Below are 1,109,846 nucleotides of genomic sequence, written 5' to 3' on the forward strand. Positions count from 1 at the left end.
AGCAGAGGAGGATTTTAATCAAGTGGATAGGATGACCCATTCTGTGGACACCAGTCAGCCTCTCTCCCACTAGCCACTCCTGTCATTGCCCAATTGGCTCATGAACACAGTGGCCATGTGGCAGGGATGGAGGTTGTGTTTGGGTTCAGCAATACAGACTTCCATTTACCAAGGCAGACCTGGCTACAGCCACTGTCACATGCCAGTCTGCTAGCAGCAGAGACCAACACTGAGTCCAAAAATGACACCACTCCCCAGGGTGATCAGCCAGCTACCTGGCGGTAGGTTGATTACTACCTTGGAACTTCTTCCATCACAGAAGGGGCAGTCTATTTCTTACTAAAATAGACTTAACTCTGGATATGGATATGCCTTCCCTGCATGTAATGCTTCTGCCAAAACCATCCATGGACTTACAGAAGTCTTATACACTGTCCTGGTATGCCACACAGCTTTGCTTCCAATAAGGAAAACATTTCACAGCAAAGGAAGTGCAGCAATGGGCCTATGCTCATGGCATTCACTGGTCTTACCATGTCCCCCACCATCTGAACAGCTGGTTTGACAGAATAATGAAATGGTCTTTTGAAGACGCAGTTACAGCACCAGCTAGGTGGTAGGATCTTGCAAGGTGGGGATAAGGTTCTCTAGAAGGCCGTATACACTCTGAATCAGTGTCCATTGTATGATGCTATTTCTCCCATAGCCAAGATCATCATCCAGGAGTCATTGGGGTGGAAATGGAAGTGGCACCCTCACTATTAGCCCTACTGACCCACTAGCAAAAATGTTGCTTCTGGTTTCTGCAACCTCATGCCCTCAGTCTCAGAAGGAGAAAGGCTTTCACCAAGAGACATAATGATTCCATTGAACTGGAAGTTAAGTCTGCTGTCTGGTTACTTTGGGCTCTTCAAGCCTCTTAATCAACAGGCAAAGAAGTGAGTTAATGCTCTGACCAGGGTGATTTGTCCCAACTACAAGGAGGACGTTGAACTGCTATGCCACAGTGGAAGTAAGGAAGAGTATGTCTGCAATACAGAAGAGCCCTTAGGGCATTTCAGGATTACCATGCAACGTGGTTAAGGTCAACAGAAAACTACAACAGCCCAATCCAGGCAACATTACACTACTAACATCTCAAAATCTTATAGAGTGAAGATTTGGATCACTTAACCAGGTAAAGAACCATTACCAGCTGAGGTGCTTGCTGAAAACAAAGGGAATACAAAAAGGGTAGTGGATAAAGGTAAATACTAGCTATGACCACATGGCCAGCTACAGAAACAAGGACTGTAGTTGTCATTAGTGTTTTCTCCTTATTTTGTTATGAACGTGTGTGACACACACACAGACACACACCTCAAATACCTTTGTTTTCTTTCTTATCATGTAAAAAAATACTGATTTTATATCATAGTATTTTTAAGTATTGTTAATTTTACATCATAATATTTAAGTTACAGGGTATCAAGGAGAAGAATAAACATCACCCAAGAACTTTTCTTTCTTTTCTGAGGAAAGGGTAGGTGCTTTTTTGGTTATGTAAGGTATAGTTGTATCATGTTAGGGAGAATTATAGCCTTGTTATTGTCTTTATTTGGAGATTAAATATGGTTTAATGAGATGCATTTGGGGGCTGACTTGACAAGGGGGAGACTTGTGATGGTTAATTTTATGTGTCAATTTGATTGGGTCAGGAGTGCCCAGATATTTGGTTAAACATTGTTCTGGGTGTGTGATAGATATTTGGTTAAACATTGTTCTGGGTGTGTCTGTGAGGGTGTTTCTGGATGAGATGAACATCTGAATCAGTAGACTAAGCAAAGCAGACTGCCCTCCTAATGTGGGTGGGCCTCATCCAAGCCTGAATAGAACATAAAGAAAGAGAAAAGAGCATTTACACTCTCTGCCTGACTGTGTGTGAGCTGGAACATTGGTCTTTTCCTGCCTTCAGACTTGTACTCAGACTGAATCTTATACCATTAGCTCTCTTGGTTCTTAGGCCTTTGGACTCACACTGGAACTAACACCATTGGCTTTCCTCAGTCTCCGGCCTTTGCACTTGGACTAGAATTCTATCATTGGCTCTCCTATGTCTCCACCTTGCCAAATGAAGATCTTGGGACTTCTCAGACTTCATAATCATGTGAGTTAATTTCATATAATGAATCTATCTATCTAACCTATTGGTTCTATTTATCTAGAGAATTCTTATTAATAAAGATTTATGAAGAACTAAGGATGTTAAATAAAGCTATAATTACAAAATAACAGTGAGAACAAAACCACAAACCTTTCTTAATATCAGTAGAATCACACACAGAAAGCAAAATAGAGAAAAACAGAAAAACAGAAAACAAAGCTTATAAAGATAAAAAATCTATAAATTCAGAAAACATAATATTGAATAATAAAACTAAGATTAAATATATCTTTCATATCAATAAGAGTAAGTAGGCTTAAACCAATTACAAAGAGATTTCAGATTAGTTTATTAAACCTATTCTACACTGTCTTCAAAGGATGCACTCTAGGATAAAGTATTTCAGAATGGCCAAAATGGGGGAATGACATTATCAGGCACATGGAAAAAAAAAGAGAGAGAGAAGGAGAGAATGTAAAGGTCACAGTCTAATATTACAGAATGTACAATTCATATTAACTGAGGTAAAGGAATGAACTTTATAATAATAAAGGTAATTCACAATAGTGATGTAACAGTAACGAAAATTTATGCTTCAAGCAATTAGAGAAGCTATAAGGAAAAACAGAAACTTACTAATAGAAGGAAACTTTAATTCACCTTTCTCAGGCCATGACAGATAAAGAGGAAAAAAGTAAGTCAGTCAGTCTAGATGACACAATGAATTAGGCAGATTTAATTATAAATATCATACACTGTATCCTGAAAAAAAGAGTACACATTCTGTTTAAGTGCCCATGATCACAGAAATTGATGATATATTAAGACTCAAAGAAAACTTAAATACATTACAAAAAGTAGAAGTGATATGGACAACATTCTGTGATCACTATGTAATACTAGAAATTAATAATTGAATTTAAAAATGAAAAACCAATAGCTCTTGGCTTTAACAATCTCACTTAAACAATTGTTGAACCAAAGAGAAAAATACAAAACTATAATTGCAAAGCATCTAACAAACAGTAATAAGAAAACTACAAATTGCTAAAACAATAGTGAGAGGAGAGGAAATAATACTTCCATTATAAACATGAAAGACTGAAAAAATGAATTTGACATTTAACTTTAGAGGTCAAAAAAGAAACAAAATAAAATAAAGGAGAATCAAGGTAAAAAATCAATAAAGATAAAAGCAGAATTTAAGAAGTTGGAGCACAAAAACTGAAAGCTGCTGCTTCGAAAAAAGTCAATAAACATAAATTACTAACTTAGTCAAGAAAAAAATATAAAAATGTGCTAGTAAAATGAGAAGGAATAAGAGAGGAAATTACCATAAAAATGAAAAAAAATCTTAATAAATTGGATAATTTTATACTCAAGCTTAGAAAAGACATAAAATCTAAGTAGCATAATTTTCATTAACAGAAACCCAGAAATTCATCAAAGAGCTACTGTCACCTCTTGCCCATTTTCCCTGGCCAAACACCAGGTTGAAATTGTTTCTCTGAGCAATTTTACAAGATCTTCAAAAATAATTCTAGATTAATTTTATAAAGCAAGCAGGACACTTATGGTAAAATCTGATGAAAACTATCTCCAATATCATATAGAATATTAAAGAAAACTCCTATATAAATCTAGCAGTACATTAAAAGAAAAATGTACCATTTCCAATAGGATTTATTACAAGTCTGCAAAGGAGGTTCAATGTTAGAAAATCTATTAATCTATTGATATCTACCAATTAGTAGGCATAAGGAAGAGAATCATATGATCACCCTTACCTTCATATATGCTAAAAAGATCTTTGACAAAATTTAATAACCATTCTTGATGAAATTCTTAAGAAAGTATTTATTAATGGATACATCTTTGAATGCTGAAATATAGTTATTTCACCTCCCAAATCAGTAGTACATTTCAGGGAGAAACACTAGGGCATCCCCACTCAGGAACAAGGCAAGAATGGTCCTATCATCACTATTATTTAACACTGTACCAGAAGTGCTAGCCAATGTGATTATGCAAGATAAAGAAATTAGAGATGTGAGAATTAACAAAGCAATAAAACTATCACTATATGTAAATCATATAACATATCTAGAAAATTCAAGGAGGTCAAATAAAAACTACTACAAACAAACAAAACATTTAGAAAATTAGCAAGGTACAAAATTCATATGCAAATTTTTTCATGTATACAATCAATATTCATTGAAAATATAATAGAAGAAGAAAAGACCCCATAGCGAGGTGATGAGCCTAAAAAGAAATGTTCAAGGCTGAGTATTCTACAGACTAAAACATTAAAACATTCTTTGAAAGATAAAAGGAAGTCATGAACAAACGGAAAGGCATTTTGGATAGGAAGAGTCAATATTATCAAGATGTCGAACTTCTCTAAGTTAATTTATAAATTTAATATGATTTCAATAAAAGTAAAATCTGGGTTTTTTTAGAACCAGACTAGACCAGAAATGATTTTAAAGTGTAGATGAAAGTAAGCCAGGCATGGTGATATGCACATGTAATCCCGGCTATTCCAAGGGAGAAGGATTGCTTGAGCCCAGGAGTTTGAGACCAGCCTGGGCAACAAAACAACAACCTGTCTCAAAAAACAGAAAAAGCTCATATGGAAATAGAAACAAAAAAATAGGAAATCTCTGCAAAAGAAAAGCACCAAAGGAAGATTTTTCTCTGTCAGATAAAGCCTCAGTGATTATTATTATAATGACATATGAATAGGCAAACAGACTAACACAACAGAATGTACAGTCAGAAATAGACCTAAATCCATACGGAGTTTTAGTATATAATAAATGTGGTATCTCAAATCAGTGAGAAAAAGAGGTGCTATCAACGAGTCATCTGGGAACTACCAGGAAGCCAGATGGAGAAAAAATGTGGTTTGATGTATGCCTCACACCCTAACCCACGGTAAATTTCAAATGGGCTAGGATTTTTCCTATAGATACAAACACATAAGAATGAAATGACATTTGGATATAATTCATTGAAGCACTGTTTATAATGTAACATATTGGAAACGATCTACAAGCTCACCAATAAGGGACTGGTTAAATACATTAATAGTATATCTATAAAATGGAATACTATAATTTTGTTTAAAAAAGCTTTTTTATCAATATATTATATCAAAATATCTCCATGCTATAGTAAGTGAAAAAAGCTCGAGCAGGAGGTAAAATGTGTACAGTTTCCTATTATCTGTAATTTGAAATGAGAAGAAAGATAATTATTTTTATTAGCTTTCAGATAAATACAAATTCTTATCAAGGATATGATAACCTAGATGTCACATTTGGCAGGTTTCCAAATTAATCCACCTGGGGGAGGTCTATGATTCATGGCTTACATCCTATCCTTGAGTAAAGAAACTTATCCTGAATCCCTGAAATCTTACAGTGGGTTCCTCAAACTGTTGATGTTCCATAACTAAGATGTAACTTAACTGATACTGAAAAGGACATTGATTGGTTTCTGAATGGTGAAGCTTTACTGATTGTCTTGCACATTGAAGATTCTAGCCTGTATGTTACAAAAGACAATTCCTGTATGAGAAGCCACTCTCCCTAAACTTCCCCATAGAAGCCTTCTTCTTCCTCTTCCTCCTCTTCTTTTTCTTCCTCTTCCTCCTCCTCTGCCACCACCGCCTCCTCCTTCTCCTTCTTCTTATTCCTTCTTTTTTTTTTTTTTTCAGACAGAGTCTCACCTTGTGGCCCAGACTGGAATACAGTGGTGCAAACATGGCTCACTGCAGCCTTGACCTCCTGGGCTCAAGCGATCTTCCCACCTCAGCCCCCTAAGTAGCTGGGACTACAGGTGTGCACCACTATGCCCAGCTAATTTTTGTATTTTGGTAGAGATGGGGTTTCTTCATGTTACCCAGGCTGGTCTTAAACTCCTGAGTTAAGCCATCCTCCTGACTCAGCCTCCCAAAGTGCTGGGATTACAGGTGTGAGCCATGGTGCCCAGCTACATTTTCATACTTTGTGTTTAAGCCAGGTAAATGAATACCTACTCAAACAATTTTGATACATGTTTTTAAGTGAAAAAAAAAAACTCCTAATCATAACTAAAGAGTGAAATAGGAAGGTTATGTAAACAATTTGCCAACTTGCAGAAATAAATTTCACTGGTAAATCTGTTCATAATTTTTGTATATACTTAAATATCACTTTAAGAGGAAAATGCATTTGTGATCTCTTCAGCCTAGGTCAAATTCTTCTGTCATATACTTATGACACTTATATCCATTTACTTATGACACATATCCATTTATACATATATCCATTTTGTACTTCCTTGGAGCACTCTTAATAATTAGTTAAATAATCAACTACCAAGAAATTAATCTTCCATCCTAGAATGAAAGCATCAAGAGGGCAGTGGCCAGGCCAGCCTTGCTGACTTCTATATCTCATAGTGTCTACACAGAGGATGCTCTACATTGGAGGAGGAGTTGGTGTTTCAAAATCTAAATGTTTTATTTCTAGTAAGAGGGTAAAAATAGCTATGGCCATCTCACTGCTACTTAGGTAGAGGGACTGAGGAGTACGCTTTCTGATCTTTCCACTGCTCTGCGGCTTCCTGCAGGTATTTTTGCTTTAAGAAAAGAGAGGGGAGTAAGAGCCCATTTGCCCGGGACAACTGAAGTCTCAAAAGCTGATGATGTCCTCTTGAATAAAGTTTTGGAATTTTTCCCATGTCCATTTCTCTTTTCTTCTTTTACTAAGAGAACACCCCATGCCCATCAAGTTTTGGCTAGATTAATGGCTACTCCAGTTACAGGTTACATTTTCCACATTCTCTTGAGAAGGCTTTGAGTTTGGGTTTAGCTTCTAGGTTTTATTTTATTTTTTGAGACAGGGTCATGCTCTGTCACCCAGGCTGGAATGCAGTGGTGTGATCATAGCTCATTGCAGCCTTGATCAGTGCTCAAGAGATCCTCCCACCTCAACTTCCCAAGTAGCTGGGACTACAGGCATGCATCACCACACCTGGCTAATTTATTTCATTTTTTATTTTAATTCTTGTAGAGAACGTATCTCCCTGTGTTGCCCAGGCTGGTCTTAAACTCTTGGGCTCAAGTGATCCTCTTGCCTTGACCTCCCGAAGTGCTGGAATTACAGATGTCAGCCACCCGCCGGGCCTAAGTTTTAGCAACGACTTCTGCTTTACGTTTTTCAAAATAAAGTTGTTTGCCCTTCATATTTTCTTTTGTTCCGTTCTGTGGCCTGGAATGTGGAACCAGTGAAGTTAATGATCACTGGAGAAAACACTTTTGACCTAGAGAGAAAAGCCAAATGTAGAAGATGGCAGAGTTGCCCCAGCAACCTGGGTATCTAGATGACTTTATGGAGCATGGCCCAGGTATTCATCTTGAATTGTGATATGAGAAAGAAGCTTCTAACACATTTAAGCCCTTGTACTTGGAGCTGCTTTTCCCCCCTTACAGTGGTTTAACTTATTCCCTAATCATGGCAACAAATACTAGTGGGGTTCTTAGTGGCAGGATCTGTTTTGTAGAGAACAAAAATCCACTCTAGCTAGTTTAAGAAGAAAGGGATTTATTGCAGCCGTTAGGGAGCTTATAAAACTTTTTGGAAGGCCAAGGAAACAATTTTGGATTATACACTGTCAGAAGTAATATAGTCAGCAGAAACATCTGGCTCACTACAGATTTATTCCAGAAGAAATCCCACTGTTGCCACTACCCTCTACAGAGCACAGCATCACTATTATCTATCTCCCTGGGTTATATGCTGGCTTGTTGATCTGCGAAGAGTATGGGAGCTGCCCATAGTGCTCTGCTGACTCGTCTCTCTGGATCATGCCACGGTGGGCTTGGGCCATGCCAGCGGAGACCCTGACTGTAGTTCTCTTTGCTTTCTCGCATTCACATCTCCTGTAAAGATGCTTTGTTTCAGTCTGTTGGAGTGTTCATTTGCTCTCACTGAATGGATGATTTCTTCTTTAGGAGTTCCTAGAAATGTGATGTTTCAAAAATTTTTGTTACAGGTTTAGCATGATAAAATGCTTTAAATGATAGATGTAATTTTCAGTAACAGAAGAGTCATACTGTCAGAATTCTGAGCCTAATTCCAGAATTGTCCTTGAAAGGACAAGATGTATTGTCAAGGAATGAGTTTAAGTAATAAAGTTGGCAAGTAGTCAACATAGATCAACTTTCCATTATTAACATTCTGAGCCATATGTGAAATGACTGGAAAACAGATCTTGGAGCCATAAGGCATTAAGACTTGTTCTTCCCTTCCTGTCAATTTAAACACAAAAAGCACTTTAGGAAACCAAAGACACATGCACATTCATAAAGGGAAAAGGATTGGAGTGAACCTTTCTATTTTGCCTCTAATGCTGGAATATTCTTTCACATTCTTTCCAATATTTTACTTAGTTTGAATCCAACTACTTTCTGTAATATTCAAGACTTTCCTCAAAAGCATTTCATTCTGGGTCAACAAGGTATGCCATCTAAATCAGATTTTCACATAACCAAGAACCATCTCTTTAGAGTTGAAAACCTTTTTCATCTTATTTTTGACATAAATCTTTTTGTAGTCCATACATTTTAACCTTACTTATTAAACAAAAGATGCTCTCCGTGGTTATCTCAATGAATAGTCATTACTAGATAATGCTTTCAGAGTGAAATTCCAGCTACTTTCCAAAATTCTTTTCACTTCCTGCAGTAATGATAATCACTTTTCACTGGGACTCCCTCAAATATTTTTATGTCCCATTCTCTCTTCAAATGTATTGTTTATAACTTATCAAGCTTAATTGAAATGTGCTAAGTAGAATCAAAAGGCTCTGCATGAGAGTTTAAAAGGTCACCTAGGAAATAAGGAATTTAGCCAGAGTGCTATAGCTTTGTCAAAGCCATTCCATCATGCTTTAAAAAAAATTCTGGATGCATATCTCTACACCAGAGAATTGAGGAGTATAGAAATCTGGCCTTCAGAAGAGAGTAGTTTTACTATCCTTTTAGATACAAACTTTTTAAAAATAAAACAGTTTTATTCAGGTATAATTCACATATAACAAGTCACGTATATTTAAAGTATACAATTTGATTAGTTTTGACATATATACACATTCACCAAACCATCATCACAATCAAGATAATGAACATGTCCATCACCCAAAAAAGTTTCCTCATTCCCCTCCATAATTTTAAAGTCCAGATGCCCAGGAAACTGCTGATCTAATTTATGCCACTCTAGATTAATTTGCATTTTCTAGAATTTTAAATGAATGGAATCACACAGTATGTATGCTTTTTTGACCTTTTAAATTTTACTCAGCATAATTCTGCTATAGCATATATCAACAATTCATTCTGCTTTATTGCTGAGAAGTATTCTATTACATAAGTGTAACCCAGCTGTTTATCTATTCATCTGTTTATAGACATTTGGGTTATTTTCAGCTTTTAGCTATTACAAGTAAAGCTGCGAAGAACTTTTATATACAAGTGTTTGTATGGTGTTAGGAACCAAAGAAACTTAGAAACTGTTTTCCAAAGTGGTTGTATCATTTTACATTCTCAGCAGCAGTGCCTGAGAATTCTAGTTCCTTTATATTGGTATGGTCAATCTTTTAAATTTTAGTGATTCTGACAATGAGTGGTGCTATCCATTGTGGTTTTAATTTGCATGTCTTTAATGACTAATAGTATTAAATATATTTTCATATGTTTGTTTTCTATTCATATTGTCTCCTGACGTGGTTTAGGTCTGTGTGCCCGACCAAAAATTGTGTCGAAGTGTAATCCCCAATATTGGAGGTGGGGCCTGGTGGCAGGTGATTTGATCATTGGGGTGGATTTCTTGTGAATGGTTTAGTACCATCCCGTTGGTGCTGTTCTCGTGATAGTGAGTTCCTGTGAGATCTGGTTATTTAAAAGTGTGTGGCACTTCCCCTCACTTCTCTTGTTCCTGCTCCCACCATGTGAGATGCCTCCAGCTGAGCCTCCCTGGAAGCCCAGCAGATACTAGCGTCATACTTCCTGTACAGCCTGCACAACTATGAGCCAATTAAACCTCTTTTCTTAATAAATTACCCAGTCTCATGTATTTCTTTATAGCAATGAGAAAACAGACTTATATATAATCTTTGGTGAGGAATCTGATCAAATCTTTTGCCCATTTTTTAATTAGTTCATTTGCCTTCTTACATTAAATCTTGAGAGTTATTTATATATTTTGGATACAAGTTTATTCAAATATATCATATAGATGATATATCAGATATATGATTTGCAAGTATTTTCTCTGTAGCTTGCATTTTCTTTCTTTCAAGAAATAGAAGTTTTTAACTTTGATGAATTTCAATATATCATATTTCCTCTATAGATCATGCTTTCAGTGCTGTGTCTAAGAAATCTTGGCCTAATCCAAAGCAGCAAAGATTTTCTTTCTATGTTTCCTTCTAGAAGTTCTATAGTTTTAGGTTTCAGGTTTAGGTCTATGATCCATTTTTGGTGAATTTGTGTAAATGGTGTTAAGGAATGGATTGAGGTTCCTTTTCTTCAACTTTTGCTAAAAAGACTTGAAATTAGTTGTTCAAAAATTGGTGGGTGTACTTCTGGGCGCTCCATTTTTTTCTACTGATTCATTTCTTTATCTTTGCACTAGTACCACTAGTCTTGCTTACTTTAGCATTATAATAAACCTTAAAATCAGGTAGTGTTAGTCCTCTAACTTTGTTCTTTTTCAACATTGTTTTGGCTATTCTAGGTCTTTGCATTTCAAAGTAAATTTTATAATTGTTTTTATCAATACCTACAAAAGAGACTTTCAGGATTATGATCGGAATTTCATTAAATCTATACATTAATGGAGGGGGCAGGGTGAATTTTCTGACCCATGAGCAAGACATTTCTATTTATTTATTAGTTAGTTTTTGTTTTGTTTTTGAGACAGAGTCTCGCTCTGTCGCCTAGGCTGGAGTATAGTGGTACGATCTTGGCTTACTGCAACCTCTGCCTCCCAAGTTCAAAGCATCCTCATGCCTCAGCCTCTTGAGTAGCTGAGATTACAGGCATGTGCCATTACACCTGGTTAATTTTTGTATTTTTAGTAGAGATGGGATTTTGCCATATTGGCCAGCCTGGTCTCGAACTCCTGGCCTTAACTGATCTGCCTGCCTTGGCCTCCCAAAGTGCTGAAATTACAGGCATGAGCCACTGCACTCAGCCCATATCTCTCTATTTAGGCTTTCTTTAATTTCTCTCACCACTATTTTGTAGTTTTCAATGTGCAAGTCTTTCACAACCTTTGTTAGTTCATGTTTTCTGCTGCTATTGTAAATAATATTTTTACTAGTATGTAGAGATACTTTTGTATATTGATCTTGTGTCTTGTGACCTTGCTAAAGTCATTAGTTCTAGTAAGTTTCTTTGTAGATTTCCATGGATTTTCTACGTAGATTATCATGTCTGTGAATTGTTGTTCCTTCCTACTTAGTCTGTCTGCCTGTTACTCTTTTTCTTGCCTCATTGCAATGGCTAGAACATCTAACCCAATGTTGAACAGAAGTGGAAGAAGTGGACATTGTGATCTTGTTTTTGATATTAGGAGGAAAGTACTCTCTGTAGAGGGAGAATATTTGGAGCTTACCTCCAGCCTCTCCAGATCCTTTTCTTTGAAGCTTTTGACTGTAACACATATCCTTTAATGCTGTCACTATGATGTATCCTTTTTTATATAGCTAACAATTTTCCTTTCGTCTGAAGGACACCTTTTAGCATTTACTGTAGTGCTGATGATCCACTGATGATGAATTCTTTCAGTTTTTTATATCTAGAAAGTCTTTATTTCACCTTTGTTTTTTAAAGATTTTTTTCTGGGTATAGAATTCTAAATATAGAATTTTAGGTTGACTTTTTTTTCTTTCAGTAATTTAACGATGTTGCCTCACAGTGAATTCATTTGCAATTTCCAATAAAAATTATACTGTCATCCTTATCTTTGTTCCTCCACATGTATCATGTCTTTCTTCTTTGGCTGCTTTTTATGATTTTCTCTTTATCATTGGTTTTGAGCACCTTGATTATGATGCACATGGGTGTAGTTTTCTTCATGTTTCCTATGCTTGGGGTTTGTTGAGCTTCCTGAGTCTATGAGTTTTGAGTTTTCATCAAATTTGGAAAATGTATTTTTAAGAGTTTATTTTTCTATTTCCTCTTTTCTCTTCTCCTTTGGAGACTCATTACACACACATTAGGATGTTTGAAATTGTCCCACAGCTCACTGATGCCCTTTCCTCTTTTTAATTCTCTTCTCTCTGTGCCTCATTTAGGATCATTTCTATTGCTATGTCTTCAAATTCACTACTCTTTTATTCTTCAATGTCTAATCTTCTGTGAGTCCACTGCAGCTTTTATCTTTAGAGTTCAATGTGTTTTGTTTTAATTTTGTTTTTCAAAATATCTTTCATGTTTCACCTTAACTTTATAAACATATAAAATGTAATTCTGATAACTTTAGTGTCCTTGTCTAATAATTCTAACATTGTATAAATTCTGAGTTGTTTCAATTGGGTGATAAGTTTTCCAAATACGGTTTGGATTTTCTTGTTTCTTTGACTTGTAACTTTTAACCGACTACCAGGCATTGTAAATTTTGTTTCATTGGGTGCTGGATATTTCTGTACTCCTACAAGTATTCTTGAGCTTTGTTCTGAGATGGTTGGAAACAGTTTTATCCTTTCAGGTTTGTTAGGCTGGCCCAGAGCAATACTCAGTGGAGAGCTACTTATTCTCCAGTGAGGCAAGACCCTACTGTGCACTGTAGCAAATGTCCTGTGAATTATGGGGTTTTCCAGTCTGGATGGTGGGAATGGGCATTACTCTCAGCCTTGTGTGAGCATTGGGCACCGGTTCCTCTAATATGTTTAGGGATTTCTTTCCTGAGCTTCACCCAGTTTCCTCACAGGCAAGTGGTAATCTGTACTCATCTGAATACTTGAGAGGAACCCTTTGTAGATCTCTGAAGTTCTCTCTCTTTGCAGGTCTCTGCTCTCCAGTACTCTGTCCTATGACTCTGGCCATCTTAGTCTCCCTGGACTCTCAGCTCTGTCTCCTCAACTCAGAGCCCACTGCACTCTCCTGCATTTCCCCTCTTAGCACTTCATCCTGGAAATTCCCTCAAGACAGTAAGCTGGGGCAACTGTAGGGCTCATCTTGCTTGTTTCCTGTCTCTTGGGGTTACTGTCTTTTTTTCCCCAATGTCCAGCATCCTGAGAACTATTGTGTCCTGTATGTTGTATGTTGTCCTTTTTCTAATTAATTAATTTTTTTTTTTTGGTTGTCACAGGTAGTAAGAAGAATCTGGTTCCTGTTACTCCATCTTGATTAGAAATAGAAATTCCCACAATCTATTTTGACCCCTGTTTTATAGCTTCAAGGTAATGTAAGTAATACAATTTTTAAATAAATGGTGTCATTGATCAAGATTTTTAGTCAAATTTTGCTATTCTCATTCTCTTTTTTTGTTTTTTTTTCGTTTTGTTTTTGAGACGGTGTCTCGCACTGTCGCCTGGGCTGGAGTGCAGTGGTGCTATCTCGGCTCGCTGCAGCCTCCGCCTCCTAGGTTCAAGCGATTCTCCTGTCTCAGCCTCCCAAGTAGCTGGGATTACAGCTGCCAGCTACCATGCCTGGCTAATTTTTTGTATTTTTAGTAGAGACGGGGTTTTACTATGTTGACCAGGTGGGTCCCGAACTCCTGACCTTGTGATCCACCTGCCTCGGCCTCCCAAAGTGTTGGAATTACAGGAATAAGCCACCATGCCCAGCCTATTTTTCTTATATTATGTCATTCAGGGACTGTGTCCTTTGATTCTAACCAATGCAGGATTTTTTTTATCCATATGTATCGAACAAGGTCAATAATAAAAGAAATGATTGAATTTGCATTGGAAAATAAATATTTCCTTCTCCTCATACTTCTTGGAGAATGTTTTAACAGTCTCCAGCCAAAGTTTGAAACTTCTTAATTTAAAACTTTTTCTTTTCACTCATTCTCAGTTTTTGTGGAGAAGTAGCAAATAGGCTTCCACTCATGTACCAACCCTCACTAATTTGGTGCTTTGGGTTTTTTTTTTTTTTTGAGACAGGGTCTCACTCTGTCACCTAGGCTAGAGTGCAGTAACTTGATCACAGCTCACTGCAACCTTTACCTACCTGGTCCCTGACTTATTTTTTATGGCCACCAGATGCTGTATGTTCTATATTTTTTTAGTACTATTTCTACCTTTTTATATTAATTTTTTTTAAATTTCTGAATTATAACTTTTTCTGGTATGAGAGATAATAGTTACTTTTCAGTGAATAGCCAATTGTCTAGCAATAATTATTAAATTGATGTAAATGTCAATTTTATCATATGGTGAAATCCCATAGATATGGCTATTTTGTTTTTAAACTCTTCTCTGTTCTACTGTTCCTCTTTTATGTAGTCAAAACTATATTGATAGTAATGATAAAAATGGCTTTAGAGTTATAATGTCTAGATTAGAATTATATTTTCATTGTTTACTGGCTATTTAATTTTTTGCAAATGTATCTTTTCTAGGCCTCAGTTTCTTCCTCTAAGTATTAGGTCTTAAAAATGCTATCTACTTCATAAGGTTTGGAAGATAATTAAATGACATCAGGTATGTAAAACATAGCACAGTGTCCAGCACACAGTAAGCCTTCAATAAATGTCATTAAAAACAATAATAGTAATAAAGCTTTATAGTGTGTTTTCATACCTAGTAGGTAAGTCCTCTCATGTTATACTTTTTCAAAAAAAAATTTATTTGCTTGTTTCACCTGTTACCAACCCCATTGCCTCTGTGTTAAGTAAGAGTGACTCTCCAAGATCCACCACAAGATTGCAGGAGAAATGCAGAATGGTGGGAACAGATCTTCCAGAGTCACTTTGTTACTAACATTCAGTCAACTGTAGGGAGGAGAGTGGAAGGGACAAATATAGTCTTTCTGTGATCGGTATGCCTTCTCTCACTCAAACAACACAGCTCACAATGATTAGCAACAGTTCTAGAAAAAAGTGGCCTTTTTTTTGACACGTCTTTTCAGAGAATGCTTTCTTGCTACTTCTCCCCAGCTTTGCAGTTAAATAATTACATTCTTCAGAAATCCTCTTGCTTCTATAAACTAAAAATAAAATCCTAAGTCCCTCAAACTGACTGGATGGACCCTGCCCCCTTGGCCAAGGGGACTCCGGAGAAACCTTACAAATTTAGTTCCCAGCCATGACAGGATGGGAGGCCCGACACCCCTTGTTACACCCGCCTCCTTTTGTGGTTTAGACACAACTGACCAGCAGTAATGTCAAAATAGATATCATATGACTGACAGAATGGACTTTTTGTGGAAATAAGATACCAGATTATAAATAGGACCTAAGGCCATGCCAGAGAAAGATTAAATCATACACCCTACAGTTAAAGAATAAACTACGTGCAAAGTGCTACAAGGTTTTTCTTTTTCTCTAGAAGCTAAACAAGCACTGGCCTTGAAATAAACAATATTAAAACAATTGCAACTCACCACCAGATGCTCACTAACTGACACCCTGTTCCACGAGCCTTGATTGGACAACAGACTGATTTCTGTAACTTTCTTCTGATGAGAGATCACTTATTATGAACTGGTTCTGGTGGGTTTTACAGAGACTGCACACTGGAATGCCTTCGTGTCCCTGCTTCACCTTTTGGCCTAGCTGTAATACATTTAAATGTTAATCTTCCACCCCTAAGTGAACATGGGTGGTGTGTAATATGCATGAGGACCACCTTCATGAATATTAATAGCTCCTCCTGTAACCTGTTGAATATGTATACTTGGCCAACCCATTCAAAAGGAATCCCTGTTCCATCCGCCTCTGCCTCAAAGTGCTTTTTTTAGATGGTGGTTGTGCTTCCTGCCTGGAGGTTGTAATCTCCTTCTTAAGAAATAAAGCTCATAAGCTCATCCAACTGAATGATGAGGAACCAAAAAAGAAAAAAAGGAAATAAATCTCTCTTTTTCTAAATTTATACATTGTTATACATAGTGATTTTTAAGTTAATACTTCTTATCATCCCTTTACTCTCATCATGTTTAGCACAAACTAGCCATTGTCTGTTCTGTCATTGCAGAATTACATACTATACTGAATAATTTGGAGAGAAATTTACCTCACCAGATCCTAGCTAGGAATAGGCACGTCTGTCCATTTATTTATTTTGTTCCTTAGCAAAGGTTTTTTTTTGTTGTTGTTGTTTTGTTTGTTTTTACTTTAAGTTTTGGGATACATGTGCAGAATGTGCAGGTTTGTTACATAGGTATACATGTGCCATGGTTGTTTGCTGCACTTAACCCATCATCTAGGTTTTAAGCCCCATATGCATTAGGTATTTGTCCTAATGCCCTCCCTCCCCTTGCCCCCACCCCCCAACAGGCCCCAGTGTGTGATGGTCCCCTCTCTGTGTCCATGTGTTCTCATTGTCCAACTCCCACTTATGAGTGAGAACATGCAGTGTTTGGTTTTCTGTTCCTGTGTTAGTTTGCTAAGAATGATGGTTTCCAGCTTCATCTATGTCCCTGAAAAGGACATGAACTCATTCTTTTTTATGGCTGCATAGTATTCCATGATGTATATGTGCCACGTTTTCTTTATCCAGTCTATCATTGATGGGCATTTGGGTTGGTTCCAAGTCTTTGCTATTGTAAATAGTGCTGCAGTAAGCATATGTGTGTGTGTGTCTTTATAGTAGAATGATTTATAATCCTTTGTGGGTATATACCCAGTAATGGGATTGCTAGGTCAAATGGTATTCCTGGTTCTAGATCCTTGAGGAATTGCCACACTGTCTTCCACAATGGTTGAACTAATTTACACTCCCACCAACGGTGTAAAAACTTCCTATTTCTCCACAGCCTTGCCAGCCCTTAGCAAAGTTTTAATAGTGCTCTAACTTCCCTTATCCCTTCCTTTCTCTCTCTCTTTCTTCTTTATTTCCTTTCTTCCATGTTATATAGAGTTAAATATTTTTTAATTTTTGTGGGTACATACTAAGCATATATATTTATGAGGTACATGAGATGTTTTGATGCAGGCATGCAATGTGAAATAAGCACTTCATGGAGAATAAAATACCCATCCCCGAAGCATTTATCCTTTGAGTTACAAATAATCCAGTTATACACTTTAAGTTATTTTTAAAATGTACAGTTGTTATTGTTGACTATATTCACCCTTCTGTGCTATCAAATACTAGATCTTATTAATTCTTTCTATTTTTTGTACCCGTTAACCATCCCTACCTACCCCCGGCCCAACCTCCCACTACCCTTCCTAGCCTCTGATAACCATCCTTCTACTCTTTATGTCCATGAGTTAAATTGATTTGATTTTTAGATCCCACAAATAAGTGAGAACATGTGATGTTTGTCTTTCTGTGCCTGGTTTATTTTACTTAACATAATCACCTCCAGTTCCATTCATGTTGCTGCAGATGATTAGATCTCATTCTTTCTATGGCTAAACAGTACTCCATTGTGCATATGTACCACATTTTCTTTATCCATTCACCTATTGATGGACACTTCGGTTGCTTCCAAATATTAGCTATTGTAAACAGTGCTGCAACAAACATAAGAGTGGAGATATCTCTTCAATATACTAATTTCCTTTCTTTTGGGTATATACCCAGTAATGGGATTGCTGGATCATATGATAGCTCCATTTTTAGTGTTTTGAGGAACCTCCAAACTGTTCTCCATAGTGGTTGTACTAATTTACATTCTCACCAACAGTGTACAATGGTTCCCTTTTCTCCACATCCTCACCAGCATTTGTTATTGCCTGTCTTTTGGATATAAGCCATTTTAACTCAGGTGAGATGATTTCTCATTATAGTTTTGATTTGCATTTCTCTGATGGTCAGTGCTGCTGAGCAGTTTTTCATATGCCTTTTGCTCATTTTTTATTGGGTGATTAAATTTTTCCCATATAGTTGTTTGAGCTCCTTACAGATTCTGATTATTATTCCTTGTCAGATGGGTAGTTTGCAAATATTTTCTCCCATTCTGTGGTTGTCTTTTTATTAATTGTATCCTTTGCTGTACAGAAGATTTTTAACTTGATATGATCCCATTTGTCTAATTTTGCTTTAGCTCCCTGTGTTTGTGGGGCATTGCTTAAGAAATCTTTGCCCAGACCAATGTCTAGGAGATATCCCCCAATGTTTTCCCATAGTAGTTTCATAGTTTGAAGTCTTATATTTATAAGCATTTAATCCATTTTGATTTGATTTTTGTATATGGAAAGATAGAGGTCTAGTTTCATTCTTTGGCATATGGATATCCAGTTTTCCCAAAATCATTTACTGAAGATACTATCTTTTTCCCAGTGTATGTTCTTGGCACCTTTGACAAAAATGAGTTCACTGTAGGTGTGTGGATTTATTTCTGGGTTCTCTATTCTGTTCCATTGGTCTATATGTCTTTTGTTACGCCAATACCATGCTATTTTGGTTACCATATCTCTGTAGTATATTTTGAAGTCAGATAATGTGATTCCTCCTGTTTTGTTGTTTCTGTGTAGGATAGCTTTGGCTATTCTGGGTCTTTCGTGGTTCTATGTAAATTTTAGGATTTTTTTCTATTTCTGTGAATAATGTCATTGGTACTTTGATAGGGATGGCATTAAATCTGTAAACTGCTTTGGGTAGTATGGACATTTTAACAATATTGATTCTTCCAATTCAGGAACATGAAATATTTTTCAATTTTTTGTTGTCCTCTTCAATTTTTTCTTTAGTGTTTTATAGTTTTCATTACAGAGATCTTTCATTTCTTTGGTTAACTCCTAGGTATTTAATTTTATGTGTGGCTGTTGTAATTGGGATTACTTTTTTATTTCTTTGTTTAGGTGGAGTCATTAGGTTATTCCAAATATAACATCATATCATCTGCGAACAAGGATAATTTGACTTCTTGTTTTCCAATTTGGACTCCCTTTATATCTATCTTTCTCTTGTCAGATTGCCCTAGATAGGGCTTCCAGAACTATGTTGAATAACAGTGGTGACAGTGGACATCTTGTCATGTTCAGGATTTTAGAGGAAAGGCTTTCAGTTTTTCCCCATTCAGTATGATACTAGCTGTGGGTCTGTCACATATGGTGTTTATTATGTTGAAGGGTGTTCCTTCTATACCAAGTTTTTAGAGGACTTTTATCATGAAGAGATGTTTAATTTTATCAAATGCCTTTTCAGCATCAATTGAAATGATCATATGGTTTTTATCCTTCATTCTGTTGATATCACATTTATTAATTTGCATATGTTGAACCGTCCTTGCATCCCAGGGGTAAATCCCACTTTGTCATGATGAATAATCTTTCTAAAGTATTGTTGAGTTTGGTTTTCTAGTATTTTATTGAGGATTTCTGCATCAATATTCATCAGCAACATTGCCCTGTAGTTTTCTTTTCTTTTCTTTTTTATTTTTTTTAATGTGTCTTTGTCTGGTTTTGGTATTAAGGTAATACTGGCCTTGCAGAATGAGCTTGGAAGGATTCCCTCACTCCTGCATTTTTCTGAATAACTTGAGTAGGATTAGTATTAGTTCTTCTTTAAATGTTTGGTAAAGTTCAACAGTGAATCCATCAGGTCTCCAGTTTTTCTTTACTGGAAGACTTTTTATTAAGGCTTCAATCTCATTACTTGTTATTGGTCTGTTCGGGTTTTGGATTTCTTCCTGCTTCAATCTTGGTAGGTTGTATGCATCTAGTACTTTGTCTATTTCTTCTAGATTTTCCAATTTGTTGGCATATAGTTTCTCATAGCAGCCACTAATGATCCTTTGAATTTCTGTGGTATCATTTGTAGTATCTCCTTTTTTATTTCTGATTATATTTATTTTGATCGTCTTTTTTTTTCTTAGTCTGGCTAAAGGTCTGTCGATTTTCTTTAAGTTTTCAAAAAACCGACTTTTTGTTTCATTGCTTTTTCATTTCAAATTCATTTATTTCCACACTAATCTTTACTATTTCTTCTACTAATTTTGGGTTTAGTTTGCTCTTGCTTTTCTAATTCTTTAAGATGCATCATTAGACTGTTCATTTGAAGTTTTTCCTCTTTTTTGGTGTAGGCAGTTATAGCTGTAAACTTCCCTGTTAATACTGCTTTTGCTGTATCCCATAGGTTTTGGTATGTTGTGTTTCTATTATCATTTGTTTCAAAAAAGTTTCCAATTTCCTTCTTAATTTCTTCATTGATCCACTGGTCATTCGGGAGCATATTGTTATATTTCCATGTATTTGTATAGTTTTCAAAATCCTCTTGTTACTAATTTCTAGTTTTATTCCATTGTGGTTAGAGAAGACACTTGATATTATTTCAATTTTTTAATGTTTTAAGATTAGTTTTATGACCTTACCTATGGTCTGTCTTGAGAATGATCCATGTGCTGGAGAAAACAATGCATATTCTGCAGCTCTTGGATAAAATGTTGTGTAAATATCTATTAGGTCCATTTGGTCTCTAGTGCAGATTAAACTGATATTTGTTGACTTTCTGTCTGGAAGATCTGTCCAATGCTGGAAGTGGGGTGTTGAAATCTCCATCTGTTATTGTATTGGAGCTTATCTCTCTCTTTAGCTCTAATAACATTTCCTTTATATATCTAGGTGTTCCAGTGTTGGGTGCATATATATTTAAAATTCTTATATCCTCTTGATGAATTGACCACTTTATCATTACATAGTGACCTTCTTCATCTCTTCTTATAGTTTTTGTCTTGAAATCTATCTTGTCTGATATAAGTATAGCGACTCCTCCTCTTTTTTGGTTTCCATTGGCATGGAGTATTTTTCCATCCCTTTATTTTCAGTCTATACATGTCTTTACAGGCGAAGTGTGTGTGTGTGTGTGTGTTTAGTAGGCAACAGATCAATGGGTCTTGTTTTCTCATCCATTCAGCCAGTCTCTGTGTCTTTTAATTGGAGAGTTTAGTCCATTCACATTCGATGTTATTATTAAGTAAGGACTTACTCCTGCCATGGAAACTCCTTCTGCACACATGCTTCTATAACCAGAATAGGGAGCAGTAGCGGTCTCCAGCCAGAAATAATTACTCTGACCTTAAAGGAAACACAGCATTTCTGGCTGCAACCTATTGGCTAAAACAAGCCACCTCAAATGTAAATGTCAAAGGGGTGGAATAGTGCAATCTATAAGATGCCTGGAAGAAGAAGAAGTGAAATATTCTGAATAGTGTTACTGTTTCTTTGTCTTATTCTTCACTTTAATGAGAAAGCCTCTAGGTTTTAGTACCAGGCATAATATTTGTTTTTGTAGTTGCTGATTTGTGTAAAAAGTCTTTTTTATCATAGTAAGCGAGTTATCTTTTCTTGCCATGTGTTTTTATCAGGAAGGAATGGCAAATTTTATATTTTAATATTTATAGAAATAAATATATTTTATTATATTTTTCCCTTTGAATCTGTTATATAGTTAATTATATTAATGGACTTCCTATTTCAAACTATTCTTGCATCACAGAGGGAAAACCCTACTAAATCACAGTTTATTATCACATTCTGTTATTTGTTAATGCTCTGGATTTGATATATTTAAAGTTTTGGGGGGACTTTTTCATCATCATATCTGAGATTGGGCTACATGCTTTGATATTTTTGTGCCATCTTTGTTGATGATCTATTATAGGAGTCAGATAAATCTACTGGATCTGGTACCTCTAAAAAGTAAATTTTAAATATTTTAAAATTCTTTTATGGTTATTGATTTATTCAGATTGTTGTCCTTTTCTTAATTTTGGTTAGCATAAACAATCTATTCCATCTAGATTTTTCTTGAATGCCAAAGTTGTACATGGTCATTTTACTTATATTTTTAATCTTTATCTATGTTTATGTATATTTTTTCACTCACAATATTTGCTTTTCTGTTCTAGATGAATGTGTATTAATTCTTCAAGACTGCTTTTGAGTAAATTTGCCAAAAATCAAACTGCAGAAAGCCAATTTTCCACAAGGACAGTTTGCCAAATTTTCTTCTTCCTTAGAACTCTTTATAAAGTTTACAGCAATTCACATTGAATGAGATCTTTTTAATAGCTTTTAAATATTTATGTAAACTTCTAGTTGATCAGTTTTTATTTTTTTTTCATAGCAGCATTTTAAGGAATGTTTAATTTATCTTTACCCAGCTTCCTGCTGCTGCAGCTGGAAAGAGCTGGGGACAGAGATAGGAGACCTCTGCTAGGGGCAAGATGGGAAGGAGGCTCAGCTCATTTGCTGATTCCAATAAGAGGGAGGATGTGGGTCATAAAGAGAAAGATACATTCAGAGAATACCCACTCATACAGAATATATCCCCAAATATAACCACTTTGCATAAATACATTCTTCTTAGAAATAAGAAGTAGCCCCAGCTTCCTCCTTGCTCTGTTTCCCAGGCATTCTGCTCCTAGTCTCTCGCTAGTCTCTTTTCTCCCTGCAAGGGCTGTGCTGTGTGCTGGTTCTGCTCCCCATCTCTCCCCCATGCACTCACTCCCCCCCTGCTCCTTCCAGCATAAGCAGCTAGGAGCTGGGGCAGAGACAAACTCCACATTCCATGAAACACTATTATGGAGACCCAGTGAGAATCAGGCCATCTAAACTAAATAGAGAAAAAAACAAGTACATTAAGACAAGCGGTGCATCAGTGATTTGGACTCTTTTTCTCTAGGACTTGAATCACATGACTGTCTCCTTGGCTGATTTGGTAGCTCCATTCTCTGGGGTCCCAGAGTGCCCTGCTGAGACCTCCAATACCTCACTCAGAAGTAATTTAAAGATATAAGCATTCTATCTCAGTTATTTGATTTCATTACCCGCTCAATTTCTAGACTGTTCATTCAATAACTACTTACTGAACAAAAATTTCATTAAACAAATGTCCATTTAATGAAGAAATGTGAGCTGACTGCAAGCTGGCAGTGTGAACTGACTATGTGCTGCAAAGTGGGATAGATGCTGGAGATTAAAGTTAAATAAAACTTGGCCCCAGTCCAGAGCTCACAGACTAGAGATAGCAGGGACCAAGTCTTAGATATCTTCATATCCATTCTGCCCCTCACATCATCGCTGTCATAGAGTCTATGCTCAATAGAAGTTCTAGGTGTGTTGAAGGCATGTTTCCCCTAAAAGAACTAGAACTACAAGTCCCAAGTACAGTAATTGGTGGCTGTAATTAACATTTTAAACAGCAGAAAATAGTCAAGTCCAAGAGAGTTTATGAGCTCTAAAGATACATTTTCTAATTTACCAAAATATTTTACAAAAATAGGACAAATTTAAAAATGTTTAGTGAGATACATGGTACTCAGAATCTTACAATAATGAACAAAGCTCAGATTGTCCTTATATTTAAAGTTTGGATCCCAAAACAAGCTACCTGCCTGTCCATTTAAACTTCAGCAATAATAATTCAATAGCTATGCTCAAGGTCAGGACATATTAAATGACCTGTTGGGTGTAAATTCATCAAAAAATGTTTATTAATTCAGCCTTAATCTAGCTCAAAGTGTAACCTATCAGTCCCAGGGTGATCCAAATTAAATAGTGTTGATTCACTCCAGATTCCAGGTCTTATAGCTTCCACATGGCTGATCAAAAACACCCAGAAACACATGATGATTTAGGGAGTTCAATAACATATACAGCAGAACCATAATTAAATTTCATTCAAATCCTACCCTCAGGATTTTTGAAGACTTGTAAATCAGTCTGGATATTTAAAAACAGAAACTGTGTTCTCAGATGTTCCCCCAAACAACTCTTTTTAAAATAAACTTCTTTCAAAACATGGTATTGGGTTGAGCACAGTGTCTCACACCTGTAATCCCAACACTTTGAGAGGCTGAAGCAGGAGGATCACTTGAGGCCAGGAGGTCAAGACTAGCCTGGGCAATATAGGGAGACCCCATCTCCACAAAAATAATTTTAAAAATTAGCTTGGCATGGTGGCACGTGCTAGTAGTTTTAGCTACTCCAGAGGCTGAAGTACACTTGAGCCCAGGAATTCGAGGTTACAGTGAACTATGATCACGCCACAGCATTTGAGCCTGGGTGACAGAGCAAGACCATGTTTCTTAACATAAAACAACAACAACAAAAAACACCTGGTACTGATTATATCACTATAGGTGTATGATAACAATTCAAAAAAAAATAAGTAGTCTTCCTTCTGTCTGTCATTCTGTAACAAATAGATAAAAAATAAGAAAATAGGTAGTAATTAGGATCGTGTTTTAGTGAATCCTCAGGTCGTGTATTTGTTAGGCTGAATAATGGCTCCTCCCAAAAGATATCCATGCCTTAATCCCTGGAACCTATGAATGTTACCTTATATCACAAAAAGTGCTTTTAAGATATAGTTGAATTACGAATTTTGAGATGAGGAAATTACCCTGGGTTATCCAGGGGGATAACCTTTATTGTAATTATATAGTTGTATTATAGTTATACTTTCTACATATAACTATTTTCTTTAGAGGCAAAATAGATTAGGGTAAATCCTGCAGTCAAGTTGATGTGGAAGACAAGATTACCTGGATAATAAAAGTCAACATTATCTGCTCCACATTGCCTGAATGAAACCAGAATTCTCTGACTCCCTACTTTTGCTCAAGGGCCAGACTGTACCTCCAGGCCATCACAACCGGTAACCATGCACAATTGGCTCATTGATTCCCGTAAAGCAACTCATATGCTCTGAGTTATGACTAGATCTATTTCAGGACTTGTCAGACTGTCAGGCCAGATTACCACAATACAACCCCTGAGCAGAGCCTCTAAAGATGGAGATTCCAAAGACCTCTTTTATCCTACTGAATGTACAAAATTTTTGGAGCAAGCCCTCTACCCTCCACCACTTCTTGGATAGTCGGGGAAGTTCTGAAAGGTGCAGCTTGCTTCCTGTGTTGCTTTGGATGATCAGACTGTCCATCAAATTCCCAGCTGTCCTCACCATCATCCACTCCAAAACTACATAGACTATTAATTAAATCTCAGGTAAAATCTTTAACTTTATATCTTTGTAATTAAGAGACATTTTTATACACACACGCATATTCCAAAACACTTTTTAATTAAAACATTCTGGGGGAAATATCCTTACTTTCCATTTTGGAGATGATGAGAAGTATTAAGAAAAGTTTGATTTTGCTCAGGGCACTCCTGTTTTAAATCAAACTAATTTTTCCATTGAATATTCTAAGAGTGATTTGCCCACCCTTAATATACCTCAGCCAGAAACTTGTTCCCTTTGAAATTAATCCCAGCTTGTGAACATTGAAAGGTGAAGACTGGAAGGAATGTAATTTCATATTAGTGGTTTCTGTGACTAGATAAACATTAATAATGTTTTCATACTGACCTAGAAAGTGACTTAATTTATTAAGTGCAGTGGACATATGGTACCCTGTTTGCATTAGCTATGCCCAGTACATGAAAAGAAATCACTAAGTAGAATTCAGTTACCTGCTTTTTTTCCCTAACTCACTGTATTTTATATATGAATTTGCCACTGGTAATGAAGAGCTCCAGCTAATATGAACAATGGCAAGAGAAGTTATACCATTAAATATATAGGTTCATAAATATAGCATATGAAAATGGATGATTTGCAATTCAATTCTACAACTATTGTGATCATACTATGTGACAGGACTTATAGCCTGAACTGGGGATGGAGGAGTGAATGAGCTAGATGCAGCCCCTGCCCCATAGACCTTAGGGTACCACTCTTTGCCAGAGCCATGGTGGGGGTAATAGCGCATCTAAAATGGATTGCCTTACTCAATATACATTCCAGCCTCCTTCCAGTACTCCTGAGTTTGGAAAGCTAGAAACTATATTTCCCAGACTCCCTTATAATCAGAGTTTAGGGTGTGATTTGGATTCCACCAATCAGATGCACTCAAAAGACTTGGATTGTAACTAAATTAAGTGGAGACAATGGCTTGCCACATAATTTGGAAGACCCAGTACAAAATTAAAGTGTGAAGACCTCTGTACGAAAGGCAGGAAAAAAACTTTTTCTTCCTTTCTTCTTCCCCTGGTCTTTCTCACCATCTATCAGGGTGTTTGTAGTCCCAGGAATGTGAGGATACTCAGGTATGCAGGTATGCGGGCAGATCCTCACCATTGCTTATAATCTGGCATATGTGCAGCCCACTGGCTATGAGGTTTCCCTCCTACCCGCTGCAAGACCAAAGGCTCCGGAAGTTCAATCAGGCATCTTTTTCTTTCCACTGGCCATAGCAACTCAAGGTTGTTGGGTGACCCCTGAGAGTATTATCACCTTCATGTATGGATAAATGAGACACCTGGATGGAGACAAGAGGTGTGCCCTTGCCAAGTCACCCACTGAATATTCCATGATGCTACCAGCCTGGGGCAAGGACTGCCACTGCCTTGCCCTCTCCTACCCTGTCCTGCATAGAGATGCTCTGGGAGCATGCACCTGACTCTAACCCCGATCTTCTTCCTGTCCATGCCTAGGGCTCAACCAGGGGTGGAGGGAGGCAGTGATTGGTGGATCATGCCCAGGAAGGGGAAGTGTGGGTTAGGGGAGCTGTTGGCTGAGAAGCTGTCACAGGAAGGTGGCAAGAAGAAGACCTAAGGTCTCCCAGTACATACTCTATTGTCCCAAAGGACATCACTTTTAAAACACAAATTAAAAGATAAATTTTTAAGAATTTCATGATGGTGGCCGGGCGCGGTGGCTCACGCCTGTAATCCCAGCACTTTGGGAGGCCGAGGCGGGCAGATCACGAGGTCAGGAGATTGAGACCGTCCTGGCTAATATGGTGAAACCCCGTCTCTACTGAAAATACAAAAAATTAGCCGGGCAAGGTGGCAGGTGCCTGTAGTCCCAGCTACTCAGGAGGCTGAGGCAGGAGAATGGCGTGAACCCAGGAGGTGGAGCTTGCAGCGAGCCAAGATCATGCCACTGCACTCTAGCCTGGGAGATAGAGCGAGACTCCGTCTCAAAAAAAAAAAAAAAAAAAAAAAAAAAAAAAAAAGAATTTCATGATAGTAACCACAGAGCACTAAACTCCATGCATGGGGGCCCTGAGAGAATGCACAGATCACCTGCTCATGAAGCTGGTGCTTAGTGGAAAGAAAGCATTCCATTTTATGCCTGCTGATTGTGGCATCAAGGGCCTCCTGTTATCAGTTTCCTGCCAAAATATCGGGAGGAGAATGTGAGATTTTTGGCCATGCAAAAGCTGGGTGATTTTGGAAATGGGGAGTTTTTCTTAGACGCGCAGCCTAGAGCCTGCTCTTTTAGCCACTTTAATGATTTTTTAAACCACCTAATAGCTGGTAATAATTTCCTTAATACTTAGCACAACCAGAAGGTCTTAATTGCAAATAACAGAAACCACAGCTGATAATTCTCTCTGGAGAGGCATGAAATAGATGTCAGAAGTAAATTGACTGTGGTGGTGGCCACCATTCCAAACACAAAAGAAAGCATTTGATATTGCCAAAGGTCATTCAGTGTTAGAAGAAAAATCATTTGTATTAAAGGAGAGGCATCATGGAAATGGAATAGCAGTGTCATTCCTAGCTGCCCTTTATATTCCAAGAGTTGGAGAGAATTCTTGAAGCAGACCAGTGATTAGGTTTGCAAGTGGGCACAGAAACAAATTGTGTCCTTGCTCAGAAAAAAGTAGGAATCATCCTTGTGATACAGTAGGAAAAACATGAGCTTTAGATTTATGTAAATCGAGGTTTGAATCCAGGCCATCTACTTTCTGTGTTACCTTTGGTAAGTAACTTCTCTAAGTCTCAATTTCCTCAAACTGTTCTTCTAGGGTAGTTAGAGATAATATATAAAAAGAACCTAGAATAATGTCAGGTTCACAGTAGATATCAATAACTACTGTTATCATAATAAAATCTGAAATTGGTACATAGGAAGATGTGGATGGCTTTCCCAGGGCACTATTGCATCTGGGTATATTGTCCAAGCAGAACTTTAGTAAAGCAATATCATCCAAAATCTCTATGGGATTTCTTGGCATCCATCTCCCAGTCTTCTACCTATCCATCTACCCCCAGTCAACTCACCCATACCGCCATCCCAAATAACCATCTACCCTCTCTCCCTTCTAAAATTGGCACGTAGAATTCAATATTAAGAATTCTCAAGATTAAGTAGTAGCTTTATCTATCAAATCAATCCACAAAAAAGCTTGAGTTTTCTTTCCCTGGTTGGTGTGATATATTCAAGGCTCACTTCATATTTCTACTCCTCTCTCTATCCCAGGGCCCCAAGACAGCAGATTTCACTCCCTTCATTACCAGCACAGCACCTTGCACACATCTCTACACAGCTCTTCCTATAGTGAATTTCAAGTATTTGTTTATATTTTGTCTATCCACATCTATATTTTGATATCCTTGTTGGCACAGACCATATCTTGTTTATGTTTCTTATCTAATGCCAGCTCAGTCTGATGCATAGGGGGGCCTAATCCATACTGAGTTAATCTAGAGCCTTAAAAGTAAGCCCAAGCCCTTTACTCCCAACTTCACCCTGTTGGCTCAGTCCAATGTTCTCCTCTTCAATTATGATCAGCAGCCCCAGGCATCCTTCCTTCTCTCACCAGCTCCACTGGATACCCAGTACCTCACCCGGTCTCAACCACCACTCATGCCTCTGTTCTGTCCTTTAACCTCAAAGAGACATATCCTGGCATTTAAAAATATGGGCAGAGGAAGGTGAGGAAAGGAAAAAAAAGAGCGTTTCAAGAAGAATGGCATGGTCAACAATGACAAATGTAGTACAAGATAAAGAGAATAGTTGAAATGTCTAATTTATTGAGACCTACTGTGCTCCAAGCTCAAAGGAGATGTAAAGGGGAGAGAAATCAACAAGGTAGAGGAGGCTCTTTCCCTCTACCTTGCATCCTACTATGGGGCCTTGCATTCTACCGTGCTATACGTGCTGCAGACAATCAGTGAGTAAATAACCAATGTAATTACAGCTCACAAAGATTGCCACAAAGGAAAGGAGGCAGGGAGATAAGATGATGGTGATGATGCCAGTAATAGTAAGAAGTTACCCACAGTTAGTCTGAAATAGCTACTATATGTCAAGCCTTGTTCTAAATGCTACCAGTATGTAATCTTGTTTAATCCTTACAAGCACCCTAGAAAACAGGGATAATTATTTTCTCCTTTGTAGATGAGAAACTGAAGCACAGAGAAGTTAAGTAACATCTTTCAATGGCTAGCTTTGTTTAATGAGCAACTCAGCTATATTTGTTAAGAATGAGAAAATCAAATCTGATGTGTCATGAATAAAAGTTTATAAATGAACTTGTAATAATTTCAAAAATCCTTTTTAACAATTTTGAACCTTCAAGTCATATTAAATTAAGTAATAGATACTTATTAAATGTCTGGGCCATTTCTAAGTCAGTTAAAACACTGAAACACTAATTATTAAGCATAAATTTAAGTTTATACATTTAATTTATTTTTATATGGTATGGAGAAGCTAAGTATATTTGGGTTTGTAAATAAACAAAAAATTTTGTTACGAGGAAACATGGTTCTAAAAATTATGAAATGGTTACCATTGACAAAATGTTGATATAAAACAGTTCAAAGTTGCTTATGTCCTAGGTTTTCATGATAAATTAAGGTTACTACAGTTTTAAAAATCTAATTAACATATGGTAATTAAAACAACTCCTTATGCAAGGAAAGTAAGACATGTTTTTGGTAAGTGAAGCTTACATGAAAGATGTGTTTTAGTTAAGGGAAACAAAAGGAATTTTTGTCTTGAAATAGGATGATTAGTTGTCCCAAAATGAAAAAGAGAAAAGGTTGTAGAAAGTTTATGAAAGATGAATCTTGTGAAAAGAATTTTATGTGCAATTAAGCTGGCTAAAATTGGAAGGGAATTATAAGTTTTTTCTAAAAACAGCATTACTATCAAAATTACACTAGTACGAAATGAGAATTTGGTTTTCTCCTTTAAACAAGATTTTTCTGGGGCATAGGTTCTCAGGACCTCCTGAGACTATATCATGGGGAAAATTTTTTAAAGATTTTTCTGTAATATAATAAGAGATAGTAAAAGATTTTTTGTTCACCTTTTGAGTAAACTGCAAAAGGTGAGAGTGGGAGGGGAGAGAAAGAGAAACAGATTTACATGCTTCATGATGTCTTTTGTAGGTCTTTTAATTATTTGGAAAATTAGGTCTTCCCTCTATCAAAGAGTAAAGGTTTTTGCTTTTTAAAACTTTCAATTATCAATTTGGCTAAATGAATGATTATTATTTCAGAGTGATCTGTGATCCTATTTTGATCAAGTATTTTAAACCTTTGACATATTTGACAGGCTTCCCAACATCAAATTTCAAAAGAAAAATTAAGTCTTTTTGACTTCAAACTAACCTTCGGATGCTACAGAGAGCCCTTGAAGCATTCAAAAGAGATATAATAAATAGGCTTATTTGATATGTTTAATTATATGGGAAGCATTGTCAAATAAGAAATGATGTTTAGCCTTTTTCTCAGTTATATTGTTTTCCAAAAATAGTATGAGATTTCTAAAATTCTGACATGTCATGGTATATGTTATCAGTCATGATACTATGGTTATTATGTTAAATTATTGTAGGCCACATAAAAAATTAAACTTTCTTGTCAATTATGTCTTTAATTATAACCATTTTAGGTCTTGTTGTCTCTAGTTAATTGATTAATTCTGCTGCCTTTTCTGAAAGCTCTTTACAAGCAATTATAATCCTGAAGTGTTATGTCTTCAAGGAGGTTCATGGAAAGGATGGAAAGGACCCTGACAAGCACTTTTGAATACAGGTTTCTGATTACTTTAGGATCATATCAGAACTCTAATGAAGAAACTGGTTTATGAAATTGCTTACCCAAGCAGACTAGAATTAATTAAATACCAAGGAAATATGTTTGCAGATTTTCATACTAAGTTTATAAGTACTGAAATTGTTAAGATATGCAATTCCAATAAACTCCATGGTCCAGGTCAAATTACCTATGATAACATATTTAACAAAGAGTGCTACACACCTAAGTTAGAGAAACAAAACTGGAATTTAAGAGGCTATAAACCCAATGTTAAGCATGGACTCATGGAGCCTGGACTGCTTCCTGAGTCCCTGAAGCTTCACTGTAAGCTTTCCACTCCATGACTCAACATGGAAGAGATACAATGATCCAAATTATGGGAAAAAATATTGGTGTGGTGACTATTCTAAATTTCTGTAATGGTTGATGATTAATTTTTGATTTGTCAAAGCCATAATCCTGATAAGACAACCAAAACTTCAGGTACATTTCTTCAATCTGTTGGGTCATTTATAAAGGGATTTCATTAAATTGCCATTTTCACTGCATGTTTTCTGGTTGTACAGAAGCTTTCCCATATAGGAAGGCTACAAGAGTAGCTAAAAAGTTATTAGAAAATGTGTTTCCCTCATGGCGTATTCCTGGAGAAAACTCCAGCAATAGATCTACTTGTTTCACTGGACAAGTTGTAAAACAGTTAAATAAGGTATTATGGATACAGTCACATTAAGTAAAGCAAACTGAATCAACTAGATTGCCTCAGTCAAAGATATTATAGATTGATTACAACCAAATCCACTTCCAGTGGGAAACATAAGTTGATCTCTTATGGAATAGTTACTGGAAGGCCTATTTCCCTAATAATAGAAACTCATGTATGTTCTGCTCCTAACCTCTGGTATGACTAAATGCTGCAAGGCTTTAATGCCTTATGCCAAAGTGTATTTTTACCAAGTAAAAGAAACTGTTCATGATCCACCAACTTAAGACAATCAAACCCTTCATAATCTACAACCTGGAGACCGGGTTTTCTGGGAATGATATTAGAGGAAGACTGCCCTTGCCACCAACACTGCAGCAAAACGCTGGGACACTGAACGTTGGGCCTGTAATCACACAACTCAGAGTGGCCCCTTCAGACTCTTGGAACTGTACACCTGTTGGAGACCTTAAGGTACAGCTAATCAGAGAAGTCTCTCCCCAGAAGCAGACAGCATCCTAGACATGGACAACTTTCCCAAGATCATGGATCAAGAATTCTCTGCCATCAGAAAACTTTTACCTCTCTTAATTTTTTACCTTTTCCTTGCTTATGCCTCTATGAACAATATAATTGGGAAAGGGGCCTTGGGTGCACCGATGGGGTATGCTTTTATTTGTGGAGGATTTTGCAGCCAACTTTATACCTGAGCAACTTATGCCCTGATGGATAGAAGATGAAGGGCCAATATGGGCTAGAAATTTTAATAGTACCTTTGTTGCTCCATCATCAGTCAGAAACAGAACATTTTTTCACTCCTCTTAACCTACATCTTAGGTTAAAAGAACATTTTCAGGAAGTCTTCACTCTTCTGGATGGGCATCATTTCTTAGGTCTCTTTTCTCATGGCCTGAAATAAATATAAATGAGGCAGTGCTTACAAATGTATCACTCATTATAGGCTCTACAGCAGGTTCAACTGCAAAGGCTATGGTTGCACAACAGACTTCTTTAAATTCTCTTTCTAAAGTTTTATTAGATAATAAAATTGCTCTAGATTAACTATGAAAAGAGAGGAATCTGTGCAGTTTTTGACACTTATTACACATAGATGAATACATCAGGTATTATAGAGACTCAGTCACAGGGGATTAACCAACAAGCTGCTTAGTTAAAATAGGTAGATTCCTCATCTGGTTCATTCTTTGATCTATTTGATTTTGATTGGTTTTGTTCATGGGAAACCTGGCTAAGAAGCATACTCCAAACTCTTGGTATTATCCTTTTGATAGCCATAATAGTAGTCTCCCTGATGTGCCGTATTCTCTCAAAAGTTTTAAATGTGTACATGCAGCCATCTGTAGAATGCCAAATGGTCCCTCTTCAGCTAGAACAACAAAAACCCAAAGACATGTGATCATGAGGACACTACTGTAACCTATGATTGACTTGTTGAGACTAGAACCCCAAAATGATGGTAACTAAGAATAGCAACAAAGCTCTAAGTTTTGGTCATGCTCTCATCTAACATTTGTTAAACAAAATTATGAGAGGCCACTGTTTTGAACTGAACTCATGCACTAGGCCCTAACACACTACACTAACCCAGCTTGGAGTCACTTATGCTATGTTCCACATAATCAAACCAAAGCCTTAAAGAAGCAAACAGATCTCAAAACAGATGGGAGCTGAGACCAAATAAGAATTATGAATTCTATACTGAGACCAAATAAGTCTGTTCATTTACAATAATGACAGAAAGTGACATTATGCTTAAAGTTTGTGGTATAATTAAGAGGTTGGAGGGGTCATTGTTAAATTCAGTTTGGCCTAAAGCTGCCTCCCTATGTATTTTAACTTTTGCCTAAAGGTTTCTCCATGCATAGTGAGCTATAACCTAACTTGATATGTAAACAGACTGTAACCTACTCTTGTAACAAGTAGCCAATCACAGGTAGCAAACTGTTCGAACCAGGTTCAAATAAGGCAAACACCCAGCTGTAACCAATCCAACTGTTTCAGTACCTCGCTTCCATTTTTTGAATGTCACATTCCTTTTTCTGTCCATAAAATGATCTGACCACGCTGCAGCACCAGAATTGCTCCAAACCTATTTTGGTTCTGAGGGCTGTCTGATGTGCAAATCATTCTTTGCTCAGTTAAACTCCATTAAATTTAATTTGTCTAAAGTTTTTCTAATAACAACTGAATGAGATCATGAATTCTGACAGATATGAAATTCCACTGGTGTAAAACATTAGTAAACATGTTTAATGAAACTCATGAAGAAAAAACATGTTCATTCCAAAACACTGGCCCACACCCTAAATATTGAAAATTCGATCTCCTTTGAGAAACTCTAAATGGTTGTGTTTCTCTTCATTAATAATAAAGATAAGAAGGACAATCTACATTGCATTGGATGGGTTACTTGCATCACTCAAAATGAGCTTAACAATTTACTCAGTTTTGAAAAGTAAATTCAGTCTTCCTATAAAAGGCTAAAATTTGTTGACCTATGGGTAATCATAAAAGAAAATTTTCTTAACACAAACGTAAGCTCTACTGGGCAGAAAAGACCATGTACTCTGAATTAAAGAAAGACTGTATTATGGTTAGAAAAAATTTAGAACAAAGTACGTTATACTAAAATACCTAAAGTTTATATATGGCAGGCCAGGCATGGCGGCTCATGCCTGTAAATCCCAGAACTTCGGGAAGCTAAGGTAGGAGGACTGGTTGAGGCCAGGAGTTCAAGACCAGCCTGGAAAACACAGAGAGACGTCTCTACAAAAATTAAAAAAAAAAATTACCTGGGCGTGGTAGCATTTGCTCACAGACCTAGCTACTTGAGAGGCTGAGAGGGGAGAACAGCTTGAGCCCAGAAGTCCAAGGCTGCAGTGAGCTATGATCATGCTACTGCACTCCAGCCTAGGTGACAGTGAGAGACGCTGTCTCTAAAAAATTAAAATAAAAATTATATAAGAGAACAATTACAGTATTCTTCTGATTATCTAAGAACTTGCTATTTTAATCTAGATGTTTTAGATTTAATCTATTTTACTGATCAAACTACTCTTGAATGATCACAAATCACTATGTTTTTACCACATTGCCAATCTGAAATATGAACAAACAAGACTGGCTGAGAATTGGGTAGAACAATTATGAAGAAACCATATGAAAAGGTGAAAAAAGAAAGCAGCAAGAAGGTCCAATAAAACAGGACACATTTTTCTTACAATGTTATTATATATTTAATCCATGTTTCTCATGATGAGATGCTTAAAGGCCTAAAAGTTACTTGGGAGTTTTGCATTACAAAATATCACAATTGATCCTGTTGCTAGATTTCTGCATTACAATTAAATCTAAGAGAAGAAAGTTGGTTTCTATTAAGTGTTAGGTTTTGTAATGTATTGTTGTAAAAGGGGAAAAAATAGGAGTTAATTTAGAAAAATTCTGGGTATATATTACCAGAGTTTGTCACTCAATTTGAAATCAGAATGGAAACTAACTAAGGTAGAAGACAACACATGACTGACTTAAAAAAGACATGACTTGTGTAGATTTCTTATTGGGCTTAATTAAATTGACTGAAGTTGGCTTTCAAAGCTTTTGTTTAACAGTGGTTTTTCAAATAAAATAACAACAAAAAATACATTCTTATTTCCATGTTTTGACAAATGTATCAGTTAGGGTTTCCTTCAGCTGCAAGCAACAGAAAAACCAACCAAGAGTAGACTGTATGATTAAGGGACTAACTTTTTTATGTTAAAAAATTTCTGATATGAGGTTGTTGAGGACTGGTACATGACTCCACGATATCATCAAGAACCCAGCGTCCTTTCAGTTTTCTGTTCCACCATTCTTGGCTTGTGGCTTTTTCTACACGGTCACAAAATAGCTGCTCTACCACCTCAAGGCTCATCTATATATAAGGCTGGGGCTTCTTAGTTTATCTCTTTAAAAATGACGTTTCAAAGTTTCATAACAACTGTTTTCATCTTACTGGTCGAGAATTGGGTCACAAGGTTACTTCTAATGGAAAGATGGTTGGAAACCTAAATGTTTTAGTTTTCAAGTTATGATGAAGGAAAAGACAAGAATGAAAGATTGTGAATGGCTTTTGAGTAGCTAGGCTACTGTGTCTGCTTCTGTGGGCAAGGGGATAAGGATGTTTATATAAAATATTAATATGTGATTGAAATCATTTCCAAATTACAAGAAGAGAATTTGTTTAGCAAATACTGACAATATGTGTTATTGTCTGGCCTTATTAAGGCATATCTAAATCTTTTAGTGAGTCCATGTAAAAGTCATTTTCTTACCACTCAGATGGTTTCTCTAAATTGCTGTGCTCCTGCTATGATTTGACCTTTGGCTGAGATGCTTTTTCAAATGCTTTTAGCTAAGCCCTGCATACATCTAGACACTCAAGCTTCAGGATAGTACAGATTTCAGCCCCATTACTCCTTTTCCAAGCTACAGCAGAAAAACCAAAACAAATATTGCAGATTTGTCCAGTTCTCTTAAGTATCAGCTAGGGAAGCAGGAAAAGTCCTCTCTATTATGTGGTGATTCTCCATATTAGAATCACCTAGGAATCTTTTAAGATATGCTGATACCCTAATATTTTTAAGGAGCTCTCTCTAGATGATTCTAGCGTGCAGCTAATGTGGAAAACTAGGCATTTGGAGAAAGAAGAGAAAAAGTTAGAAATAGCATGTAAAGCCTTGAGCATGTTATTGAACCTCTTTAAACTCACTTCTCTCATTGTTACTTACATGAATTAATCCAAATAAGTTTAGTTTGGTGTTTGGCTTACAGTAAACACTTAATAAATATTAGTCATTATTAATATTGTTTTATCAAAGTTCATATTTTTTCATCATTTTATTTGTGAGTAAATGGGGTTTCTCCAGGAAGCAAAAATATGTAAGACCACAGATCTTGAAAGCAGAGCTTGAAGAGAGCAAAATTTGGCATTCAAATCCCAGCTTGACCACTTAGTAGTTAATCTGACATTGAGCAGGCAAGCATTTGATCTGAGTCTCGGTTTTCTCATCTATTAAATGGGAGTGATACTTACCTCTCAGGTTGTGAAGACTAAAAGATACTATGTATGCTAAAGGATAATTTTCAAAAAAGTAAAATTATGACCCTTCTACAGTTATAAAAGAAACATATGTCAAAGATTTTATTTCAACTCTTTAATTACTGAGGGAACCACTAATATAGTAAGATCTGTTCAAATGAGAATTTGACTTATAGAGCTTTATAATCAACCAGTCAAAATTTGTTTGCTTTGGTATGAATAAGAATTTGCTGCATTGTCAGCAGTTTTCAACAATTTAACAGCTACCTCTGCAGAGCTGCAAAATAACCTAGTCAATAGAAAGTCAAGGTGTGAATTCTTGGAATCAGATAATCCAGGACTCCACTATAATGCCCAGCACTCCACTGAAAGACACCAGTGATCCTCTTTGCCCATTTCTGAGTCCTGACAAGTATATAAAGCACAAGGCAGAGTGTACTTGCCATGGAGTCAGTGATGATTACATGGTGGCTGCATTCATTATCCTTGAATAACATGATTATTTACCTAGAAAATCCAAACAAATCAACAAAATAAATGTATTATGACAGATAGGACAATTACAATCATTAAAATTTATCATTACTGTGACTCTTGAGTTCATGCTTCACATTCTTCCCTTCACTGTAAACATACCAATAATAACATTTTTAAAAATATATAAAGAAAAGTCATAGGCATATTCAAAAGCAGGATAATAGATCACATGCAGCACGATGCCAGAACTGAAGCCTCAGGCAGTGTAGGCAGCCAAGAGTTGGACTCACGTGGGGTGACAGAGCAAAGCGTTCTTCATAAAGCTGGAAGCAAGGACAGTGTTCCCTTTGCCAGCTCAGTGACTGGATCTCTAATATCCCCAAAGACTCCAAGCCACAGGAGTCCAAGCCACCAACTAAGACCATGCCCTGGTCTAGAGATGGTGGGGGGAGAGTTGGTGAAGGCAACCAAAAAACTGATATCCAAGGAGTCTTGAAGAGGAGGGAGATGAAAATTCCCACACAAGCTGAACCTGCAAACTAAAGCTTCGAAGAAAAGGAGAAAAATTAACCCTAAGAAAGAGCAAATAAACTTATCCAGGGCATTAATAGTTAACAGAATATGATGCAGAATTGTGGAAAAATAATGACATGGAAAACACGGTAAAAGAAGGGAAACGTTTCAAGGAAAGGTAAATGTCTTGAAGACTGATTTGCTCATTCGTGATTAGCTCTCAGCTCCAGTTCCACCCTATGCTTTCCCCCTATTGCAGGGAAGCAGAATCTGCTTACACCAGAGTCTTTTCCAAACCTTCCTTTCAGCTGTCTCTCAAAGAGAATTTGGCATTCTGGGAAGCAATGGGAGGCACTGGAAAAAACTGGAAATGAGGAGGATTTCTTCTCTTCTTGAAGTAGCTCTGATAAACATGGTGGCAGCAGTAACAGCAGCAGGCAAGCCTGAGCCCTGGACATCTGCTCAGGCAACATGGTTCAGACAGTAGATGCAGTAGCAGGTACCCCAACAACCTCAGTGGGACAGTTTCCCTAGGCTGCAACAGGGACAGCGGCTGATGACTTTTGGATCCTGGATACCTGTAGCATCAGCAAGAGCGCTAATTCCCTGCTTCCTGTAAAGCAGCTGCAGTGGGGTTCCAGCGGCATCAGGGGCACAATGACTGTGGGCTCTGGGTAGCAGCATCTTCCTTTCTGCTTCTCCTGCACTAGTATAGTGGTAACTTCTGGAAGTTACTATCTCTAGGTAACAGATCTTCCCTCTTTCGCTCCTCCAGCCCTTCCAACATGTTTGCAGCCAGTTTTCTGTCCTACATTCTGTCTGTTGATTCTGATTGCCTGAGGAGACACTGACAGAGTTGGCTATGCCTGCAGAATACGGATGACAGATGTGTTGAAAAATCAGAGAAGCTATGATAGTTAAAGAACTATAATGCCAGCAGGAATTGATCTGTCGTGCTAAAAACAAACAAACAAAAACATTACAAATGTATCCGCGTGTCTATAGACAGGAGGTTAGAAATGACTTGCTCTGGTTATGATTACAGATAATTTTTATTAGGCGAGAACTTCACAAATGCTAGAACTAGCCTATGTAAGCTCAAATCCCAGTTCTCCCAGCTTCTATCAGTATAGCATTGGGCAGATTTCTTAATCACTCTCTGACTCTTTTTCTCTAAATGCAAAGTGGTTGAAATAATATCTCAAAAAGTTATGGAAAAAAAGTGAGTCAATAAATTTTTTAAAATGGAGAAGAGAGACTGGTTCATGGTACTCTACAAGTGGTTTTCTAAAATGTTTTTCTTTATCCAGATCCTTACTGGTTAAAAAAAAAAAGAATGAGCATAATAATTTTTTAACCAATAAATAAATAAAATGTTTGTATTTATTTTCCAATTTTAATAAAGGATATATATATTACTACTGACCAGAAAATGTCATATATAAAAAGATAAACATGGCATTCCATAAAAAATGAACATAAATTATCTTAAAATTATTGCCAAATTTGTGATTTCTACAGTATTACAGGGTTGCAAAGCTTCTTGGAAGATAAACTAGACTCCTCTAACTTTTAGCAAGTCTATTCCTCTACTTTCTTCATATCAATAGCCAACATCCTGTCATGAAAATATTCATCTGGATTCACCTAAGTCCTTCTGAATATACGTTTTCCTCCTCTCACGCAGTTTTCAAATTGTATTTAGAACATTCAATCAACATCTTACATGTAACAATATTCTCTGTATTTAAACATTATGCTGTGCCTTTTCCTATTTATTGCCAGGTGAAATAGATTTTTCTATGGTTATTCACAAAAATCTCAAAGTAAAAATGAAATGAACTGATAAACTCATGAATTAATGTGTTATGTTAGGAAGAATACTTGTTTCAAATTGTAGGGGCTGCCATGGAGGGTGGAGTGGCTTTCCTGATTGATAAATGTACAGCTTGGCCCCTTCTTTGGGATCCTCCTTTCTGCAGAGAGTTCCAGTTTTCGTGTTCTCTTTCCTGAGGGACAGTGGAGGCCTAGGGGTAAGCTGGCTTCATTCAGGAAGATCACATTAACAGGCTTGTTCAAGCGGATTTTTCAGCAGTAAACCCTTTATTTTGATTTCTGTGTTTTATTCCTGCATCTTTTACTCTCAGTTTGTCCTAAAATCAGGTGGGGAAGAAAAGATAAATAGTGAAAAGATGAATAGTGATCCCCTCAAACTACAGCATGTTAACTCAGGCATATTACTTTAATTTCCACTTAAACCAGGGGCTCTTACCTGGGGTCCGCAAATGCATGCATAAACATGGATGGGAAAAGTAAATCACATCTTTATTTTTTCTAAATTTCTTTTTTTTTTTTTTTTGAGACGGAGTCTCACTCTGTTCCCAAGGCTGGAGTGCAGTGGTTCAATCTTGGCTCACTGCAACCTCTGCCTCCCGGGTTCAAGCGATTCTCCTGCCTCAGCCTGCCAAGTAGGTGGGATTACAGGCACCCGGCACCACGCCTGGCTAATTTTTGTATTTTCAGTAGAGACGGGGTTTCACCATGTTGACAAGGCTGGTCTCAAACTCCTGACCTCAAGTGATCGGCCTGCCTCAGCCTCCCAAAGTGCTGAGATTACAGGCATGAGCCACCACGCCCAGCCTATTTTCATTAAACTTCTAACTGACATTTAGCCTTTCCTTTCATTGTGAATGTAGACAGCAAATCACCATTGTAGGAGCAGAACAAGTCACCTTGTCACCAATAGTAACCACGGATATTTTAATCTCTTATTACTGTTATTGGAGATATCTCCAAATATCATTTACTTTCATCACTACTTTGAAATTATCATCCTTACTAGACTTGCCATTAAATTGCACATGACTGCAGCCTTCCTGTCTTAGATTCCTGTGTGAGGTAGCTGGCCAGCCATCTGAAACTGCCTCTTATTGGTGCTTAACATCCACGAAGTCACTTATTCTCAATTGGTGACCCAGACATCTACATTGCCTTCCAGTAAGTGAGATACTTTCATCGTTAGAGTTTTGCAAGACTGGACCACTTTCAAATGAGAACTCTTAACTCTCAATAAGAACATGCAACCTCATGTAACTCAAATAAGTGCAGGAGCTGCATGCAGACATGGCAAGTTCAAAGGCATCTGACAGTTTTCAGATCACTGCAGAAGTGTGAAGTAGCTTCCTATTATTGCTAACAGATACGTATCACACAGTGTTGTAAGATCTTGAGTAGCAGAATTCTTTTGTTTTTCTCTTGTGATCCCTTTTTGTACACTGGGTGTATTAAGAAGTAAAAGCATGTCTAATCAATGTGCCGTACCAGTGGTACATTACTGCATTACTTTTCTATGAAAATACCACACATTTTAAAAATAAATTCAAGAAAACCATCTACAATCCCAGAAATGAGAACTATTATTTCTAAGAAGACACAGAAAGCCACATGACTAATGCTGGAGAGAGTGCTAAGCCAAGATACAAAATTCTGTCAATTTCCTTGAAAAAAAGAGAGCTCTACAAAGACCTGGAAACTATTCAGAACATTTTCTAAAGTGACGTCAATTTTGATGGTATCAAAGTTAAAGCATTGTTGTGATGCTGTAGCGCCCTTAAGCTCCACTAGCTCTGTCTTCTTCTAGAGCTATACCTCATCCAGTGGCATGATCTAAATAGCATCTATATATTTTTATCTCAGTCTGTTGGCTCCCTTTAGCATGACGAGATTTCACAGCCAATGAAGCTTGATTTTGAAAGCCTGTATAAATTAGCCTGCACTATGAATCTCTGAGAAATTGATGACAGCTCCTCAATGTATTTCTCTAGCCCTGACCCCTCTTATAAGCAACGTAGTCAAATACCCAGTTGAGTTCTCTGATTACAATCTTCACATGAAAATATCAGATATTTCAAAACCAACAAAAGCTTTTGTCTCCCAAATATACTCCCACGCAGTCCTTGCTCAACTTATAAATGCATGTTCATCTACCCAATTGCTTAAATCAGAATGGTGGGAGTTATTTTTTCTTGAGTCTGCTTTTTCCCTCACTGCCTTTCCAGATGCAAATTTCCAAAGCATTATCAAGTTCTTCTACTGTTTCTACTTCCAAAATATAGTGCAAATCTGTCCACATGATTGCACCTCCACTGCCATCACACTGACCCAAACTATAGTCATTCTTGATTGACTCTGACATATTCATTCATTCACTTATCACACACTCACTCATACAGTTTCTATATATGCTAAGCACAACTGCCTCCTAGTTGTTCTCCATCCTCTTGCCCTATTATCTATCCTGCACCCAGCAGCCTCACAGATTGTTGTCAATACACAAATCATGATGTTGCCCTGCTTAGAACTCTCCAGTGGCTTTCATTGAACTTCTTACTGTGTCCTACAAAGCTTGGCCCTCCTACTTTGTTTCTAGCAATAAGAAGCCACCTTCAAGGAACCAGGCCCTCCTCCTATTCTCCTTCATTCATTGTGGTTCAGCCATAATGGCCTTACTTCAATTGCTTAAGCAAGCTAAGAATTCCCACCTCCTAGCCTCTGCACTCTCTGCATGCTCTGCTTGGAATAACCTTTACATTTCTGGCCTCTTCTAAGCATTCAGATTTCAGTAACAATGTTCCCTCCTAGCATAAGTCACTCTCTCCAAAATCCAGCCATCTTCATCCTGAGTCTATCATTTAATGGTTTTATCTCCTTCCCAATGATCAGCCCTATATAAAACTGTCTTATTTGTTTACTTGTTCGATTATTTGCCTCCCACACCAGAGTAGCAATTCCATGAAAGCTGGGATATTTTCTGACTCATATAAAGAACACTATCTAGATCACATATTCAATTAGTCAGTAAATAGCACCTAAACATTAAGAAGGCCAAAAAAGTTTTAATAGCAAACATATGAGGACATATATTTCAATATGAAAAATGTTACCAATATATATATAGGATATATCCATTTCCTATACCAAAATGTGTTATTAAAGAACTATAAAATATTTTTAAATTGAGTATTTTTAAAGCACATCATTTAGATACTATAATCAATCCATTTGTTTCTTAGTTCTCTATTGCTAAGTAATAAATCACCCTAAAATTTAGTGGCTTAAAACAACAAACATTTACTATTGAGGGTTAGGAATCTGAAAGGGGCACCACTAGGTGGCTTTGTCTCAGGGTCTCTTGTGAGATGGCCATCATCTGAAGGGACCACAGAGTCAGCTTCCAAGCTCCTGTTGGCAGGAGGCTCCAGTTTTGTACGATGTGGACCTTTCCATAGAGCTGCTCACATAACATGGTAGCTGACTTCCCCAGAGCAAAGAATCAGAGAGAGAGCACCCCAGCATATGTAACCTTTTATAACTTCAGAAGCAACAACCCTCACTTCTGCCACTTCCTATTGGTCACAGAAACTGACCCTGGTAGAGAGTGGAAGAGGAACTACACAAGGCGGAGAAGGAGGTGGGGATCATTGTGGGCCGTCTTAGACACTGTTCATCACAATTTGGAATATGAAGACCACTGTCATGCTTATTGCCAAATTTTTTTCCTGAGTCAGTAACTCATGCAGCCAAGAGTAACAGAAACCCAGCAAATGGTCATTTAAACAAGGAAGAGGAGTGTATATTTTATGCCATAAGAAGTCCCGAGTAGGAGGTCCACAGTTAGTACAGTAGGTCAAGAGCACCTTCAAAGAGTCTTCTGGCTTCTCAGCTCCACCACCTGGGGTGAATGAAGCAGCACTTCCAGAGCATACTAGAAAGAGACTGTGTGGTATCAGTGACTTTCTCTTTACATCTCATTGGCCAGAACCTTGTCAAGCAACTTTTATTTGTAAGGCAAACTGGGGAACTTTTAGATATTCCAACCTCTATAATAGATGACAGCAGGGAAAAACAAGGAAAACAGGTGTTGACTGAGGGCACAGTATGTGTCACGTTTCCTAAGTTCAGCTTTTGAACACCACATTTTTGGGAGGGTGGATCATAATACAATCATTTATTGGAGCTATACTGTAACACAAGAGAAGTACAGGGCCCTGTACATAGCAGGTCCTTATTATTTCTTGAATGAATGTATTATATACTAGTGTTTAATATATCTTATAAGCATTAGCCTTATACAAGCATTTCCTAAAATGACTTTGTATTGTGTTTGTATTAATTGGGAAAAACAGATTTTCCATTACTATGAAATGAAAATAGTAAAAAGCATAATAATTCTACGTGCCTTACTTTTTCTTAATTTCTAGATTTCTGTTCCAGGTTTTGATCTGTGCAGGAAACACTGAGCCCATTTACACTTCAGCTCTGTGATTCCTCTGCTTCCCCCTGTGCCCCCAAACCTTCTCCTCCTATCCTACAGCCCTGCCTCACACAGAAATTCTTTTTATTTCATTGTTCTTCTTGGTTCAGAATTTGCTTTTTTAAAATAAGATAAAAAAGACAAAGTGATAGGGCAAGTTGATTACATATATTCCCCTTAGAAAAAAAAAATTGATGTTATAAGAAACTAACTTTGTAAAAGGGACAACCCAAAAAACAAATTGCATTCTGAAAATACCAGGAAATGCCAACATAGCATTTTTGTACTTCAAAAAAAAGTCTTCAACTTTTATGCCAAAACAGACTTCAAAATTGAAGCTGTTAAAAATACACACTTAATTTAGTAGCTTTTAATTCACAGGGCTTTTTCATGGGTGGAGTTGCTAAGTGGTGAGTTGATTTTTGCCACAGAGGAGAAGACTGCCTCCATAAAATCAGACTTTTACTAAGAATAGACTTGTGGGCCACAGGATAATTAAAAAGTGCTTGGCATAATTGAAGTTCTGGTGAGGAAATGATTAAAGTCATGGTTTGCATGTTGGGTGTATACAAACTACTTTAAAGCTTGGATATTGGAATGTGTAGCCTTCAAAGGATCATATTAAGATGAATAACATTTAAAATACCATTGATAAACTATATTTTTCATTTTTAAATAGAACTAGGATCACTAAAATTACATATTGAAATTATATATTGATTTGACATGAATAGTGAAACTTGCTATATCTATTAGAAATATAGAAAAGCATGTTTTTAAAAGTGTAGCTTATGTTCTTATTCAAAACAATGAAAAAAAAGTTTACTTGGCCATTTTAGCAACGATAAGACAATCTTAGTGCTGCTAAAATTAAAAGGTTCAAACATTTTCAATACTATTCAGTATCTCTAGGTTAGTGAGTTATCAAAATTTAAAGGTATTGATACTTAGTTCTTGTTACTTGTAAGAGAACTAGATACTGTTTCTCCCCCGGGCTAAATTATTTAAAGTTAAAGAATTAGGCCTTCTTTAAAGGTTAAGCAATATGATTAAGCAACAATGAATAGTGCTTAATTTGGACAATGGGATCTGGGATGAGAAGCAGCTGAAGTAATATTTTCACATCATATTCTTTGGTATTCTTTGAATTTATTTTTAATTTAAAAATTACTACTTTTGTAATTAAATTATTAATGATAAACTGAAGTTGAAAACTTTATAAGATCAAAATCCCTAAAGAAACAAAAATATAAAGCATGAAAAATAATTGCCTTTATTGAAACTTGAAAAGTAGCCTTATATGTGATATGAATAAATAAGTTTCAAAACAGTAAGATCCAATCCTAAGATTTTATTAAGCCCAAATTGGAAAACTTTTAGATTACATATTATTTTTTGCTGTAGATTTTTTAGAAAAAAATCTATCCTAATAAATCAGGAAACCACAAATCCCTCTTCATTAAATACCAATGACTCTTGAGTATTTGGAAGGAAATACTGCCTTCTTTAGCTCTTTCACAATAATTCTGAAGTAACATTAACGTGCTTTTTTAACAGTCAAGTTCCTGGTATAAATGTGCATCCCTTCTTACGATTTACAGGGGATGTTTTAATTTGTCAATGAAAGAAATTTATAATAAATAACATAAATTTCAAATTTGGCTAATACTTTCTACAATCCCTTAAATGATTTAGGGTTTGTTTGGAATTTTTTTGTATGATTAACTTAGAGCCTCATCTAATTTCAAAGCTATTATGATTATGAGAAACTAGTGTAGGCACTTGTTTAGAACTGCAAAGGTTGACAGTGTTCTGAGTCTGTCCTAAATATGATTTTAAAATATGATAAATATTTACATCATTATGTAAATAATATAGACACTGGAAATAAAATTAACACATGAGCAACAATGCAGTAACAAAGAACACAGAAAAATTCTGTGACTTGTTAAATCAAACATCACATTCGTTCCCCAATAAACACACACAAATACACTGGAAAATAATTAGACAAACCCATAAGTTAAAATCAGACAAAAATATAAGCAAAATAATAATTTTCTTTTTCCTAATTAAAAAAAATAAAAGGAATCTGAAACAAAATTGGTCTCCCTCGACCCCACTTTTTCCTCGTGTATTTTAGTTGATGGCACTAACTGGTACCTGATCAGCAATCTGTGCATCCCTCCCAACAAAAGCCAATGAGTCACCAAGTCATGTGGATTTCATGTTATCAAATTTCATGACTTTATCCCCTTTTCGCTATTCCTACTATTGCTACCCTCCTTGTTGTTTACTAGACTATGACACAGTCACCTATTGGGTCTCCCAGCCTCCAGTGTTCCTTCTCCCTCTTCACCCATTCTCATCCTTCCCAACAACATAGTGATATTTCATGGTCACCAGAGTTATCTACATAAATGAAAATTTGACCACATATGTCCCTGTTTGGACAGAATTCTAGAAAAGATGGTGTCAGGCACATTTTCTCTTTCAAAAATTCTACTTTGACAAGGAGAGAATAGACAGACAGTAAAATATCTGGATCTTAAGTCAGATGATTTAATGACATTGATCCAGTGACGATAATGTTTAAAGGGACCTCTGGGATAAAAAAGGATCCAGGGAAACACAGCATAAACGCTTAACGCCACCCACAAAAGAAAAAGAATTTGAAGGCCTCAAACATTTCTTCCGTGGGTGTCAGAAGACAGGAAGTAACATCTACAGAGCTTTGAAGGAAACAGTTGTAACTCCAAGATTTTCTTCCCACTAAAGTTTCTGCTCAGGTTTCCACATGTAAATGAAGGCAAGAAGGAAATCATGAATATGAGAACCCTAAATATATTCCAAATACAGATAATTACTGAATAAAATGTTTAAAGCATATCCTAGAAAAATTAAAGGTAAAACAAAAATAACAATTGAGTGTTGATACCAAAAAGAACATGACATCAGCTAACAATATAATTATAAATTTAAATGATTATTTTATACATGGTTACAACCTTAATTTTTATTATTATCATTTTTAATAATAATTTAGCACATTCGTAGGTTATATAGTGATATTTCCATACATATAATATATAGTGATCAGATCAGGGTAATTAGCATATTGATCATCTCAAACATTGATCATTTGTTTGTGTTGGCAACATTCAATATCCTTTTAACTATTTGAAAGTATATATTAATATTTATTTTTATAAAAATAATAGAGAATTTTTAATCTCAGACTGGGAAGAAAAGATGGGAAAGTATCAAGTTCTTTATCTCCAGGAGAAAGTACTGAAACAAAATAACAAAGAACAATAGAAACAATGAAATTGGCACAATTTATCATACAAATATGAAGAAAAAAATATTTAGAGGTTGCAAAAGTATATAGAATAAAAATACTAGATATATAAGGAAAAATGGGCAGAAACACACTCTCTGTAGGAGAATTTACAGTATTAATCTATAATAGGTAAAATAGACACAATAAAGAAGATATAGAAAATTAATAATGGAGTAGAGAAAGATACTTAATAAATTCCCAACAGCAGAAATTATGAAGACCATATTTTTACTACACAATAGTTTACCCTTATCCTCAAGGGATACATTTTAAGACCCCCAGTGGATGCCCAAAACTGAGGACAGTACCAAACTTTATATATACTGTATTAGTCTGTTCTCACATTGCTATAAAGAAATACCTGAGACTGGGTGAAGAAAAGAGGTTTAATTGGCTTATGGTTCCACAGGTTGTGCAAGAAGCATGGCAGCATCTGCCTTGTAGGAGGCCTAGGGGAGCTTTTACTCCTGGCAGAAGGCAAAGCAGGAGCAGGTGTCTTACATGTTACAGGAGCAGGACCAAGGTTGGGGGAGGTGCCACACACTTTTCAATGATGAGATCTCACGAGAACTCGCCTGCTATCACAGAACTAGCACCTAGAGGGACAGTGTTAAACTATTCGTGAGAAACAGCCCCATGATCAAATCACCTCCCACCAAGCTCTAACTCCAGCACTGGGAATTACAATTTGACATAAGATTTGGGTGGGGACACAGATCCAAACCATATCATATATTATGCTTTTCCAATACATACATAACTATGATAAAGTTTAATTTACAAATTAGGGATAGTAAGTGACTAACAACAACAATAATAAAACAAAATAATTATATCAATATACTGTAATAAAAGTTACATGAATGTTGTCTCTCTAAAAATATCATATTGTATTGTACTCACCTGTTTTCTGACCATGGTTGACCATGAGTAACTGGAACCATAGAAAATGAAACCATGGATGAGGGGAGGATTGCTGTGATTAAAAAAATAAAGAAGGAATAACTTTAAAAACATAAATGTGAAATAAGAAAAATAAGAACAAACCAAAACCTCAAAAAAATGCAAACCACACACATGAATCTGCAACATACACACTCACTCTTAAGTGAAGTAGCCAAAAGTCATATGTCAAATTTATGAAGACTTTCATTATTAAAAAATAAAATAAATTACTACAGTGAATTAAAGTAGATGAAAAAACATAGATATATTTGTATATTCCATGTTCTGCAAGAATACACTAAAATTAAAACAAAACATTTTGTAGCTTCTGGAGGTTGCTACGAACTCACTCATTATTCTGCAAATTGAATCAAATATTCATCTTTTCCCTTATAACCTGTATGTGAGGATAAGCACAGTTGATGAAGGAAAGTTCTTTACAGAAAAATCACAGTGAATAAATGCAGAACAATGACAAAATTAGAAAAATCACTAATTTGATTCCTTAATAAAATAATGGATCTTGGCAATGATTATCAATGGCTGCTTAAAATCATTAGGTTAAAAAGTTGATCTATTTTCTCAAAACTTCTCACTTCATTTCATTCATTTGATCTTCAGTCACTGATATCCTTTCTTCCAGTTGAATGAATCGGCTACTGAAGCTTGTGCATTTGTCATGTAGTTCTCATACCATGGTTTTCAGCTCCGTCAGGTCATTTAAGGACTTCTCTACACTGGTTATTGTAGTTAGCCATTTGTCTAAGAAATGAGAAGAGACGTTTAGAGAAAAAAGAGTAAAAAGAAAGGAGCAAAGCCTCCAAGAACTATGGGACTATGTGAAAAGACCAAATCTACGTCTGACTGGTGTACCTGAAAGTGATGGGGAGAATGGAAACAAGGTGGAAAACACTCTGCAGGATATTATCCAGGAGAACCTCCCCAACCTAGCGAGGCAGGCCAACATTCAAATTCAGGAAATACAGACAACACCACAGACATACTCCTCGAGAAGAGCAACTGCAAGACACATAATTGTCAGATTCACCAAGGTGGAAATGAAGGAAAAAATGTTAAGGGCAGCCAGAGAGAAAGGTCGGGTTAACCACAAAGGGAAGCCCATCAGACTAACAGCGGATCTCTCGGCAGAAACTCTACAAGCCAGAAGAGAGTGGGGGCCAATATTCAATATTCTTAAAGAAAAGAATTTTCAACCCAGAATTTCATATCCAGTCAAACTAAGCTCCATAAGTAAAGGAGAAATAAAATCCTTTATAGACAAGCAAATGCTGAGAGATTTTGTCACCATCAGGCCTGCCCTACAAGAGCTCCTGAAGGAAGCACTAAACATGGAAAGGAACAACTGATACCAGCCACTGCAAAAACATGCCAAATTGTAAAGACCACTGATGCTAGGAAGAAACTGCATCAACTAACGAGCAAAATAACCAGCTAACATCATAATGACAGGAACAAATTCACACATAACAATATTAACCTTAAATGTAAATGGGCTAAATGCTCCCATTAAAAGACAAAGACTGGCAAATTGGATAAAGACTCAAGACCCATCAGTGTGCTGTATTCAGGAGACCCATCTCATGTACAGAGACACACATAGGCTCAAAACAAAGGGATGGAGGAAGATCTACCAAGCAAATGAAAAACAAAACAAAACAAAAGGCAGGGGTTGCAATCCTAGTCTCTGATAAAACAGACTTTAAACCAACAAAGATCAAAAGAGACAAAGAAGGCCATTACATAATGGTAAAGGGATCAATTCAACAAGAAGAGCAAACTATCATAAATATCTATGCACCCAATACAGGAGTACCCAAATTCATAAAGCAAGTCCTTAGAGACCTAAAAAGAGACTTAGACTCCCACACAATAATAATGGGAGACTTTAACACTCCGCTGTCAACAAGACAGAAAGTTAACAAGGATATGCAGGAATTGAACTCAGCTCTACACCGAGCGGAACTAACAGACATCTACAGAACTCTCCACCCCAAATCAACAGAATATACATTCTTCTCAGCACCACATCGCACTTATTCAAAAACTGACCACATAGTTGGGAGTAAAGCACTCCTCAGCAAATGTAAAAGAACAGAAATTATAACAAACTGTCTCTCAGACCACAGTGCAATCAAAATAGAACTCAGGATTAAGAAACTCACTCAAAACCACTCAACTACATGAAAACTGAACAACCTGCTCCTGAATGACTACTGGGTATATAATGAAATGAAGGCAGAAATAAAGATGTTCTTTGAAACCAATGAGAACAAAGACACAACATACCAGAATCTCTGGGACACATTTAAAGCAGTGTGTAGAGGGAAATTTATAGCACTAAATGCCCACAAGAGAAAGCAGGAAAGATCTAAAATCGACACCCTAACATCACAATTAAAAGAACTAGAGAAGCAAGAGCAAACACATTCAAAAGCTAGCAGAAGGCAAGAAATAACTAAGATCAGAGCAGAACTGAAGGAAATGGAGACACAAAAAACCCTTCAAAAAATCAATGAAACCAGGAGCTAGATTTTGAAAAGATCAACAAAATTGATAAACCGCTAGCAAGACTAATAAAGAAGAAAAGAGAGAAGAATCAAATAGATGCAATAAAAAATGATAAAGGGGATATCACCACCAGTCCCACAGAAATACAAACTACCATCAGAGAATACTATGAACACCTCTACACAAATAAACTAGAAAATCTAGAAGAAATGGATAAATTCCTGGACACATACACCCTCCCAAGACTAAACCAGGAAGAAGTTGAATCCCTGAATAGACCAACAACAGGCTCTGAAATTGAGGCAATAATTAATAGCCTACCAACCAAAAAAAGTCCAGGACCAGATGAATTCACAGTCAAATTCTACCAGAGGTACAAGGAGGAGCTGGTACCATTCCTTCTGAAACTATTCCAATCAATAGAGAAAGAGGGAATCCTCCCTAACTCATTTTATGAGGCCAGCATCATCCTGATACCAAAGCCTGGCAGAGACACAACAAAAAAAGAGAATTTTAGACCAATATCCCTCATGAACATCAATGAGAAAATCCTCAATAAAATACTGGCAAACCAAATCCAGCAACACATCAAAATGCTTATCCACCATGATCCAGTGGGCTTCATCTCTAGGATGTAAGGCTGGTTCAACACACGCAAATCAATAAATGTAATCCAGCATATAAACAGAACCAAAAACAAAAACCACATGATTATCTCAATAGATGCAGAAAAGGCCTCTGACAAAATTCAACAGCCCTTCATGCTAAAAACTCTCAATAAATTCGGTATTGATGGGACGTATCTCAAAATAATAAGAGCTATCTATGACAAACCCACAGCCAATATCATACTGAATGGGCAAAAACTGGAAGTATTGCCTTTGAAAACTTGCACAAGACAGGGATGCCCTCTCTCACCACTCTTATTCAACATAGTGTTGGAAGTTCTGGCCAGGGCAATCAGGCAGGAGAAAGAAATAAAGGGTATTCAATTAGGAAAAGAGGAAGTCAAATTGTCCCTGTTTGCAGATGATATGATAGTATATTTAGAAAACCCCATCGTCTCAGCCCAAAATCTCCTTAAGCTGATAAGCAACTTCAGCAAAGTCTCAGGATACAAAATCAATGTACAAAAATCACAAGCTTTCCTATACACCAATAATAGACAAACAGAGAGCCAAATCATCAGTGAACTCCCATTCACAATTGCTTCAAAGAGAATAAAATACCCAGGAATCCAACTTACAAGGGATGTGAAGGACCTCTTCAAGGAGAACTACAAACCACTGCTCAATGAAATAAAAGAAGACACAAACAAATGGAAGAACATTCTATGCTCATGGATAGGAAGAATCAATATCATGAAAATGGCCATACTGCCCAAGGTAATTTGCAGATTCAATGCCATCCCCATCAAGCTACCAATGACTTTCTTCACAGAATTGAAAAAACTACTTTAAAGTTCATATGGAATCAAAGAAGAGCCTGCATTGCCACGACAATCCTAAACCAAAAGAACAAAGCTGGAGGCATCAGGCTACCTGACTTCAAACTATACTGCAAGGCTACAGTAACCAAAACAGCATGGTACTGGTACCAAAACAGAGATATAGATCAATGGAACAGAACAGAGCCCTCAGAAATAACACCACACTTCTACAACCATCTGGTCTTTGACAAACCTGACAAAAACAAGAAATGGGGAAAGGATTCCCTATCTAATAAATGGTGCTGGGAAAACTGGCTAGCCACATGTAGAAAGCTGAAAATAGATCCCTTCCTTACACCTTATACAAAAATAAATTCAAGATGGATTAAAGACTTAAATGTTAGACCTAAAACCATAAAAATGCTAGAAGAAAAGCTAGGCAGTACCATTCAGGACATAGGCATGGGCAAGGACTTCATGTCTAAAACACCAAAAGCAATGGCAACAAAAGCCAAAACTGACAAATGGGATCTAATTAAACTAAAGAGCTGCTGCACAGCAAAAGAAACTACCATCAGAGTGAACAGGAAACCTACAGAATGGGAAAAAAATTTTGCAATCTACTCATCTGACAAAGGGCTAACATCCAGAATCTACAAAGAACTCAAACAAATTTACAAGAAAAAAACAAACAACCCCATCAACAAGTGGGCAAAGGATATGAACAGACACTTCTCAAAAGAAGACATTTATGCAGCCAAAAGACACATGAAAAAATGCTCATCATCACTGGCCATCAGAGAAATGCAAATCAAAACCATAATGAGATACCATCTCATACCAGTTAGAATGGCGATCATTAAAGTCAGGAAACAACAGGTGCTGGAGAGGATGTGGAGAAATAGGAACACTTTTACACTATTGGTAGGACTGTAAACTAGTTCAACCACTGTGGAAGACAGTGTGGCGATTCCTTAAGGATCTAGAACTAGAAATACCATTTGACCCAGCAATCCCATTACTGGGTATATACCCAAAGGATTATAAATCATGTTGCTATAAAGACACATGCACACATATGTTTATTGCAGCACTATTCACAATAGCAAAGACTTGGAACCAACCCAAATGTCCATCAATGATAGACTGGAATAAGAAAATGTGGCACATATACATCATGGAATACTATGCAGCCATAAAAAAGGATGAGATCATGTCCTTTGTAGGTAGGGACATGGATGAAGCTGGAAACCACCATTCTCAGCAAACTCTCACAAGGACAAAAAACCAAACACAGCATGTTCTCACTCATAGGTGGGAATTGAACAATGAGAACACTTGGACACAGGAAGGGGAACATCACACACTGGGGCCTGTTGTGGGGTGAGGGGAGTGGGGGAGGGATAGCATTAGGAGATATACCTAATGTAAATGACGAGTTAATGGGTGCAGCACACCAACATGGCACATGTATACATATGTAACAAACCTGCACGTTGTGCGCTTGTACCCTAGAACTTAAAGTATAATAAAAAAAAAGGTTGATCTAATTTTTTAAAGAATGAATCAGTCTGACATCACGTGAAATCACTGACCCATTTTCACATTAATAAAAGGGTAACAATCAGACATTACCATACTCTTAGCATGATACAATTGAAAGCATACGGTATCACCTATGAAGAATACTTGCCAAAAAAATTTTAGACCTGAATTCATTCAAGATCTTGGACGTAACTACTGGTTTACAGGAAATAGAGGAGATGGAGAAACATCTTAAAATGTCATGAGCCAAATACAAATTGTGGGAACTCTTACAGGGCAAATGATCAAATTTATCCATAAATAAATGTCATGACAATACAGGAGGAGGCTGCTATAGATTACAAGAAACATATCCACCAAATGAAATATGTGGATTTCATTTTGATCCCAATATGAACAAGTCATTTGTAAAGACATTGTAAACATTATTGATACTTAACAGTGATACAATATTAACAACATTGCTAATTACAACCTTAGGCTGCTTATTCAGAAAAGGCCAAAGAATCAATTGGAAAACTGAAAAAATTGATTAGTAATGTGACTAAATACAAGATAAAACTTTTACATTCATATATACTATTAATTACTAGAGGTTAATAATTCTTAATATCTACATGAAAATCCAAAATACTTTGAATTAATTTTACCAAGAAATGTGTGTAAGTGGTTTGAAGAAAACTACAGAATTTATAGAATTTATACTGATAATTAGAAATACTTACATAAATTGTCTTTATACTCTCTCTTCCAATTGCCTCAAAAATCATTACACATTAAGAATGCGCTTACCCATTTTGTAATACACTCTGTTCATTACCTTCTTACCAGTCTATTAATGAATAACATATTATAGGCAACTAAATTACTAGTTTATTTTAGTAAAAATGTCTTTCTTTACTTAGGAATCCCAAAATCATATACTGAAATATTTGGTTACAGGATTGTCTCATTATAAGAAGTTGGAGAATAACAATTGGATCATTTTGTCTTTAATGATTTGGGGTTGTTAATTCATTTCTGACTGTTCATAATTAGGAAGTTGTAGCCTCATAAAGTTTTATTATGGGGGTCATAGCCTTTACCAATTCCAATGGTCTCACCTCATTAAACAACATTCTGCTTGGCTAACGCTTGCTACTAACATTCCTATGCAAAGCTCATCATCTCTAAGGTTCCCACCACCAGTAGCAATCAGATGACTGTAAACCTGCCTACAGAATCTTGTTCTGGCTGTTCCTGTTACCTCAGTTTGAGCATTTATGTAATTACATTGTCCAACTATAATCTAATCCTAGTAAGAATTAATGCTGTGATCATAGACCATTGTTCTCTCTAAATATTTATGCTAGATAAAAGGATATCATAATTAATGAATTAAACTTTCATGTGTGAATATATTATGATAATCTTCTAAATCATCACTTGACTTGGTATCTAGCTAGGTATCACAGTAAACCCATCAATTAATTACATGTTCAACATTTTATAAATAAGTTTAAATAAAACACGTTTGTAAACTAGACATAAGTTCACATTTTGTATAAGTCAAGAGAGTTTTCTGAGACCTGTATAGAGAATTTGCATTCATCAACTGTAAAGAACTAAGAAAGTTATATACAGAATTAGGATAAAAACTATAATAATTTTAAAATAAGCATAAATTCTATGATTATATACCACTTTATGAAATGCTTACCTATCATTTTACTTCAGCCATATTCCCATTGCAAATGAAAAATTTTATCTCAGCTATTTCAAAGCCAAATTATACTGCACTTCATATAATGGAAATCATGTATCCCCTCTGGATGAGGAAAATGCATACTACATGGAGAAAGAACAGAAAACAGAAGTGGAGGCAGGAGGCAGAATAACAAGACACCAATTATTGCTTCCATGCAACAAGTTGTGAATAGTCTAGTTGCACCAAGATACCCAGATTGAGGAAGAACATAAGAAATCTAGCTCATGTACCTATCTCAGATCCAAAGGCATCTAGAGGAAGCACCAGTTCTCCCACCGGGAACATGAGATGTTCACCGGATCTTTTGTAAAAGAAAAGCTAGAACAAAAGAAGAAAGGCTGGTGATGGATTTCTTAAGGCACAAATGGATTACAAATATGGACAGATACTAATCTCAACTCATAAAGTGGAGTAACCTGGACAATATCTATGTTGGCTAGAGCCTTGGACCAGAATTTCTAGCTATAAGCAACTACCTCTTTTTACCATAGTTGGACATAACACGTATTATTTTCTACTGTGTCATGGTTTTCAAAATGTAGGGAAGCACTATTGCCAGGAAAAGAGTTATTACTCAACTTTGAATGTTCAGTATCAAGTACAGCATCTGGTACATCCTTACAAGTGGGAACGTGCTTTGAAAGCTTTGTGAAGTTCTGAAATCATAAATCTTTAATATTTTGTTTATATCAATATTTTGTACATAATTTAGAAGTGCTGTGGTTTTATATCTCATTAATATTTAATTGATGATATTTCAAGTAATACCTGAAGCTGATGTTTATTCCCATATACATGTACTTATTCAATTATCCATTTGTATTAAAATTATCTTAGGTTGCTAAAAATCAACAGTTAGGTCCCAGTTAGTGTAAAATGAATTCTGGATATGAGTCTTTGCTGGAGAAAAAATATATATATATTCATATAAATATATATATATATCTCCAATATTTTTATGTAATATTTTTCTATCCCTCTTTGTGCTACCTTTTCACTTTCTCAATTGTGACTTTTGATAAATGGAAGTTCTCATTTTAATTGCTAATCACAAAGGAAACACAATTTATCCAATTATAAATTTGGATTTATAATTTATATAATTTATAAAATTTATAAATCCAATTTGTCCAATCCTCTATGCTCTTTAAGAAGTCTTTACCTACTCCAAGCTATTGAAGATAGTCCTCTAAATTTTCCTCTAAAAACTTTGATTTACCTTCATATTATGTTCAATCATTCATCCTGAATAGATTCTGTGTATGGCTTGAACTAGAAATTAAGATTGTTTTCCATGTGCATATTTAACTGGTCTGGCACCATTTATTAAAACTACAATTCATTCCCAATATACTACAGTGTCATCTTTGTCATAAATCAGATATCATAAACCAAATGGGTGGATTTTGCCTCAAACTCTTTATTCTGTTTCATTGTTCTATTTGCCTTTGCTCCATTACTACTCTATTGTAATAAGTGTAGCTTCATAAGTTTTGATGTCTTGTAGTGTAAGCCCTTAAGCTTTGTTTTCCAAGATTGCTTTAACCATTCTTGGCCCTTTTTATTTAAATGTAAATTTTAGAATCAGGTTGTCAATGTCCATCTAAGAAAATAAAATGAGCTTTTGACTGGGATTGCAATGAATTTATAGATCTACAGATCAATTTGGAAAGTTGACTAAGATCTTTACAATTCATGGATATATATCCTTCAATTTTTTAGATTAGAAAAATTTCAGTAGTGTTTTGTAGTTTTCAGTGTAAATGCCTTGCAGATATTTTGCTTGTCCTCAGTGTTTGACGCAATATTACTTAAAGGTGGACTATTTTTTTTCATGCTAGTATCAATGGTATTTTTAAAATTTCATTCCTATATGTTTATTTCTGCAATACAGAAATAGTGTGATTTTTGGTATACTGACCTATTCATATATATTAATAAATTCACATGATTATAGGAGTTTATAAATTCTTTTGGATTTTCTATGTACACAATAATGTCATTTGCAAATAATGCCATCTTATTTCTCCTTTTCAATTCTTATGCCTTTCATTTCTTTTTCTTCCTTATTGCACTGGATAGGACCTCCCATACAATTTTGAATATAAATATGTGAGAGCAGATATTCTTGTCTTATTTGTAATCTCAGGCAGACACTTCAATAATTTGCCATTAAGGATGATGTTTGCTGTAAGTTTTTGCAGACATTCCAACGTCTATTCCTAGTTTACTAAGAGTTTTCATTATGAATGGATGCTAAATTTTGGAGAATAAAGCAAATTAAATTAATTCAATTTTAAATATTAAACCACACTTGTATTTCTGAAATAAATTCCCATTTGATAATCATATATTCTCCTTTTTGCATATTGCTGAATCCAATTTGCTAATATTCTGATTAGGATTTTTACATCTACATTCATGTGTGATATTGGAATGTGTTTTTCTTTAAAATGTCCTTGCTGTGTTTTAGTTATTGAGATTATGCTGACTTCATTAAAAAAAAGTTGAGAAGCATTTCCTCTTCTGTTCTTTGGAAGCTTTGGTTTATGTTACTTCTTACTTAATAATTTGAGAAAAGTCAGCAGTGAATCCTAAGATTTTAGAATGTATGTGTCTGTGGTCATAGTGGGGGGGTCTTGTAAGATTCTCCATGGGGCCTGAAGGCTTAGGGAGATGAATAACTCCTCCCTTCTCAGGCCCACTCCCAAGGCACAAGGCCACTTCTGTCAGCAGCAGGCATCAGCAAGATAGCAGAAGCAGGAAGAGAGCCTGCCAGAAGACACCTACCCTGGCGGGAAGACACGTACCCCTGAAGATTGAGAAAGAGGACGTCTGGGTACAATGTAGCAGTTACGTCAGACTAGGACACTTCCTGTTTACAGGAGTCTATAAAACCTTTTTGCCCTGTCCTCACTTGGGACTGACGCCACTGTAGGCCTCAGCCTGCCTGCACCCAGGTGTTCATTAAACAGCATGTTGTTCCACACTGACTCCTGCCTATTGGTGTCCTCGCAGGGTTCAAACTGATAAAAGAACCTTACATCTGGTGCTGAAACCCGGGAGGGGCTCCAGTCCATGTCCCTCATGGACCTACCCCTCCATTCCAGAGAGCAGACAAAGGAAGCTCCTCAGTCTCCAGTTGCCTCTCTGTGCATGCACCTCAGTCACTGCTCTCACCTACTGGTAAGTTTTCCCAGGAGCCCAGTTAACAGGTAAAAATCTGCACAGCCTCTCTTGGTTTCTCCAGTCTGAAAACCCAACATTGGTCCAAGAAGGCTCTGGCATGTGCCAGGCACTCGCTGATCATCTGGTCTTAGGGGGATGCCTCTAAGCCATTTGATCCTGTTCCAGGAGCAAAAAACGCAGTAGTAACAATCGCTCCTTTTATCGTATCCCTCCAGCCATCCAGGACAGTCTCCTTTTCCCTGTTCTCCCAAGCCTACCCTCCATTATGGGGAAACTCGCGGTCCTCCATTCCAAAAAACAGCCCTCTAGCCTGCCTCATAAAAAACCCGCAAACCTTAGGCCTCAGGCAAGATATCTACCCTAAGTGTCTTGTCATTTTTTGCAATTCAGTCTGGCCACAATATGAATTGGATAATGGGTCCAAATGGCCCACAAATGAAACATTCGACTTTACAGTTTTAACTGATTTAAGCAATTATTGCTGACGACTGGAGAAATGGGGAGAAATTCCTTATGTCCAGGCTTTTTTGCACTCAGATCACAACTCGACCTCTGCAATTCTTGCTCACCTGTTCAAATCCTTCTCCTCCATTCTTGCTGCCCTGATCACCTTTCTCTTCCTGACCCTACCTCTTTTTCCTCATTCAATCCAGCTGACTGCTGTCTACCCCTCCCAGCCCCTACCTCTTCCTCTCAACCGTCTTCTTTAACCCCCCAAGCCTCCTCATTATATTCTCAACCGCCATCTTCCCAGCTGCCCTCTTCCTAGCGGCCATCTTCTCAGTCAGCAGTACCCACTTTTTCTTCTGCACCATCCCCTCCTCAGGACAATTCTAGAATTGCCTGTACCCATTCTCCTCCCCCACCACCCTCTCCTGAGGCTTGTAAACCCATCCCAACACCTTATGCCCCTGTCTATCCTCCACTGCCTGTTAACTCATCCCCCCTTTCCCCTTCAAACACTCAGCAAGAACCACTTCCGGCTTCTTCCTTCTCTCCTGCCCATACTCACTTGGGTGCCATCTTTGGCCCATGCCCCACCCTTACTTCAGTGCAGGTGCTAGAGTGCCCACTTTGGGAAGCAGCAGGAACTGAAGGTGTTTTTAGAGTTCATGTTCCCTTCTCCCTCACTGATCTCTCTCAAATTAACAAAAGACTCAGTTCATTTCCAGAAGACCCTACCTCTTACATTAGAGAGTTTCAGTACCTCACCCAGTCTTATGAACTAACCTGGCATGACCTCTATGTTATCCTCTCTTCCACCCTCACCCCAGAAGACCGAGACCATATCTGGACCCTAGCTCCGTCACATGCTAATACAATTCATCACCAAGCTCCTGCCCAGCCTACTGGCACAGAGGCAGTCCCCAACCAGGACCCCACTGGGATTATCAAGACAGGACCTCTGGACACCGCCATTGAGACCACATGATTGTGTGTCTCCCTGCAGGACTCAAAAAGGGTGCCCATGAAGTGGTAAACTATAAAAAACTTTCAGAAATCACCCAAGGTCCTAATAAAAACCCAGCCCTTTTTCTCTCTGGTTTAACTGAAGCCATGAGAAAATATACCAACCTAGACCCAGCAAGCCCAGAAAGAACTACTATCTTAAACCTTCGGTTCATCTCCCAGTCCACCCCTGATATTCGGTACAAGTTTCAGAAGCTTGATGATGGCCCTCACACCCCAGAATGAGACCTTCTTAATTTAGCCTTCAAAGTCTTTAACAATCATAATGAGGAAAGTAAAAGGCAAAAACAGGCAGAGTTTTAAATGCTTGCTTCCACCATCAGGGGCCCTGCAGGCCCACAGGGTCGCAGCTCCACAAGGAAGCCTCCTAGCAATCCACCTCCACCTGTCTGTTTCAAGTGTGGCAATGAAGGCCACTAGTCCAGACAATGCCCAAACCCAGGTAAGCCCACCAGGCCGTGTCCCCTCTGTGAAGGACCCCACAGGAAGTTGGACTGTGAGTGGCCCCCACAAGGACTGCCCCTTCCTAAGCCGCCCAAAACCTCCCACTCGAATCTCATTGTCCTTGCTACTGAAGACTGATGGTGTCCTGGAACGGATGCCCCGGCAACTACCATCGCTTCATCTGAGCCAAGTGTAACCCTGATGGTGGCAGGTAGGCCAGTATGGTTTTTTTTTAAATTAATATGGGACAACCTACTCTGCTTTACCTAATTTTTCAGAACCCACCCAGTCCTGCCAAGTCTCTGTTGTGCGAATTGATGGACGAGTCTCCAAACCCCAAGCCACCCCTCCACTTTTCTGCTCCCCACACACCTTTTCCTTCACTCACTCTTTCTGAGTCCTGCCCTCATGCCCAACTCCGCTCCTAGGCAGAGACATCCTTTCAAAACTCCACACTATCCATTTCCACATTCCCCACAGTACCCAACGCATCAACCCAGACCCCTCCGGGGCTTCTTTCTTCTGCTCCTCCAACCTCCCACCTTAAAACATGCAACTTTTCCTTATCCCCCATCCGTAGTTAACCCCGCTGTTTAGGATACTTCCAGACCCTCAGTTGCAAAACACCACACCCCCCTCCGCATTACCTTTAAAGAGACCACCCAGTTCCTATCACAGAAGCAGTATTACATCCCCCAAGCAACTCTCATAGGCCTAAAGCCTATCATTTCTGGCCTCCTCGCCAGTCACCTACTCCACCCAACAAATTTCCCTTTCACACACCAATTCTACCTGTTAAAAAGCCAGATGGAACTTATCAATTAGTCCAGGATCTCAGGCTCATTAACCAAGCTGTACTCCCAGTATGTCCAGTAGTTCCTAACCCGTATACTTTACTCTCCACAGTTCCCTCCAATACCACCCATTTTTCTGTTCTAAACCTAAAGGATCCTTTTTTTCCCCACAATTCCTTTACACCCTGATTCCCAAAACCTCTTTGCCTTTATGTGGAAAAACCCTGACACCCACCTTTCACTTAAGCTCACCTGGTGCGTACTACCTCAAGGTTTTAGAGACAGCCCCCACCTTTTTGGAAAGGCCCTTGCTCGAGACCTCTTTACCTTATCCCTAAAACCATCCACTCTCCTTCAATATGTTAATAATCTGCTCCTATGTAGCCCCTCTCAAAGAGACTGCAATGCCCATACCATCTCTCTTTTAAACTTCTTGGCAGAACAGGGGTATCAGGTCTCCCCTAAGAAAGCACACATGCACCCCCTCAGTCACCTATCTAGGCCTAGCTCTTACCCCGCAAACCCGAAGGCTCACAACGGACTGCATATCCCTCCTCCAGTCCTTCCCGCTCCTGCAAACTCAGCAAGAAATTTTCTCTTTTCTAGGACTAGCGGGATATTTTAGGCTCTGGGTTCCCTCCTTCACTCTACTTGCCAAACTGTTATACCAAGCTGCTAAAGGCCCTCTCCATGAGCCTTTAAAACCTGCACAGCCTATTACCCAATCTTTCCGTCTACTCCAGAAGGCTCTCATCTCAGCCCCCGTCCTCTCTCTCCCAGACCTCGCCAAACGTTTCTCCCTCTATACCGACAAATGGCGTGGAGTTGCACTATGTGTTCTAACCCAGTCTAAGGGACCCACCCTCCAGGTTGTTGCCTACCTCTCTAAACAGCTTGAAGCCACAGTTCTCAGATGGCCTGCCTGCCTCCGAGCATTGGCAGCAGCTGCTATCCTCACCCTTGTGATTTGTCTGTTCTTATCTTTTGATATTTTATTGTTGGAAATCACATTTTTATTAATTTCTAAAAGTTCTTTCTATGTCAGGCAGGAAAAAGAAAGAAGTCTTTGAGTATCGAATATACCATACAGTATTGTGCTTGGTATTTTAACGAGTCATTTGAAATTAAAATTCTTATTTCTTGAAACGCTTACACTACCATATGTATACTGTCAGAAAGTCTTAAATAAAAAATTTCAAATTAAACAAGCTCAAAATAGTGAAATCAAGTTATACTTCTAGCCTGGAAATGCAAATTTATGAAGTTTTAAGGTAATTAACTATGTTTGTCTATAGAAGTTAAAGCAAATTTAATAAATATAGACAAAAATGAGTTTTAGGATTACATTCAGGTGACATTCTAGAAGTTTTCCTTGGCATTATTACAATGAAATTATTTCTTTTTTAAAAAAATTTCAATAGTTCTTGGGGAACAGGTGGTGTTTGGTTACATGGATAAGTTCGTTAGTGGTGATTTCTGAGACTTTGGTGCACTCATCACCCAAGCAGTTTACACTATACCCATTGTGTAGTCTTTTATCCCTCCCCTCCCCTCCCCACAACCCTTTCCCAGAGTCCCCAAAGTCCATTGTATCATTCTTTTTTTTTTTTTTTTTTGAGACGGAGTCTCGCTCTGTCGCCCAGGCTGGAGTGCAGTGGCGCGATCTCGGCTCACTGCAAGCTCCGCCTCCCGGGTTCACGCCATTCTCCTGCCTCAGCCTCCCGAGTAGCTGGGACTACAGGCGCCCGCTACCACGCCCGGCTAATTTTTTGTATTTTTAGTAGAGACGGGGTTTCACCGTGTTAGCCAGGATGGTCTCGATCTCCTGACCTCGTGATCCGCCCGCCTTGGCCTCCCAAAGTGCTGGGATTACAGGCGTGAGCCACCGCGCCCGGCCCATTGTATCATTCTTATGCCTTTGTGTCCTCATAGCTTAGCTCCCACTTATGAATGAGAACATATAATATTTGGTTTTCCATTTCTGAGTTACTTCACTTAGAATAATGGTCTCCCACTCCATCCAGGTTGCTGTGAATGCTGTGATTTTTTTTCCTTTTTGTGGCTGAGTAGTATTCCACAATGTATATGTACCACATTTTCTTTATGCACTCATTGGTTGACAGGCATTTAGGCTGGTTCCATATTTTTGCAATTGCAAATTGTGCTGCTATAAACATGCAAATGCAAGTTATTTTTCACATAATGACTTCTTTTCCTTTGGGTAGATACCCAGTAGTGGGATTGCTGGATCAAATGGTAGTTTTACTTTTAGTTCTTTAAGGACTCTCCATCCTATTTTCCATAGTGGTTGTACTAGTTTACATTCCCACCAGCAGTGTAGAAGTGTTCCCTTTTCACTACATCCATGCCAACATCTATTCTTTTCTGATTTTTTTATTAAGACCATTCTTGCAGTAGTAAGGTGGTATCTCACTGTGGTTTTAATTTGCATTTCCCTGACCATTAGTGATATTGAGCATTTTTTTCATGTTTGTCGGTCACTTGCATATCTTCTTTTGAGAATTTGTCTATTCATATCCTTTGTCCACTTTTTAATGGGATTATTTTTATCTTGCTGATTTGAGTTTGAGTCAGTTCCACAGGCTTAACAGGAAGCATGACTGGGATGCCTCAGGAAACTTACAATTATGGTGGAAGGCAAAGGGGAAGGAAGCACATCCTACCATGGCAGAGCAGGAGGAGGACTGAGAGAGTCGGGGGGAACTGCCACACAGTTTTAAATCATTGAATCTCATGAGAACCCAGAAAACAGCAAGGGGGAAATGCACCCCCATGATCCAATCACCTCCCACCAGGCCCCTCCCCCAACACGTGGGGATTACAATTTGAGATGAGATTTGGTTGGGGACACAGAACCAAACCGTATCACGTGTGTGGGTTTCTATTCCTTTCTCCATGTGCATACCAACATATGTGAACCTATATACAGAGAGGTTTTTAATTACAAAAATAAACATGACTTTGTGACTTTTTTTCACCTAAATATAACGAATAAACTGCAAGCCAGCAGATAGATCAAATTCATTCTTTAAATTGCTGTATATTTTTCCAGCTACAGACCCTGCTGTGACTCACTTTCTAAGAGGACTTCATTTGCCGTTTGCTGCAACAGACCTGCTGACCTCAGAAAACCTTGAAGGGGCTCTCTAGTGAAGGGCTTTCCAATCTTTGTAGTTGGGAAAGAACTGCTGCTTGAGACTGAAAAGGTCTGGGAGCAAAACAGCTCCTCATAGAAAGTTATCAGATGGTAAGAGGTCTCATAGGCCCATGAGAAATGAAGCCACCGCATCTCTTAACACTTAATTTGCTACTGCCCAAGAGATGTGCACAACAGGGTGCTGGCAGATGCTGAGGAAACCATAGCTTGAGTAGGCCAGGAAAAGTTAAATTCATTTATGGGGCATGGGAAGAAAGATGACCAGTGCAACAGAAATAAGAGAGATGTCTACTGAAGCAGAACCAATGGAAGAGACAGAAGATAATTTTAATGAAAAATATCATGGAATTATAGAACTAAAAATAGAAAAGATTTTCAGAAATTAAAAACTACCACGATTTCTTAATTAAAAGTTCAATATCCAACAGAAAAAGAGAATGACTGACTTTGAAAATAACATTAGTGGTCAGAAAAATCGCTGGAGGAAATACCTCATAAGAGACCCAGTGCAGATAACCTGAGGGAAAAGACCAAGAAGCATGGAGGTCAGATCCAGGAGCCAACGAAAGAGGAGGAAAGGAACATGAGAAGTAATAATAACATAGATAATGGAAGAAAACATTTACAACTTAGAAAGTATTGAGGGCCTGAATATCAAAGATAAAGGGAAAATCCTGCAGATCTTTTAGTACTGTGGGGAAATGGGCTTTCTGGCTCAAGGGCCTCGCTGACATTGAATTTAGGTCACATACCAGGTAAGCCCTAGGTACACACAATGTGTGTACCTAATGCTTCACATGGAAACAGTATTAAGCAGAGATTGTTAAATTCTAGCATTCAGCAACTTTCCTTTGTCATGTTGTCACTAGGAGCTAAATACCAACCTTAGGAACTTTGTGGTAGTCTTTTCCTTCCACAGTCTATCTAAAGCTGCAGGCACCAATTTTTAAATGCCATAAGCACAAATTACTTTGGTAACAATAAAAAATTAAAAATATGAGAAAGGAGGTATTCATGGGTAAGACAAATGCATTACTGTTATAAGAAACTACTATCTTTATTTATGAAATGGATACAGAGGTAGTATGGTGAGAGTTAAGAGCAGAGCAGAGACTCTGGATGTCTGCCACTTACTAGCTGTGCGACCTTGGGCAAGTTACCTAACCTTTCCATGTCTTAGTTTCCTGAAAATTAAATGAGTTAATATATTATCACAATTATTAACTCTGGCACATAGCAAGTGCTTAATCAATCATAGCAGCGCTGCTGCTGCGCTGCTGCTACAGTGGGAAAACGGCTCTGTACACAGAACTTTAATGTTGCAGACTTGAATTTAAATGCCAACTTTAAACAAGTTTCATACCACAGCCATGGTAATTAATCCTTTTTGCTTACATTTTTCATATCTAAAACAGGAGTACGAATACCTGCCTCTTTCAACATCTGTCCATCTATCCACAAACATCAACTGAGTGCCCAGATATTTATATGACTAAGATACATTTCGGCCCTTAAGGAGCTTACAGTTTAGTGAGTAAAACTCAAGAGCTTTGCTTTCCTTTCATGTGGGCATTTAAGGCTCCCTTTGCATTAGGAGGTAAAGAAAGGGCTGCAAGGGTCAAGCATGTTTTTAGTATGATGAGTACTAAGATTTTTTTTAAAATGACACTAATCTTGTTAGCAATTGTTGGGTAAAAAATGTGGCCAGTTCTGACACTCTGTATTTTGCTATTTTAAGAAAAATACTACGAACCAACTGGATCACTAGAAAGTAAGCATCTGTGAATGATATGACAGTCTTAAAAGTGAGGGGATCAGAGGGGACCAGGCCCCCATCTCTGATCAGAAAAAAAGCATAAAACATCTTAAAGAGATATTTCTGTTCATAGGCTGGAACTGTGTAGTTCACAACCTGCCTTTTTTAGTGATCTTTTAAGACCTGAGTGTTCCTCTGAATTAACAGCTCTCAAGTCATTGTCCAAGAGGAGTCACTATTACTTGATCCTTTGTAAACCACGTCATCCCCTTTTAGAGTATCCTGCCTTGGCACACACAGTGGGAGATTATAGCAAACAAGTTCTTTTTCAACTTGGACAACTTTATCCCAATACTAAAGACCTTATTTTAAAGCTTCTTGATGTTAAGAGTGCTTATTTTGATCATCCCCATGAGTTGGCCATGGAAAGGGTGGGATAAGCTGTTCCCCTTTAATCTTTTATTTAACTAAGGGGCTCTAGAATGTCTAAAATAATAATAATATCAGATAATCATTAGTATAAAACGAATAAAAGAGAGTACAAATTGAAGACAGCCTGAATATCTATTCTTTATAAAGAAATAATGCATGACCACGTTTTCATCTGTCATTAGCAGTTGGTACTTAATAGCGATGATTTAAAATTGTATACTTAAAACCTAACAGAAATTATAATGGCAACTCAGCATATACTTGAAACAATATTAAGTGTAGTATATTGAGACATTTAGTAGCTTTAGAAAGTATGTAATTACACCATTATTAAAAATTAAAATTCAGAATATTTTACATTTATATATCATAATATAAAACAATTATATATATTATTTAAAATCATATTGACCAAGACTTACTACAAATTCACTTGAATGGTGGCTACAAACATCACAAAGAATGAATCTGACTTCCATGTCTATGTGTGAGAAAAATATTCTAACAACCAATTTAATTTTAAAAGAAATTAAACCAAAGATAAATAAGAATTATCCAGCAAACAGGAATAGTAACAACTATCCTATTTTAAAGTTTCAGTTAGATAAATTATGTTTCAAAAATCTTTACATAAAAACCTCTAATACTACCACTCATAAATCATAAAATGTAACTGGTAGTATATTTATTTTTTTACCCAATCACATTTTAGACTCATAATAAAAATCTACTACTTAGAGAAAATAAATTTGACAATTTATTCAAACATTGTTACATAAGAAGTTTTAAGAAACTGTAAATAATTCTTAATACTCTCATTTTGATTTTCCGACTTCTCAAGACTATTTTGTACTTCTTTCAAACACACTTCCTGATGTTGTGCTTTCTAAAGAAAAAAGGAAAAAAATACAGATAAGCAATAATAGCATTCATTCCAAAGGACCAGAGTCATAATATTAAAAACATATATACAATAACTAGATAATTCTTTTTGATTTTTTAAAATAATACTCACATCTGATGTGTTCATTCTTAGAGCTCACTCTTTAAAATTAATAATTAAAGCACACACATGGTTGATCTTCACTGATATAATTTATAATATACATTCATTTAGCCCCAAATTATTACATATTTAACATGATTAACTTAATAGGTTAACAACTGTCATAATTTCACATGTAACATGATATATTTTCATACTAGTTTTTGCCATTTTCTGTCTAAAAATTCACATTTTATTCCAAAATAATTAAATGTCTTAAAAGTTGATAGAATTCTAGTTTTGATAATGTGAACATTTTCTTAGAATCTCTTAAAAAATAAAAAGAATTCTTCATATTACACTGGTTGAGGAAAAAATTTAAAACCACAATACATTTTTTTTAACTAAGGTGCATATGAATTCCTAAGTAGGTGAGTTCACTGACAATGCTTTAGATAAAGACAGGTTGCAAATATCATCTAGCCTCCAATTAAAATATAGACACCTAGATAGAAAAGAGAGAACTTTTACATCCTTCATATCAGGTGTTCAATGACACCTGATACCTTCTGAAACTGAGCAATGCCCAGCTCAGGAAATGAGGCAGGTAAAAAACAATGAGCTAGGCTGGGCAGTACAAAGTCACAGGATGAATACAATGAGTTTTACTCAACAATTTGGAAAGAAAAATAGTAACACATACTTATTTTGTAGGGTAGAATATAAAATGTCAATGGATTTTAGGATAATACATAAGACTTCAAAGACATTTCAGGCTTCCCGAGGGGTGCCTTGGATTAAGCTGCTGAGGTCATCCACAGATCTGTACATCCATTCTGCACCACCCTATTAGGGTACTTGGACAGAAAATACAAAAAGGCCTGCAGGTAAGCAGGGCACTGTGGGAGACACCAGGGATACAGACGACTATGAGACATGCTTTCAGAGTGCTTACAATTCAAATGGGGCTGAAGCAGGTATATTAAATAAATACTGCCCACTTAACTGTCCCCTGGAAGGCATAAAACACACAAACTCATTTTTCAGCAATGTTTAAATCTATGCTTAGAATTCTAGAATTTTACTAGTACAAAACTTATCAGGTTTAACAAAACATCAGATCTTTATTTTTTTTAATTTTTATTATACTTTAAGTTCTGGGATACATGTACAGAACGTACAGGTTGGTTACATAGGTATACACGTGCCATGGTGGTTTGCTGCACTCATCAACCCGTCATCTACATTAGGAATTTCTAATGTTATCCCTCCCCTAGCCCCCCACGCCCTGACAGGCCCTGGTGTGTGATGTTCCCTGCCCTGTATCCATGTATTCTCATTGTTCAACTCCCACTTATGAGTGAGAACATGCGGTGTTTGGTTTTCTGTTCTTGTGTTAGTTTGCTGAGAATGATGGTTTCCAGCTTCATCCATGTCCCTGCAAAGGACATGAACTCATCCTTTTTTATGGCTGCATAGTATTCCATGGTGTATGTGCCACATTTTCTTTATTCAGTCTATCATTGATGGGCATTTGGGTTGGCTCCAAGTCTTTGCTATTGTGAATAGTGCCACAATAAATATACGTGTGCATGTGTCTCTATAGCAGCATGATTTATAGTCCTTTGGGTATATACCCAGTAATGGGATTGCTGGGTCAAATGGTATTTCTGGTTCTAGATCCTTGAGGAATCGCCACACTGTCTTCCGCAGTGGTTGAACTAATTTACACTCCCACCAACAGTGTAAAAGCATCCTATTTCTCCACATCCTCTCCAGCATCTGTTGTTTCCTGTCTTTTTAATGATCACCATTCTAATTGGTGTGACATGGTATCTCACTGTAGTTTTGATTTGCATTTCTCTGAATGACCAGTGATGAGCTTTTTTTCATATGTTTTTTGGCTGACTAAATGTCTTCTCTTGAGAAGTGTCTGTTCATATTCTTTGCACACTTTTTGATGGGGTTTTTTTTCTTGTAAATTTGTTTAAGTTCTTTGTAGATTCTGGATATTGGCCCTTTGTCAGATGGATAGATTGCAAAAATTTTCTCCCATTCTGTCGGTTCCTGTTCACTCTGATGATAGTTTCTTTTGCTGTGCAGAAGCTCTTTAGTTTAATTAGATCCCATTTGTCAATCTTGGCTTTTATTGCCATTACTTTTGGTGTTTTAGTCATGAAGTATTCGTCCATGCCTATGTCCTGAATGGTATTGCCTAGGTTTTCCTCTAGGGTTTTTATGGTTTTAGGTCTTACACTTAAGTCTTTAATCCATCTTGAGTTAATTTTTGTATAAGGTGTAAGGAAGGGATCCAGTTTCAGTTTTCTGCATATGGCTAGCCAGTTTTCCCAACACCATTTATTAAATAGGGAATCCTTTCCCCATTTCTTGTTTTTCTCAGGTATGTCAAACAGCAGATGGTTGTAGATGTGTGGAGTTATTTCTGAGGCCTCTGTTCTGTTCCATTGGTCTATATATCTGTTTTGGCACCAGTACCATGCTATTTTGGTTACTGTAGCCTTGTAGTATAGTTTGAAGTCAGGTAGCGTGATGCCTACAGCTTTGTTCTTTTTGCTTAGGATTGTCTTGGTTATGTGAGCTCTTTTTTGGTTCCATATGAAATTTGAAGTAGTTTTTTCTAATTCTGTGAAGAAAGTCAATGGTAGCTTGATGGGGATAGCACTGAATCTATAAATTACTTTGGGGAGTATAGCCATTTTCATGATCTTGTTTCATCTTATTCATAAGCATGGAATGTTTTCCATTTGTTTGTGTCCTCTCTTATTTCCTTAAGCAGTGGTTTGTAGTTCTCCTTGAAGAGGTCCTTCACATTCCTTGTAATTTGGATTCCTAGGTATTTTATTCTCTTTGTGGCAATTGTGAATGGGATCTATTTATTTTACTAGCTTTAGCCAAGTACTAGGGACATTACAGCAAAACCCACCTCATTTATTTTTTCAGAGGCTTCAATTACACAAAAAAACAGCACACACATTTTACAATATCAGAAAGTCAAATGGTGAGTTAAAAAAAAGTTTAGAAATAAATGGAAGGCCTGTGCTAAATTAAAGGTGATCGACGTTTTGTTCTGACTAAGTTGTCATGAAACTTTTGATGGCAATAAAATCAAATTGTGCATGCCAAAAATCATTTAACTCTTGAATCTTTTAGGTTTTCAACTTTTTAGACACTTGGGAATTAAAAAAATAGATTTCATGGAGTCTCTGGATCCTGGAAAAAACACAGTATCATTATTCTCTATGTCATTATCTAGTAGACAGTTATTACGTAATTTAATCATGAGTAATGCTAGCTTTCAGAATATTCTATGCCAATTGACTGTTTCATGAGTATTCAGGAAAAAAAACAGAAGACTAATTAAGCACAGTCACTTTGGTATTTTCATTTCATGGCTGAGTGGACTAAAGCATCCATCTCACATGTATATCTAACAATACTGAATGTTTACTACAAAATTATAACTTTCTAAAACAAAATATTCATTATTCAAGACAGATATAAAACTCACTTGTAATAATAGTTTACACTGTGTTTATCTTTAAAAAATGAAAAATTCATATCAGGATGAAATCAAGTAGATTATATCTGTAATTTTCATTAAGCAGATGTCATTGCAAAAGTAATATGTAGGGAAAGTGCCTGATGAGATTTGATGGCAATGCAATACATGCCATCCAAAGAGGCAGAATAATAAATTATTTGGCATATCATAACATTTTTATTTGTTATGTCTTATATTGCTTGTTATTTTTAATATTATCAGTAAAACAATAGACTTGATTCACTCACTTTGTATTTTCTACATGGTAAGAATGTTAAATGTTATCTTTTATAATATGTTAAGCCATGCTAATACTTACACTGTTCATTTTGCAAACAAGTTGATTTTGTTCTTCATTTTTCTTTCTAAGCTCAGTTTCCAGATCTAATATTTTAATTTGTAAAGCACTCTCTCTAGATGACATTTTCTCTATTTCTTCAGCAACCTGTAATTTTTATCAAAAGAGTAAAATAAAGTGCTTTCTTTAAAATATGATTTAAAGCCTTGACAGTTATATTGTACCTTTTTTCTAAACAGATATTACTTGTATGTTATATCCAAGTTTAAAGATGTTCTATCTTGAAGAAGCATATATAGCGTAAGTATATACTATACTTATCTTCGCAGCACTAAATATCTGCAAAATTGGCTTGAGATGGAAGAGATGTATACATTTTCACTGCTCCGTGACTTAGGTAGGTGTTTTCTCCAACAGTATATTTTAAAAACAGACTGAGACCAATTACCATTTTTATAGCATTTATATTCACCAGGGTGTTAAGAGCAGTGATGGAACATAGAAATTTCTTGTTAAATACTCATTATACACTTGGATTAATAGAATTGGGAGCAGGAATTGGTATACACACTTCCTACAAACACACACACACAAACACAGAGACTGGTTCTTCATTCATTCACTTCCAAACTGGTCTGAATTTGAATTTTCATATTTCTCTGGTTACTTATTTTAGCAGGAAGTCTAGCTTAGTTATGTTCATCTAAGGAATCAGATATGTTTCCTTCTAAGGAAGCCTATTTGTAAGAATGCTGGGTTGGAGCCACAAGAATGAGAGTAGAGGCAGGGACTGATCCAGGAACAAGGAGCTAGTGGAAAGGACTGTCCTCCAACCTAATTCCTATGAACTCGGTTCTAAGTTATTATAAAGATTTCTTCTGTACATATTCCAAGCACAATTATGCATGAGAGATGCCAGTGTGAGCTGAAGCTATGGGAGAAAGGGCCTTTAGGACAAACATTGACGCCCTTGGCGCCGTCCCCTCAGTGTGGGCAATGGTAACAGGGCAGTGATGGCACTCTCACGTGGGCAGAAACTACAGATAGCCCCATATTCCACTGTAGCAGGAGAGAAAGGAGAGGGCAGACATACCTCTGGGACTCTGAACTCTTCCTTTCAGGAAGGAATCTGAGAGCATACCTGGCATTTCCAAAATGCACTTAGGCTGAACCCTACACCAGACTATGAGAGTGCTGAGAGCTAAGGCCAGGTCTTATTCATCTTTGCATCTCAAGCACTAGCAGATTGCCTGATACTGAAGTATTCGTTGAATGCTAACCTAATGGATGTAACTGAAATTTAATATTGTATGTATTTATCTATGCAACAATATTTGTCAAAAGGGACTTGAACTTTACAGCTCACTGAATCCTGATCAAAACAAAAATTTTCAATTATTTGCACATTCAATTTGGTTGTATATAAAAAAGGTACAGGAGGAGATTATGTCTTCAAAGTGTTTTCCATCTCTGCCCTTTCCCCAGCCACATTACCATTTATCTAGTGAAGTAGCTCTAGCCTAGCAATGTATCTGTTTTGCTTGAAAAGGAAGATAGTTAAAGAAGAAAAATGTAATTGCTCCCTTCACCCTGTCATCAGGACAAAAACAATAACTACAGGTTGCAAGATGTTTAAAAAGATGACTCTTTGGTAAATGAATTAAAAAGTTTCTAAATAAAGGCCATGCATACCTTTTGTCTTCCTTCTTCTAAAGCAGCTTCCAGTTGTCTGGCCAATGCTGTATACTCTGCAGATTTCTCTTTAAACTTAAGATTGCTGTGCTTAAGACATTCTTCTTGGTTTGCCAGCTTCTTCTCAAGCTCTTTATTTTCTGCGTCCATCTGTTCTAATTTTCTTTTTACAGAAAACATATATTTTAAAATGTTAATGTGCAGAGAAATATGCAGCAGCAATGTTAAGTAATTTAATACTTACTGTTGAAGGTTTTCACACTTCAGCTGAATAAGACAGTTTTCCTCTTCCAGAGAAAGCTTTGTCAGAAGATTGTGATTTCCATCAACCTAAAAGAAAAAAAAAAGTTTTCTTAGTCATTTTCTTCACAATCAACTTCCAAAGAAATCCATATAATTTATTGTTAGAACAACCACAAGCAACGAGAAGGTATAAATGTTACTACTCTTACACAGAAAGACACCAAGAAAATGTTATATTGTTAAAATGGAAGTTTTAAATTCCTGGTTAAATTTAAAGAAGTTATGTTGCCTGTATTGGAAAATAACCAACTAAAAAAAATTCAGGATGATGGCTATTAAAACACTTTGAACAACACCTTATTGAAGAAAGATATTTATTTTGTTAAGTTGAAATAGGAAAATTTTAAGCAGTATTAATCTCCTATTTTTGGATACCTAGGGTTTCTCTTATGGTTTTCTGTTTCACCTAAAAATACTGATTAATAATTGAGTATCTGTGAAGTCGAAACTGTAAATAAAATACATATTTTTTTGAGAAGCAAAGTGAACAAATCAACCAAAGACACACTCACCCATGCCAAGACAGAATATTCTTCCCACTGCTTCAAAATCTGCTCTAAATAATGTAAGAAGCTTTGATTCAAGGAAAAAATTTTTTTCTCATAATTTCAATTAGTAATTTAGGCTAATCTATGTCGTTTGACATTTTACTAGAAAAATCTCTTCTCAGGAATTTAAACTAAAATTTTGTCTGCATATTTTTATCTAACTTTTAAGTTCAGGGGTACAAATGCAGGTTTGTTACACAGGTCAGCTTGTGTCATGGGGGTTTGTTGTACAGATTATTTCATCAATCAAGTATTAAGCCTAGTACCTGTTAGTTATTTTTTCTGATCCTCTCCCTCTTCCCACTCTCCACCCTCTGAAAGGCCCCACTGTGTGTTGTTCTTCTCCATGTGTCCACGTGTTCTCATCATTTAGCTCCTACTTTTTAAGTGAGAAAATGCAGTATTTTTTTTTGCAAAATTAAAATCCAGATCATATTTGGAAGATAGACAGGGAATGCTTCCTAAAACTGCCTTGAAAGTAAAAGAAAAAAGACTTGTCACCATCTTTGGACTGCTCCTTTAAAAAAAATTTCATTAATTAAAAAAATATTGAGTGCTTACTATGTGCTAGGCATTGAGCTAGGAGAAGGCTATGTGGCTACTAACAGGATACACATGATCCATATTCTGATGGTATAAAAAGTAAAACAGGAAAAAGAAACAGACTGAAAAATATCCCAAAAAACTTGACGTACAATTCTAATTAAAATAAATTCAATTTTTGTAATGTAAGTTTCAATAATTTACCTTATCCTTACATCAAGGAACATATATGTAAGTATAACTTTGCTCCTTCTCTCATTCTATTACCATGTCTTCAAATGTCTATAGATTTGCATGAATAAACTAAAATAAGAATTTTAATTACCAATTTTTCACCATAAAATACTAAAAGAATAGCTTGCAAAACTGTATTATAGTATCTGCATGAAAATGATGTTTTACGAACTAAGTAGATGGGAATTTAAAAATCAAGCCCTGACATGAGTGCCCTCAACTGGTGAAATCATTCCAAAGCATTCTTTTAACGCATCTAGCAAAACTCAGAAGGACGGCTGGACACCTGGCCCTGAAGCTCCCTAATGGTGTGTTCCTGGTCTGCACACTTCCCCTTGCAGCACTGCAGACTCTCCTGACACTCGTGAAGCCTCCGTTCCGCCGCCGTCAAGGAATCGCAGACACGCTCTAACTCCTTCAGATGAGACTCCATCTGGCCTCTCATCTGAGTTGTGGCAGTAGGGAAATAAGTGCAAGATCACACATTCAGCATTAATATTTTTATTATCTTAAATACTAGATATGCTTATAACGTAAGTATTTTAGGTATAATGGCTTTAAATAAGAACACAACTGAATAAATATTAAACTCTGTTAAATAAGAATGTATAACTAAAAAGTGGGGTAGACTTTAGTTTTCAAAAAGTTTGTTGAGCACATAAATAGGGTAAATTAGCTGACAGGGTGGATGTTTAACTAATTTTTAAGAGCAAATTTTTAAAATCCTGACATTATATTCAAGCATAGATTATCACTAATAACCATTACTAATAAAGCCGTAATTGTCTACTGCCCAGCTATAGGTTCTAAAGGAATTGTCACTTTTAGTCATTCAATCTTATAACTCAGATACTTACTTAAATTAGAGCAGCTTGCTTCACTCATCTTAGCCAAAACTGATAGGGTTTACTGTATATTATTTAAAAATTGCTAGTATCATCAGTTCTCACTTGCCTTTAATTTGGCCATTAATGTTACTATCAACAAATCTCTCTAATTTCATCTACATTAATCTGTTTTGGCTACTGCAGTTCCTCGCTGCAGCACTTTCGTGGAGATGTGAAAAGCAGCAACCTTAAGAAATGTTTGCACTGCTAATTACAAAAAATAGCCAGACTCTTTCCCTGAGACAGGAACACCTAATAGTTTCTGTGTAGTATCTGGCATTCTTGATCAGGAAAGATAATGCAGTATTTTTTTTTTTTTGCAAAATTAAAATCCAGATTATATTTGGAAGACAGACAGGGAATGCTTCCTAAAACTGTCTTGAAAGTAAAAGAAAAAAGACTTGTCGCCATCCTTGGACTGCTCCTTTAAAAAAAATTTCATTAATTAAAAAAATATTGAGTGCTTACTACGTGCTAGGCATTGAGCTAGGAGAAGGCTATGTGGCTACTAACAGGATACACATGATCCATATTCTGATGGTATATAAAGTAAAACAGGAAAAAAAAAAAACAGACTGAAAAATGTCTGTTTTAAGGACACTGAGGGATCCAGAACAAAGGATCCCTCAGTGTCCTTAAAACATCTTAGAGGCCATGAGAAAACCAGGAGACTTAAAACAGTGAAGTAAGAAAAAGAAAAATTTCATTAAAAAAATAGTTGTCTTGTTAAATACTAGTTAGAAAACATTGTGACCTCACAGTATCTGAAAAAGACAGGCTCCAACCCTTTCCGTCATTTGAACAGGATTGTAAAATATGCTTTTATTTACAGTGCTGCCTAGCAGAAAAGGAGACATTTGCACTGGTATGTTTCATGAGAAAATGAGACCAAAAGACATGAAATGGTTTATTCGCTGGCCTGCTAAAAATAGGTGAAAAGTAATTCCATGAAAGCAGTAAGTTGTGCATTCAGTGAGCTATCTTTATGTCTGTATAACTGGAGGACGCTTGCTCTGGCTGACCTCTTCTTCACATTATTGCCTTGCTCTGACTTCTCAATCCTAAGATAGGGAGCAACCCAGAGAGAGTAACCTTATTAGATTCAGATGGAAGCGACCACTAACATCGCATGACCTCTGCTGCCAGGAGTCAGCATCCTACAACTTTCACTGCTTCTTTACCAAAACAACACAAAAAACCAAACAGAGATGCGGTTTCATTTAAAAATTTTAAAATATTCACAAAAACATCATAACTCGCCAACACTGGCCTTCCCTTCATTCTGTTGCAATAGAACAAATAAAAGGAAATGATCGTTTTTTAAAAGATATTATTTTTCTTCAAAAATGCATTTAGCAGATATTGGCTTTGCTTTTGTAGACGTAAAACATTTATAACCAGAAAAAAAGGGTGAGATTAAAAATGAGAGATACTTAGGTTTGTATACTTATGATTGATAACCATTTTTTGAGCTATTTAAAGTCTGCTCTTGCATCAGAAAAATTAAACATTTATGCTATTTTCCAAATATTAACAAAAAAGTGAAAAAACATTCACATAAACAAACAACATTTCCAGCCTGGAAGAAACATTATTTCCTTGGAAAACAAACTCTTACAGAGGCTAAGACTAGCCCTTTCCTAAGTATGAACTAGAGAAAATGACCAAAATGAATGAATTTGTGTACTATTCATAAAGTAAAAAATATATAAAATATTATTTATTTGAAATTCCAAACGTACCTTCTCTACATTTTTATTTTTGGTTTTTGTTATTTGGTTATTTTTATGTAGCAAATTTTCACATCTGCTTTTTACTATTTCAGCTGCTTCTTGCAACTTTTGTACCTGAAAATAAAGTATTAGAGAAACATATTATTTTTAGAATCATAACATGAGATAAAAATCTAAAATTTAAAATTTCATTTTAAACAAGTCATTATTTTCCTATCAATATCCTTGACTGGTTCATCTAATGTTATTACTTCTTTAAATATGGAATCACTCAGTGCTCTACTCTAACCCACAATCTTTGTCTGATTTACCTGTCTTCTCTCATCAATACTTCTAAACTCTCCACTTGAGCTTTGAAGACTACAAAGATTTTCATTTGCAGATCAATGTCACTTCAAAGAATCAGTCTCTGGTCCAAACTAGCTTCCATTTAAATTATTTTTCCCACCAAATCAAAATCTGCTAAAAAAAAAAAAAAAAATTCTAGGCCCTGCACCCAGAATATGGTCACTCAACCACAGTATTCCTGCTGAGGGATTAAACCCAAATAACCAGCTGGAAGACCCTGATGAATAACAAGTCCCACAGTCCACCACAACCTCCATTCCTACCTCAGACCTGGATGACTGAAATATTCTAACTGGATGTCTCAACTTAATTTTCCCATCTAATCCATCGAGATGCAGCCCCTTCCTACTTGCCCACACTTTGGCCCCCTTAAGCTTTCATCCTTAGTTCATTCTTTTTTTTTTTTTTTTTTTTTGAGATGGAGTCTTGCTCTGTTGCCCAGGCTGGGAGCACATTGGTGCAGTCTCGGCTCACTGCAACCTCCACCTCCTGGATTCAAGCAATTCTCCTGCCTCAGCCTCCTGAATAGCTGAGACTACAGGTGCATGTCACCACACCTGGCTAATTTTTGTATTTTTAGTAGAGACAGGGTTTCACCATGGTGGCCAGGCTAGTCTCGAACTCCTGACTTCAAATGATCCGCCCACCTCAGCCTCCCAGTGGATTACAGGTGTACGCCACTACACCCAGCCAGTTCATTATTCTTTAATTCAAACTCTCTCTGACCAGTGTGTTAACCATCATGCAAGGACCTGCATAAGTCCCATCTTATGAAGTTTTTTCTTGAATACTACATTTCCAAAAAAATAAAGGTTTTCTATAAATTACCATTGAACACATGGTCTATTTCATATATATTGTCATATGTTCTTTTCTTGGTCTTTCATGTGAATAATCTGAATTATACTTTATTTCTTGAGAAAGGAGGCATAATGAACTTTAATGACCCTAGAAGGGAGTCATTAATCTAAATCAATACCATTAAATACACATGATGACAAACAAATATAACCAAGATTAACAAGAATACATTAAGGGTCACATTATACCGATGTAATTCATTTTAAATCTACTTTTAGGAATATCCAGTATATCCATATGCAGTGTTTGAATCAGGAATCAGCAGAATCATCTATTTATAAAGATGTGTGGGACCTTAAGAAATATTTGAGACACACCATATTATAACCCACAATGATAGCCCCACCTCTCTTCAGTTCTATTTATTTAGATTACAAAGAAATAGTGTTTTAAATTGTCTACCAATTTTAGTAAACACTAAAATAAATGCAGTAGTCACCTGAGTTTTATACATTTCAATAAGGGTTTTCTGTTTTTTTTCTACTTCTTGCAATTCTGAGAGTTCATTTTCAACAGATACAACTTCATCCTTCAAAGCAGCAAGTGTAGTCTAGCAAAAAAGATATAGATTTTATAAGTCATTAGAATACATTTATACTCCAGTGCTACAGAATTATTATAAAAACATAACTCATGTATTAACAAAGTTGATAAAATAATTATTTTTTATTTCATGCAATACCATCTAAAATTTAGGAATTTCACAAAGCTAGTGACTAATAATTATGAACATCCTTATTAAGATTTACACAGGACATATTATTTTTAAAACTTTCTAAATTTACTGACAAAAAAACTTGGAAATGTGCCTAGATATGAAAAATCAATAGAATACAGAGGTTACTGGAAAAGAAAAATACACAAAAATTATACTTAATACATGATAAAGGTTAGATTTTTAAATCAATGGAGGAAACATGGACAACTAAATAAATGACAATAAGACAACTGTTTAACTATTAGGAAAAAAACAGGTTAACTACCTGCCTCAGCCCAACACTAAAGAAGCATCAAATGAATTAAATAAAAACTTTAAAAATTTTCAGACAATTCAGATAAAACTGTATTTCATTTCAGGATAGCAAAAGTCCTAAAGAGCATAAAATTAAAAGAAGATATGTAGAAATGTAAAAGTCTGAGATTTTATCTTCCTTGCAAGCTTACTAGTTAGTCTACTGCAATTTCATGGATGCTAACAGAAGGTACAAGATTCCTAGGTCAGAGACAGGGGACTTATTACTCACAGCAATAAGAGTAGCAAGACTGTCAGCATTTGTATCAGTTTGCTGAGCCCCAGTTCCCACAGAGCAACCCAGAGGCCAGATGGCAACTGTATATGCAGTCAAATGCATTACAGAAGAACAAACCTGAGTTTAGGGAACCCAAATTTCTTATAGCAGGCAGTGAGCATGCCTACCCATACTCCTAAGGGAGACACGGTTACCATATTCCAAGGATATCTACTATACAAACATCCTTCAAAAGACAGTCTACATGGACAATATCTTTGATTACAAGATGTGCAGAGCTGTGAGAGCACTCTCAAGAGAAGCCATTTAAAAAAATGTGTGTGCGTGTATCTCTCTCCAAAATTTCACAGCTTTCCAATACAGTTTAAATGGCAAACAAAATATGAAAAAGTATTAGCAAATGACAAATTTGATGTCTTGTCAAATAACATTTGTCATTAGAAAAATAAAACAAATATAAGATTAATATCCTTAATATAGTTATTATATATTAATTAGGACAAAAGACAAATATAAAAAATAATGAGTAGGTAATTCAAAAAGGCAGAAATGTGAATGATTGATGAATACATGAGCCAATATGTTCACTAGTTACTTTTTAAAATGCTGCAGGCACTGAAGGTTCTATTAGTGAACAAAACAGACGACATTCCCTTCCTCCATGAAGCTTACATACTGGAGGGGCAGACAGACAAAAAATAAGAACAAGCAGTAAAATACATCAAACACAAAAGCAGCTAGGAATGACATGTGGGCGAAGGCCTCCTGAGAAAGAGACTTTTGAGTAAAACTGATAGGAAGTGTGTCTGTTTAAGGGAAAAAGACAACAGCGGGAGGCGGCCTAGCAAGTTAGGGGAAAACAACAAGAAAGCCAGTGAGGTAGAAATAGAGAAAAAAGGGGAAGAGTGGAAGGAGATGAGAGTGGAAGAAGAAGAGAGGTAATAGAAAATGAGATGGTATAATGCCTTGTAGGTATTTACGAACCAAGATATCTCTGGGGGGTTCTGAGCAGGGCAGTGACACGATCTGACTAAATTTTTTTTTTTTTTACTTTTTAATTTGTATTTATTAATTTATTTTTGAAACAGGGTGTCAGGCCCAAGCTGGAGGGCAATAGTGTAATCATGGTTCACTGCAGCCTCAGCCTCTCCGGCCCAAGCGATCCTCCCACCTCAGCCTCCCAAGTAGCTGAGAGGCGCACACCACCACACCTGGCTAATTTTCAAAAATTGTTTGTAGACACGAGGTCTCAGTATGTTGCCCAGAGTGAGCTCAAACTTCTGAGCTGAGGCGATCCTCCCACATTGCCTTCCTGAAGTTGCAGGATGACAGGCATGAGCCACCGTGCCCAGGCAGTCAATGACCTTCAGTGAAGGACACGTCAGAACTCAGCACCTGGAATCACTATGAGGGCTCTTTGGAATTTTCTTTTCTTTTCTTTTTGAGGCAGTCTCACTCTGTTGCCCAGGTTGGAGAGCAGTAGTGTGATCTGGGTTCACTGCAGCCTCTGCCTCCTGGGTTCAAGCGATTCTCCTGCCTCAGCCTCCCCAGTAACTGGGATTACAGGTGCCCGCCACCATGCCCAGTTAATTTTTGTATTTTTAGTAGAGACAGGGTTTCACCATGTTGACCAGGCTGGTCTTCAAACTGAGCTCAAGTGATCCTCCCACCTTGGCCTCCCAAAGTGCTGGGATTACAGCGTGAGACACCACACCCAGCTGACTACATTTTTATAGAAACAACTCTACTGCTAATACTGAATGCTGCCTGCAGGGGCCAGGGCTGAAGCAAGGAGAATGATCAGGAGGTCACAGTAACGATGAGAGATGATGGAGGCTTGAATCAGGATAATGACAGTGGTGCTGGTGAGAAGTGGTCAAATTTTGAATATACTTGAGGTGGATTTGATGACAGACTGGAAGCAGCGTATGAGAGAAATGATGATTTTCCATTAACTGGGATGAGGAAAACTGTAGGATTTACTATTTTGGGAAACATCAAGAGCTCCATTTTGGACATGACAACTTTTAGACACCTATTAAATATTGACATGGAGATGTCAATCAGGCAGCAGAATATATGTCTGGAATTCAGAGACTAGGTCTAGATTAGAGGTATAAATTTGAAAGCCTCGAGCACATAGATGGTATGTAAAGCCACAAGAATAAATGAGATTATTTATAAAATTTGGAGAGATTTGTTTTAAAATTAGCACTTTTAATTACCTAGTATTGGAAAATGTATAGGGACTATTTTACTTATAGTAGACACATTTAATTTGGAAATATAGAACAATATTAAAAATGAGTCTCTCTTTTGACCATACAGTTAAATATATCCTAAGAAAACAGATAAGCAAAAAAGACTCAAAGAAATTATGTTTTTATTTACAATAGTAAAAAACTGGAAGTAGCTATTGGAAGTAGTGTATATATTACATATAAAATAAAAAATTATATATATGCTAAAATATTAACTCCAGTTATCTTTCAGTTATGAGATTACAGGTGATTTAAATTTTTTTCCTTTTGTGCTTTTCTGTTTTTCTAACTTTCTATTAGAAACAAATACAACTTTTTAACCTTCCAAATAAACTTTCTGTTGTGTTTAATAGAGGAGGTTACTCGGCCTTGAAAGCAGTACTCACAGTTTATTTTTCATTTGCAACTTTAAAATCTAAAACTATTCTAAAGTAATTAAAAGTAATAAAACACAAACATCTAGGCTGCAAAAAAAACTGCATTTACTCTGCAAATAACATGTGCCAAACTTATTTAAATGTTTTCCTTAAAAATCCAGAAAATAATGCATTAAAAATACATTTCTTAACTATTAATAGAATATGCTAAGATACAAATTTAACTTTATGACTTTTATAGTCTATATAATTTAAAATTAATTCATCATTTTATCAAAAACTAGTTTATAATATCTTTCTAATCCTTTCTCTCTGAAGGATTTCAAGAAAATAAGAAAATAAACATAATAAAATTGCTTTCTCTTTCCAAATAGAGCAATTTAAGCATTCATTCAATAAATATTCATTGAGAGTTAAGTATATGTCACACTTTCCCTGGGCAACCTGTATGTACACAAAGATAGGAGTTTACAAGGAGAGATTCATTGAGAAGACTTTGGGAGGAAGTAGCATTTGAGCTAAAATTTAAAGGAAAGGTAGGATTTAGATACTGAGAAAAATGGCATTCCAATGTGTAAGAACAGGAGAACTATAGGAGTAGATGCAGAAAACATAAAACAATTGCAGAAAATGAGTATTCATATTTGGCTACAGCTCAGAATAACTAGAAGACTACATTCCCTAGTCTCCCTTGCAGCTAGGCAGGGGTCAAGTGCCTAAGTAAGTAAAAGAATCAAGTCATATGGGAATTTTGGGGAGGCTCCTTAAAGGGGAGGAAATTTTTTAAAAAGGGAGGTAATGCATCTTTTTTTCCTCCATCTTGTTGCTTGAAACTTGACTATAATGGCTGAAGCTCCAGCCTCTATTCTAGATCATGAGAATGAGGGTCATGACCTAGGGATGGCAGAACAGAAAGCTAAAAAGCTAAAGAGCCACATCAGCTTTGAAGTGCCAACTCTGTACTTCTTCTACGTAATAAACATACATCTCTATCTTACTTAAGCCATTTAATTTGGATTTTGTTATATATGGTGAAGTTGAATCTTAACTAAGACTTGCTGAAATATAAAAGAAACTTCCCTAGTGCTGCTAGTGTATTTTGTTTTCTGGAATTTTCCAATACAATTTCTGGCAAACTTTACATAACTTAAAATGTGAGACAAATCAAATTTCTAATTATAAAATATGAACAATATTGTGTCTAGTATTTTTTCCTGTCTTCTTCCAAATTCTATTCTGGCTCTGCCACTAATCTAGTTGTATGATCCTGGCCAAGTTATTTAATCTCTCTGAGCTTCAAGGTATTCATCCATAATTAAGAAAAGTATCTTTACGATAGTATTGACATGAGAATTAGAAGTAAAAAAAGTAAAGTACTTATCAAGTGCCTCCTACATTAATGGTAATTGATAAATAGTAGCCATTACGGTTGCTACTCTCCAGAGTCATTTACTAAATGACTGATGTATTCTAGGCACAGTACTAGGCACTAGAAGTAATGGAAGGATAAAACAATCCCTGGCCCTGGTATGGATGGATGGAGGGAAGAAAAGCCCTCAGAGGGAGACAAATTATACAAACAAGTAAGTGTAATGAAATTCTACCTGCAAAATTAATATAGAGAGAATAAAACAGAATGAAAAATGGGAAGATTAGTAATGTGCCCTATCAGAGAGAATTTCCTAGGTTTAACTTCTGCTGGAGAACTAAACACATTGTAAAATCTCCCTTCATTCCCAAGACCAAACTATTATAAAGGAAAAAGAATGTTTGTAAGTCAACTTAATAAAAATAACAGACCAGGGGCTATCAAAGGACAAAATATTGTTAATGCTTCTGGAAAACTGATGACTGACTAATGAATCAGGAGTGGATTTAGCTAACGAGGAAGTTCATCTATCTGTAGAATCTAGAGAGGCACAGGGCTAAAGGCAAGAGTGAGACCTGGGTTTGAAAAGGATTAATTCAAAGTCTGTGACTAGAACAGCTAACTACCACTACCCTCCACCCCCTGCTCACACACTCAAGGCAGAACACCTGGAACTAGGAGTTTACTTCCCAAAAAACAAAGATAAGAAAAGTCCTTCTCTAAAGAAATTGAATGAACTGTTTGGGAATAACAGAGGGACGGTGCTGGCGACCCAGAGCAAAGACGCATGTATTTTGGCATTTTTAGGAGCCACCAGTAAACTGCTAGTTTCCCAACAGTTGAGAAAAGTGAAGTGAAACCAATCTAGTGGCAAGAACCATCCACATATCCATTTAGTTTTCTCCTGTTTCGTTAGTCTTTTTATTGTCTCATTTGTAAATTTTTAAATGTCACCAGACTTTCGGAAAAAGAGTATCACGAGAGAGATCTAAAATTTTTTTATATTAAAAAAAGGAAGAAAAAAATTGGGTTGGGCACAGTGGCTCACACCTGTAATCCCAGTACTTTGGGAGGACAAGGTGGGAGGATCGCTTGAGCCCAGGAGTTCAAAAGCCCAGGAGCCTAGGCAGCATAGTGAGACCCCACCTACACACACACACACACACACACACACACACACACACACACACATACACATACACATACACACACATTCACACACACAAATTAGCTATGGGCTGTGGTCCCAGCTACTTGGGAGGCTGAAGCGGGAGATTGCTTGAGCCTGGGAGGTCAAGGCTGCAGTGAGTTCTGATCGTGCCACTGCACTCCAGCATCAGCAACAGAGCAAGACTCTGTCTCAAAAAAAAAAAGTGCCAATTGGAAACAATAAATTGAAACACTGAAAAAAAAAATGAAAAAATTCTTATAGGTATTTTCAGATATTTGATGAAATGAACACTTGGGGAATACTTTTTAAAATTCTTGAAAATTAAACTTTTAAACGAAGGATTAGGAGATAAAAACCAAAGAAATCTGCCCCCAAAATTGAACAAAACCCAGAAATTGAAGACAGAGTATCAATCTAGGAGGTCCAACAAATCAATAATACAATCAGCAGTACACCCAGACAGAGAGACTGGAGAAAATAGAAAGGGGCAGGAGAGAGAGCATTACCAAAGAAATAATATAACAGAATTTTCCAGAGGTAAAGGACATGAGTCTTTGGATTTACAAGGTCTACAAAGTACTTAGCACAAAGGACTGGAAGACACAACTAGATGTGTGTGAAGTTTCAAAACACCAAGGATAAGGGGAATTTCTTGAAAATTTCAAGAAAAATTAAAAATGTCACTACAGAGGAACAAGTATCAGAATGGTGGCAGATTTTCTCTCCTAGCAACTCTGACTTATGGAAAACCATGGAGCAAAGCCTTCAAAGTTCTCAGTAAAAATTACTTTCAATCTAGGTTGCTATACCCAGCTGAAACCATTAATCATAATGAGGACAGAATAAAGGCATTTTTAGACATGTAAGACTATTTTAATGTTTACTTCTAATTTTCTCTGTCTTAAGGGAATATTAGTTGCAGATATATTCCAGTAAAAAGAAAAGGAAACACGATGTGGGTTCAAGGAAACATTGGAACCAGGGTAGCAGTCAAGAAAATTCCAGCATGGCATCTAGGCAGCAGGCCTAGAGACCAACCCATTCAGATTGAAATAAGAAGACAGAAGGCCCAAAGTAGAAGAAATCTGGGGAAAATAGGTTCTTCAGAGAATAGAGATAGGATGAAGAATTTCAAGAAGGGAAAAAAAAAAACAAAACAACAACAAAAACAAAAACAAGACAATGATAAGGGCAAAGAGTACAACAAGCAGGGTTTTTGGAAACTCCAGGAAAAATTTAAAAGTTGTACAAGAAAAAAACATTTATAAACATATTACTTGACTGTGTAGTGAAAGAGCAATTATAAGTCATTGCTATTAATGTTTAGAATCAATCTATAAAAAGAGCACTTCAGGTTATATAACAAATTGTCAATTTAACAACACTGGCAAAGTGAACGTGGGGAGAACAGACAAAGAACAGAAAATATCCTTATTTTCCAAATAAAAGGTGAAGATATATAATCTGTCCTATGTTTCACATTTCTGTCAAGTGAACCTCATCTTAGTATTGGTAAGCAGGGGAATGATGTATAACAAAGAAGCAACTTTTGTTCAGATGCCATTTTTTCTAGCTCATTAATTGTCTGAACCATGTAAAAAACATCAGCTGAATACAAAGTGCACAAACACAGCTGAACACGGCAAGCCACAGAGGTACACAGCACTCTACATAAAGCCCATATACTCCAAAATACACTAGCAGCACTAGGGAAGTTTCTCCTCCTCTTTCTTCTCTTTGATCATGAGCCCTATCTTGGAAGTGCTTATTGTATATTGCCCTTAACATTCATATCTTATGTCCATAAAAACCTTAACTCTTTTAGCTTCCTCTATCAAACTACCTTCACTTATTTTTTTGAAAGTATAAAGTTATATGTTTGTTGTATTATTTACTAGGAATTTAACATGTCTTTTAGTTGTATTAGTATTTATATTATCAATTATGTTAGTGCTCGACTAATTAGAAGGTTAATATAATTGACTAAATTTGATAAACCAAGGAGTATAATATATAATTTACAGATATGCAGATAACTATCAGAAGAATAAAAATAGAAATTGTTTAGAAATTTAAAACTAGCTCCTCAAAGAGTTACAAATTAAAACCATAGATAACATTTTTACCTGCCAAATTAGCAAACACTACAAATCAAAAACACATTTTATTTCCTGTGCTGATGAGGTATAGAGAACTAATGGCAGTATGAGTAATAAAATACCTTTTCAGAAGAAATGTAGCAAAGCATATCAAGAACAATCAAAATGTTCATATTCTTTGACTCAGTAATTCTACATGGGAATCTAAGCTAAAGACAATACAACAAAAAGTTTATGTATGAAAATGTTCATCAGAGCATTATTATTATTAAATGTTAAAAACATTGGGAATAACCTGAATGTCCAACAAATAGGGAATCACCTAACACTTCTACGTTGACTATATATTACAAAGTAATTTAAAAGGATGCTTATAAAGAATTTATATGTTATATACATAAATCTGTTTCCATTTTAAAGTGAACAAAGCAAGATATTATTTTAATAACAACTACGAAAAAACAGAAATATTACAAAATATAGTTATCTCCAAGGAATGTGAGGTCAATGATCACTCAGTTCTTTTCTTTTTATATTTCTATAGTTTCCAGTTTTACTGTAATGAGTATATATTCTTCACTCAAAAGATAATACTGAATAAATTGTCAGAAGTTGGAAGAACTATGTTCACTGAATAACTGAACTTCTTTTATTAAGAAAACATGAGTAGTTCATATTGCTTGAAGAACCATAAAGGACTTACAAAATTTCTTGAAGGAAAAAATTCTAATTCAGAATATCACAATGTCACTGCTAAAAAAAAATGGTATTAAGGTACACTGCAATTTTGATTTTTTAAAATCTTTCTTAACAAAAAGTAGCCGAAATAAGTGCATTACTAAATACATTAAAGGTGAGAAAAGAAGACCTTGCTACTTCCTATAACGTATATCACTTAGATTCCTATTTCCTCCACTCACTCTGAATGACCACAGCCAACAGGACTGGCAATTTCAAGTCCTGCATTTGAAACCAATCGAGTCTTTCCACCTGGAACAAAACAGACTTGAGATTTGTGAGCCTAGCTTTGTCCCATTGGTCTAAAGGAGACTGAAACTCAACATCAAGATGAGAAAAGTTACAACTTTGTAAACCTACAAAGGGAAAGAATCTTTTTGGCTTAGGCAATCTGTTGCCTTCTGTAATATATAATACACAAGCTTTAATTACTATACACTGTACTGCATAACACTATGTATCTCCCACAAAGACAGATCAGTACGTAGCAAACAGATTGGCTCCTGAGAAAATATGCTAAGACCTACAATGGATAAAATTCTCTTTTCAGGCCACAACATTTTAGACCTACATAGAAAGAAGGGTTTAGAAAGGGTAAAAGAGATTTGGATGTATCTCAAGTTTCCATCAGAAAAATAATCTTTTAAAATAACAATTCAGAACCTTAAAGCCTGGAATGCTATCATTTTATTAAAATAATTTCCTTTGGTGATGATTTTTAAATTGTGTATATTTTTTCTCATAAACATACTCATTTTTAAAAACCCACTGCAAGCTTTATATAATGCATAATTCTAAACAGCCAGTAATTATGTTTCCAAGAAACAAGTGCATTTCTAATGCAAAACAAACAAAGAAAAACAAACCTTAAATCAAGAAAAAAAAAAGCCTTAGACCTTCACTTCTCTTTTAATATTAAAGATCTTTTCTCTCAAGGACCACAGAATATATCTGCAATATCTCTTAGGAATTTAACATGTCTTAAGGACATCTTAATACATAGAATAAATGTATTATCATTTAGTTAATTCTAAATATCATTTAGTTAATTCTAAATAGAATTAAACTGTTATAAATACAACAAAACAATGTTAGATGCTTATATTACAAGTTTCTCTAAAATGTACTCTATGCTACTAATATATTATTTATCCTGTGCACATAAACTTTATTTCATGGTTTTAAAAGGTTCTTTTCTGTCTTCTATTTTCTGTCCTCTAAAAGTATTATTATGGAAGTGAAAATGATGCCATCATCTTTCAAGTTCCATCTGGTTGTATGTATCTCTGGTTGACTGAGAACTCAAATATCTTTTTTTCTCAGAAAATTCAAAAGCTTCTCCCCTGTCTCTCCTCTGGTACCTATGGAAAGCAATTACCCCTTGGATATGAGTAAGTTGGAAAATTCTTTCTGGTTATGAAGCAGCCAAGAACATACTTTCTGGTTTCAAACAGACCAGGCCTGAGGTTATATCCTATTGTAACCATGACATCTAGAAATAATCTTATGTACTAAAGTTAATGTAATTTGGATGATTCATTTAACTGCAAAAATGCATAGTAGTTTATTTTAAAAGTTGAGGCAAAGAGACAGTCAACTTCATAAATATTATTTAGTACTGCTGAAAACATAATATCCTGACAAGCATAGAAGACAGAATTATACAAGAGCACTGCTCTAAACATACTCTTTCTTCAAGCTATTTCTACTAAGTAGACTATGGTCATTACACAATACATGCCTGCTCAAACACTCATACATAGTACCTTTAATTTTGTATTCTCAAGATTCAGAGTTTCATTTTCATATTCAATTGAGTGAACTTTTCTAAGAATTTCTTCACATGAATTTTTTCCATGGTCTTCCATTTTCTTCAGATCTTCCAAAAGATTAATGATTTGCCTTTATAAAATCAATGACACATTTTATAAAAGTCATAAAAATTTTTATTCAAATAACACATTTTAAGTGTGTTTCTGAAATCACTTTGGCCGGGTGCATCGTTTCAAATAGGGAATATACAAAAAATAAATAGAACTCATAGAACAAGAAAAATAAGAAGAAGTAATCTAAAAGGGTACAACCAAAGTAACTCTGATTAGAAACAATTGCCCACTGATGATACCAACAAAAAATTATACAACATGCTCTTTGCTATTCAATAAAACTTCTAAACTATTATCCACAAGTATGCACATCTCTCTCTTCCTGTCATTCATACACATGCACACATATATACACAATTTTAGGGACAAGGTTAAAGAAAAGAATTAAGTGAGGCAATAAAACTAAACTTTAGAAATGAATTATATATGGTAGTTTTCAATGACAAAACTGAAGACACAGAAAACACTTAAAATCAAATATTCAGGGTTCATTATAGTGTTATCAGTAATACATTTCAAATAATAAAATATATGTATTTTTATTTTTCATTTTCTTTGTTATGCATTTAAGTCACTTTAAGGAACAATCATTTTTACGATTTTCAAAGCAGTTATTATAAACTTTTAGATATATTTTCACACATTCTTGTTTAAAAGAGAAACATCACCTCCATTTAAGAAAAAGTAAATATTAACATTTACTACAAATAATAGATGGCATACTGAAATATTGAATGATAATCTACAAGTTTAAAATTTCAAAATGTGGGCCAGGCGTGGTGGCTCACGCCTGTAATCCCAGCACTTTGGGAGGCCGAGGCAGGCGGATCACAAGGTCAGGAGATCGAGACCATCCTGACCAACATGGTGAAACCCTGTCTCTACTAAAAATACAAAAAAAAACAGCTGGGCTTGGTGGTGCATGCCTGTAGTCCCAGCTACTAGGGAGGCTGAAACAGGAAAATCACTTGAACCCAGGAGGCGGAGGTTGCAGTGAGCTGAGATTGCACCACTGCACTCCAGCCTGGCAACAAAGTGAGACTCCATCTCAAAAAAAAAAAAAAAATTAAAAATGTGAACACCAATTCACTTTTAATGAGCAATCATTTTAATTATTTTTAATAATAGAGTAAGAAAACTTTATTGAATTATAAATAGCAAAAATATCAAATCATATAGGTAGCACCTTTACCATATGTAATCTAAAAAAAATCAAAATACAAACAACTCAAAGAATTTTTTAAAAAGTGAAAACTCTTACTAAATAATAAAATATTCTAAATTTTTTCTTACTTTTTCATTGTTTCAATCTGTACTTCCAATTCGGTTTTTTCTATCACAATTTTCTCATAATGACTTTTCCAGGCATTGGAAGCTGAAATTGTTTCAGACAACTTGGCTTCCTAAAAAATACATAAAAGTATTCATACTATAATTTTAAAACATTTTTGTTTTGTTCAGATCTCTAAACACAAATACATTATAAACAGGGAAGCAATCTTCCAAAAAGTATGGAACTTCAAATATAGAAAACTATACATGCATGTTTATAGCAGTGCAATTCATAATTGCAAAAATATGGAACCAGCCTAAATGCCCACCAACCAATGAGTGGATAAAGAAAATATGGTATATATCCATCATGGAATACTACTCAGCCATTAAAAGGAACATCTGCAGCAACCTGGATGAAGTTGGAGACAGCTATTATAAGTGAAGTAACTCAGGAATGGAAAACCAAATATCGTATGTTCTCACTCATAAGTGGGAGCTAAGCTATGAAAATGCAAAAGCATAAGATTGATATAAAGGACTTTAGGAACTAGGGAGAAGGGAGGGAGGGAGGTGAGGGGTAAAAGACTACACATTGGCTACAGTGTACAGTGCTCGGGTGACAGGTGCACCAAAATGTCAGAAATAACCACTAAAGAAGTTGTCCAGGTAACCAGAAACGACCTGTCCCCTAAAAACTATTGAAATAAATAAAGTCACTGTACAACTTTGAATAGAAAAATTGTAAAGTAAATATCTATATTGCTATTATTTCATATACACATAGTGGAAGTTTCAACTTAAATTTTAAAAGATGTTGCAACTATTTTTAAACAATATTTCATAATTAAGATAATTTCTTTTCTTTTTACTGAACTTTCCATTTTACTTTTTTTTTTTTTTGCCCTGGCTGAAGTGCAGTGGCACGGTCATGATGGTTCACTGCAGCCTCCAACTCCTGAGTGCAAGGGATCCTCCTGCCTCAGCCTCCCTAGTAGCTAGGGCTACAAATGTCTGCCAACCACAGCCACCACATATATACACATGCATATATAAAATATATCTAGATACATATGTATATACTATATATATATGTTATACATATATATTGATATATATAACTACTCTATATATATGGTGTATATACTATATACTGTATATATATAGTAGAGACAGCATCTTGTTATGTTGCCCAGGCTGGTCTTGAATTAATTTCATGCTCTATAGAGAGAAGATGGTAACAAACACATAAGCATCAGAGGAGAAAGCCCCTGTGATATACACAGAAACTATCCCCAATTCCACAGCTCCATAACATTTGGTGATGTACCTTACTTGTCTTTGCTATAATGACGCCAAGATCTATTTTGTAGAGGTCACCCCATCAGCCTTCAAACACTGCTACCGTCCACACAGAGATACAAGTGGTAGTAGTGGCTTATTCATTTTGAATGTGAACTCCCATGAGGTAGGGATTTTTATCTGCTTTTGTTCATGGCTATATTTCTAGGGCCTTGATAGTGCCTGGAGCACAGCAAACACTCAATAAATAGCTCAAATAATTCTCTGCAGATCCACCTAAAGAGCTGTAGCCACTGTGCCTCCGCTCTACATTCTACATAAAAACACACTGGAAGGCCACAATGCCAGTAATTACAAATCAAAAAGCTTAGAAACAGTAATGACAACAATTAACATTTATTGGGTACTTCTTTCTTTCATCATTCATCCATTTACTGAGCAAGTATTTACTGAGCATGTATTACGTGCAAGACTTTTTTGTTTAAATTTTTTCACAGGAATATTTTGATATATTGAAGACTAGTATTGTTTTCATATTTTGTATAAAATAAGCTTTAATATAAATTATGAAGTATAAGTTTATAATATAAATTAAGATATTTAGAAGTTTTATCAGTAAGAAAAGAATTTATATGTTAGCAATATAATTATTACCTACTTCATCAGTATGGCATTCCTAGATGTTGAAACTAGTCAGTGATGGAATCACCTTCCTAGAGATTTTTTGAGTTGGCCTACCTTTTCTCTTTGCTTTAGAGAAATGGCACATCTAAGCCACGAGAAGCAAAATTAGGATCTAATTTTCAAAGAAGGAAATGGGTTAATTCTTCAGTGTGCAGAATTATAGAGCATTTAACATCCTGGCCCCTAGGTACTAAAAGTCAGAATCAGTGGTCTCTCGTACTTTCCAAATCCCCATTTCTCCTTTCATCTCTCCTTATAACATGCAGATAAAGCAAAATACCCCTTTTCACCTTTCCTTCCACTGCATTGAAACTGCATGTGAATTAGTAACTAGTGACCTTCTAATTACCAAAGACCACAGACGTTTACAAATCCTCCTTGTCCTTGATCTGTCTCTGTAGTCCTTGGCAAAATTTACGCATTGTGTAGATATGTGATAACATTTTGTTAAACTATTATTTAGCTCTTATTGCTGAACTGTTCATATTTTAGACTTAAGGTACTGTTTTAAATAATGGTACCCTTACCTTAGGTGAATAGGATAGCAAGCTCCTGCCTTCTGAGACTTATACTCAAGTAGAAGGAAACAGTTAAAAATAAAACAAAACACAACAGCAGTGATAAATGAAAAAATAAATGATATAGTTTCAGATTATAGTGAATGCTATGAAAAAAATTAAGACATTGATATGATTGTTTTAGAACTACTTCAAAAGAAATGGTCAAGAAAGGCCTCTCTGAAGAGATGTCAATTGAAAAGATACCTGAATGATTAAAAAAAGAAAGAGCTATTGTGAGCCAGGGAAGAATATTAAAGCCAGATGCAACAACAAACAAGAAAAACAACAAAACAAAGAAAAAAACTTCATGCATTACAGCAACAGAAAGGAGGACAATGCAAAAATATATTTTCTCATTTATCTCTCCCTACAAACACATGAGATAGGGAGTATTATGATGCCCTATTTTATACATGAGGAAATTGAAGAGGTTAAGTTCCTTATCCCAAGTCACAAGGTTAACAAAATACTACTTTGTTTGCCATAAACTTTTTATACAAGTCTGTTTTCATTTCTAAAAGCCTCTAATAATTCTATAAGCCTTAACATAAGTTCTTAAGAGGCAGGATATCAGTGAGACTTTTTTAAAAAAATTATTAATTAGTAATTGAATAAATATAATAATTTATCAAAAACAACAAAGCACTAAGGCCATTTTCAAATTTGTACTATACCAAAGATATATTTTACTTGGTGTGTTTATGTCAGCACATGGTTTTAAATGTATTACAGAGATTAAATTAGGTTAATTACTGAATAAAGTCATAGGGTCTAATAACATAAATCAGCATTTCTCAAACTAGTGTTCCTCAGAACCAGTTCCAAGAGTTGCTTTGTGCATAAAAGACTAGCTCTGTGGTTAAAAAAGTGTGGGAAACTCTTAGTTCAATACCCTTCATTCCACTGTTTCTGAAAGCCTTCTCAGAACCTTTAATTTGCTAACATAGACCACAATGTCCCAAGGGGAAATATGTATGAAGTATTACCCTTAGTTAGTTGGCCAATAGAACCTTTTTTTGTGTGTGGAGGCGGGGGGGACACACTTAATATTTCCTTTAAGTAAAGTTCCCAAGGAAATGCTGATATATTTCAATATGAAAATTTGACATTTTATGTAATATTTCAAAGTAAAAGATTAAAGCAAAAAGTGTAAGTTTTTTCTGGTATTAACAGCATTAAGAAAAGAATAAAATTACTATATTAAGCATCATGATATTAATTATATAAACTACGTACATAATAGATCTTTTAATTTTAAAAAGAATGCATTTACATACCTGATCTCTAATTTGGGAAGTAAGCTTTTCAATAGCTCCTGTAAAATGGTCAAGCCTTTGTTTGTAAACTTTAGATGCCTTTTTTAAAGCTACAGTTTTTTGCCTACTTGCTTCTTTCATCACTATAGCCTCATTCTTATTCATTCTTGATTGCAGGTTCCACTTGGCTATCTTGGTTTCTAAGCTCTAAAAAAAAAATTAGCAACAATTAAATTATTTCAGAACTCCAATGTTTATGTAAACATTGTAAAAATATGTACATAACTGATATGGTTTGTGTATTACTCCATTCTCACACTGCCATAAAGAAATACCCTAGACTGAGTAATTTATAAAGGAAAGAAGTTTAATTGACTCACAGTTCCACACGGCTGGGAAGATCTCAGGAAACTTACAATCATTGTAGAAGGCAGAGGAAGAAAGGACCTTCTTCACATGGCGACAGGAGACAGAAGAGTGAGGAGCAAAGGGGGAAGAGCCCCTTATAAAACCATCAGGTCTCACGAGAACTCACTCATTATCATGAGAACAGCATGGGGAAAACCACCCCCATGATCCAATCACCTCCCACCAGGTCTCTCCCTAGACATGTGGAGATTATAAGGATTACAATTCAAAATGAGATTTGGGTGGGGCAGAGCCAAACCATAGCATTCTGCCCCTTGCCCCTCCTAAATCTCATGTCTTCACATTTCAAAACACAATCATGCCTTTCCAACAGTCCTCCAAAGTCTTACTTCATTCCAGCATTAACCCAAAAGCCCAAGTCTAAAGTTTCATCTGAGACAAGGCAAGTCCCTTCTGCCTAGGAGCCAGTAAAATAAAAAGCAAGTTAATTACTTCCAAGAAACAATGGGGGCACAGGTATTAGGTAAATGTTCCCATTCCAAATGAAATAAATTGGCCAAAAAAAAGGGGGCTACAGGACCCATGCAAGTCCAAAATCCAGCAGGGCAGTCATTAAATCTTAAATCTCCTAAATAATCTCCCTTGACTCCATGTTTCACATCTAGGTCATGCTGATGCAAGGAGTGGGCTCCCACGGTCTTTGGCAGCTCCAGCCTTATGGCCTGCAGGGTACAGCCCCCTTCCTAGCTGCTTTCCCAGGCTGGCACTGAGTATCTGTGGCTCTTCCAGGCACATGGTGCAAGCTGTCAATGCATCTACCATTCTGGGGTCTGGAGGACTTGTGGCCCTCTTCTCACAGCTCCACTAGGCAGTGCTCCAATGGGACTCTATGTGGGGTCTCCAACCCCATATTTCTCTTCCACACTGCCCCAGCAGAGGTTCCCCATAAGGGCTCCACCCCCGCAGCAAACTTCTGCCTGGACATCCAGGCACTTCCACACATCCCCTGAAATCTAGGCAGAGGTTCCCAAGCCTCAATTCTTGACTTGTGTGCACCCACAGGCCCAACACCACATGGAAGTTGCCAAGGCTTGGGGCATCCACCCTCTGAAGAAATGGCCTGAGCTATGCATTGGCCCCTTTTAGCCACAACTAGAATGCAGGGCACCAAGTCCCAAGACTGTACAAAGCAGCAAGGCTCTGGGCCCAGCCCACAAAACCACTTTTTCCTCCTAGGCCTCTGGGCCAGTGATGGGAGGGACTGCCATGAAGACCTCTGACATACCCCAGAAACATTTTCCCCATTAATATTCGGCTTCTCATTATTTATGCCAATTTATGCAGACCACTTGAATTTCTCCCCAGAAAATGGGTGTTTCTTTTCTATTGCATGGGCAGGCTGCAAATTTTCCAAACTTTTATGCTCTGTTTCCCTTTTAAATGTATGTTCCAATTTCAAACCTTCTCTCTGTGAATGCATAAAACTGAAAGCTTTCAGAATCAACCAGGTCATATCTTGAATGTTTTTCTGATTAGAAATTTCTTCTACCAGATACCCTAAATCATCTCTCTCAAGTTCAAAGTTCACAGATCTCTAGGGCAGTGGCAAAATACCGTCAGTCTCTTTGCTAAAGCATAGCAAGAGTCACCTTTATTCCAGTTCCCAAGAAGTTCCTCATCTCTATCTGAGACCACCTCAGCCAGGACTTCATTGTCCATATCACTATCAGCATTTTGCTCAACACCATTCAACAAGCCTCTAGGAAGTTCCAAGCTCTCCCACATCTTCCTGTCTTCTTCTGAGCTGTCCAAACTGTTCTAACCTCTGCCCATTACTTAGTTCCAAAGTCATTTCCACATTTTTGGGTATCTTTATAGCAATACCCCACTCTCTGCAGTACCAATTAACTGTATTAGTCCATTCTCACGCTGCTATAAAGAAATACCTGAGACTGGGTGATTTACAAAGGGACAAGTTTTAATTGACTCACAGTTCCACATGGCTAGGGAGGCCTCAGGAAACTTCAATCGTGGCAGAAGGTGACAGGGAAGCAGGGACCTTCTTCACATGGCAGCAGGAGAGAAAAGAGTGAAGAGCCAAGGGGGGAAGCCCCTTATAAAACCATCAGATCTCACTCACTATCATGAGAACAGGATGGGGGAAACCACCCCCATGATCCAATCACCTCCCACCAGGTCTCTCCCTAGACAGATGGGGATTCTGAAGATTACAATTCAAGATGAGATTTGGGTAGGGACACAGCCAAACTATATAGGTTTGGATCTGTGTCCCTACCCAAATTTCATGTCAAACTGTAACCCCCAGTGTTGGAGCTGGGGCCTGGTGGGAGGTGGTTGGATCATGGGGGTTGTTTCTTATGAATGGTTTACAGCATCCTCTTGGTGCTGTTCTCCTGATAGTGAGTGAGTTCTTGCGAAATCAGGTTGTTTAAAAGTGTGCAGCACCTCCCTACTTGCTCTCTCTTCCTTTTGCTCCCACCATGTGAGATGCCTCACTCCCCACTTGTCTTCCACCATAATTGTAAGTTTCCTGAGGCCTCCCCAGAAGCTGAGCAGATGCCAGAATCATGCTTCCTATACAGCCTGTGGAACTGTGGGCCAATTAAACTTCTTTTCTTTATAAACTATGCAGTCTCAGGCATTTATAACAATGTTAAAATGGCCTAATACAATAATCCTCTACACATTGGGGACCAATGCTTCTCTATAACCTGTTAAAGGATGCAAATTTAAAACATATAATCCTATATCAAACTAATGCTACCATTATCAAAGATACTATAGTGATTATGGTACAAACACTAACTTCCTTAAAACTTCTGTGATTAACTCAGATAGTTTTTTTAGTTCACATCTAGAATATTATACATCATACTAGTTTTAAAAACTAGTTTAAAAAAACATAATTGAGCTAGAAACAATCCAAATATGTACCAATGTTCAAAGGAATTGGTAGCTCCCCAAATATATTAGGACTCTTCACTTTGAAAGACAAAATCTTAAAGATATGATTATAATCTTTAAGAAGGCTATAGACGAGATAAACAGATTTTTTTACCAAATTTTAATTTACTAGATTTAGGGGGCACGCCCTGACACTAGAGTTACATTAAAGATAATAAAATACTGCTTTATCCAATAAAGTAAATGTATGGAAGTCATTATTCCAAGACCAAACACAGGTTTAGATAAATTAATGACTATAAGAGTCATAAGATAAGTATTATTGAGGACATGTTTCTATCATTGAATGTGATTGTAACTAATTGGCATGACTATCTCTTTGGCATACCTCTTGGTGACATGATGAGAGACGGAATATTAGGCTGGGTAGATGAGGGATGTGATTTAATGTGGTAACTCAGATGCTTTTATTTCAAATTATTTTAAGACTGTGTACTTAAAGTATTTGAGTATTAAGTATCTATTAAAGACTTATGATTTTAATGTTTTTACATTTTCAAAACCTGTGTAATACTGAAATGAATGTGAAATTATCACAGAATAAGTTTTAGTCTCCCATTCCTTAGAAAGCCATTTTAATTTTTAAAAATTGCAAAGGAGTCACAGTACAAGCTAAACCTAGGACTTTTCAACTTAACTCTACAATCATCAAAATCTAAGCTTCTTAACTGCCACTAAAATTGAGATTAAGAAGTATATATTAAGATTTAGATTTGATTTTTTTGAAGAGTGACTAAGTAAACTAAGAGAAGGAGCAATACATTCTTAAATTGTTTTTAAAAAACAAAATCCCATAAAACATAAGTAGCTGGGGAAAAACAGCAGTACAGTAAGTCGACATAAGACAAAGGAACATCCCACAGGAAACACTGTTGTCATTCCTCTAAAAGTCCACACGGTGTCATCATCACACCATGAATAGTTGCTTTCTTAGGTTAAAAAACTTCTAAACATAGAAACTAAATTTTCTTTTTGAACATAGTTCCAGACACGATCTTCTCACCAGATTTATCAAATCCCACACTTATACACTATCAAGGAGTATACTGAAATGACAAATTATTTTTATAATTTAAAAATAACCTCTCATTTGCCAAATGAATGAACACATAAAGCTGATTATCTTCTTTTTCTATCTCCAAAGCAATGTCTGTATACATGTCACATTTTATACAGACAATCATTCTCAGTCTCTTCTGAAAATAAGAAAACGTTCTAATTCTAATTGCTACATAACAAAGATCTAGAAAGAAAAATTGGTGGAAGGCATCTGTGGGATGTTCCCAGAGGTTTATAATGTAAATTTTTAAAAGACTCAATACAACAAATTACTCAACACTAAAAAGTTGAGATTGATGTTGCCAAATTGAGTTCATTGGATTCATACTCAAAAAAAAAACAACACAAAAACGAAACAAAAAAAAACCACTGTCAAACCTAACTCAAAAAGAACTAAATTCTGAACCCCTTAATCACTTAATGCCTTAAATCCAAAAGTGTGTGAGAGAAAATGTAGAAAAATTCATAGACTCAGACAGTTTCTTTTAATCATTTCTTAACAGTAGCATTTTGGTAAAAGAATTTGAATTCAAATTATAGTTGAATTTCATAGCAAAATTTTAGGATTTTAGCCTTATGTTCTTTCTCCAAATTATCATGGTTATAAAAAATAACCACTACGCTTTAAGATAAATTGGGAAAGATGATTATCTAATATGTTCAATCATACATCAGATGTATTCAATCACATGTGTTCTCCTGTATTTACTATGACAGACCACTGCAATACCAAGTCCAGTTCATCTGCAGTGCCCTAGCATACAAAATTTATTATCCCCCATAAACCCGCATTATGTCCCTTTAAAGGAACACACACACACACACCCAAACTCGAGTATGGTTTTGAAACATGCTACAGGCTGCAGACATCTGCTATAATTCAGGAGTGCAAAACCAAACAGAAATCTAACTCAGAAGTCCTCAACACTCAATGGAGTTTGAGTCTCTGTAACCTCTCAAGGTGGGAATATTGCTTCTTTGCCTTTGGCGGAAAAAAAAAAAGAGTTACCTTATATTGTATGATATGCCACCTCAAATTCTTATCTCAAAGTGACTTTGACTCCAAAAGAATAATTAAACCAAAAAATTCCCCTTAATTATACTCCTACAAAGTTGTTTAATAAGGGAATTACTTAATTTTGTGAACATCAAAGTTGGGCTGATTTTAAAATTATTACGATTAGTAACAAAAAATAAACATCGTATTGACTGTTAAACGTGTGAAAGTATGTATGTATATATGTATAGATGGAGAAAAAAGATTGAAATAATGTACACCAAAATGTTAACAATGATTTTGGTATATTTAAATTTATTTTCTATAAATTTTCCACAGTAAATATAAATTAACTATAAAGTGGAAATGATTTTTAAAGTAATTCAATTCCATAAATCCTTCCTAGATTGGTATTAAACAGAGACAGCATTTTTATGTTGAAATTTGTACCCAAACCTTTAGTTAGGCCACAAATATTAAGATTTACCTTAAATATGTATTTCCCATGTCAACAACTGTGTATTTTAAAACCACCAAATTCTAGAACTAAGGAAGGCTTTATGGCCTTTCATTAATTTTATCACTTAAGCTATAAAAATGGATATATATTTATATATAACCTTTACATATTCTTTCAACTTATCGTTCTCGGCTTCCCTTTTATGAATTTGGATCTGTAGTCGTTCATGTACTACTTTTACTGATTGGGAAAAACGGTTTGCTTTCAAAGTATTTGCCTGTAACAAAGAGAAAGAGAAAACCAAAAAAATCCATATTATTTGCTGTATCCCCAGCCCAATATCTTTAATTTTACCCTGATTTAGGCACAATCTAAACAGCTGATAAAAAGCAAAGCACTACTTTACATAAACTGCCGCCCCTATTACAAATGTATTTCATGCCCAACCAGGGCTAAGTTTTATCCCCCAACATTTTTTATTTAATGGCTTTCTTTTTTAAAATTCCCATCTATCTTTCTAAATAAAGGTATGGGTATACCTAAAATGCTCCTACAAACACTAAAATTCCTTAATTTGTTCCCCAACTGAAACACAATACAAATTTAAAACAGTTCCTATATGAAGTGATTTATGCCAAGTATCCTGACAAACACCATAAAAACCCTAAAAAAACTTAATAAAATTAAGATGTTATATTTGATAGGTAAAACCTGTAAAATATCCAAATAATCTAGAATTTCAAAACACTTTTCTGTGTTTATTTCTGAGGAGTTGGGGCCAGGATGGGAAAAAAAAGGGAGTCAATATTAATATAATGAATTAAGCTCAAAAGCTCAAATTTTGCTTACCTTTTCACTCTGAAACAAACAAGAAAGTTCTTGGATATGGGCCTCCTTTTCAAATACCTTCTTCTTAAGATTCTTGAGCAAATATAAAATAAGAATTAGGAATTTCACAACTTGGATAATATTGGCTAACTTTATAAAACCAAGCAGCATGCAAATAACAATGACAGGAAGAATGGACACAAAGTAAGTGTGGAAAGACTTACAGTATTTTCACTTTCATTATCAGTTAGATTTTCTAGCAACATGCTGGATAAATTGTCTCCTGTCTGAGAAAAGAATGTTATAAATCAGTGATCGCAAATTATATTTCTCTATATAAAAAAGTAGGAAGTGAAATAAGCACTACTCAATAAATTAATATGACTTTTAATTCAGATTTTTAAAAGAGTTAACAACTGAAAAGATTTTTGCCCTAGTATTCCAAATTATTTTTGGTCTGCAATTTATGAAATTAGTTAATTTACTAAATTAATCTCAAAAGAATGCTTCAGAAAGTATAGGCCAATGACACTAAACTCACAAAAATCCTCTATACAAAAGAAGTTTGTATAGAGTTTGTATAGAGTATAGAATGCAACACAGTGCTGTTTACAAATAGGCAAAAATTATCAACAATCTAAATTCTAGCAATAAGAAATCTCTTAAAGAATTACAGCAAATCAGTAACAGAATTCTATATAGCCATTTTAAATGAGATCATAGAAGACTATTTACTCATTTTTGAGAGTCATACTTCTGCTTTAGAATGTGAAAAAGCTATCAATTCTTTTCACCCAAAACCACATATATATGTACATATAATGCAAAATTGTACACGGAATTTCAGAGGGTACATGGATTTCATAAAGGTCATCCTTGGATCCATAAGTGTTCAAAGAGCTCAAGTTAAGATTCCTTTCTATTCAAAAAATATTCAATACATGAGAAAATATTGATGATACAGTGTTAAGTATAAAAGTCCAGTTACAAAACAAAGATAGTAGTTTTACTCCATTTTTCTAAAACACCACGTATATATGCACACGTAACATATATAAAGAAACAAAATACTGCAAAATGTACACAACATAAAACTAACAGTTCTTAATAGTGATGTTTCACTAAGTGCTGAGATCAAGAGAATATTTCTCTGCTTATCACAATTTTCTATGAGCATGTAACTTTTTAATTACAAAAACTATTACCTAATATTAGATAGTTTTTACAATTCTGAAATAATTTTTATCATAGGAAAAAGCCAAAAGGGAGTCAGAAGAATAATTTAGGTGATTTAAAGGGATAAGCTTTCTTTTTGGAGTGATAAAAATGCTTTAAAATTGACTGTGGTGATGGCTGCACAACTCTGTGAATACAATGAAAACCACTGAATTTTATAATTTAAATGGAAGAACTGTATGGTATGTGAATTCTATTTCAATAAAGCTTTTACCAGATGAAGAATATATAGATATGTATAAATATAATGTACAAAGATCTTAAACTCAAAAAGTGTATATTTTATTAGAATCAGCTCAATTAAGTATGACAAAGTTTTTGAGATGAAAAATAAAAATACATTTTCTATAAAAACGTGGTGTTCATATACAACTACTTATGAAACACTAAAGGTGGGGATTAATGACTGACAAAATTCAAAGCATTATTTCCATTTCAAATATACCAATAATTTCTACAGTTTAAAAATAATGTATCCTTCAAATGAGAAATATCACTATTAAAATGAGTGCTTAGTGTTGATGCCTTACTTGTTTGTAGTCTCTCTTTCTAAGAAGATGTTCTAAAGCTAGTTTTACACTTTTGAAGGTGTCTAATTCTTTTATTAATATTTCCTTCTGTTCAGAAATCTTCAAATTCAATGCAGAAAGATTCGCCTGACAAATTATAAGAACCACATACACATTTTAAGACACAGCATTAAATAAAACCCTCTAAAATATATTATCAAACAATATTTTTTCCTACTAAACAAAATCATTCTTTTGTGCATAGTAATAATAAATGCTACGAAATTTGTCAATAGTAAATTGGATCTGTTATACAGTACATTAAAATAAAATGAAATCAAAATAAGAGCTTAGATTCTAAAAGCATTTTAGGCTTTTATTCAAATAAAAGTTATAGAAGATAATCTACTGTTTGTCCCTAATTTAAACTTTAATATGCTGAAATTTAAAAATAGTTATCTACTCCAAATAATACTATAGAAACAGATATATTTCATCTCTCAGAAGATTTTAGTTTAAAATTCACTCTTAAGAAAAGCTGATTTTCTAGTTCAACTCCGGGTAATTCAAACATCCAAAATATATTGTTTCTAGCTTAGCCTCTTATCAGGTGTATGCTGAGATTATCTTTCAGGAAAAGAACTGTAGTTAATGACACAGGAATAAAGAATTCTGATAAACCCTCATTTTTGGTATGAAATACTCATAAGTGAGCATACCTATATAAGATATGAGACCTCAGTTAATGCATTCTGAGTATTATACTAGCTTTTCATTTTATTATATATTCATAAGTCACTCACATTTTCAAAATTAATCTTTTCAATGGTGTCCTTAAATAGTGGCAAAAGCAATTCTACAGAATGAGTTACCAACTCCGCTTCCTTAAGTGTTGCTTCCAATTCAGTCTTTTCATTTAGAATGTCCTGCTTCAGGCTAATTACAAATGCACATACAAAATTTAAGTTAAATCCATTTCATTTAAAGATGCTCCTCAGAAATGCCATATCACCTATACAGTACTCTTAATAGCAAGGACAACTTTTAGTTCAAAAGTAGCTCGAAACTTGGACTTTGAGTGTAAGCAAATTTTAAGAATACTTTATTTTACTTATATTTTACTTGTACGTAATCACAAAAGTTATTTGGATTAAAGATGTACGTATAGTTAAGTTTGAAGGAGCATTTTCAATATTTATAAATAAAATTCCAAGTGATATGGAAACTCTTTAATTGGCAGCTTTTCTCTTTCTTTGTAAAACATAACGGCTCATTAACAACTGATGGCATCTTAGAGGCTATGTCAAAAATCTGTGTGTTCTTAAGCACAACTGGCTTAAAGTAATGAGCCTAAGAACATTCTATCTATAAACGACACCTGTCCCTTATTAAAAACCATGGGCAGAAAGTCAAGTGTGATTATAGATGATAAAATATTATTTTCATTCATAACAAATTCAACCAGAAGCTGGACTAAGCTATCCATACTGACAGTAATGGTATATACTAAGATTGCCATTTGACGGGGGGCAATATTTCATGTAAATAACAAGTGTATTCCCCACTCTAAAGAAGTATGACAAGTATTTGCTATATAGTAATATACCAAATGACAGTGATTTCACATTCATTAACTACATTTCTGATATCACATATTATATTTTCATTTATCTTAAATAGCTTTATTTTACAAATTCTTAACAGATGAGGTTTTCATTTTTTTTGTCTTTTTCTTTTTTGAGATGGAGTCTCGCTCTGTCACCCAGGCTCTGTCACCCAGGAGTGCAGTGGCATTATCTCGGCTCACTGTGACCTTCGCCTCCCAGGTTCAAGTGATTCTTCTACCACAGCCTTCCAAGTAGCTGGGACAACAGGCACACGCTACCACATCTGGCTAATTTTTGCATTTTTTCAGTAGAGATGGGGTTTCACCATGTTGGCCAGGCTGATCTTGAACTCCTGACCTCAAGTGATCCACCTGCCTCATCCTCCCAAAGTGCTGGGATTACAGGCATGATCCATTGCGCCCGGCCAGGTTTTCATTTTTAATTGCTTTCATTAAGATTCAAAAAAACTAGTTGAATTCTGCTAGATGAGTACACTTGTAATCAGATTAAATATATTTTAATAAATAAATACTAGATTTGGAAAAGATACTCTTAAAAGAATGCTGTATTTGATTCAAATAATTTATATTATAGACAAAACAGGAAATCCTAGAATCGGAAATTTAGATTTCCCCTGATACTGATGAGAATACCAGCTGAGATGACTTTCACTGGTACACCGTGGTAAATCTTCTTTCTCTGATATAGTTTTAAGATGGCAAAAGAGTTCTTCTGAATGACTTCCATCATTTACAGCCTTCTCCATAAATTCAGTAAATGGATTTATAGGTGGCTTCACAGCGACTTCTCCACATAAGCTGAAAGCTAGGAAATATTTTAGTTATTAAATTTATTTCAATAGAGTTTTTTTGTCATTACTCTCTCATAAAAAATAAAGGTTATAAGGATGTGTAAAAGAATAACATTTCAAAGACAAAATAAGAAGTATAACTGCTACTCATTGTTATAGTACTTCAAAATTGTATCAAAATTTCATAGCACAACCACTCAACAATTGCCAATTTCCATACACTGTTTCCAAAAGGCCTGATAATTCCTAAATAATCACAAGAGTGTAAAAATCTTTATTAGTCTATTTCTTGAAGTATTACAATATTTGAACCCAGCAGGACTATAAAACAAATATAAAAACCATGGGTTACCTATAGTCTGTCTTATTAGGCCCATGCCATAAGAAATGTATGTTATTTATGCCTAAATCTGTAGAAATTCAACTTTTCAAAGTACTTGGCAACAATAGCTACAAAGGATAGGATACTCAATTGCAAGTAGACTTTTCAAAATTAAATTCACTTACTTCTATTCCCAACTCAATCTAGAATATTATTGGTGATAGTGAAAAGACCAGACAGATGACATTACTTCCAAATTTTACCAATCTAATTGTTTTTACTCACACCTGTAGATGTCACTTTAAAAATGTGAATATTAATTTCTTCAAAACTACTCCAATTTAAGTAATGAGTTAGAGCTTTGGCAACCATTAAGGCTCTCTTTTCCCAACTCTAACAATATGTGGTAATGTCTTCCCTGACTTCATTTTATGTTTACACAAAATCAAAGGTTATATTTAAGGTTTTCTACATTTTTTTGGATATTTACCTCCTTGTAATTTAGTTTTATATGTCTGTATTACAAAACATATTATATTCAAGAATTTTTAACACTTAGAGTAGAAGTGAAATTACAGGTTGAAGATTATTTAAATTAGCCATTCAGAAACCTTCCAAAGTGTCCATAAAATGTATATATTTTATCTGAATGTTCTATATACTATAGAGACAAATATTTAGGAAACAGGCCAATGAAGTATGGTCACATTTTTTAAATACCAGAAAGTGAAGTCCAAAAAGAACTGCTGAGTAACCAACAGATAGTCTAGGATGATTCCCTTGAATGCTGCAAATATGCAACATCTATTACAATGGTATAACAATATTTCGAGCTATCTATAAACTAGAAGAATTACAAGTATACAAAATAAAATAAAAAACCAAACCTAAAAGTTAAGAAGAATATGCTCGGGATAAGTCACTGCAATCAAGAGAACCATCATCTACTAATTCATTCAGTTGCAATAGCTATCCCCATACAGAAAGCAACTGGTACCAACCCTTTTACTTGTTTAAATATTTGTCATATTTGTCTCTCTGTGGACTGGAATCTCAAGAAAGAATGTCTTTTTTATATTTGAATCCTCAGCACCTACAAGCCTTGTAAAAGCTAAGCAATAATTGAACGAAAACATTAAGGCTTAGAGCTTTTAAAGAATATAATGACTAAAGACTGCCTTTTTTTTTAAATTCACCCCTTGATTTGTCTTTTCAGGGATCATTAAAAGACAAATGGTTCCCATATTTGGAATAAAGGTTTAAAAAACAATGTAAGAAGATAGAAATTTTCAATTTGTAGAAAATATTTTACAAGATAACACTAGTTTGGTATCGGTATTTTATACACAACTTTTCTAAAAGTTTTATCATAAGATAAAGTCATAAAATTTTTCTGCTTCATCACCTATAATTGGTAACTGCCACTTATCTTAAAGGGTAAACAAATAAATAAAATCAACACACTGTAAAAATAGGAATTCAGAATGACTTTCTACCTAACATTCTAAAATGGAATCTACATTACATTTACTGATTTCTCAACACACAAGGAAGAGAACTATTTGTCTCAGGAATTTCCATGAAAATTATCAACAGTCATCTTCTCCAGGACAAATATTGTTCAGAGATTCCAAGGCACTCCACTGCTTTTGTGTTGTGATAATTGTGTAACAAAAAATAAGTGTTGAACAAAAATGTAATAATTTTATTTAGCATAAAAAGTCCTGCTTTATAAGAAATGCTATCATTTTATTGGACCAAATGTATTCTTGTATAGAAAAGCAGACATTTCACAATAAAATGTTTTCAGTAATGTGGAATATACTGTTAACTGACAAATGTACTTCTGTACAACTTGTCAGTGTTGGGTGCAACAAAGACACATATTCTGTATACATGTTTAAGGATCAAATCATTTTAAAGATAACTTAAAAATTCTTCAAACTGAATGATAAGAGTGACACTATCTATCAAAACCTCTGGGATACAGCAAAGGTGGTGCTAAGGGAAAGGTTCATAGCCTTAAATGCCTACATTGAAAAGTCTGAAAGAACACAAACAGACAATGTAAGGTCACATCTCAAGAAACTAGAGAAACAAAAACAAAACAAACCCAAACCCAACAGAAGGCAGGAAATAACCCAGATCAGAGCAGAACAAAATGAAACTGAAAAAAAAAAAAAATACAAAAGATAAATGAAACAAAAAGCTGGTCCTTTGAAAAGATAAATAAAACTGACAGAACATTATTAGCAAGATTAATCAAGAAGAGAAAAGATTCAAATAAGCTCAATTAGAAATGAAATGGGAGATACTACAACTGACACTACAGAAATACAAAAGATCACTCAGGCTACTATGAACACCTTTACACACATAAACTAGAAATCCTAGAGGAGATGGATAAATTCCTGGATACAACCCTCCTAGCTTAAATCAGGAAGAATGAGAAACCCTGAACAGACCAATAACAACCAGTGAGACTGCAATGGTATTTTAAAAATTACCAACAAAAAAAGAAGTCCAGGACCAGATAGATCCACAGCTGAATTCTACCAGACATTCAAAGAACAATTGGTACCAATCCTATTGACACTACTCCACAAGATACAGAAAGAGAGAATCCTCCCTAAATCATTCTATGAAACCAGTATCACCCTAATGCCAAAACCAGGAAAGGACATAACCAAAAAAGAAAACTACAGACCAATATCCCTGATGAACATAGATGCAAGAATTCTTAAAAGGCCGGGCGTGGTGGCTCACGCCTGTAATCCCAGCACTTTGGGAGGCTGAAGCGGGTGGATCGTGAGGTCAGGAGTTCAAGACCAGCCTGGCCAAGATGGTGAAACTCTGTCTCTACTAAAAATACAAAAATTAGCTGGGCATCGTGGCGGGTGCCTGTAATCCCAGCTACTCAGGAGGCTGAGGCAGAGAATTGCTTGAACCCAGGAGGCGGAGGTTGCAGTGAGCCACGACCATGCCACTACACTCCAGTCTGGCAACAGAGTGAGACTCCGTCTCAAGAAAAAAAAAATTCTTAACAAAATACTAGCTCACCGAATTCAACATCAAAAAGATAATCCACCATGATCAAGCAGGTTTCATACTACAGATGCAGGGATGGTTTAACATCCACAAGTCAATAAATGTGATACACCACATAAACAGAATTAAAAACAAAAATCACACAATCATCTCAATAGATGCAGAAAAAGCATTTGACAAAATCCAGCATCGCTTTATGATTAAAACCCCCAGCAAAATCGGCATACAAGAGACATACCTCAATGTAATAAAAGCCATCTATGACAAACCCATAGCCAACATAATACTGAATGGGGAAAAGTTGAAAGCATTCCCTCTGAGAACTGAAACAAAACAAAGATGCCCACTCTCATCATTTGTATTCAACATAGTACTGGAAGTCCTAGCCAGAGCAATCAGAGAAGAGAAAGAAATAAAGGGCATCCAAATCGGTAAACAGGAAGTCAAACCGTTGCTGTTTGCTGATGGTATGATTCTGTACCTAGAGAATCCTAAAGACTCCTCCAAAAAGCTCCTAGAACTGATAAATTCAGCAGTTTCAAGATACAAAATTAATGTACACAAATCAGTAGCAGTGCTATACACCAACAGTGACCACGCTGATAATCAAATCAAGAACTCAACCACTTTTACAATAGCTGCAAAAACAAAACAAAATAAAATAAAATACTTAGGAATATACCTAACCAAGGAGGTGAAAGACCTCTACAAGGAAAACTATAAAACACTGCTGAAAGAAATCATAGATAACACAAACAAATGGAACACAACCCATGTTCATGGATGGGTCAAATCAATATTGTGAAAAGGGCCATACTGCCAAAAGCAATCTACAATTTCAATGCAATTCGCATAAAAATACCATCATCACTCTTCACAGAACTAGAAAAAACAATTCTGAAATTCACTTGGAACCAAAAAAGAGCCCACATAGCCAAAGCAAGACTAGGTGAAAAGACATCACATTACCCAACTTCAAACTATACTATAAGGCCACAGTCACCAAAACAGCATGGTACTGGTATAAAAATAGGCACATAGACCAATGGAACAGAATAGAGAACCCAGATATAAACCCAAATACTTACAGCTAACTGATATTTGACAAAGCAAGCAAAAACATAAAGTGGGGAAAAGACACCCTATTCAACAAATGGTGCTGGGATAATTGGCAAGCCGCATGTAGGAGAATGAAATTGGATCTTCATCTCTCACCTTACACAAAAATCAACGCAAGATGGATCAAAGACTTAAATCTAAGACCTGAAACTATATAAATCTAAGACCTGAAACTATAAAAATTCTGGAAGATAACATCAGAAAAACCCTTCTAGATATTGGCTTAGGCAAAGATTTCATTACCAAGAACCCAAAAATAAATGCAATAAAAATAAAGATAAATAGCTGGGACTTAATTAAACTAAAGAGCTTTTGCATGGCAAAAGGAATAGTCAGCAGACTAAACAGACAACCCACAGAGTGGGAGAAAATCTTCACAATCTATACATCTGACAAAAGACTAATATCCAAAACCGACAATGAACTCAAATTAGCAAGAAAAAAAATCCCATCAAAAAGTGGGCTAAGGACATGAATAGACAATTCTCAAATGAATATATACAAATGGCCAACAAACATGAAAAAATGCTCAACATCACTAATGATCAGAGAAATGCAAATCAAAACCACAATGTGATACCACCTTACTCCTGCAAGCACAGCCATAATCAAAAAATAATAATAGATGTTGGCATGGATGCAGTGAAAAGAGAACACTTCTACACTGTTGGTGGGAATGTAAACTAGTACAACCGCTATGGAAAACAGTGTGGAGATTCCTTAAAGAACTAATAGTAGAGCTACCATTTGATCCAGCAATCCCACTACTAGCCACCTACCCAGAGGAAAAGAAGTCATTATATAGAAAAGATACTTGCACATGCATGTTTATAGCAACACAATGTCCATCAAACAATGAGTAAAAAAACTGTGATATACATATATATATAATATATACATGATAAAATACTACTCAGCCATAAAAAGGAATAAATTAACGGCATTCACAGCAACATGGATGGAATTGGAGACTATTACTCTAAGTGAAGTAACTCAGCAATAAAAAACCAAACATCATATGTTCTTACTTATAAGTGGGAGCTAAGCTATGAGGATGCAAAGGGGTAAGAATGAATCAGTGGACTTTGGAGATTCAGGGTGAAAGGGTGGGAAGGGGGTGAGTGATAAAAGACTACCAATTGGAATTCAGTGTACACTGCTCAGGGATGGGTGCACCAAAATCTCACAAATCACCACTCAAGAACTCACTCATGTAACCAAATACCACCTGTTCCCCAAAAACCTATGGAAATAAAAAATTTTAAAAAACCATTTAAAAATCCTTAAAGATGAGCAATTTTAAAATATTTTAAAATGTTTAAAGATTTAAATTTCCTATACAGAGACAATTTTGCCAGTCTACTGCCAAGAGGACATGTACTTAAAGCTTTTTCCAGGAGTGCTTGTAGGCTATGCTGATCCAGCTACATTCACTAAACTATGTTCCACTGTGGCCAACAGCAAGCATTTGGGGATAACTGCTCAGGGACCATGATGCTAGCCATGGTCAGAGAAAAAGGAAAATCATGGTCCATGACCTTCCTTAACACCTAGATCAGACTAAGTAAATTAACTAACTTCAGATGAATATGTATTTTAAAACAATATCTCTGAAGAGAATAGCATATGAAACCTGCACATTTTGTTTTGCCAAACACAAATTCTTAGAAAACTAACTTCCACTGGCTTCAAACACAGCTTCTACTGAAAAAAGTCACCATGGCATATTCAGCAAGGAACACAAAGTAGATACAGGAATCCTCTTTTTTTCCCCCTACTATTCTGGACACTAGTCAAACGTTTACTAGAGAGGTAATTGTATGAAAAAAAAAAAAAGGATAGGAATCTTGGAAACAGGCAAAAAGCTGGAAAATAAATCTTATGCGTAAAAGCTACCAAAATGGAAAAAACGTTTTCTGATACAGAGAGATTAGATTAGATAACAAATTAGTAATCCCTCTCTCCAATGAAAAAAGAAGGATGTATATTTAAAAGATGGGCTGCAGACTGGATAATATAGGAAGAAGAGTTGACAGCAAGAGTGACTGTTCTGTAAACACGGCATGTACTTCAAAGCCAACATTCCATTTCCTTCTCAAAGTGTTGCCCTGATTTCTCCAGCCCATCAAGAACTCTAAACAAAAGTATTTTCAGAATCATATAGTTTAGAATTTAACTGCTCCATAAATGCTCATATTTTAGTTCTCTTTTAAACTTGCTATTAACTGTGAGGACAAATAATACGCATCACTCTCTGCCCTAAAAAATTACCTAACACAGTGGGGAGCATAGATTAGGTTCTCAAATATAAGTTAGGGTGACTAAATTATTTACTGTTTAAACTCGGACACTTTTGAGTGTCCATATAGAGCCCAATTACCCGGAAAAAGACCTGGCCAAAGATGTTCAGAATATTGTCTAATCCCAAATAAAGTCACCATCCTGTACCAGACAAACATAAAGCATATTCCTTTCCTTCAACACGACAGCTGTTGCCATTTACTGAGCAGAGCACTGACTGACCTTATAAACATCATCTCACAAAAGCTTCACAAGGTTGTTATTAAAAAGCTATAAATAAGTAAATTAAATCTTAGAAGGGTTAAATAGCTTGTCCAAGATTACAAGTAAGGAATTGGTGGAACTCAGTTTTGAATTAAAAGCCATGAGATGGTGAAACCGCATCTCTACTAAAAATACAAAAATTAGCTAGGCGTGGTGGTGGGCACCTGTAGTCCCAGCTACTCGAGAGGCTGAGGCAGGAGAATCACTTGAACCCGGGAGGCGGACGTTGCAGTGAGCCGAGATCGCGCCACTGCACTCCACTGCGGCAGAGCGAGACTCCATCTCAAAAAAAAAAAAAAGCCATGAGATACTAAAACATAAATATAAAAATCTACAAAGCAAAAAGTAACACACAAACTTGCCTTTATTCAGTCAGGTTTTAATACTCATAAGTTCAATTTAGATTCAAAAGATGAAAACTGTTCTGGACAAGGAAATGAGTGATGAATGAGCTAGCTAAAAGCACAGACTACAATTCTAAAGAGAGAGAGCAGACCGCGACCAGATCACTAAATTCCATTGTTCTAAAGTTTGTCACAAGGAACTTTTGGGATAGAAAAACTACACTATAAATACACATCCATTGTGAAATAAGAAGATGAAAAAGAGAAGCAAAAAGCAAATCATAAACATGATCATGACATTCTTACTATAAGCAGAATATCAAACTAATTTCAAAAGCAGACAGGTTTTCTGCAGTTTGTTTCTTTTTCCTTTTTTTTTTTTTTTTTTGAGACAGAGTCTCGCGCTGTCGCCCAGGCTGGAGTGCAGTGGCGCGATCTCGGCTCACGGCAAGCTCCGCCTCCTGGGTTCACGCCATTCTCCTGCCTCAGCCTCCCGAGTAGCTGGGACTACGGGCGCCCGCCACCACGCCCGGATAACTTTTTGTATTTGTTTTAGTAGAGACGGGGTTTCACCGTGTTGGCCAGGATGGTCTCGATCTCCTAACCTCGTGATCCGCCCGCCTCGGCCTCCCAAAGTGCTGGGATTACAGGCGTGAGCCACCGCGCCCGGCCCGGTTTGTTTCTTTAACCTTAACTCAGTTGCACTTAAAACTCCAAGAACCTCATTCATTCAAAAACACTTGAAACCGTACTATGCGTTGCGTGATGAGGAAACTGTCTTCGAAATAGATTTTATCCCCAACAGCAGCCCCAGTATGGTTATTCTCAGTAAACAACAAGCACCACCACTCACTAACCACCTACATTCGGTGCCACCTTAATGGCCCTGCGTTTACTTAATCTCGTATTACAACCACCCCAAAGTGATGATTACTGTTACAGTTATCAGTAAGGAATCCAGGAAGGTTCAGTGACCTAGACAAGGCCACACAGCGGGTTCAGTGGCAGAGCTGGGACTGAACACAAGTCGGCCTTTAGCACTCTCCACGACCCTAGGTCAATCCCGCACTACAGGGGTCGCCTATAGGGGCTGGAACCTAGAGGAATCCTGGAGAAGGAATTATTTCCTGAGGATTCCTGTAATATACCTCACTTACGAAGCCCCCAGGGCTTCCTACAATCTGATATATCACATGATGGGCGATTAAAAACCAGCCCAATGATTAAGAGGTCACTATTTCTGAAAGAAATGCAACCATATCCAGGAACGGCCCGGTCAGGACTTCGTTCTGCACAAGCCCACCTCACGCTAACATTTGCCCTGATGTCCCGGGGACCACACCCTTCCTAAGAGTGAGTCTCGCCGCCCTTTTCCCAGGCCAGGTAGTCAGCCTGAGGGAGGTGGAGGGTTTGCGCGGAGGGGGCTGGGTGGGCGCGAGGGCCTTTTACTTCCGGGACCCACCACTGCCCTCACCTCCAGACCGCTAAGGGCTCCCGCGGTAAACGCCCAGCAGCAGCTAGGCTCCCCACAAAGTCGCCCCCAACCCAAAAGGCGTACTTACGCCCCCGCCGCTGCGTCCGCACGTCGTCGTGACGACAGCCCGCCGTCGCCGCGATATAAAAAAAGGGTCAGAGGCGCCACGGCTGCTGCAATGGAAACCGTGGCAATCCTTCTTGTGCTCTGAGTCGGCTAGGAGGGAGCGGGACGCAGGGGGCACTACAGTGGGTAGACTAGGAAGGAAGGCAAGGGACGCGAGGTGGGAACCAGGCGAATTCCTAGACCTGCTTGCCGCAGAAGAGTGCCCGCTCAAGTGGAACAAAAGCGCAGCTAGTAACCGGCTAGTGGCTTCTCTGGCAACGGCGGCCCCACCCCTCCCGTCAGGCCCGCAGCAGGCTGCCGATTGGTCCGGGTTAGGGACGGCGGGCAGCGCCTATAGCTATTGGAGAGGGTGAGGAACGGGGCAGGGAGGGCAGCTTCGTGTCTATCCTTGTTTCTCGGGTAAACATTTTTTTTTAAGCGTTTGTTTATGGACAAGGACAGCATTTGTGTACGTTACCGAAAATCATAACCGAGCCCAACTAGAAAAAAAGGAAATAAAGCCAATTCCGAGTTTTCTGGCGCTTGGCCTGGTTGTGCCCTGCTTTTGCTTTTTAAAGAGAAGATTTGAAAACGTGAAGGCAACTGCGACCGGAAGAAACCTCCTTTTAAATGTATAGTAGTATTTTTAGCTGAGATGCCTCCCTGGGCCTCAGGTTTTTTCCTGTTAAATGAGGAAGCCTGAGGATGTTCTGCAAGGTGCCTTCAGGGTCTCAAAGTCTTTCGTATCTGTGCCACAGCCAGCTGGTCTGGTTTATAAAGTCCTGAAGAAGCAAAGCAAGATTTTAATTGGAAAAATATCTTCATTCAATGCCTCTACTTAATATTCATGTTAAGAATCGTACACCAACCTATGAAGTTCACAAGTAGAGTAACTGTCAACTAAGCCATAACCGTGGCATGCTGCTACCTAAATAATTGGTTTCACTAAAGCACTCCAGCAATGTTTTTCCACCAGTACTGTAATTGTCCCTTTCATAATTTAAAGCGGGAGACAGAATTAGTAAATTTTTTAGTAAAGGGCCAGTGATATGGTTAGGCTCTGAGTCCCCGACCACATCCCATCTTGAATTGTAATCCCCATAATCCCCACGTGTCAAGAGAGAAACCAGGTGAAGGTAATTGAATCATGGGGGCAGTTCCATAATCCCCACGTGTCAAGAGAGAGACCAGATGAAGGTAATGGAATCATGGGGGCCGTTTACCCCCATGCTAGTGAGTTCTCAAGCTATCTGATGGTTTTGTAAGGGGCTCTTTCCCCTCCACTGGGCACTTCTCCTTAACGAAGAAGGTGTCCTGCTTCCCCTTCACCTTCCGTCATGATTGTAAGTTTCCTGAGGCCTCCCCAGCGACGCTGAACTGTGAGTCAATTAAACCCCTTTCCTTTATAAATTACCCAGTCTCAGGCAATTCTTTATAGCAGTATGAAAATGTGCTCATACAGCCAGATAATATTTTATTAATAGGTTTTGCAGGTCATATGGTCTCTGTGATACTATTTAACTCTGCCATTGTCTTACCAAGAAAAGCCATAGATGATACATAAACATAAACATATGAGCTCACTAAAGTACGTTTGTGTGCAGGATGCAACACTACAGTGTTGGGTAGAAATTGTGATTTCTATCTTCATGGCAACAAATGGGGACTAGAATGTAAAAATAGCAGGCAATGAAATAGAATAAAGATACTTGAATACAAATAATACTTCAAAATTAAAAAGCAACATTTTAGATAACCTGTTTGCAGAGGACAAACAGAAGGTTAAATGAAAGTGTGATGGAGAATCACCACCTTTACATCTTTGCACTCTTTAATAGTGCCACTAATCACTGGAATTCCCCTAGGACTATGGTATTGCCTTTGGTTTAATCTTTTAGTAGATAAGGGCAGTTCCAAAGGCTTCCACTTTGTCTTCCTATTATAATAGCCATGAGTCAAAAAGCCAATGTCAAGATGCTGTAAATCTCCTTTAAGGTTATGACATTCAGGTCTCTTCATTAGTTCTGGTAAATTTTTTGCTGTACAAATTAAGTAGAATCTTAGCAGACTATCCATTTCAATTATAGGGGCAGTGATTAATTATCAACTCCTAAAGATCCCCCTTAGTCAAACAATATGATACACCCTGCTGGTATCATGGTATCAACAGATATCTCATCTCTGATGGCTCAGTGGTATCACTTGGCCTCTATCACTTTGGGATCTTACTATTTCCATTAGGGAATTAGGGATTTCATGCAATGGCAGCATCTTTATCCCCAGGCTTATAGAATAGCAGCTACAGAGCTTTTAAAGGATTCTGGCATTCCCTATATTTTCTCAATGCTTTAGTAAAAAGAAGGTCCTTTGGCCCTCTCAGAACACCTTTGAAAGGAGATGACTGGGTAACATATGATAAATCCATTCATACAGTACTATTCCCTAAGTCTTCTTTAAAAATTGATACATACTAGATGTACATATTTTCAGGGTACATGTGATAATTGGATACATTTATATGAATGTGTAATGTGTAAAGATCAAATCAAGATAGTCAGGATATCCATCACCTTAAATATTTATCTTTATGCTATGAACATTCAAATTGTTCTCTTCTAGTTATTTTGAAATATACAATAGATTATAGTTAACTATAGTCACCCTACTTATCTGTCAAACACTGGGTCTTATTTCTTCTATCTAACTGTATGTCTGCACTCATTAATCAACCTCTCTTCGTTACCCCTTTCCCTAAGTCTTTTAATTCAATCCTCTAAAATCAAGAGATTTCTAACATCTCAACTTTATTTAGTTTCAATCAACCAACTGAGCAAACCTTGACAGCCACTCCTAGATGTTCAAAGCAAGAACAGTGAATTATGGTCTCTGGTAAATGTATTCATATTAATATCTTGGTCTCATCAAAAATATTCCTTCATCCCTGGTCTGCCACACTTGGAATTCATTATCATTTTCTATAGTCTTCTGCCAATATAAATAAGCAAAATCTTGCACTTTTTTGGTATGAAACCCTTCTCCCAGGTCAGATCTTTTATTATACCCTGGAACATGTTGGGATCTAACTTTAGATCTAGACCAGTGGTTCTTGACATTTTTTTTGCCACAGCCAAAGAGGAAGGGCAAGTGTCCTACTGGCATCTAGTGAGTAGAGGCTAGAGATGCTGTTAAACATCTGCAATGCACGGGACATCCTCCACAACAAAATGTCAACAGTGCTGACATTAAGAAACCCCGGTCCAATATGGAGAATACAAAGGCCACCAGCCACCTATAGCTATTTCAAACATTTGAAATGTGATGATTCTGAATTGAGACATGTTGTAAATGCAAAATACACACATTTTGCATATGAAAAAGAACATAAAATATCTTGATTTTCATACTGATTATGTCGAAATGATATTTTGGAAGGCAGCTATACTCACCACTATACCACCAATGCCACCAGAAATGATATTTTGTTTATGTTGAGTTAAATAAAATATATTACCAAAATTTAACCACAACTATTTCTTTTTCACTATTTTAAGAGTAGCTAGTAGAAGATTTTAAATTACGTATGTGGCTCACATTATATTTCTACTAGGTGATGTAGTCTAGAGGTATAAAGAACTGATAACAGTTGAGTTCTGAGAACAATCAGTTCTTCTCAATTGATTCACAAGGTAAATTCCTCAGATTAAGTTACTTCAGAATTTTCAAGGAGTACAAGACCAGCCCTATAGATAGGAAGGGAGGAGTTCTTCAGAAAGCAAAAAGCTCTGTAGTGTCTGCGTATTAAGATAATAGAGCTATCCGAATTCACCCAACCTCTCTATCACAACTCTAAAGATCCAACTCCTTCCCAATCAATGCCTTAATTTCTTACATAAGAGACCTGAGGAGTCTGTTTATTCAACTTACCTTGTAATTTAGCTCTTCACAGCATTAATACTTGATTTGGATGTGTCATCCCAGCAATTAATAAAGTTTTAAGGTAATCATAGAAGTTCTCTGGGCCTCTGAGCTTATCACATTTTTCTTTAAGCATCCTAGTACAGTCATAAATAGAAAAATCACCCCACAATCTTTGTATTCTTCATTCCTGCCATTCCCAACAAAGGTATGCCTTCAGTGACTACTTAATTCCTGAGGATTATAGGCCACTTTTAAATGGTTGTATAATTTATATTCAATAAAGTACATATGTATTAAATGTTCAGAGTATGACTTTTGCCAATTATATAATTATATGCACTCATGAAAATAATACCTAAAACAAAATTTAGAACATTTATGTCAGTCCAAAGTGTTTATTTGTATCTGTCTGTAGCTTGTCAGTTCACCAAAACTACCCTCATGCCTCTCCATCCTCCCCTAGCCCACACACAGAGAGACTACTACTTTCTAATTTATATGACTAGAGGTTAATATTGCCTATTCTTGGTGTTCATATAAATGGAATCACACAATATATATTCCTTTTTGTCTGACTTCTTTCATTCAAATAGGCATGTGTGTGTGTATATATGTATATATGTGTATATACATATATATACACACCCACATATTTGAATGAATATATATATATATATATAGCGAGAGAGAGAGATTGAGATTCATCCATGTTGTTGCATATTTTAGTAGTTTGTTCTTTTTTTTTGAGATTGAGATTCATCCATGTTGTTGCATAGTTTAGTAGTTTTTTTTTTTTTTTTTTTTTTTGGCTGAGTAGTTGATATAGTTTGCATGTTTGTCCTCTCCAAATCTCATGTTGAAATGTAATCCCCAGTGTTGGAGGTGGGGTCTGATGTTGGAAGTGTCAGATCATGGGGGCATATCCCTCATGAATGGTTTAGTACCATCCCCTTGATGATAAGTGAGTTTTGGTCTGAATTCATGTGAGACCTGTTGTTTAAAAGTGTGTTGCACCTCTCCAATCCCAACTCTTGCTGCTGCTCTCATCATGTGATGTGGTTGCTCCCCTTAACCTTCTTGTAAGCCATAATTATAAGCTTCTTGAAGCCCTCACAGAACCCCAGCAGATGTTGGTGCAATGCTTGTACAGCCTATAGAACTATGAGCCAATTAAACCTCTTTTCTTTATAAATTACCCAGCCTCAGGTATTTCTTTATAGCAACGTAAGAACAGCCTACTATATAGTAGTATTTCATTGTGTAAATATACCACAATTTGCTTATTAGTGCTCCTGTTGATAGATATTTAGGTTGTTGGCAGCTTCTAGTTATTAATGAATAAGGCTGCTATAAGCATTCTTTAAAACGCATTTTATTAACATATGCTTTCATTTTTCTTAGCTAGGAGTGGAATTACTGGTTATAGGGTATAAGTATGTTTAACTTTACCAGCAGTGTATGATGCTTCCTGTTGCTTCACATCCTTGCCAACATTTAGTACAGCAGTATTTTTTATTTTAACTGTTCTAGGGGGTGTGAGGTGGCAGCTCATTATGGATTTCAATTTGTGGTTTTTTTTGGTAATGAATGATGTTTAGCACCTTTCAGTTATTGACCGTACATCATTTATGAAGTGTTGTTCAAGTCTTTTACCCATTTTTTTGGATTGTTGTTTTATTGTTGATTTTCAGGAGTTGTTTACATATTCTGAAAAACGATTTGTCAGATATATGTAACTAATACTTTCCTCCTATTTCTCATATATTTTCTTAATGGTATCTTTTGAAGAGCAGAAAATTTTTATTTGAAACATCTAACTTACCAGCATTTTTCTTTTATAGTTTAATGTACCGCAACTCCACATTTGTGAAGTCGCTATGTTTTCTTCTAGAAGTTTTATTATTTGAAGCTTTTATAAGTAAGTATATGACCTATCTTGAATTAAGTTTTTTAGGAATGATGTAAGGGGTCAAGATTCACTTTGTTTTATACAGATACCCAATTTGGTACCACCATTTATTTAAAAGACTTTCTCTTCCCCATTGAATCAATTTAGTGCTTTTGTTGAAAATGATTAGACCATGTGTGTGTGTGTTTATTTCTGGACAATCCATTCTATTCTAATAATTTATAATCAAAACATTTGCCTACATGACATTCTCTTGATTACTGTAGTTTTATATAAGTCTTAAAATTGGCTAGACTCCATTTACTACAAAGACGGTTGTCCACAGGGCAAGTCAGACAAGAATTGAGCAAAGTCTTGGGGCAACAGAACAACTTTGCTTTACAAGATAGAGTATCAGCGCATGTCTTAGTTTGGAGTGCTGTAACAAAAATATAGACTGGGTGGCTTAAACAACAGAAATTTGAGAAGACCAAGATCAAGGTGCCAGCCAATTTGGTTCCTGGTGAGGGCCCTCTTCTTGATTTGCAGAAGGATGCCTTCTTGTCGTACTCCCACATGGTAGAGAGAGGAGGGAAGCAAGCTCTTTCATGTCTCTCCCTTTTATAAATAATATCTTTGCTTTGTATAGAATTATAAATTACAAACTATTATTTTGCTTAATCCTTTTAACCAACATGTGAGTCGGACAGGCTGGAGGATATTAGCTCCCATTTTACAGGCAGAGTGAAAACAAGCTGGGATAGAAGACCTGGGATTCCATACTCACAACTGCTTTTTTCCATGACTTTGTGATACATCATTTAAAAGTAATCTGATTTCACAGTGTTTTACAGTGTAAGAGTAACATCTATAGTATCTATTCCTGGCAGGCTAACTGTGGAGCCAACCAACCTAATTGATGGCCTCATAAGCTGGCATATTTTAAGGCATTCTTATACCTCTAACTCAATTTCCAGCTATATTTGAGGGCCCCATAAACCAAAATGTAGAAAGCTGTTCTGAAAGGATCAGGAAATACAATGGTTAAGCATGTTTTAAAGTTTAACCTAGGCCTGGCACATCCTTGTCAATTGCTCAGATGGCAAGCTGAGGCAATTAATTGAAGGGAGTAATGCGAGGGTCCACTTGGGGGTGGTCACTGATGAAAAACACAAGCAGAATCAGATCCACTGTTTTCAGGAAATCCCTGGAAGCCTTGTTGCTAGTTTCCTACATTATTACCAGCAGGACAAAGGGCAATACTTTTGGAGACTAGAATTTGCAAGGGAAAGGTTTATTAAGCTGCCTGCCTGGGGCCTAAAAAGCCAGACACTGCTAACTTTATCCAGGCCAAATGAAGAAAATGGTTCATTCCTTCCTGATCTGGGTTTTAAGGAGAGTGCTGATCATCAGAGAAATCAGGAAATTCTATCCTGAAGCCCAGGAGAGAAATGGTGGGCATTTCCCAGAGTTCTAGTAGGCACAGGGGGCAACACCATCTGCCACGTAAAGAGAAAAAGCTCTCTTGGTAAGCTTTGGTCTTCCACAGGACATGGAACCAGAAATGATCAACATCAGGGCCTGGGTGACCAGTCCTGATAAGAGCAGGACTTCCTCACATAAGGTGCATAGGTCCCTGAGGAGAAGGGTCTAAATACCCTAAAACTGCAAGCAAAATTTTGAGTGTGTGCATGTTTTTCTGCTGAAGAGGTCTTTCATTCTCAAATCCTGAGCTTTTAGAGAAAAAGGCTAAGCCAGTTGCAGGCTAGAATATAAAAGCCACCAGATATACTTGGAGTCAGCCAAGTCTGAGAGCTCTGAGAGCCACCACTGAAAAGTTGGAACATAGATGCACAGCAGAGACAACTGAGCAGTTCTTTTTGTGCCCTTCTTCCTAATTGTATTTCAAGTCTTTTAAAAATAAGGCCTTAGGAACTCCTAGATTCAAGTATACCCCTGGGCTTGGTGTACTGCTGCAGGAGTCTTAGGGTGTCTTGTACAAAATGCTTATTCACTCATGAATATTAAACCCCAGGATAGAAGATGCAACAAAGCAGGACTCCTTCCTCCATGGCATGTGCTGATTTCAGAGGATGTGGCAGCCAATATGGAGAGCATGGAAATGTTTCCTTAGAACTGGACTGTGCCGAGAGGTGCCTGCCATGAACATAACCTGCTGTCTTTTCCCTGACCCTTCCCTTCCAGTTTTTCACAATAGAGCAGGAAATAATCTTCTCTGAAGTTACTTGATATCAATTCTGAAAAGCAAAAGCACATACTTCCAATACACTAATACACTGTGCTTTCAAGTATTCTGGGTCTAGTTCAGCTGTGGATGAGCTCATTCATGCCTTCACTCTGATAGCCAGGTGAGCCCATTCCCTTGAGGAAGCCCACCATGTTATTCTTGGTAGCATGATAGGCCACAAGGAGGTGGAAAGGGTGCAAGAACAATGAGATCTCTTGGAAATACTTCCCCAGGAAGACAATTTCGTGAATGACGTCTTTTAAGCAAATAACGCCAAACCTCCCCAGGTGCTCCCCAATAACTGTGTTGTCTGCCAGAGGGACTGGTCTTACTTTTGACCTTGGCTTGCCCACATTTCAAGATGAGTTCCTGGAAAGACTTCAGATTTGAAAATCCCCAGGTCACGTAATGTTCCACTATATGCAGCATTTCTAGGCTGAGGGTGGAGGGGTGGGGAGGGGGTGACTTCTACAAAGACACCACTGAAAAATGTCTTCAGGCAAAGCCTTATGATGATTCTCTGCACCAGCAAACTCACATCATTAATCCTTTGGATGCATACAACAAAGGCCGAGGAGTGTTTATCTGGTTGTTCCAAGGCACAAGGTTTTACATCTAGTCATCTGAGTTGCAGCTTGTCACATTTATGCTGCCAAGAATCATATAGGAATAATTCCAGACACTTAAACCTGAGCCCTTTTCCTTTCCTCTGCTCCTTCTTTGCTAAAAGTGCCCTCTTTGACTGAGTGGCTTTGAGGACTTGATTTCCTAGGACCAAAGGAAATTTTATTTGGTCTTCTCCACCAACTTTCTAGTGCTGCAGCTACTGACCATGCCCTCCCCACTGTCATGTCTCTTCTTATAAGGGCAATAATCCCATCTTGAGGGCTCCACTTCTATAACCTAATCACCTCCCAAAGACCCATCCTTAAATACCATCACATTCAGTATTATAGTTTGAACATATGAATTTTGGGGAGTGGGGGATACAAACATTCAATCCATAGCAATGGACAACATGCTACCTTGAACCTTGAAAGGAGGTTCTTACCAGAAACCATCCAGAAAGGCACTAACTACCCCAGCACTACACTAACTAAACCTGTGGAGGTAGGGCTAAGTGTGGGCCTGGGGTGAGGGTGAAATGGGTTGTTACAATTACACAGTAATTAGTAACAAGGGCTCTGGAATGAGACCAACCTGTATTCATGTTTTCCACCAAGAAGCCTTGGGAAAATTACTTTACTTCTCTGAGGCTTCTCTATTAAAAAAAACTAAGGAATAATTCTACCCATCTGATAGGATTGTTGTGATAATTAAAGCCATATTTGTAGAATACATTGCCTTATCGCTGATAAATCATATGTGCTCTATAAGTGGTAGGTATTGACAATGATTGTTTTAAGGTGCAAAGTACATGACGCACAATCAAGAATGTTTATCTCTTTTCATCCAGATATTTTCCATGTAAGTTGTAGTCTTCAGACACGAGCCTTTTTTTAAAGGAGAGTAACAGTATATGTGAATCTAGTTTTCCCTCTAACTGTAAATTATTCCAGTAATTACCATAACCTGAAAAAAATCCAGGATGTTTGACCAGTTAAATAATTACTGTCAAACTTAGCCCACCTTGCAGCATATGTTCAATGTCTACAGTCAATGAAATTAGGTCAGGTATTAAACATTTAATGCATTATATTACATAACCAGCTTTTAAATCTGTTTATTTTAAATGCTATTCAGAAAATAACACTGTTTAACCTTGTATTTTAAGCTTAATACTCTGTCCTCTGGGACATCAGTGTTTCTCTGTCTGACCAAAGGAAAATGATGCTTGAGTATAAAATTTACCTTTTAAACTATATTATCACTTGGCTTTCATTAGTTATTAAGGGCTTTTTTAATGTAAGGTAATGTAAGCAACTTAAGTCTGATGCCATAAAGATGCTGTGTGGTCATAGAGAAATTGGACACTTTTTATTCTTGTATTGTTTGAAAATCCACTCGTATAACCAGAAATTAATTTGAGAGCTAGTGAACTATTTAAAGAACCCTCAGAAAATGATGGACTCCTAGGTGCCAACTACAAAGAAAAACATTTATAGGAAGACAGAAAGTGGTCCTTTGGAGACAGAAGCTTAATAATGCAGGGATACAAATATGAAATTGCCATAGTTAACACATGTATGGTCTAGCACACACTTTAAGAAAAGCTTAAATAACCTTAACAATTACTTTGCTTTTTCCCTTTTTCCTTTTTAACGTAGGCTTGTCTACTTTGGATGGATATTTTTCAATAGATCTTTCCCCCGATAGCTTATTAAGCTAAACATGATCCTTTTATTTGGAAAAGAAGGGCTGAAAATAAAATTAATTTGTTCATCAAAATGTTACATAGTTTACAAATTAAACCACTTTATGTACATGTTTCCAAACATTGATTGACACTTTTTAGAAATGTCAGTGCTATTTTCTGAAGTGCCTTTATCAATCATTATCAGCTTCAGCTGGAAGTAACAGGATCCCAACTGTTAAAGTGGCTTAAAGAATAGGGGCTTTCATGACTTCTCATAGTGAAGTCTGGAGTTAGATGCTCTTGTGTTGGCTCAGCAGTTACCAGTGTCATCGGGGACGCCAGCTTTCTCTACCTTTCAGCTCTGCTACCCTTTGCAAAAAGCAAAAAGACTGCCCTCACACCTTTTACCTGACAGTCACAGAGCCTCCCTGAGCTTCTGACGCCATGATAGGAAAGAAGAATGGGGGTTTTCCAGACTTTTCAGGGAGAAAAATCTTTTTTATAAATGATCCCAAAACCACCACCTCCTTCTCTTGCACCTCCCTCCTGCTAGCATATCCTATTGTCAGGTCACATACTCATGTTGCAGTATAAGGGAGGTTTGGAAAAATGAGCATCGGGTATTTGACCTCTGTCATGGAAGACAGGTTCTGCCAGCAAGAAAGCAGGAAGGAGAATGGTGATTGCGTAGGCATTAACAAAACCTAAGCAGAGGCCACACACATGGGAGACTGGCAATAAATTAATTGAGATTAATATCTATTAAACTCTTACTCTGGCCTAGTCATAGTTTTAATCACTCTATGTCCCACTTAATTATTACACCAATTTTACAGATGTAGCAACTGAGGCATAGAGATGTTTAATAACTTAGCTAAGGCCACACAGCTAGTAAGAAGCAGAGCTGGGATTTCAATCCAGGCAGACTAACTTCAAAGCCCAATCATTTAACCATTTATCCACTGCTTCCACATGATTGTGATAACACAGGATTAGCAGGTGAAGGCCAATGAAAGTCCATATAATGGAAAACAGAAGTGGCAGGAAATTTTGATATATTCTTATACTCTGGAATTTTATTCTTTTGGCTTTATTCCCTTCTTTGTAAGTAATCTACAATGTGTGACTCATTGCTATAATCTAGATTATGATAAGTCATTCAAATGGAGATAAAGCATGTGTGTGATGTAGTAACATTTAGGATAAGTTATGACACTAAAAAAATTACTCTTTTATTCTTTAAAAAGATAATATGCTTCTTGAAAGGTTTCTTTTCAAAAATGTGTCACTTACTCATAACCATTGTTTTTAAAAGACTCAATATTTTTGTAATATGAATATTTGATCTTGAATAAAATGTACTACATATTGTACACTTTTTGTTTTGGAAATTATTGCATTTTTAGTAACCAATTATAACATTACATCAAAAAATTGATTCATTTTCCATTTTCCTAGTTATCAGACTCTAAAAAATCTCTACTCAAAAATATCCCATTACTTTCTAATAGAGAAAAAATTAAAAACAGGTACATTGTGAAAGATAAATACTGATTTTTTTTTTTAACGTTGTTCCCAGCCGGGCGCGGTGGCTCATGCCTGTAATCCCAGCACTTTGGGAGGCTGAGGTGGGCTGATCACCTGAGGTCAGGAGTTCGAGACCAGCCTGGCCAACATGGTGAAACCCCATCTTTGCTAAAAATACAAAAATTAGCTGGGCATGGTGGAAGGTGCCTGTAATCCCAGCTACTCAGGAGGCTGAGGCAGGAGAATCGCTTGAACCTGGGAGGTGGAGGTTGCAGTGAGCCGAGATCATGGCATCGCACTCCAGCCTGGGGAACAAGAACAAGACTTCGTCTCCAAAAAAAAAAAAAAGTTGTTCCCTAGCCTTCGTGGGGAGTATAGAAAAAGGCAGAGGAGAAAGTACTCATATGAGAGACACTAAAAGAATTGGTGAGGAATGAGGAATGAGATCAAAGTGGTCTTAGTTTAAGCAGGACCTTCATTAGAATTTTCAAGCAAGCCAAAGCCAGACTCTTGGAATAATCAAAACAGGAGATTATTCAAGAAAACTGGGAACAAGTTAGAATGCTAGGCATGGTGGGATATGGGAAGAGCCCTGAGACCTTACTCTGAGACCTTGGCTATGCCCAGCTAGTTAAAGGGAAAATGGCAACTTTAGAAAATAGAGCTGACATGTCACAAGAAAAAGAATGTTAGAGGAGAAAATACTCTGACTTTGAATTCAGAAAAGAATATATAGAGGTGAACTCTAGTCCCTTTTGAAGGCCCCAGGAAGATGAGTGCCTTTGCCAGAATAGTCTTTGAAAGCTCTTATTGAAGAATCCCTTTTGGGGAGAGCAGTCGGTAAATGTCTGGGGTGGAGGGGAGCTCTTCTACTTCTCCTGTCTTGCCTGGGTTTTGAGTGAGTGGTGCTTAGGATTCAGAGGAGTAAGTCATGGGCTCTGTATGAGGCCAGGAAAGGCTTGTTTTGTTGATGGCTAGTTGGATGGTTTTACTTTTCAAAGTGAGGAAGAGAGATGAGAGATGAAGATCCCTCAAGATAGAAAGAGGCTGAGGCAAATTGGGAGCCAAGGAAGATCCACATTTGTGGAAAATTATTTAAAGAATGTTGCCAGCCAGGTGTGTGGTGGGTCACGCCTGTAATCCCAGCACTTTGGGGGGCTGGAGCGAGTGGATTGCTTGAGCTCACGAGTTCGAGACCAGCCTGGGCGACATGGCAAAACCCTGTCTCTACAAAAAATACAAAAATTAGCCAGGCATGGTGGTGTGCACCTGTAGTTCCAGCTACTCAGGAGGCTGAGGTGAAAGGATGGCTTGAGCCTGGGAGGTGGAGGTTGCAGTGAGCTGAGATGTCACCCCTGTACTCCAGCCTGGGCAACAGAACCAGACCTTATCTCAATAATAAATTAAAAAATAAATAAAGAATTGTCAGGTTCTAACTGAGGTCCGAGGGGAGTCAGTGGGTGAGTGGCAGGTAGCTAGAAAAACATTCGAGGAATCATAGGCAGTTTCGACATGGCTTTACTCTCTCTCTGGGCATGAGTGAACCATATGTACAGCGTTAGCAGGGTAATTAAACCTTTTTCAGACAATAGTGGCTCTGAGGCCTAATGCGCCTCATGTGGCATGGTTACATAATGTGTGGGGTTGTGCGCCTGCACTCCAAACCCACTGACTCATGCTGCACCAGAAGGCCACTTCAGCCTACTCCTGACTAAAGTGCAGCCATATCGCTTACACTCCACCCCCTAGGCTGAGGGCCTCCTCCAGGCAGGGACACGTGACCATAGGGTGGAGACCTGAATCCATATTCCACAACAACAATACAGACAGCAACAGCTCACTACTAGGATCCCAGCTATGCTACTTATGACTGTTAGGGCCCAGCACAGGCCAGAGCCTGGGGAATGCCACCATCTCTGCAGGGGGTCATCAGTAAGGCTCTCAACTGCCTTAATCTCTCATGAGACCCCTTACAGGGCTGCTGTTAAGTTCTGCTGATTGTCAGGGATAAAGGTACAATGCTGTGTTCCTAAAAAGACACAGGTGCCTCCTTGGGCAGCAGTTATTATGCCTAAGGCCATTCTGTTTTGCCACACCACCTTTCTGATCTGATCAACCTCATCCATTAACAGGAGGAGGGCCACTTGGGTGTAATTCAGAGCCCAAGTGTTGTGCTCTACAAGAGCAGTAACTTGTGCTTCTATAGTTATGACACCCACTCCAGGGATAGTCATTGCCAAGGGGTAGAACCACCAGGGGGCTCGTCGCATTTGCGAAAACAAAGAGCGTAGCACCTCCCAGTTACGCAGACATCTGGGCAACATGGAGAGAACAGAGGCAGGTACATAAGGCCACCCCCAGGTACAACATCCAATCCAGTCATCTGGTAGGTAAGGCCACCCTGTGTCCCCACAGACCCATAAAGTCTCAGGGGCAAAAAGTCCATTGGGCCTGACCTTGGTGGGGCCGCTTGTTCCATCCTACCTTTGGTGTGGTGACACATGTTATGTTTGCACAGGCCATGACGGGTACCCAACCCACAGTGGTGTTACCCCAGTGTTGCAGTGCCTGGGCCAGGGGTACTACATGTTCCCCCACTAGCCAGCCCCACCTGTCATAAACGCTACAGGCCAGCCAGGGGGTGGGTGCACCATGGGTCTTGCAGCATCCTTTGTCCAGAGCTTGCCACTTTGCATTCCAAGTGTCAGCTATGGGACCCCAAGTCTCCAACTATGTCCAGTTCTCTGCAGATGTGGAATGCATGTGCCAAGGCAAGCTATCCGCAGCTGCTGCTGGAAGGGTGGTGCAGACCCAACAGTTGAAAACATTGGTCACCTCAGCATAGGTCCACAATACAGTTGGAGCATGTTAACCTATGTCGAAGTGACAGAGCAAGCACAGGTACTAACGGGGGTAAGTCACGTCCCTCAGGCAAAATACAAGCTAACCTTTCATCCCTGAATAACAATGCAGCCCCCAAGCACTTTTGCCCTGGGCAATGGTACTACACCTTCTCAGCTCCCCATGGTTTCTTTGAGTCCTGTATCAGTGCCACAGTCACAGGGGAGCTCATAATAGGCCACACAGACAGTACATATGTGCCCCGGAGGAGGGCTCCTTCCCCGACCGCCCCACCATGAACAGCCAACCATGGGGGCCATGCATCAAACACCCAAGGAGCGACATGCAAGTCACACTGCAGGCCCTCCCCACAGGGAGCTATGATGGCCAGCCACCAGCAGTGGGGGACTTGGAGGGTCCACAGACACAGCCAGGTTTTCTGTTCTCCTGCCTTCAAGGGTGTTGGGGCAGGCAACAACAGGTTACCATAAGTCCCCATATCTGGTCAGAGGAGGTCATCCCTGGTATGTATCTGCAACTGAATGGGACAGTAGCCCAGTGTAACAAAGCCTCCACTGGGGCTGGGCCACCTTTTGGTGGTCATTCATTCAAGGTTTGGAGCACCATGTCCAGCCTGGAACTCCAGCCCTGCAAAGATGGGGGTGTGACATGCAAGCATAACCCATTCTTCAGGAGCCTGTTATATCCCTCAATCATACCCACAGCTTGTGAGTTGTATGGCACATGGAGTCCCCACTTTATGCCCATTCGTTGTGCCCATTTTTGTACCTGTTGTCCAGTGAAATGTGTTCCCCTATCACTCTCAATGGCCAGAGGGTAACCACACAGGGCACATAAGTGTTACAGGGCCTGAATGGTGTTCTGTTGGTTGACCACCCTGCAACGGTAGGGGAACAAAAGGCCTGTGGCCACGTCCACAGCCATTAGCACATGTGTATACCCTAGCAGCTTCCGTAGTGGCCTGATGTAGTCTACTTGCCACCTGGTCAAGGGCACTTGCCCTATCGTTACTGTTGTGTAACACTGGGCAGCTGCCTCTGATTAGGGTATGTCTGAGCACATGCTGGGCATTTCTGACAAGCGTCCCAAATATCTTGCATGGTCAGGGACAGATCCCAATCTATATTGACCTGTTGCATCAGTTTACCCCCGCATGTCCCAGTTTCTGGTGTAGCCACATGGCCACATCTCATGTAGGTGCCGACTCTAACCATCAGACCTTAGCCAAGACATCTGCCTCATCATTGCTGGGGGTAGCCAAAGGCCACTTATGTATTTTCCTTGTAGTTAACCACAAGGTTAAACCTTGATAGATCACCCAAATATCCATACAGATTACCATAGGTTTCACTTCCTTGGTGATCACCATCCATAGTGCTCTGTATTCAGCCCATTGGCTACTTTGTTCATACCCAGTTTCAAACCATATGGTGTCAGTACTAGGTTGGACTGCAACAGCGGTCCAGGCAGCAGTGGCACCTCAGCTAGACCCATCTGTGTACCATGCCACATCGGGAGTGGGGGCGACACCCTTCCTTAAATGAAGGCTGAGGGTCTAGGGGTGCCTCAGGCCTTATCTTGCATTAAGACTACAGGTCCCAAGACCTCTTGCAACTCTACTGCTAAGGGGCTTGTACTCAGCATACTCCACTGCTCCAAGTAGGCGCCCCACTTTGCCAAGGTGGATGTCTGTGCCATCCCAGTCCAGGGGGTCATTACCCATGATGCACCCATCCTGCTACTGGGTAAGTCATTCACACAATGACTGCAGCCGATCCTGTCACACTCTCACAAGCCTGAAGGGTGGCATATACAGCTGCTAGCTGTTTCTCTATCAAGGAATACCAGAGCTCAGCTCCCTTCCATAGAGATCAGAAGCCTGATAGCATTCTCAAGCACTCCTTGTGCTGCCACAGGTCCCAGCTGAAACCATCTGTGGTCACATGCACATCCAGCTCAAATGGGTACCCCTGGTCAACTACCTGTAGGGCTTCTGCTGGCTGAATAGCCTGCTTGGCTGGCAGGAAGGCAGTCTCAGCCACATCATCCCAATCCCAGGTAGCTCCCTTCTTTGTTATTCAATGCAATGGTTTTATCACTTTGAGCTAAATTGGGCACAAATGCCCACCAATATCCCAGGAGGCCCACAAAAGTTTGCAGGTGATTCACCGTGGTGGGGTGGAGATATGCCTGAATCTTATCAATGATAACCTCTGGGATGGCCTTTGTCTCACCTGACCAGATAACTCCTAATAATTTGGCAGATAATCTAGGCCCTTGGACCCTGGATTCATTGACAGCCCAACTGCATGCTGCCAAATGTTGCTGCAAGAGGGGCACTGCCACTTCTAAATCAGCAAGAGAATCAGAGGTTAACATAATATCATCAACATAATGAAATAGGTGGGCCCTTTCTGTACATTGCCAAGCAGCTAAATCTGTGGCAACTAGACCGTGACATTTGGTGGGGCTATGCACATAGCCCTGTGGCAACACTGTAAAAGTTCATTGTCCCCCGTCTCACATGAAGGCGAACCGTTCCTAGCTTTCTGGAGTGATGTCTGTGGAGAAAAATGTATTGGCCGAGTTCACTACATAGTGGTACTGTCCCAGTTCTGTCATCAAATGGTCCATCAAATCCATTATTGATGGTACAGCTGCATGCAAAGGGGATGTTACTTAGTTTAGTTCCCGATAGTCCACCATCATCCACCAAGTTTCATCAGGCTTTCTATCTGGTCATACTGGAGAATCGTAGGGGTTGTAGATGCCACACACTATCTGCACCTCCTCCAGCTTCTTAATTGTCTCAGTCATCTCTGTATGCCCACCCGGCAAATGGTATTGATGAATGGAAGTAACCCATTGGGGTTGTGGCAGGACCTGAGGCTGGCGATGCATATGTCCATGCAGCACTGGCTTCACCACATGCCCTTGGAGTCTGAATTACTTTGCCGTGGTTTGTAACACCAGGCCCTGTAAAATGTCCACCCCCAGAATGTATTCCAGTATGGGAGACACATACACAATATATAAGCGGAGAGCCAAACATCCCATGCCAAGGTACGATACAGGCTTCACTTTCATTGATCAGCCACCATAACTGTCAATGTAAGCAGGTTTGCCTGGAAACTTATCCAGGTTCCCATAAACAAGCCTGCAATCTGTGCCAGTATCCGCCAGCGCCAGCACCCGCTGTACATTAGTGGGGGAGCAGTGGATTGCTAATTCCATACGTGGCCTCCAGTTATCTAGTGTCCCTGCAAGCTGGGGACCTCAGCCAGTTCCCTAATCAAACAGAAAAGGCTCCACATTTCCACCCGGCTGAAGCAAGTAGTCTTTGAGCTAAAGTACCCAGGTGGGACCGGGTGGCACCGGGTGGCGCAGCAACGTCCTTCTCCCCCTTGGGCATTTTCTGGAATTGCTACTCTGAAGACAACTATCTTCACAAAGTTAAGAGTACTTCATTGGGCTGCTTATCAATTTTCTCTCATCCAATCCTGGCCAAAATCAAATCTATCTACATCTGTGAGCATGTCACTCATTGTGGCCCCCTTTTCTCCCATGGTGGGGACCCTATGGGCAAGACGTCTTCCCCTTCTTTACTGTGTGGAGCCCTTGGTCCCACCAATGGCCTTCTGCTTCTCCAAGAGCTGCCACAGCAGGAGTCACTTCATGTATGCAGCATCCTACGTATGGGGTAAGGACAGCAGCTAGGAAGCCAAAGGCACTTGGGAGCACAGAACCCAACATGAGATCCCTCATATGGGAGGTGAAATGTTCATCATCTGGCCCCTGGGTATTCAGGTCAAACATAGTGTGATGGCTAATACTGAGTGTCAATTCGCTTCAATTGAAGGATACAAAGTATTGATCCTGGGTGTGTCTGTGAGGGTGTTGCCAAAAGAGATTAACATTTGAGTCAGGGGGCTGGGAAAGGCAGACCCACCCTTAATCTGGTGGGCACAATCTAATCAGCTGCCAGCGAATATAAAGCAGGCAGAAAAACGTAAAAAGGAGAAAACAGGCCTAGCCTCCCAGCCTACATCTTTCTCCCATGCTGGACGCCTCTTGCCCTAGAATATTGGACTCCACATTCTTCAATTTTGAGACCTGAACTGGCTCTCCTTGCTCCTCAGCTTGCAGACAGAGTTTACTACTTAATAAACTCTCATATATATATACATATATATATGTATGTATGTATATGTATGTATCTCCTATTAGTTTTGCCCAAGAGAACCCTAATACACATAGCCTGCTGCATACCTATCTCCCAGCTGACTTGCATCAAATTGGCATACAACTTCCATTTACTCATGGTTTCAAGTATTTCACTGGTGTCGTTCCACACCGTCCGTATGGCTGCCCATAGCCACTCAATCAAGGTGTGGTCACCTTGCCCTTGTGTCAGCCACCAGCTAACCTGCAACCGCTGATGGAGGGAGAGGTGAGTCGTGATAGAGGCCATCTTTTCCATCTCAGAGGCAGAAGAGGTGATACTGTCTGCTCCCTCATCCCATAAATGAAGCATCCAGATGAGCAGAGTTTCCCCTGGATGCTGACGGCACTGCTTGCCTAACTCTCACAACTCAGTTGGGGTATGGGCAGTATTTGAAGTATGTTGCATTACAGTGGTGGGTCTCTGAGCCTATCCTTGGGGCCCCAGTGGCTGTTCATGTTCTACCTTCTGATGGGCCACTGGGTGAGCCCACAACAGGGGTTCTTCCTCCTCGGTATCTGACCAAGTGGGGGTCTCTGGCTGAGACAACAGACCCAGGCCTGCATTCACAGCAGCTTTTTAAATTTAATTTTATTTTCTTGAGATGGGGTCTCACTCTGTCACTCAAGCTAGAGTGTAGTGGCGTGATCTCAGCTCACTGCACCCTGCACCTCCCAGGTTCAAGCAATTCTCCTACCTCAATGGCCCAAGTAGCTGGGATTACAGTGGAGCACACCATGCCCAGCTAATTTTTGCATTTTTAGTAGAGAGGGGATTTCACCATGTTGGCCAGGCTGGTCTCAAACTCCTGACCTCAGTTATCCACCCGCCTTGCCCTCCCAAAGTGCTGGGATTACAGGTGTGAGCCACCCCGCCTGGCCCACAGCAGCTTCTAATTCCTTTTCCAAGTGCTGTAGCCAGGACTTCAGGCACCCTGCCTACACCTGGAGGTCCCCATTCATGGCAGCTTCTAACTCTTTTTCTGGGCTGTGTAGCCAGGCCTCCAGATGCGCTGCCTGCATCTGGAGGGTCCTTATCTGCATTGCATCCCTCAGGGACTGGGTGTGTACTTCTCGTAGTGCAGTCAAAAATGCCCATCCAACTCTGCCAGCAAAGGCTCGCTCCTTGGTGGTCTGTGTTTCCAGCTGCTTCAGCACCTTCTCCATGCTCATGGGGGACCCAACTACTGCCGCCCAGGTTTCCACCAGAACAAATCCAAGCAGAACAGCCACCAAGGGGTACCACAACCCATGTTGCAGCCACATGGCCAACCTGGAATCAGTGGGGGACCAAAGGCTCACTCTCCTCAGGATCCTGTTCATGATGCCAATTGTCAGATTCTAACTGAGGTCTGAGGGGAGTCGGTGGGCAAGTGGTAGGTAGCTGGAAAAACATTGAGGAATCATAGACAGTTTTGACATGGCTTTACTCTCTCTCTCTGGATGCGAGCAAGCTGTATATACAGTGTTAGCAAGGTAATTATACCTTTTACAGACAATAATGGCTCCAAGCCAAGCACGAGCTCACATGGGTGATCACCTAATGCACCTCGTGTCACGTGGTTACATAATGTGCAGGGTTGTGCCCTGTGCTCCAAACCCACTGAGTCATGCTGCACCAGAAGGCCACCTCGGCCTGCTCTTGACTAAAGTGCAGCTATTTCCCTTACAAGAATGTTGCCATTTTCACTGACTGCTTAAGTTTTATTTTTTTCTGTGATATAAATACCTCTCCAGTTTCCCTAAGAACTCTTTTTTTTTTTTTTTTTTTTTTTTTTTTGAGACGGAGTCTCGCTCTGTCGCCCAGGCTGGAGTGCAGTGGCGGGATCTCGGCTCACTGCAAGCTCCGCCTCCCGGGTTCACGCCATTCTCCTGCCTCAGCCTCCCGAGTAGCTGGGACTACAGGCGCCCGCCACTACGCCCGGCTAATTTTTTGTATTTTTAGTAGAGACGGGGTTTCACCGTTTTAGCCGGGATGGTCTCGATCTCCTGACCTCGTGATCCGCCCGCCTCAGCCTCCCAAAGTGCTGGGATTACAGGCGTGAGCCACCGCGCCCGGCTCCCTAAGAACTCTTTAGTAAAGTCTAAATTGCTGCAAACACAGTATATACATGGTTCTTTGAGAAATTCCAAATACTACATTTAAGACAATGTAGTGAAACACAGAAGCAGCAGGTGTGGATCTGGGAAGCAGGAGTTTTGAGAAATCAAGCATACAGCATAGTTGCAGAAATTTAGGAGGGGCTTGATCTTCCATGGGCCATGAAATTGACAGAGGTAAAAGCCAATTATACCTACTTCTCTGGGGAGCAAGAGAACTCCAGCTGACAGTACTGATAATTATACTAATTAATAATTACTGTAGAATCAGCTGCCATTTATGGAGCATTTATGGATGAGGCATTAAGAACCACAGCCTTATAAGCTTAAACTTGAACTACATTTTTGTCATTTGACTACCAATGACTATAGGTCTCAGATTATTTTTGTTGTTGTTTCTCATTTTATCTCATCTCTTGTCAATCAGCATTACATTAAGCCCATTTGGGCAGCCAAAGAAGTATGATCCTTCCTCTTAATAAGCCTATAAGCTGAAGGGCTCTTATTTCACCCACACAGCAACAGTATTTAATAGGGAGAGGAAAGGAAATTCCAGGAAAGCTGAACGAAGAAGACAACCCAACCTGCTGTCTGAGCTTTGTCTCCATTCCTCACTCGCATTACAGTTACACCCTCCAACTGGCCCCCACTCCACCTGCGGCCTCCGCCCATCGACTTTCAACTCAGCAGCCAGAGTGGTCCTTACAAAAAGAACGTCTGAAGGTCATACTATATCACTCTGCCAAATTTACCACTGAGTCCCCATTTTACAGAGTAAACTCCCATCCTTTACATAAAGTTGCAAGCTTTGCATGATCCGTGCACCAGAGGCCACCTGGATGCTTTAGCCTCTCCAGAGCCAGAGATTTCACCTCCTCTCTCACTCTGCTGTCCTGTGCCCACTCCACTGCAGCACCAGCCAGTCTCAGCCTCTTGCCCTTCTACCTGCTCTGTTTTACTCTAGGGTAGTTGCGTGATTCCTCCCCTCACTCCTGATAATCTTATCTGTGAGGCCTTCCTCATACCACCTAACACAAAATAGGAAACCCCAACTTCCACCTCTCATTGCCTCCCCACCTTATCTGATTTCTTGTATGGCCACTAGATATTACATTATATTTCTTTGTTGTCTCTCTCCCTTCTCTGGCATGCAAATTCCATCATGACAGGGATTTGGTTGGTTTTGTTCATTCATATCCAGCACGTAGAAAAGTGCCTGGCATCTAGTAGGAACACAGTTTTGTTTTTAACAGCTTTATTGAGATATAATTGACAGAATTTTACTTTTGAGTGAATGAATGAACGAGTGTGCAAAAAGAGAGAGTAAGAAAAGTTAAGGGAGCAGTCCTCTCCTGAGTAAGGCAATCATTGAAAATCACTTGTTAGAGGCTATGTGTTGCAGATCACTGAGGAAGCATAAGAAATTAAAAAAAAAGTGTCCATTAAAACAATCTTATCATGCCTCACATATGATCAATAAGAAACTAGACGGATTGAACTGGAGGCCAAGAGGGGCAGGGCAGGGTTTTAATAATAGAGAAGTGATTGTGAATTTTAGGATTCCAAAACCTACAGATCAGTGGGTTTTTTCATTTGTTTGTTTGTTTTTAAAAACAAAACAAAACAAAAAAACCCCACACAGTTCTTTGCAGTTGTTTCTTTACAAAGAATATTTAAACAATGGTGTCACCATAACTAACGCAATGTTTTTCTCCTGAGTTCTGAAGAATACACAGGCCTTTTCCATAGAAGGTAAAAATGTGTTTAAAGACTATAAAGACTACCTCTTTCTGGTGTAAAGGCTATAAACACGAAGTAAATCCCTAGACATTTCCCAGGAGCTTTCCTGACCCAGAGGTTACTTCAAGTATGGCCCAAGGACCAGTGGCTCCAGCCACATAAATACATTTCCAATATATATTTCATATATTAGGTTGAGTTTAGCGTAAGTTATTAATGTTTATCATAATGATTTATTTATTCTTTATGGGCAATCCTCACTTATTAAAGATGTCATTGATTGGCTGAAATTAATAATTCCCTGTTAATTCACAATTTATATTTTAGTGGTAACTATAAAATAAAGGCTGCATCAGTCACAAATTAATTTACATTTGTATTGGAAATGTAAGGGAGCATAATGGAAGTTTAATAGACATGTAGAATATTGGTCTCATCTTGACCCACTGAGTCAGAATCTGCATTTGAATAGGTGATTCTTGGGTATAATAAAACTTGAAAAACACTGTTCTGGACAGCTTTTGGTACATTTTAGAAGGGAGGTCTGTGCAGGCCCATTCTGTTGCTGAGAATTTATTTAGAGATTCATAGCCCCAGATACCTGCACCCCAAGAACAGAAGGGGGAGCCCTAATCCCCCAGTTGCCAGTTGAAAAACTGGTTATAGTTGCTTCCTGTTCTTCACAGGGCAGGTAATGTGAAATGGAGTATTAGAAGCAGCAGAAGTAGAGGAAGGAGAACAAAAAATACGTGCTACTCCTTCCCAGTGGGGTTGCGAGCAAGAGGAGAATCTGGCAAATCCCTGGGGTCTCAGAAACATACGGAGGCCACTGTCAGAGCAGGAAGCAATCAAGGGGAAACTAGGGAAGAACAGAGTCGAAATCTTGTTCTTCTACTTCTGTGTACTGTTCTGAGTCTCCCTGGTTATTTTTCATCTCTTTAATAAATTGCCTACACTTCTGCTTTCTCTTTTTTTTTTCTCTCAAAAGTAACAGTAGTAATAATGATAATATCTTATATCCACATGATGCTATATACTCTCTGGTATATAGTAGATATAACAGTCTTTTACGAAAGGCAAGTTTAGGCTGTTTTGCAAATGATAAATGTTCCATACACTTTCTCCCATTTTTAATTGGGTTATCATTAAAAGTATTTCTTGTTTTTCATTCATTTTGGCAAATTTTGGAGGGTTTCGGTGTGTTTGTGTGCACACAGGATAATTTGTTGAGTTATTGCCAAAGTGAATTGAATGAGGAAAGTGAGGAAAAATACTACCATTAAGTAGATCAACCCCCTTATTTTGAAGGTGACAAAACCAAGCCACAAGAGTTTAGGTGATGTGACTTGGATCCTATAGCAAGTGAATAAAACCAGTATCTCCCATTCTTTACATTCCACAGTACACTCTACTGATATGCATGGAATAAATTTTAGAGAACCTGTGAGCTAAATCTTAACCTTGTGTCCAAGACAGATCTCACCTAAATGGTCCTTTAAGAAGATAACTACTCTTACTATTCTTTAATTTCCACAGAAGCAGAATTTATAAGTTCCTGTGACTCATGAGATACAGTATGATTAAGAAGGGCTTTGAAAAGTGCAAAGCACCATACAAACATGAGAGATTGTTTCTAATAATGACCGGTGCCCATAAGCCTTTATTGCCGAGAGTGTCTTTACAATATCCAAACTCAGTGCCTCCTTCTGCAATGTGAGACAGTCTCTGTTTTGTTCAACTTTGGAATCTTTTCACCATCAGGTTCTCAAGCAGCTATCTCTGAAACCAACTGGCTTATCCTGACATGCTCAATTCTGAGTTTATGTTTCATTGTGTTTCACCTTTGCGCTTGATCTCCATGCTTTGACATGGTGGTGATTTGACAATACAAATGGCTTCCCAGACCCTATCTGGACCATCCACTTTGTTCCTTTGCTTTGAAAATGAGTCTAAATTTGAAGGAAATTGGATAAAGGAGGTAGGAAATGTACCATCTGGGCCCTTGGCAAACTGTGTTTTGTTTAAATTCTTAGTCTTGACAATTTGTCTCTCTTCTTTTCTGATTTATTTCACAGGGATTACATAAACTAACGTGGCCCATGAGCTGTGTAGCCCAACCGTACAGTGTACTACACTTTCCTCTTCTAAATGGGATTGTTGAAACCAAAGCCTGAGAGGAACTAATCCAAAATTTTCTTTGATTTCCCCAAAATGTCAAATCTCCTGACTTCTCTGACACCAATTGGATGTTTTATTCACTTAGACTGTGGGTCTATACCAGCTGACTCCATGAAAAAAATAGACAGGCCCTTCTGGGGCCAGGTTGAACTACAGAGTCAGACAATGAACAAAGATGTGCTTTAGATTCTTCAGTTACTGAAATTGAATAACTCTTATTTTCTTGAAAGCAGAATAAAAGCAAAGCAGATTCCTAGAGTTTATATAACATTGAAATAAACACTTAAAAACTGTATTCCTCCTTTCTTTTCCTTTAGGTATATTTCCTTTCTCAGATATTATAAAATCTAAAATCTATGGCTATGACCAGTTAATTTTTGTTTAATGAAAGGATAAAAAGTTCACTTTATTGACGAAGTCACACTTCACAAAAAGATGCTGTGCTCAGTATAATTTCTAATTCCTTTACTCAATTTCATTTTCTCCACCTTTTCAGGCTGTAAGGTCAGCCTGATGAAAGAAGAAGGCAGTAAAAAGAGACCTTCAGCTGGCCCGGTCCCAGGCCTGGTTGCTGATAACAAAAAGGGCTCTGAATTAGACGTTTAAAAAAAATCAGATAGATAAGAGTAGATATCATGCCTAGACTCTCAACCCGGGCTAAGCAAAGCCTGAGTGAGCTTGTTCAGGTTTCAACCCAAGTGAAGCTGGACAAAATTGTTCATTTGTAGCTGTTCTTTATAAAGTTGCATGCACTCTCTAGCCAATATTTTCCACCCTCACATCCCAAGGGAACCATAGTAATGATAAAAACAAGTGGAGAGAGTGCTGAATATCAGTCCTCAATCACTCCCTCCCATAGCAAACAACCTATACAAGTGTCATGAAAAACTTCCCTGAGTGTTGGCAAAAAGCCGCTCTTGCAGTGTGCTTACGAGTTTAGTTTTTGAGCATATTGGTTTATCGATGGGAATATTTGTATTCTTAAAATCACAAGAGGTTGGCATAAGAAAATAAACTGCCAGGGATATTTGAAATGAAGTGCATTGTTCTGCTCAATGAGTCACATTTACAGACAGAGCCTTTGGAGCTGCCACACCTCTGGCCTTCTACTCTGAAGACACAGTGAACAAGCAGAAAAAAACTAGGGCTGGGAATTCAGTTTGGGAGAAAAGGCAGCTAAGCTGACCTTTGAACTTTAGGGTAAGACCCTTGGGCAGCCACGTAATGACCAGCGCCATCCCATTCTTCAAGGAGAGCACCATACTCAAGCACTGCCTGTCAAGAGGGAGCAAGAGGGAAACTGCTCTAGAACAGAGGAGATGCCTTCTAGAAAACAAGGGTGGGGGAAAGAATTTTTACACTATAACCCGGGGCTCCTTCACTATCTTGTTTTATTTACTTCTCCTGACTCCATTCATTCAGTCATTCAACAGAGAGTTTACTGAGATAGGTGCTGGGGAAGTACTGAATGAAAACAGACTCCATCCCTTCCTTCATACAGCAGGAAGCTGACAATCAATTATACAATATAAATTTGACATTGTTACCATGATCATACTGCAAAGGTGAGTTATCTGATGCTATGGAAGCATGAAAGAAGGGAATTTGACTTAGTTATGGAGCTCAGGCCAGGCTTCCAGGACACAGCTGGAATTTGAAGGAAAAGCAGGTGAGAAGAAGCATGAGAAAATGATTCAAGCAAGACAGCAAGGGGAAAAAAATTCCCTCAACATCTGTCAACATTGCAGTGCAATATCAAAGCCCAAGTTCAGAAGACTCCAACCTTGCTGGGAAGAAGAGTGACATCACACTGCCCATGAAGATGTTGAAAACAGACAATGTTGGTGAAATCCCTGTTGAGAGCAGGGACAGACCGTTTCCTAAATGCTACACTCCCCTCCCCAGAAATGTTCCGAGACGGGGCCACAGCAGGGAAGAGTCACAGGTTTTGCTTGCTGTGGACCTCTGACGCTGTGAATAAAACTTTTTCTTTAGTTTTACAATAGATGTCACTGTGCGGCATTCTTAAACACAAAGAAGAGGGAGAAACGAGGTTACTAAGATAATTTAGTAACTAAGAGAGAACATGATATATTGAAAAACAGTGGAATTTGGAGTCAGTTGGTTCATTCTAGTACGATGATAATACTCCCAACCTTGAACAAGTTACTTAGATTTTTTTGAACATTAGTTCTGTCACCCATAAAATAGGCATAATAAAATCCATCACTCAAAAAATGTTAGTTTCTTCTCTCATTGGCTAATTTTCATAATCAGAATTTCCAAGACTCATTATTTTCATTTGAAAAGTACAAATTATACCTGCATCAGAGTATTGATATTTAAATGAGTTCATTTGTAAACTTTAAAGCATGAGGTAAATATCAGGTATTATGAATCAGTCATAAAATATTTGCGATGGTTACTATATATTAGATCCTGTTTTTGGTCCTGGAGAAATGGAGGGTTGACTGAAGCAGGGCCTTGCCCTTAGGAGAGAGCTGAAGGAGAAATCTATTCTTCTTCCTGAGGCAGAGAGAAAAGGTAGCAAGGCCAGAGGGAAAGGGCTGCACAGGCACCCAAGTTCCTGGCAGTTGGCCCTCTCTGGGGGATATCTGATATCTGACCTCCAGCCATCAGCTGAGAGCTTGCCCAGACTATCTGACCCAAGGGCTGTAGGGACTGGGCTGCAGAATGGATTTCTAAATCTTCAAAATAAACAGGCAAGGAAATCTTGCAACAAATGAAAAATGACTTGAGGGCAGTAGAAAGTACTTGTGCCAACTGATGGAGGAGGTTATGAAAAATGAGGAGAGGAAAATCACTATAGACTTCTGTGTTTCTACTGCAAGTGGATTGAACAGTCCAGATATACTGATTTCCAGCCCATATTTCCTGCTTTTAAGCTCCTTTGGTCTTATTTCCCTCTTCTTTCTGAAAAGTTATAAAATGAATGAAGGGCAGAATGTTTCTTGCCCAACCATGATTCAGGAGGCAGCTCAGCCACAGAACAGGCAAGTGTAGCATTGCCTGGAGGAAAAGGACTTGTAGAGGCAGGTCCCAGATGGATCCACCCCAGACTTTTCAAAGAAGACACCTCCTTCATCTTGTGTTCTAAAACCTTGCAAGTTCAGGAAGAAACCATCTGCATCCATATTGAAAACCTGACACAATGTATGCAGCAGGCTCAGTGTGAGTGAACTGGAGGCTTCTCTACAACATGACCCAAAGGAGCATTGCAGGTCCTATTTGCAACCTGAAGTTTGTGACTCTCCTGGTTGCCTTAAGTTCAGAACTCCCATTCCTGGGAGCTGGAGTACAGCTTCAAGACAATGGGTATAATGGATTGCTCATTGCAATTAATCCTCAGGTACCTGAGAATCAGAACCTCATCTCAAACATTAAGGTGAGTGGAAATTATGAAATTGATACTAGCATCCCATTTGATCAGACCTGTAGCCTTATTTAGAAGCTAACTACCCTGCCTGGTTTGTATTTGAGTAATACAGAGAACAGCATTTTTAAAAGATAGCGCCACAACGTTATGATTATGGCTAACTAAGCCAGTTTGTTCATCTAATTCTGTGTAGTCTCAGCTCACAGAGTGTTGATCTAGCCCTCTATTTTGTTATTGTTGGTTGCTACTAATTTCAGCTCTTTTGTTTTCCTACATGACTGTTTTTGGGGTAGCAACTTAGAAAAATAACAACCCATTGTGGCAACAAAGATTGAATATTTAACTGATGAATAAGCATGATAATGAGCATGCTTGTTAAAATCATATTGCTAGATTCCATCCTGAGGGTGAGAATTCTCAGGCAGAAAGGGTGAGAGTCTGCACGGTGGGCCAAAAAGCAAAATTATTTCTTTTCACTTGAATGTGCTGTAACATAATTGACTATTTTTACTTTAATATGGCAAGGGAGGATCATAGCTCTATGATGTAAGAGCCTCCATTTAGTATTGCTTTAGTGAAATCAGTAGCATCATAAGGTGTGGTCTTGAATGTGCCCACAGGTGTGACATGAAAAGGATTTGTTCCACAAAAGCTTAAAAGCCTTTCTCAAAATTGGGAAAACTATGAAGGCAAGCACAGACATATAATTAGTGTCCTAAAATCTTCCATATAATCATTTAAAGTTTTTTTAAAAATTTGCTCCTATGTTTTCCCAAAGTCTAGGGCTTTCTCTAAAAGAAATGGGTCTCTTCAAAATATTTCATTGTCTTTTATTACTGTTTAAGCATACCAGAAAACCAAAACATACAGGATTTACAAGTGGTAAAGTAAGTTTTTCTTTTGTCTGGCTGTAGGAAATGATAACTGAAGCTTCATTTTACCTATTTAATGCTACCAAGAGAAGAGTATTTTTCAGAAATATAAAGATTTTAATACCTGCCACATGGAAAGCTAATAATAACAGCAAAATAAAACAAGAATCATATGAAAAGGTAAGAATCCAGGATTTCATTCAATGATCTCAAGGGGAAAAAAAACACCAAAATATACTGTGCTCAAACGATAAAAGTGAGAAGTTAAGTAAAAACAAATCATCAGTATTAACAATGCAAATAATATTAATGGGCAGAATGTTATCAACAAAATATATGAGAATAAATGAATGCAAATTGTGCAGTAAAAAATGAGTCAAATGCCATAGCCTAAGTAGTTTCTCAGAAGATCTCTTTATTTTGTAACTTATGGAGTACTTTCTGAAAAGTTTGGTTGAGGATCAAGAACTAGTTTTATCCTACTGAGGATGAGCTGCAAAGGGAACAGTTCCAATTATGACTATACCCATTTACCATCCTGTCAGGAGCAATAAACATGCATGTCCAGACAGAAATATAAACCACCATGCATATAAAAATATGACTGCCATCTTATGCCATGGTGTAGATTATCAGAATTTCACATTAGCTCAAGTCCAGAATATTGTTTTAGGGGAATAAGGAGATTAGAAGGAAGGGAGGAAGGATGTGGGGATGTGGATGAGTAGGGGAATGGCTACCTTTTTTTTTCCACCTATAGAGGAACTTCACCTTGAAAGGCTCTCATAAGTTGCAGATCATGATTAAGCACCCATGATGATGTCTGGTACATACTAGTGTGCACACTATAAATAAATGATAAATAATATAAATGGTAAATCACTGTTTGAAGTCAACTGTGAACAAGAGTCCATTGCAGCTACCAGAAGGGCCAGAAGTAGAGGCATTGGCAACTTATCTCAGGGTTTCAGCAATGGAGTGGGTTTGAGATTGTAACTACATCTCTAACAGAATGACTCAAACATGTGGTACAGCTTTCCCCTTTCCTTATTTCTGACCCTCAGTATGAAATTTCCTAAGTCTGTTTCATTCTTAGCTCTCCTTCAAAGCTACTCTGTCAGAAATTGAATGGTATAGCAATCCAGATAGGTACCCCAATGTCCTGAAGAAGTTAAAGAGCCTGTGAAAAGCATTTGACCTATGACCAGATGAAAGCATTTGAGAATGCTTGCACATGAAGATAGGATAGGTGGGGGAACTGGGGTAAGCTGGGAAGAGTTAGTGTTTAAGCTCCAACTAAGTGCCAGGCATTTTACATATATTATTTAATTCTCACATAACTTAAAATTAGTTTCTGTGATCACAAATTAAAACACTGGGGCTTGAATAAGGTATGGACTTTGTCCCAAATCTAACAGCTAGTAAATTACAGAGCCATAATTTGAATGTCTATTTGCCTCCAAAACCCATGCTTTTTGCACTAAGCTTTGTTGTCTCTAGCTGTCAATAGAGATTTAATGCATCTATTGGGCCTTCAATAGAACTAAGAAGTATTGGAGACAACAAACACCAAAACCAGGTTGCCATAGGTAACACTTGATCCTAATGGAGGGGAGAGAAATAAGTAAAGCAAAAGTGAAAATATGAGTGAACGGAAAGACCAAAGGAAACAATCGTCCCTGGATGCTGTTCATTTATCTGTTGGATACCAATTCTTTAACCTCAGAATGTCAATTAAGCAAACAGTGAATGATCATTATGTACGGGACCACGCTAGGCACTTCAGAGAACCCAAGGACCAGCAAGGTAGTTCCTGTCCTTCCAAGTCTACAATGAGATGTAGGTAGGAATCATGGAAGGGGGAAAGGGTTAGGAAAAGTAGATAAGAGCTGAATTACTGTGGTCTATAAGGTATAAAGTAACCCCAAACAGCCTCTGAGTATTCCATTCCATGAAGGGCACTCTTTCCTTTTGGCCTCAGGACAAATTTTCAGACATAGGAATGAGGTTTTACCCAAGTGAGGACTATCCAAGAGTGTGACCTCTTCAGCCTTTTTTGTAGGTACTTCCTTGTAATGACCTTGGCTTGAATTCTTATCTTTCTAAAAATAAATGTTAATTATTATAAAAGTAATTTATACTCATTGAAAAAAATTAAATAATGTAGAAACATGGAAAATAAAAATGAAAAATTGTATTGTCCTCTTCTTCTCAGTGGCACACACACAGACACAGATGGACACACATACATACACACACACACACACACACACACACAAAACACATATACATATTGTACATAGAGTGATAATTGTGTATATTGGATCGTATTAGATCTATTTTTCTAAAATCAGCTTTTAAAAAAACTTAACAGCATATTTAACTTTTAAGTGCATATCCAGAACAATCTGTCATCTTTCTTCCCAAAAATAAAAGAAACAATGTTATATATAACATTTTCTTGTCTTGATAGTTATATGAGTGGATATTTCAGTTTTGGACTTAAAATCTGTTTTAGCAACAGTAATGGAAATGGTCAGGCCATAAGATGAAATATAACTTCATTGGAATGATCGTTTTGCTGATCTAATTGGTTACAGGAAAGAAAGGACAAATTTTCAAAGAAATAATGTTCTATTGTCTTACACCAATAAAATAACCCACAGAAAGTTGTTCACAAAAGGCTGTAACATTTTACAGCCTTCTGAATGGTTCTGAACGATGTATAAATGCTTTTAGAATTTCTTCAAATATTTTAATTGCATTTTATAGTGTTTTGTTATATCAGACTTTTACAGGATTGACTTTTGAGAATATTTTAATCTGGAATGTGGAAAGATCAAATGGAAGTAATTAGGTTCCATAAAAATTTGCTAAGCTTTCATAACATAGACCTTTTTGGAAATCCCAAGTGATTTTATTGATATGTAGCTGTGGGTGCATTTTAAACTCCATCCACAAGGTGTTTTTCTTCAATTTTGTTTTTAAATTGGGTTATAATTACATACAATAAAATGCACACATCTTAAGTGTACAGTTCAAAGTGCTTTAATGAATGTATACATTTATGTCACCAACAACAGAGCTGAGAAAGTATTACAAGGCATTTCTTTTAATTTAGGCAAATGTCATAGTGACTGACTGGTATGGGGCACATGGAGATGATCCATACACCCTACAATACAGAGGGTGTGGAAAAGAGGGAAAATACATTCATTTCACACCTAATTTCCTACTGAATGATAACTTAACAGCTGGCTACGGATCACGAGGTAAGTGGGACCAATAAAACAATAGCCATTGGACAATACTACTTATAATATTCTGTGCTTGGTGCTGAAAGGGACTCACTCACAAAACCTGAAACTTGTCAAGGACTTACCACTCAAAGGGGGAGATAGGTCATATGCCCATGCAAAGATGAGGGGCTAAAGTGAACTCGAAAGAGTTTAGCACCAGATTAGTGGCCCAGAGAGGAGTGCTATAAGAATTCAATCAAGGAAACGTCATTTAGAGTCAAGGGTGGTCAGAAATGTCCTCACAAAGGAAAAGGTCTTCAAGATTGAACATCATTTTGATAAATGGAAAGAAGGGAGAAAATAGTGGGAAGACTATGAAGAAAACTGTGGCAGCAGAAAAATTAAAGGCATATAGGAGAGACAGAGACCCTGATGATGGTGCAGGGAGACTGTGGGCAGTGGGAGAAAACGTTGAAACATACATGAGGGCCAGGTGATGCACTAAAATGGCCACATTTTCAAGTCACCACTCAAGGTTTCTAAGCACAGGAGTGACTCCATCAAAGCAGTGTTTTAAGATTAATCTGGCTTCCTCTGATCAATGAAGGAGAAACTGGATATCAGGAGAATAACTGGGAGAAGTCGAGGTATGAGGCCACAAGACTTAAAAATGGGTGGAGACAGTGAGATGGGAAGGATAGTAATAAGGACACTGAGGATTTCCTATGCGCTAGCCGCTCTGTGGTTTCCTTTTCAAATGTTATCGTACTTAATTCTAGCAACTCTAAGCGATGAGAAATACTCCAGAGATAAAAAACAAAAAGAGGTCTGAACTGCTGCAGAAGGAAAGGCAAGAGGCACGTGGAGACAGCATTAAGGAACAAGGCACACACCAGGTTTTTGTCAGACATGGAAAAAACCAGCTTCAAGAAGAAATCCCACAAGTCTGGATCTAGGCAAATTCATTGTGAAGAGCAATAGACTATGCCAGGGAAAGTGGTTCAGCCTGTGGTTAGATATTGATGGCTGGAGTTTGGGAGAGAAGTCAGGGTCATAGGCCTAGAGACTGGTATTTAGTGAGTGAGATCTGAGGGAGAAAATAGTAAGCACAGTTCGCCAGTCAAGGACTATCTATCCCAATCTTTATTTTTTGTTTTTGATTTAATGTAACAGTAGTGCCTTTCAAGTGATGTCTTAATTTTCTTTTTTATCCCTAGTTAAATCTAAACTAGGGTTTTGTTAACAAGGATTTTGTTATCCTCTGTATAGTTAGCAGGAAGTGGAGTGAAACACTCCATAAAATACACTTTACAAAACACTTTATAAATCTTTAGAAAAACGTAGTTTTTTTTCTTTCCTGGTAACCTTGAGATGCTGATAATCTCTGCTCAAGCATGATTTCATCAGCACTTCTAAATTTCATGAGTAGGCACAATCTTTCCCTCAACACTCACAGCTTGGACTGCTACCCTCCCTTCCTTTGCCTCGAGGTCCAAAAATTACACAATATGCCACAGCCTGAGTCAACTCAGCACACACTTCCTGAGTTCCCGGAACTTAAAATAATTCAGAAAAAAGAAATGTGTGCTTTGGGAGGGGAGTTCATCTGGAAAGCTTATATGGGAAAGCTGTGGTCTGAACTTTGAAGGGAATGTAAGATTTTGAGAGAGAGGAAGTTCTAAAGGATCTCATGCAGAGGATGGGGGTTTCCCTGACCTAGGAGCTGTAAAATACACATAAACATGGAGAATAAGGGATAAAATAAAAGAGAAGGGACCATCCAGGCTGGGGAGAACATTCTGCAGTCTCCTTTTTTGCTCCTTCCTCCTTCCCTAGCTCCTAGGTTTCAACTATTGCTCTAGATAGAAGAATTACCTGCAAGAAAAAAAGCAGGTCTGCTTGGATAGCTCAGACAGAAGATTAGGAAAGCTTTATTTGCCTATCTGGATATGCTTCTTTCCCTTTCTCCAAACCCTGAACTTAGAGGCCTCTACAAAGCTGAATAGAAACCTGTTGGGCAGCTTCACTGGGGAGATGAGAGGATGTGGGACTACTCACTAGCTTCAAATAGATGTGCAACAAGTAAATTACTGCATTTACAAGACCAAACATATTTTCATGCTGCCTTTTTTATGGTGGTAGGTGGTGGAGTAGGAGGAGATGGGAATAGGATAGGGGAGAGGAAAAGGGGAGAGAGGGAAGTAACTTAAACTCTTTGGTCATTCCAAAGAGTATGTGTGGTCAAGAAATGTTACGTCTTCACTAGTTAGCAAGGCACATTGCTGAGATTTTAGAAGCTCAAAAGCAAAAGTTCTTTCTTCCGCAGGCCGAGTGTTTGTCCATGAATGGGCCCACCTCCGTTGGGGTGTGTTCGATGAGTATAACAATGACAAACCTTTCTACATAAATGGGCAAAATCAAATTAAAGTGACAAGGTTAGTACTTTTTTTCATGTTATAATTCATTATTTATTTGACTCTAAAATTGCTTATAACTTAAGCAATTAAATAATTGCCTAATTTAAGCAATTAATTTAATTGCAGCTAAAACTTAGCTGATAAGAAAGAGATCCTTTCACTTTTCAGTTCTTAAGTTATATGACATTTTTCTTTAAATTGGTATTTATGTGGTTCAAATATCAAAACAATATAAAAAGTCATGCTTGTACCTGTCTTGCTTGCAGCACTATCTTCACTGTTTCCCCTCATGCCCTCTAAGTAACCACTTTGATTAGTTTCTTGTTTATTTTTTCAATATTTCTTCAGGCAAATTCAAATGAATAGAAACATATGTTTTTCCTCGCTCTGTGTTTTATAATTGCATAGTGTTCCATTATGTGACTATACCATAATTTATTCAACCAGTCTCCTCTTGGTGGACACACAGGTTGTTTCCCATCTTTTGTATTATCAGTAACACGCAGTTCATAGCATTACACATGTGTCATTTCTCATACGTGCAGACAGATTAACATATCAAATTCTTCCAACAATTACTGAGTCAAAGGGTGATTTTGGTAGCTATTGACTGATTCTTCTCCTACAATTGCCACTGTTTTACATTCCTATCAACAACATTTGAGATCGCTTGTTTAGGAAAGAATCCTGTTAAATATCATCATTACATGTTCATTATCTTTTTTTCCCCTGATACCAAGTGGAAATGAACTCAAAGGAGCACTGACCCAGGATCTTGCCACTCATGTCCTTCCTTGGGCTTCCCAAAGTCCATCTGGATTTCCTAGTATCTTTTGCTTTGACCCTATTTAGTTGTTAAAGCCCTTGTTAATACAGAACCCCTCCATCAAGATAAAATGCTTTAAAATAAAATAGAGTGCATTTCTAAATCAGTGAACTTTCTTAATGAAGCAGTTTTTTGTTTGTTTTTGTTGTTTGTTTGTTTTTTTGTTTGTTTTTTGAGACGGAGTTTCGCTCCTGTCGCCCAGGCTGGAGTGCAATGGCACGATTTCGGCTCACTGAAACTTCTGCCACCTGGGTTCAAGCAATTCTCCTGCGTCAGCCTCCTCAGTAGCTAGGATTACAGGTGCCCAACACCACGCCTGGCTAATTTTTGTATTTTTAGTAGAGACAGGGTTTCACCATGTTGGCTAGGCTGGTCTTAAACTCTTGACCTCAGGTGATCCACCAGCCTCAGCCTCCCAAAGTAATGGGATTACAGGTGTGAGCCACAGCACCCCGCCAGTAGAGCAGTTTTTAAAGTTTTGTATATATCTAGCAGGCTACAATCCTTGTAATAATTATATAAGCTAGTCAACAAGAAACATAAGTGTTTCTAAAATAGACCTAATTCCCAGTTTCTCTTTCCATTTTTAGGTGTTCATCTGACATCACAGGCATTTTTGTGTGTGAAAAAGGTCCTTGCCCCCAAGAAAACTGTATTATTAGTAAGCTTTTTAAAGAAGGATGCACCTTTATCTACAATAGCACCCAAAATGCAACTGCATCAATAATGTTCATGCAAAGTTTATCTTCTGTAAGTATGCCCTTGGAATGACACACTCTTGCAGGATTCCTTCTCTTCCCATGTTTCAAGTATTTAAATTATAAGATAATTAAGATGCACTATACTTTAGAACTTGGGGGACCCTAGAGTTCATCTAGTTTTTATCTACAGATTTAAAAATTGGAACCCCCAAGATAATTACCCAAATGATACCTTCAGGAAAGTGACTATTTGCTTTCCTGGGAGGTTTAACAAAGGGACTCTGGGGACCACAAAATAAACTGTTCTTATGGTGGTGTTCTTGTATTCTTTCATAAGAAATTACATTGGGTTAATGAGAGTGATATAACAAATGGTTATAATTCTCTCGTTTGAAGTAGCAGACCACTCTGTATTTGAAATGCCTTTCCTCAATCTCTTTCCTTTGTTTTGAATAGTCTAGAACTTAACAGTAAGGTATCACCAGGAGAAGTCAACCAACTCTGCTTTGCAGAAACCCAACCTTGTCAATATTCCATGCTAACTAACTGACAAGAGACTAGCATATAAATCCAGAATATTATTTTTTAAACTATTAATTAAAAAGAGTACTCTGTCATGGGCATCTCATACTTGCATCCTCTGGCCAACTTATTTTCTCTCTGGATGAAGCAGCCTGGAACAGCCAATTCTCACCAGATGCATAGTCAGAGAGCATGGAATCAGAAACGAGGGAGTTAGGTGATTCAGAGGTTAGTAGCATCAGCCTTCATGACCTGATATATCTCTCAAAGTTCACAAAAGCCTGTAAGTCACATCTGTGGGTCATCTCTTCACAGATCTGGGGGTACAGCCCACACATGCCTCTGTGGAGTTTTCTCTTTGTGTCCATGGCTGACCAATGCCCCTTGGATTGACATGCTATTTTATTTCATTCTGGTTTTAGTCAGGACTAGAAGTTATTTTGTAACTTTAAGACAATTTTTCATATTTCTTGTCCCATACATTATGTTTCTTATTTATAGCTTTAATATCTGATACTAACCTAATGCATTCGATCCACATTATTTATGACTAGGTACTATCTTCACGATGTTTTGAAAGACCTACTCATAAATATCTTGTCAGAAAAGTTTTACAATCCCATAACCATAGTCATGAAATGGAAGAAAAAGAGTTAAACAACGCAAAGCAAAACCAGATTCTGTTCCAGTCCCTGCACCTTCCTAAGAAACTCATGTCCTTAAGCAGTTATCAACCTTTCAAAGCTTCAGCTTTCTTTTCTATGAAGTTAGAGCTGAGACAAGAGAGGCTATTCAGTTGCTTCTAACTCTAAGTTTCCATGGCTCTGTTAATGGGAAGTATCGACTCTTTGTAGGAATAGAGCCACTGGGAATAGATGGTGATGCATTACTTAGCAATGCAAACCATATTTTTAAGTGGGGTATTGACATAGGTTCAGTATCATTTAGTGAATTATATCTATATTTCTGTAAATTATATCTATATTTCCAAATTGAGTGGGGGTGGGGGATCAGGAAGTAAATTTAAGTTGTTTATCCCCTTATCTATTTTTACAGAGATCAATATTTGAGGTAGAAAAATATATGTTGACTGATCAACAAATAAAGGTGCAGTGGTCATTAAATATTATTCCAAGGAGTAGGCTGATCATGATAACTTCTTCTGGCTGTTTTCCTAATACAATATTGTGCTAAGGGAAGAGGGAGATTGTTTTGTTTTGTTTTTAAGAGTAAGATTATGTATATATATACACATACATGGTTTGTTATCTAATACCAATAAACTTTAATAGAGATTGCTCTCAGAACCACAAAGATGCTAGTGTTCCCAGCAAGAATGCCAAGGTTTATTTGTAATTTGATGTCATTCTTGAAGGAAAGAGGTATATCACTGTACCACTTTTGATTTCTTTTCTTTCAGTTCACCTTTTCTTTTACCTATAGTTCCTTGAGAATGAGAACTATGTTTGCTTTGGGAGAAGTGCCTCTCTTTATTAAAGACTGTTTTTATTTCCAGGTGGTTGAATTTTGTAATGCAAGTACCCACAACCAAGAAGCACCAAACCTACAGAACCAGATGTGCAGCCTCAGAAGTGCATGGGATGTAATCACAGACTCTGCTGACTTTCACCACAGCTTTCCCATGAATGGGACTGAGCTTCCACCTCCTCCCACATTCTCGCTTGTACAGGCTGGTGACAAAGTGGTCTGTTTAGTGCTGGATGTGTCCAGCAAGATGGCAGAGGTAACATTTTGAACGAAAATGAATGTAAACATTTATCATTTTTTCTATCAGTTCTTTATTATCTCAATTTATTTTAAGTTCTGGGGTACATGTGCAGGACGTTCAAGTTTGTTACACAGGTAGACATGTGCCATAGTGGTTGCTGCACCTATCAACCCATCACCTAGGTAGTAAGCCCCGCCTGCATTAACTATTTATCCTGATGCTCTCCCTCCCTGCTGTCACCCAGGCTGGAGTGCAGTGGCACAATTTCAGCTCACTGCAGCCTCGACCTCTAGGGCTCAAGTGATCTTCCCATCTCAGTCTTCCAAGTAGCTGGGACTACAGGTGCAGGACACCATGCCTTTTCTATCAGTTTTTAATTATTTTTATTTTCAGGAGGTAAGGGTGAGAGTTGGAGGAGGCAAAAGGTTTGGAATAGTCAAGGACATCCTATTTTTTGGGGGTTGGGAGGAACAAATTCAGAATGTGGCCAAAAGTTGAGATAATGCAGATAAATGAAATCCACAGATAATTTCTAACCCTTATTTTTGCTACTAATTGAAACTCTTTCCAACAAAGATCCTTTTCCAAAATTCTTACCTATAATGATCGAAAATTCTTATGTATAATGAAAAGTTCCTGCTGGCTACATTCTACTCACTGGTAAATATCCCTGGTTGAGGAAGTAAACTGTGAATTTGCAGTGAAAGTGAATGTCCATTATATGGCTATTTTCCATGTCATTGTGTACAGAAGACCATATCTCAGTCATCTAGCAATCTAGCAGCCTCCAGCTGCTTTAACTGATTAAAGTCTTAGTCTCCACAATCAGGCAGCTGTGTTTTAATCCTGGCTGCTTCACTACTGTGTAATATGTCTTCGTTATAAAGAGCATGATGGCCCCTCTGAAGCAGCTTTCTCACCTGTAAGATAGGGATAATAGTGCCTACTTTTATGAGAGTCAACTTTTAAAGTTTTAGGAAATCTGCAAACCAGTAATTAAACATAGCTATTAATAACAATTAAATGATATAAGCTTACAATAAAATATATGTAAACGAATATATGAAATACTCAAAACTCATCACTTCTTAATTTTTCCTACTATTTTTTACTATTATCTATGCCCAGGGTCAGCAAACTATGTCTCACTACCTGTTTTGCATGGCTCACAAAATAAGGATGGGTTTACATTTTAAATGGTTAAAAAAAAAAAAGAGGCTTTTTCATGATGTGTGAAAAGTATATGAAATTCAAATTTCAGTGCCCACAAATAATAATTTTATTGGAATATAGCAATGCTCATTTGTCAACATATTATCTATGGATACTTTATTGCTACAGTAGCAGAGTTGGGGAGTTGCAACAGAGAACTTAATGGCCAGCAAAGCCTAAAATATTTACTATCTGGCCCTTCACAGAAAACTTCTGCTGATCCCTGAGCTAAATTCTTGAGGTTATTTCTGGTCTATTGCATCTGTATGGATGTGCTACTACAATTTCATCCCAACTGTGCACTCAGTGACATCACATTGACAGCAGGAAATCAACCATGGTTTCACACATGGAAGAGTATTTACCCCGCAGAAACTGGCAGTTGCTACGAATCAGGCCTGCCTGCCTGCCTGCCTTCCTCCCTCCCTACCTCCCTTTTCCCTTCCTTTATTTTATTCTTCATCAGAAAACTGTTATTAAACATTTACCAGTATACCACTGTCTACTTCATAGGGTTATTGAGAGGGGAGTAAATGAGATAATATGAAATTTTTAGTTCAAAATAAATAATAAGTGGTAGCTGTTTATTTTAATAGTACTTGTCCAAGGAGAGAATTTATCCCCTTGTGCTCTGTGGATCAATAGTCCTGGAATACTTGCCTTTTTGGCTGATATCTGAAAAACTAAAAACTCCACTAATATAGCCAGCATTTGAATAATTTTGTTATGTTGCATACCTGCAGTTGACTAGGGCATTTTGTTGTTGTTGTTGTTTTGGTTTTTTTTTTGAGATGGAGTTTTGCTCTCATTGCCCAGGCTGAAGTACAATGGCACGATCTCAGCTCACCACAACCTCCAACTCCCAGGTTCAAGTGATTCTCCTGCCTCAGCTTCCCTAGTAGCTGGGATTACAGGCATGTGCCACCACGCCCAGCTAATTTTGTATTTTTAGTAGAGATGGGGTTTCTCCATGATTGGTCAGGCTGGTCTCGAACTCCCGACCTCAGGTGATCCGCCCACCTTGGCCTCCCAAAGTGCTGGGATTACAGGCATGAGCCAACATTCCCAGTGGCATGCTTTTCTTAAACATGGTCTCAGAGTAATTTATATTGGCTATCTGCCTGTATTGAGCAAGAATGATGGAATGAAGAGGAAAGATGATGGTACTTGAGAGTATCATCTGAAATATGTAGAAGAGAAATAAGCCCAAAGTAACAAACTCATGGCAAACCAAACTTTCCTCCCTTTTCCTGCCAACAACGTCATTGAACCATTATTGCCATTCATTATCAGATGCCTACACTGCACTGGCCTGAGGGATATGGAGATGAGAAGAACAGCATCTCTGCTTTGAAATGCTTATAGCTAATGAGGGACACAGGACACACACATGTAAATAGATACAATACAATGTGACTAGGCTCCACAGAGATGTGAGTTACTATGTGAGCACTGAAGAGGCAGCACCTGGCGCTGTAGAAGAAAGTGGTCAAGGAAGGTTTCACTGAGAGAATCAATTTGGAGTTCAATCTTGAAGGATTCAACTAGGCGCTTGCTAGGTTGGGTGATGTAAGGAAAGAGAAGAAAGGAGGACATTTGTGGGAAGAGAAAAGTGTGTGCAGTGGCCAAGAGGCAAAAAAAGAAGGATTTGTTCAAGGGAAGGGCATTCATTTGTATGACTATAACTAACACTGGGTAGATCTGAGAGGTGGCGAATGGGATAGAGACATAGGTATGGATTTGAGAGAAATTTAAGATATTGAGTTGATGGGACCTGTTCAAGAATATGGAGGCTGGTAACAGAAATGGTAAGAGAGTCCTGGGTTGCTGGCTTAGCTAGCTGGGAGTAGAGATCAAGATTGGGAGTGATGATCTGATGACCATGAAGATGGCAATAGCTATTCTATTGTGAGTGCTTACTCAGTATCCATTTTGCAGATGAGAAAACTGAAGCTAAAAAAAAAAAGTAATTTTACTATGATCACATAATTAGCAAAAGTTGAAGGCAGAGTTCTAAGTCCTTGTTTTACCCCCTTTACAACTTACTTCCCAATATTGTAAGAGAAACAGTATTAGAATTCAAAGTGTAGAGTTGCCATCTTCATGGTTGTCAAATCATCACTCCCAACTAGTTAAGCCAGAAACCTGTGTCCTAAGAAGTGTGAAATGCAGGTCTAGATCCACCCAGGAAGATGCTTGAGTTGGAGATAGAGATCAGTGTCATCCCTGAGTGGGTGGTCATTGAAGCTCAGCTTGCTGCTCCTCTCTTTTCCCAGAGCTTTCAAAACAAGTTACCCTAGTGAATTAATCAATAGCATCACCTGCCCAAAACTGGTCACTAATATTACTTTACACCTGGTTAGCCCTTCATGGTATAACTGTACTGCCATATATGTATCTCACTTGATCCTCATGGCAATTCTAATTTCATAAACAAGAAAGCTATCATCCTCACTCTACAGATGAAGTACCCAGCCTAAGGTGACCACAATAGCAGAGGGTAGTGCCGGGGCAGATCATGGGTCCTCTGACTGCCACTCCTCTCTAGCAAAGGTCTCTTTGCAATGTTTTCTTTTACCTGGACTGCATTTTTAAAACAGCAGTTACAAATTTCGTCTCAGCTGGGTTCATGAATCTTTGAATTCTAAGTTGGAGTGAAATAGTGGGGATGATGAGAAACAGAGAGTGGTAAATTATGAGCATCTTGTTGGAGGCAGAGCCCCAAGCCACTCCCTCTTCCCTGAAAGCATGCATTTTTGAGCCTGCAATTAATCAAACAATATTCTAATATTATGTTACTCTTTAAAGCTCAAAAAATTATGATCCAACATCTCTAAAGAATTAGCAGAGATGTTTGCTAATTGAGTTACTTCATCATACTTTTGTCTACTAACCAAATGTTGCCATTTTCTTTTTTCCTTTTTGGGACATAGGCTGACAGACTCCTTCAACTACAACAAGCCGCAGAATTTTATTTGATGCAGATTGTTGAAATTCATACCTTCGTGGGCATTGCCAGTTTCGACAGCAAAGGAGAGATCAGAGCCCAGCTACACCAAATTAACAGCAATGATGATCGAAAGTTGCTGGTTTCATATCTGCCCACCACTGTATCAGCTAAAACAGACATCAGCATTTGTTCAGGGCTTAAGAAAGGATTTGAGGTACAGTAGAGCATCCTAAGCCTTGGATCACCATCATTTTCCTTTCCCTCTTTTAGTATACGAGGTTTCCTCTGATGATGGGCAGTTTGTTACAGGGTGGTCATAACAGCCTCAACTATGAAAGTAATGATGGATTATCTTTCAAGTCAGGAACCATGCCTTATTCACCATTGTACTCCTTGTGCCTAGCAAAGTACATAGCATACAATAGTTGCTTAATAAATACTTGTTGACAGAATAAGAAAATAAATGAATACAATGGACGAGACTAGAGGACCTAAACAACATCTGGGCATTTTCTAAACTGTTCCTAGCCATTCTGGGCCATTTTTACCTTTCAATTTTCTTGTCAAAATCAGCATGTCTAGCTTCTGTCTATAGTCATTCTAGACTTCACGCACATCAGAACCAATTAAGGCAACACATCACAATTAAGGCCAGAAGTGTGTTTCAGGAATGACAGAGTTTATTTAAATCAACACAAGTTTGCATTCAGCATCTGGGATGCTTATCTGATAGCAAACAAGACACATCAGCTATGGTTTTTGCTGCCCATGGTCTAAACCTTGGCTATCTATTGAAATCACCTGGGGATTAAAAAAAATACTAATGTGTGAGTCTAACCCCCAGAGATTCTGATTTAATTGATCTGGGATGTGACCTGACCATTAAAATTGTTTAAGTCTCCACATTTGATTCTAACGTGTAGCCAAGACTGAGAACCACTGCTCTAGGTGGTCACTTACTGGATCTCAGAGGCAAGCCTCTCACACAATAATGTATTCCACATCTTCTATGATGGATACAGTTCTAAACTATGGGGACACCTTGATGATTCAAGCAGGAAAAGTCCCTGCTCACAAGCAAACTGGCAGTGGAATGTAGGGTGACAAGTGCTGTGATGGGGTGAGGTAAAACTTGAGTGGAGATGGGCGTGGGGTGTAGGAGCTACAGTGGGAATTTGGATGAGAGTGAATTCTTTTGCTCAATAAAACAATTTGAACTACACTTCCTTCCAAGTGACTAATTCTCTATGTTCAGGTGGTTGAAAAACTGAATGGAAAAGCTTATGGCTCTGTGATGATATTAGTGACCAGCGGAGATGATAAGCTTCTTGGCAATTGCTTACCCACTGTGCTCAGCAGTGGTTCAACAATTCACTCCATTGCCCTGGGTTCATCTGCAGCCCCAAATCTGGAGGAATTATCACGTCTTACAGGTAATAAACTTTTAAAAACTTATCTTTTGGAGCATGTCCCTTTAACTTGACTATCCAAGACACAACTATGAAACTCATTATATGGCTTAATTGAAAATACAGAAATTGTTTTTAAAAAACGCACACACATATTGCTAGAATCTGTCAAAATTTTGCTGATTTTTTTTTTACATTTTCCCTAAAGGTTCCAACTATATACATCCAAAAAATAATATTTTATAATTCTGTGTTAAGCCAGTGTGAGCATGCATAATCATGGAGCTAAAACATATGTTTAAGATTAAATGCTTTGTGGGCGGGCGCGGTGGCTCACACCTGTAATCCCAGCACATTGGGAGGCTGAGGTGGGCAGATCGCTTGAGGTCAGGAGTTTGAGACCAGCCTGGCCAACATGGTAAAACCCCACTTCTACTAAAAATACAAAAATTAGCAGAGCATGGTGGCGGGTCCCTATACTCCCAGCTACTCGGGAGGCTGAGGCAGGAGAATCACTAGAACTCAGGAGGCAGAGGTTGCAGTCACCTGAGATCACGCTACTGCACTCCAGCCTGGGTGACAGAACGAGACCCCATCTCAAAAAAGAAAAAGATTAAATGCACTAACTTCTATAATAGGGACACACACAGTGTTTTAAGATACATATCTTTTTATACTAAATAAGGCACAGAATAATTTTATCTTATATTCCTTATTCAATAAAAAATGGGCATGCTGATTTGACAAATGAAAGGTTTTATTGAATTATCTTTAAAAGCAATGTTTTCAGAATATAAATGTAAACATATAGGGATGTAAATAGCAATTAACCTAAATTATCTTAAAATTACCTTAATCTGAAGACTATTCAATAAATATTTATTGAGTTCTTATGTACTGTACATAAGTTCTAGGCCCTGGCAATACAGTCATGAATAGAATAGCTGAAACCACTCGCCTAGGGCCACTTACCATGTGGTTGTATAGGATGTCAGGCAAAGCAAGTCAAGCACAGCTCCCATTTCCCCAAAACAAACACTCTAATGCAAAGAAAGCTTGTTGGAAAAGGCTTAACATTTTATTTTTGTTTTATTTTACCCATTTTAATAGTGAACACTCCTATCATGTATTTCAGGAGGTTTAAAGTTCTTTGTTCCAGATATATCAAACTCCAATAGCATGATTGATGCTTTCAGTAGAATTTCCTCTGGAACTGGAGACATTTTCCAGCAACATATTCAGGTCAGAATTTTCTCAATGTTATATTTCCAGGTGGGGAGTGGGAAGGGAGAAGGAAACAAGGGAAATCAACGAATTGTGCTACCTGCTTCATTAACCTTACTTGAATATGTAACAGCTGTGTATGGAAGGCTTTTAAAAGGCTGCTTGGCATCACCAGAGCCAGGCTTTCAGCCCTAGGAGCCATTTACCACAATTGCCACCTCAGCTTTTCAAAGTCTGCGAGTGGAGCTTGTTCCTTTCTTGTGGCTCAAGTGCAGATGGGGGTGTGGCAGAGGCAAGGTGCAGAAGAAAAATAAGGAACTGTGAATTTACTTTTAGTGTTATAGTAACTTTCTGTCAATCAGAATTCATCTTATTTTTGCTTCTTCAACATCTTTGAAGCTCTTCCTTGTATAAGGGGTATCAACTATTTCATTAAATTCTACCACAAATATCTAAATATCTCTTTGACTACCACAACTTACATGATTTTGCTCACCAAAGCTTCCTCTAGTTAAGTCCTTTTCATAGGGCCACTTTTTTTTTCTTTCCAAAGTACTTTAAAGATATTTTGGACATAACTGAATAATGTGTTGAACAAAATTTCATCTATAGTTTCCTCACAGATGGCAAGTGTGCCTGCCAAGTTAATGGCTTGATGTGACCAATGCAGCCTGTCAATTTATTTAACGTGAAGATTATATTTACACAGTGAAGGCAATAAACACAATTCCACAATAAGAAGTAAAAATGTGAATTATATATGACAATATCTAGTACAGATTAGGCTACAATTGGCTCTTCTGATAATGCTCAATCTTTATGCCCTGTGACTTCCTCTGCAACAATAGGGAATAAAAACAAATGTTTAAAGAAGTAAAAAATAAATTTAACAAAATATTACTCATATGGGATCAAATAAGCCTTAACGTTCCCAAACTTGCCCCCCTCCCGACAAGCTGTTGGAGTCATTAGCTCCATTGGAGTGAGGTGGGAACTACATGTAAATCTTCTTCAACAGCCCAGGGCCCAGCATAGCATGTGGCCCAGCCATCAGCAATCCATAAATATTTCTTAAATTCATTTGAACAAACAATTCACAATGTCTTTGCTGTTATCCACCAATATAATTTTACACGCTTTGCAGATTTGAGCAATTAACGAAGCATTACTAATGTGCTTATTTAATAAATGTAAATTTTCAAAGTTATTTAGAGACTTGTATCCATTGGAAATACGCAGTAATTAAATGCAGGGGCTCTGGTGTCAGGCCCACTGGGTTTTATCACGGTTCCATTCCCTTGGTATGTGACATCGGCAAATTACTTCTCTAAGCCTACTCTTCCCATCTCTAAAATGTGGATAACAATAGTATTTATCACAGAGGATTTTTATAAGGATCAAGTGAGATTGTGAAGCCTTTAGCATGGGGCCAGGCATACGTTTGTACTCTGTACATGTTACACATGTGTGTGCACACACGTGGCTTATTGTGAATGGCTAAATAATTTTTTTTTTTTTTTGAGATGGAGTCTTGCTCTTCTCCCAGGCTGGAGTGCAGTGGCGCGATCTCAGCTCACTGCAGCCTCCACCTCCTTGGTTCAAGCAATTTCCCTGCCTCAGTCTCCCGAGCACCTGGGATTACAGGCACATGCCACCACACCTGACTAATTTGTTGGTATTTTTAGTACAGAAAGGGTTTCACCATGTTGGCCAGACTAGTCTCAAACTCCTGACCTCAGGCAATCCACTCGCCTTGGCCTCCCAAAGTGCTGGGATTACAGGCATGAGCCACTGTGCCCGGCCTAAATAATTTTTTAACGTAGCAAAACCATGCCAAAACCCAAGATTTTATTTCTTATCGAAATATATAAAAGGATCTGGACAGATTATATACAAATTAATAAAATTTAAGCATATTCACAAATGAAAATTTTTAAAAGCTTGTCATTGTAATTGCTGATCTGAGGCCAATGTTGGTTTGGATAAGAGATAATATGAGGACAGCTAACATCTTTTAATAAAGAATAATGAAATGACACTTGCATTAACTACAACAAAATGTTTTATACCTACTGTACTTAAATAACATGCAATATTTTGCTTTGCAAAGTATTTTTTATGAAAAATGATGTATAACTACAGTACCTGTCAGAATTAAATTATTTTTATTTTTGCCAATTAATTGTTGTTTGTTAAAAAAGAAAAAGATGGAATGATTATGCATACACCAGAAACTCTCATATATATCTTCTCTTTAACAGCTTGAAAGTACAGGTGAAAATGTCAAACCTCACCATCAATTGAAAAACACAGTGACTGTGGATAATACTGTGGGCAACGACACTATGTTTCTAGTTACGTGGCAGGCCAGTGGTCCTCCTGAGATTATATTATTTGATCCTGATGGACGAAAATACTACACAAATAATTTTATCACCAATCTAACTTTTCGGACAGCTAGTCTTTGGATTCCAGGAACAGCTAAGGTAGGTGTTGTGAGTTTGTTCCTAAGGACAACGTTCAACCAAGTTTATGATTTTCAGCTGAATCACATGATTAAATGCATTGTGTAAAGAAAATCTTGTTTTAATATATCAAAAGTTTACTTTAAATTTATGAGGCCATTTTGTGAATATTAAAAATTTAAGAGGAATAACTAAGGTATATTCCCAGTTTTATATATTAGACACCAAATACTTCAACACTGAAAATTAGTATTTCCACTAGTATTACAATTAATGTTTTTCTAGCCTACATATTTCTTTACATAATCCATACAAACACACTTTTCTATATGCTTAGAAAAAAATCTCTACTTAGAATTTATAATATGAATACATGCAATGCATGTGGTTTTTAGCATCTACTGGGTGTGCTGGGTTTTGTTCCAGGTACTTTACAATAAAATGCCATGGTAAGAGCATGAACAGGGTACTATCAGAACATACAAGAGGGTGGAAGGAAGAATGCTTCCTGGAAGCAAAGACATCAAAATGGAAATATAAGGAATAACAGGCCAGAGGTGGGTATGATATTGTGGGCAGAGGAAACAGCATATAGAAAGACTCAGATAAAAAGAACATGGCTGTTCATAGAACTAGAGTAGTTCAATAGAGTAGGGTAATCTATAAGTTAGGGATGTAGGCAAAGGAAGGAGAGGGGAGTAGTGAGGCTAGACAGGTAAACAGGAGCTGTATTAGCAAGGGCTTTGCACAACAGTAAAGTGAACAGGGGCTTGAATCCTGAAAGTGAAAGGGAACCACTGATGGTTCTAAGGAGAACTGTAAGTTGATCAGATTCACTCTTGCACTGCCTGAATTCAGTGCCTCCTCACATGCTGCCCCACCCCCACTTTTGTTGTTGTTGTTGTTGTTGTTGTTGTTGTTGTTGAGATGGAGTCTCGCTCTGTCACCCAGGCGGGAGTGCAGTGGCACCATCTCAGCTCACTGCAACCTTCACCTCCCAGGTTCAAGCGATTCTCCTGCCTCAGCCTCCCGAGTAGCTGGGACTACAGGCACTTGCCACCATGCCTGGCTAATTTTTGTATTTTTTGGTAGAGATGAGGTTTCACCATGTTGGCCAGGCTGTTCTCAAACTCCTGACCTCAAGTGATCTGCCTGCCTCTGCCTCCTGAAGTGCTGGGATTGCAGGCATGAGCCACCGCTCCCACCACCTTCTTGACAGCCCCTTAACTAGCCTTCTTGACTCTGAACTGCCATCCCTCCAGTCCATTCTTTACCTCTATAAAAGCGATCCTTCTGAAGCACAAATCAGTCTGTCTTTTGTTCAAAACCTCCTTGGTGGTTTCAGAATAAAATCCAAGTGTTAACCTTTTTTTTTTTTTTTTTTTTTTTTTAGCTTAGAAGATTCGCATTTATTCCAGATGGGAGGCTGAATCTCTCAGTTGTAGATTTTGACACATTGGCACTATTTTTGTTTCTGATTTATTGCCTTGGCCATAAGGTCAAAGGCAACAATAAAGTGTACTTTCATTAATATCACCATGGACTTTCGAGTATTAATATGACAAGAAAAGACAACTATTCATTTTTTTTAAGGGGATTGGACACACAAACTTCAGGAGGGAAGAATCCCCTCTCCCATGGTAGAATCCTCTATCTTGATAAAATGGTTGCTTTATTGGTCAGATTTTGGACTTGGATCGTCTTTGTTATAATATTAATAGTACAGAGCATGTAAGATTTTCTGCATTCATTTGAAATTCCTAATACCAACCATCTTTTAATTTATAAAAAAATGAGGGAAACTTATAATAAAACAAAAAATACTACCCTCACAGACGATTAATAGCATGCAATCTATGAAATATTACACACATTAAAAGTCTCCAATTACTGTGTGCCTGGCTCATCACACAGTATCCTTCCAAGACGATCTATAGAATTCAAAACTGTACAAAAATTTTAAAATATGCAGAAAACCCAAAAGGTATTTTGTAAAACAAAGATCACACACACATTAGTACTAAATAGGGAAAAAAAATCAGCAGACCCATGGACTCCCCCTGCTCCCAACTGCAGGTCTTCAGTATAGAGGATTTCACCAGTGTCTTCTGCACTCCCCCAATCCAGTAGGGGTCCAACAGACCAGCTGCATTCCTCCTGACTGCCACCAACTCTGTTTTCTGCATAGTTGTCTTCTCTGCTTCTGTAGTGGTGAGCTGTGGGAACTTTTTTTTTTTTTTTTTTTTTTTGATGGAGTCTCGCTCTGTCACCAGGCCCAAGTGGTAAATCTTACATACCAGACCCTTCATGTTTTGGCTTCTACCCAAGCTTCTCTCTTAACTTCTTCGATGCTCTGCTCCTATTGAACTTTTCTCCAAATTCATCATGTTCTTTTCACACCTGTGTATAAGGGCCAGGGACACTTTACCTACTTCTTGCTCCCCTTGCCTGACCTCTTGGTCTGGATTAGATGCCCTGTATCAAAACATTTATTACACTCAGAGAACTTTTTGATGTGGAAGTTCCTGCCATGCATCTGTCACTAATGTTATGATTCAAAAAACAAAAACAAAAAAACATAGTCCTTGAATCATAACTTAATGGAAAATAGTGAAGCTCATGAATCCCAATGAAGAAAGATGGCTAGGGTGTGGTGCATCTGAACTCTCCACCCTGAGTTACGCTTCAACCCCTTGCTTTTCTGTTCTTCCTTCTGCTTTGTTGTGTTTCACTTGTTACTTCTGGGGGTTTGATAAGGAGCAGCAGCAGAAGTCAGGGAAAAGCAATATATGTATAGCTTAATCAAAAGGACGAATTTCTGCTATATTGTAATTTTAGTCTTTTTCTTTCAGATTTTCTTTTGTAGGTTTTTCCCAGGCAGATAGGCAAGAGTAGTGTTTAGCAGTATTTCTATAAATTACCCAAATTAGATATTGTATAATCCTGACCTATTAAAAATAGTAGGTCCTTTTCTTGGTCCCTAGTAGTGTATGTGTTTTTTGTTGATTGAGATTTCTGAGTGTGGAGTTTTTGGGAAGTGGAGTGAAAGAAGGATGTTGTTGCCTTTTTAGTCCACGGTGTCCACATAAATTATAATGGTCCAATTAATTTGATGTAATTTTCTCAGTTATGAAAAGAAATGAAAAACATTTAAACGCCTTTTTGGGGAAGGGGCTCAGATTAATATCTGTAAAGTACTTTGAAGCTGGACACTATTATTGTTATGTTCTAAAAATGGGAATCAAGATGTATCCTCCCTCACTCCAAATAAATTCGAGGTGTAATTCCCTAAAGAATTATCTAGAAATAAAGGTGACTTATGCTATGAAAGCCATGTAAATACAAATTTATTCATCCCTTAACCAATGCTACTTTTCCTGGCATCTTTTTGTAGTATTTTAAAAAGTGCAACATCAACAAAACAAGAGCAAAATTCTCCAGAAGTTTTGATGTATGCTTTAAAATTAGGGTTGATTTTTTTTTCACACTTTCCAAAACAATAAGACTTGTTTTACAGCCTGGGCACTGGACTTACACCCTGAACAATACCCATCATTCTCTGCAAGCCCTGAAAGTGACAGTGACCTCTCGCGCCTCCAACTCAGCTGTGCCCCCAGCCACTGTGGAAGCCTTTGTGGAAAGAGACAGCCTCCATTTTCCTCATCCTGTGATGATTTATGCCAATGTGAAACAGGGATTTTATCCCATTCTTAATGCCACTGTCACTGCCACAGTTGAGCCAGAGACTGGAGATCCTGTTACGCTGAGACTCCTTGATGATGGAGCAGGTAACAAGGAATGTCATGACATTTTATCATCTTCTCAACAGCTGTTGTGATATGATGCGGTAGTATCAATATTAAGCTTATCTGTAAGATTCCTTGAGTTCAATTTTTTTTTAATCTTACAATATTCTCAAATTCTTATAGAGTCACTGATATACTGAATAGCTACAGGTTAACATGGAAAAAGAGAGTCCTTGTGAGACTCCTCATAGTGTCTATGTTTGAGCAAAGGGTGGGAGGCAGCCGCTGGACACCTTGGTCCTGGCTTCCACTTGCTGAGGTCATACAGGAGCAGGCTTCTATGTCCTTATGACATACTTATATTCCTCTAAGAGTCACTAGCTTTATTATTCACTGAAGTAATCAGATTGGACTGTTAAAATAGCAAATGAAAATCAGAAGGGAGGTGCAGTGACAGCGAACCCACTTTTTCCCTTTGGACCCCAGTTATGAAGAAAAAATTGGAAACTGAACTTGTGACCTATAAGATGACCCTAGACCCAAGAGGCTGGGTTGAAGAGAGGGCACAGCTCAGTTCTAGCACAGCCAATGCCTTTTACGTGTGTAATTTGGTCCCAAGAAGACCCAGCCTGCAAGCCTAGTGGAATCAGAATAGAGAAAAGTTCTCATTCTGCACATACAGCATTCAGAGCCTCGTCATCATACATTATAGATGGTATAGCATCCAGCCAGGTAAACAGCAGCACTTGGGATCCTTTGAAAAACAAATTCCTTTGTTGTTCCATCTTTCCTATTTGGTTATTTTCCTAAATTACATTCTTAGAATGGCAGTAGACCTGCCTCTTGGCAGCCCGAAGTGTTTGATCTGCTAACAAAATTATATTCTTTTGCCCTGTTGTTTCAAAGTTAATCTTTTTTCAAGAGTCTTAAGTTTGGTAGCCCATCAGTATCTTGCCATGGCAATCATGTATGATGTGCAGGAAAACAAAAGTTCATTCAAAGGGTTTTGGTTCAAGTCCACCACTGGGGGATACCAGAGAAGTCTTCTTGTTTTGCCTGTTGGATTGGATCCAAATGAACTTCTCATGCTCTGATGGCTTATCCATGGTTGCACCTTTCATTTTTTGTTTATGGTCCAAAAATGTACTTTTGCAGAATGTTTCTCTCTTGCCCCACCCTGTGGGCCAGCCTGGAGAACAGAGCCTACTCCCCTAGGGAATATCGTCTGATTCAGCTCAATTGGCTTTTATATTATTCCTTGGAACTATTTTATTTGTTTGATATCTAAATGTATGCACTAAAAAAAGGAACAATAAAAAATACTGCTCAGGCATCAAAATGTAAATTGTTTCCCCTCCAATCAATACTTAACACGCATGTACATAGTTGTTTAATACTTTTATAATGGAAGCAGTATTTATTTGCTCAGTAAATGAACTGTAATAAAACTTATACCTCTGAAATGATTTACAATTTAAAATGTACTTTTTCATGCATACTCTCAAATAATCATCACAACAACCCTGCAAGATAAGTTATCTCCATTTTATAGATGAGAAAACTGAGGCTCAGAGACATGAAGCCTCATAGCTACTAAGTGACAGATGCAGGCCTTCAAATTAATTCCTCTGTCTCCCAAGCCAATGTTCTTTCCCCATTTCTTTCTGCCTCAGTTATTAAAAGAGGTGGCAGTGGTGACTTTAATATGGAGAGATTTTCCTTTGTAATTTCTCAACAAAGATAAACCTTATTAATCATTAAATCACTAAATACCAAGATTTGATTTCTTACAACAGACAAAAAAGAGTTCTAAATCTATCTTGATAATAAAATGTTTAGCACTTTTTATTTCATTTAAATATACTCCTGCTTTTCTTATGTTAAGGAGCCCTGCCTTTGCAGTGGGGAAGAGGGAGATTCTGGGGACACTTTAGCAATGATACACTGCTGGTATGCAGGGCTGTGTGTGTGGTATGAAAACTGAATTGACCTCTAGGATAGAGGACAAGCTGCTTGCCCACTATGGCCACCTGTACTTGAATGGCAAAAGTGATCTATACTTGGGCTAAGCTGGACTTCCCTCTGCTGCCCTGGGGTCTAGGCCTTCCTGCCATTGAGTCATGATTTTGGCTTGGAATTGAACTGCTCTCTGAAGATCAATTTAAAAAGAAGGAAGTACATCACTGGCTAACCTTTCAGAATGCCCCCTGAAGCAAGGCACAGTAGATGCTACCAAATTCTGTCAAACTCCAGGTCATCAAGTCCCCTAGAATCTAGAAAAACAGTTCCAGATACCCTCTAATGAGGAAATTAAGTAATTTCACACTATTTTATAAACTAACCAAAGTTTTTATTTATTAAAGGTCCTTAATCAAGTGACTTCAAGGCATTCATAAACCCTTGAAACTGTATGAAAATGTGTATATGTGCATATATATTTATTTCCTAGGGACAAAATAGCTTTTATTCATATCTCAAAAGGGTCAATGACTATAAGCAACCTGAAGAATGTGCTTGATTTCTAGAAAAAACTAGTATTATTTTCAATGATAAGTACAAGAATGTTAAAGGTGATGATTAAATGTTTTATTAGCATGGTACAACTTATTCACCTTTAGAAAATCATTTTACTGAGGTAAGAAATTACAGGGAGAAATTATGGACCCATTGGATTTTTTATCACCTGAGAATGTAAAAAGTAGATAAGAGCATGATAATATATCTTATATAGAAAGAATAAGGGGAGTAAATCTCATTTTTAATGACTTAAATATTAGTAATCTACTATAATAACAAGTGTTGACACTGTGTTTTTTATATATACAGGTGCTGATGTTATAAAAAATGATGGAATTTACTCGAGGTATTTTTTCTCCTTTGCTGCAAATGGTAGATATAGCTTGAAAGTGCATGTCAATCACTCTCCCAGCATAAGCACCCCAGCCCACTCTATTCCAGGGAGTCATGCTATGTATGTACCAGGTTACACAGCAAACGGTAAGAACCATTAGCACTGTTATTTGAGTAACATCATTTCATGTACATATCTCTGATGGGTATGTGTGTACTGGGGTGGCAGGGAGTGAGAGAAAGAGAGAATTTCAAAACTCTTTACGCTTAAGTCCATACATAATTTGTTGACTGTTTCTTCAATCCTCAGTGATTCATGGTAGGGGGGTAACAGGAAGGCGATAGGTAATGCCCACAGATTATACCTAACTTCATTTTAGTCATTATGTTGACCTCTTTCTTGTTTCATCAGAATTACTAATAGATAAAGAGATTTACTGGGTTTTCTCAGTTCCTGCTTCCGTGTTTCCTCTATAGAGGTTTAGGCAAGAGAAAGAGGCAAAAAGTTATTAGCAGTTGAAAGAAGGAGGCCAACAGCCCAAACAGTCCACACAGGAAATGAGTTCCTAAATAAATATGAGCTTGGGTGTTACAGGCAACTAAGTGATTCCTGAAGATGTTTTGCTTTTCTTCAAGAAAAAAGTTCAAAATAAATGGAAGATAGTTATCTTTTTAACACCATTATAATAGTTCCTGATAGGAAGCGGTGGTTAAAGCATAATAGACCAACAGAAATATATCATGCTACAGTCTTTGAAAACAATCTCAAAAAAGACTTCTAAGCATTTTTATTTCCAAAAATGCAGATTCTTTATAAATATTATTCATGTATTTTAGAAGTTATAACTAATCATTTGGACTATTCCACACCATGATTCTATACTTTTTGTTTACTTTTCAGTCCTCATTCTTCCTGACCTCACCAGTATCAAACACAGCCAAGATCCCTCCTTTGCCATTTCCTGGTTTCTATGATACCTCACTCTCCTGATTACCTCCTATTTTCTGGAATTTTTTATCAGGCTCTTTTTCCAGCTCCTCCTTTTCTACCAGGCCTCTAAATGTTGTCTGAGTCTGAACCTTCTTACTTTACCATCTGGAGCCACATTGCCTGGTTTTGAAACCCAGCTCCTCCATTTACTAGCTGTGTGACTTTGGGCAAGTGACTTAGCTTCTGTGTGTCTCAGTTTCATCATCTAAAAAAATAAGGGTAATAATTGTACCCTCTTCGTAGCCTTGTTGGGAAAATTAAATATCTGATACATGTAAGGCCTTAGAAAAGTGCCTGGCACATAGAAGGTGCTCAAAAAGTGCTACTTATCATTATAGTAATAATTATTATTAGTTAATCTCATTAATCCATATGCCTTTAATAACATCTATCTGTGTATAACCTCCAAATTCATAACTTTAAAATTATTAAATTTAGCTAAAATCTCTTCTTTAAGCTTAAAATCCAGATCTAAATGGCTCATTAACATCTTGAATTAGATGTTTTACAGGAATCACAAACTTTGTAATTTAATTTTTGTTCTTTTTCTCCTTATCCTGCTTCTCCTCCCAGCTTGCTCATTTTAGAAACCTGGAAGCTTTTTTTTTTTTTTTTTTTTTTTTCATTTTAAACCATGTTTCTTTTCTTCACCATTCTGTATTCATATCCATCACCAGCTTTTGTTTGACATCTGCAGAAGACATCTTGAACTGCCACTTTCTTGCCCTCCTCTCCACACCATCTCCCATCCCAAGCTGCTATCTTCTCTCATCTGGACTATTGAATGGCTAAGTGGCCGCCTTGTTGCTTGCTGTGCTTTAATTCATTCTACACCAAGCAGCCAGAGTGTCCTATTAGAAAGCAAATATAATTTTGTCACTTCCCTTCTTCCCTGCAGCATGTAACATTAAAATCTAAAATCACTTTGGACCATGAGGTCCTGTGTAAACTTCTCTCCTGCCTCATCTCAAACGACTCTCCTTGCTTTTAATTTAGCTTTTCTAACTTGAAACCTCTTTTTCACCTCAGGGTTTGCTGTTCCCTCTACCTAGAATGTTCTTCCCTCTCTTCTTTAGCTGGACAGTTCCTACTCAACCTTTAGGAAGCCTTTCAATGTTACCTCTTTGATACCACGCTAAATTACTGACCCACATTATTTTCTTTCATAGCATCCTGTCTTCTTTCCTTCTTACACTTATCATACTTTGTAAATATATGTTTATTAATATGATTAACATGACTATAAATTCCATGAGGGATACTGTTTTGTCTGTAATTATTGGCACAGCATATGCCCTCCATAAGTATTTACTGAGGCCGGGCACAGTGGCTCACTCCTGTAATCCTAGCACTTTGGGAGACAAAGGTGGGCGGATCACGAGGACAGGAGTTCGAGACCAGCCTAGCCAACATGGTGAAACCCTGTCTCTACTAAAAATACAAAAATTAGCTGCACGTGGTGACGGGCACCTGTAATCCCAGCTACTCAGGAGGCTGAGGCAGGAGAATTGCTTGAACCTGGGAGGCGGAGGTTGCAGTGAGCCAAGATTACACCACTGCACTCCAGCCTGGACAGCAGAGTAAGACTCTGTCTCAAAATAAAATAAAATAAAGATCTACTGAGTGAATAAATGGATGAATTAGTGTTCAAAGTATTGTACAAATACACTCAGTTATTCTAGAGATGTAGTAAAGAAAAAAAGGTTTAAGAAAGTCTCACTGTGTCAAGAACAAGCTATTCAGAAGCTTTGTAATTTGTCATTTTGCCTTTTTTTTTCTTTTTTGTCTCAGGTAATATTCAGATGAATGCTCCAAGGAAATCAGTAGGCAGAAATGAGGAGGAGCGAAAGTGGGGCTTTAGCCGAGTCAGCTCAGGAGGCTCCTTTTCAGTGCTGGGAGTTCCAGCTGGCCCCCACCCTGATGTGTTTCCACCATGCAAAATTATTGACCTGGAAGCTGTAAAAGTAGAAGAGGAATTGACCCTATCTTGGACAGCACCTGGAGAAGACTTTGATCAGGGCCAGGGTAGGTTTGCTCATTTCATTACCTATTTTTCCATAAGACAGCATTTCTAATAACTAGGTCAGGGGCTAGTAGAACTGAAAAAGGTACAGAGGATTGTTGTGAAAAGCTCTGAGTTGCTGATCAGGCTTTAAATCCTGGAGTCCCAGAAGGACAGTGTGTTGCCTACCCCTGGAATGAGGAGGCCCTGGCTAACTCACGGATACTAACCACTCAGAAACCTTGACTAGAAGCATAAACACCACGTGTTATGGGTGTCTGTTCAGTAGAAATGGGCTCTGCACTACAGAGCATGTGCTTCCCAGTACTGGAAGTGATTCATTTTCTGAAAGTTGGGTAGTAAATATCTATTCATATATTTATCAGTAGGCTTTGGGGAATTTTTTGCATAACTCATGCAAACCTTGGTGCATTTTTGTTTACTACTTCTGGCCATTATGTTTGCGAGGAAGCCTGGGACCAGTCCCCTGATTCAGGGCTTTCTTATTCTCGCTTGGGTAAACATTGACGGAGTACTTTTTCTACTTTCCCTTTTCTAAGGCTTATGTTAACTTTGAGGTTTCTGCCTCCATCGTCTTTTTCCAAATTTTTTACCCAATTTCCACAACACCACTTATTCAGAAATTGTATTTTTCCCCCATTAATTTGAATTCCACCTTTATCATATACTAAATTTCTGAATGTGTTTTGGCCTATTTTTTGATGTGTCTATTCATGCATCAGTAAGTACCACAGCATTTTAATTACTGAGGTATTATAGCATTTGTATATCTGGTAGGGTTAGTCCTTCCACATTGCTATTTTTTAGACTTTATATGCTCATTTTTGATTGCTTAATTTCCATATGAATTTACAATAAACTTGACTAGATAAAGCAGAAATGAGGCATTTTAAATAAAATCACATAACAGACCAGGCGCAGTGGCTCACGCCTGAAATCCCAGCAGTTTGGGAGGCCGAGGCAGGTGGATCACCTGAGGTCAGGAGTTCGAGACCAGCCTGGCCAACATGGGGAAACCCCGTCTCTACTAAAAATACAAAAATAAGCCGGGCATGGTGGTGCATGCCTGTAATCCCAGCTACTTGGGAGGCTGAGGTAGGAGAAGCGCTTGAACCCGTAAGTCATAGGTTACAGTGAGCCAAGATGGCGCCACTGCACTCCAACCTGGACAACAGAGCAAGACTCCATCTCAAACAAAACAAAACAAAAACAAAAACAAAAACATCACATAACATTTACAAAATAACTTAGGAAAAAATAACATATTTTGTGTTGAATCTTGCTTTTCAAAAAAAAAAAAAATCCTTGGATTTTAATATGAGTCCTTGTGTAGTGTTTTAAAGTTTTGCTTGTATTCATATTTCTCGTTATGTTTATTTCTAAATATTTTGACTTTTTGTTGCTGTTCTCATTAGTAATTTCTAATAAACTAGAAAATATACTCAAAGTGACTTAATTTTCCTATTTATATTTTTTAATTTCAGCTACAAGCTATGAAATAAGAATGAGTAAAAGTCTACAGAATATCCAAGATGACTTTAACAATGCTATTTTAGTAAATACATCAAAGCGAAATCCTCAGCAAGCTGGCATCAGGGAGATATTTACGTTCTCACCCCAAATTTCCACGAATGGACCTGAACATCAGCCAAATGGAGAAACACATGAAAGCCACAGAATTTATGTTGCAATACGAGCAATGGATAGGAACTCCTTACAGTCTGCTGTATCTAACATTGCCCAGGCGCCTCTGTTTATTCCCCCCAATTCTGATCCTGTACCTGCCAGAGATTATCTTATATTGAAAGGAGTTTTAACAGCAATGGGTTTGATAGGAATCATTTGCCTTATTATAGTTGTGACACATCATACTTTAAGCAGGAAAAAGAGAGCAGACAAGAAAGAGAATGGAACAAAATTATTATAAATAAATATCCAAAGTGTCTTCCTTCTTAGATATAAGACCCATGGCCTTCGACTACAAAAACATACTAACAAAGTCAAATTAACATCAAAACTGTATTAAAATGCATTGAGTTTTTGTACAATACAGATAAGATTTTTACATGGTAGATCAACAAATTCTTTTTGGGGGTAGATTAGAAAACCCTTACACTTTGGCTATGAACAAATAATAAAAATTATTCTTTAAAGTAATGTCTTTAAAGGCAAAGGGAAGGGTAAAGTCGGACCAGTGTCAAGGAAAGTTTGTTTTATTGAGGTGGAAAAATAGCCCCAAGCAGAGAAAAGGAGGGTAGGTCTGCATTATAACTGTCTGTGTGAAGCAATCATTTAGTTACTTTGATTAATTTTTCTTTTCTCCTTATCTGTGCAGAACAGGTTGCTTGTTTACAACTGAAGATCATGCTATATTTTATATATGAAGCCCCTAATGCAAAGCTCTTTACCTCTTGCTATTTTGTTATATATATTACAGATGAAATCTCACTGCTAATGCTCAGAGATCTTTTTTCACTGTAAGAGGTAACCTTTAACAATATGGGTATTACCTTTGTCTCTTCATACCGGTTTTATGACAAAGGTCTATTGAATTTATTTGTTTGTAAGTTTCTACTCCCATCAAAGCAGCTTTCTAAGTTATTGCCTTGGTTATTATGGATGATAGTTATAGCCCTTATAATGCCTTAACTAAGGAAGAAAAGATGTTATTCTGAGTTTGTTTTAATACATATATGAACATATAGTTTTATTCAATTAAACCAAAGAAGAGGTCAGCAGGGAGATACTAACCTTTGGAAATGATTAGCTGGCTCTGTTTTTTGGTTAAATAAGAGTCTTTAATCCTTTCTCCATCAAGAGTTACTTACCAAGGGCAGGGGAAGGGGGATATAGAGGTCACAAGGAAATAAAAATCATCTTTCATCTTTAATTTTACTCCTTCCTCTTATTTTTTTAAAAGATTATCGAACAATAAAATCATTTGCCTTTTTAATTAAAGAGTTTAAAACTTTATTGAAGAATATATATAATAATGTAGACTAGATCTAAATTTTATAACCAGGACCAATTAAGAATAAAAATTAGATTATGTTTTGGGGTGGTGGAGAGGGAAATGTGGGGAATTGGGACAGGAAGAAAGAGATAGCATGAAGCCCTAAGTGAGAGACTCAGACCAGTGCTGGGGAGAAAAACAACCAGCAAATCTCTCTACCCAGGCCACCTCCTTGCAGTTTATACTGATCCAGTGTCTGGCCTGTTACTTTCTAAGTCTCACAGTGCCTACATTTTCACAGATGAAAGCTTCAAGACACTTGCAGCTCAATTCCTAGCTGGCAGTCAATCCTTCCTCCCTCTATTGCTATTATACTTGCTAGCATGGAATTTGCTTCTCTCCAGTTTTAAACTGGGCTAGTGAAACACAGAGACGGATTGTAGTGGGTTTCAAGTTCTCGAATATTTTCCTCATTTTACAGACAGGAAAATGGAGGGTTGGGTGAGTAATTCAAAGTTTTATACTGGTTAATGGCAAAGCTATATTAGAGGTAGAGCCAGGTTCTCAGACTACTCCTTTTCTCCTATTTAAGGTGTGGGAGATGCCAGGGTTTCTACCTAGAGATATTTAACTGTTTCATGATAAGTTAGCAGGACAGCAGATCTAGCTTTAAAGAAACCTGGTGGGTTTTGTTGTTGATGTTGTTGTTGTTTGTCTTCCATTTTGTGGGTACAGGAATGGAACAAATGGACTTAAGTCCAGAAATTAGTGAGTATAAGAGGCAAAATTAAGGGGTTCTAATGATATTAAAGTAACAAACAAATATAACAGTATAGAAAGAGTGATCTCATGAAGTGCGTAGGGTAAACAGTGTTCAGTGGTTGTAAGGAGTGAAAATATTAAACAAAAAGAAAGATGTAGTAAATGTAGGAAAACACAGATTTAGAGATTCCAGCAGTCAATAGAACAGAGTCACAGTAAAGACCCTGTTGATTCCAAATACCTGATAAAAAAAATTGAAACAATAGGGCATTTGGCCAAAAAGAATGAAAAACTATGATGTGCTCGCTGGTCACTAGTGGAATACCATGATGTCAATACATGTGACATCATTAACAGTTTGACCCAAGATTGAAAGAGGAGGAAGACTGTGGGTTAGATAGACAGTTATCTGAGAGAGGGAAGAGAAGTCTATGGAATTAAGCAATATGGGCAGATATTATTTTTAAATTTCAGAATAGTCATTGTTATGTAGTGGATAGAAATTTGTTCTGGAAAGTGAAAAGAGCATTCCCCCATTTTTTGCCCTCTTCTTTTAGGAATAGTAGAGGAAGATTAATTGTCTCAATGGAAGAGAGACAAAAGTAGGGGATGGGAGATTTTTAAGAGCTGCTGATATAGCCTATGCACTGAGCAGGTCACTGTTTATGTGGACACTATTGACTTTCCCAAAAGTACGTTTGTACTTGCATGTTAATAGCAAAAAGTCTACCAAAAAAATTTGTGTATGCTTTATCTTTTATTACAATGCAATTATTCTTAGAAGAGTTAACCCCTAGATATATCTTACATTTAAAACTTAATGTGACACTGATGGTGAAGCTGCTCATATCAAACTAATCCTCTTACAAATAACAATTATAATTCTGGAAGAAAATGTAGAACACAATTCTTTAAGCAATGGATCCTGACAAAAGCAAGCAGAAACTGAAGGAGATATGACCCTTAAAAGGGGAGAATAAGTAGAGGTGGGATCCACATTTAACCAAATTTTTCCCCAAAGGATCTCCCTAGTTTGCTCAGAACATCTGGATAGAGCTCAAGCAGAAAGCAGCCATCATCCCAGATTGATAAGTCAGAAGTAAGCAATCTGGGGGTCAGATTAGTTGGAAATTGAGGAAGGGAATCCCAAAAAGAAGCAGCCACAAAGAGGAAAGTCCCCAAACCTGCATCCTCTCAATCTGAAAAAAACCCAAATTTGATTTAAACTATCAATCCACAGATCTCAGATGTTCAAGTGAGCCTAAAATAGGATCTATACAAAGAAAACACCTAGGCATATCATAGGAATGATGACTGACTACTCATCAGAAACAACTGAGGCCACAAGACAATAAAATAGCATTTTAAAGTGCTAAAAGAAAATCTGTCAACATAGAATGATTTCAAGCAAAAATGTCTTTCAAAATGTAGATAAGTAGAAGCTAATTTTTGCCAGCAAGAAATACCAAAGAAATTTCTTTAGGCTGAAGGAAAATGATGCCTGATGGAAATATAGATCTATAGCATTGAAGGGTTTTTAGAAATTATAGGCTGGGCACGGTGGCTCATGCCTATAATCCTGGCACTTTGGGAGGCCTAGGTGGGTGGATCACCTGAGGTCAGGAGTTCGAGACCAGGCTGGCCAACATGGTGAAAACCTGTTTCTACTAAAAATACAAAAATAGCTGGGCATGGTGGCGGGTGCCTGTAATCCCAGCTACTCAGAAGGCTGAGGTAGAAGAATCACTTGAACCTGGGAGGCGGAGGTTGCAGTGAGCTGAGATAGCACCACTGCACTCTAGCCTGGGAGACAGAGTGAGATTCCATCTGAAAAAAAAAAGAAAGAAAATAAAGAGATTATAAATAGGTACGTAAGTATCTATGCTGTTGGTTTGCTTTACCCAATTCCTTTAAAAAACAATTAACTATAACAGAAATAAAAACAATATATTGTGGTATTAATAACAAGAAGTAAGATATAAGATAATAAGCGCAGAATGAACATAAAGGTGACAAATGGAATTATAATATCAAAGGGTACTCTAATTATACATAAAGTGGTATAATATTAATTCAGAGTAGAGTGGGATAAATTAAGAACACATATTGTAACTCTTTTAGCACCCATTAAAAATAGAGAATTGAGGACAGGTATGGTGGCTCACACCTATAATCCTAGCACTTTGGGAGGCCTAGGTGGGAGGATTGCTTGAGCCCAGGAATTAGAGGCCTGCTAGGGCAACAAAATGCGATCCCATCTCTACAAAAAATCAAAAAAATTAGACAGGTGTTGTGGCACATGCCTGGAGTCCCAACTACATGGGATGCTGAGGCAGGAGAATCACTTGAGCCTAGCAGGTCAAAGCTGCAGTGAGCTATGCTCGTGCTACTGTACTCAGCCAGGATGACCGAGTGAGACCCTGTCTCAAAAATAATACATAAAATAAAAATATCTAAAATAAAAATATGCTAAACATCCTACAATGCACAGGACAGCCCCTGCTAGCAGCGGTTAATCAACATGGGTCTGCGGCAACTCAATTCTTGCCCCCTTGAAGGAAAGAATTTGACCGAGGGGCATAAGGCAGAGTGAGAGACTCAGGCAAGTTTTTGAGCGGGAGTAAGATTTTATTAAAAAGCTTTAGAGTAGGAACAAAAAGAGGGCCAAGGGGGCAACTTGAGAGATACAAGTGCCCTGTTTGACCTTTGACTTAGGGTTTTATACATTGGCATGGTTCCGGGGTTTGCATCTCTCCTCCCTTGATTTCTTTTCTTGGGACAGGCTGTCTGCATTCGCAGTGGCCTGCCAGCACTTGGGAGGGGAGCATGCACAGTATGTTTACTAAAGTTGTGTGCATGTTCATTTTAGGCATTTTTTTCCTTACCAGTCGAGTGTTGCTAGAGGAAGGTCATATACCAGTTAAACTCCACCATTTTGCCTCTTAGTGCACATGCTTGAGCCCACCTGCCCAATTCCTGAGATCTTACTGGGAAGCTGCTAATCACCAGCTTCAGGTGTTTTCTATCTGTTGGGAAACTACCTTCTCCTGGTGCTGGCTGCAACCAGTTATTATTTTAGAGAGACAGTTTAACAACTGCCTGACTATCACCTGGTGGCTGCCTGACATTCCTGGTGGAGGGTGGGGGGTCTGTCTCCAGTCCTACTCATGTCTGCCTAGCTACCTACTCTAATACCCCTACAACAAAGAATTATTCAGCCAAAAATGTCAATAATGTTGAGGGTGAGAAACCTTGCTTTCTAAGGAGGAAGAGAAAGAGGCAAGGATATTTGATACATAAAGAAAAGAAAAAGTGGCCTTACTGAAGGGAAAAACGGGACAAGAGTGTGAACCAGATCTAAATAAAGCTGATAAGATGAAAGAGAAGAAAGAATACATTTAAAACAAAATTAAGATGATCTATAATGGAGGATTGGATGTGTAAGACTGGTAGAAAATCCAACTCATGAAAAATAAAGATGGAATGTATATAAAGTTGGGTGGATGCTGCATTATGTGTTAAGATCTGCAAATGCAAAATGCAGGGAAACAGGAAGTAGAGGCAGAGGGAAGTCAGATGAGTAGCAGGCTCTGAAAGAAAGAAAAATCCAATTTCTTGTGTATATATTATAGGAAGTTTAATGCACAGACCTGGCACAAAAAAGAGAGGTGAAATAAGGTATGAAAGGGACACATCACAGAGTACACAGTGATAGAGAAACACACAAAGACATAGACACACAGGCATGGAGGTGATTAGAGCTTGCTCCCAAAGATCAAAAGCCATGCCTTGGTCCAAACGTCCCTCCTGCCCTTAGAATGAGTAGCTCTTATCAGCAAGATGGTTCCTGAAATGGGTGGAGAGTGACCCAGATGGTGGCCACTTTATTTCCCAGTCCCTCTCAGCTACAAGCTGCTGAGTCTTATCAAAAAGCTGCTTTCTGACAACTGTTGCCTCAAGGACCCAGGAAGGAGGAAGCTATCCAGTACAGTGGCCAATTACTTTCTATTTCCCTAGCTCTGTGTAGCAAAAGCAATATAAAAGAACAAACATCTAAAAGGAGTATGTTTTAAATTGGCATGATCTTACTTCACACCAACGTAGGAAAGAAGAAGCAAGAAAATGAAGAAGATAAAAGGTGGAGAGGGGACCGTGGTGAGGGACCCCAGAAGAAGATTGCCATTGTTGAAAGCACAGGCTTTTATAAGAAACCAATGAGGGCTGGATGTCTCATTTGCACAAGGCATGAATTTCTGGTAGCTCCGCTCTGTCCTCCTAGTGTGCATGTGGGCCCTTAGCTTGAGTTACTCCATATTGCTTTTTCCTCTTACTGCACATGTGTTAGTGGACAGAATTTTCCATTGCAGGCATGTCTGGGTAAGTCACCTGTGTAGCCTTTTTTATCTGTGCGGTTGTGGGCATGTCTTAGATAAGCCCCTCTGTGCAGGCTCCCTTATCTATGTCTGCCGGTTGTTCTTTTGTTTGAAAGGATTCAACCAAAGACCCACCCTAACTGCCTGCTTGACTGGTGTCTTCCTTCTCTCTCAAAACACCCCCATTGCCCTCTGAAGCTTGGCTGAAAAGTCAACTCACAAAAGGCAGATTAGTTGGAGAAATGGCATACAAATTTATAATGTGCACATGGAGAGAATCACAGAGTGATTGCCCACCCTCTAACAGAGTTCAGAAGCTTGTCTACCATCCTGGCAAAACAGATTATGAGACAGGGGAAAGAGGAATATAATATATTAGTGTATATATATATGTATATATATATATAATATTTATATTAGTACATATTAATACTACAGGGAAATTAAATTAGAAATCAAAAATAAATCAACTAGAGAATCCCCAAATGTCTGGAAATTAAGCAACATATTTCCACATAACTCATATGTGAAGAAAGAACTCACAATGAAAATTAGAAAACAGTTTGTAATCCCACCACTTTGGGAGGCTGAGGCAGGCAAATCACTTGAGGCAGGTAGTTCAAGACCAGCCTGGCCAACATGGCAAAACCCCATCTCTCCAAAAAATCAAAAATTTATCGGGCGTGGAGGCATGGGCCTGTAATCTCAGCTACTTAGTAGGTTGAGGCACAAGAATCACTTGAAACCCGGAGGTGGAGGTTGAAGTGAGCAGAGATTGTGTCAGCACACTTCAGCCTGGGTGACAAAGCAAGACACTGTCTCAAAAAAAAAAAAAAAAAAAAAAAAGCATATTTATATTCTGTCTGTATACACTCTGAAACTGTTTTTATAAGACTATTTCTTAGTTTCTTAAATTTCCTCCTGACTATTGCTTTAGCTTTGTCATATAAATTTTGATAGGCCATATTTTAATTATCATTTAGTTCCAAATATTTTCTAATTTTCGTGTGTGTGTGTGTGTGTGTGTATTTTGAGACAAGGTCTCACTCTGTCACCCATGCTAGAGTGCAGGTGGTGTGATCTCGGCTCACTGCAACATCCACCTCCCAGTTTCAAGCAATTCTCCTGCCTCAGCCTCCTGAGTAGCTGGGACTACAGGTCTGCACCACCATGTCCAGCTAATTTTAGTATTTTTTTGTAGAGATAGGGTTTCACCATGTTGGCCCGGCAGGTCTTAAACTCTTGACCCCAAGTCATCTGCCTGCCTCAGCCTCCCAAAGTACTGACATTACAGGTGAGAGTCACCACGCCCAGCCTCAGAATATCCTTGATACTGATACTTGGCAAGGACACTACAGGAATGGAAAAGTACACACCAGTCTTATGAACAAATATGCAAAAATCCTAAGCAACATATTAGCAAATTGAAAAGGACACTACATCATGATCAACTAAGATTTACTCTAGGAATGTAAGAGTGATTTAACATTGAAGAATCAATCATTGTAACTCATTACATTATCAGAACAAAGAAGAAAAATTATATACTCATCTTAATAGATATATAAAGAGCATTTGATAAGATTCAACACCTATTCATGATTTAACTACAACAAAAAAACACCTCTCAAAAAACTAGGAATAGAAAAAGACTTTTTTTTGTTGTTTTTTTAAAGACAGGGTCTCAAGGTCTCACTCTGTTCAAAGTGAGAGTGAGAGGCAGGATTGCAGGAGTACAGTGGCTCTCCTGGGCTTAAGCAATCCTCCCACCTCGGCCTCCCAAGTAGCTGGGACTACAGGACATGGCACCACAACTGGCTAACTTTTGTATTTTTTGCAAAGGTGGTATTTCACCATGTTGCCCAGTCTGGTCTCAAACTCAAGCAGTCCTCCTGCCTTGGCCTCTCAAAGTTCTGGGATTGCAGGTGTGAGCTACTGCACCTGGCCCAAAGAGACTTTCTTAATCTGATAAAGGTATCTACAAAATATCTCTAGGTAACAGCATACTTAATGGTAAAATATAGAATTCTTTAGAATGTTTTTCTCCCTGAGATTGGGAACAAGAAAAAAGATATCCATTATTTTCACTATTCAATATTGTACTCAAGGTCCTAGCTAGTCCAATAAGAGAAGGAAACAAAAATATTGGAAAGGAAGAATCAATATGTAATTACTCACAAATGACATAATTATATACATATAAAATCCAGAAGAATCTACAAATACTAGAATTAAGTGAATTAAACAAGTTCACTAAATGTAAGGTCCATACATAAAAATTTATTATATTTTTATATACCAGCAATAAGCAATTAGAAAATGGAATTTTATAAAAATACCATTTACAATAGCACCAAGAAAAACCCCTAAGAATAAACCTAATGAAAGATGCACAAGATCTCTATCCTGAAAACTATAAACCACAGTTGAGAAAAATTAAATAAAACTTAAAATGAAGAGCCATACCATCTCCATGGTTTGAAATACACAATATAATAAAGACGTCAATTTTTCCAAAATTGATCTGTAAACTTAATGCACCCCTATAAAACCCAGATATTTGTATGTGAAATTGACAAGCTGCTTTTAAATTTTATATTGAAATGCACCTAATGTAGCCAAAATAGTCTTGAATAAAAACAAATCTGGACTGTTTACACTACCAGATAATCAAGGTAAGGATAGTCACACAGACCAATGGAACAAGGAACAGAACAGAGAGTTCAGAAGCAGACCTGCACATCTGTAGTCACCTCATGCACAACAAAAGCACAACTGTAATTCAGTAGGGGAAATTATGGTCTTTTCAATAAATACTCTCAACTTACTGGCTATCACAGAGGAAAACAAAACAAAACAAAAACCTTGAACCTTTCCTCACACCATACACAAAAATATTTTGAGATCAATCAGTATACCTAAATGTTAAAGGTCAAGCAGCAAGGCTTCTAGAATCATATATTGTATAATATCTTCATGAATTTGGGAAAGCTGTCTTAAATATGACACAAAAACATTATACATAAAAGATTAAATTGGACTGTACTAAAATTAAAAATCTCTATTCATCTAATGATACTATTAAGGCAAGCTACAAACTAGGAGAAAATATTTTCAATATATCTTTCAATACAAAAGACTCAGTATCCAGAACATATAAAGAACTCCCATAAATCAATAAGAAAAGACAATTTAATTAAAAATTGTGCAAAAAAAAAAACTTGAAGAGATACTTCACAAAAGACCAATATGTATATAAAAAGGTCTTTAACAACATTAGCCATTAGGGAAAATGCAAATCAAAACCACAGAACGATATGACTACACTCCCAAGAAAATGGATAGTTAGAAAGACTGACAGTACAATGTACTGGTGGAAATGTGGAATAACTTGTACAACCACTTGAAAAGTATTTGGGAGATCAACATAATCTAGTATCAAAGAAAAACTTCATGCAAACACTTGTTAAAGATGGTAAGGGGTGGGAGGCATGGTGATAGGTACAAGGACCATTGCAAGGAGGTCTTGCAGTTGGGGAGAGAAAGTAGATTAACTCCAACTCCAATAAGGACAAGTGGGAATTTATAACCAAGGAGAAGGGTGGGGTCAGTGGATGAAAAATGCCTATGAGGAAACATCAAGGATAAGGAATGTCTGGCTAAACTGACTTGATAGGGTTATTGCTGAAGGCAGGCCATGGTGGAAAGATGCTGAGAATGGTCAGATACCAAACGTGGGGATTTTCCCTAAACTGACTTAGCAGGATTCTTGCTCAAACTGGATTCTGCAAGGACAGAGAGGGAAGCCCAAGGTCAGACCTAGTCAGAGAAGACTCAGGATCCTGACTTAAGTTTTGGTCAAAGGAGGGAGTCTTTGTCACTAGATAGATGTATACCCTGTCACCCAGCAATGTCACTCTTTGTATATTTGCAACTGAAATCAATGCTTACATCTATGGCATCTTCATTCATAATAGTCCCAAACTGGAAATAGTCCAAATGTTCATCAAGAGTGGGTGGTAAGTAAATTGCAGTATTTTTTACAGTGGAATGGAATGGAAAAAGAACATATTACTGCTACATTCAACAACTTGGCTGAATCTCATATAGAAAATGTTATGTCACAATAGCGAAATGCAAGAGTACATACAGCATATTTCTGTTTATATGAAGTTCAAAAACAGGCAAAATTAACCTATGTGGCATAGAAGTCAGAATAGCAATTATCTTTTGGGGGGATTTACTGGAAGGGAATGCAAAGGAAACTTCTAGAATGCTGGAAATATTCTTTGGTGAAAGGTTGTCCCTTAGGGTGCTAACTCCCTGCATCTCTGGTTTCTGTTATTTGGCCCATTTGGGCTGCCTCTGACAAAGCCAGATCCCAGTACCATGGTGCAGTGATTTATCTGAGCCAAAAGCCTCCACACATCCATTCAATCCAGACTTGGGAACGGGAGAGAATGGAGGAGCTGCCCCCACAATCTGCACAGTGAAGGCCATGCTAAACTAGGCCCTCTTCCTGGGGAAAGCTAAGAAGAAACACTGGTATTAGGAGATGTGTGAATTTTAGCAGCAGCCAGGACTCTCCACTGAGCAAGCAGCCAAGACCCAGCTTGCAGGGAATGCCAAGCAAATTTGGAGAGCACTTAAACTGAGTCTGTCACACCAGATGACCTCTGTCATAGGGAAATGCAGCAGCTGCAGCCAACAAGGGCAGGACAACTAAAGACCCCACTCAGGGATGAAGGGTGGGATTACCCCAACAAGAGAACAAACAATACAGATCAACCAAAATGCTGAGTAAAAGTGAGGGAAATAGGTGATAAAGGAGGGAGATTATAAAAGCCTTGAGACCAGCTGTAACAGCAGGCATTGCAATTTATTTCAATAACCTTCTTGCCTTATGCACTTGAGCAGATTGCAATTGACCACCACTTTGAAGGAGATTCTGTAAATGATTAAACTTGTACCTTCTCTCAGGGGAAAAGTGAGACAGCTAGTGCTCACACACACAGAAACACAAATCCTACATTATAATATTGGAGCTTGATATGATGAAAGTACTAGAGTGAATCTGAGCAGCTCAGAGTGAACTGTATCAGACTCTTCTTATTGAACCTCCTCAGATTTGCTTGGTTCCATCTGTCTACCGGGCACTCAGTCATTTGCTCCACCTCAGTCACTATCCACTCCTTGCAGGTCCAAGCAGTTCCACTGCCTGAGGTCAAGCTGCCACCTCTTGTAACCCCTGGCTCCTCACATACCACAAGGCATGGGGGTCTCTCTTTCTAAGCGACTGCCGAAAGGGCTGGATGACACAGCCAGGAAGTCTGGGGGGAGATGATCACCTGTAGAAGATGAGAAGGAGCCAAACGCTTTTCCTTCCTCTCTCCAAAGGGCTGCTCCAAGGCGTGGTTTCTTTGCACAGCCCCTTAGGAGACAACCCACACAGGAAGGCAAGGGCGCCTGTGGGCTGGCCTGCTGGGTGTCTCCATTGCAGGGCTTAGTAATGCTCCTCCTTTAGTTGCTTCCCAGCCTTCCCTGACTCATTTCCCCATTCCCTCATTCTCACTGCTCTGGGATTAAACTCTCAAACTCTTAGCACATATGCCTGCCTTAGGCTCTGTTTTTTAGGGAACCCAGGCAAAGACACATACATTTGGGGTCTGAGATATCTTGGAATCTACATTTTTAAATTTTGTATGAATAATAAATGTATATGTATTTTGATATAAAAGCATATTTTGGATCATCTGGACAACCACATTATAATTGAGCATTTCCACTCTATTTCAGTGTTTCCCTTTTAACTGCTTAAGATTATGCTAGATATAAAGGGTATTCAATTAGGAAAAGAGGAAGTCAAATTGTCCCTGTTTGCAGATGACATGATTGTATATCTAGAAAACCCCATTGTCTCAGCCCAAAATCTCCTTAAGCTGATAAGCAACTTCAGCAAAGTCTCAGGATACAAAATCAATGTACAAAAATCACAAGCATTCTTATACACCAACAACAGACAAACAGAGAGCCAAATCATGAGTGAACTCCCATTCACAATTGCTTCAAAGAGAATAAAATACCTAGGAATCCAACTTACAAGGGACGTGAAGGACCTCTTCAAGGAGAACTACAAACCACTGCTCAAGGAAATAAAAGAGGATACAAACAAATGGAAGAACATTTCATGCTCATGGATAGGAAGAATCAATATCGTGAAAATGGCCATACTGCCCAAGGTAATTTACAGATTCAATGCCATCTCCATCAAGCTACCAATGCCTTTCTTCACAGAATTGGAAAAAACTACTTTAAAGTTCATATGGACAAGATGAAATTAATGCTTATCACCATCTGAAGACCAAATGAATTTATGAACGAAGAGATATTTCAAGTATTTCAATACAAGAAAATGGGGGGCCAATTTGAGGTTCCACCTGAGGTTTGGCAAATTGAAAGAATATACACAGCCACTGACAGCCCATAATTCATGTTCCTAGGGACATTTAGTTTCAGCAAAATAATTTAATGATGTTAATTGGAATTTTATTGACTGGTAGGAGCTATGCAATAGAGAAAGCAGAAATCTGATGAGGAACTTGGAGTATGCTTTGCAAAGTAAGATATACATTTTATCTTTACTCTCCATTATAAAATAGTCAATAATATCTACATCACTTGCTAATGCTTTTGGTACAAATGGATGTGGAATATAATTGAATATTTTCTTGTTTAAGGGGAGCATGAAGAGGTGTTGAGGTTATGTCAAGGTAAACAAAACCACCATTGTGGTAAAGACCACCATGAGGGATAACTGAATATATGGCTTACAAAATGTTTACTGAATAAGCAGAACAGTCTGGATTTTCCTGGGCAGGAGGGGGTTGGGGGCTTTGGGTGGGTTGGTGTCCATGGCTTGGTAAACATTTCCAAGAAGTAAACAAACCTATCAGCGGCCAAGCTGCTTGTCACCTGTGAGTGCTTCCAAGGAACCGGATGTGGGCTCCCCCACCCTTACCCCAGCATCTGGCACAGCTGAAGGCAGATGGAAATATTTACAAGTACGCAATTTGAGACTAAGATATTGTTATCATTCTCCTATTGAAGACAAGAGCAATAGTAAAACACATCAGGTCAGGGGGTTAAAGACCTGTGATAAACCACTTCCGATAAGTTGGAAACGTGTGTCTATATTTTCATATCTGTATATATATAATGGTAAAGAAAGACACCTTCGTAACCCGCATTTTCCAAAGAGAGAAATCACAGGGAGATGTACAGCAATGGGGCCATTTAAGAGTTCTGTGTTCATCTTGATTCTTCACCTTCTAGAAGGGGCCCTGAGTAATTCACTCATTCAGCTGAACAACAATGGCTATGAAGGCATTGTCGTTGCAATCGACCCCAATGTGCCAGAAGATGAAACACTCATTCAACAAATAAAGGTAAGTTCATAGTAATTATCCATACTTTTTTAAAAATAGCATAATGTTGTGATAGAGAGAACATGAGTGCCCTATTCCAGCTGCACGACACTGGCATGTATTTTTATGTCTAAGTCTCAGTTTCTTCATCTGTAAAATGGAAATAATAACAAGTTAACCATTAGGATTCTTGTGTCAGATAAGATAATGAATGCAATGCACATAACTCAGAGTGATATACTGTTGGCAACTGATAAATGATAAATTGATATGTACTGCTGTGGATTATGTCACTGAAAATTATTTAGTTCTATAGTAAGGCAGAGTCAGCTACATTTGACAGATATTGTGAGATGCACAGATCCTTTGCCTGATTTTACCCTTGGCACGAGTCAGACTCTCCTTTTATTCTCCTAATAGGAACCCCCTTCCCTGTGATCCTAAAAGGAGCCCCAGATGCAAATCTCTGATATAAGAACAACCCTGACCTTCTGATGGGAGAAAACCTTGCATTTTATCAGTCCCAATTCAAGGGATCCTTTCAGAGATTTCTTGCTACCTCTTATGTAGCAGAAGGGAAAGGAAGAAGACTTCCTGTCCTGGCAGGGGTATCTATACCATTGAAGAAGGTCTTGTACAACAACAAACAGCTAAAACTAAGAGGGAAATGCTTTATAAAAGACCGCCCTGGAATCTGGCTGTAACACATCCAGAGGCAGTGCTGTACTAGTAACAGTATTAGTCTGTAAAATGGGAATAATAATAATAAATATCTCCCTTATCAGATTTTGTGAGGATCAAAGTTTAAAATGCATGCATATAAAGGGAAGCTGGGTGGAGTATGTAAGAATACGGTGCAATACTTTGCATGTCTTCTGTTCATCTAAATTTATCTCAGAACTTTAAAAAATAACTTTAAAAATGCATGCATAGTGCCTGGTACATAGTAAGAGCTCAATAAATGGTGGATATAGTCATTGGCTCTCTCTAGATGGAAAATTAATAGAACAAGGGCCCAGAGGGATTTCCCCAGAGATCCACTGCTCTAAGCAGAGGCAAATATAGAAAGATAATGTTTGGAAAGAAAACCATCTCTACAGTGTGTGGTTAGAGAATTGCAGCAGTAGGGGATAGGGATAGGGAACAGAGTGGAGGGTGTCACTCACCATAAAGCTTACCTACTTAACCCAAAGAGGATCAGGCTGTCTGTGGTAAAAGGGAGATTCAGACCTCTTGAATCTCTCAATCATCTAAAATGTTGAGTGAGTTTTTGATTGTTTCTAAATTTGGAAGTGGCATCAGCAAACATGTGACCAGTGTGTTTCAGTCTCTGGCTAGACAGTGGGGTTCAGCAATATGCCAGAAGGAGAATGTAGATGCCGTATTCATCTTCAGTGACCGTGGTAATTTGTATCTACAGTATATAGTGACTAGAGCTTTCAAAGTGCTTCTACTTCATTGTCCTTGGAGGTTTTCCTCCCGAGATACGTACTTCTCGCTACAATTATTAAATTGTCTTTCCAGTATGGATCCTAAAGTTGGGGGTGAGATAAGTTGGCTTCCATCATTTCCTTCTCTGTAACAAGAACACTTTAGTGAATAGAATGCTCAAAGTCCCTAACTCCTTCCTATTTGATGTTCCAGATCTGCAGAGTTGAGGGACCTCGTTGAGGGCTTGGCCACCTTTCCCAACCATTCCTCCCTCTACTCCAACAACCTTCTTGCTGATGAGAGACTCTCCCCTGGTGCCCCTGTGGGGACAGAAGCCCCTAACTCAGCTTTTAAAATATTTGCTTCAGCAGGACAGTCCCCAGATTTCCCCACCTACAAGAGCAGTTAATCGCTCTGCACCACTTCCATCCACTGCATTCTTGCTAATATTAGCAGGGGGAGTACACGTCACAAGATGAGGAAGGGAGAGTCAGAGAGAAACTCTCTCTTCCCCCGTCAAATATACATACACACACACCACACGCACAAGCTCGTGTGCACACACACACGCCCATGCACACACGCAGACATACACGCACACACGCACGTCAGAAGGTACACAGTAGGGTTATTTTGGAGTCTCTGCAATGCTCAGCACCCCAGGCACTGTGCCTGTCTTGGCAGTTCTATACCACTTTGCCATTTACTAAACCCACTTTATTTATCCATTTGTTTGTTTATTCATTCAACAAATATTTACAGAGCATCTAAATTATGTCAGGTACTAGAAGTCCAGTGGTCAATATACTGTCCCTGTCCTGAAGGAATTTCTAGCCCATTCTATAAACTGTCACCCCCAACCTTCTCTCAGCCTAAGAGTCTAAATATGTATTAGGATATGAGGTCATTTTCTGAAAATCTGAAACAGATGCCAAAACAAAGATCCCTTATTATTGTTTCTATTACAATGTGGAAGACAAGAGCATTTCATGGTACTTATTCTTCCTGGGAGACATTGGAAATTCACATTTCACAAGTCAAATGGTAAAACAATACTCTAATATATGAAGTTTTATACCTACTTTTCAAGTTTTTGGTGATCTTGGCTCATTTTTTAATTTTATTTTTTAAAGTGACATAATATTAAACTCTCCTAGTGAGTGTTAAAAATCTGGGAGTTTTAGAAGGAGAAAATGTAAATCATTAAGAACACTTAAAAAAATAGAGGCAACCATTATTATCACTATTTGAAAGGGAGAAATTGAGGCTCAGAGAAGTAAAATAAGTTCTTTAAGTTTACCCCTTAGGAAGAGGCACAGCAGGACTTACCCGTGCACTAACACCCAAGTGCTGCTTCCCCATAAAATGGTGAAGCATTTCTGCTCCTAACACGACCCCCACTAGGCAATGGAGTCTAGTCACTCTGGTCTGTTCCCGCAAGGACTTTGCTCCTGCAATGACCCCTTTTTCTTTTACATTTTTGTTTTTTTTTTCATTAGCATAGAAATATTTTATAATATAATATTAAAACAAACAAAACTGTCTTGTCCTGAAGTCCACTTCCAGCTGCTGCCTATTTCTCCATTCCCCTTTAGTTCACAGAAAAACTTCTGAACCTGTTGTTGTCTGTATTTACTGTCTCCACTGCCTCACCTCCCACTTTCTTGAAACCACTCTTACGGAGCTGCTGTATTTATTCCACTACTAGGGCTCACCATGCTGCCAAGTCCAGTGATCAGTTCTTAGTCCTCATATGAAGTGATGGCTCAGCAGTGCTTGACACCGATGATCACGCCCTCCTCCCTATAGCTCTCTCATCCCACAGCTCCTCATTTCCTCTGCAGGCACTGACTGCCCTTCTGAGGCCCCTGTATTGGCTCCTCCTCTTTCTACCTCTGAATGCTGGGGTCCCCCACATTCCCTGGGCTCAGTCTTCAGCCTCTTTTTTCCTCTGTCTATGCTCACTTTCGAAGCAAATGGTTTTCAGTCCTAACAGATACACTGCCCCCTTTCTATAACAGTATCTTCTATCACTCTCCCTACTCTCTCGTCATAACATATCACAGGGAATCTGCAGACACATTTATAATTTAACGCTGCAGCTATTTCATTTTAGAGAAGTAAAATTAGGTGTAATTTGAAAATATATAATTATGCTATTTTCTTATATCTCTTAGTACCACACTGCACAAAAAATAAATACTTCTATCAGCACTTGGCAAAGTTTAAAAAAAAGAAAAATGAATCAATAAATAAATAATACCACAACATTTAGTATTACATTTAATTTGACTTAGTATATAATCCCAAAATTATTACAGGAGTCAGCAGGTGTTAAAATCACATTCACTTTTTCTCTTCATTACTACTTGCTGTGAGACCTTGAGAATTATACTAAGTCTCAGTTTCACCCTCAAAGATTTGTGGATTCTCAAAGAAGCAAGTGAAACGCATAGCTAATATTTTATACTTGCTTGTGCGAAGTAAACACTGTTCCTAGCACATCATATGTTTCACTTTGTTCCTCACCACAACCTTATCAGCCAGTCACTATAATATAATATTCCATTTTGTTAATGGGAAAACTGAGGCTCAGAATTAGAAATTGCCGAATGTCCCACAAAAAGTGGTGCAGCCAGGATTAGAGTCTGTCTCCAGAGTCTGCATTGTTACTGATTACTCGGTGACACAGAATATTTGGTAAATGCTCTCAAAGCTTAGCTATTATTATTAAAAGGTATTTCTATATTTCTTCTTCCCATCTTAACAAATAACAAGTTTTTGAAAATGTGAAATCCAGATGTGAATTTGAATGACTGATAATTTAATTTATTTTCAGTCAATTGTTACGTATGTTTTCTTTTTCTTCCCAGGACATGGTGACCCAGGCATCTCTGTATCTGCTTGAAGCTACAGGAAAGCGATTTTATTTCAAAAATGTTGCCATTTTGATTCCTGAAACATGGAAGACAAAGGCTGACTATGTGAGACCAAAACTTGAGACCTACAAAAATGTGAGAATATCAAGTTCTTCTTTAAAATTCCACTTTCTCCTGTAACCAAGATTTTTTAAAATCAAAATATTCTAGAATCAAATGTGATTGTTTGAAACTTACTCCAGTACGAATATGGTTAATTCATTTGCTGAAACTTTGTGATGATAGAAACTTTTTCTTAAATTTCAGGCTGATGTTCTGGTTGCTGAGTCTACTCCTCCAGGTAATGATGAACCCTACACTGAGCAGATGGGCAACTGTGGAGAGAAGGGTGAAAGGATCCACCTCACTCCTGATTTCATTGCAGGAAAAAAGTTAGCTGAATATGGACCACAAGGTATGAAATATTCTACCATACTTCTCATACAATTTAACTATTTTATGTTCAAAGTGTATCAACACTAGCATTATCTTTGTGAGTAAGCATGTATAAGCCAAACAATTAGAGATAAAACATCATAGCATTTTTCACTTAAAATAGAACATGCATTTCACTTAGAATTTCCAGCATTTCTCAGCTATGAATTTAATTTACTTTAGATACATGTATAAATACGGTATTTTGAATTCTCGTAAATTATTATTATAGCATCATACTATAACTGTAAAAGAATTTAATTTGTATTAAGTTTCTATGGATATGTAAGGAGACAACGGAATTAAATCTTCTACCTGCAATTCATACAATAGCCACCAGATGGCGTATATGTGCAGTGCTCTCAGACGTGCATTCAAATTATATATGAATCTTGTTAAAATGTGGATTCTCCTTTAGGAGGCCGAGGCGGGCGGATCACGAGGTCAGGAGATCAAGACCATCCTGGCTAACACAGTGAAACCCCGTCTCTACTAAAAATACAAAAAATTAGCCGGGCGTGGTGGCGGACGCCTGTAGTCCCAGCTATTTGGGAGGCTGAGGCAGGAGAATGGCGTGAACCCGGGAGGCGGAGGTTGTAGTGAGCCAAGATCGCGCCACTGCACTCCAGCCTGGGCGACAGAGCGAGACTCCGTATCAAAAAAAAAAAAAGGGGGGGGATTCTCATTCATTAGGTGTGGGATGGGACTCAAGAATCTGCATTTTTAACAAGCTCACAGGAGATGTTGATTCTACCGGTCTGTGGATCACACTTTGAGTAGCAGACAGAATACCTTTGCAATTCATCTCTCAAAAACATGTAACTAAAGAAAAAACTCCAATGATAAATAAACTTTATCATTTGTATATGAGGTACATATAACAATTATTGGAGGAAATATTAAACAAGTAATGACATATATATAAAATGTACTTTCCAAGAATCAAATGTGACTCTTTACTAAATAACTAGCATTAGATTTCTTTACCTCAAAAAAGATTTGGATCCCCTAGAACCAGCTTGATTTTTTTTAACATATAAGGCACAGAAAACAAGCAAACAAAAGAACGCTATCCAAGCCCCATCCCCAAACACACTAGAGCGCTTAAAGACCTGGTCAAAAGGATGTGTCAAGCGTACCTCTTTGTTGTTCTACAACACATTTCACCTCCATAACAGGAACAGAACATTCTCAATGTATGACTCAACAAATAAGTGTTGAATTGATTGACCTGACTGCCTCATCCCACTCCTGAGCCCACTCCAGCCATCATGATCATATATAAAACCATTCCTTAATAGTGTTTCCTTTCTGTATTGTGACTCCACTCCAACTCTCTCACAATCATCTTTAAAGAGACCACCAATACCTACAGAATAAAGTCCCAATCCTTAGTGTGGGATACTGAGTTTCCACAGAATGCCCCACCTCACATAACCCTCCAAATTCAGCCTTCCTTGGAATTTACATTCCAGAAAAACTGAGCTGTACATAAGTCATTCACTCAAGTTTAACAAATATCACTGAATGCCTGCTAAGTTCTAGACACTATGTGCCCAGATATGACAGTGAAGAAGTCATATTGTCTGTCCTCATGGAGACAATTTTCTATTGTGGGAGACTGGCAAGTAAGTAGCAATGACTGTTTATCATTGTAAGTGCCTAATGGGAGATGGTGAAATGCAAACGCGGAGTACTGGGCCTAAGATGAGGATTTCAGGGCAGGCTTCTAGGCACATAGAAGCTTGATTTTCAAAGAAGAATAAGAGTTATCCAGACAAAGATGGGAAGGAAGTATTCCAAGCTAAGGAAACATAGGTAAAAAAAGACCAGAGTTGAACAAGAGCATGATATGACCTAGGAAAAAAAGGAGTTCAGGAATTCATCCTAATTCTAGAGTTTGGGAAGGGAGTGGAGAACAGCAAGAAATAAGGCTGCAGAGAAGAGCAGGCCTGAGGCATCAGGGACCTTGTACACCATGTTGAGAAGTTGGACTTACCCTGAAGGATGGAGACATGGAGGCCAATCTGGTGACTATTGCAGCAATTCAGGAGTAAGTGGCAATGGGCCTGGAAAGGTGAGAATGAATAAAAAAGACAGAGATGGAGTAAGCAGACCTTGAGGTCTGATGGGATAGGAGCCATGAGGGAGGAGAATTGGTTGAGGATGCTGCCCTGGCTGCTGTAGGAATGCCTGGGCTCCCATAGCCGCCTTTGCTGACCTCTGTCATCATACCTGTACCACCAGGCATTTTAGCTTCTAATCACACATGCCCTCCACTACACCAGGAGCTATGTGAGGATAGGGCAGCTGTTTGTGTCTGAATAACGGCTTGGCACTTACTAGGTGCCTGATTAACATTTGATAAGCCAAAATAAGTATTTATATTTTAAGAAAACGTACAGTTATATTAGATCTAAAGAAATCAAGTCTTTAATTTAAAAAATTAACACAGCAAAGCATAAATATTCCAAACATTGCTTTCTTCCAGTGTGAGAAGGTAATTTTGCCATTCTTATTGTAATCAGTTTTTTAAAATACTTTCTCACAGGTAGGGCATTTGTCCATGAGTGGGCTCATCTACGATGGGGAGTATTTGACGAGTACAATAATGATGAGAAATTCTACTTATCCAATGGAAGAATACAAGCAGTAAGGTATGTATATTTTGATTTAACTTGTTCCAAACTATTTTAAATTGCAACCTTTTTTTCTTGAATTGATTACTTTAAAAAATGTGTGTCCTGGCTTATTTTCTAATTCAAATTCATTCTTAGTGCCTTCTTTTTCAGATTTCCACAAAACTACCATTTTGTTTACTTTACAAGTGCTTCAGTTAATTGAATTATTCACTCTGCAGCTAGAAGTCATTTGCCTCCTTTTTTCTTTTTTTTTAACTGTACCAACTATAAAAAATCTACAGTTGCTGTGTTTAGTGTCTCCATCATCCCATACCAGCATCAGTGACGTAAGCAGAGCTAATGAGGCTCTTCGGTGCCTTCAGGGCAGAATAATAATATCTTCTTTTTTTGAGAAAGGGTCTTACTCTGTCACCCAGGCTGGAGCGCAGTGATGCAATCACAGCTCACTCCAGCCTCAGCCTCCCGGGCTCAAGCAATCCTCCCACCTCAGCCCCCTGAGTAGCCGGGACTACAGGCACACATTACCACATCAGACTAATTTTTATATTTTCTGTAGAGATGGAGTCTCACCATGTTGCCAGGCTGATCTTAAGTTTTCGTACAGGCAGGGTGTCCTTATGTTGCCCAGGCTAGTGTTGAACTCCTGGACTCAAGAGATCCTCCCACTTCGACCTGCCAAAGTGCTGGGACTACCTCTGACATCATGGTGGCGTGAGCCACCATGCCCGGCCCAGAATGGTATCTGTGTGGACTCTGTCAGTATGAATGGGCTTGGGAGGGACTGTGAAACTTATCTGAAAAACAATCCAAATATCAAAGCAAAACAGAAACTCCTCCCAGTTTGAATTAAACCTTGCGCGATGTCAGTAGAAATCAAGTACAACACTTGGAAAGAACGCTTGGCTGCCATGAATTTATGGGCTAATTCTTGCAGCCAGCAGTCTCAGTGCACAAAAACTGCTTTAGTGCAAACAGAAGTGATAGGGAACTTCCTAATTTATTTTAAAGAGTTAGTACAACTCAGATACTAAAACCTGACAAATGGAATGAAAAAATTCTGTAGCTACAGGCTCTCTAAAAAGATAGAGGCAAAGATTTCAAATAAAAGGATAGTAAATTACATCTGGCAAAATTAAGGGAAAAACAAACATATTAAAGCCAAGTAAGAATGTCTTCCAGAAATCCAAAAATGTTGTAATAGTAAGTAATGAATATAGTATATGAAGAAAAGAAGAAAATAAATGATTGTTCCAATAGATTCTCAAAAGAAACTTGATAAAAACGCACACTTATTCCTGCATTTAAAAACAACACCATCTTTTTAAGTAGAAGTTGGTACAACACCCTCTCCATGTCTGCTTCCGGTCTTGCTTGCCTGATGGCCCTTTAAGGAGATGCACTCGGCTTTGATTCCTAACTGTCTTGACCTAGTACAATTTTTTCAAAAGGGGCTCAGAACACAGATTTGGCTTCCATTTCTCGCACAGGACCATTACTGCTCTTTACTTTTCTCTTTCTTTATAACAGTCAGACTCTGTACACTTGGCCCATTTCCATTATATTATGCCTCATTGTTGGATCTCTTCAGGCATAAAGAGACATCAAGTGGGCCGGGCATGGTGGCTCACATCTGTAATCCCAGTACTTTGGGAGGCCGAGGCAGGATCACCTGAGGTCAGGAGTTCAAGACCAGCCTGGCCAACATGGAAAACTCCGTCTCTACTAAAAATACAAAAAAATTGGCCATGTGTGATGGCACACACCTATAATCCCAGCTACTCAGGAGGCTGAGGCAGGAGAATTGCTTGAACCCGGGAGGCGGAAGTTGCAGTGAGCCGAGATCACACCACTGCACTCCAGCCTAGGCAACAGAGCAAGACTCCATCCCCCCGAAAAAAAAAAGAGAGAGAGAGAGACATCAAGTGCACTGCTGCCTCCTAGAGCCATGCACAGCCTTCCTGATGCCTTCGGCCTGTACACTCTGCACTACATGGACCACAGCACAGAGGGGCTTCTCTGATGCAATCATACGTTGCTTTGACTTTTCAAACCCAGTGGGCACCATTCCAAACCTGATATCTCTTTCCCAGTTCTCTTTCCTAAGCTTCCAGCCAGTTAGACACCATATATTGCCTTGGCAGAAAGGGTGATTAGTAGTATTTCCTTCTAGAGATATTCTAGAAATGAGTACATATACAACACATTTTTCTTTCGACAGATAAGACATGATCGCCATGTCCTCTTTAAAACTTTTAATTTCAATATATTAATAATATGTATTGCTCATTATCTTCCAAATTTTTAAATTATTTTTAAGGCTTAGAAGCAATCACACAAATAACAGCACTGCCCAGGACAGGAGGTTACTTCATTCATATGATACAGAACATCTGTTCAAAGCTAACAATCTACCTCATATTTAATAGGGAAACACTAGAGACACTGCCAGGACTAAGAATAGCCACTATTATCACAATTATTCAATCTTGCTTAGGAAATTGTGGCCAATGTAATAAAACTGGGGATGTAAAAAGATGGAAAGGAAGAGAGAAAATCATTGTTATGCAGATGATCTGTGATCCACTTAGAAAACACAAGGAAATAAATTGAAATTAAAATTGACAAGGGAAGCCAATAAGGTGACCAAATACAAAATAAATATTCAAATTACTTTTCCATATATTAGCAATAACCAGTTCAAAAATATAATAGAACAATACTTCAAGACAGCAATGAAAGGTATGATAAAAGTAGAAACAATGCTAAGAAATGTGGAAGATGTATTTAAAGAAAACTATAAAATCCTTCTCAAGGGGTTAAAAGAAAACCAAGGTAAATTGGGAAACATTCAATTCATGGAAGATATAAACGCAAACAAAATTCATATATAGGGTTTATGAAACGCTAATCAAAAGTACATCAATTTTTACCTCATTAAAAAAATCTAAGAGTTCGTTGAGTAGATAGTAGCTAAGATCATTTTGGGAACAAGAAAGTAATAAAGGGAATTCTTACTTTTCAAATTTTAAATATGCTATAAAACTACATTAATTAAAACAATGTGAGCCAGGGCACAGTGGCTCACGTCTGTAATCCCAGCACTTTAGGAGGCCGAGGCAGGCAGATCACAAGGTCAGGAGATCGAGACCATCCTGGCTAACACAGTGAAACCCTGTCTCTACTAAAAATACAAAAAATTAGCCAGGCGTGGTGGCGGGTGCCTGTAGTCCCAGCTACTTGGGAGGCTGAGGCAGGAGAATGGCATGAACCCGGGAGGCGGAGCTTGCAGTGAGCCGAGATCATGCCACTGCACTCCAGCCTGGGCAACAGAGTGAGACTCCATCTCAAAAAACAAACAAACAAACAAACAAACAATGTGGGCAGACATTACACATATGATAATTTAGTTATTATAGGTAGAATTACAAGTCTGTGAAGAAAGATAGGATTTCTTGAGATAGACAATTTTTTAACTGTGTGGGGAAAAAATTAACAGACTCTTTTCCAATTGGATGGACTCTTTAAAGATAAAAAGCAGAATGATAATGAAAACTAGAAGAATGTTAATAAGTATCAAATCCCTAGATAACAAAACTCTTTCAATGCATTCAATCATTGAAAAATATAACTAAGAGAATAATAAATGTGGCTACATATAAATTAAAAATTTTGTTGCACACAAACCAAACATAAACTAAATAAAAAGGAAAAAACAGAAAAAGATATTTGCAAAAACAAAAAAGAAAGCCTTTAGAAGCTTAGTATTGTAGCACATAAAGAGCTTTTGAAAAATCAGTAAAACAGTAACATCCAAATAGAAAAATAGACAAAGGAGAAGAATAGATAATTTACAAAAGAAGAAATTAAAATGCCCAGGAGTTTGAGACCAGCCTGGGCAACATGGTGAAACCCCTTCTCTACAAAAAATACAAAAATTGGCCTGGCATGGTGGCACATGCCTGTGGTCCCAGCTACTTGAGAGGCTGAGGTGGAAGGATCACCTGAGCCTGGGGGTGAGGTTGAAGCTGCAGTGAGCCATGATCACACCACTGCATTCTAGCCTGGGCAACAAGAGTAAGACCCTGTCTCAAGAAAAAGAAAATTAAAGAAATGAAATAAAAATGTCCAATAATAAAAATGTTCATACTTACTAGTAATGAGAGATGTAAATTTGATAGGGATGAGATTCATTTATTGTCTAGTAAGTTATTGTCAGCAGGATGAAAGCTCTCACAGATGGTTGTTAGAGGCATAAATTCATGCAACTTTTCTGGAAAGCAATTTGGGTGACACATATCAAATTAAAAAAAGTCTTGATCCTGTGATTTCATGTTTAAAAATGCATTGTAAGGAAATGATAGAGCAGCTGTATCAACGGGCTTTAAAATGTTCAAACTTTTGGATATAGTAATTACTCAGGGAATCAATCACAGGGCAAACTTGGAAATACAGTCAAAATTGGATATGAAATTTTGTTTATTCATTGATGTTTTATTTTAGTACTGACAAATTGGGAGGGGAAACTAAGTTCAACAAGTTAGTCTGAATACATATGATAGTATTAAAAGATATAAAATTATTAAGATCACATTTTGAATTTTTTTTTCTTTTTTTTTGGAGACAGTCCCAATTGTGTCTCCCAGGCTGGAGTGCAGTGGCGCGATCTCAGCTCACTGCAACCTCTGCCTCTCAGGTTCAAGCAATTCTCGTGCCTTAGCTTCCCGAGTAGCTGGGATTACAGGTGCGCAACACCATGCCCACCTAATTTTCATTGTATTTCTGGTAGAGTTGGGTTTCGCCATGTTGCCCAGGCTGGTCTCAAATTTCTGGCCTCAAGCAATCCACCCGCCTCAGCCTCCCAAAGTGCTGGGATTACAGGTGTGAGTCACCACACGCAGCCACATTTTGAAAAATATTAAATAATAATATTAAAAAATTAAATATGCTAAGTTTTTTTTAAAGCAGGAAACAAAGCTATCTGTGCAGTGAGTGTTATGTTGATATATACAAAGTGAAAAATGCTTCAACTTGGTAACAGTAGCTCATTTCTGATGGTGAGACATGTTTTTTTCTTTTCTTCATGCTTTTTGCCATTTTCCAAATTTTCTATACCGGTCATGCATGGTTATATACTTAAAAAATACAATTAAACAATAAGGTGTAGGGGGAAAGCATTCCAACTATAATAGCAACAAAAGTCATAAATACCTAATACATGGAAACATTTAAAATACCTATGAACATACCAGAACTCTACAAAAACCATGTGAAATAAACTAATCAGAAAACAAACAAACAAGAAATGTCAGCAAATCTTTTGTGGGAAATAAAAGAGGGCTCTTGACCTGCTAGGGATGAAGGGAATAGATTCAAAGGTGCCTGAGGACTTAGTCTGTATTAATGCTAACAACAGCCCTAAGCCAGACTTGGCTTTTCTGCTGCGTAGAAATACATTCTGATACCATTTTTGCAATCCCCTCAGATACTTTCTGGCAAACAGAAATGACTCTGATGACAATTTAACACTTTTGCTATGATGGGATGTCCTTGTTTCTTGGATCATGAGAGGAAAATCACAGAAAGGCAATCTGTCAGAAACTGAGCATAGACTCTGACCCTTTGAAATGACGACATCACCTAAACATCTAACCTTCCTATATTTTCAGATGTTCAGCAGGTATTACTGGTACAAATGTAGTAAAGAAGTGTCAGGGAGGCAGCTGTTACACCAAAAGATGCACATTCAATAAAGTAACAGGACTCTATGAAAAAGGATGTGAGTTTGTTCTCCAATCCCGCCAGACGGAGAAGGCTTCTATAATGTTTGCACAACATGTTGATTCTGTAAGTACCTTGTTCTCACCCCCTCCCCCAGATTCTTATGAATTTAGTGAGGCTTTTACTCCAAGTGCTCCAAGGGAGAATCAAAGTTTAGAGAAATCATCAGTGAGCAGTGGATTATCTCTGGGACAAGCTGGGTGTGCAAGTCAAGGATAAAGTCCTGTCTTCCTTCCCCTTACCCTCCTCGTGTCCACGCTTTCTTCTCCATCATCTCCCTCCCACTAGTTTTTAGTTCAAGTGCTTAGGATTACTTTAAATACTCACAAAGGCATACAAGCACACACATTCTTACTTAAATAAGGACTTAACCCAGGGGGATTAGGCAGTTCCTTTTATTAGTTAATAAAGACATGATCAGTAGGCTCTTGATTTAACTTTCAGAGAGCTCTTTTCAGACTGCATGTTTGCTTTTGGTTGTTAACTGAAATTTTCTATCTTTTTAAGAGTGTTGGTTACATTAGGGAGTTTACACATAGTTTAAATAGCTTTAAATAGTTTTAAAATTCTTAATTTTTTTAATGAATAACTGGTCATAAAATGAACTTGGCCAGTTATTGATATTACTGCTAAATATATAAATCAGAAATTTTGCGCAAAATGAGATTGAAGGCATCAGTTAACTGACTTCAGTGGGAAGTCTCTCTTGTCTTCCAGTCTCATATAAAATTACATTTTCCTTTTGGAATAGAGGGTGCAATAAATTGCAAGAGTCTGTTCAACAGGAATGGAGCATAAGTTTTTAAAATGTGATGCACCATGGCTCACCAGGCCCATCGTCCTTCAATTTGGCATTGCAGTCCATTCCCAGGCCTATTCAGAAACTTCCAGGAGGAGGCCCAGATTATATATTTTAAATTAGCCACAGAGTTAAATATGATGCCTAGTCAGGTGTGGAAGCCTCTGCCTGGGGTTTACACAAACGTTTTTCAGGTCTGCTTCCTAAAAAGTATCCATATTGATAACATAAAAACATTACCGAAACACATGACCTGAAAAACGCACATAAAGAGAAAAATGTTGTACAACTAATGATTACTTTCTAAATTAATAGCATCCCAGATATTAGGATTTGTAATTGCATGATAATATTGTAAAGTCACTGAGAGGAGGAATCATGTTACTTTTCTTTTGTATACTATGCCTTAAAAAAAAAATCCCCCACAGGCGAGAGATATAAATACTAGCAAGTGTTATATGACATAAGAAAGGTAAAGGAACCATCATTTATTGGCTGTGTTAGTATTGACCTTAGTGCATATATTCTCATTTATTTCCTGCATAATAACTATCACTATTTTGTAGATTTAATAATTCAGGTGCAGAGAGGTTAAGGTTACTCAAAAAATAACAAAGTCATATTGAGTTTTTGTTATGTGTCAGGCACTAGGGCTAAATTTTGAGGAAGCAAAATTTAGTAAGCAGGTTTCTGTAATAGATGGTGTATTAATTCATTTTCACACCTCTATAAACTATATCTAAGACTGGATAATTTATAAATGAAAGAGGTTTCATTGACTCACAGTTCCACATGGCTAGGGAGGCCTCAGGAAACTTACCATCATGGTGGAAGGCGAAGGAGAAGCAAGGCACACCTTACGAGGTGGCAGGAGAGAGAGAATGCAAGGGAAATTGCCGCTTACAAAATCATCAGATTACGTGGGAACTCACTCAATATCACAAGAACAGCATGGAGGAAACCATCTCGATGATCCAATCACCTCCCACCAGATCCCTCCCTCGACACGTGGGGATTACAAATCAAGATGAGATTTGGGTGGGACACAGAGCCAAACCATATCAGATGGATTTACAGTCCAGTAAGTGCACTGCAATGTTAAAGGGGCCTTATTGAAATTTCTACAAGATATCGTGAAGCTATAAAGGGTGGAATGGAAATTCTCAGGAGGAAGAGTAGAAAATGGAGAAACATTTCGGAAGTGACTTTTTGGCTGAACATGAAGGTAGAGTTTACAACGTAGAAGACAGAGGAGGAGCAATAGAGATGCCAAAGGCTGGCAAGTTTGGGAACTGACAGGCTATAGTGGGGTAAATTAGAGACATGGAATACACAGCCAGAATGAGAATGGAGAATGAAGCAAAGCTCCAAGTCATAGAGTTTGCCATTGGTATATGAAGAGTGGATTGTAATGTATGAACAATTAAAGCAGAGGAGTAAGAGGAAAGACTCTCAGGCAGCTGTGAGGTGGAACAAACAGAGAGGAAACAAGATGGAAAAGTCACAAAGTAAACTGCAATCGTCTGAGGGAGGGACTGTGATGGCTTGGGTGATGGATATTTCATTGGAGATGGAGAAAAGATGAAGAAATTGAGATATAGTGAAGTGCACTGGTCTTGGGTACTTTTTAGGAGGGAAAAGGTAGGAAAACTTCCAGTTTCCTAATTTTGGTGATGGGGTGCATAGTGGTGACATCAAGTTAGGAAATACCTGAGGAGGAGGAGCAGATGGGAGAAAAGTGATAAGGTCAATAATGAACATGTGGAGTTTGAGGCGCATGTGAGACATCCAAGTGGATTTTGGAGAGAGCTGGAACATTGGGAGTTGAAGGTTAGAATATAGTGTGTTGGTAAATGAGTGAGAAGTAAGGAAGTGGAGTTTGGTGGTATAAGGGTGGAGAGATAAGATGGTTCCAAGAGAGGAATGCTGGAGAGGGTGCTATGGAGAGAGCAGTGATGGCTTGAAATGGTAAATTTGAGGAGTAGGAAGGAAACCAAAAAGAGGAGGTAAATGGATTGCTGAGGAGCACTAAGGGTCCAATGAGATTGAAGGCCTGGTTTAAGGTAGGAAATCTGCATTATTACTGTGATTTTCCCCAGCACTGTTCCACAGTGATTGTGCAATTGAGCCAAGGTTATGCATTAGCAGAGCAGACAGGTCTAACAAATTATTAAATATTCTACCACATAGTTTACCATTATCTATATAATTTCATTGACAATTTCAGATAGTTGAATTCTGTACAGAACAAAACCACAACAAAGAAGCTCCAAACAAGCAAAATCAAAAATGCAATCTCCGAAGCACATGGGAAGTGATCCGTGATTCTGAGGACTTTAAGAAAACCACTCCTATGACAACACAGCCACCAAATCCCACCTTCTCATTGCTGCAGATTGGACAAAGAATTGTGTGTTTAGTCCTTGACAAATCTGGAAGCATGGCGGTATGTTCAATGAGTCTTGGTCTTCTGGATGCTGGTCACAGATATGCATGTTCTGGACCCTGACTCGGAACTAGTTGCGAATAAACATAACCCGAGGGCCAGAATAGTTATAACTGTAACATTGTCTTCAGAAATGCCCACTTCAACTTTGTTCAACAAAGGTTCAGCATCAACTATCTCATTTGCCAAATTGAATTAATTTTCAATTTATGAACCAAGATCTGATGAATTATATGAGCTTAACATTTTTAATGTTTCACTGACAATATATAAGTCTATAGGTCCATAGTCTTATATATTAGTCTGTTCTCATACTGCTATAAAGAAATACCCAAGACTGAGTAATTTATAAAGGAAAGAGGTTTAATCAACTCACAGTTCCACACGGCTGGGGAGGCCTCAGGAAATTTACAATCATGGTGGAAGGGGAGGCAGGCATGTCTTACATGGCAGCAGGAGAGAGAGAGAGAGAGAGAGAGAGTGCGCAATGTGGGAAGAGCCCCTTAGCCCCTTATAAAACCATCAGATCTCGTCAGAACTCACTCACTGTAACGAGAACATCCTGGAAGAAACCACCTCCATGTTCCTCCCACCTCCCACCAGGTCCCTCCCTCGACATGTGGGGATTATGGGGATTACAATTTGAGATGAGATTTGGTTGAGGACACAGAGCCAAACCGTATCACCTGATACAGAACTTACCTAGAATTATTACTAATGCATTGAACTTTAATGATTATGTAATCTGTTTTTATCTTTTACTATTTATACTCTGGCCCTAAAATTCTACCCAAAGGTGCTGCTAAATATAAATAAGAAATTTTTCCCCATAGGATATGCCTCAAGTAAGCTTATGGTCATTTGCTCTACATTAAGGCAGCCACTTCCAAATTCCCTATGGCCTTTTCTGTTATTAGTCTTTCCATCTAAACGTAACCTGTTTTTCTTTTGCTTCTCCATTTAGACTGGTAACCGCCTCAATCGACTGAATCAAGCAGGCCAGCTTTTCCTGCTGCAGACAGTTGAGCTGGGGTCCTGGGTTGGGATGGTGACATTTGACAGTGCTGCCCATGTACAAAATGAACTCATACAGATAAACAGTGGCAGTGACAGGGACACACTCGCCAAAAGATTACCTGCAGCAGCTTCAGGAGGGACGTCCATCTGCAGCGGGCTTCGATCGGCATTTACTGTGAGATGTGTTTTTCTATTGTAGTTTGGAATGTTTGCAATTTATGTTGCTTAACAAACTTCCATTTCCAGTGTTTCCATACATGCCTAGGGTCCAACTGGATGAGATAACCAAGGAGCAATATTCCATATTTACTTGGAGACTGTTTAGCCACATGAAACAGAATAGGAGGTTGAAAGGGGCTGGCAGGCATAAGGTCTCAGAACCTTGCAGTGTCTTAGGCAGGTTTGCCCTAAGCCTGCTATTTGGGCACATCACACTCAATAGTGCTGTTCCAGTTTCCCATGTGGCAGCAGGAATATGTAGTTTCCAGCTCACATGGCCTGATGTGGACAATGGGCTTGACCATTTCCTCAAGTGCTTTCTGTCTCTCTGACCATTTTGGTCCACTTTGAATATCAGTTCCCTGAAAGTGGTTTCTATTGCATACACAGTCAGCTATGAAACACTTCTCCAGATGCCTGCGTGCATCTGTGTTTTATTACCCCTGTCACCCACCCAAGCTTTGACTAAGGGAGCAAATAAGGGAGGAAAACAGACAATGAAATCACTGATGTGCTGTACCAAACCCTTGCTGTGCAAGACCCTAGGGGAGATGACTAATGCCAGATGGCGTGGTGGTGAAGAGAGAACCTCTGATTCTGCATCTTCCATTCAGATGAGCGAGAGAGAGAGAGTGTGCAGTACACCAGTGGAATTTAGGATGCCCCCTGGGGTGGAGTCTGGGTGTGGGGTGGGAGAAGCTCATGTGGCTTCAGGGTGATGAGGCAAAGGACCTTGGATCTTATACTGTGTTCAAGATCCCTGCTAGTCCCTGCTGCAGGCCCTGGTCAGGTCTGCCCTGTGCTCCTTGCAGTGGTGTCTGCTGTGGCCATATTAGTTTGGCTTGTTCTCTTGGCTTGCTCAGGGCCCAGTAGTCCTCCTCCACTGACTCAGCCCCACCCTGGCTCTCCCCGTTGGAGCAGAGCCCTGAGCACCACCCTATCCTCCATCCAGCCTCTAGCCATACTGTATACTCCTCAGCCTCTGTGGCAGGATTATCCTTCTCTCACCTGCCAACACCCAACTCAGCTGTCTTCTGTCTCCTCTTTAGGATATGTGGCAACATTTGCCTGTTTTCCATGACACACAGCAGTTATGGGGAGTGCGACAAGAAAATCCAAATTGGGCCTCTCTGGCCTGCAGCTTAGTAAGGCCAAAGCCGTGATCACAGCTGACAGGCTTCTGGGCTCTGGGCTCTTTGACACAGCAACAGCAACAGTCACTGTTCTGTTCTCTTCTAGGGAGTCAAGGTAGCCTCCTCTAATAGCTGAAACAGTGAGTGAGGCGGAAACCTCCTCTGCCCTCAGCTTTCCCTTCCACCTTCAGAGGACGCCTTCTTTTCTGAGATTCTAGGCCTTTGGAAGATGCCTTCTTATCTGAGATTCTAGGCCACAGATGCTTAGGCTTGATTTCTTGTTTCCCCTAATTCTGGGTCTCTCCTTCCACTCCGTTTAGGGGAAGAGTGGACTCTTGCTTTCTCTTCTTAAATAGATAGCATTATTCTTTTATCTAATTTTCCTCCCGTCCTAATCTTATTCAACATTGGCAGAAGGAGTATCCTGTCTATACCATATAAAAAAATAAATAAATAATCCAAATATACCAGGAGTAGTTGAGACATAGGTGTCACAGAACAACTAGGAACTGAGAATTAATGGAAATGAAATGTTTTGCTTTAATCAGAAAGGCTGTTAAAAATATTGACAACTCATGTGACCTAGGTAATGACCAATCAGAACCAATGCCAGCCAGAAATAGCTGGTATTGTCAGACTGGTGAATATCATATAAGTTAAAGTCTGCCCTGGGTCTAATATCCCCCCAATATAATCCCCATTAAATGAGATGGTTTCTGAAGGCATCTTGGAAGCTCTGAAAGCCTATCAAGGAGAGACCAAGTGAAGGAAACTAGGAACACCTTCTTTGCTGTTTCCCCAGTGCTGTCCACCCCTAGAGTTGCCCTGCATCCCACACCGTCCCTCTCTGCAGCAGACCAGCCAAGGGGAAAGACAGCGGTCAAGTTCCATGAATGCTGCTGGGTTAAGATTGTATCATTTCAAGACAGACAGATATTTGGTCATTCCCAGACAATTTTGGTTATTCCCTCTAGAATTTCTTTTCTCCTTTCCTGTAAGCAGAATTTTCATAAACACTTTGGCCACCCTAAGTCTGATAACTCGTGCCCTAAATTCTGTCCTTAGGTGATTAGGAAGAAATATCCAACTGATGGATCTGAAATTGTGCTGCTGACGGATGGGGAAGACAACACTATAAGTGGGTGCTTTAACGAGGTCAAACAAAGTGGTGCCATCATCCACACAGTCGCTTTGGGGCCCTCTGCAGCTCAAGAACTAGAGGAGCTGTCCAAAATGACAGGTGAGGGATGATTTGCTGAGACCCCCGGTATTGTCTCTCCTACTGGACTGTGAGCTCCAGTGAACTGGGGAGTGGGGGAAAGATGGGATGGAGAGAGATAGGATAACCTAATTGGCTAACTAGCCACCCTTACCCCTGAATGACTGTTTAAGTGGACTCTGCCCATTTATTTTAAAGCTTTGTGTCTAGGACTAAGGCAGCCTGGAGAAGATGGAACTAGCACAGCACTCTAGTGAGGACTCAGGACCTTCTTCCCGGGCCAGGAACCACTCCTTTCCAGTGGCAGCTGGCCAAGAGACCTAGGGGAGACAGATGACAAGCCACTAACTACATAACACCATGGCATAAGTGCTATATTAGCAACAGAAAGTACAATAAAGCACAAATAAGGGAGGCTTTAACTTTACCTGGAGAAAAAGCATTCAAGAAACAGGAGAAGTAGCAGGGAAGAGCAAAGGGCATGTTAAACAAGGCAAAAGATCACTCCCAAAATGGAATACAATGCAGTTCCTCCATAAAACCTTCACGTATTGTGTGTCTAACTCCCATACACAGACAGATGGTTAAAATAGATTCCATGTGTCACCAGCTTCTTTAGCAGAGTAGGTGAACACATATTTTTCTTTTTTAACTTAGGGATAATATTGTGGATCTCAATTATTATACTGAGTTGCCTTCTGAGGCCACTAAAATGCCAGAGCTGTTTATTCCTAATACTACCTGTCCTAGGCTGGGTTTCTTAGAAGCAGAGCCTGAGACAGGGATTTGGGTCCATGCAATTTATAGGAGAGAGAGCTCTTAGGAGAAAAGGAAGGAGGAAAGGATAGGGCCAGGGAAGGAGCTAAGCACTGATGCAGACCTAGTCGGAGTCTAGCTGTGCCCACAGGGGACTCTGGAATGGAAAGTACATCACAGACTTGTCTCACCTTGAGACAGGAGGGTGGCCTTTTGCACCATTGTGTCTATCAGTCTTTGGCTGTGGACTGTCAGAACAGGGCAGAGGAGAGGGGCATGTTATTTCTCTAGGTAGGGTGGCCCCTTTTGGTAAGATAATTCCCTGGAAGAGGAGGCAGCTATAAGCCAATGCCTAGAGCAGCTGGGAAGAGATGCACTTGGCTGGGTAAGGGGATGTGCGTGGGGCATCAACAGCCTTACTGAAATTATTTCCTTAAGTTCAGATGGAATTATAATAGTTAAAAAGTGCTTTCACATCAACTAACTTAGTGACACCTATTCTAAATAGCCCAGGACTGCCTGGCCTGGTGTAAAATCCTGTTTTTATAATATACTATTCTGTAAGTGTCCCTTTGTCCACTGTTTTTTCTTGCTGCTGTCACATATGTGCCTTTCCTCATTTAGAAGAAAACTCTAAAGCCACGTTTGTTGGAATTATGTTTCAAATAAGAGTAAATCGATAGTCCTGGAGTACGGCTTAATGACTTCTCTCATGTAAAAGTGCAGGACCTTTAATATGTAGATTTTATGACATCAATTTATATCATAAATTAATATCAAATCATATCAGAGATTCATGGCTGCTTTGCAGATAGTTGAAGTAGCCAGGTGACTGAGATGTTGCTGAAGCTATTATTTACTAAGATTTAAAAATTAGTGGCTGGGTGTGGTGGCTCACTCCTGTAATCCCAGAATTTTAGGAGGCCAAGGCAGGTGGATTGATTGAGCCCAGGAGTTCAAGACCAGCCTGAGTAACATGGCAAAACCCATCTCTAAAAAAAAAAAAAAAAAAAAAAATACAAAAATTAGACATGTTGGCATATGCTTGTAATCCCAGCTACTTGGGAGCTGAGGTAGGAAGATCGCTTGAGCCTGGAAGGTGGAGGTTGCAGTGAGCCAGGATCATGCCACTGTACTCCACCCTGGGCAACAGAGTGAGAGCCTGTCTTAGAAAAAATAAATAGGTTAAAAAAATACTATCAAATTCTGAGTTAATGTAGGCACCTATTTGATGTTGATCTATTTATACTTTAATAACACAAAGGGATATTTATATTGTATGCTCTCTAAACAACAGCTAAAATGTTGCAAATAGTTGCTTTCTGGAAAATAATTTCTGAAAATGTAATTGCATTTTAGGAGGTTTACAGACATATGCTTCAGATCAAGTTCAGAACAATGGCCTCATTGATGCTTTTGGGGCCCTTTCATCAGGAAATGGAGCTGTCTCTCAGCGCTCCATCCAGGTTGGAGTTCTTAATCTTTGGTTTTTCATATTTACACATAATCATAGCCAAGATGGAGAATTTAATGGCTAAAAGTTTTAAGTTTTCCACTCTTCTGGTACTGAATTAAAATGAAAATAGAAGGTCCAGCTTGATATTAAACATTATTCCTAAAATGCAACACTACTCATTTAAACAAGGCAATTAGTGTCTACTTGTTTGGAAGCAATACCAAGTGAATTCCTCACAGAAGTCAGCAGATAAAATGTCATATGTCCAAGAATTCTTTTTTAACATCTCTGAACAAGCAACTAGAGCAATATAATTGGCTCAGAATTTTCTTCAGAGTAGATCATCTCAATTACAAATTTTCTGGGACAAGTGTCCAGGGATTACTTGCTTTATTTTTCCATTACATCAAATTTCTGTTGTTTGCCAAGATTTACATATAATGGACAGAAAGTGCTTTGTACTGTAAAAAGCCAGTGGTGTGAGTCCAGACCCCTGGATCTTGGTCCTCGGTCTGCCATTAACTATGTGACCTAGGCAAAGAACTTCACCTCTGTGGACCTTCATTTCTCCACCAGGTAGAGACAGAAAACTTCCAATGGCCCATCTGGTCTAAAATTTCAAGAAAACCAAATTGCCTTTTAAAAGTCTTGAAACTATTAAGAAAAAAGAAAAATGTATTTTTTCAATGCTCTTTTTTAGTAATTGCAGAAATTATTCACATTAATTTTTAAACTAGAGAGAGTGAACAATCAGCATTCACACTGGTGTGAATTATAATTTTTATGATGAAAGTTCAGATAAAGATAAAGGAAAACTGTAATGTCAAAGCCTAATAATGAGAGATTTTGAAACCATAGGCTTTCTGGCTTACCAATGGAGCATTTATTCAATCTAGGAAGACAGCAATTATACCCATCTGGGTTATTCTGGTTCAGATTTAGAAAATTAAATGCAAGGGCCTGCTTTGGAAAAGGGAGGAATGTCTCCTAGAAAAGTAATTAAAGTGATAAAAGGACAAGTTCACATTTAGGAAATTTCTGCCTATGATTTTTGTATTTAAGAAACCTAACAGAGAGAGAGAGAGAGATGGAGAAATGAGCAAGACTCATTCACCAGTGTGCCACAAGAACCAGATCTAATAGCCCTTCGCTTTCTCCACTTGCCAGCTTGTGATCTACCTGTGAAACTAGGAAATCTGGCTCTATGACCAGCCCACTCTGTCTTCTAATAGGTGCTAACTCTGAGACAATAACTACCTAGGAGATAATCCTCAAAATCACATTTTCTAAAAAAGCCTTGTTAATCCTTCCTTACCTCACTCCCACTCTGCAGCTCCCTCATTCTATTCCAAACAAGCTGGCCTTGGCTTATGTCATTTATCTCCACAGGGCCTGCAATACTACCTGACTTAGCAATTAGGTAATTCAGACAATCCATGCGTGGGTAAAAAATAAGTCACAGTGAGTCCCCTTAAGGGTTCATAGTCTAATAAATAAGATGAGCTTCATATACCAATAAATATAGGGCGAAGCACAATATGATGAATGTCGAAGGATTGATAGAAATAAAATCCTATAGGAGATCAGAGGAAGGGGAGATTTTTTACAACTGGTAAATGAGATGGACAGCAGAGAAACCTTCATGGAGAAAGTAATATTTGAATTTTGAAGGATGGGTAAGGCTTAGACAAACAGAGAAGACTAAGAAGGCTTAGATAAATGGAGAAGACAAATGTAAAGCCTTCTAGGAAAACTAAAGAGTACGATAATAAAGTCAAAGAGTCAGGGATTCACAAGGACCTTTGGGGAGTGGTCTTGTTTGGGTGGAGGATGGAAAATTGTGGAAGCTAAGGCTAGAAAGGTAACTTAGAACTGCATCATAATTGCTCCTAACACCAAATCAAGGATTCAGGCATCACTGAAGTCTTTTTAATGGCGCACTGGGGAGACAGGGGCAGAAGGGAAAAGATCATGTGATGGGAGCTGTATTCTCCAGAAAGTAAGAGCTGTTTTTCTTAACAGCTTGAGAGTAAGGGATTAACCCTCCAGAACAGCCAGTGGATGAATGGCACAGTGATCGTGGACAGCACCGTGGGAAAGGACACTTTGTTTCTTATCACCTGGACAATGCAGCCTCCCCAAATCCTTCTCTGGGATCCCAGTGGACAGAAGCAAGGTGGCTTTGTAGTGGACAAAAACACCAAAATGGCCTACCTCCAAATCCCAGGCATTGCTAAGGTATGGAGTCAGCTTTTTTTCTTTCTCATAATTCAACAAGATAAAATAAAGTTTTTACAGAATAATTGTAGCATTTTAAATGTTGGTGGTTGCTAAAAGGAGAGTCAGTATTGAATCAAAGAGAGAACGAGGAAAAAAAATCTCCATCCAATGAAAATCACTCAGTATGTCAGCAAGTAAAGACAAAGGAAATAGGTGATATTTTGTCCAGGTACTAAATGGAGAACCTTTAAATTACATAGTAATCAAGATGCAAAATGATCCTCGACATTTTGGGATCATAAAAGTTATTTCCTTTATCTCAGAGACTCATCTCTTATAAAACCAAGGCAACAATAAGCATATAGCTTTCAGACCTCACCATCCCCCTCCCACCCGCCGTGGAATTTTCTTGACAATGGGAATGATATAGTTAGTTCAAACACACTGAAGCTCCCCGTGGCTGACAGAGTATCAAACATGCACACCTCTTCTTAGATATGCTTCCAACATGCTTATATCAGAGGGTTTTCCCGTACGTGACATTGAAGTCAGGTCTGTGTCACCTGAAGTTATTCATTGGAAATGTTTACATGTGTTTTGGTCAGGTTGGCACTTGGAAATACAGTCTGCAAGCAAGCTCACAAACCTTGACCCTGACTGTCACGTCCCGTGCGTCCAATGCTACCCTGCCTCCAATTACAGTGACTTCCAAAACGAACAAGGACACCAGCAAATTCCCCAGCCCTCTGGTAGTTTATGCAAATATTCGCCAAGGAGCCTCCCCAATTCTCAGGGCCAGTGTCACAGCCCTGATTGAATCAGTGAATGGAAAAACAGTTACCTTGGAACTACTGGATAATGGAGCAGGTAATCACCCAAGAAATTGGAAGATATTTATTTCTTTTTCCAAGAAGCAACCAGGGAATGCCAAGAGGGCATGGTCTGGTGAGGGCAGTTAGACAGGCAAGGCAGCACAGCACTGAGGTCTGGTTGGGAGAGTTCTCCATTTCCCCACAATTCCTACATTTCAAAATGCTGGAAAACATGAGGGCTTCTGCAAGGCCCAAAACACATTAACAGCTCAAGCTCAATAGATTCAGTCTCTGGGGAGTTGCCATAGGGTATTCCACAACCCCCAAAAAAGGAAAAGAGGAAAATTAATAACCATATTGTGTTAGGTGCTTTGTATATACACATACATACATACACACATATGAGTGTGTGTGTGTATACACAAATACATATATACAAAGATGTATATAACCTTTGTTTTTATAATATCTTCACTGAGGCTTTCACATTTAGAAAGCAGCAGAGATAGATTCAAGCACAGTCCTATATGATTCCTGTATCTATGCAGACTCTATATTAGCTTGCCCCAAAAGTGAAAATTCTGCCCATTATTCTTGTCTTTAAGAAGTCTATCAGGGAGAGAGAGAAAGAGAATTCTACAGTTTAAAAAAAAAAAAAAAACATGTCTGCTTACTGTGAAGCAAGTAACCTTAATAGAATGAATCCTGTGAATGAATTTCCCACCTAAATCTACCCTGGGGAGAAGTGATGAATTTTATTAAATAATCATACAACATTTTTTTCTTCCACATTTGCATATAGCAGTTTAATTTAGTTCAACAGATACTTATTGAGTAGTTACCTTGTGCTACATTGGGTGTAACACAGAAACGATACCATCTTAGATTTCAAAAAGAAAGTCAACAATTCAAGAAGACAGAATGTATACATAAAACCACACACAGTGATAAAAGAAGTAAGCCTTACCCTCAACACACCAAAATCTTAAGGTCTCTTGGAGCTAATGCTGAATTTCTTGTTGCTTTGAAAATTCATAGCCTACATATGAGTTGGAAATATACAAATACCCTCCCCGTTACCTATTTATTAATTCCTTCATTCTTTATCAAGGTGCTGATGCTACTAAGGATGACGGTGTCTACTCAAGGTATTTCACAACTTATGACACGAATGGTAGATACAGTGTAAAAGTGCGGGCTCTGGGAGGAGTTAACGCAGCCAGACGGAGAGTGATACCCCAGCAGAGTGGAGCACTGTACATACCTGGCTGGATTGAGAATGGTAAGTAATTTGTAATAACATACCTGGCTTGTGCAAAAGCATTGGTTTCAAGAGGAAACTATTAAGCCTGTGGGGCAGAATGGTGCATGATTAAATCAGGGTTTCTCAACCTTGGCATTATTAAGATTTTGAGCCAGACAATCCTTTGTTGTGGAGGGCTATCCTGCACATTGTGGCATGTTTAGCAGCATCCTTAACCTCTATCCATTATTTGTCAATAGCAATTCCCTAGTCATGACAATCAAAAATGTCTCCATATGTGGTCCACTAACCCTTAGGGGGGCAAACTAGCCTCCAGCTGAAAATCACTGGATAGAACATAGCTTTTGACTGCCTTACTTCAAAGCCCAGCCCTCTATCAAATACAGTATTTTGTGTAATCTTTTTGTACTTCACTCTCCTCTGTTGTAAAATAAGGATAATAATGGCAGCTACCTCATAGGATGGTCACACAGAATAAATAACTAAACACATCTAACAAACTGTTACTGGTAAATAGTGTTTAATAAAGGTTTTATCATTATTTTAAAAACACTTCTAATGAAGTTCTTTCCATTGAAGCATTTCTAATTTATCCTAATGAATCTGTTCCACAGAATAAAAAAGTAATAATTTAGGGTTTGTTATCTACATCAATATCATTATCCAAGTCCACTGTCTGTCTTTCCTCTTTTCTCCTCCTGCTCAGGCCAGGGAGCATAGTAGATGAATTTCATGTGGGCCAGCACACTGAGCCCACGTGTAAGCAGGTGGGAAAATTATGTCCATGAAACAGACAGTCCCATACCACTTTTGGTTACAAACACTTGCCCTGGACTAGAGAAGGAATTGAGACCAAGTTTGTGTCCCAATGGGTTCCAGGACTAGTTTTCCATCAATCTCCACCCTGTCCTGGGCAGGCTTTCTCCTGAGGTTGGTGTGCGGGAAGGAGAAGAGCTCCTTTGAGAACCTTCCCACTGTCATCTTTACTTGGGTGTGTGCTTAGTGAAGAGAGGATTCAGAGACACATGGTGTCACTCATGCAAAGGTGATAATAGAGGGAAATGTTTTAAAAGATACCACTGCATTTTTTTTTTAGACAGTCTTGCTCTGTCACCAGTCTGGAGTGCAGTGGCACAATCTCAGCTCACTGCAACCTCCACCTCCCGGGTCCAAGTGATTCCCCTGCCTCAGCCTCCCGAGTAGCTGGGACTACAGGCACGTGCCACCATGCCCAGCTAAGTTTTGTATTTTTAGTAGAGACAGGGTTTCACCATGTTGGCCAGGATGGTCTCGATCTCTTGACCTTGTGATCTGCCCGCCTCGGCCTCCCAAAGTGCTGGGATTACAGGCGTAAGCCACCGTGCCCAGCCCATGCCACTGCTTTTTGAGTTAGGGGAAGGAGGCAGAAGGGGACTGGTTTAGTGGCTAGGTCTAGCCTTATGGCAGCATTTTACTTACAGTAATATATTTCATTCTTGTAAGTATCCCTTTTTAAAGATGGGGAAACAGAAGCTAGAGAGCTTATGGGTTCATATAACTAATAGTGTTAGTGCCTGGCATAACAGTAGAAGGCCATGTTCTTCCCTCTATCCCTCGATAAGCCTTAATGGCAGTCTCTACTGGTGCTTTCAACATGAACCCTGAACCTGCTAGAGCATTCACTTCATCTTTGCCAAGACCAGATTAATGGGTATGAAGATTAAACGGTCTTTAACAGATAAAAATTCTATAAAGAGGTAGAGTTTATGAGAAAACAAATTCTAAGTAATGCCATGTTAGGATCTTATGAGATATTTTTATTGAAAAGAAAAGAGAACCTGAGAACTCTACAGATTGAACAGACCAGGGTATTTTTTAAATTCCAGGATTACTTTTATACATGTCTTCAACAAGAATGTGAATGAAATTGGGATCACTACAAGAACTAGATTCCCATGCATTCACTGAGAAAATGAGAAGTCTTTCAAAAGCACAAAATTTTGGAACCCTAACATAAAACATTTTATTAAAAACTGAAATTTAATAAGAAAAATGAAATACAAACATCGAGAAAGTGAAAGAAATATGCATAAACAATCAAGGCATTCTTGAAGGTCCAGTTGATTAGTTGCCAAATAAATAGGAAAGATAATGAAACTCACACTATTATTTAGGAGGAATACATTTCTTGAGGCAGTCTGAGGTTTAAAACACTTAGTCTTTAGGCCCGGCACAGTGGCTCACTCCTGTAATCCCAGCACTTTGGGAGGCTGAGGCAGGTGGATCACCTGAGGTTAGGAGTTCGAGACCAGGCTGGCCAACATGGTGAAACCCCATGTCTACTAAAAATACAAAAATTAGCTCGGTGTGGTGGCACATGCCTGTAATCCCAGCTACTCAGGAGGCTGAGGCAGGAGAATCACCTGAACCCAGGAGGCAGAGGTTGTAGTGAGCCAAGATTGCGCCACACCAGCCTGGATGACAAGAGCGAAACTCCATCTCAAAAACAAAAACAAAGAAAGGAAGGAAGGAAGGAAGGAAGGAAGGAAGGATGGAAGGAAGGAAGGAAGGAAAAAACAGATGTAGTATTTAAACTGACCTTGTGGAAAGACAAGATCAGGATGGGCAAAAAGATGGGAAAATAAGCAATTTTAGGACAAATGTCATGAAAATAAATTCCAAAAGGTTATTCCACTAAATATCCAGGAAATATCTAAGAGATAAAAAAAAGAAACTGTGATTCTCTGTTTTCTCTTTTCCCTCTGATGAAACCGTATTTGTGGTCTTGTCTCCAAATATTTAAAATTAATTCTGTGTGTGGAAGGAAAGAAGCAGAAGTGGGGAACAGGAAGAGGGTGATCTGATAAGAAAACAGACGGAGGTGTCACCATTTAGTGATGTTGCTTACCATATTTTGAGTATTTTTTTAATGCAGATGAAATACAATGGAATCCACCAAGACCTGAAATTAATAAGGATGATGTTCAACACAAGCAAGTGTGTTTCAGCAGAACATCCTCGGGAGGCTCATTTGTGGCTTCTGATGTCCCAAATGCTCCCATACCTGATCTCTTCCCACCTGGCCAAATCACCGACCTGAAGGCGGAAATTCACGGGGGCAGTCTCATTAATCTGACTTGGACAGCTCCTGGGGATGATTATGACCATGGAACAGGTAAGCTGAACCTGGTGTGGACCCTGTAAAAGAGTTTACCAGCCAAGTAGAAGAGCAGAAGCGGGTGAGGCAGGCAGCCGTGTTCTGATACTTAGGGGGCAGAAGGCAGGAGGGATCTTGCCGGTCCTTTGAAATGAGGGATAAATGTATTTAAAGAAGAGAGATTTAAAACCTGAAAAACTGGTAAACTTTGGGAGTAAGAGGCTTCAGCCAGGAAGGGTAAACCTCACTTTGTTTCTGAAATCTTACCAAACTGTCCTTTGACAAACTCCATTTTCTGGGTAGCAGTGACTCCTGGGGAAGAACTGGAAATGGAGCATAGATGTCTGCAGAGCAGAGCTCTTTTGGAAGGAACCTCAGGTCCTACCAGACTTTCTCTCTCAAAGTGTGGTCTGTGGACTGCAGCATGTAGATACCATGAACACTTGTTAGAAAGTGTTTTCAGATCTGCATTTTCAGATCCCTGGGTGATTTGTACACACATTACAGTTTGAGAAGCATTGGTGCAAACTGCCTCTATAAATAATAAAACAATAAACAGTTGTTAAACAGTCTCTTCTTTCTGCCGGGCACTATGGCTAGAAATGCTGACCAAGGCTTTACGTCATGCCCAATCCAGTTTTACGCTTATCACTGTGTCATTATATACAAACAAGAATGTAAAAGAGATAGTAATCCTTGTAAACAGGACCATCAGTTCATTTATTTGGGAACCTTATGGGGTGATGATATAATTTCTCATAGACTTTTAAAGCTTTTTAAATATTTTTTAAAGCTCTACTGCTTAAGAAGTTTCTTTAATATTTCAGAATTAAAGTCACATTCTTCTTTTTTCTTTTTAGCTCACAAGTATATCATTCGAATAAGTACAAGTATTCTTGATCTCAGAGACAAGTTCAATGAATCTCTTCAAGTGAATACTACTGCTCTCATCCCAAAGGAAGCCAACTCTGAGGAAGTCTTTTTGTTTAAACCAGAAAACATTACTTTTGAAAATGGCACAGATCTTTTCATTGCTATTCAGGCTGTTGATAAGGTCGATCTGAAATCAGAAATATCCAACATTGCACGAGTATCTTTGTTTATTCCTCCACAGACTCCGCCAGAGACACCTAGTCCTGATGAAACGTCTGCTCCTTGTCCTAATATTCATATCAACAGCACCATTCCTGGCATTCACATTTTAAAAATTATGTGGAAGTGGATAGGAGAACTGCAGCTGTCAATAGCCTAGGGCTGAATTTTTGTCAGATAAATAAAATAAATCATTCATCCTTTTTTTTGATTATAAAATTTTCTAAAATGTATTTTAGACTTCCTGTAGGGGGCGATATACTAAATGTATATAGTACATTTATACTAAATGTATTCCTGTAGGGGGCGATATACTAAATGTATTTTAGACTTCCTGTAGGGGGCGATAAAATAAAATGCTAAACAACTGGGTATACATGCATAAAAACTATCCATTCAAACCCAAAAATTTAATAATCATTGAGTCTTTTATTAATGAATTTGAATACTAGAAAGAAACAGGGCTTGCATCAATAAATGGAAGTATGTTTTTATTTGTTTTAAGGAGCTTTGCCAGTTAAAAACAACATGCAATTGCAGAAATCTAACAGAGTTGCTAAAAGTTGTTTGATTTCTTTTGGTGAAGAAAAGCCAATCTAAATTATTTAAATATAAAAGACATGACTTGTTTTATAGGAGTTTTGGACCAGCATCACTAGGAATATGTCTTATTTTCTCTAAATTTGAGCAATGATGGTGCATTTAAGGAAGAGATGGCATTGAAGAAAGAAAGAACAGCACAATGAAAATTCCCTAGGCACAGAAATGAACGTTATGTGCATGAAATTACAAGAGTTAGTGATGCTTTAAGCCATGGCAGTGGGGATAAGGTGGGAAAGGTAGCTTCAGGCCAGGTGTGAAGGGAAAGTGATTGAGAAATAAACATTTATTGTGTACTTTGTCCAAGGGCCCAACTAATGCCTTATGTGCATTAGTTTATTTAATGTAATTCAGTTCTTTCAACAAATGTTCACCAGCTGCTTATTATTTTCCAGGCCAATGCTAGGTTCTAAGGATAGAAAGATGAGTAAGCATTGGCCTTTTTCCTGTATACTAAAAAGAGCATTTGAGGATTTATTTTTGAAATCAGGAGGCAGATATGCTCAGAGATATGCTTGAGAAGGGAGTCTTTAAGAACCGCACGAAGCCCTTAATAAGTGTGAGAAAGACCAGCAGCATAACAAATGAAAGGGGAAGGAGAAGAAGAGGAAAAAGGGTTGGAAGTGTAGGCCTAGCACTATGGCAGTCCTCGTGAAGGACTAGTCACAGATTCCAGTGCCTGTAGGTGTAGATAGTCCTGTGAAAATTGTTTCGAGTTCCCAGTTATTAGTACAATGAGTTCAAGATGTGGGTGGCTCTCTTTATGATTGAAAACAAAATATCTAGCATATCATTTCTGCGTAGACCCAAAATTTCTTTATTTGTAGACCTTTCTTATTTCAAAACCAGATTTGAGCCATCTTAGTGATACATGCAATAAACATAAAAATAAAGAAATAAAATATATAATAAAAACTAGAAGAAGTGCTCAGGTATAAACCTATAAAGAATACATGGGGGAAAAAAACTAGAGGGAAAACCACCACATCAAATGCATAATATAATGTTCTGTACAATTGCTACAGCCAAGTCACATATTTCACTTTGTGACAAGTAGGTAGGACAAATGAAGTGTATATAGTAACAAGATTAACAGAGTCTATAGTGAAAAGCAAGCCAGAAGCAGCTCAGGAGAAGCATGGCTTTTCCTAGTCGTGAGACCCACAAGAAGTTTTATCTGTGGATCCTCAGTTTATTAGGGCACTGTGATGTTAAGGGCCGCAGCCAAAGCAGCAACCGTATAGTAATCATAACAACAAGTTTAATATAGGGCTAATTACTTCCTTCACTGTAAGCCAAAGGAGTAACACCACAGCATTGTTCAGGAAAGGCAATTATACAGGGACCCAAAAAATGCGGGCCTAGCAATTAGCTCTTGAGCTTGCCCCAGAGGTAAAATTTGGAGTGAATGGATTGCATGTCCTTCAGGCTGTTTCCTAGGACCCGTATTTCTTACATATAAATTTGTTATAAAAACTGAACAGTAGAGAGTTCCAAGACTAGGAAGACCCTGATGTTCCCAAAGTCAGTACTGTTTATTGAGGGCACAACCAGTTGCTTTGCCAGCCAAATGGGCAGAGGGTTGTTGGGGGTGCATGGCAACAAATTCAAGCTTGTATACAAAGCATTTGAGGTCGGGGCATGGAAAAAGACGGAGGCACTGTGTGTATGTTATTTGTGCATGGAAATGTAACTCCTTGACCCTGAAAACAGGACAAGGAGTGGAGTGTGTCATGAGGAACGCTGAAAACAGCCTCCTGAGAATGTGGTTTGAATGCTTTTAGAAGGCCACAGGTGTGTCACGACCCGACCTCAAGAGGCCATCTAGTGGATGTTTGTAGTTTAACAAGCCCTTTCAATAAATACTTGGCGGATGGATTCTGGGGTGACACTCTCTCAGAAGAGTGGTCCGCCGCTCCGCTCAGCTGGAATTGTCTGAGAACTCATTCTGGGCGTTCACTGCAAGCTATAAACTCTACAAGTGGTGCGCCCGAAGTGATCGCCTTGAAGTTGCACGTGAAGGAGGAAAACTCCTTAATTTTTGGGGAATCCCAGTAAGGGACAGTCCTGATTGCCATTAGGAGGACGGGACCCACGCGTAAAATACCAGGGGTTGGGTCATCATGGGTCAGGAAATGACCAAAGAACAGAAAGTATTTTTTAAAACAGTGCAACAGCTACTTAAGGCTATCCAGTGCACTGTAGAGCCTGGAGCTCTACACAAGCTTATGCTTTTAATTCGGCAGGGATGCCCTTGGTTTCCTGATCAAGGAACCTTAGATTTAGAGTTATGGGAGCAGGTAGGTCGCTGCCTGAAAAGAGGATATGAGCAAATGTTACTATTTTGACCACCTGGGCGCGCTGGTACGCTCTGCGTTGTATCCTCTTTATCTGCCAGATTGCGGTGAGTCAGACCGCCCATTATCTCCACCTGAAAGGAATTCAGAAGATTTAAAGGGAGAGATTCCTCTCCCCTCTTCATTCCCTTCTATGGGGAATAAAGAAGAGATTTTTTCCAGTGAGGAAAAACAGGAACCAGAGCAGCAGGGGGGTGCTCCTCTCTCTACTTCATTCCCTTCCGTAGGACATGAGCAGGATATTTTTTCTAGTGAGGATAAGGACGGACCAGAGCCTTTTCCTCCCCCTATAGAAAAGCCATTGCCCTCCTTTCTTCCACCCTTAAAGGGACCTGCATTTGTTGGCCCCGTTCAGCCAACAGCGCCTCCCATCCCCCTTAAGGAGATTGGAAACTGCCCAAGGGACGGTTCTTAGATAAGACCCCCGGTCAGCGAACATCTGTATGATCGGGTGTCCGCTTCTCCTTGACAAACTTCCCTGCTGGAGGGGTGCCTCCAAGAGGGAAGGAAAGTGGCTGAGTATGATTGTCTTCCTAATACGCAAGTTCTCATTTCCTACTTCCAGCATCAGCCTTTCTGGCCTTGTCGGTTTTCTGTTTCCCTGGAGTATAAGGGGAACTTACATGCTGCCTCCTGGGTTTTATCCTAGATAGCTCTGGCTTTCTTGCTGCCCACAGAGGCCTGGGGCAGGAGAGTTGCTAAGATGCCATGGAGTGCCCATTTAGTCACTTGCAGTCTGGGCAGGTTGCCCCTTTCTGGGTTTGTGGTGATGGAGGGGAGGTCAAGAGGCACAGACCGAGTCCCCGGGTGGCTGCAGGCAGCTCCAGCCGGGTCCTGAGGATCCTCCTCACCATGGTCACGTGCCTTAGTAACCGTGCCCGGGAAGTGGCCTGCTGCTTGCTGTGCTGCTGCTTTTCCTACTTCTGCCCTTCCCTGCCACCCCTCGCATGTCTCAGTTGACAAGCAATTCCTTGTCTTCCCTGGCCCCCTAGGGAAAGGGCTAAGAAACAGTCCATGTGCACGCCGACCTTACTAGCCTAAGGTGGGCAAAGTAGTGCGGAGGAGCCTAGAGTACGGAGCCCTGAGGGAGGAGCCCGCTAATAAGGGACGCTCTCCAGTAGCCATATGCTAAATGCTAACTAGGCTGAGGTGGATGAGCTCTGCCAGCTGCTGTCATCGTCAGAAGATAAGACGCAGCAGTAAGGAATGTTTGTTTCGCTTTTTTATAAAATGTTTAAAAACACTGGGGCTAAGAAACTTCAAAGCAGACACTGCGCTGCCTGTCTGCTCCTCCCCTGAGCCTCTCTGCTTGAGGGTGGTAAAAATAATAAAAAGCGCAGTCTATTTTCAGTACCTTACCTAACAGGGTTGGCTTCAGGCGTAGGTGGCCTAAAAGATAAGCGGAGTGGTTTTCTCCCAGCCGGTTACCTTCTTCCCTCCAGCCTCTGCGCTTACACACGCACGTTACCACCCGGTCATTCTTTGGCCTCTTACTGCCACTTGTAGTCTTCCTTCCTTTCTTTCAGAGTAAGGGCAGCAACAAGTGGCAAGCTGTTAAAAACAGAAGCTGCCTAAGGAGCCCAGACCGAATAAAAGAAACTGGCCACAGCCCTACTTTCCCAAGCTCACTTCTAAGACATTCCATCTAAAGGCTGATGCAGGAAAATGGCCAACACCAAAGGACATTTTAAAAAGTTTTTTGGGGTTTTTTCTTTTTTTTTTTTTTACATACTTAAGCTAACTCAATGCAGGTTTATTATCCTGGCGACTTGCAGTCACATTCTAATGATTTTCAAGGGCCAAAATATAGTAATAATCATTTGAAATATCCATCGCTTCCATGCCTTAGTTTAACAGGTAGGCTTTATCTTTTGCCATTTCTGTATTTTACATCTGTTATGTACCTGTCTCATAATCCCTCTAAACATACACAAAAGACAACAGATTTAATAGCTTCTCTTCTCATAAAGGGACGCCAACGTTGCGTCCAGCTGTCAGGATATGACCCTGCTACTCTTTCCTACCTTTAAGCAAGGAACAATTTCATACTCTCTTAGCTCGTGATCTTGATTGGCAAGTAGCAATGGCTGACTTTATTCGTAATATCAGCTTCAATTTACCAGCCTCTAAGCTCCTGAACTTTTTACAAACTATGCCTGTGAAGTTTGTATCTATTGTTGTCTCTGAGCCTTTACTTCATGCCATCACTCTCTTTACAGATGGTTCAGGAAAAACTGGAAAAGCAGCTATAGTGTGGCAAGATGCCATGCAAAACTGGCAGTACAGAATCCAGGAGCATTTTAAAAACTACACAACAGGCAGAGTTAGGTGCCTTGATATTGGCCTTACAAATTTTCCTCACCAAGACGTAAATATACTTAGTGATTCCACTTATGCGGTGTATAGTATTACTCATTTAGATCTTGCACATGTGAAGGGCATTACTAATGAACCCCTACTAGCTTTGTCTCTTGCAGCGCAAGACTCCTCCTTGCCAGTCATCACCCTCTTTACATCACACATATTCGCTCTCATTCTGGGCTATCTGGTCCCTTGTCAGAAAGGAATGCTTGAGCTGATGCTCTGGTACGACCACAGATGTGGTTTGCAGATTCTCCTGCTTTTTTGCGAGCTCAAGCTGATCATGCTGTTTTTCATCAGAACGCCTGCAGTCTTAAACAACAGTTTCATTTGACACTTGCTTAAGCTCACATGATTATTAAAACTGTCCTGATTGCCAACAGCGTTCTCTTTCCCCTTTTTCCTTAGGGCTTAGTGCCAGCCTACGAGGTCTGGTGCCTAACACTATCTGGCAAACTGATGTTACTCAGTAACCATCCTTTGGAAGTTTTAAATTTCTCCACGTTACCATGGACACTTATACAGGCCTGACACATGCTACCCCCCAGACGGGAGAAAAAAACTAAAGATGCATTTGCTAATTTGTTTAACTCTATTATGACTCTAAGCTTTCCACACACTATAATAACTGATAATGGACCTTACTATCTTAGTGCTCAATTTGCATATGCATTGCAACTTTGGTACATACAACACAAAACTGGTATTCCTTCTAACTCAGCCAGTCAGGCCATTGTTAAATAAGCTCATCAAACTCTTAAAATATATCTTAATAAACAAAAAAGGGGGAATATGGGGCTCTGTTCTCGAGACTAGGACCTGTCGGAGAATCAACCAATAATGACAATGATGACTCAGAAGTCACCTAACATTACCTGGGGACAGCTAAAGAGATTGGATCAACAGGCATCTATCCTGCTTGCAGCCGTGGAAGCCCATGCAACTGCAGAGAATCGGTTTCTTATGTATCTGTGGCAACTGGGGAAACTTCTGAGAAAGTAAGACAGACATGGATGTTGGGGTGGCTGGTAATTCTTATACTTTGCCAAGTGGGATCAGCTCAAGAACATGTTTATTGGAGTCATGTTCTAAATCCCCGTGTTTTTAATGTTATTACATGGTGGGATGCTGACCCGCCTTTGTCATCTAATGACACTTCTTGGATAGGAGGTCGATGGATGCTCTTGTCTTACCCCTTAACTGAAAATTTGGGATGGATTAAACTTAATTACTCCTTGATTTTATTGTATAGCAATCCCCCTATTTGTTTTTCCACAATAGCACGTGATAAGTGTGTCATTCTCAATCTTCAGGAATATCTTTACCTCAGTCCAAAAGGGATACTAAGCTTGCAAACTTGACCTTTATTTCTGCTGTTACCACTAATCTTACTGAGGTCTCTAATGAAGCTACACAAGGGCCTGATCTTCCTATATGCCGTCTGAGTAGAGACTGGCAATATAAGTTTGATGTCGTCCAGTGTTCGCTGTGCAGACAGCCTGCGCCCCATCAAGGGCCTCTGTTTGATAATGGGGTCCCCATGGTAATCTTATGTGTGCCAATCAGACTACTGGATTTGGAGTCCTTCCAATAGTTTTGTCACCTGGTCAGAGTATGGGCTTTCAGGACCAATATTATAACTAACAGGGAAACAGGCTTTAAGCCCTGCTCATACCGAAATTTGGAGACTAGGACTTCCTTTTATTGAATGGGTTCTTTCACATGGTGAGTATATTACTAGTGGTGGCAACTATACCCTCTCTTTGCATAATAATGTTACTGACACAGTCCTGATTTGTACTATGCACCCCTATATACTTTTGTTTGGGCAAGGTGTTCCTAACATAGAGCAGAATCAATCCTTTTATAGTATTAAAGTCTCTTCCAGTAGTTAGTATGCTACATGATTGTCTCATCAAAACATTACACAGTTGAATATAACCTATGTCATGATTGTAAAATGGCGTGCAGAATTGTAGCTGCCCATAAATTTAACCAGGAGCTGGGAAGGAGATTCCACTCTGCAGCTATTTAGAAAAGCACTGTCTCATACTCAGAAAAAAAGATTTCTGGCCACTTTAATTGCCTTTTTAGTCTCAGCTATTATTATATTAGCAACTGCCGCTACTGTGGCTGTTTCTCTGACACAATCTATTCACGCAGCCTCAGTGGTGAACCACACTGCATATAATGTAACCCATGAATTTCAAGAACAGGTAAATATTGATAAAACTATTCTGCCTCACCTGGAGGCTCTTAAAGCCACTGTTAAATAGCTAGGGAATCAGCAGCAGGCATTCATTACCTGTCAAAATTTACATTGTGATTGGCAATATAATTCTATCTGTGTCACACTTCTGCCGTATAATAGCTCCCAATATGCTTGGGAGAGAGTGAACACACATCTGCAAGGGGCTTATCGCGACCATTTGTCTTCTCAAGTTTCTACTCCTAAGTGTGAGTTGAAGAAACAACTTGAAGAAAGGTCACAGCAATCACAAACAAGTACCCTTCAGCAATTTCAAGAAGGCTTTCAATGGTTAAACCCAAACACTTGGTTGTCTGGGTTAAACATGCGCATCTGGGTGATGGCCGCTATAGTTATTCTTTCTTGTATCTGTTTGCTAGACATCTGCAGATGGCTCTGTGCTGCTACCCAGCGCGTCGACAACCAGGGAAGAACGATAGAAGTTTACCTTGCATTGGATGACCAGCACGCTCTAAGAATTAAAGAAGGGGGAGACGTCGGGGGTGCATGGCAACACATTCAAGCTTGTGTACAAGGCATTTGAGGTAGGGGCATGGAAAAAGACGGAGGCACTGTGTGTATGTTATTTGTGCATGGAAATGTAACTCCTTGACCCTGAAAACAGGACAAGGAGTGGAGCGTGTCATAAGGAAGGCTGAAAACAGCCTCCTGAGAATGTGGTTTGAGTGCTTTTATAAGGCCATAAGTGCCTCACGACCCGACCTCAAGAGGCCATCTAGTGGATGTTTGTAGTTTAACAAGCCCTTTCAATAAATACTTGGCGGATGGATTCTGGGGTGACACTCTCTCTCAGAAGGGTGGTCCCCCGCTCCGCTCAGCTAGAATCGTCTGAGAACTCATTCTTGGCGTTCACTGCAAGCTATAAGCTCTGCAAGGGTCAGTTTGGAGTCCTTTTCTAAATGTTACAAAACCAAACCAAGCACTTAGCTGATGAGAAGGCCACTTTGTGACAAATGAGACTGAGGTCCCAACTTCGTAGAACATGGTTACCATGGATTTCGCCTGGAAATTTTTCAATAAGTCACTCACTGAGATTTTAATTTCCCATTTGGGTGAACTCAGTAAAATGTAGCATGGGATATGGTAGTAAACCAGAGATGCATACCATGTGACTTTGGAGAAGAAGAGGTAAATGTTAACATATAGATAAGATAGAAAGTAGAGAACAACAAAGAAAAAACATTCTTATGTACTCTGGGTTATAGGAAAGTTTATTGCGAAATGGATCTGTATTGTCATAGGTGATAAAATAAGCCAAATTTTTGCCTTATGCCATCATTGACCCACAATGGCCTTAGCCTCTGATAAGTCAATTAAGTGAGTGAGTAAATCTGGTAAATCTGTTCCAGATGTTGGTACTTCTCTTAATATCCAAGTATCCAGCATCAAAAGAGCGTAGGGAGAAATATTCTCCAAGCTCCCCTTTGCAACTTCCAAGCTAGGCTGTTACCCCTATGATCTAATGTGGTTTGTTTAAAGCTTCCATCCTATGTCATTGATCTATGCTGTTTTTTAATCCCTTCTCTTCACTGTTATCTACCACACTCACCCAAGTTAGGCACAACACTCTTCCCCCCTCACCTCTTAAAATCACTCTGAGTGGTCTCAGAATCTATATGAATGAGTCAGTTCATATCTCAGCCTCAAAATTCCTTGATCGTCACCCCACCTCCACTAAAATTGAACAAACTATTGGTTTGAATAATAAAAGTGTATTTTTATAAGTAAAAAATTCGAATATTGGCAATTGCATATGGTTTGAGCAAGTCTTGCTAAGGCCACATTTTGACCTAGTAATGACCTGAAACAACCGCACCTGTGAAATCTTAAAATCCAGTATCCTATTCTGGACACAACCTCCTAACCCTCTGTGCTGTTCACTTCCTATCCCACTGAACTGACGTTGTAATTTCATGATGACTCCCATCACTTGATTGTTTCTTTTTACCTGGTCCATTATCTTTTTCTTTATATGGCCCCTATATGCCTTGGGATGTCACTTCAAGTCCTCCTTTGACAATTCCTTCAACTTCCACCTCTTAAGACACCTGCCCTGAAATCCTTTAGCTTTGCATTAAGCATGTTGTCTGTGTGCTTGAGACATTCATTTATCTATTCAGCAAATACTTTTAAAGTACCCACATTGTATCCCAAGTCCCATGTTAGACACTAAGATTACAATGGGTAATGAGCTACATGGTTTCTGCCAACTAAAGTACTATCAAGCGAACAGGCACTTAACAATGCGCAGATCTATAAGGAGCTTAAATTTACAAGACAAAAACAACCCCATTAAAAAGAGGGCAAAGAACATAAACAGACACTTCTCAAAAGAAGACATACATGCAGCCAACAAGCACATGAAAAAATGTCCAACATCACTAATTATTAGAGAAACGTAAATCAAAACCACAATGAGATACCACCTCACACCAGTCAGAATGGCTATTTTTAAAAAGTCAAAAAATAACAGACGCTGGCAAAGTTGCAGAGGAAAGGGGACACTTATATGCTGTTGGTGGGAGTGTAAATTAGTTCAACCATTGTGGAAAGCAGTATGGTGATTCCTCAAAGAGCTAAAAGCAGAACTACATTTGACCCAGCAAACCCATTACTGGGTATTTACTCAGAGAAATAGAAATCATTCTATCATAGAGACACACGCATATGAATGTTAACTGCATCACTAATCACAATACCAAAGACATGGAATCCACATAAATTCCCATCAATTATAGATTGGATAAAGAAAATGTGGTGCATATACACCATGGAATACTATGCAGCCATAAAAAAGAACAAGATCCTGTCTTTTGTGGGAACATGGATGGAGTTGGAGGCTATTATCCTTAGCAAACTAATGCAGGAACAGAAAACCAAAGACCACATGTTCTCACTTATAAGTGGGAGCTAAATGATGAGAACTCATGAACATAAAGTAGAGAACAACAAACACTGTGGTCTACTTGAGGATGGAGGGTGGGAGGAGGGAGAGGAGAAGAAAAAATAACTATTGTCCTCTGATCTTTATACCTGGGTGATGAAATAATCTGTACAACAAACCCTCATGACACAAGTTTACCTATGTAATAAACCTTCACATGTACCCCCAAACCTAAAATAAAAGTTAAAAACAAACAAACAAAGCAATGCACAGTATGTAGGGTCTATTTCAGGGGAAGCACATATTATAGGAACTCATGCTTTGCATACCTAATCCACATGTGGTATCTGCCAGAGAAAGTGATCCTTTTACTTTCATGATGTCTGGGTATATGTATAAAATAAGAAGAGAAGAGAAAAGCAAGAGAAAGAAATGAAGCAAAATAACCCTAATCGAACCTCTGTTTCTCCAAATATTACTACATCTCGGAATTAGTCATGCTGGGCAAAATCTGCTTCCAGGTATACTCTGGAATTCCTCTAGGGATTGAATTATTTTTTAATTAATTTTTTGTTGGATATTGGCAAGTTATAATTGTATATATTTTATGAGGTACAAAATGATTCTTTCATATATATATATATATATATATATATATATATATGTACACACAATATGGAATGATTGAATCCAGTTAATTAAGAAATCCGTCACTTCAAATTCTTATCATTTATGCCTCCTGTCTGGCTGAAACATTATATACTTTGACCAACATCTCCCCATTCCCCTAACTCTCCAGCCTCTGTTAATACCCATTCTACTCTCTGCTTCTATGTATTCAATTTTTTTAGCTTCCACGTATAAGTGAGAACATATGGCATTTGTCTTTTGTATCTGGCTTATTTCACTTAGAAAAATGTCCTTCTGGTTCATCCATGTCACAACATAATCTATTTTTTTAAGGCTGAATAGTATTCTATTGTGTGAATATATAGATAGATACATAGGGTGTGTGTGTGTGTGTGTGTGTGTGTGTGTGTGTGTGTGTATTATATATATATATATAATATATACACCTGTATATGTATGCATATACAGATACACATACATTCATCCAAACAGATGGATAAAGAAAATGTTCTATATATGGATGGACACTAAGATTGATTCCATAACTTGGCTATTGTGACTGATGCTGTAATGAACATGGAAGTACAAATATTTCTTCAACATAGTGATTTTAAAACTTTTGGATATATACCCAGAAGAGGATTTGTGGATTATATGATAATTTAGTCTTTTGAGAGACCTCTATACTGTTTTCCCTAATGGCTGTCTTAGCTTACATTCCCACCAACAGTATACTAGGTTCCCTATTCTCTACATCCTTGCCAACAACTATTTTTTGTCTTTATTATAATTGCCATTCTGATAGGTGTTAAGTTATATCTCACTGTGGTTTTAATTTGCATTTCCCCAGTAATTAGTGACGTTGAACATTTTTTTCATGTATTATTGACTATTTGTATGTCTTCTGTGTTGCTCCGGCTCATTTATCAACTGACCCAAAAGACTGCCAGTTTTGAGGGGGGTCCAGAACAGAAGGCTCTGCAACAAATCCAGGCTGCTGTGCAAGCTGCTCTGCCACTTGGGCCATATGACCCAGCAAATCCAATGGTGCTTGAGGTGTCAGTGGCAGATAGGGATACTGTTTGGAGCCTTTGGCAGGTCCCCATAGGTGAATCACAGCTAGGATTTTGGAGCAAGGCCCTGCCATCTTCTGCAGATAACTACTCTCCTTTTGAGAGACAGCTCTTGGCCTGTTACTGGGCTTTGGTGGAAACTGAATATTTGACTATGGGTCATGAAGTCACCATGCTCCCTGAACTGCCTATCATGACCTGGGTGCTTTCTGATCCATCTAGTTATAAAGTGGGGTGTGCACAGCAGCATTCCATCATCAAATGGAAGTGGTATATAATGTGATCTGGCTCAAGCAGGTCCTGAAGGCACAAGTAAGTTACATGAGGAAGTGGCTCAAATGCCCATGGTCTCTGCTCCTGCCACCCTGCCTTCTCTTCTTCAGCCTGCACCAATGGCCTCATGGGGAGTTCCCTATGGTCAACTTACAGAGGAAGAGAAGACTAGGGCCTGGTTCACAGATGGTTCTGCAAGATACACAGAAACCACCCGAAAGTGGACAGCTGTAGCAATACAGCCCCTCTCTAGGACATCCTTGAAAGACAGCAATGAAGGGAAATCTTCCCAGTAGGCAGAACTTCCAGCAGTGCACCTGGCTGTGCACTTTGCATGAAATTAGAAATGGCCAGATGTGCAATTATATACTGATTCATGGGCTGTAGCCAATGGTTTGGCTGGATGGTCAGGGACTTGGAAGAAGCATGATTGGAAAATTGGTGACAAAGAAATTTGGGGAAGAGGCATGTGGATGGAGCTCTCTGAGTGGTCAAAAACTGTGAAGGTATTTGTATCCCATGTGAGTGCTCACCAACGGGTGACCTCTGCAGAGGAGGATTTTAATAATCAAGTGGACCCGGTGACCCATTCTGTGGACACCACTCAGCCTCTTTCCCCAGCCACCTCTGTCATCGCCCAATGGATCCATGAACAAAGTGGCCATGGTGGCAGGGATGGAGGTTACTCATGGGCTCAGCAACATGGACTTCCATTCACCAAGGCTGACCTGGCTATGGCCACTGCTGAGTGCCCAATTTGTCAGCAGAAGAGACCCACACTGAGCCCTCCATATGGCACCATTCCTTGGGGTGATCAGCCAGCTACCTGGTGGCAGATTGATTATATTGGACCTCTTTTATCATGGAAAGAGCAGAGGTTTTTCCTCACTGGATAGAATAAGTGTCTATCCGGAATAGACACTTACTCTGGATATGGGTTTGCCTATCCTACACAAACGGCTTTTGCCAAGACTACATCCGTGGACTCACAGAATGCCTTATTTACCATCATGGATTCCATACAGCATTGCCTCTGATGAAGGCACTCATTTTATGGCCAAAGAAGTGTGGCAGTGGGCTCATGCTCATGAAATTCACTGGTCTTACCATGTTCCCCAACATTCTGAAGCAGCTGGATTGATAGAACGGTGCAATGGCCTTTTGAAGTCACAATTACAAAGCCAACTAGGTGACAATATTTTGCAGGGCTGAGGCACAGTTCTCCAGAAGGCCATGGACGTTCTGAATCAGCGTCCAGTATATGGTACTGTTTCTCCCATAGCCAGGATTCATGGGTCCAGGAATCAAGGGGTGGAAGTAGAAGTAGCACCACTCACCATCACCCCTAGTGATTCACTAGCAAAATTTTTGCTTCCTTGTCCCATGACATTATGTTCTGCTTGCCTGGAGGTCTTAGTTCCAGAGGGAGGAATGCTGCCACCAGGAGACACAACGATCCATTATACTGGAAGTTAAGATTGCCACCTGGACACTTTGGGCTTCTCCTCCCTTTAAGTCAACAGGCTAAGAATGGAATTACAGTGTTGGCTGGGGTGATTGACCCGGACTATCAAGATGAAATTAGTCTACTACTCCACAATGGAGGTAAGGAAGAATATGAATGGAATACAGGAGATCCATTAGGGTGTCTCTTAGTATTACCATGCCCTGTGATTAAGGTAATGGGAAACTACAACAGCCCAATCCAGGCAGGACTACGAATGATCCAGGCCCTTCAGGAATGAAGGGTTGGGTCACTCCAACAGGGAAAAAACATGGCCGCCTGAGGTGCTTGCTGAAGGCAAATGGGATACAAAATGGGTAGTAGAACAAGGTAGTCATTGGTATCAGCTACCACGACAGGACCAGCTGTAGAAACGAGGACTGTAATTGTCATGAGTATTTCCTCCTTCTTTTGTTAAAAACATGTTTGTACATGTACACACTTGTACCAAGAAAATATCTTCATTTTTTTTCCTTTCTCCTTTATCATGTGACATAAGATTTATTGACTTCACATTAGCATTTAAGTATCGTTAACTTTATGTATTTGGGTTGGGGACTGGTGCATTTTGGTTGTATGAAGGATAGTTGTATTATGTTAAGCGTAATTATGACCTTATTATTGTCTTTATTTGAAGATTATGTGTGATCTTAGGAGATGTGTATGGCTTCAAGTTGACAAGGGATGGCTAATACTGAGAGTCAACTTGATTCAGTTGAAGGATACAAAGTATTGATCCTGGGTGTGCCCTTGAGGGTGTTGCCAAAGGGGATTAACATTTGAGTCAGTGGGCTGGGAAAGGCAGACCCACCCTAAATCTGGGTGGGCACAATCTAATCAGCTGCCAGTGCAGCTAGAATATAAGCAGGCAGAAAAATGTAAAAAGAAAGACTGGCCTAGCCTCCCAGCCTACATCTTTCTCCCGTGCTGGATGCTTCCTGCCCTTGAACATCAGACTCAAAGTTCTTCAGTTTTGGAAATCAGACTGGCTCTCCTTGCTACTCAGACTGCAGATGGCCTATTGTGGGACCTTGTGATCATGTGAGTTAACATTTTAAAAAATCCCCTTTATATATTCCATTAATTCTGTCCCTCTAGAGAACCCTGACTAATACATCCTCTTTTGAGAAATGTCTGTTTAGGCCGTTTGCTTATTTTTTAATCAGGTCGTTTTCTTGTTATTGAGTTGTTTGAGTTCCTTATATATTTTAGATATTCCCTCTTTATTGGATGTATGGCCTTGCAAATATTTCCTCCCGTTTCACAGGTTGCCTGTTCACTCTGTTATTTGTTTCCTTTGCTGTGCAGGAGCTTTTTTGTTTGATGTAATACCATTTGTCTATTTTTGGTTTTGTTGCCTGAGGTTTGGAGTCGAATCCAAAAAAATCATTGCCCAGAACAATATCAAAAATAAAGAAAATATAAACACTATAATCTTTAAATTATACTTTAAAAATACACCTGACATATGGCCTCAATAGATTTTCATTGCCTCCAAGTAATTCTACATGGTTTCAGACTTTTAAAGAAACGCCAAAATCTTTCCCAAAAAAATCTGTTAGAGTGATTCATTAAACTAAGAAAGAGAAGACAAATCAACAAAGCAGTGTTCAAGGAGGCTTACAGTAAAATTTCACATAGACAGTCAAATCTAACAACCCAGGTAAGAACTAAATAAAGAGGACAAGAAAGTCATTCAATTAAAAAGCCCAAGCAATGCAAAGTTATTGTAATTGAGAAAAATCTATTTAACTCGGTTCCTGAACCCACATGCAAAAGGAAAACATGTTAAATGCTTCTTCCTAACCTATTTTAGCTGTTTCTAGAGATAAAGCTTTTCCTAAATTTCAAAGAAGCTCAGAATTCTTAAGGGGGAGGGGAGACTAAAAATTAGTGATGACCTGTACAATGGACAGCACAAATCAAACTCCAGAGGGCACACTGAGTTCACGTGTGATTCAGGCAGGCACAGGAATGCACTACTCCTACTGGTAGGGCATGGAAGTGGGACCCCAGGCAGCACTTTAAGGATCAAGGCAACCAGTCCATGTAGAGAAAAGTCTCCCTCCTCAGACACTAATCTGAGGTTTGGAAAGCAAAATACTACCACCATCATCACACCAACTCGGGGGGGAAAGTGCAGGGTGAGGGAGAGGTGAGCAAAACTCAGGGCCTTGACAGAGAAGAAAATGGTGTGATATTATTATCATTATCATTAATTATTTTATCTGATAATGATAACAGCTACCGTTTCCTGGGTTTTTTGTTTTGTTTTGTCTTGTTTTACTGAGTGCCAGGCACTAAGTGCTTCACATCTTCACGTCTAGGTCCTCCACTAATATTTGAGTGTCCTGAGGCAAGAGGACAAATGTAGATCCAGATACCATGTGTCTAAATATGTAAACATTATAAATCAGGCCTACAAGCTGTTACAATGTGTTATCTCCGGTCTTGACAAATATACCTTCATAAGGATTTGGAAGTCCAGGTTCAAATTTAAAATTCTTGGAAACCTCTTAGTGTGATGGTGGGACATGACACCTCAGGAACAGATGGGCCATGATTCACCATCTTCCTATCTTTCTCTACTCCACAGTCCAAACCCCAGCAGGCCTCATGCATATGGGTGTGGCCTCATCAGCCCATACACCACATCAATAGCTACCCTTTGTCCATCTTTCCAACCTGGAAGTATACATATCTTTGTCACAATCTTCCCTAGGAAGAACTCCAAGTCAGTTGTGGCACACACAGACCATGGAAGCAGGATGAGTCATTTGTCAGGGAATTTCATGTTGGGTATGTTATGCAGGTTCTAGAAATGTGGGGCTGTGGGAGGACACACACTGGGTGTCACAACCCCTTGGTCCTGTGGACTCTACACTCCATCGGAAGAGGACAGGACACATTACACAATTTTGGGGACCCAGTACAAAATGAAAATGCAGGACCAAGGCCTTATTCAAACATCAGGAAAAAAGTGTAATTAAAGTCACTAAAATATAAAGCTTTTTTCTTTCTTCCATAGTGCATCTCAGCTTGTCACGGTGTTTTTTTGTTTGTTTGTTTGTTTGTTACTTTTTTGTCATTTAATGTTCTAAGTAAAGAAAAATTATAATTCTAAAGTATTCATATGAATTTCACCACATGAATTTCACCACATAATGCATCTACATTATGTGTTGCCAGTTTTAAACACAAATGTAAGAACTTTTAACTTGTATATTGAATACACAATTTGTATTTTGTAGCTTGTACATGCATACTTACTTTGTTTTGTCAAAACAATGAAAATACTGCATAAAACTGGCTCAAGTGTTTTTATTTCACTTAATATGTTCACATTCTACCAACACCCTCTACCTTCAGCTGACTGATGAATAAGAAAAGACTGAAAGGAAAAGGAACTATGGGCTGCCTCATCTTTCTCCTTCCTTCTATGTCATCATTTTCAGCACAAGTAATTGGCAAATACAGGGAAGTAACACAAATAAAAAAGGATAGGTAGAATCACGTGGTCTTTTATGTTTCTTAGAATGTCTTTGCCTTCTTTCTGTGTTTAAAGAAAGTTCTGGTTTGAACTAAAAGTGTGGTCTCAAGATGTCAGGGCACCTGCTTACTCAGTCCTAGAAATGGCATGCTTATCTGGCATTTTGAGTCTCACTGACTTTCCAAGCATTCTAGGCCTACCCAAATTCTTTGTGCATGAGCCATCAGGAACCTGTATGCAAATGGCACAGTAAGGAATGGCAGATACACATAATCACACCTATCTCCACTAGTTACACATGTTCTCTATTGTCCCATCAGGCTTCCCTTATAAAACACAAGTTCAAAGATAAAATTATTAAGAATTTTAAGACAACTGAAGCAGAGGATTAAACCAAGCACAGGACCCCTTGAGTGCAGGGCCATAAGTGACTACACAGGTCTCTCATGCCCTTGAAACTCACCCTGGGTCCACTAAGGGGAAGAAATGTCTTATCAAAAGGCTGTGTAGATGGACAACTAAGACTGAGAGCTAAATGATCTGCCTGCAACCTCACTTGGTAAGTGACTTAAGCAGTATGTAAATCACAGTTAGTCTGACTCTGGAAGCCAATCTCTTTCATCAGTTTATTATATTTCCTCTTGAAAGAAGCTTAGTTGCATGAACTGAGCCAACACTGTACAAGCCTCAGATGTTCAACAGCTTTAGTCCCTATAGCCAAGAAGCATTTTCAGGTTAATTCATTGGCAGGCTCACTCCAGAAACACAATTGCAATTATATTAATGCTATTCACAAGACATTATTTGCTGGATGAAGAAAGAAGTGGAAAACTACTTTCCTTATAGCAGTAACAGAATACTTATTAAAACCAAGAATAATAATAACAAAATTAGAATAACAAAATACTTATCATAGCTTAGTAATAATACTAAGAACTGCTAATATTTACTAAGCACTTTCCATGTGTCAAGCACTACTCTAAGAGCTTCTGCTATATTATCTCATTTTTCTTCACAGAAACCCTAGGTCAATAACATTATTATCCATATTTACAAATCAGGAAGCTGAGGCAAAGAGTGGTTCAACAAGTTGAGTAAGGTCATACTGTGTTAGTGAGCTCTATTTGCAGGCAGGTAGAACTAAAGCAATTGACCCAGACAAGATAATCCGTAAATATTTCTAGAGTAATAGTACAAGTAACTTCAGGAACATTTTAGTTTATCTGATGAACATCTAACATTAGCCATTTTTTTCTTGCATTTTACTTTTCAGAAAGGAATTTTAAATGCTTTCATTATAGATCTAATTTTTTATTGTGTAGTCAAGGTCCCATATGCAGGAAATATTTTGTATTTAATTCAATGTCCTGTGTGCCTTCCTTATCTATATTTCCACTAACCAGGAAATAAGGGGAAATTCCTATGGATTCAGGGAAGAACTATTACAAGGGACTATTCTCAACATAGCTATTGACTTTGGAATTTTTATGACTGTGCGTCCATCAAATTTACTAACTTAAAGTATGTAGTTAAATGGCCTAGCTTGCTTGTCTGTTTTGTTTTTCTGTTTTAACATTGGATAATGTGTGTCAATCAAATTTGCTAATTTAACATAACATAGTTGTCTAGTTAGTTGGAGTTTTTTGTTTTGTTGTTCTGTTTTACTGCTGAATAGATTCTTAAATCAGGAGAACTGACATCTTGCTAATCTTTGTCACTGTGGGCTAGATGGTTTGAGAACCTAGTGAGACTTTGAATCAGAATCCCAAAAGTGGCTTTAGATGCTTTAAATTCTTACCACTTTTCTATCTTTTTTTTTTTTAAATAACAGAGACAGGGATCTTGCTATGTTGCCCCAGGCTGGTCTCAAACTCCTGGCCTCAAGTGATTCTCCCACCTCAGCTTCCCAAAATGCTGTGACTACAAGTGTAAGCCACCTTACCCAGCTCGTTCTCTGTTTGAAAAGAAAAAAAAAAATCACCACCTGAAATGATTTAAACCATTAACCACAAAAAAGCTACTATAGAAAAAATATCTATCGTATTTTAATTTAATTCATCAACAATAAGTGACATAAACAATTCTGTGTAAAAAGTCAATATTCTTTGGAACTGTCCTTTAATCCTTTGGAAATATGTTGTAATCAACCTTCATTTTGACTAATAGCAAAGACATAATCTGATTTTTTAAAGCTCTGATATGCAGAGAAGATAAAAAGAATGGTTGATTCTTGAAAATGTTTTTTGCTCCACTCAACCAAAGAACAAATTCTTTACTGTCAAAAAGCATTTTCTAGACTTCACCTGGAATAAGCTAGAAAAAAGGATTGGTAAATTTAAGAAACCTGTTACTAACTTTATTTCATTTTTTATTTATTTAATTATTTCCTTTTTTTTTTTTTTTTTTTTTTGAGACGGAGTCTCAATATCATGTGGAGAAAACGTAATTAGTGTGAGGCCCAAAGAGGAAATAAGTCACTGGTATGGAAATAGGTATTTCCAGGTGCCAGTATTTAGTCTCTGGGGTGAATTTGTTTAAAAAAAAATAGATAAAATTTATTATAGAAATGATGGGAGAGTAAAGTAAGTTTGAATGTCTATTTCTTTGCATATATGACAAACTATTCCAGAGAAAAATAGTGAATATTTCTCTAAAATTTCTACCAAAAGAAAATTCCAAAACTTTTCAAGATACTGTTGTATTCTGTTTTAAACACAAGATTATCTCGCAAACATTTCCTTGAAACACCTCTTGCTACAACTTAAAACCAGTACTAATTTTCCCAGTCTCAGAAAAAATAGAGAACTGTCATTCCTGGTTAATGTGTTCTATGCCTCTTAAACTTGAGTGTGTACATGAATCACTTGGGAGCTAGTTAAAATGCAGATTTTGGTTCAGTAAGTTCAGGAGCCCAAGATTCTTTATGTCTAATAAGCTCCAGATGATGCTGGAGGACCTCATTTTGCATGTCAAGAATTGAGACTGCTCCACTTCTCATACCTTTGGCTATCTGCCTCTTCCCTTCTAGCTATCACCGATTCACCCTGGGTGGGTAACTGACTCAGAAGACGTTATCAGAGCTCTTCTCCAAGACTTATTCAACAGGAACCAGTGAAGAAGATCAATGTCTCTGACAAAAAAACTATGTGTTGTAAGGCTCGGGGCTCCTCTCTGCCCATTTTTCCCGCTGAAAGAGGGAAGCTGATATAAGAGGTGAGGCCAGTAGACCAAGAGACAGTCAGAACGCTGGCTACATTCATGTCCCCAGTTTTCCCGGTTCCCTTTGAACCTGAGCTGTAGGAGCAGCCTCACCTTTACAATGCTATTTGAGACAAGCCCAATATTTTCTACAAATACCGTACATTTAACTAACTTATTTGAGTTGGTTTTCTTTCACATGCCACCATCAGAGTGCTGCCTAAGTATAATACTCATACAGTACAATTAAATTTCAGAAAATAACTTGTTTACGTTAATTTCCTTTTTGAGCTAACTAAATCATTTACTGTAACCTTTGTATGCAGAACCTATTTCCTAAATTTTTGTTTCTTACCTCTTGGTCTGAGTCTAACACTGTCTAGCACCTGAGACATAGTATTTGTTGTCTTGGATTCATCTATTCATGGAGAACAATCTGTACCACATGGCAGGCACTGTGCTGGAGGCTGGGACCACGTGATCCCTGTTTTCCAGTAGTTTACAATTTAGTAGGGGATACGGATAAAGCAACAAAGTAATGTAATGTGATGTAATATAATGTCATATAAATATAGGAGTATAAAGGAGACAGTATCATGGAGAGGGTGGTACCTCCTCAAAGTCTTGATGGATAAACAAGGAAGAAGGAAATTCCAGCCAGAAAGATCCAAATAGGCAAAGGTACATAAATGAGAACTACAGTGCTTTATTTAGAGAAGTGCATATGTTTCATCCCAAAGCATGAAGAGGAGATAACAGGAGGGTCAAGGGTACAGAGGTAATAGGGAAGTAGCCAACATAAATCAAGAAAGGCTTTGAAAAACATGACAGTGATCTTGGACTTCTATCCTATAGGCAATAGATAACGATTGTGAAAAGCAGCAACAGGTGTGAATCATGTTTTTACTTAGACTGTGTTGCAGGACATATTGAGAGCAATCAAGATAGAGACAAAGAGTTCTGTAGAACAGAGTTGGCAATCTTTGAGCTAGTGAACTATTGAGCAAAGTTATAATGAGGCAGAATAAAATATTCTAGGGTCAACTGTTTTTTTCTTTTTCTTTACCTGTTACAAATATCCTTTCATACATTTTCTTTTACACGTAGGTAATTTGGGAATTGTTACATTATCATTTTAAGTATTTCTCTATGAACCTTATACTATTGCATCATTTAAAAATCTATACTGAGAGTCTCTCTCTTACTAAAAGTGAGTTTAATTCACAAACGTTTATTATTTATTTCTTGCATTTATCTCTTCCATTTTCTGTATTTCCTTTTTGTTTCTTCTGTTTCCCTCCTTTCCTAACATCTATTGGATAGACTGAGTTTTACTCTGCTGGTTTGAAAATTACACATGATTTTAGTCTTCTGGTATTTTTCTCAACTTCTGTTCTTATATTTAGTATTCACTGATTTATTTCCTACAGTAATAGAATTCTAAAGCTTGTCAGTAGCTATATTTTCCTTATCCCCTTCACTTTCAACAGAAATGCCTTAGTAAGCTCTTTGGTCTCTCTGGACTCCAACACCAACCTGACTCATGTTGTTGTTTTCTAAGTTTAAACATTGATAGACTTTTGTTGTCATTCATTACTTGTTTAGACAAGAAATTTTACTAAATTATTTACTGATATTTATTTCCTATATCTTATTTGCTTCTAACCGGATAATTTCCTCCAACAGTGCTTTTAACATGTGTGTTAGGTGGTCTGAGTCTTAGTATCCACTTCATGAAAATATGTAAGTGATAATTAAAAACACTGTTTAATTTTTTTCTTTAAACACTTTGAAAATTTATTCTACCACTTCTTGCACCTAGTGCTGCTGTTCAGAAGTCTGAGCTGGATGTGTAGTTGGTCATCGTCAGCATACAGAGGATAACTGAAGCCACGTGTGGGAGGGAAGATCACCAACTGGGACACAGATGCTGAAAAGAAGGCAGCCAAGAATGAACTCTGAGAAAAGCCAACATTTAAGGAGTGGATACGAGAAGAGGCATTGTGAGCTAGACTGAAAAGGAATGGCCAGAGTTTTGCAAATGTAATCAGAAGTGCATCATGAAAACCAACAAAGGGAGCAGTTTCAACAAATAGGGATGATCAGCAACAACCTAAAATATTACAGAGAGATCTAGCAATACAAGTATTTCAAATTGTTCTTCAGATGTAACAATATATCCAAGTTACTGCACTTTCTTTAACCTTCTAAGAAAGGTTTGTATCATTTTTCTATGTTGGTGGGTGGTGAGGGCCAGGGAGAGGAGTAGGAAACCAGTAGAGAAGAGGACATAAAAAAGAGAGGAGACAAATAGAACATCAAGGTATTTAGAGAGAATGGAAGATAAAGAGCACAAGTGCACAGACATTACCCTTTACAAACGTAATGAGCAGTGTTCTCTGGTGATTAAGGAAATAGTCATGAAGGCAAGCATTTAATGGAGTTCATGTCTAGGAGCTTCTATATTCTTTGTAAGTAGGAATCAAGGCCTTTCGCTGATCGACAAGGAGTGCAGTGAGTTAGCAGCGACAGTAGTATTGCAACTATTGATACCAGTAAATAGTACCAGTAGTACTGGTCTACTTGTTGTATGAGGTATCTCTTTGTATCTGGAACTGGTGGGTTCTTGGTCTCACTGACTTCAAGAATGAAGGCCCGGACCCTAGCACTAAGTGTTACAGTTCTTACAGATGGCATGTCGCAAGTTTCTTCGCACCGTGATCTCGCTGACTTCAGGAGTGAACCTGCAGACCTTCGCAGTGAGTGTTACAGCTCTTACATGCAACGCATCTGCAGTTGCTCGTCCCTCCCAGCGGGTTCCTCGCTGGCCACAAGAGTGAAGCTACAAACTTTCGTGGTGAGTGTTACAGCTCATAAAAGCTGTGCAAACCCAAAGAGCACGCACCAGCAAAATTCAGCACAAAGAGGAAAAGAACAACACTTACACACCACAAAAAGGAACCCCAACCTGTTGCAGCCGCTGGCTCCGGCAGCCTGCTTTTATTCCCTTATTTGACCCCACCCACATCCTACTGATTGGTCCATTTTACAGAGAGCTGATTGGTCCATTTTACAGAGAGCTGATTGGTCTGTTTTGACAGGGTGCTGATTGGTGTGTTTACAAACCTTGAGCTAGACACAGGGTGCTGATTGGTGCATTTACAATCCTCCAGCTAGACATAAATGTTCTCCAAGACCCCACCCAACTCAGGAACCCAGCTGGCTTCCCTAGGGGATCCAGGCGCTGGGGCCCTGGGTGGAGCTGCTTGCCCGTCCTGTGCTGCGCCTGCACAGGTTAGCCCTTCAGCGGTTGATGGGACCGGGGGCTGTGGAGCAGGGGGCGGTGCCTGTCAGGGAGTCTCAGGCTGCATGAGAGCCCACAGGGTGGGGGGCTCAGGCATCGTGAGCTGCAGGTCCCCAGCCCTGCCCCATGGGGAGGTGGCTCAGGCCCGGTGAGAATTCAAGTGTGGGGCAGATGGGCAGGCAGTGCTGGGCGACCTGGCGCACCCTCAGCAGCTGCTGGCCCAGGTGCTAAGCCCCTCACTGCCCGGGCCTGTGGCGCTGGCCCACCGCTCCAAGTGCGGCCCACCGAGCCCACGCCACCCAGAACTGGCGCTGGCCTGCAAATGCTGGGCGCATCCCTGGTTCCCGGGCGCATCCCCGGTTCCCGTGCCTCTCCTTCCACACCTCCCCGCAAGCCGTGGGAGCTCCCGTCCTCGACCAGCCCAGAGAGGGGCTCCCACAGTGCAGCGCGGGCTGAAGGGCTCAAGTATAGCCAGAGCGGACGCCGAGGCCGAGGAGGCATTGAGAGCAAAGGAGGGCTGCTAACACGTTGTCACCTCTCATCTTCTAATTAGACCAAAGAACAAAAACATTTGCCTAGAGTAAATAATTAGATTTCCCCCATTGATTCCCCATAATCAAAAACCAAAATAAACCTAAGAGAAAGTGTTGCTTCTATGTCCTTGAAAAGTTGTGAAAAGGAACCATAGTGCTTTAATTGCATGTTTAAGAATCTATTACATTTTCCTTTTAATGTTATGAGATGGAAGTTGTTTGATGAGTCTCTGGTTCTTTGGGGAAAATTGTGGTTCCAACCTAGATTTTTGTAATTCTAAACTCTATAATTAAGGCAAAGACTCAGTTAACAGAATTTTACAGTTAAAGAATGATCAGGGAGCAAAATTTTGGTCCCTGTATAGTTTCCTAGGGTGGCTATAACAAAATGCCACAAACATGGCAGAATTTTATTGTGTCATAGTTCTGGAAAATAGGAGTCCAAGATTAAGGTGTTGGCAGGTTGATTCCTTCCGAGTTTTTGAGGGCTGTGAGACAGAATTCGTTCCATTCCTTTTCCCCCCGAGCTTTTGCTAGTTTGCTGCAATCTTTGGCATTCTTTGGTTTCTAGACACATCACCTGATCCCTTGCCTTCATGTGTATGTGGTGGTGTCTCTATTTGAGGGTCTATGTCTAAATTTCACCATTTTGTAAGTACACTAGTTATACTGAAATAGGAGCTTCACCAGTATAATCTCTTAATTAATTAACATCTTTTATGGCCTTATTTTCAAATAAAGTTATATTCTGAAGTACTAGGGGTCCAGACTTCAACATATGAATTTTTGGGGTAACAAGATTCAACCCATAATAGCCCTCTTCCAAACTTCCAAAATCCCTTTCCAAACAGTCTGTTTCAAAGCTTTTTGGGTCGTGAAAGTGACCTAGGGTATTTCAAACTCTGTCTATGATTATTACCTTTGTTTTAGTTTTTATTTTTTCCCAGTTTTTCTGCTTATGAGAAGAAAAGCAAAGGTGAAAAGGAGGAAGCCATGTATGTGAACAACCTAGGAGAAAGGTACTGGCAGCCTAAAGAAACAGATGTGAGTGGAATTCTGTTCAATATAAGAAGTCTGACTGCCATTTAAAAATTCAGGATTTTAAAAAATAAGTTTGTTTAAACAACAGGGTCAAAAATACCAGCTAATCAATAATTGAAAAGAGTTAAGATTTAGTGAATGCCAAATCACTAAATGCACAAACTATGCACAAACTATGCATCTGACAAATGCACAAACTATGCATCTGACAAAGGTCTAATATCCAGAATGTATAAGAAACTTAATTCAACAAGCCAAAAACAACCCCATTAAAAAGCGAGCAATCACGCCTGGAAACCCAGCACTTTGGGAGGATGAGGCAGGTGGATCACGAAGTCAGGAGTTCGAGACCAGCCTGACCAACATGGTGAAACCTTTCTCTACTAAAAATACAAAAATTAGCAGGGCGTGGTGACGCGCACCTGTAATCCCAGCTACTCAGGAGGCTGAGGCAGAAGAATCGCTTGAACCTGGGAGGTGGAGTTTGCAGTGAGCCGATATCATGCCACCGCACTCCAGCCTGGAGTCAACAGAGTGAGACTCTGTCTCAAAAAAAAAGTGGGCAAAAGACATGAACAGATGCTTCTCAAAAGAAGACATATAAGCGGCCAACAAACATAGGAAAGAAATGCTCAGCATCACCAGTAGTCAGAAAACTGCCAATCAAAACCATAATGAGATACCATCTTACACCAGTCAAAAGTCAAAAAGCAATAGATGTTGGCAAGGCTGCAGAGAAAAGGGAACACATATATTGTCAGTAAAACGTAAATTTGTTCAGCCACTGCAGAAAGCAATTTGGAGATTCCTCAAGGAAGTAAAAATAGAATTATCATTCAATCCAGCAACCCCATTAGTGGGTATATAGCAAAAGGAAAGAAATGATTCTACCAAAAGGACACATGCACTCATAAGTTCATCACCACGCTATTTACAATAGCAAAGACATGGAATCAACCTAGGTGACTGTCAATGGTAGATCAAATAAAGAAAATGTGGAATATATACACCATGGAATACAATGAAGCCATAAAAAGGTACAAAATCATGCCCTTTGCAGAAATATGGATGGGTCTGGAGGCCATAACCTTAAGCAAATTAATGCAGCAACAGAAAACCAAACACTATATGTTCTCACATTTAGGTGTGAGCTAAACATTGAGCACACGTGGATATAAACATGGGAAAAATAGACACTAGGGAGGAAGAGAGGGGTGCATGAGTTAAAAAATACCTATTGTGTACTATGCCCACTACCTGGGTGATGGGATCATTCGTACACCAAAACTCAGCATCATGCAATATACCCATGTAGCAAACATGCACATGTACCCGTGAATCTAAAATAAGTCAAAATTATTTTTTAAAAATTAGTGAATGTAATCCTGATAAAATTAATAGAATTTTAGAGTTGAAAAGAATCTTAGGAATTATCTATTTTAATATCTTAATTTGCCACATCATATTATAGAAGGTCAGAGAGGTGGCAAAGTTAGACCCAGAAATCATTTCTCCAGATTTCTAATACAGTGGTTCTTCTTCTGTCTCTTATGACACCCAGTGTGTTCTACATGACAATAAATCAATCAGTAAATACCTGCTAAAAATCCTTAATTATGAAAGAAGGCAAAATATAAGGCATGACTGACGCTTCAAAGAAGCTTACAATTTTGTTAGAGAAATAAGACAAGTACACTATATGAAGATGATAGTAGGTAATTTTAGGTTATTGTCTTTCTGGATGAGAACTGCCTCCTGCATCCAGATCTCTAGGACTTTAGAACTTTTTTCCCATATGACCCCCATATTCTGGCCACAGGTGATTGGTTTAGAGATTGGCATGTGACCCATGATGGGCCAATTATAGTATCTCATCCCCCTCCCACTCTGGTAATTGACCAAGGGATGGGTATCTAATCCAAGCCAGGCCAATCAAAGTATTTGCCTAAGAAACTGAATGAATCCATACCTTTCCGGTGAGAGAAGCTTTAAAACATAAAACTCAGTTTCTGTTCTTGGCTCTGTTTCTTGTCATATGGACAAAGGTCAGCCTTCGTAATAGAGAATGGAAGTGACTAAAGGAAGTAGAAACAAAGGAGAGAGAGAGAATGTGTAAGTTCCTGGTTTCGACCGCTCTTGAAATTAGCTGTACCTTGACCTTCCCACACTTTCAGTCTTTACTGGGATCTAATAAGTATTTACCACATGTTAAGCACTAATCTAAGCATTTCACAATAAGAACCCATTTAATCCTCACAACAATCCTGTGAGGTAAGAATCATTACTACTCTGATATTACAGAAACTAAAAAACAGATTTAGTAATTTGCTTAAGATCACACTACTGGTAAAAGTAATCAAGCCTGGATTCAAATTCAGGCAGTGTGTACCAGAACCTGCTCTTTCAACCAGAATGTCATATATATTTCTGTTATACGTTGCATTGCACTAAGTTGCAGTCATTTATCTCCATGTCTGTCTTCCATGCTAATCTGTGACCTCACTAAAGTCAAGGGCTATATTTAACTTCTTTTTGTATCTTTAAGGCCTACTACAGCACCTGGTTAATAGTCAGTAGGGCACTCAGCAAATGCTTGTTGGACTATTGGTAACCCGGGAAAACTGAGGTTACCAGTACCTGACACCAACATACCTAATAAAGCTACCTAATAAAGGCAATAACACTGTGGTAAGTGTTTAACTCATTAACTTAAACGTGAGATAATAAAAAATGTTAAACCTTCATCCTCTTAAGTTTCTAAATTTTTCCTTATGGCAAAATATATATAAAATAAAATTTACCTTTTTAACCACTTTTAAGTACACAATTCAGTGGCACTAAATACATTCACACTTTTGTGCAACCATCACCCCCATCCATCTCTAGAACATTTTAATCTTCCCAAACTGAAACTCTACCCATTAAAAATAACTTCCCATTCTCACCTCTCCCCAGTTCCTGGCAACCACCATTCAACTTTCTGTCTCTATGAATCTGACTCCTATGGGTGCCTCATAAAAATTGACCCATACAATATTTGTGTCCTTTTGTGACTGGCTTGTTCCACATAGTATAATGTCTTCAAGGTTCATCCACGTTGTAGCATGTGTCAAAATTTCCTTCCTTCCTCTTTAAGGCTGAATAATATTCAATTGCACATATATATCACTTTTCTTATTCATTCATCCATCAATGAACACTTTGGTTGTTAACTGTAAATAATGCTGCTATGAACATGGGTGTACAAATATATGTTCAAGTTCCTATTTTCAATTCTTTTGGGACACACCTAGAAGTGAAATCGCTGAATTATATGGTAATTCTGTGTTTAAATTTTTGAAGAATCACCATACTATTTTTCAAGATTGCTGCATCATTTTACATTCCCACCAGCAATGCAGGAGTGTCCCAATTTCTCCACATCCTTGCCAACACTTGTTATTTTATGTTTTTTGTTTTGTTCGTTTGATGATAATAGCTTCCTAGCAAGTGTGAAGCAGTGTCTCATTGTGAAGTTTCTAACATTTTTGACCAGTGTTTATCTTTCTGGCAACTCTGCATATTCTAAATTTCATACTACTCTTGAATCCTACACGGAAAGAAAACTTCTTTGAAATCATAGAAATAAGAACACTTCCCAAAGGATAGTATTCATTCGATTTTATGCATACTGGTATGGAGGTGCTGAAATACTCTACATTTTGTGCTTAATATTACAAAATTCACACTTTTTCCCTAGTTAACCCTATGTTAGTCTTTGTCCTGTCTTTAATTGAGCAGTTCATTTAGACCCAATTGACCTTTATTCTGTTTATATCAGCTTTCCAATTTTTCAGTCATTCAAACTTTTTATCCAGTTCTTCAGGTAAGAGTCATCAACAAGTGAATGAAGAAGCACGTTATTTATTAACTGCATTTTCTAAAATCTAGGGGCACATTTTAAAACATTGTATGCTCTTTATATTATATATTAATTATTTATTTAAACATTGTATATTTATATTATTTTATATTACTTTATGAAGTATATTATTACTTTATGAAGTATATTATTACCTTATGAAGTTTTCTCCCTTAAAAACATATTGTCTTAAATAACCATCAAAAGAATTTACTTACAAAAAAAACAGAGCAAACTTTTGTGTTCATTCTTTTTTTTTTTTTATTATACTTTAAGTTTTAGGGTACATGTGCACATTGTGCAGGTTAGTTACATATGTATACGTGTGCCATGCTGGTGCGCTGCACCCACTAACTCGTCATCTAGTATTAGGTATATCTCCCAATGCTATCCCTCCCCCCTCCCCCCACCCCACCACAGTCCCCAGAGTGTGATATTCCCCTTCCTGTGTCCATGTGATCTCATTGTTCAATTCCCACCTATGAGTGAGAATATGTGGTGTTTGGTTTTTTGTTCTTGCGATAGTTTACTGAGAATGATGATTTCCAATTTCATCCATGTCCCTACAAAGGACATGAACTCATCATTTTTTATGGCTGCATAGTATTCCATGGTGTATATGTGCCACATTTTCTTAACAGAGCAAACTTTTTATTGACTTGTGTGGCAGGTACTTTGTCTAAAAGAAAATTAAAATTGATTTGCTCTGTGACAATCTTCTGAATAAAATATCTCAAAGTTTACAGAAACATTAAATTTCTATCTAGAGGGAAAACCCGTTACATAAACACTGTATTTCACTAAATAAGGAGCTCAATAATAACTTTCAACTTGCTTACTTTGAAGCACACATATGTAGAAAGAAGAAAAACAAGCAGCCCAAGCAATAATTAGTTGGGCAAGTATTTCATTGAAAGAGGGACCTTTCCTTCCAACCATCCCTCCCCCAGGTGTCAAGAGAATTGTCTAAGCAGGTTTTACAAGAATAATTCAAAAGCTGAAATAAGATATGAATGGCACAGCTGACTCTGTACCAAGAATGAAGGCCATGCCTGGTAGAGAAATGCAAAGATGTGAATGCCTAGTAAAGAAAGTAGATCAAGCATGAAGGATTATGTGCGTGGCAGTGCTGCCACCATAAGCCTATTTGACCGTAGCAGAGAAATGATTTATGATAATGCATTTACATTCAAGTCAAACAAATAAAGGCATAGTCTGGCCATTATAGTCAATATGGTGAACATCAGTGCTTCTCAAAATTTAATGTGCATATGAATCATCTGAGAATCTGTTAAAATGCAGATTCTGATTCAGTAGGTCTGGGATAATGCCTGAAACTCTGCATCTCTGACAAGCTCCCGCTGATGACAATGCAGCAATGCAGCTGGTCCATAGACCACACATTTTTTTTTTTTTTTTGAGACAAAGTCTTGCTCTGTCTCCTAGGCTGAAATGCAGTGGTGCAATATCTTGGCTCACTGCAACCTCTTTCTCCCAGGCTCAAGCTATTCTCTTGCCTTAGCCTCCCAAGTAGCTGGGATTACAGGCATGTGCCAACCACACTAGGCTAATTTCTGTAATTTTAGTAGAAACGGGGTTTCACCATGTTGACCAGGCTGGTCTTGAACTCCTGACTTCAAGTGATCCACCCACCTCAGCCTCCCAAAGTGCTGGGATTACAGGTGTGAGCCACTGTGCCCAGACCATAGACCACACTTTTAATAGCATGATGTACAGAATCAGAAGATATAGCGAATCAGTGGAAATTGAAATTTTCTGAGGCTCTTGGTGGCGTGTGCCTGTAATCCCAGCTACTCAGGAGGCTGAGGCAGGAGAATTGCTTGAACCCGGGAGGCGGAGGTTGCAGTGAGCGGAGATCATGCCACTGTACTCCAGTCCTCCAGCCTGGGCAACAGAGCAAGACTCCATCTCAAAAAAAAAAAAATTTTTGCTATTCTGATAAAAGAGCAGACATTGTTGGGGCCACCACAATCCTCTGTAGCTGCAGCAGCCATCTTATGATGAGTAAAAAGCCACCAATCCAAGGTTGGTGAAGAAGAAATATAGAAAGAACCTGTGCCCTTATTGCCATCATTAAGCAACTATACCAGCCCTAGGCTGCCTTATAAAGAAAATAAATCCATATTTGGTTCAGCCACTATTAATCAGGTGTTACAACTGGAAACACTCCTAATAAATAGATATAGGCTATAAGTACTAATGTGTCAAGTGTGGACAAACAAGCTAGCAGGACAGGGAGAGAGAGGAGGAGTAAAAGACCTGGGTAATCTGGCCGGGCGCGGTGGCTCATGCCTGTAATCTCAGCACTTTGGGAGGCCAAGGCAGGCGGATCATGAGGTCAAGATACCAAGACCATCCTGGCCAACATGGTGAAACTCCCGTCTCTACTAAAAATACAAAAATTATTCAGGTGTGGTGGCACATGCCTGTAGTCCCAGCTACTCATGAGGCTGAGGCAGGGGAATCTCTTGAACCCAGGAGGCGGAGGTTGCAGTGAGCTGAGATCGTGCCACTGCACTCCAGCCTGGGTAACAGAGCGAGACTCCGTCTCAAAAAAAAAAAAGACCTGGGTAATCCAAACTGAGATAAGCTTCTGTGAATAAGCAAGAATCCACTGTGGACTAGAAACCCCCAGTTTTTTTATAGACTTCATTTTTTTGAAGCAATTTTAGGTTCACAGCAAAATTGAGAAAAAGGTACAGAGATTTCCCATATATCCCAGTTTCCTACACCTGCATAGCCTTCCCCGTTATCAACATCCCTACCAAATATAGTGATATATTTGTTATAATTGATAAACCTACATTGACACTACATATAGTTTACATTAGGGTTCACTCTTGGTGTTGTACATTCTATGTGTTTTGAAAAATGTATCATGACGTGTCCACCATTATAGTATCATACAAAGTAAAAATTTGTGCTTTGACTTTTTATCCTCACCCTCCCCTACTCAATCTCTAGCAATCACTCGCCTTTTTACTGTCTCCAAAGTTTTGTCTTTTCCAGAATGCCAGAATGTCAAATAGTTGGAATTCTACAGTTTGCAGCCTTTTCAAATTGGCTTCTTTCATTTAGTAATATTTATTTAAGATTCCTCCATGTCTTTTCATGGCTTGGTAACATTTCTTTTTAGTGGTAAATAATATTTCATTGTCTGGATGTACCACAGTTTAATTATCCACTCATCTACTGAAGGATATCTTGACTGCTTCCAAGTTTTGGCAATTATGAATAAAGCTGCTATAATCATCCATGTGCAGGTTTTTGTGTAGACGTGTCTTCAACTCTTTTGAATAGATACCAAGGAATATAATTGCTGAATCATATAGTAAGAGTACGTTTAGCTTTGTAAGAAACTGTCTCCCAAAGTGGCTATGCCATTTTGTATTCCTGCCAGTGAGAGTTCTTGTTGCTCCAGTATTGCTATCATTTGATCTTGTCAGTATTCTGGATTTTGGCCAAATAGGTGTGCAGTGGTATTTCATTGTGGTTTTAATTTGCGTTACCCTGATGACCTATGATGTGGAGCATCTTTTCATATGCTTATTTTCCGTCTGCATATCTTCTTTGGTGAGTTGTCTGTTAAGGTCCTTAGCCCATTTTTTAATTAGGTTGGTTTTCTTATTGTTGAATTTCAGAATCCTTCATACATTTTGAATAACTGTCCTTTCTCAGATGTGTCTTTTGCAAATATTTTCTCCCAATCTCTGGCTTATCTTCTTATTCACTAGACATTGTCTTTTGCAGAGCAGAAGTTTTAAATGCTGATGAAATACAGCCTATCAATGATTTATTTCATGAATTGTGCCTTTGTACTGTATTTAATAAGTCATCACCATATACAGGTCATTTAAGTTTTCTCCTATGTTATCTTCAAGGAGTTTTATAGTTTTGCATTTCACATTTAGGTCTGTGATCCATTTTGGGTTAACTTTTTTGTGAAGGGTGTCAGGTTTGCGACTAAATTCTCTTTTGTTTTGCATGTGGGTGTCCAGTTGTTCTAGCACCAAACTATCTTTACTTAATTGTATTTCCTTTGCTCCCTTGTCATCAGTTATGATCAGTTAAGCATATTTCTTGGTCTATTTCTGGGCTATCTATTCGTGTCCTTGATCTATTTACCTATTCTTTTGCCAGTATCACACTGTCTGAATTACTATAGCTTTGTAGTAAGTCCTGAAGTCAGGTAGTGTCAATAATCCAATTTTGTTCTTCTCCTTCAATATTATATTGACTATTCAGGGTATTGGCTCTCCCTATAAACATTAAAATGAGTTTGCTGATATCCACAGACTAACTTGCTTGGATTTAGATTGGGGTTGCATTGAATCTATACATCAAGTTGGGAAGAACTGACATCTTGACAATATTGAATCTTCTTATCCATGAACATGAAATATCTTCCCATTACAGTTCTTCTTCGATTTCTTTCATCAGAGTTTTGTAGCTTTCCATATATAGATCATATAAATATTTTGGTAGACTATATCTATTTCTTTTTTTCAGTTCTAATGTAAATGATATTGTGTTTTTAATTTCAAATTCCTTTTGGTCATTGCTGGTGTATAGGAAAGTGATTAACCTTTGTATATTAACTTTGGATCCTGCAACTTTACTGTAATTATTTATTTGTTCCCGGAATTTTTTGTCAACTTTTTCAAATTTTCTACATAGACACTCAAGTCATCTGTGAACAATGGCAATTTTATTTCTTCCTTCCCAATCTGTATATCTTTTATTTCTCCCTCCCGCACCCTCCCCCCACCCACTTTTTTTCTTATTGCATTAACTAGAATTACCAGTATGTTGTTGAGGAGTGGTGAGAGGGACACTTTTGCCTTGTTTCTGATCTTGGAGGAAAAACTCTGATTTCTCACTATTAAGGAAAATTTTAGCTGTGGGTTTTTTTGTAGATATTCTTTGTCAAGTTCAGGAAATGCTCCTCTATCCCTGGTTTACTGAGAATTTTTATCATGAATGGGTGTTTGGTTTGTCAAATCCTTTTTTCTATCTATTGATATGATCATGTGATTTTCCCATTTTATCCTATTGATGTGATGATTAGATTAATTCATTTTCCAGTGTTGAATCAACCTTGTATAAAGGGATAAAAACCTAGGGTAAATCTTATTTGGTCATGGTGTGTAATTCTTTTTATACATTTTTTGATCCACTTTACTAATATTTTGTTGAGGACTTTTGCATGAGAGATATTGGTCTGTAATTGTCTTTTTCTTATAATGTCTTTGTCTGGTGTTGGTTTTAGAATAACATTTGCCTCATAGAATGAGTTGGACCCCTCTGCTTCTATCCTCTGAAAGAGATTGTTAAGAATTGGTTTAATTTCTTTCTTAAATGTTGGGTATAAATCACCAGTGAACCCATCTGGACTTGTTGCTTTCTGTAGGAAGTTATTAATTATTGATTCAATTTCCTTAACAGATACAGGCCTATTCCAATGGTCCATTTGTGCTTGTGTGAGTCTTGGCTGACTGTGACTTTCAAGGAATTGGTCCATTTCATCTAGTTATCAAATTGTGGGCATAAAGCTGTTCATAGTATTTCCTTATTATCCTTCTAAGGTCCATGGGATCTGTAGTAATATCCTTTATTTAATTTCTGATGTTAGCAATTTATGTCCTCTCTCTTTTTTCTTAGCCTGGCTACAGACTTATCAGTTTTATTGTTCTTTTCAAAGAACCAGATTTTGGTTTCATTGATTTTCTCTATTAATGTCCTGTTTTAAATGTTATTGTTTTTTGTTCTACTTATTTCTTTTATTCTGCACAGTTTAGATTAAATTTTCCCTTTTTTTCTAGTTTCCTAAGTTTTTTCTATCCTTTTACTTTTAAGCTTACGTGTCTTTATATTTAAAGGGAGTTTCTTGTAAACAATATCTAGATGGATCTTGTTTTTTGATTCACTCTGACAATCTCTGTCTTTTAATTGGTACATTTAGACCATTGATGTTCAAAGTGATTATTGATGTAGTTGGATTACTGTCTACCATATTTGTTACTATTTTTCTATTTGTTTTCCTTGCTATTTTTCTATTTGTTTTCTTTTGTTGCTATTTTTGTCTTCCTCTCTTTTCCTGCCTTTCGTGGTTTTAACTGAGGATTTTATATGATCTATTTTTTCTTCTTTCTTAGCATTATACATTGTGATTCTTTTATTTTTTTTAGTGGTTGCTCTAGAATTTGCAATATACACTTACAACTAACCCAACTCCATTTTCAAATAACACTACATCACTTCACAGGTAGTGTGAGTACCTTATAATACAAAATAATTATAATTCCTCTGCCCCATTTTTTGTATCATTGCTGTCATTCATTTCATTAAAATATAAGCACATATAAGCACATATATATGATATGTAAAAAGATATATGTTATATCTACATATGTAGATAGATATAGCATACATCTATCTATATAAATGATATATAATATATACCCATAAGCATACATAATCTAATCTATTGTTACTATTACTTTTGAACAACTGAAAATAAGATAAATAAAAGTTTTTATCTTCACTTATTCCTCCTTTAGTGCTCTTCTTTTCTTTATAAAGATCTGAGTTTCTGACCTATATTATTTCCTCTTCTCTAAAGAACTTTTTAAAACATTTTTTGCAAGGCAGGACTGCTGGCAATAAATTTCCTTAATTTTTGTTTGAGAAACTCTTGATTACTCCCTCATTTTTGAAGAATAATTTCACAGGGTACAGAACTCTGAGTTGATGGGGGTTTTTTTTGTCTCAACCCTTTAAATATTTTATTTCACTCTCTTCTTGATTACATGGCTTCTGAGGAAAGTCAAACGTAATTTTTTGTTTATAGGTAAAATCCTCACTGAGAATTTTTTTAATCTTTAATTTTTTGTAGTTTAAAAATGATAAGCCTAGGTGTAATTTTTTTAACATTTATCCCACTTGGTGTTCTCTGAGCTTCCTGGATCCATACATTAATTTGGGAAAATTCTCAGTCTTTATTGTGTCAAATATGACTTCTATTCCTTTCTCTCTTTCTTCTCCTGGTATTCCCATCATGCCTATGTTACACCTATTGTAGTTGTCTTGCAATCCTTGGACACTCTTTTCTATTTTTTTTCATTGTTTGTTCTCTTTGCTTTTCAGTTTTGGAGGTTTGTACTGATATAGCCACAACCTTAGTGATTGTTTCATAAATTGTGTCCAATCTACTAGTAGGCACACCAGAGTATCCTTCATTTCTATTACAATGTTTTTTTATCTCTAGCATTTTTTTTCATTCTTTCTTAGGATTTCCACCTCTCTGCTTACATTGCCCATCTGGTTTTGCATGCTATTTCCTTTGTCCATTAGTATATTAATCATTTTTGTTTAAAATTTCTGGTCTGATTCCAATATCCCTGCCGTGTCTGGTTCTGATCCTTCCTCTCTTTCTTCAAATTGTAGTTTGCTTTTTAGTATGCCTTGTAATTTTTTCTTGGTAGCTGAACATGATGTACTGAGTAAAAGGAACTGCCACAAGTAGACCTGTAAAAATGTGGTGGTAAGGTCGGGGGTGGGGGCAGAGCGAAAATGTCCTATCATCCTATGATTAGTCTTTCGGTGAGCCTATGCCTCTGGACTGGAAAATGTTACAAATGTGTCTCAGGTTTTTCTCCCTCCTTAGATGGAACAGGATGGCTACAGTTGGCTGGAGCTGGGTATTTCCCTTCCTTCAAGTCAGTTAGGCTCTGAAGAAACCCCAGCAGGTTAGGCTCTGGTTAAATAGCTTTTCCTGAGAGCAGGCCTTGTTAAGAACAGAGTGCTCTGACATATTTTTAAATAGTTTTTCCCCCTCCTGCTACTGGAAGCATAAAGTTTTTGTTTGTTTGTTTCTAGTATTTACTATGAGAACCTGGTCAGGCTTCTGGAGGTAAAACTTACATAAATGTTGCACCTGCCCTGCCGCGCGCCCATGGCTGGCTCACCCTGGAGTTTTTAACTCTCAGACTTGTCCACACTGAGCTTCCAGCAAGTAGTCAATTACAGTTCAGATTTCCTGCCTTGGCACTGGTTCTCATGGTGGTTTCCACTCCTAAGTCTATACACCAGTAAGCTAAGATCCGGTATTCACCTGTCTGCTCCTATTTTGGGGGCAGCAGTTTGCCCTGTGCCCTGTGTCCTCACCTCTCTTAGATATCTAAGAAGAGTTGTTGATTTTTCAGTGTGTTCAACATTTTACTTGTTAGAATGGAGTAGAAACTTCAAAGCTCCTTACCTGTGAAATGGGAAATGAGAAGTTGATCCCCAGCTTTTTCATAAATAATGTAGTATTTTTTTAATGTTAAAAGAATGTCAGGAATCTACTTCCCCAATTCACATACATAATAATAACAGCCTCTATTTGTTGAACACTTACTATGTGACAGGCAGTGTTCTAAGTGTCTCATATATATATATATATATATATATATATATATATATATAAAATACATATTTTTTAATTCTTCGTGTTGGAAGTTTAATTAGAAGTAGAAATATAGGACATTTTCTACCTCTGTGATTTTGACATCGCTTTTGAACACAATTCTGGTATGTGTTCTTCCTTCATAAAATATAGAATACAATAGTAAAATAAAATAAAAATAACAGAGTAAAATAAAATATTAAAATTCTACCAATTCTTTAAGACCTAGCTGAAATATCATCATTTTCTCACTCCATCACTAGCCCTGACTCACCCAGGGAATCCCTAGGGTCATGATTCCTTGTTCTTTCCTCCTTGCTATCATATAATTTTATTATGGCACTTATGAGATTATATCATAGGTCTTCACTGGGACATTGCCTTCACGAGATTATGGATTCCTTAAGGGCAACAACTTTTTATTTTCTCAGCTTATCACAAAGGAAATACACCATAAACATGTAAGGAATTAGTATAATCACTATATGACCTGCTAAATTTGTTTTTCCCAGACAAGATTTCTATTGCTCCCCAGTAACAAAAGTTAAAAGCTTCTGCATTAGAAAAAAGAAAATTGTAAAATTTGTCAGAATCTGGTTTTTGCACTGGCATTTTAATCATTTATTTTAATATTCTTCCTCAAATAGAGGGGCTGACTGACCATAAGTTGGTCTCCTTACCAGGGAAAATGACGTATCTTCAAGGAATGCAGCATAGGGGTTATAAGTGTGACTTGGAGACGGACCAGTGTTTCAGTTTACTTCTAACACCCAATGGCTGTGTGACTTTCAGCAAGCTATTAAAGCTGAGTTTTCTCATTTGTAAAATGAGAAATAGTGTCTGCTCTTGAGGTTGTTGTGCGGATTAAAAAAGTTAATACATATAAATAATGTAACATAGTGCTTAGCATACATACAATAAGTGCTTAATAAATATTATTTGTAAGACATGACACCCTATCTTAAGCAGGTTTTCCTGAAGTAGGTCCTGTGACAAGGATTTATGTACAAGTAATTCGCCAAATAAGTTCTCAAGAAAGAAAAAAAAAAGGGTACGGGAGGAAGTGGACAAGAGAAGAATCCAAGCAGGGATATGAGTACAGGCAAAGTCCCACGGGGGCAGCATCAAGCTTGTCCACAGGGATCTGTAGTGTGTACGTTACACCTCAGAACTGGTCCCAACCCAAAGTGAAGGCATTCAGATTTCATATCGCTGAACTGTCAGTCATTGGCTATGTACCACTTCAGAGGATGTAAAGTACCTTCTGGCTCTCTATGTAAGTGGGTAAAATAGCTCTCATAGTCTGAAGGCTGTCCTCCAAAGAAAAGTTGCAGGTATGGGCCTTTGCAAGCAAATGCATGTTATGCAGAAAGAAGAAGCACACAGGAACACTCAAAGAGATATGAGGGGATTTGGGCAGTGCACCATACTCCAAGGTATAACCAACCAGGCAAAACATAACTACCCATTGCATGGCATAAAGACAAATACACATAGGTTCAAATCCCATCTCCTCCCTTTTCCTGGCTATACAAACTTTGACAATTTACTTAATATCTCTGAGTATCTATTTCACCATTTATAGAAAGGGGATGATAATACCTATCTCAAAGACTGATTATGAAAATTAAATAAGTTCATGTAAAGTAACTATCAAAATATCTGAGAGTTACCAGGTAACTCTCAGAATATAGTTATAAGAATATCAGACATAGTTATATAGTTATCAGAATATCAGACATACTCAGTATGCTCTGTAAATATTAATTCTCCCCAATCTTTGTAGGATTTCTTATATATAAAAAAGAATGGATTTTAGACTATGAATTGATAAATCTATAAGTACTTTCTCCTGGCATAACATTCTTTGGACAAACTCTCTTCAAAGCAATTTTGTTCAAAGGCTATTTCTCCTTGTGGCTTTTTCAATTCTTCTGATTATACAAAGAGAAATATTTAAATGTAAGAGCCATATGTTAGAATATTTCTGTAGCATCCGCTAAGCTTACAGCTTCTAAGAAGAAAGGGATGCCTTAAGCTCAGGGCACAGCTGATGTACAAATAGCAGCAGCAGAAGCAGCAGCTAGAGAGAGTAAGGAGAGGTTGGTGCAGCGCTGGTGAGCAGGAAGCCATGAGAAGAGATCACATGGGGCTAAAAGTCAAATGTCTCCAGTTTAAGTTTTGCCATTAAGTCAGTTACCTTCCTTGGACATCAGTGTTCTCATCTGTAACATCAGTGGTTGAATTAGATGGTCTCTAAGGTATTTTCCAGCAAGAAAATTCTCTCATATGGATATTCAAAATCTCAACTCCTAAATCCTGGATCTAGAAGATTTCCTGTTATGGTAAAAAGGGTACAAAAGTTCAGAGAAGTGAAATGACTGGCTGAATTGCTCAGGGGAGTCTTCATAAAGAAGTAGAAGTTAAGCTGGATAGAATTAGAAAAATGAGTATGGTCAAGGGGATAATAGTGGAAAGTAAAAATAATTTTCCACAAATTTTGACTAGAGAAAAAGATTTATCATAGATAATATTGGGAGATAAAACTAGAAATTATAATCTGGAACTACATTATGATGAATTCTGAATAGCAAGTAAAGGATTGTGCCAACCTGAAGGTAATGATGAACTCCTGAAGAACTTGAGAAAGAAAAGTTAGTATTATACATTAGATAATTTGATGTTGTGCAAGATTGGACTGGAAGATATTGCTAAGAAATCTTTAAGAAGACTGCCAGATTGTCCAGTTATGAGATGAAATGAGGGTTTTATACCATTTTGTTAATCTGCAGAGAGGTTAAACAGAGCACAGTTCTCTAACTGTGGAATGGAATAATCTCCAACAGTTTATCTATACATAAAGAACCTGTAAATTTCCCTTTGTTCATGTAAGACTATATTGCTCTTTATACATATTATCACCTCCCCTTGATGGGTTTGAATGTGCAAGTTTGGGAGTAGGAGCAGGAAAGAGCTGAAGCACTACTTTGTAGAACAGAGAGAAAGTATTTGGATTTCCAGAAATTTAACAATCCTAGAAGGAAGGGGTAAAAATCAGAGAATGAGGGAAGGCGAGGGGAAAACTGGACACTAAGTAGGAAGAAAGGCAGGCCAATGAGAAATCCTTAATGGTGGGATTCCCAAGAATGTACAAAGATAGGTGACTTCACATTGTTTCCTGTTTAGTGTATTTAGTATATTGAAATGGTAAAAACAGGGCCAGGCATGGTGGCTCATCCCTGTAATCCCAGCACTTTGGAAGGCCGAGGCAGGCGGATCACTTGAGGTCAGGAGTTCGAGACCAGCCTGGCCAACATGGTGAAACCATATCTCTAGTAAAAATACAAAAATTAGCCAGGTGTGGTGGCAGATGCTTGTAATCCCAGCTACTTGGGAGACTGAGGTAGGAGGATCGCTTGAACCCAGGAGGCAGAGGTTGCTGTGAGCCGAGATCGTGCCACTGTACTCCAGCCTGGGCAACAGAGCAAGACTCTGTCTCAAAATAAATAAATAAATAAATGAATAAATAAAATGGCAAAAACAAAAATGAAACACAGCAAACCCTGCCATTTTCCTTTTCAGAGTTTGGAACTGATTTGGAAATTGACATAGGAGTCAGACAGATTATAAAAATATTAGCTCCATATATGCTGAAGCTAAATTAATAAGTATGGCTTGACCTCAAGTCACAATTGGGATTTCTAATGCTTCTCTCCAAGCGTAGAGCTCATAGAGACACTCCCTCTTTCAAAGATACCTGCATCTGACTAGGTGCAAAGGGAATCCCAACCTCACGTAAGTTGGCACTGGGAATAGGAAAGAGAGACTGGTTTCTGGATCTGCCTCTAGAAGGCAAGACATGACCCTGAACCACATGTGCTTAGCACAAGGAATCCAGAGCACAAGGAATACACACACTACAGATAGAGAGATCCAAAAGGAAAGAGGAAGAAACTAAGCCTCACATAATAAATTCCAACTTATTTATATCTCAGGTTCTGTGTTGATAGTGTATAGCTTATAATAATTAAAATCCAATGTTGCCTTCAGAAAATTGTATAAGGATAAGTAACTCAGTTTTTCAGTTCAAAAAGAGGCTCTTTTCATTTTTTTAAATAAAAAGTTTACACATATTATTTCTTCCAGAAATAAAAAATGAAATCATCGACCACACATCTACCTCAGTAAGAATCCAAATTTTCTCATAAAGAAAATGACTATTACTCTCTTAGCATGTAATTGACTCATGATTTAAAAGTCCAGTGACAGGAGACCTCTCTGTTGCCATGGAAATCAGAAGTCCTGACTCTCTCTGGAGAATTCATTGTTAATGGAGCTAGACAGTAGAATGATGATTACCAGAGGGTGGGAACATGGGAGGATGAAGAGAGGTTGGTTAATGGGTACAAACATACAGTTAGGTAGAAGGAATAAGTTCTAATGTTCAATAGCAGCATAGTAGGGTTACTACAGTTAACGATAATTTATTGTATATTTCAAAAGAGCTAGAGGCCTGGTGCAGTGGCTCACACTTGTAATCCCAGCACTTTGGGAGGCCAAGGCAGATGGATCACCTGAGGTCAGGAGTTTGAGACCAGTATAGCCAACATGGTGAAACCTTGTCTTTACTAAATATACAAAATTAGCCGGCATGGTGCACAGCTATAATCCCAGCTATTTGGGAGGCTGAGGCTAGGAAAAAAAAAGCTTTAAAATGTTTCCAACACACACAAAAAAAGATAAATATTTGAGGTGATGGATATTCTAATTACCCTGATTTGATCATCGTTATGCATGTACCAGAATATCACATGAAGCTCATAAATATGTACAATTACTATTTCTCAATAAAAAAGAGAGAAAAACAAATATGGTGTTATTCTGATAGTAGTATCTGTGAAAACACAAGCTTGTTATGTTGGATACATTTTTCTATTACACACTAAACAAATACATAACAACTGATTTTTTTGTAACTCTTTTTTGACCCAGTGACAGACAAGGAAACTCATACTTTTTGAGTGACTCAAGTGAGCCTGTTTGCCTGAGTTGAATTGAATCTAGGTTTGACTCACTTAGCACAGTCTTTTCTGATTTATGACAAGCCAGCTTCTGCTGGAATGTCTACCTGAGGTTGGGTTGATGGAGGCAGTGGCCCTTATAGCTGGACCAGCTGACCTGGAAACTGTATTATGTAGACTAGTAATGGAAGGGGGTGTCTCTGAGGCCACCAGAGCAGCTTCCCACTTTCCTCTTTTAGAAGAGTATTAGAAACTCAACCAGGGGGATAGATGGAAAACAAGACAAGGATATACATTTGTCTCCAATGTCGAGGTTCCTGTGACACCAGGAAAAAGTAGGGAGAGACTGTTATAAATAGGCACCTTTTTTCACCAGGCTGCATGTGCTCATTGCCTGAGGGGAGCTTCTTCTAACTGCTTTGGCAAAGAGGAATTCTCTCCCAAATGTATAACTCAGAGTTTCCTGAGTTTTTTAAGGTTATAATAGCACCTCCTCAAAATAAATACTCCCGCAAACAATAGAGGGGATCTAAGTCCATCAGGCTTCTTCAACATTTCAAAGGCCTTGGACAAGCTTCTGTTTAGGCATTGTGATAAGCTGTTATTTTGGTTAAAATGATAATCATTCATTTATTCATTTAGTCAACGAGTCAGAAGGGATTTCCTGAACACAAGTTCTATGGGATGGGATCATGCTTGGTTTTCTTGGAGCCACCAAAGCTGGAGTTCAGGGAGAAGCAGGGAGCAGGAGGAAGGGAGGGTCAGTGAGGGCAAGACTGCATAGGATGTATTTGTTAATACCCAGTCTATTCACTCCAGATAATCACAGTTTCCCAGAGCTGCTCCTTTTTATAAAAACTTACTACATTACTTGCCTAGCAAAACAGCATTGCCTTGTGATGGAGAGATTAAATCCATGGGCTCTGGGATAAGAATGCTGGGTTCAGATCCTGACTTTACCAGTTACTAGCCATGTGATATTGGCAAGTTACTTAAATCTGTGTGCCTCAGTTCCTCCATACATAAAATGAAGGTAATATGCATACTTGCCTTACAGAGTTGCAGTGAGGGTTAAGTGAGACAATCTGTGCTCTGGTAAGAACTGAATAAATGTAAACTATTAATGTGATTCACTCTGCCTCAATAGTAACCAGCAAACTACCAGATAAAGTTTTTGATGTGCTTGTATGGAAATAAATTTTATTATTTCTTTACTGGACAGTATTTTTTAGGTAAATAATTTGATTGCTAAATTTATCAAAGTCTTTAAAATCTTTAATTTGGACCTCAAACCCATCTTAACTAATTTGCTGTTATTTACATTTAACTATCTTATCTCTTCCATTATTTATACCATTGTAATGCTGATAAATTGCTTTGTAAAAATAGAAGACATTAGTATTACTGTATCTGTTCATTTTATTATGGATTTTTATTAATTTTCACATTCTACTCTACAGAAAATATAAAGTATATGTCTATGTTTAGGAAATTCATCAAAATTAGAAAGTATAGAAAATGTGTCCCCAACATACTTAAGGTAATAAAAGCCATCTATGACAAACCCACAGCCAACATTATACTGAACAGGGAAAAGTTGAAAACATTCCCCTTGAGAACTAGAACAAGACAAGGATGCCCACTTTCACCACTTCTATTCAACATAATACTGGAAGTCTTAGCCAGAGCAACAAGACAAGAAAAATAAAGGGCATCCAGATTGGTAAAGAGGAAGTCAAACTGTCACTGTTTGCTGATGACATGATCATATATCTAGAAAACCCTAAAGACTCATCTAAAAAGCTCCTAGAACTGGTCAATGAATTCATCAGAGTTTTGGGATACGAAATTAACGTACACAAATCAGTAGCTCTCCTATATACCAACAGTGACCAAGCTGAGAATCAAATCAAGAAGTCAACCCATTTTACAATAGTGCAAAAAAATTAAAATACTTAGGAATATACTTAACCCAGGAGGTGACAGACTTCTGCAAGGAAAACTACAAAACACTGCTGAATAAATCATACATGACACAAACAAATGAAAACACATCCCATGCTCATGGATGGATAGAATCAATATTATGAAAATGATCATACTGCCAAACACAATCTACAAATCCAATGCAATTCCTATCAAAAACCACCATCATTCTTCACAGAACTAGGAAAACAATCCTAAAATTCATATGGAACCCAAAAGAAGCCTGCATAGCCAAAGCAAGACTAGGCAAAAAGAAAAAACCTGGAGGCATTACATTACCTGACTTCAGACTCTACTATAAGGCCATAGTTACCACCACAGCATGGTACTAGTGTAAAAGCAGGCATATAGACGAATGGAACAGAATATAGAACTTAGAAATAAACCAAAATACTTAAAGTCAACTGATCATCAACAAAGCAAACAAAAACAAAGTGGGGAAAGGACACCCTATTCAACAAATGGTGCTGGCATAATTGGCAAGCCACATGGTGAAGAATGAAACTGGGTTCTCATCTTTTACCTTATACAAAAATCAATTCAAGATAGATCAAAGACTTAAATCTAAAACCTGAAACCATAAAAATTCTAGAAGACAACTTCAGAAGAACCCTCCTAGACATTGGCTTAGGCAAAGACTTCATGACCAAAAACCCAAAAGCAAATGCAACAAATACAAAGATAAATTGTTGGGACTTAGTTAAACTAAAAACCTTCTGTGCAGCTAAAGAAATAATCAGCAGAGTAAACAGACAACCCACAGAATGGGAGAAAATCTCTGCAATCTATACAGCTGACAAAGGACTAATATCCAGAATCTACAACAAACTCAAACAAATCAGCAAGAAAAAAACAAACAGTCCCATCAAAAAGTGGGCTAAGGAAATGAATAGACAATTCTCAAAAGAAGGTATACAAACAGCCAACAAACATATGAAAAAATGCTCAACATCACTAATGATCAGAAAAATGCAAATCAAAACTACAATGCGATACCTCCCTACTCTTGCAAGAATGGCCATAATCAAAAAATCAAAAAATAATAGATGTTGGCATGGATGTGGTGAAAAGGGAACACTTTTACACTGCTGCTGGGAATGTAAACTAGTACAACCACTATGGAAAACAGTATGGAGATTCCTTAAAGAACTAAAAGTGGGCTGGGTGTGGTGGCTTACACCTGTAATCCCAGCACTTTGGGAGGCCAAGGTTGGTGGATCACGAGTTCAGGAGTTCAAGACCAGCCTGACCAACATGGTGAAAACCTATCTCTACTAAAAAACAAACAAACAAACAAACAAATATACAAAAATTAGCCGGGCATGGTGGCACACGCCTGTAATCCCAGCTACTGAGGAGGCTGAGGCAGAAGAATTCCTTGAACCCTGGAGGCGGAGGTTGCAGTGAGCCGATATCGCGCCACTGCACTCCAGCCTGGACAACAGAGTGAGAGTCCATCTCAAAAAAAAAAAGAACTAAAAGTGGAGCTACCATTTGATCCAGCAATCCTAGCAATACCACTCCTGGGTATCTATCCAGAGGAAAAGAAGTCATATATGAAGAAGATACTTGCACACACGTTTATAGCAGCACAATTTGCAATTGCAAAATATGAAACTAGCCCAAATGCTCATCAATCAACCAGTGGATAAAGAAAATGTGATATATATATATACACATATACCTACATACATACACACACACCATGGAATATTACTTAGCCATAAAAAGAAATGAAATAATGGCATTTGCAGCAGCCAATTTCAGAAATGGAAAACCAAACATCATATGTTCTCACTCATGAGTGGGAGCTAAGCCATGAGGATGCAAAGGCATAAGAACGACACAATGGACTTTGGGGACTCGGGGAAAAGGATAGGAGGGGGAGGTGAGGGATAAAAGACTACACATTGGGTACAGTGTACACTGCTCGGGTGGTTAGGTGCACCAAAATCTCAGAAATTATAATTAAAGAACTTATTCATGTAACCAAACCCCACCTGTTACCCAAAAACCTATTGAAAAAAAAAAATCCCTGTTGTCAAGGAGCCCTTAGAATATCAACAATGACAACAATAAAGAAAACGTGTTCCAACAGGAAAATGTGCAATGCATTTTATAAAATGATCTGATTTATTCTGACTCTTAGTCACTTTTATGTAACATATAATTAAGCAATCAGGTGAATTAGTCATGTATTTTCTCATGTAATGTACCTTTATACAGTCAACATCCCATAATCAGCCAATACTGGTAAGTTTTAGGAACGTATATAAAGAGAAAGAAAAGAAAAGCCTCTTGAACAAACCAACATTTGAGCCAGGAATAACTAGAGAGGAACAATGGGGTTATTCAGAGGTTTTGTTTTCCTCTTAGTTCTGTGCCTGCTGCACCAGTCAAATACTTCCTTCATTAAGCTGAATAATAATGGCTTTGAAGATATTGTCATTGTTATAGATCCTAGTGTGCCAGAAGATGAAAAAATAATTGAACAAATAGAGGTAAGAACAAAATGGAATATCTTTCATTAATTTTTAGTTTTTTACTATTATTTTTAATTGACATATAATTGTACATATTTATGGCATACAAAGTAGTATTTCTATACATGTATACAATTTGTAAAGATCAAATCAGGGTAATTAGCATATTCAGCAACTCAAACATTTATCTTTGCATTGTGTCGGGAACATTATAATTATTCTCTTCTAGCTACTTTGAAATACACAACAGATTATCAGTAACTTTAATTTTCCTATTGTACTATCAAATACTAGAACTTATTCTGTCTACATAACTGTGCTTTTGTACACATTGACAAACTTCTCTTCATTTCCTTTCTCTCCCCTATCCTTTGCAGCCTCTAATAAGTATCATTCTACTCTCTATCTCCATAAGATACCCTGGTTTAGTTCCTGCATATGCATAAGAATATGTGGTATTTATCTCTCTGTGCCTGGCTTATTTCATTTAACATAATGTCCTCCATGCTCATCCATGCTGCCACAAATGAAGCAATTTCATTTTTTTCAGTGACTAAGTAGTATTCATTTGTGTTTATATACCACACTTTATCCATTCATCTCTTGATGGACACTTAGGTTGACTTCACATCTTGGCCATCATGAATAGTGCTACAATAAACATGGAAGTGCAGACTGATGTCTTTTCCCTTGGATATATACCCACTAGTGGAATTGCTGAATCATGTGGTCATTCTATTTTTAGATTTTTGAAGAACCTCCATACTGTTTTCCATAATGGCTGTATCAACTTACATTTTCACCAATGGTATATAATAGGTCTCTTTCTCCACATCCTTGTCAGCACTTTTTTTGTCTTTTTGGTAATAACCATTCCAACTGGGCTGAGATGGTGTCTCATTCTGGTTTTGATTTGCATTTCCCTGATGATTAATGATGTTGACCACTTTTTCATATACTTGTTGGACATTTGTTTGTCTTCTTTTGAGAAATGTCTATTCAGATCATTTGCCCATTTTAAAATATTATTATTATTATTACTTTGTCTTTGAGGTTTTTGAGTTTCTTGTATATTCTGGATAATAATCCATTGTTGGATGAATAGTTTGCAAATATTTTTCCCAAGAATTGGGATGTCAGCCAGGCACGGTGGCTCTCATGCCTGTAATCTGAACACTTTGGGAGGCCGAGGAGGGCAGATCATGAGGTCAGGATTTCGAGACCAGGCTGGCCAACATGTTGAAACTCCGCCTTCACTAAAAATACAAAAAATTAGCTGGGCATGGTGGCACATGCCTGTAATCCCAGCTACTCAGGAGGCTGAGGCAGGAGAATTGCTTGAACCCGGGAGGCAGAGGTTGCAGTGAGCTGAGATCACGCCATTGCACTCCAGCCTGGGCAACAGAGCAAGACTCCCTCTCTGGAAAAAAAAAAAAAAAAAAAAAAGAATTGGGATGTCTTCTGTTTGAATTATGGAGAAGAAAACAAAGTTAATAGTTAATAATTATTATGGAAACTTCTGAGTCCTTCAGGAAGTTAAAAGCAGTGTGGTGCAGTGAGGACAATATGGTAATGGGCAGAGGGAGATGAAGGTTTTAGACAGGGTTCTACACTGTGTCACCACAAGACAGAAGACAAGGCACAGGGCTCCCTGACACTGAGTTTCTTGATCTGTAAGTTAGCAGTTGGACTCATTTGTTCTTTAAAGAATTCTTTGTTGAATGTTTATGACATGCTAAAGAGCAGTAAAATTTTTTTAAAGCCTCTGGCACCATGCAGTGTATCTTCTTTTCAGAGATATAGTTAATAAGTAAATGGATCACAGGTCAGATGGTGGTAGTAGGTTGCTGTGGAGTAAAACAAATCAGGAAGGGGGATATGGAGTGTTAGGTGGGGCTGGATTGGGGGAGAATGTGGGTTGCTATTTCATGAGGGAAGTCAGGGAAGGCCTCACTGATGATGTGTCAGCACAGACCTGAGATGAGCGAGAGAAGAGCCCATTGAAAACTAGGGGAGAAAAACAGCATGGAGGTGAGAATTCGTTTGATGTAACCAAGGAAACAGCTATGAATGAGCAGGAGGAAGCATAGGGTGAGCTGAAGTTAGAGAGGTGGCAGGGCCTAGACCACCAGAAAGACTTTGACTTTGACTCTGTGATGAAAATCCATAGGAGGATTCTGAGCAGAGAAGGGTGTGTTCTCATGCATGTTCAGGAATCACTCTGACTGCAATATTAAGGACTGTAAAGAATTTCCACTTGTCACCCATCCTCTATAAACTCTGTGGCAGCTTACTGGTGTAGAAGGACCCCAGGTAGGAAACTCTTGCAGGTGGGCAGTGATGGTGACTAGGAACAGGGAGGTTGTGGTAAAGATTGTTAAAGTGATATGGTGGTTAAGATGTATAGGGGATAGGTGAGGGTAGGAAGGAAATATAATAAGAGTCAAGGAAGAATTCAAGAGTTTTGCTTGAACACTTGGATTGAGAAGGGGAAGACTGTAAGTGGAGAAAATTTGGCATTTGGAAAATCAAGAGTTAGTTGGTTGGGGCTTTTGGAATTTATGTTACTTCTGAAAACATCCATGTAGATGGAGGCAGGAATCTGAATTCATGATGAAGAATGAAAATTTGGGTGTAGATAACTAGGCAAGTACAGATGGAGAAGAGAAAGGCTCCAGGACTAAACCAAGGACACTGATTTCTGTTTCTTTCAAATATAACATTCTATGTAATATAGAGTTTGGTGGTGTAGCCACGTAAATTATTTTTCCCTCTCCCTGATATCAACATATACTAATTCTTTATATTTAATTTCTCCACTACTGTGTTCTGCTGCTTATGGTTGGACCCTTCTGCATGTTTTAATTACCCAGCAGAAGGTGATAGGCATGAACTAAGTTGTAATCAAGTGATTTTGTGGCTGCCATTTGTCATTCACTCTCTATAAACTCTGTTACATCACAAAGATATTTGCTTATAGGTACCTTTTAAATTTCATGAGAAGATAATAATTCATTTTACTAAAGATGTTTAAAGAACAGTTAATGCAGCTAATTCTGAATGATAGGTTTTTAGTGTCCAGAGGACAGTAAATCAGTATCAAACTTTTCTTACTCAGACATCACTATTTGAAAGAATTACTTGGATGGGCAAAAATTTTGTAAACATGGTCCTCTATAAGTACAAGCAGAAATTCAATTGTTTACAGGCATGCCCAGATTTTACAATGTTTCCTGACATTTCTCCCAGCCCTTCACAAAATCTTCGCGTTTAATATCTTCAAGAAACCCTATGAAATACTATAATCCACATTTTACAGAAGAAAAAACTAGGGGTCCGAAAAAAAAAATGATTTTTCTAAGATCATAGTAAGTATCACAGTCAGAGGTAAGAATCGCTTCAACCAAGGAGGCAGAGGTTGCAGTGAGCTGAGATCATGCCACTGCATTCCAGCCTGGGTGACAGAGCAAGACTCTGTCTCAAAAAAATAAAAATAAAAATAAAATTAAAAAAAAGTGCCTTTCATCCTTATATTTCCTCATGAGATAATAAGGTCTAGGGAGGGATCATTTCTTTTTTTTTTTTTTTTGAGACAGAATCTCGATCTGTCCCCCAGGCTGGAGTGCAGTGGTGCGATCTTGGCTCACTGCAAGCTCCGCCTCCCACGTTCACGCCATTCTCCTGTCTCAGCCTCCCGAGTGGCTGGGATTACAGGCGCCTGCCACCACGCCCCGCTAATTTTTTGTATTTTTAGTAGAGACGGGGTTTCACCGTGTTAGCCAGGATGGTCTCAATCTCCTGACCTCGTGATCCGCCCGCCTCGGCCTCCCAAAGTGCTGGGATTACCGTCGTGAGCCACCGCACCCAGCCTCTTTTTTTAATGTTTAAGAAAATGCAGTTTTTATCCAAAATGAGTTTGTGTACCAAATATTAATAGTTTAGCTAATCATTGTTATATTCGTTCATTATGTTATTTTTATTTCAATTCTTGCTTTTAAAAAACCCAAAACTTTAAAAATCCTTATGCCTTGTCTATTTTCTTTACCTTTGTTTTGTTTTGTTTTGATGGATAATTTTTTAATAAAGTGAGGTTTACATCACTGATATTTAAGAATGGCTGTATCCACAAAAGAAAACAAACCTTTTTGGCTAAGGGGTGAGGAAGTTAGAAAAAGCATGAGAAACAGGAAACACAAGAGGGGTGAGGCGGGGCAGGAGAGGAAGGTTGCAGGCACCTCCAGCTCACTCCCTGAGGCAGCACCTATGACCCTACAGATCAAGGGGCCATGAATGACAGGGATTCGGATTTCTTTCATTCTAGACTTCAGCCTTAACCTTTTGTTCCAGCACCAATCTAACAGAGCAGCACAGGCATTTCTAATCCAGTAGCAATGCTATTTCCTCAGCCAGGGCAGGTGCCTGGGCTGACGGGAGGCCTTCAGGAACACCGCCTGTCAGAAGGCACCACGGAGGGTCTCTGAGGTCCTGAAGACCAACTGGTGCCCGTGATCTCCAAACAGACAAATATTTGACCTTTGCCTTCAATGACATTTACACATAAATAGACATAAATAAAATTCTCCATAATTTATGCTCAAGTCTAGGAAGATGTGGCTCCCACAGTAGATTTTCTAATGACAAAAAAAATGTAGTAGCTGTGTGCGGTTTTTGAGTTTCACCCAGGTCTCACGGTAGCACAGAACATAATGGAGAAGTATTGCACGCACATTTAAAGTAAAACATGATACACTCACACTGTTGACAAGGACCGTAGTGATGCCCACTGCAAAAAAAATCCCTTATTTAAACCTGAAAAAAATGAAACACACCAACTACAATTGTTCAGGCTATAAAAGTTCTAATGTCGCAGCAAAGGATATTTATAGAAAAAATATACTTTTAAGAAAATAGCTGAAAAAATCTAAAGACATAAGGTATAAAAAGTTTAAAAATATGTATCTTAAGACAAAATATTGCCCAAAACACTTAAAACTGAATTGTAAAAAAATCACCTGTCTGAATGTAAAGGAGGTTGATGCAGCTGTGGTTCGCCGTCCTCTACAGTGGGGGACACAAAGAGAGACGAAGGGCCCAGGGCTGTAAGGACGTCAGGACCGGTCCAGAGAGGAGAAGTCTTCCAGGAGAACAGCCATCTCTGCCTGGCCCTCCACAGCGGGGAAAGTGAGTGGGACGGGCCTGGGGTTGCAGACCCTGCTGATGATGGTCTGTTCTGGGATTTCTCAGAATCAGCAGACAGGGCAGCAAGGCTGGGCAGCGGGCGGCAGGCGCACCCTCTACGGGAGCCAGTGCTCACGTGTCCACGCGTCAGACACAGCTGCGAGCGCTCAGGGCTCTGGTTCAGGTCTCCACCAGGATCTCCACCATGTGGTCCAGCTCGCCCAGATCGGACTTGCAGATGGAGCTGGGGCACGGGGTGACCGGAGCCAAGCCCTCGAGCCCTTCACAGGGGCCCGGCCCGGCACCCCCATCATGCCTGTCAGTACTGTGTCCAGGTTGTAGTAGGGGCTGTCCACGCCTGAAAACAGCTCTTCCATGTAGCGGGGGATTTTAGTCTCCAGCGTTTCATATATATCTGATCGAGTGATTTGCGAAAGCTTCCTCTGTTTTCTTGAGGGCCATCCATCTCCCAGACGCTCCTCCCTCTGCGGGTGCCTCGGCGTCTGTGCTGAGGTGACTGGGCAAAGGTTAGAAACTGAGCCCTGTGCGTGGCCGTCTCCCAAGCCAGAGGCAGGACGTGCCCCCTCCTGCTCCCACGCCGCGCGGCACAGAATCTCCATGAAGACCAAGTGGTCCAGCGGCGCCCACCCTGCAGCCTGGGGTGTGCGCCGTATCCCATCCTGCGTCATCTCCTCTTGGATCTGCCGGACCACGTGGCAATGAGGATTGAGCGGCACAGGTTGGGCTCCACAAGCATGTGGCAAAGCTGCAGCTTCACCAGGGACATGTCCAAGAGGGACTGCCGCTGCAAGCTGTACGAGGACACGGTCTTCAAGCCGGCCAGGGCTCCCTCCACGTCTTCCTGGTGGCCAACACGTTTCCCCTTCAGTCCTCGTGCAAACATTGTGTCTTTGAGAGAACGGTTATCTGGGTCCTGCCGTCTCGTGCATCCCACACGAAGGCCACAGAAGAGGCGAGGCAGCAGAGATCCTCTATTCCAGCAAGCTGTCGAAGCCTTTGTCACGACGATCCTGTCCGACCCGCGAGTCTGCCCGCTGGGTCCTCTGCTCAGCCGACGCCACCGCCGCTGCCGCCTGCTTCCCGCCGCTCAGGGAGGAGCGCCCGCCAGCGCGGGGCCTTTACCCTTTTAAAACAATCAACTCTGCTTAGGAAACTAGCCATAGTTTTACTTCCCATAAAAAGCTTATGTGTCGGCCCGGGCATGGTGACTCACGTCTGTAATCCCAGCACTTTGGGAGGCTGAGGCGGGTGGATCACCTGAGGTCAGGAGTTCGAGACCAGCCTGGCCAACATTGCGAAACCCTCTCTCTACTAAAAAATACAAAAATTAGCTGGGCCCAGTGGCAGGCGCCTGTAATTCCAGCTACTCGAGAGGTCGAGGCAGGAGAATCGCTTGAACCCGGGAGGCGGAGGTTGCAGTAAGCCAAGATTGAGACATTGAACTCCAGCCTGGGAGACAGAGCAAGACTCTGTCCAAAAAAAAAAGTTTGTGTGTCAATGTATGACCCATAGTGTCTTCTTTTCTTTTCTTTTTTAACTTTTATTTTGGGTTCAGGGGTACATGTGAAGGTTTGTTGCATAGGTAAACTCATGCCATGGGGGTTTGTTGTACAGATTACTTCATCACCAGGTATTAAGCCTAGTACCCAATATTATCTTTCTGTTCCTCTCCTTCCTCCCAACCTCCACCCCCACTCTCAAGTAGACCCCAGTGTCTCTTGTTCTCTTCTTTGTGTTCATGAGTTCTCATCATTTACCTCCCATTATAAGTGAGAACATGTAGTATTTGGGTTTCTATTCCTGTGTTAGTTTGCTAAGGATAATAGCCTACAGCTCCACCCATGTTCCCGCAAAAGACATGATCTCATTCTTTTTTATGGCTGTGTAGTATTCCATGGTGTATATGTACCACAGTTTTTGTTTGTTTGTTTGTTTTGAGACAGAGTCTCCCTCTGTCACCATGCCCAGCTAATTTTTGTATTTTTAGTAGAGATGGGGTTTCACCATGTTGCACAGGCTGGTCTCGAACTCCTGACCCGAAGTGATCTGCCCACCGCGGCCTCCCAAGGTGCTGGGATTACAGGTGTGAGCCACCATGCCCGGCCCTGTACCACAATTTTTAATCCAATCTGTTATTGATGGGCATTTAGGTTGATTCCATGTCTTTGCTATTGTGAATAGTGCTGCTACAAACATTCAAGTGCATGTGTGTCTTTCTGGTGGAATGATTTATATTCCTCTGAGTGTATATCCAGTAATGGGATTGCTGGGTTGAATGGTAGTTCTGCTTTTAGCTCTTTGAGGAATCACCATATTGCTTTCCACAGTGGTTGAACTAATTTACACTCCCATCAACAATGTATAAGTGTTCCCTTTTCTCCTCAACCTCGCAAGCATCTGGTTTTTTTTTTTTTTACTTTTTAATAATAGCCATTCTAACTGGTATGAGATGATATCTCATGGTGGGTTTTTTTGTGTGTGTGTTTCTTTAATGATCAGTGATACTGAGCTTTTTTTCACTTGCTTGTTGGCCACATGTCTATCTTCTTTTGAAATGCATCTGTTCATGTCCTTTGCCCACTTTTTAATGCATTGTTTGTTTTTCTCTTGTAAATTTGTTTACATTCCTTTTAAATGCTGGATATTAGACCGGTGTTGGACGCATAATTTGCAAATATTTTCTTCTATTCTGTAGGTTGTCTGTTTACTCTGTTGATAGTTCCTTTTGCTGTGCACAAGCTCTTAAGTTTAATTAGATTCCACTTGTCAATTTTTGCTTTTGTTGCAATTGTTTTAGGCATCTTTGTTATAAAATCTTTGCCTATGTCCAGGATGTATTGCCTAGGCTGTCTTCTAGGGTTTTTATAGTTTTCAGTTTTACATTTAAGTCTTTAATCTTAATCTTGAGTTGATTTTTATACATGGTGTAAGGAAGGGATCCAGCTTCAATCTGCATATGGTTAGCCAGTTATCCCAGCACCATTGATTTAATAGGGAATCTTTTCCCCATTGCTTGTTTTTGTCAGCTTTGTTGAAGATTAGATGGTGGTGGATGTGCAGCCTTATTTCTGGGCTCTCTGTTGTGTTCTGTTGGTCTAGGCCTGTTTTTATACCAGTACCATGCTCTTTGGGTTACTGCATCCCTGTAGTGTAGTTTGAAATCAGGTAACATGATGCCTCCAGTTTTGTTCTTTTTGCTTAAGATTGCCTTGGCTGTTCAGGCTCTTTTTTATTCCATATGAATTTTAAAATAGTTTTTTTCTAGTGGTGTGAAAAATGTTGTTGCTAGTTTGATAGGAATAGCAATGAATCTATAAATTGCTTTGGGCAATATAACCATTTTAGTGATATTGATTCTTCCTATCGATGAGCATGGGATGTTTTCCATTAGTTTGTGTCTTCTCTGACACAATTTCTTTGAGCAGTGTTTTGTAATTCTCATTGTAGGAATGTTTCACCTCCCTGGTTAGCTGTATTCCTAGGTATTTTATTCTTTTTGTGGCAATTGTGAATGGTATTGCCTATTCGATTCAGCTCTGGACTTAGCTGTCATTGGTGTAGAGGAAGGCTAGTGATTTTTGTACATTGATTTTGTATGCTGAAACTTTGCTGAAGCTATTCATCAGCTGAGGGAGCTTTTGGGCTGAGACTATGGGGTTTTCTAGATATAGAATTATGTCATAATCAAAGAGGGATAGTTTGACTCCCTCTCTTCCTATTTGGATGCCCTTTATTTATTTCTCTTGCCTGATTGCTCTGGCCAGGACTTCCAATATTAAGTTGAATAGGAGTGGTGAGAGACAGCATCCTTGTCTTGTGCCAGTTTTCAAAGAGAATGCTTCCAGCTTTTGCCCATTCAGTATAATGTTGGCTATGGGTTTGTCATAGATGGCTCTCATTATTTTGAGGTATTTTCCTTCAATACCTACGTTATTGTGGTGTTGAATTATATTGAAAACCTTTTCTCCATCTCCTGAGATAATCATGTGGTTTTTGTCTTTAGTCCTGTTTATGTGATGAATCACTTTTATTGATTTGTGTATGTTGAATCAATCTTGCGTCCTGGAGATGATGCTTACTTGATCATGGTGGATTTGCTTTTTGGTGAGCTGCTGGATTCGGTTTGCCAGTATTTTGTTGAGAATTTTTGCATCAATGTTCATAAAGGATATTGGCCTGAAGTTTTCTTTTTTTGTTGGGTCTCTGTCAGGTTTTCATATCAGATTGATACTGGCCTCATAGAATGAGTTGGAGAGGATCCCTCCCTCCTCAAATTTTTGGAATAGTTTCAGTAGGAATGGTACAAGCTCTTCTTTGTACATCTGGTAGAATTTGGCTGTGAATCCATAAGATCCTGGGCTTTGTTTGTTTGTTTGTTGTTTGTAGGCTCTTTATTACTAATTCAGTTTAGGAACTTGTTATTGGTCTGTTCAGGGAATCAATTTCTTCCTGATTCAGTCTTGGGAGATGTATGGGTCCAGGAATTTATCCATCTCTTCTAGGTTTTCTAGTTTGTGTCTTTAGAGGTGTTCATAGTAGTTTCTGATGGTTATTTTTATTTCTGAGGGGTCAGCATTAACATTCCCTTCATTATTTCCAATCCTGTTTATTTGGACCTTCTCTCTTTTCTTATTTATTAGTCTAGCTGGTAGCTAGTGGCATATATAGCTTATAAATTTTTTCAAAAATTAGATCCTGGATTTGTTGATCTTTTGAGTGGTTTTTTGTGTCTCATTTTCTCATTTTCCTTCAGTTCAGCTCTGATTTTGATTATTTCTGGTCTTCTGCTAGCTTTGGGGTTGATTTGTTCTTGCTCCTCTAATTCCTTCAGTTGTAATGTTAGGTTGTTAATTTCGGATCTTTCTAACTTTTTGATGTGGGTATTTAATGCTATAAATTTCCCTCTTAAAACTGTCTTAGCTGTGTCCCAGGGATTCTGGTATGTTGTATATTTGTTCTTATTAGTTTTGAAGAACATCTTGATTTCTGCTTTAATTTTATTATTTACCAAAACAAAAGTCATTCGGGAGCATGTTGTTTAATTTCCATGTAATTGCATGGTTTTTAGTGATGTTCTTACTCTTGAATTCTATTTTTATTGTGCTGTGGTTTGTGAATGTGTTTAGTATGATTTCAGTTCTTTTGCATTTGCTGAGAATTGTTTTATGTCCAATTATGTGGTTGAGTTTAGAGTATGTGCCATGTGGTGATGAGAAGAATGTATATTCTGTTGTTATGGGGTGGAGAGTTCTGTATAGGTCTATCGGATCCATTTGGTCCAATGTTGAGTTCAGGTCCTGAATATCTTTGTTAATTTTCTGCCTCAATGAAGTTTCCCACTATTATTGAGTGGGAGTCTATGTCTCTTTTTACGTCTCTAAGAACTTGCTTTATGAATTTGGGTGCTCCTTTGTTGGGCATATATATATTTAGAATAGTTAGAGCTTCTTGTTAAAATGAAGCCTTTACCATTACGTAATGCCCTTCTTTGTCTTTTTTTTTTTATCTTTGTTGGTTTGAAGTCTGTTTTGTCTGAAATTAGGATTACAACCCCTGCTTTTTTCTGCTTTGCATTTGCTTGGTAGGTTTTCTCCATCTTTTTATTTTGAGCCTATGGGTGTCATTATGCCTTTATAAGATGATTCTCTTGAAGATAACATACCATTGGGTCTTGCTTTTTTATTCAGCTTGCCACTCTGTGCCTTTTAAGTGGGGCATTTGGCCCATTTACATTGAAAGTTAATATAGACATGTGTGGATTTGATCTTGTCATTGTTTTGTTGGCTAGATATTATGTTGACTTGTTTGAGTGACACTGGTCTGTGTGTCTGGCTTTATAGTGACACTGGTCTGTGTGTCTAAGTCTGTTTTTGTATTAGCTGGTAACAGTCTTTCTATATTTAGTGCTTCTTTCAAGATCTCTTGTCAGGCAGGTCTGGTGGTAATGAATTTCCTTTGACAAGGAAACTTAGTTTGGCTGGATATGAAATACTTGGTTGAAGATTATTGTATTTAAGAATGCTGAATAAAGGCCCCAGTATTAGTCCACTCTTATGCTGTTAATAAAGACATACCTGAGACTGGATAATTTATAAAGGAAAAGATTTCATTAACTCACAGTTCAGCATGGCAGGGAGGCCTCAGGAAACTTACAATCATGGCAGAAGAGGAAGCAAACATGTCCTTCTTCACATGGCAGCAGGAAGGAGAAGTATGAGAGCCGAGCTAAGGGGGAAGCCCCTTATGAAACCATCAGATCACATGAGAACTTACATCATGAGAACAGGATGGGGAAGACCACCCCCATGATTCAATTATCTCCACCTGGTCCCTTCCACAACACGTGGGGATTATGGGAACTACAATTCAAGATAAGATTTGGATGGGGACACAGTGAAACCATATCAGCTTCCAATCTCTTCTGGCTTGTAAGGTTTCAGCTGAGAGGTCCACTGTTAGCCTGATGGGGTTCCCTTTGTAGGTGATCTGCCCTTTCCTCTCTAGCTGCCTTTAACACTCTTTTTTTTTTTTTCATTTCAACCTTGGAAAATCTGATGATTGTGTCTTGGGGATGATCTTCTTGTGTAAAGTCTTGCAGGAGTTCTCTGTATTTCCTAAATTTGACTGTTGGCCTCCTAGCAGGTTTGGGGAAGTTTTCATAGATGATATGCTGAAATATGTTTTCCAAGTAGTTTGCTTTCTTCTGGGAGGAACTATTTTTCTTATTTGTCCTTGTATGTGAGTTTATAGTTCTGAATATAAGGTGATATTATTTTCATATAGGTGGTAGAGCAACAGTTCTGTAATCAAAGTTTTGTCTCTACTATGGGTTTTTTTTCATCACACCTCCCACCCACACAGTCTCCCAACCTAGCTGCTTCTCCTAAGGTTGGGATGAGAAACCTCTTCAATGACCCATTTCTATAGAGTGTCCTCCTCAGTTTGCATCAACTAAGCCTGTTTTCTACGAAGATTTCTTATAAATAGTAATGATATCAAACAGTTTTAAGATTGCCTGTTTGTAGAGGACTTTATATCTGATTCCATCTCTATGCCAACCATACTGATAGATAGTAATAGTCCATTGAAGGATGAGGAAACTGAGATTCGGAGCATTGCATAAATCAACCAAGATCTGTCATCCAGAAGATACTAACATTAGTATTAGAATCACGTAAATGACTCCAAAGTCCATGTACATATTCCTATTAATCAATTCCTCTTAATGCCAAATACAAGCATTTGCCTTTTAAGGCAGGATTATAGAAGACTGAGGAGGCTTTCAACGTGCAGGAATAAGTGATGGTTTGGGGTTGACAGGTGGCAGAGTTAGAATAATGAGACAGAGACCCTACTCATCAGTCTGTTGCTTTTCTGTCCACTCTTAAGTTGGGAAATGCCTGTCACAAAACCCTGCTAATTTAGTTCACTCTAACTTCACCATCCTCACATATTTTTTCCTTTAATGACAGGATATGGTGACTACAGCTTCTACGTACCTGTTTGAAGCCACAGAAAAAAGATTTTTTTTCAAAAATGTATCTATATTAATTCCTGAGAATTGGAAGGAAAATCCTCAGTACAAAAGGCCAAAACATGAAAACCATAAACATGTAAGTGTCGAAATATTCTCTTAAAAAATTATATTTTCTGATATTAACCATTTTTGCCACAAATTATTTAAGAGTCTTTCTAACTGAATATTATCTTTTTTATTTTTGATGTTTGACAATCTTTTTCAACATTCTCAGGCTGATGTTATAGTTGCACCACCTACACTCCCAGGTAGAGATGAACCATACACCAAGCAGTTCACAGAATGTGGAGAGAAAGGCGAATACATTCACTTCACCCCTGACCTTCTACTTGGAAAAAAACAAAATGAATATGGACCACCAGGTAGAAATTTTGGTTAAAAAATAATTTTGCAGTGATTGCAGCATACAACTTTTTATGCAGGTTAAGTGTGCAGGCCATGGGGCCAAAGTCCCTAGAATCAAATCCTGGCTCCCCTACTTACTAGCTGTATGTGACCTTAAACAAGTGACCTACTGTCTCTGTGGTTATTCCCTACAAAATGGCAAAGAGAGGAGTTTCTACCTTGTAAAATATTTGTTCTACATTAAACTAGAGAATCCAGACAAATATACTCAGTACAGTGTCTACAAAAATATAAACAGAGAAAAGCAATAATAAATGTTTTTCTTAAGGCATGCTTTTTAAATTTTAATTTTTCCACTTCTCCATAGCTGGATATTAACAAATCACCAGTAAGCTACAAGAAAGCCAGATGTATAGTAAGCTGGAAAGAGTCATGTTGCCAGTTACTGGTCAAGAGAAAACACTCCTAGGCTATCAGTTGCTGATAATATCAATCTATTTCATTGAAACAGATGACATTGTCAGTAATTGATCATTTTGACCTATAAAAATGGCAATGTCATCTAGTTCAATCTAAATGCTAAAATAATTTGTCAAAACAACAAAAGTGCACTTTACAGACAAAAATGCAAATCATTGTTAAAGGAGGGCTCTACACATGTATCACTATTAAATGGGAACCTTGCTGAATCCGCATACCCCAGAATCACCCTCTTCTATTCCTGTTCATTGAACACTCGTTAAGTCTCTTGTCTCTGCCAAACATTCAGCTAGATCTGGTCCTATTCATTACCTGGACCAGTTCCCCTCTCCAGTCTTGAAAGTTCCATCATCTCCTCATGTCCCAATCTTACCTCTTCCCTGTAATTATCCTGACCACGTTTGTTTTCCTTGGCACCTCTAATCCTTTGTGCCCTTTTAGTTATACTTTCTTTTCACCTGGCATGTCCACCAAAGTCAGTCATTTCAACTACAAGTATAAATAGCTCAATTCTCTCACCACTCTTATCCTTATGTTTCATTCAATTTACTAAATCTTCTGAATTTTCCGTCTTCTTTATTCTTGGCTCCTGTTATGTTTTGAAGAATGGTGAAGAAAATTATAAAACTAAGTGACATGATTATAACAACACACTTTCCAAGCTCAGTGAAGCACTCAAAGCTACTCAACAATATTTTTACTCAGCTCTTCTCAACTCTCTTTCTCAATTCCTATAGCAGCTGTTCTAAAATGTCTACCAATTTTCTCAAGATCTCCAGGCACTCTTCTCAATCCCATCAATTAATGTCCTGATTGATAAAACAGAGGTCTCTACATTCTTCCTCTCTATTTCCAAACTTATTACCACCTACACCTTCTCTACCTGCACCTTTCTTAGAACAGAAAGGCTTCTCCAATTTGTAAGCTTAATGTCCCCATATCAGTTATTGATTTTTCCCGTATCCCACACCTCAACCCTATTCTATTACTGATAGGTCACCCCTTCTTCTTAGACAGATCTTTCTTCCTTTTCACAAATGCATAATGTGATATATGCATTTGTGTAAAAAACTCACATTCCTCAAGGTCCTAAAAAACAGTAAGGTTTTTGGATAAATAACATTAGTAAGAATCTTATGCAATTTTGTAATAATCATGATAACACCACCAACAATCACAATAGATCATTTAGATCACCTAGGCAAGCAATGCAGTATGGCCAGAGGCTGCCATAGCACATATTAAAAGTACACACACACACGACACACACACACATGGTGCAAGGAAGGGGAGAGAGAAATGTTACTAGAAATAGGAACAGAGATAGCTGGAAATGAGACAATGATGTAGACAGGAATGGAATTCTAAGTCAAAAGGGCTGCTTTTAAGGTGGGCATGGGAGGCAGGGAAACCTGAGAACGAATCAAGTCTGAGTAGACTCTTAAATTTTTCTTAACACGCACCAAATTCCTACTGCAGTAGCTGATATGAGGGCTTTTTCCTTTTCTACTGAACGTTCTAATTCTGCTCCCACAAACCTGGTTCCATTTGCCTAGGAAACCTGAAACCAGTGTTTTTAAAGTGCATTATGTAGAAGAGTAACTTAGGGACCTTGTTAATATGCAGCTTCTGATTCTGTAAGCAAAGGGTGGCCTGAAGATTCTGCATTTGTAACTAGCTCCCAGGTGATGCTGATGGATGTTGTCCAGAACCACAGTTTGAATAGCAAAGACTTAAAAAAGAAACATGACGGCTGGGCAAGGTGGCTGATGCCTGTAATCTCAGCACTTTGGGACGCTGAGGCGGGCAGATCACGAGGTCAGGAGTTCGACACCAGCCTGGCCAACGTGGTGAAACCCCATCTCTACGAAAAATACAAAAAATTAGCCGAGCATAGTGGCAGGTGCCTGTAATCTCAGCTACTCGGGAGGCTGAGGCAAGAGAATCACTTGAACCCAGGATGCAGAGGTTGCAGTGAGCTGAGATCGCGCCATTGCACTCCAGCCCAGGCGACAGTGCGAGACTCCATCTTAAAAAAAAAAAAAAAAAAGAAGAAGAAAGAAAAAGAAAAGAAACATGACTTCTTCATACTGTGGTGTATTTTCCTCCCATTTTCAGATTCATATGAGGTCGTTTGAGCTACAGAAACACACATTGTAGCAGAAGAGACTTTATTTCCAATCTTTCCTTCTCCATCTGTTTCCTCTGAAGTTTTTCCCAACATTGCTAAAATGAAAGTTCTACTTTCCTTCTTTCAGCATCTCAAGCTGTGGATTTACTTTTATTCCTCCATTTATTGTGAAATTCTTATTAAAAAAATTTTTTATTTGAACTCCCTCTCTCAAAACTTTCCCAAGTGAAGGACTAAATCTCACACATCTTTATATTTTTTAATACCTAGTATTGCATTGAATATATATATATAATTAAAAATTGTTTCATATAATTAATGCCTATGTGTCTTAAATACCATAAATGAATTCCTTCATTTTAACATCCCCATGGTTATAATTTGGAGAACCATAAACCATTGTACTAAGACTTTTTACCACCAAGAACCAAAACACAAATCCCAGTCCACTCAGCCCATAGCATATCCTCCCTTATTGTTTCATTGATTTAACATGTCGTGGAATAAGAAGATAATATATTACATAATATAGCATAATATAATGTAATTTAATGCAATAGGCTTTTTTATACACTGAAATATAAATGTTGATAGTTGTTGAAAACCGAAATCTAAATATATTTTATAATTGAAAGAGAAGCTTCTTAAAATATGATACAAAACGTGTCACTTGGATTATGATCATGTATTTGAAATGCTTTCCCACAGGCAAACTGTTTGTCCATGAGTGGGCTCACCTCCGGTGGGGAGTGTTTGATGAGTACAATGAAGATCAGCCTTTCTACCGTGCTAAGTCAAAAAAAATCGAAGCAACAAGGCATGGCTATTTAAATTTTCTAAACTGACTTCAGGCTTTTATCCATTCTTATTTTCCTACTTTGATTTCTTCCAAAATCATTCTTAATGCAGACAATATGTCACAAAACAATGCTTTTATTTTTTTTTAGAAAGTGTATCTTTAAGTAGTTGATTGCTATTTAAAACATACATAATTTCAATGGCAAGCATTCAGTTGACAATTTAACATATTTTATACCTCTCTACCATAGCCTCCAGAACTCACTTGCTTGGAGTTGGGCATGTAAATGGATATACAATATGCTGGGATAAGATCAAAGTTATTTACATTACACAAGAATGCACAAACATGGTTAAGTAGTGCTAAATGTGGACTGAGTAAGAAATCAAGCAGCTTCAAGGAGCCAAGCAGGAACTTCTTGGAGATTTATAAAGGTTATTTTATAATGCCGTCTAGCATCACAGTTAATAATAAACTCTCCTTTTGATTCTGTGATCAAAAGAGCAAAATAGTTGGGAAGAATCAATTTAAAATTAAAATTGGTGCTATCACCTCATCAATGTAGATGTCCTGCTGGGGCGTGGGACTTGACACTAATGTGAGAACTGAAAGGTATATGATTTCAATCAAGGTCCTTCCTCTGCCCCATTGCACCAATTTTCAGGCACATCTTTTAGAGAGTATTACATTTATTGCATTTGTTTATGTCATATTCCCCTTAGATGTACAACTGCTGCTGCAGAATATTCAGCATGATTTTCCACATAGATAGTTTCATCATGTCCACCTAGTTTGGAAGCAATAGAAGCATCGACATATTTATAAGACTCTCTAAATAGCTGAATAGAAACTATTCATCATTTCCTGAATTTGAACTGAAAGCCTATTGAAAAGACAAAATATGTTCACATCTCAGCATATTTGTTGTAATCACTGCCACCTGTGGTCAATTACATTCCATAAAACATAGGTCTAAAATGTCTCCATCATTTTTTATTCTACCATGGGATTCTTGGCAGCACCTCATCTTCGCTTCCAATCACATTTCCCTTTGGATAAAAATGCTCTTTGAGTAATAAGAACATTTGTGTCTATCCCATGTACTATTTTTTGGGAATATCTTCTTTGGAAGGAAATCTACAAAGAACTTCAAGCTAAAGTGGTACTCAGAGTAAATTGTCTCAAAAATTCTCTTATCCAGGTCCCTATAGCATATTTACCACCAAAAGTCCAGCAGGAGAGATGTCTAAGCTTTAATACAAGGAGAGAACTCATTAGAGGAGAGAACTCAACCATTGTGTTTATCTGGAGGCCCCACTTAAAATTTCCCTCTAGAATTTCTTAAAAAATAGATAATTATTTTGATTGGAACCCTTAAACCCTATAGCCAGGATAGGAAGTACATGGTACCATAGAAGAATAAACATCTTGATATAAAGTTCATCATGAATAGAACCACTTAAGATTTCTGTAAGTGCTAATGATTCAGTTGCCTCAAAGATTAACTGTCATATATTTTCAGGTGTTCCGCAGGTATCTCTGGTAGAAATAGAGTTTATAAGTGTCAAGGAGGCAGCTGTCTTAGTAGAGCATGCAGAATTGATTCTACAACAAAACTGTATGGAAAAGATTGTCAATTCTTTCCTGATAAAGTACAAACAGAAAAAGCATCCATAATGTTTATGCAAAGTATTGATTCTGTAAGTATGCTGATAATTGCTTCCAGAATTTATAATCAAATGACATATTGTCATGTTTTTAAAGTATCTGTTCAGGTGACCTGAGGATTATATATATTGATATAGAGTTCTTTGAACACTGGCTAACACATAGTATTTGCTGAACTAGTGCTATCTAGTGTTATCTATTATTACGTTACCATAATTCTTATTATGGTAAATCTACCTTATTGTAATATTGATGCTCAGTAAATGATATTTCATTCAACAAACAACATATCTGCAGAAGACTTTTAAATTTTTCAGGTTTGTAGTTTGATTTTTAAATGCATGGTATATTAAAATTATTTTTTATTTTATTAACCTTTTAGGTTGTTGAATTTTGTAACGAAAAAACCCATAATCAAGAAGCTCCAAGCCTACAAAACATAAAGTGCAATTTTAGAAGTACATGGGAGGTGATTAGCAATTCTGAGGATTTTAAAAACACCATACCCATGGTGACACCACCTCCTCCACCTGTCTTCTCATTGCTGAAGATCAGTCAAAGAATTGTGTGCTTAGTTCTTGATAAGTCTGGAAGCATGGGGGTAAGATCACTTTTTCTGGATATAGGGATGTAGGATATTTGAAGATCCGAGAACACACTGAACTCTGTCTGCACCTAGATTGTTCTAAATTGCATGGTGGCATAAAGTACCATCACTGCCCATGATCATGACTTCAAGATACTGCAGCAAAATACCATAGTAAAAGAAAGATGCCAGTATAATTAAAAATACCTAATCCAAGGGTCACTTCCTCCTTGGATTCCTCCAGAAAATGGACTGGGCTTCTAGGCTGGTTAAAGCCCTTCTACTGTTTCCCAACAATGTCCTGCGCATACCTCTGTTACTGTATATTATATTTATGTTACACATTTCTCTTCCACTAGCCTAGGAGATCCTCTAGGACTTGGAATCATGTCTTATTCATCTTTATCCCCATTTCCTAGAATAAAGTTAATCACATAGGAGTAATCAATAAATAATTGTTGAAATGAATGCACAGCAAACAAGTGGGTGCAATGTGATAAGAAACCAGAAGGATGGCACATTTAAGGCATAGTGAAGCATGCTGAAGAACAGGAATAAGGTCTTCAGCAAATGAGGGAGGTATTAAAAAGGGCAGAGAATGATAGAACTGAAGGAATTGAGCCACAACAATGCAGATAGTGGAGACAGCATGTAAAATGAAGATGTAGAAGTTTCTCATTGTGATTTGGTTCAGGGAGTTCAGAAGGAAATTTGGGCATAAATTGGCGGGGAGTAACACAGATCAGTAGGGTGATAAGGACTGGAGAAGACAAATGCATGAAAAAGCTTACACCTTAGACAATCCCCTCCGAAAGAGGGCTGGGTCCTGAGGGTTACCAAAGAGCCAATTCAATTAACCCATTAGTGGAAAGGGGGCAGTGAGAGGTTAGGAACAGAAGGAGAAAGTGGGAAGATAGGGCCTTGGCCTCTCCAAACTTAAAATGAAGCTTGGGTAAGTATTACCTTTTGGGCAGTCTAGTTTCCAGTGGATGGAGTGATTCCAGTCTCTGGTTGGAGTCTGCAACAGTCTGGTTTGATTTATAGGCTTGGGGGTATGGTTTTATCTGAAGACAACAAGCACAGGAGCTCCCAAGAGTAATTAGACAGTCTCTAAGATGTGTCTCCTCACCCCAATTTCAATGCAATCCCCACCCTACCTTCCACCTCTTACTTGGATACTCAGTGGTCAAGAATCAATTGTAAATAAAAACCTGCACTCCTTACTATACGTGTCCCATAATACACACCACCATTTTTTTAATGTTATCAATTAAAAATTTGATAATTGCTTCCTTTAACAACATCAATTACCATTCATAGAAAATGTTACCAATAAATTCTGTCCATTCATTTTATGTGATCTTCTATTATTTTCCAGTCAAAATCACTTGTTTGTTTTTCTTGTCTTTTTAATCTAGGGTAAGGACCGCCTAAATCGAATGAATCAAGCAGCAAAACATTTCCTGCTGCAGACTGTTGAAAATGGATCCTGGGTGGGGATGGTTCACTTTGATAGTACTGCCACTATTGTAAATAAGCTAATCCAAATAAAAAGCAGTGATGAAAGAAACACACTCATGGCAGGATTACCTACATATCCTCTGGGAGGAACTTCCATCTGCTCTGGAATTAAATATGCATTTCAGGTGAAAATCGTACTGCAAATATATTTTGGTTTTTGTTTCTTTTCAGGACATTTTCATGTTAAGTGGTACTGCACATGCTTGCTTGCTGCCTAATTTTAACATAACTAATCCTAAGAGGCACAGGACTAAGCATATAGAAAAAAGTTCTCTTGATGTTTTAATGGATCAGTGAATCAATGAACAACCCATGGGTGAATAAATGACTATCAATTTACCACTCACTTACAAGCCCAAGGAAGTCATGGACTTTGCTGTCTTGTTACCACGCAGTAGTCAGTGCTCGATAAATGTTAGTTAAATAAGTGTGCTTGGATGCAAAAGCCATTAACATTTGGGGAAATGACACAGGTGATATAGTATGATTCTACTTCAAGCTAGTTCTCATTTGAGTTTCTGTAACATTCAGCTAGGGCAAACTATTTATTATACCTCTTAAAGCAGATGTAGCAAGACTGTGAGTCATATTTAGGGTAAGCCATACGAGTTAGAGCATGAACTTTGACATCAGAGTACTGTATGTGCTACTTACTAACCAGGTAATCTTAGGCTAACCTTTCAGTCTCTTTGGACTCTTAGTGACTTACCTATACAATATAGGAAATAGGAATGCCTACCTCATAGAGTAATTATGAGGATTACATGAAATGATACATTTACATACTTAGAACAATATTTACTATATTATATAGTAAATATCTACTTCATATACTATATATACTAATTATATAATAATTTATTATAAGTGTATATTTATAATAATTAGTAAATATATGTATAATTATTATGAACATTATTTTTAGCCAAATGGTCATCTTGAGCCCACAATTAATATAAATTATGTCATTTTACTGTTTAGAAATCTTTACTGTCTCTTCACAGTCTACAAAATTGTCTCAATTTCTCAGTCTGATATTACTAAAAAGTCTCCCCCGCTCAGTAAAATTGTCCTCACTTATCTTTCCTGCCTTATTTACTCCATTCTCCCCTCTTGATGCTCTGTCCTCCAAACAACTTACTACACACATTGTTCTCCAAGTCCACTGTGTACTAACAGCCTCCAAACCTTTGCACATGCAAGTTCCTCTACTTAAAATGCTTCCTTTTCTCCCAACTCTGCATGTTAAAATTCTACCAACCCTTCAAAATCCTTTCTCCTTCATGTAGCTTCCCATTTACTCCCAACCCAATTGCATCTATCTCTTCCATGGATTGCATGACATTTTAGTTTAGGTTTGTAACATGAAGTCCTGCATTCACATTGCGATTGTCACTTATCAGGTTTGTGACCCTAAACATGATTCTTATCCTCTCTAGTCCTCAATTACCTCATCAGTAAAATAGGATAATTAAAGCTAGCACATAGGGTTGCTCATGTTTTAATTTATTCAAAATATGAACATGCTTTAATCTATTCACCAAGCAAAGCTTTTTCACTCTTATGGTACATGTATATAAGTGGGGAACAGATAATAAATAGATAAATACAAGAATTGCAGATTATGTAGATAGTGTTGTGAATAAACGAAACAGGGAAAGGAGAACTACTTTGGGTAGAGAGGCCAATGAGCCTTCTCTAAAAAGTAACATTTAAGCTCTGATTTGAAGGATGAGAAGAAGCCAGTGGTTCAGATAGAAAAGAAATGCAAAAGTTCCTTAAGGAAAAAGGTGAGAAAAAACTAGATTATTCTAAGAAATTATAGAAGCTAGTAGCAGTGGAGTTTGGCAAATGAGGGGATATGAAATGTGGTTGGAGAGGTAGACAATGACTAGATCTTAAAAAACTTCAAAAAATATGAGGCTTGTATTTTGTTTCAAGCACAACAAAAAGCTCTTGAAGGGTTGAAAGTATCGGAGTTTGATAATCAATTTATGTTCCAGGAAGATGATTCCAATTGCCCTGAATAAAATAAATTGTAGGCAGTAAAAGTGGTAATAGGAAGACATTTTGGGAGCTTGGAGATGGATTAAATTATACAATGTATAAAACACAGTTAATACATAGCGAATGTTCAGTAAACTGTAACACTACACTGTTATTTCTCTTGAACTATAGAATATTCTGTAGTAAATACATATTAGTTTTGTCTTCCTTGTTCATCTCTAGATCTCCTCAGTCTCTGACACAAAGCTCCATAAACATTGTAAAATTGAACCCAATTATTTATTAATATATGAATGTAGGAATGTAGTTCCTACTGAATCCCCAGCACGGTGACTGGCACATTGTAAATGCTTGGTAAATAAACTCATGCAAGAAAAGGAGAGGTGAAAGAGAGAACTCTGCTTCATCTTTGGATCTTCATTTTGTACTTAAATGCGTGGGAGAAGTGTGATGGAGATGCTACAAATGCCATAAATGTATAAAAGCATTTTCCTCTCTTTCCGTTCGGTTTCAAGGCATGTCAGAGAATATTTCCCATATATTGCAATATATATATTAGTCACTCTTTGCTTCAAAACATGCAAAAATTGTAATAAGCGTGGTCAATTTGTTCCCTGATACCAGCTTTCTTAGGGATTTCTACATTCCAAACCCTCTTCTGCAAATCTACACACACACCTTCACTCCATGCCAAAGAAAGTCACTGACAATCTGTCATTTTTCACCTCTTGGCCTGGAATCAAGGTCTCAAAATGGTGCTCCAAGATGCCACCACCAATTAAAACTGTCAAAGAAAATGAAATATGTTGTCATCCTGGGCTAACTTCTCTCTATACTCTTTTACAGGCACCTAGTTTCAAAACTTTGAGTTTCAAACTGTTTGGCATTTAGGAAAAGGATACAAGCTACAAATTGAACTTAATAAGTATAATTTTAATATATTCTTTAAGCATCACCAATATGCTTACTTCTGTGCCAGTTATTATTAGAAGTAAATGAAAGTTGCATAACAAAGTCCCTAACCACATGCTTAGAACTTTCCATATTTTTTCTTTATAAGCATACTGAGGGTTTACTAATTTGTAATCACTGACTTTTTCAAATGTTGAAGTGGATTCTTAATGCATCTAGCTTTAAATGCAAGAGACTTTATAAACTGAAGGCTTGTCTGTCAGAAGGTAGTCCAGTCAAAGAAAACATAACACTAATTAATGTCACATACTGTGATTATACCTTTGGTATCTGGTTGACCTGAGTTTCCCAGGTTGAGATGTTATTGTCATTTAGTCTAGACAGGATTTTCCAAAGCCTGGTCCCACCGAATTCCTTTAAATAAATACTACCTGCAGCTGGGAGTTAAAAAAATTCATGTTTAACTTTCCCCAAGGATTGTTGATTGAAAATTCTTTATTTTAAAATAGAGGTTATCTCTTCTATTCTGCATAACTTTGTTTATTTTCTCTGTAAATTTTTTCTCATTTCCCATTTGTCTATTTGATCTAGGAACATCTGTTGGTAACTGTGCTCTGCATTATGTTTGCAGGTGATTGGAGAGCTACATTCCCAACTCGATGGATCCGAAGTACTGCTGCTGACTGATGGGGAGGATAACACTGCAAGTTCTTGTATTGATGAAGTGAAACAAAGTGGGGCCATTGTTCATTTTATTGCTTTGGGAAGAGCTGCTGATGAAGCAGTAATAGAGATGAGCAAGATAACAGGTAAAACACGATCCATTTATTCCAGGCCTTCAATAGTAATGCATAAATGTAAAGGCTGACAGTTCAACAACGTCTCTTGAGTTTCTGCCTTGGAGGCACTGAAGCTGGGGACCAGACCCAATCTCTGTTCTCGTGGCACTTGGAGTCCAGTTGGCTGGAGAGACAAATAAAACTGTTGATGAAATAACATAATCAGATAGCATTCCTACATAACAGGAGGAATATAGAAAAATAAAGTTCTATGTGAGCAGAGGAAGCCATTAGTTTTACTAGAGTTGTATAGAGCCAGGGAAAGGAAGCATGCAAAACTAGCTGAATTCTGAGCTGGGCTTTGAACAGGTGGTGAATTTCTCTGGGAAGAAAAAGGGGGTAAGAAAAGATGATCAAGTCATGAGCAAAAAACATCACGTTGGGGTGACAATGCAAGGCGCATGGAGGGAATGGTGAAAACCCCATGAGACCAGAGCATAAGTTGTGGGGTGGGTGTATGTGATTAACAGAAGCTCAGACTGAAAAGATCTAAATAACAATGAAGTTTTTATATAAACATTAACTATGGTAGCTGTTATTTCAGACACACAGATGTGATGAAAATGGATTACGTGTTTCCAATACCTTCTTAAACATAGTAGAGAATATATAATTTATGACATGAGTATAAATTATGTTGAATTGGCTTCTAATGGTACTAAATATATGCTTGCTTTTTAATGCTTAGTTATACAAAATCACATCATTTCAAAGTCCTTTCATGGCCATTGTAAAATTTATTTCTATTCCAAGTAGCTCCTTAAAAGTAGTACTTTTTTGGATTTATCTCTCTTGCTTTCCAATTTTCTATCTGCTCATTGCCAGTTATTGTGAGAATACCTAAATATAGCAGCTCTTTCATCTTTCTAATTTTCTGATTTTGGTCTATGCTGGCTGAAATATCTGAAAGTCAACTTTGTTAGAACTAAAATAAAAGATTAACAATCTTTTAACAAAAGATTTCACAAATCTACACTGGCTGAAATATCTGAAAGTCAATTTTGTTAGAAATAAAAGTTTCTCTAAAAGGGCTGTGTAAAGTTTGTGAGCTTTAATACATGGAATTGTAACATCTTTCATATTCTATAATTATCATGCATTTTAGCTAGCTAAGATTTTGATAATGAGGTATTATGGTAGCTTTCATTCCCTAGTTATGACATTTTAAAATGAGCATTTCAGAATTAACCTGTACAACTATGTGCTTTTGGTCTATTTTAATAACACATACTGAAACTATGATTTTGTTTTAACTATTAGCTTAATAATCACTAAAATATATGTACTTATTTTCTAGAAAGCAGTCTAATTAATGCATTTACATTTTAGGAGGAAGTCATTTTTATGTTTCAGATGAAGCTCAGAACAATGGCCTCATTGATGCTTTTGGGGCTCTTACATCAGGAAATACTGATCTCTCCCAGAAGTCCCTTCAGGTCAGAGTTCTCATTCCTTGGGTTTTCATGTTCACTTTTGCCACAAGAAAAAACCATTTGGTGGTTATAAGTTTTGAGTTCCATATTTTTCTCAAAGTAAATTTTTAATTAAAATCTAAACTTTAATCTTAAATAGAAATTACCCTTAGCTATAGCCAAATTAATTGGTGAAATAAGAGTAAAATAAATGGTGAAACAGCAGACATACTGTTTCTTTTCCTATTGCCATGGGTTTGGTTAAGAAATGACATTACAATGTTATAATGTCAAATTTTTCACCAAAAATGGACCTTTTCCAAAATAAAGCACCCATTTTTCAATGAATGCATTTTAAAAGCTCATGCTTCCAAGCTTTCCCCATGCTTAACTTCTATGATATAGATTTAGAAACATGAACTCAAGAACCTGGCTGGGAAATGGAAGGAGTGTATCTTGGAAATAAATTAAGCAGGAGAAAGACGGGGTGAATAATCATTGTCTATCTACAAACATAGGGCTTCTGTCACCTCTTCAACCACTTTTTTCGGTGGCTTTTTTTTTATTCACCTGTCTTCCGAACTTAACACTTTTGCTCATCTGGGTCTTGATAGCACCACCATTTTCTGTTACTTAGATTCAAAAACTTTGAGTAAACTTTGATTCTTCTTTCTTCATGTCCCATGTGAACATAGCCAGTTTCTCTCAAAATATATTTTACAAAAATATTTCTCTTCTTTTCATTCCTACATGTCTATGTCATGTCACTTTATGCCAAGATTTCTGTCTGGTGTTTTCCAGCTCATCAGCTCACTGCCTATATTAAAACTTGCCATGATCCCTAAACAAATCTATTTTCCTCTACTTCTCAACAATGAAAAGAACAGAAGTTATGGGATGTGAGCTTAGAGTATGTACAGATTTGTTTGGACATCTTGTCTGCAGATATAACCTGCAAACAAGTTAAAAATTAGTGTGAGATATAGACTGCTAGTGTTTGGAGAATAAGCTGAAGGATAATAAAGGTCATTTCTGAGGTTGCCATCATCGTTGACTGAGAACATGATGATTATAGTGAGAAGTAAGGAGAGAGAACTGATTCTGAAGATACTATTTTGTGTTCTGTTTATTTTAAATGGATGGTAGGAACACCAAGAAACCCGCTATACAATATAGCAACTGTAGTTAACAACAATGTATTGTATATTTGAAAATCACTAAGTGGATTTTATGCATTCTCACCACAAAAATAAGTATGTGAGGTAATGCCTATGTTAATCTACTTGATTTAGCCATTCCACAATATGTGCATATTTCTTTGTCACTTTAAAAAATGAGTAACTAAACAAAAATGGTTGGCTCTTCTGGACTAACAGCTATCAACAAAAAGTTGAAATACTTTCTTTAAAGCTCTTCTCAAAGAAAGCTTCTACATTTCCTCTCTTCTCAGGATCCCAACCTTTATGTATCAGTTTGCCCTCTTGTTGAATATATTTACTGTCCAGTGCTACTCCCTCTATCTGTGTGAAAAAATTATTTCAAATTTCCACATCAGGAAAACATCCATGAATGCTTGCCAAGACAACCGGGAAAAAAACAGTAAGGTCATATTCATGACTGTAAAACCCTTGTTTCTGCTCTACATGTTTCTGCTCTAAGTCTCTTACTTCCTCACTTTTTAATTGATAACTGTCATATCATCACCAGCTTGCAGAGAGATCACAAGTCTAAGGTGGTCTGCCATTTATAAGCTTGTTCTCAGGCCAGAAATTAAAAACCATCTTGAAAAAAGAATAAAATTACTGTCTTCTGCAGTCATTAATTTTGAAATCTATTTAAACAGCTCGAAAGTAAGGGATTAACACTGAATAGTAATGCCTGGATGAACGACACTGTCATAATTGATAGTACAGTGGGAAAGGACACGTTCTTTCTCATCACATGGAACAGTCTGCCTCCCAGTATTTCTCTCTGGGATCCCAGTGGAACAATAATGGAAAATTTCACAGTGGATGCAACTTCCAAAATGGCCTATCTCAGTATTCCAGGAACTGCAAAGGTAAGCAATCAGCTTTTAGACTTCCTGTCAACATTTTTAAAAAACTGAACATAAATTGTTTAATGTCATAAATGTCAGTACCAAAGGCTGTATCAACTTTAAAATTAAGATAAAATAGTATGTACTTTCCATGCCTGTGTCCTTAAAACTATGATGGTAGGAAAAAAGAACTTATATATCAAGAAGAAGGAAGAAAACGTAGTCAAGACTGTCTGAGAAGAACTTTAAGAAGGAAATGTAGGAAGAGTCTATGCAAATTGGTGGGTAGAGAGCTACAGGGTCCTTCCTTATTCACCCTACCAGGATTGATGAATCTGTGGACTCTAAGGCCAAAACCAAGGCAAACCTTCTAAAACTTATTTTTTCCAATTGAGATGTAGCGAAGTGTACACATCATGAATGGTACTACTTGGCATGCCCTGTCTGAACTGCCTCAGCCCTTACCCATTTATCCTCAACATCCTTAAAACCTCTTTATTCTCTCCCCATTATATAATTTATTTTAGAATTACATAATGGAAATATAGAAAGTAGCTTGACTTTGGATACTTACTATATTTCTGTTGAAACTTTTAGGTGGGCACTTGGGCATACAATCTTCAAGCCAAAGCGAACCCAGAAACATTAACTATTACAGTAACTTCTCGAGCAGCAAATTCTTCTGTGCCTCCAATCACAGTGAATGCTAAAATGAATAAGGACGTAAACAGTTTCCCCAGCCCAATGATTGTTTACGCAGAAATTCTACAAGGATATGTACCTGTTCTTGGAGCCAATGTGACTGCTTTCATTGAATCACAGAATGGACATACAGAAGTTTTGGAACTTTTGGATAATGGTGCAGGTAATTCACAGGTTTTTATGAATAAGCCAATATTTTCCTAATTCAGCATGTTGTGAGTCCCTGTGGCATTGTGGAGCAGTAAGACAGGCAACAGAATTGATGCAGATTAAGGAGGAACAGCAGGAACAGCAGGAAATTTTATCTAGGTAAAACCTACAGAGTGCTTAGCAAATGTCTTGCATGTGGTAAGCACTCAATCAATGTTTTTGGGCTGGGCGCTGTGGCTCACTTATGTAATCCTAGCACTTCGGGAGGCCAAGGTGGGCAGATCACTTGAGGTCAGGAGTTCAAGACCAGCCTGGCAAACATGGTGAAACCCCTTTTCTACTAAAAGTACAAAAAATTAGCCAGGTGTGGTGGCACACACTTGTAATCCCAGCCACTTGGGAGGATGAGGACAGAGGATCACTTGAACCTGGGAGGTGGAGGTTGCAGTGAGCCAAGATCATAACACCACATTCCAGCCTGGGCAACAGAGAAAGACTCCGTCTCAACGACAACAAAAATACCCAATAAATAAATAAAAATAAAAACGTTTTTGGTTGTTGAATTTTTTTGTTTGTTTTTTTTGTTTTTTTGAGATGAGGTCTCACTCTGTCGCACAGGCTGGATGGAGTTCAGTAGCACCATTTCAGCTCACTGATGCCTCTGCCTCCCAGGCTCAAGCAGTCCTCCTATCTCAGCATCCCAAGTAGCTGGGATACAGGTGTGTGCCACCATGCTCAGCTAATCTTTAAATTTTTTTTGTAGAGAAAAGGTCAACAAAAGAGAAAAGGTCTCACTATATTGCCCCAGCCGGTCTCAAACTCCTAGGCTTAAGCCACCCTCCCACCCCAGCCTCCCAAAGTGCTGGAATTACAGGAGTGAGCCACCATGCCTGGCCATACATGTAATTTTTTGTCATCATTGTTGTTTATCATCCAGGCAACCAATGTCTGTCACCAATTAGAAAGGTCTCATTCAGGAGGCTGAGGACAGCATCAAGAAAGCCTGGCTAGAGAGAGGGTGAAGCACAAGCAAACTAAATGTGATTAAGTGATAGAGCTTGGGTCTCTGGCAGGAAAAGAAAGCAGGAGTAATCCTCGACAGCTGGAACAAAGTATAAATATAGTCCTGAGAACTGGGGCCCAGAGGCAGCTAGCACTGCCACAAAAGAGGAAGATTCATCACTGGGGCATCAGATACCAGGTCTGGCTGGTAGGAATCAAGATGCAACGTTGGCCATTATCTGTCTCCCTGGTCTGCACAGATGGGTGATGCCTAAAGACCCTTTCCCTAGATTCTGGATTGTTCTAGGAACGGAAGCTTCTGTTAAGAGGTTAATGAGCAAGGAAATAACTATATTGATAGGCACCCGAATTAACAAAATTTTCTATCAGTATATTTTGCAATGTAACTTATTCAATCATTTTATAATCATATCTTCAACTAGAGTTGCCCCTGAGAAAAACTGAGAAGGTGAAATTGTTCTTTTGTGTACCTCAATGCCTTCTTCAGATATATCAATATTTCCACAACTATCCCTTGCCTCTTTTTTCCCTTTCTGCAAATCTCTACTACATTAAAACTTATATGCACCATGTTTCCCTTCTCAACATTTTGCTAGATGACCATTTAGGTAATTGGGGAAATTTGCTAATTTGGAATGCCTTTACCTGAGATGGTATTAGTGATTAACAATGACATAGAGCAGACATTCTTTAGTCTGCAAATGTCTTTAGTCTGCAGACAAACTTTAGTATGCAAAGGAATCATCTCGAGGGTTTGTAAGAACACAGAATGCTGGGACCTTTCCCTAGGAAGTCTGGGAAATGTGTACCTCTAAAAATCTCCAGATTTAGTAATTTTAGTTGACTGTTGTGAGAATTAAATCCTACACAAAGAAAGGATTTTTCCTTAGTAGGGACCCTTTTGATTTAAACAGAGAGATGACATAGTGTGTTTAGAGAAAGCAAGCTGAAAGCAACCCAGTGGTGGAGAAATTGTAAGAGTACTATATGTAATATTCTGTATATGAATTAATAAGGACAGAAAGGTGAAGTATTTAGGCATTTATTATGCATACATAAATATCAGTGTGTGTGTATGTATGTTATATAGAAATAATAGATATCGAAATAGCTCAAGGGTGTCAATTCTACAATATATTGTTTTGGCAGAATATAATGGAAATATTCTCCAAAGGGTCAATCTAAAAATATTAAGCCTAATCTAGAGGATATGCTTGTAGAGGCCAATTGCTTGTCTTAGAAAATGCAAAATTTCTCTTTACAAGACTTTATTCCTTCATTTCTATAACAAGGCGCTGATTCTTTCAAGAATGATGGAGTCTACTCCAGGTATTTTACAGCATATACAGAAAATGGCAGATATAGCTTAAAAGTTCGGGCTCATGGAGGAGCAAACACTGCCAGGCTAAAATTACGGCCTCCACTGAATAGAGCCGCGTACATACCAGGCTGGGTAGTGAACGGTGAGTAACTCATGATATTTATAATCCAGTGATAGTTTGAACAATATTAGTGATTTGATATAATTAGGCTTCAAACAGGTTGATTAAAACTCAAAATATAGCTTTTCCCATTTATGGAATAAAGTTCTCAGTCATACTAGGATTTGCCTCTAAATTAATCTAAGCTTTGGTACAATGTCTGGCACCTAGTAAGCACTCAAGCACTCAAAAAAGGTCAATTATTCTTATTTTTTTTAACTTTCAGTTTAGGTTTGAGGGTACATGTGCAGGTTTGTTATATAGGTAAACTCGTGTCATGGCGGTTTGTTGTACAGATTATTTCATTATGCAGGTACTAAACCTAGTACCCAATAGTTATTTTTTCTGACCCTCTCCCTCCTCCCAAACTCCACCCTCAAGTAGGCCCTAGTGCCTATTGTTACCCTCTTTGTGTCCATGAATTCTCATCATTTAGCTCCCACTTATAAGTGAGAACACGCAGTATTTTGGTTTTCTGTTCCTGCATTAGTTTGCTGAGGATAATGGCCTCCAGCTCCATCCATGTTCCTGCAAAAGACATGATCTCACTCAAAAACATCAGTTATTATTATGTTAGTTTGAACATCTTATGTATATCAACAATAATATGCCCAGCTTTCAGCTCAAGATGAAGGAAACAGACCAATTTATGAACCTAAGCACAAGCCTGTGCAGAATTTATCTTTCAGATTACATATGCTGTAGAGTAAACACTTATTTAGAATTTTAATAAGTCAAAAAGAAAAACAGTGTGTGCAGTAAAGTGATGTAAGAATTAAGAATGCATTCTTTGCTAGCTTTCTTTCATCTGGTCCCTTGTGACTTTTAGGGGCTTTCTACTAGCAATTGGAATACAATCAGAAGAATTATTCCTTAGCACTTGCAGCATGGAGGGAGGGACCTAGCACAAGTGGGTGGAGGAGAACTGGCAATGATTTCCCCAGGTATATTCCCAGAGTGCAGATAATTCAAGAGGTAAAGCAATTCCTTTTTTAAAAAGGCACACATTGAATTATATAATATTTCTGTCACCCAGTGTAGGCTTAATTCTAAAGCAATTTGTTTTCTGATTCTGTCCTACAATATCCTACCAAAGAAAGAATTCTCTCACCAGTTGGGCGCTTATGATTGTCACAAAACTTAGTAAAAATGTGACTGTATATATTTTTTTAGAAGGAAAAGACAAGTGAAGAAGGTGATTCACTGAATTATAATAAATACCAGTAGTTTTGCCCATTATAAACCAGGAAATGTTTAATGCAGGGGAAATTGAAGCAAACCCGCCAAGACCTGAAATTGATGAGGATACTCAGACCACCTTGGAGGATTTCAGCCGAACAGCATCCGGAGGTGCATTTGTGGTATCACAAGTCCCAAGCCTTCCCTTGCCTGACCAATACCCACCAAGTCAAATCACAGACCTTGATGCCACAGTTCATGAGGATAAGATTATTCTTACATGGACAGCACCAGGAGATAATTTTGATGTTGGAAAAGGTAAGGATGAAGTGTCATGTGATTTTGACTTAAGTAAAAGGTGCTAATTGCAAAAACAGGGGTGTAAGGGTGGGTGGGGGGAGAATGGTTTTATATTGACAGCCTAGCAAAGTGTTAATTTTATAATCTGATATTTTTTAATCAATCAAATGACACATTTTAACGTGGTCCTACTTTTCATACAAAGAAGGTAGCAATTTGCAGAGCTTAAGACCAGAATTCAGCTTTTATTAAAAAATGAGTAAGGCTTTTGATCTATCTGCTTTGCATAACTAGACATTTTTGAGAATAAATAAAAAGGAATGAATATGCTATGCTGCAGTCTCTAAACTACATGTAACTTTTTTTTCTCAGTTCAACGTTATATCATAAGAATAAGTGCAAGTATTCTTGATCTAAGAGACAGTTTTGATGATGCTCTTCAAGTAAATACTACTGATCTGTCACCAAAGGAGGCCAACTCCAAGGAAAGCTTTGCATTTAAACCAGAAAATATCTCAGAAGAAAATGCAACCCACATATTTATTGCCATTAAAAGTATAGATAAAAGCAATTTGACATCAAAAGTATCCAACATTGCACAAGTAACTTTGTTTATCCCTCAAGCAAATCCTGATGACATTGATCCTACACCTACTCCTACTCCTACTCCTACTCCTGATAAAAGTCATAATTCTGGAGTTAATATTTCTACGCTGGTATTGTCTGTGATTGGGTCTGTTGTAATTGTTAACTTTATTTTAAGTACCACCATTTGAACCTTAACGAAGAAAAAAATCTTCAAGTAGACCTAGAAGAGAGTTTTAAAAAACAAAACAATGTAAGTAAAGGATATTTCTGAATCTTAAAATTCATCCCATGTGTGATCATAAACTCATAAAAATAATTTTAAGATGTCGGAAAAGGATACTTTGATTAAATAAAAACACTCATGGATATGTAAAAACTGTCAAGATTAAAATTTAATAGTTTCATTTATTTGTTATTTTATTTGTAAGAAATAGTGATGAACAAAGATCCTTTTTCATACTGATACCTGGTTGTATATTATTTGATGCAACAGTTTTCTGAAATGATATTTCAAATTGCATCAAGAAATTAAAATCATCTATCTGAGTAGTCAAAATACAAGTAAAGGAGAGCAAATAAACAACATTTGGAAAAAAATGAATTTGGTGTTGGTATTATTAAGTATAAATTGATGATCTCATATTCATCCAAAGCCTCCAACTGTACCCTACAATTGCCAAGGTTATGTTTACTACAGTTCATGGATATGGAGAAAACTAGAAAAAAAATCTAAATCAATTACCACCTGTCAAACTATAATTTTTCCTGATTTTATTTTGATATAAACATATATCTATCTCTTTTCATTTAAAAAGCCATACCTATCTGCATACTTTTTGTTTTATCATAGGAAAGAATTACTGAAACTACTATCTATTGCCCTTGTTTTCAGATAAAGAAAGCTAAATATTTTTAAAACAATATTTTCATTCATCTCTCAGGGTCACAACCGTATTGACTAATGAGATCACTTAAGGAGAAAATGTGGGTTGAAAGGAGTAGTTTTATATGGCAGACCATAGCCAGGTCAGCCAGAGGCCCTAATGATGTAAACAAAATGGAACACAGAGCATGTTACAATGGTGTAAGATGGTGCAGAAGGAACTTCCCCTCATAGGAGTAGGTAGACTTTGAGTCCAAGTTTACAAGCATACGGTTTCCTTGTACTTCCAATGGGTGGTTTTCTCATGTTTCACAGGAATTTTTATTACTATAACTCAGCATCCTGAGGAACTAGAGAGGACCTGAAGAACAGCATCCACTCATTTGCATTCTTATCTCAGGTAGCATTGTCAGGAATTCTTTGCTCTTTGGAAGTAAATGAAAATGAAAGCCATATAAGCTGAGTCCAGGGGTCACTTTTAACAATCTTCAAACATAGATCTTGACCTGGCATAAAGAATTTGGTGTGATTAGCAGGGCTGACAAAAAAGGCCTTGTAGTTTAAGTTGGAAGTAGTAAAGGAGCAAAGGAAGAGGAAGTAAGTGGGAGACTCCTGACTCTAGGAAGATTTGACTTCCTCTCAAAGCATGCAGAAGAAAATGTGCAGAGGAAAATGAGCTGCGCACTAGGGCATTTGGAGACTAAGCTGTTGAGGCAATGGGTCTATTGGCACTATTAGCTCCTCTAGCAGACTGGTACCTGTTTGGCCAGTTGCTAATGGCTAGGGATGTACAAGAGAAAATGCAGGAAAAACATTAATTGTAGAGCACCTGGCCTTTACCAAGAGGGGAATGAAGGCCTGAAATTCTATGTTGGCACCAGAAATATCATATATCAGTCAGATTTTCTTTATGTCCTTTCCACCCATTCACCCCATTACTCTGGAGGCAAAGCCTCCCAGCCTGGTTACTTCCCTCTCTGAGGTTCTAGTGCAATATCTAGGCTCAGGTGGGTCCCAGTAGTGGGCTCTCTCCTCCCAGGTCAAGCTCTGATTTCATTCTATTCCCAGGTCTGCATCAAGTAGTTATTTGTGAATTCTTAAGAATCAGAAAGATAACTAAATCATTACCATTGTTGTAGTCAATACAGGCTACATAATTTATGCTGCTCACTGAAAAATGAAAATAAGAGGCCTTTGCTTTAAAATTAGTAAGAATTTCAAGACACCAACAGCTAAACATTAAACCAAGTTCAGGGCCCTTCTAAGCAGAGCTCCAAGCAACTGCACAGATGGTATGTCCACAAAACCAGCCCTGGCTGTAGTCCAGGATAAACTAGCGATTGTACCTACAGTATGAAGTCTCTGTGTGGGTTGTCCATTACAACCACCTAGCAGCATTCATGGTCTAGTAGTTGATTTAGTTAATCATGAAAAAACTACCACATTTAGGAAGGTAAGTTTAGGCTCATTGCCTCTTGCAGGGAATCTGGCAACAGAAAATACACCTAAGATATTCCATTAAGGAAGAGAGGCAGCCCTGTATGGGAGAGGACTAACCCTCTACGGACCTCAGAGACTCGCATGTCTACAGGGTTCCTGAATAGAAAAAAACCTGTATCACTAGCTATCCAAGTCAGTGTTACTCCTTGGGGTGGGAAGTCTACAGTGTCACAAGCTAGGTCTGCCCAAGCTCTAGCACAGAGAGATGGTATGCATTCATAGTCACAGCTGCTCAGCTAGGACTGAGAGAACTACCTTTCCATGCTTCTATTCATGCCACTGAGATGGCTGCTGTCACAGGCCAGAGTGCCCCAGTACAGCATGTGTAAGTGTGGGGACCCAAACCACAGTGCCTGATGAACATTCACACCAGCATAAAATAGGACTAAAAGGAGTTCAACTCAAAGCAACACTGAAGTGATCCAGGCCTATTGCAGCCAAACAGAAAAGTATGGTAGCTAATCCCCAAAAATGTTTCCAAAGATCCACAATTCCAATTATTTGTAGCCTTATGTAGTTCTTTCTCACATTGGATGTCAGCTGGGTGAATGATGTACCTTAATTAACATAACACAGAAAAATGATAGATGTTTCCATTTTAGTGTTCTTGGGAACCCTGAACTACCATGTTAAAATACAGCTATGCTAATGGAGAGACCACTGGAGAGGTTCCAGGAATACATGCAGAATAAAAAGAGGACTAATTAACTCTCGCTGTTTCCCAGCCTCTAGATGACTCCATTTGCAGTCACCAGACTCTAAGCCTAACCAGCAAAAGAACCTCCCATTTAAGCCCAGACAACCAATAGAATCATAGAAAAAAGAAAATGATTGATGTTTTGAGCCACTAAGTTTTGGGATGGTTTGGTCCACAGTGCTAGATTACCCAAATAACCAATAACTGTACTGGTCAGTGTTCCATCAGGGAAACAGACCACCATGAGTATTACAGAGTAGGGAATTTATTTATTATAAGAATTAGGATGAGGAAGTAAAGCACTGAAGAAAGGAAATGGGAGATCAGAAAAAAAATCTAACAAGCCTCTTTGAAGTGCTGAAGTTTGTGTTGGGTGTTTAATGTCGGTATCCAGGCATGTCCAGGAACTGGAATGGGATCATGAAGGGGGCCACTGTAGAAGTCTGTGGAAGACTGTTAACTGTGCATAAAAAAACCTCTGTGGGTTTGTTGCCAAGAGTCTTGTGGTGGACCTAGGATCACTATCAGTCAGCAATGTCAGCATTCAGAAAGAAGAGTCAGAAATGGAGTAGAGAGGAGCAAGGATGCCGGCCCATCTGCACCTGTTTCCCACCGCCTTTTATCACTTCTCCTGCAAGCAGTTATGGCTGCTGTTTTACTTCTGCCTTCCACATTTCATGAAAATTATTTCTGACCAACTCTAACCCAGAATCATATGGTTTCTGAGAGATGTAGTTCCAATTTATCCAACTTGCCTCAGCAAAGCCACTATTATATTAAGTGAAATAAGCCAGACACAAAAAGACAAATACCATATGTTCTCATTTATATGTGAAATCTAAAAACATTGTACACATAGAAGCAGAGAGTAGAATGGTGGTTACCAGAGGCTGGGGTGGGAGGAAAAAATAAGTTTGAGAGACCTACTGTACATCATGGTGATTATAGTTAATAACAATATGCTCTATAATTGAAACTCACAAAAAGAATAGATTTTAACTGATCTAACCAAAAAAATTTTAAGAGCTAATGCATTAATTAAATAGCTTGAGTTATCCATTCCACAATGTATACATATACAGACATACCATGTTTTACTGGATTTCACTTTATTGTGCTTCACAGATACTGTGATTTTTACAAATTGACAATGACGATGCTAATGGAATTGGCCTCTGATGTTAGTAATTGCTACCCAGCGAAATAGAGGAACTCAGTAGAACACAGTTTGTTAAGGCGACTCAAAAAATTGTTTTTTCATGTTTATATCCTAGTGAATTGAGACTGTTCAATAAACTGCTTTCACAGCAGTTATACTCAATATCATCATCACTGCAAAAACTTCGTAAGTTTTTGAAAAACAAAAAACAGTGACAAACCCACTGCTATACAGACCTACTCTCTAGGCACCAAATTCCTAATTTGTCTTTCCACTTCCTTCCCTCTTATAGAGAACACTTTTGTTCACCTTACCATCATTCATTCTCCCTCCTTCCAGCAAATGTCTAGTCACTTCCTATGCTGAACTTCTTGGCAAGTCCTTGTCTTCCTCTCCAATCCTGTTCCTCTTACCATCGCCCTCTACTTTTCTGGTGCCCAGCATTGCTTGATCACTGGTGCCTTAGATAAGCCTGATTTCCCTAAAGTTCTGTCTTTTCCCTTCACATGACCATGAATATTATCTAGGGCTACCATATTACAGAACTCTAAAGGGATCCGTGCAAATCATACCTTGTATGAATGGTGCCCCTGGAGTTTCACAAGGCACAGTCTCTGCATCCTCATATGGCAGTCCTGCTCTTAGAGCTGACACATGAAAAAATAAGTATTCTTCGTAAATGATTCTATATTGTTCCATGAAACAGCAAGTTATTTTAAAGCCTTAGCATCTGTAATAGCATTTTAGTAAATATACCTGTTCAGATCATATTTGTTGCTAATTAATTATTTGATTTATCATCCCAATGCCCTGTTTTCTTTAATAATCTATGTGATGATCAGCAAATTAGTTCCTGATGCATTTGACCCCATGAGGAATGTAAGCAAAGCACTACATATTTTATGTCCTGCTGTCTGTCATCATGTGGTGTTTAGGAAATAGGAAGGTGTTTTAGAGGCATATGGAAAAGATTGAACAGTAGGAGTTTGGTGACATGAAAGTAGAACCATCACTTACTTTATCATTTGAAGTTCTATCTGGGCTTGGAACTAAAAACAATCAAAACTTTTTGCTTTTCTGCAAACATGCATCTATGTACAGCCTCTCAGATGTATTTAGAACCTTAATCAGGCTTCCTTTATAGAGCAAACCAGAACTCTCCAGACCCCAGAGAGCTCAGTGTCAGGAGATAATGCTATCTGAGGAAAGGAAGAAAGCCCACAATTGAGTATCTGTTGCTCCTTCAACTTCTGCTCCACCACCATGAACCTTCTCTCTCTCTCTCTCTCTTTCTCTGTCTGTCTCTGTCTCTCTCTCTCTGTCTCTCTCTCTCTCTCTCTCTCACACACACACACACACACACACACACACACAGAGAGAGAGAGTTTGAGCCAAGCAGGGAAATGTAGGTGGTTCAGAGCACTGTTTGGGTATAGGTTTGTCAATTTGGGTCGGGAAACAGTATAATTCTATAAAACTAAATTCATTCTCTTCACCTATACTTTCTTCCAAAATGTCCTATCTCAGTGAAAGAAAAGTATGTCACCAACCAGTTATTCAAACCAGAGACCAGGAGGCCATCTCTTGCTCTCCAATTTCTTCACCGTTTATGTCAAATCAGTGAATGAGTCTTGTTTGTGAAATCTGCTTAACCCTTATCTCTTCCCCACTCCTGTTCAGTGACTGCCTCAGTCAGCCTCCATCATCTTCTTCTGAAAAAGATGGTCCCTAATAGGTCTCTCTTTTCCGTCAATCCTTCCCAACCCATGTTCCCCACAGATTAATTTGAACAAAACCACAATAGTTCCCACACTGCTTTCAAGATAAGGTATAAATGCCACAAAGGCAGATACTTTGCCTGCTTTATTCATCACTTCTTGCCAGGCACCTTGCATGATGGCAAATATTTGTCAAATGAATGACTGTAAGGTTCATCATCATTTGGCCCTAGCTTCCACTTCCACATCTCTTATTACACCATCCCCACTGATCTCCCAGCTGTAATCAGTCAAAGATTTTGAGTTTCCCCAGAAGTGCACACAGTTTTATATTTCTGGGCCTTTGTCAGAAATGCCATACTTTACCATTCCTTCTTTTAATTCTTTACACCTTCTTCAGCCTCCCTTTCTGCCCCCTAACCACATTCCCCTTTTTCAAAATCCCATTTCTACTGCCTCCTGGTTCCCTCCCTCACACTCAGACAGAATAGAAAACTCCCCCATTTGTGTCCCATTCTTCATACAGAATTCTGACACCCAAATGTAGTTATTTGTTTACTATCTGACACAAGCCCTAACTCCTAATCCCTCTCAATTATACAGTGAACACTTTGGAAAATGGGGCTACATTCTGGGGAGACAGAGTAAAAAAGAGAGAAGAGGAAGGATGGAGTGCTGAATATTCTAATACACACATACTCATACAAATACAGAGATATCCCTATTCTTGCTTCTTTACTCTCTATATCCAGTCAGTCACCAAGTCTTGTCAATTCTTAATATCTCAAAAAACCCTCCACCTGTCTCTGTCCCTAGTTCATGCCCCCAGCATCTCTTACCTATATTCCCTACAAAACCCTTTTCCAAACAGCCATTGTGAACCATTGTGAAGGTTGAGCCCTGCCTGAAGACACTCAGCCATGGAGGGCAGGAGCGAGTGAGGCCTGAAATATAGTCCAAACTCAGCTCCCAGAATCAGGGCTGCAGGGGCACTACTGGATCATTAGTCTGCCCAGAGGTGGCACATTTTTCTAATTTACAAGTTGTTTTTCGAATTCACACAAGACATATATGCTAGTAATGCAAGCCTGTTTCCAACCACTATTCACTTTGCAGCCGAAGTCTTTCTAAAGTACAAATATGATCCTGTCGCACTCCTATTTAAAACCTTCTAATGACTTTCCTTTGCACTCAAGGTGATGTAACCACAGATCCAATTCAGTGTGGTTTAACTTTGTTAAACTTTGTGGTTTAAACTTTGGTTTAACAAAAGGACAATTTGCTTTGCAGTGCAACGGACCCCCAGGTTGCATATCATGTAACGTGAACAGGTCCAGATGAACCAAGTATGTCTGATTCGAGATCCCAGAGCCAGCAGAATAAAAAAGCCAACCGCAGGTGGAACCCAAGTACCATTTTCCTTCCCTTCCCATTGTTAGTCTCAGGCTATAAAACCTGCCCCCAGACCCCCACTTAGGGAGATGGATTTGAACTTGCCTCCTGTCTCCTTACCAGTTGATTCTCAATAAGGCTTTTTTCTTTACTTTTCTCAAAAGCCAGTGCCACAGTATTAGCTTCTATGAGCATCAGGCAACAAAACCATTGCTTGATTCCAGTGAGGTCCAAACCCTGTGGTATGATTAATGATGCTTTTCATCTTCCACATCCAGCTTATTTCTCCAGTTTCATGTCTCACAACTTCTCACATTACATACTGGTTCCATCCACCATGGACCACTTCTAGTTCTTTGAATACATTACAGGATCTGTCATTCCAAGGCTGTGAGGTGCTTTTCATTCTCTATAAATGCCCTCTTCTCCACTATCCCTCCACTTCCACATCCTGCAGTCACTGAATAACTCAGGCTCATTCTCAGGTCTTTGGAGTCACTCCTTCTGGGAAGCATCCCCTAATTCCTCCAACCTCCTGCCCCAGAGGGTTAAGCTCCTCTTACTTTCCCTAATTCTCACCCCTGAGTTTCACATTAACTCTCTGTGCCGCGTAACTGCCCATTTACTTGTCCTTTTTTCCCTCCAGAGGGTGAGATGCTTGAGGGCAGGAGACAAGCTCTTACTCATCATCATCTCCCCAATGCCCATCACCAAGTTCAATAAATGCTTATTAAATTAAAAAATGGAATCTTGTTTTCCCAAGCATCAGTTTTAATGAATCAATCACAGAGCTGACAAAAGGACCACAAAAAGGAACCACTAACAACTTTACTGTATGAGTTTAAGCAGAAAACATTATACCTATAGACAGGATTGCTGGGTCATTCCACTTAAATTAAGGCAAAAGTATCTTGAACTATATCCTCATTGTTACTGCAATAACTAACTTTGGTTTCACATTTCCTCTTAATCTCCCAATCAGCCTTTAGCCTCTATTTAGGTAAATTCAAATTTTACATGAATTTTCTTCTGCCTAATAGGTTCCTTCAGCACCAATTCCTCCAATGACCCCGATTATATCTGTCAAGGACATTAGTCTTTCAAATCAGTTTCAAAGATATCAAGGTCAGACTCATCCAAATGCACCTAAAAACTTACTTCACACTTGAGAAAAGCAGCCTTTTCCTATCCGGCTATATCAGCCAGTCACTCTTCCTATACTCCTACCTAAACATCAGCACTGATCTACCAGGTGCCTGCATTCAAACCCAGAAGTCATTTTTTCTTTGAAATTGATGTTCCCTCCACTTAATTATTAATTGCTGACTCTCTTTTTTCAGATATTCATTTATCTCTTCAGAGAGACCTTCTCTGTCAACCTAATCTTAAGCAACTCAGTCACCACCATATTTTTAAAAATCAAATTCTCTGTACAGCATTTAACGCTAGCTGATATTTTAAGTTTTAATGGAACATTAGAATGTTTATTGTTTATCTTCCCCACTGGAATATGGGTTCCATAAGAGCAGTGACCTGTTAGTTTTGCTCACTTCATGAACTAGAACTAGACCAGGCTATAATAAATGTGCAGTTAATAACTGTTGAATGAATGAAAAGATAATGGAAGAATGAACGAAATATTTTATCCATGCTGTCTTATATGGAGGCATAGAATCAGGCCAAGGAGAGTTATTTAAATTATTTGTTATATACTAGCTTGTTTATATCATTTTCTACCTTTTCCCTAGAGCTTCATACATGCAAACCTTGGCTTCTGTCATTTGCTAGATGAATTTTCACAAACCAAACACAACCATGTAACCAAAGTTGATTTCAAGAAAAGAACATTACCAGTATCCCAGATGCTCCCTTTCTGCTCTCTTCCAGTTATCACCTCCTATAAGAGATAATCGCAAGTTAAAGTCAAGTTATCTTGGCTTCTAACGGCAGAGATTGTTTTTGCCTGTTTACACACTTTAGAGAGGTGGAATCATATAGTACATATTCATTGGTGATTGGCTTTGTTTACTCAAATATGTATGTGAGATTCATCCACATTGCTGTGTGTAGTGGCATTCTGTTGATTCTCATTACAGTAGTGTACAACTTTTAAAGTTCAACACTCATTAACATATTAAAACATAAATTCATTTTTAATACTCATATATATAACAAAATTTATATAAGGAAATTTAGATTCACTTCAATTCTTTACTCTTTTAAAATAATGTTCTCTATGATGAACATTCTTATAGCAAAAAACTTTTTTTCAAGTTTTTAAATTCATATTGACAGCTTATTAACATGAAAGTATTAACAATTCATTTTATTATCAACTGTATGTGCCAGTATTTGCCTCCTAAATTTCTTCAGCAAATGTGGATATTACTGTCTTTTTAAAATTTGTGTCACTTGATAATTTAAAATATGATATTTTATTGCTCTTTTTATTTTAACTTCTTTACTTACTAATGAATGTGTGGTCTTCCATATGTTTATTGGCTGTCTTTGTTTATTTTATGAATGACCATTTACGTCTGATTCATCTTTTAAGTGGAGTATTCACCTTTTTTATTGATTGGTTGAGCAAAAGTTAATCTTTGATCTATTCAGGTTTCCAATGACTGGTTCCATTTTGATAATTTGTATTTGCCTAGAGAATTGTCCATTTTACTGAAGTTTCTTAATGAATGTGTAGCGGCATCTTGTGATTCTAATTTGCATTCTGCTAATGACTAATTCATTCAGACTTTAAAATGGATTAGCAACATTTTAAAATTCTGTTCTGAATCTGACATTAATTCTTGTGATTAAATTAGATCTTGTACACATAATTATTAGAAAAGCTTCAAGTGTTTACATATATACAGAATACATTCTGTGATCAAAAACTTTATTATTCATTTTCTTTCACTTAGAAAATAAAGTACGGATTAGAGAGCAATCTGACTTAAATGTGTCACTTTGCCCTTTTCATTTAGCTCATCCAAAGGACCATGCAAGCATTTTTGTGCCCACACTTTCTAACACCGTGAAAAGGAAGACTTTCTAACAGAGAACTGTGAAAAAAAAAAGACCTCTAATAGAGGTAGGAAAAGGAACGAGGTGTCAGGAAATGTCAGTGAAGGAGACAGACTGGTGGGACAAATAAAAAATGAAGAAGGCTTTGGAGCTTGAGACCAGGAAATGAGAATGTGGAATTATTAGAATGTTTTCCTAGAACATGAAACAAACAAAAAAAATTTACAAATAGTATTGTTGCTATTAAAATAAGCTTTTTAAAGTCCAGTTTTATTTACAAAATGGCATTGAACATAGAGGCAAGATTCTATTCTGCAAAATAAAGAATAAGATTTTAAAAATATATTATCATTGCATTTATTCTCAAGAGAGAAAATGGGTTTTAATTAGGATATATGTATGAAAATGAAGCCTCTTAAATACTGGAATGTATTACTTAGAGATCATGTGAAAAATTTTCTGAGGTTGTGATTGAAAAATTAAATCTGCTGGATGCAGTGGCTCACACCTGTAATCCCAGCACTTTGGAAGGCCAAGGCGGGCGGATCATGAGGTCAGGAGATCAAGACCATCCTGGCTAACACGGTTAAACCCTGTTTCTACCAAAACTACAAAAACAATTAGCCAGGTGTGGTGGCAGGTGCCTGTAGTCCCAGCTACTCGGGAGGTTGAGGCAGAAGAATGGCATGACCCCAGGAGATGGAGCTTGCAGTGAGCCAAGATCATGCCACTATACTCCAGCCTGGGCAATGGAGCAAGATTCTGTCTCAAAAAAAAAAAAAAAAAAAAAAGAAGAAGAAAAATTAAATCTGAGATGATTTAAAAGTGATTCGAGTTATAAGTGGAGGCTACAATGAGGGTGTTTTTCATTTTTCAAGTATAAATTTTAATTTTTCAGGTGAAGATGTTAAAGTTGTTTGGATAAGTGCTACTGGCAAAGTTGTTTTTTGTAATAGTTTTATAGAAAAATAAATATGTATCAATAAATGAATTAATAATCATTGATCCATGAATTCATTCATTGAAAATTTCACTATTTGCATTCAGCATGTAATCAGAAAGCATGTATTTAAATCTTAGAAGCAATGTTTATTAACTCTATGCCAGCTTTTTATTTAAATTTGTAAAGTAAGGAAAAAAACACTCATTTCATGGTATTTCGAGGATCAACATATAGATAACATATATAATTTCCTAGCATAGGACTGAGCAAATAGTAAATAAAAACATAAGTTATCCTTCCCAGTCTTCCTAACTGTAAAATTATGATAATACCTTTTTTTCAGAGTTGCCATGCAGAATACTGTGAAGTAGCTACTGTAATGTACAAGCACCTATCAAAATACCTGGCAGCTCAATAGTAAGAGTTCAATCATTCCTTCATTCTTTCCTGACTTTCTATCATTTAATTTCCGTATCAACAATATTTGCTGAGCATCTGCTATGTGCACTAGGTCCTGATCCATGAGGGTACATGAGGCAAATGTGATTCCTGCCCTCAAAGAATGTATAATCTTAGCTTGAGGGGAAGAAAGATTAATTAATTAATTAATTACAATTGATTGTAAGAGGAAGGAAGAAGCCTTCACTATGAATTCAGCTGACTTTTAACTCTGTCAATGCGGTGCTAGATACTGGGAATGCAAAAGTTAGGTGTATTTGCTTTAATTTGCTTTGAGAAATTGGCCCATTTACACATCTCAGTGACATTCTAATCCTGCCTCAGCCCCACCCATCATTTGTGTTCTATTGTTCATATATGGTTTTTATCCTTCTTGGCTTTCAGAAACAGGTGAAGGTCTGTTGATGACTATTTTGCTATAGCAATATTCACATTTCCAAAGTCTGAATGGTAAATGGTTAATTACTATAGTTCACGTATAAGGTTGCATTCATGGCAAATAGAATGTAACCCAATAAAAAGGAAATGATAATGTGTTAGGCCATTCTTGCATTGCTATAAAGAGATACCTGGGACTGGGTAATTTATAAGAAAAGAAGTTTAATTGGCTTACAGTTCTGCAGGCTGTTCGGGAAGCATAACACCAACATCTACTTCTAGGGAAACCTCAGGAAGCTTACAATCATGATAGAAGGCAATGGGGAGTAGGCATATCACATGGCAGGAGTGGGAGCAAGAAGGCAGGGAAGTGCCACACACTTTCACCGGATCTCATGAGAACTCACTCACTACCATGAGGACAGCACCAAGCCATGCAGGATCTGCCCCCATGACCGAATCAGCTCCCACCAGGCTCCACCTCCAACTCTGGGGATTACATTTCAACATGAGATTTGGCAGGGACATATATCCAAACTACATCATTTCACTCCTGTCTCCCCAAACCTCATGTCCTTCTCAAACTGCAAAATACAATCATGCTTTTCCAATAGTCCCCCAAAGCCCTAATTCATCCCAGAATTCACTCAAAAGTCACAAGTCCAAGTCCAAAGTCTCATCTGGAAATGAGTTTCTTCCACCTATGAGCCTTTAAAATCAAAACAAGTTATTTACTTCCATGATACAACGGCGATACAAGTATTGGAGAAACATTCCTGTTCCAAAAGGGACTAACTGGCCAAACAAAAGGGGCTACAGACCTCACACAAGTGTGAAACCCAGCAGGGCAGTCATTAAATCTTAAAGTTCCAAAATAATCTCCTTTGACTCCATGCCCCATATTGCAAGACACACTGCTGGTAGAGGTGGGCTACCAAGGCTTTGGGCAGCTCTGTTTTGTGGCTTTTCAAGGATCAGGATGTAAGTTGCTGGTGGCTCTATATTTCTAGGGTCTACAGTGCAGTTGCCCCCTTTCCACAGCTCTACTAGGCAATGCTTTGATTGAAACTGCCTTTGCAAAATTATGACTGAGACAGTCAAAGAGATCTAAGTTAATCAACTCCATCTTGCTTCTACCTCCAAGCTGTTCTTGTTCATTCTTGGGTGTAGCCCGAACTAACTTTGGGAGAAAATTAGTTTACAGTTTATAGGTTAAAACAAACACAATAACAGTCCTTTCACAAAGCAGACCTCCATCTTGCCTGGGGACTAGATTGCCTTTGTAGGACCAACATTAGCCACAAGATTAGAAATTACAGTTTAGTAGTCATGCAGCTGGAGGATACAATACTCTGACCCTTGCTAAACAGCTCCTGAGATCACGCACTTGAGGTATTTTGCAGAACCTGCATTTGATGGATCAGCTGGCACCACCCAGATTGATACTGGCTCATCTGATCTTGTGGACCCCACCCAGGAACTGATTCAGTGCAAGAAGATAGCTTAAACTCCATATGATTTCATCTGTAACCAATCAGCATTGCTGGTTCACCGGCTTTCACCCACCCACCAAGTTGTCCTAAAAAAATCTGCTCCCCAAATGCTTGAGGAGACTGATTTGAGTAATAATAAAACTCCAGACTCCTGCACAGCCAGTTCTGCGTGAATTACACTTTCTCTATTGCAATTCACTTGCCTTGATGAATTTGCTCTGTCTAGGCAGCAGGCATGGTGAACTCACTGGGCAGTTACAGAGTGGGGACACTATGTGGAGCCTTCAACCCCACATTTCCCCTCTGCACTGCCCTAGTATAGCTTTACTGTGAGGACCTCTCAGAGAAAATTGTCACAGAAAATTTCCTATGACCTCTCATAGAAAATGACAGGTCATAGAAAATGTCTCTCAGGCTTATGCAGCAGATTTCTGGCTGAGCACCCAGGCTTTCTCATACATCCTTTGAAATCTAGGTGGAAGCCTCCAAGCTTCCTTCACTCTTGCATTCTGTGCACCTACAGGCTTAAAACCACATGGAAGCTGTGAAGGATTATGGTTTGCACTCTTTGTAGTGGTAGCCCAAGGTGTACCTGGGTGCCTTTGAGCCATGGCTCCAGCTAGAGCAGCCATGATGTGAGCAACAGCCTCCTGGAGTAGCACAGGGCAGTGGCATCCCTGGTCTGTCCCCTGAAACCATTCAGTTCTTTTGGACCCCTGGGCCTGTGATGGGAGGGGCTGCCTCAGAGATCTTTTAAATGTCTTCCAGGCCTTTTTCCCATTGTCTTGGCTATTAGCACTTGGCTCTTTTTTAGTTATGCAAATTTCTCTAGCAAGTGGATGCTTCACAGCCTGCTTGAATTCCTCCCCTGAAAATGGGCTTCTCTTTTCTACCAAATGGCTAGGCTGCAAATTTTCCAAACTTATATGCTCTGCATCCCTCTTAAACATAAGTTTTGGCCAGGCACAGTGGCTCATGCCTGTGATCCTAGCACTTTGGGAGGCTGAGGCGAGCAGATTGCCTGAGCTCAGGAGTTCAAGACCAGCATGGGCAACATGATGAGACCCAGTCTCTACTAAAATACAAAAAATAATTAGCCAGGCATATTGGTTGGCACCTGTAGTCCCAGCTACTCAGGAGGCTAAGGCAGGAGAATTGCTTGAACCCGGGAGGTGGAAGTTGCAGTGAGCCAAGATCAAGCCACTGCACTACAGCCTTGGGCAACAAAGCAAGACTCTGTCTCAAAAAAAAAAAAAAAAATTTAGTTTTCAACTTTAAGTCATTTCTTTGCTCTCCCATCTAACCATAGGCGGTTAGAAGCAGCCAGGCCACTCCCTGAATGCTTTGCTGCTTAGAAATTTCTTCCACTAGGATACCTTAAGTCATCACAATTAAGCTTAAACTTCCACACATCCCCAGGGCATGAATACAATGCAGTCAAGTTCTTTGCTAAGGTATCACATGGGTGACCTTTGCTCCAGTTCCCAATAAGTTTCTCATTTTCATCTGAGACCTCATCAGCCTGGACTTCCCTGACTCTGTCACCATCAGCATTTTGGTCACAGTCATTTAACTAGTCTCTAAGAAGTTCCAAAGTTTCCCTCATCTTCCTGTCCTCATCTGAGCACTCCAAACTCTTCCACCCTCTGCCTGTTACCCCATTCCAAAATCCCTTTAACATTTTCAGGTATCTTTATAGCAAGGCCCACCTCCTTGGGACCAATTTGCGATATTAAGCCACTCTTATGTTGCTACAAAGAAATATCTGAGACTACGTAATTTATGAGAAGAGAGGTTTAATTGGCTCTCAGTTCTGCAGGCCTTACAGGATGCAGAGCACTGGCATCTGCTTCTAGGGAAGCCTCAGGAAGCTTACAATCATGGCAGAAAGTGAAGTGGGAGCAGGCATGTCACATGGCAGGAGTGGAAGCAAGGGGACAAGGAGGTGCCACATATGTTTAACAACCAGATCTCATGAGAACTCAGTATTATGAGGACAGCATCAAGCCATGGGGGATCCACCCACATGACCCAATCACCTCCCACCAGGCACCCCCAACAACAATATTGGGGATTACAATTCATGGCCTATGAGATTTGGCAGGGCCGTATATCCAAACTACACCCGTTAATAAGTCCTTCATCTGGCTACTGTCGTAGAAAATGTCTCTCAGGCTTATGCAGGTATAAAGCAGCCATTTACTTGCAGACATTTTTGGAACACTGTTTTCAGGCTTACCTGCTTATATAAACTTCCTTCTGGCTTACCTTAGACTTCCTCTTTCCTTCTAATGTGTGTACTTCCCATCGGTAAAGTCATTTCTTCAGGTTTAATTCAATAAGGCAAATATTTATTGAGCGTCTATTGTATGCATGTCCTCAGAAATAATGTTTTAAATGTTCCTGGCATGGGAACAAAGTTCTTAGCCATCTCATATTTGTCTATGAGAACAGACTTAATGTAATGTATTGGAGTATTCTCCTTGGATGAGCTATATCTGATTGGTAAAAACTCAGGACCCCAATTCACTCTGCCAAAAGGAAAAAACTTAAGCTGAAAGATGAATCATGCAAGAAACTGCCTTTCCATTTGTTACTAAGCAGATGGCTACAGATAAAATGTTAAATACCTCCACAGAGAGCTGCTTTTATCTGAGGTTAAGTGCTGTTTTCTTATGTTACATAAACTGCTGATTTACAGCGTGTGAGATGAATACGTAATTGACTATTCCTGTACCTGCCTGTTTTCCCTTGTATCCTGTAGATTACTAGACCCTCCCTCCTTCCCCTTCAGCCAGCTTTTCCCTTCTGAATATTGAAGCCCTCAAAATTATCTCTGGAGAAAGGCACAGACCAAAGATTGTTTCCTTGATTCCGTGCTTTCTTCTTCCAGCCATGTCCTTAACCTTGGCCAAATAAACCTTTAAATTGATTGAGATCTGTCTTAGATACCTTTTGGTTTACCGCAAGCTTTAATGACTAAGGAAAGAAAATGATCACTCCACATCTGTGTGATGTGGTGGACTGGGAAGGGCAGGTGGAGAGCAGTCATGGGACGGTTTTCCCTGAAGTAATGGAAACCTATAAAAGATGCTAAAAGCAGGAACCTCAGTAGAGGCCTTGCAGAATCACTGCACTAGGGCAATGAGTGTGGGTTAAGGAAATAAGAAAGGCCCTGTGAAGAGGTAGGCGTGGCTGAGCCCCAAGGAATATGGCAGTGCTCAGCAGAATAATGCTTCTTTTGATCTTGACTTCATATCTTTAAATCAAGAGCTAGAAAAATATTATGAAAGAGTCTCTGCATAAGAGAACAGCACCAATTGTTAGGCTAGGCTGGGAAGCTGCAAGTTCTTGTGTGGGTGTAAAACTGTAGAAGACACAACCCAGGGAAATTCCTGAGCTTCCAGTAATTCACCCCTTTGCCACCTCCCACCATTCTTGTGGGTCACAATTGCTCCCCTTGCTTCATTTCCAACTCTAACATGCAGCTTTTTGTTGTTATTGTTGTTTTGAGAGAGTGTAACTCTGTTGCCTAGGCTGGAGTGCAGTGGAATCATCTTAGCTCTCTGCAACCTCCGCTCCTGTGTTTAAGCAATTCTCATGCCTCAGCCTCCCAAATAGCTGGGACTACAGGCTTACACCACCACAGCTGGCTAATTTTTGTATTTTCAGTAGGGACAGGCTTTTGCCATGTTGACCAGGTTGATCTTGAACTCCTAGCCTCAGGAAATCCACCCACCTTGGTCTCCCAAACTGCTGGGATTGCGGGTGGGAGCCACCACGCCCAGGCTAACAGGCAGCATTAATTGGTGCTTTAGCATCTTGACTCCCTTGCTAGAGTAAACAACTATCTCTGGACATGCCAGTCATAGAACTCTTAACACCTTGGCCATAGAGATTGGTTCAGAGCGCAAGCACGTGGCCTAAGCCAATGTAACCATAGACCCTCACCAGATATTTTTAAATGAAATGGGAGACATATGCACTTTTTCTCAGGCTTGGAATATGTGAGTCTGGAAACATCAGTAGTCAAAGTTCCTGCCTTATGGAGAAAGTCAGTCTAAGAGATCAACACTGACATGAGGAGAAAAACAAAAGCAGAAACGGAGAGTGATTCCTGCTCTGTGGTTCCCCAAGTCAAATATTACCCTTCTTTCTAAAATGGTAATAAGCGTGGTGTATTCAAGGAACTGAAGCCAAGTGTGTAAGAAGAGAGTGAAAGTAGATGAGGTTGGAGATCTCAGAAATAATCAAATTTTTTGTAAGTTAATAGATCTCCATAATGGCTGAGGATAAAAATCACCTGGAAGATTTCTAAAAACATCACTATAGACTTTCATTTATAGTAATGGTAGATTTTGTAATTGAAAACAAACTTTGCCCTTCTATTCAACATTCTACTAGAGATTCCAATAGTGTAATAAAATAAGAAGAAAAAAAAAGCCATCCAGATTGGAAAGAAGTGTTACTTTGTCTTTGTTTGCAAATGACATGATCATCTATGTAAAAAAAAAAATTAAATAAATTCAACAGATTTTGCAAAACAGCTACTAAAACTAATATGTGAGTTTACCAAGGTTGAATATAAAACAGCATTCTGCAGAAGTTACTCAATTGTATTTCTATCCCCAAGCATAGAACTGGAAACTGAATTCTTTTTAAACATAACATTTATAATAACGTCAACAATATGAAATGTTTTGGGATAATATGACAAGTGTTTAAAAATTACACACTAAAAAGTACAAAACACTGCTAAGTTAAATATATAAATTAATGGAGAGATATATCAGGTTTATGAACCAGAAGACTTAATAACTTTTTTGGACAATCCTGCGACAGAATCAATAATGTAAAGATAGTAATTGTGCCAAAATTGATCCGTAAATTTGACAAAATCCCAATCAAAACTCCAGCAGGTTTTTTGATAGAATGTGAGAGGACTATTATGAACTTACGGGAAATTCAAAAGACCTAGAATGACAACAACAACAACAAATCTGAAAAAGAAGAACAGAGTTGAAGGACTTACACTAGCTGACTTCAAGGCTTCCTGTAAAACTACGGTAGTCAAGATAATATGGTATTTGCAAGAGAATAGACACATAGATCAGTGAAACAGAATAGAGCCTAGAAATAGACCCACAGAAATAGGGTTAACTGATTTTTGATGAAAGTTCAAAGGGAATTCAAAGGAAAAAGTATCACTTCATTGAACAGTGCTGGAAAAATTGGACATCCTTATCCAAAAAAAGAAATAATAACATTGTTGACACATATATAACACCTCATACAAAAATTAACTCAAAATAAGGAAAGACCTAAATACAAAATATAGATCTAAATACAAAATATTAAACTATGTTTCTAGGAGAAAAAAGTATAAGAAAATCTCTATATGTTTTCCATTTAAATGAGTTTTGAGAAATGACAACAAAAACATAATCCGTAAAAGAAAAATCTGAAACTTAACTTTATCAAAAATTTAAAACTTTGTTCTGTGAAAGATTTTGTTAAAAAAAACATGAAAAGACAAGCTTCAAAGGAAAATTTGCAAATCATATATCCAATTAAAAACTTGTAACTCTGGCCGGGTGAGGTGGCTGACGCCTGTAATCCCAACACTTTGGGAGGCCGAGGCAGGTGCATCACAAGGTCAACATGGTGAAACCCCATCTCAACTAAAAAAATACAAAAATTAGCTGGGTGTGGTGGCATGCTCCTGTAGTCCCAGCTGCTCGGGAGGCTGAGGCAGTAGAATTGCTTGAACTTGGGAGGTGGAGGTTGCAGTGAGCCGAGTTCGTGCCACTGTACTCCAGCCTGGTGAGAGAGCGAAACTCCGTCTCAGAAAAAAAAAAAAAAAAAAAAGACTTGTAACTCTAATAAAAATATAAACAACCCAGTGAAAAAAAAATAAACAAAAAGTCCGAACAGATCTTCAGCAAAGATACACAGTTAACAAAAATAAGCATATGAAAAGATGGGCTTCACCTGCAACAATTATTATGATGGGTTTTTTGTTTGTATATTGTTGTTGTTTGAGACAAGGTCTCACTCTGTCACCCAGACTGGAGTGCAGTGGTGCCATCATGGCTCACTGTAACCTCAACCTCCCAGACTCAAGCGATCCTCCCACCTCAGCCTCCTGGGTAGCTGAGACTAAAGGTATGCACCACCACAGATGGCTAATTTTTTGCATTTTTAGTAGAGATGGGGTTTCATCATGTTGCACAGGCTGGTCTCGAACTCCTGGGCTCAAGAAATTCACCTGCCTCAGCCTCCCAAAGTGCTGGGATTACAGGTGTAAGCCATCACGCACAGCATACTATCGTGTGTTAATGGTGATTTCTATGTTCTCATTTCTTCATTTATTAATTGCAATGCTTTTAGTAGGATTTCTCCTTTATAGACCCAGAGATATTTATTTTATTCTCTTAGTTATAATCCAATATTTTCATTATTTATTTTAGTGAATAAGGTAAAATTCACCACATAACATAAAATTTACCATTTTAACCATTTTAAAGTACAAGCCCTTAACTTTATATGGGAAAGGCAGCCATGTGGTAAGATTTGAGATTAGAAAAACCCTGTTGCCAGAGTTAATTCAAAGTAATACAGTGTCTTAAAAAGCTACCATGAAAGATATATTATTTTCTGCTTTTAAAACTAATATTCTAGCTGGGCGCAGTGGCTCAAGCCTACAATCCCAGCACTTTGGAAGGCCAAGGCGGATGGATCATGTGAGGTCAGGAGCTCAAGACAGCCTGGCCAACATGGTAAAAACCCGTGTCTATAAAAAATACAAAAATTAGCCTTGCATGGTGGTGTGTCTGTAATGCCAGCTACTTGGGAGGTTGAGGAATGAGAATTGCTTGAACCTGGGAGGCGAAGTTTGCAGTGAGCAAAGATCCGCCCTCTGCACTCCAGCTTGGGTGACAGAGCAAGACTCCATCTCAGAATAATAATATAGTAATAGTAATAATAATATTCTAGAATGTAAATAATGCTATTCACTGGCTTTTGGTACATTCACAATGTTGTACAATCATCACTGCTATCTAATTCTAGAACATTTTCATCACTCCAGAAAAAATTTTCATACCCTTTATGCAGTTGCTTCCCATTTCCTCTACCCTCACCACAGCCCCTGATAAGTACTATCTGATTTCTGTCACCATGTATTTGCCTATCTTGATATTCCATATAAATGTAATCATACAATATGTGGGACTTTTCATCTAGTATACTTCATTTGGCATAATGTTTTCAAAGTTCATCTTCATTGTGGCATGTATCAGTACTTCATTCCTTTTTATGGCTGAATAATGTTCCACTGTAAGGATATACCTCATTTGTTAAATCCATTCATCAGTTTACAGACACCGGCCTGTTTCTACTTCTTCCATTTCTTCAGGATTATAGAATTTTTAGTTGACAGTTTTTTCTTTCATAACTTGAATATGTCATTCCACTGCCCTTGGGTCACCATGGTTTCTGATAAGAAATTAGCCATTAATCTTATTGAGAATCCCTTTGCACGACAAATCACTTCTCTCTTGCTGCTTTTTTTTCTTTGCATTTAGCTTTCAACACCTTGACTATAATGTGTCTCTACAAAGATATCTTTGAAGTTACCCTACTTGTGTTATGTTGAAGTTGTTTTCTTCTATGATTTTTTATTTTTAATTTTTGTGACTACAGAGTGGGTGTATATATTTATAGGGTACATGCAATCTTTCCACACAGGAATGAATGTGAAATAATCTCATCATGGAGAATAGGGTATCCATCCCCTGAAGCATTTGTCCTTTGTGTTACAAACAATCCAACTATACTAATTTAGTTATTTTAAAATGTACAATTAAATTATTATTGACTATAGATACACTGGTGTGCAACCAAATAGTACGTCTTATTTATTTTTGTAATTATTTTTTGTACCCATTAACCATCCCCACTGCCCCCTGCCCAACTATGCTTCCCAGCCTCTGGTAACCATTATTTTACTCTGTATCTCCATGAGTTCAACAGTTTTTATTTTGAGATCTCATGAATCAGTGATACATGAGATGTTTGTCTTTCTGTGCCTGGCTTATTTCACATAACACAATAATCTCCAGTTCATCTATGTTGTTGCAAATGACAGAATCTCATTTTTTTTATGGCTGAGTAGTACTCTATTGTGTATATGTACCACATTTTCTTTATCCATTCATCTGTTGATGAACAATTAGGTTGCTTCCAAATCTTAGCTATTGTGAACACTGCTACAATAAACATGGGAGTGCAGATATCATTTTGAAATACTGATTTTCTCATGCCTGTAATCCCAGCACTTTGGGAGGCTGAGGCAGGCAGATCACAAGGTCAGAAGATCGAGACCATCCTGGCTAACATGGTGAAACTCTGTCTCTACTAAAAATAAAAAAAAATTAGCCGGGCATGGTGGCGGGAGCCTGTAGTCCCAGCTACTTGGGAGGCTGAGGCAGGAGAATGGCGTGAACCCAGGAGGTGGAGCTTGTAGTGAGCCAAGATTGTGCCACTGCACTCCAGCCTGGGCGACAGAGCAAGATTCCATCTAAAAAAAAAAAATACTGATTTACTTTCTCTGGGGTCTATACCCAGCAGTGGGACTGCTGGATCATATGATACCTCTATTTTTAAGTTTCTTGAGGAATCTCCAAATTGTTCTCCATAATGACTGTACTAATTTACAATCCAACAGTATATGAGGGTTCTCCTTTCTCCACCTCCTCACTAGCTTTGATATTGGTTGTCTTTTGGATATAAGCCATTTTAACTGGGGTGAGAAGATAACTTATTGTAGTTTTGATTTGCATTTCTCTGATGATCAATGATGTTGAGCACCTATTCATGTGCCTGTTTGCCATTTGTATGTCTTCTTTTGAGAAATGTCTATTTAAATCTTTTGCCCATTTTTTGATTGGGTTATTAGATTTTTTTTTCTGTAGACTTGTTTGAGCTCCTTATACATTCTGGTTAGTCATCCCTTGTCAAATGGGTAGTTAGCAAATATTTTCTTCCATTTTGTGGGTTGTCTCTTCACTTTGTTGACTGTTTCCTTTGTTAGGCAGTCGCTTTTTAATGTGAGTAAACCTATTTGTTTATTTTTACTTTGGTTGCCTGTGCTCATGTGGTATTACTCAATAAATTTTTGCCCAGACCAATGTCCTGGAGAATTTCACCAAGTTTTTTTGTAGCAGTTTCATAGTTTGAGGTCTTAGATGTAAGTCTTTAATTCGTCTTGATTTGATTTTTGTATATGGCAATAGATAGGGGTCTGGTTTCATTATTCTGCATACAGATATCCAGTTTCCACAGTACCATTCATTGAAGAGACTGTCTTTTTCCAAGTGTATGTTCTTGGCACCTTTGTCAAAAATGAGTTAGTGAACTCATCTCACTAACTGTAAGTGTATGGATTTGTTTCTGAGTTCTCTATTTTATCCTATTGGTCTAGGTGTCTGTTTTTATGTCAGTACAATGCTGTTTTGGTTATTATAGCTCTTTAGTATAATCTGAAGTCATGTAATGTGACTCCTCCTGTTCTGTGCTTTTTGCTTAGGATAGCTTTGGCTATTCTGGGTCTTTTGTGGTTCCATATAAATTTTAGGATTGCTTTTTCTACTTCTGCGATGAATGTTATATTAGTCCATTCTCATGCTGCTAATAATGACATACCTGAGACTGGGTAATTTATAAAATAAAGAGGTTTAACGGACTCAAAGTTCAGTATGACCTCAAAAAACTTATAATGATGGTGGAAGGGGAAGCAAACACATCTTTCTTCATGAGACCTCAGGAAACTTACTATCACAGTGGAAGGGGAAGCAAACATGTCCTTCACATGGTGGCAGGAAGAAGTGCTGAGCAAAAGGGGGAAAAAGCCCTTTATAAAATCATCAGATCTTCTGAGAACTCACTCACTATCACAAGAACAGCAGCACAAGGGCAAGTGCCCCCATGATTCAATTATTACCTCCCACTGGGTCCCTCTCATGACATGTAGGGATTATGGAAACTACAATTCAAGATGTAATTTGGTTAGGGACACAGCCAAGCCATATCAAATGTCATTTTGATAGGGATTGCATTGAATTTGTAGATTGCTTTGATTAGTATGGACATTTTAGCAATGTTGATTCTTCCAATTCATAAACATGGAATATCTTTCCATTTTTTGATGTCCTCTTCAATTTCTTTCATCAGTGTTTTATAGTTTTCACTATAGAGGTCTTTTACTTTGGTTAAGTTGATTCCTAGGTATTTAATTTTATTTGTGGCTATTGTAAATGGAATTACTTTCTCAATTTCTTTTTCAGATTGTTTGCTGTTGGCAGATATAAATGTTACTAATTTTTGTATGTTGATTTTGTATTCTGCAACTTTACTGAATTTGTTTATCACTTCTAATAGTTTTCTGGTGGAGTCTTTAGGTTTTCCCAAATATAAGACCATATCATTTGCAAACAAGGATAATTTGAATTCATCCTTTCTAAATTGGAAGTTCTAAATTTCTTTGTCTTGTCTGATTGCTCTAGCTAGGACTTCTAGTACTATATTGAATAACAGTGGTGAAAGTAGGCACCTTATTGTGTTCCAGATCTTAGGGGAAAGGCTTTTAGTTTATCCCCATTCAGTATGATATTAACTGTGGGTCTCTCATTTATGGTTTTTTTATGCTGAGGTATGATCCTTCTATACTTAGTTTTTTGAGAGTTTTTATCATGAAGGAATGTTGAATTTTATCAAGTATTTTTAGCATCAATTGAAATGATCATATAGTTTTTAATCCTTCATTCATTGATATCATGTATCACATGGATTGATTTGCATATGTTGAAACATGCTTGCCTCCAAGGGACAAATTTCATTTAGTCATGATAAATGATCTTTCTAATGTACTGTTGAATCCAGTTTGCTAGTATTTTGTTGACAACTTTTGCATCAATATTTACCAGGGATATTGGCCTGTGCTTTTCTTTTTTGGATGCATCTTTGTCTGGCTTTGGTTCAGAGCCATAGAATAAGTTTGAAAGTATTCCCTCCTCCTCTATTTTTTGGGGATAGTTCGAGTAGGATTGGTATTAGTTCTTCTTTAAATGTTTGGTAGAATTCTGTCATGAAGCCATTGGGCCCCAGGCTTTACTTTGCTGGGAAACTTTTGATTGCAGCTTCAATCTCATTACTTGGTACTGGTCTGTTCAAGTTTTGGATTTGTTTCTGGTTCAGTCTTGGCAGGTTGTATGTGTCTAGGAATTTGTCCATTTCTTCTAGATTTTCCAACTTATTAGCATATAGTTGTTCAGAGTATTCACTAATGATGCTTTGAATTTCTGCAGTATCAGTTATGATGTCTCCTTTTTCATTTATGATTTTATTTATTTGGATCTTCTCTCTTTTTTTCTTAATCTGGCCTAAAGTTTGCCAATTTTGTTTAACTTTTCAAAAAACCAACTTTTGTTTCATTGATCTTTTGTATTGTTTTTGTCATTTCAAATTCATTTATTTCTGCTGTGATCGTCATAATTTTTTTATTCTACTAATTTTAGATTTGGTTTGTTCTTGCTTTTCTAATTCTTTAGGATGTATCATTAGATTGTCTATTTGAAGTTTTTTCTCTTTTTTTGATGTAGGCATTTATAGCTATAATCTTCCCTCTTAGTACTGTTTTTTCTATATCCAATAGGTTTTGGTATGTTGTGTTTTCATTACCATTTATTCCAGGAAATTTTTAAATTTTCATCTTAATTTCTTCCTTGATCCACTGGTCATTCAGGAGCATATTGTTTAATTTTCTTGTATTTGTATAGTTTTCAAAATTCCTCTTGATATTAATTTGTAGTTTTATTCCACTGTGGTCAAAGAAGATGCTTGATACTATTTCAATTTTTTAAAATGTTTTAAGACTTGTTTTGTGAAATAACACATGGTCTATTCTTGAGAAAAATCCATGTGTTAATGAGAAGAATGTGTATTCCGCAGCCATTGGATGAAGTGTTCTGTAACTATCTATTAGATATATTTGGCTTATAATGCAGATTATGTTTGATGTTTCTTTGCTGATTTGCTGTCTGGAAGATCTGTCCAATGTTGAAAGTGGGGTGTTGAAATCTCCAGCCATTATTGTATCAGGGCCTGTCTCTCTCCAACTCTAATAATATTTGCCTTGTGTATCTGGGTGCTTCAGTGTTGAGTGTTTATGTATTTAAATTTTTTATATTCTTTTGCTGAATTGATTCCTTTATTATTATACAGTTACCTTCTTTGTCTCTTGTTATAGTTTTTGTCTTGAAATCTATTTTGTCTGATACAAGTATAGCTACTCCTGCTCTTTTTTGGTTTCCATTGGCATAGAATATCTTTTTCCATCCCTTTATTTTTAGTCTATGTGTTTATTTATAGGTGCAGTGTGCTTCTTGTAAGCAACGGGTCAACAGTTCTGCTATAGGTTGGTGCAAAAGTAATTGCGGATTTTGCCATTACTTTTAGTGGCAAAAACCACAATTACTTTTGCACCAATCTAAATATTTTCATTTATTCAACCACTCTGTCATTTGATTGAAGTGTTTAGTCCATTTACATTTAGTGCTATATTGATAAGTGAAGACTTACTCCTGCCATTTTGTTATTGTTTTTTGGTCTCTTCCTTCTCTCTTTCCTTCCCATCTTTTTTTAGTAAAGGCAATTTTCTCTGGTGATATGATTTAGTTTCGTGCTTTTATTTTTTTGTGTATTCATTGTATGTTTTTTTGTTTGAGGTTACCATGAGGCTTGCAAATACTATATTATAATCTATTATTTTAAGCTGATAACAACTTAATACTTTGCATAAACAAACAAGCAAGCTAAAACTAATAAAAATTCTGCACACTAACTTCATCCCCTCAGTTTTTAATTTTTTGTTGTTTTTATTTATTTATTGTACTGTCTATGTCTTGAAAAGTTGTTTAGTTAGTTTTGAGTGATTCATTGTTTAGTCTTTCTACTTAGGATAAAGCAGTTCACACACCACAGTTACAGTGTTATAATATTCTGTGTTTTTCTGTGTACTTACTACTACCAGTGAGTTTTGAACCTTCAGGTGATTACTTATTACTCATTAATGTCCTTTTCTTTCTGATTGAAGTATTCCCTTAAGTTTTTCTTATAGGACAGGTCTGGTGTTGATCAAACCCCTCAGCTTTTGTCTGGGAAAATCTTTATTTCTCCTTCATGTTTGAAGGATATTTTCACTGGATTTACTATTCTAGGATAAAAGTTTTTTGCCTCAGCACTTCAAGTACATCATGCCACTCTCTCCTGGCCTGTAACATTTCCAATGAAAAGTCTGATGCCACATGTATTGGAGCTCCTTTGTATGTTACTTGTTTCTTTTCTCTTCTTCTTTTTAGAATCCTTTCTCTTTGATCATTGGGAGCTTAATTATTAAATGTCTTGAGGTAGTCTTCTTTGGTTTAAATCTGCTTGGTGTTCTATAACCTTCTCGTTATATTTGTGTTTGGATATTGATATCTTTCTCTAGGTTTGGTAAGTTCTCTGTTATCTTTTTGAATAAACTTTCTACCCCTATCTCTTTCTCTACCTCCTCTTTAGGGTCAATAATTCTTAGGTTTGCCCTCTTGAGGCTGTTTCTTATATCCCATAGGCATGCTTCCTTGTTTTTTATTCTTTTTTTCTTTTGTCTCTTCTAGCTGTGTATTTTCAAATAGCCTGTCTTCAGGCTCACTAATTCTTTCTTCTGCTTGATCAATTCTGCTATTAAGGCTCTTACACATTCTTTAGTATGCCAATTGCATTTTTCAACTCCAAAATTTTTTCTTGATCCTTTTTAATTATCTCAATCTCTTTGTTAAATTTATCTAATAGAATTCTGAACTTCTTTGAGCTTGAACTTCTTTGAGCTTCCTCAGCTATTTTGAATTCCCTGTCTGAAAGGTCACATATTTCTGTTTCTCCAGGATTGGTCCTTGGTGTTTTATTTAATTCATTTGATGAGGTCATGTTTTCCTGGATGGCCTTGATGTATATGGATTTTCTTCAGTTTCTGGTCATTGAATAATTTGTTATTTATTGTACTGTCCTCTATCTGGACTTGTTTGTACCCATCCTTCTTGGAAAGGATTTCCGTATATTCTAAAGAACTTGGGTGTTGTGATCTAAGCTGTATCACTTTAGAGGCGCCCCAAGCCCAGTTATGCTGTGGTTCTTGCAGACTCGTAGTGGTACTGCCTTGATGGTCTTGGACAAGATCTGGGAGAATTCTCTGGATTACAAGGTGGAGACTCTTGTTCTCTTCCCTTACTTTCTCCCAAACAAAGAAAGTCTCTCTCTCTGTTCTGAGCCACCTAAAACTTGGAGTGAGTGACAAGCACCCCTGTGGCCACCACCACTATGACTGCACTGGGTCAGACCCGAAGCCAGTACAGCACTGAATTTCACCCAGGGCCTGCTATAACCACTCCCTGGGAATTGTCTGTGTTTGCTCAAGGCCCTGGGGCTCTACAATCAGCAGATGGCAAAGCCACCCAGGTCTGTGTCTTTCCCTTCAAGGTAGTGAGTTCCCTCATGCCCTGGGTGGGTCCAGAGGTGCCATCCGGATGTCAGGGACTAGAGTCAAAAACCTTAGAAGTCTACCTGGTGTTCTACTATACTGCAGCTGAGCTGGCACTCAAACCAAAAGATGCACTTACTTCTGCTTTCCAAAGGCAGAGGAGCCTCACTCCCACAGCTACCACACCACAGGCCACAGGGAGTTCTGCCAGACTACCATTAATGTTCCCTTAAGACCCAAGGGCTCTTAAGTCAGCTTATGGTGAATTCTGCCTGGCCTGGGACTCATCCTTTAGGGAAATGGGCTCTCTTCTGGCCCAGGGCAGGTCCAGATATGCTGGCCAAGAGTCATGTACTAGAATTGAGGACTGCAAGAGCCCACTGATGCTCTACCCCACTGTGGCCATGCTGGTACCTAAGTGGCAGGATAAAGTCCCTTTTACTTTTCTCTCTGCTTTTCTCAAGCAAAAGGAGTTTTGCCCCGTAGCCACCACAGCTGGAAATTTCTGAATTTCACCTGAAGCCACAAGTCTCAGAGTTTCAGCAAAGGCCCACAGCATACTACCTCACTACTGGTTATTCAGGGCCCAAGGACTCTTAGAAGGTGACGGGTCCTGCCAGAACCAGATCCTTCCCTTCAAGGCAGCAAGTTTCCTCTGCCCCAGGGTGTGCCTAGAAATGTCTGGGAACTAGGGTCTGGAACAGGGGTATGACCAGTGCCTTATCTGCTGTGGCTGAGCTGGTATCCAAGAAGTAAGACAAAGTGCTCCCCACCCTTCCCTGTCCTCTCCTCAAGCAGAAGGAAGGGGTCTCATTTGGAGCTATGAGTGGTACAGCCTGGGGTTAGGAGAGGGGTGATGCCAGCACTCCCTTAGTTGCCCAAGCTGGTTTCTCAGTATGTCACATGCCCCCCCAGTCCACTGTCTCTGGGCCCAGTTCAGCACTAGAACTCACCTAAGAGTTGCAGTTCTTATGGCCTAGACTGCCTTTCAAGTTTACTCAGAGACTCAGAGTACTCCAGCCCTCAGTGGTGAGGTTTGTGGGAACTTAAGTTCCGATCTCTGGGACCTACAATTCCTCTCTGGCAAGGGCTGATTTTAATGCTCCCTTCATGGGTGGGTGTCAGCTGAGTTTGGTCCAGTTTTCCTTTATGCTCTATCAGGACAGAACTGAGTTCAATTCCTCACAATTGCTATGCTCTCCTTCCCCCAGTGCCCAGAGACACTCTCTGCACCCAGCCACCACAGCTAGGGTTGGGATGGGGGTGGCATCAGTGATTCAAGATTGCTTTTTCTATCTCTTCAGTGCCTCTTTCAGGGATAATATAGTTAAAGCCAGGTACTGTGAGAGTTCACCTGATTTTTTGTTCTTATGAGGTGTTTTTTCTGTGTACCTAATTGTTAAATTTGGCTGGGCATTGTGGCTCATCCCTAGAATCCCAGCACTTTGGAAGGCCAAGGCAGGTGGATCACCTGAGGTCAGGAGCTCGAGACCAGCCTGGCCAACATGGCAAAACCTGTCTTTACTAAAAATACAAAAATTAGCGCACTTGTACTCACAGCTATTCAAGAGGCTGAGGCAGGAGAAACACTTGAACCTGGAAGGCAGAGGCTTCAGTGAGCTGAGATCATGACACTGCACTCCAGCCTGGGCAACAAAGTGAGACTCTATCTCAAATTTAAAAAATAAATTGTTAAATTGGTGTCCTTGTGGCAGGGATGATGGGTGGAATCTTTTATTCCACTAGCTTGCTCCTGTTGAGTTTGTTGAGTGTGTGTAAATTCATGTCTTTCATCAAATTTGGGAACCAAACTTTGGAAAATCATTCAGGATTATCTACTGTAGTTGAACATATGCATACTCAACAACCCAGCAATTTCACTCTTAACAGTATATCCAAAAATAACTTTTGCATATATGCACTAAAATACTTATTTTAAAATGTGCGTAGCTGTGTTACTCATAAGAGCCAAAAACTAAATAGTTCTTATATCATAAACAACATAATAGATAAATAAATTCTGGTATAGCAATAACATTTACCATAGCTTCAAAAACATGAAATACTTAGAAACAAATAAATCAAAAACATATGTGCAAGACCTGTACATTGAACATTACAAAGCACTGCCAAAAGTAATTAAAGAATAAATGGAAATATATACCATGTTCATAGATTAAAAACTCAATTCATTTTCCCAAATTAATCTATCTATGCAGTGCAAAGTCAAAATTGAAGTAGCCTTTTTTATAGAAATAAAGTTGATTCTAAAATTTGTATGAAAGAAACTTAGCTAGTTTCTGCATCTTAAGCCTTTTCTGCATCTATTGAGATAATCATGTGGTTTTTGTCTTTGTTTCTGTTTATATGATGGATTACATTTATTGATTTGTATATGTTGAACCAGCCTTGCATCCCAGGGATGAAGCCAACTTGATCGTGGTGGATAAACTTTTTGATGTGCTGCTGGATTCGGTTTGCCAGTATTTTATTGAGGATTTTTGCATCGATATTCATCAGGGATGTTGGTCTAAAATTCTCTTTTTTTGTTGTGTCTCTGCCAGGCTTTGGTATCAGGACAATGCTGGCCTCATAAAATGAATTAGGGAGGATTCTCTCTTTTTCTATTCATTGGAATAGTTTCAGAAGGAATGGTACCAGCTCCTCTTTGTACCTCTAGTAGAATTCGGCTGTGAATTCATCCGGTCCTGGACTTTTTTTGATTGGTAGGCTATTAATTATTGCCTCAATTTCAAGACCTGTTATTGGTCTATTCAGAGATTCAACTTCTTCCTGGTTTAGTCTTGGGAGTGTGTATGTGTCCAGGAATTTATCCATTTCTTCTAGATTTTCTAGTTTATTTGCATAGAGGTGTTTATACTATTCTCTGATGGTAGTTTGTATTTCTGTGGGATCAGTGGTGATATCCCCTTTATCATTTTTTATTGCGTCTATTTGATTCTTCTCTCTTTTCTTCTTTATTAGTCTTGCTAGCGATCTATCAATTTTGTTGATCTTTTCAAAAAATCAGTTCCTGGATTCATTGATTTTTTGAAGAGTTTTTTGTGTCTCTATTTCCTTCAGTTCTGCTCTGATCTTAGTTATTTCTTGCCTTCTGCTAGATTTTGAATGTGTTTGCTCTTGCTTCTCTAGTTCTTTTAGTTATGATGTTAGGGTGCCAATTTTAGATCTTTCCTGCTTCCTCTTGTGGGCACTTAGTGCTATAAATTTCCCTCTACACACTGCTTTGAATGTGTCCCAGAGATTCTGGTATGTTGTGTCTTTGTTCTCATTGGTTTCAAAGAACATCTTTATTTCTGCCTTCATTTTGTTATGTACCCAGTAGTCATTCAGGAGCAGCTTGTTCAGTTTCCATGTAGTTGAGCAGTTCTGAGTGAGTTTCTTAATCCTGAGTTCTAGTTTGATTGCACTGTGGTCTGAGAGATAGTTTGTTATAATTTCTGTTCTTTTACATTTGCTGAGGAGAGCTTTACTTCCAACTATGTGGTCCATTTTGGAATAGGTGTGGTGTGGTGCTGAAAAGAAGTATATTCTGTTGATTTGGGGTGGAGAGTTCTGTAGATGTCTATTAGGTCTGCTTGGCGCAGAGCTGAGTTCAATTCCTGGATATCCTTGTTAACTTTCTGTCTTGTTGATCTGTCTAATGTTGACAGTGGGGTGTTAAAGTCTCCCATTATTATTGTGTGGGAATCTAACTCTCTTTGTAGGTCTCTAAGGACTTGCTTTATGAATCTGGGTGTTCCTATATTTGGTGCATATATATTTAGGATAGTTATCTCTTCTTGCTGAATTGATCCCTTTACCATTATGTAATGGCCTTCTTTGTCTCTTTTGATCTTTGTTGGTTTAAAGTCTGTTTTATCAGAGACTAGGATTGCAACCCATGCCTTTTTTTGTTTTCCACTTGCTTGGTAGATCTTCCTCCATCCCTTTATTTTGAGCCTATGTATGTCTCTGCATATGAGATGGGTTTCCTGAATACAGCACACTGATGGGTCTTGACTATGCAATTTTCCAGTCTGTGTCTTTTAATTGGAGCATTTAGCCCATTTACACTTAAGGTTAATATTGTTATGTGTGAATTTGATCCTGTCATTATGATGTTAGCTGGTTATTTTGCTCGTTAGTTGATGCAGTTTCTTCTTAGCCTCGATGGTCTTTACGATTTGGAATGTTTTTGTAGTGGCTAGTACTCGTTGTTCCTTTTCATGTTTAGTGCTTCCTTCAGGAGCTCTTGTAGGGCAGGCCTGGTGGTGACAAAATCTCCCACCATTTGCTTCTCTGTAAAGGATTTTATTTCTCCTTCACTTATGAAGCTTAGTTTGGCTGGGTATGAAATTCTGGGTTGAAAATTCTTTTCTTTAAGAATGTTGAATATTGGCCCCCACTCTCTTCTGGCTTGTAGAGTTTCTGCTGAGAGATCCACTGTTAGTCTGATGGGCTTCCCTTTGTGGGTAACCCGACCTTTCTCTCTGGGTGCCCTTAACATATTTTCCTTCATTTTGACTTTGGTGAATCTGACAATTATGTGTCTTGGAGTTGCACTTCTCAAGGAGTATCTCTGTGGCATTCTCTGTATTTCCTGAATTTGAATGTTGTCCTGCCTTGCTAGATTGGGGAAGTTCTCCTGGATAATATCCTGCAGAGTGTTTTCCAACTTGGTTCCATTCTCCCCGTCACTTTCAGGTACACCAATCAGACGTAGATTTGGTCTTTTCACATAGTCCCATTTTTCTTGGAGGCTTTGTTCATTTCTTTTTGTTCTTTTTTCTCTAAACTTCTCTTCTCACTTCATTTCATTCATTTGATCTTCCATCACTGATACCCTTTCTTCCAGTTGATCGAATCAGCTACTGAAGGTTGTGCATTCATCACGTAGTTCTCGTGCCATGGTTTTCAGCTCCATCAGGTCCTTTAAGGACTTCTCTGCATTGATTATTCTAGTTAGCCATTCGTCTAATCTTTTTTCAAGGTTTTTAACTTCTTTGCAATGAGTTCGAAATATCCTCCTTTAGCTCGGAGAAGTTTGTTATTACCGATTGTCTGAAGCCTTCTCTCAACTCATCAAAGTCATTCTCCATCCAGCTTTGTTCCTTTGCTGGCGAGGAGCTGCATTCCTTTGGAGGAGAAGAGGTGCTCTGATTTTTAGAATTTTCAGCTTTTCTGCTATGGTTTCTCCCCATCTTTGTGGTTTTATCTACCTTTGGTCTTTGATTATGGTGACGTATCAATGGGGTTTTGGTGTGGATGTCCTTTCTGTTTGTTAGTTTTCCTTCTAACAGTCAGGACCCTCAGCTGCAGGTCTTTTGGAGTTTGCTGGAGGTCCACTCCAGACCCTGTTTGCCTGATGTCACCAGCAGAGTCTGCAGAATGGTAAATGTTGCTGCCTGATCATTCCTCTGGAAGCTTCGTCTCAGAGGGACACCCGGCCGTATGTAGTGTCAGTCACCACCTACTGGGAGATGCCTCCCAGTTAGGCTACTTAGGGGTCAGGGACCCACTTGAGGAGGCAGTCTGTCCGTTCTCAGATCTCAAGCTCCGTGCTGGGAGAACCACTACTCTTCACAGCTGTCAGACAGGGACATTAAGTATGCCGAAGTTTCTGCTGCCTTTTTTTCTGCTATGCCCTGCCCCTAGAGGTAGAGTCTACAGAAGCAGGCAGGCCTCCTTGAGCTGCAGTGGGCTCCACCCAGTTCGAGCTTCCTGGGCTTTGTTTACCTACTCGAGCCTCAGCAATGGTGGATGCCCCTCCCTCAGCCTTGCTGGCACCTCACTGCCACCTCGCAGTTCAATCTCAGACTGCTGTGCCAGCAGTGAGCGAGGCTCTGTGGGCATGGGACTCTCTGTGCCAGGCACAGGATATAATCTCCTGCTGTGCCATTTGCTAAGACCATTGGAAAAGCGCAATATTAGGGTGGGTGTGTCCCGATTTTCCAGGTATTGTCTGTCATGGCTTCCCTTTGCTAGGAAAGGGAATTCCCAAACCCCTCACGCTTCCCGGGTGAGGTGATGCCCCACCCTGCTCCATGGACTGCACCCACTTTCTGACAAGCCCCTGTGAGATGAACCCAGTACCTCAGTTGGAAGTGCAGAAATCACCCATCTTCTGTGTCACTCACCCTGGGAGCTGCAGACTGGAGCTGTTCCTATTGGGCCATCTTCACTAAAAAGCTGTAGGTTGTTAAAGGAAGAGGCTTCCATTATGTATCTGAAAGCAAAATCTGACTTTCTGTGTGTGCTAAGTAAAGAAGAGCTGTGTTTCTAGGCAAAGACTCTGAAGAAAACAAACTACTGATATATTTGATTTGGGGAAGCATAAAATCTTGAAAATAGTGAAAAACACTTAAGAGGGAGTAGTTAAAGATTGATTGATCATAGGATTGATGGCCACAGAAGTGTTGTCACTGGAGTGAGGCTATTGCTCCTCGGCCAACTTTTTTTTTTTTTTTTGAGATGGAGTCTCACCCTGTCACTCAGGCTGGAGTGCAGTGGTGTGATCTCGGCTCACTGCAACCTCTGCCTCTTGAGCTCAACTTATTCTCCTGCCTCAGCCTCCCGAATAGCTGGGATTACAGGCATGAGCCACCATGCCTGGCTAATTGTGTTTTTGTATCTTTAGTAGAGACAGGGTTTCACCATGTTGGCCAGGCTGGTCTTGAAATCCTGACCTTGTGATCCACCCGTCTTGGCCTCCCAAAGTGCTGGAATTACAGGCGTGAGCCACCGCGCCTGGCCTCCTTGGCCAACTTTTACAGGTGTGTGCTCTGGTAAGAAGCTGACATTGATCTATGAGATGAGTGAAATCTGTTCTGTTGTTACTTTTTTACTATGACCAAATGTCATTCCATCTCTTCCTAAGGGAATAAGAATTTATTATTGTTAACAAGGAGAGAAATGTTAGAGCTGTATTTAATATATGTCATGTTTGAGATACCCATCAGCCATCCAAGTAAAGATGTTCAGTAGATAATAGGTTATGTCAATCTGGAATTTCAGGTACACATCAAGTCTGAGAGTTATCAGCCTATAAATGGTATTTACAACTACAGATTGGATGAAAACACCTTAGGGAGAGAATGTATCTAGCTAGAGCCCTGGATGGGGAGAGGTCTCTAAACTTGGCAGGATACAACAAAGTTGTATGAGAATAATGATCAGGAGGTCCATAAATAATCCTAAATATTTCATGATGTATTGCATTTAAATACAGAAAAACATACAAGAACTTTAAAGGGTAAAATTGACCCAACTTTACTTGAAAATTCTGAGTATTAAACTGCAAATAAGTCATAAATAAAGGAAACATATTTATAAAAATGAAATTTAATGATAGCATTCAGTACACACTCCATGCCTCGCATTATATAAGCACTTGGAGAATGAGATGAGTGGGAAGACTTCTCTCATGAAGTTTTGAACTCATCCTTCCATTCATTCTATCAAGAAATACTTAGCCAATTCTTTTGAGGTAACTGATACATGCTTAAGTAATGGGTATATGTCTGTGAACAAGACAGACATACTTATGAAATTCAATGGAAAAGATAGCATTAATTGATAGCATTGATAGATGGATAAAAAAGATAGAATATACCACTCAAGTGCAAAGTATAGGATGCTATGGGCACTTTTATATCAGGGAGAACTAACATAATCAAGGAGTCATAGAAAGTTTCTCGGAAGTAAATTTTTAGCTAAAAATTTAAAGAAGGAATGAGTAGAGAGTCACCAAGAGTGTAGAAAATAATGCCCAAGGCAAAACGAACAGCAAGTGTAAAAAGTTTGAGAAGAGAGCCTCAAGCAGTTGAGAAATAGAAAGAATAATCTGACCAGAGTAAGAGATGAGACTGAAGAATTAAGTATTCGGGCTGTGATAAGGTGGGGTCCTTGCAAGTCTCACTAAGGATTTTAGACTTTATCATAAGGTAACTGGGAATAACACAGTAAGAACTTGTTTACCAAAGCTCACTACTGTAAGTGATATAATATATACAACTAAAAATGTCTGTAGAATCACAGAGGAGGGAAAGACCAACTGGTCAGGTGGGCTTCCCAAGAAGCAGCATTTTAGTCAAACTTTGAAGAATCTGAGAGATTCTACCAGGCAGCAAAAGAGAAAGGGCATTACAGAAAGAGGGAATGACAAGGACAAAGGCACAACTAACTTTAAAAAAAAAAAAAAAAAAGAGCTGGGCATGCTGGGAACAGGAGAAACCATAAAGTATAGCATTGTAAAGTGACATGAGCACAGTGAGAAATAAGGCTAAGAGGCACATTCCTAACATTTGTGTACAAATGGTATAATGTGGCACAAGGAACATATGTTTAAATATTTAAAAGTTATAAATCATGTTAACAAACAAAATTTGTTCTCCTCTCTACGTATCTTCAAATTCAAAATATGGTGGATGACAAGATGTGGAGTACAGGTAAATATGATAAATTTACTTTTATACAGGCCTTTAATTTATACTTAACAGTCCAAGTATTATATCTTTATAGGAGTTTAACAAGTCACTCCAGTTCTAAATCAAAGTTCATGAACTGTATTAGTCAATTTTCAAACTGCTATAAAGTTACTACCTGAGACTGGGTAATTTATGAACAAAAGAGGGTTAATTGACTCACAGTTCTGCATGGGTGGGGAGGTCTTACAATCATTGCGAAAGGGGAAGTGTCACCTTCTTCACAAGGCAGCAGGAAAGAAAGAGTGAAAGAGGAAGTGCCACTTTTAAAACCATCAGATCTTATGAGAACTCACTCACTAGCACTAGCACAGCACAGGGGAAACTGCTCCCATGATCCAGTCACCTCCCATTAGGTCCCTCCCTCAACACATGAGGATTACAATTTGGATTACAATTCAAGATGAGACTTGGGTGGGGACACAGAGCCAAACCATATCATGAACCTTATGATTAAAGTTACATAAATCTTATCAGAAAACAATAATTAACAGTAAACTTCTGGGTTCTAGGACCAGTCTTTTTAATGATTCCAGTAATTACTGCATATCTGATATGAATAATTAGATATGAACACAAGACTGTATAAGACTGGAAAGTTTTCAGACTCTATTAAATAGGTGAAAATGGAAAACTGCCACTGAGTGCGGTTAGCTCCACTAGAATCTTACAGGGACTTACAATGGTATCTAAACAAATTCTTTACTATGCAAATTCATTTATTTAATGTTTCTACTCCCTTATCATGCTGTTTTCCATAGCACAAAATTAGGTGTCCAGCTTTTAGGCCTTTTTGATGTTTTTAGAATGTTTTTGAATTTTTTATTGATATATCATAGTTGTATATATTTTTGAGGTACATATTTTCATACATGTATACAATGTGTAATGACCAAATCAGAGTAATAGGGATATCCATTACCTCAAACATTTATCTTTTATTTGTGTTGAGAACACTACAATTCTTCTCTCCTAGCTTTTTGAATTATATAATAAATTAATGTTAAGTATAATTTCTCTATAGTACTATTAAATAAAATAATTCATTCCTTCTATCTAAACAGTATTTTTGTACCCATTAACCAATTTTGCCTTAATTCCAGTCATATCTTCTTAACCTTTCCCTGAGTCAAAGTTCATTTCTCTCTCTTCTCCGAACACCAACTCACTTATTTTAACACTTAAATTAACTATTTATATATATAGTTTATACGTAAACTGTATATAAATAGTTATACATAGTTTATAAATAGTTTACATATAAACTATATATAATTTATTTTAATGTTAAAGTGAGTGAGTTGGTGTTCAGAGAAGGGAGAGAATACACTATGTGTGTGTGTGTGTGTGTGTGTGTGTGTGTGTGTGTGTGTGTGTGTGTGTGTGTGTATGGAAACTAAATTCCAAAAAGGGAAAAACTGTTCCTAGAGGAGGCATGGGCATAAAGATAGGGTGTGTTTTAAGCAGAGGAACTCTGCTAAAGTAAGGCAAAGCCAGCAGAACTTTTAACAACCATGCACACTGGTATGACAGATTGGAATCTATAGGAGCCCCAAATGCAGAGGTAATCCTGCCTACCTTTCAATTATCTCCATGAGACTTTTGTTGAGTAAGTAGCAGCACAACAGGCTGGTGGCTGGGCTGGAAAGCAAAAGTCTTAAAGCCCTTAGGTCTCAAAATCCTTTTAGAGGGGGAGCCCTGTAATACACACAGAACAGGTAACATTCTCTAGATATTTGAAACTAGAGGTGAACTGAAACTACCTAGAGCTGCAACTCAGCACTGACTCAGCTTGACTCCTCACAAAGAAAGGGCACACTTTTCCTGGGAGGAAATAATACTTATTTGAATCTCTATAATTATTTTAAAAACAATGAGGTTTAAGCATATAAATTTTAAAATGTCAGTATCAGTGCATGTAATTTTTTAAATGGGAGACATGTGAAGAACTGGGAAAATGTGAACCATAATTAAGAAAAAAATTATAAATATGTTAAAGAAATTGATGAAAAAATGAAGATTTTCAACAGAGAAATTGAATCTCTAAAAAAAAAATTCTCAAGGCACAGCCCACTTTTTATAAATAAGGTGAGGGAATAGGAGAGTTCAAAGTGTGGCCTTAGGCTACATCCTCTCTAGGTACCTCACGATTTGACAGCTTCTGTAGACAACCCCTTGGCAAGGACATCAGCATGTAGAAGTGTATGCCAGTCACAGTGTTTATGATAAAACTCACCTCCAGTGACTCTGAGGACAAAGTAGATGAAGGAGAGGAAGGATTTAGCTTCTATCATCTCAGACATGCGCCTGCAAGACATACCTAGAATCTTTCAGGGAAAACTACTTGAGACTTGAAGAAAAACTAGAGGTCAAGCTTGGAAAAAATGCAATTTAAATTTGAGTCATTATCATTAGTGTAATCACATTTATATATATGGTATCCTGCTCTTTTTCCACTTAGAATTAATAGGCTTATGATTAGGAAACATCATTTTAAACATACTACACATAAAACCCAATAAAGAAATCAGCTTTGGGAATCTTTTGAACTTACCTTCTGGCATACATCAGGCAGGAAATTGGAAAAGCAAATATCATAGGAAACAGATTGAAAAATAAGCAGAATAAGGTATCACGTGACAGTAGAAAACTTCTTGATATATGCCTCCTGATGACAAAATAAGTACATTTCCCACCATGAATTTCTCAACCTTCTCGATATGTACCGACATGCTCTGCCTTCTTACCTATTTCAAATGTTCCAAATTCTTTCCCATAGTGTCCTCTCTTTAGCCCTACGTCATCAAATGTTGTTTCTCCAGTGGATCATTCCCATCATTATAGTTGCTACAATAGTTCCTATCTTAAACTACCTCTCTCAGCTACTGACCATTTCTGTTTCTCTTCGCAGCAAAATCCCTTGAAAAGATTTGTCTATATTCACCATCCTGCTTTATCACTGTCCATTCTCTTCTAGACCTGTTCCTATAAGGTTTCTTCTTGTCAAGTTTGCTAATGATCTATATCTTGGCAATGCCAATAATACGTTTTTATTTAATTTCTCAAAAAGTTGACTACTCCATCCCTTCTCCTCCTAGCCTGTCTCATCTCAGTGAACAATAGTATCATACATTCAAGGATAAGGTAAAAAATCTAAGAGTTATCCTTGAGTCATCTCTTTTCCTCATACATCACACCAAATCAAGTCCTAATAGCACTACCTCCAAAATAAATTCAAAATCAATTCCTTACCTTTTCCATTGTATAACTGCAGCCCAAGCCTCCATGACTTCTCATATGAACTATTAAAAGAGCTTCCTAACTGATTTTCCTGACTCAGCTCTTGGCCCTCTACCACCTTTTCTTCACAAGACTATTATCCTGAAGCACAAATCAGGTTATAGCATTCTCCCTCTTAAGACCCTTTTAATGTCTTCCCATTATACTTAAAGTAAAATTCAGCTCCTTTCCATGACTTTCAAAGCGCTATGTGATCTAGCCTCTGCTTATATTTCCGTCTTCACTTCCCTCCTGCATTGCATTGCAGCCACATTGGCCATCACTATTTCACTCAAATATGAAAGCTCATTTTTCTCTTAGGGACCTTATCCTTGCTGCTTTTCTGCCTAGAATATCCTTTCCCTAGATATTCACACTGGTAACTCCTTCTCATCCTTCAAGCCTCAAGCTAAATGTCACCTATTGATTGAGGCTTTCTATGTTTATTATTCCCACTAGAATATAAGCACCTTGAGGTCAGGAAACTATCCAACTTGCAAATTACTTTATTTTCAATGCCTAGAATAGTGACTCACAGGCACTAGATAAATACTTGTTCATAAACTTAACTCCTTTAGAATATTTTGAGCATTCATTATAATTATAAAGGCCATCAACATATGTATATTAAATATTTATGTACCAAATCCTGTGCTTTGTGCTAAGGGTAAAAAGACAAATAAAATTCTATCTAGAGAATGACATCAGCAAGATAGTGGGATGGGAGGTGCCAACCCTCAACTCCCCAGAGAAATGCCAATTTTAAAACCACCCATGGATAAGAATACCTTTCAGGAGCTCAGGAGTCTAGCTGAGATGTTCTAGAATCATGGTGGAGCAAAAAAAATTCAATAATGTGTGCATTAAAGTAGGTAAGAACAGTTACATTTTATGCACATCACCCCCTACACAAGATGGCACAGCTCAGTGCCAAGGAAGAACCCCTTGGTTGATGATTTCTCCCACAGGTGGAAGTGAGGGAAAAGTGAGCACTCAGCTCTCCCAGAATTGAAGGTTGAATCCAAAAAACCCCGTTCTATCTTGTCCCATCCAGAACACTGAGAGGATTAGCACAACTGAATTGTCTGGCAGCAAGAAGCAGTGAAAAGGAGCAGAAGCTCAAAGCAGAGGGCACACAGATCTCAATAATTGGCCACAGATGTTACTGGCTGGCCTGTAGATATCACCAATGAACCCTGTGGGGATGTGTCACATGTGAACCCCCAAATTAACTGATATGTCAAGCACTCCATGCACATACTCCCACCACCACCACCATCATCAGCACCTTGCACTCCTCCACAGATGGCACCCCAGGTTCCCCTGAAGACAGTACATGTGCTCCCCTGAAGATGGCAAACATGAGCCTGCAAAGACAGTGCACAGATATCAACAGATAGCTCAACTCTGCTAAACGGGGAGAAGGTGCACAACTTTGATCACTCCAGATCACAGCCCTAGTGAGAGGAGGTGCCAGCTGGGCTTCCTGGGTCAAGTAGGGGCTCAGAAAGCTGTGAAACTCACTCATTCCTGCATCAGGACTTACTTCGGTCCTGGATGAATAATATTGAAGATATATGCTTAAAATATTCCTAACACCCAGATTTGTGCGTGTGTTTTCTTCCCCAAGAAAGCTATAAACAATGAAAATTTTGCTGTAAGCATCCCTGTGTCCTCTCTCCCTCTCTTCCTTCCCCTTCCCCCAAAACTAAAAAGAATGTTGACTGCCCATTTTTCTGTGACCAGCAGACTTTATCTATGCTCCCAATTCCAATTCCTTGTAAACATACTTTGTAAAATCCTATAAAATCCTGTCTCCTTTGCCATGCCACTGCAAGGTCATAAAGTAGATAAAACCTAAGCTGCAATTCCGGTTTTCCTCAAAATCTAAGACATGTCACAAAATAATTTACTGCCTTTGTTTCTCACTCTGGTAACATCTTCCCTCCGCATGTATTTCCCACCTTAAAGAGTTGAAAAGGCAACTGCATAATCTAACTCTGGCTACCTGTTTGGGACCCCTTCCACACTGTGGAAGCTTTGTATTTTCACTCTGCCCAATAAAGCCTATGTCTTTTTCTCTCTTTCGGTCCATGTCTCTATCACTCGCTGCGGGCAGCTGCCACACCAATTCTTTGGCATGGCTAAGGCAAGAACCTTTGGCATTACACTAGGAGAAGTAAATGGAAAGTTCTCACTACCTGGCCTGGTTTTATGGGATCAAGGGAAGGCATACAATCCTGACACTATCCCCCAAGAGGGAATAAGAACAGTAAGGGGATACATCAACTGAAATGATCTGAGACACCTCCAGATCTCTAGCCAGGCTGAATGGTGAAGATTGTTCTCTCGCAATGCCAGTAATCGAAGACTTGAGAAGTTTACTCCTTCTTCAAATGAGAAGGCAACAAGGCAAGGCTTCAAAGAACATAAAAAATCAAGGAAATATACCACCAAAATAATAATAATAAAGCTCCAGTGGCTGACCCCAAAGAAATAGAGATATATGAATTGCCTAAAAAGAATTCAAAATAATTATCTTTAAAAAGCTTAGTAAGCTACAAGAGGAAAAACTAATAGATCATGGTGGACAGGAGGCAGGACTAGATTGCAGCTCCCACACAGACAGAACAGTGTGTGGAGACTTGCATTGTGAACTTTTGCTCCAAAACTACTGCAGGAATAAACCAGAAAAGTTGAGAGAACCCACAGACCCTCTGAAGGAAGCAGACTGCTCCTGTAGGAGCAAGGAGACACCCCAAATACAGTGAGTGCCCAAGCTGTGGAAGTGGGAAAGGAGGATTGTCCATCTGCGAACACACACCCTCACTAGGGAACCTGAAGGTCTGGATCACAGGAGAAGATTCTTGCCTTACCTGGAGCTGAGTTAATTTAGAGAGTCAAGCTAAATACAGAGGTAGAGGAAGCAGCAGGAGAAGCCCTTTAGGCTCTCTAGGTCCCCTAGAGAGCCATTTCTGTCTTGTCCACAGAGGTCCTTGGAGAGGGCTGCCAGAGGTACTGGGAAAAGACCACAAAGAGAAGGAAATCTCCTGCTGAACTTTGTAACAATTCCAACCAAACACAAAGTTTTCTGGCCAGAACTCTGGGGAGGGCATGAATCCAGTATGCAGACTCCTCAGGTGGGAAGGCATGAAAGCCCTGCTTGCTTTCACACGTGGGAGGCTAGTAACCTGGGGCAAGTTCTCAGCCCTGCTCTTCCACTGTCTGGAAACAGAGTTGGTGTCTTTCGGGGGCTGGGGGCATGATGGAAGTGAGACCAGCCTTCTGGGTTGCTTGGGAGCTGGGTGAAGCCTGTGACTGCTGGCTTTCCCCTACTTCTCTGACAACCTGAATGACACAGCAGAGGCAGGCATAATCCTCCTAGGAACATCATTCCATTGACCTGGGAACCACAATTCCATCCCCCACAGCAGCCACAGCAATAGCCACCCAAGGAGAGTCTGAGCTCAGACACACCTAGCTCTGCCCCCACCTGATGGTCCTTCCTACTCACCCTGGTAGTTGAAGACTTCAGCATTCTATGAAGCCAGTATCTTCCTAGTACCAAAACCAAGAAAGAACATAACCAAAAGAGGAAACTACAGATCAATATCCCTGATGAACATAGATGCAAAAATCCTTAACAAAATACTAGCTAACTGAATCCAACAACATATCAAAAAGATAATCCACCATGATCAAGTGGGTTTCATACCAGGGATGCAGGGATGGTTTAATATATGCAAGTCAATCAATGTGATACACCACATAAACAGAATTAAAAACAAAAATCACATGATTACTCAATAGACACAGAAAAAGCATTTGACAAAATCCAGCATTCCTTTATCATTAAAACTCTCAGCAAAATCAGCATACAAGGGGCATACCTCAATGCAATAAAAGCCATCTAAGACAAACCCACAGCCAACATAGTACTGAATGGGGAAAAGTTGAAATCATTCCCTCTGAGAACTGGAACAAGACAAGGACGCCCACTCTCACCATTTCTATTCATGTCGTAGCCACAGCAATCAGACAAGAGAAAGAAATAAAGGGCATCCAAATCAGTAAAGAGGAAGTCAAACAGTTGCTGTTTGCTGATGATATGATTGTAGACCTAGAAAACCCTGAAGATTCCTCCAAAAAGCTCCTAGAACTGATAAAAGAATTCAGCAAACTTTCAGGAAACAAAGTTAGTGTACACAAATCAGTAGCTCTCCTATATACCAACAGTGACCAACCTGAGAATCAAATCAATAACTAAACTCCTTTTACAATAGCTTCAAAAATAAAATAAAATACTTAGAAATATACCTAACCAAAGAGGTGAAAGACCTCTATAAGAAAACTACAAAACACTGCTGAAAGAAATCATAAACAACACAAACAAATGGAAACACATCTTATGCTCATGGATGGGTAGAATCAATATTGTGAAAATAACTATACTGCCAAAAGCAATCTACAAATTCAATGCAATTTCCATCAAAATACCACCATCATTTTTCACAGGACTAGAAAAAACAATTCTGAAATCCACATGTAACAAAAAAGAGTCCACATAGCCAAAGCAAGACTAAGCAAAAAGGACAAATCTGAAGGCATCACATTACCCAATTTCAAGCTATACTGTAAGACTATAGTCACCAAAACAGCATGGTACTGGTATAAAAATAGGCACAAAGACCAATGGAACAGAATAAAGAACCCAGAAATAAACCCAAATACTTACAGCCAACTGATCTTCAACAAAGCAAACAAAAACATAAAGTGGGGAAAGGATACCCTTTTCAACAAATGGTGCTGGGATAACTGGCAAGCCAAATGTAGGAGAATGATATTGCATCCTCACCCCTCACCTTATATAAATATCAACTCAAGATGGATCAAGGACTTAAATCTAAGACCTGAAACTATAAAAATTCTAGAAGATAACATGGGAAAAACCCTTCTAGACATTGGCTTAGGCAAGGATTTCATGACAAACAACCCCAAACCACATGCAGTAAAAACAAAGATAAATAGCTGGGACTTAATAAAACTAAAGAACTTTTGCACGGCAAAAGGAACAGTCAGCAGAGTAAACAGACAACCCATAGAGTGGGAGAAAATCTTCACAATCTATACATCTGACAAAGGACTACTATCCAGAATCTACAATAAACTCAAACAAATTAGCAAGAAAAAACAATCCCATCAAAAAGTGTGCTAAGGACATGAACAAACAATTCTCAAAAGAAGATATATAAATGGCCAACAAACATGAAAAACTGCTCAACATCACTAATGATCAGGGAGATGCAAATGAAAACCAAAGTATGATACCACCTTACTGCCACAAGAATGGCCATAATCAAAAATCAAAAAATAATAGATATGGGCACGGATGCAATGAAAAGGAAAACTGGCTAGCCAGTTTTCCCAGCACCATTTATTAAATAGGGAATCCTTTCCCCATTGCTTGTTTTTCTCAGGTTTGTCAAAGATCAGATAGTTGTAGATACGTGGCATTATTTCTGAGGGCTCTGTTCTGTTCCATTGATCTATATCTCCGTTTTGGTACCAGTACCATGCTGTTTTGGTTACTGTAGCCTTGTAGTATAGTTTGAAGTCAGGTAGTGTGATGCCTCCAGCTTTGTTCTTTTGGCTTAGGATTGACTTGGCGATTCGGGCTCTTTTTTGGTTCCATATGAACTTTAAAGTAGTTTTTTTCCAATTCTGTGAAGAAAGTCCTTGGTAGCTTGATGGGGATGGCATTGAATCTATAAATTACCTTGGGCAGTATGGCCATTTTCACGATATTGATTCTTCCTATCCATGAGCATGGAATGTTCTTCCATTTGTTTGTATCCTCTTTTATTTCATTGAGCAGTGGTTTGTAGTTCTCCTTGAAGAGGTCCTTCACATCCCTTGTAAGTTGGATTCCTAGGTATTTTATTCTCTTTGAAGCAATTGTGAATGGGAGTTCATTCATGATTTGGCTCTCTGTTTCTCTGTTATTGGTGTATAGGAATGCTTGTGATTTTTGTACATTGATTTTGTATCCTGAGACTTTGCTGAAGTTGCTTATCAGCTTAAGGAGATTTTGGGCTGAGAGAATGGGGTTTTCTAGGTATACAATCATGTCACCTGCAAACAGGGACAATTTGACTTCCTCTTTTCCTAATTGAAAACCCTTTATTTCCTTCTCCTGCCTAATTGCCCTGGCCAGAACTTCCAAAACTATGTTGAATAGGAGTGGTGAGAGAGGGCATCCCTGTCTTGTGCCAGTTTTCAAAGGGAATGCTTCCAGTTTTTGCCCATTCAGTATGATATTGGCTGTGGCTTTGCCATAGATAGCTCTTATTATTTTGAGATATGTCCCATCAATATCTAATTTATTGAGGGTTTTTAGCATGAAGGGTTGTTGAATTTTGTCAAAGGCCTTTTCTGCATCTATTGAGATAATCATGTGGTTTTTGTCTTTGGTTCTGTTTATATACTGGATTACATTTATTGATTTGCGTATATTGAACCAGCCTTACATCCCAGGGATGAAGCCCACTTGATCATGGTGGATAAGCTTTTTGATGTGCTGCTGGATTCGGTTTGCCAGTATTTTATTGAGGATTTTTGCATCAATGTTCATCAAAGATATTGGTCTAAAATTCTCTTTTTTGGTTGTGTCTCTGCCCGGCTTTGGTATCAGGATGATGTTGGCCTCATAAAACGAGTTAGGGAGGATTGTCTCTTTTTCTATTGATTGTAATACTTTCAGAGGGAATGGTACCAGTTCCTCCTTGTACCTCTGGTAGAATTCAGCTGTGAATCCATCTGGTCCTGGACTCTTTTTGGTTGGTAAGCTCTTGATTATTGCCACAATATCAGAGCCTGTTATTGGTCTATTCAGAGATTCAACTTCTTCCTGGTTTAGTCTTGGGAGAGTGTATGTGTTGAGGAATTTATCCATTTCTTCTAGATTTTCTAGTTTATTTGCATAGAGTTGTTTGTAGTATTCTCTGATGGTAGTTTGTATTTCTGTGGGATTGGTGGTGACATCCCCTTTATCATTTTTTATTGCATCTATTTGATTCTTCTCTCTTTTTTTCTTTCTTAGTCTTGCTAGCGGTCTATCAATTTTGTTGATCCTTTCAAAAAACCAGCTCCTGGATTCACTAAATTTTTTGAAGGGATTTTTGTGTCTCTATTTCCTTCAGTTCTGCTCTGATGTTAGTTATTTCTTGCCTTCTGCTAGCTTTTGAATGTGTTTGCTCTTGCTTTTCTAGTTCTTTTCATTGTGATGTTAGGGTGTCAATTTTGGGTCTTTCCTGCTTTCTCTTGTGGGCATTTAGTGCTATAAATTTCCCTCTACACACTGCTTTGAATGTGTCCCAGAGATTCTGGTATGTTGTGTCTTTGTTCTCGTTGGTTTCAAAGAACATCTTTATTTCTGCCTTCATTTCATTATGTACCCAGGAGTCATTCAGGAGCAGGTTGTTCAGTTTCCATGTAGTTGAGCAGTTTTGAGTGAGTTTCTTAATCCTGAGTTCTAGTTTGATTGCACTGTGGTCTGAGAGATAGTTTGTTATAATTTCTGTTCTTTTACATTTGCTGAGGAGAGCTTTACTTCCAACTATGTGGTCCATTTTGGAATAGGTGTGGTGTGGTGCTGAAAAAAAATGTGTATTCTGTTGATTTGGGGTTGAGAGTTCTTTAGATGTCTATTAGGTCTGCTTGGTGCAGAGCTGAGTTCAATTCCTGGGTATCCTTGTTAACTTCTCTCTCATTGATCTGTCTAATGTTGACAGTGGGGTGTTAAAGTCTCCCATTATTATTGTGTGGGAGTCTAAGTCTCTTTGTAGGTCACTCAGGACTTGCTTTATGAATCTGGGTGCTCCTGTATTGGGTGCATATATATTTAGGATAGTTAGCTCTTCTTGTTGAATTGATCCCTTTACCATTATGTAATGGCCTTCTTTGTCTCTTTTGATCTTTGTTGGTTTAAAGTCTGTTTTATCAGAGACTACGATTGCAACCCCTGCCTTTTTTTATTTTCCATTTGCTTGGTAGATCTTCCTCCATCCTTTTATTTTGAGCCTATGTGTGTCTCTGCACATGAGATGGGTTTCCTGAATACAGCACACTGATGGGTCTTGACTCTTTATCCAATTTGCCAGTCTGTGTCTTTTAATTGGAGCATTTAGCCCATTTACACTTAAAGCTAATATTGTTGTGTGTGAATTTGATCCTGTCATTATGATGTTAGCTGGTTATTTTGCTTGTTAGTTGATGCAGTTTCTTCCTCGTCTCGATGGTCTTTACATTTTGGCATGATTTTGCAGTGGCTGGTACCGGTTGTTCCTTCTCATGTTTAGTGCTTCCTTCAGGAGCTCTTTTAGGGCAGGTCTGGTGGTGACAAAATCTCTCAGGATTTGCTTGTCTGTAAAGGATTTTATTTCTCCTTCACTTATGAAGCTTAGTTTGGCTGGATATGAAATTCTGGGTTGAAAATTCTTTTCTTTAAGAATGTTGAATATTGGCTCCCACTCTCTTCTGGCTTGTAGAGTTTCTGCTGAGAGATCCGCTGTTAGTCTGATGGGCTTCCCTTTGTGGGTAACCCGATCTTTCTCTCTGGCTGCCCTTAACATTTTTTCCTTCATTTCAACTTTGGTGAATCTGACAATTATGTGTCTTGGAGTTGCTCTTCTCAGGGAGTATATTTGTGGCATTCTCTGTATTTCCTGAATCTGAATGTCGGCCTGCCTTGCTAGATTGGGGAAGTTCTCCTGGATAATATCCTGCAGAGTGTTTTCCAACTTGGTTCCATTCTCCCCGTCACTTTCAGATACACCAATCAGACGTAGATTTGGTCTTTTCACATAGTCCCATATTTCTTGGAGGCTTTGTTTGTTTCTTTTTATTCTTTTTTCTCTAAACTTCCCTTCTCACTTCATTTCATTCATTTCATCTTCCATCACTGATACCCTTTCTTCCAGTTGATTGCATCAGCTCCTGAGGCTTCTGCATTCTGCACATAGTTCTCGAGCCTTGGCTTTCAGCTCCATCAGCTCCTTTAAGCATTTCTCTGTATTGGTTGTTCTAGTTATACATTCGTCTAAATTTTTTTCAAAGTTTTTAACTTCTTTGCCTTTGGTTTGAATTTCCTCCTGTAGCTCAGAGTAGTTTGATCGTCTGAAGCCTTCTTCTCTCAACTTGTCAAAGTCATTCTCCATCCAGCTTTGTTCCATTGCTGGTGAGGAACTGTGTTCCTTTGGAGGAGGAGAGGCGCTCTGCTTTTTAGAGTTTCCAGTTTTTCTGCTCTGTTTTTTCCCCATCTTTGTGGTTTTGTCTACTTTTGGTCTTTGATGATGTTGATGTACAGATGGGTTTTTGGTGTGGATGTCCTTTCTGTTTGTTAGTTTTCCTTCTAACAGACAGGACCCTCAGTTGCAGGTCTGTTGGAGTTTTCTAGAGGTCCACTCCAGACCCTGTTTGCCTGGTTATCAGCAGCAGTGGCTGCAGAACAGCGGATTTTCGTGAACCACGAATGCTGCTGTCTGATCGTTCCTCTGGAAGTTTTATCTCAGAGGAGTACCCGGCAGTGTGAGGTGTCAGGCTGCCCCTACTGGGGGGTGCCTCCCAGTTAGGCTGCTTGGGGGTCAGGCCTCAGGGACCCACTTGAGGAGGCAGTCTGCCTGTTCTCAGATCTCCAGCTGCGTGCTGGGAGAATCACTGCTCTCTTCAAAGCTGTCAGACAGGGACATTTAAGTCTGCAGAGGTTACTGCTGTCTTTTTGTTTGTCTGTGCCCTGCCCCCAGAGGTGGAGCCTACAGAGGCAGGCAGGCCTCCTTGAGCTATGGTGGGCTCCACCCAGTTCAAGCTTCCCAGCTGCTTTGTTTACCTAAGCAAACCTGGGCACTGGTGGGCGCCCCTCCCCAAGCCTCGCTGCCGCCTTGCAGTTTGATCTCAGACTGCTGTGCTAGCAATCAGCAAGACTCCGTGGGCATAGGACACTCCGAGCCAGGTGCAGGATATAATCTCCTGGTGTGCCGTTTTTCAAGCCAGTCGGAAGAGCGCAGTATTAGGGTGGGAGTGACCCAATTTTCCTGGTGCCGTCTGTCACCCCTTTCTTTGACTAGGAAAGGGAACTCCCTGACCTCTTTTGCTTCCCGAGTGAGCCAATGCCTCGCCCTGCTTTGGCTCGTGCATGGTGCGCTGCACTCACTGTCCTGTGCCCACTGTCTGGCAGTCCCTAGTAAGATGAACCCAATACCTCAGATGGAAATGCAGAAATCACCCGTCTTCTGCGTCACTCACACTGGGAGCTGTAGACCAGAGCTGTTCCTATTTGGCCATCTTGGCTGCCCACCCCCGCTTTTTCTATTGATTGGAATAGTTTCAGAAGGAATGGTACCAGCTCCTCCTTGTACCTCTGGTAGAATTTGACTGTGAATTCATCTGGTCCTGGACTTTTTTTGGTTGGTAGGCTATTAATTATTGCCTCACTTTCAGAGCCTGTTATTGGTCTATTCAGAGATTCAACTCCTTCCTGGTTTAGTCTTGGGAGGGTGTATGTGTCCAGGAATTTATCCATTTCTTCTAGATTTTCTAGTTTATTTGCGTAGAGTTGTTTGTAGTATTCTCTAATGGTAGTTTGTATTTCTGTGGGATTGGTGGTGATATCCCCTTTATCATTTTTTATTGCGTCTATTTGATTCTTCTCTCCTTTCTTCTTTATTAGTCTTGCTAGTGGTCTATCAATTTTGTTGATCTTTTCAAAAAACCAGCTCCTGGATTCATTGATTTTTTGAAGGTTTTTTTGTGTCTCTATCTCCTTCAGTTCTGCTCTGATCTTAGTTATTTCTTGCCTTCTGCTAGCTTTTGAATGTGTTTGCTCTTGCTTTTCTAGTTCTTTTAGTTGTGATGCTAGGGTGTCAATTTTAGATATTTCCTGCTTTCTCTTGTGGGCATTTAGTGCTATAAATTTCCCTCTACACACTGCTTTAAATGTATCCCAGAGACTCTGGTATGTTGTGTCTTTGTTCTCATTGGTTTCAAAGAACATCTTTATTTCTGCCTTCATTTTGTTATGTACCCAGTAGTCATTCAGGAGCAGGTTGTTCAGTTTCCATGTAGTTGAGTGGTTTTGAGTGAGTTTCTTAATCCTGAGTTCTAGATTGATTGTGTTGTGGTCTGAGAGATAGTTTTGTTATAATTTCTGTTCTTTTACATTTGCCGAGGAGTGCTTTATTTCCAACTATGTGGTCAATTTTGGAATAAGTGTGGTGTGGTGCTGAGAAGAATGTATATTCTGTTGATTTGGGGTGGAGGGTTCTGCAGATGTCTATTTGGTCCACCTGGTGTAGAGCTGAGTTCAATTCCTGGATTTCTTTGTTAACTTTCTGCCTCATTGATCTATCTAATGTTGACAGTGTGGTGTTAAATTCTCCCATTAGTATTGTGTAGGAGTCTAAGTCTCTTTGTAGGTCTCTAAGGACTTGCTTTATGAATCTGGGTGCTCCTGTATTGGGTGCATATATATTTAGGATAGTTAGCTCTTCTTGTTGAATTGATCCCTTTGCCATTATGTAATGGCCTTCTTTGTCTCTTTTGATCTTTGTTGGTTTAAAGTCTGTTTTATCAGAGACTACGATTGCAACCCCTGCCTTTTTTTGTTTTCCATTTGCTTAGTAGATCTTCCTCCATCCCTTTATTTTGAGCCTATGTGTGTCTCTGCATGTGAGATGGGTGTCCTGAATACAGCACACTGATGGTTCTTGACTCTTTATCCAATTTTCCAGTCTGTGTCTTTTAATTGGAGCATTTAGCCCATTTACACTTAAGGTTAATATTGTTATGTGTGAATTTGATCCTGTCATTATGATGTTAGCTGGTTATTTTGCTTGTTAGTTGATGCAGTTTCTTCTTAGCCTTGATGGCCTTTACAATTTGGCATGTTTTTGCAGTGGCTAGTACTCGTTGTTCCTTTTCATGTTTAGTGCTTCCTTCAGGAGCTCTTATAGGGTAGGCCCGGTGGTGACAAAATCTCTCACCATTTGCTTGTCTGTAAAGGATTTTATTTCTCCTTCACTTATGAAGCTCAATTTGGCTGGATATGAAATTCTGGGTTGAAAATTCTTTTCTTTAAGAATGTTGAATATTGGCCCCCACTCTCTTCTGGCTTGTAGAGTTTCTGCTGAGAGATCTGCTGTTAGTCTGATAGGCTTCCCTTTGTGGGTAACCCGACCTTTCTGCCTGTCATTAACATTGTTTCCCTCATTTCAACTTTGGTGGATATGACAATTATGTGTCTTGGGGTTGCTCTTCTCGAGGAGTATCTTTGTGGTGTTCTCTGTATTTCCTCAATTTAAATGTTGGCCTGCCTTGCTAGATTGGGGAAGTTCTCCTGGATAATATCCTGCAGAGTGTTTTCCAACTTGGTTCCATTCTCCCCGTCACTTTCAGGTACACCAGTCAGACGTAGATTTGGTCTTTTCACATAGTCCCATATTTCTTGGAGGCTTTGTTCATTTCTTTTTATTCTTTTTTCTCTAAACTTCTCTTCTCGCCTCATTTCATTCATTTGATCTTCCATCACTGATACCCTTTCTTCCAGTTGATCAAATCGGCTACTGAAGCTTGTGCATTCATCACATAGTTCTCGTGCCATGGTTTTCAGCTCCCTGAGGTCCTTTAAGGACTTCTCTGCATTGGTTATTCTAGTTAGCCATTCGTGTAATCTTTTTTCAAGGTTTTTAACTTCTTTGCCATGGGTTCAAACTTCCTCCTTTAGCTCGAAGAAGTTTGATCATCTGAAGCCTTCTTCTCTCAACTCATCAAAGTCATTCTCCATCCAGCTTTGTTCCATTGCTAGTGAGGAGCTGAGTTCCTTTGGAGGAGAAGAGGCACTCGATTTTTAGAATTTTCAGTTTTTCTGCTCTGTTTTTTCCCCATCTTTGTTGTTTTATCTACCTTTGGTCTTTGATGATGGTGACATACAGATGGGGTTTTGGTGTGGATGTCCTTTCTGTTTGTTAGTTTTCCTTCTAACAGGACCCTCAGCTGCAGGTCTGTTGGAGTTTCCTGGAGGTCCACTCCAGACCCTGTTTGCCTGGGTATCAGCAGCAGAGGCTGCAGAACAGCGAATATTCGTGAACAGCAAACGTTGCTGCCTGATCGTTTCTCTGGAAGTTTCGTCTCAGAGGGGTACCCAGCCATGTGAGGTGTCAGTCTGCCCCTACTGGGGGGTGCCTCCCAGTTAGGCTACTCGGGGTCAGGGACCCACTTGAAGAGGCAGTCTGCCCGTTCTCAGATCTCAAGCTCCGTGCTGGGAGTACCACTACTGTCTTCCAAGCTGTCAGAGGTTTCTGCTGCCTTTTGTTCAGCTATGCCCTGCCCCCAGAGGTGGAGTCTACAGAGGCAGGCAGGCCTCCTTGAGCTGCAGTGGGCTCCACCCAGTTCGAGCTTCCTGGCTGCTTTGTTTACCTACTCAAGCCTCAGCAATGGCAGGTGCCCCTCCCCCAGCCTCGCTGCTGCCTTGCAGTTTGATCTCAGACTGCTGTGCTAGCAATGAGTGAGGTTCCATGGGTGTAGGACCCTCTGAGCCAGGCACGGGATATAATCTTCTGGTGTGCCATTTGCTGAGGCCATTGGAAAAGCTCAGTATTAGGGTGGGAGTGACCCAATTTTCCAGGTGCCATCTGTCACCCCTTTCCTTGGCTAGGAAAGGGAATTCCCTGACCCCTTGCTCTTCCCAGGTGAGGCGATGCCTTGCCCTGCTTCAGCTCACACTCAGTGCACTGCACCCACTATCCTTCACCCATTGTCCAACAATCCCTAGTGAGATGAACCCAGTACCTCAGTTGGAAATGCAGAAATCATCCATCTTCTGCGTCGCTCACACTGGGAGCTGTAGACTGGAGCTGTTCCTATTCGGCCATCTTGGAACCACCCCCCCAATCCAATGAATATTAATGCCTCAGCTGTCTTAGAAAGTATGATAAATGTGTTCAGCATAATCCCCATTGCTACTTAGCAACTCCAAGATATTTTAGCAATTTACTATACAAACTTTATGCAAATATTTTGGTCTTGATTCAAATTCCTAAGTTAAGCAGATACATAAATACCTTTGGTACATTTCCAAAAGGTTTGTTTAACATGCAAAAATGGTGTTCAGTCTGAAGGTGATTCTCTTCCTATCCTTGCTTCTCTCGCCTGTATTGAAAAGCTCACTGGTAACTTTGAATAACAATGGATATGATGGCATTGTCATTGCAATTAATCCCAGTGTACCAGAAGATGAAAAACTCATTCAAAACATAAAGGTAAGGGAAAATTTTATTATCCACATATTTTTATTTCAATATGTATTTTCAACTCATGGTGCCTAGGTATACACATTCATTGAGTGATAACTTTCCAAAATTTCTTCAACAGTATTTACCATTTATATAGCATTTATCTAAACTGTCAGATTAATACCTGCTGAGTTTAAATGTGTTTTATTATATGTTAATACTATTGGCCATTCCCCAGTGAATTATTAAAAGGCTGAACTAATATTTTTTCAACTAGTTAAGCTAACAGAAAGACATTACAGCAAGTAGAAAATTATTCTCAAATTTTATCTTCATAAAGTTACTTTTATAAAGTTTAGCTAACTAGTCTACACTTAAGCTCTAGCGTTTTATCCTATACATTTTTTCAGTTGTTCATACTTGTTCAAACTCTGGAAAAGTAAAAAAATCATATGTATCTTATCTTAAAGAAAAAATTACACATTTTAAATTGATGTACCTTCTTTATTTGCATTATTCAGTATAATAAAAAACACTTTATATATCACTTTAATATATACTATCTTCTTTGATCCTCCCAATATCCCCATGAGGAATTCAAAAACAAGAATTATTACCCTTGTATAAATGAAGTGATTTGTCAAATCTCACAATAAGTGCCAAAACTGGGATCTGAAGCCAATGAGACCTATGTATTTCTATTTTCATTTCCACTTGGTAAAACTTTGCCTTTTATGAACACACTCCATATGAGAAGATAACTCAAAATAAATCTAGCAAAATTTTTTTTTCAATTGACATCAATTATAATAATCTACCAGACTTTAAACTCCCAATTAATCTAAACAACCAGAAGCCATTCTGTTTGATCAAATGAACAACTTTACCAACAGCCTCCCAGTCTTAATCACCTTAATCTCACCCAGCACCCTCATTTCCATCTCCAACCCATCATGCTGAATGCAGGTAAAAAATTTTAAAAGGTGGTTTGAGCATATGAAAATAAGGAGTTTACAGACTGAAGAGTTGTAGAAAAATTCAATCTATTTTTCAATTAGTTTTCCCAAAATGTTTGGGGAAAGGAGGCTTAGATTTGCTTCATCTAGTTATATATGTACTGTTATGTTCATTTCACTATGAAATTATTACCACAAGGTATTTTAAATTTTGTCAGGAAATGGTAACTGAAGCATCTACTTACCTGTTTCATGCCACCAAACAAAGAGCTTATTTCAGGAATGTAAGCATTTTAATTCCAATGACCTACAAATCAAAATCTGAGTACTTAATCCCAAAACAAGAATCATATGACCAGGTAGGCTATTTCTTCTAACTCCTAAACTGCTTCTTTCCTCCTGTGCTTTTAAAAACTTAATATCTGTAATTATTTAATAATTACTAATCACTAATGTAGTAATTAAATTAGTAATATAACTTTTCTTAATGTATATGAAAAAAAGTCCTTGTTTCTAAAATCTCTTGTTTCTATTGTTTTCAAAATTTGTTTTTGTTTGTTCTTTTTCTTTTTAGGCAGATGTCATAGTTGCTGATCTTTACCTGAAATACGGAGATGATCCCTATACACTTCAATATGGACAATGTGGAGATAAAGGACAATATATACATTTTACTCCAAACTTCTTGTTGACTAATAACTTGGCTACCTATGGGCCTCGAGGTAGAGATATCTATGATGTACTTCTGTTCTTATTTCCACTGGTGGAAAAAAATAACTCTATGTTTAATGGCATTTAAAAAAAAATTTTAAAGAAGCCAGGCACAGTGACTGACACTTGTCATCCCAACAACTTAGGAGGCTGAGGTGGGAGGATCACTTGAGCCCAGGAGATAGAGACCAGCCTGGACAACAGAGTGAGCCCCCAGTCTCTAAAAAACTAAAAGTAAATTTTAAAAACTAGCCAGGCATGAGAGTGCATACCTGTAGTCCCAGCTACTTAAGAGGCTGATGCAGGAGGATCGCTTGAGGCTAGGAGCTTGAGGCTGCAGTGAGCTATGATCATGCCGCTGCACTCTAATCTGAGCAACAGAACAAGAGCAAGATCCCATCATTCAAGAAAACAAAACTAAGAAGAGAAAAATAGGTAGTAAATAATACCTTTACGTGAAAACATGCTAGTTATGCTCCTAATTATATTTCTCTGTGTGTGTGTGTGTGTGTGTGTGTGTGTGTGTTTAATAATAAAATGAGTCGTTTATTGGCACCAACTCATTTCAACTTTTTTGGCCTAATAAAAGGCATCAATTTCTGGAGTACCTTGACTCAATTAAGTTGGGGAGAGGTTTAAGAGAAATATAGGAAACTACCTTAAAATATTGTAACTATAAATTTATAAGTGGCAGTATTCTCTCACAGGTAGAGTATTTGTCCATGAGTGGGCCCATCTCCGGTGGGGAGTATTTGATGAGTATAATGTGGACCAGCCATTCTATATTTCCAGAAGAAACACTACTGAAGCAACAAGGTATCATTGTATTGAGCAAATCTGTTTTCAAAATTTTTCACTTATGACTCTTTAATTTTCTATGCTAGGCAAACAAAGGCTATCTCAGGTAACTACCTGGGAAAGTTCAAACAGTTCATTGCAATATCCAACCTGCCCCATCATGTATGCCACCAATTAATTCTAGAGATTCCACCTTGGCATCAAGATGAATCAAAAACAGGAAATAATTTCAGTATTCACAGGGACTGTGCTATAACATGTTATGGGCAGAGGGGAAGGAAAAAGCTGTAGCCTAAATCCCAAGATATCTGAGAATAGGTGGTTCAACCCTACCCACTCTTTTGTTTGACTTGATTCATCACTTTTTAAGGTAAATCTGTTTCACTGAAATCAGTTAAGCTGCTAGAGCTCCTTTGTAAATATCATATTATACTTTTCATTTAATCTTGATCTTAAAGAAAGTACTTTTCGTAACAGTAAGGTAGTAAGTTGATTTTTTAAAAATATAATTCTAGGTGCTGCAGGCACTATTATGAATAGATGAGATGTTTACACTTAGTTAAAAATATCAAGCACATGGAGTATTTAAACAATATTGAAGAACAGTGGAAGTTAATGTAATAGGAAATAAGTCTTTGCGATGAAAATGTATTTGAGGAAAGAGGGGTAATGGAAAAATGCCTCTCATCATCTCCATTGTGTTGTTCGTTTGATCTCCGCGGAGCTGCCTGCAGTTTTTCACACAGACTGGGCTCCTCTCAGTGCAGGACACTCATTTCTCTTAACTTCACCTACACAACTCCTCCCTTACTCAGATAATGCCTGTTCATCCTTTAAGACTCAGTTTAAATATTTCTTACTTAAATGTCTTTCCTCTCCCTCCATTTGGGGTTAAATTCCCTTAAGAGTACTCCCACAGCATGTGTGGGCTTCTCTCACACGTATGTCACTGGGCAGTAATTGTCTATACAATTTTATTTTCCCCATTAGACTTTAAAATTCTTAAGAACTGCACATTTTTTTAATCCTCTGGTGTTGGACCTGGCATAAAGTAAAAGCTAAACAAAGAATGTATCAAACAACAAATTTTTGATAAATTCATGAAAAATAAATGAGTTTCCTTATAATCAGTCATAAAAATAGATATATTAGTAAAAACAAGTATCTAAAACATTTATTGAGCTCCTACTGTGTGTCAGGCACTTTCAAGCAGTGAAGTCTCATCATATGTAAGTTTAATTTTCAAGCTTACTCAAGAACTAACCCTCTGGAAAATATGACTCCTCATGTCCCTAAATCCTTGCAATACAAACTTATTAAAATGGATTAATGTTATGAAGTTTAATATTAACACAGAATGGGAGGATATCCTGCATATAAACAGAAACTTTAGAATCCTGTCCCTGTACCCTGACCCTCATTCCCTGCCAAGGACTTGACAATTATTTTTACCATAAGGACCAAATGGTTTGAATGCACAAGCCTTTTCATGCGGGGTTTAGTTTTATTTCTTCCACCAGTTTAGTGAAGTGGTGCTCAAGATATAAATTACAAAATGCTATAAACACAAAACCATGAATACCACATACAGAAATTGAAGAGGATTTTAAGCATAATATTGTCTTTCCCTTTCCTATTAATAAGCAATTCCGCTGTACCTTTTAACTCATCTAATCTTTACAACATCTCTCTGGTTAGGAATTACCATCTTTAGCTCAAAGTCACAAGGATAATAGATTTATTGATTGCAATGACCAATTAATGTTTAATAAATATGAACTGACAACATTGTATCAATTGAAATCGATTACAAATTGAGGTAGAATATTGTGCCTATTTCTGTCAAAATGTAATGTTTGGTACATGATCTATGGCAGTTGTCACTGAAGGAAAAATTTTAGGATGTTGGTCTTCATTCATGATTTGCCAATTCTTCGTATATATATAATCTAATTCTTTCATCATAGATGTTCCACTCGTATTACTGTTTACATGGTTTTGAACGAATGCAAGGGGGCCAGCTGTATAGCACGACCATTCAGACGTGACTCAAAGACAGGGCTGTATGAAGCAAAATGTACATTTATCCCAAAGAGATCCCAGACTGCCAAGGAATCCATTGTGTTTATGCAAAATCTTGATTCTGTAAGTACCTTTTTTCCAGTTTCTCAAAGGAATCCTTGGGGAAAAATTAATTAGAGAAGCTGGATTTTCTGCTGTGAAATTATGCGTACCAATAGAAAGGCAGAAAATTACTAAGGCAATTAATTAGAGGTCATTTTCTCTGGCATGTATCAGGGTGTCTCTGGAAATTACCCTGTCTTTTCTTATTAACCTATTTCTTTTATTCAAATGTAGCACTGTAGCCTTCTCATTAGAGTCACACAATAAATTCTTAGAACACATCTCTTCCCTCACTGACTTCTGTGGACTTCTGTATAGAGTTACAATCTTACTTTTAATTCCTTTTCTAAGTGTTAGCCATATTACTTTTCTAAAGAAATTTATAATGTAGCTTTGAAAAGGATTGACATTTTAGATTTTCCATTACCTTCACACTAAAGCATACCAAGCTATTGCAAAGTGATATTGTGAAAACACATAGGGCTCTTTCTCCACTGAAAAGACTTAAGAAAAAAAAAAATTCACAATTACCAATGTGTCTAACCAATTAAATAATAACACACCACAAAAAAGTTGAAAACTAATGTTTGACCTGAAATATCTGCTTTAAATATATAAAGCTTAGTGCATAAGAATAGGTACCTTGGAGTCAGATAGACCTGATATTGAAACCCAGTCTGTCATTTTAAAGCTGTGTCCACTGTGGGAAAACTGCTAAATCTGAGATTGAGTTCTCTTATCTTTTATATGGGAATTATAATACCTACTTCACATAGTCATTCGTGTTGGGTTTAAAAGAGCTAATATAAAGTATTAGCATAGTGTTTAGCACAAGTTGAATGCGCTATAAACTTTAAGTTTTTAATTTTTAAAATTTATTAAATATTTGAAAAATAACCAGTTGTTTCTTCCCATGGATAAGTCTAATCTTAATTAATACAAACATATTGTATTTACCTAATGAACATTTCTAAACATATAAAAATATTTTAAAATATGAAATATATGAAAGTTATCAAAAACAACAAATCAAAACAAAGTACACTACCTCTAAATAGTGGGACTAACTTACTTCAAGGAAGCAAATTTTCACATACCAAATTTTCAAAGGTATATGACATATACCTTTACAAACCTCTGCTATAGAAGTATTTGTTGGTAGTGATTGGTATTTTCATATACCAATATCAAAATACTTCTATAGACCGAGGTTTGTAAAGGCCCAGTATCTCTGATAAAATTTAAAATTCTCTTGGGCATTAATGATAAAAGGCTTGACTACATTTGACACACGAGTCAGGAATGTTCCCTTTAATCTGCTAAATCTGGAGCAACAAAGGCTAGCCAAAGAGTTATGCGTACAAATAGATATCAAATCATGTGACACAAGAGGATAACTAGAATACTGTATGTACTGCCTGATCCGTACCATAAATTCTAAAAGCATTTGACCATCAGGAGATAACTCACGCTGCCTCTGGGACATAAATAATAATGAAGAAGATTATGGAGCTGAAATATGGAGGTCAACTAATTATATAAGACATGGCCCAGAGATAAAATGATTCCATTTCCAGAATAACACTAACTTCTAATTATCATAACATAAATATATTGCATAGCATCTGTACTGAGGGCATGAATTCAGAGCTACGAAAGATATGATCTAATATGCTGAATAGTCAACTCCATGATTTTGTTTCCTTATTATTTATTATTCCTTACGCCTAGTATTTACTGCATTAAGAGCTGGGAACACACATATAATTAAAGATGACTGTTCTTGAGGAACTCAGTTTACGGAGAAAGAGATATGATAAAATAAGTACATATTATTAAGTGGGAAGACATATATAGATATGAACCAAGTTTTATGAAGCAGTAACCATTGCCAACTGGAAGTCAGAAAACAGTTTCTGAACAGTGAGTTTTGAGTGGGGATTTGAGAAAAGTGAGTATGTATTTGCCAAAGTGAGAAGGGGAAGAGTATTCTATACAAAGAAACAGATTTACAAAAGCAAAGAGTGGAGTAAGGCAGGGATGCTGTGCATGATTCTGGAAGTTCAGCATTGCCTAAATTATTTGCATCATGGTCATTCAAGATTTTAACACTTATTAGAACAACTTTCTGGCAGATAACAGTAAAATAACTTGAGAAACTGGTGCTTTTTTCTGATTTGCACAAAATTACCATTTGGGTTAGCAAAGACCCTAATGAAAGTTTCTGGCATATTCTAAGGATATAAAGAAATCCAGTATGGTAGAAGCAAATAATACATGGTGAGTAAGAGGCAGGAAATTAGGTTGAAACAAAAAATGGGGACATACAGAGCTAAGGTGTTTGAGTTTTATCCTCTCAGTTTTAGACTGGTGATGTGATAAGTTTAATTATTTCAGGAAAGTAATCCTACTAATTGTGAAGGATGAGATAGAGAGAGTTGATAGTGGAGGCAAGGGAGACCAGTTGGAAGGCCATAGCAACAGGTAGGTAAGAGGCCCAAATAAAGGCAGTGGCAGTGGTAGGGGAAAGAGGAACCAGGTTTGATAGGCATTTCATACCAGCAAGACTTGGTTATGAATCACTGCTTTGATTGCAAACTACATTTTTCTCCCATCCAATATAACCCCATTTGGGAAATGTATCATCAGAAACAAAGCAAACTCATAAAACTTAGATAAAAGGTATTCAAATGTAATAATTTAGTTCTTCTAATTCTGAGCTTACATTTGGATATTTTACTTTGGGAGGGCATTAAAATAATGAAATGACTAAAAATATTTCTTGTAAGCTGAGGCTCATCTTGCAGTAGCAAGATGAATTCCTTCTTGGAGACCACCCTAGTTTATGAGAACATTTTTCCAAGTTACTACGTTTTCAATATTTAAAAAATTTTCACAGATTCTATAGTAATGAAATATTCATTGGCAGAATTACTGGATACAATTCACCACTTGCCTCTAACAGACAAATAATTATATTTCCTCATTTTCTCCCTATACTTTCATTCCTTTTTCAGGAGTATTACTGTATGTCAAAATTTGCCAGAGCCAATAGCAATCCAGGTTGTAGAATAGCTGTCCTCAAGTTTTTGATCAACTATGAAGATATGGAACATACCTAGATAATTAAAGAAGGCCATTTTCTCTATACCATTTTTAGGAGGTAGCTAGAAATTACCACAAGCCCTGCCCCTTTTTCCTCAAACTTAATTCAAGGCTTGAGCTCCCCCAAAGTTTAGAAGGGAAAGTAAAAAGTTAACATAAGCAGTCGTGCCAGCTGCCACAATCCACCACTGATGTAACTATCTATAACCAAAAGAATCACCAAAAATCTTTACCAGTACATATTGATAGCTTTACCTTGCTTCCGTTCCATTCTGATATGCAAATGGATGTCAGAATGTTAGATTATAAAGTAGTTTTTAACTATCAGGAGATAAAATCTGTGGATGATATGTATGACAGATAACTACATATTTGATGCCTCACAAGTTATTGTAATCTTGTCTTCTAATTGATTTTTTTCCAGGTGACTGAATTTTGTACTGAAAAAACACACAATAAAGAAGCTCCAAACCTATAGAACAAAATGTGCAATCACAGAAGCACATGGGATGTAATCATGAGCTCTGAAGATTTTCAGCATTTATCTCCCATGACAGAAATAAATTTACCTCGTCCTACATTTTCATTGCTCAAGTCCAAACAGCGTGTAGTCTGTTTGGTACTTGATAAATCTGGAAGCATGAATGCAGTAAGATAGTTTTTGGTTAACTGTCTTAAATTATTTAAGTATTTAAGCTACTAGAAATATAAGTATTAAGTATTTAGGCTGATGGAAATATAATCTTAGGTTTAGTTTTGGTAACAAACATACATATGTATTTATGTTCTAATAAATTTTAGCACATAATCTTATATAGATAAGTACTAGAAGACAATATGCCAACAGAAAAATGTTGTAGGCTGGGTGCAGTGGCTCACACCTGTAATCCCAGCACTTTAGGAGGCCAAGGCTGGTGGATCACCTGAGGTCAGGAGTTTGAGACCAGCCTGGCCAACATGGTGAAACCCTGTCTCTACTAAAAATACAAAAATTAGCTGGGAGTGGTGATGCACATCTGTAATCTCAGCTACTTGGGAGGCTGAGGCAGGAGAATTGCTTGAACCCAGGAGGTGGAGGTTGCAGTGAGCCAAGACTGCACCACTGCACTCCAGCCTGGGTGACAGAGATTGGATTATGAGTCATTTTTATTCCTTAACTTTTAGTTCTAACTAGAAAAATTATAGCCAAGCAAGAAAATGAAAATCATCCATAATTCTGTCATTGAAAATATGATACTTTAGTCTTTTCTTTGCTAATGTATTTGTTTTCCCTCCTCAAAAATATGATTATATTTTATATAATGTTTTATAATCTGATGATTTTTACTTAATATATCTTTAATATTCCCCATGAAAAAAATGATTCCATGACATAATTTTTAATGGCTGTATAACATGCCCATACTATAATTTCATCAAGCAATCTCCTGTTGTTGGACAGTTGGGAGATTTTCACTTGTTATTTTTTAAATGAGCATCTTTGTATGCATTTATAAAATTATTTCTTTAGGAGAAATTCCTCAATATACAATTAAATAAAAAGGTATAGATTTTTAAGGCTTTTTCAAGTATAACTGAATTTTTAAGATTTTCTTTAAATTTTTTAAATAAAATGAAGAAGCTAAATTTTAAAATACAACCAATCAATTATTATCATGACCTATGGTCCATAAATGGTTTGCCGTTCATTAATCCATCAAGATTTGGAGAGTCTTGTGAGTTATTCACAAATCTTTTTCTTACAGGAAGACCGTCTCTTTCGAATGAATCAAGCAGCAGAATTGTACTTGATTCAAATTATTGAAAAGGGATCCTTGGTTGGGTTGGTCACATTTGACAGTTTTGCTAAAATCCAAAGTAAGCTCATAAAAATAATTGATGATAACACTTACCAAAAGATCACTGCAAACCTGCCTCAAGAAGCTGATGGTGGCACTTCAATTTGCAGGGGACTCAAAGCAGGATTTCAGGTAAAATAAAAATATTTTTAAAATATCATTTGCCATTTACTATTGCTTTTAATTTTCTCCAGTTACCTTTGAACAAAGGGCATGAGTTCATGGGCCCCTCAATTAATAATATTATGACCTGATCAAGGTAAATCATTTATGGGAAGAAAAAAATAGCCTTTCCTACTGTTTACAACTAGACCCTCTCTGAGTATGGCTATTCCAATGACATACTCCTGAGGTGCTAAGTTGCACTGGGGAGTGGTTAAGTAAGTGGGGAAAATTTCAGCCTGCACACAATCATGATTTTATTGGGGAGCTCCCCATTTTTCTAACACTCCCACAGTCTGAGTTTCAAGGATCAGAAAATAATGCCAATGAGGGGATTATGGAAAAGGGAAATTAGTAACATTTCCATATGATGGATAAGGAAAGCCCCAGTTTATCAAGTTAAATTGACATTTAAAAATCACAAAGAGGCTGGATGCGGTGGTTCACGCCTGTAATCCCAGCATTTTAGGAGGCCAAGGCAGGTGGATCACCTAAGGTCAGGAGTTCAAGACCAGCCTGACCAACATGGTGAAGCCTCATATCTACTAAAAAACAAAAATTAGCCGGGCATGGTGGTGCAAGCTTGTAATCCCAGCTACTCTGGAGGCTGAGGCAGGAGAATCGCTTGAACCCAGGAGGTGGAGGTTGCAGTGAGCTGAGATCGCACCATTGCACTCCAGCCTGGGCAGCAAAGCAAAACTCTGTCTCAAAAATAAATAAATAAATAAATAAATAAATAAATAAATAAATAAATTACAAATTTTAAAAATTAAAAAAAATTAAAAGTCATAAAAATAAGCCAGGTACGGTGGGTCATGCCTGAATCCCAGCACTTTGGGAGTCTGAGGCAGGCAGATCGCTTGAGCTCAGGAGTAGGAGACCAACTTGGCCAACATGGGGAAATCTTGCCCCTACAAAAAATAAAATCAGCCAGGCATGGTGGTGTGTGCCTGTAGCCCCCGCTACTTAGGGGGCTGAGATGGGAGGATGGCTTGAGCTCTAGAGGCAGAGATTGCAATGAGCCACGATCATGTCACTGTACTCCAGCCTGGGCAACAGAGTGAGACCCTGTCTAAAAAAAAAGAAAGAAAAAATAATCATAAAGATAGAGGTAGCTCCATACGCAATATAGTACCAAACCTAACAAACATAGATTGAAGTTTAATGTAATTAAAATTGTGAACTCAAAAAATTGGGAGCACCTTTGGAGCACTATACCCAATTGCCTCCAGTACTCATTTGAATTCCTTCCAACCTAACTTTCATTTAAGCCTATTTACTGTCATGTTTTAAGCCACAAAAACAGAAAACTACTTCCTTCACTGACCTCTCTTTGCCTCAAAATGGAGATTGCTAGTCTTATCCAGGCCATTGATTAATACTACATCTCAACTTTCCTCATAGTGTCTATTTGTGATGAAATGTGTTAGTTTAAGAAGGCAGGAAATCCTGAGTAAGAAGAACAGGTTTATTCTTATTTTAAATATATTAAGATATGGGCCAGGCATGGTGGCTCACGCCTAATCCCAGCACTTTGGGAAGCAGAGGCAGGCAGATCACCTGAGGTCAAGAGTTCAAGACCAGCCTGGCCAACATGGTGAAACCCCATATCTACTAAAATATAAAAATTAGCCAGGCATGGTGGTGGGCGCCTGTAATCCCAGCTACTTGGGAGGCTGAGGCAAGAGAATCACTAGAAGCTGGGAAGTGGAGGTTGCAGTGAGCCAAGACTGTGTCATTGCACTCCAGCATGGGCAACAAGAGCAAAACTCCATCTCAAAAAAAAAAAAATATATATATATATATGTATAAAGATATGACATTCTATAATTAATAACCTGGCTTTTTCATTATCAGGCAATTCCCCAGAGTAATCAGAGTACTTTCGGTTCTGAAATCATATTACTAACAGATGGGGAAGATTATCAAATAAGCTTATGCTTTGGAGAGGTAAAACAAAGTGGCACAGTCATCCACACCATTGCTCTGGGGCCGTCTGCTGACGAAGAACTGGAGACCCTGTCAAATATGACAGGTAAACCTTTGGCATATAGTTTGAATAAAAAATAAATTTCTAGTCTCTCCCATTCCAGGGGTTCTTTCTCTATAAATCTGCTCAAAATTTTCATATCCTAAAAATTAATCTTTGTCCCTTCTTCATCCTTCAGATTAAGTTCTTTTCCCTTTCTTCCACTTCATACACCAGTTTTTTTCTAATGTTATTTAACATTTGCTGTCTTCATTCCCCGCCCAGTTTCTGCCAATGCTACTAAACAGAAACTTATTTCTCTATGGTTACTCAACTGGAAGTCAAAAATTATTGCTTAATTCCAAAATACTACCCAATCACACAGTAGAGATTTTGACAATCTTCTTTTATAGATGAGGAAATGGAAACCTAGAGAGTGCAAATGATTTGCCAAAGGCCATAGAGTCCTGATTCTCAATTCAGAGCTCTTCCACCGTACTACCCTATTCTTGCTTCACCAAATCTTGCTAAATCTTCGTTTGGAACATTTCTGTATTTCACCTTTCTATACAATCCTTCTACCACTGCCATTATAATCCAGCCCTTACAATTCCCTGACTGGGATACTTCAATAACCTTCCAGCTTATTTTTCTGCCATTTATCAGTTCAATAAATATGTATTGACTGTTGTATTTGTGGCAGTCACTTGCGTTAATTCTTGCCCTCTGCAATCTATCCTTTCCTAACTCCTTACACCTAAGTAATCTCTCTCTTCATTAATTTCTACGTTATTTATTTCCTGCACTTAATTTTTAATTTATTGTAGACTGTAATTCTCTAATTGTTTTGGTGTACCTTAGACCCAACTAGAAGATAAACAGCTGGTTCAGAACTATCTTAAATTTCATTTTTATAACATTGTTTAGTGCTTAGACCAGCTTTACCAATGCGGCAGGCACTTACATTTGATGACTGATTGATGTAAAAACAATACAATTTGGCCTGTTCTTTAAAGTTTCTTTTATTCTTACTTATCTTTCTTATTTTGAGCAAGGTTTTAATTATTATTGTAGGATTACATAAGGGACACTGATATACTGAAAGTTCATAAAGTGCTGGGAAGTTCATCTTTTGTAAGTTTAAAACAAAATTTTAAAATAGATTTTAAAGTGTATTGATGAGAGCAAAATAACAAATATGACTTTTCCACTTAAAATTCGATTTTAGGAGGACATCGTTTTTATGCCCATAAAAACATAAATGGCCTTATTGATGCTTTCAGCAGAATTTCATCTAGAAGTGGCAGCATCTCTCAGCAGGCTCTTCAGGTCAGTGTAAAAAAAAACTATTTTCTTTCTCACAGTTGTAATAAATTTATATTATCCTAATTATTAACTCCTATCTCTCAAATAATTCTTTTGCCTGAAAATATTTCAGATATGCAGAAGAAAAACTTCCTTACTGAATTTGATTTTCCATAACACTTAAAGCCACATCTTCTCCCGAATTCTTCTATTCTTTAGAATTAGGTATCCTTTTCATTTGGAAAATTCTTTAAAATAACTCTTAGTTATTTTAATTGAAATCTTAAAAACAAACAAAATTACTCTAAACTGACTAAACTCGGAAATTTTATTAACTATGATAACAAATGGATTTCATGTGTTTGTTGTTTTTATTTACCGAACAGTTGGAAAGTAAAACTTTGAATATCCCAGCGAAGAAATGGATAAATGGTACAGTGCCTGTGGATAGTACAGTTAGAAATGATACTTCCTTTGTTGTCACATGGACGATACAAAAGCCAGCAATAATTCTTCAAGATCCAAAAGAAAAAAATATACTACCTCAGATTTTCAAGAAGGTGAACTAAATATTCGGTCTGCCCGTCTTCGAATACCAGGTATTGCAGAGGTAGGTCTATTATTTTATGTTCTCTAAGTTTTCTTAATCAATTTCTATTTTTAAAAGATAAAAATAACATAGATAACATCTTATACATTGCCAATATTAAAATGATGACAGATCATCTGTAATAAAGAAATCAAATGGAATAATTAGGGATTCATATTCATACTATTTACTAGTTTGTGAAATTCAATATTAAAAATCATGATTATTATTCTGCTTAAATTTGTAAATAATTTTGTATTCCAAACAAAAAGTAGGAAAATATTACCAAAGCTCTCAGACAGATTTTTTTTTAATGTTTCAGACAGGCACTTGGACTTACAGCGTTCGAAACAATCATACCAAATCTCAATTGCTAACTGTGACAATGACCACTCGAGCAAGAAGCCCTACCACACTCCCAGTAATTGCAACTGCTCACATGAGTCAAAATACAGCTCATTACCCTAGCCCAGTGATTGTTTATGCATGAGTCAGTCAAGGGTTTCTTCCTGTTCTGGGAATCAATGTAACAGCCATTATAGAAAATGAAGAGGGACATCAAGTAACATTGGAGCTCTGGGACAATGGCGCAGGTAATAAGAATCTACATCAACTTCCACTAAACTTAAAATCCTCCTACAGTTCTATGACCTAGAAGTCAATATTTCCTGTATTTGCTAATGAATCATATTTTTAAGTAAATGAAATTTAATCCTAATGTTTTAAAAACTTTTTTCTCAGTTATCTTGACAACTCATAGACATAGCACTTATGCCATTTTTAAATTTTATGAACAATTTTGCTTTTTCCATGGAACTTAAGAGCACAATTTTTCTCTATTTTCATTAATGTCAGTGTTTCATATATGCTTTCTTCAGTTGCTTTTTCTTATTTTGATAAGTATTTTTTATGAAATAATAGTAACAGCTAATATTAATTGAATCCCTTCCATGAATTAGACTTTTCCAAAAACACAGAGTTAGCAAGTGGCCCAAGCTTTCAACCAAAATAGTCTGATTCCAGAATTCATGTACTTAAAACGCTGTGCTACATACTATCTCCCAAATTACTAACATTATCAGTGTTCATAAACAGATATGACTGTCATTTTTACTTTATTGTATGACTAATTTTTACATTTCATTATCAAGGTGCTGATTCTGTCAAGAATGATGGCATCTACTCAAGGTATTTTACAGATTACCATGGAAATGGTAGATACAGTTTAAAAGTGCTTACCCAGGCAAGAAAAAACACAGCTAGGCTAAGTCAACAACAGAATAAAGCTCTGTATGTACCGCGCTATGCTGAAAATGGTAAGTAGCACTAAAATAGAAATGTGTCACTTGTTTAGATAAATTCCATACGGCAAACATTGAAAATATAATGTACTACAGAAAGCCCAAGTATATAACCTTGTAATCATCTGTATGTTTCAAAACCATGTTGATATTAGTAGACCTAGCATAGACCTATGTTTCCACATATTTTGTTCACATCTCCCTGAGTTCATTTCATTTACATTGAAAAAAAAATTACTGAGCACCTACTATGTTGCAAGCACTGTGCTTAGGTGCTAGAGCTACAAAGACAAAACATAATCCTGTTCCTCAAAGAATTTGCAGTCAAGTAGTAGAGACAGAGAAGTTAAAAGATAGTTTTAACATAGCATAATGTTTCCTCATCAATTTTAAAATATGAATAAACAAGTGTTTTCTCAGTAAAAACTGTTACTTTTTCAATGTCTGCCAATCAATATTAAGCCTCTACAGCTGCAAGATCAGCTTGCAAGATGAATAGGCACCGCTGCCGGGCGCGGTGGCTCACACCTGTAATCCCAGCGCTTTGGGAGGCCGATGAGGGTGGATCACCTGAGGTCAGGAGTTCCAGACCAGCCTGGCCTACATGGCTAAACCCCGTCTCTACCAAAATACAAAAATTAGCTGGGCGTTGTGGCGGGCGACTGTAGTTCCAGCGACTCGGGAGGCTGAGGCAGGAAAATCGCTTAAACCCAGGAGGCGGAGGTTGCAGTGAGCCGAGATCACGCCACTGCACTTCAGCCAGCCTGGGCGACAGAGCGAGACTCCATCTCAAAAAACAAAACAAAAAAAATAAAAAATAAAATAAAAGAGTAGACATGGCAATATGAAATATTACAAAATTTTTTCTTGGTAGGAAAAATTATACTGAACCCATCCAAACCTGAAGTCACAGATGATGTGGAAGGAGCTCAAACAGACGACTTCAGCAGACTCATCTCTGGAGGGTCGTTTACTGTATCAGGAGTGCCTCCTAATGGTAATCATTCTCAGGTGTTCTCACCTGGTAAAATTGTAGACCTCGAGGCTAAGTTTCAAGGAGATCATATTCAACTTTCATGGACTGCCCCTGGCAAGGTCCTCGATAAAGGAAGAGGTAAGTTTGACATTACGTTTTAAAATATACTAAAAGAAATCCCATTGGCTTTCATTTGCTAAGAATTTTCTAATGGCCCATTTATAAATAACATTTATGAAGTGTCTACTATAGGCCATTTTTAAATTATTTTCAGATGTGAAAACTAAAGCTATAAGAGTTGATTGGACCAAGTTATTTCTATATTTAGTAACTTACAATTCTAACCCAGTCATGTCAGATTCTGTTATGCCAAACTATCTGTCAGAAATTGAAGCAGCTTAGAAATTACTTTGAGAGGACAGTTAACAGCTTTCTGTTGCATTATCTTCTCCCCAAATTTTAAGTATTTCTGTACTTGCACAGTTTCATTCATTTATCAACCTTCTGTTGAGCTTTCACACTATTAGAATCCTAAGAAATGATCCATACTCTCAACAGTCAATTAAGTACAGAAGACACACAAGTAAACAGATAATTACATAAAGTATAATAAGACATAAGCTTTTATAAACAGAGAATTATGTGGCAACCCATAGATGGGCCACAAACCCCTAGTTAGAGGTTAAAATCAGAGTATATTGTAAAGCCTTCCCAGAGAAGACTATCACTGAGTATTGAAGAATGAGAGTAGTTACCCAAGATAAGTGAAGGTGTCCACAGAGAGAGATGTTCATGTGCACAGAAATTCACTAGTTTGAAAGATTTGTTCATGGAGTTTGAATAAAGTTCAAGGTCAAAAGATCTCATTTATTCAAAGTTCCTAATGATAAATGACCCTCACTCCAAAAAGTTTAAATTACTTCTGTCATTGCTTGAAATTTAACTGAATTCAATCAGTATTTATTGAATGCCTACCATATTCCAGTATTACATAGGTTAGTAGATTTTTATGGGATAACGCCAGTCTTGCTATTTTCCCTTTAAGATTGGGAAAATGAAAGCAATATGCAATTTAGATATACATAATAGCTCAGAGATTGCCAGTGCTAAAACACCAGTGTTCCAGTACTCTTTCTCCTGGATTACAATAAACCCCATTGTACACTCTCAAAAGAAAAGATGCTTCTTAATCTTTCACTCACTATATAGCATTTTAAAAGCTGCATTTCTTATTATCATTATTATACAAGGAGAATATCATTCTAAAGTCAGAGGAAACAGAATATGCACAAACAGAGCTTTTGTATTTCAATGTTGAAAATCTTATCATGACAGCTTTTTGCATACCTTATTTTCTCATGCTATGACCCTTAAACATATGGCAGAATCAAAAAAAGTGAAAAATACCATTGCCACTGAAAAAGCCACAAATGAAATTTCTTAACCAAATATTTAGTTCTATAGTGAATTCAGTAAAAACCAAGCTTTCAGTTCAAGATTGGGTTCATAATAAATATCCCTCATGCTGATTATAAGAACTAAAAGTAGGAGTAATGTATAACCACAAATGCCTAAAATAGGTGGCATCTAATCTTTGTCTTTCCTTAGGAAAAATAGGAAGAGGTATTGGTACCTGTTAAATGTTACCTGTAGATATTCCAAAGGTAAGATAGTAGCAGTATCTTAAAGAATAAATGAACGTCTATATAATCTCAAATGAAGCACTTAAATTACCTGGGACACAATTTCCTCACCTGTCAAATATACAAATTAGATTAGATTACCTAAAATTACTAAAACAAGTAGATATAATTCAAATTTTTTATGATTTTCTAATTTTATCATTTTGGGTGTCAACTTAACAACTGTATTGTTGGCCAAGTAATTAAGGAGATCAAATACATGTCAACACAGGACCAGGTACCCTGAGTGATACAAAGAGTAAAAAACATAGTCTTTACCCTCAAAAATAATAAGATCTAATCAGAATGAAAAGTTGAACCTCTACTAAACTATCTGAAAAACTCCACTCCATGAAACAGAAGTTCATGAAAGAGAGTCATCAGGGTGAATGAAATACTTGGACGGAACTTCATGCAGTTGGGCTTGGTTGGACCTTAAAGAATGAGTACAATTTGCATATATAGGGAGAAGGAGGTACATTTTGGAGAGAGAAAGAACAAAATTATATGATCAAGGTCAAGAAAGCAAAATTTCACAATGGAATATTCTAATTAAAATAAGAAATAGGTGGAGAGAAGAGAGACAGAGAGACCTACGTAAGTGGAACACAAGGTTTTTGTGAAGAGTAGTAGAACGGATTGATAAGGCCTATTTAAAAGGAAACTAAATGTTAAGCAGAGGATCTGAATTATTTTTAAAAATACACTAAAAGTTATTCACCACACACTTGAAATACCTTCAATATTTCATGGAAAAGTTAAAAATAAAGTCCTTACTCCAAAAAAAATCTGGTGTTTTATTTTTCATCACATTTCAGAATGTGAGAATATATTTCTACATGAATGGTAGATATCAAAAAGCAGTGTAGAAAGAAACATTTATGTTGGCATCTTCTTTTCCTTTCTTGATAAAATAACAGCCAATATTTCAAACATTTATTAATTTACCATTTATTAAATTGTAGTGAACATGTTTCATGCATTATCATCTATGATTCTTACCACTAGAATAGTAGGCACTCAATAAATATTTGTTGAATGATTTGAATAACTGAATCCCTATTTTAACAGATAAAAAACTAGAGATAAGGAAACTTAAGTCGGGGTGCGGTGGCTCATGCCTGTAATCCCAGCACTTTGGGAGGCCGAGGTGGGCGGGTCACAAGGTCAGGAGATCGAGACCATCCTGGCCAAAATGGTGAAACCCCTTCTCTACTGAAAAAAAAAAAAAAATTAACTGGGCATGGTGGCGCATGCCTGTAATCCCAGCTACTCGAGAGGCTGAGGCAGGAGAATCACTTGAACCAGGGAGTCAGAGGTTGCAGTGAGCTGAGATGGCACCACTGCACTCCAGCCTGGCGACAGAGCAAGACTCTGTCTCAAAAAAGAAAAGAAAAGAAAAAAAAAAGAAAAGATATCTTAAATAAATTTCTTTTTATGACACAGCTAGCAAGTAGTAAAATTAGGGTGCTACTCAAGGTTTGTCTAGGTCCTTAACACATATTTACTTTTATTTTTTATTTTCATATTTTTAAATTTTTAATTTTTGTGGGTACATAGTAGGTGTATATATTTATAGGGTACATGAGATTTTGATCCAGGCATGCAATGTGAAATAATCACATCATGGAGAATGGGGTATCCATCCCCTCAAGCATTTATCCTTTATGTTACAAACAACCCAACTACACTCCTTTAGTTATTTTTAAATGTATAATTAAGTTATTTTTGACTATTGACTATAGTCACTCTGTTGTGCTGTCAAATAGTAGGTCTTATTCATTCTTTCTAACTGTTTTTTTGTGCCCATTAACCATCCCCACCTTCTCCTACCCAGTCCCCCACTACCCTTCCCAGCCTCTAGGAACCATTCTTCTACTCTGTATGTCCATGAGTTTAATTGTTTTGATTTTTAGATCCCACAAATAAGTGAGAACTTGCGATGTTTGTCTTTCTGCTTAGCACGTGTTTAATTAGTACACATTCCAGTCTCTCTGCCTCCTTTTGCTGGTTATCCTTATCCCTGTTTCCCACTCCATTTATCATCTCTCTTTCTCCCCTGTCCTATTACTTCCTATTTTAACTTAATAAGAAATGACACAGATATAGGGTACTGAATATCTTCGCTATACTACAATACTATTATGTTCCTTGTTCTAAATTAAAAAGTAGATCCAGCTCCTTATATTTCTCTCCCTAAAAAGGAAAACACCAGAGTCTGACTTTTTAGTACCATATGATTTTGAATTAAAATTTCCTGGGATTAGAGAACTCTACATTTTAAGAAAAACTGTTCACACATTTGTCCTTACAATAAAGATGGAATAACCAGACAAAAACTAATGGGATTTCCATAACTAAAACCTAGTGTGCATTTCTGATAGGTTTCTAAATGTAAAGCAGTGTGGTGGTAGCAAGGCATCCTAGTGATTTTAATATATCTGAAGTATCTATTTGTTTTCCAGCTGAGAGCTACATTATAAGAATAAGTAAACATTTCCTGGACCTCCAAGAAGATTTTGATAAAGCTGCTTTAATAAATACTTCTGGTCTGATACCTAAGGAGCCTGGTTCAGTAGAAAGTTTTGAATTTAAACCAGAACCTTCTAAAATAGAGAATGGTACGACATTCTATATTGCAATTCAAGCCATCCATGAAGCCAATGTCACCTCAGAGGTTTCAAACATTGCACAAGCAACTAACTTTATTCCTCCACAGGAACCCAGCATTCCTGATCTGGGTACCAATATTTCTGCAATCAGTTTGGCAATTTTTGGATTAGCTGTAATTTTATCTATATTTTAAACTAGAAATTATATTAGAACTCAAATTCAATGTTATACATACTTGGTAAACATTTATTTAAAATTTAATTTACTATACTTATTGTCTATTATAAAGCTCATTATAATATAAAAGTGAAGTACAAAAGTTGTAAGTTTCCTAATTACTTGATTAATTAATACTATTTGAGTTATTAAATGTTAATCAAAATGAGTATATCATTTCCTGTCTTTGAATAATCCACTCATTAATTTTTAATATGAAAAGATATATATTTGTACTTGTAAGCATTTTAAGAAACATTTTTAAAGTGTGCTACAAATTCATTTGGTGTACTAACATCAAAATGTATCCAAGCCATTTAAAAAATATTTATATATACATAGTAGCAAATAGTTTTATAGATTTATTTGTATCGCATTTTTTATTACAAATGAATATTTCATGTTTATATAAGCTGTAATCAAAAAGGACTAGTAGTAGTAGTAAGGAAGTCAAATTTGTTTTTTTATCATTGATTATAAGTGGTATATTTGTTTTTTGTCATTGATTAAAAGTGATTTTAGCCCTAGGCCCGAAATGACTAGCAAATATCATTTTCTGTATGAATTGTGGAACATCACAATAAAATTATTTCTGTGCTGATGCTATCATTAGGTCCTAAGACTATTACCAAGAAGCTTGATTGAGACAGGGATTTTTCTTTTTCCTATTGCTGTATCCTCAGCATTTAGAATAATAATTGACACATAGAAGATATTCAATAAATATTTTTTAAATAACTTAGTGAATACTTTTATAACTTCAAAAAAATCCAAATTTGACCTCATTACATTAAAAAAATACCACAAACTATCATGTGCACTTGGTATTATGAGGACTTCATATAATGAAAACTAAATCCCTTAATAACATAGTTCAAAACCAACACATAAAGTTTCAGAAAGTTAACTATTAATAGAATTTAGAAGGTAATAAAAGGTAAATTGAGCTATTAATATAGCAATGGAGTGATTTTTCTTAGAAAGACAGAGAAGGACATATTGGTAGAAAATCCTTTGTTTACAGACAAGAAGGTTATTTAAATCTCTTTAAATATCTGAAAGGAAGATGCTGTATATATCTGGAAGAGTCAAGAAAAAAATTATAAATCATTAGCAAACCAAATCCAGAAAAATATATGAAAAATAATAATATATCATGACCAAGTTGAATCTATCTCAGGAACCCAAATGTGATTTAATACTAGAAAATTAAAGTAATTTACTACATTAACAGTTTTTGTTTAGTTATATGATTATCTCAATACATGCAGAAAAGTGTAATTCAACCATCATTCTTCAGTCAAAATGAAACCTATGAAAACTATTAACCTGATATTTTAATCTTAAAGTCAAAACCCTCACCTTTTAAAAATAAACAAAAAGGGCACTAAATCTTCAAGTAGAGATGAAAAATTATACATCAGAGGGTGAGAATTCTAAGTTCTAGGAAAATAAATCACTTAAGAGTCAACAAATAATAAAAAAATTATTGATTATGAAAGCCTCAAAGAGTCAAGAGATAGTTAACTGATTGTTAATACATGGTCACTATACTGAATAATTTATAGAGCTTTAGAAGTTAATGAGGGAAGATTCCTATGCAATAAAAAAAGAATAGAAGATACAATAATTTGAAAGAAAGATACGAAATTGTAATTTTGTACAGGTGAGATGGAAATCCAATAAAATCAACAAATAATTAAAATGAGAGAATTATGAAAAATTCCCAGATACAAGATCAATTTACTAAAAATCAATAGCACTAGTCTGATATATACAGAGCTTTGAAGTTGTCACTCCCCACCTCACAACAAGAAAAAAAAAGCTGAACTGAAAAATAAAGAATTCTTCGTAGTTTCATCAGAAAGTTGAAGTCACACTGCAACCTGCTACAAAAATATTGGAGAGGCAGAAAAATACAGAATCACAGCTTACCAGGAGCAGAAACCTATCAGTGAAGCTAATACCAGTAGGAACACAAACCGTAAACGAAGACATGCCAGAGGCTGAGTGTGAATAAGGCTGAGAGTTAAAAACTCTCAGAGGCCTTAGAGAGACCTCCATACTTCCCTGAGTTTTTCTTCCAAGAACCCCATGAAGTTTTCAGAGTGGGATTAAAGAAAAATCCCCTCAGACTCTCAACATCAGAGACGTAAAAGTAACCATTTTGAAATATACCAAAAGTGTCCTGTTCTTAGCAAAAGCCTGTCCTCAAGGGAAACTGTTTTACCAGAGCCTGACTAACTTAGGTTTTACAAGGGCCTAACCAACTTAGGGGAAGAGAAATACCCAACTCCAATCTCCCCTAGCCTTCCTTGTGGCAGAGGAAGATACTCAACTCCGGAGCCCTCTAACATTCCTATCTGATCAAAGAGGGGGAAAAAACAGACACTAGGAAGGGAACAACAGACACTGGGGCCTACTTAAGGTTTGAGGGATGGAGAACGGTGAGGATCGGAAAACCACCTAACAGGTACTGTGGTACTAGGTTTGTTACCTGGATGATGAAATAATCTGTACACCAAGCCCCTGTGGCACACAATTTACCTATATAACAAATATGCACATGTATCCCTGAACCTAAAATAAAAGTTAAAAAAAAAAAAAAGCAGAAAAGCATTTGTGAAGGCCACAGCCCAAGGAGACAAGCACAGTAAAAGACTGAGACCTATTCTGTTCCAAGATGGCCGAATAGGAACAGCTCCGGTCTGCAGCTCCCAGCATAACCAACACAGAAGGCGTTGATTTCTGCATTTCCAACTGAGGTACCTGGTTCATCTCATTGGGACTGGTTGGACAGTGGGTGCAGCCCACCACGGAGGGTGAGCCGAAGCAGGGTGGGGCATTGCCTCATCCAGGAAGCGCAAGAGGTCAGGCGATTTCCCTTTCCTAGCCAAGGGAAGCCATGACAGACTGTACCTGGAAAATTGGGACACCCCCGCCTAAATACTGCACTTTTCCAACGGTCTTAACAAACGACACACCAGGAGATTATATCCCACACCTGCCTTGGTGTGTCCCACGCCCATGGAGCCTTGCTCACTGCTAGCGCAGCAGTCTGAGATTGACCTGCGAGATAGCAGCCTGGCAGGGGGAGGGGCGTCCACCATTGCTGAGGCTTGACTAGGTAAACAAAGGGGTTGGGGAAGCTCCAACTGGTCAAAGCCCACCACAGCTCTGCAAGGCCTGCTGCCTGTGTAAACCACACATCTCAGGGGCAGGCCATAGCTGGACAAAAGGCAGCAGAAACTTCTGCAGATTTAAACATCCCTGTCTGACAGCTCTGAAGAGAGCAGTGGTTCTCCCAGCATGATGTTTGAGCTCTGAGAACAGACAGACTGCCTCCTCAAGTGGATCCCTGACCCCCATGTAGCCTAACTGGGAGACACCTCCCAATAGGGGCCAAGTGACACCTCATACAGCTGGGTGCCCCTCTGAGACAAAGCTTCCAGAGGAAGGATCAAGCAGCAATATTTGCTGTTCTGCAATATTTGCTGTTTTGCAGCCTCTGCTGGTGATACCCAGGCAAAGAGGGTCTGGAGTGGATCTCTAGCAAACTCCAACAGAACTGCAGCTGAGGGACCAGACTCTTAGAAGGAAAACTAACAAACAGAAAGGAATACCATCAACATCAACAAAAAGGACATCCACACCAAAACCCCATCTGTGATCACCAGCATCAAAGACTAAAAGTAGATAAAACCAAAAATATGGGGAGAAACCAGAGCAGAAAAGCTGAAAATTTGAAAAATCAGAGCGCCTCTTCTCCTCTAAAGGATCGCAGCTCCTTGCCAACAATGGAACAAAGCTGGACGGAGAATGACTCTGACGAGCTGACAGAAGCAGGCTTCAGAAGGTCAGTAAAAACAAACTTCTCCGAGCTAAAGGAGGAGGTTTCAACCCATCGCAAGGAAGCTAAAAACCTTGAAAAAAGATTAAACGAATGGCTAACTAGAATAAACAGTGTAGAGAAGACCTTAAGTGACCTGAGGGAGCTGAAAACCATGGGATGAGAACTACATGATGCATGAACAAGCTTCAATAGCCGATTTAATCAAGTGGAAGGAAGGGTATCAGTGATTGAAGATCAAATTAGTGAAATAAAATGAAAAAAGAAGTTTAGAGAAAAAAAGAGTAAAAATAATTGAACAAAGCCTCCAAGAAATATAGGACTATGTGAAAAGATCAAATCTATGTTTGATTGGTGTACCTGAAAGTGATGGGGAGAATGGAACCAAGTTGGAAAACACTCTGCAGGATACTATCCAGGAGAACTTCCCCAACTTTGCAAGGCAAGGCCAACATTCAAATTCAGGAAATACAGAAAACACCACAAAGATACTCCTCAAGAAGAGCAACACCAAGGCACATAATTGTCAGATTCACCAAGGTTGAAATGAAGGAAAAAATATTAAGGGCAACCAGAGAGAAAGGTTGGGTTACCCACAAAGGGAAGCCCATCAGACTAACAGCTGATCTCTCAGTGGAAGCTCTACAAGCCAGAAGAGAGTGGGGGCCAATATTCAACATTCTTAAAGAAAAGAATTTTCAACCCAGAATTTCATATCCAGTCAAACAAAGCTTCATAAGTGAAGGAGAAATAAAATACTTTACAGACAAGCAAATGCTGAGAGATTTTTGTCACCACCAGGCCTGTCTTACAAGAGCGCCTGAAGGAACCACTAAACATGGAAAGGAATGAGTACCAGCCACTGCAAAAACATGCCAAATTCTAAAGATCATTGATGCTAGGAAGAAACTGCCTCAACTAACAGGCGAAATAACCAGCTAACATCATAATGACAGGATCAAATTCACTTATAACAATATTAACCTTAAATGTAAATGGGCTAAATGCTCCAAATAAAAGACACAGACTGGAAAATTGGATAAAGAGTCAAGACCCATCAGTGTGCTGTATTCAGGACACCCATCTCACGTGCAGAGACAGACATAGGCTCAAAAGAAAGGGATGGAGGAAGGTCTACCAAGCAAATGGAAAGCAAAAAAAGGCAGGGGTTGCAATCCTAGTCACTGATAAAAACACTTTAAACCAACAAAGATCAAAAGAGACAAAGAGGGCCATTACGTAATGGTAAAGGGATCAATTCAACAAGAAGAGCTAACTATCCTAAATATACATGCACCCAATACAGGAGCACCCAGATTCATAAAGCAAGTCCTTAGAGACCTACAAAGAGACTTAAACTTCCACACAATAATAATGGGAGACTTTAACACCCCACTGTCAATATTAGACAGATCAACGAGACAGAATGTAAACAAGAATATACAGGACTTGAACTCAGCTGTGCACCAAGCAGACCTAATAAACATCTACAGAACTCTCCACCCCAAATCAACAGAATATACATTCTTCTCAGCACCATATCACACTTATTCCAAAATTGACCACATAGTTAGAAGTAAAACACTCCTCAGCAAAGGTAAAAGAACAGAAAACACAATAAACTGTCTCTCAGACCACAGTGCAATCAAATTAGAACTCAGGATTAAGAAACTCACTCAAAACCACACAACTACATGGAAACTGAACAACCTGCTCCTGAATGACTACTGGGTAAATAATGAAATGAAGGCAGAAATAAAGATGTTCTTTGAAACCAATGAGAACAAAGACACAACATACCAGAATCTCCAGGACACATTTAAAGCAAAGTGTAGAGGGAAGTTTACAACACTAAATGCCCACAAAGAAAAGCAGGAAAGATCTAAAATCGACACCCTAACATCACAATTAAAAGAACTAGAGAAGCAAGAGCAAACACATTCAAAAGCTAGCAGAAAGCAAGAAATAACTGAGATCAGAGCAGAACTGAAGGAGATAGAGACACAAAAAAACCTTCAAAAAATCAATGAATCCAGGAGCTGGTTTTTTGGAAAGATCAACAAAATTGGTAGACCGCTAGCAAGACTAATAAAGAAGAAAAGAGCAAAGAATCAAAGAGATACAATAAAAAAAAGATAAAAGGGATATCACCACCAATCCCACAGAAATACAAACTACTATCAGAGAATACTATAAGCATCTCTTTGCAAATAAACTAGAAAATCTAGAAGAAATGGATAAACTCCTGGATACATACACCCTCCCAAGATGAAACCAAGAAGAAGTTGAATCCCCAAATAGACAAATAACAGGCTCTGAAATTGAGGCAATAATTAATAGCCTACCAACAAAAAAAAGTCCAGGAGCAGATGAATTCACACTCAAATTCTAACAGAGGTACAAAGAGGAGCTGGTACCATTCCTTCTGAAACTATTCCAATCAATAGAAAAAGAGGGAATCCTCCCTAACTCATTTTATGAGGCCAGCATCACCCTGATACTAAAGCCTGGCAGAGACTCAACAAGAAAAGAGAATTTTAGGCCAATATCCCTGATGAACATCGATGCAAAAATCCTCAATAAAATACTGGCAAACCGAATCCAGCAGCACATCAAGAAGCTTATCCATCACGATCAAGTGGGCTTCATCCCTGGGATGAAAGGTTGGTTCAACATATGCAAATCAATAAATGTAATCCAGCATATAAACAGAACCAATGACAAAAACCTCATGATTATCTCAATAGATGCAGAAAAGGCCTTCAACAAAATTCAACAGCCCTTCATGCTAAAAACTCTCAATAAACTAGGTATTGATGGAACGTATCTCAAAATAACAAGAGCTATTCATGACAAACCCACAGCCAATATCATCCTGAATGAGCAAAAACTGGAAGCATTCCCTTTGAAAACCGCCACAAGACAGGGATGCCCTCTCTCACCACTTCTATTCAACATAGTGTTGGAAGTTCTGGCCAGGGCAATCAGGCAAGAGAAAGAAATAAAGGGTATGCACTTAGGAAAAGAGGAAGTCAAATTGTCCCTATTTGCAGATGACATGATTGTATTTTTACAAAACCCCATCATCTCAGCCCCAAATCGCCTTATGCTGATAAGTAACTTCAGCAAAGTCTCAGGATACAAAATCAGTGTGCAAAAATCACAAGCATTCCTATACACCAATAACAGATAAACAGAGAGCCAAATCATGAGTGAACTCCCATTCACAATTGCTACAAAGAGAATAAAATACCTAGGAATCCATCTTACAAGGGATGTGAAGGATCTCTCCAAGGAGAACTACAAACCACTGTTCAACGAAATAAAAGAGGACACAAACAAATGGAAGAACATTCCATGCTCATGGATGGGAAGAATCAATATCGTGAAAATGGCCATACTGCCCCAGGTAATTTATAGATTCAATGCCATCCTCATCAAGCTACCAATGACTTTCTTCACAGAATTGGAAAAAAGTACTTTAAAATTCATATGGAACCAAAAAAGAACCTGCACTGCCAAGACAATCCTAAGCCAAAAGAACAAAGCTGGAGGCATCACGCTACCTGACTTCAAACTATACTACAAGGCTACAGTAACCAAAACAGCATGGTACTGATACCAAAACAGAGATATAGACCAATGGAACAGAACAGAGGCCTCAGAAATAATACTACACATCTACAACCATCTGATCTTTGACAAACCTGACAAAAACAAGCAATGGGGGAAGGAATCCCTATTTAATAAATGCTGCTGGGAAATTGGCTAGCCATATGTAGAAAGCTAAAACTGGATCCCTTCCTTACACCTTATACAAAAATTAATTCAAGATGGATTAAAGACTTAAATGTTAGACCTAAAACCATAAAAACCCTAGAAGAAAACCTAGGCAATACCACTGAGGATACAGGCATGGGCAAGAACTTCATGACTAAAACACCAAAAGCAATGGCAACAAAAGCCAAAATTGACGAATGGGATCTAATTAAACTCAAGAGCTTCTGCACAGCAAAAGAAACACCATCAGAGTGAACAGGCAACCTACAGAATGGGAGAAAATTTTTGCAATATACCCATCTGACAAAGGGCTAATATCCAGAATCTACAAAGAACTTAAACAAATTTACAAGTAAAAAACAAACAACCCCATCAAAAAGTGGGCAAAGGATATGAACAGACACTTCTCAAAAGAAGACATTTATGAAGCCAACCGACACATGAAAAAATGCTCTTCATCACTGGTCATCAGAGAAATGCAAATGAAAACCACAATGAGATATCATCTCACACCAGTTAGAATGGCGATCATTATAAAGTCAGGAAACAACAGATGCTGGAGAGGATGTGGAGAAATAGGAATGCTTTTACACAGTTGGTGGGAGTGTAAACTAGTTCAACCATTGTGGAAGACAGTGTGGCCATTCATCAAGGATCTAAAACTAGAAATACCATTTGACCCAGCCATCCCATTACTGGGTATATACCCAAAGGATTATAAATCATGCTATAAGACACATGCACACGTATGTTTATTGAGGCATTATTCACAATAGCAAAAACTTGGAACCAACCCAAATATCCATCAATTATAGACTGGATTAACAAAATGTGGCACATATATACCATGGAATACTATGCAGCCATTAAAAAGGATGAGTTCATGTCCTTTGTAGGGACATGGATGAAGCTGGAAACCATCATTCTCAGCAAACTATCACAAGGACAGAAAACTAAACACCGCATGTTCTCACTCATAGGTGGGAACTGAACAATGAGAACACTTGGACACAGGGCGGGGAACATCATGCACAGGGGCCTGTCTTGGGGTTGGGGGGGAGGGGAAGGGATAGCATTAGGAGAAATATCTAATGTAAATGATGCGTTAATGTGTGCAGCAAACCAACATGGCACATGTGTATACCTATGTAACAAACCTGCACATTGTGCACATGTACCCTAGAAGTTAAAGTATAATTAAAAAAAAAAAAAAGACTGAGACCTAATCATATGATTACACAATGCTTCTCATTCCCTCACACCTTGCCAACACATTTTTAGGCTACTGAGTGTGAAGAGGAGATTATAGATGAAAGAACTAGAGGCCTCAGACCCAATTTGAGACAGAGTCTCTAGGGAAACCCAAAGACAACCAGGGTGTTAAATCAAAACATTAAAGAAAATTTTTGCCTCTGATGCAGCTACAGCAAACAGTGAACATCATCTAACTTCTAGCCAAGTAACATAAAACTTCACACTAATGGACTATTTATGACAATTTTTTTAGCCAATATATTATATCAGGCTTTAAATGAAAAATTACAAGCCATGCTAAAGACATAAAACAGTCTGTTGTACTTGAAGAGCATCTTTAGGAAAAAAAAAAAATCAGGACCAGATTCAGATATGTCAGAAATTTTGGAATTAACAGACGAAGAATTTAAAGCAATTATGATTAGGGAGGAGGCAGAGCAAGATAGCCAAATAGAAGCCTCTGGCAATCATCTCCCTCACAGGAAGACCAAATTGAACAACTACCCACACAAAAAAGCCCCTTCACAAGAACAAAAAACTCAGATGAGCTATAATAGTACCTGGTTTTAACATCACATTAAGGAGAGGAGCACTGAAGAAGGTAGGAAAGACATTCTTGAATCGCCTGCACCTCCCGTCCCCAATTCCCTGGCAGCAGCTTCATGGCACAGAGAGAGAATCTGTGTGCTTAAGGGAGGCAGAGCACAGTGATTACAGGATTTTGCACTGGAACTCAGTCCTGCCCTGTCACAGTGGAAAGCAACATGGGGCAGAACTCTGCCAGAGCCCATGGAGGAGGCATTTATACTAGCCCTAGCCATGGGTAAATCTTCTGTCTCAATGGTTGGGACCTGAGTACCAACAAGGCCTGCCACCGTTGGCTAAAGGGCTCTGGGTTTCTAAACAAATTTGCAAGGCAGTCTAGGCAACAAAGACTGCAATTCCTGGGCAAGTACTGGTGCCATGCTGGGATCAAAGCCAGTGGACTTGGGGAATATGTGACCTAGTGAGACACCAGCTGGGGTAGCCAAGGGAGGGCTTGTGTTACCCCTTCCCCAACCCCAGACAGTGCAGCTTATAGCTCTGGGAGAGACTCCTTCCCTCTCTCTTTGAGGAGAGAAGAGGGGAGAGTAAAGAGGATTTTGTCTTACAACTTGGATACCAACTCAGTCATAGTAGGATAAGAAATGAGGCAGAGTCCTGAGGCCCCCATTCCAGGCCCTAGGTCATGGAAACATGTTCAGGTAACATGGGCCAGAAGGGAACCTGCTGTCTTGGACAGAAAGAACCCAGTCCTGGCAGAATTCATAACCTGCTGACTAAAGAGTCTTTGGGCCCTGAATATTCAGCAGTGGTGGCCAGGCAGTACTCTGCAGGCCTTGGGTGAGACTCAAATCTGTACTGGCTTCACGTATGTCCCGGCACATTCTCAGCTGTGGTAGCTATGGGAAAAAAAAACTCCTTCTGCTTGAGGAAAGGAGATGGAAGAGTAAAGGGGACTTTTTCTTGCCGATTGCATACTAGGTTCGCCACAGTGGGTAGAGCAACAAGTGGGCTCTTGGGGGTTTCTGGTTACAGACTTTGGGTCCAGGATGACATTTCTAGACCTGTCCTGGGACAGAGGGGAGCCCACTGCCCTGAAGGGAGAGACAGGGTTTTGAGCCCAGCATGGCACCAGTACTTGCCCAGGAATTGCAGTCTTTGTTGCCTAGACTGCCTTGCAAATTTGTTTAGAAACCCAGAGCCCTTTAGCCAACGGTGGCAGGCCTTGTTGGTACTCAGGTCCCAACCATTGAGACAGAAGATTTACCCATGGCTAGGGCTAGTATAAATGCCTCCTCCATGGGCTCTGGCAGAGTTCTGCCCCATGTTGCTTTCCACTGTGACAGGGCAGGACTGAGTTCCAGTGCAAAATCCTGTAATCACTGTGCTCTGCCTCCCTTAAGCACACAGATTCTCTCTCTGTGCCATGAAGCTGCTGCCAGGGAATTGGGGACGGGAGGTGCAGGTGATTCAAGAATGTCTTTCCTACCTTCCTCAGTGCTCCTTTCCTTAATATGATGTTAAAACCAGGCACTATTATAGCTCATCTGAGTTTTTTGTTCTTGTGAAGGGGCTTTTTTGTGTGGGTAGTTGTTCAATTTGGTCTTCCTGTGAGGGAGATGATTGCCAGAGGCTTCTATTTGGCTATCTTGCTCTGCCTCCTCCCTAATCATAATTGCTTTAAATTCTTCGTCTGTTAATTCCAAAATTTCTGACATATCTGAATCTGGTCCTGATTTTTTTTTTTCCTAAAGATGCTCTTCAAGTACAACAGACTGTTTTATGTCTTTAGCAGAGCCTGTAATTTTTCGTTTAAAGCCTGATATAATATATTGGCTAAAAAAATTGTCATAAATAGTCCATTAGTGTGAAGTTTTATGTTACTTGGCTGGAAGTTAGATGATGTTCACTGTTTGCTGTAGCTGCTTCAGAAGCAAAAATTTTCTTTAATGTTTTGTTTTTAACTCCCTGGTTGTCTTTGGGTTTCCCTAGAGACTCTGTCTCAAACTGGCAGAATTCACTGCAAGCTGACTAAAGAGGCCTTGGGCCTTTAATAAATACCAGTGGTAGCCAGGCAGTACTCACCACAGGCCAGGGGCAATGGTGGCCGTAGGAATAGGCCCCTCTGCTTAAGGAAAAGGAAGGAAAGAGTGGGAGGGACTTGCCTTATGGCTTCGGTGCCAGCTCAGCTGCAGTAAAATAGGGCACCAGGTAGATTCCTAAGGTTCTCAACTCCAGACTCTGGCTCCTGGGTGGCATCTCCAGACCTGCGCGGGGCTGGGGGAGCTCACCACCCTGAAGGGAAGGACACAAACCTGGCTGGATGTGCCACCTTCTGATTGTAGAGCCCTTGGGCCTTGAGTGAATGTAGGCAGTAGCCAGACAGTGGTCACTGTGGGCCTTGAGCCACACTCAGTGCTGGGCTGGCTTTGAGTCTAACCCAGCACAGTCCCAGTGATGGTGGCCACAGGGCTGCTCGTATCACCCCTCCACCAGCACAGAGAGAGAGAGAGAGACTCCATTTGTTTTGGGGAGAGTAAGGACAGAGAACAAGAGTCTCTGCCTGATAATCCAGAGAATTCTTCTAGATCTTATCCAAGACCACTAAGGCAGTACCTCTACAAGCCTGCAAGAGTCACAGCATTACTGAGCTTGGGGTGCCCCTTAAAGCAGATACAGCTTCAGTGACCAAAGACTTACATCACAACACCCAGGTCCTTTTGAATACCTGGAAAGCCTTCCCAAGAAAGATAGGTACAAACAAGCTCCCAGACTGCAAAGACTATAATAAATACCGAACTCTTTAATGCCCACACATCAAAGATCATCCACAGACATCAAGACCATGCAGGAAAACATGACCTCACCAGACAAACTAAATGAAGCACCAGGGACTAATCCCAGAGAGATAGAGATCTGTGACCTTTCAGACAGAGAATTCAAAATAGCTGTTTTGAGGAAGTTCAACAAAATTCAAGATAACACAGAAAAGGAATCAGAAACACACTTCTATAAAGACACACATAGACTAAAAGTAAAGGGATGAAAAAAGATATTCCATGCAAGTGAAAACCAAAACAGAGCAGGAGTAGCTATACTTATATTAGATAAAATAAATTTCAAGACAAAGAAGACTATCTCAACACATTTAATAATCAAACCCCCGAAGGTCAAGGATAAAGAAAAGATCCTAAAAGCAGTAAGAGAAAAGAAACAAATAATATACAAAAGAGCTCCAATATGTCTGGCAACCGATTTTTCAGTTGAAATTTTACATACCAGGAGACAGTGGCATGACATATTTAAAGTACTGAAAGAAAAATCGTTTATCCTAGAATAGTAAATCTAGTGAAAATATACTTCAACAATGAAAGAGAAATACTTTCCCAGACAAACAAAAGCTGAGGGATTTCATCAACACCAGGCCTGTTCTACAAGAAATGTTAAGGGGAGTTCTTCAATCTGAAAGAAAATCACTGTAATGAGCAATAAGAAATCACCTGAAGGTACGAAACACACTGGTAGTAGTAAGTACACAGAAAGACACAGAATATTATAACACTGTAATTGTGGTGTGTAAACTATTCATGTGTTGAGTAGAATGACTAAAAGATGAAACTACCAAAAATAAAAACTACAACAACTTTTCAAGAATAGACAGTATAATACAGTATAAACAGAAAGAACACAAAAGTGTTAAAAGTGGGAGAATAAAGTTAAAGTGTAGAGTTTTTGAGTTTTCTCTTTGTTTGTTTGGTTTTTGTCTGTTTATGCAATCAGTGTTAAGTTGCCATAAGTTTAAAATAATGGGGTTTATAGGATACTATTTGCAAGTCTTATGGTAATCTCAAATCAAAACATATACAACAGATACACACAAAAAAATGAAAAGCAAGAAATTAAAACACACCACCTGAGAAAATGATCTTCACTGAAAGGAAGACAAGAAGAAAGGAAAGAAGGAAGAGAGAACTAAAAGACACCCAGAAAATTAATAACAAAATGACAGGAGTAAGCCCTTACTTATCACTAATAACATTGAATGTAAATGGACTAAAATCTCCAATCAAAAGACTGAGTGACTGAATGAAAACAAAACAAAACAACAATGAAAAAAACCCAATGACTTGTGGCCTACAAGAAACACAGTTCCCCTGTAAAGACACACATAGACTGAAAATAAAGGGATGGGAAAATATTTTCAATGCAACTGAAAACCAAAACAAAGCAGGAGTAGCTATACTTATATGAGATAAAATAAATGTCAAGACAAAAACTATGAAATAAGACAAAGTCATTATATAATGACAAAGGGGTCAATTCAGCAAGAGGATATAACAATCGTAAATACATATGCACCTGACACTGGAACACCCAGATATATAAAGCAAATATTATTAGAGCTAAAGACAGAAATGGACCCCAATACAATAATAGCTGGAGACTTCAACACCTCACTTTCAGCATTGGACAGATCTTCCAGACAGAAAATCAACCAAAAAAAACACTGGATTAAATCTGCACTATAGACCAAATGTACCTAACAGATATTTACAAAACATTTCATCCAACAGCTGCAAAATACACACTCGTCTCAGCACATGGATAATCCTTAAGAATAGACCATATGTTAGGCCACAAAACAAGTCTTTAAAAATTCAAAAGAAATGAAATCATATCAAATATCTTTTCTGACCACAATGGAAAAACACCAGAAATCAATAACAGAAGGGACTTTGGAAACTATACAAATACCTGGAAATTAGATAATATGTTCCTGAATGTCCACTGGGTCAATAAAGACATTAAGAAGAAAATTTAAAAATTTGTTGAAACAAAGGAAAATGGAAATATAACATACAAAATCCTATGGGATATAGCAAAAGCAGTACTAAGAAGAAAGTTTATAGCAATAAGCACCTACATCGGAAAAGCAGAAAAACTGCAAATTAGCAACCTAATGATGTAGATTAAAGAATTAGAAAGAAAAGAGTAAATCAAACCCAAAATTAGTAGAAGAAAAGAAATAATATCAGAGAAGAAATAAATGAAATTGAAATAAAAAATACAAAAGATCAAAGCAAAGTTTTTCTTACGAACAGATAAAGTGACAAATCTTTAGCCTGACTAAGAAAAAAAGAAAGAAGAGCTAGATAAGTAAAATCACAGATAAAAAAGGAGACATTACACTATTACACTTGATACCACATAAATTCAAAGGATAATTAGTGAATACTCTGAGCTAATATATATGACAATACATTGGAAAACCCAGAAGAAATAGATACACTCTTAGACATATACAACCTGCTAAGATTGATCCTGAAGAAATCCCAAACCAGAATAGACCAATAACAAGTAATGAGATTGAAGCCATAATAAAGTCTCCCAGGATAGAAAAGCTCAGGGCTTGTTAGCTTCACTGCTGAATTCTACCTAACATTTAAAGAACTAATACCAATCCTACTCAAACTACTCCAAAAAGTAGAAGAGGAGGGAATACTTCTAAACTCATTCTGTGAGGCCAGTATTACCCTGATACCAAAACCAGACAAAGACACACCAAAAAAAACTACAGGCCAATATCCCTGATGAACATTGATGCAAATATTATCCTCAATAAAACACTAGCAAACCAAATTCAACAACACATTAATAAGATCATTAATCATGACAAAGTGGGATACATCCCAGGGATGCAAAGATGATTCAACATATGCAAATCAATCAGTGGGATATATCATATCAACAGAATGAAGGATAAAAACCATATGATCATTTCAATTGATACTGAAAAAAACACTTGATAAAATTCAACATCCCTTCATGTTAAAAAAAAAAACTTCAAAAACTAGGTATAAATGACATACCTCAACACAATAAAAGCCATATACGACAGACTACAGCTAGTATCATACTGAACAATGAAAAAGTGAAAGCCTTTCCTCCAAGAGCTGAAACAAGATAAGGATGCCCATTTTCATCACTATTATTCAACATAGTACTAGAAGTCCTAGCTAGAGCAATCAGATGAGAGAAAGAAATAAAGAGCATGCAAATTGGAAAGGAAGAAGTCAAATTATCCTTGTTTGCAGATGATATGATCTTATACTTGGAAAAACCTAAAGACTTCACCAAGAAAACTATTAGAACTGACAAACAAATTCAGTGAAGTTGCAGGATACAAAAATCAACATACAAAAATTAGTAGCATTTCTATCTGCCAACAGCTAACAATCTGACAAATAAATCATGAAAGTAACTCCATTTACAATAGCTACAAATAAAATAAAATACCTAGGAATAAACTTAACCAAAGAAGTGAAATATTTCTACAATGAAAACTGTAAAACATTGATGTAGGAAGTTGAAGGTAATACAAAAAAAATGGAAAGATATTCCATGTTCAAGAATTGGAAGAATCAATATTCTTAAACTGTCCATACTACCAAAAGCAATCTACAGATTCAGTGCAATCACTATCAAAATATCAACAACATTCTTCACAGAAATAGAAAAAAAATCCTAAAATTTATATGAAACCACAAAAGACCCAGAATACTCACGGTAATCCTGAGCAAAAAGTACAAAATTGGAAGAATCACATTACCTGACTTCAAATGTACTACAGAGCTACAGTACCCAAAATAACATGGTACTGGCATAACAACAGACATGTAGACCAACAAAATGGAACAGTGAATCCACAAATAAATCCATACATCTACAGTGAACTATTTTTTGACAAAAATACCAAGAACATACATTTAGGAAAGGGCAGTCTTCAATAAATGGTGCTGGGAAAACTGGATATCTATACAATGAAACTAGACCCCTAACTCTTACCATAGACGAAACCAAATAAAAATGTATTAAAGACTTATATCTAATACCCCAAACTATGAAACTACTGAAAGAAAACATTGTGCAAATTCTCCAGGACATTAGACTGAGCAAAGATTTCTTGAGTAATACCCCACAAGCTCAGGCAACCAAAGCAAACATGGACAAATGGTATCAAACCAAGTTAAAAAGCTTCTGCACAGCAAAGGAAACAATCAACAAAGTGAAGGACAACCCACTGAATAGGAAAAAATATTTGCAAATTATCCATCTAACAAGAAATTAATAACCAGAATGCATAAGGAGCCCAAACAACTCAACAGGAAAAAATATAATAATCCAACCTAAAAACTGTGCAAAAGATCTCAATAGACATTTCTCAAAAGAAGACATACAAATGGCAAGCAGGTATATGAAAAGGTACTCAACATCACTGATCATCAGAAAAATGCAAGTCAAAACTACAATGAGATAGCATCTTACCCCAGCTAAAGTGGCTTTTACCCAAAACGTAGGCAATAACAAATACTGACAATGATGTGGAGAAAAGAGAACTTCCGTACACTGTTGGTGGGAATGTAAATTAGTACAACCGCTATGGGAAAAAGTTTGGATATTCCTCAAAAAACTAAAAATAGAACTACCGTATGATCCAGAATCCCACTGCTAGGTATAAACCCAAAAGAAAGGAATCAGTACATTGAAGAGATATCTGCACTTCCAATTTTACTGCAGCACTATTCACAATAACCAATATTTGGAAGCAATCTAAGTGTCCATTAACAAATGAATGGATAGAGAAAATATGGTAACTATACATAATAGAGCACTATTCAGCCAAAACAAGAAGGAGATCCTGTCATTTGCAACAACTTAGATGAAACTGGAGGTCATTATGTTATGTGAAATAGCACAGAAAGACAAATTTTGCATGTTCTCACTTATTTGTGGGAGCTAAAAAATTTTTAAAACAATTGAACTCATAGAGATATAGAGTAGAATGATGGTTACCAGTATCTGGGAAGGGTACTTTGCAGGGTTGGGGAGTGGGGATGGTGAATGTGTACAAAAATATAGAAAACCCCATTGTCTCAGCCCAAAATCTCCTTAAGCTGATAAGCACGTTCAGCAAAGTCTCAGGATACAAAATCAATGTGCAAAAATCACAAGCATTCTTATACACCAATAACAGACAAACAGAGAGCCAAATCATGAGTGAACTCCCATTCACAATTGCTTCAAAGAGAATAAAATACCTAGGAATCCATCTTACAAGGGATGTGAAGGACCTCTTCAAGGAGAACTATAAACCACTGCTCAATGAAATAAAAGAGGATACAAACAAATGGAAGAACATTACATGCTCATGGGTAGGAAGAATCAATATCGTGAAAATGGCCATACTGCCCAAGGTAATCTATAGATTCAATGCCATCCCCATCAAGCTACCAATGACTTTCTTCACAGAATTGGAAAAAACTACTTTAAAGTTCATATGGAACCAAAAAAGAGCCCGCATCACCAAGTCAATCATAAGCCAAAAGAACAAAGCTGGAGGCATCATGCTACCTGACTTCAAACTATACTACAAGGCTACAGTAACCAAAACAGCATGGTACTGGTACCAAAACAGAGATATAGATCAATGGAACAGAACAGAGCCCTCAGAAATAACGCCACATATCTACAACTATCTGATCTTTGACAAACCTGAGAAAAACAAGAAATGGGGAAAGGATTCCCTATTTAATAAATGGTGCTGGGAAAACTGGCTAGCCATATGTAGAAAGCTGAAACTGGATCCCTTCCTTACACCTTATACAAAAATCAATTCAAGATGGATTAAAGAACGTTAGACCTAAAACCACAAAAACCCTAGAAGAAAACCTAGGCATTACCATTCAGGACATAGGCATGGGCAAGGACTTCATGTCTAAAACACCAAAAGCAATGGCAACAAAAGCCAAAATTGACAAATGGGATCTAATTAAACTCAAGAGCTTCTGGCACAGCAAAAGAAACTACCATCAGAGTGAACAGGCAACCTACAAAATGGGAGAAAATGTTTGCAATCTACACATCTGACAAAGGGCTAATATCCAGAATCTACAATGAACTCAAACAAATTTACAAGAAAAAAAAAACCCCATCAAAAAGTGGGCAAAGGATATGAACAGACACTTCTCAAAAGAAGACATTTATGCAGCCAACAGACACATGAAAAAATGCTCATCATCACTGGCCATCAGAGAAATGCAAATCAAAACCACAATGAGATACCATCTCACACCAGTTAGAATGGCAATCATTAAAAAGTCAGGAAACAACAGGTGCTGGAGAGGATGTGGAGAAATAGGAACACTTTTACACTGTTGGTGGGACTGTAAACTAGTTCAACCATTGTGGGAGTCAGTGTGGTGATTCCTCAGGGATCTAGAACTAGAAATACCATTTGACCCAGCCATCCCATTACTGGGTATATACCCAAAGGACTATAAATCATGCTGCTATAAAGACACATGCACACGTATGTTTATTGCAGCACTATTCAAGATAGCAAAGACTAGGAACCAACCCAAATGTCCAACAATGATAGACTGAATTAAGAAAATGTGGCACATATACACCATGGAATACTATGCAGCCATAAAAAATGATGAGTTCATGTCCTTTGTAGGGACATGGATGAAATTGGAAATCATCATTCTCAGTAAACTGTCGCAAGGACAAAAAACCAAACACCGCATGTTCTCACTCATAGGTGGGAATTGAACAATGAGAACACATGGACACAGGAAGGGGAACATCACACTCTGGGGACTGTTGTGGGGTGGGGGGAGGGGAGAGGGATAGCATTAGGAGATATACCTAATGTTAAATGACAAGTTAATGGGTGCAGCACACCAGCATGGCACATGTATACATATGTAACTAACCGGCACATTGTGCATATCTACCCTAAAACTTAAAGTATAATAATAATAATAATAAATGAATAAGAACTGGTATTTGGTATCACAACAGGGTGACTATGGTCAACAATACCTTATTGTACATTTAAAAATAACTAAAACAGTATAATTGGATTGTTTTTAACACAAAGGAAAAATGCTTGAGGTGATGAATACCCCATTTACCTTGACGTGATTATTACACATTGAAGCCTGTGTCACAATATCCCATGTGCCCCATAAATATATATACCTACTATGTAGCCACAAAAATTAAAAATGAAAAAATATAAAAATAAGTTTAAAAAGGTAATATTGGGGGTAATAAACATGATTTCTCTGAAAAATAAATTAAAAAATAGGTATAATTAGGCCAGGTGCAGTGGCTCATGCCTGTAATCCCAGTACTTTAGGAGGTCAAGTCAGGAGGATTGCTTGAGACCAGTAATTTGAGACTACCCTGGGCAACATAGCAAGACTTTATCTCTACAAATAAAATAAAATAAAATAAAATGAAACTATTAATACGATAAATAAGAGCTTTAATGGAAAAGGAAACATGTGCAAGAACAGAAGCAGGGATAATACAAGCAGAAACATGGAAATCCTAAGAAAGAATCAAAATGAAATGCTAAAAATAAAAAATACTGTAACAGACATGAAGCATGTCTTTGACAGGCTCATCAGTAGACAGGACACAGCTGAGAAGCAGAGAAAAGAAACAGTATGCTTGAAGATATATCAATAGAAACTTCCAAAACTGGGAGAGAAAAAAAAATACCTTCCAAAACTAAGAAAGAGAAAAAAACAAGATGAAATGATGAAATAGAATACTCAAAAACTGTGAGACAATTATAAAACACGGGTCAACAAAACTCAAAGAACACCAACCACAATAAGTATCAACAAATCCACACATAGGGATATCATATGCAAACTTCAGAAAACAAAGATGAACTCAAAGTCTTGGAGAAATAAAACAGAAATAAAAAAGACCTTACCTATAAATAAACAATGATTAAGAATTACATCATACTTCTCTTCAGCAATCAGGCATGCAAGAAGAAAGTGGAGTACACATTTAAAGTTTTGAAAGAACCAAAAATAAATTCTTTTTTATTTTTTGGAGATGGAGTCTCACTCTCAGTCTCAGCTCACTGCAACCTCCGCCTCCCAGGTTCGAGCTATTCTCCTGCCTCAGCCTCCCAAGTAGCTGGGATTACAGGCACCCGCCACCATACCTGGCTAATTTTTGTATTTTTAATAGAGGCGAGGTTTCACCATGTTGACCAGGCTGGTCTTGAACTCCCGACCTCAGGTGATCCTCCCGCCTTGGCCTCCCAAAGTGCTGGGATTACAGGCATGAGCCACCACGCCCAGCACCCTCCAACATAGAATTCTGTACCTAGCAAAATTATTCTTCAAAAGTGAAAGAGAAATAAAGATTTTCTCAAACAAAATGAGGCATTTGTCTTGCAAGAAATGTTAAATGAAATTTTGTGGTGCCCGTCCTTCAAGATGGCCTCCAGTGATTCTTGCCTCCTGGTACATATGTCATTGTGTAGTTTCTTTTCCTAACTGCATAGGTCTTCAGATCAAAAGAAACTGTACTTAAGGAACTATACCGAAGGAGCTTCATCTGCCCCCAGGCCTAATTTAGATGAGATTTTGGACTTCAAGCTAATGCCATTATGGAATGAGACTTTGGGGAGCCTTGTCAGGAGAATGAGTAAATTTTGCATGTGGGAGGGGCATTAATTATTGGCAGCCAGAAGATGGACTGAGGCAGCCAAGTTCCAAGATGACCCTCAATGATACTTGCTCCCTTATGTAGTCCTCTCCACACTGAGGAGAACTGACTCGTGCAATCAATAAGATATTTCAAGAATGTTGGAGGGTAACTTCCAATGCTAGATCATAAATGACAAATGACATTGTAGCCTCCACTTTGCTGTCTTCTAGATCACTTGCTGTAGTGGACATCAGCTTCCATGTTGTGAGGATATTCAAGAAGCTCTACCAAGAGGTTTATATGGCAAGGAGCTAATGCTGCCAATTGCCAGTATCAGCTTGCCATCCATGTGAATGAACCATCTTGGAGAAGAATATTCTACCCACCCCCCATCAAGCCATCAGAAGACTATAGACCCAGGTAACATCTTGACTGCAACCTCATGAGAGATACCAACTCAGAACTACCCAGATACGGTACTTCTGAATCCCTGATTCACAGAAGCTGAGAGACAATAAATATTTGTTGTTGTTTTAAACCACTAAACCATGGTGTAATCAGTTATGCAGCAATAGGTAACAAATTCAGATTTCAATAAAAATTCTAGGACATTTAGCAACCATATCTTCCAAATTATACAAAATAAACCTAATTTGATTTTGAAAAAGATTAGTAAAATGGAGGAATTTCCTTCCCAAGTACTAATACAATCTAGAAAGCTATAGTAATAAATATAGCATTTAATTATATGGAAACAACAACGTAATGGAATAGAATAAAAATTCAGAAAGAAAAAAGTCTAATAAAGGAAGCACTATAAATCAATAGAGAAAAGATAAACAAATTTCCAGAGAGCATTAGGAAAACTAGTTCAACATATAGAGAAGAGTAAAGTAAGTCATGTGATATACACACATGAATTCCATTTGGAATAAAATGTTCAACTTAAAAGGCAAATTTTAAAATTTTAAAAATTTAAAAATTGCAAATTTTAAAATTCTAAAAATAATAGAAAATGAAGGAAAACATATGAGTGAGCTTAGAGCTAGAAAGACTTCTTAAGAAGGACCTAAAAGCACAAAATACTAAGCCCCCCAAAAACGATGGGTTTAATTACCCAAATTAAGAATTTCTGCTTGCAAAGGACACCATAAGCAAAATTAATGACAGACTAGAGAAGCTATTTGCTATATTTAAGGCCTACTAAGAAATTAATATTTACCAGGTATAAGGAACACCTGCAAATTAACAAGGAAAAAAGCAGGAAACCTCAATGGAAAAATGGATAGAGGATGTAAATAGGCAAATCCTTTAAAGGGAAGCCTAATGGCAAGTAAGTATTAAAATCCAAGAAATGTGCTAGTAATCAGAGAAATGACAATTGCAACAACAATTGAGATATAATTTAATATCCATCAGATGCACATAAACTTGAAAATCTAGAGGAAATGGATAAATTCCTGGAAAGACACAGCCTCCCAAGTTTGAACCAGGAAGAAACAGAAATCCTAAACAGACCAATAAGAAGTAGTGAAATTGAATCAGTAATAAAAAAAAACCTTACCAAATTAAAAAAAAGTCCTGGACCAGATGGATTCACAGCCAAATTCTACCAGATATACAAAGAAGGGCTGGTACCAATCCTACTGAAACCACTCAAAAAAATTGAGGAGAGATTCCTCCTTAACTTATCCCATGAAACTGATACCAAAATCTGGCACAGACACAACAGAAAAATAAAACTATAGGTCCATAACCCTGATTAGCATACATGCAAAAATCCTCAACAAAATTTTAGCAAACCAAATACAGCAGCACATGAAAAAGTTAATTCGCTGGAATCAAGTGGGCTTTATTCCTGGAATGCAAGGATGGCATAATTTATGCAAATCAATAAATGTGATTCACCACATAAACAGAATAAAAAACAAAAACCATATGATCATCCTAATAGATGCAGAAAATGTATTCAATAAAATCCAACATCCCTTCATGATAAAAACCCTCAATAATAAGAGCTGTCTACAACAAAGCCACAGCCAAAAACATATTGAATGGGCAAAAGTTGGAAGCCTTTCCCCTTAAGGAAAAAGACGGCCTGGTGCGGTGGCTCACGCCTGTAATCCCAACACTTTGGGAGCCCAAGGTGGACGGATCACTTGAGTCAGGAGTTCGAGACCAGCCGGGCCAACATGGTGAAACCCTGTCTCTACTAAAAATACAAAAATTAGCTGGATGTGGTGGTGGGTGCCTGTAATCCCAACTACTCAGAAGGCTGAGACAGGAGAATCGCTTGAACCTGGGAAGCAGAGGTTGCAGTGAGCTGCAATCGTGCAGGTTGCAGTGAGCTGAGATTACGCCACTGCACTCCAGCCTGGGCAACAAAGAGCAAAACTCCATCTCAAAAAAAAAAAAAAAAAAAAAAAAAAAAAGAACTGGAAAAAGACAAGGATATCCATTCTATCCACTCTCACCACTCCTATTCAACATAATGCTGAAAGTCCTAGCTAGAGCAGTCAGGCAAGAGAAAGAAATAAAAGGCATCCAAATAGGAAAAGAGGAAGTTAAATTATCTCTCTTCACTAACAATAGAATTGTATACCTAGAAAACGCTAGAGATTCCGCCAAAGGACTCCTAGACCTGATAAACAACTTCAGCAAGGTCTCAGGATGCAAAATCAACATACAAAAATCAGTAACATTTCTATACACCAATAACATTTAAGCTGACAGCCAAGTCAATAATGCAATCCCATTTACAATAGCCACAAAAAAAAAAAATACCTAGGAATACATCTAAGCGTAAAAGTGAAAGATCTCTACAAATGCAACTACAGCACACTGCTGAAAGAAATCATAAATGACACAAACAAATGGAAAAGAATTTCATGCTCATGGGTTGGAAGAATCAATATTGTTAAAATGGCCATACTTCTCAAAGCAACCTACAGATTGAATGCTATTCTAATCAAATTACCAACATCATCTTTCACAGAAGTGAAAAAAACTATTCTAAAATTCATATGGAACCAAAAAAAGTAAAAGAAAAATATTAACAACTCAACAAAAAAATGGGCAGTCAATTTCAGAAAGACGGGAAATTAAAAGGCCAATTACCTAAAGAAATGAGTCTCAATCTTGAAGATAATTAGAAATGTAGGTTTTCTTTAAAAATTATAAGTAGATACTATTTCCACTCAATTATAATATCAATCAAATTTTTGTGAAAATGGGAGGACTTTTTTGGAGACAGTTTTGTTGTATTTGGTAAAATTAAAAATATGCGCACCACATACAGCTATATCCCAATTTATTTGTGTTCCAGGATATGTGAAGAAAGACATTCACTATAGCATATTTTTTTTTTATTATTATACTCTAAGTTTTAGGGTACATGTGCACATTGTGCAGGTTAGTTACATATGTATACATGTGCCATGCTGGTGCGCTGCACCCACTAATGTGTCATCTAGCATTAGGTATATCTCCCAATGCTATCCCTCCCCCCTCCCCCGACCCCACCACAGTCCCCAGAGTGTGATATTTCCCTTCCTGTGTCCATGTGATCTCATTGTTCAATTCCCACCTATGAGTGAGAACATGCGGTGTTTGGTTTTTTGTTCTTGCGATAGTTTACTGAGAATGATGGTTTCCAATTTCATCCATGTCCCTACAAAGGATATGAACTCATCATTTTTTATGGCTGCATAATATTCCATGGTGTATATGTGCCACATTTTCTTAATCCAGTCTATCATTGTTGGACATTTGGGTTGGTTCCAAGTCTTTGCTATTGTGAATAGTGCCGCAATAAACATACGTGTGCATGTGTCTTTATAGCAGCATGATTTATAGTCCTTTGGGTATATACCCAGTAATGGGATGGCTGGGTCAAATGGTATTTCTAGTTCTAGATCCCTGAGGAATCGCCACACTGACTTCCACAATGGTTGAACTAGTTTACAGTCCCACCAACAGTGTAAAAGTGTTCCTATTTCTCCACATCCTCTCCAGCACCTGTTGTTTCCTGACTTTTTAATGATTGCCATTCTAACTGGTGTGAGATGATATCTCATAGTGGTTTTGATTTGCATTTCTCTGATGGCCAGTGATGATGAGCATTTCTTCATGTGTTTTTTGGCTGCATAAATGTCTTCTTTTGAGAAGTGTCTGTTCATGTCCTTCGCCCACTTTTTGATGGGGTTGTTTGTTTTTTTCTTGTAAATTTGTTTGAGTTCATTGTAGATTCTGGATATTAGCCCTTTGTCAGATGAGTAGGTTGCGAAAATTTTCTCCCATTTTGTAGGTTGCCTGTTCACTCTGATGGTAGTTTCTTTTGCTGTGCAGAAGCTCTTTAGTTTAATTAGATCCCATTTGTCAATTTTGGCTTTTGTTGCCATTGCTTTTGGTGTTTTGGACATGAAGTCCTTGCCCACGCCTATGTCCTGAATGGTAATGCCTAGGTTTTCTTCTAGGGTTTTTATGGTTTTAGGTTTAACGTTTAAATCTTTAATCCATCTTGAATTGATTTTTGTATAAGGTGTAAGGAAGAGATCCAGTTTCAGCTTTCTACATATGGCTAGCCAGTTTTCCCAGCACCATTTATTAAATAGGGAATCCTTTCCCCATTGCTTGTTTTTCTCAGGTTTGTCAAAGATCAGATAGTTGTAGATATGTGGCATTATTTCTGAGGGCTCTGTTCTGTTCCATTGATCTATATCTCTGTTTTGGTACCAGTACCATGCTGTTTTGGTTACTGTAGCCTTGTAGTATAGTTTGAAGTCAGGTAGTGTGATGCCTCCAGCTTTGTTCTTTTGGCTTAGGATTGACTTGGCAATGCGGGCTCTTTTTTGGTTCCATATGAACTTTAAAGTAGTTTTTTCCAATTCTGTGAAGAAAGTCATTGGTAGCTTGATGGGGATGGCATTGAATCTGTAAATTACCTTGGGCAGTATGGCCATTTTCACGATATTGATTCTTCCTACCCATGAGCATGGAATGTTCTTCCATTTGTTTGTGTCCTCTTTTATTTCCTTGAGCAGTGGTTTGTAGTTCTCCTTGAAGAGGTCCTTCACATCCCTTGTAAGTTGGATTCCTAGGTATTTTATTCTCTTTGAAGCAATTGTGAATGGGAGTTCACCCATGATTTGGCTCTCTGTTTGTCTGTTGTTGGTGTATAAGAATGCTTGTGATTTTTGTACATTGATTTTGTATCCTGAGACTTTGCTGAAGTTGCTTATCAGCTTAAGGAGATTTTGGGCTGAGATGATGGGGTTTTCTAGATAAACAATCATGTCGTCTGCAAACAGGGACAATTTGACTTCCTCTTTTCCTAATTGAATACCCTTTATTTCCTTCTCCTGCCTGATTGCCCTGGCCAGAACTTCCAACACTATGTTGAATAGGAGCGGTGAGAGAGGGCATCCCTGTCTTGTGCCAGTTTTCAAAGGGAATGCTTCCAGTTTTTGCCCATTCAGTATGATATTGGCTGTGGGTTTGTCATAGATAGCTCTTATTATTTTGAAATACGTCCCATCAATACCTAATTTATTGAGAGTTTTTAGCATGAAGGGTTGTTGAATTTTGTCAAAGGCTTTTTCTGCATCTATTGAGATAATCATGTGGTTTTTGTCTTTGGCTCTGTTTATATGCTGGATTACATTTATTGATTTGCGTATATTGAACCAGCCTTGCATCCCAGGGATGAAGCCCACTTGTTCATGGTGGATAAGCTTTTTGATGTGCTGCTGGATTCGGTTTGCCAGTATTTTATTGAGGATTTTTGCATCAATGTTCATCAAGGATATTGGTCTAAAATTCTCTTTTTTGGTTGTGTCTCTGCCCAGCTTTGGTATCAGAATGATGCTGGCCTCATAAAATGAGTTAGGGAGGATTCCCTCTTTTTCTATTGATTGGAATAGTTTCAGAAGGAATGGTACCAGTTCCTCCTTGTACCTCTGGTAGAATTCGGCTGTGAATCCATCTGGTCCTGGACTCTTTTTGGTTGGTAAACTATTGATTATTGCCACAATTTCAGAGCCTGTTATTGGTCTATTCAGAGATTCAACTTCTTCCTGGTTTAGTCTTGGGAGAGTGTATGTGTCGAGGAATGTATCCATTTCTTCTAGATTTTCTAGTTTATTTGCGTAGAGGTGTTTGTAGTATTCTCTGATGGTAGTTTGTATTTCTGTGGGATCGGTGGTGATATCCCCTTTATCATTTTTTATTGCATCTATTTGATTCTTCTCTCTTTTCTTCTTTATTAGTCTTGCTAGCGGTCTATCAATTTTGTTGATCCTTTCAAAAAACCAGCTCCTGGATTCATTGATTTTTTGAAGGGTTTTTTGTGTCTCTATTTCCTTCAGTTCTGCTCTGATTTTAGTTATTTCTTGCCTTCTGCTAGCTTTTGAATGTGTTTGCTCTTGCTTTTCTAGTTCTTTTAATTGTGATGTTAGGGTGTCAATTTTGGATCTTTCCTGCTTTCTCTTGTAGGCATTTAGTGCTATAAATTTCCCTCTACACACTGCTTTGAATGCGTCCCAGAGATTCTGGTATGTGGTGTCTTTGTTCTCGTTGGTTTCAAAGAACATCTTTATTTCTGCCTTCATTTCGTTATGTACCCAGTAGTCATTCAGGAGCAGGTTGTTCAGTTTCCATGTAGTTGAGCGGCTTTGAGTGAGATTCTTAATCCTGAGTTCTAGTTTGATTGCACTGTGGTCTGAGAGATAGTTTGTTATAATTTCTGTTCTTTTACATTTGCTGAGGAGAGCTTTACTTCCAACTATGTGGTCAATTTTGGAATAGGTGTGGTGTGGTGCTGAAAAAAATGTATATTCTGTTGATTTGGGGTGGAGAGTTCTGTAGATGTCTATTAGGTCTGCTTGGTGCAGAGCTGAGTTCAATTCCTGGGTATCCTTGTTGACTTTCTGTCTCGTTGATCTGTCTAATATTGACAGTGGGGTGTTAAAGTCTCCCATTATTAATGTGTGGGAGTCTAAGTCTCTTTGTAGGTCACTCAGGACTTGCTTTATGAATCTGGGTGCTCCTGTATTGGGTGCATAAATATTTAGGATAGTTAGCTCCTCTTGTTGAATTGATCCCTTTACCATTATGTAATGGCCTTCTTTGTCTCTTTTGATCTTTGTTGGTTTAAAGTCTGTTTTATCAGAGACTAGGATTGCAACCCCTGCCTTTTTTTGTTTTCCATTTGCTTGGTAGATCTTCCTCCATCCTTTTATTTTGAGCCTATGTGTGTCTCTGCACGTGAGATGGGTTTCCTGAATACAGCACACTGATGGGTCTTGACTCTTTATCCAACTTGCCAGTCTGTGTCTTTTAATTGCAGAATTTAGTCCATTTATATTTAAAGTTAATATTGTTATGTGTGAATTTGATCCTGTCATTATGATGTTAGCTGGTGATTTTGCTCATTAGTTGATGCAGTTTCTTCCTAGTCTCGATGGTCTTTACATTTTGGCATGATTTTGCAGCGGCTGGTACCGGTTGTTCCTTTCCATGTTTAGTGCTTCCTTCAGGAGCTCTTTTAGGGTAGGCCTGGTGGTGACAAAATCTCTCAGCATTTGCTTGTCTGTAAAGTATTTTCTTTCTCCTTCACTTATGAAGCTTAGTTTGGCTGGAAATGAAATTCTGGGTTGAAAATTCTTTTCTTTAAGAATGTTGAATATTGGCCCCCACTCTCTTCTGGCTTGTAGGGTTTCTGCCGAGAGATCTGCTGTTAGTCTGATAGGCTTCCCTTTGAGGGTAACCCGACCTTTCTCTCTGGCTGCCCTTAACATTTTTTCCTTCATTTCAACTTTGGTGAATCTGACAATTATGTGTCTTGGAGTTGCTCTTCTCGAGGAGTATCTTTGTGGCGTTCTCTGTATTTCCTGAATCTGAACGTTGGCCTGCCTTGCTAGATTGGGGAAGTTCTCCTGGATAATATCCTGCAGAGTGTTTTCCAACTTGGTTCCATTCTCCACATCACTTTCAGGTACACCAATCAGACGTAGATTTGGTCTTTTCACATAGTCCCATATTTCTTGGAGGCTTTGCTCATTTCTTTTTATTCTTTTTTCTCTAAACTTCCCTTCTCGCTTCATTTCATTCATTTCATCTTCCATTGCTGATACCCTTTCTTCCAGTTGATCGCATCGGCTCCTGAGGCTTCTGCATTCTTCACGTAGTTCTCGAGCCTTGGTTTTCAGCTCCATCAGCTCCTTTAAGCACTTCTCTGTATTGGTTATTCTAGTTATACATTCTTCTAAATTTTTTTCAAAGTTTTCAACTTCTTTGCCTTTGGTTTGAATGTCCTCCCGTAGCTCAGAGTAATTTGATCGTCTGAAGCCTTCTTCTCTCAGCTCGTCAAAATCATTCTCCATCCAGCTTTGTTCTGTTGCTGGTGAGGAACTGCGTTCCTTTGGAGGAGGAGAGGCGCTCTGCGTTTTAGAGTTTCCAGTTTTTCTGTTCTGTTTTTTCCCCATCTTTGTGGTTTTATCTACTTTTGGTCTTTGATGATGGTGATGTACAGATGGGTTTTCGGTGTAGATGTCCTTTCTGGTTGTTAGTTTTCCTTCTAACAGACAGGACCCTCAGCTGCAGGTCTGTTGGAATACCCTGCTGTGTGAGGTGTCAGTGTGCCCCTGCTGGGGGGTGCCTCCCAGTTAGGCTGCTCGGGGGTCAGGGGTCAGGGACCCACTTGAGGAGGCAGTCTGCCCGTTCTCAGATCTCCAGCTGCGTGCTGGGAGAACCACTGCTCTCTTCAAAGCTGTCAGACAGGGACACTTAAGTCTGCAGAGGTTACTGCTGCCTTTTTGTTTGTCTGTGCCCTGCCCCCAGAGGTGGAGCCTACAGAGGCAGGCAGGCCTCCTTGAGCTGTGGTGGGCTCCACCCAGTTCGAGCTTCCCGGCTGCTTTGTTTACCTAAGCAAGCCTGGGCAATGGCGGGCGCCCCTCCCCCAGCCTCGTTGCCGCCTTGCAGTTTGATCTCAGACTGCTGTGCTAGCAATCAGCGAGATTCCGTGGGCGTAGGACCCTCTGAGCCAGGTGTGGGATATAGTCTCATGGTGCGCCGTTTCTTAAACCGGTCTGAAAAGCGCAATATTCGGGTGGGAGTGACCCGATTTTCCAGGTGCGTCCATCACCCCTTTCTTTGACTCGGAAAGGGAACTCCCTGACCCCTTGCGCTTCCCAGGTGAGGCAATGCCTCGCCCTGCTTCGGCTCGCGCACGGTGCGCACACCCACTGGCCTGCGCCCACTGTCTGGCACTCCCTAGTGAGATGAACCCGGTACCTCAGATGGAAATGCAGAAATCACCCGTCTTCTGCGTCGCTCACGCTGGGAGCTGTAGACCGGAGCTGTTCCTATTCGGCCATCTTGGCTCCTCCCCTCACTATAGCATATTTTTAAGAGTGAAGACTGGAACAATCTAAGCATCCAGCAATAAGGAAATTGACAAATAAAATGTGGTATATTCATGTGATGGACTTCTATAAAACAGCTAAAAGAAATGAATTCTGGCCGGGCGCAGTGACTCACACCTGTAATCCTAGCACTTTTGGGAGGATCACCTGAGGTCGGGAGTTCGAGACCAGCCTGACCAACATGGAGAAACCCTGTCTCTATTAAAAGTACAAAATTAGCCAGGCATGGTGGCACGTGCCTGTAATCCCAGCTACTCTGGAGGCTGAGGCAAGAGAATCGCTTGAACCCGGGAGGCGGAGGTTGCGGTGAGCCGAGATTGCGCCATTGCACTCCAGCCTGGGCAACAAGAGCAAAACTCTGTCTCAAAAAAAAAAAAAAAAAAAAAAGGAATTTCATCTAATCTATATTAAACAGATTTGAAATATATAATACTGTGTAAAAAAATTACAAAATGATAGGTACAATATGCTATCATGTACATAAATTACAGCATAAGATATACTATATTTGTCTGTAAATATAAATAAGTAAAAGTATTTTTAAAACTGGGCAGGAAATACATTAAACTCTTCCTAGGGGAGGTTTTGAGTGAAGGGCAGAAAGGTGAATGAGACTGAGAGTGTTGATTTAGTTACCTAGATCTTAAGCTTAAACAATAATGTTTTAGCCCTTAAAAAAACTAAGTTATGATTTTAAAAATTGTTATTCCTATATGAGAAGAATGAAAGTTTTTGTTACACTATTATCTATATTTTTCTGGGTTTTTTAAATGTCTTAAATGTAAAAGAAAAATATATTTCACTCCAGCCCCATTAAATAAATTTACAAATATTTTCAAAATATAAATTGAATCAGGGACATTAGCTATTGTGCCCACATATCTCGATGCAGTTCTGAATACTTACAGGTGCATACTGTATAGTAAAAATGAGGAAATTAGCCTATGACATGGCTCTAACAAGAGTAGTATATATACTTTCCTTAGTAGGCAGATGCTTGAGCAAATTGTAATATGATTTGAGCTATATTTTTAGAAGTATTCATCTTGAAAACTTGTGTAAAGGAAAGTGAAATGGAGAGATAATTTTGGAGGCTATTAAAGGAGTCTAGGCCAGAAGTAATATGTTAGCATTAATAAATGATAACAAGTAATAAACATGGAAGGAAAAGAATGAATCTGTTTTCTCTCTCAACCTCCTTTACTATCATATCAAAGCACCAATGCTACTTTAAAAATGTTGATTAAGTGCAAGATATATTATCTTAATTCTTAACTCTTCCATGGAAATGTTCTCATTAATTTTGAGAATTAAACAATTAGTCTTTGTAAACTGTCCATAGATAAATTTTAAGCCATTCAAGTATGAATTTGACATTGCTATTTTGTATATTCATCTACCATGACCAAAATATGAGAGGTTTGTAACCCATAGTATTTACAAAATTAATATCTTCTGCTCTTAGATTTAGACATTTATAACAAAAATTTTTAAAACAAGATATATTGAACTATAACTTATCACATGCCAATCACTGTAGTAGCATTTTCTGTATATTTTTCTATTTAATCTTTACTTCAGCATAGCAAGGTAGACATTGTATTATAACCCCAATTAACTGGGACCTGAGCCTCAGAGATGTGAAATACCTTGCCCAAGTTCAGACTGAAGCTAGTAAATGGTGATGCTGAGATACAAACCAAGATCTAATTCCAAATTGTATGCTCTTTCCACTACCATCCTAATCTCTTCCGCTAACCAACATCATTTATTTATCTCATAAATGAAATCCCAAGTTCCACGTGCCGTGAATGTTGACAAGACTATTGTTATTAAAACATCTTTATGTTTTAATACACAGGAAGGGGAACATCACACACTGGGGCCTGTTGTGGGGTGGGAGGAGGGGGGAGGGATAGCATTAGGAGATATACCTAATGTAAATGATGAGTTAATGGGTGCAGCACACCAACATGGCACATATATACATATGTAACAAACCTGCACACTGTGCACTTGTACCCTAAAACTTAAAGTATAATTAAAAAACAAATAAATAAAAAATAAAAAATAAAAAATCTTTATGTTTTCAAAATAGGGAGTTACTTTTATTTAAAATGTTTTTATAAATAATTTTGATAGGTTATACTACCTCTTTTAGAGCCTTTAGGAACAGCTATTTAACTTTTTTAAACCCTAGTTTTCAAAAGGAGGTTAATAATACTATTTATCTCACAAAACTTTTATTAATGAAGACACTTTTAATTACTATCATAACTTACTAATGGAGATTAAATGAGATAAAACATATAAAGTGTTTATCAAAGTGTCTGATATATAGTTGGTGTTCAATAAATATTAGCAGTTATTATTTTTTATTATATTTTATAAGTATTTTATTATTGGGACAGTGCAAGTCTTTGGTAAGAAACCCAAAATATCTATAACCTTCCACAGCACAAGAGGATTATATCCTGGGTACTCAATATACAATCATGGAGCATCCATAATCTTAATTTCAAAGGTATCTACAAAAACATTACCTCTCTTCATCAAATTAACAACATGAGAATCATCTAACCAGTCAACTGAACACTGGAATCATACACAGTACTTTAATTTTATAACAAATTTTTAGGTTAGTCTGACATCTAGTGGAATTATCATAGTCATTCAAAAGATTTAAAATACATACTTTAAAAAAAGACTAACAACATTCTATTAAGTAAAAGACCAATATCTAATGTAATCTTTAAAATAAAAAAGGAAAATAAATTTGAGTAGTGCCTATGTGTCAGGTACTGTGCGAAAAGCTTCCACATACCTTATCTCACTCATTTGTTCAGAGTATTTAGTGCCTGCTATGTGCTAGGCTTGTATTATATAAAACATTTTTAAAAGCAGATATGATTTCTGACCTTTTTGAGCTTATAGATTAGTAGGGATTAAATTACACAAATTATTATATAAATGAATATAAATTGTGTTTAGAGACATGAAGGACTTACAAGGGAATCCCTAATTTAGTACGGAGTTTAGGAAGGGCTTCTCTGAGAAAGTGATGAGCCAACTCCTAAATAATGAGCAGCAAGAGAGATTTAAGGCAGCAGGAAAAGCATGAGTGAAGGTGCTGAGGTGGGAAAAGTTTTGTTATCTAAAGGAATTTAAATAAGGGCAGTGTGGTTACAGTTGTGAGTAAGGGAGACAGCTATACCAGATGAGTCGAGGAAGGTAGGTGGCAGGCTAAACAGGGCCTGGTGAAAGGGTTGGCCATATTGGGGATTCATGATTTTATCACTTTATGATAGGTATAATAGAAATCATTTGAAGTACAGTCATCCCTTAGTATCCACAGGGGACTGGTTCTAGGATGCCACTCTTCCCCCTTGAATGCTCAAACCCCTTATATAAAATGGCATAGTATTTATATACGCCATACCTATGCATATCCTCCTTTAAAGAGATGATACTTTAAATCATATCTAGATTACTTATAATACCTAATACAATGTAAGTGCTATATAGTTATTATACTGTGTTGGTTTTTATTTGTATTGTTTTTACTGTCATGTTTTTGTCTTTAATTATTCTTTTTTTCCACATATTTTCTATCCCTGGTTGGTTGAATCTGTGCTTTCAGAGCCCATGGATATGAAGGACCAATTGTAGTTAAACAAGGAGAGATAATGAGATACACGGTTTTTTAAAACACCCTGGCTCCTATGCAGAAACGAAATGGAAGAGGATGAACATGAATGTAGGGGGAAAAATTAGGACCATTTAGGAGAGTATTTCAATAGTCCCAACAACAGATGGTTTTGGCTCAGACTATCATGGTTGCTATCAGTAGATTCAGATCTGCTGAATATTGAATATTGGGAGGGAATTGAATTGAATTGAATACTGGGAGGGAGGTAAGGATGAGGAACCAGAGAGCATTGAAAATAGTCCCAGATTTTTATCTTGAACAACTGAGTCAATCGAAGTATTAAGATGAGTAAGAGTGGGAAATATTATCTTTGAGGATAAGATTAAGCTTTTTTTTTTTTTTTCAAGACAGCATCTTGCTCTGTTACCCAGGCTGCAGTGCAGTGGAGCAATCTCAGCTCACTGCAACCTCCACCTCCTGGGCCCGGCTAAGTTTGTATTTCTTGTACATATGGGGTTTCATCATGTTGCCCAGGCTGGTCTCAAACTCTTGCATTCAAGCAGCCTCCACCTGCCTCAGCCTCCCAAAGTACTGGCATGAGCCACCATGCCTGGCCCAAGCTTTTATTATCAAAGAATAACTGAGATATTTGGTTATTTATATGAAAATTTTTTTCACATATAGGGAAACACTCATTATACTGTTGTCAAGCAACAAGGGCAAATGCTTCACTTCTGAGAGAAAAAAAACTACAGTCTGGAAAGACTGAGTCTTGTTTGCACATTTTTCTTGGTAAACTGATTAGATGGCAGCAAAGAGGTCAGCCTAGGCAGTCTGTCCTTGTGAAGTTTGTCCAAGCGTAACAAAGAAGACAATTTCAATTGTATTTGATTATTCCCAAAACCTGCAAGTTTACTGAGGAGCATACTGGAATCGACTGTCTTAGGATTATGTCTATCAAGACCCTTCCATTCTCCAGCTTTGTTGAGCCAGGCCTGCATCATTTAACTCATCAGTATTTCTCAACTCCCTCCTTTTGGTCAAAACAAACTCCAAAAGATGCAAATTTTACAATCAAAGGTTCAGTACCTTTTGACTTAATATTATCCACCTGATATCAACTTAAAATAATCAATGTGAAATCTTTAGATTCCATTCATTGATCTAGGTGACTAGAGAAGCCAGGACAAACCATACAGGGCCTACAGGCCAGGATACAGATTTTGTTCTTTATCCTAAGACTAATGAGACATCACTAAAGGATTGAAATCAATAGAGTAATTTGATGAGAACCTTTATTTTAAATTTTCTAAAAAATTTTATGATAGTTATTAGACAATTGGAAAAGTGCTCTCTGGATATTTTCTAACATTAAGGAACTGTTGTTAATTTTATGTGTGATAATGATTTTGTGGTTATGTTTAACCAAACAAAAGAGTTCTTATCTTTTAAAGATTTACACGGAGAAATGTTAATAGATGAAATGAAAAGAAAATTGGAAGTCATCTGCGTATAAATAGATACATATAAATGGAGAAATTTTCTGTTTTAGAGTGAGAAGAGTTATGAAATGTATCTTGAGGAACTTTGTCAATTAAAGGCCAGAAAGATGGGGATGAGCAAAGAAACCAGACTATCTATTGAGAGGTAGGAGGAAAATCAGAGAAGTGTTGTCATGGAAACCAAAGAAAGAGAGGTTTCAAGAAGGAAATAATGCATACAAATTTAACGCATTAACACAGCACCTGGAATATGGCAAACATTCAACAAATATTGCGCTTATTATGAAGATGATTGAGAAACAAGTGGTACAGAATATCAAGTGATGGTAAGAGGTCAAGATAGTAATCACCAGTAATCTTAAAGAGAGTAATTTCTATGGAGTGGTAGGATAGGAGCAGAAACTACATTGGAGTGTTTCAAGGGTAATTGGGAGGTCCAGATATTGAGACAATAATTGGAGATAATTTTTTCAAGATGTTTCACTGGTACGGGAAGGAGATAAACAAGAAAGTGGCTGAAATAGGGTTGTGATAGTAAGTAGAAGCAATATTTGCGTTTGTGACAATTTGGGGGAGGAGAAGTTTAAAAATAAGAGAGACTGGCTGGGCGCGGTGGCTCACCCTTGTAATCCCAGCACTTTGGGAGGCTGAGGCAGGAGGATCACAAGGTCAGGAGATCGAGACCATCCTGGCTAACACGGTGAAACCCCGTCTCTACTAAAAATACAAAAAAATTAGCTGGGCATGGTGGTGGGCACCTGTAGTCCCAGCTACTCAGGAGGCTGAGGCAGGAGAATAGCGTGAATCCAGGAGGCAGAGCTTGCAGTAAGCCAAGATCGCGCCACTGCACTCCAGCCTGGGTGACAGAGCGAGACTCAGTCTCAAAAAGAAAAAAAAAAAATAGGAGAGACTGAAATGCCAGTAAAAATTCTGTAGAAAGGGAAAACATGAAAATATAAAAGGGAAAAGGGATAAACATATGTGTTTTAAGAAGGTGGGAGACATAGGATCCAGAACATACAGGGAAAGGACTGTTCTTTGATGGACAGAAAAACATCTCTTTTATTGTAACAGGAGAGAAGGAGAAATGATATGAGCAAATGTACGAAGGTTGAAAAGGTTCTGTTTTCATTCTCCCTTACCTGGGAAGATAGTTCTCTGGAGTGCCCTTTTAGTGTCCAAATCTGTGGAATTTCCTGTTCTTATTGTCTTGTGCAATATTTTATATTATAGATCATTACTTTTTAAAAACTCTCTCCTTTTTAAAATATATTTCAAGGAGACAAAACAGTCTAAAAATAATATAATAAATGCCCATGTATACTAGCTTAAAAGATACAAAGGAAGCGTCAATTCCTTTCTTTTTCTCTCATAAATAATCATTATTTTGAATTAGATGTTTATAATTCCCATGCTTGTTTTTATACTTGTATTAATTACATGTATCATATATGTATCAATAGTATATAATATACATGAATATAGATATAATAAATATATATATATCTTTAAGCGATGTAGAATATTGGCTGAACTATTTCAGTTTTCAGTGCCAGTTAGTCTGTAAGAGGTAAATTTTTTCAGTCTGAAAAGTGCCATAATTTGGTACTCTTAATTGATAGTTTAGTGGGCATCAAATTGTAGATTTATAAGTGTATTTGTTTTTCCTTAGCTCTATGAGGATACTATTTCCTTAACTTCTGGCTCTTAGTATTATTCTTGAGAAATCTATTATTGCTCTATTGCTGACCTAATTATTTCTTTGTAGGTAATCTATCTTTGATATCTGATTTCTTTCTAGATTTTATCTTTGTCATTGCAGCACTACAATTCACTGCTTTCACAATTTCAATGTGCCTAGGATGTACTTCTTTTTATTTATTCTGCTTAAGATTCTTTGACTTGAGATAGTCTTTCATCAGTTTGGGGAAATTATCAGTCATTGTCACATCAAACTTGTCTCTCTCTCTCTTTCTTCTTTCTTATCTTACTTTCTGAAAATCTTGTTAGTTAGTGTACTGAAGTTTCTCATTCTATCCTCATTTTTCTTAATCTATATTTTTCATTCCCTATTTCTCCATACTGTTTTCTGTATAATTTCCTCAGAACTATCTTGCATTTACTAATCTCCCTTCATTGGTATCTAATATGCCGTTAGTTAGTCCATTAAGTTTTCAGTTTAATGACTTTATTTTAAATGTATAGATGTTCAATTTTTTCTTTAAATTGAACTTTTTTTGTTTGTTTGAATGAGTGGAGAGTTTAATAGGCCAGGAAGAAGGAAGAAGGCAGAAGGAAGAAGCTCCCCTGTACAGAGACAGAGGGTGGGGGGGCTCCAAAGCCAAGAGAGGAAACCCCAAATGCAATAGACACCAGCCAGGTATATATGCAGAGGCTGGAGGAGCTGGTGTCCGATTTGCACAGGGCTCAGGAGATTGATTTGACTAGGCATGTCATTCACATAGCCCATGAAAAAGCTGGCGCTCCCATCCTAGCCTTTTAATATGCAAATGTAAGGCATCATGATGTTCTACACACGTGGGGATATGTGGGGGTAGGCATGTTGCCAGGAACATGTGGGGCAAGGGCAAGAAGGCTGCAGGAATTACCATGTTTGGGTGGACGCAGTTTCTAATAGCCTGTATTTGCATATCAAAGGTTGCCGGCCTGGCTCTAAGAGCGGGGGCTTTACAAGAAATATTTCCAGAGATGCTTTTAAAAATGAAAACTTCCCAAGGACCCCTTTTCCTCTCTATCTGCCTAAAATAATTTCTTAATAACTCCTACAACATTCCCCCCCACCGGGGAGAGGCCACACTAACTGCTGTTAGAGGGTTTGGAGCGATGACTTCTTCTGGCTACTTACGGCTGAAAAGGGGCATCGAATGGGGAACAGCAGCTAGGGCTCCTCCTGGGGTGGATCTAAGGGTCCTCAGAAGAATGGCGTGTCCATGTGGGGTTCAGTTTGCAGCACCATTTGGAGTTTGATTGCTTCTAGGTGAGAAGAAACAATTCGAGTTATAGTATTGAGTATACAGGGTCCAAATATCAATACAAGACATATAAGCAAGAGAGGGCTTAATAAAGGGGTTAACCAATTCCATAAAGAAGGCTGGAATTTATTAAAGAGGGATTGTAGCCATCTGGGGCTGAAGCTGGCATTTTCCCTGAGCCTGTCAATAATTTTGATTTGATCTTTAAGTACCTGTAGATTTTTCTCTACTTTACTAGGTGTTAATCATCACTAAACCCAATAAAAAGTCCTAGCAGACTCAGTGATAGTAAAACTTTTATGCTTCCTTTTTGTCAGTAACTATTATTCCTACTATAAGGATAATAATTAAGCAAAATACAACAGCAATGGAAACTCTGTTCAATATTTCAATTAGAAGGTGCTACCATGTATAACCCTATTGCAAATAGTAGAGTGAGTATAGCAGTTCCCACAAGTGTGGTGTAGTAGATAATTTCCATATAAAATTTTACTTGCCAAGATATAGAATTTCCCTTTGGCGGTCTGTGAAGCTTTGCTTTTATTTTCCCAAACAAAGAAAACTCCAGGTTATGGATACCCTACTTACTTTCATTACCTGGCAGAATTTGCAGTATAATTGCCCAGAGCTAGTGTATTGATTCAGATTTTTACGTTACCCATCCCTTTTTATTTCTTCCAAGCTGCAGAAGATTACCATTTTATTCACAGGAATAAGAAGGATTAGTTTAAAATGTAAGCAAAAATCTTAAAAACAATTGAGATGAGGATTTAATGACAAATGTATGATAAGCTTTGGAGCAAAATTTTTCTCTCCAGTTCTCATTTTTGGTCAAAACTAATCATGAATGAACTTTAGTCTTATACTTGGCTTGATTATTTGCATGAAGTGCAGTAAGAATAGTTATTTCTACATAGGTCTCTTGGATTGGCTTTGATGAAACTCTGTTCCACAAGGAATCTTAGATAAGACCTTTAAAGCCGAGCCCAGCAATGGGTCTGTATCCTCAAATACCTGTGAGTTGGGTGATCCTCACTTCTTGAGGTCCCAAGAGAAACTCCGAGCTTCCAGACCTGTTAGAAAGTGACATTCTTTATTGACTACAGGTTAGGAACCCTGTGCGGGGACTGTATAGACAAGGTATGAGGCCAGTTCTCCAAGGGGCTTTTATTGGCTCTGCATGTCAAGCTTGATTCCTTAAAGGGAAACACACCATTTCAGCCAAAGCCTTGGTAAAATAACCAGTTTATCCAATTGTGTCCTGTTGACAAAGAAAAATGCATTCTTATTGCACTGATGCAAACAACTATACTGCCATAAGTTAAGAGTACTTACAGGTAGTCTCCAAATTTTAGAGGAACCAGGTGGAGATAAATGAACATGCTCCAAATTTTGTTTACAGTAGTATACCTTACTCAATTATTAATGGCCATTAATAGTTTAAAATAAGTTTCCTTGACTCTGAAAAACAAAACAAGGATCAGCAATATTCCAAGCAAAAGTTAAAAAGATTACTTAAACTTTTTGAATGCAGTCCACTTAGTTAACTCTTGTTTTGCTTAATATTTGTGAACATGTCAGTTCTATAACTGTCTTTATTTTTACAGTGTCTTGCTGTTTTCTTCAGATTTTAATCTTCCTTTACTTTTCATTCTGTTTATCTTCTATTTCAAATCTTATTTATCACAGCCATGCAAATGACTCCAAAGTGTCTATCTTTAACCCAGTGTTCATTCCCAAGCTTTAATCACATATTTCCAATTGCTTTCTAGACATTATTAGACATCTTATGCCTCATGCTGTGAGATTTATCTGACTACTCAAATAATGTATCCATTCTGTGACTTATGATAGCACTCACCTCGCTTGATACTTGGCAATAGCCAGTGTAGGTCCTCTTTGCATGTGAATAGGACTGCATGTCTCTGAGTACAGGAATCATGTTTTGTGCTTCTTAGAAGACTTCTGGGTATCTTTAACTCTACCACGACCACTTGAATACCTCCCAAGCCAGGCTTTCTTAGATTCAACTTTCCATATTATCTCACGTATGCACATCGTTTAACAAAAAAAAGATTATATCTTATATTGCTGTCCTTCATGGAACTTAGCATAGGGGTTGCTCATAATAGGTGTTTGTTAGATGATCATATTGGTAAGTAACTGGCAAGTGGATCCTTTTAAGTTTTTCCTTGGTAACTTAAGAGCTTAAACTTATACCACATAATTTGGTGGCGTTGTCTCCTTACTCCCATACCTCAAAGCGTCAGTAAATACACTGATATTTACCTTTCAGGACAAGAAGCTAATTGCTAGTATGAGTCATATTAACTTAAATTCCAACAATGTGAGCCAAACTGTTATTTTACTTTTCCTTTTAGTCTTCATCTCAAGTCACAAGGTAATATCAGTAACTAAAGTATAAAATAAAATTATAGTTAAGCTTTATTTTAAAGTGGAATGAGCATTCAGTCCTCAAAGTAAAAACATGGGCATAATGGGAAAGAAGCTCTTTGAAAGAGAATAGCATTGCCAGTAGTCTAGCACTTTTATTCAAGATTGAAGAATGCAGTGAACTACATGATTCCAGGATCTTAAGTGTAATAGGAAAGAAATTATGTCATTTTGAGGTGAGGAGAAGTTTTGGTTTGTTGGCTAACATCTATGGCAAGGCATGCAGATTATGTCAAAAGCTAGGGTGTTTTGTTTTGCTTTGTTTCTCATCCGAAATAGAAAGCAGATTTGCCCATTATATCAATCATTAAACCAGAAATACTACCTAAAATTAGATTCCTTACACATATTGGAGAAGAGACTGTTTTTTCTCCTTTTCTCTGCCTTTTATACAACGTATACATTCCTGTTGTAAAACACAAAGGCAGATTTTCAGTATATGGGATTAAATATGAACTTTCCTCTTTACCTTCCCAGTCCTTTTCCTCTCCCCAATCTTTCTCTGTATGTATAATTCTGTATCAGTGTGAATGTGTGGATATATATTTATATTATTTCATAATAAAATGGAATCACACTGTAGGTATATTGTATGACTTTCTTTTTTCTCTTAACAATATAATTTAGAATTTTTTCCATTTCAGTACATATTTGTCTCCATAATTCTTTTAACTTTTCTATAGTATTTCACATTGCGAATGCACCATACTTCATAAAACCATTTTCTTACTGATTAACATTTCCAACTCTTTGGTATTAAAAACAGTGTTGCACAAAAGCTTGTATACTTATCTTTGTACAAATATGCTTTGGATAGATTGCTATAAGTAGAATTGCTGGGTCAAATTTAAATTTTACTTAATATGCCAAATTACCCTTCAAAATATCTTTATCAATGTGCACTTCCTCATATTGTGTTTGAGAATGCTTGTTTTCCTACATACTCCAATAACACTGGACATTACTGGTGACTCACTGCTTAACTCAAAGTAAAAATAATAAAAGCAATGTAAGTTGGTAGAGAGACAAATGCAAGACGAAAGAAAAAAATAAGTTCTAATTACCTCATCTTTAACATGGTAAGTTAATAGATGATGTCTAAGATTAAAACAGGTGATTTAGAAAAAAGAAGAAGGAAGAAGAAAACCTCACATAAAATGACTCCAAGAGGGGTCTTGTAGGATCTAATACCTCTGTGGGAAAGAAATAACATGAGGTTTATTCATTTTTTACTTGTTTTTTATTTCTGCTAAATTTAAATTAATTTAATTTAATACCTTTTATAACTTACTCTTTTTCTTCTTCCTCTGTGTATGTCTCTCACTCAATTTTCATTGTATTTCCACACATAAAGAGATATCACTGGCTATTTCTGGATAGTGGTACTTGGATTGCTGGCTGCTTTCTTCTTTGTCCCTTTCTATGCTGTTTGAATATTTTAATGAGTATCCATTATGTTTATTAAATCAACAAAGGTTTTACTATGAAATCTAAAAATAAAAACATGAAAGAAATGTTATACATGTGTGTATATCTACATATACATACACATGTTGTAAATCCAAGAAGTACAGAAAGATACAAAATAAAATGTGAAAGCTTCCTACCCTTCCCGCTCCTTACCCCATACCTTCTCCCCAAAGGTAACTGCTATATGTAGTTTCTTAAAATTATTTTTATTTTACAAGTTATGCATATACAAAGTACTTACATATATATATAACACATATTCCTTTTTATTTACACTCAATTACCCATACACTGTTCCATACACTTTTTTTATTAATATGGTATCTTGGAAATCTTTATACATCAGCACTTACAGACACATGTCTGCTGCTGTTCCTTGAGGCCCCATTCATATATAGTGTTTTCAATACATCTATGAGTAGTGAATTCCAGAAGACCAATGAGAGTACAAAGTAAATGGTTTTTTAAAGCTGCCAACCACTTACGCTGAACAGATGACAGAAGGAAAAGGCAACCCATAGTTTCTCCTCCTTTCAGTCCTTCCTTACTCTTCATCAGCAGGCCAAAAGTAGAGTATTGGTGGAATATGCACATATCAAGAAATAAAATTTTTAAAAATTGATTTAGTTTCATGCCGCATTTCCACTGTTTTAGTAAGAACAAAATACATATGCATGCGTGTACTGTGAAATACAAATTGTACAATTTCAATGATTCTACATACATCTTAAATGCTGTTATATTTGTTTTTTATCTATAATTTTTTTGTTTCAATAGGTTTTTGGGTAACAGGTGGGGTTTGGTTACACGAATAAGTTCCATAATGGTGATTTCTGAGATTTTGGTGCACCCGTTACCCGAGCAATGTACACTGTACCCAATGTGTAGTCTTTTATGCCCCACCCCCACACCAACCCTTTCCTCCAAGTCCCCAAAGTCCATTGAAACATTTTTAAGCCTTTATGTCCTCATAGATTAGCTCCCACTTATGAGTGAGAACATACGATGCTTGGTTTTCCATTCCTGAGTTACTTCACTCAGAATAATGGTCTCTAATTCCATCCAGGTTGCTATGAATGCCATTATTTCATTCCTTTTTATGGCTGAGTAGTATTCCAGAAAATATATACAACATTCTCTTTATCCACTTGTTGATTGATTGGCATTTGAGCTGGTTACATATTTTTGAAATTGTGAATTGTTCTGCTATAAACATGCATGTGCAAGTATCTTTTTCGTATAATGACTTCTTTTCCTCTGGGTGGATACCCAATAGGGGGATTGCTGGATCAAATGGTAGACCTACTTTTAGTTCTTTAAGGAATCTCCACACTGTTTTCCACAGTGGTTGTACTAGTTTGCATTCCCACCAGCAGTGTGAAAGTGTTCTCTTTTCACCACATCCATGCCAACATCTTTTTTTTTTTTTTAATTAAAGGCCATTCTTGCAGGAGTAAGGTGGTATTGCATTGCGGTTTTGATTTGCATTTCCCTGATAATTAGTGAGGCTGGGAAATGCTCTTATATTTGTTTTAAAACTGGCATTGTAGGGCCGGGCGCGGTGGCTCATGCCTGTAATCACAGCACTTTGGGAGGCCGAGGCAGGCAGATTACAGAGTTTGAGACCACCCTGGCCAACATGGCAAAAACCCGTCTCCACTAAAAATACAAAAATTAGCTGGGCATGGTAGCAGGCACCTGTAATCCCAGCTACTTGGGAGGCTGAGGCAGGAGAATCACTTGAACTCGGGAGGCAGAGGTTGCAGTGAGCCAAGACTGTGCCACTGCACTCCAGCCTGGGCAACACAGTGAGACTCCATCTCAAAAAATAACATAACATAACATAACATAACATAACATAACATAACATAACATAACATAACATAACATAACACTGTCATTGTACAACATGAAGATGTATGGTAAAAATCATTCTAATAATTTAAATTATAATCTTTTCTTTGCTTAGAATGACATTAAACAGCAAATAAAAAAATGACAAGTCAAAAGAGATCACAAAATAAAGGAAAAAGTTTTATTTTAATACCTTTAAACAGCACTTTCCTTTTGCTCTTGAACAAAGGGCTCCATATTTTCGTTTTGCATTGGTCCCTGCGAATTATGTAAGTGGCCCTGTTTATCAGTCTAAAAACTGAAAGGAAGTTTCAGTGAGCATGGGAGACTTTCAATTCTTGCCTTACAGCAGCATGGCAGACATTGATAGTTGCTTACCCTATAACTATTCTCTTTCTGCCTTGCTAACAGAAACCCCATTTTTGTTCAGGATGACAGTAAGTGCTGTTTAAGAAATAAAGAAAGATTTAAAAATAAAATACTAATTTCTATTATGATTGTATACTTTCAACTGAATTTATATGTATCTATATATAGATATATATAGATATATAGATACATATATATGTATTTTTGATATAGATTTTTTTAAAGATATAAAAAATTGAAATACTTATTTTTCAACAGGGCACATTTCATTTATCAGTCTCTAATGCATTTACGGAGAACTAAACGACCCAGTTCTAGCTAATGAGATGTAAACCAAAGTTTACTACGTGGGGTTTATGAAAAAGCTGTTTTCTTGATTTAAGGAGTAAGAAGTAGACTCAGTTGGCATGTACTTTTGCCTTTACTTTTCATCCTTTTTCTGCCTTAAAAACATATTTAATGCCTAGAATTACAGGAGCCATCTTGAGACATTAGGATGAAAGCTACATGATAAGAATAGAAAAACAAAAACACAGAAGACTGCCTACCTCTGAACTTCTTAGAGGGTGAGAAAATAAATCAGTATTTGGGTAAGTCACTACAGCTAGGTTTCTGTTACTTGAGCTGAACATAAGCAGTCCTTAATCAATACAGACTAGATAACATGAAAACTCTTCTACTACAAATACTTAGAAATGCTGGGTAAAATGCAGCAAAATAAATTAATTAATTAATAATAATGCATACTTGAGCTTACAAAAAAAAAGACAGGGAAATATTCAGGTGGCAAAAATAAAAAAAGAAACTGGACACCAGGGTCTTGAATACAGAATATGACCCTGTCTGGAGAGGAGAAAGGATTGAATGAGGATGGTGCTTGAATGTTTAAATCCATGAGGTGATAAATGGATTTTAAAAATGTGATATATGTATACAATGGAAAACTATTCAGCCTCTAAAAAGAAGGAAATCCTGTCATTTGTGACAACATAGATGAACCTTAAAGACATTATGTTAAGTGAAATAAGCCAGGCCCAGAAAGATGAATATTGCATGATCTCACTTAAATATGGAATCTAAAAAAGTTGAACTCAATAGAAGCAAAGAGTGGAATGGTGGTTAGCAAGGGCTGGGAGAGAGTGAGGGAGCTGGATGACGCTGGTCAAAGGATATACAATTTCAGTTACATAGGAGGAATAAGTTCAAGAGATCTATTGTACAACATAGTGACTATAGTTAACAACATGTTGTATTCTTCAAAATCACTAAGAACAGACTTTAAGTGTTCTCACCATAAAAATAAGTATGTGACGTAATACATATGTTAAGTCACTCAATTTAGCCATTCCAAGATGTATACATATTACAAATCAGGTTGTATACAATACAGTATATACAATTATCATTTGTCAATTTTCATTAATTTTTTTTTTAAGATGGAGTTTCGCTCTTGTTGCCCAAGCTGGAATGCAATGGCGTGATCTCAGCTCACTGCAACCTCCTCGGTTTAAGTGATTCTCCTGCCTCAGCCTCCCGAGTACCTGGGATTACAAGCACCCACCACCACACCCGGCTAATTTTTGTATTTTTAGTAGAGACAGGGTTTCACCATGTTGGCCAGGCTGGTCTTGAACTCCTGACCTCAAGTTATCCACCCACCTCAGCCTCCCAAAGTGCTGGGATTATAGGCATGAGCCACCGCGCCTGGCCTTTATAATTTTTAAAAATACACGGTAACTTGTGATAAGACCTTGGGCCCTTGGTGCAAACAGAAATCAGTTAACTGTGAGCACACCCTGTCCCCCAACTTCATGACCTCACACACACACATAAGTTAAAAACCCATGAAATTCTGTACCCTCAATGAAAGGGTAGACTAGATAGAAGCTTTTCTTCTGGCATAGTAAGAAGCTTTTCTGTCAAGGCACAAGCTCTGAAAGAGAAAAAAACAAGGAAGATCTCTCTCCCTTGAGAATTTGAATCATAGTTTGTACTCCCACAAATCTGGGTTCAAATTTATAATATCTGAATGATCTTAGAACTTCTAAGCCAAGAAAGAAATTCATGTAAAAATTGCTCACTAGCCAGTGATAACCTTAGGGGTCTCTGACAGAAGAAACATTTTTTTCTGTATCACTAAAAATGAGCCATAAAAAAAAAAGCTAAAAGGAATCAATGTACAAAGCAAAAGGAATCAATCCACAAACAAAAAGGTCATCAAATACACAAATAGAAGTATTAGACCCCTAAATGCAAAAGGATTTATCTATATGATATCATTTATGCAGTTTAAAAATATAACATAGTAGTACCATTCATAGATACATATAAATTCAGTGAAAGTACAAAAACATAACAGATATTAATCATACCAATTTAAAAATAGTGGCTAACTCTGGGGAAGGAATAGTGTCAAGAAAAGCCTGAATAATTGATCCAGACTGAAGGAGAATTGAGCAACAAGCTAACTGGATGCAGCACATGATCTTTCTTGGCTGGGACGTTTTTGCTGTAAAGACATTGGAATAATTGGCAAAGTTTGAGTGGGGTTTCTAGGCAAAGGGTACACAGAAGTTTTTGTACTATTCTTGCAACAGTTTTCTTAGTTTGTAAATTGTTTCAAGTTAAAAAATTTGTTTTTAAAAAGAGGATGAAAATGAAAAATAGGAAACAGTTTCAGAGAAGAAATTGCCAGGATAGACCAATTGGTGGTGGGAAATAAGAGGAAATAATCAAAGGGGACTCAGATTTCTGGCTTAGGTGATTTGGTGTGTATGATTCAATTTATCAATGTAGGAAACCCAAGAAAAGAAGAATTTTCAGGAAAAGCAAACTATAACAGACTTGCCACTGGAAATATTGAATCTATGGATAAATAGTTGGAAATTTAGGCTGGGGGTGATGGTGTCACAAAAGAGCTTAGCACTGTAAACATCTTGATTTGATTACTTTTTTCACTTACTAAATCATTTGGGAATTCACTATGTTGCCTGTGTAAACCATAAAATATATAAAAATAAATAGGAAACGGACACTGCCCTTAAGGGACTGATATCTGGTAAGAGAAGTAGAATCAGTCTGTAGGCAAAGGGTAGAGACTGATGGAGCAAGTTCTAGAGGGTGACAAATTAGTTCTCAACCTTGGTCACACATTAAGAACACCTAGAGGAACTCCTAAAACATCCCAATGCCCAGTCCACACTCTGGGACTGGATCCAGGCATCAGTGGTTGCTTAAACTCTCCAGGTGATGCTGATGTGCAGCCAAGATTAAGGGAGCAGTGGCTCTACTCAGAACACCTGAGACACCTATTCCTTTGAAACATTTGGCAATGATGCAGGAAAGAGTGTGGAGAGAACAGGAGGTGGAAATAAGGAAATTTGGTTGAAGAGGCTTCTGCCAAACAGAGTGATGATTTATATTTTCTCTGTAAAGAAAGCGAATCAGCTGGGTGCGGTGGCTCACACCTGTCATCCCAGCACTTTGGGAGGCTGTGGCAGGCGGATCACTTGAGGCCAGGAGTTCGAGACCAGCCTGGCCCACATGGTGAAACTCTGTCTCTACTAAAGATATAAAAAATTAGCCGGGCGTGGTGATGCATGCTTGTAATCCCAGCTACTTGGAAGGCTGAGGCAGGAGAATCCTTGAACCCAGGAGGCAGAGGTTGCAGTGAGCTGAGATCACACCATTGCACTCCAGCCTGGGTGACACAGCAAAACTCTGTCTCAAAAAAAAAAGTGTCAAAGGCTAAGAATAAGGATATATGAAAATAAGGTAAGTCTTTTATGGAGAATGGGGAAACAGGATTACAGCTACAGAGGGTGCAAAAGAAAGAAGTAACATTGTTGTTTTCCCAAGACTGGGAAGATTGAAACACTTGAGGATGAGGATTCAGGGACACCACTGTGTCCACCATTAAAGAATTTCCCCTTTAATGGTGGACACGGTGGTGTGATCCTTTTGTAGAGACGAGCATAGGTTATGGCAAATATACCTACTTTAAAAACAGTGCTCTGGGAAGAGAGTAAGTGCTTTTCCACATAAAGATCTAAAATAGACAATAAATGAGAAATAGGGTTTTTTATTATATATTCATTTTTCCATATTTCTGGAAAATGAAACAGACATGGAGTATTTCAAAGCTGGGAGAGATCATTATATTGGAGTTACCTTAGAAAGAGGGGGCTGTTTCTGCCACCACAACAAAGAATGAAACAACACAAATATTTACGTTTTCTTCTTGTCCTCATAATGCTTTTACTGCACTCGTCTTTCAACCTTTAACATCTACTGCATCTGTGACTGTTGTTTCAGTAAAACACGGAAGCTTGAATGTAAGCTCATTTCATTGCCTGCTGCACAACCACACAAAACAGCATTTTCTTATTCTTGAAATATGATAGCAACGTCTCCTTCCATGCTTGTACCTGTTTTAATTCCTTTCAAGCAGAGGCTGTATCGTGAAAGATGCTTAAGAAGTTACTTGGAACGACAGGATTTGGAACGGATGTCACATCATATTCTCATTTGTTATTAAAATTAGTCACGCTTAATTGTTAAGGACTATCCTGTGTCGCTCGCCATCTTTGTGTCCTCCACCTGGCACTTTGCTTTCACACAGTAGGCACATAGCGTTGAGGTCCCGGAAGGTTGTCAAGTAACCGGCCAGGAGCTTGAGGGCAGGACATTGTCTCCGACACTTGATTCAGTGCCTGGCACACAGGAGGTATTCAATTATGCTGAATGAATGAGCAACCGGCTCGGTGGGGGACAGTAAACCCAACCCTATTCCGCGAACGTTTGCTGAGCGGCATCCAGGCCTCAGGGACCAAGTGTGTCGCGCGGTGCCATACCGTGACCGGGACCTGTTATTTCTAATGTCCAGATATTGTAATTCTATGCTGTAACTCCTATATTTCCTCTTAAAACAAAAAGAGAAATGTGGGTCGTGTTCGCTCTGGGTTCTCGTTAAGTGCAAGCATACAGAGGCGCCGAGACCCCGCGGCTCGCCCTCGCCGCTTCCTCCACAGGAGCCGGGCGGAGCTCCCGGCGCGCCCCGGGGCTGCGCCGCCGCAATCCTCAAGGGGTCGCTGTTCCCGCGATAACCTCGAGAAAGGCTCCGCCCCGCGGCCCGCGCTTGTTTTTCCCTTGGGACCCGGGTCCACACGGCGGGGTCGCCCGTCCATCTCCGGCTCGCCCGCGGGGCCCATCGTCGACGTTAGCGGCCGTTCTCCGAGCCGACTGACCCATCCTTGGCGCTGCCGCCGCGCGCTTGTTCTCCTCCCTCGCCCCGCCTTCATCCTCCCCGTTCACGGAAACGACAGCTGCGGCTGCGGGGCTGGCGCCGCCTCCCTCCACCTACCACGTCTGCCCTCGCCGCTCTAGCCCTGCGCCCCAGCCCGGCCGCGGCACCTCCGCCTCGCCGCCGCTAGGTCGGCCGGCTCCGCCCGGCTGCCGCCTAGGATGAATATCATGGACTTCAACGTGAAGAAGCTGGCGGCCGACGCAGGCACCTTCCTCAGTCGCGCCGTGCAGGTACCCTGGTGCTGGGGGGAAAAGGGGTGGCGGCGCCCGGGAAGGTTGAGGGAGGGGACCGCAGCTCGACGCGGCGCCCCCGGGCCTCGCCGACCACCCAGCGGGCCTGCTGCAGCCAGAGGCCTGGGAGATGGGCGCGGCCTGGTCCCCTCCCCGGGCCCGGCGGCGGATTTCTGCCCCGCTCCTGCCCAACCGCCGCTCCCTGGGAAGCGAGGCGGGGTGGGGACGGGGCCGGGAGCTTCCTCCCACCCCTGGGGAACACTAAGGCTGCACTGTCCGCCTTTCTGATACCACGACGTCAGTGCTCCTGTGGCCTCCACCCCGGGGCTGGCGGAGGCTTGCGAGTCCTTTGCGGTAACCGAGACACAGGCCATTCTTGCACTACCCCCCACCCTTTCCTTTCGTCTCTCACCCTCCCCTCGGAGTCCAAGAAGGGAGTTTCCTTTTCCTGTCCTTCAACCCAGAGAGCTGCCAACACAGTTCCCTCCGGCCCTCTTTCTCCCTGAAAGGACTGTCCTGGGCTTGGCAGCCCGCGGGGGAAATGGAGATCGCCAGTTGGCGTTGAGACTTTGCCAAGACCACAAGAAACCTAGGGTTGGGGGGTTTTCACTCTTTTTCAAAATGGGAAGCACCAGCTGTAGATCAAGGAGAGATGCGGGGATATTGTTATGGCTGTAGTCACAGTAGTATGTTTTAAATATACTTTAAGGGGAAAAGTTGACTACCTCTCGATATTCTACAATCAAGGAAGTGTCAGTACTAAGGAACTTGGGCCGTTTCCCACAGTCATCACCCATGTTATGCCAACTCAGTAAATCTGTGAACAGATGTAAATTTCACAACATGAATTATAAACAATCTGGTGTTTACGGTCACGGTAGCAACAACATTCTCTTTTGTAAAAAGAAAACAAAAATAATTTTCTAATATGCATACCAAATTGGTGCTGAAATGTAAATCTGTTCTGTGGCTTTACTACTTTCCTTGCCTTTGCCCCAATTTTGTTGGCACAGTTGATCCTACATTGCACTATCCCTGGCAAAAGAGTAGTAGAGCTAGAGCAAGGTAATAGCTGCCTATATTATGAAAAACCTGTCAAGCACTTTGTAATGCATTTGACATATTATCTCCAGTCTTTTCCATAACTTTGCCAGATAGATGTTATTAACCCCTTTTATATATGTGAGGAAGCAGCCTTACTGAGGTTAAGAAACTTGCACAACTAGTAAATAACCAGGTGCTGTCTGACCTAGTACTCCCAGCTGCTTTTTCTTCCGGGATAAGCATTCCAGATTTAAGATAGCTAGAATAATAGAATGCTGTGGCCTAGAGAGACCTTAAAAATCATCTGGTTCAATCTGAGCATTTCCATATCAACAAGCAAGTAACACTTTAGAGATGGTAAATTCCTTCTAGCTTTTGATTTCTAAGTTCTAAAATCTGCATGGTGAGTAATAAGCTAGCTGCCTTAACCCTTTTCTTCCCTTCCTTCCCTAAAATATGATATATTGTAGACGTTGAGCCTTTATAGTTAAAATAATGTTTTGATTTAAATTCACTAGCTTCTAATAGTTCAAAGACAAGGTGCAAGAAGAATGAGTGATTGAGGGTGTGAAATGAATTTTGATGTGTGAGACACTTGTACACTTTTAACATTGACTGCAATAGAGGACTAGAGCCCTTGGTATTTTTGTTTGTCCTAGTGCTCATTACCTATAATTCTAGATGCTTATGAGGATTTGACACTGTATAATGCTACTCTTTTAAATACAGTTAAATATGTTTCAGACGTATAACTCACACCCCTTAAAGAGGACACATTTACTAGAATTTAGTCTGATTTAAATTGTGGATAGACTCAATTTAAAAAATTAAATCTAGCAAAGCTCTCAAAATGTGTACTTCCCAAAGAATTTTAATTCCTTGTTTCAAATTCTTTAGGAAAAAGTTTTAAATTTTATGCTAATCTGTTAGCCATCAAATAATTTTCTTTTCAGTTTTAAATATTTAAGTGTCTACTGCATGTCTGATGTCTGCTTGTGGCTACTGTGGACACTGGTGATACAGCAGTGAATAAAATCAGCAAAGTGTCTGCCCTCCTGAAGCTTACATTGTAGCGGAAGATAAGCTTGTAAATACATCAGGTGGTGATAAAAATCATGGCCAGAAGAATAGAATAACGCAGAGATGGTGGTTGTTAATATCTTTATTAGTATTTTCTAACATTAGTATCGTGTATAGATAGGATGGTCAGGGCAAGTCTTTCTAATAGGATGAAATTCAAGAGACCTCAAGGAAGTGACAGACCTAGTTTTTTTTGGAATAAAAGTATTTCAGGCAGCAGGAAGAAGTACAAAGACTGAAGTTTCAGGGGCATTAAGGAGACCAATGAAGGAGCTGTGGCCATAATACACGTAAAAGGCGATTGTAACTTAGATTACAGTGGTAGCAGTGAAGGTTCCAAATTATCCAGTATTGGCTGTTGGATTGGCTGTGAGGTATGAGAGAAAGATGAGTTAAGGATGACTCCAAGGTTTTGGCTTGAGCCGTTTATTAAGGGAAAAATTTTAGGAGAAACAGACTTCTTTAATGTGTCTGTAATTGTTAGAGATACATACTGAAATGTTTATGGATAAACTTATATCATATCTGAGATTTGGTTTTTACAGGGTATTTTTTTTTTTTTTTTTTTTTGAGATGGAGTTTGGCTCTTGTTGCCCAGGCTGGAGTGCAATGGCGCGATCTCAGCTCATTGCAACCTTCGCCTCCCCGATTCAAGCCAATCTCCTGCCTCCGTCTTTCAAGTAACTGGAATTACAGGCAGGCTCCACCACGCCCAGCTAATTTTGCATTTTTAGTAGAGATGGGGTTTCACCATGTTGGTCAGGCTGGTCTTGAACTCCTGACCTCAGGATCCACCTGCTTCGGCCTCCCAAAGTGCTGGGATTACAGGTGTGAGCCACCACACCAGTTGAGATTAGCGTTTGAATATTTCAAAAGAAAAAAACAGAAGTCGCTGAAACAACAGCAACGGAATGTTGATAGTTGTGGAAGGTTGGTTATGGGTTCATGAGGTTTCATTATACTGTTATACTTTTGTATGTTTGACATTTTCCATAATACTTTTTTAAAGATAAAATTTGTAAGAAAAAAAGGATGCTTCTAAAATAGAACATGTGAAATTTGGAATGCTGTGTGGTAGTTTTCAACAAAACACTGCTTTCTCATCTCAGTATTTATTTCATCACTGAGTTCCTACATTAAATTGCATTGACATCAGTATAATGCCAAAGTACCAAGTTTCATGCTAAGAATAGCTTAAGAGCTATGCCAATATCTCTTTATAAGCAGTAAGAACAGTAGAGAGAGAAACATTCACGTTTATAAATAATAATTTTCATTCAAATCAAATTGTACCGTAAGGAATATGCCATTCTTTGGTTGGCCAACGCCATACATTGTTTTCCATTTTACTTAAAAATTTCTAAGTTAAAAATTAAACATGTTTCTTGTTTTAAAAAAAGGTCAGCTCAAACTAGTAAAGCACATAGATGCGTCCCATCACCACTCCACTTCCCTCCTTTTAAAATTTGTTTATAAGCCTTGGTACTTTAAAAAGAATGTTAGACTAGAATGTATAAATGAGTAGGAATGTTTATTCTTAACTAGCCCATTTGGGTGCTTGTTTTTAAGTACCTCAAGATGGTAAAATACAAAAGTATCAGGTAATTCACCCTTGCTTAATTGTTATTTTACTAGAGTTTTAAATGCCATTTATTCTTAGAATCCATCTTTTTAGTCCAAACTTCTTAGTTGAGCATTAAATACTCCCTTACAATCTGGTCCTTTCTCTCACTTATATAAACACTGTATTCCAAATTATTTTTTAATTTCCAAAATATCTTCTACTTATTTTAGGCTTTTGTTCATATGGTTAGACTCCTCTTAAGTGTCCTGTCTGCCTATTCTTTCCTTTCCTTAAGATACAACTTTATTCATCTCCAAAATGGAGAGAGTAAAAAAAATTTTAAAATAAAAGTAAAATAAACTTTTTTTAAAGATATAGCTTCAAATCCATCTCAGCTGATAAGGCTTCTTAGACCACAAGAGCTTGCTGTGAAATCGTGAATCATTTTCAATTCCAAATGATGAGGTGGCACTTTTCTTCTAATGAACTGTTATGTTAGATCTCTTGGAACTCTAAAGTTCTGTTACTCTGACTTTCTTTAATAAGTTTGTATGTGCTAAGGCATCAACTCTGTTTCTTATTCCCCTCTTACAACATCTAACATGGTTCATCTTTTATATCATTTTAGCCAGGCAAATTACCATCCATATGTGAAGTTTAATCTTTGAAGGGCAACAATAAGCATGTTAAATAACAGTATCTTTATTAGTATTTTCTAACATTGTTTGCGGACCTTGAAGTTAACTAATACCAGTATAAATTGAGTACCTCCTAGGTGCTTGGCGTTGAAAGATACAAAGCTGAATGAGACCCTGTTCCTGCCCTCAGAGACTTCATAATAATAGTCTCAAACTTGTCATAAATCTTATTTGTACTAAATAGCCATTTTGTGAATAACTTTATTTGATAAATCTTTCAAGTGGATAAAGGAACAAGAGATGTGTTTTTAACTCAGAATTCTTATTGAAGCAAAACCTTGCTCACCATCATTAAAATAAGAGCAAAGACTTTCTAAAAAGAATTTTTCAAATCAAATTACTTAGGGAGGGAGTTCATTTTAATTTTCTAACATTTCCTCTAAACTGATTATTAAAGTCATACTATGAAATTCGTGAACACCAGCTATTTTCTAAGGAATATAGTTCTTAAAATATAGTTTTGAGCTTGGCCTTGATCTCCCATTTATTTCAGCAAGTGTCATGGTGTGTCTAAGGATGTAAAGATGAATATGATGTTGCCGTTCAATAGCTCCTGTCAGACCCTCCCTGGAGTTTCAGTTTGGCCAAACAACTCTCTCAAGCACTTCTGAAATCCTATTTCTTTTACAGAATTCACACCGTGACAACTTCACCATGTTTCTTAAATTCTAATAAATAAAATATGTCACATTCGAAATCCATACATTTTCTTGTTATATAAAAACTCTACATGTTTAGTGTTACTTAAAACTGTTTTCACATCCTTTGGTGCTATTTGCATTACTTTAGTAAAATAGATAGAAGATAGTTTGTTAACCTGATGTTAAAATTTACACTTATGTACTACATGAGTAAGGTAATTAGAAAATCTATAAAACTCTTTTAAATTCATCATATTTCTTGAAAGAATTTTTTTTTTTTTTTTGAGACGGAGTCTCGCCCTGTTGCCCAGGCTGGAGTGCAGTGGCACGATCTTGGCTCACCGCAATCTCCGTTTCCCAGGTTCAAGCTATCCTCCTTCCTCAGCCCCTCTAGTAGCTGGGATTACAGACACGCGCCACCGTGCCCGGCTAAATTTTGTATTTTTAGTAGAGACGGGGTTTCACCATGTTGGCCAGGCTAGTCTCGAACTCCTGATCTCAGGTGATCCACCCGCCTCAGCCTCCCAAAGTGCTGGGATTACAGGCATGAGCCACCGTGCCTGGCCTTTCTTGAAAGTATTTTTAAGGTAATGACAGAGCTACAAATTAATCCTAAACTCTTAACCACACCCAACTGATGTACTCCTAGTTGCTTTGCTACTATATTTAAAATGATCAAACACCTAAGTCAATTACTTTAATATTCTTTGGAGACCAGCTTACTGAAAGAACCTCAACACAGTTAATATATTTGAAGCAAAACTCCAGCACAGTGAAGTAACAGTAATAACAGCTGAAATTCCTAAATGGGCCAAAGAGGAAAGTAAAGTAATGCAGCATGCACTAAACCAAGCGATACATATTTAAATAGTTATGAATGAGTTTAGAACAGTGGTTCTCAGTCTTGGCTGCACTTAAAATGCTTGGGGAATCTTTATAAATGCCAATATATGAGCTACACCCCAGTCCAATTAAATTAGAATCTTAGGGGTTGGATCAGACCAGACATCAGTGTTTTCTAAAGCTCCCTCAAGTAATTCTAAAGAACAGCCAAAATTGGGAACCAATGGAGAAAGATGCACCTTACAGTTTACTAATACATTATTCAGAATCTGTGTTACATATTTTCCAAGAAATTTAAATTACTTTTAGAGTATTACCCTTTAGTAATACTGGTGATTAGAGTTTGCATTAAATAGATGTCTTTGATCACACACCCATTTTATTTGTAGTCTTTTTTTTTTCTAAAAGTAGAGTTTGGAATCCAGGCTCCTTATTTAATAATGTGGGTTATATGCCTATCCTGTAGTAAAAGAAGGATTACAGTGCCTGGTATAATGTAGCCGACTCAAAGACAATTCTTTCCGCAAAGCAATATTTAGAGAAAATATATAAAAGGGGATTAAACTTTTATTCTTATGCCACTTTGCCATATTACAAATGAAATATGAAAAAATTAGGTATCAAATTATATTTTAGAAAACATTGAGTTTAATGACTTACTAAGAAGATGCTTATTTACAGTTTGCCTTTTATTTTAGGTTGTTTACACAAAAGTTCTTAATTATTAAACTATACTGCCATCTATTCATTAAAAGATATGCTTAAAATCAACTAGTTTCTCATTAATACCTATTATCAAGAGATTACAAAATCAGTAATGATTTTTGACTTGAAGATGTTGAAAACTAAAATTTTTATGGGTTAATTTAAAATTTTTTGGTAACTAGGAAAGGGATCTTTTTTTAAAAGAAAGAATTAATAGGTCTTTTGCCCTTCTGAAAAGGTGCCATTATTATAATTTTGTTTGAGTCAAGGCAGTATTCTCCTAGTAGATCATAAAATCCTTGAGGGCAAGAAGTACATCAGATGCTGATCATCTTGCTGTAGAAGCCATAAATATTTTTGATTAGTAATTTAAATATTAATTTAGTTGAGATGACTCCTAGTGTCTGTAGTAGACGCATTATTTACAGTGCTTTAGAGAAAATGTATTAAATATTGTATTTGTTATCTTAATAAAGTGTACTTCTGATTAATTATGGAAAAATCCTTTTGCTTCCACCAATGATAAAATTTGGGAAATATTATGTCTTTTACAATTATATATTTAAGTAATAAGATTTAAATTTATAATTTCAATTTTAAAATATGATAGCATTAGCAATGTCCTTATTGTGTGTCTTCCTCCCTTTTATTCATTCATGATAGGATTTAGTTTACTAATTTTGGTGAATAATTATTGAATATCTTGTAGAAAGCAGAAGTGATCTGGGGGAGAAAGCTGTCCAGAGTGCTGCGAACAGACATAGGAGAAAGGAAGCACAGAATATGATTGGATAATAGTAATAGAAATAGAAAATACTAATTTTGGAAATCAGCAAGTATTTACTGGAAGGGTAGTATAGCATGATAAGACTATGACTCAAACAGATGTGAGATTGAATCCCAACAATGACACCTTGGACAAAGTGTTTAATCACCCTGAGTCTCAATTTATTAATCTCTACAATTATTCTTACTTTATTTTAAGATTCTTTCGAGTATTTGTTGTAGAATGCACAGCTTAGTTAATGGAATTTTTGAACATACACTAAGCCTTGACACAGAAGTATGAGAAAGATGTAAATGGATGTGCTGAAATGTGAAACATAGAAACATTGTCATGTGACCCTACAGTACTGCTATTTTCTAAACAGGTTTTCTGTAATTAGACTGTCTCACTCATGTGTAAGGGTTCCATGTATCTTCTGAACTAAAATAGTTAAAAAAAAAAAACCTACTAATTGTGTGTGTTTGTAGAATCTTTATCAGTTAACATATTTTCTTTCTTCCTCAGACTCATACAAATAAATCACTTGGTGCAAATACCCATCTTTGCTCTGTTATACTTTCATACTCTTTTCAAAAAGAATATATATTTATTGAGATACCTGGGAGGTAGTATCATGAGAGTCACAAAGAAAATGTTAAATAATTAAGCAAACAGGCCTTTTTACCTGAAGATTGAAGTGTTTTATTTTCCAAATAATTAACTTTCTAATTGCTGATTTTCCTGAAATACTGTCGGGAGAAAACTTGCCCTGAACCCCAGTTTGTATCAGATAAATTCAGTGACTATTTTATTTTATATTTATTTATTTTATTATTAACTTATTAATTAGAGATAGGGTCTTGCTGTGTCACCCAGAATGGAGTGCAGTGGAGTGCAGCTGGGACTACAGGTGTGCACCACCATACCTGGCTAATTTTTTGGATTTTTTTGTAGAGACGTGGTTTCGCCATGTTGCCTAGGCTGGTCTAGAACTCCTGAGCTCAAGTGATCTGCCTGCCTCAGCCTCCCAAAGTGCTGACATTACAGGCGGGGGCCCCTGCTCCTGGCCATAAGTACTGATTTTGAATTATTGATCTGTTGATTTTTCTATTAATCTATTCTTGGTTATTAACTATAAGTTAAGGATTTCCACAGAGAAATTAATATTTAATATGTGTGAGGGTGATGCTAATGAGCTTAAAGAAATTGTGCAACTGGAAGATAAATCATCAGGACTATACACTCTTTCCTTAGATCTTAACATAGTTCATATCATTCAGTCACAGGTCGTTTGTTACCTACTCAGAGATGCTGTTTCTCTAACTACCCGCATCTCACACTCCTCAAACTCCTGCTCCCCTTTCTAGGCCCAAGTTGCCCATCCCTCCCCCACTGAAGCCTTCCCTGATTCTCCTGCTCTCCCTCTTCCTCTCCCTGAAGAATGAATTCTTTCTCTGTACTTGGATTTGTATGTCACTCAGAAACAAACCAACCATGTTGGTCCGCTTTACCATCTTCATATCTTTATATCCTTATTATCAGATTATTTATTTATCTATTGTCTGTCTTTGCCATTAAAATGTAAGCTTCCTAAGAACAGAAACCTTATATGTTTTGTTGGCTGCTGAAACCCATGTGTTTAGAAGAGTGCCTAGCACATATGTAGGTGCTTAATAAGTATTTGTTGAAGGAATAAACAAAATGAACAAACAAATGGATAAACTTGCTTATTAAAGGGAAATTTATGCATGCAGTTTCAATTTTTAAGGGGCTAAGTGAATTTTTTTTAGATCACTCTTTATAGGTGATGTTCACCTGAGTGAAAGGTATTCCCTTTCTTCCCTTCCTATTGGTCACTTTATCTGGGAGTTATTTTATCTAGCCATTGGTGGTAGACTTTGAACATGTAAAAGTCTAGTAGGAGGTCTGTTGCTTAGAATCTTCAGGGATCTGTAAAGACTACGGGGTTCTCTGTTAAGAATGAGGTTGCATAGTTTATCCAGCTGGCCTTGGGATCAGGGTTTGCTTTTGCTCAGTGCCCAGTCCTCCAGCTACACTGCAAGTTTATGGGCTTAGGCAATAGCTTTGTAACTGCTATTTTTGGTTCTACCCACTAGGTCAGGGGCTGGCTATAGACCATTCTCAAAAAGACCCAAGGCTTTACAAAAGCTATTTAAGCTGTTATTTCTAGCCCCTAAACAGGAGCCTCAGTGGAGATTGTAACCAGAAGTCTAAGAATAGAATTCTAGAGGATCCTTCAGCTTAAGGTGTTGATAATAACCTGAAAGTATTAAACCAAGAAGAAGGATGCTGAAAGAAACAATAAAACTCAGAAAATAGAGTAGCAAACGAGATTTTTGAGAAACGAAAGGAGAGAAAGGCAAGGTGAACACTGTTTTGTCAGCCAGAAGTGAGTCATTACTGAGCACAGAATTAATGCTAGTGATATACCTGTGTTAAGATGGGAGGAAGCCACATATTCTAGAGGAAAATGATGCATGATAAACAGCTTGAGTCATCACCTCTAATGTTTAATTAAAAGTATCCAGAAGGCTGTAGATCTACACAGAATCTTTTTACTGCTTTATTATTATATAGGCAGTGCTACCTTTTCTCAAATACCAGTATATTCAATAATAAAAATTGATTCATTGAGTACGTTTAACCACATTTTATGACCTTTAAAAGATGTCTTCATAGTATGAATAGGATATGTTCCAAAAGTTAGTCTATAAATAAATTGCTGGAACATATCCTCAGCAGCTTAAATGACAGGTTTTATGGTATGTTCTGGGAAACTATTTATCTAACTAGGTGTGATTAAAGTGCTAATAAGACATAAACCACAATAAACATTAACAGCTCTTTCAAAACTTAATAATTACAAGGCACCAAACAAAGTGATTTGCATACACAATCATACTTAATCCCCCAAACACTATAAAATATGTATTGTCTCTCTTTTATAATAGAGGGTACTAAAGAAAAAATATTCAATACATTGCTCAGCTCACACAGCAAGGAACAAAGTTAAGATTTGAATTCAGATTCAACTGACTCAAAGCTCTTACTCTTTACCGTTATCCTAGTCTACCTAGGATAGGTAGTTGAAATAGTTGCATGCTTTATATACCAAGAAGTATACTTAGGTTTTCTGTAGAATTCACACCATACATTTTAGCAGAACTAAGGGTATGTGATGACTGTAAGGTAGGGTCATCCACAAAAGAAGTATGGATAAATTACCATAGGAGCAAAAAAAAGTATTCATAAGCAATGGCTTACAAAGCTGGAGCATGGTTATTTGTATGTTTAGGATTGTTTAGCTTTGAATTTGCTTTTTACTTATTGATATGGTTCCCTAAAATTTATTTGCAGTATATTTAATTTTTGTTTTACAATCAATAACAGTTCACAGAAGAAAAGCTTGGCCAGGCTGAGAAGACAGAATTGGATGCTCACTTAGAGAACCTCCTTAGCAAAGCTGAATGTACCAAAATATGGACAGAAAAAATAATGAAACAAACTGAAGTGTTATTGCAGCCAAATCCAAGTAAGAAACTCTACCTCTTGTGTACCTTAAGTACTATTAGTGGGTTTTTAAATGTTAAAAAAAAAAGTTTTAATGGCCATCTGAAAACATAGGATTTTTTTATTGTAGCTTCAAGGTCAGTGGGTTTTTTTGTGTGTGCTTTTGTGAAGAGGAAGTGATAAACAGCTATGTACCTAACCAATTTTAAAATGATATTTTTCAGTCTTTTATAGAATCCTTGTAAAAAATCTCAATTTTAGGCAGTGACTTTGAATTTTAATTTATGAGCAGCTGTGTATATAAATATGTTTTCCTTTTTCATCTAGGGAAGAATTGTCCCTAGATAATTAAGACAAAGTTATATAGTTGCTTAAGTAGGTACCATTTTTTATGTTTAAGTTTTTGGTGTGTTTTTTTGTTTGTTTGTTTGTTTGTTTGTTTGTTTTTTGAGACAGAGTCTCGCCCTGTCGCCCATGCTGGAGTGCAATGGTGTGATCTTGGCTCACTGCAACCTCCACCTCCCAGGTTGAAGCAATTCTTCTGCCTCAGCCTCCCAAGTAGCTGGGATTACAGGCATGTGCCACCACGCCCAGCTAATTTTTTTTTGTGTGTGTGTCTTTAGTAGAGATAGGGTTTCACCATGTTGTCCAGCCTAGTCTCGAACTCCTGACCTCGTGATCCACCTGCCTCGGCCTCCCAAAGTACTGGGATGACAGCCATAAGCCACTGCGCCCCGCCTATGTTTAAGTTTTACATTTTCACATAAATTATTTCATTTCATCTTCAGACAACTATGAGATTTTCAGATAAGTCAACTCAATAATCTTGCAGTTAAGGTGCATAATTGTTTAGTGAATGAAACTCATGAGTTAGCATCTTGTCAAATGTAGCATAGCTAATTAGAAGTGGAAATTGGACTAGAACCGGGTGTATGAACATCCAGTCTTTTCACTGTGAGCTTTGCATATCAAAACTGAAGAACAAAGGTACAATGTATGCTTTCCTTCTTTTTTCCCCAACTTGTTTGGGACCAAGTTGTGATATGACATATGCTTACTTTTAGATACTAACTTAAACTTCAAGCACTATATAAATATTAGCAGTTCTCTATCATTTTAGTTAAATAGTAGTGACTTTTTAAATACACCTTTTGGTTGAAAAACTTAACTGTTGAGTTCTGTGCTCAGTACCTGGGTAACAGGTTCATGTGTACCCCAAACTTCAGCATCATTCAGTATACCCAGGTAGCAAATCTGCATGTGTACTCCTTGAACTAAAATAAAAGTTGGAAATAAAATAAGCTTTTTGCACTTTGAGTGAGTCCTAATGTCTTTGGACACCATGTAATATTTTTTATTCATTTAAGGCCATTTAAATTCTACACTCTGGCACTTTTATTAAAAGTAATAGACATTTTTCCCCTTGTTCTAAACATATTTTTCTGAATGGGAAATAAGCTCATTCACAACTGGTAAACAGGGAAATAAAATACAATTTCCTCCTGCCCCTGTTTTGTGCCAGGAAGTCGTAATAATTGTTTTTGTTTTTTGTTTGTGCTGTGGTTTTTTTGTTTTGTTTTGTTTTGTTTTGTTTGAGACAGAGTCTTGCTGTGTCACCCAGGCTGGAGTGCAGTGGTGTGATCTTGGTTCACTGCAACCTCCACCTCCTGGGTTCAAGCGATTTTCCTGCCTCTGCCTGCTGAGAGTAGCTGGGATTACAGGTGTCCACCACCATACCCGGCTAATTTTTGTATTTTTAGTAGAGACAGGGTTTCTCCATGTTGGCCAGGCTGGTCTCGAACTCCCGACCTCAGGTAATCTGCCCGCCTCAGCCTCCCAAAGCGCTGGGATTACACGTGTGAGCCACCATGCCCAGCCTGTGCTCTGGTTATTAAGTTACATAGGTTTTGAGCAGCCAAACCTAACACTCCTTTTCTTGTAATTCCTATGTTGTTTTCAATGTATGATCTTCTGGAAATGGGTTTTTCAAAAATACGTTATGCAGAAATACATATTACATTGTAGCAGAGTTGCCTGCATATTTAAGATTTTATTATAACCTATTGAAATTAAACATTTATTAGTATTCCAAATATTTTATTAACTGAACGAAGTCAGCATAAGATTCCATTTTAAACTTTTGGCCAGATAGGTGGAAAAGCAGTCAAAATTAAGAATCAGAGTCAAAACACAAAGCTGTTTTTTTTTTTTTTTGAGACAGAGTCTCACTCTTTCACCTGGGCTGGAGTGCAGTGGCACAATCTCTGCTTACTGCAAGATCTGCCTCCTGGGTTCAAGTGATTGTCCTGCCTCAGCTTCCCGAGTAGTTGGGATTACAGGCATGCGCTACCACACCTAGCTAATTTTTGTATTTTTTTTTTTAGTAGAGACGGGGTTTCACCATGTCAGCCAGGCTGGTCTCAAACTCCTGACATCAAGTGGTCTACCTGCCTTGGCCTCCCAAAGTGCTGGGATTACAGGCATGTACCACCACACCGGGCCAAAATGAAGTTCTGAAATTTAACTAGTATCTTCTAAATGGTTATGTTTTAAAAAGCTCTTTTTGGTTTTAACTATTTAAAGGTATTTAATTTCTGCTTTAAAACTTCTGATTTTGTACTAGAATCTACCACAAAAGCAAGTATCATTGCTATACTCTATTTTATGTATTATAACTAAGCCTTTTACCAACTCCTGAAATGTTTCTGTTACTGGTTCAGCTCATTTTTTAAATTTTCAGTGCACTGTGTGAAACTTCCGCATGCGTAGGAATCTATGTGAGGTACTTAGAGGGAACCTATTTGACTTAGCTTCAATTTATGCTTAATCGTTGTTTCTGGAAACTTAAGCCATTTTTTCACTTGTCCTGAAATACCTCTAGGTTGGACAGCATTGTAAATGTTAATATCTTTGGTCTTAAGCATTTTGCTAACCAAGTGTTTATTCAGCTTTTGTTTTTTTCCCCTTTCCATTTATTCTAATGTTCTATTATTGCTTTAACCTTTCGTATTTTAAACTTATTTTTAATGATGAAATCTTTTGAGTGAATGCATGCTCAGAGATATACTTGTATACTTTAAACATAAACTAAAGCCAAGGCATCATATTGCTGATCTGTCTGTAGACTATTCCAAGCCTGGATTGTTCTATGCCTTAAGCGCCTGTGTCTATATTTAGACTCTAGGCAAGAAAAAGAGAGAGCAAATGCTCATGCTAAAGCTGTCAGATGTAAGTCTTTGGTTCTTCCAGGTACTTTATATCTGTATTTTCCTAGCCAGAAATCCTGATTTTGAAATTATGAATGTACATTCAGAGTAAAAATTAGAGTTAAAATGCTACAAACAGGGCAAAGACACCTTCAATAAATATTAAGTGAATTAATCAGTCCTTTTCTGGAACTTAAAATCTTGTAGAATACTCAAATAATAATTTTATTTTATTTTAAAATGCTTTTGTGCCAAGATATTTTATCAAATTTCTAAAATATAATTTTTTAGTTATATAATAGTCTAACATAAAATTTAAAAAATTATTTATTAAGATATGTGCTTGAATGAATGCTAACTTTAGGAGATGATAAATGGCTGCTGATGGGGGAAAAAAACAATCTTCTAATTAGTTTTGCTTTTTAGAAATCATTGGTAATTTTAACCTTTCTCCTAGATGCCAGGATAGAAGAATTTGTTTATGAGAAACTGGATAGAAAAGCTCCAAGTCGTATAAACAACCCAGAACTTTTGGGACAATATATGATTGATGCAGGGACTGAGTTTGGCCCAGGAACAGCTTATGGTAAGTGAAATGCAAAAAGTTCTAATAAGGGATATCTTTATGTTTAGATTTATTAGAGATGTCATTAACATATTAGTAGGCCGGGTGCAGTGGCTCACACCTGTAATCCCAGCACTTTGGGTGGTTGAGGTGGGCGGATCATGAGGTCAGGAGATCGAGACTATCCTGGCTAACATGGTGAAACCCCGTCTCTACTAAAAATAACAAAAAATTAGCTGGGTGTGGTGGCAGACACCTGTAGTCCCAGCTACTTGGGAGGCTGAGGCAGGAGAATGGCGTGAACCTTGGACGTGGAGCTTGCAGTGAGCCAAGATCACACCACTGCACTCCAGCCTGGGCCACAGAACGAGACTCTGTCTCAAAAAAAAAAAAAAAAAAAAAACATAGTAGTAGAATTGGTTTTAACTTCAAATTTATGTTAAAAATTTTTGATGAAGTGAGAAATATAGGCAAATATATACAGTTAAATGTAATATTTAATATATTCAAGCATATATTTAGTTATTCAGAGAATTCACATCTTTTTTAGTTCTAAAAAGTTTAATGAATTCTTCACTTGTTCTCCCAGTGATCTTACAATACCTATGTTATAATACTTGTGATATTGCAATTATTGTTTGCATATGTCTCTTCATTTTTAAAAAAGCTTTCTTAGGGCTTATTTTATGTTAAAGGTACTTGGCACGTAGTTCTTGAACAAATCAGTGCTTTTGTTATAATTTTGCAGTAATGTCAGTAACCAAAAAATATTAACAATTGTTATCTCTGGATATTTGGATTACATTTCATTTCTGTTTTTCTCTTATGTATTTCAAATTTTCTATAGCCGTGGTTTAGTTACACTCGCTTTATTAGTTGCTGTACAGACTTTAAATGTATAGCCCTGAAGCTCAAAGTTACATACACATCTTTATTGTCACTCTAATTTTCTCATAACATGAGACTGTTACAGATTTCAGTAGCTTCTTTTCCTGTTGTTTATGTCTAATAATAATTCTCTTTATACATCTGCAAGATACTGGTCTTTGGATATGAAATGGTAGGTAGATTAAATTAATTTCTACACATAGTTCTGATTTACAGAATGGTTTATAAATTCTAGGATTAAATGAATTTTAAGCTTTAGTAGTTATCTTTATGTCAGAAAGAAATAACCTAAATATTGTTGAATGCCACTAATCCATTGACAGGCTTTTTTAGGTACACAACTTTGAAACTTCTACATTGTGTTCTTCAAAATCTAATTTTTAAGTTTGAAAATGCTTAGAACTTCAAAATAAAATTATTTCTGAATTTTACTGTTAATTTTTAGAAAAATGTTATACATTAAACAGATGTTTTATTGCCTACTTGTGCCAAGCTCAGTTAGATGCTGGGATCATAAAGGTATGTGAAAGGAACCCAGCAGCCCCTTCCTTCACCAGGCTGAAGAAGGTTTTAGCAGAGCATGAACATTAGTAAAGGCTTCTAGATTTTCTTCCCTTTTAAATCTGCTTAATCTGTTTGCACCTCTAGTAATTCTAGTGAATGTACCCTGGTTATTAGAATTGGGCTTTGTGAACCTATTACCTTATTAGTAATTAATACTAAAAATTGAGTATCACAGGCATGGGCTAAGCATTATATAGTATATATATTTACATATTAATTCTCATTTATATCCTGCTTTTAAGATAAATTATATTACCTTCATTTTAAAGACAAGGAAACAGGTTTGGAGAAGTTAAATAATTAATCCACAGTCACAGCTAGTATAGTAATTCAAATGAAGATCTGTCTGTATCCAGTGACGGAGCTCTTAACTACTATCTGTATTACCTTCCTTATCAGTCAGATCAAAGCTTATCCTAACATGAAGGGATTAAGATCCTTAGAGCTAAAGCTTATTAGAAGTAAAACTAGGAGTGGAACCCTGATCTTGGGGCTTCCTTTCTTTCTACTCTACTTTGTACTGTACTTGCCCTATTTAAGTATCAGAGTATATGTATTGCAAAAGCATGGATTTTTTAACTTAAGATATCACTATGAACTATTACTTATAGATACTTCAGATGATAACTGCAAGGATGTAGAAACAGGACAAATTGTGACTTGATCTCTTGGAAGCATTATACTTTTATAAGTATAACCACAGTCACCCCTCGATATCCATGGGGGATTGGATCCAGGCCCGCCACCCTGAGGATACCAAAATCCATGGATACTCAGGTGTCATATAAAATGGCATAGTGTTTGCATATAACCTATGCACATCCTCCCTCGTACTTTAAATCATCTGAATGTAAATGCTGTGTAAATAGTTGTTATGCTGTATTTTTTAGGAAATAATGACAAGGGAGAAAAGTCTGTACATGTTCAGTACAGAGGCAACCATCTTTTTTTTTTTTTTTTTTTTTTAATAGTGACAGGCCCTGCTGTGTTGCCCAGGCTGGCCTTAAACTCCTGGGCTCAAACGATCCTCCTCCCTCAGCTTTGGAGTAGCTGGGACTGCAGACATATGCCACCACTGTGCCTGGCTCCTCAGCCATCCTTTTTTTTTTTTTTCTGAATGTTTTTGATCGTGGTTGGTTGAATCCATGGATGCAGAACCCATAGATACAGAGGGCCGACTGTGACCGTAAATATTTTGGGGTATATTTGCCCTCTTTAGTCCCATTGGTAGAATTGGTACAATTATCTATGCTACAATAGGAAGTTCATCTTTGTCTCCTTCATTTAGACACATACTCTTAAATTTACTTTTAAAATAAAACTACCTTAATTACAGTTAATTCTATTTGGTTTTACTTTAGCAAGCAAGTTACAGCTAACTTTTAAACAGACCAAATTGCTGATTTATCTTTACATGATTTTATTTTCTGGTATTACCAGACAATGATTTTTAAAAACATTTTTCCTTTGCAGGTAATGCCCTTATTAAATGTGGAGAAACCCAAAAAAGAATTGGAACAGCAGACAGAGAACTGATTCAAACGTCAGCCTTAAATTTTCTTACTCCTTTAAGAAACTTTATAGAAGGAGATTACAAAACAATTGCTGTGAGTTGAAAAATGTCCCCTTTATTTAGTAAAATCATTTAGATATATATACTTTTTAATGAATAATTTGGCCTCTTAATGACTGTGTAGATGTAGTGGATTACAAAATTAAATAATCTAGGTCAGTGCATGTTCACCAGAACACAAAATTAAACCAAAATAAAAGACTACTGAACATTTACTCCATTTGTGTGTCCTACAGTGTTATTGAGATGCCTTTATCCCTTTTCATTCATTACCAACGCTAAAATCTATAGAGAGGTTCCTGGAATGATTATGAAAATATGGTCTAAAATATCACCATAGTATATATACCGTGTAGCTCTTCATTTTTTAGGATTTTAACTTATTTTCTTAGTGATAGAGAATGAAAATTTTCTAAGAGTTTTACAAAGCTGCTCTTATAAATACTTCAAACTTTAATTTGCAGATTTCCTATTACAATATATTATAGAAACTTTGAATATGTTCACAATGGATTTGTCTCTGTATAAACAAATATTTGGCCTGAGACAGAAGAACTATCAAGTTAAAGTATGATTTAAAAGATATTAGCAGCCGGGCGTGATGGCTAACGCCTGTAATCCTAGCACTTTGGGAGGTCAAGGTGGGTGGATCACTTGAGGTCAGGAGTTTGAAACCAGCCTGGCCAACATGGTGAAACCCCGTCTCTACTAAAAATACAAAAAAATTAGCTGGGCATGGTGGCAGGTGCCTGTAATTCCAGCTACTTGGGAAGCTGAGGTAGGAGAATTGCTTGAACCCTGGAGGCGGAGGTTGCAGTGAGCCAAGATCGTGCCACTGCACTCCAGCCTGGGGGACAGAGTGAGACTCCATCTCAAAAAAAGTGAAATAAAATAAAATAAAATAAAAATTAGCTTATCAGTGCAATGAAATTTGACATATGGAATCTAAGATTAAAGCAAACTGAATTATAATAAACTTACATACTATACAGAAGCTTGAAATTCCCTGAAGAATTCTAAGATACTATACTAATGTTTATTCATTATTCTGTAAGTTTGAAATTCCATTTTGGAGTGGTTGGGTTGCATTTGGTGCTATGACACATTAAGTGCAGCCCACCCAATCCTTGAGGTAGGACACCAGGCGTCAAGGAACCCTTGCCCCAGGCGTATACTTCCTTCTTTCTAGGCACTTTCTGGATAATCTGTAACAATTTGAAAGTCAGTCTGGCCACTAATGACGTTTTGGGCTGCACAATTCCTTGTAAAGATAGACTGTCTTGTGGAATGTTTGGCAACATTTCTGGCTTCTGGCTAGCAGACTCCAATAACATCCCTCCACCAATTGTGACAACCAAAAAGGTATTGCCAAATGTTCCCGAGGCAGGGACAGGATCATAAAATATTAAAACTGATATTCCTTTGTTTCCATCATTGCCTGCCATCTTTCCCAGACACTTACAATGTTTCAATTATTTATTTTAAAATTTAAAACAGTAACAAGGGGGTGGGGGGGGGCAGATACATGAATGGTAACTTTATAGCCAATTTTGTAGTCATAGATCTTTATCAAGTGATACATATGTTTACTAGGGAATAATACTTTAAATGTGTATGCTCTTAACAGAATTTTAGCATCTTTAGCCCTTATTTTTTCTTTTCTATATTTATAGAAAGAAAGGAAACTATTGCAAAATAAGAGACTGGATTTGGATGCTGCAAAAACGAGACTAAAAAAGGCAAAAGCTGCAGAAACTAGAAATTCAGTAAGTAAATAGAAAAATATTTTTGATTAATAACTTTAAGATTTGTAAAATATTTTGCTAATAAACCATGAAAGATACAGACTATTAACTTTAGAGTCTTGTTTTTGTGCTTTCTAAACAAATTTATCAGAACTTAATACATCCAAATCACTGCAAAGTAGTCATATCAAAAAGGTGATATTCATGGCCAGGCACAGTGGCGCATGCCTGCTATCCCAGCACTTTAGGAGGCTGAGGCAGGCAGATGGCTTGAGCCCAGGAGTTTGAGACCAGCCTGGGCAACATGGCACAGCCCCGTCTCTCTACAGAAAGTACAAAAATGAACGGGCATGGTGGCACCCACCTGTAGTCCCAGCTACTCAGGAGGCTGAGATGGGAGAATCTCTTGAGTGTGGGAGGTGGAGGTTGCAGTGAGCCAAGTTTGCGCCACTGCACTCCAGCCTGGGCAACAGAGCCAGACCCTGTCTTTAAAAAAAAAAAAAAAAAAATATATATATATATATATATAAAATATATAATATATATGTGTGTGTATATATATAAAATATATAATACATATGTGTATATATATAAAATATATATATGTGTGTATATACACACACACACGTGATATTTAGCTATATAGCTGCTGCTAAAAAACAAAAATTATGGTAGCTCCTAATGTGTCATTTTTTTTAAATATCGTCAGTGGTCGCAAATATTTTTGGAGATAGATTTATTATAATTGGAAATAGCAGAAAAGATAGTAATTAAGATGAGACTCAAGTTTGAGAATACTTGTGTGTGACTTAAAAATTAGATCAGTTCCCTTTCCACACACTGCTCAAACTAACTAAAAGAATGTTCACCAAGAATAGTTCCAAAACCATTCAAACCAACAGTGGCAGTATGGACTTTCAGGCAACGATGTTGAATGCGAGGAAACTCATTTGGATAAATAAATTCTAGTATATATTCCAGAAAACCTCAGAATATTGAGTAGGTATATATTAAATATAATTAAATTTTTCTTTAAAGATTTATTTATAAGCTTTTTAGTTAATCCAAGTTATACTGTCTATATTATTCCAGAATTTGAAAATATCAGATTTGAATTGGAATAACTTTAAAATAGTATAAAATAAACCAAGTATGAATTTGTTAGAAGAAGCTAACAAGTTAATACTTAATTTGAGCTATGGTATGATAGTACCCCTGCCTTCTGTTTCCAAGTCACTACCACTGCCAACATCAAGAATCATTGCGTTAATGAGCATATTACCACAGTGCTGGTACTGTCTTATAGTTCTCTTGTTTGGGAGATAAAAAGGTTGAAAATTGGTTTAGAGTGAAATTTAAAACTGATTAACTTGGTATTGGATAGTAATGTCTTACGAGACTACCCTAATACCTTGTATGAGCAGAATAAGTTATTTTTGTCTATGGTTTTTTTCTTTTTTGGAGATACTGTATTAGTTACTGCTAGAGAAGAGCTATCTTTGATAAGACATTAATTCCAAATTTACTGGCATTTTCACTTCACAGTTTATCATTACATCATTATCACAAACAACAAAACTTCCCTAAACAGACTATCTGCAGCATCAGAACTTTGAAAATGAACACTATAGATAGCAGGAGACCTTGAATTCTTTTATTAGTTTCTAGTTGCTAATAATTAATTTGAAAAGTAAATTATAAACTAGTTTTTAAAGATAGAAATTTCATACTCAGGAAAAAAGGATCATTTGGAAATAGATATTTTAACTGGGACAGAATGTCTTTATTCAAGATGCCTATATGTGCCCAGTGATAATTGTGGAATAAAAATACTGTTACCAAGTTTCAGTACAAAACTTTGTTTAAAAAGCACTATTACAGGAATGACCGTCTGCTTTTCTACCTGGAAAAGTTCCAGAAAGCACACACATATAGATTTAACAGTGTACAAAGTCCTTTAATATTTCTAAATTATTTTACCACTGCTATTAAAATATATAGAACCTAAATATAATAGTAGACCAATTTTGAGAGATGTTTCCTTTTTGAGATATCTAGAAAAGATCTTGGCAATTTTTCTCTGCTGCGTATTTTTGAGGATAAAGGTTTTTTTTCTATGGGAATTTATGTTTAAAGTAAAAGATGATACAAATGATTTTATTCAGTTCAGCAATTTTATTTATACACAGCTATTCTAGAACTTACGTATTACATACAGCAAAATTTAACTATAGCCAAATACTATTTTTTTAGTCTAGACAGGAAGTTCGATTTCCTGATTTTAATTGTATTTTTCCCCTAGATAACCAACACATTTTTCTTCAAACTTTATAGCAGTTAAGTCTGAAATACTTTGGGAAGAAAAAGTTCTCTTAGTTTATTATTACATAAAGCCTGGAGGTATTCCTGTATTTGGTGATCCTTTTTTTCCCCCCTGTATTTCTTTGCATTTACTTGAAGAATCACTAGGAGTTTGCTTTTTTTTTCCTTTCTTTGATACATTTCCTGGTTCCTAGTTGGCAACTGAAGTGGTTAATCTGACCTTAGAATTACTTTGACTTCACGTCTTTATAAATTTCCATGGATTGTTTTGCAACTAGTTACTCTGCTAGTAAGGTTTGGGATCTATCCATATTGACACTTTTTAAGTAATTTACTTACTAGTTTCTTGTGACTCTTTTTAAGTTCTGTGTTTACTAAATGCTAATTTTGTGCAAGGTACTGTACTGAGGAGTTCATAGATAAATGATGTAAAATCTCTGCCGCCCTCAGTTCACAATCTGGTACAACAGATCATACTTTTTGATGATTTAGCCCTATCAGTAAAGAATTTCTGCTTGTATCTAATATTGCTGTTTTATCAGTTAGCATATTGAAGAATGGTAAAGCAACATCAAAGGCATTTCTCAAAAATATACCAATTAAGCAGAAAGAAAGCCCACTTTAATGTTTCACAATGAACAAAAATACAGTTTTGAAAAATAGATTGTGTATATGATAAAATATACCAGAGAAGCAAGAACAAAAATAATTACAGGTTGAATATCCCAAATCCAAAAACCTGAAATCTGAAATGCTTTAAAATATGAAGTTCTTTGAGTGCCTTTATGACGCTCAAAAGAAATGCTTATTGGAGCTTTTCACTTTAGGGTTCCTTAGCCAGTAAGTATAATGCAAATATTCCAAAACCAGAAATCTGAAACACTTCTGGTCCCAGGCATTTTGCCTAAGGGATACAAAACTGTAATGCATTTCAATTATAAGGCACCTACATTTACGAATCCAATTTTAGTCTAAATCTAAACTTAAAAATTATTTTACAGTTTTAGTAATGTTAAAGATAAAAATCAGCTGATTTCAAAGCTCTGCAGTATTTAGTGGTTTAGACCTCTGTTAATTTTGGGACATCCAAATTTGATGGAAAATATTTCTTTAACATCATATAGCAAACTTAAGCATTTCCACAGCAGTGTAAATCTTTAATCTGTAAACTCAATAAATTTAGAGCACCATCAGTATAGCCTTTAAGAACACATGTTTGAATTTAAGGTTTACTAGAAATGTAAGGATTGACATGCCTTTAAGACTTCAGAGTATGCCAAGACCTGGCTGAGGCTGATTGAAAGAGAATGTGGTTGAAGGCATCATAAATTCATAAAATAGAAATGATCTTTGAATAGGAAAATTTGGGGTTAGGTAGGACTTTCTTAGTGAAAATTTAATAAAAATTGTAGGTAACTGGCAGTTTTAAAAATGATACATTTTCCCTAAATGATTCTCATTTAAAGTCAAGCATCAACATATTTTGTTTTGAAAATTTGAATTTTGGGGAAAAAAATGAATAGGCACCACTATATGCAGTTTCACAGAACAATAAATGTAGTGGGGGTTTTTTAATAGAAAAAAATATTTGATTGGCTCTTTTACTTGTTTAATGTGTTATTTATTGTGAAGAAGTAATTTGTTTCACTGTGTTCATTGGTATAATGTGTTCTTTGTCTCTTACTATGCACTTAAGCAACTAAACTCAGCTCGCCTTGAAGGAGATAACATTATGGTAAATTTCTCTTACATGCTCAACTTCCTGCATGTAAAATGGCTGAAGGTTTGTTGGCCTACTGTGTTTTCTACATCTTGAATAAAGTGCCTTCTCTTGCTATTAGCCGCTTGTAAAATTTTGAAATAATTGGAACCATGTATTCATTTATCTTTAACAACAAAAATATAAGGAAAAAATACTAGCTGAAGTAATACTGGAACTTTAAAAGAAATTGTATGTTCTGATTGCCAAATATAGTGTTTATGCCAAATACAGATTTTAGAATATGAATTTATACATAAATATATAGTGCCTTTTTGCACTGACTAAAAGGTGCTAATTTAAGCTGGCATTTATATTTTCACTTTTGGCAAAGAAAATTAACAAAATATACTTAAAGAAAGGTGTAAGGTAAACACATTGCCTTTGCTGCTCAGTAGCTTCAAGATTTACCTTATTTTCACCCAAACTCAACATAGAATTAATTTTTTCTGCCATTTCAGGCCAAGACAGACCCCATTAGGTTAGGTACTCCTGTAATGGCCAGGCTTATTTTCCACCCAGTGCTAACTCACTTAAGAAAGTTTTGGTGGAATGGTGATAGCCTTGGGAAAGAATAGAGAATGCAGATTGTTTTATGGTATCCAATGTATATGTTGAGCTTAGTTTGAGAAAATTTTTGAGCTATTAGAAGTTTTTTATTTTAGTAAAATAGAAAGTTGTAAAATCTGAACATAGCCAACAATTTGTGCACATTAACCAATAAAAAGTATATAGTGTGTTTTATTTTATTTCTAGATATATTACTTCATTAGAAGTGTCAAGGGATCTGCAGTACAGCTAATACATTGGCAATTAATTGGCTGCTTTCATTCACTAGCATTAAACCAAAAGCAGGAAAGTAATAGGAAAGATTATTGTACAGAATATATAAAATGCATTTTTGTTTTTGTTTTTTTTTAAATGGTAATTACTGAAGCCCTGGCTGAATTAGGGCTTACCTTAGATAGCAAGAGAATGCATTAATGTGTTTCCATTGTCCTATCTATAGGTAAATGAAAAGCGTGAGGATATTTCAGTCATTGCTAATTTAAAATATAAAGCATAGCTTTTCTTTTTGTCTGAGGTAAAAACATAATTCTAAACAATTAACAGGACTTTGTTTCATTAATCATTTGTGTTTACTATTAATGTAATCTTATAGTAATATATATTTACAGCTGGTCATTTTATATTTATTATATCTCCAGCTTATTGTTTCTCTCCAAAAAGACTGTTTCAGCAGCCATTAATCCTTGCTTTGCTTCATTTCCTAAAATGTTAGAATTTATACCTAAATGAGAAATTTGAAATCATTTAGTCCAAATCTCTAATTTTCCAGATGAGAATACTGGAGCTAAGAAAGGTTAGGTGTTCTCAATTTGGGAAAACTGTAGATTTAACATAAGATTTTAAAATTGATAGCAATGATACATATAAAAGTCATACTTTCACAGTATGTTAAGCTGTACCGATTTAGTTACTACTGTGTTTAATCTATAAATATGATTCTGAAAAAGAGTATGCCATTTAAACAAATATTTATATTTTTCTATACTAAGTTGTAGAAAATAAATTCCAACTTTCATGCTTTATATTTTTCTCTAATTTTTAATGCTGGCTAGATTTGGGCAGAGGAGGTGACAAAAGTAAGTAAATTATTAAATACAGAACTATGAAACAAGAATTTAGTTGACGTTGATTCAGTAAATATGTATTGGGCAACAACCCATGGGTCCAGTCACAGTCTGTGTTAGTATACCTTATAAAATCTGAAAATGAGGGATATGTTCAGGTCTCTTTAGCTAATAGAAGCTCCACCAAGCAGTTGAACAATGCTGCAGAGATGTGGTTTGCACACACACTGATAAATCTTGGATACCTGTTATACTAAGTGGTAATCTTACAGTTCCTTACTATAGAAGGCAGGCGAAATGCTTGTTAATGATTTTTTTAATAACAATTTTTAAAATGTAAAATATAGTTAACACCATGTCCTGTATCTTCAGAGAATGGGATATATAATATTTCGCACAAATGAATTTTTTTTTTTTGAGATGGAGTTTTGCTCTTGTCGCCCAGGCTGGAGTGCAGTGGCACAGTCACAGCTCACTGCAACCTCCACCTTCTGGGTTCAACCGATTCTCCTGCCTCAGCCTCCCAAGTAGCTGGGATTACAGGTGCCCGCCACCACGCCTGGCTAATTTTTTGTATGTTTAGTAGCGGCAGTTTTTTCACCATGTTGGCCAGGCTGGTCTCGAACTCCTGAACTCAGGTGATCAACCCACCTTTGCCTCCCAAAGTGCTGGCATTACAGGCGTGAGCCACCGTACCCGGCCACAGATGAATTTTTTAGGTAACTGAAGCTTGTTCTCTCCAGCACCAAAGCTAATTTTTCCCAGTCACATTAGTTGAAAATATCTGTAAAAATGTATTTTACTGCTGCATTAAATATAGGATAGCAAGTATTTGATTTTACTACAGTTAAGGTCATTATTATGAATATTTATCATACTGTTAACAGTTGGATTTGTTGTTTTTCGACTATGTTGTCTCTTCCCTCAGTATCAGACTGTTGCTTCTAGAAGCTGTCTGTATGACTGCTGCTAGCAGTTCTGTCTGTGTTACCATTTCTAATCTTCTGTGGGCTGGGAAAGCAAGTAATTAAACAAGAATTTAAGGGATAAAATTATAAACTATAGTACATGCAGACTTGTTTCAAATGCTTTTTTAAGTCTTCAGAAGCATTTTTCATTTACTTCTTATGTTTAGGCCTACCAAACTCTGACATCCACATGAGGATAACACTGGGGACTGAGGACAGGTGATGATTTTGGCCCCTGACAATAGCTTTATAAACTTTAACTTTTATTTTCTGGCTTTGTAGGATTGATTTTACAGTCTGTTTTATGCATAGGTTATAGAGCTGTTGATTCTGTGACTTGGATCTCCAGTATGAAATTCTTACCTTATGCTCTTATCCCCCCTTTGTGAGTCTGTTCATCAGTTTAGTTACGGTTCCACACTGGCTTCTGATTTCTCTCTGAACTTCTAGCATGAAAAGGGGCAGAGCAACACAGAAGAGAATACAGGTTGAACAAAAAAACTAGAATGTCTTCCTCTTTGGCATAAAGATATGCCAGAAAATTTCTGACTTGATTTTGCAGTCTCAGCAAGTTTAGGAAATAATTGATACAATACATGGGAAGAAACTCATGAAACATATTATATACATATATATAAAAATCTAAAGAAACCTATCAAAATGGATTTCAGGGGTTTTTTTCTTCTACATATCTCACTTCTGACATTTTTATAATTAAAAATGTATAAATGACCAGGAGCAGTGGCTCACACCTGTAATCCCAGCACTTTGGAAGGCCGAGGTGGGCAGATCACCTGAGGTCAGGAGTTCAAAACCAGCCTGACCAGCATGGTGAAACCCTGTCTCTACTAAAAATACAAAATTAGCCAGGCATGGTGTCCCAGCTACTTGGGAGGCTGAGGCAGGAGAATCCCTTGAATTTGGGAGGTGGAGTTTGCAGTCAGCCAGGATCAGCCGTTGCACTCCAAGCTAGGCAACAAGAGCAAAACTCCATCTCAAAAAATAAATAAATGAAAATGTATAAATGTTAAGACTTTACATTCCTGGAGTATTTTAAGATTTTAAGCCATATGAATAGTAGTCAACACTGATCAAGATAGTCACAGCAAATGCCTCAGAAGCATTACCAAAATTTAGGGCTTACAGATACCCAATCTTGATATCGTGGGCCAACAGATTCTTGCCCATCTTCCAGTTACATTTTAGAAAAAACTCTTCTGGCTTACCTAACCTATGTTATGCTATCATGTAGTCTAGTAGCAGTTACTTTTAGCAGTAGAAGGTCTTCTCCCTAGAGATTTTTTAGACGACAGAATATCAGCCCTTTCTTATCTATCTTTCTAATGTGGATCATTTTCTTCCGAAGTAAATTGATTATGCTAAGCCTAATTTAAATTCCTTTAGCCTCTCAGATCAGTTATTATGATCAATTATATATGCCAGAAGTATAGATGATTTGGGACATTTGACTGTTTGAAGCCACCCAATATGCACTAAAACTTGTTCAAGAAATGAGATGCATTTTTCCCTATCATCTACCCTCTCTAAAGTCTAGATTGTACAGAAGGACCTCCTAAGCTTTGTAACATGGTGCCTTTCTTCATGATTAAATTTTACTCAAACCTAGAAGCCTGATCCCTCATCCTTAATGAGATCATTTGATATTTTTTATTCAGTGTACTTAGCATTAAAATATTATTTCTACTTCAGTCTCAATCTTCCCGGTCACCTTAATCTGCTACCTAGTTTACTTGCTTATTACCTTACCTAGAAATAATGTCAGTTAGTAGGATTTTTCTGCCATTTCTACTAAAGGCCATTAAATTAAACCGTACTTTGACAATCAAAGACCTATATGGAACTAACCTAGTTTATTTCTGAAGTGCATTTATTTTTGGTTTGCTGTATTTACTTCTGTTACTCAAAGCCTTTTGTATTCAACCAAGCAGAACAGTTAATAGTGCATATGTAATATTGATGTGATTGGTTTTCCTTAGTGCTCTCCTTAGGAAGAACATTGCTTCTTTTTTTCTTCTGGGACTTTTTTCTACTTCATACCAGCTTCCAGATGAAGCTTACTTTGTCCCTGCTATCAAAACACCATGGGTTCTGGTTTTAGTCAAGTAAATTTAATTTCAACTTCTGACTTACTAATTCAAGCTTATTTCCGTAAGTCCAAGCTAGAGGTCAATTATTAGTCCCCTCTGCTAGGTTTGTTGCCAGTGGGCTGTTACAGCAACTGATTATCTACTTTGCTGCTACTTCCTTGTAGACTGGTTTACTAGGGTAACTATTGCCACCAAAGGATGAGGAGAGGGAGATGAGGCCTGAAAGAAAAAAGTTCATACCTTGTTGGGTTTTTTTTGTTTTTCGTTTTTTTTACTTTTATTACATCTTGGAAATGTCATGAATCATTTGCATAGGTGGAAAATGCTATTTGTGCTGGAGAGGTAGTCAAACCTATCATTATAATGATGATGTAACCAATGATAATTCCCAATGGGAGAAAAGCTAACTATTCTGAGTAAGCTGTGAGGTTTTATTTCTCTTTCCCACTTATTAACAACCAACTCTGACTAAAGGTTTGAGAAGATGTTTTTTGCCACTATTTGCTATTTTTAGATCTTGTTGATTTTTCAGTGAACTGTTTTGTCGCAGCAGTAAGCCTCCTTTATCAGATGGTTGAAACCAGTAGTGGCATACTGTTATTTACATCTCTTCCCAGCTCCACAGTGTGTGACTTCACGTTAGTAGCTGGAAATCAGCTGTGGTGGGAGTATTTATATCATGAAAATCTGGATATGAGAGCTTTTTTTTTTATTTCTTGGGGAAGAATTTAACAGCACACTACTGATTGAAGTTCGATCATAACTTAAAAAGCTTTTTAAAACCCTAGTGTATCTTAATAGATAGTATTCTGCTTAAGACATTTTTTATGCATAGTTTGAAAAGAAAATTTGAAAGAAAGACATTTAAAATGTAGGACAAAGAATCCTTTGAATGAACCTAAAAACTGGTGCTAGCAACAAGTGTTTGGCAACTAAACGCAAGGTGAAAATCCTATGGCTTCACTCTAAAGTCTTTTGCATTTGAGACTGAAGACTCTTTAACTTCAAAGTAAAAACTGTAGTAATAATTGAGAATTTTTGCAGCAATATTACTTTATACTTGTAAAACTGGTCATCTTAAAATTTTGTAAAATAGTAAAATTTAGCAAAATTGATACTAGAAAATTTATGAAAATATCTTGGCTTTCTCTTAGTAGTTTTTGTAGGCTCTTAAGAGTGTATCATTAAGCTTTAGCGTAACAGATTCTTTTCAATCAAGTACTGGAATCAGTTGTCCAGGTGGAGTAATACAGAAAAGCTAAGGTCTAGAAACCAGGGGACCATTTTAGATACAAAGCAGAATTGCGGAATTGCCAGATTATAACTTGAGGTTTGTTCGGGGGATTTTTTTTAACCATCTAAAATAAATGTATATAAGATGGACTGAGTCTTCTAAAGAGATTCTAAAACTATATTCTTACTTAAGTCTGAACAGGAATTAAGAATAACTCAAAGTGAATTTGATCGTCAAGCAGAGATTACCAGACTTCTGCTAGAGGGAATCAGCAGTACACATGTGAGTATTCATTCATTGGAAATTCATTTGGAACAAGACTTTGGTAGTCCTAAGGCAATTTTGGGAGGAAAAACTGAACTTTTCAGTCATTCATCAAGGAAATTTAAATTGTTCTACTTTCCAATATATCCGAATAAATATTTTAAATTGTTGTTTACATCTTATCACCGAGTTCTCCCACCCTCATTAAATATACATGTTGTTGTTTATTGGCTAAGCAGAGTTTGCTAGTGTACTATTCACGAAGGCCAATCTTAATAAGCCTTGTAGTAAAATGTTAGATACTGGTGAGTCTACCTCAGTACAATATTGTGGTCTGTCTCCCCCTTGCATTTGCCATTTAAGTTGACTATACAGCTAAGAACTAACTATAATTTTCCTTCACAGGCCCATCACCTTCGCTGTCTGAATGACTTTGTAGAAGCCCAGATGACTTACTATGCACAGTGTTACCAGTATATGTTGGACCTCCAGAAACAACTGGGAAGGTGATAATTTACTTTTCACATGTAAAGAGGAGAAATTCAGATTTTTGCTTATGAACTAATACTAAGGATGAAGATTAGAGCAATTAAAGGTTCTTACTAGCTTTCTTAGAAATAGTTTCTTTTTTTTAAGGAAAGTAATTATCAGTTTTCTGAGGTAACAGAATATTTTGAGCTTTTCTGGCACAGAGGCATGTTAACAGGGATGAGAAAAAGTGAATACCTTTTCAGTGCTGTAAGGTTAAAAGTGTTTCAAGTTCACTTTTCTCCTGCTACTGAATACTTTTTGCTATTGGTTGAGGAAGATATAATTAAATTGACAGTTACCCTTAAAGATAAACTAATTTATACTTATTCATTACTCATCTGTTTACTATATTGAAAAAAAGTTTTAGAATATTTCGTAAGACCTCATATCTACCGATGTGATTATTTTGAGTATGTTAATATACTTCAAAGCAAAATGACAGTATGTAAAACACAAAGCTCAATCACTCATTCATCACGTATTTATTGACTATCTGCCATGTGCCAAGCACTGTTACATATTGTGGGGTAATATCAGCAAACAAAACAGGCAAAGATGCTTGCCTTTATGGAGCTCACATTATAAGGTGACACTGAAAATAAAATAATGTTTAGGGCAAACATGGTCTCTGCTCTCACAACACTTAGCCTAGGTAGAAATACAAAGCAAGCCGTTGGTAGACAGGCCATGTGGTAGGCAGAAAAGCAGAAGGTGCCTGGTATTGTGAAGGCATCTAACTGTGACTGAGGTACATCTAGCAGAGTTTCCCAGGTGAAGTTATCTTGGTAGGAATAATCTAGATGAAGAAAGGGACAGGGATGAATATTCTAAGCAAGGAAGAATATGTTTATAAAAAAGCCAGAAGAAAGAGAGTAGGGAAAGTTCGGGGAACTGATAGTAGTCCATTCAGGCTGGAGCATAGTGTTCAAGAATGGAATGGTAGATGAATCTAGAGGAGTTAAGCAGGGTCATACCATGAATGGCTTTTAAAGTAAGTTGTTGTAAGGAGTTTGGAATTTATATATTGAGGAACCATTAAAGCAGGGGAGCGATATGTAGCATTTGAAGGATGAATATCAAAAAATCGTTTCAAGGAATAAGGTAAATAAAGTCACTTTGGTGTTTGTTTCTGCACATTAACACTTCAAAACTTGGCCTAGAATAAAATTGAGCACGTCCATGAAACCAATTTTGAACCTCAAAAATGAATGGTAGCCTAATCATTAGTTATTTTAATAGAATATACAGGAGCATTTACATAACTATATATTTGAGGTTTTATTAGTGGTGTTAATATCTCAAGGCAGAACAGCACTTTATCTTCACATCATTATAACTATTTTAAGCCCAAGAAGCCTTAGTACTTTTTTCCACTTTATCCTGAAACTCTGGAAGTGCGGCATAGGGGTTGCTTATACTCGCATTCTACTTAAAGCCACACTATGCTTAGGACTTGGCCATTTAAACAAAATCCAGTTGTTGCGTTATTACTGCTCTTTGAGATAAGCTCCAGCAATACAAAGTAAAACCAGTGCTACTATTCTAGAAAAGAAAGTCTAGCTTGTCTCTCCACCCTCAATTATATTATTGCTAATGACCAATGACATTGGAGGAAGTTTTATCTCTTTAATTTGTTGCAGGTTATGCTTTTTAAGATAATACATAGAAATATTCAAATATAGAACTTGACAAATCATCCAGCTTCACACTAACACATTCAAAAACTATTTATGAAGAAGAGAACCAGATTGTATTGTTAATAGTTGCAATAACAGTACCAACAGGTAGTAGAAGTAACTGAATAACAGCCATCACTTTGGTTGAGCTTAAGTTGTGCATAGGTGCTCTTCCAGACACCTCATGTGTATTATTAACTTTATAATCCTCACCACCAAATGAGGTAGGTACTATTATTATCCATATTTTAAAGATGAGAAAGCAGAAGTACTAGTCACAAGATTAGCAATTTTTTTAATAATTGGAAGGCTTTTGCATTTCAAGCTCCAGTGGCTTAATTGACATTTTTATAGAATGAGTAATTGCTATGATTTTTTAACGTATCAATAAAAGTTCTTAGAAGGTAAAAATGGCCTTTCAGTTCATTTTTTAAATCTTTAACTCTGCAAAATTGACATAGGTACACTTCAGTGGCTAATCAAAGGCTAAAATCATACTAGTAGATTTGGAAGTAAAATATGGTTAGAGAACTAAAAAAGCCATGTGTATATACATATTCATATAAATAGAGCTTTTTCTTATCTTCAGAAATGTATGTATTTAATCCCTACTGAAGAACCGAGTTCACTGAGGAAAGGATACTAGGACAGGTGGTCTTAATTTTAGAGAGGAAAAGCTATATTTAAAACTATTTCACCCTTTATCCATCAGAGAAACATTTGCTTTTCATTTTTAAAATGTACTGTTCCAGATGTGGGGGATATAGTATATAAATAAAATAATCAAAATTCCTGCCTTCCTGGAATCTACATTCTATATGGGGGCAGAAGGGAGCAGAAAAGCAATATGTATATAAATTATATAGTATATTAGAAGGTGAAAATGGTGTACCGGAAAATATAGCAGGAAACTACTTTGATGGGAGTAGAGAAAGACGTGAGAAAGCACACATGCAGGCATCTGAGAGAAGATGCTCCAGGTAGAGGGTGCAGCAAGTACAAAAACCCTGAGGGCATGACATAGCTGGTATGGTCAAGGAACAGCAAGGAGGGCTTGGCTAGAGACGAGTAGAGGAAACGGGGAGCCAAAACATATAGGGCTTCGACTTTGGTCTTTACTCAGAGATGAGGCGCCTTTGGAAATTTTGAGCTGAAGAGTGACATAATTTTAGGCTTTAACAGAATCATTCTGGCTGCCACGTTGAGGATAGGTGTTGGGTGGAAGCTGACTGATCTGTTTCAAACTTATTGCAATAATGTAGTCAGTAATTCAGTCAGAAGATGGCAGTGGCTTGGATCAGGGTAATTGTGGTAGGTAGGATGGAAGTGGTCAGGTCCTGTGGGCCTGTGGGTGTTGTTTGTTTTTTGTTTGTTTGTTTTGTTTTGTTTTGTTTTGTTTTTTTGAGACAGAGTCTTGCTCTGTTGCCCAGGCTGGAGTGCAGTGGCGCAATCTCGGCTCACTGCAAGCTCCTCCATCTGGGTTTATGCCATTCTCCTGCCTCAGCCACCCGAGTAGCGGGGACTACAGGCACCCACCACCACACCCAGCTAATTTTTTGTATTTTTAGTAGAGACAGGGTTTCACCGTGTTAGCCAGGATGGTCTCGATCTCCTGACCTTGTGATCTGCCCGCCTCGGCCTCCCAAAGTGCTGGGATTACAGGCGTGACTGTGGGTGTATTTTAGACTTAAAGCCAGAAGGATTTGCTTGACAGACTGTATGTATATTGGACACAAAGAGGTCAAGAATTATTGCAAGGTTTTGTTTTGTTTTGTTTTAGAGACAGAGTTTCACTCTTCCAGTCCAAGGTGGAGTACAATGGCGCAACTTCGGCTCACTGCAACCTCTGCCTCCCGGGTTCAAGAGATTCTCCTGCCTCAGCCTCCCAAGTAGCTAGGATTACAGGTGTGCGCCACCATGCCCAGCTAATTTTTTGCATTTTTAGTAGAAAAGGGGTTTCACCATGTTAGCCAGGCTGGTCTTGAACTCCTGGCCTCAGGCTATCTGCCCGCCTCAGCCTCTCAAAGTGCTGGGATTATAGGCGTGAGCCACCACGTCCATCTGCAAGTTTTTGACCTAAGTAACTGAAAGAATGGGGAGTTGTAGATAGTTAAAATGGGGAATGCCAGAGGAGGCAAAGATTTCAGGGATGGAGGTCTGGGAAGTATGTCAGTTATATTAGAAGCCCAGTTTTAAATATGTTAAGTTTGAGATGTCTCTTAAACATTTAAGTGGAGGTATCCAATTTTAGGATATGCAGGTCTGGACTTGGATTGGGGGCAGGGTGAATTAGATAATTAGAGAGTTGTCAGCATATCAAAGATATTTAAATCTGTGAGACTAGATAAACCCTCAAAGGAGTAAGTATAGAGAAAAGGAGAGGATCAAGGACTGATCCCTGAAGTACTCTAGCATAGAGAGTTGAGGAACGAGGCAAGGAAGATGATAACGAGTGAGGCAGTGAGGTAAAATGGAAACTAAGAGTATGGCCTGGAAGTCAAGTGAACATGTGTGAAAGTGGGAGAGAATGGTCACTGCCTAGGTCAAGTGAGAGGACTACGAATTGACCATTGGATTTAGGAACATTAAAGTCATTGCTAACCTTGACGAGTAGTTTTGGTGAAACAGTAGGCGCAAAGTAATGTTTGTAATATAAGAGACTCGGAGGAGAGGAATTGTGACCGTAAGAATACGTAAATCTTTCAAGGGGTTTTGGTGTAAAGGGGAACAGAGGAATGAGGCAGTAGTCGGAGGAGAAAGTGGGGTCTAGCAATTTTTTGCTTGTTTTTTAAGATAGGAGAAATAAGGGCATGTTTGTAAGCTGATGGGAATGATACACTAGGTGGAGAAAATATGATAATGTGGGAGGGAAAGGGAAGAATTGCTAGAGTGATACCCTAGAGAGGCAAAAAAGGATGAGATTTTGTGCACATATGGAGGAATTAGCATCAGGAGCATAGACAGCTCATTAAAGAGTTTCCTGGCCAGGCGCAGTGGCTCATGCCTGTAATCCCAGCACTTTGGGAGATCAAGGTGGGCAGATCACTTGAGCTCAGGAGTTTGAGATTAGCCTGGTCAATATGGTGAAACGCTGTCTCTACAAAAAAATACAAAAATTAACTGGGTGTGGAGGTGCATGTCTGTAGTCCCAGCTACTCAGGAAGCTGAGGCGAGAGAATTGCTTGCTTAAGCCCAGGAAGCAGAGGTTGCAGTGAGCCAAGATTGAACCACTGCACTACAGCCTGGGCAAAAGGAATGAACTCCTGTATCAAAAAAAAAAAAAGGAGTTCCTGATTGTTCTTTTTTCCTCTCAGTTAAAAGGAAGCAAGCTCATCAACTGAGTGTAATGGTTATGGGGAGAACTGCTGAAATTTTGAGGATGGGCAAGAGGGTATGAAATAGTCATCAGGGGAATGAAAGTGAAAGTGAATGGAGTAGAGAAATGTAGTATCATTGCCAGGTGGCATGTGGACCCACTTGAGGTTCCTAGTCATAAATTGAATGTAAAACAAAGCTTTTCTGTGTTTCTCCTGTTAAAGTAGATGCATGGATACTGAATAGGTAAATAGGTTTTTACCAAATCAGTACAATGAAGTGAGTGGCATAAGAAATGAGAGCATATCTAAGAGTTATTATAATAATTAACTATGGACATGAAGAAGGTGTTGGTAGGATCATAGACCCTGGTAGGCTTGTTGATGTGAGAGCACTTGAAAGAAAAAGGCGATGGTCAAAGAATGGGATAGTAGAAACTATTATTATTGGAAGGGTTGTGGTTACTGGAATTGGTAAGATCTAGATGTGACTGTGGGAATAGGTGGCTGAACTAGGATCAGGTATGAAGTCACTAGAAGAGAAGAGTTCGAGGATCTAAGAGGCTAAAGGGTTGGAAGAATTGTCCATTTGGATATTAAAGTCACCAAGAATTAAGTAAGAGATAATGTCAGTGAGCCAGGTGATAAAATCTTCTAGAAATGAAAGTAAGGGAATGAGGCATCTGTAGGTGATTGCAGTAAGAGATACTGGGTATCTCTTTTTTTAAAGAGTTGGGAATGATACAATAGATGGAGAAAATGTAATATGGGAAGGAAAGATAATATGATAAAATGTAATATGATAAAATATGATAATGTGGGAGGAAAAGATGATGTGCTATAGTTGAATAACATGAAGTTGAAGGATTGGCTAGAATTGTTTAGGGAAAAGAGTCTAAAAACAGTGATGAAGAACATAAGACTCCTCCATTGACCTCTAGGTTCAGTGATAAAAGAGGAGTATGGGAGATAAACGCTAGCACTGGAGGATGAAGGGAAGGTTTAGAGAAGAGGTTAAGGATACAGGGAATTTTGCTGATGACTGAAATGATTTCCAGATGGTATAGTGCTCGTGAAGAGAAAAGAGGACTTTTCTAGTTTAATGAATTTATTAAAACTTTGAATTTTTGTAGATCATTTTTTAGCTTAGAAATGGTTGAATTAGAATGATGTCAGACCAGCTATTTTGTACTGTTTTATATTTGGTATTATTGGGGAAACTAGCCTTAAAATAAACTGAAAATTCTAATTATCTTCAAATTATTTATGAGCACATTAATCACAAAAATCACTAATTTCTAATAGAAAATTTTTCTAAAAAATAGCACAAATGAACTTGTAAAATTTGTCCTATTCTACCATTGAGTCTTCAATTTCATTGAGATAATTAGCAGTCATATTATTTGAATGTCTACCTTCTCACTATGTGTATGTCCTTAAGGGAATAGTATCATTTCATCTTACGTCTTCTGCTTCTCATAGTCATGCTGAACATGTAGATACAAGTAAATAATACTTACATGTAAATGACAATAAATATTTTATTTGAATAGGAAAATGTGATTGGACCAGTTTATGAAAAAAAGGTTTAGTTATTCAAATATTTCTCAAAGAATTAAATTAAGAAAGCCTCATACTTGTAGTATCTAATATTTAAGTAGTTTTTCATCAATATTTTTATTTAGTAATTTATAAAGAAAAGATTAAGAAAACATTCTAATGGAAGTTTTTTGGGGAAAAAAGTATAGCCATTAATTTTAAGTTAATATTATAAGGACAGTTTTGAAACAGACTTTCAAGGATTTATATTTGAATACCACCTGAATTGTCTCTAGTATAATTGGCCCAAGAGGGAAAAGGAAGATAGATATACTTTGTCATTAACGTATTATTAATATCTATAAATCTTTTCCAATGTGAAGGTTGGTAGAAAGTAAACAGCGCCACCGAGTGGTGGTATTAAGGAGCTTTAGTCACTTGGAAATAAATAATTCGCTGCTTTCTTTTCAACAGTTTTCCATCCAATTATCTTAGTAACAACAATCAGACTTCTGTGACACCTGTACCATCAGTTTTACCAAATGCGATTGGTTCTTCTGCCATGGCTTCAACAAGTGGCCTAGTAATCACCTCTCCTTCCAACCTCAGTGACCTTAAGGAGTGTAGTGGCAGCAGAAAGGCCAGGGTTCTCTATGATTATGATGCAGCAAACAGTACTGAATTATCACTTCTGGCAGATGAGGTGAGTATTGTGGGTATGAGAAGGAAAATATATCACGAATTGACATACCTTCTAATATTATAACAAAATGCAAATTCCTCATTAGTTATTTGGAAATGGTTTCATAGATTACAGATAGTTATATTAACATAAAATTTTAATTAATATTCTTTAATAGAATATCATAGAAATATTTAAAACTTTTAACTGCCAAATAACTTGAAGATGTATAAAACTCCCTCCAATAAGATCCTTTATCTAGGCCAGACATGGTGGCTTACACCTGTAATCTCAGCACTTTTGGGAGGCCAAGGCAGTGGGATCACTTGAGGCCAGGAGTTCAAGACCAGCCTGGGCAACATAGCGACACCTCATCTCTACAAAAAATATGAAAAATTAGCTGGGCATGGTGGTGTGCGCCTGTAGTCCCAGCTACTCAGGAGGCTAAGGTGGGAGGATCGTTTGAACACGAAAGGTCAAGGCTGCAGTGAGCCGTGATCATGCTGCTGCACTACAGCCTGGGCAACAGAGTGAGACCCTGCCTCAAAAAACTAATAATAATAAATAAATCCTTTGTTTTTCAGCACAATTGATAATAACGTTTAAAGTCCTTTTGGTGAATAATTTAAACAAATTAAATACAAATCTGATTGGTTTTCTACTTGTTTATTTTTTTAATGTAGTTAATAACTGGAAGTATTTTATTTTGCAGGTGATCACTGTGTTCAGTGTTGTTGGAATGGATTCAGACTGGCTAATGGGGGAAAGGGGAAACCAGAAGGGCAAGGTGCCAATTACCTACTTAGAACTGCTCAATTAAGTAGGTGGACTATGGAAAGGTTGCCCATCATGACTTTGTATTTATATACAATTAACTCTAAATAAAGCAGGTTAAGTATCTTCCATGTTAATGTGTTAAGAGACTGAAAATACCAGCCATCAGAAACTGGCCTTTCTGCCAATAAAGTTGCATGGTAAATATTTCATTACAGAATTTATGTTAGAGCTTTCATGCCAAGAATGTTTTCTTACAAAATTCTCTTTTTATTGAGGTTTCACTAATAAGCAGCTTCTACTTTTGAGCCTCAACTTAAAGCAGAACTGTTTTCTACTGGATTTTTCATTAACAGCAAGCTTTTTCTTTTATGTAAAATAAATCTATTGTGAATTGATATCAGCGACTCATTTATTAGGTATAAATAATAGCCAAAGAATAAAATTAAAATTTATTTTAAACTTTCGGTCTTAAAAAGAGCTGTAGGATATAAACCTCTTTTGTGAAAAGTAGAATTTTCTGAATGCTTTCATAGACAAAAACGCATTTAAACTATGTTTACCTGGTTTTCCAACAGAAATCAAATGATTTTAATATTATGTTTTGATGGGTTATTTTCAGAGTTGTTTGGTTTTTTAAACACTACTGAATGGTTTCTTTTAAATTTAAGAACAACTAGTTCTTGAAAAGCAATACCGTATTTCTCTGATAAATTTGTAGTTAAGGTTCTAGAAAATCTAGGACAAATTTACTTCATTAAACATAAAGTTTTTAAGATTATTCAGTTGGCACAATTTAATGCATAATTGGGATTGGATCCATTTACTGTACTGTGGTACAGTAAAGAGAATGTGTTCTTATTGAACAGCAGATTTGTATACAAATACGGAATAATGCAACTACATTATAAATTGTATACGAACAAAATAAATTGGGTCACTCTGAGCTTACTATTAAAACATTGAAAATTTATTAATGAACACAGGCTATCTTGATGAGGATCTCTGCTTATGAAACACATACTAATGAAATTATTAGTGACACATTGGAAGCTAGAAAATTGCTGTTGGGGCCATTGCTATAAATCATTGTTTCCATGTTAAGACTTCTGTTCTAATTCATTCATTCAACAAACATTTGTTGAGGGCCAGATACTGTGCTGGTCAACTGGGGATACTGTCCTGAACAATATGCACACAGTTCTTGCCCCTGCAGAGCTTAAAGACCATTAAAGGATACAGAAAATTAAGCAATTATCCTATAGTAGGATTCGTGGTGTGATGGGGAAAATACAAGGTACTGTATTTGGGAGTCATGTAACTCCAGTTTTGGGAGTGAGAGAGGGTCTGGGGAAGAACTGTTCCAGATAAAAAGATGTGTAACCAAGATAGCATAGCACATTCTGACAACTAAAGCAATTTACTCTAACTTAAGCATGAAGTACAAAAGTATAGTTCATTTATTGAGGGAATGTTAAGCTATTAAAATGATACTTTTTGGTACTTTTAAAAAAATGAATACTTAAACACCGTTTTAAAATTTTGTGTTAAGAGCTCCTAATAAGAACTTGGTAAACATGTTGACAATTTAACTCACAGTCTAAACTTTAAAAGTAGTAGTTACCCTTTTATTTCTGTGCCATGAGACAAATTCTTCTGCAGTTTTATAGTTGTACAAGATGTTTTGACTCACTCTCAATTGCCATATTCTTAAAGAAACCCTGAAAAGCTGCTCAAGCTGGTCAGTTTTCTGTAAAACCAAGTAAATGAAATTTTCTCTCCCCTCAGAAAGGAAGTTCTACAGCCTAGAGTACCATCTATTGTGTTTTATAAGTCCAGATTTAGGCTTTGAAAGATCATACCAAAACTTCAGATCGACTTAAACAGCAACTATGAATTAGGTTTATGGGAAATGTAGTAATACAGGGGAAAGAATATCGGTAATGGAGTGAAATGGTCCTGGGTTCAAATCCAGTCTTCCTCACATATTGTGCTCTTTAAGCTTCAAATGAGATGTATAACTGCCTTTTCCTTACCAGTAAAATGAGGACAATAATTATGACACCATAGGGTGGTTGTGAGGATTAGCAAATGTTATCTTGTATTTCAGGTGCCTTTCAGGGAAAGGCTTGGCACATAGTAAACACATCCTGTAAATATCAGTTTCCCCTTGTTAGCCCCTGTAGCATCCTGACCTACCAAGTCTATAGGCCTTGCATATCACTGTGCACCAGAGATACCTCTTTTACATCTGGGCTCTGTTTTCTCTCTATCAATCCTATCCTCCACCCTCTTTAAATCAGACCCCAGGTTTAACCTTCCCACAGTCAGTATAAATCATTTTTCAGAACTTTCAGCTTTCCATCAAGTGAAAGTTGATTTTAGTTACCCAGTAATGTACAGAAACCTTCAATAATGTTAAGCTTCAAAGGCTTCTGGTACGTTTGTCTACCACAGAACCACCACAATATATATGCTTGTTCTTAGGTTTATTGCTTTTTATTTTAATGGGGTTTGGTTGTTTGGGTTTTATTTTGGTTTTGGCTTATTTTAAAGTCAAGTTTAGTTTTTACTCAGGTAAAGGCCTGAAGTTTCTTGGGCGTGGAAGAAAAAGCTTGGGAAGCCTATTAATTCATGGTGCAGTTCAGAATTGTTTAAATAAGCTCTGTGCCACTGAGCTTAATCTGAAAGTATAGTGACATGTGAAGGATGCACATATGAATGAAAAACTAAAATAATTGTAGGCTCTTCTATAAATGAAAAAAAAAGTGATTGGATTGTGTCTACCTTTTTCCTCAAAGTAATCTAACCTAAACGGTCATGGTGTTAAAACTTTTTATGGTGCTAATCAGAAAAATTGATGTTGCAAGAAATGAGGTCTCAAAAATGGGAATGTGCCTCCTCACTCTGCGTCACATGGGAAATAAATCCTGAGGCCAGGATCACCAGTGGGGTAGAGTCATCTTCATAGTCTCCTGTTATCCTCCCCCTGAACAAAGAACAAAGTGAGACTGGGAAGCTAGTGTTGGGGAAACATTTCTGGGATAAACTGTGGAGTGGAGAAGACAATGGAGGGCAAGGCAAAAACCCACAGACTTGTTTACCCATAGAGGCCCCACTCACCTCCATGCTGACAGAATTCCAGAAAAATTCCTTCCCTATCTCCCAAACACCTGAAATTCTGAAATATTGCCCTACTATTTAGCACTTTAAGCTTCAGTGAGGTGCTGTAATGGAGAGATAGCTTCATAGTTTAGCCTATAGCCAACTTTGCCTCAAGACCTCCAGATAAGATGAAGTGGCTTTTACCTCATGTGAGTCTCAAACGCTGGAGAGAGAGTTCCACAACCACCCCTGCCCTTTCTCCCATATTACGCTCATTAGAAAGTCTACTCAGGGCTGGGTGCCGTGGCTCATGCCTGTAATCCCAGCACTTTGGAGGCTGAGGCGGGTGGATCATCTGAGGTCAGGAGTTCGAGACCAGCCTGGCCAACATGGGGAAACCCTGTCTCTACTGAAAATATAAAAATTAGCCGGGCATGGTGGCGTGCACCTGTAATTCCAGCTACTCGGGAGGCTGAGGCAGGAGAATCACTTGAACCCCAGAGGCAGAGGCTACAGTGAGCCAAGATTGCACCACTGCACTCCAACCTGGGTGATAGAATAAGACTCTTGTCTCAAGGAAAGAAAAAATGTCTACTCAGTAGAGCAGTGATTGGCAAAGTGTGAGACCCCAGACCGGCAATATTGGCATCTCCTGGAGACTTGTTTAAAATGCTGATTACTATTTTCAAGAACTTTCTACCTTCATTTTTACTTATTTTTTGTTTTCAAGGGCTCATGGAATCAGTCTTCCATGTGACAGCTTTTTAAATATTTTAAGACAAAAACTGAGTCTTCTAATCTTAATTGTGTTCTAGCAGTAGTCATTGTAATTATAGTTATTTTTATAATTTATTTGTTTAGTGTATATCTGTCACTCTAGAATGTAGGCTCCCTGAGATAAAAACTATAATTCTTTTGATGGCAGTTACATTCCCAACTCTTAGCACAAGATCTAGGACATAGTATGAACTCAATAAATTTTTGTTGAATGAAAGAAAAATGCAAATTTATAAGCCTTTTCAGAGACCTACTGAATCAAACTCTGAGAGTGGAGCCCAGCAATCTGTTGTAAAAGCTGTTTGAGTAATACTGTTGCACTCTAAGCTTGAGAACCACTGCAATAGAACTAAGAGAACATTCATTTCACCTTCAGGCCTATTCTCTGACATCACTTGAAAAATCCTCTCTGCCTTCTGTAACCCTTAACCAACAACAGTGCCCTGTCCATGTAGGGGAAACTTCTGGGCTGTATTACAAGTGGGTAGGAAGGTATAAGGATATCATAGTGGGAAGTATTGCTTAGAATGCCAGTACTTGTTTGCTGTGGAAGGTTTCTAGGAATGGATTGCTTAGTCTAAAGTAAGCACTACCACCATCCACGTTTTCACTCAACACAGTGCCTTTTAATTGGTGACTAACATCAAAACACCTTGACAAACCGTTAAAACAGTATCAGAAACCATGTGTACATCCCTGTGCCTCTTAGATTGCTAAGTTCTGCTCTCATTCTTACTTCAAAGGACACTTTTTAAAGAATTGTTAATGCTTTTTTATAATACAAGTCATAGCCCTGTTGGCAAAAAGAAAAAAGATTCAGTGAGAAAGAAAAATCACTGATAATTCCATCATCCAGGGAGAACCACTGTTATTTAAGTATATGGCCTTCCAGACTTTTCTGTGCATTTATAGATATTTTTAATGGGATCAAAGTGTACATACTGTTTTGTAACTTTTTTTCACTCAACAATACCATGACTGTCTTGCTGTGTCAAGTATATTTCTACATCTCTTAATGGCTGCATGATATTCCATCATATGTGCCACATTTTATTAAACTACTGTTCAATTTTTAGGTTTCCAACTTTCATTAATAAAGTGCTTTAAAGAACATTGTGTTGCTAAATCTCGTATGTGTTCATATTTTCTCACGATAAATGCTTTGAAGTGGAATTGCTAGTGAAGAGGGTATGCCAGTTTTTAAAAGCTTTTGTTACTGCCATGTTGCCCCCTAGAAAACTCTAAGCAATTTATACTTTTATCAGCAGTATATGAGAGAATACTGTTTCTTTTGGAGGGCTTCCAACTAGAATGTTCTTGGAGTCTTTGGTTTAAAAATAAAGGGTAAGAGGGAGATAAAAAGATCCTGCAAAATTAAAGTCCAGTCTTAAATGTTTCTTAAATTATGACATTCATTTACTGTTCTTCCCTCTTTATCATATATTTTGTATTACTTTGGAAATGTTTGTAGTACTAGTTGCCTCTTGCTTTTATTCAGTCTCCTGGAAGCATTATTACCTTTCTGACATTTGCAAAGACAGTAGAAGAACAATCTTAAGTAGACTTGAATCTTGAGGTATCTTTGATGCAGGTGTACTGTTGATGGATTTAGGGAATGTAGCCGTAGTGGGGAAAGTAGGATTTTGGAAGGTAGGCAGAACAGTGGCTCTCCCACTTGTTTTCCTGGCCTTTTGTCAGTCATTAAACCTCTCCCACTTTGAGCCTGCTTACTCATCTCTAGAATTAGAATACTATAAACCTACCTTGTAGCATTGAAAGGATTAACCATATTATGAAGAGTGGCTGGCACCTAGTGGATAATATTATGGCTTACTAGGATTTATAGATGAGCATGTTAGAGCATTTGCTATTGTCAACCTCTGGAGTAAATATCACTGCCATTGCCAAAGAAAATCTTCCTTGAAAGCTGTCACAGTGAATGAGCATTGTCTTGTATATCCTTATACCTACGCAATCCTCATTCTTATGGAATCTGGCTCATTTTTTCCAGTCAGGTATTCAAGTAATGTAACCAGATAAAACTCTCAGACAAGATGTACAGTGGAAGATTTCAACATTACCATGCTTAACAACAGTGTACGAAAGTGGTAATCACAGTCTTTTTAAGTGGTAAACCTTGCCAAACTGCCCCTTCTGATACTCCCCCACCCTTGGCCCACAGCTGATCTCAGTGCTTCGGGGGGCTGTACCTCTATGTGAGAGCCTGACATAGGACAGGTGACTCAGCTCAGTAACAGTATTGTTAATTAGCTAAGTCTCAGTAGCATCTCCAGGACTGGAGATCACAGAATTGATTCATCCATAGTGAGAGAAATGTATTTAAAGAAGTATCTGAATTATAAAAGTTGCTCAGCAGTATTCAAAAAGATAGATGTCCCAGGGTTGAGCTGCAGTCATCATAGCAAAACCCCACAGACCAACCCATTTTAATATTTGGATGAACCATAATAAATTTAAATTAACATCTGTTGATTATAACTCAAACTGCTCAACCAATAAAGAATGAGTAGTAAGAGGACTTAAGGGGGTTGTAAGTAAGGAAGGCTATACAGGAAGCTTCAGGCTTACGAGAACAAGACGAATAGCTAATTGGAGGTGAGATGGACTACCATTATAAGCAACTTTTCTGAGAGTCTGATGCACCAGGGTTTAGGGCACATGTTTCTGCTCAGTCTCATGTTCTAGTAAAGTTCTCTGAAGCTTGAGCTGTAGTAGGCAGTTCCCAACAACCAGGCATTTTGATACCTGCTTGCCTTTTCTATGTATTTTCTTGTGTTCAGCTTCACCTGAAGATCCTCATTTGTCAAGAATAAGCTCAAACTCTCATTCCTCCATGAAGAGATTCTGGATTCCGCAGGCAGAATTGCATACACACACACAACTATCACATGCATTTTGCCTTGGATCACAATTACTTGCCAACTTGAAGGACAGGATTTTGTGTCCCCTGACACCTAGCACACCTAAAGCTGAGTTTTGGCAAGCTCATAGCTTGCTTGCAGCATTGTATTTGCAAAAAAATCTATTAATGATTCAAATTTGGTGCTATTATGTGTATTTGCCCTAAGAAACATTGGCTGTTTAGGACACCAATATTACAGAAAGCACATATCTACTTTTCTTGGAGAGTAATCCCCAGAATCTATCATCATGGTTATTACTTCATTGGCTCTGGTTAATTTTACGGTGCTCATCACTGACTCATACTTTACAAAACAGTAATTTGTTACAGCATGGACTTTTGCTGGCCACATCTATACTTCAAATTTAGGGTCAGTCACATCAAGGTTGGATGGGGGTATTTCCATTGTTGAGCTTTTCTATATAGATGTCTTCTGTAAAATGGGCTAAATTTCCTTCCTTTCTCCTTTTCTCTGCCTCTTTTCCACCCTTCCTTTTTTCCATTTCTATACATTCTCCCTCTCCCTTCTTTCAAAAAATTTACATGAGAAAATGTATAATAGAAGATCTTGATCAATTGATATTTGTGAATGACAAATCTGACCCAGATTTCTGAGAACCAAAGAAAGATGTATGATCTGGCTTCAGATTGACTGTTCACATATAGAAACATGCTGGTTGCTCAGGAGACAGCTACTCATAAAGAAGCACTCATAAAGAGAGCACTGAGACATCAACACCAAAGCGGAGTTAAGAGGCCACAGTGCTGGCACTGATTCATGGATTAAATTGTACATGACTGCTGCATTGAAGTTTTCATCAAACTGAGAGTATAAATGGGCACAAAATTATTCACATTAACACCCTGAAACACAATGTCGCTGAGCCGTGGCCTGTCCGATCATCAGCAAGTGGAGGATTCCCCTCGCCTGTGTATGTTTTAGAATCTCCAGAGACACATCCACAGTCAATCCTCTTCTTTCTACCTGCTAGTGAAGACAGGCCTTCTATCCCAGCTCACACTCCTAACCTAATTGCCTCAGAAACTTTCTGCGGTCACTGCCAGTGAATCTGAGGTTTAGCATGCTGAAAGTCGGTAAAATGGGAAGGTCACCACTGGCATCTGATAGCCCATTCTACAGAAGTGGGTATGGAATGCCTGCAATAAGGTTGCTCATCAAGATTCAAAATCTTACCTCAGTTACATGATAGAGTTTTCCTCACTGATACAACAGGGGCCCACTGCCTAGGCAACCACGTGGTGACAAGTATGTTACCCAGACGTTGTGTTTCTTGCTGACCTCTAACCCACCCCCTTCTTCAATGCTACCTACAGCCCACAGTGCTTGGCTCACTGCTGCCTCAGACAGAGAGGAAAGTCAGAGTTCTATGGCATGATGAGAGCCATTTCTTCCCTATTAGCACTCAATCGCAGGCTTCCCAGAAAGCACAGCTCTCTTTTAAGTACAAGAGCTCTTTAAATTTACACACACAAAGCCAGTTCTCCCAGGAGAAAGCCCTCACCAGATTGTCTGGTGAAGATAAATTCCACTGTTGGACACTTTGCAGTCCTGGAACCAAGGCTCCCCTTTGTCCCATAGCTCCCCTTGGTGTCAGGGAGCTGCTCACCTGTCTATTTCTACCTTCATGATAAAGTCCCTTTTAAGGGCCGTATTACTTTATCCCACACTCTGGCATTGATTAGTACCATCTCATGGCATCCATATGCTTCAATATATTTGGACCCCAGTGTTAGGAGCAATAGAGTCCTACTCTATTCCTGAACTATAAAATGTTACTATTCAGCCCAGACAGAATGTTTTATTGCAAAACCACCTAGCACAGAAATTGACTATAGACTTTGGAATCAAAAAAGCAAATTTTCAAATCTCAACTCTACCACCTTATTAACTGTGTGTTCAGTAAGTGACACAACCTGAACCTGTTTCTTCATCTACAAAGTACAGATTAAAATGCTTACCTCCTAGGTTTGTAGCAAACAGTACTTCTCAGACCAGCAGCATCAGCATCACCTAGAAATTTATTAGACATGCAGTCTCGGGCCGCTGCTGAATCAGAAACCCTAAGGATGGGTCAAAGCAATTTGCGTTTTAACAAGCCCTCGGGTGATTTGATGCATGCCAAAGTGGGCGAAACACCAGTTGCAAGGATTAAAAGAAATAATGCACATAAGGGCTGGACTCAGTAACTGGCATACAGTAAATACTTAACAATTTCTAACTACTATTTTGTCACTATTACAATTTTTAAAGTAATGAATGAACTACACACTTTTCAGGCAAAGTTTCGTATATATTTCTCATAACAAAGCTTTTCATAGACATTTGGCAGCTGAAGGCTGGAGGTTAAGATCTCAAGAATATGGAGTACAAATCCTTATATTTTAACCAATCATGTAGAAAATGAGTTTAAATTCTTTTCACTAAAAATTGACTGAAATCTATATAGAAAGTCACTCCATTTCTGAAAGAAAAAACAGTACTTGGAGAAAGGGTCAAGATTTTTCTCAGAAAACAGTCAAGGTCTGCTTCTACACATGGAAAAATGGGACAATTGAAGCTTCAATAATGGAGCTTCCAGCCCCATTATTGCCACAGCAACTGCCACATCATAGAATATCACCATGATCATATTCACCTGAAGTTTTTCAAAGCATATGCTTCCAATTGCATGGTGTGATTATAAAACAATTTCTATCATATACTCATAAAATGACCAGCTTTATTTCATGTAACTTCCTGATGAATGCCTCAAGATAAATTTGTGTTATAATAACCCTAGGAAACTAAATGAATTTACCTTCTACCCAGGCTGTTTGAATGTAAATCAATTACATGTTACAGAAGACTGAAATGATAGTGGTTTTATAATCGTCCACAAGCCATTCTTTCTGAGAGCATTTACCTAGCAAGTCCAGTAGAAATTAAATTTGTGGTTGCGTACCTTCAAGCAAATTGTTCACTTAATTTCTCAGCCCCACAGATTTTTTTATCTGTAAAATAAAAGGATTAAACCAGATGATCTCTAAGGTCCATCTAGCTCTTGCTTCCTAACATGTTCTAAACAAGCCAAAGTTGTTCATGTTTTAATAATAACTAATGTTAAACCCACAATTATGAATTAACTTGAACAGCATACACATTTCTACTGGCAGCTCGTTGATGGGGTTGTTTTCTTTATATTTTAGAGTATAAAGCTCTTCAGTCTGAGCTTTCTACAAAAGGCTGAATAACACCTTGTGAGAAATTCTTTAGAAATCCCTCTCTACCTGGACTGACTTAGACCTCAAAAGGACCAACTCTGTGCTCAGACATTCTAGTGAATTCTAATGAGTATATATGAACAGTGGCACTCACAGTCTTAGGCATCATTGGGCTTTTACATCCCCTTGAAAAAGTTGCTAACACTTATTGAGCACTTTATGTGCTTTACCTTCTTTAAACCTGGCAAGAAAGTATACTTTCCCCCATTCTACAGACGAGAAAACAGAATTTAGAAAGCCACACAACTAGAAAAATGGCAAAGAAGTCTCATTGCTTGCCTTCCCAACTCCAAAGCCCAAGCTCTTAATCAGTGTGGAACACAGACACCTATTTTTGGAATGTGCCCCCTACATATGGTCAATGGTCCATTATTTCCTGCACTCTTCCCAGGTTAGTACTTTTCTTGGGGCAGAAAAAGTATTGCTCTTAACATAAAGCAGCTATAAACTGCTGCTTAACCAACTAAAGAAACCTACAAAGGTCATCAAGCCAAGCAGGGAGCTGCCAGTGCCATCACTGCCACAGCTGAAAGTGCAGAGAAATCAGTGTTGGTTTAAGTCAGGGCTTCTCAAAGTGCAGGTCCTGGAATCTGTCAGGGGTGGGACTCTGCCATCTTGTGGTTCAATAAGCTCTCCAGATGATTCTGATGCACATGTTTGAGAGCCACTTGTTTACATATAGCAGAGAAACCACCTGTCTCTCACCTCAAAGCTGACTCACCTGCAGAAACAATGAAAGATGATAATGACAGCCCCCCCAAAATACCTCCAAGCTATCAAATGAAACTAAAATGTAATATCATTTTACTGACTCTATCCAATAAATAGACCACTCATTAATGAGTAATTTGGTAAGCACGTGAACATGCTCAGGATATAATTTTTCCAGGAACAGGGAAAAGAGTCCATGGATTGGAAGTTTATTTTGAAATTCAGCTGTAAGGGAATACGTTCTATGTATCTGTCTTTTATCAAGGTAAGACAGCAATATAATTTTATTGTTTCTTTCTAGCCAGTGTCTCAGTTTCCACTGAGGGGTTTATATGCCCTATTCAGCAGGACAAGAGCACATTATTTTAAAAATAGATGCCAATCATTGGCATTTACCACATGCCAGTCACTGTGTGGGGTGCTTTACACATTCTCTAATTTCATTCCTGCAACAATGCTGCGAGGTAGAGATTGTCCTTCCTCTGCAGATGAGAAAACCAAAGTTTAGATAGAGACATTAAGTGTAAATCTGCTAAGCTCATTTCAAGACTCCTGAATCTCTAGAGAAAATAGATTTCCTGAGTAACATCTCCCTTTTCTTCTTTCTCTCGATGCTAATGCAACATTCCTTTACCCCAAGACTGCCAGGCACAGGAAGCCAGTGCTCTAGACCTTCCTTCATGGCCCATTCCCACTTTTCCTTTGACTCCCAGCATGAGCCCACTCTAGCTAATTTTAACACCATTTTCTGCAAACTTGAGGTCCCCAACACCCGGATAGCTGAGCTAGGTGGGCTGCTGAGACTAAAGGATCTATGGGTCCTGGGGGAGGAAAAGAATGCCCCTGGAGGGAAAAGGAAGAAGGGCAGTAGGTAGCAGAAGGCGTGGCTTGGATGGGGGAAATGTGTCAACAGTGATACTGACCATGAACACACTGAACAACTAGCAAAGAGAATGGCTGAAAATATGACTGCTCAATGGAGGAACTAAGGAAAATATAGTCATATTTGTAAATAGTTTATCATTTCTGTTTCACTGCCATACAGCACAACAACTAGGATGCATATTATTAAATGGGTTGGATTAACTTTGTGGGTTTGGATTATTTTGCTGGAATAGTGACTTCTTTACTACTGTGACAATGCTATACTACAGAGTTTGCTGAACACACAGCACAGCTGTCTGTTCACTGCTTCAGAATTGGAGAGACCACTGGTCATATCTATATTTCCCTAGTTTGGAGAACATATATCCATACATTCCAATGCAAAATGCAAAAACAATGACCTGAGTTTGGTAATAGATCCAGAAACTTGTTAAGCTCTTATCAGCCATGTGTCTGTATTAAAAACCACCTGGGCCAGGCGCGGTGGCGCACGCCTGTAATCTCAGCACTTTGGGGGGCCGAGGTGGGCGGATCACGAGGTCAGGAGATCGAAACAATCCTGGCTAACACGGTGAAACCCTGTCCCTACTAAAAATACAAAAAATTAGCCGGGCGTGGTGGCGGGCACCTGTAGTCCCAGCTACGGGGGAGGCTGAGGCAGGAGAATGGCATGAACCCGGGAGGCGGAGCTGGCAGTGAGCCAAGACCGCGCCACTGCACTCCAGCCTAGGCGACAGAGTGAGACTCCGTCTCGGAAAAACAAAAAAAAAAAACAAAAACAAAAACAAAACCACCTGGCTGCAGTTGAAAGATCACCTTCTATTTGCGGTCATTCACTATATTTGCGGTAACTTCACATCACTGATCACAGGAACTACAGTAATGGGCAGGGTGGCTGAGCAGGGATTCCTTTGCCTGTCTTCCCCAGTCCGTTCCCCAGTTCCTCTCTCCCAAAAGTCCTATCAACAGAGACCTTGCAACTTGAGGCAAAAAGTGAAAGAATAATAGCTGCAGTAACTTAAGTACTTGCTGCATACAAGGCGCTGTGCTTAAAGTGATTTACATTCATTATCTCATTTTAACAACCTGAGAGGTAGGTATGACTCTTATCTGCGTTTTACAAAAGGGGAAGTGAAGGCTCTTAAATCACATAGCCTGGTAGAGTGGTAGAGCCTGGGCTTTGACCCAGGGCTCCCTAACTCCAAAACACTTGCTCTCAATGTCTACAGAGGACTCCCCAATGCACTATTATACCATTTAACTTGGCTAATGGCCAGTGTTTAAAATGGATAGGAGCAGAGACTTATCCTATCTATAACCAAGGTAGAGTGCAGCCTCTGAAATACAGCTGAGCAAACAACTCAAGCACAGTTTGATGTTCCTGCCCAGTGGGTGCTATTCCAGGAACTGATATCCCTTCCCTCATGTTCCTTAAACATATGTGACACCCACTATTATGGTATTGACAATGGGCTGAGAACCCCCTTCTCAGTGTAAGCAGGGACTCTTTCTAACCTCTCCCTGGTATAGGAAATGAGCACCTCTTCCATTCTGTCTCCAGTCTACTTAGCTCTGTCAGTAACTTGTCCAAAGCTTCTTTGGAAACTCAGTTGATTGGAAAACAGAGTACATTTTATATAATATAAATGGTGATGAGGCTCTTAGGTCAGTGCACCAAAGCCTACTTAATCTGCAATGTGCCTGAAAATTGATGGTGCAGCCGAACCCAGAACAGTGCAGAGTTGTTGAAGACCCCTAAATTTCTCCAAGCCCAGGCTTTTTTATGCTCCTCTAGTTCCAGGGCAGTAACCAGCATGTAGTAGGAAATAATACTAGCTCGTGTTTTTTGAGCACTTACAATGTGCTTGACGGCACTGTACACCCATGATCCCATTGGACCCCCAAGGCAGCTCTAGGCAGTAAGCACAATTGTTAGCCTCAAGTAACTGAGGCGTAGAGAAGTTAAGTGACTTCCCAAGGTCACAGAGGTGACAAGTGATGGAGGATTAGAACCCAGGCAGTCTGGATCCAAAGTCAGTGTGACCAACCACCTGTGGGCCTTTAGTTGCCTGAAAGCGGGGAAGAGGACCCGAGGCTGGGCTGAGGCTCTGCTGTGTAGTCAGCTCCCACAATGCACACATGGAAATCACACACACAAGCAGGTGGGGAGTGGGCTGGACAGGAGGTCTGGTGAATCCCTCCACAAAGGTGAGGGAGAATATGACAGAGACATCCACACAAGCTTCGGTGCCTCTAGAAGAGGAGGAGGTCCGTGAACAGGAAGGTGTCCGTGGGGTGGGCCAGGGAGAAGACAGAGCTGCTTGGACTGGAGAACAAACAGCTTGCTCCATTCTCCACAGTTTCTACTGCTGCTTTGAGGCATGACCTTGGGCAAGTTCGTCCCCTTCTGCGTAATAGTTCCCACCTCTAGAGTCTTTGTGCGGATTAAGTGAAATAACTCACTTTGCACGGTGCCTGGTGCCCACTCACTGAGAACATCCTCTTGTGATTAGGACCATTATCATTACATCAGAATGTCATTTGACTCTGAACACAGCCAAAGCCCACGAAAAAGCCTTTCGCAATTGGCCTTGCTAAGACAGGCTTGAGGGTAAGGAGGTTTTGCCCCCTACACTGGACACAGCGCTGAAAGGCAGCCGCAGGACCCCACCTCCCTTGCCTCTGCTGATGAGGGCCGTAGTTCCAGTTTCCTTTCCCTGCCAAGCCCTTACCAGCACCACCAACAAGAGGCGTAATAAACTGGCTTGAGTCCCACCTCTTCATTTCCGCTTCTCTACTCTCAGCAGCTAGGGCTAAGAAGCTGTGAAATGAAGGAATGCCCGTTGGCAAGAAGAAAATAGTCACCAAGCCAAGCAGGCCCTGAATAATCAGGCTGCAGAACCGGCCATAATTTACTATAAAACAGTCTCTACTGGTGACGAGTGGTGGGGCAAGAACAGAGGAGAGAAAACAGATGCCCCTTGAAGTTTTTCACCAAAAATCTAATAAGCCATGACTTATGAATGCGATGGTGTTTTGCAATCCACACTGCAATTCTTCACAATGTCTAGGTCCACAGCCAGCTCTCTGTGCTGAGAGGAAGGTTGCTATCTATACTACCACTGGCAAAACAAAAACAAACAAAACTAAAGGCAAGATGGTTGGGTCCTAAACTTAACACTTAGTTTCCCCATTTCTGTTATATATTAGCTGAGGAGGCATTTGGAAGACCCCACAAAGACATTATATGTAAATCAATAACAATTTTTGTTTTATGTTCAAACCATGAACACTGACTAGCTAATTTTCATGGCATCCCTATAAGTGAGTTTTATGATCCTGCTCCAGTTCAATTCTTCTTCAATACTATAATCAGCTTAGATGATTTTTTCATGTATTTCCATAAAATGATTTTTGCCAGCACCTTACATTTTCATCAGATTTTCTTGTCGTAGCTGGATACGGCTGGCACAGACAGTTAAGTGTTGTGAAATGGAGCGGACTGACAAGGATGGAGAATCAAACAAGGCATTGGCATGGGCCAACGTGGAGGGCTGCAGGGAGCAGGCAAGGGGGCATGACCTGGCTAGAAGTGCCTGGGAGAACAGCCTAGTGTTTGTCAGCACAATCTACAAAAGCAATAGCATAGATTAAAAAGCAGGAGCCCAAGCAAGGGTCTTAATAGCTGAGGATATAGGACATTTGACCGCTGTAGAGGATTGTCTCCAAAAAGTGGGTAGACACACCCCTTACTCTTACCTCTATGAGAGGAGTGTCCTTGGCTGCCCCATTGATGGTGGGCTCGGCTACATGCCTTGCTTGGTCCTATGGGATGTTGGGATGTTAGTAGGCATGATAAGCAGAGGCCTGTAATGTGTTTGCACAGTGGGGCTTGCCCTCTTGGGCTTCTGCCAGCACCATGAGAAATGTCCGCCCTGGTAGCACTAGTTCAAACAGGATGAGAGACCTGTGGAGCAGACCTGGATCACACTCACAGCTCAGAGCAAGCCCAGGTAAACACATTTATCAAGCATATTTTTAATGACTTCTTATCCTTCTAGTTGCAACTTACATGTCACTGTCTCAGAGGTCCCTGCCCTGACTCTCCTCCGGGCTAAATTATGCCCCTGTGTTAATTGTGTTTCAATGAAAGAAAATAATTAATTAGGAAGAAATTATTTGCTTATATGTTTGTTTCTTCCATTAAATTACATTCCTTGAAAGCAAGGAGCATATCTTATATGCTTAATATATTCTAGGGATTGTGCTAGAGTTCAATGAAGTCTATTAGGCTCTTAGTAAATATTTGTAGAATGAAATATAGAAAGCACTCCTGGAGGATGAGGCCACAACTACTACAGTGGTGACACAGAGCTCTTCTCTCAAGGAGCTTTGCATCTACAGGGCCAGACCATCAGCCACTGCACAGTGATAGGCTAGAGCTACTTAAATCCTTTCTCCCTGTGGTCAGAATTGACCTGAGAGACTGAGACAAGGTGTCCAGTTAGCTATTGCCATGGAACAAATTTTGACGAAATTTAGTAGCATCAAAGAACAATTACTATCTCTCAAGGTTTCTGTGGATCAGGAATTTGGAAAGAACTTGGCTGGGGCCGTTCTGGTTCAGCGTTTCTCATGAGGTTGTAGTCAGGTGGCAGCTGGAGAAGCTGGAGGCTGGCCATACATCTCTTTATTCTTGTAATCTGAGGGCTACTTCCTGTGGTCTCTCTGCACAGGTGAGTTGAGCTTCCCCCTAGCATGGCAGCCTCAGGGTAGTTGGACCATGTTCATGGTGGCACAGGACTCAAGTGCAGGTTTTAACAGCAAGCAAAGTGGAAGTTGTATCACCTTTTTCTTTTTAATGTGGTTAAAAACACATAACATTATCTGGGTGCGGTGGCTCACACCTGTAATCCCAGCACTTTGGGAGGCTGAGGTGGGCAGACCACCTGAGGTCAGGAGTTCAAGGCCAGCCTGGCCAACATGGTGAAACCCTGTCTCTACTAAAAATGCAAAACTAGCTGGGCATGGTGGTGGGCGCCTGTAATCCCAGCTACTCAGGAGGCTGAGGCAGGAGAATCGCTTGAACCCAGGAGGCAGAAGTTGCAGTGAGCTGAGATCATTCCACTGTACTCTAGGCTGGGTGACAGAGCGAGACTCCACCTAAAAAAAAAAAAATAATAAAAATCTTCCATCTTAACCATGTTTTAGTGTATGATTCACTAGTGTTATGTACGTTGACATTGTTATGCACCCAATCTCCAGAAATTTTACATCTTGCAAAACTGAAACTCTATGCACATTAAACAACAACTCCCCATTTTCCTCTCTCCTGAGCCCCTGGAAAACAGTGTTCTACTTTCTGTTTTTATGTATTTGACTACTTTAGATACTTCATACGAGCAGAATCATGCAGCATCTGTCATTCTGTGACTGGTCCACTTCATCCAACACAATGTCCCTGAGGTTCACACATGCTGCAGCACATGACAGGATATCCTTCCTTTTGAAGGCTGAATAGTATTCCATTGTGTGTATATGCCATATTTTCTTTATCTATTCATCTGTTGATGGACATTTGGGGTGCTTCCACCTGTTGACTATTGTGAATAATACTGCTATGAATATAGGTGTGCAAATATCTGTTCAATTCTTTGCTTGTTGCATCACTTTTTATGACAGCCTCAGAAGTCACAAAATAATACTGCTTTCAATGTCAGAAACCCACCCACATTTTAAGTGAGGGAGCATAGATCCCACCTCTTGATGAGAGGCACATCAAAGCCACATTATAAGAGGAGCATGTGGAGTAGGAGATATTGTTACAGCCATCTTTGGAAAATACAACCTTCCATGCAAGGATCCAGCTAGAAATGGAAGGGAGCAGAGGGAGAGATTAGGGAAGTGTTGTCAACCATCAGAGGTTGGCATTCAGACATCTGCCATACCAATGAAGGTCATGGCAAAGACCTTGCTGGCCACCAGCCTGCATCCTGTACAAAATAACACTCCACCACTTTCTATCTCCTTACCCTGCTTTATTCTTCATAGCACTTACCTTCCCCTCGGTACTTAATTGTTCAATTGCTTATTATATGTCCCTCTCCACTAGAACATAAATTCCAAAAGAACAGGGACTTTGTCTTTTTGTTTGCTGCCATACACCAGAGTCTAGCATGGCAGCTGACACAGGGTAGGCACTCAGTAAAATTTCATTAAATGAATGAATGGATTCAAGAAAGATGAAAATTTGATTTGAGTTCTGTGTTATAAAGTGGAATCAGGGTCATCTGGTGTAGTCAGACAAACCTGCACGTAACTCCTAGTCTCAACCCTTACTGTCTGTGTGGTCTTCAAGGAGCTATTTAAGAAGAGAAAAGGGTGGGTAGCAAGGTAGCTGATGCTGAAACTCATCATCAGTATAGTCACAGCCAACAGAAACATGGGGTCAAGTGACAGAATATTGACCAAGGGACCCCTCAGAACCTATGAAGTCCACCTCCCTCATTCAGCGGAGAAGAAAGCTGAGGCCCAGGGAAGTGAAGATTCCTACCCAAGACCACACAGAGGCAAGACTAAAACTTGGGGTCCCAAGTCCTCCGACTCATCAAATGATTGGGTCCATCAGAACTCAAAGTTGCAAATGATAGAAATGTATCCCAATAACTAGGCTAGGCACAAGGAGAAGTCTCAGCCCCACCCATGTTTTCTCATGAGTGTGGCAGATGCCCTTGTTGCCCTGCATCTCATCCCGTCACCCACACCTGCAGCTGTGATGGATAGTGTCACTTCAAGTGTACCCTGACTGTTCTTCCACCACAAGACTTTCTCAAAAGGCACAGGAGCCCACTCAGCCCACAATCATGTTCAGCCAGAGAGAGAGAGTGTAGTCAAAGCCCCCAGGGACAACTCTCAACCACAGAAAAACAGGAGCCATTAGGCAAATGCCCCAACCTTCTCTCCTATGGGTGGACAATTCTGGAGGCTTCAATGGTCCCTGCAGAGTTGAGCCCCTTTAGCCTAGAGCAGTGACCTTGACAATGCACACTTGATTGACTGTTTCCTTTTCCTTGTGCACTCTCCCTGTCCCCTCACACCTGCTTGCTGGGATCACCTCACAAATAACTACCTTCCTCTGTAAATCCTTGACTTGGGCTCTGCTTTAGGAGAAACCTAAACTAAGAGGTCAGTCTATTGGTGATGTAGCAAAAAATTGAATATGTCTTAGTTATGCAGATATTGATCTTTAGGGATAGGTACAGAAGGTAGAGGTTAACTGAGATAACATAAATAGTGCCTAGTCCCTAATGCCTAACCATCATAGATGCTTACTCAATGTTACCATAGTTTATCTATTCTAAGACACACCCTGTCTTTCACATTTCAACATTTCTAAAAACAAGATATACCTTAAAACCAGTGATATCTTACAACTATAATTGGCAGGTTTTTTTTGTTTATTGGGGATATATAAATATTGGATGCATCTTGCAATCATTGTCATTTTAGAGTCTTAGGTATTTTACAGTTCTCACTCAGTTTCTTCCTACCCCGTGAGTCAGGGAAAGGAAATGAATTGTCAAAGTACGAAGGCAATACGTGGAACAGAGCTAGTCAAGAGACCCATATTTCCCTAAAACATGATAAACCTGAAAATCCCCCAGCCAAGAGGGAAAGAGACTGGGAGAGTCTAAAGGTCATGCAGGTAGATGTTGAGATTCCGCTCCAAGCAAATCAACAGAGACTGCGTTTCATTCATCCTTAGCACCTGAGCACCTGGCTCAAGGCAGAGTCTTGCAAATGTTTGTGTACAGAAACAAAGTGAGTGGGATGCCGAGGTGGTCTGTCCTGCCCATCCCGGAAGCTCACATAGGAGGTGGAACAGGTAGGGCAAAGAACGGGGGGTAACTTTGGAACATCAGGAATATCAATGTGCTGGTCCAACTAAAGAGAGTGAGCCAGCCCGTCGGTACGGCCTCTCACACTGGGGAGGGGCTCTCACTTGAATGGGTACATGCTGGGGGCTACAGACCCCACAGGGCATAGCTAACTTGCATTCGCTTCATCGCCTACCCTTTTTTCTCACTTCATATGGCTCTGAGAGCTCCCCACACAGGGCTCCCAGTGCCTTTCTCTTTCTCCTCCTGTTTGCAGTCTTTTCGCCTCACAGGTTTATCTGACGAGCACAAGCACTTTGGAGCCTGGCCTTTATAACTTTTTTCTTCCATCAGCACTTAGTCACTCTGGGTCCCATCTGTTTAGGCTAAGACCACTCTATAACAAACCCGATGGATGCATCTGGCATTCAGGGTTGATAATGAGTTATCCCTGTGAAGAACCTTTATATCTTAGGGACTTTCTTTTTTTTTTTTTTTTTTTTTGAGACGGAGTCTCACTCTGGCGCCCAGGCTGGAGTGCAGTGGCATAATCTCTGCTCACTGCAAGCTCCACCTCCCGGGTTCACGCCATTCTCCTGCCTCAGCCACCTGAGTAGCTGGGACTACAGGCACCCACCACCACGCCCGACTAATTTTTTGTATTTTTAGAAGAGACGGGGTTTCACTGTGTTAGCCAGGATGGTCTCGATCTCCTGACCTCGTGATCCACCCGCCTTGGCATCCCAAAGTGCTGGGATTACAGGTATGAGCCACCGCGCCCCGCAGTATCTTAGGGACTTTCTATGCCTTAAGTTCATAATGACAAACATATACTAAGTATTCCGTAGTGAACTCACGGGGGCACTGTGGAACATTTTAAATTTTTTCAGGGGAAGCCCAGACACATCTGTCAGACCCTAAACAAATACTACTATTAAGTTATTTGGACTTACTTAATAAACAGAAGTGTTAGATATTTCTTTTGGCTTTTTTCATGAAAAAAGTGTTGAGACACTAAATGTGCTGTAAAATAAAAAAAGTTTGGGAACTTCTTTTCTTTCTTTCTTTCTTTATTTCTTTCTCTTATTTTTAAATGTGATAGGATCTTGCTCTGCTGCCCAGGCTGGAGTGCAGTGGCACAATCATAGCTCACTGCAGCCTCCACCTCCCAGGCTCAAGTGATCCTTCCACCTCAGCCTCCCAAGTAGCTTGGACTACAGGCGTGCACCACCATGCCTGGCTAATTTTGTATTTTTATTTTTTCGAGAGATGGGGTCTTGCCTATATTCCCCAGACCAATCTCAAACTCCTAGGCTCAAGCGATCCTCCCACTTCAGCATTCCAAACTGCTTGGATTACAGGTGTGAGGCACTGCGCCTGGACAAGTTTGGGAACTTCTACCTTAGACCAAAAGAGTCAGTAAGGGTAGCATTTGCAGCACCATAAAAAGCCTTGGGAAAATAATCTATGGGCCAAAGAACCCCTTCAGGAGCCCTAACTCACACCATGTAGGTAGGTATCCACTCTTCCTGTGGGTCAATATCCTCAGCCTTGTCACCAAATCCCTAGTCCCATCTGAGGTGACACCTAACTTCAGGACTATCTGTCCCTAAAAGTACAGCCTGACCATGACCCCATGAACAAAAAGTCATGTGCTTAGGGATTATGCACTTCAGTGGTCAGAGCTGGTAAGAGCCTGCCCTTTCAGCCCTTCTTATTGCAGGAAGGAGTGGAAAGCAGCCAGGTCCAAGATCCATTTCCATATGGCCTGGCCTTCCCAGACCATGTTAAATGACCTCCCCTTCCCTTCTACTATGCAAATCTTTTCTTCAAGATCCAGGTATATAACATATATATTATGTTTATTCTGAATCTGAATTCTTCACTAAAATGTAAGCTCCATGAGGGCAGGGACTTCATTTTTTTACAACTGTATAACCAGTACCAATAAGAATGCCTGCCAGAAAGTAGGCACTCAGTAAATATATTGAATAAATGAACTAGAGTCCATGAAAGAATTAAGCCTTAATGTGCCAATTATTCACTATGTGAATTAACTTTTCTACTATGCTTCATGAATGGCACTAGCTATGTACCATTTTTGGAAGAATCGAGAAGATAGTCATCCAAATCAATTTCTGTGTGCTATGGTTCAGGTGAGGAACCATTGTTGAGAAAGCCTGAGTTCATGAGCAAATTAATGGGTAAAAAGACCTACTTCTTCCAAGTAACCTCCTCTGATCATCCCAACCACATGATGTTGTAACTCTCCCTGCATCTATTAAATATGTCTTGGATTGGAAATGGTTAGGAGTGAAAGGCTCCTGCTTAATGACCAGTGTGCACTTAGTGATGCTCAACCATCCCTGTACGGTGACTTTGAGGACCCCACAGTTAATGGCTCTGTAAGCAGATCCAGCCTTTTAAAGGTTTCACAGAAGAACACTCCCACAATTGAGGCTGCAGTCTGAGTACTCTCTGGTACTGATAAGGCTGCCTGGGAACGCCCTGTCCTATCCCTTCCCCAAATCAAAAGCTTTTTGAAAGGCAGCCAAGCATTTGAGACAAACCAAGCAGTACTAAGTACATTATCTTGTCTAAGCAAAGCATGAGAAGTAAATTAAGATCCCTACTGACCTCACTGACTAAAGAAAAAAAAAAAACAACTCTGCTTTTACCTAATGTATGCTCATGGCCATAAAGAGAATCTCCTCCTTTCCATTAAAATTATATTTAGCCTAAGGAGATTCAGTACTCTCTGCAGTGTTATTTTATTTCTTTTTTAAATAGTTTCCACTTTTATTTTAGATATGGGGGCACATGTGCAAGTGTGTTACATGGGTATATCATGTGATGCTGAGGTTTGTGATACAAATGATCCTGTCACCCAGATACTGAACATAATACCCAACAGTTAGTTTTTCAGGCTTTGCTCCCTCCCTCCCCCTATATTAGTCTCCAGTGTCTATTATTGCCATCTTTATGTACTCAATATTTAGCGCCCACTAATAAGTAAGAACATGTGACATTTGATTTTCTGTTCTGGCATTAATTTGCTTAGGATAATGGCCTCCAGTTCCATCCATGTTGCTGCAAAGGACATGATCTCATCCTTTTCTATGGCTACATAGTATTCCATGGTGTATACATATCACATTTTCTTTATTCAATCCACTGTTGATGGGCATCTAGGTTGGTTCCATCTCTGCTGTTGTGAATAGCACTGTGATGAACATACGAGTGCATGTGTCTTTTGGTAGAATGATTTGTTTTCTTTTGGATATAAACTCAGTAATGGGATTCCTGGGTTGAATGGCAGTTCTGTTTTAAGTTCTTCAAGAAATCTCCAAACTGCTTTCCACAGTGGTTGAACTAATTTACATTCGCACCAACAGTGTATAAACATTCCTTTTTCTCAATAGCCTTACCGGTATCTATTGTTTTCTTGACTTTTTAGTAATAGCCATTCCAACAGGTGTGAGATGAAATCTCATTGTGGTTTTGATTTGCATTTCTCTAATGACTAGTGATGTTGACCATTTTTTCATATTTGTATGTCTTCTTTACAGAAGTGTTTGTTCATGTCTTTTGTCCACTTTTTAATGGGGTTATTTGTTTTTTGCCTGTTGAATTGTGTAAATTCCTTATAGATTCTGGATATGGACCTTTGTTGGCTGCACAGTTTATGAATATTTTCTCCCATTCTATAAGTTATCTATTTACTCTATTGATAATTTATTTTGTTGTTCAAAACCTCTTTTGTTTAACTAGGTCCCACTTGTCAATTTTTTGTTTTGTTGCAATTATTTTTGAGACCTTACTCAGAAATTCTTTCCCAAGGCTGATGTCCAGAATGGTGTTTCCTAGGTTTCCTTCTAGAATTCTAGAATATAGAATCTATAAAATATAGATTGAGGTCTTATATTTAAATCTTTAATCCATCTTGAGTTAATGTTTGTATATGGTGAAAGGAAAGGGTCCAGTTTCATTCTTCTGCATAACTAGCCAGCTATCCCCAGCACCATTTATTGAATAGGGAGTTCTTTCCCCATTGCTTATTTTTGTCAACTTTGTTGAAGATCAGATAGTGGTAGATGTGCAGCTTTATTTCTGGGTTCCCTATTCTGTTCCATTGGTCTATGTGTCTGTTCTTGTACCAGTAGAATGCTGTTTTGTTTATTGTAGCTTTAGAGTACAGTTTGAACTTGGGTAGTCTGATGCCTCCTGCAGTATCATTTAATAAGGACAATTCTGTTTCAACTTTCTCTGGTCATTTCTAAACCAATTAATAGCAACAGGAATGGGATTACTATAATTAGCTTAGACTTATTGACTTTATCCTAGGAACTGGGGATGAAGTCTCCTAAATCATATGAGGAAAAGGTAGATACCTGAAAAGAAAATGAGGGTTCTCTTGGCTGGGAAGCAAGGCATAGACTGACTATGCAATTAGTATGCATCGTGAAAGATTTAATAGACAGTACAGACTTTTAGGGTAAAGATAACAACTTTAATGTTGACCACATTCAATACTGAATGTAAAAAAAAATCTCTATTATTATCTCTGGACTGCTTTTTCAGATGTTCTCTGCCACCTGCAGTGGCCCAGTGGTTAAAAGAAGAAGAAAAAAAAAAACCTAGTTGTTTCTTTGAAGTGTTGCTTTTTAATTACTGCATATCATTTATGTGTGATTTATATATCAGACTTCATGCACCTAACAGCACAGTGGAAATCAGTGACAAATAAGTAAGGGATTATACACCAGATCGAAAGTGCAAAGCTACGGGCAAAGCATGATAGCGGACAGAAAAGAAAGTATTTACTTTCAGCTGGAGGGATTGGGGGATGTCTCCATTGAAGAGGTGGAGTTTAAGCTGATATCAGCAGGATTGGCAAGCATTTCATCCTGCGGGGATGACAGAAGCAAGAAGCACAAGGAAGAAAGCAAAGGAATATTTCTGTATAGGAGGAGGGAAGTGTGTTAGTTTTCTATTACTGTGCTAACAAATTGCCACAAACTTGGTGGCTTAAAGAATACGAATGTTTTGTATTACAGTTCTGTAGGTCAGAAATCTGACTTGGGTCACACTGAGCTAAAATCAAGGTGCTGGCAAGGCCACATTCTTTCTAGAGGCTCTGAGGGAGAATCAATTTCTTTGACTTTTCTAGGTTTTAAAGACTGCTTGCATTCCTTGGCTTGTGGCCCCCTTCCTACTTCTTCAAAACCAGCAACAGTGAATTGAATGCTTTTCCTGTTGCTATCTCTGGTTCTCTGTTTCTAAGGACTTGTGTGATTAGATTGAGTCCTGCACAATCCAGTGTAATTGTCCCATCTCAAATCCTTAACCTTAATGACAGCTGCGAAATTGCCTTTACAATTGTAAGATAACATATTCACAAGGTGGATTAGACATGGACATCTTTGGGGGCCACTATTCTATCTACCACAAGAAGGAGAGCAGCTGGCTCAAGAACTGGCCCAGCAGAGGGATTAAAGAGTGTGGAAGGAGATGGAGGTAAAATTTCTACATATGTGATACTTCTGGGTCTAGAGTTTTTGATAATGGAATTTTCTACACTTTCAATTCATATTCCCTTCATCCCGTAGATCTTATTGTTTAGCCTAGAGCTTCCTCAGAAACCATATGTGACTTGTGTGCTTCCCCTTTCCAGCTCAGTAATACAAAGAAGAAGCGTTCCCTCCACCAGCACTACCCCTCTGTCAATTAGAATAGGTTAAATTTTTCTGTGATAATAAATAGTCTCCAATTCTCAGTTGCTTAAGATAGCAAAAGTTTATTTCTTACTGATGCAACATGTCCACCACAGGTTGACCAACAAGCTCTGCTCCAAATCTCCTCACTCCAGATCCCAGACTGATAGAGCAGCCACTATTTCAAACATCACCAGGTGCCACAGCAGAGGGAATGAAAGTTCTGGAGGGTCTCACACCAGCTATTATATGCCCCAGCCTGGAAGTGACACACATCAATTCTACCCACATCTTATTACCTTGAACTCTTCACATGACTCTACCCACATGAAAGGTCCAAGAAGTATAAGCTTATCATGTACACACAGGCAAAGAGCTAGAAATGTGTGAGCAGCATTAATGATGCTACAACCCCCTACTTTAATTTTTATATGAATGGTACCCATATTCTTCCAATGTCTGGGGTTCCAAGCCTTGGTGACCTTTTTAACTGACTCTTATAGCCAATCAAATGTTAAGTCCTGTCCAGGCATGATGGCACACACCTGTAGTCCTGGCTACTCAGGAGGCTGAGACAAGAGGATCCTGTGAGGCCAAGAACTGCACTTCAACCTGGGCAACATAGCAAGACTCCAAGAAAGGAAGGAAAGAAAGAGGGAGGGAGGGAGGGAAAGAAGGAAGGAAGGATGGAAGGAAGGGAGGGAGGGAGGGAGGGAGGGAGCGAGGGAAAGAAAATGAAAGAAAGGGAGAAAAAGAGAAAAAAGAAAGAAAGAAAAAGACAAAAATGTCATGTCATGTCCGCTCTTGCTTCAAAGCGTCTCTCCCGTCAATCCTTTATTTTCTACTAGCACTATCACTACTTAGTTCAGGCATAAAAGTATACAGTACTTCATTTTCCAAACTTTTTCACTATGATCCATAGTAAGAAATGCATTTTACATTGAGACCAAGTACAAACACACACATACATGCCCACACACATAACTGAAAAGTTAGTAAAGTTACTCTTACTCTGTTCTATTCTCTTTTTATAATGCTGGTTATGATTCATGTATTAGAGTTCTCCAGAGAGACAGAACCAATAGGATGGATGGATGGATGGATGGATGGATGGATGGATGGATGGAGTGACGGAGGGATAGATAGATAGATGATAGATAGATAGATAGATAGATAGATAGATAGATAGACAGACAGACAAGAGGGATTGATTAGAGAAATTGGCTCTGTGATTATGGAGGCTGAGAAGTTCTGTGATAGGCCATCTGCAAACTGGAGAACCAGGGAAGCTGGTAACATGGCTCAGGCCAAGTCTGAAGGCCTCAGAACCAAGGAAGCCAAAGTGTAACTGATGGTTTGAGGCCGAAGGCCTAAGAACCTAGGGGGCCATTCTGGTGCAAGTTCCAGAGTCCAAAGGCCAGAGAACCTGAAGTTCTGATGTCCAAAATCAGGAGAAGGATGTTTCCGTTCCAGAAAAGAGAAAGTAAGAGAGAGCAAATTCACCTTTCCACTACCTTTTCGTTCTATCTGGACCCTCAGCTGATTGGATGAGGGTGGATCTTCCTTACTCAGTCCACTGATTCAAATGCCAGTCTCTTCCAGAAACACCCTTACAGACATACACAGAAACAATGCTTTGCCAGCTATCTGGACGTGCCTTAATCATAAGCCACTAACGAGTTGTGACCTACAGTCTCATAGACAACAAAGTAAAATTTCTATATACTTTAGAACTAAACTCGCTTCAGAAATGACTTCACAACTCACCACTTATACAAATTTAGGCATCATCTCCTCAGCTTTCAGACTACAACAGTGTTTCCTATCCCACAGGTGAGAATTAGCTTGATGACTAAAAGTCCTTGGTACCTAAAACTACTTAGCAGTATTAGTCCTTTTTTCCTAGTTTGTCCCTCTTCACCTTTCTTTTGGATTTCTTTTGTTCATTTTTTCATTCATTAATAAAAAGTTTATTAAGATCCCATTGCTTGAGGGGAAATGTGCTAGGCCCTGGGGCTACAAAGACAAATAAGACATAATCCATGTTCTGGAAACGTTTACAGACTAACAGAGGAGATCAACATGTAAACAAATGATTGCCATGACATGGCAATCCTATAGCAAAAGAATGGAAATGACTTTATGGAGATTCGGAGGAAGAACAACACACCCTGAGAGAAGATGAGAGAGATTAACATTGATTAAACTCTGCTTTGTTCGTGTGGCTTAAAATCTAGATTTCTTTATGGGGCTTTTAAAGCTTTTTCTAACTTGCCTTATTGCCCATTCACCTATTCAATCTGCCCTCTTTCTACTCCCCAGCAAGTGAGATATTAAATCTTTTCAGGCTAAGACAGGTGACCAGCGTTATTGTTCCTACCATTCCAATGGTTGTTGTCCTGAGACTAAGCTGGTCACATTACCATCTCTCCACTCATGTTTGGTACAACCTCAAGTTGTACGAAACACATTATCCTGTTGACACTAAATAAATAACCAGAGAGCCTTTCTCTGCCTTTTCACTTTGAACTATCTTACCATCCTCTAAAACCCAGCTCAGTTCTAGCACTTCAAGAAACCTCCTCAAATTGCTCCAGCCTAGACTAGCCCTCTAAGAATCCCTAATGCAGTTGTCAAATTTTCTTGTATATTTCCTTAAATGTTTTTGAAAAATAATCTATGTGCACTCTACACAATTTTAAACTAAAAAAATGTTAATTATAAGCTTAATTCCCAACATGTTCTATGATGCATACAGGCTCTGAATATATTTTTTTGTCAAAATCTTGGAACTGTATACTAAGATCAATTTATAGGCAACATCCACCATAGAACTTGGCAAACCTAGTCATTGTCAAATCAGTCATCTAAATCAGACTGACTTTCTGTCAGAAAAAGTCTTACTTCATTTTTCAATTCAAATAAGCATATTTATGCTCATCCCTGGGACAAACATCTCACTTTCAAATTCTAATTGAAAGATGGATGAGTGGATAGATGGATGGATGGATGGATGGATGGATGGATGGATGGATGGAAGAATGGATGAATGAGCCCTCAGAGCCTTGCCAAGAGTTTCCCTCTTGGATAAGAATAAAAAGTTCCCTTCAACATTTCCTTCTGGCACCCATGGGACTCCCCTCAGGAGCAAGGCATCCTGGAATTGTCCCTTCGCTTTGTGCCCTGGGAAATCCACATTAATAGGATTTAGAATGGATGAGAGGTTTGTTTGTCATTAATAAAAAAGGGAATTTTAAAAGGAGGTGGGAAGAGCCAACCAATCACAGACTTGGCAGATCAATCTTAGGAAAAAGTACAGTTGGAAATTGAGAATATAAAAATTAATTTCCTTACAAGAAATGTAAGGGCCTCATGGAAAGTCATTTGCTCTCCTCCCAAGGGTGGGCATTCCCGTTGGGTTGAAGACCACTGCCTGGAGGTCAAAAGTCTAATTTCACACATGGACTTGTGTGAGTCTAAGCATTAGAGCTTGCCAGCTTTCTGACCCACCTCTTAGTTTTAGGAGACTCCTTCGAGGTCATGTACTCAATTCCTCTCAGCTTTGTGTCAACTGTTCATTGTGGCCTATTTTCATTTTATTTCCTTTATAAAGTTCTAAATTTCTCTCTTTTTTTTTCAAAGTAAATAACCACTTTCATGCTAGTTTTCTGTGGTTATGTAATTGTAGTTTAGTTTATGTAATCATTTTTAGTTAAAATTTCTTATTGATACATGATTGTATATATTTATGAGGTGCATGTGATATTTTGATACATGCATACAATGTATAATGATTAAATTAGGGTATTTAGGATATCCACCACCTCAAACATTTATCCTTTCTTTGTGTTGGGAACATTTAAGTCTCTTCTAGCTATTTTGAAATATACAATAAATTATCATTAACTATAATCACCCTACTGTGAACACTACTGTGAATGGCTATCAAATACTAGAACTTATGCCTTCTATTTAACCTCAATTTCTTGAATGAAGAGGCTGTGAAAACTTATTTTAGCTTCTCTCCTCTTTCTCTCTCAAAAAAATTCCTGGCCTGGGCATCTTTTTCCTGGTTGAAAGGTGTCTAGATAACCACCTTGGTAGTTTCAGGTGGGTTGGTGAACACAGAAACTGGATTTGGAGTTGGATAGTCTTACATAAACCTGTGGAAACATCTTAGTAACTTTTCCTGCCCCCACAAAGACCACACACCCCTCTATAGAGACAGGAGTATTTTTAGTAAAATATGCTACTAGTTGCAGGTTGATTTTCAGCCTGCCATTTTATGAAGTCCTACTAGACTTGCTGGAAACTTGGAAAATGCTGTATCTGCTCTAGTCTACAGCAGTAGGACACCAAGCAGTCCATTGAGTTCAGTTCAGCCACAGTTATTACACTTTGTGCACCTACTAAACAAAAGAAAAACACAGTATTTCTGCCTTCGAAGAGCTCACAGATTACAGGTAAATCCAGGGTATATACACATACAATCTCAGTTATGATGGCTGCCAGGCTAACCACCTTCCTAGTGATTTAGGCTGCTGAAAGTCTTAGAAAAGGACTGTAAAATCTCCTAACATAAAAAGTGGCTAAAAGAGGTATTAGGAGTTGATCACTTGGCTCCCCTCTCTGGGTCTTGCCCAACTCTAGCCACAACGACAAGCATCCAAGTTAAATTCTCACTTCCAAATCTAATACCTGCTTGAAGAACTTCCCAGTTGCCTCTTAGCTTTGCTTCATGGCACATTCCTGGTAAATCAAAATTCTAAACAAATTTATCCTGTCAACAAGGGACTATTTACCACTCCATAAATCAACCCAGATTTTTCATCCTGCTCTACTATATACGATGGGTAAAGTATTCTAGGTGATCTTTGAGCATTTTATCTTTTTCTTGAGAGAGGCAGATTTGGGGCACGATTCTGAATCTTCTGGGGCAGGCAGGTGCTCTCAGACTTTGGTTTTGATGTAGTGGTGATAGCTGTGGTCTTCACTGCGCTACAGGCCAGCTGACAAGGATGTTGCTCTCCTTCCAACCTGGGGCTCTTGGTTATCCTTGAAGGAGAGGAAGTGAAATCTTCTTATTTTAATGACCTAATCAGAGGAGCTGAATCAAAACACCATTTGGCAATACCTCAGTACATGATTCTCTAAGGCTCACAAAAAAGTTTTGAAGGAAAGGGTAGTTTGTACTTTCTATCTAAATAAACATTTTCTGAAGTCACAGTACAAAGAGTAGACTACAAGTCCTAATGACCATGGATATCATATACAAAACAAGATTAGTACCTGAGCTTAGGAGGGAGTATTTGTACTTACAACATCTAAAATATCAAATTAATGAGTCAGAACTTTGGCCTTCATTCTATCTGCCTTTGTAAAACATATCTCAGACTTCTCAGGGTAAACTTGATCTGATTCAAACTGGAAACAAGGTATCTCCTGGCCGAGATCTTCTCCTTTCAGATTAAACAGTCTGAAAGGAAAAATGGGATCTTCCCCATTTTAAGAGAATAAACATGTGTCTCTGAGGGGAAAAGAAAATGAAAACATTCTATCAACCAGCACAGCACACTGAGGAAGAGCCAGGTGCAAGCTCAGGGCAACAAGACACGTTTTCTCATTCTCCTTCACTGCCACCATCCTTTCCCAACCCCTGCACTCCCTCTGTCCCCCTCCATCCCCATTAAAAAACAGCAACAAACCGCTATGATTAATGACTAAAGAATAAGAGCAGGTGTACAATCTTTATACATTTTAGATTTGGATCAAATTCACTCTTCTCAATTCCTCTTCCTAAAGCCCCACCAATAATCCTTTGCCATCTGCCCCTCCTCCCCTTTCCTTTCTGAGGCTGCTAATGAAAGTGGGGTGGCCAGGACTGAAGAAGGACTTGAGCTGGCTGTCTCTGATTGACTCCTAGCTATCTCATGCCCCCGCTTCCTGCTGGCAGAAAGCAATGCAAAGTGACTGCTGTAGGAGCAGCTGCTGAAGCTCATTTCCCTCCCCCGATGCCTGTCACATTCTTGGGCAATATTTCAGAAGCTTACTCATCCTGCCACTCACTTCCCCCGCCCCCATACCCCTGCCCCCAAACAAGACATTAGGAAGGAAACATGAGAGATTTTATTTTAGCCTAATTGAGCAACAGCCCTTACTTCATCTTGAGTAAGATAAATGGGCTGTCCAACTTCACTTCTCACTTTATCTGTAATGAGGTTTCTCTCTCAACTGTTTACCAAAGTATTAAAAAGCACTTTGTAGCGCCGGCTGGTATATTCCATCAAAGAGAGTCAATAGAACAGATGAAGACATATGAGAAAGTCAGGAGATAAGGTGCCTTTTATGAAAGTTCAGATTCCAGACCTATTAAAAAGAACCGCTTCCCCCTCTGTGAATTCAGGGACAAAAAAAACAACCTTTTCCTCTTTGGCAGTAAGGTGGTTTCTCATAGGGTAGGACAGCACCTGGCAGGTTTTCCCAGAGTCTGATCGAGGTGAATAATTAATTGTAGTCATTAATGTCCGGGTGGTAAGAAATTGCCAGAATTGTAAGATCCTAATAGGCCATTAGCATCTCTATACTGGATGCACTTTAGTGGACTCTTCCTCTGACCAGCAGCGATGAAACACTGTTCTGTTCTTGCTCAGGCTCTGTCTCCAGCTATTCTGGAAGAGTCGGTCACATTCAGATGTTGAAAGGTACAAGATAGGGAGTCCGAGGAGCAGACCCTGCTCAAGATTTTGACACTAAATGCTGTGTGACCTTAAATGAGCCATTAAATCTCACCACTATATAATTTCTTCCCTTACAAAGTAGGGAGGAACTATCTCATGCTGATAACTGTTCTGATAGGAAATCTGTTTTGATATATTGTGATTTTTACCTAAGAATTAAGTATGGATATTTTGTTGCATTATAGCCTCAGTCCTGTTTGTAGCTGTCATTCAACAGTATGAGGGCCTACTATGCCTGTACTTGTGGTAGGGAGGAAGACAAGACATATAAACCTGCAAAGTGAAATAAAAGGCACAGCCCTGTTGGAATGGGAAGCCAAATTTCTACTCCTCATTCAAAACCTCATGAAATATCTCTCCCTGACTGCCTCCCCAGCTATCTTGGCAAACAGTGCATTCCATAGAAGATCAGGGCCTTTATCACCTCGTGCAGTCATCTGTCTTTTCAACCTCCTCTGACAGCCTGTTATCTTCTAAAAGAAAGGACAGTGTCCTGCTCATTTCCTTATTCCCCCATCCCTAGCATAGTTCCTGAAATATGGTAGGCATGCAATATTTCTACATAAGTAAATGGATGGAGTGAATAATAAATGCCAAATACAGACCATAAGATACAAAAGAGAGGCAGCCATGGTGGACAGAGCCCTGAAATAGGAGCCAGAAGATCAGGGTGCAAATCATCAACTTATTATTCCATGAAACTCTGACTTTGGGCTCTCTGTGACCCAGTGTCCACATCTGAAAAGTGCTAATGCCCAAACCAAACAGGGTTATTGTGGGAATTAGGTAAAATGCTCTAAACAAAATTTAGCTCCCTTATCTTGTATTCCTTTTCCCTAAATAGTTGGAATACAACACTGGAGTCCAAGTTGCAACCCGAGGTGCAACTACAGGTTTCTAGGTTATCCAAGAAGGAAGAAGTTGTAAACCACAGGAGTAGATGAATTCTCAAGGAGAAAATGAAGAGAAAGAGGCTGATAACAATATCCAAAGGAATATACACAATTACAGGGCTGCAGAGATCATGAGCTAAAGAAAAGACTGAAGAAAGACGACATTGTATCATGCATCTAATTCAAGAACAGTATGGTGAAATCTACGGAATGTCATAACAAGGTCCAGGAAATAAAAGACTAATTCATTATGCATGATTATTTTGGCTTCTAGACCTTAAATTTTGGTCATGGTTTAAAGCTCTTCTAGTTGGATGACCATAAAAATTCTCAATGCATTTTCAACAGTCTTACAAAAATGGAAGACAAATTTTGTGAAGGGAAAGAGAACTTATGAATATATCCTTTTCCCTTTCTTCTTTCTTTTTTTTTTTTGTTTTTTGAGACAGGGTCTCACTCTGTCATCTAGGCTGGAGGGTGGTGGCATGTTCATGGCTCACTGCAGTTTCAACCTCTGAGACTCAAGCATTCCTTTCACCTTAGGCCCCCACAGAGCTGGGACTACAAGCATGAACCACCAGGCACCACTAGTTTTTGTAGAGACGGGGTTACACCATGTTGTCCAGGCTGGTCTCGAACTCCTAAGCTCAAGCAACCCACCCACATCACTTCCCAAAGTGTTGGGATTACAGGCGTAAGCCACCACGACTGGCCAAACATCCTTTTTAAAATGAGTCATATGAAGACTTTTTAGGCCCAGGCATGGTGGTGCGTGCCTGTAATTCCAGCTACTCAGGAGGCTGAGGCAAGAGAATCACTTGAACCCAGGAGGTGGAGGTTGCAGTAAGCCAAGATCGCATCACTACACTCCAGCCTGGGTGACAGAGTGAGACTCTGTCTCAAAAAAAAAAAAAAAGACTCTAGACCAAGAATGGACCAAAACAGACAATAGTGGTGGTACACCACTTGTCCTGGACACGCTACTTCTATTATTCTATTATTCCATCCTTGGGTTGCACTCATGTTTGTGGCAAACTCATTCTGGCTCATATTAAGTCTGTGGCTGACTAAAGCAACATTACTGCTTTTTTTTTTTTTTTTTTTTTTGAGACAGAGTCTCGCTTTGTCACCCAGGCTGGAGTGCACTGGTATGACCTCAACTCACACCTCCACCTCCTAGGTTCAAGCGATTCTCGTGCCTCAACCTCTTGAGTAGCTGGGATTACAGGCACGTGCCACCACACCCAGCTAATTTTTACATTTTTAGTAGAAACAGAGTTTTATCATGTTGGCCAGGCTGGTCTTGAACTCCTGACCTCAGGTGATCTGCCCACCTTGGCCTCCCTAAGTGCTGGGATTATAGGTGTGAGCCACTAACCCCGGCCGACATTACTTTTTTAAAGTGTAATTTAAGCCCAAATTTGCTTAACAGTCTACTCACCTAATTAATTATTTTGAACTTAAGTTAGGTTCAACTTGGACTTAATTGATTCTGTCAAAACATATTTAAAGTATTGATTCAGACATTCAAATTTGAGTTAGTCCTCCAAGATTTTTGTCACCTAAAAATTTGACTGTCATGCCTTCGCTGTGTTTCCTTACCATTGATTGTTTTTTAAGATTGAATAGCATTTTACTAGAAACAGGACCCCAGTTAACTATTCCTTAATCCATACACTTCTGTTTTGTTTTGTTTTTTTTACTTCTTAGAATTAATCTAAATAAAAATCCACTAAATTAAGGGCTCCTTGAGGGCAAGAACTGGGCTTATGTAGCTTAATATTTCGATCAACCCAAGGCCTGGCAGACAGTTGTATCCAGCTACATTTCTCTCTCCATGTCCCTCAGGAAGTGCCGTCTAACTCTCTGAAAGCCAGACCTCCTGGGTCTGCAACTTCCCATGGTCTCTAACTGGGCAACCAACATTTTTAGTAAAAGCATTACTAATTCCTACCATGTTCTTTCTGGCTCAGAGAGGTGCCACTTTCTTTTCTTAATTTTCACAAAACATCTATTTTTTAATCTCGCCAAGCTTATAAGTAGCTTAATACCTGTAGACATAGTCAAGAAATAGTTTGAAGAACTAGCCTTACTTCTAGGCTTTACAAGATTGAAACCATGTTTTTCTGGGATTTGTTTTCTTGCTTTTCCTAACGTGATTCAGGGTGGACCTAATCCCGTCATTCCTTACAGTTACATGCTCATCCTGGGCTTGCCCCCATGTCTGAGCAGGAGGCAGTGGCACACAGGCAGTTAAAATATGATGGATGGAGAGAAGAGAACCCACAGCACCTTGTTCTGCAGAGACCTCTCCTGGGGTTAGGTGGCCGTAGGGATGAGTGCAGACAGTGGTTTCACAATTCTCTCACTTCCATTTTCTGATTTTGCTGCAGAGCTATCCCAGTGCTTGGCTTCATCCCTGGATTCAGCCCATTAGCTCCCCATGGACACACTGAGTCTCACACCCTAAGCAGAGCTCCCAAAGGCAGGCACAGACTTAGGCACTTAAGTCAGGCCTCTTTGGGCAGCCAAAGAGTCTCGTGACCTAACAGAATTTCAGGCCTATCCTGGAGGCCTAGTCAGCATAGGCAGGAAGTGACTTTTTTCTGATCACAGCCTCTACCTTATTTTTCTTTTGGAAGTAGAAAGAATCATGTTCTGGTTACCTTCCAGAGATAAGAAACCATCATGACTCACATTTATACCAAGTGCAGTTTATAACACACTTTTGCAATGAATTCCCACAATAACTTCCATTTTTCAGTTACAAAAATGGCTGCACTACAAAGTCAATTGACTTACCCAAAATCACCTAATTGGTAAGTGGCCATGTAACAAACTCTGGTATGTTTGACTCCTGATGCCTTGTTCTTCCCGTTGCACTACCCACATTGCTATCTATTAAACAAGTATTTATTGGGCCCTGATGATGCCAGGCCCCAGGCCAAGTTCCAGGATATACTAGTGAACAAGTAATAGAACTTTCACTTACACAGGGAAAACAGAGAGTAAATAAACACATGCTGAGAAGAGCAATTATCACATAGTGGTTAAAAGTTTAGGTTCTGAACAAGATGCCTGTGTTTGAATTTATACTATTTTATTTTATCTTAAGGAAGTTAATTAGGTTTTCTATGTCTTAACTTCTTCATGGGGATATAATATTACTATCAATCTTACAGGTTTTGAGGACCAAATGAGTTAATACGTGTTAGCGCTCATAATTGGTGCCCAACAGTAGCCGTGATAACAGGAAGCTCTGAAAGAAATGGGGTCTCTTACCCTACGGGAATGCGGATGGGGTAGGGATTGCTGAGGTTTAAGAAAGTTTTCCTGAAATCAATGCAGTCTAATCTGAGGCCTGAAGGATGAGGAGGAGTAAGGTCTGCAGAGGCTGAGTGCATGTGAGAGAGAGAATGTTGAGAGGTGTGGAGGCAAGTGCAGGGTGGAAGAAAGAGCTGGCAGAGAACAGCGCGTGCATAGGATCCATCAGACTGTAAACTGAGCCCATAGTTGCTACATCTCAGGGCTGGCTCCATTCCCAGATCTTACTAAAACACTTGTCAGGGTAAAGGTGGGAAGTTTATCAGAAAGAGAAAACTTAAGGCTTTTAGCCTCTGTCTTATCTCAACGTCTCCTGCTCCTTCTCCCTCTCGCTTTCTCAGCAACATACAATGGGAAAAGCCCCAAATTCCAAAGGTAACACTGGACTGATGCTCTGGCTCCATTTCCTATACCCATGACCCTGGGCATTCCATGTCTTCTCTAGGTCTCAGATTCCTTCTCTGTAAAAAGTGGTAACAACAATTCTTCCTTCAAGTGCTCATAAAATATGAAAGTTGCACAAACCTACTCAGGTTGAATTCTCAACTTTGTTATTGTGTGACCTAGAGTAAGCTACTTAACCATTCTGAACCTCATTTTTCTCATCTGTAAAATGGGAATGATAAGAATAATGTCTCCTAGGGCTTATCTCCCCAACTTTTTATTTTGAAAAATAATTTTATAAAAAGTTTAAAGAATACCTGTATAACCTTCATATAGATTCACCAACTGTTGACATTTTGTCATATATTTGTTCATCCCCTGTACATGTATGTGTGTGTTGTGACATTGTGACATTTCCACTGTAAACATTCCAAGATAAATTTCCTAAGAACAAGGAAATTCTTCTACATATCTACCATACCATTATCACACCTAAAACATTTACCATTATTTAAAAATACCATCTAATAAGCGGCATATATCCAAAGTTACTCAATTATCTTCAAAATGACTTTTATGGCATTTTTAAAAACTCAGAATCTAATCAAGCTTCATGGACCTATTACCTATTATATCTCTTTTGTCTCTTTTAACACTCTCCCTTTTTTTTTTTTTTTTTTTTTTTTTTTTTGGGTGGGAGGTGGAGGTTCATGACATTGATATTTTTTAAGGATTTATGCTAGTTGTCTTTAAATTGTCCCCAGATTTATATGATTATTCCCTCATTATTAGATTTAGGTAAAATGTTCTTGGCAAAAAGACTGCGTAGGTGATGGAGTTACAGCAGCAAGACGGTAGAATGGGAAGCCCCAAACTTTATTCCTCCATGGAGACATTGATTTAACAACAACATACTGTCCAAAGCCTTTATGAAAACTTCAAAAACAGTTCAGAAGTTGCAATATCCCAGGCAAGCTCAAAACCAAAAACACCACATCCAAATGGTTAAGAAGAACCATTTCATTTCAGTTGCATCAGCCTTTCCCCCAGGTTGGCACAGCGTATTGTAACTGGGAAAAAGTATCCAGCTTACACCTTCTCCCTTGGGAGAGAAAGAGAAGATTGGAACATGTGTCCAACATTCTGGCTATCTAGATGGCTGGCCTACGATCTGATTTCTATCTATCTACCTGACCCAGAGTACTAACCAAATAAGCATGTGTTGGATACCTGAGGGCCACAGAGAACAAAGGAGAGATCATCAGCTTGATACAATGCCAGACAGTCTGCAATATTCCAGACAAACACCAGAGGGAACAAGATATTACAAACTCCTTCTTAAAAAGTGAGCAGGCAGGGAGCAGTGACTCACGCCTGTAATCCCAGCACTTTGGGAGGCCGAGGCATGCAGATCACTAGGTCAGGAGCTTGAGACCAGCCTGGCCAATATGGTGAAACCCCGTCTCTACCAAAAGTACCAAAAAAAAAAAAAAAAAAGATTAGCCGGGCACAGTGGTGAGCGCCTGTGATCCCAGCTACTCAGGAGGCTGAGGCAGGAGAATCCCTTGAACCTGGGAGGTGGAGCTTGCTGTGAGCCGAGATCATGCCATTGCACTCCAGCCTGGGCAACATGAGCAAAACACCATCTAAAAAAAAAAAGGGAGCAAATGTCTCTAATTGTAAAATTATACACACAAACTGAGAGAAGATATAACCCCACAAAAGGTTTCAGAGACCCCAGAATTGCTAGCCAGGATGATTGCTAAGGTTCTTCCCTTGCGTGAAACCAGTCTATAAGACCAGGAGAGGTGGCTGAGTTTTCAATTGCCCGAGTCGCAATTCCCTGCACCCCTGCCAGCCCCCACTCCAAAAAAAGGCACACAAAGAAACAGGGAACATGGTGCAATACACACACACACACACACACACACACACACACACGAAAATCTCCAGAAACTGAACCTAAAGAAATGGAGATTTACAAGTTACCTGACAAATAATTCAAAATAATCTTTAAGAAGCTCAGTGCTCAAGAGAACACAGATAGACAACTAAATAAAATCAGGAAAACTACACGTGAACAAAATGAGAAAATCAACAAAGAGAAACTATAAACAAGAACCAAACAAAAATTCTGGTGCTGAAAAATAAAATAATAGAGTTGAAAATTCAATCAATAGATGACTCGATCGAGCAGAAAAAGAATCAATGAACTCACAGATCACTTGAAACTATCAAGCCAGAGGAACAAAAAGAAAAATGAATGGAAAAAAGTGAAGAAAGCCTAAATAGCTTATATAACACCATTAAGTGGACTAATATACATATTATGAGAGTCTCAGAAAAAGAGAGAAAAAGGTGGAGAGCTTATTTGAAGAAATAATTGCCAAAAACTTCCCAAATCTGAGGAAGGAAATAGACATGCAAATTCAAGCAGCTCATAGAATTTCAAATAAGAAGAATATAAAGAGGCCCACACTAAGTGACATTGTAATCAAACTGTCAAAAATCAGAGTCAAAGAGAGACTCTTCAAAGCAGCAAGAGAAAAACCACTGGTCAAATACAAGTTACCGCTCATAAAATTTTCAGCAACTTTATCAGCAAAAACATTACAAGCCAGAAGTGAGTGAAATAATATATTCAAAGTGCTGAAACAGGCTGGGCATGGTGTCTCATGCCTATAATCCCAGCACTTTGGGAGGCCAAGGCAGAATTGCTTGAGCCCAGGAGTCTGAGACCAACCTAGACAACATGGTGAGATCCCATCTCTACAAAAAATTTTTAAAAATTGCTGGGCATGTTGGTCATGCTTGTGGTCCTAGCTACTGAAGAAGCTAAGGTGGGAGGATCATTTGAGCCCAGAGGTCAAGGCTGCAGTGAGCCATGTTTACACCACTGCAATCCAGCAAGTGAGCAACAGAGCAAGCAAGACCTTGTCTCAAAAAAAAAGTGCTGAAAGAAAAAAAAAACTACCAGCCAAGGATACTATATTCCCAAGAAACTGTCCTTCAAAAATTAAGGAGAAATAAGTTTTTTCCCAGATAAACAAAAGCTGAAGGAGTTCATCACCATTAGATATGCCTTACAAAAATTGCTAAAGGGAATCCCTCAAGTTAAAATGAAAGAGCACTAGACAGCAACATAAGAATAGGAAAATATAAAGATGATAATCCTTTTGGTCAAGTGTTGATGAAAAGAGAGCAGAAGTGGACATACTTTTATCAGGCAAAATATAATTTCATAAACAAAAAAATATTATGTAAGGATAAAAGGGTGATTTCACCAGAAAGATATAACAATTATAAATGCACCTAACCACAGAGCACACAAATATATAAAGCAAACATTGACAGAATTGAAGAGAGATATACAAAGTAAAACAATATCAGTATATTTCAATATCCCACTTTCAATAATGGATTAAATCAACCAGACAGACGATCGGTAGGAAAACAGATGACCTTCACGCCTGTAATCCCAGCACTTTAGGAGGCCGAGGCGGGCGGATCACGAGATCAGGAGTTTGAGACCATCCTGGCTAACACGGTGAAATACCATCTCTACTAAAAATACAAAAAATTAGCTGGACATGGGCGCCTGTAGTCCCAGTTACTCGGGAGGCTGAGGCAGCAGAATGGCGTGAACCTGGGAGGCGGAGCTTGCAGTGAGCCGAGATTGTGCCACTGTACTCCAGCCTGGGCGACAGAGCGAAACTCCTTCTCAAAAAAAAAAAAGAAAGAAAACGGATGACTTGACCAACGCTAAAGACCAATGGGATGTGACAGACATATACCAAATGCTCTAACCAACAACAGCAGAATACACAGTCTTCTCAGAAACATATATAACATTTTTTAGGATAGATTGCGTATTAGGCCACAAAACAAGTATAAAGAAATTTAATACCAAATTTTTTTTCAACCAAATATTTTTTCTAACCACAATGAAATGAAACTAGAAATTAATAGCAGAAGGAAAACTGGAAATTATATAAATATATGGAAATTAAGCAACACACACTTGAACAACCAATGAATCAAAGAATACCTCCCAAGGGAAATTAGAAAATACCTTGAGATAAATAAAAATGAAAACACAACATGCCACAACTTAAGGGATGCAGCAAAAATAGTACCAAGAGGGAGGTTTATAGTGGTAAATGCCTACATTTAAAAAAGAAAGATCACAAATCAACAACCTAACTTTACAACTCAAGGGACTAAGAAAAGAGCAAACTAAACACAAAGTTACCCAAAGGAAGGAAATAAATAAAGATTAGAGCATAAATAACAAAACAGGAAATAGGAAACATCAGAAAAAAGTCAATAAAACTAAGAGTTGGTTTTTTGGAAAAAATACAAAATTGACAAACCCTTAACTAGAATAACTACAAAAAAATACAGAAGACTCAAATAACAAAAATCAGAAATGAAAAATGAGATGTTGCATCTAATGCCACAGAAATAAAACAGATCATAAGACACTACTATGAACAATTGTATGCCAACAAATGGAATAACCTAGAAAAAATAGATGAATTTCTAGGAACATATGATCTACCAAGATTGAATGATAAAGAAATAAAAAGCTGAACAGACCTGTCACTATTAATAAGGTTGACTTAGCAGTCAAAAACCTCTAAACAAAGAAAAGCCCAGGATCAGATAGATGGCTTTACTGGAGAAGCAACAAACATTTAAGGGAAAGTTAACATCAATTCTTTCCAAACTCTTCCGACAAATTAAAGAGGAGGGAACATTTTCTTTTTCATTTTGTCTTTTTATTTTATTAATTTTTTTTTTTTTTGAGACAGAATCTTGCTCTTCCACCAGCCTGGAGTGCAGTGGCGTGATCTCGGAAGAGAAAGGAACATTTTCAAATTCATTTTATCAGGCCAATATTACCTGATACCAAAATCAGACAAAGATACTAAAAGAAAGGAAAACTACAAATATGCACAATGAATATTAATGCAAAAATCATCAACAAAATACTTGCAAACTAAATCCAGTAACACATTAAAACTATTACACATCATGACCAAGAGTGATTTGTGGAATATAAAGATGGTTCAGCTCTTTCCCTAAGCAGCCTGAAGTAATCTGTGAAAATGGTTCGCTATTCACTTGACCCGGAGAACCCCATGAAATCATGCAAATCAAGAGGTTCCAATCTTCGTGTTCACTTTAAGGACACTCGTGAAACTGCTCAGGCCATCAAGGGTATGCATATACGAAAAGCCACGAAGTATCTTAAAGATGTCACTTTACAGAAACAGTGCATACCATTCCGACGTTACAATGGTGGAGTTGGCAAGTGTGCGCAGGCCAAGCAGTGGGGCTGGACACAAGGTCGGTGGCCCAAAAAGAGTGCTGAATTTTTGCTGCACATGTTTAAAAACGCAGAGGGTAATACTGAACTTAAGGGTTTAGATGTAGATTCTCTGGTCATTGAGTATATCCAAGTGAACAAAGCACCTAAGATGCTCCGCCGGACCTACAGAGCTCATGGTCGGATTAACTCATACATGAGCTCTCCCTGGCACATTGAGATGATCCTTACTGAAAAGGAACAGATTGTTCCTAAACCAGAAAAGGAGGTTGCCCAGAAGAAAAAGATATCCCAGAAGAAACTGAAGAAACAAAAACTTATGGCCCGGAAGTAAATTCAGCATTAAAATAAATGTAATTAAAAGGAAAAAAAAAAGATGGTTCAACATATGAAAATCATCAGTATAATACACCATATTAACAGAATGAAGAGCAAAAACCACACGATCGTCTCAATTGATGCAGGAAAAGCATTTGACAAAATTCAATACCTTTCATGATTAAAAAGTACTCAAAAACTAGGAATTGAAGGAAATTAGCTCAACATAATAAAAACCATATATGAAAAGCCCACAATTAACATTGCATTCAAAGGTGAATAAATGAAATCTTTCTCACTAAGATCAGGATTAAGGCAAGGATGCCCACTCTTGTCACTTCTAGCCAACATAGTAGTACAAGTCCTAGCCAGAGAAATCAGGCAAGAAAAAGAATTATGAAGCACATGAATTGGAAAAAAAAGAAGTGAAATTATTTCTGTTCACAGGAGACAGATTTTGTCTGCAGAAAACCCTAATTTCACCAAGATTTCACCAAGAAAAAACTGCTAAAACTATTAAACTAATTCAGTAAAGTTATAGGATACAAAATCAACACACCAAAATAAATTGTGTTTCTATATACTACCGATGAACAATCTGAAAAGTAAATTAAGAAACGAATTTCATCTATGATAGCATCAACAGCAATAAAATGCTTAGGAATGAACTTAACCAGGGAGGTGAAAGATTTGTACACTGAAAACTACAAAACATTACTGAAAGAAATTAAAGACACATATAAATTGAAAGACATGCTGTCTACATGGGATAGAAGAATACACTGAATCTGTAGATTGTTCTGGGTAGCATGGACATTTTAATATTGCTAAAACAATAATGTTAACAATATTAAAATGTCCATGCTACCTAGAGCATTCTACAGATTCAATGTAATCTCTATCAAAATCCCCATGGCATTTTTTTTCCAGAAATAAAGAAGAGTTCTCAAACTCATATGGAATCTCAAAGGACTCCACAGCCAAAACAATACTGAAAAAGAAAAACAAAGCTGGAGGCCTCACAGTTTCTGATTTCAAAACATATTATTAAGCTACAAAAATCAAAACAGTATGATACTGACATAAAGACAGACATGATGAACAATGGAACAGAATTGAGAACCCAGAAATAAACCCTAACATATATGGTCAAATGATCTTTGACAAGGGTGCCAAGTATACATAATTAGGAAAGGATAGTCTCTTTAGCAAATGATGCTGGGAAAACTGGATATCCAATTGCAAAAGGATGAATTTGTACTCTTACCTTATGATATGTTTTGGATGTTTGTCCCCTCCAAATCTCATGTTGAAATGTAATCCCCAGTGTTGGAGGTAGGGCCTGGTGGGAGGTGTTTGGATAATGAAGGCAGATCCTTCATGAATGGCTTAGCACCATCCCCTTGGTGATGAATGAGTTCTCTGACCTCACACGAGATATGGTTGTTTAAAAGCATGTGGCCTTGTAGTCCCAGCTACTCGGGAGGCTGAGGCAGGAGAATGGTGTGAACCTGGGATGCAGAGCTTGCAGTGAGCTGAGATCACACCACTGCACTCCAGCCCGGGTGACAGAGTGAGACTCCATCTCAAAAAAAAAAAAAAAAATGCATGTGGCACCTCCCCACTCTGTCACTCCTGCTTTTGCCATGTGACACTGCCTGCTCCTCCTTTGCCTTCCACCATGATTATAAGCTTTCTGAGGCCCTAACCAGAAGCAGATGCCAGCACCACACTTCTTCCTGTATGGTCAGCAGAACCATGAGCCAATAAATTTCTTTTCTTTATAAATTACCCAGCCTTAGGTATTCCTTTATAGTAACACAAAATGAACTAATACAATTTATACTATATATAAAAATTAACTCAAAATGTATTAGAGACCTACATGTAAGATCTGAAACTATAAAACTCCAGGAAGAAAAAAAAATAAGGAAAAAGATTTATGACATTGGATTTGATAAAAATTTCTTGGATGTGACACCAAAAGCATAAGCAACAAAAGTAAGAATAGATAAATGGAACTACATCAAACTTTAAAACTTCTGGGAGCAAAGAAAACAATCAACAAAGTGAAAAGGCAACCAACAGAATGGAAGAAAATATTTTCAAACCATATATTGGACAGGTGTTAGTAGCTAGAATATATAAAGCACTCCTTCAACTCAGCAACAGCAACCAAAACAAATAATTCAATCTTAAGATGGACAAAGGACTTGAATAGATATTTTTCCAAAAAGATACACAAATGGCCAAGAAGCATATGAAGAGATGCTCAGTATTACTAATCATCAGGAAAATGCAAATCAAAATTACAGTGAGATATCTCACACCCATTAGAATTGTCACCATTACAAAAACAGGAAATAATGTGTTGGCAAGGATGTGGAGAAATTGGAGCACTTGTGCACTGCTGGTGGGAATTGAAAATGTGCAACTGTTATGGGAAACAGTATGGAGGTTCATCACAAAGTTGAAAATAGAATTACTATATGATCTGGTAATTCCACTTCTGAGTATATATCAAAAAGAATTAAAAATGGGATGTCAAAGAGTTATTTGCACATATGTGTTCATGACAGCATTATTCATAATAGCCAAGAGGTGGGAGCAATCTAAACGCCCATCACTGACAGATTAATGAATAAAAAAAATGTGGTATATACATAGAATGGAAAATTATTCAACCTTAAAAAGGAAGGTGATTTTATCATATGCTGCAGCATGGATGAACCTTGGGACATTATGCTGGGTGAAGTAGGCCAATTTCAGGATAGATACTGATGGTTCCACTTAGGTGGGGTATCTAGAGCAGTCAAGCTCTTACAAACAAAAAGTAGAATAGCGATTGCTAAAGGTTGAGGAGAGGGAAAAGAGGGAAGTTGTTTGTAAATATACAGGTTGGTTTTGCAAGATAAAAAAGTTCTACAGATCTGTTGCACAACAATGTACATATAGTTAATGCTATTGTACTGTACACTTGGGAGTGGTTGAGATGGTAAATTTGTGTCATGTGTTGCTTACCATTATGAAAAAGAAATACTGCATGGGTGATGTGTACTTCCCTTTGAACCACATCAGAAATCACATGATGCCAGTTTACCCTGTTATTGGTGATTCATTGTTTATTTAGCTTATTTTTAGGATTCAGTGAGTTAATAAAGGGAAAGAACAGTACAGTGGCAGTCAACCATGCAATAAGAGACAGCTGTTATAGTGATGATTATTTTTTTTGAACGGCCTTCCCTGTGCAAAACTCCTTATTTCTTTTCTTCTGTCACTGTGGTACAGTCTTCTCAGGAGAACTGCCCACAATCTTGTGGTTGGATCTGTCAAAGTCCCTAGTTTTTAGTCTGTGCATAGAGGCTCTGAATCATTCCGGTAACAAGATAACAGCATGTTCCCAGAATAAAGATCTCTGAACTATCTTTGGAGTTAGTCTGACCACTTCCCTATGGGAATAATTGATCTAGTAATGTCCTCATTTATCTGAATGCTGAGTAATTTTTTTAACATGAAGCAATCAGTCTTTCTTAGCCATCTAAATTTAGAATCAAAGACTTCATCAGGGCTAGAAAAGGAGATTTCTTCATTCCCTCAATCAGCCAACATTACAAGAACTGACCAGGCGCTGGCACTAAGACATGGTCTTTACTCCAGAAGCTTGCAGTCTCATGAGGGAGACAGGCTTCCAAGCCGGCCCTCATAGAGGAGTGCAATGCTGAGGGCAGTTCCGTGTGCACGGCATGGAGCTGTGGTACCGGGGCGGGGGACACAGGAAAGGTTTGTGCCCAAGTCAAAAAGCATCATTCACACCACTGTGCTAAGATTTGGTCCTTGTGTGACTTCTTTCTATCCCCTATTTAAGTAAATAGACTCAAGTAGGAAATAGACTAAAATAAATAATATCCAGTTAGCTAAAAGACCACTCACAGAAGTGAAAGAGTTGAATTATGTAGGTGCCATGAAAATTGGCAATAGAGAATGGGAAGGAAGAGCACAGAACCTGAAGTCAACTGAACTGTCCGACTTTACTGCTCTCTCAACCTTTCTGTGCTTCAGTTTCCTCATCCGTAAAATGAGACAATAATGGTACCCACTCACAGTTGTTGTGGGGGTTACATGAGGTTTTATGATAAAACACTTTCCCCCAGCAAGCATGAGCACTAGCAATGTTAGTTGATCTTTTCATTATTTGGGTATAGACATAGTCTTTTTTTTTTTCTTGTCAACCAGGCTGGAGTACAGTGGTGCAACCCTGGCTCACTGCAGCCTCATCCTTCTGTGCCCAAGCAATGCTCCCACCTCAGCCTCTCAATTAGCTGGGACTACAGGACCACACCACCATGACTGGCTAATTTTATTCTATTTTTGTAGAGTTGAGGTCTTACTATGTTGCCCAGGCTGGTCTCGAACTCCTGGGCTCAAGTGATCCTCCCACCTTGGCCTCCCAAAATGCTGGGAGTATAGGTGTGAGCCCAATCTAGACATAATCTTTAATTTATATGTAATTTAAAATATAGTAGTAAGGATCTGGCTTCCTATGGGGGCAGCTGGAGAATTTCTCCTGCTAAAATGCAGAGGCAGCCAACGCCTGTGTAGAGAGCCATGGCAGAATTCCCCAATGGCAGAATTCGAGTCATTTTATCCTTGATTCATGGATGATTTGGGCCTAATTTGCTGGTCTTTATTATCCCCTGTGGTTGAAGACAAAATTACTTTCCCCATACACCCCAGAAACCCAATTCAGTGGCTTTATTCTCCCCTGGAGTGGCATTTACGAAAATCTCACCACCATAGTATTCTAATTTAGTCCAGATTTCCTTGTGGTACTGTAATTTTGTTTTATCAAATTTTGCTTGAAATACGTAGACATGCACCAGAACCTGGATATCTTTTAGCTATTTGATTGTTCTGGTAATGAGGTTTGACCAGAAAAGAACTCACTAGGCCATATTTAAAAATCACAGATGTTACGGAATCATGGTGTGGAGAAAAGAAAGCAAATAAACTATTTTCTAAAAGAATTTTAGGCCGGGATCAGTGGCTCATGCCTGTAATCCCAGCACTTTGGGAGGCTGAGGTGGGCAGATCGCCTGAGTTCCGGAGTTGGTGACCAGCCTGGCCAACATGGTGAAACCCCGTCTCTACTAAAATTACAAAAATTAACTGGGCGTGGTGGTGCAAACCTGTAATCCCAGCTACTCGGGAGGCTGAGGCAGGAGAATCCCGAGAGGCGGAGGTTGCAGTGAGCTGAGATCGAGCTATTGCACTCCAGCCTAGGTGACAAGAGCTAGACTTCATCTCAAAAAAAAAAAAAAAAAAAAAAAAAAAAAAGGATTTTAACAATCACAGATCCGAGAAGGCACTTAAAATTATGTCAGGTCCATCACATTGCCTAAATGGTGCTCTCATCTTTTAGAAACTTTATCAGAAAAACTAACAAGTTGGACTTCATCAAAACTAAGAATTTCTGCTCTTCAAAAGACTATGAAGAGAATGAAAAAATAAGACACAGCCTGAAATATTTGCATAGCATACTGTATCTGATAGAGGACTTGTATTCAGAATATACAAAACACTTGTAAAAATAAACAACCCAGTTTTTAAAATGGGCAAAAGATTTGAACAGGCACTTCATATATATATATACACACACATATATATATACACACACATATATATACACACACACACACAAAATATACACAAATGTATACAAATATACACACACACACAAATGGCAAATAAGCATAGGAAAATATGGTCATCATCTGTAATCATTAGAAAAATTCAAATTAAAACCCAATGTGCTACTACTACACATCTATTAGAATGTCCAAAATTAAAAAGAGTAACAATATCAACTGTTGATGAGGAGGTAAATTGGAAGCCTCATACACTGCCGGTGAGAATATAAAATAGTACAACCCCTTTGGAAAGCAGTTTGGCCATTTCTTTAAAAATTTAATATATTCTGGGCCAGGTGCAGTGGCTTATGCCCATAGTCCCAGCACTTTTGGAGGCAGAGGCAGGTGAATCACTTGAGGCCAGGAGTTTGAGACCAGCCTGGCCAACACGGCAAAACCCCATCTCTACAAAAATTACAAAAATTAGCCGGGCGTGGTGGTGCATGCCTGTAGTCCCAGCTACTTGGGAGGCTGAAACACAAGAATGGCTTGAACCTGGGAGGCGGACGTTGCAGTCAGCCAAGATTGTGCCACTACACTTCAGCCTAGGTGACAGAGTGAGACCCTGTCTCTGGAAAAAAATAATAATTATTATATATTCCTACCACATGATCCAGCCACTCATTCCTGGGTATTTACTCCAGAGATCTGAAAGTGTATGTCCATACAGAGACTTGTACATGAATGTTTATATTAACTTTACTTACAATAATCAAAAACCCAAACAACACAATGCCTATTAACAGATGAACAGACAAATTGTGGTATAGCCATAACCCTACATTGACACATCATTATGGTGTAGAAGTGTATACATATGTCAAAACTTTTCAAATTGTATACTTTAACCACGTGCAATTCATTATATGGCATTTGTATTCCACAAATGGAATATTATTCAGCAATAAAAAGAATAAACTATTGATAAGTACAACAACATTTTCTAAAAGAAGTCAGACAAAAAAAGAGTACAGAATGTATATTTCATTTATATAAAACTCTAGAAAACATCACTAATCTTTAGTAACAGAAAGCCAATCAGTAGTCCCCTGGGGATGGGGAAAAGTGAGTGTGGGAAGGACTGGCCCTGGAGAGAAATGATTACAAAGGGTCAGAAGGAAACTTTTGGGGTTGATAATTCTGATTGTGGTGATGCACTTTTTTTTGTAAATCTTTTTTTAAATAGACTTTCTTTTTAGAACAATTTTGTGTTCACAGCAAAATTGAGAGGAAGGTAGAGAGATTTCCCACACCACCAGCACACACACATGCATATCCTGCCGGACTATTAATCTCCCCCCACCAGAGCGGTGCGTTGCTTACAACTGATAACCCTACGTGGACACGTCATTATGGTGATGGACTTTTTACAAGTGTATACATATGTCAAAGCTTCTCCAATTGTATACTTTAACCATGTGCAATTCATTATATGGCAATTACGCCTCAATAAAGCTGGTTTTAAGAAGAAAAATTATCAGAGGGCTTACACTATTTCAATTGGAGAATGGGCTTCACTGTGTTTTCCTTAGTATTCAGCCTCTTTTACCTAATGTCTAATTTACTATGCACCACAAATAGAAATAAACTCATTGCATATTTTTCTCTTCTTTATATTTCTGGTATTGCCCTCAGCAGTTAGTAACTACAGTTCTAGAAATCTGTTTCCACCCTCATAATACATCTCAGCAGCTGCCAGTGGATGGAGGCTACCCAAGCCCCATGGCAACTGTTCAAACAGCTGAGGGAAGCTTTAGGGTGGAGAGTGGCGCCAGGCCAGAGCCAGTGAGAGCCGCAGGCAGGTAGAGTGGCACGCACCTGCCACAGGACACCTGGCTGACACACAGCCCTGGGTACAGGAAGGGAGGACTTAACACACACAAAAACTCATCTTTGATGGCAGTTCAGCTCCTTCTCTCTCCTGTCCTATTGACCTCTTAGACTTTGTAATCTTTCAGGAGCCAGTTGTATTTATCTGTCTGCCATGGCTGAGACTTGCTCATAGACAAGGGCTGGTTAGCAAGCCTGTCCCTTTGTTCCTAAGAGGCAGAGAAAGAATCTTTGACCCTGATTTCTAAGCACAGTAAACAAAGGCCTTCTTGGCTGCCAGTAAGCTCAAAGTGTTCATTAAGCAAGAAGTTTTCTGGCCAGTGGTTGAAATGACATCATGCTTCCTCCTGGAATCCAACTAGAGATAAAAATCAGGTCATTCAATTTACAAAGAGAGAATGCTCCCTTCTGCTGCCAGCATTCAGGGGCTGCTGGCTTTCAAAGAGATCAAGGGCAAGAAGAGCCTATTTGAACCCAGGCTTTGAGATGGTCTCTGAAACTACCTCCACTTAATTCCTCATAATATGCAAAGAAATTCCACCCCAAATGTCCTCACGTCAGAGAGCAGCTTATCTTTGCTGATTTTTCAAACTGAGTGTTTAACCAGATGTGGCAGTGAGGAGGTAGGTCTTATTAGCTGATAATGGAATAGTCTTTCAGGCCCTCTAAATACAAGAGGATGGAAGAAATGGATTATCTTCATCTTTTGACACCATTGATCAAAATTTGAAGTGGGGAAGAAAAAAGTATTGTGGTCTTAAAGATGTCCATTGAGATTCTTTTCAGAAAAAAAAAAAAGTACATTTTTCAGAGGACAGTGATCTATGTCCTGTGTCTGTCTTTCTTTTTCTTTCTTTCTTTCTTTCTCTTCTTTCTTTTTCTTTCCTTTTTAAGACCACTGTAGGGCTAGTTAAAACAACCAATAATCAGCAATTTTTTAAATATCCAAATGAGGCCGGGCACGGTGGCTCACACCTATAATCCCAGCACTTTGGGAGGCCAGGGCGAGTGGATCACTTGAGGTCAGGAGTTTGAGACAAGTCTGGCCAACATGGCGAAACCTGCCTCTACTGAAAATAAAAAAATTAGCCCGGCGTGGTGATAGGCGCTTGTAAACGCAGCTACTCCGGAGGCTGAGGCAGGACAATCATTTGAACCCGGGAAGCGGAGTTTGCAGTGAGCCGGCGGAGATCACGCCACTGCACTCCAGCCTGGGCAACAAGAATGAAACTCTGCCTCAAAAAAACAAACAAACAAACAAACAAAAAAAAACAAATGAATCGGCCGGGCACGGTGGCTCACGCCTGTAATCCTAGCACTTTGGAAAGCCGAGGCAGGTGGATCACCTGAGATCAGGAGTTCGAGACCAGCCTGGCCAACATGGTGAAACCCCATCTCTATTAAAAATACAATAATTAACTGGATATGGTGGTGGGCGCCTGTAATCCCAGCTCTCGGGAGGCTGAGACAGGAGAATCACTCGTAACCGGGGGGCGGAGGTTGCAGTGAGCCAAGATCACACCACTTAACTCCAGCCTGGGCAAAAGATCAAGGCTCTGTCCCATCTCCCCCACCCCCACCCCGCCAAAAAAAAGATTCTAGTGTAACAGATGTTTTCCTAAAGATTCTTTCCCAGTAAGGAAAATCTGGACATCTGTAACCAGTTTCCAGATCCAGAATTTCCAAATAATTTCATCAAAATACTAGATACACTTAATAAAAACTAAAACAGAAAACAAAACTCCTACATGATAGAGAAACTTTGTTTTGATAATTTATGTTACATGTTTTATTCAATATCAAAATGTGCTGCATTTATAATTTTTAAAGTGTCTTTAAAACGTATTTTGTTGTTCCAAACAAGTGAAATGTTTCAAAACATATACAAACACACACACATTTCACAACTTACTGATCTGCCACTAAGAACGTCACATTCATTAGCCCACAGATTACTTATAAGCCACCATAAAAGTATCCTGTTGGCCGGGCACGGTGGCTCACGCCTGTAAACCCAGCATTTTGGGAGGCCGAGGCGGGCGGATCACCAGAGGTCGCGAATTTAAGATCGGCCTGGCTAACATGGTGAAACCCCATCTCTACTAAATATACAAAATTAGCTAGGCGTGGTGGTGCGCGCCTGTAATCCCAGCCTCAGAGACTGAGGCAGGAGAATCACTTGAACCGGGAAGGCAGAGATTACGGTGAGCGGGGATCGTGCCACTGCACTCCAGCCTGGGCAAAAGAGTGAGACTCAGTCTCCAAAAAAAAAGTCTCCTGTTGCTCCAAAAATGATTCCAAACTTGGAAATAAGTAAAAAAGATAACTGGGTGACCTTTGATCATGCTAAGCCCCATCTAATGTGAGTAGGGTCTAACATTGTTTGACTTACTAGTACTAATTAATCAGTGACCCAGACCCATTCTAGTCTATAAAATTAGAGTTCATCTCTGTAGAGTTCATCTCTGTAAGTTATAATGATATTTGTTCCTCTAAGTAATAACATAACTCAAAGGTTATGATGTAATTCCCCTGTAGGACATTAAGCAGTTTTACATCTAATATAGCAGTCTTATTTCAGCATTCCTTTTTTCACTGACTATACACATTGAATCAGCTTTCTTATCCTGCCAGTTCCCTCATAAATGAATTGAATAAAGCCTTGACACATGCATCTATTTGTATGAGAATTATCTTTATAGCAGTTTGGAAATTATGCCTTGATACTCTATCAGCATGTAACAGAATATGAAATAGCAGAATGATCCCATTTTAAACAAATGAGTCTGTCTTAGTTTGGTTTCCCAAGAAGTAAACCCTAGGACATAGATTTGAGTAGAATAGCTTATTTTAGAGGTGCAGGGACTACTAGAAGGGAAGTAAGGAAATGACAGAGGGAATAGCAGGCAGCCACCAAAGGGTGGTCATTAAGCCTGCTACCATCCTGGGCAGCGATGCAGCTCAATCCACAGGGAAACTGCAAGACAGAGTAGAAAATATGTGTGTCAGAATTATCCCACTCAAAACTGGGGGAGCTGGGATATTTATACACCAATTCCTATAAGTATTAATTGAAGACTGCTCCTGGGTAGTATCAATTCCCCAGCACTTCCTGCCACCTACATGGCAACTTTTCTCAGTGCTGGAGAAAGTTCTTGTGCATGAAGAGACAGACATAAGCCACGGGAAATCTTGGCATTTTCTGAAATGGTAGCATCCAAGGGATATAGACAGGATACTCAAGACCTTTTTAAAAAAACAAACAAAATAAAACATTTGCATTTAGTGGGAAATAATGTTATACTCAAGGTCACAGAACCCAAGTTCAATGCATCAACTTCCTCATGAAACAAAATAACTCTTTTTTTTTTTTGATGGAATTTCGCTCTTGTTGCCCAGGCTGGAGTGCAATGGCATAATCTCGGCTCACTGCAACCTTCACCTCCCAGTTGCAAGCGATTCTCCTGCCTCAACCTCCCGAGTAGCTGGGATTACAGGCATGCACTACCACGCCCGGCTAATTTTTGTATTTTTAATATAGACAGGGTTTCTCCAAGTTGGTCAGGCTGGTCTCAAACTCCCGACCTCAGGTGATCCATCTGCCTCAGCCTCCCAAAGTGCTGGGATTACAGGCATGAGTCACCACGCCCAGCCTAGGAACTCTTTTTTAACTCTTTTTTCTATGATAAAATATCCAGATTTGATTCTTCATCAAAGGACCTTTCCTCACAATTAGTCAACTGCAAAGTACTCAGAGCACAAGGCAGCTGCTTTTCTAAAAGAAATCTCTATTTCCAGACACTTGAGGGGTCTTGAGTAGTACATTTGCCATCAGAAGTAAATGTATTAACTATATAAGATGGTAAATGATCTTTTTGCAACATGAATGGAAATTATTGGTCAAATATTTCATTGTGTCTTCTTTAAGGTACATTTAGAACTTTTTATAATTAAATAGAAGCCTTTACAAAGTATTGGCCTAAATCCTAAATTATTTTCAAAAGTATTGATTTAACATGGTTTAAAAAAAAAAAATGGCCTGGCACGGTGACTCACACCTCTAATCCCAGCACCTTGGGAGGCCGAGGCAGGTGGACCACCTGAGGTCAGGAATTCGAGACCAGCCTGGCCAACATGGTAAAACCCCATCTCTACTAAAAATACAAAAAACTAGCCAGGCGTGGTGGCAGGCTCCTGTAATCCCAGCTACTCAGAGGGCAGAGGCAGGAGAATTGCTTGAACCCAGGAGGCGGAGGTTGCAGTGAGCCTAGATCACACCATCGCACTCTAGCCTGGGGGACAAGAGCGAGACTTCATCTCAAAAATATATATATATTATATATATATAAAATATATATATAATATATATAAAATATAATATATATAATATATAATATATATAATATATTATATATAAAATATATAATATATAATATATATAATAAAATATACATAATATATAATGTATAATAAAATATACATAATATATAATATATAATAAATATATAATATATAATATATAATAAAATATATAATATATAATATATAATAAAATATATAATATATTATATATAATAAAATATATAATATATTATATATAATAAAATATATAATATATTATATATAATAAAATATATAATATATTATATATAATAAAATATATAATATATTATATATAATAAAATATATAATATATTATATATAATAAAATATATAATATATAATATATAATAATATATATAATATATAATATATATAATAAAATATATATAATATATAATATATATAATAAAATATATAATATATAATATATATAATAAAATATATATGATATATAATATATATAATAAAATATATGATATATAATATATATAATAAAATATATAATATATAATATAATATATAATATATATACTAAAAAATATATAATATATAATAAAAAATATATAATATATAATATATATAATATATAATAAAATATATATAATATATGATATGTATAATAAATATATAATATATATAATAAAATATATATATATTTTTTTTCACCTTACAAGAGGATTTCTTGGCCTGGTACCATGGCTCACACCTATAATCCCAGCACTTTGGGAGGCCGAGGCGGGCAGATCACGAGGTCAAGAGATTGAGACCATCTTGGCCAACATGGTGAAAACCCGTCTCTACTAAAAATACAAAAATTAGCTGGGCGTGGTGGTGGGCGCCTGTAATCCCAGCTACTCGGGATGCTGAGGCAGGAGAATTGCTTGAACCTGGGAGGCGGAGGTTGCAATGAGCCAAGATCGCGCCACTGCACTCCGGCCTGGCGACAGAGCAAGACTCTGTCCCAAAAAAACAAAAAACAAAAATTAGCTAGGCATGGTGGCGGATGCCTGTAATCTCAGCTACTCGAGAGGCTGAGGCAGGAGAATTGCTTGAACCCAGGAGGCGGAGATCGTGCCACTGCACTCCAGCCTGGGCAACAGAGCGAGATTTCATCTAAAAAAAAAAAAGGAGGACTTCTAGATACCCAAAAAAAAAAAAGGAAGGAAGACTATGAGGCAGGAGAATTGCTTGAACTCAGTGACTCGAGATTGTGCCACTGCACTCCAGCCTGGGCAACAGAGCAAGATTCCATCTCAAAAAAAAAAAAAAAAAAGGAGGACTTCTAGATACCAAAAAAGAAGGAAGACTATGGACCACACCATCAGATTTATAAAAGAGAAACTTCCATGTTCCTGGGTTGCTAAAAAGCCCCATTGTGAGCCTGGGGGAACTTTATGAATGGTCCAGCTCAGCTGTGCTGCTCTGAGGCCTCTGAAGATCCACACTGAGGCCACACCGGCATGGTACTATGTCCTGTGCACTCAGAGAGTGAGCAAAAATACCTCCCCTCAAGTGACATGGGCACAAAATTAAAACTACTTCAACTCAAATTCTTGCTCAGGATGTTCTCTATTTGTTTCCTGAACACCAGATTATCTGGGTCAAAAACCAAGCCTCCAGCCTATAACTAGAAAATGAGGGTTCCTCAGAGTTCTACCCAAATCACAAGGGCATGATCTCCCACGCCACCTTCTTTGCATTGCTACATGCACATATGCAAACACATACACTGCAACCAGAACTCAGGATTTCCCCTTAAGTCCCCTTCCTCTCTCCCCAGGTATTTCTGAAATGGGAACTCCATGTAGGCCCATGCAACACTGTCAGCTGCAGGTGCCCACAGCAGCTACCCTGTTCTTCTGCCTGGCTCCCACACCATTTTCTGTGAGTAGCTGTCATCAGCCTCACCCCCTCCCAAGTTTCACAGAGAATCACTAGAAAATAATTCCTTTAGTTTCTTCTAACCAAAGAGACCAAGATGGGAAGGAGATCTATACCATCTATACCATTCAGCACTCCTCCTCCCGCTTCTTCTCCTTCTGCTCCTTTTTTTTCTCCCCCACCTCCTCTCTTTCTTTCTCCTGCTCCTCTCAACCTGGCCCTCAACCATAACTCTTCTCTCCTTCCTGAGTTACAGAGCTGAAGTTTCCTGGCACATCGAGGGATGCAAAGAGTTACAAATGGCAGTGGGAGAAAGAGCCTTTAATACATCTTTCAGCGGTGCTGACCTGCAGCCAGAATTTACCAGCCCTTCCTCTGTTCTAGTGCCATTGATCACCAAAGCAACAAGAAATATCTGAACTAGAGGGAGCCACTCCAGTTTATCTGATTTCTAAGTTGCTATCACTCAACAAAAATCCTAATATAAATCAGGCACTGTGTAATGTGGGTGTCCTAAGATCAACATAACTTTTTTCTTCTTATTATTATTACTACCTTAGTTCAGACCACCAACACCCCCTCTCACCTAAATTACCTCGATGCCTCCATTTTCCCCAACCCCAACATATTCTCATATGGTTCCCAGAATAATTTGTCCAACAAAACATTTGATGGTGTCAATGTTGTAAAGAAAAGCGAGTTATCTTTTAAAATCTTTAATACATTCCCTCAGAACTCACAGCAAAGTCCTAACATGGTAAAGCTTAAAAGACCCTTTGTGATCTACCTTCTGCTCATTTTTCCAGGCTCATCTCTTGTCCCTGGCCTCCCTGGAGATGTCCAGAGATGCCCCCTTCTCTCTACTCATGCTTCTCACAATTACAGGAATATGCTCTTCTCATCCCTTCATCTGTTAATTCTCATTAGTCTTCAAAGTCTTAGCCTAGGCATGAATTCCTGTAGGAAGCGTCCTCTGACTCAAGGCTGGGTTAGAGTCCCTCCTGGAGTTGACACCTTTGGAAGTATCTAATTAGCCCATGAGCCACACCTCCTTCTTTAAGAACTGAGCCTCACTTGCCCACTCCCCCAATTTACAGTCACTGGCCCCAGAGCCATGTTTTTACTATGACCTTGCCAATTAGACAAGGGTTAAACCCTTCATTGAAGGGGGACAAATTAGATTCCCCTCCCCAAGAATTTGGCATAGGGGCAGGCCATCCAGCCTCCTGGTCAGGCTTCAACATGTAAACCCAGGAATGAGCTGTGGGATGGTCATATCCCTCTGTGGGGACAAAGAAGCATGAGGCCAGGCTGCAGAGAAAAATGCAGCCCACCAGCAGAGAAAGACTACTTCTGGGGCTCCCAGTGGCTCTCCAGTTCCTGGTTCTATAATAGTCCTATTTGACATACTGCTACATTTTTATTTTTTTAACTCCTCTCTTTTGTTTAAGAGAGCTCAGTTGTTTTTTGTTTCTCTAAGCCAAAGTCTTAACTAATACATCCTTCTTGTGCTCATTTACCACATGCTTCAATGGCCTGTTCACTAGTTTGTATCTTTCATTGAAAGTTGTAACCTCCTTAAGGACAAAGATTATGTTTTATTCGTTATTGTTGTATCTCAAACACAGTGTTTGATACATCATAGGTATTCAAAAATTGTTTATTGAATCAAGGTCATAGTGAATACTTATTGCATACTGATTATGTACCAGGCACTATTGTATTCACTCATTCAATTCTCACAAGAAGAAAAAGTAATTACTGTTTTGTTTTGTTTTGCTGATGGACTCTCGCTCTATCACCCAGGCTGGAGTGCAGTGGCGCCATCTTGGCTCACTGAAACCTCCGCCTCCCGGGTTCAAGCAATTCTCTGCCTCAGCCTCCTGAGTAGCTGGGATTACAGGCATGTGCCACCACGCCCAGCTAATTTTTGTATTTTTAGTAGAGACAAGGTTTCACCATCCTGGCCAGGCTTGTCTTGAACTCCTGACCTCGTGATCCACCTGCCTCGGCCTCCCAAAGTGCTAGGATTACAGGCATGAGCCGCAGTGCCCAGCGCTAATTACTGTCTTTTTATACCTACTTTACAGATCAGAAAATTAAGGTGCAGAAAAGTTACTAGCCCAAGACCACAAAACTAGCAAATGGAATTTAAGTCTATGCAATTTAAGTGGGATTTAAGACAAGCTGGGAATTAAGTCTATGCAATCTGACTCCAGAGACCATGCTCTTAAGGAGGCCTCGCCCTGCTTAACAGAAATAAGAGAGAAGGGATGCAGGACACAGTGCCTTTCCCAGAGTAGCTTATAGCATTCTTTTCTATCTTTCCTATGGTTTTCATGGTTTCGTGACACCCATTTGGTACTGTATCTTATGCAGTCATGTTGTGTCTAGAATTGGTGGGTTCTTGGTCTCGCTGACTTCAAGAATGAAGCCGTGGATCCTCACAGTGAGTGTTACAGTTCTTAAAGATGGTGTGTCCGGAGTTTTTTCATTCTGGTGGGTTTGTGGTCTCACTGACTTCAGGACTGAATCTGCAGATCTTCACGGTGAGTGTTACAGCCCTTAAAGGTGGCCCGTCTGGAGTTGTTTGTTCCTCCTGGTGGGTTCATGGTCTTGCTGGCTTCAGGAGTGAAGCTGCAGACCTTCACAGTGAGTGTTACAGCTCATAAAGTTAGTGTGGACCCAAAGAGTGAGCAGCAGCAAGATTTATTGCAAAGAGTGAAAGAACAAAACTTACACAGCGTGGAAGGGGACCCGAGTGGGTTGCCGCTGCTGGCTAGGGTGGCCTGCTCCTTTATTTGGCCCCACCTACATCCCTACACCCTGCTGATTGGTCCATTTTACAGAGAGCTGATTGGTCTGTTTTGACAGAGTGCTGATTGGTGCATTTACAAACCTTTAGCTAGACACAGAGTGCTGATTGGTGCATTTACAAACCTTTAGCTAGACACAAAAGTTCTCCAAGTCCCCACCCAACTAGCTAGACACAGAGTGCTGATTGGTGTGTTTACAATCCTTTAGCTAGACAGAAAAGTTCTCCAAGTCCCCACTTGACCCAGAAGCCCAGCCAGCTTCACCTCTTAATCCCCCCCTAAACAGGACACCCCAACTGCTGTTGGGAATTTGGCTGATGACCGCTCTAGCTACTTCCTGCTGGATAGGGGTGAAGAAGGGGCCCTGCAGTTGTAGTGTCCTCCAGAGGGGAACTCTTTAAGCCAGTGGAAGGGCCAGTGGGTTGGTCCAGGGGTCCTCAGTAGAAGTTGTTAGTTGAACTCATTTGGGGTTCCATTTGTAAGACCATCTGTAGCTTGATGGCCTTAATTCTAGGGGAAACAAATTTGACAAGGAGGTTAAAAACACAGGGCCTGAAGGCAAGTAATAGCAAGATGGCTACCACGGGACCTAGAAAGGGGAGAAGCCATGTTGCCCAACTCCAGAGGTTGGTATAAGAATTGTGAAAGGTGTTTTCTGATTTCAGAAGCCTTTTCCTGTAATTGCTGGGCAGCATCTCATACTATCCCTGACTGGTTAATGTAAAAAGAACACTCTTCCCCTAAGAAGGTTCAGAGTCCTCCTTTCTCAGCAGTGAGGAGGTCTAGGCCTCAATGGTTTTGGAGAGTCACTGCTGCCAAAGAATCTATTTGGGATTGTAGAGTAAGGATAGATTTCATTATTTCTTGCAAACTGTCTGAGAAAGCCTTTGAGAGTGTGTGGTAGTAAGATAATGCATGTTACACTGTTAACTTTTAGCAAACTCTACTTTAGTAGAAAACCTTGTAAGTTTGGAATTTTAATTTTTCTTTGCTATTAATAAAACCTCATTCAGTCCATATTAACTTAGAATTGGTATAGATGTCTCCTTCCTGATTCTGTAAGTACTTTAAGATTTGGTTTAGTGCAAACAACTCACACATTTGAGCAGACCAATTATTAGGCAATTTTCCTAACTCTGCTTCTACAAGAGTTTCCTTAACATTTACTGAATACCCATTGTGTCTTTTTTCCTTAATCGCCCAGGAGGAACCATCTATCCTCCTGTCCTAAAGGGAGTTCCTCCTCTGTCTGGTCGGACCTTCAGATTTAGATCCCCTGTTAGGAAACCTGCTGGGTTAAGGATTTTTGATAGGAAGGCTACGGGTTGTCAGTGGCCTCAGTGCTTTCGGGCTACCCCCTTGTTTACACTAACAAGGTGGTATTGGAGTGTTATAGGGTCACAGAGAAGACCTTCAATTATCAATTATAGGTTTTAAATTTACCCTGGCTTTTAAAGGAATACGGTATACTGTTTTTTCTTTACTACTTCCATCTCCCTTTCTTTCTCTTTGACTTATTCATCTTTCACTTTCTCACTCCCTCTTTGTCTGTCTTTTCCTCTCTTTCTTTGACTTTCTATGTCTTTCTCTCGCGTTCTCTGTCTCTCTCTTTGACTCCTTCTCTTTGTCTCTCTGTTTCTTCCTCTCTTTTTTCTCTGTCTCTTTCTCTCTTTCCTTTCTGCTGGTCTTTCCCTGACTCTGCTAGCTGCTTATGCTGCTGTTCTCCCTTCTCCTTCCCCTTTTTGATGGCTTTGGCAGTGTAAGACTGCCAAATCCTTGGGTTTTTGCACTGTGTGCAATAACTCTGTGATTTCCTTGTGGTATTTAATGGGGGTCCTCCAGAGGTTAGGAACTCCCTTTCTTTCCATATTGCAGCATGGGCATCTAGGATTAGATAAGCATACTTGCTATCTGTATACACATTTATTCTTCTTCCATTTCCCAGTTCTAAGGCTCAGGTAAGTGCCACTAGTTCTGCTAACTGGATGCTGGTCCCTGGGGGAAGAGGCTTACTTTCAAGTATGTTTACATCACTAACTATGGCATAACCTGCCCTTCGTATCCCATTCTCCACAAATGAACTTCCATCAGTATATAGGTTAAGGTCAGGATTAGCTAAGGGGACTTCTAAGAGATCATCTCAGGTGGCATAAATCTGCACTATAATTTGTTGGCAGTCATGCTCGACTGGTTCCCCATCCTCTGGGAGAAAAGTGGCAGGGTTGAGGGCCATGCATGTATGTATTTGAAGCACTGGTCCCTCAAGGAGTAGTGCCTGGTATCTAAGTAGGCAGTTGTCTGATAGGCATAAACTTCCTTTGGCACCTAGTATGCCATTTACATCATGAGTAGTCCAGACAGTGTGATCCTTTCCTTGTATTATTTTGATAGCCTCTGACACTAAGACAGCCACCGCTGCAACTACCCTTAAACAGTGAGGTTAGCCTTTTACTACTACATCAGTTTCCTTACTTAGGTATGCCACTGGTTGTGGGGTTGTCCCACGAGTCTGAGTAAGGACCCCAAGAGCTATTCCTCCTCTCTCTGTGACATATAAAGAGTTTTTTCCTGTGGGAAGACTTAAAGCTGGAGCTTGTACTAGGGCCTGCTTTAAGGTTTTGAAGGCTGTTTCTGCCACTGGTTCCCATTCTACTAGATGAGTATTTGCTCTCTGGGTCTCCTTGATTAGAGTATAGAGGGGCCTGGCTATCTCGCTGTATCCAGGGATCCATAGTCAGCAAAAGCCAGTGATTCCAAGGAACCCCCACAACTGTTTTAATGTCTTAGGGTGAGGATAAGCCAGTATAGGCTGTATTTGTTCCTTGCTAAGGGCCCTGGTTCCTCTGGCTAAGATTAGGCCTAGAAATTTGACCTGCTGTGGGCAAAGCTGGGCCTTCAACCTAGATGCCTTTTACCCTTGATTAGCTAGAAAGTTCAAGAGTAGCCTGCTGGCATGAGGCTTCCCAACTGGTAGCCAAAAGTAAATCATCCATATACTGAAGGACCAGAGTGCCTGGACTTGAGAAGTGGCCTAGATCTTGGGCCAGTGCCTCACCAAACAGATGAGGGCTATCCCTAAACCCTTGGGGCAAGACCATCCACATAAGTTGGGACATGTGGTCTGTGGGATCCTCAAAGGCAAAGAGAAACTGGGAGCCAGAGTGCAGGGGAATACAGAAGAAGGCATCCTTGAGGTCCAGAACCATAAACCATTCTGCTTCCTCTGGTATTTGAGAGAGCAGGGTATAGGGGTTTGCTACAACTAGATATACAGGAATTACTGCCTCATTGATGAGTCTAAGATCTTGCACTAATCTCCACTGACCATTTGGTTTTTGTACTCCTAGAACTGGGGTGTTGCAGGGACTGCTGCATTTCCTTACTAAGCCTTGAGGTTTTAAATGTTTTACAATATCCTGTAATGCTTTATGAGCTTCAAGCCTTAAGGGATATTGCCTTTGATAAGGAAAAGTGGTGGGGTCTTTTAGCCTGATTTGGACTGGGCGGGCATTTTTTGCCCTTCCAAATTGTCTTTCCAATGCCCACACTTCAGGGTTGATTCCCTCCTCAAGTAGGGGACAACAAATGGGTAACTTGTTCCCCATATTCATGTAGATAATAGCTCCAGCTTTGGCTAATATATCCCTCCCTAATAAGGGTGTGGGACTTTGAGGCATAACAAGAAAGGCATGTGAAAAGAGCAAAGTCTCCCAATTACAACTGAGGAGGTGGAAGAAATACCTGGTTACAGGCTGTCCCAGGATTCCTCGGATGGTAATGGACCTTGAAGACAGTCATCCAGGACAGGAGATTAATACTGAGAAGGCTATGCCAGTGTCCAGGAGGAAGTCAATTTCTTGGTCCTCAGTGGTTAAACGTACCCAGGGCTCAGCGAGGGTGATGATATGGGCTGGTGCTTGCCCCGCACACACTCAGTCCTGTTGTTGGATCATCTGGTTGGGGGCTTCTGACCCAGAGAACCTTTGCACTCTGGGGCAGTGTGCCTTCCAGTGATTGCATCAGCATAGTGGACATGGACGAGGGGGCAGCTTGTTTCTCATTGCACAATCTTTTTTAAAGTGTCCTTGTAAACCACACTGATAACAAGCCCTACTGGGTGATTGGCCTGCTCCATATTCTGTCCTCTCTGAACCACCAAGGTTTGTTTGTCTGAGGGCCCTGACTAAGGCTGCAGCCTTTCTCTGATCTCGCTTTTCCTTTTGGGCCTGTTCCTCTTGGTCCCTGTTATAGAACACCAAGGTTGCCAGGTTTAATAATTCCTGCAGATTTTGTTCAGGGCCCAGGGCTTGCTTTTGGAGCTGTCTCCTGATATCTGCAGCTGACTGGGTAATAAACTTATCTTTTAGAATCAATTGACCCTCGAGTGATTCGGGTGACAGGGGAGTATATTTTCTTAAGGCCTCTCTTAGCCGCTCGAGGAAGGCAGAAGGCTTTTCTTCTTGTCCCTGAGTTATAGTGGACATCATTGAATAATTCATGGGCTTTTTCCTAATTCCCTTTAGTCCTTCAAGAACACAGGTCAACAGATGTTTATGACTCCAGTCCCCATGATCTGAGTCAAAGTCCCAGTGGGGATCCATAGTGGGGATGGCTTGCTGACCAGTAAGGAATTTGTCCCTTTCTTTGGCTGTCATTCTATCATTTACTTGACTAAGATACCAGGTATCTCCAAACTCTCGGGCTGCAGCTAAAGCTGCATTCTTTTCAATAAAGGCTAGGGTTTGATCTAACAATAGCATGACATCTCTCCAAGCGAGATCGAATGTTTGCCCTAGACCCTGTAGGACATCTTTGTACCTATCAGGATCATCTGAAAACTTCCCCAGGTCTGCCTTGATCTGCTTTAAATCAGAGAGGGAGAAGGGGACATGGAGAACTTTTGTGTCTAGCTAAAGGATTGTAAATGCACCAATTAGCACTCTGTCAAAATGGACCAATCAGCTCTCTGTAAAAGGGACCCCCCCAATCAGCTCTCTGTAAAATGGGCCAATCAGCTCTCTGTAAAATGGACCAATCAGCAGGATGTAGGTGGGGCCAAATAAGGGAATAAAAGCAGGCCACCTGAGCCAGCAGTGGCAACCCACTCGGGTCCTGTTCCATGCTGTGGAAGCTTTGTTCTTTCGCTCTTCACAATAAATCTTGCTGCTGCTCACTCTTTGGGTCCACACTACCTTTATGAGCTGTAACATTCACCGTGAAGGTCTGCAGCTTCACTCCTGAAGCCAGCAAGACCATGAACCCACTGGGAGGAACGAACAACTCTGGAAGTGCCACCTTTATGAGCTGTAACACTCACCGTGAAGGTCTGCAGCTTCACTCCTGAAGTCAGCGAGACCACGAACCCAACAGAAGGAAGAAACTCTGGACACATCCGTACATCAGAAGGAACAAACTCTGGACACACCATCTTTAAGAACTGTAACACTCACCACAAGAGTCCGCGGCTTCATTCTTGAAGTCAGTGAGACCAAGAACCCACCAATTCTGGACACATTTTGGCGACCACAAAGGGACCATCGCTTATCACCAAGTGGTGAGACTATCACCTATCACCTATCACCAAGCGGTGAGTACCATTGAACCCCTTTCGCTTGCTATTCTGTCCTATTTTTCCGTAGAATTTGGGGGCTAAATACCGGGCACCTGTCAGCCAGTTAAAAGCAACTAGCATGGCTGCCAGACTAAAGACACAGGTGTCAGGCTCTCTGGCAAAGGGCTCTCAAACAACCCCCAACTACTTCCCTCAGGTGGCCATTTTTCCCCATCAAAGAGAGAATATTGGGGCCAGGCCATAGTGCAGAAAAAAGTGAGCTGCCTCTTTTTCAGGGTTTGTGGGTCAAATTGGTCCCAATGTCTTACAATGCATTTCAAGGGGGAGCCCGTTGATGCCTGAGTGTTTCCCACCTGAAAGACAAAACCACCCACGGTTTTGGTTTGTTTTGTTTCTCCCCCTGCCCAAGAACCCACAACGGGTCCCTGGACCCTGCTGATTAGAATAGTTGCACTCACCGATGCAGTAGCAGAAACAACCCCTGCCCAAGAACCCACAACGGTCCCTGGACCCTGCTGATCAGAATAGTTGTGCTCACTGATGCAGCAACAGAAACATTAATTTTCCTCCCAGACCACAAGGAAGACTGAGGAAGGTCAGATTTTGTGGCTCTTACCAATGCATTCTCAAAAACCTGCACCCTTTCCTGTCCTCCTAGATCACAAAGAGGACTGAGAAAAATCAGATTTAGTGGCCCTTACTGATGCATTCTTGAAAACCTGTTAGAGTCCTAAGCATTCTCCTGTTAGTATTGGGACCTTACCCATGTCCTATAAAGATGTTATGCCCCAAAAATGAAATGCAGGGCCATACCCTGAGGGAAGGAAGGGCTCTCCAGAGTTGGAAGAGTGATGCCTTTTGTCCCCACTTGTATGAATAGGAAGGATACAATTTCTGAGGCTCCCCATATCCTAGCTTCAGGAATAGCTTTTGTTAGGCCTGCTAGTCTGAGGAGGGATCCTAAAATTCCAGATAGTCCCCCCTATGATGGGGCTTTGGGCAAAAATTATGTCTTTCTGATTGGTGAGCCCGGGTGCCCAAAGAAGGTAACAGAATCCTGGAGTTTATACTAGAAATCATTCTTATAGGAGAAACTAGAAAAGCCCAAGAGACAGGGAGTGGTTTTTTAGAAGCGGGACTAGCTTCGGAGAAGAGAGGTGAGACGAAGTTTGTCTGGCAGGCGTTAGGACCCAGGCAGCAAGGGTCAGGATAGATAGGAGAGATGGGTGAGTCTCGCTTGGGCAACATGCCTTTGAGAGTTCCACTCATGGCCACAGGGCCAACCAACTTGTTGGGACCCCGGAGCTGAATGGCTTTCCTCTCTGTCAACCCTCAGCTCAGCCCAGAAGTACAGGAAAAGCAGAAGCTGGTTCCAGGCAAACCAACACTCCCAACTCCGAAGAGTCGGGGATTGTTAGAGAGCCCTTTGCCAGAAAGCCTGACAACCATGACTTTAGTCCGGCAGCTGCACTAGTCGCCTTTAACTGGCCAACAGGTGCCTGGTATTTAGCCCCCAGATTCTAAGGAAAAATAGGACAGAATAGCAAGTGAAAGGGGTTCAATGGTACTCACCGCTTGGCAATAGGTGATAGTCTCACCGCTTGGCGATAAGCGATGTTCTCTTCATGGTCACCAAAATGTGTCCAGAATTGGAGAATTGGTGGGTTCTTGGTCTCACTGACTTCAAGAATGAAGCCGCGGACCCTCATGGTGAGTGATACAGTTCTTATAGATGGTGTGTCCGGAGTTTGTTCCTTCTGATGTTCAGATGTGTCCAGAGTTTCTTCCTTCTGGTGGGTTCGTGGTCTCGCTGGCTTCAGGAGTGAAGCTGCAGACCTTCACAGTGAATGTTACAGCTCATAAAGGTAGTGTGGACCCAAAGAGTGAGCAGCAGCAAGATTTATTGCAAAGAGCGAAAGAACAAAGCTTCCACAGCATGGAAGGGGACTTGAGTGGGTTGCCACTGCTGGCTCAAGTGGCCTGCTTTTATTCTCTTATTTGGCCCCACCTACATCCTGCTGATTGGTCCATTTTACAGAGCAGATTGGTCCATTTTACAGAGAGCTGATTGGTCTGTTTTGACAGAGTGCTGACTGATGCATTTACAAATCTTTAGCTAGACACAGAGGGCTGATTGGTGCATTTACAATCTTTTAGCTAGACACAAAAGTTCTCCAAGTCCCCACCCGATTAGCTAGACACAGAGTGCTGACTGGTGCATTTACAATCCTTTAGCTAGACAGAAAAATTCTCCAAGTCCCCACCTGACCCAGAAGCCCAGCTAGCTTCACCTCTCAATGTCTAATATCTATATTCTTCTTCTGTGCTGCTCTACTTATCCTATAAAAATGTCTCATCTTCCTAGCTATATTGGAAGCTCTTTCTTTGAGGTCAGAGGCTGAGATGTACATGTCTCACTATTGCCCTTACATTGGTTAAGGTACTTTTATTTGCAAATAACAAAAACACCAACTAAGACTGATTCAGATAATCAAGAGATTTTATAGATGTTTGCACTAAAAGGTCCAAAGGTAGATCTAGCCTAAGGTAAGGATTGATTCATGACTTCATATCACCAAGGACCTTGTTTCCTTTCTCCCCCTATTTCTGCCTTCCTCCGAAAGATGGCTTTTGGAGTGGTCCTCCAAAAATATCTGCCAACAGCAATAAAGACCCTTTTCTTCCTTACTCTTATTTAGCATAAATGAAAGAGAACTGGCCGGGCACTGTGGCTCACTCCTGTAATCCCAGCACTTTGGGAGGCTGAGGCGGGTGGATCACCTGACATCGAGAGTTCAAGACCAGCCTGACCAACATGGAGAAACCCTGTCTCAACTAAAAATACAAAATTAGCTGGGTGTGGTGGCGCATGCCTGTAATCCTAGCTACTCGGGAGGCTGAGGCAGGAGAATCACTTGAACCTGGGAGGCAGAGGTTGCGGTGAGCCAATATTGCACCATTGCACTCCAGCCTGGGCAAGAAGAGCGAGACTCCATCTCAAAAAAAAAAAAAAAAGAAAGAGGACACCAGTTTCAGTATTCCTAGCAAATTATTATGATTTACTTTAAAGGATATGCCCAGTAATTACTGAATCAATCACCATAACTCTGTGTGTGTGTGTGTGTGTGTGTGTGTGTGTGTCAGAGAGAGAGAGAAAGAGAGAGAGAGAGAGAGAGAGATGAGTTCATCGGTTTAGCCCAAGACACCTGGTGGGCCACATAGAATGTGCTCCTAGAATAATGTGTGGTGTTCAAACCAAAATGGAAGTGGTTGAGAAGCGGGACATAGAACCTCAGGATTGGCAGAGGCCTTGAAAGTTGGTCAGTACAGCCTCTCTTATAGTGCTTCTACCTCCTAGAATAATCCTTTTCTTTGAACAATTCAGTCTTTTAGAATACTAATATCTGAATCTAGACCCTAGTGGTAGGTCCAAGTTCACTTAGAATAAGCCTAATCTCTTCTCCATGAGGATGCTTTTTGCATTGGAGCATGGCTATCCTGCTTTCCTTCAGTGGTTCCAAGTGGCAGGGTTCACACTCTTTTACCACCTGTTTATTGCACAGAAGCCCCCAGGAAGCCCTAATGTTGGGAAAATTGGGAGCTCCCAATAGAATGAGCTTCCTTGATGACCCTGCCTACTCCCACTGCTCTGGGCCCAGTTCTTGTAGGGAGCAGGGACAGTTGTTTCTCACTGCGGTGGCCCATGAGGCCCTGTCTGAGGCTGCTGATCTTCCTACTGCAACACACCAGGGCTGGCAAGTGTCGAGCTTTCAGAAGTATATCTGTAAGTATTTTTCCCTCTAACTCGGTTTCTTGCTCTCTGGAGAAAAGGGAAGATGCGACCACAGTTCTTTATTTTGTTGACACCCTGGAACAGATAGAAAATGTCTAGCTGCTACAGAGAGTAATCTAAGGAAAGAAAGCCTTTTGTGGCTTCAGAAGCCATTTGCAGAGGGCATAAGTGTTAACACACACCGCTTAGATTCAAAAGCCCAATTTGGCCCCTAGTTAGCTTCTCAGGATTGTTTCTCCTCCCATGAGCGTTTCCTTGGCTGCAGTTGGAGAGAAGAGAAAAAGTAAAAGCATAGCCTCAGAGTGCCATGCAGTGCAGGGAAAGCAAAGTTCACCAGGAGAGGGGGCAGCTGTGTGCGGTGCCTCAGGGCCACTATTGATTTGCCAATGAGATTCCGTTGCTGGAAGCTGAACTTATTTTGGGTTCCAAAGCAGGTAAGAAGAGGAGAGAATGGGAGTTATCAGACTAAAGGAGACAGCAGAGGAGTTGTGTTTTGTTTGAAGCACCCTCAATCTTTTGCTTTTTAAAAACTGAAATACAACTGTTGAAGGCAAGAACGAGGTGCTAGTTCTTTTTGTCTGTTTTTGAGATGGAATCTTGCTCTGTCGCCCAGGCTAGAGTGCAGTGGTGTGACCTCAGCTCACTGCAACCTCCGCCTCCCAGATTCAAGTGATTCTCCTGCCTCAGCCACCCGAGTAGCTGGGATTACAGGTGCCCAGCTAATTTTTGTATTTTTAGTAGAGACGGGGTTTCGCCACCTTGGCCAGGCTGGTCTCGAACTCCTGACCTCATGATCCACCTGCCTCGGCCTCCCAAAATGCTGGGATTACAGGTGTGAGCCACTGCATCCAACCAATGAGGTGCCAGTTCTAACACCGAGCAACAGAAGGCAGGGCTCATCCCTTTTCACAGTGTGGAAAGCAACGAGATGGGGCCTTCCTTCTTGGTCCTCAGCATATTCAGCTCATTGGCTTTTTGGAAGGGGAAACTGAGGCATTTTGCACCAGTCAGTCTGCTGCTTAGGATTCACAAGCCAAAGCATTCCATCTTAAAGCAAACAATGACAGGGTTCTGGATGACGTCATGCTCTTTAGGAAGTCCTAGTGCCCAAACGTAGGCCCTCCTTCACTTAAGGTAGAAAATTGGATTTTGTGTGTGTGTGTCGGGGTTGGGGGGGGGATTGGTGATACTGTTCCCATCACCACCACTTTACTGTGTTTGACGCCCCCTCCCAGAGCCTTCACTCATTGTTCTGGAAGTGCCCATTTCTCCCTCTTTGCCCTCCATTGCATTTAGCATCCTAGCAGCTGAACTACATTTTCTAATTATTAGGTTGGTAAAAAAAGTAATGCAGTTTTTGCAATTACTTTTAATATTTCTCGTCACAAAACCTGTACGCTCTTGGAAGGGAGGGGCTAACATTTTTGAGCACTCCATGGGCCAGGCCTGGGGGCAGGTACTTTTACATCCACTTCTGTGAGATACTTACACCTACCCATATTTTACAGATGAGGAAAGTTCAAGTTGTTCACCCAAGACCCCACAGCAAATAGGTGTAGAGCCAGGATCCTTACCCAACCTCCAGGGCCCCCTCTCTGCTACACCAGCAGGCATTATCTTGTATTTGTTACATTCCTGTCAGCATGTGTTAGGTTTGGAGTAATAGTCACTGATTTTTTAACAGTACTTTTTAGTTTTTAATTTTTTTTAGAGACGGGGTCACACTCTGCGGTGCAGGCTGGAGTGCAGTGGTGGGATCATAGCTCACTGCAACCTCAAACTCCCCGGGGCTCAAGCAGTCCTTCCACCTCAGCCTCCCAAATAGCTAAGATTGCATGTGCACGCCACCACACCCAGCTAATTTATTTATTTTTTTAATTTCTGGTATTCTTGTTCACTTGGTTACATTTGTATAAAGTTCTGATTGCCGGTTGCTCACATAACAAGTAACAAGGCAGAATTCTTTAAAGCATTAAAGTTCCTTAAACCTAAAGCTAAATCTTGAATACATTATTGAATTCTTTAATATCCTGATGGCAAAGAGATTGATAGCTGCACATTTGGCATGCTTTGTTTTTTGGATTTTATTTTTCATCACAGATTTATTTGGATATGTTATAGTTAATTTTGTAAACCTGCATCAGGTTTATGAATAAAGAACCATTTAAAAATTTAAAAACAAACAAACAAAAAAACAAGTCTCTCTGTTGCCCAGGCTGGTCTCCAACTCCTGGCTTCAAGCAGTCCTCCTGCCTCAGCCTTCCAATTAGCTGGGATTACAGGCACAAACCACCTTACCAGCTCACTGCTTATTAACTTCATGTTTTCCATGTCTATCTGAAATCTGATTTGAAATTAACTAAGAGTAGAGGGGACTCTAGCCAAGATGGCCAAATAGGAACAGCTCCAGTCTACAGCTACCAGCGTGAGTGACGCAGAAGAAGAATGACTTCTGCATTTCCAACTGAGGTACCAGGTTCATCTCACTGGGGAGTGTCAGACAGCGGGTGCAGGACAGTGGGGGCAGTGCACCGAGCATGAGCCGAAGCAGGGCGAGGCATTGCCTCACCTGGGAAGCACAAGGGGTCAGGGAATTCCCTTTCCTAGTCAAGGAAAGGGGTAACAGATGGCACCTGGAAAATCAGGTCACTCCCACCCTAATACTGCGCTTTCCAATGGTCTTAGCAAATGGCATACTAGGAGATTACCCTCCAGCGCACCTGACTCAGAGGGTCCTACGCCCACAGAGCCTTGCTCATTGCTAGCACAGCAGTCTGAGATCAAACTGCAAGGCAGCAGTGAGGCTGGGGGAGGGGTGCCCGCCATTGCTGAGGCTTGAGTAGGTAAACAGAGCAATTAGGAAGCTCAAACTGGGTGGAGCCCACCACAGCTCAAGGAGGCCCGCCTGCCTCTGTAGACTCCACCTCTGGGGGCAGGGCATAGCAAACAAAAGGCAGCAGAAACCTCTGCAGACTTAAGTGTCCCTGACAGCTTTGAAGAGAGTAGTGGTTCTCCCAGCACACAGCTTGAGATCTGAGAACGGACAGACTGCCTCCTCAAGTGGGTCCCTGACCCCCAAGTAGCCTAATTGGGAGGCACCCCCCAGTAGGGGCAGACTGACACCTCACACAGCTGGGTACTCCCCAGAGGAATGATCAGGCAGCTACATTTGCTGTTCACCAATATTCGCTGTTCTGCAGCCTCCGCTGCTGATACCCAGGCAAACAGGGTCTGGAGTGGACCTCCAGAAAACTCCAACAGACTTGCAGCTGAGGGTCCTGACTGTCAGAAGGAAAACTAACAAAAGAAAAGGACATCCACACCAAAACCCGGTCTGTACGTCACCATCATCAAAGACCAAAGGTAGACAAAACAACAAAGATGGGGGAAAAAACAGAGCAGAAAAACTGAAAATTCTAAAAATCAGAGCATCTCTCCTCCTCCAAAGGAATGCAGCTCCTCACAAGCAATGGAACAAAGCTGGATGGAGAATGACTTTGATGAGTTGAGAGAAGGAGGCTTCAGATGATCACACTTCTCCGAGCTAAAGGAGGAGTTTCGAACCCATGGCAAAGAAGTTAAAAACCTTGAAAAAAGATTAGACAAATGGATAACTAGAATAACCAATGCTGAGAAGTCCTTAAAGCACCTGATGGAGCTGAAAACCACAGCACGAGATCTACGTGACACATGCACAAGCCTTAGTAGCCGATTTGATCAACTGGAAGAAAGAGTATCAGTGATGGAAGATCAAATGAATGAAATGAAGTGAGAAGAGAAATTTAGAGAAAAAAGAATAAAAAGAAATGAACAAAGCCTCCAAGAAATATGGGACTATGTGAAAAGACCAAATCTACATCTGATTGGTGTACCTGAAAGTGACGGGGAGAATGGAACTAAGTTGGAAAACACTCTGCAGGATATTATCCAGGAGAACTTCCCCAATCTAGCAAGGCAGGCCAACATTCAAATTCAGGAAATACAGAGAACGCCACAAAGATACTCCTCTAGAAGAGCAACTCCAAGACACATAATTGTCAGATTCACCAAAGTTGAAATGAAGGAAAAAGTGTTAAGGGCAGCCAGAGAGAAAGGTCAGGTTACCTACAAACGGAAGCCCATCAGACTAACAGCGGATCTCTCAGCAGAAACTCTACAAGCCAGAAGAGAGTGGGGGTCAATATTCAACATTCTTAAAGAAAAGAATTTTCAACCCAGAATGTCATATCTAGCCAAACTAAGCTTCATAAGTGAAGGAGAAATAAAATACTTTACAGACAAGCAAATGCTGAGAGATTTTTTCACCACCAGGCCTGCCCTACAAGAGCTCCTGAAGGAAGCACTAAACATGGAAAGGAACAACCGGTACCAGCCACTGCAAAAACATGCCAAATTGTAAAGACCATCGAGGCTAGGAAGAAACTGCATCAACTAATGAGCAAAATAACCAGCTAACATCATAATGACAGGATCAAATTCACACATAACAATATTAACCTTAAATGTAAATGGGCTAAATGCTCCCATTAAAAGACACAGACTGGAAAATTGGATGAAGAGTCAAGACCCATCAGTGTGCTGTATTCAGGAAACCCATCTCATGTGCAGAGACATACATAGGCTCAAAATAAAGGGATGGAGGAAGATCTACCAAGCAAATGGAAAACAAAAAAAGGCAGGGGTTGCAATCCTAGTCTCTGATAAAACAGACTTTAAACCAACAAAGATCAAAAGAGACAAAGAAGGCCATTACATAATGGTAAAGGGATCAATTCAGCAAGAAGAGCTAACTATCCTAAATATATATGCACCAAATACAGGAACACCCAGATTCATAAAGCAAGTCCTTAGAGACCTACAAAGAGAGTTAGATTCCCACACAATAATAATGGGAGACTTTAACACCCCACTGTCAACATTAGACAAATCAACGAGACAGAAAGTTAACAAGGATATCCAGGAATTGAACTCAGCTCTGCACCAAGCAGACCTAATAGACATCTACAGAACTCTCCACCCCAAATCAACAGAATATACATTCTTTTCAGCACCACACCACACCTATTCCAAAATTGACCACATAGTTGGAAGTAAAGCACTCCTCAGCAAATGTAAAAGAACAGAAATTATAACAAACTGTCTCTCAGACCACAGTGCAATCAAACTAGAACTCAGGATTAAGAAACTCACTCAAAACTGCTCAACTACATGGAAACTGAACAACCTGCTCCTGAATGACTACTGGGTACATAACAAAATGAAGGCAGAAATAAAGATGTTCTTTGAAACCAATGAGAACAAAGACACAACATACCAGAATCTCTGGGACACATTCAAAGCAGTGTGTAGAGGGAAATTTATAGCACTAAATGCCCACAAGAGGAAGCAGGAAAGATCTAAAATTGGCACCCTAACATCATAACTAAAAGAACTAGAGAAGCAAGAGCAAACACATTCAAAAGCTAGCAGAAGGCAAGAAATAACTAAGATCAGAGCAGAACTGAAGGAAATAGAGACACAAAAAACTCTTCAAAAAATCAATGAATCCAGGTACTGGTTTTTTGAAAGGATCAACAAAATTGATAGACTGCTAGCAAGACTAATAAAGAAGAAAAGAGAGAAGAATCAAATAGACGCAATAAAAAATGATAAAGGGGATATCAACACCGATCCCACAGAAATACAAATTACCATTAGAGAATACTATAAACACCTCTATGCAAATAAACTAGAAAATCAAGAAGAAATGGATAAATTCCTGGGCACATACAGCCTCTGAAGACTAAACGAGGAAGAAGTTGAATCTCTGAATACACCAATAACAGGCTCTGAAATTCAGGCAATAATTAATAGCTTACCAATGAAAACAAGTCCAATAATTAATAGCTTACCAATGACAAAAACCACATGATTATCTCAACAGATGCAGAAAAGGCCTTTGACAAAATTCAACAGCCCTTCATGCTAAAAAAGTCTGCAGAGGTTTCTGCTGCCTTTTGTTTGCTATGCCCTGCCCCCAGAGTGGAGTCTACAGAGGCAGGCAGGCAGGCCTCCTTGAGCTGTGGTGGGCTCCACCCAGTTTGAGCTTCCTAATTGCTCTGTTTACCTACTCAAGCCTCAGCAATGGCGGGCACCCCTCCCCCAGCCTCACTGCTGCCTTGCAGTTTGATCTCAGACTGCTGTGCTAGCAATGAGCAAGGCTCTGTGGGCTTAGGACCCTCTGAGCCAGGTGCTGGAGGGTAATCTCCTGGTATGCTATTTGCTAAGACCATTGGAAAGCGCAGTATTAGGGTGGGAGTGACCTGATTTTCCAGGTGCCATCTGTCACCCCTTTCCTTGACTAGGAAAGGGAATTCCCTGACCCCTTGCACTTCCCGGGTGAGGCGATGTCTCAACGAAAAAAATTGAGGCAATAATTAATAGCTTACCAACGAAAAAAATACCAGATGGATTCACAGCTGAATTCTACCAGAGGTACAAGGAGGAGCTGGTACCATTCCTTCTGAAACTATTCCAATCAATAGAAAAACAGGGAATCCTCCCTAACTCATTTGATGAGGCCAGTATCATCCTGATACCAAAGCCTGGCAGAGACACAATAAAAAAATAGAATTTTAGACCAATATCCCTGATGAACATCGATGCAAAAATCCTCAATAAAATACTGGCAAACCGAATCCAGCAGCACATCAAAAAGCTTATCCACCATGATCAAGTAGGCTTCATCCCTGGGATGCAAGGCTGGTTCAACATATGCAAATCAATAAATGTAATCCAGCATATGAACAGAACCAACGACAACAATCACATGATTATCTCAATAGATGCAGAAAAGGCCTTTGACAAAATTCAACAGCCTTTCATGCTAAAAACTCTCAATAAATTAGGTATTGATGGGACGTATCTCAAAATAATAAGAGCTATCTATGACAAACCCACAGCCAATATCATACTGAATGGGCAAAAACTGGAAGCACTCTCTTTGAAAACTGGCACAAGACAGGGATGCCCTCTCTCACCACTCCTATTCAACACAGTGTTGGAAGTTCTGGCCAGGGCAATCAGGCAGGAGAAGGAAATAAAGGGTATTCAATTAGGAAAAGAGGAAGTCAAATTGTCCCTGTTTGCAGATGACATGATTGTATATCTAGAAAACCCCATCATCTCAGCCCAAAATCTCCTTAAGCTGATAAGCAAGTTCAGCAAAGTCTCAGGATACAAAATCAATGTGCAAAAATCACAAGCATTCTTATACACCAATAACAGACAAACAGAGAGCCAAATCATGAGTGAACTCCCATTCACAATTGCTTCAAAGAGAATAAAATACCTAGGAATCCAACTTACAAGGGATGTGAAGGACCTCTTCAAGGAGAACTACAAACCACTGCTCAACAAAATAAAAGAGGATACAAACAAATGGAAGAACATTCCATGCTCATGGGTAGGAAGAATCAATATCGTGAAAATGGCCATACTGCCCAAGGTAATTTATAGATTCAATGCCATCCCCATCAAGCTACCAATGACTTTCTTCACAGAATTGGAAAAAACTACTTTAAAGTTCATATGGAACCAAAAAAGAGCCCACATTGCTAAGTCAATCCTAAGCCAAAAGAACAAAGCTGGAGGCATCACACAACCTGACTTCAAACTATACTACAAGGCTACAGTAACCAAAACAGCATGGTACTGGTACCAAAACAGAGATATAGACCAACAGAACAGAACGGAGTCCTCAGAGATAAAGCCACATATCTACAACTATCTGATCTTTGACAAACCTGAGAAAAACAAGCAATGGGGAAAGGATTCCCTATTTAATAAATGGTGCTGGGAAAACTGGCTAGCCACATGTAGAAAGCTGAAACTGGATCCCTTCCTTACACTTTATACAAAAATTAATTCAGAATGGGTTAAAGACTTAAATGTTAGACCTAAAACCATAAAAACCCTAGAAGAAAACCTAGGCAATACCATTCAGGACATAGGCATGGGCAAGGACTTCATGTCTAAAACACCAAAAGCAATGGCAACAAAAGCCAAAATTGACAAATGGGATCTAATTAAACTAAAGAGCTTCTGCATAGCAAAAGAAACTACCATCAGAGTGAACAGGCAACCTACAGAATGGGAGAAAATTTTTGCAATCTACGCATCTGACAAAGGGCTAATATCCAGAATCTACAAAGAACTCAAACAAATTTACAAGAAAAAAACAAACAACCCCATCAATAAGTGGGTGAAGGATATGGACAGACACTGCTCAAAAAAAGACATTTATGCAGCCAAAAGACACATGGAAAAATGCTCATCATCACTGGCCATCACAGAAATGCAAATCAAAACCACAATGAGATACCATCTCACACCAGTTAGACTGGTGGTCATTAAAAAGTCAGGAAACAACAGCTGCTGGAGAGGATGTGGAGAAATAGGAACACTTTTACACTGTTGGTGGGACTGTAAACTAGTTCGACCATTGTGGAAGTCAGTGTGGTGATTCCTCAGGGATCTAGAACTAGAAGTACCATTTGACGCAGCCATCCCATTACTGGGTATATACCCAAAGGATTATAAATCATGCTGCTATAAAGACACATGCACACGTATGTTTATTGCGGTACTATTCACAAGAGCAAAGACTAGGAACCAACCCAAACATCCAACAATGATAGACTGGATTAAGAAAATGTGGCACATATACACCATGGAATACTATGCAGCCATAAAAAATGATGAGTTCATGTCCTTTGTAGGGACATGGATGAACCTGGAAACCATCATTCTCAGCAAACTATCGCAAGGACAAAAAACCAAACACCGCAGATTCTTACTCATAGGTGGGAATTGAACAATGAGAACACATGGACACAAGAAGGGGAACATCACACACCAGGGCTTGTTATGGGGTGGAGCGGGGGAGGGATAGCATTAGGAGATATACCTAATGTTAAATGACCAGTTAATGGGTGTAGCACACCAGCATGGCACATGTATACATATGTAACAAACCCGCACGTTCTGCACATGTACCCTAAAACTTAAAGTATAATAAAAAAAAAAGAAATTAACTAAGAGTATTTATAAGTGGAAGAGCATGATAAATAATTTTTAAAATGTCTATTTTAGACAGTTCAGGCTACTATAACAGAATACACTGGGTGGCTTAAACAACAAACTTTTTTTCTCACAGTTCTGGAGGCTGGGAAGTCTAAGATCAAGTCACTGGCATCAAGGGGCTCTCTTCCTGGTTTGCAGATGGCCACCTTCTCATCATATCCTCACATGGCAGAAGTAGGTGGGAGCCAAGCTCTTGCATCTCTGCTTAGAAAGGCACTGATCCCACTCATGAGGGTTTCACCCTCATGACCTAATTACCTCCCAAAGCCCTGCCTCCTAATATTATCACACTGGTGATTAGGTTTGGTTTTTTTGTTTTGTTTTGTTTTGTTTTGTTTTTGTTTTTTGAGACAGAGTCTCACTCTGTTGCCCAGGCTGGAATGCAATGGTGCAATCTCAGCTCACTGAAACCTCCACCTCCCGGGTTCAAGAGATTCTCCTGCCTCAGCCTCCTGAGTAGCTGGGACTACAGGCGCGTGACACCACACCTGGCTAATTTTTGTATTTTTTAGTAGAGACAGGGTTTCCCCATGTTGGTCATGCTAGTCTTGAACTCCTGAACTCTTGATCCACCCGCCTCAGCCTCCCAAAGTGCTGGGATTACAGGCATGAGCCACCGCACCTGGCCATGTTTTGGTTTTTTAAGATGGAGTCTTGCTCTGTTGCCCAGGCTGGAGTGCAGTGGTGCGATCTTGGCTCACTGCAACCTCCACCTCCCAAGTTCAAACGATTCTCCCTCCTCAGCCTCCCGGGTAGCTGGGACTACAGGCATGTGCCACCATGCCCAGCTAATTTTTTGTATTTTTAGTAGAGATGGGGTTTCACCATGTTAGCCAGGATGGTCTTGATCTCCTGACCTCATGATCCACCCACTTTGGCCTCCCAAAGTGCTGGGATTACAGGCGTGAGCCACCACGCCCAGCCAGTGATTAGGTTTTAAGATATAAATTTGGGGAGGATACAAACACTCAGTCCATAAAAATGTCTAATGATATCTTGTAACTCATGTCATATTATTTAGTTGTCTTGATAAATTTTTATTCAATACCCATAATTTCTACAAAGCTAGTGTATTTCCAGTTCCATAGATGAAGATAAACTTCCATCTCCAATCTCCATCTTCTTTTAAGCTTTTATTTCAGTTGTACCTGGGAGTAATAGAAATGGCTCTTAACTCATTCTTCCCTGAAAATAATGGACAAACAGTAGTTTTGCCACTATGTCAATGACATATATTCTCTGTGTGTATGTGTGTGTGCATGTGTATGTGTGTGTAGCTAGAACTTAAAAAGCAGTTAGTATCAGCCATCCTAGGGGCTTCACCTTGATGTTGCCTCAGGGGTAAGTACTGTTGCTCCATTTAGTAGTTGGGGAAACTGAAGCTCAGATGATTTTGACTTGCTCAAGGTCACATAGCTAGGAAGAGGTCACACTGAGGCACAGACCAGGTCTGATTCCAAAGTCATGCTCTTAACCACTGGATATACTGCTGCCTCATTTCCCACAGCAGTGGTCAGCAGCCTCTTAAGAAGAAAGAGACTAAGGAGGATCAAAGATAAAGGATAGCATAACAAATAGAAGAGGTTGACAGACAGCATTTTTAAGATTGGGGGAGTGTAGAAAAACATTTCCCACATGTAAAACTATAAAACGACTTTCTGCATATTAAGCCTTGTACAAATAGTTTTGTGACAGCAGTGACTGATGGAAAACACATTAACATGGAGAACAAGCAGCAAGTTAATCTGAATTTTAAAGAGGCTTTTTTTCTGACAGATCAGAATCATCTTATAAATTTTTAAGAAATGTGAATAGTGTCTGACATGAATGATTAAAGGGGAACTATTTAGTATTGCAAAATGAATTAAATCTCTAAAATGTCTCCGCGCAATTATGGGTAGAGGCAAAACTGTTAAAACTGGAGTGATAAATTGGGAAATTGTCACTTCCAAAAAGAAAAGGAAAAATCTGAAAGTTATCCTTCTGCAAACAAAATGCTCTTAATGGGGATGGGCCCAGAAGGCAGGGGTCTAAGCCTTAAGGGTAGGCATTGATAGGATGTGCAGCCCGAGCCTCCTAACAGGCACTGTGGTCCGGCAGAGGGAAGGCAACAGCATCGTGACTGGTACCATGGCTTCCTCTTTCTCTTTCTCCTCCCCTGACTCCAGCTGTGCTCTTCCTTCTAGACATGCAATTTCTGTTGAGCACATTCACCGCTTCTCACAGGTGTGATGGCTCCATCATCATACATTTAATAGTTTTCCAAAATCAATACCTCTTCAACATAGTGCTTTTGAAGTCATAGTTCTCCACTGAAAAGTACTCATGATGGTCCGTACTTGATAATAACTTCACCCACCAGGGAACATATTATAAAGTGGGCTTGAGAGCATGGTTATAACACACGGTGTCCATTTTCTTCATCTGCAGCTAATTCTATGGTGGAAATACTGCTGACACCAAGAACTTCATTCTGTAATTTAGAATAGAAAAAAAATCCCGACTATCCGTATTTCTTAGGAAAGCATTTTAGGAAGGAACATAGGGTTTATTCACAGTTCTGAACTCATTGTGAGGGGCAAAAATTACAGATATTTGTTAATGTCATAATTTTTCTTTCCTCAAATGGTTATTCTTCATGGACGTGAATTTACTCAAATATTTGATGGAAAAGGAAATTGCGGTATTTCAGGCTGACAGTTTGAAGGAGTCTGGGAACTGGAGGGTTTGAATTCAACTCTAGTGAAATAAATGCCATGGTGGTTGATTGGGAGAGTGTTTAAAACCTTCTCACACTGATTACCTCTTGTTGTCCTCTCCCAGATACCTCTCTGAAGATAGAGCTTGTCCAATTTTGGATGGATGGTTTAACAAATTATCAACTAGCTACATAGTAGGAAGCCATTCAAAAGGAAGATGCAGATAAGCAGTTTTCAAGCCTTTTTAAACCAGCTAAAAATCTTCTGCAGAACCCAAAATCACAGAGGAAAGTAAAGAGAACGGCTTTGCTGTAATCCAAGAGGGGGACCTGAAACGCTGTCCATGTGTTCTCTTGGGTGTGGGCCAGACACTTCCATATCCCAAGTTCTCTGGAGCACAGTTTAAAAACCATATTATATGTCAACATGTAATCAATGGTTTTCTGTAGATGATGAAATTAATCTTTCTTTCATTTTTTTCTCTCTGTATTTTTTTAAATTTCCACAAAAATGTATTTTTATAAATAGCAGAAAATAACAATTGTTTTCAAGTGACATATATAAGGAAGCCGAAAAAAGTATAGAACTCAGCTTTCTGACTCTTACTGGGGAACAAATAAGTGACAAAATAAAGTGATCCATTTTGGGTTATGTGAGAACAGAGGATTGTAGGAGAGAGATATTTGGTCTTTCCTAATTCAAAGGCTCATGTTTACTTTTCCTTCACCTGGAGATAGCAGGGATTAACAGATGTTTATTTTAACTCTGCCCTAGACACCCTGCAATAGCTCCCAGCAGATACAGTGGCCAAATCTGCTCTCCCACTGTTTAAGATTGAAGAACAAGACTGACTTCATTTTGGGAACTCGGGGGGCTCTTGTTACTTAACCTAATGGGCACTGAGGGTGGTCACTTTTGAGAGAATGATGTAAATTACCTGCAGCATTTCTACCTGAAACCTGTTCCACCCTTTCTTTTTCTAACATGCCATCATCTCCTTTTAAACTCTGAATCTCTGCCAGCTCCTTTGTTCAAGTGCTTCTTATTCCAGTGCTGTTTCCTAGGCTGGCTTTCCAGTCTTCCTGATTTCCCAGCAGGCTACAGCCAGACCACATCTATCATTTGATGGAGTTTACACTGACAGTGAGTTCAAAGTCAGTGTAAGGCTGGGCGCAGTGGCCCATGCCTGTAATCCCAGCACTTTGGGGGGCTGAGGTGGGCAGATCACGAGGTCAGGAGTTCAAGACCAGCCTGGCCAACATAGTGAAACCCTGTCTCTACTAAAAATACAAAAATTAGCCAGACATGGTGGTGCACACCTGTAGTCCCAGCTACTCGGGAGGCTGAGGCAGAAGAATCACTTGAACCTGGGAGGTGGAGGTTGCAGTGAGCTGAGATCATGCCACCGCACTCCAGTCTGGGTGACAGAGTGAGACTCTGTCTTGGGGGAAAAGAAAAAAAAGTCAGTGTGATGGGGTGATCCCAAGAGCAAATAACCTACTAGTTATAAAAGTACCTGCTTTGGAGTCAAGCAGTCAGACAAAAATCCCTGCTCTGCCATTTCTATGCTGCATGACTTGTGCCAAATTACTTAATCTCTCTAAGACTCAAGTTTTTCATTTAAAAAATAAAAATAATAAATAAAACCTGCCTCACAGCATTGTGTCACAGGCTTGCTGTGAGAATTAAATGAAATCATTTATGTAGAACACTTGTCACAACTTGTGGCATATTTTTTAAGAATTCAAATGATAGCTATTAATTATTATTATTATTATATGCTTAATATTTCTATTCTAGATTCTGGAACAAGTGAGGTGATGATGGTGGGGAGGAAAAGATCATGGACTTGTCCAGGAGACCTCAGTTCTACTTGCTCAACCTCTGTGCTGTGAAGTGAAGCTACTGTACTAGGTGAGGATCTCACCAGACAGGGTCGCAGTAAGACACAGATGGTGAACTTAATGGGTGAATTAAAAGGAGTGTAATCAAGAGATTATGTACAGAGGTGTGGACAGGGTTAAGGGAGACCATGAAGCATCCAGGGATTCACATCAGCAAGGAGCCATTGCCACCCTTGATCCCCACCTGAAAGGAACAAGGGTAGGGAATGGTGTTACTAGAAGCTGGTGAGAGTTGGAGCCCTGGAAGAGAGCCAGCCCACAAGAGCTGTAGTTATGGAGGAATTCAGGCACTACAAAAATCCTAGCCCAGCAGGCAAAAGCAAAGGAATATATTCCAGATTTGTCTCTCCTCTGACCACTAATCACTGCTGGTATCTCGCTAGTTAAATCCATCAGAAAACCATAGTATGTGGAAGTCAGCGTGCTGCACAGGGCAGGGCAGAGAAGGGAGGGAGAGTAGGCACAGAGAGTAACCAGCCTGGCAGATTTATGATTCTGAAAGTCTCAGAGAGTCTGCTACACTGGCCTGGTCATCCTGGCCTGGAGGAATGTGTTAAATAGGTGCAATGGCTCAGCAATAGATGCCCTAACTCCTCCCAGGAAAAGTGAGAACCCAAATTGCTGATCTTAGGTTGGGAAATGGAGAGCTCAGATATACCTTGGGATGTGAACTATGGCTCTAAGAATGATCTGAGAGGCAGCTTCAAAAAAGCAAAACCTAAATTACAAACCAGGCAGATGATCCAAAAGAGGTGTCAGGCTGAAGGAGCTGCGTAGAGATAGAATTCTGGGAAAAGGATAATGCAGAACCCTCAAGTAACTAGTGATTGATGATGACGTTTGGAATACAAGTATGGGGCTGGGACTGGGGACTTTCTGAGACACTAAAGTGCATTCGTCAGAGCTCTTCCAGGGCCTCTGTGGTTCAGGAATAGAATGGTATGCAATTCATTTGCTCATTAATTAATTACTTAATTCAACAAGTATGTAATTTTTTAAATTGAGATGGGGGTTGGGGTCTCACTATGTTGCCCAGGCTGGACTTGAACTCCTAGGCTCCAAGCAATCCTCCCACCTCAGCGTCCTGAGAAGCTGGGATTTTTAAGTGTGTACCACCATGCCTGGCTCCAACAAGCATGTACTGAATTATCTTGTCTGTGCTAGGCAGGGGGCCAGGTGCTAAGGCTAGAACAATCAAAAAAACACAAACCCTGTCCTGAAGGAGCTCAACTAGATGATTCCTCAAATAGGGTCAACAGCCAATCACAACACAGTATGTATGATGAGTGGTCCTGAGGGATCACAGAAGAGGGACACAACACTAGTCTGGGTGGGTAAGGAGAGCTTCTCAAGGAAGGGACCTCTATACTGACCCTGAATGCTGAATTAGCCAGAGAGGACAGGGTCAGAGAGGGAGGTGGGAACAGCTGGAGGAAGCTCCCATGTATTTAGGGGACTGCTAACAGTTCAGTAAAGTTAAGTGGGAAGTGATGAAAGTTGAGGCTGGAGGGGTAGGCAGAGGCAGATCCTAATAAGCATTCTTTGTCAGGGTGAAGACACTGAAGTCAAAGGACAGGGGAGTGACATGATCAGATTTGAATTTTAGAAAAATCATTCTGGTTCCGGTGTGAAGGGCAGAGAAAGGAAGGCTGGGCACAAAAGACAGGGAGACCAGTAAAAAAGATGTTTCAACTACCTGAGAGAGAAACCATGATGTTTAGGTGTCCCTGAACCAGGTAGCACCAGTGGACATGAGTGAACAGACTCAGACACATTTAGTGGAAGAACTGGCCAGGCTAGGTGACTGTCAGGATATCAGGATGAGAAAGAGGGAGAACTCTAGTTTGGTCACTGGGTTGCTGCTAATGCCAGTCACTGAGAGTCAAGCCACAGATGAATGAGGCACAGCTGGGTAGAGGGCAATGTGGGGACAGTTTGATAAAGATGTATCTCTCTTTTTAGTGAGTCAGCATGCTTTATATGACTGAGAATAAATCATTAAACAGATTACACTTCATGCTATATTCTGAAAGTTTGTATTACCCCAAAATTCATATGTTGAAATGTAATCCCCCATGCAAAAATGACTGACATTATTAAGAGGTGGGATCTTTAGGAGGAGTTTAGATCATGAGAGTGGAGTCTTCATGAATGGGATTAGTGCCCTTATAAAAAGAGGCCCAAGGGAGCTTGCTGGCCCCTTCCACCATGTAAGAATACAATGAGAAGGTGCCATCGATAAAGAGGTGGGCCCTCATCAGACACCAAATCTGCTAGAGCCTTGATTTTGGACTTCCCAGCCTCCAGAACTGTGAGAAATAAACTTCTGTTGTTTATAAGCCACCTAGTTTATAGTATTTTTGTCATAGTAGCCCAAACATACTAAGATACTTCATAAATGTGTTAATGGTATTGCTGGGCTGGGGTCAGGCAAGTGTCCCCATCCTATAAGATTGGGAAACACTGAATTAAATGAAGCTAAACAGTTTTTGTTATCTCAGAACTTCTCAGAGTCATTAATAGCCTAGGGCCTTTGATGTCCTAAACAGGATATCACTTGCTGTATTTATCAAATCTATTTTAGCCCCATCCCCCCACACCACCACACAACACCTATTTATATCCCTTGTAAATGTATTTCTCAGAATGGTGTTACTTAAAGTGTAGCCCAAAGACCAGCTTCAGTGTGCAAACTATTATAGTCTATGACAAGGTAAGTACAGAAATTGAGACTGTTTAGAAAATTTTAATAGCAATTTTGTGTCTTTGAATCTAATAAAAAATCTAGGTTTGTATGTTGTGTCTGCTTTTTCATCTTATCTTTCTAGTGAGTTATTTCTTTGCTAACTGACATTTTTGTAAAATACAAAGGATTGAAAGTTAAAAGCAATAACGACCACACACACACACACACACACACACACACACAAAAAACCAAAGCTCATCCTTTACCACTGGTAGTTTGAGTGTCTCAGAAGACCCTATGGAAACATGCTAGCTCAGTAGCTCTCAAACTTGGCTACCTGTTTTCATATCCTGAGGAACTTATACAGATCCTGGGTTCCACCCCTGGAGAGTATGACGTAATTCATCTGGGAAGCAGCCTGGCACTGGGATTTGGAAAGATCCCTAGACGATTCTAATGTGTACCCAGGTTGAGAATCAGTGTGGCTCAAGGGAAAGCTCAGGTTCCAGGGTATTCTTGGTTGTACTCTCACACACCTGGACAAGGATCAAGGGGGAGTTGGGAGGTGTGGGGTGGGCCCTGGCTGCACAGAGGAATCATCAGGACTCTTTAAAATGGACTTAGGCCTGGGCCCCTCCTAAACCAATGAGATCAGAATCTTTGCTCATAGTTTCTGGGCACTGGTATTTTAAAGAAATGATTCTAGATCATTCCTAAGGCAGTCAGGGTTGAGAACGATTGGATTAGGAAGTCTAGTTGCAGATGGGACAGTGTGAAAGTAATCACAATAAAAATGGAGTCACTAATTTTTTTAAAAAAAACCTTGACAGGCCGGGTGAGGTGGTTCACACTTGTAATCCCAGCACTTTGGGAGGCTGAGGCAGGTAGATCACAAAGTCAGGAGTTCGAGACCAGCCTGGCCAACAGGGTGAAACTCCATCTCTACTAAAAATACAAAAATTAGCCAGGTGTGGTGGCGCGTGCCTGTAGTCCCAGCTCCTCAGGTGGCTGAGGCAGAAGAATTGCTTGAACCTGGCAGGTGGAGGTTGCAGTGAGCCAAGATTGCACCACTGCACTCCAGCCTGGGCGACAGAGCGAGACTCCATCTCAAAAAAAAAAAAAAAAAAAAAAAAACCTTGACAAGAAGCAAAAAGGCATGGCTCTTTATGCCTGAAGTTGTAGCCTTTGTGCTGAGCAATCACTTTCAGCCCTTGTGAAAGCTGTGTTTCGGCACGTTCCATTACTTCCTAATGTGTCCTCTGAAAGAGTCTAGCTGTTTATTTCCATCAGTCACTGAAACGGACGCCTTTTACTTGGGGAAAGCACAAATGCATTAGGACTTTGTGTCTAAGAGAGAAAAAGAGAGAGGAAAGGGGAAACACATGTAGTGTAAAGACTGGCTCTGACATTTGCTGGTAGAAGTTGGGGGCAAATGATTACAGCTATTTAACAAAAATTTGTAGGAGAGTGATGGGACAGGCCTGGAAGCAACTGAATATGCCCATTTTGTTGCCACGCTGCTAAGTATGATAACAGTGATTTCTCACAACGAAACTCTGGAACATACCATTGTCTTGCCTATGTGACTGTTATGGTCTGAATGCTTGTGACCTCCCCAAATTTGTATGTTGAAACCTAGTCCCCAGTGTGGTAGTATTAAGAGGTGGGGTATGTGGGAGGTGATTAGGTCATGAGGGCGAGTCCTCACCAGTGGGATTGGTGCCTTGTGAAAGAGGCCTGAGGGAGCTTGTGTGTCCTTCCTGCCATGTAAGGACACAACTATTAATAGAAAGCACAAACTGTGGAGCAGAGAAACCTCACCAGACAGCATATCTGCTAGAAACTTGATTGTGGACTTAGCCTCTAGAACTGTAAGCAATACATTTTACTGTTTATAAACGGCTCAGTCTAGGGCATCTTTTGTTATAGCAACATGAGTGGACTAAGACATTAGCCAACATCAATTTTACCAAATGCTACAGGACAGTAATATTTGAAATTGTCTTGAAATACAGCTTGGTATTGAAATTCTTAGTTCAAAAAAATCTATTTTAAACAATATGAAACTCCAAAACCAAAGAAATATTTAATAACAACAAAAGCTCAGTAAGTAAGATCTCTTTACCCCAGGGCACTCAGCCTTAGAGAACATAAAAAGGTGTCATAGTTTGGTTTCTAGTCTGGAAAGCTCACAGACTATTTGGACTATGTAAATACTAGTAATTGTTTATGTCTGTTGTGTTATAAACTGTTCAATAGTTGTAATTTTGCTATTGCTGTTTTACACAACCTAATCATTTATCCAAAACCTCAAGTACTTACAATGTGCTAGGCGTAAAGAGCAATTGTGTTAGGCCCTGGGTTTCAATCCATAAATGAGCAAAGCAGGCATGGTTGTTACCTTCATGGAGTTTTTCTTTTAGTGGAGAAAATAACCATCAAACAAAGAATTTATTACGATAGTGGTAAGAGGTCCATTAAAAATATACGTGACTGGGCTGGGTGTGATGCCTCACGCCTGTAATCCCAATGCTTTGGGAGGCCGAGGTGGACGGATCATGAGGTCAGGAGATTGAGACCATCCTGGCAAACATCGTGAAATGCTGTCTCTACCAAAAATACAAAAATTAGCTGGGCATTGTGGTGCGCACCTGTAATCCCAGCTACTCAGGAGGCTGAGGCAGGAGAATCGCTTGAACACGGGAGATGGAGGTTGCAGTGAGCCAAGATTGTGCCATTGCACTCCAGCCTGGGCGGCAGGGCAAGACTCCATCTCAAAAAAAAAAAAAAAAAACAAAAAAAACCTATGTGATTGGCCAAGTGCAATGGCTCATTCCTGTAATCCCAGCTGCTTGGGAGGCTGAGGTGGAAGGACCACTTGAGCTCAGGAGTTTGAGGCTGCAATGAGCTATGATCACACCACGGTACCCCAGCCTGGGTGACAGAGCAAGACCCCATCTCTAAAACTCTAAGAAAGTAAAAACTAGGCCAGGTGTGGTGGCTCATGCCTGGAATCCCAGCACTTTGAATTCTAGGCCGAGGTGGGCGGGTCATGAGGTCAAGAGTTCGAGACCAGCCTGGCCAACATGGTGAAGCCCCGTCTCTACTAAAAGTACAAAAATTAGCCGGACATGGTGGCGGGCGCTTGTAGTCCCAGCTTCTCAGGAGGCTGAGGCAGGAGAATTGCTTGAACCTGGGAGGCGGAGGTTGCAGTGAGCCGAGATCATGCCACTGCACTCCAGGCTGAGTGACAGAGCAAGACTCCGTCTCAAGAAAAAAAAAAGAAAGAAAGTAAAAACTACAGAAGTACATGATCATCTCTTTCCTTTCCTTCCCTTAGAAAAAAACTATTGCCTCCCTTTCTCCTTCTCCCTCCCTCTCTCCCTTCCTCCCTTCCTTCATTCCTCAAAAAGCCATTAGGTAGGCCCAAACAAGGCAGGCAGAGTGGAGGAGACAGGCCTGAGCCGGGATAGCCTATATAAGAAGGAACAGTAGTCCAGCAGGGCCAAAGAGATCAGCTAGAGGCCAGGCGCAGTGGTTCATGCCTATAATTCCAACACGGGAGGTCGAGGCGGGCAGATCACTTGAAATCAGGAGTTTGAGACCAGCCTGGCCAACATGGTGAAAACCTGTCTCCACCAAAAAGTACAAAAATTAGCCAGGCATGGTGGTGTGCACCTGTAGTCCCCAGCTACTTGGGAGGCTGAGGCAGGAGAATCGCTAGAACCCAGGAGGCAGAGGTTGCAGTGAGTTGAGATCATGCCACTGCACTCCAGCCTGAGCAACAGAGTGAGACTCTGTCTCAAAAAAAAAAAAAAAAAAAAAAAGAGAAAGAGAGAGACAGAGAAGATAGGCTACACACAGGAAGATTGGACACATACGTAAATATATCAAAGGTTAATCTAAACCAGATTTCTCACAAGGGAAGCATAAATATGGAAAGAAGAAAACTTGAACAAACCCTTGGGTGTTGAATTGAAATTGGAGGTATTGAAGTTCTTGGTTTTCAATATGTACAAATAGAGAAATAGAGATGTAAATGTGTGTGCATATACATGCATGTATTTTCCAGCTCTGTCAACTGAAAGGAACTGGGAGCAATGAGTACACCTACTACCCAGATGTTGGTTTGCAAACCCCTCTCTCCACCAAAAGGAACCAGGCCTCCTTGGAGAAATGGCTGATTCCAGGATTGGGGCAGGGAAATTACAAGATGAGTCTAGACTATCTATCTTTTTATGGCCAAAAATAAGGAGGTGTTCAAGCAAGATGAGGACATGTTAAAAGGACACAAAAGGCAGCTTGAAGGGGCTCCCACTGGTCAAATCTGCAACAATTCATACATCAAAAAATGCCAGTAGTAATAAAGCATAATCTATTGAACTAAATAAGAAACCCATGAGTCCACATTGGTATAAATAAATGAATTATTCCATAAAGGGGGAGGAGAGAAACTTCCTTTGTGTATTAGAAAGCCTACTAATAAATGTAAAAGGAGTTATAGAGTTAGAAAATCACCATTTGGCATCAGTAATAATTATAGCAACAATTAGGCAGGAAGCATCAAAGGATGCTAAAACTTACGTGTGAAAGTGGGGTAAGTAACAGGAATTTCCACAGTCTCAAAGTTGCTGAGGAGCAGAATCATAGCCCCTCAAAGATGTCTCCATTCAAATCCCCAGAACCTGTGAACAGGACAAGAGAGACTTTGCAGGTGTGAGTAAATTAATGATCTGGAGATGGGGAAGTTGTTCAGGTGGGTCTGATGTAATCACAGGGGTCCTTGTGAGTGAAAGACAGTAGCAACAGAATCAGAGAAGGAGATGAGATGATGAAAACAGGAGTCAGAGTCTGAGAAAGATTTGAAGATGCAACACTGCTGGCTTTGAGGATGGAGGAAGGGGCCAAGGAATAGAAGCTGGAGGAAACAAGGAAACAGATTCTCTTCTAGAGCCTCCAGAAGGAACGCAGCCCTGCTGACACCTTGCTTGTAGCCCAGTGGGACTCCTTTCAGACTTATGACCTTCAGAACTGTAAGATTATTAAAATTGTGTTGTTTTAAGTCACTAAGTTTGTGGTAATTTGTTGCAAAAACAATAGGAGACTAACACCATTACAAAAGAAAAAAAGTAAGTTTACAGTGGAGAAATCTTGACAGATACTATCTTAGTGAAAGTAACCAAAATTAACACCATCAGAAACAGTCCAATAAGGGTGTACTACCAGATAAGATAGTACAATCTTATTGTATGCAATGAAAAGACACAGCATCTGTTATATTTTAACCAAAAAATGCGTAATGAAAAGACACAGCATCTGTTATATTTTAACCAAAAAATGCCTAAACTGAGGCATAAGACAACATCAGACAAGCCCAAATTGAGAGACATTTTACAAAATGCCTGGCATGTAACTTTTTAAAATGTCAAAGTTATGAAGGTCAAGGATAGGGTGGCAATTTACAGATTGAAAGATACTAAAAACAAACAAAAAAAATGACAACTGGAGCAATGTATGACCCTGGACTGATTCTTTGCTACAAAGGAGCTGCTGAGGCAACTGAAAAAATTTAAATTGATACTGGGAGACGGATCAAGGGGAATTCTTTGTACTATTCTTATAATTTTTCTGTGTAGAACTGTTTCCAAAAAAAAATTTTAAGTGGATGATTGTCATGGTAATACGAGTCTTGCGCAAGCCTAATGGATAAAGGATGTCAGAGGATTGGTGGGAGATGGGCAGGGAGTATGAAACGTGAGGCTGGACAAGATAGCACATTTGTAGGATGGAGATAATGGCCTGAGAGTGTTTCTGATTTGACCGGTGAGGCCCTTGTTCCTGAATGGAAATTAGGCTGGAGCCAGCTTTGCCTGAGTCCCTGCGCAGTCAGAGCCTCATTTAGAAACTTGGAAAACATCAACGTGATGATTATTTTAACTTAATATGGCCAGCAGATGGCAGCAGGCAACTCAGGGAAAGAACAAGAGCGAGAGACCTGGAGATGGGAGGCCCTTGGTTGCTGCTTCAGCTCAGCCAGGAGAGAGCAAAGGCCGGCTGGCTCATTGAGTTGTTGGCCATCTTTGAATTAAAGGGTTCCTGCCAGGCAACAGAACCTCTGACGGCCCAACCTCACCCCCTGGACATCATGGCGGAAAGAGGAGGACTGAGAGAAATGTCTTCATTGTGTTTTAAAGAAAGAAACGCTTACTTTTTCCTAGTAATATAAAAAAGAAAAAGATAAGACATCATTTAATGGAACCTGAATTAGATGCGTCGAGAGACCCAAACATTAAGAACAGAAAGAGCTGGATTCACGAGTCATGGGGCCCAAAATGGCATCAAGTATTTCTGAGGCCGGGCGCAGTGGCTCACGCCTGTAATCCCAGCACTTTGGGAGGCCGAGGTGGGCGGATCACAAGGTCAGGAGATCGAGACCATCCTGGCTAACACGGTGAAACCTCGTCTCTACTAAAAATACAAAAAAAATTAACTGGGCGTGGTGGCGAGTGCCTGTAGTCCCAGCTACTCGGGAGGCTGAGACAGGAGAATGGCGTGAACCCGGGAGGCGGAGCTTGCAGTGAGCCGAGGTCACGCCACTGCACTCCAGCCTGGGAGACAGAGCAAGACTCCATCTCAAAAAAAAAAAAAAAAAAGTATTTCTGACAATGATAATAAAAATAGAGCCTCAGTTTATTTACCTGTAAAATGGGAACAGAGTATTTTGCAAATCAGATGAGTCAATATATGCAGAGTTTTTTATAATTTTTTTTTTGAAACAGGGTCTCACTCTGTCATCCAGGCTTTAGAGAGTTTAGAATAGTGACTGGCATGTGGTCAGTACTTAATAAAAATTACCTGCAATTATTATTATTTACTGAACACTTACTGTGGCCCAGGCATTCAGTTAAGTGTTTTATGTATGTTATATTATTTATTCCTTACAACAGTCTTTTACTATATATTTTATTAACTCAATTTAAAAATTTCAGACTCAGAAAATTTAAATAATTTACACATGTACCGAATGCCTATTAGGGACACTGTGCATTCAGTAGGAATAAGGACAGACATGGTCCCTGTCCTCCTGTAACAACCATCTGTCTAGTTGAGGGTCATATAGCTAGCCAGAGTACAGTCAGAATTTGAACCCCGGTCTCTCTAATTCAAAAGCCTTGCTCCTCTTTGGCTGCCTTCCATAATAAAAAGAGTGAATTGGCCGGGCGCAGTGGCTCACGCCTGTAATCCCAGCACTTTGGGAGGCCGAGGTGGGCAGATAACGAGGTCAGAAGATTGAGACCATCCTGGCCAACATGGTGAAACCCTGTCTCCACTAAAAATACAAAAATTAGCTGAGCATGGTGGCGTGTGCCTCTAATCTCAGTTACTCAGGAGGCTGAGGCAGGAGAATCACTTGAACCAAGGAGTTGGAGGTTGCGGTGAGCCAAGATTGCGCCATTGCACTCCAGCCTGGCGACAGAGCGAGACTCTGTCTCAAAAAAAAGTGAACTTTTACGGAATACCCATTGTGTGCCAGGAACTTTACATACTATGTAGTTTACATATTCCCCAACCAATGAAATAAGAATTATTGTCACCACCATTATACATATGAGGGGATATTCAGTGACTTGCCCAAAGACCATGCCACTAAGGAGCAAGCACAAATACGTTATGTATTTGAAGTCCATGCTCTTTCCATGGCAACACACTCTAGATGCTTCCTAGGGTTAGAAGGGATCTGCACCAGCATCATCCTCATTCTGTCCACAAGTTACATCAAAGTCCAACCCAGGCGGGTCATGCAATCAAAAAGATATCTTGGTAGTAAGGATCCTCTGAGATCTTCAGATTCAACTCTTTGAGCAACTTTTTTTTTTTTTTTTTTTGAGACAGAGCTTTGCTCTTATTGCCCAGACTGGAGTACAATTGTGCAATCTCGGCTCACCGCAACCTCCGCCTCCTGGGTTCAAGTGATTCTCCTGCCTCAGCCTCCTGAGTTAGCTAGGATTACAGGCATGTGCCACCTCACCCGGCTAATTTTGTATTTTTAATAGAGACGGGGTTTCTCCATGTTGGTCAGGCTGGTCTCGAACTCCCAACCTCAGGTGATCTGCCTGCCTTGGCCTCCCAAACTGCTGGGATTACCCACGTGAGCTGCCGCGCCTGTCCTGAGCAACGTATTTTAAAGTAGACACAGAAATCCCTATCAAAACTGGCACAGCAAACAAAGGGAATGTATTGGTTAAAGTAATAATTGGTTGATTGATGAAATACTCAAGGAATACTTCAGCTTCAGAAATGTCTTCATTAGGAACGAATTTCTCACTCTATCATTGGATGTCTTTCTTCTGTGCTGGCTCCATTCGCAGTCCATTAGAAAGAGAATTCTCGCAGCTGAGTTCTAACTCAATCTTTGCCACATTCAAACACAAGTCTTGGGTCTGATTCTCATTGGTCTAAATTGGGTCACCTGCTCATCACTGAACCAATCACTTTGGCCAATTAGGGCCTACCCTTGAAGCTGAAGATTGTCAACCTCTCTCACACCTGATGAGATTTAACAGCAGGGAGGGGTTATTCTCCAAATACAATTTGGGGCATCTTTCTACTCAAAGAATGAATGATTGTGGTGGTTGGATGACAAAAACAGCAGATGTCTCCCACACCTACATTCTAATCAAACTGAACTATTTTGTAGCGTCTGAGGCACATTCTCTACTTTCCTTCTGGCAGGCTGTTGGTCACATTCTTCTCTTGATTAGTACACATTGTTCTCTTGGAACACTTGATCTCCCCCTTCCAATATTTCCCAAACAATCCTCTCTGGCCTTCACAATTTAAATACTATCTCCTTATTTCCAATGGATATAATCCCTTCTTTCTCTGAGTATGAACACCTCTCACAGTTCTCTTATCTTCCCATTATATTTTAGTTATTTATATAAATATAAATAATCTTAAATTTTGAGTTAGATTCCTTATGTTAATGAAGAAGATGCTTATAATCTACAGAGGAAAGAATTATATTTAGAAATTTTAATCAATGGCAAAGATGAATACCTTAGTGAGTTCCTTAAAATCTACATCAGTAGACTCCAAATGAATGAGAATTTACTATAACTAGAGACAGATTACATTTTAACAGTAAAATTTATTTTCAGATTAACTGAAGTTAAGCACCACATTTCCATTGCAACCCTTAATGAAATATTTGACACTGGGCGATCTTTAATGCTGTAAGATATCTCAGTGTCTAAAAGTGAATCATTCTGGAAATGGGTATTCCTCCTTGAGTGAGTGCAATAGGTAAATTCCTCAGTTATTTGTCTTTCCCTCATGGGACTGTAAAATCCTTCACACATATGCTGGACTTATATCACTACAGCCAAACACAGTGCTTAGAATATTTCAGGCACTCCATAAATGTTTGTTAAATGAAGGAATGAAGGAATAAAAGCAACAATGATTGAGAAAAGTATGTGTTTATGTGTTTATCCTTTTAGATGTTTTGAAAAACAATCTCCAGATGTCAGTTTATTTTGCTGTCTTTTGCCCGCTCCTGCTGAAAAGGGAGCACTAAAATAATTTCCAATGAAGGGTTTTAGGTCATAGGTTGAAAGAATGCTAGTGCTAAAGGAAATATCCACTGCCTACTGTTCCTGGCAGTTAGCAGACACTAAAGTGGTGTGAGAATGGATATAAAAGAAGGATAGGTGACTTTTACTATGCATAAAACCATAAATCCTGAAGTCCTAACAGATTATACAGTCAAGGTTCTGATGGTCCACTTAAAATGGGTGGATGAGGAGTATTTAAGGAAGAAACTATTTACAAGGGTATAGACAGAAATTGAGCACATTTTCTTTTTCTTTTTCTTTTTTTTTTTTTTTTTTTTTGAGACAAAGTCTTGCTTTTGTCCCCCAGGCTGGAGTGCAATGGTGCAATCTCGGCTCACTACAACTTCTGCCTCCCGAATTCATGCGATTCTCCTGCCTCAGCCTCCCGAGTAGCTGGGATTACAGGCACCTGCCACCACGCCTGGCTAATTTTTGTATTTTTAGTAGAGACAGGGTTTCATCAAGTTGGCCAGGCTGGTCTCAAACTCCTGACCTCAGGTGATCCGCCTGCCTCGGCCTCCCAAAGTGCTGGGATTACAGGTGTGAGCCACCGCGCCCGGCCAATGGGGCACATTTTCATTGCAACAACAAAGCAAAGGATGGTGATGCACCCAAGGGCTACCAACAGTAGTGAGCCATTGTCATCCCCAAATCAGGTGGGACCAGAGAATGGAGCAGTTCCCCAAACTCAGAAAGAGCTGAAAAGGAGGGCCAGTGAACATGAGTTGGGGTCTTTGAACTCAGCCACACAGCCAGGGAAATTAATACCTAACATTTCTCTCCTTTTGCCCTTTGTTTTGCTGCTGCTCTAGCCTACGATGGGAAGCCATAGTACAGGGAAGCTGTTGATGCGGAGTCCATACAGGTCAGCCACCCAAGGCACAGAACAGGATGGAGAAAAGGGAGGATGGGTTTTGCAAGAGCAAGCAAAGAATATTGACAGAGATCTTGAAGATCTTCTAGTCTCATGGTTAAAAAAATTTTTTTTTTGCAGGCACCTTTATTTTTTATATATTAGACATAAGAAGAAGCCCAGTAGAAGCCAAGCATGGTGGCTCACACCAGTAATCCCAGCACTTTGGGAGGCCGAGGCGGGTGGATCATGAGGTCAGGAGATCGAGACCATCCTGGCTAACATGGTGAAACCCCGTCTCTACTAAAAATACAAAAATTATTAGCTGGGCATAGTGGCGGGCACCTGTAGTCTCAGCTACTCGGGAGGCTGAGGCAGGAGAATGTCATGAACCCGGGAGGAGGAGCTTGCAGTGAGCCGAGATTGCACCACTGCACAACTGAGCAAGACTCCGTCTCAAAAAAAAGAGAAGAAGCCCAGTAGAAAGCAATAGCAATGATATGATAAAATAAATGTGAAAGCCAGGTGCGGGGGCTCACGCCTGTAATCCCAGCACTTTGGGAGGCTGATGCATGCAGATCACGAGATCAAGAGATTGAGATCATCCTGGCCAACACGGTGAAACCCCGTCTCTACTAAAAATACAAAAATTAGCTGGGCGTGGTGGTGTGCACCTGTAGTCCCAGCTACTGGGGAGGCTGAGGCGGGAGAATTGCTTGAACCCGGGAGGCGGAGGTTGCAGTGAGCCAAGATCATGCCACTGCACTCCAGCCTGGCAACATAGCAAGACTCCATCTCAAAAATAAATAAATAAATAAAATAAATGTGAGGGAGCAATTTTGGGGTGTTCCCTTGCTCCCTATGGCAGACTCTAAGGCACTGCTACAGCAGTTGCTACACTCTATAGAGCATAGTTTGAAAATCACTCCAGATTAATCTGTTCATTTTACAGATGAGGAAACTGATACTGCATAAATTGAGTAAATAACTTGTTAAAAGTCATCCAATAAGTTAGTGACAGAGCTGTTCACTGGAACTCAGGCCTCCTGGTCCCCAGTTCCGTGCTCATGCATTATTCAGATGGTGAGAGTGTGGCGGGACATTCTCAGAAATGTGAGGCTCTACTAGGTTGGAGAGGCAAGACAGCATTGCTCAAGTTTGGAGTTAGGCAGAACTAGCTTCCAATCCTGACTCTGGGACCTTTAGGGCAAGTTTTTATTAAACTCATTCTTAGTTACCTCATTAGTAAAATGGAAATAAAAATGCCCAGTTTTTAGAGTTGTTGGGAGGATAAACAAGATAATGTTTATTAAGTGCTTAGCATAGTGTCTGGCACTGAACATCATCAAAAACTGGTCATTGTTATTAATAGTAACTGATTTAAGGGTCTGAAATCACACAAAGATCTCACTGATATGCTTTAAGAAATGTCCAAGATCAGAATGTGACCAACCAAGAAGTGGAGGGAAAGTTTTTATAATGGGCATTTGTTGTTTTGGCTTGCTAACATCCTTCCCCTTGGAGAACCTCTCCCTGATACTCAGTCCATGTGACTTGGCTTGGCTGACCCAACCCTAGCACCAGGGAAGGCATTGTGACGTAGGCCAAGCCAATCAGTGTGACTCCATTCTCCTTGCCACAAGACATCAAATCAAAGATAGGTACCTCACTGAAGTTGTCAGTTTAGAGTAAATGCAAGGACTTTTGCAAGAGTTACCAGAAAAGAACTGGTCTTTTTCACCTGGGATTGTTCGCAGAAAGGAATATCAACATGGGGCTGCTGTGGACCATGTAAAGCCTGAAAGTGAAGCCATCTCAAAGAAAGATCACAGCCAAGAGATGGCCAGAGAATACTGATGACATCATCTGAGCCCCTTGACCAGCAGCTGGCAAACTTTTTCTGAAAAGAGCCAGCCAGTAAATATTTTAGGTTTTGTCAGCTATGAGGGCTCTCTTGCAAGGACTCAGCCCTACCTTTGTAGCTTCAAAGCAGCCTTAGATAATATGTTTTTTAAAAAAAATGAGCATGGCTGTGTGCCAACAGCACTTTATTTACAAAATCAGGCAATGGGCTGTTGTTTGCCAATTCCTGTCCCAGGCCATGCCCAAAGCCAGAAAACTCTGGGACTTTTCAGTTAGGTTTGCTATTAAATTTCATTTTTAGCTTGGGTTGGTTTGAGTTAGATTTATATCATTACATTGGAAAGAGTACTGATGCAAGCCTCCATTTGATAAAATATGGCCTTAACTAGTCCAGTATGTCATAGATTGACTAATGGTTGAGAAATTAGTAATTCCTGTCATCAAATAAAAATTCTGGGCTGGGCGCGGTGGCTGTCGCCTGTAATCCCAGCACTTTGGGAGGCTGAGGTGGGTGGATAACTTCAGGTCAGGAGTTCAAGACCAGTCTGGCCAACATGGTGAAACCCTGTCTCTACTAAAAATATAAAAATTACCCGGGTATGGTGGCGCATGCCTGTAGTCCCAGCTACTCGGGAGGCTGAGTCAGGAGAATCACTTGAACCCAGGAGTTAGAGGTTGCAGTGAGCTGAGATTGAACCATTGCACTCCAGCCCGGGCAACAAGAGCGAAACTCTGTCTCAAAAAATAAAAAAAAAATCCTGGTGGAGGGGGAAGCCCCCCCTTTTCCCCTAAGTCCATTCTGCAATTGCTAGTTATTTGGGGTCATACGTTGCTGCCACAAAAGTTGAAGTTTAACTGGCATTTATCTCCTTCTTGCAACAAAGGAAAAACAAGTACCTCCGTAAGTCTTTGCCTTAGAGCAAGCAGTTCAATAAGAGACCAAAATACTCATTTGAATCTCTGCAGGACAAAATGATCCCAGAGGCTGTCATCCTCAAATATTTAAGAACCCCGTAGAAGAGTTCTTATTTAATTCATGTAAAAACAGGGCAAGGGTGTGTTGTGTGGAAGGGAAGGATGGGCTCTTTAGGAAAGACAGGCCCAAATGTTCCTGTCAAGGGAATTTATCACCCTTATTAGGAAATGACTTTGCTATATGGGAGATCTCATGTTCCTTGGATCAGGGCTGCTTGTTCTATTCTTTCTGACTAATTTCTTGCAGTTACTCAGACTTTCCTGGAATAAAGCTGATTTATTTGAAAGCTGAACACTGCAATCCTGATCTTTAAAACATGTGTGGAGCTTCTGCTGGAAAGGTGTTAGATATTATATCTAAGTGTCTAATTATAAGGAATTTCGGTATCCACTGAGCAACCATAGGTGCTAGGAGCAGCAAAGATCCTAACAGTCAACAGCATCTTTACCTGAATATTGAAAGAATATCGCCAATGTGGGATATAATCATAGGCTAAATTCTATAACACAAACTTGAAATGCCATCCCCATTAAAAGAGTAGATTAGTGTGGGTTAGAGAATTTGAGGAGGGCCTCAGAAGGACATTCCAGGTAGAGAGAATTATTAGGACAAAGACCCAGAACTGTGAATGAGGATTTCATTTAATTTAACAAATATTGGCCAGCCACGGTAGCTCATGCCTGTAATTCCAGCACTTTGGGAGGCCGAGGCAGGATTGCTTGAGCCCAGAAGTTCAAAACCAGCCTGGGCAAATAGCGAGACCCTGTCTCTAATATTTAAAAGAAAAATAATTAGGAATTTAAAAAATAAAAATTGTATAAACAAGTTTTAAATTTAAAAAAAATTTAACAAGTATTGACCAGGCACGGTGGCTCACGCCTGTAATCTCAGCACTCTGGGAGGCCAAGGCGGGTGGATCACGAGGTCAGGAGATCGAGATCATCCTGGCTAACACGGTGAAACCCCGTCTCTACTAAAAATACAAAAAGTTGGGCCAGGTGAGGTGGCTCACGCCTGTAATCTCAGCACTTTGGGAGGCCAAGGCGGGTGGATCACGAGGTCAGGAGATTGAGACCATCCTGGCTAACACGGTGAAAGCCCATCTCTACTAAAAATACAAAAAAAATAGCCCGGCGTGATGGCGGGTGCCTGTAGTCCCAGCTACTCGGGAGGCTGAGGCAGGAGAATGGTGTGAACCCGGGAGGCAGAGCTTGCAGTGAGCCGAGATCATGCCACTACACTCCAGCCTGGGTGACAGAGCGAGGCTCCGTCTCAAAAAAAAAAAAAAAAGTTAGCTGGGTGTGGCGGCAGGCGCCTGTAGTCCCAGCTACTCGGGAGGCTGAGGCAGGAGAATGGTGTGAACCCGGGAGGCAGAGCTTGCAGTGAGCCGAGATCATGCCACTGCACTCCAGCCTGGGCGACAAAGCGAGACTCCGTCTCAAAAAATAAATAAATAAATAAATAATTTAACAAGTATTTATGAAGCAGCTCCTTTGTGCCAGACACTGGACTTAGCCCCGTGAATACAATGGTAATAAGAGAAATATGATCTCTGCCCCTGCAGCACTTACAGGTTAGTGGGGTATACACGGAACATCAGAGGAGGAGATGGAATATATTTGTGTTAAGTGTTAAAGGCTAGTTGGAGGGAAAGGGCAGGCCAGTGAATTGGGGGAGGATGGATATGACGCGACTGCTTCCAGGGAGCACTTGATGGGAATGCATGGTATTTTTATCTGTGGTATACAGGGGAGCTTGAGGTAGGGGCAAGTGGAGGAATGGAGACCAACATGAGTGTGGGAGTGTGGCAGGAAAGCCTGAACTCAGGCCTTGTGCTTCCTTCTGTGTCTGTTTTCATCTGGTACTCCTACAACCTGAGTCCTCTTTTATTAATTAATTAATTAATTAATTAATTTTTGAGATGGAGTTTCGCTCTTGTTGCCCAGGCTGGAGTGCAATGGCCCAATCTTGGCTCACTGCAACCTCCGCCTCCCAGATTCAAGCTATTCTCCTGCCTCAGCCTCCCGAGTAGCTGGGATTACAGGCATGTGCCACCATACCTGGCTAATTTTGTATTTTTAGTAGAGAGAGGGTTTCTCCATGTTGGTCAGGCTGTTCTCGAACTCCCGACCTCAGGTGATCGGCCCTCCTCGGCCTCCCAAAGTGCTGGGATTAAAGGCGTGAGCCACTGCGCCCAGCCGAGTCCTCTTTTATTTAGTCAGCTTAAGGCAAGACTGTTTCACATGTTTAGAACCCTGCAAAATGAGGGACATTGGTTCTTGAGCCAAGCTGAACTGCCTCTGCTGAGCTGGCGATTACACATCATGAGGAAGAAGAAGAGTGATACCTTTTTAGTGTCAATGAAAAGAGTCAAACTCTGTAAAATATTTAAAGAGATTTATTCTGAGGCAAATATGAGTAACCATGGCCCGTGACACAGCCCTCAGGAGGTCCTGAGAACATGTGCCCAAGGCAGTCAGTGTTCAGCTTGGTTTTACACATTTTAGGAAGGCATGAGACATCAATCAAATACATTTGAGAAGTACATTGGTTTGATCCAGAAAGGCAGGACAATTCAAAGCGGTGTGGCAGGGGTGGTGGGGGTGGGGTGTATGGGTGGGTTGTTAGTGGGGAGGTTTCCAGGCTATAGGTAGATTTAAACATTTTCTGGTTGACAATTGGTTGAGTTTGTCTAAAGACCTGGGATCAATAGAAAGGAAATGTTCAGGTTAAAACAAAAAATTGTGGAGACCAAGGTTTTTTTGAAGTCTCATTGTGGCTGCCCTTAGAGACAATAGATGACAAATATTTCCTATTCAGAACTTTTAAAAGGTGATAGACTCTCAGTTAATCTCTTCAGGATTGGAGGGCCTGGAAGAAAAAGATCTAGCTATGTTAACAGAGATTCTTTACAGATGCAATTTTTCCCCTCAAAGGATGGCTTTGCAGAGCCATTTCAAAATCTGGCAAATAAACATGTTTTCAGGTAAAGTATTTTGATTTTCTTCTTTGTCCCATAATGTTATACCAGAGTCAGACTGGAAAGTAAGTCATGACATATAGGGTTAAATAAAACCCATCTCATGAGAATTTATGGTTTGCACGGCATGACTCCCCAGACCCCTTAGATAGGAATTTGGGCAAGATTTTAAAAATCAGAGCTTAGTCCTCATTAGTCTTTGCTCCAAGAGAAATTCCTCTGGTGTCTTCATAACAGCTTTTGCAAACATGAAAAGTACTGTGTGAGGTTGTGCATCATTTCGAGAACGTTCTCAAGCAAATACTTTCTGATTTTTTTTATGTTGTTTACTCTGTGCAAGAAAAAGCACCTTCAGATGTTGTGTTTTCATGCAGATTCTTTATTAAATCAAATTTTCTCATAGGAAAGTTGAACTTTAGTGAGAAAAGATGTTAAATAAATACATATTGCTGGTTGCTAAACCTAAGAAAATAATCTTTCAGCATTGCACCAGCAGAGCATAAAGAAATAAGATTTCTGGATGAAGAAGGTGAGTTCTTCCCTTCTTATAAGCCATGGTGATCACTTATGAACTCTGCATAAATGTCAGATATAACAGTGTAAGTAAACTCTTGGTGGGTATCACAGATGGGAAAGAACCTCAGAATGCAGGAAGGTGACACTTCTAAGTTAGAAAAACAGAAGGCCCTTTGGAAAACTTTTAAGATAAAAATGATATCACTAAGAGTAAAATGTTTGCATCGTATTTAGAAACAAATGTATAAGTGAACTTCTGGGGTAGCCTGTTTTACATATTAAAAGTAAGTCATGCGGCCGGGTACAGTGGCTCACGCCTGTAATCCCAGTACTTTGGAGGCTGAGGTGGGCAGATCACCTGAGGTCAGGAGTTTGAAACCAGCTTGGCCAACATGGTGAAACTCCCTCTCTACAAAAACACAAAAATTAGCTGGGCATGATGGTGGGTGCCTGTAGTCCCAGCTACTTGGGAGGCTGAAGTGGGAGAATCACTTGAACCCTGGAGGCGGAGGTTGCAGTGAGCCAAGATGGTGTCACTGCACTCCAGCTTGGGCAACAGAGCGAGACTCCTTCTCAAAAAAAAAAAAAAAAAAGGATATCATGTTGGGTGACTTAGGACCCTGAACTCGAATTCAGGAAGGATTACTGATGTATTCTGCAGAGGTTAAGTGGTACACAAAACACCCTATAAATGGGTCCTGTCCTTAGAGTCTTGGACAAGAAGACCTGGTTTCTGAGAACAGCTCTGTTATTAAAAAGACATACGGCTTAGTCTATAAAGTTTTTTGGCCACGATGGTATTTAAAAAGCTTTCAGTTGTAGGTGCCTTCATATGGGGTATGCATCTTCTCTTTGCCAGAGTCCCCACACTACCTATTAATTATATCTGACTTTCATTTTACCTACCTGGCCTAGTCCCTGCTACCATTTGAATTTCTGACACTTGACAGGAGGAGGGACAATGACATTAACCCTGGGACAACTGCAGCATTCCGGGGGTAGGTACAGGAGTAAGAAGTAATCAGTGAAGAAAGATAGAAGGTCACTAGGAAAAAAATGCTGTTTTGGAAACAAAAGGTCTTTCAATACAGAGGTGATATTGGTACAGAAACTTCAAATAGAGGCCAGGCACAGTGGCTCATTCCTGTAATCCCAGCACTTCAGGAGGCTGAGGTGGGTGGATCACCTGAGGTCAGGAGGTTGAGGCCAGCCTGGCCAACATGGTGAAGCCCCATCTCTACTAAAAATACAAAAAATTAGCCGGGTGTGGTGGCACGTGCCTGTAATCCCAGCTACTCGGGAGGCTGAGGCAGGAAAATCGCTTCAATCTGGGAGGTGGAGGTTGCGGTGAGCCGAGATCACGTCATTGCACTCCATCCTGGGCAACAAGAGCGAGACTCCGTCTTAAATGAAAACAAAACAAAACAAAAAACAACAACAACTAAAAGAAAGTTCAAATAGAATAAGAACAAAGCGTTGGCAATTAGGAGATTACTGGTAGTGAAGGAAAGTTTCAGTGGTACAGTTGGGACAAAAACCAGATTGAAATCATGTTAAGCAATGTGAGAGGTTCAAATACGACTAATAACTAGTGTAACTTTGACTATAAAGTCATGATTCAGACTTGGAATCCAGCCCTCCCACTGATATGTAGCAATCATCACCAAGCTAATGCATTTCCAGAAAAAATAAACTTTCAGTGATGAATCTTAGCTACATTATCATACTGACTCAGGTTGATAGAAGGATCTTAATGGGGTCACTGGGGAATATAAATGAGATGCCAAGTAGAAAACATGTTAATTTCTTGGCACAAGGAAGCCCGAGGTGTTCTGGAAGCCACTAATGCATTTTACATGATTGCTTAATTTCAGGAAATCCTGACTCACTGCCTCTATAGGGTAAGAAGCAAAGGCTGGTCTCAATTTACAATCCTACAAACCAGCTTTGAGTAGAGCTTAGATTATTCCTGGCATCAATATGTCTGCTCAGTGCCTATTTTAATTTGAAAATGTTTTGGTATATGTATATTCTATTTTCTTTGAGAAAAAGCAGGCTTCATTTGGAATGTTCTGAAAACCATTGTGACTAAATAGGTAAGGTAACACCTCCTCACTTAACTTTTGAATGGACATGGAGTGGCGTCATCATATCTACAGTCAGACCACTGAGCCATTGAAAAATGGTCCAGGTGAAGCTTGAATAAAGAAAAATAAGACGAAAGTTAGAACTAGCTTGCTAGCATTGGGTAATGAAAGAAGCAGAATGATACTCATAATGTCACTGAAAATGCACCCATTTTATTATTTAATGTTCCTGATAATGCGTTCATAGTAGTTATTATTAACCCTACTTCATATAGGCGAATAACATGAAAAGGAATAATTAGACAATTTAGCTAAAGTCACACGGTAAACCAGTGAAGATCCAGGGTTAGAATTCAAATAGGATCAGTGTCACTCCAGATTTGTCCTCCATCTACTCCCTCTCCTACCTTCCTCAGCAACAATTCCAAACCTTCCTTACAAGCCCATCACGCAACACTTAGCTGCTCTCTCAAATCCTGATGAATGGCCTTGTGTCCCACTTGGCTGAGAAAGCTGAGATCCTTTCCTTTCTGTGTTATCTGATTGTGTGCATTCCTACCCATCCTCATCTCTTTTCCCCTAGGCTCTCTTCCTTCCATGTGAAGCCAAGCACCCATGTGTTTGACCCATTGCCTCTCCCACACACCTTTTTTTTTTTGAGATGTAGTCTCTCCCTGTCACCCAGGCTAGAGTGCAGTGGCGCAATCTCGGCTCACTGCAACCTCCGCCTCCCAGGTTCAAGCAATTCTCCTGCCTCAGCCTCCCAAGTAGCTGGAACTACAGGCGCACACCACTGCACCTGGCTAATTTTTGTATTTTTAGTTGAGACAGGGTTTCACCATGTTGGCCAGGCTGGTCTTGAACTCCTGACCTCGTGATCTGCTCACCTCAGCCTCCCAAAGTGCTGGGATTACAGGTGGGACCCACCGTGCCTGGCCTCCTACACACTTTTATTTCCCCTTCTTAACTGGTATCTTCCCCTCAGCTTATCAATATCTTGAGTTTTTCCCAGGTTAAAAAGCTCTTCCTTTGATTGTCAAAGCCAATCTAGCTGTTCCCTGTCTTATTCAAATTTCTCCAGTTGTTTCTACTTCCCACCTCCCCATTTCTCTTCAATTCACTTATCTCCCCACTACCCTGAAATCTGGTTTCTTCTGAAGTGTGTCCCTCCACCCCCATCCCAAAATTATATGTTGAAGTCCTAATTTCCAACACCTCAGAATGTGACTGTATTTGGAGATAGGGTCTTTTTTATTTTATTTTATTTTATTTTGAGACAGAGTCTCGCTCTGTCACCAGAGTGGAGTGCAGTGGCACAATCTCAGCTCACTGCAACCTCCGCCCCCGGGGTTCAAGCGATTCTCCTGCGTCAGCCTTGCAAGTAGCTGGGACTACAAGCGTGTGCCTCCACGCCCAGCTAATTTTTGTATTTTTAGTAGAGACAGGGTTTCACCATGTTGGCCAGGCTGGTCTTGATCTCTTGACCTTGTGATCTACCCTCCTTGGGCTCCCAAAGTGTTGGGATTACAGGCATAAGCCACTGCGCCCCACTGAGATAGGGTCTTTAAAGAGGTAATGAAGTCAAAATGAGTTCACAAGGGTAGGCCCTAATCCAATATGACTGGTGTCCTTATAAGAAGCGATTAGGACACAGATACATGCACAGATGGACAACTGTGTAAGGCCATGTGAAGACGCTGAGAGAAGACAGTTACCTGCATGTCAAGGAGAGAGGCCTCAGAAGAAACCAACCCTGCTGACACCTTAATCTCTGATGTCTAGCCTCCAGAACTGCGAGAATGTAAATTCCTGTTGTTTAAGCCACCCAGTCTGTGATACTTTGTTACGGCAGCACTGGCAAATTTATCCAGGCAGTTTGAAAGAGTTCTTACTAAGGTCACCAATGACCTTCCAATTGTAAAAATCTAATGAACATATTTTCAGTCCTTATTCTACTGGAATTTTCTTCTGTATATGACATAAAAGACCAATGTATTGGTGTCCCTGATACTCTTTTGGGCTTCTTCATAGCCTTTTATTTGTTTCCTTTCTTTTCCACGGGTTCTTCTTTCCTTCTCAGACATTGACGTTCTCCTGGATCCAGTGCTACACCACTGCTCTTTTCATTACATTCTTCTCTAGGATGATCTCATCCTTTCTTATGGTTTTAATATAGCAGACTCAGAAATTGGAAGGGAGGCTCTAAAATTAGTGTGTAAGGCAAAAATATTGCATGTAAATTTACCCTTGAAAATTCCTTAGCAAAGTACTTAGAATTAGACATAGTACAACAAAGTGGCTTACCTGTTAGTGATGTGAGGAACTGAGATGAAATGAGGGAAGAGACTCTCATTTTCCATTGCAAACTCACTTTGGTGCATATGCTGAGTGGGGAAATTATTCTGTTTAGTTTGTTTTTCTCTCTCTCCATTTTGCCGTCTGTGTTTGATTGAATTTGCACAGGTTAAATGTACATGTGATGATGTACATTGTACTGGCATACTTGCTTATCCTAAACCTCTCTCTCTCAGATCTTTCTTCTGAGCTTCAGACACATACAGCAACTTCTACCTGAACGTCTCCCCTTGGAAATCTCAGACTTCTTAAGCTCAAACTCAAAAAAGATGCCTTCATTTTTCCCTTAATGGCCCTTTGTTCTGAATTCTCAGTGTGAGCATCCATGAGTCAGTTAAGTCATCCATGATGTTTCCCTTTTCCTCTTCATCGAAAAAAAGAGGTTGCAAATGGATCTGTGGGCCATCGTGTTTGGCTTCCATTGAAAGAATTTAAATTTGTTGCCACTATTTAAAAATGAGGATGTTTTGCATTTTAAATGCCAAATTCTAGATTCTTTTGAAAAACTAGAGTCTTTGGCAACGTTGGAGCCATACTCCAGTATAGCCAAGATCAGCCAGAAGAGAAAGGCAGCTGTTTTTTGTTTTTTTGTTTTGTTTTTTTTTTTTTTTTTTTGAGATGGAGTTTCGCTTTGTCACCCAGGCTGGAGTGCAGTGGTGCAATCTCGGCTCACTGCAAACTCCACCTCCCGGGTTCAAGCTATTCTCCCACCTCAGCCTCCCAAGTTGCTGGGACTATAGGTGTGTGCCACCATACCCGGCTAATTTTTGTATGTTTTAGTAGAGATGGGGTTTCACCATGTTGGCCAGTTGGTCTCAAACTCCTGACCTCAAGTGGTCCACCTGCCTTGGCTTCCAAACTGCTAGGATTAAAGGCGTGAGCCACCACACCCAGCTGCAGCTGTCTTCTTTAGATGGGGGCATGCCCTGTACATCTGTCACTACTTACAGTCTTTTCTTGAGTCTCTGCACTTGTTTATGTTACCTGACTAGCTCCTATAGGCATTTTAATTTAGAACTCCCAATATACTTTCATATTTATCTTCTCCTTTCAGTCCTTACTAATATCCTGCCCCATCTCCATCATTGCTTTCTTGGGCTACTGAAATAGCCTCCAAACTGGTCCTTCTTCCAGTTCATCTGCAGCAAAATCCATTTAAAATACATGTCTGATCATGCCACAACACCACACACTTGCTTGGGAGCCTTTAGTATCTCTCTTCCTACAGTGGTGTTTTTCAAAGTACCGTCTAAGGACTTTTTTTTTTTTTTTTTTTTTTTTTGAGACGGAGCCTCGCTCTGTCGCCCAGGCTGGAGTGCAGTGGAGCGATCTCGGCTCACGGCAAGCTCCGCCTCCCGGTTTCACGCCATTTTCCTGCCTCAGTCCCCAGAGTAGCTGGGACTACAGGCGCCCGCCATCACGCCCGGCTAATTTTTTTGTATTTTTAGTAGAGACGGGGTTTCACTGTGTCAGCCAGGAATGGTCTCGATCTTCTGACCTCGTGATCCGCCTGTCTTGGCCTCCCAAAGTGCTGGGATTACAGGCGTAAGCCGCCGCGCCCGGCCGGTCTAAGGACTTTCTATATCGCAATTACCTATGGTGCTTGGACAAATGCAGATTACTGTGTCCAACCCAGACTTACTGAACTAGAAGCTCTGGGATCAGGGCCTTAGATTCTGTACTTTTTAGTAATTTTCGTAGGGAATACTGATATACTCTAAACTTTGAGACCCACTGATCTATAGAGTAAAGCCCAAGCTTCTTAATATGCATTGATGAGTTCCTGAGAATTCCTTGTTAAATTTAAGCCATAGTTTAAACATATTAAATTTTGTCTTGTAAAGAAAATATGTGATGTGTTACTCTATAAAGAATCCCTTAAAAATGTAGTTCTTTTAACATTTTTTAGAAAGTGCAAGTGATATGATCTTTATGTGGGACAGACTCTAATACCAACAGCTGATAATTCATAGCAGTGGAAGAAGGGTACATTGAGAAGGTCAAAATCCGAATAAATTTTTAACTCATACTTGTAGAAATCTTAGAGGGCTTCCCCTGGACAAGAGCTCACAGCTCCAATGTGCTCCATGAGAAAAATCAACAAAATGCCAAATATTAAAAAGAAAGCACAGAGGGTCAACCTTTACAGATGACTGGCACTATGAAGTGTAAGATGTAGAGGCAAATTTATATCCTATTCCAGGACAAGGCACAGGGAGGGAAGAAATAAAAGTCAATCGCCAATGGAAAAAACGACACGGAATTAAAAGAATCCCCAAATGTTGGTACTCTTTTCTCCTACTCATGGCTACTTACCGCCAAGTACCATAGTTCTAGGCACAGTCATATCACAATGGAAACCTGAAGATGCCACTTGCTTTGCTCTTGGTAGTGATCTATTGAAAATGAACCCAGGAGGCGGAGGTTGTAGTGAGCCGAGAACTCACCATTGCACTCCAGCCTGGGCAACAAGAGCAAAACTCCGTCTCAAAACAAAAAAACAAAAACAAAAACAAACAAACAACTGAGAACAAATCCTTTAGCATTCTCAAATACACCCACTTAAGAACTGAGGTGTTAGATTATGTTTTTTTTTCCTAGTTTACAAGTAACTAAGTAATGTCAGACAGGATAAAATACCTGGCTACATTGAGGACAAATGACATCCATCACTTCCTCCCGTTCCAACAGACAAATAACTCTGTTGAAAAAAATTACATTAATTTGACAAGAGATATTTCTTCCAGAGCTATGCTGGTTTATTACTTGATAACTTTTCCACTTCTGTTTGCAAATCAATTACAAAACATATTTTCCCCACTCTTGTTCTGCCTTTCAGAAACTTCTGAACCAGTCAACATCACTGTTTATACTCAAAAGATACAGGTTTTTTTTCATCTGTTAAGTCTTTTCTTGTAAACAATGTTGAGTGACTCATTTAATCAGCTTTGAGGGTATATACTATGTACAGCTAAATGTAAACATAATCCCATACATTACTGCAAATGAGGAAACCATCACCATGTTGGCAATGGCACTTTGGCTAGGTGGAGGAGGAGACTGTCAAAATTTTGTCCAGTATCACAGACTGATTGTGTTAGTCCATTCTCGAGTTGCTACAAAGAAGTACCTGAGACTGGGTAATTTATAAAGAAGTTTAATTGGCTCATGGTTCTGCAGGCTGTACAGGAAGCATGATTCTGGCATCTGCTTGGCTTCCGGGCAGGCTTTCAGAAACTTATAATCATGGTGGAAGATGAAGCAGGAGGGGGCACTTCGAATGGCCAGGAGCAGGAGGAAAGGAGAGACGGGGGAGATGCTACATGCATTTTTTTTTTTTCTTGAGCCAGGGTCTTTGCTCTGTTGCCCAGGCTGGAGTGGAAGTGGTGCAGTCTCGGTTCACTGCAGCCTTGACATCTGGGCTCAAGTGATCCTTTTATCTGAGCCTCCAGAGTAGCTGGGACCACAGTCTTGCACCACAACATCCGGCTATTTTTTTGTATTTTTGGTAGAGATGAGGCTTTGCCGTGTTGTCCAGGCTGGTCTCGAACTCCTGGACTCAGGCAATCCACCTGCTGCTGCCTCCCAAAATGCTGGGATTACGGGCGTGTGCCACCATGCCCGGCTGCTGTGTACTTTTAAACAACCAGATCTCATGATAACTCACTCAGTATCGTGATAATAGCACCAAGGGGATGGTGCTAAACCATTCATGAGAATTCGTCCCCATGATCTAATCACCTCCCATCACGCCCCATCTCCAACATTGGGGATTACAATGGAACATGAGATTTGGGTGGGGACAAAGTCCCAAACCCTATCACTGATAGCCTCTGAACATAGGTTGTACACAGAGCCTCTGACAGTCTAGATTTACGTTGATTTTTTTCCTTGCAAATCTTTATAAGTTCAAGTTAATCATTAACGCACAGAATATTACGAAAGGTGAGTTCGTGCTCTCTAGAGAAACAGAGCCAATAGAATCTGTCATTTCTTTCTGTATCTAAATATATTTTAAGATTTTTTTTCTATTTTAAATAATTGGTTTATGCAATTGTGGGGACTGGGAAGTCTGAAATCTGTACTATAGTCCAGCAGGCCGGAAATGCAGTTAGGAGCTGATGCAGCAGCTTTGAGTCTGAAACCTCTAGGGAGGGCCAGCAAGCAGGAAGCTCAAGCAGGGTTTCTATGTTGTAGTCTTGAGGCAGAATTCTTTCTACTTTGGGAAAGCTCAGTCTTTATTCTTAAGGTCTTCAACTGATTGGGTGAGGCCACCTACATTATAGTGGTAATCTGCTTTTATAAATGTTAATCATGTCTAAAAATTACCTTCACAGCAACATCTACACTAGTGTTTGACCAACAGTTGGGTACCATAGCCTAGCCATGGTAACACATCACAAGAGGGAATGTCAAACTATTTAAAACAAATTACTGGACTCATGAATATGATGCTCATGTACACCACCTACAGATAAGGAGACCAGATATACAGAATTACTGACTTGTGTAGGGGGGTAGTGGGCAGGTGTCCTATACTAGTTCTACTTTAAGGTTGAGAGGGTCTTGTGTGAAGATAACTTAGAGATGTTTATATAGCATTGGCATTTTTTTTTTTTTCGAGACAAAGTTTTGCTCGTCTCCCAGGATGGAGTGCATGGCATGATCTCGGCTCACTGCAACCTCTGCTTCCTGGGTTCAAGCGATTCTCCTGCCTCAGCCTCCCCAGTAGCTGGGATTTCAAGCACCTGCCACCATGCCCGGCTAATTTCTTTGTATTTTTAGTAGAGACACGGTTTCACCATGTTGGGCAGGTTGGTCTCGAACTCCTGACTTCAGGTGATCCGCCCGCCTCGGCCTCCCAAAGTGCTGGGATTACAGGAGTGAGCCACCGCGCCTGGCCTGGAAAGTACCTTACAAAGCTGATGAAGTTGCTTTGCTCTAATTAGAAATCTAGGAGGCAAAAAAAAAAAAGAAATCTAGGAGGCAAATTCTCGTTTCCAGTTAAATCATTGATGTGCCTGACCAATGGATGTCACTCAGAATTTCTCAAACAGTCCTAAAAACAAGTCTGAAGTGAGAAAAATACCCCTTAAGGCAAAATAAACATATATTAAATATATATAAAAATCACCCAAATGCATTGAGCCGTAGGTGAGTAGGTGTTGAAGTTTTCAAACACGGCTCTAAGATTTTTTTGACATCCCTACATTCGGTCTATGTCCCCTTCTCCTGAATCTGGCCTTTGGGACTGCTTGACCCATAGAAGATGGTAGAAATGACACTGTGCCATTTCTGGGCCTAGGCCTCAAGAAATTGGCAGTTTTCACTTTCTGCCTCTTAGGATGCTTACTTTCTTACTTTTGGAACCCAATCACCATGCTGTGAGGAAGCCCAAGCTGCTTAATGAAAAGGAACTGACTGCCAGTGTCAGTGTCAGTGTCAGCTGTGTGAGTAATCCATCTTGGACAGGCATATGCTAGCCCCAGCTGAGCTACTCCAGCCAATACCTTGTAGATCACAGATAAGGGCTCCTCACTGAGCCCTGCCCAAATTAGATTTGTAACGCAAATAGATAATTGCTTTTTAAATTTTTGAGACAGAGTCTCGTTGTGTCGCACAGTCTGGAGTGCAGTTGTGTGCTCATGGCTCACTGCAGCCTCAACCTTCTGGGTTCAAGTGATCCTCCCACCTGAGCCTCCTGAGTAGCTGGGACTACAGGCATGCAACAACACAACCAGCTAATTTTTTATTTTTTGTAGAGGAGGGGGTCTCACTATGTTGCCCAGGCTAGTCTTGAATTCCTGGGCTCAAGCAATCCTCTCACCTTGGCCTCTCCCAAAGTGCTGGGATTACAGGTATGAGCCAATGCCCACCTGATGTTTTAAACCAGGGATGTCCAACCTTTCGGCTTCTCTGGGCCACATTTGAAGAACTGTCTCGGACCACACATAAAATATGTCTAATACATAAAATAGTCTAAAAATAGTTAATGAGCTAAAAAAAAAAATTGCAAAGGCTGGGCGTGGTGACTCACGCCTGTAATCCCAGCACTTTGGGAGGCCAAGGTGGGTGGATCACGAGGTCAGGAGATCGAGACCATCCTGGCTAACACGGTGAAACCCCATCTCTACTAAAAAATACAAAAAACTAGCTGGGTGTGGTGGCGGGCACCTGTAGTCCCGGCTACTTGGGAGGCTGAGGCAGGAGAATGGTGTGAACCCAGGAGATGGAGCTTGCAGTGAGCCAAGATCACGCCACTGCACTCCAGTCTGGGTGACAGAGCAAGACTCTCAAAAAAAAAAAAAATTCTTTAAAAAAAAAAATTGCAAAAAAACTCATAATGTTTTAAGAAACTATGAATTTATGTTAGGTTGCATTCAAAGTCATCTTGGGCCACAGTTTGGACAAACTTGTTTTATTTATTTGTTTATTTATTTATTTGAGATGGAGTTTCACTCTTGTCACCAAGGCTGAAGTGCAATGGCATGATCTTGGCTCACTGCAACCTCCACCTCCCGGGTTCCAGTGATTCTCCTGCCTCAGCCTCCCAAGTAGCTGGGATTACAGGCAGGCACCACCATGCCTGGCTAATTTTTGTATTTTTAGTTGAGACGGGGTTTCACCATGTTGGCCAGGCTGGTCTCGAACTCCCGACCTCAGGTGATCCGCCCACCTCAGCCTCCCAAAGTGCTAGGATTATAGGTATGAGCCACTGTGCCCGGCCACAAGCTTGTTTTAAACCATTAGGTTTAAGGGTGTTTTTTAATGCAGCAATAGAAACTAGACCAGAAGAGGCTTAACTGGGCTCTGGGCTGTGCCTGTGCAGGGTAAAAGGTTGATAGAGTGGATAGGCAAGGGATAGAGCTGGACAAGATTTCATTCCACATGGAGAAGAACTGAATCCTATATTGTTGGGCTGAAATGAAGAGATATGGACTTAAAGAAGACAAGTTAGGATGGGTGTGGTGGCTCACGCCTGTAACAATCCCAACACTTTGGTTTGCTGAGGTGGGTGGATCACCTGAGGTCGGGAGTTTGAGACCGGCTTGGCCAGCATGGCAAAACCCCGTTTCTACTAAAAATACAAAAAATTAGCCAGGCATGGTGGCAGGCGCCTGTAATTCCAGCTACTTGGGAGGCTGAGGCAGAAGAATTGCTTGAACCCAGGAGGTGGAGATTGCAGTAAGCCGAGATCGCGTCGTTGCACTCCAGCCTGGCAACGACAGAGCAAGACTCTGTCTTAAAAAAAAAAAAAAAAAGACGAGTTACTCATTGTTCATAGGAGAAGGTTAGGCAGGAAAATGTAGAAATCACATCAGTTTGAGCTATAGGTCAGTATCCAGATGTTCATGTTAAAAGTAGAAACACAATTCAGGCCAGGAGAATAGATTTTAAAAATCTGTTATGGCAAATAGGGTAGTCTACATGGGCACATGAGGATTCATGATCTGGGAGATCAGGCAACAGGAATCAGGGACTTAGGTGGAAAGTCTGAATGCAGGAGGAGGTAAAACCAGCCCCAAGAACCCTTTGTATTAGTTACAGTGGGGATGGGGACATAAAGTGAAGATCTTAGATAAGGATCAAATTATTCCAAGAATGGAGCTCCATGGTCTTTCATTGGGCCTAGAATTGAGATTAGTATTTAGCTCAAAGATGGGGGTGGGGGATAGTGGTAGAATCAATGACCAAGTATGGTGTGAACTAATAGGCACTTACCATTAGTTAACATAACTAGGGAATAAAGATCCTTTAAGCATATTTGAGAATATTAAAATGAACATTGGGATCTCAAAAAATTTAACATTTATACTTAGGTTTGTCTTTTTTTGTTCTCAAAGTAAACTGATGTGTAGTTTTAAAAAGAAAATTGTAGGCCGGGCACGGTGGCTCATGCCTGTAATCCCAGCACTTTGGGAGGCCGAGGCACAAGATGCTGAGTTCGAGACCAGCCTGACCAACATGGTGAAACCCCGTCTCTACTAAAAATACAAAAACTAGCCAGGCATGGTGGCACGCCCCTGTAGTCCCAGCTACTCAAGCGGCTGAGGCAGGAGAATTGCTTGAACCCGGGAGGTGGAGGTTGCAGTGAGCCGAGATACGCCATTGCACTCCAGCATGGGCGACAGAGCAAGACTCCATCTCAAAAAAAATAAAAAAATAAAATAAAAAGGCAAGTCATAGCTGGAAAGGGTAGCGGGGAAGTGGTCGTTGGGGAATTGGGGAGAGTTAACGGGTATGAAAAAAATAGAATAAGACCTAGTATTTGCTAGCGCAGCAGGGTGACTATAGTAAAAAATAATTTTTTTTTTTGAGACAGTCTCGCTCTGTCGCCCAGGCTGGAGTGCAGTGGCCAGTCTCGGCTCACTGCAATCTCCACCTCCCAGGTTCACACCATTTTCCTGCCTCAGCCTCCCGAGTAGCTGGGACTACAGGCACCCCCCACCACGCCTGGCTAATTTTTTGTATTTTAGTAGAGACGGGGTTTCACCGTGTTAGCCAGGGTGATCTCGATCTCCTGACCTCGTGATCCGCCTGCCTCGGCCTCCCAAAGTGCTGGGATTACAGGCGGGAGCCACTGCACCTAGCCAAAAATAATTATTGTACATTTAGAAATAACTAAGAGCATAATTGGGTTGTTTGCATCACAAAGGATAAATGCTTAAGGTGATGGATACCCTATTTACCCTGATGTAATTGCATGCCTGTATCAAAATAGCTCATGTAATCCATAAATATATACACCTACTGTGTACCTACAAAAATGAAAAGCAAATTGTATACTAGAAGCTCCTAAAGAGGTTAGTGGTCATTAATGAAAGCACTAGATAAAGCACTTTGTGTTTACATAGGCATAACTGAATATCTGCTGATTGTTCAAAACCTTTAGAGTTGATCTTATTAGATTCTGTCATTCCATTGTTTAAGGTTTTTTCCATTCTGGTTTTATTCTAAAAGTAACTTAGAATACAGCTAAATTCTCAAGATGGGTTGAACTGTATCCTCTTTGCTTACCTTTTCAATCTCATTTCCCTACCACTCTTGCCCCTGGCTCACTAGGTTCCAGACATGTTGCCCTTCTTTCAGGTATGTGGAACTGCTAGACTTTCTCCTAAGTCAGGTCATTGCACAGGCTTTTCCCTGAATGGAAGGCATTTCAGTTTACTCTTTCCCTGGATGGCTTCTGTTCATCTTTTAGGCCTGTTTAAATGTTACACCCTTAGACATCCCTAAACGCATTTATGCCCCCTTTGTAATTCTCTCCTAGTAACTTTTCTTCATTGCTTTTCATGTAACTGTAATTGTGTATTTGCACTTTAGGTGTTCAGTGGTGGCCACTCCCATTACAATGTGACCTCTACCAGATGGGAGGACATTATGGATTTTTTCATGACTGAAGCTCGGGCACAGGAAAATGAGTTAAAATCCAATAAAGTGAGAGAAGGCAGAAGAGGCAAATTGAGAGAATTAAAAACACCTTTCAAAGAATTGCAGTCTCACAACTTTTTGGGGGAGGGCAAAGTGCTTTATTACATCTAAATGGTCCCAGATTGAGTCTTCTCTTCATGAGCGATCAAGAAGCTCTAGGATGTGCAGAAGTTGGAGCCCTCATACCTTGCTGGTGGGAATGCAAAATGGTGTAGCCGCTTTGCAAGTTTGGTAGTTCCTCAAAAAGCTAACCAGCATGACTCAATAATTCCACTCCTAGGTATCTAACAGAAATGAAAACATTTGCACACAAAAGTTGTACATGAAAGAGTACAGCTGCATTCATAATAGCAAAAACAAAAACAAAAAAATCCCCAAATGTCTACCAAATAATAAATAAAATGTGGTATATCCATACAAGGGAATGTTGTTCAACTATAAAAAGGAATGAAGTATACGCTATACTAAGGATAAGCTGTGAAGACATGCTAAGTGAAAGATGCCAGACAAAAGGCCTAAGTGATAATTCATTTATACAAACTGTGCATAATAGGGACATCTAGAGACAGAAAGTAGATTAGTGGTTGCCCAGTGCTGGGGAAGTAGGTGTGAGGGTGACCATTAATAGATATAGGGTTTTTTGGGGGTGATAAAATGTTCTAAATTTAAATTGTGGTGATAGTTCCACAATTCTGAATATCAGGTTGAGCATTCCTAATCTGAAAATTTGAAATCCAAAAAGCTCCTAAATCTGAAACTTTTTGGGCATCGACATGACACTCAAGGGAAATGCTCACTACAGCATTTCAGATTTTTGGATTAGGAATGTTCAACTGATAATACACGTACCTCCAAATCTGAAATTCAAAACACTTCTGTCCCAAGCATTTTGGATCAGGGATACTCAACCTGTCTTAAAAAGTCATTGACTTGTACACTCCAAATGGGTCAACTTTTTATGTGAATTATATCTCAATAAAAATGTTTAAAAAGATGGCCAGGTGCGGTGGCTCACGCCTGTAATTCCAGCATTATGGGAGGCCAAGGCAGGCAGATCACCTGAGGTCAGGAGTTGGAGACCAGCCTGGCCAACATGGTGAAACCCCGTCTCTACTAAAAATACAAAAATTAGCCAGGCACGGTGGCAGGCATCTGTAATCCCAGCTATTCGGGAGGCTGAGGCAGGGGAATCGTTTGAACCCAGGAGGCGGAGGTTACAGTGAGCTGAGATTGCGCCATCGCACTCCAGCCTGGGGAACAAGAGCGAGACTTCGTCTCAAAAAAAAAAAAAAAAAAAAATTAACAAAGTGACAGATGACTCTTGTTACCTATGGTAAAGTCCTTGGAGCCATTGAAGTAGTGAATGCTGAACCACTGCTTCCAGGAAAAATAGAGAGGTTCCTGGGAGACTCTCATCACTGACTTCCGTCAGTCAACCAACATGTAACATTGTTTTTACGTTGTTTCTGTTTAAAGATATATTATTTTATATTAATATATTAAAATTGAATGGCCAATAGCACTGTAACTCATGCCTGAATAAAGCTATCTGAAACACTTATTTTTTCTGGGAGGTCTTCTTGTACTCAGAATGCCAGATAGCACTTTATTACTAAGCTTGGGGTCATTTTAAACAGTAAAACCCCAACAAAAAGGAGAAAAATGTGAAATATGTGGCACTAAATACTGTTAAAAGGACACTCATTTGTAGTATGAGAGTTGAAACAATGGTGTCACCTTGTTCGACCTCAGCTGGGAACATGTAGGTTGGGCACTCAAATATTTGGATGCTCTGTGCATACTGTGAATGACTATGGAAGTGCTGTATTATGGGGTTACAAAGACATTTTAGCAAACTGGTGAATTCAAAAAGGGAATCTGTGAAAAATGACGAAAAAATATATGATAAAAACCATTTCTATCAAAAAAAATTTTTTTTTTAAGTTCTGAATTTCAAGGTCTAAACTTCAACCTCTTCATACGGCTGGATAGATAAAATACAGTATTTGAGATACATGTTCAGGACTGGTTAAAAGGAAAAGTCTGTTTTAGAGACTTTAATCCTTAGTTTTATTCTTTCAGTATTTCTTCATAACCATGTTTCAGGCTGATTCCTGAGTCAAGGGACAGTTCAAAGGTTAAAGTGTTGTTTGTATTTCATCAGCAAAAGTCTATTTTGAATTTTTGATCACAAATGCAGGACCTATCCTCCCCATAAAGAGTCCTCTGCCACAACAGGATTTAATTAAAAGGCACTTTAATTTTCAAATAAAAGAAATACTTACATCTGATATGTAAGTATACTTGTATCTGGACTATATATATCTGTAATAAGTTGCTCATATCTGGAATCTGTACTCTTACTTCCCATGTATTTGTACATATTTTCATATACTAGCTACTACCAATTTTAATGTCTAAAGTTATTTGCAGTATTTGGTTTCAAAATTTTTATTAATTTTAGAATGGCTTTCAAGCCTCAACTCCTCTTAAAACAGAAAATGTCAGTTCTTGCTCATAGCTCCTTGTAAGAGGTTTTTGCCAAATTCAGAAATTTAGAGATAAATTAACTGCATTAGGTTATAAGTAACATAATTTTGGCAGGGGGAGCAGTCATAAATATCAAATGACTATTACACATCATGTTTGTGATTATGAATAAGCTTAATCAAATGTCTGACTTTGGCTACAAAATGGTACTTTTTGGATCAGTATTTATACCCCTTTATTGGTAATCAGCAGTTTTGTTTCTTTAAAAAGATGTTCTTTGATTATAATTGGTGAAATACAATTGGAATTGGCTGGTTAACTTGAACTTCCCAATTAAAACAGTGGGGCTTTGGTAGACACTTTTATTCATCAGCTTGAGAACTTGGAAGCACTAAGATACTGTGGGGCTCTTCAGCCTCTTTGATCTCTCATAATAACTTGAATACAATAGACTTTTTAGGCATCTCTTCACTTAAAAAAAAAAAAAATACAAACTCAATGCCAGATACTCATTCAACTAGCTCTTCCTGCCTAGAAACCAGTCCAATTAGTTCTCTATGCTAATCGCAGAAGTTTTGAAGTTTCATTCTTCAGTCCCACTATTCTTTTGTATGTGGTGGCAACTCCTCTCTTGTTGTTTTTTCCACTGTCTGTAACTAGCTTATTCTTCCTCTTGTTCTAAACTAGTAATAACCAGTGGGGATTAGTGGCACATTTAACCAGGGCCTTGTACTATCAAAATGATGGCCCTCTCCACTGCTATGGGTGATCAAAAGTAGACCACAGTCTGCCAGGATTTCTTATTTTATTTTGATTAGCCAAATTACTCAGGGCTTATATTCATTATCTTGCTGGCTTTAAAAATATATTTCTTAATTTTAAATATTACATAACACAAACTGCTAGTAAATATTAGTAACTCATCTCTATTCAAAATAAATGCTTTATAGGCCAGGCGTGGTGGCTCACGCCTGTAATCCCAGCACTTTGGGAGGTTGAGGTGGGCAGATCACCTGAAGTCGGGAGTTCAAGACTCGCCTGACCAACCTGGAGAAACCCCGTCTATACTAAAAATACAAAATTAGCTGGGCGTGGTGGCGCATGCCTGTAATCCCAGCTACTCTGAGGCTAAGGCAGGAGAATCGCTTGAACCCGGGAGGCAGAGGTTGCCGTGAGCTGAGATCACGCCATTGCACTCCAGGCCTGGGAAACAAGAACAAAACTCCGTCTCAATAAATAAATACATACATACATACGTACATACTTTATAAACATTCTCTGATAGAGCTGCCTTTATAGATTTCCAACTATCCTTCATTAAAATAATTTAATTCAAAATCAACAGCGAAGTTTCTAGATTATGAAGAATTTATCCTGAGGTAAAGCCGACATAATAGAATATTAGACCAATTTGATCTTATGAAGAAGTCACTTTGAACCACACAGAAGGTTAAGCAAAGAAAAATCATTTTTAATATAAAAATTCTATATCAAGAGATATTCCTTAAATAATATACCAATGAAAATGTGTTCATAAATGAAAAAACTTTGAAAAATAAAATCAGACAAATATAAAGCACTATTACCAACAATAAGATGTTATAAGTTTTAAATATTACAGCCATTTTTACATTTTGGCTAAAAAAAGGGCTTACATGAAAAAAATGCATTGAAAAACATCATTTTTAAACATGAAAGAACAAACCAGAAGAATTCCAAATTCAGATAGATTTTTGAAACTTTTTATTTATATTTTGGTCTTACAAATGATCACTTTTAAATGGACTTTTCTGTAAGAATGTAAAACTCAAAAATTTGCCAAGTATGTATCTGATCCACACAAATCCCTAGAAAGGTTTTCTGTGTAGTCTTCATTAACGCAAATCTTTGTGAATGTTTCACTCTTACTGTAGGATCTTGAATATGTTTTACAATAATGAAGCTACAAAGTTTTTATGCAGTGCATTCATTGTAAACTATAAATAACATTTGTATTAAAAAGAAAGCTGGGTAATACAAAAATAGGAGAGACTCTGAGGAGCAGGCAATCTGTTGAGGCTCAGTATATCTTATTTGCTTTGTAGTCTGCTGTCATTCCTTTCAAAGAGCACACAGCACATGAGGCATAGTAATCATCTGTCTTGTTAACCTCTCTAATTTAGAAATCTGTTGTTCGTAAAACTGGACCAATTATCACAAACTATCATTTGCATAATTAACCGCAAGTCTGTTACAAAGCATTTTGTTAGTGGTATCAACAAATGCAGGAGGATGGACATTTATAAAAAATGGGTTTTGTTAAGCTTGCCAACTCCTTAGATATCATGGACTATACTGCCATTTCACGATTTAATTAGATATTTAATGCCTCAAGTAAAAGACTGATCAATGGAAGCAAGCAAAACTAAATTATTTTCTAGGTGCTGTAATATTTCATTTGATAAGGTAACAAAAGGATAGGACAAAATTTAAGCAAGATTTATATGCGTTCCAACTTTTCACTCAGGAATTCTTCTACACTGTCTGTGTTCCATTTGAGAATGCTCAGTTCTTCAGCAATGTTCCCATTGTCGTCCAAAAGCTTTAATACAGGGTCTGAACCACGGACATACTACAAAAAAGAGGGACGTCATCATTACTTTCTGTTCAGAAACAACCTTCTCAGCCTCATCTAAGACAAAGCAATTCAATCCAGTTTAAATTTAGTAATTAAAAAAAGGCTTTTAGACATGACAATAAACAAGTCTTAAAGGAAATCTTTAAGGAGAAGAGTTTTACAGGATTTCGGAAAAAAAGGAGAATTAAAAAAATCACTCATTCATTCATTCATTCATTCATGAGAAAGGGTCTTGCTCTGTCACCCAGGCTGCAGTGTAGTGGCACAATCTCAGCTCACTGCAACCTCCACCTCCCGATTTCAAGTGATCCTCCCACCTCAGCCTCCCTGGGACTAGAAGCAAGTGAAATTACTTTACTTTTAAAGAGAAAAATATCTATTAGTAGCAAGACAGTTTATTGGGGATTTGAGCTTATTATTGAAATTAACAAGTATGTAATGCCCACATGATACTCTCAAATGAACTTAAAATTGAATGGAGGCAGACAAGTTCAAAATAGTTGAGAAAATGATGGTATAAGAGCAATGTTTTAAAATACGCTGTGCATATAAATTTGCAGACACAGAATCAATCACATACTGGATCATACATTTTTCTTGGCTTAACAAATCTAATGATTTTATTTGTAATCAGTTTAGAATTAGGCTGGGTTCCTGAAACTTCAAATCCATTAGTTGGGTCCAATATTTCTCCAGAGAGCTCTGAGAAATTCTAATTCTGGGTAAATGTGACAACAGCCATTCATTAAGAGATCAAATATCCAATTTTAAATTAAGTAGCATTGGATAACTAACAATGTAGTTATGTAGTTCGGCAGTGATGACAGAGTTCTTAGAACTTCTTCCAGAATTATGCTTCAGTTTATCTAGGGTATTCTGGGGTTGTGAACTCCAAAGATGGAGACTAGCTCAGATGTGATTATTAACACTTGGTATATTCCCAACCCATTTGTGGAGTTTAGAAAATAGGCCATCCAGGCTAATGAATCAATAATAACATTACTACTTAACCATTTTTGGTCAGGTTACTTTTTTTTTTTTTTTGGGATGGAGTTTCGCTTGTTGTCCAGGCTAGAGTGCAATGGCGTGATCTCGGTTCACTGCCACCTCTGCCTCCTGGGTTCAAGCAATTCTCCTGCCTCAGCCTCCCGAGTAGCTGGGATTACAGGCCCCTGCTACCACACCCGGCATTTTGTATTTTTAGTAGAGATGGGGTTTCACCATGTTGGCCAGGTTGGTCTCGAACTCCTGACCTCAGGTTATCTGCCCACCTCCGCCTCCCAAAGTGCTGGGATTACATAGGTGGGAGCCACCGCACCCAGCCGGTCAGGTTACTTCTTAAGTTAAGGATTTTTTTTTCTTTTTTGCTTGGATTTGAGATCCCAATATTTAAAAATGTTTATTTATTAAAAAACTTATTATAATCCCAAAAGGAAATAAGAAATTAGATATAATATAGTTGTAAAAATCCTCAACAAAATATTAGCAGTCAAATCCAGCAATGTGTATAAGGAATTATATGCCACAATCAGTTGCAAAACACCTATCTGATAAAGAACTTGTATTCAAAATATACAAAGAACTCTTAAAGCTCAGCTTACCAAACAAACAAACAAACAAACAAACAAAAAACCTCAATTTAAAAGTAGGCAAAAAAACAAAAACAGTAACAGGACCACTCAAACTTATAAACTTCAGTGCATCAAATGAAACAATGAACAGAATGAAAAGACAACCCAGAGAAGGGGAGAAAATATTTGCAAATCATATATATCTGATAAAGGTTTAATATCCAGAATAGATGGAACCTCCACAACTTAACAACAACAACCAAAAATCCCAATTATAAAATGGGCAAAGGACTTGAATAAACAATGTTCTAAAGAAGATAAACAAATGGTCAACAAAATGTTCAACACCATTTATTTTAAGAGAAATGCAAATCAAAGCCACAGTGAGACAGTACCTCATACCTATTAGGATGGCTACTACCAAAAAACAGAAAATAACAAGTGTTGACAAGGATATAGAGATATTGGAACACTTGTGCCCTGTTGGTGGGACTGTAAAATGGTGAAGTCATTACGGAAAACAGTATAGAGGTTCCTCAAAAAATTAAAAATAGAATTACCATATGATCCAGCAATTCCACTTCTTGGAATATAGACTCAAAAGAACTAAGAAAAGGGCCTTGAAGAGGTATTTGCACACCCAAATGTCATAAAAGCATTATTTACAATAGCCAAGGGATGGAAGCAACTCAAATGTCCACTGATGGATGCATGGGTAAAGAAAATGGGAGCTGGGCACAGTGGCTCATGCCTGTAAATCCCCGTTCTTTGGAAGGCTGAGGCAGGAGGATCGCCCGAGCCCAGGAATACAAGACCAGCTTAGGCAACATAGCAAGACCCTATCTCTATAAAAAAATAAAAAAAATTAGCTGGTCATGTTGGTGTGTACCTGTGGTCTCAGAATCTTGGGAGGCTGAGGTGGCGGGATTGCTTGAGCCTTAGAGGGTGAGGATGCAGTGAGCTGTGATCACATCACTGCCTTCCAGCCTGGGTGACAGAGTAAGACCATGTCCAAAAAAAAAAAAAAAAAAAAAAAAGTGTGTGTCTCTGTGTGTGTGTGTGTGTGTGTGTGTGTGTGTGTGTAGTGGAATACTATGCATTCTTAAAAAGGAAGGAAATCCTGTCACACAATACAACATGGATGAACCCTGATCCAAGTAAATCAGTCACAAGGACAAATACTATATGATTCCACTCATAGTAAGTATCTGAAGTAGTCAAAACTATAGAAACAGAAAACAGGTAGTTGTCACGGGCTGGCAGGAGGGCGGGGGTGGTGGTGGGCACAGAAAGATAAAATTAAGTGTTTAATGGGCGTAGAGTTTCAGTTTCACAAGATGAAAAAGTTATAGAGAACTGTTACAGAACAATGTGAAAATACTTAATACTGGACTGTAGTACACTTAAAATTGGTTAAGATTGTACATTTAATATTTTTTACCACAATTTAAAAAAAGAGGGCAAAAGATCTGAACAGACATCTCACCAAAGACACACAGATGGCAAATAAACAAATGAAAAGATATTCAAATCATGTATCATTAGGGAATTGCAAATTAAAATAACAATGAAATATCATCACATACTTATTAGAACAACTAAAATCCAAAACAGTAACAATACCTAAAGCTGGTGAGGATGTGGAGCAATAGGACCTCTTAATCACTGCTAGGGCAAATGCAACATGATGTCATCACTTTGGAAGACAGTTTTGCAGTTTCTTACAAAGTTAAACAATCTTAACTGTATGACCCAGCAATTGCACTCAGTTATTTACCTCAATGAGTTGAAAACTTATGTGTACACAGAAATTACACAAAAATATTTATATTAGCTTTACTCAAAATTGCCCCAAATTGGAAGCAATCAAGATGTCCTTCCACAGGTGAATGACAAAACTGGTAATAACGAGTAATATTCAGTAATAAGAAGCCAATCTGAAAAGGCTACATATTGTATGGTTCCAAATATATAACATTCTGGAAAAGGCAAAATTATAGAGATAATAAAAAAATCAGTGGTGGCCAGGCGCAGTGGCTCACACCTGTAATATTACCCAGCACTTTGGGAGGCTGGGGCAGGTGGATCACTTGAGGTCAGGAGTTTGAGACCAGCCTGACCAATGTGGCGAAACCCCATCTCTACTAAAAATACAAAAAAACTAGCTGGGCATGGTGGCGTGCTCCTGTAATAAAGCTGCTCAGGAAGCTGAGACATGAGAATTGCTTGAACCCAGGAGGCAGAGGTTGCAGTGAACCAAGATGGTGCCACTGCACTCCAGCCTGGGCAACAGAGCAAGACTCCGTCTCAACAACAACAACAACAACAACAACAACAACAACAACAAATCAGTGGTTGCCAGGGGGTGGGGAAGAGGGAGAGAAATGACCTGAACGTGTGAGGATTGGAGATTTCTTAGGGCAGTGAAACTATTCTGTATGATACTGTAATGGTAGATATGTAATATTATGCATTTGGCAAAACTCCTATAATTATACAACACAAAGAATGAATGCTAATGCGAACTATTAAATTTAATTAATATATCAATATTGATTCATCAATTGTAACAAATGTACCACACCAATGCAAGATGTTACAACAGGAAAACTGAGGGTGGGGGTGGGGGCCAGGGAGTATATGGGAATACTCTTTCCTTTGCATTCAAATTTTCATAAACCTAAAAGTGCTCTAAAAAAATAAAGTCTATTAATTTAAAAAAATTATTTTTCAGTGAAATTAAAAATTTAAATTGATACATAATATTTGCACATGTTTATGGGGGAAACCATTTATTCAAATATTTACTTTAATTATAAAATAAAGAAATTAAGGCTGGAAAAAAGAGATCTCCACTACAATCACCTTACCTTGATTTGCAGTCCTCTGAACAGTTTGGGTTTATCACTCCTAACAAAAGCTTATAAAAAAAGAAAAAAAGATTCAGTAGTTCACTTCCAAATCCAAGCTAGCTAAAAAGATTAATATAAAAGTGGAAATAAACAACAAATCAAACATTATATCCTATATGAAAAAACTAAGAAAATTTAAACATCTGTGGATAAATGGAGAGACATACCATATTCTCCAATATTTTAAGACACTAATTGTTTCAAATTAATAGAAATCCCAAATTCCAATAGGATTTTAAGGTTTGACAAAAGTGATAGACAGTACAGCTCAATTTTAAGAGTAATGTGTAAGAATAGTCAGGGCAGTTTTTAAAAAGATATGGAGAGAGAATTTGTTCCATTGTTATTAATATACTATGTGATACTGATACCAGAACAGATAAAAGAATAGAATAGGAAATTAAAAGAGATAAAAATGTCTGTAAGAATTTTTTAATGTGCTAAAGCTATCAAATCAGAGAGAGGGAGAGGGGAAGGGGAGAGGGAAAAAGAGATATATGTTTGTCTGGCAGTGTGTATGAGTTACTCAATAAACACTTCTGAGAAAGGTGCCAAACTGTTTATAGAAAAAAAAAATCACAGAACTAATGAGTCATGATAACTGCTAAAAAGGAGAGGTTAAAAATACTACCAAAGCCTACAGCACAGAGAACTTACATAAATATGGAACACAAAAATCTACTCCTAAGCATGACCCAAAAGGAAATGTTTTATAGATACGCCTATGTAAAAATGGAAACATCAGGACAGCAAAACACCACCATAAGCAAATTAAAAATAAAAATGATAAACTGAAGAAAATTATCTCTAACATCTAATATATAAAAGGGCTCTTACAAATAATTAAGAAAAAACACTATGTATAGCAATATGTACAAATATACAAATGGTCAATAAACATTTGAAATAAATGTTCAACTTCACATATAATTGAAGAAATGCCATAACAATGAGGTACTCACATTCGGAATTACAAAGATTACAAAGAATACTAAAGGTTAGAGAGGGAACAGGGACAGGGATTTTGCTGGGAATGAGCTATGGGAGGAATATAAATAGGCACATCCTTCCTGAAGGGTATTTAGCAAAATCAACCAAGAGTCTTAAAATGTACGTACTTTGTAAACCTGCAAGTACACTTCTAGGACTTTATTCTGAGGAAATAACTTATAAAAAGTCTCGCTAAACCAAGTCTGAAAATTTGGAAATAATCTAAATGTGTAAAACGATATTGGTTAAACAAATTAATATGTACCACATAATCATTGAAAAATTATGATCTATATTTAGTGACAAAGAAAACTTTTATGTGTAAAAAGCAAGGATTTTTCCTTTCTTTTTCAATTTGTTTCCTACTGTTGTTTTAAAAAGGCGAATATTTTCCCGTGCAAATGAAAAAGCTCTAAACAAATCTTAAAATATATAAAGTGGTTCAAAAAATGTTTACTGTTATTATTTTAATAGAGGCCTATACATGGGGCATTTATTTGGGAAAGTTTTAAATGAATATTTTCCCGTTTTGGTTGTTATCAATCTATACTTTACCAATTTTCAATAATGATCATGCCTAATTAATTCAAATTAAAAGGTGTGTAATACATCTTTCTTTCTTCTTTCCTTCCTTCCTTCCTTCTTTCTTTCTTTTCTTTTCTTTCTTTCTTTCTTTCTTTTTTTGAGACGGGGTCTCACTCGGCTGAGCGCGGGGTCAGCCTCGGTCTTGCCCAGGCTGGAGTGCAGTGGCGCAATCTCGGCTCACTGCAACCTCTGCTTCCCGGGTTCAAGTGATTCTCCTGCCTCAGCCTCCCAAGCAGCAGTGACTACAGACACGTGCCACCACACCTGGCTAATTTTTTTATTTTTAGTAGAGATGGGGTTTCACCATGTTAGCCAGGATGGTCTCGATCTCCTGACCTTGTGATCCGCCTGCCTTGGCCTCCCAAAGTGCTGGGATTATAGGCGTGAGCCACTGTAATACATTTTTCTAAAATAAAAACAATTGTTTCATTTAGATACTTGATCGTTAATACCAGTTATTGATCATTTGCATAATTCTCATCTTAGATTTTATAGTGACACACATGCTTTTGAGAACTTATTTTTACTTTAGAATTAGATAGCAATAGCACTATAGATTTGCTTCATTGTGAACGTCTTCACACATTTGACTCAAATATCTCACCTAATCCTCCCCTACAAAATTTATTTCAAAATGAAACCAATTATGCTATTCTGGCTTATTAAAACATCATTTCTATTAACTTTATCCTTTAGGATTTTTCCAGATATTCTGCAAACTCCTGAATCCCCAAACAAAAATGATCTTATGATTTTTATTGCCTTTTATGCTGTTCCTCTGGCAAATGCTATTTGCATGTCTGTGCAAAATACTATGTAACACGCAGTAACTGTGTCTACATGCCTTCTCTACTACATACGAAACCTTCTGGTAAAAGGACTATTTTTATACATATATTTTTGGATCCATAACAGAGCTTAGCATACTTAATAAATAGTTCACTTATTAAAATATTTTTTTTTTTTGAGACGGAGTCTTGCTCTGTCGCCCAGGCTGGAGTGCAGTGGCGCGATCTCGGCGCACTGCAAGCTCCGCCTTCCTGGGTTCACGCCATTCTCCTGCCTCAGCCTACCCAGCAGCTGGGACTACAGGCACCCGCCACCACGCACAGCTAATTTTTTTTTATTTTTAGTAGAGACGGGGTTTCACCGCGTTAGCCAGGATGGTCTCAATCTCCTGACCTCGTGATCTGCCCACCTCGGCCTCCCAAAGTGCTGGGATTACAGGCGTGAGCCACTGTGCCCGGCCAGTAAAAAGATTTTTTTTTTTTAACAGACTGCAATAAGTGAACAAATTTAAAAGGAATACTAAGATGAGTCACTAATTACTATTTTTCATCAGTTCTTTCCTTTTCTCTCTCTGCTAAACGTAGATCCATAGCTTCCTAATTTTGAATATCTGTTAAATACCTTGTAGCAGCAAATCACATTTTACAGGCAGTAAATAAATCTTTTAACAAATATTTGAGTACTCATTATATACACATGGCATTCGATAAGCTACATGAGAATATGAGGAAACTGAGTTCTTTAATGTCAATACATCTACAGTCTGCTTAAACAGATCTGCAACAAATAAAAAGATAAGGTGATAATAAAAACAATGTCGTTAATTTAACAATTGACAATAAGTACTCTAAGTTCAGAGCAAGGAGATCTTAGTATGTTAGAGTCATAAAGAAACAAGAAACAAAATAAGAACTGAGAATTTATGTTCACTTGAACATAAAACAGTCCTTCTTTTGACATAATACTAAAGGATTCAAAAGAATTTTCTCTTACTACTTCAAAATACTCCTAAAATTTGATATTTCTTAATAGTCAAAATAGCCCCAAAGTCAACTTCAAATGTTTTACTGAAGAAAGTAAACTGAAAAAGTATAATAAAAATGTATGCTAAGAAAGGCAACTGTGCTGGTGGATCTTCAGCCAGTCAGGAAAAACTACAGTTCCTCAAGTTCAAAGATTTTGGCCTCTATTTTATTACTAAACCTACCACTGTATTTAATTTCTCAATGTAAACATACATCATGGCTCATTTATGAATGAGAAAAAAACTCAAGATGTTTTACAAATTATAAGCAAAATAACGATGGTGAATTTTAAAATTGTATAAAAAGATTGGTATTTGAATACATAATATTATTTGTTGTATTCTTCTGACTTGATCACATTGTAATCACCTCATGTGCTCTATAGCTGCATGAGTCATTAAATATGCAAATAGCAAATAAAGTCCAAGAAAAGAAATAATGGAGCTTATGGCAACCTTAAAGAGACTTTTTTTTTTCTTTTAAAAGATTCTGGAGGAGGGCAGCTGGAATATTCTATTAATAACTTTCGGTATACAAGAAAAAATAGTCATCACCACCATTTACCATCTGGGTTCAGTGAACTCTGTTTATTTTTGTATTTTTAAATGATTTTATGAATAATTTTACAAAAGAAAGGGATAGTGAAAAACAAATCTATTCAAAAGTTTAGTGAGTATTAACCACATAAACGCAAATATTTATTCCGTATTTTCCTGATTTTGAAGGTAAATATAACCAAAATGAGCAATGTGCTTTGAATGCAACTAACTGCTCATTGACTATCATGCATGAAATGGGAACACAGCCAAGCTGTAAATACTGATTCCAGATTCCAAATACATTTCTAATAGGCTGTAACTTTTTACTCTGGCTCTTTTTTTGTTTTGTTTTGTTTTTTATTTGAGGCATAGTTTCGCTCTTGTTGCCCAGGCTGGAATGCAATTGCACGATCTTGGCTCACCGCAACCTCCGCCTCTCGGGTTCAGGCGATTCTCCTGCCTCAGCCTCCCGAGCAGCTGGGATTACAGGCATGCGCCACAACGCCCAGCTAATGTTTTTTTTTTTTTTTGTATTTTTAGTAAAGACGAGGTTTCTCCATGTTGGTCAGGCTGGTGTCGAATTCCCAACCTCAGGTGATCCACCCGCCTCGGCCTTCCAAAGTGCTGGGATTATAGCCGTGAGCCACGAATGCGGGCAGATCACCTGAGGTCGAGTTACAGACCAGCCTGGCCAACATGGTGGAAACCCCGTCTCAATACAAAAATTAGCCAGGCACGGGCCCGGCGTGGTAGCTCACGCCTGTAATCCCAGCACTTTGGGAGGCCGAGGTGGGAGGATCACGAGGTCAGGAGATTGAGACCATCCTGGCTAACACGGTGAAACCCCGTCTCTACTAAAAATACAAAAAATTAGCTGGCGTGGTGGCAGGCGCCTGTAGCGCGGCTACTCCGGAGGCTGAGGCAGGAGAATGGCGTGAACCTGGGAGGCGGAGCTTGCAGTGAGCCAAAATCACTGCAAGCGCCACTGCACTCCAGCCTGGGCGACAGTGTGACTCCGTCTAAAATAAATAAATAAATAAATAAATAAATAAATAAATAAATAAATAAATAAAATAAAAAATAAATTATCCAGGCACGGTGGTGCATGCCTGTATTCCCAGCTACTTGGGAGACTAAGGTAGGAGGATTGTTTGAACCTGGGAGGCAGAGGTTGCAGTGAGCCGAGATCCCGCCACTGCACTCCAGCCTGGACAACACAGCGAGACTCCGTCTCAAAGAAACAAAACAAAACAAACAATACTATTATTTCCTTTCTGACCTTGGTAATATATTGTTTACTCACTCTTGATTTCTGAGAAAATTCATTCAGGATATTGTCAAATGAGGTTTCAGAGTCTGAGCTTCTGCTCATATGATCAATTTTACCATCATTAGAGTCTAGAATAGGACTTTCTAATAGAACTTTCTGAGATAAAGGAAATATTCTTCATCTGTTCTTTTTGGTATGGTGGTTACTGACCATCTGAAATGTAGCTAGTGTGTCTAAGGAACTGAATGTTTAGTTTTATATAATTTTAAAAAATTAGGCTGGGCACGGTGGCTCATGCCTATAATTCCAGCACTTTGGGAGGCTGAGGCAGGCAGATCACCTGAGGTCGAGAGTTCGAGACCAGCCTGACCACCATGGAGAAACCCCATCTCTACAAAAAATACAAAAAATTAGCTGGGCGTGGTGGTGCATGCCTGTAATCCCAGCTACTTGGGAGGCTGAGGTAGGAAAATCACTTGAACCCAGAAGGTGGAAGTTGTGGTGAGCCAAGATTGCGCTGTCGCACTCCAGCCTGAACAACAGGAGTGAAACTCCGTCTCAAAAAAAAAAAAAAAAAAATTATTTAAAACAGCCATGTTTGGCTAGTTGGTCACTCCAGGTCTAAAGTGTTATTTTATCTCTTTGCATTCATTTTCTGATCCATTTAATCATTAGAAGCGTTTCTCTCAATTTTCTTCTCTACCATTATGGGCAGAAAGCAAAAAATTCCAAATTCTCAAATGTGTTCAATGAAAGCTTAAAAAAAAAAAGACTAAAGAAATGGTGTCATACTATGTGGGTCACACAATAAAAAAATCAAATAATGATTCCCTGCTAATTTTTTTTTTTTGTATATTTAGTAGAGACGGGGTTTCACCATGCTAGTCAGGCTGGTCTCGAACGCCTGACCTCGTGATCTGCCTGCCTCGGCCTCCCAAAGTGGTGGGAATACAGGCGTAAGCCACCTTGCCCAGCCACCAATTTGGAGATTTCTAAAGAAAATCCAATCACTCTAATTTCCAGAAAATGTTCCTATGTCAATTTAATTATTTGTCACTAATAAAGGCAATTTTGTAAATAACACTCAGAGTGATCAAACAAACAGAAGTGATTTAAAGACAGATTAAATGTTTCAGTTTTTCCCTTAGGACTTAGCAAGTCATTCATGCTGCCCCCTAGAAGAGCTAAGTTTTGCTATACACACTGCTCAGAATGTCAAGGGATTTAGAGCTAACTTTAAGGAGTATTAAAAAGGAGTATTTTTTAAAAAAGTATTAAGGAGTATTAAAAAAAAAACCCCAAAACCCAAACCCACATCTGTCCTCCTCCTTGTTCTAGAAAGAGGGTATATGTGGAAATGGGGGGATAACAAAGAAGTATATGTTCTGAGGTTAAAGAAAAATGTTTGAATTATGTTATTTTCAAAATCACAAACACGTGAAAATATAAATGAAAAAAGAGACAAAATATACTCGGACAAAATATAATCCTGTTGATTAGAAATAAGTATATTTGAATTAGAACATACTCTAAATAACAATGTCATACCATATCCAGAAACATCAATATAGAGAATGGCAACAATAGACAACCTAATTCTCAACTGTGTTCAACAAAAGCTATTCAGTAATCAAAAAAGTATTTCTAAAACAGAAAATTGGCTGGGCATGGTGGCTCATGCCTGTAATGCCAGCACTCTGGGAGGCCAAGATGGGCAGATCACCCGAGGTCAGGAGTTCCAGACCAGCATGGCCAACATGGTGAAACTCCATCTCTACCAAAATACACACACAAAAAAGTTAGCTGGGTGTGGTGGCGCATGCCTGTAATCCCAGCTACTTGGGAGGCTGAGGCAGGAGAATTGCTGGAACCTGGGAGGTGGAGGTTGCAGTGAGCCGAGATCACGCCACTGCACTCCAGCCTGGGAGACAAAGTGAGACTCCGTCTCGAAAAAAAAAAAACAAAAAAGAAAAGAAAATTTACTATTATATACATCTGGACTGCAAAATTGTGTCATCCCATTAGGACAATTTAGAAGCACTTGAAAACAGAGAAGGGCAACTTAAGAGAATGTAGGAAGACTGGAGGTACAAAATGAAGACAAGACAAACTAAAAAATTATGACTTTTAGGAAAAGATGAGAACTTTTTATAAACGTTTGAATCCTGTAAATTCATCAAGGGCATATAACAAATGGAAACACAGGCTTTTCACCAGATTCTCACTTGTCAAAAGTGGGGGCATCCCTTGAATTAGATAAATTTAATAAATCAGTGCATTCATTCCATAAATATTTCAATTCCTCTTAATACCAGGTGCAATGTTACATAGATTTTGGGTATATCAATGATTAAAAAACAAAAAACAGAACACAAACTTTGAGTTCTAAAGACTTCTAGTTTGATAGAGGCAAAAGACCAGTACGCCAAATATAATCTTATGTAGGAGGTGTTATGGAACATAAAGAGAAAAGTAAAACACTGTTTAAACACCACCCAAAAACAATGCTGGAGCTAAATTTTGAATGAACTGGAATTTGCCACAAGAATTAGGAAGCAGCACAAGTTAGCAAGAATATTCAGTGTGTGCAAACACACAGAAGTCAGAGCTCAGAGAGTTGCACATAGTTTTGCATAAACTAGAGATGTGAATCTAGAAGAGAAACCATGTCATGGCGGGTCTTGTATTTGATTTTGTATGTGACAGAGAACTATAAAGGATTTTAAGCAAGAGAGAGACACAATCAGATTTGTTTTATGAGAAGGGTCTCTTTTGGTTGTTGTGTTGAAGAGGTAATGAAGTAAGAAAAGGGAAAAGAGGCAGACTAGATAACAAGTACCTAATCCTTTTGGATAAAGATGTTAAGGTCCTGATTGAAAATACAGAAAAGAGAAAGGGACTATGAAGGTTATTACTGAGGGAGAAGAGACACAACATGGTGACTAACTGGATATAACGTGTGAAAGATCAATCATGATTCTTGTGTTTCATGCTTATGCCTTTGCCTGATCATAATGCCATTTATAGAAACAGGGAAGATGGTATACTTTTAACAGAGAAGAGGATTAATACAGTTTTTGGACATGCTGTGTTTAAAGCCTTTGTATTAAAAATGTGGACCACAGTCTGTAGGACTGTAAGAAATATAGACTCTCAGGACCCATCCCAAATTTATAGAATTGTACTCTGTATTTTAAGAAGATCTCCAGGTGATTCTTATATGTATATTGGTTTAAGGTACCTATGAAATCATCTAAATGGAAATGTCCCATGGAAGTAAAAAAATATAAGAAATACAATTTCTAACAAAACTTTATGTAAAGATATAGATTGGTAGTCATCAGATAAGTACTGTAATTGAAACTGAGGGAGTGGGACACCATTCGGTAGAGTCAGAAGAGAAGAAAATCTCAAGATAATAGACCCTGACTAACAACAACGTTTGAAGTGCAGGCAGTAGAAGAGATGCCAGAACAGAAGAGAAAGAAATGTTAGAAGTAGCAGAAAGCTAGGAGATAATGAAGTCACACAAGTGAAGACAGTTTCAAAGGCTAGGGCCAAGTAAGATTTAGTAGTCAGGAGGTAAAACAGTAGAAAGAGAAGCCCTATTAGGGTACTTTGAAAAATGGCTAGAGGTCAATATTCAGAATATTGCATATGAGAAAGGCTGCAGTTATAATACATATTGACTTGAATGTTTTTTAAAGATGGCCAATATATGAGTATATAAATGTTTGATGGTTCATAATTGAAACTTATTATTAACCAAGGAGCAAATATAAGATACAATAACAATACTTACCATTTAACATCTTCATTACTGGAATAGTGATTGTCATACAGTAAGCATCAATAAATATTTATAGAATTATGGAATGATTTACTCTGTTTTTGGTGGTGCCAGACACATACTAAGTGACTTACATGTTATCTCATTAATCCTCAGAACAGCCCTATAAGGTAGATATTTAACCTATTATACCTCATCTGTAACCCATTTTATAAACAAGAAAATCAATGAAGATAATGCTAATGGATCAGTATTCTTTCCAACAAAACTCCAATGAAGCACTGTAACCTTAAGCATGTCTACCAATCAATCATAGTTGGCATGAGCAGCAGGTTGAGTATCCTTAACTGAAATGCATGGGACCATAAATGTTTTATTTTTTGGATTTGGAAATACTTGCATACATAGAATGACATATCTTGGGGATAGGACCCAAATATAAACCTGAAATTCACTTATGTTTCATATATACCTTATACATAAAGCCTGAAGGTAATTTTATGCAGTATTTTTAAAGTTTCAGACTTCGGAGCATTCTAGATTTAAGATTTTTGAATTATGAGGATGCTCAATTTGTACTACATTATTTCAAAACTCCTTTTTGCGTCTGAACGTTTATGATTCTAATACAGAGGTTGCCAAACGGAGGCCCACGGGCCAAATCTGTCCTGCTTGCTTTTTTTAATAAAGTTCTACAGGAACACAGTGACGTGCATTCGTTTAAGAACTGTCTATGGCTGCTTCCATGCTATAATAGCAGAGTTCGATAGTTATGACAGAGCCCATGGTGCCTATAAAGCTGAAAACTTTTACTATCTAGTCCTTTATAGAAAGTTTGCCAAGCCCATACAAAATTAGGGACAAACCACATTACTTTCTGAGAGACAGCCACATTCTTAACACAGAAGACTCAAGCGAGAGAAAAAAAACATGATTACTTAGGATGTCACAAGTGAAGTGACAGAATACTAGACAAAATCTACTATGAGAAATTATTATAGACAGCCTTCTATATTTAAACAACTAGAATAAGGAAAAAAAGGTATTTTAGAAGGCATATTTGGAATTGACTAAGAAATATGATCTGAGATTTTTTTTTACACAACTGTGAGTGGTTTAATATAGGTAAAACATACCAAAATTTAAATCCTTCCTCCTGAAATAATTTAACATTAATTTACTCTTGTTTCATGAAATGGTTAATTTAAATTAAGTGACCTTAAAAACTGACAATGTATTATAAGCTAGAGTATAATGTAGGTTATCATGATAATCCCAGAAGCTACTTGATGTTGAAGATAAAGAATATGAAGCAGTGGCTGGGTGTGGTGGCTCATGCCTGTAATCCCAGCATTGGGAGGCCAAGGCAGGCGGATCACCTGATGTCAGGAGTTCGAGACCAGCCTGGCCAACATGGCAAAACCCCGCCTCTACTAAAAATAAAAATAAATTAGCTGGGTGTGGTGGCGTGCGCCTGTAGTCCCAGCTACTCAGGAGACTGAGGCAGGAGAATCACTTGAACCTGGGAGGCAGAGGTTGCGGTGAGCTGAAATTGCGCCACTGCACTCCAGTGTGGGCGACAGTGAGACTCTGTCTCAAAAAAAAAGAGAGAAAAGAATATGAAGCAGTGAAGACATGAAAGTTAGTTTGGTATTTGTAATTACTGTATAAATCAACAACTCTCCATGTTCTATTTCAGAATATCTTTAAGATGGAAATTCTGAGGGTGGGAATTTAATAATGGTTTTATCACAATTATAACAACTTTTCACGGGCTCAGAAAATACTGGTATTATACATAACAATATTAAATACAGTTACACATTATGGAATTAATAATTTTTATTTTAAGCAAGTAGATAATTAAATATTTACACAAAGCATTAAAATTCAATTGTTTTCAAAAGGAAAAGACAGTATGATATATATACCCAAGGTTTGATAATTTACATAAGAAATATATATTACGGTAGATAATAAAATCTGATATCATAACTAGGAAGGCCAATCACAGTATCTAAGCTACTCTTGATTCTCATGAAAATCTAAGTTATAAAATGTTGTTTTTAATAAAACAAGTAAGTATAAATAATCAATGCAGCTAAAAATCAATTGCTAAAACTTTCTAGAAATAAGAATGCTCACACTATCATTCAGAGAATGGATATAAAAAAGCCAAAACAACTGTGGTACAATTCTGAGTTTAAGTGTTTGAGGCAAAATAAATAAATAAATAAATCAGAGTAAGAAATTTTTTTCCCAAGCAAAAGTAAATATCTTCTTTGCTACATCAGAATGTGTTATTCTAACAAAGACTGTTTTTGATTAGATATGTATCTGCTTTGGGCCTCATTAAGTATCCCAAGTCAAACTACTATATTACATTTCTGTGCCAAATGATCAATATTTTATTATAAACAATTCTAGGTCAGCAATAAAAAGCATGTGCTAATACAGGCAATGTTATAAAATATTAAATCCAAAAAATTCTCTTGCCATTAACTAAATAAGGCAAGAAATCACGGGAATGTCAGCAAAAATCGAGGTAGAATGAGGTATGTAAATTGAATACTTATGTATTTCAGTTAAAAAAAAGAGAGAAAGCGTTATTACCTTCAGACAAGTTCAGTTTCATAAAACTGATTTTCAAAGTGACATGCAAGACAAAAGCCTTAGTTCAAGCCTTTCTTGGCAATGCAAAGCTCCTCATTACTATTGGATGTCAACCCAAAGAATATACCTTCACAATTATCCTTTAACATGTTTACCCAAAATTCCCTGTGAAGATATATACATATGACTTTCTCTCTTTTGTATTTCAAATTCTTTGGCAATTACTTCTTTCCTTGGTGATTTGTTATTTTGTACAGGTCTACTCTTAATGCAATTGTTCCACATAAATCAATTCACATTTAAAATAAACTACAGCGGTGTGCTACTTAAAGAAATTACACTTACATCTTGGAAAGGCTCCTGCAAAATTCCCACCCGGCAAAGGAAAGGCTCTTCTTTTAAGAAAATAACCCCTTCATGTGTTGTATTTTAAATCTGAATTTCTTTTTTTTTTTTTTGAGACAGAGTCTCGTTCTGTCGCCCAGGCTGGAGTGCAGTGGCGTGATCTCGGCTCACTGCAACCTCTGCCTCCCGGGTTCAAGTGATTCTCCCGCCTCCGCCTCCCGAGTAGCTGGGATTATAGGCACCCGCCACCGCGCCCAGCTAATTTTTGTATTTTTAGTAGAGATGGGGTTTCACCATCTTGGCCAGGCTGGTCTCGAACTCCTGACCTCGTGATCCACCCACCTTGGCCTCCCAAAGTGCTGGGATTACAGGCATGAGCTGAGTGTGACCCACCACGCCTGGCCTCTAAATTTCATATATTGTGTTTTTTTTAAAGTAACATAGCATTCACCAATTACTTTAACAAACCACTTCCATGAAAACAAATTGAAAAAAAAGCATATATTGTTAAGAAAGTATAATCCTAAAAATTCTTATTCCTGGGAATATATAGTGAAAACGATTCACATAAAATGTTGATTTTAAATGACTGAACAGTTTACTGGAGTAAATTTTATATACCTTGGACTTGAGGGAACCTTCCCAATTTTCATCCACAAACTTCAAGAATAGCTCCTGCATACAGCTACAAAAGGAAAAACAGGAATTTAAAAAACTGGTATAAATTAAAAATGTACTTATAAAATAAATATAAATTTTCACAGTATAAACATTACAGTTAGCAGATATATAGATCAAAGAAATGTCAAAGCTGGTTAGCCAGACAGGACCATGTAGTTCCAGTCTAATGGAAGAGAAGATGGAGGCCCAAGTATAATAAATGGTAGAGAAACTTCCAACCTACTTCAATTATTCTTAAACCTAGCCAAAAAGACCGAAGGAGATAAGGAGATTTGACAATAAACTTTAAATAGGTAAGATGTCCTAGGAAGCGCTACAAAATATTAAAGGTTTCCTACCTTTTTTTTAGGGTGATAAACTGAATATAGGTATATATCATCTATCCAAGATAGTTACTTAATAAAAATTCTTTCTGGTGGCTTTTAATATTAAGTGATCAAAGTTTTAAAATTAAAACAATCGTTATAGAAAGTACTATGTGGAGATATTATAAGAAAAGCAGTAAAATCTCATTATAAAGAACTCAAATGCAAATATTTTCCTTTAATGAAATTTAGCTGAAATGGATTCAATGGTAAGTATCTCTTTTCTAGCTATAGAACCTGCACATTCTCTTTATAGTAAAAGCTCATTATAAAAAACTCAAATGCAAATATTTTATTGCAATGAATTCAGCTGAAATGGATTCAATGGTAAACACCACTTTTTTTGTAGTTGCAGAGCCTGACTATTCTTTTTATAGGGCAGGAATATACTTGGAAATGCTGTGACCATAAGAGAAGGCTGGCAATTTTAAGAACGTATCATATCCATTTCATTTCTTCTTGGTTTTTAGATTTGTTTTTTATGGAGGTTCAAGAAAGATGGACTTTATTTTTTCAGGTTCTAAAACAGCATTTACTTAATTAAAAACAACAACAACAACAACAACACATGCCCTATGCATGTTTATTTAAAATAGTTTGGAAAATACAGAAAGGCATAAAGTAGTGATTAAAAAACTACCTTAATGTGACCTAAAAAGACAATGATTCTTAACAGTTTGATGACTTTGGGCTGGATCAATTCTTACGTTTTTGGGGAGTCACTGACCCTTCTGAGAATCTGATAGAATTTCGCTTTAATGCAGGCTGTTCATGGACTCTGAAACCAATGATGGATTTCAGATTAAGAATTCTGATGATCTCTAAGGGTCACTGCAGCAATAAAACTTTAAGAATAGGTTAATTTGGCCAGGCATGGTGGCTCATGCCTGTAATTGCCGCTCTTAGGGAGGCTGAGGTGGGCGGATCACGAGGTCAAGAGATAGAGACCATCCTGGCCAACATGGTGAAACCCCGTCACTACTAAAAATACAAAAATTAGCTGGGCGTGGTGGCGCATGCCTGTAATCCCAGCTACTCGTGGGGCTGAGGCAGAAGAATTGCTTGAACCCAGGAGGCGGAGGTTGCAGTGAGCCGAAGGTTGCAGTGAGCCGAGATCACGCCACTGCACTCCAGCCTGGCAGCAGAGCAAGACTCTGTCTCAAAAAAAAAAAAAAAAAAAAAAAAGAAAGAAAGAAAGAATAGGTTAACTTAATTTTATGCAATAAGTTGCTTTTCAAAAAGATATGGCTAATCTTGGTTAGACAACTCCAGAAAAAAAATCTTGAAAAATATAAGGCCATATTACCAATAAGCTAATGAAGGGATGGTCAATATTACTAGAGATTAGGGAAATGCATATCAAAACCACAATGAGATCCCACTTCACATCACTGGGATAGCTATTATTAAAAAAAAAAAAAAAAGAGATGAGGATGTGGAGAAATTGGAACCCTTGTACACTGCTGTTGGGAATGAGAAGTGGTCCAGTGGCTACAGAAAATGGAATTGCAGTTTTGCAAAAAATTAAAAATAGAATTACCATATGATCTGCAATTCTACTTCTGGGTATATACTCAAAAGAAGTGAAAGCAAGGCCTCAAACAGATATTTATACACCCATGTTCACAGCAACATTATTCACAATAGCCAAAAGGTGGGAAAAAACTCATGTGTTCATTAACAGATGAATGGAAAAACAAAATATGGTATATACATACAACAGAGCATTATCCAGCTTTTAAAAGGAAGCAGATTCTGACTGGGTGCAGTGGCTCACGCCTGTAATTCCAGCACTTTGGGACGCCGAGGTGGGCGGATCATCTGAGGTCAGGAGTTCGAGACCAGCCTGGCCAACATGGTGAAACCCTGTCTCTACTAAAAAATACAAAAATTGGCTGGGTGTGGTGGCAGGCGCCTTAATCCCAGCTGCTTGGGAGGCAGAGGCAGGAGAATTGTTTGAACCCAGGAAGCAGAGGTTGCAGTGAGCTGAGATAAAGCTACTGCACTCAAACCTGGGGGACAAGAGCGAGACTTGTCTCAAAAAAAAAAAAAAAAAATTCGGACACATATTACAATATAAACGAATCTTATTACAACATTAATGACATCTTGCTAAGTGAAATAAGGCAGTCACAAAAGGACAAATGTTTAAATGAGGTAACTAGAGTAGCCAAAAATTCACAATGGTAGTTGTCAGTGGGGGCAAGGAATAGGGAGTTATTGTTTCATGGGTGTAAGTTTCAGTTTGGGAAGACTCCGGAGAAAGATGGTTAACACAGTTGTACAACAATGCGAATGTACTTAATGCCATAGCACTCTACACTTAAAAATGGTTAAAATAGTGAATTTTAGTGTATATTTTACACTAAATAGTGTATAGTGTATGTACACTAGTGTATAGTGTACGTACACTAAATAGTGTATAGTGTACATACATAGTGTATAGTTAAAATAGTGAATAGTGTACATTTTACTATAATTAAAAGCATATAAGGCCATATTTAGATTTGGTTATTAGATTTATCTTTTGTTTATAAGCCTTTAGAAACTCTTGGTGGAGATTCCACTACCTTACCTAATAATATTTCTCTATACCACTGTTTCTTTATATCATGATACATGTGGGAAATGATAATGATTGTACGGAGCACTGCAGTAAAAGGATGAAGCAGCTTTTAAATGGGCAAGACTAGCCTGGGAGCCCTGCTTACCTCAGGCCCCACTTGGTTGTCTCAAGGGCTCAAGGACTCAGTATCTTACCACACCCATAACCCACTCATGGGAAGCTTGTCTCTGCACCACAAAATATCAACTGATTAACCAAAAATATTAGAAACATATCCTTTAATGAGCAGGCAGCTCAGATGTGACCTTTTTCAAAAAAACTTTTGTTGATTTCCTCGTCTCAGGTAAGGATTTTCCTAGTAAACTTTCACAGAACTTTGTTCTCATCATAATGTGCATCAAATAGCCTGTAACTTGACAGCAGACAGGAAATGTCTTAATTTCCCCCAGAATCAGACACAAAGCTTCTCAATATAGGTGTGCCGAAGGGAGAGAACTATTCATATAACAAAATTAAATGCCTCTTTTTTCATGACAAAACTTCAAAAATATTTCAAGTTCCTTTGACAAAGTTTGTAGAGTAGTTCCAGTCCAGGGTAAACAAAAGAAAATGGATGGAACTCAAAGTTGCAGAGCATTATTAAAAGTCAAACTCTAAAAGCATTAATCTGTGTTGTTAGCGGGCGCACATACATACACACACACACACACACACACACACACACATATACACACACATATATATACACGCACACACATATATATATATGATTTGTGGTGTTCACTGGAAAATATTTGTTTTTCATGGCGAATAAATAACTTAACTACAGATTGTAGTAAATTTAAAATGCCATATAATCCTAAGTATCTTTGGCACTACATACAAATTCACACACAATGAAATATATGCTACTTATAAATAGTAGAAATTCTCTAGTGCATAAAGAAATGACAAATAAAGTTAATTCCCTGATTTAACCAAGTTCCAACCTCAGTATTTTTACTTTTTAAAGTGACTAGCATACAAAATTTTTAATCTTCAAACATTTAGGGAAAAATACCATTACAAGAGAAAAATCAAAGAAGAAAGTCATATAACTTCTAACAGCAAGTTGGTAGGCCTTTTTAAAAATACGAATTAGAGGAGTCTTACTTGTACAGACAATCTAACTCTAGCCCATTATTGTATTAGGACTAGGGAAATGTAAGAAATCATTAGGAAAATATGAGAACGATACACAAACTGCATCTTTTCCCTTTGGAGTCTCTATTTCCATGTAACTTATGACCGTCAGATTTTTCTAAACTTCTGATATGGTTCTCTGGGTGGGGGAAGTAGAAATATCTAACTACCTCAGCTCTATCACTAATGTGCCTTAGTTGTAACAGGATTTTAAAATATGCGAATTTCCCATTTAAAAAGGTGATTTTTATTCATTAGTCTTCGGATAAATTCCAGCTTTGTGGTTAGTTGATGTTTTCCCAGTTTAAATATTTTAACTACTACAGGTACTACAGGTTGAGCATCTCAAATCTGAAAAAAATCTGAAATCCAAAACACTTCTAGTCCCAATAATTCCAGATAACAGCTACTCAAACTGTACTGAGATTAGTAAGGGGTTAAGTGAGGTTTCACATGTAGAAAAAGGCCACACTATTTTTGTAGCTATCTTTGTTATAATTAAGGTCCAACTAGTTGCCACAAAAATGTTCAAAAAGCTGGTCTATGCTGTTTCTCACCAGATAGCTAGATTCCAAAATAAGTTCATTTATAACACTGAACAAAGGTGACACTTGAGAATTACACACATTTTCTGAATTTTTTAAAAAGTGCAGTATTTGTTAACTCTTGTGCCATCATCATACCACTACCACCACCACCAGCACCATTACACATTTATAAACCTGTCCAAGTCAGAAATACTCTACTTTCCAATACGAAGCACTTAAAGTATTTTTGTTGGTAACAATAACCACGGCTCTAAAGAAACATGACCTTAAGAAAACCTTGATAAACTAATTATTTAAGTTGAGTCAAACTAAATATCAAATTTTCATACGGCATGGTATAGTGAAAAGAGTCCAAGCTGTCAAATCAAAGTTGTATGTGGTCCAGTTCTGGCTCTGCCACTTACAAGCAGTATGCCCCCTTGGGTAAGTCATTCACTGAGCTTCAGTTTACTGTCTCAACAAAAGGGTTATTTACTTCCAGAATTGCTATAAGAAGTCACCAAAAAAAGTGAAAAGCCTGGATTTTTTAGATGCTCAATATATAACATCTTTTATTATAAGATTAATACTTCCACAGTATTGGTTAAGTTCAAGTTGTGTACGTGAGGCCATTATCATGTCTACTTAATAGAATTTTCAGTTCAGGGACTATTCAGGGATATTACTCATTGTTCGTCTGTAATGAAAATGGCCACTCCAAATTTTCTCAAGCTTTCAAATTCAAACTACCTTAGAGCGGAGTTCTCAACCCTGACAGTACACTAGAATCACCTGGAAATATTTTGAACATTACTGATCCCTAAAACCTACCCCAGATAAACTAAATTAGGATATCTAGGGGTGAGATCCATGCATCAGTATTTTTAATTACTACTCAAATGATTGTAATGGGCAGGCAGGGATGAGGAATACTGCCTTATACTATGTTATATTAATAGGGCAAAAATTGCAAAATGGTAAAACAGTAGGCTCTTTGTTCAACAGATTAACTGCATTAATCTGAAAAGGTAAACCATAAACATCGACTGAAGCAAGACAAATGTTACAGTACTTTTTTTTTTTTCCCTTTCCTTATGAGGTACTGCTTGTAGCTATAGATTCTCATTTTGGAAACTATTTTATTTAAAATCGAAAGGTTAGTATTAAAGCAATTCCACAGTACCAACAGAAAAAAACTAAGATATTTTAAAACCTGTAATTAAACTTGGTTTTTATCCTCCTAAAGTGCTAGTTTTGTTTATATTAAAAGAAGTTTTTCAAACCAAGTTAATATAACCATTAGCATAATAATTATAAATGCTATGTAGCAATATGAAGAAAATGCTGTTAGGTGAACAAAAGCAAAAATTTTTACTGCTGAAGAGAATTCATATCTGAGGAATAACTGTATTTTATAGGTCTATTGAAGGTTTGCCTTTAAATAAAATGAAGGGATTTTAAAATAAGGAAGCATGGCTATAGTATGATAAAAGCTGAGCACTGTATTATTTAGATATTCCAATGAAAAATCAATTATGATACACTCAAATATAAATGAGTCACTTTTCCAAACACTAATAATATCCAGTATAATTTTAAAAAATCAACTTTATTCCTTTCATACAGCAGAAAAATACATCACACAGAAACTATTTTTAGCAAAATTTGGTCAGCGAATTCTCAGGGAAAATATTATCACCTAAACCATGTTTAGTGATCTACTGGTGTTTTAAATTTGCTGTTCATCTTCAAGTCTTCCCCATACTTTCTGATTAATGACACTTTCATACTCACTTTGAGTGATGGCATTCTTGCTTAGAAACAATGGATGAATACTGAGGATTAGGGGAAAAAAAATCAGCGTTATAATTTTAACAAACAAAGCTGGCAAATATAATTCTCCAATACTATATCTGAGATTAAATTACTACTCATCTTGGAGTGCTTTTTACTAAATTCTGAAAAAATACAAAGCAATGAGTTTATGCCTAAGGAAACTCACTAAGTTTAAAACTTATTTTACTATACCATTAAAGTGTTATTCCTTTTTGTATCTTTAGTTTCTGCCTTGAAACTGAGAAGAAAAGTTATAAAACAAGCAAGTAACATCTACCTTGATTTAAACTAGGCTCTACAGATGCTAAGAATACATTGGAGGAATCTTTCCATAAAGATACAATGTTGAACTAAAAAGCTCAATGAAAATATACAAAAAAACCCCTAAAAATGAAAATGATATCAGTGCATTCTAGGTTAGACCATTCTAACTATGAAACCTGAAAGAAAAAAGGATTAGGTTTCTTTCAATACTGTGATGACAAACAGGAGTTCTATATACACCTATAGAATTTACATATACACCTAAAATAAGGGGTAAGACTGTAATGATGAGACTCTCATTAGGAAAAAAAATACATCCCCAGTCCCCACCCCTATGTATACTTTAGCTACAAGTATGAATGATCCAGGGTCATCACTTGGGAACAGTGCATTCAGTTCTGCCAATACTTAGGAAATATCACATGATGAAAAAAAAAGTAACTTGAGGAAGTGAGAATGTGACCACTATATTTTCTGAGATCCAATATCCAAAGAATTGGTAAAAATGACTCAAAGCGGCCAGGCGCGGTGGCTCACACTTGTAATCCCAGCACTTTGGGAGGCCGAGGTGGGCTGATCACCTGAGGTCAGGAGTTCCAGACCAGCCTGGCCAACATGGTGAAACCCTGTCTCCATAAAAATACAAAAATTAGCCAGGCATGATGGCGGGTGCCTGTAATCCCAGCTACTGGGCAGGCTGAGGTGGGAGAATCACTTGGACCTGGGAGGTGGAGGTTGCAGTGAGCTGAGATCACCCCACTACATTCCTCCAGCCTGGGCAACAGAGTGAGACTCCATCTCAAAAAAAAAAAAAACAACAAAACCAAAACAGACTCAAAGCTTGAATACCATAGTAAGTGTTTTTAAATGAAACCAACTAGCCCCTTGGTAATACTAAAAGTATTTTAGAAAATGGAAAACTGAAAATGAAGGTCCTAATAATATATGGAAGCAAGGATGCCTTTCAGAAGAAATCTTTTTTTTAAAAATTTTTGTAGAGATGGGGTCTTGCTATGTTGCCCAGGTTGGTCTCAAACTCCTGGACAAAGTGATCTTCCTGCCTTGTTCTCCCGAAGTGTTAGGATTACAGGTGTGAGCCACCGTGCCCTGGCAGAAGAAATAATTTCTTTGCATCACTGCTGATATTATCCCTCCAATACTGAACAACCACTATTTGTCATAAAAAGAATAGTTATGATCAACATATATATATTTTTTTGAGACGGAGTCTCGCTCCCATTGCGCAAGCTAGAGTGCAGTGGTGCGATCTCGGCTCACTGCAACCCCCACCTCCCAGGTTCAAGCGATTCTCCTTCCTTAGCCTCCCAAGTAGCTGGGATTACAGGCGTGCGCCACCACGCCTGGCTAATTTTTGTATTTTTGCCATGTTGGCCAGGCTAGTCTTGAAATCCTGACCTCAGGTGATCCACCCGCCTTGGCCTCCCAAAGTGCTAGGATTACAGGCGTGCCTGGCCAGTTATGATCATCTTTAAGAAAGATTATAAATATCTGAAAACAATAAGAAACAAAGCTACTAAAACAAATTAAATTGTGGTATCTCCCTATAGATAGTAATCACCTAATACATTTGAACTTTAAAAAGATACAAAAATAAAGCTATAATAATCCAAGAGTTTCAATATTATACAAAATTTAAGAGCAGCAATATAAAACTAGAAAAAAAAGAAACGAGGCCATTCCACACATTTAAAATTTTTGCTTTACTCTGTCAATATACTATTTTAGAATTCATTATGGCAGCCAAATAAAATTCATGGCCTTTTAAATTAAAACTTTTTTGAAGAAAAAAGGTTTTCTTCAAAATAAATTTTTCTTCAAAAATAAAACTGTTGGCTGGGCGCGGTGGCTCAGGTCTGTAATCCCAGCATTTTGGGAGGCGGAGCTGGGTGGATCATGAGGTCAGGAGTTCAAGACAAGCCTGGCCAAGATGGTGAAACCCTGTTTCTACTAAAAATATGAAAATCAGCTGGGTGTGGTGGCACATGCCTGTAATCCCAGCCACTGGGGAGGCTGAGACAGGAGAATCACTTGAACCTAGGAGGTGGAGGTAGTAGTGAGCTGAGATCGCGTCACTGCACTCCAGTCTGGGCGACAGAGCAAGACTCCATCTCAAAAACAAACAAACAAAACAACAACAACAAAAAAACTATTTACAGCTAAGGGGTATGCTTTATTAAAAGTTATTCTGTTGCTGCCCCTTCTCCCATCCATTATTGCCTTAATGGGCCATCTTGTAACTAGCTGGTCTCTCTCCTGTGTTAGGGTTACCAGTTTCTCCAGCAAGAACACTGGGAAGCATCCCCACTTACCCCTTTTCTCTCCAATTCAGTCTAATAAATCCAAATAAATAAATTTATTGCCTAAATTGATTTCAAATCTGTCCTTTTTCATTTTCACAGCCAATGTGTTGGTTTAAGCCCTTGTATCTTGCCTCTGGAAAACGGCAAACTATTTTTCTGGCATAAGTATTCCCCTCCGCCTTATCAACTATTGTTCACACCAACAAAAGTTATTAAAATACAAATCTGATACCAGTTTACTCTTTATAATCCTTTAATTTTGTCCCCTGCATACAGAATAAAGTTCAACTTCTTATGAAGGTATATAAGGCCCTCTATTATTTGGCCCCTGCTTACCTAATCATCATCTTCTCTCATCATAACCCAGCTATCTGATTTATCTTAGATGGCCATACTCTCATGCCTCTGTGCCTTTCCACTAACTTTTCCTTTTGCGAGAGAAAAGGCCTTCTCTCAACCATTTGCCTACTTACTATAAGCATTAACTCCTACATAAGCAAGTGGTGATATTTACCTGACCTGCCAAGTGGTTATGCCCTCCTTCTAAGAGCTTTCATTGCATACATGTATGTTTTGTTTATAGCACATATCTCATTGAATTCTTTTAAAAAAATCAATGCATGTGGACATAATAAAAAAAGTATAAAAGGGTTATAAAATAAGAAGTAAACATTTCCTCTACCTTCTACCCTCTACTTAATAACTCTTTTTTTCTTTTTTAATTTGGAGACAGAGCTCGCTCTGTTACCCAAGCTGGAGTGAAGTGGTGTGACCATGGATCACTGTAGCCTCGACCTCCTAGGCTCGAGTGATCCTCCGGTAGCCTCAGCCTCCCAAATAGCTAGGACCACAGGTGTGTGTCATCACACCCAGCTTTTTTTTTTTTTTTAATTTTTTGTAGAGATGGAGGTCTTGGTCTTGCCATTTTGCCCAGGCTGGTCTCAAACTCCTGGCCTCAAGTGATCCTCTCGCCTTCGTCTTCCAAAGTGTTGGATGGGATTACAGGCGTGAGCCATCATGCCTGGCCTACGCATTAATATTTAAACTGTTTTTAGTTCTGTTGGTCACTTCCATAAAGATTAATATGGTTGTATCTATAGCTCATGAGATACCAGCTTTAAGAGCTCTTAGTTCCCCTTTCCTTCCAACTTTTATTTAATTTAATTCTTTTAGTGGTTACCTTCGTAACATTAGATATTATGTTTTCGTCCAACAAACAGAATATCATATCAACAGTATTCTGGCAGTCCAGCTTCCATGCCTATTTTTTCTTTTTTTTTTTTTTAGATGGAGTTTCATTCTTGTTGCCCAGGCTGGAGTGCAATGGCAAGATCTCAGCTCACTGCAACCTCTACCCCCTGGGTTCAAGCGATTCTCCTGCTTCAGCCTCCCGAGTAGCTGAGGTTACAGGCATGTGCCACCACGCCTGGCTAATTTTGTATTTTTAGTAGAGATGGGGTTTCTCCATGTTGGTCAGGCTGGTCTCAAACTCCCGACCTCAGGTGATCTGCCTACCTCAGCCTCCCAAAGTGGTGGGATTACAGGTGTGAGTCACCACACCTGGCTTCCATGCCTATTTTTTCTACTCCTTGAAGACAAGGAGTCTTATTTTTCTTTGATCTTAACCCAGGAAGAAATATTTAGTGTATAAATGGAAAGTTTATTTTGATTCTGAGGTGGGTATGTCTAGGAAATGCAGTTGTAAGGCAGTTTGAATTACTTTAAGGGTTTATTTTCGTTTTGAGCATTGCAGTCTGCAAATGTGGCAGAAAGTTGTAATATGTTTAGATAGAATCTGATCCTAATTTGTAATTATGTAAAAGAACTGACTGCATTTATATTTCATATTAAAAGCAGATATAAAAAAATTTTAAATAATATTTTGGGTTCAATTAAATAACTTCATAAAATAAACTTAAAATTCTGTTATACAAATACATGAAACATATATTGATACTTAATTCACTCTATGATCTTAGGTAAGATCTCTATGCCTAAGACTCAACTACGAAATAAAGATAATAATGGAATTTACCGAGTTGTTGTGAGGTTCTATAAATTCATTTAAAGTGGTTGGAACAGTACCTTCAGATAACAACTTAATGAATGTTAGTGGTTATTATTAAATAAACATTTATGTTATTATTTAGTTTTTTTTTTTTTCTAGAGATGAAGTCTCGCTCTGTTGCCCAGGATGGAGTGCAGTGGCGTGATCTCGGTTCAATGCAACCTCTGCCTCCCAGGTTCAAGCGATTCTCCTGCCTCAGCCTCTGGAGTAGCTGAGATTACAGGAGCCCGCCACCATGCCCAGTTAATTTCTTTTGTATTTTTAGTAGAGACGGGGTTTCACCATGTTAGCCAGGATGGTCTCGATCTCCTGACCGCATGATCCACCCCCCCGGCACGTTGCCTCCCAAAGTGCTGGGATTACAGGTGTGAGCCACCACCCCCGGCCTATGTTATTATTTAGTATTACTGCTACTCAGGAGTCTTAGTGATTCTTACATTGAATGTGAACTGTTGCCAAACATTATTCATATGTTTTAAAAAACCTTCTTTGTGAATAATGCTTTTATATTATAATTAGAATATGTTAAAGACATTTAGATTTTTGCTTTGAAGATACCAGTCCATGTACTGATGCTTACAGACACACGACAAAAGTGAAGCTATTTTAAGCAACTGTGAAATTTCTTTAGTGACTACAATTTCACGCAGTTAGCTTAACCTCCATTTCATCCTTCTATGTTTTACACATCAGTAGCATTCTCTTTCTGACAGCCTGAAGCCTAAAATTTGCCATTGTCTTAAATAATGCTGTTTAAGCTGACTTATGAGTAACTGCAACTGGCTACACAATAGCCACGCAAATTGAAAACAACTAAATGTTTTGATGCTCTTTTACCGAATTAAGAAAAATTACATGATTTATATAAAATATTATCTGGCTGGGCCTTAAATAAAGCCCAATTTGGGAACATATTCTTGAAAAACACCAAGTGACAGGAGCCATTAAAGTCTGTGGTAAACTGAGAAATAAGGATTTGGTAATTTTAAATAAAAACTAGTAACGAAATTCTATTATTAATATTGTTAAGTACAAATGGCAAAAGGGGCCTTCAGAAAGACAGCCCAGTGTTTTATATTGAACTCATTCAACTTCTTAAAGTAACTCCGAAGCAGGTCTTACTATTAACATTTTCAAAATAAAAGGTAAAATAGCACAGAGGTTTAAAAACCTGGGGGCTCTAGAATCAAATAGACCTGAGATAAAACCAGGTTTTGGCATCTAATCGCCAGTTAACGGTAGGCAGATTATACCCTAGTTTCCTCTTCTATTAAATAGGGATAATAGTATTTACATTATAGGGTTGTTGTGAGGATTAAATAGATAATGTAGGTAAAACACTTAGCGTATAACCAGTGTAAAATAAACACTAATGTAAGGTAATGTAATTATGACAAAATTGAAGATCCTGGAGTAATGTGCTAGCTCAATCACAAAGTCAGTAAGAAGCTGAGATGAAAATTAAACTCTCGGCTAGGGTATGGTGGCTCACGCCTGTAATCCCAGCACTTTGGGAGGCCAAGGTGGGTGGATCACGAAGTCAGGAGATCGTCTAGACCATCCTGGCCAACATGGTGAAACCCCATCTCTACTAAAATACAAAAAAAAAAAAAAAAAAATAGCCGGGCGTGGTGGTGCACACCGGTAGTCCCAGCTACTCAGGAGGCTGAGGCTGGGGAATTGCTTGAAACCGGGAGGCAGAGGTTGCAGTAAGCCAAGATTGCACCACTGTACTCCAGCCTGGTGACAGAGCAAGACTGTCTCATAAATAAATAAATAAATAAACAAACAAATAAATAGAAAATTAAACTCTCTCAACAATTCTTATAAAAAGAGAGAAAGAGGTAAGCTTCTAATGAGGTATACATGTTAATTAATATTACTTCTGTACTGTCTCTGGCCTGTTGGAGTGCATGCAAATATCAAGGCAGAGTGTAATACATATAAAAAAATGATAATGCTACTATATAAAGCAGGTGACTTAAATTAGTCTAGTTCCAACTAGGAAATGGGAGTGGGAAGTGGAGGGCATCCAATTATATTCATAAATTTATGTTATACACTGCTTAGGTCCACTTATTCAATTCTAGTATAATAAGATTAATATTGAAGATAAGTGTTTTTATTATTTTCCTATTATCTGGAAAGTAGATCTTTAAGTGAAAACAAAAGGCTTTTATCAAATCCCTGACCTGCTGAATTATTTGCCAGAAAAAGTAATGGCATGATTTGGTGATCTGCAGCCTATGCTTCTACTGGTATTTTGTGAAGGGGACCAAGATGTTCTAAAACTCAGATAAATCTCTTCTCAACCTGGAGGTTTTTTTTTTTTTTTTTTAAGTATTACTTTTAAGCTTTTCTCTTCCCAATTTTTCTTAAGCCTTTGAAATCTGTTACCAGGTGATAGGTTACACATATAAATAAGAGAAGAATATTAGTAGAAAAATTTGAAATAATTGCGATTTGTTTGATAGCTTGCTTTGTTTTTTTATGAAATAATTATTTTTATATTACAAACATATAGCTCAATTTATTTTCTGCTATAATGTTACTTCTAATTTTAAAAATATCATGGTTTCCTCCTGATCTGTCATCTGAATAGTAAAAACCAATAAATAATATATTTTATTCTAAACTGACTTTAAAATATGAGTCTCCTTCAATTTTCTGACTAGGTTTGTCATAGAAAATTGAGCTCTACCTGGACAACTGGGTGTGTTGGTTTATGCTTGTAATCCCAGTGACTTGGGAGTCCCAGGGAGAGGATAGCTTGAGGCCAGGAGTTCAAGACCAGTTTGGGCAACATGGTGAGACCTTGTCTCTACAAAAATAGAAAATTAGCTGGGGGTGATGACGCATGTCAATAATCCCAGCTACCTGGGAGGCTGAGGCAGAAGCATCACCTGAGCCCTGGAGTTGGAGGCTGCTGTGAGCTATGACTGCACCACTACATTCTAGCTTGGGTGACAGAGGGAAACCCTATCTCTAAAACAACAACAACAACAACAACAACAAACAAACAAAAAAACCAAAGAAAATTAAGCTCCACTTTAACATTGGTCTTGAGACATTTTTTATTAGCACAACCTTTTTTCCTCCAAATGCAATCTTTCATACATTTTCAAGTGATCAAAACGGCACACATTTATAAAGTGGAAAATTTGTAGTATTTTCCTTTTTAAAATGTGTCAGTTGAAAGGACTTAAAAATTTGAAAGTAGGATTGTGTTTGACATAATTTATTTCTGTATTAGGTTTCATACAAGTAGTTATAAATAGTAAAAATTTTCATACTAATTCTGTAAGAATATATTTCCTCTTGATTCGACTAATCCAGGAACTTGAAAGTGGAATAAAAGATACTGCTCCAAATTTTAACACTGGCAAATCTGATAGTTTATATTTCATATCTATTTTCTTTTACCCTACTTTGTCAATAGCAATTATTATCATGCTATTCTGAGTTCTCCAAATTTTCTGTTCTTTCTGGCTTTTATCATCAGCAAACCAGATTACTACTACTACTATTACTGCTGCTGCTGTCATCGCCACCTGCAGCAAGTATTTACCTACTACTTGTTATATGCTAGACACAATTTTAAGCAGTGCATGCATATTAACTTATTTAATCCTCATAATCACCCTATGAGACAGGAACTATAATTATCCCCAATTTATAGTTATAAAAACAGACACACAGTAATCAGGTAATTTGTCCAAGAACACTCGCTGAGTAGCAGAGAATATCTGAATCTAGACAGTCTGGTTCTATAGTCTATCTTAACCATTAGTCTAAACTTCTTTGTTTTTAATCAAAACTGAACAATAAATTAGGCTGAAATAATTTGTTTATTATTTCACACAGATAAGCAATTCAGCTAAGTGAATTCTTATCTCCAGAGGTGCTCTGGTTTGGTACCAGCTTGACCTTCAGAATAGTAGTTCAGAAATAAGGCAAGTGTAAATGCAAAAGACTAAAAATGCTAAAACCAATTATATCAAAATATTTTGAAGGAGGAAGAAAGAAACTACAAGGACCTTGGGAAACCAAGATCTAAAAAAGAAAAGGTACTAACTAAAGAAATAGTGGGATATAGGCCAGGCGCGGTGGCTCACGCCTGTAATCCCAGCACTTTGGGAGGCCGAGGGGAGTGGAACACCTGAGGTCAGTAGTTTGAGACCAGCCTGTCCAACATGGTGAAACCCCATCTCTACTAAAAATACAAAAACTAGCCGGGTGTGTTGGCAGGTGCCTGGAATCCCAGCTGCTTGCGAGGCTGAGGCAGGAGAATCGCTTGAACCTGCAGGAGAATTGCTTGAACCTGGGAGGTTGCAGTGAGCTGAGATCCTGCCATTGCACTCCAGCCTGGGCAACAAGAGCAAAACTTTGTCTCAAAACAAAGAGGGGGGGAGGGGGAGGGGCGGATATAGTTAGGGAAAAAAAAGTTCTAAAATAACATCTCAAAGCAGCTGAAATCATTATTAAGAACCTTGATTAAGGAAATAATGAAAAAAAGCATCCAGCAGCCATAAGCAAGTTCAAGTGCACAGAATTTGCAAGATTATAAAAAGATGAGAAAAATAACCCACTTATTTAACCCACTAAAATACTACACTTAATCTTACAGATCTTAGAAAATAGTGAATAGTTCAAAAATTCTAACAGAAAAAATATTTATATGTATCCCAAGAAAATCCCAGGAAACAATTTTAATCTGATGGTCATGTATACTTTGAAAAAATACCTATTAAGGTGAGTGGTCAAATTGGAATCACTAAAAAGTTGTGCTAAATAATTAACATTATCTCTTTTTAGATAGATTTGGGATGCTTATGGCATCCTTGTAAGTAAAATGTAGAAACGGGAGATCTATATTTGTAGTTAGATAATTATAACCAAAGAGTGTTACCAATGGCTAACTGCCAACATGGAGACAAGTTTCCTTATTCTTTCAGTTTTTAAAAATATATTTCAGGATATAAGTGAAATATATGAAAAAGATATTTATCAAGTAGCTATGAAGTTATGTATATTTTCAACATAGCTTTTAAAAAAATCACCTTTTCCAACTTGTTCTTAGTAAAAACAGCCTTATTCAAGGGCAAGAACTTATGAAATACTGTGTGCTAAAGGCTGGAGATTCATAAACATTTAAAAAAAAAATCAAAGAGCAGGCCGGGCACGGTGGCTCACGCCTGTAATTCTAGCACTTTGGGAGGCCGAGTTGGGTGGATCACCTGAGGTCAGGAGTTTGAGACCAGCCTGGCCAACATGATGGAACCCTGTCTCTACTAAAAATACAAAAAATTAGCTGGGCGTGGTGGCGGGTGGGAGGCTGAGGCAGGAGAATCTCTTGAACCCAGAAGGTGGAGGTTGCGGTGAGCCGAGATGGCACCATTGCACTCCAGCCTGGGCAACAAGAGTGAAACTCCGTCTTGGTGCAGGGAGGGGTGGAAAAAAATCCAACAGCATTATTTTTTGGGAGAGAAAGAAAAGCAAAACAATAGATATAATATAGTGTAAATCAAAGTATCCCTAAGTGTTTTGGGAATACAAAAGTGTAGCTAACATAACCTGGGAGTGATACTGGTGGTGTGTAAGGTTGGGGAGAAGTCTAAGAAGATGGGAAGCTGAGCTAAATCTTCTAAATCATCTAAAGTAGAAGTGGTTTACTCTAGTAATTGAGGAATAAAGATATAAAATATCTAGGGGACTGCTTACCTAGTACCTAGCTCTGCTCTTTACCTGAGAACTGCTTCATCTGTCTGCTTTCCAATACACCATTCTACATAGCTACTATGCAGCTAACAGGTTCTTGCATTATTCCACAACCCTAGCTAATAAGTGGTTAGTGATCCAACTAGGACAAACAACAATCCTTGTCAAAAATTTCAAAAAAATTTTTTGAAAGCCAGTCAGTAGTGAGACAAAGAATATGCCAAAGCAAAAAAGAGGCTGCAAGAGCCTGTCAGTCTCCAATTTTTAGCTGCTCCTTCCTCCCAGGTTGCTGCTCAACTGTGGAGTCCATGAGTCAAAAGATTAACTACTTTCCTTAAACCAGCTAAAATGGTTGGACAAGGAAGTTCATAAACAAGATCAATGGGAAGAGTTATACTCAACTGGACTGGGTATCTTTACCCTTCTAAAGATTCAATATATAAAGCTGAAGTCACTTATATTCCTTAGTAAATACTAACTGTACAAAAACAGTACTAAAATTTAAGTACGTTTTGTTTCATTAGTTTACATTTTCTTCAAGCTACAAATTAGTTATGATTTTTACAATAAGTCAACATCCTTACCAATAATGTCTGTAAATTATACCCGGGTTGTGAGCAAAGCCATTTAAAACAGTAGTAAAATAACTGATCAAAAATCTCATTCTAGCTTGTATTTGAGACGCTGAGTAGGTCTTTTATGATCAAAACTGGAAGGGAGGGAGACCAAATAAAAATAGTGGAATATCAATCAGCAGAATGACAAGGGGTTTCAAAGACATTTTCTGCTTCTTTGGGAATAATTTCTAACAAAAATTTTATGCCTCTGGCTATCAAAGTCTAAATTCAGTTTGTTGAAAAAGTGACCATTACTAAAAATGAGTCTCATCCTTAGATAGACCTATATAAAGCATCCAACTAATTAAGAACCAAAAATGAATGTCCTGGTAACATTTTTTTATTATGTACAAATAGCTAAAGCATTCTATATAAACTCTGACTTTCTCTTCTTCTTTTTTTTTTTTTTTTTTTGAGACAGAATCTTGCTCTGTCGCCCAGGTTGGAGTGCAGTGGTGCGATCTCGGCTCACAGCAACCTCTGCTTCACGGGTTCAAGCGATTCTCCTGCCTCAGCCTCCCAAGTAGCTGGGACTACAGGTGTGTGCCACCACACCCAGCTAATTTTTTGTATTTTTTTTTTGTTTGTTTGTTTTTTTTAATTTTCATTTTTATTTTTATTGATCATTCTTGGGTGTTTCTCACAGAGGGGGATTTGGCAGGGTCATAGGACAATAGTGGAGGGAAGGTCAGCAGATAAACAAGTGAACAAAGGTCTCTGGTTTTCCTAGGCAGAGGACCCTGAGGCCTTCCGCAGTGTTTGTGTCCCTGGGTACTTGAGATTAGGGAGTGGTGATGACTCTTAAGGAGCATGCCGCCTTCAAGCATCTGTTTAACAAAGCACATCTTGCACCGCCCTTAATCCATTTAACCCTGAGTGGACACAGCACATGTTTCAGAGAGCACAAGGTTGTGGGGTAAGGTCACAGATCAACAGGATCCCAAGGCAGAAGAATTTTTCTTAGTACAGAACAAAATGAAAAGTCTCCCATGTCTACTTCTTTCCACACAGACACGGCAACCATCCGATTTCTCAATCTTTTCCCCACCTTTCCCCGCTTTCTATTCCACAAAACCACCATTGTCATCATGGCCCGTTCTCAATGAGCTGTTGGGCATACCTCCCAGATGGGGTGGTGGCCGGGCAGAGGGGCTCCTCACTTCCCAGTAGGGGCGGCCGGGCAGAGGCGCCCCTCACCTCCCGGACGGGACGGCTGGCCGGGCAGGGGGCCGACCCCCCCCACCTCCCTCCCGGACGGGGCGGCTGGCCGGGCAGAGGGGCTCCTCACTTCCCAGTAGGGGCGGCCGGGCAGAGGCGTCCCTCACCTCCCGGACGGGGCGGCTGGCCGGGCGGGGGGCTGACCCCCCACCTCCCTCCCGGACGGGGCGGCTGGCCGGGCAGGGGGCTGACCCCCCAACCTCCCTCCCAGACGGGGCGGCTGGCCTGGCGGGGGGCTGACCCCCCCATCTCCCTCCCGGATGGGGCGGCTGGCCTGGCGGGGGCTGACCCCCACCTCCCTCCCGGACAGGGCGGCTGCTGGGCGGAGACGCTCCTCACTTCCCAGACGGGGTGGCTGCCGGGCGGAGGGGCTCCTCACTTCTCAGACGGGGCGGCTGCCGGGCGGAGGGGCTCCTCACTTCTCAGACGGGGCGGTTGCCAGGCGGAGGGTCTCCTCCCTTCTCAGATGGGGCGGCTGGGCAGAGACGCTCCTCACCTCCCAGACGGGGTCGCGGCCGGGCAGAGGCGCTCCTCACATCCCACACGGGGCGGCGGGGCAAAGGTGCTCCCCACATCTCAGACGATGGGCGGCCGGGCAGAGACACTCCTCACTTCCTAGATGGGATGGCGGCCGGGAAGAGGCGCTCCTCACTTCCTAGATGGGATGGCGGCCGGGCAGAGACGCTCCTCACTTTCCAGACTGGGCAGCCAGGCAGAGGGGCTCCTCACATCCCAGACGATGGGCGGCCAGGCGGAGACGCTCCTCACTTCCTAGACGGGGTGGCGGCTGGGCAGAGGCTGCACTCTGGGCACTTTGGGAGGCCAAGGCAGGCGGCTGGGAGGTGGAGGTTGTAGCGAGCCGAGATCACGCCACTGCACTCCAGCCTGGGCACCATTGAGCACTGAGTGAACCAGACACCGTCTGCAATCCCGGCACCTCTGGAGGCCGAGGCTGGCGGATCACTCGCGGTTAGGAGCTGGAGACCAGCCCGGCCAACACAGCGAAACCCCGTCTCCACCAAAAAAATACGAAAACCAGTCAGGCGTGGCGGCACGCGCCTGCAATCGCAGGCACTCGGCAGGCTGAGGCAGGAAAATCAGGCAGGGAGGTTGCAGTGAGCCGAGATGGCAGCAGTACAGTCCAGCTTCGGCTCGGCATCAGAGGGAGACCGTGGAAAGAGAGGGAGAGGGAGACCGTGGGGAGAGGGAGACCGTGGGGAGGGGGAGAGGGAGACCGTGGGGAAAGGGAGAGGGAGAGGGAGACGGAGACAGAGACGGAGACGGAGACCGTGGGGAGAGCAATTTTTTGTATTTTTAGTAGAGATGGGGTTTCACCATATTAGCCAGGATGGTCTCGATCTCCTGACCTTGTGATCTGCCCGCCTCGGCCTCCCAAAGTGCTGGGATTACAGGGGTGAGCCATCACACCCGAGTTGACTTTTAAAGAATTTATGCTCACGATGATTCCACACACACAGAGCTATGTTTAAATATATGTATCTTTTTTGAGTCAGGGTCTCTCTCTGCTGCTCAGGCTGGAGTGCAGTGGCATGATCTCAGCTCACTGCAACCTCTGCCTCCCAGGCTCAAGCTATCCTTCCACCTCAGGCTCCTGAGTAGCTGGTACTATAGGCGTAAACCACCACACTTGGCTAATTTTTGTATTTTTTGTAGAGACGGGGTTTCACCACGTTGCCCAGACTTAAATATTTTTAATGTAAGGCACTAGTCTACATATTAGACTTTTACTTTTATTGACAACTAAATTAAACTGTGATTTTAAATTAAGCCTTAAGCCAGAGTTGAGTGACACAGAAAAGTATATTATATATATTGTGTTATCCATGATCATGTACCAAAAATCCAGAGAACAATATTGCATAGATTAAATCTAGCACTATTTCTATACTTGCATGTGGTTTGCATCTAAATGGGAGGATTGCCCAACATACCATACTTTTATATTTCCAGTAATATTTTTTAAGTGTTTTTTGCTATGTTTTGGTTTCACTAGTCTTACTAAAAAAAAAAAAAAAATTCACCAGTTTTGTGCAAAGAGTGCTAGTCAATGCTAATAAAAAGTACATCTTAGAGATTAGGGGCTAGGAGCAAAGTTAAAAACACTGGATTCAGTGTAAAAGATGCATTAAGACAGGTTTACTTGTACTTAGATACGATAATCACTCCAGCTTGTAATTAGCTGGGCATATATTAATTGGCAGATCTACTTTTATTGCTGAGCTGCAACTGCTGAAATGTGTCAAGATACAACATATAGCTCCATTAATAATGAAAATTGAATAGGAATATAATTAATTTTAGAGGTTTGTGGTGCAAGTTTGGTTCTACTAAAATTATACCAAAAAACTGGGGTATTATGAAGAACTACTAAGAAAAGGCAGTAAGTAAAAATAGCTTTTACATGCATTTGGTTTACAGTTTTGGCATATCTGTTGTCAAATAGCAGACCTCTCAATTTACCCTAATCACAAGGGGGTGTGTGTGGTAAACACTGTTTATTATAAAATGCCCCTTGTTCTTCAGTCCTTCTGAGTTTGGTGTTTCAGTGAAAAAGGATGTTGGTTGAGTAGTAGTACAGCCCATAGAACAGCTTAAAGATAAGGAGAGGATGGCTCATACAGATTTATTCAGCAATTTGTCCCATGTGAATACCTCAGCAAAAAGAACAGAGGGGCAGCAAAAGGTCTACTAAACTAGTTAAGTTGTATGTCTTAAATCTATTTAAAATCAAGTTTTAAAAACTTGTTTAGATTTTATTTACATGCAAGAAAAAGAATAACTTATATGTAAAGAAATCTTCTAAACATTAAAATGTTTTACTGGTATATGTGAACCAGTAAAGTGAAAAACATGTAAGGCTTTGCAAGCCATTTTTGAGATACTTGGAATTTCAGGTTCAGATACAGAGAAATCAAGGGTTAAATTTTGGCTGAATACTAACATTTCAAAGCTTGCCTGCTTGTTTTTCTTTTAGAACTCCGAAAATGCACTTACTGTTAAAAACAAACCTTTACTACCAATAATAATAACACATCATTATGCCTGAAAGCTTTACAAACCATAATACTTCAAACAGAATTCAGCATGTACAAGTCAAAGACAGTACTGGAAGGAAACAACAGAAATATGCTAACATTTTTTTCTCACTACAAACACAGGTATCTTACCAATTTAGTTTTAACTGGACAACTCAAATGATCTTTCCAGTCTACTTTATAATTTAAATAAATCTAAGAGTTTTGATGAAAATATTTAAAAGATGAGCAAGTTCACTATTAATTTGTTTGAACAGCAGGTTTTAAAACATAGTAGGTTTACCTGGAGAGACTGAACTACCTATCCTTGGCTCTGTTTTCAGATGTTAAAGGTGAGGTTAGGTGTCTCAAATTACTAGCAATAGGTGTGTAAACTAACAGTCCATATTCTTTTTAACCAGATTTCATGTTACAATTTATTGTAGACAATTAAGTGCCAGGTATTATGTGCTTTACTTTCATTTCAAGTTTCATCCAACACTGGGTTCTTACTATAAATGAACAAAAGCACCTATTATTTTTTGGCTTCATTTGGCCAGAAGTTAGGAAGACTGGAGAACTACAGGATCAAAGCATGTTATAGGGATTCTACTTCCCCTTTGCTTGACAATCATGGTGGAATGGGATCCTGGTATGCAACCATACTTCTCCTTCATATTTGCTTTGATTGAACTAATAGGCCAGACAAGAAATCAGTTGAGTTTTACTAAAAAATGTAAAAGCTTAGAGGCTTTTTTACACTTAAATTGATTAAGCAACTTACATTTTTACCTTATCTCAACTAAACCATCCAATGGAAGGAATATACTAGAAAACAGTACCTTTTTGGTTTCAAATTGTGCTTCCTCCTGACAGCATCCTCTGCAATCAGGATCCAGCTGAAGCAGGTTGAACTGTCCGAGAAGATCACAAGAGCTGCAAAGCAAGTTGCTAGAAAAGCCTAACTCTCTGCATGCCTCCGATGAAAACTCTGCCCCAAAAGCAGACACCTGAAAATAAAAAATGGGAAATAAAACACAATTCCATATTTATACTACAAAGCTTTCCAAAAAGAGAACACGGGGTTGTCAAAAACTAACACATTGAAGACAAGTTACTGAAATGTTTCATTTGGAGATAAATTCTTTTAAATTTTAATTTAATTTTATTTTTTTTTGAGACGGAGTCTTGCTGTCGCCAGGCTGGAGGGCAGTGGTGCAACCTCGGCTCACTGCAACCTCTGCCACCTGGGTTCAAGTGATTCTCCTGCCTCAGCCTCCCTAGTAGCTGGGATTACAGGCGCATGCCACCACGCCCAGCTAATTTTTGTATTTTTAATAGAGACGGGGGCCACGATGGTCTTGATCTCCTGACCTCGTGATCCGCCCACCTTGGCTTCCCAAAGTGTTGGGATTACAGGCATGAGCCACCTCGCCCAGCAATAAATTCTTTCTTAAACTCTGTAACCTTATGTAATAGTCTGGTTTCTCCCACCTCCCCTACAAGCTTTTTTTCTTAAACATCCATCATCTTTCAGCTTAGCTAAAATATGGATTAAGAAGAAAAGGCATATCATTGTTCATGATGTTTATCACATAAATATTTTCTTAAAGATTTATTGTTTTAAAAAGGAATTTTCTTATAAGAAAAAATAATTTTTGTTTCATTTTAAGAACTCAACATCTGTTCATATGGGTCTATGGAGTAAGATTAGCTGTAGGGTTTATCTACAGTCACATCCAGCAGAAGAAGGACGGGAAAGGGGATGGTGCAGGCAAGAGCACGCCAGAATTCAAACTTTTGGTTTTAGGTAATAGTGCCACCAGTTACAAGATTCGTGACCCTGGGCAAACTATCCTCCCTAAGCTTTAATTTCCTCACTCATAAATTAAGGGGCAATACTTCCTACATAAAACAGATTGCTATGGTTACCTTACATAAATCGTTACATTAAATCAGAGATGATTTAATCAATCAGAATGGCTGACAAAAGCAGGCTTTCAACAATATTCCCTTCCCTCATCCATTCTTTTTTACCTATCAGTGAATGTGGTATACCTCCATTTGTCTAAGGCCAATCCCTCTACTTCCTCTTTGGATTCTATCTTAACAGATACTTCATTTCATCAATACTTCAACCTTTAGCTATATTTAAGCCCTATGGTCCTAACTGCTCTTCCCACGTTCTGTCATTTCTGAATTGTTACTATAACTTGGTTTCTATTATCTTTATTTTTTCCTAACACCCCAAACTCATTAATATAGCCTGGTTTCTGCTCCTACTACTCCACAAAATTTGCCCAAAATTACCAAATGCAAAGGCATTCAAAACTGTTCTGCTTCAACTACCCCGTCCAAAGGCCTGTCCTCCTTTACTTTTCTCTTCTATGCATCTCTTAAATGCTATTGTTTCCCACAGTTCTGTTTTTGGCTCTCTCTTAGCTTTACATGCCTTCTATTTATTACTGCATATTTATCCATGGCTTCAGATATGCATTTATTGAAAACTCTCAAGTATTTTTCTTGAATGTCAGGCTTCCAAAGCCAACAGTCCACTCAATATCACATTTAGGTGTTGAATATGCATTGCAAGTTCAAAATCTGCAACACTGAAACTTATATTTTTCTTAAATCTATTCTTCCTAAGGTATTCAGTATCTTAGTAAAATGGCATCATTTCTCTGACAAGCTAGTTGCCCAGATCAGTCATCCTACTGACCTACACTCCATATTCTTCACCATTCTCACAACCAATTAATATATTTTTATAATTCTCTTAAAAAGCTCTCAAGTCTTTTCCTGCCTCAGTGGCTTAAATGCTCACTGCCAAGGCTACTTCTCATTACTTCCTCAATTCCTCCTGCTATAAGGAATTCCTATAGTATCTTGAAGTATAAAAGCCCTACTCAAACACACTTTTGCTCACAGTCTCCCCTATATTTAAGGTTCTGTTTCCACTTCTTCACCTTGTAACATCTTACTTATTTTCAAGAATCTAATCAGTATTAGTCTTTTAGGAAGCTTTCACTGACCAAAAAAATCAGATCTCAATCATTAGCCAGAGTACTTTTCTTCTCCGAGAAACTTGTGCACAGTTGTAAAACAGTACCGTTCGTGACACTGTACTATGTAAATCTGACTCCTCAACAATACTATGAACTCTTCTGAAGGCAAGCATTAAGTTGTTTCTCTGTCTTTCCCTCACTTGTGACAGTTTTCATATATCTGTTGGATAAATAAATCGCACAAAGCCATAGCGTCAGGTAGGGGAAATTTCAGATTGACTGCAACTGACTGATCTTCTAGACTAAGGGTATGCAAACTTTATGTGAAGGGCCAGATAATTTTGTTAGGCTTTTGTGGCCATATGGTTTCTGTACAACTATCTAACTCAGCCATGGCAGTGCAAAAACTAGTCACAGATAACACATGAATGAATGAATGTGTCTGTGTTCCAATGAAACTTTGCTTCATTTTGTTATGTTAATTTGTTCTACAAAAACTGGGTTGACTGAATTTGGCCCACCAGCTGCAGTGTGTCAATCCTTTTCTAAACTCACCAGGTAGATTAATATCCAGTGGCATTTCCCAATGAAAAGAAAATTTAAGTACTTGTTGGCATATTCACCCAAAATGCTGACGTGATATTTTATACATCTTTAATCTTATCTCTGTAATAATGTCATATGTATAATTTTTCAAAACAGATGAGACATCCCAGCCTAGTGGGAGGGAACTGTGACTTTATTGGTTAATTTGTGTGTTTGATCTCTCTAGTTTAACTATAAGACACTTGCTACCATACTAGTACTTTGGGTAATTTCTCCATCAGTAAAGTGATCTGCCTCATTTATTTCACAGGATAATTTGAAAATCAAATGTAACAATGAGCAGATTGTGTTTTCCAAAGACAAGACAATCAATATGTATCAAAGGCTGCATCAATGTGTACATATCATTTCACATGTTCTTACAATGTTAGTCCTCCACTGAGAAGTGGGGTCTATGTTCCCTCCCCTTGAATCTGGGCACGGGCCATGACTGTTCTGAACAACAGAGTTTAAAGGAAGTTATGTGATTCTGAGGGTAGGTCGTAAAAGAGCAAACAGCCTCTGCCTGGCTAGTATTCTTTCTTTCTAGGAACATCAACTTTGGAACTTAGCCAACCTGCTGTAAAGAAGTCTATACAAGAGAGACAACATGGAAGGGCCCATGTAGAGAGCAACTGAAAACTCCAGCTGACAACCAGTATCAGCTACTAGACATGTGAGTAAACCACCTTCAGATTTCAGGCCCTAGTGTTTCAACTGAGGTCTGAGACATCATAGAACAGACAAGCCATCCCTGCTGTGCCCTGTCAGAATTGCTAACTCACAAGATTTGAAAGCAAAATAATCAATTGTTTTACGTCACTAAATTTTAGGGTAATTCTGTTTTGCAGCCATAGTTACTGAAAGAGGCAATAAGAGTGAAATCACTTTGGAAACTGTGAACTCGTTAACAAACGTATAAAACTGTTACCAAAACCTTTTAAACAACAAAATAAGAACCTCAAATGAATAATCATGCAATTATACTATTTGGTTTTATTCTGGCATTTATGGAGCACCTACTGACAGGTAGCATGACTATGCAAAACATCATGTATTTCAAAGTCTTAACACACATCTAGATTCAAATGCCATCACAGAGCTACCTTATTTCTAAACAGGGAGTATTATCATTTATCTCGTGGAATTCTGAGGATTAAAGAAGCAAGTGCACAGAAAGCATCTAGCATCCCGCCCAGTACACAGTAGGTACTGAATACATGTTGGTATTAGGCTCACCTTCCACTGTGAAAGCACACTTAAAAATTACAAAACACTATATAAATGTTTTTATCACTATACTAGACATGGGATAAAAGATAAGTATAGGGGAGATACAAAGTATCGAGTTTCTTAGGTAAACTACTTTTTTCTAGCTGTTCTATCACTGGTTTTGCAGACTTAAGGCTTTGAATTTAAGGACATCAGAAAGTATTTTTAAGTACCTGACAGATAAATGCTAATATATGAGAGTTTGATATTATTCCTGCCATCCTTTTATTGCCAAAAGTAACTGATTGGCATTTAAATTTGCACATTAAGATCAAATATTAAATTTTAGATTAATTAGCCACACTTGTAAGAAAGACAAAGATTCTAAGGACAGGGTTCCTGGCTAGGATAACCATTTAGCTTTCTCTATTTCAAAGCAGAATTGACAAATTAAGAGGTTCAGCTGGATGCGGTGGCTCACATCTATAATCTCAGTGCTTTGGTAGGCCAAGGTGGGTGGATCACCTAAGGTCAGGAGTTTGAGACCAGCCTGGCCAACATGGTGAAACCCCGTCTCTACTAATAATACAAAAAAAATTAGCTGGGGTGGTGGCGCACACCTGTAATCTGAGTTACTCAGGAGGCTGAGGCAGGAGAATCGCTTGAACCCGGGAGGCGGAGATTGCAGTAAGCTGAGATTGCACCATTGCACTCCAGCCTGGGCGGTAAGTGTGAATCGCCATCTCAAAAAAAAAAACAAAAAAAAAAACCAAGGCTCTATTCCCTCCTTCTCCATGCATTACTCACTGTTTTATTTTTCCAGTATTAATGAGTTCCTTCTAGATGAGAGAGTTGGCAGCAGAGAAACTGGGTTAACTGTACTATACCATTACCTTAAAAATCTGATCTAGCTATATATTTTGTTACACTTACACCTACATATTCGTTGTCTCTTCACTGGTCTTTATAACTTTCAGGAAACTCAGAGGTTTCTCATGTAATTCTGAGCAAACTCCAAATCTGAGACAAAAGCAAATAGATGGGATTACAGAATGAACTCCATGAAAATGAATACCAGAAACATGGCCATTACAGCAAGCTTTTATAAACCAGCAGATATTTTGTTAAGTACTTTACATTATTATTCCATCTAATCTAAACCATCTTGTGAAAAAGGTATTGTTATCACCATTTTATAAAGAAAGAAACAGGTTTAGGATAGTTAAGGTAATTTGTCTAAGACCACACAGGAAACAAGAGATGACAGCAACAAGATTCTAATTCTGGCCTGCTCTCTATGCCCCTAACCACTGTTACTGACTACCATATTTCACAGAATCCATGATACACCATTATCGTATGTACCACTAATAACAAAAGCACCAACGATTTTAACTGTGTGATCCGTAAGGCCCAGCGAGATATTAACCTGTGAAGAAATGGAGTGGGGGGCATCTCAGAAAGAATGATACACAATTATCATTCTATACTGCTTTTTAGTGTAGTGCCTTTTTGAATGAGAAAATATTACACATGATCTGAATGAAGGATTGAATATCATCACTTAGTTCTGGGGAGCGTTAATAAACAGCTCCCTAAGACTGTACTAAAATATCACTTTTCTATTGCTTATTTAAGCATACTCGATGTATTTTCAGATTAAATCACTTTATATCCAGTTGTTACCTCACTGAAATATTGACAAATATGCAGTTATTAACTTGAAATTAAAGCTATTCAGAGGAGTAGACAGTGATAAAAACTCAACTTGTCAAGTATAAGAAACTCAGAGGTATCAATTAACAAAACACGAGTGCAGTCCCAATGACAGTTTTATCCATAGCAGTATCTCAATCTCAAAGTGTCAAGAAATTGTTCCCTCATCCCCCTTTAATTCCTATGGAAGTTTCCAAAGATTTCACTACTGCCAACTACTTATGCCACCTGATCTTTTTTTCCCCTTGGGCTAACTGTGACATATGCAGTTTCCAACTTCTTACTGTTTTTTCAACAATTATCTATACTCCTTTTCATTTTCAAGGTTTTTCTTGCTTTCTTTTCTTAAAAGCACTAGTTACTACAGAAGAGACATGAATAAACCTTAGGGAAGTTATAACAGTTCAATAAGGGTGAATTGTCCAGCACTCTCTCTTTTCTGAGTCATTTTTGTATTTTTGAGAGTGGTTGGGCTTCCTCACTGCTCTACACAAATTGCAAATATCCTGATGACTTTGATGGCATGGAGCAACAACACAAATGAACTGGGGCCATTTACGCTTCAGAGGGATTTAAATGTACAAATACATATGAGACACAACGAAGGGAATATAAAATAAAAATGGTCCCTGTATTCTCTTTGGCTACATTCTAATTGGCACGGGGACAGGAGGAGTGGAGGGATACTAACACACACACACACAGAGCTATGATTTGGTTAAGACCATGTGGATTTGTGTAATACAGTATAAAGTATGATGATACAAGGCCAGGGGTGGTGGCTCAAGTCTGTAATCCCAGCACCTTGGGAGGCTGAGGCGGGTGGATCACAGGGTCAGGAGTTCGAGACCAGCCTGGCCAACATGGTGAAACCCCGTCTCCACTAAAGATACAAAAAATTAGCTGGGCGTGGGGGCGCGTGCCTGTAATCATAGCTACTCGGGAGGCTGATGCAGGAGAGTCGCTTGAACCCGAGAGGCGGAGATTGCACCACTGCACTTCATCCCGGGTGACAATGCGAGACTTCGTCTCAAAAAAAAAGTATGATGATACAATATGCAAGGGAGAAATTACATCTAACTTTGCAAGTCTGGAAGTGGAATGTGAGTTAAGCTTTGCATTCTATTGAAACATCTTAGTTCAGGGAGAAAGAGATAAAGAAACAAAGGCCAAGAGTAAATTAATTTGCCTTAGTCAGTTATTAGAAGTTAAAACTAAAAAATACATTTCGTTAAAGTAGTGTACTTCCCACTAAATTATACGTCATGAGTATGAATTCAATAGGCAGAGTTTGAGAGAAAAAGGCTGTGTATGATGGCTGTCTTTGGGAATATTTGGTGGAATGGTGTGGCTGTGGCTGATCACCCAGTAGTTTTATTTGATGGTAAGTTAGGATGTTCCATCCTGTGGGGGTCACATTCACAAAAAAATGAGTAAGTTGATTCCTGCCTCAAAAGGTTTCAGTCTGGCTGGGCGCGGTGGCTCACGCCTGTAATCCCAGCACTTTGGGAGGCTGAGGCAGGCAGATCATGAGGTCAAGAGATCAAGACCATCCTGGCCAACATGGTGAAACCCCGTCTCTACTAAAAATACAAAAATTAGCTGTGCGTGGTGGCGTGCACCTGTAATCCCAGCTACTTGGGAGGCTGAGGCAGGAGACTGGCTTGATCCCGGGAGGCAGAGGTTGCAGTGAGCCGAGATGATGCCACCGCACTCCAGCCTGGCAACAGAGCAAGACTCCATATCAAAAAAAAAAAAAAAAAAAGGTTTCAGTCTAACATGTACTTACCAGCTAGAGTTGCACAGCTACCACAAATTTTTGAATCATATCTAAGGCAGAGTCCAAGCACATGTATTTTTTAATCTCTCCTCCTCCCAACAATTTTCATCTACACACCTCCAGTTGGGATCACTGATAATAGAGCTCTATGAAGGTAACTGAAGCTGATTTTAATAGTTTCCAAACAGATTTCATACTTCCAGGTTTTCAGACCTTTGCTTGTGGATTCTCTAATTCATTCATCAAACATTTCACTTATACATCAAGTATAGTACTACTCTGTATATGTGTCACTAGAGATAAAACAGTCAACAGGAAAGACAGGGTACTTCCCTTTGGGAGTGGGTAGGAGAATGCCAAAGAACAAGAAATTATTAAAGAAAACTATGGAACGTATCTCAGAGAATAAATATTGATCACCACTGGAGCACACAGAAAGACTCTTAATCCAAACTTGAGGGATAGCGAAGCTTTGTTGGAGGAAGTGATTTCTCTACTAAGAACAGAAAGAGAGTAAGTAGAAGACAGCCATTTTTGTTGTAGGGTAGGAGAAAGGGAGGAAAGGATGAGACGCTGGGAAGCGGCTTGTAGGTAATGAAAACACCATGCTCAAAGGTCTGGTGAGGGAGAATACAGTATGTGAAATAAGCTAAACAAGTGATGCCAATTCTCCACTTGTACCTTTCTGCTCTCCTAATAGAAGTAAATGTTGGGGAATAAGCCTGGATAGACAAACAAGTGCCTCCTTAAGGAACATTGAGGAAGACAGACTTCACCTTAAAAAACAATAAGCAGCCACTGAAGAGTTTTAATCATGACAGATTTAAATTTTAGGCAGATCACTTGATGCACTGTAGAGATTGGAAATGAAATAATGAGATGGGAGACTAGTTAAGGAAGCTGTTGTAATTCTAGGCAAAGATAGTAGCCTGAATATAAATACTAACTGTGGAAACAAAATTATTAAGTGGACTGGCTTAGAGATTTTTAAGGCTTTAACGACTAATTGAATTCAGACAGTGAAAGGAAAGAGGATTTAAAATGACTATTTTTTTTTTTTTTTTTGAGACAGAGTCCTGCTCTGTTACCCAGACTGGAGTGCAATGGTGCAATCTCGGCTCAGTGCAACCTCCGCCTCCTGGGTTCAAGTGATTCTCCTGCCTCAGCCTCCCGAGTAGGCATGCGCCACCACGCCCAGCTAATTTTTATATTTTTACTAGAGACGGGGTTTCACCGTGTTGGCCAGACTAGTCTTGAACTCCTGACCTCAGGTGATTTGCCCACCTCAGCCTCCCAAAGTGCACTGGAATGAGCCACCACAACTGGCCAAAAATGACTAATTTTTGGCTTGGGCAATTGGGAAGCTGACAAAGGCAAAGCCAACCATTTAGATTCTGAATACAGCCAGGGATAATTCAAACGGTGAACCAAGACGCTGTTATTTCTGAGGAGAGAGATGTTTATGGCCTGAGTGATTAACAATAAGTGGATGGATTTGAGATACTTAGGAATTAAAATCAGTAAGTTTCAGTAATTCCCTGGATATGATATATGTAAGGAAAGGAGTCAAACATGACATCCAAATTTCTAGTTTGGATTCTGTGCACAGTCACTGTGGTACGCTGTTTAATTAATTCCTATCATTATTACATATGGAATTAGTTAATTCCATAAATACCTCCTATCCTGGTATGCACACTTTGCAAAGTGACTCTGTCATTCCTCCCATGTAGAGATGAAATCTATTTCTCCATCCCTGAATGTGAACTAGTCTTGTGACTTGCTTTGAGAAATATGTGATGGAAGTAATATATGTGATTTCCAAGGCAAGGCTTTAGAAGGCATTGTAGCTTTTGCTCTTTTGGAGTGCTGCCCTGAGAGTGCCATGAAAAGAAGTTGGTCTAGCCGACTGGAGGATGAGAGGTCACACGGAACAGAACCAAGTCCTCGAGCTGACAGCACCAACTATAAACAGTGGTAATCCTGGAACCTTTCGGTTTAGCTGACCTACTAGGTCAACAAAAAGCATAAATGAGGCCAGGGGAAAACCAACATAGGTGGAGTAGTTCTACTCCACTGACCCAGAATTATGAGAAATCATTGCTGTTTTAAGCTACTAGGTTTTAGGGCGGTTACACAGCTATAGACAACTGACAGTCAAAGACAGAGGGAGATCAAAAAAAGACAACCTGAAATGTTATCTCGAATGACCTAAAGATGTGCAAAAACCCTTAAACAGTAGAAAGTTTAGGGAGAGGTGATCCAGTAATTCCTAGCACCAAATGCCTGAATAACAAGATAATTGGAATGTTAATTACAGAAGTTAAGAATCTACCTTTTGGTTAAAGTAGCCAAAGCAAACAGCCAGGATGCTTTCAAGCTCTTTGAGAAAGGTAAGTACAGGTGTTCATAGAGGACTCCGGTGTAGTCCCTTAACACCCTCAACCTTGGATAAGTAAATTAAACCAGGTCTCCTTATTAGAGACTACCCGAAGAATTAAGCTAGGATAAAAAAACGTAAAAGCTTTCAGCACTGTGCCTAAAATTTTACTATTCACACAGCAGAACATGGATATGAGAAGAAATAAGTTAAAAGTACACTTTTCCCATTCAAAGGTCACCCATCTATTCTGCCAATAGAGAAAAATGAAATAAAAAACGCTGCCTTAAAGAAGACAACGAACATCATTTAAAAAACTAACTTCAAAAATGAATTATACTTTGGTATAGATAACTCCTTTTACTCCAACAACATTGTTTAAAAGCACAAATCGCACTCAAGCGCAGCCAGCCGTATATGAATAGCAGAGGAGAACGGAAGTTAAGAGACTAACAGAAGTAGTGAAAATGAGAGAGCACGCGCGCGAGAGAGGTAAACACAAACTGTTCGCCTGGACCAACGACTTGAAGACTTGCCTCTAAGAGTTGGAAGTCTCGTCATGAGTCTCTTGCATTTCTGTCCATTTAAAAACAACCTCCACTTCTTGCCAAGCTTTATTATTCCCCCCTCCCACCTGGTGTGGTTTACAGATTGTTTTTAGCAAGAGCCGTATAAGAGAAGCTACGTACCCAAGACAATCTGAAATCAAGAGAAAACTGCTGCTAGAAACCCAAGGCGGGGAAGGAGAAGGATCAACCGAGAAATTAAGCCACGTTGCATTCTGGCCGCAGCAGTCATTAAGGAAGCGCAGTCCTCCCCACCCTTTTCAACCAGGACCGAATGTTGCGTCTTTCTCAGCTGCAATCACTCCTACTCTCCCTGTGGCAGCTGCGAAGGTGATCTACACTCACCGCTTGAAGCACAGTCGCCAACAACAACCGTAGCCCAAACGCCGGCACCAGACACCCACTCGGCCCAGCCGCCATCGCTACCATTTTCCGCAGGTTTCTGGCTGCCTAGAAGGACCCCTAAGCTAGGGGCGTCCACTCCAGAGCCTGATCCAAAACAGAACGCTAACGGCCGTTGCCCTTACATCTCTCATTTGGAAGTGACAGGTATTAAATAACGGCATATGAAAGCTTAAAAGTCATCAAATACAATCACTGGGTGCTTTCGATTACCCAAATCAGGCACTTGCCTAAACTCCCCACTTCTTTACTTCTGCGGTCTCCTTTCTTTTATTCACGACACTTCGTCAAGCAGCCAAGAAGCCACGCCTTCGCCAGTTTTAGCCCCGCCTTCTTCTCCAAGTTTACCCAATTGAATGTCGTCTTGATTGAGCTCTGTGGCAGAGGAAACCAACCGTAAACCGAACCAAGAGCGAAGCGCAGGGGCTCTTCCGTCCAATAAGCGGACCCGAACGGGGGGAGGGGCGGGGCTTCTGGTTGCCGAGCAGCGTACGCGGATGCGTGCGCGTGGTGGCGGAGGGGGATGGGCGGGGGCGGGGATGAGGGCGGCGCAGCCGCAGCGCCGGTGGAGGGGCGCGCGGCCGCGAGCAAAGGAGGGAGGGAAGGAAGGAAGAGAGGGAGGCGGGCAAGCAGGCGGGCGCGGGGGTCGGGGACTGAGGCAGTAGAGGGAGGCGAGAGCCCGGCAGCCGCTTCGCGCTGTTTGCTGCGCGGGCTTTTGGAGGGGGCGGCCGTTTAGTCGGCTGAGGAGAAGCGGACACCAGCGGCGTTGGTGATAGCGCCTGGGGGAGGGGGACTGGAGAGGCGAGAAGGGGGGTCGCTGCGGTGGTTCTCTCGCTGTCGCTCTCTCTTTGCCTCGCTCCCGGCTCGGCGGGCTCCTCCCGGCGTCTCTCTCGCCTCCGGGGTCCCGCTCCCCGCCCCCCGCGGTATGTCTTGATCCCGAGCAGCGGGTTTCATGGGGCTCCTCAGGATTATGATGCCGCCCAAGTTGCAGCTGCTGGCGGTGGTGGCCTTCGCGGTGGCGATGCTCTTCTTGGAAAACCAGATCCAGAAACTGGAGGAGTCCCGCTCGAAGCTAGGTGAGGAACTGAACTGCCCCGGGCTGAGTGCTGTGGAAGGGGCCGAGGAGGCGCTGCCGCCGGAGCAAGTGGGCGTTCATCTAACCTGGGGTCTGGCTCGGGGGCTGAAAGCGGTTTCAAAGAGAACCGGGAACAAGGGGCAGCGAGAGCACGAGCTCCAAGAATGGGTTGAATTAAGCTTGAGCGGCGTGCTGGGCTCGCGAGGTCACGGGGCAGAGGTTGCAAGGTTGGGCTTCCCTAGCCAAAGGGTAGCCCCGAAGTAGGCATTCCGCGGAGAGAGAGCGAGAGAGAAGACCGAACTCAGTGGGGAGCGTGTGTTGCTGGTCTCCGGAGACAGAAGCGCTTAGCATCGCGTGTTCTCTTGGAAGTCGTACAGGAAGCCCTGGCAATGTCAGATGAGGGGTATTCTAATTTGAGCTATGGGCATCTGGATACGAATTCTTTTGGGGGCTCATGAAGGGATAGGTGCGCAGAAATGGGAGGAGATGCTGGGATGACGGAGAGCAACATGTGAACACTGTAGCGAGTTGCACTCTTGTGCTCCGGGCAGCAAAGGACCTTGTAATTGCCAGCTGAGGGAGGCTGGCCGGGTAGTGCGGGAACGCGAGTGCAAAGCTTCATCGGAGTACGGAAATGAGGGTCCGGAGATTTAAATTCTTCTTTAGTGGCGCTAAACTGATGAATTGGGGCTTGAGAATAGGGATGCCTATGTATGTTGCTTCACGGCAGTGTTGATGTGAATTTCGAAGAGGAGGGAACGCTGAAGGGGAATTATGTAGTGAAGTTTGTGTTTGTTAAAGGAAAAGTAGGATTATGCGGAAAGCTAACCATATGGTTAAATACCTTAAAGGGTTAACAGGTGCTTTAATGGATGAGGGGGTCTAAAGTACAAAAAGTTGGTGTGAAGTTGTGAAAGACAGGCCAGAAAAAAGCACAGATAATAGGTACTTTCGGATTAATAGGGCACTTTGGCATTTGGAAGAGCTCAGCATGGAGAGCGAGAGTTAAAAGAATGACAGTGATAAATTTTGATTTAAAAATGTACATGGCACTTAAAAATCAGCTCAAGAGGATGTAATTTGAATATGGAAAAGTAATGTGAAGTGTTTTTTGCATACTCTCACCTCAAAATCATTTTAAATACCTTTTGAGAAGCCAGCAAAAACAAAAACAAAAAACCCTCAGCAGTGTAATTTAGACTAAGAAATAGATGTTACTGTGAGTGGATGATTAATTTTTAGGAAAAATGTACCAGAAAATAATTGTAATATTATGTATAGTAGCTATTTTGGTACAAGGCTTTGCAAAAGCCTTGACATTTTAAAGAGCCTTGAAAGAAAAACCATCAAGTAAATCTGAGTGAAGTGCAACTAAAGTTGGAGGAAAACTAGAGTTACTTCCAGCCCTCAATTCTAGAGTAAAATTTGAAGAGATACTCAGTTTATTTACGAATTCCTTTATTAATATGTATCTTGTGTGGTGGAAAAAAATGTCCACTTTAAATATTGAAGGTTATCCAGTCTGGTTTTTCTTTTCTTTTGGATCCATTTAGCGACATTCAGGGTCATATTCTGGCGTTATTAATGATCCAGCTCTACAGAAAAAAAGACTCCTCTTGAAGTGGAAAGTTATATTAAAATTAAAATTTGTACTTATTTTTTGTTTTGTTACTATTTGGAATTGTCTGGAGTTGATTTCTTAGACACGTTACAGTGGGTTAGAATGACTTAAATTTTTGATTTTCCTCCTTTCCTAACATTTCTTTCCCCATATACTTGAAAATTGCTTCCATAGACACAATCTGAATGATTTTTAAAAGAAAGTTATCTGAAGATGTATAATGCCACAGTTAAAATATAAAGTGCTTTCTTGTGATACAAGAAAGAAAATTTCATAAAAAGTAGTAAATATGCATCAAAATCCTCCTGGGACTACAGATGGGTATACCTGGGAGTACAGGTGGGTGTTACCATGCCTAGCAGAGGAAACCATATTTTGACAACCATATTCTGTACTAGGCACTTTTCATCGTAGATACTCGTGTTTAAAGTAAGAACACCATTTAAAGCCATTTTTGACCAGACACGGTGGCTCACGCCTGTAATCCCAGCACTTTGGGAGGCCGAGGCCGGCGGATCATTTGAGGTCAGGAGTTCGAGACCAGCCTCGCCAACATGGTGAAACCCTATCTCTACTAAAAATACAAAAATTAGTCGGGCGGGGTGGCGGGCGCCTGTAATCCCACCTACTCAGGAGGCTAAGGCATGAGAACCGCTTGAACCTGGGAGGCAGAGATTGCAGTAAGCCAAGATCACACCACTGCACTCCAGCCTGGGCAATAGAGTGAGACTCAGTCTCAAAAAAAAAAAAACCAAAGAACAACAGAAAGCCATTTTTGCAGATGCAGGAACAGGCTTAGAGAGGTTATATAACTTGCCCAAGACCACATCGCATTTAAGTGGCAGAGCCAGGATTGCAACCCAGGTATGTATGATTCCAAATCAAGTGCTCCTTTAATTATGTCCGGCTGCTTAAGACTTTATATTGACATTACGCTGAGATTTAGGTATTTGAATAGAGTTTTAAAATTGTAATATCAGTGTTTAATTGCATTTATTGCTAAGAATGAATATCATTCAGAGAAAATTGAATTTCTGATACAAAGGAATTGGTTTAATGTAACGTCTGCCCCTTGTTTAGATTCATGTAATGAACATAATTATGTTACCCAATGAAACAACTGAATTAGATAGCTTATTTTTACTATAGGAAAGAAAAATCTAGCTGTTTTCCATACGTGCAAAATCACAATGTTAAAAAAGCATTTTTATTTTGGCATAAAAAACCTATTAAACATTTTGTCCTTAAAAGTAGTTATTATCATTTTCATTGTAGAAGATTCCAAAGGATAGTATTGTCTGATAGTGGCTTTAATATACCTTGATTTGAGAGTACAGTATTTTGATGGTGAGACTTCTAATAGAGCAATAGATGTATTCAAAACTGAGGTGTACTCATTGACTACTTGGGAAATTCACTAATTAGGAATTCCTAAAAAAAAAAATTCAGTAATACAGCTTTTTATTTTTATTTTTTAAAAAACAAATATGGCATTGTAGTCCACATATTACAATGCGGCTTGCTTTTTTTGCCTTGAATGTTATACACATCTTTCCAGGTCAGTACATATAGATGTGACTTACTCATTCTATTAATAATAGCTGTATAATATTCCAAAGTATGCATGTATCATAAATTATTAAGCCATTATTCTAGTAACGGACATTCAGTTTGTCCCCCATCTGTCGTGTGTGTGCGTGTGTATATATACATATATATATAATTTTTTTGAGTGTTTCTTTTCTTTCTTGGTATTATAAACAATTATAGGAAACATCCTTATGTGTCCGTTTAACTCATGTTGATGTCATTTTGTGCTAGGATGAATTCTGTATGTGAGATTGCTGGGACAAAGAATATACATATTTTATAATTTAACAGATTTAAAAATCTACTTTTCAACATTTTTTTGTTTTTCAAAAGATGTAGTAATCTACACTGCCAGCACACATTCATTAGCACTAGAAGATAATCAGCTTTTAATTTTTGCCAGTGTGAAGCTGTGAAATGATATATTCAATTAATTTACCTTCTAATTTCTAGGTAGGTTGAACATCTTTACATGTTTATTGCCCTTTTATTTGTTACTTTTTTCTATTTTTCTATTGGGTGGTTTACTTTTTTTTTTAAATATTAGAATTAGTAATCCTTTATCTATCCTATGTCTTTTTTAAATTTTTTTTATTTTTATTTATTTATTTATTTATTTATTTTTTTGAGATGAGCCTTGCTGTCACCCAGGCTGGAGTGCAGTGGCACGATTTCGGCTCACTCCTGCCTCAGCCTCCCAAGTAGCGGGGATTGCAGGTACGTGCCACCACGCCCAGGTAATTTTTGTATTTTTAGTAGAGACAGGGTTTCACCATGTTGGCCAGGCTGGTCTTGAACTCCTGACCTCAAGTGATCTGCCCCCCTCTGCCTTCCAAAATGCTGGGATTACAGGCATGAGCCACTGCACCCGGCCTCTTATTTGTTTTTGTCCAAGTTTGCCATTTGTTTCTTGACTTTATGGTGTGTTTTGCTCATATAGAAGTTTTAAAATACACACAGTTAAATCTATCAATTTAGGGAAGTCGTTTTCATATTTTGCTTAGGAAGACTTACCCAGAGCCAGGATTGTGTACATTTTCTGTATTTTATTATAGTATTTTATAGTTTATTACATTTGGCTCTTTAAACCATTTGTATGTTTACAGAGATTTATCATGATTTTCTCAGTAAATCATTTTTTCCAACTGTATGTTAACATTCCTTCTTTTAATCACATACTAAGTTTTCATATGTTCTTGGATCAATTTTGGATGCTATTTTCCATTAATCAGAGATTCTTTAAACCTCGGGGACCCATAAATAGGCTTCAAGGTATCAGTGAATTCCCTGAAATTATATACATAACTTTCATCAGATTTGCAAAGGAGTATGTGATTCCTTTAATGGCAAGGATCACAGATTTATAGTAGATGTTTCATATTTAGTGGACTTTTTTTTGTTTTTAGTAACATAACGTGCAGATTGTGAGTTAAATTTAGGAGATAAGCTTATTACCTGTGAAAAAGAGAAGTTTTTCAACTTCAAATGAAGTTAATACTTCATTGTATTAAAATGTAGACTTAATTTTCTAGTGAGAAATGGAAAAGGACAGGGAATCCAAATGAAAACTATTTAACTGTGACTCGTTACTATAAAATGTCAGAATTTGTGGCTGGTAAAAAGTAGTTCTTCCCGAATTTCAAGAGCGCACTTGTTGCTAATATTGACTGGTCGAACAGTGCAGTGAAATATTTTCTCACATAAGTGATAGAACTATGTGCTTGGTAACTTTATTTTCTATAGGGTTTTAGCATTGTAAATAATATTTGTTGACTGTATTCTTACATCTCTATATGGATTTATGAGCACATTAGGAATAATCTTTTACATGGGGAAAATAATTGAGAATGGATTATGTAATCATCCATTGGTGAGAATTAATGTTAGTCATTATGTTCTTAAAACTCTACTAGACTAAACAACTAATTCCAGGGCCAAGGTTGAGACTGCTTTTTGGAATTTGGTAGTTTTTACAAGTAAGTTCCTGAAACCATGCAGCAATACCTGTAAGATGTTCCAGAGAATGCTAGATTTCCTCACTTCTGAAATCATTTGGAAAACCTCATAGTAGCTACTGTTTTGAGGACTTTGGGTTAATAGGAATACAGTTATTCTAGAATTGGTAATTGGTGCCTCACTTAGTCTTGAATAGGATGTCTAGTGCCATGGAGTAGTCACCTGAAATAGTTGATCTCAATTAAGATAATTCCAGGATGTCTGTCCACCACTCTGGTAGGCCTTCTAATAGCTTTTTGGCACTTAGAGAAATTGAAATAATAATGAATGTTCAAAGATTGCTCTCCAGAAGACCATTTTTGAAGGATGTACTTATAGATGAACTTCATAATCATGGTTCACTATAGCCTAGTTATTTTTAAGATCTACCCACCTACCAGTACCTGTACTTACGTATTCTGCCTTTCTGCCTGTTAACAATAGATGGTAACTGTCAGTGCTCCTGTTCGGTCATTTGTGCACCTGATTCTGTTGCCTCACTTACCTAAAGACATGGTTCCCGAAGCTTTCCCTCATTCTCCTGTCACAATGTATTCTTGAAAATTGCTAAGAGAGTGGATTTTAAGTGTTTTCACCATACCAAAAAAAAAAGTATGTGAGGTAATGCATGTTGTCTTAATTAGCTTGATTTAGCCATCCATGATATATACATGTTTTAAAACATGTTGTACATGATAAATATATACAGTTTTGTCAATTACAAATAAAAAAAAACTATCTTGGTAAATGTTCCAGGTGAACGTGAAAAATATGTATTCTGTTGTTATTGGCTGAAGTATGCTGTAGATGTCGGTTGGTAGTATTGTTATGGTGTTTTGTATTCTTGATTTTTTTCTGCCTCTTCATCAGTTATGGAGAGGGGTTTTGAAATCTTTGATAATTGTGGATTTGTCTGTTTTTCTTGTAGTTATGTCACTTTTTGCTTCATGTATTTTGAAGTGCTGTGATTAAGTATATGCACATTTAGGCTGTCATGTCTTCTTGATGGACCAACCCTTTTTTTTATACAAGATACCATCTTTATCCTTGGTAATATTCTTTGCTCTGAAACCTACTGCTGTGGTGTTAATGTCTCCCCCAAAATTCACATGTTGGAAACTTAATCTCCGATGCAACAGTATTGGGGCGGGAGGTGGAGGGTGTTTAGGTGATGAGGGCTCTCCCCTCATAACTGTATTAATACTGTTATAAAAGAGCTTGTGGCAGTGTGTTCTCTTTTTTCTACGTAAGAAGACAGCATTTGTCCCCCTTTTGCCATTTCTACCCCCAACCATGTGAGGATGCCACAAGAAGTCCCTCAACAGATGCTGGTGTCTTGATTTTGGACTTCTCAGTTTCCAGAACTGTGAAGAAATACATTTCTGTTTTCTATAAATTACCCAGTCTCAGGTATTTTGTTATAGTACCACACAATGGACTATGATACTTACTTTGTCTAATACTAATACAGACACTTCAGTTTTCTTTTGATTAGTGTCAGGTGGTATATCTTTTCCCATCCTGTTAATATTAACCTACTTGTGTATTTATATTTAAAGTGGATTTTTGGTAGACAGCATCTAATCTTTCATCTAATTTCACAATCTCTTTTGTTAATGGAATGTTTAGAACACTTAATGTGATTATTGATGTGGTTGGGTTTAAATTCGTGAGTTGCTATTTGTTTTCTGTTTATCTTAACTGTTCTGTGATTCCTTTTTTTCTGTTGTCTTTAGGATTAAAGGGGTATTTTTAAATTCCATTTTTTAATTTGATGACTTACTAGCAGTGCTCTTTGTTGTTGTTTTTTTTTTAAGTGGTTGCTTAAGGGTTTATGGTATACATGATAGAATTTCATGTGTAGTATAAGAACCTTAATATATTACCACTTTTTTCTGGGTTCTTGCTATCGTCATTATACATTTTACTTCTATACATGAGTCCTACAATACATTATTATTTTTGCTTTAACTTATATTTTAAAAATATATAAAATGTTTAAAAATTTTTTAAAAATTTGCTGACATATTTACCATTCCCAGTGTTCTTCATTTTGTGTGTGTGTGTGTGTGTGTGTGTGTATGCAGATTTTCATGTGGTACCATTTTTTTCACTCTGAAGAATTTCTTTTAACATTACTTACACTTAAAAATATACTGGTGATGAATTCTTTTCATTTTGTGTGTCTGAAAAAGTCTTTATTTGCTATAGTGTTTGAAGGATATTTTTGTTGGGTATAGAATTCTAAGCTGACATTTTTGTTGTTTCAGTACTTTAAAGATATTGCTTCATTGTCTTCTGGCTTGCATTGTTTCTGATGAGAAGGTTGCCATCATTCTTTGTTCAACTATATGTAGCGTGTCTTTTATTTTTCCTCTTTTGCCTACTTTTAAGAGTTTCACTAGGTTTTTAATTATTTAATTATTAAATTATGTTTCTTGTGCCCTTGTATTATGTTTCTTGTGCCTGGGGTTTGTTGAGCTTCTTGGATCTGTGAGTTTACAGTTTTTATTACATTTAAACATTTTTGGCTATTATTTCTTCACGTTAGTTTTTCTATGCTGCTTCTCCTCTCAGGAACTCAAAATACACTTACATTAGACCACATGAAATTGTTCTACAGTTCAGTGATGTTCTATTCATCATTCTCAGTCTTTTTGTGTGTGTGTGTGTTGTTTTAGATAGTTTTTACTGCTAGGTCTTTAATTCACCAATCCTTCTGCAGTATGTAATCCACTTTTAATATTACCCAGTTTATTTTTTATCTCAGGCGTTGCCTCCCACTCCTCCCCCTGCCCTTCTAGAAGTTTAATATAGGTCTTTAAAAAATTATGTATCATTTCTTTCCTTAACATCCTGTATTAGCCCGTTTTGACGCCCTGAGACTGAGTAACTTACAAAAGAAAGAGGCTTAATTGGACTTACAGTTCACATGGCTGGGGAAGCCTCACAACTGTGGCAGAAGGCAAGGAGAAGCAAGTCACATCTTATGGTGGCAGGCAAAAAATGAGAAAGCTTATGCAGGGGAACGCCTTTTTTTTTTTTTTTTGAGACAGAGTCTTACTCTGTCACCCAGGCTGGAGTGCAGTGGCGCAATCTCGGCTCACTGCAAGCTCCGCCTCTTGGGTTCACGCCATTCTCCTGCCTCAGCCTCCCGAGTAGCTGGGACTACAGGTGCCTGCCACCACGCCTGGCCAATATTTTGTATTTTTAGTAGAGATGGGGTTTCACTGTGTTAGCCAGGCTGGTCTTGATCTCCTGACCTCATGATCCACCCACCTTGGCCTCCCAAAGTGCTGGGATTACAGGTGTGAGCCACTTCGCCTGGCGGGAATGCCTCTTTTTAAAACCATCAGATATTTTGAGACTTATTCACTATCATGGGAACAGCATGGGAAAGACTTGCCCCCATGATTCAGTTACCTCCCACCAGGTCCCTCCCACAACACAGGGGAATTCAAGATGGGATTTGTGTGGGGACACAGCCAATCCATATCATTCCACCCCTGGCCCCTCCCAAATCTCATGTCCTCACATTTCAAAACCAATCATGCCTTCCCACAGTCCCCCAAAGTCTTAACTCATTTCAACATTAACTCAAAAGTCCACAGTCCAAAGTCTCATCTGAGACAAGGCAAGTCCCTTCTGCCTATGAGCCTGTAAAATCAAAAGCAAGTTAGTTACTTCCTAGATACATTGGGTAAATACAGCCATTCCAAGTGGGAGAAATTGGCCAAAACAAAGGTGTTACAGGCCCCATGCAAGTCTGAAATCCAGCGGGGCAGTGAAATCTTAAACCTTCAAAATGATATCCTTTGACTCCATGTCTCACATCCAGGTCACACTGATGCAAGAGTTGGGCTCCCATGGCCTTGGGCAGCTCCACCCCTTTGGCTTTGCATGATATAGCCCCCCACTCCTGGCTACTTTCACAGGCTGGCATTGAGTGTCTGTGGCTTTTCCAGGTGCACGGTGCAAACTGTCAGTGGATCTACCATTCTGAGGTCTAGAGAACAGTGGCCCTCTTCTCACAGCGCCACTAGGTGGTGCCCCAGTAGGGAATCTGTGTGGGGGCTGCAACCCCACATTTCCCTTCCACACTGCCCTAGCAGAGGTTCTCCATGAGGGCCCCGCCCCACAGCAAACTTCTGCTTGGGTATCCAGGTGTTTCCATACATCTTCTGAAATCTAGGCTGAGGTTCTCAAACCTCAGTTCTTGACTTCTGTGCACTCGCAGGCTCAACACCATGTGGAAGCTGCCAAGGCTTGGGGATTGCACCCTCTGAAGGCATGGCCCGAGCTCTACGTTGGCCCTTTTCAGCCATGGCAGGAGGTCTGGGACAAAGGGTGCCAAGTCCCTAGGTTGCACATAGCACGGGGACCCTGGGCCTGGCCCACGAAACCATTTTTTCCTTCTAAACCTCTGGGCCTGTGATGGGGGGGCACTGACATGGAGACCTCTGACATGCCTTGGAGACATTTTCCCCATTGTCTAGGGGATTAACATTCAGCTCCTTGTTACTTATGCAATTTCTTCAGTGGGCTTGGATTTCTCCTGAGAAAATGAAATTTTCTTTTCTATTGCATTGTCAGTCTTAAAATTTTCCTAACTTTGATGCTCTGTTTCCCTTTTAAAATTGAATGCCTTTAATGGCACCCAAGTCATCTCTTGAATGCTTTGCTGCTTAGAAATTTCTTTCACCAGAAACCCTAAATCATCTCTCTCAAGTTCAAAGTTCCACAGATCTCTAGGGCAGGGGCAAAATGCTGCCAGTCTCTTTTCTAAAACATAACAAGAGCCACCTTTGCTCCAGTTCCCAACAAATTCCTTGTCTCCATCTGAGACCACCTTAGACTGGACCTTATTGTTCATATCACTATCAGCAATTCAGCAAGTCTCTAGGAAGTTCCCAAACTTTCCCACATTTTCCTGTCTTGTTCTGAGCCCTCAAAACTGTTCTAACCTCTGCCTATTACCCAGTCCCAAAGTAGCTTCCACATTTTTGGGTATCTTTTCAGCAATGCCCCACTCTATGATACCAGTTTACTGTTTTAGTCCGTTTTCATGCTGCTGATAAAGACATGCCCAAGACAACAATTAACTAAAAGACGTTTAATAGTTCTACATGGCTGGGGAAACCTCACAATCATGGTGGAAAGCAAGGAGGGGTAAGTCACATCTTATGTGATGGTGGCAGGCAAAAAATGAGAAAGCTTGTTCAGGGGAACGCCTCTTTTTAAAACCATCAGATCTCATGAGACTTATTCACTATCATGAGAACAGAATGGGAAAGACTTGCCCCCATGATTCAATTACCTCCTACCAGTTCCCTCCTGCAACACATGTGAATTCAACATGAGATTTGGGTGGGGACACAGCCAAACCATATCACATGCTTTTCCTAATTTTTTTTGAACAAGTGGAATATTGTTATAATAACTCTTTCTGGTGCTGTTGTCTACTAATTCTATCATCTGGGTCATTTCTTGGTTGCTTTCTATTGATTTGCTTTTCTCTACATTATGGGCCATATTTTCTTCTTTACGTGTCTGGTAATTTTTAACTGGATGGCAGACATTATTTTACCTTGCTAGGTCCTGGATATTTCCATATTCCTATAAATACTTTCAAACTTTGTTTTGGGACATACTTAAGTTATCCAGAGACAGTTTTGTCTTTTTGAGGCTTGCTTTTAAGTTTGTTTGATGGCACCACAAAGCCTTTAGCCTAGGACTAATTTTGCTCCATTACTGGCAGTCCCTTGTAGTGCCCTTCAGAGTATTCCACCCAGTGCCCTGTGTATTACAAGGTTTTGCCACTTTGGCTGAAGGGAACACTGGTTGAGTGAATTCCCAAAATTGTTCCACCTGCCCATTTTGAATGGTTCTTTTTTGGCCTCAGTTTCTTAACACATATACACTGAGAGGTACTCTGCTGAAAATTCTGTTTTTAGCTCTGTCCTCTTCAGTGCACTGCCCGGCAAACTTCAGCCGCCTTGTCTTTCCTAAAACCTTGATTCTCGCTCCTTAATTCAAGGAGAATGTTGGATCCCTGAATTAGACTGAGTTCTCTCTCCCTGTGCTATAGCCTAGAAACTCTCTCAGGCAGTCATAAGACTCACTTCATTTCCTTTTTCTCAGGAATCCTCATACTATGCTGATTTCCTGTTTAATGTCCAAAGTCTGAAAATTGCTGTTCTCTATTTTATCATTTTGTTTTGTTGTTTCAGGTAAGAGGGTAAATTCAGTCTCTTTTACTTCATCTTGGCTAGGGGTAGAAACTGGGTGAATCTTTGATTGTGTGTCCCCAAGTTGACTGAGGGGAAAGTAGTGAAGTTGGATCATTTGAATTATACTTAGTAATTAAAACTAATATTGTAAATTCAGGGAAAGAATCATGGTTTTATTATGTCTCTTGATTTCTTCATAATCTCTAGCATGGTATTGAGCACAGGCCTTAGCAAGTTGTTAACTGAAAGTTAGGCGAGACTTATCCATGATAGTCCCACCTTCCTCCTTCCTTATAGAAGTTTCAAGCGTATGTTAGTTAATTCTTTGAAGTGTTATCAATTTTATTCTGATTTTAAGAAACCAGGCCTTTTGTATCCCTTTAGATACAGCTGAGTCTAAGAGGAAGACTCTTTCAGACTGGCTGATGAACCATCTGGCTCCAGAAGAGGTTTTTGCTTTTCCTGTTAGTATGGTTCTTGAGCTAACTGGTCACATTCTTGCTGGGTGTGGCTGGATAAATAGTTCTGTTCAGAGGCTTCTTTCCTGTATTCCTTCCAGAATACCTTTATACCAAGCTAAGTAATGGGGAAGAGAATCAGAGGGATGGTAGTGCTAATAGTAGTTATATTCAATATGTTGCATGTATAGAAAATGCATATAGTTTGCCCTATGGTGAATATTATCATTATAGTCCTCAGATCTTCAACGTGGCATGGCACAATTCTTGCTAAAGGTAGTTAGGTTGTGCTGAACCTGTGAGTACTCTAAAGTGTCAAGGAGAAGTCTTTTAAATTGTAACTCTTGGCTTCTCCTGTGGGAAGGTAGTGATTTGAAAATGGTGAATTGATTTGCTGCTTATATAGCAACTTAAAACTGGATTTAGAGGGAAAGTAATGTCCACTTTCCTAAATTCCAGCACAAGTTAGGAATAATCCATTAGTATCACCTTATGTTTTTCCATTATTTATTTTTAAATTCGTGACATAGCTAGAAATAAGTGATTTGTACAGGTAAGCACTCAGAAATGACTATAAAGAGTGATCAGATGATGTCAGTTGGGAAAGGAGAGTTGTGTTGAAAACCCTTCGATTTTTGCTTGGTATGGTTAAGGATTTGAGGTTAAGTGGCTATGCAAGTGCAGACTAACTCTTGGCATATTTATTTCTAATTACAAACTACTTTTGAGTTGGGCTTAATGAATGTAATTTAGAGATGTTATTGGTTCATTGATAAGCTTCTGCTATGTAGTCCCTGTATGCTGTGAAGCAAAACACTATAGGAAATGGGCTAATCAAACTAGTTTTATTTTTTTCTGCTGCTTAAGTTGGTAGTCTGAGTCTCCATAGCTTGTCTTCAGACAATGAATTGTACATCAAATACTCTGTTACTATCATGCTTTCAAAATAATGCTTTATTACAGTATGTCTTTGTTAATAGTAACTTAAAAATTGAAATCTTTAGAAGAAACTAACTGCGCAGCATAAACATTCAAACTAAAATCTTGCTGCAAACCTGAATTTTTATAGTGTATTCAGTAGAGTTGTAAATTCTGCCCTATTTTTGTTCTAAGACTTTGATGATTAGGGCTATCTGCGTCTTTCAGTTTCTAAGGTGTGATGTAAAAGGACATTATCGTAAGTTTTCAGTGATAAAAAATATACTATTTTAAATATAGGCAGGAATATTAGAGCTTTGAGTGAAATTGAATTACTGGATTAAAATCAATAAAATCCTTCTTCAACCTTGCATTTGATTAACTTGTTCAAATTTTGTCCATGACAAACTGAAACTGGCTCAGGAGTGAGGTTTGACACTAAGATTCTTGAACTATATTTAGATTTGATCTGTATTTAAGATTCTTGATTTATATTCTGTATTTGGGTGTTAAGAAAGTGCCTCCAATTGCCAGTATTTTTATTTCAACACAGTCTTATTGCTTTTCAACACACCCACCTCTTATTAACTGTTGGATGTTCCCAGAATGTTATACACCTCTGGCAGAAAAACTCAGTTGTTTCCTCTATAGAAAGGCTGATTAGAAAGACTGGCTTAACATGATTTTAATGTATTTTAATAGATAGTTTCTGCATTTTTAAAAATAAAATAGAAGAAAACATTCATCATTGTCTTCTAGGACATAAATTTCTTATTTTCCTTCCTACTTTGAAGGTTAAAACAAAAAAGCAAACAAAGTTGTGTGATGATATTTTAGTGTCTTGAAATGGATTTCTCAGCCATTAAAATAAGGGATATGTATGACTTTTGCACCTCACCTGGGATTTGTCAGTGATACTCTCTGACTTGATATGTACCTTTTCAGGTTTGTCTTATAGATAAGATGCCATCGTGTGCCCTTTTTCTTTTACCCTAGGTTGGAACTTTGTGTTTAATTAGTAAGCCATCATGACCTCTGAACCTTCATTTAGACAATAACTAACAGTTATGGAGTACTTACTGTGTGTTTATAAGTGTTTTATGTGTATAGTTTCATTTAATGTAAATGATACTTGTTTTTGCTTTCTTCAGAGAATTGCTGTGAAGTTAAATGATGTTCAAATGAGATAATGAATGTTTGTACAAACACTGTAGTTATAAATTGTTATTAATAATGACAATAATATCTAACTACTTTCTCTTTGCCATTGTTGTCTTTAAGGTTTAATATAGTCTACAGCCTACATTTTTTGGTGCTGTAGTTTTTCCCAGTGCCTCATCTCATAGGATGACACTTGTCTGATAAGTCCTCAGATAAATCACATGATGTTACATGAGTTATAGATTTGACATTCAGATTAGCTTTTTATTCTTTCCTTCCCTAGGAAGAAGTAATAATCACTGGCAATTCATATTGTTATTTGCCTCCTTAAAGTAGAAATCTATTTGTTTTCATATAAATTCTAGAAAAGCTATGGCTTTTTGATGTTACTGGACTCTCTTCACTCTTTCCTATTAATACCTGTGAAATTGACAATTTAAAGATAGATTTATAAAATGCAAATTAAATTTAAATTGTGATGGAGTTTTTGCATGTGTATATGTATGTGTTTATGTGCGTATACATATATAAAATAACTCTTTGGCCTCTAAATTTTTAAAGGATTAATGATAGTCAAATTAATGAAAGAAGAAAGAACCTAAGCCTATTTCTCCATTTTAGAAAAAGTTTTGTGTGATAGTTGCTTTATTATATTGTCAGTTTTCCCATGGTGATTCATTGTCATATCTCAAATAGAGGAATATGTTCTGTATCCTTTATTTAAATTAGGAAAGTTCAGTTTTTCTTACCTTTTTCACTCAAATACAGAACAGTATAGGCTGTACATTAATATTTATTGCCAAGATTTTGAGGATGACTTTAGAAAAGACAAAATTCTTGAATCTTACACAGCTTCAAACACTATTAACTCAGGTAAATAGTTACTTGCCATTCTACAATCAGAAATTTTGGTAGACTGAAATGGTGGACTATGAGAGGTAAACTGTGTTGTGATCACCTCTTTTATCATATATATTGCTGCTACTTTTTTTCAGGAATTATAGCATTATTCTTAAGTACAGGTCAGCCTTACTGTTGAATTTAACATGTAGCTGTTGTGTACAATTTGAAGAGTAGAGCAGTGATTTCATTTGCGTATTATAATGTTTTATGTTTATGGATATCTTTAAAATTTTTCCTAATTAGCAGTGAAAACATTTTGAAAGAAATGCTGGATTTGTTGGAAGCTCAGCTTGCATTTTAGCTATACCTTTAAAACTTTAAAAAATTCATTTCTTAATGACTTTACCAATCTAGAATTGAGAAAGACAGAATGGAGAAACAACATGAACCTTTTACATTTCACCTAACCTTCCTCTATCCCCACATGAAGCGTAATACCCCATAGGTGGAAACTGTCTTAAATTTTATTTTGTTTCCAAAAACTTAAGCATACGTTAGTCTGGGCTTTTGGGAGTTATCTTGTAGAATAAGATTATTAAAGGACCTTACCATTTTCTAAGTAGATTTTATCCTAAATTTATAATTGCATTGGAAAAGTGGGCTTTTTAAAAAAATTTAACCAATGTCATATGACACCATCCTCCCCTATTCCTCCCACCCTGAGTTACCAGTTTAATTTGAAAACTTTGAATTTCCCACATATCCAAGTATGCAAGATTTTGCATTGTCCTCACATAAATGAACAAATCTTCAAAGCACGAAAAGTTGAGTATTTGTTTTATGTGCTCTTCATCTAGGTGCTTGTAGTAATGTTGGCACTTACAGGAGAAATTAAGAGATGAGGCAGAGAGGTGAAGAAAGGAGTCTTTAAAATAAGTGATTAAATTTTGGGCATTTATAGTATGTTGTGTGAGTACTTTTTGAAAATGACTAGTTAGTGGGGGAAAGTAACATTTCTACCTTTAAAAAGAATGTTCTTTGAAATGAGAAGTAGTTTTAAAAGTTACTTAAATAAGAATGGTAGGTTATTTTAGTTACAATCTCACAAAAATGATGTTGTAGTATGTGACGTGAAATATAGTAGGTTTTGAGAGTTTTGACTATGTACATGACGTTGAATGTAGTCAAAAGTTGGCAATGTAATTTTTAAATTGAATTGTATTATACATTATTTCACATTTATTATTCAGTTTAATTCTACCTTGTCCTGAAAAAGAGTTGAAGAGATACACAGATGTGTTTGTGTAATGCGGAATGGGTAAAAAGGCAAATGAGGTAGGAAAATAAGTCAAAGTAAAGTATTTGTATGGATATTAAATAACTTATTTTAATTTTGTAGCCCATTTTTTTTGTTTTGTTTTTGTGGGTAGTGAGGTATTAAAGTACCAAAAAGATCTCTATATGTAACCCTTACTTCAGATTCTGAGGTAATTTGGAGTGATAGCATTTTTGCAGCCTTTTATTTAAGGAGCCAGGAAAGCAGATTTCATACTTGCATTTTGGTCACAGAATAAAAGTGAAAGTTTTATTAAATAATAACAAGGATAGTTTGGGAAGATGAGGCATCTAGTGATAAGAATTGAGTTAGGATTTTGTGCCGTACATGATTTATGATAAAGCTTTTCTTACTATGATACTAAAGGCTTTGATTGTAAGTTCAAGTAGTTTTCAATGCAGAATCCATCAGTGTGGAACCTTATATAATGATTGTTGAGCACATTTTGACATAATTTAACATCATGTTATTGCTTATTTAGAAAAAAATGCTTAATACCAGTAATCTTTTTATTTCTTCTATCAAGTATATTTTGTTTCTGAGAGGATTAAAAATAACACGGTGCATTGAAGTGATATTTCTTGGTGGTTTTTAATTTAAGAAAATCTGATAAAGTAGTTTATAACTTTTCTTTCTTCTTTTTGTAGAGACAAGGTCTTGCTTTCTTGCCTAAGCTGGTCTTGAACTCCTGCCCTTTAATGATCCTCCCATCTTAGCCTCCCAAAGTGTTGGGATTACAAGCATGAGCCACTGTGCACAGCTAGATAGCTAAGAGAAATATGGATTAAGTTGAGTATTATAAGTTATGGTTTTCAAATATGATTTAAAATAAATATTGTTAGACTAACATTAAGGGCTAAAGTGAAATTACCAAAGCACGTATTAAAGACAAATTTGGGGCGATATCACATGTTCTCACATATGTGAGAGCTAAAAAAATTTGATCACATGAGAGTAGAGAGTAAAAAGATAAGAGACTGGGAAAGGTGAGTGTTGGGGAGAATGAAGAGAAGTGGGTTAAAGGGTACAAACATGCAGACAGACGGAATAAATTTAATGTTATAATTCTCCTGGTTGTTCATGATATACCATGTACCATTTCATATAATTCATGTAATATACCCTCTTATTTTATAGGCAAAGCAACAGCAGCCTAAGTCTTGCTGGGGGATAAAAATATTTCTGAATAAATAAAGTGATACATAAATCATATAACTTTGATTTTAGGCTAGGGTCATGATCAAATACATTGATTTGTTATTTGTAAAATTAAAATTACTGATTTAATAAATAGTGGTACCTGTCTTTTTCTCTGTCTGTATTAGAACAGCATTAGTAATAGGAAGCAAGCAGGATAGTCACTAAAAGCACATGCAGTGTCAGAAATAAGAAGTGGGATCTCTTTTCAAGGGGAGGAGACAGAAGAAGGCAGGAGAAGTACAGCAATCCAGGTTAGGTTATTGTGGTAAACCTGTCTTTCTCAGAAGCTTCTGAGCACAATTCTGAAGAAGGTAACATAATTATAATGTGCTCGTAAAATAATGGGGCAAAAAAATATTCTTCAAAGTAGTTACCTTGAGGAAGTTATACATTAGAAAATATAATTGCTAAAATATTTTGAAATTCTTTATGAAATTGGTTTCAGAACCTTTTAAAACTGCAAGATCATTTTTGTAGCCATAGATTAAAATTATAATTAAAATTTTTAAATTGTAAAAGTAATTATAGAATATTTAGAGAACATGAAAAGTAACGCTTTTTTCACATACTAATAAAACCATTGTTCTTTGCAAAGTTTTTTCATATGGATTCTTTAGATAAAACTTATTTTAATCTACTCAGGTGTAGATTTTTTGGTGTTTATCCCTCTTGAGTTCTTTGAGCTTCATGGATCTGTAGTTTGGTGTCTGTCAGTTTTGGAGAATTAACCACCATTATTCACATATTTCTTCTGTTTCTTTTCTCCTGATATTCTCATTATCCATAGTTACACCTTTTGTAATTGTCCAACAGTTCTTAAATATTCTGTTACTTTTTAAAAAAATTCTTTTTGCCTTTCAGTTTGGGAAGTTTCTATCAACGTATCTTCAAGTTCACTGATTGTTTTCTCTGCTGTGTCTAGTCTGCTGTTGAATCCGTCAAAGCATTCTTCATTTCTGTTACTGATTTTTGTTATTTCCATTTCAGTTTGTCTTAGAGTTTCCATGTCTCTGCCTACAGTGGGCATCAGTTTTTGAATGTCGTGTAGTTTTTTCCATTAAAGCCCTTAGCACATTAATTATAGTTACTAAATTCTCACAGTGATGATTCCAAAATCTCTGCCATATATGAGTCTGGTTTTGATGCCCGCGTTGTCTTTTCAGACTCTGTTTTTTGCCTTTAGCATGCCTTGTAATTTTTTTTTTTTTTTTTGATAAGCTGGATGTGACATAAGGGGTAAAAAGAACTGAGATAAACAGGCCTTTAGTGTGGCCTAGAGGCCTATCTGGCTAGGAGTTAGGCTGTGTTTACTGTTTGATGTAGCTTTGGTGTCAGAGATTAAAATTTCCTCTCGTGTAACTGCTTTTGTCTCCTTTGTTGTCTTTGGGTTTCCCTAATAACTCCTTCATAAGTAGGTTCCGAGGCTTGTAGTTATTTAAGCTGTAAGTCCCTGTTATTACACAGGAGCCCTATTGATGTGGTGTGTGTGTGTGTAAAAGTGTTCTATAATCTTATGATTAGCTCTTAGTGAGCCTGTGTCTTTGGACTGTGACCTTCATGAGTGCTTTTTAGCTCCTGCAACCTTTACCTCCCAATACTTAAGTGAGAAAGTAGGAAGGCTGGGAGGCGGCTGGAGTTTTGTATTTCTCTTCCCACAAGTTGGTTAGTTGGTGGATAACAAACTGGAATGTGAAACCTCGGATGAGGGGAGGCTACTGTAGTTTCTTTTGAGGACAGGTCTTTGTTATTGAGAACAGAGATCGCTGGGCAATTTCAGAATGGTTATTTTTTCTCTCCTATTGGAAGCTAGAGGGAATTTTTCTTTGATCTTCACTTGTGAATCTCTGATGGGGCACCTGGAGGTAAAACTCAGGAAAGTTTCCTCTGTCTCTCCCCCAGCCAGACTGCCCATCCCCTGAGCTTTTAATTCTCAAGCTAGTCCACGTTGAACCTCCAGCAATTTACATTACAGTGTTCCTATGGATACTGGCTCCAGCTGTTTGTTTCTCTTGCTGGGGTTTGTGATACCCGTAGCTGTGGTTTTCTGTAGTCACATCTCTCTCCAGTTTTGGGAGCAGCAGTTTGCCCTGAACCTCAATTCTCTATTGGGTCTAAGAAGAGTTAACTGATTTTCGGCCGGGCACGGTGGCTCACGCCAGTAATCCCAGCACTTTGGGAGGCCGAGGTGGGCGGATCACCAGGTCAGGAGATCCAGAATATCCTGGCTAACATGGTGAAACACTGTCTCTACTAAAAATACAAAAAAATTAGCTGGGCGTGGTGGCGGGCACCTGTATTCCCAGCTACTTGGGAGACAGAGCCAGGAGAATGGCGTGAACCTGGGAGGCGGAGCTTGCAGTGAGCCGAGATCCTGCCACTGCATTCCTGCCTGGGCGACAAAGCCAGACTCCATCCCAAAAAAAAAAAAAAAAAAAAAAAAAGAGTTACTGATTTTCAGTTTGTTCGGCTTTCTGGTTGTGAGGATGGGAGTGATGACTTCCAAGCTCTGTCCACATCAGACCAGAAATCCTTAATGATATTTCCTTTTCTGTACCTTTTTGACTGTTTCGTTCTTTAGTCTATCTGGAATTTAGCTGTGTAGGGATGCAGGGAATAGGATATGTGTCTAGACCTTCTGATTATGCTACTTTGTCTAATAGTTCTTGTGTTAGGATTATACTATTTTAAATTTTTATAGCATTAAATTCTTTAGTATCTGGTAGGGCTAATCTTGCTTTACTTTCCTATTTATTGTTGCATATGAACCTCAGAATTGTTAAGTCATTAAAAAAAAGAAGTAGAATTATAAATAGAACTGCTTAAAATTAGTAATATAATTAGAATGATAGTGTTATGATGTTTGGACTTCTCTGGAAATTTATTTCTCTTTGTTGACTCAGATCTTCTTTTATGTTTTGGAGGTTTTGTAATTTTCTTTTTCTCCTTTTTTTTTTTTTTTTTTTTTTTTTGAGATAGAGGCTTGCTCTGTTGCCCAGGCTAGTGTGCAGTGGCACAATCTCGGCTCACTGCAACCACTGTCTCCAGGGTGTAAGTGATTCTCGTGTCTCAGCCTCTTGAGTAGCTGAGATTCCAGGCGTGCACCACCACTCCCAGCTTATTTTTTATATGTTTAGTAGAGATGGGGTTTTGCCGTGTTGACCAGGCTAGTCTCAAACTCCTGGCCTCAAGTGATCTGCGCACCTCGGCCTCCTAAAGTGCTGGAATTACAGGCGTGAGCCACCACACATGGCCTCATAATTTTCTTTGTCTCATTTACAGAAGTTTCTTGTGAGGTGTATTTTCTGCATTTTTAAAGCCTTTTTATTTTGAAATAATCTTTAATTCACATGAAAGTTGCGCAGATAGTACAGAATTCATGTGTATCCTTCACCCAGTTTTCCCCATCATGACAGCTTATGAAACCGTAATACAATTATCAAACACAGGAAATCGATGGTGGTATGATACTATTAATTAAACTATAGACCTTATTTAGATTTTACCAGTTTTTACCTGTACTTTTTTTGTCATATGTATAGTTTTGCTATTATTATTGCAATGGCTTTCTACTACATTTCTCTCTGTCTCTTTGCCTCCTTCCCTGCCTTCTGAAGAGTAAAAATGGTGTTAATTTTCAGAAGCTGCTTTGCTAATAGATTTTAAATTCTGAGTTTTTAGTTGCTTTCATTGAATGTTTTTTAAATTTTTAAATTATTTTTAAATTTTTTCTCTTCTTTTCAAAGGTACTGATCATTGAATTTTTAGGGATGTAATTTTCTCATTTGCTAAAAATGTTATTTTTGTTTCTATAACATGTCATTGCATTGGCTAGGCTAGATTTCCAAATTATACTTTTTGTGCCTAATTTTTGTATAATAGTCCTCGAGTTTCCCTTTAAGAGAAAAATTAGCTACTGTGTACATTATTAGTTGATTTCTCTAATATCTGACATTAAAATTAATCATTGATATGCAATGAATGCTTTACCAAGTTTCAGGAGTTATAATCATTTCAAATAAATCATGTAATTTAACCCTTACAACCTCCTAAGATAGGTGTCAATATTATTCCTGTTTACAGGTGAGTAAATTCAGTTGGGTTAAATGATTTATTTGTTCAAGGTCACATAGTTTAGGTAAGAAGCTCAAACCTGAGTTTTAGGTTTCTTACTCATTTTGCATTTAACCGTTCTTTTATATTCTCTTCTATTGCAATAGAAAAGATCAATTGTAAACTATTCAGATGAATTTCATTCTACAGCATACGTTTATTCCATGGAACTGGCATTCCAGAATGGAGTGAATTAGGGCATGGTGGCTCAGGCCTGTAATCCCAGCACTTTGGGAGGCTGAGGTGGGCGGATCACGTGAGGTCAGGAGCTTGAGACCAGCCTGGCCAACATGGTGAAACCCCGTCTCTACTAAAAAAAAAAAAAAAAAAAAAATTAGCCGGGCATGGTGTTGCATGCCTGTAGTCCCAGCTACTTGGTAGGCTGAGGCAGGACAATCGCTTGAACCCGGGAGGTGGAGGTTGCAGTAAGCTGAGATCACGCTACTGCACTCCAGCCTGGGCAACAGAGCAAGACTCTGTCTCCAAAAAAAAACAAAAAGAATGGAGTGAATTAATTTCATAAAGAAAATTCAGGTTAAACACTATTTGCAAACTGATATTCCCGAATTTAAATAGACTTATCAAAATTGTATGTTTATATTTTAAAGGATCAAAATACTGAGCCTGCACCTTCCTCCCTCCTTCCTTCCAGAGGTATTAATTAAGTATAGCCCCTATTGAGAACCTAAATATGTCAAAATTTACCTAGGTGGATATGGAATTAAGTGTGGGAATACAAGGAAATTAATATTTTATATTTAAATATGAAGGACAATGTATAGTTAGCTTTTTGAAGAACATCAAATATTAACTTTTCTATCATGCAAGTTGTATGCATTCTTTCTTATTTGTGATAACTTTAAGATGATGTCAAAGTTTCACTGTGACTTAAGAGTGAGTAAATTATAAAACAGTAGAATCATTTATTTGAAAGAGGCCTTGGTTTTACTCAGCTTCCTTCCCATTGTGGGAATGCCTTCCTCTCCTACATTTTTTCAGCATCTTATTTGGGAGAAAAGGTTTAATTTTTTATTCCTAGCTGCAGTCTTTAACAGTTTTCTTAAAATATTTATTCTTTTCAGATTGCCTTTCCTTCTACCTTATATATATATAAAATCCCTTTCTAATCTGAGCTAATCAGTCTTTTTTTTTCTTTTTTTTCTGGTAGCTATATTGATTTCTTTAGGTACCTTTATCTTCTGCATTGGCATTCGTTGGTACCTTCTCTTCCACCTGTCCTACTCTTATTTCAGTAATTTAGATGAGGTAAAATTTGTAAAAATCACACTTGCGCTTACAGATCTTAACTATATAATAAAACTTTAAAAATGCATTATATTTTTGTCATTGCCCTTTATTACATGTGTACTCAGACAATAATCATTGTCTGATATTTAACTAGAGCATGTGTTTAGCATGAATACCTAGCACTGTTCTATTACTGTAACATTCATATTCTGAAATCCTCTGGAAGGAAACAGTAAGATTATATGTTGATTTCTTCTTATTTAAGGAAAGATTCATTGGTTGAACATGGTTTTATGTTTTGTGTTTGGAGATGGACTGTATTTAGAGACATCTCTTTTTCCCCCAGAAGTTCTGTTTTAAATTAATGAGAAATTGGGTGAACTTATTTTCTTGCTGAGGTACACAGCTTGAAGTTTTGGAAGTAAAGTATACATAGTCTTTTCTATATGGGAATGGTGGAATTTTCTAGACTTGATTAAAGTACTGTTGTTTAATTTTTTAATGAGAACCTTCTTTCCCAATACTTACAATGTCAGTACTTTCAATTAAGTTGCTGTGAATAATTCCTCCTGCCCATTTTTTCTTCAGCTTTTTAATTTTTCCAAGTTGAGTTTTGAATTTTTGATCTCTTTTGACAGCCTTTTTTTCTTTTTGGCTAGGACTCTCTACATAACTTTTTTGATAGTTATGGAAAACAGTGGGATAGATGTTCAGATGTTATAACTTCTCTTTTTTGGCTGGGATGGGGTGGATGAGTAAAAAGAAAAAATCAATAAGTCAGTGAATGTTGGCAGGTGTTCAGAGATTTTTTCTGTGTGTCATTCACCGTGGCACAGTTAAGTAACTGCTTATGATTAAGTTTTTCACAGTCTCAGAAAATAAGGAGTTTCAAATAATAATGTGGGTAACTGATTAGTATCCAACTAGTAGTGGTGTTGGATGGATTAATTGATTCTTAGAGAGTCTAGGAAATGTCAGAACAGTATACATTCAAACTGCTATTACGACAAAGTAAAAGTTACCTTGAAAAATAAGTAATTCAACTGGTAGAAGAAACTTTAAGGGACAGACTAGATTTGGTTTTCTATATGGTCTTTCATTCTGAATACTAATTAGTACTTGAACATATATAAAGCTCAAGTGTTGTTTTTTTTAGAAATACAGTTGTGAAGTGGTTATGCAAATAAATTCAATTTAAATTTCTTGTCATGTAAAATGTGTAGAAGGACTTACTGAGGTTACTTTCAGTCTTGTTTTTTTCTCAGATAGCGATGAACCATTTTCATCATTATTGTTTGGACTTTTATTATATTTAAGGACAGGAGTTAAATATAAGTCCTGAAGAAAAACAAATGTTTCATATCACACTTACTTTAGAGTAAAGCTTAGTTGTAGCTGTGTACAATAATCAGTTGTAAAAAGGTGTTTCCATTCTTCCATTGTCCTTTTGGCTTATTTCTCTTGTCTTATTCAATTTGCTGTGGATTTGTTTTTGTAGTGGGAAAATTAATTTGAGCTGAAGTGTGTCAGGATTACTTAGCAAAAAATTACTGTTTGTTGTCCCACAAAAAAAGTAGATACTACTTAACCTTTTTTACTCCATGTCATGGATGTACTTATGTTTTCACCTTGTGGAATACTGAATCAAGTTTACACTCTTAGGATCTTAGAATAGTGGTTTTCGCTCTTGGCTACATGTAGGAATCATGTTGGAAGATTTAAAAAATGCTGGTGCATGTGTCCCACCCTTGGAAGATTGATTGATTGCCTTAGGGTGTGGCCTGCGCCTCAGTTCCTATGTGCACTAAGGTTAAGAGCCTCTAGAGACTCATGCACAATAACACGTGTTAAAATTGGCTCCTAAAAATTGTCATATAGTCATAAGATTAATATATCATGAATGTGTAAAATGATATTCTTGAGTTTGCCATGGTCTTCTAAAATGAGCAGTGTTAATAATACTACACATATTTTGAGAGGAGTTTACCACATTTGGCCAAAAGACCAAAAAGCTCAGCAATTAACTGCCTAAAGTAACAAAGCAGGTAGAGAAATAATGTTTTCTTAGTTAGCCTAATAATGTATCTTTCAAGGGGATGGATAAGATTCCAGTTAAACTATTTACTGTTAGCAATATTTTTTTGTAAGCTATTTTTGTAAATCCACAGTGTGCCTTCTAGGTTTTTTTTCTCTTACTCTCAAAACTGAAATAGGCTTGGTACAGTGGCTCATGCCTATAATGCCAGCATTTTGGGAGGCCAAGGTGGGAGGACTGTGTGAGGTCAGGAGTTCAAAAGTTCAAGACCAGCCTGGACAACAAAGTGAGATTCCCCGTCTCTACAAAAAATTAAAAAATTAGCCAGGCATGGTGGTGTGTGCCTATAGACCCAGTTACTCAGGAGACTGAGGTGAGAAGATAATTTGAGTCCAGGAGGTAAAGTCTGCAGTGAGCTATGGTCTCGCCACTGCATTCCAGCCTGGGCAACAGAGCAAGTCCCTATTAAAAAAGAAAAACAGAAACCTGAAACAGATGATCAAAGTTGCATGTATAAACGTTATTAAAAAAGATTCATCATTTGAATATTTAGTTACTATTTACTAAAGCTGCATGTTTAAGAGTTTCTTTAGGTGACTTCACATATATTATTGTCATATTCATTAGGCTATGGTAGGAAGTCCAGTTAGATTTAAACTGATACTTGTTCTACTCAGAATAATTTATGTCACCTGAAGAGAGGCTGATGGCTATATTCTTATTTCAGCATATTTGGATATGGGAAAATTAATTAAACTAAAATTCTCATATGACTTTGGAAATGACTATTGAAAACACACTGGCGACTGGGCACAGTGGCTTACACCTGTAATCCTAGCTAGCCCTTTGGGAGGCTGGGGCAGTAGGATTGCTTAGGCAAGGAGTTCAAGACCAGCCTGGGCAACATAGCAAGACCCCATCTCTACAAAATATACAAAAATTTACCATGTGTGGTGGCATGTGCTTGTGGTCCCAGCTACTTGAGGGGCTGAGGTGTCAGGATCACTTGAGCCTGGGAGGTGCAGTCGGGTGAGATGGTGCCACTGCACTCCAGCATGGGTGACAGAACAAGACCCTGTCTCAAAAAAAGAAAAAACACATTGGGAAGTAGAAAAGCTACTCATGAGCCATCTAAGTGACATGTAGTCCAAACATCTGTAATATGCTGTAGAACTGGAACAAAATGATATTAAGGATAATTTTAGAAGCATCTTCGTGAATAGTTACTGATGTAGGCCAGTTCTTGGCAAAATTATGTCATTGGTTTGTATTTGGTCCTTGCCTGTTTTCTGGAGACCCTCCTACTCTGTCCCTAGTGCTGTGACACTTTCCCTTTCATTCTTCTCTGAAGTATCTGGATTTGTCTTCCTATAAATTATATAATATTCCTCATTTTTTCTCCTCCTTTGACCAAAATCTTTTCTTAGCCATGGAGTTTTTATTCTTGGGGAGGGGCTGCCAGGTTGAGAGACAAAGCAATTATACCATTTTCTCCCCAATTATTTACTTAACCATAAATCTGTGTACCTACTACTTGGCTTTATTAAATATTAATGTACATCTACATTTATAAAAAAAAAATTACAGCCGGGCACCGTGGCTCACACCTGTAATCCCAGCACTTTGGGAGGCTGAGGCGGGTGGATCAGTTGAGGTCAGGAGTTGAAGACCAGCCTGGCCAACATGGTGAAACCCTGTCTCTACTGAAAATACAAAAAAATTAGCCGGGCATTGTGGCGGGTGTCTGTAATCCCAGCTACTCAGGAGGCTAAGGCAGGAGAGTGGGCTTGAACCCGGGAGACGGAGGTTGCAGTGAGCCGAGATTGCACCACTGCACTCCAGCCTGGGCAACAGAGCAAGAATCCATCTCAAAAAAACAAAACAAAAAAACTACAGCTATATCAAAGCCCCTGGTACCTGCTACTGAACCTGTTTTCCTCTGTTCTGCTCACAGGTAACTGCCAAGTAGAGTTTATCTTTTTCAGAAACATTTTCAGAAACCAAGTCAATCTTTTAAGTAATAAATCAAAATGAGTGAAATTTAGGAGGGAAATGTTTATGAGCAGAAGCTTAATACTGTACTTAGAGGTTATAAATAGTTGATAAAACCAGTTCTGCATCTGGATTGTTTTCATCCTTCTGTGTTTGACTATTCAGAGCTAATTGTTTAAAGACTTTCCTAATAAAAATTTGAAAATGCTTGCAAACCTAGGCTATAAGGAGACACAAAGGATTAATTCTACTTTGTTAAAATCTACTAATGTGTGTTGAAATGTGATTATGGCTTGTCGACAAGGAACCATTGGATGAACAGAATTCAGTGTTTATAGAACTAGATTGTTGGCAGGCACACTTAACTACTGCCAGCATCACTCAAACCAGCCAACTCTTTCATCTTTAGTAAATACTTTGTCAAATAAGTTATCAGTCTCTTTAAAATTTAGATAATGAATAGAATTCATTTAGATGTTAGTTAACAGTGCAGTTAAAATAGGCTATCTTAGATTATCTTTGTTCTTCTGTTCTATTTGGTTTAGATTAAAAGTGCTAAAGGAATGCTGAAGAGGGTGGAACAACAGCATAAACATTTTTGAGAGGGTGGAATAGAGAACATAAACATTTTTGGAGTTCTAAATCTAAATAAAATTATTTCAGAAATAATGAAAATATTTTGTATTATTTCTGAGGAAAATCAGCTTTTTGGGGGGTACTTTTTCTGCAGCACTGTTTAGCTATTTTTGGCAAATGAAAAAGGTATTGGGGTAGAGACAGAGATTTCCTATTTGAAGTTGAGGCAATGAATAACTCCTTTCCCCTACTCCAATCTCCTTAAGAAGAAATAAGCTTTTCTTCATTGATAAGGTAAAGTTAGTTTTATACTGTTTATTTAAAACACCACCACCACCAGCATCTCAACTCTTCCCCCAAATTAGCTTTGTGTCTGAACTCTACTTTAGTCAATGATTCCTTTATATTTTTATATCTCTTAGGCTTGAAAACTAGGAGTCATCCTTGATTTTTTTTCCCCCCTTATCTACAATCATCAGACTTTCTGGCTCTGTCTCCTTGGGGCTTGCTTTAAGCTTTACCCTTCATAACAAACATGATATGTTAGTAGTTTCTTTCAGCTTTAAAATATTATGACCTTTAAGATCTAAAATTAAATGTTGAAATGTAAAATTTAAAGGCTTATTGAAAGAATGTTAATAACTTTTAAAAAAAGTATTGGTTTAAGATTAGATTCTCCTAACTAAAAGGATCCTAAAAATTAAGAGTAAGATATTTAGAACTTTGTACTAAGTGTAAAGTCTTAGTATTACAAATAAATCATTGGGTATTTATTATTATTTAAATGTCTGATACTGAGCTTTGCATCTTATTATGGAGAAAAACTTTGGATTCCAATTGAAACGAGAAGAAATTATTGTTATATCTTAACCAGCGTCTAGGCAACTTGGACCCTTCAGATACTGACACTGAGAGAACTTAATCCCAAAATAAATAAAAATTTTGAATTAACATTCTTTTTAGTCCGGGTGCAGTGCCCCACGCCTTTAATCCCAGCACTTTGGAGGCTGAGGTTGAGGCTGGTGGATCACTTGAGCCTAGAAGTTTGAGACCAGCCTGGGCAACATGGCAAAACGTTGTCTCTACAAAAAGTACAAAAATTAGCCAGGTATGGTGGCAGGCACCTGTGGTTCCAGCTATTTGTGAAGCTGAAGTGGGAGGATCTGAGCCCTGGGAGATTGAGAGTACAGTGAGCACTGATTACACCACTGCACTCCAGCCTAGGCAGAACTAGACCCTATCTCAGAAAAAAAAAAGAAAAAAAAAATTCTGGCCAGGCAGGGTAGCTCACACCTGTAATCCCAGCACTTTGGGTGGCTGAGGCAGGTGGATTACCTGAGATCAGGAGTTTGAGACCAGCCTGGCCAACATGGTGAAACCCCATCTCTACTAAAAATGCAAAAATTAGCTGGGCATGGTGGCGGGTGCCTGTAATCTCAGCTACTTGGGAGGCTGAGGCAGGAGAATCGCTTGAACCCAGGAGGTGGAGGTTTGCAGTGAGCCAAGACTGCGCCATTGCACTCTCCCTGGGTAACGAGTGAAACTCTGTCTCAAAAAAAAAAAATTCTTTTAGAAGTCACCTTGAAACATTTAATGTTGTTTATTTCCTTCATGGTGGGTAGGGGGTGATAAATTGCAAAAAGAGATAATGTATAGGTTGGTCTTATGCAAATACCCTAAAATTAAGAAAAAAATTATTCGATAGTGGAAGTTGTCCAGGAGAATTAATAGGAAGCATAAACAGTTTTGAAGACAGGGAACTTCTGAGGGTATAACTTTTGAGGTAGAGTGGGTGATAAATTTGAGTAGATAACTTAGAAAATGTTAAATGCCAGAATGACATAAACGTTTTTTGGCCTAGTGATTTTTAAAAATTGACATGTTTTTCTTTTTTATTTTTTTGAGACAGTCTCATACTGTTGCCCAGGCTGGAGTGCAGTGGCGTGATCTTGACTTACTGCAACCTCCCCCTTCTGGGTTCTAGGAGTTCTCATACCTCAGCCTCCCGAGTAGCTGGAATTATAGGTGTGCACCACCATGCCCGGCTCATTTTTGTATTTTTAGTAGAGATGGGGTTTCACCATGTTGACCAGGCTGGTCTCGAACTCCTGACCTCAAGTGATCCACCACCTTGGTCTCCCATAGTGCTGGGATTACAGGCGTGAGCCACTGTGCCCTGCCAAAATTGACATGCTTTTCTGAATGGTGTCTTGCTATTTAGGAAATTTTATTTTTAATGGTAAAAGCATATTTGCTTGAAGAAAATGCTGTGGTGTGCCTTTTTCTCTACTAAACTATCCCCGTTCCTAAATCTGCATAGAACCATGAAAAATATTATTTTTAACTTCCTAGGCCTTTTTGCTTATGTTCATTAAGTCAACTCAAATTGTCATGAAGCAACTCCTGGGTATACTAGATACTCCGCTGTTTTTACCCCACTTCCATTGTACGTTTAGCTTCAAACATAAGATTCATTCCTTTGGCCTATTTCTAATTTGCAACCTGCTGTATTCTACTTTCTATGAAACTAGTGTGTATTATCTCTTATATCCCTCTAAATTTTCTTGACGGTTAATAGTATGTTTCCCTTTGATCACCACCAGCAAGCTTCGGGGGTCAGACTGACTCTGAAAGTAGCAGATATTTGAAGTTCTCTTGAAGGAACATGGGATTTTATTAAGGATTTTAAGAATGGATAGGAATTTGATGAGGAAAATTCATGCAGAGAGGATGGCATGATCTAAGGTGTGAAAATGGAGTGCTCAACATAAGAGATGTGATATGGTAGAAATATAGAATATTATTGGGATATAGTAGGGGATATCATTGGGAAGATGGAGAAAAGATCATCGAAATGAGTTTCTGGTCGTTTAGTAATGTCTGTCATTTATTGAATGCTTACTGCATATCCAACTGTGTTAGGCTCTTTATGAAAAATCTAATTTAATTATGACAACAGTTTTGTGTGGCAGATATTATTCTCTGAAGAAATTGGGATTTAGACAGACTAAATAGGTTATAAGACTCATGGAGCTAATAAATTAGATTTGATTCCGCATCTCTTTTAAAATATGCTGCCATCATAAGCCTCTTTAATTAATCTGCTTTGCAGTGATCTCTAGATTCTATTCAAGAAGAAATTTGCGACAATCTTGAACTTGTACTTATAGACTAGGTGATTACTTTAACAGGGAAGAACCATGATTATGAATATGCCAGGCATCGGAAGAACTTCAAATATAAATCTACTACAGGAATATGAACTGATGGCCTGAAAAAGACTGCATTTATTTTGGATAACAAAATAATTTCTTGGCCAGGTGCAGTGGCTCATGCCTGTAATCTCAGCACTTTGGAAGGGCGAGGCAGGTGGATGGATTGAGCCCAGGAGTTTGAGACCACCCTGGGCAGCATGGCAAAACCTGGTCTCTATAAAAATAAAAATAAAATAACCTTTATCCGAGGCTCTTTAAAACAAAATTCAAGTCTCCAAAACAAATACTGAAAGCTGTATGTTCAAAGAGGTTTTCATCGCTCTTTCTAAGTCTTAAGTATTTGACAGTTTAGGTCTGGGCGAAATAAACATTGGGTTTTACTAATAATATGGTTGCCTATTTTGGCACCTTAAATTTAGAAGTTGATTTTTATGTGTTAAAATTTTTTTTAATCCAAACGTAGCATTGTTTATACCTTAAAAGAATGCCAGACTGACGTATTTTTGTTATTATTGTTTAGTTTGGTAGGACAATAATGTTTTCCATTGAACTGCAACATTTACTGCAACTGGTAGCATGTAAATTAAAGAATTTTAGAGTTGAAAGGATCTTAGTGATTGTCCAGTGAAGTCTTCTTGCTGTACAGATAAGGCAAATGAAGCACTTTTGAATTAGATGAATGTGGCTCCAGTTACTCAATTAATGCTATTCTAGGATTAGAACTCTTTTTACCAAACTACACTACTTCCAGTGTTTATAAGAGGGTATATGTAGATCACCACCATAACAGTACATGATTATGTTACTGGTTATGAGGCTGGCTTGCCTGAAGTAATGGTCTTAGCTGGGTAAGATATAGATGGTCGCATAACAGAATCTCTTAGGATTCTTTTTACAAAATACATATACCAACCCCTCTTTGAAATCCGCTTGGCTGAAGAGACTGTCAGTTTAAGAGCATCTTTAATCAGTAAGCATAGGCCCCCCTGGCAACAAAAATAGGCAAAATATTCTTGTGCTTTGGAAATAGGTGTCTAGAAAATATGTAGCTTAGTAACCTAATTAATGCACATAGCATTGCAGATGTGTACCATAAAGCTATCCTTTCCACTGTTCACTAACAAAAGACATTTGACTCAGTTACCATATATGTTCTGAAAAACTATTAGTAAAAAACTTAGACTTGTGAGACCTCTTATTTTTTCATATTATTATTTTTATGGATGTACAAATTCTCCTTGTCAAGAATTGTGAAGGGTCTGAGATTTTATTGCAGGCTAATAAATTAGCCTACTACAGGATAGTAATTATGGATAACTGAAGGTAAAAAGACATGAGTATCAGCATGTTTTGCACCAGTTTCCTGAGCTCTAGCTACCATAGAATGACATGAAGTGGGCTGGATGATATCTGCACATGCATGGGATGCAGACAGGAACCTTAAGTTGAGGGAGCCCACATTTTTGCTCCAGAGGGAGACATACTTTCTTTATCTTCCAAGGTTTTTGCTAAGTGACCACCCTTGAAAAGATAGTCTGAAGCAAAGAGCATGTTTGCAGCTTGCAGGACAGGCAGAAATGTGAGAGAGCAATGGAGAATTGTCTCCTAATAGGCATTATATTATATTAGACCAATGAGACCATTATTTATTCTCAATGTAAATGAAATATGTTCAGAAATTCTTAGTGTGTTAGGAATGTGACCTCTGTGCACTTTGTTTTTAATTCCAGAAAAATATCTGTTGTTTGCGTATTACTTGCCCTTGTTTAGTATAGTAACATGAAAGTTAACTTGCTTTAGTTTTGATGAAGGGTGTTCTGGTTAATTGGATTTTATTTTTAAATATTTAAATTCCTTTATGCCAAATGGACATACCCTGTTCCTTTGTCCCTTCTCCTTTTTTTTTTTTTTTAAAGTGAAAACATTTATCCTCCATGTTTTAATTTCAGCAAATACTTAACAGTGTGCCTATCATAGGCCAAATTCTGAATGCTAGCCAGGTGTATAGATAAGAAAGATTGTGCATTCATTTATTCAGAGTTATTATATGCTGGGTGTGTTTATATTTATTTAATCCTCTCACCAAATGTGTGCCGTTTGAGGGAAGGAGACACAAGGTAGGCTAAATATTAGAATGATGTTCCTGGGAGAGCAAATAGTATGTGCAAAGGGTTTGGAGAAGATGGTATAGGCAGAAAAGCACATCCCAAGAAGAAGAGCAATATATATGGAACATTCAGAAGAGAGAAACAATGTAGGTTGTGAGTACTTCATGATACTGATATTAACCTATTTTTAAAACTGAACTTCCAAATTTAAACTGTTGGGGTTCTTGCAAAGTATACTGTATCAGGGAGTGAAGTTTGGATTTCATGGATCTCTGGTTGTGCTTACCATATATGAAGCTTTCCATGAAGACTTCTCAAAGCTCCAGAAACAAAAAAAAAACAAAAAAGACTTCTCAACTCTTCTTTGGGAGTGCAGGGGGAGAAACATCTCACTATATATCTTTTAGGTTTAGAATGCTACAGTATAAGAAGTATATTTTTTGAGGAGACTGCATATGAGTTTGCTGGGGCTTTTTTCATTAGTTACGTTTATTTGTATAGAGACTAGGTCTTGCTATGTTGCTGAAGCAGGACTGCAGTGGCTGTTCATGGGCATAATCATAGTGTACAGCAGGCTGGAATTTCTGGGCTCTAGTAAACCTCCCACTTCGGCCTGAGTCTAGCTGGGCCTACACGCCTGTACCACTGCGCCTGCCAAGTTTGCTGTTTAAAGCATAGCGTTCATTCATGTGTAGTTGTTAGTAATGAAATTTTCAAAGTAGATTTATTTAACCAGGCCTCTTTTACTTAATGACCAGAATTGTGGTTTGTTTTTCACCTGAAAAATTGATCACTTCTTCCAGTCACAATATGGTCTATATTCTTAAGCTGTCCAGTGACATTAGAAATTAATGTGCCATTTATTTTTAATTAGAATAGTAAAGGTGTTGCTACATTCAAAAAATAGTCTAACAATTAGAAGTTTCCATTAACTATTGGTTCCCTCTAACTTAACGGTTTTAGGATCTGTTATTAAAATTTTTAGCACATAAAAATGTAGATTACATTAACATTTTAAGTGGCCCTTGTTTTTCTAAATGTACTTTGTTCAAGAGAGCTCTGCTATAATTAATTACAAGGGTGATTTCATTATGAAAAATTTCTTAAAAAGGTTTGTTTAGAGTCATAGCAAGGCTTAAATGAGAGTCTGTGTAAGGTACCTGTTATAAAATTTGGCCTACAGAAAGTTCTCAAAGTAATAGTTACTACTTCTTTTACCGTATTATTATTTTAAAAAGCTGATTAAGTTTCTGTTACATGTATTTGCATTTAGGTAGGAAACTTTCCTTAAAAAATGATAAAAAATTTATTTTATTTTGTTTATTTATTTTAAGATGGAGTCTTGCTCTTTCGCTCAGGCCGGAGTGCAATGCTGTGATCTCAGCTCACTACAACCTCTGCCTCCTGGGTTCAAGTGATTCTCTCACCTCAGCCTCCCGAATAGATGGGATTACAGGCACATACCACCATGTCCGTCTAATTTTTGTATTTTTAGTAGAGGCAGGGTTTCGCCATGTTGGCCAGGCTGGTCTCAAACTCCTGACCTCAAGTGATCTGCCGGCCTTGGCGTCCCAAAGTGCTGAGATTACAGGTGTGAGCCACCATGCTCACCCAAGAATCTTCACTTTAAATTTTTTATATTTTTTGGCCATACATCTCTACAGAAATAGAGGCTTAAGCAGGAGAATCACTTGAGCCCAAAAGGCAGAGGTTGCAGTGAGCTGAGATAGAGCCACTGCACTCCACCCTGGGTGACAGAGCGAGACTGCATCTCAGAAAAGAGAAAAAAAGATTCTCTAAGCTTACCCTGTCCGATACAGTAGCTACTAGCTGTATGTGGTTGTTTAAAGTAAATTAAAAATTCTGCTCTTTGGTTCTATTAACCACGTTTCAAGTGCTCAAATAGCCATGTGTGGCTAGTGGTTCCTGTCGATGGTGCAGAACATTTTCATCTTTCCAGAAACTTACATTGGACACTGTTGTTCTAAGCTATGTTTTCAGTTTTACCCCCAATAATTAGACTCCTATTATCATAACATTTTAAATAGAATACCATATAAAAAGGTAGTGAGATGCAGTTGTGCTTTTCAGGAGATGCAAAATCTACTTCATTTAACCTCCCCATGGCCTTCAGAACACAGGGCTTTTAGGACCCTAGTTGGCCATTTGTTCTTTGTTTTAAACAACTAATAAATGTAGAAGGAATTATAGAAAATCCATAAATAGAAAAAGCACTATAGAAACATTTGATTAAGATAAGATGCTGAAACCATTTGGTGAAAGATTGTTGGGATTGGATTCGGAGAAATCTGACCAGTTTAACTTAATGCTCTAACTTAACATCAACATTATGGGACAAACTGACGTTACGTATTCCTTGATATGGTGCGCTGAGAAGAGTACAACTTCACCTGTTTGGTACTTAATGCCATTTTTTTCTTTTTGCCAGAACTTGTTGAAGAAATAATAAGGCAGTTCTAAATAGGAAATCTTCATGTCTTGGACCCTTCAAAAATGCTAGTAGTTGGTATCATGAAAGACTAGATAGATACATGGGTAGATAGATAGGTAGGTAGGTAGGTAGGTAGATAGACAGACAGACAGACAGAAAGTTAAAGGCGAGACATGGAAATTAACTGTGTTGTGCAGTGGATCCTGCATTGGGTCTTGGACTGGAGGACAAAACAGATCTAAAGGACATTATTAGGGTGACTGGAGAAATTGTAGAATGGATTTGAATGGTGTAATATGAATATTAAATTTTCTGAGTGATAATTTATTCTGATTACATAGGAAAATACTCTTCTTCTTAATGGGGTACATGTTGACATATTTAGGAGTGAAATGTCATGATGCTGCAAGTAACATTCAAATTGTTAACCAAAGAAAAATTGTGTCTGTGCAAGTATGTGTAAAGAGAGAAAGGAAATGTGGCAAAATGTTAACAATTGGTCAGAGACTGAATAATTTAGATGAAGAAGGAAGAATGTACTTCATTGTATTTTTTTACGGCCTTTTAGTAGGTTTGAAGTTTTCAGCATAAAAAGTGGGTAAAAGAAATGACCTCTTTATGCTGTCTGCTTAGCAGACAGTTCCAGGAAAAGCCCCTCCCTCTTTCCGGCTACATGATTGCAATAGAATGGATCTGTCAAGTTTCTACAGTCCTTTCCAGAGAAATTGATGTGGAGCTGAACCTCTGATAGAGTGTTCAGTTGGATTAGTAGGAAAGCAGGCATTTAAGGCAAGGAAACACATAAGTAATACATCTTAGTAGTTTGTAAGTTTCAATATTTGTTTCAGCCAGAATTTATTAGCAGTACATGCTTCAGATTTATTCTTTCCTTTTAATGGCAAATTGGGAATGCATATGAAAAACATTTACATATCAGTTCTCTAGGAGCACTCTCCCTCATCCCCCACCATGCATAGTCTCAATGTCTTAAAGCTAGGCAACTGTAGGTAGACTCAATTGGAGACTGCCTGTTTCTGCCTTCTTAACATTCTGGTGACCACCTGGATTCAGATATTTGTTATAAAAACAGGCGTATCTCAGAAATATTATGGGTTCAATTCCAGAGCACCGAAATAAGGCAAATAGTGCAATAAAGCAAGTGACACGAATATTTTGACTTCTCAGTGCATGTAAAAGTTATGTTTACACTATGCTGTAGTCTATTAAGTGTGCAGTAGCATTATGTCTAAAGAAACAATGCACATATCTAAATTAAAATGTACTTTATTGCTAAAAAAAATGCTAACAATCATCTGAGTCTTTAGTGAGTTATAAATTTTTTGCTGATAGGAGGACCTTGTGTTGATTTAAATGACTGCTGACTAATCAGAGTGGTGGCTGGAGGTGGGGGTGACTGTGGCAATTTCTTCAAATAAGACAACAGTGAGGTTTAGATTTCTCTGTAGCACGGAGTGCTGTTTGATAGCATTTTACCCACAGTAGAAATTCCTTCAAAATTGGAGTCAATCTCAAACCCTGATGCTGCTTTATCAACTATGTTTATGGGATATTCTATGTCCTTTGTTGTCATTTCAGCATGTTCACAGCATCTTCACCAGGCATAGATTTCATCTCAAACCATTTTCTTTGCTCGTCCCTAAGAAGCAACTCCTCATTTGTTCAAGTTTTGTCATGAAATTGCAGGAATTCAGTCACATTTTCAGTCCCCGCTTCTAACTCTAGTTCTGTTGCTAATCCCAGCACGTGTAGTGACTTCCTCCATTGGAGTCTTGAACCCCACAAAGTCATTCATGAGAGTTAGAATTCTTCCAAACTTAATATTGATATTTTGAAATCCTTCCATGAATCATGAATGTTCTGAATGGCATCTAGAATGATGAATCCTTTCTAGAACGTTTTCAGTTTACTTTGCCCAGATAGAGGAATCACTGTCCGTGGCAGCTATAGCCTTACAAAATGTTTTTCTTAAATAATAAATACTTTTTTTGAGATAGAATCTCGCTGTGTTGCCCAGGCTGGAGTCCTGTGGTGTGATCTCGGCTCACTGCAGCCTTTGCCTCCTGGGCTCAAGTGATTCTCCTGCCTCAGTCTCCTGAGTAGCTGGGATTACAGGCACGTACCACCACGCCCGGCAAATTTTTATGTTTTTAGTAGAGATGGGGTTTCACCATGTTGGCCAGGCTGGTCTTGAACTCCTGGTCTCAAGTGATCTGCCTGCCCTGGTCTCCCAAACTGCTGGGATAACAGGCATGAGCCAGCATGCCCAGCCAAATAATAAAACTTGAAAGTCAAAATTACTCTCTGATGCATGGGTTGCAGAATAAATGTTGTGTTAGCAGTTATGAAAACAACTTTAATCTCATTGTATTCTCCATCAGAGTTATTGGGTAACTAGGTGTGTTGTCAATGAGCAGTAACATTTTGAGAGGAATCTTTTTTCCTGAGCAATAGGTCTCAACAGTGGGCTTAAAATATTCAGTAAACCGGGTGGTAAACTGAGGTGCTATCAGCTAGCTAGTCTTTGTTGTCCCATTTATAGATCACAGGCAGAGTCGATTTAGCATAATTCTTAAAGGCCCTAGGAATTTTCATATGGTAAATGAGCATTGGCTTCAACTTAAAGTCACTAGCTTTCTTTAGTTCCTGGTAGAGTCAGCTTGTTCTTCGAAGGCAGGCATTGACTTCTCTATAGCTATGAAAGTCCTAGATGCCATCTTCTTCCAGTACAATGCTGTTTCATCTACATGGAAAATCTATAGTTTATTGTAGCCACCTTCATCAGGTATCCTAGCTAGACGGGGATAACTTCCTACAGCTTCTGCATCTGCACTTGTTGCTTTACCTTGCACTTTTATATTATGAAGATGGCATGATTCTTTAAACCTGTACTAGCTTCATACTTTACTTCTGCAGCTTCCTCACTTCTCTCAGCCTTCTTGGAATTGAAGAGAGTTAAGCATTTGCTCTGGGGTAGGCTTTGACTTAAGGGAATGTTGTGGCCAGTTTGATCTATCAAGGTCACTTAAACTTTCTCCATTTCAGCGATAAGGCAGTTTCGTTTTCTTATCATGGTGTGTTCACTGGAGTGGCACTTTTAATTTCCTTCAAGAACTCTTCCTTTGCATTCTCAACTTGACTCTTTGGCACAAGAGTCCTAGCTTTCAGCCTGTCTTGGCTTTCAGCATGCCTTTGATTTAAAGTGAGTGATGAGGGAGTAATGGCTCATGCCTGTAATCCCAGCACTTTGGGAAGCCAAGGCAGGCAGCGGATCACTTGAGGTCAGGAGTTTGTGACCAGCCTGGCCAACATGGTGAAACCCTGTCTCTACTAAAAATACAAAAATTAGCTGGGCATGGTGGTGGGTGCCTGTAATCCAGCTACTCAGGTGGCTGAGGCAGGAGAATCGCTTGAACCTGGGAGATGGAGGTTGCAGTGAGCTGAGATTGCACCACTGCACTCCATCCTGGGTGACAGAGTGAGACTCCCGTCTCAAAAAATAAAAAAATTTAAAAATAAAGTGAATGACATGGGACTCTTCCTTTCACTTGAGCACTTAGAGGCCATTATAAGGGTTATTATTAGGCCTAATTTCAATATTGTTGTATACCCAGGAATAGGGAAGCCTGAGCAGAGGGGGGAAAATGGGGAATGGCTGGTCTGCGGAACAGTCAGAAAACACACAACTTGTATTAAGTTCACTGTTTTATGTGGGCATGGTTTGTGACGCCCCAAAACAATTGCAATAGTAATAACAAACATCACTGTTTTTTTTAAAAAAAAAAAAAAAAAAAAAAAAAAAAAGGCCGGGCTTGGTGGCTCACGCCTCTAATCCCAGCACTTTGGGAGGTCGAGGCGGGCAGGTCACGAGGTCAGGAGTTTGAGACCAGCCTGGCCAACATGGTAAAACCCAGTCTCTCTAAAAATACAAAAATCAGCCTGGCGTGGTGGCACACACCTGTAGTCCTAGCTACTTGGGAGGCTGAGGCAGGAGAATCACTTGAACCCGGGAGGCAGAGGTTGCAGTGAGCCAAGATCGTGCCATTGCACTCCAGCCTGGGTGACAGAGCAAGACTCTGTCTCCAAAAAAAAAGGCAGTATCTGTGAAGTGCATTGACGTGAAGTGCAATAAAATCTGTCTGTAATATTTGGTTTAGGTTCTTGAATTAAGATTTATGATAAAAAAAGACGTTGATTTGAGAATAACTTATCCATGCTCAATATGAACACATTGTAATAGGCTTACCAAATTGTTTAATTATACATTGTTCAACTAATTATAAATATCCTGTATAGGATCAGTAACCAGTGTGAATTTTATTTGAACCATTAATGCCTTTCCTCTGGGAAATTGTTGATAATGATTCATTGGTTAGAATTGGCTAAGTCAAAGCACCAGTCTGTTTTGTTCCACTTTCTTCTCATGTATGTTACAGGGCATTTTCAGGTTTCTTCTGAATCTCAGTGGGGAAAAATAGGATCAGTATAAAATATATATTCAATGAGAAAAGAGTCAAGTTTTTTAGCATCAGGACAAAATATATATCAGAATAGAAAGGCCAGATGATAGGAACATTAGAGTACATATGCTATCTCAAGAGTCTGAAATCCACTTGAGCCCAGGAGTTTGAGACCAGCCTATGCAACATAGTGAGACATCATCTCTACAAAAAATAGAAAAAATTAGCCAGGTGTGGTGGCTCATCCCTGTAGTCCCAGCTACTCAGGAGGCTGAGGTGGGCGAATCACTTGAACTGGGGAGATCGAGGCTGCAGTGAGCCGTGATCGTGAGGTGAAATTTTTTATTTATCTAGAGTGAAATGTACAAATCTTAAGTGTACAGCTTGATAAATTTGAGCTATGAATTTGGTTCTGCATTTCTGTGTCTAAAGACAAAAATAATTTCTTAGAGGAGATTAAACTTTTCTTAGTGCTTATTTCTGAAATAAAATTTTTGAATGAGACCTCAATATAGGGAATATTGAGTCATGTAGTGTAGGAGTCCCCAACCCTGGGGCCACTGACTGGGCCGCACGTGAGGTGCAGGCCAGCATTAGCACCTGGCAGTGGCATTAGATTCTCATGGGAACGTGAACTCTATTGTGAATTGCGCTTGCGAGGAGGGATCTAGGTGGTGCTCCTTAAGAAAATCTAATCCCAGGTGGAACAGTTTTTATCCCGAAACCATTCCCGCCCACCCCCTGTGGAAAAATTGTCTTCCACAAAACCCGTCCCTCTTGCCAAAAAGGTTTTTACAGTATACCAAGTGAAATCTCAGGTCATGAAGCTGAGGTGCAATTTTTAATGGGAGTGAAGGGTGGGGAGCTAAATAAATAATCTTCATCCAAAAATAAAACCTAGAGTATATAAAGAAATTGGACACTTTTTGGCTTCTTTTGGTTTTCTTGTAATTGAAATAAAAACAAAAACAAAAAAATGGCCAGTGCAGTGGCTTACACCTGTAGTCCCAGCACTTTGGGAGGCCAAGGTGGGCGGATTGCCTGAGTCCAGGAGTTTGGGACCAGCCTAGGCAACATAGCAAAACCCCCTCTCTACCAAAAATACAATAAATTATACGTGCATGGGTGGTGCACGCCTGTGGCCCCAGCAACTCAGGAAGCTGAGGTGGGAGGATCACTGGAGTCCTGGAGGGGTGGAGGTTGAACTGAGCTGTGATCCTGCCACTGTACTCCAGCCTGGGTTGCAGAGTGAGACCTGTTTCAAAAAAGATAAAATAAAAAAAGGAGAAATAGTTGATCTGCATATTCTGTAAATAAAATAGCTAAATAGCTGTCTCTTCATACATATATGTGTGTATATATACATAAGTGAATATATGCACACATGTGTAATTTCTTTGAACATATTTGTTAAGAATTAGGCATGGAAAGGACTTCAGCAACAATTTTTTGGGGTTATTTACTGGGGTGGATCTGCTGCTTTAAGGAATAAGTAAGCAAGTGATAATATTGACTCCTTTTCTGAAAATTCCAGATTAAAAAAAGATTTCCTTTTGATTCCAAGATTGTCCCACATTCAGAGGAAAGAGTAATAGAGAACCTGCAGGCAAAGCCAGGATTTTTCTGAAGGAACAATTCTGTGTTTGATTCAGTGCCTGAAAAGGAATCAGTTAAGTCCTCAAAGTTCTTTAAAACAGAGCATGGCCTAGATCCTTTTAGCTGGAAAGATAGCTTAAAACAAATGTTTCCACTTGGTCACTATGGCTGTAGAAAAATAACAGTACTGCTCCCATGAAAATCTGATTTTCAGCAGTGTGAACCTGCCCAGAAGGAACTGATGGTGAGAGGTACTTTTTTTCTTCTATAAATTCTTTGTGATGCCTACCCTAAATCACTTTCTGTGATCTGACTTTTTTGGCTCTCCTACCTTGATTTTATGTTATTAGAAAACCTGTAGCTTAGTTAGGGGAGGATTGACTTCTTTATAGGTTGCCACCAAGAATACTTTTCACCAGAAAAAATATATTACCCTATGGTGCTCGATGCATCTCTGTTGTAACTTACCCTGCATTTAGAGAGGTTTATACTTCTACATGGTTTTCTCTTTACACTTTGAGTAACATGTTCTTGCTAGTTGAATTTAAGGAGTTAGTAGCATATATTCAGTAATTGCAAAACAGACCTTCTTTCCTCACCCCTGAATCTTTGGACAGTAAAAATACATTATATAACATTGAAATCATTCACAATTTAGTGGTTTGAAATTCCAGATGGTAATGCCATGAAAAGACCTGTCATATTTTGTACCTTATATTATGAAGAGGGTTATATTAATCACAATTAGCAAGTGAGTTGTGGGCTTCAAGTTGTCAAGTGAATTTTTAGGTAATGAACAAGTTTCTAGACATTTATAGTCTAAGTTTCAGGACATTTATAGTCTAAGTTTCTTGAATAAATTTTGTCATTTTAAAGAGCAAGGATAAATGATTGAAAAAGAATTTCTGAATTTAAATTTTTACATGAATTATTTAATTTGACAATTTAATTCTTACATGGGTAAGTAATGTTAATCATCCCATTTTACAGAGGAAGAAACATGACTCTCATAGGACAAATGGCCCATCACATGTTTAGCAAGTGATGGAAACCAGATTTAAACTCCAGCAGTCTTATGCTTAACCACTTTGCTGTGATTCTCAAAATGTGTAGAATAAACACAATTGCAACATGTGATGTCTCAGCTCTCTCCTAAGACTGAATTGCTAAGGTCTCTGCTCTTTTATTTTACTTCTCTTTTTACTTCCTAATCCCCAGTTTTTGCTTGTTTTAATAATAAAATCTAGAGGAAATAGAACTGCTACAGTTAAATATACTTGGATTGAAAGACCAGATCTTTTATTTATTCATAGCTACATGACAAGTTACTTCATTTGAGCTCACTTAAAAAAAAATGTAATAATGTACTAATAAGGGAGTTAAAAACATAATGTTTTGTTGTGAATAGTACACAGGTATAATTTTTAAAGTATTGAAATCATTACCTGGAAGATATTAGAGGTTTTTTTAGATTTTTTTTTTTTTTTTTTGAGATGGAGTTTCATTCTAGTCATCCAGGCTGGAGTGCAATGGTGTGCTCTCAGCTCACTGCAAACTCTGCCTCCCGGGTTCAACGTTTCTCCTGCCTAGCCTCCTGAGTAGCTGGGATTACAGGCATGCATCACCACATCCAGCTGATTTTTGTATTTTTAGTAAAGACGGGGTTTCACCATGTTGGCCAGGCTGTTCTCGAACTCCTGACCACGGTGATCCACCCGCCTCGGCCTCCCAAAGTGCTGGGATTACAGGCATGAGCCATCACACCCAGCTAAGGGGTTTATATATAGGTAGCTACAGTTGACCCTTCAACAATGAGAGGATCAGGGGCATCAGCGCCTCTGCTGCACAGTGGGAAATCCACATGTAACTTTTGACTTTCTAAAAAACTTAACTACTGATAGCCTACTGTTGACTGGAAGACTCACCGATAACATTAACAGCCACTTAACACAAATTTTGTGTGTATGTTATGTGTATTCTGTACTGTATTGTTACAATAAAGTAGCTAGAGAAAAGGTTATTAAGAAAATCACAAGGAATAGAAAATGTATTCCTGTTTATTAAATGGGAGTGAATCATCATAAAGGTCTTCATCCTTGCTGTGTTCACATTGAATAGGTTGAGGAGGAAGAGGAGGAGTTGGTCTTGCTGTCTCAGGAGTGGCAAAGGTGGAAGAAAATTCTTGTGTAAGTGGACCTGTGCAGTTCAAACCCATGTTGTTCAAGGGTCAACTACAGTGTTATTTTGTAATTAACATTATGCATATTATTACCTACATTTCTACTTTAAAAGCTAAATGTTTTATTTTAAAAAATCTCCCTGATTCTACTATGCATTTAAGGAAGAAATTATACCAGTTCTCTACAGTCTCTTCCAGAAAATAGAAACAGGGGGAATACTTCTTAACTCAGCATTACTCTTAATACCAAAGAGTACCTAATACCGAAGACCATACAAGAAAGGAAAACTAAACTACAGACCAAAATCTTTTGTGAATATAAATGTAAAAATCCTCAACCGAATATTAGCAAATCAAATCCAAAAATGTATAAAAAGAATTACATACTATAGCTAAGTGGGATTTATTCCAGGTATGCAAGGCTGGTTCAACATGTGGAAATCAATTCATGTAATCGATCACATCCACAGTCTAAATAAGAAAAATCATATGGTCATATCAGTAGATGCAGAAAAAGCATTTGATAAAATCCAACATCCATTCTTGATTAAAATCTCTCAGGAAACTAGGAATGGGGGAAAATTCCTCAACTTGATAAAGAAAATCTACAAAAAACTTACAGCTAACATCATATTTACTAATGAGAACATAGATCCTTTTCTATTATGATTAGGGAAAAGGCAAATATGTCCCCTCTCACTACTCTTCAGCATCATCCTGGAAGTCCTGGTTAATGCAATAAGACAGGAAAAGAAAATAAAAGGTATACCGATTGAGAAGGAAGAAATAAAACTTAATTCACAAATGACATGTTGGTATATGTAGAAAGTCCCAACAAATCACAAGTGCTCTGGAACTAATAAGTGATTATAGCAGGTTGGGTGCAGTGGCTCACGCCTGTAATCCCAGCACTTTGGGAGGCAGAGGTGGGCGGATTGCCTGAGGTCAGGAGTTTAAGACCAGCCTGGCTAACATGGTGAAACCCCGTCTCTACTAAAAATACAAAAATCAGCTGGGCGTGGTGGTGCACGTCTGTAGTCCCAGCTACTCGGGAGGCTGAGGCAGGAGAATCGCTTGAACCTGGGAGGTGGATGTTGCAGAGAGCTGAGATCACGCCACTGCTCTCCAGCCTGGGTGACAGAGCAAGACTTTGTCTCCAAAAAAAATAAAAGACTATAGCAGTGTTGCAATACCATTTATATTAGCACAAAAAAATTAAAGTCCTTAGATATAAATCTTGCAACATAAGTACAGTACAAGATCTATATGAGGAAAATGACAAAAATAAAAAATCGAAGATCTAAATAAACAGATATTCCATGTTCATGCTTAGGCAGACTCAATATTGTTAAGATGTCAAGTTCTTCCCAACGTGATCTATAGATTCAGTGTAATTTAATTCAGAATCGCAGCAGGTTATTTTGTGGCTATCAGCAAAGTTATTCTAAAGTTTATATTGGTCAGAGACCTAGACTAGGCAACACAATATTATAGGAGAACAAAGTCAGACTGACACTATTGTACTTAAAGACTTATGAAGCCACAGTAATCAAGACATTGTGGTATTGTTGAAAGAATAAATAGATCATTGAAGCAAAATAGCGCATAGGTAGACCACGAATATAGTAAATTGATCCTTGACAAAGGAGCAGAGACAAGGAAAAACGGTAATTTTTTCCACAAGTGGCACTGGAATAACAGGATATCTCATTCCCCTCCACGCCACCAAAAAAAAAAAAAAAAAGAATCTTGACACAGACTTTATACTTTTCACAAAAACTACCTCAGAGTGAATTGTAGCCTTTAATGTTAAGCACAAAAATGTAAAACTCCTAGAAGATAATAAAGGAGAAAATCTGGTGACCTTAGGTTTGGTGATAACTTTTTAGACAAAACACCAAAAGCATACTCCATGAAAGAAAGACGTTGTTAAGTTGGACTTCGTTAAAATAAAATATGTACGTTTTGTGAAAGTTACTGTTTAGGGACTAAAGAGATAAGTCACAGACTGGGAGAAAATCTTTGGAAAATACATACCTGAAAAAGAACTGGCATCCAAAAATATTCAGAGAACCCTTATAACTCAATAATAAATGAACAACACAATTAAATGGACAAAAAAATCTGAACCTCCTTGGAGAAGATATACAGATGGCAAGCAAGCATTTCAAAAGATGTTTCCACATATCATTAGAGAACATGCAAATTTAAACCACAGTGAGATACTATACACCTATTAGAGTGATGAAAATTCCAGACACTGACAATACCACATGCTGGTGAGTATGTGGAGTAATGGGAATTCTCATTCATTGCTGGTGGGAATGCAAAATAATAACCTTCAAAAGACACTTGGGCAGTTTCTTTAAAAGCTAAACATATTCTTACCATATGATCCAGCAGTCATGTTCCTTGGTGTTTATCCAAATGAACTGAAAACTTTAAGTCCACATAAAAATCTGCCGATACATGTTTGTAGCAACTTTATTTGTAATTGCCCAAACTTGGAAGCAACCAAGATGTCCTTCAGTAGGTTAATGGATAAACAAACTGTGGTACATCCAGACGATGCAATATTATCTAGCCATAAAAAGAAATGAGTTATCAGGCCATGAAAAGACATGCACAGAGTCTATTTAATAAAAAAAAAAAAATCTACTTGGAGATTGAGGTTACAGTGAGCTATGACCACACCACTGTACCCCAGCCTGGGTGAACAGAGTGAGACTCTGTCCATTAAAAAAAAAAATTCCTTGAACTATACAAGCAATAAAATGAACTACAGATGTGATGAATATTACAAATACAGTGGTGAGTACAAGAAATCAAGGGAAAACATATACTATGATGAAATTTTACTATATTGTTTAATATTGTTTGAATAAGAATATATTGTTGATAAAACAAGAAAAGCTAAGAAATGATTACCGGAAGGATAGTTTTTATCTCTGTGGAAGGGAGAATCAAGAAGGAACACTTGAGAGATTTCTGAGGGTGGTGGAAGAGTTTTATTTCCCATCATCATGGTGGTGTGTTATTTAAGTACTCATTTTCTAAGTCTTTAAATTGTACATATTTTTCTTCAAATACATTCTTTTAATTGAGGTGAAAATCACTTCACAGTCAAATAATCATTGTCAAATGTACTTTTCTGTGTTATTTAGTGTATTCATAATGTGCAACCAAAACTAACAGCTCTTTCTAGTTTCAAAATTTTTTCATCACACTCCAGAAACACCCTATACTCCATTAGGTAATCATTCCCTAACCTCCCCCTAAGCAGGTCCCCTCATAACTTTTAATCTGCTTTTTCTCTATATGGATGTGCCTGTCCTGAATGTATCATAAAAAGGAATCATACAATTTGTGACCTTTTTTGTGTGGCTTCTTTCGTTTAACATAATGGTCTCAAGATTCATCCAAGTTATAGTATATATATTTGAGTTTTTTTTATGACTAATATTTCATTATATGTATGTAACTGTTCACCCACTTATCACTGATGGACATCTGGTTTATTTTCATATTTCGAGTATTGTAAGTAATGCTGCCATAAATGTTCTATACATCTAGTTTAATGTATTGCAATATATGTAAGATACATATTGTGAAAAAAATAAGAAGGAAAAACATCTTGTTGGGACCGTGTGCATTACCAATAGTGGCATGTTGCTAAATATTGACAGACACAAAGATAAATTAAGCATGATCCTTACCCTCAAGGGTATGTACGGAATTTTGTTGTGGAATTACAAAAACAGTAATCTAACATTGCATATTTTAGAGCATCATTGTAGAATTGAGGCTCCCCCTTGAAGTAGTTTTAAGGTAATACAAATTGAGATAACACAGATAATTATAAAATATGAAGTTTGTACACGGATGATTAAGATACTTGGATCCTTAAGCATGATCATGATTAAGCATAATCCTTACCCTCAAGGGTATATATGGAATTTTACTGTGGAATTACAAAAACAGTAACCTAACATTGCACATTTTAGAGCTTCATTGTAGAATCGAGCCTCCCCTTGAAGTAGTTTTAAGGTAATACAAATTGAGATAATGCAGATAATTATAAAATATGAAGTTTGGACACATGATTGGGTAAGATACGTGGCTTGCCTGGATGCTGTGTTCAGCTAGACAGCTGTGATTTACAGGTGAATTACAAAAACCAACAACAACAACAAAACAAAACTACAGCTCTGAGATTCCTAATGATCATTGAAAAGAGAGGCTAGTCTGTACAATAAGATTTTTTTTTCAAAGTAAATATAGGTTATAGGTAGTTGTAGATAAGTTTTTGGATTGGAACATACAGTTTTATTTTTTTCCCAAGCATTCTCTAAAAGATATGAAGTCATATATCCATTGCCTAAAGTCAGTAAGTTCCATAAGTGAAAATAATTGATTTCTTCAATTGATAATTGATTTCTTCTCTTCCAAGGTAGTGATTCTCCTCTAGTCTTCAACCCCTAGAAAAAGGTGGTAGTATAGAAAGAGGTGGTATTGCTGTATTTATTTTTGGATAAGCTAAAAGCAGGGGGCTAATTCTCTATTAGTAGCTAAAAACAAAAAGTCCTGAGAAAGTTCGAATTTTTTTTCATATTTTTCTGTCAGAAGGTACAGAAAAATTGTGTTTATTAAATCTTTTTTTTTGTATTTTTTTTTTTTAATTGATCATTCTTGGGTGTTTCTCGCATAGGGGGATTTGGCAGGGTCATAGGACAATAGTGGAGGGAAGGTCAGCAGATAAACAAGTGAACAAAGGTCTCTGGTTTTCCTAGGCAGAGGATCCTGCGGCCTACCGCAGTGTTTGTGTCCGTGGGTACTTGAGATTAGGGAGTGGTGATGACTCCTAAGGAGCATGCCGCCTTCAAGCATCTGTTTAACAAAGCACATCTTGCACTGCCCTTAATCCATTTAACCCTGAGTGGACACAGCACATGTTTCAGAGAGCACCGGGTTGTGGGTAAGGTCATAGATCAACAGCATCCCAAGGCAGAATTTTTCTTAGTACAGAACAAAATGGAGTCTCCTATGTCTACTTCTTTCTACACAGACACAGCAATAATCTGATTTCTCTATCTTTTCCCCACGTTTCCCCCTTTTCTATTCAACAAAACCGCCATCGTCATCATGGCCCGTTCTCAGTGAGCTGTTGGGTACACCTCCCAGACGGGGGTGACAGCCGGGCAGAGGGGCTTCTCACTTCCCAGAAGGGGCGGCCAGGCAGAGGCGCCCCCCCCCCCACCTCCCGGACGGGGCAGCTGGCCGGGTGGGGGCTGGCCCCCACCTCCCCCCCTGGACGGGGCGGCTGGCCGGGCGGGGGCTGCCCCCCACCTCCCGCCCGGACGGGGTGGCTGGCCGGGCGGGGCGGCTGGCCTGGCGGGGGCTGCCCCCCACCTCCCGGACGGGGCGGCTGCTGGGCGGAGACGCTCCTCACTTCCCAAATGGGTCGGCTGCCGGGCGGAGGGGCTCCTCACTTCTCAGACAGGGCGGCCGGGCAGAGACGCTCCTCACCTCCCAGACGGGGTCGCGGCCGGGCAGAGGCGCTCCTCACATCCCACACGGGGTGGCGGGGCAGAGGCATTCCCCACATCTCAGACGATGGGCAGCCGGGCAGAGACGCTCCTCACTTCCTAGACGGGATGGCGGCCGGGAAGAGGCGCTCCTCACTTCCCAGACGATGGGCGGCCAGGCAAAGACACTCCTCACTTCCCAGACGGGGTGGCGGCCAGGCAGAGGCTGCAATCTCGGCACTTTGGGAGGCCAAGGCAGGCGGCTGGGAGGTGGAGGTTGTAGCTAGCCGAGATCACGCCACCGCACTCCAGCCTGGGCAACATTGAGCACTGAATGAACGAGACTCTGTCTGCAATCCCGGCACCTCGGGAGGCCGAGGCTGGCAGATCACTCACGGTTAGGAGCTGGAGACCAGCCCGGCCAACACAGCGAAACCCCGTCTCCACCAAAAAAATACGAAAACCAGTCAGGCGTGGCGGCACGCGCCTGCAATCGCAGGCACTGGGCAGGCTGAGGCAGGAGAATCAGGCAGGGAGGTTGCAGTGAGCCGAGATGGCAGCAGTACAGTCCAGCTTCGGCTCGGCATCAGAGGGAGACCTTGGAAAGAGAGGGAGACCGTGGGGAGAGGGAGAGGGAGAGCTGTGTTTATTAAATCTTAAAGCTAAATATCTTTAAGAATATTCTTTAGTAATTGCTTCCTTTCTACACACAGACACACATGTATATTTATTTATCATGAGTAAGTGACAGGTGATTCAGTGCCAATCTGAGTTCCTAAAGGTTACACAGTTCAATTTATTTGTTTTTATTGTTTTGTGATTAGCAGCAATAATGTTAGTAATAGTAGATACACTCTCTTCATATGTGAAGACTGATGATGTCCCGTGTGCTTAGAGCTATTTTTCTAGTAGTCATGGTAGATTTGCACTAGTTTACTCATTCTAGATCTCCTTTAAACATTATACATTTGTAGTATTACTGATAATGTGTGTAAATGACTGATCTGCTAGCCAAGATTAGGTGTGTCTGGGTCATATTTTAAGTGATCCCCTTAATTTCAGACTTGTTTCAAAAAGGATTTTATGCATCTTTCAGTAATAGAGTAAGACAAAGTAATTAGCTAAGGAAATCAGGATGACTGGAAAATGAGCACAATTGAGTGGCATTTTGTGCCTGGTACTTTTCTGACCATCTACTGGCTCTCTCTTGTTCCTTCACCTTACCCTGCTTGGGGGCTTATCTCTGCTTGGTTCCTTACCATTCATTCATTAGTTCCCACTTGAGGCATGGCATTTATCCCAAAATTCTTGAACCTCGGTGGGCTTTTCCCCCCTCTGCACAGCTCCTAAGGGACTAAGGTACTAGGGCATCTTATTTTTTCTTTTGTGGCCTTCCAGAATAGTTCCTTGCTGCCCTCTTCTGGCTGAGACCTTAGGGTGTTGTTGAGCAAATTTTGGTTTTTAATCCTTTAAATTCCAGCAATATTTTGGATAAACCAGTGGTTCTCAAGCCTGGCTGCGTATTAGAATCACTCTGGGGAGTTTTAAGAAAACTACCACTGTGTGGGCCCCACTTTTGGAGGTTCTGATTTAATTGGTCTTGGGGTGGAGGTGGGAGGCTGGTTTTTTTTTAGGGGATTAAAATCTCTAGCCAGTGATTAAGATCTAACCACTAGGATAAATGACCCTTGGAATCCTGAAGGGCTTGTGCTACTTAGATATAGTCCTCACATTTTTAGATATCATAATGGATTTTTAAAAAATAGCATTAAAGTTAGAAATACAGGAGTATTTCTACCCTCTCAGGAAAAGAATAGTTTATACAAGGAATGATATGAATAAGCAATAGGATCTAAGGTCTTTGTAGTGTCTACTAATACCAGAAGAGATTTTGGGAAGATACTTTGTGTTATCATTTGCCTGTTTGGTTTTCTGTTTCTCAATTTTCATTTCCTCTGTTTCTGTTTTAAGGGCCAAGCCACAGGCTTCTGCATGAGTTTGGCCATTGACAGATACTAGCGGAAGATTGGAGGACAGGTAGAAGGGAGAAGCCAGGGTATTTTTTGGTTGTCATGTCTGGTAAAGGCTATTTCTCTGGTAGGGGCTTCTTGTCCTTTGTGACTTTAGCTCTTATCAGAGAGCTCCTCCTTCCATGGTCCAAATGTGTGCTGGAAAATTTCCTGTATTAGTAGCTATGTCTTCTATTAAATATATGGAGAGGTTTCTGTTTTTTTGATTGGACTCCTATTTGATGTACCCTGTAAATACTACAATATGCTTCTCTTTCCTCTCTTCTGTGTTTCTACCTTTCCTCCTATCTGTTCTTTGGTACTTTTCCTACTCCGGTGATAGCCACCTGAATTCTGAACAATATTTATAACAGTTAGGGTTAGGGGGCATTGCTCTTAAATTGGAGTCTCTAATTTTATGGAATGTTCTTTCTAAGTTTTACTTTTTTACTTTCTGAAACTTGTAAAGCATTCATACGATATTATTTCTTAGTTGGATTAGAAACGTGATGGGAAATAAAACTTTAATATGAACTTGTTGAATACAGTTTGTTAGTAGATACAATTTGTAATCATCCTGTTTTGTTTGTTTGTTTGAGGTAGAGGTCTTACAGCCCAGGCTGATCTTGAACTCTTGGGCTCAAATGATCCTAACCATTGAAACCTCTTGAGTAGCTGGTAGATTACCAGCACATGCTACCATGCCCAATTTATCATCTTTTTAATAATGCTTTTTGTTTGTTAATTATTTTGTTAAGAATACTGTTGCAGCTACTTTGTTTTTAACATTTTGACCCATGATACAAATCTCTCTTACTAAACTTTAGTTTGGGTCATTTAAAAAAATAATAGAGTGCATTCCTTTTTTTTTTTTGAGGCGGAATTTCGCTCTTGTTGCCCAGGCTGGAGTGCAATGGTGCGATCTCAGCTCACTGCAACCTCTGCCTCCCAGGTTTAAGCGATTCTCCTGCATCAGCCTCCTGAGTAGCTGGGATTACAGGCATATGCCACCATGCCCAGCCGGTTTTGCATTTTTAGTAGAGATGGGGTTTCTCCATGTTGGTCAGGCTGGTCTCGAACTCCTGACCTCAGGTGATCTGCCCACCTTGGCCTCCCAAAGTGCTGGGATTACAGGTGGGATTACAGCCACCATGCCCGGCTTATTTAGTCTTTGAAGGAGTATTAGGATCTTTAGTTTCTAAAAGTGGCGTATTAACTAGCTCTTTATTATGTAACCATTTGTACTATATTTCTTATTTTTTAATTTTTAAAAATTTCAAGAGCTTTTGGGGTACAGGTGGTTTTTGGTTACATGGGTGGATTATATCGTGGTGAATTCTGAGATTTTAGTTTGCCTCTCACCAAAGTAGTGTACATTGTACCCAATATGTAGTCTTTTATTCCACATTCCCCTCCCCTTCTCCCCCTACTGAGTCTCCAAAGTCCATTACATCACCCTGATTGGTTTTGCATACTCATAATGTAGCTCCTACTTATAAGTGAGAACATAGGGTATTTGGTTGTCCATTCCTGAGTTACTTCACTTAGAATAATGGCTTCCAGTTCCATCCAAGTTGCTGCAGAAGACATTATTCTGTTCCATTTTATGTCTGAGTAGCATTCCATGGTGTATATATACCACATTTTGTTTATCCACTCATTGGTCATTGGGCACTTAGGTTGGTTCCATACCTTTGCAGTTGTGAATTGTGCTGCAACAAACATTTATGTGCCTGCGTCTTTTTCATATAATGACTTCTTTTCCTTTAGGTAGATATCCAGTAGTGGGATTGCTGGATTGAATGGTAGACCTACTTTTAGTTCTTTAAGGAATCTCCGTACTGTTTTCCATAGAGGCTGCACTAATTAACATCTGCACCAGCAGGGTGTAAGTTTCTGTTTTCACCACATCCATGCCAACATGTATTGTTTTATGACTTTTTAATGGCCATTCCTTCAGGAATAAGGTGATATCTCATTGCGGTGTTAATTTGCATTTCCCTGATGATTAGTGATGTTGAGCAGCGTTTCATATGTTTTTTGGCCATTTGTATATCTTCTTTTCAAAAATGTCGTTTGCCCACTTATTGATGGGATTATTTGTTTTCTTCTTACTGATTTCTTTGAGTTCCTTGGAGATTGTGGATACTAGTACTTTGTCAGATGCATAGTTGGCAATTATTTTCTCCCATTCTGTGGGTTGTCTGTACATTCTGATGATTATTTGTTTTGCTGATTTGCACTATATTTCCTTTGATGTGGGATTTATTTATTTAGATGTAGGCTTTGCATGATATCCAAAGCATATATATGTATTTGGTAACACAGTTTTTGAAGTCTTGAGTTTTGTGTGGTTTTGGCTTAGGTAATCTTTGGATTACTTATTTCTCCAATCCTTTTTTTTTTGAGCGAGGTCTCACTCTGTTACCCAGGCTAGAGTGCAGTGGCACAGTTGAACCCTCCAGGCTCAAGTGATTCTCCCACCTCAGCCTCCCGAGTAGCTGGGACTACAGGTGTATGCCACCAGGCCCAGCTGTTTTTTTGACTTTTTGTAGAAATGAGGTCTCACTATATTGCCCAGGCTGGTCTCGGGACTCCTGGCCTCAAGCATTCCTCCTACCTCCGCCTTCCTAAGTGGTGGATTACAGGCATGAGCCAGCACACCCAGCCTCCAGTCCTCATAAGTGGTTCTTCTAACTTTCTCTATTATTGTAGACGGTTTAAACGTCTTTACTTTAATCATTTGTTTAAAAAAAAAAGCTTCATGCTGCTAGATTTAAGATGCCAAGAAATCATATTTTTGGGAATTTAACTCTGTTAAAAATGAATGTTGTAAACTAATTTTATTCTCTCATATTTGTGTGGAGACATAAGATGAATCATTAGTACCATTCAGCTGAGTAGTGTAGAAAACGGAATTGTTTTTCTTTGCTGAAAGAATTGAATAAAAATATTTTCATGAAGTTATTCTTTGTACCAATTCCATGTAAGTAAGGTTGCTACAAATATATGATTTCTTGACATATATGCATGTCAAAGTATGTACTAAATATAAAGTGTTACTTTTCATACTTAATACTTTATCTTAATACTTTACCTACAGAGGTTTTCATTTAAAAGCCTGTTCTTAAAATTACATTAATCTTTCAGGCTTAAAATTGCCTTTCAGGTTTAAAATTTTACTTCTTAGTTCTAACCTCAGTTATAAGTCCCTGGTTAGGGTTCTTCTGAAACCTCAATTTGGATTTAAGGATACATTTTCTTTCTATGCCCTTTTCTTTCTGAAGCACACATTTTTAACTTGTTTATTGAGCCTTTTTCTCTACTTGTGACTTATGGAAGTAGCTTTATAAACGTGTGTGTGTGTGTGCGCACGTGCCTGTGTGGAATTGCAGCAGAAGTCATTCCTTCTCAGCTAATTTCATGTAATTCATTTCAGCGTGAAGGTTGGAATGATCTAATGGTTTTCTAAGAGCTAGACTTTCATAATAATGTTACACATTAAAACACATAAACACAGTTGTATAGATGTTACTGAAACTTAGAATTATGATCATATGAAGTAGAAGAGTTAATTTTACAAATTTATAAAAACAATTTGGAGTTGGCTTTTTACTTCTAGCTGTAACTTGTTTACTGACAAGACTGAGTTATATAAAATATTTTAATTAAGTATAAAATAATTTAAATATTTTAATTAAGTTATATAAAATATCTTAATTAAGAGTTGGCTTTTTACTTTTAGCAGTAACTTGTTTACTGATAAGACTGAGTTATATAAAATATTTTAATTAAGAGTATTTAGTTGGGGCCGGGTGCGGTGGCTCACGCCTGTAATCCCAGCACTTTGGGAGGCCGAGGCAGGTGGTTCACCTGAAGTCAGGAGTTCGAGACCAGCCTGACCAACGTGGAGAAACCTCGTCTCTACTAAATATACAAAATTAGCCAGGCGTGGTGGCACATGCCTGTAATCCCAGCTACTCGGGGGGCTGAGGCAGGAGAATCACTTGAACCTGGGAGGCAGAGATCGCGGTGAGTCAAGATCGCGCCATTGCACTCCAGCCTGGGCAACAAGAGTGAAACTCCATCTCAAAAAAAAAAAAAAAATGAGTATTTAGTTAAAGAGACAACTTTAACATTTTATAACAGAATGATTTTATTTTGTTTTGGTTATTCATCCTAACAATGCACATTTTACAAGTAATAATGTATTAATGCAAATAAACATGATTAAAATAGTTTCCTCTGTAAGCCATAACAGTGCTGGGAAGAATCCACAAGAAGTATAGGTCAGTTGTGAATAAAAAAACTGAATGAAAAATCTGCTTAATGAAATATAAATTAAAAGATTTTAAGCATAATTTTAATTTATAATTTTTTTTTTGAGACAGAGTCTTGCTCAGTTGCCCAGGCTGGAGTGCAGTGGCATGATCTCAGATCACTGCAGCCTCCACCTCCCGGGTTCAAGTGATTGTTGTGCCTCAGCCTCCCAAGTTGCTGGGACTACAGGCGTGCACCACCATGCTTGGCAAATTTTTGTTTTGAAATGGGGTTTCACCATGTTGGCCAGGCTGGTCTCGAACACCTGACCTCAAGTGATCCACCCTCCTTGGCCTCCCAAAGTGCTGGGATTGCAGGCATGAGCCACTGTGCCCTGCCTGTAATTTTTATTTAATTTTTCCGGTGATGGCATGAGTGAATGTCCACATTTAAAGTTATTTTGGTTCACACATGGCCTTTGTTTATTATTTATGAGAAAAAATTATAGAAATAATTTAAGGGTGGTACAGAAATGCAAATCTAGAGGACTTAAAATGTACATGAAAACTCCATTTGATATGACAAATAATTTACAGGTCAAATATTTTAATATTTATATATATAATAGATGCCAGTTAGCACAATTGACAAGTTCTCTTTTACGGAAAAGGCCCCAAAATGTCTTCTACTGATGCCAGATCAGTTGATTATCTAGGGATAGATATCTGAAATAAGCTAGGCCAATTTGATTTTCTCACTCAGGAATTACTTTATTGACTAATTTTATTAGTTCATTCAGTCAGCAAGTATTTATTGAAGGCCTGTTACATGTTTGGTTGCTAGAGATACAATGATGGAAAATTCAGATAAAGTTTCTGCTCAAACAAAGAAATTAAATTGGCTAGACATGGAAATAGTGGCATCCAAGAGGGAAGGTCTATACATTAGTGCTGTTAAGGCCTATAGAACTCCTCTGATTCCTGTCATTATTTAAAAAACAAAACAAAACAAAACAAAACAAAAAAAAACCTTGGCGGTTTAGTTATTTCTTCAGTTCTGTGAGCTACCCAAGCATCCTTCCAGTCTTTCCAATAAAACGGACCACCTCCTTCTTACTCTTATTTTTAATTTCTTAAATTTGTTTTAAGCCAAAAAACCCTAACCAATATATAAATTGGACCTAGGGTGGGGTTTTATTATGTACTCAGCTTAGGTCAGATGGTTAGATGTCTAGTCTTATATCTAACAGATTGGCTATGAAGATGTGGAATTTGAATAAAAGTGATAGCTTCTTTACACGTCCAATCTTAGAGTAGGGAAATGAGCATTTCACAGCAGAAAGTTTTGTTCTGAACAAAACAGAGTCCCTTGTAGTGTATATCTATCATATATACTGCATTATGTTTGGTTAGGACTTGAAAATTTTATTTCATTGCATCATGTTTTTGATCAAGAATTTGTAGGAATTTTGTGCAACAAGAGGTTATAATGTTAATACGTATTAATATTCTGACCGAGGTTGAAGTCTTCATTCTTGAAAGAAAAAAAAAATGCAAAAGTATTCTGATCTCAGAAGATATGAAAACTATCACTCTTCAGAATTACTGGCTTTGTGTTTTGAACTAGCTCTTTCAATAGTTTAACCTTCAACTTTTTATACTTGTCATAACTTGTTTATTAAATGAATCACTATGTCACCACATTCTATACTGATTTACATAGAGAAGATGTTCAGTAAAAGTTGGCATGATTTAAATTTTACAACAATTAACCATAGAGTTTCATCATAAGATTGGTTTAAGTGCATTCATTATTGCAGTTGCAAGGTTATGAGTTGTTAATGTTTCAGAAAAATTTTTAAGGACCCCTTTTAAAAAACGTTTTGTGTTTACATATATACATACCTCCTTCATCCTAGGTTTCACTTTCTCTAGTTTCAGTTAGCCAAGGTCAACCTTGGTCTGAAAATTGATGAGTACAGTATAATAAAATATTTTGAGAGGGAGAGAGAGAACATTCACATGGCTTGTATTACAATGTTATTATAATCTATTTAATAATTATTTTTTTTTAAGAGATGGAGGTCTCATTCTATCGCCCAGGCTGGAGTGCAGTGGTGTAATCATAGCTCACTGTAGCCTTGAACTCTAGGGCTCAAGCCATCCTCCTGGCTCAGCCCCAAGTAGCTGGGATTACAGCCAAGAACCACCACACCTGGCTATTTTATTATTGTTGCTGTTAATCTCTTATTGTGCCTAATTTGTAAATTAAACTTAATCATAGGTATGTATAGGATAAAACTTAGTACATATGTAGTGTTCAATATTGTTTGCAGTTTCAAGCATCCACTGGGGGTCTTGGGGCGCATCCCCTGGGGATAGGGTGCTGGGACTACTGTGTTCCTTACACAGTTTCATCTAATGTTAACATTTTGCATAACCATGGGACAGTTATTCAAACTAGGAGGTTGACATATATGTTATTAACTGCAGGCCTTATTTGAATTCCACGTGTTTTTCTTCTAATGCCTTTCTTCTGATCAGGATATAATCCAGGATTGCACATTAGATTTAGTTGTCTTTATTCTGCAGTCTATAATAGTTCTGCAGACTTTTTGTCTTCTATGGCTACACTTTGAGTTTGTACAATGTGCTCTCATGATTGGGCCAGAGTTATGCATATTTGACAACAATATCACAGAAACAATATGTCTTTTGTCATGGGGTTCACGATGTATGTCTTCTTTACTGGTGATAGCAACCTTGATCACTTGTTAAGGTGGTTTCTGCTGGGTTTCTCCACTGTAAAGCTATCTTTCCATTTGCAGTTAATACATTTCTTGGGAGACACTTTGAGACTATGCAGATAAAATCTAAGGATCTTTCTTTGTTCTTAAATTTTTTTTTTAATTTGTGTAAATTTATGGTCTTTTTTTTTTTTAAATCTAACTAATTACCAAGATCTATGGATTTATCATTCAAAATCAATCTTTCCTTTTTTTTGGATCAAGTTTAGATCAGTTTCCTTAAATTCATTTTATCATTCAATGATCAAGTATGCTAAAATGAAAAACGCTAGGGATGCGAAAATGAACAAGATGTAAATCTTGTAGTATCACCTAATAGTAGGCCTTGGCATTAGACAGATCTGATTTCAAACCCTAAATTCTAATCTTGGAGTCCTGTGAAGTTGTGCAAGTTGCTTACCTTTGTTGGGCCTCAAATTACCTCACAGAATTATTAGTAAGGGATAAATATGAAATTCTAGAAAGGCAAAACTAGTCTACAATGCCAGTACATTGTTGATTGCCTTGGGCTAAGAGTGGGAAGTTGACCCAAAGGGAGCTGAGGAACCTTTTGGGATGAAGGAAATATCTTCTATCTTAATTTTTTTCCCAAAACCTTATAGTGTACATTTGAAGTGAGTATATTTTATTGTAGGCAAATTATATTTTAATGAAATTGATTTGAAAACCAAGGTGGTTCTCCTTGAACCCAGTTTTCCATTTAATGGGATAAAATATGATATGTAGAATTCATAAGTCTTAAGGTTTTAGAAATCAGTCGTCTAGCTCTCCCTTATCCAGAGGAGTCTTGTGACAATTTAGCATTTGCAGAGCAATTTAAGAGTTTAAGTCTATAGTTGTGACAGAGTAAGAAATATATTTTTGGTCCTACCCCCAGTTCCTGACACAGAGAACATGAAAGCCCTTATAATTTCCTGAGTTGTAGGAGTACTGTCCTATATTCTGTTTTAATATTTGGTCATTGACCCTGGTTCCTGTCTCAGAACTCCTAAATCCCTTTAAATTTTTGGGGTGATAGTAGAGTCTTTTGTTCTAATGGGGTGACACTTGGGCTCCTGCATAGCTTCAGAATGGGGGCTGGTCACCAGAAAGTCCACACCATAATTAGAACCTTGGAAATTTCAGCCCCACTCCCATCTTCTGGAAAGGGGAGAGGGACTGGAGATTGAATTAATAATCGATTATACCTACATGATGAATGCTAAAAATTATTAAACTGTGGGATTTGGAGAGCTTCTAGGTTGCATTGAAATGAGTCCAGAGAGGCCATGGGAGTTCTGTGCACCTCCTCTACCTTGCCTTACACATCTCTTCCATTTGGCTGTTTCTGAGTTGCATTCATTATAATAAACTGGTAAATGTAACTAAAGTGCTTTCCTGAGTTTTGTGAATTGTCATAGTAAATTATCAAACCAAATGGAGGATGTCATGGAAACCTCTGATTTATAACCAATCCAAACAGAAGTTTGTGAATAACCTGAGGACCCTTACTTGGAACTGGCATCTGAAGTGGGAACAGTCTTGTGGGACTGAACCTTTAAGCTGTGGGTTCTGCACTAACTCTGAGCAGAATTGGGTTAAATTGTAGGACAGTCAGTTGGTGACTGCAGAGAATTGGAGCATTGCTTGGTATGGAAAACCCACACATTAAGACCCACTGGTGTTTCTGTGTGAGTATAGGAGAAAAACAATGTTTTCATTTAGTAGTCATCGCATTTTGGCATGTCTTTAGGTCTGAGACTCTCAAGTTATTCTTTTTCTTAAGTAGATTCCAAACTCAGGATCTTTCTGATCTCTTTTGGTCTCTTTAGAATCTTTTAAATTGATTATCTATGGAGTTTGATTACCTAGAGGTTCAAATTGACTGAAGTCAACTTCTTGGGACTCCTTTGAGTACAGAATTTTATTCTTCCCTTTGCAACCACAGAACTGGCTGGATTCTGGTGAGCTCCTGAAAGTTATTATTTGGTAATCTGTAGTTTTTAAGATTTGTTCGGTTGGCATACCCTTATGTATCTACATGAACCTTAAATTTAATTTATTCTCTTCCAAAGTACTCAAAGACTTTGGTAGAGAAAAAAGTTTTATACGCATATTTTAAAATCATGTTACTTTCCATGTGATCTAAAAGTCATTTTCTGTGGAAAAGAGATCAGTGTTTTAAAATTATAGCTTTTTCTTTTTTTTTTTTTAAGCTTTTCCTATTTTGGTGGTAGGCAAAGGAAGAAGTACTGTTGTAATTTATAGTGCTCAAAATGCTAATTGGCTGCATAAAAAAAGGCACCTTAATTTTTCTTTTCTCTGATTGAGATAAAATTATTTGGTAGCTCTTAGAAAGACCAAAGGCTGAGGGGAGGAAGCTGAAATGATGACATATAGCTATGTAGCTACTAATATATGTAAATAGAAATTCTGAATCTGTAGATAATCTAAATGAGACTGCTTAAAGGGAATGGCAGAGCTTTTGACTCACATGTAGTTAGTGTAGTTAATAAAATTTTGTTGATATCAAGATGGCATTAAACTGTTGGATAAATTCTAAATATGTGTTCAATTTAAATCTGAGGTAATTTTTACAGTTTAAGGCATTGTTTATTTTATACCTTTTACCAAATGCTATGATATGCTTTTAAATGTAACTGATGGCATTTAGTAAATCTTTATATGTATTTAAAAGCATTATCAATGGAAAAGTTTATAAATTTTGTTCTCTGGTTATACAACTGTGAGAGCCTATTTTAAGGGTGAAGTACAGGGGCTAGTAACTAAAAATCACGACCTTTCTACTGGCTATTTCTACAGGCTGTAAATTTTGGCCAAATACTTTGGAGGATTTAAATAGTTCTCATGAGATTCAGCTTTACAAATCCAAATTTAAAGTGCCATGGCAAATGTATCTTTGGTATTTTTTGTCCTAATTATCTAGCATAAAACCAAAGTGTACATTTATTAAATGCATTATGATTATTAGACTGAATTGCTGCAATTTACGTATCTATAGCAGAAACATAGTTTGGAATAATAGATTTAAAGTTTCTGTTTCTATTCAGTGGCAGATGTTAACACATTCTAAGTTGGAAACCCTCATGGTAATAGATTTTGATTGAGAACTTGTCAGTCATTGTAGCAGCTGCTTTAGACCACATTTATATTTAAATAGGAGAAAGTGATCTGTTTAGAATTTTTAAAGTTGTTGCCATGGCAAAGTAACTTGCTATTTCATCTTTTTATCTGCCATCGAAGTGATCTGTCTGGCTGCTTATTCCCAGGAGTAGGGGGGATGAACTGTTCTGTTGGAAAGCTTATATTAGGACAATGCTGAATGCTTCCTAATGGGATATAAGTTAGAAAGACTAAAGCTTTCAGAAACCATGGCTTTGGTTAGGTATAATTAGAATTGATTTTTTTCTCAATTAAAAACAGGCAAGATAAAGCTAAAACATTTTTTAAGAAGAAAAATATGAGCTTAATTTAACACCACTTTTGACAAATTCAATGAATAACATATTCAAATTAAATGCTATGAAAAAGAATTTCTTTGAATGAGTCTATTATTTCTGTAGCATGAAACACTTTGTAAATCCATCTTTTCTTTATAAAATTGTATATATATATATATATTTTAAATGCCCAGTGTCTCCTGCTGCCCATTTTTTTTTTACTTGTTCTCTTGAAAACCATGGCAGTGGGCTGGGTGTGATGGCTCATACTTGTAATACCAGCACTATGGGAGGCCAAGGCCAGAGGACCCCTTGAGGCCAGAAGTTCCAGTCCAGCCTGGGCAGCATAGTGAGACTCTGTCTCTACCAGAAATAAAAAATGTGCCTTGTAGTCCTAGCTACTTGAGAGGCTGAGGTGGGAGGATCTTTGAGCCTGGTTTTTCAAGGATACATGAGCTATGTTCACACCACTGTGTTCCAGCCTGGGCAACAGAGAGAAACCTTGTCTCAAAAAACAAAACAACAACAACAACAAAAACCATGGCATCATAATCTGATTTGGTATAAATGATTTTGTGTTTCATATTTACTTTGATTACATTAAATTTCTTAAAAGGAAGAATATTAGTGCAGTTCTTTTCAGGCTAATAATTACCTACATGATGGATATTAACTCCATACTAAAGCTTAATTTTTTTATTTGTTTATGTCATCAGACAATGTATACACTAGTAGTCAAAGCCACACAAATTGAGGGTGATTGGCAAGTGGCAAATTGTCATTTGCCAACAAAGTCCTCCCGAATAAAAGAATTTGACTTTCAGAGGCACGCACAAGGGAGTGAGAAGATTTGCACCAGTAGTTGTATATTGTAAGGCTGACATGTCTTTGATTAACTTGAGATATTTTGTATTATATTGGCTTGGCAGCTTTAAGGCATACTGCATATTTGTAATGTCATATGCTAAAATAATGTGACTATTGTGACATTTACTGAGACAAAATTATGATTTCTTGGTCATCTGAGCATATGGAAGACCATCTAATAAAATATCAAGTCTTGTACTTAAAAGGAAGATACTCACTTAATACCTAAGCAGCTTTTCAAATAGGAAAGGACTTTTAACCTCAAGCCCAAGAGAAAGCAAGGCAGTGTCAAATTTATCAGGTCTTCTTTCTATTCTACTGGCTATTTGGTAATGCTTTTATGGCTAACTACTTGAGAGAAATGAGTACATTAGCTGAAGGTAACACTTATTTTGTTTTTCAGAGATGCAGAAATATAAAGATACGGAGAACATGAGAAGTTAAAAAGCAACTAAAGGAAAGTTTGGGTCATTGATTTTGTGGTTTCAGTACAGTCATGTACCACATAAGGATGTTTTAATCAACAAACAACTGCATATACAATGGTGGTCCCATAAAATTATAGTAAAGCTGAAAAATTCCTATCTCCTAATGACATTATACCTGTCATAACTTGTATTGCAACACATGATCTTTTCTATGCCTAGATACACAAGTACCATTGTGTTACAATTGCCTAAATTTAGTACAGTAACATGCTGTATAGGTTTGTAGCCTATAAGCAATAGGCTATAGCATCTATTAACAGGTTTGTGTAAATGCACTCTGATGTTCGCACAATGATGAAATCACTGAATAAAGGCGGTTTTCAGAACATCTATCTGTCATTAGGAGATGCATAACTGTACACATATAAAAGCTAATAAAAATCTTACAGAACCCTAAATATTTGTAAGTTTTAAGTGAATTTTAAGAATTTATCATGTATTATGCATGTTTTAATCACTTAAATATTGGGCAGTGTCTCAGAGACAAATTCAGATATATCTCTGCTAGGTAAGTTTTACTCAAAAAGGGAATACTCATGAGAAATTTTTAAAGAGGCAGTTTTCTATTTAGTAAGTCTGGAATACCAGTTTTGAAATCCTTAATAAATGTCCTTTTTCTTGAATCCTCATATCCATATATGGCCACAAATTAGACTCTCTGTATTTGAATAGACTAGCATCTAAATTATCAGATGATACTGTGGTTAAACATTTAGTAAGTTTGTGGTTGTATAATTTGGCATGTTGCAGAAGATCTGAACATTGAGAATATATAGTTCATAATTACATTCCAACTGAATAATTACATATAATAATAGAAATGGAATTTTAAAAATTAAGAATATAATATATTGATAGTGGTAAAATAGATGCAGGACTGTATCTCAGTCCCTTTTGTCTAAAAGGAGAAATATTTTATTTGAAAAATACTGATTCCTGATTCCTAAGGGTTTTTACTTGTGAATCTTTTTTTTTTTTTTTTTTTTTGAGACAGGCCCTCACTTTGTCACCCAGGCTGGAGTGCAGTGGCATGATCTTGGCTCACTGCAGCCTCTACCAGGACTCAAGCGATCCTCCCACCTCAGCACCCCAAGTAGCTGGGATTACAGGCACGCGCCACCACACCTGGTTAATCTTTTTTGTAGAGATGGGGTTTTGCCATGTTGCCCAGGCTAGTCTTGAACTCCTGAGCTTAAGCAATCCGCCTGCCTCAGCCCCCTAAAATGCTAGGATTATAGGCGTGAGCCACTGCCGCTGGCTGTGAATCTTTATTCTTATTTGCTTTTCAATTATTTTTCATTGTAATAAAATATACGTAAAACTTGTCATTTAAAACAATTTTTAAGCGTATATAGTTCATTAACATTACGTTCATAGAGTTGTGCAACCATTATCACTATCTATTTACAGAACTTTATCATCATGTCAAACTCAAACTCTGTACCCATTAAACAATAACTTTCCATTTTCTCCTTCCCCCAGCCCCTGGGTAACCACTGTTCTATCTCTGTATGTGAATTTGACTATTCCAGATATCTCATGTAAATAGTCATATAGCACTGGATTTTGTGTTCGTATTGTTGTGTCTTTTTTCACTCAACATAATGTCTTCAATGTTTATTCATGTTATATAGCATGTGTGGAATTTCATTTTTAAGGCTGAGTACTATTACATTGAATGTATACACATTTTGTTAATCCATTCATCTATTCACGGACACTTGGATTGCTTCTACCTTTTGGCTTTTTGTGACTAGTGCTGCCATGAACCTGGGTGTACAAATATCTGTTTGAGTGCCTGCCTTTACTTCTTTTGACTGTAGACCCAGAAGTGGAATTGCTCAGTCATACGGTAATTCTATCTTTCACTTTTTGAGGAATCATCATACCATTTTCCATGGCAGCTGCATAGTTTTACATTTCCACCAGTAATGCACAAGGATTCCAGTTAATTCACATCCTTGCTAACACTTGTTATTTTCTTTCTTTTTTTAGTAGCCATCCTAAAGGTCATGAAGTATATTCTTATTTGTTTTTACTTCTGCATAAGATTACCCTGTCTTCACTGGATATGCTATTTCTTCTTTGGAAAATCTTGCTCAATATAAAAGACAAATTACTTAGATAAGGTATGGCGAGAAAAAGCTCAATGTATTTGTTACATTAAGGAGGAATTATCTCTAAAAAGAGAATTGCTAAATAAGTTCATTCATTCATTCAAAAATGTGTATTGAATGCCTGCTCACTCTATGTTGGGCAATGTGCTAAGCATTGAGTATACAGTGATAAATGAGAAAATCATGGCCCCTGCTTTGAGGGAACTTGCATTGTAGTGGGAGAGACATATGACAAATTAATGAATACAAAATTAAAATATAACTGTCATGAAATTTATATGACATTGTGCCTTCAAAGACAATGTATACAATATTCAGTGAAAATAGTAATATTAAATAAAGAATATATATTGCAAGATTGTATTTATACCAACTATAACCTCATTTTTAAAAATGCTTGTGAAAGAAAACAATGTCAACAAAATGCTAACAATGGTTCTAGGATGATCCAATTCATTGATTTTTTTTTTCTTAACTAAAATTTCTTCAGTGTGCATATATTGTTAATTTAGAAATTGCAAATAATTACATAAACAATAAATTAATAATTTAGGGATGATGTTTAATTTGACTTTCCTGTTGCCAGTGGTGACCAAAAAGTGCTAAGTATTATTGAACATTTTATCTACCTTAATTATGCCAAGTAAATCCAGGGCTTATTGTGATTTATACCAAGTAAATCCAAGGTTTTTTATGATTGAATGTTAATTTTAGCTCTAGGAAGGTAGTTCTTATTTTTGGTCAGTTTGCAATACTATTAGGATATCGGGGACAAAATGGAAAGTATGATTTTAAAAACTGCTCAGTATTTATTAACGGAAAATTGTCATTTTTATAAGAAAGAAATAGTGGAAAATTCACTATAGTTCTTTCTGGCTAAAAAGTGTGTAATATATGAGTATATAAAATATGAATTAGTCTGTTTTCACACTGCTATAAAAAACACCTGAGACTGGATAATTTATAAAAGAAAGAGGTTTAATTGACATACAGTTCCACATGGCTAGGGAGGCCTCAGGAAACTTACAATCATGGTGGAAGGCGAAGGGGAGGAAAGCAAGGTATGGTCTTACAAGGCAGCAGGAGAGGGGTGGGGAACTACCACTTTTTAACCATCAGATCATGTGAGAACTCACTATCACGAGAACAGCATGGGGGAACCTGCCTCCATGATTCAATCACCTCCCTTGCTCCCTCAACATGTGGGGATTACAGGTCCCTCCCTCAATACATGGGAATTACAATTTGAGATGAGATTTGGGTTGGGATGCAAAGCCAAACCATATTCCACCCCAGACCCCTCCCAAATCTCATGTCCTTCTCACATTTCAAAACACAATCATACCTTCCCAACAGTACCCCAAAGTCTTAACTCATTCTAACATTAACCCAAAAGTCCAAGTCCAAAGTCTCATCTGACACAAGACAAGTCCCTTCTACCTGTGAGCCTGTAAAATGACAAACAAGTTAGTTATTTCCAAGATACAGTGGGGGTACAGGCATTGGGTAAATGTTCCCATTGCAACTTGGAGAAATTGGCCAAAACAAAGGGGCCATAGGCTCCATGCAAGTCAGAAACCCGGCCAGGCAGTCATTAAATCTTAAAGCTCCAAAATCTCATTTGATTCCATGTCTCACATCCAGGACACACTGATGCAAGGGATAGGCTCCCACGGCCTTGGGCACTCTGCCCTTGTGGCTCTGCAGGGTATAGCCCTTGTGGCTGCTTTCCTGGGCTGGCATTGAGTGCCTGCAGCGTTTCCAGGTACCCAGTGCAAGCTATTGGTGGACCTACCTTTCTGGGGTCTGGAGGACGGTGGCCCTTTTCTCACAGCTCAACTAGGCAGTGCCCCAGTGGGGACTCTCTGTTGGGGCTCCAACCCCACATTTCCTTTCCACACCGTCCTAGCAGAGGTTCTCCATGAGAGCTCTGCCCCTGCAGCACACTTCTGCCTGGCCATCCAAGTGTTTCCATACATGCTGTGAAATCTAGGCAGAGGTTCCCAAACATCAGTTCTTGTCTTCTGTGCACCCACAGGCCCAACACCACATGGAAGCTGCCAGTGCTTGGGGGCGTGCACCCTCTGAAGCAACGGCCTAAGCTGTACCTTGGCCCCTTTTAGCCACAGCTGGAGCTGGAGCAGCTGGAATGCAGGGTGCTCTCCTGGGGCTGCACAGAGCAGCAGAGGCCCAGCTGATGATACCACTGTTCCTTCTTAGGCCTCTGGGCCTATGATGGGAGGGGCTGCCATGAAGTTCTCTGACATGCTCTAGAGACATTTTCTCCATTGTCTTGGCCATTAAATTTGGCTCCTTATTACTTACACACGTTTCTGCAGCTGGCTTGAATTCCTCCCCAGAAAATGACTTTTTCTTTTCTACCACAAGTCAGGCTGCAGATTTTCCAAACCTTTAGACTCTGCTTCCCTTTTAAACAAAAGTTGCAATTTCAATTTCTTTGTGAACAATATGACTGAACGCTTTCAGAAAAAGCCATGTCACCCCATTTTTGTTTTTTTTGAGATGGAGTCTTGCTGTGTCGCCCAGGCTGGAGTGCAGTGGCGCCATCTCAGCTCACTGCAAGCTCTGCCTCCCAGGTTCACGCCATTCTCCTGCCTCAGCCTCCCGAGTAGCTGGGACTACAAGCGCCCACCACCACGCCCGGCTAATTTTTTGTATTTTTGTTAGAGATGGGATTTCACCGTGTTAGCCAGGATGGTCTCAATCTCCTGACCTCGTGATCCTCCCACCTCGGCCTCCCAAAGTGCTGGGATTACAGGCTTGAGCCACTGCGCCTGGCCGCCATGTCACCTCTTGAATGCTTTGCTGCTTAGAAATTTATTCTGTCAGATAACCTAAATCGTCTCTCTCAAGTTCAAAGTTCTGCAGATCTCTAGGGCAGAGGAAAATGCCACCAGTCTCTTTGCTAAAGCATAGCAAGAGGGACCTTTGCTTCAATATCCAATAAATTACTCGTCTGCATCTGAGACCACCTCAGCCTGGACCCCATTGTCCATATCACAATCAGCCTTTTGGTCACAGCCATTCAACAAGTCTCTAGGAGGTTCCAAACTTTCCCTCTTTCTGTCTTTTCCTGAGCCCTCCAAACTGTCCCGGCCTCTGTCTGTTACCCAGTTCCAACATCACTTCCACATTTTCAGGAAGCAAAAATGATTTCACTTTCACATGATCTCTATAGCAGTGCCCTACTCCTGGTAACAATTTTCTGTATCAGTCTGTTTTTACACTGCTGTAAAGAATACCTGAGACTGGGTAATTTATAAAAGAAAGAGGGTTAATTGTCTCTCAGTTCCACATGGCGGGGGAGATCTCAGGAAAATTAAAATCATGGCAGAAGGTGAAGGGAAAACAAGGCATGTCTTACATGGTGGTAGGAGAGAGAGTGCAGGGGAAACTGCCACTTTTTAACTATCAGATCTTGCGAGAACTCACTCACTATCACGAGAACAGCATGGGGTAAACCACCCTTATGATCCAATCACCTCCCTCCCTCGACACATGGGATTACAATTTGAGATGAGATTTGGGTGGGGACACAAAGCCAAACCATATTAAAATAGTACTGAATTTTGAATAACTGTAATTGTGAATTGATGTTAAAATCTGATTGAAAGAGTACATCTTAGCACAACAATACGGTATATTGCCTAGTAATAGAATAATGCTTCAAGAAGGAGCTCTGGAGAGGGGACGGGGTGCTTATTTAAAAAAAAAAAAAATTTGGCAAGGCAAGGCACGGTGGCTCACGCCTGTAATCCCAGCCCTTTGGGAGGCCGAGGCGGGTGGATCACAAGGTCAGGAGTTCAAGACCAGCTGGCCAAGGTGGTGAAACTCCGACTCTACTAAAAATACAAAAATTAGCTGGGCGCGGTGGCGGGCGCCTCTAATCCCAGCTACTTGGGATGCTGAGGCAGGAGAATTGCTTGAACCCAGGAGGCAAAGGTTGTGGTGAGCTGAGATCGCGCCATTGAACTCTAGCCTGGGTGACAGAGCAAGGCTCCATCTCAAAAAAAAAAAAAATTTCAACTTAGTAATAACCATTTATTAGATGCCTGATATTTATCATACATTGCATGAGGCATTAGCATGCAGTATTTCTAACCTTGTAAAAGTAGGTAGTATAGATGAGAAAATTGAAGCCCAGGAGAGTCAGTTAATTTTTCCAAAGTCACAAATTAATATGTATATTTGGAGTGAAAAACAGTTATTAAGAGAGAAGCTGAAGGTGATTTCCAATAAGCCCTAGAAATGGATGTTTCCGTAGGATTCTGATGTCTGATTCAGAATTACTAGCTACATAGTAATCTGACCTGCCCAGTTTACAAGATAACTAGCTTGGAATTCATTTGGTTTCCTCGACGCTTTCTAGCAGGAAGCTTTTCTCAAGAAGCAATCCCTGCATTGAAGTGAGAGAAAATGGAGGTCAGGTGACTAATTAGAGTTTGGATGTATAAGAATTCAATAAAAGGAAGGAAAAGTAGATATTATTTAAGATATGCTGAGCTTAATCGTGTTTTCTTATGGGATTTAAGTAGCTTCTTGTGATTTAAATGTTTAAAAGAAATGTAAGGCTGGATGCAGTGGTTCGCGCCTGTAATCCCAGCACTTTGGGAGGCCAGAGGTGGGCAGATCACCTGAGGTCAGGAGTTGGAGACCAGCTTGGCCAACACAGTGAAACCCCATCTCTACTAATAAAATACTAAATAAAAAACTAAAATACTAAAATAAAAAATTAGCTGGGTGTGGTGGCATGCACCTGTAATCCCAGGTACTAGGGAGGCTGAGGCGGGAGAACCTGGGAGGCAGAGGTTGCAGTGAGTTCAGATCACGCCACTGCACTCCAGCCTGGGTGACAAGAAGAAATCTCCGTCTCAAAAAAAAAAAAAAAAAAGTTATGCCGTTTCTTACAGATAGGAGTTGAGTCTAATTGAATAGAAGAATTATTCATTAAAAAGTATCCTGTTAGCATTTATAGGAAATTAAAAAGATATATCAGACTCCCATAGTACCCTAAACGTTTATATCCATTTATTCTGTTTTGGCCAGGCGCGGTGGCTCATGCCTGTAATCCCAACACTTTGGGAGGCTGAGGTGGGCGGATCACGAGGTCAGGAGATCGACACCATCCTGGCTAACACGGTGAAACCCCGTCTCTACTAAAAATACAAAAAATTAGCTGGGCGTGGTGGCAGGCGCCTGTAGTCCCAGCTACTCGGGAGGCTGAGGCAGGAGAATGGCGTGAACCCAGGAGGTGGAGCTTGCAGTGAGCCGAGATCGTGCCACTGCACTCCAGCCTGGGAGACAGCGAGACTTGTATCAAAAAAAAAAAAAAAAGTATATATATATATATACACACACACACACACATATATATACACATATATATACACATATATACACACATATATACACATATATACACACATATATACACATATATACACATATATACACATATATATACACATATATACACATATATATACACATATATATACATATATATACACACATATATATACACACACACACACATTTCTAACAGAATCCCAATTTCAATCTTGGTATACATTTAAAATAGATTTTTGGAATACATTTGAGGTTAAATTTCCTTAAAAAATAACAACAACCTATGTTGTTTGCTTGAAAAATACCTGGCAGGAGCATAAATGGCAATCTTACTCTCCTTAGTTTAGAGAGATTTCATCTGTAAGAAAAAATTTTCAAAGGCCAAAACTTCTAAACCTTTTATGATATTTTTACTACATGCTTGTTCCCCCTTACTGTACCTTAATTCATGGTACTTAAAATTTTAATCTACAGCAACCAGCCAAAGAAACCAACAATTTCTGTTCAACTAGAAGGTAGGAATTGACACCTGTGTTTTTGTTTTTTGAAAAAACACAAATTATTCTTCTTTTATAAAATCACCTAAATTGTGTGAGCTTTGCTTGACATGTTAATGTGATCATTACCTGTTAGTAATACACTAATGAGCTTGGCCTCTTTTTTTTTTTTTTTTTAATCTCCCACATTTTCCAGAACAGCCCCAATTTGTTACAATCAGGATTATTTTATCTGCTGTATTTGCTAAGTATTATTTTACTCTCCTTCTTAATTTATTTTATTAAAAGTGATTTTCTTAAGTATGTGATTTAAGGTTTATCAGTGGGTTTTATTTTCAAGTAACTTCTTATATAAATATTTATCTATGTAAATTTATAACAGAAAAGGCCTTTTCTGGACTGTGTTTTGTTACAGTTTTCTTAGTTATACTTTGTCAGCTTCAGGGCTGCATTAAGTTCCACTAGGTTGGTATCTTATTGCTTGAAAATTGTTCTATCGAAACGTGCTATTAACCAGCCAGTCTTCCGATTCTCTCACTTGTAGTAGGCAGAATAATCCGCCTCCCTGCAAGATGTCTGTGTCCTAATACCTGGAATTTGTGGATATATTAATTTACGTGCCAAAGGAGAATTAAAATAACAAATGACATTAAGGTTGTTAATTAGGTATCTTTAAAATAAGATTATTTTGGATTATCTACATTGCCCAGTGGTAATCACTAGCATCCTTAAATTGTGGAAGAGGGACCCAAAAGTGCTATTTGAGAAAGACTTTATTAGCCATTGCTGGTGTTGAGGATGGAGGAGTGGGAAGCATGAACAAAGGAATTAGGGCAACATTTAAAAGCTGGTTAAGGCAAGAAAATGGATTCTCCCTCTAGAGATTCCAGAATGAAACAGCCCTGCTGACATCTTGATTTTTGCCTAGTGGGACTCGTTTTAGTTTTCTCATCCCCAGAACAGTAACATAATAAATTTGTTTTCCTTTAAGCCACCAAATTATGGTAATTTGTTATGACAGTCATAGAAAAATAATAACACCACCTAACTGTCATGACCTTTGCATTTTGTCACTCACCATAGGCCTGGGTAGATACTCCCTGTTCTGCCTGGGACTGCTTTTTTCCCTCCCTGATTTCAGAGCTACTGTTACACGCTTTCCACCACTATTAAGGTTGTGATAGCCAGGTTTTTTTTTTTTTTTTTTTGAGATAGAGTCTCACTCTATTGCCCAGGCTGGAGTGCAGTGGCATGATCTTGACTCACTGCAACCTCCACCTCCCAGGTTAAAGTGATTCTCCTGCCTCAGCCCTCCAAGTAGCTGGAATTACAGGTGCCCACTGCCTGCCGCCACGCCGGGCTAATTTTTGTATTTTAGTAGAGACAGGGTTTTACCATGTCATCCAGGCTGGTCTCGAACTCCCGACTTCGTGATCCGTATGCCTCGGCCCCCCAAAGTGCTGGGATTACAGGTGTGAGCCACCATGCCTGGCCCAACTAGGGTTCTTATTTGCAGGCAAAAGAATTTACTGTAGCTAGTTTCAGCAAGATTTTAAAGCATAGAGAATTGTTAGGAGGGCTAAAGGAGCAGGTTGAGCTTCCAGGAAAGGTTCTCAAAACCATACTGCAGAATCAGCCTAAGGAGGTGATAATAATGCTTTGTTCTGAAAGCCACAGAGTCAGGTAGCTCCTACCCCAGGTTCCAGATCATTTTGGAGATCTGGCTGCAGATTATCTTGCCTCTTCCTTGACCTAAATCTTCAGTGGTCCACACTGCAATAGACTGTCTGACTCTGCCATTACCTTTCTGATCTTATCTCCTGTTAGTCTGTCTCTATTCACTTTGTTCTAGGAACATCATTGTCTTGCTGTTTACAAGTCAAATGGCCCTGTAGCAGGAACATGCCTGTAATTCATGACACTTAAAATTTTAATCTACAGCAACCATTCAAAGAAACCAACCATTTCTATTCAACTAGAAGGTAAGAACTGACACCAGATATTGTAAGAAATTGGGGCTGTTTTGGAAAATCTTCCCTTTTTACCTTTTTTGTCTGTGGCCACTGAATCACCATTCATTTTTTCAATTACAATTCATATGTCCAGGATGAGAGAGACTCCTCGTCCATGCTGATCCAAATAAAGGTTGCTGGTCTCTCTCACCTCAGCTCCATTTGCAGTGGGGATGAAGATCTGTGGGAAAATGAAAGGGTTTTCTTTTTCAGTTACATCAAGAAGATGGAAAGTAAGTTTTTTTAAAAATAGCCTTTTCTAAACTTTCTGATGACTGATGGAGCCATCATTTGCTCAAACAAGGAAAGATGTAGCAAAGGGAAGACTTGTTATGTAAATTTAAGCCACCACTGAGCCCAGAACACCCAGAACTTTGGAAATTGGCTATTGCCATGTCTGGACTGCGAGTATGGGAAGGGGACACTGTTCTGTCTGTTGTCCCCGCTACCGTCCCTCTCTCTCAGTATCAACGTAGATCCAGACATTCTGCTTTGCTTACCTCCAACCTGACTGTTCCCATACAGAGTTGTGTTAAGCCTCCTTACATGCTGTTAGTGGGAAATACCAAAATTTTGACAAACTGTCCAGTGCATTAATTGTCATTTATACACTTGTATTAACTCTCATTTTGACTCCACAAAAAGTGTAATGTTGGTTCGAGCTCGAGAAGGAATCTGGATTCTGGTAGCTTTGCCCAGACCTTGGGAATCCTCCTCCTCAATACATTTAATTAATGAAATGTTACAGCGAATTCTAAAAAGAGCTAAGAGATTTGTTTTCACTTTAATCGCTGTGATCATTGGCCTAATTACAGTCACTGCACTGGCCACTACTGCCGGAATGGCGTTACATCAATCTATTCAAACGGGTCATTTTGTTAATGATTGGCAAGCCAATTCCACCCAAATGTGGAATTCTCAACAAGGCATTGATCAAAAATTGGCTAATCAAATTAATGATTTAAGACAGTCTGTTATTTGGCTTGGAGATTGGGTAGTGAGTCTCGAACATTACATGCAAATGCAGTGCGATTGGAATACTTCGGATTTCTGTATCACCCCGTATTCCTATAACGAGACTGATCATTCATGGGAAACGGTCAAAGACACCTTCTGGGCATGTGATCTTAATGGTAAGAGTTTCACTACTCAGTCCTCCCTTTCTTTCTGGTGCGGAGGCAGACACCCTTAAAAATGGAGATTTCCTTTATAGATGTAGATTTCTTTTATAAACATGTTTCAAAATAGCCAGCTAAAAGACAGAAAGGTGTATTTTAGAGACCAATTTAGTTCAGTAGACAGTCTTTATAACTTAGCTATGGTTTTTTAACTAAAATGACTGAGCTTAGGGCTAAGCCCATTAACTAATAGGGCAAAGAAAGTATTCTCTCTACCTGGACTCCACAAGGATAGCTCTTATAAAGAAGCAAGCCTATTTTACCTGAGGGCTTACCTTCTATTAGCAAACACTTTATCCACCTTTATTTTCACATTCAGGACAGTATAGTAATTTAGCCAAAAGATTTGCAGATTCAATTTTTTTAAATCAACTAGTTCCTTAAGCTTTTTATTTGCTTTTTATAAAGAGGCTTTCAAAAGAAGCAATAAAAATATTGCAACATTTTTAGAAGCTTCTGCACATCAATAGGCATCCTTGGGTCAGCCAAATTCAGGAGAACTTATTTATTTATTATTATACTTTAAGTTCTGGGATACATGTGCAGAACATACAGGTTCGTTACATAGGTATACACGTGCCATGGTGGTTTGCAGCACCCATCAACCTGTCATCTACATTAGGTATTTCTCCTAATGCTATCCCTTGCCTAGCCCCCTAGCCCCCAGCAGGCCCCAGTGTGTGATATTCCCCTCCCTGTGTCCATGTGTTCTCATTGTTCAGCTTCCACCTATGAGTGAGAACATGTGATGTTTGGTTTTCTGTTTTTGTGTTAGTTTGCTGAGAATGATGGTTTCCAGCTTCATCCATGTCCCTGCAAAGGACGTGAACTCATCCTTTTTATGGCTGCATAATATTCCATGGTGTATGTGCCACATTTTCTTTATCTAGTCTGTCGTTGATGGGCATTTGGGTGGGTTCCAAGTCTTTGCTATTGTGAACAGTGCCGCAGTAAACATGTGTGTGCATGTGTCTTTATAGTAGAATGAATTATAATCCTTTGAGTATATACCCAGTAATGGGATTGCTGGGTCAAATGATATTTCTGGTTCTAGATCCTTCAGGAATTGCCACACTGTCTTCCACAATGGTTGAACTAATTTACACTCCCATAAACAGTGTAAAAGCATTCGGAGAACTTATTTTTAAATGCAGTTCTTAAAATGCAATGTTGTTTATTTGGAACATTCCACAGTAATTTAAGATTGTTGTTTGTATGACTTTGCCATTTTTTGTGAACATTTGCTGCTTCTGGGGCCTAAACGTTCTATGTGTAAATGTAGATGTAGCTAGAAGGTAGAGTACTCAGTTCTTCAGAAATTAAGCATCACATTTTTACGTTGAATCTTGGTTTTGCCTCTCAGATTTCTTTGATCAGCTTAGCCAGTGATTTTTCCTACCTAAGCATGCAAGAAAAAGGATCAAAGGGGATAGAATAAATAAATCCCTGTGAATTTTCAAAAGCTAGAGTTTGTAACCCCTGTAGTATTGCCATTTATCGCCAGTTTTTGTTTGACCCAGTCAGATATTTAAGGCCTCTAGCCAGATTCAATCCAGATAATTATTGGATCCTGTCCAGTTTCTTTTTTTTTGAAACGGAGTTTTGCTCTTGTTGCCAAGGCTAGAGTGCAATGGCATGATCTTGGTTCATCGCAACCTCCACCTCCCAGGTTCAAGCGATTCTCCTGCCTCACCTCCCGAGTAACTGGGATTACAGGCATATGCCACCATGCCTGGCTAATTTTATATATATATATATATATATATATTTTTTTTTTTTTTTTTTTTTTTAGTAGAGATGGGGTTTCTCCATGTTGGTCAGGCTGATCTCAAACTCCTGACCTCAGGGGATCCGCCTGCCTGGGCCTCCCAAAGTGCTGGGATTATAGGCCTGAGTGCCCAGCTGGACCCTGTCCAGTTTCTGTTGTGACTTCTGAACCAAGTTCAGATAAAAAATTTACTCAAACCTGTATAGCTCAAAACCGCAAAATCTTGGATTCTGAAGCTCCACTGAGAGAACTTACCCACAGTCTCTGGTTGTTGTGAGAGAGGAATGGACAGAATGGGCCCAGTGGGTATTTCTCTTGGTCACTGGCTGCTCTTGGGGCTTGCTAGATGCTCCACTTCATGTCCCACTCTGATGCCATCTGTTACAAAAAAAGACTTTAGACGAATTTAACAGAGTTTAATTGAGCAAGGAATGATTTGCAAATCTGGTAGCCCCCCTGAACATGAAACATGATAGGTTCAGGGTGACTCTAGGGTTCCCACATGGTCAGATAATATTTAAGGACAGAAAAAGGAAAATGCGTACAGAAAACAGAAGTGAGGTACAGAAAGTGCTGTATTGGTTACAGGTTGGTGTTTGCCTTATGTGAACAGGGATTGAATAGGTAGCCTCCTGTGATTGGCCAAGCCTTGTAATTGGTACAATAGTAGGTTATAATGTATTTACACATCTACTTAGGTTATAGTTCACTATATCCAGAAACCTTTAGGCTGAACCTAAAATAGGTGAGGAGGCAGCTTCAGGCTATGCTTAATTTAACAACATAAAGAGCTTATATTTGAGTTAAACATACTAAGCTTATATCTCAAGTATGCCACTTCCTTTGGTAAGAAGCTTAAACTTTCCAAGGCTCTGTTTTCTCATCTGCAAAATGGAGATAAGACTTGTACCTCACAGAGTTGCTGTGTGGATTAAGTGAGAAAATGTATGCTTAGTGTAGTTTGGCTCTTTACTACTCACATTAACATATTAATAGAAGAGGATAAAGTATGTACAAAATGCTCTTTCTAAGAAAGAAGACACATTTTAGTAATCAGAATGGCTTAAATATACTTTAAGCCAAGGGTCCCCAACCCCAGCGCCACGGACTGGTACTGGTTTGTGGTCTGTTAGGAACCGGGCTGCACAGCAGGAGGTGAGTGGCATTATCGCCTGAGCTCTGCCTCCCGTCAGATCAGTGGCAGCACTAGATTCTCACAGGAGCTGTTAACCCTATTGTGAACTGCGCATCTAAGGGATCTAGGTTCCACTCTTTAAGAAAATCTAATCTGAGGTAGAACAGTTTCATCCCAAAACCACTCCTCCCACTCCCCATTCCACCACTACCCCCACCCCCAAATTCCCCCACTCCTCCACCCCTGTTCTGTGAAAAAATTGTCTTCCTCAAAACTGGTCCTGCTGATTTAAGCCTTAAAAAGAGTAGGTTTTAACATTCTCATCTTGAATAACTCATGCGCTGAAAATTTGGGTTACTTGGAGTTTGTAACACTTTAATTTTCTCTTTCTTTTTTTTTTTTGTGTGTGTGAGATGGAGTTTCGCTCTTGCTGCCCAGGCCTGGAGTGCAATGGCATGATCTCGGCTCACCGCAGCCTCCACCTCCCGGGTCCAAGAGATTCTCCTGCCTCAGCCTCCCGAGTAGCTGGGATTACAGGCATGCGCCACCACGCCTGGCTAATTTTGTATTTTAGAGACGGGGTTTCTCCATGTTGATCAGGCTGGTCTCTAACTCCTGACCTCTGGTGATCTGCACGCCTCGGCCTCCCAAATTGCTGGGATTACAGGCATGAGCCACCGCACCTGGCAAATTTTTTGTTTCTTTTATGCACCGTATAGGGGAAGAAAAATATCTTTTTCTTTTACCAGTCTTGGATTCATTGGCTGGGGCCCTTTACAAGACAGATGCACAAGACAAAACCGTACAAATTTAGTTAACGTAAGTTTTATTTGACACAGGAGCCTTCATAAGGAAATGAAGACCTGAAGTAGCTGAACCTGAGTGTTTTTATTCTAGTTTTGATGAAGGGGAAGATTGTAGAAGAATTTAATAAGATAAAAAGTATGAGCTAACTGTAATAAACTGGGGGAAACTTAGCAAGGCCTGTTTGTTCACATTCTTCTTGGCGTCTGTGTCTATGTTCCTTTCCTCCCAGTGTGGGGAGGGTACCTCTCACAGAAGAGTCTTATGACTGGCATCAGGGGAAGGTCACCAAGTCTTTCCTGTACATGCTGTTTATCAAATTCATTCATCTCGAAGTATTCAGTATGCCAGGTACTGTATTTTGGGGTAGCATGTCCTAAACCCTCATCAACTGACTTTCATTTCAAAAGCTTTTAAATCCCCTGTGATAAAAGGTACAGTTTGTAATGTATGCAACCATACTTAGAAATCTAAAAACTGATAATAGGATTTGGCAGGGGGGTACCCCATATTGATTACATATGTTTATCTAGTGCTTTGATCAAAATTGTTTCCCTTTGAAAAATACAGCAGTGTTGACTTTGGTGGGGCGGTGGGCGGGGGGTTGTTCCTGCTTACATGTCTGCTGAAGCATAGTATTTTAAGGTTTTGTTTTCTTTATTTATAGATAATTTAAAAGCTGACTAGTTACCCTCTCCTTAGAGGCTTTGTAAGTGCATTCTTATCAGTAAGATACATGTTTACTATATGACTCAGCTAGATTCTATATAGATAGTGTCCTTGTATCATTACCAGTACCATATAAAAATACTATATGGATATATAGGGTTGAAAACATAATTTATTTTCTTTCCATTTTTAGATTTTTAGTTGAGACATTCTCTTGAAAACAAAAGTCAGATTAACAAAAGAAAAAGAAGTTTATTAAAGTGTGCTGTACCTATCACTTGGGAGAGGCCTCAGTTCAAAAGTGTATCTCTTTCAAGGCAGTGGCATGGGGGACTTGCTTAAATAGTATCTTAACAAAAAGCCAGAAATTCTATATAGTGACAAGACAAAAAAGATTTATCTTCAGGCTTCCAAAAGGTGGGGTAATATGGGAACACATATTTACTACTGCTGTCTCTGAGCTGATAAGCAGTGTTGCAAAAGGGGCCTAGCTTTAGGTGAGAAAGGCAGCGAGAAGGGGTGGGCAAAGTGTGCCCGTTTTGTTAAGCTTTTAACTTAAACTAAAATCCCCAGTATTTTAGAGAGGAAAATTTTGTTTTCCTCCAGATACTTAACAGTTTATAAATCTAGTGTTCTAAGAAGTATGTTAAAAAAAACACCTTATTCCTGCTTCCATGTGAATTATATTACCTATGAAGCATCATTGTACATTTATGTAAATTCACATTTGCTAAATCACACTGAGGGAAAGCTTAATATAATCATTTCATCATTATATAATCCATTCAGTATGATTGCATTTCCTCCTGATGCAATTTGATAAACTTGTGTTTGTATAGCTGCAAGATAATGTTCCACAGATAATGCAGTTTTATACATTTTATTTTCAATGCTTTTTAGTGGGTGTATGTGTATGCTATGTAGAGAAATTAGATGAAGTTTCTCTTAACTTCATTATGGGCAACAAAATTCCTTGGCTTTGTTACAGTTTACTAGGCCCCATAGTGAAAACACCTCTGAGTGTAGGCCAATTCTAGAATACAAAATTACTTGTGATCAGAGCTGTAATATGAGATTGAAATTTGTTACACAAAGAGGTTACTATCCTTTTTTTGAGGATAATTAAACAATTTGTTTCTTTAAAACAAATTAATAGTGATTGTTTCAGGATAGTATAAAGTACAATTTAATCTTTAACAGTGAGAGAGGCTTTGTAGTGGGGTCTCAGTGGTTAAGTCCAATTCTGGGACAAGTAAAAATGTTTTAGGGTCTTATTACAGAATGAAAACTATATTGTTTCTTAAGGAATTTAATGAACTAAAAAACATTTTTGCTTAACACTCTTGATTTGTAGTACATCGACCAAGTATCTTCATTTAACAGAAAGTACATACTTTTGTTAAATAATGAAGTTTTCTGGAAATCTGTTAACTAAGGGTACTTAGAGTAGGAATGTGAATATTTCAAATTTCAAATCATCCTTTTCTTATGACAAAACTCTTTTTGTGGCATTACACTGCTTTAGAATAAAGTTCATTAATGCTTGCTTAAAAAAACATAAGGGGTACTGTATGTGTCAAAAATAAAAAGTTGGAACTTCATAAAATTATAGGATTTTTTTCTTCCTTTCCCACCTCTACTGTTTTGTCATTGCTCTTTGAGATGAAAGAGTCTAAACCTGTATGTTTATTTAACTGTTGGATTTCTTGTTTCTCAATTAGGAAATGAAAGCAAAAATCTACACTTGATTTTATAATTGACCTATTTGTTTTCAAAAGTATGCACATAAATGTCAAAATTTAAGTCTAATGTAAGCTATTTACCCTAAGCATTAACATATCTGTGTAAAAATGGTTACCCATATTGCATGTTTAATTACCTTGGTGTTTAAGAGCTCTGATGAATATTAATAATTTACCAGGATTTGATCTGGAATTATTTTCACTCTGTGATATTAGAAAACTCTTAAAAACACCAACATTATGTTTTATTTCTGTCACTACATAGCAATTCCTGGGCAACATAGAGGTGACATGAAGAGTAAGAGAGAAAGGGGATTAGATGTCGACACTTGGGATTGAGCTGTTAGAAATAGTATGTTTGTCTAAAGAGAGGAAATGAAATTTTTTTTCTTTTTTCTATGCATAAGAAATGAAATTTTGTGGGGTAGGTGAGGAGATCTCTGGTTTGTGATCTTCTTTATTGACTTAATGCATTCTTTCAATATCTATAGGAAGTTATGTCAGTAACTGGTAGATAAATTCTGGCATTACATACCAAACAGGAGAGACAAGCTTCTGCCTTCATTGGAGCTTATATTCTCTTTAGGGATAGCAAAAAAAAATAAGTAAATAAGACAATTTCATTGACTAGTAAGTGCTATGCCAGAAATAACAGAGGGTAGAGTGATAAAGAATGATTGGTGGAGTGATTTTAGATTCAGTGCTCTGGTAAGGTCTCTGAAAAGGTGATAATTAAGATGATGAGAAAGCACCAAGTGGTGGCTGGTTTCTTAAAATGAGGTATTAAATTACCTAGATCAACATATTGGATAAAATATATAATATTTAAATGCTTTAAACTCTTAAGCTCTAAAAAGATAGCCATTTTTTTAATGATAGCCTGTAACTAGGTAGGGACAGTAGATAAGGATGGTTTAATGCTGTGCAGAAAAGGAAAACGAAATGGAAAGAGATTTTTAAAAGAAGTACCAAAGGCCAGGTACAGTGGCTCATGCCTGTAATCCCAGCACTTTGGGAGGCCGAGGCGGGCGGATCACTTGAGATTGGGAGTTCGAGACCAGCCTGATCAACATGGAAAAACCCCGTCTCTACTAAAAATACAAAATTAGCTGGTCATGGTGGCACATCCCGGTAATCCCAGCTACTCGGGAGGCTGAGGCAGGAGAATCGCTTGAACCCGGGAGGCAGAGGTTGTGGTGAATTGAGATCGTGCCATTGCACTCCAGCCTGGGCAACAAGAGTGAAACTCTGTCTCAAAAAAAAAAAAAAAAAAAAAGTAACAGAAGTATGGCCATAGACTGCCTTTCATAAGTATTTGTGTTGCAGGTACATGTAGCCCATCTTGGCTGGAGATGGTCCAGTCTCATACTGTCCCCCAAAGCAAATGTAAGCCTCTACAGATGAGACATATTATCCTAGACCTCAGTGAACCCCTACAATTACATTTTCCAGCAAGTAGTCAAAGATAACAAAGCATATGGAGAAACAGACAACTGAAGGAGAACCAGCAAAAAGAGACAGCAGAATTGGAATTCCATAGACTTGGGATATTAAAAATATTAGACACATATTTAAAATAACTATGCTTATGAATTATAATACATATGAAGATATCTCCAAGGAAATCACAAAAAGCAGCATAGCAGATTTGAAAAGGAACCAGACAAAACTTTTGGAAATGAAAATCCCAGTAACTGAAATTTAATAAGCCTGGTTTTGTGTTGAGTACTTTGTATCAAATGAATTCTCCTACTGAAACCTTATAAACGTTAGGCCATATATATATATACAACAGCTATTTGAAAGCCTTGGAGAGCAGCCGGTGTAGGTTCGACTTGAGGGTCTGTGATTCTTGAGAAAAGAGAAGCTCATGAAGTGATCTCCATATTTATTCTGGTCTTTTCCTTGAGGGAATTTTCTAATTCTCAGTGCCAGATGGAGATCAAGCAAAAAGAAGGAGTTTTACATGGCTAAGGAGCCCAGAGAGGCTGGTAACGGAGGCCTAATCGTGGGGGTTGGGGGTGAGAGGAGAACTGCAGAGAACTGAATATTCTGCACATAATATCTGCATATAAGTTCTCCTTCAAGTATGGTAGTTTAATCACTACCCAGGCCCAGGGCAGGATTTCTGGAAACCCATCTGATAACAGTGACTTTGAGGCTTAAGAGCTGAGCAGAAATTTCAGCAACTTTGAAATACAGATTGAGTTCGAATGCATAAGATAACTAGTAATTGGTACACTGAAGCCATTATCTAAAAAGTATATCCTTTATGATATATTCACCTGTGTAAATTGTGTTCTTAAAAGCTAAAGATGAGAGAATTTGTTTAAAGAAATACAGTAATAGGCTAAGTTCTGTGATCTTTATCTTATATGGAGGAGTAAGGCTGTGTCCCAAATGCAAATACAGCTTCAGGTATTTGAGATTAAATTAAGAAAATACAGTAGTCCCCTCCTTATCCATGGGGAATATGTTCTAAGACCCCCCAGTAGATGCCTGAAACCACAGCTAGTACTGAACTCTATGTGCAGTGTCAGTTAATCTGATAAAAGTGACTGTGTGGGTGGGGAGGGAAGGGTAGCACATACAGCATGAATGCACTGGCAAAGGAACAATAATGTCCTGAGTGGGACAGGGTGGTGTACGATTTCATCACACTACTCAAAATAGTGTGCAATTTAAAACTTTTGAATTCTTTATTTCTGGAATTTTTCACTTAATATTTTCAGACTGTGGTTGACTGTGAATAATTAAAACCATGGGTCGTGAAACTGCAGATGAAGGAGGCCTACTGTATTACACCTTTGATCATAATTGTCCACTATCTGAATGAAGCAATATATGATTCTTACTAACTTTTCACTTGCTGTACCAGATTGCTACAGAAGGTAAGACCTACTTAGAGGTCAAGGATATCCTTGTGTTGGTCCATACATAATTCTTTAAGTCATCTTTGTTTTTATCTTGCTAAGGGTTTCCAATATATCTTTGTTCTTATATATAAACAGCTTTTAAATGCTTAGGAAAATTTGATGTAAGTACTAAAATGTCCTCAGGATTGACCAGTACATTTAATGCATGACCAAATACATTCAACATCCACAGGAACATACAGCATTCAGGAGCTTGTTTTTTATAGGTCATTGAATTTTCTACAGAGCTACTGCTGAGAATTATTTTTTAAAGTAATATGCTTGTCTCAAATATGCTTGTCTAAGTCAATAAGTCCATTTCACTAGAAAGTTTCCAGGCAGTAAATAAAGCAATACACTGAGCGAATTTTTATTGTCTCGAGTGACATAATGTCTCTAGTTTTCTTACAGTTCACAGTGGTTTTACTACAGAAGCACAACAGTCATTCCTGTTCTCTTAGTGGAATTATTCATGGCTTTTAATAAGGTAGATTTTATTATGTTTCAAGATCTTGAATTTTTTTAGGCTTCTGTTTCCATACACACACGTACACATTTAATATGGCTTTCTGAAGTACCTTTAAATCAGAATTTATCTTACTTTTGCTGTGTTTAAAGCATTTTCTATTGAACTTTTCAATGAAATTCAATAAATGTAATATTTTTCAACTTTCCCAAAAATTTAATATTAAGGCTGATTTATAGAAATTCATCTAAAACTTTGCTACTCAAACTGTGGTTCATGGACTAGCACTCTTTGGCCATCACATGGGAGCTTATTAGAAATGCAGAATCCTCCTCCTCCCCCATGCTGTCACTTACTGACTCATAATCTGCATTTTAATAAGCTCAGGTGATTCATATACACATTTAAGTTTGAGAAGTGTAGATCTACAGATCTAAAAGCTTATTTACTAGTGCTTATACTTCATCTAGTTAACCCTCAAAGGGAAAGAGCCCTGTGTTTTAGAAAATGTATACCACAGCATGAAAGATCAAGGTATTTTAAAAGGTTTCTAGGAATATCTTAGAGGCTGATATAATCTGTTCTTTTTGGAAACAATAATTTTTATTTTCTTTTTCTTTTTTTTTTGAGATGGAGTTTCACTGTTGTTGCCCAGGCCAGAGTGCAATGGTGCGATCTCGGCTCACCGCGGTCTCTGCCTTCTGGGTTCAAGCGATTCTCCTGCCTCAGCCTCCCAAGTAGCTGGGATTACAGGCATGCACCGCCATGCCCAGCTAATTTTGTATTTTCAGTAGAGGCAGGGTTTCTCCATGTTGGTCAGGCTGGTCTCGAACTCCCGACTTCAGATGATCCACCCACCTCAGCCTCCCAAAGTGCTGGGATTACAGGCGTGAGCCACCACACCTGGCCTTTTATTTTCTTCTTAGTGGTTTTACCATGTCATTTGTTATATCCCTTTCTTTTTGTTTATCTATTAATAATCTAGGTACACATCTTCAGTTTCAGCTCTTTTCTGTAGACTTTTAAAACCAATGTCTGTTCTCTCTCCCATTTGACTCAATTTATATTTCTGACATTTTCCATATCCAAAAAGAATATATCGTCATTCTTTTCAAATTATGCTTTCCCCCCCAACTTACTTTTGTTAATCATACATCTGTTTTAGGCCTAGTAAAGTCAAATATTCTGCAAGAGTCTTTTCACAGCTTTTCTAATACACAGTGATTTTTCCTTTCTTTGTTCCTGTAACCCTAGAGTAGGTATGGAATTCACGTCATTAACCCAACTTTCTATTTCCACGTTATTTGTACTTCTGATAATAAAGTTTCTGACAATAAAATATGTTCTTGGAATGCCTCTTTGTAAATGGCAGTAATATTCCAAATGATTAGTTATGCCAAAAAAAGGGAGAAAATAGTTATGCCAGCAAGTACACCTTGCCTGTTGGTTGAATGTAAACATTAATTTTTTTGTTTCTGTGTTTTCAGTTAACAGGGTTGGTTATGTAGTAACCAACTCCTAGCAAATCTTGACTCATTAAAAAAAAAAAAACTAAATGAAAATCCCAAAAGTAGTACAGTTCTTATAAAGCAAATAATGAGTAGTCTTACCTTTAAGTACATAAGAAGTGGACTTAAAATTGATGCTTGAGACCTTATCAAATGTACAGGTAATCATTTCTTAAAGCTGTATTGGATTATACAAATGTAAACTAATGGAATACTAACTTAAAAAACACAATTTTAAGACTAAGGAACATTGAAGATTATCATCCCCTTATTTTAATGTAATGGAAACTGACACAGCAATTAAATGCCTGTTTCTAGTATTTCTTACCAAAAAGTATGTAGAACATATCTCTCAGCTTTTGAGTTTTAGTCTAAAGTCCAGAAGCTCCAAGATGATAAATTTCCAAATTATGCCCACTTCAAATAGGGAATAAAACTTGGACTAAGTGGCGTCTGGCATCAGACTGCATGTGAATAGTTTTAACGCAAAAGACTTCCTGTTCCAAAAAAATGATCCAAAGAGTAGAATGTAGTTGGTAGTTTGCCCTAATCAATTGTTGGGGACATCTAGAGTTGTGCATTTGAAAGCTTGTAAGACTTTGCCCAGTTTCACTCTATGCATGTTTTCTACTATTGTTTTCTTTATAGGGCATGACAGTCATTTACCTTTTATAGCTTTTGTATGCTTCAGCTATGTAGCACAGTGGGAACATACACAATTTTGCACTTGGGAAAGTACTACCCTGTTTTCTGGGTTATAACTACTGAAACAATTTTACCAGTTCTACCCTCAGTTTCTGTTGAGGAGTAGCCAAACATGCCTACTGTTCTAGAGATATTTAAGATACCAGTCCCTCAGAATCAAAATTAATGCCTGCAGTATATTGGTTTCCAGGGTTTGTTGCTTTGTAGTGGTCAGGTATCCAGAAGCTTCATCTTAAGTATAATGGAAGAAAGCTTTTGTTTTTATACAAGTGGATATAACCCTGATAATGTTGTATATCACTTTGAGAAATAGGAAAAATAGCTGAAAAATGAGAGCAAAAATATTTTAAAATCTTTATTTTTCCAAAATGCCAAAATGTTGTGTGGAGATAATCAGGAGAAGAGAGGTGCTGTATGTGAATACCTTTGGATTTACTGTACACAGGCTACTCCTCATAATCCATTGCTTATCTTTTTGAACCAAGTTCCTATCTCCCCAAAATACCATGTAATCTTCGGGTTAAATTTTGTTAATATTATAAGTTTCAAATCTTTATTTACTTTTGGGGGATAAAAAAGTCTGTTGTAGTGGTTGTTTTCCAAATTTTCCTTGCCCTGTCATTTTTTATGTGGGCTATCTGCGAAGGAGAAAATTTGTAATCTAAATTTAATAAAACTTCAAATATTTAAATGGTTTCTAAAAGTCCAAGACAGTTTTCCTCTGAAAATTAAAAGAGCCTTCTAGAACTTTAGAGCTCAGAATTAAAGAACTTTAAAAATAAAGTATTACTTTTAAAAAGACTGTTTATGAAAAGTTGTTATTGTGGTATTACTATTGTAGTTTTTTTTGAGACGAAGTTTCACTCTTTTTGCCGAGTCGGGAGTGCAATGGCACGATCTTGGCTCACCACAATCTCCGCCTCTCGGGTTCAAGTGATTCTCCTCCCTCAGCCTCCCGAGTAGCTGGGATTACAGGCATGTGCCACCACACCTGGCTAATTTTGTATATTTAGTAGAGACCAGGTTTCTCCATGTTGATCAGGCTGGTCTCAAACTCCTGAACTCATGTGATCCGTCCACATCGGCCTCCCAAAGTGCTGGGATTACAGGTGTGAGCCACCCCCATGCCAGGAGTATTTTTTTTTTTTTGAGATGGAATCTTGCTGTGTTGCCCAGGCTGTAGTGCAGTGGCGCGATCTCGGCTCACTGCAAGATCCGCCTCCAGGGTTCACGCCATTCTCCTACCTCAGCCACCCGAGTAGCTGGGACTGCAGGTGCCCGCCACCAAGCCTGGCTAATGTTTTGTATGTTTAGTAGAGATGGGGTTTCACCGTGTTAGCCAGGATGGTCTCAATCTCCTGACCTCGTGATCCACCCGCTTCAGCCTCCCAAAGTGCTGGGATTACAGGCGTGAGCCACCGTGCCCGGCCGGACTATTGTATTTTTAAAATAACAACTGCCTCTAAATTTTTTGGTAGGTGAGATAACTTTGTATGTAGCTACTATTTAGACTGTTAAATGTTAAACCTAGCCAGGCGCCATGGCTCACGCTTGTAGTCCCATCACTTTGGGAGGCCAAGGCTTGCAGATTGCTTGAGTCCAGGAGTTCCAGACCAGCCTGGGCAATATGGTGACACCCTGTCTTTACAAAAATTACAAAAAAATTAGCAGGGCATGGTGGTGTATGCCTGTAGTCCCTGTTACTTGGGAGGCTGAGGTGGGAGGATCACCCAAGCCTGGGAGGTTGAGGCTGCAGTGAGCTGTGCTGTGATTGCACCACTGTACTCAAGCCTAGGTGACAAGAGTGAGACCCTGGAGACTTTGTCTCAAAAAAAAAAAAAAGAAAAAGAAAAAAAAGAGTTAAACCTCTGTGTCTCATTCACTATGTAGTTTGTTTTTTTTACACAAAAGTCTATTTTTTTCATTGCCCTTTTGACCAAAAAGTTAAAAATTTTCCCCCCCGCTGACTACCTTGTATAGGTCCCCTTTTTGGTCACCTACAACCCTGAAAATCCTTGACTCCTGATCGGACGTTTTGGGAGTCATCTAAAGCCATTTGGGAATCATTGATTAGTCTAGAATGTAGATATGGAACAATGGCTCTTGCAACTTTTTAGCAGTGGAACTATTTAATTAAAATCTGTCATAGAAACTTAGGATGTATAAATGTACAACACATAAGTGAACTACTCTTCTCTCGAAGCAATAGGTGCAGAGGTTGGATTTGGGCCCTATCTACTTGTATAAGCAAGGGGTGCGTGTGGCCCACGCCCTGATGGCTCCACAGATCCCAGTCCAGACTAGAAGATGGCGTCTGTAATAAGTGATGAATCAGGTGAAGAAGGATCTTTGAACAGGGAAAGCAAAGTATTGGTGCCTCATAAGTTTTGAAGAAACCCTTGACTGGCTGTGATTAAAGTAGAACATAAGATTAAGTCAAAAGCTCTTTAAGATGCATTTTATCTGTTTTGTGTTAGGTATGAAATTAGTTTAGGCTAAGATTCAGGAGAAAAAAATAGAATAATGTTTACACATTGTTAAACATTAGTATTCATACTAAATGGGATTTTATGTGCAGTTAACTAAAGCTAAAAAATAATTTTTGAATGTATACAGTATTCATGAACAAAAACCAGTTAGTTTTTGTTTTTATGAATAGCATTGTAAAGTTCAGTGCTTACGTTACCATTAACCTATTTAATCAGATGCACTTAGAGTTGCATATTCTGGGTTTGTGTTAGAACAAAAAGCGTCAATTTTTGTAATTTCTTTTATGCTTCTCTCTTGAATTTTGTTTGATGCTCTTTATAGACCCTGTCAAATACAGTCAGCTCCCTGTACCCATTGGTTCCGTACCTGGATTCAACTAATCACAATAAAAAATATTCAGAGAAAGGATGGTTGCTTCTGTACTGAAGATGTACAGACTTTTTTTTTTCTTGTCATTATTCCCTGAACAATACAGTATAACAACCATTTACATAAAATTTTCATTGTATTAGGTGTAATAAGCAACCTAGAGATGATATAAGTATACAGGAGGATGTGTGTAGGTTATATGCAGATATTATACAATTTAATATAAGGGACTTGAGCATCTCCTCTGAAGTTTGGTATTTGCCAGAGTTCCTAAAACCAATCTTCTGTGGATACTGAGGGACAGACAACTCTATGTAATTGTTTGTTTTTTAGTCCTCAGCTAACTTGTTACATTTTTTAACAATAGGATTCTCAATATGTGGCTAAGGAAAATGTTTATGCCACCAAACAGCTTCTGAATCTTTTTTGTTGTTCATTTATTGATTCAAAAAATATTTACTGAATACTGGCCGGGCGTGGTGGCTGACACCTGTAATCCCACCACTTTGGGAGGCTGAGATGGGCGGATCACCTGAGGTCAGAAGTTCGAGACCAGCCTGGCCAACGTGGTGAAACCCCATCTCTACTACAAGTAGAAAAATTAGGTGGGCATGGTGGCAGGCACCTGTAATCCCAGCTACTTGGGAGGCTGAGGCAGTAGAAGTGTTTGAACCTGGGAGGTGGAGGTTGCAGCGAGCCGAGATCACGCCACTGTGCTCCAGCCTGGGCGATGGAGGGAGACTCTGTCTCAAAACAAATGAACAAATATATATATAAGCCTGCGTATCTCAATCACTATGTAGTTTGGTTTTTTTACACAAAAGTCTATTTTTTTCCTTACCCTTTTGACATATATATTTATATATAACATTGTTAAGGGGCTGTTAGAGGAATGCATCATACAGCAAGTACTGTTTATAAGCAGAGAAATATTTACTCTGTATTAGAGTCACTGTCATCTGAAGAATGACAAAGTAAAATTTTTTGTGCCAGTTTGAGTGTATTCCCTGAACTAATTCCATCCATAGTTTGATACGAGAATATAAAAGACAAAATATCCTTTCTAGAAATATTCACAGTGCACTCATGGTGAACACTAACACTAAAGGTGCTATAGAGCTTCAAGTTTTTTGAAGAATATTAAGAGTGACAAGGAGGCTTAGGAGTCATATAGTGCATATTCTCAACCAATATAGAAATCCAGGCCATATCGTTTTTGATATCAGTCCCCTGCTTAAAATTTCTACAAATGGTAACATTAGTAAAGGACAATCTATTTCATTTTTAATTAGGTCATCCTTGGAAATAATAGTTTGAATAATTAATTGAACAAAAAGTGCCTGTTATTTTCCATTCCATGGTCCCAGTTTTGACCTCTGCAGTTAAAAGTTTAAGCCTAATCAGCTTTCCACAGGATGGCAGTTGCATGTTTAAAGATAGTTATCATGTCCCTCTGGTAAGATTTTTTTTTCTTTGTATCAATATCTTTTAAAGTTGATATCTTTTGCTATGAATCTCAAATTGAGAAGGGTTGCTTATCATAGTGTGAATACCCTTTTGCCCACGCAGAGGCAGAATCCTCTTCTGTACATGTTGGTTTTGTTATTTTTCTTGAGCTTTCAATATTTTGTCTTGTTAGCTCAAGGTTGGTGTACCTTATCCTCCAATTTTCCTAAATTTTCAAATAAATCAATCCTGGTACCTTTTTAAGCAAATAAAATATTTAATCTATTTTTGTTATTTTAACTAATTGACTCTTAAATCATTATATTAAATTATAAAGTAAATAAAGGTATAGCCAGTGAAAAAATTAACTACAATAAAAGACAAAATTGAGTGACATTAAACATTTAGTGTATAAATAAACATCAGTGATTTACATTGTTGGCAAAATAATAACACTGTAAACATCTCTGTAGCAATTGTGGATTCAATAATTAATGATTAAATGAATGTATACATTTTGAATGCTCTTCCTTTATATATCATCACTTGTTGGATACCTAAGTATTCAGTTGGCCTTCGTGGCATGTTTAAGAGATTCTCTTTTACTAGGTGAACTGAGATGCTCCTAAATTATAATTACATAGTGAAAGACCTCACATGCCAATCCTTGTTCTCCTCAGTCATATTACCAAAATTTGGTGTACTTTGAAGGATTCGCCTATGATAAAATAACTTTTTAGAATTTTTTTAAGAATCAGTGTGATGGAAGAAAACAGTGGATTTCTGTTAGTATTTTGTGAGAAATGGAAGATTACGTTACTGTTGTCTCTACTTCTTCCATGTAAAGAAAATATCCTCATTACATTTTTGAGTGAAAAGAAAGATTTATTTCTAGAGCCATATTTTTGTATAAAATTAGGGTTTTCATAACTTTCTAAATATTAGGTAGAATAAGAGAAATTCTTGTCTAATCTGTTATGAAAACAAAACTTTAATTAAAAAATTTTTGTGAAAATCTTGAAATACACTGGTAAGTTTTGTATAGGCTGTTTAGCATTCCAGTGCAATTTGGGGAAATGCTTACTGTTTTCCTTGTAATGTTTTCCATTACCTTAAAATGCAGTAGTATTGCCCAAGGATAGTAGTGAATTAATGAAACAATTTAGCATTGACATGACCCACTCAGCTTATTTTTTGTTGCCAAAAGGTTCAAAAGAAGACATTTAGTAATGCTGTGAGCCATGGGAGTTGCTGTGCTAGTTTATTATTACAGCACAACCCAGACATGCAAGATATCCTTAAATAAAGGGCATTGAGGTAGATAATGCACACAGAGCACTTACTAGTCAACAGGACTTGGTTTGCATATATAGGCAATGCCTGTCTACTGATTGATGAAGCCTATTATCATGAGATTGTATTTTTATTAAAGGCAACACTTAGTAATTCTGTGCACAGATGATTAATAGCCAAATGGTTATAGATTTTAGTTAATTAGAATGGTTAAGATGAAAATTCTGAATGAAATAAATTGAATCATTTCTTTATATTGATCCATTATACATGAAATTATTAAAGCTTAAGATTGCCATGTAAAGGTAAATCATGCTATGAGTATTCTAACTAAAGTTTGAATCATTTTAGTCATTTCTTCTCATAATATAAACATGCTATGATTAATCTAAAATTTATTTCTAAATATTTGCTAACATAAGATAATAGCTTAATCCCTTTATTAGCAATAATTTTTGTTCACTAGCAGCTGCTGAGTTAGAGCGATAAGGACAAGTCACTGTTAACTTTCTGTTGTAGAATTCTTCTAGTCCTTTCATTATACGGCTGCTAGTACTTTTTTTCTCTACAGAATGGAGTGAGTGAAATAGCAGTCTTATAAAAGAGAAGATATTTTAGACTAAGTGAGTAATGCTGTCCATTGCAGTAGGAAGAAGGGTCAATTTTTTTTCTTACAATAGCATAAAGATTTTTTGGTCAACAAGTTCTGTATAGATTATACCTAAATAACCTCTTAATTTCTTTTCTTAAGCCCTGCAGTCATACCAGAAGCAAATGAAAATCATTTAGAAACTCAGATTTATCAGTTTATGATACTACTTGTTCTAGTTTTTTTTAAAAAGTTTATATTCAAGAATATAGTTCATACACGTACTTTCACACACACATATTCATATAACATCCTAAGAGATCCATGTATATGTGTACATGCATTTTCTATTTATCTTTATATTTTGTGATGCTTGGCTTCCTAACATATGATTAAAAATATCTACCAAATATTTAATTTGTAGCTCCTGCCACCATTTCTACAATGGTGGGAATACCTAGAGGCATGGCCCCTAAGTTATTATAGAGGATGCATAGAAGGACATACACTCAAGCACTGTGAGAGCATTATATTGGTAATTATACACTCCCAGCATAGCAAGGCTGGTTAAAATGTGATAGGAGAAACCACCTCCTGTTTCACTTCATACCTGTTACTTTCTACTCATTTTTTTTCCTCTCAAAATACTTTGCACTCCTCTGACATTTCTCCAGTAATTCACATCTTTACGGTATTTTTTTCATTCTAAGGCTACTTCATGACACTTGACTTTACAGTATTTGCAGTGTGACATAGTTTATCATTTATGCACAATGCTAATGCAGAATACCATTTCAATGCTTGTGTCCTTGTCTGTCTTTCATTAAAAATAATAGCATCAAATTCTCCTTGAAGTGCTGTGTTTATTATTTTCTGTATATTCCTGTGCATCTATTTTTAAATCTGTCAACAGTCTCAACTGTGTAATCTTAGTTTTCAGTAAAATAAAATGGTAAAAATCTATCTTCTTATTTGCAAATTAAAGTAAAAGTTATTTTTTTAAAAAATTTTATTTGTAATTTTTGTGGGTATATAGTGGGTATAAAATAATTTTAAATTGTAGCATATAACTAAGAAAGGTACTCAGATTTCGGAATTGTGAGGAAAGAAATAATATTTTAATAGAAAATTACTTACATTGGGCATCTTGGACACTGCTTTTGGTCTAGTCTTCCTGACAAATAATTTAAGTAGAATGTTTCCTGTATTAAATCTCAAGAGAAGCAAAGTCAATTTACCTGAAATTATATTGAGATATAATCAATATGTAGAGTGACTTAAAAATAAGAAAAGTCCAGTAGGTTATACAGAAATTAGTCTCATTACTTTTCACAACTCGTTCTTAGGGCAAAATAATGTATAACATATACCATCAGTTAATGACTCATATTTAGAGTTTGATAATTAAATTATATCTAACACTGAAGCAGAAATGAAGACTGATTGCTTGTGTCATGTATTGACAAAACATTTATACACTGTAATATTTTGAAACATAATTACTGAGCAACAATGACATGAATGTTTTACTTAATTGCATTTGCTTCAGTATCAGTTATCCAGAAACTCCAAGGCAGTTCTTAAGCGAACTTTCTAAATTCAGTAGCAAGTAACCTTTTAGTCCAGCTCATAAATTAATGTTTTGACAGCCATTTAAAATGGCAAGTAGGTAAATTTATTAGGAAACAATGCAGGATAAAATTGAAAAGACTTGGAGTGGGTACAACTGTTTGTGTTTGACTGGCTCAAGAAGGTTTCACAAGCCCCATTACAGTAAAAATTCCTCATAAGCAGTATTTTAAAATATTAAAATCTACTTGCTAATTCTCTAGCTACCAAGCTACGAAATTCAGAAGGAGTTGTGTTGTGTTGTTTTGTTTTATTTATTTATTCGAGACAGGGTCTCAGTCTGTCACCCAGGCTAGAGTGCAGTGGTGCAATCATGGCTCACTGCAGCCTCGACCTCCTGGACTCAAGTGATCCGCCTGCCTCAGCCTCCCAAGTAGCTGGGACCACAGGTGCATGCCACCACACCCTGCTGATTTTTGTAGTTTCTCTAGAGATGAGATTTTACCATGTTGTCCAAGCTGGTCTCAAACTCCTGAGCTCAAGCGATCGCCCACCTCGGCCTCCCAGATTGTAGGCATGAGCCACCCCATACTGGCCCAGAAGGAGTTTGAAATTAGAAAATTACTGTGGACAATATTGCGAATTCCTAGCTTGTCACTATTACCTCTGTTATGTACAATGTGTATTATGTGTTTACCTTTCTCCATCCCTTTAAACTGTGTATAAAACAGTAAGTGTGATAATTAACCTTCTTTCCAGTAATCTTTGGAAAGAAGTAGGAAAGGTGAACAGGCTCAAATTAAATGCAATCTCAGACATTGAAGAGATTTCCAAGAAAATGGGAGCAACTGGTCTTGTTATTTATGGTAGTTCCCTGACATACAACTAGCCAGTTAGCCAGTACTAACAAACACAGAAATGGACTTCATGTTGAGTAGTTGCCATAGGTATATACCATTTGACTGTTTTTAACATCTGTATTGCTTACGATATTGGACATCTCTCTCACTCCCCACATATCATGGTTTATTAGTCAGCTTTTGGTAAACCGTGATAGCAAACAACTCCAAAATTTTAGTGGCTTATTTGTTCTCGTTTACTGTGTGAATCTGCTGTGTTCTGCTCTGTACCCGCTTATTCTGATAACCTAGGCTAAAGGAGAGAGGAAGGTGTGATAGCAGGACCTGTGTCATGGCTCTTAAAACTTCTGCTTGAGGCCAGGTGCGGTGGCTTATGCCTGTAATCTCAGCACTTTGGGAGGCCGAGGCGGGTGGATCACGAGGTCAGGAGATCGAGACCATCCTGGCTAACACGGTGAAACCCCGTCTCTACTAAAAATACAAAAAAATTAGCTGGGCCTGGTGGCGGGCACCTGTAGTCCCAGCTACTCGGGAGGCTGAGGCAGGAGAATGGCGTGAACCAGGGAGGCAGAGCTTGCAGTGAGCCAAGATCACGCCACTGCACTCCAGCCTGGGCGACAAAGGGAGACTCTGTCTCAAAAACAAAACAAAACAAAACAAAAAAAAAAACAAAAACAAACTTCTGCTAGAAACTGGCACATAGCACTTTCACATTTCATTAGTAAAGCAGGTCAAATGAAAGCAAGAAATGTAAGCCTTCTATAGGAACAGGCTCAGTAAGGGAAAGGCAGCTCATATTAGGACTGTAATACTGTTTGTCACATAGGAGTTAATATTTATATCTCCCAACTGCACCAACCACTGCTCCATCCCTACTGTTTATGGCAGAGAAGCACAATTTTTTTTTTTTTAGCTTTTACATGATTCTTGATTTTCTTCTTAATTACTATTTACATATTATAGAATGTAATTAGGAAATAACAGTAAAATCAGTGACACTGGTGAATGTAGAGAGATTAGTTTACAAAACGTATTATGTCATTTATATCCATACTGGTAACTTCTTACTGCAAAAATAAATTGGCAATAATGTAGGAAAAAAATATTATTCCCTCCTTGTTTTTTTTGTATAGAGTACCATTCTGGTAAAGGAGCCAGTAGAGAAATTTGGAGTAACAAATTAAACATTTTTATTTTTCATGTTAGATATTTTCATATGTAGACTAATACTAGATGTTCTGCTCTTATATTCATTTGGCTATAAATTTGAAATATTTTGAAGTACCAAAGGTTTTAAAGTAATATTTCTTATTTATTTAAAACACAATAAAAGCATATAAAGACACAAATAGATTTTACTGTTTTGTTTTGTTTTGTTTTGTTTTGTTTTGTTTTGTTTTGTTTTGTTTTGAGACAGAGTCTCTGTTGTTCAGGCTGGAGTGCAGTGGCATGATCTCGGCTCACTGCAGCTTCCACTTCCCGGGTTCAAGCGATTCTCCTGCCTCAGCCTCCTGAGTAGCTGGGACTACAGGTGTGTGCTGCCATGCCCAGCTAACTTTTGTATTTTTAGTAGAGATGGGGTTTCACCATGTTGGCCAGGCTGGTCTTGAACTACTGGCCTCAGGTGATCGGCCTACCTCAGCCTCCCAAAGTGCTGGGATTATAGGCATGAGCCACTGTGCCTGGCCTCTTCACATTTCTTATAGAAAAATATTCCTATGAATGAGTAGCAAATAATTCTGAACATAAAAATTGAGATTCTGAATTTCCTTCCTGTCAAATCAAAAAGCCGTCAGTTCCATTATGTTTTTGTTCAGTTATAATTCCTTTTACTTTTTACCAAAATTTTTTCCTCTGGCATTCTTTTTATTATTATTTTTTAAATTTTGCCCAGGGTGGAGTGCAGTGGCATGATCATAGCTCACTGCAGCCTTGAACTCTTGGGCTCAAGCAATTCTGCCTCTGCCTCCCAACAGCTGGGACCACAGGTGCACACCACCACACCCAGCTAATTTTTTAATTTTTTTGTAGTGACAGGGTCTCACTATGTTTTCCAAGGTGGTCTGGAACTCCTGGGCTCAAGTGATCTTGAGCCTCAGCCTCCCAAAGTGCTGAGATTACAGGCATGAGCCACTGTGCCCAGCTGTTCCCCAGTATTCTTAATGCCACTTGAATGATTGATTTTATAAATGGGTTCACTTTTCTTTTCATTCTTTAATTAACTCATCAATAATAGAATTAGGGCATTGTATATTGTTATTTTATAGGACAGCCATCTGTCTTACCTAACAAAATCAGCATAATTTAAATCTTAATTTCATATTGAGCACCTCTATTAGGGTAGGCAAGAATTTTTCTTATTTGGTAGCACTACAGTCCAAAGCCAAAAGTACTTTGTCAAAGTGACAGATTTAGGTCTAAGATATGTACCTTGAGGAATTGATATTGTAACTTTCTTCTTTATGCATGATTTTGGAGATGGAAGTAGCATAGCTAGGACATACGGTTTTATTTATATTGTTTAGTGGCTAAGGAAGGTTAACATGAAATCTTGTTCAATTTATTTTTTGTATTTGCATAGTAACGTAATTATCAATTCTCCTTCAGTATGCATGCAATGCATTGATTCATAATTAATTGATTCCCCTTTCCACAATATCATCTTCCAGTGCTTTCAGAGGATAGAAATGTCCACTAATGCTTAAGGTGTTCTACTTTTTTTTCCTTCATTTTACGGTTACTTCCCCATCAGCATTTCACCTTTTTCTAGCACTTTTATCCAAATCATAGATTTTCTATCACTGTCAATATTTGTATTAGTCTGTTCTCACACTGCTAATAAAGACATACCCGAGACTGGTAATTTATAAAGGAAAGAGGTTTAATGAACCCACAGTTACACGTAGCTGGGGAGGCCTGACAATTATGGGGGAAGGTGAAGGGGAAGCAAGACACGTCTTACATGGTAGCAAGCAAGAGAGCTTGTGCAGGGGACAAGCTCTCATGAGACTTATTCACTATCATGAATAAAACAATCAGATCTCGTGAGACTTATACACTATCATGAGAACAGCAGAGGAAAGATCCACCCCCATGATTCAGTTGCCTCCCACTGTGTCCCTTTCACAACACATGGGAATTATGGGAGCTACAATTCAAGATGAGATTTGGGTGAGGACACAGCCAAACCATATCATTCTGCCCCTGGCCCCTCCCAAATCTCATGTCCTCACATTCCAAAATGAATCATGCCTTCCCAAAGTCTTAACTCATTCAGCATTAACTCAGAAGTCTACAGTTCAATGTCTCATCTGGGACAAGGCAAGTCCCCTCTGCCTATGAGCCTGAAAAATCAAAAGCAAGTTAGTTACTTCCTAGATACAGTGGCAGTATAGGCATTGGGCAAATACAGCCATTCCAAATGGGAGAAATAGGCCAAAACAAAGGGGCTACAGGCCCCATGCAAGTCCGAAATCCAGTGGGGCAGTCAAATCTTAAAGCTCCAAAATGATCTTTTTTGACTCCCTATCTTACATCCAGGTCACGCTGATGCAGGAGGTGGGCTTCCCCATGGTCTTGGACAGCTCTGCCTCTGTGGCTTCGCAGGGTACAGCCTCCCTTGTGACTGTGTTCATGGGCTAGCTTTGAGCATCTGCAGCTTTTCCAGGTGCACAATGCAAGCTGTCTACCATTCTAGGGTCTGGAGTACAGTGCCCCTCTTCTCACAGCTCCAGTAGGTAGTTCCCCAGTGGGGACTCTGTATAGGGGCTCCCACAGAGCATTTCCCTTCCACAGTGCCCTAGCAGAGGTTCTCTATGAGGGCCCCACGACTGTAGCACACCTCTGCCTGGAGATATCCAGGCATTTCCATACAACCTCTGAAATCTAGGTGGAGGTTCCCAAACCTCAGTTTCTGACTTCTGTGCACCCACAGGCCCAACATCACTTGTAAGCCACCAAGGCTTGGTGCTTGCACCCTTTGAAGCCACTGCATGAGCTGTACCTTGGCCCCTTTTAGCCATGGCTAGGAAGCAGGGCACCAAGTCCTGAGACTACATAAAACAGCAAGGCTCTGGGCCTGGCCCAGGAAACCATTTTTTCCTCCTAGGCCTCTGGGCCTGTGATGGGAGGGGCTGCCATGAAGACATGTCATGCCCTGGAGACATTTTCCTCATTGTCTTGGTGATTAACATTTGGCTCCTTGTTACTTATGCAAATTTCTACAGCTGGCTTGAATTTCTCCTCAGGAAATGGGTTTTTCTTTTCTATTGCATTGTCAGGCTGCTGATTTTCTGAACTTTTATGCTCTGCTGCTTTTTTAAACTTAAGTTCTGATTCCAAACCATATTTTTGTAAGTACATAAAGCTGAATGCATTTAACAGCACCCAAGTCACCTCTTGAACACTTTGCTGCTTGGAAATTTCTTCCACCAGATACCCTAAGTTATTTCTCTCAAGTTCAAAGTTCCACAGGTCTCCAGGGCAGGGGCACAATGCCACCAGTTTCTTTGCTAAAACATAGTAAGAGTCACCTTTATTTTAGTTCCCAGAAGTTTCTCATCTCTATCTGAGATGAGCAGCATTTGAACAAAGCCATTCAACAAGTCTCCAGGAAGTTCCAAACTTTCCCACATCTTTCTGTCTTCTGAGCCCTCCAAACTGTTCCAACCTCTGCCTATTACCCACTTTCAAAGTAGCTTCCACATTTGTGGGTATCTTTACAACAGCACCCCACTACCTCAGTAACAATTTACTGTATTAGTCTGTTCTCATGCTGCTAATAAAGACATACCCGAGACTGGTCATTTATAAAGGAAAGAGGTTTAATGGACCCACAGTTCCACATGGCTGGGGAGGCCTCACAATCATGGTGGAAGGTGAAGGTGAAGCAAGACATGTATTACTTGGCGGCAAACAAGACAGCTAGTGCAGGGGAACTCCCCTTTATAAAACCATTAGATCTTGTGGGACTTATTTAATAGTACAAGAACAGCATGGGAAAGACCTGCCCCCATGATTCAGTTACCTCCCACTGGTTCCCTCCCATGACACATGGGAATTATGGGAGCTGCAATTTGAGATGTGATTGGCACACAGCCAAACCATATCAGTATTCATTTTGCAAAATGAAATTTTAGAACAGCTATATAGTGTAAAAGTTGTCAAAGTCAAAATGGAATCACTAATGTTAAACAAACAAACAAAAAACCCTGACAAATAGAGCTGGAGGAGGCTGTGAAGAGAGGGTTCTCATGCTTGCACGCTTGATAAAAACTATCATAAAAGACTCCACAAAAACCACAACCATGTACAAAGGCCATCACAACTTTACTCAATAAATACTTCTACCCAACACATCTGCCCAGCAACTGGCTGTCCAACCTTTGACTCGTGTCACTCTTGTTATTGATCTTTATAGCCAAGGATAATCATTTTAAAACATTTATCTTATCCTCCTCACTTTTCCTTTAAAAACTATTGTCTTCCTAACTTCTATAAATACACACATTGTTTACTATGACACAGGTATTCTCATGAAAATGCTCTTTCCAAATAAATATCTTTCTTTTAGAGAACCTTTCTCAGTTTGTTATTAAGGTTGACAGTAACATGCCTTTACTTAGCAGTAACTTTGTGGGGTTTTTTAGTTTTTTGTTTGTTTGTTTGTTTGAGACAGAGTGTCGCTCTGTCACCAAGCTGGAGTGCAGTGGCGTGATCTCAGCTCACTGCAACCTCCGACTTCTGAGTTCAAGTGATTCTCCTGCTTCAGCCTCCCGAGTAGCTGGGACTACAGACACGCCCCACTAAGCTCAGCTATTGTTTATATTTTTAATAGAGACGGGTTTCACCATGTCAGCCAGGATGGTCTCGATCTCTTGACCTCATGATCTGCTCGCCTTGGCCTCCCAAAGTGCTGGGATTACAGGCGTGAACCAACGTGCCTGGCCCTGTTTTTTTTTTTTTTTTTGAGACAGAGTCTCGTTCCGTGGCCCAGGCTGGAATGCGGTGGCGCAATCTCGGCTCACTGCAAGCTCTGCTTCCCAGGTTCACACCATTATCCTGCCTCAGCCTCCTAGTAGCTGGGACTACAGGTGCCCCACCACGCCCAGCTAATTTTTCGTATTTTTAGTGGAGACAGGGTTTCACCGTGTTAGCCAAGATCGTCTTGATTTCCTGACCTCGTGATCTGCCCGCCTCAGCCTCCCAAAGTGCTGGGATTACAGGCATGAGCCACTGTGCCCAGCAAGCCCTGTTATTTTTTATGTTGAGTGTTTCCTTGAAGGGCATGTGGAAGAAAATGCCATAAGGTGGCCCATCTTACTTTACATTTCTGGTTTAGAGTGATATTATTTTGAATTTCTACCATAGAATTGAAAATTATAGCCAATGAAAAGCAATGTAGCTCTTTTTCTTTCTTTTTTTTTATTTTTATTTTTTGAGATGGAGTCTATCTCTGTCACCAGGCTAGAGTACAGTGGTGCCATCTAGGCTCACTGCAACCTCCAACTCCTGGGTTTAATCGATTCTCCTGCCTCAGCCTCCTGGGTAGCTGGGATTACAGGCATGCACCACCACGCCCTGATAATTTTTATATTTTTAGTAGAGACGGGGTTTCACCATGTTGGCCAGGATGATCCCGATCTCCTGACCTCATGATCCGCCAACCTCGGCCTCCCAAAGTGCTGGGATTACAGGTGTGAGCCGCTGTGCCCGGCCTTAGCTCTTTTTCTTAATGAGAATGAAGGGGTTTTCGTGTTGTTGTGTGTTTGCTTGTTTGGTTTTGGTTATTATATCTTTATTTAACTCAGAATTTAAAGTCAAAGGTGCTAATCCACCCTGGATAGACCCAGTTAAAAGCAGAGTGACTTATCTTCCATGAATCTTGGTTTATCATCAGGATATTTAACCTTGAGCTCATTACCTCTTCACCTCCCATTAGAAACCTGGATGGGAGACATCAGTTTTGGAGAAGATAGTCTAATGCAGTTTTTTTCCAGGTTAATCAATCAGTCAGTGAATTAATTAATTCTTTACCCTTTCTTGCTTTCTTTCTTTTCTCTCTTCCTCCATTCCTTTCTCTCTCTCTCCTGGCTTCCCTCCTTTCAGTAGAATTCTTTCTCTAATAAAATTACACAGAAATAACACAATCTATTTTATTACATTGTTTATTTCAGAAAATAATTTGGGTTATATGTAACTGGTAAATAAGGGAATAGCATCAATATAATATAGAAGTGAAGTTGGTTTATAATAATAATTCCCAGGACTTCCAAGTTGCAGCAGCTATACATAAAACACACTAAATTGAATGTAGCAACCAAGTGCCTGTGTCCCATTCACCCGTGCCCCCATTCTACCTTTTGGCTCTGTTCAGCCGTATCCTCTGGACCTGATACCTGTTGGAACAGAGAGTTGCTATAGGATGGTGGAGATTTTTGACCGTCAGTTTCTTTAATGGTTATTGGGTTTTTTTTTTTCAGGTTTTCACTTTCTTTTTGGGGTCAATTTTTATGACATTTTAAAAGGAACTTGGTTGTTACATATGATATGTTATCTTTAGGGTGCCTTAGGCACCTTAAAGCTTGAAAATTCCAAGCTAATTTCCAAGATTAGCTTGGAAATGAAGATTTAGGTGTTAACATGGGACTGAATGAGGTTTCTAGGCTGAGGCTGTAAAATTAAGAGTGCAGGGAATGAAGAACAAAATTTGTGTCTAGTGTAGCAGCCTTTCTCTCTCTCTCTCTCCTTTCTTTTTTGCGACGGAATCTCACTCTGTCACCCAGGCTGTAGTGCAGTGGTGCCATCTCGGCTCACTGCAACCTCCGCCTCCCAGGTTCAAGCGATTCTCCTGTCTCAACCTCCCGAGTAGCTGGGACTACAGGGATTCACCACCATGTCCAGCTAATTTTTGTATTTTTAGTAGAGAGGGGGTTTCACCGTGTTGACCAGGCTGGTCTTGAACTCCTGACCTCAGGTGATCTGCCTGCCTCGGCCTCCCAAAGTGCTGGGATTACAGGCATAAGCCACCACACCCGGCCTCTCTCTTTTTAAAATTACCATTTTCTTCATATTTATCATATGCCATAGTCTAGCCATTATAACCATATGTTATATATACATAGCAAGGAGAAATGTTCTAAGTATTAGCTAATCATGCTTGATAGGCATAGTAAGAGAAGACAGCGGGCACAGTCATTCGTCTTTTGTTTCAACAAGAGTAAACTTGTTAAAAACAATTGGCTGAAAACCCCCCAGTTATTTACATATTTGATGCTTTTTTATTTTTGATTTTTGATATATGTGTCCTTTCTTCTGGTTTAGGCCTATGTTTGCTTTTTTATTTTTGATTTTTGATATATGTGTCCTTTCTTCTGGCTTAGCCTATGTTTGCTTTTTTATTTTTGATTTTTGATATATGTGTCCTTTCTTCTGGCTTAGCCTATGTTTCCGAGGGAAAACAGGCCCCAAATCAGAATATTCAAATTTTGTATTTTATCCATCTATCCCCCACAAAAGTGTCTTGAATATGAATGGTTGTTCCCCTTTTTTAAAATTAGGAAAACAGGTTTAAGGAATTGATTTTACCTAAGGTTTTCTCATCCTTGACTCATTGGCTTACATCTTTATTTTCCATTTCCCAAGGTAAAACATAGCAGTTTGGAATTCTAGCTGAGTGTCCTACTCATCAATGTAACTCTCACCTCTTTATTTACCCTTCAAAGATAAATAAAAGCCACACACACACACACACACACACACACACACAGACACACACACACACAAAGAAAAAACATATTTACCCTTCGTTTACTGCCCTGGGAAAATGGAGATGAATCCTTTAAATATTTTTCCTTTGCCAGCTGGCACAGTATTAACTTTTGTCAGTTAAGGGTACTGACACAATGCCATTAAAGGAGGAAGGGAGCTTCTTTACTAGTTTTTGAGTGCTTGCAGCTTCCCTGGCTCCTAAAGTGCAAAATGGTCATCTGCACTCAATGGCCTGTAGCTTCTTGCAGAACCCTATACCCTATCCACCCACGAGGCAGTTTTGTAGCAGAGTAACTCTGCTGCTTTTGCTGCTTGTAGCAATAGCGTTTGGCTCCTGCAGTGCATGGAAACCAGCAGCACCTAGCAGCCAACATCTTCTGGGTGGTTTTATAGTGGAGTGCTTCCAGTGAGACACCACCCATGAATAGCTTTTCATGACGCTCTAAAGGACAGATTTCCAGCAAGTTCTGCTTATGTAGCACCACAGCATCTTCTGTGCCATCCAGTGAGCCATAGCTGTGACCTTTCCAACAAAATCTGGATCTTAGTCTGGGGATATAGTAGGTATTCTTTCTTGGCCATTCCGTTTTAGTTCTAAGGGTGGTGGTTGCGCCTTATCATGTTCTAGAGTTCTCCTTACTTCTTAGTAGCCAATCTCTGGTTATTCCAGTACTCTGTTTAGTTATAATAATGATTCTTTATGTTGAATTTTCCCTGTTCAAACTCCTGTGTGATTTCTAATTTCTAATTGGACCTTGACTGATATATTGTATGTTTGTAAAATGCATGGAATATAAATGGCTAATTATGATGTTTCTTTAGATAGGCATTCTTGAGCACATGTGTCTGGAATATATTTCACTATAATGTTAGTTTTGATGACTGTATTGATTTTCAAAACTGTCAGTTTAGAAACTAGAATTTTAGATTTATCAATCAGCAATGTGGTGTTATGTGGCTAATAGATTAGACATTCATCTGTTGATGAGTTAAAAAGCTCTCCCTGGAATTAAAATTGCTTATCACTGTATAGTACTTTGCATACATTTATTAATTTCCTTAGTAATTTTATGAAGCAGGTTGCAGGTATCACATTTCTGTAAGAAGGAATTAAGTCTTTAAAGTTCAAACGGTATTCCTTAATATCCTTGGATATTTCTTAACCATCATATACTGAGTTTACTAGGACATATAGCACTTGATCCGTTAAAACTATTACATGCAATGTCAGAGTTTGTATGTTGTAGATGTCTTTCATGTCACTCCTTCTCTGGGCCCTGCCCCCATCATAAACTTGAATAAATTTGTGAAATATCTTTTTAATATTTACTTTTTTCCCCAAAAGTCACAGTACATTAAATTGAATGCATTTATATTCTTATGTCACATTAGCATCACTTTAGCTTACTGGATAGTATTTTGTTTTTAGTTGGTTGCAAGTGTTGATTTTTCCTCTTTCAGTTTGCAAAACTATATGACAGGAAATCTGTAGCTAAATATCACTTTATGATTTCCATCTGTTCAAGTACAATAGTGTTTATGGCACAGTCCAGATTGCAATGTGATAGAAATATCCTATTATAGCAGATAGAATTTTAAATGATCATTGTACATTCTAATGAGAAAACATTTTTAAACAAGTACTTCACTTAATTTCAAAGCAGAGTAACTGAATAATACTACAATTTGATGACAGCATCTGTTCTACAGAGTGTGTTTGTGCTGTCAACAATAAAAACTTTTTCTGACTCCCATAGAAATCTATCAGTTTGCTCAAATCTGTACTAATAATGGAAGCCAAGTGGGCAGGGAGATTATTGTATAAGTCAATTTGAATAACCTTAAAATTTTTTGTTTCTATTAGCATGGAGAGTATCTCTCATTATTTTCTGTGAAATGACTTTGGGAGTAGAGCTGGAGATGTTATTTTGGCCTTTTTATTACGTGACAGTAAAATTTTTGCTAAATTATATTTTGAGAGTATTAACATTTACTAAATAAAAACAAACCCCTTTATCACAAGGAACTCTGGCCATTTCAAATCTTGTTGGCTCTAAAGTTGAGGGATACAAGAAAGCAGATTAAAATGATGGCTCCTGGAGTGTCAGGTGTTAGTAATTCCAAGGTTTTTAGTTCTCACAGTGTATATTTGCCTCTATTACACTGATGCAAATGCATCTTTCATGTCTGATCAGCTACTATTTGGTCATTCACTTTTATGCTTCCTATTCTAGTACATGCAGTGCTGAAATGAATGGGAAAAACCACTTTCCCACATGAATGCTCTACTGCACTTTTATCTCAAAAGGAGCATTGTATTTCTTGAGTTTCCAAAGGATTTTAGATACCATTCTTAATTTAATTATTTTATGGCCCTTTCTCTTTAGGTCTGTATTAGTTTGTGAGGGCTGCCATAACAAAGTATGACAGACTGGATGGCTTAAACATCTGACAGTTTTGGAGGCTAGGAGTTTGAGATCAAGGAGATCAAGGTGTTGGCAGGGTTGATTTATTTGAGGCCCCTTCCCTTGGCTTGTAGATCATCTTCTCACTGTGTCTTCACATAGTCTCTGTGCATGTCTGTGTTTTAATCTCCTCTCCTGTGAGGACATAATTACCTCTTTAAAGACCTTGTCTTTAAATACAGTTACATTCAGAGGTACTGGGGGTTAAGACTTCAACATATGAATTGGGGGTCAGGGAAACAATTCAGGACATAACAAGATCTTTAGCCCTCATCTAAATGAACCATGACCATAAACAGTTCTGAGCCTCATTCTATAGGTACATCAGTTTTCTTCTCTACCTTTGGTTATCAAATTCCTTAGTACCCCAGCTACTCCTCTTTTCCCATTTAAGATGACCTTTCTCCTATTCCAGACATTGGCTGGGAAGTTAGTCAAGAGGTAACTTAAGGAATTTAGTGCAGGGTGTCTACCTTAAGATTTTCACTGATTTGCCTTAAATCATGTTCTTCCATTACATATAAAAAAAATTACCAGCAGGCCTTGTCCTTCAGGTGTGTTTCTCACTCCCAGAATACATGTTGACTCCACTTGTCCTTCAGGTGTGTTTCTCACTCCCAGAATATATTTTGAATTTGTAAGAAGTACGCAGTTTAGACCTTGTTCAGAATCCATACAGTATTCATTAGTTCCCCCCTCTAGTCAATATTTGTAGGCCCTACAAACATTCCATGTTCTTCCATAAATCCCTTCTTGAGATAATAAAGAAGTATAGCCTTTTAAACCAGCTACTCAGCTTGCTTGTCAAATTCATATTTTCCAAACAAAAATTAAATAAGGCTTATCTGATAGTTGGTAGTTGACAATATTATTGGTGGTGGTGGTGTTATTTATTTATTTTGAGACAAGATTTCACTCTGTCATCCAGGGTGGAGTACAATGGCACAATCACTACTCACTACAACCTTGAGTTTCCGGGCTCAAGGGATCCTCCCACCTCAGTCTCCTGAGTAGTCGGAACTACAAGGTGCATACCACCACACCCAGCTAATTGTTTAATTTTTTATGGAGACACAGTCTCACTTTGTTGCATAGTCTGGTCTCAAACTCCTGGCCTCAAGTGATCCTTCTGCCTTGGCCTCCCAAAGTGCTGAGATTATAGGCATGAGCCACCAAGCCAAGCTGACAGTGTTATTTCATACCACCGATGATACTTCAGAGACCCATCAACTCTGACTATACATTTCAACCAAAAGTTTTGTTCTCATTTATTTTATGCCAAATTAGAAAATTATTTCCTACTTCTTATGTAGTTTGCAAGATCACAGAAGAATCTGAAAGTAACACAGTATTGTACTTTGAGTTAATTTCTATGTATGGAGGTATCAGGTATACTGTTTTGACCCAGAATTCCCAAAATTCTTTTGAGAGATTAGAAAGGAAAATTAGTAGAATGGGTGAAGTCAGCAGGTCTGTGTTGACAGAGATTATTTTAATTTGAAAAAAACAGTCGGCTGGTATTATTAAGTGGAAAAAATGTGGATCCTTTCATTTTTTAAAGATAATTTTTCATTACATTAAAAAATTCAAGTAAAATGCAAGGTGACCCTTAATAAGGTAGCTTTCTTACCTGTCATATTAGTAAGATTTACAAAGCTGCCAACACACCATTTTCACAGTTATGGGAAACAGACATACTCATATATTGTTATGAGCGAATACAGTCAGTTCTGCCATAGTTCAACATATATGTTCCTTGGCTGTGTTAGGCAAAATTGCACCATAAAAAACACAGAGCTTGTGAGAAAAATGAGATTAGGAGCACAACACTCAAAAACTTCATCAGTGACACAAAATTTAAGACCCTAATAAAAATTGTGGCACAGTTTTTAAAATACATGTTAAATGGCTAAGTACATGAATGGCTAAATAAAATAAACATGGTACTTTACCTTGAAAAAGACCTGAACTTTGCTTGTGGAAGTGGGCCCTAGAAGGGTTGCACCTTGTGAGTTAATAAGGTACCTTTCTTACCTATCATATTAATAAGATTTAAAAAGCTGCCAACACAGTGTTTTCATAGTTATGGGAAAACAGACATATTCATATACCATTATAAAGGAATAGTCAGTTGTGCTATAATAAAGAAGAGATAGTTCTTGTCCTCCAGGAACTCAAAGTCAGGCATATGCAACTCAAAATCTTCCATATTGGAAAGTGGTAGAGAAAGGTTATTCAAAATGGGTTGGAAACTTGTAACAATGAATGTGAATGGTTGTGGCTTGTGACACATGTGAGCTCATACCTCTGTAAGCTGAGGTGGATGTAGGAGGTACGTATGATTTGTATATGCCTACCCTGCTCTGTTTAGCTAGGTACAGTTTTCTACATTTATCTGCTTTCTTGAGGATAAAATCAAGCATAAACAAATACAAAATTTGTGTTATGTCCAAATTGTTCCCAATATGTCAATTGTGTTGTAACAAATTCAAATTTCAAAGTTAGTGTAATAGCAGAACTAATGAGTTGGTATAACTTTTATGGAGAATAATTTGGAAAAAATATACAAAATTTTAAATGTACATGCCCTTTTAAAAATCTGCAAACTCTAGTTATCCTAAAGATAAATAACGACTTATGCAAAATGATGTATTTACAAGGATATTCATTGCAGCAGTTTTTTTTGTCATAAAAAAAGATCATAAGCATCCTAAATGTCTATTCATAGATGAGTGGTAAAATAAGTTCTGGTTCATGCATTCTGAGAATTACCGTGCTGCTGTTAAAGAAAACCACTTATACAAACTGATGTGTAATGTTCTTCAAGATATGTTAAAAAAAAAAAAAGTAGGGTTTAGAATAGTATGTATAACATGCTATCACTGGCACAAAAATATAATATATCCTTGTGTATCTCTATGAACAGATTAACACTGAGGCATATGCTAGTATCTTGATATGCCAGACTCTGAGTTCCTTAAGGACAAGAACTGTATTTTATTTATCACTCTGTCTTCAACAGGTAGCATAGTGCCTAGCTCATATTAGGTGCATGATAAGGATATATTGAATGGGATAGATGAATGTGTCTTAACATTCATGTCTCAGAAAATATGATAAACACAATTCTAAATGTAAAATTGAGGATTATTCTAAGGTATCGTTTGTGTTACTATTTTTTTTCAAGCAATGACTTATGCTTAGAACATTACTGCATTTTCAGATTTTGATTTAAATATATCTATTGAGGTCATGCCGCCACTGGGACATATCCATAGTAGAAAACAACTGATGAAGAGCCATTGGAGAAAGGGCTAACAGGACAAAGAGCAGAGTTGGCATTAGGAGGCATTATTTAAGTTCTGTGTTTCTCCAAAGGACAAAAATAGAACTAATGGATGTAGAAGATATAGGGAGACAGATTTCAGCTTAATATAAGAGCATACCAATAGGTATTAACAATTTAAAGAGCAGTGTCTTAAAGACTTTTGGTGGTGGTTATGCAGAGATTGCTATCAGGATTAATGGAAGGAGGAAGCATGGTGAAATTGAGAGATCAGTAGTCATTTTTAAGAATCAGGCAGATCTGGCTGGGCGCAGTGGCTCACACCTATAATCCCAGGCACTTTGGGAGGCCAAGGCAGGCAGATCATGAGGTCAGGAGTTCAAGACCAGCCTGATAAATATGGTGAAACCCCCGTCTCTACTAAAAATACAAAAATTAGATGGCGTGGTGGTGCACGACTGTAATCCCAGCTAATCAGGAGGCTGAGGCAGGAGAATCTCTTGAACCCAGGAGGTGGAGGCTTCCGTGAGCCGAGATTGTGCCATTGCACTTCAGCCTGGGCGACAGAGTGAGACTCCGTCTCAAAGAAAAAAAAAAAAAAAACAGGAAAAGAAAGAATCAGGCAGATTAGGTTTGAGTGCTCTGCCACTTAGGGACTATTGTGACCTTGAGCAAGAAACATAACCTTTTAAATTTCCTTAACTATGAAATAGGGATAATTAAATGTATCTCATGGGATTGCTGTAAGGATTGAGAAAAGGTAAAGTACCCTACTTCATGTTATGTTAAGCCCTCAATAAATGGTGACAATTGCCATTGAAATAGGAATACTTTTTTAGGTAGAAGGTATATGGTATTTGGTTTCTAAGGTCCTTTTTCAACCTGATATTTCCTAAGTTTTATTTTACCTATTTTAAGTAAGAAACATTTATACATCTGTGTTTCAATTGTATTATACCAAAAATATAATTTCTGAATTGTGAGAAATTGTTTATTAAATGCCTATATAACAATCATGCTTAATGTATGTTTTAATTATTAAGAGATGATTTGCATTTAATTATCTAAGGTCGACTACCACAGTAGAGACTGTAACAGCCATGATTCCTTCAGTAAAACAGAAATTCACTATGCATTTCAGTGAGGGACTATAACATAGAGAATTGGTTACATAGGTGTCAGAGGATTGAATGAGCAAAAGTGAGAGCTCTGAGGTAACTGAGTGATAATAACTGCTGAAAGCAGCTAACACTTCTGGAACTGGAGAAGTGAAGAACAGGGGACCTGCAGACTGGGACTCAAAGACCTGAGGAGATGGTCCTGCCTGGCGGCTGTTGCTACCTGTAAAGAATTAGTATGAAACTTGAACCTGGAACCCAACAGTTGTGGCCAAGGGCAAAGTATTGTTGCTTGTAGGACACCTACAGCAATATCAAGTAAACAGGGAACACATTTGTCATGCTTTCTAGTCTCCCTCTAGTGTTCCTTATTGGCAGAACCTAGCAGGAAGCCAGATGGCAAATGGGAAATACAGTTTTCAGATCCTCAGCCCTAGGATCACAAAGCAGAGTATAAAAGGGTAAATTTGGAATTAAGACACAATAGCTTGACAAATGCACAGAGACATCTGTGTAGAATATCTCATATTTTAACACCAAATTTATGTATTTTTCATATAGAAAATTTGCATTTTAAAATGTTTTTGTCTAGAAGGAATTTGCGTGTACATATACTTTCCATCAATAATTTAAGATGTGTTCCTTTCAGAAAGGATGACTGAGTTCACTAAGAATTCCACATAATTTGCTTTTCTCCCCACAACCCCCAACTCTTGCTGAAAATTTGATATAAACCCTCATGAATCTCTAGGAAACCTTTTCCTTCTTTATTGCATGTGATTCTTCCAGGAATTAAGATTTGCAGAATGTAACATGAATTAAAAATTAAATTTGAAATATTTGCAGTCATATGTTTATTGTTACTGAGTAAAATTGCTAGTGTGGCTTCAGTTTCTTGCAGTTAAAGCAGGGTGGACTTGTAGAGCTGAGGCTGTTTCTATGATTTAAAAGATACTGTGTTAAAAAAATATATTCTTATTCTTCTTTGCTAAAGTGAGCCAATAGATTGCAACTGTATTTTTGATTAAATATAGTTTGATATTTTTGCAAATTATTTTTTTAAAAGATACTAGTATTCACAGCAAATGTGCAGACGTAACTAAGACATCCCCACACCTCTGTTACAACTAGATATGTTCATTCGATTTTGGTAGTTATACAGTTCCCAGTGAAGTCACCAATGTTTATTGGCCCCTTCCTTCACTGAGATACGTTCATGGGTTCTGATGAGAAATACTTGTAATTATTCTAAGAGCATGCTTTAGCATGCAACCTTGGTAAAAATATGGTAGGATCATACTCTTAAAACATCTTTTCTTTTGTCTGAGTGCAGGCATTAGGTAAATTATGTCACACACAGCACTGCAGTGATTTATAGAAGTTAAATAAATGTTCGTAAGTAATCTTAATACCTTTAAAATATTTTGGGAGGTAAGGTTTTACATTATGAAAATATTCTGAGCATTTTATAAAATTATTCAACATTTATACTTTGGTTATAGTTTTTGTTAAATAGGAAATATCTAATTATATAAAAAACGGGATATATTGGCAGAGTTTCTTAATAGGAGTTCTTTTTGATGTTTCCTTTCATCTCATTAGTTACAAGGTTTAAATTCTATGCCCTAAGTTCATTGGCATTTCACAGGTAGACTTTTTGCTGCTATTTTCCAACTTTAGATGTGTGAAGCCTGTACTACAGCCTCTGGATGAATGGCAACATAAAACTAGGGTCTTCAATTACCAGCTTAAAAAAAGAAGATATTAAATATAAATATCAGAAAACTTGATTATAAACACTATTGATGGGAAGAAAAAAAAACTTGATTAAAATATCCTGAATTGTAAGGGGACCCATTCATTAAGATATTGATTATAATAGTGAAATTTAAAGTCAACTGGTTTTTCTAATTTATGTTAATCATAATTAACCCTCCATAACATTGTAATACATGTTGGTAATAGTCTGAAGCAGACTGTTGTATGTATAGAAACAATTTCTTCATATTTTTAACTACCTGAAAATATGAGTAAGTTAACAGTAGTTGAGAGTAGTACAGATTTTTGGTTTTGAAATACCATTAGAATAGCAGTGTCACTTTTTAAGCACTGTGCAGCTTCCTGTGTTATTCCCTTCTTTGTCCAACTGTTACTTTTTCTTATGAGAGGCTTCCACACCCTATTTGGTATCCACTTTCTTTTTATCAAATAAAGATAATTGCATAATGAAACTACTGTGATTTCATGCCCTAACTTATTCACTGTCTTTGAGTTTCATAAGATAAGCACTATAATTAAAGTCATTTTACCAACAATTAGTGGGAAGGAAGCATACAGTGGACAACATGTTTTAAAATCATAGAAAGGAGGAATGCATGATTTTAGAAATCTGAATGAGAACTCATAGCATGTAGAGCTCAAATTATTCTTCCTCAACTAGCAGCAGATCAAAATAGGTGGTGGTATAGTTTGAAAAAGCATATTTAACATTATCACATAATTTTATACTGGGAAAATGAAAATAAAAAAGATGATGTTTTGTAATACAGTCCACATGAGTAAGGTTTGATAACTGGTGGGAGTGAGTAGTTACAGATTCTCAACTGAGAAGGGTGGCAAAAAAAAGGCTTTTATATTTATCAGAATGGGACATAGATGTTTTTTCTTTTTTTGAGACAGGGTCTCACTGTCACCCAGACTGGAATGCAGTGGCACGATCTTGGCTTACTGCCAACCTCTGCCTCCTAAGTTCAAGAGATTCTTTTGCCTCAGCCTCCCTAGTAGCTGGGACAACAGGAATGGGCCACCACACCTGGCTGATTTTTGTATTTTTTAATAGAGATGGGGTTTCACCATGTTGGCCAGGCTGGTCTTAAACTCCTGACCTCAAGTGATCTGCCCGCCTCGGCCTCCCGAAGTGCTGGGATTACAGGCATGAGCCACCACGCCCGGCTGGGACATAGAGTTTTAAAATGTTAAGAAATGCTACCTTAGATTGTATCTGGATATCTTCTGGTATTAATTGTTGCCTCCCTTTCCTGTCTCACAGGTCTGTCATAAGATTTATTTTAAAGTTTAAACCAAGTTCTAGCCTAACAATAGAGGGTAACTACTTTAAGTAGACAATTTCACGTACACTACTAGACAAGTGATTTTCATGTCAGGAGAACTCCAAACTGAGACTCCCATCTAAGGTACATCTGGGCCACAATTTCTAAACTGTGTGCCAAGAAACTCAAATCCTCACAAAGGTGACTCAAGGCCAACTCAGAGCCAGGGGAGAAGCCTGCTGGTCTTCCAATCGCCCTTCAAATAATTTATGTTTTTTACTTAGTTTTCAAAAGACTTTACTGGGAGAAGAAAATAGTTTTACTGTCTTAAAAAAAATAATTTGGGTACCCATTGAAGAGTATCCCAACAAATAGCACCATTTTCTTTCTTGTGGCTGGCATAGCCAGTTGAGGACATTCTGTTTTTTTAAAAGAGCGTTTCTCACTGTTTTCCCACATGAGACTGACAACATTGTTTTATTTACCAGGCTGTGAATAAACTGTAGAAAATTAGAAAGTGGATTAAAACCTTATTTTGGATATTTTAACAGTGGGTATATACCATATGTTAGATACATGTATACACACACGTTTTTGCAAACTCTAAATTTTGGGAGAATAGCAACATATTCCTAAAGGAATTTCTAAAGAGCAGGTACTGGATAGTTGAAAAGAATTACAGGAAATGACTAGTGTAAAAACGGAAAAGCTGATATTTTTGAAATTTACTGCCACTGTTCTGTTATTATATTTGTACTAAAAATAAGTTTCTTCTAAAAAGTATAGTTTCTGATTTTTGTTTTTAATCTCTACTGAAATCAGAGCCTACTTTATACAAAGGTAGTGAAACAAAGTTTGCCCTAGTGTTCTATTCCTGGTTGAAATAACCAGATGCACTTAGTTTTAGACATGAGGAACAAACTTTCCCAAGTGTTATCTTTTTATCTTAATATTTTAATAAATAGTTATATAAATATTAGCAAATCTAATCCAGCAGTGTTTTAAAATAATAAATCTGGACCAAGTAGCATTTATCCCTGGAATGCAGGGATGGTTTAGTATTAGGAATTATACCTAATATAATTTAGTAGATTAGCAGACTAAAGAAAATATTATGTGAGTCATAAACCATGTATGGGCACTTTTGCCACATAGGTGCAATGTTTTAACAGTCAAAAATAACCACCTTCTTTTAATAGTGTCATGTGAATTATTCTTTTTTTGCATTAGAATTTCTACACATGGTTTCTGTTACTATTGTACTGTTATTCTAAACATTTGTTTGATTTTAAGTCTTTATATCTTTTCTTAATGTCATTCAGCAGGGCGTCAATAGTAATTCTGAAAAATATTGTCCCAGAAATCAGTAACTTTGGGGAAAAAGTTAATTATGGTAAAATGTAGTGAAGAAAACCAAACAAATTGATGTTAAATGAGAGACAAAATTGTACAAAATATTAGTGATAAAGCTGAGAAAAGGCAACAGTAAAACAAAAATGTTGCAGCGATTATAGATTTTTGTGCTCTCACACCATGTCATGTACAGTTTCTTTTTCCTATGGGAAAATTAATACTCAATACTGAGTTTTGACTTATGTGAAATCTACAGGAATAAATACTTTTCATACAAGAACAAAAAGAAGAGGTACCTAATTTAGCTAGAGCAGGACAGGAGGATGATGGTAGGGAAAATGACTAGAAAAATTTATCCAGATGAGGAAGTCAAAGCTTCAGAAGGTGAATAAACATATTCAAGGACACTTACAAATGGATAAAGTCGAAGTTTAAGTGTGTTGGTCTTAGGAGTAGAATTGAGTATGACTCTATAGTATGCTTACTACTTATTTTGGTTTCTTGCCCAGAAGAAAGGTATTTCGGTAAAAAGGAAAGCAAATTTGTATACAGTTTTCCTTTCAAATGCAGAAGAAGCAAAACACGCTAGCACTTACAAATATTAATTTCAGCTTGCTCTTATCTGTGTTTTTGCCAGTTTGTAGGACTTGCTAAAAAAAATTACACAGCCCTGGGGTCCTTAGCTAACCAACACATTCTTGTTACTGACCAGGATATGCTGGTTGACTGTTTTACCATGTGCGTTAAATTAGGAGAAAAAGATATACAAGTTCATTTGGCTTTTATGTGCACAGAATCTTTTCAAATTGTAAAAATAAAATTACCTATCCACTGGAGGATATCTTGGGCCAGGAGTTCAAGACCAGCCTGGGCAACATAGGAGACCCTATCTCTACAAAAAGTGTAAAAATTAGTCAGGTGTGGTGGTGTGTGCTTGTAGTCCTAGATACTTGGGAGGCTGAAGCAGGAGGATCGCTTGAGCCCAAGAGTTCAAGGTTACAGTGAGATATGATCATGCCTCTGCACTCCAACCTGGGTGACAGAGTGAGACCCTGTCTCATTCATTCATATACACAGACATGCATGCACACGCACACACGCACACACACATGCCTCTCCACTTGAAATAAAAATAAGTTAATTCAGTATTTTGAAGAAATCAGAGTATTTGACTTAGTAATATTTCTTTCCAGATTTTTTCTAAGTAACAAAGAAATTTATTTGTATATTGTGATATGATTAATCCTTCAGTTAATCTAAGTTTAGCCATATAATGCTTTCTTTCTACTTTGTCTCTTACTCGAATAATAAGAAAGAAAAAATTTCACAGACAAATATTTCTGTTCTTCCAGTGTCCTGAATACAGAGTAGGACTGTAAGAATTTTAACTAATTCTTATTATGGGGTATTATGCAAAGCAAAACTATACTGAGAGTCAGTTGTTTTATTCTCAGGTTCTGTAAACTGAGACTAAGTTGTTTGGTTCTTTAAGTCTCAGTATTGTTTTGTGTTTCGTTTTGAGATGGAGTCTTGCTCTGTTGCCCAGGCTGGAGTACAGTGGCCTGATCTCAGCTCACTGAAGCCTTGATCTCCTGAGGTTAAGCGATCCTTTCACCTCAGCCTCCTGAGTAGCTGGGGCCATAGACTCACGCCCCCACACCCAGCTAATTTTTGTATTTTTTTGTGGTGACAGGGTTTTGCCATGTTTCCCAGGCTAGTCTTGAGCTCCTGGCCTCAAGCAATCTGCCCGCCTCAGCCTCCCAAAGTGCTGGGATTTCAGGCATGTGCCACGTCACCTGGCTAAGTCTCAGTGTTCTTATCTCCAAAATGGGATAGGCCTATATCCGTGGAAATACTGCTGCTGCAGCCCTATTCCAGACCAACTAAATCAGAGTCTCTAGAGGCAAAACTCAGATATACATGTTTTCTAAAGTTTTCTGGATGATTCTCATGTTGGGAGTCATCGTTGAGAACCACTGAACTAGATTATTTATAAGATTCATTCTACTCAGAGTGTGGTCCACGGACTGGCTGCCAATATACCAACTGTTTATTGCCAGTCCTCAAGTACATGTGCAGCTAGCTTGTGCCAAAATGTAAATCAGCTAAAGCACTAGTGTGCTATTTAGTTTGGTTGCATTCTTTTTTTGGTAGCAAGACTATTGATTAAGGAAATAGTAAATTTAATTTACACTTTGGTACAAGCTCCTTATTTGGTTTCAGACCAGCAGTTGGAGTAGCACTTCTTTGAGTTCTTTCCTAGTTCTTAAATTCTGCGACTGAATATATAATATATGGTTGTTTAAAATCTGCTGATCTACAATGTTATTGCAATACTACTGAACATTATAATAAACAGAAGGTTGTTATTTAGATAATGGAAATGGAAGAATTTGGAAGGTTAAAAATGTTGGTGACAATTTTTTAAAGAAAAAATGAAATGTTTAGGTGCCAGTCTTCTAAAATGGAAAAATGTTTCATTCAACCACCATATTATGACTAATATTTTATGGCATAATTTACTGGTTCAGTGCACCATTCTTTCTTTATTGTTGCAAGAGATAATTGAATTACACATGGCTAATTATTAAAAATGATTGCAGGGCAGTTTTAAAATGTAAAAAATTCCATGTGATATTTAATAGGACTTCAATAGTGGTAGCTGAAGAAAATTAAGAAAATAATTGCTCTTAAATATATCAGTTAATCAGTAAACACTGTTCTGCAAATAATTCATATGGAAAGGATTGTTTATGAGTAGACTGATAATACCAGGCTCACGAGAAAGTTTTGACTATTATAGAAAAACATTTAAAATTCATGGTATGATGTGAAACTTTTAACTTGTAACCTTTATTTTTGAAGACAGTAGTATTAAAAACAGTGTTGGGTGAGAATTAATCTATTTTGGATATGTGTTTGTGTCAGGTCTCTTTCCCAGCCTTGTATAACTTTATTTGTTAAAGGACGAAAAAGAGACCTGAATATTATACTGCTGATTTAATACAAAGTTCATTCTGAACCCCCACTGTCAAAATAAATTAAGGTCAATTTTGATTTCTCTCAATACGTTTGAAACTCCCTTTTTTATTATTATGATTTCATTTATAGAATATTATAGGAAATTATTTGCTTTAAAAAGTACCTCAGGACAAGTATTCACAGATTGTTCCAGATCAGCAGTTACAGCTCTTTACTATCAGAGATTAATTTACAATGTAATCAGGATTCTCCTTATTCATAGTCCTGCTTATTATCTACCTTGAGTTCTTGTTCTTAGTAAAAATGCATTGTTCTTTTTTCAATTATTTGGACAGTGAAGGTAAGCCTAATAACAGATATTGTTGGCCTAAAAAAACTATGAAATGTATATATGGAACCCCAGTATAATTAAAAGTTTTGAATAGGCTATATGATGGGTTGACTCCACAGATTTTCTGGGTAAACAGCTGACTCAGTTAGACCATGTGTGATTACTGTCCTTTGCAAAAAATAGTTTTCTTCCCTTTCATCTGACTCATTCTTAGTCTTTGGTTTTTCCTAATTCATTTAGTGTGTTGTAAACCCCATCTTCCAATCATGATGAACCTCCAGATTAAAAAATAATAATGATAAATGCCATTGTTTAAATGTTTTAATAAATTGTAGAACCTGAGATTATATATATTTATGAATTGTTATGGATATTTTCAAAATATACATAAGTAGAATAGTAAAATATATCCCTACGTATTTATCACCAGGCTACAGAAATTACTGACCCATGTCTAATCTTTTTCCATCTGTACCTTTCCCCACTGCAGTATATTTTAGACATGATTCCATTAATTCATAAATATTCCTCAAGGGAATTATCAAAACATAGTTGGTGAACTAGAATGGATGAGCTCCAAGAACCCCATTAGGTAATGAGGAATCTTTGCTAGAAAGAAATACGGAATTTCTGTTAGAGTTCAAAGACCATGTCACATAATAACTACATTACTTAGATTCTGTGCAGTGTATGAAATGCCTTCACAGCAGCTCCATAGTAAGAACCTGAAATTATCTTCTTTCTCTAATTCTTCTATATAAATTTTTAAAGTAGTGTTTTTTTGTTTTTTTGTTTGTTTGTTTGTTTTTTAAACTGAGTTTCACTCTTGTCACCCAGGCTGGAGTGCAATGGCAAGATCTTAGCTCACTGCAACCTCCGCCTTCCGGGTTCAAGCAATTCTCCTGCTTCAGCCTCCCCAGTAGTTGGATTACAGGCGCCTGCCACCACGTCCAGCTGATTTTTGTATTTTTAGTAGAGACAGGGTTTTCACTATGTTGGCCAGACTGGTCTCAAACTCCTGACCTCAGGTGATCCACCAGCCTCGGCCTCCCAGAGTGCTGGGATTACAGGCGTGAGCCACCGCCCCCGGCCTTAAAGTGGTAAATTTTTTAGTTTGCATAATACTTTGACTTTTGTTGACTTAAAATTCCTTATAGTGAATAACAGTATACCACCACAGTGAGCAATGATGAGCTTAATGAGGGACAGGAATGGAAAAATTACAGTTTTACTGGTTTAGAAGTTCAGACACAGTAGCTAACATATTGTCTAATGAGTAATATTTTGCAAATATTGAGGATTATTAATTTTTAAATATAAAGATGTAGTAATAGTTCTTTGGTAAGTCTAAAAAATAAGTAGACCATCTACCCTTTTATTTGTTTCAAAGTGTCAAAACAAAAATAGAATCAATGGTGAGAATGGCTTTGATGAAATACCAGTGAGGAAGGTCACAGTAAATTATTATTTCATGACAAACAAAAATGTAAATTCTTTTACATTGCAAATATAATATTACAAGAGAATAGCAAATTTACAGTATACACTTGGAGAATCATTCTAAAGCAGTTGAAGTCTCCCCAACACCACACTTCAATTTTTTGTGATCTGTGGTCTCCAGAGTAACTATTATAAGTGGTTTTCCCAGATTCTGGAGGGGAGAAAATAAATTAACAATGGATTGATAACTTTATTGTTCAAGCTATAGTAATTCTTTTCACTGTGAGATTTTACATAATTCACTAAAATTACCCTTGTTTTGTAAATATGGAACCATTCAACGAACTACTTTTGAAAATGCAAATATTGTACTCTAGCTAGTACAATGAGCTCTAGGAAATCAGAATCACATTTTGAAAGAATCTTGAGGTTTCAAAGCCTTTCAAATTCTCTCAGTTGAGAAACTGTTACAGTGTAAAGTATATGTACGAAGCTTTCCCTTTTAAAAGACAATAAAAAATAGTTTTGAATTGAAGAGTAATAGGATTAGTAATCTTTATAAAATTAAAGAGCCAGATATGCCCATTGTTTTCAGCTAAATAATGGTTCCTTAAATATGTCCATATCTTAATCCCCAGAACCTGTGATTATGTCACTTTATATGGCAAAAAGGACTTTGTAGGTGTGATTAAATTAAGGATCTTGAGATGGGGCGATTATCCTGGATTATGTAGGTAGTCTCAATGTAATTTCAAGTATCCTTATAAGAGGGAGGCAAGAGAATCAGAGTCCTAAAGAAATGTAATGACAGAAGCAGGAGTCTTAGTCAGTGAGAGAGAGATTTTAAGATGCTGTGCAGCTGGAGGATGGAGGCTCAGTCCATGAGCCAAGGAATGAATGCAGGTGGCTCCCAGGAGCTAGAAAAGGATTTTAGGGAATGTATTTTCTTCTAGATCCTCCAGAAGGAACATAACCTAGCTGACACCTTGATTTTAGGACTTCTGACCTTTAGAACTCTTAAGATAATAAATTTGTTTTCCTATCAGCTAGTCATTTTGTCGTCATTTGTTACAGCAGCAGTAGGAACTAATTAACCTATGAACAATTTTTAACCTATCGGTATTGTAAGTAGTACTTCTAATTATTCTTTTAAATATATCTTTCTTTGAAAAACTTATTCTTCTTTAGGATTCAGACTTTTCATGTACTCAGGGAGAATAAATGAGTCCTGTTCTAAGTTACTTTTTTCTCTTGGAGATATCACATAGTTGAGTTCATGGCCTAGAAGATTTTCTGATGTTTGTACATGCCCATGGGAGAATGTGTTATCATAATAATTTTTAGTATGCAGCCTCTTGACTTGATTTTTCACTTATAGTGTAGACCATAATATTTGTCAATTTCTTATGCATCTACTGTGTATCCAGCATTGATATAGACATCTTCTGTACATAATACATTCCACAATAACCTTGCAAGTTTGGTATTATTTTTATTTTATAAGAAAGTATCCTAAGTATGACCCATTAGTTTGAAATAAATTAGTATTTGTTGTGTAAATCTTTACCTCCCAGTATTGTTGTTTAAGAATTAAAACAGGTTGTTCAGAGAAGACGAAAGACTTTTTTTTTTTTTTAATTATTACTATACTCTAAGTTCTGGGATACATGTGCAAAACCTGCAGGTTTGTTACGTTAAGTATACACGTGCCATGGTGGTTTGCTGCATCCATCAACCCATCATCTACAATAGGTATTTCTCCTAATGCTATCCCTTTTCTAGTCTTCCACCCCCTGACAGGCCCCGATGTGTGATGTTCCCCTCCCTGTGTCCATGTGTTCTCATTGTTCAACTCCCACTTATGAGTGAAAACATTGGTTTTCTGTTCTTGTTAGTTTGCTGAGAATGGTTTCCAGCTTCATCCATGTCCCTGCAAAAGACATGAATTCATCCTGTTTTATGGCCACATCATGGTGTATATGTGCCACAGTTTCTTTATCCAGTCTATCATTGATGGGCATTTGGGTTGGTTCCAAGTCTTTGCTATTGTGAGCAGTGCTGCAGTAAACATACATGTGCATGTGTCTTTATAGCACATGATTTATAATCCGTTGGGTATATACCCAGTAATGGGATTGCTGGGTCAAATGGTATTTCTGGGTCTAGATCCTTGAGGAATTGCCACACTGGGAGACCAAAAGACTTTAAAGCACTGTTAATTTAATTGGGAAGATAAGAAATACTATTCATATTATAGTTGAGATTTGAGATGGGCTTTGAAGGATGAATAGGTTTTTTGACAGCAATTGGAGGGAGGATATTCCAAGTGAAATGAATACTGAGCAAAGACTCAAAGATGAGAAAACATGGACTAGGTTATAGGAATGTAACAGTTTGGCTAGTATATTTGTGTAGGGAAAAAATAAAAGATATGCTGGAATGAAGTGAAAAGGTGTTTAGATATTTCCAATTTTGTAGAATTTTATTTTTAATTCAGTTGGTGTACTAATTGTAAAATTACCTTGACCAAACTGATATCAGGATGACAATGTCAACATTGCACACTCTTTGAAGACAGTTCTCATTTGCTGAATGAATGAATGAATGCTGACCCACACATTTTCAAGGAAAACCTTGGTTATGTTCAATACATGTATTTTAAAACTGAGGGAAGTATGTCCTTTCTGAGAGATTGTCATCAACATGGATAACTGAAAGGTTTTGATGCTTAAAAGGATAAGCTCCAAATATCTGGAACATTCACTTGCATATATCACTACATTTCCCAATAGTATTTGTTAAATTAAACCTTAGGTAATAAAGTGCTAGGGTTCTTTTTCCTGTTCTAACGAAGTGAATATCATAAATCAATTCATTTGTTTTGCTGATTTATCACATTCATGGGTGCTGACTTTTTTTTTTAATCTGCTCCCAACTTTTGCTTTATCGTCATTGAAATATGCTTTTCTTCTGGTGGTGAAAGTAGTATGTGAATGTTTAATATGTAATTCTATAATACTGTGAATTCTGCATATCTTGTTCTGTTTTGCTAAAAAAGTGAAAAAATATTTCCCTGTGATGTGAAACAGCCATTGAAGTTTGGTGAGTTTATGAGTTGGATAACTATTATAATTACTCAGTGTATCTTGCTGTTGAAAAGCATAAGTTAAAATGTTTTCATTTATTCTACTTGGTTGTAGTTATAAAATTATATGGCCCAATAAATCTGTACAATAAATGGCCTTTTAATATATATATTTTAATTTTTAGAAATTAAAAGATTACAGAAAAGTCCAAAGGTTATGTCAGAATTATCAAACATTAATATTTTTGCATATTTAGCTATCCTTCTAAAATTACATCAATAATATGTCTTTAAAAATAGAATATTTCAAATAAAGTTGAATTTTTTTTTTTTTTACCACCATCTCCAATTCTGATCCTCTGTCTTGTATAAAGTAACCTATTATAAATTGGGTATGTATGTTCCTAGTACTTTTTTGGTATTTTTACTCATTTGTGTAACCATACATTTTTAAATTTTTTATTTGAAGAGATGGTTATCATAGTGAATGTATTCTACAACTTGCATTTTTTCACTCAATAATTCTGATATCTAGCCATCTTGATACTTCCAGACGTAGTTCATTCTTTTAACTGCTATGTAGCATATATCTATAATATATCTCTAACAGATTTTAGATTGTCTGCAGTTATGAGCAGTTCATCTGTGAACATTTTTCTTCATATTTTCTTATACATTCAAGCAAATGTTTTTCTAGTAGGTGCCTAGAAATAAAATTGCATGGCATATGACAGTGAAAATCTTTATATTGTTAATGATTAATGTACTTTAACCAATAGTTTTTTAGTCATAAATGACTGTAGACTCTTACTTAATATTATAGTTTTTAAAACTTGTCAAATTTTATTTAGTTAGGTCACAACCATCTGTTTTATCAAGGTGGATTTGGTCTGTTCTATGACAATATGCTGTGTTCTTAACAATCAGCAGTTATCTCATAATCTTATAACTACTGAGGAAAGCAGTGAAATAAATGGATGGATGCACAGATGGGCAAAGTCTATCACTACCACTGAAATAATTATTTTAAGTACATGCCATATTTAACTGTGTCAATACATTTTATTTTGAGTTTGGGGATGCCATCCTAGAAACTGAATATACATGTAAATAATTAAACTGTTGTATATTATTCCAACAAGTACATTTAGGGTACTGTTGTAAAACATTTTCAAAATTAAATGTCAAATGGAAATTCAAATTCAATAAAATTAAGGATTATAAAACTAAAGCTAAGCATGTTGTATGTAACAGAAGTTATTCTGGAAAGTCCTGCAAAAATTAGAATTTGCATTCATATTGTGAATTACTGTACTGCTTTAAAAAGGAACAAGGAAGGTATTTATGTTTTGATGTAGAAAGATCTTGAAGATCTATTTAAGTTACATAAAGGCAAGACAAAGCAAAGTACATATTGTCCTAATATTTGTGTAAAAATGAAGTATTTGTTTTAACTTACATATACGTGAAGTGATCTCTGAACCAAAAACTAATAATAGTGATTATGTGTTGTGAAGGTTGGGAATTGGGCAGATAGATACAGAACAAGAGAGAAACTAAAAAAAAAATGGATTCTGACAGAGAAACTTTTTACATACCTTTTTAAAAATACCTTTTCACATTTGAAGCTTTGAGTATATTGCCGTTTTTTTAAAAAAGTAATCTATAATTTTAATATTTCTATTGTATACAATTGAAAAGTATTTTTAAATTTCCCATGTATATGGAAAAAATAAATTAGTAAAAACAATCATGAGCCAAATGACAACTTTGGCTGAACCCTGTACTGATATGGAAGGTAATAATGATACGTGGGTTAGTAATAAAGCACCTCTCCTTTGGTAATTGTAAGGGTTCTAGTTTTCAAAATGGCAGTTCATGACTTTCCACAGCCTCTTCCTGTGGTGAATTTCTGGCCAGTTGGATGACAGAAATACAGGGCTTGCTAAAAGTTAAAGTATCTTGGCAGTTCTGGAAAGAGACCATCTAAACCACCAGCCAATGCTACCTCAGCAATATTACCAATAACCAGTTGTTCACTAAGAACCGGTCAGGGCGCGGTGTGGACCATAGGTATCTTTGCTATTCTGGACTGTTAGTTTGCTTCCTGATGTGCCTCTGCTTATCTTTTCTTCCTCTCAGTTTCATTGGGATCCTCAGCTATTGAGTTCTGTCCTGGTGCATTCCAGCCCCACTGCAAAAGAATAGGAATGAGCATCTAACACATCCATCTCTGAATGCAGAAGAGGTTGAAGTATAACAACCTTATTCATTATTATTACTTGCTTAATGAATTTCTGGATTTTTATTATCTGTCATTAAATATCCAGGACAGGTGTCATCCATTTATCCTTATATCAGTTCAGTAATCTATTCAGTGAATATCAGAACTGGGTGACATCCTGATTTTACCACTTACTGGCTCTGTGGCACTGGCTATGGTTTTATCCTCACAGAGCTTCAGTTGCTTCATCTTTAAAGTTTGACCAATAGTAACTAATTAAACAGGTAGGTGGAAGATACCATACGTAAAGTTTCTAGACTAGGTGCCAAAGCATAGGAGTCGCTCAAGAGATGGTAGCTGAAAAAGGAAGTTTCTTACAGTTTTTGATGGTGTATGGAGTGACAGTATTCAATGCAAGTAGTGTCTAATTTGTGTAGTCTAATTAGTGGCATTTTAAAATCCCATTGTAGGCTTTAAAAAAATCTGAGGGATTGAATGTTGTTCTTCTTACTATATTAGAAAAGAAGATTAAGAAGGAACAAAAGTAGTTTCCTTTTAATAGATCCATTAATGGAAAACAAGCAGATTTCTTTGGAATGAAAAATAATGGAAAGTTCATAGGCAAATGCTTGAAAAGCATTTTTCCCCACAGAGGACAGTTTAGAGATTTTAAGAAATAAGAGTCTCATGTTTGTGGAAAATTAGAAATAATACCTCCTTATTCTGATATAATTGAGCAAGAATTGAGGACTGAATTTCCATCTCTGTCTCCCCCTCCCCGCTCCCTGAACAGAGAGATTTTGCCTTTCAAGGTCTCAGTCTGAGGATTTTTGCTTGATATAGGACCTGTATTCTTTTCTCATTCTGTTACTGTGATATTTTTAGAAGTATCCATTTTCCTTCTAATATGCCCATTCTGCCCGTCTTTGAAGTACCTATATCTTTAAATGATGCCTGTATTCACCAGTCTGAAGACTCTTCTGACTGGGTTTTGCAGGGAGCTTGTGGTGCATGGGGCATGGGGCATTGACTCCGCCAAGGTGCTTTGCAGGCTAGGCATAACTTATCCAGGTGAGGACAGGTACTAGAAGGAAGTGAGAAGAATAATGTTCTGTGGCCCTTTCAGAACCTCAAGAATACCTTGGCAGATCCAAGCGTTCTGCTTATAGAATGTTAGCAGTAGTAGAGCATTATTTCTGTAATTAGGCACATAGGCAAGAGTTAAGTAAAAAGTCCGGAATATTAACCTTAAAAAGGAAGACTTGGTAGCACAGAATATCTGTGTCTCAGGGGGAAAAAAGCCAGTAGGCATGTTCTGTGACACCTCAAAAAACTGTAAAAGGTGGAAAGTAGTACAATTTCCAAGAATTAGTTAGCTCTTCAAGGAGAGTGAGTTCCCCACCATTGGTGTTACTGAAGGAAAAAGAAGGGCAACCACTTTTCAGGGTTATTGAAGGAATTTACCCATCAGATTCATTTTGATGTCAATAACCACTAAGCTCTCCTCTGTCTTAAAGATTAAATAATTTTTCAAATTAGATTCATTTTTTACCTTTTATCCATTGGACAGTTTTTACATCAGTGTTTTATTTAGCATCATTCTGATTGTTGTTTACTTTTTAAAGGGGAGAAGGAGAAAAGGGGAGAGGAAAGGAAGACCACATTAAATTCCCAAATAAAAGAAGCAATACAATCTGGGAAAAATAGCGAGACCTTGTCTCTACTAAAAAAAAAAAAAAACAAAAAAAAAAAAAGTGTGCACCTGTACTCCTAGCTACTCCAGAGGATGAGGTGGGAGGATTGCTTGAGCCAGGTTTTTGATGCTGCAGTGAGCTCTGATCATGCCACTGCACTCCAGTGTGGGTTACAGAATGAGATCCTGTCTCAAAAAGTATATATAAATTTAAAAAAAGAAGAAATAAATTAAATTTTAAAAATTAAATGTAAAATGTTATGAACCTTCCCCCGCCCTTAACAAAATTTTAAGTGTATAGGACATTATTGTTAACACAACTTTAAGCACAGTGTTGTACAGCAGACCTCTGGAACTTCATCTTGCATAACTGACACTTTATACACATTAACAGCAACTGCTTCCCCACCTCAGTTCCTGGCAACCATCATTCTACTTTCTGCATCTATGAGTTTGACTACTTTAGACACTTCATCAGTGGAGGCATGCAGTATTTGTCCTTCTGTGACTGGCTTATTTCACTTGGCATAATGTTCTCAAGGTTAATCTGTGTTGTTGCATACGATGGAATTTCATTCTTTTAAAAGGCTGAATAATATTTTACTGTGTGTATATCACACAGTAAATCCATTTTATCCATTCATCTGTTGATGGACATTAAAGTTGTTTTTACATATTGGCTGTTGTGTACAATGCTTCATTGTACATATGGGAGTGCCACTATCTCTTAAAGATTCTGACTTCAGTTCTTTTAAAAAATTAAACACAGAACTACCATATCCCAGAAGTGGGATTGGTAGATCATATGTTAGTTTTGTGTTTAATTTTTTTTAAAAGCATTTTCCTTATTATTGTTTGGATATGCATTTCCCTGATGGTTAGTGATGTCCAGCATCTTCCTATACCTGTTAGTCATTTGTGTGTCTTCTTTGGAGAAGTGTCAATTCAAGTCCTTTGCCCATTTTTTAATTGAGATATTTGGAGTTTTTTGCTATTGAGTTATAGCAGTTTCTTATATGTTACAGCTGTTAACCCCTTATCAGATATGTGGTTAGCAAATATATTCTCCGATCTTGTAGGTTGCCATTTCATTGTTTCCTTTGCTATGCAGAAACTTTTTAGTTTGATACAGTCATGCTCCTTGTCTGTTTTTTCTTCTTTTGACTGTGCTTTTGATGTCATAGCCAACAAATCGTTGCCAAGACCCATGTAATAAAAATTTCCCCCTATGTTCTAGGAATTTTACAGTTCTGGGTCCTTTGTTTCAGTCCTTAATCCATTTTTAGTTGGTATTGCTTTTTAAGGAAGCCATTATTTTAAAAATAAAAATGAAAAACCCATCTCCTTTTTATATATACCTCCTCTTGATATTTTTTGGATAGATATACCTTCACTGTGCTAACTAGAGAGAGGAAGTACTCTTTTGCAATGCCTGCGAGGCATAACTAAACATAAAGGCCCTTTTCTTTCAGAAAAAATTGACTTCCTGATGAAAAGATCCTGTATTATTTAGTGTTTCCAGAATATCAAGATGATAAATTATCACTGGAAATTATACATTTCCACAGTCATCATTGGATAGATTATAATTGGCGATATTTTGTAATTCTGTATGTCTGGGAATATGTTAACTGAAATACTTTGTAAAAAGTATAAGACTCATAGGAATTTACTTTTCTGACTTTTTGTTTACGAGCTTTACACCACATAAAATTAAGTTAAATGACTACATGCTTCCTATAAAGCATGTCTGAAACCCAGCCCTCTCTAATCATGGTAGCCATTTAAAGTGAAGCTGAAGAGGAGCCATGCTATTATTCTTCCTTTCCCCCAGCCGTTTCAAGATTAGATTTTGCCAGAGAAATAACAGACACATCTGGTATAGGAGACACTTATAACAAATCTTTCTATGTAGAGAACCGTTTTATTAATTGTGCCTTCTAATTCAAAATATACTACAAAGTTAAATAAATGTGATTAGAAAGGTTCTTTGTGATAATTTTAAGTACTGTTTGATTGGGAGATGGGCTGATGGAGAGGGGAAATAATCTAGATTTATTTCATCAGAATTAGTCCTACATTGATTATTCTGGGTAAAAAATAATAAATTATGTAAGTTTAAGAACTATTAAACTTTTAAGATTAACAATGTAGAATACAGGATCATTTTGTAGGTGGCTCTAAATTAAGCCTTTAGATTGAATCATTTTATGAGACCAAATAATCAGTTTAAAGTACCTTATGCTTTACCTGATTTAATAATCAACAAAACATTTTATTCTAAATTTATTGTAAAGCAAGATAGTAATTGGATTTTTTATCCCCAAGAATCAACTGCTGGAGGTATCTTGTTTACTATATTCATGTAGCCAGAAGTGAAAAGTAACTGAAGACTTTATTGTTACAGTCCTGTCTTATATTCTATGTATGTCTGCACCCTGCCTTAAGTGTGGTTGTTTGGAACCGAAATAACATCTTTCTTGTTGGAAAATATGGATGTATATGTCTTATGTGCATTAACAATGCTTCTGAAACATGACCTTACTAAATATATCAAGCCTTTCCATATATCAGCTTTAGTATTTATCAATAAATATATACAGGAAGCTATGAAATATATGTATAGAAATAAATATTTAATATTTAGTTGGGTGACTATATTTGTACCATATTTTGTGAGAATAAATTTTCTTTGGATTATAATAGTAATGTTTATTTTAGAAAATTTAGAAAAATGCTTTTGTATTTGAAGTCTCAGAGCAAGTAAGGTAAAATGCTGTAAAATTTATATAACCATTGAAATGTTAGGCTCACAACAAATCTTTGATAATCTATATTCAGTTCAGCAGGCCAAGACACTGGGGAGGAGAAAGGGTCTGTGGTAGTAAATACTAGCACTATTTAGTCACATAATTTTGAAATGCGGCATTATTTTTGTTATGTAGATCTAGAAAATAGGAAAATAAAAATCATTAAATAAATAGCAGTAACAGTACCGACATTTTTGGACATTACAGCTCTACCAGTTCTTAGCTTTCTAGTTGACACCATTACTATTTATTTATTTATTTAATTTTGTAACAAGAATGCAGATGCCATTTATTTGGTCCATAAGTATAGCCATTGAGTTTTACAAAACATCAACTATAAATAACCTGAAACTATAACAATACACAAAAATTGGCTTCATACACAGACATACCAGGCAGTACAAACTGAAAACGTGAGTAAATTAACATTGTTTTACATTAATATACATAGTGCCATTTAACATTTAAAAACAAGTTTCAATACATAGCATTTGATACTTCTTTGAATCTGTTTCAGTCAGAGTATGAAAATGGTTAGAGCTAGGCTAAAATTAATTTTTCTAGCCAAAAATAAAGGCATGATATTTATAACCAGGTATCAACTTAACCACAATATTTTGAAACTGTTAATGATACCTAAGGGTATTTACATTAAAAAGGCAACATGCATTGTGTTGTTTTATCTCATGACTGGTTATGCACATACTTTGTTCAAAGGGTTTTTAAAGCTATATTCCTACTTTCAGTATAGCATACTGCAGTGTGTCTAACAGTTCTAGCAAAATGAATGCTTTCAGAGGGAGCAGAATCATTTTCAAGTCACTGGTGTCCATTTTTTCCCCTTTGGAACAAAGGACATAACAAATAATCTGGTTCTGCCTAGATAAACTAAGTAGTAAGAGGGCTCTGTTTAGAGGCATTTCTGTTCAATCTAATGCTATGACATCATCCAGCTCTTCCTTCTGTTCTATACGTGACCTCTTTGCACTGAGATTCTCTTTCTCGTCTGATTTCCTCTTGCGGCTTCTCTCTTCTTCACTGACGTCAGCATTCTTTGAAGAATCTTCTTCATCCGAATCAACTGTGAGAACATCATCTTGCTCTTGAGCTGTGGAGGTGGAAGGCTGACCTCCATCATTACTGCCATTGGTTATGCTTTTGGCAGCATCTTCAGCTTGTTTTGGCCCCACTTTTTCTGGGGCATCACCAACACTTCAAATTCAACATCCTTTCCTAGGTCTTCACTATGAAGGATGTTGATCAATAAAGTATAGTCCTGGAGGAAGTAATCTGCTTGAAGCCAGCTGCAATTTCTCATTCCAAATTCTGACAACTTCTTGTGATTATTAGCTTCTGTCTCTCCCTTTTCAGAAGATATTAGGATTGTTCCTTTCCCATCTTCAATTTGGACATCTGGTGCTACCATAGCAAATTTTTGTTTCACTACCTTGTCTCGTAAGGTGAGAACAGTCACTTTATGGACATTCAGCCGTACAGTCACCTGGCTTGCTGGCACATATGTAACAATTGGGGTTGGGAGGATCCAGTGCACAAGGCACAAGAAACTTCTTTCTTGGATTTGCTTGTTTATTCAAAACAATTGTTCTGCAGTGGTCTATTTTTCCTGATAAGATCTTCAATCTTTCCAATACTGTCAACCCAGCAATCACTGCATTAGTAGTAGCAATAGCAGGAATAATATTCCCTGCCACTGATTTGATATCAAATCTACTCTTCATATTCATACTGAAAATATGCATCCTGAGGTTTGTAGCAGAGGTAACAAAATCCATTGCATATGGGTCATCCTTATCCCATGTGAGCTCAGCTCCATCCCCCTTTTCTGCTAAATGAACTCTCAGAGTCTCAGTGCTGTGAGCTCCTTAAGAACCTTGTGCTCACCGGCTTCTCCCACGTCGACCTGATTGATCTGGTTACTATTGATGTCAGCAACCTCAACAGTTTTTGTTTCAAAAGAAACATGTTGGAAGATCAAAGGCACAGGTTGCCAGGGAAAGTGCACTGCAGTTTTACCTGAAAGCTAATATGGTTGCCTACCATGACAGCATCATGAACCCTGACTATAATGTGGCATATTTTTGACAGTTTATATTGGTTATGAATGCTTTAGATAACAGAGCTGCCCAAAACCGTGTTAATAGAGTGTGCCTGGCAGCTGTTGTTCCTCTTATTGAAAGTGGAACTGCTGGGTATCTTGGACAAGTAACTACTATCAAAGAGGGTGTGACCAAGTGTTACGAATGTCATCCTAAGCCAACCCAGAGAACCTCTCCTGACTGTACAATTTGTAACACACCTTCAGAACCTATACATTGCATCTTTTGGGCAAAGTACTTAAGAAGTATCTCCTGACAGAGCTGACCCTGAAGCTGCCTGGGAACCAACAGAAGCCAAAGCCAGAGCTAGAACATTCTAATAAAGAAGGTGACATTAAACGTATTTCCACTAAGGAATGGGCTAAATCAACTGGATATAATCCAGTTAAACTTTTTACCAAGCTTTTTAAAGATGACATCAGGTATCTGTTGATAATGGACAAACTATGGCGGAAAAGGAAACCTCCAGTTCTGTTGGACTGGGCTGAAGTACAAAGTCAAGGAGAAGAAACGAATGCATCAGATCAACAGAATGAACCCCAGTTAGGCCTGAAAGACCGGCAGGTTCTAGATGTAAAAAGCTGTGCATGTCGATTTTATTTATTTTTGAGATGGAGTGTAGCTCTGTTGCCCAGGCTAGAGTGCAATGGTGCGATCTTGGCTCACTGCAACCTCCGCCTCCTGGGTTCAAGCAATTCTCCTGACTCCGCCTCCCAAGTAGCTGGGATTATAGGCACCCACCACGCCCAGCTGATTTTTGTATTTTTAGTAGAGACGGGCTTTCACCATATTGTCCAGGCTGGTCTCGAACTCCTGACCGCAGGTGATCCACCTGCCTTGGCCTCCCAAAGTGCTGGGATTACAGGCACAAGCCACTGCGCCCAGCCTATATGTTTAACTTTTTAAGAAATTGTCCAACTGTTTTCCATAATGGTTGTCTCATTTTATATTCCCACCAGCAGTTCATGAGAATTCCAGTTACTCCACATTCTTGACAAGTCTCGGTATGACCGGTCTTCAGTTTTAGCCATTCTTACAAATTTTTGTGTTATCTCATTGTAGTTTTCCTTTTATTTTCTCTAATGACAAACGTCTTTCATCTTCTTATCTGCATATCTCTTTTTTGGGGAAGTGTCCAAATCCTTAGTTCATTTAAAAAAATGGACTGGCTATTTTCTCATTAGGTTGTAAGATACACATTTTTTGTTGATATGATACAAATCTTTTGTTGGCTATACATTTCACAAATTTTTTTCCTTTATGTGGCTTTCCTTTTCATTTCTGTATCTTTTAATTTCAGTGAAGTCCACTATATTGATGTTTGTTTTTGTAGTTCTTGTTTACTGTGTCATATTTAAGAAATCTTTGCCAAACCTAAAATTACTAGGATTGTTTCTTCTATAAGTTTTATAATTTTAGCTCTTATATTTAGGTCTGTGATTCATTTTAAATTCATTTTTGTATATGATGTGAAGAATGAAGAAAGAATGAAGATTCCCTTAAAAAAATGGCTATCCAGTTGTTCCCATACTATTTGTTGAAGAGGTGATCATTTTCTTCATTGAACTATCCTACCAAGTTTTTCTAAAATCAATTGATCATATTTGTATCCAAGTTTTTCTAAAATCAATTGATCATATTTGTATAGTTATATTTCTGGATTCACTATTCTGTTCCATTGATCTGGATGTCTGTCTTCATGCCAGTACTATACTGTCTGGATTACTGTAACTTGATAACAAGTCTTGAGATAAAGTGGTGTAAATCCTTCAATTTTCTTATTTTTCAATTTGTTTTGCCTATTCCAAATTATTTACATTTCCATATTAGTTGGTCAATTCATACCAAAAAGTGTCCTGGGATTTTGATTGGGATTGCATGGCATCTGTATATAAATTTTTGGAGAATTGACATCTTAACAGTAGTCTTTCAATCATGAATGTGGCATATCTATTTAGATCTTATTTAATTTTTCTCAGCAGAGTTTTATAATTTTTACTGTATGGTCTTGTACATCTTATTGCAAATTTATTTATATTTTTGTGCTATTTTACATGGTATTTTTTATGTGAATTTCTGATTATCTGTTATTAGTAATATACAATTGATTTAGGTATATTGATTTTTATATCCTGCAACCTTGCTAAACTCATTAATTCTCGTAGCTTTTTTATTAGATTCTTTTGGAATTTCTACGCATTCAGTCATGCTGTCTGTGACAAAAGACAGTTTTACTTCTTGCTCTCTAATCTGTGTGCCTTTCTTTTTCTTGCCTTATTGCACAGGCTAGAGCCTCCAAGACAGTGTTGTGTAAAACTGATGAGGGTGGACATCCTTGCCTCATTCATGGTTTTAGGGTGAAAGTATCCAGTCTGTCTTTCAGTAAAGTATGATACCAGCTGAACATTTTTACAGATATCCTTTTATTAGTTTGAGGAAGTTCCCTTCTATTCCCAGTTTGCCGAGATTTTTATCATGCTTCTAGTCCCAGTTTGCTGAGATTTTTATCATGCTTCTAGTCCCAGTTTGCTGAGATTTTTATCATGCTTCTAGTCCCAGTTTGCTGAGATTTTTATCATGAATTGATGTTGGATTTTGTTTATGTGCATGTATTAAGATGAATACGTGGTCTTTAGCTTATTTAATAAGGTAAGTTACATTGACTTTTGCATGTTAAACCAATCTGTATCCTTGGGATAAACTACATAGGTATGATAATTGTCCTTTCATTTCACTAAATGTTGTTAATTTTTGCCTCTATAAGGGATTTCATGTCTGATTTTGGTATCAAAGGCTGGCTTCAGAGACTCAACTGGAAAGCGTTTTCTTCAAGAGTTTGTGTTGATGTTTTCTTATGTTGGTATTTTTGGTATTGGTATTTTTTTTGTTTGGTAGAATTTTCTAAAGCCATTTGGGCCTTTTGTTTATCTGTGAGAAAGATTTGTTTTCATTTTTTGTGCGAAGGTTTTTTATCTATACATTTAATAGATTTAAAAGGTTATTCTGTTTAGCTATCTGTGAGCTTCGTTAATTTTTGTGTTTCAAGGAATTTAGCAATTTATCAAGTTTATTGGCTACAGTTGCTTATAATATTCTTTTATTGTCTGTAGTATTCTCTCCTTTGTCATTTCTGATATTAATAATTTGTATCTTCCCTTTTTTTTTCTTATTAGTCTGGCTAGAAGTTTATCAGTTTTATTTTTATTTATTTATTTATTTTTGGCACAAAGAACTAGCTGTGGTTTAGGTCACTGGTGTTAGAACTGCCTTCTTTTCTAATATGATCGTGTAGTGCTGTATGTTTCCCTAAAAGCACTGCTTCAGTTACATCTTACAATTTTGATGTTTTTGTTTTATTAGGTTCAAAATGCTTTTCTACTTTCCTTTTTGTTTTTTTCTTTGTCCTGTGGGTTACTTGAAGTGTGTTATTTAGTCCAAGTATTTGTGGACATTTCAAATGTCTTTTCTGTTATTTTAAATTTAATTCTGTTTTAGTCAGAGAATATATTTTGTATGATTTGAGTACTTTCAAATATTTTGAACCTTGTTTTATGACTGAGAATATGGTCTGTCTTATCAAATGTTCCATGTACACTTGAAAAGAATGTGTATCTGCATTCTGGATGGAGTGGTCTCTAAATGCCAATTGGCTAATTAGTTGATGATATTGTTCAAATTTGCTGTATCTTAGTGATTTTCTGTTTACTATCAATTGTTGTGAGCATGATGGTGAAATCTTTAATTATACTTGCAGATTTGTCTGTTTTTCCTGTGAGCTTTTAATTCATATGTTTTTAAAACTCTCTTATAAAGGTACAAAATTGTTTAGGATTGTTATGTCTTTTTGATAAATTGACCCCTTTATCATTATGAAATGATCCTTTTTATCTTTGCCAGTATTCTTTACTCTGAAATCCATTTGTCATGAATATGGCTACACCAGCTTTTTTTGATTTGTGATAATGTGATATATCTTTTCTCATCCTTTTGCTTTTAAGTTATTTAATGTTTCTCTCATTTAAAGTGGTTTTCTTGTGGTCAGAATATAGTTGAATCTTGCTTTTTTATCTAGTCTGACAATCTCAGCCTTTTCTATGGTGTGTATGGATCCTGATAATTAGTACATTATCTTTTAATGTGCAAATATAAATGTTAGTAATTATAAATTAAGATTTAAGAATTTGAATAATTTGATAGATCCCATCAAGTAATCTTATTCCTAAAATTTCTATTTTCTTTATTTTTCGAACTTTGTTTTATTTAGACTTATTATTTCTAGGTTATCTTAGGCCACCAAGAAAAAGCCAAAATTGGGAAGTAAACTGGGACTACATTAGAAATAAAATGGCCTCCAAATATGAGAGATTATGCTACAGAGACTCCTGTAAAATTTTAGCTATAAAAGGGTAAAATGGAGAATGGTACCCACAGGGTCACAAACCAGAGTCAACAAATGTTGACTCCAGTGTTGCTTTCTAATATCTTCTGTTTGTTATTGATTTTAGACTACTTGCTCTTATATCACCTTGGGAGCTTTTAAGAAATACAGATTCCCCAGTCCCATGGAATTTGTTATACCCTGTAATCTATTTTAAGGTAATGTAACTTTCCATGTGATTCTTAGATTACTCTAGGGTCAGAAATCATGGTCCTGCCCTACTTATCTGACCACTTTAATCTCTGACTTTTCTGCCACTATCACTTTCTCCTACAGAGTCTTGGCACCATTACAGGAAAAAACCTCTGAGGATTAGTCAGGTGTGATATACCTAGAATATTATACTAAACAGTCTTGACATGTATGGAGCTTTAGCTTTGACTGTGCTATATGTAACATTAGGTTAGTAGAGATCAAATCACCTCAAACCTTCACTTTTAACATTATCCTTCACTTCCTTTTAATATTTCTTAGATTGTGGAGTGAAGAACTCTGTCTCCCATATGGTTTAATTTAGTATGCTATATTATTTTTATTAAGCAAATTTGTGTGTCTGCTGTATACTGGGTAATAATGGTCATCACCTTTCTTTCAGAGAAAGAAGTAGCTTTTAAACAAGTTATGCTCTCCTCCCCCAAAAAGTCACGTTAATTCTACATGATTTTTTTTTTTCAGTTTTCGTGGTTTGATTGGTTCCAGTGTTCAATTAGAATGTACTTAAATTTATGTTGCCTAATTCAAATAGATTAATGGGGATGAGGCAGAGTAACTCACAATAGAACAAACAGTTTTGAGTTACTTTGCCTTATCCCCATTAATTTTATCAACCCATACCTTTTCATAATGATCATAATTTTATTTCTGGCATAGGAAAATAAGCCAAAAATATTAATGGATTTAAAAAGCTAATATATAGGGTATGTAAAGATCAACAAATTATTTTAAAGTAGATATTAAAATGTCTATTGTATAGTAAATGTTCAGTAGTCTGCAAAATAAAGAATATTCTACTTGAGAATTTTTTTCTTACACTTGTTTCATATGATTAAAATTCAGTAAAACACAATTAAAACTCAAATTATGGTCAAGCATTAGTTTTTGTCGATTGATAACAACTGTCCAGCATTTTACTGGTCATTATTGAGAATATCAATTATCATTGCATTGTGGGCATGTTGAAGTGTCACTAGTAAAGAATTGTAGTTTACAGGATCCTGAATAATGGTTCTTTTTTGTTACACAAGACAAATGCAAAGGAAGACAGTTTTTGGAAATCGATGTTTAAAAAAGAACATCTTTAGAATATTAATACCTGTGACTAATTTTTAAAGATTCATGAAAAATACAAATTCAACTGAAAAGCTATAACAGTTTCTCAGAAGATACAAAGCTGTAAAATATAAAAAGTTTTAGGCCAGGTGCAATGGTTTACACCTGTAATCCCAGCATCTTGGGAGGCTGAGGTGGGCTAATCGCTTGAGCCTAGGAGTTTGAGACCAGCCTGGGCAACATGCTGAAACCCTGTATCTACAAAAAATACAAAAATTAGCCAGGCATGATAGCGCACACCTGTAGTCCCAGCTACTCCGGAAGCTGAGGTGAGAGGATCACTTGAGCCTGGGAGGTCGAGGCTGCAGTGAGCCCTAATCATGCCACTGCACTGCAGGCTAGGTGACAGAGCGAGACCCTGTCTCAAAAAAAATTTTTTTTTAACTCACTTTTTTAGTCTTAACAATGGGTAGTGTACAATCTACTTGAACTTCAGTTTTTAACTAGTAAGCCAGGACTGGAACTTGTAGTTTAATCAGAATTTCTTCATATATACGTGAATGTTCCTAGATGAATATCTTTAACATGGTTCTTGAATTCTTGGTTGTACCCCAAAAATGGTTTCAGTTTAAAAGGGTGTGGGGCAATGACCATGATTCAGAATTAATTAATGTTGCATTTTCACAGGGTTTTGTAACAGTTTATGCTCAAGAACAATGTAAACATTTCACTTGTGCTTTCCATAATGATGGTACAGCATGCTTTAAAGAGGAACTGACTAGCCTTAGGAGACGTAGTGGTTGGTGGCGAGCAGTGAGGAAGATGGGAAATCCAGTTAGTCCAATAGAATCAGTGCCATGAGTTAAAGGGTAATGGATGTGATGACCAGAATACCCTCACAACTAGTTTATACCATTACGTTGTTTTTCACAGATCTAAGGTACATCTAAAATTCCAATTAATGGGGTACAATTAATTAGTTACATGGAAAAGATAATATTCTATATCTGTCTTCTTAATAAGCCAACAGAAATGCCCTCTAGAACACCGATTCTCAAAGTGTTCCTGGACCATCATATCAGCATTGGGAACTGGACTGGCAAATTCTTAGTCCTTGGAATTAGTAGCTAGGGAATGTGGGAAGGCAGGAATTTGTATTTTAACAAATGCTCCAAGTAATTCTGATGCATGCTCAGTTTGAGAACCACTGCTTTAGAATATGATGCATATCAAACTCCAGTAAAATAATAGCAAGTTTTCAGCATTGCTAATTCTAATTTTCAACAGCTGCTGCATTAGGTTTTCGTTAATGATACCCAAACCCAGCTGGAGTTGAATCCTAGTTACTTCTTATTCTTTTTACTTACTAGTGAGTGGAGCACCAGGTGCAGTTGTTGAAGTGTGAAAATAATTTAGCTTTGTAGACAGTTCTGGCATTTCTTGATTTTGAAAATGCTTTAATCTTCTTGGTATGATATTTCAACAATCAAAGCACATCTATTTTAATGGCAGTATGGACTTGTGCTAAGAATTTAAGGAAATCTCTGAATTATTCCTACCAGTTTAATATCAAAATTAATATTTTAGCTGAATTACAAAGCTTATATATAATTTACTCCTATTTTATTTTTCCACCAGTATGTGCATTAAAAATTTTTTAATGTCTTCCTGAATAATTTACTTTCAACCTTTTTCACATCTTCTACAATATTATGTTTAGTTTTACTTTGGAAAAAAATGCTAGCAGAGATTTTAGTTAAATGCATTCTTAGTAGTAAGGTCCAGCTGCGTGCTTTGTGAGTTGCAAAACTCATGAGTCCTTCAAAAAACATTTTAAAGGCATGTCAGTAAGACATGAAACTAGCATTTATCTGCTGCAGTATACTTTGAGTATCTACAAGTGGACAACATGGTCAAAAGCACTTAAAATGTTTAATAGATTAGTACATGATCTTGCAGTGATAGTGCAGATTTGTTTTTGGTTGTATTGCACATATGTTATAGGTAATGTTGGTAATACAGATATTTAGAACCAAAAGCTGATGAATTCAAAATTCTCTTTTGATGTTTAAAAATAAAAATAAAATTCTCTTTTTTTTAACTGTGTACCTTCATGATCTCATTTACTCCTTTTACATCAGCTGATGCCTTTGTGTTGTGACTCTTAATTTCTATCTTTAGTTCAGAACTTTCTCCTGAGATGTATATCTTCTGTAACCTACATATTACTACCTGGATGTTCCATGGGCACATGAAACTCACTGTGTCTGAAACTGATAATCCAAATCTCTCCCTCATACTAACCCTGTAAATACATATGGAATCAGAGTTACATTAATAGCCTATTTTTCATTATTATAATAGGTCAAATAGCCTATTTTGGCCATTACCCTAGATGTTTGCACAGGGCTTCATTCTCCATTGAAATTCCTTTCTAATATTTCTGAAACTCTTCTAGAGATATCTCATGTGGGTTTTTTTGTTTGTTTTTTAAAAAGCAGACTCCCCTCTACCCATAAGAATCTGCTTGGTTACTTCCTTGTCCATAGAACAACTATCTCTAATCAAGCATCATCATCTCTGCTGCTTCCCCAAGAGGAAATGCCAGAAAGTATGGGAGCCTTCATGGTGCTAAGATTGATGTCACATTTCATGTAGAAATGGAGAAAGTTCTCTTATGTCCTCAGTAATGTCATACTTTATCACTTGTGAACCTGCTTTATGTGCCTGTGTGAAGAAATGGCAAACTATATACCAGCTATTCATGCATTTCTTCCTCTAGTATGTTTTTATTGCTAGGAAGCAACTGCCCACCAAGGATTAAATTTCTCACCACAACCCCTGCATCTAGGTAGGGCCATATGACTAGTGTTTGCCAAGATAATTAAGAAATGGTTGTGCTTTCTGCACTCTATCGGCCAGCTGGATCAAAAGACTTCAAGGTACTGTGGAGAATGGCAAAGTCAGAAGAGGAAAGGAGCATAATTCCTTGAATTACTGCATAAAAGGCTGTCTGCCAACCAGAAACACTCATGTTGGTACTTGAGCAAGAACTAAACTTCTTGTGTAGTAAACAATCGAGATTTCGTTACAACAGCTGATGTTTCCCTAATTAATACAGTGCCCCCTTTATATTACAAAGCCCTTCTTTGAAACAGCTCCTTAATCATTTCCCTGCATTCCCTTTCTCTAAAAACTCAAACACATAAATATCTGGAAATTCATGGGGCTGGGAGGGAACAGATGCCACATTACATTCTAATCCAGAACTTTTCTGCCATTGTGCCCTCCCCATCCTATTCCCTAGACCTGTTAGGCTTGGATATTGTTCTTACACAAGCTTGAAATAAAGCCTTATGAAAATGGGCTCTTCCACAGACCAGCTACATACTTGATTTCTCAGTTTGAACTTCAGTGTAGACTACAAACTATCCTGAATTCCTTTCTTCATCCCCATTTATTCTTCCTTCCCCAATTCTCAAATTCACTGAATGGTACCATCTTCCTCCTCAGTAAAGAAGCCTAGAGACAGTACCTTAGCCACTTCCAATTCCGTCTTCTACTCTTGTCACCTAAGCCTCTAACCCATTAACCTATCTCCTTCCAGTCCCCATGCTTCTTCCTTACTGCAGTTGCTTTCCTTCAAGTCTTAATCCTCACTATGTCTTCAGGCCATTGATACTCAACTGTAAGCGTTATCACTCTATAAAATCTTGCATTGTAGAAGTCCCGCGTGGGTTACTTAAAACTCTTTAAAAAAATGGCTCTTTATCGCTTATAGAAGTTGTTCTGAAAGTGCAGTCCATGTACCATAGGGATGCTTAAGACTCCTTTAGGGCTTTCACAAAATAGTTCACAATCATTTTCATAATAATTCTAAGATGTTAGTTGCCTTTTTCACTAGTTGACATTTGTCCTTATGGTAAAAAGCATTGGTGGTACCAAACTGTACTAGTAGGCATTGTGTTTTTTGCTGCCTTTCTCTAACAGCCCAAACCCTCAAAAGCCATTTTCACATAAGAATGTCCGTCAGAAAGCAATAACTTTATTAAATATTGACTATTTTGTGTATGTCCTTAATATTCTGTCACAATATATAAAGTACATCAAGCACTTCTGCATACCAGAGTACAGAGGTTGTCTTGAGGTAAAGCACTTGTGTGATTGAGTTGTGCTGTGGTTTGAATATGGTTTGTCTCTACCAAAACTCATGTTGAGGCTTGGTCCCCATTGTAATGGTGTTGAGAGGTGGTGGGACCTTTAAGAGGCATTTGGATCATGAGGAATCTGCTCTCATGAAAGAATCAGTACAGTCTTGAGGGAGTTAGTGAGTCCTCACTCTCTGAGGACTACATTAGTTACAATGAGATCAGGTTGTTATGAAGCAAGATTGCCTCTCGTGTTTGCGCTATTTTCTGCATATGTCAGTTTCTCTTCTATTCCTCCATCATTTTTTGATACAGCATGAAGCCCTTACCAGAAGACAACAGATGTGGCTGCCCAGTCTTGAACTTGCCAGCCTAAAGAACCAGAAGCTAAAGAAACTTCTTTATAAACTACCTGGTCTCTGTCATAGCAAGAGAAAATAGATTAAGACAAGTTGCAAGCTCAACAAGGCAATTTTTTTCATAGAACACTGTTTTTACTTGAAAGAATGATCAACACACAAACTATGTTTATTCAGACTTGTGTAGTTGGGAGATATTTTCTCAAAAATGAATGAAGTGAACTTGTCGCTGTAAGGAAAATAGTTGACAGTATTAGTTGCCAATTATAAAATTCAAAAAAACTTGTATCTGCCGCTATGAACATAACAGTTTCCCAATACTTAGACTTCTCTGAGATTGGTGGTGTTATAATGAATGTGATTTTTTAAATTGTATAATTTTTATTATACAATTCTAATGTATTAATATTTGGAGGATCTGCATAACTCCGTATACCAATATTTTTCAAATGACAGTGCAAAGTATATCAATATAACAGTATATATTCACTGATATGAACTTGAATAGTGTATATTCATTAATATGGTTTTCTATCACATTGCAGTTAACTTTTAAGAAATTAACACTAGGTTTTAGTGTAGAATTGAAAAAGAATATTTCCAATTATTTGAAAAGGCTACTAAAGTACTCCTTTTCCAACTGTATCTATATGAGTCTGATTTTCTTCATTGACTCCAACCCAAATAATATATGGTAATATTTTGAATGGAGAAGCAGATATGAAAATCCAGTTGTCTTCTATTAAGCCAGACACTTTATAAGATTTGCAAAAATATGTTACACTAAATTTTTTTGCTTTTGGAAAATTTTTTCACAAAATCATGTCATTTATGCTGACATGTCATATTGTTATTTTAAAGTGAGTTAATAAATGTTTCTCAATTTTAATTACTAATGTGCTGTTGCTAGATGTAACCCACATAAACCAAAGCTCTTTGGTGTCCTTAACAATCTTTAAGTGTATAAAAGGTTCTGAGACCAGCAAGTTTCAGAATGCTGGCTTATAGGATATGGTTCATATTCCTAATATGGTGATTAAGACACTGTGATCTGGCTTCTGCCCACTTTTCTGCCTTATGTTTTACCTTGCCCTTAATTTTTCTCCTATCTTCTAAGCTTATTAAGAACCACTTTTAGGGCCTATATGCACTCTACAGTGTTGTGCCTCCAAGGACTTTGCTCATGCTTCTTCCCTTTGCCTGGAAGGTTTCTTTGTCACCCAGAAGGCACTTTTTTTTTTTTTTTTAAAGACAAAGTCTCACTCCCAGCACTCTGGGAGGCCGAGGCAGGTGGATCACGAGGTCAGGAGATCGAAACCATCCTGGCTAACACGGTGAAACCCCATCTCTACTAAAAATACAAAAAATTAGCCAGGCGTGGTGGCAGGTGCCTGTAGTCCCAGCTACTCAGGAGGCTGAGGCAGGAGAATGGCGTGAACCCGGGAGGCGGAGCTTGCAGTGAGCTGAGATCATGCCACTGCACTCCAGCCTGGGCGACAGAGCGAGACTCTGTCTCAAAAAAAGAAAAAGAGAGAGAAAAAAAACTGTATTTTTTGTCTTAAGCTAAACAAATACATCTGGGTGAAACTGAATAAAATAGGATTGTGGGAGAATAAGTAGGCATCCTACTCCCTTCCTCCCACCCAGTTGTTACTGGCCTGCTTCTCTCTCTATTTCTGCTTCTTTCGATTTTGTTTTAGCCTCGGGGTGAGTGGGTGGAGGGAGTCCAAAAACACATCTGTACTGTAGAGGAGAAATTGATAGCATAGCTTTATGGAACTTATCTCAGGGTTATGCAATCCAGAGGTCCCCTGATTTCAGCTCTCATCAGTGCAGGAATCCTTTTTCCATCATTCTTTGACAGGTCCTCATGCAACCTCTATATGAGTATCTCCAGAGACTAATAACTTACCACCCCCTAAACTGCCTGTGTCTTTACTTTGCACTACTAATTATTTGAAAGCCCGTTCTCTCTTGAGCCACAGTCATATCTTTTTTTCTGGAGTAATGCTACAAAAAGGATTCTGCCTCTTTTTCACAATAACTTTTCAAGTATTTCAAGAGACTGTTAGTCATTTTTATGGATTTTCTCTTAGCTAAGTGCACTGTTTTGTTTTGTTTTTTTTTAAGTTTTTTATGTGGCATGATCCATCCAGCTCATTCCCATTCTGGAGTACTCTAGCTTTTAACGTGTGCCTGAAATGACACATAATAGCCCTGTGTGACTAAATACAAATTTCTTAGGAACTGTTCCTTCCTGTGACTTGAAACATTAATTACTGTGTTTTGGTTAGGAGTATAAGCTTTGGTATCAGACAGATGAGGGTGTGAATTCTGACTTTTTTCCCCTGTAATTCATATCTCTGAGTCTAAATTCCGTAATGTTACCATATAGGATTATTGCAAGAATTAGGTGAAGTAATGTACATTTAAACATGAACCGTTGGCTGGGTGCGGTGGCTCACGACTGTAATCCTGGCACTTTGGGAGGCCGAGGCGGGGAATCATGAGGTCAGGAGATCAAACCATCCTGGCTAACATGGTGAAACTCCATCTCTACTAAAAATACAAAAAATTAGCCAGGCGTGGTAGCAGGTGCCTGTAGTCCCAGCTACTCGGGAGGTTGAGGCAGGAGAATGGCGTGAACCCAGGAGGCAGAGCTTGCAGTGAGCCGAGATCACACCACTGCACTCCAACCTGGGCAACAGAGTGAGACTCCGTCTCAAAAAAATAAAAAATGAATAAAATATGAAGCATTGTTCCTGGCTCACAGTAAAGGCTCAAAGTAGAAGCACTTGTTACACTGATAATTATATACCTATTGGCACAGCCTAAAATTGCCATACGTTTTTTTGCAGCTGCTTCACATTACTGTTAATATTATAATCATTATGCTAGTATATTTGTTGTTTATCAGCTTGTGCTACTACTCAGGCTTTTATGCCTTCTCCAATTAGCCATCCCCACATCTTGAAAGCCAGCTCTGTCCTTTTAAGGCTGAACTTACTCAGTGTATTTTCCAGAAGGTTTTTCTCCAATTCTTGGATCCAGAAGTATTTTGTTCTTACTTATGGCATTTGTTACAGTGGCATTTGTTCAATTTTGTACAAGATAGACTATGAAAATAGGAACAGTTCACTTGAGAAATTTATAAAGAGATGAGGGATGATGAGATTAATGTCTTAATAAAGCTCAAGAAAAAGGAAAAGCATGTATAGTTGGACTCCCCATTTTGTATCAGCGTACTTATTTCAAGTGACTGAAATGAGTAAAGAAAGAAGCCTTGAAGTCAGCTCACCTATGATTTTTAACTATGATATTTTGTATTTTAAAAATAGATACTTGGTGCAGGTGTTATTGGCAGACAGAAGTAAGAGGCTAGGGTGAACAGGCTATGGGCGTCTGGTAAAAGAATTTTTTTCCCAAAAATGCTCTGGGAGTTTCATTCCCAAAAGATGGATGCAGGTAAATCTGACTCTGGTCAGTACAATCAAGGCAAATTGGTGTTTTTCTAAACTGTGAATTGGGAGAGGATTCTACTTACAATTTGAATAATAGGTCTCATCTCTATACTTATTCTGGTACATTTAAAGAAAAACTTAGGCCCTATATTGGACCTACTTCAGACCTTACAATCCATATAGTAACCCATAAATAAGTAAAACCTTTGTATGTTGTGATTTTTTTTCCCTATTCAAGAATGATACCTAGAATATTATACAATTACTAATTTGGGGAATGATATCAAGAATTATGTTGTTTTTGGCTTTGGTTGTGGTTTTTTATAACTTTAAATTTTGAGATAATTATATATTCACAGGAAGTTGCAAAGATAGTACAGCATGTTTTTCTTTTAAGCACCTGGAAGACAACCATCTTCTGTCCCTCTGTTTCACTTATTTACCATGCCTATTTCAAAGGAATGTTGCAGGAAACAATTGCAAAATGCTTTTGCAATCCCAAAATAAAATATATCAAATAATTTTAAAAGGCATTTGCAAAAAAAAGGTAGTTCTATAATATTGTAGTGCTGTATTTAACTATAAGGCTCTACCTCTTCCTATAATAGAAATAGACAAAATCTCAGACAATCAGTATAATGTGGAACATGAGCTCTAGAGTCACATTGACCTGTAATGGTATCCTGACATCAGTAAACAGCTGGTGATCACTTAAAGAGACTCAGTTTTCTTATTTAAATGGGGATAATAATTCTGCCTCTCATGATATGATGTATATAAACCACAACACAGCATGGGTGTAACAGATGATATACATAAAACACTTAAAGCATAGTGAGAATTCAATGTTAGCTATTACCAATACTATTTTTTCATGTAGGTGATTAGTGTATTTCTCAGATTGATAATAAAAGAAGGTTATAACTTATAAGGATTTCACATTGTTAAATTAATGTAATAACTGTAGAAAAGTATAGCCATAGCCAAGCTTGGCAAGTACATTTAGTAAAATATAACTCATATTCCTTTAACGTAGTAACCTTAGCAATAACACAAAAAGAAAAGAATTGGTGTTTTTTGGATTGATGGGGTATTTAATAATTACTTTAATGTTTTTATCTAATAGATCATCTCAGGAGCATTAACTCCAATATATTTTTAGTGAGAACCTTATCACAGATGAAGTTGTGAAAGAAAATTTGATATTTATTTTGTAATGTATTTTCAGAATGTTAAGGATTAACATATATTTAATGTGGAAGCATTATGTTTGTTTAAAAGATGTGTCTAATAAGGGCCTACAAAAATTTATTGTACATGAAGATACTCAATAAATATTGTTAAATTGAGAATAAATGACTAATTTATAAACAGTTAAATATTTTATAATTTGTTTTTAATGTTATTATTAAAATGAACCTGTATTATAAGATCTCAATATTTGGTAATTTTTTTGAAGTGAAACAAACATAAGTTAGCCATTTTACAGGGAACAATTCACTGGCATTTGGAACATTCACAATATTGTACAAGCACCATCTCTATCTAGTTCCAAAACATTACTCCAAAGGAAACCCCATCACCGTTAATCGGGTGCTTTCCATTTCTCCCTCCCCCCATTCCCTGGCAACCACCAATATATTAATATATACTGTTTCATTTTTACCTATTCTGGATATTTCATATTAATCTAATTATATATGACCTTCGGTATCTGGCTTCTTAGCATATTTTTGATGTTCATCTATATTGTATTACTAACATATATGAGTACTTCATTCCTTTCTATAGTTGCATAATATTCTATTGCTCTGTATATAGTACCACAATTTATTTGTTCATTCATCTGTTGATGGACATTTGGATTGTTTCTACCTTTTGGCTATAGTGAGTTAGTGCTTTAAACATTTATAAGTATTTGAGTACCTGTTTTCAGTTCTCTGGGGTGGTATATACCTTGGAGTAGAATTACTGAGGTATTTGGTAATTCTGTTTAACTTTTTTGAGAAACTGCCAAACTGTTTTTCATCATGACTTCACCATGTTACATCCCCTCCAGCAATGTATGAGGGTTACAATTTGTCACTTCCTCACTAACATTTGTTATTTTCCTATTCTTTTCTCTTTTTTTTTTTTTAAGTTTTTGGTTTATCTGTTTTTAATTATAGCCATCCTAGTGTGTATGAAGTGGTACTTTGTTGTGGTTTTGATTTGCATGTCCCAGTGACTAATGATGTTGAACATCTGTTCATGTTTGTTAGTCATTTGTATATCTTCTTTGATTATTGATTAGAGACTGTTCTTTTCTAAAGTCTGCATACAGTGCTGTAAATTTCCCTCTCAGTCCTGCCTTAACTGTGTCCCACAAATTTTGATTTGCTTATTTTCATTTTCATTCATGTCAATGTATTTTTAAAATTTCCCTTGACATTTCTATTTATTTGTCTTCTGTTCTGTTTTTTTCACTTCTGTTTTCTCTTTCTGCATTCCTGTGGGTTACTTATATTTTTTTTTAGAATTGCATTTTGATTTGAGTTTAATGTCTTTATATAGTCTTTTTCATGCTTGTTTTACATATTTTATTATATAAATGTCACCTGTCAGTTCACTGGTATCATTTTACCAATTCAGGTGAAGTATAGAAACCTTACCTCCACTTTTGTCTTTTTATTCTCCCTCACTTACAATGTAATTGTCTTAAATATTTGCTCTGCCTTCATTTAGAGCCACATCACAGAATGCCGTAATAATTTTGCTTTCTCTGTCAAACTTGCTTTTGAAAACTCAAGAGGAAAGGGAAAGTTTATTGTATTTACACATATTTTTACTCTCCATTTTTTTGTTTGTTCTTTCTGATGTTTTAAGATTTCTTCTTTTATCTTTTCCTTTTTGTTTATTTATAGAGTTTTTTTAGCCAGTCTTTTAGGGTAGGTCTACTGGCAATAAATGCTAATTTTCTTTCATGTGAGTTACTTTCCCTTTCATTCCTGAAAATTATTTTCTCTAGGTATACGATTATTTTATTTCAGCACTTGAAAAACATTGTGCCACTTCCTATTGGCTCCATGGTTCGTGATAAGAAATCTGCTGTTAATCCAGTTTTCTCTTGTAGGCTTCATACAGGTGCATTCAAGACTTTTTTTGTCTTTTGTTTTCAGAAGTTTGATTATGATATGTCTTGACATGGATATCTTTGGGTTTACCTTATTTGGAGTTTGTTCAGCTTCTCTATCTAAATGTTTATGTCTCTTTTTAAGTGTGTAAAGTTGTCAGCCATAATTTCTTTGAGCACTTTTCAACCCTGCTTTCTTTCTCCTATTCTTTTAAGACTCTGTGACACCAATGTTAGATCTTTTGTTCTAGACCACAGTTTCTTGAGCTCTTGTTTGTTTTTGTTTCTCCTTTTCTTGGTCTGTTTTCCCACTGCTGTTAGGTTCAGTAATTTCTTTTGTTTTTTCTTTCAGTTCATTAAACTTTTCTTCATCTCTTCCATTCTGCTGTTGAACCCATTCACTGAGCTTTTTATTTTAGTTCGTGTATTTCCATTTGGTTCTTTTTTGAGACAAAGTCTCGCTCTGTTGCCCAGGCTGGAGTGCAATGGCGTGACTTCCGCTCACCGCAGCCTCTGCTTCCCAGGTTCAAGTGATTCTCCTGCCTCATCCTCCTGAGTAGCTGAGACTACAGGCATGCACCACCACGCCTGGCTAATTTTTGTATTTTTGGTAGAGACAAGGTTTCACTCTGTTGGCCAGGCTGGTCTTGAACTCCTGACCTCATGATCCACCCGCCTCGGCTTCCCTAAATGCTGGGATTACAAGCGTGAGCTACCATGCCCGGCCTGGTTCTTTTTTTGTATCTTCATTTTCTCTACTGAGATTGTATTTGCTGGGGCTTTCCATTTTTTTCGTTTGGTTCAAGCATGTTCATAATTGCTCATTAAAGAATTTTTATCGTGGCTGCTTTAAGTCTTTGATAAATTTTAACATTCCTGTTATTTTGGTGTTGGTCATTTCTTGATTGTCTTTATTCATTGAGTTTGAGATCCTGCTGGTTCTTGGTATGATGAATAAGTATTTTATAGAAACCTGAGCATTTTTGTATTATAAGACTCTGGGTCTAATTATAATCTTCTGTTTCCTTGCTTGGACTCCACTGATACTGCAGAGGTGCCTTGTTACCTGCTGTCTGAGATGAAAGTCCTGACCCTGTACTTGGCCTTCTCTGACATCACCCCATCAGGGATATTGGGCATTGTGAGGGTGGAAGTCTAGGCTCCCTACTTGTCCTGTACAGTTGGTGGGGGGGCCGGTTTTTCCTATGAAATTGGCTACTGTAGAGTGGTTATTATCTAAGCTTTCTATCTTGCTATGCTGTTCCTTTCCTGGTCCTTTGGCTACAGAGAATAGGTTTTTGTAGGGATTCTTTTGTCTGTACCTGTTTCTAGATTGCCAGCTTCTATAGCTCCAAGTCTGGAATGTATGAGGCATAAATAAAACTTAGGGCAACTCAGCACTTTATTGTCCTTAGGTCCCAGGGGTTCCAGTAGTCTACTGTCTTCTCTTTTAGAGTCTTACATTTGTTTCATGTATTGTGTGCCAGTATTTTAGGTGTACTCAGAAGGGGCAATAGTGAAACATAAGTCTACTCCATCTTCCCTTAAAGTGGAAGTCACTGTTAGCTCTTTTTTATAGGATGATTCATATAACCATAACTTGTAAGTTTTAATGGTACCATATGCATCCCTGTTGACTATCTGGAAACCACACAAGAAAGCATTTGTCAGTGTTCAGAATCTCTCTACCTTGCATATAGAAATTTATTTTGTTAGTCCCCCATGGTGATTGTGCTCAGGGAGACTGATTCAAGCTAATAATACTCTTTTTGAGACAGGGGCTTGCTCTGTCATCCAGGCTGGAGCGCAGTGGTGTGAACATGGCTCACTGCAGCCTCAAACTCCTGGGCTCAGGCAATCTACCCACCTCAGCTTCCCGAGTAGCTGGGACTACAGGCATGCACCACCACACTCAGCTAATTTTTAAAAATTTTTAGTAGAGACAAGGTGTTGCCGTGTTGCTCAGGCTGGTCTTGAACTCCTCAGCTCAAGTAAGTGATCTTCCTGCCTTGGCTTCCCAAAGTGCTGGGATTACAGACATGAGCTACCGCACCTGGCCAGGCTAACAATACTCTTAAGAAAATAGTGTATACAGTCAGACAGTCAATTTACTTAATTCTCAGTGATTACAAAACATTACTTCCATGAGGATCAGATGGTGTTTGGCTGGGCAGTCAACTCACAGTAAGTGATGCTGAAGCAAGAATCAGTTAAATAGCCTCACAACAGCTTTCTTTTGGTGCATCTGTATTGCTCACTATTCCTCATTGTGTATTCATTTTATGGGGAATGAGTTACACGTCAGAGCAGTTATTGGAGATGCACACAGCTCAAGATTCATTCCTAGAAAATGCAAAGGATCCAATTTAATTCAGACATTTAATGGCACTGAGCTTTTAGAGCCTAGCTTATCTAGCTCTACAATAGGCATACTTGCCAGGAGGATCTGACTAGACAAATTGATATGCCAAGGCTCCTCCACCCATAGACAATTCTTGGGTAGACCCTGCTGGTTTCCCCTTTGATTTCTACTTGCCTTTGATCTTTACTTACGAGTAACCTATTTTTTCTGCATACTTACCAGTGTCTTTTGTTAGGTTATCATCAGGCCTCATTGTCCTAGGAGCTGTTTTGTTTTTAAGGGTAGTTAATCTAGGGTCATAGACCCCCTTGCCTGTGGTTGGGCTCTAAGAGGAAGCCCTGAAATGCACAAGCCAACCTTGTAAGAGAGCATAATTTTCTCATCATATTCTCAAAGGAGTCCATGATCCCAAAATCATTATGAGCCACTAATGTGTAGTGTTGCTCTGCTCTGTTATGCATATATAGTTCAGTCTCTTATAAATCACCTTAGCTTGTCATTACTGAAGTGTTATTATTGCTGATTTCTGTGTTTTCTTACTATAGTTAAAGATATGAAAATTTGGTCTTTTTTGTTAATATTTTTTGCTTTGGATTTATTACTTATCTAGTTGTTATCAATGTATTTCTTTTTTATTTTAACACTAGAAGTTTCAGTATTTGAGGGCAAGACAATTTATTGCTCTTTCTCTTTGCTGTTTCTTATATCCCTCTCGTCCTAAAATGTTACCCATAATATAGAACTATTGCACGTTTTCAGTTCTCTTTTCTTCAGTTATCCTGCAGTCTGATACAGAATACATCCTTGTCATTTTAATGCTGTGTAGATTTTAGTTTAATGTAATGTTTTATACTTAACTAATCATTTTATTCTGTTAATAAATAAAGTCTTTAAGGGCCTGTCAGTATGGAAATAGGTAAATATTACTGTTACCTTTTAAAAGAATTGAGTTTGTTGCTAATCTGACACGTGGAAAAGCATCAAGCTCAGATATGTGCTGCCTTCATCAGGAGCCTGGAAAAACTAGAATTGCCATGGAGCTAAGTGTCCATCTTCAGTTGGAAATAATAGTGCCATTGGTGCCTGGCCTGCCTGCAATTTCATGACTCCTACATTGCACCCCGTGTGATCTGTAGGCTATACATTTCATGGTGAACCTGAGATAGCTTGCATAGCAGATTTTCTATACATTTGGATCTTGAACAATGTGGGAGCTAGGGCACCACTCCCCACCCCTGTGCCATCAAATCTGTATATAACTTTTGACTTCCCAACAACTTTTTTAAAAAATTTTTATCTTAAAAAATTTTTTTTTATTATTATACTTTAAGTTCTGGGGTACATGTGCAGAACATGCAGGTTTGTTACATAGGTATACCTGTGCCATGGTGGTTTGCTGCACCCATCAACCCATCATCTGCATTAGGTATTTCTCTTAATGCTATCCCTCCCCTAGCCCCCATCCCCCAACAGGCCCCAGTGTGTGATGTTCCCCTACCTGTGTCCATGTGTTCTCATTGTTCAGCTCCCACTTATGAGTGAGAACATGTGGTGTTTGGTTTTCTGTTCTTGTTAGTTTGCTGAGAATGATGGTTTTCAGCTTTATCCATGTCCCTGCAAAGGACATGGACTCATCCTTTTTATGGCTGCATAGTATTCCATGGTGTATATGTGCCACATTTTCTTTATCCAGTCTATCATTGATGGGGATTTGGGTTGGTTCCACATCTTTACTATTGTAAACAGTGCCACAGTAAAACATACGTGTGCATGTGTCTTTATAGTAGAATAATTTATAATCCTTTGGGTATATACCCAGTAATGGGATTGCTGGGTCAAATGGTATTTCTGGTTCTAGATCCTTGAGGAATCGCCACATTGTTTTCCACAATGGTTGAACTAATTTACACTCCCATCAACAGTGTAAAAGTGTTCCTATTTCTCCACGTCCTCTCCAGCATCTCTTGTTTCCTGACTTTTTAATGATTGCCATTCTAACTGGCGTAAGATGGTATCTTGTTGTGGTTTTGATTTGCATTTCTCTAATTACCAGTGATGATGAGCTTTTTTTCATATATTTGTTGGCTGCATAAATGTCTTCTTTTGAGAAGTGTCTGTTCATGTCCTTCACCCACTTTTTGATGGGGTTGTTTTTTTCTTGTAAATTTGTTTAAGTTCTTTGTAGATTCTGGGTATTAGCCCTTTGTCAGATGGGTAGATTGCAAAAATTTTCTCCCATTCTGTAGGTTGCCTGTTCACTCTGATGATAGTTTCTTTGGCTGTGCAGAAGCTCTTTAGTTTAATTAGATCCCATTTGTCAATTTTGGCTTTTGTTGCCATTGCTTTTGGTGTTTTAGTCATGAAGTCTTTGCCCATGCCTATGTCCTGAATGGTGTTGCCTAGGTTTTCTTGTAGGGTTTTTATGGTTTTAAGTCTTAGTTTAAGTCTCTAATCCATCTTGAGTTAATTTTTGTGTAAGGTGTAAGGAAGGGGTCCAGTTTCAGTTCTCTGTATATGGCTAGCCAGTTTTCCCAACACCGCTTATTAAATAGGGAATCCTTTCCCCATTGCTTGTTTTTGTCAGGTTTGTCAAAGATCAGATGGTTCTAGATGTGTGGTGTTATTTCTGAGGCCTCTGTTCTGCTCCATTGGTCTGTATTTATGTTTTGATACCAGTACCATGCTGTTTTGGTAGTGTAGCCTTGTAATATAGTTTGAAGTCGGTAGCGTGATGCCTCCAGCTTTGTTCTTTTTGTTTAGGATTGTCTTGGCTATGCGGGGTCTTTTTTGGTTCCATATGAAATTTAAGGTAGTTTTTTCCAATTCTGTGAAGAAAGTCAGTGGTAGCTTGATGGGGATAGCATTGAATCTATAAATTACCTTGGGCAGTATGGCCATTTTCATGATACTGATTCTTCCTATCCATGAGCATGGAGTGTTTTTCCATTTATTTGTGTCCTCTCTTATTACCTTGAGCAAAGTTTATAGTTCTCCTTGACGAGGTCCTTCACATCCCTTGTAAGCTGGATTCCTAGGTATTTTATTCTCTTTGTAGCAATTGTGAATGGGAGTTCACTCATGATTTGGCTCTCTATTATTGGTGTATAGGAATGCTTGTGATTTTTGCACATTGATTTTGTATCCTGAGACTTTGCTGAAGTTGCTTATCAGCTTAAGGAGATTTTGGGCTGAGACGATGGGGTTTTCTAAATATACAATCATGTCATCTGCAAACAGAGACAATATGACTTCCTCTTTTCCTAATTGAATACCCTTTATTTCTTTCTCCTGCCTGATTGCCCTGGCCAGAACTTCCAATACTATGTTGAATAGGAGTGGTGAGAGAGGGCATCTTTGTCTTGCACCGGTTGTCAAAGGACTTCCCAACACCTTTAAACTTAACTATTAATAGCTTACTGTTGGCCAGAAGCCTGGCCAATCAATAAACAGTTGATTAACACATATTGTATATTGCATGCTGTATTCTTGTAACGCTATATACTATATTCTTACAATAAAGTAAACTAGAGAAAAGAAAATGTTATTTAACATACAAGAAATAGAAAATATGTATTTTTTATTTTTTTATTTAAAATTTTTTTTTAAGAGATGGGGGTCTAGCTGGGTTGCCCAGGCTTGTCTCAAACTCCTCGGCTTAAGCAATCCTCCTCCCTCAACTCCTGAGTAGCAGTAGCTGGGACTACAGGTGCACGCCACCAGGCCAGGCTCTGAGAAAATATGTTAAGTTTTCTATTTGTTAAGGGGAAATAGATTATCACAAACATCTTCATCCTCATCATCTTCACACTGAGCAGGCTGAGGAGGAAGAGGTGGGCCTAGTCTTGCTGTCTCATGGATGCCAGAGGCAGAAGAGATAAAGGAGGTAGGAGGCAGGAGAAGCAGGCACACTCAGTGTAAATTTTATTGAAAAAGAATCCACGTATTGGACTCATGCAGTTCAAATCCATGTTGTTCAAGGGTGAACTGCAATTTATTACTCAAAGATGAAGAAAACATTACGACAAAATGTATCCTAAGTATTTTGAATATACTGCCTACATTCTAAGTGCACTGCAAATGTGGCATAACTAGTTAACTTTCTTCAGTGATTTAAGAAAGCCTCACAAGAGGCTGCACTAACTAGATGTAGAGCATCTTTGCTAAAAAAAAGAATTATAACTATCTAATACTTACTTAGTAAATAAAGAAAATGACCATATTGAAAACACTGATTGATTTTAAGTATTGCCACAGAAGAAAGATAGTAATTTATCATCAATAATAGTTACTGCTGTTCAACTGAGATGTGATTTAATATTACTAACAAAATTGTTCTTAATTTTCCATACATTTTTTATCTTTTTATGTAGTTTTAGGCCTAACATTATATTAATAATTGTCCTATATATTTAAGCAAAGTAAAAACACTTGAAAAATAGAAAATGCATGTAAATACTATTTGAATGAGGAAAGTAGTGATGCCAATATTTCTACCTTTTCATAATTTAAGACATTTCTAAAATTGTATGAAATACACAGTTTATATGATTTAATACATATAATGAACCAAGAATAATAATTACTTTTTAAAAACATATTTGTTTCATGGCCCTGCCGGAGGTGTAGCAAAGTTGATGAGGTAATTTTAAAACAATTTTGCAGTTTGTCTCATGTTTTTTATAGATAAAATAGATACCTGCTTATGAAATAACACAAAAAATCTTTTTTTCCAAGTATTTGATTTGAAGAAAAAACTAGTGTGAGTAAATTCAGCATTGTTGATTGTAAGTGAATCTTTTTTTTTCTTTAGCGCAAACTCCTACTTGTGTGAGTGGGTGAATCTTTTAAAGGCAATTTCACATATGTCTGTGTTGCTAGAGGAAACCTCTCACGCTTCTGTCAGCGCTTAAATGCCAACACCACTGTTGTATTTCCCTTAGTAGAAAAGGGGAGGGTGTTTGGACGTAACATTACCATAATAGTTTTGAACTGTTTAGAAGATAATGTTCCTTTAAAATTGTTGAATATAATAATGTTCAGGCCAGGTACAGTGGCTCACACCTACAATCCCAACACCTTGGGAGGCTGAGGAGGGAGGATCACTTGAGCCTGGGAGTTCAAGACCAGCCTGGGCAACATGGTGAAACGCCGTCTCTACAAAAAATACAAAAATTAGCCAGATGTGATCATGTGCACCTGTAGTCCCAGCTACTTGGGAGGCTGATGTGGGAGGATAACCTAAGCCTGGGGAGGTCGAGGCTGCAGTGAGCCATGGTCACACCACTGCACTCCAGCCTGGGTGACAGAGTGAGACCCTGTCTCAAAAAAATAATAATAATGTTCATAGGTTCTCAATACAAATTAGTTGAATTTAATCTAAGACAACTTCCAAATCTTGTATGGATGCTTATCGTATGTTACCTTGATTTGTAGGTTTATTTATAAAGCACTATTGATTTAAAAAATAGTATGGTATGTGCTTCTTTAAAGTCTCTCCTGGCTCTTTTTTCTTTCTTATTCTTAGTTTATTTTATGGATTATCTTTTCCTACTTGCCTTTTAAATATTGGTATCATCTAAGATTCTATCCTAGGGTCTCTGTCTGTGCTACATACTGTATATTGTCTAGGCAGCTGTCTATCTGCTACTTGAACCTTTATTCTCAACTGTACACCTATAAACCCAATTATCTTATATCTCCTGGATGACCCAGGCTATCCAACAGTGTATTCAATATTAAGCTCATTATGTCTTTCTCTCTCCATTTTCAGTTCATACCTTCCCCCAGAATAAAAGAGTATGTATATTTGCATATAAATATATAACACATACGTATATCTCTCATATATGTACTTCTGTTTTGGAAGGCCCACTGCTAGTAAGCAGCAGGCCTGGAATTTTTAATTCTGGTTTTTTGAATGCAAATCCTCAGCTCAGAGTGTATTCTATATAACATGGTGTCCATATCTTTTCAACCAAAATCAAAGATGCATGCTCTGACAATATTTGAAGTCTGCACTTGTTGCTGTAATTATACCACATTGCTTTTCATCTTACTTTATTAAGTTGTCAGCATCATAGGGGACACTAATAACCACACATACAATGTAAAACTGCAATTATGATAAATATAGTGAGACATGTAGTATAAGATAGATGAATGTATATTTTTTAAAAGATAGCCGGGCGTAGGGGCTCATGCCTGTAATCCCAGCACTTTGGGAGGCCGAGGCGGGTGGATCACGAGGTCAGGAGTTCAAGACCAGCCTGGCCAAGATGGTGAAACCGTGTCTCTACTAAAAATACAAAAATTAGCTGGGTGTGGTGGCGGGTGCCTGTAATCCCAGCTACTCAGTAGGCTGAGGCAGAGAATTGCTTGAACCCAGGAGGCAGAGGTTGCAGTGAGCCAAGTTCGAACCACTGTACTCCAGCCTGGGTGACAAAGCGAGACTCTGTCTCCGAAAAAAAAAAAAAAAAAGATGATTTGACCTAGTCAGAGCTATCAGATGCTTCCCTGGGAAGCAATTGAGTTGAAATGTAAAGGTTGGGTGGGGAAATGGAAGATTGTTCAAGATAGGTGAGATAGCTTGCACAAAGACTTGGGGGTTAAGAGAGTACGTGCTATATGTGTAACTATCCCCGTGCAAAGTATTTGCAATCTTGCTAGAGATTTCACGCTCCTCATTTCCTTCTTTCCTCTCCTTTTCTTGCATCCTTATTCATATATATTTATAAAAGAAAAAATATATATTTGAATGTATATTAGAATGTATAGATATTTGAATATATATATTTGAAGCTGAAGTTTGCATTAAATAGAGAATACTAGAAAGCAAAATGTAACTGCTTTTGAAACCACATAGCAGATAGGTAATTTTAGAGGAACCATGAAATTTAAGTGAAAAGCATAGCCATGTGCTAAACATAGTTTCTAATGCAACACCAAAAAGAAAAAGGATTTATGGTAGTATTGTTTCTACCCTTCTAAGTCATATTGTTTCTACTCTTGTTAAGTCATATTAGCATTTATAATCACTTTATAATCACTGTCCTGTTACAGTTTTTTAATTTATAATTTATAATCACTTTATAATCACTGTCCTGCTACATTTTTATAAACCAGAGAATAACTAAATCGGGTAATAAATTTCAAAACCTTTTCTTAAATTATAAGTAATTTCTCTTTTAAGTGCATTTTTATACTGTGAAGTTTAGTATTCCATGCAATCTTTGTGTGTTTGAGAATTAGTTCAGGCTGTAGGAATTCTATTAGAATGTAAAGTGACTTTTGAACTGCACTGAAGTACTCTGTGGTCTGTGCTATTCTGCATTTGTTGACTCTTTATTCCTTTTTGTTCTTGATATACATATGTATTATCCTTCATAAGGAATTCTGAAGCTTTGGTCCTCAAAACATTTCTTCAACAGCTCTTACCTAGTTCTTGAATAGGAAGATTATGTTCCAGGCTGTACAGCTGTTTTAGAATCAACTAGATCCTCTTAGAAACCCAAGCAATTTACCCATGTTTTCCATATCCCTTGGTTCTTTGCTTTTGTTTTTTGTTTTCTTTTTTGTATCTTTTCTAATCATGGTCCAAAGTTCAGTGTTCATAACTTCCTTATAGTGTCCTTAAAAACTTAGTTCGTATCTGTTTTTCTTTCCAGAAAGGGCTATTGCAAGACACGAAGTCCGAGAAATTGAGCAGCGACATACAATGGATGGCCCTCGGCAAGATGCCACTTTAGATGAGGAAGAGGACATGGTGATCATTTATAACAGAGTTCCCAAAACGGCAAGCACTTCATTTACCAATATCGCCTATGACCTGTGTGCAAAGAATAAATACCATGTCCTTCATATCAACACTACCAAAAATAATCCAGTGATGTCATTGCAAGATCAGGTAATTACCACTTAAGGAATGCCCAAATATTTTCTAATACTTCCTCACTCAAATTTTCTAGCTCAAGGGGATAAAGTATTTTAAAGGGATGTGAGTGCTGATCTCAGTGGATCATAAGCCTTTTAGGGGAGAGGGCCAGCTAACTTTTGTATAATTTTACTTGACAGTATTTGACACATTTCCTTGCATATAGTATGTACTCAAATATTTGTGAAGTAAATGAATTAATGAATAGCTTGAATTTTTGAGAAAACTGATGTTCCTGAGCATAGTATCCTTTTAAAAATATAATTTTGGCATGATACCCTGCAATAAAAATTATTGTCTCAACTTATGATGGAGAAATATTTGATGGATACTTGTATTCAATTTTGTGACCAGCCCCTCTTTACTAGATAGAGATAGAGATAGATACAGAGAGAGTTTATATATACATTGCTTATAAATGTATATATAGTTTAGTTGTGGCTTCTTCAACATAATCTTACCTTTTAAATTCTCACGAAGTTTTAGATAAACAGATGAATAAATAATTTTGTGAAATGGTTTTAAGAAAAGTAGAGGAAATTATCTTATGAAATAAAATTTGCTCATCTCTTTAATAGTAGTAGCATACATTTCTCCCACACCTGGAATTTTGACTGCAATTATAAATAAAGTTCTCTCTATAAATATGGAAGGGCATGGGAATTCCACCCCATGAGAAGGAAAGATAATGTTTGCAAATACTACTTAGGATCAAATACCAAATTGGAGTAGGCTTATTAGAAAGATATTTGTGATGGTCCTGTAGTTACAATGATATTTATCTGTTTGAAAGCAGTGAACTTGTTACAGAATTGACTGTCATCTCACTATTTAGCATAACTATAATCCTTACACTTAAACAAGAGAATTACATTGAGACACAAGACTAAGGTTGGCTTTCTTGCTAGAGAGCTGTTTGTAAAGGCTAGTAGTATATGGTATGTCATCTGCCCATGTAATTTTTGGCTCTTTGCAGAATCCTGGAGTACTCTTTTTTGTAGAACCAAAATTCCACATCTGTCGGCCAAACCAAATAACTCTTCTATGAATGAGAAGAAACATGAGTTGTTTTTAGCTATGTGTGTCATAAAAACTATTCATTATGTAATATTGTGTATCTCAAGGACAAGTATCCTAAATATTCTGTTTTTATACAGTGTGTAGTAGGTTTTAAATCTTTTTGCATTACTGCTTTTCAAAATATGCTTTGGTTTAAAAGGAATATGTATTCATGCTTAGATAATAATTTCAGATTTATTCAGTAGTACTTTTTAGAAAAATAATGTTAATTTGTTTGTTCAGCATTACAAAGTCCTGGTAACTGCAAGATGTCTGGCAATGACATCAACCATTATTTTCATGAAATATAAATCTGGAGGAGCTCACCACATATGACATTTATAGGCATCATGTAGTAGTATATTTTCCCAGTTGCATTTGGATGAGATAAAGCTTCTGTTTTTCTTTTAATAACTTGTTGGTTATGTATAGGAAAAAAAAAACAGCAGGAGAGAAGCATAAATGCTATCTTAAAAGCAATTGGATTGCATAATGACCAACACTTAAAAAATGTTTGTGTGGGGCAGCGCAGAAGAATAGTCTTAATCATTAGCTGACATACTTCAAAATTATCAGCTGGTAGTCCAAAACCTGATCTTAATTAAGAGTAACTTACTTAACAAATGTTCTTTATATACCCTATCTCCAGTTTTGTGATCTCTTGTTCTATGTAGACGCAGTTCTTCAAACAAGTTATATTTACTGCTTCCCCTTCTTTTGTGTGACATGTTTTCATGTTTACTTCACTTTTAATCTAGTAAGCTTCATCTAAATGTAAACTAAAAATTGCACTGTATTTCTTAAAAATAATTTTTAAATATTCCCTGAACCCCATCTGATATAACACACTTTTATTTTAATAATATCATATTTTGTTGTCTCTGTGTACTGTTCTCAGCTACCTTTTTTTTTTTTTTTTTTTTTTTTGGAGACAGGGTTTTGCTCTTGCTTCCCAGGCTGGAGTGCAATGGTGCGATCTCGGCTCATTGCAACCTCTGCCTCCCACGTTCAAGCAATTCTGCCTCAGCCTCCCAAGTAGCGAGGATTATAGGCATGCGCCACCACGCCCAGCTAATTTTTGTATTTTTAGTAGAGACAGAGTCTCACCGTGTTAGTCAGGCTGGTCACAAACTCCTGACCTCAGGTGATCCGCCCACCTAGGCCTCCCAAAGTGCTGGGATTACAGGCGCCTGGCCTCTCAGCTGCTTAAATAAGAATTAAATGAACTATTTTGCTCTTTTTTCTTCTCTAAGAAATAGTTTCTAATCAAGTACAACTTAAAAGATGAGATCTTTCTTAAATCTGTTGTCTCCAGCTTCCGTGTAAAGCTCAGTTTACTCATAAAAATATTTTGAGATATGTTACCTGACCATCCTCTTTATTCCCTCACCTTCCAATCTTAGTTCAGTCTGCTTGATATCTGCCTTTAGCCCCAGCTTTCCTAGACATTTTTTGTACATACTATATTAGGTATTGTTCTAAACTGTTTACCTGCTTAATTATTTGTCTCAAAAATTTTAGAGGCAAAGCCCAAATATTTTTAGTCTGGTATAAAACCACTCAATGTATAATAGTTATATATATTCTGCTATCCTTAGAAATAGTTGTCAACTCTGCTTTTGAGTTTTTCATTTATTTGTTGTGTATGTAATATACACAAAGGTTGTACTACATTCTTTGGGGAAATAACAAAGAAATAGAAAGCATGGCCACATCCTTGAAGGAGCTTATTTAAAATTTACTTGGGAACATAAAACATAAACACAGGGGCTATGAAAACAGTTAAAATAAAACATCAATTTGTGGTGATCTCACTGAAATATTTAACCAAAAGTGTTCCCTACCAAAATGTTTGATTTGGACCTAATCCCGAGAAAACAAATTAATGTAGAATATTCTACAGAACAACTGACTTCTAAAGTGTCAGTATCATAACAACCAAAAAAGTTGGAGGGAGGCTTCTCTAGACTAGAGAGACATGGAAACCAAATGTAATGTATGGTCTGTGATCAGATCCTTGATCAAAAATGATATCTTTGTTCATAGACATAGTACATGCTGAGGTAATTAGGGGTTAAATATGAATGACAACTATTTGCTTTCAAATAGGTCAGAAAAAATTGAGTATGTATGTGCATACATAGAGAAAAAAGATAAAAGTGACAAAATGTTAATAATTAGTGAATCTAGGTGAAGAGTATAGAGATGTTCACTGTCCTATTTTTTCATCTTTTCTGTAGTTTAGAAATTTTTTTAAATAAAAAAGTTGAAAAGTTAAAAGAAGGATATTAAAAGATAAACATTTGAGAATATAAGGTATGAGAAACTAAGCAATTAGAATAAGGTGTGGACTCAGTCATTAAAGATACATTTTTGCGATGGGCTTTACTTAGTTAATAGAGAGGAATTGGCAAGAGATAGGTAATCAATCAACTCTTCTAGTTGAAAAATGGAGTTTGCTTTGCTGTCATGTGTTTAGCCATACCATATATGTGATTAGCCACATCTTTTATGATTTTTCAAAAAAAGAATTCTTTTTTGCTCTCATATGTTTAGGTCTATGATTATATATAACCCCTTTTGTTAAAACATTGGAAATACCTAGAATTTGTATTCTCTGAAGAACAACATGAATTTTTTTCTTTTTGAAATTCACTCTCAAGCCAACTTTAGGTTATCTGCGTTAGAGCCCACAGTTCACCAGGAGTTGCAGATACTTTTCAGAGCAGCACTTTAGATGAATTTTCTCCACCTATAATGTGTATGCTAATCACTGGTTAAAATGCAGATTCAGATTCAGAAGGACCAAGATGGAGCCCAGTTTTCAATTTTTAAACAACTCCCACTGGATGCCAAAATTAATGCCGCTGGTCTTTAAACTGCAGTTTGAGTAACAAAGATACAGATGATGATTCTCAGTAGGGATATGGGAAGATGAATACTTTAGTCTTCCCAGGATGGTAGGGTACTTATCTTTAAATTGTTATTCCTACCTCCCCTACAAAATCCACATTTCTTACATAGACCAAGAGGCCCTTTTTAATCTAGCCCTTGTGTGCACCAACTTCTTACCCACTAGCCACACTGGCCTTGTGTTTCATTGAATACGCCAAGCCTTTCCCATTTTAAGGCCTCCGCACTTATCCTTTCCTCTTAGAATGCACTTCTCCTGGCTTCTTCCAGAGTTGGCTTCATGTTATCCATTTAAGGTTTAATGACATCCTCTTAGAAAAACCATGCCTGGCCATCCTACATATTAATTACCTCTTCTAAGTTACTGTGTACTGTATCACTCTTGTTGTGTCTTCTCTGGTACTAATCAGCTTACTAACTTATCTTATATATTGGTTTGTTTACTGCCTGTCTTTTCCTCTATTATAAGATCTTTAAGGATAGGAACCTTGTCTGTCTTGTTCACTACTATATCCCTTATGTTTAGAATAGTGCCTGAGACATAGTAGAAACTATACATTTTTTGTTAAATAAATGATGAATGAATGAACAAATGGACCAACATAGATTTTGATAGCGGTAGATGATAATAATTACTGGCAGAGTGAGCACCTCTGATTGACAGCAGTATGATCTATTCTTATCTCTCAGGTGGATTGGGAACCAGCCCCCTGCCCTACACTCCTAAAACAGGTTGAACAGCACAGCTCTGAACTTCAGTGAAGATATGTTCAATTACTGCAAACTTTTCTTATATTTTTATCCAACCACTACTTTGTTTTCCTGTGAGTGTAGAAAACTTTCTCCCTGGCTTAGTCTCATAAAAGTACCCACAGCCATACAAGAAATGTTTAAGTAAATGCATGAGTGGGAGTTTGGTAGATAGTAATTACTCAAGTTAATAGTAGCATTCATTCAACAGATAGTAATTACAGAGTTGGAATTTGGCCAGAATGTTCAGGATGACATTCCTGCTCTTTTAGATAGTGAAAACAAATGCTTTTGTTATCACAGATAATCATAATATTGAGGTTGATCTATTAAGAATATAGGTCAAGACACTACTGTTAGTGAGAAGGGTGCTTCTTAGCTTTTTCCTGTAACATCAGTTTAGGTCTGATTCAACTAACAAAAAACCCCAACACCATTACCTATATTGTTTGTGTTTTTCCTTAAGGTCTCTTCTTATTACTTGCTAGCCTGACTTGAGTCATCAAATCCAACAAAAATCACGGTTTACACTCTGCTTCAGGCTAGCTGCGTTTCATGTACTATATCTGACTACTACATCTGAAACATTCTTCTTGGTAGCATATTTCAGTCAGAGTATGAAAATTTTCTATGACTAAAGTCACTGTAGTGGCCTTATTTCTTCTCCCCAAGCCAGAGTTTTCAGTGTCTTCAGTCTCCTTAACTTCAATTGATACTATTAAGTTTTGCTCCTTTTTTGGCCTATCACTTTACCTTTCATTTGTGCCAAGTATAGTCAGTAAGAATCCATAAAGTGAACTGAGTAGAAGTTTGCTTACCTAATCTCAGTGTCCTCTTCTTACTCCTCTGTATTTTCAAACCTTGTCTCAAGGTCTTAGGCAGCATGCCCAAGAGAAATACCAGAAGAAAACAAACTGAAAGACAAAGCAAGTGGTGCAGGGAGGTGAGAAGGCAGATCATGATAGAGCAGAACTGGGACTAGACTGATGAGAGAGAAAAGATGAAGGTGAAAGAGTAGAGACCAGGAAAGTTCTGGAGAACTAAGGATAAATATTAAACTGTAAAAGGAGAAGTGGCCGAATTAATACTTTAAAAATAAAACTTTTAAAAGTACTGTTTTTCAAAGGGAGTTACTCATATTATTTCCTTGGAGAACAGTTTTGAAGAGGAGATAAAGATAATATGGAATTTCAGCAGTATGTAAATGATACTTTTTTTTTTTTTGAGACACAGCCTTGCTCGGTCGCCCAGGCTGGACCAGGCTGGAGTGCAGTGGTGCGATCTAGGCTCACTGCAACCTCCACCTCCCGGGTCCAAGCGATTCTCCTGTCTCAGCCTCCCGTGTAGCTAGGATTACAGGCATGAGCCACCACGCCTGGCTAATTTTTTGTATTTTAGTAGGGACGGGGTTTTACCATGTTGCCTTGGCTGGTCTCAAACCCCTGAGCTCAGGAAGTCCACCCGCCTCGGCTTTCCAAAGTGCTAGGATTATAGGCGTGAGCCACTGCACCTGGCCAACACTTTCAAATGCTCAGACTGTTTTCTAGATTAGTGTGAACCATGTTAGCCATACTGACATCATTTATTTGCTTCACACTTTTTTCTTCGTCATAAAGAGAAGGTAAACCTCAGTTCAGCATCTTTTGATTCATTGTAAATTTTAAATCGGCCACAGCTATGTTAATGAAACTTTAACATATTGCCTTAGTTAAATGCTGATGAGATGAAAGAAAAATACGTATGCCAGATATATTACATGTCTAGCCTTTAGTATGCTTTTAGTTTGAGCTTAGAAAGAGATTCTGTGTGTTTTGAGGACTTTAACAATAGTAGAGGCCAGGCACAGTGGCTCAGGCCTGTGAGCACTTTGGGATTCTGGGAGGCTGAGGTGGGAGGATCACTTGAGCCCAGGAGTTTAAGAACAGCCCTGGTAACAACTCTACAAAAAAAAAAAAAAATTTTTTTTTTCTTTAAATCTTGGCTTGGCATGGTGGTGTACTCCTGCAGTGCTGGCTACTTGGGAGGCTGAGGTGGGAGGACCACTTGAGCCCAGGAGTTAGAGGTTACAGTGAGTTATGATCATGCCACTGTGCTGTCCGGCATGAGTGACAGAATGAGATTCTGTCTCAAGAAAGAAAAAACAAATAGATTCTAGAGAATTTTAAAGCAATAATAATCACCTGAATTTACCTCAGATAGCATGGATTTAGGAAGTAAAATTCAAAATCCTACATAGATATTTAGATGTAGTCTCTTGGTTTCAACCAGGAGTACTCAGCAATCCCAGTGGTTACCCAAGATAATAAAAAGACAAGGGAACAAACGTCAAGGGTTATTGTTAAAATGGTTGTCCGGTAAAGAGAGTAGTGATCAGGGTGAATGGGAAGTTGATATGACAATAAAGTTGATGAATGAATTCATAAGGAAATAAACAATTGAGAGAGTTATATCAACAGAGCTTTGAGATGTTGGAGAGATGGAGTAGTTTTGAACGACTGGATCTGAGGGATTGCCTTAGTAGTGGATAGAAGTTGAGATTTTCAGTGTCCAATTTGTTAAAGCAGAATCATGATATGGGGGAGGAAGACAGAGCAATATGGCCAAATAGAAGCCTTCAGCAATTGTCCCCCAGCAGGAACATCAAATTGAAAAACTATCCACACAAAAAAGCACCCCCATAAGAACCAAAAATCAGGTGAGCAATCATAGTACCTAGTTTTAACATATTAAGGAAAGAGGCACTGAAGAGGATAGGAAACACAGTCTTATATCTCCTATACCACCCCTCCTCCATTCCCCCTGGTAGCTGCCACATGGCGCAGAAAGAGAATCTGCACCCTGGGTAGGGGGAGAGCACAGTGATTGCGGGACTTTGCGTTTGAATATGGTGCTGCCCTGTCACATCAGAAAGTAACAAGGGGCAGAGCTCAGCTGGTGCCCACAGAAGGAACGTTTAGACAGCTCTAGCCAGAGGTTAATCTTCCATCTCAGCAGTTGGTATTTCAGTTCCAGCAGCCCCTGCCACCATGGGCTAAAGTGCTTGGGGGTCCTAAATAATGATAAAGGAGTCAATTCAGCAAGAGAATATAAAATTTTTAAACATACGTCTGTCCAACACTGGAGCATCCAGATATATAAAGCAAATATTACTAGAGCTAAAGAGATAGATAGACCCCAATACAATAATAGCTAGAGACTTGAAGACCCTTCTTTCAGCACTGGACAGAACACCCAGACAGAAAAACCACAAAGAAATATCATACTTAATCTGCAGCTTACACCAAATGGACCTAATAGATATTTACAGAACATTTCATGCAGTGACTGCAGAATACACATTCTTCTCCTCAGCATATGGGTCATTGTCAAGGATAGACCATATGTTAAGTCACAAAACAAGTCTTTAAAAGTTCAAAAAAAAATTGAAATTATATCAAATATCTTCTCTGATCACAGTGGAATAAAACTAGAAACCAATAGCAAGACACATGGAAATTAAACAACGTGCTCCTGAGTGACCAGTGGGTCAATAAATTAAGAAGGAAATTTAACAATTTCTTGAAAGAAATGAAAATGGAAATACAGCCTTCCAAAATGTATGGGATACAGCAAAATCTGTGCTAACAGGAAAGTTTATTGCAATCAGTGCCTATATCAAAAAAGTAGACAAACTTCAAATAAACAACCTAGTGTTGCATCTTAAAGAGCTAGAAAAGCAAGAGCAAACCAAATCCAAAATGAATAGAAGAAATAATGATGATCAGAACAGAAATAAATGAAATTGAAACAAAAAAATACAAAAAGATGAGTAATCTCAGCATTTTGGGAGGCCGAGGCGGGCAGATCACGAGGTCAAGAGATCGAGACCGTCCTGGCCAACATGGTGAAACCCCGTCTCTACTTAAAAATACAAAAATTATCTGGGTGCTCTAGTCCCAGCTACTCAGGAGGCTGAGGCAGGAGAATCACTTGAACCTGGAAGGCGGAGGTTGCAGTGAGCTGAGATCGTGTCACTACATTCCAGCCTGGCGACAGCAAGACTCCGTCTCAAAAAAAAAAAAAAGAAAAAAAAGAAAAAAAAAGAAGGTTTTTTTGAAGAGATAAACAAAATCAAGAAACTTTTAGCCCAGGATAAAAAGGGAGACCTTACAACTAATACCACAGAAATTCAAAGGATCATTAGAGGCTACTATGAGCAACTATATGCCAATAAATTGGAAAACCCAGAAGAAATGAGAAGTCTTGCAGTAGTGTAGACATTATCCAGCTTCCTGGGCTTTTTTCACTTTGTGTTGAAGGGTACACATTGGATGAGATATCATTCATCCTCAGGAGAGGGTTTAGTTTAATATTGACCATCCTTAGGAAGCTTTGTTGGAGGAAAAAGAATACTTGAATTTGTACCTGACTCTTACTTCTGCCCACGTCTTTCACTACAGTATACTCCAAGCTTGTACTATATGATCTTCCCTGCTGTTTAGTTTATATAACACTGTTTTTTCAGACCTCAATGTAGCATCTTTCATTTCCCTCCTACATCACCATGTCCACATTAAATCTCAGCTTCTGGAAAACAGAGGTGAGTTGCTAAATATATCTTAAGCTCACTTTAGCCACCATCTTCAATGCCTTATTCTCTTTGCCTTCTTTTTTCCTCTCATTTTTGGCTGAAATACTAGAACTGATTTTCATAGAACCAAAGGTTTATAGGAAATAATCTACCATTAAGTGGCAGTTATAAAGACTTTTCATATTCAGCATGTAAAGTATGTTAAAGATGCAGGCTCTGGATTATTTAATTTTATATTTTGTTTCTGTTTCATTTGCAATTTGGTATTTTCATTCTGTTTGATGCCTTAGTTGAAGAATTGGAAAGAACATGAAAACCTCAAATCACATTTATTTGGCTCTTTCAGTTTCAGTGGGGAAAAAAATTGAAAATATCTGCTAAAATGACATTGTATACTTTCTAATGCAAACTAATTTTTATCTGCAATTCATTTTTCAGATTTTAATTTAAGGATGTATATGTGTATTGAGAGGCCAAGTAAGGCATATAACCATTTCCATTCTAAAAGCTTCATAATTTCTCTTAGTATGTGAGTTATTAATGCTTCCCCTAAAGATAAATTATCCCAGAACTCTTCCATTTTTCTCTAGTTCACATTCTCTGACATATAGCTATATCTGCACTGTTTCCCCTCCCTCACCTACCAATAGGCCTTTAACAGGAGGCAGCTATCATCATTCATTGATATTATTGAGTGTAGTGTAGTATGAAGTGTTCCAGAATATCTCCATGTGACTACCCCTATTCTATGATGTAAGTGAAAGATTGATAAGTTGTCAGAATTATGCAATTGACAGTTCTGTGTTTGAGAGGCTGAAGTCATAGCTTGCAGATGGTTTCGGTGCGGTACAGGTTGGTGGACCTCACTGCCCCCACTTTCTGCACTCTATCTAGGTTCTAAAAGAGATTCTTAACCACTTGCTATTTATCATGCAGAGATTTGCTTATCAAAAATGTATACCATTTTCCATTGAGAAATTGTATATCACTGCTTTGCAGCTAGTGATACTTAGGTTTATCAAATTCTATATTAACCAGTTTTAGACATATTAAAATATACTTATATAATTTTTCATATTAATTTTTGTGTACGTTAATTCCAATAAGTTAAATATTTAGAAATTTTAAATATTTTGACCTGTATTACATCTCTAATTTTATTAATCTTTTTATCAACAAGCTTGTGATATCTGCTCTTAACTCTTAAATATCTTCTGATAACCATCACCTTTTTAAAAATCATTTTGGTTTTAAATATTACTTTTTATTTGTTGAGTCATTAATAAAAATAAACTTTTATGAACAGCAAGCCTCTGAGAAGAAAACATTTGATATGCTGGAATGTTCCTGTATTGCCTGCTTTAGCATGTGTGTTGGCAGGGTGTAGATACATACACCCCCACAACGACCCTCCTCCCACCCTATGTAAATGTACTCACTCTACAGCATTGTAAAGGATTTCATTGTGCCATTTTGTTTTCAGAATCATCTTTCACTCTTTTGTGAGTATAATGATAGTAGCTGTCTCTATGATGAATTTTAATAGTTACAGATTACAGTATACTTTCCTTAGTCCAAACCTGTGTTTCAAGCTCTGTAAAAGTGGTTTTAGGTTTTTAAATTCCTATCTTGGAAATATTTTGCTATCATCAAATTTCATTTTCTTTAAATTGTATATAATGAATGTGTTCTCCCTTTTTAGGTGCGCTTTGTAAAGAATATAACTTCCTGGAAAGAGATGAAACCAGGATTTTATCATGGACACGTTTCTTACTTGGATTTTGCAAAGTAAGTTACACTGAAATGACACGCTAAAGAATGCTTTGTACTCTAGTAACCTAAAAAGGAATAAATTCATTAAATTGTTATGATTTTCTAATAAAAGAATGTACTGTCTTGCCTTTGCCAGTTTTAGATCTGTAATTTAAATATACCTTCTTAGTGTTTTACTGCCCTCTAGTGTTCATAAATTGGCAATTCTTATATTAATTACATATTAGTTATTACTCTTTAAAGTTTATTATTATTGTGTGTATATGCCTTGTACAACCAGAATGACACTACTTCAGGAGAGCTCAAGTTATAACCTAGAGGCCAGATTATGACTTACCACATCATTGAGAAAGCAAAAAAGCTCTCACTAAGTTATTGGTGCTCCAGTGTGTCTGCTTCTCACCCAAGACATACTGAAGTGTACACTTTCCCTTGGGCTACCTTATTTTAGCTTTAAAATTATGATGTATTACGAGGCTTTTTTAAAAAAAATTCATGATTTCCTCTCTCACCCCCCCTCTCCTTCTCCCTCTCTCCCTCTCTCCTTCTCTCTTGCTCTCTCTCCCTCCCTGTCACTCACTCACTCACTCACTCACTCACTCACTCCTGGACTCAGGTGATCCTCCTGCCTCAGCCTCCCAAAGTGCTGGGATTATAGGCATGAGCCACTGTGCCCGGCCTCTGTCATATTAATAGTTCTCTCAAGAAGGGTTCAGAAAACTATATGCCTACTCACAGTATTCAAGTACTATGTGGCTTTCTGTACAGTCTGTGCCACATTATTAATCAGAAAATTAATTAAACTTAATATTCCAAACATAACAGTCTTATGGATACATTTGAACTTTTTTGGTAGTACACATAGTACCATTGTAGTAAACCTCAAATCCAAATGTTTTCCCTAAGATTCTGCATTAACTTCAAAAACACTAAAAAAATTTTTTTTATTATTTAGCTTAGACATGTTTATTCAGTTTTTAAATTAGCTATTATGATTTCAGAGTAACACACCTTGATATATTGGTCAACTTTAAAAGGCATTTTTTATAAAATTTAAAATAAAAGTGATATCCCACTCTCAGTTTTACTTAATTTTGAAAAGAAAAAGTAGAATGAAGTATTACTGATTCAAACTGATAATCTTAACTTTTTGGGAAATCATGTAATTAAAAAAGAATCACCCAAATATTACATACATAAAGTGATATGTTCCTATTTCTAGTTCCTCTCATAGTACTCAAGATCTTTCAATCAAATTGTAGCTCTAAAGTTAGATGTATGTTTTTCTATAAATAATTCATACTGCAATATTGAAAATATTTTATAGGCAGCTTTAAAATAAACTAATTATTTTTTTCTTTGCATAGGCATTGAACCAATTTCATAAGCTTCGTTCATGTGCATATTTTCCCTCAGGGCTGCATTATCCTTGAATTGAATGTTTGTTACCCTTTCACCTAAATGATTTATTCTTTCCACACACAGCTTGGTTTCTAATAGTCTAGGTTTTCATTATTAAAATTATAAATTGAGTGCTTTTGCTTTTGGCAAAGTCTTATACTTAGAACAAAGCTCTGATATATGCTGAGGTTCTTGTAGTTGAAAAAATAAGGCTTTTTGAAGAGATTAATCTCATTTATTAAATGCTGACATGAATTTTTAAGCGTTTGAATATTTTCATAGTGAGTCTTATGTTATTTGAAGGGAAAAGTATTGTGAAAATTTTTCATAGATTTTTCCAAGATTTTAAATACCTAAACAAAATCAGCCTAGGTGAAATGTATTTTGATGTATCTATGTAATCAAGAACTGTTGTAGATGTAACTAGTATCCTCAAATATCTTTTAGCTTAATAGCCATATGCTCCATAAATGGGGAAGGAAAAGGAAAGAAACATCGCCTTACCAATTTTTTAGATTACAGTCGTTCCTGGGGTATGTCCAGGGTATTGGTTCTCGGACTGCCTGAGTATATAAAAATCGCATACTCAAGTCCCTCCGTTGGCCCTGTGAAACCCACGAATTTGAAAGTCACCCCTTGTACACGGGTTTCACATCTCTCAAGTACTGTATCTGTGTGTGGTTGAAAAAAATCTATGTATGCATGGGCCTGCACAGTTCAGACTCGTGTTGTTCAAGGGTCAATTGTGCTTTACTCTTCAAAACAATATTCTTGACTGGCATAGTACTTTGTGGAGTCCAGTAAAATACTTGCTTTCAGGAGAAAGTGGTGAATTTGGCAAAATACTTATTTAACACATAGTTTTTTTAAACTTACCTTATCAGAGACATTAAAACGAATGTAAGCCCCAAGAAACCTAGGAAATAAGATAGAGAAATAAAAAATGAACGCTCCTTTCTAGTTTAGCCCGACCACGAAGAAATACACATTATATTTGCAAGCTTGTCTACTCAAGCCATGTTTTGATTACATACATTTGTTTTTTACTGAACTTTAGAATAATAACAAAAATATCTTTTTTACATTTTTGCATTCCTATCCCATCTTGCTCCTTTTTGTCTGAATCTTATTCTTTGATTTTTTTAAAGTATATTTCCTAGTTCTTCTTCCTTTCCATTTTTCCCTTTAATGTTAGGTTATGTTTTGTTTTCTTTTTAATTGGTGAATGATACAATTTTAAGATAATGTAGATATAAATTATTATAAATTTGAAAATTTTCCAGTTTAAAATTGTATATAGGTTGGACATTTTCAAAATGTCATAGTATGCAGGAAATATAAAGTTGAGTAAGTTGCAGTTCTTGACCTTAATGAGTTCACTGAAATCTTTTTTTCTGTAATTACCAGTTCATGAAGTTTTATTATAAACAGTAAAAATATTAAATATTCCTCCCCTTTTAAATGTGCACTATTTATTTTTTAATAGCATCTATTAGCCCATTTTGATTTTCTTCAAACTTTAGAAAATTAAAATGTTAGAAGTCTCTTTCAAAAACACTTCTTCAGCAATAAACATTTTCATTTATAATGAATAATAGCTAAAAGAACACTTTTAATGCTGTACTTTCTGTCAGACTCTGCTAAGTTTTTTATGATCTAGCTACCTCAGTGTCACATGTCAGCATCTGTCTTGAGAGGTATTTGAAAATTATTTTTGATATAACAGTTTTATTCAGGCACGTATCAGGTATGTACCTTTGTAGTTGTCCCTAGAAATGAGAATGAGTTTTCATTGCTGCCATTTTGGTTCCTCCATATTGCCGCTAGTATCATTTTCAGAACAAGTGAGGTGAATCAGTAAAGAAGCAGCTATGTCACGACAAGAAACAACTAAATGCTTCATTAGGTCTGAAATTCTAAACAGTAATCAAGTGACAACATTTTAGGCCTAAATAGAATTAGTTAATATATAGAGTCATGTGAGATTGTCCTTTCTACCTAATACTTCTCTGCTAAACCAGTTGACGTTTGCCCCATTTTCTACAACTTTTAACAAATATGTCACAACATTGTAGATACTTTAGAAAATTATTTTAATCATTCCAGACAATATGTGGGAGTTGCGTTTTTATTAACCTTGTACTACTAGCTCTTTCTACAGCATTGATCCTGTAGACTGCTAAGAAGCAATCTCTGAAGTCTGTCTCTAAAGTCAGACAGATCTGCCATTAAATCCACTTAGACTCCTTGCTAGCTGTGTGATCTCACCCACATTGTTTCAGATCTTTGAGCTTCAGTGTCCTGTTTTTAATTTGAGAATAATTAAAGTAATTACTTCATGGGGTGGTGGTGAGGATTAAATGTGATAATGTAGATGGAGCACTTAGTTCTGTGCCTCACGCAGAGCAGTATGGTGATTCTTTTTAAAATTCTGTCTTCTTTCAGTTACCATATTGTCTTAACTGGTGTTTTCTTCTTCTCCTTGTCTGAATCTCTGCTGGTCCTTATTTCCAACTCTTAATTGGGCATTGTATAAGACTCTTAGCCTCCATTATTCTCTTTTGGAAGGTTTACACATTTTTGTCTGTCATGACACCCAAACAAGAAACTTTCAAGTAATCTTGGACAACTTTTTTTTATCACCACCTATATCTTATCAGTCATCAAGTCTTTTGAGTGTCTTCTTTCATTTAACATGATGCTTTTGACATTCATCTAATTTGATGCACATATCAGTAGTTAGTTCCTTGCTAAGTAGTACTTCATGTATGGGTGTACTTCGATTGATCCATTCACCAGTTTCTGGATATTGAGGTTGTTTATGGCTTTTGGTGATTATGAATAAAGCTGTCAAAACATTTGCATACAGGTTTTGTGCGGACTTATGTCTTAACTTCTCTTGGATAAAAACCTCAAAGTGGGATGGCTGGATTGTATGGTAACTCAATAAGAAACTGCCAAACTGTTTTCCCAAGTGATTGTATCATTTTGCCACCAAACCAACAGTGTTTTAAGAGTTCCAGCTGTTGTGTATCCTCACTAGCATTTGAAATTGTTAGACTTGCTCTTTATTACAAAATGTGAGCCATTCTAATAGGTGCACAGTTGATGAATGCCCCTTTTTAAGACATAAATTACTTTAAAAATATTTATTTACACTATCATCAGTGAGACCAACAAATACCAACAGGTCATTCACTTTTTTGGATACAGGACAGTGGGACCTTGCCACTAGGATTAGAAAGTTTCTATGAAGCTTTAGGTCTGAGAGAGTCCAGAATAACTATGTACAATGTCTCCAGCAAGATTGTTGCCTAAGTAGAGAAGTTAAATTTAGTATGAAGCAGAAAGATTTCAAAACATAATGATTCCCAAAGGCCATTCAGCCCTCTTTCAGGTTCATCACCTCCTTTTTTGACTTTTTCCAGCCAGTTGACAAGGTTCCTTACAAATGTTCTGAGTGTGCAGTTGATCTTTTAACCATTATTGTTGTTCATTTGCATATTGATACTGTTCACTTGATAGGCTATTGATAGAATGTAATTGTAAAAAAATGAGCCTAGTTTATGTTCTTGCTTTGTCACACTTCGTATGCTGACATGGCAAGAATGAAATTCCTAAAATATCTTTTTACCAACCTGCTGCTCAGATTATATCTTTTCGTTTCTGATTTTCATCTGCAGATTCCTACCAAATATGCTCTTCTTTTCCCAGGAAGATCGTGTTCTAACAGGTCAACAGTAGTTTATTTTCTGCTAGTAGAAATGGGTTTTTATTCTTCTACCTGAGCTTTGTTGAGAAATAGCTGAAATGATTGACCAGAGTTAAAGGTGAGGTCTGACCACAGACTTCCTATATAAACTAGCTCCTATAGAAACTAGCTGGTTGGCAAAAGAGTAAAACCAGCAAACCTCGTTAGCTCTTGTTTTCTAACTGGCTGAGCTGTGTGGTCCAGTTGCTATTTTTAATCATGCCCATTATCTGTTATAATCCCTTGCCTCCAGCCCTTCGTGTCTATATAACTGTTCCCTAAGTTACATATCATAGTTCATATCCATTTTCAAAATGAGTTCACAGATTATATCTCATTAAAATCATACTTCCTAATAAATGCCACCCAAAGCCATTCCACACATAGATAGTCATTTTCCTGGACAGCAAAAAGAGTTTTGTAAAATGCCATATTCCCTTTTACTGCTGCCTGGTAATTGCTGTCTGCTCCACATGTCAGGGACTAGGGGAAAGGAGGAAACATTGGTAGGAGATGTTCTTCTGCGAGGAGATTATTCTCAAAGGAATGGCTCAGGATGGAGCAGTGGCTAATAATGGAGAGGATAGAGAGGATTCCCAGGAATCTCAGTCTTAAGAATGGAATCACTAACCCATTGTCCTGTAATCTCTCCTTGTAGTTTCCTATTAAAAACCTCTCAGCTCTGTGAGCTAAGGGAGCAGCAATATATTGCTGTTGCCTCCTTACTTTCTTACTACTCAGTGTACTCTCTGGCAGGAAGGCTTTTGTTAGTGGCTAATTCACAACGGTCTCCTCAACCTAATTCTATTAATATTCAGCACCTGTGTGTTGGGCACAGTGCTGAGCATTAGTGATAAAGCCATGAACAAGAGAGAAATGGTCCCTGCCCCGGTGGAACTTCTACTCTAATACCGAATGTGACAGTGCTATGTATTTGCAACAGTACTGTCCTTCTTTTAAAAAAAACTGTGAAAGAAAATTTTACTGCACTATTGGTACTATGCCTACCCTCAGGTGACTTATAATGCTGTTGGGGAGAAAGACTTACAGGAGAAACACTAGTAGGATAAGCTAAGAGTTAAGTTGCTTGATAGCTCTTAGGTGCAGGATGTGTCAAATGAAAGCACATAGAACTGTATGCTAGAGTCATCAGGAAGAGAGGTCACAAGATTTTGTTGTAGCCCCTCTGTTTATTCCAAAACAGCAGCCAATGACCTTTTAATATGAGTTGTGTCATGGTAATTCTCTTTTTAAATCTTTCAGTGGCCTCCCTCCTGACTCTGTATAAAGTAATGCTTGTAACAGTATAGAAGACCCACACAGTCTGCACTCACTCCACCTCACCCCCACCTCTCTTATCTTCCATGGTATTCCCTTTTTGATTCTACAGGCAGCTTGATCTCCTTGCTGTTCCTCAAAACACCTGGCACTTAGCTGCCTCAAGGACCTCTTAGTTGGAAATCCCATCTTTCCAGAACACTTTCTCACAGATGTTTGCATGGTACCTTCCTCATTACATAAGACTAGTGATGTCTTCCCAAAAAACACAATTTTGAATTGTATTCTCCCTCACCTCCCTAGCACTCCTTATTCCCTTTCACTGAATTATTTTTCTCCTTTGCACTTTTTACCATCTGTTATATATGCTTATTTGTTTATTGCCTATCTGTCCCAAGTAGAATGTTAGCTCTAGAAGGACAAGAAATTTAGTCTTTTTGTTCATTGCTGTATTCCTAGTACCTAGAATAGTATTATATCTGGCAATATTGGGTTCATACAAAAAGTATTTTTGAAGGAATTAATGTAGAAAAAAGAAAAATGAGAGCGGCACTCAAGGAAGACAGAATAAGCAAAGATATATAAAGAGAAATAGAATAAGTATTGATATGGGAGGAGATAAAAGAGGCCAACCTAACTATAACAGATAAATGGTTTCTTGTTTGAGGAGAGTTAAAGAAAAAGTTAGATCAATAAGGTGGTACCTAAGACATAAGGTAAAAGAATCCTAAGACAACCAGCAAAGGAGTTTGGGTTTCATATCGATAAATCAGTAGAGTTATTTCAGATTCCTAAGAAGAGTGATTTAACAAATGATGTTTAGGAACATCCTTTGAGAATTGGTATGGAAGATAGATTGAAAGGGAGAGAAACTGAATGTTAGAAAACTATATTCTTGCAGTAATCTAAGCAAGCACTGAGAAAAAGGGAAGTGGTAAAGAGAAAGAATGATGAAGACAGGTCACATCTGCGAGAAAGCTTACAAAACAAATCAAAATGACTTTGAAATTTTATTAAATGAAGAATAATGGAAAAGTAAGAATCAAGATAGCTGTAACATTTTAAGACTGGGACAAGGGTGTATAATAAAACAGGGAGCCAGTTGTACAGTTCTAGGGTTTGCAAGGGTTGCTAAAGTAAAATTCTTCAGTGTTCCATCAACTCTTTATCATTCCCTAAGGAAATAATGCTGAAAACCTAGTGTCTTTCACCTCTATCTTGTCTTTAAAATCAGCAACAGAAGGTAGATTGACATGTTCACACTTGTGTTCACTAATGCTGTATCCATTGATGGTGTTCAAAAAACACTATCAAATCTGGCTAGTGTGATGAGCCAGAAGTGAGAAATCATTGCTACATAGTTAATGCAGATTTGAAACTTTCTGTAGCAGCAGATGATTTATTCAGGAATGTAATAAAGCAATTTTTAAAATAAGTTTGCTTAAAAATTATAAATATTAAATTCTTTCCTAGTAATATGTGGGTACTAATTTGAGAGGGGATTTTCTACTTGGACTTAAAGTATAATGAAGGCATAGAAATAAAATGTTTTATATAATTCTTGCTGGTAAAGTTTAAAATTATTTTTCATTCATTTTTATCTCCTTTATCTTCAGACATAGTTTTTAAATTCATATTTCTTGTTTACTTTATTCTGACATGAATAATCATGAAATAGTTCCCAATCGCCACATACACATACACAAATTATTTAAATTAATTCATGTTCTTTTTTCCTTATAGGACCAGTACTTCAGACTTAAACATGTAATTTCAGGGCACTCCTAAACAGATTGAAAATGTTGATTTCACCTTTGAAATTTTGTTGTATTTCAGATTTGGTGTGAAGAAGAAACCAATTTACATTAATGTCATAAGGGATCCTATTGAGAGGCTAGTTTCTTATTATTACTTTCTGAGATTTGGAGATGATTATAGACCAGGGTTACGGAGACGAAAACAAGGAGACAAAAAGGTAATATTTTAGTTTTAAGATTTTTATAAAGATAATTGTTTATGAACTGCAGTGAGCAATGTGCTTTTAAAATTTGTTGTTAATTATAAATTTATTACTTGCTTATTGTGGAAATTTTGAAGAGAACCCAAAATATAAAGAAGCAAAATGAAGAAAATTATATAGCTGATATATTGTAATATACATTTTTTTGTGATTTTTAAAAATATTTCTTTTCCAGGGCGGAATCGTGTTTTCTTTATGGTTCTATTAACAATTTTCTGTGCGATTATTGTAATTATTCACTAATATGATATATTTTTGTGTATTTTTTGGTTCTCTAAGTATTGATGGCAGTTTATATTTGTGATCATCAGTTTAAGGACACTATTTTGCTGAAGCAGCTATTTTTTTCTGGCAAGAAGAGAATAATGGCTCAACAAAGTTCTTAACAGGCTCAAATTTGGGTTGTCTTCCATTTCACTGCATTTTCTAGAGTATCACCAGAGTTACATTTCTAAGAAATCAAACTGATTTGTCACTTCTCTGGTGGAAAACCTTTACTGGGACTTCATGCTCATGGATTAAGACATAGGAGACACAACTGGACACGATCTCAGACCTAGCTCTCCTGTCTGATTTTCCTTTAGGTGTCCAGTGCTTCGGCCACATGAAATGTCACCATCCTCTGAACTTATTGCTTAAGTTATTAATGCTTCATACTTTTTTACACATGTATTATTCCCTATATTGAGAATGCCTTTCCTTTACTCTGGAAAACTCTTTATCCACCTTTAAGATCTAGCTCAAACATGACCACTTCCGTAAAGTCTTTTCTGATGCCTCCAGGCAGTGAGTCATATCTCTTTCAGGGCTCCCAGAGCACTTCATTCAAAGCTCTCTTTTAAGCATTTATTTTGTGATATTTGGATTACCAGTTTACCTACTGTCTTTTCCAAAATGTGGTGAATTTCCTGAAGCATATATTTAATTCATCTTCGTTTCCTCAGAATTTAGCATCATACCTAGGTTACCCGTAAGTGCTTAACAAATGGTTGAATGTGTGAATTCTGCACATTTTAAACCTAAACTATTACACAGTAGTGATGCCAGATACTTGGTATGTTAATGATAATTAACATCCAACAGTATTTTTTTCTAAGTTAGTTATACCCTCTGTGTCACATGATGGGGGCAGTGGTTTTTTGTTTTGTTTTCCTTTTTAATGATTTCTAGAAATTGCTGTTTCTTTAGTCTCAAAGCTTTAGGCAGAAGATACTGATCCAAACACAGATAACTAACCAAATCTGTTTTCTTAAATAATGCTATCTCTCAGCATTATTTAATCTTCTAGAAATATTTATTGTGGAGATTCTGCGAAGTTTTATAAAATCTATTAGTATAACTCTTATGACTTACTACTTTAGAATTTATTGATATTTATTTCTAAATTCACTTGTGCGCTTTCTTTTTATTTTTTATTTTAGCCCTACTTACACTAACTCTTGACTCAGTAAATGTTAGTATCTGTCTCCCTCCTTTGACCAAAGTAATATTAGCGTCGGTGTTGGAAAGGAAAAGATTGCAGTCATGTAGGCCCCTATATCCATCATTTATCATTGTCAGCCCTGGATAGCATGGTTTTGTGGTTCCTAGCCTGTGTAGTTTGGGGGATTGGGTAATAATAACTAATAATAATTATTAACAGTAATAATAGCTCACATTTACTGTGCACCATACCAAGCAGTGTTTTAAGTTATTTTATATGTATTTTTTCAGGTAGCTTGCGCAACAATTTTATGGGGTAGTTGCTGTTATTGTCCTCATTTTACAGAAAAGGAAACTGTGGGGCACAGAAAGGCTAAGTATTTTGCACGGTGTCATTCAGCTAGTAAATGGTAGAGCTGGAATTTAAAACCAAGCACTCTAATTCCAGAGCCCATACATCTTACATCCTTTGAAAAGAAGAGAAGAAATGCAACATGTCACTCGACATTTTTCTGTGAAACGTGATCCAAAGTTGCATATTCAATATTCACAAAAAAATCCAGGCAGCATTTTAACATCATCTCCCTTTCATGTTTGAAAGTTTTAGGTAGATAGGCCATCCTGGAGCTTTATCTGTTCTTCACCCTGACTATAATAAGGCCTGGGGTTTTGTTTTTTTATTTTTTAACTTCGTTATAAAATACACATTAATATGCCTGCTTATCTAGATGTAGTGTTGATAACATCAGCAAAATACTATTGCATTGTCTTACTTCTTATGAGGACAGGGCTGTCTGTAAATAATTGATTTATAAAAATAAGAAATTACTTTGTTTTGTGCTAGACAGAATGTACCTTTTCAGTCTTGAAACATATTGGTGATTAGACATTTTTAGTAATTTGGCTTGTTTCTTATGATACACATGTTGGTAACCTAATGCTGATACCCTAATGAGTTAAGTGGTGTTTATTGCAAATAACTCCTTAATATCTTTAACTAGCAGGAGTTTTCATTAAACTCATCTGTAAAGTTGATAAGACTGCATACATATAACATTTCTAAAGCTGGACAGGTTTTAGAAAGATATTGGGTGTTAAAGGGTGGCCATGATTATGTTGGAAATACCTTGTAATGGCGCTTATTCTCAAAAATGTGTAGATAGCTTTATTTCTATAAAATTCTAGATTCTTTGCACCTCAAGTGATATTTTGAGGTGTATTAAACAGTATTCAGTTCAGCACTTATGGCAACTATTATGTTTTAAACTGACGTACTCTAGTAATCTGAACTGCTCCGTGGTTACACTTCAAACACATTTTAGATATATGTGCACCTGCACCTAGGATAGCTTTCACTTGATCTTGTAAAGAATGGAAGGCTTTTGATTTGGGAGATTTCAAATTTGCATATTTTAGAACTAGAGTTTTATTTAATTTAACCTTTGCCCAGTACCTGGGAAAATAGGGATATTAAGTAATCCAAAGATGAGCATTGAATAACTATATCAATCAAATCAGTGGTTCTCAAACTTTTTGATATAGGAACTCCTTTTATACTCTTAAAAATTATTAAGGATTGCCCAAAGAGCTTTTGTTTTGTTTTGTTTTGTTTTGGGTTATATCTATTGATATTTACCAATATCAGTAAATTTGCCATTTACTGAAAAAATTTTAAAATATTAAAACAATAGTAAAGCCATCATGTTAACATAAATTATATTTTAATGCACATAACTATTTCTCCTCCGACAAAAAAATGAAAAGAGTGGCATCGGTTTACATTTTTGCAAATCTTTTTATCATCTGGCTTACTATAGACAGCCGGTTTTCTTTTTTTTTTTTTTTCATTTTCTGTTTTTTTGTTTTGTTTTGTTTTGAACCCTGAGAAGCTAGACAGCTGATTTTCATATTTGCTCCTGAATTCAATTTGTTCGAAATGTTCTTTTGGTTGAATTGAGGAAATCCAGCTTCACACAGATATATAATTAGAAAAGAGAGGATTTTAATAGCTTTTCAAAAAATTGCGGCTATTCTTTAATAAACACTAAAACTTGACAAGTGGTAGTTTCAAAAGTTAGTTGCAATGTAGAATCTGAAACCATAGCAGTGAACTTTTTATACTTTGCTACATTAAAATCTATTGATATGTTTTACACTTTGAATGAATCTTTTAACCAAGCATAATTTTGAAACATCATACATTGGTCATTTGGAACATACTGGTTCACTGAGTTATGTGGACTTTTCAAATGTTAACATATTTTGTTATACAGCGTTAAAAACTCATATACATTAATATCACCACTAATCTCATCAGAAAAGTCTTTAAGTATTGGGAGACTGTCAAGCTTATGGTGGCAGATACAAGTTTTCCAAAATTTTATTTTTTGCTTGAAAGCTTAATTTTTATCATTGGCCTATCACAGGATTTCTCAACCTCAACATTATTGTTGTTTTGGGCCAGATAATTCTTTGTTGTGGGGGGCTTCTTATACATTGTAGGATGTTTACCAGCATCTCTTACTTCTACCTGGTAGCATCCCCCATACCTCAGCTGTGAGAACGAGAATTGCCTTCAAACATTGCCAAATATCACCTGAGGGTCAGAATAGCTTCCAGCTGAGAACCCGTGGGATATCAACACTGTCAGTTTTTCCTTCAAGTGACAGGCATAATTTATTCATTTTGAGAAAATATCACCAAATACTCAAATTCAAATAGCTATAGTTTGGGATATGGTAGGTGCATGGATATATAAGGTTTTATTTCTTATTTCTTCTTATGAGCTACAAAATCTGGCACAAATGATAATAAAACCACTTTTTAGAAAATGGCCTAGGCTGGCAAATCTAAGACCATCTAGAAAAATTCAGAAATAATATCAAATGCCTCATGAAAATATTTTATTTCCTCTGTCTTCACCTCCACTAGAGCTATGCCTTTAATACCCATGTAAATCCCCAAGGTGCAGTCTTTTCAGTAGTCATTTACAAATATTAATAGTGCAAGTGGTTTATATAGCACTATTCTATATGCTCTGGAGGACACAAATGCTACTGCTTGATCCACAAATGCTACTTCAGGAAGTTTTCACTGTAGTTGGAAAGACAGAACATAACACATAACACATTTAAAAAGCATATGAAACAAGTTATGTAGATAAAGATATAGACAGACAGATCAACCTATCCTAAGATTCTAAACCAGATCCTAAGAGCTGCCTGTTACAAGGCAGTATGTGATTTTGTTTTGTTTTGTTTTGTTTTTGTTTTTTTTGAGACGGAGTCTTGCTCTGTCGCCAGGCTGGAGTGCAGTGTCTCCATCTCGGCTCACTGCAGCTTCCACCTCCTGGGTTCAAGCGATTCTCCCGCCTCAGCCTCCTGAGTAGCTGGGACTACAGGCGCGTGCTACCACGCCCAGCTAATTTTTCTATTTTTAGGAGAGATGGGGTTTCACCATGTTAACTAGGACGGTCTCGATTTCTTGACCTCGCGATCTGCCCGCCTCGGCCTCCCAAAGTGCTGGGATTAAAGGTGTGAGCCACCGTGCCCAACTGTGATTAATTTACATGACTCCAAAAAAAATAAGAGTGTCTCATCCCACCTACTCTGGCCCATTTATTTAATAATTTACCACATTAGATATTTGATAGGTGAGACTTGGATTTATGGCTTACCCGTGCTGCTTTGTCTTTGTTCTAGACCTTTGATGAATGTGTAGCAGAAGGTGGCTCAGACTGTGCTCCAGAGAAGCTCTGGCTTCAAATCCCGTTCTTCTGTGGCCATAGCTCCGAATGCTGGTAGGGGAGATAAAGTTGGCTCAGATTGATTATCATCCTTATTATCTCTGTAATCTGTGTTTCATTTCACAAGGGCTAGATATAGGGAAATCGGTGAAAGACTAGACTAAAAATAACATGTAATTCAGTAATATCTAGTTTTGCAGTTACTTTTAAATGCATTTAAAAGATTCCTCATGTAGAGTGATATCCTAATATCCTTGCATTGTTTTCTGAGATGCCGGTTTTTAGTATTTCTTATTTTTGGTGTTATGTTTTGCTGTATTCCAGCAGAGCTCTTAGAGACTGGGGGTGGGGGTGGGTGTCATAAATCTTATTTTGTCCAAAGCTTACTGTTTTAGCTATTCATGTTAAATTAAGAAAAGGCTTAGTGGGTTAAAATTCACCTGGTTTTACTGTTAAACTGATTTTGACTTTAAGAGAAGCCAAGGTTATGGCTGTGGTTTAGTTTGCTAGTAAATATCAAGTGGAAAATAAAGATACTTTAATAAGAACTGTATTTCCTCAGAATGTGTTGAGTTTTCAGTTTTTAAAAATAATTTTACGTATTTATTTGTTCTATTCAATCATTTTAATAGGAGAAGTAGGAGAAAAAAGGAACATATTCAAAGTTTCTTCCATAAACCATAATGAGAAATACAAGGAATGTCTTCATTATTTGAGATAATATTATTAGATTGCTGTGGAGTTTAAGGTCCTACTCATTAGATTACATCAAAGCCTCATAATAGTATAAGAATTGGAAGCCTATAAAGAATGCCTTCTCAATTTTTAACCATTTCTTTAGAACAGGGATTGGCAAACTACAGGTTGTATCCTGCAGACCCAGTTTGGCCTTTCACCTGTTTTATTTTTTATTTTTTTGAGACAGAATCTCACTCTATCACACAAGCTGGAGTGCAGGGGCACAATCTTGGCTCACTGCAACCTCCGCCTCCTGGGTTCACAATTCTTCTGTCTCAGCCTCCCGAATAGCTGGGACTACAGGTGCCTGCACTACCCTGGCTAATTTTTGTATTTTTAGTAGAGATGGGGTTTCACCATGTTGGCCAGGCTGGTCTCGAACTCCTGACCTCAAGGGATCCACCTGCCTCGGCCTCCCAAAGTGCTGGGATTACAGGCATGAGCCACCGTGCCCAGCTGTGTCACCTGTTTTATAAATAAAGTTTTATTGAAACACAGCCACATACATTTTTTTACTTATTGCTTGTGGCTGTTTTCACACTGCAGCAGCAGAGTTGAGTAATTGTAACCTAAACCATGTGTATTAGCTGTTCTTGCATTACTGTAAAGTACTACCTGAGACTGGGTAATTTATAAAGAAAAGAGGTTTAATTGGCTCACTGTTCTGCAGGATGTACAAGCATGGCACCAACAAGGGCCTCAGGAAGCTTACACTCGTGGCAGAAGGTGACGCAGGAACAGGCATATCACATGGTGGGAGCAAGAAAGTGGGCAGTAGGGGTGGGGGTATGGTTCCCAGACTTTCAAACAACCAGATCTTACGTGAACTGAGCGAGAGCTCAGTTATCACCAAGGGGATGGCACTAAACCATTCATGACAGATCTGCTCCCATGAGCCAATCACCTCCCACCAGGCCCTACCTCCAGCATTGGGAATCACATTTCAACATGAGATTTGGAGGGAACAAACATCCAAACCATATTATTCTGCCCCTGGCTCACCAAATCTCATGTCTTTCTTATATTTCAAAATATATTCATCCCTTCACAGTAGTCCCAAAGTCTTATTCCAGCATTAACTCAAAAGTCCCAAGTCCAAAATCTCATCTGGAGATGAGTTCCTTCTACCTATGAGCCTGTGAGATAAAAAACAAGTTATTTATTCCCAGTAACAATGGTGGTATAGGCATTGGATAAACATTTCCCTTCCAAAAGGGAGAAATTGGCCAAAAGAAAGGCGCAGTAGGCCCCACACAAGTCTAAAACCCAGCAGGGCAGTCATTAAATCTTAAAGCTCCAACATAATCCTTGACTTCATCTCCTGCATCCTGGTGCAAGGGGTGGGCTCCCAAGGCCTTGAGCAGCCCTGCCCCCATGGCTTTGCAGGGTACAGCCCACATGGCTGCTCTCATGGGTTGGAATTGAGTGTACCTGTAGTTTTTCCAGGCAAAGCGTGCAAGCCGATGGTGAGCCAACCATTCTGGGGTCTGGAGGGCATAATCACCTTCCCACAGCTCCACTAGGCAGTTCCCTGTTTGAGTCTTTGTGTGGGGTGAGGGCTGCAGTGCAACCCAGTTCTGAAATCTAGGTGGAATCTGCAATCTAGGTGGAATGCAAGCTCCTTCATGCTTGCATTCTGAGCATCTGCAGACTTAACACCACCTGGAAACCACCAATGTTTACAGTTTATGCTCCCCCAGAGTGGTGGCCCAAGCTATACCTGGACTCCTTTGAGCTGAGGCTGGAACTGGAGTGGCCGGGATGTGGGGAGCAATGTCCCAAGGCTTCTCAGGGCAGCAGGACCCTGGGCCTGCCCCCTTAAATCATTCTTCCCCCCAAGGCTTCTGGGCCTGTGATGGGAGGGGCAGCCTGGAAGATCTCTGAAATGCCTTTGAGGCCTTTTTCCCATTGTCTTGGATATTAGCAGTTGGCTCCCTTTTAGTCATGCTAACCTCCTTAATAAGTGATTGCTCCACAGTGTTATTAAATTCCTTCCCTATTCCCTGCCCTATTCCCTGGAAAATAGGCTTTCCAGTGGGAGTGGTTGCTCATGCCTGTAATTCCAGCACTTTGGAAGACCAAAGTGGGAGGATCACTTGAGCCCAGAAATTTGAGACTAGCCTGGGCAACCTCATCTCTACAAAACATAAAGTTAGCCAGGTGTGGTGGCATATGCCCATAGTCCCAGCTACTTGGGAGGCTAAGGTAGGAAGAACACATGAGTCCAGGAGGTTAAGGCTGCAGTGAGCCAAGATCCAGCCTGGGTAACAGAGCAAGACCCTGTCTTTAAAACAAAAAACAACAAAAAGAGGGGGCTTTCCTTCTCTACCACATGGCCAGGCTGTGAATTTTCCAAATGTTTATGCTCTGCCTCCCTTTAAAATGTAAGTTCCAACTTTAAGTCATTCCTTTGCTCTTGCATTTGATTGTAGCCTCTTAGACACAGCCAGGCCACATCTTAAATGCTTTGCTGCTTAGAAATTTATTCTGCCAGATGTCCTAAGTCATCACTTTTGTGTGTGTGTGTGTGTTTTTTGTTTTTTTTTTTTTTTTTTTTTTTTTTTTTGAGGCAGTCTCACTCTGTCAGCCAGGCTGGAGTGCAGTGGCACGATCTCGGTTCACTGCAACCTCCGCCTCCCGGGCTCAGGCAATTCTCCTGCCTCAGCCTCCTGAGTAGCTGGGATTACAGGCGTGTGCCACCATGCCCAGCTAATTTTTGTATTTTTAGTAAAGATGGGGTTTCGCTATGTTGGCCAGGCTGGTCTCGAACTCCAGACCTCAGGTAATCCGCCTGTCTCGGCCTCCCAAAGTGCTGGGATTACAGGTGTGAGCCACCGCACCCGACCAGTCATCACTCTAAGTTCAAACTTCCATAGATCTCTAGAACTTGGACACCACATAGCCAAGTTCTTTGCTAAGGCATAACACAGGTGACCTTTACTCCAGTTCTCAGTAACTTCTTCATTTCCCTCTGAGACCTCATCAGCCTGGACTTCTGTCCATATTTCTGTCAGCATTTTTATCACAATCATTAAACCAGTCTCGACTTAAGAAATTTCAAAGTTTCCCTCTTCTTCCTGTCTTCTTCTGAGCCCTTCAAATTCTTCCAACCGCTGCCCATTACCCAGTTCCAAAGCCACTTTCCCATTTTCAGGTATCTTTATAGCAACACCCAACTCCTTAGTACCAATTTTCTCTATTAGGCCATTCTTACATTACTGTGAAGGAATACCTGAGATGGTAATTTATAATGAAAAAAGGTTTACTTGGCTCATGGTTCTGCAGGCTGTGCAAGCATGGCACCAACATCTGTTTGGCTTATGATGCAGGCCTCAGGAAGCTTACAATCATGGCAGAAAGTGAAGTGCGAGCAGGCACATCATATGGCAAGAGTGGGAGAAAGAGAGTGAAGGGGGAGGACCCAGTCGTTTATTATTATTATTATTATTATTTTTGAGACAAAGTTTTGCTCTTGTCGCCCAGGCTGGAGTGCAATGGTGTGATCTCGGCTCACCGCAAACCTCCACCTCCCAGGTTCAAGCAATTCTCCTGCCTCAGCCTCCTGAGTAGCTGGGAATATAGGCATGCACCACCATGCCCAGCTGATTTTGTATTTTTAGTAGAGATGGGGTTTCTCCATGTTGGTCGGGCTGGTCTTGAACTCCCAACCTGAGGTGACCCGCCCACCTTGGCCTCCCAAAGTGCTGGGATTACAGGTGTGAGCCACCGCACCAGGCCCCCAGTCTTTTAAATAACTAGATCTCTAATGAACTAACTGAGCCAAGAACTCAGTCATCACCAAGGGGATGGTGCTAAACCATTCACAAGGGACCTGCTCCCATGATCCAGTTACCTCCCACCAAGCCCAGCCTCCAACACTGGGAATCACATTTCAGAATGAGAGTTAGAGGGAACAAATATCCAAACCATATCACTATGTAGTCTGCAAAACCTAAAATATTTATCCTCTGGCCTTTTATATAAAAAGTTTGCCAATCCCTGCCTTAGAACAATAAAGACTTGCTCTATTGGGCATTTTTGAGAAGTTAATTGTATTTCTTTAGTATGTTTCATAGATTCACAGAACTGGGAGGGTTCTTAGAAACCAATTAATCACTGTTCCCCTCCCCCTCTTTGTTTTTTTTAATAGTTTGAGAAAACAAAATTGAGAAAGGTGAAGCCACCAGCTCAAGATCATACTGCTACTTAAATGCAGAGCTAGAATTTGGATTAAGGAATATTTGTGCTAAAAAGAACCCAAAAGTATAGTTTATTTTGGATCAAATCTCTGTTAATAGCATTAGCTGACAATGTAAATTAAAATAAAAATAAAAGATTCTTAGCAGAGCCATTATCTATTTTCTGTTCCTCAGAAATTTCAGAAAACACTTAGCTCACAAAAACCCGAAACTCACACAATAAGCAGTAAACACAAATTGTTTACACTTTGCTAGAGAGCTCTTAACAGAATTTAGAGTAGTTTAAAAAAGTTAAAACACACACTAAATCATATGGGAGGGGTGTATGTTTCTTATATCCATATACATTTTTAAAGTGCCCTTAAACTAAATTGCTCATGTTAAGAGTCCTCTGGTAAACTCTGAATTAGCACTCATAGTTGAGCAGAAACTGGAGATGGAAGCAAATGAAATTGGAAACAGGTGTGCCTCCCACAGGATGGTAATAAAGAGGCATTGAGGCTTTGGATATACATGTGTTTATCTATTTTCTCTGTAATATATGGTGTCAAAGGCACCAGAAACACTCAGCAGATTTCACAACCAGGTTTTAATTCCTTTTCTTTGGTTTCAGGAATGTGGGAAGCAGGTGGGCTATGGATCAAGCCAAGTATAACCTAATTAATGAATATTTTCTGGTGGGAGTTACTGAAGAACTTGAAGATTTTATCATGTTATTGGAGGCAGCATTGCCCCGGTTTTTCAGGGGTGCTACTGAACTCTATCGCACAGGTATATAAAGGAAGGGTTTCTTTTTAAAGCTTTCTTTGGTTTGGTTTTTTGGTTTGCAACTTGTAAATATGTGATTTGAAGTTTCTTCAGTGAAACACAACAGATAGCTCCAGAAAGGCAGGTATCTTGTCGGTTTCTGCTCACTATTTTCAATTGAGTAACTGTGAATTAGGTGAAAATTAGAAGGCACTGTAGAAATAGTGGAATGATACAAAGTACAGAACCAGCCATAGAAATGTATGGTATTCAATAATGCCAGATATCAAACATTAGGCCTGTGTATAAGTCCTGCCTACTACCATTTTGAAGTAGAGGTGTGATAGGGGAACTGAAGTATGCCTAAGCCATGTTTTAGCAGCCTCAGCCGTATTATCATGTGTCTGAAAGTGATAAGCTAATTGTGTTTTTGTTTTGTTTCGTTTTTTGCTATTGCTTGATAAGATGCAGTCATAGGAACTCTTCTCCTTGAGGATGCATATGCCCTAGCTTCTAACACATAATTTTAGAGAATACAGATTATGAGAAAATAGAATACAGTTTGACAATAGGTATTTTATCAAAAATAAACTAGTCTCAGAGCACCAAGCACTTGAGAATATAGTGTGTGAGGTGACAGCCTACACTTTACTGTGTGCCAATCCTTACATTGACTATTTGACATTTCATTAAGTCTTTACTAGGTTAAGGATTAACATTCTAAAGGACTGAATCATGGCTCTAGTTTGATCAAGGCTCCGTTTTTACCTGAATTATATAAGACAATTATGTTACCTGTTCTTAATGTGTCATATTAACCACCTCTTCAAATAAAGAGGCATTGATCTTTTGTGTGTTCTCCAAGAATTATTTACCTTTCCTTTTTTTCCCCCTTTGTAAGTAGGAAAGAAATCTCATCTTAGGAAAACCACAGAGAAGAAACTCCCCACTAAACAAACCATTGCAAAACTACAGCAATCTGATATTTGGAAAATGGAGAATGAGTTCTATGAATTTGCACTAGAGCAGTTCCAATTCATCAGAGCCCATGCCGTTCGAGAAAAAGATGGAGACCTCTACATCCTCGCACAAAACTTTTTCTATGAAAAGATTTACCCTAAGTCGAACTGAGTATAAGGTGTGACTATTGGATTCTTGAACTAAAATTTGACCCTGTCTTCACCTTTGTTCTCAGCTCCACAGTCTGGATTGCTGACAGTAGGTGTATATGACAATTTGTATTGAGCCAAATTAGGAAACAGACAGTAACGTCAAGGAAGTAGATACTGGCTGGCATTGTCAGTGTTCTAAGTTTCAGGCATTTTTATTTTTCCTGGCTAAACGTTGGTGAAAGTTATAACCTCCTGCCTGGGAGAAAATATACATCACCTAAAATGAACTTATGGCAGGTCTAATCAAAAGGCTAAATACAATTTCAGAAAAGGTTCTGATACTCTTGTTTTTGATAAAGCATTTTTTCAACTAACCATGAATTAAGATGAGTCCATTTGCCTCTTCTGCCTTCACTGAGGGTTTGGGTTATACACCTCTACTGAATTGTGTTAATAACTGTTTGGCAGTGTGTACTTTGTTTTTGTGAGTCATGTCTCATGAAATTTATTGGAATGTTTAATCATATTTGCTAAGAAATGTTTCTGCTGTAGTTGGATTTGCCCATATTTATGTAGGTGGTTTTAATTTTTTAAATGGTGATTAGTGTTAAAAATCAATTTAAATCATGACTAATATGGTAAAAAGATAAAGCATCAAAGCAGTATTTCTCATTCCTGCCTCCTCAATATCTAATACTGGGAAGATACTTCAAAGAATATTGAGATTGTCTGAAGTTTTAGTTAAGATTTTCACACATTAATATCAAAAAAGTAAGTTTAGTATTTGTTTCTCCATGGGTTATTTGTAAAGCTGTAAACTGAGATATCGGTGACTCCGTATTATGACTCCATTAGTGAGCTGTGGTATGGGTAGGATTTTCCTACTTCTTCTGTACTTTTACCTGTAGACTATTTTTACTAAGGTGCTTTATAATGTGTTTTAAAGCATTGCATTTACAAAACAAGGAAAATGCTGTAAATATTGCATATTTTATGTATTTGGACCAAAAGGTTACAAGTAATTAGACAAAAGTGGTTTTGCACCAATTTTATGTCAAGTAAAACCATCAGACCTACTGTTCTTGTATTTCTCATTTAACTTTACTGTTAAGACATCACTGAAATGAACTTCAGTAAGCTTTCAATTTTGATACACAGTTCATTATTCATAACTTGAGGCAGTAATTACAGTGGAATGAGTACTGGACAAGGAGTCAAAAAACTTGATTTCAGGTCCTAGCTCTAGCACTTACAGCTGTGTGATCTTGGGCAAGTCACTTAACCTCTCTTTGCCTCAATTTCCTCATCTTGAAATGAGGATAATAATACCTGCTGTACCTACCTCACAGGGCTGTTGTGAGGATTAAATGAGATGGCATGTGAAAGCACTTTGAAAATTGTAAAGCGCTATGTAAATGTAAGGTATTATAGAAACATCTTTAACATATAGTTTCATACCATTCATTTTTTAACAAAGAAAGGGAAAAGTCTGCTTGTAAGCTGGTTGAAAAAGTTAATCTTGATATAAATTTGTGTTTGATAAATATCCTCTCAGTGTTTTATCTTCCATGTTTCAACAACTATTGAAATATGAAATGCCTGTGAACTCTTAAAGCTTCATGAGCAGCTGCTTGAGTTCAGGAAGTTCACTGTTAGAAATAGGCTTTGTTAGCTGACTAGGGTCAGGGAAACTTTTCTCTTCAAATTTGAAAGCTGTTTCTGTTTTCATTTTACATTATTATTCAGAAATGGTAGCTATTCTATACCTATGGTTTAAGTAAATATTTCTGAATAAGGCTTCACCATACTGTAAGCATTTTAGGTAGATTGCCTTAAAGGTTATGGGAGGGCATGAGGGAACACTTCTTATGAGAAAACATTTATAAACAAAAGAAACATTTATAAACTAAAGAAAAACTAAAAGAATGACAGAACAATCATCTTAGCACCCTTTCCTCACAATAATATAAAAATATTAAAAGAACATAGGCAGGCTTTTTTTAAATTTGGCTTTTTTCTTTCCTTTTTTCAAATTGACTTTTATAGGTATTTCCTGAAAGTGTATACAAATTATTTCCTCGCCCAAAATAAAGCACCACTTCAAGGTGTGGTTTGACATTACATGCTAATGAACAAACCCAGTATGCAAGTTATTCTTGCACCACATGCTCAAATCTTCTTGAGGTGCATTAACTCTTTTAGGTAACTAGAGCAGTACTTGGTGAACTAGATCAGGAGGTCAGTAAACTTTCTGTGGAAGGGCCAGAGAGTAAATATTTTAGGCTTTGCAGCCCATACGGTCTCTGTCACAGCTAGTCAACCCTGCCATTTTACCACAAAAGCAGCAATAGACATTATGTAAACAAATGAGCACAGTTATGTTCCAATAAAACTTTATTTACAAAAACAGATGACATCCCAGATGCAGACCATGGGCAACCAACCATTGCACTGGCCAAATCATTATTTATGGAGAAATCCTCTTTGTGTCTCTACTCTAGATGCCTAAAAGAGTTTATATACTTCTAAAAGCTCCTAACTTATATCCAAAGAATTGCTTTCTGATTCGTGTAGTCTCTCCCACAGATTCATAAACTTTTATGACTTATATTGTTTCCAGGTGGGCATGGTTTATTTCCCAGTTTAACAGTTCAGAATAGGGGCATTTATTTTATCATATTTTAGGGTGGGTTAGGAGTATCCTTTCTGGAGACTGAGAAAGGGGTGTATTTAATTCCATCAGGTCCAGTACAGTACTAGGAGTCATAATACTTTATAATCAATTAAATAAATAGAACCACTGAGACAATAATGTATTTTTTTAAAGTGGCAAATGTGGTTTTCTTTTTTCAGCCTTTGCGCTTTTTCAGTATTTTGACCATAGGGAGATAATTTTTTTATAATACAAAAGTAACCACTTGGAATTTTAAAGATAATGTTATGTGTGTATGTGAAATATATATACATATATATATATATGTTTATTTCCTAAAAGAAGAAAAGATACCTTTCTGTTCAACTTGTATCAACTCCTCTTTTCTAATTGCTGTGAAATGGCAACTGTTGATAAATTATTGTGATTGTTTTAAAATCTAATGGGAAGTAAAATATATTTTGATTTTACCCAGCTTAATCTGTAAAGTAGCACTTAAATATATCTGATAGCAACACTTAAGATATTGCATGGGGATTACTTTCCTATCATCCATATGCATTTGTGCAACTTCAAACATATTGGGTGCTTCTGAATTCCTGATGATTGGATTTAAGCTATTGAAAATTGGATAATTTAAACTTAATGATTTTTATAATTTTCTGATCTTAAAATTTGGTTAATGCCTATAATCTGTTGCTTTTTCTCAATATGTGTCCTATTGGAAATTCCTCAAATCGTTGGTGCCATCAGTGATTTACAAACAATATTTTGATATTGCAGATGACTTGCTTACTGTATTTGCATTGTTAGAAAACAGTTTGTAGACAATGATTCTTTTTTAATAAAATCAAATAATTCTAAAAGTGCTAGAGAATTTAACTAAAAGCTGGTTCCCAAATGCATAGCTGGCATTTTAATTTAAATTCAAATCTACATAGAGAACATCTGTGTAAATCATCTAACTGGATTTTTCCATTGGTCATTCCCAAACACACCTATGGTCCTAGAATCCTTAAGAGAAGCACCCTGTAACCTTTTATGTGGTTTGCCTTTAAGAGGCCCAGGTGCTTCTCCTTTATGATTTGAGTTGGCCTCTTCATAAATTAGTGCTGTTTACTTTCAGAGGAAGCAGAGAAGTTGCTGTTATGTTTTTGCATCCGTTTACCCTATGCAAAGTTGCTGTATGATGCCAACTAAACTACTCTTTAGGCAGCCTTCTGAGGAGAAAAGCAACCCTGTTTCAAATCCACTGCCAATTCAGCTCCTCTGGAGTGGAGCTTTCTGATTTCTTGGAGCAGGAATTTTAGAGATTGAAATGAATGATCATTTAGTCAGATTTATCCTGTAATTTCATGCAGCTTTGTGGCCTTTGCAGTACTATTTATAAAATGGACCCTGATGGTGATGAACTCTTTAGAACGCATTACTGTTAAGCCTGTGTTGAGACATTGATGCTGTCTATCTCATTTTTTAGACAGTTTTTGTAGCTTTCTATTGAGAGTCAGGTATGTGAGCATCTCTGAAGCAGTGTTGAATGTAATTTTCGGAAACATGGATTGTGTATTTTGACTTTTATTTTATAAATACACAGCTCAACAGTGCCTTTTTTTTCCCTCATAGTCCTGTTGGAAGATGCTCACTACTTTCTCTCTTCTCTCTCCCTGCCCTCCCCCACTCCATTCAGTTGATTCATTTATGCAAATTCTGTTTCCAACTTGAAACCATTTTGTCACATCTGTTGGAGAGATAATCACTCCTTTTCCTTAACATTCTGCCAGCTTTCTGATGTTGAAGTGTTTCAGTTGACTACCTGATGCAAAAGCTATAAAATAAACAGTGGGAAGGGGAAAAATTGGTGTCCTGTTTTAATATTTTCTTTTGTAGCCTTGACACTGATGGACATTTTCCAAGCTGACTCAGTGTTCAGTGTCAACTTAACTCTCAGATAGTGTTGCCATCAAGAAAGCATGCAACATCATTGGTTTCTAATGATTTTATGGCTTGTGACAATATTTTATCTGGACTGACATGCCTCTGCTGCTTTTGCTTTGTACTTCATTGCTGGTAATAAAATTTCAGATGGAAAACTTACAAAATATATACTTAATTAGAAGAAAAAAATAGAGAAAGGGCTATTAGAATTAAAAAAATTTGAAAGTAACTTAATCTAACATTTATGGCACAGTTTGGACATATCCATAATTTTTTTTGGGAACACACATTTCTGATTTTTTTTTTCCCCCTTAAAGAAGAAAGTCTCAATTCCATTGATTTTCAATTCTTAGCCACTGGCTCATTGCTTTGAGCAATGCTTGATTGATTCTATTTATATTATATGATATTGGGTTGATAAAATACCAGTTCAATGATGAGTTTTCTTAACAGAATTTGGTTTGTACTTGCAGTGGCTGAACAAAGAGCATGGCTTGAGAATCAAAGGGATCTGCATTTAGCAATGTGATGTCAGTAAATGGACATAACAGGATTGTTGTAAAGGTTGGGCATGATGTATGCAAAGTACTGGCCAGGGTAGACTAATAACTGATGGCATTTATATGCTGTGCTGGAATATTGTTACCAAGCTGATGTGCCGTTCTCACCCTGCAGAATACTGGTTTTGTCATTTCATAAATGATATTTTTATAAATATTTTTGAATGACTGTACTTTTTACTGATTATCTTAATACCGCCTCACTTATGTACCTGTAGCATAAATATTCCTGGTTCTGATTCTTGCTGTTCTTTCCACATACAAATCACTCATTTGTACAGATTAAAGGGGGGAAACGCTGACTGTTCTAAAGAAGATAGGACTTGCTTATTCCAGAAATGACTGAGTTCATATCTTAGTATATTTGAACAGTAAGGACTGCTAAATAGTACACACATAAAATTCAGGATCACAGGAATGAAATGATTTGCACTCTTTGAACAGAAAGGACAGCAGCAGTGTAAGGAATAGGCTCTCAAGCTAAAAACTGAGAACATGAAAACCTCTGAGGACCTGACTGCAGTTGTCAAGAAAAGTAGAGATAAGGTTGGGGAGAAGCAGACAGATCTCAGGGCCAGAAACGCCAACATTTGGTGACAGGTGGGATATAATCAATAAATGGGGAATGAAGGCATTAACTTGGGTTTGTAACACAATGCATCTGTGCAAATTTTCAGCACCCCTTGCTTTTGCCTCAATTAGGCAATGATGATTACTTCCTGTGTCAAAGCTTATAAAACAGACTAGTGTTTTCCCAAAGAACATAGGATCACAAAGAAAGAATTCACTGTCTCCCTATCAGATGTTTGGCTTCCTTGCCTCTTTTGCTCTTCCAGATTTTGTGACCTGGGTTAGAGTTTAGAAAGAACCCCCTAGAAACTTTTCTGATGTTCTCTGGTTTGATGATGAAGGCGTCTAATAAAACACATCAACTCTAAGCCTCTACCTCTACTTCTCTAAACCTGAAGTTTAGAAATGAAAGTCATGCCTGGAAATGTTTCACATCATTAGCACTGACAGCGTTTACAGGGAAATAGAGAAAACGTATATGGATTAATTTTCTTTTAGATCAAGGGTGTGGGCAACTAGATTTCTAGAGCCTTCAGCCTGTCTATCGGTGATGCTGGAAAAGGAAGAGGATGAGCTGTAAGTGCAGTAACTGACCCCTGTCTAGGTTTTCTTGCTAAATACGCCCTCCATGAAACAGACAACATAAGTATTTTGAACTGTAAGAATGTTAAGAAATTTCTGTCCCTGAGCAGCAGATCGAAGAGTGATTATTCTGGGATTCTAGAATCAGTTCATTCTTTTCTTTCTCCCTCTCCCTCCGCTCTCCTTTCTTTCCAGTTTAAAATCACTCAGTCTCTTAGTAGAAATTTAACATCAAAGAACTGTCAAACTTGCTAATTTGTGATTTTTTAAGCATGTGCCGCCTTAAACTATCAAAGCTTTAACCTGTATCTAATTAAATGTTAAAATCTGGCAAAGAGTAGACCTACAGTCCCCAAGTGATCTGGTTTCTGAACTTTGTTTTGCTTTCACAAATGTGAGCCAATTTGCCCTAAATCTGGGTATTTCATGTAGCATCTTGAGAGATGTATTTAAAGTGCCTGTGGCAATAACATTTCATTTGTACCCATTTTGATGATTCTGGGTGCCCTCTTGATAAGGCAGCCAGGTTGTGCTGTAAAAAAAAACAATGTAGAGGTTTCAGTCTTAGGTGTTTGAAACTGTTGGATCTCTCAAAATTGATTAGCTGAAATATACCTTTTCTGCGTAACTGAATTCACCAGTAATTCCATTTGAAGCGGGCAGAGCCTTTCTGAAAATGGATGATCAGAAATGAGTGACATTTTATTCAACCAAGAGTTACCAGAGACATATTTTTTTTCCTTTAAAAGTAATTTAAAATTCGCCAGAGGATTACTAATTAGGTCTCTTGGCATAGCATGGTTATCTGATCAGACTGTCATGCCCATAAACAGTAAAAATGCAGCATGTTGATCCATTCATGTCTGTTTTTAAAGGAGGCTGTGGACTTTAAACTCCTCTCTCGCAGGCTTGCTCTTTGTTTCATGTGGGGGCTCTTTGAATAACACCTTAGATGAGAACAATGTTTAAGAAATAGGCCAGTTATATTTTGCTTTTCTATTTCTACCATGCTAATGGCTCTCTACTTGATCGTTTAATCACTGATCCAAATCCAGATGGAATTAGATGCTCCTTCCTGCTGTAGTCCTGCAGTCAGACAGTCTGTAATGTTTGATACGGATCTTCTGAGTGGACAAGATGAGATTAGATTAGTCTCTCTGGGAGCCAGCCCTATTCATTTTCTAAGAAAGTTATACTGGAGGCCTGAGGACTGCCAAGAGCAAAGTGGAAACAGAGCCCAGCCTTTTCCTCTTATCAAGATCCACAGTAGTTCCACATTAAGTAGTGGAGATTTGAATAATATTGGATCAGAATCCAGGAAGGAGGTCCTTGCCACCCACGATTGAAATGTGAACTTCATGTGTTACAACTTTATTACCTTTTCTTATTTTAATATATGACAAAGACTGAAATCTCTGGCATGGAGTCAGTGGCAAATTTTACTTTTGTGGGTTTTTTTTTCTACATTTAGTATTTATTGAGCCCCCACTGTTTGCCAGGCACTGCACTACAGGCTCTCTCTGCACCATGAGCTTAACCTTTCAGTAATCCTCATATTCAATCCTTTACAACTGTTTAGAACTTTATAATTTACAAGGCGCTTTCATTTCACATTTATCCTCTCATTAGATTCTCACGTGGAAGGGTAGATACCATTATCCTCGTTTTACAGTTGAAACTGACACAGCTAGGAGGTGGAAGATGGGCTCCCCAGCCCTCAAGATTCCTAGTCCATCAAACCCTGATGCCCTTCCTGATATGTGCCTGTCTCTCAAAGTCAGCAAGGGCTGTAATACAGATTAAACAATTGCAGTGGTTCTTAGGCTATAATCCCATCTCTGGACCAATAGTGTCAGCATCCCCTAGGAACTTGTTGAAAGGCAGATTCTTAGGCCCTAGCCTTCTGAGTAGGACCTAGCACTATGTTTATTAATAAGCTTTCAGGTGGTTCTGACCAAGACTAAAGTTAAGAACCACTGGTCTAGAGCACCAGTTTACAGATGAGACGACTGAAGCTCTAGTTGAGCTTAACCTAGCTGGTTAAGTAACCTAAGGCTTCTCATAACAAAAGTTGTGAACTAGGATGTGAACCCAGGTCAGTCTGGCTCCAACACCATCTGTTTTCTACATTGGACTGCGTTATAAACTATAGTGTATCTTATATATTTCATTATTGGTAAATTCCTCTCTGAAATATCGTTTTGGGGGACCACAGAGCAGGTCAATAAGAAGAAAAAAGTCCCAATGTGCTCTTCTGGAGTAAGGCAAACAATGCCACCCCTTCTAATGAGTTTCTGTTTTCTGTGTGAGGTGAATGTGGGGGCTAAACCTCAGCGTGGCTACTAGTGTGCTCAGGAAATTCAGGGACAGAGCCGAGAATCCAAAATGGCTACCCAAACTAAGTGCATTTCATCTGGACTTTCTGGTCCCAGTGTTCTTTGGTCATACTTAATAGTTTACTGTGATGGATTTAATGGCAAGAGGGCTCCTTGCCCTGGCTTGGCAATATCTGTGGAGCCATGGGTTGACGTAGTGTGGGAATACTTGTGGCTACTTGGAAATCCCTGTTGCTGTCATCATTGGCAGTGCTTCCCAGCCGAGATTCTTAGTCTGTGGTCACGTGTGAACTCTTCCAGTCATGCAGCTTAAACAGAAGTGCCCACTTGTTTCTCACAAATTATATCTGCATTTTTTTTTCTCCTAGAAGCAAGAGCCCAGACCAAGGGTTAGTCGATAGCTCAAGGGACTTCCAGGGAAATCAGAACTGATCTTCGTGCATAGCAATGCTTATAGGCTTCCTTCCACACACACTGAGAGATCAGCAGGGCAGTGGACTGAGCCTTCGGGTGCAATGCATTTCCTCAACACATTCTTTTTGAAAGAGGAAGATTGTTGCCCATGTATAGTGTACTTCTTATGTGCCGGCACTGTACCAAGTGCTATGCATTTGTTAACACTCATTTCATCCCCCCTTTTTTTTTAAGAGAAAGAGGATCTCACTCTGTCACCCATGCTGGAGTGCAGTGGCACAACCATGGCTCACTGCAGCCTCGAACTCATGGGCTCAAGACTCAGCCTCCCAAAGTGCTAAGATTACACGCTTGAGCCCCCATGGCTGGCCTCATTTCATCCTCTTAATCCTCTGAGGAAGGTACTACTAGCAGCCCCATTTTACAGATGAGAATGAATTAGAAGTTCAGATGCTTTCTTACAGTCACACAGCTAGAAAGTGGTGGAGCAGGATTCAAATCCAAGTCTAGCTACAAATTTTCTGCTCTTAACCATCCTGTTGCATAGGCTCTGACAGCTGTGACAGGCAGTAGTGGGGGGTTGTTTTGAAAGTCTTGCCATAGGCTGGATGCAGTGGCTCACACCCGTAATCCCAGCACTTTGGGAGGCCCAGGTGGGGGGATCACCTGAGATCAGGAGTTCGAGACCAGTCTGGCCAACATGGTGAAACCTGAGGTCAGGAGTTCGAGACCAGCCTGGCCAACATGGTGAAACCCTGTCTCTACTAAAAATACAAAAATTAGCCAGGTGTGGTGGTGTGCGCCTGTAATCCCAGCTACTCAGGAGGCTGAGGCAGGATAATTGCTTGAACCCAGGAGATGGAGGCTGTTGTGAGCCGAGATCACGCCACTGCACTCCAACATGGGTGACAGAGTGAGACTCCGTCTAAAAAAAAAGTCTTGCCATGTCTTTTCTGCCTCTTTTACACAGCCCCACAGGGCTTGGCAACAGGAAAAGCATGACCTAGGGCTATGGCAGTCACCCATGTGGGCTATAGCTATGGCTGCAACTCAGTGCGGCCTCCAACGACGAGGACTGGGAGTTTGGAGGGGCAAATTTAGGCCATTTTGTTTTCTTGAAATGCTTCCTCCTAGTCCCTAAATTCAGTCCCAGGTCAATAAATGGCAGTTAGTTATTCTCGGTGGTCGTGGTGATGTCTAAAGACTGACAGGATTCCCAGATTCAATGTTGGGAAAATCACCTTGAGTCCACTTTTCAATGTGCTGGGGAGTGAGTACAGGCCAAGTTCAAGTCATCAGTTCCCAGCGGTTCAGCCAGCGTGTCTTGTGAATTCTCCCAGGGCTCTCTGGTTTTAGCAGGGTCTCCATGTGCAAACCTTGCCTTTGCACAAGAGCCACCATGGCAGGAGGTTGACCAAGCTGTTCTGGGGAGGTGAAAGGTGCTGAGAAGTTGATGCTTCCTCCTAAGTGCTGTATGGAGCAGGCTTGGCCCAGATCCAACATGGGCACCCAGCAAAGACTGGTTGTCTCCTGGTGTCCCTGCAGCCCTCCCAGCCATCCCCTCACTTCCCACTGTGGCATGCTGCTTACAGCTCTCTCCCTCCACATGCCTGAGGGCCTTTCTGCAAAGAGGGGTTCAGAGATATCCATGACCAGCCAGTCTAACCTTTTCAGGGTGGGAGGGCAGAGCAGAAGTTTTACAGTGGATACGAGGCCTGAAGCCAAAGGAGTAAAACCTCTGCCTCATGGGAGTCCAGGCATGCTTAGGCAGGAGGGGTGGCAGGTGGGTAGGACAGCCTCTTGACTCCAGAAATCTCACTTCATAAGTGGCACCTGCTCTGAGCTCTCCAGATATCCCTGAATTTGGTTTTACCCTCTGTTCTTGCCTCTTCCTGTCTCCCTCCTCCTGCTCAGTCCCTCACCACAACATTCCTTTTGTGTTTAGGGAGATTTCCTAGCACCTCCCTGGCTAACAGATCAGATCCATCTGAGTCACACTGAGCCTCCCATTTAGTAACTTAGGACTCTGGAGTCCGGGTGGCCTAGGCGTCATGCCAAACTCACTACTGCTAATAGTAATGCTATTATAATGGCTTTTATACTTAAATCTCCTTTCTTCCAGGAGCCCCAAGGTCTTTAACAAATGCAAGAATTACACTACTCTCCAAAAAATAGAAACTGAAGGAAAATACATTCCTTATTCCAAGTCTACTCCTTCATGGCCTTACATAGTTGCTTTGAAGGATGGATCTTTAAAGATTCATAAGCTTTGGTGGGTGAGTGGGGTGGACAAAGGAGATAGGCTTTCTTATTGCCTGAGGCCCCACCAGTTTCACCATCTTATCTTTCGTTGGTTTTGCAGCTCAAAGACCTTGAAACTACATCTGGATGAGTCTAATAAACTGGTATCTTAGAAGAAGAGATAAGGTTCAATACGAAGATGTTTGGCTCTCATACCCCCAGAGGTTATGGGCCCAACAGATGCTCACTGAGCTCAGCTTGTCATTGCGTGGTTTAGGACAGACAACAAGGAACCTTGAAGGATGGAGTCAGCTTAAAAGGCAAGCATTAGGTTTGGCTACACACCCCTATCCTTAGCACCTGTGAAGATCTCAGAGTGCAAAGAGAAATACAGATCATGGCCCACTCCTCTATGCCTGGCACTGCTGGGTGCAGAGGAAGGGAAGAAGCACCAGGGGTGGGCTTGGCCAGGACGTGCCCTCCTTTCAAGGGTCCAGCCACCTTGTTTAATGTAAGGGAAAGAGAATTCATCTTGATGCCAAGCAACATAGCTTCCCGTTCTGACTGCACCTTTTCTCACCTGGCATTCCCTCAATGTCCACCAGGTTGCTTTCTTTCTGTTGGAGGAGAAAATGCTATCTAACTTTAAGTATTAAGATCTGATCTCCTGATTCAAACTCATTCTTCACACTGATGCCAGAAAGAAAGTTTCTGTCTTCCAGAGAGAAAGTTCATGTTGCTTCTTCCCTCAGAAAGTCTCAGTGGCTTCCCACCCACTGTGGGAAGAGGTGCGGCTCCTTTAAGGTAGCATTCAAGACCTTCTATGCTAGGTCCCTAACTTCCCTTTCAGCCTTGTTTATCACCACAGCTCTCTGGTAGCCTGGACCAACCAGGTCACTTATGCCTGCTTTCATACCTTTCTCCCTGTTCTTCTCCCAGTTCTCTATGGAAATCTTTCTCACCGTTCAAGACCTAGCTCAAACAGCATCTCTCTGGGACAGTTTCTTTGATCCTGAAAGTCAGAATTTACTGTTTGTCACTACACTCACAAAGCCCATTGCTTGTTCCTATGTTCAATAATAGTGACATGGGAAGCACATGCTTTTTGAATAAGACAGACGTGAATTTAAGTCCTGGCTCGCTCACCTGTCATGTGCCTTTTGGAAAATCACTAATCTCTAAGTTTCCTTGTTCTACCAAAAGTAAAACCAAAGCCAACTTCACCTTATGTGTTGTAAGAATTGAATGAGGTCATAGCTCTAAAATCCTTGGGAGAAGAACATTGTGGGTGAGCTGAAGGCGTCAGCGTTCCCTAACATTTTGTTCTTGGTATTGTCCACCTGCACTTCTTCCCCTTAGGTGGCAAACTCCAGGTGAGGGCCTTTTCTGGCTCTTGATGTTGGCCCCATCCAACTCCAACACCATGTCTTGTATAGGGACACTCACTAAACATTTACAACATTGAAAGCACTTAATTTCTCAGTTCCTCAGTTTCTCTATCTGGACAGTAGTGAAAAAGAATAGCAAAAAAGAACATTTTGGGCTCTGAAGAAAAACTCCCCATATGCCCCTCCCAGGACGGAGCCTATTGTTAATTGGAAAATAAATAGTTCTCAGCTGAGCATGTCTTTGCCTTTCATGGGGCCCCCTGCGATGCTGTTTGGGAGACAGTTACAGCTACTTTGAGGATAATAATGACTGCCCCAAACTCCTGTGGAAGAATGTTGGGAAGATAAATGAGATAATCCACCTGACAGCTCTTTGAGCTCTTATGAAAAAGATACCCTTGAAATGTAGGATACAGGTGTGCCTTGCTTTGGTAGGTGAATTTTGGAGATTTTATAAAAATCTGAACCTACAAAACAGACAAATTAAGGGGTGAAAATTAGCATCGCAAACAGCCTCTTGGTTTGACAGAAAGATTCACAGCAGGGTCCCTTTAAATAGCCAGCTCCCCTGGTGCATCTAAAATATGACTCAATCTATAAAGAATTTGATTTACATATAACCAGTCAGGAACACTTCTACTACAGAGGAGGAAGCACATATGTTTTTTATAATAAAAATCGATAACTCTGGGGTTTTAAAAATATAAAATATTTCTTTCTTCTCATCATCTTTAATCCTGCAGTTAACACTTCCACTGCTAGGAAGTCGCCTAAAAAACAACTGCATGTTCTGCAGAGGCCGGGCCCTCACGAGCACAGCTCCAGGAGTGTGCAGGTAGAAAATGGCTGTTCAGCTGATGCCCATCACATCTAAATGCAACTTGCTGTTCCTAATTGGGCTAAAGCTTTTTTTTTTTTTTTGAGACAGAGTCATGCTCTGTCACCAGGCTGGAGTGCAGTGGAATGATCTCAGCTTACTGCAACTTCTGCCTCCCGGGTTCAAGCGATTCTTCTGCCTCAGCCTCCCAAGTAGCTGGGACTACAGGCGCGTGCCACCACGCCCAGCTAATTTTTGTATTTTTAACAGAGATGGGGTTTCACCATATTGGCCAGGATGGTCTCGATTTCTTGACCTCATGATCTGCCCACCTCAGCCTCCCAAAGTGCTGGGTTTATAGGTGTAAGCCACCGTGCCTGGCCCATTTATTTTTTTTAATTTTTTTGAGGTGGAGTCTCACTGTGTCACCCAGGCTAGAGTGCAGTGGCGCAAGCTCAGCTCATTGCAACCTCCACCAACTGGGTTCAAGCGATTCTCCTGCCTCAGCCTCCCAAGTAACTGGGATTACAGGTACGTGCCACCAAGCCCAGCTAATGTTTTTGTATTTTTTTAGTAGAGACGGGGTTTTGCCATGTTGGCCAGCCTGGTCTTGAACTCCTGACCTCAGGTGATCCACCTGCCTTGGCCTCCCAAAGTGCTGGTATTACAGGCATGGGCCACTGCGCCCTGCCGGCTAAAGCATTAACTTAATGTAAGATTGAAAGCAAGTGGTAGACCGCTGACATCTGAAAAAGTAAAGCCCAGCCTTATTTAGAAGCGGGACGATATTTGGCAGATGCAGGAGCTTCTAGAAATGAGTGAGCTCATTGTTCAACTTTCCTCTTTGGGAGTCTCTCAGGGGTGTGTGTGTGTGTGTGTGTGTGTGTGTGTGTGTGTGTACATGCATGTATGCATAACAGCCAGTGCTTGGAACAATCTCCCAAAGATGTCCACATTCCTAATTCCCAGAACCTTCACATATGCTATGTTACATGGCAAGGGGAAATTAAGGTTGCAGATGGAATTAAGTTTGCTAATCACCTGACTTTAAAACAGGAAGATTTTCCTAGATTATCCAGGTGGGCCTGGATTATCTAGTGTAATCACAAAGGTCCTTAAAAGATGGAAGAGGAAGAAAAATCAGTGTCAAGTGATGCCATGTGAAAAAGACTGGCCTGTTCAGTACTGGCTTTGAAGATGGAAGTGACACCAGCCTAGTGAGACCCATTTGGACTTCTGATCTCAAGAACTGTAAGGTTATACATTCGTTTTGCTGTGAGGCACTAAATTTCTGGTAATTTGTTATAGCAGCCATAGAAAACAAATCTGGTAGTAGGGAGGTGGGTGGTAGCAGGGGTTATTGCAGCTTCACTGCATATTTCATGCTGAGGAGGCCCGTGTAAAATCTCTGATTGTTTTTGTAAACATGGATGCAAATTCATATTCAATTGCTACAGGCCCCATGTGTCTAGAACCACATTCTAACCAACAGGCGAGATGCAGGGGAAAACAGAAATATTGTGGGCTGGCCCTTGAATCATCCTGTGTGCCACACAGGAGAAGACGTAGAATTTCCTCTAATGACAATGACTGCTTTCTTCTGGTTAACTTCCCACTTGTAGGTTACCCCACAAAGCCAATGGCACAAGTATGAACAATTCCAAGTTCCTCCCTTCCTCAAAATTACTGTGTCTCTAGGCCCCTCCTCTGGCTTCAGCAGCTCCCTCTCCATGCAGAGCCCTGGTTCTAGCCGACCAACCATCTTGGAGCTCCTCTATGCCTCCCAGCCCTTCCCTTAGTCCCTCCAGAGCAAGAGGATGTGGTAAGCTGGCTGGCCTGCCTGAGCATATCCTAGAAAACGGTTTGTGTTGGAGGAGCAATGGAACACTGCTCTGCCTTTGACAGCCTCCTGACCCCTGAGGGTTCAACACACTTGTCTCCCTCACCTGCCCCTGGTGGGTTGCCCTCTTGCCACTTCCATTGATGACCCCTTTGCACCTTCAACTGAAGTCTGCACCCACTCCCACCTCCTCTCACAGCCTCAGCTCATCCCTGATGACTCAGATCAAGTTTCCTTAGGGTGAAATGAAGTGGGGTGAAGCTTTGTCTGCTTCTTAGAGTTCAGGGAATACCCAAAACAATCTAACAGTCACACCACCTGACCAACTTTGTGACCTTATCCACATGAGGAGAAGGCAAGAATCTCAACAGCTGAAGTGTGCCAGAAACATTATGTTTTGTTTTAGTGAATCCGTTACAAGTCCCCATTTGGCTTGCTGATTGGCAATTTCAGTTACTGCTGGATAGTCTTTCTCTCGCTGGGGGTTGTGTCTCCATTGTAGGTGGCTTATTACTATCACAACAGCCTGTGTGTGTGTGTGTCCATGCATGCACAGAGGGGCCCTCTGACCCAGGTTGTCCATCCACACCAGCCTCCCAGGTCTGTATCACCCCATCCCACCCTTGATCACTGATACCCACAGGTTTGTGGCTGCCCTCTCTCACCCCCCACTGCAAGGTCTGTGCAGATTTGACTCTTTCTTAACTACTCCTGTGCCCCCTTTTGAGGGCCTGTAGGGAATTCTGCTATGCCTCTGCCCCATACCCCACACAACTACTCTAGGGCTGTGGGAATTCTATGGGGCTGTCACAGGCCTCTCGATCTGGGCACACCCGGAATCACTTTCTACTCTGCTGCTCCTGTCCATGCTGGGCACCCAGGAAACAGACAGTGGTGTCTTTGCTCTTCCATCCCACAACCTCTTTTGTTGTTCTCTTATTCCCCTCCATCCTCCAGGGGGCAGCAGTAATGCAGCTCTTTCTCAGGGACCCCACTGAGGAGTCCTCTCTTTCCTTCTGCTCTCCTTTGGAGACTCCATCTCATCTTGGGTGGCAAGTGGGGTGGATACACCAAATCTTTTATATCTTAGTCAGACTTCACTTTTGAATCTCAAAACTCAAACAGTTGGATCTTGGGTGCTTTAGTTCCACTGGGACAACTTTTCTTTGACCTAGAAATGCCACATGTGGGAGGGTCACAACACAACAGTGACACTAGTGAATATATCTCTGCGTTGTCCCCATATGCGGCAAATGGGTGCAAGATGCTGCCTGCCACTCACTGTGCAAAGACTACCCACACCAGGAAAAAGCAGAGCCTGTGCTCCATGAATCTGCAATCACGGGCATCTAAGCTTAGAATATCCCACTCTGTTGCAAGTGAAAACATGTAGGTGTATCTCTTTGGCCCAACTCAAAAGGTAGATGTTTTCTCCCTTTTAATACAGTCACTTGGCAGTTTCAGCTTTCTATGAACATTCTTCTGGAAAAGAACCTCAGCTCGTTGTGTAGTTAAATTTATTCAGCATATAAATCTCTTAAAATCCATGCCCTTAAATGTTTATGGTCATGTGGGATATTATCAGTGTCAGAGATGGGCAGGGTTGAAGGAATTTGGGGTCAGACTACTTTCTTTTAATCTTCTCCAAACATTTTAGGTTTGGCAAAACTTGAATTGCATTTTGCCAAGCCCCTGTGCCTGTAATTTGTAAACCCCTGTGTATTTTCAGTTAAATGTAGTCCATATGTTTCTGATTGATTTACACTTAACTCATCTAAACGTTGTTTTGTTAGTGTTATTTGATGTCCAAAGGGCCTCAGAGCCTGTTTACATCTGTCTAAGCTGCTCGTTTTCCTCCCTGAGACTCAGGAAGATCTGTTTTGCCAAGAGTAAACTAAGTCGAATACTGCACCGCCCCTCCCCGCCTCCACCCCCTAGGATTGGATCAGACTTGGGTAGAATCTGACAAAGAGCTGAGGAAGTTGCACTGGGCTTTGAAGTTGACCAAACACTCTACCCTACATTTCACCAAGAGGAATCAGAGCGCAAAGCCTCCCCCTTGGGGACTGTGACCAATAACACGAATACAGAGACCAGATCCTAGGCCAGGCCAACTTCCCAGCCTGGCCCTTTTCCTTATGGCACTGACATTTGGCTGCAACTAGCCACCACCGACCTCAATAGGCCCGTCCCTTACAACTCTTTCATCCAAGCTTCAGTGGGAAGGGTGGAATAGATTTTATACAGTGAATGAAAGCAATCAGGCCTCTTGCTAGATCTGTGGTAACAATCTCATAAAGCAAGAGTGTGGTTTTAAAATGAAACAAAAGAAATCCTTAGCTAGTGCCCCATTTCACTGAACCTTAATTTTAGATAGCTTGCATTTGCCTTGCAAATGAGTCCACAAATTACCAAGCCACAAGCATTTAAAACCATCCTGCCCACTGCCAGAAGGAGTATGCCTGGCAGAACCAATGAGGCTGGCCCCCTACTGCTCCACCACAGTAAAAGTGAGTTATAGGAGTGATGCTTGAACTGAGATGGCATCCCACAATTTTGGAAACATGGTAACTAGGGATGGGGACAAACTGCAACTTTATGATTCAACATTGAGGGAAATGGCGCTTTGTTTTGAAAGAAGCGCAGTGGCTCACGCCTGTAATCCCACCACTTTGAGAGGCCCAGGAGGGCAGATCATGAGGTCAGGAGATGGAGACCATCCTGGCCAACATGGTGAAACCCCGTCTCTACTAAAAATACAAAAATTAGCTGGGTGTGGTGGCGCATACCTGTAATCCTAGCTACTGTCGGGGCTGAGGCAGGAGAATCACTTGAACCAGGGAGTAGGAGGTTGCCATGAGCCGAGATCATTCCACTGCACTCCAGCCTGGCAAAAGAGCCAGACTCCGTCTCAAAAAAAAAAATAAAATAAAATAAAGCAGCACTTTAATGTGTATTTGGTCGTGTTCAAGCAAACTCTATTTGGAATGGAGGTATTTGAGACAAAGAGGAGCCAAGTAACTCTGTAAAATACTATGACGGGTTGTCTTCTCTATATGCAGAGTTGCATCTCAGAGATAATTATTTCATTGGACTTGGAGGACCCTCTGGGAGATTTCTCTCTTTTTTGGACCCCAAAATGTATCAGGGAAGCCAGATTCTAGGTAGAAGGAACATGGTCAAAGCATTTGGGGAAAAGCAGGCTGGCCCCTGAAATGAGGGACAAATTAGGAGTTAAGGACGAAGATAGTTAGGACTTCCTATCTCTGAGGTTTAACCTTTCTGTTTCTATTTTGTAATTCCCTTCTGCTATCTTTGAGCTTTCAGAAAATTTCGATCAATATTATAGTTTGGTCTTATGTTCTGGGAGACTAAAGGAGGGGTATGGTTGTATGCAGTGGGGGAGCCAGCGACCTGGAGAAGCCAAGGGTGACTTAGAGGCAGTGGAAAACTTGTCCATCCAGGGCAACCTGATGTGGCAAACAGGCCTGATCTTTGGAACGTGGATGCATTCCTGGGTGATTCTTAGAAACAACTGGGGTAGGAGAAGCTCACTAAAGACTGGCTTTCCTGCAGCCTCCTGGGATAGGAGCTAAGGTTGTAGCTGTTTGCATGTTAAGGGAAGAGTCGAGTCTTGAAGGCTGAAGAACTTGGGGACATGAGTATCACATCAGTGTTAACTCTGGTGGGTGGCCAAGTGGCCATATTTGCATGTCTCACTTTCAAACTGGGCAGCAGTGGTGCTATCACAAGTTCCCTCCTGCTGGAGCCTCTGCAGAAGGCCAGGCAGGCTGCTCTCCCACAGTCACGTGAGCAGATGTCCTCTCCTGCCTCCATGAACCATCCCGTTTGGTTACCTGGACGCCATTATATCCCCCTGCCCCACCATAGTGCTTTCTCTGAACTGCATTTTAGCGTGAAGCCATCAACCTCCACTGAAGGCTGAGAAATGCGTCTCCTGTAAGCATGTTGTTGAAGCTGCCATTTGCAACCTTAAACGTCTCCTTTTGGTGGAACTCTAATTAGAGAACTTCTTCCTCATCTTCGTATCAGAAGGAGAAGTAGTTCAGCTCCTCAGGGCCTGGCTTTTTTTTTTTTTCTTTTCTTTTCTTTTTTAAGTCATAACTTTTTAGAATTGCGGTAAAATGCACACGACATAAAATTTACCATCTTAACCGTTTTTATGTGTGTAGTTCAGTAGCAGTCAGTGCCTACACTGCTGTGCCACCATCACCACCATCTATTTCCTGAACTCTTTTCGTCTTCCCAAATGGAAACCTTGTACCCGTTATACAATAACTCCCCATTCCCCTTCTCTACACTTCCTGGCAGCCAGCGTTCTACTTTCTCTCTCTGTGAATTTGACTCCTCTGGGTACCTCCTCTAAGAGGAATCAGACAGTATTTGTCTTTTTGTGACTGGCTTATTTCATGGTTCTGGTTTGTTATGATCACTGAATTCTCTAACAAATCAGATGTCTCTCCTCCCCCATTTTTTGCTTTGCCATGGCAGCTAGAAAACAAAGCCAAATCTCTGCCTGATCCAAAATAAGCATATGTGCTAGAAATTTTTGATGTAGCTTCATCCTTTATTCCATTTTTTATTTATAGTCTTGTGTTTTTTTAAAAATTGCTGACCCACCTGTGATTTATTAAATAGTTCTTTATACAAGGCATCTTTAATCTTCTTTGTAATGAAGAAGAACGTACATTTAAAAATACAGGTTGAGTAGCCCTTATCCAAAATGCTTGGGACTAAAAGTTGCTGACCCACCTGTGATTTATCAAACAGTTCTTATAGAAGGCATCTCTAATCCTCTTTATAATGAGGAAGAATATATATTTAAAAATACAGGTTGAGTAGCCCCTATCCAAAATGCTTGGGACCAGGAATATTTCAGATTTAGAAAATTGTTGGGGATTTTGGAATGTTTGCATTATAAAATCTGACTCTGAAATGCTCCAGTGAGCATTTCCTTTGAGCATTTTGATGGCACTCAAAAAGTTTTGGACTTTGGAGCAGTTTGGATTTGGGATACCTGAATTTGGGATACTCAGTCTGTATTAACAAGTAGTTGATGGAGGGATTTAGGGGATTGGGTCAAGCACGTAGTGAAGTGGGTTCTCACAGCCGATGTGAGGCTCATCCAAACAATTGCACCCATCCTTGCCCCTGGACGGCACCTCCTGTTGCAGGTGCAGGCAGTGGGGCTGCTCTCACTAATCTCTTCTTCCATGCTGACCCCCTCCGCTCCAAAGTCAATGAATTCAGATTGCAAATTAGAAGCCCAGGAACTTTTCTTATAACTAAATGTACTGGTCTAAGCTAGTGGGTTTCTAAAAGTATTCTGTGTCTTGCCGCCAACACCTTAGTCTTTTAGGGACCCCAGTAAACACTTTCTCTTGGAAGTTCCTGGCATCCAGGAATGGGTTAGCCACTCTGACCAGTGGGCTTTCACGGGTGAGATTGGGCCTGAGGCTGGGCTTGGAGGTGAGGGATCTGGCTTGAAAGATGAGGACTTCTTATTTAAAGCCAATACTACCAAGCCAGGATCTGAGTGCTTTTCCTTGGAGTTATTTTTCCACACTGGAGAATTGTTTGTGACCATTAGGCCCTGAGGAGTCAGTTTCTTTTTGCTCATCCTTGAGTGACCACTTAAGCCTGAACTAGTGCTGGGTGGGGTCTGCCACTGGGCCTTCCAGGGGCTTCTCCTTCATAACCTTTACCACCTGGCAAACCCTGTTGTTACACTTAGCTAACTTTATTTTATTATTATTATTATTTTGAGACAGAGTTTTGCTCTTGTTGCCCAGGCTGGAGTGCAGTGGCATAATCTCAGCTCACTGCAACCTCTGCCCCCCAGGTTCAAGCGATTCTCCTGCCTCAGCCTCCCGAGTAGCTGGGATTACAGGTGCCCACCACCACACCCTGCTAATTTTTGTATTTTCAGTAGAGACAGCATTTCACCATGTTGGCCAGGCTGCTCTCGAACTCCTGACCTCATGATCCACCTACCTCGGCCTCCCAAAGTGCTGGGATTACAGGCATGAGCCACCATGCCCAGCCCACTTAGCTAACTTTAAGGAGGACTGGTCCGTGCAGGCCATGAGGGTTGAGTACCGTGTTTGCAGTCAGGAGACTCAAAACCTGTCCCTGCCATTCACTAGCAGCATGGCTTTGAGCTAACTGATTCACGTCTCTGAAACTCCATTTCCTGCTCTAAAAGAGGGATGATAATACCCTTCTTTAAGAGTTGTTGTCAGAGTAAGGGAGTAACCACAAAGTTAATAACATGTTGTTTTTACAATAATTATTATGGAGAAAACTGATTATTAGACATTATCCCCTGAATCCAGCTCTTTGCAGCAACTTTGTGCTTCCTCCCTTGACTTAATTTTTACAAATCTCAGAGAATTAATGCTGAAGGACTTTAAAAGGTCATCTGGACCACGGTTCCCAAAGCTGGCTGACATCAAAGTCACCTGCAGAGCTTTAAAAGGCATTTAAAGTGGAGGCCGAGGACTCCGTATTTTTAGGTGGCTTTCCTGGTGGTTTGGCTTTGTCTATAGACGTACGTTTGAGCTACCCCTGGTCTAGACCCTCTCTCTGCTATTTGCCAAGAACTCTTTTCTGCTATTTCAGGCAGGTAAAAACCCATCCTGTGTTTACAGTTTTCACTAAGCAGGACTCCACACCTTGCTGCAGAGTTCATATAGTGTCTAATATCCTCTCACGGCTCTACTCTTCCCTTTGCATTCTCTGCTTATGTCTCCAAAGATCTTGAATGGCTTGTGATGACTGTCCTGCCAGTTTCTTTGTCTCTCAATCTGGTTACTATCATGATCATCTCCTTTGGGAGATGGGTTCTACCATTTATCTCTTCTCGTTATTCTCTGAGGCTAGAGGTTTGCTAGACTCTAACTTCAACTCTTCATTCCTTCCCCACACTTTCTCCTGTCTGGAGTTTGGGTTTATTTTTCTTCCTGCCTAACTATTCCTAATATACTAAGTCAATAAACAGATTCTCTGTGGTTACATATGGCAAACAGCTGAAATTTACAGTTGAGAGTAAAATTTCCTCATTTGGGAAAAAAACCCATCATTTCACAGATTTAGAAAGTGGTCATTCTGATCTCCAGGGCAAATAAAAGTGTTTTATAACCTTCCACAAAAGCTTATGCCTTGATTAAATTTTTATTATGAATTATTAATTAAACCAAGGAAATGCAGAGGCCTAAACCGTTGCTTAAATTTGCTCCAGATTGAGACACAAACCAAAGGCGGCAAGAAACCCTGAAGGGGAGGTTTAATGATGAGCAACACATATAAAACCATCCGCACGCTTTCATCTGCCAAAGGCTCCAAACCAGCCATGTAAATGAGCCCATGTGCCCAGACCCGGACAGAGGCTGGCAATGGGCCTGGAAGAAACAGGACCTCCCTGGCTTCTCTCTCCTGGGGGTCTGTGTTTGGGTTGCATGGGGCACTGTGCCATTAGAGACACAGGGGCTTATCTACCTCATGGAGCAGCTGTAGTTAGAGGGAGTAGCTGGTAGTAGAGCAGAAAAGCAGCCTGGTGTCTTGGAAGCTGAGCCAGAGGTCAGGAGAAGTGGGTCACTGCTCTCTGGATGGAGTGATTGATCCAACCAGAGCCAACCAATACAGTTGTGCAGGTTACCTGGAGCCTGGGCCCAGTGGGTGCTGACATCCAGCTCATCTCCTACTCACCACGCCTTGCTCCTTGCTGTAGAGCTGCACCCACTATGAGGAGGGAGAACCTTTTTCTGACTTGAACAAGGGAGTCACATGGCCTTGCTTGGAGGCTGACAGTGTGCGTATGGCGTGAGTGGGAGGGATGGGGCTGCATTCTTCTTTTTCTTAGAACACAGAGGTGTTGTTTGGGCAAGTGGTAGCCTAGAACTGAACCAGTAGATACTGGGGATGCAAACCTGAACAAGACTCTCATTCAAAGAGCTCACAGTACCTTGAGGAAGCAGACAGATATACAGAGTATTCTAACACGTGGGGACAAGGTGTACAGGACATCTCTATGGGTACCCACCCAGATGGGACTGGACAGTGGGGAATCAGAAGCTTTCTTGGGGATGATGTCTAAATGAGTCTTGAAAAGTGGAAGGGGTTGGGATGAGGGTGTAAAGAGTGAGAAGGCACTGAAGGTAAACAGAACTGCAAGATCAAAATCATGGAGGATGAAGGAGCATGGTCCAAGAGCTCTCAGGGAAGACGTGGAGATCCTGTGGGGGCTCCCCACTTCATGTTGTTGCAGTTGAAGACATTTTCAAGTATGAGCAGTTATTCAAATATGAACTAAGCGGGTGATACCCATTCCCTTCCCCAGTGACCAAGACTGGAGGGCTTGAGAACTCCAAGTTCCCAGCATGATGCTTGGCGTTTGAATGCTACTTTCTTCCCCTTCCTCACTTCCTCCTGCCCTTTGATTTTTAATATGAAAACATTTTAATATGAAAACATAAAATATATACATCTGTGTATCTTTCATAACATTCAAAAAAGAGCTAAAAAATGTGAAGTGAAGGGTAATAGCATGATGCTTTGGCCATGGTCGGCTCCCCATGATTTTGTGTCCCCGCTTCTGGGCTGGCTTCTTACAGCGGATTGCAGCTGTGCCCCAGCAAGAAGCTGGCCTCTCTGGATCAATCACTCCAGAAGCGCAGAGGAAAGGGGAGCTTGCCTCAGTAAGCAAAAGTCACCATTATCTGATTATCTTTAGGGATTCCCTACTATCTGGATAGCTAGTCATGACTAGAGAAGATTCTGCATGGAGACAATATATCATTTATTTGGCTTTTATTTTTACTGAATTCAGTGCTCATGGAAAGTGGCACATTGACAACGCTGCTTCCTAGCATGACATCACATAAATAAGTTTGAAGATACTGCTTAATAAGAACCCTTTAAAGATAAGAGAAATGGTAGAAAGAATTGAAGGATGCTGTTTCCTTTTTAATATCTGCCATGAATCATAGTCCAGAGAGAAGACAGCCGAGGCATGCAGGGACAAGACACTAGCACAGGGGTCAGGAGATGGGCATTCACAGTGGGTACAGCTCAGATCCCTGCCTTTGCTTTGGCCTGAGGCTGGGCAGACAGGGACATGGAAAGCTATGGGGCTGGTCTGAAGGGTAGGGTGGGGTGGTTAAGCCTTTGCTGGCACATGGCTTTGCAATCTTGTACACTGAATAAATCCATCAGAGCACTGCATCCACTCACCCAATTAGCCTGCACCTCATGAACACCTATTGTGAGGCCAGCACCATGGGGAAACTGAAAGAACCAGATATTCTACCACCATGGAGGAATGACCTCACCCTGGGTAGTAACTCTTCCCTTCTGCTCATCTACCCAAAGGTAAAAGAAAGTGCAAGTTTCCTAGTTTACATTGTGTTTCTTGAGGGAGAAAAGGCTCTTGGTAAAACAATGCCTTATTCCTTTCGTTTGGAAGTTCTTTCTGCAGAATACAGCTCAACTGGGGGTCCCCAAAAGGCCCCTGAATAATTTAAAAAAAAAAAGAGGTGGTGTCAGGCAAGGGCTTTAGGACGTAGAAGGTCACTTTTGGTTGTTGTCCTGTTGATCCAACTGCTTTACTAACTGGAGCTATTGCTCAAGCTGGAGGGTGAGGGAATGGGTGGGGCTGAGGCTGGGAGTTGCTCAGTAGTTGACCCCAAGTGATCTTGTTTGAGGAAAACTCCTGTGATCCCCCATCAGAATATTTTGAAAGTGGAAGAGTCTGCTGGCGGGAAGGGAGAAGAGTGGGAGGAGGAAATAAGCAACAGGCAGCTTCCTTTCTTGACAGATGGAAAATAAAGGGCCTGTGCACAGCTCGGCGAACTGCTCCGTGGACCTCCCAGCGGGGCTGCTTTCTGAGGTGATGGTCTCCTCGCTCCTTAGCCAGCCTGGTGGAGCCAGCTACTGACGTTGGAAAGGAGTTGGAGGATGGAGGTTTGTGGCCGGCAAATGAGAGGTGTCGGGGAGGGAGAAGAGAAAAGCAAGCGGGCTGAGGAAAAATGTAAGGGAGGGAGATGGTTCTTCGATGAAACCTCTGGCCTCTTTTAAACCATAAAGAGGTCTGGCTGGTTTGATTCCAGTCCATAAAATGGCTCAGTAGGATCTTAGGGATTATTTAGCTCAAACCCCTGAGAGGTGAGGAAACTGAGGCCCAGAGGTCCCACTTGCCTTTGGTCATGGGGTGAGTATGTAGCCCAGCAGGGTCCCAGCTCCTGTGAGCTGCGATTCATGGTGTTATCTTTGCTGGGGAGGCCTGAAGTTCCTTTAGCTTGTCCATGTGAAACAGAGGAAGAGCCCACAAGGAACGCATTCATCTCAGAGTTAGGTGACCTTGGCTTTGGGATCTAGTTGCTCATTACTTCCACTTTCCTTGCCAACATCTTTCCTAAGCCTTCCAGATCAGGGCACAGTACCACTCCCTTGCTGCCAGACAGGTGGCCTGTCGTGTGGGCAGGAAGGGGAGTTCAAGGCAAGCAAGGCCCACTGTGAACCCCCTGCTAGAAGTGCTCTCCCCTTCCTTCTTTTGGAGGTGGCAGTTACTAGGCAGCATGACCCAGAGGAGGAGATAAGCTGCCTCTGATAGGAAGGTTTTATCTTTGAGGTTATTGCAAATATGCCTGACTTCTTCATCTGGTTCTGTCCGGATCTGAACTGGTAGCCAGATAAACTGTTGGCGGTCCCATTTCATGTATTTATCAAGTCTAAACAATTGTCAGGAGGCAATTATCCCCCAGGAAGCCAATGGCAGATAAATAGTGTCCCGCAGTCTGGTTCCAGCCATGGAATCTGTAAGTTGTCCCTCCTTGCCCTGTGCAGATTTTCTCCTCTGTCCCTGCTGCCCTAAATTTTAAAGGAGGTTTGATGTTCCAACACGTTTGCTTTGGTGTTCTTTGCCCACAGCCCCAAATAAAATCTAATGGTTTTTATAGGTGGATAAATCCTTTTTAAAGGCTCTTTTGTTATCACCATGGGGTTTGTGAGCACTAAAACTGGATTTTAAGGGATCAGTGAAACCTTAGAATCACGGTTTGCTGTATCTGGAAGGAACCATGACCACTTGGTACAGACCCTTCAAGCGGTAGATGAAGAGGCCAAAGCACGAAGGGATTTGATGGCTTGTGAAGGCAACGTGCTCTTCAGAGTCGGGCAGACGTGCAGCTGAAGCTTGGTCTGGCCACTGATCTGCTGCCCGGCCTTGGGTAAACTCCTGGAGCCCCTATTTCCTTATTGATTACATGGAGATACCAATCCAGACTGCACAGTATTGTGAGAGGTAGTAAAACTGTTTCCCTCTGGTCGAGGTCAAACAGACAACTGGGGGGCAGAGCTAATGCCAGAACCTTAGTATCCTGGCTCCCAGGTCTTTATCCTTTCCATTATTCTGCAGGAGGTCTTCAGGCTACTGTTAAATAAAAAGTAAAGCTTCTACTTCGTTCCACCCAAAATTCTAGTTCAGTGTTTCCCAGACAGAGCACCTCCAGCGGGTCTGAGGCTCAGTTCTATGTGGAGACTCATGTTTATACGATGACAGCATCTATATTTTTTCTGGATGAACTAATAATCGACTGGCCATTGTATTTAGGAAAAACCAGACATCACCTCATGGACGTCTCATTGAAGGGGACCGTCAGTTATTCCATTCATTCTGGCAAATTTTCTTTTTAGCTTTGGTTGCAGCAGGAAGAGAGAGACGTCTGGGGGGCTTTTTGCCTGTTGGAAGGGCATCACTCGTCCACAGCTGGAGCCCCTGGGATGACCCATCCCAAGGTCCCAGCCTAAGTCTGAGGTTCCAGGGCTGGTCGCAGGCCGTCCTTGCAGCCCTCGCCAGAGCGTTGTCTGCACCTCCGACACTAGGTGGCGCCATAGGAACATCCTCGCGGCCCGAGGCGCGGTCGCAGCCGGGGAGCACTCGCCACGGTGCTGTGGAATTCTCTGGTTTTTCACGCAAGGTCAGGCGTCCTGCTGGCGCCCTCTCGCCACCCTGCCCTCCCGTCAGAAGCCCGGCTCCTCGCCGGGGAAGGCCGGATGCTGGCCCGCCGGGACCTGGGACTTGTGCCACATGGAGTGTCGGGAGTCTCCATTGCCGCGAGTTCTACACCACAGGGCCAGGCTGTTTGCTCCCCATCGGTCGCTGCCCCCAGCACCCTGTTGTTATTAAGGACTCATTTGCTTGGAGCGGCATCATTACAAGGGTGTGGGGTACTACATATACTCCCTATTTTTCTATTTTCGAAAGGCTGCAGGCGCGATGCACAGTGCGCTTGCACGGTGGGGCCTAGTGCTAGCCCGAGGAGCGGACGGGGGCCGGGCAGGGGCGGTGGGCGCCGGCCTCGTCTCGGTGCTGCTCGGTCAGGCTGTCCCGGCGCGGCGGCCTCGGGAGGCCCTGCCGTCCTTCACCCCTGGAGGCGGGCTGGGGGGCGGGTGCGGGGCGCTTCCCCTCCTCAGGGCCCTCAAACCGCAAGGGGGTTTCCGCTTCCCAGTCGATGGTCGTCCTCTCCCATCCCCGGCTGCATCTCCATTTACCCGTCGCCCATTTCCTTTGCCCATCCAGGCTCCTTGGCTCCACTGGGGTCTCCGTTCCCTTCTCCCGGTCCCCCCTCCAGGTCGCGGCTCCTTTGTCCAGGACTACGCAGGGGCTTGACCCCAGGGCGCTGGTTTAGGCCGGATCTGGGGTCCCTTGTCACTCCCAGGCTTCTTCCACTTCCGAATTCTGGAGAACCGGGAATCAAGCCCTGCGCGTTCCTCTTCTTCCTCCTTCGTGCCGAAAGCACGCTTCATGTCTGCCAGGGCATCAGTTCTGAAAGTGAGCGGAGAACAAGGAGTTTCTTTTTCTTCCCCAGAAGTTGCCTTTTGTAAGGACTATGTCTGCGCCAGGGCTTGATACATGTTGCTACTCCTGGGAGTGTGAGACTGGGAAGCTGATGGAAATGTCAGCATTAGCTTTAATGGTGAGGCCAAAGGGAGGATGGACCCAGCATCAAGCCTGGGTAGAGGAGAACGGGAGAGGGAGGACCAGAACCAGGGGCCGCCTGTTCACTGCCTTGAGGTGTCTGAATCCTGCCTTTGCTGTTTGTGAGCTCTAGCACTATGGGTAAGTTGGTTAACTTTTTGAGCCTCAGTTTCCTGTTCTGTCAAGTGGGAATACAACTTCCTAGCTCACAGAGTTGTGGTGAGGATTATGAACTATTATGCATCTACAGTGTCCTCCTGGCAAGTGAAAAGGCTCAGTAAAGGGTAACTGTTATCATGGTCCAGTCTAAACTTCCGTGCTAGCCCTTCACCAAATTGATCTTACAGAAATCAAAAGGTTCCTGCTTTTCCCACCTTGTTTGGAATTAGAAAAAACTTCCCCTGCACTATTAGTGTTTTATAGGCCTCTTCTCTCCAAGACAGAAAGGAGGAGAGGGTAACGGGGCTTATTTTCTTCTCCCAGGACTCTTGAAGAAGGATTCAGGATGTGGCTGTGCCGCTGGGGATAAACGGTGTAACACTGGGGCAGGTCAGTTTCCTTGTTGGTACGATGGGACTCTTACACAGGCCCCTTCCTTTCCAGCACCAGATACTGCTACACCATCTCATCGGCATGGACCTATATGTGGCAGCAAGTCCATCTCATCGCTTTTGGTGAAAGTCAGTCCAGTTTGTAAAGATTCTCATTGTGAGTATGGCTAAACCATCCCTTTGACTAAAAACCAAACCAGATACTCCTTTACCTATCAATACCTCCTGCTGCTAAAAAGCAGCAGCTAAAAAGCAGCAGGAGGTATTGATAAGGGAAGTCCTATCTAAATTCCTGGTTTAGAGAATGACTATCCTCATTTTATGAGTTAAACATTACCCCCAATTAACACCTCTGAAAAACCCTCCCAACATGTTTATCTCATTAATATCACGGGGTTGGCAGGTCACTGTAGACGAGGAACTGGGACACCAAAAGGAGAAACTCTGGCCACGCTTGCACCCTGTTCCCAATCCTGGTCCAGTGTCACCCACAGATGGTAAGGAGCTCTAGAGACCTCACCAGCCCCTGGGATTGGTCACCTCACTCTTCTATGGACAGAGATTCCTGCTGGGATCCTTTGAGGGCAAGCAGACCCTTCTTCCAGCTCGGACTGTGAACTCCACTGCAGCCGTAAGGACTGTCTGTGACAGTGAGCCCGAGATGACTGGGCTCTGTGCTCCCTCCCGGCCCTCCAATCCTTGGCCTGCCACAGAGAACTGAGCTCTTTTATTAGCACCATGAATGTGACTGATACAGCTAGCCATTCCCTTGTGCGAATGACTCAGTTTATTAATGCTCTGCTAAAGATGGCTTCTTTGCTTGCCAGCAGCCTTAAACAGTATTTCATTAAAACTGGCTTAATTATTTTGAGAAGACGGCCCAATTAAAAGCTATACACTCCCTCTATGTGAGTGTTTATACATAGAGCTGTATATATAATACATATTTGTAAGTGTGTATATATATATGTGTGTATGTATGTGTCTATAAATATATAGGCTTAGCAATTTCATTACATGGGATAAATTGTTGGAAAAAATACCCAGGAGCTGGTCCCCTTTCTGTTGCTAGATTCAGAGTAGAGGCCACCCCTCCACTCTGGGAGAGGCTGGTGTTGGTGATCTCTCAATGACTCTGCAATGGAAGTCCCAACTGCACAGAGCCCTGCCCCAGTTTCAGGAGCCAGCAGCCTCGGAGAGGCGGATCCTGACCTCTGCTCTGCTCTTGGGATAGCCTTTCCCTTCCCAGCAGGGTTGAGATACTTGGGCCGGGAAATGTTGTGGCAAAGTGTTTGCCAAAGCTCAGGAGAGACACAGACTTGGGGCTTTTGTTTCTTGAGCTGGCTGTCTAGCTTTCCTAATGAGCAAATATGTTCTCTTTAAGGAAACAAACAAACAAAGCAAAAACACCAATTCATCTGGATTTTATTCATTTGTTTTAAATACAAACAAACAAAAGGAGAGTGGTTATTTCTGCACCAACTATTTCAAATGCAAGTTACTCCATCGCTCGGGGTGGTTGGATGGTGCTTGTCACCATAGGACCCACAGGGCTAGTTCCAACTGTTATTCGGTAAGGCTTTTTTCTTTCCAAAATTCCCAGTGTTCCTTTAAGGCCCATTTAGCTGCGGGTTTTGTTTATTCTCCCGGCAATCAGCATTTAAAATAAGACAAACAAGCATTTTTTCCTGGGCTGTGAATCCCCCCGGCCAGCCTCCACCTGCACACCTGAAGCCAGCATGTCCAATCAAATTTCTCTGTAACCCATATCCCCTTTAGAGACTTGCCCCCGTCGTATACCAGGCTGGAAATAGAGAACTTAAGCAGGGCAAATGTAATTTTAAGAATTGCTAATGATGCTAGAAATCTGCAATGCAATTAGCGTCATTGGATTTGGCGCTCCTCCGAAGGCACAAAACTCCTTGTCATAGCGCAGTGGCAGCAGCGGCAAGTGCCTCCGCATGTGCCGGGCTGTCCGGGTATGCTGGCAGCCGCTTTGCACTGAGATGTGAGCAGTTGGTTAGGCTTCCTCTCTTTCTTTCTCACAGATACTGACTTCTTTGTCTCTTTTCTGGGTTGCAGAGGGATGGGTATTTTCCATTGATTATTACTTTAGCATTTGACCCTCCAGTGGAGTCACCCTGTTTTTTTTTTAGAAAACTGAGACTCTCACTTTGTGAATTCACTGTGCTCTCTGGGATTTCAGTGCTGTAGTTCAACCACCAATCCCCCTGTCCTGAACTCCAGTACTTCTGATGCTATTAATTGGTTCCTCAACAATTGTGGCCTTTTCCATCATTGCCCACCATAGTATATACTTTTTCTTTCTCTCTCTTTTTTCTAATTTCCTTGTCTTCTTCACTCTCCATGGAGCCAGAGGTAGTATGAAGAGTTAAAAATAGGAATATAAAGAAAGCCAGAGGGACAGAGGGAGTGAGAAAGAAAAATTTTAAAAAGGGAGGAAATGAATTATTGGATTAAAAATAAACTTTTACTTTTTTGCAGAAAAATTATTTTTGCTCTCTGGGAAAATAACATGGGCCAGGCATAAAAAGCATGTCAGCTGGCTAAAAGATTGCAAAATCCAGAAGATGATCTCGATGTGTCTGTTCAATTTAGCAAGGGTATCTACTAGGGGATCCTCTTTTAAATATGGAGGCCCAAATCAGAAGCTTGTAGAGGGGAGCTATTCTTCCAAGATTCCAGATGTGTCTGTGAGACAACACGTTATGGGGCAAATTGATTTCACCCTTGGGAAACCAGGGAGATTTTCAAAGTTATGTCTGCAAAGCCAGCTAATGCAATTCCCCATTAGTGCATTAAAGTGCGCCCTTATTAATTCAAACATAAAGGCAACAAAATAAGCTTTTAAATTTAAAATATAATACATATATAATGAGCATGTGTGAAAGCCTTATTCAAATGAAAATACAGGAGTGTTTGAACTACTGAGGTATCTTTTGTATTGAATTATGAGCATATGTAATAGATTTAATTATTAATTTCCCCATTGTTCTATGCACACAGACAGGGTTCAAGGCACAGTCATTCTCTGGCTTTCATAGATCTAATTTGTATAATTATTGCCTGAATAAAAAATTGCTCCAATTCCTAGCTCTCTTTCTTTCTTTCCCCCTTCTAAATACTATTTCAATGCTGCATTCCAAAAGGGGAACACCTGCCACTTCTTCAAAGTCAGCTGATCATTTGGAATGATGGACGGCGCTGCTGCCGATGACGTCCCCTTTCAAGTCTCTTTGTCTAAGTGAATTATCGTGCATCCTTTTAATTTTATTGAACAAATTACATTTGTCAAGGTCTATCTTTGTAAATAAATGATAACTAGAGACACATGGATGCGTATTTCTGCTGTTCAAGGGCTCTTGTTCCATTTCTGGAAGCCAGATGAACATGGAACAAAGGAGAAACTTTCCTCTAAAAGCAATTATCTTTCTGCATTCCCATCAGTATAATTATATTGCAGGGAATTTTAAGAAGCTGTAGAAGTAGAATTGAATGCTTAAAACTGTGTTTGCTGAATTGCTATGCAAAAGTTGAACAGGCTGTATTGCATCACACAAAATAGTCTAACTCTCTCCTGGCCACATTTCTGTAAGTTTAGAATGTGCCTGAAGGGTGGAGATGGTGTGGGGGAGGCGGTGGGGATGGGGATGAGGTAGATCGCATTTAGGGTTTCCTGTGTTTCTTGAATGGAATATTTAATGACATTTCTGAAACCTGAGGGCTGTTAGCAAGGTGACTGGGAATGTGTCTAATAAAGCCACCCATTCCAGTCTAGTTGGAAAGCTTCTGATTTGCAGATTGCTCTCTGTCTGAAACAGTCCTGCTAGTTTACTAACTAATCCATGAATGGTGGTGGGATGAAGAGGGGACCGTTCATGAAATGATGGCAGCAGCAATTACACTGCTCCCAAAACAAGCCAGCAGCTGGCTTACAGAGATACTGAATGTGGTTTGTGTGGCTACTGTGTCAATACTGCGCATCAACCAGGATCATTCCTTTCTCATTGGCTCCCCCACAATTTAGTGAAGTAAACTGTTGCTGTGAGGTAAATTGTATTGTCTGATCACTGACAGCTCAATAACCTCATTCCTGCCCCTTCCCAATTTTTAACAAACTCCCTGATGAACATTCAGGAGGAAAATAAAGCACCAGTGAAAAGTGGCAACAGAGAATGCCATAATCATGGGTTAGTTTAGTATGGCTGGTAGGTTTTGAGTTACTGGACAATTGATGGGATAATATTATAGTCTAGAGATCTTGAAGAAAGGAAACCTACAAGAAGGATGACCTTGGATCCTCTCAGAGAAGTGAAGGGTGAATCAGGAGCCTGGCGATAACTCCCAGTTCACAGAGACTGCATGGAACAGCGGGATGAGCATGGGCTTGGGTTGGGATGGAGACAACCCCTGGCCCCTGCATTCAGTGTCTGCAGTGGTAAGATGAGGGATCTGGACCAGATGATTGAATAGCCTATCTTTAGATTCCGGGTCTAAGGTCATGAAACCCATTGTATGGGGCATTGATCACCATAGGAAAGTGGGGGAGGCAAGGTCCATGTACTAGGATTGCATTGTTAAAGCTTTATGAATGTGTTGAAGGGGAAAAATGATTTTTTCTCATAAGAAAAATGAGTCCAGTGCTTTTGATCTCTAATTTCTGTGGCTGAGGTTTGGTGATAAGCAAGAATGGAAACCCATGGGATCATTGCAGGTGACATGATCAGAAAGTGGTAGGCCCATAAAGTAGGTTTAAAATGGTGCCTTGGCCATCTTGGTGATTGAAAAGCCTCCTCTCTCAGGAGAAAGTGGCCAGTGGGACTGATTTGTTTGATTCAGATCATCTCACTAAGCAGGCAATGAAGGGAATTGCAGAGAACTAGCATGTCCAGCTTAGAGTTGAATTCAGTGCTCCCTGAAAGTGTCAGACCCTCTGCTGGAGCTAGGAATAGGTCATATGGTCCCTGTCATCAGGATCATGTTGCATACATATGACCGTGAAGCCAGGTAGGAACATCTGTGATTCTAGGACACAGTGATCGGGGCCATGACACAGTTCTCCTGGGAGGGAGCCTGGTGGGGGCTGAGGTAGTCAGGGAAGGCCATGGAAGGAAGTGAGGCTTGAGTAGACACAGTCAGATAAAGGTAGGGGTAGACAATGGTAACAGAGGGAAGAATACGTGACGAGCAGTGACGTAAAGCAGCAAGACATGTTCAAAAAGCTGCTAATGCTTCAAGATGGCCAAGGCGGAGGGTGAGTGTGGGTGAGCAGAAGGGGATGGGGCTGAGGAAATCAGCAAGTGCCAGACATGGGGGCCTAGCCAGGAGGCTCGAACTTTCTGCTCTGAGTTAGAGGAAAGGGGAAAGCACTGAAGGAGTGTCACAGGTAAGCAGTGTGTCAGGGTCAGAATTTAGAAGGGTCATGTTTACAGCTAGGACTGGATCCTGGGGTCCCTGTGCAAAATGAAAATGTGGGGCCATTTATTCAAAAACCAGGAAAAAAGGTGCTGTTAAAGGCATTAGAATACAGAGCGTTTCCCTTCATTCTGCAGCCTCTCAATCTGTCGTGGCATTTTTGTATCCTCTTTAATGTCACATCCCTCTGGTCCTCATGGCAGGACACTTGTGGGACAAGTACAGACTTTCACGGGAGCTGGAGCCCTCCCTAACACTTGGGACACATGTGGTCCACTGGCAGCTGGCTCCTCCTCTCCATAGCCATGGGACTGATGTGTCATGCTTCAGCTAGGGGTAGGAAGATGCAGCCAGGTGTCTCTCCTTCCCGGAGGCCTGGTGCTGTCACCCTTGGCAAGCAGGTAACCCTCAAGGGTATTGCAACTTCCCTGTCAAGATGTACTGGGCATCTTGGTTAAGGTTGAGCCTGAGGCTTCCTGTACCAAGTTGCCTGCTAAGTGCATGGTAGCGCTGACAGCCTGGGGTGAGGATGGCCACTGCCACACCCCTTGCAAGATACTGTGAAGCACGCTCACCAACCCTGCCCCTCTCCACCCTGCGCCCAACCCTCCACTGAAGTGGAGTGGACAGTGTCACTGGGACAGGTTGTGGGGGAGGTTGGGCAGGGCCCAAGGTGCCAGGGGCAGTGAAATGGGTAGCCGAGTACCTGTCCTGGGAGGCAGGGAGGTGGTAAGAGATGCTGCACATGAGAGCCAAGACCCTAAGCCCCCGGCCCATGTTCATGTGCCATGGACTTCACTTCCAAAATGGTAAATCATTAAGAATTTCAAGATGGCAACCAGAGAGCATGTGCCCTCAAGCATGGGCCCTTCTGAGCATGGATCCCTGTGCTTTGTGACTACAGGAATCACTCACCCTTCATGAAGCCCATTGGCAGCAAGGCAACTGTAGCAGAGCTAGGCTTAAGGCAGGGAACTCACCAGGAAGGGGCTGGAGCTATCTGGTAATGAGTGCTGAGAACCACAGTGAAGATACTGGTGGTGAGAATGGAGAGGAAGCAATGGAGGGAGATATTAGGAGGTAGAAGCTGTAGGATTAAGAGGCAAACAGGACGTAGCAGGGGTGAGTGAGGCCGTGGGATACAGGGTCACTTACAGGGTTCTCATATGGGTAACTGGTACTTTATGAAATACTTTTACATAATTTTATCACTTTTACATAAATTTTATCACTTAATCTGCAAAACATATTATTGTTACTTCCATCTTATTGGGGGGAAATAGCTGAAATAAGTGAGGTAATTCACTCAAACTCCTCTGGTCAGAAGACTTGGGATCAGCCCAAGGCATTTGATTTTGATGGCACATTCAATCTACCATGACTCCTCTGCTGCTCTGGATGAGTCTGCCTTGTTTGTTTGTTCATTCATTTATTTATTCATTGCTTCACTCAGCAAGTACTTATGAGGGGAGCACAAGGTGCTGGGCATTCGTCTAGGTGCTGAACAAGCCAGGCAAGCCTTCCGCTCTCATGGAGTGCACATTCTAGCAGGGCCCAGGTGCCAGATTTAATCAGAAGTTTCGCTCGGGCTTTAAGGGCCAGTGGAAGCAATTATTTATTTATATTTTCTGTTTCTTGTCCCAGTTTCTAATGAATTAGAGTTTGATTAGCTTCAACAGAGCGCTATGACTAGAGGGAGAATAATAAAGTGTCCTTTCATCCACCCCTATCCAAAAGCTGTGTGTAATTAGAGGAATCAAACCCTGTACTCTTCATCTCCACCTGGGTTGGCAGAGGTCAGTTTATTCTGTAGATATGTAATTATGTTGTTTTGCTCTTTCATTTAAAAAATATATTATCTCTTTCAATGAATCTTATAAATCTCAGGCTAGGAGACTGGATACCCCTGATAAAGAATAAATTTCTAGGTGTTACATTGTTGTCGTGCCAACAGCAATGGTTCTGAATGCTGATCAGATGACTCAACTGTACAGGTCAGAAAGGCATTCACTGGCAACTCAGCCCCTCCCAATGGCTTACACCATAGAAGACCATCAGTAATGCATGTGTTGAATGGTGTTAGGATGAACCAGTTTTCTTCCTTGGTGCACAGCCCCAGGGAACTAGAATGGCTGCCAGATGGCTCCGGGTGCTAGGGCATGAGCATTCATTGTGTGAAGGAAGTGTGGAGACTGAAATCCTTTTAAAGACAATGTTTCACTTGATAGGAAACAACATTACAATAAGACTAATCAAGACCACTGAGTTAGTAGTCATGGAGAACTAAAATCATTATTCTTGCAGCACAAATTCCTGGACCTGATGATACCTCTGTGGCCTGTCATGTGTCAGAGAGTCTGCAGGAATGTAACATGAAAACCTGTAATACCAGAGGTGTAGAGCACACTCCAGTCTATTCACTCTGGAATGCCTGGGGATGGCCCTTGGCTTCTGAGCTGATGGCCAAGAGAGGGTGGAAGAATAAGTGGAGGAGTTGGTCTTAGAAGGTCTGCTCTACAGTAGGCCTGGGGAGAGTGGTGGATCAAGAGGAAGATTCAAACCAAGTGCATTGAGGGATCTGAAGACCATACCCATACCAATCAGTACTCCCCTGGACCAGCGTCATCATCCTGGGCCCCATGTGGCTGCCCATCGCATACAGGAGGCCTAATTGTATGTCTGCTGTGTGTGGCATGACTCCTTCGAATGGCGTTCCTTTTCCCACCCCGTGGCATTGCTCTGCTCTCGCAGTCTCTCTCCATAGTAACAGAAGCTTCCACTGAGTTAACACCTCAACCTATTAAGCTTAAGTGCTTTTCAAAACATTTTATTATTGGCTGAGTGTTTGTGAAGCAGTTTACCTTGGACTCCGACTGGCTTCAAGAGGTTTGAGCCTGTCTTGTATTCCAGGGAAGCGTCATTGCAAACCCAGCACCCAGCTTTCCACCCTTTCTTTACCTCTCTCACCAAATGGTGTGAGGCCATTCATGGGAAGGCCACGATGAATTTTGATTTCAGTCGTTGTATCATTACTTAGCTAATTTAAAGATGGATATCGGCCCTTAAAATTAAAAATTGTATGTTACATGGAAGGACTCCACCCACCCAGGGTCAGGCAATGAGTATATGATTAGACAAATGAGGGAGTGGTGCTTTCCATGTTCCTCTGTTGAGTGAGGATCCCGGTGGACCATGTCCTGGGTCCTTTCTGGGACACTTCCTGGTGTCAAGTTCCCTAACTTCTGTGGGCTGCCAGGCACAAGTGTCAGCATTCATGTTGCAATCCTGATGCCATAGTGTGGCTACTTCAAGGAGATAGTATTCATAATATTGACCTCTTCTTAAAATTATTTAAATAGGCACCCCAGTGCTTCAGGTAAGCGCCATGAATCTTGAGCAAATTTGACTCATGAGGTAACTTCAGAGAACCATTTTAGCTGGTATGTGTGTGTAAGGTGGGGCAGGGGTAGGGTTGGGTATTAAACATCAAAAGGTCATGCTATGTAATACATGCAATATATAAAGTACTGATTCAATAGAACTATGGCAGGTGCTGTTGTAATTCTTTTTTCTGCATTATGCAGAATTTGCAATATAAAAATTAATGCATGTTATAAACTTAAGGTAGCTTCAGCAAATAGGATAAAGAACTCCATGATAACAAATCACAGTGTATATTCACCGCTGGTGAGATAAATTCCATTCATGAGGAGATTTTGATTTCAACCCCTTATAAGAGAATTGTAAGATAGTGGCAGCATCTAATCTTGAGGTAGGTAGATAGTGGTGAGATGGCTACTCATGAATAATTTTAAAATCAATCATCTGTGGCTAAATGTAGTGATTTCAAATCGCTTCACAGCTTTGGGCTGTGGAGGGGAAAAGCCATTGTGGTGAAATAGAGTAAGAAACAGGAGATGTAAAGCTTTCCTCATTTCTTGCTTCAATTCGATCCCTGTTCTTTAATTGCTCTGGGACTTAAGATTCCTTTTCCTGAAGCTACAGTGTGTTCTACATCTTCTCAGAGCTGGGTCCTGCCGCCCTCCTCACACAGCGGGTGAAGCTGCTCCCCTGCTTCCAGCTGCTGGTGGCTCAGCAACTTGGGGGAAGCCCAGTTTGCTACCTTTCTGGACATCCTAGGGGACCTGCAGTTCAGCCACAGCGAGGCCCAGGGAGGGGACAGCTGGTGTCCTGGCAGCTGGGCTTCTGCACTGCCCATGACTTTGAAGACACAGCATCAGAGAACAGAATGGTGCCTTAGGTTTCTGGAGGGTCCTTGAACTAAAATGTGATGAGAAAATCTGTGTCAGGAGAAGATGGCAAGGAGGGAAGAGTGGTCTTCTGGCCACAGCAGGACTCGGGGTGGTGCTGGGCCACAGATGTGTGCCCACCTCATTGGAGTGCAGGGCTTGTGGTGGGAGCTGGTGGGCATAGCAGCATTTACACTGTACAAAGTAGACACTCTTCTGCAAACCTTCCTCCCATAACTCCCTGCCCTCAAGTGTGGCCTAAACTGCATGAACCTAAAACATTCCAACAGTATATTGATGACAGCTAAACTGTCATAACACAACAACATGGTTATATTGAATGCTGCCTTTTAGCCATCCATGATGTCTCTGTATTGGTGACAAAATATTTTCCTACAACCACACATCTGTTTTCACTCTCAGGTCTTTGTATCATATCCTTATTCACAATTCAGGATGATGATGACGATGATGGTGATGGTGATGATAATAATAGTAGCTAACACTATGTAATATTAGGCACTACGCACATTTCATCTGTTAACTCATTTAATCTCCATAAGACCCACCTGAGGTAGGTACTTTATTATTTCTATTGAAGTAACATAAGGTCACATTTTGGTAAGTGGTAGAACCAGGTTTCAAATCCACGCACTCTGGCTTTGCTCTCTGTGCTCTTAACCACTTTGCAATGGTGCCTCTCATTTCCTCTATTCTTAAGTAAAGAGGAGAGCAACTCAGAACAATTACCTACAGTATTCAAAGGTTAGAAAATTTTCTGTTAGTTACAAAGTATCAGCAACCAATCCACATAGCCCAGGGAATTAGCTTTGCATTTTTGCATTCTTGCATGGGTGCATTCAGAAATTTATTGATTACTTACCACCTGCCAGACCACCATGCTGGGAGTAAGACCAAGGCAGACATGCTCCCTGACCTCATAGAGCTTCCACTCATTCTGGAAAGTTAACAAATTAAATAGGCATCACGGTGATGTGTGATGAGGATTATGCTAGATGAAAGTATAGAATAACAACAGCTAATATTTACTGAGCATTTTGCTATGTATTGTGTGATGGTTAATATTAGGTGTCAACTTTACTGGATTGAGGGATGCCTAGATAGCTGGTAAAGTCTTGGTTCTGGGTGTGTCTGTGAGGGTGTTGCCAGAGGAGATTGACAGTTGAGTCAGTGGACTGGGAGAGGAAGACCCACCCTCGTGGGTGGGCACCATGCAATCGGCTGCCAGCCCAGCTGGAACAAAGCAGGAGGAAGAAGGATAAGCTGGCTTGCTGAGGCTTCTGGCATTCCTCTTCCTCTTGTGCTGGATGCATCTGTCTGTTCCTCCTGCCCTTGGACATCAGACTCCAGGTTCTTCAGCCTTTGGACTCTTGGACATACACTAGTGGTTTTTCGAGGGTTCTCGGGCCTTCGACCACAGACTGACGTCTGCACTGTCGGCTTCCCCACTTTTGAGGCTTTTGGTCTCAGACTGAGCCATTACTGGCTTCTTCTTCCTCTGCTTGCAGGCAGCCTATCATGGGACTTTGCCTTGTGACCGTGTGAGCTAATTCTCCTCAATAAGCTCCCTTTCATATATACATGTATCCTATTAGTTGTGTCCCTCTGGAGAACCCTAACACATATTGCTAGGCACTATTCTCAGTGCTTTTAGTGGACTCATTCATTTAATCCTGATAGCTACCCCATGAGGTAGGTACTATTTTATTCCCATTTTACAGATGAAGAAATGGAGGCACATCAGGGTTATAGAAATGCTGAGTGACACAGCTATTTAACGGTGGAGCCAGCAGAACACATCGGGGAGGGTTAGCTTTGCCTGGGAGTTTGGGAGTCCAGTTTCAATCAATTGGTGAGCAGTACTCATGGAGACAATGAAAAATGGGAGGTCCTTCATTCAGTTGGTGCCTTTGTTCATTCAAAAGCATTTATTAGTAGGCATCTTTGATGTGCAAAGATCAAGGGAGTGGGTGGTGGTTGGTGGTAGATGGCTATAGAGTTGGGTAACATAGGGTGTTTACATTTGAGACATAATTCAGTAGGCAATACTGTATTAAGTATTTAAGGGTATAAAAATAAAGAATTGCTCCTTAGTCTCAAATTGATATATTTTAAATATATATATAAAATTATAAAATGATAAAATTATGCAAATATATTCATCACCTCACATACTTATCATTTCTTTGTGGTAAGAACATTTAAAATTCAAACTTTTAGTAATTTAGAAATATACAATACGTTCTTATTAACTATAGCCACCTTGCTGTGCAATGGAACACCAGAACTTGTTTCTCTTGTCTGACTAAAACTTTGGACTCTTTGGCCAACATCTCTCCATTACCCACTCCCTCCTCCCCAGCCTCTGGTAACCACCAGTTTACTCTCTACTTTTCGGAGTTCAGATTCCACATATAAATGAAATCATGCAGTATTTGCCTCTCTGTGCCTGGTTTATTTTACTTCTCAATTTAATATTCTCTAGATTTATCCACTTTGTCACAAATGACAGAATTTCATTCTTTTTTAAGGCTGAATAGTATTCCATTGTGTATATATACCACATTTTAAAAAATCCATTCATTCATTGATAGACACTTAGGTTAATTCCACCTTTTGGCTGTTGTGAATAGTACTGCAATTAACATGGCAGTGCAGACATCTCTCCAACATACTGATTTTAATTCCTTTGGATATACCCAGAAGTGAGATTGCTGGATCACGTGGTAGTTCCATTGTTAGTTTTGGTACATATTTAACAGAGGAGTTCAGGCAGATGAATTGGCTTGTGCTTGTAGGTGCACACAGAGCTTGATGGAGTGGAGAGTGTGGCCTTCAGATGGGAGCAGGCTCCACTTCTAGCCTGCATTGTCATACCTCTAGCTGTGTAACCTTGACCAAGCCTTGGACTTCTAGAACCTTAGAATGAAGACCCTCATTTTACAGATGAAAAAACTGAAGCTTAGAAAGTTGTCATAAGCTAGAGGAATATTTGAAAATGGACCAATTCTGATTCAAAAGTCCCTTTCAGCCCCGAGACATAGAAATCTTAACTTGTAAGTGATTGTTGAGTTTTCCGATACTCAATGTACACATTAGAGGCTTTAACAAGCTGTATATTTGGGAATTCAGTACTAAAGGAAGCCTTCCTAGAGTCAATGAGAGGAACTTCCAAGGAAGAGAGGAAAGCAGCACAGGAAACAAGAAGGAGATGCTCCCAGCATTTGGGGGTATCTTGGGTGGGAGCTTGGAAGTAACATGAAGGAGAATTGTGGGGCCACACAAAGCTAGACTTGGCTGGAATGAAGGAGGGCTGCAAGAAATGCTGTAGGGCCAGTGGTAGTATTGGGGAGGTTTGGGAAAGCAGAGGAGATAAGGACAGAAAGAATGTTTCCCTAGGTTGAAAACTTTGTCTTGTTTATCAACATACCCAAGGGACACTTGCGCAAGTAATTGACAAGAGGTTTCTGTGCTGGTTTCGGTTGCTTTGGGAAAATGGAAGGGAAGTGTTTAATTACAAGTTCAGGTGGTAGAGGATGAGGCCTTCAAAGCCTCCCACATGGGAGCAGGATAATTCTTCCTCTTCCTCCTCATCCTCCTTCTCCTTCTTCTTCTCCTTCTCCTCCTTCTTCCTCTTCCTTTTCTTCTTCCTCTTCTTCTTAGAGACAAGATCTTGCTTGGTCACCCAGGCTAGAGTGTGGTGACCCACTCATAGCTCACTGCAACACTGAACTCCTGGGCTCAAGCAATCCTTCCACCTCAGCCTCCCTAATAGCTGAGACTACAGGCACATGCCACCACACCTGGCTAATTAAAAAAAATTTTTTTTTTTGTAGAGATAGGGTCTTGCTCTGTTGCCCAGGCTAGTTTCAAACTACTGGCCTCAAGCGATCTTCCTGCCACTGCCTCCCAAAGTGCTAGAATTACAAGCATGAGCCACTGGGTCCAGCCCAGAATTTGTATAATCTACTTGCACAACCAGCCTTTCAGATTCACCTGAAGCCTTTATATCTTCAACAAGACCACTCTTTAGTTTGGCCCCATTCACCTGCTAGAGTTGGCGGGGGTGGGGTTGGGGGTGGGGGGGAGGTGGGGGAGGAAGAATGCAGACATAAAAGAGTTTCCTATTTCCTCTTAGACAGTGACTATATCATGGGCATCATCTAGTAATGGAGAGAGGAAAAAGAGGAAGAAATAGGAGAGAGAGAGAGAGAAGGTTTGAGGGGAAGGGGAAGGTACATAGCACTTGGTAGCTCCAGTTCCTTTGAGCTAGATGCTCCCCTGGCTGATGCTGCTTCGAAAGCCATGTTGATGTCGCTCAAGTCTGTATGTGATTTCTTTCCTCATTTTCTTCCTTTGCCAAAAAAACAACTATGGCTCTTATTCCAAGTATAGTCAATGAGCAGTTACCAAGAGGGTCCTAGAAAGCATGTTTCTGAAGAATGTCATCTCGGCAACGTTGTTCCATCTGCACCAGTCAGGGAGGAATGGAGGCAGAATGCCTCCAACACACACTTTAGATCTGGAGATATTCTAAGGTGTAAGGGAAGGATGGTCTCTTCTGGAGAACTTTGGTTTAATCCCTGAATACCTTCCCCCAGGAGTACAACATGGATATTTCCTCAGACTGCCAGAGCATTTTAGAGTGTTATTTGACCAGTATATAAGAGATATTTGCTGTAATAAAAGTTACACTGGGCTTGGAATCTGAAGACTTTGGTCTGCGATCTGGCCATTTTTACTTCCTAGCTACGGGTAAGTTGCCTTCTTCACAGCCTGGTAATGAAGAGCAAATGAGAAAAATGATGACAACACTTTGTAAACTGTAAAGTGGTGCAAATATTACTTGTTATTGTTACCTAGCAATACTCGGGGATTTTCCTTGTTTGGTTCCAGTTTAAGTAACCAGGGCCTGTGTTAGGCTTGGAAGCTTCAATTACAACTGAAGGGTGAAATTAGGTGATAAAGGCTTTAATATAGGTTTTGTGTTGAGGACCTAAGACAACACTAAGAGTGAACCCTGTATGAGTCCACAATCCTGAACAGTTGCTTTGGGTGGTAGCTAGCCGTTCCTTCTCACCAGGGATTGGTCATGTATTTAATGGCAGACTCTCCCTTCCCCTACCTTCCCTGCTTCCCCACGTTTTCCCCTGGGTGTCCTAAAGGCTTGGCACCCTTAACAGTGCCTTCTCCTCCCATGGGCTCAGCCACAGGTATTTCTTAGGAGTCTCACCTCCTCGGGTGACTTTTCCAGCCTGTCTTCCTGGCTCATCCCACTGCCTTGTCTGGGCTCAACGGCTGATGCTTTGCTCCATTTCAGTTCCCACTTTCCTTCTCCTCCCTTGACTTGATACTTCCTACTCCCCCTTGCTTCCCAGGGTCCCTTCCCCTCCCATGTTGATCACTTGAGAGGAGAGGTAGGTGACTGGGTTTCACAGCCCCACCTTGGGGCAGGTTGGAGGTCCTTCTGTTGGAGGATGTATTTGGAAGTGTTCTGACCAAGGGGTCTTCTCACGCTCCTCAGCATTTCCTAAAGTGCACTTTCTGATGGCGTGGGCACTCCACTTTCACTGTGGCTGCTGTTCTACTGTTGAGACACTTCCCTATTTCACCGGACAGTCTCTTTGAAGCTTCCACAGTTGCCCATTACATTTTGCTAGGAACAGGGAGTCACTTCTCTCTGGCTGGGAGGAGACCTCTGAGTCTAGTCAGGCTCCAGGGTCCCTGGATGACTGGCTTTTGCCTCAGTGGCCTTACTCTTCCTATGGCACACTCACTGTCCGCCTCTACTAACCTACACCACCTTCTTAGACTGCTGTTTGCATCTTCCCAAGACAGAGTTTTCCCTGTGACCACTTGTGCCTACGGATGAGTCTTAAGCCTCCAAGTCTTCCCAAGAAACTGACCTTAACTCAAGGATCACTTTGTTACACACCAGGCTACTTCAATCCTCTGGCCTTGTTTCCATTCTTGATCCCTTTGATCTCTGCTGAGCCTTGAGGCTTATGATCCTGTTTCAGGGCTTCAGTGATTCCCCTTGCTCCCAGCTCTGGGGACTGGTCTGCTTATCCTGTCTCCAGTCCCCATGGTTGGAGCTGCGAAGCAAGAGCTTCTGGGCAAGATGCCACTAGAAAGCCTGTCTCCCTAAGAACAACAGACCGCTTTTCTCTCTAGTTGTTCTGAAACTTACCCCTTCTCTCTCGCAGCTGTGTGAAAAGAAGCCAAATGCCCATTCTTAATGTGTGACAACTGAGGCTCACATGCAAACTGCTGTTATCTCAGCAGGAGAGCAATTTGCAATCATTTAAAATCCTTTCACTCTTCCCTTCTCCTCAGTGTATGGTTATACACACACCAGTCCATATTTATTAGTGCAGATGGTGAGAAACTCGTCATTGAAAGGGCTTAGAGCACAGAGGAAAATGGATTTTTGGCCTCACTCTGGCCTTATAAACAAGAAAGCTTAAATGATTTTAGGTTCCTGATTCTTGCCTCAAAAGAGCACAGTTTGCTTCTCTCCAAACACAAGAGGTTGTAAATTGGTAATTCATCTCAACCAAAGGCCACATGATGAGCAATTGTAGAAGTATTTTTTTTCTTGTTGTGCAAAGGAGGAACCAGACATCTGAGTATAGGTTCCAGCTGGAATTTGCCTTTCACCATTTGTAGCCTAAAGGCACTGTCTTGGCCAGCCCTGGGCTTCGTGCAGCTTCTGCCTCTTCACCTGCATCACTAACAGGGCGATCGCTATCACAAGGGTAGAAATCAGCTCAGCATTTCCATGTGACTTCTTTTTTTTTTCCCAGCTAAAAAATAAATCTGTTCTAATAAAAACATTTATACTATATTCTTTATTGTCAGCTAATCCTGCCCAAACTCATTAAATGGCAGTGTGTGGGTTATTTGCTGTCAGTGAAATTATCAAAGGCATTTTTCAGCTGGGGCACCAGGAAAACATATGCTTCAATGCCAACTAAAACAATAATGAGGAAATGTTATGATCAGTCTTGACCAGATGACCCTGCCCATTTTAGATTAGTTCTTAATTTCAGCACAAGGGTCATCCTGTGAATTCTTACAATAAGTCACTGCTCACCACTCACATGAAAAAGATGTGACTTATTAGAAAACTCACTGTACTCATTGCAGTTAATGAGATGTGGAAAGCTTTGTAATTTGATTTGCTGGGCCATATGCTGTAAAGGGATACTGCTGATTTCATTCCTCCGTATTTAATTTAAGCTGTATGCAATACCTTCTTCATATGGCTACTTATATAATAAAAATTAACTTGGGGTATAAAAAATACACCATTGTGGGGTTTATGACTTGGTGTGGTTCAGTTTCAAGTGTTTTGCATGGAAACATCTGTAAGTAATGTGTGCGGGTCTAATTTTAAATCCCGCCAAATATTTTCCATTTAACATTTGGTTTAACTGACAGGCTTGCAGAGGTGGTTTTCAGAATTGTCGGTAACAGATATGTACAGTATTCCCAAGGCCGTAGCCTTTTTTTTTTTTAAAGGAAGATAGTAATTCAAACTTGTTTTTTTTTAAATTTTTTTAATGTTTACATTTCAGTAGATACAAATAGCAGTTCAGAATATGGCTACTCCTGTCCCTTGAAGACCCAGCTGCAGTTAAATCTATTACCCCCTAAAAAGAGTTACCTTGGTTTTGACTTTTGCTTCAACATCTGCGAGCTAGGACACCTGAGGCTGACTGGGAAGGTTGACCGTGGGAACGGGACCCTTCAGGACAGGGTCCTGCCTCCACAGTGGAGAGAGACAGGGAGGGAGAGAAGAGGGTAGGACTGAGAAGGGGGGCAATGTCCAGGGAGGTCTGAGCCTCCAGAGAGGCTCCGAGAATCCACATTCGGACTATTTTCCTACCGTTTAAAAATAAGTCTCACCTAACTCTTAGGAGAGGCCCAGGCCCCCTGAACTATCCCGATCTGCTCAGAAGCTGAGCTGTAAAACCATAAAACAGAACCTCTCCTTTCTCTACTGGGTAGGATTGCCAGATAAAATAGAAGGCCCCGAGTTAAATGTGAATTTCAGATAGACCACAAATATGTTTTAGTACAAACATATCCCTTGCAATATTTGGGACATACTTATACTAAAAATGTATTTGTGGTTTATCTGAATTCAATCTTAACTGGGCATCTTGTATTTTTACTTGCTAAATCCGGCGACTCTACCGCCGGGGTCGGACGTTGTTTGCTGACTGCATTCTATTCGTGGCCGCGGAGGCCTTATTTCAGGTTGTTTGATTCCGGTGGCTGACAATATGAAACAGCTTGAACAGGCAGGCCGGTGGGCAGAAGCCATAAATAGCCACCTCGGGGGGGCCCCCCTGGTCGCTGGGAGCGCCACGCTGCTCTGTTAATAAACATGCGCTCGCTGGAGTCCTCATCCTGGGGCTCGCGGAAGCGCTGACTCAGCACCGGGGCAGGGAGGATGCGGGGACCCCCAGAAACATAATTAAACTGTTTCCATGACTGACTTGAAAATAAAATTGTGTGTGGGAAGAGAAACTTGAGGGGGAAGTTAAACAACAAATGGAGAGGTGTGGAGTGAAACCTCAGGGAAACTGTTGGTTTTGCTTCAAGGGAATTGAATTGTGAAACTTGCAGTTGTGAAATTTCACTCGGTTGATTCTTGTGAGAACCGAAGTTTGTTTTAATTGTCAATTAAAGCGAATGGTGCTTGGGTCCCTGGGATCCAGGGAACCTCAGGGCGGTGCTCGCCTCTGCCCGGCAGCGAGAGAGGGACCCGGTGCGGGCCCGATGACAGGGTCGACCGCTGGGGGTCAGGATAAGCTTGCAGAGTGGCCCCGCCGCCGTCCTGAACTTTCTCGGGAGGGGAAGGCGGCTGTGTACAGAACAGCACGCCCTGGGAAGCAAAGGCCTGTCGGAGAAGTTGATGAAAGATGCACCTTAGGTGTCCCCGAGCAGGGCCGCCGGCCTCCCCAGAGGTTTCCTTGGCAGCCCTTATTTGTAAGGCAAATCCAGGCCCGCGCACACGTTGCTCGAATGTCAGGTACTAAATTGCCTTTATGAGAGTCGAGCAGGCTTGCCGATGACAACACTCTGATAACAAAAGAAGTGTGGCCTCGTTGAAGATTTTATGTAAAAGGAAATGATTCATTTGAATTCAGAAGGAGCCTTAAAACAGGGCAGAGACAGCCAAACCCTAGATTTTCTGCCTTATGACTTGTTTCTTAAACTTGTTAAAGAAAAAAGGGGAGAAAACTTAAACAAGAAAAGCTACCCCAAATCGCCAGCCAAGGTTTAGATTTTCGTGGGTTGCTATTTTCTTCAGATCAAGGTTGCCTTCTTGTTAACCCGAGACTGCAGCCGCAGAAAATTAGATTCCCCCCACTCAGGGATTAACCACATAGAACAGTTAGGGAATGTGGAGGTCTGGAGAGACTTGAGATCAACGAGTTCGAAACGTTTGAAAGAAAAAAATCTTCAGTGGTTTGAGAGCTTCACTAAGATACTTTAAAAAAAAATCAAAATTGCTCTTATTTAAGAGCTTTGGAGATCCAAATATAAGTCCCTTTTCTTTTGCCAAGAAGGCCCTTATTCATTTTGTGTGTCTTTAATGCTCAAAAGAGATGCTGGGATTCCTAGTCAATTCCTAAACAGGAGTCTGACAACCAACTATATGATTTTTTTTGCAAAGACCTTTTTTTTTCCTTAAAGCTTCAAATTTCTGTTCCTTTTGATGATGATATGTTGAAGAAGGAATCAGTGCCTTTCTCAGTAAGTGAATGACAGAAAGCCCTTACATCTTTTGAGTGGGCCAGCGTTTGGGTGGCAGGGCTGCTTGGATGGGGAGCGATGTGACAGGGCTCTTGGACAAACTGCTCCTTGGCTTAGGGATGGTTTATTTTGAACATTCATTCATTCACTTATTCAACCAGTGTTTATTAAACATTCACGGCCTCTGTGCAGGGCTAGGTGTGAGGGCTACAGTGTCTAATAACACAGAGTCGTGGTCTTACCCTCCAGGAGTCTGCAGTCTGCTGGGGAAGCCAACAACATGAGAAGGTTATTCTGCTCTACTGGAAAAGGCACTGATCTTGTCCTCTCTTTTTCTTCCAGAAGCAAGAAAAAAACCCAGATTGGTCAACACAGTTTTATAAACAAGTGGTACTTTAGCAACAGCAACCAAAGTCCTATTTAATTAGCCAGTGGAAGGTATCCATCTGTGATGGCCAACTGTTTCCTTTTTCCAAGGGGCTCATCTTCTCCTTTGGTGACCCAAAATGCCTTTTACTTTGAGCCACACCCTCTGCCTGAAATCCTGCAGGATAAAATGGGGATGGAGGTAGAAAGCAAGTGGATCACTTGGTACTGTCTGACTTGATAACCAGCTGTTGAATGGCCTGCCATGGCTTCACTACAAGAATGGGGAAACTGTTCTTTTACGTCTGGAAGAAGGAGAAGCCAGAAGTTTATTTAATCTTTTCTAGGCAACTTATTTTATTGCATTTTTAATTTCCTCTCTTGCATTAACATGACCCTTTTCACTGGCTTCCCACGCCTGGTACTTAATTACTTATCATTAGCAATGTACACGGGGGCCTTGCTGCATATTTATAAATGTGATCATTAGTACATGGAAAGACAAAGGCTTCTTTAAGACTGTCATTAGTTATTCTGTTTTCATGGAAATGTTCATTAGGAGAAACTACCCACCTGGTTAAATAATTATAATTAAGAATTGGTAATCTCCTTTGCATTTTTAACTTGATCTTCCGTCTGTTTGTGTGAAGCTAAACAAGCCTTATTTGGCAAGTATTCTATCTTTCATTTTCACAAGAATTGTCAACAAATACGTACTCTTTGTTTTTAACCTATAGGTGCTGACTGATTTGCAGCATGATAAATATAATTTTTGTAATTCAGCAGTTAATCTCCAAACACGTTAACCAGCTGTGGAATGGTGAGTCAGTGAATGGAGTTAAAGGATCTCTGGTTGATTTTATTTTCTGGACTTCAGTCAGTGGTGCAAATTGGACTCCAGTCTCCCAGTCAAACTTTGCAAAGGGTCCCCTTTAACTCTTCAACCACAGAGACACCACGCTGGGTGGCCACTGGCCACTGCTCCTTTGGGTGTGCCAGGCAAGACAGGTGGCAGTTGGATGGCCCGAGTCTTTGTGTGTCAGCATCTGAGTCTTTATGTGTTTGTGACTAGGGGTAACCACAGCAGTGTCATAGCTGTGGCCCTGCCAATGGCTAGTCAAATAGAGTCCACAAGCACTGTTTGAATTGCTAGCAAATGGTCATGCGGCTCGTACGTGGTTACGTGTCAGCTGAGCTGAAACAAACGAGGTGACAGAAACACAATAAGGGAAGCTCGGTTATGCTGCCGCCCACTCCCCTCTGCCCAGACTGGTTCAAGCCGCCACCCTGGACTGATGAGAATATGCCAGGGATAAACCACAACTGTGGGAAATGCTGGGTGGGGGCATAAATATCATCTGTAAACAATTAGGCAGCCACTGCTCATTCAGTGCCGTTTTGAGAAGCTAAGGAAGTCCGCAATCAGTTATATCTCCAATTACCATAAAAATATATTAGCCATTCATTCATTTATTAATGATTCATCAGTTAACCACACATAATGAGCAAATAATTAGCAGTGCTGTACGGTTGCCAAAATTGAAGAAGTGTTGGCATTTTAAAGATGAAAGGTTGAATTTATGCAGAAGTCTGGTGATGATAAAGTTAATATGGAAGATAATTATAAAAGTGGCTGTCCTCTATTACAGGCTGAGGTACCACAAAACTTGCCTAATTGAACTGAAATTAATATTCTTCCAAAGTCTGTGTGTTGCCACACACAAACTGCTGAATTTCTCTTGAAGATCTCCCTTCAGTAAGGTGCACCGCACAATACAAGTTAATAAAATGCCAGACAGCTAGACTGTGTTCTTTGTTTGCTTGGTTCAGGGCCTCGTGGAAAACAATAAATTGCATTCATGTCAGCTGAGGCCCATCCCTTTGCTAATTACCGTTTGGTGCTGAAATGACTTCTGTGAAATTGGGAGCATGAGGAAACATACAGCCATACAAGGGAGGCTTTTCAGAGTTTTGCAGTAAATGTGAGATAGGCCTCAGGCACACAGATGTTAAAACAGCGAATTCCCCCACAGATTACACTAATGGAAACCCTGTCAGGGTAAGTCAAATCCGGGTCTGTGGTCAAAATCTAATTAAGGTTTCTGTACTTAAAAAGAATATGAATGCCTGGGGGTGGCGATGAATGTATAAGAAACTCACTTGTTTGTAAAATTGTTAGCATGAATAGTAAGTACCGTGGGGCTGTTACCTGCAATGTAACACCTGTTTTCTGAGGCTTTGCTGAATGTCTCAGGATGGGTTATTTCAGAGGTCAGCAAACTAGGCTCAGGCCATGGCAGCCTCCCATCTTTGGGGCCTGGGGCACGGCATGGTTTGAGGTCACAGATGCAAATGGATCCCTTAGAAGTTGCCCTGGAATCCCAAAGGATGCTTTACTTTGCCACATGAAAACCACCCCAGATGATCCTGCCCAACTGCCTGGCGCCACTGAGGAAATCGTTCTTGCCGAGGGTGTTGGACTGGCCAAATCTCCCCTACTGGGGAAACAAAGGGTTGTCTGCTCCCGGCTCGCCCTCCAGCCTGTCGGGACTGCCTCCTGGAACAGCTGCAGCGTGCAGGCGCAGCCCTGCTTCTAATAGAGGAAATGAATTTATAATGCTGCAGTCTCTTCATTTTCACCCAGCACAAATTTCCCCTTAAATACTTAAAAACAACACCCAGAGCTGGATATACCTTAAATTTCCAATAAATGAAACCTTAATCCAGTCTGTTGCTGAGTCTGAGCTGTTATTAAAGAAATAAATTTGAAACAGCAAGTGGTTTGAGAATTTTTGAATTTAATTATTTAAATCTACTTAGGGCAACTGTCACGCGCTATTTCAGTTTCCCATGGAGAACATGAATTCTGGGAAAGGTATCCCACGCAGGGCCCTGGAAATATTAACTTTCATGTACAACTGTGGGCTCAGCCATAGACAGACTGTGCCACCCTCCTCCCCGGAAGAGCAGAAGAAAGAAACTCAGATTTCTTTTTCTGTATGATCCAGCCAAGGGATACAGGATATATTTTTCAAAGAACGAGGGAAGCCAAGTCCTCTTCTTTCAAGTTCTGTGGGCCTCTTCAGATGCACTGTTTACATGGAGTTCGTTTGAAGCTCTTTGGAGAGCGACAGTTCATACAGTCATTCACTGAGCAACGTTAGGGAGCAAAAGGTAAAGAGAAAGTGTAACCTGTATGATTTAAGTGGCCGACAGCTAATTTAGGGTGTGCTCTGGCCTCGTGAGTGTCTGGAGCCTGATTTTTGACATTTGTGAAAATGGACCATCTGCTGTGACTGTCCCAAGGGTGATAGCACCAGGCTTGGGCTGGAGCACCTGAGACTTTTGGTGCCACTTCAGTCTTCAGGCTTGGAGAGAGTCTGCTTTCATGATTAGAGACAGATGACACCCTGGCCTTAGTTCTGAGAGCGCAGGATACCTTCCAGATATTAGCAATTGAGATTTTTAATGGCATCCACATTGGGATGTGGGCGGGGTAGAAGGTGAACAATTTAGGCACACACTCGTAAGTGTCTCCTTCTCCAGTTCACCGGGACTTTGCTATGGCACAAGATGGCTTTGTTTTGGACCCTGTACAAGTTGGTTAAATTACCAGATACCTGTGAAGCATCTCACTAGAGCATGATCTCACCAACACAGTGAGACCCCAAGACCTGAGTCAGAGAGATGCTCAATATCCAATTTGTTTCTCTTTTGTGCTAGCCATTTGATAGTAGTTGGGACCTCAGAGCCGCCAAGTGGAACTTTCCCACACCCAACCCAGACTACCAAGAGGATATTGACTTGGAGTGATTTCTAGATCCAGAGTTCTATTTTTCCTTCCAACATAAAAATCTTCATAGAAGCCAAAAATCTTTAAGAAAAGAGCAGCTCTTAGTGTGGGGCCCGTCTCAGCCTCTACCTTGTACCCAGTAAATGCAAAGGGCTGTGGAAATTGCACACAATTCACAGTGTTCAGAGGATGAGTGAATGTTTTACCATCTCAAAGAGGAGATTATGGGGTTCCACAGGAAATAAGGTCCAGTGGCTAGCAATGCCTCAGAAGTCAAGAGTTTTGGGGTTTATGTTTTTTAATAATGGTAGCAAAGACTTATAGGTAATGCTGGGTATTTAATTTAAAAAATCTATAAATATTTATGGAATAAAACTTCTTTCCAGGTGCAGTTTTGGGCTCTAAGACTTCAGAGAGAAAAAGTCATGGTTCCTGCTCTTGGGAGGCTCTCATTGTGTCTGGGGGAGCAGGCAGGCACCCAACAGCCTGAATCAAACTCCATGTAGCCAAATTTCTACATCATTACAATGCTTAGCATGTAGGAACCCAATAAATGTTTGTTGAATGAATGGATCTGTTAAAAAGGGAGTGTCACGCTTTCTCTCTTTCTAAGGAGTTATTGTGTGAATTAGAGGGTTAACATTTATAACACCTTTTATGCCCCTACATGCTATATAAGTACAAGTTATTAAATATCATAATAAACTAGGGTCCTAGGCAGTCAATTACATTTTCTTCTGAAGTTAGTGACATTTAGATTCTTTTGTTGGGCAGATGGTGTAATATTGCACCTGTTGGAAGAGTAGGCATTTTGGGAAGGGACCTTAATTCAGAACTATTTATAATATAGCAAAGCTCTGGCTTCTTAATAAATGTATTTGTATTGTTTCTCAAGGAGGTAACATAGCTGAACAGTCCGACTCTTTGAATTGGAACTTCTGAAATTGGAAGACCATTATTTCTTAAAACTCTATTTACTCTACATTTTCTCTTCACTTTCTTCACTTCTGATTTTCTTTTGCACTCTCTGGATTGGCTTTTAATACCCAATTTGTTTCCAGCCTTCTCTCTCCTCCACATGTCTCTCTGCTCCTCATTCCTCTCTCTTCGCTGTCTCCCTCCATCTTCCTTCCTTTCCCTCTCCTGCCAAGACATTCCATTTCTCTGGAATGCCCCTCAAGCCACTTTCGAGTCCAACTAAACTATGGTCTGTTGGGAAGTCCAGAGCTGCTGTTTCTGCTTGGATGTCTAAGCTTTCCATAATCCACCCACCTCCTAGTCTACTTCTGGGCAAGAAACACTGCAGCGGCCAGGCCGACTTCATCATTGCTCTGCAAATACCATGTTTGTTGGGCCTTTGCTCTTGTTAATATCTCATCTGGAAGCTGTCTTCTTCTGTTACACCTTTCTAAAGTCCATGTATCAATTGACTGTCTGCTCTTTGAAATTGCTCTTATTTACTTCCTTGATCTTTACCTCTTCTAAGCTCCCAGTGCCCACAGTTTAGCAACCCCTTTTGTTGCATCTCATAATTTAGTAGCTTCTCATATAGGCCCCAGGCTTCTTCTATCTAGAAGCTACAGTGTTCCTTATTATGTGCCAGGCTCTGATTAAGGTGCATTGCATTATTATTTCATTTAATCTCCATGACAACCCTATGAGGTAGACATTTTTGTCATTTCCATTTTACAGATCAGGAAACTAAGGCCCAGAGAATATGACTGACTTGCCCAAGGTCATAAAGTTAGTAAGAGCTAGAGCTAGGTTCTATGGAAGTCACTATTTGCTACCACCCAGATCCCCCTTCAGGATTGAAGCCTTACTCCTCCAGCTGCTGAGAGTACCATTGGCTGACAGCCCTCAGCTGTCTCCCTCTCTGCTCATTGCCCTCTATGTAAGTGAGCCTCTTCACTCAAGGTAACAACCCCTTTCCTGGGTTAGCCTGTGTCCAAAATCTTATATTGCAGGGCTATAAAGGTCTCTCCACTTCACCACAACTTCAGAAAACTCCTAAGTGCAAATCAGCTTCTGAGCTCTCTGTGAGGTTAACTGATGCCTTCTTTGTGACTGTATCACAGCCCAACTTCTCCCTTGACCCAGTCCTGTTTCTTTCCCTGTGCTTTCACTTCTATGAATGGTGATTTCCAAGGGCAGGCACTGATAAACTTTCTATGCAAATCCCTGATTCAAAGTCTGCTTCTCAAGGAACCCAGCCTAAACAGTTGGTACAAGGAGTGGTCCGAGAAAGGCAATGCTAAGATGGGATTCTGGAGCTAGATCACCTGCTGGCTACTGATAGTGAGGACCTCATCTCTGGGAGCGGGAGTGGGTGGAGCAGAGTAGATCCTGGCACAGGGTTGCAGTGATGATGTGGAATGGTATGCTGGTGAAAGGGGATGCACTAGTAGGTGAATGTACCAGGCACTGGAGAAATACGGGGAAATAGTAATGATAAGAGCAATGACAACGGTTGGATATTACTGGAGGCAATTAATGCATTGGATAAGAAGGCAATTCATAAGCAATTAGTATGTAAACCACAGGGCGTCACTACTGGATATCAAGTAAGTCTCATATCCTGTAGTTAGAAGCCAGAAAAAGTTGATATCAGGGCTAGGACTTAAACATAAGATTGAGAGAATTCCTGGGAAGGTTGAATTCTCAACCTAGGCATGTGCGCTGTGCCAGGCAAGGTTCTGATTGGGAAAGAACAAGCCCTTGAGATATTAGATGGTGACATCTGACTTGATGCACTTAAATATCTTGAGTCTCCAGATTCCCTTAAACTCTCTGGGCCTGCAGAAGTGGCCTACTCCTGTCTGCTAAAGGCTAGCATTACTCCTCTCTTGCTTGAAGAATATGCAGGGGCCTCTGCCTTAGAAGACAAATGTGTCCTTCCCACTTTAAGATCTGCCCCCACGGTCCCTTTCTTGGCAGCCAGACTAATAAATAGGGTTAAATCACAGCATTGCCTGGCTGGGGAAGTGCTGGGCCCACTAGCAAAGGAAAGGTACTGCAGGAACTGCAGGATGTAGCTAACAGGCACTGGCAGAATATCAAACATTATTTAAGGACTGGGTTCTGAGAGTACTGGATCAAGGTAGATGGAATGTAAAGTTATATAAGGGAAAATTTATCAATATGGGATCACTCTCTTGGGCTACAGGATTTAGCATCTGGCAAAGATCCTGGGATCCTGCTAATGTACTGCTAGGATGGCTCTCAGAAGCTTGGAGAAAGTAAGAGCTCACATAAAAGGAAGTAGAAATGAATTACTGTGACAGTTGGTGGGAGAAAGGACAAAAAAGCTCAGAGAAATGGGCATGGCAGGATGGGCCAGAAAACCCACCAAATGACTATGTTCAGTGAGAGGGTTCAAAGCAGAGGTTACACACATTTTGAAAAGCAACTCTTGGCATGCTTTGTGACTGTACCTGTTAGTCATCCAATGGTGATGAAGCCAGAACTGCCCATCATGAACTTCTTACTGTCAGACCAAATACATTATAAGGTTGGTGGGTGACCAGAAGTAATTCTTATAAGATGAAAAGGGTACATTTGGGACTGGACACGAGCAGGGCCAGAGGTCAGCAGTAAGTTGCAGGATCCAGTGGCTCAGACTGCCAAGTTTTCATCCACCACCATCATGTTACCTCTGCCTCAGTGCACACCTGTGGCCACATGGGGGTCCCTTATGGCCAGCTGATGGAACATGTGAAAGGTTGAGCTTGGTTCATGAGAAGGTTGGCTTGGTATGTGGGTACAAGCTGAAAATGAACTGCTGCTGCACTTTAGCCCTACTCAGGGTGACCTTGAAGTCACTAATTAGTAGAAATCATCCCAATGGGCATAGCTTTAAGTGGTGTACCTGCTCATCCACTTTGTGTGGAAAGAGAATATGTCTAAGCTCATGGGCAGTGGAAAATGGCTTAGTCAAATGGTCAGAGGACTGGAAGGAAAAAGACAAGGGGATTTGGGGAACGGGTACACATACAGGAGTGGGCATGAAGTGTGAAGAGTTTTGTATCACATGTTAACTAACACCCACCAGAAAGTATTCAACACAAAGATAGAATGACCAGGCCAGTTGACGTAAGCCAGCCTCTGCCATGGGTCACAGCAGTGCTGGCACAATGGGTGCATAAGCGGAGTAGCCAGAGTGGTAGGGTTGGAGGTGATATATGGGTCCACGGCATGGCTCATACTCACCAAATTAATATAGCTCTTGCTGCTGCTCAATCTCTGATTGTCAGCAGCAGAGAACAATTACCAACATGATACTATCTTTTGAGGTCAAAAAGAAGCCACTTGGTGGCAAATTAGCTACACGGCTAGAAGGAGCACCGATTCATTTTAACTTGAAAAAATGATATTTCACAATGGGATTGCCTTTCCCTGCTGCAGAGCCTCAGCCTGCGCCACCATCTAAGAGCTTAGAGTATTTGATATGTCAATAGGGATCCCACATCACATTGTATCATACCACAGGACTCACTTTATGGCAAAGGGGGTGCACCGGAAGAAATACAGCCAATGGTCCTATCTCATATAGCACCACATAGAAGAATCTGGTCTGCTGGAGTGAATGGCCTGTTGAAGGCACAGTGGAGGGACCAGCTTGAAGATGGTATCTGCGAGGATCAGGCACTATTCTCCAGGATGCAGTGTACACTTTAAATCAATGACCATTACCTGGAGCTGTTCGCCAATAGGCGGAACACATGAGTTCAGGAACCAAGGAGTGAAAGTCACTGTGGCTCTGCTTACCATCACTCCTGGTAACACACTTGGGGAATTTATACTTTCCTTTCCTACAATTCTAGGTTTTGCAGGCTTAGAGGTCTTGGCTTCCAAAGGGAGAAAGCTTCCACCAGGGGACACAGAAGGGTCCCATTGAACTCTAAGCTATGGTTACTGGTGGGGCACTTCAGATTCCATGTGCTGAGGAACCACCCTCTTAGCAGCACTATTTGATCCTGATCAAGAAGAGGAGGGCTACTCTTACACAATGGAAGCAGGAAGACCTATTTTTACCACCCAGGTGAGCCATTTGGATGTTCTCTTTGGATGGTCCCTTGCCCAGTTTTGAAGGTAAATGGACAAATGCTGCAACCATGGCCTGAGAAGAGGCTGAGAGGCTCAGATCCCTCAAGGATGAGGGTCTGGGTCACTCCACCAGTTAAGGCACACAGACAAAAGAGATGCCAGCTGAGGGTGAAGAGAATCTAAAATTTTTATTAGAAGAGAGAGACAATGATATCTATTGCAATATTGAGACCAGCAGATGTAGTCTGCCCCAGCCACAGTAGTAGGGGCTGTGTCTGCACAGCTGGAGCTGGTGGGGATACATATTGCTACTCTTAGTGACTCAAGTTCCTTACCTTCCAGTCTACACAATGATTTGGTTCAAAAATAGGCCTCCCATTTCTGATATACCACATTAGATGTGTTGGATGGTAGTTACCATTTTTCCACAGCCTTTTCATATTGTTTGAAGACGATTTTTCATCCAGTGAACATTTATTAAGCATCTACTGTGTGACAGGCTTTGTGCTTGGTACAGGGAATATGAAAATGACAGAGAGAAATAAGAAATAGCCCTTGCCCTTAAGGGCCTTGCGGTCAAGTGGAGCAAAAGATAATTAACTACTGTAAACATTATGGTGAATGCAGTGGTAGAGCTGAGCATAGAGGAGTGATGCCTTATGTAGTTGGAGAAGGATGGTAAAGGCAAGTTTCTAGGAGGAGTTGATACCTGAGCTTAGCCTTGCGGAATAAAAAAAGAGCTCAAGATATGGCAGGAGAATATTCTAGGCAGAGCAAAGGTACACGATGAAAAATGGCATGGATGAGTGTTTCTGTAGCATAGAGGACAAGGTCAGAGATACTGAAGGGTCAGATAATGAAGGCTCTTATAGCCCATGCTAATGAGCATAAACTTCACTGTGTGGATGATGTGGAGCCATTGACAGATGTTCAGTGGGGAGTGTGGTTCTCGAGTGTCCTTCAGTCTATTTTCTTCAGCTTCCTGCTTGCAGTCACCTCTGCTTGAGTGTCTTTTAGTCATTGTCTGTGGCATCTTACAAAAGCCCTACCTGAAGCATGTGGGGATGACGTGTTTACACTAACAGCAAATCTCAGTTCTGGCAGATAGCAAGCAAATCTGGCTGCTGAAAAGACATCCTTAAGGTCACTACCTATTGGTAGGGTCTTCAGCATCAGAGTTGCTGATGCCTTTTCAGCTTTTCTATATTGCTGAAAATTGCCCCTTTTCCCGCAAGTTATTTAAAATGGCAGTGCTCAAAGGCACAGCAGGGGAAGTTGGTGATTGATTATGGGCCCAGAGCTCCCAAAGAACACTGGTTTTTTGACATCGTCATCCAGAAGTTCCTGCACTTTGATAGTGCTCTGAAAGGCCTCATGTTGGCGTGAGCTACTTTGCTAAGTCATTAACATTCACTGATGATAGTTCTGAAGACAGAGACTCCATACAAGATCGTCACATCATCCTAGCCACAAAACCTGAGATGTCAGCATCCCAAGGGAGCTTAAAGCAGGCAATGAACTCTGATGATCAGACAATATGTTATCTAGTGATGACCTGAGGGGCATGGAAGGAAAAACAGTCAGGAAAGACCATTATGTATTAGGAGACAAGGAGACTTGGTAGCTATTTCCGCAATAAGCTCCTGACCAAGTTAAAGGTCAACATTGAATCGCAGGGTGAATCCAGTATTCCCTGTAGATGAACTTAAATATGAGGTAGAAACCTTTGGTTTCTTGGTTGTTTTCTTTGCTAATAACCATACAGAACACATATTGGTTGGTTAGAATAATCGACAATGAATTTGAGAACTACAGCCAGTCTACTGGGATAGAAACCATGTTTGTTTGCAGAAATGTGATATTTTTGAAAAATTATAATGTCAGCAGGATGTCCTACTTGGGCAACTGTTCTAAATTAGAGATCCATAAAAATCTCTAAAAACGGAACCATTTGTATCCTGGGTTAGTACTTGGTCTTCCCTCATTTCCCATCTAGTCCACATAGACATAAATGCCAGATGTTGTTCCAGCATAGCCCAAGGTGTCAACCTACATACTGCACACAGAGACTCAGAGTGAGGCTTTGCTACTGAAAATCAAGTTTGAAACCAGACATCATAATTGATGATACAGAGTGCCCTTTAGAAATTTGATAAAAGCTTAATGTAGCAAAGACTGTATAAGACAACAACGAAAGGTGAATGCTACAACCAAAATTGTGGGGCCAGCCTTTTGTGAGTAGTTTTTGTGAGCAAAACACCTGGTATAGATTGAATGTGGGAAAAGCTTTTAAAAGTTTTTTTTAAACCTATTAAAGCAACTGTTAAATTTAATTTAAATGTTTTAGATCTGCATAAAATGGTCATATTTCCAAATGGATGGAAGAACTGAGGATTGATAGTTCTCTAGGAGTTTCTAGTTTTCTAACCATGTCTCTTTCCCCTCCTTCAATCAATTGCTCCTCTCCTTCCTTCTCCTGTCGCTAAAGCTCCTTTCAGTCGCTAGTAAGTTGAATTCTTTAAGCCCAGTATAGTTTTCATCCTGTTTCCATTAGAAGCCCAGAGGTTCCCACAGTGTTTCACTTGGTTGCTCTGCCTAGAAGAGACTGAAGTATAGACATCAACTGCCATTGATTCTTGTTGAGCTGGGCTGAAAGATTGACTGAAAGGGAAGTGAGTGATGCTTGGTTCCCAAAAGACAATAGAGAGAGTAAAAGAAGCAAGCTTTCTTGGTGGAGAGAAGGACTGTTTCAAGGAAGTGATAACATTGGATCCAAATGGACTTTCTAGCCCTAAATTTGATGTGTCAGTTTCATCCATTTTTGAGTCATTGAAACCGAGATAAAGATGTGAAGTTTCTAGACCCAATTGTTATTAACTTTAGGACCTGGGTTTCCCTACCTGAAGCATGGAGGGATGATACAATGATCTCCAAGTTTCCTTTCAACTTGAAAATTTTATGAAAAAGAATCACATATGGCCCCCCGGCTGGTTATATTGCTACTGTTATGTTTTCTTTAAACCAAGTCTCAAATCCATTCAATATGAGGTAGATTAGTAATGGGAACCAGAAACTCGGGAGAGGCCACCCTCATATACAGGGAATTTACTGTCTTGCGCTTTGTGTTTGTGTTTATTTTTACAGACTCCTTGGTGACGGTCGATTCTAGGGAAGTAACATTGATATAAATCCAAGTGGAGGGAGAAGTTTTCTCCTTCATGTCCCCTTCCCAAACAACCTAGCTTAGTTCATCAGCTTCTGTTGACATTATTTATAAATGCTAATGAACTCATAAGTGCTAATTAATAACTCCATGTGCTGCTATTTACTAGCAAATATAGGAATCCAGGTGCAGTATAGACCTGTCCCCAAATACAGTACATTTCTTCATCTCTGAGCCAAGTAGCATGTCTGGGATGACTCTGTTCCAATACTGCCGAAGTCAGTGCCATACACACTTAAAAAATACACCCAGGAGCTACACTTAAACTCTCACAACAGCATCATCTTCTTATTACCCACTTAGATAAGAAACCAGGGTCAAGTCCAGCTGTATTAGTCAGGGTTCTCCAGAGAAACAGAACCAATAGGATATATATATATAGCTCTATAGAATGAGATTTGTTATGAGGCTGAGAAGTCCCGCAATCTGCTGTCTGCAAGCTGGAGGCACAAGAAAGCTGGTGGTGCAGTTCCATTCCAAACCCAAAAGCCTGAAAACCGGGGGAGCCAATGATGTAAGTCCTGGTTCAAGTCTGAAGGCCTAAACACCAGGAGTTCCAATGTCCAAGCTCAGGAGAATGTGGATGTCACAGCTCATGCAGAACAAGGGAATTCACCATTCTGCCTTTTTGTTCGATCTGATCACCCAACAGATTGAATGATGTGCCCACCTGTGTTGGTAAGGTGGTGAGGGAGTGAGGGAGATTTTTGTTTTGTTTTGTTTTGTTTTTTTCAGACAGGGTCTGGCTCTGTTGCCCAGGCTGGAGTGCAGTAGTGCAGTCTCAGCTCACTGCAGCCCTGAACCCCTGGGCTCAAAGAATCGTCCCACCACAGCTTCCCAAGTAGTTGGGACTACCAACGTCTGCCACTACGCTCAAGCAAATTTATTTTATTTTCTGTAGACATGGGGTCTTTGTATATTGCTCAGGCTCGTCTTAAACTTCTGGCCTCAAGCAATCTTCCCCCCTTGGCCTCCTAAAATGCTGGGATTATAGGCATGAGCCACCACCCTCAACCTGGGAGCACTTCTTTACTCAGCCTACCAATTTAAATGCTATGCTCTTCCAGAAACACACAGATAAGCCCAGAGATAATGTTTTCCCAGCCATCTGGGCATCCCTTAGGCCAATCAAGTTGACACATTTGGTTAACCATCACACCAGCAAATGGCAAGATTAGGTTGGACTCCCGATCTTGAGAATGGAATGCTCCAAGTCAGTGAACTCACCCCAGCCTGATCTGGAGCATATCAAGGCATTGTCTCCTTGCTACAGAGTGGGACAGGAATCCCATAGGGGCAGTATGGAATGCTCTGCAAGGTTGGACTAAAGAAGGTCTGTGGGGCTTTAAGGGGCACTGGATGCCAGTGCCTTTGCTCTCTTATGGGTGTAGCTGCGTCTGTCTCCTCCAATGGCTGGTAATCTCTGGAAAGCCAGGAGCTCAGTCTGTCAGGAGCCAAGCCTCCCTACACATGTGCCATATTGATATTGCTGATGGATGTGTGGACTTGTGGTCTTCTTTGGGAGACCTTGAACTTTCTTCAGCAAACAAGGAGATGAGGCCAGACCTTGGTTCTAGTGATCATATTACCTGGAGTTTATCAAACACGTATGATGTACCACTTACTATGTACCAACTTAGCATCAAATTCCCAAAACAGTGCTATTTTGTAGTTATTATTTATCACTGTTCCATTTGAGCATTTTGTAAGCTGAGACAGAAGGATAATGTAACTTGGCCAAGGTCATACAGCTGGTGAGTAGCAAAGCTGGGGTTTGAACTGCCTGGTCACCCTGAATGAAGCCCCTGTCTAGCCCACCGCCTTGGGTGCAGCTCCCAGTGTGACTGCAGACTCCAGCAATGGAGGCCTGTCCCTGCACAGGTGGCTCTGTGCTGTCGGCAGCCCTGCTCCCTGGGCGTCTTCCTTCCTCTCTCTTTCCAGGACCTGTTTTCTCTCCAGATTGAGGAATTGGATCCAATTCCCTTTCCCAGCTGCAATTTGCCTCTGAGCCCCCAGAACCCCTCCTGAATTGGAATCGCCCTTTCCCCCAGCAGCGCTCTCCAGCCCTCTCCTTTCCTCTCAGGGCCCAGCTCCATCCCTTAAAAGCACTGTCTGGGCTACATTTTAAAAGTCACTGTTAAATAAACTTAGGACCCACCCCCTCAGAGAGAGAGCCGTGGTTACAGGGGAGCAGAGCTGAAGGCAAACACTTGTATCCTTGTATTAGACCCAGGCTGGGGAGCAGCACAAGCTATTTCTTTTGGATGCGCCTCCTAGGAGTGGAGGAACTTTTCTTTGTAAAGAAAGAGAGGATCTTTATAAACCTCGGACTTTTTTCAAGGAGGCTTTATGGGTGGCAAGGATAAAGCTATAGAGGCAGGAAAAAGAGTTGCTAACTATATGCCAGTACAGCATACTTTTTAAGGGTGGGGTGTGGGAGGAGGTGGGGAGCTTCCCCTCAGCCGCTCTTTCCCTGGATGCAATGAACTCATGGTCCTTTGACACCTCTGCCACCGCTCCATGGGACAGCCTGACCCCCTCCATCTCTGCTCCTCACACTGGGTGGTGCTGGAGGGAGAGGGACCTGTGGCTGTGTCTGCCAGTCCCAAACGCCAGCAGCTGCACAGTCCTGCTATAATTGCTAATATCTGTTTCTTCTCCTTTCCAGGCCTTGGAAAGTGTTCCAGGAATGGACTTTCTGCAGTATGATGACCTGCAAAAGCAGCCCTTCCATTTACATTTCAAACTCCAAGTCAGCCGTGTCAAAGTTTGAACCAGAACTGTGGAGGATAATGGGTCAGATGCAATTAGCAGCCCAGAGAACCACACGTTGCAGTCTGATTTATTTTTTTGCCCATCAGATTCCAAGAATCCTAGTGCTTAAAAGCAACTAAACAATCGCTCTATTGTACTGAAATAAAGCCCGGTTAATTCAGAAATCAATTGCACCACCAGGTGGGGCACACTCTGGCCCCAAACAGATGGGGTTGAAAACTCCCCTCAAAATGCAGTCTTGTTAAATTAAAAACTTGATCCAGGAGTGGAACAAATAGGGAGCCATGAATGGAATGGAGTCAGGTCCACTCAGGCGGATTCTTTCTTCTCCCACTCCTTTTCCTTTAAAAAAGAAAAATTCCCCATTTCACTTTCATCAGTGTTAGCATCTATGCAGAAACGCAGCCATCCACCCTTTGCAGTTGAATGTGTTACTTTAATTAGTCTGAAAATTAAAGGGCAACTCCGGGCCAATGTGAATGATTATGAAAATACATGTGCATCCCATGCAATCTTCTCATTTAATTAATAGTCTTGTAAACTATATGGCTCACTTTAAGTCAGTCAAGAGGTATAACAACTCCATTTTAAATATCCACTTAATACTTAACAGGATGTGAGGAACACACTATAGCATACGGTCCCTTCTCAAGTTTCACTGTCTGAAATTTTTCAAAGCTGACCCAAGTCAACCTGAAAAATGTTTAACACCCTGGGCTTGAACACAAGAAACTCTGTGATGAACAGACATTCAATTACATTTTTTAAAAGTGAGAAGCATTTTTGTAAAATAGCGACTCTGGAAACTAATTGGCAGCCGCAAAACTTGTGAGCAAAGGCCAAATCTTGTGGGGAACTTTTACTACAGTAACACGACTCAAAGAAAATGTGAATAAAAGGCATCTTTGTTTCCCAGTCAAATTAGCTGATTAAGAAATAAAACATCTTAACATGTTTTTAAATGTAGAATTAATTATTTATATGAGAAAAATTAATGCCTGGTTATGTGAATTCTACTCTGTGTGTGAATTGAATGGGGCAGAAAGAGTAATCCGTGTGGATCCATGTCTTAGGTCATTAAGCAAAACTAAATATTAAGAGCTCCGGTTATGGAAAAAAAATCACATTCAGGTCACATGTTGTGCTCCCCATTTTGATTTTCAAAGTCCAGATTAGTTATGGTCTACATTGAAAATGTGATTCAGAACAAGGAAACTGCTTTGTATTGGCTGAGTACTGACAGTTGAGTGGAAGAAGAAAACACACAGCTATACAAAGAGCACAGCCAACTCCTGGGAGGGAACACAGGCCTTTTGCTCCAAAGGAACCTGGGAAAGATTCACAGAAAGAATTTGAACAGGCCATTCTTTATTTCCTAATGGTTGAGTTTGGAACTCATGAAAACAAGACAACCTAAGTTATGTGTCAGACTCAGAAAAGAAGTGGGCAGGTGACCTTTGACATCTCAGGCCCCCATGTCTCAACCCAAGCCCTTCGTTCCTGACCTCTTAACATTCCAATATCCTGAAGCCAGGCTCTCCCCAAACCAGGGCTGCAAATTATCTCTGCCATGTGGATAAACATTCACTGGGTCAGTGTTTTTCAAGGTGTGGTCCTGGGACCACCTGCATCAGAATTGCTTGCTGAGCTTTCAAAAATATAGGTTTCTGGGCCCCAGGAATTACTGGGTCAGATAGCAGTGGGGCCCAGGAGTGTGCATTTTCAACAAATCTCCTAGGATTCTGTGAGGATGTGAAAGTTTGAGAATCACTGCCCCCGTGTCTACTTAGAGATCACGAGAGTAACTTTCACTAAGTTTCTTTAATGGGTTTCCTTTATTGAAAGGCATTTACAAAAATGTCTATTAATCCCTCATTAAATAAAAAAAGGTCCTCCAGCCATTTTCTTCATTTCTCATGGTATCTCTTAACAGAGGGAGTATAGAAATGCTTTGTCCTTTAAAATAAGTTCAGTGAGTACTTGAAAAGTCATTTGGCAAGAGATGAGGGATGAGACAAAGGGGGAAGATTAATGACGAACAGAATCAGAGTCCTTGCTAAAATAAAAATGGATTCACACCCAACTTCTTCTGAAGGGTAAGACATATGGCAGCTCGTGTGGGAAGCGAGCGTGTTTAGTAGAGAGAGGTCCTGCTGCAGAGCTGTGTGACGCAGGGTACAGCTTCCTCAGCCAAAAACAGAACATCACATGCTATGGGAAGACGAATCATCCCTCCTATGTGATGAGAGGCTGACTTTCTAAAGAAATTTGAGCAAACGGTTGCCTGAATGGCTTTAACAAGTTTCTCAGAGTCAAGATGATCAGGTTTGGGCATTTAGACCTTAGTTTTGCTCTGATTTTTGGGTTTGGCCTGACAGCACAGCATTTTCTGTGACTGTCTGTGGAAGCTGCTGATGGTCTAAATTTCCGCATTTATAAAATGGAAGAACTGAAAGGAGGAAAGTGCTGGCCACTAGAAATTGTGGGTCAGAGCTTCAGCTACAAACTATGGGTGTACTGTTCTATATTCTCTTTTGAGATTTTTTTTTTTCAGTTTTACCAGGAAAAAGCCAAGACATACCTGCTAAGTTTTTTTTTCTTTGAATAGAAAAGAAGGGCAATCCATTTGCACTTCGTCATCTGTTATGTACCAGCGTTAAAGTAGCAAGTGCCCAATGATAGACCTCAGGATTCTGTTTCTAGGTTTCATTAAAAGCTATAAACGGGTATACAAAGGCCATTTACAAATGTGCCTGTGATTATGCTTATAGTAGCAGTGATGAGAGTTCAGTTTTTGTCCATGGAAAATTGCTGCTTAATAAGAACTTTCCCCAATCCATGTCTCCTTTGAGATAAAAATTTCCACACTAAATTTCATCGCCCTACTAGAATTTCCTTTGGAATGTTTGTGTTAAATTCCTTTCTCCCTGATTGAAGTATACAACACAAAATCTAGCTTAAAGACTTGAATACACTGAAAGGCACAGATTTATAGAGTAACTTGGGAGGAGACTGGAGAGGGGGAAAGCAGAGGAGATTTGGGGAAATGAATTAAAACCTCCCAATAATTAAGAAATGATTTACTTGGCACATTAAGTATTTGGAATGCTTGTATGGGAGGGTAGGGTATGACTTCCTCATATGCCATGGGCAACTTCAGAGACTCAGTTTTGCTGCAAGAAGTTTTGGCTTTGTTGTTGTTGTTATTTCCTGATTTGCTGTGTGCTGTTGTGAACTTAATTAACACACTAGTGATTCTGCACCCTCAGGGAAAAATGGTAAATTTTGTAAAGTGTAACTACAGAAACAAAAGGGAAGTCCTTTCCGTCCTGATCGTAGCTGTTTTTATTCCCTCTCTTGTATTATGCATTCGAAAAACGTGAAAGCCACATGAAGCTTCAGAGAGTCCAACCCTCAGACTCATAAGGCACAATACCCCAGGATTCCTCTAGATCACTGTTCTATCTTATAGACTATCCTAACTGCTTTTGTGTGAGAAAAAGCAGGGTTCATAGGTAGCAAAAGTTAGCCCTTTAGATGACAACGGTGCATTTTATGTGCTTTTTAAAAATCATATTGCTCTCATTTGGAAGTAGCTTGAACAATTCCATTTTGAATCAAGCTCTATAAATTTGATCAATATCATTATTTTCATGAGGCAAGTTTAAACCAATAAAGTTGTCTTGCTTTGTCCCTCTTCCCTCCCACCCACCCTCTTAAAAAAAAACAAAAAAAAAAAAACTAAGGAGAGTCACAACTTTGACGTGAAACTTGAGTGTGAAGTGCGGGTAGGGAAAAGTTTATGAAAGATGACATTTATAGATGGGTACATATATATTTAATTTCTTGTATGTGAGTGTGTATGTATATATATTTCTACTTCTGTTCATGGAGAATACAACATCATAATTAAGGACATTTTACTTTATCCAATGAAGAGTTTTTTCAGTTCCCTTTAATTGGTAATTTAATTACAGAGCTAATCAGGAACATAGTGGGTGTTGGGACTACAGTAATTGTCTTTAACTGGAAAGTCTTACCACTTACAAAGCAAGAAAGTTTTTAAATTATGGAACACTTAAATAATGGATTAATAAGTTAGTAAGTACAACTCCATGAAGGTAGATCATTCACATGCTTGTCAATTGACAAAATTTTTAATGCGAGTCTGATCTATTCCACTAAGTAATTATCACTCTGCTTTTCCAGCATACTGCGGGGGTCTATGCTGAGGCCCCAGGGAATTTATGTGCTAAACTCCGGGGCTGGAATTCCTGGACCAGAGCTGGGGCAGAAGGTGGAGCAGCTGAAAGTTGTTTGGGAGGAAATACAGTCCAATACTTAGAGCAAAGAGGATTTCTGTTATTAGACTCTGCCGCTCACTTATTGGGTCCTGGTGAAAGCTAAATGAGCTAGATGCATATAAAGTACTTATATGCATCAGCTAGCCCAGCCCTCTCTCTGCCTCAGTTTCTCTCCACCTATGCCCATTTCAGCAGACACCTATACCCCAGGACAACAGAGAAGCATTTGGAGGTGGTTGAAGATGGACTCCGGCAGGGGTGGCTTTGACACATGCCGGGTGGCCCTTTGGGCCTTGAGTCCTCTGGATGAGAGGGCTGAAGCTACGTGAGAAAATCCGTCCCCTGCAAATGGGGGACCTGTGAGATGAGGGCCCTCTGGGGAATGAGCTTAACCTGGGAGCAGTGGGGAAACTAATAATCCAACCAGAACATAGCCTCTGTAATTTGGGAAGAGTTGTGATTTTAGGAGGACAATCATTTGTTCTTTCATCAAACATTTCGCAGTATTCATGTGAAGGGCTACTATATCCAAGATGCACATTAAAAACACAAAAACATTGAATGTAAAATTGTCTCTGAGTAGAAAATACAAGGAATTACCTAGAGGGCCGATTTCCACAAGTGCCTGGAAAAAAGCTAGATAAGAACCCAATCTTCTGGGCCTCTTTCTGGGAAGATCTCATCTGAAAAAATGGGATCCCAGAAAGGCCAGCAGTTTGTAATGGAAAATGCTCAAGGTAATCAGGTTCAAAGGATACATTTGGTAAACTAAAATTTCTCACGTCACGGTGACTGCAGGGGGATGGTGTGAGGGAGACAGAAAGAGAAGAAGAGAGATAACTGGACTAAGTGAAATCCACAGAAAATCCCTAAACTTGATTTCAGCCAGTAGCTTCACTCAAACCCATTCTCCCCCAAAACTTGGACCATAATTACCATCTGTGAGCTGAATGGACTTGAGATTTGCTGGTTTCTTTCTGCTGCATAGCATGGCCAAGAAAGGCTTCAGTGGGCCTGGCTGGGAAGATGCACATACACAAAGCTAAGGCTGGATCACAGACCAGCTGTTAGCAACCCGGCTCCCCCCGCCAAAATAGCTACTTGAAAACAGACAGAAGCTTGAAAGAAATGAATTTTTAAAAGTTCCACCCTTAAAGATTATTTTTTCATTAAATTATTGAATTTACATTTCATCAGAACTTTTATTTATTAATACATTTACAAATATCTATCCAGGGTTTGTGATGAGTAAGGGTCATGTAATTTTAATCCCGACTGTCCTCTATGAGTTTCTAGTTAAATTGGAAAGCTGCTATGTGCACAAATTCTATTACATGAAAGAGGATAATAAATTCCACGTGTGAGCAACCTGTGATATGAGGCTTTTGAGAAGTCGGGAGAGAGAAAGCTCTCTTTCAGCTGGAGTGATCTGGGAAAGCTTCATGGAAGGGGAAGGTGGGATTCAAGTTGGGACTTGGAGCAATCTGATAGAGAGCATTGAGGGTAGGGCATTTCAGACAGGGGAAAGAGCTTACATTTGCCAGACACCTACTTTTAGCCAAAATTATGCTAAGTACTTTATATGTATCTAGCTCATTTAGCTTTCACCAGGACCCAATAAGGGAGGAATGATTATTTTTCCCTAAAAGCAAATCCTAACTTTATTAAGAATTTACTGTGTGTCAGGCACTGTTCTAAGTGCTTTAATGGATTAAATATTTTAATAGTCACAACTCGATGAAGAGTGTACTACTCCTACTATTTTTATTATTCCCATTTTCCAGATGAAGAAACCAAGTCACAGGGAGGTATGTAGCTTGCCCAAGTTCACCCTGCCAGTGTGTGGCAGAGCTGGGACTAGAACCCGGACTCTTGCTCCTGAGTCCCCCTTCACTTTTAATTTTAGTCTACTGCTTCTCATGGGAAATGACACAGAAGCAGGAAAAGCCAGGAAAATGTCTAAGAACGCAGTGCTTAAATTTCTTTGGAATGGGTTTGCAAAACTCACACAAATCAAAACATGTTTAATAGTGACCAACCTTGGAAAATATTTAAATTGCTACAGGTATGGCTCTGGAGGTGAAAAGATCATTTTCAACTCATGACTTCTTGCTTCTGCTGACTTAACAGAGCTGCGGAGGGTGGGTGGGGAGGTCTGGAGAAGCAGGTAGAGGGACAAGGAGAGGAGGAGGAAGAAATCTCTGTGGAGGAGGTGCTAGTGGGGCACTTTTCTAGCAATGGTGAACTAATTTTCTTTGCCCACAGTGGAAGCCTCTTTCAGGCATGGAGGGTGGGAGTGAATTATTTAGGCAAGGCATTTTGTGGAATTTGTTGATGCAGAAGGGGTGGACCTGGATGTACAGCTGAGCATGTCTGAGCATGTCTTCTCCAGGATGTAGCTTGTGATGTCTACAGTGATTTGGATGGATGGTACTAGCCAATGGGGCTCATAAGAGTGCCAGGTTCTGGTAATGAGCGACTGGCACTCTGCTGCTCAGTGTTCAATCATAGAAGCATGATCTTGATAAATCATTTGCTCTAAGAGTCACTTGAGCAGTGAAGGATTCAAATAGCATTCTTAAAGGGCAAGTGTAATTTTGTCTTCAAACCTTTGTGGAGTATTTTATAGTTTTCAATGCAGTTTCCCATGTACTCTATCACTAGATCTGCAGATTCAGCAGGGAGATCCGGGCATTTTACAGATAAGGAAACTGAAGTTGGTGAGTTTAAGTCAACGGGCTAAGGTCTCACTGTTGGGTTCAGGTCTGGCACTCTGCCTCCTGGTGCCTGCCCTTGCAGAGACATTGCACCTTGCTTACAGAGGTCCTTTTCTCACTGCTGACAAGAAGGGCCTGGAGGTGCGTAAATGGGGAGTTCAAACTTGATGAGGGCTGAAACTCCAGAGGATAAATATGACCAGCCTTTTCCGAGTGGACCTGGGGAGGGAGAATAGGACCAATGAAGAAAGAATTCAAAACAGAGAGGGCCGGGCGCGGTGGCTCACGCTTGTAATCCCAGCACTTTGGGAGGCCGAGGCGGGCGGATCACGAGGTCAGGAGATCGAGACCATCCTGGCTAACACGGTGAAACCCTGTCTCTACTAAAAATACAAAAAAAATTAGTCGGGCGTGATGGCGGGCGCCTGTAGTCCCAGCTACTCGGGAGGCTGAGGCAGGAGAATGGCGTGAACCCGGGAGGCGGAGCTTGCAGTGAGCCGAGATTGCGCCACTGCACTCCAGCCTGGGAGACAGAGCGAGACTCCGTCTCAAAAAAAAAAAAAACAGAGAGGTAGTAACTTCATTTTTTATTGGGAAACACTATGTAGAAAGCCCTGCATATAAAATCCTCAAGATAGATTCCCTAAAGCCGAGATTTTTAACCACCAGCAAAGCAAGGAACATAAGTGGGAAAAGAAACGAACACTCATACATTCATTTGACAAACCTTTAATAAGCAACCACTGTGCCCCTGGCAACAGGGACACTGAGATGAATTAGATACATCTTGTCCTTAAGGAACTCCTGGTAAGAGTGGGTGGGTAGACAGACATGTAAATAAGTTCTGACAAAGACTAATGAGGGCTCACCTAGAGAAACACTCTGGGAGTGCAGTGGGAGCACAGGGGAGGGGCAGCAAATTCCTATGTGGCCAACGCTTAGCCAGAACTTTCTAGACGCCATTGTCTGTGGTACCTCAGAGGAGTCTCACGTCATCGTGCAATTTTTCAGAAGTGAAACTGAGGCTCAACAAGGTTGAGAAACTTGCTCAAGGCGACATGGTTTAAGGGGTAGAGGAAAGATTCAAACACACATTTGACTGATGTTGAAGCTCACATTGTTTGAGATGTCCACATTTTGAGTGATCAAAGGGCCATGTCATTTTCATCTGTTCTACCTATGAGTACTTACAGTTTGGATGTGGCTTGTTTCTACCAAAACTCAGATTGAAAGTTAATTGCCCATATAATGGTGTTGGGAAGTAGGACCTTAAAGAGGTGATTAGGTTAAGATAGATTAATGTCTTTCTCACGACACTAGGTTAGTTTTCCAGGGACTGGATTAGTTCCTGAGAGAATGTGTTATTACAAAGTGAGGCTGCGTCTCCTACTTCCCTGTTTCATGTGCACCTGCTTCCTCTTCTGCTTCTCCGCCATGTAGGATGCAGCACGAGGCTCTTATCAGAAACTGACCAGGTGCCAATGTCGTGCTTCTTGAATTTCCCAGCCTCCAGAATTGTGAGCCAAATAAACCTTTCTTTGTTAATTACCCAGTCTCTGGTATTCTGTTATAGCTACACAAAATGGGCTAAGACCAAGACTATGCCCTGTTTTCTCCCTTGTCCATGCAAATGTGATGGTGGGTGTAGGGAGTAAAAAGGGGAGAATAGGAGTGAGCTTCAGGCAAATGCTGAGCAGATACATTGCAGAATGGAATTCACCTTGAACTCTGACAAAGAACTAGTAAACTCTGCAGATCCTTGAGCCCAAATCTCTGAGGGGCAGGCAGAGTCCTAGAAAAGAGAACTAACTGCATGCTGGGTTGTATTAAACAATCTGATGGTGGTTTCCATGCATTTCCTGTGATGTTAGGTTTAGGAAGAAGCAGAGAATAAGGCATGGATTCCCAAAGTCATTTAATCTGTCCTCCTGCCCTTGTTCAACTTTTTAAATACTCTTTTAAGAGATCTGTTGGCCTGAGTGTATTAAGAACAAAAAAGGCTCATTGGTTCAATGACCTTCATGGATAAGACATGACCAATTGTAGCCCACTTGTCTTCTGGAAAGGAGGCCTGTGTTGTTTAGGCATCCCATTCCATTGATTTACCACTGCAACACACATTGTGGGGCCCATGGCTAGGAGGGTGTGTGTGTGCAGAGAAACTGCTAACAGACATCTTGCCACCTGAGCAGGAGCACTCTGGGGGTTAACTCCAAAACAGTTTCCCACCTTTGGATAATTATTTTGTTGGAAATGAAACCTCTGGTGTTCCCTGGGCTCATTTCGCTACCTGCCATCCCTCCTTTCCCTCTTTGGAGTCCTATAGTAATGTCATTAAAGCCTCTGGAAAATGTCAGCTGAAACCAAGGTTTCTGTTGGTTATAAGCTATGAAAAATGTATTGGATTTAATATGTTTGGTTTGGGAAATCAGTTTTTGTCCACTATAACCAATTGTCCATAATAACCATGTCTGTTGTAAGTGGTGTGCACTGTAATAACCCTCACATAAAGGGTAAGATGAAAGACAAACCATTTCAGATGGTAGCTGGAGCCATATCAATATAGATCACTGCCTACGTATATCAAATGATTGATGGCCATTTTTAAGGCTTTTTCAATTCAATGCCAGTGCCGTCTAATGGCAGTAAAGCACACAGTATTTGCTGATACCCTTCCTGATAAACCATCTGGTTGCAAGTGAGAACAGCTTAAGGAATGAAAAGGCACCGGGAGCCATTTCTTTCAAATGATCCATTTCCAGTGTCCTGGCGGGAGGACAGTCGTCACTGCAGAAGATGGGAACTTCTGATGCTGCAGATGCTGGAAAGCAGGAAGCAGATCTGTGGCAGGACATGCCTCTGGCCAGGGAAAGGCTCTATTCTAAACTCTAGTCAGGTGCAGGTCGGACAAGGCTGAGCACTGCTGGTAAGGAGAGGCGTGAGAAGCAGCGTGAAGGGCGAGAACAATCCTGGCTCCCAACAGGAACAGAGTGTGTGTGACCTTCATGATGATAGCAAACACTCACATGCACAGTTGTAAGCACCTTATGCTTGTTAATTCATTTAATCCACAGATAAACCTCACGAGGTCAGTATTCCTATTAGTCCTACTTTACAGTTGAGGAAATGGAGACACACAGAGGCTAAGTAACTCACCCGAAATTGCACGGTTAGTGAGTGATCAAGCTAAGAGTGAGTCCGAAGTCTGAGCTTACAGTTGGTAAGCTAGTCTACCTTGTGGGCAACAGAAACATATGGGTACTTAACTGTTGGAGTAAATGTTGGCAGCTCATAAGGCTGTTTGTTGCTGACACCCTTTTCTTGAGGATGCCTTTAGTTGCTTCCAAGCCCTGCCTTACCCCCATGGTGCCAGCTGACAACTCCGCCCTTCCCCCAGGAGCAGGCACCAAAACAAGACTGTGCCAACCCGGCTGGTTTTCCCAGCACACATTCACATAGGAAGCTGCACAGTGCGTTCAAGTTTTACCCTAAACAATCATTTGCATAATTTTTTAAAAATAGAAGTCCTTCAAAATAGACTATAAACTGCTGGGGACAGAGATCATTTGTCTTATTCATTGCTATCCCTCCAGTGACAGCCCAATAATGAGCCTGGCACACAGTAGGATTCAAGAATTGTTAAAGAAAAGTAAAATGAATGAAATTCTTCCATACTGAAAGGAAAAGAAGGTATTTTATCTATCTTTCCTGCCCTTTATCCAGGATGAGAAAAGAGATAAATCTTCTTCAAAAGGATTACTTTCCTTAAAATATCCATGTCTCGGTTAAGAAAAGGAAATTCCACAAGAGCCAGGACCTTCCAATATGAAACCAGTGCAACTTTCAGAAGTCTTGCCTCCAGATGCACACGCATGCACACCCCCGTGTGCGTCCCATTAAACCCACCAAGCCTACACTGCTGCTCTTGCGTCCTCCCGCGAGGCTTCCTTCCTCCCGGGGAGCACGCATCAAAGGGGTTATCGCACTATCTCAGCGGAATCCTCCTGATGTTCACTTGCTTTGGGAACACATGCAGATACTCACAGTTTAGCACATGGGCCCTGTCTTTTCAGCTGTCTTTTAATCTTTGGTAAATTGAACAAGCGTGGAGAACTTGCAGGTGACAACCAGCTCGGCTGAGACTGCAGGGATGAAAACCTTGTCAGTACAGTCCCTAAAAGTCCTCCAATGTGCTTGAAGCATATAAAGAGAACCCTTGATCCTGGCTATCAAAGGGTGCAGAAAGATCAAGAAGAATTAAAACTGATGGTGTGCCAGAAACCACTTGCAACAGAAGGTCATTACTTCCCCTCGTTAAAACAGCCTCAGTTCTGGGGCCTGATCTGAAGCTTAATTGAAATGTTTCTAACAGTGGATTATAAGGAAGATGAGACGTCCCCTGCCCATATCATGACCTTTGCTAAGAAAGGCAGATTGGTAATAGGGTTAAAAAAAAAAATTCTGAGCGATTGCCTAAAGACAGCCAAGGCCTCTTAATGATATGAGCCAGGACACCTTTCTTGGTAAAGGAGAGCTCTCCAGGATGCTGAAGGGATAGGGGCAATCAATGTGAAGGCAGGAAGACCCAGGCCTCACGATCCCAGCCTCTCCCCTGGAATCTGTTTCTATGTCATCATTACTGTGACTTTTCCTTCCCTAAACAGGAATGGAGGAACCCCAGATGCAGCACTACCTCTGGGATAACTGTCTGTTGTTCCAAACGTTCTATTTGTGGTGCAAAGAGTGCATTCCTTGTCACGCTTCTTTTGCAATCTTTCTGTCTAACTTGGGTAACCACACATGACCCCCTTGATAGACGAAGATGAGGAAGGCCCTCCAGGTCTTCAGAGAATGGGACTGCATCGGGAGGGGGACTGGCAGGAGATAGCTCAGCTCCGATGCTATCAAATATCCTGAAAAAAAATCACAATGCTTCTGCCACTTAGGCTTTTCACATGATAATAAATTGCAAGTCATATTTGCCCGGAGATTTGAATGCCTTCTGGCTCTCTTCCCCTTTTTGGTATGATTATCTGTCCTGGCAATAAAGTCCATGTCTGAAGTCCTGTGATTATCTCAACCTCCAGCTGGCACGTTGTGAAAGTCACTGTTTTGGGGATACTGTTGCAGCAGCTGATATGAAAGCTTTACAGAAGTTCCTGCATCTTATGGCTATGTCTGCTTTCATCTTATGGCTATGTCTGCTTTGGACTCACCTGTCCTAACCAGATGCATGTTTGAAGTCTGTTAAATGAGTGCTCAGATGCTCGTCCTTGGGAATCCCCTGAGACTTCACTATGCAAAGCCTTGTCCACAGCACCAAGATCACAGTAGCTCTTGTTAGAAATGCAGAGTCTCAGGCCCCTCCAGGCACCATCTCCAGGTTATTAACATGCACAGTAAAGTTCGAGAACAACTTTGGAAGGAGGAAACTGCATTGGCCGATGGGTTTCAGGAATCAGATTGAGTGTTCCTGGGTGCAGAACACCTACTATTGGATTTAGTTGATCCAGTTACTGAGCAGGCCCAGAGAAACCCTTTGCTTCTCTTGCATGGTTCTAACGGAACACAGTTAATAAGTCCTTCAACAGCTGGAGCTATTTTGCAATCAAGGACCAACATAAAAAGACAGCAGGCCAGGCACGAAGGCCAGCCTGCCAGAGCTGTTGGATTAGAGCTCCTAACACAGCCTAAGAGAAAGTACTAGTTGTTCCTTCTGACTTTATTAAACTTTTGTGTGGTGGCAAAGTTTGTTTGAACTTCACTAAATCCTCCAAATAAAAGACTAGCTTAGACCATCTGGTTCACTAAGATGAAATAATTTAATTCAGAGGAAGCAATTGTCAATCACTGTTTTAGAATAGTTAAGAATGGAAACTCTTGGTCCCACCTGTTCTGTTTCCCTCCTGAAAGTATTTTTTTCCCAACAACTTTGAGTGGAGAATTCAACTAGGGAAATTAGTTTTATTTCTACATCTTGCTTTGGGTATCTGATTCTACCTCATTTCATCCTAATGTAGTGCTTCCTTCAAAATTTACTGCTTTCTTCCCCTGAACTTTGTTTTCACTATTTTGTCTACATTTCTCCTGTCTCTGGATTTCTCCTTTATTTCTTTCTTCCTGTTTCAGCCTGTGATACTTTGGGGTTCTCTTCATCATATTTAATACTCCTCCCAAAATCTTTCCCTGTTTTTCTTTCCCATTAGTCTCAGACCCACAGATATATCTGAAAAGCATTTATTAAAATGTCCAAAAAGGCACTTCTATTGAGATCTATATCCTGATGTAATTTTTTATAATTGTGTGCCTATATCCAAGAAACCCAATTTGTAATTTCTATCCTGTTACTTCCCCAGACTCCAGAGCTTTGGGGCTACTTTCGCAGGTTATATCCTCATTTGAATCTTTCTGTGACTGAGCAAGAATCAACATCGTTCACTGTGCTTTGGAGCTCTTGGTCCAGAGTTCCCAGATGATCACAGGAACAAGTCCCACAAGTCTGTCAAGTGGCTCATTTTTCTTGTCTGAAAAGGGAGGTATGTGCCACCTCCACATCCTCATGGAAATAAGAGGGCTAACGAGGGGGCAACAAAGGCTCTGAGCTTTTTCTCCATGGGGATGAATGCCCTGAGCCTAAAATCACGTTGAATGCCACACTGCCCTTCTGCTCCTCCCTACTCCTGTCTCATCTCCTTGTGCCCTTGCTGAACCAGGTGCTTCAGCACATGGAATCTTTATAGCTCCCTAAGCATGCCAGATTGTTCCATCCTGCTCATGTCTGTGTGTGCTTGTCCTTCTGTGGGATAAGCTTCCCCCTTGGCTGTGCTAGCCATCTTCTGAGATCTCCTTTCAGCAGCCTTCCTTGATTTCCCCAGGTGAGGCTCACCACCCTGGCTTTGTAACTCCTCTGTTCACTATACATTCCTTTATCATTGCATCTGCTGCCTACTTGGGGTATTTACTTACGTTGTGTGTGTTTTTCAAATGTATTTCTGTCTGCCCCATTAAACATAAGGTTTTTGGAGTTAAAGATTTTGACTAAGTCACGTCTGTGTTTTTAGTGCCTGGTTTGGCAAATGATTGTGAAATAAATGAATGCATGGCCTTTGAGACCAAGCTACATTTCTAAAAAGTATTTTGGATAAGGCTCTTGGGTTGCAAGCAACAGAAACAAACTTGATTATGCAAAAAGGAGGAAGTTTATTATAAGAATTCCAGGACATCTCATGGAGCCCAAGGTTAGGAATTTAGCCAGGATGTAGGATGAGAATGGACCTGAAAACTCCCTAAAAAGCAGGGATCTGATTTCTCATTTCTGCTCTGATTTATTCATCTGCCTTTTCCTCCTCCTCCTCTTTATTTTTTCTCTCCTTTCTTTCCTCTCCTCTCTCTCCTCTCCTCTCTCTCCTTATGGGTTTCTCTGCTTCTCAGATAACAGGAAGAGACTATATGTTACATGTCTTGGCTTCTACAGAGTCTGATAAATGCTCCCTTGATTCCCACTCTAAATACCCAGTAGAGAATTTGGTTGGCCCAGCTGGGGTCAAGTGTCCTGCTCTGGATTAATCATCTGTAGCCTGGGGGAGTAACAGAAATTCCCAGAGAACAGGGCAAGAACTGGCACCTCCCAAATGTGACCAGGATGATTACCTAATTGGAGAGTAATTTAAATGCCAAATTGGAGATGAGTTCAAATGGCTAAGCTATATATATTAAACAATGATTTTTGTAACCACATATAACAATAAATTTTATTAAAACATGTGCCTCTAAAGTTAATTTTCACAGGCATTTGGGGGTTCTTATAATTTTTAATGTGGTTCTTTGTGTTGATCTTTAAGTCCTTGATAATCACTTCTTAACATTTTTCTAGAAAAATATGAAGTAATACGCCACCTAAGGCCTATATTACTTATTTTATAGAAGTGTGGTAACTGTGGGTGTCTGGTATTCTTAGAACTGTTTGTTAAAGTTCTCACTTAAAAATTCACGGAAAACCTTCAAGCCAGGTCACTGCGCGATATTGGTTGTGATAGAAGACAACACAAGGACTTTATTGACACACTGACTTTCAGCTAATTTTTAAAGGAAAACAGTATGTCTTTGTCCACAAATTATGTTTTCATTTTCTTTCCAAATCTTTTATTCTATGGATTCCCACAAAGTGTAATCCCTGTCTAAAAGATGGCCGTTTTAATCTTTGTTCTCTGGAGGTTGGGGGACTGAGTGTATATTAACAATTGCTGATAGGATATCACAAAGCCTTCTGGGTCTGTGGCCTCGAATCGCAGTGTGCTTGGAGATGTTTGGACAATCTCCCAACTAGCGAAAATGATACTTTCACAAATAGAAGGGCTGTAATAAAAGGTGAGATGGGATCATCTATTGAGAGGTTTTCTTTTGGAACTTAGCCTTGCTGTATGTAGCTGAATGGAGCAGTAAATAAACAATTATATACCTTCAACCTCTGTTATTTTTGAATACTACCAGTGGATGTCCATTGTTCTTCAATGATGGATACTGGATTTTCAAAGTCATATTGTCTTACATGTAATTCTCCATTATAAGCATAATTATTATTTACAACTCGCCAGAAACAGGACTGGGAATAGACCTAGTACGTAAGTGTTGTTGATGTTTCTGTTATTGGTTCACAATGCAAAGAATGGTACAACAACAACAACAACAACAACAACGTTAACAATGACAACAATGCATTTCCAACAGTGCTTTATACTTTGGAGATCGTCCTAATGATATCATGAACATGAAAGCACTCTGTAATTCTACAAATCCTAGTCTTCTGTATTACTATCAATGATCTTTTGCTTCATTTAGGTCATTTGTATGTTACAGATGATGTTGTAGGAAATTTGGAAGGCAACGAAAACATTGGTCTCTGCTTTCAAGGAAGTTCAATTTTACCTAAGGATGTAGGAAAAATAGAAAAAATATAAAAACATCATGAACTTGTGAGATATAATCTATATGTTTGGCGTGTGTTCAGAAGAGATGAGGGATCAGGAGAGATCTAGAATATAAGTTCCATGAGGTCAGGGAATTTTTTTACTCACTCCCATATCCTTGTCACCTAAAACAATTTGTGGAGTAAAATAGGTGCTCAATAAACATTTGATGATTGTTTAATGAATGAGGAAACACTTAAGCATTGAAAGATGGATATACTTTGTATATGTGGAGAATAGAGGGGAGGGAATCTAAGTAGTAAGAGAAAACCATATATAGAAAAATAGTAATCCCAGCACTTTGGGAGGCTGGGGTGAGTGGATCACTAGATCTCAGTAGTTCAAGACCAGCCTGGGCAACATGGTAAAAACCCATATCTAAAAAAAAAAAAAAAAGAAGAAGAAGAAAAATTAGCCAGGTGTTGTGGCACATGCCTACGGTTCCAGCTGCTTGGGAAGCTGAGATGGGAGGATCACTTGAGCCTTGGAGGCAGAGGTTGCAGTGAGCTGAGATGGTGCTAGCCTAGGTAATAGAGTGAGACTGTTAAAAAAAAAAAAAAAGGAAAAATGGGCAATGAATAATATCTGGAGGAAAATCAGTATTGAAGGAGCAATTGTTTTGCAGTGACGCATGGAATGGCTCATAGACTGGAAACAGCAGACAGTGGAAGAACAGTTGGGAGCCTGTCAAAATAATCCCACATCGAATCGACTAGTATATCCTTTTAGTTTATCCTCTCATATACCTCCAGGTTGCACCAACATCTCTCCGTCACTACTCCCAACCTAGCTTTGTTAGTCTTCTCTCACCCGCAAACTGCAAACATTTCCTAACCAGACCATTGGCATCCACCCTTGCCCTTCCCCCATCCATCTTTCAGACACTGCAGTTGGAATATCATTTGCAAAATTAACATCTGATCATGTCACCCTTCTGCTTCTCATTGTTCTTATGATAAAAACAAAGCAGCTTGATGTTGAATCACGTTACCCCTTGCTTTTGTAGTTTCAATTGTAATGACCGTCTCTGAGTCTTCTAAATGTGCCACGCTTCCACCCACCTCAGGGCCTTTGCACACACTGTTCATTCTGCGTGGCAGACTCTCCCTCCACCTCATTCTTTGAAACTTTCCTAACAGTCATTTCCTCAGGGAAACATTCACTGACTTCTCCAGTTTAGCCTGATTTCTGTTATGTGTGTTCAGAATCCTACATGTATCTTATTACCATTCTTTAAATCTAATATTTATTTCCATGATTATCTAATTAACATCTGCCTCCTCTACTGGACTATAAACTCTATGAGGGAAGAAATAAATCTTTTTAGCTTACCATTGTATTCTCAGTATATATCTCTGCCTGGCACTCAATACATACCCTTTTTTTTTTTAGACGAAGTCTTGCTGTGTCGCCAAGGCTGGAGTGCTGTGGTGTGATCTCAGTTTACTGCAACCTCTACCTCCCAGGTTCAAGTGATTCTCCTGCCTCAGACTCTGGAGTAGCTGGGACTACAGGTGTGTGCCACCATGCCTGGCTAATTTTTGTATTTTTAGTACAGATGGGGTTTCACCATGTTGGTCAGGCTGGTCTCAAACTCCTGACCTCAAGTGATCCACCTGCTTCAGCCTCCCAATCAATACATATCTGCTGAATGAGCAAATGAATGGATGGCTGACTGAGGGTTGGATCAGTGACGGTGACACTAGGAACGTGAAGGATGAGATGGTTGCATGCAGCTTTGGGAAGATGATCAGTGCTGTGCACAGGAAGGAACGTGGTTTTGGTGTCAGAAAACCAGGATTTGAGTCCTCACTTTTCTACCAGTTGACATAAATTATTTTGAATCATTTCCTTAGCTATTTTTAGTCTCCATATCCTAACTTTTAAATGGAAACAATACCTACCCCCAAAAGCAGTGAAAATGAATGAATGTACACGGAAGTGCTTTTTAAAAATATAAAGCTCTTTAAAAATGTATCATTTTATAGCCAGAAATGATATTAGAGAGAATTTTGTCAGAACTCTGGCTTTATGGATCAAGAAGACGAGACTAAGTGAAATTAAATGACTTGTCCAAACTCACCTCCCTGCTTAATAAAAATACGAATAATGATAATGATATTAACATTTGTGAACACTTATTATATACCAGTTGCTTCACCAATATGTTCCTACCTTACCTAATTTTTGCATCAATTGATGAAGCAGAAATTATTTCTATTTTATAATTAAGGAAACTTGTTAAGGAGCTCAGGGAAGAATAGAGTTGGGACCAGAGCTTAGCTGTTCTGGCTTCCTGTTTTGTGACAGACTGTTCAATTCCCTCACTGCGGGGAGAGGGAAGAACCAGGCACGCCTTCAAGTTTCCAAGCTTGGATTGGCCACTGTCGGAGTTAGCTGAGGAACTCAAGGTGGGAAGAATCAGTTTTATCTTTGTGAAGATAAAACTGTGATATTTTAATAGAACTAATTTTTGATGAAATTATTGAAGTTTTCAGAGAAAGAAAGACAACCCTTGGGAGTTATTTAACTGGCATTTCTAGTTCTTGTGTGGGTTTTACTTCCACTTGTGGATGAGAAGAATAGAAGTGTTTATTATTGTGAGGTTCCTGTAACAAGACATTTTACAATATGAAATTTATAATTGTATTGCCATATTCAGTATAAAATGCAAGTAAATCTTGATTGTGAGTGAAGGAAAGGATAGTATGTTATTTTAAAAAGTACCACCTTTTTATCACAATACTGCAAGTATAGTTTCTAGCTTCCTCAATGATAGGACCCTATGTTCCTGCTCTCTCCCTTTTTCTCGTTCCTTTCTCCCTCTCTCCTTTCTTTTTTCTTCTATTTCTTCTTTATGTATCTTATCCAGTATGATTTTCTTCACCCAAAATGTGCCAGGCTGGTGCTAGGAGTAGCTATGAGCATTTCACTCATGTTGCCTTTCGGGGATATGGTGGGTGTTTCACAGCAGGAAGTGTTGCTGGGGGTTAGTAGCCTGGGAGTTCACTCACGCAACAGATATTTACTGGACTCAAATATTCTGTACAGTGATTAAAGAGGAAGGCAAAGCACAAGGTAAATAAAGGAGATGAGGGCAGATGAAGGGGTGGAATGGGAAATGGATGATAACCTTTTCCGCCCTGCAAACTACCACTGTACAGCGCAGTGCAAGAAGCCCTGCTCTCTGGTTTTCTAGTAGTAACCTCTATAACAATAGCTAAATCTTACTCCCATGGGCCAGGCATTGTACCATGTGCATTTTAATTATCATAATGACTTTATATCATGGGTCTGATTTACTACTCTAATGTGTCAAATGAACACATGAGGAAATGGAGGCACAGAGAGTTTAAGCCCAGTTGGCCCAACTAACAAGTGTTGCAGGGAGAGATTTGAACCTAGGTAATCTGACACCTGAGCCCATGCTTGTAACCCTGTTCTATGTTGCCCTGGGTACAAACCACATCCCTGAGCATCAAGAATATACTGGTCCTGGCCAGGCACCATGGCTCACGCCTGTAATCCCAGAACTTTGGGAGGCCCAGGTGGGCAGATCACTTGAGGCCAGGAGTTTGAGACCAGCCTGGCCAACATGGCAAAACGCCGTCTCTACTAAAAATACAAAAAAATAGCTGGTTGTGGTGGCACGTGCCTGTAATCGCAGCTACTCGGGAGGCTGAGGCAGGGGAATCGCTTGAATCTGGGAGGTGGAGGTTGCAGTGGGCCAATATTGCGCCACTGCACTCCAGCCTGGGGGACAGAGTGAGACTCTGTTTCAAAAAAAAAAAAAAAAAAAGAATATAGTCACCCTTTTTCAAAGAGAGTCCAGGGAAAGCAGGAGAGGTTAGGAGGCCAAACCCTGTCTGAATAAAACTGCTAACCCAGGCCTGTTTTCTGAAATGGCTGTCATTCTTAGCAGCCCTCCCTTCCCAGGATTTGAGATGGCCTGTCACGATCCACCTGTACTTTCGACCTGGAAATGGGTATGTTCATTATTCACCCAGCCTTTGATTTGAGAGAGTGATGTGTAGAGGGGGCTGTTGGGTGGCTTCCTCCTGCCAGATTCTCTGGCTATATTTAAAGCCATGTTTGTGCATTAATATTTTATACTTAGCTAAATTGCGTGCATTGCATTTAAGGCCAGGTTTGCCTTGTTTAAAAACATCCAAATTGGGATTAAGTATTCAAGCTGTAATCTCTTTAGTGGGCGTCTGTCTACTGGATTTGTATGATATAAAGAGGGTTATTGAAATACTGTAACTTTAATATTTTTTATCCTGTAGATAGAAATGAGTTCTAAATGAATTTAGAAACTAGGAAAGACAAAGAACAGAGCAGCCTGCATTATTTTTCAGACTAGTTATAGTAGAGACCACATCTGTGTAAGCTTCTCCATCCAGATTCTTCCTTTCAAGCAGTCTTATGCTATGCTCCTTGGTGCAGGACAGTAACTGCCCTTGGGGTCTCTGATATCTCCCTTCTCCCTGTCGCAATGGTGTTGTTCGAAGCTGACAGAGTTTCCCTTACTCTTTACCCCTGGGCTGCCAGAGAATTTGATTCATCCAAATTTAGACTATTTCCAGGAATGAGGCAGGGGTAGGGTGGAGTGGGGGTTAGGATGAGTGTCACGAAATTTACATATTTGTATCTAATTGAAGAGTGTGCAGCTCTAGTTAGTATTCTGCAAATATTGAATATGAATAATCAGATAAGACATGTAATAGTATAAAGAAACCAATAAATTTTAGTTTTGTGGTACATTAAAATAAAATTCAGATAAAAATTTTAAATCATAGCATATCCAGAATAACCATTTGATAGCTATATATAAATCTATTTTAGAGATGTGCAAGCACAAATTATGGAATGCCAGGGCAAGTTGATTTAGGCTGTTTTTTCTCTAATATAAATAATGCAGAGTGCCGCAAATATTCAAATACACTTAACTGAACATAATTAAAATATTGGAATATATTTTAAAAATAAATAATTAAGTAGTTAGAAGTATCTGCAATACTAATTCAAAGTGATAGTCATATGGTGATTATATTATGCAGTTTACCCAGCACTTTTGCTTTAAAGTGCAATAATAAAACTTGCATTTAATAAAAATTATGATTCTGTAATATTTGAGGATATGGGCAGATTATATGTCAAGTACAAAACACCACCCTTGTCTCTCTGATCCACCAACAGATGGACTGAGAACAATTTTCAGCTAAGCTGAGCAGCTTGCCTGCTGAGACATTGTTTTCACCCATTATCACGTTTTTTAATGCCATGGGGGAATTTTTGTTTGCCTGTCTCGCTTTCTAAATAGTCAGCTCCTTGAGGGTAGAGACCTCTATGTATCTTTGTATACTCATTGCTGAGTACAATGCTGGTGAGTAGTAGGTGCTTAATAAATATTGCTAAATTAATGAATCCAAGGGTGAATGTTTGTGCCCTTCAGCTCCAGGTATTTGCCTCTTGCTCTTCCCTCTGTCTGGAAAGCTCTTTTCTCTTACCTCCTGCAGTCTTTGTTCAAATGCCACCTTCTCCATGAGGCTTTCTCTGACTATTCTATTGTAAATAAAATTGAGCCCCCACCCATTCCCCCCCACCACATACTCTCAAGCTCCAGTGGAATTACTACAGAAGATACTTGTTATTTACTTGCTGGTTTTGTATATTACCTATCACTCTCACTAAAAAATGTAAGTTCCATGGAGGTAAAGGAGAGGAGGGCCAGGATGTGAGAGGAGAGGTTCTGGGGAAAGAATGTGCCTTCTTGTAGCCCCCTCGTTAGACTTGGGAAGACATAGCCCAACTGAAGACTCCATTCTCAAGCTAAGGGAAAGCTTATCTTTCCTTCTGCCCAGCAACCGCATCAGTTTACTATCAGTCATCTCAACTGCTCTTGCTTTCTTCAGCTTTCAACCCTCCGCAGTCTGTTTGCTGCTGTATCCCCAGCCCTCAGCACAGTGTTTGATTTAGTAGATGTTCAATAGTACTTTGTTGTGGGAACAAATAAATAAATGAGTGATTTGAAGGTGGGGAAAAGGGCATTGCCTTGAAGGTATAAGTTGAATAAATGTGACTGTAGCCTATGTTTAGTGATTTGGGGTTCACAGAATAGATGAGGCACACTTGCATAGCTTTCTGCCTCACCTGCCAAATGGCTCCTCAAGTGGAGATGGGCATTTTTATTTACTCAAAATGCTTGTGCAATGTTCCATCGACTCTATGATCTCCTCTGGAGATCTGAGTCTGCACTGAAGCCTTGGCCCAGATGAATAACACTTAATTCATCTATTCAGGACAGTATGGAGCCTTCCTGGGGACTTCATTCACTAGCCTCCTCCTCTAGCTGTTTATTGTCCCTGCCCTTGTCTTGTGACCCTCCCCACACCCGTAACTCCCTTATAGCCTTGAGTCCTCATTGCAGCATTATCCTTGTCCCACACCCACAGATCTGGAAGCATTAAGTCCTGTCAAAAATTCTGAGTCTGTTGCCTTTGTGTGACCTTAAGCAACAGGGTAGATTAGAGATGGTTGCAAATTTCTAGTTACTCTCTTTTTTTCAGAGGTGCTGTTGCATTTAGGCTGGTTTTGTGACTGGCTTTGACCAGTAGAATATGGTGGACATGCTGTCATGCCAGTTCCAGACTAGGCTTTAAGATGACTGGCAGCTTCTGCTTCCTTCTCTTCACAGCCCTGATCCCCCATGTAAGAAGTCTGGCTTTTCTGCTGGAGAGGGAGGGGCCTTACAACTACATAAAAAGAGAGTTAAGTCCTGGACTTCAGCATCCCAGCTGCACCCAGCCTAGTGGCTGTCCCTTGCACCAGTCATGTGAGTGACATTTAAGAGATTCAAGTGAGACCGTTGGGAAGAAATGTCTAGCTGAGTCCTAGTCAATCCACAAAATTGTAAGAAATAATCAATTATTGTTTTAATCCACTAAGTTCTGGGGAAGTTTGTTATACAGTAACAGACAACTGAAATAGGCAAGTTATACAACCTCTTTGAGCCTTTATGTTCTTCTCTAGAAAATGAAAACAGTTATCTCTACTTTGAGGGGCTGCTATGAGGCTGTAGGTAAGGCACCTAAGACAGCACCTGGAAAACATAATCATTAGTAAATATCAGTTTCCTTCCTTTTCCCTTCCCTGCGCAGGGCTGTAAGCTCCGGGCTTATCCTCCCAATTTTACTACTCATCAAAAACTTCCCTCTCCCTGCCCAGCCCATTTCCTTTTACAATTTGTTCTGAGGAAGACAACTTGAAAAACTCATCCCAGAGGATAACGGACAACAGCTTCATTTGTTAGTGCTTCAGGGCAATCTGTACTTAGGAGAAAGCCTGGTAAAGCACAGATCTTTTTCCCAAGGATTGAAACTTTCAGCAGATTCCAGGCACAGTGACAGGGAGGAGGGCTGGGATGTGAGAGGAGAGGTTTGGGGGAAAGAATATACCTTCTTGTAGCCCCTCATTAGCCTTAGGAAGAGATAGCCCAGTTTAAGACTCAAGCTAAGGAAAGCTTATCCTTCCTTCTACCCAGTAACCACATCAATTTACTATCAGTCATCTCAACTGCTCTTGCTCTTTCCTTAGCTTTAAACCCTCCACAATCTGTGCATTTTTGCAAAGTGTTGCAGAACCGGAAAGGAAGACAAACTTCATTTTACAACTAGCCCTCAAGTCTTCAGTTGTGAAGCCAAGAATTTTTTTTTTTTTTCCAGAGTGAAACGGAGGAAGAAATGGAAGAGGCTTGGGGTTGAAAATGACCCACCAAGCCACAACTGATTTGCTTATTTTTTTCCCCAGGCAGATTTTCTCTGATGTATGGCTGAGGAGGACTTTGGGAGAGCATGCACAGGGACATATCTACTTGGTAACCACTGACTTTTTTTTTTTTTTAATTGTTCAGGGATACTGTTTCTGCTTCGGAGAATATACATAATATTTTTTCAATTCCCACCCCCATTTTTATAAAACTGATAGAAAAATATTAAAGAAAACTTTCCCATACCCCCAAAAGAAAAATAATTCCCTTGATAAGGATCAAGATTTATTTTCAAGTTAAGTCAATGGTATTCAAATCTGATATGAAACAGGTTGTTTCCAACGTTGATTCTTTCTTCTGCTAGTGGGAGGGATGCATAACATGGAGAGATGAAATTCCCAGCAAATACCACAAACTTAGTGTACTTTTTTTTTTCAGTCAAAACTCTTAACAGGACGTATAGTAATGATGATCGAGGAAATTGGGAATAGTAAAAGAGTGGAAAACAAAAGGAAACATTAAAATCATTACGTAAAAGAACAGATTGTAAAAGGTCTGGATAATGCACCAACTACATAATTGGTCACTAAATAATAGTAAACTGGTTATTTCTAAAAGCATGTTTTTATAACTGTTCATAGTAGAGAAAGGAGTACAAAAGGTAATTGTTTAAGATCTCTTCAGATTACAGAAGAGTATTTTTGTTTTTGAACTCATAGTTCAGATCAAGCTATCAGGCTAAGAAAAAGGGATATTTTATTGGTTTCTTCCAAACTTTGATTAATCGAATTTATAATGGTTTGGGGATATGTGTGTGGTGAAGGTTGATGGCTTTCTCATTAACCTTATGGTCATTGAGTAAATAGAAGCTGCAGCCTTTTCATTTCCTTGCCTTCAGCAATGTAAAAATCCTGTCCTGTTATCTGAGTGTGATAAGGGAGTTAGGGTAACTGGGTTTAAGTCCTGGGACTTTTCCACTTAATTTTTTGGTGTGCCCATTTGATCATCTATGATGTGGAAATAATAATAATTCTGTCCACACCTACCCCAGGGAGATAATGTCTGCATAAAAACGCAACACACTTGAAAGGGGTGAGTCTTGCCATAAGAACCATCCTGTGGCTGGTGGCTGTCCCTGTCACCAATTAATATGGAAAGATGCTAGGTGGAAGCTGGCCACATAAAGTAGCCTTTCTACTTTCAACTGGGCCTTCTAAGAGCTTTCATTCTGCCACATGGCCTAGTTAGAACAGCCTGCCCAGTCAACGATGAGTTTTCCTTAGAACTACAGTGATTAATTCTAATTGGGTGGATGGCTCAATTTTTGTCAAAAAGAGATATTTCAAAATAAATCATTTCTTTTGGCCTTTGGAGATTGTGAAGGCACATAATCCAAAGCTTGAAAGATATTAATTTTAAATTAGAAAAATAATACAAATGCATGTAAAGAATGGTAAAGTGGGGAGTGCTATAAGATAACAAGCCACTCATAGGTAATAACTGTTAAAAGTGTTTAACTCTTTAGTTCTTGTCATAGTTACTGTTACAACTTCAAGTAGTGTACTTCTACCCACTAATTTATCAACTTTAGATCTATTGACTCCTTGCTATGCAACATGAAGTTAGATTAATTTACTTACACTTCCTTGTAATTCTTCTCTTTTTCTCCCAATTTTGATTAATTATGTCATTTTCACATTGTTAAAGTTTACATTTACATTTTTGGTGATTATATGTTTTCTGTACTGAGTTCATAGTTTGACTTAAAAAATTAAAAAACAGTCCTATGGTTATGAAATATTATTCACTACACAACCCATGAGTCTGTGTTTGGGTCTAAAGAATAAAAAATGAATCCTGGGTCACCATCGTATTTCCCTCAAGTGAGAATTCTGAGTGTTAAGGTCAAAGGGATTCTTTTAAAGTGCCTTTTTAGCTGTATTCATGTCTTCTGGCTAAACTGGACTCTTTTTAAAAAATCTCTCATGTTGTCTATCTTTGACTTCTTTGTTTGTTTGCTTTTCTGAGTAATTTTTCACATAGAATTGATAATGGCAAACTTTTTAGCCTTTGCAGTTTTTCAGATATCTTTATTTTATCCCATTTCTCTCTCTCTCTCTCTCTCACACACACACACATGCACACACACACCATTTAGTTGTTTCAGGGCTCAGAACACAATATCTCAAAATGTGGCGCTGTGGCATGCTGAGTACTTTGAACTGAAAGAGAAAGGAGAACTTCAGAAGCAAGGCCTTCCTGATCTCCCCACTCCCTTTTCTCCTTCTCTCATTCTCCCCAGAGATGGGTCATAAGAAACTAGAATTCCTCTTCCCCAAAGCAAGCCATAAAACCTAGAAAAATCACTCTCCAAAGTACCTCTTCTGAAAGTAGGTCATAAGGTCTTCATGTGACACATGTCCTACTCCATACCTGGAGGTAAGAAATGCTACACAGGCAGGCCAAGAAGAATCTGAACAAACAGGCCTTGTGGGGTTCCTCTCTCAGTTTGTTACCATTTGATCATACCCTTTTTGTCCAGTCATGTTTCTCCACAACTAGCCACTTCTTTTATCAGACTCAGCATAAAAAAAATACAGTTTTCCCTGAATTTTCAGGGAAGATTCAGGGAAAATCTGGAGGCTCCTATACCACATAAAACTTTATTGAATAAATTTGTTATGTTTTCCTCCTGCTAACCTGTCTTTTGTTATAGGAGTGTCTGCCATGATCCTTGCGATGGGTGAAGAAAAATATTACCTTTCCCTCCTACAGTTGAATACAGAATTCTAATTTTGAAATACTTTTTCTTAGGACTTTGAATGCACTACTCTACTTACTTTTTAGCATCAAGTATTGTTAAGAAATCTGTCAATCTACCCTTTATTGTGAATAGTCTATTTTTTCTCTATGGTAGTGTAAGATTTTCTCTTTATCCTTGGCTTCCTGAAATTTCATCAGGATATATCTTGAAATGGATCTTTCTTTTTCTTTCTTTCTTTTTTTTTTTAAATTCACACTGCTCATCATCTGGTCTGGCTTTTAAATCTGAAGACTTGTGTCTTCCACCAGAGCAAAAACTTCTCTTGTATTATGTCTTTGGTTATTTCTTTTCTTCTGTAGATTTTGTCCTATGTTTCTAGAACTCTGATTAGCCAGTTACTGACTCATAATCTCTATTTTTTATCACATTTACTATCTTGTCAGTTTGTGCCATATTTTGACAGATTTCTTGGAGTTTTCCAGATCTCCATTTGTCATCCATAGTGTATTCATTCAGATTGTCCATTAAATTTCTTATTTAGATATTATGTTTTTCTATTTCCAATAATTCCTTTTTGTTCTCTGAACAATTTAAGAAAAACAGCACCTTGTTTTTGGTTATTGAATATGTTGTCTTCTTGAATCTCTTCTGAAATTAATTGAATTTTTAAACAATGTTATTTTATTTTTTGAATAATCTCTGTTCCCTATAAGGTAAATTGTTCCTCCTTCTTTGCTTTCATCATTTCCTTAAATGTTTAGTAATTCTTGGAATGTGTCTCTACTATATATTCTTAGGAGCTGACGAGTCCTAAAATTTAAGAGAATTTAAAATTTGGTTTTCATTTTAGTGACAATCTTTTAAAATATCAGTTGCACATTCTGAAGTACCTAATATGACAAACATGTAAGAACCCACATTTGCATTTGTGTTTACTATGGCATCCAAGTCTTGTGTTGGACAAATGACGTGAGAACCCAATGTATGGATGATGATTTGAACAGACAGACAAGTCTGGGGAGGATCGAATCCTTATACAGTGCCTGGGCTTGGGTTTGAAAAATGTGGCTTCATTGTTTTTCACTCATGGATAAAGTGACTACATAACTTATAACTCAAGCTAGGATATATTTGAGAGTGAAAGGAAAAATGTTAATTGTGTGGAGATTATAACATAAACTGGAGCAATCTGAGTCACCCAGGATAACTGGTTATCTAATATTTAAGGCTGAGCCACCTTACATTTTACAGTTTTCTTCTTGGCAGCTGTTGCAGAAGTCCAGAATTCTCTCCAGCTCTACTCTGCTTCTACCTCAGTGCCCAGCCCCAGTACAGGACCCCCATCTAGGCAGAATACTCCCCTTCTCTAGGGAGAAATTCTTCTGGCTTTAACCGGAAGGCAAAAGCCACTAAATTGTTAACTGATCTGCAGGCACGGGCGAGGGGTGTGGGGAACATTTGCCTCATTGGTTCAGCTGTTCCAAATGCAGTTCTTTTAATTAATTGCTCCATGGTTTCTCACTCCCCACCCTGCTACCTCTCCCTACCCCTCCAGCTTTGCATTTGTTGAGCTTGGAACTTGTCCAGGACTTCCTTGCAGCTTCCTCAGTTCTCATTTCACTGTCATTCTAGTGTCATGTGCTTTGTGTTGTCCAGGAATTCCTCCATTTCTAGGCTACGTTGCATTCTACTTTTCTGGAACAGTTTTCGTTTCATTATTTTCAAAGACATCTTTTCTATAATTTCTATAGGATCTTTGGAGGAAGGGAAGGCAGATATCTGTGCTCAGAACATCATCATGAACCAGAGCTCTTTGTTCTATAATTTTGAATTTGTCTCTGAATATGGATGTATCTGCTCTCCTGGGTGTATGCACTACCTCGAAGTAAACAGTAGGAAAGACCCATGCAGGAGACTCCCGCCTTATAGTCTGTCCTCCCCTTTCCTAAATAAATTCCTAACCCTATACTCTATGAGGAAGTCAATTCTCAGGAGACAACTTTCTTAATTAGAACTCCACTCACTTTTTAGTTAACTATCTTTTTAGCTCATACTTATCCTGTATTAAAGAAGGAATAGTTAAGTGGTTTAAAATAGAAGACTTTTTTCTTCTAATGTTCTTTGGGTATATCAGAAAACAGCCAGAATTTTTTTTTTAATTAAACATTTGTTGAGAAACTATTACAATGTTGGGCTGAGTAACAAAGGGAAGTATAACAAACTAATTTCTGTGCTCATTATGTTAATTACCCAATGGAGTTGCAAATATATGCAGGGAAAATTAGGGGAAAACAGAGATAAGGTAGATGTCAGTACCTAAGTGCCAGGTCAGAGGCCAGACCTTCAGAGTCATGAATTCACAGGTTGGGAACTCTAGGATTAGGGGCTCAGGGAAGCCTTCTTATGTCTGTAGGACATAATTTGTCCTTTGAAGAAAAAGTAGAATTTTGACTGGTGAATAAGAGAGGCCAAATAATTGAGGCAAAGAATATATTATGGCCAAGAGTATATTATGGCCAAGAGGCAGAGCCTGCTGTATTCAGTGTTTGGTGGGTGAGTCGGAAAGCCAAGTGCAGAGTGTCCATGTGGTAACAGTGCAGGAAGTGGTCAGTTAGCAAGAGAGCTGGGAGCTTAGGGAAGTTCTGGAATACCAGCCAAGATAGTTGAATTATAGACTTGCCAGGAGATTAGGAGAATAAATACATAATCAGAGTTCTCCTTAAGAGGCTACAATGTGTTTAAGAAGCGTTTGTGAATCCAAGTTGTGAAGGAGGAAGAAAGAATGATGGTGCAAAGACCAGATAGAAGATTATTAGTTAATTATATCTTTGGTATTTATTAAAAAGTTACCATTTTTTGTTATAAAGTTAACAGAAGTCTTTGGAAAATAAATTAGATGACAATATCACCAATTGTTTTACACCAAGGTGTACTTATTAATTGATAGGGTTTGGCTATGTGTCTCCACCCAAATCTTATCTTGTAGCTTCTATAATTCCCACATGTTGTGGGAGGGACCTGGTGGGCGATAACTGAATCATGGGGATGGGCCTTTCCCATGCTGTTCTCATGATAGTGAATAAGTCTCACAAGATCTGATGGTTTTAAAAACAGGAGTTTCCATGCACAAGCTCTCTCTCTTTTTGCCTGACACCATCCCCATAAAATGTGACTTGCTCCTCCTTGCCTTCTGCCGTGATTATGAGGCCTCCCCAGCCATGTGGAACTGTAAGCCCACTAAACCTCTTTCTTTTGTAAATTGCCCAGTCTTGAGTATGTCTTTATCAGCAGTGTAAAAACACACTAATACAGTAATAAACCAAAAATTTTAATGAATTTAAGGTTTAAAATAAGCCTTCTTAAAGTTTGTTCCAAAATTTTTTGTAATGCCTGGGCATCCTGAGACTAAGGAATATAGCTTTCTCATATCATACCCCATAGGGATTCCAAAGGAACTTATTATTTAAAGATGTGTGTGTGTGTGTATGTGTGTGTGTGTGCGCACACGCATGCATTTGGCCAAAATTCTGTAAAGATGGACCAGTGGGTATGAGCACCACATTTATTGTATGTTGTGGTGCCTAATTCATTAGAAAAACTACAGGCATTTGGCAGATGACAAGAAAATGGGTAAGACCCACATTTTAAAATAGATTTTAAAAGCATTTTTGTTTATGTTAATGATAGGGCCTAAGAAGAAATACAAGAACTCCATCATTATAAATAAAGTTCTTCTGGAAGCAACGAGACAATGAAGGTGATGGCACTGTCTCTGAAATTCAGTAGCATATCAGATTTGGGTTTGCAGAATTAGATTTATAAAAACTCCAGATAGATTGAGGTACTTTAGTTCCAGCCTCTCTGTGCATCTTTGTTGTGCCAATCACTTTGGGAATAACAAAGTAGTTAAAGATAGGGTCCTTGTGCTCTAAGAGCTTGCCATTGAGTAGGGGCATAGAAGCCAAATTTTGTTATAATCTCAGAGTGGAATATTCTTAGGTTGTTAGCATATACTAACAGAATGGTCAAATAAAGCAACTCACTTACCATATTTCTTTACTTCCATCTGGTGAGAAACACAGGCATCTTGTTGATTTTCTGAAGCATCTCTCCTGTTGTCCTCTGCCTTGATAGAGTCCTGCTTTGTATATTTTTGCAATCACAGCATTGGATTGATTCAGGCCTAAGGAGGTAGGTGAGTGACCTTAGGCTCACATCTTGCCAGATCTAAGGTAAATTTAGGTTCCTTGTTTGGACACTTTATGGATTTGTTGAGCAGTCAAGGTGGGTTCTCCAAAAACCCACTGGTAGCCACTACTGCATTGGCTGGGAAAGCAAAACGGCAGTGGCCAGTGGACACTGTATGAACTCTTAGGCTTTTTAAAACAGGACATTGTGTTCCCTTGTCTAGAACTTAGGGTATTTGATTGGCACTCAGAGAATCCATTCATTCATATATTTAACAAATATTCACTGGGCATTCCCATGTGCCAGGTACCAAGGACAGATAATGACCAAAGCTCAGTTATATCCACAAGTAACTTTCAGCAGATGCAAGAGGCAGACATGTTGTGTAGTGAATATATATTGTTTTTGTTTATCTACTATCTTTTTTTTTTGGTAATAAGATTCTCTTTCCTATGGAGAACTTCTCTTTTTCAATTCCAAGTGGCTTTGGGAAGGGTGGCAATCATAGTAGTTCACCTCTACTCCCCATGACACTGTGGTGGGGGACAGGTTACAGACTTCATCTCCATACCTGCGGCCACAGTGATTAGCCCAGGAATAAACCTGCAAACTGAAGCAAGCTCAATGAGAGTAGTTCCCTGGGGTTTACTGTGTGGCTGCTGGGAGAAGGCAGCTCCATTTCCTTGGAGGCTGTTGTGATGATTAAACCCAGTATCCTCAAAGTCAGACTGTCCTCTAGCACTCTCTTCCCCCTTCTAGTTTCTGCTGCATAGAGGATAAGAAGCAGAACCACTAGGTAGAGAAAAAGTGAAAGAGAATGAGGAGAAACCAAGAGAGAATGTAAACCGGCCACATACTTTGAGTCCAGCTTTGCCCTGGCCATTGCAGATACCTGAGCCAATAGATTACCTACTTTTCTTAGCTTGAGTTGCTTCTCCATCACACATAATCAAAAGGGTCTTAACGAACACATAGTATAACTATCACTGATTGGAGTTAACATAGCTGCTGGGGGATCCAACCCTCATCTGGTCTCATGGAGGTAAGGGAGGACTCACTGAAAGCAGTGATATCTAAGCTGAGGCCAAGTAGCTTTCCAGGAAAACCAGAGCTGGAGGAGTGGGGAGTGTGAAAGTTGAAGAGTTCCAGGTAAAAGGAACATCTCATGCAAATACCTGGAAATAAGAGATAAAATGGTACATTTGTGGTATTACAGGGACTCTGGGATGCCTGGAATGGATTGTGCACAGTCTAGCTAAATGGCATTGAACAATCACTAAAACACTGCCTGTTCTAGGTCCTCATGGGGCAGAGATAGGTGAGAAAGATGGTCTCCACCCACAAGGAACCTATGATTTCCCTAGGAATATTGTACACAAATATCTACGAAGTTAAACAACAACATACATTTACCTAAGATGATATACCAGATCACTGACTGTAAAGTGGACAGGAGCTACGAGAATTCAAAGAAGACAACCATCACTGATGATTCCAGAGAGGAGCAAGCACTGGGCTGGCCTGAGTAAAGCGCAGGGTGTGTATGGATGTGGGGTCCAGTGCAGAGCAGAGCTGGTTTGGGGACCAGTGAGGACAGCAGCTAAAAGCTCAGCAGGGTTAAGTTGGGGAATAGTAGAAAATAAGCTTGGAATGGTAGCTGGTGGAGGGCTTGGGCATCAAGAGACTGTGGACTTTATGCTGAAGGCAATCAAAACTAGCTTTTGAAGATCAGGCAGGATGAGGTATTCAGTGGGTCAGGGTAGGGATGACATGACAGCAGCATGCAGAGTGACCTGGGCCAACTGTAGTCAGGAGGCCAGTGGCAACTTGCTTATGGCCTGTGCCAGGGCAGTAGCAGGGACAGTAAGAAAGGATGGAAGGGAGACCCTTATGAAGACAAAAGAAGGGATGGACTTGAGTTCTGGGATGTGGAAAAGAAAGGAGAAGGATGAGCAGGGCTGCGCACCTGTCAGACAGCATAGCCTCTTGCTATCCCATGGAGATGGGCTCTGCCACAATGATCCCTGCACGCCACGCGGGGTGCTCCACCACACTCAGTCTCTGGGGAAATATGCAGCTGCTCCCACAGTGGCGGCAGCAGCCTTGCCGAAGGACAGGGATGGATGACAGAAGTGATTATGCAGTGATGCATAACAATTGAATTGCTATAGGTTACACCTCCTGTGTCAATCTGCAGAACCGGTTTGACTGAATTCAGTGAAAAGAACACCTGAATTCAGGAAGACAACACATTTTCTGAAGTGTCAGCATGACACCAAGGACCCTGCCTAAACGTTTCAACTTTCTTCCTTTCTTTTTTTTTTAAAAACAAAACAAAAACAAACAAACAAAAAACAGCTCTATTGTTACCCAGACAAATAAGAATAGTTTGGTAGCATGCCAGGCTACCGAGGCCAGCTCACTTGCTATCTTAACATAGGTCAGTTAGCTCCCCATAGACTTCCCCCTGTGTGTCAGTACAATAAGTGTGCACTGAGGGCCTATAAGTGCCTGGCAAGTGCTAGTGCTGGGGCTACTGAAATGGATACAATAGGATTCCAGCCTCAGGGTGCTGAAATCATTGGGGGCAAGTGTGCCTCGTGGGGGCAGAAAGTCCTAATTTCAAATCCCAATTCTGCCATTTACTAGTTGCAGGACTTCAATCTTGTTGACCTTCAACTTCCTCACCTGTAAAATGGGGATGATAGTACCTCGGGTGAAAAGAGATATTTATGTGTGAAGTGCTTAGCATGGTGAGTGGCACGTGTGTCTTCAATAAAATGATGCCTATTTATCATACAATGTGGGCGATGGCGTTCCTGAGGTATGTGCATGATGCTATGGAAACACAGAGGGGGCACAGTTAGCCCAACTTTAAGGGGTTCTAGAAAGGCTACCTGGAGAAGATGACACCTGAGTGGAGTATTGGCGGTGGATAAGGATGGAAATAGGAGAGAGGAATTCCAGGCAGAGGACAAGCGGCGCCTCCTGACAGAGGCAAGTTGCCACCTGCTGATTAGTTAAGGCTGTGTGGCTAGCCCAGGGCCCACCCGCCACCTGGCTGGAACGGCAACTTCTGAGTTGTGCCTTGCTGAGTGTGAGTCTGACTTTCACCCTGGGTTCCAGGACCTGCAGAACAATAGCCGGTGACGCTGGTTATGTTTCATCCAATCGTTTACAATCAGCCAGGGAAGCAGCTCTGCGCTGCCCCAAACAGTAAACTAGCCTGTGTCTGTCATTGCACTCATCCCACTGGACTCCTGAGGTCAAGGGGAAGCATGCAGAAATTGTTTAGGGAATGTCCTCCAGTTGCCTGACCTAGGTTTAAAAACCGGAAATAAGGCAATTAGTAAAATGTCCTAGTGCTCACAGATCATGGCTTTCTCTAGGCCCAGAAAGCAACTCCCTTCTTTTATGTATGTCTTGCTATTAATGCTCTGTAGATGGTTTCTTCGGGACCACATTGTTATGCCCAAGTTCTAGATGGGACAATTAAAGACGGACAGTCGGGTTATTTTAGTTGCCTTTGGAAACAGAATTTACAGTGCTTGCTTGTCATTTTCAATTTTCCCCTAATAGAGCCGTTTCCTCCTTTCACCTTGGAGGAAGCAGCGCCTTGGTGGTGGAAGGAGCCTCTCACTGGGCTGGCTTTTGCAGGGGCCATGGCGTCCCTCTGGATGAAAGGCTCAGCGGAACTCTAAGTCATTATCGTGATCAAGGACGAAGGAATCGTTTCCGCGTGTAAATGCAGATGCTCTCTTGGTTTCTGTGATAGATGTGTTCCCAGTGCCAGTGCAGCAGTGTGTTGAATTCTTTTTAAAATCTGAAAGACCTGCAGGCTCTTCTCTCCTTTTCGTAAATCCATTTCCCCGTTGAGATGAAAAATGTAATACTTTTCAGCTTACTTTAGACTTTCTTCAAAAGTATTTCTGGAAAAGGATCCTTCATGTGGAGCATATGAAAACTGTCAGAGGATAGGAGAAAGCGAGGTTTTAAAAACACACTAATGGATAGCCATTATGCCGTGGGGAGTTCCCCCGGAGAGCAGAAAAATACGAGCTGGGGAAGTCGGGGGTGGGAGTGAGTGGGGAGCGGAGCACAGAGCCTATGGGTTAACAGACGAACACAATTTAGAGACAGAAAAAACTGGGTATGTACGTTAGTCCCCTTATCTGTGGTTTCGCTTTTCACAGTTTCGGTTACCCGTGGTCAACTGAGTCTGAAAATAGGTGAGTACAGTACAGTAAGATATTTTGAGAGAGAGAAGGAGGGGAGAGAGAGAGAAAGAGAGAGAGAGGCAGAGAGAGAGAGAGAATGAACATTCACATGACTTAACAGCATATTGTCATAATTGTTCTATTTTATTAGTTATTGTTGTTAATTTTTCACTGTGCCTAATTTAGAAATCAAAATTTATCATAGGTGTGTATGTATAGGCGGGAACATAGTCTGCATGGGGTTCAGTACTACTCTCAGTTTCAGGTATCCACTGGGGATCTTGAAGCGCAACCTCTGCAGATAAGAGGTGACTACTGTAATAAGATGGGAAAACATTAATGGCCAAGATAAAGAACGCTGTCAAGGTTTCCCTTTCAGAGCGCTAGAAAACATCAGTTTTGTAGTCTGACAGATGGAGTTCAGACGCTGACTTTTGCATTTGCTAGCCATGACATTGGACAAGTTAGGTTTTGTGTGACTCAGTTTCCTTGCCCAAAAAAATGGCCATAAAAATGACTTCTTCATAGGGTTTTGAGCTAATTAAACGAAGTAATGTATGTAGAGTGTCCATCTTATTCTCTGGTATACAGTAAATGTTCAGTAAGTGCTAGCTTTTGTTATTATCATTATGGTTATTCTCACTGACATGAGGAAATAGGTAGCATCATAGATAGCTTTCAAGGAGGTGGCCAGTCTCAATTCCCATCCAAGTAAATATGTGCATGCCTTTCATTTAGCTGACTGGCACCCTTCTCTCTGGCTGGCAGCGGATTAGCACACTGAATCCCATCCCTGAGATGTCCTGGCACACATCCTGGGCCCCTCTGTGAAGTGTTTGCCATGGCCTCGAGCCCCTCAGGTTGAGTGCACTTGTCTGCAAAGGGCTGTGTTCTACAGCAACGTGGGACCCACGAAGGAAGCCTTATGATTCATTTTTCATCTCATCATTACTCGCCTTGCCTGTATGCCAAGGCTGGGAAGCAATGGGCCAGAGGTTTGTGCTCTGAGCAATTCTGAATCATGTGGAGAATATGAAGGAAAATGAGAAGTTTAAAAATACTCCATAGGAAAGAAATGGTAAGTAACATGGTTTCTTTTAAACTTTCCCAATTCAACTTCTAGAAAAGGTGTCATAAACCTCTGCAGGGGTGACTAAGAGCTGGGACAAAGGCAAGTCTGTTACAGATGTCCCCGTAACTCCAGGAGCAAATCTCTTTCTTCCCCTCCTAAATAACTCCAGAACATTACATGGCATTAACAAGTTTCCCAGGACAGGAACTTCTAGTTTATTACTTGCTCACATTGTCATCAGAAATTAATTTTGTCCCTGAAAGACAAATTGGCTGGTAGCTTACGAAGTTAAATGGAAAGAACAAGTGCGCATCTGTTTCTTCTGCATTTTGTCTCCTTGGTGTCTTACATATAAATGAATCAGAGTGTTCAAACTTAAATTAAGATCTTTGGCTAGATAAACAGTTAAAACTGGTTCCCATAGCTACCTCTCACACATAGCTGTGATTGCATTATAATCCCCTAGTAATCAGCTCTAAATGAAAGAAAGATGATAAGGGTGCTCTTTTCAGTTTTCAGTACTGATTTTTATTAGCTCTCAATCAGTCCGGGACTACTCTGTCTTTCATCACATTGTGGTAGTGTTTGTAGAATCATTAGAGTAATAAAGTGTAAATCTTACTGAGGTGCATTTTTCTTGAGGTGTTTTATATAACGAAAACTCTGAAGATTACACTGGCTGGTACAAGGAAGATTTGTTTCTGCGACGAAAGTAAGAATGTAATGTATGCTATATTCATTTAATCTTTACCAGAGTCAAAACCTAATGAATTATCTGGCCTAGGTAAAGCAACTGCCGCAGAAAGCTCTTGGACTTAACGCGGCCAAGTATTGCCCTAATAGAGATTTGCATGTATTTGGCTATTTCCTAATTTGGCTTGTTATCCTTCTTCAACACACTTCCAGTGTAAAACCCTCACATCTACAAATGCATTACCCACAAAACCGCAAGCTTTGCTATTCCCAGTGTGATTTCTCTAGCAAACGAGTGTAATCCAATAAAACATCATGTCCCACCAACATTGAAGTATTTATTGTGGAATAAATTTCAGTTTAAAAAAGCGTGCTTGCCCCTCTTCCTTCTCATATATCATAGAGTGACCAGTCCTCTCAGCTTCCTTTGTGCTGGGGATCACTAAGTGGGGAAAAGTGGCAGCTGGAGATAACAGCTCTCTGATGCTCCGCTGCATTTGTTCTGGATTTTTCTAGGCCTGTCCAAGAGATGGTAGCATGGAAAGGAACTTGCAGTGACTTTTCCAAAATGTGGGATTTTTCACAGATTTTACAGGTGTGCTACACATTTGCAATGAACAGAATACTTAATCCTGACGTGCTTTTCCCTTCCCGTAGGCTTTATTATAGCTGGAATATGTGACAAGGCATCATACCTATAAAAATGCCTGCTTGTTTTAAATGTTGGATTTTATGCATTTTATATTTATATTAGGATGAGAGTGTCCCTATATTTTAGTGACAGACATTTACGCTCATCCACAGGGTAAGAAACAATATAATGTAGCAGTATGTAGTCTCTGCAAGAGTTTATAGAAATGTGGTGGTTTTATATTTAATTTTAAGTTACTATTTTTTAAAGAAAGATTTTGCCTGAGATAATTATTACAGTTCCCATGCTCACATGGTGATAATGCGCACCTTTGCAACAAGCAGAGTATCTGAAAGATTCAGGTAGTCAGAGAGTCAGTTGGTGGCACTGTGAAGATTTTTGCCAGGTATCTTTTTGGTTTATACCACTATATGTAAAAATATGTGTAGGATTTGACCTGCAGATAGAATTTTTAGAGAGCAAGAGGAAGAAATCACTTGATTTGGGTGGATCAAAATCATAAAGGAAATTTTGTTTTCAGTGTTCTTTTTTAACCCTTATATAGCCTTGAAAGAGACTTCATATGTTATTTACTATTATATCCAAAAATATAAAAGCCTGAATACATGCATTGGCTCTCTCTCTCTTTCTTAAAGAAAGCAAATAAAATATTTTGCTGATGATGGCGCTTTTTGTATGTGTTTGCATGTTGGTACTTAAATGCAATATGTCTGGAAGATGTTGCTATTTCACACTACACGCACAAGAAAGAGTAAATTGTAGGTCCTGATTATCAACAGATAACAAGACATACTGTATATAAATAAATGCTCAGCATCAAAACCCATTATTGGATTAGCTATATAATCATGTCTCAGGCTGTAAGTCTGTGCTGACAAATGAACACTTTTCATTTGGCTCAAGGTCCTCATCAGCAACGGAACTAATTTTACATTCTCACCCATTAAGTGAATAAGATGTGGAAAAAGCTGTCTGCTTTTTGAAGTGTAAATTTGCTGCTACAGGCTGTGCAGACCAAAGCGCTTTTGAAGCAGGCAAATGAGATCATCTCTAGGGACATGTGAACCTCACAAAGTTTAGGTCATTTCTGTTGAAGGGACGGGGCGTGCGTCTGTGTGTTCACCAATGTTCATACGATGTAGGTAGCTGTGTACCTTGGGCTGTGTGGGTGTTCTTGGACGCAGATGATGAATAGTTTGTATAAACCTGGGAGAGAATTTGGAGCACTGTCTTCATGTTCTCTAGAAACCAAGGACCCAGAGAATCTGTGTGAAGCCTGAGATGGAACAGTCAGGGGTTGGCTTGTTTGACAGTCAGGATCTCAGCCCTCTGAGAAGAATGACCAACCCTGAGAAGGAGCAACAATGGCTCTGCACCTCAGTTGTTCTTGGTGACTTTAATTCCTCTCTACACTCATGACTGCACATTTAAATCTCTAGAGCACACCTCTCCTTGGAGTTCCAGATCCTTATATGCAACTGTCTACTTGGTATAACTACTTGGCTGGTTCATACATATCTCAAACTTAACATTACCCAAATAAAACCATGGTAGTCTACCCCAAAACATGTCTCTATCCCCCAGTTGCTTTTCATCTCCTCAATTACATCAACATCTTCCTCCTTGCTCAAGCCAGAAACTGAAGTGTTATTTTTGCTTCACCCCTTTCTGTCACCAGTGAAATACAGTCTATCAGCAGTCATGCTGGTTTTAGCAACAAAATATCTCCTGGGACACCTAGCCCAGGCCCACATCAACTCTCACCTAGGCAGCAGTGACCCTAGTCTCCCAGATCTTGCCTCTGCACCTCCACTCCAATCACCCCTTCTTCCCATTCATACTTAGCAGAGACTAATCTTAAAATGTGGGTTTTATGGGTTGACTTGTGTCCCCACCCCAAAATTATACGAAGTTGTAACCCCAGTACCTTAGAATGTGACCATATTTGGAAATAGGGTCATTGCAGATATAGTTAGTTAAGATGAAGTCATGCGGAATTTGGGCTCCTACCCAATATGACTGTTGTCCTTATAAAAAGAATGCCACTTGGAGAGAAAGAGCCTTGTACAGAGAAAAGATGTTGAGAAGGCACAGTTAAGCACCGTCTACAAGTAGTGCCAAAGATTGCCAGCCAACCACCGAAAGCTAGGAGAGGGACCTGCAACTGATCTTCCCTCAGAGCCTACAGGAGGAAATGACACAGCCAACACCTGGCTCTTGGACTTCTAGCCTCCAGAACGATGAGACAGTAAATTTCTGCTGTTTAAGTCACTCAGCCTGTGGTACTTTGTTATGGCCGCCCTAGCTAACTAATACAGTTGGAATCATGTCCCTTCACATCTTAAAGGCCCTGATGGCTTCTTGTTTCATTCAGATTCAAATTCAAATGCCTCCCATCATGACCTATAAAACTCTTCATGATCTGGTTAGTAAATTTCTGCTGTTTAAGTCACTCAGCCTGTGGTACTTTGTTATGGCCGCCCTAGCTAACTAATACAGTTGGAATCATGTCCCTTCACATCTTAAAGGCCCTGATGGCTTCTTGTTTCATTCAGATTCAAATTCAAATGCCTGCCATCATGACCTATAAAACTCTTCATGATCTGGTTCTGGCTGGCTTCTCCAGTTTCATCTCCCACTCATGCTTCTTTCCTCATCTTCAGCCACACTGGCAACTCTCTGTTCCTCAGTCACACTGCACTCTCCCTTTCCCAGCCCCTGCACACGCTGTGTCCTCTACTTGCAGTGCCCACCTCCTCCCTCACTCCCTTTGCGTGGCTAACACCTTATCCTTAGGGTCTTCATTTACACATCACCCTTCCCCATTCCTGCTGTTATGCTCTGCCTTGGCCTGATTTTTTTCTTATAATTATCATGATATGTGTTTCCTTTATATTCTCGTGTACTTTCTTCCTTTGATCTAGTCTCTGAGGTCCACAAGACACATCATTCTGGTTCATCAGTGTATCTCTTGTGCCTAATACAGTGCCTGGCACACACCGGATGTTCAGTAAACATGTGTTCAGGGGGTGAATGCATGGAAGGTGTCTAGGAAGCCCCCTTCCTCAAGTCTCATGGCTGCTGAATTTATTGTCACATAAGCCTTTATCTTTTTGGTTACTATTTGGAAAAAGATGAATTTTACATGGGAAGCATCCTTTGATTTCTCCTTAGGTTGGAAATGTCTGGATCACTTCACATCCTTAAGGTTTTATGTCTAGTATTGGAGGACTTAACCAAGAATCTAGGTGTAGTGATACCACAGGAAGAATGGGTGGAGTCAGGTCTTTGCCCATTAATCGCACCAAGATATTTGTGAAACTTCTCACATAAAAAATGTGGCCTCTTGGCAGGCCAAAGAGTACATTGCTGTATAGAAATACTCCCTGGACTCAGCTTTTGCCAAGTTGAAAAATAGGAAGTTGTGTGGGTGAGTGTGGGGGAGACTGCTAGCTGTCCACTAAAATCTGTTCTTTCTTCCTGGGCACACGATGAAATGATATATCCCAGCCCCCCTAGCAGTTAAGTGTGGTCACATGACTGAGTTCTCTCCAGTGGTTTGTGGGCAGAGGTGCTGGGTACTATTTTCAGGCCCAGCCCACTGAAAACCTCCCACACGCACTGCCCGTGATCTTTTCTCTCCAGTTGGTGGGGCTCTCAATGCCTAGGGCAACCTTAGAAACCATGGTTGAAAATGGAAAACCACCATCAGCCTGGGTGTCTGAAGACGATATGGAGAAAACCCTCCCTTCAGCCCTGAACTGACCAGGTGATCCTGCTGAGCACTTTATATTAAGCCACTGCAATTTCAGGGTCTATCTCTAAGTGCAGGTTAGTCAATCCTAACAGCATCATGACCTCTTCTTGAGGAAGATCACACTCATGAAAGGAGTGAAGCCATCAAACACCAAGTTGCTGATAATGCTGGCTAAAGGAGACAAGCTTGGGGAAGGAGGGGAGTGGACTGTTAGAACTGACTCAGGCAGGAATCTCTTCTCTCTCATGCACCACACAAAAAGGGTTTTGGAAAGAAACCATGTAAAAACTCATTTGTTTTAACACTCTGTGAGACAAGAGAGATTAAGGAAAAGATGACATCTGTAAGTATCTCACCATCTTCTACTACAGTCCCTGGATGCTGTGCCACTCTCGATTAGTCCTCTGTCTTTTCTGGCAGTGACCCCTCTTGAAACCATTGCAAAAGCTTTTAAGCCAACAATAGGGAGATAAAATTTGTGAGGTGAGCACTCAGGGCCTGGAAGGGGAAGAAAAGGGCAAACAAACTTTGAATGATATTCTGATAAGTTTGGTGTCTTCTGAGTGGTTATATCTGCCAGGAGGGTGGCAACTGTGGCTTATTGATCCTTGTATCTATATCCTTGTATCCAGTCCAGTGCTTGGTAGATCTTATGTGCTTAATGATTGTTTGAAAAATGAATTAATACATTATCTTATTTGAATGTCACAAAAACCTGCTGAGGAAATAAGACTTTATTGCAGACATTGTTGTTTGCCTAATAGGGTCAGAACAATTCCTGCTTCATTCTCCTCTTTCCAGTACATGGGAGACTACACTTTCAGTTGGGTAGGGTCACTCACTGGTTCTGTCCAAAGAAATATAAGGGAAAGTGACGTCTCCAGCTTCTCCCTCTGCTGCTGGAGTAAACCTGAGGCCTTGTGCTGATAGGATGGAGCCTCTGTGAGTCTGATCTTGAGTCACTCTGTGCAAAAAGAAAGAGCCCTTCACTGACTTGTGCTGGGCATGTAGTGCGGGCAAGAGATAAGTTTCTATTGGGTTAATCATCATGTATGTTATACTCCAGCATGGCCTAGCCTGTGCAAACTAACACACTTACCCAACGGCAACTTGCCCCTCTTCATTTCACATGCACAGAACTTCAAATTTTGCCAGCTCTTCTCTGGATGGCCATTGGCTCCAGGGGAAGCCAGGCCTCTCCCAGCCTCAGGGGTGAAATGTGGGTTGTCTCAGACAATCAGGATAATCTCGATCCACTCAGCCAGTGATGATTTTAGGGGTAGGCGTGTAAGCTGGTTCTGGCCAAGATGACACCTGGGGAATTCTGCTGGGGGACCTTTTGGGGAAATTTTTTCATACCCATAGACCAGGAGACAAGAATGCTTCCTTTTCGTGCCCAGGGGCATTATTTTGGGAAGACATGAGGCTTGGAGCTGCTACAACCGTCCTGTGGCCATAAGGGGAGATGCCAACACATAGAAGGTGGCAGACTAGGAAAAGACAAAATTCTCTTTAGATTTTTTAAGTTGAGTATTCTGTTCCTTTTACCTCAGAGCATCCAAATAGATTATCTCTACTTTATCAATGAGGAAAATGAAGTTGAGAGAGTATAAATGACCTGCCCAAAGCCTGTTGGCTTGTAAGTAGAAATCAGGTCTTCTAACTTGGAGTTTTCTTCTCTTTGAATTGTTCTAGGGACAGCAAGAGTTTTCTTTCATCTCCGAACAACTGACTGGGGGTGCCTGCTTGGAGAGTTGTGTTGGGAAGGGTTGTAAGACCACATCCAAAAAGAAAGAGGGTTTTGGTTGATTAACAAGTTCGTGGGCGTGAGGGAGGGCAGCAGTGTACTTTTCCTCATGACTGTAGTATGCCATGAGGCAGGTCTTTCTGGATTATCTTGACTGTGGGAGGGATGGTGTAATAGTTATCTACTACTGAGTAACAAATTTAGCAGCTTAAGAAAAACAGGTATTTACTATCTCACAGTCTCTGTGGGATGTGGAAATAGAGACATGGATTAGCTGAGTGCTTCTGTCTCAAAATTGGTTATGTGGTGGCAATCAATTTGGGGCTGGGGCTGCGTCCTTTTCTGTATCCTCAGCTGGGGGAAGGATCTGCTTCCATGCCCACTTGTGTGGTTATTGGTGGGATTCTGTTCCTCATGGACAGAGGGTTCTGTTCCTCTAGGACAAAGGGCCTCCGTGTTTCATTGGCTGTTCCTTAGGTTCTTGCCACCTGGGCCTCATCATGGGACAACTTACCCCGTGGCAGCTGCTTTCCTTGATGTGAGCCAGCAGGTCAGAGAAGGCATCCAGAAGAGAAGCCACAGCCTTTCTGCAGCCCAACCTCAGAAGGGCCATCCCATCACTTGTACGGTATTCTACCCCCAACAAGCAACAGATGAAAAAAACATGCAGTTACTTCTTCTGTTACCATTTCTGTCATTGTCATTGTTGGCTATTTTGCTTCAAAAATTGTGATTTATCTTCTTGAAGCTCAGTCTCTTTCTGTGCATTCAGCAATAGTATGAGGGCCTGCCTCGTGTCCCCTTTCCATGTCAGGGGCTTAAGCATGGAATAATGGTATTATTGCTTATTATAATTAGTAATTTTAGTTAATAATAACCAATAATTTAGAAAAGAGTGCCACAGGGCAGTGAGTGCCTGTGGTGTTGGCACGTTCCCTCTCACTCCTGTCCAATCCCTTTCACATCACATGTGTGTCTGTTCTGAAATCGAACATGACCAGTGGTCCCTTCGCTGACTCTCTGGCCTCCTTCCCTTGCAGGACATGGCTGGAGGCTGAGTTTCAATCTTTTCTGCCTCTGGGAATTTGCCTGAGAGAGGGCACAAGAAAGGAAAGGAGGAAGGAAGTCATCTGTGAGGGCAAGGTCCATTCTTTAACGTCCGGTGCTTCCTTAGGCACCAGGCACACAGTTTGGGGAGAAAAAGAAACTCTTTCAGGGACTCTGGATAAGAAAAAGAAGGAAGTAGAATGGGTTAATGTTAATCAAAGGGGCTGAAGAGTTGTGGGGCTTTTACTAGCCTGTCAGGGTGGATAAGATGAGGGGAAGAATACTGGACTTTCAATAAAGGGAGGCAGATTAAATTAATCATGACAGGAAAATGAGCAAGAAATGCTTTCACATTGTTATTTAATAAGAAAAATGTGTAATTAACTGATAAAAATAGTTTTTGCAAGAAGCAGGCAGTTAAATAGTTTATAAAGCCAGCCAGGCCCAATCCTCAGCATCCCTGACTGTTAGCAATCAGAATGCTTTTTATATGGTGTCTTTCTTTGGAAACGCACAAACCATCTCACCACAGACATTACCTCATTTGCTTCACAGCCTAATGAATGCTTTATGGCTGAGAAATGATGGAGGAAGCGAGTGAGACTGAAGAGATGAAGAAACTGAGGCACACAGAGAGAGACCCGGACGTGGCATTCCCAGCAGTACTCAGGTTTTCTTCTTCCTAACCTCCTGCCCTTTAATTGTGTTTTAGGCATTGACTAATGAATTTAAATGAAGCAATTACTCATGTCTTCCAAAAGCTGCATAGAGGAACCTGGGCTGTGTATTATGGCTGATATGATACTAGTCTTCCGAACGGGAGGTGGGGGTGGGAAGAGATCCTGGCATTTGCCATCTGGTAAGCCTGTCTTTAATCCTCAGTAAAGTAATGGAATGGAGATGAGGAAAAACATGTGTAAGAATCAAGAGCATAATGCCACCATGAGCAAGCAGCTGTCTGGGTTTTTAAAGAGCAAATTCCATGAGACAAATTTAATTGCATTTTTTAATAGAATTAAAAAAAATCCACAACATTAGTGGGTGAAGGAAATGAAATGGATGCATCCAGAAATCTCACTTGAAAGATGAATTCAACGGGGCTGGTTCTGAGCTGTCTCCTGTATTGAAAGCTGGCTGGAAGGCCACGTGAGCAGCCGGTGGGCGGCCGTGGAGTGACTGGGAGCTGGTGGCCAGCGGCATGCTTCTGGCAGGCTCTGAGATGGGCCGGCGTCTACAGAGCATCATTATTAATGACTTGCAGGAGGTGATGAGCAGAACATTAATTAAACATGCACATGTGGCCAAGTAGGAAATTGGCGGCGAAAACACCAGAGAGGCAGGCACATAATACCCAGGTGCTTGTTTTTCAGCTTTTGTGATCTGGCCTGTGAGACTTGACTTTGCCTCCCCTGCTCTCTCCCTGCTGTCTTGGGCTTGAACGAGATTTTTGCATGGTGCCACAGGAGAAGTGGCAGAGGAGGTGCCCTTTAGAGCAGGCTCACAAATCCCCTTGCCAAACACCAGGATGTGTACAAGTTGCACCTCTAGCCTGATGTGCTGAGAAAGGAAGCCTGCAAAAATTAATATTGATATTAGTAGAGTAATGAAGCAGCTGCAAAGCTGGTTCGCAAATGTCTTGCCCTGTTTTGTGGCATGTTTACATCTGCAAAAGGGAGAAGAAGCAAGAGAGATAGGGAAGTGGAGGCATCTCCTCTGAATCATCGTTAGGGGAGTCTGTTGGTCTAGCTCATCTTTCTCAGAGAAATCAGGATGGTTTGATTTCTGAATACATCCAGGCATTTGGAAATTAGGTGGCTGACCCCAAATCCTAAAAAATACCATGCTGTTGAAGTGAAGGTCGAGCATTATATAGTTTTCACATTCAATCAACATTTAGTTCTCTTCTTAGGAGATCATCCCTAATAACTCTATTCGTTTGGCTGGTTGCTTTGTCACAACTGGATCTTGGCACTGTCCCTATTGGAACTTATATTTATTTGAAAATTACTCTGCTGCCAAGGTAAAAAGAATAGCTCCAGGAGAATGCAGGCTCCTTGCTCTGCAATATCAAGTACTGTGTGTTCCAAGATGGTAGATTATCTTTTGTATTTTATTTAATTTGAGAGCCATTCGCCAAACTCTGTATAAACAAGGAGAAGTCAGTAATGGGGAAGGTGACACCGGCCAAACTTATGTCATTTTGAAATTGTACTGTGGCCAAGCAAGTGTTTAGGAAGAAGGATAAAGACACTACCCCCACCATGGCACCAAAAACAATAACACAACAATAATGTGATTTCCAGCATTCACTGGTTGCTATCAGGCATTATCTAAACTGTTCATACAACAATGCTATGGAGGTAAGTATTATCATTGTTCCTATTTTACAAATCAAAAAATTGATCATAATTGAGACAAAAGCTTCCAGAGTGCAGTGTAAATGTCAGAGATCGAAGCCTGAGTCTCAAGCCCATTGCTTCAGCATTGTGTCCATCACTCAACCTTGAACCAAGGTTACTTGGGTGGGAGATTTGATGCCTAGAATAATGGGTCTAGAGTCCAGGGCCAGACAGTGAAATGCCACTCTTTAATTATTTGTTTAATGTTTCTTTAGAGAAGTTGAGGTTGACTTGAGGGATGTGCAGAGATGATGGGATGGTGGTAGCGCTCTGCCTGCTTTCTACTCTTACAAACAATTCATCTCTGGTCCCAGACTTGCATAATCTATCTAGGAAGGCAAAAGTTCTGAGTTGCCTGGATCTACTCTCCTGAGAATGTACTTCAGTGACCCTCTGATGTTACTTAAGCATGCCTCCTTTTGAGTCTCACTTCCTACCTCTGAGAGTCTATCAAGCCATTCGTTCCAATGATACACTGCATGCTGCCTTAGAGGACTTCTGATGTGTTCAATGTTCTCCATATTATTTTACTTCCGGTAATTTTATTTTAGGTCTAAGTGTTAATTTAGCACCCTTTATAGATTGATGCCCCAAGTCACTACCTTGCTGGCCCTGCCAGAGCCACATCCACTAAGTCTTTGAGTGGGATGGCAGGAAGTAGGTATTATAGGATTGCACTGTGTGAACAAACAACTTCAGATCAGGGCAAAGAATCTGTCAATGAAGACAAAGCCACTTTTGGCCTTAAAGCTGATATTGGATATTTTAGATACCATGCCATGGGAAGGCAATCAGAGATTTTTGTCCCCAGTCCCCAGTTACAGATTTTATTTTGCAGTAATATCCCCATCCTACATATCTTCTAAAGTGTGACTTTGCACTTTGCTATTTGAGAGGAACCTAATATCCCTCCTTTGAATCTGGGTTGACCTTACGACTTGCTTAGACTCAATAGAATGAAGTGGAAGTGACACCACATGACTTCCAAGATTTGGTCAGAGAAGGCCATAAAGCTCCTCATAGATTCTCTCGAGACACTTTTTCTAGGAGAAGTCAATGTCATGTAACTGGTCCGGCTGCCCTGAGACCACCATGCAGGAGAGGCCAGGTGTAGGTGTTCTGGTCAGCAACCACAATGGAGCCCAGCCTTCTAGCTATCCTTAAGGTACCAGACATGTGAGTAAAGTCATCTTGAAACTACCTACCCTTATGCCAACTAAGTACCACTCAGTAACCTCAGTTGACTTCATGAGGAGCAGATGAATCACCCAGCTGAGCCCTGTTTGATTCCTGACCTGACAATTCATGAAATACAATAAAATGGTCATTGTTTTAAGTCAGTAAGTTCTAAGGTAGTTTGTTACACAGGATGGAGACTGGAATGTTTCTTACTACTCATATTTAATTCCATTCAAATCCTGTACATCACTTAAAACACAAAAATAAAACCAAAAATAGACATTTTATCCTGTATTAGGAAATAAGCTGACTTCGGCCTGCATCACCATTGCCCCCTTATTAACAAGCCCTTTAGTAAGGAATTGGGTTCATTTCATGCATGATTTCCTATCTTGCTTTCTAGTCAGTAGAACTGGCTTGGTGTGGAACCAATATTTTTACATGATCCATGACAACACTCATGAAAGTTCTTTATGCCCCATAGTACGGTCTATATGAATTAATCAGATTTTTTAAATGGCATAGGTAAAAATACCAGGCTCAGAGCCTAAAGATTCAATTGTTAGAAAACAGTTGGATTAGAGAATTATTTTCTGAGTTCAGGACTGTTTGGAGTTTCACCAAATTTGGATGACCACTGAAGGACAGCAGGCTTTGCAAATAAGGGTGCCAACTATGAGGGAGCCCATATGGAAATGACTCCTTCAGAATGCAGAGCATTTTAGTAGAAATATTTTTGTGAGTGGATTAGCATTTGTTTTTCCAATGCGGAATCTGTGGGGGATGATAGTTCTTTTCTGACTGAGAAGAAGGCCTTTTTACCTTCTCTCTCTGTGCCAAGGCTGCCTTCTCTGAAACTGTGATTAACATTGCATAAGAAGGGCTCTTAGGCAGAGTCCCACTTGCTCTTCAGCAGCAGCCTCTTCCTTTCCTGTTCTTTGGGCCCCATGTCTAAGCCATTCTTTTTCCATTCTCTCTCCCCTTCTCCCCCACCACACCTTTCCTTTTGCATCCATCCCCTTCTCCTGTGCATCCGCCTAATTTTTCTTTTTCCTGTCAACTCCCCTTCCATCTCCTGAGTAGGGGAGACACAGGAAAGGGAGCTCATGTGTGCAAGGCGATCGTCCTGCGGGGTGCTGTGCTAGAAGCTTTATAGATGTGATCAGGTTTTAGCGCCTGACAAACCTTTGAGCTAAGTAGTAGTATTCCTATTTTTTCAGATGAGGAAACTGAGTCCCAGAGGAATGAAGTAACTTGCTGAAGTTCACCCAGCACATGCTGGAGCTGGGTATGTTTCTAGAACTGTCTATTTAAAAAACCACCCTCTTTCCATTGGTGGCATGACTTGGGGTTTGGAGGAGAACCTCATTTACAGCACATAGTTATGTTTAAATGAACGGTTTAGTAAACCATAGAGTGTTCTTCCACACTAAGGATTTGATCAGTTCAATAAATCCTTTGTTGTCTGTATAAAGTCTAGAGTTAAACAAACAACACAGAGCACAATATCGAGGTTTTGTCAAGTTTCTGGTGAACATAACAGGCAAATATCTAAAAGCTTTCTTTAACAAGGTTTATTTCCATGTGAGAGAGCTGTGGGTTACACTGATGATGCAGGAGCTTAAGGAAGTGAGTATCTATCATAAGCTTAAAAAGTGTAGCATCAAAATGGCAGTAACCAGTAATAAGTGTCCAATACATACATATATACATATATATATATATATATATATTTTTTTTTTTGAGACAGAGTCTCACTCCGTCACCCAAATGGAGTGCCGTGGTGCGATCTCGGTTCATTGCAGCCTCGACCTCCCAGGTTCAAGCGATTCTCCCACCTCAGCCTACCAAGTAGCTGGGACTACAGGCACACACCACCATGCCCGGCTAATTTTTGTATTTCTAGTAGAGACAAGGTTTTGCCATGTTGGCCAGGCTGATCTCGAACTCTTGACCTCAAGCGAACCACCTGCCTCGGCCTCCCAAAGTGCTGGGATTACAGGCGTGAGCCACCACGCCCATCCCAGTAAGCATTTATTGAATAGATAAATGATTTTTTTTTTGTTTTTGGCTGGGGCATAGCTGATGTTTTAGTTTCTGCTGAATTTTGTGACTGTACATCCCACTGTGAGTGTGTGGTGGGGTGAGGTGGAAGCATGGAGGGCAAGGGTGGCTGTGGCTGCCTGGAGAATTGTAAAAGGCCAGGCCCTTACATGGGCAAACCATGGTATCATTCTGGACCTCGATTTTCTCATTTGCAAAGTAAAAGTTGGAGTGAGATGATCTTCTGGGTCGCTCCAGTTCTGTATGTGACCATCCAAAGTGTTACATGGAGACAGAGATATATTATTCAATGTGGAATCTGGGAAACTGGTAGCAAGAATGCTGAGTACAATCATACAGTAGGATTTTTTAATCCAAACATTATTTATCCAACACTAGTCAAAAATGCAATGAAAGGATTTAAAAAAATAAAGAGCAAACTGAGAAACTGCCAGACTATAAAACAAACGCTTTTCCTCTCTAGCTCTTACAGACTCATTCTACCATCTGGGGGATTTACAGGTGTTAAAATTGCCCCTGAAAGGAGCCTTTTTATTTCCTGGGGTGATGGAAATATATTGACAATTACGGGGGGAAATGAGGTTTTTTAATAAAACAATTAAAAGGGCTTAGTGTTTAAATGAAGGAGAATGTAATTTTCCTTTATTTTATCTATCATTAAATTGATATTACAAGCTATTATAAGAGTTTAGTCAAGGCTGATTTGCAAATATAATCCATACTTATGTGGATAGTCAGAGAAGAGGTGGGAAAAGCTCAGTTCCCGTGCACACACGTGTACACACACACACACACCCCTCAGGGGTTTGTTAATTTAAAAATTACGAACACTCAAATGGTGACCAAGGAGTGGCAGAATGTGGAATTAGGGGCATATGGGGAACTAAAGGAGCAATCTCTGTTTCCTCTAAGGAGGCTCTTCTTGATTTAGTGAGAATGCTGTACAATATTTCCTTTTTTTTTAGTTGTAAGTGCATGACTTAATTTGTAAGCACCAATATGTGACATCTGAATACATCTGAGCAGATTTGAGACTACTGTCAGAGGCGCCCTGGGCCTGTCACATGACTCTTGATTGCTCCATTCTCTTCCCAACTCTGTGCCCAGAGTTCTAACTACCATCACATTGGTAGTTAGAAATCGGCCAGGGTGGTAGTATTGACATCATGGAAATCAGCAAATGATACAAATCAGGGATCTAGTTGTGATTTAACTATAATTGTTAGTATATATTTATCAACACATCACTGATCACAGTGAAATAAAACTTACAATAAAATTAATGGGACATACTACATTTGTTATTGTTTGCAATAATAATTAAACATGAATGATTCATATCCATTTGTATGCAGAACCAGCTGCCCTTTACTGAGCCCCTACTGTGTGTCAGACCCTGTACCTGTTATACCTGTTATAGATTGTCTGTAGTCCTCAAGGCAGCCCTAAGAGGCCAGTGTTATTGTCTACATTTGACAGGTAAAGAAACAGAGACTCAAACTGAAAGTCAAAAAATTGCCTGTGGCCACACAGCTAGCTAATTGTTCAATCAGAACTAGAACCCAACACTCCCCACCTGCATTGAGTGAAAACAATGTTGCTGAGATCAGCTCATGAGGTTGCAGGGAGGGGATGATGCTCAGGGAAACTAAAAACCATCAATGCTTCTTGCAAGACTCAAGGATCTCAAAGTTTGGAGGCTGAGCTTCGCCTCATTTCTGCAGCAGGGCCTTCCTGTGAAGAGTGTCAGATAAGATGCCAGCATCCTAGGAGGCCTAGATTCCCAGCTACACTGGTAGTGAGTGCTTGTGAGTTTCCACAGTGCTGAGAAATAGTTCTGCTGGCTTAGCTCTGGTGAAAGATTTTCTTGCTGCCCTTGCCTTGATGTCTTTTTCAGAGGGGTTTTCCTGCAGACCCCCAAAGACTGGTTTTTCCTCTCCTTGAACTCTCTCTCTTCCTTTTCCCTTTCTTATTTGGCCATCTGTGCAGCCCATGTCTTAATCTGCCTGTTCAGTTCCTGCTTGCCCTCACTCTCTCTTACGTAACTTCGTTTGCTCCCAGTGACGTCTCAGCAGAACACTCCCTCTTCCCGTGTTCTGAACAGTCCCAAGGTTTTCCAGGGTAACAAGATAGAGAAAATTTTATAATAATTGACAACAGAGTTTCTTTAAGGGAAAAGAGTCTTTGGTTCCAAGAGATGACTGATGGGTGCTTGGGGAGAGGAGCCTGGACTGGCACCCAGGCCCCTGGGGCAAAGGCAGCTGCTGGGCATGATAAGTGGATGAATGGAATCTAGAAGTGAAGACAGGAAGTGGAGGGAGAGAGCAGAAACCTGCCTGGGGTGGTTCAGTAAAGTTTATAAAACTGAGCAAGAGCTGGGTGAAGGATATTTTCATTTGATTGCAGAAAAGGAAGAAAGTACCGGATTCCACACTGGGATTGATATGTGTGGGACAAAGGTAGCTGGTTCAGAAATTGGAGCTGAAAACCTTGAGAAGAGGTCCCTTGGAAGTGGCAGCAATCTGGAGGAGAGCTTTGGGTTTCCAAAGGCCACAGAATGGGTGGGAGGTAAGTTCTGGTCAATTTTCTTCATACCCACAAAGAGCTGGGGAGCCTCTGGCTGGCATCTGTGTTACCCTCAACAGCTACAGCTTCTCCAAACTAACTACCAGCCTGCTCTGGTCTTGACTGGCTCAAATATTCTCTTGCTTCTTCTCCCCACATGTCTACCTGGCCAGTGTGTGTAGGCGTAAGAGAACCAGCTGGTAGTATGAGGATGCTGGTTAGGAAAGATGGAGCACCAGACAGTGGAAGAGAGACAGGGTCCAAGAAAAGAGAGAATCAGTAAAGAAAGCAGAAGCTCCATTTCATAGCCCTCCCTCTACCATATGAAAGAAAGCAAAACAAATACATGTCCCAAGCCAAAACTGACACAAAAACTGATCCCCCCTGCCAAAAAAACCATCACCACAACAAGAAAACCCCACTTTCCGGTGGTAAGGTAAAGGGAGAACAGGCAACAACAGCAAAGTGTGGGTGACCTCGTTGCACGTGGCACAAACGATGAGCTAAGATGGAGTTTTAGGCCAAGACAGCAGAAGGTGGCCACAGGGATATTTCATGCCTTATTCAGTGTTCACAGGTACACCTAGTGAGAACCCATGTCTTAAATTCTGTCCCTGAGTGTGAAGTTGAAGCAGAAGGCCCATTAAAAAGGGCCTTTAGGAGTGCTGTGGAGAGTTGATAAAGGTGTGAGAATCCTGCAATGGCTGACATCACAAAGAGAGAACTTGAGATCCCCTTTCAAGTCCTGGCTGAGGGTTTTGACTGGAAAAGCTGGTTTTAAACACTGACATTATGAATGCTTGGGATGTGAGTAAAACACCTGAAATTCTTCAGCCAGTTGTGAATAGAGGAATAGTCCCATTTTTTAATGGCTTGACTTAGTCACTGAAGGTGATTTCCTAAACCCCAGAAAATTGTTACAAACCATCAGACTGTGGGTGCCACAGCCCTTAGTCAGTAAAATAGCCCCACATGGTGGGAAAACATTCCAATCTCTCTCCAAAATGGGAATAAAGGCATTCAACAAAATTACTCGGACTTTAAAAACACAATACCATTTCTCACTTTGCGTTAGTGTAGTAACAAATTCTAATGGAGGTAATTCTCAAGTATGCAATTGTATAAACTTGCCTTCTGAATGGAAAGATTGGAATTTAGGCAGCTGACCCCTGGCGTGATGTTTATGATCAGATCCAAGACAGGGCTGTCTGCCTGTCATGTCCCAGTCGGTACCACCCTGCCCAGCATCTATGTTTGCTAAGGGTGTACATATACAGCAAGATCTGAATCAATGAAAACATATCCCATGTCTTTATGGAGTGACCCAGAAAGAATAGCGTTTATACTGACCAAGAATACGGTTCACAGAAGTTTAAGGAGATTTATTGGGCTGCCATTTACTAGCTGTAAAATCAGGATTGTGATAGTCTCTACCTCATAGAGTTGTTGGGAGAATCAAATATGATCACTGTCATAAAACTTTAGGCTAGAGCCTGACACTCAGCAAGTATACAGTATACACATAGGAAATGGTACTAGAACTTTTGTTAATACGTGATGGGAAGTTTCTATGGTGTGGAAAATTTTTAAATGAATGAAACACAGTCCTTTCTTTAAGAATCTCACTGAAGAGGGAGTAGAAGAAGACAGGTCAGTGGATAATTATGATATACAGGTCATAGTAAATACAATGTATAATAATAGGAGTAAATATTGAGTATTGCTTTAGGAGACGTGTCAGTGCTCTGACATAGGGAATCATTAAGGGTGAAAGGGCCATCTACTTGCATGAAGCCTGTAAATGTGAAAGACTAGGTCCTAGCAAGGCCAGCATTGCCATTCTGCTGTCCTAATGATGGATGGGGATTCGTGAGCAATTGAATTGAGCCACTGCCATTACTATTGATTTTTGGGATAGACTTCTCCATCAGAGCCAGTAGGCCACAGTCTGGGTCAGTGGCCAGACTGACATAAGTTTATGACCTTTCATAGGCTTCCCATGTGTCTCACCACACACCCATCTGCCCGGGGCCTAGGATCAAGCTGGCGGTAAAGGACTTGAGAAAATGAGGCTTGAATTAAGTGACCTCAGATCTAAACCAAATGTGGCTGGAACCTCTTTCTTGTTTTGAGAAGGATTTTTTGTTGTTGTTGTTGTTGTTATCAGAGCTTTGGAAGCAGTTTAATGAAGGGCGTAGATGTGGAAATGAGATGCATGTAGGTTTCAATAGTAGCTCCTATTGCCTTGCTCTTTGACCTTAAGAAAGTTTCTTACCCACTTTGAATCTCAGTTCGTTGTCTACCAAACAGGGAAAATGAAACCTACCTTATTAGGATTTGGGGGTTTTGTTGTTCATAACAGCTTCTTCAAGATATAATTTACATACTATATAACATTTCACCCTTTTAAAGTGATTTCAGTCAGTGATTTTTTAGTATATTTAGAGTCATGCAACAATTGCCACTATCTAATTCCAGAATATTTTCATCACCCCCATAAGAAACTCATACCCATTAATAGTCACTCTCCATTCCTCCTTTCCCCTATCCCTCCCAGCAACCACTTATTTCAGTTTCTCTGGATTTGTCTATGCTAGACATTTCATGTAAAAGAAACCATACAGTATGTGGTTTTTGTGACTGGCTTCTTTTACTTAACATAATGTTTTTAAGATTCATCCAATCTTTTACATGTATCAGTACTTCATTCCTTTTTATTGCTGAGTAATATTTCATTGTATGAATATACCATATTTTGTTTATCTATTCATCAGTGTATGGACATTTGGGTTTTCTTTGGCAATTATGGATAATGCTGCCATGAACATTTGTATACAAGCTTTTGTATTGAATTATCTATCTTCAAATCTCTTGGGTATATGCCTAAAAGTGGAATTGCTGGAACTGAAGGTAATTGTATGTTTAACTTTTTGAGAACCTATCTAATTATTTTCCAAAGCAGTTGTACCATTTATAGTCCCGCCAACAATAAATAAGAGTTTCCATTTCTTCACATCCTTGACAAAATTTGTTGTATTCTGTCCTTTTGATTTTAGCCATCTTGGTGTGAAGTGGTATCACATTATGATTTTTATTTGCATTTCTTTAACAACAAATGATATTGAAGATCTTTTGCGTGCTTATTGGCCATTTGTATATTTTCTTTGGAGAAATGTCTATTAAAATTCTTTGCTAATTTTTAATTGGGTTGTCTTTCTATTGTTGAGTTATAAGAATTATTTATATTCTGGATACAATTTCCTCATCAAATATATGATTTGCAAGTATTTCCTCCTATTTTATGGGTTCTCTTCACTTTCCTAATGGTGTCCTCTGTTGCCCAAAATTTCAAAATTTTGTTGAAGTTCAATTTTTCTGTTTTTTCCTTTTGTAGCTTGTACTTTTTGTGCCCTGTATAAGAAACCATTGCCTAGCCCAAGATTATAAAGATTCAGTCCTATGTTTTTCTCTAAGAGTTTCATAGTTTGATTCTTACATTTAGGTCTATAATCCATTTTGAATTTTTGTATATGGTGTGAGGAAGGGGTCTACCTTTATTATTTTGTACATATATGGATATGTCATTGTCCTGGCATCATTTGTTAAAAAGAATATTCTTTCCCTATTTAGTTATCTTGGTGTCCTTCATTAGGTTTGTAGTAATATATGATATGATCTATGTAAATTTCCTGGTATATGATAAGTTTCAATACATGGTAACTATTATTTTATTACAGTCAGCTTAAGATCTATTTAAGGTTTGCAAACAATAATAGCAATAGCAGGAGCTAACATTTTATTGAGTACTGCCTATTCACCTGGCATTTTCCTTCAACAAACTCAATCATGAGATCAGTACTATTTTAATCTCTTTTATTCAGATGAGGAAATTTGAACTTAGAGTGGCCAAAGAACTGATTCAAAGTCACACAAGTAGCAAGCCACAAAGTGGATAATTTAATTCAGACAGTCCTTGGTTGTGATGGAAATGAATCTCATGAGATATGAGTAAGAGGCTTGTTAGAATGAGAGAAACACAATGACGTGTCGAGTGACTAACACAGTTAACATGACTACTGCTAACAAGCAGTAGAAGGTGGCTAACAGCTAGATCATGTGGGTTTGAATCTTGGCTCAGCCACTTACAAGCTGTATGACCTTGGGCAGCTCAATTTGTTCAATATATAATGGGGCTACTTGGACTTCTTTTTGCATGGGCTTGCTGTGAGGCATCAGTGAGTTAATATGGGTAAAGCACTTAGAACAGTTCCTGGTAACATAGGAAGTGCTTAAAAATTGTCAGCTGTGACACTGATGCAGAGCTCTAAATCTGAGCCCAAGCTTGTGTTCCAGAATTTTTCCTACTCAGGGCTGGCTCCATAAGTGTCCAAACTATGCAACTGTATAGGACTCTGTGCTCAGAAGGGCCTTGGACTTGGTTTAATGTTCTGTTGTTAACATCTTGAACTTCTTAATTATTTTTGAACAAGGAGTTATTTTCATTTTGCACTGGGGCCCACAAATTATGCAGCCAGTCCTGGGCAGGGTGTAGGCCTGGCCAGACGAGTTCCCTCCTCCTAGTGATGCCTAGCACAACCCACGCAAGTTGTCTCTTCACAAACACTGTAGAACCTCCTTGGCTGCCCTGAGCTCCAGTGGATCTCAACATGGAGGATAGTGCTGTTAGGTTTAAGTTTCATGTCATCGAAGCCCACGCACATCTACTTGACATTCCTGGTTTATTACCCAAAAGTAAATGAAATGCATCGTGGGCCCCGAATCTTGCCTCTATTATTGGACTGAAAACCTCCATTGACTTCAGCTGGCAGCCGGCACCACTAATTGAGGACAGAGTTTGGCCCCGCGGGTTTTATATAGAAGATTTTTCTTTATTTCTTGTTTTCATGGTTGTGTGTTGTGGGCTGGGGATTATTTTTATGTTTTTCCACTTCCTGATTAGTTTTAGGACTTGTTTATTTGGAGACTGCTTTAATAAATTTGCACAGCAGGGTGAGTTATTAACAGAGTTGGTGTATTTAACCAGGAACTGCCTTCATTTCAGTTTGGTGTTTGGTGTTTGTTGTTTAACTTCAGTCACTTTGTTTCAGTACCAAACCTCTGCCAAAGATCACCTATCCTTGATCTACACACACCTTGGTGGTTTAACATAAGGGCAGAGCTCTGCTCCCCCAAGGCCCTGTACAGCTCACCACCACAGTGCATCCCCATTGCACTTCTAAAGTGTACTTGAGTTCAGATAATATTTTCTTATCTGCTTACCCCTCTAGGCTGTGGAGCCCAAGGTGGGGGGGTCTTGGTCATTGGTGGAGTTTCTGCGCATCGTACAGCTCCTGTTACAAAACCCTTCATTCGAGAAATATTTCCTGAGCATCTATTGTGTGCCAAATGCAGATGCAGATGTGACACAAGCAAGACAAATGGTCTCTGCTCTCAAGGGGCTTACATTCTATGGGTGAAACACAGGTACAGATAGGCAAAGGATTGTAGCAATAATTGTAGAGTGAGATTGTTATTAAAAATAAAAGTAAATAATAGAATACAGGGATACAGTGGTTTGTGGTGTGTGTGTGTGTGTGTGTGTGTGTGTGTGTGTGTGTGTGTGTGGTGGTGGTGGTGAAGGAAGGGCTCCCAGAGGAGATGACTGCTGAGTGGAGACCTGAGGCAAGAGGGAACCAGACATATGCAAATTGGCACTGCAGGCCCAGGGTGCAGCTGATGCAAAGGCCCCAGAGCTACGCTGGCTTGGCTTTGAGGAGCAGAAGGGAGGTAGGAACACAGTGAGCATGAGGAGAGTGTTCAGAGATGACCCTGGCCCTGGTAAGGAATTAGGTTTATTCCAAGGGCAATGAAAACCTTAGGGAGAAATGCTGCATTTTCAAAGAGCACTACGGCTGCTTTGTGGAAAAGGAGCTGTAGGTGGGGTGGGCAAGTTTGGGAGCAGGAAGATCAGGAAGGGGCTTTTGTGGTAATCTGTTGAACTGACTGGATTATTTCCAGAAAGAAACTGGGGCTTTCCTTGCTGAGGCTGGTAGTAGAAAGCGGAAGTGGAGTAGCAGATCAGGGTTCACAGCGTGTGGCTGAGAGCCAGGGTGACATTCCTCTGGACATTCTTCTGGACTGAATCCTTGCATCATCTACATTTAAAATGAACCTCAGAAGCCCTGGCCCTGTGATGCTGATGCTATTGAGGTTGAATTCTCAGGGAGTGAAGAAAGGGCTTGGCTGAGAACAGAGAGGGAGGAGTCCCACATCAAGGGATGACTTCACTAAGGAGGGAAACTGGAGAGAGGTGGGCATTTCCAGGCAGAACAACAGCGTGGCGGAGAGTGAGGGAGCTGACGGCAGGAGTGATAGCTGGTTTAATAGAGGGTGCGTTGCGGCGCTATCAGCAGTGTGGAGTGGGATGGCGAGGCTGCATGCTGGAACTTATTTAAAGAGGCTATTGTAAAAGTCTCTGAGCCAGTTAATTACCAGTTTTTGTTATGTCAGGAACTCCTTGAGTTAAAGCAGAAAGAAACCATTCACAAGTATGTTCCAGTTCTGTAGTTTAATGGGACATATAAAAAAAAATAAAAAACTGATATAATGATTTAGTTCATGGAAGGATTGAAAACCATCACAAGAAAAGCTGAAATTACATATTGTGTTCCATCTCCTCCTACAGAAGCCATTGAAATGGCTGCAGACTTAATTGGACTAATGACCCATTGCTGTTATGCACAACACTCTGTTATTCACAGAAAATTGACAAAGCCGTGGAAACGGTCCACAAATATGAACCCAGGTGAGCACAAAGACCCAGATGGGCTTTCTGAAGCACGTGTCCAAAGGTAAAAAGGAAAAAAAAGATGGAAGCAATGTGTACACACAGCTGGGAAGCCTTCTATGACTAGGTTCCAATCTTGTGGCCCAAGACCTGAGTGGAAAACAAATTAAAAAAAAAAAAAGAAATCCATATTTTCAACCTAAGACAAATTTTTGAAGGGTTGGGAGGTGCAGGTTCAGGATGAAGGGAAAGAGGAGGATTTTTAAAATGTGTATAACCTAAATTTATCAGGTAACAAGTGTAATTGTATAAAATGAACACTTGAGATAAGAGGAGGCAGACTGTGAATATCTTCTTCATGTCTAGTTTTATTTCTTGCTCACCTATTCTGGTTAACTCATGTCTCTGTTTGGGAATGCATCAAATCCCAAAAGTAGATCTCTGCAATGGTGGTTGGAGAAGACACATATTCATGGAATTTGCCTCCAGATTTTACTCACTGTTGTCACTGGAGTTAAATGGATTTAGCTTCTGGCCCTGGTTCTGGCACTTACAGGGGTGTGATATTGGACCGTTTCTACTATCTTCTCATCTATCCAATAGAGACAATGTCCCCTCCCCATGGATGGGCCCGGTACTAGGTGATGGGTGGCCCTGGAAGGATATGGAGGGTGCTGAGTAGGTTGCCTGCTGGAGGACCCTTGTGGGAACAGCTCGGCAGTCTGAGGCCACCTCTGCCAGCTGTCTCACAGAGCTCCTGGAGCAGCCCCTTTCAGCCAGCAGGCATGGTCCTGCCCCCACCTGAGACAGTTGGATTCTCAGCAAAATATACTTTATATTTTAATCTTGGTGGTTATATGAAAGAAAAACTGATAGGGGCTAAAGAGGAACAAGGGGATTTTAAATTAGCTTCCCAAAGAAGAGCTGGGTCTTGCTTTATTTTGTTGTTGTGAATCAGAGCGTCTTCTCTGAGGGGCCATCTGGGGGCCTGGGGAAGGTCTTTGCAATTTGCAATGAAAGGGTGAAAGTGCCATTAATAACTAGGCCTTCCAGGGAGTAAACAGAATGTCAGTGACAACTGCAGAGGATACTAAATGTGTCCGCCCTGGTGAAATGGAGAAGCAGCCCATAGGGTCCAGTTGAGGAGGATTGGGGGTAGAAAAGGGCATGAGACTCAATGGGAGAAAAGACAAAAGAGAAAGATGTGCCTGGGCAGAGGGGACTGAAGGCTAAGATGTAGAACCGTGAAAGCACTGTGCAGCCTATGGGGCCACTTCAGGGTGATGCCCGTCACCATGAGGCTCACTTTGTCCGCATGATTTGGTGATCTGACTGCAGAAGCATGCTTGGAGGGGTCACTTGCTCAGCCCTTGACCAGGAACTTAACTGAAAAAGTAGCAACTTTGTGATGACTGCAAATTCCAAAGAGAAAGAAAATGAGTGGAAATGCTTCAACAGGGAACGTAGAACTCTTGCTACAAATTTGACGCGTGTGGTAACCTGAGTAATGGTCCCCAGACACATTAACTTCTAATCTCTGGAATCTTATATGGTAAAAGAGGCTTTGCAGATGTGTTTAAGTCAGGGATCTTGAGATGGGGGAGATTGTCTTGAGTGATCAGGTAGGTTCTAAATGAAATCACGAGTGTGGCAGAGATTTGACTACAGAAGAGGAAGAAGGCCGTGTGATGATGATACAGGGAAAAAAGGTAACCCCTCACTATACAAGAATAAGTTTGTGTTGTTTTAAGCCACCAAGTTGGTGGTAATTTGTTACAACAGCCAGGGGAAACTAATATAGAATAATGTGTGACTTTGGCCTCACTAAGCCTCGGTCCCCCCAACTGTAGCATGGAGGTATTACTACTAATCCTTTCCCTCTCATGGGTTTGCTCTGAGGTTCAAATGAAACAATTTATGGGAGTGCTTGCTATTAATTATAATGCACTATATACATGTGAGTTAACAATGTTCTTGAAGGACACTCATGATGGTCGCTCTTTTTAACAATATGAATCCTGAGCAATGAGGGGATCAGTGAAAGTTAGAGGTGCTCCAGGATAGGGCAGATGACAGTGATGGTAGAGGGAGAGGAGAAAGAGATGGGAAGAGGGTAGACACTGGGGCTGAGGTACAGCCTTGCCACAGGATGCCCAGGGCCCAAGCCTGGCTGAGGGGAAGGTTTCCCAAGGTTTAACCTGGCACAGCAGCCAGGCTATGGCTTCAGATGTCTCCAGAGGAGTTCACCAGTCCTCAGGAGCCCAAGATTCTGTGTTGCTTGGAAAAAAAAAAAGGGGGTAAAAAGGAATCAGTGATCAGGGAGGTATTTTCTTAATTGGGGGCAGGGACAGGCAAAGCTTCCTTGATTAAAAGAGGCATCTTGAACTTCTGGCCCCCAGAATGGTCAGATAATGACTTTGTTCTCCACCCACCCCCCCCACCAAAAAAAGGAATTGCTGCTAGAGCACATTTGAAGACCTTGCAGAGCTGACCTGGGATACTGAGGTAGTTTCTTTCTTTCTTTTTTTTTTTTTATTTAATTTAAAGTTTCAGGATATATGTGCAGGACATGCAGGTTTGTTACATAGGTAAACGTGTGCCATGGTGGTTTGCTGCATCTATCAAGCCATCACCTAGGTATTAAGCCCAGCATGCATTAGCTATTTACCCTGATGCTCTCCCTCCCCCGCCCCCTGATAGGCCCTGGTGTGTGTTGTTCCCCTCCCTGTGTCCATGTGTTTTCATTATTCAGCTCCCACTTAAGCGTGAGAGCATGCAGTGTTTGGCTTTCTATTCCTGTGTTAGTTTTTAACTACTTCAGTTTTTAGGGGTCCTTGTCTATCCAAGACTTAGGCCTAACATTAATGATTGTGTTTATTATAACATAAACTCAGAGGGTTATTCCACTGGATATCTTGAAGTCACCCTATTACTATATGCCTTGTCAGTAACTTAAGTGAAATATGATGTTTTCTTTATTTATAGTTTAAACCCAGCCAGTACCCAGGAAGGTTTCATAACAGCTAGAATAACTCAAATATCATGTATAAGGCCTTGATTTCCCTTAGGATACTTTGTAGCTCTTCACAATATATTCTCCAACAATCCTGTGAAGTAGGTGGTTCATAACTTTCACTCCCGTTTTCTCTAATAAGTGACTAGTAGGGCTTTATAGGATGTTTGCTTTAATGAATGGCTGAGATCTTCAGGTCCTCTGTGTCCCAGTTAGCACTGCGACTTGGCTGTCTGATATGTAGGGTCATTGTCATCCCTGCATTTCATGCACAATCACAGGTCCTCTTCAGTAACCACTTTCTCAAATGGGCAATAATCCAATCCAAAAATGATCATGGTTTCACTGTGTCTTAAATGAGCAGGTTCTCATCTAAATTAAGGTTATCTATGGCAACAGAGAAAAAGGCAGGCACCACCGGCACAGAACTAGGTGATGGATGAATGAAGTGAGGGATTGGTTTTCCAGGGTTTGTCAGTTGTCTTGACAACAGTGTTTTACAGATGTGTGCATACAGATCTGCATGATTTAAAGCAATGAAGTCATTTTTGTATTTTCTCTTTTCATTCTGCATTTCCAGGAAAGGTTCTGTCAGTAGGCTCAGCTTATAGCCATAGGGGACTAACTATCAGATGTAGTTTCACTACTGTCTGGACTTGCTTCTGAGCTGCTTCAGAGAGAATGAGGTCCACACTTGCTGGCTCCATTTCTTCACCTCTCCTTCACGCCTCACTCCACCAGCTGCTCCTGAATCCACTAATGAAGTGGATTAATTGCCAAATCTGATAGACAATGTTTGGTCCTTACCTGATCTGACCTTTCTGAGGACTCTGACTCTGCCCGCCATGCATTTCCTTTTTCAGACTGTTTCTCTGTTGACTACCAGGACAGTGGTGTGCATTTTTGCCTATTTACCTCCTCCCTGCTGGGCCTCCTCTCTGTCCAACATTGTCCTCCCAGGGCTCTGAGCTCAACCCTTCTCTCTCCTCCCTCTGTACTCTCTCTCTGCAACTCACAAGCACAACAAGGTTTCAAACACCCGGGACCTGTGAATCTTTACCTCTAGCATGGCTCGCCCAGATGGGTTTCTCAACTGTCTGACCCTACCCCAGCCACTTACTCCTGTGCCCTTCCATTACCAACCCTGGCAGCTGTTCTATACTCTCAAATTACTGCCCCACTCTTGGCCCCCAGCTCCTATCTTTCCAGCTCATTCTTTTTTTTTTTTTTTTTTTTTCTTGAGATGGAATCTTGCTCTGTTGCCAGGCTGGAGTGCAATGGCCTGATCTTGGCTCACTGCAACCTCCGCCTCCCGGGTTCGAGTGCTTCCCCTGCTTCAGCCTCCTGAGTAGCTGGGACTATGGACATGTGCCACCATGCCTGGCTAATTTTTTTGTATTTTAGTAGAGACAGGGTATCACCATGTTGGCCAGGATGGTCTCGATCTCCTGACCTCATGATCCACCTGCCTCGGCCTCCCAAAGTGTGGGGATTACAAGCATGAGCCACTGCGCCTGGCCTCCAGCTCATTCTCTTTAGTACCCATGCTGAATGATGCCCTTGGCCACGAGGACCATACTCGATTGGTATTTCCACTTTTTCCCTGTCCCTCACCCCTTTGCTGTCCCCATTCTTCTTACTGAGCTTAAATCTCAGGCTCAATCCTCATAATCACATCCTGCTATATCTTGTTGACCCCCCTTGCCCCTTTCTCATTTCCTCAAACTTATTTAGTGAAACCACAATCTTGGTTAAATCCAACTCGCTTCTTCCCGCATCCGTGCAGCTGAATATGACTAGAGAAAAACACAGCCACACGGACTGGTCTCACTTTAAATTCATGACCATGAACCCTAAGTGGGTCCTTAATGCTGCCAGGCAATCATTCTGTTAGTTTCTGGTCCTTTCATTCTCCCAGTTAACTAATTTCCTCTCCCCATACCCACTCTCAGCTAATGACCCTGCTTCGTACTTCACTGAGAAAACTGAAGCAGGCAGAAGAGAAAGTCCACAGACTCCTGCCCTACTTCCCCCTACCTACTACCATCTGTACCCACAGACTCCACCTTGCAGCCTGTTTTTACAGATGATCTGTCTGTGCTCCCTTCTAAAGCCAGTCCGTCTGCCTGTGCAGTATGCCATGCCTCCCTCTTCTACTCAAGGATATTGCTACAGCACTGTATTAGTCAGGGTTCTCTAGAGGGACAGAACTAATAGCATATATGTGTGTATATATATATACACACACACACACATATATACAGACACACATATATATGTATATATATGGGAATTTATTAAGTAGTAACTTACACGATCACAATGTCCCACAATATATTTTCTGCAAGCTGAAGAGCAAGGAGAGCCAATTCGAGTCCCAAAACTGAAGAACTTGGAGTCCGATGTTCTACGGCAGGAAGCATCCAGCACAGGAGAAAGATGTAGGCTGGGAGGCTAGGCCTGTCTCTCCTTTTCACATGTTTCTGCCTGCTTTATATTCACTGGCAGCTTATTAGATTTTGCCCACCAGATTAAGGGTGGATCTGCCTTCCCCAGCCCACTGACTCAAATGTTAAATCTCTTTTGGCAACACCCTCACAGACACACCCAGGATCCATACTTTGTATCATTCAATGCAATCACATTGACACTCAGTATTAACCATCACAAGCACCTCTCCCTTCTGACATTTGCAATGTCTTACTCTCTACTGCAGCATTCCTGTCACCTCAGCTCCCTTGCCCTCAGAGTAAAAGCCAAAGTCCTCACAGTGGCCTATATGGCCCTTCGCAATCCAACTGCCCCATAGGCTCTCTCTGACCTCACCTCCTGATTCTCTCTCCTTGCTCCTTTCCCTTCAGGCTCCCTGGTCTCTTTGTTGGTCTTCCAACCTTAGGACTTTTTTTTTTTTCTATCTAAGATGCTCTTCTCCGAGGTATCTGCTTGGCTGACTCCCTTACCTCCTTTGAGTCTTTGTTCAAATCTCACTTCTCATTGCGGCCTGCCTTGGCCACCCTAGTTAGAACTGCAACACTCCCTCCCCCAACTCCTGACCCCCTTACCTCCTGTACTGTTTTTTAGTTTATCGTCAGCCTTATTATATAGTTTGCTTATTTATTATGTTTATTGCTGCTTGCCTCTCTGCATTAGCATGTAGGCTCCTTAAGGGCAGGTATCTTTGATTTGCTCACTGATGTATTCCAGACATCTAAAACAGTCCTTGGCATAGAGCAGGAGCTTGAGAAACCTTTGTTGAGTGAGTGAATATCTGCTGGTCCTATCCATGTGGATGCTTTTTTAGTTCTCTCCTCTTCTAATCCTTCTGGCCTGATTTCCTACAATATCTGCTCATATAATGGATAGCATGTCATTTCTCACATATCATACAGCCCTTCCTCCCCATCACCCTATGGAGTTAACTTAGGTTCCAGTCACACAGACGTTCTGGCCATTTCCTGCACGTGCCATGCTCTTTTGCACTCCAGACTTCTGCCCTTTTTCCCTTTCCCTGGAGTGCTCTCCACTCCTTTTTCTGATGTGGACTTCTACTGCGGAGTCGGCCCAAATAACTTTTCTTTTGTGAACACTTTCTGGATGTTTCAGGCCCTACCCTGGGGTATTAGAAGAGCTTGTGTGTAACTTTATTACAGGGGAAGAGACTGTCTTCCTCCTCTCTGTGGTGCCAGCAGCTCCTCAGTGCTTGGTACTATGTGAATGAGTGCATGCTTGGTTCATCAGTAGAACTGACTAATGATACAGGCGGTGGCTACTAACCAGCAAAGATTGTAGGCACAGCTCCTGCTCACGTTTGTCAGACCATGTCTGGCTCCTGACATTTGCAACCCTTTTCTCCCTCTCCTGAGGCCCCTCCAGCAGCATCTGCTGACTTGTACCTGTACTTCCACCATCAGGGTTGAGGAACATTGTTGACCATGGCAGAAGCGATAGAAGAAACTTCTTTCCATCAGCTTTGAGTCAAAATAATGCCAGCTCTATCCCTTGTATCCTGAAAATTGGTCATTTGCCTTTTTTTTTTTTTAAAAAAAAGAAAGACCTAGTTTTCACCTTGAGCTCTATTTTACCTGCTCAGAAACAACTGTAGAGTAAATCAATACAGTGCATTTCTGTTCACATTGTATTGGCTGGATCTAGTCATAACACTCCATCTGATTGCAGGAGAGATTGTAAAATGTAGTTTAGCTGTATGTCCGGGAATAAGAGGAGAAAGGGGATAGTGGGGGTACTAGGGTCCCCTCCACACCCTTTTTTTGTAACTATGAATATTTTCCCAAGGAATAGATATTTCATTAATAGCTAGGGTATGGCTTTAATTACTATCTGGTTTGTTCACTTGGTGAACTGGGATGGAGCTCGTGGAAGAACAAAGACTAGTTTTGACCTATAAGCTTAAACCCAAGCCCTTTTCCTCTACTCCTATGCATGCCTGTTTAGTCTTCCAGGTAATACTATGCTAATGGCTAAAGGAGAAATGAATCATAAGACCTCTTTCCTATACCTGCTAGTTCTTTCAGGGATAGGGGCTACTTTCAAGTGGGAGGGGACCAAATCCTGTCTAATTGCAGCTGCCATAATACTGAAAAGACAGAGGAGAGGAGAAAAAGCTGTATTAATTAGGAATATTGCAGTTACAGGTGATAGAGGGTTAGGTCATAACTTTATTTTAAAAAAGGATATTAATTTGCTCAGGTACCTGGGAAGTTCATGAGAGACAGCCAACTTTAGGAACAGTTGGATCTAGTGCTTCAAATAAGGTTTCTCCCTCTTTCCATCTCTATCTCTATCTCTAAACTCTCTCATCTCTATGCCTCTGCTTGGCTTAATCTTCAAGTAGTTTCTCTTCACGAATAGGTAAGATGACTGCTGGCAGCCCCAAATAATTATATGTCTCAAGAACTCTGGTAAAATACCAGGAAAGGCTGATTAGTCTGATTGAGTTGTAAACCCACTTCTGCACCTGTCACCATGGCTAGAAGGGCGGAGGAGTCTATCAACTAGGTGTAAGGCAACGCAAAAGTCCTTCTGTGTATTTAGCGGGGCACAACTTGTGGGTATGTCAGCCCTACCTGAACTGAACAGATTGAGCCATGTTGTTATAGAATGGGTAACAGATGAAAAGAAGGGAAAATAAAAAATAAATGTCCACAATAGAAGCAATCTGAACCAGACTGTGTGGAATAGAGAGCTTTTGCCCTTTTTGTTACACAAATATGCTCAATAGATGGTCATTTTTAAATCCTGTACTTGAAGCTTCCCAACCGCCTGGTCTTCTCATCTTCACTGCCTCTAGGGTTCCTTGTGGAACTCAGGTGCCTGTGTTCAATGCCATGATAACACTGATTGTTGGTTCGGTGGCTGAGTTAAATTCCACATCCTGAGCTTTCTCCATCTGCCACATCCCATTGCTGATTGTAGGTCAGGTTTAATTGTGTCCTGAATGTGCACAAAACCAGGGTTGGTACCTCTGTTTTTGGTGTAAGGGTGAGTTTGATTTTTGAATATGTTAGCACATCAGTGTTTCATCTAAGATGATGTATGAGGATTATGAGTACTTTTTTGTTGTTTAGGAATATGATTTCTTTTGCTTGAATTAAGCCTTCAATGTAAAAATATTAATATTTTGCGCAACATTTTTTTCTGATGATAAATACATGTTTCTTAAAGAAAATCCAGAAAATACAAAAGAATACAAGAAGAAAAAAACTACAATTTCTCATCCCAGTGAGAATAATATTAAAATTGTGTTTGATTTTTAAATGTGTGCTGTGTGTATATGTATGTGTAACTAATTATAAAATTAAAACCATAAGATATATATATATATATATATCTCATTTAAACCTGTTCTTGATTTAGCATGAAATATTTTCATTCATTAAATAATCTTCTAAAGCATAATTTTTAATGGGTGCAGAGTTCATAATATATAAGTGTTGCTAAATGTATTTAATTCTCTTTTGGACATTTAGGTTGTTTACGATTTTGTATTATAAATAATACTGTAATATGCATCTTTCATTTTTCAAATCTTTGATTGTGATTTTAGATAAATTCCTGGACATTGACTCCTGAACTGTTCTAGGATTTTTATACATAGTTAAGTTCATGTCAGAGAATTTATACTGCTTTACACTTCTCGCAAGTATGAATGAGCATATACATTTCCCTCACCTTTTCCCACAGTAGTAACATTTAAAAATTGGTAGTTTGATAATGGAAAAAAAGTACCTGGCTTTTGTTTTAATTTATATACGTTGATTTCTGGTGGGTTTGCCCATTTTTTTGCATTTATTAGCCATTTGTGTTTCTTCTGCTAGATGTCTACTCATAAAGGACTGTGCTTATGTTTTTTTGGTATGTTCACCTTTTTCATTTTGAACAAACTTTTGGTGACAGACATACTGGCCTGAGAGTCAAAATTACTGGGTTCCGCAGTTTCCTTATCTATAAAATGGGGATAATGTCAGGTGGATCCATAGTCTATTCTAATAGGTCTAAGTAGCCAAACATTAGCCTTTTTAGAAAGTTCAACCTGTACTTATCTTACTTCTCTCACAGGGAGTTTAAGAGACTCAAATGAGCTGAGTGTGCAAATGCTTTATAAACAACAAGAATGAGTCAAAGTGAGGATCACTATTTCCTCCATAGTGATCTAGGCACAGACATTTTACTTTCAATATCTCACTTATTTCTCACCACATATTCTTTTCCCCATTTAGCAGGGGAGGAGAATAAGGCTCTGCCAGTTTAAGCCACACAGCTTATGAGGAACAGAACCGGATGCTAGCCTGGAATGGCTGACCTCCTGTCCCACCATCTTTCCACTGTGGCATCCTGCTTCCCTCCAAGTCCTTTAAAAGGCAGATGAATTTACTTCCTCCCAGGCATAATCTACTTCAGTTGTGCACCCAGTAATAGACATTTGCCAAAGCTGTGCAGACATAGCCTGGATCAGTGTGGTGACCAACCAAGTCTCATTAGCAACATAAAGAGCATTATTGAGTAGTAATTATTTTCTTTGGAAATGATTATTTTTCAGAAACATGCAATTCTGGGCTCCTGGAAAGTGGAATCATGGCCATCTTGGGTAATTGCTTAAGTCATCCTCATTTACCGTTGCTTACATTATGATGAGGCAGATTCACAACTCTTAAAGTGCAAGTTGGGAGAATGAAACTTTTAGCATTCTGAAATTTCTAGAGGTATTATGTTCTTCATCGTCCCTTTGCTCTCCATTTTGGGCATGTGAGAATAAACATAATCCCTGGCAGAATAATATTTCTAGAAATATGAGGAAAAACTTAATTTCTTTCATTTTACGTCCAGATGTTTTCCAGCAGGAAAGAAAATCTCCATAGAATGCGAGGTTCCCAAACAAATAAAACTTCCAAAAGAATCCTCCTTTTAGCAGATCACATGGTATTACTTGCAAACTAGCTGGTGAATAAGAGAAGCTTTGAAGTTTGCATAGTCAATCAAAAATGTTTCTTAGAGATAAAAAGACACATAATCCATCAACAAGTATTTTTTTCTTGGTATCTTCTATGTTAGTTAATCTTTATATATAGTATTTTTTTTTTTGAGACGGAGTTTCGCTCTTGTTGCCCAGGCTGGAGTGCAATGGCACGATCTCGGCTCACCGCAACCTCCGCCTCCCAGGTTCAAGCGATTCTCCTGCCTCAGCCTCTCAAGTAGCTGGGATTACAGGCATGTGCCACCACTTCCAGCTAATTTTGTGTTTTTAGTAGAGATGGGGTTTCTCCATGTTGGTCAGGCTGGTCTCGAACTCTATATGCAGTATTTTAATACTCAAAGCAACATTTGGAATTTATGAACAAGACCCTGGACCAGGCAGCATGGAGATGCCAGAATGAACAAGTCTTGGTCATTGACGTAGGTGGCCTTCCAATTTAGGAAAGGGGTTAAATCTAAGGCAAGAAACTTGTAATAAATGTTAATACATGACAAATTTTATAAAAGAGAAACAAACAAAGTTCCATGGGAGATAGGGTGGGAAGAGATCATTTCTGCCTGGAGAGATCATGGCAGACTCCATGGAGGAGGCGGCATATGGGATGGAAGGCTTTGGGCAGGCTGGGAGTGGGTAGAGGATTCCAGACAAAGGACACAGCAGAGGCCAAGTCATGGGGTTGCCACAGCATGGGGGCAGGGAAGCTGGATAAGAGTGGCATCTAGTTGGCTGGTAGGTGGACGGGAGAATGGGAGCACCAGGAAAGTGAGCACTGGTGCTGCCATCAACTTTGCTCCTTGCCACACTGCTAGTCCTTGGCACAATGCCTTTCTCAGGAGGCTCAAGGATATTGATGAACTCCATAAATGAACAAATGAAAGAACAAGACCCAGTGAGCAATCAAGGAGCAAAAGCCTTCATGTTGGTGGCAGCACATTCTTTTGTCTAATTCACTGTCTGGGTGCATTGGTATATTTACCTCTTAGTACAGTAGAAGCCCCCTCTTCAGTCTAGGGTTGGTTATGTGGAAAAAATTTAGTTGAAGAGGTAAGCCATGGAAAAGTATGGGTTTACACCTTAAATGTTTTTAATTTATCTTAAATAAATATACTTTAATTCAACATCTCTATTATTTTTATTATTACCTAGGGCTAAGACTTTTCCTTTGAGTAAGCACCCACTGAAGGAAGCTCCCCTACCTCGTTTTGAATAAACCACACCTGTAACTCAATAGCTATGATTTTATGATTAAAAGAATAGCTTAGGTTCTTTTAATGCAGAAGGCAAACATAAATAAACCTGTGAAGCAATCTGAATGCAGAACCATTTCGGGCTTTTATGTTTTGCCCCAGTCCTGTACAGTTGTCTTTCTCATACACCATTAGGCAATATATTTTTTTTAGCAATAGCCTTTACCAATTCTTTTCAAATCATTCTACTTAGTTTTCATGCAAACAGTCCTTTTTTTCCCTGAACTCATATTTCATCAGGTTACATATATTGATCAAAATTATGTAATTATGATAACAAGGACATTTGGAATGAGGAATCTGAGAACCATCACAACTACCTCTTGATCAGAACATAATTGAGGCTGTGGGAGCACAAACACACAGGCTAAGTAGAGAGACCTCTTCTTTTAGACGGTTGCATGTGCCGAGGGCCTCAGTTGTGTGTCCTCCAGAGAGCTGGTTAATCCTGAGTTCAGAGAGCTTCTAGCATTCCACTAGCACCTTTTATCACAATGCACTGAAACCTTGGCCAACACAGAGGCATGTCATGCAAACCGGACATAGAGCTGGTCTGCCCTAGAGTACATCTGGGGTGTCTTGCCTTAGAAATGCCAAGGGGATGGGTGCTGTAACACTTTTACTATCATGGGGTCCCATGGGGGTCCCCTCCAGCCGACTTCAGGAATGAAGCTCCAGGGTGTGTAATTGTTTTAGCATAAATCAATTCAAAGTGGGGAGGAAGGCTCTTGGGGATCATGGAACAGTGCTTGGCATGTGGCTAATATGTATTAAATAGCTCCAAATAAAAATGGACATGGTTTTCTGCTACAGTAGGCAGATCGCTTGACTCTCTGGGAGTTGAGTACTTGGAGGAGAAAAATGAAGGTTTCCAAGACTCTGGCTGTTGTCCTAGCAAGACTCATCTTCCGTTGTCGAGGTGGCTGGTTCCCTGTGGGAAGGGAGGGAAGCCAGGCCCATCTGAGCATCTCAGGCCAATGCCCAGAGCCCTGACCCTGCACCAAGCATGCAGAGTGACCTCGTGGGGAGAAGACTTGGGTAGGGGTCAGGAGCCAGCGGTGTTGTCCTTTCTTATGCTTAGCTGGCCACATAACCTAAAGAAAATTCCTTGATCCCTGAAAGGCTACTTTTTCTTCTTTTTCCGTAAATTGAGGGTCAACTGAAAGCATTTGTGAAAGTCAAAAGCTAAGAGTCATGCACTGTTCAAGACACTACAAGGCCATGGGGTTTCTTAAGACATAAATCACTCAGTTCATTCAGGGGCAAGAGATGTGCCCCATCTGTCTCCTCAGCCTCCCTTCACTTGAAGGAACTGAGGATGATCTGCCTGATGCCTGTCACACCATCCATCCACCCACCATGGCTAATTAGTGTCTCTGCCCTTGAAGATGATCCCACCCCTCAAGATTAGCCTTGGGACATGAAGATCATTGCCTGGAAGAATATGGTGAGTCAGGGAGTTGAAATAACTGAGATTTTTTTCCCCCCTATCTTGTGACTACACTGAGGATTTTAGATTCTTTTCACCAAACTCCCTCAATCTTCTGTGAATACCCACCACCCCAGTCTTCCTAAAACCTCCTACCGCAGAGCAGATGTTTAGAGCCTCCTGCCAGGGAATAAGCCTGGCCTTTCTGCACATCATGTTAAACTGTCATGAAGTCAGACAGCAGAACAGGCAAAATGGGGACCCAGGTCAGCCAGTGCAAAGCTCCCTCCAGGAACCCCAGGCTTTGAGATCTCCTGGAACCTTCCTGTGCTTCTCTGTTATGGGACAAGGAGTCCAACAAGCTTATCATTGAGTCAGCTGGTGAAATGGCCCTTTACGGTGTGCAAAATGCCACCATCACCAGTAAAACAAGCAAAGGAAAAGCAAAAGCTCCGTAACTAAAGAAATGATTTCTTTCCAATAAGTGGATGGTGTTTAAATCTGATAAGGAACAAGTGAACCTGTGGTTCTTCCTGGTTCGTTGTGACTCAGGCCCAGAAAAAGGCTTAGAATGTGTTTCTGGAAGTGGTATAAAGGAAGCCTTTCTTTAGGGCCACCTTTGAGACCTGGGCAAGTAGAGGAGGGGTAAGAACGGGAGACCCAGGCCAGTGGATGGAGCTCTGAGGGCTGGCAGGGATGGAGGCCTGGGGCAGCAGGGACCGAGTGGCACTGCCATCTGGCTTTGGTTGCGTGGGCTTTGGAAAGTAAGTTGGTGTTCTGAAGGCAAGGCAGGAGGGATCCCAGTGCCAGGGAACAGAGTAAATGAGAACTTGTCTCTAAGCCACGGATTCTGGAATTTCCCATAATTAACATTCCAGCTGAATATTCAAAAGGCCCGGGCTTTTGGTAGGCCTGTAAATTAAAACAGAATAAAGTATTTAGGGTCTACTTAGGAGGGTAATGGTCTGGGAAACCATGGCTTTTGTTATTTGTGAAATGTGACTCAGTTTTTACATCTGTAAAGTGGCAATAGATTCAGAAATTTTTAAAATGTTAGTCCTGAGAGGGATCTTAGAGATAATTTAACTCTTTTTATTTTAGAGAAAAGGATCCTGAAGCCAGAGAGATTTGTTACTCTAATGGTATTAATATTAATAATGGTGTTGACTATGCTGAGTGTCTGTAGTACATAAATTCATTTAATCCTCACAAATTCTTTCTGAATAGTTATTACTATTATCCCTACTTTACAGATGAGAAAACTGAGACTTAATAAGGTTGTGCGTCTTGCCCAAGGCCACACAGCTCATAATGGGCATAACTGGAACTTGAGACCAAGTCTGCTGGATTCTAGATTCTGAGTCTTAGAGAAGTAACTCACAGCAGCTCATATAAAAACTTTTCTTCACTTTAGGAGGCCGAGGCAGGCAGATCACTTGAAGTCCGGAGTTTGAGACCAGCCTGGCCAACACGGTGAAACCCTGTCTCTACTAAAAATACAAAAAAAATTAGCCAAGCATGGTGGCGCACATCTGTAATCCCAGCTACTCGGGAGGCTGAGGCAGAAGAATTGCTTGAGCATGGGAGGCAGAAGTTGCAGTGAGCTGAGATTGCACCACTGCACTCCAGCCTGGGTGACAGAACAAGACTCTGTCTGGAAAACAAAAACAAAAACAAGGACAAGGGGTTTACAACCATGGAGTAGGGTGGGGGTCAGTGGATAGAAAATTACTAAGAGTGAACCTTGAGAACAAGGGGGTTTCTGGCTAAACCAACTTGATGGGATTATTGTTGAAGGCAGGCCAGGGTGATCGGATACCAAGGGCAGAGGATTTTTCCTTTTTTTTTTTTTTGACAGGGTTTTGCTCTTGTTGCCCGGGCTGGAATGCAACAGCGCGATCTGGGCTCACTGCAACCTCCACTTCCTGGGTTTAAGCGATTCTCCTGCCTCAGCTTCCTGAGTAGCTGGGATTACAGGCGCCCACCACCATGCCCGGCTAATTTTCGTAATTTTAGTAGAGACAGTTCACCATATTGACCAGGCTGGTCTCAAACTCCTGACCTCAGGTGATCTGCCCGCCTCAGCCTCCCAAAGTGCTGGGATTACAGGAATGAGCCACAGCGGCTGGCCGAGGATTTTTGTTAGTAGGATTCTTGTTCAAAATGGATTCTACAAACACAGAGAGGGAAGCCCAAGTTCAGGCCCAGTCAAGCTGAGGACTCAGAGGAGCCTGACTAAAGTTTCAGTCAAAGGAGAGAGTCTTTGTCAAACTCTATGAGATAAGCAATATTATTCCCATTTTATAGATTTGTAAACTGAGGCACAAAGATGAGTCAAGGTCACACAGTTGGTAAATGGTGGAAACAGGATTTAAACCTATGGAGTAGGATTTGAACCTCTGTGCTATATGTATATCTAACGTGCCTATTATTGACATGTACTTCCACACAACTACCATATAATGACAATTTATGTGTAATATGATGCCCTTGATCATTAAAGACAGATTAAACATAACACTGTGTCTTTGTTGGGAGATTTATTCTATTGTATTCAAGTATTTTGGGGATCGGTCATCCATCTAGTTTCCAGATAACATTTGCAGATTATTATCTCAATTCCTGGCCATTCATCCGGAAGGAGCTATTTGCTTAAGTGGACGGGACTGACCTGGCTACAGCTCACCCTTGTCCTGCCCTTTCCTCTTCAGAATTGGAAGGGAATCCTGCCCTGCCGTTAGGCACTGCTTTCTCCCTTTGACTGGTTATACTGGAAGTCATTTTGCAGATAAGACCAGCATTAAGTTTTGTGAAATAGTGGCGTCCATTGGTGTTGAAAGGTGTAGAATGAAATCACTTAAAGTAGAAGCTGTTTTCCAAATGATTTCATGTCTCAGATCTAAATTATTCATTTGAGAAATTAATCAGTTTGGATTTTAAGAGTTACTGTTGGGTGATGTTTTTCTTCTTCTTTTGCCTCTAATGGATAATTTGAGGGAATCAGCTTTTATATTAAGAAGATAAAACATGAGTTTGCAAAGTTGCCATCTGATCTTATTGCCTGGTGGGCCACCTAGGAAAAGGAGTCTCTGATGGATATTGGATCCTGAGGTGCATGAGGGCAGGAGCTACATATAGACAATTCCCTTTGTCTTTTATTTAATGCAAAGCCTTGCACGACTGGGCACCACACATTTGCCTGCTAATGATATGTGGGAGCTGGAGAGTTACCCCCATTCTTCATTCTAAACATCTCTCTTGGCTTTCTTTGTCCCACTGCCTGCCTGAATCTGGCCCTGAGCAAGATGGCCACCCCACAGGACATAAGGTATGGGTTTGGAAAGTTGAGAAAATGATCTGTGTTAGCTGGCTTCTGTGTTCCATGTACATTTTATTGGAGCCTGTCTGAAGATAGTGCCTTGCTTTTGGAATGAGGCCTACTGAGTCATGCCAGACTGTTTAGCTTTTCTTCTTTCACGGTAATGCCTTATCTCTGAGCATGAAATTGGCCCCATGTTTGTCTATCTGGTCACTACCATGGTTCCCAAGCCCATATACATCCCCTAATCTTTTTCTTTGCTACTCATGCAGTTTTTCTACTCATATTCAATACTTTAAGAAACTCACTCTTTCATTCTGTTTTACTAACACATCACCCCTTCCTGTTCCTTCTTCACTTTAGTATTTTCTTTTTCTGAGAGGAGATCTTGGATGAAAGTTATTATAGCCATAATTTATTAAATGTCTTCTGTGTGTCTGGGTCTGTGCTTAGAACTAATAATTATTTGTAACAATTGTCGTCACTGTACACTTACTATGTGTCCAGCAGTGCTAAGTGCTTTGCAGACATAGATTCATTTAAGTCTTATAACAAGCTTATGACATGAATACTATTAATAAACCCATTTTACAGATGTGGAGATTGAGGATTAGTGAAATTAATTAACTTGCCCAAGGTTACTAAGCTAGTAAATGGCAGTCTTGAATCAGGCAGTCCAACTCCCAAGCCCTACTCTTAATCACTACAATATGTTGTCCTTCTTTTAAGCCTGTGGCCTTTCCTATTGTTCACAGGTATCCCGCAAGGGCAGTGTTTTGCTGTGCAGACCTAATAAGATCCATGCTTTGACCTCAGGCTTGTCTGCCTCCAAAGCCCAAGCTTTTTCCACTCTCCAAATTGCCTTTGAGGAAGATAGACTCTGAGTTGCCTGCTATCACCTCACCAGTTTTTCCTTTCTTAGGCATGGAGAGAATGATGTAGGATTAACTACATCACATATGATATCCAAACAAATCCATTGGTTTACTCCAGTGGCTTCCCAATGTCTTTATCATCCTTTCTTCACATTTTACATGGTACAAGAGATCGAGACCGAGCTACTCTCGTTGAATTCACAATAGGGGACCTGTGCCCTCTTGTGCCCCTGCTCTACCTCCCATGAGCCATGGTTTCTGCAGTTCCTCCATCAAACCCTGAAGGACACCTGAAAGCACAGCTGTAATGTCAGTTAACCTCATCTTAAGTCAGGAACACATACCAACCTTCACTAGGTGGATAGTTGTTTATTCCATTTTTGCATTTATCAAGTATAACATTATTCCAAGACATCTATGGTTAAAACAACAACAACAACAACAACAGCAACGTTAAGTCCTCATTCCAGCCAAAAATATATTTTCTAAGCCCATCTTCCTATAATTACCATTAAAAGAAACATATTGGTCAGATCAAATCCATAAACACTTGTCTAGTGCCTGCCAGCCCTGGGGAAACAAATCTCAGTATGACATGGTAACTTCTAAGTTATGAGATGATGATCATGATTATTATTATTCTCAGTTTTCTGAATGGCTTAAGCCCAGGCAATTAGGTCCTCTCTAAGACTATAGCAAAACAATCATGTGTTGGATTTCTCTTCCCACAGGAACTCCAACATCCAAACCATAGACACAACACTAAGGCAGGTCACATTATGATTTCACCTAAGCAACTAGAGTAAGCCATGGCTTACTTTCTTCCTATAGACAGTCCAGGGCACATGCTAGCCATGGACTTTAGCTGCTGACACCCAGGTATGAAACTAAAATGAATGATAGACAACTCATAGCAAGATGTAGAGTACCATGAAGCCAAATCTAAAAAGTTTTCTGGATGTGTCTGTTATCTTTACCACTGTATTATCAGACCAATGTTTTGAATTTTGATCTTCATATTTAGTGGAAGGAAAATCTGATTCCTCTGGAGTAAAAAAGGTGAAAAAGATGACATATGTGTACGTCTTTTAGGTTATGAGTATGGAATGGTGGCAAAGAATACTATGTGTCCGCCAAGTCCTATCGCTTTGCCTTTTAGGCTCATACCCAGACTATACCTCCAAGCGTTTTTTGTGACTAGGTGGCATCATGTCAATGAGTTCTGGCCAATAGATGTTGCCAGAAGCAATGTGTACCATTTCCAGGCCTGGCCCACAAAATCACCCTATGCAACCCTCCATGGTCTCTCCTCCTATATTCACTGGTTGAATGGAGAGGACTCTGTAGATTTGGAGTATAGTGGACCCAGAGGAGAGAAAGAGTGTAGATCTCTAAATGAGCAAAGAGTTTGTAGAGTAAGACCTGCACTTGGCAGTGAAATAAGCAATAACCAATTTTTTTGTGTTAAGCTGTTGAGATTTGAGGAATGCTAATTACAGAATTTAGCCTACCTTACTAATACAGAGGCACAGTGAATAAGAGCCTAAGTATTAGACAATTCTGGGTTCTATACAAACTTTTCCACTTACCAGCTGGGTGACCTTGCACAAATTACTTACCCTCTCAGAGTTTCAACTTCATTTGTAAAATGGGAATATGATAACACTTACCTCATAGGATGGTGGGAGAACTCTATGAAAACATATGTATATAATGTCTGTTACATAGCAGGTGTAGCAAGATTACAAATTCACTCACACAATCCAATTGTGCAAAGAAAATGTACTCCTTTATTTCTCTATAACTGATTGAATTTTCTTCAAGATCCTCCAGCCCTGGGGTAGCAGGGAAACAAATGTGAACTTTAAATGAGCCAATTAACAATATGTCAGTCTCCTTTTGGTTTAAAATAGTTCCTTTCAGGTAACTGCTCAGGCTTTCAGAATCCTCACGCTCAAGAGGGTCGATGGGTGAGTTTACTCTGTAGCCCAGAGGTGGCCCCACAAGTCTTTGTGCAGGCCTCTGGCTGCTCTCGGAGTCCTCACTGGTCCTGCTGGGTTGTGTCCTTTCCCTGTACTGTTAGTGCTTGCCCATGTGGCAGCTGCTGCTGGAAACTTGAGAGCTCTTCTTTTCTCAGCTTGGAAATGGCTTGGTGGGCTTCTCTTTTGAGCCAGCTGGTGCTGTGTATCCTTCTGAGGCTTGGCTGTGACTACCACTTGCTCTCTGGCCTTGGCTGCCCTTGGCCACAGGGTCATTTTGCTCCCCCATGGTGACCACTCTGGCGAGCTGACTGTTCAGCAAGTCAGTTACTTTCTCGTTCCTCCTAAAGAGCATCCAGGAATTTCTGAGTATTTTCCATACAAGGATGGAGACTCCAGCAAACCAACTCAGGCCTGCTTTCAGCCTAATCATGACTTTGCTCTGATACGGCCACCACGTGTTGGGTGTGGGGGTGGGGACAGTACTCTGCAAGGTTTCTTCTCAGAGATTCAGAGAAGGACAAGGGCCTCTTTTCTTTTGGTTTTGTGGCAGACAGGCTCTAAGGTGATTCCTTATGATCCTCACATCCTGGTGCACATACCTTTGTATAATCCCCTCCTCTTGAGTTGTGGGGGTGGGACCTGTGATTGCTTCTAATCAATAAAATATAAAAAATGGATACAGCATCACTCTGGTGATTATGTTACATTATATAAAAAATTTCATCTTGCTAGCTGACTTGCAAGAGACTTTGCTTGCTGACTTGATGGAGTGGCCGTTTAGGGAAAGCCAATGTGGTGAGGAACTGTAGGTTTCGGTTACCCCTAGGAACTGTGGGTGGCCTCTAGGACCTGAAGACAGCCACCAGCCAGTAGGAAGCCAGGATCCCCAGTTTTACAACCACAAGGAAATGAAAACTACCAATAACCTGAGTGAACTTGGATATGGATTCTTCTCCAGTCATGCCTCCAGATGAGAATGCAGCCCAGCTGCCATCTTGGTTGTAGTCTTGTGTGACCCTAAGCAGAGGATCCAGCTAATCCTGATCCACAGAAACTGTAAGATAATAAATGTCCATTGTTTTAAGCTGCTAAATTTGTGGTTTAAATAACAAGCTGCTAACTTGTTATGCAGCAATGAACTTTGGCTGAGAGAGAGTCGGAGGCATGCATGTCCATTATTTCTCCTCCTCCAGCTCTTTTACACTTCTCACAACCTGCTGGGGGGTAGAAGAGCACACTTGCATTTTCCTCCTTCAGTCTGATGGGAGGACCCCTCCTGCTGTCCCCAGTCACACACACATCATCACTTACTCCTGATGCCCAAAGTGGCATTTACTCACTCTGTTTCTTTGGGCTCAAAATGTGGAGTGGCTGCTGTGAGACATAATTTAGAAGAAGAGGTAATAAATACACAAAGAATTAATATTTTAAGAATATTATCCCCGTTACAAAGATCATTATATTTAGTTTCTGTATTAGTCTGTTTTCACAGTGCTATACAGAACTACCTGAGACTGGGTAATTTATAAGCAAAAGAGATTTAATTGACTTACAGTTCCACATGGCTGGGGAGGCCTCAGGAAACTTATAATCATGGCAGAAGGTGAAGGGAAAGCAAGGCATATCTTACATGGCAGCAGGAGAGAGAGAGAGAATGAGGCGGGGAACTGTCAAACACTTTTAAACCATGAGATCTCATGAGAACTCACTCATTATCACGACAACAGCATGGGGAAAACCACCTCCATGACCCAATCACCTCACACCAGGTTGCTCCTTCGACTTGTGGGGATTACAGTTTGAGATGAGATTTGGGTGGGGACACAGAGCCAAATCATATCAGTTTCCTTCCCTTTAGATTCAATTGGTTGAGCCTCATTGTTTTCCCAGATCAGGAAGTTAACAAACCGTTTTTAACTCTAATTTTCTCTTTAGTTTTTCCCTATTTCAAACTTCTCCTGGCATAGGAAAGGCCATTAGGGCTGGGTGGCCCACCTCCTTAGAGACATAAATAGGGCTTGCTATAAATGCTTGGGGAGTCTGGTTTCCCATGGGGATGCTGATCCTGATAAGTAACTATCTAGTTAGGGTCCATGGAATACAGTCACAGATTATTAGAACTGAAAGGAGAGCTATAAAGTCCAAATGCTATCATTTTATAGAAAAGGAAATCAAGGCCCAGGGAGGTAAAATGACTTGCAAAAAGTCACCATGTTGGTTATTCCAAAGCTGGAACAAAAATCTGAACATTCCAATTCACAGACCGTGCACCAGTTATCTTAAGATATCATGTACAAACTGCAAATCGATATGTAGCAGAAAATTCTTTAATGAGGCACGCTTTGCCAGAGTGGATTATTTTTTAGATTCACTTTATTGAAACCTCTTCCTTTGCAAGAATTAAGTTTTTATCCTTTTCTGCTGATAAAAGAAAATCTTTCCAGGTAAAACCAAAGAATATCATCTTTCCTCTGACCTGCTAAAAGGTAATAACAGCTGTTAGGAATATGTCCCATCAGGCCCCAGGGAGTGAGGTATGGGGCATTTACAAACTTTGGGTTGCATTTGGAATTGTCTGAATCTGGGCAGCCTGCTGACCTTGGTTGGAGACAGACCTTTTAACTGTGCTTTTATGTATCATCACTTCTTCTCTGTATTCCTTTTTTCTCTCTTAAGAAGGGGAGTTAGTCTTTACTTTTTCCCCTTTCTGGCCTTTCAAGACAAAGCACTTGAAATATGAATATGATCTTTGTGGAAATTGGTGAGATTAAAAAAAAATTCTTCTATCATTTTGCAGAGATTTTTCTACCCCTGGAATTAGAAAATGGTTTGGGTCATAGAGAATGACCTTTTAAAAGCATGTTGTTATTTTATTCCTAATTCTCATAAGCGAGCTTCCTGCAGATGAGTAGCTTGAGACACTGCCACTGCTGCTTCATGTTACCGTTTCTCAGTCCTGACAGTCAGTTTACGATGTCAAGCATGGCACCACATTTCAGCTTTGTGAGAAATGCTGTAGTGTGGTGGGGAAGGACTCTAGTGATGGAGTTGAGCAGACCTCAGTTCAGAATCTGTGATTTGAGGCAAGTTACTTAACATCTTTAAGTCTGAGTTTCCTCACAGGTAAAGTGGAGAGATTAATAGTGCTTACCAGATATAGATGTTGCATACGTTAAATGAGATAAGAATATGGCACAGCTAGCACATGCCTGGCACATAGTAGGTGTTGTCATAACATGCAGGACACTGTATTAGAATTACTGTACATGTTCATAATCCCAGCCACACTGAAAACTCAATCAGAGCAGAAACTATGTCTGTCTCGGTGTAATCCCAACTCTCAGTTTAATGCTTACTGTATCACAGGTGTTTATATTTTTGTGAATTAACAAATAAATAAATGATCAAAAATTGATAATTATTACTAGTGTTCCCCTTAACTTGAGTGGCACACCAGCAGATGACTCAGACTAGCTGAGTCATCTCAGCAATACCTGGTTGCCTAAACGCATTCAAGCTTGCTCATACAGAGATGCAGGTACCAGTTGCTTCCAGGCTTCCTACCTTTGACATATTTAGTTCAGGTTTAGGAATTTGGAAAGGCATTTCTTCATAATCTGGCATTGACTGGAGCTTACAGAAAATTCTCAGTCTGAAGTTTATAAACCAATATCTGAAGAACTAGAAAGGGCAAGTGTTACAATAATCTGGTTAGAAAAACAAAGTTTCTTCTAACTTAGTTCTTAAAATTCAAAACCCAATGTGAACCCCTCATGAGTTCAATAATTACCAAGGAAACTGAGGCTTTTAATGTTCCTGTTCCATTATAGATAATTTCCTTCTCATAGGAGACCTCTAACAGCAGTCAAGATGGAAATAAAAATAGTCTGAGGAGAGACAGTGGAAGAAATAAAAAAGGAACATAATATGGAGGAAAGATAGACCCCTAGGAGATGGAGAGTTTTGTAAACAAGCTTTCTCTACACAGAGGTTGGATATGCCTTTCTGTCTCCAGGGCCCAGCACAGAGCTTGGACGTGTGAGCTGCTCCACCCATATTCGTTGGGTGAAAGGTGCCTAGGAGATGGCGTGGCAGAGAAGGAAAATGTGCTGGAGTGGAAGAAACCAGAGCGAGAGAAGCTAACTTGCCGGAGTCCATTGCCTGGCCAAAGAGCAGAAAAAGGAAGACAAATGCTTGGAAGGAAAGAGGGAAGGACAAAAAGCTGGACTGAGAAGTTCTACTTTCACTTTTTGTTGTTTTTGTTCCTTTATTTAAGAAAAGCAACAAGGGGGCCAGGCACAGTGGCTCACGCCTGTAATCCCAGCACTTTGGGAGACTGAGGTGGGTGGAACACCTGAGGCTAGGAGTTCGAGACTAGCCTGGCCAACATGGTGAAACCCCATCAGTATGAAAAATACAAAGGTTAGCCAGGCATGGTGGTGCACACCTGTAGTTCCAGCTACTCAGGAGGCTGAGGCAAGAGAATCGCTTGAACCCAGGAGGTGGAGGTTGCAGTGCACCAAGATCGCGCCACTGTACTCCATCCAGGGCAACAGAGCAAGACTCCAAAAAAACAAACAAACAAAAAAAAACAAAAAAAAAAAAAAAGAAGAAGAAAGGAAGAAAAGCAACAAGGGAGAAATGTCAAGAGAGTGCTAAAAGGAAGTGAAGGCAAATGTGGGAGATAAGAATTAATTCTTTGTTTCTCTTTTCTCTCTGAGAATGTTAGACCTCTGATCTAATTCTCCACTGCTTCCTGCTCTTTGTATCTGTTTTTATTATTCTCTCCCATTAAACCATAAGCAACTTGAGGGCAGACAATCAGTTTTACTCCTTTTATATCCACCACTGGACCTAAGTGGGTGCCTGGTTCATTTGATGCTTAATGAATTAAATTGGCAAGAACAGATGATACTTGTCAATGGATGTATCTATATAAAGAAACTCCACTTTTCCATGACAGTGGGACAATCAATTCTTTCTCCTCTCTCTGTCTCATGAGATATACACAAGAAACAGAAAATTGAAAATTATAGGGAATTTTTTTACAGTTCTACACATGATGTTGCTGGAATTCACTGGAATTTAATCAAAATAATATACTACAACATATGTCAACTCAACTTCTGTGGTTGTTAAAGGAAAAGTTTATCTCCAAGTGAGACAAAGTGCATTTGGAAATATGCAGTGGTGTTTTATTATAATCTACTAGTTCTCATCTCAGTTAAGTCACTCCATGGAGTTGGGTAATCTACTTTCTTCCAGCTATAAAGTCTAATCTATTACAAGTCATTGAATGTTAGAAATAGGTCAAGTCATGTCCAGGAATATGGCTGGAACATTGGAAAAATAGAATACACAGGAGGTGAGCTGGAATGGGAGGATATGGAAAGAGAAATAAAATAAGGACACATGGAGGACAGAAAAAAATAGGAGCCAAAAAGGATCCTTCAGTGGAGAATAATACAGCTTCATTTCTATTTCCTTTGATATTTATGATCGATCAAGCCTACATTTCTTCATACTGAGGAAGGAAGATGTGACTTAAGACAATAAAAGTTGCAAGTTGGCCTTTGAGTAATGGGAAAAGTATATCACATAATTCTGTGTGAGACCAGTTCTTAGTTTTTTTCTGAGTCCATAGAATCACTTTAATAATCTGATGAAAGCTAATGAATCTTTCCCCCACAAAGTGCACAAACATCTAAAATTTGGCCTGTGATTTTATTTTGAAGGTTCACAGACTCCTGCAGCCCCTCAATTAATTCTGTGCAAGACTACTTCTGGTAGCTAAGTTTTCTGTGTCCCTTACATCTTATATTGGAATTGAGCTTTCAGTTGCCGTTTACCCCAGAGAAGACAAGATACAAGTGCTCCCATCTGTGGGTAGGGGTTATCTGGTGTCTATGTTCTACATTTTTGGTGCAAGCAGTTGGCCTTCCAGAAATGGGAATAGCTATAAATAGCAAATGTTTGGCTGAGACAATCTGAAGCAGTTTTCTCCAAATGCTCTGTGGGCAACATGAATGAGGGAACCAAACCAGACACAAATGGTTTACGTAAGTCTGTCAAGGGCAACAAGGGGGTTAGTGGTAAAGGAAGGGGATGAAGAGGACACGCATGAGTGCATGATGCCTCAGAGCCAACATGTGGCAATGTTACTGGATGATGTGGCACATCTGTTTGCAAGCTGTGTATGCTTCAGAATTGAGCAAATAGGTGTAGCAAAAGGTCAAGAACAGCAAATAGAATCCATCTTCCTTACCAATTCCAGTAGTCTGTATTGCAGTCTGCTATATCAATTTCCCCCAGTGGATCAACTCTCCTGGTATTGACACCATTGTGTAACCACCTCCCCTTGAAGCTGGGCTGTTCCTCTGATTTGCTTTAACCAGTAGAAGGTGGAAGAAGTGGAGTTGTGCCAGTTCTGGCCTAAACCTTAAGAGGTCCTGGAAGTCTGCTTTCTGCTCTTGGGAGCCCTGAGCTGCCACAGAAGAAATCTGTTTGCTGTGCTACAGCGACCATGTGGAGAGGCCATGTGGAGAGGGAGGGAACCTGCGACTCCATGAAGGAGAACTGAAGATCCAGCCACCAATGAGAACTGAGGATCCAGACACAGGACCACAGGCAAGTCATTCCAGCCACTGCCTAGCCCTTTGAGCCATCTCACCTGAAGCACCATCAGACATGTAAGTGAAGAAGCCATTTTGGATGATCTAGTCCCAGCAGAAGACATGAGAAGAAGAGATGAGCAATCTCTGCTGCGCTCTATCGAATTCCCGACCGTGGTTGTTGTTTTAAGCTCATAGTTTAATTTTTATATTTAAGTTCCAGAGTTCATGTGCAGGATGTGCAAGTTTGTTACATAGGTAAATGTGTGCCATGGTGGTTTGTTGCGCCTATCAACGCATCACCTAGGAATTAAGCCCAGCATGCATTACCTATTTATCCTGATGCTCTCCCTCCCTCTCCCTCCTGACAGGCCCCAGTGTGTATTATTGTCCTCCCTATGTCCATGTCCATGCATTCTCATAGTTTAGCTCCCACTTATAAGTAAGAACATGCTGTGTTTGGTTTTCTATTCCTGTGTTAGTTTGCTGAGGATAATGGCTTCCAGCTCCATCCATGTCCTTGCAAAGGACATGATCTCATTCCTTTTTATGGCTGCATAGTATTCCATGGTATGTATACACTACATTTTCTTTATCTAATCTATCATTGATGGACATTTGGGTTGATTGCATGTCTTTGCTATTGTGAATAGTGCTGCAATAAACATATGCGTGCATGCATCTTTGTAGTAGAATGATTTATATTCCTTTGGGTATATACCCAGTAACGGGATTGCTGGGTTACGTAGTATTTCCGGTTCTAGATCTTTGAGGAATCGCCATACTGTCTTCCACAATGGTTGAATTAATTTACATTCCCACCAACAGTGTAACCTCACCAGCATCTGTTGTTTCTTGACTTTGTAATAATCGACATTCTGACTGATGTGAGATGGTATCTCATTGTGGGTTTGATTAGCATTTCTCTAATGATCAGTGATGTTAAGCTTTTTTTATATGTTTGTTGGCTACATGAATGTCTTCTTTTGAGAAGTGCCATTCATGTCCTTTGCCCACTTTTTAATGGGTTTTTTTTTTGTAAATTTGTTTAAGTTCTTTGTAGATTCTGGATATTAGACCTTTGTCAGATAGATAGATTGCAAGAATTTTCTCCCACTCTGTAGGTTGCCTGTTTGCTCTGGTGATAGTTTCTTTTGCTGTGCAGAAGCTCTTTAGTTTAATTAGATCTCATTTGTCAATTTTAGCTTTGTTACAATTGCTTTTGGCAATTTTGTCATAAAATCTTTTCCCATGTCTATGTCCTGAATGGTATTGCCTAGATTTTCTTCTAGGGTTTTTATAGTTTTACATTTAAGTCTTTAATCTATCTTGAGTTAATTTTTGTATAAGGTGTAAGGAAGGAGTCCCATTTCAATTTTCTGCATATAGCTAGCCAGTTCTTCCAGCATCATTTATTAAATAAGGAATCCTTTCTCCGTTGCTTGTTTTTTGTCAGGTTTGTCGAGGATCAGATGGTTGTAGATGTGTGGTCTTGTTTCTGAGTTCTCTATTCTGTTCCATGGGTCTATGTGTCTGTTTTTGTACCAGTACCATGATGTTTTGGTTATCATAGCCTTGTAGTATAGTTTGGAGTCCAGTAGCATGATGCCTCCTTAAGCTACTAAGTTTTTAATGGTAATGGACTACTAAAACAGTAACTTTTACCTAGAAGTGGGTCACTGCTGTAATAAAAACCTAAATCTGTGGCACTGGTTTTGGGACCAGGCAATGAGTGAAATTCAGAAGGTTTTTGAGGAGATTGCTCACAGAAACTAAAATGACTGTAGGAGAACTGTGTTGGAGGCTGGAGAAAAAGTTGATTCTAATTATGAAATGGTGGTTAGTGGCAATGCAATAATATAAAATGTATGTCTAATGAACTTGTGGATTTTCCTGAGATTATCAGGCAGAATGTTGAAAGGGCATGTGATAGCTTTTAATTGTGCCTGATAAAGTACAGAGATAAAAAAAAGAGATGAATGAAAGAAGGGACTGTTCAGTTTTCAAGAAGAAAGAAGCAACATTCCTAATCCAGGATTTGCTGCGTTACAAAATAAAACAGTTCTCATTCTCAGCCTCCCCAGCCTACAAAATATTCTCAAAGTAAATAAAAACCTGGGGGAAGAGATTAATTCCATGTCACTGCTAGGAAAACATGGCCTTGGAGGTCTAGATCAGATCAAGGTTTTGGCTGTAAGACCTGTTGTGGAAACCTCAATAAGATTTAAGTTTGAGTCTTATCAATCCTCCGAGATAGACAGTAGGATTTTAAGACTCTTGGAGGACTGTTTCCTATACTCCCTCTGCTAGAAAAACATAATTTCTAAGAGTATAATAGCATTTGTTTTCACAGCACCCTTATTTTCAGCCAAAGGTAGAAAGGGTCTTATTTTTGAAAGATTTATGAGTGTGAAATGTTTTTAATGGATTGCAGGATACTTTTATATATAGTAAGCCTAAAAAATTAAATGAATTATTTCAGCTTGGATTAAAAGGGACAGATAAAATGAAAAGAAGTCTCTGAGGACCTAACTTCCTATGGTCAAGAAGGTTGAAAAAGCTACTTAGTTGTAATCATAAAGCATTTCTAATGAAAAAGAATGACTCAGAGAGGATGAAGCCAAGAGCTCAGGGGGCAGACACAATAGCCATTGTTGTAACAAAAGCCATTCTGCTCTCAGCGGGCAAAACTGAACCTTACTCCAGGAACACTCCCTGACTTTGGAATTGGAGGATTTCAAAATTGCAATGGACCAGTGCTTTTATATATCTTTTATACCCCTCTTCCATTTATGAATGGAAATGTCTATTGCAGTTATTCTATCTCTTTCTCACTGTTGTGCATTGCATGTGTGGGGAGCACAGAACTTATCTTTTTAGTTCACAGTCCTTGTACTTGAGAAACCATACCTGAGTAGCTGCGTAAATGGGGCCACACATTAAGAGTACCATCTATAATTATGCCTGAGATTTAGCTAATAAGATTTTAGACTTTGAGCTAGTGCTAAAAGGATGGGGCTTTTAGGGGATCTCGCGTAGGAGAGAGAGTATATTTTGCACTTGAGAAGAATGTGAATTTCTCTGGTCAGAGAGCAGATTGTGGTAGCTCTCAAAAGTTGTCTCTTAACAATTCCTCTTCTCAGTATGCACAAGCTGCTCTTCACATCGAGAGGTGGAGATTATTTCTCTTCCTCTTGAATCTGGACTGCAGTTGTGACTCACTTTCATCAGAAGAATGTGGTGGAAGTGAAGTCTGGGACTGGCAGCTTCCACTTTCTCTCCCTTGAAGTCTAGCCATCATGCTGTGATAAGCCCAAGTGAAACAGGGAGACCAGGTGGAGAAGAACTGAGGCTCTCCAGTGGACAGCTCAGATTAAGCTCCCAACCAAAAGCCAGCATCAACTATCAGCCATGTGAGTGAACCATCTTGGACACTGTAGCCTAGCTGACCCCCCAGATATCTGCAGCCCAGGTGTCATTACATGGTGTAGAAAAACCATCTAGCTGATTCCAGTCAACCCCTTGGATTGTGAGAGATAATAAAATGGTTGCTATGGCACATGTATACATATGTAACAAACCTGCACGATGTGCACATATACCCTAGAACTTAAAGTATAATAAAAAATAAAAATAAAAATATAAAATGGTTAGTTTAAGTCACTAGATTTTTGGGATGGTTTGTTATGCCACAAGGATAAGTCAAACAGGTTGGTGGTGGCTTCTTGGAACACTGTATTGAGAAAGACTTTTAGGCAATACCCAAGATTAGTGGGAAATGTGCTATGACTGATTACCAATCTCTTTATAGAGGCAAGAAGGGAGAGTATAGTCCTATATAAAATGGTAACAGAATGACAAAATTACAATTTATGCTATCTCAGTAGAGCTCAGGAGTAGCTGTTGGCAGTTTTTTGTAAGAAAGTTGTGATTTAGAATCAAAATAATTAAAGATCCTGGCTTTTGATTAGCACTAAACGCTTCTATTTTCCAACGTTTGAATTTGTTAATTTCTGAAGAACTTTAACCCAGGAGAACAGACAGAAACTCCATGAAAGTTAGACCAAGTGAGACCTCAAAGATAACTACTAGGATTCATCCATTGCTGTTTTCTCCCTTCTCTCTTTCCTTCCAAACTCAGGGCTGCAAACAGTTATGGAGGGTCCCTGGAACAGTAAGCATCCCCGTAGACTAGTCTACATTTTCCTGCAGATGTCTAAACCCAAACCCTGCAAATTGTAATATAGAGGTGCTAAGTATGTCTGTGAAAACCCCACTTGCCTACTCACTCACTCATTCATTTTAATTTATGTACAGTTATGTTATGTACAGTATTCTCTGTGCCAAATATCTCTCTAAGGACTGGGGAAAGAGAAATAAACATGGCATAGGTTCTAAGCAAAGCATCGTCCCTATCTTCAGGAAGCTCATGTTCTAGTGTGGGAAACAGAAAACTAAACCAATCTGGAATTATGACAGGATAAGATCAATACAGCAACAACAGAGGTACGCGTTATAAGAGTAACTGGCATTTATTGTGTACTTATCTAAATCTTTTAACATTTTAAATTAGTTTTAATTATTTTTATGACAGCTTTATTGAAATATAATTCACATACCATAAAATTCACCCCTTTAATGTGTATAATTCAGTGTTTTTAGTGTACTCACAGAGTTGGGCAACCATCACCACTATTTAATTCCAGAACATTTTCATCACCTATCTATCAGCAGTCACTCCCTATTTCTCCTGTCTTCCTGTACTTGACAATCACCAGTCTACTTTCTGTCTTTATGGATTTGCCTGTTTGAAACATTTCATGTAAATGGAATCATTTATGTCTGTGTCTGATTTATTTTACTTAGCATGTTTTCAAGATTCATCCATGTTGTAGTATGTATTGGTACTTATAATATTCCATTGTATGGATATGCCATGTTTTGTTTCTTTGTCCATTGATGGGCATTTTAGTGGTTTTTGGTTACATGAATAAGTTCTTTAGTAGTGCTTTCTGAGATTTTAGTGCACCCATCACTGGGGCAGGTGTATGCTATACCCAATAAGTAGTCTTTTATCCCTCACCCACCACCCAACCTTCCCTCCTGAGACCCCAAACTCCATTATATCATTCTTATGCCTTTTCATCCTCATACCTTAGCTTCAACTTAGAAGTGAGAACATGTGATATTTGGTTTTCCATTCCTGAGTTACTTCACTTAGAATAATAGCCTCCAGCTCCACCCAAGTTGCTGCAAAAGGCATTATTTCCTTCCTTTTTATGGCTGAGTAGTATTCCATGGTAGATACATACCACATTTTCTTTTTCCACTCATTGGTTAATGGGCACTTAGGTTGGTTCCATATTTTTGCAATTGCGAATTGTGCTGCTATAAACATGGCTGTGCATGTGCCTTTTTCATATAATGACTTGTGTTCCTGTGGGTAAATATCCAGTAGTGGGATTGCTGGATTGAATGGTAGTTCTACTTTTAGTTCCTTAAAGACTCTCCATACTGTTTTCCATAGTGGTTCTACTAGTTTACATTCCCACCAGCAGTGTAAAAGTGTTCCCTTTTCAGTATATTTATGCCAACACAGGTTGTTTTTTGATTTTTTTTTTTTGAGATGGAGTTTCACTCTTGTTGCCCAGGCTGGAGTGCACTGGTGCATTCTTGACTCACTGCAACTTCTGCCTCTTGGGTTCAAGCAATTCTTTTACCTCAGCCTCCCTGGTAGCTGGGATTACAGGCACCTGCCACCATGCCCGGCTAATTTTTGGCTTTTTAATTATGGCCATTCTTGCAAGAAAAAGTGGTATCTCATTGTGATTATAATTTGCATTGCCCTGATAATTAGTGATGTTGAACATTTTTGCGTATGTTCATTGGCCATTTGTGTATCTTCTTTTGAGAATTATTTATTCATGTCCTTTGCCCACTTTTTGATAGAACTATTTGTTTTTTTCTTGCTGATTTGTTTGAATTCCTTGTAGATTTTGGATATTAGTCCTTTGTCAGATGCATAGTTTATGAATATTTTCTCCCACTCTGTGGGTTTTCTGTTTACTCTGCTGATTATTTCTTTTGCTGCCAGTACCATTTATTGAATAGGGCATCCTTTCCCTTAGTGGGTGTGAAGTGGTATTTCACCGTGGTTTTGACTTGCATTTTCCTAATACCAATAATGTTGAACATCCTTTCATGTGCTATTGGCCATCTGTGGGTTTTCTTTTTGGACAATTGTCTATTCTAAGCCTTTGCCTATTTCGTAATTGGTTTTTTAAATTTTTAAATTGTAAGTGTTCTTTGTATATGCTGGATACAAATCCCTTATTAGATGAATACTTTGCAAATATTTTCTTACATTTTGTTTTTCACCTTGGTGGTGTCTTTTGAAGCACAAAATTCTTTAATTTTGATGAAATCCAATTTAACTATTTCTTATTTTGTCACTAGTGCTTTTTATGTCATGTCTAAGAAATCATTGTCCAATCCAAGGTTGTCACTGTTTACTCCTATGTCTTCTTTTAAAAGTTTTATAGTTTAGCTCTTATATTTAGGCCTACGACTCACTTTGAGTTAATTTTTGTATATAATGTGAAGTACGGGTCTAAGTTATTTCTTTTCAAAGCAGGTTGATATTTAGTTAACTCAGCATGCTTTGTTGAATTGTCTCAGCATCCTTATAGAAAACCAATTGACCATAAAAAAGGCAAGGTTTTATTTCTGGACTCTCAATTCTAGTCCTTTGACCTGTATGTCTATCCAATGCCAGTGCCTTAGTCTTTATAGGAACTATGTGAGGAAGGTTAGTATCTAGTAATTTAAAGGCTCAGGAAGTTTGAGCATGTTCTTCAAGATCATATAATTAGTATACAGTAAAGCTGAGACTAGAAATTTGGATTTTCTATTGCCAGAGCCCAGATTAGAAAGTTAATACTCTGCAGTCACAGGAGGGAATTACTGTGGCATGGGCTTATTATTAGACAGAGAATGACAGGATGGAAGAAATTTGGATTCAGGGAAGATGTCACCTGTGGGGATATAAGAATACACAAGGCAAAGCCAAGACCCAGGGGACAATGGGAGTGGAAGGAGGCCAAGACACCATAATTAATTAGTGCCCTTGAAAGCTCAGAGGAAGCCAGGGAAGGTTTTCAAGAGGATCTCACATTTTGACGATGTCAGGGAAGTTCTGCAGAGGTTTACAGGGTGTGTGAGTGTTGGGTGAGATAGAAGAGATTCTGGGTAGAAGAAATAGCATGCATGACAAACTAATGGTACTGAAGAATATAGCATAGCCAGGCAATGGCAAGAACCCAGCTGAAAACCAGGAGGAGCTTCAGGAACTAGTTGGAGATGAGACTGGAAAAGTAATCTGACGGTAGACTATGAAGGTCCTTGAATATATTGTCAAAGAGTTTGGTTTTTCTCTTGTAATCAACTGGGAACAATTGTAGAGTTTATATAAGGGAGTTATGTCTTCAGACAACTGGTAGCAGAGAACAGGATAGACTAGAGGAGGAAACAGAGGCAGTAAAACTGGGTTGGGAGCTATTGCAGGAGAGATGATGAGGAGAGTAGGGATGGAGAGGAAAAGGCAGTTCTTTAGGAAGCATGATTGATAAGACTTGATGACTGATTTGTTGTGGGAAGGGGAGGGAGAGCGACAGGGAAAGAGATAGAGAAAGAGAGAGAGAGCAGAGGAAGAGGAGCAGGAGGAATAGGAGGGTGAGGAGGATGCAGCAGTGGCTGCTGCTGGTGACAGGGAGGGAATGGGAAGGGAGAGAAGAGAAGAGAGAAGGAAAGAAAGGAAATGAACATTTCCTGAAGGCCTAATATGTGATAGCTCTGTTAGCATATTTATATTTTCAGATGAGAAAACATACTCAGAGAAGCTAAGAAAATTATTCAAAATCACAGAACTGCTAGTTGATGGTTGAAACAAATTTCAAATCCAGTCTTGTCAGACTCCAAATCCCCTGCTCTTTGCTCCACAGCATGTTGTCAAAGACAAAGCTTAGCTTTGGTAAAGGCAAGAGAGTGAGTACTGATACCACTTAGAAAGAAAAGGAAGAGAAGTGAACCTCTGTGCCCTTTTTCTTTAACAGGCACAAAGGCTTCTGCTCTAGAACTCCCTTCTTCTTACTCCTGAAATGTTGGATGATGCTATGGGAAACAGATGAGTTTGTCCAGGGAACCATGTGGAGTACGAACAGAGGGAAGGCAAGAAAGGAACTCGTCAAACGGATCGAAGATAAGAGATGGATGGGCCCGGGACATCTTCCCCAGTGGCTCTTGTCCACGGGACACCTGGCTTGTACCCACAGAAAGTTGGCTTCCAGCCATGCTTGAGTGAGAACAGTGAGGGCCCTTGCCTTCCTACAGTGAGTACTCGATAAATGATCACTGCCATTGTCACATAATAATGTGGCTATTATGATCATGGACAGAGCAAAAATAAGTGACTATTTTTCAAGAGTCTATTTGGTGTAGACTTCTCCAGAGGCAGAACTGTGGAATAAAATTATTTCTAGTGGTCCCTCCCAGCCCCTTGGCTCCATAATTCTCCCACTTTAATATGTGACTAGTAATTAAGAACTATCTTGAAATTTTGATTTCTGGCCCAGAGTCTATCATTATACTTCCAAATTTTATTGAGAAAATATTTGAAGCCAAAGAGAGATTTTCAATTTGTTGACTTTAAAAGAAGCATTATTCATATTCATCCAACAAATATTCATTTATCACTTGCTCACATAAACAGCCCTCTGCTAGGTACAATGGTGAAGCCAGGTAAGTACAAAATCTCTGTCCCCAGGCTGTCTGTAATCTAGATAAGGAGGAGGTGAGCATACATGTAGAGGTAAATATCAATGGAGGAGGTACTTGATCAAAATCAACTTTTTTGAGAGTTATTTCAAAGCGATTTATGGCTAAGTCTTGGAAAATATAGATTACAGAAGGATAGAGGTGAGAGAGACAGACAGACAGACATTGAGAGTGAGAGCAAGAAAGAGAAGAATGAGAAGGAATGAGAGAAAGGAATGAGCTTGAAGCTGGCCTTGAGATTGGGTAGGATTTGAACAGTCAGAGATGAGGCCAATTCCAGGAGGGAGAGAAGGTCTGAGTGGAAAAGAGAAGGCAAAGATAGTCCAGGTGTGTTGTAAGAAGGGGAGCCAATTAGCCTGAGGTTAGCAGGGAACTGTCCAGGTACATCCTTGGGGCCTAAGGTAGAAAGAGGAAGGGAGGGTTACAGGTCACGGACTATAAATGTGTCTTCACACATTCACTTGGACCAGGCTCATCCTAGACTTCTCATGGTCATCCTGGGGAGGCCATCATCTGTCCCTTACAAAGTGGATTTTACAGGCAACTCAGTCCCAAGCCATCCTCTTGAGATGTGTATTTTGAAAGAAACGTGGTTACCAACATCTCTCAGGCATTGGAAAAAACCATTCACTGCATGCATATTGGTGACTAGCACAGTTCTGTCCATTTCCCAGAACTTTTACTATTACTGGAATGCCTCCTCTTCACTCCCTTTCCCAAGGTCATGAAGCCTGCCAGGATGCTGCCATGGTAAGAAACTGAGGCAAGGTTCTGAGGACAACCAATGATTGAGAGGCTGTTTGATTTCTCCTTCCTATAGCTTCTAATCTGGTTCCTCAGTGATTTGTGTCCTCTACTTATTTGGGATGCAAACCCTCATAGTAGGGCCTGGGATGCACTCCCAGCTTTGTGTAGCGCCTGGATAGCCAAAGATAGGGCCTAGGGAAAGGTTTCTTAGACACCAAATAACATGTAGATGATTTATACATAAATGAGTCAGAAATATGGAGATTAAGTTTTCGCTGAGATGCACATGAATTAAGGAGAAAAGTGTTTGAGGCAATTTAAAAAGAAATGCCATGAAACTTAAAGCATATGGAAAATAATACAAGATGTTGGAGAAATCTCTAAACGGATGGGGTTTGGCCTAACAAATCCTTGGAGCCCCTCCCCATTTCACAAAAAATCTCTTGATTTAAAGGAATTAACTTGACTTTAGAGACTGGCTGAAAAGGGTCTATGGCTCCAGCTTTGACTGGCTCATCCCCAGTCTAATTGTTCAGATTTTAATTTTTTTTTTACCTTGTTCTGTGGTTCATGTCTAAATACTCAAAGATGTTTATATTGCATACATTCGGCTCTAATTGGCCCTTAAAAGAAGGTGTTGATTAGAATCTGCTCAACATCAACAGCTAGCTCACACAACATTCTGTAATTACTGTTTATTAATTTAGTTCAAGTGGCATAGTTGAAAGCCCTGTTCAGATGGGAGAAGTAAATTGTCACTGGTATTGAATATGTAAATTATGTGCATTGTAAATTTCCATGAAGAAATGTTTAAAGTCAAATGCTGTGCACATAAACCCTTCTGGTTTTATCTAACCCAGCCCTTGGAGTCGAATCAGGTCTTCACTCAGAAAGCACACAGCAGAGCAACCTGTGGGGGCTATGCCATTGTCCCAGGGTGGTGCATCTTACCTAGAGTTCCTAAAATGAGATTTTGTAATCAAGTTTTGTTGTGTGTGTTCCCTTTTTTTATGAAACAAGTCAACGCTAATGTGCCCTCTTTATCCTTGTTCACAAAGCCCTTCTGTGGAGTTCCCCAGCAGATTTTCTAAGGATGTTTGGCAACCTAGCAAATTCCCCTCTTTCCCTGAGGAAGCTTCTAGATGCTGTTGGGTGGCATGCTGAAAACAACAGGAATTGAAGACAGCTTTTCTTCAGCAAATAGCTGAAATAAGTTACTGTGAATGTGTGGGGTTTTTTCTTCCCCCAGAGCATTAAAGAAGATGGCAGGAACTGGGACATACTCTCTAGTTGGGCTTGTTTCCTGAAGCCCAAACACTATGATCTCAGGAAGCTGTATTAAAGGCTCTGCAGCTCTTCCCAGGAGAGGGTGTGGCTTAATCTGGTTGGGATAACCTTATTATACCAAAGATTGTCTTGGATTCTTGCTGTATTAAGGTTGAATTAAGTGAAATTTTTCTTTAAACATCAACCAAAACATTTTTCTTTTTTCTGTCTTAATGGTGCTTCGGGCAAGTTACTTAATTGATCTATTCCTTGGATTCCTTACCTATAAAATAGAAAAAATAGTAGTACCAATTTCATGAATTGAATGCAAAGATTAAGTGAAATAATACCTGTAAGGTGCTTAAAAGACAGCTTGCCCATAGTTTAGGGACAATACGTGTTAACTATTATTTGTCCCTGTAAAATTTTACATGGTTACAACTGAACCCCAGAATGCTTTTGTATGTTATTATAAGATTTCCTTTTGTAGAAATTTCTGATTATTTGAGAGAATCTTAAATTTACAACTAGTCCAAAAAGATACTTTTAAAAAATTAGGGATGAAAACCAAAGGTTTTTGTAAACATGAAAATTTAATTATTATTTTAGTCTTTCTTAAGGTTGAAAAGAGTAGTTGAGGCAAAAAGTACATCTGGCTCCTCTGCCACTGAAGCCCACACGTGCCCATTTGGGGGGCTTTCTGTCTTTGTATAAGTTTTTCAGCCCAGATGTTGGATGTTTTCAATTTTGCCGAATCTGACTATAAATGAACTGAAAATAAATGGCCCAACTGTTACTGGGACTAATTATGATGGTTCCAAGGAGAATGTGCATGCTTTCACTTTTTCTTTATGAAGTCTTCCTGAAGAAAGCCTTTTGATTGAAATAACCCATTTGGATGATAGCTAACATTTTCAGAAGTAATAATAATACAACTTCAGATCCATAGAGAGGAAGGAATGGGAACATGAAGCGCTTTACAGATGCTAGCTCATTCATCAGCATTACCCTCCTGTGTGGCAGGTGGCAAACATTATTCTTCCTGTTTTACAGATGAAGAAACTGAGGCACTGAGAAATAAAAGCATGAGGCATAAAAGTTCCAGAGCAAGTCAGTGATAGAAACAGGAAGCCTAGAGCCTTGTAGTCTGGTTAGCTGCTATCCACTAAGGAAAATCTGGTTAGGAGCCATCCACTGAAAACACTGCTACTACTGAGTTCCCCTCACCCAGGAGAGCCTGCCTTTATCCACCAGATGTTTCAGCTCAGCTGTCTGTTTATTCCTGTAAAGTAAATCCCATTTTCCTATTAATTTCTATTGAAAAATCGGCGATATGGACCCCCAGATTCTTCCCATACATAGAGCTGAATGTTTTTGACATGGGAGAACCGAATGTGGTTGCCCAGGCTCTGGTTGTTTTTTGACCTCTCCACTTCCCACCTTACTCCCATCCCGGTAGTGTTTTGAGAAGTTGGGGAAAAAACATGATGCAGAGTGGAGAGGGCATGGGCAGTGCTTTCTCACTTTTGGTGCTCACTCTGGACAATATTTCTTAAGGTCAGGAGGGGTTCTGTCCAGTTGGAGGCCCCCAGAGCAGATTCTTAATACCCCCGGGATTTGGCTTTGCATCTTCCTTGGGTGATTCTAAGCTCTATTCTCACAGATTGCAAATAAGTGACACCATTTTACACATGGTTTAATTTCTTGAAATATTTTGTTTATTAATATAACTGCCCACTAATGTCTTCGTTGCATGTTAGGTAGAGACATGGGGACTGAGAAGGTGGAAGGAGGTAAGTAGGGAGATAAACAGGGAGTCCCTGCCCTCAAGGAGATAGAAGTTTTATGGGGGAGACAGAAGGAAACCAACATCTATCATGCAGGGTCACTTGTAACTAGGTAATGATTGGTAACAGGGGCACCTAGCTAACCCTGTCCTCTGGGAGTTCTCAGGGGAAGTTTTGAAGAATGACTAGGAATTAGCCAGGTGACCAGGGGGTGGTGTGTCACTCTAGGCAGAGGCTACAGTGTGTGCAAAGGTATGGAAACTTGCAAGATCTTGCCCTCCGGGAAGCAGTGAGCAGTGAGAAGTACTGCACAGCTCTTGTGCACACCGTACACTGACGCTGACTGGATGTAGAGGTCAAGGTGGGTGGAAGCCAGGCTTAGAAGTCACTTTAGTGCTAAGAAACATTTGAATGTTTCCCTGAAGACCACAGGGCATCTTTGAAAGCTGCTGTGATGGGGATTTGCACATGCCCGAAAGTAAGGCTTCCAATTCTACAGAGCCAACTGGTTTCCTGCTTTGCTAATGGAATAAATCTGTGGTGTATTTATGTGTTTATTAGTCAAGGCTCTCCAGAGAAACAGAACCAACAGGAGATTTATTTATTTGTCTATTTATTGACTGATTGATTTTAGCAATTGGCTAACAAGATTATGGAGGCTAGCAAATCCAAAATCTGCAGGGTGGGCTGGCAGACTGAAGTCAGGAGAGGAGCCAGTGCTGCAGTTCACACCCAGAGGCCATCTACTGGCAGCATTCTGCTTGCTGAGGGATGACTTGGGGGCAGTGTGTGTGCCAACCTTCTGTTCTATTCCGGCCCTCAAGTGATTGAATAAGGAGCACCTACAGCATGGAGGACAATCTGCTTTACTCAAAGTCTACCAGTTTAAATGATAATCTCCACCAAAAACATCCAGAAGAATGTTTTACACATATCTGGGCATCATGACCAGTCAAGTTGACACATAAGGTTAGCCATCACAAAGGAAATATATATATTCACATGGGTGTAGTATTCCTACACCTGTCTGCTTCCCATAGGACTTCATTTATTCTTTAAAAATTCCTAATTGAGTGCCTACTTCGTGTCAACCCTTAGAGACCCAAGAGTGAGCAAGACAGTATTGCTGACCTCATGGAGCTTTCTACAGGAGCAGGGGTTGGCAAATTATGGCCCATGCCATATCTGGCCCACAGCTTATTTTTGTCAACAAAGATTTATTGTGGCACAACTGTGTCCATTTATTTATGCATTGTTTATAGCTGCTTAGGTGCCACAATGGCAGAGTTTAGTAGTTACAACAGACTTTATGGTCTGCAAATCCTAAAATATTTACCATCTGGGTCTTTATGGTGTTCATAGTAAAAGCTTGATGATCCTCATATTGGAGGGTATGAATATTAAGAAAGTAAATATATAGACATATAATATGATGTCAATTAGACATAAGTGCTTTGAAGAAAAGTAAGACAGGATAAAAGGATAAAATACTGGGGGTGCTTTTTTTCGACACAGTGGTTAGGAAAGGGTCTCTCTGTAAAAATGATATTTGAGCAGGGACCTCTGTAAAAATGATAAAGGAGAGGCAGCCATGAGAATGCCTGGGGGTCATGAGTCCCAGGCAGAGGAATCTGCAAATTGCTGGCATGCTTGAGAATCTAAAGGCTAAGAAATATCAGGGCCAATCACCTGCAATTTGTTCTCTCATTTGATATGTGCAGGAAGGCCTGTGTTTCACTAAAGTTGGCTGAGAGGTTGAATTCTTGAAAAGTACAGTCTGAGTGTTTTGGTTCTGAGCATTAGAACCCCAATCTTCATAATTTCCCCATTGGGTTACCAACTTCCATATGGGATCAAATGCCTCCATTGTTACTCTTTCCCCTCCACAAATCTCCACCATTGCAGAGTCCAAAAATGCAAATTCCTCAGCCTGGCAATGCAAATCTTGGATGGTCAGTCCTACCTCAACTGACCCTTCTAACATGACATCCTGGTTTGTTACCCTGCAATTCTCCCATGCTATCCCCTGTTCCTCCCATATCAAGAGCCTGTGTTTCTCCTTTCTTCATGTTCCATTCACCTTCCCCTCCCCAACCAGAGCCACTGCTCATACCGCCTCCTCCTCCTGAGATGCTCTCACCTCCATCTCTTTTGCTCTGTCTCTCCTTTTCTTCCTCTCTTCCTCCTTCTATTCTCCGTACCTCTAAGTCCCCTCCCACTCATTGCTTGTTTGAATTTCCATTACAACATTGACTTCAGTTTCTGTGATCCTGGCTCATGCACCTGTGTCTCTCTTCTAGTCACCTATGAGGCCTGACAGTAGAAATGCAAGGAGAGCAAAGTAGTTTTCTGTGCAGAAGGAATGAGGTCAAGTAAATTACAGTTACTTGACATCTTACTAGGGACTTGTTTGTGCCAAGTACTGTGCAAGGGCCCTGAGGAGATAGCCATGAATCAGACATAATCTTGACCTTTAGGGAGCTCACAGTATAATGGGGGAGAAAACACATGAAGAAACGCTGATGGTACAATACAGATGCTTATATGTGCCTCAGAAACAGAGATAGTGTGTGGCTAGCTCTGCCCACATGAATCAGCAGGTGCTTTATTGGAGAGGTGATGTTTTAGTAAGGTCTAGGCAGAAGAAAAGAGAAAAAGCAGCACGTGTAACAGCAGGAAGCTGAAAAGGAGTCGTGCTTACCTGAGACTTGGGGAGAAAGTTGTAAGTAGTGAAGCCTAGAGAGGGAGTCAGTGGGAATGGTAGGAAATGGGGCAGTAAAAATAGAGTCCTGATGTGGGTGAGCAAGCAAGAAAGCAAACTTTATTTTTATATTTGCATCTTCCTCACTTAACCTAGTCCCTTTAACAGGGTTATAAATACTCACCAGTTTCTTGACTTGAACTGAGCAAATTAAACACATTTTTCTATATATCTTGACAACCTTTCAAACATGGTAGAGCAATAATTTTTGTAATGTGATACACATCACATATAATGATTGTGTCAGATATATACTGCTATAGTCTGAATGTTTGGGTCCCCTTATGATTCATATATTGGCACTTAAAACCCAATATGATAATATTAAGAGGTGGGGTACTCAGGATGTGATTAGATTATCAGGGCTCTGCCCCCATCAATAGGATTAGTGCATTTATGAAAGAGGCTTGGGAAAGCCCTTTTCACCTTCTGCCTTGTAAGGACACAAAGAAGGGGCCATCTATGAGTAATGGGCTGTCACCAGACACCAGATCTGTTGGCACCTTGATCTTGGACTTCCCAGCCTCTGGAACTGTGAGCAATAAATTTCTGTTGTTTATAAATTACCCAATCTAAGGTATTTTTTTATAGCAGCCCAAACAGACTAAAATGTATACAGTTCATTGCATCATATATTACATGATTTTCTTGAGCTCAAGGCAGAGCCAGGCATCTAACAATCTCCTGATCCTAGCTGTGGTTTCCTCTTTGAGACCAATGTATTTACTATGCATAAAAACTTTTTCTCATTAAAGTAAGAATTGTGCCCCATGCTTCAGCAATGAGATATGTTGAAGCCAGCAGACCTACCTGGCATTTTACTTTTATAGAACCCTTGCTAGATAGATTGTAATAGAGTCAGGACAAATGGCTGTGACAAGATTTCCTTCGGAGGAGACTGAAGAAATAGTGACCAATGATCATTTGGTGTCAGTATTTAATTACTAAATGAGGTGAGCATGATCTAATAGCAATTTGATTTCCTTCTCATATAGCCCAAGCCAGACAAGGCTGACCATGTGTTCTTGCCAGGAAGCTAACACCATCTTAAAGATGAATTTTTTCTCTATTAGGTCAATGAGGAGTGAACCAAATATTTTCTACTTGGGTCTTCACATGATAAAAGCTTAACAGCTTTGAAGGAGCTATTACAGGCAAATGCCTGAAAGAAATAACCGTTTTGAAAGGTCTATAATTATGTACTTCTGTAATAGTGTGTAAGGGGATCACAGTTCCCATCAAGAGTTATTGAGTAAATAGTGAGTTCTTAAGTCAGTAACTACTTATTTACATCATAGTCAGTAATGGCAGTCAAAGAACCATTGCAAGCTACTGAGTAGATCTTATTCATCCATGTAGTAAGGTACGTAAGGCACTGAGGTCTGTTCTCTACTCAGATATGAAAAAACATTGTAGCAACTTGGAGCAAAGGTGAGGTACCATCTTGCCGTTGAGCCAGGGGATGCTAATGAGTTCCAAAGGTCCCTGCAAATGATTTAGGTTCAAAGTGACTGGAATGGCACTGCCTGGAGGACATCTGCCTTTGACCTTCCAGCCTCCATTATCCTTCCTTCTGATGAAAGGTTCTTTTCCTTCCTTTTGGATTCACCCTTCCTAAATTCTCTGTGACTCAGGTAGGGCTGTCAATCAAATGGTCAGGCTGCCCAATCAGCAAGAGTTCCAAGCAGCACTCTTAAGAGTCCTTTTGGGGATTTGATATAATTTCTGGGAAATAGACATAATTTTTTTGTAGGATCCCTGGTAAAATGTCCTTGGTAAAAGTGTAAGCTTGGAGCTGCTGTACCTTTCTTTACCACCCAATAGAAAAATCTTGCCTAAAGCTAAAACCAACACAGAGTAAAATAGAGAAAAGAGATGGTGGGAAAGAAATAGATTTCTGACCACATTGTTTGAGCACCTGAGTGAGCCATGCCTGAAGCTAGACCATGCCTTGAACTTCTCAGTTACAGGGCCAGTAGATTTCTGTTCTGTATTTATGTGCTTCGAATTGGGTTTTATGTTGCCGTCACTGTTGGACTCTCCAGTGTGGAGTACCTTATTTGTGATTTTTATTTTCTTCTCTCTAGTGCCTACCTAATTTGTGAGAATTCCATGAGTATGTCTGTATGTATTCTGTGAGTATATTAGGAGACATTGATCTCTGTATTGGGACATGACCCCAGCTGCTTGACATCTCTCAATAGTCCCAGTAATGTTAGAATTATAGAGAAGTTGAAACTAAAGGGTTGGCTTTATCAGTCTAATGCCTCCTCCATCGGCAGAATCAGCAGGAGTTGTCTAACTGTATCTGAATAACAATCCCAGGAAAGAAATACCCCTGCTCATACTTTCCCCCTTTCATTCTTTTGTTTTATCTTTGTCAAATATATGAAGTTTCTATCTTCTTAACTTTAAACCTGATGACTAGCATGAGATGATGCTGCATTATAGAACATTTTCCTTACATATTTAATATTTTAACACTTATAAAAAAGAAAAGGTGGCATTGGGAATGATGCACTGTTGAGCCTGTGATTATGACTGAGAGAGACCACTCACCACTCAGGGTGAAGTCATTGTCAATCCTCTCTGCAAAGGCTAAGCCTCTAAGAGGATGACAAAATACAATGTTAATTGGCATAAGTCTTCTTTATAGCTAAAAAGAAGCTTTTATGATGGAATGAATGAAAATGCAGGATGTTGACAAAGCCCCAAAGAAGTGTTCAAAAGAATAAGTGACTGCAAAGTCTCTAGGAACTGAAATTGCACCAAATTTGGCCTAGTTTTTCAGTAGCTAAAGGCATAGAGTTAAAAATTCAAGAACTAGACTGGAGTCTTTTCAGAAATATGGTTGCCCTGGGTGCCCCTGGGGTCTCAGAGTTAGGGTTCAAGTATCTAATTGTTGGTTCTGAGCTTTGCTCAGAATGTTATCCTTTCATTTTGTTTAGTATTTGTTTTATGGTTTCTCAGCAACTACCATCATTTCTGCATCTGGAACAGGTCAACAATGGATATACATCTCTTAATCTTGCTCCAGATGTTGAAAATCTTAATTGGTGGAGTGACAAGGTAGCTGAGAGTGGCTGTTTCTATAAGGGGAATCAACATCTTTCTTCAGTTGGAGAACTTCTTTAATGTTGTGTCCAAGTAATGGATGGTCAAAATCTAGAGGAGAGGATAGCAGATGACATGAGTAAAGAAACAATTTTTTAAATAAAAGATGCCCAGAGGGAAGGTAGATGGGGAGAGGAACCAGCCAAAGATGCGCAAGGGCAAGTTGGACAAGAAAAGTTCACTAATGTTGTTTATGTCTATACAAGACTCAGCAGATTCCCATAGGACGCACTTGTCCATCACTTCAAGCACTTTCAAGGACTATTTCATGAGCCTTTCACGGGTATGCCTCCATTTTTCTTTTTTGTGCAAGAGTACTGTACAATTATTCTCCATATCTTTTTAAAATATTCTTTTAGTAGGAAACTTAGACCTACATTTAGGTGGTTTTACAAGCATATCTCCAACTTTAAAATTTTCACTTGCATTTGGGAGTCTTAAATCATTTGGGCATGAAATCAGGTAGGTAGGAATAGGGTATAAAGAAGGAGTGCATGTATATAGAGTTGATTCTGTTCTTCTTGACTTACAAAGCTTAATTTCTATCAAAATAGCAGAATGAGAAAACCTGAGACATTTTCAATGGCTTCAGAGAGGCTCGAGATTTGACTTAGCTGGCAGAACAACTAAAATGGCCTAAGATTCTTTATCTTTGGCTACAATGTGAGGAATGCATTCTGTCTTGGTGGCTGGCTTTCTTTGCCTCCTTACCATGCTTGCTAATGGTTTCATAAACCCCTCTCCACTAAGTAATGGCTTCTCTCCTGCTTCAGCCTCTACCCTCAGTCTCCCTCAATGCTTCCTGGATTGCTACTCCTATTCTTTCTCTCTTCTCTTTTCCTGCTTGTGGTTCATCTCCGTTTGTGTCCCAGTAGCAGTAGAAATGGGGTAAACTTCTCCCAGGAGATATTGTATAGCAGTTCCAACTTCCATGAATATAATTACTGCGCTGCATAGAATACTTTCTATTCTCTTATAATGTATTCATAATGCTAAGATTCAGACCATTCAGAACTTTAAAGTTCCTACCATGTATATGAGGACTTGATTTATATATCTTCTAGAAAAGCAAGGAAGACAATAGTTAACCTAAACCAATTCCTTGGTCATTTAGCCCTGGACATCCTAAATACCTTTTACATTTTAGTGAAGAATGTATTTTCCATTTGATAGCTTAATGAATGATATTGTTGTGTCTTGCATAATGATCATTACAATTCAATGGCCAGGGGAATAAAAGCACCCAGCCAATATACCTATTTTGGCTCTCAGTTTTATTGAGGGTAAAGTATAGAAATGTTATCTGGGCCGGGCGCGGTGGCTCACGCCTGTAATCCCAGCACTTCGGGAGGCCGAGGCGGGTGGATCACGAGGTCAGGAGATCGAGACCATCCTGGCTAACAAGGTGAAACCCCGTCTCTACTAAAAATACAAAAAATTAGCCGGGCGCGGTGGCGGGCGCCTGTAGTCCCAGCTACTCGGGAGGCTGAGGCAGGAGAATGGCGTGAACCCGGGAAGCGGAGCTTGCAGTGAGCCGAGATTGCGCCACTGCAGTCCGCAGTCCGGCCTGGGCGACAGAGCGAGACTCCGTCTCAAAAAAAAAAAAAAAAAAAAAGAAATGTTATCTGAGTTTCTAATGGACCCGCTCCTGTTCCTCAAGGGGTTATCACCAACTATCAGAGAGATCCCAATCTTTAAGACTATGGGATGTAGAGTAATTAGGCTTCAATGTTTTCAGGAGTGTGTGTGGGTTTTTTTTTTTTTTTTTTACCCAGAAAAAAAAACAAAAAAAGCCTCTTTCTAGATGTAGAACTGAAGTATCTGTTGCTTCTGATGTTGCTGTCAGAGGCCAATTGGGAAGCAAAGTATCAAACACAATGGCTCTTTTGAATTCCTTTGCAAGAGGCAGAACATTCCCAGCCTCAAGATTCCTGTCCTTCTTGCCTTGGTGTGGGGAAAAAAGCAAATCCCCTCCAACTCGAAGAAAGAGTCTTCCTCTCCCCACCTTGTGCCCCTGACCTCTGAACCCAGCCTAGTTCTGCTATTTCTTAGGAAATGATTCACCTCAGAAGTGTGGCATTTGAAGGTGAAAGACGGGGAGATTAGAGGAATTCGAGACTGTTTTCACAATTCCAGTTGGGAAGTTGGAGAAAATTTCGGTGACATTTAAACTGCCAGTTACTTTATTAGATTTTAATTTCTAAAGCAAAACTAAATAAGTGCAGTCAGTCAATGACTGGCCAAAATCTGTGCATGCATAGGCTCATTAGGAGCGTTTCTTCTCTTAACTGAAAAGCTCTAAGTGTTGACCTTGAGTGGAAGCACCATGGAGAATCAAGCATAACAGTTTCACATTTCGGTCTCAAATGTACTTGAGCATTTTTTTTATTTTTAATAAGGAATCACACATTTGGGACCAAAAAAAGGAAAAAAAGAAAATAAAGTACTGAGACATTGTTGTCCCTTTCTTGGATATTGGTTTTCCTTTTAAAAAAAATTAGAAATGAGGTGGATTGATTGCTGAAGTTTTAGGCCAGCATGGTTTTGAAAGCAACCCTGTTGCTATCAGCACAGGCTAGGCAGATCACAAATAAGAAATGTTTATGACGCTTTCTTCTCCTCTTCCATGCTCTGATCCTCCTTAGAATAAAATTTTACTTAGAACACATATAGATCAGATCAAGGAAAATGTGGATGAGGACAGTAGGTTGGAATTTTTCTTGTGGGTTTTTTTTTTGTTGTTGTTGTTGATGATTTGTTTTTCTACTAGCTGTTTGGGGGTTAGGGGAAGGGGTTGTGCATTTTCAAGATGGAATTGCTCACCAGGCCCCTTTTTTGCATTATCTTTGAAATTAGATTCTTTTCAATTATTCAGGAGCAGATGATCAGTTTGCAGATTATCTGGGTATTTTGTTTCTTCCCTTTCCTCTCTTTTGTTTGCCAGCTTTTTTGACAGTTTGCTTACTCTGCTGACATCCACAGAATTGACCATAAAAGGAAGGAAACATCCAATCAGTTTTGCTTGTTAATTGCACTAGTACAATTTATTCAGAAAGAAACGAAAATATAGACCAAACTGGAGCTTGAAGATTATCTGTGAATCAAATCTACCCATATTTTCTTTAAGCCTCATTTGTACAGATAATCGAGGGTTGGCAGAACTTCAGAGAAGTATCTCTTAAGGGAGATCAAACACTTCTCAAAACCCAACTCCCTCTGAAATGGCAAATTTTTTCATTCCCATGGGAAAGTCATTGCTTAGAGAAGCAAGTAGACAGAGGTGCTGAGAGAAAGGGAATTCCTCTGGTCTGAGCTACCTTTGATGGGACAGGTTCAATAAAGTTTGGCTAAGTGGGTGATTTGTTCTAGGCCCAGACATGTACATAAACGTGTGAGTGCGCATGTGCACGTGCCCGTGTGTAATATTCAAATCCACCTCAAGGCAAGATGCCAGGAGCGGGTATGGAGGTCAGTGCCTGTGAGTTGCACGTTTCTTAATAATGAGAGCTCTCCCCAGCCTGGGGCCCCTGCTCTCCGCCCCTTTGGGTTCAAGGGCTGCTCTTCCAATTCTGACCACCCAGTGGTGTGAAACTAATGATTAACCCTTTGGCACCAGCACTGGAGGGTTTTCTCCACTAATTGGTAATGCAAAACCCATTAGTGATTATTGTGGGGATATTCCGAGTCCAGATGTCAGAAGGCTAATGAAAAATTAAGTATTGTATTTTGCTGGAGGGGATTAAAAATTTTAGGAGGGGTGATGATGTCTTTTTCTTCTTTCTGCCAGCAACTGAGATTGAACATCAAGCTATTGTCCTCCATGAGCTGGTTGGGCTTTATCTGGAAGGTCAGAAAAGTTTTGCCACCAGATCCAAACAAATACCATCTAGAACTATCCTTCACAGTTCAGAAATGGAGATGGTTCCCAGGGGTCATGTAAAAAGTGAATTTAATTGCCCAATAATTGTAGGCATTTTGCCTGTAAATATATTTGTTAATTGAAAAAATATATATATTTTTGCTATATTTAGGCTCCTGGAAATGGATAAGAGGGAAATTTATTGGAGAACTTTATTTGGACTTGAGGACCTATTTGTGCAAGTCCATTCCTTATTAATAGGTCTTTGTTTTCGCTGTAAGCCACAGACAGGGATTTTGAGAAACATACTCATTTTCTTCTAAGTTATATCAGCATAGTAATCTCTCTTGGCTAAAAACCAGCTTCCATTTGCATGTTTAATAAAAATATAACACTAATATCATATTCAAAACTATTTTTTCCTTTTGGGCAAAGCCTTCAAAATAACCTGGTTCCTTATATCTACCGTAAATGCTGTTTATCCTGGGTTGAAGTCTTTAATATAGGAAGAGAATGCTAAAACAGCTTGATTACTCTTTCCTTCTTCTATCAGTCACAAACCATCTCTCTTAATTTTGGTGTAAGGACATTTACATAACCAGGGAGAGGGTCCTTTAACTACATTTCTATTATGCTTGGCACTTGTGTGAAAGGATATTATATTCATGTGCATTAGAGATTGCTTATAAAAGATCAAGACAATAATAGCCGATCAGACGATAAAGGTCTCTTTTCTCCTCCCAGACAGGCTGTCTCTGACAGAAGAATACAGTTCATCAAAAGTGTCTGCAGGTTGTCAAACTCAGAGAGGTTTGGGGACCCTCTGAGGCTGTCGTGGTCAACAAGAAGATTTTCTGTTGGGCTTTTCCATCACTCACCCTGAGGAAATAATCACTCACTACATTCTGCATGTTCTCATGATAGAGTTCTCCATTTGAGAGAAAAGAGCCATTTTATCAAAGGACAATATAGCCCTTCTCTGGGTCCACGTAGCTTCCATTATCAGACCATAATAAATCATATTTATGTTCCCAGTTAATAAGACTGATTACAACACAGGTTCCAGACATGGGAAAAGCAAAGCAGGTGAAAAGATGTTTTAATGAAAATATGATAAGAAAACAGCTTCTTGTGAACATTCTGTGCTATTATTTGTAATGATTACAGACAATTTTTGATGCATCTTGTTTAGCAATGGTTTAAGCTGCATAAATTGGCTCACTGGTAGATAAGTAAAAATGATAAGAAAAAATCATGAAATCTTCTTATGTTGTCTAGAATCATTATGTACATAACAAGGGCAAAATGGGTTTAATGTATATGCTGGGGATGGAGGGGAAACAGGCTTCTCAGAAAAGCATGGCTTGGGTATTATTTGAAATGATTTAGAAATTTTCTCCTCATCTTGCTTATTAAAGATGTGTTCTCCCTGAAATTTGGGGGTGCTAGGCATTAATTTCATCTTTGTAAATGAATCTACAGCTCTACTTCTTTTATCCAATCTCAAAGTTGTTGTTTTTTTTTCTTGCTTTCTTTTTTTCCCTTCTTGGACCTCAGTACAAAGAGACAAAGAGATATATATTTCCTACTCAATGTTTGTGCACACTTGCCATTAGTGCTAATGGGAATTAAGTGCCTGCTTGGGAGGAAAACAGACCCCAAAGTTTAATATTGGAAGCTACCTTATTAAGAAGGTCTGGACATTTTTAGCTTCAGTGAGTTCAATTACATTAAAGTACCAACTTTCTAAATTAGTACAAAAAAAAGAAAAAATCATATAAAATATTGAAATAGCTTCAGCCTTTAACTGTATAAAACAGAAGAAGAGCATCTGAAGGCGAGGACTCAGGGTGTGTCGTATGGCTTGTTTGTTCATATTAATTTACCAGTTTGATAGTGTAACACATAACAATTTCAGGTTAGCACCCAGCACTTGGAGTAATTCTTTCCACTGTTCGTTTGTGGCTTTGATGAGAATTTTGTTGTCCTTGGCTTTGGGGTTTCTAAAAAGGCAAATGAAGCTTCCTGGAGTCCATGTTATTCTGAGAGTGGCAATCTGAAATTTTAGATTAGCACAATTCAGATTCAGCAAGTGGTTGGGATATTTTATTTATTTTGGATGGGGAGTGCAGGGGTGGTTGGTATCTTTCTCACATATACATGTAGGCCTCACAGTGTGCACCTGTGAGGGATTCCTTAATAATCTGCCCGTGGAATAACCATTGTTATGAACTGAAGAAGAGAGTATTCTCCATAATACAATTGTCATGGCTGTACTGCTAGAAAGGCACAGGGATGGCATTGCAAACCCTTCTTGCCAAAAGAAAACACCACTCAATATCTCCCAGACAATTTTGCTCAGAGATTCTTGGATTCTACTTTTTCTAAGGCAGTTTGCACTAAAGTTAAATATTGGGAGAGTGGATGAGATTCAGTCCCCTCCTCCTAGATCATTGCTTTCTTTGTTGGCAATTTCTCTTTGTTCTATTTTAACATGAATAAAAGAGGGGAAGGGCGATTGGCCCCACGTCATTCACATTGTCTGTTTTCCATGGAAATAACTGTCAGGACTTCTACTGCATCTTCCTTTGCTTTTTAGCTTGCGCTCCATTTTTCTTTTCATAGGTTGACCAAAAAATATTGCCTGCAAGAGAATTCCGTAATGCCACCATATATCTAATATCTATGAGGCGTTTTGTTTTAGCGTTACTGGACTTAACCACAAAAGGCATTTGACATTGATAAAGAATCTGTCAAGTCTACCCTGATCAGTGCACTGAAATCACTCATGACAGGGAAGACACCAACTCCCCAAAGCAGTGGTAGATTAGGGGAAAAATGATCAGAAGCTTTGTCATTGTGAAGCCATCTCATGTTGGACCCTACACTGAGCCAAATGTGTTTTACTTGTCACACTCCATTAGCATGTGTGAAACAGTTGGGAAAATGGCCATATGATTAGACAGAAGGAAACCCAAATTCTTCATATCGGGACTTGTTACCACTGAATAATGTCTTTGCAGGAGGGATTGGTTTAGATTTTGTTAATTTCTTGTGTGATGAAAAATAAATGGCATTTATGGATAGACTCTACAAAAGTTGACCACAAACAGTCCCTCTAAATCTCCCCTGTGTTAAACATTTATAAAAGAAGATGTGTTGAAATCCACAATTTTACTGGCAAAACGGTCACTGATATCAGACTCCTAAAATTTGCTCCCTCAACACCTCCTCACCATGGGCACCAGGAGATTACATTTGCCCAGAGCTGAGCATCTTTCTATGGCTAAGAAAAAGCAGAGGACTGGTGTCAGATGAGGACTTCCCTCTGGAGTAATTCTTACCTGAACAAAATCCGAATTTATGTAGATATTTTCTGCTAAAAAATTGTTGTTGTTGCTTTGTTTGTGTTGAGAGAGAATGTCAGTGAAAAGATGACTTTAAGGATGAGAAGATAAGAAAGACTTGGATACAAAGGAAATTCCAGTAATGCTTAAAACACCATGACCTCAGCACTGTAAGGAAAGGACAGAGTAGGCGGTATTTTCCTCTTGGGGCCAATCTGTTGAAAACTCACATAGAATGAAAGAAAATCTATTATGGGAAAGAAAGATAGCTTTCTTGAATACTGCCTGTATAATTACATATGTATGAGTGTTACAATTCCTGAGAATGAAATCTCATTCCACATATGATTGGGGAATTATTAAATGTTGACTATTAAATATTTTAGTTAGTTTCACACTGTGTTTATTTCTCCAGAATGATGAATATGCAGATTTAAAATTGAATTTCTTCGTCCCAAGAAAATGATGAAGCCAAGTCCTTGACGATGTCTAGCTTTTACAGATGGGCCCTCAGACAGGGTGACTAACCACAGCAGGCAGCCCATGTGTCAAGAAAAACCACGCCACCTCCCACCTCTGTGAAGGAGGACCATTTAGATTGGGAAACTGCCCTAATTCTGATGATGGTCCCTGGGTATTTGTGCAAAACTATGGCCTGATTTAGTTACTGTGGGTAACAGTTACCCAGCCCAAAACCCAAGCACAGGCAGAAAACAGATATTATTTCTAATAGCAGGAAAGGGCAAGGACAAACAAAAGGGCACAGGAAAGAGGCTTCCGCCCCTGGACAGACCAGCGTGGTGGGCAGTAATTAGCACAAAACACCCACTCTGTGTTTTTCTTGAGCCTGTTCAGCTTGTCTGGCCCCCAGAGCTTCATAGTTGGTCCAAGAATTCAATGCAGTCCTCCCTTGTGACTACACAGAATGTGTTTGCAGTGTTGAAGGCCAGCCCAGGACTAATTTTGAAAAGTAAATCTGGGAAACAGCTTAATTTCATTTCCCTAGAGATTTTTCTGGGACAAAGTTAGAAGGGAAGACAAGTTGAATAAAATAGCAGTTAGAGGCAGAGGCTACTTTGAGCAAAAGTCTCCTACACTCTCCTTGCTCCTCAGTTCCTGTACTATGTAGGAAGTTTAATACGTTTTCAGTAAATGGTGGTAGTTTTTGATGCTACACTACAGTGTTTTACAACCCTTGTGATGCAGGTATAAACTGCAGGATCTTTAATTAAAGTGGTCTCTTAAATACTCAGAAGAAAGTCATAATCAAATGTACACAGGTGACTTGTGCTTCATAATTCTACACAAAGCACCTACTATGTGTTAGGCCTTGTGACCCATAGACTAGGCCTCCTAGTCCTGGGCTCTTACTACTACTACGCCACACACTGCTGTCTTGGTAGAACTGACAGAGCTAGTGACCCAAAGTCAATGCTGTTGACTTTGTAGGTCTCAAGTTAAAAACAGCAATTTTGGCAGAAACTCTAAAATAGGAATATAAGTGAAAGATGTACTTAACTTACCAAGAGGTGTCAGTATAGAGTCGTGTATACTGTAAGAGCATGAGCTTTGAAATGACATATTCTGGTTCAAACCCTGACTCTACTGTTTTCCAGTTAGTTTGTTACTTAATCACTCTCAGCTTCAATTTATTAATCTGTAAAATGGGTATAATAATACTTATTTTCTTACCATTGTTGTGAGGATTAAATGCATGTGAACAGCTGGCACAGTCAAAGCCAGATTAAGAGCTGGCCATCAGGGCAGCTGCCTGAGGGTCTATGGGTCCATGCTGAAGGGAGACCAAATACCCCAGGAATAAATTATAAACATGGTGCCAGTAACTCAGGTGTCTACACGTCATCCTGGCGAAATGGAATTGGCTCTGTCCTGCCGGAATAGACAGCCCCTTGGAATAGAGAAAAAAACTATCCTGATTGGCCAGTGTGGCTGAGTTGCATGGGACACATGCAGGTTCTGCCACCACCCAGCCTGAAGCTGGAAGTCATAGCCAGCTGAAAATCTAAAACCAAATGATGCCGGGCTTATGGCTGTATTCTGGAGAATTATGCTATTATCTAAATTAGAATCCTGATACTAGGCTTCCCAAACGGGGTTGTCTGCTTTTAAAGAATCATAACAGAAAACAAGAACAAAAACACGGGAAACATTCTGTCAACATGAAAGTCAGAGAAATTAGATTTTTAAGCAAAATTTGAACAAGATTTTACAACTCTATCAGTATGTTATCTTAATGCTTTGAAAAGAACACTATTCAGTTGTGAGAGTGAAATAAGTGAAATGGAAGGCAATTTTAATTAAGTCAAAATGTTTCAGTACATGAAATAAGTCTCTTATTTTGAACATCAAGATCGATGAATATGAATTATATTAACAGAAAATCAGTTTCTCTCACCCTCAGAAAACGACTGTTGGTCAATAGGATATTGGTTTGTAGTGACACCAAACGGTGAGCCAACCCAAGCTGCCCATATTCTGTCTGGCCCTGAGCGCAGTGCCTGCCACACAATGACTGTCAATAAGCATTTGCTATTAGAATATAAGCATTTGCAGTTACAGCAAATTTTAAAGGGTCTGATTATGATTTCCTGAGAAAATGTTGAGTAGGTGACTTGAGGATTTCAAACCTGTGACACAAAAACAAAGGAAGAAACATCTGTTTTAAGTGTGATTCTTGGAACTTCTTGGCTGGTGTGGCCCCTGCCTCTCCCATCCTTCTTTCCTCTACTCCTTTCTCCTTTATATTCTTCCTTGTCAGCTCCTGTCTCACTTCATGCTCTTCTACACAGGCCAAGCACCTGACACCTTGCATGGTGCAGGCCTCAGACGTGCCAGCTTTCTTCTCCCTTCTATTCTCCTCTTCTCCCCCTATCCCACCTTCCACAAAGTATAACAGTGATGGTTAATATTAAGCGTCAACTTGATTGGGTTGAAGGATGCAAAGTATTGTTTCTGGGTGTGTCTGTGAGGGTGTTGCCAAAAGAGATGAACATTTGAGTCAGTGGACTGGGAGAGGCAGACCCACCCTTAATGTGGGTGCGAACCATCCAATCAGCTGCCAGTGTGGCTAGGATAAAGCAGGCAGAAGGTGGGAGATGCCAACTTGCTGAGTCTTCTGGCCTTCATCTTTCTCCCATGCTGGATGCTTCCTGCCCTCGAACATCAGACTCCAAAATTGTGGCTCTTGGACTTTTGGACTTACAGCAATGGCTCTTGGGCCTTCGGCCACAGACTGAAGGCTGTACTGTCAGCTTCCCTACTTTCAAGGTTTTGGAATTGGGACTGAGCCACGACTGCCATTCTTGCTCCTCAGCTTGCAGAAGGCCTATCGTGGGATTTCACCTTGTGATTTTGAGTCAATTCTCCTTAATAAACTCCCCTTCATATATACACCTATCTTATTAGTTCTGTCCCTCTAGAGAACCCTAATACAATACTACTCACTACCCTGTAGAATAGTGAATGACTCAAGAGAAGGATCTTTCTTCTTTGAATTTCTGCATGAGACCTCTTGACAATGGTTTTATCTGGCTGTTCATGTAAGTGAAGTGAGGCTTGGTGGTAGAACGGTGGTGGCCTGGTGTCAGGAGGAGAGGGCTCTAGACCCACGCCTGCCTTAGCCAGCCAGTTCTTATTTAAATGTGGCAATTAAATGCATGTAAGAGGCAGATCTGGGCATTGAAATCTGCAGGAGCAACATAAGGAAGCTGGACTATATCTGTAGTGTTCAAACACTTTTAAAGGAGTAAAAACCTTTTTTACAAACACTATTTTTTGTGATATGCCTCTATACAGAGCAGATGTAGCAGGAGACATTCTGAAGAAGAACCGGGAGCTCAGAACTCATCAGCTCAACCTATTATGATCCGCCCTCCCCACCACTCCAGCTCCCCTCCCCCAACTCTTTGGTGGCTTCTCAGGAACTTTCAGGGAAATATCTGTGGACTAGATGATCTCCATGATCTATTTCTGGTCCCAGGTAACTTCCGTAGTGGGTAAGCTCCTTGAGGCAGGCATTGAAACTTACTTTTTCCAACTCCTGTTCCCACACGATCCCCTTAATGCTCAGCGAAATATTGGACACACATAAGCAGTTCATATTTATTTATCCTAGTCAACTTCCTGGTGATTAGAAAATAATTAGGAAAGTATTACTATATGCTTGTAGTTACACAGATTTAGCCTATTTATGCCAGTATTTTAGGGCTAGTTTAAGGTTTTAATTGTGAAATGATTAAAAAAAAAAACTGGGTGCAATTTCTTAGTAATGATACCTTTCACTCCCGAGTGTTCTGAGCATTGAATTAGTAGATATCTGCTGGGGTGGCTCTTGGTTCAGAGTTCCCCCATCTCTGGGACTGACACCAACAAGAGTTGCCATGGCTTTTTCCAAGCAGCGCAACCCTATCTTCTCCCCAAACCCTGCCTATGGTTTATTTGTCTAGGGATGGACACCCATCGAAAACAGGCCAATCAGAATCTTTCCCTGGGGTTTTCTGAATTGGAACCAAGAGAAGATTGCCTCTCTCCCTCTGATGGCAGCAGCCCCTGCATGCCGGATTCAGGGGCTTTCTGAGCTGTGATCCCCACCACATGAAGGCAGTCAGTCTGTGGAAGACAGCGAAGCCTTCCTCTGAGAAGAATGACAGAGAGTCATGGTGGTGTTTAAGCTTCACTTTCAAGTTGCTTCTGGGTCCCTGCTCTTATTCCTGATTATGGTCCAGTATCATTCTGAATCCCAGTGTGGCCTAAACTAGTTTGAATCAAGTTTCTGTCACTTACAACCAAAAGAATCCAGACTAATATAAGAGTCTTGCCTTCTTTGTGTTTCTTATCTGATTTCATATTAAGTTTATTCTCCATGATGTTAGTATTGAGATGTGCACACTTTCTGTGCCTCTACTTGATACTCAGATGGTTATCCATGCCAAGGCATGGCACGAGGAGGTCCTTGAAGACCTAAACTAGTTGTGGGTGACTGTTTTCTGCAAGACAGGTTGGAGCTTCTCCTTTGTGTTGGCATCATGTCCTCTAGTTGCCTCTTATAATATTTGTGAACAGCATGGTGCTCATCTGTCTGCTTTCTCTCCTAAGCTGTTTCTGAACTTCTCTGAGGACAGGGACAGTGTCTTATCAATCTCTATGAACAATTTCTAGAAATTTCATTGATTTCTGATTGATTACCTATGCCAAACACAATACCTGGGACATTGTAGGCACTCAATTTTATTTTTTATTTGTTTATAGCAAAATGTCTTGCCAGATAGTACAATCAGCTTCTCCTCACTTTTCTTCATTGAGGGGTTACACCCTCAATCACTGGAAATCACTGAGAGTAGCACCACCTCCCTCAAAGGGTAGGGGAGTCTGTCTTAGATGGCTAAAATGTCTTTGAGTCGCTGAAGGTGGTTTCTCTCCAAAGAGTGGGTATAAGGTGCCCTAGAGGTACGGAACTCAGCCTATCATAGGGAAAGTGAATAGCTTCAACATTTAGAAAAGGGGGCAGAGTACTTTGGATGTTTAAGCTTTAAGAGAAAAAAAAAAAAAACAAAGCAACTGAACTGCAAACGTAGAGCCCTGGGAAGGAAGGGAGAAGGTGGCTCTGGATCCCAGAGGTAGTACACAGTGGAACCAACACCAGCTCAGTGCCTCTGCAGCTAATGAGTACCCAGGGATGCCAGTGGGAAGAGCTGGGCGTTGGGAGCTGCATGGTGGGAGCAGAGAAGTGGGATATTCTTGGCTGCAGCCAGCACTGAGGAAATGGCACCATCCTTTCATGGAGAAGCCTGCCAGGCCTGTGCAGAGATCTGGACCAGTGAGGCAGTTTTCCCTAGGGAATCACTTTCACGTGACAGATGACGCAGCACTGCCACTCAGTCGAAACACTGTATGGTACAAGGAGCCAAGCAACAATGGAGGACTGAACAGGCTTCTGTATTTTTCCTGATCTGATACACGAGGCTGCAAGGACCTCCTGAACAGTTGGTCAGGGAGCAGGACAGTGTCCGAGAGACGCTGGAGCATCCTACTAATAAAGAGCCTCCGGCAATGAATTAGAAACAGTAAAAGTGCCATGACCAGATTCTGTATTCCATTTTTGAAAGACAGATAATACTGCCTACACATGGCATTTGGGTCCATTCTGATGGACTGTGTCACAAAACTTCAGTATGTCAAAAGGCCCCTGCTGGTCTGTTACAACATAGGAATGCCAGACGTTTACATAGGGTTCGTGTCTCACAGCAGTCCCGTGAAGATAAGCAGGGCAGTTAGCGCTATCTCCATTTCAAGGTGAAGAAATTATTGCTCAGAGAGATGGAGTGACTCGTTATTGTTAAAAGGACAGTTAATGGTAGAGCACTTTCCACTATGTGGAGGTTTCTCCTTCACCAGACAGTTAACAGATATCCCCCCAGTCCACTTCTATCTTCTATGGAATTTGGAAAACTGGGAGGCAATGTGGAGGGGTGGAGAGAACACTTGGCCCCTTGTCAAGCCATCTAGCTTCTGGTTCTACCCATCAGCTGGCTGGGCAGCAAGACGCAAGCTCTTTCTATGGGACCTTTAGGCTTTCTGTTCTTCATCTTGAGAGATAAGTCAAATGGCCTTGAAAGTCCTCTCTAGCATGAACATCTCTTGGATTTGTAGGTGCAAAGAGAAAGATATGGCTTCTAGGTGGGGTGGGACAACTAATTAATTGCTAGTTGCCCTCCAATTTTGAATCTCCCTTTATTTTTAAAAATAAACTTAGTCTTGGGATGGTTTTAGATTTACAGAATTATTGAAAGGATAGTACAAAAGGTTCCCATATATCCCATGCCAAGCTTCCCATATGAATACCTTATATTGGTACAGCACATTTGTCGCTATTAATAAACCAGTATCCAGGGCCGGGTGCAGTGGCTCACGCCTGTAATCCCAGCACTTTGGGAGGCCGAGGCAGGTGGATCACCTGAGGTCAGGAGTTCGAGACCAGGCTGACCAACATGGGAAAACCCTGTCTCTACTAAAAATACAAAATTAGCTGGGCTTGGTGGTGCATGCCTGTAATCCCAGCTACTTGGGAGGCTGAGGCAGGAGAATCGCTTGAACTCGGGAGGCAGAATTTGCAGTGATCCGAGATGGCACCATTGCCCTCCAGTCTGGGCAACAACAGCGAAACTCTGTCTCAAAATAATATAATAATAATAATGTTAATAAACCAGTATCCAGTATTGATACATTCTTATTAACTGAAGTCCATGCTTTGTTCTGTTTTCCTCAGTTTTTCCCTAATGTCCTTTGTTGTTGCTGCTGTTGTTCCAGGATCGCATCCAACATGCCACATGACATTTATTAGTCAGGTCTCCTTAGACTACTCTTGGCTGTGACAGTTTCTCAGACTTTCCTTGTTTTTGATGACCTTGACAGTTGTGAGGAATACCGACTGGTCAGGTATTTTGTAAAATGACCCTCAACTGGGATTTGTTTGATGTTTTTTTATAATAAGACTGAAGTAATATGTTTTGGGGAAGAGGACCACAGAGGTAAAATGCCATTCTAACCATATTATATCAAGGGTACATACTATCAACATGATTTATCACTGTTGATGTTAACCTTGATTACCTGGCTTCAGGTAGTATTTGTCAGGTTTCTCCACTGTAAAGTTTCTTATTTTTTTTCCTCCTTTTCCAAACTGTACTTTTGGAAGAAAGTCACTACATGTAGCCCACACTTAAAAGTGGAGAATTGGCCGGGTGTGGTGGCTCATGCCTGTAATCCCAGCACTTTGGGAGGCCGAGGCGGGCATATCACGAGGTCAGGAGATTGAGATCATCCTGGCTAACACGGTGAAACCCCGTTTCTACTAAAAATCCAAAAAATTAGCCGGGCGTGGTGGCTGTTGCCTGTAGTCCCAGCTACTCGGGAGGCTGAGGCAGGAGAATGGCATAAGTAAACCCAGGAGGCAGAGCTTGCAGTAAGCCTAGATCGCACCACTGCACTCCAGGCTGGGCGACAGAGTGAGACTTCATCTTAAAAAAAAAAAAGTGGAGAATTATGCTTCCTCTCCTTAAGGGTAGAATATGTAAATAAATTACAGTGTTTGGAATTTTTCTGCATAGGAGATTTGTCTATTCCCCTCTATTTACTTATGCAATCATTTATTTATATCAGCCGGTCTCATAGATATTTGTTTTATACTTTGGGTTATAATCCAATACTACTTCAATTTATTTTGATGCTCCTTCCTTTTATGACCACTCTCTAGTTTTTAGCAGACTATATAGCTGTCATAAATAAGACTACATTTCCCAAAGTCCCTTGCAGCTAGGTGTGACCATGTGATTAAGTTCTAGCCAATGGGATGTGAGCAAGGGTCACACGTACAAATTCTTTCTTTTCTTCTCACTTGTTTGCTGAAATGTAGGATTGAAGCTAGAACTGGAGTAGTCATGGTGGAAAAGAAGATGACCTTAGGAATGGAAGCCACATAGTGGTGCACTAAGATAAGGACTTGGTCCCTGACCCTGTGGCCCTCCATTGAAACCCTGAATGTTGTGACTGTATTTTACTTGAGATAGAAAAAAATTTCTACCTTGTGTAAGCTTCACAGTCTTGAGTTTTCTGCTACTCCCTGAAGAACTTTGTCCTAACACAGTATGCATAGGGCATGTGTATTCTTGCAAGTGTGTACATATGAGTAAGGGATGACTCCAAGGAATGACATTGATTTTTAAAAAGAAAATAAGCCGGGCGCGGTGGCTCACGCCTGTAATCCCAGCACTTTGGGAGGCCGAGGTGGGTGGATCACCTGAGGTCAGGAGTTTGAGACCAGCCTGGCCAACATGGTGAAACCCCGTCTCTACTAAAAATACACAAAAAATTAGCTGGGCGTGGTGGCAGGCGCCTGTAATCCCAGCTACTTGGGAGGCTGTGGCAGGAGAATCACTTGAACCCGGGAGGCGGAGGTTGAAGTGAGCCAAGATCGCGCCACCACACTCCAGCCTGGGTGACAAGAGCAAGACTCCATCTCAAAAAAAAAAAAAAAAAAGAAAGAAAGAAAGAAAGAAAATACACCAGAATCTTCTGGCTAGTTTTAGAGAAGGGGTTTTTTTTGTGTGTGTTATATTATTATCATTAAAATGTTTGTAAAGATGCAGCCATGGGTAGTTGGATGTTGTTTGCTAGCTGTTTGATTCTCTGACTTCTTCTAAGATTGGTTCTTTTGTACAAATGTAAGGCAAGTTCCACCCATTATCCTTTCAGTAAGCCCTGAGGACATTTGAAATCTCTTGGCAGATAATGCGATGTTCTACTTAGTTATTTAAATTGAATGAGTCTTTTGCTGTGCTTTTGAAGGAAGAGCAGAAGAGATTTTTTGAGAAAGATTTAGTTAGAATAGTGTGCTGGTATTCCCTGACGTGAGGTTAAATTTGTGCATGTAAGGTCGCTATGGACTTTGGGCAAGGAAGAATTGTATTAGTCCTTAAAGCAGAGTGCTGCTATGGGCTAAATTGTGTCTCCCTTAAAATTCATATGTTGGCCAGGCACGGTGGCTCACGCCTGTAATCCCGACACTTTGGGAGGCCGAGGTGGGTGGATCATCTGAGGTCAAGAGGTCCAGACCAGCCTGGCCAACATGGTGAAACTATGTCTTTACTAAAATACAAAACAGCCAGGTGTGGTGGTATGCACCTGTAATCCCAGCTACTAGAGAGGCTGAGGCAGGAGAATTGCTTGAACCCAGGAGGCAGAGGTTGCAGTGAGGAGAGAGATCATGCTATTGCACTCTAGTCTGGGCGACACAGACCCCGTCTCAAAAAAAAAAAAAAAATTCCGATGTTGAAATCCTAACTTCTAATACTTCAGAATGTAATTGTATTTAGAAACAGGGTATTTAACGAGGTAGTTAAGAGAAATTGAGGTCATTAGGCTGGGCCCTAAACCAATATTACTAGTGTCCTTATAAGAAAAGGAAGTTAGGACCTGGCTAATGGGTAGCATAGGAGTGATTGGATTGTTGGAAGAGGAATTGGCTGTGAGCTCTATAGTAACAGCTGGATTTATCTTTCCATCTCCAGTGCCTAGCAAGGAGCTGTAGGAATGAATAAATGAATGCTTGAAAGAAAACCAGGATGAGAGAGATTATCACGACGCGAAGTGTCCGGGAGTCCTTCCCAGCCTCATCTTCCTGAGGTTTTCTTGAATAGTTGAGAGTTTGGGAATAAAAAGGGGAGGGGAGGACACCAAAGACAAAAGAAGAGAATTAGCAAAGGCACATGATTATAAAGTAACCTGATACAACGCTATGTTTTAGAACTCTGCTGTCTAATAGAGTAACCACTAATCACACGTGGGTATTGACATTTAAATTAACTAAGATTTAAAATTCAGTTCCTTAGTCATACTAGCCACATTTCAAGTGACCAGTGGCCACATAGAGCTAGTGGCTTCTAAATAGGACAGAACGGATGCAGCACATTTTCCCCATCATTACAGAAAGATCTGCTGGACAGTGCGCTTTCAGGGTGAGGTACGAAGGGCAGCACAAGCTGGAAAAGTGAGTGGGGTTGGATGAAAAAGGACTTTGTGCAGCATGCTTGGGAGCTCAGACTTGATCCAGAAATTGATGGGGAGCTATTGAAAGGTTTTTAAAATTATAATAAAATACATTCATAAAATTTACCATTTTAACCTTTATTAAGTGTAAATTCAGTGGCATTAAATACATCCATATTGTTGTGCAACATTGCCACTATCCATCTCCAGAACACTTCCATCATCACAAACTGAAACTCTGTAGACCTCAAACGATAACTTTCCATTCACCTCTCCCCCAGCTCCTGGTAACCACTCTTCTACTTTCTTTCTCAATGAATTTGACTATTCTATGGACCATATAAAAGGGAAATCATACAATACTTGTCCTGGCTTATTTCACTTAGCGTAATGTTTCAAGGGTCATTCATGTTGTAGCATGGATCAGAATTTTCTTCCTTTTTAAGGCTGAATAATGTATACACCACATTTTGTTTCTCCATTCATCCATTGATGAACATTTGCGTTGCTCCCACCTTTTGGATATTGTGATATTGTGGATCAGTGAAGTACAGGGGTGGTGGACATGTACTATGCACCTGAACCATCAATATTTCATCCTCTGGGCCACAGTGATTGGCTCAGAGGCTAACATGTGAGCCAAGATGGACCGTATTAGAACCACTTTGGTACTATATTGGAACGCTTGAGAACAGCATTCTCTCTGCTGAGGTTGCTAAGCAGCTAGAATTTACACCTGGAGCTGCTAATCACCATCTTGTCACTACAAGGAGAGCCTTCCTGAGAATAAACCAACTTTAAACCCAGAGGACAGCAGAGTGAGAGTTGAAGATAGATGGACTACTGTCTTCATCTGAACACCTGGGTCTACTTTCCAAGTTACAAGAACCAATACATTTTCTCTTTTGCATATGTCAGTTTGAAATTAGTTTCTGACACTAGCAGTCAAGAGTCCTGAAAAACACAGATTGATACATAAAGATTTGCATTTTTAAAAGATATATTGATGATTCTGGGAAGAGAAGATTTGAGAAAGCAAATCTGGAAGCAGAGATACAGTTAGGAAGCTATTACAATAGACAGAGGCAGAGATGGCTGTGATATCAAGTGGGACAGTGCCAGCAGGGACAGGGAGAAGGGGATGGGGTTTAATGCATATTTAGGAAATGGGAGGCCCAGAACTGTGTGGCTGATTGGGCTGGGCACTCAAGAAATAGCAAAATGATCCCATCTTTCTGGCCTGGAGGTCTGGGGTTGGTGATGACATTGGCTAAGATAAGCAATATGTAGGGAGGTGTAGTTTGATGGAAAAATGAACTATTCTGAACACGTTAAGTTTGAGGTGCCTGGGGGATGCTCAAATCGAGATGCTTAGCAGAAATTTGCGTAAATGAGTTAGAAGATCAGATGAAAGATCAGAGCTAGAGATGAAGGTCTGAGAGGTGTTGTCTGGCCTTTAGAGCCATGGGGGTAAATTAGACAACTCTGAGTGAGTCTGTAGAGAAGAGCAGGGACAGAAGGGAACTCTACGACATCGGTGTTCAACGAAACTGTTTTTTGATGAAAGAGGAGTCCACCCAAGAGATAAAGAAGGAAGAGGCAGAGAGTTAGGAAGGAGGCACGGAATGTTACAAGGAGGCAGTGTTCAACCCTGTCAAAAGCAATGGTGAGGCCATTCAAGTGAGGCTGGACAGGGCACCTCAGAGGTCTCTAAGCAGGTGCCAGGTGAGAAGCAGTTTTTGCTCAACCTTGCCTTGGGGAGGTAGTGCAGTGCCATGAAGTCAGACTCCACCTCTGCCCTGTAGTGCTTGGGAGATGTTTGGCAAGTCTCTCCACCTCTCTGAGTCTCAGTCTCCAAATCTATAAAATGCAGATGGTATCCCATTTATGTAAGATTGTTGTGAGGCTTCACTGAGTCATTAATAAAGCTCTAATCCAGAGCCTGACACACCACAGGCATTCAATGCATCCCAGCCTCTTTCTTTTCCATTCCTTTCATATCAGGGATGTCCAGTGACCACATTTCTGTTCATTCTTTTGAGTTTGAGAAGAGGGAGGGCCACCTTGAAGTGTCTGGGCAGGGGCTAGATCTTAAGTCAGCCTCTTGCTCCTATAAAAGTTAAAATTAAGGGCGGCATGAGGGGTCAGTAAGCAGCAAGGAGGCATAGGGGAGACAGAAAATGGGTATAGGAATCTTGCTGATTGAGGATTGGAGTCCCGGGGTCGGTGAATGATCTGTGACTCTGAAAGGGTGGGCTGAGAAAAGCAGAGACCTGAGGGCTGGGGATGGAGCCTGTGCTGCCAAACAGTGGGCCACCAGTGGCCTGTAGGTATGGACCCCTATTCAAGGCAGAGGGCCATTCAGGAAGGCAGTACCCTGGCAGGAAAACTGTGGAACTGAAAGGGACTATTTGCCCACAATAAGGAGGATTTCAAGGGTAGGAGATTCTCCCTAGCAGGAAGTTTTTCCTATGCTGTTTTCTATTTTCATAGGAGATATAAGCCTGAACAGGTGGACTTGGGACTTGGAGTAATTCATACACACACACACACACACACACACACACACACACACACACACAATGTGAGTAACCCACATTATCATCCACATATCATGCAGCCTATAGCTGGAGTTACCCCTCCTTGTGTGCTCATGGAGGTCCCATTGGAAAAGCCTAGCTCAGTCCTACCTCACAGAAAGGGCAGAAGCAATACAAGTTTACTCAGATTTTGTTAATATTTTTATTCCAATAACCTCCAAATAATATCCTATAAAAATGTAAATTATTTTTTCTGTCATCTGTTACTTATGAAAAATATTATAACAACAATAAAGGAATCTTAAAAATGATCTAATTTCATATTTTATGCCAAAATGTGGCCAGGAAGAAAGGTCCCAGTGACTGTGGTGTCTGAAAGTGCAGATTTTCAATTTGTGAGCGCTGGTGGCCTCAGAAGGACTGACTTCGTTGGTCAGGCTTAAAGAGACTCTTTGAAGAAGGTGGGATAATGGATAAAGTTTTTTTCTTTTTGAGGATTTGAATTTTAAAAGATGTTATTTAAAGTTATTGCACATATATTTTTGTTCAATGAGTTGTGTAAATGGGTTCAGTCAATCAATATGATCATTTATATTAAAATAATGTTATTTCATTGGTTTCACACCAGCCCCCGAGAGGTCTAAAGAGTGAGGAATCTCTTATTCATGCACCAGAGACACAAACAACTAAGAGAAAGGTGGGAGGGGAAGTGAAGAAAAGCCATTCCAGAGAAGGACTAGGGAATGGCGGTTATGGTGTCACAGAATCTGCGAGAAACAGCACAAGGTAGCTTCCTAGAGTCCTGTGTGCTCTGTGGTACGGCAACCCAGGAATTCAGGGCTCAAGGGCAGCCCCTCAAATGAGTGTGTGATTTGCAGGGTTTTTAAAATTTATTATTATTATTATTTTTTTTTTGCACGCATGTTGTCTTTTAAGGACCTGGCTGTGATCCTTCTGCATATACCTCAAGGAGAGCTCAAAGAGAGCTCAAGAGACCAGGAAGGCTAGAGATCTCCCTGCAGTGTCTTGCCTGAAGCCTCTGGATGTTAAGGTCTAACTTTGTCTTTCTTACAGAGTTATACCTTGTCTAACCATATGAAAATATCAGGAGGCACAGAGTTTTATCACTTTTTTGTTTTGACAACCCAAGAACTGATTGCTCTGACAATTGTGCTCTGAATTAAGTGTTTAATCGGAGTACCAGCAGATGGCGCCATTTGTCATTTATTGACGCTACTACCCACGGCTAAAGCAGGGGGCTTCTTGCCTCTTTAATTTGGATAGTATTATAAGTAAAGTGTTTTCTACTGTTTATTATGCATGAGCCAAAATTCTATGAATGTGTAACATTTTCTCTTGTATTTCCTTTTTTATAACATCATTTAAATTCCTTATTAATAATTTAAAAATGTTCTGGATTTTAATCACTTTTCTCATCACTAAAATATCTGATGAAGAGATGTTTGTTCCCCTGCTGAAGGTGAGACAGAGGAAACCATCAGCAAGGAAGAAAAAAGAGAATCTCACTTTTAAACCGAGCTCTTCGCCCCTCTCACGTCACCCCATCTTTTCAGTTTAATTGAATAATATTTATTTAATTAATAAAAATATCTGCCTAGTGCAGGTTTCAGAAATCCAAGGCCAGAATAGGCTGCCATTAATAAAACAAGTTTTTTATATCCAAGTTTAATTATGGTGGTGTGTGTTTGATAGCTTGTTACTGTAAATAAAAGAGATAAAGGCAGCCCTTCACTGGAGTAGCTCGAGAGCTGTGAAATATGTACCTAATTAAAACTATTGGTGTAAGAGGCTAATAAAGTACATGTGCCTACTAGATGTCTTATTCTAATGAATCTCGGCTAATTTGCTTTGACTGATGAATTTCGGTGTTAGTGGTAGGGGCTGAATAATTATGAAATTTATCACAAGATACAAGGACTCATTAAGGATTACTCAGGTTGAGTTAGAGGAATGTTTTCTTTGTCAAGAACACAGGCCTTGACCAACATAATTATGGCAATGGGAAAGAGTAGCCGGATTCCTATCCAAACCCCAACAAATGTTCAAGGCCAGAAGGGGCGCACATTTATGAGTGGGGGTGGGCGTGTGAGGTGGGGAGGGTGGACAGGACACTCTGTGTCAACTCTGCAAGAGATACCTGTGTGGTATTTATGCCTGAATTTTAAAGCATTCAGCACTCACGGATGGCTCTAATGACAATGACTGGCTTCCCACCCTCTTATTGAAAACACTTCCCTACTCTTCATGAAGAAAAATGGACGAGGCTAGCATTTATTTAGCAAGGACACTACTGCGGGAAACCACAGTCAGCTCCCAATTCTTTTTTTCTGCTCATAAGTTTTAGCTCTCTGAGACTCCAGACTTACAAATTAATCTGATTTCATTAACTCCCGGTGGCAGACTCCAAAACTGGGGCCATGATTGGAAACCGTTCATGTAATCAGTGTCACGTAATCACTTGCAGAATGCCCTAAAGGTAAAAAAAAAAATCTGTTTATCTTAAAACAGAAATTTTAATTGTTAGAATGCATGCTGCTGGCAACGCAGAGGAATAATATCTTCCCAAGACGAACCGGACATTCTGCTCCTCACCGTCCAGGACCCAGAGCTGAAGAGGAGGACACACCTAGACACCTTTCTGAGGACAACTGGACACGGAAGCAGGAGCCGGCAGGCAGGACCCCCTCTCTGAGGACAGGAATGAATGAATGAGCGAATGAAGGGCCACTGTGAGCCTGGCTGGTTTCAGTCCCTTCCTCTGGGGACCAGGCAGGGACTGTGGTGGGGGTGGGGGTGCAGAGAGACAGCAATGCCCCAGCAAGTGACACTTGATGACACCCCAGCTGGAAGTCTTGTCAAACAAATGGAGAGTTATTTACCCCCCTACCACCAGAGACGGCTGTTCCCAGGGCTGAAATCAAGGGGGATGCCACAAGGTCTCACGGGGGTTTCGTGACCCTGACCTCCGGGCAATTACAGTGAGAGATTTCCCTTCTTGTTCACATACTGGCATTAGTATGAACAAAGAACTTCAATCTCTGTGACATCAAACCAGATATACAGATATATAAAAATGTGTGTGTGTGTATATACATAATGTACACACACACATAAATATGTTTCTAAATGTGATTTACAACTAAAACAATTAGAAATTCAATTCGTAGGTGTCTTACCACTAAAGCTTTCAAATCAGTTAACCCTCTGCTTTGTTTTTCTTTCTGGAAATAACTTTGAAACAAACTTCCAATTTACTTTCCTTTGAAGAGAAATGTCAGGCACAACATTAAGTGAAAGCTCAACTTTTATGCCAAAGACCAAAACTACTGGATAACTTGTTGAATTTTACAATTCTTATTGTCTTTGTCTTCTAACTCAAAAAGGCATCCCTTATTCAGCGAAGGAAATGCCTCTGTGATTCAGGACAAGGCAAAGGGTGCTGAGGGTTTTGGGGTCTCCCCTTCTCTATCCCCCCTTCCTCCTGACCCTTTTCCCTAAAATAAGTAATAATAATAATAAATACTAAATGCTTACCATGTACCAGGCAGATGCTTTTACAGTTATGTAATTCTCACAACAACCCTAAGAGGTAGGAGCTATGACTATTTCTTTCATTTTGCAGAATAAATTAATTTTGCACTCTAGTTCAGAGAGCAGAGGGAGTTTGTCCCACCCAGCCGGTAAGCAGTAGAGTCAGCTTCCACTCTGGGTCCATCCATCTGTCTGCCTAACCTCTATGGAACACAGTCTTCTGATCAAAATATACTCTGTGTTACCTTGAGAATATTCTAGAAGTTCACCACCGTTTTGACTTTTTTACCACTTAAACAAAAAGGACTCATAGCTCCAATACAAATTAATGCCAGATCTGTGGGTTCAAATGAAGGCACGTAATTAGCATCTGTGTGGAAGGCTTTGCTCAAGGGGCTGTGGGCGGGCGGGAGGCTGGCACCGAACTGAAAACTGAGCCTGGGCGTCAACATGGGCGGGCCACTATTTGCACATTTGTTTTCCTTCTGCCTCGGATCGGTTGTCTGTATATTAGGGTTGGCTGAATAGTACAGATGTCAAAGGGTTGAGATGCTACATTGAGGGGCCTGCTATAAATCCCCAAACAGATCTACCTGCCTCCTAAAACTCGCCTCTTCCCAAGGCATGATTTATATACACTGCCCTGTCTTTTACGGTTTCCTGAGTTGGTTGTTTCAGACTAAAATTTGTGTGTTATAAGACTCAGCATGCATGATTTCTTAGGTTTTTAATTAGAAAATGTAGTTTTGACTTAATAAATTATGTGTGAGGTAAATTTACCATAATACAGCCTTACTAATCCCCTACAATTAAGAATTTACAGTTCTTTTGCTGAACTTTTTATTGAATTTCCCATGAGGACACTTGCACAACTGATTGTGAAGAAAGTTTTTAGCCCGTAACTAGCAAGCCGACATGGTAGAAGTGAGAATACGATTTAGAAAATCACTTCCCATGTGGAACCAGACTTCCCATTTTTGCAGTGTCTCACTGAGGCCTTATGACAGCTCTGTGAGACGGGCATGTTATTTCTATTTTATAGATGAGGAAACTGAGGTGCAAACCTTGATGTAAGCCGACTAAGGTCACGTAGCTACTGAGGGACAGAGCCAAGGTTTGAACCAGGCCATCCAGATCTTTTGATAATAAACACATACAGCACTTACCATGCTCCTAGCGCTGCCCTATGAAAATATATATTTATTACTCTCTATTTAGCTCATTTATTCTCACAGCAATGCTAGGAGGGGCTGAGGGGGTTGCTATTTATTATTCCCCTTTTATAGATGAGCAAACTGAGGTATAGGAAGATGACACAGCTTACTCACTGTTCCACAGTTGGTAAGGGGCAGAAGCGAGGCGTGTGCCCAGCGGGATGCAGAGTCCCTGCTCATAGCCCCACCTGACACTGTCTCATCCTCTCCATGTTTCCATCTCCCCGCCCCATCCCGTGCCCCACCGTGAGAACTTCAGCCACAGAAGATTTGCACCCCTTCTCTTCTCTAAACCCACCCTGTACTTTCCCACCATGGGCCCTTGGCTACCTCTGTTCTCTTGGGCTGTGTAGGTCTCTTGGGTTCTGAAGGCAGATAGACTTGGGTTTGGCTCTTGCCCAGGCTGGTCCTCAGCTATCCCCATTTGCAAAGTGGGGCAAATTCCCTCTTCACAGTGCTATGTTGGTTTTCTGGTGTGATACACATCAAAAGCTGGTTACGTATTAAGTACTCAGAGAGTGGCAAGGTGTATTAGTCTGTTCTCATGCTGCTAAAAAGACATACCCGAGAATGGGTAATTTATAAAGGAAAGAGTTTTAATGGACTCATAGTTCCACATGACTGGGGAGGCCTCACAATCTTGGTGGAAGATGAAGGAAGAGCAAAGGGATGTCTTACATGGCAGCAGGCAAGACAGAGCATGTGCAGGGGAACTCCTGTTTATAAAACCATCAGATCTTGGCTGAGACGGTGGCTGTAATCCCAGCACTTTCGGAGACTGAGGTGGGTGGATTGCTTGAGGTCAGGAGTTTGAGAACAGCCTGGCCAACATGGCAAAACCCTGCCTCTACTAAAAACACAAAAATTATCTGGGCATGGTGGTGGATGCCTGTAGTCCCAGCTACTTGGGAGTCTGAGGCACAAGAATCACTAGAACTCAGGAAGTGGAGGTTGCAGTGAGCCAAGATCATGCCACTGCACTCCACTCTGGGCGACAGAGTGAGACTCTATCTCAAAAAAATAAAATAAAATAAAATAATCAGATCTTGTAAGACTTATTCACTATCATGAGAACAGCATGGGAAAGACCTGCCCCCATGATTCAATTACCTCCCACTGGGTCCATCCCATGACATGTGGGAGTTATGGGAGCTATAATTCAAGATGAGATTTGGATGGGGACACAGCCAAACCATATCACAAGGCTTCTGCATTTTTTATTTTGAAAGCCCAGTTCAGGTCCCTTCCTCTGCAAATTCCTTCTGTGGACAGTATAATCAGCCAACCTCTGAGCCCCCACAGTCCTCTGTGTATATCTCTATTTAGCACTAATCACCGCTTGCTTTGTATCATGGTTACTTCTGTGTGTGTCTGTCTCTCCCACTAGACTCTAAGGTTTTTAGGGTCAGAGACCATGTCTTATTCATGTCCACATCTCCAGATGCAAGACCAGGACCTTACGCATTCAAGCTCTTAAAAATTTTTTGGTGAATTGAATTGAAAAACAGTGTGTTGGAATTGTGGGCTCCATTAATTATGTGCTACACGCTCCAAGTAGATCTCTCAGGAAGTCTGGGGGTCACTCCCACTCTGGCATTTAGAAACAGAGCCAGGCCACCTCCTATGTCATCTGTTCCTATTCTCTATTTCCTACTGCTCAAGCCACCAACAGCCTTCCTGACTGAAGCTTTCTTTTCTCGGTGTGTTTCAATTGCTGCAACGTGACCTGAGAAGTCCCTGGGGTGGGTCATGTGAGTTTCGTGAGTGATTGGAGTAGCCTTCTGCTATGATCTGAGTGTTTGGGTCTCCCCAAAATTCATACATTGAAACATAATTCTCAATGTGATGGTATTAGGAGTTGGGGCTTTGGGGGATGATTGGGTCATGAGGACAGAGCCTTGTGAATGGGATCAGTGCCCTTATAAAAGAGGCTCTAGAGAACTCCCCTGATGCTTCTACCACACGAGGACACATCTAGAGCCAGGCCCTCACCAGACACTGAATCTGTAGGTGCATTGATCTTGGACTTCCCAGTCTCCAGAACAGTGAGAAATAAATTCCTGTTGTTTATAAGACACTAATGTATGGTATTTTGTTACAGCAACTCAATGAGACTAAGACACCCTCTGTCATTGATTGGATTGGTGGCAGATGTAGCAGACTTGCTCCTCTCCCAAGTCTCCTTCAAATGACCTTTCCTGAGGCCAAAAATTCTGACCTGCAATTTTGAATTAAAAGCATTGTTTTCCAAAGTGTTCTAAACAAATGGGGGCATGGGATACGCTATCAAAGGCTCTATACCTGATGCTTACACCCGTGGCATAACTTGTTGGCAGCTTCATAGCAGAGAACAAGGCCCAGAAGGATGGGGACCTGGAGCTAGCATCCTCTGACCTGGGGTCTAGGTGTTGGGGGTGAGTGAAGAGAGGATTGTGTCAGCAAAGATGGCCGGGACATGGATAAGGCGGATGAAGCTGAGACTCCTAGGCAGGGCATAGGGAATGGAAGACAGAGAAGATGGGTGGTGAGGAAGAACGTCCCTGGGAGCCCTCTGCTTCCTTATTGTGCCGAGAGTAAACTTGGCTGAGGCCCCTCCTGGATTTCCAGCTGGTGGCTGAAGGTCACCCTGCAAAAGAAGGCACTTAATTCCCAAGTTGCTCCATTAAGGAGCAAAGAGGGAGAGAGGCAGTATACTCTGGCCATTAAAAGCTCTGACTCTGGGGCCTCACAGACTCAGGTTTTCATTCTGGATCTGCTAGGAACTAGCTCGGTGACTTAGGACAGTTACTTAACTCCTCTGTTCCTCACTTTCCTCATCTATAAAATGGGGACATACATAATGCCTCAGGAGGTTCCAAGGAGGATTAAACTTGGCTGAGATCTTCCATGGTAAGCACTCAATAAAAGGCAGCTAGTCTTACTAAAGGAGGCAGCTCCTGCTACTCTCACCATCTGTGCCTGTGTTCCACTGCAGACAGGACCAGACCAGCCAGAGAGGCAGTGATGGCAGCAGGCAAGCTAAAACTCGGGCCTACAGAATTCTCCAATGTTAGTCCCAGAAGGATTGGATTCAAAGTGTTATCTGATTCAGGCTTCCCTTTCAAGAGCAGAAAATAGGCCTAAAAAGGTCATATAGCTAACAGGAGGAAATAGGCCTAGGCAGATCATGTGGCTTGACATAGCCATATAGAGATGGCCACATAGCTGAGGAAGTCACAGGCAAGGCACTGGGAGCAGCAGGCTTTGTGGGCCATTTCCAAACCCATAGTAATCATCATCCTCAGAATAAAAGCCTCAAAATTCTATGCCCCATAGAAGGAGGTGGCTTTCAGATGGCAGATTGCTTGCAGGTTGGCTCTTTTAGGTGAGGATAATTCCTAGGCACTTACTCAGTGAACCTGGTCCATTTTTCTTCTTTCCAATCCTCTTCTCCTTATGGGGATGTTTTCATTGTTTTCTTTTCAGGCTGGGCTTAGCCCTGGCCTCTCCAGGCTTGTGGGTTTTCCCTTCCCCCGTCCTCCTCTGCCCTCCCTGGTTTCTACCAGGAATAGGCAGTGATTGAAATTATTGATTCAATCAGTTCATCCTCCTGCCGAGATGCATCTTGGCTGGATCACTAATTCCGGGGCCAAGCCTTAGCACAGTCCACTGGCTTCCCCTGCTCAGCGCCAGGGGCAATTGGAGCTGCAGAACCTCCTGGGGTATCATCAATGAAGCCTGGAGGATTTGACTGGTAATGGGCTCCTGGTTCTGAATCTGGCGCTGCAACTGAATCCGGGGAAACAGAGACACGTCCAGCTTCTCTGAAAGCCCACCAGCTTGGTCCATTGCAAACGAGGCTGACTTTCAAGTTCCTAGTTACAGTTCCCACTCACTGTTACAAGAAATCTCTCTGAGGATATTCTTTCCTATAGCATGGAATAATTTGGAATCACAAGAATGAAGACATTGCTGTTTCTCAAGTGATAATAAAAGCATCATCGTGGGGGCAATTTTGGCGGCCAAGTGACTGGACTTACTATAAATGCCTTCCTATTTTACTAGGTCTCTTCAGTTTCCTTGCCCGCCCTCATTTATTTTACAGGGATTCTGTGTAGCTGAAGTAATGTGCATGAATATTGCGTAACATTTTGTGGACGGATACAATATTGTAGAAATAATTTAATTGACGACCTGTAATGAAAAGAGCGCTGGGTAAGTAGCCTGGGTTGCAGTTTCTCTCTATATTTTTACATCACCAGGGATAGTGCTGTTGACATGAATAGGCCAGTATTGATTTCATTTAAAATTTTCAACATCTGAATGATGTGAGCAGTGATCTGTGGGAAGATACTGTGGAGTTGTCGGCATAGCCCCTGCTAACAAAATACCATTTAAAAAGGATTTTTCTATTAGCATTCACAAAGAGAAGAGAGAATAAAAAGGGTTATGAGAATGTTAAAATTTTCACTGACCAAAGAAATATGAAGTCACCATCTTCATTTTACTCTTAATTAATTCAGTTATTGGACCTTATATAAGCCTCTGTTAAATTCCTAAAAGAAAGCAGGCTGGGGCCTTGAGGTGGTTATATAGAATACTTTGTTTTCTAAAGGGAGTGACTTCAATCACCCCATGAGAAAGTCCCTGAAGGCAATCAGACTCCCCCAAGAAATGGATTTCAAATGCGGCAGCAACTCCTTAATGCTGCCCTGCTAATGAGTTCCAATTCAGTGGTTATGAGTTACCATCATTGAACAACAGTAGCACGAATTAGATTTTCAAACTTTCAGAGATGCAGTTTCTCAGGACCCCTGAGTCTACCAGTCAGATCATAGAAGGTTGAGAGGAGATAGATGCTGGGCAGGTGGCCCAAGGAGTGATTTTTAAAAGGCAATCCTGTGGTAAACTGGGGACACTGATTGGGTTCCATTTCTGGGTAGTGGGGGTTTGAGGTTCTCAGTTTGCCCAAGAGATAGGTTTGTTGTGAAATTATGGACCAAGGCAGAGGTTGCAGTGACCTGAGATTGCGCCACAGCACTCCAGCCTGGCGACAGAGCAAGACTCCATCTCAAAAAAAAAAAAAAGTATGGACCAAGTGGAAGTCGGCAGCTCCTGTCTTCATCCTTTTGTTGGCCTGGAGGTCAAGGAGAGGTAGAGGGACAATGCTGGCTGTGAAGTGCCTGGAGTGGCAAAAAGCCACCTCTTGAGCTTCTTCAGCCTTCCTGTCTTTCTAATGATGAGCTTCAGCTCAGGTATGGCAAAGACATTTGAAGAGAAAACTCAGGGAAGGAGCTTTCCAGAATCACTGGTAATGAGTCTGATAGAAGAGCTATCTGAATGCAGTGCTGCCCCGGCTGTGGATTCTTCCAGAAAGCTGGCCTCAGTTGGGCTGCTTTGGGCTATAGGACTCCGCTGCCTGCCTTGCCAAGCAGAGTGGGTATCTTCAACCTTGGATGAGGAGGCCCATGAAGGAGACCTGGACCAGTGTACACCGGGAGATGAAAGGGGCCTTGCTGGATGTTGTCCTGAGGGGAATGTACTAACCCTGGCTTCAGTTGTGGCAGCAACACAGAGGGAAGGGGCATGGGAGGGATAAAGATGAAAAGGAAGGCGAAGCATGAATACTAGTCTTCACCCGAAGAACAACTGGAAATCATGAAAATGTCTTAAACCAACAGAGACACGTCATTCTAAATGTGTCTGATAAAAGCAGTGCGAATATTTTTATTGACATTCTAAGAACATAACCTAGATTGATATACATAAATAATATATAGAAAAACTATGTATCATTTTTGTAGAACTCAATAAAGCTATTTTCATTTTGAATAGAAAAAAACAATTTGAAAACTTAAAAAAAAAACCACCACATTGGTTAGCCAGGCGCAGTGGCTCACACGTGTAATTCCAGCACTTTGGGATGCTGAGGTGGGTGGATTACCTGACGTCAGGAGTTCAAGACCACTTTGACCAACATGGTGAAACCCCATCTCTACTAAAATACAAAAATTAGCTGGACATGGTGGCAGGCACCTGTAATCTCAGCTACTTGGGAGGCTGAGGCAGGAGAATCGCTGGAACCCAGGAGGTGGAGGTTGCAGTGAGCTGAGATTGCGCCATTGCACTCCAGCCTGGGCAACAACTCCAAACTCCATCTCAACACTCCATCTCAAAAGAAACAAACAAACAAACAAAAAAAACAAGCAAACAAAAAAAACAAGCAAACAAAAAATGGCATTGGCTTCACATCACTGAAAAAGACTTCCAGAGAGGCTGCTCTAATCCTGACAGGTGCTGGCCAGGCATGTGCCTGGGGTACTTCTGTCAGACTGTTGTCTGTCCTAGTTTTGATTGTCCTCCCATCTGAGTCACAGAATGGGCAACAAAGCAAAAACTCCACCATAAATGCCTCCTCCGGAAGTTTTCCTCCAAAATTGCACGGCAAGCTCACACTCTGGAATGAAGCCACCCCATCGAATCGTGGCTAACCACCTGTGCTCAAGAGTCTCCTCCCACAACCTGCCACTGAGCCTGATGGTCCCACAGTCAGAGCCACACTGGCTCTGGAAGGTCCCCTGAGAGAGCCAGTAGGTCACGATTTAATGCTGGGGTAACCGTGGGATGATATTGTATGATATTATGTTCAGGGACCCAGGAATCCTGAAATCCTTTCTGATGAGGCACTGTCACTCTGAGGGAGGGAAAATGAGGGGGAACAAGAAATGAATGGACATTATACTTAATTATTAGCCAGAGTTTTGGCCTTCAATCCCAATGCAGAGAAATCTGGAAGGCTGGGCTGGACCGCATGGAAGGTGGACTCCCTCTGATGTGTCTCTCTCTCTCTGGGTAGCCTTAGATGGCAGCAGGCTTGAATGTTTGCTCTCTTTTCTTTCTCCGCACCCACGCACCAGTTTTGGAGTTTACCGTTAGGATGCTAGAAAAGGCTGATCCACTGTACAGCAGACAAGAACAAGGAACCAGAGAGACAGAGCAACTTTGCTCGCAGTGCCTAGCAGGGATCTGGCTCACCTTTTCCTGTGGGAAGCCCAGTGGGAAGTAGGGAGGGCATTTAAGGAGAGGAAAAAGTTGAGGAAAAGGGAAAGGGTAGCTGCCTCACATGGACACCACACCTTGCCACAGCAACGAAGAGAGCAAGATTTTACCAAAATGACTGAATTTTTAGCTGCTTGAAACCAGAAGAATGAGATCCTGTATCCTATATCTGACTAACCAACCTGATACCCCTGTCTTTGAATCCACATGTTGTCCCATAGTCCAGTTTCCACATTAGGCACCAACAGTTTATCAATGTGTCCTAAGGGTGGGACACTATAGTTAAGGTGATTTGGGGTGTTCCATGGACACAGTTATTAAAATATATTGCTTTGTTTAATAAGAAAGTTATTCCATTTAAAGCACTTTCAATCCTTCATATTAATTCTAGGAGACTATCTCAGTTGGTGCTATGTATCTTTAACACTTTTAAAATAATTTAGTTCTTTTTCTTAACAGAGGATAGGCCTCATCCTCAGAGCTCTCAAGCAGCTGCAATATGTAGCAATAATTTAAAAACATGTTTTTATTTTTATTTTTAAATAAATTTCATTAATTTAAGTGAAACAGGTAAGATAATTGTCCTCCTAGTTAATAATAATAGCCAAAAGCTATGTATACTTACCAGGGACCAGGAACTATGTGTTTAATGTATATTAACCCCTTTAGTCCCCAACACAACCCTATAAGATAGGTCTATTATTACTCCTATTTTACAGATGCAGAAGCTGTCAGTAATTTTTAACATCTCCGTTTTTGAAAAATATTTTTTAAAAGTTTCCATATTATAAATATGATGCATATTTTATTAGAGAAAAGCACTAAATATAGTTAATGAAAAAGAAGGATCATCATTAACACCTTGGTCTATAAGCTTTCTAAGCTTTTTTATATATACAGTTTGAATATCCCTTATCTGAAACGCTTGGAACAAAAAGTGTTTCAGATTTCCAATTTTTTTGGATTTTGGAATATTTTCATTATATATACCTATTAGTTCAGCATCCCAAATTTGAAAATCCAAAGTCCAAAATACTCTCATGGGCATTTCCTTTGAGCATCATGCTGGCACTCAAAAAGTTTTGGATTTTGGAGCATTTCAGATTTCGGATTTTCAAATTTAAAATGCTCAACATACACATATATACACATATGTGCAAATATTTTATTTTCAAAAATGAAAATGAGATCATATCAAATATATGGGGTTATTTTTGGTTTTGTTTGTTTTAAGGAGACAGCGTCTCATTCTGTTGCTCAGGCTGGAGTGCAGTGGCTCAATCTCAGCTCAGTGCAGCCTCAACCTCCTAAGCTCAAGCGATCCTCTTGCCTCAGGCTCTCGAGTAGCTGAGACTACAGGTGCTCATCACCACACCTGGCTAATTTTTTTAATTTTCTGTAAAGACAAGGTCTCACTCTGTTGCTCAGGCTGGTCTTAAACTCCTGGATTCAAGCGATTCTCCCGCCTCGGCCTCCCAAAGTGCTGGGATGACATGCGTCCACCACCATGCTCAGCCAAACATAGGATTTTGAAACTTCCTATTTCACTTAAATCTACTCTACTTTCCCTTACCTTAGTCCCTGTCTCTTTCTAAGAGGCAAGCTTGCTTGTTTCTGATTGGGAAACACTGAGGTTTCAATGGCAGACTCTAGCTTCCCTTTTTCTGAAGATTGTAAATGAAGGGTCTTATGACAGCTGTCAAGAGCCATTAGTGTAACAAGATATCACTCCAAAGTCAGGGGGAAAATCCTTTTGTCTATATGGAGTTTGATCCCTTCGTATATTTGGGGCCTCATCAAAGGGGAGTTTTGAGATAGTCTTGCTTTCCACATAAAACTCAGAAAATTGCTTGATTTAAAATGCAACTTCTGTCTCCTCTTTTCATTTGTCATTTCTAAAACATTTTTAAAAAGTGTTAAAACTAATGGAGTAACAAACTGCCATGCAGTAATAATATTTTAGGTAGATGAAAATGCATCTTGATAGAGAAACAAAGACGTAGTTACCATCAATGGAAATGGAAGAAAGGGGTAGATGTTGCTTCTGGTCTCAATCAATCTGATCTTATCTAATTTAACCAATTAAGCAATTTTGAATTTTGTAATTGTTCTAATGGGGAACCAGTGGAGACATTATGTTATTCTAAGCATGTTTTGTTATGATAACACGGGCCTTTAAAGATTTTTTATGTCTTTTATTTTGAACGTTTTTCACATATTTGAAGTCTTGCCTGGTGGCCAAACCCTAGTGTTCTGTGGCTCTGTGGAAACGGGATCACCTCCTGCTCCTGGTATCCCACTCCCTCTGGTTTTAATTAATACCATACAATAAAATTCCTACTCTCCAGCCAAACCACCATCGGCTGTAATCTTGTCAGTTCTTATAAGCCGAAGAGAAACACACGCATTTTCTTGTTATTGTTTAATCGTCTGCATCAGCTATTTAATTTCCAGAGGAACCTCATCTTGCTGTTTTGTGTTCCCCTTCCTCCTTTCTGTTTATTTATTTGCTTTTTAAGTTTTTTTCCAAAGAAAACCATAGGTAACAAGTTTTGTGAATCTAATCCTGAAGGTTTTAATGGCAGATGCCTCAGTTCCTGGCTATCTGCTCTTTCTAAATTACAGCACAAGAAAGATGAAGAATTTAAAAAGCTAACCTAGCATAACAGAGAGGGGCTTTAATTTTAACTAGAGCAAGAGTTGAGAACCAGCACATTCTCAAGCATTCTCAGTCATATGTAGCAGGTTGCATTGCTTCAAAGTATTAAGGTTGGGCTGGGCCCAGTGGCTCACACCTGTAATTCCAGCACTTTGGTAGGCTGAGGTGGGAGGATCACTTGAAGCCAGGAGTTGGAGACCAACCTGGGCAACGTAGCAGGACCCTGTCACTAACAAAATTTTTAAAAAATTAGCCAGGCATGGTAGTGTGCCCCTGTAGCTCCAACTACTTGGGAGGCTGAGGCAGAAGGATTGCTTGAGCCCGGGAATTCTTATCAGGATTGTATTATAATGCTGTTGTTGTTCTTGAAGTGTGCAAAAAATTGCAAGTCACGGACTACTAAGTTTGGCAAAAGCCTCTGTTTAAAGGCTGAAGCAAGCATACTTACATACAAGTACCTCTACTCATGGACCGTATCTGTACCTACCTGCCCCACTCCCTTTTTTTTTTAATGGCTCAGAACACCCTTGTACTTGTCAAAGTGATACTCAGACATGTATACAAACCTTCCCTATCACCATAACCATAACCATCACCTAAGTCCTGTTCATTTCACTGACACCACCAGCAGCATCCTCCAAATACAAAGCTTATGTGCTCTCTATGTTATTGATATTGCAATTGTGTGTCATTTCTTAGTGCCCTGCAAACATTTTTGGTACTTTAGTGCTTGGATTTGGTTTCTTTCTGTCTATCTTTCTTTTCATCTTACTAAATACAAATTCTATGTACTGTGATAAAGGAATGGAAAGAAACCATGTACTTTTCTCCAGTGTACTTCTCTGGAGCTATTAGAAACAAACTTGCTGTTGAAAATCTTTAACTAAATTCCCTGGCTTTCTGTGAAAGGAATTTCACCTCTAACGCAGCATTAATGGGGTTTTGCATTGAACTGCCTTTTGGGGTTTGATTCGCCTTTTAGAGACGCTGGTGTTTGACTGCATGTTCAAACACAGCGTGTATTCTTATGAGCGATGTGAGATTCAAATAAACACAACGAGTGTGTTCATTTTGATGACCTCCCCATCACACATTCAAATAAACACAAATGTTCTCAAATGTATAAAAGCAGCTGTGTTTATGTCAGCGTGCAAAGCACCAGATATATACATTCAGATTCACTCATCTATCTGGAACCATGTACCTCCGCTCATCGTTAAAATTTAGTGGAAAATCATGCATGGGGCATGTGTAATGTGCAATTTTCAACCATACACACATCTCTAAACAAATTTTCTTCAAGCATGTTACTGACATTTGTTCTAATTGGGGATGAAGCCTGGAGAAACTTTGAAGTTTTTGAAAACAAAACGAAGCATAATGCAAGTTGCTACCAGAGGGCATAGCATGTCTAAAGTATTCTAGCAGCACCAGTAAGAGTCACCTTCCCTGATATTCAGAACAATCTTCTTTGCCTTTCTCTTCTCTTTTTTCTTCTTCCCTTCCCTTGCTTTTCTTTCCTTTCCTCTCTTCCTCCCTTCTTTCTTTTGTTTAAGAAAAACTAAGAAAAGCTCTTCCTTCCCCCTCCACTTTTCCTCCTTGTCTTTCTTCTTTTTTTCCTTCCTAGCAAAGTCATGCAAAATGCCAGCTCAAGAGTTAGGCTTTTTTTTTTTCTTGTTTGCTTTAAATATCATAAATGTGAGACATGACAAATCTTTTTCTCAGAACCTCAGCTGGAACAGCTCAAGCATTAATGCCGGGTTAAGCTGCACTTTCTGCGTAAGAACCAACTTTGGCTTTGTATGTCAGACTGAAACAACGCTTCCATCTTGCATTTCTTCAAATATAAGTACAGTTTGCAGGTCTCCAGGAAAATTCCCAGGCTCCACTTTGCTGGCAAATAGTCGTAAAAAGAATAAAAATAACATCTAAAGTTGATTGAGAACTACCTATGAGCCAGGGACTATTCTAAACATTTTGAATGTTTTATCTCATTTAATTCTCAACCACCCTCTGAGAGGGGGACTCTTGCTATCCTCATGTTACACGTGAGGAGGTACAAAGAGGTAGTTTCCTCAAGGTCACAGCACCAGTAGGTGATGGGGCCTAATGGACATGCAAGTCTCAGACCTCTTGGTGTTTTAAAGAATCTGTAAATCTAAATATTCACAAACGTTATCCCGATTTTTAAATGTTAGCAAAAAATTTAAACTTCTAAGAAACTCTGTCTGCTGAACAAAGCACATTTGGTGCCTGGATTAAATTCCTGGGTTGCCAGTTTGCCTCCTCTGATTTAGGGGATACTGTCTCCAATTTTTCAGTGTTACAAAAACCTACTATTAAGACCTAGTTCAATGAGTAGACAGAAAGTAGGATTTGGAGGCAGATAAGTTATATTCACATATGAACTCTACCAATTCCTAATTAAATGACCTTGAACAAGTAACTTCTATTCTCTGAGTTTTAGTTTCCTCATCTGCAAAACAAAGATAATTCCTGCCTTACGGGAGGTATTGTAGGATTCATACAGTTCTGACAGTTCTTACATAATATTTCCATTAAAGCATTTTGTAAACTCTGAGCTTGTTACAATTAGAAACTATGGTTGTTATTACCATCTCCTTAAATCTGAGTATGAACGGAAAGACATGCACATTTACTGAATGTGAGGCATTGGGCCAGCCCATTGACCTGCAAAGTTCACCAACAGTGACTTTAACCCTTTTATAGATGAGGATTCTGTGGCTCAGAGAGATTAAGGACATTTCCAAAGGGTGCAAAACTAGTAAGAAGTGAAGCTGAAATTCACAGAGGTTTGTTTAATTCCAAAACCCATGGGTCTCTCTATCCCAACTCCTTGACAGCACCTAATATATTAAGCTTCTATCAGTCATTACAATTTTAGTGGGAACCAGTTTATAAGACTTGTCAAAGGGTCAGCTTAGGATCCTGCTAGAATAAAGCTTGAGATCAGTAACTAGGGATGAGGAAAGGAAGACACACACAATCCAGGGAACAGAGGCAAGTACAGAGCTGGACTGGCGTGGACGCTCCTTCATGCCGGGCTTGGGGATGTTAGATGCCTAAAAAGAGAAAGGAGAGAGTCCCGGCATTCCTCTCCCTTTACTCTCAAGAGCAAGTCACCTGGGGGGGCCAAACTGTGTCCTGCCTGCTGCTGTGCATTCAGCTGCTCTGGAGAGGCCTGCGCTGCTGAGACCATGTTGGGAAGTCAGTCTAATTGTGCCATTTGCTACTATAAAGCTTACTTGGGGCTGGGCATGGTGGCTCACGCCTATTATCCCAGCACTTTGGAAGGCCGAGGTGGGCAGATTGCCTGAGCTCAGGAGTTTTAGACCAGCCTGGGCAACATGGCAAAACCCCATCTCTACCAAAAATACAATTAGCCAGGTGTGGTGGCACAGGCCTGTAATCCCAGCTACTCAGGAGACTGAGGCAGGAGAATCGCTTGAACCTGGGAGGAGGAGGTTTCAGTGAACCAAGATTGCACCACTGCACTCCAGCCTGGGTGACAGAGCAAGACCCTGTCTCCCCCAACCAAAAAAAAAAGCTTACTGGACTCCAGATAAAAGTCATTTTTGCAGATACTTGCTCCTTCAGTCTGGTGGTGATATTTGGGCCCCTCCTGCCTTGTCCCTTCGGGTTATATCTTAGTTGGTTCAGCAGTCGGGCAAGAAGAGGGGTGTTGTCTCATGGTCTCCTTAGATCCCAGCACGAGCTTGAGGGGATGAACTTCAGAGTCTCCTGCGTAGCCACTTTCCAGGCCACCTTTAAATGAGTGTAAAACTTCCCCTTTATTTGAGGAATTTTAGGACTAAAAATATTTCCATTTCTTGAGTGCCAGCCCAGGGGTCTATGGCAACCTGGGAAAAATGATCTAGCTCTTTGTAAATGTCTTTTGGCTGTACTGAGTCTCCTTTAGGGTAGGACCTTTACAATGTGGGGGATCTTTTTATGGAGTTCAGTGACCTGTGGGGGAGGGGCAGCTTCTTTAAAGCTAATTTATGTTAAAGCTCTAGTTCTAATTTTCTTTCAGTCATTAAAGGGGAAAGAAATTTAACATGGCGGGTGTAACAAATATCCAGCCCCATGGAATTGTAGAATGGATGGTTTCCCCAGCAGATTCAACAGTGGTAACGATAACAATAATCAATACAAATTAGGGACATGCTTCTGTTTTAATGCACTTAGTAACCAGATCTCTTGTCCTCAAATAAGTCTAAAGGAGAACTGTGTTCTCCTAACCAACCAGAGTGCTGTTGTGAAGGAGGTGTATATGTGTGTGCATATGCGTGTGTGTGTGTGTGTGTGTGTGTGTGTTCTTTTTTCTCCTAGGGATTCTATAGCTTCCTTCATTCTTCGCCTCTCTCATATTACAGAAAGAAGGTAATTTTTCCTGGCCATTTACTAAAGCTCATTAAACACTGGAGAGAACAAACAATGCTACTCCTCAGAGACTACCATTCAAAGTCACTCTACAATTCTCTGTTCTAATACTTGAGACAAATTAATTATTCCTTAGTGAAAAATGTATAATTCCTATTCTTCATTTTTGGGGGGTGGGGAATAATAATGGGAAGTTTATATCTGAGTGAAAAGCTGTCTGTGCTGAAGGGAAATGAGAAAAAATGTGTGTTCTGAGCAGAGTAAAAGCAATTATTCTAATAATAATTCTAAGAATATTAATGTCTTTTTAAAGTAGATTGCCTTCAAATAAACACAGAGGTTGAAGCAATGGGAGGCTGGTTTATTTATTAATCATTCCGAATGTGCATTCTTCTAAATGAACAACTGCACGATCAACTTTGCTGGCACATATTAAATTTAGTTAAACAGCAACTTGCAAATGTCTCAAAACTTTTGTAACCAGAGACTAATTTGTTTAACACATTTAAAATGTTATACTGATGTAAAGTCCCACATATTAAACTTCAAAGGGAAAAGCTCTTGAGAGTTCCTCATTTTTAAGACTACATGCTAGAAATGAGATGGAGACAAGGCTCATTCTCCATTCTCTTGTTTTGTTTTGTTTTTAAATACAAGGCAGTCTCTGGGCCCTGGCCCTCATCCTCGGCACTGTGTTTGGTCATCTGCAGAACAGCAAGCATCTAACTGTGGGGACTGTAAGGCGATGGTTTAGAAAGGTCTAGTGTTTCCCTTTCATCTCTATTAATTAATCCTGGCTCCGTTTGCCCAGAGTACGTTGCTGTTGACATCACCTTTTCCTTACACTTTAAAGAGTCCCAAGAGAGACCGGCTGCAGAACAAAACTGGACAAAGAGTACATTTGGTAACCATTTTATTTCTCAATTACCAACCTAAACGTATGGAAAAGATTTGCTCGCTATCCGATTTACACAACAATTATGCTTCAAAAGTTTAGAAATAAATAACTTTTTTCTTGGACTCATTAGTTCGTCTACCAATTGTAATTGGTGTCAACTAACGAGTTTGCTCCATGGCTTGCCCTTAATTACTGATAAAAGCTAAATTGCAACTCTAGCCAATCAGAAACTAGTTTATTCATGAGAGTATAGTATTCTTTTAAAAGCCCTGTTTGTCCTAATAAGTGGTTTTGTGTTTGGCTGAAACCTTCCATAAGCCCCCTTAACATAAGCAAAGGACTCTTAATAACTATATACCGTGAAGGAATATCATTACTGCCCCCATTCAAACAGATGAAACAAAGGGAACGTTTTATACATTTCAAATGTACACATCATGAGTTTAGCAGATCCTGAAACCTCATCCATCTGGTGGGAAACAGATATTAGTACCCATAAGACTGATACGGAGAATTTGTTTCCTCTCCCAATGTCTATGTTTTTTTCAAGGTCTCCCTAGCCTTCTGAAACAGGCGGTAAGGAACAAGAGAAACCCAACAGAGGCATGAGGCATGAGGCATGTTAAATCCTAATGGTATAAACAAGATTTGGCCGAGGCCAAAATCCCACATTAAAAATAATAGGCATTCTGGAAACAAGAGTGTTAGGAGATAGCATGTGGTGGAATCAGGACGCCAGGGAGGCCTTGCTACTGGGAAAGCCTACTTGCAGAAACATCATCCTGAAGGCAGCCCTCTTTGTTGTCATTGTTGTTGTTTTCAGAAAACAAAATAAACCTCTTCAGGATTATCAGAAATTCTGAAGATTGGTTCTTACTTTATAATAATTAGGATGCTTTCGGCTGCAATGATCAGAAAACTCAGTTAAAAGTGTCTAGACTGTAATTCCAGCACTTTGGGAGGCCGAGGTGGGCGGAGCACCTTAGATTAGGAGTTCGAGACCAGCCTGGCCAACACGGTGAAACCCCATCTCTATTAAAAATACAAAAATTAGGCAGGCGTGGTGACATGTACCTGTAATCCTAGCTACTCGCGACACTGAGGCAGGAGAATCACTTGAACTTGGGAGGCGGAAGTTGCAGCGAGCTGAGATTGCACCACTGCACTCCAGCCTGGGCGACAGAGTGAGACTTAGTCTTCAAAAATAAATTAAAATAAAAAATTAAAGTGGTTAGAACAATAGGGGTATTTATTTACTCAGTAACGAGAAGTTAGAAATCCCAAGTTTCCAGTTGGATTAATTCAGGCCCCCACCAACATTATTAAAGACACAGTTCTTACTATCTTTTTACTCCCTTTGCCTCATGGCGTTGGTGACTCCCTTCATGGTCACCAGATAACAGGAGGTCCAGGTATGTGGTCCTCACATAACACCATCTAAAGGTATAAGATATGGGACCATTTCTTTCCCACTTTTCTGGGTTTGTTCTGATAAAGAGCAAGGATACCTTTCCTGGAAATACCTTTTCACATCTTACTGGTCAAAAGGAAGCACATGCCTACTCCTAAACCAATCACTGGCAAGGAGTGCTCCAGGTTTCAACCAATCATGATTCACCTCTGTAGTCTGTGAAGTTTTAGGTTCTGGTAAACCACTTGGCTTGGTAACTGAACAAAACCAAGCTTCCACTAGAGAGGAGAAAGGGGATGGTTGTGAATGATTTGCTGGAAAGATAAACAACAATGCCTGTCACACACTTGAGATTACTATTCTAAGTAACCTATCTCAATGACCTCCAGTCAAAAGTGAAGGGTCAATTTAAAGTATGAAGTCAGAAGACAAAGTTGAGCATAGGGTTCGATCTTTTGTGGCTCTCATACCTGTTCTCTTGATAAATCACCCGTCAATAAAGGGAATCGTGTCCTGGGATTGGAAGGGGGTGTAGCCAGCAATTGATGAGGTGGGAAGAGTGCAACCTGGGGCCCAGGGTAGGCTCTGCCTCTAGCTTGCTAGGTGATTGCTACTGAATCCTGGACCTCTGCACTTCCCTGACTTCATTGTGAAATGAAGGAGTTGGGTCAGAGAAACCTTAATGTCTCTTCTCACCTTGGAATCTGATAGATTTTCCACTTTACTCACTGCCATCTGGTAGTCTCCTTTGTCTCTTTGCAGCTGATAAAAACAGCATGCCAAAATTCTCTACTTGCCTTTAGTTGTTTCTTTATCCTTTAACTCTTTCTTCTTAGACTAGATTTTAAAAGCCCAGAGGACATGACCCCTCTGTGTGTTTTGCCGTATCTTGTGTTCATTGAGCTATCATTGATTGAGGGCCTACTCGGTGCTGTACACTGTGTGAAGGGCTTTGCTCAGACATAGTGGGCCCTCTGTCATTATTTCCTTATTCATTTTGCTCCAGCAGCTTTTGGTGTCTTCAGATTTTCTTACGAGAGGCAACGTAGCATTCCTAAGGTGCAGGTAATACGTGTGTAGCTTATTATTATTATGAGGATGAGGCCCGGCCCAGTCTCACAGGATCACATTTGCTGTGAATAAGGCAGCACTCCCTGCTTCCCAGCGCTACCCCCTCATTTCATAAGCACAATTTCCATATCCGGTAGCAGAGTTAGAGGAAGTAAGAGAGACTAGTTCCCATAACCTGGTTTAGTCTTTGAGACAAATGACAATGTAATGCTAACTTTAAGGAACTTTATCAAGGCAAGTAAGGGTGATTTTACCAGAGAATGGAGAAGTAGACAGTAAGAGATCCAAATTTTAAGGTAAACATGGAGGATTCTCTTGGATGCTTTTTAAAAAATAATCTCTAGCATCATTTTTTAAACACTTGGTCAGTAATAACTTTGTAGTTTTCATGCATGTGACCAAAAAGTAAACATGTTTTTACTCTTCCAAGCTGACAAGCAGGTGGCTCTAGAATTTTAGAGGGAAAAAAAATCCATGCTGTTGATTCCTTTCTTTTTTTTCACTTGACAGCATCTTTATTTAGTTTTAGAAGTCTTTGGTGTGTTGACTTTCTTGAAGATGGGAGTGATTATTTTGCAATTAATAGTATACAAATGCCTGACAAGCAGTTCATCACAAGATCAATGGCAACAGCGAAAAGAGCACCAGATCACTTTACTACATGTGCCCAATGTAGTACCAGCCCTAACTGTGATGAGGCTTGGAATTTTTATGTCACAATAAAAAGCACTGTGGCAGATACTGTTTATTGCCTAACCATCAGCCATTTCCCTGCCCCCACTTCTCTGCTAATCAATTCCTGATTTTTTTCAAGGCAGAGATCAGTTGATTCAAGAGAAGGTGTTTTTCTCCTTGGCTGGCTCAGGGATTTAATCAGGATTGGCTTAGGGCTGAGCATATGATCTTGTTCTAGCCAGTGAGACATAAAGGGGAAGGGAAGTCCAATGGGTACTTCCCTTCCAAATAAAGCCATCCTCCCAAATCAATGACCTATTTTCAATCATCACCTTAGCCTCTTAGCAGCATTTGCAGATTTGACTAGTGTTCTTCTTACAACATTTTCTTCATGTATCCTCTGGTTTTCCTCCAATTTTATTACCTCCTCTTTTTCAAGTACTGGACTTCTCTTCCTCCTCTTCATGACCTTTAAAGTTGGATCAACCCAGGGCTCAATTATTGGCCCCTTATAGTCTTATTCATGGTTGTGAAACCTTTTATATATTAACAATTTCCAGATCTATTTCTATAGCATAGACTTATCCCATGAGCTCCAGACCTACATATCTAATTGACTTCTCAACTTCACTACATGGAGGTTAAATGGGGATCTCAATCTTATTACGCTTAGGTCCAAAACAGAATCTCGATTTACCCCATAATCCTTTCCCAGGCCTCCCATTCAGAAAAGGACAGCTCTCTTTCATCTGCTTATCCCAGAAAATGAAGTCATCCTTGATTTTGTTCTTTCCCTTTAGTTCCCCACAAAGGACACTGGCATGTGCTCTTAACATTACCTTCAAAGTATATTTGGTATCTTACACCTCCCAGCACTTCCACCATTTGCCCTGGTCCACATCAACTTCATCTCTCACATGGAATACTGCAGTCATCTCTTTATTAGTTTCTCACTTCCACTTTTGCTTCCTGTGTCAGAATTAATTTCAACTCTCTGCAAAAAATTTAAAAAGTTGTAAGCAAGATATGTTTATTTCTCTCTCATATGTTTGGAAGTAACTATTGCAGTGCTGGTTTGACAACTTCATAGTATTGCCAGGGACCTGCCTTTCACCAAGGCCTCCATCTTTCATCTGTCTGCTCCATCATCTTAGTACAAGGTTTCATCTGTCTGCTCCATCATCTTAGTACGCAACTTCTATCCTCAAGGCCATCTCATGGTGAAGCTTTAGTGATTAGGTCCACATTTCAGGCCCAAAGAAGGAAGAAACAGAAGAGAAGAAGAGAGCTGAATGAGCTCTCTTTAAACACATTCCTAGAAGTCCTATCCACCCTTCCTCTTACATAGAATTTATTGGCCAAAATGTAGTCACAAGGTCTATTGAGCTGCAAGGGAAGTTTAGGAAATGCAGCCCTTTATTCCAGGTGCCAATATACACAGTTTAAATTGGGGTTCTATTTCTAAGGAAAAACGAATCCTGTGGTAAGCTTGTAGTAATTTCTGCCACATATCCCTCTAATCAATTCTTCCCCAAAGGCCAGTTAACTTCTTAAAAATTAAATCAGATTATGGCACAACCCCACTTAACACCCTCCAATGGCCTCCCAATATGCTCAGATTAAAATCTAAAGGCTCTGTTTCTCTCTCCAGTATTTTCTGTTACACTCTGTCCCTCTCACTCCATTCTAGCAGCATGAGCTAACACTAAGCATGCCATACTTATTTCCACCCCAGAGTCTTTGCATTTGCTGTTTTTGTTGCCTGAATGCATTTCTGTCAAATCTTGGCACAATTTAGCATCTCACTTCATTCAGGTACAGCCTTGCCCTGTTCCTGATTTCACTCTTTAAAACAATGACTGTAGAGCTATTATCAGAATGCTGTGGAGCCTAGAAAAATCTTACTTTTGGAGTATCTGCCCAAATCATATCAAACACATCCCACAGTAATATAATTTGAGCGTGCCTATATAAGAAGCGAAATATATTGCAATTGTCCAGTAAATTCACTACCATTTGTAGACATTTAGTTGGATATTTATTAACTTCCATTTTAGAGTTTTGCTTTTGTATTCTTGAGCTTATATAAGCACACAGCATTGTGCCATGGGCATACTGGGTGCAACTTCCCTTGATGACTATAAATTTAACCCCAACCAACACACTGAAATTGTTCTGACTATAGAAAGTTCCTTAGTTTTAGATCTTAATGAAAGATTATTAATAAGTGTGTCATAGCTTATGTTACTTCTACTATGACAGTCCAATGATGGAACAATGGTTTAGAGCAGTGGTCTCAATCTAGGCACTTTTAACATTTGGACACAGAAGGTCGGGTGCAGTGGCTCACGCCTGTAATCCCAGCACTCTGGGAGGCTGAGGCGGGTGGATCACCTGAGGTCAGGAGTTTGAGACCAGCCTGGCCAACATGGTGAAACCCCATCTCTACTAAAAATACAAAGTAATTAGCCGGACTTGGTGGCAGGTGCCTGTAATCCCAGCTACTCAGGAGGCTGAGGCAGGAAAATTGCTTGAACCCGGGAGATGAAGGCTGCAGTGAGGCAAGATCATGCCACTGCACTCCAGCCTGGGCAACAGAGTGAGACTTCATCTCAAAAAAAAAAAAATTAGGACAGAATAATTCTTTGTCGTTGGGGGCTTTCTTGTGCCTTGCAGGATGTTTAGCAGCATCCTTGGCCTCCACCCACTGATGCTAGTAGCAACTCCCTGTTTCCCCAGTGTGACAACCAAAAGTGTCTCTAGACATTGCCAAATGTCCACTGGGGGGCAAAAACCATCCCCAGTTGAGAACCACGGGTTTAGAAGCTAAAGTTGCACAGACTAATTTATTAGCATGTAGGAGTGGACCGTGGAAGGTTTCTTCAATCTATTAAGCTTTGCTGAATTCCAAGTTTTGCACCTCAGCTTTGATGCTATTCTTGGGCAATCACTTAACATTTATGATTTGAGTTTCTTCAGTGTTAAAATGGAGGCAATGGCAATGATGCCTATTGTATTAGGTAGTTATTATGATTAAATGAATTGCACTATGGAAAGAACCTAGTTTAGTGTCTGTATTCCTTGGGAGGTCCAATATTTGTTATTTCTCCCTTCTGAGTTAAAATAGAAATATCTGAGTGAAAAACAATATTGTGGCTATTTCTGACATAAACTCAGAATGTGAGGAGAGGAATTTTGTGAGGTGAGAGATGGGGGGAGGTGCCTGCCCAGCTTCTCAGAAACAGAAGGGAAGGTATAGCTGCCATGAAACATGGAAACACCAAAGATTGTCAAAGGCGCATGAACTCAAATGTAAATTGTGAAATAGAAACCATGGTTCTATCTGCCCCAGATATTCAAAATATATCCAAAATCTGATCACTTCTTACTTTCGCTTCTGCTATCACTGTGGTTCCAGCCACCATCACCTCTTGCTTGATTTCTGCAAGAACCTCGTCATGGTGATCTTTCTGCTTCTTCCTGACTGCTTTGTTGTTTGTTCTCACCCAGCAGCCAGGATGAAGTGTTTAACGTGTAGATCAGATCATATCTCTTTTCTGCTCAGAATCCTCCAGTAACATCCAGGTAAAAGCCCAAGTCCCACATCTGTCCCAATCTAAACTCTGATCTCATCTACTACACCCCAGGCAACCTGGTCTCCTACCTGCTTCTAAAACACACCAAACACATCTTCCTTAGGGCATTTGCAACATTGGTGCTCCTACCTGGAATTCTCTTTCCCTTAGGAGCACGGCTCCTTTACTTCCTTATGTCTTTGGGCAAATATTATCTTGTCATTGAAGCCTCCCCTGGCTCACCTACACAAAATTGTGCTCGACCACCAAGAGCCTTTCCACTTGGCCCCACCACTCCCTATCATTTTTACCCCGCTTCCTTTTCTTCCTAGCATGTTCCACCTTCTAACATGCAACAATTTATAAATGCCATAAGGGCAGGGGCTTTGCTTTCTTTGCTGCTGTATCTCTACCACCTTGAACATTGGTTGGCACATAATGGGTGCTCAATAAATGTTTTTTGAATGTATGAATGAACTGAGGATAGCACAATTTTAATTGAGGTAAAAATAACGAAGAAAACCAGGAGTCCATTTGTGTATGGCAACTGACACAAATCCTACACAAATGCCCTGAACCTACCAGACTGGTTTTCCCACTGCCCTCCTCAACATGCATATAACAACTGTGAAATGTGTAACATCTTCCCCACCTTCTTTCCTCCTGCAAATAGTCATGGACACTTATAATCCTAAGAGATAGGAAATATGGTGCTTATGATATGGTGACAAGTAAGAAATTGATGAGTGTTAAACACAAAAGAGGTAGATCTCAGTCTTATTCTGGCTGGTCTACATAGGTCTAAACCACCCAAGTGTGGGGCGTGTAGGAAGCCAGTTGGATTCTTGGGTCTAGAATTTGCTCAGATGGCCCTATGTGCTGCAGGTATCTGTTTCTCATACTTATTATGAGGTCTCTTGTGGCCTAAAACTCCTATTTTTTTGATGACCTGCTTTGGATGTGATTGCCTGATGGGCTCTCTGCTCCTCCTCATACCTGATTCTAGCATTCACCCTCTGACCACATACAATTTGGCTGACATTCATCACTTAAAAAAAAAAAAGTCCACTATCTATTTTCCTGTGGGGAATTATCTCTTTCACTCTATAGATTCTGGGAGGGAGGGGACTTCCAGGGTTTGCTCCAACTGCAGACGCCCTAAGAGGGCTGCTCCTCTTCTTAAGAGTCAGGTACATGACAGAGTGCCCAATAGGAGGCTCTTTTTAGGGATTTTGCAACTTGACTAGGTGGCCCAGGGAAGAATAGGAACAGTTAAAGGTCATTTGTCTAGGCAACACCATACTAACCACCCTATTTCTGCTAGGAGACCACTGTTGATATTCCTACTTCGTAACTTTTTAGAGCACTTCTGGTTCTTGCTTTTTCTCAGACTGGTCCTCAGGCCTCGTGTTGATTCTAAGAACCCCTGATATCTTTTAATACATTCCCTCATGTATGAGTTAGTTATTGGTATTTCGTGCTTATAACCCAGATCCTAACTGGTCCACACCCTGATTATAGTGAGGACACTCCAGCTTTTTGTCCTAGGCTCTGCTAGAGAGGGAGATTGGACAATAGGGAGCAAATGGAAGAATTCATAGTAGAGAGAAATAGGTGGCAACAAAATATCTCATTTGGCTTTTTCTCACAGCATTTGTTAGCTTTCTACTGCTGCATAATAAATGATCATAAATGCAGTGGCTTAAAACAACACCCATTTGTTATCTCAGAGCCTCTGTAGGCTGGTGTTCATGTATGGTGCAGATGGGTTCTCTGTTCAGGGTCTCACCAGGCTGAAATCAAGGTGTCACCTGGGACTGCCATCTCATCTGAGGCTTATGTTCTCATTCCAAGATCCCTGGTTGTTGGCAGGATGCATGTCCTTATGGCAGTAGGACTGAGGTCTCCAATTCCTTGCCAGCTTTTGGCCAGGGACCGCTCTCAGCTCCTGGAGGCTGCATGCAGGTCCTTGCTTCCTGTGTGGCCTCTCCATAGAGCCTCTCACATATGGCAGTCTGCCCCTTGCAGAACAACAGGAGAGCATCTTCTGCAGCTCTGAATCTCTTTCATGTCTTCTATCTTTAGACCTCTCTCACAAGGGCTCGCCTAATTAACGCAGGCCCACCTGCACTCAAGGACGAGGTGTTATGAAGGGCACACACACCCGAGGAGGGGAATCTTGGGGGTATATCTTAGAATTTTGACTACCACAGCATTCCTGGGAGAATGCCATTTGGAGAAGTCTATTACTTAGCCCCAGATTATCATTATGTATTCAAAGAAGGTAAATCCAGGATAGTTGGCTACAGTGGCTAACATCCATGGATGGAGCTTTTGTCGTGTAGGCAATTCCTGGGGCTTCCTGGACAGAAATGTATTTGGGTGCCAATGTGGGGGTTTATTGGTGTTTCTAGAACAATTGATGACACTGTTAAGTAGGCTCTTGCCTTTTGTTTGTTTGGTCAAGGACAAATTTATTTGTGCGTTTTTGGTATTTGTTTCTTTAAATTACACAACCTTTAGAAGCTGTCTTCTGATTGGAAGAATCACACAACAGTCTCCTCCAGACACAAAGTATTGCTCTCCATTAATGGGGATACAGCCAGGGTCATTGCCATCCCACAACCATCAGGGAAAGGGGTCATTCTGCATCAGCCATTTGGTAAAATTAAAACATAGTAATTATAACACAACAGTGTCATAGGATCCATGACACCTGCTTTAAAAATAAATATTCTGGCTTTGTCTTTCCCTTTATTTTCAATAAATGCTCCAGTATTATTGCCACTGCATTAATCTAGCAGCAGGAAACCATTATCCTATGACAACAGTCTCTCCCATTAACATTATCTTTTAATTTTAAGATTGTTTAGATGACTGCTAGAAGCTACTAAATTAAGATAAAATGAAAAAAGAATTATTTTCTTTAAGCCAAGTGTTCAGTCAAGTTACCCGCCTCCAATCTTGACTGCTCTGGCAAAAGAGACACCATTATTTTTGCATCAGATTATTAAATATTATTGGGTATAAGATAAAATTTCTAGAAATCAAGGCATGTTTTAAATGTCATCTAGGAAATAACCATTAAATTTTAAATTATTATTTATATTGTTTGCGATATTACATAGTACATATTAAGAGTTGAAAATACTGGTTGTTTTTCTAGAAAGCAATTGTTGTAGTAAATAAAACAATAATGAAATCACAATGATGAAAACTCAGTAAGGAAATAAAAGGAACATTTGTCTAGTAGAGTTTACCCTGAGAAATAATTGAATTTGGAGAAACCCAGCAAAAATGAGACAGGAGGAAAATAAACCTAAAACTGAAAGAGAGTTGTGATTGGTGATGATTGTTATTTAACGTTCTGGCAAATGAACTTTAAAGTGATAGTCATAACACATTAAATGGTATCTGTACATTTTATATCAAATATATTATAAACTTTTTCCCAAATAATAATGAACTTGCCTACTATCCATTAATTCAAAAAAATTCTCTTTTATTCTATCAGCTGTATTACAACACTTGAAGAGACCTTTTAAAATCTTTCAGTATTTGTTCTGCTCCACCTCTATCTGTTCCAATGATCTTAGGGCTTTCTTTCCAAAAGGCAGACGCTGGTATAACTACAAATGAAAACTATATCTAAATCATTAGTAGAATAGTGATGTTATGCATTCAATAGTTGAGATCTGTGATTCCTCCCTCTCAGGAGTAAACCACACAGATGAAAATTAATAGAAACTGAGTGACCGTCTTAATAGAAATCACACTAGAAAAAAGAGAAATGCTTAAGTTGTGAATTCCCCCATATTGTTAATGGAGTTCAAGTAGGCCATCAATATGTGTCCTATTTACTGATAGGTGCAAAATAGGTGGTGGGAGATCAATCAAAACCCCCTTCCATAAATTACCATGACTTCTAGAAATTATCAAAACTTCACTGGAGTGTCATGCGTAGTCTTCCCAGCAATGAGTTATAGTCAATAATTCATTCCCTGACGGAGCTGATAACAGGCAGATATTCTAATAATGTGCTAGGATTTACTACTGGACACAAGCAGTAAGTAGGAATTTCAATGCAGTGTTAAATGTTATCTCAGTGGAGAAAAGCAATAAAAAGAGGACAGAGAGAGGCATCTGGGGACAATGCTTGGGTGTTTTAATGCTGTAATTAGAGCAAACATGTATGAAGGTAGTGTTGTTTAAGTTTTCATTCTTTTTTGAGGCAAATTGTTTCCAGAGTATTGTTCTGTAATGACTTCTCCTGGCCTTATTGTCAGAGAGTATAGCAGATGGCATTGAAAAAAAATGCTGAAAAGAAAGTCTATTTTATTCTTCAGTTATTTCTCCAAATTTGAAAATGGCTTCCCTTGAATGTTTTCCTTTTAAATGAAACTTTCAAAAAAATTATTATCTTAGACTAAAGGTCTTAAATATATTTTCAGTGATTTCTTATCACACAGAGAAATTGACAAATTTGCTTTCTCTGTCAGAATGTTTTGAAGCTAGAAAAGAAGTGGTGATTCATCAAAAACAATTTTATTATGAAATTTGATTTATGTTGAGAAATATAAATGATGATGTTATAATGTGTACCTCTGTGTGGTGGGAACACATTTTAGTCAATTGAGTTATTCAATTTTATTATTTAAAAAAATCCATATCTGGTTGTTCTTTTTATTCTAAAAAATTTATGGTGCTGTATAGAGAAGAAATGCGTGCTTTCCAAGTCCAAGGACAGCTATGGATTGTACTTCCATAATTCCAACAGAGTCATTCATTACAATTGGATGAATAAATATTATCATATTTTCATCAACTTTTTTAGTGAACAAATAGAAACCAATGTTATACTTTAAAATACATCTTATTACAAATCCACACAGAGAAAAAGCTTAATTATATCAACACTAGAATTAAAACTGACACTAACAAAAGAAATTATGGTTTTGGGCCCTTAAAATTTCTGAATTAGTAGCCTTTCTTTTACCAAGAAGAGTTAGTGGGAACATAAGGGAGAACGAATTACATCTTAATGCCTTAGTTTCTCTATCAGTAAGTGCTCATTTCCATCGTCTTGGAGAGAAACAGTAATTAATTTTAAACAGAATTGCTATTTTCTGCTGGATTTATAACTTCAACATATATTCTTAGTAATAACCACCTCACATATATACAAGTGGCCCAGTCATCTATATACCCTCTTTTGTAACTATTATGAAATTAAATCTATCCATGCAAAGACTTGACTTTAATAAGCAGTAGCTATTGACCCACTAGACCATTTAAAAGACCTTAATGAACATATAATACACTCACACATATAGTCTGATAATTTATTTGCAATGATAGATGCAGAATATCACTGTGATTGAATATTGTTGACAGAATTCAGGCTTAGAAATAGGTAGTATGAGTAAGCCAAACAATTTTTTCTATGGTATCATTGCCATGAAACAGATTCACATATCAAGATTTGCTGGGCTGAGCACAATGGCTCACATCTGTCATCCCAGCACTTTGAGAGGCTGAGGTGGGAGGATCCCCAGAGGCCAGGAGTTCAAGACTAGCCTGGGCAACCAGTGAGACCCCTGTCTCTACCAAAAAAAATTAGCTGGGCGTGGTGGTATGCACCTGCAGTCCCAGCTACTGGGGTAGGGGTGAGGGGGCTAAGGAGGTGGGAGGATGGCTTGAGCTCAAAGTTTGAGGCTGCAGTGAGCCTTTAGCCTGTGACCCATCCAAGACCTTGTCTCAAAAAAAAAAGAAAAAAAAAAGATTTGCTGATAGTTCTGAGGCAAATTTGGGGGATTTGTACTGTTCTGTTGCTATGCTAATAAACTTTTACGAAGACAATGAGTAATTTCACGACACTATTTTAAAGTAGCCTTGCTACATCAGGCAAAATGCTGGGTCACAGAGGTGTTTTCTTCTTTCCTATTATCTTTTTCACCTTTCTATCAACTCTAGGAGTTTCAAATACCTTAATCAAATAGAATAATTAAAATCAAAATCTACATCTTAAATTATATTTCCAGTCACAACAATGTCAATGCTGTTTCCTTTTCCTCAGTGATCTGTTATTTTCTTGCCATAAAATCAACTTCTTCACTATGCTTGTTTATTACCTTAAAAAGAGTAGTTAGGGTAGAACTTCCTAAATATTGATTAACATAATTTGGTGGGATACTTACCCAACGTAGTCATCTGGATTGCTTTAACAAAAAACAAACAATAATATTCTAATAAGGCAATTATTAGAAACATTTATCACATGAAACATTTAGTGAGATATTTATAAAGAATTTTGAGAAAGACTAAAAAGGCAGTCAGTAAATTCAAAGTATTATTAAATATTATCAATATTTTAAAGCCAAGATATGGTTCCGTGAAATATAGGCTTTTCGAGATGTTGAGTTCTAGGTAAACTCTTATTATTATTATTATTTTGCGACAGGGCCTCACTCCCATTTCCCAGGTTAGAGTGCTGTGGCACAATCATGGCTCACTGCAGCCTCAACTTCCAGGGCTCAGGTGATCCTCCCACCTCAGCATCCCCAGCAGCTGGGACTACAGGCACATGTCACCACACCCAGCTAAAGTTTTGTATTTTTAGTAGAGATGGAGTTTTGCCATGGTGCCCAGGATGGTCTTGAACTCAAGGGATTCACCTGCCTCGGCCTCCCAAAGTGCAGGGATTATAGGCGTGGGCCACTGGGCCTGTAAACTCCTATTCTTAAATGAAGCAGCAGGTCCGACTATACTTACTGTGCCATACACCCTGCTGCTCAGACGACAACGCCACCACAGAAAACTGGCCCAGGACCTAACCTGCCCTTCCTCTTCCTTGGGTTTTTTCTGTTGGTAACTACTGTTCCCTTTTCTCTCCACACCTTTTACACTCTGGAATTGTTGTCCTAGACTCAAGCTTTTTGTATTCACGTTGGAGGAAACTGAATATCAAGGGATCTCTGTGATGGCAGCAATAAAGTTGAGCAGATTTTTAAAAATTTTCCTTCCTAAAAAGACTTTCTTCAAAAACGGTTTTGCATTGACTTTAAAAGGACAGAATATTTTTTCCTGAGAAAGAGCTGGGGCATGTTGTCTTGGAGGTCATATCAGCATCAAATAGCCTAGACTTTCTCCAGACATTAAAGGCTGCATAGGTCTGTGTAGAACCTCTGGCTGTCCATGGGAGATTCTTAGCGAACTGTCACTTGGAGAAAAGAATGATTATGATTGAAGGACATAAACGAGAAAGGAAGCTATGAACAAATAATTTTGGGGCAAGTGGAGAAAATGACGGCTTGATCTAGGAGCAGTATGGTTCCCACATTTAATTAGGATTCAAGAAAGAAACGATTTACATTTATCTTTCTTTTCCAAAGCCCCCTAATCTTATATCTCATTGCAGATGAGTAGGATGAATGATGAATGTGTGATATCAGCAGAGGTTTCGTCAACTGTGGGGCACAATATAACATTATTTCGAGTTAGGCAATTTTACTTCATACCAGGAATATTACTTTATGCACTGTTTTTAATATTTGTTTGAAGAATATCCGAATACAGAATTTCTTTACCCATACTGAATTTGTGTGTGTTTACAAGGTTTTTGTGTTTCGCATCAGTGGAAATAAAAGATTGACGTTGCTACCCACTCAACCAGGCATTTTCAGACCACAAATCAGGATGAGAAAGGACTGCTAAACGCAAAGAATGCAGAAATAAAGATTACCCAGAGGTGGCGCTGTGGTAAAAGTACACCTGAATTTTGATTACAGTGAATGTATTTACTCCCTACCTCTCAGAAGAGAGACTGTTAGCCATTATCGCTTTTGTATTTCTATAAACACACATCAGCAAATAAAGCTCTCTGGTAATACACTCCCATCCACTCCAATCTACCAGGACATGTTTAAAGACCTCACTCCGCACAGAATTAGAGCTGAAGCACTAAAACCACCTCCTAAAATGTAGGCCCTGTAGCCTAGAGCTCTGTTATTCAAAGTTTTATCCATCTCACTCTCCTTCCTTCCACAAACACCACCGGGATCCTCTGGATAATCACTCAATGATAGCTGAACATGTGTCTGGTTAAATTTCTAACATTTCCTTCAGGAATTAAGATTTCGTTTTAGTGCATATTCTTCAGGAAAAATCCTGAAAAGTACCACAATTCGTTATACATCTATGCATTATGTGCTCTATCTAAGAAAATCATTTTTAAAAAGAAAAAATAAAGACCATTTGGCTTAATTCTCTCATTTGTGGATGAGAAAATTAAGGCCCAGAGACGGAAATTTACTTGCACATGACAAATCATAACTTAATTGTAGCCCACTAAGATCTTGTGTCATCTCCTTTTATTATAAATTATTTAAAAAGTGAAAATGAACCAGGGGATTCAAATGTATTATTTGTTTATGGTGTTCCTCTCCTCATCTGGTTTAATTGAGTTTTCTTGACTAACCTTCAAGCAGCATTACATCTTTTCTAAGTTGGTCCTCTTTAATCATGCCCATCTGTAGCTGTTTTCTGTGTAGGACATTTTAATTACTATTATAGTTTTAATGACTTTTTTTTAAAAAAAGTTTTTTATATGTGCACAAGGTGAATTCATCATAGCAGTGCAACTTTAAATACAAATCAATAAAATTAATTCATTTAATTTTAAGGTGCTAGAATTAAAAAATGAGTATTTGAATTGATATTTAAAATGCCCTCTACCTGACTGTATGGGCAATAATTATTCTTTCTTATGCAGCCTTATTAATTTTGATGGTTTGAAAGACAGAAATCCCCCAAATAGACACTAAAACCCTAAATGTTCAACATCTGCATTGTCTCGCCAGATTCTCCTTCAGGTTCCTTTCCTCAATCTAGCAGTACTGTGTGTAACACAATATGAAAACTTGCCCCACAAGGCTGGTTTTACTTAATGATACTTAGCAGAAGGGCTTTGCACTTTCATGATAATTTCCACCAGAAAAATCTCTCTGGAACTTACTAACAATAATCAGGCCTAATATTAGCCTCAGTCTGGAGATTTATTTAACCTATTTGGCAGAGTAGATAAAGTCGAATGCCTAGGTATTCAAGCATCTAGGCTGTGCTTCGGCCTTGGAAAAAGACTCTCAGGCTAGCACCCTAAAAGCATTCCTCAAAACTTGATTTATACTAGAAGTGACATTTCTTACTCTCTAGAGGCTGTGAGATTGCAAATCTTGCAATTACTTCCATTGCTTTTGGGGGCTGTGAGAATTTCCGCCTCTCATCCTCCACAGTGAGGAGGGTAGTCGGGAAAGGCTTTCTCCCTTAAGTTTTCGTCAACTTTGAAAATAAGGACTGTGCTCCCTACATCACCAGCAATTGACAAGGATCCAGGAAATGCCTGCTAGGCACTTTCAAACTCGGAAAAATGGGAGTATGAGGGAGGCTAAGTAGGCAGTATTTAGCTAGCAACTATTATTTCCTTTATGTTTCTACCTTGTTAACTAAGCTTCCACTACGGTTCATAAATCTCCAATATCGTGAATTAAAGAAACAACAACAAAAATCCTCTTCTGTGTGCTTGTGCGTGAGGGGATAGAAGTCCACTGCCCTAAGATGCAGGACTTATCTTCCCAAACAGGAAGAGACCCATTTCTGAGAAAGATGGTAAGTTTCCTAAGGGTCTCCTCTCAGATAGAGGGGATGGCAGTCCCCGAGGGGCGAGCGGGCGCGGGTCCTCAGGGTCCCCGTGCGCTGAGAAGGCAGGTGAGGCCCCGCCCTGCGTCTCGACTCCGGATCCCGGGTCGCGAAGGGCAGCCCAAGCGGGTCCCCGGCCCCAGGCGCCCGGGTCACTTCACCCCACCTGATTCGGGCCCTTCCCTTCTCCTCTGTCGGCCAGCTCTGCCGCCTCGCTCTCTCTCCCGCCCCCCGAGTCTCGTTTCAGTCATCCCTTTGTCCTTCCCCGGATTGGCAGGTTTTATTATTCCGCCTGAACAATCCGGCCGCCCAGTGGCTGAGGGTCGCTGACGTCGGAGGCAGAGCCGGGGAGTAGTTGGGATTTTGCTCTGTCAGTAACACATGTGTAAGAGCCGCGGAGGGAGCGAGCGAGCCGGCTAGAGGCCAGCGCCGCCGCCGCCGCCGCCTCCGAGCCGGGCAGCAACAGCCCCGGCAGCGGCGCAGGCTCCAGCGCGCCGGGCCCGGCCGGCCGCAGCCCCCGACGCCTGGGTGCGCCTGCCTGCCGGCCTCCGCACCGTCCGCCGCCGCTCCCGGGGCTGTTGTGTCTGCGACTGCTCCCGGCCGGAGGTGCAGGGAGCTCAGCCGAGCCGCCGCTGCCATCCCGGAGCGAGCAAGCGAGCGAGCGCGCGGGAGGGAGGAAGGCGGCGGCGGAGGAGGAGGAGGAGCGGGAGGAGCGCGGGCGGGGGCGGGGGCCCCCGGGCGGGGGAATATACAAAGTGAAGCCACATTGCCAAACTTGCAGCAGCGATTGCAGCAGTTGCTGCCGCTGCGCCGCGCCTGAAGCCGCGCCGCGCGGGCCGAGGGCTCCTGCAGCTGCTCGCGCGCAGTCGGAGGCGGAGAAGGACGAAGACTGAGACTGACACTTCTGCTCCCGGCCGCCCGGCACTTACGCGGGGGCCCCCCAACCCGCCCCAGAGCAACGCGATTTAAAAAAAAAAAAAAAGCCGCCCTTAGCCCCCTCCTCCCCTTTCCTGCTTCTGCGAGAACTCCCTCCCTCCCTCCAGCTCCGCCAGCCCAGGCGCCCCTTCCCTGGAAGCCGAGCGGCTTCGCTCGCATTTCACCGCCGCCGCCTCTCGCAATATTGCAATATAGGGGAAAAGCAGGTAAGGGGGCGGGTGGAGAGCCGCGGGCCGGGAGGTGGGAGAGGGAGGGAGGGGGTCGATTCGGGCCAGGGCTGTTTTCTTTGGCTTCCTTCCCCTGACCGTCCCAAATTGCAAGTAAACAATACGTCGGCTTAGATAAAGCGCGAGTCTGAAACTACCGAGGCCGGCCTGCGAGCTAGCGCGGAGGGCAGCCCCGGGCCGCCAGCTTTGTAGCGGTTCCTGCTTACAAAAGGGCTCTTCTTGGAAACGGGGCTGGTGGGGACCGTAGAGGGGGTGGGGATATTTCTAGTTCATAAGGGAAAGGCAAGGGGTGCTTAGATGAGGATTTTAAGTATGAGAAGTAGTGTGTTTGGGGGGGTGGGGGTGGGGATAGTCACGATACCCCCCCTCCCTTCTAGTAAACACTATTTTTGAAACAGTGGCAGGAAGGATCTAAGTGAGCAGGATTCGGTATTGCTGGTTCTTTTAAAAAAATTCTTCTTGGCTTATAAGTCTTTTGTTCCAATCCAGGAGAAATACGGTGAATCACCTAATTAAAATCAAGACATGAATTAAGCATCCATTTTTGTACTACAAATTGCCAGCGTTACGTTTGTCCCTCCCTTGGTCTCCATTAAAAAACACCAGAGACGTTGTTAAAGGGGGGCAGATTTTGCCTCTAGCTGCCAGTTCTGCTTTCTATTTCACTGACTATCCCAGGACCTAAATTGCTTGGCTATGTAATTACTAGAGTATAAGCCTATTTAACTTAAAAGCTTTCTTTTTTTTTTTTTTTTTTCCAACTCTAAATGAAACTTGATGAGGGCCCGTCCTTAGTTATCAGGGGAGTCAGTTTCTGGTCAGTCTTCTTGATTCATCTCTTTTAGATTTAATCAGCATTAAGGTATTGCTTGTCCTTAAGAGCTTTAGCTAATGGGGTTACTGGATGCTTTTCTCAGTGTAATGTTTCCTTTTCAAAAAAAAAATACATATATATTTACCTCTCACTAAAGATGGGGGCGGGGAAGAGCTTGGAATCTCCTCCCTCACTCTCCTTTTAAAAAGGAATTCGGAGCGATTAAAACGTTGGGGGAAACAGTTTAAAGATCTAGGGCAGGAAATGCAGATTCATTTGGGTTAGGGCTGAAATTGTAACAAAAAGCAATTCCTCGAGTAAATGCATCAGATAAATCAATTTACATAAAGGTATGATGCATTCGGATAAATGCAATGCTAATGGGTTTTAGAGTGGTCCTGTTTCCAAAGTCTCAGGGTTTTGTTACAGCTTAATTGGTGCAGTTCTTATTCTGGTTTATTGTGCGGTCACTGGACACACGTTCCGGGACTCTTTCGGAGGAAATGTGTTTAAAATCGGCCTATTTAAGGAACCCGAGTCCTTGTTTCGTTCCTTCCTCGTTTTTTTTGCAGCAGCCAAGTTGGGCCGGGTACAGGCAAAGTTCGCCTTCTTCTGAGGTATCAGCTGAATGTCTTGAGCAGATAGCCGGGAGCCTCAGGGGGAGCCCACACTCTCAGCTTACAGAGGACAAAGACAATACAGGCTGCTTAATTGGCAGTAAATAACTTGATCTTTTTACAGAATAAGTGACTAGAGGAACACTAGGACTTTATTGGACTCGGGATTGAAGGCAACAAATTAATCGGTTTAGGCTAAGCTTTATAAATTGATTCCTATATTATATCCCAGTTGCATCTCTTGTGGCATTCATTAGAGTGGGGAATTCTTTTTTAAAGCAGTTTTTGGTGACAGCAGGACGGGCTCGAATTTAACTTGTGCATCCCTTAATGGTGCCTTCTCGCACATTATCTGTAACGCCGCCCGCCCCCCCCCCCCCCCCGCCCTTTGGAGGAACAAAGCTTTAGCATTTAAATTGCTGATCAAGGGCAGATTAGTGAGACCAAAGTGGAGAGTGTTTGTATAGGAAGTTAACAGGCATCCTAAAGTTCAATGATCTATTATTCTTGCCTGTGTCCTGAAAACCCAGAGAAAACACTCATTGATCTTCAAAATGAAATGAGATTTGGAACAATAATGGGAGATGGCGGTCACCACAATGGCATGTGAAAGGTGCTGCTTAAAATACGAAAAACCAGTTTCGCAACTTTACACACTGCACCCACCCCTCCCGTCACCTTGCCTTCCCTCCCATCACCACGCTCTCCGTCTCCCGTCTGCCGGTCCCTCCCTCGTTCCCTTTCGGAAAACCGAACTATTTCCAACTTGTGAACTGCAGCTGCACTTCCCGGGGCAGAACCCGGGAGGGAACGAGGCTCCGGCGGGGCCGCCGCCTCCCCACTCCTCTCGGCTCTGTCCCGGGGCCCGGCGGGGGCTGGGGAGGGGCCGGGCGCGGCGGTGGGTGGGTTTGACCCTCATTTGCTGGAGGCGGGCGGCGGAGGAGGGGAGGAGGGGGCAGTGGGCGGAGGCGGGGGCTGGGAGGAGGTGCCGCGAGGGGTGGAGCGCGCAGCGGAGCCTGCTCTCGGAGTTTTGACAGTACCGGAGCTGAAATTGTCAGCGGCGGCAAGCGCAGGAAAGTTGAGAGGAGCTCGTGGCCCCAGAACAAAGCTTGAGAAAAGTAAACAGGCGGCTGCTGCCGGCGAGCCTCCCTTCTTCCCTCTCCCCCTCAGCCTCCTTCCCGCCCTTGCCCTGCTGTTTCCTTCCAGCAGCTCCGCGGGGAGGAGGGGAATGGGCTTGCTCTCTCTCCGGCGATTACTAACTTTTGCATCGCCCCTGTTTTGTCTTTCTCTCCCTGTCCCCTTCCCGCCCTCTGCAGACCATGGTGAATCCGGGCAGCAGCTCGCAGCCGCCCCCGGTGACGGCCGGCTCCCTCTCCTGGAAGCGGTGCGCAGGCTGCGGGGGCAAGATTGCGGACCGCTTTCTGCTCTATGCCATGGACAGCTATTGGCACAGCCGGTGCCTCAAGTGCTCCTGCTGCCAGGCGCAGCTGGGCGACATCGGCACGTCCTGTTACACCAAAAGTGGCATGATCCTTTGCAGAAATGACTACATTAGGTAAGACTTTGCTGTCTTTCCTGGAGATGGGGGGAAGAGCAATGGCAAGGCCAAAGGTTAACAGGGTTGTGAGGAAAGGAGTAGGCGTCTACGGGGAGTATGCAGCCTTCACCTCAAAAATCTTCTAGTTGGCGGAATTTAAGGGGTTCAGGAAGCATGTGTTAGTCTTCCAATATCTGATGGCAAATTCATGGCAAATGCCATACTAAGTAAAGACCATCTGGTGGGACTGGGTCATTAGATGTGCAAAGGTTGAGCACCCTCTGGTCCTAGAGTTTAAGTAAGTGGTCAGCCTCTACTGGACTTCAGGCTAAAAGCAAACATCCCAAGCGGGAGTTAAGCTGCGTTCTTAAAACAAGGTAGGAACTCACAGAGGAACCCAGAAACAAAGGTTGACTTAAAAATACAAGTGTAGTTAGTGAGAAATGATTTGTCTATGGCGATGGCTTATTAACGATATTTACATAAGCATCTTGAAACTTTTTTGAGCGGAAGGCTGTGATTCGTTCTTTGTGCTCCTTGAGAAAAATGCTAATTATCCATCAGTTTAAAGACTTGTAATTCTTCTTATAGAGAAAAAAAAAGTCCCAAGAAATAAAACCTGGTGGTAATGTTTCTCTTCATACTGTTACTCGGAGGCTTGCAATAATTCAGTTAGTGTGTGGTTTGCGATGTAGAATTTGCAGTTTTTTTCAATTGAAGCATGTTCAGGTTTTGGGTTTTTTGTTGTCGTTTGTATCACTGCCCTTGATCCCCAAAAGAGATTTAGAAAAAGGCTATAGAATTATACTAATCTTGCATTTTAAAGCAATGTATAGGAACATTCATATGTCCATGTAAGCAGTCTTTTCCAACAAGTTGCAGTGCAATTAATGGAAAGAATTCAGGAGGTCAGGTGCCTATAGGATCTTTTCAGGTGAACTCAAGCTACTTAAACTCATTAATTTGAAAGGAGGCATTTGAAGGATTACACATTTAATTTGAGTAAATGGTTTGATAGACTGATGCACATGAATGCTTCTAGGAGGTGTTCTGTTTCAACATCCAGTAATTAAAAAAAAAACCCACACGCACACAGTTGATACTAGAAAACCGCACACTTTTAAGAATTTCATCCTATGTAAATTTGTCCTAAACCTTTTTCTTTAAAGTGATTAGTAGAAAATTTTTTTCTTTCTTCAGTGTGGGTAAATCAGTGGATGAACTATTTTGTTCAAAGTTTAGCTCCATTGTGATTCGCCTTATCCTGCGACTAACATTGTAAAAGATCCCAGTGCAGTTCCGAGCTGAGTGTGGATATGTTTACCCCAGTGATATCATTAGTGTAAGATGATGGAGTAAAATGACATTTAGTTATTTTGATAATGCAACCTGTGTCGATTCTGCTGGCATCCTCAATCAGTCCAAGTAAAAGAAATACAGGAAGGGAGAGGGCTTTTATTTTTAAATTAAGATGGCAGCATTAATTTCACTAAGTGTTCTTTTAGAAGTAAATGTTGGAAAATCAGCAGGAACATGGGTGTAATGCTTTCTGGTCCTCCTTCCAAGTAATGCCATGAGCTTTGACGGTGCTGTAATTAAATAGAAAGCAAAACTGTGGTAAGAAAGGAGTGTGGTTTGAAGTGGAAAAATTGACAGTGCTGTTAAGATTCCGTGAATGGTACAGATTCATCTCTTCTCCGAGTGCCTTCAAAAAAAAAAAAACAAAAAACAAAAAAAACCCTCGCTTCTGATTACAACTAATTAAAAAGAAGATGGGTCCGCTTGTATTCCCCCAGGACAAGTTTAGGCAAGTGGCTTCCTGGGAATTGTGTCCATTCTTTTCTCTATTCTTGGGGCCAAATGTAAATGGCCTTTTGGTGTTTTCCTGTGCCCTAATGGAGCAATGGAGGATGTGTGCCCAGCCCTGAGCCTTAATTAATGGCATCTACGTTCTTACTTCCTTTTTTCCCTCTGAATCTGGAAACTGGAGCCAGGCTCGCTCTTGAACTACATGCTACCCCGAGGACCTTAGATCTTTCTAGGAGAGATGAGTTCTAGCTCAGTACGAAATTGATGGCCTCACACTTAGCTCAGGGCTCACCAGCAGCTGAGCGCCCCTTCCCCTCCAATTTAAGAGATTACTGAAGTCTTCCTTCAGTGTTCCTCTCTCAGCCCATCAGGATGTCCAAAGGGTGGGAAGGTGCAGACGTTGCTGTTCCTCTCAGCTACCCCCTCTCCAATGTCCCTCAAGTCCACTTGTTGGAGGAGCTTTCAATGCCGCAGGGACCGCTGCAGAAGAGTGGAGTAATCTGCTCGCCCGCCGCCAGGTGAAGGGGACCCCTTGGTCCGACTGAGACCACATAGCGATTTACTGAGGGGCTTTTAAACTGTCTTGACTTTGAGTTGTGGTTTTTTGAAAACAACCAAGGTCTTGCTAAAAAGCTGCGGGAGAGCTGGGAAAGGCCGGCCTGAGCGCGGGGGAGGGGGCTGCAAGATGAGGGGGCGCTTTCACCAGTCCCCTCCCCCTCCGCGGCCAAGTGTCGATGGGCAGAGCTGGGCTTCTGCCTCCTCTCCCTCCAAGATTTCAGATAAAGCGGCTGCCTTGCTGCAGCGAATCCGCACAATTAAAAGCTTTAATTAGTGGCTCCTCCATTTTCTTAGTTCTGATGGGCTTTATCTAATGAGATCTGGTCTCTGGCTTAGATCTGCTCCGAATGACGTGTCCGCAATGAATGAGAGCTGCGTCGCAAACAAAACATTTAATTAACAAAATTGGCCTCTAAGAGAGGGAGGGAAAGAATGAAGGGGGGGGGGTTGTAGAGCGGAGGGGGAGGGTGGATCTTAAAGGGACCAACGCCTGCCTGGCCCCCCCATCTTACAAAAATAGGGGAACCTTGGGACTGCCCCTTCCCCCACCCCCGGCTCCCGACCCCTCAGCTCCACCCAAGCGCCCCAAGTAGCTTCGGAAACTCCGTTTCTCTTCCTCGAACCGTCTTTCCTCCACCCCCACCTCGGGCCCGAAGACTGGCGCGGAAAGTGCAGCGAGAGGAGGAAGTTCGGAGACCGGCGGGTGGGGCTCCAGGTCCGGGGAGGGCGAGGAAACGCGCCGGAAGCCAGGGTGGCGGTCGTCGGCTGGCCCTCGCTCCCTAGGCGGCCAGCACCCGGGCCGGCGCCGCCCGAGGCCGCAGCCAGAGCGCCCAGCCGGCGGGCGGTCTCGGGCCCACGAGGGGGCGAGCGCAGGGCGGGAGCCGGGCGAGCGGGTCGCGCTTTCTTTCCCCGGGCTCCACTCGGGCGGTTCACGTGGCGCCCGCAGCCGCAGTGAGCCCGGCGCGGCCGGGGGTGGGGGCCTGGGGCGAGGGTGGGGAGAATTGGTAGTTGGTGGTGGAGGGTGTGTTTGGGTAGGGGGTGGCGTTAGGAATGGAGGCGCCGCCAGACAGCGAGTTCATTTCCCTGGTAATCAACAGCAAGCTGCTATATTCAGAGAATGCTGTCCCTTTAATTGAACAGGCTAGGTAATTAAATGGCACTTTTCCAATAGGACGTGCTAGGTAAATCTAATAGTTGGTTATTTAATATCACTTTGAAGTCTGCCCACTCAAGCACAATGACAGCACAGGAGCATGTGAACTATTAGCTAGAAAAAAAAAAAAAACAGGATCTCAAAAATTAATTAAATCGCATGCAATTTAGGGGGAACGTTTATCTTGATTTGTCATAACAGAATTAATTCAAGGCCTCCAATTCACTTGGGGGCAGATCTGTTACTCTGAATTAACCAAGCGTAATTTGGCTGATTTTTTTTTTCCTATTATGCACAGCCCCCCTCTTAAGTATCAATAGCTTCTGGTGCTTTTAAGGTGCCTGGTCTCTAGTTTTTCCGAAGTACCTTTAATGGACTTGGCTCCAGGCATAATTTCTGGGTTGCATTTCTTTGTTACATTTAATATAGCTGGTGCAGAATTTAGATTAAATATAGGAACCTGCTGGAAAACCAATTGCTTCTGGATCAGTAGCTGTGGATGTGCTTTTTTCTCCTCAGATAGGTTGCTGATATTTACTTGCAGGTACAAATGTATATACCTTTCAGCCACACTCTCAGAAACGTACCTCTCCTTGCCCAAAAGCAGTTTAGAAAACACAGCCAGGTAGCGTTTCATATTGCATGTATTTTGCTTGAAGTAATAATGCAGTTGAAAATAAGCCCACCTATTGGTCATTGAAGTTACTGAAAGATGCTAAGCATTGATAGTAAACTAAAAATACGATTTGCCCTCCATCTCTTAATGCCAGCAAGGAGAGCTGGAGCTCAGCGGGCAAACAGGAATAAAACTACATGGTGTTGTTCAAACAGGAGCAAAGCACCTTTAAAGTGCAGTGGTTTGGTGGGATTTCTTCCCATCTTTTCCGTTTTCCCTGTATAAGGAACCTCTTGATGTTTGTGATTGATTGCATTGCCCAAATGCTGAAATATTAACGACCTTCTTGGACTGAGGACCCAAAGAAAGGAAACTGAAACCGATTCTGTCATCACAATTAAAGACTCCCCTGGCTTTAATTAGCCTGACCTGGGGTATATCTCCCCGTTGCTTGAGTTAAAGAGAAAAGAGCCCATTATAGTCCAGTCTGAGACCGATAGCTACTTAATTGAGCACCTAAAGCCTCGAGCCTTTTAAATCAAACACTGTCCGGACAGTCCCCCTGGTTAGATAATTAACTCTCCAGCGCACAGAAACGTTGTGAAAAAACACACACACACACGCACACACAACTTTTCAGAAAAAGGGTGGAATTCTAATGGTAGCCTTCCTCTCTGGTAAAAGGGGATTAGAATGTGTATAGACACGTAAGTTATTCTGCTCTGAGGCAGCCTTAAAGCTGTAGGCATGGAAAGATCTTAAACTCCATTGATACGTTGTTCAATAGCACATCAGTCCTGGGTAGATCTTGGTCATTTCAAACTTTGTAACTGTAATTTTTGGCACTTCAGGAATCCCACCATTTTGTGGCTGATTGTTCTCTGAAAGGTTATGATAGCAGCCCTGGAAAAAAATAAGATCTATGAAAGGCTTTTGGATTACATATGAACTGCCCTGATTATTAAAATACACTTCGATGTTGAAGACTTACAACTGACTTTACTCAGGGTGAATTGTTAAATAAATGAACACTTAGGCTGAGTAATCAGATGGGTACTGTGAAAAGGGTATTTTTGAGATGGAGTGTCACTGTGTACCTGTTGGTAGTGGCAACCATAATTATAGATTCTTATCCATTAAAATACTTCAGGGTTGCTGTAAGAGGATATTTGTTCTTTAGCCTTGTTAGGATTCTGTCACCCCCTTCTACCCCCATTACCTGTCTTCTCTTATCCTCAGCATGTATTTGGCCACATGGACTGGTTTTTAACTTTATTTTTACCCAAATTGTTTGAATTTGGTATCCCTTTTGGGGGTTGGAATAGCACTACTGCCGTCCATAAATGCTTTCCTCAGGGCCATGCCCATTCTCTGGCTACCTTCCCCTTCTGAGAACTCCCCTGCGGCAGTGGTACTGCAGGTGAGACACCGGGAGGTCCTCATCAGTGTTCCTGAAGTGTCCAGCATTAGGAGACAGCAGCCCAGAGGCCCCCCAAGCTCCCACATGGTGTGGTCCTGCAGCTAGAGGTCCTGACAGTGTATTATTTCAGCTTTCTTTCTGTAACTGTTCTGATTCTGCAAGAACGTGTCAATGTGTCGTGGATCTCAGACTAATTAGTTTTGAAATGGAGTTTTGATTGAACTCTTCAAATCGATGCTGCTGCAAAATTTGTTTCTCGGGCTTCCTATTAAAAGCCATCTTAAGGGGCAGTTTTACTACTCTCCCTGTCGTTCAGTCAATACATTTAATAACAACTTACAGGCTATTTTCAATAAAGTGGCGACAGCAAATTAGTAGTTTGAACATGACAAGCCTCTTCTGCAAGACCAGATTCTGAAAACTCAAAGCAATTATTTTTATATAGAGGCATGCTGCAATCATTCAGATTATGGGGTGTTCTATAGGAATATGTCTCCTGGTTTGACACAGACTGCATTTTATGACTTTATTTGGACAAGGAGGAAATGCAAATGTTAATATTTATTATGACACCAATATGTTAATTTGTAAGTCCTCTTACTTTGTTTTTCGTTTTTGAAAACTACCTCTCTGATTCTGCTTACTTGTTCCGACACCACCTTTCAATGTGAAATCATTTTGGTCTGTTTAATAAATATTTGTGGATATTAAAGAGGGAAGCCCAAAAGCAAATAAAGCTTCCCAGGTTGAGTCTACAGATTGCATAAAAGCCCAAGTTCGGTGGTTATTAAAATATTTTGTTGTGCTTGCAGAAGGATGTAAGGAATTATGTATATGTTTTTCTTCAGTACACCACAATTCCTTGAGCTTTCCCCTCCTCTGCAGCCTTTTCCTTCTCCCCCTCCTCCCCCCATGGCAGATGTTGTGGTCTCATTTGATTGCATAGGAAAACTGCAGTGATACAGCAAACACCCAGAGAGATATGATGACAAATGGGTCCAGATCCCGGTAAATTACTTTCTGCTCAAATCGAAATTTCATTCAGTTTGTTGCTAGCAGAGATGAAGTAATCTAAATTGTGGACTCAGGAGCAGATAGAGGGAAGTTGGAGCAAGCATTTCATTATCAAGAGAGAGAGAAGGTTAGGATGAAAGAGATGAGCAGAGGCAAATCTTAAGTGTTGACACCATGATTGAAAAGGTTAACCCATACACATTATATATCAACCTGGATAGCAGAGAGTTTCTAATGGAAAGTCTGCACTGATGGAGGTTTACGGGAGTTTCAATACACTGAGCATGATGTCTTCTTAGATATACAATCAAATCCTCTTAACCCTTTTGATGACTCATATCTGAAGATATGATTAAAGTACAAAAGAGTTCTTCATATAATTTCAAGGACACAATGCATTTAAACTCCAGTCATGAATTGTATCTTTTTTTTTTTTATGATGAACCTAGTAATCTGATAAAATGTGTGTAGAACAGAATTGTATTTGCTAGAGGTGTAAGTCAATATTTTGATTAAATCTGGGGCATCCTCTGCGGTAGGCAGAAGTTTGTTGTCCCACAAAAAGGATTTTTCCCAGATTATGTAAATCACTCAGAAAATCTGAGGCTTGAGCCTAAGAATTCAGCCTGTCAAATGCATTCCAAAGGGATGCCCAGAGTCTGGGGGTGTTTTTCTTTCTTTTTCTTTGGTTTAGGATTATTCACTGGTGTCAACCGTTATTCTTTGTTTCAGGTTATTTGGAAATAGCGGTGCTTGCAGCGCTTGCGGACAGTCGATTCCTGCGAGTGAACTCGTCATGAGGGCGCAAGGCAATGTGTATCATCTTAAGGTAGTATTTGCATCTCTCTTTTTTTTTTAAAAAAAAAATCATACCTTTCCTACCTACATGGGGGCAAAGCATTTCTCCTTGGTATGAACTGTTTTCTCAAGCTGCAGACACTTGAAGGAATGATTGAAATTGTAGCATGGCAGTGATGGTTACACATCCACATGCACAGACCACGCTTCCCCTATGCCACAGACAGAAGTACACATGTATTTGGATTTGTCCCCATTTAGCCTGGTCCAGTTGATAGCAATTTGGCTTACTGTTTTCTGGAGATCTGTCAAAGGAAGAAAAAACGCTAAACCCTAAGTGTCTCTGTACTTGACAGATACCTGCTTAATAACAGGTTATAAACTTGTGACCAAAAAAAGACTTAATTTTTACCTTGTTTTCAGTGGGTTTGTTTTTCCCTTTCAGTGTTTTACATGCTCTACCTGCCGGAATCGCCTGGTCCCGGGAGATCGGTTTCACTACATCAATGGCAGTTTATTTTGTGAACATGATAGACCTACAGCTCTCATCAATGGCCATTTGAATTCACTTCAGAGCAATCCACTACTGCCAGACCAGAAGGTGAATACCCAGCAATTACTAATAAGCTTTATTAGAGCAAGTTGGAAGGTTCAACCTCTTAACCTAGCAAGAGAGTTTTCTTGGGTGGTTGTATTTTTGCATGCCCTTTTAAAGAAATGTAGATTACTAGTTGTACATAGAGTGTTCAGAAGTAGGATAGCTGATTAAATTGTGAATCCTTTCTAGTTAAAAAAAAAATCCTGACTTTGTTATATCTGTAGCTTCACTCACGTTGAACATAAGATTATCACATGCAAAAGCAAACAAAATGTAAAGCTTCCATATAACTGGTTATTTATTCCATTTGACAATTTTGAAATTCAGAAACATGATGTGATAGGTTATTGTGGAAGAAAAATTAGAACATTTATGGTAGGAAAAGAGAATAAAGATCTTTGTTATGAAAGAATGATTTCTGCGTTAGGAATAGCAATCTGGACACCTGCCTTCCAAACCCAATTTACAATTCATTTACTTTTTAGAAGAGTAATTTTACAAAACATTCTGTAACTTCATAAGAGGGCATTTTTGTTCATTGGCGGTACCATAACATTTGAATAAGTTATGGCTTTTAAAACCAAGTTCTTGTTCTTGCTAACCCGCTTAGTGCCATTAATAGTGCCATTAGAAATTATGTATCTTGATTCTTGATCCACAACTTGAAAATCCTTGTACCAGAATTAAAAATTAGGAAATTATACAAGTATACAAATCATGTAGTATTAGAAGATATTCCAGAGGGAAAATTGGTGATCAACAGTTGTCCAGCACCCCCAGTACTGGATAGTTTTAGATCTATTTTAATCTCCTTAATAAGTCCTATAGCTATGCAAGTGAGTGCATTTTGATAACTGCTGTGCCTAATTTGTAACAATTACTGTCAACCTTCAGTTAAGAGACTGTTCATTCCACACCGGCCCAGAAAAGAGTGAAATGTATGACTCGTGTGCATAATTTTATTCACATCATATTTCATACTGATTATGTATTGATGACATTGATTCATTTACTCTTTACAGCGCCACTTGCATGGATATTAAATCTTATTGACCACAGATGAATTTTAATTTCAGATTGGTGATAGATTTTTCCATCAGCTCTGATAGTATGTTTGACTTTTTCATCATTAACCCAGGCAATCACACAGCACTGAGTTATTGCATTGAAACAAAAAGTGCACACTTCACTTGGTAATTCTTTATGGATTTACAATAGGAACTTCATTAATGTCTGTTGTAAGGATCACAAAAAAAACAACATTTATCTGCAAATAGGAATTTAGCAAGCTTCAAAAATCTCGGGGAAAAAAATAGACTTTTTTGTCTTCTGTAATGCATTTTCTTAGTGCGGTGGTGGAGGTGGGGGTTTGACAAATATTTGAAAACTTTTAACCATTAAAATTATGCTGCCATATTTTGATGCTTATATTTGCCCTTTTCCCTTGCTCAAGTTTATGAGGTAATTTTAAATGTATGTTCTGTTTCTTAGTGTTAATTACATGACATTATGTGCACTTTAATTTACTAATATGGGGAGCTACATAGAATAACCATTTTAAGAATAAAAGTTGAACTTTTTAATTGCAAACTAACCAGTCACTGCTGATGAGGTATTTCAAGCTTCTTCAAGGAGTGCCAAGACATATAAATGCTTAAAGATTTTTGTGATTTGGATTCTAATGAAGTGAATCTGCAGGGCAGAGTTGAGAACAATGAATGAGCAACATAAATATTTGGAGATACCTATTCAGAATAGAGGTAAAGCTGTTTGTAGTTACACTTGGTAGCAAAAAAGAAAAAATATGCTAGAAATAAAATGGTAGACCTTCTCTCCACTCCTTCTGATGTAAAAGCTTAATTTTTCCCCGAGTTAGAGCTTCACTTTGTTGCTGGTTTTATACCATTTCTTTCTCTGACTTAGCAAAGTACTATACAAAAAAATGATTGTTGCAGTTCACCAGCATGCATGGTGAGAATGAAAGGATGTAGAGATGAGATGGAAAATGTTGCTAGATTGTGAAGCACTGAATACAGGCAATAGCAGTGTTAGGTAGGGACCAAGTATAAAGCACACCTAAGAAATATGAGCAGGATTTCATACCATCTTTTATAGTATAAGATGGCATAAATTTAGAGGTGTTAGGGAGGAGAACTGCAGAAAAACCAGGTTTACCTGTTGATGAGATTACATGTCTTATGCCTTTCATTGAAATCTGTTTTCCACACCTTTTCCAGGATGGCAGTGGTAGGGTATTCATTTTGGAACACTATATTTTAGGCAATGAATAAGAACCTATTAGTGTATGTTTTCTTAATGTTGGAGGCCAAAAAAGAGACAGGTGGCCTTCAAAAATTAATAGCTCTTAAAAGGCATAAGGAAATACAACTTATGGAAATGTTCTTGTCAGACATTGGTGAGAAGCTGTGTTTTGGGGGTGCTGTTAATTAAGAACATTTCCCTGTTGGCGTAAGTGTCTCACATTTTTGCCCTTGGTGCCCAGCTCACCATGAGCACGGTCAATTCACAAGGTAGTTTTTATAAATAAAGGTTTTGGGCAAGCTGAACGTGGTCCAGAGAGATATTAATGAGAGGGCAAGGGGGAAGAGTTAATGAAAACATACTTCCTGGTGGAACATAAACTGCTTTTTGGAACTGGAGAGGCTTTAAAATTATTTTCCCAAAACCCTGTGGCGTTTCTTTTCTGGAGGCAATGAGATGGGGAGAAATGACAAATGGCTTCGTTTTATTATTTTCTCCTCTCTCGTTCTCCATATTTTTGGTAGGGAAAATTGGACATTTATTTTGGCCATTTTCCTTCTATTCGCAGAATCAATTACATTTTTGGTGTATTATGCGTGGTAAATATACTCAAGGATCCTCTGGCTTAAAAGCAATGAGTTGATTATTCGAACATCCCTTCTTTAAAGGCAGTTAATTGCATGGAAAACATAGGCCCCCATTGTCTGGTCCCTTTAAACTTTTATTCTGAGATTTGTTCCCAGGGTCTGGGCTGTGTAGTGTAGTTGTTGTTCTGCATCATTGGCTGTTGTATATTCCAAGAAAAATAATTTTAAGCTTTTAAATCATACAGTGATTGAAATCTTGCATTTCAGATGGACTGAAATCTCAGGCCACTAGTGTTCAAGGATCTACAACATTTTATAACCTATATCACTTAAAGGAGGCTTGGCTAGCTTTGGGAGAATGCTGCCTTCTAGAGGGTTATGTAAATCAGGAATTGTGGCTAATTTTTTCTTTTGTAGATTGCTGCCTGTTCTGGAATTTTTTTCTTCCACTCAAAAGTGTGATGGTGCCATCTAGAATTACCTGTGCTTTTCAGTTTTCAGTGGAACAGGAGTTAGATCACATCTCTTTAGTTGGAGGAAAATTTAGTGAGTGTTCTAGTCTACATGTCACTTCGCAGTTCCCCCATAGTTACATAATTGGTGTTGTGTGTGTCCATCGTAGAAGACATTTGATGCTCATTTATTAAATATGCTTGCTGGCTGCTGCTGCATCTTTGTTCTGGACAGACAAATTACCTTTCTCACACTGAGCTTCCACTCTGGGGAATTAAGCCTTCACCACTTTAATTAGCTTGGAAGTAGGGGGTTGCAGTTCCTAATAGACTACAGGCTTTTTGTAAGTTAGGGAAAGGGTGAAACGAGAACTTCCTGGGAGGCTCAAAATGTCATTTAAAAACCATAACAACCTAATATGTATTATTTCATTTTGGTAATTGCAAACAGATTGTATTTGACAAGTGTGTGGATTTCCATTTCTGACTTAGACATTGAAGCCACCCTTGCATTGAACTATGTTCTTTTATCTATCACAGGTCATTAACACATTGCATGTATTGAATCACATATTTGTGTAGCTATTAAGTGACATAGCAGATAAGAAATAGTGAAAAATATGTGAATATTTGTACATAGAAATTTTCATATAGACACACACCTATAGGTAGTACCAATATGGGTGAATATTTTTCACATGGGGATATCGGAATAATAATGATAACTGCCAGTATTTGTTGAACTTTTATTAAGGGCCAAGCACTGTTGAAAGTGCTCCCATATGTATTATGTAATTATCATAACAGTGTCATTATCCCTTCTTTAAAGATGAGGAAACTGAGACACAAGCAGTTTAAGCAACATTCCAAAAGGTTACACGGTTAAGCATATGAACCCAAAACTTCCTAGGTAGGAACTTGTCTTGGAATGTCCCCGCTATTTAAAAAATTCAAGATCCCACTGCTGGGCAAGATGTTACATTCCTTTTGGAAAGACACTTGCTCTTAACAGAGTTAAGCAATTAATTGTAGTACTTTACACCAGAAACTTTCTGAGCGTCCATTTACTGTCTCATTTTCTTTGCTAGTAAAACTGCAGAAAATGTTATGCTTTAGTTCTTCACTGCCAGAGTAAGTAGCATAGAAAGCCTCTATCAAGTCACAGTTGGAAAGTAATCTAATAAAAGAAGATTAGTGAATGTGGGGAAGACAAAAGCAGTCATGTTTGAGTTTAATATCTCTCAAATTTAGCATTTTAGCTAAGATGCCCGTTTTTATTTCTTGCAGGTCTGCTAAAAGGTCAGAGTAATGCAGAATGCGTGCCTTCATCTCAGATTTGTTCATCACAGGTGGATCCCATGTGTCTTCAGTAGACAAGTCACCTTTGTAGCTAGCACCAGTGCCAGCTCCATGCCATTGCACCTTCTTTAGTCTTGATTGCCCTTCCCGCATTTATTGGTGTATTAAAATGACTGAATATGAACATTAAGGACTCCATGAACCTGGGCTAATGGGAGACTGTAGAGAAAATGAAAAAAGATCCACCAGAGGACATCTTGGGGAGGGGGAGGGAGCTGGGGGGGAGGGAAATGACTAATGAAGCTAATTAAAAGAAGCATTCAAATCTGCTTTCTACCCTCATTAACAATTAGCAGGGCACTGGCCAGAGTTTGTACCCTGTGTTTTACCTTAACAACATTCTATTTGCTCTTTGTATATTTAAGTGTTGTAAGGAAACGTGTTTCAATCAAAACTGACCATGAGATAAAGGAAAGAGATGTGGCTTTTGTGATATTCTATCACAAACACTTATTGTATCTCTGTAAAATACAATGTATGTATGCATGTAAGTGTTTTTGTCCTAATGTTGCTACTCCCATGGCAAAGAAAAAAAAAAGAATGAAAAAAAGAAAAAAATTTGGAAAAAAAAATCAGGCTCATAGCAGCTACTGTGTAGAAAATTCCCCCTACTTCTAATTTGCTGAATGAAGAAAAAAAAAAATCTTTTATTTGTGATATTTTCAGAGACATTTGCTCTAGTATGGTGTATTTAAATAATAAAAACTTAAAAGAAAAAATATTTAATGGTGTTTGGGTTTAAACACTGCTTTTTCTCTTCTGTATTTTGAAGAAATTTAGTTTTTATTGTTGTTGAATAACAAGCTCACTTTAAATTTGAAGGAGTTGAGGGAGGTGGAGTGTATATTTATTTAGCTCTGGGCCAGTAAGGTATTCTTCAAATTACTTAACCACGCCATTATTGGCAGGGGTACAAAGTAGTTTCTAACAGGGTCCTTTCTATAAGTCAAGAATATTCTGTTAACAGCATTTCGTTACACTTCTATATCACAGTAAGTCTTTTGTGTTTATAAATACTTGAGTGTCCACTATTTTGTTTATTCTTTTTCTCAATAGCAAACAAAGCCTTGGGTATTGATGAAAAGTATGTATAAAAAAAAATACGGCACAACCATCCTGTTCTCTTATTGAGTTTATAGCTTTTGAAGGAAGTCACAATTTCTAAGTCATACCTGTACATATTTTGAAGCTCACTTAGTTGTAGGGACCCAGAGCTCTTTTTTTATGGTGATCTTTGATTGGTGAAGTAGCCATTTCCTGGTGACCCTTAGGCTCGTGTGGTTGGCTGTAAGGTGTTTATTTTGTTTTGCTCCTACACTTCTTTACTGACTGCGTTTCCGTATGTATTTTGGGGGAAGATTCTGACTTCATTTAGTCTTAGTCTTGAGATACTGAGTTGCTGGTTGCAGGCAGCAGAGTGTCCACCACAGTGCCTGCACTGCCCGCAGAGCTGCCCTCCGGAAAGCATGCAGTATAACAGCTAGTGCTGGAAGGAGGAAAACCAAATAGGCCTGGAGGCTGAGGTTGTACTGCCAGCTTCCTTAGATGTGAGCAAATTTCAACTACAACTTCCATCACAGGCTAATAAAACCAGGTGTGTGAACGCTACTATTTTAAATTTTCTTTTTTAAGATGGCATTTTATTTTGTTCCAGAAAAGCGCCTGATGTAGACCCTCCCTCTGAGAATAGCCGTGGAGCCATGTAGAGAGGTGTAGCTCAGCACATCTCAACTACCAGTCAGCTTCCCTTTGAGAACTTCTGTGCTCACTTCCTGTTTTCAGAGATTCCAGGGCAGGGGAAAAAAAAAATCAGTTGAACTTCAAACCTCCTAGAGGAGATTGTAAAGGCATAGAGTTGAGGTGAATAGTTTTGTTAGAACCTTATAAAAATAAAATGCAAGAAAATAATATGAAGAAATCACATATATATGTTTGAATTAGATGTCTGTTTGAATTAGATCCTTGGGGAATTTCTTCAAACTAGTTCTGGTTCTTATATTTGTTTTTTTTCCTTTAAGGAACTTTCTGAAGGAAGTTAGACTGCGATGGTAAAGGGGGAAATGGGTTAATGAGATTGCAGGCATTTTCTATATTCTTTTTGGCATAAGCACTTATGTCCCTGATATGTACAAATTCAAAGGAGGTGGTTAATAACTTTAGTAAATAATATATTGTCGCATTTAATGATGTGGAGGGCTAAGGTCATTACGGACTTTAAATAAACTATTATATGGCTGGTTCCTCAAGCACTGCTGCGTATTTAATAATGAGCTTCTAAAAGCATTTCTTAAGTTGCAGACCTATAAGATTACAAATGTCACTCATGTTAGTATAATCCACATGCAAGTGATGAAGCCTTCTCTTTGATGTGCTAAATTGGAGAAGGACTAATGGAGCTATGAATATACAATAGAACATATTTAAGTAGTAGTCTTGCTTTAGGTAAAACACTTTCTTGAAACCAGAGGCATTTCAAACAATAAAACCCGGCTCTAATGGGGATGCTCTGTGTGGATAGAAAGCTACTAAAAACACTCAGGTTTATTCTGATGTGAGCAGCGATTGTGTGCAGTTCCTCCCCCAATCTCAACATTGCTTAGGAAAAAAAAAAATCTATGAGTTTATTCCACCTTTCATCCATTGCATTTGTGATGTTATTAGTTAGCAAGATGGACACTGTTCTTTAGAAAGGACTTATTTAATATTAACCACGTCATAGAGCAAGATGGCCCCCAGTCCCTACAAGCAAGTGCAATTAAAAATAAAAGCAAATGTTACTGAGCCCTGCTGAACTCCTGATAAAAAAAATTATGTTTATGGTACATATAAATGTCTCAATCATGCAAATTGTCACTCTTGTTAATGAAACAATTTTGTAAAAAGATAGTCCTCTAAAAGGGTTTAATGTTTTTTACCTATCTAACTGTCTAATTAGATTTACACATCCCGCAAGGCAGGGGAGCCTGAAGCTTTTCCAAACCAAATCGTTTGCCACTAGAAACTATTTTCAGCTCTTCATGATTTATTAGGAAATAGTTTAACCCGGACTGTAGTGTCTTATAAAATACAAAACGAGAAAACTGACACACCAAAATGAAGTCTGTGAAATTGTCATCCTCTTAATATTACCTGTATTTAAATTCTTTCTTTTGCCCTTATTAACACTGATATTTGAAACAACTAATCATCTAAAAGGAAGCTCTTAAAGGGCTTTAAATGTCAATATAGTAAGATTCTAATGTGCACTACTATTTATATAAAATATTTCTTAGGGCCCATAAATCATATAATAAACAGTGAACCCAAGAGCTACATATGGAGTCTAGTGAAGAGTTCCCATGTAGCCTAACTAATTGTATTTAAATTGAGGAGATCCAAAAACCCCATCACCCTTCACCCCAAAGACCCCTTCACCCTTCACCAGGGAATTCTATCCTGGGTGCTGTCCCACCTATGACCCCTTCAAGAGGCCATTGGAAAAAGGCCATTTACAAGTTAATGTTACTTATAGCTTTGTTACTAAGACTCACCTATTGTTAGTGCAGCCAAGTCACAGAAGTGCTTATTGCAGTTAAATAGCAATTTGTTTCCATGAAACTGCAATTAAAGTATTACTGAGCAGCCATTTTAGATTGGCAGTGCTCTGAACGCATGTTAAACAGCCAGCTACTCCCACTTGCAGAGTCTGAGATCTGACTAGCAGCAAAGTGTAGCACATTCGCCGATGCTGGGTACCTAGTTAAAGAGGCATTTGTAGCCCTCTGCTCCCATCGTGAACATGCTGAGAGCAATGACAAGTCAGGGCTGATTTTTGGAAGGTGAACTTGCAACTTACCTCAAGTGAATACTGTTTTCAGTTGTGCAAGAAGTGCTTTATGCTAGTAGATATGTGCATGTTTCCTAGAGGGAATGTTTTCAAGTTCAGATTGATTCTGCTGAGAATGGACGGCAACTCGGAGGCCTCAAGCCAATAATGTACTACAGGCCCTGACATGTTACAGCTGTGTAAACAGGGCCATTCTATTTCCTAAATCACAACTAATAAAGCAGAGGATGAAAATCAATTGATTCTGTTATAAGTTCTTTGAATGACACTGGAAAGTTGTTTAATGACTCCCTGTTAGAATGGACAAGCCTGAGTAGAGTCACCAAAGTACCGATTTTAATTGTCTCTCTCCCCTCAGAACCAGGGCAGGACAGCCTTTCCTAGGAATTGACATCACCATCACCAGATCAAAACCTGCTGGGGAGAGGAAGGATCTGAACTGAGTTCTTCCCGTAGATCTGACATTCAGAATTTGTTGAGTGAGAAAGGTGAAGTGCAAAGGTTGCATTGAAAATGTGAAACATTGATGCAAGATCCTGAGAGAGAAAAGGATTTCAGAGGTGGTGTTTTAAAATGCAATTAGCACTGAATTCTAACCAGTTTGGAAACAATCATTAGCTCATGAGAACGGGAGGCATCTCACCTTCCTTCACTCTGGAACAACCCCCCATCTTGAACTAAAAGGTTAACATCCCCAACTTCTTCAAAAACAGTTTCTATATTTGTGTGCTTTCACCTGTTGTTTGAGCTGCAAGTTTTTTCTTAAGTTAGAGTTTCTTCCTAAATTAATTTTTCATTTTTGGTGAATTGAATGTTTTTAGGAACTGTAAAGAGAAAATCTGAGGACAAACAGGATTTACAAATGAAGATTAATTATGAAACCTGGAAAGGAAATTGATTTCTTGGGTTGTTACTGTACCGTTTTCTTTATTTAAATAAGGTTTGGTAGGAATAGGTGTGTCTTAAATTCTATTTCTCTAAGGCCTCTGATTCAGTTTCTGTCATCAATCATGGGACTTAAACTTGCCATAAACCTTACATCTTTAAATATAATGTTTAATATAATAACTTTATCTTGGAGTTGCATAAAGCTTTGTAAATGTGTTTATACATTAACTTTTACAATGAACAAGTACTTAGGCATGCAATATCATTCAGTCCTCATAATCCTTTTAATTATTATTCCCTCAGTTTTACAGATGAGGTAACCAAAGTTCAGGGAGATTACTTATTTAGCAGGGCTAAGAGTAGAGTCGAGGTTAGTGGGCACTTATTTTGGGTGTAGAATTTAAGGAGGTGTCAAAAAATCAGTAATTAAGATAATCTTTTAATGCAGCATTTAAAAAAATTAAATCAATGCAAAAAACATACATGATGAGCAAAATGTCACAAGTTTAAGTAAAGGTGGGGTCAATATTACTTACTTTGTTTTTGCTGCAGCCTCTAACATGTCGGGGTATTGTTATTAAGGCCCAGAATCCCAGAATTGCTATCGAACGCTGGCATTTGGGGCATTTTGGTAAAATTACCTGCACTGATGATGTGCTTTATCCTGTTAGGTATAACTAGTTTCTTTCCTCTTAAAAAAACATTGCATTTTGTCTTTATCCAACCTGAAATGCCAGCTCATTTAGATTGCCCACATTTCAGCCTTGCTCTAAGAGGTATTTCTTTTGAATTTTGAGAAATCTTAACTCCTTCATGATGAATAATTAGGTATAATTGATAATAACTCTGCCCACAGATCGTTGTTGCTGAGGAACAAGAACAAGACTTTCGTAATCATGTTAGTTCAGAAAGCAAAATGGATCAACATACTCCACACAAAGTAGTAAAGGATGTGTTTAGAATCTTTGAATGAGCTGTGGCTTGAGCCACATAAAAGACCTTACAATAAATTAGATTATCTAAAAGTCATAATACACACACATGAACATTTTTAGGAAAACTTTTTACATATTCTAGTATGATGTGAAAAGCAGACATCCCTCAAAAGAACTGATGTTTATATTTGTTGTTTTAAGATGGGAAAGCTCTGAGACATTCAAAGAGAACAAATTATACCTTTACTTATACACCAACAATTATCAGATTATTTTAAAATTTTTGTTGGCTATACTTTCTTTTTTCCCATTAATTGCTAGGGTCTAAAAAGATACATAAAATTGTAAATAAATTACTTGAACATACCATTAAATCCAAGCTGCTTTTATTACAAAGGGAAAAATGGTTAAAGAAAAATATCTACTCCAATTTAATGAAACATTCTTTGATGTTGATAGAAAATGGTGAAACAAAGCAAAAAAGACTTCTTTTTTTGTGTGTATTTTTGCGTAGATTCTTGACTGCAGTGGATTTGGGTGCCAAAGTACCAGTTCTTAAAGCCCATAATTTCTATATGTTAAATCATGGGGTATCTCACAAATATCACCTTAGGTTATAAGGACCTGGAAAAATATGTATAGATCAACACACCTATAGATTCAAAATACAGAATATCAATAGAAAAGGGCAAGGTGCTTTGTAGATATGTGTACATTATGGCCTAAGGTCATAAAATTAGTAAGTTAAGTCTGGTAACAACACGGGGGGTAGGCAAGATTTGCACCAGGTATGGAGGCTGCAGGACCCATATACTCAATTACTTGGTTATACTATATAGTATGACCAAAAACCATGATACATTCCAGTTTTTCAATAAATGCCATCTGTACCCAGAGCTGAATAGCCAGTACAAACCATACCCTGAATAATATTTACCAGTGGTTTTGTTTTTTGTTTTTTGTTTTTTTGGCAGTGGGTGGGAGTAGATGTTTATGAAATTGATAATAGATGAAATATTTTCTCTTAGAATTCTAGGCTATGAGGAAATTTCTATCGTGATAAAAAGGAGGGTAGGGAGAATGGAAGGAACAATTGCCTAGATAAATAGCTCTGTGAGGGAGTTTAAGGGGCTGGGGTCTCTCACTGCAGTTCAGGAAGAAGGATGTTACAAGCTCCACAAACACCCCCGCCGTACATCTCATTTCAGTGGTTTTGTCTGTCTGATTTCACGACTTTCAACAAGACCCTCTGCCCTACCCACCCACACAGGTGCTTTTGCTGTGCGTGGTAAAACTCAAGCTATGATTTTGTGTACTTCAAGCTCATGTAAGGCTGTGACATCAGGAGGTCTCAGACATTAGCAGAGTTGGCAGTTTTTAAAAGTTGATGTGATACAGCATTTGGTGACACTTCACAGGTGTGTCAGGGAGAGCTAAGGCGGAATGAAAATTGCAACAGAAAAAACGCAGACTCCAATGCTCTTGATGAAGTTTGAGGTACCACTGTGGAAAAAAAGGCCTCTGGTTCGTTAAAGCTACAGCCTCTGGAAATCGAATCCTTTCTTTCTCTGAGAGTAGAGGGAGGCAGTAGGAGTCAGAAGAAATGAAGGGGGCAGGTTTGAGTTTTCTGATTTGTTACTGAGTGAATCAGGAAGATAAACAGGCTTGATTTTGAAAAGACGGGCCATCCTAAATGGATTTCTGACACTGAGGTCTAGCTAGGCCTTTCTTTCTTCGTGGGGATGGATATAATTCACAAAACTCCATCAACCACCTCATGCTGTAAGCAATTGTTTTTTTACCCTCTTTAAGTAGTAAAACATGTTTTAAAGTTTTAAGAAAGAGGGAAAGAGAATTCAGGCTGGCTTTGGAGCTCTTGAAAACCAGACAGTCTTTGCTGTGGGTCAAGTAAAGGTGTAGCTGTAATATTTTTCTCCCTAAGTTGTGTTCTATATTTTTTTAGCCTGGAATTTGATTTCTAGCAGGCCTACCAAAGCATTCTGCCTCTGGAATCCCCTTGTTTTGCATGCAGATGGCATGTTAATGAACTCGCTACTGTGCATTTTATCCCACTCTGGACACATTTGTGACATTATTTTTCAAAACAAAATGAGGTTAGGCAGTTGGTTGATTGGGCCTGATGAGAATTGGGTGACTAAGTTTAAAACATTCTCAAAACAGTATCCACTTACCCAGGGTTGCTGCTAGATGTTCTATGAAACAATCCTTCCCTGCTAAAAAGGTACTTGGATTTCCCTGCGTACATAGAGACTTGTAGAACTGTGTGCTTTCCAGAAGGTGTGTGATCAATTTCATTCTAACACTAGGTAATTCTGGGCTGTCTTTTTGATTTCTTGAGTATCTGTGGGCATCTTGTGCATCTTTTTTTAAACTTAGGTTTCTACACCATCCTCCTGACTAAGGGAGAGTCGGTACTCATTGTTGTCTTACGGGGAATGTTATGAAAATTAATGATGGACTATTTCCCTCGTATTTTGTGCTTTGTGCCTTTTAGGAGGAAGGTGCTTATGCCTCCCCACTCTCTCCTCTTATTTTAAAGCATGTAATAAAGCACATATTGCACTGTAGTGAAATAAGCACCAAACTGGGAGTCAGGAGACACTTGAAATTTAATTCTAGTTTTGAAAGGAAGTCAAATGGCAACTATGATTAAATTTGTCTTTCTAATCACATATTAGCCATGGGCTAGTCATTTAATCTCACTACCTCATCTTGCCCATCTGTTAAATAGGAATTTACTAACAACAGCTGTATTTGCCAATGCATTTGATATATCATTAAAGGTAAAAGGGCTTTATATTCTGAGGATGAACACTATTTTGGACTGTAAATACTGAAACACTGGAAAATATAATAACTTCTCCGACTTAAGTGTTAATTATAAGGTCTTCAATTTACTTCAAAAATTATTGCAACCAACTCTTGGCCTGTCTTCTCTAAGGGAGGGGAGTGATGATATAGATTAATCCAAAATAATGGATTACATTCAAATTATTTTTGGTTTAGAATGTATTGTGTGTTTCTTTAAGCAAGGTAATAATGCTTTGTTAGGCAAATGTTAGACAAAATTTACAGTTTCATAAACTCAGACCAAATAGTTGGTAGAAGGTAGTTCAAGAAAGAAATGAACATTTCTTAAATAATTATATGGCCCAGGCATCTCCTTCATGTGTTATCCCCAGCATACAACTTTGAGGAAGATGTTACCATTCCTACATTTGCAGTTGAGGAAGCAGGAACTTAGGTTAAAAAACACTTGCTCAGAGTCACACCGCTAGAGTTGTCTGAACAGAGATGAATCTGACCCCAGAGCCTTATCAATAGGTTTCCATGGTCACCTATAAAGAAAAGCATATTAGGATTAAAGCTTTGCCATATCAATCCCCATCAGAGCATAGAGTTGATGCTATACATTTAAAACCATAGCAAACTAGTGAATATTAAAAATATCTGATTGCCTTGGGAAGGAGACATTGAGCCAGCTATCATTGTTTACATGTGAAAATATTAATAGTTGTAACGGCTTTTTGATGACACTTTCCTTCAAAAGGATAATGACACTTATTTCCCATTTCATAGCTATTTGGGAAAGAAGAAGGAATTATCATTTGTTGTTTATCTAGTAATTCAATGAGAGCTAACAACTATTGAGCTCAGCACTTTGTATGCAATTACTCGTTTAATTCTCATAATACCTATAAAGTTTTATGGATCCATTTTACACATATGGAAACTGAGATTTAGAAAAGTTGGGTAATTTGCCCCATATGTTCAGTACATGGTAGAGCTCATGCTTAAATCTAGGTGAGTATGAACTATGCTGTTATGTGTCAGGTACTGTACCTCATTTAACTTTTGTGATAGCCCCTCAAGTAAGGTGTCATCACTGCCACTTAACAGGTAAGGAAATGGAGGTTCTGCATGTTTGCATAATGTGCTGAGGCCACACAGATTTGCCCCACTTGGAAGCCCATGTGCGAACCAGAACTGTGTCACCTGTGCAGTGTGTAGCTCAACCCTGTCGAACTTCTGTTTGGTTATAGAATAAACTGGGAGGAAGTGTCTAAAACTTGGGCCATTTGTGTCTTCAATCTTAGAGATCTTTAGAGCACTTTTTTTTTCCTATCACCATCTAGAGATTTATCAAATCTCATTAGCTACTTTTAAAATAATGCGAGTGGAGCTCTGGGTTGGTTAGCATAATTTTTCTTTACATTTTCTAAAAATGGCCCCAATTGTGAGTCACTCTCATTTATCAAAGGAACTTCACTATATCTGTAGCATTTATTTTTTTCCATTTTCTATGAGACAAACCTTTGGCTGGAGCATATTTTAATTCTAGTTGACCCACTTTACTCCATGTTGCTTTGGACAAGTAGAAGTCTCTTCTGAACTTGCTTATGGGCTTTGCAGGCAGGCAAGGTGAAGATCACAGATATTTGCAAACTAGTTCAAGTCTTACTCAAACTCAGGAGGTAGATTTTAGGATAGAAAACTAGATTCCAGTGTAGCGGTCTTCAACACATGGATTCTACAGCAATGGAATTTGTGAGCTCTTTCCCTAACACTAGTGCTGCTGCCTCTGGGAAGTCTTCTTAGATTTTCCAACCACATTTGAGAGTCCTCTACTGGATTTAAATAATTTGCTTTCCAAACAGAATGCGAGCTCCTGGAAGGCAAGAATATGTCTCATTTATTTCCATATCCCTGTTCTCCAGAAGAGTGCCTGGCATCAGTGAATCTTTGTCGAATGTCTGAACAAGTGAATGAACAAATGAATAAAAATACATATTACCTGCAGGATTCTAGGTTGACTTAATTCTGAGCTGCTGTTATCTCTTTCTAGGCAGTGCTGCAGTACTCCTGCCTTATGTGAAGGTGTGGAATTACAGTCTGCTCTTAGACATCTTTGACTTCTGTTGATTACAGCCATGGCCTTAAAATGATTTTTACCCCAGTGATCCCTGGGTGGATCATCCTTTATTCCTAAGAATGTTAGCATCTCTCCATCCTGGGAGCTATATGCTCATCATAGAAAATGTGCCCGTATGTTAGAGGTCAAAAACCGGCTTTCTAGAAACCACATACTGGAGGCAGCAGAGCCTCCCAAAACATATATTTGAACTACTTTTACAATTCGTATTATTTTCTCAAAAGACTACTCTAGAGGTTATTTTAAATCTTTCCTTCTGAACCATACAGAGAATCACTTCCCATGTACGTGGAGAACCAAGTAGTCTCATGAAGGCTTTGGGAAAAGCCTTTTTGTTCTGTGCTCATGGAACCTTATTTTTAAAAGTCGCTATCTGGCGTGTGACTATCTGGAAAAGGCCGTCACTGTCATCAGGTACTTGGATTGGGGGGCCCTGAGATGGTGGTGGGGAAGCAGAGAAAAGCCAGATTAAGAAGATTTCCTTTGTTGGGCTGAATTTTCAAATCCTTTATGGAGCTGCAACAGAGATAAAGGCTCAGGACAAATGCAGCGAACTCCATCTTCCAAGCAGTGCCATAAAAACAGCCTGACTCTTGCCTTCCTCCCCGCAAAGTTCCACATTCTATAAATAAGCATTCCTAACATGGGCCCTCTTAGGCCAACTCTCAGCCTGGAGCTAATGTTTTACAGCAGAGTTATGAACCCCTAAAAATACAGGTTTGTGCCACAAACGATGGCAGGCCCATAAGTATAGCAGCACTACTGGGCACCACTATAATAAGATGGAGATTTCACCATCTAATACCTAGATCTCCATTAGTAAATTCCACAGCTCAGTAAGTTTGCTTCATTATCTTATTAGGTAAAAAGAGCAAGCCAGCGCACCCTGACCAAGTCAGCCTGTCCAGAATGCTAATAGATGTAGCACTAAATTATTCTCCTCTTTTAAAGAGTTGTGTTAGTGACATTTTGTTTTTATCAAGTAATGCAATTAGACTTCAGCCTTAATATCTCTGAGGCTGTCACATCCCTGAACTCCGCAGCACTGCTTGCCAGCCGCAATCAGAAATAACTCTGTCCCTTCAACTTAATGAAAAAGAAGTACTTGGCCATAAACTTGTAGTCATCCTCTATCCAATCATATTGTCTTGAGTAATTAAAATGATTAGCTTAATTAGCTTAATTAACTAAATTTGACTACAGGACATGGCCATATGGTGAAGCAAAACAAAGATGGGAGCTAATTAAAGTTAAAATAATGCAGGTTTTAATTAACTCAACCCCTAGGCATCAACATTTTCAAATTTATCCAAGCTGATAATTAAAAAGTCCTCTTGCCCAAGCAACATTTCTTCTCTGAGCTAATTAAATCTGGAAATGAATTAGCAACACGAAGCTCCAAATATTAATTCCTGCTAGAAGATGACTTCACTTCCTAATGAAATTAATTAGCTGCGCTGGACCTTCAATCAGACGCCAAACGCTGTCCATGAACACAGACCTCATGTAATCTAGCGCAAGGATACAAGCCCTGGGGCAAGAATTTACAATAGTAATGAACACTCTTTAACTGGGTGCCTCTCCTAATATACCAAAGGAACATGAAGATCCCTTTGTGCCATGGGCTTCCTCTCCTGTTTAAACAAGTTGGTCTCACAGATAGTTAAAAAGTAGGTTGCAAATAATATTACCTGTAAAGCATACTGCTACCGGACTGCAGATTAATCAGTTTTAGTTCTCTCCACTGAGGTCGTGGTGTGAGTGTGTGTGTGTGTGTGTGTGTGTGTGTGTATACACTCTCTTATGTGTGTAGAGAGAAAGTATCATATCAAAGATTTGGTATAATGGGGAAAGTGTAACACCAAGACTCAGGAGTCAACTTGATCTTCCTCTAACCAGCTGTGTGACTCAGGGCAAATCATGTCACCTCTCTGGGCCTGTTTCTCTATATCTTAAAAAGAGGGAGACTATGGGCTCTCCAAGGTCCCTTCTAACACTAAAATTATCTGATGACATTCTGTGAAACTGGAAAGACTGTTTGATCCTGACCAAGGGTAAGATGCCCACGTCCACCCCTCACTCCCCCTCCATCCTGTAATTGAAGGCAGCTTACTTTGCACCACTCCAGGGCAGAGCCACAGTGATTCTGGTCCATGAGCGAAGTTAGTCACATGGAAAGGATGCATTGTGGTAGTTACATTTCAGTGAAGTACCTGCTGGAAGGAACGTTGAGATTTAAAGATACTTCAAGCCGACATTAGCCACAGAGGAACAGGCCTATTACCGTAGCACTGTTCTTGCCGCCATAGATAAAAGTTGTGTCAGTGCTTCTGTTATAAACCTCTGTTTCCAGGGGTTTACAACTGGGCTGTAAAACTGCATCCCACATTGAATCTGGGCCCATAAAGGCCTGACCTGGGAGTCACATTTTGCATATTTCTATATAATCATCTATACCCATAGCTGCACTCTTAATGGACATACATGTAGGCTCATGCAGGGACAGAGGCTCTCAAACTTGCAATAAACAGGGACAAATATTTGGGTCATTTTTATGGGAGCACAGAACCGGAGCTCATTGCTGCCTTATGCTGCTGTGCTTTGGAGTTTCCTGGGTGCCACTCTTTCATTTTAGATGATCTGCATCAGACGATGAATTTGATTTTAGGTACTGTAGATGGCATTTTAGGTACTGTAGACGGCATTTCTGATTGTCTAAAATAACCTCTGCATTCTGTGATGTGGCAGATTGTATTTCCAAAGATGGCTGCAGCAGTATTTCCTAGCCCACATCCTTTCCAGAACCCTGCTACTCCCCATCAAGAGATGGAGTCTAATTACCCTCCTCGTGAATCTGGGTGGGCTAATGACTCACTTGTAACCAATAGGATGTGGCAGAAGTGATACTGTTTGACCTCTGAAGCTAGACTATAAAAGATGATGCAACTTTTGACTTTGAAATACTGCCTCTTGAACTCTTGAGTCTTGATGTAAGCAATCCAACTGCCCTGAGGCCTCCATGTTGTGAGGAAGCCCAAACTAAACCTCAAGGAGAGGTCTTGAGACTACATGAAAAGAGAGAGAGAGATGCCTGGCCAGCTCCAGCCACTCTCTGTCTGTACCTGCATGAAAGATCCCAAGCCTAGCCAAAACATTCCCAGATTCCTGGCCCACAGAAACAATAAGAGATAATAAAATGTTGTTGATTTTTTAATGTTTAAATTTAAATTTTTTTTTTTTTAATTATTTTTATTTTTGCAGAGATGGGGTCTTGCTATATTTGCCCAGGCTGGTCTCAAACTCCTGGCCTCAAGTGTTCCTCCTGCCTCTGTTTCCCCAAATGTTGGGATTACAGGCATGAATCCATCACTGCACCTGTTGTTGATGTTTGAAACCACTAAATCTTGGGGGTGATTTGTTATGCAGCAGTAGTAACCAGACGTGGAAAGAAAAAGTAATAACTGCTTAGGGAAGAGTTTCCAGCAGACCCAGGAGCCAAACAGATATCGTTGTTCCAGCCCTTTCATGTATGGCTGCTAAATGAATATGAGAAAGGGCAGCAAAATATGGAACCATCAACTAGACTGGATACCTCAGTTGTCTCCTGGCCTGCCCCTGGCTAGTGGCAAAGTCTTTGGTAAGTCACTTGATCTCTTCCAGGCTTTCACTCTATCACCACATGAATGGATTGGGTTATAAAGATATTGGAGGCTTCTTCCAGTTTTAAAGATTTTGCGGTTCTCACCTCTCTGCTTCTATCTATTAAGAATCACCACGTCTGTGTTTGAGATATCTTGGCATGGGAGTCACAGTGGCCTTTTCTCTTAGTGGTATTGCCAAAAGGATCTCATAATTTCTGCAAGAAACTCATGCTACGAAGCAATAATGGGAATATATTTGCAAAGTCCTTCACCTGTTCTTTTAATCCTCTAACTTTCCTCTTTATCTCTTTTTACTTATGCATTCCTTCAATAAATATTTGCTAGGCACTTGCTAGCATCAAGAACTGTTCTGAGCACAGGAGAGCAGCTGTGAGTAAGATAGAAATCGTTCTTTTCTTATGGAGCTTACATGTGAGTTGAGGAGGTACAATAAACATCTCAGTAAAGAAAAGAACCAAATAATTTTAGATAGCAATACATTCTGTGAAGGCACTGGAATTTCTTTGAGGGTGTTACTTTGGTTAATGATCAGGGAAGAATTCTCTGACGAAGTTACTTTGAGCTGAAACTTGGACAATATGAAGAGCTGACACAACAGAGCTCCAGGCAGAGGGCACAACTTGGGCAAAGGCCCTTAGGCTGGAACAGTGTGGTTGAGTTTTGGGGAAGAGATAGAAGGCCATTGTGACTGGAGCAAAATGAACAAGGCAGAGCATTATATAGGAGGAAGTTGGAGGGATGGGCAGGGGCCAGATTTAGTAAGGTTTTCTAGGGGAAAAGCCCTTTGAATTTTACTCTAAGTGTGAATTGGAGAGTTTGTAGAAGCAAAATGATATGATCTGATTTGTGGGTTTTTTTGTTTTGTTTTGTTTTGTTTTTGTTTTTTTTTTTGACGGAGTCTCACTCTGTCACCCAGGCTGGAGTGCAGTGATGTGATCTCGGCTCACTGGAACCTCTGCCTTCCGGGTTCACACCATTCTTCTGCCTCAGCCTCCCGAGTAGCTGGGACTACAGGTGCCTGCCACCACGCCCGGCTAATTTTTTGTAATTTCTTTTTTTTTTTTTAGTGGAGACGGGTTTTCACTCTGTTAGCCAGGATGGTCTCGATCTCCTGACCTCGTGATCCGCCCGCCTCGGCCTCCCAAAGTGCTGGGATTACAGGCATGAGCCACTGTGCCCAGCCTGATTTGTGCTTTTAAAATATCACTCTGCAGTCCATGCCAGCCATCAGTTTGATGGTTTCCCAGAGGGGGTTTCAGCATATCTTGGCCGTGCTGGCTAATGGCACTAGATCAGGTTGCTGAGCTGCAGAGAGAGGAGTGTGGGCCTGGACGAGGAGGCAACAGCTAAGCAAGAAGAATGCTCAGGAATTAGGAGGATGATGAGGAAGCGTGGCTAATGTGTAAGGACCTGCAAACACTGACTCTGAATGAAACACAGGGGCAAGGGTGGGAGAAATGAGACTGGAGAGAAGACAAGGGTCAGATCAGAAAAACAGCCTTGTCAACCAAGCTGAGGAGATTGGACTTAATCCTAAAGGCAATAGGTTTCTGATGACACAATCAGATTTCTGCTTTAGCTGTTATGTGGATGATGATTAAAGCGGGCAAGCTAGGAGCAGAAAGACAAGCTAGGATTGTGACAGGAATCAGGGAGGAGATGGTGGTGGCTTGGGGCAGGGTGGGAGCAGTGCGAATGAGGAAATTTAGTTGGGTCTGAGAGTGGATGACGTTATGAGCAATAGGACTTGGAGAGTAACTGTATGTGGGGAAGCAAAGGAGAGTGGGGTTTGGGAGGTGCAGACTTCTCTGACTCTCATGCTTTGAACACCAGAGGTGGAGGGGGCTTCTGGGGCCTCAAGTGAAGCAATCTCTTTTGGTCCCTCTGTCTCAGGTAAATACTCCCAGGCTGTCGCCAGTGTTACTGGACACTGAGGAAAGAGATGAGAAAAGAAAGTAGTGGCCCTTTCCTGAAGGAGATAGAGCAAGACGATTTTCCAGTATTTGTGTTTGCAGTGTAAGAATTTAGTTAAGTCTATGTAGCTGCTAATGTTTTCCAGCTACTAAATCCAGTTCTTTTCCAATAATCATCATTAATAGCCCTAATCTAACAGCAATGTGTAAAAGCAAGACTTTTGCTTTTGTTGTCTTCAAAACTTCCAGTCCAACATCACTGAGCACCTGCTCTCTGTCAAGCCCTGAAGAGACAAAGAGGAGCCAGGAGCTGGATAGAAAATCTCTTAGAAAAGAAATACCATTTGACCCAGCAATCCCATTACTGGGTATATGCCCACAGGAATATAAATCATTCTGTTATAAAAATACCTTCACACATATGTTCATTGCAGCACTATTCACAATTGCAAAGACATGGAACCAACCCAAATGCCCGTCAATGGTAGACTGGATAAAGAAAATGTGGTACATGTATACTGTGGAATTCTATGCAGCCATAAAAAGGAATGAGATCATGTCCTTTGCAGGAATATGGATGAAGCTGGAAGCCATTATCCTCAGCAAACTAATGCAGGAACAGAAAACCAAACACCGCATGTTCTCACATGTAAGTGGGAGCTGAACAATGAGAACACATGGACATAGGGAGGGGAACAACACATCCTGGGGCCTGTTGGGGTGGGTGGGGCTGGGGGAGATAATAGATAATGCATGCTAAGCTTAATACCCAGATGATGGGTTGATAGGTGCAGCAAGCCACCATGGCACATGTTTACCTGTGTAACAAACCTGCACATCCTGCACATGTACTCTGGAATTTAAAATAAAATAAAAAGTAACGTGAAAAAGAAAAGGGAAAAAGAGAATCTCGGAAAAGCACTCTGTTTTGCAGATAATCTACCCGCCACCTCCTTCCTGTCCTCCCTCTCCTGTGCCCCCACAGCATTTTGTCACTCTTCTTCTTAATAGTTTTTGAAAAGTTAACAGAGTGAAAAAAACAAGGTTTAGGCACACATAATAAAGAAAGCATATAAATATATATCTTGCAGCTTCAGCAACTTGAGTTCATCTCAATTTTCTTCAAGTCAGGGAAACAAAAAACAAAAGCAAAACAGAGAAGCATTTCTCAGGCCAGCCCTCAGTCTTGTTTTGAGAAAAGTCTCTCTGATTCTGGAGTTCAGAGACTAGTAATGAACGTACAAGAGTGGAGCTCTTTGACGTTCATTGCTTATGGTATTCTTAAGATCTCTATCTTTTTCACTGCATGGCCGGCAAAACTAGAAACTACTTAAGGCAAGATTTTTTTTTTTTTTTTTTTTTTTTTTTGCCTTTGTATAAGCTATAACCTTGTCTTCTAGGGCAGGGTTATAGGAACAGACCTCATTTAAAATCCCAAATCTGCTACCACCCAATAGCTGTATGACATCTTGGGTAGTGTTACTTAACCCCTCTTAGCCTCAGTTTCCTCATCTGTAAAATGGGGATAACTATGGTACCTACCTCATAAGGGAGTATTTAATGGTTAAGAGTATAGACTCTGGGAGCCAGACTGTCTCAGTTCCTACCTTACCTCGGCCACTTACCACGTGGCCTTATGCAACCACTTCACCTCTCTGACCTTCTGTTTCCTCATCTGCAGAATGGACATAAGCATGATGCCTGCCTCATTGGGTTGTTATGGGGATGGTAAAGCATTTATAACCCACTTGTATGAAGGGGTTCTCCCAAGAAGTGGGCCCCTAGGGAAGCACTATTCACATAGCACGTACTTTTCCAGTATTTGCTAAATAAATAAAAAGGACATTTGAGAAGACTAAATAAGAAAAGGTATAAAGCCAAATGGCTAGCATAGAATCAGTGATTGAGATTTGCAACCCCAGTCTGTACTCTGACCCCAACTTCAGAGTACAGTCTCAGGACTGGGCACATGGTCAGTGTTAGGCAAGTATTGATTGGTGACACTCTAATCAACTCCAAATACCTCTGGGCCTCCAGGTTTATGTTCTTTCTTTGCAAGTGTAAGCTGGTACTGATTTCAGAGCTTGTGAGGGAGATGTGATTTTCCTTATTTACTAACATTTACTTGGATTGGTGTCTGGGACACCCAAAATATGTTATGAATCAGTCAGAGGATAACAAGATCTGCAGTACTATACAGATTACTCACTAATTTGACATTTGGGGAATTTTTGCAAAATGTTAGGGAACATTTGACAGGATGCAAATTGCTGTATCCATAAAGTACATTTGACTCTGAGGATGGGTGGCACTCTCCCCTGATGTGGTTACATCCGTTCCTAGCACCAGCTGTTGCATCCTGAAAATGTTTCTTGTTTTGTTTTTCCCTCCTTGAAGGAGACAGTGCTGGAATTTTGCTCTGAAAACATAACAAAAATTCATCGAGCACCTACTATGTGTCAGGTGTCTTGTGTCATTTAATATTCACAATCATCCTGTGAGGTACATACCATTAGCATCTCTATTTTTCCAGTGAGGAGTCTGCGATTCAGAGAGGTTAAGCAACTTGCTTAATACTACACAGCTCTGAAATTCCTAAGCTAGAATTTGAATCTGGGTTCAAATCTCCAAAGTCTGGATTCCAATCCAGCAGCCTGTCTCTCACACTACCAGAGAGCATCATCAGATTCTGATTGGGTACTCCCATAATTAGGAGGGATGGAGGAGAGAAAAATGTCTTGGTAAGCCTTAGTTTTAAACAACTGGGCAGCAACTCTGGCCATAAATATTAATACTTGTTCTACATTGTTTTATACCGAGACCTGAATTTGTTGGTAACCTAGTGCTTTGAAGAGCTTTCTCTTACTGTGACATTATTTTCTAAGACAAACAATGAAGACTGTGTTAGGGGAACAAGAACTGCCCACCCAGGCCCCCATCCTCGAGGCACCATTATCACTTTTGCATTATTTTTGGCATTGTACCATCTTACTGAGGCTTACCATACCCTGTGAGGCAGATTTTCTCCCGGCTTCATATAGGTTATGGGAGAACCAAGGGGCATATGCATAGGATCTGGGTGTGAGGAATATAGGATGCCCTATAACAGGAAAAGGGCTCTTGGGAAAACTCTGGTTCCTAGGGGTGGCTCTCTGGGGAACCCAGTTGTGTGGAAGAGCCATCCCAAGCAGAGGGCTCTTAGAGAGGAACCACACATCAAAAGCGCAAATAAATGCCTCCTTGTTCCAAAGCCATACTCTTCACTTGCCATTTTAAATGAAAGAAAAATATATATTTCGCAAGAGGTAAGAGACTCCTAGGATTTTTAATTTGTTCCTTTCATTGTTCTCCACTATCTTTGTAGGTATGTCAGGTCTGCCCAAATGAGGGTCGGTTTCTCAAGACAGAAATTGAATGCTCTATACCTTGTGTTCACCCCAAACTGCCTTGTAGTGTTGTGTATGTGGTAAGTGCTTAATAACTACTTGTTGAAATGAAAGCGACCCTGGAACAAATCCATCCAATGAATTTTAATTTGTTAGTACTTTAAGTAATAATAGTGACTAAGTTATTTCTTTCCTACTTAGGAATATTGTGCAGAATGTGCAGGTTTGTTACATAGGTATACACATGCCATGGTGGTTTGCTGCACCCATCAACCTGTCATCTACATTAGGTATCTCTCCTAATGCTATCTCTCCCCTAGCCCCGCACCCCCTGACAGGCCCCAGTATGTGATGTTCCCCTCCCTGTGTCCATGTGTTCTCATTGTTCAACTCCCACTTCTGAGTGAGAACATTCCGCGTTTGGTTTTCTGTTCCTGTGTTAGTTTGCCGAGAATGATGGTTTCCAGCTTCATCCATGTCCCTGCAAAGGACATGAACTCATCCTTTGCAATGGCTGCATAGTACTCCATTGTGTGTATGTGCCACATTTTCTTTATCCAGTCTATCACTGATGGACATTTGGGTTGGTTCCAAGTCTTTGCTATTGTGAATAGTGCCGCAATAAAAATATGTGTGCATGTGTCTTTATAGCAGAATGATTTATAATCCTTTGGGTATATTCCCAGTAATGGGATTGCTGGGTCAAATGGTATTTCTGGTTCTAGATCCTTGAGGAATCTCCATACTGTCTTCCACAATGGTTGAACTAATTTACACTCCCACCAACAGTGTAAAAGCGTTCCTATTTCTCCACATCCTCTCCAGCATCGGTTGTTTTTTTGACTTGTTAATGATTGCCATTCTAACTGGCATGAGACGGTATCTCATTGTGGTTTTGATTTGCATTTCTCTAATGACCAGTGATGATGAGCTTCTTTTCATATGTTTATTGGCCACATAAATGTCTTCTTTTGAGAAGTGTCTGCTAATATCATTTGCTCACTTTTTGACGGGGTTGAGTTGTTTGTTTTTTTCTTGTAAATTTTTTTAAGTTCCTTGTGGATTCTGGATATTAGCCCTTTGTCAGATGGATAGATTGTAAAAATTTTCTCCCATTCTGTAGGTTGCCTGTTCACTCTGATAGTTTCTTTTGTTGTGCAGAAGCTCTTTAGTTTAATTAGATCCCATTTGTCAATTTCGGCTTTTGTTGCCATTGCTTTTGGTGTTTTAGTCATGAAGTCCTTTCCCATGCCTATGTCCTGCATTTTATTGGCTAGGTTTTCTTCTAGGGTTTTTATGGTTTTAGGTCTTACATTTAAGTCTTTAATGCGTCTTAAATTAATTTTCTTATAAGGCCTAAGGAAGGGGTCCAGTTTCAGTTTTCTGCATATGGCTAACCAGTTTTCTCAACACCATTTATTAAATAAGGAATCCTTTCCCCGTTGCTTGTTTTTGTCAGGTTTGTCAAAGATCAGATGGTTGTAGATGTGTGGCGTTATTTCTGAGGCCTCTGTTCTGTTCCATTGGTCTATATATCTCTTTTGGTACCAGTACCATGCTGTTTTGGTTACTGTAGCCTTGTAGTATAGTTTGAAGTCAGGTAGCGTGATGCCTCCAGCTTTGTTCTTTTGGCTTAGGATTGTCTTGGCTATATGGACTCTTTTTTGGTTCCATATGAAATTTAAAGTAGTTTTTTCTAATTCTGTGAAGAAAGTCAATGGTAGATGATGGGGATAGCATTGATTCTATAAATTACTTTGGGCAGTATGGCCATTTTCACGATACTCGTTCTTCCTATCCATGAGCATGGAATGTTTTTCCATTTGTTTGTGTCCTCTCTTATTTCCTTGAGCAGTGGTTTGTAGCTCTCCTTGAAGAGGTCCTTCACATCATTTGTAAATTGTATTCCTGGGTATTTTATTCTCTTTGTAGCCATTGTGAATGGGAATTCACTCATTATTTGGCTCTCTGTTTGTCTATTATTGGTGTATAGGTATGCTTGTGATTTTTGCACATTGATTTTGTATCCTCAGACTTTGCTGAAGTTGCTTACCAGCTTAAGGAGATTTTGGGCTGAGTTTTCTAAATATACAATCATGTCATCTGCAAACAGGGACAATTTGACTTCCTCTCTTCCTATTTGAATGCCCTTTATTTCTTTTTCTTGCCTGATTGCCCTGGCCAGAACTTCCAATACTATGTTGAATGGGAGTGGTGAGAGAGGGCATCCTTGTCTTGTGTCAGTTTTCAAAGGGAATGCTTCCAGCTTTTGCCCATTCAGTATGATATTGGCTATGGGTTTGTCATAAATGGCTCTTATTATTTTGAGATATGTTCCATCAATACCTAGTTTATTGAGAGTTTTTAGCATGATGGGGTGTTTAATTTTATCCAAGGCCTTTTCTGCATCTATTGAGATAATCATGTGGTTTTTGTCATTGGTTCTGTTTATGTGATGGATTACATTTATTGATTTGTGTATGTTGAACCAGCCTTGCATCCCAGGGATGAAGCCGACTTGATCGTGGCGGATAAGCTTGTTAATGTGCTGCTGGATTCGGTTTGCCAATATTTTATTGATGATCTTCGCATAGATGTCCATCAGGGATATTGACCTGAAATTTTCTTTTTTTGTTGTGTCTCTGCCAGGTTTGGTATCAGGATGATGTTGGCCTCATAATCTTAGCAGTTGTAACTCAATTAAGAGTGCTAATTCCAAATGCAAACTGGTGGATAGATAGGTTTATTTTTCTGGGACTTAATTACTCCAGAAGTGGTGCAAGTAAAGCTGGCCTCATTTAAAGTCTCTTGGTACACTGTCTAAATGGTCTCCTAAATGTCACCTTTAGAGGCAAGGAGACAGCATAGGCTAGTGAGTCCAGCACTGCCCTGGTTATCTGTAGGACTTGGTACTAAGTCTGGATTTGTTTCTAATTGGCCAGTTAAGCTGATTCAGGTCTCTGGAGCACTCTGAACACATCTGTAAAATGGGGAAATTGAATGAGATGACCTCTCAACGCTTTCCAGGCTTTGCATTCTTCAGATCCCTGGTAGTTTGAAGGTGGAAGGTGCTACCAAGCTTCTCATGATGCCCAACCACTGCCTGCACCACCCAGCTCTCCAAGAGTTGTGCTCAAAACATTGCTTTGGGCCTCTCTGGAGAAGGGCCTTTCATTTTCGGTGTCCTATTATTAACCTTTTTCCAAGCTCTATTTTCCAAGTTTAGGTTGGCTCATCAGAGTTGAACATGGACTGTTTGGATTTTTGCCCAAGCTGTTCTCTGAGCCTGATAGCACATTCATTACTCCCTGCCCATGGTTTCTGCTAAATGACCTCGTTAGTGCTCTAATTACATGTTGCTCTTCAGAAAGTTGGGGGTGGTGGATGAGTTAAGAAAGGCTGAGTACTGAGATGGAGTACATTGTAAACACATTGAATGACACCTACCTTCCCCTGGCCTGATTACCCGTGGGGAGTTGGAGGGAAGTGCTATGCTTTTCCTCTTCTCTTCCTTTTTCAGTACACATCAAAACATAATAATAACACATACCAAATGTGTTGGTAGTAATTGGTAATACATGAATTTGAAAGCTGGATGGTGATATTTTTATAACTTAATTTATGTGGAACCAGAGAATGAAAAAAACAAAAACAAAAACAAAAAAACAGAAAACAAAAACAACGTAGAGGAGAAAGAAATGAAAACAAATGTTTTTCTGAGCACCTACCATGTGCTCATGTAGGTTTTTGTTTATCCTGCCAACAACCCTATGGGCTAGTTATTATGCTAGCAGTAATGAAGAAGTAGGGTCAGAGAGGCTTAAGTATTTTCCAAGGTGACAAAACAAGTATGTGGGAGCATTGGGAATTGAACCCAGGTGTGTCTGATTCCAAATCTCAATATTCCATGCTGCCTCTCCATTCATTCATGCATTCATCCAACAAATATACTCTGATCTCTCTTCTATGACTAAATATAATCTCAGTTTCTGTACTACTATTTCAGAATTAATTCTACAAATTCCTCAGATGAATCTAAACTCGTAGTGGTATATTCTTCCCTTGTGATTTTCTCTGTCCATTTACGTTTCTTATACTTCTGCCTTGAAGATCAGATCACAGATCTGAGATGCAGGACCCTGAGGGTTATATTTAAAGATTACACTGAGCTAACTTCTTATTTTTCCATTAAGAAAACAAGTTCAATGACTTGTTGAAGTGGTAAACTAGGGCCTGTACTTTTTGCTAGACTACGTAATGAGGATGCCAAGAGCAGAGTTGAATTTACTTGGGGTACAGAGAAAGGATGATTGTGTATCATAACAAACATGAATAATTTCAAATACTTTCAAGTTCCCCTTGGGTAGTGTGTGCACATGACAAGAGGTTCTATACCCATCACGCATGGAGATTGATTAGCAAGTGACTTTAACTTAAGCCTGTTAACTACAAAACCACGAGGGTCACATTTTAATGAAAAAGAACTTGTCTTCCAGACTGGATATCTTAAGTGTGTGTTGTTTGTTTGTTTGTTTGTTTGTTTGTTTTCTGAGGCTTCCTGTTGGGTGATGTTAAGGTGAGCTAGTAGAGTCAAATCTTTTACTTGTCCCTCCTGAATTCTCTTGGCCACATTTTTCTGAAAGTGGCGAATGCAGTATGTTGAGTGATGAGAGATGTTCACACTTAGGACAGAATAGATGATGTGATAGTAATGTTAACAGGATGCAACTTTAACCATGTGATGAACTTTCTTAAAACAGGGGTTCTTACCCATCTGATGACTGATTAGTATTTCAGCATAGAAATTGGAATTTGCAAACCAAGCATCTTAAAAAATGTGAGTATTATTTGTTTGACAGACTGTCAAGACACGTGTGCAGGCTTAAGGTATTAGTTTATTCTATAGCAATCAAGTTGTTATTATAACTACAAGAAAACTGGAAAAATAAGACTTTTCACAGTCAAATCATCCATCGGAAAGAAACTATTAAAAAAAAAAACCCAAAGAACAAAACTTTGAGCTATACCCTCAATCTATAGTATGTTTGCTGAATTGGGGGTGTGAAATAGCAGGAAACCATTACTGCATGTGATCATAGTTGTAATGATTCTACTATAACATAATAAACCTATATGTCTGCCTCGAAAAAAATTATAGATCTCATAGTAAAAAGCAACTTTTTATTCAACATTTATCAATTGGGAGAACTGCTCCCTTCTTCTGCAAAAAAGTCATTAAGCTGCATGTTTCACCACAGAATAACTTTTGGAAGAATTATTTAAACCTTCTACAGTAATTCACTTGCATTCCTCTTCTATTTTTAATAACCAAAAACATACATAAGAGATGTAAATATACCTCTAGAATTTTTGAATGACTGGACAAAGCAGAGTCAAAAATTCAACAGCACTAATTACTAGCTGAGCAGTATAAAAGCCTCTGAATAAATGTCAGCCTAGGAGATAAGCTCTTATCTTAATCTAATGACTCCACAGACTTAATTTGTCAGGCCAGCCTAGTTGATGAAAAACAGGTTTCTATTCTCCAGTGTTAGCAGGAACATCTTCCCAAATCTTTGAAGTTGGATAGTAATAACATCAGTGTCATCCTGTAAAAAATCTTGTGACCAAGCCAATTTAATTCCTATTGTCCTGTTACACTAATTAAAGTTGTTCTACCCCTCTTGGACAAATATCTAAAAGTGAAGCCAGTGTATTTTTAGATTTGCCACATTTTGAACTAACCCTCAAATCCCCGTGTTTTGTGATTTTTTTTTCTCATAGTATTGGATCATCAGGGACCATCTATCTTCTTTTGAGAAAGCTGAGCTTTCCAGAGAAATCCATTAATTCAGAGGAATCCTTTAACTGAGAGGCTGTGTAGCAGAGTGGTTACGAGTACGGACTCTGAGAGAGAAAGGCCTGGGGAAATTTTTGCTCTGTCATTTGCAAGCTGTGTGACTTTGAGTAAACTTTCTAAACTTTCCTAACCTCAATTTAATTATCTGTGAAATGGGGGATAATCATAGATATTGTGAGGGTTAGATAATATAATCCATGTTAAGAATTTAGAGTGCCTGAGCCTTATACTTAAACAGTTATTCATTCATTAACTCATTAGTTCATTCAACCAACAAATACATACTGAGTACTAAAAAGGCTGTAACACATGCTAGGCGTTATAGGACATAAGAAGAACCAAAAGGCGAGGCCCTTTGCCTTTGTAAGACTTTGAATAAACTTCCTGTTTGAGGAAGCCCAAGCCTGACATAACGAGCTGATCTCACTATGCCTGGGATAGGATTGCCACAGATTTATCGGGACTTTCCACCTAAACTCCATTGTGAACCCTGTGGCTGGCTTTTCAGTAAAATGGGGATGTAAATTTCCATCTCCAAAGTCTATTGTGCACATGGCATGAGATAATATATGGGGGACAGCCAGATGTTGGTGGCCTCTCAGTTCCTTGTCTCTCTCATCCCTGTGACCCACAATCACACGCATGGTACTTATGGTGCAAATATATCTAGTGAGTTCTCCTGTCTTGTTTCATCCTAGTATTGTCAGACAATGTAATGTTCCTTGCAGCAGTCCATACCCTCTCTGCTCAATCCCCTCCTGATGACTCGAACTGCACCCTACTGATGCTGTTTTATTGCATGGCACTTGAAGATACTTGTTGATCATTGTTTCTTTGATTTCTCATTGTAATGGAATATGGTGATACAATTTCTTTCCAACCTCTTGAAATTCATGCATGTACTTAAAAAGTGGCACACACCTGTAGTCCCAGCTACTCGCGAGGCTGAGGCAGGAGAATCGCTTGAACCCGGGGGGCAGAGGTTGCAGTGAGCTGAGATCGCAACACTGCACTCCAGCCTGGGCAACAGACTGCTACTCCATCTCAGAAAACAAAACAAAAAAAAGTATGCACTGAGAGGCTATACTAGGAATCCCACTAGGTATTCAGATACCTAAATATGTAAGATGCAGACCCTGCCCTTTGGGAACTTGGCAGTGTGAGGTACATGCTGTGACAGAGATGCCTGGAGTTCAGGGGGAGATATTGGGTAGTGGGAAGGGGGACATTCAACTCAGACTGGGCACTCAGGGAAGGTTCTCCAGAGGAGAGGAATAGGGCTTACCTCTGAAAACTCATTAACAGTCCTTTGAGGAAAGGTGTAGGGAAATGATTCCAGGTTGAGAAATCAGCGTGTGCACATGGAAGAAAGTGGTTCAGTAGAAGAGTGAAGGGCCTGGGTGGCGGTGTGCTGGGAGATGAGGTGACACTGAAAGATCATAAAGGTCTTATGTGATGAGGAGTTAGAATTCCATCCTGCAAGCAACAGGACCCATTGATAAATTTTAAGGCTGTTAATTTTCATTAACGTGGGTCTTGGGCCCAGAAAGCAGTTTATGTCTGTGTTTTGGGGTTTCTGTTCACCATTTTCTTTTCTTTTTTTTTTTTTTTTGAGACGGAGTCTCGCTCTGTCTCCCAGGCTGGAGTGCAGTGGCGCGATCTCGGCTCACTGCAGGCTCCGCCCCCCGGGGTTCACGCCATTCTCCTGCCTCAGCCTCCCGAGTAGCTGGGACTACAGGCGCCCGCTACCTCGCCCGGCTAATTTTTTGTATTTTTAGTAGAGACGGGGTTTTACTGTGTTAGCCAGGATGGTCTCGATCTCCTGACCTCGTGATCCACCTGCCTCGGCCTCCCAAAGTGCTGGCTGTTCACCACTTTCATGACCTCTGATTACATTATCTTCCATCCGGCTCTCAGCCAGTCCCTCTCTTCCTGGTCTCCTGTCTGTTCTGCTACACCCAGAGCTGCTTCTGCTTTGAAAACTCCAGCAGCAGCATTCCCGTCCCTAGTCACCATCTCTTACTCTCCACCTTGTCCTTTCCTTCTCTCCTGCAAAGGCTGCTCCCACCAAGCCTCAGAGTCACAGTCATTCCTTTGACCCTGTCTACTCTCCCAGTCCTCCTGCCCTTTCTGGGCTTTATTTCCCATCCTACCTGGGCAGGATCCTATGGTGGTTTCTCCTACTACCTTGTTAATTCCCTCCCACCCCCAATCTTTAACTTCATCCGTTCCTGTCATTGGCTGGAGAAAATGGAATAACCTTGGCTGTTAATTCCACTTATCATTTATGGTATCCAGTTTTAAGTTGAGTTCTCAGTATGGCCCTTTTCCTTGACTCTAGTAGACTTCCATTTCTATTCCTTACTGACACACTGTTTTAGGCTATTACCGTTTGTACAAGACAGGTTTGGTGGGCATGCCTAATGTGCTCTGGGAACTGTCCTCTAGGTAGCTACATTCTTCAGTGTGTAACCCATCCCCTGCCCCAACCCTGACACAGGTATTTGGACAAAAGATAGACACTTGATGCCCAAATCCCAGTGAGGCAATCAGATTTTCTTTTGACAATTTGTTCCTCTGTTATTTACATAGACTGCCTGTTACTTGAGTTACCTTCAATGGGTCTATTACTTTTGACTCAAAACGGTTGGCAAGATCACCCCATCCCTGAAGTCTCAACCCTACTCTTGCCCGCCTCACTCTCTCTATTACATTTTAGGAAGAAAATGGAGGATCTCTAACCAGAAGCCCCTCAGGTTTCCCCTGGCTCTTTTCAATTATATTTCTTGATAGTTGACCTTGTCTCAGAGACTTGTACCTGGTTTCTTTCTCAAAATACAATGAGAATTTATCTACATGTATTGACTTATTATTGATATTTCATTTTATGCTTTCTATTTATTATGTTTTTCTTTTATTTTGTTTTTCTCCTTTCTTGCTATTTTGGGGTTGAGTTTTTTGTTCGTTTGTTTGTTTGAGATGGGGTCTTGATCTTGTCACCCAGGCTGGAGTGCAGTGGCACGATCTCGGCTCACTGCAACCTCTGCCTCCTGGGTTCAGATGATTTTCTTGTCTCGGCCTCCCAAGTAGCTGAGATTACAGGTGCCTGCCACCACACCCGGCAAATTTTTTAGTAGAGACAGAATTTCACCATGTTGGCCAGGCTGGTCTTGAACTCCTGACCTCAGGTGATCCACCCCCATCGGTGTCCCAAAGTGCTGGGATCACAGGCGTGAGCCATCTAGCCCAGCCTTGATTGAATTTGGTTTATTCCTTTGTCTTCTCCCATTTGTTTGGAATATATACTTAGGATTTCTATTCTTTTAGTAATTTTTCTTAGACTTTTAACAGACACATTTAAATTTACATTTTTCTCTCAAAGCTTAAAAGTACCTCTATCATTCTGTTGCCAGAAGCATTAACTTTCATCTGAATGAACTTCCATCACTCCTATACTAGAATTATCTAGTATTAGACTTCTACCCTGTTTCTAAGTATAGAAATTACTTGTATTATTTTTTATAATTAATACTTATTTAGATTTACTAACATGTTTTACAAAATTTTCCCCATACATTTGCTTCTTTCTTTAAGGTTATATTGTTTTCCTTACTAAATACATATTAAGTAGGGTTTTTTATTTTTATTTTATTTTTTGGTTCTGTTTTTAAAGAAAGGGTTTATTGTGGCCGGGCGCGGTGGCTCACGTCTGTAATCCCAGCACTTTAGGAGGCCCATGCAGGTGGATCACGAGGTCAGGAGATAGAGACCATCCTGGCTAACACGGTGAAACCCCATCTCTACTAAAAATACAAAAAATTAGCCTGGCGCGGTGGTGGGTGCCTGTAGTCCCAGCTATTCGGGAGGCTGAGGCAGGAGAACGGCGTGAACCGGAAGGAGGAGCTTGCAGTGAGCTGAGATCGCGCCGCTGCACTCTAGCCTGGACCACAGAGCAGCGAGACTCTGCTCAAAAAAAAAAAAAAAAGAAAGAAATAATTTATGGTAAATAATTAAATAATTTTCTGAATCCAACCTGTTGAATGGTAGTTTGTAGAGAATTTCAAAGTCAGTGTTTTTTCTTGGCACTATTATTCCACAGACTTAATAAATTTCTTTTTATTTTTAAAATGTTTATTGTAGGTTCAGGGATTCATGTGCAGGTTTATTATGTCAGTAAAAGTGTGTCATGGGGGTTTGTTGTACAGATTATTTTGTCACCCAGGTACTAAGCCTAGTGCCCAATAGTTATTTTTTCTATTCCTCTCTCTCCTCCCACCCTCCACCAGTGTCTGTTGTTCCCTTCTTTGTGTCCATGAGTTCTCATCATTTAGGTCCTACTTACAACAGAGAACATGCAGTATGTGGTTTTCTGCTCCTGCGTGAGTTTGTTAAGGATGATGGTCTCTAGCTCCATCCATGTTCCAACGAAAGACATGATCTCATTCTTTTCAATGGCTGTATAGTAGTATTCCATGGTAGACATGTACCACATTTTCTTTATTCACTCTGTCATTGATGGGCATTTAGGTTGATTCCATGTCTTTGCTATTGTGAATAGTGCTGCAGTGAACATTTGTGTGCTTGTGTCTTTATGGCAGAATGATTTATATTCCTCTGGGTATATATCCAGTAATGACATTGCTAGGTCTAATGGTAGCTCTGTTTTTAGCTCTTTGAGGAATCACCACGTTACTTTCCACAATGATTGAACTAATTTACACTCCCACTAAATGGTGTATAAGTGTTCCTTTTTCTCTGCAACCTCACTAGCATCTTCTTCTTCTTTTTTTTTTCTTTTAACAGGGTCTCACTCTGTTGCCCAGGCTGCAGTATGGGCATGATCTCGGCTCACTGCAACTCCGCCTCCTGGGTTCAAGCAATTCTCCTACCTCAGCCTCCCAAGTAGCTGGGATTACAGGCACACACCACCACGCCCAGCTAATTTTTGTATTTTTAGTAAAGATGGGGTCTCACCATGTTGGTCAGGCTGGTCTCGAACTCCTGACCTCAAGGGATCTGCCTGCCTCCACCTCCCAAAGTGCTGGGATTACAGGCATGAGCCGCTGTGCCAGGCGCATCTGCTGTTTTTTGACTTTTTAGTAATAGCCGTTCTGACTGGTATGAGGTGGTATCTCATTGTGGTTTTGATTTGCATTTCTCCAATTATCAATGATATTGAGCTTTTTTACATATGCTTGTTGGCCGCATGTATGTCTTCTTTTGAAAAGTGTCTGTTCATGTTCTTTGCCCACCTTTTAATGGGGCTGTTTGTTTTTTTCTTGTACATTTGTTTAAGTTCCTTATAAATGCTGGATATTAGACCTTTGCCAGATGCATAGTTTGCAAATATTTCCTCCCATTTTGTAGGTTTTCTATTAACTCTGTTGATAGTTTCTTTTACAATGCAGAAGCTCTTAAGTTTAATCAGATCCCATTTGTAAATTTTTGCTTTTGTTATGATTGCTTTTGGCATCTTCGTCATGAAATCTTTGCCCATTCCTGTGTCCAGAATGGCATTGCTTAGGTTGTCTTCCAGGGTTTTTATGATTTTGGGTTTTACCTTTAAGTCTTTAATCCATCTTGAGTTGATTTTTGTACATGGTGTAAGGAAGGGGTCCAATTTCAATCTTTTGCATATGACTAGTCAGTTACCCCAGCACCATTTATTGAATAGGGAGTTCTTTCCCCATTGCTTGTTTTTTGTCAGCTTTGCCAAAGATTAGATGGTTGTAGGTATGTGGCCTTATTTCTGGGACCTCTTTTATGTTCCATTGGGCTATGTATCTGTTTTTGTACCAGTACCAAGCTGTTTTAATTACTGTATCCTTGTAGTATAGTTTGAAGTCAGGTAACATGATGCCTCCAGTTTTGTTCTTTCTGCTTAGGATTGCCTTGGCTATTCACACTCTTTTTTGGTTCCATATGAATTTTAAAATAGTTTTTTCTAGTTCTGTGAAAAATGTCATTGGTAGTTTGATAGGAATAGCATTGAATTTCTAAATTGGTTTGGGTAGTATGGCCATTTTAATAATATTGATTCTTCCTATCCATGAGCATGGAATGTTTTTCCATTTGTGTCATCTCTAATTTCTTTGAGCAGTGTTTTGTAATTCTCATTGTAGAGATCTATCACCTGGTTAGCTGTATTCCTGGTTATTTTATTCTTTTTGCGGTAATTGTGAATGAGATTGTGTTCCTGATTTGACTCTCAGCTTGTGTTTTGTTGGTGTATAAGAATGCTAGTAAGTTTTGTACGTTGATTTTTGTATCCTGAAATTTTGCTGAAGTTGTTTATCAACTGAAGGAGCTTTTGGGCCAAGACTATTGGGTTTTCTAGGTATAGAGTCATGTCACCTGCAAACAGGGATGGTTTGACTTCCTCTCTTCCTATTTGGATGCTCTTTATTTCTTTCTCCTGCCTGATTACTCTGGCCAGGACTTCTAGTACTACGTTGAATAGGAGTGGTGAGAGAGGGCATCCTTTTCTTGTGCCCGTTTTCAAGGGGAATGCTTCCAGGTTTTGCCCATTCAGTATGATGTTAGCTGTGGGTTTGTCATAGATGGCTGTTATTATTTTGAGGTATGTTCCTTCAATACCCAGTTTATTGAGAGTTTTTAACATAAAGGGTGTTGAATTTTATTGAAAGCCTTTTCTGCATCTATTGAGATAATCATGTGGTTTTTGTCTTTAGTTCTGTTTATGTGATGAATCACATTTATTGATTTGTGTATGATGAAGCCTACTTGATCGTGGTGAATTAGCTTTTTGATGTGCTGCTGGATTCAGTTTGCAAGTATTTTGTTGAGGATTTTTGCATCAATATTCATCAAGGATATTGCCTGAAGTTTTCTTTTTTTGTTGTGTCTCTGCCAGGTTTTGGTATCAGGATGATGCTGGCCTTATAGAATGAGTTGGGAAGGAGTCCCTCCGCCTCAAATTTTTGGAATGGTTTCAATAGGAATGGTATCAGGTCTTCTTTGTACATCTGGTAGAATTTGGCTATGAATCCATCTGGTTCTGGGCTTTTTTTTGGTTGGTAGGCTATTTATTACTGATTCGATTTTGGAGTTTGTTATTGTTATTGGTCTGTTCAGGGAATCAGTTTCTTCCTGGTTAAGTCTTGGGAATGTGTATGTGTCCAGAATGTATTAATCTCTTCTGGGCTTTCTAGTTTGTGTTCATGGAGGTGTTCATAGCAGTTTCTGATGGCTTTTGTTTCTGTGGGGTCAGTGGTAACATCCCCTGTGCCATTTTTAATTGTGTTTATTTGGATCTTCTCTCTTTTCTTCTTTATTAGCCTTGCTAGTGTCTAGGATAATCTTATTAATTTTTTCAAAAAACAAACTCCTGAATTTGTTGATCTTTTGAATAATTTTTTGTGTCTTGATTTCCTTCGCTTCAATTCTGATTTTTGTTATTTCTTCTCTTCTGCTAGCTTTGGGGCTGGTTTCCACTTGCTTCTCTAATTCTTTCAGTTGTGATGTTAGGTTGTTAATTTGAGATCTTTCTAAATTTTTTATGTTGGCATTTAGTGCTATGAATTTTCCTCTTTACACTGCCTTATCTGTGTCCCAGAGATTCTGGTATATTGTATCTTTGTTATCATTAGTTTCAACGAACTTCTTGATTTCTGCCTTAATTTCATTATTTACCCGAAAGTCATTCAGGAGCATGTTGTTTAATTTCTATGTAATTGCATGTTTTTGAGTGATTTTTTCATCTTCTGTTTTTGTTGCACTGTGTTCTCAGAATGTGTTTGGTATGATTTTGGTCCTTTTGTATTTGCTAAAGATTGTTTTATGTCCAATTATGTAGTTGATTTTAGAGTGTGTGCCATGTGGCAACAAGAATGTATATTCTGTTGTTTTGGGGTGGAGATTTCCGTAGAGGTGTAAAAAATCCATTTGGTCCAATGTTGAATTCAGGTTCTGAATATCTTTGTTAACTTTTTGCCTTGATGATCTGTTTAATACTGTCTATGGAGTTTTGGTCTCCCATTATTATTTTGTGGGAGTCTAAGTCTCTTTGTAGGTCTCTAAGAGCTTGCTTTATAAATCTGGATGCTCTTGTATTCGGTGCATATATATTTAGGATACTTAGATCTTCTTGTTGAATTGAACTCTACCATTATGTGATGCCCTTCTTTGTCTTTTTTTATTTTGGCTGGTTTAAAGTTTATTTTGTCTGAAATTAAGATTGCAATTCCTGCTTTTTTTTTTCTGATTTCCATTTGCTAGGTAGATTTTCCTCTATCCCTTTATTTGAAGCCTGTGGGTATCATTATGTGTGAAATGGTTCTCCTGAAGACAGCATACCATTGGGTCTTGCTTTTTTATCTAGCTTGCCTCTCTGTGCCTTTTAAGTGGGGCATTTAGCCCATGCATATTTAAGGTTAGTATTGAGATGTGTGGATTGGATCCTGTCATTGTGCTGTTAGCTGGTTATTATGCCAACTAGCTTGTGTGATTGTTTTATAGTGTCACTGGTCTGTGTACTTAAGTGTGTTTTTGTATTGGCTGGTAACAGTCTTTCTATGTTTAGTGCTCCTTTCATGATCTCTTATAAGGCAGGTCTGGTGGTAACAACCTCCCTCAACATTTGCTTATCTGAAAAGGATCTTATTTTTCCTTCACTTAGGAAGCTTAGTTTGGCTTGATATGAAATTCTTGGTTGAAGAGTTTTCTCTTTAAGAATGTTGAAATGTTGAATATAGGCCCCCAATCTCTTCTGGCTTGTAGGGTTTCTGTTGAGAAGTCTGCTGTTAGCCTGAGGGGGTTCCCTTTGTAGCTGACCTGCCCTTTCTCTCTAGCTGCCTTTAACATCTGTCTTTCATTTTGACTTTGGAAAATCAGACGATTACATATCTCGGGGATGATCTTCTTGTGTAGAATCTTGCAGGGTTTCTCTGTATTTCCTAAATCTGACTGTTGGTCTGTCTAGCAAGGCTGGGGAAAGTTTTCATGGATAATATCCCAAAATATGTTTTTCAAGTTGTTTGCTTTCTCCCTGTACATAGACTTCTTATTGCTATTGTTGCTAATGAGAAGTCTGCTGTCAATATGATTGTCATTCTCTTAAAGATTGACTTTTTTCTCTTTTTTTCTGACTCTTTTATTTTGATATTGTGCTCTTTCACTACAGTATATCTAGGTATAGATTTTTAAAGATTTGCCCTTCTTGTCACTTGATGAGCTCTCTCAGTCTCAGAACTCATGACTCTCTTCAGTTTTGGAAAATTCCCAACTACTGTCTTACACACCCACACCTTCAACACTCTCTCTAGTCTATGCTTAAGAAACTATTGTCAAATATATGTTGGAACTTATCTTTGAACTTTTCCTTCTTTTTTTCTTCAGCTTTTTATCTTTTTTGATAGCTTTTTCAGTGATTTTTTTCATTTCTTTCTGCCAGTTCATTGATGTCTAGCCTTTTAAATCTATCTATTAAATTTTTTAATTTCATAAATGTTTTGCATTTTAAAGACGTTTTCATTTTCTTCTTTCCTGGTCTTTTATGGGTATTATTTCTTTTTTCATTGCTTTGAAGATGTAAAAATCTATTCTTTTTAATGTTCTTTTTATATTGCCCAAGTATCTCTATTTTCTTGGGTTTAACTTCAGTTTTCTGCTTTATTGATACTTTCTCCTTGATATCCTCCTTATGGGAATGGTTTTATGGTTGCTCCTGCTGAAGCTGTACAGTCATGGCTTTGTTGGGTCTATCACCCTACAGAAATGATCCAGTTCTAGGCCCTTGCCCTGAATGTAGTGTGGACTCAAGTGCTAGTCTAGTGTGGGAACTCAGTGCTTACTCCTGTTTATGGGTAGGTGACTTCTTTCTTGCTGTAATGGAAATATTTTGGCAGCCATTAATGGCTATAAAGCACTATACTGACTTCTAGCTTCATGTGGGTGGTTTGACCCCATGTTGTGTATTAGATATTCAGCTTTAGTTTACGTTTACCTGGTTTTCCATCTATTTTTTTCTTTTTAAATATTTCTTTTTAGGAAGATTCCACTGGCTTTTGTTTGTTTATGGAGTATGTTCTTGTTTTTGAGCATGAGTACAATGTTTTAAGAATTCTTTCATTTTTTAACTTTACTAATAGTGTATGAAGGATCTCATCATGAGTTTTTTTACAATTCATACTTTGCTCTTGAAAATTTACATTCACTATACTTATACATTACTTTTTACTTCCTTATTTATAATATCCTAATATTTTTATGTTTATATTTTATTCTATAATATAGCTGTTTTATTGTTAATTTGACTTTTACTTTCACAAAACAATACATGTATATTATTTCAAAAGTCATGTAATACTAAAAAGCTTATAATGAACCAGAAGAGTTTTCCTTCTCACCCTGAATCCTCTACCCTAGTGACAACCACACAAAATTCTTCTCTTTCTCCTTATGTTTAACTTCATAGTTTGAATAATAGCTGACACTACTTACTGTGTAAGTCATTGTTCTAAGTACTCTAATTGATGTGATATAAATAATGTGATTATTTATTAATCGATACATTTTAGTAATATTTTATTGCATTTTTGCTCTAACAGATAAAAATTTAACTCCTCCTTATTCTCTCCTTCTCCTTCCACCTATCTGTTTAAATAAAACAATTTCAGTTTCTTTGCTATGCACATTCAGAGTTATGTCAAATAGTTTGTCACAACTGTGTTTTCTTCCTTGTAGGGCGTTTTATTTCTCCTGGAACTGAAAATTGCCTCGTTTATTTTTGATCTGTAAATTTTTTTTAACTTTTTTTTTTTTTTTTTTTAAGATGGGGTCTTATTCTGTTGCTCAGGCTAGACTTGAAATCCTAGGCTCAAGAGATCTTCCTGCCTCAGCCTCCCAAGTAGCCAGGACTATAGGTGCATGCCACCATGCCCAGTGCCTGCCTCATTTTTTATGTCTCTTTAAAAAATATACTTATGATTAATTTTCCAAATGTTCTAATATTTCTACTATATCCCAATTTTAAAAATTTGTCCATGGATTCATATGGAGCAGCTCTGACTTTTCTAGAGAACTTCTCCAAAAAATGTTCCTCTCCTGCTCCAATAGGGACTTTTTTTTTCCTGGGAAATTGAACAGATATCATTATATATTACTTTTGCCTCTCTCTTAGTCTGTTTTCTGGATTTTATGTCTTCATTTTTCTTGGTGTATTTCTTGTTTTTTTGAGGCATACATTCTAATAACTCTTTAAAACATTGTGATGTTTTAGTTCTTGCATGGTCTGATAAGCTGGGAATAGAATTGTAGATTGAAAATCATTTTCACTTAAAGTTTTGATGACATTACTCTACTTTGTAAATGGATCTGAGGCTAACTGGGTTGATTTCTTTGTAAGAAATCTAATTTTCCCCACCTGGAAGTTTTTAACATCTGCACCTTAATCTTTTATCCCTGGTGTTCTGAACTTTTACAGTAATGCATTTTGGTGTGAATTTTTTTTTTGGCAAGATGGACACAGGAGTGGAGGGAAGGGTGGCTTGGGAATATTAGTGCTGGTGTGATTATTGTTTTGCTTCCTGGGGCTGCATTCAAATTTCATGTTAGTTGTTTAGTCATCATCCGTTATCAGGATTTTCAGTTCTTTCAAAATTTTTGAATTTGTTTTATGGCCTAGCATGTGTTTTATCATAGTGAACATACTATTGCACTTGAAGTTGTTGGACATGGGATTCTATAAATATCTCTAAATATCAATTAGGTTCAGTTGTTCAGATTCTCTATGTATTCAGTGTTTTAAAAAATCTAGTTCTACGAATTGTTGAGAGTGAAGTATTCAAATTTCCCACTATGATTGTAGAATTTTTGTATATTTCTCCCTTTAATTCTGTCAATTTTTGCTTCATGTATTTTAAGGCTCTGTTATTTTGCACATATTTACCATTGTTATGTCTTCTTGATAAATTTACTCTTTAATCATTATAAAACATGTATGTCCATCTTTGGTAATACTCTTTGCCTTGAGGTCTGTTTTATTTGTTATTATAGCTACTTCAGCCTTTCTATAGCTTACCGTTTGCATTATATATCTTTTTTCATCCATATACTTTTGACCTATGTGTGTCATCATATTTAAGACATGTCTCTTCTAGACAGGATATTGTAGAATCTTGCATTTAAAAAATCTATTCTTATAATTTCTGTGTTTTTATTGGTCCATTTAGTCCATTAACATTTGATGTAATTAGTGATATGGTTTTATTTAGTTTGTCCCTTCTGAATTTTGTTCCTCTCATTCCCGTTTCCTTTTTTCTTTTGGATTGTTTGAATATTTAATTTATCTATTGGCTTCTTAGTGATACTACTTTACATTGCTTTAATATATGCTCCTAAACTGGTTTCTTCTGTGTCAATCAGAGTGCGGTCTGGAGAGAGAAACCATAGCAGTTATTGAACAGCGAGACTTTAATATAAAAAGTGTTACCTAAGTAACTGAAAGGGTAAAAAAGGGACGAGGATATCATGAAAGTGGGAAGCACCTATCCTCTTTAGGGTTGAGAGAACAAAGAGAAGAGATAATAATTTTTAAAACTTAGAAGCTTAAATGAGGAGTCTCATGGAGATAAAAGTCAGACCTCTGAGGAGAAGGTGCTGATATCTCTAAGTCAGAAAAAGGCTGGGACCCAGACTCTGTGCAGGAGGTGCTAGCCGCCAGCATATAATGAGGTCTTGGGATGGGAAGAGAGTGAAGTGAAGCTGGTTCTGCAAACTGGCAAAACTGAAAACTGGATTCAGCTGCTGATATTAGAAGGAACTGCCACTGATGGAGTGAAGTATTGCTGAGGTGAATCTCATAGGAACTACTAACAGATGGGAAGTCCACAGGAAGCAAATAGGTAGCAGATAGAAAGAAGCAAGTCTCTTCCTCCTCCAGCCTTTCAGTCTTCCTCTGACGTTTCCTATTAACAGAGACCTATTGGAAACCAGCTGGCAAAGCAAAAATGATGTTTGCAAAGTTCTAGCATCAAAAGTGGAGAATAAAAGGGCAAGCTTGAAGCTAAGGGATAACAACTTAATAACTGGTCCTTCTTCCTATGATGTAGGACAAATTTACATCTCTCTTTTTTAAAAAAAAATATATATTCTCTTGGACCTACTGGTTTATCAAGCTTCTACCAATTTTTCCTTCTCCTCCAGCATTCTTATCTCTTATTTCTCCCTTTATGATTAGTGATATCACAGAGCCGGACATAGGGGAGAAACTGGTGCTCAGAATTATCTACTGGATTAAGAGTAATACAGGATAGTAAATGATAAGTGTCAAATGACCAATACAAACTCTAACTGCCATACAGGCTCAGGGGAGGGAGACGCTACCATGAACTTGGGTGGCTACAAAGACTGCATTGATAAGGTGGGTCTTGAGCTAAATAATGATAAATGAGAAAGGCTTAAATACATGAAAAGGGGGAGGAGACATTCAAGGTGAAGGGCACAGCATAAACAAAGACTTAGAGATAGAGATGAGCTAGATGTCTTTGCAAGACAGGCATGGCTGGAGCTGAGGCTTCCTATGGGAATTTGAGGCTATCCCGTGGATAGTGGCGACTTAACATCAGGCTAAATGGTGGAATTACAAAGAAGCAATTGGGACATTGTCCTGTAATCCTGTAAGAGCTGAAGAGGAGACATTCGTGGCTTTTTCAGTAGGAGAGGGTCATGATGAGATAATGCCAAATCATAATACTGTGTAGGGTGAGTAGTGTGATGTTTGTTGTGCCCAGGTCTTCTGCATATATGTGTAGTAGACTGAATAGGAATCAGGAAATCAGCAAGGGAAACAAGTTTTTTAAAGACGTTTTTAAAGATTCTCAGATTTTATTATACTGAATTCAATTTCAGGGTCTACATTTAGAAGCAGGAAATTGCAAGAAGAAACAAACAATGAGCTGGAGAGAAGTCCAAGAGATTGGAAGAGCATCCAAATGGTGTGGAAAAATGGAGAGGGAACAATTTCAGGTCAACATGCAGTCATCCTTGCCTCTGCAAGGGTGGGTGGCAACTTTAGAAGTAGGCAGTAATTTAGTTAGAGTCAGCACTTGAAATTAGGGATGGACCAGCTGCTTGTCAGTTGACACCATTCCTGTTCCATTTTCTTACATGTACCACCTCCTCCCCTGTTGAGCTCATCATGCTATTTTTTTCGCTCTCTTTGAGGACCATCTTCGCTACTCTTTGAAAAAGAACATTTGCTTATGCCTTAAATTGTGGCAAAGTCTTGTACCTGTTTACCAGGATTTAAAATGGTTAAGATTGATTTTTTATCTATTTTCTTGAATTGTGCTAACTCCTCCTTCTTCAAGGAAAACAATTTTACTGGAAAAAATTATTACTGATAGGTTCTGAAAAGGAACTGCAATATAGTGTTGAAATAAATTAAACCCATTTAGTAAACAGAATTGACATATTCAAATGAAGATGCTCTAGTTTTCTGTTCCACCAGTCTTTGCTACGCATACATGTGAAAGCGATTCTATTTTCTACCTTGGTTTCTGAACTTTTCTAAAGCATTTCTGTTGTTTTTAGGAGTAGCCAGTCCCTCTTGACTGGGGCCTGGGAAAGTCAGCCTCACCCTCTGGACATGTAACTACAGCAAACTGCCTGGGCTGCCAGGCACGTTGGAGATCCTGTGGGTGCAAATCCTCAGAGACCAAGGGCAAGATAATCAGTCCAAGGAGACAGTTAATTTTAGTACAAAAGAGGTTAGATGTGATTTATTTCCAACACCAATGAACCAAGAGAGCTAACAATCATCAGAACAAAACACAGAACCATCAAATACTCCATGTTAAAATGGCTTGTGTCAGCTGAGATCTGTCTCGTCATTAGCAAGGGAGGCGTGCTTCAGGTGGCTCAGAAGCGCCGGGGAGGACATATTCAGGTTGTCTTTACAAGCAAAGGGGTTTGTATCATCAGAGTTAGAGAAATGGGTTTGGAGACAGGAAAGAGAATAGGAGAAGAAAAGCAGGAGAGAGAGGACAGGAGGGTTTTTATAGGAATATCATAGCTCATTCATCATTTCCTTCATCATCATTATCTTCAGAAAGCATAATGCTAGGACAGGATCCATATGACTTATGCTGCCTCTTAATCATTCCTTTCAACTGCTGCAGAAAAATCCTCTCCATGGCTCTGCTTGTGGTGGAGCAGAGTTCAGCATGCCCATTGCCAAGCTCACCGTACTCCCTAACAGCATCTCCACCTAGGCAGGTGTATCGTTTTGTACTTGAGCAGTGTGTTCTCTTGCACTTGAGCAGAACAGGAGGACTTGTCAAAGGCTGTTGCGCATAGTCCCATTGTGGATTTAGTCAACTCTGCAAAAACCTTAAACAGCTTCTTTTCCTGTTCCTGGGACTCACATTGCATCTGAATCCCAGGGTTTGGAGGAAGACCTATAAAAACGCTATTGACAGCAGGGTGAGGGCTCAGACAGGGATGCACAAATCCTTAGATCCTTACGTTAACAAGGAAAAAGCCTTAGACCCTCTCTGTTCTTCTTTCAGGGACCTTACTTAACAGAATACTTTGGGTCCTGATTCCTGTCCCCTCTGTTTAGTCACCCTGTCCTCTCAGCAGTCACTACATCACGTGCATACTTCTGTTATTACCTTCATGTATAACACATTATACAACCCTCATTTTTCCGTGGACTAGAACAATAGCTTAATTATCTGTGAATCTCTTGGACCTAGATCGGTGCTTGGTATTTATATATTGAGTGAGTAAGTGACTGAATAAAGGAAAGAATGTCATTTATATTGAGCAAATAGTAATTAAATGCAGAGTGAAGCTGTGTACATCTATCCCTGGCAAATAAGAAGGGAAACATTATGAGACTCTTGTATTTGTCAGAGGAGAAACAAAAAACAACATCTTTCATTGTGCTTAAAGAGGAAAAGACTCTGGGGGGTATTGCTCAGGGTACTCGAGTGGGATCCAGGGCTGGAGAGGTATTAAGATCTAAGATCTGTGTGTCTGCGTAGTGCATGTTTGAAAGTAAAGGTTCATATCTCGCTTTCTATCTCCCATTGCCTTTACTGACTTTTCCTTATTGCTCATATGGACAGAGATCATAAGGCACTCTAACTGACCTCAGTTCAAATAATCTGTCCTGTTATCAGATCAAGGGCCCAATTGTAGGGTTCAGAAAAAGCACCTCCACTTCCTTAGTTTTTCTTTAAGTGTGTGAACTTAGATTGGCTAGGCTACATGCCTAAAAGAGAAAACGACTTTTTAAAAAAATTGCACCAAGGTGTGTTTGTCAAACAGTAGAGCAAACAACTACATTTGATAGTGGTTGGGGAGGAGCTGGATTTTCCCCAGTCCTCTCAGTATCACAGTAACTTCTTTCTAGAGCATCTTAGACTTCCGTGGTTACCAGAGAATGGTCATTCAGAGCTTTGCCAGGAGTGCCTGTCTTGCATTGCATTCTGTGAAAGCCTCAACATGCATCCTTGCACCCTCTCTGACCTGCTCATTTTTATGGCTACAGAGCTGGGAAGCAAAGCTAGTGACATGTGGGGAGTTTCCATGTGCAAATGTCCACATCCTTCATTCATGTCCTTCAAGGGTTTCCTTTCACATTTTCTGATTGTGTTTCTGAGTACATGGTGTCAACAGCTCTCAGAACTGTTAAGTTTTCTATTTATCCTCAGGCCAGGAAAAGGCACAGATCACTGCAGTGTAAAATTACCAGTGATTTTGACAGTGACCTGGAAGAACTATGGAATGAAGAAATTTAGCCTTGAGAGCTGAGGTTCAGCCCCAGGCCCATCTTAACCAAGAAGTTCTGCTCAATTATACAGGTCACAGGAAGTTCTGCTAGTCTTAAAAATATTGAACTCATCAAACTTAAGTTCGGTGTTGTTGACACATCTTGATGAATGGCCAGTTTTGGACAACAACTACCGTATTTACTTGTTTATTTCCTCCTTTGTTCCATTCCTACTCAACCTTAATTTTGAAAAGTAATACTGAGTTTTAAAATTCGCTTTTTATTTCTTTTGCAGGGGCTCTCCAAGTCAGCACAAACTCTTCTGAAGGTTTGAAAAACTAGGTGAAATAGTAAAAATGGCCATATTTGCTGAAAATAGAAGACAGAGGACTTATTTCTCTGGAACTGTTCTGACCAAGCCTTTAGAGAGCAGATGTCATAATGGCTAAGAGCTCAGGCTTTAGAGCTGGACCATCTGGGTTGAACCCCAACTCTGCCACTTCCTACCTATGAATCTGTGGGCAAGTTACCCTCTGTGTGCCTCAGTTTCATCATCTGCAAAACAGAGATGGGAGCCATGATACCCACTTCTTTGGGCTGTTGTGAGTTAATAGGTATAAAGCAATTAGAATGGGGTCTGGCATGTAGAAGGTCCTCAATGAACATTAGCTACTCTATTAGTCAGCTTGCGCTTATAACAAAATACCATAGACTGAGTGGCCTAAACAACAGAAATTTATTTTCTCACAGTTCTGGAGGCTGAAACTGTGAAATCAGGGTGCCAACATAGTTAGGTTCTGGTGAGGGCTCTCTTCTCAGCTTGCAGATGGCCACTTTCTTCCTGTGTCCTCTCATGGCAGAGAGATCTTTCTCTCTTCTTCTCATAAGGCCACCAACCCTGTAAGATTAAGACTTCCTCTGCCTTAGGATGACCTCATTTAACCTTAATTAAATCCTAAAAGCCCTATCTCCAAATATAGTTATACTGGGGGTTAGATTTTAACATATGAATTTTAGAAAGACACAATTCAGTCCATAACAGCTACTATTTTTAATTAGCTTATAACTTAGAACTGTTGCAGATGTCTTGTGAATGTAGAATCACGAAGTTACTCTGGGCAGTATAGAAATACGTACTTAAAAAGGGAATTGTGCGAATAAATGGGGGATAGCTCAAGATAGTTGTGTTTTAATTAGAAGACAATTCTCATGTATTTCCTTGGTCTATCAAGCTACCATCTTAGAGCCCTTAAAAATGATCTTGAGGCTTCTATTTCTTCTTCTGCTCTTAGCTTACACTAACCTTGGTGAGTAGTTACTTTCTGAATGTAGTTTATTACCTTGCTTCCAAGGGCCATTTTAACTCTTCAGATATAATTTAGACACTGATGACTTGTTTTCTAACTGCAGGAGTTACACATTAAGGTCCCAAAAACTCCCCTGACTTTCCTCAGGAGGGTGGGAGTCCCAGAATCTCAAACACTGTTTTCTAAAATTCTTCTCACAAAATGCTTCCTTAATTTTCTCTTTCTGGGCCCTTTTATATCTTCATTGTGAGTGACAGATTTCAAGGATTATGCAACTGGTTCTTCTCTGTTTCTCTTTTTGGAAATTCTGCATATGGTCTAGCACTTCCTTTGGAATTCAGCATCAATTGTATCTTGGTACATCAGTCAAAACTTCCAATTTAACATCCTGTTACATTTAGAAATGCATCCTTTGTATCTCATCATGGTACACTGGATACAGAACATTTATAACTCTCCAAGCCTCAGTGTTGAGCCAATAGAGTTAGGGGTAGGTGAGGAAGGAAACTAACCTTTATTGAGTTTAAGTAATTTGTTTATTTCTTTTCACTAAAAACGGCAGAGCCAAAATTGCTCTCTTGGTCTGATGTTCTAAAACCCAGGGTCATTTGCTATATGACAAAGCACTCATGCAAAACCTATCCATGGAAACACTTCCTTACACACTTTCATCTTTAAACTTTCTTGGTAATATTAATCAGTCTCTTAAAATATGGTCAAATATTTTTGAGTTTTTGGTAAATCTAAGAAAATATTAAAAAATGAAGGCATTCTCTTTGCTCCTGATATAGCCTCTTTTTTCTACCTCATAAATAAGGAAAGGGTAACCTCTACTTTTATAGCCTTTGAAGGCTTTTTTTAAAACTATAAAATTAGTGACTTTGGCATGGCCCCAAGAGGATGTGTTTATTAACTTGGTTATAAATACTTGAACTCCACACTCTAAATTTAATTTGTCAGATAAGAGAATATTATGTTTACATGCATTTATGATTTATTACTTCCCTAATATCGATGTGAGTTTCAGAAACTAAAATATGGCTTTTATTTTCTAACTCCTAACAGGGAAGACAGAAAGAAGTGGGTCTTTTTGTTAAAATTCCTTAAAACCAGGTTTTATCCATACTTAGGCACATACCTATGAAACTGGGAGCACTAAGGAAAAACAGAAACTTCTAAAAGATCCTATAGAGGAAAAAAATGGTTACCTCCTAAACCCATCTTTACTAAAAATACAAAATTAGCAGGGCATGGTGGCTTGTGCCTGTAATCCCAGCTACTCAGGAGGCTGAGACAGGAGAATCACTTGAACCCGTGAGGCAGAGGTTGTGGTGAGCCAAGATCGTGCCATAACACTCCAGCCTGGGCAAGAAGAGCAAAACTCCGAAAAAAAAAGAAAAAAAAAAAAGGTAACCTCCTAGGGAATCAGAATCAGAATAGCTTTTGACTTCTTATTAGCAACATTGGATGCTAGAAGACAATGGAATAATGCCTTCAAAGTTCTGAGGGAAAATAATTTTGACCATAGAACTCTATTCCCAGCCAAACCACTAGTCAAGTAAAGAGGAAAAAGCACATCAAACATGGCATAAATTATAGTTTATAATTCTGAAAAAAATTAATTGAGGATGAACTCCAGCAAAAGAGAAACACCATGAAAGAGGAAGGCAAGGGATATCAGGAAGAGTCGGTCTAACTTAGAAGGGCAGAGAGAGAAGTTTCTGGATGACAGCTGGGCAGCAGCTGAAGAGCACACTGTCTAGATGGGAGCAGCATTTAGGAGACACCTGGGTGGATGTATCAGGCAGGAGATTGGTCTATGAGTGAAAATATTTATGTAATCATATAACCTCTATTTTTAGGCTTATATATTATTTTTAGCATTAATCTTTAGACAGATCCACAGAAGGCTTAATTAGGATTACAGAAAAGACCATAAATGCTATCCATTTTGACAATGTACATGTATAAACAGGGTTGACAGATACTGGGATGTGAAACGGGGGCATGGAGGAAGAGTGAAAGATAAGGATAACAATATTCTTATCTAACGTATATAAATGTGCTGAAACAGGAAAAAGGCATTGGATATATTATTTGACATTACAAATGTAACCGGTAAGACAGCCTAAGCTATAAGTCTTAGCAATTGGGAAGAGGAAAATAGATAAAGAGGAAGGAGGAAATGTAAGGTAATTAAATATTATTCAGAGCAGGGAGTGAATAGTGATTGTTTAAAGTTGGTAGAAAGAGAAATAGTGATATAACCCTGTTAGAGTTAAAAAGGTAAGTGCCAGAAAATCACAAAACAGATAAACAAAAATTCTTAAAAATGATTAACTGTGGGAGAGGGGCTGGGCATGGGGAGGAAACAGGTAGGAGACTGTGGCATTTTATTGTAAGTCCTTATTCAATATTTTTTAAGAGACTGTGTCTTGCTACGGTGCCCAGTCTGAACTCCTGGGCTCAAGTGATCCTTCCATCTTAACCTCCCTAGTAGC

At 39.1% G+C, this 1,109,846-nt stretch overlaps 8 protein-coding genes, 11 long non-coding RNA genes, 1 other non-coding gene and 6 pseudogenes across 80 annotated transcripts, besides 53 other annotated features; 13 read left to right on the forward strand and 13 right to left on the reverse strand.

Moving 5' to 3' along the window:
- Positions 1-7,720: 7,720 nt before the first annotated feature.
- LINC02795 (long intergenic non-protein coding RNA 2795) lies at positions 7,721-38,615 on the reverse strand. 2 transcript variants are annotated; one of them, NR_187379.1, is made up of 5 exons: positions 37,670-38,615; positions 37,346-37,409; positions 34,618-34,761; positions 32,578-32,714; positions 7,721-8,153 (listed from the first exon to the last, which is right to left on the reverse strand). It is a non-coding gene; the product is annotated as a long intergenic non-protein coding RNA 2795 (long non-coding RNA). The 2 variants fall into 2 exon arrangements; NR_187380.1 differs by lacking the exon at positions 34,618-34,761.
- Positions 38,616-39,317: 702 nt separating this feature from the next.
- LOC105378825 (uncharacterized) lies at positions 39,318-49,127 on the reverse strand. The gene is made up of 3 exons (XR_007066205.1): positions 49,090-49,127; positions 48,452-48,524; positions 39,318-40,045 (listed from the first exon to the last, which is right to left on the reverse strand). It is a non-coding gene; the product is annotated as an uncharacterized LOC105378825 (long non-coding RNA).
- A 16,723-nt stretch (positions 49,128-65,850) lies between these two features.
- On the reverse strand, positions 65,851-115,337 carry ODF2L (outer dense fiber of sperm tails 2 like). Of its 35 annotated transcripts, none has more exons than NM_001007022.4 (18): positions 115,047-115,337; positions 105,929-106,093; positions 104,472-104,604; positions 103,690-103,815; positions 102,148-102,210; positions 101,945-102,016; positions 101,256-101,372; positions 95,247-95,432; positions 91,445-91,554; positions 90,032-90,167; positions 87,650-87,736; positions 79,440-79,550; positions 77,801-77,905; positions 75,458-75,616; positions 73,788-73,873; positions 73,544-73,706; positions 71,873-71,998; positions 69,115-71,222 (listed from the first exon to the last, which is right to left on the reverse strand). In NM_001007022.4, exons 2-18 carry the CDS (start codon positions 106,039-106,041, stop codon positions 71,205-71,207), a joined length of 1,911 nt encoding a protein of 636 aa, NP_001007023.2. In that variant the 5' UTR covers positions 106,042-106,093; positions 115,047-115,337; the 3' UTR covers positions 69,115-71,204. The 35 variants fall into 35 exon arrangements, with proteins under 35 accessions (NP_001382454.1, NP_001382460.1, NP_001353710.1 ...); NM_020729.4 differs by lacking the exon at positions 87,650-87,736 and adding an exon at positions 74,359-74,397 and having other exon boundaries at positions 105,929-106,100; NM_001395525.1 differs by lacking the exons at positions 69,115-71,222; positions 87,650-87,736 and adding an exon at positions 65,851-67,892 and having other exon boundaries at positions 105,954-106,100.
- On the reverse strand, positions 76,646-76,701 carry MIR7856 (microRNA 7856). The gene has a single exon (NR_107010.1). It is a non-coding gene; the product is annotated as a microRNA 7856 (primary transcript).
- Positions 115,262-115,311: an enhancer, noted in NCBI's record as "active region_1276". NCBI's record gives its function as "activates an Ori minimal core promoter by ATAC-STARR-seq in GM12878 lymphoblastoid cells {active_cell/tissue: GM12878}" and the evidence as "EXISTENCE:reporter gene assay evidence [ECO:0000049][PMID:35858748]".
- Positions 123,193-123,916, reverse strand: RPL7L1P22 (RPL7L1 pseudogene 22; annotated as a pseudogene).
- Positions 128,686-129,329: an enhancer, noted in NCBI's record as "NANOG-H3K4me1 hESC enhancer chr1:86875355-86875998 (GRCh37/hg19 assembly coordinates)". NCBI's record gives its function as "activates a minimal SCP1, AML or CMV promoter by ChIP-STARR-seq in naive H9 embryonic stem cells {active_cell/tissue: H9 hESC(naive)}" and the evidence as "EXISTENCE:reporter gene assay evidence [ECO:0000049][PMID:30033119]".
- Positions 133,368-133,537: an enhancer, noted in NCBI's record as "experimental_9486 CRE fragment used in MPRA reporter constructs". NCBI's record gives its function as "activates a minimal promoter by MPRAs in K562 erythroleukemia cells, with activity observed for both the introgressed and non-introgressed 1:86880122 variant alleles {active_cell/tissue: K562}" and the evidence as "EXISTENCE:reporter gene assay evidence [ECO:0000049][PMID:34662402]".
- Positions 143,185-175,567, forward strand: CLCA2 (chloride channel accessory 2). Of its 2 annotated transcripts, NM_006536.7 has the most exons (14): positions 143,185-143,447; positions 144,353-144,490; positions 147,432-147,582; positions 149,876-149,984; positions 151,383-151,542; positions 153,532-153,759; positions 157,890-158,120; positions 159,162-159,339; positions 160,451-160,557; positions 162,801-163,025; positions 166,522-166,792; positions 169,577-169,747; positions 172,383-172,616; positions 174,099-175,567. In NM_006536.7, the coding sequence occupies exons 1-14, from the start codon at positions 143,262-143,264 to the stop codon at positions 174,539-174,541; spliced, it is 2,832 nt and encodes a 943-aa protein (NP_006527.1). In that variant the 5' UTR covers positions 143,185-143,261; the 3' UTR covers positions 174,542-175,567. The 2 variants fall into 2 exon arrangements, with proteins under 2 accessions (NP_006527.1, XP_011540750.1); XM_011542448.4 differs by lacking the exons at positions 166,522-166,792; positions 169,577-169,747; positions 172,383-172,616; positions 174,099-175,567 and adding an exon at positions 164,398-164,540.
- Positions 175,568-187,940: 12,373 nt separating this feature from the next.
- On the forward strand, positions 187,941-219,273 carry CLCA1 (chloride channel accessory 1). The gene is made up of 14 exons (NM_001285.4): positions 187,941-188,147; positions 192,431-192,571; positions 192,743-192,890; positions 195,462-195,567; positions 201,219-201,396; positions 204,357-204,575; positions 205,540-205,767; positions 208,010-208,184; positions 210,279-210,385; positions 212,398-212,613; positions 213,201-213,462; positions 214,519-214,689; positions 217,586-217,825; positions 218,668-219,273. The coding sequence occupies exons 1-14, from the start codon at positions 187,986-187,988 to the stop codon at positions 219,057-219,059; spliced, it is 2,745 nt and encodes a 914-aa protein (NP_001276.3). The 5' UTR covers positions 187,941-187,985; the 3' UTR covers positions 219,060-219,273.
- On the reverse strand, positions 194,910-246,610 carry LOC124904210 (uncharacterized). The gene is made up of 3 exons (XR_007066206.1): positions 246,386-246,610; positions 199,704-199,822; positions 194,910-194,979 (listed from the first exon to the last, which is right to left on the reverse strand). It is a non-coding gene; the product is annotated as an uncharacterized LOC124904210 (long non-coding RNA).
- On the reverse strand, positions 221,016-223,344 carry LOC105378827 (uncharacterized). 2 transcript variants are annotated; one of them, XR_001738132.2, is made up of 2 exons: positions 223,216-223,344; positions 221,016-221,930 (listed from the first exon to the last, which is right to left on the reverse strand). It is a non-coding gene; the product is annotated as an uncharacterized LOC105378827 (long non-coding RNA). The 2 variants fall into 2 exon arrangements; XR_947557.2 differs by lacking the exon at positions 223,216-223,344 and adding an exon at positions 222,480-222,867.
- Positions 221,458-221,547: an enhancer, noted in NCBI's record as "active region_1277". NCBI's record gives its function as "activates an Ori minimal core promoter by ATAC-STARR-seq in GM12878 lymphoblastoid cells {active_cell/tissue: GM12878}" and the evidence as "EXISTENCE:reporter gene assay evidence [ECO:0000049][PMID:35858748]".
- Positions 226,801-227,302: an enhancer, noted in NCBI's record as "NANOG hESC enhancer chr1:86973470-86973971 (GRCh37/hg19 assembly coordinates)". NCBI's record gives its function as "activates a minimal SCP1, AML or CMV promoter by ChIP-STARR-seq in naive H9 embryonic stem cells {active_cell/tissue: H9 hESC(naive)}" and the evidence as "EXISTENCE:reporter gene assay evidence [ECO:0000049][PMID:30033119]".
- Positions 239,377-242,297, forward strand: LOC105378826 (uncharacterized). The gene is made up of 3 exons (XR_947556.2): positions 239,377-239,553; positions 241,361-241,754; positions 242,229-242,297. It is a non-coding gene; the product is annotated as an uncharacterized LOC105378826 (long non-coding RNA).
- Positions 246,611-266,091: 19,481 nt separating the features above from the next.
- CLCA4 (chloride channel accessory 4) lies at positions 266,092-299,768 on the forward strand. Of its 3 annotated transcripts, none has more exons than NM_012128.4 (14): positions 266,092-266,292; positions 278,946-279,086; positions 279,225-279,372; positions 282,675-282,783; positions 284,288-284,465; positions 284,816-285,034; positions 286,438-286,665; positions 290,091-290,268; positions 291,628-291,734; positions 293,554-293,769; positions 294,346-294,613; positions 296,916-297,086; positions 298,368-298,601; positions 298,956-299,768. In NM_012128.4, exons 1-14 carry the CDS (start codon positions 266,134-266,136, stop codon positions 299,357-299,359), a joined length of 2,760 nt encoding a protein of 919 aa, NP_036260.2. In that variant the 5' UTR covers positions 266,092-266,133; the 3' UTR covers positions 299,360-299,768. The 3 variants fall into 3 exon arrangements, 2 of the variants coding, with proteins under 2 accessions (NP_036260.2, XP_011539317.1); XM_011541015.3 differs by lacking the exon at positions 266,092-266,292 and adding an exon at positions 268,283-268,305; NR_024602.2 differs by lacking the exon at positions 282,675-282,783.
- On the reverse strand, positions 270,330-272,572 carry CDCA4P2 (cell division cycle associated 4 pseudogene 2; annotated as a pseudogene).
- Positions 290,195-423,507, reverse strand: CLCA4-AS1 (CLCA4 antisense RNA 1). Of its 2 annotated transcripts, NR_135837.1 has the most exons (5): positions 422,621-423,507; positions 416,713-416,776; positions 416,035-416,247; positions 412,177-412,304; positions 290,195-290,422 (listed from the first exon to the last, which is right to left on the reverse strand). It is a non-coding gene; the product is annotated as a CLCA4 antisense RNA 1 (long non-coding RNA). The 2 variants fall into 2 exon arrangements; NR_135838.1 differs by lacking the exons at positions 290,195-290,422; positions 412,177-412,304; positions 416,035-416,247; positions 416,713-416,776 and having other exon boundaries at positions 422,512-423,507.
- Positions 328,870-329,042: a silencer, noted in NCBI's record as "fragment chr1:87075539-87075711 (GRCh37/hg19 assembly coordinates)". NCBI's record gives its function as "represses an EF-1alpha promoter that drives an FKBP-Casp9 reporter gene in an ReSE screen in K562 erythroleukemia cells {active_cell/tissue: K562}" and the evidence as "EXISTENCE:reporter gene assay evidence [ECO:0000049][PMID:32094911]".
- Positions 336,238-336,287: an enhancer, noted in NCBI's record as "active region_1278". NCBI's record gives its function as "activates an Ori minimal core promoter by ATAC-STARR-seq in GM12878 lymphoblastoid cells {active_cell/tissue: GM12878}" and the evidence as "EXISTENCE:reporter gene assay evidence [ECO:0000049][PMID:35858748]".
- On the forward strand, positions 353,290-374,390 carry CLCA3P (chloride channel accessory 3, pseudogene; annotated as a pseudogene). Its single transcript, NR_024604.1, has 15 exons — positions 353,290-353,466; positions 354,614-354,754; positions 354,970-355,117; positions 355,814-355,922; positions 357,872-358,049; positions 361,558-361,782; positions 362,879-363,103; positions 364,991-365,168; positions 366,177-366,236; positions 366,331-366,431; positions 366,794-367,017; positions 367,319-367,589; positions 368,148-368,312; positions 369,172-369,411; positions 373,421-374,390. The product of NR_024604.1 is annotated as a chloride channel accessory 3, pseudogene (transcript).
- Positions 366,621-367,820: an enhancer, noted in NCBI's record as "MED14-independent group 3 enhancer chr1:87113290-87114489 (GRCh37/hg19 assembly coordinates)". NCBI's record gives its function as "activates an origin of replication core promoter dependent on BRD2, BRD4, P300/CBP and CDK7 cofactors, and independent of MED14, by STARR-seq in HCT116 cells {active_cell/tissue: HCT116}" and the evidence as "EXISTENCE:reporter gene assay evidence [ECO:0000049][PMID:35650434]".
- Positions 403,240-403,887: an enhancer, noted in NCBI's record as "OCT4-NANOG-H3K27ac-H3K4me1 hESC enhancer chr1:87149909-87150556 (GRCh37/hg19 assembly coordinates)". NCBI's record gives its function as "activates a minimal SCP1, AML or CMV promoter by ChIP-STARR-seq in naive and primed H9 embryonic stem cells {active_cell/tissue: H9 hESC(naive and primed)}" and the evidence as "EXISTENCE:reporter gene assay evidence [ECO:0000049][PMID:30033119]".
- Positions 422,794-422,863: an enhancer, noted in NCBI's record as "active region_1279". NCBI's record gives its function as "activates an Ori minimal core promoter by ATAC-STARR-seq in GM12878 lymphoblastoid cells {active_cell/tissue: GM12878}" and the evidence as "EXISTENCE:reporter gene assay evidence [ECO:0000049][PMID:35858748]".
- Positions 423,428-423,929: an enhancer, noted in NCBI's record as "H3K27ac hESC enhancer chr1:87170097-87170598 (GRCh37/hg19 assembly coordinates)". NCBI's record gives its function as "activates a minimal SCP1, AML or CMV promoter by ChIP-STARR-seq in primed H9 embryonic stem cells {active_cell/tissue: H9 hESC(primed)}" and the evidence as "EXISTENCE:reporter gene assay evidence [ECO:0000049][PMID:30033119]".
- Positions 423,428-424,243: a biological region, named in NCBI's record as "H3K27ac hESC enhancer GRCh37_chr1:87170097-87170598".
- SH3GLB1 (SH3 domain containing GRB2 like, endophilin B1) lies at positions 423,590-467,198 on the forward strand. Of its 9 annotated transcripts, none has more exons than XM_006710672.3 (11): positions 423,590-423,985; positions 434,738-434,879; positions 438,521-438,649; positions 441,554-441,687; positions 443,327-443,419; positions 447,417-447,503; positions 449,102-449,125; positions 453,616-453,705; positions 454,093-454,193; positions 461,222-461,450; positions 462,142-467,198. In XM_006710672.3, exons 1-11 carry the CDS (start codon positions 423,914-423,916, stop codon positions 462,247-462,249), a joined length of 1,209 nt encoding a protein of 402 aa, XP_006710735.1. In that variant the 5' UTR covers positions 423,590-423,913; the 3' UTR covers positions 462,250-467,198. The 9 variants fall into 9 exon arrangements, with proteins under 9 accessions (XP_006710735.1, NP_001193581.1, NP_001193580.1 ...); NM_001206652.2 differs by having other exon boundaries at positions 447,417-447,455; NM_001206651.2 differs by lacking the exon at positions 449,102-449,125.
- Positions 423,754-424,243: a silencer, noted in NCBI's record as "silent region_1042". NCBI's record gives its function as "represses an Ori minimal core promoter by ATAC-STARR-seq in GM12878 lymphoblastoid cells {active_cell/tissue: GM12878}" and the evidence as "EXISTENCE:reporter gene assay evidence [ECO:0000049][PMID:35858748]".
- Positions 472,823-472,882: an enhancer, noted in NCBI's record as "active region_1280". NCBI's record gives its function as "activates an Ori minimal core promoter by ATAC-STARR-seq in GM12878 lymphoblastoid cells {active_cell/tissue: GM12878}" and the evidence as "EXISTENCE:reporter gene assay evidence [ECO:0000049][PMID:35858748]".
- Positions 474,554-475,054: an enhancer, noted in NCBI's record as "H3K4me1 hESC enhancer chr1:87221223-87221723 (GRCh37/hg19 assembly coordinates)". NCBI's record gives its function as "activates a minimal SCP1, AML or CMV promoter by ChIP-STARR-seq in naive H9 embryonic stem cells {active_cell/tissue: H9 hESC(naive)}" and the evidence as "EXISTENCE:reporter gene assay evidence [ECO:0000049][PMID:30033119]".
- Positions 492,626-493,825: an enhancer, noted in NCBI's record as "MED14-independent group 3 enhancer chr1:87239295-87240494 (GRCh37/hg19 assembly coordinates)". NCBI's record gives its function as "activates an origin of replication core promoter dependent on BRD2, BRD4, P300/CBP and CDK7 cofactors, and independent of MED14, by STARR-seq in HCT116 cells {active_cell/tissue: HCT116}" and the evidence as "EXISTENCE:reporter gene assay evidence [ECO:0000049][PMID:35650434]".
- On the forward strand, positions 503,906-504,519 carry RPL17P5 (ribosomal protein L17 pseudogene 5; annotated as a pseudogene).
- Positions 533,076-533,667: an enhancer, noted in NCBI's record as "OCT4-NANOG-H3K27ac-H3K4me1 hESC enhancer chr1:87279745-87280336 (GRCh37/hg19 assembly coordinates)". NCBI's record gives its function as "activates a minimal SCP1, AML or CMV promoter by ChIP-STARR-seq in naive and primed H9 embryonic stem cells {active_cell/tissue: H9 hESC(naive and primed)}" and the evidence as "EXISTENCE:reporter gene assay evidence [ECO:0000049][PMID:30033119]".
- LOC105378831 (uncharacterized) lies at positions 540,535-544,923 on the reverse strand. Of its 2 annotated transcripts, none has more exons than XR_947561.2 (3): positions 544,885-544,923; positions 541,826-542,023; positions 540,535-540,698 (listed from the first exon to the last, which is right to left on the reverse strand). It is a non-coding gene; the product is annotated as an uncharacterized LOC105378831 (long non-coding RNA). The 2 variants fall into 2 exon arrangements; XR_947560.2 differs by having other exon boundaries at positions 544,812-544,917.
- Positions 552,777-552,926: an enhancer, noted in NCBI's record as "active region_1281". NCBI's record gives its function as "activates an Ori minimal core promoter by ATAC-STARR-seq in GM12878 lymphoblastoid cells {active_cell/tissue: GM12878}" and the evidence as "EXISTENCE:reporter gene assay evidence [ECO:0000049][PMID:35858748]".
- SELENOF (selenoprotein F) lies at positions 581,459-633,591 on the reverse strand. Of its 4 annotated transcripts, none has more exons than NR_144513.1 (5): positions 633,447-633,591; positions 622,295-622,462; positions 599,676-599,739; positions 587,067-587,116; positions 581,459-582,619 (listed from the first exon to the last, which is right to left on the reverse strand). NR_144513.1 is itself a non-coding variant. In NM_004261.5 (5 exons), exons 1-5 carry the CDS (start codon positions 633,123-633,125, stop codon positions 582,488-582,490), a joined length of 498 nt encoding a protein of 165 aa, NP_004252.2. In that variant the 5' UTR covers positions 633,126-633,140; the 3' UTR covers positions 581,459-582,487. The 4 variants fall into 4 exon arrangements, 2 of the variants coding, with proteins under 2 accessions (NP_004252.2, NP_976086.1); NR_144512.1 differs by having other exon boundaries at positions 633,329-633,489; NM_004261.5 differs by lacking the exon at positions 633,447-633,591 and adding an exon at positions 633,042-633,140.
- Positions 632,437-633,051: an enhancer, noted in NCBI's record as "NANOG-H3K27ac-H3K4me1 hESC enhancer chr1:87379106-87379720 (GRCh37/hg19 assembly coordinates)". NCBI's record gives its function as "activates a minimal SCP1, AML or CMV promoter by ChIP-STARR-seq in naive and primed H9 embryonic stem cells {active_cell/tissue: H9 hESC(naive and primed)}" and the evidence as "EXISTENCE:reporter gene assay evidence [ECO:0000049][PMID:30033119]".
- Positions 632,900-632,949: an enhancer, noted in NCBI's record as "active region_1282". NCBI's record gives its function as "activates an Ori minimal core promoter by ATAC-STARR-seq in GM12878 lymphoblastoid cells {active_cell/tissue: GM12878}" and the evidence as "EXISTENCE:reporter gene assay evidence [ECO:0000049][PMID:35858748]".
- Positions 633,052-633,666: an enhancer, noted in NCBI's record as "NANOG-H3K27ac-H3K4me1 hESC enhancer chr1:87379721-87380335 (GRCh37/hg19 assembly coordinates)". NCBI's record gives its function as "activates a minimal SCP1, AML or CMV promoter by ChIP-STARR-seq in primed H9 embryonic stem cells {active_cell/tissue: H9 hESC(primed)}" and the evidence as "EXISTENCE:reporter gene assay evidence [ECO:0000049][PMID:30033119]".
- Positions 633,060-633,219: an enhancer, noted in NCBI's record as "active region_1283". NCBI's record gives its function as "activates an Ori minimal core promoter by ATAC-STARR-seq in GM12878 lymphoblastoid cells {active_cell/tissue: GM12878}" and the evidence as "EXISTENCE:reporter gene assay evidence [ECO:0000049][PMID:35858748]".
- Positions 633,270-633,389: an enhancer, noted in NCBI's record as "active region_1284". NCBI's record gives its function as "activates an Ori minimal core promoter by ATAC-STARR-seq in GM12878 lymphoblastoid cells {active_cell/tissue: GM12878}" and the evidence as "EXISTENCE:reporter gene assay evidence [ECO:0000049][PMID:35858748]".
- Positions 633,649-828,996, forward strand: HS2ST1 (heparan sulfate 2-O-sulfotransferase 1). Of its 2 annotated transcripts, NM_012262.4 has the most exons (7): positions 633,649-634,174; positions 791,948-792,186; positions 803,208-803,293; positions 811,545-811,683; positions 816,852-816,949; positions 822,446-822,603; positions 823,484-828,996. In NM_012262.4, exons 1-7 carry the CDS (start codon positions 634,051-634,053, stop codon positions 823,708-823,710), a joined length of 1,071 nt encoding a protein of 356 aa, NP_036394.1. In that variant the 5' UTR covers positions 633,649-634,050; the 3' UTR covers positions 823,711-828,996. The 2 variants fall into 2 exon arrangements, with proteins under 2 accessions (NP_036394.1, NP_001127964.1); NM_001134492.2 differs by lacking the exons at positions 822,446-822,603; positions 823,484-828,996 and having other exon boundaries at positions 816,852-817,459.
- Positions 642,534-642,712: a silencer, noted in NCBI's record as "fragment chr1:87389203-87389381 (GRCh37/hg19 assembly coordinates)". NCBI's record gives its function as "represses an EF-1alpha promoter that drives an FKBP-Casp9 reporter gene in an ReSE screen in HepG2 liver carcinoma cells {active_cell/tissue: HepG2}" and the evidence as "EXISTENCE:reporter gene assay evidence [ECO:0000049][PMID:32094911]".
- LOC124904211 (uncharacterized) lies at positions 689,106-697,307 on the forward strand. Its single transcript, XR_007066207.1, has 2 exons — positions 689,106-694,057; positions 696,825-697,307. It is a non-coding gene; the product is annotated as an uncharacterized LOC124904211 (long non-coding RNA).
- Positions 736,277-736,446: a silencer, noted in NCBI's record as "fragment chr1:87482946-87483115 (GRCh37/hg19 assembly coordinates)". NCBI's record gives its function as "represses an EF-1alpha promoter that drives an FKBP-Casp9 reporter gene in an ReSE screen in HepG2 liver carcinoma cells {active_cell/tissue: HepG2}" and the evidence as "EXISTENCE:reporter gene assay evidence [ECO:0000049][PMID:32094911]".
- Positions 750,018-750,067: an enhancer, noted in NCBI's record as "active region_1285". NCBI's record gives its function as "activates an Ori minimal core promoter by ATAC-STARR-seq in GM12878 lymphoblastoid cells {active_cell/tissue: GM12878}" and the evidence as "EXISTENCE:reporter gene assay evidence [ECO:0000049][PMID:35858748]".
- Positions 763,748-764,891, reverse strand: LOC100421465 (ubiquitin like modifier activating enzyme 2 pseudogene; annotated as a pseudogene).
- Positions 764,051-764,150: an enhancer, noted in NCBI's record as "active region_1286". NCBI's record gives its function as "activates an Ori minimal core promoter by ATAC-STARR-seq in GM12878 lymphoblastoid cells {active_cell/tissue: GM12878}" and the evidence as "EXISTENCE:reporter gene assay evidence [ECO:0000049][PMID:35858748]".
- LOC100421468 (ubiquitin like modifier activating enzyme 2 pseudogene) lies at positions 764,889-765,732 on the forward strand (annotated as a pseudogene).
- A 19,782-nt stretch (positions 828,997-848,778) lies between the features above and the next one.
- LINC01140 (long intergenic non-protein coding RNA 1140) lies at positions 848,779-888,218 on the forward strand. 5 transcript variants are annotated; one of them, NR_026985.1, is made up of 4 exons: positions 850,940-851,273; positions 851,678-851,877; positions 852,628-852,732; positions 852,979-855,683. It is a non-coding gene; the product is annotated as a long intergenic non-protein coding RNA 1140 (long non-coding RNA). The 5 variants fall into 5 exon arrangements; NR_026989.1 differs by lacking the exons at positions 850,940-851,273; positions 851,678-851,877; positions 852,979-855,683 and adding exons at positions 848,779-849,008; positions 887,150-888,218; NR_026988.1 differs by lacking the exons at positions 850,940-851,273; positions 851,678-851,877 and adding an exon at positions 848,779-849,008.
- Positions 865,892-866,391: an enhancer, noted in NCBI's record as "H3K27ac hESC enhancer chr1:87612561-87613060 (GRCh37/hg19 assembly coordinates)". NCBI's record gives its function as "activates a minimal SCP1, AML or CMV promoter by ChIP-STARR-seq in naive H9 embryonic stem cells {active_cell/tissue: H9 hESC(naive)}" and the evidence as "EXISTENCE:reporter gene assay evidence [ECO:0000049][PMID:30033119]".
- Positions 867,727-868,391: an enhancer, noted in NCBI's record as "OCT4-NANOG-H3K4me1 hESC enhancer chr1:87614396-87615060 (GRCh37/hg19 assembly coordinates)". NCBI's record gives its function as "activates a minimal SCP1, AML or CMV promoter by ChIP-STARR-seq in naive H9 embryonic stem cells {active_cell/tissue: H9 hESC(naive)}" and the evidence as "EXISTENCE:reporter gene assay evidence [ECO:0000049][PMID:30033119]".
- Positions 870,189-870,787: an enhancer, noted in NCBI's record as "H3K4me1 hESC enhancer chr1:87616858-87617456 (GRCh37/hg19 assembly coordinates)". NCBI's record gives its function as "activates a minimal SCP1, AML or CMV promoter by ChIP-STARR-seq in naive H9 embryonic stem cells {active_cell/tissue: H9 hESC(naive)}" and the evidence as "EXISTENCE:reporter gene assay evidence [ECO:0000049][PMID:30033119]".
- Positions 870,788-871,386: an enhancer, noted in NCBI's record as "H3K4me1 hESC enhancer chr1:87617457-87618055 (GRCh37/hg19 assembly coordinates)". NCBI's record gives its function as "activates a minimal SCP1, AML or CMV promoter by ChIP-STARR-seq in naive H9 embryonic stem cells {active_cell/tissue: H9 hESC(naive)}" and the evidence as "EXISTENCE:reporter gene assay evidence [ECO:0000049][PMID:30033119]".
- Positions 919,514-920,015: an enhancer, noted in NCBI's record as "OCT4-NANOG-H3K4me1 hESC enhancer chr1:87666183-87666684 (GRCh37/hg19 assembly coordinates)". NCBI's record gives its function as "activates a minimal SCP1, AML or CMV promoter by ChIP-STARR-seq in naive H9 embryonic stem cells {active_cell/tissue: H9 hESC(naive)}" and the evidence as "EXISTENCE:reporter gene assay evidence [ECO:0000049][PMID:30033119]".
- Positions 920,016-920,515: an enhancer, noted in NCBI's record as "OCT4-NANOG-H3K4me1 hESC enhancer chr1:87666685-87667184 (GRCh37/hg19 assembly coordinates)". NCBI's record gives its function as "activates a minimal SCP1, AML or CMV promoter by ChIP-STARR-seq in naive H9 embryonic stem cells {active_cell/tissue: H9 hESC(naive)}" and the evidence as "EXISTENCE:reporter gene assay evidence [ECO:0000049][PMID:30033119]".
- Positions 921,917-921,966: an enhancer, noted in NCBI's record as "active region_1287". NCBI's record gives its function as "activates an Ori minimal core promoter by ATAC-STARR-seq in GM12878 lymphoblastoid cells {active_cell/tissue: GM12878}" and the evidence as "EXISTENCE:reporter gene assay evidence [ECO:0000049][PMID:35858748]".
- Positions 922,187-922,246: a silencer, noted in NCBI's record as "silent region_1043". NCBI's record gives its function as "represses an Ori minimal core promoter by ATAC-STARR-seq in GM12878 lymphoblastoid cells {active_cell/tissue: GM12878}" and the evidence as "EXISTENCE:reporter gene assay evidence [ECO:0000049][PMID:35858748]".
- Positions 931,683-970,345, forward strand: LINC02801 (long intergenic non-protein coding RNA 2801). Its single transcript, NR_167752.1, has 4 exons — positions 931,683-931,818; positions 939,197-939,358; positions 962,629-962,651; positions 969,515-970,345. It is a non-coding gene; the product is annotated as a long intergenic non-protein coding RNA 2801 (long non-coding RNA).
- Positions 1,014,780-1,015,074: a silencer, noted in NCBI's record as "tiled region #9281; K562 Repressive non-DNase unmatched - State 22:ReprW". NCBI's record gives its function as "represses a minimal TATA promoter and a strong SV40 promoter by Sharpr-MPRA in K562 cells {active_cell/tissue: K562}" and the evidence as "EXISTENCE:reporter gene assay evidence [ECO:0000049][PMID:27701403]".
- Positions 1,045,077-1,045,126: a silencer, noted in NCBI's record as "silent region_1044". NCBI's record gives its function as "represses an Ori minimal core promoter by ATAC-STARR-seq in GM12878 lymphoblastoid cells {active_cell/tissue: GM12878}" and the evidence as "EXISTENCE:reporter gene assay evidence [ECO:0000049][PMID:35858748]".
- Positions 1,047,096-1,047,265: a silencer, noted in NCBI's record as "silent region_1045". NCBI's record gives its function as "represses an Ori minimal core promoter by ATAC-STARR-seq in GM12878 lymphoblastoid cells {active_cell/tissue: GM12878}" and the evidence as "EXISTENCE:reporter gene assay evidence [ECO:0000049][PMID:35858748]".
- Positions 1,047,516-1,047,945: a silencer, noted in NCBI's record as "silent region_1046". NCBI's record gives its function as "represses an Ori minimal core promoter by ATAC-STARR-seq in GM12878 lymphoblastoid cells {active_cell/tissue: GM12878}" and the evidence as "EXISTENCE:reporter gene assay evidence [ECO:0000049][PMID:35858748]".
- Positions 1,047,516-1,048,381: a biological region, named in NCBI's record as "H3K27ac hESC enhancer GRCh37_chr1:87794473-87795050".
- Positions 1,047,804-1,048,381: an enhancer, noted in NCBI's record as "H3K27ac hESC enhancer chr1:87794473-87795050 (GRCh37/hg19 assembly coordinates)". NCBI's record gives its function as "activates a minimal SCP1, AML or CMV promoter by ChIP-STARR-seq in naive H9 embryonic stem cells {active_cell/tissue: H9 hESC(naive)}" and the evidence as "EXISTENCE:reporter gene assay evidence [ECO:0000049][PMID:30033119]".
- Positions 1,047,894-1,067,937, forward strand: LMO4 (LIM domain only 4). Of its 3 annotated transcripts, XM_047432941.1 has the most exons (6): positions 1,047,894-1,048,258; positions 1,050,241-1,050,828; positions 1,051,027-1,051,265; positions 1,058,550-1,058,646; positions 1,059,061-1,059,216; positions 1,063,802-1,067,937. In XM_047432941.1, exons 3-6 carry the CDS (start codon positions 1,051,030-1,051,032, stop codon positions 1,063,808-1,063,810), a joined length of 498 nt encoding a protein of 165 aa, XP_047288897.1. In that variant the 5' UTR covers positions 1,047,894-1,048,258; positions 1,050,241-1,050,828; positions 1,051,027-1,051,029; the 3' UTR covers positions 1,063,811-1,067,937. The 3 variants fall into 3 exon arrangements, with proteins under 3 accessions (XP_047288897.1, NP_006760.1, NP_001356420.1); NM_006769.4 differs by lacking the exon at positions 1,050,241-1,050,828; NM_001369491.1 differs by lacking the exon at positions 1,047,894-1,048,258 and having other exon boundaries at positions 1,050,758-1,050,828.
- Positions 1,048,382-1,048,957: an enhancer, noted in NCBI's record as "H3K27ac hESC enhancer chr1:87795051-87795626 (GRCh37/hg19 assembly coordinates)". NCBI's record gives its function as "activates a minimal SCP1, AML or CMV promoter by ChIP-STARR-seq in naive H9 embryonic stem cells {active_cell/tissue: H9 hESC(naive)}" and the evidence as "EXISTENCE:reporter gene assay evidence [ECO:0000049][PMID:30033119]".
- Positions 1,048,382-1,050,376: a biological region, named in NCBI's record as "VISTA enhancer hs809".
- Positions 1,048,523-1,050,068: an enhancer, noted in NCBI's record as "VISTA enhancer hs809". NCBI's record gives its function as "enhancer in: branchial arch[5/14] | cranial nerve[4/14]" and the evidence as "EXISTENCE:transgenic organism evidence [ECO:0001131][PMID:17130149]".
- Positions 1,048,869-1,048,958: a silencer, noted in NCBI's record as "silent region_1047". NCBI's record gives its function as "represses an Ori minimal core promoter by ATAC-STARR-seq in GM12878 lymphoblastoid cells {active_cell/tissue: GM12878}" and the evidence as "EXISTENCE:reporter gene assay evidence [ECO:0000049][PMID:35858748]".
- Positions 1,049,738-1,050,376: an enhancer, noted in NCBI's record as "NANOG-H3K27ac hESC enhancer chr1:87796407-87797045 (GRCh37/hg19 assembly coordinates)". NCBI's record gives its function as "activates a minimal SCP1, AML or CMV promoter by ChIP-STARR-seq in primed H9 embryonic stem cells {active_cell/tissue: H9 hESC(primed)}" and the evidence as "EXISTENCE:reporter gene assay evidence [ECO:0000049][PMID:30033119]".
- Positions 1,050,325-1,050,684: a silencer, noted in NCBI's record as "silent region_1048". NCBI's record gives its function as "represses an Ori minimal core promoter by ATAC-STARR-seq in GM12878 lymphoblastoid cells {active_cell/tissue: GM12878}" and the evidence as "EXISTENCE:reporter gene assay evidence [ECO:0000049][PMID:35858748]".
- Positions 1,050,325-1,051,015: a biological region, named in NCBI's record as "NANOG-H3K27ac-H3K4me1 hESC enhancer GRCh37_chr1:87797046-87797684".
- Positions 1,050,377-1,051,015: an enhancer, noted in NCBI's record as "NANOG-H3K27ac-H3K4me1 hESC enhancer chr1:87797046-87797684 (GRCh37/hg19 assembly coordinates)". NCBI's record gives its function as "activates a minimal SCP1, AML or CMV promoter by ChIP-STARR-seq in naive and primed H9 embryonic stem cells {active_cell/tissue: H9 hESC(naive and primed)}" and the evidence as "EXISTENCE:reporter gene assay evidence [ECO:0000049][PMID:30033119]".
- Positions 1,051,016-1,051,654: an enhancer, noted in NCBI's record as "H3K27ac-H3K4me1 hESC enhancer chr1:87797685-87798323 (GRCh37/hg19 assembly coordinates)". NCBI's record gives its function as "activates a minimal SCP1, AML or CMV promoter by ChIP-STARR-seq in primed H9 embryonic stem cells {active_cell/tissue: H9 hESC(primed)}" and the evidence as "EXISTENCE:reporter gene assay evidence [ECO:0000049][PMID:30033119]".
- Positions 1,054,274-1,054,643: a silencer, noted in NCBI's record as "silent region_1049". NCBI's record gives its function as "represses an Ori minimal core promoter by ATAC-STARR-seq in GM12878 lymphoblastoid cells {active_cell/tissue: GM12878}" and the evidence as "EXISTENCE:reporter gene assay evidence [ECO:0000049][PMID:35858748]".
- A 4,600-nt stretch (positions 1,067,938-1,072,537) lies between the features above and the next one.
- Positions 1,072,538-1,090,669, reverse strand: LINC01364 (long intergenic non-protein coding RNA 1364). The gene is made up of 4 exons (NR_038324.1): positions 1,090,583-1,090,669; positions 1,076,590-1,076,692; positions 1,073,858-1,074,212; positions 1,072,538-1,072,881 (listed from the first exon to the last, which is right to left on the reverse strand). It is a non-coding gene; the product is annotated as a long intergenic non-protein coding RNA 1364 (long non-coding RNA).
- Positions 1,074,952-1,076,413: an enhancer, noted in NCBI's record as "VISTA enhancer hs174". NCBI's record gives its function as "enhancer in: forebrain[9/12] | limb[3/12]" and the evidence as "EXISTENCE:transgenic organism evidence [ECO:0001131][PMID:17130149]".
- Positions 1,075,124-1,076,241: an enhancer, noted in NCBI's record as "VISTA enhancer hs322". NCBI's record gives its function as "enhancer in: forebrain[4/5]" and the evidence as "EXISTENCE:transgenic organism evidence [ECO:0001131][PMID:17130149]".
- Positions 1,090,670-1,109,846: the final 19,177 nt, after the last annotated feature.

The sequence above is a fragment of the Homo sapiens genome, chromosome 1 (genome assembly GCF_000001405.40).
Source record: "Homo sapiens chromosome 1, GRCh38.p14 Primary Assembly".
Taxonomy (NCBI): domain Eukaryota; kingdom Metazoa; phylum Chordata; class Mammalia; order Primates; family Hominidae; genus Homo; species Homo sapiens.

Bases quoted from the DNA above. Each gene is read 5' to 3' on its own strand.
- CLCA4 (NM_012128.4), top strand. From the start codon at position 266,134: ATGGGGTTATTCAGAGGTTTTGTTTTCCTCTTAGTTCTGTGCCTGCTG. The intron at 266,293-278,945 runs GTAAGAACAAAA...CTTTAATGACAG, and splicing joins AAATAATTGAACAAATAGAG to GATATGGTGACTACAGCTTC. The intron at 291,735-293,553 runs GTCAGAGTTCTC...CTATTTAAACAG, and splicing joins TCTCCCAGAAGTCCCTTCAG to CTCGAAAGTAAGGGATTAAC.
- HS2ST1 (NM_012262.4), top strand. From the start codon at position 634,051: ATGGGGCTCCTCAGGATTATGATGCCGCCCAAGTTGCAGCTGCTGGCG. The intron at 803,294-811,544 runs GTAAGTTACACT...GTTGTATTTCAG, and splicing joins TCTTACTTGGATTTTGCAAA to ATTTGGTGTGAAGAAGAAAC. The intron at 822,604-823,483 runs GTATATAAAGGA...CTTTGTAAGTAG, and splicing joins TACTGAACTCTATCGCACAG to GAAAGAAATCTCATCTTAGG.
- SH3GLB1 (XM_006710672.3), top strand. From the start codon at position 423,914: ATGAATATCATGGACTTCAACGTGAAGAAGCTGGCGGCCGACGCAGGC. The intron at 434,880-438,520 runs GTAAGAAACTCT...CCTTTCTCCTAG, and splicing joins GTTATTGCAGCCAAATCCAA to ATGCCAGGATAGAAGAATTT. The intron at 449,126-453,615 runs GTAAGTAAATTA...TTCTTACTTAAG, and splicing joins GGGCAGAGGAGGTGACAAAA to TCTGAACAGGAATTAAGAAT.
- LMO4 (XM_047432941.1), top strand. From the start codon at position 1,051,030: ATGGTGAATCCGGGCAGCAGCTCGCAGCCGCCCCCGGTGACGGCCGGC. The intron at 1,051,266-1,058,549 runs GTAAGACTTTGC...TCTTTGTTTCAG, and splicing joins TGCAGAAATGACTACATTAG to GTTATTTGGAAATAGCGGTG. The intron at 1,058,647-1,059,060 runs GTAGTATTTGCA...TTTCCCTTTCAG, and splicing joins GCAATGTGTATCATCTTAAG to TGTTTTACATGCTCTACCTG.
- CLCA2 (NM_006536.7), top strand. From the start codon at position 143,262: ATGACCCAAAGGAGCATTGCAGGTCCTATTTGCAACCTGAAGTTTGTG. The intron at 147,583-149,875 runs GTAAGTGGGACC...TTTCTTCCGCAG, and splicing joins AGCTGGCTACGGATCACGAG to GCCGAGTGTTTGTCCATGAA. The intron at 159,340-160,450 runs GTAATAAACTTT...CATGTATTTCAG, and splicing joins GGAATTATCACGTCTTACAG to GAGGTTTAAAGTTCTTTGTT.
- ODF2L (NM_001366781.1), bottom strand. From the start codon at position 106,041: ATGGAGAAGGCTGTAAATGATGGAAGTCATTCAGAAGAACTCTTTTGC. The intron at 101,373-101,944 runs GTAAGCAAAATT...TCTTTGTTACAG, and splicing joins GTTTGTTTCAGAGTGAAAAG to GCAAATACTTTGAAAGCAAA. The intron at 71,999-73,543 runs GTATGCATGGCC...TAAAAATTACAG, and splicing joins TAGAAGAAGGAAGACAAAAG to GTTGCTGAAGAAATAGAGAA.
- CLCA1 (NM_001285.4), top strand. From the start codon at position 187,986: ATGGGGCCATTTAAGAGTTCTGTGTTCATCTTGATTCTTCACCTTCTA. The intron at 192,572-192,742 runs GTGAGAATATCA...CTTAAATTTCAG, and splicing joins AACTTGAGACCTACAAAAAT to GCTGATGTTCTGGTTGCTGA. The intron at 205,768-208,009 runs GTGAGATGTGTT...TTCTGTCCTTAG, and splicing joins GGCTTCGATCGGCATTTACT to GTGATTAGGAAGAAATATCC.